At 43.7% G+C, this 1153433-nt stretch overlaps 1 protein-coding gene and 1 long non-coding RNA gene across 12 annotated transcripts; both read left to right on the top strand.

The window, feature by feature from the left end:
• Positions 1-111046: 111046 nt before the first annotated feature.
• LOC146797754 (uncharacterized) lies at positions 111047-118413 on the top strand. The gene is made up of 2 exons (XR_014969040.1): positions 111047-111147; positions 116278-118413. It is a non-coding gene; the product is annotated as an uncharacterized LOC146797754 (long non-coding RNA).
• A 257814-nt stretch (positions 118414-376227) lies between these two features.
• MITF (melanocyte inducing transcription factor) lies at positions 376228-1066863 on the top strand. 11 transcript variants are annotated; one of them, XM_085624958.1, is made up of 10 exons: positions 376228-376490; positions 854588-854837; positions 1038820-1039047; positions 1042367-1042462; positions 1044413-1044530; positions 1056817-1056873; positions 1057399-1057474; positions 1062431-1062520; positions 1063080-1063227; positions 1065168-1066863. In XM_085624958.1, the coding sequence occupies exons 1-10, from the start codon at positions 376387-376389 to the stop codon at positions 1065567-1065569; spliced, it is 1569 nt and encodes a 522-aa protein (XP_085481084.1). In that variant the 5' UTR covers positions 376228-376386; the 3' UTR covers positions 1065570-1066863. The 11 variants fall into 11 exon arrangements, with proteins under 11 accessions (XP_085481084.1, XP_085481076.1, XP_085481082.1 ...); XM_085624956.1 differs by lacking the exon at positions 1044413-1044530 and adding an exon at positions 1044589-1044622 and having other exon boundaries at positions 376266-376490; positions 1038820-1038879; XM_085624954.1 differs by having other exon boundaries at positions 376266-376490; positions 1038820-1038879.
• The last annotated feature ends 86570 nt before the right edge of the window (positions 1066864-1153433 follow it).

Genomic DNA, 1153433 nt, shown 5'->3' with positions numbered 1-1153433 from the left:
CCAGCTTTCACTTGGCAAGGCCAAGTGCCAGGTCTAGGAATTTGTTAATGGTTTTGTGTTGTGTGTTGCATTTGGTTGTGCCCAGCAGAAAGTGAGGGCCCTGTGCTGTAATTGTCATGCCCGTGGCCTCAGAGAGTGTGGCAGCCACCTCGTTCCAGTATGTTGACAGCCTAGGACATGCCGATACCATATGAATAAATGCAGCTTCAGGGTAGTGGCATCGTGGGCATATGTTAGGAAAATTTGCATACATTCGTGCCAGCCTTTTTGGAGTGAGGTATGTATGATGAAGGTAATTTAATTAGTTGTATTTCATTCTGGCATTTGTGGATATTATCTTCGGGAAACCTATGCATTGTTTCCACTGTTTATCAGTTAATGAGGTTGATAATGCTTTTTCTCAGTATTCTTTAAGTGTAGCTAATTGGGGTGTATCTGGTCTCAAAGAGTTATATATCATGGTGATTGTCCTCCTACCCATGCCGTATCTTTGCAATGTTTGGAGTAAACTGGATGCTGTAGGTTCGCCATATGTATTGCCCCATGTCTTAAATATCTGGTGTGTGAGCGCTGCATATAATAAGAATCAGTCTGGGGATATACCGTAATCGTCTACTAGAGTTTCAAATTCGCTGAGAGTCGAGTCAATGAACAAATCACCCCAGGTCATTAGCCCTGCCGCATTCCAGTCTGGCAGTTCCGGTCGCTTGGCTCTTGTATTAGAGCCGGGAAGTATCTCGAGTGCTAAGTCGGGCATAGGATGGGGTGAGTGCTTTGACCATAAGTAACGGGTCCAGCAGCTGCGAACCATGGGCATTATTATATTTCCTTGCTTCTTCTGGATCACTGTCTCAGAGCCATTCAGCCACTCCAGCATCGTGGATTGGCATAGGTTGGATGCCCAGCGTCCCAATTCGATGGTGTTGTGGCCTGCAAGCCACCGCATTGGCTATTGTAGTTGTGCAGCTGCATAATAATGCTTATAGTTAGGAATTCCCAGGCCGCCTTCCATGATTGGGGAATAGGGTTTTGTGAGGGCAACTCTGACTCTGGTCTTGCCCCTGATTAGAGACGTTAGGAGTGGATCACTCAACGGAGACGCGGACGATTGCTTGAGCCTTGCCTGCCAGCACACCCTGTTGTGGTCCGTACAACTGCCTTTCAGGCAGCATTTTGCTAATTTTACGCCCCCGTGAACACTCGCGTGGTGAGGGTGAGTCTGTATCTGCCATTAGGCAGTGTTGCTGGTCAGTGTTTTCCACCTCTTGGGGGGGCCTGTATCTTTAGGCCTTTTGTCACGCTCCTGTTGGAGTCTGTAGTGGGACAGTTTCTTTTCTGCCAGGCTGCCCTATAATCTACTGCACCAGGGCCGATTGTCCCAGGGTTTTCTGCCCAGCATACACGCGGGCAGAGCTCGCCCTACATTAGGCTGACACCCAGCCCTTCCCTAAATAGTTGAGGCTACCCCTCACCAATTACCCACTTACCTGGGTGGCACCCCAGCTTCCTGTCCTAATGGAAGAGTATCAGGAGGAGCTCTACCAGGATGACCAGTGGGAGGAGGCCCCCTTCACGTCCCTTCAGTGGGATGATGATTTTTATAGCGTTGTGGACGATTCCATCTACAGGGCAGTGGAGCAGGCCATGGTTCCCTTAGAGGATCGCCTGTCTCGTCGTATTGAGCAAGCTTGCGCTCAATTGACCAAGGCTTCTCAAACCCTCCCTGCTCCTGCGTCCGGCGACAGTGTTATTCCCGATTCCCAGGCCCCACCTGCTAAGCGTTCTAGGAATTCCGGGGTGGATTTGGATGCTTTTGCCCGCCTTAAGCAGGCATTTTTGGTGAGCAAGCCTGTACAGGTGCCTCCATCGCCCCCGGGGGACGGATATACGGGGGATGCGGGTGACGAGCCTGGACCATCCCGTCCCTGGCACCCTGCCCGTCCTGACCCTCATTCTGACCCGCAGAACCTTTGCTCGGATATGCTTGACCCTGATGATGTCCTGCACCCCCGGTCCTCGGACTGGGCCCCCTCTGACAAAGTAGCCCAGTATGTGGCCAGTAGGGTCCGCCGGCCGTCAGAGGCCACAGCCAGGAGCTGTCTGCCGGCGGAGTGCCTCGTCCTACGTTGGAGGGAAAGGTGGCGGCTACCCCAGAGATTGACCCGCGCATGGCCACCCTTCTCCAAAAGTTTGTTAAAGACCCCAAGAGGGGCATCAATAGGTCTTGGCGGGCTTGTCAGGACAAGCTCCTCAATATCCTCGGCCCCATTACTAAGATCCTAGATATGGCCGAGGAGGCTAAGCAGTCAGGATCTCTTATTTCTCCAGAGACCCTCTCCGCCTGGGCCAAACGCGTGGGGGTCTTCCTTGGGAATGCCAACTGCGCGCTTTCTACGGATAGGCGCAGGAGCTTACTTATCAAGCTTGACCCCAAGCTTGGGGATTTGGCTGATTCGGAGGCTGGCTCCGTGGCCCAAGGTGGAATTTTCGGAGAGCCCTTCATCAAAGAATTAGGTAAGTTTGTGAATACTTTCACATCGCTGGACAAGGCCCAATCCTCGATTCGCAGAGTTTTCCGCCCTCTGGTTTTCCGGGGGGCCGGACAAGGTAGGGGCTGCTCGTCCGGCCGGCCAAATCAGGGCAGGGGGCAAGGCTCCGGAGGCGGTCAATACCAGGATCAAGCCAGATTTGGCAATTTCTACCCGACCAGAGGATGTTGTGGGAAAGGCAGAGGCGGCCGAGCCTCCAACGCGTCCGGTGAGTGTTCTCCCCTCTTCCTGTCTAAAAGTGGGAGGCCTGGAGTTTTGTCACCGGAGACGCCTGGGTCCTGCAGACCGTCCAGGGCTTTCATATCGAGTTTCAAGGGGATCCTTCACAACCTCTTCCACCGCGCCCTCTCTCCTTCTCGGCCTCCGACGCCGTTCTGGTCAACCAAGAGGTCTCCTCTCTTCTCGACAAAGGGGCGATTGTGGAGTCTGTTCCACACCCCAGAGGTTTTCTCAGTAACCTCCTTCTGGTGGACAAGTCGGATGGTACGCAGCATCCGGTCATCAACCTACAGGAGTTCAATGGGTGGCTGGTGTGCCGCCACTTTAAGATGAAGGGAATCCATCTGCTGCGCGACCTCCTCAGACCCGGCGATTGGATGGCGCGCCTCGACTTGAAGGATACTTATCTTACGATTCCCATATTTCCCCCGCACAGGCGGTTCCTTCAATTCCCCTGGCAGGACAGGGTGTATGAGTTTACCACTCTGCCCTTCAGCCTCTCCTCCGCACCCTGGTGTTTCACCAAGGATCTGTGGCCGGTGATCGAACGTCTGCGAGCGTCCGGCATGCGTCTGATCGTGTACCTGGACGACATCCTGTTGATGGCTCAATGTCCTCGGGCCCTATCGTCGCAGTTGCAGACGGCGATCAATCTCCTTCAGAGCTTGGGCTTCATGGTCAACGAAGCGAAATCCACGTTGGTGCCCACTCAAAAGGTGGTGTTTTGGGGCTTTGTCATCGACTCCGTGGAGTCCACCCTCAGCCTCCCTTCTCGGAAGATGACGAAGATCCGCCACGAGATCCGGAGAGCCCTCGCTCAATCACGCCTGTCTCTCCGTCAGCTTGCCCGGATCGTGGGGCTTCTCTCGGCCTCCATCCAGGTGATTTTTCCGGGCCCTCTGCATTACAGGGCTCTCCAACGCCTCAAAGCTCGCCACTTGCGCAAGGGCCTCTCTTATTCTCAGAAGGTCGCTCTCTCCGCAGACGCCAGAGAGGAGCTCCAATGGTGGCTGACCAACATGGAGGCTTGGAATGTGCGTGCGATTTTTGGTTCTGCGACCGATATTGTCATCGAGTCCGACTCCAGCAGATCCGACTAGGGGGCGCGGTGTGGAGAGTTCACTACAGGAGGTGTGTGGTCTCCGCAGGAGCAACAGCTTCATATCAATTGTCTGGAGCTCTTGGCGGGCTCGTTTGCGACCAAGTGTTGGACCAAGGAGTTGATCCGGTCCTGTGTTCTCCTCAAGATGGTCCAAAACACAATAAGAAGAACCCCTAGTGATCAGATAACCCCTATATGAACCACAGAAAGTAACAAATATTTTGTAATTTTGTTTTATTTATAAAAATATATATAATCAATCAGTATTTTTTGTTTGAGTCAATCATTTTTTCATAACTATACACTTTTGTTTGAATCAATCATTTTTTCATAAATACAGATTTATACAACATGGGCTGTGATACAACCCAAGATTGACGAAGCAGTATAATGAACGGAAAACATACAAAATATATACCTAGAAATAAGAAAGAAAAATCACATACAAATGTCAATAATACAAAACCAAACCATACATAAACAGTTACGCCAATCAATACACAATTGCGCCGACGCGCGTTTCGGAATCTTCCTTCCTCAGGGCGATATTGGTATTACATGGGCGAAAGACAGAAAATAAATACAAAAAATATATACAAAAAATTACGATACTAAAACACCATAAATTGACTATATGCCTCGTCAAAGACAGGATCTGTGGAAGAACAAATAACGGGGTTATCCATGATCACGTACCATGTACCAAAACCTCCTTTTAACCTTACCTATGACGAATACCAAGCCATGAAAACCCTTTCGACAAACAAAGAGATCATCATTAAACCTAGCGATAAGGGTGGTGGTATCGTCATTATGGATTGTGACCAATATAAAGATGATATCAACAGAATGCTGAATGACCCTGCCAACTATACCAGAGTGATGAACTATCCAGACAAAAGAATTAAGCAAAACATCTTTGTCATCACCAAAAGAGCCTTAGATTCTGGGAGTATTTGCATGCAAGAATTTGAATACTTAAACAGAGAACATTTCCAGATTCCCATTCTCTATGGCCTACCTAAAATACATAAAAGCCTGGAAAGACCTCCTTTTAGACCTATAGTCTCCACAATTGGCTCTCTTACGGAACCACTCTCTAAGTTTGTGGATGTGTTCCTGGCTCCACTAGTCAGCAACTTACCCGCATTCATTAGGGATACGGGAGATCTTATTACTAAGATAGAGGGTATTAATTTTAATCCTGTAACGGATATACTGGTCTCTATGGATATAGAGGCTTTATACTCAAATATACCCCTTACTGGAGCCTTGGAGGCTGTTAGAAGTGTCCTCAACGATGGTACTAATGACTTGGATAACCTCTTCATTTTAGAATGCCTTGCTATTGTATTAAATGAGAACTATTTTGAGTTTGATCAAGCCATATACAAACAGACCCTTGGCATCAGCATGGGAGCAGCCTGCGCCCCCAATGTGGCTAATCTGTACATGGGGATCTTCGAGAAGAGGTTTATCTACAACGAGGTAGCACCTTTTTCAGAGAATATCACCTATTATTATAGGTTCATTGATGACATCTTCTTTATCTGGAAGGGACAGGAGGAACAGCTCTCTGAATTTATTCTCTGGATCAACCTGTGCGATCCACATTTGAAATTTACTGTTAAAACCAGTAAAGAGAAAATAGAGTTCCTTGATATTTGGATAGAGGCCAATGAAGATCAAATTCAGGTATCTCTATATACGAAGCCCACGGCCCGCAACACCTTACTCCAATATCATAGCTACCATCCCCGTAATCAGAAGGATAGTATTCCCTTCAGTCAGTTCCTGCGGTTACGCAGGAACTGTACCTGTATACTATCCTTTGAAGAACATGCAGAGACCCTTAAAAACAAACTTCGGAATAGGGGATACCCTAACAGAATAATTAGGGATTCGTATAAAAGAGCTAAATATTACCATCGCGACACTCTGCTCACCCCCAGAAGTAGAGAGAATCAGGAGAAATTGGTCTGTGTGACCAAGCATTCGACTTTCAACAACAGATTGCGCCAAGCGATTAACTCTTCTTGGCATATCTTGAATTCGGGCAATCAACAGAAAGATCTACCTAAACCGATCTTTGCTTTTCGCAGGAATAGAAACCTGCGTAACGTATTAGTCAAATCTATCCTGCCTACTGACAATCCTCTGATCCAACGCTCGATCACGGGAGCCACTCCCATTCTTGGTTCACATAAGTGTGGCGGATGCCAGGCTTGTGCACACGTCAAAACCACTCCGATTCTGGAATGGAGTAAAAAGTCCTTTTCCTTCACAGAAATGACTAACTGCAGGACTACGAACGTTATCTATTTAATCCTATGCCCTTGCGGCAAAGGATATGTGGGGGAGACGAGTAGAGAGATGCGGGTTCGCTTTTGCGAACACAAATCCTCTATTAATACCAGACGTACAGGAGCCCCACTGGTCAAACATTGGATTGAGAAACAGCACCTTATCCAAGATCTTAAGTGGCTTATTTTGGAACACATAAAGCCACCAAAAGATCGCAATATTGAGGCGCTGAGGAAGAAGCGAGAAGTATTTTGGATATTTACCCTTCAGACACATGACAATGGACTTAATGAATCCCTTCCCTGGGAAAATGCTATCTATTGAGATACTGTTTATCTTTTTTATGTACAATGGATTTCAAATCCCCCAGGAACATTCTTTAGTTTATTCTCATATTTTACTGCCTATTTTAGATTCCCTATGGTAGGTGTGTATTCACAAGTAATTACGGCTAACTAGGTCCGAATTCGGACCTTTTCTATTCATCCTTATGGGGAGATCTATTAGATTAATTGCTACCCGCCCTCCCTGCCCATTCCAAAATGGCGCTTACTATCAAGAGCGATAGTTACCTCTATATCGCTTACCGTCCCATATTTCGTAATAGCAGTTTACGTATATGGATCTATGCAGCCTCTCATTCCTAAGTAGGGAGATATTTTTACGTTCTTTTGGCATGGATATTTTTATTCCACAATGTTCTACCCTTTCTAGCCCTCCATTCCAAGATGGCGGCCGTGCAAACATTTTGTATTCAATACTTCTGGACTTGCCTTAGTGCCTGCAGGTGTTATCGTTTAAGTTCGTTTCCCGCCGTCATCTGACTATTGGGTCGGGCACTATTTAAAAGGAAGTTTCTTGCAGTTTACTTGTACCCAGTAATGGGACCACGAGGATTCCAACCCTGACGATGTTTCTCCCCCTTCATTGAAGTAAGTTTTTTTTCTGCATGACTAGCCTAGTTACGTAGAGCCGATATCATTGCCCCTTTTTGGCTAATTAGGGACGCAATATCCTTGTGCTTTACTATTAGTTGTTTTAGACACAGAAGACCTTCCTTCATTAAGTGTGTTTTCCCTGTGTTTTCCTTGTTCTCCCTGACAGAATTCATTACACTAAAGCGGCCCGTTGGTCGAATCCATAGCGACTGGGCTGTTATTATTTCTATGACGCGAATGTGAATGCGAATCCGGATTTATTTTTCTTAAACCGGAATTATACAAAGGGAGCCCATCTTTGATGATTCTGATCAGTTGGAATCAGCCCTAGGATTCTATTCGTGAGGACTTAATGGGAAATAAAACTTCTTGAGTACGTAAGTTTTGTTTCTTGGAAATATTCAGTAATTCAATTTTAGTGCTTGTCTTAATTGAGTGCTTGCCTTAATTGTGCAGTATTATCTAACGATATATATGACTATTATGATTCCAGTCAACTAGCAGTAGACTCTATTTGCAGACATCTGCTTACATCATATAGATCAGTCTCCCAGACTTTATTTGCGATTACTTCAGAGGACGAGGCAGATTCTTAGAAGCTCTTTATTTTTGTAATCTGTATGTTTCTGTGGCTTAAATCAGATAAGCTATCACTCTTTAGTATTAGCTAGGTTTTTAGAATCTCTTTCTATTACAGATAAGGCAGTATTCGGACGGGAAAGAACATATTGGTACTTTGACTCTGTGAGTCTATGTCCCTAGCCTGACTAGATTCGATCCAAATACGATGTAAGTCGAGCTATACTTTAGTAATGATATTGACACCTTGAGATTCCTTGCCCCCATTTTATGATTATTTACTTAGATTTTTAAAGACTCATTGTGTCTTTATCCTCTTAGCTACCCCAGAACTATTACAGAAAGAGCCCCAGACCTCTGTCCTTGGCAACTCTATAGGTCACGAGAAGACCTTCTCACTGTACCCATCCCTGGATTCACGGGATTGAACTCTCCGCTCAGGATTGCAAGTGTGTATTTAATTCTGCGCAATTCCGCGCATTCTTTCTATTGTAGGGATCGCACTTTTTGGTGATTATTATCTTTGAAGCACTTGTCTGATTTGGGTTTCTTTAGCATTTTTATCTCTACTAATGGCACTGAACCAGCACTATTTCTCTTCACTATAACTATGTCTAATTAGTTTAATTCTACAGCTTTCCTATAATTCTAGCAAACCGGAAGCATTAGTGCTCATGTTTAATAAAATAAAACTTATATATTTTAAATTCGTGATCATGGATAACCCCGTTATTTGTTCTTCCACAGATCCTGTCTTTGACGAGGCATATAGTCAATTTATGGTGTTTTAGTATCGTAATTTTTTGTATATATTTTTTGTATTTATTTTCTGTCTTTCGCCCATGTAATACCAATATCGCCCTGAGGAAGGAAGATTCCGAAACGCGCGTCGGCGCAATTGTGTATTGATTGGCGTAACTGTTTATGTATGGTTTGGTTTTGTATTATTGACATTTGTATGTGATTTTTCTTTCTTATTTCTAGGTATATATTTTGTATGTTTTCCGTTCATTATACTGCTTCGTCAATCTTGGGTTGTATCACAGCCCATGTTGTATAAATCTGTATTTATGAAAAAATGATTGATTCAAACAAAAGTGTATAGTTATGAAAAAATGATTGACTCAAACAAAAAATACTGATTGATTATATATATTTTTATAAATAAAACAAAATTACAAAATATTTGTTACTTTCTGTGGTTCATATAGGGGTTATCTGATCACTAGGGGTTCTTCTTATTGTGTTTTGGATTGTATTTTCCCTGCTACTATACCCCATAAATTACCAGTACAGGGACCCTCTGATGTTCTTATTGTTTAATTCCCGGCACGTTGCTGTGAGGGTTTAATTGTTCTTTACTTGTTCTTTTTGGTTTGCTGGAACTATTTTGGATAATTTCCTTATTTCATTCTTTATCTGCTGTTCTATTCATTACTATTATTATTTTTTATTCTATATTTTTATATTATATTTCTTTTTATTACTCTTTTATCTCATTTACTCTTTCTTGGTTCTTTTTTCTTCTAGTCGGTGCCAATATGGACAAAATTAAAACCTTTGGTTTTTCTGATGAAGACTTTGCAAGACTAATAGGCGCCAACCCCACACTAGGTGGCAATGTCCCTCTTAACAAAGGTGACAATGAAGAATGGTTCAGATTACTTAACCTGAAAAAGAAAGCAAGGCGTACGGAATCCCATGCTGAATTCATGATAGAATACCTTAAAGCAGGAGTGATACCTAACGGTCTCAGAATCAGAAACATCCCAGGTCTCTTTATTGAAATTAGGAAGTTTCTTGAGCGTTGGTCCCTTATTGCCAATAAATGCTCAAGAGACCTAATGATTCTTATTATTGAAACGGCCAGAGAAGTGGTTGAGGCACTTATGAATGAGATCACTGAGTTAGAAGATGCCATGAAGAAGAATAACTCAATAGATGAGGCCAAAAAGAAGCTTGATGATATTAATTCTGAATTGACTTCTTTCAGTGATTATCTAGTAAAGAAAAAAACTGAAAAACTACGTAAAGATATAAGATTTTTCTCTGAGGAGCGGGTTTACCCATATTTAGGAGCTCATTATTATAATAGCTCCAGAGAATATACTAATCAGCCGGATCATCAATACTGGTCTAGTAAGAGAATATTAACATTTTCAGATACGTCTGGATCTGAAGGGGAGGAGAACCAGGGCTCTTTTGACAACTATGGCAATAGAAGAGGTACCTTTGAGGGACAGAGAAGAAACTCCCGTTTTTTAGGCAACAGACGGGGGAATATGAGAGGGAGATACAGAACACAGGAGAGGGGTCGTTATCAGCATACAGAAAACAACCCCCCACAATTCCTCCAAACCAGACGCAATCAATACTGGAGAGAATAGCTCCCTCACCTCATACTGACCTCATCCCTATCTTTAACCTCTCCAAGACTGGACTTGATACCCATGCAGAGGATCTCCTTGTGAGAGGCCTTTCATTTGTACCTAGCACAGGACTTAATCAATTTGAACTGTACCAAGATCTGCAGTCCTTTTTCCGTAAGGTCCGCCTTAATAGATTCTTTGAAAATCGTGACACATTGGAAATTGAGAACAAATCCGGACTAAAACCTAAGTCCGTCTTTACTCCCAGTCTTGATGAGGTTGGCCCGGAGGTAGGGATCTTTGAAAAAGTTGTTAACAAAAAGATTAAACAAATGATGAGATTTGTACCAAAACCTCCTTTTAACCTTACCTATGACGAATACCAAGCCATGAAAACCCTTTCGACAAACAAAGAGATCATCATTAAACCTAGCGATAAGGGTGGTGGTATCGTCATTATGGATTGTGACCAATATAAAGATGATATCAACAGAATGCTGAATGACCCTGCCAACTATACCAGAGTGATGAACTATCCAGACAAAAGAATTAAGCAAAACATCTTTGTCATCACCAAAAGAGCCTTAGATTCTGGGAGTATTTGCATGCAAGAATTTGAATACTTAAACAGAGAACATTTCCAGATTCCCATTCTCTATGGCCTACCTAAAATACATAAAAGCCTGGAAAGACCTCCTTTTAGACCTATAGTCTCCACAATTGGCTCTCTTACGGAACCACTCTCTAAGTTTGTGGATGTGTTCCTGGCTCCACTAGTCAGCAACTTACCCGCATTCATTAGGGATACGGGAGATCTTATTACTAAGATAGAGGGTATTAATTTTAATCCTGTAACGGATATACTGGTCTCTATGGATATAGAGGCTTTATACTCAAATATACCCCTTACTGGAGCCTTGGAGGCTGTTAGAAGTGTCCTCAACGATGGTACTAATGACTTGGATAACCTCTTCATTTTAGAATGCCTTGCTATTGTATTAAATGAGAACTATTTTGAGTTTGATCAAGCCATATACAAACAGACCCTTGGCATCAGCATGGGAGCAGCCTGCGCCCCCAATGTGGCTAATCTGTACATGGGGATCTTCGAGAAGAGGTTTATCTACAACGAGGTAGCACCTTTTTCAGAGAATATCACCTATTATTATAGGTTCATTGATGACATCTTCTTTATCTGGAAGGGACAGGAGGAACAGCTCTCTGAATTTATTCTCTGGATCAACCTGTGCGATCCACATTTGAAATTTACTGTTAAAACCAGTAAAGAGAAAATAGAGTTCCTTGATATTTGGATAGAGGCCAATGAAGATCAAATTCAGGTATCTCTATATACGAAGCCCACGGCCCGCAACACCTTACTCCAATATCATAGCTACCATCCCCGTAATCAGAAGGATAGTATTCCCTTCAGTCAGTTCCTGCGGTTACGCAGGAACTGTACCTGTATACTATCCTTTGAAGAACATGCAGAGACCCTTAAAAACAAACTTCGGAATAGGGGATACCCTAACAGAATAATTAGGGATTCGTATAAAAGAGCTAAATATTACCATCGCGACACTCTGCTCACCCCCAGAAGTAGAGAGAATCAGGAGAAATTGGTCTGTGTGACCAAGCATTCGACTTTCAACAACAGATTGCGCCAAGCGATTAACTCTTCTTGGCATATCTTGAATTCGGGCAATCAACAGAAAGATCTACCTAAACCGATCTTTGCTTTTCGCAGGAATAGAAACCTGCGTAACGTATTAGTCAAATCTATCCTGCCTACTGACAATCCTCTGATCCAACGCTCGATCACGGGAGCCACTCCCATTCTTGGTTCACATAAGTGTGGCGGATGCCAGGCTTGTGCACACGTCAAAACCACTCCGATTCTGGAATGGAGTAAAAAGTCCTTTTCCTTCACAGAAATGACTAACTGCAGGACTACGAACGTTATCTATTTAATCCTATGCCCTTGCGGCAAAGGATATGTGGGGGAGACGAGTAGAGAGATGCGGGTTCGCTTTTGCGAACACAAATCCTCTATTAATACCAGACGTACAGGAGCCCCACTGGTCAAACATTGGATTGAGAAACAGCACCTTATCCAAGATCTTAAGTGGCTTATTTTGGAACACATAAAGCCACCAAAAGATCGCAATATTGAGGCGCTGAGGAAGAAGCGAGAAGTATTTTGGATATTTACCCTTCAGACACATGACAATGGACTTAATGAATCCCTTCCCTGGGAAAATGCTATCTATTGAGATACTGTTTATCTTTTTTATGTACAATGGATTTCAAATCCCCCAGGAACATTCTTTAGTTTATTCTCATATTTTACTGCCTATTTTAGATTCCCTATGGTAGGTGTGTATTCACAAGTAATTACGGCTAACTAGGTCCGAATTCGGACCTTTTCTATTCATCCTTATGGGGAGATCTATTAGATTAATTGCTACCCGCCCTCCCTGCCCATTCCAAAATGGCGCTTACTATCAAGAGCGATAGTTACCTCTATATCGCTTACCGTCCCATATTTCGTAATAGCAGTTTACGTATATGGATCTATGCAGCCTCTCATTCCTAAGTAGGGAGATATTTTTACGTTCTTTTGGCATGGATATTTTTATTCCACAATGTTCTACCCTTTCTAGCCCTCCATTCCAAGATGGCGGCCGTGCAAACATTTTGTATTCAATACTTCTGGACTTGCCTTAGTGCCTGCAGGTGTTATCGTTTAAGTTCGTTTCCCGCCGTCATCTGACTATTGGGTCGGGCACTATTTAAAAGGAAGTTTCTTGCAGTTTACTTGTACCCAGTAATGGGACCACGAGGATTCCAACCCTGACGATGTTTCTCCCCCTTCATTGAAGTAAGTTTTTTTTCTGCATGACTAGCCTAGTTACGTAGAGCCGATATCATTGCCCCTTTTTGGCTAATTAGGGACGCAATATCCTTGTGCTTTACTATTAGTTGTTTTAGACACAGAAGACCTTCCTTCATTAAGTGTGTTTTCCCTGTGTTTTCCTTGTTCTCCCTGACAGAATTCATTACACTAAAGCGGCCCGTTGGTCGAATCCATAGCGACTGGGCTGTTATTATTTCTATGACGCGAATGTGAATGCGAATCCGGATTTATTTTTCTTAAACCGGAATTATACAAAGGGAGCCCATCTTTGATGATTCTGATCAGTTGGAATCAGCCCTAGGATTCTATTCGTGAGGACTTAATGGGAAATAAAACTTCTTGAGTACGTAAGTTTTGTTTCTTGGAAATATTCAGTAATTCAATTTTAGTGCTTGTCTTAATTGAGTGCTTGCCTTAATTGTGCAGTATTATCTAACGATATATATGACTATTATGATTCCAGTCAACTAGCAGTAGACTCTATTTGCAGACATCTGCTTACATCATATAGATCAGTCTCCCAGACTTTATTTGCGATTACTTCAGAGGACGAGGCAGATTCTTAGAAGCTCTTTATTTTTGTAATCTGTATGTTTCTGTGGCTTAAATCAGATAAGCTATCACTCTTTAGTATTAGCTAGGTTTTTAGAATCTCTTTCTATTACAGATAAGGCAGTATTCGGACGGGAAAGAACATATTGGTACTTTGACTCTGTGAGTCTATGTCCCTAGCCTGACTAGATTCGATCCAAATACGATGTAAGTCGAGCTATACTTTAGTAATGATATTGACACCTTGAGATTCCTTGCCCCCATTTTATGATTATTTACTTAGATTTTTAAAGACTCATTGTGTCTTTATCCTCTTAGCTACCCCAGAACTATTACAGAAAGAGCCCCAGACCTCTGTCCTTGGCAACTCTATAGGTCACGAGAAGACCTTCTCACTGTACCCATCCCTGGATTCACGGGATTGAACTCTCCGCTCAGGATTGCAAGTGTGTATTTAATTCTGCGCAATTCCGCGCATTCTTTCTATTGTAGGGATCGCACTTTTTGGTGATTATTATCTTTGAAGCACTTGTCTGATTTGGGTTTCTTTAGCATTTTTATCTCTACTAATGGCACTGAACCAGCACTATTTCTCTTCACTATAACTATGTCTAATTAGTTTAATTCTACAGCTTTCCTATAATTCTAGCAAACCGGAAGCATTAGTGCTCATGTTTAATAAAATAAAACTTATATATTTTAAATTCGTGATCATGGATAACCCCGTTATTTGTTCTTCCACAGATCCTGTCTTTGACGAGGCATATAGTCAATTTATGGTGTTTTAGTATCGTAATTTTTTGTATATATTTTTTGTATTTATTTTCTGTCTTTCGCCCATGTAATACCAATATCGCCCTGAGGAAGGAAGATTCCGAAACGCGCGTCGGCGCAATTGTGTATTGATTGGCGTAACTGTTTATGTATGGTTTGGTTTTGTATTATTGACATTTGTATGTGATTTTTCTTTCTTATTTCTAGGTATATATTTTGTATGTTTTCCGTTCATTATACTGCTTCGTCAATCTTGGGTTGTATCACAGCCCATGTTGTATAAATCTGTATTTATGAAAAAATGATTGATTCAAACAAAAGTGTATAGTTATGAAAAAATGATTGACTCAAACAAAAAATACTGATTGATTATATATATTTTTATAAATAAAACAAAATTACAAAATATTTGTTACTTTCTGTGGTTCATATAGGGGTTATCTGATCACTAGGGGTTCTTCTTATTGTGTTTTGGATTGTATTTTCCCTGCTACTATACCCCATAAATTACCAGTACAGGGACCCTCTGATGTTCTTATTGTTCTCCTCAAGATGGACAACATATCGGCCGTCCGGTACATAAATCATCTTGGAGGCTCGCATCTGCGCGTGCTCTGGCGGACTTGGTGGCGAATTTCTGGCAGTATTGCCTCGATCCCGATGTCTCGGTTACGGTAGAGTATCTTCCGGGCCTCGACAATCAGGTGGCGGATTTCCACTCGCGCCATTCCCACAACATGAGCATATGGAAACTTCACCCAGGGGGTTTCGCGGACCTCCATGGCATCTGGGGCTCTTTCTCAACGGACCTCTTCACCTCCCATCTGGACTTTCAGCTTCCCCGGTTCTTCAGTTGGAGGCCAGATCCATTGGCGGCGGCCACGGATGCCTTCCTGCAGGATTGGAGGGAGGAGGCAGGGTATGCCTTTCCTCCGTTCGCCATGTTGATGAGAGTCTCGGCCCAGATGCGTCGCCAGCAGGCGAGCATAGTGTTGATTTCGCCCATCTGGAGGTCTCAAGTCTGGTTTCTGGATCTTCTGGAACTTTCTTGGGATTTTCCAATCCAACTCCCCCGGTTACCGACTCTTCTGCTCAGTCCGGACGGGCTTCCCCATCCTCTCATCACCCAGGGCTCCCTGGCTCTGATGGTGTGGCTGATTACAGGGGACGATGGACGGTCCAAGGCCTTTCGGGAGCGGCTGAGAGACTCATGTCCAAGGCCTGGGCTGATAGTACCCTCAAGCGATACTGCTCTACGTGGAGACGATGGGTTCGCTGGTGTCTGCAACGGAGTTTCAATCCCGTGGCAGCAGATGTAACGGCCATACTGAATTTCTTGGTGGCCTTGGCGGAGGAGGGTTTGGCTTACAGGACCATTAACACCTTCCGGTCTGCCATTTCGGCTGGTCACTCCATGGTGGATGGCTCCCCCATGGGCGAACATCCCTTGGTTTGTCGACTTCTTTGGGGCATTAGACTTTCCTTGCCTCCCGAACCTCGTTACTCCCAGTTGTGGGACGTGAACCAAGTTCTCAAATTGTTCTTGTCATGGCAACCTAACAGATTCTTGTAAAGGAAGGAGCTCTCGGCCAAGCTGGCCATGCTCCTCTGCTTCATATCTTGCAGAAGCGTTTCAGATGTGCGAGCACTGGACGTGTCAGGACGGATCTATTCTCCCTCCGGGGTGACCTTCACGATCCGGCGGCGGACGAAATGCGGAACGACATCAGTTTCTTACCCCGCTTTCCCGGACTCTCCTAAGTTGTGCGTCGTTGCTTGCCTCAAGGCTTACGAAGAGATGTCTGAGGAATTCCGGCCTCCAGGTGAACGGCAGTTGCTCATAGCGCTAAAGAAGCCTCATAGGGCTGTTTCCTCTCCCACGATTGCCCGCTGGGTCCGTTGGGTGATGCAGGAGGCCGGAATTGATCTGCTGAGCTTTGGTGCCCATTCGGCCAGAGGGGCCATGGCTTCTAAAGCGTTTGCCCTGGGAGCTCGCCTGGAAGACATTCTGATTTCAGCAGACTGGTCTTCCGAATCCACCTTTAAGCGGTTTTATTTTAAGCGGTGCTAGACATGGCACACTTGGTGGTGAGCAAGCTTTTGACAAGCATAATCCTCGCCTCTGGTCCTGACAGAGAATGAAAAATTTCCTAGCTAACGTAACGGAAAGTTTCAATTCTATTAAGGACTCGGAGGCGAGGATTATCCCACCCATGGTACCTGTTTCAGGTCTGCATCCCGCCCTCGTATTAGGGTAAGTAATTAAGTTTTTTCTTTGATGATTCTGTTACGGGGTTCTGGAATCTGTTCTGTGGTTTTTGTTCATGTGCTACGATCTTCCCTCCCTGTCAGGATTTAACCTTAGCCATCGCTGTCGCTGACGTTGTGCTTTGCTCCTGCAGGCGACGCCGGCAAACAAGACTCCTGAAGATTTGGACTGGCTGGCTTAGAGTGACGAAAGAGGGAGAGTGAAGCAGGACAGAGGACTACATACTCCTAGGGGCCCTGTGATTGGTGCATTGCAAGAGGACTGTCTATCCTGGGACTCTCTATTGTTTCTGTTCTATTCCCTTTGGTTCATGGGAATAGTAGTTTGTTTATCTTTGAATGGCTGCTGTGAATAAAGTTTAGAAAGAATAGCATAATCCTCGCCTCCGAGTCCTTAATAGAATTGAAACTTTCCGTTACGTTAGCTAGGAAATCTTTCATTCTACTATGCTTGTGATGTAATAGAATGCTCCCTGACTAGGAGAGTCAGTTGAGACTTGGGGCTGAGCTGAGATGATCCTGCTCCTGGTGGGGTTCCTTACTGACCTACTGAATTCAATATCTGTTTTACTTCTCAACTTCTGTACTATTACTTATCCCTGAATGTACCTTGTACCATCATACTTCAAATAAATTACTTCTTCAAGCAACTACTCAGACCTTGATCATCCTTCATTCACTACACAATTTATGGCGACGATTTGGGCGAACTTCAGCCTCCTTCTGAAATGGACCTTTAATTAACAAGCTTCAACAAGGTAATGAACTTTGATTTCATCCTTCGACTCACTTTCAAGCATACTGGCGAGCCCCACCAGTGACCAACCACCGCTCGCCCTTTTCTTCTAAACAGAGCCAGTCCCTGCTGAACTATTTACATACCAGTTTCTGACGGACTGCTTGTCTTAGTAGAACACCCTTTCCTTCCTATTACTATGGAGGTGTGCTTCATTAAAGTGCAGTCTACTACAGCAGTGTTCATTTTCTATACCTGTTTCCTGCCTGCTGCATTACCGCTTGCCTCTATTTCTGTGTAAAAGCCTTGCTTTTCATGCTAACCTTCCATGGATCTCCTTTTGTACCGAGAGGAGTAACCTTCTGGCAATCTCTTGCCACGCATTTGAGAGGAGCAGCTGGCAACTACATGTTACTCATTTGAGAGTAACCTTCTGACAAACTACACGCTGCGCATCTGAGAGGAACAACTTTGGGGAATTGTCACCTGTGTTTCGGACATTCTCTGTGAGTAATTCATTAATTTTTACATATTTTCACCTTGCCTCCATGTGTGCGCTCTTATTGGCAGTTTAACTGCCATCTGCCACACATTCAAAAATGCCTCGAGCGCCCCCATAGCCCTCGGGCTTTCACCTTTCTCGTGCAGTTTTGCATCATCCTTCATCTTCTTATGACGTCCTTCTTTTATTCAGCTGCACAGAAACGTTTGGCACACATTCGTGCCGGAAGCCTCCCGGCATTTCTTCACGTCGACGTGCCGCCATTTTGAGGTTTGCACTTTTCCTCAATTCAATCCTAGTCTGCCGCTCTTGCCAACCACGTTTTTTTTTTAATAAAGTTCACCACAGCTTCGTTGTCTGCCACTTCTTCAAGCATGTCATTCTGCAGATTTTCTTCATGAATTCACGTTTTTTTGCTTTCACCTCGGATTACCATCTTAACATACTCAACATATGGGAACGGACTAGAGACTCCTGTTCTGCCTTCATTGTTGTATTTTCGTCCAACGCATGGTTTTACTTCAAGAGCACAATTAGTAAAACTGTGACATCTAGTGGTTTCCTTCATTAACGCACTTTGATATTCTTTACAGTTAAAATACATGGGAGCACCGTAACAGCTCATCGGGTTTCCCTAAAGGCATGAAGTCTTATGCTGCACTTCAGTTCTTCATGATGTGTACTTCGTCGGCAAGTTCTGCCTATAAGGTACTGGTTTTTCTTTTCTTCAGTTCCAGTCTTTACCTGTTTGCGACAGCGGTGACTACCTTAATTATTTTATTTTATTATTTTATGGGACATGTACATTATTATACTTGTCATTTATGTTTTTGCATGTTTCTTTCTACAGTGCCTTAGTGTTTATTTACCAGACTCCAATTCTGAATAATTTATTTATTTATTGACGTGCCTAAGTTTTGAATGTGCCTTTATTGGATTTTTCTATAGTATAATTCATTTTCATTAATTTGTGTTGTTAATTATATTTGACGCAACCCGTTGAAAATGAGTTTGATTCTGAATAATGTATTTATTTAATGTTGTGCGTAAGTTTTTAATGTGCTTTGCGTGAGGTGCCTTAGCGCAATTAATTACAATTAACTTGTGTTTTTAATTATATATGATACAACTTGTTGATTATGTTATGTTTTAAAAAGCTTACTTTTGATCTTAATTTACTTTCAGTAAGCTGTTCATGAAAGTGTTATCTTTTAAATGCTTACTTGTGATTCTTAATTTACTCTCAGTAAGCTGTTCATGAAAGTTATGTTTTAAATGCTTACTTGTGATTCTTAATTCACTTTTAGTAAGCTGTTCATGAAAATGTTAGGTTTTAATGCTTACTTCTGATTCTTAAATTACTTTTAATAAGCTTTTCATGCTTTCTATGCATGTTATGATGATTCATTGAATTTTTTTCGCAGGTTTCACCGTTCTTTAAATGATATAATTTAAGTTTGTGAAGTTTCTTAGCATCAATGTCTAACTCCTGCATTTCATTAATGATTTAGGGCCATATGTAGGAAGCCAAATTGCGATCGCAAATGCTGAAATTCGCCGAATTTCGGCGTTTGCGATCGCAATTTGGGCAGTATGCTATGTAGCACACAAAAACCCACACGCAAAATAAGGAATCGCAAAATTTGCGATTCCTTATTTTGCTAATGCATTTAAGGAATCCCAAATTGCGATTCCTTAAATGCAATGTAGGAAGCACCCAAGTTGTGCAATTTTGGCTTAAGGAATCGCATATTACCACCAACCTCAGGTTGGTGGTAATTTGCGATTTCTTTGAAAAATGCACTTTTTTGCATTTTTCAAAGTGCCATGTGGCGCACATACATGCGCCACATGTGCACACATGTTTATTTCAGGGGTGCAAAAGGGTGTCCTATTGACACCCTTGCAACCTTGAAATTGCATTCTCAATTTGCGATTCTCTAATTGAGAATCGCAAATTGAGAATGTCTTCCTATTCATTCCTATGGGCCTTCTAGCCCATAGGAATGAATGGCAAGGTATTCCTTATTTGCGAATCTCAATTTGGGATTCGCAAATAAGGAATAGGTGGGAATCGCAAAATATTTTGCTAATCCTACCTACATTCCGTTTTGCAATTCTCTAATTGCGATTCCCTAAAAATTGCAATTAGAGAATCGCAAAACACGTTTTACCTACATATGGCCCATATTATTTAAACTCTAGAGTTTTTATTCACAGCGGTTCAGTGCACGGAATCCTGTATTTAATTTAATTTGTTGCCAGACTTTATTCTGATATGCGCATAATTTCTTATTACTTATTACTGGCAAAATTAATTCACCTTTTATAATTGCTTAGTTGTACTCCTGTTAGGTGTAGTTTTTTCTCACCTTTCTTTTCACTTTTTTTGCTGGAGTTTTCTTTTGAATTCTCCTGTTTGGAGTACGTCTCGTGTTTTTGTTATTGCTTGGTTGTACTCTTGTTGGGTGTAGTTTTTCTCACCTTTCTTCTCACTTTTTGTGGTGGAGTTTTCTTTTGAATTCTCCTGTTTGGAGTACTTCTCTTGCTTTTATTTTTAGTATTTTCGTTCGTTGTTTACTTCTCCACTCCGGTCCAGCCAACTGGCGTGTTTCGACGTACCCGTGAACATTTCACTAACCTTCCACTTTATCTTATCCTCTTGTCTGATTTTTATCATTCACTGTATTCTTTGTATTCGTTGTGCTCTTCTCATTTTCTTTTCCTCATTTAAGGAGAAGATGTATTATTGTCTTCGTATTCCTCTTTTGCTTCCTAGCATTGTTCTTTCTGATTTGCTAGTTCTGTCCTTGTGTTACTTACCTGTTTCACCCTATGCTTATTCTACCTTTCCTATTCTTATTCTTACTGTTCGTACTTGTATTTTTTGTTTTCATTGTAAAAGGAGAAGATATGTAGTGTCTGTGCTTTTCTCTTTTTCTTTACCTAACCTCTTCCTTAGCTCATTGGAATTCTACTATGCTTATGATGTAATAGAATGCTCCCTGACTAGGAGAGTCATTTGAGACTTGGGGCTGAGCTGAGATGATCCTGCTCCTGGTGGGGTTCATTACTGACCTACTGAATTCAATATCTGTTTCTCAACTTCTGTACTATTACTTATCCCTGAATGTACCTTGTACCATCATACTTCAAATAAATTACTTCTTCAAGCAACTGCTTGGACCTTGATCATCCTTCATTCACTACTGTGGGCTTTGATGATACTCTCTTTATATAAAGAACCTTTTCATCACAAATCGGAGGACACAGAAATATGTTGTGTTCCAGTGTGAACACTATATGAAGGAGGACATTCATTTGAATAATTCCTTTATGAATGTTTTGTATCAATTGTGTTTTTATTCAGAACATGTCTGTAATATTAGATAAATGATGAAAGATAGAAAAAACTGAATTTTAAAAAACACTGTCATTGTTTATTTCCTATTATAAATTGATATAAGGTCGATGTACAATTAAATTGGTCCCCGCACACCTATATAGTTACAATTAAAACATATGAGGGCACAACAAAACGGTCAAAATAGAATGCAACACAATAATTACCATCCGACACAACAACATCACGAAACAACACAGCAGCACCAAAAGAAAGTAGTACACAAAACAGTGTATATCACCACTACGAAATCTGCATGAAACTCTTCTGCCACAGAGTACCACCTGCAGAAACCTGCTGTCATAATAGGGTAGCAAAACTTGTTACCACCACAGGATGCCTTAACTTACCACCCCTGGTGAAGAATGTTGTGGTATCTGGGTCTTCATCATGTTTAAATGTGTTACACAGAAATACTATTGTAAAGAGAAATAATACTAACTGTTAATGCACCTTTGTTTTGTTTATTGTGTGTGAGTAACTTTGTGGTACTGTATCCGGATGCAAACTCTTAACCTCCTGCTAAGTGAAGCTTCAACTTTCTAACCACGACTACCACTGGCGAGGTAAGGACATTTCTAAGCCCTTGGAACTGTGTTGGGCTCCATTACTGATCAGTGGTATTTCCCAGTTCACCATGCTTTTCCCACTATCCGCAGAAAAGGCCAGAGTTTATGAGGTTGCATTTGGTAGTAAACAAACAGAGCAGGTGCTGAAAAGTTTCAGCACTATGTCCATCATCTTCTTTTGTTTGCTTTGTTCGCCCTGGGTTGGCAGGGTATGCCCAGAACGTAGGTCTCTTGCTCACTTTGCCACTGGGTTCAAGATAGCCTGGCTGATAAGGGCTGTTAGCCCGAAACCGGGCCCAGGATGCTTTTTTCCGGTCCAGGGAAGACATGGCTTGGCAATTCGGGCTGGACTGTTCCCATGAGGCACAGGGTCAAGACTGATTTGCATATAGCTATGTCTCAACTGGGGTGGCGAAGTGAGCTAAAGAATGATGATGGATTTAACCCAGATCTGCGACTGGGTGTGACTGTCTGAAAAGTTTCAGAATGATGATGGATTTAACCCAGATCTGTGACTGGGGGTGAGTGTCTGAAAAGTTTCTTCACTCTGTCCATCATTTCCTTGTGTTTGCTTTGTTCGCCCTAAGTTGGCAGGGTATGGCCAGATGTGGGTCCCTTGCTCACTTTGCCACTGGATTCAAGCTAGCCTGGCTGATTACCCTAATTTGGCAGGGTATGCCCAGACGTGGGTCCCTTGCTCACTTTGCCACTGGATTCAAGCTAGCCTGGCTGATGAGGGCTGTTAGCCTGAAACCGGTCCCAGGATGCTTGTTTCCAGTCCAGGGAAGACATGGCTTGGCAGTTCGGGCTGGACTGTTCCCATGAGGCACAGGGTCAAGCCTGATTTGCATATAGCAATGAATGAACTGGAGTGGCGAAGTGAGCTAAAGAATGATGATGGCTTTAACCCAGATCTGTGACTGGGGATGAGTGTCTGAAAATATTCAGCACTCTGTCCATCATCATCTCCTTGTGTTTGCTTTGTTCACAGAAATATTTACAGCATTAACACCACAAAAAGTTACTTTCTGATATCAAGGTGTATTATAAGAATAATTTGAATGGCAACATACAAGGATGTTTTTCTTGTCACACCCTTTCAAAGCTGTGGCAGAAATTGTTTGTTTGTTTTTTCGTTTTTTGTTGGCTTTTTAGCAGTCTGAATGATTTTGGTACATGTAATCAAATGTTTTTAATCCTATGATATATGCGGATATCTCACTGGAGAAAAAATACGTTTGTGCAATATACTCTCATTTAGTCGTGCTTACCAATCAATTGGAAAAAGGAAAAAATATAACAACGTGCCTAATTAAAACCCGTCGCGAACATGCAAATAATAAACATAATTTATATTTTCAACGAGAATATTTTTATTTACTCACCCTCCAAACTTTCCTTCTTTCAACTTCACTATACCTCTGCTGCAATACTCCAATATACATACTCTTTAAACTGTTTCCATGCTAATCTTCGAACAGTTTTATGAGGTGATTCACCTGTGGCCTGTTTCTACGAAAAACGGGTTGTAATCAAGAATAAAAAGAGGAACAGATGAAAAATCTGTATTTGCTTAAACTGAGTTTCCATTTCCATAATTGTCCATTTTTAGAGATGTCATCGGACATGGCAGCCAGGGGAACATAAGAGGTGGAATCAGAATGAATACCTGATGCAGGTGTAATGTGACACAGGGCTTTACGATGTGACGCATCTCCCTAGATGCGTCACATTGTAAATGTGTCGCAACTTGGCACATTGTTTACGATGCTGATGCATCACAAAAGAGACGCAATGGCGGCATAAAAGTGTCACAAGGGGCTTGTAATTCTGCCTCTTAATTTATTTCCCAAAGGCAACTCCTCTGCTTGCGCAAAATAATTAATTGCATCAATGTTCCTCCCGGTGGGGGAATGTACCTGAATTCCTTGAAAATATGCATATGGGAATTTTTTGGAGTAAAATTATGGATTTGAAAATCCTTAATTTGCAGTTAGGTGTGCTTTTATGGGAAGGAAAGAAAAGGATTTCTCAAATCTGCTTTTATACCACTTTGTTTGTGGGAATTTCCTGCAGCCCACTTTACTCTTTGATACGAAAATATCGCTGTAAAAATATTGACAAATTACTGTGTAAAGAACATTAACATCAAGTACAAGATTATAATGGATAAAAAGATCAACAAAACAAAGTATATATTTCACAGTATTTATTTAAACCAACTTTAAAATAGGTTTAAAAATATACACATAACGTACAAAAAAGAAATATGTACAATCAAACATAATGTAAACAAAGCCAAATATGTATGAGAATTAATAGATAAATAATTTCAATAAATAATAATGTAATAATTAGAACAATGTATAAATACTAAAATAAATTGTCAAAACTAGAGGGAAACTTTACTAAAGTCTCTTAATTTAAAGAATCCGAAGAAATGTTTAAGTGCATTATTAATGTAATACTCATACTGCAATATTTGCTCTTCGTAACTTGTGTTAATGGGTCTGAAAGGCAAGTGTCCTAAAAATATGCCAACACAAAATATGCACATCCTTACCATTTCCATCCCACCCAGTATATGCATGAATAACAGATGTGTCTATTGGCTATTCCCTGTTATGTCTCTTTTTTCAAAAATCCGAAGTTGCCAACAAAGTTCTGTGGTGTAACTTATGCACTCTTCAGTAACTTACATGGCATACGTTAATCACTCATGTGTAACTTACTCACTAATGTGTATCTCACCCACTCAGGTGTATGGTATGACAATTATGTTACACAGCATATATTAGCTAAATAGTGAACATACAAATGTAGAGCAACACAAGCATACATTGTATAATATTACATTTTCCATAATATCAATTATATTTTTATTTTGAAGTAAGTTACGTAAACATGCATAGTTACACTTTTTCTTACAGCTTTTAACAAAACTTTAAAGCACTTATAAGCTTTTGTGCAAAACCAAAGGGCGCTTTTTCTCAGTTAAGAAATCTGACTGTGTTCTGGACAAACGGGGGCAGTAAAGTCCTTCTTTTAACTGCTTTTATTACGAAGGGACCGTGCATCATTAGTTTTCTTATGATAAGTTAATATCCTGAAACCGCGTATTTGTTGTCCACAAACTTTGAATATTAAATGTGTATGCGCGCTGAGAGAAAAAGTTGTCCCTTCTCTGTTTACAGAGTTTATTTCATTCAGGCTTGGACTGATTTATGATTTATTTATTTTTAAAAAGCGAGTTTTGTCAAAACTGTTAGAGTTTTGATTGTGCTATTCTTCTGTTGGCCTCCAGGGAGCGCAAGAAAGGCAAGCAAAAACGTTTGCAAGAAGGAAGAAGTAAGGTCACCAATTTAAAAAAGCTTCCGAGTATTTTACAGCAAACATTTAAAATTAATATTTTGTGTTTGTCAGAGTTAAAGCCGGGTTGCGTATTAATTACAATAAAAATATAAACCGTTAATCCGCTGCTGCTTGCTTTTCAGACAGGAGAATGAATCACTCACTCAGCTGTCCTATGAAGGTACCCCACAACGAAAAATAAATTGTACTCTCTTTTTTCATCCCCGAACATTAGTAAACATCCACAATACACGTCTCCTCCACTCCTTGTTTCCAACTGCCCTCTCTTCCGAATGCAATTCAGACTTCACATTCCATTTCATGTAATAAGCAATTAAGAACACAACTCTCACTAGAAATAATCTCTTTTCTCATAATACTGTCTATAAATTAAAGCGAAAAATCAATTAACATAGTATACTAGGTGTGTCATAAGAAGTGTAAAACGTGACCTTAAACTGCGGCATTTAAAGTGTGCTAATTCGTGGTAGGCAGTCATTGTTATTCATATATCCATAGAAAGGCCATGAAATAAGCTTTTCCAGCTAGAAGGGAACTCCATATTGCTGAAATGTGCACAACCTGATTTAGAAGCTTGGACATAGAATGCCCTGTTTACTTACTGATAATCTTCATTACTCTCAGTCGTACTCGACACAATCATAACAAATGAGGTAGTATACAGTCACAGACAGGAAACAAAACAGAAAAAAAGCTTGCTAACCCCACCCACCCTCATACCATTGGCTATAATACAATAGCCAACACTTCGCACTTCCTGAAATACTAAGAAAAACAAAAGCGTGATATAGGGAGGGTAGTTGGTTCAGTAAAACTGGGTTGAGGACAAGTAGGACTAAGAGTAATTTGGATTACCGGTACGTAATCAGGGCATTAGCTCTACGTCTCTCGCCCTCAACCTAGTCATAACAAATGAGGTATACCAAAGCAGACACCCAAATAGAAAGCCTTTGAATTATCGACAGAAAACAAAAACCACTCAGGATATAAGCACACCACAGTGTAACAATGCCATCCATATCTAAACAACAAAGAAACAGTAGCAGGAGGTACCTCGGACTGTAACACACCCCTCCCAAAATCCAAACGAGCAGTACCCGCACAAGTCAAACGAGAAACATAAAGTCAGACGTCCAAGGTCCAGTACGGCAGATCACAACCAAGGGTGCGCCATAGAATGCGGCCCTTGAAGCCAACACTCCCATAGAGGACCCTGCCCGGACAATGGCCGGACACAGCAAGACAGAACCCTGGTATGCCAAATTGATGCACAGCACAACCCAATGCCCCAGGGTCACCTCAGAAGCAGTTTTCCATATTCGCAAGAACAAAAGTCTGCAGAAAAACATCCTCCAAGAAACGAAGATAAGGAGGAGAACACCTCGAAGCAGAACCCCCCCCCCCACAAAATCTCTTGGCCAAAGGAACAGCAACCAGGAAAGTCACCATGAAGGACAGGCATAAAGAACTGAAGAATAGAGGAAACAGGACACGACCCATGTATAGAATAAGATGACAGAGTAGAGCCCCTACGAGAACCGGGAACCACCGAAATAATGTGGGCAAGCAAACCTAGCCTCCTCAGGTTCCGCAGCACAACCACCAACCGCAGAGGGCAGAGGGACCAGCGGATGATGGAATACTATGGAGGAGAGAGTGTCCGAGGCAAGAACCAAGTGGGAACAGCCACCGTAAGCACCCTCAACCGCTGCTCGATCAACAGAAATACCTGAATGAGGGGAAAGGGGGGGAAGGCAAACAGCAACAGAGGAGAACAAGGGATCAAGAAGGCATCCACTCCCCAGGCTCCCACCACCAGAGACCAGGAGCAGAAGGCTTCAGAAGAGTATTGGTCCTGTAAGCAAACCAAACCACCACCAGACAACCTAACCTCCGGCAGACCATCGGAAACACCATGGGCGAGAGACATAGATTTAGTGAGGACAGAAACATGTGGCACAGAATATCCTCCTATCTGGGCGAGTTGCACACCTTATTTTTTCGTCCAAACTTCACCGATTTTATAAACTTCCACTTTTGTACATTGCGTGCTCAATGTGTCGTGCCCAGCCCAAACAGCACGTAATAAACTAAACCACAACATATTTAGGGACCACTTTCTGCCCCCAACCATTGGCACTGCTAATTTTCAAGTTGCATTTGCAATATTCATTTTTTCTTCGCGCAAAATTCTTCTTCGTCATTTTTCCATCGACATTTTACTCCGTTAATCATCCACACTTTTGCTTGAATTCATAATGGTCCTCATGCAAGGAAAAAGCCATTTCCCAAATTTCTAATGCTCCTGCTGGGCCATCCGAACCTCTATTCAAGAACACGACTAGAGCCAAATTCCTCCGTAGCAGCTTTATTTAAAATCCAATGCATTTCGGGCCTCTAGGGCCCTTCGTCAGGGAAAACTAGAAATAACAATTACATACGTTTTAGTATTACATCAGCCATTATGTGCTCACAAATACCAAACTTTTCGAGTTTAGAGTTGCCCGCTCCTCTTTCTCTCAATAATAAGTGAAACTTGACATGCAATCTTATCACTCTCCCTTGTTATTCTTAACATGTTCAAACCCCACTTTTACATGAAAGCTGACCTACAAAACCTCCCACTCGGTAGCTAATTATCAAACCTTATCCGTGATTATTTATTGCCTCTATCTACTCCTATCTTCTTACCCCGTCATGTAAACATAAATCTCCAAACTCTCTCTTCCCCTTCCTATATCATGCTTCTCAACTTTCCACCCTTTCACCCCAGTCTACGGATCTAAACATCTTATCGTTTTCATCTCTAGAAAATATCTCGCATATTACACATATTTTTCTCCTCATGTTAATTTCCTACCTGCTAAAAAGCAATCATTCTCCTCTCTCCATCCCGAAGTAAAGTGACTCCTCTCCATTTCAGCCTTCTTACTTTTAACCACTTCAACTCCTCCTTGCTGACGGCCCAACCCCTCCTCTCCACAAAATCAGCACCTGGGTCACTTGTAATCTCCCGCGCTTCGATAAAAAACTACCGCTCCCATAATGCTTTACACTTTAACAGGTACTTTGCTTTAACATAATGCTTTCCTTGTTAAACAAACACTGGATTGTAAAACATAATGCAACTCTAGACTTCTACATAAATGCTGAACGATGTTGAAAACGTATTCATTATCAGTATTTCATTGTTATAATTATCATGTCCTTCTGACTTCAAAAAATAAACTTGCTGCGTGAATTTCGATGTTCCGCCTTGCATAAGAAAACAACCTTCATCCAAAGTGTTCTTTTGATTTACAGTGTTCTTTGTGGGTGTAAAGAACACTGTAAATCAAAAGAACACTTTGGATGAAGGTTGTTTTCTTATGCAAGGCGGAACATCGAAATTCACGCAGCAAGTTTATTTTTTGAAGTCAGAAGGACATGATAATTATAACAATGAAATACTGATAATGAATAAGTTTTCAACATCGTTCAGCATTTATGTAGAAGTCTAGAGTTGCATTATGTTTTACAATCCAGTGTTTGTTTAACAAGGAAAGCATTATGTTAAAGCAAAGTACCTGTTAAAGTGTAAAGCATTATGGGAGCGGTAGTTTTTTATCGAAGCGCGGGAGATTACAAGTGACCCAGGTGCTGATTTTGTGGAGAGGAGGGGTTGGGCCGTCAGCAAGGAGGAGTTGAAGTGGTTAAAAGTAAGAAGGCTGAAATGGAGAGGAGTCACTTTACTTCGGGATGGAGAGAGGAGAATGATTGCTTTTTAGCAGGTAGGAAATTAACATGAGGAGAAAAATATGTGTAATATGCGAGATATTTTCTAGAGATGAAAACGATAGGATGTTTAGATCCGTAGACTGGGGTGAAAGGGTGGAAAGTTGAGAAGCATGATATAGGAAGGGGAAGAGAGAGTTTGGAGATTTATGTTTACAGGACGGGGTAAGAAGATAGGCGTAGATAGAGGCAATAAATAATCACGGATAAGGTTTGATAATTAGCTACCGAGTGGGAGGTTTTGTAGGTCAGCTTTCATGTAAAAGTGGGGTTTGAACATGTTAAGAATAACAAGGGAGAGTGATAAGATTGCATGTCAAGTTTCACTTATTATTGAGAGAAAGAGGAGCGGGCAACTCTAAACTCGAAAAGTTTGGTATTTGTGAGCACATAATGGCTGATGTAATACTAAAACGTATGTAATTGTTATTTCTAGTTTTCCCTGACGAAGGGCCCTAGAGGCCCGAAATGCATTGGATTTGAAATAAAGCTGCTACGGAGGAATTTGGCTCTAGTCGTGTTCTTGAATAGAGGTTCGGATGGCCCAGCAGGAGCATTAGAAATTTGGGAAATGGCTTTTTCCTTGCATGAGGACCATTATGAATTCAAGCAAAAGTGTGGATGATTAACGGAGTAAAATGTCGATGGAAAAATGCCGAAGAAGAATTTTGCGCGAAGAAAAAATGAATATTGCAAATGCAACTTGAAAATTAGCAGTGCCAATGGTTGGGGGCAGAAAGTGGTCCCTAAATATGTTGTGGTTTAGTTTATTACGTGCTGTTTGGGCTGGGCACGACACATTGAGCACGCAATGTACAAAAGTGGAAGTTTATAAAATCGGTGAAGTTTGGACGAAAAAATAAGGTGTGCAACTCGCCCAGATATGATGTTTAAAACGAAAATGCCCATTTGAGTTAGCACCCACAAAGAACACTGTAAATCAAAAGAACACTTTGGATGAAGGTTGTTTTCTTATGCAAGGCGGAACATCGAAATTCACGCAGCAAGTTTATTTTTTGAAGTCAGAAGGACATGATAATTATAACAATGAAATACTGATAATGAATAAGTTTTCAACATCGTTCAGCATTTATGTAGAAGTCTAGAGTTGCATTATGTTTTACAATCCAGTGTTTGTTTAACAAGGAAAGCATTATGTTAAAGCAAAGTACCTGTTAAAGTGTAAAGCATTATGGGAGCGGTAGTTTTTTATCGAAGCGCGGGAGATTACAAGTGACCCAGGTGCTGATTTTGTGGAGAGGAGGGGTTGGGCCGTCAGCAAGGAGGAGTTGAAGTGGTTAAAAGTAAGAAGGCTGAAATGGAGAGGAGTCACTTTACTTCGGGATGGAGAGAGGAGAATGATTGCTTTTTAGCAGGTAGGAAATTAACATGAGGAGAAAAATATGTGTAATATGCGAGATATTTTCTAGAGATGAAAACGATAGGATGTTTAGATCCGTAGACTGGGGTGAAAGGGTGGAAAGTTGAGAAGCATGATATAGGAAGGGGAACAGAGAGTTTGGAGATTTATGTTTACATGACGGGGTAAGAAGATAGGAGTAGATAGAGGCTATAAATAATCACGGATAAGGTTTGATAATTAGCTACCGAGTGGGAGGTTTTGTAGGTCAGCTTTCATGTAAAAGTGGGGTTTGAACATGTTAAGAATAACAAGCGAGAGTGATAAGATTGCATGTCAAGTTTCACTTATTATTGAGAGAAAGAGGAGCGGGCAACTCTAAACTCGAAAAGTTTGGTATTTGTGAGCACATAATGGCTGATGTAATACTAAAACGTATGTAATCGTTATTTCTAGTTTTCCCTGACGAAGGGCCCTAGAGGCCCGAAATGCATTGGATTTTAAATATAGCTGCTACGGAGGAATTTGGCTCTAGTCGTGTTCTTGAATAGAGGTTCGGATGGCCCAGCAGGAGCATTAGAAATTTGGGAAATGGATTTTTCCTTGCATGAGGACCATTATGAATTCAAGCAAAAGTGTGGATGATTAACGGAGTAAAATGTCGATGGAAAAATGACGAAGAAGAATTTTGCGCGAAGAAAAAATGAATATTGCAAATGCAACTTGAAAATTAGCAGTGCCAATGGTTGGGGGCAGAAAGTGGTCCCTAAATATGTTGTGGTTTAGTTTATTACGTGCTGTTTGGGCTGGGCACGACACATTGAGCACGCAATGTACAAAAGTGGAAGTTTATAAAATCGGTGAAGTTTGGACGAAAAAATAAGGTGTGCAACTCGCCCAGATATGATGTTTAAAACGAAAATGCCCATTTGAGTTAGCACCCACAAAGAACACTGTAAATCAAAAGAACACTTTGGATGAAGGTTGTTTTCTTATCCAAGGCGGAACATCGAAATTCACGCAGCAAGTTTATTTTTTGAAGTCAGAAGGACATGATAATTATAACAATGAAATACTGATAATGAATAAGTTTTCAACATCGTTCAGCATTTATGTAGAAGTCTAGAGTTGCATTATGTTTTACAATCCAGTGTTTGTTTAACAAGGAAAGCATTATGTTAAAGCAAAGTACCTGTTAAAGTGTAAAGCATTATGGAAGCGGTAGTTTTTTATCGAAGCGCGGGAGATTACAAGTGACCCAGGTGCTGATTTTGTGGAGAGGAGGGGTTGGGCCGTCAGCAAGGAGGAGTTGAAGTGGTTAAAAGTAAGAAGGCTGAAATGGAGAGGAGTCACTTTACTTCGGGATGGAGAGAGGAGAATGATTGCTTTTTAGCAGGTAGGAAATTAACATGAGGAGAAAAATATGTGTAATATGCGAGATATTTTCTAGAGATGAAAACGATAGGATGTTTAGATCCGTAGACTGGGGTGAAAGGGTGGAAAGTTGAGAAGCATGATATAGGAAGGGGAAGAGAGAGTTTGGAGATTTATGTTTACAGGACGGGGTAAGAAGATAGGAGTAGATAGAGGCAATAAATAATCACGGATAAGGTTTGATAATTAGCTACCGAGTGGGAGTTTTTGTAGGTCAGCTTTCATGTAAAAGTGGGGTTTGAACATGTTAAGAATAACAAGGGAGAGTGATAAGATTGCATGTCAAGTTTCACTTATTATTGAGAGAAAGAGGAGCGGGCAACTCTAAACTCGAAAAGTTTGGTATTTGTGAGCACATAATGGCTGATGTAATACTAAAACGTATGTAATTGTTATTTCTAGTTTTCCCTGACGAAGGGCCCTAGAGGCCCGAAATGCATTGGATTTTAAATAAAGCTGCTACGGAGGAATTTGGCTCTAGTCGTGTTCTTGAATAGAGGTTCGGATGGCCCAGCAGGAGTATTAGAAATTTGGGAAATGGCTTTTTCCTTGCATGAGGACCATTATGAATTCAAGCAAAAGTGTGGATGATTAACGGAGTAAAATGTCGATGGAAAAATGACGAAGAAGAATTTTGCGCGAAGAAAAAATGAATATTGCAAATGCAACTTGAAAATTAGCAGTGCCAATGGTTGGGGGCAGAAAGTGGTCCCTAAATATGTTGTACAGAATATCCTCCACCACATTGGCCGTACCCCTTATGTGTTGGGCAGACATGAGCAGCACCACCACAGTGAAAGCCACAGGCGAGGAACGAAGACCGAACTGGAGCACACAAAACAGCCAACGACGACCCCCCCCAGAGAGAAACAAAGAAACCTCAGGAACCACAACGCCACCGTCACATGGAGGTAGGCAGTCAACACAAAGCCCCCCGCAAGCAATGGGACCATTTTCTGCAGGGCCTCCAACATGATGGGAATCCTCCGAATATAATGGTTCAGGGACCTGAGGTGGATCACTACCCAGAAGCCCCACTTAAACTTCAGGACTAGGAATCTATGGAATAAGTGTCCTGACCCCACTCTGACTGCGGAACTGGAACAATAGGCTGTTCCTCCTGTCCCTGACGAAGGGGAAAGAACACAAACATGAGCAAGAAGTTGCTTCCAGAACACTCAGCCACCAGTTATGGATGCCATGAGACACCAATGCACCAGGAAATGACTCAGTCTCCCACCAACCTCTGGTAACACGTCAACTGGCACCTCTGCAGCAGCACAGTCCAGACCGCTGAACGGATACCGGGACTCCGGACGGGCTTACTGCAGAAACGCCCTGGAATCTCCAACCCAGGAAGGCACCTCTCTGCCAACGAGAAGGTAGACAAAAGGACTCTGCAGAGGAGAAGAAAGACTGCATCCACCCACGGTGGCCCTTGATGGAAAAAGAATCCTCTGAAACACTCCGGTCCGCACCAAAAAGTAACATGCATGAAAATGCATACTCAAGCCATCGCCCATAGAGCAGAATCCATGATCCATTAGGACAGCAACTGGTCACGCCTAGCTGCAATGGAAGCTCCACAGATCAACGTTGACGACCTGAATGAACCAAATGCAATGGCAGAAAGAAACTCAGTCTGGCACTCCATGGATCCCAAGAACACAGTACAAGTCCATGCAGAGATGTGAACAAAGTCTCAAAGTCCGACAACAAGGACTGAGTTACTTGGGCACCATACACACCAGAACGAATGACAAGACCTTGCATAAGCCCTCCTCAAGAGGAAGCCAAGCTGCATATGCGATCCATCCTGAAGGATATTATCCTCCGCCATCGAAGGGTGCTGCACCAGACTGGCCACAATAGTGGCCACATGCACAGTTCCAGGAACCTTCTCCACCATACTTCACAAAGGATAAGGCTTGAAATTAAGCAAATCATAATAATATGCACTGGAGCCTTCCACTCATTCAAGAGGACGTCCATCATGAAAAAGATGAACAGGCAGAGTAGAATGCTCCGAAACAGAGCCAGCACCATGCCACTGGAAGGTCCAGCCACCTCCACAGCGGGAAATCCCATGGCACCACCAACATGGGTCATACTCACGTTTCCTCACCGAGGAGTCACAAGAGACTAGAAAACGAGTTCCGACTCCAAAGCTCCAAGGAAGGCCACAGGTGCTCCCAGAGCCCAGCAGAGGGAGAAAGCCTGCAACAATTCACGTTGGAGGCAAACGCCCAGCAGTTACCTCTGCGTCCCCGAAAAAAACAGGAAGTGCTATGGGTTGACTATAGTATTATAGCCCTTGGCAAGAGAATGGGTGGTGTTAGCAAGCGTTTCCTGTGTTGCTTCCTGTCTGTGATTGGATACTATCTCATTTGTTATGACTGGGCCAAGGACAAGGGACATAGAGGCATGCTTAGTGATGTCATAAGTGCAGAATATTCTGGTTTAGCAAAATTTATTATTTTTTTAAGTGACACTATACCCTTGAATAACATGAACTTTCTATTTTTTAATGTTTCATATAACATTTGAATAGAACAACTTGTTCATTTAAACAATAATAGTTGATTCATAGTGTTAAAGAATGTATTACCTAACAGTGATTCTTGCCTTTTATTTAGTAGTTCATCGTTCTGGCAGTGAAATAAGCAGAGATATAGAAAGTCAATGGATGCTTCAGGCCTGTGTGAACTATGCCTGATGGCTCCAGACTCTTACCACGCAAGACTGTCTGTATCTAACCATATGATAAAAAGTTCAATTCGCATGTATGTTCGTGGGCACAGGGGAGCAGAACCTGCCTTACAGAAGAATTCTGTCTCCTGATTGGGGAAGACGCCTGCTACAATGTTTTCAACATGTTTTCTCGTCTTTTATATTAGTGCGTGTTCCTATGCAGTTAGTGGAAACGCGTTTCCTTTTCCCCTGGCTGAATTGTTTCCTTTTCCCCTGGCTGATATCTTGACAGTTGCGGCTAAGGCTGCTGCTGTGTCCTTAAACGTTTTTTGCTATTTGATTTGGCAGTAACTACTGAAACAGTATGTTGATCTATCTGGATTTATCAAGACTTGGCTGAGTCTTATGATTTACTCTTTATGGTGAGTTCTGCTACTCTAATTCTACTTTGAAGCTTTATGCTCCTTTGATTTCACTCTTTCCCACCTAATTCAAACTCTTTATGGGTTCTTAGAATCTAAAACTCTAAACCTGATTCATACAATTATTCCTTTATGGAACACACTCAATGCAAACTTATTATTTGATGTTTTTCTCTAATCATTTTTTATGATGAGATATCTGTGAACTTATTTGATTGATAGACTAACTAAATAAAGACCAACAATAAAGAAAAAACTTTAGTAAGCTCTTAATGAGAAATAAAGTTTTGAAACGGCAATACAACTCTCACCATTGTCTGAACTTAAGCTGTTAATGAAATGTAAATTTGAGATGTCTAACTTACTACTTGACTCTTAGTACACATTTTAAAGGTCCATAACTGAAAAGTATTTAGCATGGAAAAAGGGGGCTGAACTCTGACAGATGGCAACATTTTTGGCCCAGTCTGCTCTATCCCACATGATTTATATGTTCATAGATAGATAGATATCTTTATTCGATTTCATTATATAAAGCATAAAAAGCACATCAACAGTACATTTAGTGAGGAAAACATGGCGGCCAGCTAGGGAGACTGGTCGGGAGTGCGGAGAGTGGCGTGTGGAATGAGAGAAGCAAACCGTGAACGGCGTTAATGCAATTGTAGTGCTTCCAGTGTTTTGTTTTCCCTGCAGGGGCCCAACCTTGCGTTCCTTATTTTCGGCAATAATTAACAAACTTTAACAAGAGTTGAAACATCGTTGCATGGCGAACGCCGCTGTTGAGGAAACCTCACCTGGGAAGCTGGCTGCGGAGGCAGCTGAGGTGGGGCTTTCTGAGAAGCACCTTCCAGAGAAGCCGACGGAGGAGCCGCGTATAGCAGCAAGCGGAAACGGAGTAGCTGGAACAGCAGCGTCCGGGCGCTGGAGCCGCGCTGTGATCGAGTGAGGTAGAGGGAGGCGGGCGGCTTCGAGAATTCAGTTTTCTGCGGGAGGGGCACGCGGAAGGGGAGCTGCTAGCGAGCAAGCTTGGTTTTCTGCCCCGTCCGCTGTTCTCAATGGCGATTTACAAGCAGCAAAGGCGGCTTCCAAGATTCTCACTAGTAGTTTAGAGGCTGAGGACAGGGAGACAGATACTCGCCCCAAATTGAAAACGAAAGCATCCCAGAAAATAAATAAAGGTTATTCCCTTAGGAGTGTAGGTAAGCTAGAGGTGGGGGAAGGCGGGGCTACACAATTAGCTAGTAAAATTTCCAGCAATGTTAAAAAACATATCAGGCAATCTCATAAATTGGGGACACTAGGAAAGAAAATTACTTTTAATCCTTCTCTGAATACATATTTTAAGCCGGTTCCCAAGACACTTGTACTTTCTGGGGGTAGAAGCTTGGTAGATTCTGCGGCCACTGGAAAATTCAGGGGTGAAATAGATCTAGTAGAATCCAAAAGTAGTTCAGAGGATTGGGCTGATTATTTGTCTCCTAATCGATATAAACTTTTGGAGATGGAAGCGGGAAACCAGGCTGTGGGACTAGAAGGAAACCTGGATGCCCCAGTTGAGAGTCTGGGACAGTCTGACCCCTCCGTTGTGGTGGATAAATGTGGATTGCAGGACAATATTTTGAAATCTGATGGCATGTCGGTTGAGGCTCATACAGATACTGTTGTAATTGCTTTGTTAAAGAAGCTTGATCTAGATATGCATAGGGGTTTTGAAGAATCCAAGGCAAAACAGGATGGAATTAGGGAGGCAGTCGGCTTGTTGGAAGCCAAATTTGATGAGTTGAATCTCCGTACAGGTTCTCTTGAGAAGGAGGTAAAGGTGATTCATGGTAAACTTGATGAAAATTGCGAGGAATTGGCACAGGTTAAAATTAGAGAAAAAGCCTATGAGGAGCGTCTAGAAAGATTGGAAAACATGCAGCGAAGAAATAATTTAAAAATTTTGAGGCTTCCAGAAGGAAAGGAAGGGGATGATTTAAGGGGCTTTATTGTCCACTTATTAAAAACGGAGTTGCAGCTGCAGGAAACCGAGGATGAAATTTCGCAAGATATACAGAGGATACATCGTGACCCTTTCAGATTGAACCCGACCCGCTCGAAACCTAGGAAGATCTTGGTTAATTTTCTAACGTATGGGCTAAAAGAAAAAATTTTGGCAACCGCGTTAAAGAAGGGTCTTTTAACTGTTGGTGAAGCAAGAATTGAAATCAGGTCAGATCTCTCGGTGGTAACTGCGAATAGACAATGGGAGTTAGGCAAAAAGATTGAAGCCTTGAGAAAGTTGGGAGCTACTGTGCAGTTAAAATTTCCGGCGTTTCTGAAAGTCATGTGGAACAACAAGATGCATATTTTTAGAGCAGTGGAAGATGTTGATAGTTTTCTGGAACATTGTCAGGCTGGTGATCAGTCCGGAGGTTTATAAATACTAACGCCGTCACAGATTATTTGAGGGTAACTGAATTGAGGTGTTTCCACCACGTCCACTCGATCAGACACTCAGTAGGCCTAGGATGGGCCTAATGATATTAGTTGGGTTTTCCCGGGTGGGGGGGGGAGGGTTAGGGCTGGGGGTAGGGGTAGCGGGGGGTTGGGAGGGGGCATTAAAAATTAAAATAGTTCTCATGTGCTGCCTATGCATTGGGATGGTGGTGGTGATAGCAAACACGGGTGAAAATGATTATGGGTAGGATAGATCAAATTAATTGGATGTCATGGAATGTAAATGGCCTAAGGGTTAGATCCAGGAGAGATAGGATTATGAGCTATTTGAAAGATTCCCCAGCAAATATTATTATTCTTCAAGAGTCTCACTTAACTGAGGGTGAGAGTAAAAAATGTATTGGTGCACTTCGGTGGTTAGATTATGTGTTCTATACGCCACAGACATTTGTAACAAGAGGTATCTTACTGTTGGTTAGGAAGGGATTAGATTGCCAAATTGAAGAGAGGAAAGCAGATATTAAGGGTAGGTGGCTGATAGTAAACATTAGGATTGCTGGCCTATTATACAATGTAATTGGGTATTATGGCCCAAATCAAGATGATGTTAGCCCATTAGATGAGTTAGCTAGAGAGATGCTGAGTTTCACGGGTTTTGTAGTTCTTGCTGGAGATTTTAACACAGTATTAGATCCTAAGTTAGATCGGTCGGAGAGTAGTAGAGCCCTTGTAAATAGTAAAATGGCTACTAAACTAAGAGGTTTGATGGAGCAATTTGGTTTGTGTGACGTATGGCGATTGAGGGCAGGTCAGAATGCTGGGTATACTTTTTTTAATAAAACATATCGTCATAAATCCAGAATTGATTACTTCTTAATTGATGTAAGATTATTGGGTAAAGTTAAAAGAAGTATGCATGTGGGGGCGCATTTATCTGACCATTCGGCGGTTATTTTAGAGCTTGTGACGGGAACTTGCGATTTTGAGTCTGTATGGAGGTTGGATCGTACAGTGTTATATGATCAGGAAGCTATACAGTTTCTTCAGCAGGAACTTGAAACTTTTATAGAACAAAATTTGGGCACGACAAGTTTGGATATTGTATGGGAACAACTAAGGCTTTTTTGCGAGGCAGATTAGGTGCTATTGGGGCCAGCAGAAGAAGAAAATATTTTTCTGAGGTTGAAAACTTGAAATCGGCAATTAGGCAGGGTGAAGAAGCTATTGTTAACAGTGAAAGTGCACAAATGGATGAGATTATTCAAAATCTGGTGGACTTGAAAGAGAAATTAATTTCCGTTGTTAATAGTCGGGTAAAAGAGAAATGGGAGGCTAGTAGATTAGCTCATTTTGAATATGGGGAGGGTACTAGTAAACTACTTGCTTGGAAAGCTAGGTTAGACAGGGTTAGAAATACAATTAAAGAAGTCAAAGTAGAACGATCAGGCCATATAGCTACAGATACTAAGGATATTGTGGATGCCTTCTTTAATTACTATGCAGAGGTATACAGGGAAGATTTGATCCCGGATATGAATTTGATAGAAGATTGGTTAAATGCTTTAAAACCCTTGTCTGACGACTCACAAAACATGTTGGATCAAGAGATCTTTCAGGGGGAATTAGATCTGGCTGTTAAACAAGCTAAGAAGGGCAAGGCACCTGGCCCAGACGGCCTACCCGTGGAGGTGTATAAAATTCTATCTGGGAGTTTGTCACCACTATTATTAAAAGTATTTAATGGGGTTTTCCTAGGTAATGTAGAGCTTCCCGCTTCCTGGAATCAGGCCAATATAATTGTTATTTCTAAACCTGGGAAATCGCCAAGATATATGGATTCATACAGACCAATTTCACTTCTGAATAGTGACTATAAATTATATGCAAAGATTTTGGCAGATAGGTTGGCCAGGGTCATCCCCGGAATAGTTAATGAAGATCAAAAGGGGTTCACCAAGGGCAGATATCTTAAAGAATTAACATTCTCCTTAATAACAAGTATTGATATTGCTACTGATAAGAAGCTTCCTTTGGCGATCATTGCTCTGGATGCCGCTAAGGCTTTTGATCGTGTCAACTGGACTTATTTGAAGGCTGTAATTAGGCATCTTCGATTGGGGAAAAACTTTGGCCAATCTTTAATTACTCTCTATCAATCTCCTACCTCAAGAGTGCTAGTTAATGGGCTCTTAACTAAAAGTATAAAGGTAATGAGGGGCACGAGGCAGGGTTGTCCTCTATCCCCTCTTTTATTTGATTTATATATTGAACCCTTGGCCTGCAGAATTAGGGAGCTAGATAATATCCCCCCCTTTAGATTTCAGGGTTGGACTAGGAAGATCGGCCTCTATGCTGAGGATATAGTTATTTTAACATCAGATTTGAATCAAACATTGACTGCAATAGAAACAATTACAAACAATTTTGGACTAGTTTCAGGATACCGTCTGAATGCGGATAAAACGGAAATTATGTCTTGGAATCAAGCAACCGAGAATGTAATTTCAAAAAGACAGATTAGATATCTCGGGGTACAAATAACACAGGACATTTCACAAACTGCTACAACTAATCTGGCTAAAACTAGGAAAGATATTTCTAGTCTAATGAAGGGCTGGAGTCATCTTCCACTTACTATTTTTGGTCGAGTAAACTTGATCAAGATGATTGTGCTGCCAAAGTTAACTTTTTTGTTCGACTCTATCCCTTTGATGTTTGAAAAAAAGGGGTTGGCTAAGCTGCAAAGTGAGATAGGGTCTTTTATATGGTCTTCTAAGGGGTCTAGACTATCATGGAAAAAGATAAGGAGGAAACATATTAAGGGAGGACTGGCAGCCCCGGATTTTCAAATTTATTCCTGGGCTTTTCTGCTTAAAAATTTTAGAATGCTCTTGGGGAGTTCAGGAAAATCAGTGGTCGGGGAACTACTATCCATTTTGTTAAATATTGAAGGGGTCAAACATGCTGGTTTTATGTACAAATTTTCAGACCCAAAATTTTTCAAAAAAGTAAGATTAAAGATCTTAAGAGACCTGGCTATGCTCTGGTATCGGGTCAGAAGGACTACAAAAATTCCTTACTTTAGTGCAAATGCACCAATTTGGGAAACTCCGGGTGCCCCAAGCTGGACAGATGACTTACTGGCAAGGACGTTCAAGGCAGAAGGACCCCAGAAATGGGGGGATTTATTCGTGAATGGCATCCTGTTACCATGGTCTGAATGTGATCTATGTTGGGGTTCAAAGTTCTCCAAGTTTAAATATTATCAGATTCAAAGTTGGGCTATGGGGAAAAACCATCTTATTGGACGCCATAATGATTTTGAGGAAAAGCTAGCTTTGGAAGTTTGTTTTAAAAAAGAGGTGGCAACGTGGTACTGGGCTATCATCGATTTGGAAGATGGCCCGTTTCGACTTCCGGAAATTCTTTGGGGAGAGAGCTTGCCGAGGATTGCGACAGAAGATCAATGGCAAGTAACTATGTTGATGCTTTATAAGTTGGTGAAACCTGCAAACCTAAGAAGAAATCACCTGTTCACTCTCCACAGGGCATATTGGACTCCAAAGCGGCTGGCAAAATTTAAAGAAGGTGGTAATGTAAGATGCCTTAAATGTAACAGCTCAAATGAGGACGACTTACATATGTTTGTAACGTGTCCGGCGATCAAGATCTATTGGGACGCCGTAAGTAACTGTCTGTCAGCTATTCTAAAACAGAAGATTGAGGTAAGCCCTGAAAGTATCATTACAGGTAGACTGGATCTACAAGGTAAGGGCTTAGATGACAGAACAAAATTGGTGTTTTACACAATACTGATGGCCCGTAGGGAAATCTGTAAATTATGGGTTTCTCCCGATCCCCCTACTGATTTGATGTGGATTAGAGCTATGAGAGCTACTGGTAAACTGGACATGGCAGTACCCCTGAAAAAGAAGCATAGATTTTGGTTGTTATTTTTTGAACAATATGGGGGAGGGGTTGGATTAGGATTTCTAAGAATTTTGAAATTATGGTATAGTTGGAAAATTGGTCCTATGATTAAGTTGCTGGTAATCTCTTGGGGCTTATGCTTTGGAGAGTTTAGGTGAAAGGGTTATATCCTTTCTCCTTCTGCTTTCTAGCTAGCAAGTTTCCTCAGATATGAGATTTACACCCTAGGGCGCTTCAAGGAAAGAATGGGTGGACAGCGGCACATGAGGACAAAAAAAAAAAAAAAGAAAAAAAAAAACAGTACATTTAGTCAATACATTCCAAACAGGTAGTGGGGAGGGGAAGGAAAGGAAGCAAATTCCACATCCAGTGCCACTAAGGAAATATACTATTAGATGCATAATGTCTAACACCTTTTCCTTGTCCATCAGTCATTACAACATTCCCCTCTGGCTGTCTCATTTTTGTAAGTAACTATAGATCTTGCTATAACATTCTGTTCGCTAATGTGCTAACGATATTATTCAATAAAGTGCCTAGTGCTTTTACATTTAAAACATCTATGAGAAAGTTATAATAAAATTGGGATATATACAATAAAAGAAAATTAATCTTACCGTCACAAGTACATAAAAATATCAAGTTGACCATAAAAATAGAAGCATAAATGGTTGGGACATCAAGTACTAAAATCATATCAAGAAATTTTGTTCGCAAACACATAAAAAAAAAATAGAGCAAACATTTGTGATATTCAAAGCGGAATAATGGGAGCCTAGTATATTTCACAGTTCCTTTCCGTTACAATCCCTTGAATGTTACTCTTCCATGCACAAGATTAGTCTTCCCTACAATTAGCATACTCATTACCCTGTCTGTGCTTGTTTGATGTTCTTTAATGCTCTACAACGTGTTATCCACACATGGAGCAAGTATCTGGACAAGCCAAAGACAAATATTCTGTGCTATCGCTTTTCAAGATTCTGACAATCTCTATTAGACGATTAGCTACTAGAATTTGACAGATTGGAATTAGCCAGGTCCTTCTTGTACATGGGACAAAAAACAAAAAAACAAGAAGTGGACTTCTGATTCAAGAACACCTTTACACCCTGGGCAACTGGGTGAGATGTCGACACCCTTCCAGCTACTAACAAAACTGTTAACTGGAAGGATACCATACCTAAATTGTAAATAAAGTGATCTTGCAAGTGGTGGCTCTATTCGGTTCAAGAAGACTTCTTGCTGCATTTTATCTTTAATATTAAGGAATGAGATTGTTAATGACCCTACATTATTCCCATTTAGCCAGCTATCTTGTACTTGGCTTCAATATTTCTTTTTAACCCCTTCCATGCGGGGCGGATTCCCCTGCTGTGCTGAGCGCTGCTTGCGCGGGCGTGGTCATGACGGAACGGTTCCGTCATGAGCACAGCTCAACCGACGCTCATGACGGAACCGTTCCGTCATGAGCGTCGAAGGGGTTAAGGAGATTTTCCGCGTTTTTTTTAAATTTCCAGGGGATAGCCATAGGTTACTCATGCCAAGTTTACCCAACCATTGCTTAATGTGGTTGAGCTATTGGACACTACCTTTAGTGTACAGCAATAATATTTCTAGTAACGATTCTTTCATTATTAAATAATGCTTTTATCAAATCATTTCTTTTGATGAGATATCTGTAAACTTATTTAATTGATGGACTAACTAAATAAAGATCAACAATAAAGAAAGAAATGTATTCATCTCTCAATGAGAAATAAAGTTATAAACGACAATACAACTCTCATCATTGTCTGAACATAAGCTGTTAATGAAATGTAAATTTGAGATGTCTAACTTACTACTTGACTCTTAATACACATTTCCAAGGTCCATTACTGAAAAGTATTTAGCATGGAAAAAGGGGGCTTAACTCTGACAGATGACATTTTTGGCCCAGTCTGCGCTATCCCTCATGATGACTTTTTATATGTTAATAGAACAAAAGGGATTGATAACATTGGACTGCTGTTATCTGATGGGGTTGTCAGGTATATGAAAAACAAGAGAATAGTTAACTGGTGAGAAGAAAATCAAAACGGAGAAATATTTGCTAGCTTTCCCATTGGTCAGTTCACAGAAATGTTGACATCAGTAGCAGGGTCGGACTCCCCTGTGGGGCAATTCAGGCAGTGCCCGATGGGTGTGTGTGGGCCAGTTTTTAGCAGTTGTGGGCTGGTTTTCAAACCAGGTGAGTCAGTTTTTACTGTTGTTTACCTGATTATTTCTACTTTGTGGCTGTCTGCTTCGCTAATGGTGGCCACTTTTATTTTAGTGCCCAGGCCTATTTTTTGTCCCTGTACAACCCTGAGCAACATACGGCCGGCGTAGAACCATTTTTTCCTAGTGTTTGACCGGCATCTGGCTCTCTCTGTTTCTACTTACTAGAGACAAACTGGGAGGAAGAGCAATGGGTCGTTAGGAAAGCAACAACCGACCGACCCCAGACAGGCAGCAGAGAAGAGGTATGGTTATATTTTATATTCATTTCTTAGAGGCTGTATTTCAGTGGTGGTCTGGCTGCTGCTGCTTGTTAGGAGTTGTGATGTGGTGTTTTGTGAAGCATTGTGCTGGAGAAGTATTCCTTACCCTGAGCTCCAGGCTAGACAGTGCGGGCAGACCCCAAACATGCAAACCTCCCGGCCAGTGCTTATTTGAATGGTGGGGTAAAGGTGTATTAATTAAACTTGTACTGTAATCGCAGAAGCTTTTTTTTCTTCAGAATCAGCCATTGCAGTTGTACATCTTACTAGGCCCAAATTTAGGAAGATTTTCCGGCATGGGGGCGCTACTTTTTTCCTTTCGCTTAATTATAACCTTTTTACCTCCGTTTTGCCTCCATAAACAATATTTTTTCCTGCCTAAACTGAACCTTTTGCCTCCTTTTTACCTCCATGAACAGTATTTTTTCCAGCCTAAACATTAACCTTTTGCCTCTTTTTTGCCTCCATAAAAAGTCTTTTTTCCCTCCTAAACTTAACCTTTTGCCTCCTTTTTGCTTCAATAAAAAGTATTTTTCCCACCAAAACTTAACCTTTTGCCTCCTTTTTCCCTCCATAAACAGTGTATTTTCCCACCTAAACGTAACCTGTTTGCCTCTGTTTTGCCTCCATAAAAAGTATTTTTTCCCTTCTAAACTTAACCTTTTGCCTCCTTTTTGCCTCCATAAACAGTCTTTTATACCCTTGAAACTTAACCTTTTGCCTCCATAAAGTCTTTTTTCCAGCTTAAAAATTAACCTTTTGCCTCCTTTTTGCCTCCCTAAAAAGTCTTTTTTCCCTCCTAAACCTAACCTTTTGCCTCCTTTTTGCATCCATAAAATTATTTTTTCCCACCTAAACGTAACCTTTTTGCCTCCTGTTTGCCTTCATAAACAGTCTTTTTTCAGGCCAAAACATAACCTTTTGCCTCCTTTTTGTCTCTATAAAAAGTATTTGTTCCCACCAAAACTTAACCTTTTGCCTCCTTTTTGCCTCCATAAACAGTGTATTTTCCCACCTAAACGTAACCTGTCTGCCTTCCTTGTGCCTCCATAAACAGTCTTTTTTCCCACCTAAACGTAACCTTTTTCCCTCTTTTTTGCCTCCATAGAACTTGTTTTCCTTCAAATAAAACATTACTTTCTTTTTCTCCTGCCTACTCATGACCTTCTCTCTCAGCAATATGACTCTTTATCCCCTATTTTGTAACACTGCATCTTTTTCTTAATCATGTTTTCTGATTCCCGCCTAAACGTAACCTCTTTCACCCTCCCGCTTCTCGCCCACTCCTTACCCCTCCCAGCTCCTCGTCCTCTCCCAGGAACCTACTTAATGGAGGCCACTGCATGGATGCGCAGCTGCCGTGTTCGGCGGGTGCAGCACCGGTGTGCCCAAGGCTATTCCGTCTGCGCCCATTCCTGCCTGTACCATGCCCAGCGCTAGGACCCCTAGATCTCTAACCACACACAGCTACTCCAGAGGCGAGTTAACTGCCCTGCCGAGTTGTTCCTAGGACCTCTGCAGCCTCACTTCCTCCGATCAATGGCAGGACCCTTCTCTAGGCAACATTGCTGATTCTCCTGCTACATCAACCCCCCACTCGGAACCCAGCCCATACCCATCAACAAAAGAGTAATCTAATACCTCCTGATCAGCGCCCGATCCCTCCACAAACACACCACAGAAATCTGGGACACCATCACCTCCCTCACCCCCAACGTCATCTTCCTCACTGAGACATGGCTTAACCCCGCTTCTGCACCAGACATCGCCACCGCCACTCCCAGCAGCTACAAGATCATACACTGAGACCGAGTCAACAAACACAGAGGTGGTATAGCCATCATGCACAGCAGCCGCCAAAGACACCACCCCCATTATGGAACACCTCATTTTCAAACTCAACACCGACAGGGGCACCTTGGCACACAGACCACCAGGACCACGCCCCACCTTCTGCAAGGACATCTCTGACTTTCTAGCCCTCCTGGTCATCTGCAAAGTGGTCCGACCACTTAATTGTCTCCATCTCCACTATCTCCACCACCCCGAACACTGCCACCAACCAGACCAGCAGCTCCCATAGGAGCAGGAGCAAGGTAACGAAAAATCTATGGGCCAACACACTCAACACCTCCCCCCCGGATACCACCGCCAACTTCAAGGTGGCCGTCCTAAATTTCAACATCTGGCTCACTGATGCACCAGTATAGTCGCACCCCTCCAGCCTGAAAAACAAGGCAGACCCTACAAACACACTAGCAGGTTCACTCTTAAACTAAAAGCCTCCAAATGCAATTTCAAATGACTAGAAAGAAGCAGGTGCATCAACAAAACACCCAGCAACCAAGCCAACTTCAAAGTGACTCTCAATAAATAGCATATCTTCCTGAAAAACGCAAAAAGGAAGCCCTAGCCACCCGCCTCGAGGCTAGCTCCAACCATAGCAAAGAACTCTTCAGCATCATCAAAGAGTTCACCAAACCCTCAGTAACCGAGAACACCGTAACCCCCTCGCAGGAGCTCTGCGACACCCTTGCTGATTTGTTCTAGAATAAAATCACTCAACACTTGACACGCAACCAACCAGCAAATACTTTGACGAACTCCTCAATAGCAGCAACTCCACCTCAAACACACCTAACCACACAAACCACTGCTACTATCGTGCGCTCCATCCACTTTGGAGCGCCCAGAGACCCCTGCCCCCAGCACATGTTCAACCTGAGGAGCAACTCCATCAGTAAGGAACTCTCCACCATCCTCAAATCAACCATCACCTCTGCCTCCTTCCCAGAAGGAGGCAAGGCAGAACACGCAGAAGTTAAACCTCTGCTAAAAAACAACAACTGCTGACCCAGAAGAAATCAGGAACTACCGGTCCATCTCCCTGGTCCCGTTCCCGGGTGAAGTCCTGGAGAAAGCAATAAACAGCCACCTCTCCAACCACCTAGAGATCAACAACCTCCTGGATCCATCCCAATCAGGATTCTGTGCTAATCCCAATACAGAAACCAACCTAATCACAGCCACAGTTCACATCTGATCGCCTCTAGACCAGGGAGAGACCACAGCCCTGACCATCCTCGGCCTCTCCGCAGCCTTCTGCACTGTGTCACACTACACCCTTCTACGTGGACTGCATCAGATGGGATTCAAAGGAAATGCCCTTAAATGGATCACTCCCTTCCTCACCGGAAAAACCCAGAGCGTCCATCTCCTGCCTTACACCTCAGGCCCAAAGAACATCATCTGTGGTGTTCCCCAAGGGTCCCCACTGAGTCCAACTCTGTTCAACACATACTTTTCCCCCCTTGGCCACACTGGTCAAATCCTATGGTATGAACATCATAGCATACTCTGATGGCACTCAGCTACTCCTATCCCTATCCTCAAACCCCACTAATACCAAAACCAATGTCCACTGGTGCATGACCAGCACAGCCAGCTGGATGCAAAACAAATGCCTCAAACTCAACACTGAGAGGGATCATAGGAACCTTTAGTGGGCCTAGCGTAGTGGAAGGAAACAATTTTCTTGGACTGTTTGGACAGGCAAAGTGCTGTACTAGCTGGGCGCCTATCTATGTACTGCCCGATGGGGTAGGCATAGAGCCTTGAACTAAATCCTTTTGGAAATAGGCAGCCAATGTAAAGATGCCAATGCCATGGAAATAACATGGTGTTTAGATAATTTCAACAGGATCTGCGCAGCTGCATTTTGTATCACTTGTAGTCTTTTGATCACAAATTGAGGACTACCCAGGTAGAGTGAGTTCCAATAGTTCAATCATGAAAACACTCACCCTTGCACCACCACTCTCTGCGTTGAGCTTGGTAACATGTTTGACACTTTTCTATGTGTGCTTAATAGCCCAAAACAGCTTGTGGCTAATTTCTTGCTTGAATCTCTAGACAGAGCTTGCTATCGATCCAGATTCCCAGATTTTTTACTGCTGATTTAAGGATTGGAAGATCCCCTAGAGAGTCCGGCCAGTTTTGTTCAGACCGGCTAGTGAGACTGTTGCCAACTACTAGCACTTCAGTTTTATCGCTGTTTCCTTTTATGCAACTGCCAGACATCCATATTGCTACCTCTTTTTGGCATGCATTTAGCTGATTGGAGACTGCCACTGCCTCAGAGGTCAGTGAAATGGCAATCTAAGTGTCATCTGCATATGTCACCACTGGATATTCATGTGCAGCTACAAACTCTGCTATCCGGCAAACATACAGGTTGAATAGCGTCAGGCTTAGTGCAGATCCCTGTGGCACCCCACACTTTAAAGGGTATGATTTTGAATAGAAAGGTTCCTCGTAAAAGTATCTGTCATTTTAAAAAGAGACAAGCCATTTAAGGGCTGACCATGTAATGTCCACCTCTTCTAATCTTCGTAGTAGAATGGGGTGAGACATGGTATCAAACGCTGCACTGAGATCCAGTAATATAACTGCGGCCATATGCCCTTGATAAATGATTTTTTTTCAGCTCTTCCATAACTTCTAACAGTGCAGTTTCAGTCTTGCATCCAGGACGGAATCCTGTTTGGGTGGTATGTAGTATCTAATTATTTTCCAGATATAATGCAAGGTGTCTATTGACACATTTTGCCAGTATTTTACTAATGCCTGGAGGTAGGGGCATTCGCCTGTAATTTTCAGTGGAGGCAGGATCTAACAATGGGTTTTTGAACAGGGGTCTTACGATATAATGGAAATTAGAACCGGGTAAATTATGTTACCCCTTTCATAAGTACCGCAGGAGGGACCAGGTCTAGTAGGTAGCCAGATTTTACAGTTTTCATGATACCTTCAATATTGTCCTTCCTAATGTCCGGAAAGGCTGAGACCTCCTTTTTGTCCATGAGGTCCTGGGGAGTCCCGTTGACATTGGCCTTAAGGTATTTGGGGAGACCATTGACAAAGTCATTATACACTGCATTCCCTAGTGAGGTGGCACAGATTTTACAAGAAAATTGTTGTCCAGTATGTTACCTCAAAATTCAGATGGCGAAATCCATAAATTCTTCATGGCAGCTTTCACAAAAGAATCAATTTTTTTGTAAAGTTATTTTTCTGAGTTAGACGCTCCATCAATCCTCATGCCACGATGGATGGCTCGAGCTTCTCTTATAGCATAGTGGTATTTCTTCAATGACTTCTTGTAGTTTAATTTACTACTAGCATCATAATTTTTTCTCCAGTTCCTTTAAGTTCTACTGATCGTATATTGAACCATGAGGCCCACCTTTGTGGTCATCCCATTTAAGACTGTATAAAATGCAAAAATACATAAATACATTGCCATTTCAGCAGCAGTGGATTGTTTCTTCTATAAAAGAAAGAGTTACACAATCTCCTTCTTGCCAGAGTCCCTTTTGAAAACATATTGGTCTAAAATTAAAGTGTTTCCTCCTCATTGTCATATGATACCCTGTTATTGGCAATTCATGTGACCCTGGTTTGGTGACATCAACTGTTTTGTCGTGTCATGGAAATTGGGGAACAAGGCAAAACTTTAATCAGTCATTTGCTGTAATAAAAATCCACTGCCTCATTTGCACCCACGATTTGAACTTTAAAAGAGTTATTTGCAGTTCAAGAAAAAGGAAGTGAAACTGCTACAGAAATATGGGCAGGCGTTGTGTTTGTTAATGAAAGCAATCAAGCTTACTAAATGTGTGTTTTTCTTCAAGCAAATTTCACTGTAATTTAAATTAAATGCAGTTTATGTAACGACGGCCTGTGAAGCAGTACTGTATAAAAACTATAAATTACAGTAAAAATATTATCAATGTAGTCACATTATATCTGTTCATAGTTATAGATATAGGTATAGATCGATAGAGGTTCCTATTTGGGTGTTTTTGATCCGTCCATTGCACAAGATGCAAAGGTATAAAAACCCATATTTGACAGGGACTATATTTTACAGGTCCAAGTGAAATGTGGGTTTTATTACCATGATGACCTCCAACCACGTTGCATAAGTTTACCACTGTAAGGGCCACTGTTGTGCTTTAGTACTTTAACATGTTAGAACTTATTAATAGAATGTCTCTACATCACATAGAATGTGTATAAATAGTGGAACTGTAGAATGTACAGGTATTCTGCTACAGATCCTGAGAAGAGATACCAGCACCATTTTACCTCTTGTACATCAAATCTTAATAAAGAAGATTGCTATTTAAGTTAGTCTCTGCAGCTTCACTCCAAATTTGGCGACGGGCTTGGCACCGCCTCTAAAAGCATAGAGTGTGTCTACGACCAAATTAAGAAGTGAAAACCATTTTGGAGCGGAACTACAAAAGAAAGAAAAGGAAATGCAGGATAACCAAGAAAAGAACTTTCAACACAAGAAAGCAGCCCGTGAGTGACCTGAAGGTACCAACGTGTATTCGAGGTGAGCCACGTGGATTTGTTTTCTCATTATCCTGAGCAGAGAGTGAATCGGTTACCGCGTATGGAAGCAACTGACTTACATTTAAATCATGCATTGTTCGCGCTCCGGTTGTTCAAACCCCGCAACGGGCGCATGCTTCCTCAATGACTGTGAAACGCTTGTGATGACAGCGACGCTCTCGGACTGACGCCTTGACGTTGGGTCAGCAAACGTCAGCGCGCTTCAAGGTTACGCTCGACGGCCATCTTGGAAACCGGGTTTCTATAGAAACAGGACTGCAACAAATAACTTCGCTCCGGATCAACGTTTCTACACGGGATTTTCATTACAAAAGCTACGCGGCGATTTCACATCCAGATTTTTATGGTATTACCTTACAAAATTATGTTTTTTTTTCTCTTTCTTCATTTTCATTCTCAAAGGCTTGGATGCATTTTCATTACTGTTATTCACTGCTTCTTATAAGGGTGCTGGGTCACACAACTCTACAGATTCTTTGTAACTCTTCAACCAACAAGTGCATTATCATTTTTTCAACACAACCAAGGAATTATCCAACTTTCATTTTCTTATTTTATTTCATTCGTTTGCTTTTGAATTATTATTCTGGTCATGCCTGATACTTCAGGCACTAGCACAACATCGGGTAAACTTGTTGCTGCTACAACTTCCGTGCACATTAACACTCCGAGGGAATTTCTAGCCGTACCAGGAGAACCACCAGTAGCATGGACAGACTGGAAAGAGTACTTTTTTGAATTACATTGCAAACATGGTAGATTGCAGCGGAACCTTTTCTCCTGAAAGAACAAAAGAGTTCTGATGTATTGTTTAGGCCCTGAAGGTTTAAGGATCTACAATAAATTACAAAAACATGAAAGAGCTGGGGGAGATATGGATGTGTTTAAAGCTGCAATCCTTGATTTAGATGATCATCTTTCTCCCACAGTATGTATAGCTGTTACTAGACACAGTTTCTTTCAGAGAAAACAAGATAAACATGAAAGTATTGAAGAATAAGTATCTGCATTAAAGAAAATTGCTAGCAAATGCAAATTTGTCTAGCTACATGACGAATTGATCAGGGATCAGATCGTCATGTACACCAAAAACAAGAATTTACAAGATAAATTATGGGTTGAAGGTGAAGGTAGTCTTAAGGACATTATTGCCATGGGTAAGAAATCAGAACTATCTGAGCGATGTGCAAAAGCTAGTTTATCTGTTAATAAAAAGGATGTTGAGGTGGTGAATAAGATTTCTGAGGGAAAAACAAGTCACAAAAGTTACAGAGATCCCAAAACTGATGGGAAGAAAAAAGAAAGATTTGCACCCAAAAGAATAGGAAACTTAATATGTTATAGATGTGGTAGTCATCTCCATTCGGCTAATTTTGATAGATGTCCTGCAAGATCCGCAAAATGTCTTGAGTGTAGCATTGTGGGTCATTTTGCGAAAGCTTGCAAAAGAAAGACCAACAAAAAATCCAAGGGTAAGGTAGCTTGTGTACAAGATTCTGAACAGTACAGTGATTCGATGTCATCAGACGAAGAAGTTCAAAATCAGTTTATCAAAAAAAAATGTAGTTTTCAATATTTCTGATAATTTTTCCACTAAACCCATTTGTCAAATGTCTTTGGGAGGTGTTCAAGTTCAGTTGGCTGCCGATTCCGGTTCGCCATACACTATCATCACCAAACAGATTGGGAAGAATTATTCATTTCACGTATTGGTAGTGGGTTGGAACCTAGTGACTTTGCTCCTGAAAGCTACACTGGTGAAAACATTGATATCTTAGAATTCAGGGTACTTGTTTTTCGATTTAAAGGTAGACATGCAACCGGCAAATTATACATTGCTAAAGAAGGACCTTCAGTTCTTGGATGGAAGGACCAGAAAAGCCTCAACATCATTCTTGATCCTAACAGCAAAGAGCAGGTTCTTATTGCATGCGAGAGTGAAAGCACAAAAAAATGGGTACTAGAAGAATTTCCTACTGTTTTTTCATCTCAAATGGGTGAGCTTAAAGGTTTTACGCATAGAATTCTTCTGAAAGACGGTGCCATCCCCAAAATACACAAAGCTCGCAACATACCATTTATAGTTAGAAATGAATTGAAACTTGAATTGGACAAATTATTGGAGAATTATGTTATTGAAACTGTTGAGGCTGCAGAATGGGTTTCTCCATTGGTCGTGGCTCGTAAGGCCAATGGGAAGGCCCGTTTATGTGTGGATTTGAGGTACTTGAATAACAACATTCTAGTAGATCAGTTTCCTCTTCCCAGAATTGATGAGATGCTGTCTCTCACATGTGAGGCTACATTATTTTCAACTCTTGATTTAGCGGCTGCATACCATCAAGTAGTTCTTGACCCTGAAAGAAGGCATCTCACTACATTTTGTACCCCTTTTGGGTGTTTTAGATTCAAACGCATGCCGTTTGGATTAGCTTCGGCAGCTGCAGTCTTTCAAAGACTCATGTCTAAATTACTGGGTCCTATCCCTGAAGTAGTATTTTTTCAGGATATCATTTTAATCATGGGAAAAAACAAATCTCATCACGATTCTAAATTAAGGGAGGTTTTGAAAATTCTAGAGTTAAATGGTTTAGTTGCTGAGGGCAGCAAATGCAAATTTGCAGAAACAAAAGTCACATACCTAGAACATGAGATTTGTGATGCAGGAATTAAACCCAAAGCTAAACTAGTTGAAGCAATTGTTAATTCTCCTGCACCTAAGTCTAAAGATGAACTCAGGTTTTTCCTGGGATTGGCAGAATTTTATTCCAAGTTTGTCAATCAATTCTCTCAAAAAACATATGAAATGCGGCAACTGATGAAGAATAAGACCCCGTTTGTGTGGAGTGCCGCGTGTCAGAGGGCTTTTCTAGAGATAAAAAATACTATCACCAGTGCACCCACATTACAAAGTTTTGGTCCTATTGCTGAGACCTTTGTGACTACTGATGCCAGTGGCACAGGACTAGGGGGAGTTATCTCTCAATTGACAAAACAAGGTGTAGAAGTTGTAATAGCTTTTGCCTCACAGTCACTATCTCCTTGTGAGGAGAAGTACTCATAGTGTCATAGAGAGAGAAACTTTGGCATGTGTCTGGGCAATGGAGCACTTCACAAAGTTTATTTGGGGAAAAGAGTGTACCCTCTGTTCCGACCACAAACCTTTAACTAAGCTACTCACTACAGAAGGCTTTTGCAGAGCTTCAGCTAGAATAGCTAGACTTTCTATGAGGCTCCAGGATTTTGTTTATGAAGTACAATATGTACCTGGAGTCAAGAATATTGTTGCTGATTTTTTTAGCAGAATGTCCTTACCGCTCAGAGAAGTGGATCAGAGTATTTGGAATGATTATTGTGTAGCTGGAATTTTTTCTGAGTCGTGTGCTTTACAGATGGATGAATGGCAACAAGAGGTTGCCAAGGATCAATTGCTTAAGATGGTTAAGAACAAAATTTTCAATGGATGGTTGAATGAAGATAAATCTGATCAACAAATTAGAGCATTCTGGGAAGTGAGAGATGAATTAAGTTTGGATGGAGAGTTTGTTTGTCTTGGTGAAAGAATTATTCCTCCTTTTGGTATGAGACAGAAAATTATTAAAATTGGACACAAGGGTCATCCGGGAGTCTCAAGAACTAAGAAAAACATCAAAGCATTGTATTGGTGGCCCAAGGTGGATCTGGAGATTGAAAGATGGTTCGTGATTGCGTAAGTTGTGATGGTGCTGACAAAAGTCAGAAGACACTTAACCCTCCAATGTCTTCTTTAGGGTGTCCGAAATTACCTTGGGAAGATTTAGCCTTGGACATTATGGGCCCCATAACCTGGCAAGAGGGTCTATGTAAATATATTTTGGTCTTAGTTGACCTATTCTCCAGATGGATTGAAGTAAAAGTAGTGGAACACCTTAACACTGTTATAGTAATTACATTTCTTGATGAATGCTTTATTAGAGAAGGGTTACCAGCTACAATTTTGACTGACAATGGGGTACAATTCAAATCAGATGTTATGAAACAGTTTATGGGTGCCACCGGTATAGTACAAAGATTTACAGCCCTGTATCATCCCAGGGGCAATTCAGTGGTAGAAAGAGTCAACAGGGTGGTTAAAGGTGCGCTACAATTGGCTAGCAAAGAAAGGAAGAACTGGGATATAGAACTTGACAAACTAGTATGGTCCTGCAGGATCACAGTGCACGATACGTGTGGTGAAAGCCCTTTTGGTCTAATGAGAGAAAGGTATCCCTATTGCAAAATTAACCCAACCTGGATGGGTAGAAGTAAGAAATATGTATGGGACAGCACCAAGGTCAGAGAATGTATTTCCAATTCACAAAGTAGAAAAAAACAAAGCATATTTTGATTCAAAACATGGTACCAAGAGTGTAACCTTAGAAGTTGGGCAATGGGTCAGAATCAAAGAGGGAAAGAAAGTTGGAAAACTGCAGCCTCGTTTTTCTGAACCCAGAAAAATCTCCAAGGTAATGCGTAATACGGTCATTTTAGATGATGGCAGTATTCATCACATGAGCTGTGTTGCAGTTGCACGACTTCAACATTCGAACAGTGACAAAATTGTCAAGAAAAGGGATATGGGTGGTGATTACTGGTGGCTAAGTCCTGACTGTAGTTCAGAATCGGGTACTACACCTGTGATTACACCCAACATGCCATATGAGACCACTGGTTTAGATATAGCGACAAAGCAAAGAGTTACACCTGGTGATTCAATCAATGAAACAATTTCTGAATTAATGCTTGATTCTGCCAATTGTGACTTTCCAACCACCTCAGATAATATACTTACCAATCTGAACAAACTTGTTGCAAGGATAATATGTCTGTCGTTATGAGGTATGGCAGGCGTGTCATCACACCTAAAGTTTTAAATGATTTTGTATGTAATTAATTCACTCAATGATGATTGTCCTGTAAATAATAATTATTTTTTTAGAGTTGGTGATTTGTTTTTCTTTTATTATTAAGAAAGAGGATGTGTAGTGCTTTAGTACTTTAACATGTTAGAACGTATTAGTAGAATGTCTCTACATCACATAGAATGTGTATAAATAGTGAAACTGTAGAATGTACAGGTATTCTGCTACAGATCCTGAGAAGAGATACCAGCACCCTTTTACCTCTTGTACATCAATTCTTAACAAAGAAGATTGCTATTTAAGTTAGTCTCTGCAGCTTCACTACAGCCACATTATGGGACAGGGTAACCAGATAGTAATATTGCTTTGCAGGGAGGGACTTGGGAATGCTTTGGAAATTGTTGGGATGTATCTAAGTATATTTTAATGTATAGACTAGATTTATTTTGAGTTTTGGTTCGATTTAAACAAAATACATTACAATGTTTGAATTCCTTTATAATAAATTTTGTCCTTTTTAACTTAAAGTGTTATCTTGAATTTTTTTACTTTGTTTGCTTTGATGTTTTTTTCTAATAACCAAATCAAGCATTATTTGATTTGATTTGACAGGGTGATCTTAATTACATAACAGGAAATGCAAATTATGCTGCATTACAAAGTATTATTTTGATTCAGTTGACCTAGGTTTTACATTGTTGTTGCAATCTGGAAATGATGTGGCAAAAGTGGTAAATCTATACTTATGCAGTAAACACCTCCTAATCACTTAATTCCACTGGCTTTGACCATTGCCCATTGTAATGTTAACAACCTCTTCATGGAATGTAAACAAGACCTAAGCATTCCATTCAGTGTCCAGTCAGTGGTCTTTGAAGATTACAGCTCCAGCTGTCTCTCCCATCTACAAACAGTGTTTGTTTCAACATTCTTTTGGAACTAGGACCCTCACACACCCAGCAAGCTAGGTGTCATGCTTCATCATATGGGCCTGTTCCTCATCGGGTCGGCATTGCAATACCCGATGGGCTCCCATAAAGGAGTAGAGCGCCTCTAGTCTCATTGTAGCTTGCCAGGCGCCTACCCCTGCTTTTCTTTTAATCAGAACTGGGTCCTACCAGAATAACATTTCTTCCCGGGATTCCCTCATCTGTTTTAACAATTTAACATACATCTACACTCACTAGGCCCCTTAACCCCACTGCACACCTACGGCTGGGACAAAAGATCTCTGATAAAGAGCCCCTTTATGGGAGCCCATCGGGTATTGCAGCGCCGACCCGACGAGGAGCAGGCCCAGATGATGAAGCATGACACCTAACTTGCTGGGAGTGTGAGGGCTCTAGTTCCACAAGGAGGAATTACCCTCCTCCTTAAGCACTACCTGCCTCCTTATCTCCACATAGAAAACCAAATTGACTTAAATATCTCTTTTTGGTGATCCATTGAGGAACTTAGTATTTTCTTTCTAATATTCGGGCGTATAAGCTGGACTCATAGAAGAGCCCACAGTCCCTTTATTTTGAATCTTTGTTTCAACATTGCCAGAGATGCCTTTTCTATGATTGCACTTTCTTGACTACATAAATATTATTTTTGTATTTTTTGTTACTGCAGGCAGCCCAACATCGTTGTGCAATATTCCACTCATTATTTTTTCAAAACTTTTCCCTGCTTGAAAAAAACACCCTTTTTAAGCTATCTACTACAAAATAAGCATGTAAAAATACATAAATGGTGACAAGTGTAATATGGCCTTGTGGTTTATGATTTCGCCAGAACCTATTGATGGCAATATTGGGCCATAATACATTGCCTGCTATGTATCCTCTATGTGTGTGTGTGTGTATTTATATTTAAGAAATTAGGGCATCTAGCTAAGATTTGCCATGTCACGTTTTATACAGATAGCGCAGGGACACTCCGAATTGGAGTAACCAGGCACTCTATAAGCTGCATAAAATAATAAAGAATAATAAAAACAGATCCATTCAGGTGAGAAAAGGTGAAGGAGTCATCAATAAAGACGCATTTCCCATTCTAGTCACAATAAAAAAACTTCCCTACAGGACGAACTGTTTAACAGACTAACATCCTAAATTGGCATGAAATTTTACTCTGAAAATGGGCTGTTTGTAGCTGGTTATATCTCTATTGTAGTTGTTGGGCTATTTATCTTACAAAAGATGTTGGGTGGGCTTCAAATGAATAAATTATAGACATTTCTTGTCCCTTATTCTAGAATCAAATGAATTGACGAGGCAGCATTTTCTCCCATTGTCCAATGTGGAGTCTTTTTTTCGTTGTGGGTTTATTATGAAGTGCCAGGCTTAGAGATGGCCTCCAAGAGCCCCTCTTGACTGGATGCACCCTCTGGAGGATGGCCCTGAATCTAAAAGGACATATTATGTGTGTAATTGTGTTCACCAGCAATTCAGTTGCCTCTCTTGCAGAGTCTACGTGCATTGTGTTACTCCCACTCTGGGTGTGATTTTGAGATGTGGACATCACAAAGACAGGCTTATTGACTATAGGGCTCCACTTTTATGCCATAGACTCTGGCTCAAATTTAGGTCAGTGAACCCAGATCCAGTGGACCCCAACCCCTCCCCCAAAAAAGATTTAAAAAAGGCAAATCAGAAAGGAACTACACAAACAAAGTCTGTGGTAGTAACACCTGAAACAAGAACACATCACAACATATTGTTTTTTTTTTTTAATCAAAAGGCAATGATAGGTATTCATAATTTTGGCTAAATGAAAAGTTAAAAAGGAAAGCAGTGCATTCATTGGTTGAAAAATTACAAATCCCTCCATTTGAGAAAAAAATGCATGTCTCATAATTAGTTTCAGCTATTGCACATTCTGATTATTCAGCGTTGACAGCAAGAGACATCCGCATTTTGGTTTTCAACAGAACAGGATGGCCGCCTCTGGTGGACGGGAAAAACAACAGGACGCTGGAGACATTGTTTTGTTTGCTGTAGAGACATCGCAAGATGTAGAAACATGCCCAAGGATTCGATTGTTTGGCATTTTTCACCCAGTCATCTGATACCAAGGTTTATGCCAGGAAAGTCATATGCACATTTTAAGAAAGGTTTGAGCCGGGTCATGGAAGAATGCACTTGCTCAGAACATGAACTGCAAAGGTCTGACATCTCCAGGCAAAATTCAAGAACAAGTATGCTCCAGAAAAAGAATTTTACAAAGCACAAGCCCGGAAGCAGAAAAGATGCAAGCTTGTGATAATGGTCCAGTAAATAGGCTATGTATGTAGTCGAAAAGAAAAAAAAGAAACAACGTCTCTTTATGGCTATGTCCTACATAGAGTCAAAAACCTATTTCTGGTGTGGCAAGCAGAACTCCTGGACTGGCTTACAGCACCTGGATGAATACTACATCAAACCCCACCGGTAATTTACATTCAAAAAAATAGTTTTGTTCAAGTTCTGTAAACTTTTTGGCAGAATGAAAAAGCATTACATCAAATATCAGTAGTTTTCTCTTGACAAAGCATGACATAGCCAGATACTGGTCGGCCATTGCAGTGCCGCAGTTAGAAGTATGGTTGAGGGGCATCCAGCACTACACTTTGATTGAAGTATCAATCTACTAAATGAGGGAATGTTGTTGTAAACATACAAAAATGTGGGGTGTTTGTGGGAACACTTTGCTATACTACCTCCATTTTCATTGACTGTTAATGTCTCTAAAGTGTCTCTAACACTTGACCTTGATTGCTCTGTTGGATCTGGCTGCTGACAGATGGCGCACAAGGATAGGTAATCTGAAGCAAGTCCATACTGTTGCTCAAATATGAATTTACCTTGGAAAAACAAAATACAAGAGGCTGAACAGGAACAGTTGGTTTAATTAAACACTTCGGTTTTATGCAGTTTTTGGTGTCATAAAAATACATCCGGCAATCCTTTTTTGGTAAAAGTATGCAGGCATTGTCTGTGGAGTCATAAATAAGAGGTCCCTGATACAAATGCAGGTGGGCCTCGACCTTGTGGGGACACATTGTGGACCAGTGGATAATGTGTCCAGATGTCTGGAGTGAGGGGAGCGTGATCAATGTGGGTACTGTGTTTGCTGTGTCCGGATTGGCTGTGTGTTCCTAACTCCATGTGACATCTGACTTTATGGTGTTTTGGGAATGTGCGCTCCCCTCTGGCCATATGTGCTTTTTGGGGACAATTTCCCTGGACTGTTGTGGTGTTGCTGTGCTTATCTGGGGGATATACCTGAGTTTCAGTTTGCACGTATGTCTGCCGGCTATGTGCCACCCCACCTGTGACCTGTTAATCAATTATAACGGGCCTAGATTACAGACCCTGTCTGATCATGCATTTCTGAGACAGGGTTGATGGAGAGCTCATGACAGACGAATTTGATAATAGTGACCTGATTTCATTCGTGTTTGCGAGTGTACCATTATAAGCATTGGCATTGTTTTTATGATTATAAACAGTACTATCTATGGTACCAATTTGAACACTGTTTTAATGCAGCTGTCTTAGCTCAGCTGCTACAAGTGTATTGTTGCTTTGGAAAACGTCTATAATGCTATAAAGTACTTTATCAAAAAATTGCAAAGCCAGAAAAAAACTATCACCTACACAAAACAAAACTCTGTCCTTTTAAAAACTGCCTTTGTTGGTCAAAAATAAAAATATTTTTTACTTATTTGTTCATATTTCCAACTTTTGTATTGTTTGTCAGATATCAGGTTTCAGTAATACATTGTTAGGGAAATCACAGACTCTAGGTTTTGGAGAAGAGAGAACTGTAGAAATATCATGGATCCGCCTGTCTCTCCTTTTGAAAGTTTCAAGCACCAATTTGAAGAATATTAATGTCTGCAGACTTCGTGAGTGCGGGAATTAGTGGAAGAGAAATATGTTTTCCAAGATAGTGCCTCTTAAGAAGATGTGTTCTCATCAAAGAGGCACACTGAGGCCTGCAAAAGAAAATCTCAAGCTAGTTTTCTTTCTGATCTGTAAGGACTATCCAATAATTACGTCACAGGTTGTCTATATTGAGTGTACTTTCATTAAAGTCCATTGTAAAATAGACTCTGGCTCTAGTCATGGTTTCATCTTCCTGTAAGACATACACAAACACTAATAAATTCTCTGTCCCCAAGTCCTGTCCAACTAACACTAAGATACACTAGGAACCTCGTTATCTCCCAATCAATATGACTTGCACACTGAAGAAAACTTCTCTGAGCTACCACCTCAGTTACCTCACTCAGATAACACACCTAATCTTCTAAACTAGAACTACTAAATTAACTGCAGAATCACAGTCCTAAATGATCAGAACCATTACTACTGAGCTAGTACTACACACAATTAACTCCCTCAGCAGTTTGTAAACAAAAACAATTGAGTCCTATTCCAAATTCTCTAAAATTTCCACTGGTTGATCCTAAACTCCAAAATGTACTAAGACTCAGCAGAATCATTAAACTCAAGTTTACCAATTGACGAATAGTTTGAACTTCAAGAGACCCAGAAACAAGTAGAAAACCCATGTTCCTAGGAAAGTTCAGACAGCTAGCAATTATACAACCCACCAAATATCTGGTAGTGTACCTTGGATGTGCAGTGTTCACTCAGCACACAAGAAGAGACCAGGTCAACACCACTCTTTGAAGCACTAAAGTTCAAAGCAAAACCTTGCTAGAGTTTAAGGTACAGAAAATGGTAATCTTTCAAAAAACAAGCATCTTTTCTTGATCAGACACGCTGTTGGGATAAAATGTCCTCTGCATAGTAATGGACTTGTACCCCTGCCCTGATTGCCCAACTGTGCTGTTGTCTGAATCCCTAATGCTGTTTTTGTTGTCAAAGGCAAACACAGATCATGCTGGCTTGCCATGGCATATGCCTGTCTCATACATTTTGTTGTCTTGTTGGCCCGGGAGGGGTGGCCAAAGTGCTTCCCTCATAGTGGTAAGAGGTTACTACCTTCACCAGGAGTTAAGCAGTTTGAACACAGTGGTGGCAGCATACCATGTAGCGATCAATAGGAGTCAACAAGTCTTATTTAACAAGTGTTACTTGAGTGAGACCTACAGGCCCTTTCATTTTTTAAAGTTTTGTTGCGTGTGCTTAACTCGTCTTTAGGCCTACATCATTTACATGTAAAGTGCTGGGCAGTGCATAAGAGTTGACTCTGCACTGGGTGTAGGTGTGCCTCGGAAGGGTATAGTACAGAGAAAGAACAGTGCATGCAAGAAGAGGCCAGTAGCCCATGCATGACCCATGTCCCCCTGAAAGGGGTTCTGACAGACGTTCTTAAATTGCATTCAATCAAAGTTAACCTTGGCGTCTTCACATGTGAAGTGAGACTCCTGCAAGTAGGAAACACATGACCAGGCACTGGTGAGACAAAACAACTAGAATGTGCCTGCAGACCAGAGATGACTAAAATATTATTAGGTTAATTAGAGTTTTTGACATCAAGCAACTTTTCACATTAGAAACCTCCTCTACCAAACTAGCCAGATGTTCATAGGTGAAAAATCATGTATGCTAGATGTCCTCCATAGTTGAAGACCAAGCCTTGCAGATAACTCTCCTCTGCACTGTGCCAGAGTTGATTGTTTGCTCAATAGGTTGAATGCAAGGCCATATGGCTAAACCCAACTGTGCACAGCCACAGTGGGAGTTGGGTGTACGTGGCAAGGCCCTGCAGACATTCCTAGCTGTTCACAGCAGACGGCTGTGCACGGTGAGTGTGGGCCTTCGATGGATTGAGCACAGGGTCTGATTCTAGGCCAGGCCTTGTGGACACCACTGCTGCATGTGGCCAAACACTGTTTTCAGAGGGGTTGCCCATATCTTAGTTTGGGCTTATGACTTGAATAGGCAACCCCTGCTATCATCTACTGCTGCACATGACCAGTGTCCTTGCAGACTGAATTTGGGTGCACAGGAAGCGGATGCAGTATAAAATCCAATACTTATTGAAATCACTATTTAATAGTAAATTATTAAAACAAGCCTTCTCTAAAACCCGCAGATAAAGTTAAGGTAAGATAAGATTATGAAACAAAAATTGAAAAACACTACATTTAGCTAGTCTAGCCTCACTACGCTCTGTTCAAGATTTCACAATTGACATCACTAAAGACATCTAATGACATAATATTCAGCACTGATGACTCCTCAAGTGACAGCAATGATGACATCACTGTTGAGATTACGTTCTTAACAAATAGCTAATTTAAACAAGACTCACTTGACAGGAATTATTGAACACTATTAACGCACTCCTAAAATGTAATGCTTCAGTCCAAAAGGACCCAAGCTGGAATTCTATAGAACAAAAGCTCCTTTTAAATTCCAATTGAAATTTAGAAATCACTTCTGGGGTCTTGGTTCAAAACGACAGCGCCCATGCTTCCCAAGCAGGGCAAAGACTCATTGAGAGTATCATCCTATCACCCCAAACTCCTATTGAACATTGACTATGACAGAGTGGCAAAGTTGTTAACAAAGCAAACACAAAGAGATGATGGACGGAGCACCGAAACTTTCAGGCACTCACCCCCAGTCACAGATCTGGGTTGAATCCATCATAGTTCTTTAGCTCACTTCGCCTCCTCAGTTCAGACCCAGCTGTATGCAAATCAGTCTTGACACTGTGCCTCATGGGAACAGTCCAGCCCGAACTGCTAAGCCAGGTCTTCCCTGAACCAAAAACAAGCATCCTGGGACCGGTTTTGGGGTAACACCCCTCATCAGCCAGGCTAGCTTGAATCCAGTTGCAAAGTAAGCAAGGGACCCATGTCTGGGCACACCCTGCCAACTTAGGGTAAACAAAGCAAACACACGGAGAAGATAGACGGTGCGCCGAAACTTTTCAGACACTCACCCTCAGTCACAGATCTGGGTTGAATCCATCATCGTTCTGTAGCTCACTTCGCCACCTAAGTTCAGACCCAGCTATATGTATATCAGACTTGACCCTGTGCCTCATGAGAACAGTCCAGCCCGAACTGCCAAGCCAGGTCTTTCCTGAACCAGAAACAAGCATCGTGGGACTGGTTTGGGAACAATCTTAACAACGCAGTCATTACATCGCACTACATGTACAACGCAGTCATTACATCACAACATCCTTTACAACGCATGTCACTAGAACGCATCCATTACATTGCATGTCACTACAACGCATGACACTACATTGCATGTCACTACAACCAACCCTATCCAACACTTACCCTACTGTTGCACCCCCTGGAGTTAGAGTAGTAATTTTTACTCCTACACTATCCAACACTTACCCTACTGTTCCACCCCCTGGAGTTAGAATAGTAATGTTTACCCCTACACTATCCAACACTTACCTTAAATGCAATGTAATGGTATGCATTGTAATGGTATGCATTGTAAAGGTATAATGCGATGTAATGGAATGCGTTGTAAAAGTAGTTTAAAAAAACTTGTTGTAGTGGTATGCGATGTAAATGTATGCGTTGTAAAGGATGCTGCAATGTAAAAACTGCATTGTAAAGGCATGTGTTGTAAATGTATGCGTTGTAACATCATACATTCACCGCTTTCGGGGTAACACCCCTTATCAGCCAGGCTAGCTTGAATCCAGTGGCAAAGTGAGCAAGGGACCCACGTCTGGGCATACCCTGCCAACTTAGGGCGAACAAAGCAAACACAAGGAGATGATGGACGGAGTGCCGAAACTTTTCAGACACTCACCCCCAGTCTCCTTGTGTTTGCAAAGTTGTTTACAAACAGGGTAGACTCAATAATGCCCTACCTGCTACAAACTAATCAGATGGGCTTCCAATGTGGCAAAATAAAATGGAGCAATGTGAGAGGCTACTGGCAGAATAAAGATTCTATGAGGCGCATAATGGCGAAGCGGCAAGGATGGACTTCAATGAAGAGAAAGCTTTTAAATTTGTTGTGAGGCTGTTCCCCAGAGCAGAGAAAATTAAGCTTCCCTCAAGGTTGAAGAACCTGATAGGCAAGTGTCATTGTATTCCTATCTTTAAAAAATGAGAGCTAGTGCTAATGGTCAGCTCTAATACATCGGTACTGAAAAGGAAATTGTGCAGTGATCTCAATTTAAGTACCAGCCCAAGCAAGACACCAGATGAAATAGGGTAACAGGAGTTGTTGGAGATTCTGCTGCCAAATTGGGACACATTGGTATATTTTCTGTCCATTCCCTCGTGTCAAAGATCAGAAATGGGATACCAGTAGCTTCATAGGTAAAACATGATCAATTACCTCTTTCCCTGGTGATTCAGTGTTACATAGAAGAATGTGTAACTAACTGAAAGAAGTTCATATTAAGAATACTATTTGCACAGTTAATAACTATATCAGGAGCAAGTGGAGATTAGAAGACTCCCCCTTCTACAGGTCAGCAGAAATATAAGGTTTGAGAACTTAGGGAAATGAAGAGGCTCACACATTTCCCTAAAACTCTCCATTCTTACCAGAATAATGTGCTCAGTTTTACTCGCTCTACCCATCCAGCAACTCCAAAGGACAGATTTTGACACACCTCTTTAAAGAACACTACACACATCACCACCATGGATTAATAGTTTACTTTCACTCTTAGAAACCAGGTATTCCACCAAACACATATTGACTGTATCTTTGCCTGTGACCCTGTGCAGTACTCCACTGCTTTCTAGGTAGGTTTACACTATATCCAAAAAACATGTACAAACATGTGTGGGTAAAGCAGCTGTGCTCCACAAGATGCAAACTAGAATGTCCCCTAGAAAACATAGGGGCACATGCATCAACATAAGGAATTGTGATTCCTTAATAGCGATTATTAAGGACTCGCTATTTAGGAATCGCAAATCCTTATGCATGTAGGAATTGCTAAATAAATTGCGATTCCTACACATTCGTGAATCGCAAATTGCGATTTGCTAATAGGGGATACTTTCCCATTCCTTCCTATGGGCCTTGAGGCCCATAGGAAGGAATGGAAAACCATTCGCAATTTGCGGGTACCAAAAAGGTAATCACAAAGGTGCTAGGGGGCCAAAAAGCCACCCTGGTGCACCCCAGAAAATTGGCATGTGTGCACATGTGGCGCACACACATGCCCCAAGGGCATGTGTGTGCGCCACATGGCACTTAGAAAAATGCAATTTTGTGCATTTTTTTAAAGAATTGCAACTTGAAGTTGATGGTAATTTGCAATTCCTTAATGCAAAATCGCAATCTGAGAATGCTTCTTGCTCTGAATTTTGGAAATCACAAATTGCGATTCCCTAACTGCAATCGCAAAATAGGTAATTGCAAAGTTTGCAATTACCTATTTTGCAAATGGCTTTGGGCCTGATCCATCCCAAAAGGCGAATTACCGGTCGCAGAGGGACCGATTCTGCCAATACGTAACCTGAACCCCACAGACCAATAATCTCAAAACCCCTTCTGTAAATTAAGCTCTTACCTCTGACTAGAAGCACAAAGCCATTTTCCTTGACAAAGAAAAAATAACTGCTTATCTGCCTCTCTTGTTCTATTCCAATCTCACTTTTCCCTTTTAAAAAATAATTCTCCGATCTAAGGCATCAACTTGGAGGAAAGACCAGACAAAGAAAAATTAAATGCAGCCGTAGTCATGTAGTTTTGATAGAGACTATGCCCAAACTTAAATTCTGTCATAAACATAAGTTTACAACAGAATTTACATATGTTATGCCAGCCAGGAATACACCAAGGGATTCCTGGCAGGTGTAGGCCCGTTTACATGTGCAGTGATATTGCCGTGAGTGATCAGCTTTCTTTACTCAAGCGATGGGAAAGTGAGTGTTCCCAGAGGTGGTTAGACTTTGAAGTCTGGTAATTCCCACATACATGTACTTTGGTGGGAATTCACAAACATGTCATCCTCACATTAAGCGTGGTGTAGGGTAAGAGGTAATTGTATTTTCTCTCCCAAGAGATCCCTTGTGCATGTTTTCATGTGCGCCATTGTGCTGTACCAAATGTAAATCCTAATTAACATTTCACTTTAATAAAAATAGAGACACAGGCAGAGGTTAAGCAGGGGGGTTGCAAAGGGGTCTTGTAATACATACACTGCGAGGCATTAGAACATTGATTATCAAAGTACGGCTCGAGACATGCGACCTTTTTGACCTTTACATGCGGCCCCCTGGTCAACAGCACTGGGCTGCTGTTTACTCGATCAGCACTAAGATGTAAAATAAACAAGCAAACGTATTTAAACGTTAATTGATGTTTAAGAAAGTAAGTAACTAGTGAGTCCTGCACTGCTTAACTTTAGGAAGATCTTTGGGGCATATTATCAAGCACGGCGTTAAAATTATAGCCGCTTTAGCGGCAGAAAACTGCCGCTAAAGGGGCGATAATGGGCTTGATAATATGCCCCAGAGAATTCCCATAGAAGCCCATGTTGACACCAGAACATGGGCTTCTATTGGAATTCTCAAGGGTATATTATCAAGCTCATTATCGCCGCTGTAGCAGCAGTTTTCTGCCGCTAAAGCGGCGATACTTTTAACGCCGTTTCTTGATAATATGCCCCTTCATTTTTCAAAACATTTTGCAGCAAAAGTGTAAAAATATGATAAGGTCTCTTCAGATTTCAAAAAGTCCATTTCATTAACATCCAGAACTACTTCACCTCAGTACATCAGATTACATCAGTTGCATTGAGAAGTATTTTTTTAACGTGATAGTTTTCATATAGGAATTTCAAAACAATAATTTCCCCCCCCACCCGAGCAACAATGTCAATAATGAAAGAAGAGGCAAGTCAGTTGTTATGTGTACTCTTTGGGTGGCCTGGGTTCCTATTATACATGAAAGGAAGTATACGTTATTAAATAAAACACAAAAAAAAGTACACATGCTGAAATCATGTATTTCAAGGTCCTCCTATGTATGTTAATGAAGAAAAGGGAGGGAGAGTGAAATTAAACAATTCCGTAGGATCACACAATTTAGTAGAGTAGCTGGGATTAATTCAAGGTGTTCTAGTTTCACTTCGTCCAATTCAGCCATTAAATGTTTATGCTTCACTTTCCCTACACCCACAATACGGGCAAACAGACCCCCTCCCACCCCCCCTTCTGGCATCAATGTAGCCCTAGGTCACATAACAGGCCAAACCTTTGGCCCCTAAGAAAATTTTTGCAAGTACCTATGTATTAAAATGTTGCCGCACATTGGACATTCCAATGGGCAACACAGAATATTCATAATGTCCATGGTTGGCTAATTGAACGATGAGAAATCCAACAACCTACATAAGTAATGCATTTTGGTTTTTTTAGAGATGTGACTATTTCTTTTGGTTCCTGATACCAGTCTAGCCGCAGCATTCAGTGCTGCTCTCAGCAGAGCCAGCTTGTATTTAGGGAGACCACAGAGGGTGGTGATTCCGTAGTCTAATCTTGGTAGCACTAGGGCTTAAACTGCCATTTTTAGATCAGCCTGAGGTTGGAAGGGTTTGAGTTTCCTTTATATACTCAACTTGTGATTAGCACCCTTGGTGGCTATAGAGATATGCGACTGCAAATTCAGATGTTTGTCTAATGTGAATCCTAGGGATTTTGCTAAGTCAATGATGAGGGGGACACAATCAAAGGAGGTTAGGTGTTTTAACCATAGGCCTAGCTTTGGTGTGTGGCTCGGTGGCGAGATGAGAATGAATTCTGTTTTTTTGGTATTCAGCATGAGGTGGTTGTTAGTGAGCCAGCTTTGCGTGTTCAGTAGAGTAGAGTTGAGGGCAATGAAGTCTTCTGGCGAGGTGATTTTCAGATACAGCTGGGTGTCATCCGCTTACAGGTGATATAGAATGTTTGCTGATTTCAGTGCGTTCGCCAAAGGCTCCATCAGGAGGATGAAGAGAATGGGTGATAGGGCAGATCCCTGAGGAACACCAAGGGTGACCATAGAGGGTTGCGAGAGTGAATTCTTTATCTTGATTCTTTGAGTTTTGTTATTCAAGAAGGAGGAGAACCATTGCAACACTGTGCCTGAGTGGTCCATCCTTCGTTCCAATAGGGACAGAAGGTTGTCATGCTTGACCGTATCGAAGGCGGAGGACAGATCAAGAAGTATCAATAGGCATGATTCATTGAGGTCAAGCATTTTTAGTATGTCATCCATAATATGTGTGAGAGCAGATTCTGTGCTGTGTCCTTGGCGGAAGCCCGATTGGTGACTGTCTAAGAGGTTGTAACTCTCAATGTGGTTGCATAATTGAATTTGTACACATTTCTCCAATAGTTTTGCCAAAGTGGGGATGTTGGTTATAGGACGGTAGTTGTTTAGATCAGATGGAGTGGTGTCAGCTTTCTTTAGAATAGGTGTGACCTGCCCTATTTTAAGGCAGTCCGGAATGACACCTTGACTCAGGGAGGCGTTTACAATTTTAGCCCGCAGTGGTAGGATAGATCTTTTATTGCTTGAAGAGTGTTGTCGATACTTTGTTGAGAGATTGGCGAAAAGGTGTGCCATGAGGCATTGTTTTTAGTGACTTCCCCTGGATTATTAAAATGTACTTTGAATAGATCGCACAGTTAGAATCTTGGACCATAGTTTACGGGAGCGCTATCCTGGATTGTATGTCAAGCTCGATGGTCTTAGTCTTTTTGTGGAAGAAATTGGACAGCATGTCACAGGTAGGTGTGGCCAGGTTGTTTAATTCCCTAGAATTAGTTGTATTGCATGATTGATGCTTGACGATTCCAAAGAGTTTTTTGGGTCGGTTGATAGCTTGGTTCAGCTGAGTTCTGAAAAAGTCTGCCTTTGCCTTAAGAATCTTCCTATTGTAAGAATTCCTTAACCTTCTAAGGTGCTCTAGGTTATCAGTGGTAGGAGCCAATTTCCATAGACACTCTGCAACTCTTAGATGTCTATGCTCCAAGTTCAGGCCCTCGTTGAACCAAGGTTTGGAAATCTTAGAGGAGACGTTTTTTTCCTGGAGGGGCGCTGTAGAGTCCAGGATTTCGAGTAACGTGGCATTGTAGAAGGTTGTGAGGTCATGTACATCAGTCATGTCCATCATGCGGGTCAGAGCGGAGTTACAACGGTTTACCAAGGTGATGGAGTTGATATTTTGTAAGTTCCTTTTCCATTGCCTTGTTTTTGAGGGTTGGACCCTTTTTTGAGTAGCTTCGCTGTTGATGGAGAAGAGGATGCAATAATGATCAGACCAATCGCATGGGGTGATGAATTCAAGTAGACGATGTTTGATTTTGCAATGAGGTCCAATGTCTCTCCCTTGATATGAGTTGGGCTGTCACAGAATTGAGATAGCTCCTGTTCTGACAGAAACTCTTTAAGACAGCCTACAATATGATTGATTGCGTTGTTCCAATGGAGGTTAAAGTCAACCAAGAAAATATGAGGAACTTGTGAGTTGGCATTGGATGCCATGATCTCCATTATATCATCAATACAGGTCAAGTTATCGTCTGGGGGATGGTAGAATATGTGTAGCTTGTTAGCGATGCGCTTAGCATCAGAAAAATCAATGCAAAGGTAATCACAGGAGGATAGCCCGATGGCGTCCGCTTGCTTGACTGATATTGAGTTACGATAAATGCAGGCTACCCCTCCCCCTAGTTTCCCGATTCTATCTAGTCGGATTAGGACATGGGAAGGAGGAACCAGTAAGTCGAGGATGGGTGAGGAGGAGCTATTTAACCAAGTTTCTGTGAGGACCATAATGTCTAAATCATTCTCTAAAATGAGATTGAATATATCAGTAACATGTTTGCTAGCAGATCTGCAATTAATAAGCCCACACTTCAACTTGTTAATAGAGTGGTTTAAGGTAATCTGTCCTAAATTGATATTTGTGAGGTTATCTCTATTTACAGATCTGTTGTTGAGAGTCGGTTCTCTGAGGGGATTGGTTACAATGGTTTGAATAGTGTCATATTGGGACTTACTGTTTCAGTATCCCGGGCATAGGATGTGAGGAGGTCGTCAATGTCTCTGTCTGATAGTTCATCGCATGACCTCCTAGGCCATGAAGGGGAGGGTAAACAACCCGGGTTAGTGTTTTTGGGGAGTGTGAACTTGGATATGTGTCTAGTGGGTTGGACGTTGATTTGGTTATACTGAATAGAGTTCTCAGTGTGAGCCTTCGTCGGGATGGAGTTTCTCATTTGGAGACTGATTTGATTCACAGTGTCATTGGTGGCTCTGTGTAAAATAAGAAGTTTTTTAGTGATAGTAGAAAGGTTATGCATTTCATCCTTTAGATGGGATAGGCCAGTGGCTACCTCATTAAGTTGAGTGATCCAGACTGAATTGGAAAAGAAGGTAGTAGGTGTGGGCGAATGATCAGTTATGGAGGGTGATCCGCCCGTAGAGTCATTATGCATAGTCTCCAAATGCTTGGGGATATCTACATTAGGTATGGGTGTATGATCCGTTATAGAGGGCAATCTCCCAGTATGTTCTGATTGTAAAAACACGTTCTCCATTTGCTTTGGTATAACTTCAATAGGGGTCAATGCGGTAGGCTGAACCAGGAGATTTAATGTGGGATCCACGTCTGTGAGTGGAGTGGTATAAAGGCTAGACAGCCAGATGGGGGCTTCCTCCTGAAGTTGGGGAAAGGTCACTGTGTTCTGTGAATAGATGGGCGGGGTGAGAATAGCGGGTATAAGGGTTCCCTCAGATATCGAAGAGGACAGTGGGTGAGGGGGGTCTAAGCAATCTGCTTTGAATGAAGGGGGGAGAGGAGTGTGGTGTTGGTGGCATCCAGTTTGGTGCCATTCCGCGAGGAAGGCAGGCATAACGGTGGTGCGTTAGACATGATGGTATCAGTAGCACAGCCTAACCTTGTCTCTTCTGGTCTGGGGGATCCAGGAGTGGACTCGACCAAACGGATTAGGTGGTAGGGATTACTGGTGGTTTCTGCACTGTTGAGGATAGAGGCTAAGTACAACCCAGTCACACCTGGGCCAGTGGGCCCATGTGTATTTGGACTGGAAGTGTCTGGGGGCTGGACATAATGTCAGGGAAGACATATGTCAGATTGGGCGAGTTTGATGTGGTATTTTGAAGAGGAGTTAGGGAGGCCTCTAAATCCTGAGGATGCGGTGAGTGTGCTATTCTTATTGTTTACTGTTTTCTTGATAGTAGGGAAGAGCCTGTCAATGATATCGAGATTATCGTTAGAGGCTTGTATAAGAATATTACCATTGTTGTAGATAGTAATGGTGGCATTCGCTGGGCAAAGGTCCGAGGCGGTAACCGTCAATTTGAGGGCATGCAGGGATTTCTTCGGAATGGAAATTCGGAGCATAGGTAGAAGGTATTTCTCCATTGAACACGTTTTTTCATGTGGAAGATAAGGTCGTTGGAAATAATGCCTTTGTTAGTGCAGAAGTATGTGTCTAACACAAGAGTCTCAGGATGATTTATCAAAAGCCTGTGCTTGAACTTCTTTGTAGCATTTTGGAGAGGTTGGGTGGGTAGAGGATGGTGTAGGCATTGTGGCCAGCAGGTTCAAGGTCTATGGCCATATATATATATTTTTTTACATTTATTTTATCTCTCACTCACTCCAACCAGCCCCCATCTGTTGGGGCTAGATTTAAACTAACATATGAGTTAAAAACATTGTCATACCAGTATATTAGAAAACCCACTGAGCTGAACAAAACATTGAACATGAAAAGAAGAGGAGATAGGGGTGTCAACTCTTCAGCATATACAACTCGTTATCAAAGTACTCCCTCACTCAAAACACTGCAATGTAGTCCCCCTTATTTCCTTTCCCTTAAAATATCATTTTCCCTGGACCAATATCATTGTCCTAGACCAGGCACTTCAATTGTAAAGTCGATTTTTCACACTCGGTAGCTTGTACCTCCTTGAGTGTAGACCTGTTTCACTGTTAATAGCAGTGTGGACGAGAGAACCGGTTTATAAATTGTCTCAAGCAGGCCCCAATTTAGAGACAGTCAGGTTGACTGTAGTCCTGTTTCACTGTTTATTAACAGTGTGGACGAGAGGCCCGTTTTTTTTCCTTACTTAATGTGTCTCGAGCTGGCGCTATTTTAAAGTCAGGCGTCCGGCTCTAAAACTCTATGCCGACTCACAGGACCTCCTTGCAAGATGCAATCCACTTCCCCATATTAAGCCCCTCACCTCCTGCAGTTAGCCAGAAGATCACGCCAGACAAAGACTACCCAGGGTCACGATGGAGGGGCAGACAAGAGGGAGAGATCGGCAAGCTGGAAAATGGCGCTCAAACCATACGACCACCGGAGGAGATCACCTCTGTCGCACACATGATCCACCAACTCCGCGATCCGCCGTCCGATGATGGCAGGGCGATGTGCGCGATCCGCCCTCCAGCTGCTCCCGCCTCCTGCAAGACCCCGGAGCAAATTCGATGAGATGCGCAGTGTCCTCCAGCACCCCTCTGCAGCATGTGGAGTGAGTCGGTCAGCGGGTGGAGAATCGTTAAACAGCGGCCGGCTAAGAGATAAGTGGTGACTGCCCACCGGTCCGCTCTCAGAAACTGCACGGGTTGAGTGCCAGATACGGAGACTTTCGGTCACCATTTTGCGGTCCGAAGCTGACCCTATCCCCTGGCAGCAATCAGCCGATATCACGGGAACCACCCGCTATCAATCTCCACGAAGAAGCGCGTCGAGACCAAGCGTCGCACCAACACTGTTGAATCCGGCTCGTTAGAACCCAGTGCACCGTGATGGGCAGTCTTCAAGCAGCGCTGACCAGGTCAAGTGGCTGCAGGTCAGGATCGCCACGGAGGTCAGACCAGCAGATCAGGTGAGTTGCCATCCAAACCTTCTTTGTTGTGCGTCCGTTGCGTCCGTGGTGCATCTTGTTGTCTCTACATGGTGAAACTGCACCTTACTTGCTTCTCCTGGGTGACCATCTGTGGCAGGTATAAAGGAAATATATTCAAGCTCTTTCGACTCGATCTGGTCTATACCTGGGAGAGCAGATAAGAGTTTTAAAATATTTCTTGAATTTAAGATGTCTTCTCTCCCACGGGAGATGTACTTATGGTGCAGGATTAGCTTTCCCCGTTGTTCGCCCCTCCCTGAGGTTCGGTCAATAGAGGACCAACAAATTGACCTTCAATGGGTTGTGTCTATACATCCCAGTCACCTACAGGGATACTGGCACCCCCAGGATAGACATTGAAGCTTGCAAATAAGGAGGTGGTGTACGATCTTTCCACTCTTTCATTCTCATCCCTCTCCATAAGATGATTTGTGCCCTGTCTTTCCTTTGCTGGAGCAGAACAGAGACCGCGGTGTGCCTCGTATCATTATTTACAGATGCATGTAACAAGCTTGATTCTTGGACTGTGTTGATGGAGTTTTGTTGGACCTGGCCATTTTTGCAGGGTTATCCTCAAACCTTTTGCCTTCTTCCTCCTATCTTTCTGACCTCCTTTTTGTTTGCTTTAGGACTCTGGGCACTTTACCACTGGTAATCAGTGCTAAAGTGTATGTGCTATACCCTTTAAACATGGTAGTATTGGTCTATACCTGTTTGGCCTGTTTGATTTACCTGTAAGTTCCTTGTACAGTGATATCCCATATACCCAGGACCTGTAAATTAAGTTATACTAGTGGGCCTGCTGCGCAGTATGTGCCACCCACAGAAGTAGCCTTTCAAACCTTTCTCAGCCCTGCCACTGCAGTGCCTCTGTGTGCAGTTTACTGCCACATTGACTTGGCATTTAAATTTAAAACTACTTGCCAAGCCTTAAACTCCCCTTTTACTACATATTGGTAACCCCTAAGGTAGGTCCTAGTTAGCCCTAGGGGCAGGGTGCTGTGTAAGTAAAAGGTAGAACATGTGCCTTTTTGTGCAGCATGTCCTGTTAGTGACAAACACCCTATTTGGTTTCTTACTACAGTGAGGCCTCCTCCTCTCACATGCGAGCAATGAGAATTCCCTTAAAGGTACTTAAGTGGCAATTCCTGATCTGAAAGGAGCAGCATTGCCATGTTTGGTATGTTTTGGATAGCTGTGATAAATTCTGCTTAATGATGTAGTTGGATTTTACATTACTATTTTTTAAATGCCACTTTTAGAATGTGGTCATTTCTCTGTGCTCATAACTCAGTGTTTTGCAGCCTGACTCCAATCCACGTCTCGGCCTGGCTGACAGCTACACTTTGTGGGTACTTTCCAGACAGCCATCACACAGGAGGGGCTGGGTGCATCTGCTTACTGATAGTCTTTCTGGCTTGGGAGAGAGGGAGGCGGGTTCTGCCCTCAAACAAATGGCTGATTTACCCCCTACTGTACGTCTTTAGCCAGGCCTTAGTTGAAAGGAGGTGTTGTTCACTTCCAAGGCTTCTTTTAAAGTCAACTCTACATCAAAGACATTCTGAGTACATGGACTCTGACCCCATGAAGGTAGAGCACTTTTGGAAGTGATACTGAACCTCTCTCTGTACTGCTGCGCTACTCAATGGACTCATCTGGCGTGCTCTTCTGCTGTTGCCCTGATGCCTACTACTTGCTGGGTGACCTACAGGACTCACTGGATTACTTTTCTGCTGTGGACCAGCTGCCAGTTGCCAACTGCTCCATTAATCTGATTTGCCAAGAGGACTGTTGGACTGCTAGGAGGTACCAACATTCAGGATGTCTGCCTTATGTTCTGTCCAGCTGCCTGTCACCCTGCTCTTGTGGCCCCAGTGCTCTACGGGGACTGCGTGGTTTGCCCCCTCCCCTCTCTCTCGCGACCTCTGAGGTTTTAAGTGAGCCAGTGCACACCAAGCGCTTTCACCTCTCAGAGGGAGTGTGTGTCAAGCGCGTCCTGAGCCATTTTTGATGTGCCCGCTCCGCAAGGACCAAGAGTTCTGCGCAGAAACATAAGTCGGCTCTGCCAGCTTATTAGCTGGCCTCCACGCCCCAGGAATTGAGTGCCTATCCCTGCTCTGTGAGGAATCCGAACTCACCACCACAGAGCCTCGAGCTCTGATTAGCCAGTGTCACTGGGCGAACCCCCCAATGCGGGGAGAAGCGCTTCACTCTTCTGCAGAGCCAGGAGCAGTCTTGACTTCTTTCATCTGGAGAGCATTGCCAAGGCAATGGGATGGTTCCCAGCAGCTTCAGCATAGGGTCGACCCACCTTCAGGAAGTGGCCAGAATTGCCGTCATGGGTGGCTCCTTCTTTTGTGGATCCCTGCCTCGGAATTGCTTCACTATACGCGGGAGACCCAGAGAGGGCCCGCCACTGAATCTGGGCATGTGTCCACCAGGTGCCCTCGTTTGCTCAGGCTGTACCAAGTCCGCGGCAGGACCATAACACACTGAATTGATGCAAATCCACACTTCTAACATTGGCTCAGCTTGGACTGTTCCCTATCAATGTGGCCCCACTTCGGCTTTCAAACTTCTTGCCAAGCACTGCTAGTGCCGGGGCCCAACTTTACTTTTGGGAATGACACATCAACCCACGAAAAAAAGTGAATATATTGGCTATAGCCCTGCTAGCATCAAGAAATAGTTAACTCAAATTACAGTATAGCCTATAATCAGAGCACAGGTGCCCTAGGCACACATGTTCATTGGAAGATCTGAGGATTACTTGCCTAAAGTAGTGTATAACTGATGCGCTGTCTCCGTTTCCCCCACAAGACTGAATTAGATGTATTATTATTAGGGTATATACCATTTTTATTCTTGCATTGTCAAGAATGACAAGTACTCTTTCAGTATTTACATAATATGTGCAGGATATACTAAGGATCTATGATTCAGGTCCTTATTTTGATGACACATAGTAACTTATGTCTTATGATGGTTATTGGTGATCTATGAATTTATGTTCCTAACCTAATTACTCCATTTCGTCCCCTGATAACATAATGTGTATCATTCTGACTTTTGCAGTGTCAGGATAACAAGTATCCTTTTGCAGTGATTGCTTTGTATGCATAATACTTATGATATATGTTGTTTTGGTCTTATGATATATATATAAAATATAGAAACATATTTTTATATAATCACGTTTAGAGTAACTTTTGTGGTGTATTCATTGTGTTACTGGTGTAAGTGTGTTGCACAAACCCTTTACACATTGCCTCTGGGGATAATCCTGACTGCTCTGCTCAGAGCTACCAGGGGGTGAGCACAGATTATCTTTGATGTGTAACTTACTTGCCCTGACTAGAGTGGAGGGATCTGCCTGGCTTAGATGCACACCCTAGCCAACCAGAAACCCCATTTTTGACAAGCTACTTGCTGATTGATCTTTTACTTGCTGTTACTTGTGATGGAACAAAGATTAAAGAAAACAAAACTTGCTCAGAGCAATCATTTATTAATGTTTACTAATCGCTAAAACTGTAGATGAGATGAAACTAATACGCACCAGACACCCACTCATGGGGAGAAAACCTTTATGCATGCTTAATTAAGGTGTAATTAAATGCAACGCAACTAAAACCCGCTCTAAATCAGAAAAACGCTTTGCGCATGTGCAAACCAGAATTACGTAGAGATAACGTGACTAACCCGCTTTGGGAGGGAAAGACTCTCACGCATGCGCAAGAAGGACTACCATGTGGTCGTGAGGTACCACATGCCCGGCATATGCTTGCTTGAACTTAAAAGAAAGATGCTGTTGTTAAAGCTTTTGCTCAGAGGAAAAAATAATAACAAGGGATAGAGAAGATGTGGGGGCTGAACAGTGAGAATTACATGATGAAGCAAATAATGTTTGTTTACAATTCTTTTATTAATAGAGTACATTTGGGCCTGTTGAGAAAATAACCGAAGGAAAAGATCATGACGGGTGAAACGAGTCACGCATTCTCTGTGAATACGTGAGATGACCCGATGACCGAGAAGCTGAATGGCTGCCAAAGAGCAAGGACAGAAGACGTGAGAAAGACGAGATGTGAATGCCTCGTCCATGGAGCCTGTCTTGAATGTTATTAAATATTGTAACAATACATATATGAGAATTAAAAGTTGTGAATGAGCTAAAGGGGAAGGGTTTGCAAGACAATAAGAACTTTAATACAAAATGAATATGTCAGCATGGTATGATGAAAACTCCCCTGGCCCCGTCCAATCAAATTAAGTATTTCATCAATATTTGCAACTTTTGGGGGTGGGACATGTAGAAATAAAGACTATAACTAGAGTGACTTAAGTTAATTAGACACACATCGATGCTGAGAGAGAAAGAGAGGCGAGAGCTGCTAGAAGAAAAAGAAGAGAGAGCAGACTGGGAAGATTCAGATCCAAATGACAGCCTGATTAGATTCGAAGTTTGCGGAAGAACATCGAGGAGGGACTGAGTGTAAGAGAGGGATGAGGGATGAGCCCTGATGCGTCGGGTTTGCAGAGAAGACTAGCAAGTATTCGCCTTCCTGATCATGTCCTATAGTTTTTGTCTCCGGATTCTAACTCAGGGAACCCCCACCAGTACTTTGGCCAGAGGGTTGGTTTTCGCTATTTCAAATAGGTAAATAGTATTCCATCTCAAAGTTTGCATATTCTTTACAAATGTATTTTTGATTTGTATCTTTTGTCTCTTCATCTATCCACTCTTATGCATTGATTTGTTGAATGAATTTGTGTCAATGAATGTATTTGACGAATTAATGTTTTCCTCCCATATGAAGAATGATGGAGTTTGCACTGTGAAACTCTATTGATGAGCGTTCAATTTATGACTGAATATTTTAGATAAAATGTATGAATCTAACCCAGAGTCTGTGCTTATTTCACTGAGATCTACAAATTTAGTTAAATTGCATGTTAATGTCACCATCAACTAACTCACTAATGGTCCATCGTCCAGACGAAAGAGTGTTGATTTGTGAAAGATTAGTTAAGCATTTTATTCTAAAATTGTTTGTGGTTACAGGGAATTAACTAATCAGAACTGAAGCGAATTACAAAACTTGACCCCCAGTGGATTGTCCAAGAAGAGTGTATGAACATTTGAGTAAATGTGTATGGGCCCTCTTGAGATAGCTGTTTTTTTTTAATTGTTCATCTTTGGAGTTTTCCGCTGGATCACTTGTATACAAGCTGGTTCATAATTTGACTGTCATTTGTAGATATTATTGATTCAAAGCCTGTTAAAGTTCCTCCAACTCCAGAAACAGTCATACTCTACTCCACATTTAGTTCCGCTTCATCAGTCTGAGAGTATACTGCCGTCACTCACCTTTTTAAAATGCAGACACCCCAGCAAGTGTTGCTTGATGGGTTTTACCCTTGGCTTCCCATTCAGTTTGCTCCAATTGTTTATTAGAACATTAGATTGTTGGGAGCTCCATTGAAAATAATGGAGTGTTCCGGGCTTCTAATGGCCGGTAGTAGCCCGGAGCTCCAATATTCCAATGAGCACAAGAGGATTTCAACACCCTAGGGCTCCGTGAGGCCTTTGCTTCATAAATTAGAACATTCTCCCCTCTGTTCTAATAGCCTTAGAGCCCTCTGTAGCGCGATCTACCGACCATTTAAGGCCCGCTCCCTTGTTAAAGGCCCAAGCCGAAATACTGGAGTGGGCCTCTAATGGCCAGTCGAGCCCACTATGGCGGGCTGAAAGCCCATATTATACAACAACCTAAATCAATGGTTGAACTCTTGGTAGCGTGTCTGTAAACTTTCAGCAAATGCTAAATAAATTGGGTATTTCAGAAGTGAAGACCTTTTGATGGGTGTCAGTGTCCTTTTAATCGTATTTACCTAAAGAATGGGTGGAGTGTGGGTAGGTCACTTGCGAAGAGAAGGTCTCTGTACATCAATGAAAAATAGACTCTTTCACCAGCCTTTTGAACGTTCAGCAAGTAGGGTGTGAGATGGTCATGGAGCGGTGGGCCCCTAGCTTGGCCTCCTGTAGAGGGCTGGGCTCGAGGTCTTGCCCTAAGACAAGCCACCATCCAACCTCTATTGAATGTTGGGTGTGACACCAGGTCTTGCAAACAACCTCAACTGGGCATTTCCAAAGTCTTTGCATGGTGGGGGTTGCCACTTCTGAAGGGTTGGGTTGAGACCCTGGTCACAGACTAAGTCCTGTGTCAAACCTGCCCTGCATATGGCTGAAGACCCTGTGCAGTCGGAGTTTGATGCTTGCTGATGCTTGGGTTCAGGGCCTTGCTGGAGTCCAGACTATGACTGAGACGTCATGAGAGATTTCATCAATTATTTAGTTTAACATGTAATGAGTGATGTAATATGAGGTCATAAACACTGCATTATGGAGGCACATGCTACACTTAGTTCACTAAACTGTACATGGCATTTTTCAGTGGTTTTGCGCTTTTTTTAACATTAGCTCATGTCTCGTTTCAACACCTAACTATATATAATGTGACGTAGGTGACTTAAACCGTTGTTTTATTCAGTGAGGTCTTAGGGCCTAACCAAACTATAACATCACTTTATTGTTTGTTTTTCAGTTATATGTATATATATATATTTCCATATTTCGCCCTTAAATGAGGACGCACTCCACAGCAGGTGATTGTAAAAATCCTTTTATTGAAAAAGAAACTGGCATTCCATTCTTCTTTTCTGCCTTTGCCTGACGCGGTTCGGAGCATCCAGGCGCCTTAATCTTAGGCGACGAACACTGAAGGTCACCGTAATGTTTGCTCCCAGCATTCCCTGCATGCCTTTCATTTTATAGGCCTCCGGTGTGCCTCTCCATTGAGCCCAATTAAGTTGCATGCAGGAACTTGTGGTTTATTTTGCGCCGATTTTTACCCTCCAGTGGGTTCTGTGAACTTTCAGTGTGCTTTTAATATTCATAAATAGCCCTCCAATAGGCTCTAGAATGTGTCTGACTCTGTGTCACCACCAAGTACGACACGGAGGCTCGAGATTTCACTGAGTTATCAGGTTTATTAAACACATTCCCTGTGGAAGGGTATTTCGTTGGTTCAGTGGTCCGATCCGGTTTCTTCTCTGGGGTCCCATTCAGGTCTTCGGTCTGCCACTTCTATAGGTCTTCCCCATTGGGAAACAGAATGGAGAGGCTATTAATAATAGTCCTGTTATTAGTCTTTCACTTGTGAATGGTCTACTACTCCCGCCCTCTATTATGCAGTAGGGGTTGCTTCTTCCGCTCAGTCGTGTTGCTCCACACGATACAGGGGATGTGAGGGGGACCTGCCCCGTAAGGGAAGGGAGATGAACCGAGAGATACCTCCTCTCTTTGTTCCTGGGTGCCCGTTTTTCTATGCCCTATTTGCCTCTTACGCCCTTCAGTTATGCTTCCTATTGTCGGGGCTTACACCTGTATGCCCTGTTACAGCCTTCACAGGACACCACCTCGGGGGTACCTCTTTAGATGAAGCCCCTTAGTAGCCCAAAACCACCATTTGAGAGAATACCCAACCCCTTATCAACCAGCACCAGTCACTTGCCTGAAACCCGTGACCCTGCAATGGGGTCACGGCTGCCTCGTCCTCAACGTCTTCCCGAAGGTTGACCTCTCTCTCCCTTGGCTGGTCTCGTCTTTTCCCTTCTCCTGGTGCTGGTGTTCTCTCCTCCCAGCCAGCGGTATCCACTGCTCCTCCCGTCTCTGTGGCGTCCGCTGCTCCCCTTCTCTCCGCGGTGTCCGCTGCTCCTTCGGTCTCTCCCACGCCGAACGCCTCGTCGTCATGCCCCGTCTCTTTTCTTTCCGCAAGCACTTCCGGGTTGCTGCTCTGCCTCCTGACAGCCGGCAGCGCATCCTCCGTGGTGCCCCTAGGGCCTCCAGGGACCACCCACGCCACCACGCCATCACACTCTGTTTATAGTTACTTGAAAAGCGTTTATAAAACAAAATAATCAAATCTTTGTATTTTTAATCCTGTGATGTTATTTTCTGCCTGTTACTTTTCAGTGCTTTTTTATGTTGGGCAACATGTGCGGGTAAAACATAAAATTGGCCTTGTGACTCTCTTAATCATAATCACATCAAATAGATTCCAATGGCCGTAGGGGACCAGCAATGTACTGCTACTGTGCCACCCAGTTATTTAAAACAACTGTTTGCACAGAGCATTATTTACAATTTATCTTTTTTGTTTTTCTCAATATAGCTGCTCTTGCTGGTCCAGCCGGACCACCCGACTGGCAGGAGATACCAGTCCATTTGAGGCGGCAGAGGCTGGAGCATATCCAGCAGGAATACTGGCAGCTGGTGGTCCTGGAAGAGGAGGAGGAGGAGGACATAAATACACAACGGCCGAGCCCCAGTGCAGCTGGTCCCCATCAGCCTCCAGCCTCCCGGCCATCCCATAGCAAGCACAGCCGCCAGCCAACTGTTGCCACACCCCACCAGAATAGAATGGCAACAGGCCATTCCAACCCTCATACTGCAGCGCTGGACACCATCGAGGGTTGGCTCACCTCGATGGAGCAGAGAATGGACCAGCTCCGGACCAATGTCCATAATGCCCTCTTTTTGGCCTTTTTTTATTTTTTTGTTTTGGTGGGAGTGATTTGTTGTTTGTTGGGGCTGAGTTGACAGGGTGGGTAGGGAGTTGGGACTGGAGAGACTCTCTGGGGCATATTCTCAATGATCTATCGCCGAGTAATTGGCACTTTATCGCAGCCAAAGTCACGATTAATTTATCGCCCCATTGACAAGCCGGTGTTAACAGCCGATACCACCAGTTTACCTGCGATAGCAGCCGTAAAACACATCGCCACAGATGACCCCAGCAACTATCGCTAATGAGATGCAGAGTAGGCATTCCCAATCAAAAATCTGCGACAACACCACACCTCAACAACGACCAGCCACATCAGCGATAAGATCCTAAAACAGGCGATAAGCCACGTTAGCAGCAGGAAATTAACACCTGCTCTGACCTGGTGCAAAGTCGGATGACAACCTGCCCCATCAAAGGGAGCCCAGCCCACAGCCACACCTGAAGAACAACAGATGCCATGGAGCTACTCATCATGCAGCTCAGAGCCCCAACAGGGCCACAACACCCACCGCCACCCCCCAGGACCGCCACCCCACTGGACCCCCCTCACCCTCCCGGACCACCACAGAGGCAGTGCAGACAAAGACAGCGGACTTTCAGGAAACGCACCAGCCTCACATACTTAACACCAGAGCATGTCATTGCCCACTACAGGCTCAAAAGGACAACCTTCCTCCGCATCCTGAACATCATTGCCCTCAGGCTGACGGTACCAACACAGCGGATAACGAACAACCCTCTGCAGACAAAGCTGCTGGCTGTGCTGCACCTGTTGGCCTCTGGGACATTCCAACCAACAACTGCCAAAGCCAGAGGAGTCTCACAACCAGCCCTATCCAAGTTCCTCAAACCTGTCCTGGATGCCATAATCAGCTTGGTACCCCAGTACCTATACTTCCCCCACACTGCGCAGGAACAGCTGGAGACCAAGCAAGGATTCTACGCCATAGTTGGATTCCCGCACGTGTTGGGGGCAATTGACTGCACACATGTCCTGGTAAGTACCAAATGAACACACCACATAGCTCAACTACACAATCATGCAACTCACAACTCTGGCAATGCACATGTTACAAACCCACATAAAACATGCCAAACAACATGCCCAACTACCAGACACTACAGCACAACTTACTGTGGCAACCTGGGTTAGACATGTACATGAGCCATCAACGGTATGGCACATTAGCCACACACCAGCGGAATGTGGAGGTAGGTGGCAACCAGGCATGTGCAAAGGAAGCAAGTGACCCATGAATGAGAATGCACACATTGCCAAGTGTGGCGTGGATGTGCTGGACAGACTGCAGTATGCAGACCACAGACATATCCATGTCGACATATAATACTGGTGTTGGTAGTGTTGTGGACGGTGGACGCAACCATGTCACCACAGCCAGTGGGGAAGATCTCTGAAATGTAGCTTGTTACGTCCCCCCTGTAAGCATGTGCAGAGTGGGCTTGCCCGGCGTACGCCAAGCTAGAGTAGGGGTGTGAATAAAAAGCACGTAGCCCTGGGCGTGGTTCTCTTCTGGAATAGCCAACGTGTCTGCCTGGGCAGCACTTCTCACCCCGCCTCGAGGCCGCCACCGTGTGTGTCAATACCTGCGATCCTGTGCGCCTGCCGCAGCCCGGGCCGCTGGTCCCCGAACCAGTCTTGTCCGCCCCTGCACATCCAGGCCTCACTGCTCACCTGCCGACACCGGCGTGTCTCCAAGAGCGCCCACCACGTGCCTGTGCTAGCTTCAAGCCAGAGGCCCGTGACCTTGGCAGCCCCCTCAGACCATCGCGGCCTCCGCGAGCAAGGCCCGCAGTACTCCTTTCTCATTGACGCACTCCACCGGCATACACAGCGGACAAGTTGCTCACACAGAGTCAATACGAGCCGTGTATTACCGCCAGGACCCCGCCGTATGGACCCTATCTGAGATTCTCTCGGTCCTCCCGCGCCGTGACGGTCATCGCTACCTGCCACAAATTACCAAATTATCTTGATTAGTAACCAATTTATTCGCAGACTCTGGCCGCCCGGGACATTACCCTTCCCTGGACACCAAGCCTGGTGCCTGACAATCACTCGCGGTCCGCCACGTGTGCCAGAAATTGCTTTTCTCTTCTGACATGCATAAATCGAATGTCTAGAATTGTTCTTACACAGGCATGTAATTATTGTCCTGAAGATGATCCCATGATCTTACCCTAGGGATCGAAACGCCGTCGACACCCTGTATACCATATGCATAAACACTGTGGATTGTAGTGTGCAATGGTACTCTCATGCAATTCAAGTCTGTTACCTTTTAAATGTGCAGACACTTTCCCCCTGCCTGAGAAAACCCTTTCCCCTATTCTTTTTGTTTGTCTATGATTGTGAGTTGGACGCAGGATGTGTTCTACTTGAATTTGTACCTGATTTCCCTTATATGCATTTATTTAATCATTAAAATCCTGTCCGGCTGGACAAAGAACATATAGTATATTTAGCATATGTTTACTGTTTGCTTCAATTTCGTAAACTCTCTAGGGACCATTGTCTTTAGAAATTACCAATTCTATGCATAGCATTCCGACCACACGTGTCTGTGGGCCCTTGCGGATTTCTGCCTACAGGACTGTGCATGTCCACGGCTTTCTTCAGGACCGTACACTGTATAGAATGCTACTGCGAAAAAAGCGCCCAAAGTGTGGTACAAAAAATGTATATCATACAATCAAAAACCGTCTGAAACACAATTGGAACAGACTCAACCATAAAACCTGAATTTGTAGGTAATTGAATCCTCAACTGTGTCACGAATACTGTTGGTATCTGTAAGACATAAGAGAATACAGAAAAGTGATCTTGGGCCTCATGTAGGAAGCCAAATACCGGTCGGTAACGGCCAAAATTCGGTAAATATCCCGTTACCGACCGGTATTTAGGCATTTGCTATGTAGGGGGCTGATTTCTGGATTCGGTATTTACCGAATCGGAAATTAAGAAATCGGTAAAATACCGATTCGGTAAATACCGAATCCAGAAATCAGATGTAGGGAGCACTCCAAAGAGTGAAAATTAGTATTAGAAATTCGTTATTTACCACCAAATACAGGTTGGTGATAAATAACGAATACCTTGCAAAAAGCAATATTTTGCCTTAGGGCATGTATGTGCGCCACATGTGCACACATGCAAGATTCAGGGGTGCAACAGGGTGTCACTGTGACACCCTGCCACCCTTGAATATGCTCCCCCCATTACCGAATCGGTATTTACCGAATCGGTAATGAGGCATACCTTCCCATTGATTCCTATGGGCCTCCAGGCCCATAGGAATCAATGGGAAGGTATGCCTCATTACCGAATCGGTAAATACCGATTCATAATTACCGAATTTTTCCGATTCGGTAAACTTTACCGAATCATTACCTACATCACATTTACCGATTCATAAATACCGAATCGGTAAAATTCGGTATTTATGATTCGGTAACTGTGAGGCTACCTACATATGGCCCCTTCTGTCATGTTCTCACTTTCTTAAACAGACTGCTTGGTCAAACTACGAGTAGCGTGAATGGTGTTCCTCTCTATTTCTCTCTATTAAAAGACATACACAGTCCTGTAGGCAGAAACATGTCGACCTTTAGACATAGACAGTTATTCTGTTAAAACTGTCACTGCACTATTTTAATCTGACCCTCTAGGGATACCAAATAAAACTTTTCTCCCGCAGGGGTCATTTTAAATTTTCACTTTCACTCTGTTCACACACTGCGCCTATCACTCCCTTAATAATTAGACTACTTCACATCTAGTGGATCAGACTACTCCTATGAAAACATCCGTGAGCTCCCCCTCATAGTTGAGGAGTTGTAGCCCTTGGCGTCACTAGAGTGGCGCTAGGAGGAGACCCAGATGATGAAGCATGTCACTTCGGTGAGTGGTGGGAATCCGTCCTACTAATAGGTATGCCCGGACAACTGTTCTGGTCATCCAACATATTGTGTTGTATAGCTCAGAAAACCTTACTATTTTGTAGACCCATGGATACTGTTGTTGTTTAGATTATTTTTTGGGGAATATATCCATGTTCAGTCTCTAAAAGTTCCCTTAGACACTCTTCTCCTCTCTGTTTGTATTCTTGTTCTAGTGCTGCCGAGGCAGCGGATCTGATTTATTTTTGGGTCTGTATTTGTACTAACAGTCCTTTCTTCAGGACCCGGGAACAGTTTTCCAATAGCGTTCTTCTTCTGTTTTTGGTACTGGTTATTTTATTGTCACTCTTTTTTATGATGCTCCTAATTTAATCTCACATCTTGATAGGCTAAAATGGCCGTGTTTTGTGGCTTTGCCTATAATGATGACATGTTGAGGTCTATACTTACCACTAACCCCAGTATTCTTGATACTATACCTAACACCATGATAAGCACCGAGGATGAATGGGGTAAACTACTAGGGTTCAAGAAATCCCATTCACGTACAATAATCCATGGAGCAATCATGACCGAATACCTTCGGGGCAATTGTGCCCCCATGGGTTTAATAGTCACTAATGCTCCAAGATTGTTTCTCCAGGATCAAACATTTATGAAGGATTGGTCTTTGATAGCTTGGCGCTGCACACGCGACTGGCTGATCTTAATTATTAGGACAGCCAAGCAAGTGGCAGATACCATTCTAATTAAAATACAACTGTTGGAATCACAAATTAAGACGACCATTACGGCCATTTTGTATAAAAAGAATATGGAGGAACCAAATAAGTCGAGCAAGGAATTCAAGGATTCTAGCTTGATGACCAAAATAGACAAATTCAAGAAGGATCTAGCACGATTCACACATGCACAGGTATATCCTTATATTTGTGAGGATTATGTACCACCTGAATTTAACCGCAGAGGACAAAAATCTGGGTCCTCTTATGGGACCTCCAGCTCTGCTGAAGGTTCTAGTGACTCGGATTCTTCCACCAGAAATGGTCAACAGAGAAGAGGTCGAGGCAGGAATAACAGGCCTTGGAGATATGGCACAGTACCTCAGCAGTTTCAACAATGGTGGCCCCCAAATCCTTGGGGAATGCCTACTCCACCATTTCAACCACTAGGTGGTCCACCGATGGGCTCTTATACCCCACTTCAGTACCAGCAACATTTCAACAATCAACCTTTTTTAGGGTTTGGCCGAGGGCGATCCAGGGGAAGAAGAAGAACCCAGCAGGCTCAAGTACACTGGAGCCCTCCACCATCCCCGATCGGCACGCGGAGCAACAAGAAGAAGACCTCACAAAAACTGGGGACCAGCACCGAGACAACCTAATCATAAATTTGAGCTCTCACATTTTTACCCCAGATGAACAACTAGTGCTCAACAGGGGTTTGGGTTTTGTCCGTGCCAACACAGGTGATCCCTTTTTGACACATTGTGAACTGGCAATTTTTTTTCGTAAAATACGCCTTCACTTTATGTTCAAAGGAAATAATTCATAAGAGAATCTAGATACTGAAGATAGGAACACAGGTTTGAAAAATAAATCCACTTTCAACCCCCGACACACTTGGCTCCAGTTCAGGAACAAACTTTTGAGAAAGCTGTGAGGGCTGATGTTGAAACATTGCTTCTGACTGACAAGAGCACTTTTTGCAATATCCCAAAAAATTAACAACAAGCACTTAGAACACTGATGGCGGATGATCGTGTGATCATCAAACCAGCTGACAAGGGCGGTGCCATTGTCACATTAGACACCGAGGTATATCGTACAGAATGTCTTCGGCAACTAGGGGACAGAAGATCATAACGTCCTCTCAAAACTGATCCCACAGAGAAACTAAAGACACAGATTGCCATTATGGTCAAGGAAGCCAGCAATGAGGGCTGGATTACCAACCAAGAGGCAGCTTTCTTACAGACAGATCATCCTATTATGCCTTATTTTTATGTACTTCACAAAGTACATAAAACACAACCTCCGCCACCAGGACGCCCCATTATTTCAGGAATAGGTTCTATTTTAGAACCTTTGTCCACTTTTGTTGATTTCTTCTTGCGACCAATAGTCAAAGAGATGCCGACATATTTACAAGACACTAAAGACGTTTTACGTCTTTTACCCGATGTTGAATTCAATCCTCACACAGATTATCTAGTGTCATTTGATGTGGAGTCCCTTTATACTTCTATTCCACAAGATGAGACACTTGATGCTATTCATAGTCTTCTAGATAATCGTAATCTAGACTCCATAGCAGCAGTATGGGAAGCATTTTTGCTCCCAGTCTGGCCAATCTATACGTTCATGGATTTGAACAACAATATGTGCTATCAGAGACCAACCCCTTCCGTCAGGCCATTCGCTTATGGAAGCGCTATATAGATGACATCTTAGAGGTCTGGCGGGGGGACCAAGAATCTATTCTGATTTTTCTAAATTGGCTGAATACAAGGAATGATCATTTAAGGTTTACGGTGGAGATTAAAGAAGACTGGCTTTTTTAGATCTATTGATCTGTTCCACTCCCACTGGCCTTGTGAGCGAGATGTATAAGAAACCGATGGCCAGAAATTCCCTATTGAGCTACGAGAGCCATCATCCCAGGTCGCTTCGCGATAAACTTCCATATGGTCAGTTCCTGCGGATTCGCAGAAATTGCTCCGAGAGGGAGACATTTGAACATCATGCTGCATCTCTTTCGATGCAACTGCGTACCAGAAAATATCCTAAGGGACTGATATGGCATGCCCTTAAACGGGCTACCAATAACAACAGAGAGGCTTTATTAGATCCTCCAGTAATGAAACCACCTTTGAATCTGATTACTTTTGTCAACACCTTCAGTTTTCTGTCCAACAGGATCCAGAAGAGTGTTCACAAACACTGGCACATTTTGAATGTAGGGAGTGAACCTATTCCATCACCACTCTTTGCTTTCAAGAGAGGTACGAGTTTGAGAGACCAACTTGTGCACACAAGACCAAAAAATAGTGCTTGCCAAAATGACAGTACATTGTGGAATTTACCTGCTATCCAGGGTCCTTTCCTGTGCGGGAATTGTGCAGCTTGCCCTCAGACTAAATCTTCCAAATCAATTGATATAGGCACTGCTAGACCATGGATTCAAAAGAGATTCACGAACTGTAATAGTGACAGATTGATATACCTTATTACATGCTCCTGTAATTATCAATATGTCGGGATGACTACCTGTAAAATAAAGGTCAGGATTTCTGATCATAAAAGCACCATCAGGTGTAAAAAACAGACTACGAAACTCATGAGACATTTTTTTGAGAAAAGTCATCGCTATGATGACTTTACATGGACAGTACTGGAAAAACCCTTCATACCATCACATGTCACAGATATCACTAAGTACCTATTTATCAGAGAACAGAAATGGGTGTTCAGGTAAAAAAGTGATAAGAAAGGGTTAAATTGTGATATACCCTGGGTTTCTCTATAAATCAGCCTTAGGCCATTCAGTATAAAGCACTACGTTAGGCCATTGAGTATAAAATGACTGTTTTATGTTTTATACTTAATACTCTTGTAAAGATACCCCCCTTTTCTTTTCTTTTCCTTGACTTCATTGAGCATTAGTCAACAACTTTACTGGCCAGTTAGATAGGCATTTCTGCTTTAAAATTGTCTACTACGGATGACGTTATAGCATTGAACATGTTTTATCATATGTCCCAACCATGGTCTAGTTCATTAGTTAATACCCTTGGATACCGTGTAGAACAGGGCCGAAATGTATCAAATATCACATCTCCCATGATGCTTGTTTCTGGTTTTGTTACCACAGTCCACCACTTCTCATCTTTTTGTATGTGGGATATTAGGAATCATGCACTATGATCTATTCAGGAATTAGTCAACATGACAGTTTTTACACTTAGACAATATGCTTGTTGAAACTAGTAAAAGATTGGGTAATCTTTTGTTCAGGCATTATATAGATCTAAATATATCATTTAGCACGATACCTGACTATGAAATTGTCATATTACGGTTTATCATGAAGAACAGGTCTGCTTTCTATTAAGTATTTTGATTAAGTATTAAAATGCCTATAATGCCCATTTTCTGTGGTTAAATACCACTAATTTGACAAATGGTTAAATACCTGAATGCGAGTCATTGGAAATTATGGACTCTGCACTATCCAGGATTTAGATATTATCCTGTCTCGGTCGCTTATAGAGAATGTATTTGTCTTACGAAAGGAACTACTTTTCCCAGCATGCTCGACATCAGACATGCTTTCATTTTCTTATGTTTCCCAGTATTCTTTTCTGTACATCCTTTAGGGGCTTATTATTATTTCTGTATACACAGGATACATGACTTATTATCCTGATGGAAATGTACTTTATTATTTATTTTTCCATCTAAGGAACAGTAAACGTTTTTTTAGGGTGTGGCTGGCTCACGCGAGGATGTGCGCTCACCGAAGTGACTTTGTTTTTAAGATCGACGGCGTCTCATAGCCGGTACCTTCCCCTTGGCTCTTTTCTAAACCCTAGGTACAGACGGAGAGGTAAGCGAGCGGACTTTACAAACAGTTTTAAACTGTCATACCGAATGGTTTGTGTTATTTTGCGGTTTGTAATTTACGCGGGTGACTATAGATAGATCCGCTTTCCTAATGGACTGTTCGGTCTAACTATGAGCAGCGTGTTTGGTTTTTCTCACTTTCTTAAACTGACTGCTTGGTCAAACTACGAGTAGTGTCAATGGTGTTCCTCTCTATTTCTCTCTATTAAAAGCTCCGTAATGTAGCCGAAACTGCACTTCTCTGTTCATATGTTGATTTTGGATGGCACGGTTGCTTTTGTTGTCTAGAAGCAGCCTTCAGATCATACGGTTGCTTTTGTTGTCTAGAAGCAGCCTTCAGATCATACGGTTGCTTTTGTTGTCTAGAAGCAGCCTTCAGATCTAGAATGGGCATGAATCCTTTGTCACTTATATTTATAAAAACTACAATTGTTGAATAGTGGGAAGGCTTCTCCTGCCCTCTGTTTATTACCTTTCGCCTGCTTTTTAATGAGTGGGCCTGTTTCAAATTACAGATGATAATTATTTCAAAACAGGGATATCAATGAATAAACCTGTCTTTATAAACTGTCTTCTTGACATCAAGATAAAAAACACCCTCCTGTTGATTCTTAAGCCTCGGTTAAAAGGAGTGAATATGTGTATATAGGAGCTTCCATAACAGACTAAAATCAGCTATTGTTTGGTCTTTTTACTAGTATTGACATTCTATAACCAGTTTTAAAACACTGTGAACCATACATTGAGCATTTGGTGGCTCTTTGTATTCTCTACAGAGTGGGGCCTCAATATCCTGAGCCGTTGCCATGCGAGGTGAGGTGCCTTCCTCTAAACACACGGGTAAGGCTGAATCTGCTATTATAGCTTATAGATGATAATGTTTATTTCACTATAAAATCCAAATGATTGTAAGGTTTTTTTAGATACATGACAGAAGATTACTTTTCTGTATTCATCCTCTAGGGATACCAAATAAAATGTTTCTCCCGCAGGGATCATTTTATATTTTCACTTTCACTCTGTTCACACACTGCGCCTATCACTTCCATAATAATTAGACTCCTTCATATCTAGTGGATCAGATTATTCCTATGGAAACATCCGTGAGCTCTCCCTCATAGTTGAGGAGTTGTAGCCCTTGGCGTCACTAGAGTGGCACTAGGAGGGGACCCAGATGATGAAGCATGTCACTTCGGTGAGTGATGGGAATCCGTCCTATTAATAGGTATGCCCGGACAACTGTTCTGGTCATCCGACATATTGTGTTGTATAGCTCAGAAAACCTTACTATTTTGTAGACCCATGGATACTGTTGTTGTTTAGATTATTTTTTGGGGAATATATCCATGTTCGGTCTCTAAAAGTTCCCTTAGACCCTCTTCTCCTTCCCTTTGTATTCTTGTTCTAGTGCTGCCGAGGCAGCGGATCTGATTAATTTTTGGGTCTGTATTGGTACTAACAGTCCTTTCTTCAGGACCCGGGAACAGTTTTCCTATAGCGTTCTTCTTCTGCTTTTGGTACTGGTTATTTTATTGTCACTCTTTTTTATTAGGCTCCTAATTTAATCTGACATCTTGATAGGCTAAGATGGCCGAGTTTTGTGGCTTTGCCTATGATGATGACATGTTGAGGTCTATACTTCCCACTAACCCCAGTATTCTTGATACTATACCTAAAACCATGATAAGCAACGAGCAAAAAGTTCCCATAGACCCTCTTCTCCTCTCTGTTTGTATTCGTTTTCACCTTCCACTGTCTCCCATAACACTCCGCGACATTCTCCTTGGACATCAACGAGGACCCGCTCAGCTCTCGTGGCCCTATCTCAGTACACCGCAAGTCACCTTCCCTTGCGGGTGTGCCTGTGCCGGCTGCAGTGCGTCCGGGGCCACTAACTGTGCAGCTCAAATCATGGACCCTTGCTGTTTGTACTTTGAACTTCTGATTGTCTGATCACTGTTGTAGTTTTTGCCAGCACCAACCAACTCCTGAGGGGTGGCTTACACTACCCAACACTCATCCAGCACAGGGGTCACTGGACATGTGACCCTGACAATAAAATGTGCCGGGCGCACGTGCTCATAGCCAGTTCCACAAATTATCTCAGTGTGTACGTGTGGTCAATATGTTTGCATGAGGGCCCTGGGACATACCACAATACATTGTGCTGTGTACAGCAGGTGCAACCTTGTCACCTCAGGCAGTGGGGTAGACCTGGGACATGTGGCCGTGTCGGACCACTTTGTGAACGTATGTGAGTGGATCAGCGTACGACATTAGGGCGGTGTAGGGGTGTGGTCATTCGACATGTGGCTCTGGGCATGGTTGAGTTTAGGCCCTGCCAAAGAGGTAACTGATGATTGTGTCTCTGGTGTAGTGTCTGCGCCACCCGTCACGCAATTTACAATGTTGCTATGTAGCATTTCCAGGGAGTGCGGTCTCGGCTGAGGGGTACATGAGGGTGCGCAAGCCCGCCCGGGGGCCTGGATCATACACGCCAACTGTTGTGTGTGTCGCTATTTCCGCAATATAAGCCAAAGGTCTAACCTCAACCGCCTGGCGAGTTCAGCCAGTCATGAACTCTACATCTGTGTCTGCCCTGTCCTTACCATAGGCCTACACACACGTGGCCGCCCACCTTCAGCGCAAAACATCACTGTGTCATTGTCAGGCTTATGGACATGCGCAGACAGGCATGGCAATGGTGTACAGTAGGGTTGCAAGTGATGCAACCATGCTGCGCACACTAGTGAATAGGCTCAGGGGAGGGAGGAGCAGCAAAGAAGCTATGTAATACACATTGATGCCGCTCATTTGCAACAAGCAGTACATGCCATACAGGAATCACAAAGTCACACATATCACACACCAATGAACCAGCGAGCCTGCCAACACATCATGCAGAACCAACTATTGACTCATGTCTCTCTGCACTGTCACAGGTGACCAAGGATATGCACTCTGCGCTTGGATGATGACACCCCTCAGAGCCCCGAACACACAGGCACAGAGGCAGTACAATGCGGCCCACAAACGCACCAGTGGCATCGTGGAACGCGCACAGGTGGAAGGCTCTTGCACAGCCCAGACATTGTGTGCAAGATGATCGTTGCATGTTGTGTGTTGCACAACATATGTGTACGCATCAAGGCACCATGGATACCAGTTCCAGAAGCACTGGACGATGATGATGAAGATGAGGCAGGTGGAGAACCCCACACTGCAGCCGCAGCAGGAATAGCCTGCAGGGATACCATCATTGCAAATTTCTTCAGATGAACACGTCACATTGTGACAGTCCTTGGCAATCATGGTTCAGTGCAAAATAACCACAGGCACAGCATGTGCAAATAAATGCATTCCAAAATAACATTCTCCAAGTGCATGTCACTCACCTGTACAGGCACATCACTCAGACATGTGTGAGTGCTACATGTATTGCTAAAGATTTTATGATTTGTTCATGGATGGTGGGTGTATTACCTCTGTGCAGAGAAGCTATTTGGGGTGTCACGTATTCGAACTGCCAGTTCTGTGTGTCACAGTTAGTAAGGTATCCCACTTTTCGGCGTTTCACATGTGTCCAAGATCATTCCATTTTGGATGCCATTTGTGACCTACAGGTGACAACAGGGCTCTTTTTGGGGTCAGTTATGTGCCACCATGATGCAGAGATGCCCCCAGTGACTGAAGTCCCACAACATGGGCAACATGTATGTAAGCGGGAGTCACTGCCCCTACATTCGTCCAAGCTGTCATAATGATCGATCATGGTCATGACACGTCTGTGTGCAGGAGGGTTTGCTTGTCCCTCTGCAATGTGACAGGGGATGCAGTTTCACAGTGTGTTCCATGCATGTGTCTGCATTGGCACAGTTTACATGCAGACTGCATGTCAATGTACATTGTGACTGTGAGGAGATGCCTATATGATGTGGGACAATGGTCATTTGTTCTATGTCACGGTTGTTGGGTTGTGATCGTACATTGCCATATCACCGTTTTTGTACTTTGCTTTTATGGTGCATTTTCCCGCATGATGCGTGGGAATTGCAGGCCTATCACTGGTTATCGGTGATTTTTGCATCGCGATTGGCCTCATCGCTACTATTTTCGTGTTTTGCATTTTTGCGGCGTCGCGTTACTTTCATCGCGGTCATTTGACGCGTTATCGTGGGACTAGCGCATGGTGCCGCCAGCTCAGGAATACCACGTTAACACTGAGTTCTTTTCCTGCGATGCGTTAAGCTGATTTTGCGGTAGTTATCACACGTTATTCAATATATGCCCCTCTGAGTTTTGGGGCTTGGGTCAGGTTTGCTTGAGAGAGGGGTAGGCATGTTGTTTGGGGTGAAAGGGCGGGGTTCTTTGTAAATAAATAAAGGGGGGGAACTATTTTTTCTAATTGAAATTTATGCTTGAAGTAGTTTATTTTACTTTTATTTTGCACTGCTGCCTTCAAGTAGTTTTGCGCAGCCTGATTATGTGCTTGTAACTTAAGAGAGTGTAGCACTGAGTTACAGATTCTATGCTCATATTTTTCTAACTATCTTGACCATTATGAGGAATGCCGCCATGATGACCTATATTGCGTTGAAGTTCTGACCTATCTAGATAAAAAACAGTAGCAGTTAATTTATTCCTTACTAAGTTAAATTACATCCATACTACTTGTCTTACTTGAATAAACATGCAGCAATAACAGGGGAGGCGTCACAACTTCGCAAGCGAGGTCCCACTTCAAGTTCCACCCAGATGAACTCCAACTTTAGAATTGATCTGAATGATTGAATGATTAGTCATCGCAGGCAACTAAATGGAAGTACAAAGACTGAGTAAGTGGGTTATATATTTAGCAAAAATTTACAAAGAATTGACACCACCTGAGTACTTTGTGATGACACAATGAGAATGACTGTGGGGTGAAGAGTTTGATGATGAAGACTTGAAGCAAATTTAGTACAACTCATACTGTATTTTACGAACAGTAGTAAAACCGGCACCACTAAAACTCAACCATTTATTTACCACATATAGAGTTTATTGGTCACCTGCAAAGCTATCTAAAGTAACAGGTAATACTTATAACTGTCCAAGATGTATGCTCGCAGCAGCGGATGATGTGCATCTGTTTATGTTTGGCCCAAAAATAGTACCCTACTAGAATTCGGTTTGTGACTTTTCAGGAGAAACTATTGGGACACAAATTAAAGTAAGTCCTTGTTTAATTTTTTGGGGGTTAAATCCAGAGAAAGTAGTACAGACAAAAACGGCTGGTTCAAAGTTTTTGTTTTATGTAATTTTGTTAGCAATGCGTGAGATCTGTAGGCTATGGAAATCTGAAAGCCTTCCGTCCTTTACCGAACGCCTCAGAAACATTATATATACAAGTGAGTCTGATATTGCGTGCAATCCAAGAAGCAAAGAGAAAATGTGGGCTCCGTTGGTAAGGTGGAGAGAGAAGGTAACGTTAGTCCTATGATTAAGCCAAGCATGCTGTTGGCCATGGTATCTCTTATCCTTGGGCGGTCCCATTTTGTAAAAGAGATGGAAGTGGAAACAGCAGTAAACTTATGGGTTACTATTCTTCCTTTTTCCTCTTCTGGTCACTGGACTGGACCCCCATGCAAGACCTGGAGGGATTGGAGTATAACCTAGCAAGAAAGTTAGCAGAATGAGGACATAAAAAAAATGAGAATGCCTGATATTGCTAAAATAGGAAAAATTGCAATACTAGTATGTTTTGCCTAATGTGGAGCTCGTAGCATTATTTGTGAAATTCTCAAGCTTAGGTTAAGTGTTTACGGTTAGGCAATACAAGCCCTGAATGATGATGCTGACAACTGGTGTTCTTCATTCTATAGCTAAAAAATATGGATAATTTTTAATGCGTGGGTTGGTAATGGGCTGGCGTGGGCTACTGCTTAGAAGGTTCTACAGTAAGCTGGTGTTGCTTTCCCACATCCGCCCCACCAAGTGTGTGATCTATTGATGGTGTAAAGTAAGCCACCTCAATAAATCACAGAGCTCGGGGGAAGAGGATTAGGGGTTTGATGAATGGATGAGTAATGGAATTTGGGGAAAGGTTTGACAGAGACAAACACTACAACACAAAGCCAACATTCATCTAGGCAATACGCAGCAGCACATCATTTGCCACCTGTCTGTTGTTAGAAGGAAACAAAAGAATGAGTATGACAGAGTACAGATACATGCATTGCAAACAGTCCTTCTGCCCCCAAGACCCAATTTACCATATATCTAAATCTTCTGGCTTTTAGGTTAGAGTGTGAACCTACCCACCCACTTCTCTTAGTTAAAATGATTGTTAGAAGAGCAATTATACTGTATTGCAAAATTGGGTGGTGCATCTGCATTCTCCTCAGGAATGTCCACTCTTTGGGGCCTGTCTGCACTGGTCCTGTAGGTAAGCAGGAGTGTTGTTGAGCTCAGCTAGCTTTCACCTTTCGTTTGTGAAAGAGACTAGAAGAAGAGAAACTGTATTTTAGGGTCAAGGAGGACAGAGGGAAGGTAAGCTTCACGAGGAGTGTATCAAGAAGAAAAAAAAAAAAGTGTGAATCAGCGTATCACTGTCCAACACACACACACACACAGCAGCATTTCACAAACAAGATAGGTATTCAATCATCCCCTCATGCAGGCAACACATTAGAATATGGTATTGGTAGGCAGTCTAGTAGGTAATAAATAATTTTATGGGGCAGCCCTTCTAGTGCTAGGTGATCCAAAAAGGAATAGGCATTAGCAATAGGCATGCGAGGGGGGCAGGTATTGTCCCCAATGTCATGGAGGAATTGTGGAGGTTTCTTTAATGCACACTGGTCCAACTGCAATCCAGCAGTATATATGTGACTAAGTAAAAAGGTGAGGCAGCATAAATCTTACGCAAAAATAATAATGCTACTCTAGCTAATTCTTTATTGTTTTTTGCAAAGAAAGAACTAGGTTCAATGAGAAAAAATGTGCATGTTCTATTGGGGCACTAGCATACTTAGTCTGGGTAGTAGAGTTTGTCCTCAAACTCCAGTGGTCCACCCAGAAGTTGGTTAGCTAACACATTTGATTCAATTTCGGACCAATCACCCTCTTCCTCCTCCTGTGCTGCTGTTTCAGGAACGAACCGTGGAATTGGGTGGTATAAAATGTTGGCTCATTTTAATCATAGTCAAGTTCTCCACATTTTGAGGCGAGAGACTGGTCTTTATCACTGTGGTGACTGAACCAGCTGCACTGATCACACGTTCAGCAGACACACTGGCGACAGGAAAAACCAGGTACTTTATTGCCAGCCTGCTGAACTCTGGCCATTGGTGAATCTTTCCATACCAATACATCAATGGATTACGGTCCACATAGCCCTCTTTTGGATCATCCAGATACTCCTGGAACATCCTGTGGATGGTCAATGGTGATGCCACTTGCTCAACCTGTTTTGCTGTCGCCTCTGCACTGTGGACATGAGCCCTGCCAATTGAAACCAATACAATGCAGAGGTTGGGTCCAGTCCTTCTTTTGCTGTTGTTTCTGGAGTTCTGGTTGATGGTGTTGTTGGCTGCTGTGAGACAAGACTGCCCTCTCTGGAATTTGAAGGTGGCACCCCAGAACTGCAGGGTGGGACTCAAAGTTCCAGGGAGTGGCATCTGTATCAGGCATTTGACTAAGCCCCATTTGTCCACTTCCATGGTCATAGCTTTCCCAACTGCATCCCTTCCTCTTTTAATGACATAGTCATTTATCTGTTTGCTTTGCTTAGACTTTGCAGCATATAAAAGGTGGAGTTCCACAATGCTGGCTCCTCCTTTATCAAGGATTTAACTGGTGCTCTATTATTATGCTGAATAATCCGCAGATGCTGCTAGGCTTTAAAAGAATGGCTGAAATGGGTGTAGATTCTTCTGCAGGTGGTCAGTATATTGCTGACTATGTCTTCCTTTTTGAGGAAATCTTGCACCACCAGGTTGATGCAATGGGCCAAACACAAGTCCCTGAAATAGGCTCCATCTGACATGGCGGTGACTATGTTATTGCCCTTGTCAGTGGCAACAAATTCAATTCTAAGACCTCTGCGTCACGGCCATTCATATACCTTGCTGTTAAATTCCTCCAAGAGGTTTACAGCTGTATGTGATTTCTCCATCGCTAACATAGCCACTGTTGCATGCTGCCAAACACTTTCTTCAGGGCCAAGAACTGAAGATATGTATTGCTTTACCCCTGTGAAAGAGATCCAGTGTGCAGTGATGCTCATGTAATCAGTTGCCTGACAACTGGCCCACATGTCGTCGTCAGGTGGATGGTGTGAAAAACACTTTACTGTAAACCTTGTCCAACCAACTGTAGCACATTGTGATGTAGTTCTGGAACAGCCACTCTGGCAAAAAGGTCCTACTTGTTACTTTCTATTTTAGGCAGATGACTGCCACAAATTCAAAAAATCTCTCTCCTTCCACAAAGGAAAAAGGGAGGAGGTCCAGCGCTAACATTTTTGCCAGCTTCCCATTGAACAAATGTGCTGTATGGTGATTTTGCTCGTAGGGCCACTCCTGCCTAAGCATGCCCGTAGTAGTAGCCTGGATTGTTTTCTTTTCTTGGGGCACTGACACTGGCGTCTTTTGAGAAGTAGATGCTAGTGGTAGACTCAATGTGCATCATGGTGGTGGGTCAGTCCCTGTATGCTGCGGTGTCTCCATCATCTCACTCTGAGTCTTCGTGTACCATTGTGAAGTTGCTGAGGTCGGTGAATCTGCTGGAACACTGCTGGGGACAGGGCTGCTTTGTACAAAGATGTCACCCTCTTCTTCCTCCTCATCATCATCTTCCCCCATGATTGGACTTGTAGCTGATGTTTCCCAGCTCTCCCCACCACCACCACCACGTTCAGTAATTTTTTTAAGGTGCTGCTCCCACTTGATTGTATGGTGTTCATTCAGCCATCTGGCCTCCAGTACCATAATGTGTACTAGGCTTACCTTGATGAATATTTATGTGGCAAATGGTGCATACTGCAATGTCCTCCCCCTCTTTGCTAACTGTAAAAAATTCCCAAACTGGGGAAGAGTACTTTTTTACTGGGCCACTGTCAATGCTTGAAGAAGAACTGGAGGTAGGTTTGCATGTCGTCGATTGCCTCTCTGCTTCTCCTGAGGCAGGGGTTGGTGCAGGTCTCAGCTGGGGCTTCGCATATATGGGAGCTGGTGGCAGTACTACCTTTGCCACATCCCTCGGAGCTGGGTGAATAGCAATGTCAGATTCCTCTGTGTCACCTTCTACCATGACTACCTTGTCATCGTCATCCTCCTCTTCATCCCCTTCCATAAGTATAAGTCTTTCTAGAACTTTTCTTTTCCCCTGCATCTCTTGTTCTCCTGCTGTCTCCTGGTCTCGGCCGGGGATAACTCCATTTCCCTATCATCATCATTATCATCATCATCAGAAGTGGTGCTTAGAGAAGATGGTGCTGTATTACCCTTCCTTTTCCTTGCTGAAGATCTGGCAGCCAATGATTCTAAAAGAGGAGGTTCAACTTATTGCTCGGAAGGAAGCTCAACCTCCTGTTCTGCTCCAACTTCAGACAAATGTACTATTGCTGTCTGCGGCTGCTGTCCACTTTGCTGTGTTTCCTAAAACGATTGTGGACTACTTCGCGAAAGGGACAAATCCAATTCAACATCACTACCTGTCAGCGTTGATATAATTGCACTGGTTGCCTCACTGACAGACATGGTCCTAGGCTTAGGTTGGGGGGGGTGCTGCTCTCAGCTTGCTCGCTGGAGCCCGGTGCGGCAAGCACAACTTTCCTGAAAAAGGTTGCAGTCGGCACGCCAGTGGTGGTAATCTGCTTCTTCTGTTCTTCTGCTTCCCACTAGCCACATTCTTGGCAGCACCTTTCTTTGAGGCCATCTTGAAGCGGACAGTTGGCAGTGGCACTTAGCCTCACACCAAGCTGAAGAGATGACCGTGTTGCGTAGTCAATCGAGTGTCACATCGTGCAGAGGCCTTCTGTCTGGCAGTACTTTGGGTAATGTCTCTTCTCTTGTGCACCTAAAAACAAACAGGCAATAAAAACTTCAGTGAAACGTGGCATTGTTGCAGTTCAGGTAGTAGTACAAACAAACAATATCATTTAGTGTGGTTACTTAACTTATTATAAATAATTAACAATACAGTGTATTATTAGTAAAACTGAAAACTACACCAACATAAACTTTCATGGTGTACACCCAGGAAGGATAAGAAAGAGTAACAACAAAACTTGCAGATGTAATTGTTTGCTTTATGTGCATCACGTGGGACGAAGCACTCAGGGTGGTGCAGCTGACAAATGACTATAGAATAATCCTTACACAATGAATGCTTTTGCTCTCCTAGAGCAGACATGGGGTTGATTCATTGATGCCAGATGTTATGGAAATTGTTTTTAAAAAAATCAAAAAATAAAATAAATACCTGTAAAAAAATAATAAAACAAATATTAACAATTAAAAAATAATAAAAAAATACAAAACATTATAAACTAAAATTGAAAAAAAATTAAATATGAAAATTATAAATAGGTGACATTATCCTCAGCATATCATTTTAATGTATTAAACTGCTCTCTCATTGCTCAACCATCCATGCAAGCATATGACAAAGGGCCACGCAGGGGGTACACACAAAATGGCTGCCTGCATGATCATCAAAAATAACAACAACATAGCGCAACAAGGCATTGGGAACAAAGAGAAGACATGCAGGGCTATGGCAAAAGCACACTGGCTACCTACACAAAATGGCCCCCAGACACATGGTCACAACAACAACAACCAGTAAGGAGGCATGGCCACAAACAGAGAAGACATGCAGGCCTATGGCAAATGCACACTGGCTGGCTACACAAAATGTCCGCCAGCCACAAGGTCACAACAACCAGCAAGGAGAAATGGCCACAAACAAAGAAGACATGCAGGCCTATGGGGAAAGCACACTGGCTGGCTACACGAAATGGCCGCCAGCCTCATGGTCACTCACAACAACAAGCAGGAGGCCTGGAAAACAAAGAACACATGCAGGCCAAGGTGGACACTGACTATACAAAATAGCCACTGACCACATGGCATAATGAACAAGTAAGGCAAATGGTGGCCTATGCCAAATACACATAAACACACACACTGGCGAGACAAAAGAGGCATGGTAACACAGAGAACACAGCATTAATTCAGCAATACCAGAAAAGAAAATTAACAGGGCTAAAAATGTTCACAACAACACACATCCCCGAAAGACATTACCCCGCCTAAACACTGTTTGCAGGGGGAAAAAGCGTGAAATACAACAAAAAACACATTTTGTATTTTAATCCAATGCCATCCAGGGCCTAAATAATGATTCAATTCTACAAACACCACAGAACTAGTTGTTTTATGCACCCATGAATAGTACAGGGCCTACTAGCTGGAAGGCCTAGTGGCAGATTGGGCCATAGAGTAAATTAAATCAATATTGCAAATTTATTAAAAAAAGACAGAGAACATTTAGTAAACTGTGCAACTTTTTTCCTCCTCAAAAGATGAAAAATCAAATGCAAAAAATAACTAGACCCCTACTAAAACTGCAGTCCACCCACCACAATACATTTTAAAAATCAAATAAAAGTACAAATAAATCAAGGTGTGTGCCCCCAGTCAAACAACAACAACCTTATACACCAGCTTTTCAACCTACTTGTGATATCTCAAAAACAAAGTCCTTAAATCCAATGGTATACATGAGGAAGACAAGGAAAGTGATCTTTCCAGCTCCAAATCTCAATGAAAAGTGACCAGGGGAGGGACAAAGCACTGGGAGGAGCATGCTGGACAGGAACAGGATGTTGGAGTCTCTGGGGCATTTCTTTCTGGTTTGAAAAAAAATGTTTTAAAAAATGGCGTCTTGCACAAAAAAACAACTCCAATGGACAATTTGAGAAGAAAATCCACTCCAAATGCCTCTCAGCTGCATTCTCAAGCAGAAAAACTGCTAGACCACTCCGTTTGCGATCGGCACTAAGGATGCTAGATTGTTGCTGTCGCGGCTGGAAGCTGTGAGAGTGAGCGCGAGGTCTTGCGTGAGCTTGCTAGCAGTGTGAGAAGATGCACGCGCACTCACAAGTGGCCCGAGAGTCTTGATGCTCGCGGCAGAGCGGCAAAAGAAAACTTGAGTGCGCGAACGTAAAAAATAATCTGCTTCACGCCTGAATGGCAGAATTCAGGAATTCTGTGTTCCTCCGCGGAGTGCTCGAATTCTGCACACTCCGTGAGAGGAGCGGAGTTTACCGCTCGGGTTTATTCTTAACCTTTTGACTTATGACGGCCGGAAACCACTAATGTAAGACAAGGACTCCAAGCCCCTTTCTCCCCATACATTATGAAATCCTCCATTTTTGCATCTCATCACTTTCTTCTTCTGTACCCTCTATGCACACACTTCCTTACATCTCATTTAGCGCAACCCCCTACAATCACACAACAGAAAAGAACACATCCATTCAACTGTAAACACTTTAGCCCTGCCATATTTCAGCTTTGTACCTCCTTCACACACTTTCGCGTATAATCAAAATTACAATTAGCACATGCCACCATTCCTCTGTGCACTCTGCAGAGAGAGCAATGATTGTATTATCATGTAGTCTGAACAGCGTAATGACCCACTGATAGGCACTGAGGGAACTTACACTACCTTCAGTCAACTCCAAACCTCTCAAATATGGGCAGTTAGAAACACCCACCAACAAATGGAATTCATGGAGATACATATAAGCAACACAGGTGATAGCAAGCACAAGATTAAAATCCAGTATGAAAAAACTACAAGAAAACAACGACCTGGAAAAGGTCAGTACTTTTAGGAAAGTATATTAAGTAAAACATGAGAAATGTAAACATGAGCTTTCTCACTAACATAGATCACCTCCTTTTGATTAAATAATTCTACTGATGCTTGGTCTCAGTCTCCACACATATTACAAACATTTACTTGATAATGAGAGGATGAGACCACAAGCACACAGAGTAAGATGATTGTTATATCCTTATGTTCCTTCTATTTAAGTTACATTTACTGTTCACATGGTCATGGTGCATATTGCATCATTAGCCATTCTTGGTTGCCTAGGATATTGGAATGTTACTCTCCTAGAAGCTCCAGGTGAGTCAGTTGTTCCTGGTGACTGATGATGGGAGTTGCTTTGTGATTGTCCTTGCTGCTGACTTTCAACCTATGAGAATAAACCTATTCTTCAAACCATATTCTCTGCGTTGGCTTCCTTCATTCAAGACACAACATGAATTGGTGACAAGCAGACGAAGCCAGCACCTGAGAACCCACTTCTATGTGTTTCAGCTGTTTGGTCATTTATTTCTTCTCGAAAGATATTTCTGGATCCTCCAAAAATTACAGCTATCTCCCTGTAGATATTATTCCGTAATTTTCCTGCCCTTACTATGTGTGCCAAGTGAATCACTACGTGTGGCAAGTGAATTCCTAGAAGTTTTCCATGCAAGTAAAGCTTTATGATTATTTTAATTAACCTCTCCTCACCTTGTACTTCACGCTTCGTCCATGTTGATTACAAAATTGCCTGCTGGTGCAGGTGTTCCTCAGCCTGTTAACATGCTTTTCAGCATCAAAACAACACAAGAGAGGCTCAGATGAAATATGTGTGAGTAAACCGTTGTCAGTTCTGAAAGAGTGGTTATCTGCCTTGCTAACCAAGACACAGAAGCAGGACCTCATAGCACTTTCGGCACACACAAATAAACGCAATGTGCGCCAAAACAGCAAAACAAGGCTGCTCACCGTGCAGCTTATATAAAGCTAAATGATGATTAGCCAGATTTTGTTCAGTCCCACCACCCCAACGTTGTCATCCATAGTCCTGGTGTGATGTGAATGTATACAGTGGTGCTCTTGACAGCCAATCCCAATGCCTCTGGTGGTTGGAGACAGCTTGGACTAGTGCTAGGCACTCTAGCTCATGGACCTCCTGAGAATGCATTGTGGAACCCTGGGGGTTTGTGGCCCACAGGTTAAGAACTACTATTGTTAGACCACTAACCATAATTTCTATGAGAAAAAGAAACTCCTCATTTTGTTCATTCATTGCAATACCCTCTGTAGGAAATTGCTTTAATTTTTAAAGCTTTGATTCCATCCAGATGGTGTTCAGGGCCAGGGGCATAACATAGGCACCTGCAGCCCCTGCACGCAGGGGGCCCCCAATGCTTTATGGCATCCTCAATGCTTCAGTGAGGCCCCAATTCAGCTCAAAGCCATGAATATTTGGGAAATACCGGACAATCAGAGGGACACTTATCACGTTCTGCAGACTCCTCTGTATGAAATCTGTTAGTTTTATAGCTTTCATTCCATCAAGATGGTGTTCAGTTATGCTAAATTTCAGTCATAAGTATATGTTGTTAGTGCTCTAGCTTTTCATTCAACTCTGTGGTGAAGTTGCAGCTGATAACTAGGAAGTTAGCTGAAAACTGCTGCTGGTGTTGAAAGTCCGATTCAGTCTGCATTTCAGACTATTGTACTGACATGGCTAAAAATTATATTTGAGATCTCCTTGTAAATGTTTCCTTGTTGCAGCTTTCTAGAGCCCTAATCATATTTACTATGACAAAATGACTCACCCACCCCCCATTTTGTTCACTACTAACGGAAATGCTGTAAGTTTTATAGCTTTGATTCCAACAAGATTGCATTCAGATGTTCAATACTTTTGTCAATAAATACAGAAGGTTAGCGCTCTAGTTGTTCATTAAAGCACCGTGAGAAGCTGCAGCAGAACACTTGCAGTCAAATGACAGACTGCTGCTTCTGTTGGAAGTATGTTTTAGTCAAAATATTCGACTTAATTCTCACAAGTCTGAAGATACTGAAAATCTTACAGAAAATGTGCTCGCATTTGAACTTCTGGAGCACTTTTCATAACCTCTATGAGAAAATCATGAGAGAAAACTGTTTTTTCTCAAATACGGTTGATCAAATCCAAGCAGAGATTCAGTATTTTTCACAGGGTAAAATTACCCTGGCTGACTGACCGAGACAAACCATCCCTAGACCTTAAGAACCACATTTTGATTTTGGATAAGGATAGATCAATAAGCTTCAATCGCATAGTTACAAAACCCTGAATCATTAAAGTATTAGCATGAAAAACTACAAGATGTCTTGGGGCAGCCCTAAGCTTATGGGCCAATAGGGGGCAAAACATGTGTTGAGTGCGCCTCCTAACCTTTTTTCATTTAATTCCTCTCCTGAATAACTCTGATATGTGAAGAGTCACTGTTTACATCTTCGATCGTGCAAAATAAATACTGGATTCATTATAAGGATTCTTCCCAATTATCATGAATATTCTTACTTGTCCTGGTACACCTTTCTGCTACTTGACTAAAGGGTAAGGGGTTTTCCATTACCGAGGACAAGTGGCCTTACAATCATCCTCATTAGCACGCAGGTTGGGCAAAAAAACTGGATCCATTACTCCTTTAAGTTTTGCAATTACCTGAGAAATCGTCAGAATTCCTAAAATGAGCATAACATTACTGCATAAAACTGTCCATTCTTCACATGTACGAAACCCAAAAATGACCGACTCTTGGCACACAAAATGAATGTGCACTTTGCACATGAATCCTTCATGTCTATGTGTTTCTGATACACTTTACTCTTCATACTGCTGATGCAGAGTGTCTTAACGTAGAGTTTTAGATTTTACATTGAATGTTTTACTAATGTCGAGAGAACTGCATTTTTTGGGTTAATGTAGAACCCGTCTTTATTAATAGAAGATGTCTCTAAATGAAAAGGATTTGCTAATAAAGTGACTGACATACATTAATACATTTATATAATTGTTACTACTAAAAGGATTTACACAAAATACCATGTATTATACTGAATAAAGAGACATTTGTGATGTGCAGTTCATCTTTTAACCATCCTTTTAATGTAGAGCAAAAATTATTTTATATTGTAAGGGTTTATTATAATCACATGTGTAGACTGCATCCACCTATACTCTTTTATTGTGTTAACCTAAGTGTTAGAATCTTGTAACGTAATAACATGAACGTGATGTGTTTAGGCCAAAATGTAGAATACATTAAGAAATAACTTGGAAAATTAATGTAAATAGCAGAGAATAGTAACTGAACACACATGTGGTGCCATAGACAATTCATTATTTTTTAAAATCTTTATAAAACATTTTATTGACAATTCAATACACAGCGAGTAAAACAACTCATAGACATGACCGTATACAGTTAATAAGCTATATTCTGGAACACCCAGTAAGTTCGTACACACCAAGGGACATGTAGGTGCAGATGCGTTCCCCCGTTGCCACATAATTACCGCGGTATTGTGAGCCACATTTAATATTTCCCTCATATCCTCTCCATAGTTTGAGAATCAGTCACTCATGCCAATGTCTGAGTCGTCGGGAGGGGGGGAACATATGTTTCCCCGAAAGTTGTTCCAGTTCCCCCACACTCGTGCCCACTTTCAGGGGCATCCCCTGTTGATAAAGACTGCTTTGTCTGCTACCATGGCACTGTCTAGATCTCGAGTCCAATGCTGATGGGTCGGTGCAACTCGGGCACCCCAGTGTCTTGCAATGTTCCTTTTAGCTAGGGTGACGCTGAGTGTAGCCCAGCTCTGCACCGCATGATTAAGATCGGTGGGTTCCCACACATTAAGTAAACACATTTGGGGCTCGAGAGGGACCTCAAACCCACATACCTGGGTGATCGTTGTCATAACAGCTCTCCAGTAGTGTGAGATGTGAGGGCAGTCCCATATTGTATGATAGAAGGACCCAACAAGCCCACAGCCCCTCAAGCAAAGTGGCGTGTCAGCCCTCCCTATTTTATGCGTTACTGATCTCGTATAGTAAGTTCTATGTAGTATTTTGAGCTGCGCAAGTTTGAACCTGGAAGGGGCTGCCACCTCCCGTGGGGATGCCAGCGCCTCCTGCCACTCCTGTTCGTCCAGTTCCCCCACTTCTGCTTGCCATCTCTCTTTTAATGTCTATGTGGGATCTTTCTGATTATTTATCAGTTTTCGATAAGTGAGAGAGAGTGCCTTTTTGGATAGCTTGTCTGTGAGTAGACGGTCCTCGAGCGGGGAGGACTCAGGAAGGTCTGTTCCAGGGGGTATGTTCTTAGTAAGGGCATGTCTTATTTGAGTGTATCTGTACTGTTCCTTGCCCGTCATTTGATACATTTCTTGTAGTTGTGCAAAGGAAACCACCGTACCTTTTTTCCATAGGTCGCCAACTTTGGAAATGCCTATAAGATCCCTCCCAGTAAAACCTTTGCATGTGCGCAATTTGCCAAGTCTCGGGGAGTCCCACAGTGGGGTATGCCGAGTAATCACCCCCTCCCACCCCAGTGCACGCTGCGCTGTGTACCAGATTTGCACGGTGTGGGCCGTGGGTCCAACTAGCATGTTTTTCTTGTGCTTATCGTACAGTGCCTCCATGGGACCATTCACACCCAACAAGTGCCTATCTAGGCGCAGAGATGGCTCATCCTGTGGGGCGTGCAGCCACTTATTGATCACTATGAGCTGGGATGCCCAGTAATATAACTGTATGTTGGGCAGGGCGATGCCGCCGTCGTACCAACTGCGTGTTATTTTAATTGAAGCTATTCGATGAGGTTTTCCCTCCCATAGGAGAAGGCCCACCTCCGCTTCAATGGCTTTAAAATACGAGTCGGGAACCGGTGTGGGGGCATTTTGTAACACGTAAAGGAACCTAGGGAGGGCCATCATCTTGAACAATGCCGCTCTCCCCAATAGTGTCAATGGGAGTGATTGCCAGTTTTTAACATCGTTTTTCAGTCTTCGCAGCGGTGGGAGCAGATTACGTCCCATGAAGCGTTCGTGATGGGGCGTGATAATTATACCCTGGTATTTGAAACCGGTCTGTGTTATATGTACCTCTGCTCCCCGGGGTAGGATTGGGGGGGGGGGGGCCTGCAGTGTATATAGCATAGATTTGGCCCAGTTGATGGTATAGCCGGAGACCCTCCCATAGGACGAGCAAATATCGAGTAAACAGTTAATGGACCGTCTGGGATGCGTCAGGTATTGTAAAATGTCGTCAGCGTAAAGGGAGATACGGTCCTGCCTGGTTCTCCGCCCCAACGGAAAGTCCTCTGAAAGGCACCCATTGACCGTCACCTGCGCCAGTGGCTGTGTATAGAGCAGCCGTATCCATGCACAAAATTTGGGTCCAAAGCCCAAGTGCTGCAGCACCGCGAACAGGAAGAGTCATTCAACCCGGTCAAAGGCCATACTGGCATCTTAGGAGAGTATCACCGCCTCCTCTTGGATGTATGGCTCCCTCGCCAACACCCCATGTAATCGTCTGAGGATCATCGCCGTGTTTCTGCCCGGCATGAAACCGGATTGATCTGGGTGTATGAGTGTCGTGAGGTGGGGCTGCAGCCTAGTTGCTAATGCCTTAGCCAGTATTTTCACCTCCGCGTTAAGGAGTGAAATTGGTCTATAAGAGTTGCACTCCTGGGGGGGTTTACCAGGCTTAAGAATCGTAACAATCGTTGCCACCCTTTGATCACGGGGAAGAGAGACCGCTACTAGGCTGGCCTGATACATTCGTAGCAGGTGTGGTACTAGAGTGTCCGACTCCCTTTTGAACAATTCCATGGGGACGCCATTGGGTCCCAATGCCTTCCCCGATTTCAGCCCTTTAATAGCAACCGCAATTTCTTCTCTTGTGAGGTCCGCCTCTAATGATTGCACATCCTGCAATTATTTCATTATTGAATGTGCTTACTAGTCGTGTCATTTTATATGTAGGTGAAATTATTAACTGTAAATGATTCAATTTCTATATAACTTTGTAAAGTTCATGTTCCACTTCCCTTATGTTAGCAGAATTCTGTAGGCCTGAAATGCATTTTTCTTGGAAGCTCTCGCATTAGAATTAAAAATTGAAGACAGGGGGCGTGGCTTAGCGCCCAACGAGTATGGCGGCGCTCTGGTGAGGCTCTGAGAGCCGTGGCGGTGATTTTGCGCTCACAGGCTGTTATGCGCGATGTTGGCAAACGGAATGCTTTTTTAACAGCTCACTCACCTCTTCATGACTCTGCTTGCCGCTTTCCAGCACTATAATGCGGCTACTCTCTGAGGTAATTGCTCAAACGCGGTACCGTTTTACCGCGGCCCCCATTTTGTTTTGCTTTTTCTCCCGTTTTTGCTGATTTTGACCTCTTTTTCCTCAGAAGCAGTTCTAAATGTGGTATTTACCAGGCATTTTGACCAGAATTGCCCAAACATGCTGCTTCTTTGCCTTTATTTCGTTTTTTAAATTGGTGAAGTGACGAGCTTTACCTCATCATTCAGCGCGCTTTGTGACAGCTGGATACTACTGCCATTTGAAGAGTGCTTCAAGTTTATCATATCATATCTTCGATGGACTATAAGTTAAAATATGGAGTTCAAATACTTTCAAGATGTTCTCTCTTCATGTTTACTGTCCTCCTAAAGTACCTCCCTGCGCTCTACCTGTTTTTAAGAGGAAAGAATATTGCACAATAAGTTTGTGTTGTTGAGGACAATGCAGTGGCCGTAGCTCTAAAACTTTTTTCAACAAGACACGGGGCATAATATTTTGTCACAGTCCCTTTGGCTTCGTCATATGCCCTGTGTTGTTGTCTATTGTCGACCGAATATTTGTTCTTTAAGATTTGAACGCTGAACTTTTCCTTGCATTCACTTCATAACTTAATGGGCAGAAAAAAAGACTCCCTTTCTACTGTAACTAAATCAAAACGCTCTTTCATTAAAAACTCAAAACTCTTTTCGGAATTCTCCAAACTGGAAGATCCTGATACTCTGCTCTCAGAAGACGACAGTGCAGAGATGGATCCTACGCCAGCAGCCTCAGGAAAGTCAATAGTTAAGCGTCTGAAAAAAGACCCCTCTTCGCCACCCAAACCATCAGTTTCGATGGAGTTATTGCTGCAAGAGATCAGGCCCTTCGTTGAGGAAACAAATTCCAAATTACAAGTCCTGTCGGATAAATGGTCTCAACTTGATAACAGACTTACAACAGTGGAACATACTATGTCCTCCCTCACTGATACCACCAAGGCTGTCACGTTCGTGCAATCACAAGTGTCATCACTTCAAAAACAGGTCGAGGATCTCGAAAATCGCAATAGAAGGAATAACATCCATATTTACTGACTGGTGGGAGAAGGTACGGACCCCATCGGTTTCTTCAAATCCTTTCTCCCTAAGATCCTACATCTACCAGAAGACATGACGTTAAACATTCAACGTGCCCACAGACTTGGTAGAATCTCTACTGGCAGCGCTTCTTCACAGCGACCTAGAGGGGTTATCCTTTACTTCCTTGAATACACGGATCTCTTGAAAGTACTGTCTGCCGCCAGGGCCATCCAGCGAATCTCTTGGTCTGGATCATCATTGTTTTTCGCACAGGATTACTCTAAGGCTACAGCAACCAGACTCAAAGCCTTCCTCAACCTGAGACCTGACTTGCGCTCCATGGGTGCTAGATATGGTCTGTACCATCCATGCCTATTTAAAGTCACCTACAATAATAGAACAACTTCTTATGAGGATCCATTACGTCTTCAAAGTTTCATTAATTCACACAAGACAGACCTCATGGATGCTTCAGGATCTTCCTCCTCACACATCACATGATTTTTTTTTTTGACTGACTAATATTCTCCCTGTTGCTTTTTTTTAATTTTATTTTTTTAAGCGCAGGAAAGTGCTAATATTGTACAAGTTTGCTTCCAATTTACCTTTTAAAGTTTTTCAAAACTGTTGAATACCGATTGTATTTTCTTCTGCTCATGTTCAATGTTCTATTCTCTTTGTTTATTGTTCATCATTTAGGATAGTGCTCAACTTGTCACTTTCTGTTTTTCACAGCTGTGTTCTCATCTTGGCGTCATTCTCCCGCAGCTCAGTCAAGCCCTCGCTAGACGTCTCGTCTGCTCCATGTGGTTCTTACCACCCCCACACTTGTGTTCCCTTTTTGTAGGTATGTTTCTTGTTTTGTCTCTTGTTTTTTGTTTTGTCTGTTTTTTCTTTGATTATTTCTCTTTGGGTGTCACCAACATATTGTTTTCTCTTTCATGTTTATTTTCAGGTTTGTAACTATTCCTTTTTTTATATGCCTGTCTTTGCATTACTCCACTATTATATTTTTCTTTCCTGATTTCACTATTGTTATTCATTGTTCTTGGCTTATTACATCAAATTTCCGTTTCTTTCTCTCTCTTGCTCCCGAGCTAATTATCTTTCTTCTTTTTTTCTTATTCTCTATCTACATTGTTGGTCTCATTGGCTCGGATTTATCTATCATATTTACTATACCTTTTTCCCTCTTTGAAATTTTATGTCTTTAAAATTAGTTTCATGGAACGTTAGGGGATTGAACTTTCCCATTAAACGGCATTTAACACATTTAGCTAAATTGAATTCTGATATAGTCTTTCTGCAAGAAATGCATCTTACTGAAATTGGATCCTTGAAGTTAAAAAGAGGTTGGGTAGGAGAAGTATTCTTTTCTCAGGGGGACGGTAAACGCAACGGAGTCATGATACATTGACGGAAATCGCTCCCAAGTACTCTCATTTCACAAGACTCGGATGCTGATGGTAGATGGGTAAATGTCAAACTGTCTTTTGAAGGTGTTCCTATCTCTCTTTTGAATGTTTACGCGCCCACTGGTGGGGATACTACTTTTTGGCATACCTTAGCTAAGCAAATTACTCACTGTATTGAAGATAATTTTATATTGGCGGGTGATTGTAATCAGATTTATGACCCATTTGTGAATAGATGTTCCAAAGTTTCTTTTACCCCCAATAAGCCTCACAAATCTTTTGTTCACACCATTACTCAATATAAACTCCTGGATGCTTGGCAACTATGTAATCCAATGACTAGGGAATATACCTTTTATTCGTCGGCTTATCAAACTCAGTCACGAATCGATTACATCTTTGTTTCACATAATATCTCGCAAACTCTCACACATGCAGAAATTGGCCCCATTCTCTTGTCAGACCATGCCCCTGTTTCAATTGGAATTGACATACTACCTAAAATTAATGCACCTAGAAGATGCGCTTCAATAATTCCCTCCTTTTAAATTCAGTTTTTACAACCTCTTTCATCACTTTTTTTAACTAATATTTTGCTATAAATCATAGTGACTCCTTGCCATTTTCAACTGTTTGGGATGCTTTTAAAGCTTCAGCTCGGGATTTCATCATTAGGTATGTGGCCCAAAAACAAAAAAAGGCACGTAAGATCACACATGATCTTCTTCTTGATATTAAAAGATTGGAGCATACGTATTACACATCTCATTCGGAAGAATGCCTTACAGCCCTAATACATGCCAAAATGCAATTCAATAAAAGGTCCACGGATGATGCTTCATTATACCTTTTAAAGTCTAGTGCAAAATTTTATGGAGGTAAAAATAAAGCAGGGAAAATATTGGCTAATTATTTAAAAATCCGTCATAACAAATTGAATATTGAATCTTTATATGATGAGAACTCTGTTCTCAAATTTAAAGACTCCGAGATATTAAACGATTTGTCTCTTTTTTATAAATCCCTATATGCATCCGAACTGCATCCTACACACCAATCACTATCACATTTTTTTACTTCTATTAAAAAAACTCATGGTAATCCTGATGACCTAACTCCCCTGGAAGCTGACTTAACACAACAAGAAGTTTTCAAAGCCCATTCTCTTCTTAAAAAAGACAAAGCACCTGGCCCTGATGGTTTTACTGTTGAGTTCTATATGTACTTCTCCAAACTCCTAATGCCTAAATTATTTGACCTAGTAAGTTCTTTCTGTTCATTAGATAGGTCCTCTGGTTCCTTTTCCGAAGCACACATATGTCTTATTCCTAAGGAGGGGAAAGACTCCCAGCATTGTAAAAACTATAGACCTATCTCCTTAGTCAACATCGATTACAAAAAATGTTCTAATGCTTTAGCTGTACGTTTAGACTCCTATCTCCCGAATTTATTGGGTAAAGAGCAATGTGGTTTTGTTAAGGGGCGTGTCATAATGGATAACACACAACTTTTCTTTGATGTTCTATCCCAAGTCATCCCACCTAAAATCTCCCTTGGCAGCAATAGCATTAGACGCAGAAAAAGCGTTTGATAGAGTAGAATGGCATTACTTGTTTTACGCTCTCAAATGGTTTGGCTTTGGTCCTAAATTTATATCTCTGATATCTCTTCTATACTCTAGCCCTCGAGCTGCGGTCTGCGCTAATGGCTTAATTTCTCCTTTTTTTGATTTGGGTAGAGGAGTGCGACAGGGGTGCCCCCTTTCTCCCTTCCTTTTCAATTTAGCCCTAGAACCCTTTTTGTGTAAACTACGCCAAAATCCAAATTTATATGGTTTCCAAACACCTAATTCCCACATTAAACTTGCAGCTTATGCTGATGATCTTTTACTTTTTATGTCAAAACCGGAAGAGTCAATTCCTGCTTTTTTGACGGAAGTGAAGTCTTTTTCCCTAATATCTGGCTACAAATTGAATAATGTTAAATGTGAGATTCTGCCCCTAACTAAGTATACTTTTAAACCAGATTTTAGTGCATCTAACTTCACGTGGAATCCTAGGCATATTAAGTATTTAGGACTATATTTTACATCTTCATTGTCGGACACAGTTACACTATGTATGAACAAATGCATTCAAAAAATTTCAGAATTAACTGCTAAATGGCATCCTCTTTACTTATCTTGGTGGGGACGATTAGATACTATTAAGATGATGTTGGCTCCCATAGTCTTATATACTATCTCTAATATCCCAGTTATTATACCTGTCAATTTATTTAAGAAAATCAATTCTATCCTTTCCTCCTTTTTGTGGAGAAACAAAAATCCTCGAATGTCTTTATCAAAGTTAACTAGACCCAAATCAGAAGGTGGAGTTAGTTTCCCAGACTTTCCGGCTTATCAGAAAGCTTTTCTTTTGCGTCAAGCCTCCTTTTGGTTACTTGACTCCACAGATGATTGTCCTTTTTGGACTTCACTTGAACGTCTATTTTTATCCCCCTTCTCCTTTCACGAATATCTCTTCTTCTCACGAACTGGCACATGCATCAACAATGCCATTTGCGATTCCTTATTAGCGAAAAATAAGGATTCGCTAATAAGGAATAGCAAAAGGCTATGCATGTAGGAATTGCTATTCAAATAGCGATTCCTTAACTTTCCTTAATTGCGACTAGCAAATTGCGAGTAGCAATTAAGGAATGCCGTCCCATTCATTCCTATGGGCCTCCTGGCCCATAGGAATGAATTGTAGATTGCATGAGCAATTTGCGAGTACCAGTAGGTACTCGCAAATTGCTCATGCAATTTCAAGGGTGCAAGGGTGTCAAAATACCACCCTATTGCACCCCTGAAATTGATATGTGCACATATGTTGCACACACACATGCTCTAAGGGCATGTGTGTGCACAACATGACACTTTGAAAAATGCACAAAAGTGCATTTTTCAAAGTATTTGCAAATTACCATGAAGTTCAACTTCATGGTAATTTGCTCCCCCTATTAGCGAAATTGCTAATTTTTTAACTTTAATGCATTGCATTTAAGGAATCTCAATTTGAGATTCCTTAAATGCAATCGCAATTTAAGGAATCGCTATTTAATGATTCCTTAAATTGCGATTTTTGTATTTGGGATGATGCATCCCAAATGCAAAAATACCGGGAGCAAAGGGTCAGATTCTGAGAATCTGCCTGTTTGCGACCGGTTTTTGTTTTGATGCATGTGGGCCGAAAACCTCAATCCCTCTCCACCCCCATTATAAAGATCACCTCCAAACTCCTGGAATCAACTCTTAATTCCACTTGTATTACCTTAGATCCCTTTCTTAATTCACCAATTTGGCATAACAAAACTCTACTCATCCGTAAGAAACCTTTCTATTGGAGGTCTTGGAGAAAAAAGGGAATATCATGGGTGTATCAATTAATCTCAGGTCCTGATTTTATACCATTTTCGTTACTTAGTACCTCGTTCAAGCTCCCTGCCTCATTTTTCCATAAATACAACCTCCTTAAGAAAGCTGTGATGGACACATATATCCAGCTTTCCACTTTTTGCCAACACCCCTAGCTTACCAGATATTTCCTTGTGTTTCCACACTCTGTTAAAGTCCCAGCCTAAAGCTTCCACCATATACACTTTTTTACAAATTACGTACCCTGACAGACCGAAATCCAAAGTTTAACAACTATGGGAACGGGACATTATGACTTCCTGGCCCTTAGCACTTTGGGCTAAAATATGGATCAAAATACGTAAATCCTCCAGGGCAGCTAACACAACACAAACACTGTTTTTCTTATATAATAGGCTTTTATTTACACCTGCCTCTTTAAGCAAAACCTTTTCGACTGTGTCAGACTTATGTTGGACATGTTCATCTTCAAATGCTGATTGTTTTCATATGTTATTTTATTGTCCATGTGTATATACTTTCTGGCAGCAAGTCTGGTCCCAAATTAATCTAATTTATGGTACTAAGTTTACTTTTTCTTTTACACATATTTTTCTTGGAAGCTTGTCGCATATTTGGGAAAATTTTAAGTTTAATATCAAAATCATTAATTTGTTAATTGCGGTTGCTCTTCAACAAATTACCACAAACTGGAAAGACTGCACGAAAATTTCTTATAAGGCTTGGTGGTATGCTGTGTGTCATAACCATAGATTAGATACCTCTTTTGTTTATCCTTTACACCTGGCACCAAAATGTTTACATTTTTGGTTACCTGTTACAATGTTTCTTGATGCTAGCGCCCAACAGCGTACCTTGCCACACCCATTTCAGCAAGAGGTCCCTAAACCACCTTGAAACTCCCACACGTTCCGCAATGTGTTTTTGTTTTATTGTTTCTTTTATTCCAATTACGATGTTTTACTTTTTCTTGTCTATCTATTGGCCGATTTTATTGTCCTTTTTATGATGGGTTTGTAATGTAATGACAGAACTTGATATCTTGTATTGTATGATGACATCTTAATTGTTTCAATAAATATCTTTTGAAACTTAGAATTAATAATTGATTTTCATGTGCACATTGGATTCTGTTCTTTCGCAGGTTTCTGTTGCAGGTGAAGGAACCATCCTTGTTAGTTAGAATAATGTCTTTGTTTTAGGAGCTAGGCAAACTGAGAAGGGGATACATTGAGTGTTGATACTGATAATGGAGAACTGTTTTATATTTTTTTAATGGAGAGAGTCTGGGAATCAAGGTCATTTCACCACGGCTCTGGAGCATCGCTGCCCAATGAAAAAAGCACCTATGAGGATGTGGCCTGACCAGATGGCGAGACCCGTGAAGGATCCTGGGAAGCCACCTGTGCTATTGATGTATCGTACTTAGGGAAAGAGCCCCGGCACTTCTTCTCTGCCGAGAGAGAGAGAAAGCATCTTAGAACAAGCTATATCATAGTAGCTTCACGCTGCTTGACCCAACCAATGTGGAGAAACTTTGGAGGAAAACTCCACATGCTGACACCTTAACTGATCCTTCCCCACAAGATGCTTAATTAGGGATGTCACGTTAGTGCTAGTGCTTTATTCCCACGAACCTTCGTTGTAGGGGAACTTGGACATTTGTTCCCTAATCTTTTGTATCCTGATTCTCGAACTAATTATCTTGTGCATGTTTCACCGCCTTAATTTAATTAGTAGATTTGGCTTTGTATTAGTCCCAATGTATTTCTCCACCCTCATCTTGAGGTACCTGTACATTCAGTTATTATTGGCTTTGTATTAAATCAACTAACCTCATTTGGTTGCCTGTGATTCTTAAGAGTCATAGTGAACTGAAATTGAAATTATTGACCCACTAACGAATTCTCTCCCCCCACGCTTTCATGCTGAGACAAATACCATCGACTCGAGGTTCTAGAGTAGATCTATAATGTGGAAACTTGAGTCCTTCACTTTCATTTCATTGCTGAAGCTTTTTCACTTGACTCATAAGAGTGCGCAATATCGTCCGCGTAACTGCTAGAAATATTGTTCATGGCTTTAAATGATCCTTATATGTGTAGAATGTTTCTGTACGTTAAACGATAACATTTCATCAATGTATGCATTCATGTTACATGTATATACTATTGCATGTAGTTCTCAAGTATAATTGCTGTCATCAAATTTCATTGTTTGCTATATGATTTAGTGGACTATAGTACGACTGAAATATTATATACGTATATGTTTAAATTTTGCATGCATATTAAATGTGCATTAAAGATTTAATGTTTTAAGTTAGCTGTTTTACACTGAAGGCCTGTATCTTGGTTTCATGAGAATTCAGTGTGTTTCTACATTTTGCTGACTTACTTCTTTTTCGGCGTTCTCACCACCTGTTGGTTTCAATAGATACATTTCTTGTAAAAAGTAATAGATGCATTCCCAGGAACTGATTCTAACAATGAGCACAGGAGAACTCTGTAGACAAACAATGGACTGTTGTCATTATCCATGAGTGTGGGACAGAGATGATGTTCCTATTTTCAGTGTCTGCCTTTCCTACGATGTTTCATTCTAAATACCATGTGCAACTATATGGGCTTTTGAAACAAATACAATGGATCACTATTGATGGCATACCTAAAGGGGAGTTGACAATAAACTTAATGGATTATAATTTATCAATTGCCCTGGACAGAGGGGCAGATGAGTTCAGACTTCTTTCCAGACCGCATGCTGAACTCCTTTCCTGAACTTTCTCTGCAAGTTCTGCAGAGCCTTCCTTTGGACTTTGACGAGAACCAATTTCCCTTTTTCCCTAGGCTCTCCAAATCCCATGGCTCCTTTGAATGGCCTCTTAGAGACAGTTCCCTATGTCAAGTAAATTTCCCCAAGTGTAGTTCAACCGACACTTACCTTCCTGACTGAGCTTCTGCAATATTATTGCTAATACTTCTCATGCACAATAATTCCCATTTTCTTCTGTAGATTTGTACTATGTGCAGTTATGTGCTTTAGCTCATATTGAAGAGATTTGAATTGCTAATGCCTAAAAAAGACCAAGCTAGATTGTATTTCAAGCATCCTATCTTAATATTGTTGTTTTGTATCGTGGCTACAGAGCTGCTTGTTTGTTTGATTCTTGTTTGCGTGAATTTCTTCAAAAGGCTAGGCCTCCCTGTTGCTATACTGTATCTATGTAGTTTGATTTTAAGAGTGATCTATATAAATCTAATCTCTAATTTGTAATAAACAGCCTTGAATTTGTCCACAAATTCCTGGTCCTCATTGTGTAGCCAGATTTGTTGCACTGTTAATTAAATTGATCGGACAAGAAATGCTAACTCTCTTTCCCCTCAGTGCAACGCAGAAAGGTCCGTCGGAGGACAAAGTTACCAAGTAAGTAAAGCAGTGGTAAATGATCCATCCAGAGGAGGAAATCCTTAAAGAGATAAAGGTTGATCCCAGCGCTGCGAGATTGACCCCACTGGATCAAATCCAACAAATGAATTATATGTCACTTAATCTGTTATCACCCATAATATTTGTTCCTTTTTGTAACTCTAAAAAAACAGGCTTTCACTATAAGGCATTTCAATAGGGGTCCACAACCATAGGGTCCTGCCTCATGCTGTCCGTGTTGTGGCCAGCCAATCTAGAGGGGTGCCCTAGGGCCTCAACACATGCCACTTTATATTTGTTTAATTCATTTTAAAGATGCAGGGTTCATGTTGCTGAGTACTGTACTGAAAGCCACACCATATTGTTCCAATTGTGGCCAGTCAAACAGGATTCACTTATCCACTTTAAATTGGCCAGGCAGGGCATATCTGGACACCAACGGTTCAGGTATACATACATTTTTAACCCACTTTATGCCCAACCTGAGCTCCTCTTTAAAACCTATTTTCTTGAAGACTGCTGAATGGATTATCACCAAATCACAAATAGTAGGTCTTTTGAGTAAAGTTATAACTTTTAGCCAAATGGGGTATAAAATTCAATTCAGCCAACAAGAGCAAAGTTTCCTACAAAATTAACATGGGGAATTGCACTTTTGCCACTCCCAACCTTTTCCTAGCCTCCGCTTGACGGATCACCACAAAGCTTTCCATGAAGGAGCTCAGGTGGAAGAAATGTTTTTTTGAAAGTTTTGTGCAGATTTGCCAAAAGGCACCAAAGTTATTAGCAAAACAAAAAAACGCTCTTCCTATGAAAATCCTGACCTAACTATAACTACTCTGTAGCTGTTCAGTCTGCTGCATTTACAGTGCCATTGAAATCATTGCATTATTAATATAGGATCCAGGATATCAGCCAAAAATTGGTGAGTGACCCTCATCAAGTCAAATATAACTAAGGTCTTTTGTCCTATATTTGTTTCTGTATTTATAGCTCTAAACGTTCTAGTTTAGCCATAGTCTCATGAGCCATTAGTGACACATGCTCTCTAGTGGGTAAATTGAACTGCATCAGGTCAGTGGGCTCAATTTAGGAAGTGTTACACAAAAGCAGAGTTACAAGACAGACTTCCTTGATGAATTAACTAACTTCAAAATAAAGACTGGTAGTATTCACTTTCCCTTCGGTCCCTTTGGTCTCTTCGGATCGCTGCCCAATGTCTCCTCTCCGAACTTTACACCAAAATATAGTGTCTACTATCATTTATAACAATTTTCAACCCAATATTGATTGGAGGTTTACCTGGCATTTAGTACAGCCGGTGTTTCTAACACTGTATTGAAAAAATATGCTTGAATACAAAATTAACTATGTTAACTGAACACAAAGAAACAAAATACGACAGAAAATTACAGCTTGTAAACAAGCCTGCAACAATTTTGTACTAATCCAGAGGGGATACTGTTGTACTTAATTGTAATTGGATGGAAACACAAAGTTTGGATTGTTATTAGAGTTCTAAAACATCTGATAGAAAAAGTGTAACCAAAGGCAAAATAGAAATGAAAACAAAGAAGACATTTTATTTAATAACTCTGCTACCAGCTGAAAAACACTTAAGCGATGCACATGACCTTGACTCAAAAGGAAAATTGCTGTGTCATGCTAAACTCATGATTTCTTCTAGCTAGCTGACATTTCCTCTTTTTGTGACAGATTTACTTCTTTTTTTTCACTGAACTACCAGTGTTTCATAGTCAGTGGGTGTATAGCACCGGCCCCCGAATTACAAGAAGCTCATCAACTGTCTCAATGTCGGTTCGAGGGAGAAATTCTGAAAACATGGGGTGGAATAGTTGATTTTCACATACATTTGCTACCAATCAAAGTCTCTGAAAGATTATTAATGATCTATTACAAACTTAACGCATGATCATTTTATGGTTGTATGATGGAGGCACACATGGCTCAACCATGCGTGCCTCTACCACGCAGCCTGAACCATGAATGCATCTTAACCACGCATTCCTTTACCACGCATGCCTTTACCACGCTATTTTGTGTTCAAGGGGTAATGCATGGCTAGGGTTGGAACCTCCCTCCCCTCACCCTAAACTACAAACTTCCTACATGCTCCCCGGCCCTGAGGTCAAAATACCCCGACCCCCTCCGATCCCTCATTGCTGTCCCTAACCCTTAGCTTACACTACCCAAACCCCTCCTACCCCAGCGCTGTCCCTAAAACTACCCCAACTCCTTCCACTGCCCTGAAGCCTAAAACCATAACCCCTATTTTAAAAAACTACCCAACCTCCCTTGAGCCCTAAAAACTAGGCCGCAATCCTCTAAGCACTAAAAACTGTCCCGACTAGCCATTCCCCTCCCCTGCCCTAAGGCCTAAAACCCTGATCCATAGCTAACACTACACCGACCCGCTCTTACTCAACTGCTGTCCTTAAGACTTCCCCAACTCCTTCCACTGCCTTTAAGCCTAACACTCTAACCCCAAATTAAAAAACTATCGACCCTCTCCCAGCCCTGTAAACGACCCCGATCCTCCATCAGCCCGATAAACTACCGCGGGACCCCCTCCCCTGAGCCCTCAAACCGACTCTGCCATCCCCTAAGCCCTAAAACTGTCCCGTCTACCGATTCCCCTCCCCATGCCCTAAGGCCTAAAACCCTGAACCTTAGCTAACACTACACCGACTCGCTCCCACCCCGACTCCCCCGACCCAGCCCTGAATACAACCCTGACCCCCCCAGTTCTGAAAACCCATCCTAAACCCTGAAAACAAACCCCTCCCCAGCCCTGAAAACAAACCCGCCTCCCCAGCTCTGTATCTAACACACAAATCCATACCAACTATCCCCCAAACCCAGCCCCACTTACCTCACCGTGTCCTCCTCGAAGGTCCAAGGTCTTCCTGCTTCCGAGTTCTGCCCAGCAGCTGCAGCAGCCAAACTGCACACTGCCTTAACCACGCATATGCGTTGTTAAGGCATATGCGTGATTAAGGCAAGCGTTGTTACGCTTGTGTAGTCAGAACACGTGTGGTCTGCCAGCGTTGTTCTGACTTTTCCCCTCATTTTATACTATCTATAAAGCTGGATTGGTTCGAATCGCTTCATTTTCTCCCATTATGTGTAGTTCGCATAAGTGCTTCAGATATCATGGAGCTGTTTAAGCTCTGTGGAATTCTCACAAGTGTGAGAATTGTGCCTATTGTCAAAACATATGACCATCCTGGGCACATTTCATTATAGAGAGATCAATGGAGTGTATGTTGAAGTCTAGGCTCATTTTCACAATTCTCTCCAGAGGGGATAGGTCTTTCTAGTAGAGTAAGTGGTGTAAGGAAAACAAATCACTGGTTATCAACTTCAATACAGCACAACCATTGTGGCTACATATTAATCCACTTGACTCTTAATCTGAGTTTAGTAGGTTTATTTATAAATTCAGGAATAAATCAATGTAAATCAACCTTAGCAAAATCGTGTAAAAGTACAAACAGATCAGAATAAGTCTAATTCTCCTTAAGAGATGTGCCCTATATAGTTCAAAGCAAATGACTAACTCGAAGAAAATCACGCAGGTAATTAGAAAGAAGAAAGTAAGGTTAAATTGCATCAGATGATTCTCTTTAACAAGCATGAGTAACCTAACTTTCCCTACACTATCTTGATAAGTGCAACCCTAAGCTAAAAGCATTTGAGTAAGTACATAATCAAATAAGGAAAGAAGAAAGGTGTCAGCCATCAGATTCTTAAGTAGAAAACAGTCCGACGATGGGTCAAGTAGCTAAAGCCATGCAAGCATTAGCATAGGCCTGCTCCCTCAGGAAACCCAAGATGGACTCTCTCCCTAACTAACCACAGCACATAATATCATCTGTCATCGACGTGACAATATCACGTGACTCCTCCTTGGGAAATGTTCATAGCTCTGGCAAAAATTGAAACTTTCAGCACCTTTCTGAGCCAGATAGTACATTATCTCTTCTCATGCTTGGTCATTTTTCTCCCATTAGAACTCCTCTCCTCACTCGTTACCGCAATTCTCTCGGCCGACTCCTCCTTCTCATGCTTTGCTATCTATTAACACAAGACTCCTTTATTCTAAATAATGAGGCTTATCCACACCTGAAATAGAAACAACTCAGCAGCATACATTCCACAATGAAGGCTAAAAGTGAATTGCATTTAAAATCTTAATGTAAGCACCAACTGAACTAATTTCTTCTCGAGGACTAGTTTTGCTAAATTAACATGTGCAGAGGGCTACAGAATATGTGCACCTTTCTACACATAAAATATATGCAACTGCTCAAGGCACGAATAAATGTAATGAATTATTAACGTCTCAATGTAAATGCATTTGCACCTGATTAATTCAGATTACGCATAGAAATGTTAAACATCAGTTGGATGCATCCTAATTAAGTATCTCACAATATGACATTTCAGGTTATTCTCTCCTGTCAGGCTAAATCATAAATTGTTACATAACTATTAATCACATTCTAAATACATATATTTAAAACAAAATAGCCTTTAGTATAAAATTATCTACCCCTTTTAGTACATTAGTTACTATAGGGAATATTTTAGTTGTGACTATGCATGAGTATGATGCACTCCTACATTATCTCCACATAGGCTCAAGATTACACTTCTTTACATGCAAGTCTTTATGGCAGTGCACTGTGGGAGTGCTATAATTATCTTAATCCACTGACAACAGTGTGTGGTGTAGCTCATCATGAAATCCATGATAGTTTAAACATACTGGAATAAGAGTGCAGTCAATATGTAGGGCATTTTGTGAACTTTTAATGTCCCAGTGGCACGGGATTTCTGCATGTTTTTGGTCTAATTAAATGTACATTATAGGACCTCTGGAATTCGTCAAAATCGGGGTGGCAGTATATTGTGCAAATGAAAATTGCACTGCGATCTTTTTAACCCCTTCAGTGCCACGCCCTTTCCCCCTCCTGTGCCGGGCGTTGCACTAGTGGGTGGGGTTCATGACGAGATAGTCTCGTCATGGGCACAGCGCAACCGTGCTCCATGACGAGACTATCTCGTCATGGGCACTGAAGAGGTTAAGTCTGACCGAGAGTCGTTATCTTTGTTGCCAGCTTAATGTTTAAAAAAAATATAAGGAAAATACCAACACGTAAATAAAACAGGGGCTTTCTTTCAGCCCACAACTTCCATTGGTTTGTTCAAGTGACATTCACATTTTGCCCCTGCTCACCACAGCATACAATGTGAGCCAATTGGTCAACGCACTTTAAAGTGTCAGCTGGTGATCTTTGGGTGCAGTGGGGCCTAATAGCTGGCCCGAATTTCAGTGAGCGAGCAAGTCCAGACCTCCAGAGAGAGCATGTTCTACTAACTACTCTTATGTAAAGTTCCACTTTGAATGTGAACCCCAGATCTTGTGCTGATGTGCTGACATGTACATGTTGAGGGTCTGTATGTGTAATAGGTTTGTGACAGGTATGGTGGTAGAACTTTGTGTCAGATAAGAGTCCGAGTACTAGAACCAAAGGGATCTATTTTGGATGGACCCTGGTGTAGTATGTCATAAGATGGATTATGGATAAAATTTCCCCAGACAGTGGAAGTGTATTGTCTGCATTCTTGTGTCTGAGGGTGAATTCAGTAAGGGCAGTGTTAACAACAGGCTTCTGAATATTTTATTCAGAGCACATTCATTTTGTGGATGGTAGGAGTGAAGAGTGTGACTGCAGTTTGTATTGTCCAGGGTAGGCGAGTTTCTAGCATGGGGCTGCCCTTTTTGTCTGCCTGTGATTATTGTTTCCTGAAGTCTAATGGCAGCCATGTTCAGAGATCTCACACTCCATTGTGCCGTTGTTCTGGATACTTCTAATCAGAGTCAGAGCAATTGCTACCTGCTTTGAGTGGCATCACCTTGCACAAAGGCTGTGTCTGAAGAACAGTCACAAAATTATGTTTGAAAGAGAAACAACCAAACTGATTCTGAAGCTTTGGACAGCAGAGCCACATCCCCATTCTGGAAAATAAGTATAAAAGTGGGACCCAAACTGCTCCACTTTGTTGCCCAAGTAAAGGGGGAAATTCAGTAGACTGCTCAAAAGGCTCCTGTGTATCTAGGGCTGTTATCTACATGACTGCCAGTCCCCCAGGGGTGCAGGCACATCACCAGACATTTGCACCTTTCTGGAGAAGCTGAGAGAGTCTACTTGAGTGCCTAAATTATCCTTGTGCAGCCTGGTATTTCCGTTGTCAACCCTGAAGGTCTGGTGCGATCCATGATAGTTTAAACATACTGGAATAAGAGTGCAGTCAATATGTAGGGCATTTTGTGAACTTTTAATGTCCCAGTGGCACGGGATTTCTGCATGTTTTTGGTCTAATTAAATGTACATTATAGGACCTCTGGAATTCGTCAAAATCGGGGTGGCAGTATATTGTGCAAATGAAAATTGCACTGCGATCTTTTTAACCCCTTCAGTGCCACGCCCTTTCCCCCTCCTGTGCCGGGCGTTGCACTAGTGGGTGGGGTTCATGACGAGATAGTCTCGTCATGGGCACAGCGCAACCGTGCTCCATGACGAGACTATCTCGTCATGGGCACTGAAGAGGTTAAGTCTGACCGAGAGTCGTTATCTTTGTTGCCAGCTTAATGTTTAAAAAAAATATAAGGAAAATACCAACACGTAAATAAAACAGGGGCTTTCTTTCAGCCCACAACTTCCATTGGTTTGTTCAAGTGACATTCACATTTTGCCCCTGCTCACCACAGCATACAATGTGAGCCAATTGGTCAACGCACTTTAAAGTGTCAGCTGGTGATCTTTGGGTGCAGTGGGGCCTAATAGCTGGCCCGAATTTCAGTGAGCGAGCAAGTCCAGACCTCCAGAGAGAGCATGTTCTACTAACTACTCTTATGTAAAGTTCCACTTTGAATGTGAACCCCAGATCTTGTGCTGATGTGCTGACATGTACATGTTGAGGGTCTGTATGTGTAATAGGTTTGTGACAGGTATGGTGGTAGAACTTTGTGTCAGATAAGAGTCCGAGTACTAGAACCAAAGGGATCTATTTTGGATGGACCCTGGTGTAGTATGTCATAAGATGGATTATGGATAAAATTTCCCCAGACAGTGGAAGTGTATTGTCTGCATTCTTGTGTCTGAGGGTGAATTCAGTAAGGGCAGTGTTAACAACAGGCTTCTGAATATTTTATTCAGAGCACATTCATTTTGTGGATGGTAGGAGTGAAGAGTGTGACTGCAGTTTGTATTGTCCAGGGTAGGCGAGTTTCTAGCATGGGGCTGCCCTTTTTGTCTGCCTGTGATTATTGTTTCCTGAAGTCTAATGGCAGCCATGTTCAGAGATCTCACACTCCATTGTGCCGTTGTTCTGGATACTTCTAATCAGAGTCAGAGCAATTGCTACCTGCTTTGAGTGGCATCACCTTGCACAAAGGCTGTGTCTGAAGAACAGTCACAAAATTATGTTTGAAAGAGAAACAACCAAACTGATTCTGAAGCTTTGGACAGCAGAGCCACATCCCCATTCTGGAAAATAAGTATAAAAGTGGGACCCAAACTGCTCCACTTTGTTGCCCAAGTAAAGGGGGAAATTCAGTAGACTGCTCAAAAGGCTCCTGTGTATCTAGGGCTGTTATCTACATGACTGCCAGTCCCCCAGGGGTGCAGGCACATCACCTGACCTTTGCACCTTTCTGGAGAAGCTGAGAGAGTCTACTTGAGTGCCTAAATTATCCTTGTGCAGCCTGGTATTTCCGTTGTCAACCCTGAAGGTCTGGTGCGATCCTGCCACTAAAAGTGGCAATCATTTGCATAGCAGCAAGGAAGATCTCTTGATTTATTTTGATCCTATGAAAATCTTTGTTTCAATCACACTTCAGAATAATTAAAAAAACACTTACTTTCCATGGCCTTTCTAAAGAAAAGTAAAAAACATTCTCTATGTTAAAAGTATTAGCAACAATTTGTCAGACATAGCCTGATATTTCATCTCTGTCTTTAATCACACAGCAAATGTGGCAAGCTAATAACAAAATGCCTTTATTTTACTTTATATATTACTCATTCACCTTCTGAACTCCAGCATGGTAATTATGAGGGTGCTACTGCATCCCCAGAACCCCTACTTCAAGTGTCTATGTATGTGCTTAGCGCTTTCTTGGATGTACTCCTAAACCGGGCTGCACTGATAACCCTGGAACATTTTATACACAAGTGAATATCTTGCTGAGCTTTTCCTCGCCAGTGACTTAATGCATCTTACACTTGTGCTCAGTCCTAATTCCTACTATTAGCTTCAGTCATATGGCCTTTGAATGACCTTTGAATATTTTTCACACATTTTGTTCTAAATTATGCTAGTTTAAGAAGTTTCAGAACTTTGAACGCACCTTCTTGTGATATCCTCATACCTTTGTAAGTCATCTGCGTTCTCCTTGTCCCCTATGGTAATAGAGCAGCTCCTTGATGAGAGAAACACTGCTTTATTACTACATTCTTTAAATCTTCTGAAATTATATTGAGTGATTTATTTGCTCTCCATATGTTCAGCTCTTTTAAGTGATGGTGAGAAATCCATTACGACATTAGGCTCTGACTCCTGCATACCAGAGAGCAGTGGCGGCCGACACAGATCGGGGGGGGTGGGAGAGTAAGGGGGTTTAAAAAAGAATAAAAACCACATACCTGATCGCCGCGTCTCTCCTCCGTCTCTCTGTCATTGTCTCTCCCCTGGGGGCCAGAGCAAGGAGCACCAAGGCTCCCCTGAGCCAATCACAACGCTGCAATGCAGCATTGTAATGGGTCTGAGTGTCGTGGTTCGGCACTCAGCCAGGGAAGGGGAGCCTGGGCATGTTCTCCATGCAGGCTGTACTGCAGCCTGCGTGGAGAACATGCAAAGTGCATATGAATTGTATTGATTCAATATTAAAAATTGTTACAACAGATATCTAAAACACAATCAAATCCAGCAATTAAAGACAAATAGATTACAATGTTATTATCATCCTAGTGAATTTTACTGCTGTCAGATCTGCAATATTTTCATTTTCTTGGTAACTATGTTTATACATTTTTCAAACCATGCAAGTTCCATTGTGTCACAGATAGTAAAGCCTAGGGCTAAGGCAATTCTACCGGTTGTGATCAGGGCCGGACTGGCCGTAGCGGGCACCGGGCATTTCCCCAGTGGGCCGCCAGGGTCAGTGGTGTAAGGATAATTGAGGGGTCCCCCTGCAAGGTACGTGGAGGGGCCCCCTCCAAACACTATCAAGAGCTCCCCGGCCAAAGTGCTGTGCTGAGGGTGCCCCAAGGAGCTTTGGGCCCCCCCCACACTGCAGGGGATGTGAGGGCTGGTTTTGGGCCCCTGGGGGGCCATTTTTGTTACAGGGACGTTTTTGCAGCATGGCTGCAATATTGGCCCTGTAACAAAATCGTCCAAAACTGGCCCTGGCAAACACCTCAGCCGCACCCCCATCCCCCCCCGTATGGCCAGCCGAGCACTTTGCCAGGGCCAGTTTTGTTTCTCAGTCCGGCCCTGGTTGTAAATCCTTTTTTCAGGAACATTGTCTGAAGTAAAGTGTGTTGTGCTAATATAAATTTGAGACAGTAATAAATCAAATGCGTGATTGATTCTTTAACATAATTACAGAACCTGCAGCCCATGTTGAGAGTTAGCGATGCCCTCCTCATTGCTCTGTATTTGCTGATTGGCAGGACCATGAAAAGTGCGCAGAAGATGTTCATTCTACATGCCCTGCTCAGTGCATTGTTTAAGTAAGGCTGCTTTTGATTAGTCTCGTAAGATTTGAGAATATATTCAACTTGTGCCTTTCCTTTTTATCTGATCCCCATCTCTTGATATAAGTTGCACTTGCTTTTTCAATAGAGCTCTTGAGTCCGGATAGGAACTTAAACTAGAGAAGTGGACCAGAGATAATTTTAGATCTTTGATAGCAGTATGCAGGTAGTTTGACCATTGGTTGTTCTTCTGGGTATAAATTGCTTGCATCACTGCATTCAATATGTCTGGTTTCACATTAAAAACTTGGCAATGGTATTTGAAGACGATTCGCACTCCAAGGTATGTCAAAGGAGACTGAATTCTAATTGAATCTGTGCTTGTGATGTGTATTGTCGTAAGCTGAAAACGAGCCTGTATATTGTACATTCTAGTCGTTCAAGTAGCTGTGCAAATCTTGGAGGAAAAAGTGAGATGGCTATAAGCGACTGTTGGAATTAGCTTTGCATTAGTAACTCTAAGTCTTGCCTCAACAGATGGGCTGCATAGCTGTGAATTAAGCTTACACAAGGAAAACTTCAGCTTACTTGCTCTTTTCTTTATATTGTTCATTTGGGTGGTTGGAGTATCTGTACCAGTCAGTAAGACTCCCAGGTACTCGTAACATGTAGTGTACTCCATCTTTAAATGTACCAGGTGCTAGTGCTGGATAGTCTTACTCTTTACTTTTCCAAATACATCATCTTTGTTTTTCCGGTGTTCACTTTCAGCTTATTAAGTAAATTATACTTGTATAGTGTGTACAGAGAGCATTGCATGCCAATTTTTGTATAGTCAAGTGTGACCAAGTTGTCTGCATGCTAAATAAGCTGAATTGTTTGTGAGCCAAGACTTGGAGGAAAAGAATTGGCTTTCGATATAGTGCTATAGTGCTCACAAGGTCTGCAGTATAGAGATTGAATGAGAGAGGTGCCAAAACCCAACCTTGTTTCAGGCCTTGGTTTGTTTGTATTTGGGCAGATATTTTCATGCCAACCCTTATCTTAACCCAAGACTCCGAGTATAGTGAAACTATTTTATTGAGAAATCTCTGCAAGATGTCTCAGCAAGTTAACTTAGACCATAAATGGCAGAGGTCCACTCTGTTGAAGACTGTGGAGTAATCCACAAAGCAGACAAAGAGAGGCAGCCTTGTAGACCTGGCAATGCGATGGGCCATATAAAATAGAGTTACAATATTGTCAATTCGCGAGGATTATTGTCTGAACCCTCTCTGACAGACAGGTATAAGTTTGTTCTCATCAGCTCATTCTTCTAGTTCTCCTAACAAGACCTTGGTGTAAGCCTTTGCTTCCATGTCCAACAGTGCTATTATGCGATTGTTAGCGGGATCACTGTTATTATGTGTTTTGTATATCGGGTGCAGACTAGACCCTCTCCAAGAGTCCAAGACTTGAGCATGCATAAATGATGAAAAATAGTGGGGACTAAGCCACTGTGTCCAGAACTTGAGGTCTGCTTTAAATAATGAGCCTGTGAGGCCATTTGGCCTGAGCTCTCCACCTTCTCTAATTGATTGTAGGGCCCTCTTGACTTTGATTGTGTTAATAATTAGTTCATCGTTCAACGGTTTGGTTGGCTTATCCTAGTTGGATTTGCTCTGGTTTAAGTTTGCTTTGCCTTGTCATGCTTGACTCAGTGGGCCTTTAGTGACTCCATTCCCTCACTTAGTTGGCTTATTTATGGTCTGCGGGGCCAGTAAGGTGTAAAGATGTGACCACTGTTCCTCCATCTATTTCCTCTTTTCCACCATTAGGGTTGTCTTGTAATTCTTTTGTGCTTGTCTAAATCAGTATTTTGGCTCTTTATTAAGTCGATCTCTGTTAAATTTAATTTTCTTGCTGTTGATCTTAATGCTGTTTTGAATTTCCCTACAGTTTAGTTGTACCAGGCATTTTCTTTTTTATCAGGTTGACTCATTACTTTAAGTCCTTATTTAAGTTCTATTCTTAAACACCTATGTAGAAAAGTTATTTTTATCAGGCCATTTTTGTACAGATAATTTACCAACCTTTAGGCACTCCAATGAGTTGTCTTCATCTGCCTCTTTTTGCCACTTGTCTAGCAGATTACATGATTTGATGCTCCATTGTAGCATCTTCACTGGTATAATTAGCTCAGTTGCACAGGATATCCCCAGTGTTTTGATTTCATCTGCTATCTGGTGAGTCAGCAATAAGCTGCAGATCAGTGGCAGGTGCTCACGCTCAGTTCATTGAACAATGCTGAATTAGTCCCACACTTGAATTAGTGTTTCAGAGGTAAAAGTGTAATCAATTGTTGGGATACCTTTGCAAGAGGGTGGAAGCCATTGTGTGCTTGTTTAATTTGACTCACCATTTTGTAAAGCATTCATAGTCACTGTTGAAAAGTAAAGCAATAAGTTGTTTAGCAAGTGGATCTAAGCCAGATAACTGCAAAGGTTGACTTTTGTCTGGTTGATGCCACAGGTTATACAGATTGAAATCACCAGTTAATATTATCACCAAAATTGCATGGTTATGGAACAGACTGTTTAAAGATTCACAGAAGACTTGATTTGTTTGATTTCTGATCCCTCTGTGTAGTTTCAGGTATACATTAATAATTTATATTCTTTAGACATTCTCCCAATCTTAATATGCCCATTTTTTATTGCCTGAATCTCAGGATTTGAATATTTAGGGGTGTGGTTTTTACCTTCAATGTTGTGGATGAATATATGGCTCGGCCCCCCCCACTGCTCTGCCTTACTTGCTGATTTTAACAGTGGGATGGTTGATCACATGGCATCCTTCTATATGATGGGGAACATTGCCCATGTCTCTTGTAGACAGAGGATATTCCCTGTTTGTAAAACGTTTGTGGCATCCGTAACATGCAGGATACTTTTTAGATGTGCAACATTCCAAGAGATTAGCTATAGTCATCCGGTTTCTATTTGCAATGCTGTTTTTGGTTCTTTTATCATGTTAGGCATGGGATGAGGTTAATAAGTGGTGGGCAACCCTGATGAAGCATTTCCTTTGATTTATGTTGTTCAGTTCCACTTTGATTGAATTATCTAGATCAGGGTGGAATATAACTGGCCTATTTGTACCTCTGAGTATAGTTTTTATTCCTTTGTTGGTACAGCTGATCCCTTTTGGCACGATTTGAACTGAGGGGTATTTTTCTGGCTCCATAGGTTGAACAATGGTTCCCCAATGGGTAAATACCTGTTTCTCTTGAAGTACTTGTGCTAGCTGCTGCTGGTGTCTCCGTGTGTCTACAGTTGATTCATAGCCCTGCATATGCGGGAATTCTTTGAACTGAATCCTAATTATGTCCATGGAACAAAGGTGTTCAAGTGTTGGTATGTGTTTTAATGAGCAAAGAATGTTTGAACGGTTGAGCATGTCATTTTTGCCTCTCGAGATGTATTGGGGTGTGAAGATTATTTTGTACTGAATGTCTTTGTCATCTGTCGTGTTTTCTCAAGCCCTACTTATTTTTCCACATTGTCATCTGAACAGCCATTGTTAGCCCAAATTTCTAAATTGCATCCTTTTGTAGAATTTTTTGGCTCATAGTGGCCACAGTTAAACCCAAGGCATGCTGTGTTACACTGTTTCCATTCTTATGGTACCCTAATTGTTATTCAGAAACATCACTTGTTTTCCCATGGCTTGGAGGGGAGTCCAACTGCTGTTGCTAATCCTCTTGTTTACTAGGAGGTAGCCAGTGATCCTTAATCATTATTTTCGGTATCCATACCGCTAAATGAATATCCTGTAAAGTGTTTTTACTTACAGAAATTGCAACTTGACATACTGTTGTAGTACATTTACTGCTCAAAGATGTTTGTACAGCCTATTGAATCGGTATGCTCATATTCTCATATTTTACCATTTACACAGCTAATTTGATTGCCTGCAGTATGTGATGAGTTATCAGGGTGTCTGTGCTGTGACGGTTGATTTATGCTGCTATCATAAAATATTGGCCAATATGCTGCCTGGTTAATATGGCTATTGGCGGTTCGAGTTCCCATGTTGATAGCTGACTGGTGCGCCTTTATTTATCCTCTTAATCTTATTTTTGTTTTTCTTTAGTCTTTTCTTTTGTCTTTTGAGTTTTCTTCTATGGATTTCTGAGTAACAACCGGGGTCCTATTGCTTGTTATGATATTATTGTTTGTTATTGTATTTAAAACAGGCTGCCCCTTTAATGTCGTCTGACTTACTTGATCCGGAGGACTGCTTTTGAGAGTGAAGGGCAATGCCTTATGTGTGTTGGACTCCTACAACCCAATGTCAGATGTTAGTTCTGCAGTATTGTGTTTATTGCTGTAAGTCTAGGTTCTTCAGACAAATTAATAGATGGGTCAGTTAGTCTGGTAGAGCACACAGCTTGTCCACAATTGGGGCACACTCACAATTAGAGGTCGAATTGCTTAATGTAAGGGCAGTTAATTTTGCTTCCATGTTTTCAATTTGTGTTTCCATGTTTGCTATAGTGATAGCAAGAAATTGCATTAACTCCACCTGCAATTCCAGTTTCTGTGTTTGCCAGGCTAAAGTGTTAGCAGCCCCAAGAAATGTTGAATTAATACTTGCAAGAATCACAGTGGGTTGTGGCTGCCTGTTATACATGGAATTGTCTTCTGTGCACTCTCTCTCTAGATGTGTTTGTTTAATTTTATCTAGTAGTTTTTCAACTGACTCACTGAAGGTGAAGCTACCTGAATGATCTGTTTTTGTTGTCATTCATGTATAGTTGCCGGGGGAAGAGAGAGATGAGGATGAAAGTTCAATGTTTGAAGCACCCAACGTATCATCGCACACCTTGTGGTTATCAGCCAGCCTTGCATTAGCTCTGGTTCCATTGTTTCAAACAATTTTGCTTTAGCTAGTAAAGTAGAATCATCAAGAGGAATCTTGGCGGAAACTAGTAGATCTGTGGTTGCATGTGTTTCCTTGGCTGTGTTGGTCCTGTTGATTGAATTTCTTGCTGGGTATTCAGTGTCTCAATTACAGGTTGGATAGCTAATGGATGTTATAGTACTTAATTTCTTAAAGTAAAATTTTCTGGATCAAACGTCATTATTGGAGGATCAGCCGCTGCGAAAATTGTGTAATTGACATTTGCTTGTTTCCCGTATCATAGGAATTATGTTGATTCTATTTTTATTGTGTGTCCCTCTTACTCAACATCGTTTTTTGTGTCTTTTCCAATTAGATAGCTAGCAGGTTCACAAATGGGGAGCTTTTCTTGTCTAGCAGTGCCAGGAGTATTGTCTTTAATATCCTCAACTAAACAATTACCCTTGCACTGTTCATCACGAAGAGTGGTATATACACACATAGCACAAGCGTGATAATTCATAAAAGCGACTGACAAATTAGCATAGATATTACACAGGACTAGGCGAGTTTTTGATTTATATAAATTCAAGGTGCCCTCCCATCCAACAATGCTCCTAGAAAGTCCAAGAAATAGAGAGGGCCGTCCGCCCTTGTGCTAGACATAGTTCACCATATGCTAGCAATCTACTGTAGTCAACTGTGTTTGAGGAAGAGGGCGCAGCACAGACCACTGACACCAGGGTTGTGTAAAAAAGGCTGCTTTATTGAAACAGGTGCACATTACAACATAACCTGGGCCTTTGCCTTACAGAACTATAACCTCACTATATATCTTTAATCACCTACAATAAACTACCCCTCACCCCTAAATTAACCCTCCCCCACAATAATTTCAGACCTCAATAACATACTTGCATCAGAGCTGATCAACTGTAAGTGGGACCTCTAAATTCCATTCCCTTTTCGACCTCAACTACCATTTGAACCTCATTGAACTTCCTACCTAACCTTGAACTTCATATGTCATCCAGGCGTGAACTTCCTACCAGTTTTCCTTCAGCCTGGAATGCCGCTGACAAACAATAAACTTCTGTAAATCATAGCAACTCCTCATCCCACCGCTTATGCCCCGGAATCAAGCTATAACCTAAACACGTAGCTTCCACTGCGCACCTGTACCAACAAACCAGCCACAAACGGCTTGAAAACTTGAAACCCCAAGGAGCTAGCCCCCCAAAAAGCCTAACTTCAGGGATGGGTGGGCAGGGACAATAGCTCCTGACTAATTGCCAGCTACTATGCTATCACAATAAAATGGTGTCTGGCACCTCATATATATGTTGGTCTACCAGCGTAGCCCGAAAATAGCCCAAAACTCTTGTGAAGTCCTCTGGACTGCACCACTTCCCCAAGAAATACCAGGGGGCAGATCTCCCTGCGGTCAGCTGCCCCGCAAATCTCCATTGGGGAAGAGGGGGTAGCACAGAACACTGACAGCAGGGTTGTGTGAAAAAGGCCGCTGATTGAAACCGTTGCACATTACAACATAACCTGGGCCTTTGCCTTACAAAACTATAACCTCACTATACATCTTTAATCACCTTTGATAAAATACACCACCCCTAAAATAACCCTCCCACCATTACAGCTTCAAACCTCAATAACATACTTGGATCAGAGCTGCTCAACTGTAAGTGGGACCTCTAAGATCCATTCCATTTTCCTGCCACCACTATACTTTGAACCTCTTTGAACTTCCTACCTAACCTTGAACGTCCTCTGTTGTCCAGGCGTGAACTTCCTACCCATTCCCCTTCAGCTTGAACTGCCGCTGACAAACAATAAACTTCTGTAAATCATGGCAACTTCTCAACCCACCGAAACCCAGAGAAAGGAGGGAAGAGGGGACATCCGACCACCCCACCCTCCTTTCTCTGCACCTTAGCTTTATCCATAGCTTTCACAAAACCTGAAGGGAAATGTCCCTGGTCACTCGACATCCTATGCTTTGGCTAAAGCCAACTTCATCTGGAGCAGATGAAGCTCCATCCCCATGAACAATAGATGTACCTCATCCCCCCTGAAGAAATCAATGTTCTCATAACAGAGAGCAGGATGTTCTATCCTGCCAATGCCGATGTTCCTGCAGAAAGCTTGCATCTCTTTATTTAATTTCTTTTGAGCTTTGTCTATGGCAGATGGTTTGACCGCACCGTGCCATGCCCTTCTGGGGATAAATTCTGTCCACATTATCTGACAGCCTGCCCAAAACCGATGAATCTCCCTTAGATCATCCTTCATTGTCCTAATAAGCACCAAGCCTTTCTGTGCCACCATATTATTCTCCCCCAAATGGAGAATAAGCACATCTGGACATTTCAAGCCCACTAAAAGCTTGTTCAAACACAGAATGAACTCTCTCCAGCATTTACCCCCTCTTCCTAACCAAGTGATAGAGTATATATCCTTGTTAAAACCTAGATTCTGGGGGGGCGTGGCCAGGATGGCGACCATGTAGGACGTGCCTACCCGTTGCTCCTGCCACCGACTCAGACCTGAGACCTTTAGCACCACTGTAAGTCTCCTGGAACCCCAGGGTGACGTGCCAGCAATAACCACAGAGATCAGCGTTGTCCGGGGAAACCTCAGCACTTTTGAAGGTCCAATCGGGACCGGAGATACGAGGCGCCGCGTGGAGCTAGCGGCGCCGGCAGAGAATGGCCGCATGAGGAGCCTCCACCGCTGGATAGGGGCCTGCTTCTATGTACGCAGCGGCGTTGAAACGGGACACCTGCCGGGCCGATCCTGGCCGTGTGGAGTGACTGCGGACTGATCTGGCGGTGCTGAGAGCTGTGCGGAAAGCATGGTGCCACCTGAACATTTCTGCGTGAGAGGGCTCGCTGGTGAGAAGACGCTGAGCCCTTCCATTGCTGTCCACGCCCCGGAGTCCCCAGGTGACACGCTACGGGCTGCCGCCACAGCAACATTGGGAACCCCGAGCACTCCCGGAGGTCCGATCGAGGCCGAGGTACCGTGACACTACGTGCACCACGTGGCACTGGCCAAGAGCAGCTGTAGGGGTGGTGCTGCTGCCAAGCGAGGGCCTACTTCAACAGCCACCGAGGAAATACAGCACAGCGGGCATCGGGCCAGCCTTGGCCGCAAGGTGAGAGCGCCGCATGTGCCGGAGAAGTTGGGGGCTGCACAGACATGGAGGTGCCGCTGGAGGTTGCTGCGTGGGGAGGCCTGCTAGCATTGAAGTGACCGGACTGGACCTAGGCCTATAACGCGCCGTAGTACCGGCCTGCAGGCGCCGAAGGGGGAACTGGCCTCCTCTGTAGCCCAGGTGTGAAGAGCAGAGTCTGATCACGGCAGAGGGCGGGGGCCCCAAACTACTGTGCACTAGGAGGCCTGGCCTGGGAGTGAGAGCGTGGTCGGACGGGCACCCTGGGGAAGACCTCGTGAGTAGCGCTGGACTCTCTAGCTGGAGCACCACCTATCTCCCGGCATCTGGGGGCTACGTGGTCTCGCTTGCCAAGGACTGCTGTGACTTCTGGGCCCTGACAAGATGGCGGCGGCCGCCAAGACCCGCAAAGAGAGATCCGTGAGACACCTCCTTCTCAAACCGGGGCAGGAGAGTGCGGAGACGCCCAAGGGGGCTCCCCCATGGCAAAGGGTCAGCCTGACGCTGATGGTCCGGTCACACATGGCGTCCTTGAATCCCTGTTTGCTGCCCTTACCGGAGAATTCCATGCTATGAAGCAGGAACTGTCGGCTGAGCTCCGTGAACTACGGAGAGACATTGACTCTGTGGGGGAACGTGTGGACGACCTGGAGGCGGGTGTGGCAACTAGAGACGAGGAGGTGGATCGCCTCCAGAAGGAGGTCCTCCGCTTAAGAGAGCAACAACTTGACCTCCAGGCCCATGCGGAGGACTTGGAGAACCACTCCCGGGGGAACAATATTAGAATTCAGGCGGTTCCCCAGGGCTTGAAGGGAGAAGACATAGAGGGCTTTGTTGCGGACCTCTTCAGACACATCTTGGGGGCCACCACAGACCAACGGCTCAAGCTGGACCGGACGCATCATGTTGGGCCCAAACGTCCAGCCACGGCGCCTCCCCCAGATATATTGACCTGTGTCCACAACTTCCAACTGAAAGAGCGTATTCTGCGAGAGGCCCGAGCTAAACACCCACTCGAGTTCCGCACCAGCCGACCTCTCTTGTTTCAAGATTTAGCAGCCTCTACGTTGCAGAAACGGCAAGAATTCCGGCCTGTCACTGAATTTCTTCGCTCCAACAAGGTCCCATATTCCTGGGGACATCCATTCCAGATAATTTTCAAGTGGGACGGCAGGTGCGATCTCTTCATGAAGCAAAGTCCATCCTCCTTCTTCCTGACACGGACGATGCTTCCCCGAGGAAGGAGGCGTCCCCGGGTCCACGCAATAATGCAGGGAAATGGCATCGAGTAGAAGGGCCAGCCTCATGTACCCATCCAGATCCAGAGGCCATGGCAGAGGAGCGCAGGGCTGTCCTGGACTCATTGACCAAAGACTTACAGGCGGCGGACTGAGACGCTGGGGCCTACCCAACCTAATGAGCGTGCCACTGGGGTTTGTATGGCCTTCCAGTCCTAGGTCCAGGGGGGCAGGGGCGGCGGGTGATGCCTACAGTCCGTCTTACGTTCCTCCATGGGGCTGAGAACCCGGGACAATGGTAACTTCTCGCAGTTCTTGTTCAATGTTCGGGGTTGACTTTCCGGGGCTCCCTTCCTTCCCTTTTTAGCTCTTGCTGTGAACTTTCTGGTGGCTCAGGCCCCATCCTTCCAATCGGGGTGCGGGCGGGTTGGGTGTGGGAGGAATGGCGGTTCCATGGTTCACCAGGGGATGACTAGCATCAAAGTAAAATCCTTGAATGTCAAAGGGCTTAACAACCCTGTCAAACGCAAAGCCATTTTGTCATATTTGGAGGGGTCGGTCGCTCACATCTGTCTTTTACGAGAGATACATCTCCTACTCACAGATACACACCGTTCGAGGTCTAGAGCCTTCCCACACCAGGTATTTTCATCCCATACCACCGAAACGGTGGGAGAGGCCATCTTAGTCTCCAGCAAATTCCCGGGCCATATGGGTGCCAAGCAGGCAGAGATAAAAGGCAGATTGTGGGCATATTCCTTCACGGTGGGCCTTACTAATCTCATAGTTGCCTCTGTCTATGTTCCGAATGAGGGCCAGGAGAGATGCCTAAGAGACGCACTACATGATCTGACTGGCCTCTCGGAGAGGTCACTTAACTTGGGGGGGACTTCAACGTGGTCTTTGATGACCCCTTGACAGATCGGTTCAGAGGGGGGGACAGACAGGGGCATTAACTGTCTGTGGGAGGAGATTGATGGATGACGCGGGGCTTACTGATACCTGGCGTCTGCGTCACCCTTGCTCCACTGAATATACATTCTACTCGCACCCTCACAAGTCCTACGCCCGCATTTATTACATACTTACAACAACTGACAAGCTGACGCAACGCCTGCACGCTGCTGACATATCCCCGTGCCCCCTATCGGATCACTCTGCGACACTGATCACACTGACGCTCCACACTGAGGGCCCGATTCACAGAACTAACTTAAGACAAAATCCTAAACTTACTACTTTTGGTATTCACAGAAGTTAGGATTTTGTCTTAAGTTTGTCTTAAGACAGACTTAAGACAGACTTAAGTTAGGATTTTGTCTTAAGTTTGTCTTAAGTCTGTCTTAAGTTTGTCTAAAGACAAACTTAAGACAAAATCCTAACTTCTGTGAATACCAAAAGTAGTAAGTTTAGGATGTTGTCTTAAGTTAGTTCTGTGAATCAGCCCCTGACTGCTTCTTCCGTAGATTCTGGTGGCTGCGCGAAACCCTGCTTCAGCACCCCTCGGTGGTACAACAGGTTGAGACTTGCAGTGCTACATACCTCACACTCAATGACACCCTGGGCACACGCATGACTACCCTCTGGGAGGCCTTGAAGGCGGTTGTCCGGGGAGAACTGCTGGGTTTTGCTGCAGCGGATAATAAGGCTCGGCGCGATAAGAGGGAACAGCTTACTGGGGAGGTGGCGGGACTGGAGCGCATTCACCAACGGACCAGGGCTCCTCAGGTCTGGCAGCAACTCAAAGCAGCTCAAGCTCACCTAGCCGGCCTTGACGTGGACAGGCCCGGGTACACGGCTCTTCCGCTGAAGCACGCGTTTTATGTTGGCGGGGACAGATGTGGTAGGCTGTTAGCCTCTAAACTCCGGTCGCAAAGACAGCGGGCGCGAGTAGCTGGGATCCTGGACCAGCAGGGACAGATTCTAGACACCGATGGCCCTATTGCGGAAGCGTTCCGCTCCTTTAACGAAGGCCTTTATTCGGCACAGTCGCTCACAACCGATGGTCCGGCACAATATCTCGCCGGGGCTACAACGGCAAAACTCATGTAGCATCATGCTGAGGAGCTTTGTGCTCCCACTAGACTTGAGGAGGTCATCTCAGCTATCTCTCGCTTGAAGCTCCACAAATCACCAGGACCGGATGGCTTTTCCTCGGTCTTTCATAAGAAGTTCTGCCCAGTCCTTGCCCCCCTCTTGGTCCGGCTCTTCAACTCTATTGGGTCGGAGGTGACGCTACCTTCCACTATGTTGGAGGCCTTGATCACAGTCATTTCCAAGCCGGGTAAAGATGATCGGTACTGCTCTTCGTACCTCCCATATCACTCCTTAATGTCGACCTCAAAATAATCACCGAGGCTCTCTCCTCATCTTCCCGGACTGATCGACCCTGATCAGTCCGGCTTCATCCCCGGCCGACAATGCTCGGACAACACCAAACAGCCTCTCCATCTCGTGGACCGTTCTGAACGATTCCCGGCTGAGCGCGTCATCTTCTCGGTCGACGCCGAGAAGGCGTTTGACAGGGTCCACTGGCCCAACCTTCGTGCCACCCTGTCCCACTTTGGTCTCCCGGATCAGTTCATCCAGTGGGTTCAGTAGCTATGAGAACCCTACCGCTATGTTGCGGGTGAATGGCACCACTCCCAAGCCTTTCCTATCCGCAGGGGGACACGCCAAGGCTGCCCCCTGTCACCGCTCCTTTTTGCCTTATATATGGAGCCTATGGCCCAGAGAGTACGCTCGGACCCTCTCATTGGAGGCACTCAGTTTGGCGGGACGGAGCATACACTAAGCTTATGCGCGGACGACGTGGTGGCTACGTTGGAGCTTCCCCGGGAGTCTTTCCCAGATCTATTGGCGGAGCTTGACCGATTCGCCTTGTTTCGGGGTTCAAGATGAACGTGCATAAATCCCAAGCACTGGCTCTTGCGCTCATGCCTGCCACGCTACAAATCTTGCAGAGCTCATACCCTGTTCAATGGGCCCAAGATTCACTCCCATACCTGAGGATACACCTCACGGCAGCTATTGCCTCCACTACCTCGCTAAACTACACAGCCTTGATCCGACGCGTCCGGGAGTCACTCCGGAAATGGAGGCCACATACACTGTCCTGTTTAGCGGCGGTGAAGATGGTTATTTTGCCTCAGATGTTGTATGCTTTCCATACTTTGCCATTGGTCCCCCCGTCCGGGGTCCTTCGTTCCCTGCAACGAGATGCTTCATCTGGTGAGACCAACGAGCCCGCATGAACAGAGACCTAGCCTGTTGCAGTCCTGACGAGGGCGGCTTGGGGATACCAGAACTTGTAGCTTACTAGCGGGCGGCCCAGTTGAGGCCGCTAGTCGAATGGTCCTGCCCCGAGTCCGAAAAACATTGGCTTTTTATGGACCGCTCCTTGGCAGGTAGATCTCTTTGGGGTGTCCCCTTCCTTAGACGCACAGCTCAGCCGCGCAATGTGTATCTCTCAGAGGTGACTCTCCCGATTCTCTCAGCCTGAGATTGTCTGGCTATTCACCGGGCTTTGACTTCCTTCCCCTCCCTGCTCACATCAATAGTACGTAACCCAGATTTTACTCCAGGGATGGACAAGGCCGGGTTCCGGCGCTGGACGGAGAAGGCTAGCCGGTCCATTGGCCATTTTTTTTACCTCGAGGACCTCCGATCCTTTCCCAACATGCGCAGGGACCAAGGGCTACCAGAAATTGAATGCTATCGGTACCTACAGATCTGCCACTGGGTGCTCCAGGATGGAATGCGTGCAGGCGCAGAGAGACGCCTCACCTCCTTTGAGAAGTGGCTTCTCACCCGACGCACTGACACCCGCCTCACCTCGGACTTATATAAATTTGTGCGTCCCCCCTTGGGCGAGGCGAAGACTCCAGGGCAACAAAGGTGGGAAAGGGAGCTGGGAAGGGTGTTCACACAGAAGGATTGGTTTGCAATATATTATAGGGCCCGGCACACTGCCTGTAACATGGCATCCACGGAGACTGCCACTAAAGTGGCTTACTATTGGTATTTAACTCCTGAATGCTTACACCACGGTAACCCCGCTTGCGACCCTCACTGCTGGAGGGCATGTGGCTCAGTGGGCACTCTCACCCGCCTCCTTTGGGAGTGTCCACTGCTTGGAGACTATTAGCAACAGATCCTGGACATCGTTGATTCACACTTCGACACACAAATCCCGCGCTTTCCAGCGTATACCCTTTTGGGTCTCCCAAATGTGTTTACCTTCCCTCTTAGATCCAAGCGAGGTAAGCTCATGGCCTTAGCGCTAGAAGCGGCAGTCCACAATATCCTCTCCCACTGGGGCTCTATAGCGCCGCCGACAAGACTGGGTTGGATTAACCGACTGTGGGGGATTCTGGGGATGGAGAAAATTTCACTCACGCTGGCCTCTCCTGTGGCGTCCTTCCACAAACTCTGGCAAACGTTCCTCACAATCCTCTCTTCTGAGTTCAAGGCGCTTACCTGCCCTAAATACCTTCGGCTACTGAGACTCGCAGACCCGCCCGACCACAGCCTGATGCTAGCGCCTAATCACCCACACCACCAACACTTCAGCGACATACACCTGAAACCCATCATACTAAGATTTTAATAGATGGAAGGGGGAAGGGAGGGAGGGGGGAGGGGGGCTTTTCCTATGTTCTTTCTATGTTTTCCTCTTGGTTATTTGTGCCAGCCAAATACACAGCCATATCTCCGGATTGCAATCCGAGGAATGTACAGCATCTACTGGCCGTTGTACTTGTTTTTTGAAATGCAATAAAAAAAATGTAAACTTTAAACCTAGATTCTGGCCTTGACAGCTCGCCCTGGCTTGTCGTTCTGCCCACTTCACCAAGGAGTGGCCCATAATCCATATTTTTATCCCCGCCACCTGCGGTCCAGGAATAGAACCTGAAAAAGAAACAAAGATGACATCCTGGAGATTACTCGCCCCATCTACCTCCCCCCTCACATATCTACAAAAGCAGCCCGAAGCCCGTCTACCCATGTCCATGATGCTCCTTGGGACCCAACCCCTCCTATTCGCTTCCGCCGCTGCCCCAATCCTGAAAGAGTGAGTCCCAAACTTGCTTGGGTCCAGGCCAAGAGACCCCAATGCCATATGCAAAACGACCAGCAACTGGAAAGTCGAAACTGGCTTTTCATCATCGTGTTTAAAAACCCTCCCCTTAATTTCCACCCTGAGCTGGAAAGCCTTCTTCAACAGACCGGAAAAATGCCCGCTGTTAGACTTGGGGGTCTCTAGTTGGCACAGGTATGCACTTGTGACAAACAGGGACCCTCTCCTCTAGTCAGGGTAAAGGGGTACACTCCTAAAATAACCCCTGCTCACCCCCTTGGTAGCTTGGCACGAGCAGACAGGCTTATCTCAGAGGCAGTGTGTAAAGCATTTGTGAACACATACAGTAACCAAGTGACAACACTACAAATGGACACCACACAGGTTTTTATATTAAAAATAAGTATTCTTTATATAGATTTACCACAAGACCATTAAACGACAAAAACACACAATACTGTTACTTTAGATGGTAGGATTTTGCTTAGTTCTCTTAAGTTCTTAAATGCGACACTTTAAGTCAATGTACCTTTTAGATGCGACACGCAGGGCAATGAAAGTGTTGCAACGATGTTGATGCAATCAAGATTTTGGTGCAAAGAAATAAAGACGTGAAGATCTTCCAGATGCGGCACGCTTCTCCGATGTTGCGAGAAGACTCAACTCGATGCTTCAGCTGCAGCGGCGACACACTTTACGCGATGTGACGACAGCGGCCTTGGCAGCGACACTCTTCTCCGACGTTTGCGAGACGCTTCCGCTCGATGCGATGTTGCAGCGGCGACACCCCTTTACGCGATGCGACGACAGCAGGTCTGACAGCGGCATGCTTCTCCGTGGATGCGAGGCGCTTTTCTTGATGCGGTGCAATGCGACAACTACGATGGCTGCAATGGCAACACGCTTCTTCCTCGACGCAAGACTCTTCTCTTGATGCGGTGCAATGCGTCAGCTACGATGGCTGCGATGGCGACACGCTTCTCCTTCTTGAGTCGCGCTTCCAGCTCCTTGCGACACACAGTCCCTCAGAAGGCCCAACAACAGCAGCAGGCACTTCCAAAGAACTCTGGGGAGCTGGGGGGTGAAGTCTGTTGTTCCTGAGACTTCAGCAGGAGGCAAGCTCTTTTCCAAGCCCTTGGAGATCCTTCACAAGTTGAGCAAAAGTACACACAAAGTTCCTTTCTCCTCTCTTTGGCAGTAAGGCAACCACTGCAGGCCAATCCCCCAGGTTCAGGGATAGTTTCCTCCTCAGCTTCTTCTGGTTCCTCCTTCAGCAGAGGTTCTTTTTGTTTTCCCAAAGTGATCTACATTCTTGGGCTCAGGGTCCCAATACTTATACCCAAAAATCCTTTGTCCTCTGAAGGTAGAGGGGCCTTTGCTTTATTCAAACCGTTTCTGGTCAGTCCTGGAGCACTTTGTTTACCTGACTCCTTCTTTCCTTTCAGAGTGCAGGACAGAAACATCAGACGCCCCACAGGAGGTGGAGCCAGCATTGTGGAGGAAAAGCACAGCCCTGGAGCACTTTGTTGACAGGATTCCTTCTCTTCATTCACTGTGCAGGGCAGAGACATCAGCCGCTCCCCAGGAGGTGAAGCATTGTGGAAGGCAGGCACAGCCCTATTCAGGTCCCAGGTGCAACTCCACCCACCCATCTAGATGCAGATCTCTCTATTCACCACTGGGGCACCGCACCCTGTCTCCTGGAATTCCCCAGCCCTGTCACTCAAACTCCAGACAAAGGAATACACACAGCCTAGCAGAGGCAGGTTTGAATGGTTAGACAAGAACATGCCTACTTTCTAAAAGTGGCATTTTCAAACACAGAATGTTAAAACCAACTTCACTAAAAGATGTATTTTATCATCCTGAGTTCAGGCATACTAAATTCGAATTTCTACCATGCTCCCTGAGTCAGTTAGGATTATAAAATGTAATAACCAAACTGCCCATTCTGGCTTATGAAGAACAGGTAGCCTTGCAATAGTGAAAAACGAAAATGGCTGTAATTCACTACGAGAACATGCCACACACACCAGGGCATGTCCTACCTTATCCTTACAATGCACCCTGCCCTTGGGCCTACCATAGGGGTGTCTGATATGAAGAAAAGGGAAGGTTTAGGGACTGGCAAGTGGGTGCACTTGCCCAGTCAGCATGACAGTACCAGACTACACGCAGGTTCTGCAATGGCAGACCTTAGATACATGTTTACAGGCTGCTTCTGTGGGTGGCACAACCAGTGCTGCAAGCCCACCAGCAGCATTTGGATTTACAAGCCCTGGGCACTCCTGGTGCACTGTACTAGGGTCTGACAAGTAAACCAAACCAACCAATCGTGGAATCACAAATTGAACATGAATTTACAATAGGGAGCACTTGCACTGTGGCACTGGACAGCAGTGGCACAGTGCCCTGAGCAACTAAAACCAGCAAAAAATACATGAGGCACAGCGAAAAATGGAAGGGAGACCCACGCCAATGTGCCAGGTCTAACACCCGCCGATGGGTTAGACTTCAAAAGCACATCTTTCCCTGCTCTCCTTTGGTCGGTCTTGGACTTGTACAATGACACATGTACCCCATCATCCTTGAAAAGCACATCGTCCCATAGTAATCGCCTATTTCCCTTGCCTCCTAATAGCTATAATACTCGAAAAGCCCCAAAAACATCCAAGTCATAATGGCCGAAAACAATACAGTTTCCCCTATCTCCTGAGCACACCGTCCTAAGTGACTGAATTAGTTTTTCCAGAATCTCCAATGTCAGAGGCCGACGTATCCTGCCACCAGGCCCAGATTCTCTCACCCATCCCTCAAACATTCTCTTCCCCAATTCTCCCACTGAGAGGGCATAGCCCGATCGCAGCTTGCCCATGAAGGCAATTTCCCCGCACTTGTCCCCCTCGACGGACCTTTCTCTTCGACAAAGAGAATCAATTGTATAACGCCCTCCACCCTCACCCATTCCTGATGTCTCTTAATGGCCCCCCCTGCTAAAAATTACACCCAGACCTAGAGGTATGCCCACCTCGGAAAGGCTAAAGTCTCAGCTACCAATTGCAGCATCCTCTCTCTCTCCTATCGACCACAAGTCCTGTGGCATGTGTGTCTTCTCCCGGTCCACCTCCGTGGCTAGCCCATTGAACCTCTCCCGTTGTGAATAAAACAAAGCATCAGCAAAGTCACTGTCCACACCAGGAATGAGTTGGGCTCTAAATGTTATATCAAGTCTTAAACAGTGCAATGCAAAGACCTGCGGCAGATGCCAGAGCTGCGGTCCCCTGGCAGAATACCTGTTGTTCACCTACACTACTGACATATTGTCCACGTGGAAAATAACTCTCTTGTGAGCCAGCTGTTTCCCCTAGAGGACAACTGCCACTACCAGAGGAAAAAATTCCAAAAAGGCAATACTTTGCATCCCTTCTTTCCATGGTCTTAGCCATTACTCGGTGCACCACTGACCATGCCAATACAGGCCAAAGCTGCAACCCCCCGCTGTATCAGAAAATATATGTGCATCCCATTCAATGTCTGCTAAGGATGTCTATGGAATCCCATTAAAAGACTGAAGAAAGGCGCTCCACATCCTCAAATCCTCTTTCACACCCACTGACAGCCTGACATGATGGTGAGGTAAGAGCAACCCCGAAAGAGACAATCCCAACAGTCTACAAAAGCTCCTCAATGCTCTCACCACTCTGCAGGCGAAATTCAAAGGGCCCAGCAACATCTGCACTTCCTTCACCATCACCTTTTGTTTACCCAGCATAGCATTCAACAGGGTCAGCATGTTGCCCTTTTTGTTCTCCAGGAGCCGGACTTCCATTGCTATGGAATCAATCTCAATACCCAGAAAAGACAATACCATACTCGGGCCCACCGTCTTGTGGTAAATATTTAAATTACCTGTACTATTTTTTATGCGGTAAAGTCTAGTAAGAATAACTCAGTCAAAATAAGAGGCAGAATCCGTGGTATTAGAGGTTCTGAAAAGGGCTTTATTCCTTACAAAGGAATTATAGTTCGAACTAGGCAATCTTATTCCATCACCACGAAGGTTCAGGAAGGGATAGGCAATACATTATTGACAAGTAACAATATTTATATGAAAAGCATTGCATTAAGACAGATGCAGGAGGCGTAACAGCTGATAATACAGATAAGAATACACATACGTAATGAAAAATAGGCGTAATACAGGCGTATACTAGAAACGTCATTTAAAATGATGTCACAAGTGGGTGGATCCATAAGAGAATCCTGCAGTGTCAGCAGAAATATTTGGCAGAGATGCGCGCGCAGCCGCATGACGTGTGATTGACGTGCAACTAGAGGGTGAAGGGGAATTGACATTTAGCTCTACATATGGAGACAGAAGTCTGGGGTGTCAGGACAACCTAGTCCTAAATCATATCTAATATCTTGTGTTTAAGGAACCATATTATCTGGAAGGAAAGGTCTTCTCGGACAGATCCTATTCTATACTGACTGTTAGTGCGTGTACAAGCGTCTATGTGTCTACATGAGATGCGAGGGGGCAAGAATCTTCCATGGGCCTATGAATTACTTGCATAAAGACAGCGAGGCCGGGCCCTTTGCTCGGTAGCTAGAAGGATGTTTACCTAAACTACTAGACAGGAATGTATTGGATGAGGAGCGGAGCAGATAACTTTGAAGGCTGAATACAGTTTTTGGCAGGCAACAGGCCGCGTCAGGCACCGTTAGCCGCGCAGGGAGTAGGACAAAGTTCACGGACACGGATGCAGGTCCAGGCTGGAGCATTTCAGAGGCAGAAGCAGGAAAAGGCTTGATGACAGAATTCAGGGCCTACTCGCCTGAACTGTAAAACGTGAAAAGTGAACCATATAAAGTCGGTGGCCAATCATACTTAGGAATGGACTATTTGACCCATTCATGGCGGATCTGAAAGAGGACATGTTGGCGTTGGACGCACATGTATTTGCGTCTTCATAGCTGGAACTGGAGGGAACATACATGTACATGTACATGGAGTCGTTGGGGTCTAAGATAGGGGACATAACTGATCATAAAATTCATATTTCCTCATTCCCTCCTTGTCCCCTACGGACCCTTATGAAATATCCATTTTCATCAATCCATCAATCTGTTCATATAGCATCATTTGTTCTTCTTTCTTCTTCCGGGATCTCGAATGAAAATTTGAAGGCGGGATACACGATGTGGCACACAGACCACAAATCGCTGGCCCACATTGTAGACACAAGCAGCAACTGAATAGTATGAGAAAGCCAATACCTAGGAAGGATAGGATCCTCCATCCCCAGGCTGACAACACGCTCCAGAACCAACCGGACCAAGTCCAGGTGCCTGGATTCTGGTGTATCTGGCTAACGATTTTATGAAGTTGAGTTATGGCTTTATATACTGACGGCGCGTTTTCTGGTATGAAAACACAGCAACTTGATCCGATGACCCTACAAGCTCCGCCCCTATCGGCCAGACTGACGTCAAGGACAAGACGATTTTGAAGAACAACAATCCGCATCGCAGACTGCTCCTCTGTTAAGTTGCCTAAGGCGGAAGTAGTTTCATTCACTACTGCTTCAAGGGTTCTAGTTAATCTACGTATCAGCTTACTATTAGTGACTGTACCTATGTAGGGAAAGAAACCTTTATTGAAATCTGTATATTGCTCCCATGCTGTTTCAGTGTAGTCGACAATCGGAAGGTCTCTCTGCTGTCTATTGTGTACTAAATGGGTATTCCTATGGTAATCAGGCGGGGCTAGGAAAACAGGTGGCAGAAGGAATGCAATGTAACAGGTACCATCCCAATCTAGGGGTAGGCGTATGTATGCGGTGTGACCACAGATGAAGTAGGAGTGACGAGATGCTCTAAATGTAGATTTGCCTTTATCACTGAATTCTATTATAGTGGTACATTTACTATGGCCCATGTGTATTGAACCATTCTTTCTTACACATAATTCGCCTCTAACTGGAAATACTGACATAGCGGGCAAGATTGGTGTAGCTTCGGATTCAACATTCAGGATCATGAGATTAAGTGTAAAGTTACCTAATCCATATACTTCATTTTCTAGATCAGTTCCTGTTCTTTTGGGAAATCCCTCCTTGTTAGGGTAGCAGACTTTAAGTAAAACTAGGTTCAGGTTTCCCCAAACCCAATTTTTGAATCTAGGGAATTAATCAAACTAAACCATGCTCCACAGGAGCCATTGTGTGTGAACGGATACGGAAAGAGGGGCAGAACTCCCTTGTATTTCTGATAGGGAGGGAGTCGGCCACATATCCAACAATTTGTAGCATTGCTGGTCTGATGAGAATGATGTAACATACTAATGAATGTGTTGTTGCGCAGCGCAAATCTATAGGATAACTCATGCGGGGGTAATTCGCTAAAAGAATGTTCGGCAGTAGCATTGAAAACACGCTTGGAGATAGGGTAATACATGTGTAATAATATACTGGAAATAATAATCAGAAGACTTAGAAAAAACATAATTAACAATGTCACTATGCAGTGACTACGAAGTGATTTACAGTACGCATGTTTCTTGAGCTTTTTCTGTCTATTTCTCTCTCTATTTCGGTCTAGAGGATACATGTCAGGGACAAATTCAACCGATTCACCTTGGAGAGGACTTAAACAATCAAATTGTCTGACTTGCTAGACCTTAGTTTCAGTTTATAATTCTCCTTTTCTGGTTCATCAACCAGGGGGAGTTTTGAGTCAGTCTGTGAGGGAATGCAGGGCTGAAAATTCAAGTCGGATGATAGTCCATGAAACTTTTTGATATGGCTCGAGTGCAACCACCCTTTACGTCCCTCAATCTTCACAGCTGTCCTTGTGGTCAATAAGACGAGTTTAGGCGACTGCCAGCGAGGCTCCAGCGGATTCCTTCTGTCGAAGTTCCTTACAAGTACGATATCTCCCGGAACCACGTCATGGGGCTTCACCTCTGTGTTATCGGGAAAAGCTGCAGCTACCTGTGAACGACAAGATCGTAGTGCAGACATCAAGGAAGCCAGGTAATCTGTCAGCATATTACAATCAACATCAGTTATTTTACGAGGTATAGGCGTCCCCCACATATTTGGTGGTCTACCGAAGATCACCTCATACGGGGATAGCCCTGTTCGAGAGTGTGCTACCATTCTCATGTAAAAGAGCGCAACCGGTAAAGCTACTATCCAGTCGACACCTTTTTCTCTACATACTTTGGACAGTCTAATTTTCAGAGTTTGATTATGTCGCTCCACGAGACCTGCTGCCTCGGGATGTCGGACACAGTGGAATTTCCATTGGTAGCCTAACAGAAGTGAAACATGTTTCATTAGCTCGGATGAGAACGGTTGGCCATTATCTGAGTACACGACACGGGGCAAACCATATCGTGGGAAGAATTCTCGAACTAACTGTTTGGCAGTAGTCGGGGCAGTGTAATCTGAGACGGGATACGCCTCTGTCCACCGGGAAAGAGCGCATACAACTACGAGGACATATTTGAATCCTCGACATCGTTTCATCTGGATATAATCCATCTGGAGGACTTCAAAAGGGTGATCGGGGGGTTGAAATCCACCCTGTTCTACAGGTACGCCTTTTCCTGGATTGAACTGACAACAAATCATGCAGGTACGTACTTTCTGTTTAGCTGCTGCTCGCAAGTGTTTATTGAACCAAATGTGTTGAATACTGTCTAGCATAGCTTTCTCTCCTAGGTGCGCTGGACTATGTATTGTGTTAATGATGACCTGAACCATTGAGTCGGGGAGAAACCATATAGATTTTCCCGTCGTCATCCATCCTTGATCTGTTTGGATCCCTCCTAATTCAGTCCATCTCTTTATTTCTTCTGGTGTAGCATGTGTCTGTATGTCAATTACATCAAGGGCGGGATCCTTAACTGTCATGCAGTGTGTTGGTGTCGGAACTATTGTCTTTGTCGTGTCAGTTGGACGAGTCTGATTCTGAGCAGTCTGTTTAGCTGTTCTGTCAGCTAGGTCGTTACCCTGAGAAATAATGTCAGTCACTTTTGTATGGGCTTTACACTTCATAATCGATATTGCAGTCGGCAGATGTATTGCATCTAACAGAGCTTGAATAAGGGGACCGTGCTGGATGTGGGCACCGTGAGAAGTTAAATAACCTCTCTCTCGCCAAAGCACGCCGAAGTCATGGACGACTCCGAATGCATAACGTGAATCTGTGTATATGTTGACTTTCTTATTTTTGGCTTGAATACAGGCTTGTGTCAGAGCGATGAGCTCTGCTGCTTGAGCTGACATGTTGTTGATTAAATTTGTTTCAATAATTTCAGTATCTGTTGTGACTGCATAAGCGGCCACTAACTCTCCTGTATTTGTTCTCATACATGAACCATCTACATACAATGTCAGGTCTGGATCTGATAATGGAATATCTGTCAAGTCTTGTCTGGGTTTCGTCGTAATAGTAATAACTTCAATACAATCATGTGCCAATGGGTCTGTTCCACTTAATGGCAAAAGTGTGGCAGGATTTAATGTACTACAACGTCGGATTTCTATGTGTGGCTGGAACAATGTCAATTCATAACCCGTCAGTCTTGCTATAGTCAAGTGTTGTGTTTGGGTCCGGTTCAAGAGAACCTCTACTGCATGTGGTACTTGTACTGTCAATTGATGTCCTAACACTATGGCATCGCTTTGTCTGATTGCTAAAGCTGTTGCTGCGACTGATTTCAGGCACGCAGGAAGAGCCTGAGCTACGGGGTCTAATGTACTAGAAAAATAAGCACATGGCTTGTGTGATCCTGCTTGTTCCTGCGTGAGTACTGACAAAACAGTACCTTCACGTTCTGTAACAAAAAGTGTAAAACGTTTGCTGTAACATGGTGTTGCTAAAACAGGTGCTTGACATAAAGCTTTCTTTAAGCTTTCAAAAGCTTGTGTATGTTCCTGAGTCCAAGGGAGGACAGTCGATGTCGCTGCCTCCTGTGTTGTCAACTGAATGAGTGGTTTCGCTAGAAATGCATATTGAGGGATCCACTGCCTACAGTACGAAGTGAGGCCTATGAATGCCCGTACCTCCTTTTGTGTCTTGGGTGGCGGCATGTTAACAATTAACTGGATACGGTCGGGTGTAAGCTGTCTTCCCCCCTTGGACAGCAAGTGCCCAAGGTACACAACTTGCTGGACACAGAATTGCAGCTTTGAAGGGGACACTTTGTGCCCCTTGTCTGCTAAGAAATGTAAAACCGTCAGTGATGCTTTTTCACATTCAGGTTCGCTTCGGGCGGTGATCAGCAGATCATCGACGTATTGAAGCAGGGCAGTGTTAGCTGGCATGTGGATACTGTCAAGTTCTCTTTTCAGTGCTTGGCTATAGATGCTGGGGCTTTCTGTGAATCCTTGAGGTGCGCGTGCGAATTTAAAACTTCGTCCATTTAAACTGAATCCGAACAAATATTGGCTTTCCGGATCGATTGGGACGCTAAAGAAAGCGTTCTTGAGATCAATTACAGTAAAGAACGTTGCTTCTGAATCTATGGCTGTTAGCAATGAAGAGATATCTGGGACCACGGGGTATTGTGGTACAATGCATTTATTTAATTCTCGCAGATCAATAACTAATCGATATACTGGTGGTGCTTTTGGATCAGTTCGTTTAAGAATCGGAATTATCGGAGAATTACATACATTGGAGTCGGTTTCCACAACCACTCCTTGTGCAATGAGCTCGTCAATGATTTGCAGCAAAGCCACAACAGCATCTGGGGGTAACTTGTATTGTCGTATTCGTGGTAGTACCACTCCTGTTTTGATTGTGACTCGATATGGTGTAATGTGCATACAACCTACATCAGTGGGGCCTTGCGCCCATAAATGTGCAGGTAGATTCTGTAATCGGTGATCCATGTCTCTAGACACGTAGTGACCTTTAAAGTCACGCAAAAATAGTCGTACTCCTTCCGGAGAACAACATATTACAGCTCCTAGAGCCTTCAATGTTTTTATACCTAACAAGTTTTCTGGACATGATTTCGTAAGTAATAGATCTGTAGTCCATGTTAACGGACCGACTGTGAATGCAAGGGGTTGTGATACTTCGTTAATAGTAGGCTTTCCTGAAAAACCAAGGGAAATATTTTGTGAGCCTGAGAGGGGTACCCCTGGGACTTCGCTGTGACGGATAGTGGTTCTGCTTGCCCCTGTATCGAGTAAAAACTTTCTGTCTTTCCCTAATACCTGACTCTGTACATAAGGACCCTCTTGATCTACTGGAACCTCAATAAGGGGTAAGCCAACTTCCCTCTCTAGGCTATTTCATGTGTAGCGCTGATACTCTGGGTAGTCATTTTGTGCATACTGGTACATCTGTTGTGTCGTGTTTTGTGTTGCAGCAATAGGCTGTGGCTGTTGTTGTAGTTGTTGTTGTGGTTGTGGTGCGGTCTGTTGTACAGCTGGCATAGGCTGTATATTCTGAGGTACTTGTTGTTGGATCTGATCCTGTCTAGGCGGACGTGGTCTCTCTTTCGTTATACCCGTAGAGATATTATGTTTCAGAACTGCGCAATCGTGTATATAATGACCTGGCTGTTTACAATAGTTGCATGTCCCTCTTACAGGACCTACTGAATCATTGGACTGTGTCGTACCCTTTTTATGACCGTCAGCTGGAACTGACTGAGCAACAAGCATTTTCATTTTCGTGTCTTTCATACGTCTTTGTTCATGTTCTTGTTCTTCTCTAATTCTATTGTGATGATATTGTAACATTTGTAACATCTGTGACGGTGTGTTACCTTGCCAAGTACTCTCGAATTTTAATACTCTACTCTTAACTTGGGGCAGAGAATTTTCAACTAATTTTCTCACAAACAGATGTGGATATGACTCACTACTTGCTTTTATGCCACTATTAATACCAAAACATTTTTCAAATCGGGAATAGAAATCACTAGTGTCTTCATCTTGTTTTTGTTTACAGGCTGAGATTGCACCCCAGTCTTCCTTTTTCGTAGTTAATAAACGTGGTAGTACCTGCACTAATAATCCTGGTAATGCTGTAGTCCTTTCCCCAAGCCCTGAACCTGCAGCTCGGGCCTTTTCTTCATTTTCTAATGCTGTCCAATCTATCTTTTGGTCTCCCACCTCCCATTCCTTTTCTTTGAGTTTCTCGTAAATACCGGCGGGTAATAGGACTTTTAATATTTTCATAATGTCCGGGTAAGTATACTCTCCCATCAGTAACGTGTCTTTTATCTCATGGTGGAAACCTGCTGGGTCTTTGTCATGGCTAGGTACTACTTTCTTCATTTCTAATAATTCAATTTTAGTTATGGGCGCGTACACAAACACGCGTTTAAAAATATTGTCCTCACCTCTAATTGGGTGTACTTCGCGTAAGGGATTCTGTCTGTCCATGTGATACATTTTTCTTTCCAACTTGGGGGGAACTGAAACATGCTCTGGGCATACGAAGACAATGTACTGGTGTCGATATTCTAGAATTTCCTTAATTAAATCAGTACCTGAACCTCTCCATTTATTCGTGAGTAATTCTATCAGTATATCAGGTAGGGGACCAGGATCGGAGTATTGGCTTCTATATAATATAACGAGGTGTTGTATCATGTATATACCAGCTAAACGCTGTTCGTCTGGGGTAAGATTCAAAAACGTGTGTGCCAACGCATCATCACTGTATTTTTCAGAACTGTCAGCCCATTGTACTGCTGACCTGGCTAATTCTTGTTCATCCATAGAATCGAGCATATGATACCCCCTTCGGTCTCGGAGTAATTTATCAGCAGCCTGGAATAAGTGTTCAGGGGACTTCGTGTTTAACATAGGGATTTGAAAATGTCTGTTACATTCTGGACGTATCGGACGTATCGGGTCATTAAAGTATCTAGTATTGTTACAAGGTCTTCCCCTACCTACATAGGCTATCGTTTCTAATTGTCCGGTGGGCATTTCTGATTCTTCCTCCTCCTCTCCCTCTGATTCAGTTTTGTCTGCCTCCAATCTGGCTTTATGTATTCGTTCTACTTCTTTGCGGATCTTTCGGCACATAGCTACTATACATGTCTGTTTATCATGTTTTCCCTCTGATATATTCTGACCCCATCGGGTAAGTACTTGCATTTCATCCTGGTCTACCTCGGACCTATCTCTGTCTCTGATCAAGCAGTTTATGAAGAAACGTAACAGTTGTCTCTGTATATCCGCTTTCTGGTATTCCATGGCTTCGTCAATACTTTCAGGGCCTTGCCCTGTTTGGACAAAGCGATATATATTGTCTAGATGATTAATCATTCCTGGTAGTGTCGTTAAATATAGTGAAGCTCGTCGTATACGTAGTGATGATAGCAGCATTCTATCATTTTTACCGGGCACTGGATCATATCTACAATCTACAAGATGTTCCTTAAACATGTCGGACGTTGCTATTTGGGGTGTACGTTGGTTTGCTAAATCTCTAAGAGACGATTTACTTCGTGATGGTGGCGTGGCAAAAATTGCTGTCGCACCTTCTGAGGTGCTAGGCACGAAAGGATTCGTGGGATGTAAGGTAGAGACTGTGGATGCAGGAAAAGCGGTGGAAACAGATGGACCTGTGGGATTGTGCGGAGGAGTTTGTGGTTGCGGAGTTGGGGGCGGATGTTCTCGGCGTTGAGCACCATCGACAGGTGGCGTGTGTGGTGGAACATTAACATATTCCGGAGCTACATCGTCTAAATAGGAGGAAAGGAAAATATCTTTTGCGGTCTTGGGATGTGCTTTAATCGGGAGTAATGGGGGTGGCAAATCTTTCGGTATTTCCGGGGTGGCCTTAGGTAAACCTTCGGCTAAAAGAGGATACATACCATTCATAAGAGCATTTCGTTGTCTGTCTACTTGTTCTGTTTTTACTCGGATACCTTCCTTAACTAATACGTTTTCTCGGGTTCTATTTGAGTTCTCCCTACTTTTCTCTTCCAGTCTGAGCGCTTTCTCTGTGCGCCTATGCGATTCTTTACGCCATAACTCAATGGCATCTTTCTGTGACTGTCTGGCTTTCTTTTTCCATAATTCTTCTTCTACTCTCATGATGCAATCTGCATCCCATGTCCCAGCTGCGGGCCACCTCTGACTTTCTGCTAGATCCTTGGTGTAGTCCACCCATAAATCAAGATATAATACGGCATCTAGGCCATGTTTATGATACATAAAATACCCTGGAGTGTCCCTAGGTGGAATGGGAACAGCTTCTTCGAGTACTCCTTTTCTAGTTTTGATCTGTCTTAATTTTGAAAAGAACGGCATCTTTAAACCCTCCTACTTGATTCTTACTTGAACCGAACTTGAACACAATTAATACAATAAACACAATAATGAACACTCATTCATACCACAATTTTTGAACACAGTAAAACATTTAACATTTAACATTTAACTTTTAACGAACAATGATAATTAAAAGAACTAGTTACTGACATAATACTAATACTAGATAATATTGAATTATATACATGAACATACTGGATATACTGCTAAACAGTACAGATACACTGCTAAAACAGTGCAGACCGGATCTGTGTACCCAAACCCGTCAGGACCGGCACAAATTAATGTGCACGTCTAACTGCCTCCCCAGCAACGGTACTCACCGGGTAGCACGGAACGGAAGGCCTCGGAACTGAACTGAACTGGACCGGACTGGACTCGACTCGACTCGGAACTTCGGAACCTGGTGGGCCTCTGTATACCTCGGATCTTGCTCTCTCAGCTAGGCTCTGGTCGGGATACTTCGCACTTCTCACCGCCTCGTCTGGGTGTTGATCGCAGCCTCAGTCACCCCCGCTTGGCCGGAGGGAGATACAGGAAATCCTGCGGGTACGCGTTGTTGTCCGTCCGGCTGTGGCAGGAGACCGGGCCTGCAACGCACCTCCGGCGCGTGAGATGAGAAAGTGTCCCTGTTCGGGCGCCAATTTATGTGGTAAATATTTAAATTACCTGTACTATTTTTTATGCGGTAAAGTCTAGTAAGAATAACTCAGTCAAAATAAGAGGCAGAATCCGTGGTATTAGAGGTTCTGAAAAGGGCTTTATTCCTTACAAAGGAATTATAGTTCGAACTAGGCAATCTTATTCCATCACCACGAAGGTTCAGGAAGGGATAGGCAATACATTATTGACAAGTAACAATATTTATATGAAAAGCATTGCATTAAGACAGATGCAGGAGGCGTAACAGCTGATAATACAGATAAGAATACACATACGTAATGAAAAATAGGCGTAATACAGGCGTATACTAGAAACGTCATTTAAAATGATGTCACAAGTGGGTGGATCCATAAGAGAATCCTGCAGTGTCAGCAGAAATATTTGGCAGAGATGCGCGCGCAGCCGCATGACGTGTGATTGACGTGCAACTAGAGGGTGAAGGGGAATTGACATTTAGCTCTACATATGGAGACAGAAGTCTGGGGTGTCAGGACAACCTAGTCCTAAATCATATCTAATATCTTGTGTTTAAGGAACCATATTATCTGGAAGGAAAGGTCTTCTCGGACAGATCCTATTCTATACTGACTGTTAGTGCGTGTACAAGCGTCTATGTGTCTACATGAGATGCGAGGGGGCAAGAATCTTCCATGGGCCTATGAATTACTTGCATAAAGACAGCGAGGCCGGGCCCTTTGCTCGGTAGCTAGAAGGATGTTTACCTAAACTACTAGACAGGAATGTATTGGATGAGGAGCGGAGCAGATAACTTTGAAGGCTGAATACAGTTTTTGGCAGGCAACAGGCCGCGTCAGGCACCGTTAGCCGCGCAGGGAGTAGGACAAAGTTCACGGACACGGATGCAGGTCCAGGCTGGAGCATTTCAGAGGCAGAAGCAGGAAAAGGCTTGATGACAGAATTCAGGGCCTACTCGCCTGAACTGTAAAACGTGAAAAGTGAACCATATAAAGTCGGTGGCCAATCATACTTAGGAATGGACTATTTGACCCATTCATGGCGGATCTGAAAGAGGACATGTTGGCGTTGGACGCACATGTATTTGCGTCTTCATAGCTGGAACTGGAGGGAACATACATGTACTTGTAGCATGTACATGGAGTCGTTGGGGTCTAAGATAGGGGACATAACTGATCATAAAATTCATATTTCCTCAGTCTTCTCTGGGGCCAATGGAACACCTAAGTCAGTCATCAATGTCTGAAAGTCATCTAGCGATCGCTGTCATTCTCCTGAACTGGAGGCCCCCACAAAGAAAAAATCATCCAAGTAGTGTGTCATACTGTCATGCCATGTATGTCAGATAAAAAACAACTGAAGGAATGCTCTAACACACTCAAACAACGCACACGAAATGGAACATCCCATGGGAAGGGCCTTGTCTACAAACCATTGACCCTCAAAATGTATGTCTATCAACTGAAAGTCAGTAGGGTGTACCGGTAGCAAACGGAAGGCAGACTTGATGTTGCTCTTACCCATCTGTGACCCCTGTCCAACCTGCTCCACTAACGATAGGACCACGTCCACAGATGAATATGTCACTGATACTTGCTCAGTCAAAATGTAGCCATTGACAGACTGACCTTCCAGCCAGGATAGGTGCTGTATCAGCCAATACTGCCTGGTCACTCCCCTTTTGTTTGGATCTTTCTTCGTCTGTGTGCACTGGGTGGTCCTCCATGCCGACACCAGTGTCCGCATGTAGCGTCCCTTCCTTAAGCAAGCCTCCTCACTATCCTGAGGATCCACAGCCCCAACTCCCACAGACAACATTTTCAAGTGAGCCTCCCTACGGTCCAGAGGCTCTCTAGCCCTGACACCCACAAATACCATCTTGCACCGGCCTCCCCGCCGGACTGGTGCTTTCCGTCCTTGATCCCTTGTTGCCCAGTACTATGTGTGTAAACCTCGTGTCTCAGCTTCTTACCTGGTGCCAAGGTTGCTGCCCGCTCGGGGGACCGACACCTCACCAACGTCTGATGCTGTCAAATCCTGTCCTGTCCTGCTGCCTGTGGCTGGAACCTTGATTCCAGAAAATACTAGTTGAAGATGGATTAGAATGCCACTCCGCTGCACCCTCTTCCCATCATTGCAAAAAAAATCCTCTCTTCTTTCGTTATCTTCCCGCAATTTCCCTTCCTCCATACTCTCCTTGTCATTATCCAGCAGTGATTGCTCAAACTGTACCCCTGACTGTCTGCGCACATTGGTCTTAAACTGCTCCTGTAAGTGGTCATGCGCAAGTGCAGTATTATCACTGGAAAACCTTTCTGCGTGGGCTATACCTAGCCCTCCCCACCTTTCTACCGAAGTAGGGTGCATAATCCCGTACTCCAGCCTGGCGGAGTATGATTTGGATCCTTCTGCCTGTTGCACTTCCAGGGACATGATGCACACTCCTGTGGCGATAATCATGAAGTCCATTGCCGCATTCGAGCTAGCAACATGGGCTGCGCTCTCTCTTCCCCTGGGTGCCGTTGAGCCACACGTAGCTCTCCCGAATCTGGCCTCCCAGACTGCATGCCAACGTGAAAAATAGAAACCTGATTCGGTATGGTGGTAACAAGATCCCCACAACTGTGGGCTCCCCTACCCTATTCCTCATCCAGCAACCTGGTGAGGCACTAGCACCCGAGAGATAGCCTGGCCTACTAACCTGGCCTCGCCTTCCTTTGACACTCTTCCTTGTAACCCCATCTCAACCCCATATGCCCAGCCTTCTTGAAAACTTTACCCGGAGGCTTCATAGACTAGTCCCTGGCTGCAATCCCCAATCTGGGCCTCACTTCCACGTCCCCTCCCCCTAAGCTCTTCCCCTTCCCCATTGCTCCAGGATAAGCCCTCTGTTAGATCTGGGGGTCTCTAGTTGGCAGAGGTAAGCACCTTAGACCAAATAGGGACCCTTGCTTCTAGTCAGGGTACAGGGACACACACGGTAGATAACCCCTGCTCACCCTCTAGGTAGCTTGGCTCGAGCAGACAGGCTTATCCCCAAGGCAATGTGTAAGGTATTCGCACTTAACAACTACAATGAGCCTCCTAGTACACCACAAACGTAGACCACACAGGTAAGTATATCAAAAATATAACTTTATCTAGTTTCAGCAGTGGAAATCAATTATCATAGCGTTGCACATCAATCTTTTTCTTAGGTTGTTAGGAGCGTGAAAAGATAGTCTCTAGTCTCTTGTGGGACTTCGTATTCAAAGGAAAGGAATATGTTCGTAGGCTTCCAGTAGTTAAATACCCACGTTCTTCCAGCGGTGCCTCTTGCGCTTAGAACTAAAGCGCTCCTCTCAGGCTGCGTGGTGCAGGGCTTTCACAGCTCCCGAGCGATGGACCAATCCGGTCGCGGCTCCCTCGACGAGCCCCCAGTGATGATGTCGACGTCACCGGAGTCAGCCACTCACAGCGCGGCTCCTCCAGCCAAGCCTCCGGTCAGCAACCAATCAGGTCGCAGCCTCCTCGTTCTCTTCTCTGCGGCTTCGCAGAGCGGGGAAGTGCAGCTCTTGATCAGTTTCAGGTCCCCGGGCCGCGGCGGTGTATCGCGGGCAGAATATTTCACGGCGCCCCGTGTCAGCGGGTCGATCGTGACACCGCCAAGCCGTACAGCGGCCTAGTTAGCACGGGGGCGCCCTCAATCCTGCGGCCACAACAATACACGTGCCGATGAGCACGTCGGTCTTCACAATGCGGCAACCGGTGTCAGGCCAGCATCAGCGCGGTGCTCTCCAGCAAAACAGAGAGCAGCCAGCGCACTTCCCGGGGCAGATGTTTAGAAGCTTGGTAGAACAGTCCACGGTCCTCGCAGCACATAGCAGCGCAGATGGGACACAGCAGAGTCTTTAAAGTCTTGGCAACCTTTCTATCCCTGGGTTGCAAACAGGAGGCCAGCTCTTCTCAGGCCCTTGGAGATTCAGAGTTGAAGACACAGCACACAGCAAAGTCTTGTTAGGTCAAGTAGGTAGGGTCACAGCACACAGCAAGGCCCCTTCTCCTCCTCAGCTTCAGTTGCACAGTAGAACAGGTCAGCCCTTAGAGCACACAGCAAGGCAATCTTCCTTCAGTTCTTCAGCAGTCCGTCTTTCAGCAGAGGTTCCTCTTGATTGTAGAATCTAAAAATCTGTTGTCAGGGGTCCTTTACTTATACCCCTAAAAGTCTTTGAAGTCTTTGTGCAAGTGGGCCCTGAGCCCGGTCTGATCCAGTTCTGGGTGTTGCTGGAGCACTTTGTTTTCCTGTCTTCTTCTCTCCTTTCAGAGTGAGGGGCAGAGTCGTCAGCCGCCCAGCAGGAGGTGGAGCCAGCACTGTGGCAGGCAGGCACATCCCTATTCACTCCCAGGTGCTACCTCCTCCCTCCACTCTACTTGCAAATGTCGCCATTCAGCAAAGGGCTGACTCAGCCAACCTCCTGGGGGATCCCCAGCCCCTGTCACTCTCAAACCAGACAGTCAATCCACAAGCATGCCCAGGCACACAGAAGGGTCAGACAAGAGAACAGCTACTCTCTAAAAAGTACTATTCTCCAACTCAGGATTCAAAAACAACCTCTCCTAAAAGATGTGTTATTAAATGCTGAGCTCAGGGATATCAAACACTCATGTCTTACCTTGTTCCTATGGGAAGATAGGCTGATAGCCATTGGCACCAGCCTCCCCCATGTTAGCCTATGGAGCAAGATAACCTTGCAGCAGTGAACACACAAAATGGCCGCTGTTCACTACCAGAGCATGGTACCTGCACTAGTACATGCTCTACCTTTTACATACACTGCACCCTGCCCAGGGGGGTACCTTGGGCCTTCCATAGGGATGACTGATGTGCACAAAAAGGGAAGGGTTAGGCCTAGTCAGTGGGGACACTGACCAGGGTGACATGGCAGTCCGGGGACTGCAGGCAGGCCTGTGGTGGCAGGCCTGAGACACCATTTTAGGGCTACTCATGTGGGTGGCGCAATCAGCGCTGCAGGCCCACTAGTAGCATCTGTCATCACCAGCCCTGGCACACACACAGTGCACTTTACTAGGGACTTCAGGGTGATACAAATATGCCAATCAGGTATATCCAATCAATATGATATTTTACACAGGGAGCACTTACACTCTGGCACTGATTAGCAGTGGCAGAGTGTCCAAAGCATCTAAACCAGCAAAAACGAAATCCAGCACAGCATCAAAAATCCAGGTAGCAGAGGCAAAAGATAGGGGAAAAACCCACGCCAAGGATGTCAGGTCTAACACCCTCCAACACCGATACCCGTAAGGGCTTGCCTCCTCCCACCTCCCTCTTCCCCACATGCCGGGGCCCTGTTCAGCCATGAGTCCTTGTCCAAATCAATATCCTGTAGCTTCCTTGTTAATGAAACCTGTTCCTATGCTTGCTGCTCTCCCACCTCTATCCATGCACCCTCAGAGACAAACTGCTGATATACCTTCCTGAAATCAGCTGTGCTGGGAATATTCCTTTAAATTGTCTTCTAAACCGCCCTAACAGCCAAAAATTACACCCACTGACAAACGTTCCAGACAAAGAGCTACTGACTAATTACCAGCCACCACTATCACGATAAAATGGTGGCTGGCACTCAAAATGGCACCCCATATACATGTTGGGCTACCAGTATAACCCTTGTGCAGTTCTCTGGACTGCACCACTTCCCCCCCCCAAAAAACCGGGGGGCAGACCTCCCTGTGGTCGGCTGCCCTCAAATCCCCATTCTGGCAGGCTAAAGCAACGCCACCCTGCTGCTCTGCTCTCCTGCTCCCCCTGCTCCCTGAAGAGGAAGTGCTGAGAAAATAATGGGGCAGCCAGGGCTGAGGACTCAATGCAGACAAGGGGCCACACCAATTAAGAGTTGCGGCAGAACAGCAATGTCAGCACTTGAAATCTAAAATCTGGGATTTGGGCGTGGTGTGGGAGGGGGCAAGCAAGGAAACAAGCCAGGATACTGGGCCTGGGAGTGAGGCGACCACAAGCTGCACTGATACTACTGAGCAGGCTGCTTCTGCAACCAAGCCTCGCTCGGGTGCATATTGCACCGCATCTCCACCAGTCGTGGGGTTACCTCCTTGATGCCTGGGCCCTCTCGCAGGAGGGCTCACTGTGTTGCGATGTTGCAGTAGAGGTTTTCCCTGGCTCCATGTCATTCCACATAACTGTAACCGCCGCAGCCTTTCCCTCGCCTCGCCTTTCCTCGCCTCCTGCAGCTTGCTTGCTTGCATGCTTGCTGTGCTCTGCCTCTGCCTCCACATCATGGCACAACCAACCCAGGGTTACGGAGTCAACGAATACTACAAATTTGAAACATATAAGATAAAAGAAGTTATTATGCAGCAGCCGCACTCTTAGGGCCTGATTCACAGAACTAACTTAAGACAAAATCCTAAACTTACTACCATTTTGGTATTCACAGAAGGCACTTACTCATTTTGGTATTCACAGAAGGCACTTACTCATTTCGGTATTCACAGAAGTTAGGAGTCCTAACTTTAGGACTCCTAAATGCCTTCTGTGAATACCGAAAGTCCTAAAATTAGGATTTTTCTCAGTTTAGTAGTAGTATAGATAGGACTTCTAACTTTAGGACTCCTAAATGCCTTCTGTGAATACCGAAAGTCTTAAAATTAGGATTTTTTTCAATTTAGTAGTAGTAAAGTTAGGACTCCTAACTTTAGGACTCCTATTTGCCTTCTGTGAATACCGAAAGACTTAAAATTAGGATTTTTCTCAGTTTAGTAGTAGTATAGATAGGACTTCTAACTTTAGGACTCCTAAATGCCTTCTGTGAATACCGAAAGTCTTAAAATTAGGATTTTTTTCAATTTAGTAGTAGTAAAGTTAGGACTCCTAACTTTAGGACTCCTATTTGCCTTCTGTGAATACCGAAAGACTTAAAATTAGGATTTTTCTCAGTTTAGTAGTAGTAAAGTTAGGAGTCCTAACTTTAGGACTCCTAAACTGAGAAAAATCCTAATTTTAAGACTTTCGGTATTCACAGAAGGCATTTAGGAGTCCTAAAGTTAGGACTCCTAACTTCTGTGAATACCGAAGTGAGCAAGTGTGTTCTGTGAATACCAAAATGAGTAAGTGCCTTCTGTGAATACGAAAATGGTAGTAAGTTAAGGATTTTGTCTTAAGTTAGTTCTGTGAATCGGGCCCGATATGTTTTATCAGCACTTTTTAGGTCCAGCCTTTGAGAAAGCTTTAGCTGTCTCACCAGATGTTTTAAAAAAAAAATCCTAATGCAAAACATACATAAATAGAAGCACTCTTTTTAAGCAGGCTTCATCTCCTGGTCTCTTAAATTGTCATTCACATTTTCATTTTAGCCACCACATCATAGACCATGGGACAAAAGGTCAGCCTTTTGTACCAACTGGCTCCCATTTACCTTCAGCAACAGCACAAATGCTGTGCTCATTTTTCACATCCTCTTAAAACTAGTTCCTTTTTCTTTAGTGATAAAAATGGGTCAGAGTGTGTTTTTCTGGTTTAGTAAGTTTCATATTACCTTGTAATACTGGCTATTTATTTTGCCTGTACTTTGGTTGCCAGTTAATAGGTGGCTTATTGCCAATCTTCTTTTTACAGTTATAAAGTGGTTACATGATATTGTAACTTTGTACTTGCCCCTGATCTGAATCATAGGTTAGGAGGTGATTTATTCCTGTCTTGATCGCAAATAATATTAATAAAATGCATGGGAAAACTGCAAGTCGTGTTTTTTAAAAAAGAAACACTAGTAAAACGGCCACATCAGTAAAGGCTTTCTTACAAACAAAAATGTTTAATGCAAGCTCCACGTTTCCATGGCTATTTGTTTCTTTGTTGTTGCACGTGCTTGCAATAAAGGAAATAAATCAAATACCCATCACACCAGTTAGCCAAGACCAGTCTTATAGGCTTTGCTAATGCTTGTTCACTAATATAGTGAGATTTATTAGGGGGCGGTTAACTTGCTTCCACGAAAAAATTGCAAATTGGCTTACAGCTGTTTGCATACTGGTGGGAATATGTGCAGTTATGTACCTACGAGCCTTACAATGAGAAAGCACTGGTCCAAGTTTCAGTAAGTTGGAAGCAGCTTACAGGTCCACACAGTATTGGCATTTGCACGTCCAAAGAAACTTGGGTCCACATGCACAAACCTTTATGTCAGTCACAAACAGGCCTAGTACCAGAATCGGCCCATTTGTGAACGCAAATAGGCTTTTTGGAATGTATAAAGCCCAAATATCAATGTTACCGAATCGCAATTTGGGTTTTACGATTCGGTATTAGGAAGGGGTGTGCTAAGGGCGTCCCTTCTTAATAGCGGCTCTCTCGGCCATGTACAAATGTTTTGCGACCGAAATGCAATCACAAAACATTCGCTTTTTACCACCAAATTCAATTTGATGGTACCCCATTCGCAAACAAGAAGGGGTCCCCAGGGGACCGCTTCCCCTTTGTGAATGCAGGCTAAAACGTTTTTTAAGCACAGGCAGTGGTGCCCCAGATCAGGGCCTACTCTTAAAAAGTTAAGAGTAGGCATGCCTTTCTTTTTGAAACACATCTGGTTTTCCTTTAAGGGTAATGGAATGCATTTAAAAAAGAAAGTTGCTTTATTTAAAAGCGAACACAGACATGGTGGTCTGCTGTCCCCAGAAAGCCACTATCCAATTGGAATCACTTAAAATAGGGATAGTGGCAATTGCGACCTACCTCATAAATATTAATGAGGTAGGTCTAATTGCGACCCACTGAGAATCGCAAATGACACTCAGTAGGGTTTCGTACATTTGAAATTGCGATTTCCTAATTTCGATTAGCATGGAATCACAATTAGGAACTCGCAATTTCTGGGGTGGAAGTCTGATACGCCGCGCCTCGCTGCCCAAAGCTGGAACTGTGTTGGAGCCTTGCGGCAGTGAGCGCCGTGCCTGCTTTGAACTGCCGCTAGAGTGCTGAAGTGCATGTGCTCTCGGGCGGACCGAAGACGGAGGGTGCGGTGAGCCGTAGGAGGGAAGCGTGAAGGCTGCCATTTGCCCAAACTGCAGAACAGAGTCTCGAGTGCCGAGAGGCTCGATGCGACTACCGACATCGTGCTTGACCTAATTAGAGCCCATTAGCAAGGAAAAGCACTGCACTGCTCCAGGAGGGGGAGGAGCAAAGCACTGATTGGCAAAGGATTCCCCCCTCCCAACTGCAATGTACTGGCTTCTGGAAGAGCCCAAGCCTGGACAGCCCAGATGAAATCGCATTGCACATGGCGCCGAAGCCCAACCCACCCACTTAAAGGAGGCACAAATCCTGAACTGCCATTTGACGATCGCGGGGGCTGTGGGATTTTGCAAGTATGGTGGCACTAGGAATATGCTGAGACCGCCACATCCCCAATAGCGTGATACCCGTAGCAGAGACTGAGTAAACTTGTAATATAAAAAGTCGGGCATAATAGGTTAGGATAATACAAGGGGAGTCTTGGGCGCTGCTCTGTCCTGCTGGACCACGAGGCTGCTTGGGAAAGAACTGCACCGTGAACACTACAGAAGCTGAATCCCCTCCTGGATGTAGGAAAGATGGTTAGAACCACTCTAGTCGTGGGGAGAGTTCCCCCCCTACAACACCTGAAAGTCGAGTATAAACTCCCCCCACTAGAAATACCTAACCCAAGGACCTCCCAGGTACAAGACCGTCTGCCACCATTTTGATGCAAAAGATTCAGTCTCCCACTTAAAACTTACTATAACTCACATATCTGACACTGCAGCAATGGCAGGATAAGGACAAAGAAAGCTAAACTGCCCTTTGAACCCTGCAAATCTGTGAGGAACCCCGTTGAGGAAGATGAATCCAGCATGTCAGAGACAAATCAGCCCCGCATGCAGCCAGACGATATGGACATGAAAACTTTGCCGCTTACAATGAAACAGAGCCTCACTTTAATAGAATCAAAGATGGATTCCATGAGCATGAGAATGGACTTCATAACGTAACATCTGGAAAAGCACAATGGACACATAACTGAAACGGAACAGAGAATATCAGATCTGGAAGATGAAGCCACTGCAAAAAGAGAGTAGATGCAGGGAATGGAGCGCTTTCTGAAGGTCTTATCCGCAAAAAACGAAGATCTGGAAGCGGTTTCGTGCAGAAATAATTTTTGTATCCTTGGAATTTCGGAGACCACAGCTACTTGGCACATGGAGGTCTACATCGAAAACATGTTGGTGAACCTATTCGAAGCAAACTCCTTCTCAAAACAAACCGCCTCCTGGCTCCACTCACAGGACGATTATTGCCTGTCTTCTGAATTACAGAGACCATGACACTACATTGAAGCTGACACGAGAGAAGCGCAACTTAAACTATGATAGTAACCCTGTCTCCTTCTACCCAGATTTCACTATGGCGGTACAGGAGGCCCGCAAGAGGTTTATGCCGGTGAAGCATAAGCTACAACAAGCCAACATACCCTACGCCATGTTATATCCGGCAAGACTCTGTATATATATTACCAGGAAAAACAGCATTTTTTCAACACCCCACAACAAGCCCAAGAGTTCCTAAGAAAAAAACTCAGTGAGGACCCCCAACTAAAGATGCTGAACGAGGCTCCGGTGCCAACTCTCCCTTGTCAGACATCAGCTAAAGGAACACACGGTAGATCTCTCACATCTTCGACTTCTGATTCCTTCGGCGTGCCAATCCACATTCAACACCAGTGGAAAAGATGACTACACAAAGAACAAGATAGTTTATAAAAACCTTCCCTCCTTCCTCTCCATGAACATCCTGCCTGCCATAGACTATCATGGCCCAGGCCACCCTATCACCACTGACCTTGTCCTCGGAACAAGACGGCATGTTAACTATTCAAATTTGGACTGCGACGAGATGGTGGAGGATAGACACAAATCTGTAAGGTATCCTATTCCCGAGCCCCCTCAATGACATGAGGGAATCTGCCAGGAGCTCTGACAAACACACCCCAAATGGGAATTCCCCCTGGAACAGATACAAAGTTAAACTTTATTACCATACTTTCTATTTTCTTGTAGAGTAAATCCACCCTCTACCACCCCCTACGCTAACTAACCCCCTTAACCCTAATTTTCCTAGTATAAAAACTCAGTGTTTTTATTACTTTCCCCCAATCTCTAACAAGCACATCCACAGATATCTATTTGCAGAGATGTTTCTACCTACTCTTTCTGTCAAGAAATTGCCCGAATATCTTTTCTCTTATAGGATTGATCAGTGGGTGCAGATTCACCAGCAGGATTGGGCTGCTGGTGTGGGAGGGAGAAGGGAGGGTGTTTACAAATCTAGTGGCTACAGGGTATTGCAGTTGTATTCACATCTGAATGTATACTTGTTACTGCGGTTATACGTCAAACAGACCCTCACAATAACTAGGCGTGCATAGCCAACATCAGGGCCCAAATCCTCAAGCAGGCACGATTAGATTCCCTGTGAACTACCTCGATAAACGTACTAACTTGGAATGTGCAAGGACTGAGGGACCCTCGCAAATATACTTGGATGTTTAGATAGACACAATATTCAGATAGTAATGTTACAGGAGACACATTTAGACCCCACAACACCGGCCACATTCGCCACAAAATGGGCACCGCACAGATGCTTTGCTTCTTACTCCAGCTATGCTCGAGGGGCAGCTATATTGATTAGAACCACCGTACAATACATTCCATCTGGTACACTATCGGACCCACAAGGTACATACTGCATAATGTGGGGACACAAAGCTGCACAATCTATTACGCTAGTGAATTGCTATGGACCAAATTTTGATGATGCAGATTTCTTCAGAAAGCTGTGGGGAACCATTTTTTGTATTAACTCGACACACTGAATATGGGGAGGTCACTTCAACACCACAACAGACCCCATTAGAGACCAATACTGCGGGACAATTGGCCCCAATGAAAGGCCACGAAAGCGACTAGCGGACATTATGATGGCCCATTATCTATTGGACGCCTGGCGGATTATGTTCCCCATGCGACGTGAAGGCACCTTTTACTCAAGTGTACATTCTAGCTGGTCTCGCATTGAGTATTGACTATTATCGCGAGGACTAAGCACATGATTAACATACACTAAACACCTCGCCCGGACACATTCAGATCATTCCCCAGTCCTACTGCAGATCCAACCTCCCAGAAACACACAAAACGAAGCGAAGGGAGGTGGGATCCTACGAGATATCTGTACAACACTTAAGAAATTAGAGAAGAACATCAAAACAATAGAGACCCAACTGACCACTACGCCTGACAGGCAGAAACAATCTCAAATTAGAGAGCTCATTACGGAGTACCAGGCCACAGCAGAATGAGACACCCAATTTAGGTCTAAATACCAACGTGCTTGTGTATATTGGGAGGGATAGTGACCAGGTAAGGCACTAGCTGAAACAATGCGAACCCCTAAATTCTCCAACTACATACTACCGATTGAAGATGCGAATGGAACCCTACGTAGAGACAATGCACATATCCTTAAGGCCTTCGTGGCCTACTACTCCTCTCTTTACTCTACACATAGGAACACACACACTGATATAACCGACTATTTCAAGTACTTTTCTCTCGGATGGCCACAGGGAGTTCCTCTCTGCCGATATTGAAGAGGAGGAAATACGCACAGCCATAATGCAAATGCATTGTGGTAAAGTGCCAGGCTGGATGGACTTCCGGCCGACTTCTATAAATGCTATGCAGAGACGCTCATTCCAATCCTAAAATGAGTATACATAGAGGCAAAACAAACAGGCGCCCTCCCTCTGACTATGCGCAAAGCATCGATAATAGCCATAGTGAAACCTGGGAAAACCGCAACTACATGTAAGGCATATAGACCCTTATCTTTAATTAACTGCAATGCCAAAATACTGTCTAAGGTGCTAGCCAACAGACTGAGCTTACTTATGACTGGCTAGGTTCTGCCGGACCAAGCAGGATTTATACCAGGACATGCTGGATCTCACAACCTACGTACACTGTTCGCATTCATTCAGGACATAGACCCGGAACTGGCTGCAGTGGCAGTATTCCTTGATGCCACCAAGGCCTTTGATTTGCTCGAATGGGACTATATGTTTACAGTGCTGCAAAAAAATCCCCCTCTCTTTTTAGCCTGGATAACTCTACTCTACTCTATAGTGACCCCATGGCCACTGTTCAGGTAAATGGCGGCCGATTACGCACTTTCCCAATATCGATAGGCACCAGGCAAGGACGCCTGTTGTCACCTCTCCTTTTCGCCCTGGCAATAGCGCCACTGGCGGCCAAACTCCAGCAACACTACAAAGAGCATGTGTTAAGATACCCCACTCAGCATTTACTCAGATCGCTTTATGCGGATGACATGACTATATGCATTCGAGACCTAAAAGAAAACCTAAACCCAATCCTTAGGGAACTTATCCATGTCAGAGGACTGTCCGGGATAAATATAAATTGGGTCAAATCGTAGATATTCCCCCTTACACCCAACACTTCATGGATCACCATGGACTATCCACAGACATAGTGCTACTCAGATGTCAAATATCTGGGAGTGACCAAACCTAGGGACCGGGAGGAAACACTAAGAGCGAACTATGGCACATCCATAACAACAATCACAGCTCTTATATCCTGCTGCATACAATTACCTCTATCACTTGCGGGACGACTCTCACTAGTCAACATGGTAATATTACCTAAGTTGCTCTAACTATTTCTCAACATACCATACCACCCAGGCCGCGCCTTTTCCAGACACTCCAAACCCAATTGATTAGATTTGCATCGGGAGGTAAACAACCATGGGTAAAATGGAACACGCTAACTCTGCTCTTTGCGCAGGGAGGATTTGAGGCACCGGATATGGAGCTCTAATACCTATGCGCGCAAGCCCACTATGCAACCTACTGGCTTAACCCGCCTCCCTATATGCCACACCTGGCAGTGGAGCAAGGATACATGGATCCGCTGCCACGGACCTCATTCTTGGGAGCACAGGTTCCAGGCACAAATACCATTTACTCTACCGTGGCCTGCACTAATTCTGCTTGGAGATGGTTAGTTAAGAAAATGAACACACCCAAATTATATCCCCCATTACTACCCCTCCCTTATCACCACTTGATTCCAGTCACACACAAGGCTGCATGTCGAAATCTGTTGAGAAAGAAGGGAATCACAGTCTAAGGAGACCTGAACCATGAGTGTGAATTCAAAGATTGCAACAAATTGCTGGGGGAAGATACCGCTACACAGCTAGACATCTTTCTATATATAAAGATGAGACAGAACAGTCGGAAAGCCACCCCCATATTCCCCTACGAACCTCCCACATTAAATACACTACACTGCCTACTAAAGACACTGGAATCGGCTCTTGCGGTCTCTAGACTTTACCACGCTGCACTCACAGAACGAGCGGGGCCACAGTTTAGCACATGAGCAAATAGGGATTTAGAATTAACTACACCGATGTCTGACAACCAATGGGCACAGTGCTGCAAACAGACAGGCATGATAACTGCTAGCAGCAGACTATGCATCATACATTTCAAATTTCTGCACAGGGTCTACTACATTCCAATCCAGGCTATATAGATACAAACTGCGCCTGGTTAACCGATGTGTCAGATGCAGACAAGAAGGAGCGGACTTTTTACATGTAGCTTAGCAATGTGAAAGGGACTTGTGTACTGGATGGAGGTGGAAGCAGCGCTATCCCGGATGGTGGCTCCCGTTCAACTTACAGCGCTTGTGGCACTACTAGGCTACACTGAAAAATTGCTGACTCCACATAGGACATTTGTGTCACTGGGACTGCTCTTAGCAAAGCTTAGAGTAGCATGCCAATGGGGCAGAGGTCGACCTCCCAAATTTAAAGAATGGCTAGATGACCTAACATATTGCAAGGAACAGTTAACCACCTACGCTGATCTTTTACCACTAGCCTCCAGGCCAAGAGACATCTGGGGCCCCCTGCTGACATACCTGAGGGATGATAGTTAACAATCAATCGCAAACTTGACAAGAAGGGTGATTGAGGAGCCGTAGCGGGACTGGACAGGAGAGTAACGCCCTGTGTGGACACATACACACCTAGACATAAAAGGAGGGATTACGAGCCAATTCCTATACCCCTTCCCTTAGCTGGCATACTAGCATATTGTTATTGAATAATTACATAGCCTGCAGACATGCAACAATGTAACACCACAGTTTTCTGAGAAGGATGAATGTATTTTAAGCATTTATTGTGGGATTGTTGTTTCTAATACCCTGACTTGTTTAACTATTGCAATTTTCCTTTCCTACATTTTGGCACAGACGATTTGTATAAAACAACAATTTGTAATGTTCTACTGCACCTAACTGTAAAAGATAAATAAATTAATAAACAAAATAAAAAATAAAAAAAGAGATAGTAAGAAGTCTCACGGTGATCTCCAAATTTCTTTGTTAACTGATCAGAAAATTTGGCTCAGCATTCATCTCAATCAAAGACTGTACTTAATTCCCTCCTCGTCAAAGATGAGACGTGTCAATACCCGTAATGCCAGCAAATGTGCCCTTGAATCATGTGCGCTTATGGGCAAATGTGTATAATGCTTCATTACTGCTTAATTAGCCAAATGGAAATGTCATTCAGAGGCAACTCTATCACAATCTTTATCCAACTTCTCCCTTCAGATTCGAAGTTATACACAATACCAGAAATACCAAGAATGAGTAGGCTTTTACAATGCACAGTGTTAACCCATGTGGAAAGATTTTATTTCTACACATCATTTGAGTGTGTGATCACAGTTTGCATATTAAAATTGACAAATATCTTCCTTATGTAACTAGTCAAGAAACTGGTCTACCCACGTTGTTAGGTGAGTCGCACCATTGCACCCAAGATTGTCGCACAAAAAAACAAATAATTTGAGACCGAAGACCACAAACACCTTGTGCCGAGCCTAGTGAGCAGCTCAATGCACACACAGGGCAACACAGCCAATCAAGTGTCTTCACACAACTTCGAAATCACAACCCTAAAAATGCAGTCCCAAGTTTGGTAATTTTACTCATTTACTATCCTACTTCTATTAAATTGTCAATACCTCCCTCACCCTACATCTATGTGCTCTTCATTGCAAGTACTCCGCACTTAAGATAATACTTGTTAGAAGTGTCACACTTCAACAAACATACAATGAAATCAGATCAGTGGTTTGTATGTTGCACTCTTTGTGTTTCTTGATGCACTACATTTCATGATCAGGTTCTGTATTCTGTTTTTCTCCTTTTTTCCTGTAGAACTTTTTTATTGTTAGAATTGGATAAAATTAAGACTTTCTATGTAAAGTCCTTTAATGCATTTTAACAACATGAGTCCCATCGGAAAATGTAAAATAAAGAAAGGCTTGACAGCCCTCAGAGAAGTCAGATCAATTTTGCATGCTTTGACTCAAGCTTTTGCTCTCACCCTTTATCTTTCTGTTGGCCATAGACTGGATCATGAAGTCATCCTCAGCAAGGAGAATAAGTGGGATCCTGTGGACATCTTGAACAGAGCTCTATGACCTAGACTTTGCAGATGACCTGGCCCGACCATACCCATCTGCAGATAGATGCTAGAGAAGACCAACAGTGTGGTAGCCACATCAGCTCAACCTGGTATCAACATCCACTGGGGAAAAACAAGATCCTGAAGGCAAACATGGCCTACTGCACAACTGCAGTCACTCAGGTAATGCACTGGAAGAGGTTGAGGCCATAACCTAACAAGGTGGTGTCATAGACAAGCTGGGTGGCACAGAAGCCAACATTAAAGCATGAATTGGCAAAGCAAGGTCTGCCTTCAAGCAGCTAAAAAAGATCTGGAGCTCCAAGGCCTAACGCTGCAAACCAAGATCAGGCATTTTAACACCAACGACGGGTTACACCTGGAGTCAGATTGAAATACAAACCCAGAACAAAGATGGCTGGAGAATCATGGTTGATGGCCAATACCACAGGAGCGGTAGAAAACATATGTAAGGTGAGGAAGTAGGTACTCAAACCAGGCGTCTCAATCCACACACTGAGTCTGGCTTCACATTAGTGTGCATATTTGTTCCATGCATATTATATAAACATTTACTTTTGTCAAATTTAATTCACTTTTTAGCAATAAGTGTAATACTGCTAACATTATATTAAGTGAGATTCATATTAGAGTTCATTATATGTTTATTAATCTTGCTTTGTGATAAGTGCTTTTATATTTACATTATATATATACAACGCGCTGCACCCCCAGCAGTTCTAATCACTACTAAGGACTTATTTCTGCATTGGGGAGAGAGGAGGCAATACGTATTGCCTGAGAAAGGGTTGTGAAGTGGCTTAGCATCCCTCTGGGTACTCTAGCTGGTGTGGGGTCCGACAACCAATATCTATTGGTACATCACCTGGTGTTTGGATTGTCTGAATTACTTAATTGACATCTGTGTAGGACTCCAACTACCAGCATGCTGTTGCCTGGCAGGGAGAGCGCGAGATGTTTGTATACCCTTAAGATGGAGGAGGGGCAAGAAACCACCTGACTGGGAGCGGTCACTATAACATCTCCATTGTGTTTGACCCCCATGGATAATGAGGAGCCCGTGAGACAGGCACTGAAGAAAGCCATTTGAGGCTGAAACGCGTCTGCCAAGCATTTCATGTTCTGCTTACATCACGCGCAAGAAAATCATTTAAGCCGCTTGTACATCCCGGAACTGTGTTGTGCTCTTTTCTGGTGTCACTTGGGAGAGAGCCTGGTCTTTATATATATATATATATATATATATATATATATTTCTGTCATGTGAGCAAGGCTCTGGGGAGCCAAAATGTTATGGCCGTCGCTCTGGGCAAATAAATCGACTTGCACTTTAAATTGGTTTGTGTACTTACTTTGCAAAGCTCCGGAAGGATTATCGAGGCTGGTGAATGTGGTATCTAAGATATATTTGGTCGTTATTTGGTTTCACTCGACCTTCACACGGAACCCTCTCTATTGAATTGGTCGGCGTTGAAAAGTGAAACTGGTTCCAGGTTTTACCCGGATGTTCTTTCTCCCGGAAGGAAGAATTGGCGCCTGACCCCCTGGATACTACCCTCAGTGGAACTGTGGATACGGACTGCCACGGATTGTGACGGAGGAGGTTCTCCCCTGCCGTGATCGGACGACACGGCACTGGAAGGACCGGTAACGCCGCCGCAAGTTTATTGAGGTACCAAGGGATTGAGAGTCTTTGTGCAGTGGTGGGCGGTTGCGGTTAAGAAATATTTGTAATCGTATAGACCGCCCATACACATACTAATTAAGCCCGTATATGAGCATGACGGCGGACAACATACGCGAAAGGGAGGCTGCAGCATTGTCTATGTTTTCCGACAGCCTTCCACTGCCTGCAAATGTTCGGAATAGTCATACCACGGATGTGGTCACACTGGACAGTTCATTAAAAGACAAATTTAGAATTTTAGAGAAGAAACTACGAAGTGAGCAGAGTAAATGGTGGGAGTCGAAATCTCTCCAACGTTACATTGATGTGAACCGTATTCCTCGAGTGTTGCGCATTTTAACGGCTCCTAGCTACGAGAACCCAAACCCTGACCTAATGCGTGAATGGGCTGAAACGAATTTGGAATCCTCACGCAAATTAGTACTGATTTTGATCAAGTATGCCGCTATCGACAGAGCCCGACTGCTCAAAGAAATTGATGAAATCAATGAGGAGTTGGATAAAATTGATAATACCGATGAGAAAATCAGATTAACAAATGAAATGACTGTCAGGCTCAAGAAGGAGGAAACAAAGATTATGGAGAGAAAAACTTTCAAGTTTCAACGGGATCGCAATGACTATCAATTGGGGCAAATTTTTACATTTGCAAAGAAATATGATTCCTTACGAATCCCGAAGGCCAAGATGATTCCTCCTAGTAGGGGCCCTGGTAATAATACCTATGTGAATGACACTTCCCAGTCGGAACTAAGTTCAATTGGTGGCAGTGACTCAGAATCAGAGATACATAGCGGTTTGGCAGCAGGCCTGATTCCCAAACCAACCCCAGCTGAAGAAATGAATTTTTTATGCGTGGAGAGGAGGCAAACTTTACGCCCGAGGCCGGCTACCATGAATCCCGACGCAGACGTTCAAACTACAAATCCAGGCAGAGGCAGAGGGCGAGGAAGAGGGGCCTCAAATCAAAACAGGAGAAAAGACGGAGGATATTGGGCGAAGAAATAACTCCTTACGACACCAATACCATAATCAATCTAACGCCATTAGTACTAATGGACGACGATAAGAGGATCCTCTCCTTAGGCCTTTCCTATGCACCTCAAAATAATTTTGACTATGCTGCTACTCGCCTTGATTTGTACAAAGCCGTACGCAAGCTTAAGCTCAAAAAATCCTTTGCACTACAAAACAACCGAAAAAATATCACGGATAGTGCACACGAAATATCCTTGCAGGATGCCATACAGGATTTATGGGACACTGAGGGCAAAGGTAATTCTAACATTTCTAATTGCCAGGAGGGGTCTAATCTTTTGGGACCTGCTACACCATTCAGACCCAAATCCACCTACAATCCAATATTGCCGCGTGATGCGCTGGATATATTCAATGAGAACGTGATTGCCGAGATAAAGTCTCATCACAAGGAAACTCAGAAAAAACGACGTCATTATAACCGACAAACCCAACAATATGATCAGCTCATCTTGAAATTGAAAAGTGATAGAAAGATTATTGTCCGCCAAAGTGATAAGGGCGGAAATATCGTTTTGATGACCAAGGAATTTTACGATCATGAAGCCTTTACACAACTCAACGATAGGAGTTGCTATGCCCGTACAACTGCAGCAGCCATTCAGATATCTAATAATGAGTTTCGCAGCAAACTGGCTAATTGGAAAAGGCACAAATTAATCTCTGAAGCTGAGTACAATTTTTTAAAGAAGGACAATCCTGTTATCCCCACCTTGTATTTTATTCCTAAGGTGCATAAGGACTCGGATAAACCCCCGGGCAGACCCATCATTTCGGCCCGGGATGGGATGTACGAAAAAACATCACAATATATTGACTTTTTTTTACAGGACTTTGTTAAATCCTTAGATTCATTTGTACAGGACACAGGAGATTTTTTGCGCAAGATTATTAAAACTAAATGGCAAGATGGGTACTGGATGTTAGCATTGGATGTGACCTCACTTTATATGAGTATTGGACATAGTGATGGCATCCAGGCAACTAAGTACTTTCTGTCACGGAAACCTGTGCAGTTTGGGGTCCACAATGATATGTTGATCGAGATGTTGGAGTTTTGCCTCCTCAACAACAATTTCATGTTTAACAACTTATTGTACCATCAGTTGAGAGGCGTAGCTATGGGGGCTAGTTTTTCCCCTAGCTACGCCTGTCTTCATATGGGTTTTTGGGAGGAGATGGTTCTTCAGAAAGAGCATGCCCAATACCTCAAGGACAAAGTGATTGTTTGGCTACGGTTTATTGACGACCTATTTGTAATATGGAATGGTTCTTTGGATGAGGCCAATGGTTTTATTGAAATTTTAAATGTAAACAATCTCAATCTCCATTTTACGGCCACATGTAGCCAAACTAGTGTCACATTTCTTGACACAGAAGTTTACATTCATGCAGGCAGTATAGAGACTAGATTATTTCGTAAACCGACAGCTGGTAACTCTACTCTACACGCTACTTGTGCTCATCCGTCCCACCTCATTAGAAGCATACCCTATGGGGAGATGCTGCGTCTCAAGAGAGTATGCATCAATGTTACTGATCTCAAAGCAGCACAGGTTCTGAGTAAACAAAGGTTCAGGGAAAGAGGCTATTCTATTGGTATTATTGATAGTGCCATAGCAAGAACTAATAACCTCAATCGTGATGAATTGTTAAAACCCACTATTAGTACTACATGTGTTGCAACAATACAAAATAATCAAGTGAGGAAGGACAAAAATTCAGTTGATGCCTTTAGAATTATCATGGGCTATAGTAAACAACAAGCAGATTTACGCAGGATCACAAACAGAAATTGGCCCATTGTACAGAGTGATCCTATTATTGGTCCTTTGCTCCCTCATCGAGCATTGATCACTTACAGTAGGGCCCCTACCATGAGAGAAGCCTTGGTTAACACAAATCCAGAAACTATTGACAAGACTTCCTGGTTACAACTCAATAGCGGGTTCTACAAGTGTAAGACATGTAAGGCATGTGCCCATGGTACCAATACTAAAGCATTCACTGATCCATTCAGCAACAGACAACACAAGATTAATAAGTTGTTGACTATTAAAACCGAATATGCGATTTATGTCCTCACTTGCCCATGTAACCTCATTTATGCGGGTAGCACAAAATTACTAGTACACAAACGTATATTGCAACACTTACGTGCTATTTCCAACCAAGATAACACCTACCCTGTTGCGAGACACTTCAAGGAAGCCCATAAATGTGACACTAGGGGACTCAATTACTACGTAATTGATACTATTGAGCCTAGCCGTAGGGGAGGGGACCGTGAGACTAGCTTGCGTAGATTGGTAACACGCTACATTTTACAACTTAATACCAAGGCACCATCAGGTCTTAATATGACGGAGGATTTACACACATGTTTAGGCTAAATTCATCTACACTGTTTGGTTTGAACCTTTATGTATAATGATACTATTTGGTGATGATTGCATACTTTGTTATTTTGTATTGGATTTTATCCATAATATTTTTAACAAGAATTGGAATCTGATGTATATACGACAATTTTTATCCTTTTAGTCATTTGTCTTAAACCTATTCATTCGTTTTATTTTATGGCTATTTATGTAGTATTTTACTATTTATTAGGGATTAATTGTACTATATATGAATATTCTGCGTATTTGCACATCTGTACTCACCAACCATTCCGTTAAACAAATTTATTGTTTTGGGGTGGATAATGATGATTCCCAATTGGCCAAAACCGTATAACCTATTATCACTAACATCATTGTGGTAATTTAAAAAGCCCCACCTGACTCTGACTCCTGAAATTTATGAATTTTTGTATTTGTGATTATTTTGATGTTATTTTATGGGTCATTTTGACTTCATGTGATGCACTGTTGGTTATGACTATTTTGAATATGAGCATCCATGATACTCTATGGATTTTTTATTAACACAGGCACTGATACACTTTCAAATTGCACTTTAAACTGTTTTCGTCACATTGAATATGGGGAGGTTGTTGTACTACCAACAGTAATTGTCACCAGGTTACATTATTGACCTTGTTGACGGTACACTGTAGAATATGAACATGATGCTGTCTAACTATTTGAGTATTATTTAGTGGGGTCTAACTATTTGAGTATTATTTAGTGGGGACAAATCGGCATTCATGCCGTTAGGTTCGAGTATGTTCCTTATTTCCCAGTACCCAATACGTCTTGTACAATATAAGTGTATTCCCGTGTGGTTTATATGCCATTACTGTGTAGATATCCATTGTATATATATATTTTTTCTATGTCTATGATGACTCCCCCATGTGACGATATACGTAATCAACACTGGCACTTTAAATATGTGACACTATTGGTTAAACGCTGTCATGTGAGCAAGGCTCTGGGGAGCCGAAACGTTATGTCCGTCGCTCTGGGCAAATAAATCGACTTGCACTTTAAATTGGTTCGTGTACTTACTTCGCAAAGCTCCGGAAGGATTATCGAGGCTGGTGAATGTGGTATCTAAGATATATATATATATATATATATATATATATATATATATATATATATATATATATATATATCCAACAAACGCTGCTTTTACATCCAAAATAACAGCATGCCACAGACTCCCAAGATTGCAAGATGGTGTTTTTATTAGTATGGCAATAACTAAGCGCGTTTCAGAGCTTGCTCTCCTTGTTCACCAGTGATTCTGTTGCAGCAGAACAAAACGTTAAATAAACATGTGACCTTTCTTTCAACAAACATACTAAACAGACACCAAGTTTACATCAACTTGTTCGATCTAAAACACTTCTTTCTTCAGTTACATTTCACTGATAATCTGAATAGTGGTATACAATACTAGATACCTCAATCGGTTTTGACGAGTGTGTAAAACAATTAATTAAAGATATTTGACTGAAAATCTATAACCGGCAATTCACCAATTTATGCCGTCTCCTAGAAAGATAAAGTTTTGATAAAACTTTATTGTCCTTTCTAAAGGCAACAAATGTGCAAAAGTGTGCAGAAAGGGGACGAGCGGTGTGTACATTCTATTTTCGATAACAGTTTTATAGAGACCCATAAATATTACAGATCACCCTGTAAAAATAGGAAACTTGGGACTAACCAAATTTAAAATCATTGTGTCAAATTCGGGATCATTTACGAAGTCCCAAAGACCAATACTGCCCAAGTGGGCTTATTTTAAACTGCCTCCTAATTCAACCATAATCTAGTAAATCTAGTCAAGGGACTAATACTAAGGGTCAATACCGCCCATGTGGGCTACACCGGTTATCGTTACTTTTTAAACAGTCTTAAGGAAATTTTCCTTCATGTTCCTATGAAATAGATATTACAAGCTCCCGTGCCTTCCATTCGTCAACCGATGCACATGGAATCTGTGAACACACAAACAGAATAAATTGAAATGCATAACAGAACAAAAAACAAACATAGATAGTGAGGTTAAAAGCATCTCTATAAGTTTGATAGCTGATAATAAAAGAATGTAAAAGCAACTGTTACTTTTGACAATACCCAGAATATATTACTACAGAAACCAACTCATCCTAAATGAACTGACAAATTCATCATCTCCATTATGACCTCTAGGGGTCAATGTGTGATACTGGATTATCAAATTGGACTCAAGGCATCTCAAATCTTGACTCTGTCTCCCCCTTGTTCTTGAATCAAAATGGTATCAAGAACACAAAAACACAGGAGGCTGTTGTTTTGATTATGGTGTGTCTTAAAGTGCCTGGCAATAGGGTACTGTTTGTCGCCATTTTTAATGACGCGAAGATGCTCTAGAATACGCTTCTTCATTTTGTGAATCGTACTACCAATATAAAAGTTGTCAGAGGGCCATCGTAGGGCATAGACAATGTTATCTGTGTTGCAGGACTGTCAGGAACCCCTTATCCTGCACCAATGCTATTTCAATGACTCTTGCCTCATTCCTTAAAAAACTGCCATTTATCAAATGCTTGAATTTATAAAGACGAACTAACCCTTGCTGGAAGTCTTCTTTGCGGTCAGTTTTGCACTTATTGAGGAGTTTCGCTGCCTTTGGGAATGACTCGAGCGCTCCCACTTCCTGTAGTGGTTTGCAATCTAGTCGTTTTCCCTTGAGATGCTTGGGAGCCTCCGATGCGCATGAGCGAAAGTAGCGCGCATACTTCAACTGTGAGAAACCTCAGAGTGGAACGTTTCTCCGGCTCCTCTTGAATTCTGTGAGGAAAAAAACCCTTTTGAAAAAGCCAGCGTTTGCCAGTAATATTTCAGGGAAGTACTGTGGTACTTGCTTTTGTGTAAAGAGCTATTCAGTTATTATATGTTCTTCTTGTGAACAAATTGTTTTCAGAGTGTCAGTTGGAACTCGCCACCTTCCGGGTCTTAGAAGAATTTTGTGAGAAGCGACGGTTGGCACCAGTCCCCCAATCTCGCTGAAGGTTATGCGTTGTAGAGAGATTCCTCACGCCGAGGGAGCATCAGTCAGTGTATGGTAACTTTGCCAGATTAATGAACTAAAAGAAAAGACTACAAGTATATTTTAACAGAAAAGGAAAAAAGAGCAATCAGTCCGGTTTCACCTACTATCTAAAAAAAAAGGTTGCTGATTGTTAGACATGGCACCTTGGCGTGGGTCTCCCTTCCATTTTTACTATTCGCCTCATATGTTTCTGCTGGTGTTAGATGCTTTGGGCACTGTGCCACTGCTGTCCAGTGCCACAGTGCAAGTGCTCCCTATTGTAAATTGATGTATGAATTAGTGATTCCATTATTGGTTGGTTTGGTTTACCTGTCAGGCCCTAGTACAGTGCACCATGAGTGCCCAGGGCAGGGTATCCAAATACTGCTGGTGGGCTTGCAGCACTGGTTGTGCCACCCACAGAAGCAGCCTGTAAAAGTGTGTCTAAGGCCTGCCATTGCATAGCCTGCATGCAGTCTGGTACTGTCATGCTGACCGGGCAAGTGCACCCACTTGCCAGTCCCTAAACCTTCCCTTTTCTTCATATCAGACACCCCTATGGTAGGCCTCAGGGCAGGGTGCATTGTAAGTATAAGGTAGGACATGCCCTGGTGTGTGTGGAATGTTCTAATAGTGAATTACATCCATTTTTGTTTTTCACTATTGCAAGGCTACCTGTTCTCCATAGGCCAGAATGGGCAGTTTGATTATTACATCTTATAATCCTAACTGACTCAGGGAACATGGTAGAAATTCGAATTTAGTATGGTTTTACCATTCTGTGTTTGAAAATAGGTATTTTCTTGTCTAACCATTCAAACCTGCCTCTGCTAGGCTGTGTACTCCTTGTCTGGAGTTTGAGTGACAGGGCTGGGGGATTCCAGGAGACAGGGCGAGTCAGCCAAGTGGTGAATAGAGAGATCTGCATCTAGATGGGAGGGAGGAGTTGCACCTGGGACCTGAATAGGGATGTGCCTTCCCTCCACAATTCTGGCTCCACCTCCTGTGGTGCGTCTGATGTCTCTGCCCTGCACTCTGAAAGGAAAGAAGGAGTCATGTAAACAAAGTGCTCCAGGACTGACCAGAACTGGTTTGGACTAGGCAAAGGCCTCTCTGCCTTCAGAGAACAAAGGGAAACTTGGTATAAATATTGGGACCCAAACCCAAGAACTTTAGATCACTTTGGGAACAAGAAGAAACCTTTGCTGAGGAGTGGAACCAGAGAGACTGAGGAGAGACTATCCCTGAACCTGGGGGATTGGCCTGTAGTGGTTACCTGACTGCCAAAGAAAGGAGAAAGGACTTTGTGTGCATTTTCATTCAACTTGTGAAGGATCTCCAAGGGCTTGGAAAAGAGCTTGCCTCCTGCTAAAGTCTCAGGGACAACAGACTTCAACCACCAGCTCCCCAAGAGTTCTTTAGAAGTGCCTGTAGCTGTATTTGGGCCTTCTGAGGGACTGCGTATCGCAAGGAGCTGGAAGCGCAACTCAAGAAGAAGAAGCGTGTCGCCGTCGCTGCCGTCGCATCACGGATGTCGCCGCTATAGCTGTCGCATTGCACCGCATCAAGAGAAGCGTCCCGCAACACTGAAGAAGCGTGTCGCCGTCGCAGGCGCTGCCGTCGCATCACGGATGTCGCCGCTGTAGCAGTCGCATTGCACCGCATCACGAGAAGAGTCTCGCAACTAAGAGGAAGCGTGTCGCAGCCGCTGCCGTCGCATCCCGGAAAAAGGGTGTCGCCGTTGTAGCTGTCGCATTGCACCGCAGAAGTGCCTCACATCCACGGAGAAGCGTGCTGCCGTCAGAGCCGCTGTCGTCGCATCACTGAACAAGGGTGTCGCCGCTGCAGCTGTCGCATCGAGCGGAAGCATCACGCATCATCAGGAAATGAGTGTTGCCGCCAAAGCTGCTGTCGTCGCATCATGGAACAAGGGTGTCACCGCTGCAGCTGACGCATCGAGTCGAGACTTCTTGCAACATCGGGGAAGCGTGCCGCATCAAGAAGAAGACAACATCTTTATTTCTTTGCACCCAACTTTCATCGCATCACCATCGTTGCAACATTTTGTTGCCCTGCGTGTCGCATCTTAAGGTACATTGACTCAAAGTGTCGCATTTAAGATCTAAAGAGAATTAAGCTAAATTTTACCATTTTTAAAGTAACAGTATTGTGGATTTTTGTCGTTTATGGTCTTGTGTTAAATCTATATAAAGAATACTTATTTTTGATATAAAACTTGTGTGGCGTCCATCTGTAGTGTTGTCACTTGATTACTGTATGTGTTCACAAATGCTTTACACACTGCCTCTGAGATAAGCCTGTCTGCTCGTGCCAAGCTACCAAGGGGGTGAGCAGGGGTTATTTTAGGAGTGTACACCCTTAACCTGACTAGAGGCAAGGGTCCCTATTTGTCACAAGTACCTACCTGTGCCAACTAGAGACCACCAAATCTAACACTGATTATAGTGGGCTCAAAGTTCTGCCAGCAAATCAAATAATACAATTCTACACAACTATATGCAAATAAGACGTACTAAGAGAGGGGCTAGTCTCTGGCCAAGATACGGTAAAATAGCTAAAATTAAAGAGAGAGATTAAGTACATTAAAGGTTAGATAGAGTAGAGATAAATAATTGTTGTGCTTATTCTTTCAGAAAGAGAATTCCTGGTGGAAGATCTGAGGAAGAAGAGTCTTGGCAGTAGCAGTCTCTCTTGTTTGTCTTTACACTTCCCCTTTCCCCTGGCTGAAGCTCGTGACAGTAATTCTTACCTGGCATGGGTTTCGGTGAGAGGGATTTGGGGCAAGGTCATCTGCCTCCGAGGAGATCGCTCACCATAGTTTGACAAGGACACATGTTTATTGATTTTGAATGGTTTGCAATCAGTAGCTAATGAAACTTCTTTACAATTTGTACAGAATTTACACACTTTGTAACTACCACACACAAAAAATCCTTGAATACCTGTTGTCTTTGTTGTTGAAGGAATCAACGCTCTACATATGGTGTCTTTAAGGGATTTAGCTTTTCTAAATGTTACCTGTGGATACTCTTCTACACAGTTAGCCAGGTCTCTATCAGTCCTTAGCACTTGCCAGAACTTCTCCAACCCCTTTCGTACTTGTTTCGCCTGACCATTGAATGTGGTAATGAACCTAATCTTCTGTTGTGATTCTTCACTGAATTTGTTTGTCGGAGTCAATAACTCCATTCTAACATGTTTCTCTACTTCCTGACTAACTTTGTTTATCATGGGGCGGGTATAACCTCTTTCAGAAATCTTTTCTGCATTCGTATTCCTTCCATCTTAAAGCCCTCTTCTGAGCTGCAATTTCGTTAGGCTCGAAGTAGTTCACCCAAGGGGATACTCTGAAATAAGCTTTCTGGGTGACAGCTCCAGGCATGCAATAAACTATTACCACCTGTCTCCTTACGGAATAGATAGCTGTCCAGCTTCTTCCCGTTCACCACTAGCAATAGGTCTAAGAACTCGAATTTGTCTTTAGCAAATTGACTCGTGAATCTGAGGTTAAGTGTATTGTTATTGAGTATATTCACAAACTCATTAACCTCATTCTCATTGCAATGCCAGATACAAAAGATGTCATCTATGTATCTGGCCAATCACAAAGGAGGGACTCTGGGCTTTTTGGACAGGTCCAGCAGACATGCCCAAATGTAGTAAAGATACAGAAAGCATGCTGTTCCTAATTACGAGACAAGGGAAAACTAGGGGAACTGGTTTTGCGTGGTCATGAGATGTAGGAGGACAGGTATTCCTCCTTTTGGAATTTGGGGTCCTCACTCACCCGGTTGGGTGTCATGCTTCATCATACGGGTGCTCCTCGTCAGGTCAGTGCTGCAATACCTGACAGGCTTCCTATGAGTGGCTCTTTGGCAGAGATCTTTTATTCCAAATTACTGTTTGGTGCTGTGGGGGTCAGGGGCCTAACCAGTGTAGATGAGTGAGTGGAGGTGTGTAACCTGAAGGAAGTTAAAATGGGTTTGGAAGTCCCAACAAAAACAATTTTAATCAAAAGGTCTCCCAACATGATTAAAAGAAACAAAGGCGCATGTCTGTGGTTATGTTTCAGATAGGGCGCTCTATTGTGTGGTCAACATGTTTCTCGCCTAGTAGTCAATAAATCTGGTGGTGATTCGTCAGGACCTTACAAAATCAAATCTATCTATACATGGGTGGTTATATGGTGTAATCTACCACTTTAAACCAGCCAAACACATACTATGTGTAGTACCTGATAGCTCATGACCAAACTGGTGAAGGAATACAAACATATATTAAGATCTGAGACTTCAGTATAAACAAAACTCTTGTGTCCCCTGTGTGACAAGCTCACAGCACACAGTGGTGATGTCTAAAAACATACACAACGTGAGTGCTGTGTGGGTGACTCTCACAGACCTTCTATTGTGAAAATTACACAGGCACGTATGGTGGAACACCACCATGGTTGCAGAAAAAAATTATGAACTCACCCCAGTCAGGTTTCTCATTTTACTTCATCAATACCCAGCAGGTATCACACAAGGAATTTTCCTATGTACTCTGTGGGTTGAAGGTTAAAAGAAAAGGAGATTAGAGCACAACACGTAAGATGTTGTAGGTACTTGATTAGGTATATGGAGCAGTGAGGGAGTTGTTTAAAACTATCAACAGTTAACGAGAGGCAGCCGTTAATATATGTTATGTAAACAGACACGCCATAGCACAGATCATGTGGTGGTCAAATGGACATTGCATAGATAATGGGTCCCCGATTGGTGTGCAAAAGCTCTTGTTGTTTCGGTAAACTGTGCATAATGAAAACCAAACTAACGTTAGATAGGCTTGCGTGTTGCAGAGTAACTAAGAAAACCCCAACATTAAGGAGAATTACGGAGGCTCTGGGCAAAGAGTACCCCGAGAAACACAGCGTTATCGTACACAAGGTACTCACGTTTGCTGAATCAGCAGCAGGCTCTCTGACCTACCCACTTCTGCCGGCATTGGGAGGTACTGGGAAGGATTGTGGACCTGTTTAAATACTGGAAGTGACTCAGCCTGAATTGGTGGGAAAACTCCCGGTTGACTCGCAGTCCACACTAGACCACTCAAGTCATAGATGGGAAACCGGTATTCAGTGGGGGCCATCTTGGATGACTTGAAATCCTGATCATGGGAACCGCCATAGTGGAGTGGGCTAGAGCTTCTCTGGTGGTGTGGAGTTGCTATTATGCTCCAACTAAGTCTACTGGCTATAAGTCACGTGTTGCCCTATATCTAATTAAAAGGAAGTTGCAATCCGTTAGCCAAGCCATATTTAAAGAGGTTAGGTAAAATGATGATAACAGAGTGCACTCATTATGTGATTAACCTCCAAGGTGTCATAAGTAGTCATGGTGAGGTTAGGTAAAATGTACCAGGACTCCAATATGATTCCTGTGGGTTACTGTATGATGATAACAGAGTGCACTCGGTATGTGATAAACCTCCAAGTTGTCATAAGGAGTCATGCTGATCTCCGTGGTTGAGGGTTTATCTAACCCTCACTCATACATGCTAAGATGTTAGTGTGCATGTTGTAAAGTGAATAGGGATTCTGCATTATTGACCTATGGGAGTGTCAAGTACTAAGTGTACTCAAAGGAATTTCCTCATTCAACCCCTGTGTATTAGTTGACAGACAGTAAACCCATCTCTGTTCTTTCTTAAACAGGATCCCCTTGATAATTTTGGGATGTGCCTCTAGTATTACCCATTGTAGGGAGTCAGGTGAATGCTGCAGTAGGTTAAAATGTGCACACATTTTCGTGTTACGTTTATGACATCGGAACTTACTGCGATGTTCCGTGATGCGCATTGTCACAGGTCTTGAGGTCATACTTATGTACAAGAGGTCACATGGGCAGGTAATCATATAGATACAATTGGATGTATTGCACTTCGTGTGAGCATGTACTTCCCATGTGAAGGAGTTTGAGAAAGTTATTGTTTTAGTCACTTCGGTAAATGCACATACTGTGCAGGTCCCGCAAGGGAAATGGCCCTGAACTGGCAGCAAGTCCCACAATTGCCGTTGTGAAGTCACTTTCTGTGGCTTAGGTCTCGTATGTATTAGCATATCTTTGAGATTTTTTGTGCGCTTGAATGCAAATCTGGGAATGTCAAGCTCCAGGGACCCTGTTTTCAATATACCCCAATGTTTTTTGATCACGTTCCTGATTCTGTTGGAATTAGGTGTATAGGTGGTTACACAAGTGAGAGTGTCTGTTTTTTCTTTCTCTCTAGGTTCGAGTAGAGCCTCGCAGTTATTACTCCTAGCTCTTTTTTTGGAGAGTGCAATGTTCGTCATGGGTATTCACGTCTGCTCAAGTTGTTAGCCGGCAACTCGGCCTCAGTTTTATAGTTCTGTATGCTGCTACAATTTCTTTGCAGCCTGAAAAATTGACCAAAAGGCAGTTTCACCTTTAATACTCGTGGATGATGACTACTAAACAACAACAAGCTTTTGCTGTCCGTAGGTGTTCTATAGATAGTTGTACTTAGGTTTCCATCTTAGAAGTTTAATGGTGAGATTAAGGAAAGGGATCTCAGAGTGAGATATAGAACTGGTAGACCTCAGGTAGAGGTTCAAGTTATTAATCCAGTTGCAGAATTCTTCGCAGGTCCTCAAGACACCTGACCAAAAAATAACAATATCATCAATAAATCTCTTCCACAAGAGAAGATTAGTGCAGTAGGAGTTCGAGTCATTGAAGATCAAACTCTCTTCAAAAGCTGGCATGTATAAACAGGCTACACTCGGGGCAAAAGTACTGCTCATGGAAGTACCCTGGGTTTGGTGGTAAAGTTGGCCTTTGAACTCAATAAAGGTTTCCCTGAGCGCGAGTGTTGCACATTCAAGGACAAAACTGCTTGGAGTGGAGTGGAAGTATCCCAGTTGGTTCTGTTGAAGACCTCCTCTATCACACCCAAGGTGGCTCTCTGGGGGATGTTGGTGTAGAGGGCCTCCAAATCAAGGGTAACCAACAGGTTGATGTCATTAGTGTGTTGAATCTCTGTAATAAGACGTAAAACGTCAGCCGTATCCTTCAAGAAGGAGGGGGTTTGTTTGACTAGTGGCTGTAGAAAATGGTCACAAAATGTTGACAATGGTTTGAGTATTGACTGAATTCCCGAGACTATGGGTCTGCCCAGGACAGGTGAGGCACCTTTGTGTATTTTTGGCAAGATGTGTAGATAGATTTGATTTTATAAGGTCCTGACGAATCACCACAAGATTGATTGACTACTAGGCGACAAACATGTTGACCGCACAATAGAGCGCCCTACCTGAGACATAACCTCAGACATGCACTTTTGTTTCTTTTAATTAGGTTGGGAGACCTTTTGATTAAAATTGTTTTCGTTGGTACTTCCAAACTTGTTTTAACTTCCTTCAGGTTACACACCTCCACTCACTCATCTACACTGGTTAGACCCCTGACCCCCACAGCACCAAACAGTAATTTGGACTAAAAGATCTCCACCAAAGAGCCCCTCATCGGAAGCCTGTCGGGTACTGCAGTGCCGACCTGATGAGGAGCAGCCGTATGAAGAAGCATGACACCCAACCGGGTGTATGAGGGCCCCAAATTCCAAGAGGAGGAATCCCCGTGATCATGACCACGCAAAACCGGTTCCCCTAGTTTTCCCTTGTCTCGTAAGTAGGAACAGCATACTTTCTGTATCCTTATCTATGTATCTGGCCCACATAATCTCCCTGTGGGAAAAAATATCTAAATTATTCACCACCTGCTCCTCCCACCAGCCGAGGTAAAGACCTGCAACACTGCGGGCAAAGCAAGTCCCCATTGCTGTACCAAGGGTCTGCCTATAGGTTTTACTATTGAAAGTAAAGAAATTCTGTGTAAGACAAATATGCATCATATCGATGAGCATCTCAGTGGGGAAAAGATACAACAACAATCTGTTTTTCAAAAAATAATGGCATGCTTCCAATCCTAGATCATGTGGGATACAGGTGTAGAGGCTAATAACATCTAGACACAGTAGAGAATATTCATCATTCCACTCAATGTTGTCTATCCACCTGTGAAAGTCCCTGGTGTCTTTAACAAAAGATGGGAGATTTTGCACGAGCGGCTGAATGAAAAAATCAACATATCTCAAGGTGTTCTCAAGGCAACTTCCTCATGAGGAGACGAGAGGTCTCCCTGGGGGCTTAGAGCTATCTTTATGAATCTTTGGTAGGAGGTAAAGGGTTGGTAATTTGAAGAACTTACATGCCAAAAAATCATGTTCCTCCCATTTAATCAGGCCTTTATCCCTCCATTCACTCAATTGTATTAGATACATTTTGATAGATGCCTCATATTTAGATCTGTTACTAAGCTCATATCGTTCAACCATATTCAATTGATTAGTGCCTTCCTCAATGTACATTTCCTTCGACAGTACAACCACGTTCCCACCCTTATCAGATTTCTTTATCACAATTGATTCATCATTTCTCAAGCTTTCTATGGCTTCTGTTTGTGCTTGAGTAATATTTTTCGTCCCATACCATCTTTTTTGGAAAGGCTAAGGAACTCCTGCATTACACCCTTTTCAAAAACATCAATCACATCATTATTAATCTCGGGTAGAAAGACAGATTTTGGTCTAAAACCACTTGCGACAGTGAGCTCCAGTCTAATGTCATCAATAATAAGATTGATGATAGGGTCCTGAATGAATCCTGGTTCTCCCTCTAATTCATTCATTGTGTGTAACAGTTGAATATCACCAATATTAATGTTACTGGGCATCTCTCTGTCTTTATAAGGACTATCAGACACTTTCGTGGCATACCACTTCTTCATTCTCAATTTTCTAGTGAAATGAAATAAATCAATTCTGCTCTGTGTATAGTTAAAATTAGTTGTTGGACAAAAAGAAAGGCCCAGCGGTAATACTTCTACCTCAGCATTACTGAGATTGCATCCTGACAGGTTAATGACTGTCTTTTGATCCATTATTTTGCCTTCTTTTGGCCCTTGTACGACTTCCCACAGGGATTCCCGAATCGTCTTGTTATTTCTCGTTTCTTTTTACTCTGCATCCTTGCCCGCGACCTCTGTATCTACCCCCTCTTTGTTTGTTGTGGGCTGAGAGCCTGCCTTTGGCCATCAGGTTGAACCCTGTTAAAATGTGTTTTTTACTCCACTTTGTTCCAATATATTGGATATGTCACTTTCACTGTAGTCACTTTAATCCCATCATTCTGATGATTGATTGACACCTGTCCACTGGCCCCTCTGTTCTTTTTCCGCCGTGGTTTTTGGTGTTAGTTTTGTTTCAGAGGAAGTGCTTCTGTGTCAGAATCTAATACTTAACTGTCTCAGAGCTTGCACAGGAACAGAGACGCTATTTCCCAACTCCCTCTCAAAGATAAACCGGAGATCAATGAATTGATACCTTGACTCCAATGTTACCCTCAAGGGGGAAGGGGGAGTGGATAAAATAATAAATCAAGAAGAGACTGGTCCTGAAAACTTGGGTTCCCTCTCGCTCGTCTACTTCGTCTTCAATTCTGCAGACTTCTTCTATGAGAACCTTGAACAAGTAACACATCAACGTGAGTACCTACTCTACTCTAATTTTCTACTCTCTCTATATTATCTGTTGTCTTACCCACCCTAGGTTTTCAAGTACTGCGCCTCTCCTCTGTATGTATTTGGCATTTAATCACTTCTTTCTTTCTTGGGAAGCCCCCTCACTGTGTCATCACCTAGAAAATGAATCTTAGTCACTACCACTGCCTAATTAGCCTGAATGGTATATATTATGTTTAATTTCTATTACTTCACTTACTTTCTGAGGTAGCTTCGGTGTTGGGGATTATATCACTCTAGGCTGTCCATGAATCTTTAGTTCATAACTGTTCTACGAGATTATTCCTTTCTTCAAATACATTGTTCGAGAGTTCTAATATCTTCCTACTGGGTACTGATTACTACTCTCTGGTAAGAGTTGTTATCTTCCTGCTCCTGCTCTTCGGTAAGTAGTTTTTTCCTTATCTACGTATATTTTTTGATGATCACCTTGCCCTTGTAAGTTACACTCTTTTGTTCCTTTCTTTTAGGTTCTGCTTCTAGTTCTAGTCTGGTAAGTATACTTATAATATACTAATACACTCTTTCGAATTCATTAGTTTACTTACGACCTTTTGATAATTAATTATACTTTGCTTCGGACTTCTGTTCTTCGGTTCATAGGTGAAGTTGAGATGACTTCGTACAGGCTGCAGACTGGATACTGAAAATTATACTGGAGACTGGAAACAAGAAGTTCGTCTTCTCGGAATTCATTCTGTGTAGCTCCACAAAACTATACTCAAGAATCTAACTCTACTCAATCCTACTCCCGACGGGAAGCGGAACGTAACCGGGCGAACACCCGACGAAATACTCTGGAACTCTAATTCTTGCTGCGCAATCGAAAATTACTTCAGTGAAGTGCGCTCTCCTCACGGAGCGCGTGCTTCACCTGGGCTCTGGACATCAGTGGAGAGAAAGACTAGACCGCTGTCGCACCTTCAGCAGCGGCGGCCATCTTGGAATTCCGTTGTCTAATTAATTCTGTCCAACGATTCTTTTCAGTCAGTCTTTTCGTTTTTGGGCTACCAGCCTTAGTTAGCGTTGCCCCCACAGTTGTTACTTAACACTCCGGAGGCCTGACATTCTGAGGTGATCATTCCTTTTGGAGAACGTGAGTATTTGTCCTTTTTCGAAGTCCAGCTGCTCACGGTGGAATTTTCTTTGTTTCTTCATTTTGATTTCTTCCTCTTTTTTATCATGTCTCATATCCATTTTGTCCATTACTTTTTGGAATTCATCTTGCCACACATTACTTTAATCTTTTTTGTTATATTTTCAATTTCTTCAGCAGATATTTCACAGTCTTTCCATGCAGGTTTAACTAGCTGTCCAAGTATTATGGTTGAGCAATTTACCAATTTATGCCCGTCTCCTTAAAAGATAAAGTTTTGATAAAACTTTATTGTCCTTTCTAAAGTCAACAACAGGTCTTTGGGACTTTGTAAATAATACTGAATTTGACACAATGATTTTAAATTGGGTTAGTACCAAGTTCCCTATTTTTACAGGGTGATCTGTATTATTTACGGGTCTCTATAAAACAATGTACACACCGCGAGTCCCCTTTCAGCGCACATTTGCACATTTGTTGCCTTTAGAAAGGACAATAAAGTTGTATCAAAACTTTATCTTTCAAGGAGACGGGCATAATTTGGTCAATTGCCGGTTATAGCTTTTCAGTCAAATATCTTTAAGTAATTGTTTTACACAACCATCAAAACCGATTAAGGTATCTAGTATTGTATGCCACTATTTAGATTATCAGTGAAATGTACCTGAAGAAGGAAGTGTTTTAGATCAAACAAGTTGATGTAAACTTGGAGTCTGTTCACTATGTTTGTTGAAAGAAAGGTCACATGTTTATTTAACGTTTTGTTCTGATGCAACAGAATCACTGGTGAACAAGGAGAGCAAGCTCTGAAACTCGTTGAGTTGTTGTCATACTAATAAAAACACAGTCTTGCAATTTTGGGAGTCCGTGGCATGCTGTTATTTTGGATGTAAAAACAGCGTTTGTTGGATTTATTGGGATTTTATAAACTAGAGCTATATGCTGAAATATTACCACATGAGTATCAGTAGCTTATGCTTAATTTCCACTCACTTGAAATGCTGTGGTGCGAATGCACATGTTATACCTGTTCTGCGAAGTTGGGCAATCATATGCTGCTCCACCTGCTCTGTCACTTGTGTTAGGGAAGCTTGCACGGCTGCTGCACAATTGTGCCAGTTGTGTATGTATTTTAGGACCATATGTGCGAAGCTTTTTTGTGGTCGTTAACGGCAGGATTCTGCTAATCAGTCCATTTGCAACTGCAAAACTTCATTTTTTATTGTACTATGGCCCAATTTGCGATTCTGTAACCTATTACCAAATCGCAAACTAGGTTTGCAAGTCGGTATTAGGAAGGGGCGTGTTTAGGGCATCCGTTCCTCATAGCAACCCACAGTGGTAGGTGTGAATGTTTTGCGACCAGAATGCTGTTGTAAAACATTCGCATTTTACCACCAACTCTGAGTATGTGCTAACCCATTCGCAAATGGGAAGGGGTCCCTGAAGGACCCATTCCACTATGCAGAGTGACAATGAAGAGTCAGCCCCTCCCTTGCCCTCTAATTACGATGACTGGTAGTGTTAACATACCAACTTTACAGAAAGCTGACACCTTGGCTTGCTATTCTGCCTTTGACTGTCCCAGAGAGATGGCTCTTTCCAGACTGCTAGAACCTTGTTCACTTTGTATCTGTGTTTATGGTTGCCACCATCCCGCAACATATTAAGATGTGACCGGACTATACTCTGGCATGTAATTGTACCTGTTTGTATCCATAATAAAAACTTATTAAAGAAAAAAGAAAAATAAATATTTTATTCTCTGTTTTCCCTGCATATTCTACCCTGCTTGCTTCTGCCTACTACCGTTTAATAATGCCCATTTTGAACCTCCCTTCACCAGAAAGATTTTTCCCCCACAAATTACAATTTCAAGATGGCAGAAAAAAGTAACTATTCTACTGTTTGTGCCTGTGCTCTGCGCTCCTACTCAAAATCTGGCAGAGAATTACCTAGGTTTCTGTGAACAAAGCGAAAATCAGGGGAGGTGGAGTTGAGCAGGTCCCAGATCTCCACGGCATGTCTTTTGAGGGAGCGGGTGTTGAGTAGGATACATTGGAGGTGGACGGGTCCGGTTCTCAAGGGTCTTGCGGTCGGTAGGTCTGGTGTGCGGAGGCCGGCGGAAGGCAGTCACAGATTCAGCAGGTGAATGGGCCTTTAGCTGGGTGCAACTGGATCAGGGTGCAGAATCTGTCATTAAGGGCCTGATTTGGAACTCTGCGGAAAAGTTACTCTATCACAACGGTGACAGAAATCCCGTCTGCTGAAATATTACATTTATAGAGGATGTATTGAGCTTAACTCAGACAAGACTGAAATCCTCATCCTGGGCTGCTCCTCCTCAACTCCTGGTGGCCCACAGTGCTCAGAATCCCCCACATCCACGGACCACGCACTAAACTTTGGCATCATCCTAGACTCTTCCCTCTCAATGAACTGCCAAATTAACACTGTATCGTCCTCCTGCTTTCACACACGCTGCCTCCTTTGTAAGATCTTCAAGTGGATCCCCACGAGTCCAGGAAAACGGTCACCCATGCGCTCGTCAGCAGCAGACTGGACTCGGCAAAGCACTCTACACCTGTACCACCCAGAAACTCCAAAAAAGAGCAGCTCGGCCATAACGCCTCTGCCAGACTCATCTTGAACATCTCACATCGCAACCATATTACCAGCCACCTGAGAGACCTTCGCTGTGAATCACCTTCAAGCTTCTCACATACACCTACAAAGCCCTCCACAACACCGGACCTGCATACCTCAACCACCACCTCTCCTTCTACACTCCCACCAGACATCTCCGCTCAGCCCAACTGGCCCTGGCCACCGTCCCATGGATCCGCATGGCCACGGCTGGAGGAAGATCCTTCTCCTACCTTGCTGCGAAGACCTGGAACTCCCTGCCTCTGCAGCTCAGGTAATCACCATTGCTGCCGCAATTCAGGAAGGACCTCAAGACCTGGCCCTTCGACTGAACCGCAGACCCTCCACCCTATCCCCATTCAGCGCCTTGAGACCCTCACAGGGGAATAGTCACGCTTTATAAAATTAGTGATTGATTGATTAATTGATTGAATGATTGATTGATTGATTGAGTTAATCGTCTAGTAAGAGAACAACTTCAGTTGACCCTCGTCAATGGCCTTAATTGGGAAAAACGATCAAGGACATGTTGTAGGCCATGAGAACTACTCTGTATGCTAGCACTGGAGTATCTCCTTTTTCCTTGTTGAGGGGAAGAGCTACCGGTACAAGTTCGAACAAGGATTGAGTGAATAGAAAAGCCTGTATGGGGAGAAGATGAAAGGTGTTTTGGATGTGCGAAGATGTGTACAGGAGAAGGATGGAGGTAGGGAGTGTAAGGTTTAAGACGGTAACCATGGTAGGATAGCATTCCCCGGCATGTTCCCAAAGGTCAGTCTAGGTTTTCTTCAGCAAATTTGGTGAAGGAAGTGGGTGATCGAGTTGTGGTTCTGGAGTATGGCAAAACTTGGTATAAAAACAAAGTGGTTGTGGCACCCGAATCCAAGGGTGGATATGTGTGTGAGAAAATGGGCGTTGAGTCACCTAAGGGGTGCGTGAAAACAACAACTACTCCAGGATATTGTTTTGGTTCTACACGGAATAGATATGTGCCACAAATTTTCTAAGATTTTGTAATGTTGATGGTTTCTATGAATTGTTAATGCTTGTCAACATTGGATTTCCATTAACCATTATTCCTATGCTATTTTAGCTGCTTGTTTCTTACAGTATATTTTGGTAACGTGATGTACTTGATTGAGTTAAAGTAATCTTGGCTTTTGGGACCCCTAGAATTAACAGGACTTATAGTCTATTGGACATGGTACATAGATGATATTTTTACCATTTGGGCAGGCAGTGCAGATCAGTTTGAGATTCTAACTGAATACTTGAACAATAGCATCTATAATTTAAGATTCACATCCAAGTACAGTAAAACTGAAATTGAATTTTTGGATGTGACAATCTATGTGAAGGACAATAGAATCATGTCCTGTCTATTCAGAAAACCCACAGCATGAAATGCTCTCCTGCATGCGTCTAGTGCTCATCCCTTGACACAGGTCAACTCAATTCCTTTTGGAGAAATTACCAGACTTAGGAGAAACTGCAGTGAAGATAATATCTTCAATCAAGAACTAACAAATCTTGAAACACACTTTATCAATAGAGGATACTCTGCAGGTGTTCTCAAAGATTTGAGAAAGAGAATTTTGCAGAAGACCAGACATCTATACTGAAAAAATCCAATGCTACAAAGAAAAAGAAAGGCAGAGACAAGATTAACCTTGTCACTAATTGCAATTCACATAGTCATCAAATATATACAATCATGAGAAAAAATTGGCATCTCCTACATCTGGATAGTACAATGAGCAAGTTTGTTACACCAAATCCTAGTATAGTGTACAGAAAGGGTAAAACTTTAAGAGACTTTTTATGCTCAAGCTATTTACCTCCTAAATCCACCGCAAGAACTTGGTTATCGAATAAACCGGACCGTTTTTATAAATATGGACAATGCAACATGTGCCAGTTTGCTTGCAATAAACTGAAGGAATTTAAATATAACAACAATACATCGTATCAGATTAGCCAATTCATTAATTGCAATTCCAGATACGTCATTTATTGTATACGCTGCATATGTGGTTTAATCTACATAGGCAGCACAATAAGACCGCTAAAGGAAAGAATCCAAGAACACATGAGGGCAATTAGAAACAATGACTCTAGCTATACTTTAGCGGTACACTTTAATTCTGAACATGAAAATGGAACTCTAACAGGTCTGACCTTCCATGGCATCGCTGAAACTCAAACTGATGCCAGGGGAGGTGACAGAACTCTAAGACTTAGAAAATCTGAGGCACAATGGATTATTCGTCCTCGTGCGGTAGAAACAGGAATCAATATTGATAGGGAATTACACTCTTTCCTGAAGTAATATACAGGGATTTTGTGACAACCTATCCCCTGCACTGACGTTGTACAGCCAATACTGTGTAACAATCTTCCTTCAATTGTAAAAAGATACAAGATAAAACAAAATGTACACTCTGGATGCAGGTAACTGTTGACTGATGTTAATATTGTACAACAATGTAATATTACCTATCTTCTGTAATATATGTCAAATTGTATATAATTAGATGCACAATTAGACATATCATGTTCAAGGACTTTAGATATCAGACAATGTATGACCATTGACCCATATATAGTTTTTCGAATATAATGGCATATGTAGTGACAACCATATGTTGGAGAGATATCTTAGAAAAACTGTAATAGCTGTTGTAGCTGTGATTTTTGAAAATCATAGCACTTGCTCTGAGACTATCTCACTGCTCTGTGTAATATAAGCTGATGGTATCAAAATGTATTTATAAATGTTTTAAAAAAACTTGAGAAAAGATGTGAGGCATCAATTAATGGAAGCAATGTAAATGGGGGGGCAGAGCTACTGGTACAAGTTTGAACAAGGAGTGAGTGAATAGAAAAGCCTGTATGGGGAGAAGATGAAAGGTGTTTTGGATGTGCGAAGATGTGTACAGGAGAAGGATGGAGGTAGGGAGTGTAAGATGTAAGACGGTGACCATGGTAGGATAGCATTCCCCGGCATGTTCCCAAAGGTCAGTCTAGGTTTTCTTCAGCAAATTTGGTGAAGGAAGTGGGTGATCGAGTTGTGGTTCTGGAGTATGGCAAAACTTGGAATAAAAACAAAGAGGTTGTGGCACCCAAATCCAAGGGTGGATATGTGTGTGAGAAAATGGGTGTTGAGTCACCTAAGGGGCCCATGAAAACAACAAGTACTCCAGGATATTGTTTTGGTTCTACACGGAATACATATGTGCCACAAATGTTCCAAGATTTTGTAATGTTGATGGTTTCTATGAATTGTTAATGCTTGTCAACATTGCATTTCCATTAACCATTATTCCTAAGCTATTTTAGCTGCTTGTTTCTTACAGTATATTTTGGTAACATGATGTACTTGATTGAGTTAAAATAATCTTGTAAATAGTGTTGGATGTATAATCTTTTAGTTTCATATATATTGTTTTCTAGATTTTGCTCTGGTGGTATTTTGGAAGGGAAGCGGATATGTTGGGTGTTCTTACTCCAATCTTCATGTCTCCAGGATTGGAATGCTCGTAAGGGGAGAATGTTGCTGGTGATTCCAAGACCAGCAGTTGCTGCCAGACTGTCGGTGCTGATGGTGTAATAAACATACCGGCACATTCCATTGTTGCCTCTTCCTTTCAGAGCTTTGCCAAGCAAGACAAATGGAACACCAGGGAAGCTATGTGACACTTACAGTGGCATCTCATCTCAGTCAGGTTGCCTTTTACTGACAGCAGGTAGAGACTCAAGCCTTACTCAAGCAGAAAACACAATCAGGAAACTAACAGAAATAAATAACTCCAGGTCCTGTCAATGTTACCGTACGCCAACAGCATCCAATTACTTTTCCACTGTGGTGGCTAGTCAGGTTACGCTGAAATAGAATTTGGCTCATGAACTACATGAAACAATGTTTCAAATCTTAAATAGAACTACATTCTTTCACAGCTTCTCTACACACCCCCTCCTAGAAACATGTATTTCAATGGATTCTTTACAACTGTCCCTTTCCAGTCCAATTAGAAGTAGAGTCTGCACGATCTATCAGAATCCTAAAATAGCCATCATCTCCCCAATCAAATACTGAAGCACACTCTTATCCATTGGTGTGCATCAAAATACAATAATCATAGACTTTTAAAGAAGTACTACATTTATTACATAATTACGAAAAACAGTTACACTGTAAGTCAATAATCAAGAACAAATTACATTACAATCTACTGAAATGAACCCAAACAATGAAAGCCACTCTAGTGGTGTAATGTATTCACAAAATATATCACGTTTCATAGTTTTTCTCATTTCTAATTCTTATAAATCAGACAGCTAGGCACTTCGATAGAATGTATGACGGTATTCCGCAAGCTGGAATCACGCTGTGCCTTCACAGTGCCCTCATCAGAAAGAACACATCTTTAGTACGCATTTATTCAGCACGCAAGTCGTTATAATGACTTGCCTTAGGTGGATGCTGGATTTTGGATTAGGTTAATTTACTATTACAACTCCAGTCTGCGCAACAGTGGGGAAGGTGTTGTACTTTAAATCCAGCACCATTCCACCAATGCTCCCCCCTACGCTGAACAATGCCTACTAAAGACACATTTATTCAATTGCCGCCATTGTGAAGGCACAGTGGGATTCCAGCTTCGTTTTAATGGACGTTTCCCACTTCCATAATGTGGCATTTTGATTGGATCCTAGCCGGTCAATATCTAACCAGAAAATTGATAGGTAGTTAAAATTGTTTTGAGACACTTTAATGGAGGGAGCAACTACTGACAAAAATGAAGTGGGAAAAGTAAAAAAAGAAAAAGTACAAACAGTAACTCAATTTGAGGATCACACCACACATAGGCGCATATATCTATTCATTTTATGTGATCTGTACATTAATAGCTTCCTTCTCCTGTAAAAAATAATCCACTCCCATGCATTTAAATTGGTGGCTTAAAAGACTAGGGGCCATATGTAGGTGGGCTAATACCGGTCGGTAACGGCCGAAAATCAGTAAATTTCCCGTTACCGACCGGAATTTAGCCCTTTGCGATGTAGGAGGCTGGATGTAAGGATTCGGTAATTTACCGATTCGTTATTTTAAGGAATTGGTAAATTACCGAATCCTTAAATCCTATGTAGGGAGCACTCAAGTGAGTGCATTTTTGGTTTAAGGATTCGTTATTTACCACCAACTACAAGTTGGTGGTAAATACCGAATACCTTTCCAAAAGCAATTTTGTGCTTTGTTAAAAGTGCCATGTGGCAGACATACATGCCCATAGGGCATGTATGTGCGCCACATGTGCACACATGCACGATTCAGGGGTGCAACAGGGTGTCAATGTGACACCCTGCCACCCTTGAATATGCTCCCCCTATTACCGATTCGGTATTTATCGAATCGGTAATAGTGAATGTCTTCCCATTCATACCTATGGGCCTCCAGGCCCATAGGAATGAATGGGAAAGTATTCTTTAATACCGAATCTGTAATAACGAATAATACCGAATCGGTATAATTTACCGATTGTTTACCTACATTCTATTTACCGATTCTGAAATACCGAATCGGTAACATTCGATATTTAGGAATCGGTAAATAGAAATTACCTACATTTGGCCCTAGATATCTTTCAAAATATTACTATTTTAAAATAAGGAGCTTTAAGTAGAAGAGAGGAGGAGGGATTGTCCGAAGAAATTGACGTGGAAAGTGGGGACTGGACTTCAGTATGTATCTCTCTTATTAACTATGTTTAGGCTTTAAAAGTATATAGTGTCATAAACAAATAAAAACCCATACTTCCCCCATTTTGTTTTGAACAGCTGCCTTTATATCGTCATAACCCCTCATTTACTTTAGCATTCTTCACAAGAAAGTCTTTAGATTCAAAAGCTCCTATTCATGGTACTCAGGAGTGCCTCACGATGGTCAGACATGACATGTTTTACCCAGCATGTCAGACTTATTTTTCACATGGATGAAGAATATATTTGTAAATTACTAACTTCAATTTCCATGACAAAATTAGGCTGCTCATTTTGTTTATTTACTGTGGTATCATCCATAGGAAATGCCTTCAGCTCTACATTTCTAATGTTCACTTTTTAGTTGTTATTTAGAAGTTTGTGGTGAAACTGCAGTTGATCACTGGGGAATCAACTGACAGACTGCTGCTGGTGTTGGAAGTACATGTTTTATTCAGCACGTCTGGATTTTTTCTCTCATGGATAAGAAAGATTTTGAGAATTTAAAGACAATGATGCTCAGTTTATCTTTCTGGGACACTAACTATAATTCCCTTAATAAAATGAAACCCCAATTTTCATTAATTTACCTCAGACTCCTCCACAGGAAATGATTTTGATATGCCAGCAACATGTTGCTTAAGTGTGCCTCACTTGTGTCACCAATGTTAGTACTCCAGTTGTTCCATTGAAGAATCACCTGACAAACTGCTCCTGCTGGAAGTATGGTTAACTCAGAATGTCAGGAATTTTTTTCTCCTATGGAGGTGGAAGATATTTTAGAATTTTTAGGAAATATGACCTCTATTTAGGTTCTGGAGGCTTACCCATGATTTTCTTGAGAAAATAACACATACTCCCAAAGATGGTACATCATACATATCCTAGCACAAGATCAGAGTTTTTCAGAGTAAAATAATTTCAGAATTTGCCACAATTCCTAAAATCAGTGAAGCACTACCAATACATTGTTTCTACTATGACTAAGATCTTGTCACCCAGGAACAAGACGCTATGCAGGTCCCCTGCTTGCATCCGCCTCTTAGAGATAGCTGTTTCAGCTAAGCGGTGCACCTCCATCCAGTACATTGGCCGTGTAGATTAGGGGTGGGCGGAATTTGCGAAAGCGACTTTCGCTAATGATCGCGAAAATGTTTAAATCTCCGCAAACACGCAGAAATATCGCGAAGATGCGGAAGTTTTTTTCCCGCCCGTTCGCGGTATTTTCTGCGTGTTCGCGGCTTGCCAACTTACCCATGCGGTTGCTTGCGGGCGCGGCCATCTTGTTTTCACTCTTCTCGCGGTGCATGATCGCGAGAAGAAAGACGTGATCGCGCGACGCATGACGTTACTGCGGGCGCGAACTGTCGTGAGATAGCGCAAATGGCTACCAACAATCCAACATCTCGTGGAGAACGCAACCGGATCGGGAAAACTTGTCGGCGAACGCGGGGATTCAGGTAAGGCGATCGCGCGCGCGCAAGAATGTATTATTTTACAGCGCGAGCAAGAACCAAATTATCGCTAAGCTGCGGAATGCGGAAATTTTGACATTTTCGCACTCTCCGCGGAACGCGAAAATGTCAAATTATCGCAATTTCCGCGAGCGGAACGGAAATTTAGTCCAGGCCTAGTGTAGATGGGCCGCATAAAAATTCTTCGCTGTCCATTGCCCCAGATAAGAACAATAATACAGGCGTCCATTCGACCAAACAAGGCCGCTGATGGGAGTACCAGGAGATTTACAAAATGGTACAGTAGATGGGGAGCATAACCATCTTGGCAAATGCTACTTGGCACAGGACTGCCAATGGGAGGGAAGCTCACAAAATCTACCTCAGATTTCAATGCCCTCTGGTTTTCCTTTAACAGGTCCTCGTGAATATGATATATGTGAAAACCTAGATATCGAAAAGTGTGAGACAGTCATGGTAGGTGTCTTATGTCCAGCATTTATTTCCTTTCCAGTACTGCTTGTCGCAGTGGAAACACTCAGGACTTAGTAGGGTTTACCTAAAGCCTGGAGGCTTGGGCAAAATCAGTAAATATATCCGCTATGGTGCTAAGGTATGTTGTTATGTCCTTAATGTATAGGAGTATGTCATTGGCATACAAGGATATAGAAAGTGTCCCTTTTGCCCCTGGGGTGCCCCACTTGCGTCCCTGGTCTTGCAATAATATGGCCAGGGGTTGCATCACCAGAACAAACAAGAGTGAGGAAAGTGGGCAACCCTGTCTACTTCCCCTGCTAACAGGGTAGCTCTGTAATATGTGCCTTCCAGTTTTCACCCTGCCCGTTAGAGCAGCATATGAGAGTCAGACCCAGGATATCATTTGGGTTCCCTTTCCAAAGCATGGAGAACCTGCATGAGGTAGGACCACTCTAAAGTGTCAAATGCCTGCTAACAGTCAAGTGCTACACAGGCTGAATTAAGCCAGTCAGCATTTTTGCTTATTTGATAGAAGTGTCTAACATCAAGTGATGTGCTGCGTGATCAGTGTGAATTAAGTCTGGTAGTAGTGGAAGGAGCCTGTTGCCTAAGATTTTACTAAGTATTTTATAGTCCATGTTCAGAATGGATATCGATCTGTAGGAGGAGAGTTTTTGTGATCACGCCCCAGCTTAGAAACAGACATTACTAGGACTTCCCTCGTGGTCAGGGGGAGGCATTCTTGTGTTTTTACCTCGTTGTAAAGCTTAAGTACATGGGGTATTAGCAGTGACTCGAACACAGAATAGAACTCGACCAGTAAGTCATCCATGCCCACCGTTTTTTGCCTTGCCATGGCTCAAATGGCCTGACGGATTTCCTGCTTTGACAGAGGCACATTCAGGGCCTTTGCTGTGTCATGCATTACTTGTGGTAGTTGGATATCTGGCAGGAAGCTTACAGGGGGCATTGCTGTGACAGCCTAGGGACGATGTGTATAGTGCTGTGTAATATTCCCTAAAGGCTACATTGATTTCATTTTTATGGTACGCTGTGTGTGCCTGCCGCGTTCTAATAGAGGTTTTAGAGGACTGTGGATGAGGAGGGTGAATTAGCCATGCCAGTAACTGACCGACTTTATTTCCCTCTGCATGCATTTTTTCAGTATACCTCACCCAGTCCAGGTGCCATAGTTGCTCCAGTACGGCACCATGTGCTTCAAGTCAAAAATGAGTTCTTCACCTGATACAGTTTATCAGTTAATGTCACCTTAAGCCCTAATGTGGTGTTGAAGCAGGCTCACTAGATCACCACTTTAAAGGCTTCCCATTCAGCATTCTGTAATTCCGTCAAATTCTCTTTGTCCTGAAATTAGTTTTGAATTGCCTGGCAAAGCTCCAATCTGAATGCTGTATCTTCCAGACATGCCGGCTGGAATTTCCATGGGGGCATTGGGGTGGGTATCCAACCCCAGTGTATGCACACCTCTTGAGGGTTGTGATCCGATAAGGTTTTTCCAAAGTAAGCTGCATGGTAAGTCGATGGCAATAAAGCTGTGGTACAAATTATCTGGTCTAACCGCACGTGCAGTTGGTGGAGGATGAATACAAATGAATATTCACACTAATCTGGGTGCAGCTCCCTCCATATATCCATTAAGTCCCAAGAGAGCAACCACATTGAAGAATCTTTAGCGTTGCATGCTGCTGTCATGGAGGGGAGTTGCGAGCTATCAGTAGTAACATCCAGAATTGCATTAAAGTCCCCACCTAAGATCCAAGAGACACCAACTCAGTCCACTAATATTGCAGAGATTGTGTTTAAAAACTGCAACTGGTTCAAGTTTGGGGAGTAAATACAGCCCAGCGCCAGTGGGCAGCCATCTCATTTCCACCTGAGCATTATGTATCTGTCATCTGGATCTATTTGTTTTTATTTAACAATGCATGGTACATCAGGCTTCGCCCATAACGAGGGAGGCACTTCAGAGAGTGGTGCCTACTTTGACCTCGGCCTTTTTTCCTTCGACGGCCGAACTCTCTTTTCTCCATCTGTGTCCTTGTGATGTTTAATTACCAAATCCCAGGCATGTTCAGGTTTAAGAAAGAAGGAAGCCCAGTCAGAGTCGACTATGTTCAATTTTGCCTGGAATACTAGCGCATATGTGAGGCTCGAGCCTCGGAGGTTTTTCTTTCTCTGGTAAACGTTGCTCTTTGGCCCTGAAGTGCCCTTGTGTAGTTAGGGAAGATCATTATTCTCATATTTCCCACCATGAGGTGTCATTGAGAGTGTTGCATCAGAAGGATGTGGACTCGGTCTCTATAATTCAGGAGCCAAGCAACTATTGGTCTGGGGCAGGCTTCCGGTAGGGGGCGCCACAAGGGCACACACTATGCCCTTTCAACAGCAAACGTTGAAGACAGGCCCTGTGGTGAGACCTCCTTTAGGATGCAATTCTCAATGTATCTTGTTGTGCCTGAGCCCTCCGTGCCTTTTGGTAGGCCCACTATTCTTAAGTTGCTGTGTCTGGCACGGCCTTCTGCTCTTGTGCCTCTCAAGCGCCCACTCAAGTCCCATCAGGATGCCAGAGCACAGTGTGGCCCACACACCTATGAGGCCTGTCCGTTCGGCAAGCCGACATAGTTGCAGACCCGAGACCAGCGCTGCCTGTACGCCAAGGCCGGTCGACAATGACCCCCACAGACCGACCCCACCCTCGCAGCAAGGCCGAACCCATGCTCACCATTCCTCTCAGGTAGGGCACTCTGCAGTGAAGGCAGGTGCTCCCTGGCCAGGCTGCAGATGCCTCCAGAAGGCCCAGACCTACCCACGGCCCCCATCCATAAAGTCTGCTGCATTAGCAGCGGCCAAGAGCTGACCATAGTATGGACCCAGTCATGTCCCTAATGAAAACTGCCAGCCTCCTCACAAGTTCGTCCAGGCAATGGGGGTACTATATGTGGTCAATTCCCCACGATACGTCTGATGATGCAGAATTATCTGGACCACTCGTGGGGGCATTTCTGCTGCACATCTGCCATCTTCGCAGTCAGAATTTAGAAAATTATGAACTTATATGAATGTTGAGAACATTTGTGGTGGTAGGGTATTTCTAAAGGTAGCTATCTTCAAGTAATAATGTTTTGAACGTTCTATATATATTCTCTATTTGAATTGGTTTTATTCCAATATATTTGAGGTTGGTTTAGAGTTTATTTCATTGAAATGTGTAACACTAACTTAAAAACGTTTTTGAAAATGTTTTTTCTCCAATGCTGACCTTTCCTCTGAGTTATTACAATTGGCCATATACCATTGGTGAAATGTTGCTTTATTTGTTCTGTACATGTATAAACACTGACATTCCTAAATGTTTATTCAACGTTCACAGTGAAAAATTTCTATGGGAACAGGGTTCTCATCTGCAGTTATAGATAGTTACTTTGCATCTCTTTTTCAACAATGTTAGGCCTATGTGGACTTCCAAATCTCTTGTTTCTCGTGACTAGCATGGGACAGCATCTAACTATTGCAAGTGTGTTAGGTGGCATAATGTGAATTTGATCATACGACAGTCTTCTGATGGTGGTGTGAAGCCACATCACTGGAATTTGCTAGAGACTTTATAAAAGAAGAAGCCCCCAAAGGAGGGGCATTGCATTACTTTTTCTTTTCCCCATGTGAGAGGATGCTATGCTGATCATTTTTTTGTGATGAATATTAAGAACTTTTCCCTTACTTTGGACTGCTTTGCTGCTGCCACATTCAGTAGTTGATGGACTGAAACCTTCTATGCCAAACCAGTTTTATTTTTCATTTTCATTATTTCCTTAATAATTCTAATGGATTTGCCCTTATGGACTTTAAATCTGAACCCTTTCCCCTTCTGTGTAGGATTTAAGCTGTTAGACAACACGCTATCCTTCTGCCTTAATAGTGGTGGGACTCTGCAACTCTGTAAACCGATTTTATGATAACCATTCAATAAAGCCTGCCTAAATGTTTGGCGCTTTTATACAAGCTGTGATATTCTTAACTGAAATTCCCAAGAGATTGCTTGTGGCAATGAACTTTAAATCTTTAATACAATAACCAAATAAATCTAATATCTGTCTGAGTCTATGAATGAGTCCTGTTGGTTTTTCCATTCAAAGTGTGCTGTTTACTAATGACTTAAATGTTTTGCAGAGAGAAACAGCAAGCTCTGTCAGAGGATCAGGTATTACTTCTTTTGTTTTTGCTGTTGCAGAACTTTTGGTCTGCATAATCCTAAATTGACTTAACTTTTTCAGGAGTTTTGGTCTTCCCATTGCTATCCTTTATTGCTACAGCATGATTTTAAGAGCAGTGTTCCTAAATCTGTTCTCAAATTTGTGAGTTGGCTGTCAATTAATGGTCCTCATTGGACAGCTAATGTGGTGATTTAGCTGCCCTAATTTTCACCCCCTGGAGAAAGATTCATCAGAGGATCATTGCCTCTGTGGTAAATGGAAATGCTGCAGATTGTCTAATCGTAAAACGCCCAGTACAGATAGAGTAGTAAGGAGAGTAAGCGTATAATCAAAATTTTACAACACTTGCGGTGTAACACAGTTATGACCATTTCTTCGTCATAGCCATTTTCTCCTTCTGTCATGACCTCAATTTGACATATTTACAATTCTAACTACAGTCTTAGAAATATGGGTGCTAAAATCTTGTGGAGGCCGCGGAACATTGAAATAGTGACATGACAATATACTGCTTTGACAATGTGATGGTTTTGAATCTGAAGGGGTTCAACTACACACTCATCTAAGTCCAAATGCACCTATTAGTCTCAGAAGTATTAGTTCTCACTAATGCATCAAGCAGTCACGGCCAGTGCTGGTAAGCGCGGTGGGCAGAAGTCGACATTCGACGGGATAGTGAAAATAAAATAAATAAAACCACTTACCTTGCGATCGCCACATCGCCGAGTTTGCAATGTGGCGAGCGCAAGGTAAGTGGTTTTATTGATTTATCTATTTTATTTTCACTATCCCGTCGTATGGCGACTTCCACGCCCCTGCCACACTGCCACACTGCCCCACCACGCTTACCTGCACAGGCTGTGACTGGCATCAAGATGTACTAAATGAAATACATAAATACATTTTATATTCATTACATGGTTCAGAGGACGCCTTCTTAAGGTCAGTAGTATGCAAACATGTCAAATCGGTTTCTGCGTAAAGCAGTACAGTTCAAATGCTGCGTGGCTAATAATGAAAATGTATTACTGAGACTGACTTATCTGTACCATGGCTTACCATTGCTGACTGCCAATATACAGTGAATGTACAAACATCACAATAGTTAGTAACTTAACTTTATGGTCAGCCTCCTCTAGAGTTCTCCATTTGTGTAAATTACATCACTAGCACAGCATCAATGCTTAAATAAATCTGCTGCCTGATTGCCTAATCCATTTCGATGTCTTTCTAGGGTCAGCTAATTAACCACCAAATTGTTACTAATAAACTGAGATTTTCTGAAATGCAGTCACATAATTCAAGTATAGAGTAATCAAGTTCAGCTGATGTTTCGCAAGCTACTTCTTTGCTAACAGCAGATGCTTGAAGCAGAAACGTCATCCTAATTAAATTGGGATTTTATAGCGTCGATGTTGTATTGTACTTTGCGGTAAAGGCCACGTGATCATTTCATTAAGGTACAATTCAAGATTTCAATCAATCAAATCCAAGACAAACACGTCCACCCTTTGTCCTGAGAAAGCAGTATCTTGTAGGTCTCTATGACGCTAGTCCATTTGTATTATTTTCGTTCACTAAGTATTTGAAAAAATATATCTTTTTTGATCTGTGCTGAACAAAAGTCACTTGTAACAGATTAAGTGTTCCCTTTCTATTGAGAAAAAAATACGTGTTAGGTTTGCATACTTTAAATAAAATGTACAGGGCTTAAAAAAAGGTTTTAGGAACTATTTCACACTTGAAAAGTTAATAAAAAATTGCAGAATTAACAAATAATGCAATTTCAATTAATGTGATTTACTCTCTATTTTTTTCAGTGAGCATCATGTAAATGATCGGTTTTCACAATGAATGCATGAATATAGACCACCTTTCCACTTATGTGCAGGTGCCCTTTGGGAAAAAATATGGCGTTAGGCTGGAGGTAGAAAACCATGTCCTTCCCCCAAAACATACTTCGGATTAATGAACACTATTTGTCGCTCACCGTAGGAGAGTTAATCATCAATGTACAAACTCCAAGGTCGATATAGGTTGCCTCTCTTTTGCAGAAAATGCAATTAAGGAGCTGCAGTACAAACAAACAACATCTGCTATGCAAGAGAACAAATGGCCTACAAATGACTCAGCAGAAAAAGTTCAGACCATAAAGAAGAATGCTGTTGCAGGTGCATCCTCTATAAGGCAGGTGAAATCACTAATATTTCTTAAGTTGGCATGCGGACAGCTGTGCCAAACAACTCTGCTGATCGCAAAGATGACAAACAAGAAACACTGTGACATTTGCAGTGTGATAACAAGCATTGGCTTTTACATGAAAATGCCTCCCCAGTCAATGATGGGTTTAGGTATTCAATAAGTCATCATGCATGCATTCTGTCACTCATTTTAGCACTCATGCGCCCCCTCAGCCACCACTGACTCATTCTTTCATTCATCCACGTACATAACCAGAATAAACTCACACACAAACCCAACAACATATGCATGATAAATTAAGAGGTAGCAAAGTAGAGAATGAAAATGCTGCAGCCTACACATGGCAGGCAAATGTGAAGAATACGTAGCTTCCAAGTTTCCCAGCTCTATGCATGATGAGCTGCTCCCATCCAGGTTTTTTCTTTCAAGAACAGGATTTGTAGTCAGGGCCGTTTCTAGGTGTTTTGCCACCCTAGGCGAGAATTGAAAAATGCCGCCCCCACCCTTTTACTTCTTCTATTTCGTTTTTACTTTTAATTTGCTCCAATTTTCGCTTAAAAAAAAAAATAAATAAATAAATAAAAAATCCCCCTTTTGCCGCCCTAGGCGGCCGCCTAGTCTTGCCTAATGGTAGAAACGGCCCTGTTTGTAGTCCTGGTTGTCTAATGGAATATACAAGTCTACAAGTTCCAGAATTAAAAGAAAATACCTGGACTAGAGCCAACAGTCACGCATGGTCCAAGGAAATTTGGCAGGATTGACAGTAACAAATACAATTAAACATAGCAGCAGAAGTTGACAGCAACAAGTAAAATTAAACATAGCAGCAAGTGCCCATCTTGCTATGGTATAGTACATGGTGTTTTGTTTTGAAGTTCCTGTATGGTTGCCATTTTTAGAACCAATGTGTTGGGCTTCTCGGAAAAGTAAAACAGTGAAACTATGGACAATACTATTCCGAGGCAGTGATCTGGTCCAGAGTTTGTGCAGTGGCGTAACACAGGCCCCTGCAGCCCCGGGTGTGTTGGGGGGCCCTCAAGCTCCAGGGGGCCCTCTCAGCACAATACTCTGGCTGGAGCGCTCCAGGTTGAGTCTGGAGGGGGCCCCCCCAAGTTTTGTTACGCCAGTGAGTTTGTGGCTCACTGCAGATTAAATGAATGACAAATAAGTAGCCTGTTAGCACTGCCTGGCAGCTGCAGTATGCTCTAAAAATAAAAATTATCTGATGTGCCTAACCCATTGTTTAATGCTGAATGTTATCATATATGCGAGTGGAGTGCTTGAGACATTGGCTCTATCGCCCTGTGAGTGACAGCATTTTTCTGATCTGATTTCTCCCCTTCTCTTTTTATCTCCAATGTAAACCTTTCAGACCTTACACGAGATTCTAGCACCAACTATTACAGTGCAAATCATCTTCCCCTATGGTTTGTCAGAGGGAGTAACCAACACCAACATTTTTGCCTACAAAGTTGATTTGTAAGATTTTGTGTAATAAAATACATATCACCAGGCTAACATGGTACATTAACAATCACCCTTAAATGTTTACTGGCTTCACCATACGAGCTTCATAATAGTTAAATGGGGCCTTTTGCCTTTGTTGTAACTTTAAAAAAACATTATGACCTCACGACAAAAAGGGAAGCACATAGACCTAAAGGATGCTTTTCTGAACAAAACGTGGAGGAATGTCTGATGTCATGTACCTGCATTAATAAGAAATAACGTTTCTGTGTTATATTAAGGAGTTAAGAACCTTCAAATGAAAACCAACAGGATTATACTTTTATGGCTCTTGAGTTTAGCACATACAATCGCCCCGAAATTTTGATCTCTTGCTCAAAGATGCCACCACATTTTAGACCAGAAAGACGACTGCATTCAACTATGAAACATACTTATTGATAGACATCTCCTGCCCCTAGAATTTAAAGGAGGGGTGAACTACTACCCTGTAAAGGTGAAATGCCTCACTCAATAACCCAATAACAACAACTGACATCTAAAATGATCAGACCAAATGAAAACCACTACGACTTGGAAGAAACTACCAAAGCCTCGTCCTCTACAAATGACAAGTCAACCAGACCAAATTCAAAGATGCTTGACTTAGAGAGTACCCAGGGAACAGAAGCGATGGCCACAAAAAGAAATGATGCCTATAATGAAAACCCGCGGCCAACCGATACTACCAGCCAAGACATCAGAAGAATGGAAAATATATATATATACTGAATGAATAGGTTGAATACTTTTTTTTTAATTCTATGGGAAAAATGTTGGAGCAGTTTCATGTCTTGGATCAACTGAACTTGAAATACCTTCTAAGAGCACGACTAGTCTCATGATGCATGATGCTAAAATGCGGGAAAGGCAACTAACTAGAATGCACTCTCCAACAAAATAATAAGCCCAAGCTGTATTTGTCGCTTAAATTAGGCTAAATTCCACGTTCCTCTTCGAATTACAGATGCTTGTTATGTCATTATTGTCCAACCCTTGGAGGGGCTTCAGAACCTACTGCCAGGCTCTACTTATTAGAAGAGAAAAAACGATTCTCTCTTATCCAGCAGCCTCGTACCTCACTGGGGTCCAGAAACCACTTCTGCATATGTCTCACATAACAACCTACTAGTATGGGGACTTCAATAGCATTCCATAGGCATGAATAGCCGAGATAAGCCCTATCCCAGGAGAATGATTGTGAAGGCCAAAGAAAACTGAATAGGGGCTTCTAAATGCAAACAGCTCGTCTCCAAACAGTCTGAGAATTTGTTAGCAGAGCCATGACTGCAGATAAGCTAATGACACCACTAACCCATAAGTCACTATATATCCATGTTGTAAGAAATTGGATTATGATTTGGGTGGATGACTACCCACCACAAGGAATAATCACAATGCTTGACAGGGTGAACCCTCAAAGTCATTACATTAACATGAGATCAGCCCCCAGGTAGCTATGGCACAGAGAAGACATACTAAACTTAATGTAATGTGTAAAGTATTTATGCAGTACCAAAAAAGTAATAAAGTCAAAATCCACCACATGCAACTACCATCCGAATAAGAAAGAAAATTGAGTAAAGTGTAATAAACGAAATGCCACCAAAAAGACAATACTCGAGTATGGGGAACGGGAGACATGAACTTTAAAATGGTTTTCATAGACCTATAAAGCTAGAAGGTGCAACTTGGGGCACCATCCTTTGCGAACCTGATAGACCTATAATGCTGGTAGAAGGTGCAACTTGGGACCCCATCCTCTGCAAACTTCATGGACCTATGATACTGCTAGAGGGTGTGGCTTGGGACACCATCCTCTGCGAACCTCATGGACCTATATTGCTGCTAGAATGTGTGGCATGTGGAATGTGTTCTGTGAACCTTAGAGACCTATAATGCTGATAGAAGGTGAGGTACTGCACATCATCCTCAAACATATCTCAAATCTAAAAATAACTCTCATTGCAGAAGGCCCTTGACACTAAATGTTCTGTAAAATGTCATTATAAAAAGCAAAATTATGACAAACAATGAAATTCCTTATAGAAAGCAAGGTTTTGACAAATATTATTGCCTGTGTGGTGTGAGAACCAGCATTAGTCTCACAATATGAGAAAGACACTAGACACCTGCTACTTTGTGAAATGGTACTAATGTTGCGACTACTCCTTTTATAAATAATACTGCCTTTCCTTGAAGAACCTATGCCCCAATTTATCCTAAAATAACATAAATCTCTCAACATTCCAAGCACCATATGTGAGTAGTTCATACAGTCTAGGGAAAATATTCTTACTTTGCTATCTAGAAGGGGTATCCTGATTTTATAATAGAAAAGCAGGACTACAATTCCCACAATGCAAAGCTAAATCTGGCCAGGATTACCTCCTCACATATGAACCTAGATAGTTTGACAGCTCCAACATCATCCCTTCGGAAAGGCACCCGCTTAAGCAAATGAACAAAATCTTGTTTTTTCTCTTTAAGAGATACCATTTTAGGTTTCGCACTTGCCCTATGCTTGTGACATTGCTTGTAATATACATTGTAAAAGGGGCTTACAGCCTGCCCTTACTTTTCTTTGTCCTTGTGCTTACCATTTTGTTTTCCTCAGTTTCTATTGGTTGTAGAATGCTATTTCTTGTTGGTTTTCATGTGTTTTTCTTATCAGTGGAGTTTGGCCCAAGTACTCCTTTTCATCCGCTTTTTTGTCCAACTTTTTTCTTTGTGAGCAAGCGTGTTTGGTGGCTGCATGTGATCTGTGCTGCTTCCTTTGAACTTTTCCTCCTCCTTTTATAGCTCTATGGTGTCAGAAACATATTTGTGCAGACAGGATGTTTTTTTCTTTTCATACTTGATGCAGGAAACAAACCGCACAATATAAATGAACACTGTTAGTGATGTGGCTTTGCTTTACACTCCACGCTCATCTTCTTGACAAATAATTTAGCCGAGAGGAATCGCATTCTTCAATGAGAGGAGACGATATGGCGTGATGGGCAGTGCTGCTGTCGTTAGAACTGGGTTCGAGTCTCAACGTCACCTCAACATTCTGTGATTCTCGAAAAATGGCTTAATTTACCCATTTAATTTTTGCTCATGTAAAGCACTCCAGTGCCTTTGGTTTGTGTTCGCACTATATAAAACTGCAAAAAGAAAATTATAGTCCTTGTCTGTTTTATTAATTTGATATCTGTGGCAATTCAAGCAATAACTGCAAGGCACTCCTGTGCAAGACACACATATGCCTTTTCTGAACTTAAAAAAATATGTTTTGCACTTTACTCGATTTTTAATGAAGATAACTGGGATTTCGTTTCAGCTGCACCTCCATTCATTCGATTAGGGGGTATCCCCTTTCACATGTGTTCACTATCTGTTTTTCCCCAACTGTCCATTGTTGCCCAACCATCACACTCCTCACTCATCTTGCTTCCCAGCTTCTAAATTACCATATTTACAGGCACGGAACGTGCAGGTGTCAGAAACATATTTGCGCAGACAGAATGTTATTTTTCTTTTCACACTTGATGCAGGAAACGAACCACAGATGTTACAGTGTGGAAGCAAAGTGGAATTAGACTACTGAGAGAAGAGGCAGGTTTTCAAAAGTTTTGTTAATGTGGTGAAGTCCATACATGCTCGGATAGATAAGGGTAACCTATTCCAGTGGTACGGTGCCAGGAATGAGAAGGCGCAGCCTCCGAGCCTCGTTGTTCTAATGCATTTTGGGCATAGGAGCAATAAATCACTTGATCTGAGCTGCCGTGCTGAGATACATGGTTGTAGTTTCTGCCTCAGGTAGAGAGGACCCTTCCCAGGCAGGGTCTTTCACACCAGGCAGAGAAGTTTGAAGAGGGCACGCTTTTTAATCGGGAGCCAATGAAGAGAATATAGAGAGGGCTCAGAGGGGGAACGGGGTGGAAGATTTCGTATCAATCTGGCAGCCGAGTTCTGCACCACCTGGAGCCTGGCCAAAAGGCCTTCACTACTACCCACCAGAAGGGCATTGCCATAGTCCAGGCGGCTCAATATTAGTGCTTGTACAGTGTCTTCCTAGCCTGCAAAGGAGTCCACTGAAAACCCTATTTAACCTCTTTTGTGCCCATGACGAGGTAGTCTCGTCATGGAGCACGGTTGCGCTGTGCCCATGACGAGACTATCTCGTCATGAACCCCACCCACTAATACAACGCCCGGCACAGGAGGGGGAAAGGGCGTGGCACTGAAGGGGTTAAGGGTTTGCAGGATGCCAAAACAGGTTCCAGTCACTGCTCCTTCATAGAGAGCTTGTCATCCATCATTATTTCCAGATTCCTTGTACATTTGTTGGGGGTAGGTGAAGAGCTCTGGAGGCCACCAGTCCTCTGACCAAGCGGTCTGTGCCTTCTCGAACAGGAGGATCTCTGTTTTGGTCATGTTCAGTAGAAGACAGTTCTTGGACATCCACGAGGCTACTGTCAGTAACCAGTGTTTAAATCTCGCTTTGGTCAGGGTATGATCATGGTCCATGGTGATGATCAATTGTGTATCATCAGCATAGGAAATTATTTCAAAACCATAAGATCTGATGAGTTGTGCCAAGGGGGCCATATACACATTGAACAGTGTCGGGCTCAAGATTGAGCCCTGTGGCACCCCCTTATCAAAAGATGAAGATGCTGATGTGTACTAGCCCAACTGGACCTGGTTTGTACATTCTGACAGGAAGTTGACCAGCCATTCGGATGCTTTACCTCTGATACCAAACTACCAAAGTCTATGCACTAAGATCTGATGGGAGATGGGATTGAATGCTGCTGAAAGGTCTAAAAGAACCAACATGGTCGCTGATCCCTGATCTAATGCCAGTTTGATAGTGTCCATGACTTCCACAAGTGCAGCCTCAGTACTGTGTGAGGCGCAAAAGTCAGATTGTGAGGGATTGAGCAGATGATTAGATTCCAAGTTTGATGATAGTTGGGCATTCACAGCGGATTCTAGGATGTTGGAGAAAAGTGGAAGAAGGGAAATGGGCCTGTAGTTTGCAAAGTTATGAGGGTCTGATGTAGCTTTTTTAAGAAGGGGGTTAATATATGTTGCCTTCCATTTGCAAGGTTTACTAGCCAACTGTAGGGAAAGGTTACATAGATCTGTGATTAGAGTGCACAGAATAGGGTCTAAGGTAGTAATCACATGGGGAGGTGCTGGGTCTACAGGGGACCCTGATTTTATAGAATTTATACAGTCAGGGGTCTGATCCTCAGTCACTGGGCTGAAGGTTTCCAACGTGCAGAGGGGCGGTACTTCTTGGGGTTCCTGTGTGATGGAGCCTACTGGGTTTGAGAATGTGTTGTAGATGTTGTTGATTTTTTGTTTAAAGTAGGCTTCAAGGTTATCACAGTGAGATTGGTTTGTCAGAATAGTTTGATAGGGTTTAGAAAGAGGTGCCATAAATGGGTGCCATAAAGGGGGCAGGCACTCCTGGCTCCTCCTTTTTTTTGTTTCCTGCAACATGGACGAGGACGAGGAGGTCTCTGCTGAGCTGGGTCTGCGAATGCTGTGAGGCCCGCTTACCGTTTCTGCTGAGCTCAAAGGGCGGCAGGCCTCCGTCATGGAAGCATGGGTCGCTAAGGATGTAAGGTATCCCCAACGGCTCCTGACCTTGATAGCATCTCATCCATATGAGTGGATACTGGACACAGCCATTCCTCTCAGTGCTCTCTCCAACAAGCAGGGCAAGGAGGGAGCGTTTCAGCCACAAGCATGTGCGACGATCAAGAGTTTGCGCATTGCATGCTGACCTCTGAGCATGACCGCTTGGTTCAGGGAATCCTTGGGGTCATGTATGCGCAGTAGGGGATTCCCAATGGTGCACATGTGTGTGCTTTTATTTCTGGTATGTGTGCCTTCAACAGTATTATGGAAAACCTATAAAGGAAAACCGCCAGAGATGTGGCTTCACATTACACTTCGCACTCAACTTCCTAAAAAACTATTTTCCCTAGAGAAATGGTGTTCTTTATTGAGAGTAGACGATGGGCATAATAGGCAGAGCTGATGACTTTAGAACTGAGGGACCCGATTCGAGTCTCGGCGTCATCTCAACATCCTGTGATTCTAGGCAAATCACGTAATTTCCATACGCCTACAAACAAAAGATAAATGTGTTCTTATTTCATTTAATTTTTGCTCATTTAAAGCGCTCCAATGCTTTTTTCTTCGAGTTCGCGCAATAAAGCAGTTCAAGCAGTAACGACAAGGCATTCCTGAGCAGGACACACATGTGGCTTTTATGAATTTAAAGAAATACGTTTTGCACTTAACTCGCTTTTTAGTGAAGATAACTGGGCTTTCTTTTCTGTGGCATCACTGTCAGTCGCTTAGGGGGCATTCCAGAGGACTCCAAACAAGGGAAATTAGTAAGGGGAAGTGAGAAGATCTTACTGAAAATTAGTCTATAATGTGGTTTGTCGGGCCTCAGATTGAGAAGTTTGACAAGAGAGGCAATTTAAAATTGCTGAACACAAAGACATTCAATAAATGCGAGTTAGTGGCCCTCTGCTGACTAATGAATGCACACCTCTTCAGAGGGAGCTTAAGAAGGTATAGGAAATACTTAATTTGTTTGCCAAAATAGTTATCGTACCTTTCTCTCATCCCTTCTAAAGATTCACTATTCTATTGTGATTGATGGGGCCTAAAAGCTTGACTGGAAGACACTGACTGCAGTATGAACTGTAGGACTTTGTACCCCCACTTTCTTATATTCCAATAAATGTGCTAATTGCTTTTATTTGTTGCTCCTATAGCATCAGAATGCAGCAGTAGGCTGTTTCACAGAGCTTGCCAACATGAGGCAGCTTTTGGAATGGGAAGCAATGAGGGAAAAAAGCACATCCCAGAACTGTGATGTCCTTAGTGGTCTGTTATGGAGGTGTGTTCCTTTTCATTTTCCTTTTTATTTTTTTTGTTCTGTCACTTCTTGAAGTCTTTTTTTGTTTCATTTCTATAAGTTTTTTTAAACATGTTGCACAGCAGCGCAGGCTGTTGTGCAACATGCCTTAAAGTAAACAAAAAAGTGCTATGACACATTCAACGGCAGCCACACCATAGCGCTATGTTTCTATTTACTTTAAGCCATGTTGCACAGCACTCCACGCTGCTCTGCAACATCTAAAAAAAAAAAACATTGACAATGCCAATAGGTCTTGCCTAGGCAAAACCTATTGGCTTTTCCAATGTTTGTTCTCCTTGTTCGCACAAGACTAGCTCTTCAAGTGACTGGATCACACATTACCCCTTCATCCCTCGTCCTCGTCCCAGTCATTTCGACATGAGGTAACGTCACCTCTCAATAGGGAACAAAGAACAGGAGGACCATAGAAAGCCAGCCCCACCCACCCAACCTGAGTGTCATAAAGGGGGCGGGCACTCCTGGCTCCTCCTTTTTCTTTGTTTCCTGCAACATGGACGAGGACTAGGAGTTCCCTGCTACGCTGGGTCTGCGCATGCTGTGAGGCCCGCTTACCTTTCCTGCTGGGCTCAAAGGGTGGCAGGCCTCCGTCATGGAAGCATGGGTCGCTAAGGATGTAAGGTATTCCCGACGGCTCCTGACCTTGATAGCATCTCATCCATATGAGTGGATATTGGACACAGCCATTCCTCTCAGTGCTCTCTCCAGCAAGCAGGGCAAGGAGGGAGCGTTTCAGCCACAAGCATGTGCGACGATCAAGAGTTTGCGCATTGCATACTGACCTCTGGGCATGACCGCTTGATTCAGGGAATCCTTGGGGTCATGTATGCGCAGTAGGGGATTCCCAATGGTGCACATGTGTGTGCTTTTATTTCTTGTATGTGTGCCTTCAACAGTATTAAGGAGCCCGGTTGGGAAATGGCAAAAGGTAACGTGATTTCCTGTGTTTCTTTGGTTTTGCTTGGAGTAATTATGGGTGAACACCTTGACAAGCGGAAGCCTGCCTACCCCCTCCTACACATGCCTCTTTTTAAGACAGTTCTCCTGTTCCCAAGTGCAGGAGGAAGCAGGAGGGGCTGGATGAGGGGGACATTAGAAGGATTGTGCTGGAGACTCTAGCTGCCTTTAAGTGAACTTCTCCTCCTCCTGCTAAGCCCAGTCAAGGTGCAGACGAGCTATCCTTGTCTGAGGTATCTGATTCTTCTGATGAAGTTCCTGTCCCCTCTGACTTCAAGGGGAAATATATTGCGACGCACATGCTTGGGGACTTTTTAGCCCATATTAGGGCCTTGTGGAAGGTTTTCTCTGGATCTCCTGTGGCTAGCTATGATTTCCACCACTTGACAAGCCTGGTTCCTCTGATGAACTGGTCCTGAGGAAATTCCAGAAGCCATTTGGGGCTGGCCTTCCTCTCCATCTGTTTGCGAAAAACATTATCAGGCAGGAATGGAAGGACCAAGACAATATTATGTTGCATAGCTTTATGGCCAGTTTGTATCCTCTTGAGGATATGGACTCTGAATTACCAGATAATGTCCATATTGATTCTGTGGTGGTCAGCCTGGTGCGTCGCCCTTCCGTGGCAGAGGAGTACACTCTGAAAGATCCAGCGGAGAAGAAGTTGGACTCTGCCTTGTGGAAGGTTTTCTCTGGATCTCATGTGGCTAGCTATGAGGGCCAGAATTTAAGGGGCTACACTGCGCAGTCTGTGACTACCGACTTCAAAGTCCTGTTTTCTGGTATTCAGCAGGGTGGTGATTGCCTCCCATTGTTAGAAGACCTGGAGCGGCAAACCAAATCCCTCTCTGACATTTCCTTTGATGTGGTGAGATCTGCTGCTTTAGCAGGCGGTGCCCAATCCCTGCTAGGTGAACCTCTAATTGAAGAGCTGGAACACTGATGTCGCATAGCAAGCTGGTGCCCTTAAGATGCCATTTGAGGGTTCTCGTCTCTTTGGAGTAAATTTGGAAGATAGCCAGCATTGAATCTTAAAGAAAAGGAAGCACTCCTCCTCTTTCCAACGTCATTCATCCAAAGGGGCTTCTTCTTCAAGGTTCAAATCTTCATTTTGGCAACCTTCACGACAACAGCAGAATTTGGATCAGTCAACCAGCTTTCAACCCAGTTCTTTCTTCAGATCCTTTAAGAAGAGTAAGCCGGATCCGAACCCTAAAGATCAGCGCTCCTGACTACACCCAGATGGAGGCCTCTGTGTTACAAGTCGGTGGCAGGATTCAACGATTTGCTTCTCAGTGGCACCTCTTAACCTCGGATCAGTGTGTTCTCCAGGTGATAAACAGAGGTTATCTGATAGACTTCCAGTCTCCTCCAGTGGCTATGGGGACCATTCATACTCCATTGCCTCAAAACCCAGTCAAAAGGAAGACATTGTTGGAGGGGATTTCATTGCTTCAGGAGAAGGGTGATATTGTTCCTGGCCTCAAGGAGGAGTGGAGGTCAAGTTATCTTTTCTACTGCCTTCCTGGTTCCAGAGCCATCAGGATATTTCCACTTGGTCATCGAGCTGAAGAAACCAAACTCTTTCATTCAGGATATACAATTCAAGATGGAAACCCTTCAAAGAAATATCCCTCTGATTCCGCTCAACAACTTTATGATATCCTTGGATCTTATTAATGCCTACCTACACATTCCCATTGCCGCACAACATCACCGATATCTGAGGTTCACAGTGGGGAACTGCCATAGCAGTTCATAGTTCTCCCTTTCAGTTTGAAATCAACTCCGAGGGTCTTCACCAAAATGATGGCTCCAGTCGTGGCCCATCTACATCATATGGGGATCCTGTTTTTTCCCTACTTCGACGATTGACTCCTACATGCTCCAAGTCTGGACCAGATCAGTCACTTCTGGGGTAAAATGAGGATGGTTCTCTCCAGTTTGTGTCTTCCCCTCAATCTTCCGAAACGCCTCAAAGGATCACATCCTCATAGGAGAAAATTTCAGGGTCGATTTGGGGCGGGTTTTCCTGCCCGAGAAGAGGATCATGCGTTTACAGGCAGCTGTGCAGGATTTGATCTCTAGGGTTCAGGCTACGCCAATACTTTGGTTGGAGGTTCAGGGATACCTGGCAGCCACAATACATACGCTTTAATGGGCAAAGCTTAATCTCCGCCCTCTTCTGTGGCATTTCAACAGACATTGGTCAGCAGCACATCATTCTTTGGACAAATTAGTTCCACCGTCTCAGGCAGTCTGGCACAGTCTTCTTTGGTGGTTGGACATAGGGAGTCTCTCCAAACGGGTCCTGATGCATCTGGATCCTCGGATAGTCCTGGCTACTGATGCCTGCAAGTTGAGCTGGGGTGCTACTCTTCTGGACAGGTACTGCCAGTTCAAGTTGTCTTTCCTAGAACAGCGCAGGTCTTCGATCGGAGGGAATTAATGGTGATCTTCAGGCACTAACTGAAATGCAGAAGCATGCATTTTCTTCGACAAAGTTAAAGTACTAGTAGTATGTCAAGTCAGAAGAATACACTCCAATAGGAGCAAGTGCCCTCACACACCCCAAAGGGTGTCATGCTTCATCATCTGGGCATGCTCCTCGTTGGGCCAGCACTGCAAAGGCCCGACGGGCACCCGCGCTGTGCATTCCTTAACTTTAGGTCGCAAATGAGCGGTTAGCTCTGTTTGTTTTCCGTGAGACCCGTATTGACCCAAGACGGGTGAGAGAATCTTAAATTAGCATGGCATTGTGGACACGGTTGAGGCGCTGTTAACCAACGACACACAGCCTCTGCTGGCAAGCATTTATTCATGTACGCAAGGTGAATTAGTCTTGAACCCGGTGGGGGTCACATGCAGCCTCACGATAGGGGCGCCATTCAAGCAAAAAAGATTATTAACTTCAGTTGCGATTGTATGACAGAGAGCACCGAGACCATATGAGTACTGTGATCTGCGGCATTACATATAGTCTTGTTGTAGCCTTAGGTAGTGTGCACTATGGGGTGCCAGTTGTGTGTTCTTCTTTCTTCCTTTTCCCTTCCCTTTCACAAATTGTCACCATGAATCGCAAAATGGGGCACAAAAGAAATTTAGCAGATAAGCATAAAGACAATATGCATCACTGAATGTAGCCCCACTTTGGCAAGAATCAAAATAAGCTTGTAAAATTACATGTACTGTTTGTCATTTTTTGTCTTTCAGGTCAGTTCGATGAACAAGGTAGAATCATGCTTTGTGGTATATGTTGTGACTGATTACTAGAATTCCCAAAACACATCTCTGTATTAGTTACGCAGTAGTATAGGTTGCCTTTTTCTGGTCCTGACGAATTGCCAACAGACCCTTATGGGCTATGGCAGGCAAAAAACAAGTTGACCTCACATTTTATAAAGTAATCACAATTGCTCCTTAGGACCATTGTATCCCATACGAGCACCACTATTTTTAATTAGGGTAGTGAGCTCCACTAGTAAAGCTTACTCAAACCAAGCATCACTAGACGTATTTTAAGTCACTTTCTTTGGAAAAGAGCCCCTTTGCGGGTGCCCGTAGGGCATTGCAGCACCAGCTCGATGAGGAGCATGCTCAGATGATGAAGCTTGACACCTTACGGGGTGTGTGAAGGCACTTGCTCCGATTGGAGCATATTCTACTGACTTGACATACTACTAGTACTTTACCTTTGTCGAAGGAACTGCACACTTCTGTATTTCAGTTACTGTCGAAGGGAGCGGGTGTGCTGGACCTTCCCAAAAGCTCCTGGGTCCTCTTATTCTGAATCATGAAGCTTTATTTCAACATCCAGTGTCATAAAAGCAATTAAAAAAAAGAGAAAAACATTTTATAAAACAAATACATAGTCATCTTATCATACGGCAATACGCTAAAAAGTGATATGGTATGTAGTGTGTCTGAGTACTCTGCTGCGCCCTCGATATAGACTACAGTTACCTGGTTCCACCGTTTGGAAAGTTAATACAAATCATATCAGTAAAAACATGCACGTGGTACAGTAAAAAAAGGGGAAAAGAGAAACAATGTGACAATTCATCTTAAGTGGAGTCTGGTAACGAGATACGACTCCCCCATAAACCTTATAAGAGAATCCAACCCTCCATAGGATAAAAACATATGAGATTAAAAATAGAAAAAAGTGCATGTGCATAGCATATAATTTTAGGGCTAGGAAGATCAGCCGTAGAGCCCTACAATGATTGAGTGTCAGCTTGTTTCGGCAAATATAAATGCAATACGCTAAAAAGTGATATGGTATGTAGTCTGTCCAGGTACTCTACTGCACCCTCAGTGTAAACTACAGTTACCTGGTTCCGCCTTTTTTTAAAAAAAATGAATACACATCTTATCAGTAAAAACATACAAGTAGTATAATAAAAGGAGGAAAAGGAAAGCAACATGACAATTCATCTTAGATGGAATCGGGTAACGGGATACAACCCCCCATGAACCTTATAAAGAGGATCCAATCCTCCATAGGACAGCAGCACTTGAGATTAAAAGTGCAAAAAAAGTGCATGTGCATAACATATAATTTTGGGACTAGAAAAATCAGCCATGGAGCACTACGATGGTTGAGTGTCAGCGTGTTTCGGAAAAGTGCTATGCTGATCCTGTCCAAAGCTTCTGTCTGATCAGCCATGCGTGGCCTAGAAACTTTGCCACACAACACACAAAGAAAGGTCTTGGATCGGTCCTGAGAATGCGTAAGGCAACCTGATGGTCCCGTGTTCCCAGTTGCTGGCACAGTGGTTTAAACCACTTGGCCCTCTGGAGGTTATAGGCCGTGCAGGCAAACAGAACATGGGCAACACTTTCTAGTGGGACCTCGCAGCAAGGGCAATTCTTTGATGTTTCATTGCCCGAGTGCCATTTCACTGTGGTCTCACAAACAGGAAGTGTGGCGAACCTAAAATGGATGTATAACATCCTGTCCCGTGGGACCTGAATAGTATCTAATAAGGGCTCTAGACATCTAGTTCGTTTATGGAGATAAAATTCAGCAGTTAGTCTGCCTAAGTTCGGTTTACAAGATTCTTGGTGATCCACCCATTCCCAGTAGCGTTGTGTTAGATCTCCTTTCGTGGGTGGCTTTTGCCTATCCCAATGTGCTTGAAGCCCCAAGCTAACATTGTTTTCCTAACATAAGAGATCCAGCCTATTTTGCGGCCAGTGTCTAATCACCTCAGTAAGGGCCTTGGCTTAGGGAAGGAGCTCTGGGGTTCACCTGATGTGGGCCCTAAAGAGGAGCGGGCGCAGCCTCGCTGTATCACCAATCGATCGCCTGCCCATATCGGGCATTAAAGGGGTAAGGGGGATGGATTGGGGCAGCATCACCAGATCTCTGAAAAACTTATGCTCAGATCTGCAGAGAACGTGAGCCTTTTCCGGTCCCCATTGCTCTGCGCCAAACAATGCTGCACCTACCGCTTTAGCATCATAAACCTGGAGGGCCGGGGCTATCGGTCTACTGTGTGAGAGGCAATGTTCCCTCCCAAGTGCACCTACTACTCGTTTGTGCCCCAGCAGCATCTTTGCTAGGTGGGGCTTCCATGACAATTTGTCAGAGAGTCGTACGCCAAGATAAACAAAGGTGTCCACCCTTTCCAGAGGTATCCCACCTAGCAGAGGGGTGCTCCTTTAGGACTTAGGGGGTTGAAAGCCATAAATGTGGTTTTTAGAGAGTTAATAACCAGCCCACAGTCGTTGCAGTAGAGATTGAACCTATTGAGCAGTCGCTGCAGCCCTGCTGGTGTCTTAGACATCAGCAAGGTATCGTCAGCGAATTGGAGAGTCGGTACCTTGCCGCCCTCCAGGGTTGGTGCATCTGCAGGAGCTTCTTGAAGGAAGCTAACCACCCCATTCATATAAAGAGAGAATAGGGTGGGGGCCAAAACACAGCCCTGCCAAACTCCCCTGTTAACTGGGATGCACTCTGTAAATTGTCCCTGCATCCCCCAGCTGACCTGGGCATAGTTTCCTTCATGTAATCGAACCAGCAGATTTAAGATAAATGGGGAAATGCCCATGTCCCTAAGAAATGACCACAGTTTGCTCCTGGGGACCAGATCAAAGGCAGTCTTTAGATCGATGAATGCCAGGTAAAGACTGCCCTTGCCAATCACTACCACCTTCCAGTAGATAAGTAATAGGCAAAGCACCTGATCGATAGTTCCTGTCTTGGGCCTAAAGCCGGCCTGGTACTGGGAAAGAATGGCATTATCATCTCCCCATAGCTGGATCCTCTGCAGTAGGACTCTGCCAAAGACCTTTTGCAAAGCATCAATCAAACTAATGGGCCTGTAATTTGAGGGGTCTTTTCTGGGGCCTTTTTTATAGATTGGAACCACCTCTGCACCCTTCCAGGACCCAGGTACAGGAGCCCCGCTGGCTATGGCATTTGCCAGAAGGAGGATGTAGCATGCCCAGTTCGCGGGATCTGCAAGAAATAAAATACTCGGCAGGCGAACTGCTTTGGAGGGCACTACTCTGCCTTTTGCAGCCTCTAACTCAGCCTGGTCGAAAAGCTCGTCATCGCTTTAGAGTCCGGAGGGAGCCGCAAGCTCCAAGGGGGTGGAAGGGCATGGCCTCTGGTGTTGAGTAAAGGCTCTGAAAGTGATTGTACCATTCCTGGCCTGTGAGATAATTTGGGGGTGGGCATGCTCCTGACTTACTACATTATGTCACTAGAGACCAGAATGACTGAACATCCTTGGACAAGCTTGCTTCTTTGAGTTGTTGCCATCGGGATTCCTCCCAAGCTATCTTCGCCTGCTGCAGAGCAGCTCTATAGTACTTTCCAGCAGCTTTAATCAGGGGACAACTCTTGTACCTGATTGCTGCGACTAAGAGTAGTCGTTTGCGTCTGCAATCTTTAGTGTACCACGAATAGGGCCCTTTTACTGGGATACTGGGTTTGATGCCCGAGTTAGGAGCTAAGAAATGTACGTTAAGCCTATCAATCATACAAGACTGGACCTCAGACACGCTGGCCAGCCCACTTGGGCTAGAGGCAGCAGTCTGAAGCTCCCGTGTGCCTGTAGCCAGATCATTATAATCCAAACAATGGTTCAAGTACACTACTTAGGATGAAAACAATTGTAACCCTTTCGCTGCGGCGGGAATTCCGCCGCAGCGCTGGGGGGTCCGGGGGGGCAGCGCGGTGGCGCTGTGCTCATGACGGAGCCACTCAGTCATGAGCCACGGTTGAGCTATGCTCATGACGGAGTGGTTCCGTCATGACTCCGCCCAGTTGCGTTGTCCCCCCGCACAGGCGGGGAAACAGCGCCGCGTGGGCGGAGCGGCCGCCAACGGTCGTGGCATGACGGAACCGCTCCGTCATGAGCACACGGCAACCGTGGCTCATGACGGAGCGGTTCCGTCATGAGCGGGGAAGGGGTTAAAATCGGACTAAGAAGAAGAAACCTTCCCAAGTAAGAGAAGGAAAAAGAAAATCAGAAAAAGGTACTACCTAACTAATAAACCACCCAATACCCATGTACAAATGGTTTCTTTTAAATTTCAAAAAGATTTTGTAATATCAAAGAAGGCATATCAAAAGCTCATATATACAACAATTATGACGCTCACACAGTTACACAAACAATGTTACAAATGTAAACAATGCAAAGTCAATATATCCCTGTGCACACAATATAGACAATGTTTCAAACATTCATTTTGGCGCCCCTTGTGACACACGGAGTCCGACCGTGGCAAGAAATAGTAGAGAATGTGGTGGGGAGTGTCACCTTCCCACTGGAACAAGTGCGCTCTTTAAACAATGAAACACTACGGTTTCTTCTCACAGTTAGACAAATTTATTAAAGCAAAGAGATTTGATCAATGAATTTTGTTTCAAATCCTCGTTGAACACTTCAACATCGTGTCCATAATCCACTTCTTATAGAACAAGCATAGTATTCAAAATGATATATCCACCCAATGCATTTCGGGTCACATAACTGACCCTTCTTCAGGGGTCTAAAATGAAATGAAAGAGGGACCATTAAGTTCACAACACTCAATAAGCTTTCAATAAGCTTGAATTGCCAATAAACATGCAAGTGTGATACAAGCTCAAAAATCATCAAAGAAAGAATGCTAAACAGATGCATAAATCGCACAATGTGTGAAAATACAGTTCATGCACATTTTTAGTTGAAGTGAATGGGAGACAATACCAAAAGAATGCTGTAACGGAATCGAAAAGGCATGACAATGTTAGGCAGTACATGATAGCGTGTGGGGGAAACAATCTTGGATAACAGAAAGCAAGCAGCGCAAAAATGAGTGCGAGGTAATGCATAATGTACACTGTGAAAGATAAATAGATATCGTGCGCTTATAACCCTAAAGTTACACTTACTGTGGACCGGCGGGTCTCGATTGCCGTGGAGATACTGTGGTCAAAGTTGAATTTCACGCTAGCGTTTCTTACAGAGAATATGATAGGTCTATTAGTTTCGTGAAATCATGATCACCTGATGTGGGAGGAGGAACGTAATCATGACGTGTGGATGAAGGGCCAATGAAAGTATATCTTATGTGAACGTGAATGTCACATGATCGCGAGGGAGTGAGCTGCGGGAAATGTCACCGTGGTGGATTGAATAAAGAGTGAAAAAAAGTGTTAAGAGAATGAAGGATAGGAAAAAAATGAGAAAGTTAAATTGTGCATGCTGTAGTGCAGAGTCAAGGCAAAATACAAATCATTATGCTGAAAACAACTTAAATTAAAATGTTCAGGCCAGAATCTTCCTCATTACCAATGCCATATTATAAAAAACATGATAGTTCTATGCGATCATTCATCCCATACGGATGGGAACTATTCAGTTTTTTGATCCAAAAATATTCTGCTCGCAGTCTTTGTTTATGGGGATCCAGGTCTCGGCGTTGTGTGATCGTTTCAATGATGGTGAAGCGGAGTTGGGAAATTTGATGTTTGGCCTCAATCCAGTGGTTAGCTACAGAAGACTTCAAATTCATGAGTCGGATGTTACTCTTATGTTCTGTGATACGGATTTTAATTTTTCTTTCTGTTTGACCCACATATATTTTGCCACATGGGCATTTGATGATGTAAATACAATTGGCCGTGTCACAAGTACTGGTGTGATTGAGAGTTATAGGGTAACCTTTGGTTGGATGATTGAGTTTATTCCCGACGATGACATTACTGCAATGTGTACAGTTATGGCACTGTAACATCCCATGCCATTTCTTCATGATTTTTTGTGGAGAATTCAATATTTCTTTCAAGTTTTTAGATCTTTGAAATGCGAAGGTGACACTCTCTTGGTATAGATCTTTCAGATCAGGTTCCAATTGTATCATCCGCCAGTGCTTGTTAATTACTTTTTTGATCTTGGATGACTCAGTTGAGTATTTCAGAACACATACAGTTTTGTTCTTAGGATTGGTCGTTTTTTCTTTTAGTAAATCATCCCGTGCAAGTTTTGACACTTTGTCTAGAGAAGTCTTTAATACATTCTCAGGGTAGCCTCTTAGGCGATACTTCTCAGTTTGTTCATCAAGAGTTCGCTGTAAGTCTTCTTGTTTTGATGAAATGCGTTTCATTCTGATGTATTGAGACGTTGGTAGATGTTTCTTCAGAGCCTCAGGATGAAAACTTTGGAATAACAGACAAGAATTTTTATCAGTTTGTTTTGTGTGGACTTGAGTGATGATTTGATTCTGATCAAATTTCACTTTCACATCTAGAAAAGCAATGGATTTCTCTTCAATAGTATGAGTGAATTTTATACGGTCATTATAAGTGTTTAAGGTGTCGATGTTATTTTCCAGTTCTTGGCGAGATCCTTTCCATATTACGAATAGATCATCAATGTATCTTTTGTACATCACAATTCCCTTTGTCCATATAGGATTCTCAAGGATATGGTCCATCTCAAATTTGTTCATAAAAATATTAGCGTACGAAGGAGCTCCTCCGAATCCCATGGATGTACCACTAGCTTGGTTGTAAAACTTTCCTTGCCACTCAAAGTAACTGTGGTATAATGCGAATTGCATCAGTTCCATGATAAGTATTTTTTGTGACTCCTCCAGGTCGCTTTTCAGTAGGATCCATTCAAGTGCTTCCAACCCCTCGTTATGGGGGATCGATGTATATAACGCTGTTACATCAATAGTGCACAGCGTGTAAGTTTCATCCGTTTTAAGTTCAATCGATTTCAATAAGTTCAGAAATGCAGTTGTGTCTTTGATGTATGTTACGGTTTGTTGAACAATGGGTTGTAAAAATTTATCCACGAATTGTCCAATAGGTTCAGAGATCGACCCACAGGCCGAGACGATGGGTCTGAATGGAGGGTTGGTAATATTTTTGTGAATTTTTGGCAGCATGTATAGCTGCGGTCTTCTGGGAAATTTAGTAACGAAAAACTGTTTGGTTTTATCATCAATCCAGTTCATTTCAAATGCGTGTTCAATGATCTTGTGTAGAATTTCTTGATATGCATGAGTTGGGTCAGAATCCAAAGGAAGATAGATATCTTGGTTTAAAACGTGATCATTCACACACTTTACATAGAATTCAGTATCCATCACAATGAGAGCTCCACCTTTGTCTGCTTTTTGAAAGGTGAGTTGTTTGTTGTGGCTTAAATTTTTCAAAGTGTGCCATTCTTTCACTGATAAGTTCATCTTCTTTGGTTTGATGAACGGAATTTCATGGACATCAGCTAGCACTGATCTTTCGAAGGCTTCAATGGTCTTATGTGAAAATGGCGCGCAGAAGGTGCTCTTCGGTTTGAAAGCTTTATCCCAAGTTTCCTCACAATGAGGTTTTTGTATGTCCTTAAAGAAGAATTTGAGTTTCAACGATCTGAAAAATTTAAAGAGCGCAATCTCAGTTTCGGCCAAGTTCGAGTGATAAGTCGGGACAAAGGTAGTACCTTTACTTAGTAAGTTAATTTCGGATTTGGTAAGAGTCTTAGATGAAATATTAACTATGAGGTCACTTTCGACAGTTGGCTCCTGGTCCTTACCGCTATGTTTTGGTCGGTTTCTTTTGCCCCTTCTTGTTGCTCTGTTGCGCTCGGTGGAGAGTTTGCTGCCGGACTGATATCTAAAAAAGCCGATTGTTGAGTAGTGCTTGTAGATGGTTTAGCAGTGGGTATGGTGATATATTGACTTTGCATTTGACACGTCAGTCCTCCTCATCCCCGTTTGCACCATAAAGCAATCATGCAACTTGATGATATAGCGTCTCTCACAACCAACAAGGCTGAAACCCTGGGCTTCACGCCAGAAGCCGCTTTGGAAATTTATGATCTGATTCAGGAGACCAGAAATTTCACCACACATAAAACAACTACAGCACAGTTATTGAGACAATTTGAATATATGAGCAAAAAAGAAATCAACCAAAGGATGCATGCCACCACATTGATTCATTACCATAAAAATAAACGTATTCCTAGGGGCCTTCGAATTGCCCTCAAGCCAATGTTATGTAAAAACAGCAAAAAATTTGTGGAAAAATGGTACCAGATTTTAAACAAGTGTTCACTTGATTTAATCTTACTGATTGTGGAAGAACTATCCAAAGTACTGATTGAGTTGGAAGAAGAAATAAAACTTTACAAACTGAAATCAACAAAAATCCAGACCTCACAAAAACCTTGGAAGATATCAATTTAAAACTAGAAAAATACGCCAAAGAAGTCAATGAGAGAAAAGTCCGTAAATATCGAAGAGACACATTGGATTACAAATTGGAAGAAGTGTACTCTTGGGCAGAAGTCTATAACCAAAGAAAATGGCAACCACAACAACAGTCACAAAAGGCACCGTCATCTTCATCTCAAGAAAGCGTTGTATCTGATTCGGACATTTCCGCATCAAGAGGCCCTGTAAGCAAGACCACCATACCCACTGCTAAACCATCTACAAGCACTACTCAACAATCGGCTTTTTTAGATATCAGTCCGGCAGCAAATTCTCCACCGAGCGCAACAGAGCAACAAGAAGGGGCAAAAGAAACCGACCAAAACATAGCGGTAAGGACCAGGAGCCAACTGTCGAAAGTGACCTCATAGTTAATATTTCATCTAAGACTCTTACCAAATCCGAAATTAACTTACTAAGTAAAGGTACTACCTTTGTCCCGACTTATCACTCGAACTTGGCCGAAACTGAGATTGCGCTCTTTAAATTTTTCAGATCGTTGAAACTCAAATTCTTCTTTAAGGACATACAAAAACCTCATTGTGAGGAAACTTGGGATAAAGCTTTCAAACCGAAGAGCACCTTCTGCGCGCCATTTTCACATAAGACCATTGAAGCCTTCGAAAGATCAGTGCTAGCTGATGTCCATGAAATTCCGTTCATCAAACCAAAGAAGATGAACTTATCAGTGAAAGAATGGCACACTTTGAAAAATTTAAGCCACAACAAACAACTCACCTTTCAAAAAGCAGACAAAGGTGGAGCTCTCATTGTGATGGATACTGAATTCTATGTAAAGTGTGTGAATGATCACGTTTTAAACCAAGATATCTATCTTCCTTTGGATTCTGACCCAACTCATGCATATCAAGAAATTCTACACAAGATCATTGAACACGCATTTGAAATGAACTGGATTGATGATAAAACCAAACAGTTTTTCGTTACTAAATTTCCCAGAAGACCGCAGCTATACATGCTGCCAAAAATTCACAAAAATATTACCAACCCTCCATTCAGACCCATCGTCTCGGCCTGTGGGTCGATCTCTGAACCTATTGGACAATTCGTGGATAAATTTTTACAACCCATTGTTCAACAAACCGTAACATACATCAAAGACACAACTGCATTTCTGAACTTATTGAAATCGATTGAACTTAAAACGGATGAAACTTACACGCTGTGCACTATTGATGTAACAGCGTTATATACATCGATCCCCCATAACGAGGGGTTGGAAGCACTTGAATGGATCCTACTGAAAAGCGACCTGGAGGAGTCACAAAAAATACTTATCATGGAACTGATGCAATTCGCATTATACCACAGTTACTTTGAGTGGCAAGGAAAGTTTTACAACCAAGCTAGTGGTACATCCATGGGATTCGGAGGAGCTCCTTCGTACGCTAATATTTTTATGAACAAATTTGAGATGGACCATATCCTTGAGAATCCTATATGGACAAAGGGAATTGTGATGTACAAAAGATACATTGATGATCTATTCGTAATATGGAAAGGATCTCGCCAAGAACTGGAAAATAACATCGACACCTTAAACACTTATAATGACCGTATAAAATTCACTCATACTATTGAAGAGAAATCCATTGCTTTTCTAGATGTGAAAGTGAAATTTGATCAGAATCAAATCATCACTCAAGTCCACACAAAACAAACTGATAAAAATTCTTGTCTGTTATTCCAAAGTTTTCATCCTGAGGCTCTGAAGAAACATCTACCAACGTCTCAATACATCAGAATGAAACGCATTTCATCAAAACAAGAAGACTTACAGCGAACTCTTGATGAACAAACTGAGAAGTATCGCCTAAGAGGCTACCCTGAGAATGTATTAAAGACTTCTCTAGACAAAGTGTCAAAACTTGCACGGGATGATTTACTAAAAGAAAAAACGACCAATCCTAAGAACAAAACTGTATGTGTTCTGAAATACTCAACTGAGTCATCCAAGATCAAAAAAGTAATTAACAAGCACTGGCGGATGATACAATTGGAACCTGATCTGAAAGATCTATACCAAGAGAGTGTCACCTTCGCATTTCAAAGATCTAAAAACTTGAAAGAAATATTGAATTCTCCACAAAAAATCATGAAGAAATGGCATGGGATGTTACAGTGCCATAACTGTACACATTGCAGTAATGTCATCGTCGGGAATAAACTCAATCATCCAACCAAAGGTTACCCTATAACTCTCAATCACACCAGTACTTGTGACACGGCCAATTGTATTTACATCATCAAATGCCCATGTGGCAAAATATATGTGGGTCAAACAGAAAGAAAAATTAAAATCCGTATCACAGAACATAAGAGTAACATCCGACTCATGAATTTGAAGTCTTCTGTAGCTAACCACTGGATTGAGGCCAAACATCAAATTTCCCAACTCCGCTTCACCATCATTGAAACGATCACACAACGCCGAGACCTGGATCCCCATAAACAAAGACTGCGAGCAGAATATTTTTGGATCAAAAAACTGAATAGTTCCCATCCGTATGGGATGAATGATCGCATAGAACTATCATGTTTTTTATAATATGGCATTGGTAATGAGGAAGATTCTGGCCTGAACATTTTAATTTAAGTTGTTTTCAGCATAATGATTTGTATTTTGCCTTGACTCTGCACTACAGCATGCACAATTTAACTTTCTCATTTTTTTCCTATCCTTCATTCTCTTAACACTTTTTTTCACTCTTTATTCAATCCACCACGGTGACATTTCCCGCAGCTCACTCCCTCGCGATCATGTGACATTCACGTTCACATAAGATATACTTTCATTGGCCCTTCATCCACACGTCATGATTACGTTCCTCCTCCCACATCAGGTGATCATGATTTCACGAAACTAATAGACCTATCATATTCTCTGTAAGAAACGCTAGCGTGAAATTCAACTTTGACCACAGTATCTCCACGGCAATCGAGACCCGCCGGTCCACAGTAAGTGTAACTTTAGGGTTATAAGCGCACGATACATATTTATCTTTCACAGTGTACATTATGCATTACCTCGCACTCATTTTTGCGCTGCTTGCTTTCTGTTATCCAAGATTGTTTCCCCCACACGCTATCATGTACTGCCTAACATTGTCATGCCTTTTCGATTCCGTTACAGCATTCTTTTGGTATTGTCTCCCATTCACTTCAACTAAAAATGTGCATGAACTGTATTTTCACACATTGTGCGATTTATGCATCTGTTTAGCATTCTTTCTTTGATGATTTTTGAGCTTGTATCACACTTGCATGTTTATTGGCAATTCAAGCTTATTGAAAGCTTATTGAGTGTTGTGAACTTAATGGTCCCTCTTTCATTTCATTTTATACCCCTGAAGAAGGGTCAGTTATGTGACCCGAAATGCATTGGGTGGATATATCATTTTGAATACTATGCTTGTTCTATAAGAAGTGGATTATGGACACGATGTTGAAGTGTTCAACGAGGATTTGAAACAAAATTCATTGATCAAATCTCTTTGCTTTAATAAATTTGTCGAACTGTGAGAAGAAACCGTAGTGTTTCATTGTTTAAAGAGCGCACTTGTTCCAGTGGGAAGGTGACACTCCCCACCACATTCTCTACAAATGTAAACAATGACAGGTGAAAACAAACAAGTTGTGGCTGAGGGAAAATACAAGAACAGGGTTCAAAACAAATCAGAAACACACAGCAAAACAATTGTGTCCACATTAATTACAGCCACATCTTTAGCGTCAATGGCGTTTCAGCTCATGTATAAAAGGGTCATCATCAAGACGGAACGTCAAATGTAGGAGCGTCCACTGAATTTCAATTAAAAAGTCTAGAAAAAAATATGTACATGGATTTCTGAGAACAGTTGACACAAATTGGAAAAAGACAATAGAAATTGTGACATAGTCCAAAAAGAAGTTTCTCATATGACCCAAGAAAAGATATAAAAAACACCCAAAAATTAAGTGCTGTCTCAAAAATTAACTAAAAATAGAAATTTAGGAAAAAGAATAGTAGTAACATAGCTGTTAGCAGAGCAAAGGTATTGAAAAGAAAATCAGGATGATAATCACCTAAATCGTCACGAAGAGTGTATCTACATCGGATGTGCGTCAAGCACAAGTGCATTCAAAAGTTCAATGCAAAAAGGACGAAAGCACACTCTGTCAATGTATGAGACAAAGAAGAAGGAAAAAAGTGTTATAATGGTAAAAATGTGACCGTCGTGATCATTATATTTTATAAAAAGTGGTTAGTAATGCTGTTCATCAACATACCTGCTGGTATGTCAGTTAAACCATGACTGGTAAAATTCACAGAAGATGTTATAAATGAGAGTCTATAATTTAACCAAAGCCTGAATTGGCTACCAAGTACCGCAGTCATCTAATGAAAGAAAAAGAAAAGGAATTAAGATAGCGGCACTTCCATTAGTAAATGTGTCATAACCAAGTCCCCGAAATTCAATACTGTACCTAATACCCATTCGTTGATAGCCCAATGGTCATGCTGGTTCAAAGGATCCCGGTCGGTGTGCTCATTTAGCCAGATCATGTCGTATTCTACTGACTTGAAATACTACTATTACTTTACCTTTGTCGAAGGAACTGCACACTTCTGCATTTCAGTTACTGTCGAAGGGAGCGGGTGTGCTGAACCTCCCAAAAGCTCCTGGGTCCTCTTATTTAAACTGATCTTCAGGCACTACAATTTTTCCATCTTCATCTGTATCAGAAGAATGTGCTAATAAAGACAGACAGCACAGTGGCAACCATAAGGGAAGCACACGCTCGGAATCCCTCAATACAATTGCAACACAGTTTGGCTCTTGGGCAGAGACAGACCAACTTGTTGCATCTATCAGCAGTCCACATCAGGAGGTCCGACAATGTGAAGGCCTACTTCCTTAGCAGAATGTTCCCAAAGTCACAGGAGCTAACCCTGTCCATATCAATATTTCGGGAGATATGCAAGCGGTTCAGCAAACCCTATCTAGATCTCTTTCCAAACCAGGGACAATGCTCATCTGCACAGGTTTTGCTCCAGGTTTCTGGAAGAAGAAGCTTGGGGAGTGGACGCTTTGGTAATTAAATGGCCGGAACATCTTCTCTATGCATTCCCTCCCTTTCCATTAATTCAGAGGGTTCTCCCCAAGTTTCAGCAGGACAGAAGGGACTTGATACTGGTGATCTCTTACTGGTTTCCCCTTCTACAGTCACTGGTTCTTCTTCCTCCTTGAGTACTACCGAAATCCACTTCTCCCCTGAGACCTTCGGCCCTGACCTTCCAGCTCCAACTTTGCCGGTTTGGAGGTTAACTACGATCTCCTAGCAAATGGCCTTTCTCCTGCCTTGGTGGAGGAAATGTAACCCTCCAGAATGCCTTTCACTTTCAAATCATAGTCAAAGCACTGGACGTCTTTTGACACATTGTGCTCTGCTCGTAATTCTTTCTGCACCCACCTGTAGTATGGCTACTATTTTGCACTTTCTTCTAGATAAGTTTCACTTGATCTTTCTTTTTCCACTTTCAAGACTCAATGATTTGCTATAAAGGCTTTTAGGAACTTTTCTGAACCTTCTTCTGTGGTCTAATCTCTTTTTCTGTAGTGAGGCCAATGAAAACGCCTCTTTTTCCTGCGTGGGAACTTCCTGCTGTCTTACGGGCTTTACAGTTCAATCCCTTTGAACCTCTGGATACTGTGGACTTAAAGTTTCTCTTGTATAAAGTGCTTTTTCTGGTGGCGATCACATAAGCCAGGAGTACTGGGGAGTTGGGTGCTTTAAAGTGCTGTCCTCCTTTTCTTCGGTTTCTGGATAAAAGTGTTGTTTTGAAACCTGATCATGCCTTTGTTCTCAAAGTTAACTTCATTTGTCATTGGTCCCAGGAGATTATTCTCCCTTCTTTCTTTCCCTCTCCCTTCTCCCCGTAGGAACACTTGTCACATGTCACATATGCTTGATGTAAAAGGGGCTCTTTTGATTTATGTCTCCTGCTCTCAGCAGTTCATAAAAATTGACTCCTTGTTTGTGACCTTTGGGCAGCCTGGCGAGGCAAGAAGGCGAGATCTATGACATGGAGCAGATGGATTAAATTGACAATCTCGCTGGCTGTGCAAGACACGGCAGGGGATCTTCTGGTTCAAGGAAGGTCCACAAGGGGAATGGCCACCCCCTGGGCAGAGGTACAGAGAGTCTCTATACAAGAGATCTGTAGGGCAGCCACTTGGTCCTCAGAACATAATCTTATTAAACATTATCACTTGAATAACGTTTCTGATTTGCAATTGAGGTTCGGTGAAGAGGCTATAATTCCTTCTTTATGTTTTGTGTGTTTTCTGGTATTTGCATCTATTAAAGTGATGGTGTTGCATTAATACCTTGATTCCTTCCTTTAGTTAGTCAAAGGACTTTCAGCTTTGGTATACCTTATGTTGTACTAACTTGGACGAGGATGAGGGACGTAGGGGTAATGCCCCGGTTACTGACCAGTAATCTTCATTACCCTTAGCCCACCTCGTCCTCATCACAGTCATTGCACCCCACCTACCCTCCCTATCAGTCCTTTGATGAGGGCTTGGATATATACAGGAGGAGCCTGGAGTGCCAGCCCCCTTTATGGTGTTGCAGATTAGGGTGTACAAATTCTCCCTACTTCCACGGATAGAGTAAATTCACAGATACACGCACATATACTCATCATACGCTTGGGCCCATTTCACTAACATACACTCAGATTACTCTATTAGCACTGAACCTGTGGAAAGAAACCTTCTAAACACCCTACATCTACACCGAGGTCGATAAGACCTAGTTATTGTAATTGTCCTGAGTCATAATCTAAACAATCTATACAACAATAATCAAAATAGAATACTCAATAATTGACAAGAAATAATCACCAACACCGTATTTAAAATTATGGTACTTTATCTAAAATTAGTCAAGAAAATCAATCAGAATAAATCATTATTTTCATAATTACCTATTCTAGCTAAATGTCAGAATGGGTCATCAGGACAAGTCTCTCGATAAAGTCTCTCGAGTCGCCGTCCTCACAGCGTAGATCCTCACCAACGCAGGTTTGGGAAGAAGTGGCCTTAGACCCTCTCTAGGCTAACAATATTTATAATGTGTTAAACAAAAGAAAGCAACATAAATGTTCCACACGCCCGCTGAACCGCTGAGCAAAGCGAGCAGGAAAGGATGTAGCATCGCTACATTTGGAAAATCTCCGCTCAGAAAAATCACAAAAATAAAAAGACAGAACAGGAACCAAAAATTAAAAGTAACTTTCGACATCCACATTTCCTCGGAACTAACATGATAACTTCAGAGTTCATTCAGTTCATTCATTATGGCTCCTTTGTCCTCCAAGGCTATTCGGCTATTCGGATGTTTCTTGGAGACTTGCCCAGCACTGCTACTGTCCTCACGGAAAATTTTAACCAGGCGAAGACTGTGGTCAGATGACTTCGACCATGTTCAGCAAGGCCTTCTCATCACAAAAAAATCACTCGAGTACAGGCTTTAAACGGTAGCCATTTTACCACCAGGCCAAAATGTACCATCTTAATTAAAAGAGACAAAAACAACGTTACCACAGCATAGTGATTAAACAGTGTTAACCCCACTAATACCCTTATGTGTATGTAATTATCTAGCTTTTGCAACATAGGAAAGCATTAATTCAAAAGCGTTTCGTGCTTTAAAATAAACAGCACTCAGCAACATTTATTTAATAAAACATGCACATTATCAAAAGCAAACAAAAGCATTCCCACGTGTCGGTTTTCTTCTCATTAGTACGTGTTGGTAAGTTTAAAACATCTACACAAAACAAATAATTAGTAATTAATAATTAATAATTTTAATTATGACAAATAGACAAACCAGAGCTTAAAACCCAATAGATTTTCATCAGAAAACTCTGCTCCAGCAATCCCCCCTTTGGTGATATTATCACCAAATAAACAACCCAAAAAAAAAATTTAGTGAAATTTAGTCCCATTTTAGGAGAAATTGGAAATGTCTTTTTCTCCTTACACAACACTACACACCAGACACTCTTTCATCATCCCTCTTTGTTTCTAAATAGACACTCTCCCTCAATTCTTCTAATTCAATTTCTTGTGGTTCTCTTTTCAACCTTTTATTTCTCTTTTCATTGTTTCTTTTAATTAATTTCTTTTTCCCTCCCCTGTTTTTACAACACAAACACACCAATCTTAGTATCAATAAAGCAACAATTATACAAGTTAAAGGAAACAATATCTTACCTATAATAGTACTACCTATTTTTGCAATAAAACTCTTAACAGCAACTATTTTATTAGCTATTTTAGTCCAAATACTTTCAGCTTCAAGTGGTACTAATTCTTCATGCAAATCAGTAATATTTTTGATATAGACCTTCAGGTCTTTGCTTTCATCTGGAATGTAAGTGCAACAATGTTGAACTTTCAGCATTCCACAAACTCCACCCTCCTTAGCTAATAGAATATCAAGAGCAAGTCTATTTTGCATAGACATGGCACGTACGGCAATTAGTTCCGTATTCACCAAAAGAAACCCTCCAGCGGTATTTGTCGATAAGCGATCCACCACTGTTGACAGTTTCCGAATCCCATAAGCATTCAAAGAAATTCCCACTGCTGGAATTAAAGCTCCAAAAATGTCACCCACTATTTCAGACCAAGTTTCTCTCTTGAAGCGCATTAGTAAATTAATATGTTCTACATCTTCTATTCTATCTATATGAAAGATTTTTGGAAAAACCAGGCCCACATAACACGTGCCATACCAATGGTCAGGCAACTGGTAATAAGCCTTGTTCCCACAAACATAGTACACTCCTGGAAAAATTGTATCTTCTCCACCTCTGAAACCCCATCCTGTTGCAATGAAGTATGTATCATGACATTCACTAGTCCCAACAAAATATGTATCATATTGGGATTTCCTTCTTGTAATGCACAGCTTACCCTTTTGTGGTGCATCTAGAGCTAAAGTTGGACTAGCCCCATTTCTCAATTCTTTTCCCATCTCAATGTCCCAAATTGTCTCACTCACTTTATATTTCCCTGCCTTTTCATGCATGCTCAATCTCCTTTCCTCCACCATGTTTAGGAAAGCTTTCTCCTCTTCTTTCAAACTGCAAGTTAAATTATTCTTAAAAATGTAATCTAATGTTAATTCTTCTTTCTCAATAAAAATCTCACCAAAAATGTTAGCTTCTTTAGCTGGATTCAGCTCTTTCTTCATTGGCAATTGCCCAAAAATACTATCTTTGTTAGACATCTCATAATCTATTTCCCCTAACAAATAAAAAACACTACTTAACACACTACAAGAAATTCCATACGTAGCTGGTAAATGGTGATAAGTAACACCCTCTGAAACAGATGCAGGTAATTGCATACAAACGTAACAATCCCTAACTTCCATTGTTTTCACATATTCGTATAACAACTTTGAAAAAACATTACTAGAAAAATCATTAATTGACCTATCTTTATGTATGTAAGTATTACTAATTCTAGTTGGAACTACTACTTTTTGCGAACTCTTCTCTGCATTTGTCACATTCTCTGTATGCATCTCAAATGTACCTATTGTAACTCTAAATGTAACTAATAAAGCTAAAACACCCCATAGTAGCATTAATAATCCAGTACAGCAGCAGCACATTCTACACCATCTTCTTAAGAAGGCACATCTACTTTGGTTATTCTCTATGTTAGCCATTTTACTACTTTGACCTTGTCTTTTGACTTAGCCTCTACTACTCCACTACTGAAATTTCTCTTTATTTCTGGATTACTTCAAACAGCTGGATTTCAGACTTTCTCCTTTTCACTTTTCTCCAAGTGATTTCTCCAAATGATTTCTTCAGTTCACTCAATTTGGATATTCATCACTTTTCACTCCTTCTTCTTCAGCAACATCAAATTGTATCAGATCATCAACGACATCCTGTGCATCCGACTCTTCTCCAATGTCAGTCAGGATAACTTTTAAGATTCCAACAGATTTTTCCTTTTCCTCAACCACTTTTCTCAAGATCCCCTCCGGATTGTCTCGATTCACTGTTTCCTCTTTTCCTTCTTCAGACAGTGCCACATAAGACCATTCCGGTGATCTGTACTTTTGGTTGGGTTTTCTAATTCTCTTTATCTCCTCAGGTTCTCTTGACTCCTTTTGCTCCTTCCTTTTTACTTCGTTTTGACTCGACACCTCATTCACTTGTTCAGCTTTCGATGTATTTGCTCTTATCAGTCTGTATCTCAGCCTCTTTACTCTGTTGTTAGGCCAAAAATCTCCTCTTACAACCTTTTTCGGTCTCGTTTCTGTATTATTTCTTTCTCCAATCCAAGTTCTCTTTCTCAGAACTCGACCCTCTGATTTTTCATTCTCACTTTCATCCGATTCTGTTTCAAATGCCTCTTGTTCTTTAGCAGTTTTCTTTCGCTCCACAGTCTTTTCCACCACTGTTTGAGACTTCCCTACTTCTGTCCCTCCTCGGGTCTCCGACACGCAATCTTCTTGCTGTCTACTTGTCCCTTCACCTAGCTTATCAAGAATGTTCCCTACACCTCCTCGGGGGTCTTCCGCAATCTGTCCCTCACTATCTTCTTCTGACCCTACTTCTTCAGGTGTAATCTCAAGTGGTTCTTCAATCTCCTCCTCTTCTGATTCAGGAGTAGTCTATGTGGAATTGCTCTTTTCTCTTCTTTTTCCTCCACTGCTTTTTGGAACTTCAGGCTCTTTTACAGAATCTGATCTCCTTTCTGAGACTCTCAATGGTTCTCTTAAAGTCTTTTCTGCTTCTTTTTCTGAACTTTGATTTTTTCTCACTGGTTCTGGGTCTTCATCATCACTGGAATCTGATTCTTCAAAATACTCCTTGCCAGTCCCATCTTTTGGGTTTGGAACTCTCAGAGTATGACTCGCATGTACCCAGTTTTTCACACCAGCACACTTTACTGCAGTTGTCGTAGTTAGAATGACTTGTCTTGGTCTTCCCCACCTTGGAACCAAGCAATTTCTTCTTCTGTGTACTTTAATCCTCACCCACTCCCCTGGACTTAGATCATGAGCTTGCTTCTTCTCAAGTGTGGTAGCTTCTTCTCCAATCTGGTGAAACACAGAATGAACTGCGTCAGCCAGGCCTTTACAGTAATCCAAAATCATGTCATCAGTTATTGTCATCAACTTATTGACAGGTACCTTTGCATGTCGCATTGCACGTCCCATTATGATTTCGTGCGGACTTAAACCAGTAGTTCTATCTGGAGTAGATCTAATAGTCATCAGCACTAGAGGCAAGACATCGGGCCATTTCATACCAGTGGCTAAACACATCTTACCAATCCTGTTCTTAATTGTGCCGTTTATCTGCTCAACAACACCAGAAGCCTCTGGCCTGTATGCACAATGTAGCTTCTGCTGTATGCTTAATGCTTCACAAATCAAACTCATGAGTTCATTATAGAAGTGTCCACCTCTATCAGACTCAATCGTTACTGGAAACCCATACCTAGGAATCAACTCTCTTAACAGTAATTTTGCCACTATTACTCCATCATTTCTCCTAGTCGGATAGGCCTCAACCCATCTTGAAAACAAACAGACTACTACTAGAACATACCTCAGTCTGTTCACTTGGGGCATTTCAATGAAATCGATCTGCATTCTCGTGAAAGGACCTCCTTCTCTGCCTATTGTTCCCAGACTCACCACTGTCTTTTTCCCAGTGTTAAATTGCTGGCAAATCAAACACCTTTGACAGATGCTTTCTGCAATTGTCCTAAACTTTGCATTGTACCAGGTTTGCTTAAAAGACCTGATCATCGCATCCCTTCCCAAATGTCCCTGTCCATGATACATCCTTGCCATTGTCGACAGCATGGAGTTCGGCATAACTGGTCTGCCATCTCTATAGACCCAAACATGGTCTGTCTCTCTTGGGGCACAACCTGCCTTGATCCAGTCTTTCTTTTCTTCCTCTCCTACCTCATCCTGCAACTGTTTCACTTCATCCCACGTCTCTAAGACATTAGTAAACATCACAGAACAAAAAGACATTTCACCTTCTCGTACCCGATTAATTGACTGGTTATTTTTAGCGCATTATTGAGCAATGTCATTTGCGTATCGATTGCCAACTGTCACAAAATCATCTCCTTGTCCATGAGCAGCACATTTCACAACTGCTAATTCTTTAGGCAGCTGTATCGCCTCAAGTAATTTTCCAATCACTTCAGCATTCTTTATTGGAGTCCCACTCGACGTCAAGAAACCTCTTTGTAGCCAAAGCTGGCCAAAATCATGCACAACTCCAAATCCATACTGACTACCAGTCATCACAGTCGTTCTCAAATCTTTCCCAATTTCACAAGCTTTTGTCAATGCCACCAATTCAGCAACTTGTGCAGATTTCACTCCTTTCAATGGTGATGCTTCCATAACCTCTGAAACCTTGCACACTGCATATGCTGCACATAGCACACCCTCATCATTCCTCAGGCATGATCCATCCACAAACAACACATGATCACTCTCATGCAAGGGAAGATCCCTTATGTCTGGTCTCGGTTTTGTACAGTAATCAAGCACATCCAAACAATTGTGATCATCTTCTGTTTTCACACCCACATTTTCAATATCCGGCAATAATGTCGCTGGATTCACATTCACACATCTCTCCAAAGTCACATTTGATGTTCCCAGAATGACTTTCTCATATTTAGTCAGCTGACTATGTGACATGTATATTGGGTTCTGCTTCTTGTCAAAAGAATTGCCACATTATGAGGTACGAATACCCTTACAGGATATCCCATTATGATTCCCTCACTCTGTTCCAGGCTTCTGCATGTTGCAGCCACAGATTTCAAACAACCTGGTAAACCTACAGCTACAGGGTCAAGTGTCGATGAGAAGTACGCAATAGGCCTCCTCAGTAATCCATGTTTCTGAATTAACACTGAAAGTGCACATCCATTCCTCTCACTGCAGTACAATTCAAACTCCTTTTCATAGTCTGGCATACCCAAAGCAGGGGCTTCACACATTCTGCTTTTCAGCTCTTCAAATGCTGCCATTTGTTCTCCATCTAATTCCAATGGGTCTGTCATCTCACTTTTTGTCAGCTTAATCAGTGGCTTTGCTATCAGCGAAAAATTAATTATCCACTGACGACAATATCCCACCATACCCAGGAACATTCTCACTTCCCTCTGGGTCTTTGGGGCTTTCATTCCCCTGATGATTTTGATCCTGTCATCAGTCACTTTTCTCAGACCTTTTTCAATATTATGTCCAAGATAATGCACCTCTTTTTTGCAAAATTGCAATTTGGCTGGAGATACTTTTAACCCTCCATCTGCCAGATGATTCAGTAAAGCTATAGTATCTACTCCACAAGCTTCACGTGTCTTTGATGCCACAAGTAGGTCATCAATATACTGCACTAGTACTGAGTTTTCGGGCATAATCAAGCTCTCCAATGACTTTTTCAATAATTGATTGAAAATCGAAGGACTCTCTGTATACCCCTGTGGGATACGACACCATGCTAAAATACGCTGGCCAAACCTAAATGCAAAAATCGGCTGGCTGTCATGATGCAATGGAATTGAAAAGAAAGCATGACACAAATCAATCACTGTATACCACTCAGCGTCATGTGGAATCTGATACAAAATCACTGATGGATTTGGCACAATAGGACAACATGCCACCACAATTTGATTAACTTTTCTCAAATCTTGTACAATCCTGAACTTCCCATTAGGCTTCTTTAGCCCCATTATCGGTGAATTACACGGACTACTCAGTAGTTCTCTCAGAACTCCCTGCTGAATCATTTTCTCAATTATAGGAGTTATTCCCTCAATTATTTCTGGTGTCATTTTGTACTGAGGAATGTTAGGATAAGTAATCCCCTCTTTCACTGAAATTTTCACGGGATCTACATTATTCATCAATCCCACATCTTCTCCAGTAAAATCCCAAACTGTCCTTTTCACTGTGTCTCTCAGCTCTCGAGGCAAATCCTCCGGATCAAACACAGCATATGCACCAATTAACTCACTCTCTCTATTTTCTAGAGTCATTCGGTACAAAACATCCTCATCTGGTGTTTCAAAAGCTATTCCATCTGGCGTACAAAAAATTGTACAATTCATCTTACAAAGTAGATCCCTACCTAACAAGTTCACTGGACTAGTGTCACAGACAATAAATCTGTGCATGTCTGAAAATTTCCCTATTTGTACTCTTACTGGTTCAGTAAGACGTGTCTTGATTTGTGTATTTGCTACACCAACTACTTGGATTGCTTCATTCGAGAGAGGAAGATTTCTAATATCTGTTGACCTGACAGTTGATCTTGTCGCACCTGTGTCTACTAAAAAAGTAACACTTTCTTCATTTATTTTCCCATCCACAAATGGTCCTGCCTGGTCTATTTCTAGAGTTGCACCAAGTATGCACTCTTCTTCCTCCCTTCGGCACCGTCAATAATCACCTTCAGACTCACTCCCTTCATTCTTTAACAAGTACTGTTGTACCTGGTTAGAACGCCTTGGTTTGTTTACCTGCTCATCATTGTAGAATCCCGAATCCGGATTATACTTTTGTGATCCTCTATTCTGCGGCAAGGGCGGTTTTGGCTCTTGACTCTGCTGTCTCACAACTTTCTGTTGTTGCTGCTGTTGATTATTCCCTTCATTCTGCACCTGTTGATTTAAGGATTTTCCCTCATTATTCACTAATGGTGGATTGGTACACTCAGATCTCCAATGTCCCAGTTGGCCACAGTTGTGACATGGGAACTTCTTTTTTACTTCCTCAAGATTCCCTTTTCCTTTCCCTGCATACCTAGGTCTATTCCCTGCATTATTTCCTGCATTATTCGCCTGTTCCACTAACTGTGCTTCCTGTCTTTCCGCAACTTTCACTTGTGCCCACATTGCTTTCTCTTTCAGCTTTCTCTGTTTTGCTTCAATTTCATCACTGAAGTATTTTGCATGTCTCAGAATCTCATCTATTTTCTTACTCTGCCAATCCACTGTGTGTTCACGAATTCTCTCACTAATCTCAGGTCTCAGGCCATATACAAATCTGTATACAAAATGACTCAAATCTTTGTCACCTAGGTGTTCATCTCCACTGAATTGTTTAAATGCCAGTATCAGCCTCTCGTAAAAAGCATGAACTGATTCTTTTGCTTCCTGGTGTGTTCGATCTATTTTAACACAATCTGTCTCTTTTACAGGTACTTTGCTTTTCAGGTATACCATCACCTGATCATACTTTCTCATTACCTCTGGATCTGGTGCTCCTGTTCTCTGATCTCTTGGGTATTCCTCAGTAGGCCAACTCACAACTATTTTACATTCAGTCTACAAGTCTGCTGGAACAATTATATCAAACAGACTATTCAGGTCAACCCACAGCACTTTTGACAATTTCACAAACCTGTCTACCTGCCTATACCACTCGACGGGCTTTTCTCTCAATCGAGGGAAATCATTCGTAAATGATAAAATATCCTGTCTGGTCCATGGAACATGTACATATCCTCCTCCAGGTATTTCTCTCATAGGATAAGTATCCACTGGTTTCTCCTTTTCTCTCACAGGAAATGCTGAATAAGTCCTGTCCACTGATTCTTCTCTCTTCTTGTACCACCTATCCTTCCACTTCTCAACATCTCCCCATTTTCGCAATAAAGCGATCATCTCTTTAATCTGTCCTGTTCTACCAGTACCATTCAAATTTTCAATGTCTTTGTTTGTGAAATCCATCCTGTAAGACTTTTGCAGAGCTTTCACATTATCAATGTCAACTCCCTGTTCATTCGCTATTGCTCTTAACCTGTCATGAGTATTTCTCGCTCTCCAGGTGATATTTTTACACATAAACAACAATTCACCATCATGATGGTTTTTAAGAATTTCTGTTGGAACTGTCCGTGCAACAAGCTCTTCTAATTCTACACGTAACCTAGCCACATCAATTGCTTGTGAATCTTTATCCCTCTTTCGAAGAACTTTCATCCAATCATTCAAATCCTCAGCTGTTATTTCAGTAGTTTTTCTCACTGGAACCACTCTCTTCTGCGGTTCTAAAATCGGCATCCCTGAACAACTAGCTTCACTAGCATCCAGTTTTGAATTTGACTGTACCTCTAATCCTTCACTACGTATGTCATATCTGGATTGCCTCAGATCACTATTTTCTGTCCTTCTTCCTGAATCTCCTGAGGGACCAGCTAAACTTGTTATCTTATTCCCAACATATGGAATCACCAAACCATTTTCACCTGTCCTCTGCTTGTCAAACACAGGCATAACCGGACCTATGGTTACGGGCACCGTAACAGCTTCCAGATTCTTTGTCAGCTCCCTAATCTTTTCAGTCAGCTCTGTTGTAGTCCTGGCTAATTCTCTTGTATTCTCGTCACCACATCGATTCTCTCTCTCTCCCTGAAAGGATTACCACTTCTTAGCTCAGGTGTCACATTTTCCGTCTCAATGATACGCACTGTATCTTTTATCGGAGAAACAACTGGTGTACTCTCGTCTGGTTCTGGTCTATATGGAGGTGGTCTTTTGTAAATCATGTCATTCAAGACCTCATCCTCCTATTCATTAACTCCATATCTCCTCACTTCCGCCTCAGGAACCCTTTCTGTTCCCTCTTCAACTGTTCTCATAGGATATAATCCCTCTGACATACTAGCATCTCGCCATCTTTTCATTCGATCATGATGAGTTTCACGATCATGTCTCCTCCCAAACATGTACCTATACTGTCCTCCAGACCTCTGTTTTTCTCGCTCATGCACTTCCTCTTCCCATTCCACTAAAGCCTCAAACTGTGTCGGCCTTGGTCTTGGGTCAAGACATAACATCTTTTCCCGCAAATTTTTCAACACGGCCAGATTAAATGAACCATGTTCTAGAAATGCTAAAACACCGTCTTCCTTGGTATACCTAACCCAATTCTCCAACCATATACAGGTATGATACCCATATCTCGCAGCCATGAAGGATGCAGGTGTTTTCGCTGGAGGTAACAATTCACCCTCTCTTGTTTTAACATCTTTATCCTTGTCGAACCAATTTTTAATCTTTCTGAACAAAGATTTTTTCTTTTTCTCTTCTTGGTAATACATTTTAGCTTTTACCAAACTTTTCTAATCCCTTCCGTATTACAACTGCACAATATGATTTTTCAACCAATAACAGCGCGACTCACACTAACGCACCAATCCTGGAGCGTCTACGTCACTAGAATAGCTCTTCCAATCCTTGCGCGGCTCACACCAACGCACCAATCCTAGCGCAAACACTATTCTGATCCAATATCCAATCCGAGCGCGGTCTGTTTGACGTCAGCAGTCGCTGCAGTCGCTTTTGTCTCCTGTCTCTTGTCACTCGTCTACCCCTCCTTTACAAAATTTCTCAGTAGACTTCGTGTCAAATTTCTACAAAATCTATTAGTTACAACATATAAACATCTCCATTGTCTGCTTCGCTAACCACAGAATAGTAAAGAAATCTATTTCATAAGAATCCCGTTGACACAGTAGCACATCCCTCTACTCTGCCCTTCTAACATACATTCATTAACTGTTTCCTCTAGGACTTGTCCAAAGAGTCTTACAATCAACTAAATATATGAGCATTCACGCACATTCATACAAAGAAAATATAGTACATACACACAGAATCCTGCTTTTCCCGAGAACAGCGAACAATCTGTCCCACTACAGAATTATATCACACGTTAACCAAGCAGTTTACTTCTGCCCAGTTTCTCAAACAAGCTCAGAGAATACCTATTACTTCTCCCGCGATAAGCTTTAACGGTGAACCTTACGGATCCCTGGGACTTAAGACCAGAGTTTCACAGATAACCTTCACTACCATACGCACTCCTTTTATACCAGAAATATTTCTAATAGTAACATACGACAATGTCACTGATTCCGATCCCAGACAATGTGACGCGCAACTTCAATTGTCACACGTTTTTCCTACAATCCCGTCTTTCCCGAGAGCAGCATATACTTCCCTCTGCCCTACTACGGAACTGCTACTAGCTCCCAAATTCCAGAAGCACTACATATAACTCAACATGACGACTCCAACATATAGTATTAGTACATATACCAACATCAATCAATAATCAATAATCAATAAGCTAATGTACAAGCAATCTAATCAGATCAAGACAATCATCAATAACCATCCTCACTCTGCTACCAGGAAATTGTTGCAGATTAGGGTGTACAAATTCTCACTACTTCCACGGATAGAGTAAATTCACAGATACACGCACATATACTCATCATACGCTTGGGCCCATTTCACTAACATACACTCAGATTACTCTATTAGCACTGAACCTGTGGAAAGAAACCTTCTAAACACCCTACATCTACACCGAGGTCGATAAGACCTAGTTATTGTAATTGTCCTGAGTCATAATCTAAACAATCTATACAACAATAATCAAAATAGAATACTCAATAATTGACAAGAAATAATCACCAACACCGTATTTAAAATTATGGTACTTTATCTAAAATTAGTCAAGAAAATCAATCAGAATAAATCATTATTTTCATAATTACCTATTCTAGCTAAATGTCAGAATGGGTCATCAGGACAAGTCTCTCGATAAAGTCTCTCGAGTCGCCGTCCTCACAGCGTAGATCCTCACCAACGCAGGTTTGGGAAGAAGTGGCCTTAGACCCTCTCTAGGCTAACAATATTTATAATGTGTTAAACAAAAGAAAGCAACATAAATGTTCTACACGTCCGCTGAACCGCTGAGAAAAGCGAGCAGGAAAGGATGTAGCACCGCTACATTTGGAAAATCTCCGCTCAGAAAAATCACAAAAATAAAAAGACAGAACAGGAACCAAAAATTAAAAGTAACTTTCGACATCCACATTTCCTCGGAACTAACATGATAACTTCAGAGTTCATTCAGTTCATTCATTATGGCTCCTTTGTCCTCCAAGGCTATTCGGCTATTCGGATGTTTCTTGGAGACTTGCCCAGCACTGCTACTGTCCTCACGGAAAATTTTAACCAGGCGAAGACTGTGGTCAGATGACTTCGACCATGTTCAGCAAGGCCTTCTCATCACAAAAAAATCACTCGAGTACAGGCTTTAAACGGTAGCCATTTTACCACCAGGCCAAAATGTACCATCTTAATTAAAAGAGACAAAAACAACGTTACCACAGCATAGTGATTAAACAGTGTTAACCCCACTAATACCCTTATGTGTATGTAATTATCTAGCTTAGGAAAGTATTAATTCAAAAGCGTTTCGTGCTTTAAAATAAACAGCACTCAGCAACATTTATTTAATAAAACATGCACATTATCAAAAGCAAACAAAAGCATTCCCACGTGTCGGTTTTCTTCTCATTAGTACGTGTTGGTAAGTTTAAAACATCTACACAAAACAAATAATTAGTAATTAATAATTAATAATTTTAATTATGACAAATAGACAAACCAGAGCTTAAAAACCCAATAGATTTTCATCAGAAATCTCTGCTCCAGCAATGGCACCCAGGTTTAGTGGGTGGGGCTGGCTTTCTAGGGTCCTTCTGTTCTTTGATCCCTATTGCGAGGTGACATCACCGCATGTTGTAATGACTGTGACGAGATGAGATGGACTAAGGGTGACGAAGATTACCAGACAGTAAGTAGGGTATGTCTGTGCAGGGCACAAATAATCAACCTTCAGCTCCAAAATCAGACATCAATGAAACCACATGGAGAACTTTACACCTGTTGATAGGCAGACAACCTACGTTTCTTGAGATTTCATCTCACAACACAGGCATCCCCGACACACCAGAAATATCTTGAGTATGACGCTCATACGCAGAGTGTAGGTCACAAATGGGAATCAAACAAGGCATATAGAAGTAACTCAGCAGGGCAGAAGTGTGTGGAAAAGCTCCTACTTGATAATGGTTCCTTGCAAATCCTACACTCTGAGCTAACCAGCTGTACATAGAATAAAGTATCTGTTTGGTTATCTGCATGTATGCATTATACACGAGCAAACAGAGTATTGCTGGTGTATACCAGCCATATATACTTTGAGACTAGCCTCTCCTGAGGGCGACAGTTCAGACCAAGAGTCCATCGGCCATTTGCAGGTGGGCGTCATTAGTCGCTCCACTGTGGAGGGGTGTGGAACCAAGGGAGTGGGTCATGACCGGAAGTGGTCATGAGTTATGCGACAGAGGAGAGGGGGCAGAGTAGAGCCCTTTAAAAGTGGGCTACCCCCAGTGACCCCCTCTTTGTCCCCTGACGTGCTGAGGGAGCCGGGCTGAATGTTAATAATAAGGACTGAATTTCAATAATAAAGGTCTTTACCTTTTAGGATGGCACCTAAGTGAGAGCGCTCAGCAAAGAAACGTCCGACCGAGGTAACTGAAGAGGTCCAAGATGGGGTCGACCCTACGGCGCAGATGCAGTTCATGGAAATATGGACAGAGGCGCAACGACACAGAATGGACTGGACCCTCACGAGAGTTGAAGATGGTCCAGGAGCAGCAGAAGGGGCCAACAGCTCCAAGAAGCCACCAAAGAGGGCACGGCGGGCACCAGCTAGGTTCAGAAAGGCCTCTTCAGGCTCCGGGAGGCCATGTTAACAGCAACCTCCCCAAGCATAGCAGTAACAAGTGCTGCCGGTGAGTTGCCAGCATCCAGTCTAGTTGGGGGATGCAATGTGGGTACCCAAGTCTCATTTTCCCCGAGTGGTAGCGGAAGAAACAACACCAACGTGGTGGTGATAGCACAGCAAACTATTCTTACGTCGCCTACTGAACCTGCCAAGGCAACCGAGGGGAGGTTGGAGCAACCAGCTCAGCCGCGACACCTCGCGGGTCTGGTTGCACTGCCGCAGGTGGTACAGAGTCAGGGGGTGACAAACTAGCTGGCAGTGCCCCAAAAGGTACTGGCCCTGCCTGTGGGTTCTCTGGACCCTCATCAGCTTCTGCTCAGATGTACAAGTCTTGCTGACAGCGTGAGGAGCAATGTCAACCCAGCAGCTATGGTATGAAGGGGACTGCAGGGTCAAGTGTGAATGCCCGGATAGGCACACCCAGTACTTCACAGGGCAGTGGCCTGGGTAATGGCCAAGATGCTCAGGGCCGGGTCGCAGTTCTGGGGACTCGTTCCAACAACATAGTACCAGTGCCGGCGAGCATAGAGCAGATTCTGGCATATGGGCAGGCAGGGGGATTAACAGTCCCTAATTCTGTCCAAATTTTGCATTTGCCAACAATAGTTTTCAGAAGTGCTAATCCAACAGTCTGCCCACCAGGGTCCATAGCTTGGCATGTACCAGCTGAAATGAAAGAAAGGATTTGTAAGGGAGAGTTTTGTGATGTCTTTGATTTTATTAATGCAGGGGTACTGCCGGAGAAGGGGAGGCAAGGAAGAGATGGAGATTTTCATCCGATTAAACCGGAGGTTGAGAGATCACTGAGGAATCAGTTGAAAGGTTTCACCATTTATGCAGCGATCCTTACAGAAAAGTTTCCCTCTTTGGCTCCACAAATTCTGGGTTACATTTCCCTTATTCATAGTGTGGCCTCTGACTTCCCTGGGACAGCTTGGATGCAGTACGATATGAAGTTTATGCAGATAATGGATTTTCGCCAAGAAATTGCATGGGATCAGAGGGAATTTGATCTGTGGCATGCAGAATTTGAAGTCGCACACAATGCAGCTAGGGTGAACCATTCCTTTCGGCCCAGTAGACAAGGGGGTGAGAAGAGAAAAGCATGCTGGCAATTCAACCGGAAAAAAATGCAAAAGGGGCGGCTTGTAAATTCAAGCACATTTGCTCTTTCTATGGTGCGCAAGGGCACCCGAAGCAACATGCTTCAAGAAATTTAGGAAGCCCAGGGATCAGGCAGTTAAACCTTATTAGTCCAACTCAAGCACCACAGAAAGCCTCTCTTCCCATCCATCATCACACACTGAACAGCCAGACAAAGTCTTCAGGAGACAAGCCTCTCCCTGGAGATAATCTCCATAATCAGATTTTGGTGCAGCATTCATTAACCAAAGCAGTATTCCCTCATCCATTTGCATGGGGGATACTGCCCTGTTTTACCTGCTGCAGAAAGAAACAGAGGGCCCCAGTACAAGGCTGACATTCCTAGGCATTGAGATTGATTCAGAGGCAGGATTATGCAGGCCACCCCTGAATAAAGTGGAGGGATTCCGGACAGCCTTACTGGATTACCTGAGTTCTACCAAGATGACCCTTGGATGGTGGGGCAGCTTAACTTTGCACTCAGGATCATCCCCATGGCGCGGGTCTCTTCCAGAAACATTGCAAGGGCCATGTCTGGCTTGAAAGCAAAGCATCACCACACACGCCTCTCAAGGGAGGTTAAAGAGGATCTGCTTAAATGGGTGGAGTTCTTGCAAGATTCTAATGGCTCAGTGATTTGGCCACAGTCGGCAGTGAGTAATGCCGAACTAGCCCTGTACACGGATGTGGCTGGGAGCATGGGGTTTGGAGCCATCCTGGGGAACAAGTGGTGCATGCAGCACTGGCCAGAGGACTGGGTTGAGAGAGGCTTGACCAGGAACCTAACATTCCTTGAGCTCTTTCCCATTATTGTGGCATTACATATTTGGAGGTCTCAGCTCTCTAGCAGCAGAATAATTTTTTTGTCAGATAACATGTCAGTAGTCTCTGCCATAAATAACCAAAGAGCGCAGTGCCCACTCGTCATGTGCCTTCTCAAATCTATGATTGAGGTATGCGTCACAGAGAATGTGCACTTCAAAGCGAAGCATGTAGCAAGAGTTAAGAACACACTAGCTGATGCCTTGTCTCATTTTATGTTGGCAGATTTCAGAACTCAACTACCAGAAGCGGACAAAGAGATGTCGCCTTTCCCTGCAAGCCTATGGAAGCTTGGTGTCCCATTGTCCCGGAGCTGATAACAGCAGCAGCGGCGCCTGGAACAAAGCGAGCTTATGAAGTTGCATGGTGGACATATCAAGCCTCCATGCCAGAGTGCGGAAAGGAGTGTCTCTTTCAAACAGCCAGCGTTTTATCTTTTTTGGGTGTTCAACATAGGAGGGAAAGTCAGTGGCAGTAGTGAGGTGGTAGCTGTCAGCAATTGCCTTCTTTGCTGGACTACGGGGGGCTGGCAGGCCCCACCAATGACTTTAGAGTGAAAAAGGCACTTAGAGGGTGGGAGTGGCTAGTGCCTGCCAGCCAGGACAACAGAAGACCGATTGATGTAGACAGGCTATACCAACTTGTAGGTGTCTTCCCAGTGTATGTTCTTCCCCTTTTGAGGTCCTGCTTTTCATCTTGGCGTACTCCCTGGCCCTCTTAGAATTAGTAGCTAGATCACAGGCAGACACACAGGCAAGAGAGTACCTGCTAGTCAGACCATCGAAGGGGCATGCCAATTTCCTGCTGCGTGCAAATGGGGCCTCCATGGCTCGGGCACAGTTTACACGGATCTACCAGAAGTCTCTCGGAGTGTTGGGGGTGCTCATATTAGGTTTTACTTCACACTCCTTTCAGATTGGGGCAGCCACAACTGCAACAGGAATGGGAATATCACCATAGGGGGATTACGGCTATTGGAAGATGGAAATCCAGTTGCTTTGAACGCTTCGCCCAACCTCATTTGGGATATTGCGGGCAGGTAGAGCTCCCCCATCCCCCTCCCTATACCCTCACCGCTTTTTGGAGGGCAGCAAATGGCAGCCTCTGTTTGTGTCATTACAAGTAAACCATCAACGTGTGTTTGTTCGGGGACTCAGAAGTGAACAGTGCAGCAATAAGATTCCATGACACTGTCTGGGAAAGGAGATCCGAAATGGAACACCACTGGTTGGGTGTGGCCGGCCTTAAGCTACGACACCTGCCAGTGCGGTTGAGTGAGGCGCTTGAGCTTGGCAGGCTTCCCAGGCCAGACATTCTACCCGTTCATGTCGGGGGAATGGCATGACCCCAATGGGGAGACGGGGAGTACGTGAAGAGCTCATATCGATGTTCGCTAAACTACGCCATTTGCTCCCGGGTGCCGTGGTATTGTGGTCTGAGGTCATCCCTCGGGGGCGATGGCCTGGGGATGCTGACCCTGAGAGGATCAATAAGTCAGTGAAAAAGCTAAACCATTCGGTGAAAGTTATTCTGAGGATGGCATCCATAGACACTATTAGGCACGGGCTACTACACCTGGGTAATTTTGAATGCTGGGCAGTTGATGAAAAAAGGGGAATCTTCCTGGCTACTCCAAATCAACGCCAATCGAAATCACTATCGTTTCTGATTTGATGTTGTCTGTAAAAATCTCTACTTGTACAAAATAGCAATTCAATATTCTATCATGAAACTAGGCACTTTTATCACAGCGACAACGTATTCGACGCAGCATCACAACCAATGGCCGTTCCGTGCCAGTGGAGAGTATTTTTTTTTATAAAGGGAAGTACAAACCGCCGGTTGGTCCTGTGTTTGGGACAAAATAGCCCAGATGTTGTCGTGCAGTGGCAATCCGCAAGAGCAGACACAAACTGCCGCTGCGTTTCCTTTTGCGGTCATCAAATGTGGTAAAAAACAGCGTTGCTGCAGGAAGTGATGGGCGCTGTGATTAGGAAGCGCCGACCTCAAAGCTCGCATGGTTATGCAAGTAACAGAAGCTTCTGAAAGTACGTCTGCATGCAAGCCCCTGCAAGAAAGAGGACTCAACCCGGACCCGTGCGCGGTGTGCAGCCAAAATTAAAAGTAAAAACCCAATTTCAAGCTATGTGGCCGACACAGGCTTTTAACTTGAGTCACGACTTCAAGGCATTCTATGCAAAACGTAGGGCCTCACACCCTCCGTCTCACTACTTCTCAATGTGAGAGCCCATGGGATGTTTTGAGGCTTCACCTTAGACAATTTGGAACCGTTCGTTCATTCATTCATTCATCCATCCATTCATTCATGTATTCATTCGTTCTTTCATTCATTCATTCACACTCACTGATTTCATTGACAGTACCCAGTCTGGGTGCAATGACTTTTCTTATCGCCAAGATTGCGTTGACCTCACCATGGCAATGGGGTACGTTTGGTGCCAGTCTGGATTAGTTGGCTAACCTTCAGGGTGGAGAGGATTTAACTGGGCTCTTCCAAATACCTTCTCCTGCATATGGTTATTTGGTCCGTCTGTGCCTCCCCTGGAAGAACTAAAGGTAATGGGTGGAATGCATGCAAACCTTTACCAGTGCAGTGGAAAATACTTTTGCTCTCAATCCGTCTGTGAACGTTTGTTCTTTTAATATGTCTTCTGTAGGAGCTCAGGAAAAGGTGATAAGGTTGGTCCTGTGCTATTAAATGTTCAAGGGAGATGCCTCGGGGAAGTCAGGTGACCATTACCTCCAGTGGCATCTATTTCCTGATGAAACACATGCCTATGTCCATTTGTTAGTTTCTGCGTCTGGTTGCAACTAAATAAATGTTTGTCTGATTTGGGTGAGTGGGTGGGTCAAGACTGCCTCAGAGAGGCTGCTGATGCTAAGGAGGAAGCGGAAGGCAGTTAGATGACTGACAGATGCTAGCCTTTTCCTCTCCACCACGTAGTCCACTGTTGCTATGGTTGGATAGTGACTATTTGTCACTGCGGGTGACGTCAAGAGGAAGGGAAGAGTCCACAGTGGGCTTGTGATATATCCTCCCTAGATAGAGCATGGCAAATGTGATGCGATGCTATGTTTTTGAAGGACTGCAACCGTGTTCTGTTGGGTGGACATAGACCCCAGTGGTGACTTTTTGGAGCTTACATAGTGGATGTTGGGATTGCATTGTGTGCTGCAGTGTAGAAGTACATGTGGAGAAATGTGGATTTTCCAAGAGCTCTAGCTGTGAAGTACTACATTTAGTAAAGATGCAGAGGCAAGTGTTATGCTCTCCTTTTCCCATTTAATCAGACAGCAGATAGAAAGAAAAGCAAAGTTGAATGGCAGAACAATAAAAAAAAAAAAAAAAAATACAACACCCTATTGGTAATGGGCTGATTAAACGAGTAACATAGATTACATCATAATGAGAGAATAAATAGACTCCCTCCAAGACCCGTTAAGTCCTCTTTATTGATGCAAAAAGAAAAGAAATCAGTTAACTTAATTGGAAAATGTAGACACCTTCAAAAGGAACAACACTAATAATTCCTTGAAGTCTTCTGTTTAATTGGGATTGTTTGACCAGTTGGAAAAAAAGGAAAATTGATGAGAAATCTGTGAAAATAACAAGGGAGGGGTTTGGAAACAATGCAAGGTCGCATGACAAGCAAAGAGGTGGGGGATAATGCTCGCCTCTGTGTCTTTAGCAAAATTAGGACTTTTCAGCAAAAGCTCTTGGAAAATCCACATTTTATTAAAAGACCAGAGGCTCATATTATGGTATTTCAAAGGGAATTAACGACTGAAAGAACGGTGTGGTACACAGGTTCACAGTAAAACGTTTTAAAAGTAGAAGCTGATGACCAATCACCCATTCTCAGGATGTCTTCTAGTCTGACTCCAGCTCAAAAAGCTTAAGAAGTCATTACTGTTCTAGAGGAATTGGCTTCAAAACTAGAAATAGCAGATTGGAAAATTGTCTATTGTCCCCATCTCGCTCAGGTGGCCAAAGAAACAGGAGAATGGAGTTTTACAAAATCAATTAGAAGCTGACCTCGAGACGTTCTGCGATCAGCAGTACGAATTTCATATTCTTTTAGGCACCTAGCCACATAAAGATTTGAATGATCTGGGAAAGCACAATACTTGACAGAAGAAATAAGAGTTTTAGGGCCCGATTCACAGAACTAACTTAAGACAAAATCCTAAACTTACTACTTTTGGTATTCACAGAAGTTTGGATTTTGTCTTAAGTTTGTCTTATGACACACTTAAGACAGACTTAAGACACAATTAAGACAGACTTAAGTTAGGATTTTGTCTTAAGTTTGTCTTAAGTCTGTCCTAAATTTGTTTTAAGTCTGTCTTAAGTTTGTCTTAAGACAAACTTAAGACAACATCCTAACTTCTGTGAATACCAAAAGTAGTAAGTTTGGGATTTTGTCTTAAATTAGTTCTGTGAATCGGCCCCTTGGTTATTTTTGTAATATTAAAATCATCAACAGAAGGAGTAAAATACCTAAGGAAATGATGGACGGAGTGTTGAACATTGCAAGCACTCACCCCCAGTCAACTGATCTGGGTTTAATCCATCACCGTTCTTTAGCCCACTCTGCCACCCCAGTTCAGACATGGCCATATGCAAATCAGTCTGACCCTGTGCCTCATGGGAACAGTCCAGCCCGAACTGCCAAGCCATGTCTTCCCTGGACCGGAAACAAGCTTCCTAGGACCGGTTTCTGGCATTTCAGCCGTCTTCAGCCAGGCTTGCTTGAATCAAGTGGCAAAGTGAGCAAGGGACTCACGTCTGAGCATACCCTGCCGACTTATGGCGAACAAAGCAAAAACCAAAGGAAATGATGGACGGAGTGTTGAACATTGCAAGCACTCACCCCCAGTCAACTGATCTGGGTTTAATTCATCACCGTTCTTTAGCCCACTCTGCCACCCCAGTTCAGACATGGCCATATGCAAATCAGTCTGACCCTGTGCCTCATGGGAACAGTCCAGCCCGAACTGCCAAGCCATGTCTTCCCTGGACCGGAAACAAGCTTCCTAGGACCGGTTTCTGGCATTTCAGCCGTCTTCAGCCAGGCTTGCTTGAATCCAGTGGCAAAGTGAGCAAGGGACTTACGTCTGAGCATACCCTGCCAACTTATGGCGAACAAAGCAAAAACCAAAGGAAATGATGGACGGAGTGTTGAACATTGCAAGCACTCACCCCCAGTCAACTGATCTCGGTTTAATCCATCACCGTTCTTTAGCCCACTCTGCCACCCCAGTTCAGACATGGCCATATGCAAATCAGTCTGACCCTGTGCCTCATGGGAACAGTCCAGCCCGAACTGCCAAGCCATGTCTTCCCTGGACCGGAAACAAGCTTCCTAGGACCGGTTTCTGGCATTTCAGCCGTCTTCAGCCAGGCTTGCTTGAATCCAGTGGCAAAGTGAGCAAGGGACTCACATCTGAGCATACCCTGCCAACTTATGGCGAACAAAGCAAAAACCAAAGGAAATGATGGACGGAGTGTTGAACATTGCAAGCACTCACCCCCAGTCAACTGATCTGGGTTTAATCCATCACCGTGCTTTAGCCCACCCTGCCACCCCAGTTCAGACATGGCCATATGCAAATCAGTCTGACCCTGTGCCTCATGGGAACAGTCCAGCCCGAACTGCCAAGCCATGTCTTCCCTGGACCGGAAACAAGCTTCCTAGGACCGGTTTCTGGCATTTCAGCCGTCTTCAGCCAGGCTTGCTTGAATCCAGTGGCAAAGTGAGCAAGGGACTCACGTCTGAGCATACCCTGCCAACTTATGGCGAACAAAGCAAAAACCAAAGGAAATGATGGACGGAGTGTTGAACATTGCAAGCACTCACCCCCAGTCAACTGATCTGGGTTTAATCCATCACCGTTCTTTAGCCCACTCTGCCACCCCAGTTCAGACATGGCCATATGCAAATCAGACTGACCCTGTGCCTCATGGGAACAGTCCAGCCCGAACTGCCAAGCCATGTCTTCCCTGGACCGGAAACAAGCTTCCTAGGACCGGTTTCTTTCAGATCAGTTGACTGGGGGTGAGTGCTTGCAATGTTCAACACTCCGTCCATCATTTCCTTTGGTTTTGCATTGTTCGCCATAAGTTGGCAGGGTATGCTCAGACGTGAGTCCCTTGCTCACTTTGCCACTGGATCCAAGCAAGCCTGGCTGAAGACGGCTGAAATGCCAGAAACCGGTCCTAGGAAGCTTGTTTCCGGTCCAGGGAAGACATGGCTTGGCAGTTCGGGCTGGACTGTTCCCATGAGGCACAGGGTCAGACTGATTTGCATTTGGCCATGTCTGAACTGGGGTGGCAGAGTGGGCTAAAGAATGGTGATGGATTAAACCCAGATCAGTTGACTGGGGGTGAGTGCTTGCAATGTTCAACACTCCGTCCATCATTTCCTTTGGTTTTGCATTGTTCGCCATAAGTTGGCAGGGTATGCTCAGACGTGAGTCCCTTGCTCACTTTGCCACTGGATTCAAGCAAGCCTGGCTGAAGACGGCTGAAATGCCAGAAACCGGTCCTAGGAAGCTTGTTTCCAGTCCAGGGAAGAAATGGCTTGGCAGTTCGGGCTGGACTGTTCCCATGAGGCACAGGGTCAGACTGATTTGCATATGGCCATGTCTGAACTGGGGTGGCAGAGTGGGCTAAAGAATGGTGATGGATTAAACCCAGATCAGTTGACTGGGGGTGAGTGCTTACAATGTTCAACACTCCGTCCATCATTTCCTTTGGTTTTGCGGAGTAAAATACCTGCCTGATAAATCCAAGTCTTTACCATCAGATACTCTTTTGAAAGAAACCAAGCATAACAGCATAGTTACTTTATCACACTATGAATTTAAAAGTTTCCAAACTAAATTGATGTCCCACAAACAACTGTATTTGTTAGAAGGAGGTATACTTAACCTTAAGCAGCAAAGCAATTTGCAAATCAAAGAATGCTCCCCAGTGGGTTTTCAGTTCGACGATGATGTTGTGAAGACATAGCTGATCTGCATATGTTGACTGTTTAATATGATTTACCCGAAGAAGCCAAATGAACTAGTTAGTTTTCTGTGGACGAGACACCCGCTCATATTGGATCCGTGTTTGATTCAAAACACCAGCAAGACTACTGGTTCCAAACTAATTTGTATACTTTAGAGCAGAGTTTCTTGACCTTGTGGCTGCTGAGGATCCTCTCTTAATCATTACTGGAATCAGCAACCCCCACTGAATCATTATTGAAATATGGGGACTCCCACTGAATCATTATTGCAATCTGGAGACCCCGGCCTTAGCAATCTTGATGATTTGAACAGCAAAACACCACACAAAAACATGGAAACAGACATTGATCAAAAAAATACACAAGCAATGAAATATTTTGTTTAATTCACAAATGTAAAAAAATAATAATAATGGGAAGGTTGGAGCTTTTCTAAATTCAATTAAGGCCACCCATTGCCCATATTGTATTCTGTTTGATGCACTTGCACTGCTCCCATGAATCAATATGAGGGCAGCAACTTAATTTGTAGCTACCAATTTCAAATTCCTATACGCTTTCAGAATGTTTTGAAACTTAAATTCTACATTTCATTTTTTATTTATGTGCACCTTATTAATCTGTCACTATTATGTAATTTTCTAAGCAGTCCCTGAACCCTGGGTTAAGAAACAATGCTCAAGAGGGTCCTAGTGTACAGGATTTGTCAATGAGGGTAGGCGTTGATGACAAAGGTTCTGGTACAAACCAAGGATTCCCAAATGGTTAACAAGTCATTGATTGAAGTTCGTGGGTAAGAATGAGTTTGTGACACTGATGCGCTGGGTTCCGTATGGATGAAGAAAATTGGGAAGGAGAACTGGAATGCCTATGCTCAATTCTAGCTGATATGGAAACCAAATCCATCAGAAAGGGCAGGGGGAAGACAGTATAAGACATCTTGGTTCTAGGGTTGGATAAATGCATCTGTGGCAAATGCTAAATGCTCTGGTCTCCAACTGTAAAATTGGGGAATTTGATTGTTTAATCTGGATGAGGTATTTTGTGAATGGGCCTCAAGTTGAGTGAATGTACTGAAAAATGGGATGTGTAGTTTCAGTCGCTGTAATCCCTGAGATGATTTCATCACAAGTTTGCCACTGAATTCAGATGGACAGTAAGGTATTCTACCGTTACTCAGATATGATTAAGGAAGCAATATACCAGAATTGATTCACTAGGACTGCTAAATTTTGAAACCTGCACCTCTGGGTGGTTCATATATTTCACTGCAATGAGATGGCCCATCCTATGGAGAATTGAAAATTGGGCAAGGTTTTTTGAGAATATTGGGATCACAACAGAGCCTGCAAGAAGTTCTAAATAATTTATATGCATAGAGGACTCCTGAGACTGTTGCAGGGATTCTGCGCAAAAGCAGAACTATGCATAGGATTATGGAACTGAGTCATTCTACCACCTTAGTACCCATGAGCCCAGGACTGACTAGCTATTGTGTCTCACTTGCTCTCCTACTCACTCACAGAGAAACAAGTGATTAGACATCCCAGAACACAACACTCCCGAATCACTCAGGAATCGGGGTTGCAAGACACACCTTTTCGCTCGCACTCTAGTACTTGTCAACAATGAGATTTGACAGAGACACGCACAAGTTTAAAATATTTATTTTAAAATAATGTGCTCTTATATGCAGTATATGTGCCATAACAAGCAGAAAAATGCATAAAACAAATACGGTCAGCATAGCAGTTAGTCCATAAATCATGAAAGTAGATGTCATTATGAAAAGACACAATAGCCTAACCTCCCTCCCCTTGCATAGAAGCAGTATTATTATATATTAGAAGATCTCTGCAGACCCCATACCTTAGCCTATAGATGGTAGATGCCATCATAGGTGCTATCTCGCTCTTCTCGCTGGAAAGGTCCCTCTCCAAGTGTGTGCTACCTATTTGTGTATTCCATTAAGACCAAAGTACGTTGTCCCAAACAACAGCTGCATCGATATAATTTGTCTAGGTGCTAAGGCCTGTCCAGACAAAATAAAAAGGGGCATTGTTGTTCGATCTTGCTTACAATGTTCAGACAAAATCCCTGGAACCTGCAGTGTGTGAACACAGAGATAGGTTCTCATGTGAAAACGGAAATAGAGACAGTTGCAAAAATAAAGTCTTGTAGTAACATGCGCAAAGCAGCTGGCAATATCCAGCATGCTCATACTAACTTAGAGAAGACGACAATGTCCCCATGGGCCATGTGACAAGACCATGCGCTTCCATATAAGAACTGGCTGCAATGAGTCCCACACCTTGACAAATGTGTGTCTGTGTCTGATTCTAATAGAAGATCTGGGTTGTAATTGAAAATTGATCTTCCATTCCACGTGTGAAGATGTCCAAGCCACCAATTTGCCTCTTCCCATGTTTCCTGGTCTAAAGGAATTAGCTCTGATTAACTGAACCTTTTTCTCAAATGTTGAATTTTGAGTCACTGAAAGAATGGCAATGAATAGGTCCGGGAAACATTGCCTGTATAGAAGAGATGAGAAGACCCCCTATGCGTGCTAAAGGAAGTAAAGATGTGTGTAAAATTCACAGTAAAAGTTCTTTCCTGATGGTGAGCAGTTTTGAAGTTTAAAGCTGAAGGGTGTATTCCTTTTAATTCACCTAAAAACTCAGGAATTCCATGGATTGATCTGACATTAGTAAAGATGTTGGTTGGTTTATTACAAATAGTATAAGTATATAGGGGTTCCCCTGCTGGCAGTAGTAGTTCCTAAGGCAGGGACAAATACTAAATTGTACTAAAAAATCTTAGGCAACTGTATATTTTAACACTAGTGAAATTCCAATTTCATACTATTGCGGCATCAATGACAATGACCAAGGAAACAGAATTATTCTAATTTAAAACATTTATTTATAAAAATGTATGTCTATATAAGATTGTCCATACATATTATAACAATAGTTTAAATATCATCTAAAAAGTGTCATCCACATTATATTTCATCATTATTACAGTCATACAATCATTCATATCCTCTCATCCTTTCGTACAGTACAGAATATCATAGGCATACATTCATAATAGAGAACATGTATTAACCTCTTCAGTGCCCATGACAAGATAGTCTCGTCATGGAGCACGGTTGCGCTGTGCCCATGACGAGACTATCTCGTCATGAACCCCGCCCGCTAATGTAACGCCCGGCACAGGGCGGGGAAAGGGCGGGGCATTGAAGGGGTTAATATAACATGCCTTTCTTCATGTGTTTTCAAAAACATGGTCAGATAATATTCATAAAAATTCCTTTTGATAATAGATCTTTTTTTTGGTTAAACAATCGCTATGGAGTATATTCCTCCTTCATGTCAGACAATTTTGTCAATCAATGGCTGTGGAGTACATCCTCTACGCACGTTTCAGCTTGAAGCCTTCGTCAGTAAGCCACATATTTGCCAAACAAGCCTGTGTCTGTTGATGGTCTGTAATTATATTCAGTTGCGTAGATGTCCCATAGTTTTCGAGTTATGTTGGTCAAGTTAAATTGTGTCCTGAATTATCTTGCGTAGGAGTAATGTTGGTGGTTAGAGCATATATGTGTCAGCTCACTCTCATGAATAAACGGACGTCTCTCTGCTCACTGAGTTACCGAATTCATGCCGATATTTTCAGAATGCTTCAAGGGAAGTCTATACGGTTATTAACCGTATTCCCCGGCATCAGTCGGGTGACCTGTATAACGCATCTTGGTCGGGATCCAGCTGCACATTATTCCTACGTAAGATAATTCATAACCCAATATAACTTGGCCGACATAACTCGAAAACTTAAATCAGAAACAGCTATGGGACATCTACGCAATTGAATATAATTACAGACCATCAACAGATACAGGACTTGTTTGGCAAATATGTGGCTTCCAGACGAAGGCTTCAAGATGAAACCCGCGTAGAGGTATGTACTCCACAGCCATTGAATGACAAAATTGTCTGATTAAGAAGGAGGAATATGCCCGCGGTGCCTGCCACATGGTGTGGGAGGTTCCAGGAAGCACCATAGGTGCCCCCCCAGGCCCAGATGCGGAGGGCCAGGGGGAGAAGGGGGACATGCTAGGGGCCCAAAATGTTGCTTTCCGACAGCCTTTCCATGTCAGAAAGGCCGTCCTGGAAAGGCTATCGGAAACCAACATCATAATTCCAATGGGAGAAACGTTGTCCTTAAGGGATTATGGTGAGTTTCCGACTGACCGACGGTCTCCATGAGCCTGTCGGAAGGTGTCGGTCGGTCCCTCCAACTGCTGCCTCTGACCGAACGCATCTTAATGCTTCGGTCAGACCGCAGCAGTAGCTGCAGTTCGGACCACAACCAACAAGCTGCGAGTTGCAGTCCGAACTGCATTGTAATTATGCCCTAAGGCGATATTCCCCTTTGGTCACCGACAAGCCGAAGTTCTTGGTCCACTTATCAGCTAACTGTTGTAGACATGTGTACTGGGGCTGAAGGGGAGAAAATTATTGTACAGCGAACCAGTCGACCGTTGATAGACCTTTCATTCTTAGAGTGGTCTTCCTCCAAAGTATTGCTTGCTTACCTCCACTTTTTGCTGTATCTTTTTGATGACCTTTGGACTCTGAGCACTACTCACCAGTGCTAAAGTGCATGTGCTTCTCCCCTAAACATGGTGACATTGCTGCATACCTGATTGGCATTTTTAGTATACCTGTAAGTCCCTTGTAAAGTTGTAGACCATATACCCGGGCCTGTAATCTAAATGCTACTAGTGGGCCTGCAGCACTTGTTGTGCCACCCACACAAGTAGCCTTTCAAGCCTGTCTCAGGCCTGCCATTGCAGGGACTGTGAATGCAGTTTACTGCCACTTCGACTTGGCATTTAAGCCCTCTTGCCAAGCCTTAAACTTCCCTTTTATTATACATAAGTCACTCCTACGGAAGGCCCGGAATGACCCTATGGGCAGTGTGCAATATAACTAAAAGGTAGGACATGTAGTTTTAAGTTTTAAATGTCCTGGTAGTGACAAACAGCAAAATTCGATTTTCACTGTTGTGAGGCCTACTCCTCTCATAGGCTAGCATTAGGAATTCCCTAAATCACGTTTTAAGCTGTAATTCCTGATCAGTAATAACTTTATTGCATGATTTTAAAAAAACCTTTGCAAAGTACAAAAGATAAAAATGTGACATTTATTAAATTTAATAAATAGAACCGCTATTCCTGTAGTAAAAGCGCACGGTCCGCCACATGTCAGAGCTCTCTAGTAGGTGCACTGCCCACAAATACCTGTGATGATGATCCCAAGGTTGTAATTTGAGTCCCAGAATTAACCAGCCTATACGCCAATCCCCTTTTGGTAGCGATTTTGTTTTGGTGTTTCCGACAGTTTTTCGTATGTCTGGATGCCCTCAAGGAAAGTTGTCCAGCTATTGTGGAGATCCAGGAGTCTGCACCTCTGGCTGTGGTAGCGGTCGACATATCCTCTCTCCTAATTGTTTTGCTGCACTGTCCATGAACCTCACCAGTGCGCAGTTTAAATTTGTATTCCGTGGATCAAAACAGCCCAATACTGCGGCTCTACCCGATCTGACCTCCTTGTTGTTCCAGCCCCCCCATAGAAGTGTCCTTCTTTCCTTCAAGAGGCTTGGACACAGGCACAGAACGTGGATTATGTCTTCCCTATGGTTGCCGCAAAACCGACATGGTTCCGGGGCATGATCTCTTTTCCATTTGGGAAGATGGCAGGACAGGTTGATCACCCCCATTCTTAGTTTTAGAAAGCAGAGTTTGGTGCGTGCGCTGAATGGAAGAGTTAAGTAACTCTGAAGTGTCAGCTGATCATATGATATGAGGGTCATCCAACCGTGGCTTCTTTTTGTAAGACATGCCTTGTCTTCCATTGAGGAGAGCTTTTTTGCACTTATTTTTGCTAGCCATTTGAACTCGTTTTGACTAACGTGTAGGTCCCAATTCGCTCAGGCCTAGGGTTTTTAGCCCACTTGACAAATAGCCATGCCCCGCTAGCCATCGTTTTGTGCTCAGGTTGGACCATAAATATTGCGCTAGGCTGCCTTCCTTTGACGTCCTCAGCTTGCAGCAGCTCATTAGAAAAGTCGTCATTCTGCCCAGTGATTGTTTGCATTTGCCCAATTCCAGCCTGATTTGTGCCGGTGACGTATATGATGGTAGCTGGAAGACTGTTCTAAAGATCTTTGCAATGATTTTGTCTAATTGGCCTCTATCCAGTCGTTTAAGCACCTCACTTCCGTATGTTAAAGTTGGGATGACTTTTGCCTGTGCCACCTGAAGTGTTGGAGCGAATGTTGGGCCGAATATTTTCTTATGGATGGAGCTGAGTGCAAATGCTAGCGCTGCTCCTTTCTTTTTTTGCTCTCCCAAATGGCTTTTATATCTTCCGTTGTTGTTGAAGAGGACTCCTAAGTACTTGTGGCAGTTGGTTTCTATAATGCTTTCTGAATTTAAGACCCATGCCAGCTTCTTGGGCCTTCCCAGACGAACCACAAAGATTTTAGTTTTCTTATTGTTTATCTGGAGCTCGTTCTTATTTGAGTATGCTACAGTTGCATCCATGAGCCTTAGTAAACCTATCTTTGTGTTGGTTAGGAGGACAACGTTGCCGGCGTATAGTAGATTTGAGAGCTGTAGGCTGCCTAGTTTGGGAGCATGAGAGTTGACTGTGTTTAGGGCTTCCGGGAGATCCGATAAAAATAAATAAAAAAGTGTAGGGGCCAAGACGCATCTTTGCTTGAGTCCTTTCGTTGTTAAAATTGGTTGTGACAGTCTGGAGCCGTCACCAATCTTGATCCGGACCCATGTGTCCTGGTGCAGTAGCTGTACGGCTCTTAGTAATCCGTTTGGAATGTTCAATGTGGAGAGCTTCTGCCATAGCTTTGCCCTGTTGACCTTATCGAACGCCGATTTATAGTCTATAAATCCCATGTAAAACGGTCTGGTGCTAGTCTCTGCCTGGTCTATCAAACAAGAAAGAGTCATAAGATTAGCCGTAGTACCAGTGTCACTTGTGAATCCAGTTTGGTTTGGAGGGATAACTGAAAGTTCCTTGGCCCATGCCCGAAGTGAATTGAGCAGTGTCCCTGTACTTCGCTTCATTATCGATAAGGGCGACTAACCAATAGTTTCCTGGAGATTTTTTGACCCCTCCTTTAAAGATTGGAACGAGAATCGATCCTTGCCAAGAGCGTGGAATGGTGTTCTTTTCTAAGATGGAAGTGAAAAGTGGAGCTGGCTTGGAGGCCCAGAAGGCCGGATCCTCCTTAAACAAGGCCGAAGGAATGTCTCCTGGCCCTGGGGCCCCATCTTTCTGACCCTTTTTGATCTGCTTGTCAATTTGGTCCTCCGGGACTGTGCTGCACTCAATGCTGTTGACATGATTTTGTCTCTCTGTTTGCTTTTCGATTGTTGGACCTTTGTGGAAAAGCTTTTCCATAGTTAGCTCTTTGCGAAAGCGCTCTGGAGGCGAGTTCACCTCCGTCGAAGCGTTGCTGCTCTCTCTACCAATAACCTGATTAAGGTTGTGATCTTGTAGATCGTTAAAGTGACTGTGCAGAAAGAAATACCACTCGGACTCCAGTATGTTTGATGAGGCAACTTTCGGGACGCAGCCCCCAAGGCTATTTATGGTGCACCAGAACTCGCGGAGTTGTTTGACCTTATGTCTTGATATAATTTGGCCCAAAAGGAGTTCCAGTGAGCCCTTCGATGTTCTCTTTTTACTGTCTTTACATGGCTTCGGGCTTCTTTCAATTTGGTTATTGTTGATGGGTCCATTGGCTTTATTTTTAATTCCCGCCATAGCCGGTTCATGCTGCTTTTTGCCGATCGTATCACAGGATCCCAGGAGGTCGACTATTTGGTCCCAATCGCTTTTGCATGCTTTATTGGTTTTGTGTGTCTGGCTGTCAGCTTCCTTGCGAAACTTGTCCAGTTTGCAATTTGATCTTCAGTTGTCCTGCTGGTGTTCTCAATCATGTGTTTTGCCTCCATTGCTACCTGCTGTAGGTTATTGACCGAGCACTTAATGCGTTTTAACCTCTTCCATGCGCAGGACGGCCGGGAGCCGTCACGTGTCACGGTGGGCGTGTGCGCACGACGGCTCCCGGCCGTCCGAATCCCCGCCCACTAATAAAAACGCCCGCACGGCGCGGGAATTCCCCGCGCATGGAAGGGGTTAAATTGATTGTAAAGCTTTCGAAAGCTTGTGCCCCTGCCTCAGCATGTTGCACCAGTCTGGTGCTAAGCAATATTTCTTGAGGGCTGTGGTCGCTTTCTGGTCTATTGCCAAACCGAAAGCCGAATACTTGATTCAAGAGGGAAAGGCTGATGAAGGTGTAATCAATTAAGGATGCGCCAGTTTTCGATAAGAAAGAGAGGCCAGGTGGCTTGTCAGGAGAGAAACACCCGTTGAGGGCTCTAAGGCCAAAATGTTCCAGGTTTCCTTGTAGGGTGCGGCCCTTCGGGTCCTCCTTGAACCATCCGGGACGATCCTGCGGTGGTATAGCCCAAACACTTTCCTGTGATTTAGTTACCTCATTTATTTGTAGGTCGGACATTAGCCACATGTTAAAATCTCCAGATAGTATGATGTCTGCGTTCGAGAATCCAGATCTCATTCTTTGCACTGTCGCTATCACCTCGTCTGAGAGGGTTTGTCTGGATGCAGAGTTTGGGCGAATGTACACATTCAGTAAGATTATGATCCTGGGCTGGCCTTTGTGGGTGCTAAGAGAGATTCCCACAGACTGGAGAGAATGGGAAGGGCTTGCAAGGTCCCATGAGGTAATTGCATTATTTGTTGATATGTAGATAGCTAGGCCTCCGCTGCCTCGTCCCGAGGATTTCATTTTCAAAGCTGGAGTATGGCGAGTTTTAAACCCTTCCAAACACTGCGGCTCCACGAGCCATGTCTCTTGTAACAATATGATCTCAAATAACCGTAAGTAGGAGATAGTGGCTGCGTCCCCCAGTTTGTTTGATAGCCCATTATGTTCCAAGAACAGATCCTTAGTGGGCAGGCTTCTTGAACCTTTTGGCTGTTGTTTTGTCAGCGTAGCAGCCGGGTTGAGTTTAATGATCCCGCCAGCCATGACCATGTGCAGGCCTGTTCCAGTACCCTGTTTAGTGTGTGCTGGCCCTCTCTTGATTTTATTTCTTTCGAGTCAGAGGTGGGAGATTATAATTCCTGATCAAAAAGGAATAACTACTTCATGTTTCATATCTTTGAAATGGTGGTGATAAATCCTCTTTAATGGTAAAGTTGGATTTGACATTACCATTTTAGAAATGCCACTTTTAGAAAGTGGAACTTTCTCTGCTTTTAACTTTGCTCTGTGTGCCTGCAGCCTGTCTCCAAGACACATCTGGGCTGGGTGATAGCTAAACTTTGTGCATTCCCTCTAGACAGCCACAAATGGGTGCAACGGAGGAGTCATTTGCATTAATCTGCATGCTGATAGCCTTCCTGGGCAGTAAGGAGAGGAGGTGGCTGTGTCCTGTCCTCACACAAAGGGCTGATAACCACCCACATTTAGCCTGGTAGACAGGGCTAGGTTGAAAGGGTTCCGTGTGCACTTCAGAGAGTTGCTTTGGATTCACCTCCTATATCAAAGGAAATTTTGGGTACAAGTACCAGGGCTCTGACCCTGCCAAATCAGTACACTACTAGACCTGAGAAGACCTCTGCTGGAGTAAAGGCTGATGTGCTGTAAGGATTGCCACCTTCCTGTGACTAACTGTTCTGAGGAACTGCTTCTCTGCTTTGCTGAGCTGCCCTGCTGCCTGCTGATCTCTGCCCGGATTGGGACAAGGACTGGACCCATCTCCCTTGAACCCAGAGTGACTCCAAGAGTTTGCTGGCTTGCCTCTTGTTTTCTGAAGTCTCGGAGACACAAAAGACCTCCTGCAATGCTGCTGGTGCTACTGCACTCTGCCACCTGTGAGTCCTAGCCTTGCCTGAGGTTCAGCAGCCGATTTCTGCAAAACCCAATGCATTGCCTCAACTGCGTGAGAAATTCCTCCGTATCGCCCTTTGACGCAGAGGCAACTCAATGACATGGGATCCACAGCCTGAACGGCTCAACGACAACGCATTGCATTCACTTCAACAGAGCTCGACGACAACACAGGATCATTTTTGCATGGCTCAACGATGACACAGTAGATTCTTGACATCGAGAAAAGCTCCATCCAAGGTATTTCTTCAGCGGGACCTGTCAGAATCCCGTAGCCAGCCTGCCCGAAATCGCGATCGGCCTGAAATTTGAACCGGTCCCTCACAAACTCAAATAACCTTTTGACTGCTAGTGACTTCTAAGCACTGTTTTCACATTCAATCTTTAATTTCTTGACTTCTACTGATTGGATTTTTCTTGTTTTGGTCTTGTTTTAATTAGATAAATATATTCCATATTGTTCTAAACCTGTGTGGAGTCTTTTGTGGTGTTTTTATTGAGTTACTGTAATTTAAGTTTTGGACAAATACTTTACACATTGCCTCTTAAGCCTGACTGCTCTGTGCCAAGCTACCAGAGGGTGAGCACAGTTTAATTTAGGGTACATATCTCACTGACGCTGACTAGGGTTGTGGTCCCTACTTGGACAGGGTGCAAACCGCTGCCAACTAGAGACCCAATTTCTAACAAACGTTGTTTCGGTAGACAATAGAATCGCTCCAGAAATAAATTAGGGTGCATAGAGAAATCCTTAGCGGGCAAGGAGCAGACAATGTCACTGAGTTTGAAGGTATCTGAAAACTCTGTCAACATGCCCTGTGCTAACTTTGGATTTCCTCAAAATGAGGAAATATGGCGTTGGTGAACAGATGGCCAAGTTGCTTAATGCTGATCTGGTGCCAAAATTCTAAATACCCTTCATGCAACATCACAGGTAAATTGGGGTTGCTCCTACGGGAGATGAGCTTATTAAAAGCAGAGATTCCACTGTATGTTTTAGTTGCATCCAAACCTTATGATAAGCCGTCAGTGTCTATAACCTTGTACACCTGAAGTAGACTGTATAAATCAAACTCAGACAGAGGGAAAGCATCAGGACCGGTCTCTGTTCCTCTTGAGTTCTATAAAATATTTGGAGATATTTTAGCCCCTAGATTTGAAGAGTGGGTAACTCTGAAGCTTTCTTACAATTGGTACCTGTGTCAAAGGGAGAAGCATATGTTTACATTTTTTAAAGAAGGTTAAAGATTCACTTAATTGCGGGTTTTGCCATTCAATTTCTCAAATGAATACAGACACTAAAATGTATTACTCATATTTTAGTCAATCACTGATCCTCGATCATAACTAAACGAGTGGACAATTGACAGCATGGCTTAATTCCATGACAAGATACCATGGCCTATGTCAATATAGCCATCTCTGTTCTGGACGTGGCAGAAACAATTGGTTAGCCTGCGGGACTGATCCCACTTAACGCTGAAAAGGCTCTGGTTCTACTTTATGCAGATGATGCAGTCCTCATAGCCAGAGCAGCCAATGGCCTCCAATTTATGTTGGATGTCTTTAACATCTTTATGACCAATCTGGGCCTCAAGACACAGAACTAAATCTTTTATAATGAAGTGTGGCCCGAAGCTTACAAAAACGAGGATATTTGTGCTGGGTGACTCACAGATTATAAAAGTTCCCTATTTTACATATTTAGGTGTTCCTTTGGACAGCAGTTTTAACTTGTTTTAAGTGTCAGAGTCTTACAGTTTCAAAGGTCCATTGATGCAGTTTTTTGATTTTCTAAAAGATTGGGACATAAACCCACAAAAGAACATTTGTGCTTTTGTAGGAGTAAGTGCCCCTCTGTCACCACATTTGGGGCTGGTGAATGAGAGTATTCCAATAGTAATTGTCTACAGACTATAGAAAATACATTTGTAAAAAGGCCTTTCAGTTCCTCAATCAACATCGGCAAACTTCTGTCACAAAGAAGTTTATCTAGGATTTATAGAAGACCATATTCAATTGCAGCCTTTGCTACTCTGGCTTAGGGTAAGGATCAACCTAGAGGCCCTTTTTTGTAGATCCGTGTTGACCGATTGTGTATCCTATATTAGGGTCTTATTTATTCCATGTCTCAAATGCGTAAGAGATACCTTTGCAATGTTAGGATGTCCAAAGTTCTTTGACCTGCCAATTACTGTTAGAGGCATACCCAAAGTGAAAGGCTTCTACTCCTGATACATTTATACTATTCGTTCAACAAACAGGGTAGTCGGGATAGTAGGGGACAAGAACCCTTATATGCCAAACCACATATTATACTGTATCTCAAATAATCCAACAAAAGCAATACAACGTTTTAGTGACTAGATTCCATATAAATATCATACATTTCCTGGCAGCATTCCTGATCCAGGTTACTTGGTTTTCCTCACTACCCCGCTGCTCTTGTGGTGGGTTTACACCTCAAAGCTCAAAGCACTTTATCCTTCTTTGTGCTCTGTATAGGACACAAAGGAGGCGGTTTCTCTGCCCAGTTTAACATGTTCAGGAATCAGAACCCACACTTTAGCTTTTTATTACCAGCATAACTTGGGAACTGAAGATGTCATTTACGCAGTGCTGAACTTAAATTTGAGTGCCCTTCGGGTTCGTAGGTATTACTGACTGAGAGGTTTACTTTTTCTTTAATCAGGTCCGCCTCCCTTTTAAGAATACTTCGAACCTGTTTCAGGGCTTTACCATACCCCACACTAGCAAAGACCTTTTACGTGGCATAACGGACCCTTTTTAGCCCACATTTTAGGACTTTCTGAGGTTTTATGTTTTTTTATGGTCTTTGTAAATAGCAGGAAATGTGTTAAATATTGATGGGATGTTTTCTTGATGTATATCTTTTTTATGATTTCTTTCTTAATATTTGTGCTGCATACCTTTATGGCTCATTTGAACTGAAATAAAGTTATTGATTGATTGATACTCTGACACAGATGCTAGAGGCCCCTATTACGTATACAGAGATCAAGAAAGCATTGACAGAGTTAGCCTCAGGGAAAGCGTCAGGAACAGACTCTTGAGTTCTACAAAATATTTGCAGATATTTTGGCCCCTAGATTTGAAGAGTGGGTAACTCTGAAGCTTTCTTGCAATCAGTACCTGTGTCCTAGAGAGAAGCATATTTTTTAAAAAATTCAAAGAAGGATAAAGATTTGCTTAATTGAGGGTCTTACCATCCAATTTCTTTATGAATACAGACACTAAGATGGATACTCTTATTTTGGCCAATCGCTTACCCTCAATCGTAATTAAGCTAGTGGACAATTGCCAGCATGGCTTCATCCCAGGACAATATACCAGGGCCCATGTCAGCACGGCCTTCTCTGTTCTGGATGTGACAGAAACAATTGGTGAGTGTGCAGGACTGATCCTTCTGGACGCTGAAAAGTCTTTCGACAGGGTAGTGTGGGACTTTCTCCTGGAGATTGTGTCAGAAATGGGCCTTGGAGAAAGTTTATAAGTGTGATAAAGACTCTTTACATCCCTTTATCCAGCAATGTGCTTCAACTGGGTAACCGGCAGGGATGTCCCCACGATTGTTTTCACTATATTTGGAGCCCTTATCCAGGGATTGAAGCTTCTGGATACTATACCTCCATTGCACCCGAATCGGTAAGGTAATAGCTTATGCAATGCAATCTTTTTGTGATCCCCTGCTCAGCCTCTAGCCGGCATTGAGGCTGCGGAGGCTGACTTAGGCACAGTATTCAGTTATAAATTGAATATTTGCAAAACTCAAATTGTAACTAGCTCTGCCGTGGTCCTTGCCGACCTCGGTAATGTTATGAAAGCCACCTACCTAGGGTTCTGTGCCTCCCCATGCACAGAGCGTGTGATTGAGCGCAATTATGTGTGGCTATACTATGAATGTTTGACACTTTCAGAAATGGGACAAGCTTTGGCTAGGGCTGATTGGCTGCTGCAATCCTATTAAAATGATAAGTAGGGAAATTCCAATGAGAGGGTTATAATGCATGTGAAAGCATCTCTTCTACTCAGGGACTTTGTTTGGTCAGTAGGATTGTGGGGGGAGCTTCAGATATTACGACAATCAGACTGGCATTTAATGTTTTAATACATTATATGACAAGCAGGGTGCATGAGAGATACCTAAGTGCCAGTGGAAAGGGAGAGGAATGAGGAATGCGGATTGATAGGAGTACTAAGAGAGAAAACACAATATTTTGTAAAATAACCAATATTTTGAGGACTTTTAAAACAGAGAGGGAGGTTTTGTGTGTTTTTGTCTCCACGTATGCATACCTGGTGAAATCTGACTGGCATCTCACAATATCCGACTGAAAGCACCTTTACCCAACTATTTATCAGAACATACATTTATTAGGGGGTGTAACACCTCAAACACTCCCCTGAAGCTATGCGTTTCTACTTCTTAGCCCGTGGAGAACAAGGATTTCCTCTTGCCCAGAAACTACTACAAGGCTTGCAGCCATAGGCTGGCTGTTAATCAAGAAAATCCCTAATGCTATTGATCCAGTGAGTGTAATTTTAAAATCTGTAATGCACCAATAGTCACCTTTCATTAAATTGACTCAACTCTTTGTTTCTGAAGTGTGTTATTCCAAAAATCTTATTCTCCCCGGATCACATTTGATGTTTATTTTAGACCAACTTTTGCACTGCATAGAGATTGAGAAAATGGGCACATTTAACCCATTTTGCACCCTAAATGGCAGTGACTTTAGGGCAGGTTATTCCCCGCCCAGCAAAACCTTCTTGAAATACTGCGGGGAATATTTACAAGCCCCTATCACCACCACAACGTCACTTTCAGTGACGTTATGATGGCGATAGGGGGCTCACCTTATTTACAAGGCAGAATTAAGCCATTTAACGTGGCTCAATGCTGCCTTGTAAATAAGGCACCCTTTCACGCTGTATTTAGCGTGAAAGGGGAGGGCAATGGGTGTTGCAATGGGCATTCCACTCCAACATCCATTGATTTTGATGCTGCCCACTATTAACAAGGGCAGCGTAAATAGGAGGCAGAGACACAATTAAGACCAGGGAAAACCTTGACTTAAACAGGCGAAATGAGGAGAAATGTTTTATCTCTCCTCGTTTTTGCTGTTTCCCTGTGTGCTGCCTTGTGCAGCACACATAGGAACAGCAAATTGCCTATGATTGTTTATGTGCAGGAAGGTCCCCCTTTCTGCACTTAAACAATCATTTTAAAAAGATGCAGTTTTGCAACTTCTTTGTGTGCTGCATTAAGCAGCACACATGGAAGTTACAAAACTGTATTTAACCCCTTCTGTGCCCATGACGAGATAGTCTCGTCATGGAGCGCGGTTGCGCTGTGCCCATGACGAGACTATCTCGTCATGGACCCCGCCCGCTAATACAATGCCCGGCACAGGAGGGGGAAAGGGCGGGGCACTCAAGGGGATAAAGATGGTTTATGTGCAGGAAGGGGGACCTTCCTGCACATAAACAATTTTCCCCTCAACACAGGCACCCTTGCACTATAATGCAAGGGTGCCTGCATTGGCACTAGGCTGCTAAATTTAGCGCCAGCGCAGGGGCAAACGCAGGGCTGCACCATATTCTAATAAATATGGTGCAGCCCTGCGTTTCTAAAGTGACAAAGTCTGTCGCTAGCCTTCTTGGCTTAACGACACGCTTCCGCACTTTATTGTAAATATGCCCCTGCATTCCTAAGTATCCATGATGTCTTGTTACATTCCTGCTTCAGCTGACTTCCTCCTTATTCTTATTACTGGCAAAACTGCTCAGAAATTAGGAAAGAATACAGGTATAAGTGCAATGGAACTGTACTTCAAGTTATTCCCCATGCAGGCCTCATTATGTCATAAAGGGTGGTAAAATCACAGTGGGGTAAAAGCCCAATGTGTGGTAACAGAATTATCCTGGGTAATATTACACCACAGCAATTCTGTGAAATTCGTAATGTGAGCCTATGGTGGATATTAGAAGGTGTCCTTTTGTCATGTTCACCCCTAATATTTTGCTCTAGATGCTATCTTTTTAGGTATGGGAGTGCACTGGGACCTGCTAATCAGGGCCTAGAGCCCAGTGCCAGTGGTTTTTCCCTTAACCTGTAACTGTGAATTTGTACACCCAATGGGCAAGCTCTTATCACTCCTTGTAAGTCCCTAGTAGATGGTACCAGTGGTACCCAGGACAAGGGTGATGAAAGGGGTCACCAGGGCTGCAGCAATTTATTGTGCCACCCTGGGGGACCCGAGTAAAAGTGTGCCTGCACGTCTGCCGTTGCAGCCATGCATGAGCAGCCTTTCTACTTGAGAAGAGCCCTGCACACACTACATGCTGCAGAGCCACCTCAATACCATCCAGGTGTGACAACTGAATAGTGTCTTGTTTTGTATTAGACACCATGCTATTTCACCTCCAACATGATTTTCATGTTGAGGGGGAGCAGGCATGCACAGAGATGCCACCCTGCGTGGGTGCCCCCCTGAGAGAAAAAGCTCCAGTGCCTCGGGCTGGCTTACCCCGGCTGTTTGCTGCCAGGACAAGACTATGCCCTCCTGGTGTGACGTGCTAGCACTTCCCCAGGATGGAGCTAAAGGCCTGTGCAGGAGGGAGGGAGGTTACACCTCCCCTCTTCCAGGATGGCTAGTGATTACAGCTATCAAGGCGGTGAGTCTCAAAGGCTTGATGTTCAGATACTTTGTCCCCCACTCAAGGAGAAAGCCTTTCCCGCCCTGCCACTCTGGCTGTTGGGAAAATTAGTTATGCAGAAGGTGTACACTCCCCAAGACCGAGCCACACCTTGAGGGCAGGCTAGGGAGTCTGTACAGCAGAGGAAGGGTTCTGCCATTTTAACAAACCCTGAAATAGAGTATTCTAGGTAGTATAGTGACGTACACCCACAGGATGTTGTTACTACAGGAGCAGTTTAGCTCCAGGGAACCGTAGCTCGTTGGCCACTGTTCTTCATGCCCTCGACACCCCCTAAACTAGGATTTAAGGGGCTCCCCTGGCACCAGAATGTCAGTTCTACATTGGAATTCAAGAATCTGGATTTTTGACTCTGCCACATTGCAACGAGAGGACACTTAAGTGCCCTGAAGAGACCATATATTGAACCTGAGTGTTGGTGTGTCTGTAGGAAAAACTCCTGGAGCCAGCAAGAGGGACTTCAGTGGACACCAGAAATCTGAAGCAGACTCCCTTGACTGGTGGCACCAGTCAAATGCAACCTGCAGAAGAATCGTCATGCTTCGTTACAATAATTGCTGCATGCTGAACCTGTCAAATGTGAGCCCAAAGAGAAGTGGTGTCCTGCAAGCATGGAATAGTAGCTATGTAGCATAAGAACAATGTCTCAACCAGTAATCATTAAGGAGGGCAAATGCAAGAAGAGTATAATTCACTCAAGGGAGGGGAAGAAGAAAGGGAGACCACAAGAGAGTTTGATAGAATATAGATTCTTATTTGTAAGTAGTTGTATCAGAACTACAGTACAATTTATATAAGGGTAACCAAAAAAAGTGTGCACTGTATGTGCTAGTGACGATGAGCAGCGCAGTGACATAGGAGTGAGAAAACAGCGTGAGCGACGCAATGCAAAATATACAAATAATTGAGTGGTTAATGATACAATGAAAATGATATACAAGGTAGGTTTTTGATTTGGACTGATTAGGTTGACCATGACAATGCCAAGGTTTACGCTGAGTAGTCGACGGCGTTTCGACCTGTGCAATTCCAGGTCATCATCAGGACCATTTCGGGTTTCTGAATGTTTTTTTTCTCTGTAGTGTGAGACTAGTTAAGCTGTCTCAATGTTACATCTAATGCAGCTTTTATGTTGAGAAATACGTTGCTTTATCATTTGAGTGGTTTGGCTGATATACAGTAAGTTGCAGGGGCAATGTATGACATAAATCACGTTGGATGTGCGGCAGTTGGAGAATTGTTTGAGTTGGTATGTATGTTCACTTGTGACAAATTCCTTGGTGTTGAGGGTAAGATCACACACTGAGCAGGATTGGCATTTGTAAAGGCCTATAATCGGTGGTAAGCCCCACAGTGAGGTAACAGATTGGGTTTCCTTTTTGTTATCAGGCCAAGTGATGGCATGTACCAATTTGTCAGAGAGGTTGTTACCCCTTTTCTATGAGAAGAGGGGTGGTTCCTGGAAAGGGGCACGGTCCGGAGTATGGACCAGTTTTTTTATCACCTTGCTAACCTTGTTGCTCAAAGGGCTATAGGTCAATACAAAGGGGATGCGTGAGTTAGTACGCTTAGGTGAAGTTGAGAGGACTACTTCCCTGTGGCTGTACCAAGCGCGTTTACATGCGCGGGATACCAGACGTTTGGGGTATCCACGGTTAACCAATTTTTCAAAGAGAACGGCAGCCTCACAAAAGGAATCTTTTTGCAATTTACAGTTCCTCCAAATGCTGAGGAACTGTCCGTACGGTAGGCCATCCAGCAAGCCCCATGGGTGGTAACTGGAATGAAGCAAGAGTGTATTGTGTTCTGTGGGTTTACGGAATAAAGCAGTACCAATGGCACCGTCATCCACATGAAGGGTTAAATCGAGGAACGGGAGGTCATTTGACCTGACATAGGAGGTGAAAGTGAGGTGTGGTTGGCAGTTGTTTAGCCAGGTGATGAAAGACAATAGATCTTCGGGGGTGCCATGCCAGAGTAAGAGAATATTGTCAATATCCGAACGCCATAAGCTGATTTGTGTCAAAAAAGGATTCTGGAGGGATAAGATGTGTGTTGTTTCAAGATGATATGCATAGAGGATGGCGAAGTTAGGGGCGAAGCATGCTCCCATTGAGACCCCCATGATTTGAAGATAAAAGGTGTCCTTATAAAGGAAATAGTTGTTGGCTAACGCAATGTGTAGAAGGTCCATGATAAACTGAGATGGAATGCGAGAAGGTCTAGGCCGGGTGTCTAGAAGATGTTCTATGGCAGCTAAGCCTTCAGCGTAGGGGATGGTGTAGAATGATACAATGTACAGACCAACCATCAAATCAGTATCGTCATTATATGGTCTGTCTTCGATGATGTTGATCAAATGAGTGCTATCCCGGATAAAGGTATCAGTCAGTGGGACAAATTCTTTCAGGATCGCATCGATGTATTTACCATGGCGTTCCAGGATGGAGCCACATCCTGAAACTATTGGTCACCCCCATGGGTCGTATGGATTTTTATGTACTTTCGACAACATATAGATTACAGGCGTTCTGGGGTTATTAAGAAAAGTGTGTTCTTTCTTAGTTATGATTTCAGACAACAAGGCACGGTTGGTAATATCTTATATCTGATACTTGGTTCTCAACCCCACCAAGACAGAGTTCCAGTGTTTCTCTCCCCAAGAACAAGAAACAATACCTAGTCCATAGCCGGCTCAATGACATGAAGTTTGCCAGCTTTAAACTCAAACTTCCACCTATTGGCATATTATTTATAGAATCCATGGACACAACTTCACCCTAAAGGAATGCATTATCAAGAAAAAAGATGACTTGGTAGTAGCCCTCGCTACTAACTAAAGAGGATTTGGAAGTCACTTTCTAAGAGTAACAGTTTCACTTTCTCGTACTCTTTCATCTGTGTGGACAATACTTTACTCCATCAATCAATTAATCATGAGGTTCTTGTACAGCGCAACTAATCACCACGGGGGGTCTCCAGGCATTGAGGCACTGGGTTCTCTCGTCCTTGGTCGAAGAGCCATGTCTTGAGCTTTTCATGAATTCTGGAAGGGAAGGGCAGGTGCGCAAGTGGAGGGGAAGATCGTTCCAGGACGTGACGGCTATATAGGAGAAGGAATGACCTCTGCTGCGGTGGATGTGGAGGATGTGGGCTAGGGTGAGGGAGGCGGAATTGAGCTCTCTTGTGGGACGATGGAAAGTCATGCGGTGGTTCATGTATGCAGGTCCGATGATATGGAGGGCTGTGAAGGTGCAGGTGAGGAGTTTGAATAGGCATCGTTTGTTTACACAGAGCCAGTGGAGGGTTCTGAGGTGGGGTGTGGTGCTGGTTCTTCTGGGGAGGTTGAGGATGAGTCTTGCAGTGGAGTTCTGGAGGTGATTGAATATGTGTTTGGTGGTACCAGAGTAGAGTGCATTGCCGTAGTTGAGAGAGCTGACGATGAGGGCCTGGGTAATAGGTTTCCTGTTGTGAGTGAGGATCCAACTGAAGCTCTTGTGAAGCATGCCAAGGGTGTGGAAACAGGCAGAAGAGACGGCGTTGACCTGGTTCTTCATTGTTAGTTGGCTGTCGAGGATGATTTCGAGGTTGCGTGTGATTTGAGTGCGCCGGTGTTAGGCTGAGTGCCTTGGGCCACCAGGAGTCGATCCAGGGGGAAGGGTTTCTTACCAAGATGAGAACCTCCGACTTGTGCAAATTGAGTTTCAGGCAGTTGGCCCTCATCCAGCATGCAACGTCAGACATAGTTTTCTGGAAGTTGACTCTGGTAGGGTCGGTGTCATCTGTGAGGGAGAGGATAAGCTGATCGCCCGGACGGTAAGATAGGTGGGGGTGTGGCCATGATAATTCGATCCTCCTTGAAATTTCAACTCCTCGCCCACCCCCCTATACTTAATGTAGACTTCTTGGTGGCCCGCTCCCTTAATCTACCCTCTCCTCTTACAGTTGTTCTTCTGTATCGCCCCCCTCAAGCCATGCCGCTTTTTGTGTCCACCCTGCTGGACCTCCTGGCCACCCTGGTAGTCAACAATTCTTCGTTGCTGCTACTCGGGGATTTTAACTATTGGCCAGGTGATCCCAGGGAGGATTCATCATCCAAAGATTTCACTGCCACTCTCAAGTGCCTCAATTTTTCCTCTCATGTTTTGGCCCCCACTCACACACAGGGTCATACTCTGGATCAAATCTGGTCTTCATGTTGCAACATCTCATCAATTTCCATTCTTCCCTGTGTCTGGTCGGATCACTCTATGATCTCTTTCTCCATCCATCTGGGCTCTGCTGAGAAAGCTCCTCCTTCTAAGACCATCTTGGCACGCAGCTGGAACCAGATTGATCTTAATTCTCTCTCATCTTCTCTGGCTCTATCCGCTCCTGACCTCACTAACTTGCCCTTGGAAGATCAGGCTGACGCCATTACTGTTTGGCTCTCCTCATCTTGTGATCAGGCCGCCCCCCTCAAGAGGGTTAAGCGTGTTCGACCTTATGATGCCCACAAATGGTTTACTTGTGAACTAAAAACTCTTAAATTGGGTCTCAGGCGCTCTGAACGTCAGTGGAGACGGAACTACTGTCCCACTCTCCGGCTCAAATATAAAACCCTCTTGAACGAATACAAAAGTGCTATTTTAGCGGCCAAGACCAAATACTTCACTGAGAGAGTTACCTTCTCTGCCAACAAATCGCGTGAAATGTTTTCCTTAGTTCCTAGTCTTGCCACTTCTGATCGCACTTGCACATCTTTGGTTCCTTCCCAATCTTTATGTTCTTCACTCAATGATTACTTTATTGATAAGATCCTTACTATTAAGGCCAACATTCCTCCTGCGCCCCAACCTGAATTCTCTGCCTCTTCTTTTTCACCCTCTTCCTCTTTTAATTACTTTCAGCCCATTTCCTCTCAGCTTTTTTTGGATCTGCTTGCCAAAGTTAAGTCCGGTTCTCCTGCGGACTGCGCTCCCGCTCGCATCCTTAGAACTCTTTTTTCTAGTTGCCCTGCTCCCCCTCTTGCTCTTCTTAATGCTTCTCTTACTTTGGCTACTGTCCCCTCCTCATTCAAATCTGCTATCATTCTTCCTATTCTTAAAAAACCTAGTCTTGACCCCTCTTTGTTATCTAATTTCAGGCCTATTTCTCTGCTTCCCTATCTTGGGAAGATCCTTGAAAGCTAAGTCACTACTTGCTTATCCACCTATCTCGAGGAGAATCGTCTTTTGGCCTCCCACCAGGCGGGTTTCCGCCCTGGCCACTCTACAGAGGGCGTGGTGTTGGCAGTCATGGATGAACTTAAGGGGAAAGCTGATAACAGTCTTCCCCAGGCCCTGGTTCTCCTCGACCTGTCCGCTGCGTTTGACACGGTCGATCATGCCATTCTTCTCGACCGTGTCAGCGCAGTGGGCATTCAGGGAGCTGCCCTTTCTTGGATCGCGTCCTTCCTCTTAGGCAGGACGCAAGCGGTTCATCTTTCCGGATTTTCCGCTCCCCCTCGTTCAGTCACCTGTGGGGTGCCGCAGGGCTCTTCTCTTTCCCCTCTTCTTTTCAATCTTTATATCCGCCCTCTTGTCTCTTCTCTTCTCGAGCTGGGGGTTTCTGTGTATAACTACGCTGATGACCTCCAGCTTGTTTTCGATCTCTCATCCTCTTCTCTTTCCCTTCCCAAATTTTGCTCTACTCTAGTTTTTATTTCGCAGTGGATGAGCTCCAATCATTTGAAGCTCAATCCGGATAAAACGGAGCTTGTCCTCACCGGTGGTCCTTCCAACCCTTGGTCCCCTGTTCATTGGCCTCTTTCTTTTGGTCCTCCCCCGGTACCCGTCTTTTCTGTCTGGACTTTGGGCATCAAGATCAGCCAAGACCTGTCTATGCACTCACAAATTAGCTCTGTTGTTTCTTCATGTTTCCTTTCCCTTCGTATCATTCGCAAGATCTCTCATTTTTTTTCGGCTGATGCTCTCAAAACTATAGTCATCGCTTTAATCATCTCCCGCCTTGACTATGGGAATGGCCTGTATGTTGGCATCCCGGCCTATGAAGCCCGCCGTCTTCAGGCCATCCAAAATCAGGCGGCCCGACTTATTCTTCACTTACCCAAATGCTCTCACATCACTCCTGCCCTTAGGTCTCTCCACTGGCTCCCAGTACATTTCAGATCTTCTTTTAAACTTGCTTGCCTGGCCTTCCTGGCCCACCATCGTTCTGCCCCACTGTTCATTAACTCCCTTATCACCTCTCATGCCCCCGCTCGCACTCTTCGTTCCTCATCATTGTCTCTGCTTCACATTCCCCGCTTTCGTAAAACTCGTACCGGGGGCACTCGCTTCTCGGTTCTGGCCCCTCGGCTTTGGAATAGCCTTCCTCTTGCTATCCGCTCCATCCCCATCTACCGTCACTTCCGCAAGGCCCTTAAAACTTTTCTTTTTTCCCAGGCTTTTCCCGGCTAGTCCTTTTGGGTTTTCCCTGTGAGCGTGTTTGAGCCCCCAGCGCCAGGAAGCCGCTTTGGCCGCAGTGCGCTTTATTAAATTCCTCTTTTCATTTCATTTCATTTAAGCTGTGTGTCATCGGCGTAAGAGATGATGTTGAGTCCATGGGAGGGAATGATGTCTGCAAGCGGCGTCATGCACATGTTGTAGAGGGTGTGGCTGAGTGAGGAGCCTTGGGGGACGCCGCAAATTATGTTCTTAAGGTCGCTGGAGAATAGGGAGAGGTGGATCCTGTAAGTGCAGCCAGAGAGGAAGGAGGCGATCCAGTTGAGAGCGTTGTGTTGGATGCCTAGGCGGTGGAGTTTGGTGATGGGGTGTGATGGGAGACTGTGCCGAAAGCCGTGGTGAGGTCGAGGAGTATGAGGGCTGCTATTTCTCCCTGGGCAAATAGGCTTCTGATGTTGTCTGTATCTGCCATCAATGCTGTCTCAGTGCTGTGGTTGGCCCAGAATCCTGATTGGGAGGCATGGAGAAGGTTGTTGTGTTCGAGGTATTCTGTGAACTGGCTGTTGATGGCTTTTTCCAAGAATTTGGCCAGGAAGGGGGTAGTAAGATGGGGCGATAGTTCTTGAGTTCGCTGGGGTCGGTGGAGGGCTTCTTCAGATGAGGTTTGACCTCTGAGTGTTTTCAGGCAGCGGGTATGGAGGCTGTCGTGATGGATGTATTGAGGACCTCTGTGAGGTGGGTGCCGATGTCTTCTCTCCCTAGGTTGTAGATGTGGTGAGGGGGGATCCAAGGGGGAGCTGGAGTGGATTGACATCATGATGGTGGCAGTGTATTAGGTTGAGACATGGCTTCCCATCCCTCATCTCAGCCCCTGTTAAGAGCATCATACATGCCACAGCAAGTCGCACACAGGGCCTTAAAAAAATGTGACTCCATCACTCCATCCTGGTGGAAGTTCTCTAGCCCCCTTTGCACTCTGCACCATTTTAAAAACTGGATGCATTCTTTGCAAACACATCATGATTGGTACCCCTGCCTACCTAGCAAACAAACTTGCCATCTTCAGTGGCTCTCTGCACATCCACATAAAAGACTCCATCAGGTTGGAGGCAAAGAGATATAAAAAAAAGTAAAAGAAAAAGCTTCGTAATAGGTGTCTCCATCTCTACACCCAGGATTTGGAACAACATACTCATATCCATCAAGACTGCCCAATCCTGCTTCAATTAATGAAAGAACTGAAGAAACACCTCTTTTAAAGAACCCATGTGTCCCTCCTATCACTCGTTGACTTTATCTTTGACTCTGTACAGTGCTCCAATGCCTTACAGATACGTTCGCACTACACAAATACTACATGCAATCATGCATATACACATAATACTATGTATAAGTTCTTCACTAAAGGGCAACCGGACTATGCAGAAGAAAGAAAGGAACAAAAGTACCGACCAAAGCTCAATTGTCTTCCTGGGGTATCCAAAGATATTGGAATAGATGCCTCACTCACTTATTGTTACATGCCACATCATCTGCGCCTATCCACACCCTGGTAGGATAATACCACCAGTGCGGACTCAACCAGAAGAAGGTCTCTAGGAGTTCGTAGATAAATGTGAAACTAGACAATGCAGGGATCCAGAAAAAAGTGATAGGTAGTGAGTTAAAAATACGTCACAGTATATCCCAACTAAAAAGTTGAACTTTGGCCAATATTTTTGTTCTTTTCTTTCTTCTGCACAGTCCAGTTGCCCTTTTGTGAGTAACTGTTGAATTTGGGAGAATGTAACTGGACTAGAAATCTCCCGCTCTCTTGCCGTGAAACAAATAGGTTCTTCATTAAGACAACTGTAGATGCATTATTGAGGAGTCACCACCATTAATTTTTTTTTTAAATTTTATTAATTAGATATTTAAAACTCAAACTCTCTGCCACTAGGGCCAGAGATTAACAGTGCCGTTGGCCTTGTATTTTAAGACCTTCATTAGGAAAGGCTTGTTTTTTGGTAGAGGATAATAGTTGGGGTTTTTTGTAACATAATTTTATTAATTTTACAAATAGTACACAAAATTCGACTGTCGATATTAGTAGTGACTGTGCCTTACAAATGGCAGTGGCAAATATCACAACATCAGTGTCCATATTGAATGTATCTACACATTTCTGAAGGAAATAATAAGAGTTAGGCCTTCGATCAGTACATAATGCCAGCAAAGTAGGGTAAGCACAAATTACAGATCATGAACATGTGAGAAAGGAAACAGTTTGAGCATAGACAAGTGAGCATGGTATATTGTCGCATCAGTCCTAATACTAACAAAACAATAAGTAGGAAGATAACCACCTCCCCCCCCCCCCCCCCCCCCCGGTTCACTGGTTCGTTAATACCGAGAAATAACCCAATCTCCTGTGGGACCACCTCTTGTGCGTTTAAAGACTGTCTGGCACATGCATCAAGCAAAAATCCAGTCGGTAAAATACCGAATCGGTAAAATCAGCCGTTAGCGAGTGTCAAAAACTGAATCCCAATGCATCAACACTAATCCGGAAAAAATAAAGAATCGTTAAATAAATTAGCGGAAAAATAACTAATCGCAAATAACCAACCCGCAAAAATAAATAATCGCAAAATACCGAACTCGCAATCACCGAAATCACTATTTGCTACCGGCAAGTGCCAATGGCTAATAACGATTCGATACTCAATGCAACAAAATTCGCAAATACCGAAAATCCCAAAAATCGCTATTTAGCATGATCAGATTACGGGGAATCAGAACCTGGAGGTAAAGTTACCAACAAATTTTAAAAAACATGAAAAAAATATACATGTGCCACAGATGGTACCAATCAGTAAACCCTTACATTTGGCCCAGGAGACCCTGTTGGCTTGCACAAAATGGCAGCCCTCTACGTGCTTGCAAGGAGGATGCGAATCAATGCAGCAGGACAGCGCAGGAGAAGGGTCCAGGAGAGAGTATTCAGAGTGCGCATCACCTTGCTAGGACAGAATGAGGATGAGGTGTACGACAAGTATCGACTGTATCGTGCCATGATCATGCGCCTAATTGCAGACCTGGAACCACTACTGCAGCACCAGACACATCGGACCAATGCAATTCCTGTGCACGTCCAGGTCCTATGCAGCCTGCACCTACTGGCCTCTGGAAGTTTTCAGGGGGGCATCGCCGTAGCCGGAGGCGTGTCGCAAAGCGCACTCTCACGCCTCTTCCACAAATTCATTGATGCCATGCTGACAATGATACACACCCACATCAGCTTCCCCACAACCCCACAGCAGTTGGACCGCAACAAACAGGCATTCTACCAGGTGGCCCATTTCCCCCATGTCATTGGATGCATCGACTGTACGCATGTCCCCATCTGTCCACCCTCTGCCAATGAGTACATATTTCGTAACCACAAGTCCTACCACTCAATCAACGTGCAGGTTGTGTGCGATGCCAAGCACATCATCACGGACCTAGTGGCACAATTTCCGGGGAGCACACACGACTCCTACATATTTAGACACAGTGGCATCCACAGGCGCCTACTCAACGGAGAATTCGGAGAGGGACTCCTGCTTGGTACGCACACATACCTCTTCCACACATGAGCACCACACATGTATATACATCACCCTTGCTAAGCCTTTGCTTCTATCTTGTAGGTGACAGTGCATATGCCCTGCGTGAATATATACTCACCCCCTACATCAATCCAGCAACCCCACAGGAGCAACGATACAACGCGGCCCACATAAGCACAAGGAATGTCATAGAGAGGACCTTTGGGATTCTGAAGAGTCGCTTTAGAATCCTACATAAGACTGGCGGTGCCTTGCAATACAAACCTGATACCTGCTGCAGGATTGTAGCTGTATGTGCCATGCTGCACAACATTGCAAGCAGAAGGGGGATACCCATAGAGGTGGACAGGAATGACAACTACCGGGATGACCAACCCCCCGCGCAACACCAACAGGCACACGTCCCTAACACAGCTGAGGGCCATAGGAGGCGGACATACATCACGCAACATCATTTCTGATCCAGGTAAGAATGAAACATGACGATTTCATTAGTGGTGCTACTGTTTAATGCACAGGAGCACTGAGGTATGTGCGGCCAAACATGAAATAAAATAATATCTCCCCAATACAAGTGTAACAACAAATGGCCATTGTAGTCACGGCTGTGCAGCGTCAAATAGGGGAGGACCCTGGTTGCCCCACCATGGTCATTTATGGCTGTCAGTTTGTCTAGTGGCGCTTGCCACGAACGCCCAGCCTCCTTTCAGGTGTCTCCTCAACCTCACCATGGCCGGTCCCTGTGGCTGTGGAGCACCGTGAACTGCGCCTTCTGGTGCTGGCCTCCGCCACCGAAACACTGCTCAGACATGAGGCAGCCTCACTGCCATCCTCCCCTCCCAATGCGCTGGCACTGAAAGTACCGCTCTGCAGGTGTTCTACTGCAGCGGTCACCTGGCCTAGGGCCTTGGCAACATCACCACAATAATGACCCAGGTCCACCTGCAGTGACACCGAGCGGCATGACAAAACAGCGGTGCTGTTGCTCAACCTAGTGATGGCCTTCGTAGAGGCTGCGGACCGGAGCAAGTTCTGCCGGTGCCTCCTTCTCTCGCTGTCATGCCCTGCTCTCATGGCACGGGTGAGTTCCTGTATGTCCTCCCTCAGGTACCCATTACCCTCTGCCACCACAGTCGTCATGTCCCTCACTGCTGCAGTCAGGGAACGCATTTCTTTTGCAAGGCGCGCTATGTTACTGCTGATTGTAGCCATGTGTCTCCCCTGCAGGTGCTGGACACGCAGCATCCGTTCCTCAATGCCACCATTTGGGGAGCTTGCATCGTCGCCTACAGTTGGTGTACTGCGCAGAGACCTGCGGCGCAGTGGGAGTCGGACACATGCTGGTGGTGCTGCAGGCGGTGGGACGATTCTTTGACTTTGGCCCGATGGTGTTGCAGTTGGTGCGCCAGCAGGTGGTGGTGGTGGTGGTGGTGGTGGTGGTGTGGTTGCTGGTGGAGGTGGTGATTGCGGCTCTTGCGGAGTATCGACGTCCGAATCGGCTGGTGTCGGCTGGTGTCTCCGATATGATTAGACGGCCGCTGTCGTCGGAATCGCCAGGAGATGCATCTGTGTGTGAAAAAGTGCATGGTTAGTGGGATAGTTACAACTAAGTAGTACTTTAAAACATACATGTCCCCTATGATTTACTAAATAAACTGTCTATTTCTAGCTTCTACTGATGTAGTGAAATGTAATGTTCTTTCTTCCTGTGCATGCACACCGGGCTGACATGACTACAACTCCCATGATGCACTACTGTTAGGAGTGAAGTTGTGTGGGGCAAATCTGCATGCACACTGTGATCGTGCTGGGGGTTTGGAATGGTTTTACGCAATGCTGGGTGTGGGCACAGGCATGCATCTTACCTTGGGCACTTGTGGCTGCGCCGGAGGTGTCCATTTGTGTGACTCCCACGACGGCCTCAGGCTCGATGGTCCCTTCATCAGCTCCTCCAGGGCAGTGTTTGCTTGCACTGTTGATGGTCCGCCTCCTGTTCTGGATGCCTCCCGGAGCCTCTCAGCGATCCTCTCCTTGCCCGCTTCCTGAGGTCGTACCACCTCTTTTTTAAATCGTCAATGCTGCGGGGCGTCACTCCCACCGCATTGATCCGCTCTCGGATGCGCAGCCATATGCGCCACTTCTCCGCCTTTGGCACCTTTAGGGAAAGCTTCCCAAACAGCTGATCGTGTTTGCTGCTCACCCCCTTGATCAGGTGCTCCAGCTCCCGGTCGGAGAACTTGCGCTTTCTCTTTCGTGCAGCTTCAGCACTGGATGGTGCATCTTTCTCCATCCTGGTTGTGCAGGGTGGTAGTTCTGTCAGTGTTGCTTCACTGGGCTCAGGCAGTCTCCAGTTCCTGCTCTTGTTAGCTCCTCTGGCGAAGGAATGAGGGTGGGGCTGCAGTATTTCCAGGTAGTGATATCATAATACCGTTCCCAGAGCGACCCGTTTCTTTACGTTTTCGCTATCACCGATTTCGCTAATACCGATTTTGAAAATACCGAAATCGCTACTAGCTAATTCGGTGATACCGATTTCGCTTTTTGCTATTCGGTGTTTGCTACACTCGCAATTGTATAATCGGTAAAATATAGCGATTTTTAAGGAATCGCTATTTTTTACCGAATCTGTTGATGCATTCAGAAAAGCGATTCCTTGATAACGAATCTTTATTTATCGCTATTAAGAAATCGCTTTTGGTTTTGTTGATGCATGTGCACCTGTGTTACATATTGGTACATAAAGACATATAATTACAACCTTAGTGGGCAAAAAGGACCACATACCTGTTTACAAGGAGTAAATAGCTGTGGTAGAGGATAATAGTTAAGTGTACTTTTGTATGCTGCTCTTAGATGTCCTAAAACGAAAATCCCAGAATGAAGAAACATCTTTGGCTACACAAGTATGGAAACATGAAATGAGGCCCCTTTGCTGAACATACCGAATTAGCAGAAGTAAGCTGGACCCTCAGAGGAGTGAGAAGACAAGGAGTCTGAAGATGAGGTTGCCTTGTAAATGGAGACCTTAATATGGCTTACAAAGCAAAATATTGCATAGTAGATAATGTTTTACAAATGGTTTGCAATGTGAATAAAAGTCGAAAATCCAATATGTTATCATAACCACCAAGAGAAACAAATGAACTCACAAGGGCAATTAGAAACACTGGCAAAAGACATTTCAAACAGCATGTTCTTTTAAACAAGCCATAAATCAGCAATTAAAATGCTGTTGTGCCAGCAAAGTAAAAACATCAAAGAACGCACACTGGGTCTCTATTATAATCTTCATGTCATGATGTATCTACAATCTAAGAAAAGGACTGCTTGAATCCCATTGCCAAAACATAAGGGCAACACAATAGGGACAATGTAACGATCCACAAAATACCAGGGGGTAGATGAATAACCTAACCAAGCAATGGCAAACCATGAAATCCGATAACAGAAGGGGACGGACTCAAAGCACATGGTCGCTTTGTACTACTTCTTTTGGTACTTGTTCGAAAAACTGATGACATGAGGTTTTTCATTAATCTAAAGCTGTCTTTAACCAGACTTTAGTCATTTAGGACCAGATGTAGGTAACTTCAACTTAGCAAGTCCTTAATAGCGATTTTTACCGAATCGCTATTAAGGACTCGCTAAATGGAATGTAGGTAGGAATCGCTAAAATATTAGTGATTCCTTAACATTCCTTAATAACGAATCGGTAATTGAGATTCGTTATTAAGGAATACCTACCCATTCATTCCTATGGGCTAGGAGGCCCATAGGAATGAATGGGAAGATGTTCACTATTAGCGGGAGCTATTTCAAGGGTGCCAGGGTGTCCAAAGGACACCCTGTTGCACCCCTGAAATGTGTATGTGTGCACATGTGGCACACATACATGCCCTAAGGGCATGGATGTGTGCCACATGGTACATTTAAAAAAGCAAAAAAGTGCTTTTTCAAAGGAAATCGCTACTTACCACCAACTTGAAGTTGGTGGTAATTAGCGATTCCTTAAGGCTGAAGTGCACTATTTTTAGTGCTACGTACATTACATTTAAGGAATCGGTATTTCCGATTCCTTAAATGAAAGAGCAGAAAAAGGAATCGCTATTTTGCGATTCCTTATTTTGAAAGTAGGTTTCAACTCACCTACATTGCACTCAACCAAATACCGGTCGGTATTTGGCCACCTACATCTGGCCCTTAAATGCTAATAACATGACGTTCACATCGTCTGCATTACCTCTGAAATATTGAGGATGAAAACATTTCTTCCTTCACATTCAAAGAGTAAATCCTTCTAGTGCTCACATCAGGAAGGTTGTCTTTAAAAAAAAAATGTCGGGACACGAGGTGAATGTTTCCCACACGTTCTGAAAGGGATTTTTCAGCATGATATGCAGCGCGCTGAGGTCACACCGATTGAAAATGAAACCAGTCAGTGTCACTAGTACTGACTAGTTTCACCTTTAGCGGCGTTTGAGGGGGCATACCTCGGCCCTCAAGCGTAGATCCTAGTGGTAGAGTTACTGCTGGAAATAGGGGTACTACTCCTCGATAATGGATCCCTGTTTGAGGATTGCGGCAGGACTGCAATCGCCAAGCCAACCACTATGCAACTAGAAGGGGGAGTGGCCCCCAAGGCATGGGCATGTGCCCCTAACCATAAAAAAAATGTATTTCTGCCCCTGTGAGGAGAATGGGGGCAATATTCCCCAACAGCCCCCTACGTGAGCAGAAACCCACTAGGCGCCTTAAAATAGATATCAAAAAGTGTGGGATAATCATCCTGGTATCAGCTGTGAGCCCACCCCAAAATGGGTCATACAATCTTTCTACCTCGGGTGGGGTAAGATTGGGGTGCATACGCCTAATCTACCCCCTCAGAAGCACAGAAAGCCCACTACAACCGCAGGGAAGCTGACTGCATGTCAGGGAGATTTAAAACAAAATCGGGTGCGGGCTGGCCTGATTACACTGGGCAAGAACAGATGAAACCTGGGACTACGCGAAGACCCCATTGACTTCATTGACACAGTTTTCATTCTTTCCTGTCATGGATGAAAGGTTCAGCCACACAACTGGGGTGCCATTTTTTTTATTGGGGATGGTAGTAATGTTGTTGTCTCCCTCCAATATATTAAATTTCCCACACAGAAATTATTTTAGCCAGCTTTTGAGGCTTGCATGGCATGCTGGAGGAGAATAATTTGTGGACCCAAGCAAGTCAGAATACTCTGTCCTCCCATGCATGACTAGTTTTCAGAAATGCCTAAGTAAGTTTCCCTAGCTGGCACCAAAGCCCAGGCCCAACTACTGCAGTTACTGACTTCGCCAAAATGGATCAATTTTGATGGCTATGTGTTGGGTTTTGGGGAATTTCATGTCCTGGGAGATACACCCAAGCCTCACAAGTAGATTACTGTTTTTATTGGGAGATATGTTGGAATATAGTACAATAGAACATTTATTATCGAAGGGATTTCTCTCTGTATGGCTTCTAAATGTAAGCCAGTGTGCAATAAATCCCTTATTTTTCGAAATTCCCTCTCACTCATATGATAGCATGAATAGCCACAAATTGAGAAGTGTACAAATAACCACTGTTCATACTCTGTATCTTGGGCAGATTAAAAAAATACATATATTTCTTTAACTCCCATTTTTCATTCATTACATTTTACCATGTGAATTACTGCATGGTTGATACACAATGAAATATCATTATAAGCTGCAGCTCAGTTGTTGGCTCAGTGTATCACATGTTTTTGGACAACCAACAAACTCTATAGAAGGCTGAGACCAGAAGGGTCTGATGGAAGTAAAAGTATATTATTTTTGTAAATTGGCCATTGGAACAAAAAAGTACAGATGAAAATGAAGTCACCTGTTTATATTTTTTCCTACTTATTTAATTACTTCTTGATCTCAACAATTAGTTTCTATGGAAAACCCGTGAATGTTCTACATAAATGACCTATTTCTGAATTCAGAATTTTGTCTATTTTTTTAAAATGTATAGCTTTCTGACTTCACCAGTCACTAGGAGGCAATTAGATAGAGAAACAAAAGAACGTATGAAACCTTCGTGTAGATATTTTATGATTTTAAGTCCTGGCATTTTAAGTCAACCATTTTGGTCTTTTGTAAATAACCTGCACCACCGCTTTATTTTATCTAGGTTTAGATTTAGTTGTATTCATTGGCTCCTAACTGTACCTAAAGGCTTCTCAAAGTTAGGCTCTCTGCAACCATGCGCATGTGACAACTTCTCTGAACAAGATATTTTGCACTTTATGTTCTTCTGTGGCTTTTATACTGAACTTAGAGTTAAATATATTCTACCACTTTTTAAAGATTGCTATTTTGCACAAGTTAGGCCAGCACTGACCTACCTACAAATGCTTTCTTCCCCCTTCGTTTGTTATGGGGTTGCATGCTTTCTGTCAAGGGCGATCCGTAAACGAAATAATATGGTGGGCTTACATTCATGATTTGGGTCATTAGAAAATGTCTGCCCTTTGTGTCTCTATAACTTTCTCTATTTTAACTTGCAACTTCAATGTCCTTTTAAAAAAAATGTAACATGTACTTTTATGGCCATCATGTGGCCGAATAAAGTTTTAATTGATTGATTGATTGATTGACTTCACCAGTGTGTTTCAAACCTTCTCCCACCACAAACAGCAGGTATTTAGAAAACAACTATTGGAAAAATATACTACTAGTACGGAATCTGCAAAAACTGGTAAAAATTGTTTTTACGGGGGCGTGGCTTGCAGCCGACGGCGATGGCCGCTGCCTAGGAGAGCTCCGCGACCGCCAGCGTCTCTCCCTGACAATCCTGAAATAAATACGGCATCACGGCGACTTTAAGAACCGGGAAGGGACGCCGGAAGATAGCGGCTAGCACCACCGTTAACTAGAGAACGCTACGTAAATTTAGGGCGTAACGGCACCAAGTGAGATGACCGAGGCCTACATGCTGATCGGAAGCCGGAGACACCCGTGAGACAACGCGGCGCCTGATGAGCAGAACAGCCTGCAACCGCGAGAAGGGCCGTGAGACGCCGAAAACACTGAGGCCCAGGAGCAACCTACACCGGAGAGACCGGTTTAAATATACACCCACGCTGCGCTACGGATCGGGCGGACGAGTTGCCAGCGGGGAGGCGGGTCGCGGCCCTACGTCGGACCCGCGCCCTGACGGAGATCCGATACACACAAAGACCAGGCACCCGGCAGACGAGTCAACAAGCCGGTAAACTGCAGGAAAGAAACTGCTGGGAGAGGATACACACCGGAGCGGGGCACCGGCCACAGAGACAGGCGGCGGGAGTGAAACTCGGCCAGCCTCGGAGGATCAACGCCGGGAACCGGGGCTGGTGAAACATGGTGGAGAGGAGACTGATAGAGGGGAAAAACAATGTGCAAACAATTTATGTAGCTGTAATGACTGTATTCCACTCATCAAGATCGCACGCTGTGGGGGGGGGAGCCAGGATGGCGACCGGAGCGGACGCTTGAGCGCCCGGCTCCATCGGCCCGTGGCCTCGGACTACTATCCTGATGCCCATCCTCGCCGATTCTCGAGGCGCGACGTGTGCGAAGACGCGCTGACCGCGCTGTCGCTTTCCTGGAGTCTCAGCCCGCCCGGATGCCCGAGTTCTGGGTGCTTTTGTCCTCTGCACTGAAACCCGGCGCCATTCTGGCCTTTGCCGGCCCCCTGGAAGCTCCGCAGTCACCGGACCAGCTAGCGCTAACCGGGGCCCCGCGGTCCCGATCTCACCCCGCACCACAGATCGTTGCCGGATGAGCCCGGGGAGGGCCGGCTGGACACCTTCTGCACCCTGTGCCTGAGGGGCTGGAGCTGTGGGGTGGGCCCCGGTGCGGCGGGTCTCCTGCCCCGCTCTGAGGGCCGCGCTGTGAGAGGCTGCTGCCCTCTTCACCTATTGCATAGCCGGCGGCGAAGGGTAACCTGCGGGAAGAGAAGCGACTGTCGGCCTTTCCTGTTGCGGCATAGACCCGAGGGGAATTGACTCCTTGCCGCGACCCCCCCCCCCCAGGGCCATTGCAACGTACAGCGGCGAAACATGGTGTTGAGTGCCTGCTCGCGGCTGGGGGGTGATACTCCGGTCTCGCCCGCCGCCCACTTCGCCCTCCCTCTTCCGGACACCAGCCCCGCGGTGCCGTCCCGGATCGCTGCCGATGTGGGGGCCCAGCTTCCGCTGACATGCGGCTCCGTTCTGGCTGTCCTGCGGGACTTTCAACTACAGATGTGCGCTGGCCTGCAGGCGCTGAGTGAGCGGTTTGACCCCATACTGTCGGCTGCGGGTCGTGAGCGCTCTGTTTGTCATCCACAGGGCGTGGGTCTCCCGGTGCTTTTGTCCTCTTGCGGGGACGCAACGGCGGTGTATGATTGTGCTACACTGGTGCCTTCATCTGGCGTTCCCGGCACCCGGGGTCTACCGCTCTCCGCCTCAACTGCGGATACTCTGTCCCCCTGGTCATGGCTGCCTGCTTCATTGTTGCCTGCCTCACCGCATCCGCAGGAATATCCTGCTGAGCGATACCTAACGGCTTCGAGGAACCGTCCGCGGTGGCCTACTGCTTCCTTGTTGTGGATCTCCTGTACTTCACTTACCAGGTTTGGATGTTATGTGGTGCAAAGAGGGACCTCAATCGATGGTCGGCGGCCATTTCGTGATCCTACTTCACCATCCTCTCACAAGCGGCCATCTTGTCTTTGTCTGCTCGGGACACGGGGCCTTCATGGAGGGGCTGGTTTAATCCCAAGCCCGCGATCGGGCCAGGGCTAGACTGACTTCTATCGCCATGGTTCATGGACGGGCTGGCCTGGGACTGGAACTGTATGTATGTTTTGTGCGCGCTCGTCGCGACTTGTGTCCCTTTGCTTAAACAGTGGTGCTATGGTATCTTCGCATGCCGTTTTTTGGCGTAGTGGGCTCTCAGTGTGTGGAGGCCATAACTGGCTGATGGTTTGGGGCGCTCTGGTGTCCCGTGGGCGCCTCCCCGCCTTCTTTTCTCGTTTTTCTCATTTCTTTACTCTATTCCTACTTTCTCTCTTCTCTATATTTCGGGTTCCTTGGGCGACAGGCACTATGCTGGGGGGGGGGTAGGCCGTAGCCTCCGCATTGGTGTAGGGTGGGGGGGCAATACTCTCTGTTCTTAATTAGTTCTATGGGCCTTTCTTCTTCTATGTCTCTGCGCTCTACTTTCTCCGATTCGGGGTCCGGGTGTGGGGTGGATCGAGTGGGGGCGACCTTGGAGGGGTGCGTACTTGCTCATGTGACTATCCTGTTATATCTCTGCACCGCCTCACTGCTTGAGATTTTACTTCCATTGATGTTTTTACTGATGTTGCTGCTCTCCCGTGTGGTGAAGCTATTTTGCGGACTCGAATCTCCTTTCTTCTTATCCTTCACTGACCTTTTTTTTTTTTTTTTTTTCTTTGATAAAATTATCTAAAAAACTTAAAATTAACCTTCACCGCTCCTTCCCCGGGTGTCAAAGCTATTCCCAGTATGTGACTCCTAACTCGCTGTTAATCCTGACCGTTGACGCACGGGGGCTGTAATGTGGGTATTAGTGCTTCACTGTAACGTGGCCGGCCTGACGGTTGTAGGCCCGTATTTGTTCTTTTGAGATGCACGAATAAAGGTTTTTAAAAAAAAAAAAAAAAAAAAAAAAAATTGTTTTTACAACTCTGCTTGTTCCAGAAAGCTGAGAAGGTGTCTATAGCACACCAAACATGTGATGATGCCATTTTTATAAAAAACAAAATGCCTTCTTGCACACCACTTTTTCCAGGTTTAAAAAAAACCCACAAGATTTTACAATAATTTGATAATTTGCTCTGGTACACTCAAGAGGAATCCACAAACCCGATGCAACTTTTAGAATCCTGAATATGTAGAGACAAACAGGCACATGCATCAAAGCTATTTGCGATCGCAAACGGCGCGAATCGCAAAAATCGGCCGTTTGCGATCGCAAAAATAGCTTTTGCGATGCATGAAACAACTTGCCACTCGCAATTTAAGAAATCGCAAATTATTGTGATTTCTTAAATTGCGATTGCATTTAAGGAATCCCTAATTGAGATTCCTTAAATGCAATGCATTACAGTTTCCAAAATAGCGATTTCGCTATTAGCGTGAGCAAATTACCATGAGGCTGGACCTCATGGTCATTTGCGAAAACTTAGAAAAATGCACTTATTTGCATTTTAATAAGTTTCATGTTGCCCACACACATGCCCTTAGAGCATGTGTGTATGCAACATTTGTGCAGAGTGAACATACATGGGTGCAATAGGGTGTCATTTTGACACCCTTGCACCATCGAAATTGCGGGAGCAATTTGCGAGTACTTACTGGTACTCGCAAATTGCTCCCGCAATCTCTAATTCATTCCTATGGGCCTGGAGGCCCATAGGAATGAATGGGAAGACATTCCTTAATTGCGACTCGCAATTTGCTAGTCGCAATTAAGGAATTTGTGGGAATAGCTATTTCTTTAGCGATTCCTACATGCATAGGGTTTTGCTATTCCTTAATTGCGATTTCCTTAATAATCGCTATTAAGGAATCGCAAAACCCTATGATGATGCATGTGCCTGAAAGAGTCAAATCTGACTTGGATACAGTTTGTGGAGACCAGGTTATGAAGGATTAAGCACAAACTCCCACACATATAAAAAAAATGTGTGTAGGGGGCCGTACCTCAGCAATGGTCTGTATCAATGTAACACAAAAATCACGGCATATCTTGACAACATTTTGCTATACACTTCTGCCCCTGAATTCACTTCTAGCCAGTGAGCAGATTGCTTGGTAATTGGGTTGTGAATCCAGGTATATGTTAACCTGTTTTTTTTTTAACTTAACAGATGAGCATCACTAAAGAGACCATTTATTGATCGAATTATGCATTCTATGTGTTATCTAGGTGTGATGCTCATTCCTAGAGGTAAATCTATATTTGCAGAAAATGATAGTAGAATCCTCTTAGAGTTTTGTTGTATTTGTAAGAAATAGCAACATCTATCTTTCACAATGAATGTAATGACCGCTTAAAGATGGTACTTGTTCCAGGTTTATTGTTTTTTGCTCACCCCGTCCTTATGTCCCTGTAAAGTCACCACGGTATTACATCTATTTTCTGCATGGAATTTCATCTATTTTCTGGACCTAATGTTTGCTGGTATTAGGACTCTGTGGCCTGTGACGCTGCCATTCTGTGCCACAGGGCATGTTCTCTGCCCCTAGAATGCTACTGTAACATTTGTTTAAATTGGTGGTAAATGTCAGATGTGGGCTGTAGTGTGTATTTCTATCCCCCACACAACAAAAATTATGGCTGCCAGGAGCACCATCGTGCTCTAATTTGGCTGCACTTTAAAACAGTACAATAACACATAGGGGCCGATTCCGATGTTGGACGGACCGAAGTCCGCCCGACATCGGTCTGGAACTGGAACCGAATGACCTCTTGTCGTCGGTTCTAGTCATGCACGTAGGAGGCGACTAAACCCTGTTCAGTCGCAATCCTATACTTAACAATGGGAGCATGCATTCTGAACGGAATGCGTGCTCGCATCATTAAGTGCAGAGGTGCAGTTCATCCCTGCACAGAGTGGCAGGCACCCCAAGGTACCTGCCACTGGGTGCAGGAACCAACAGGGGGCCCCTATAGGTGCCTCCTAGGCCGCCAGAGAAGGGAAAAGTGCATTTGCCATTTTGGAAAACCTCTCTCTCTCTCTATCTATATATGAAAAAAAATAATATATATATATATATATATATATATATATATATATATATATATATATATATATATATATATATATATATATTCCAAATGTTTCGAGCAAAGATGGAATACAACTCCACAAGCCCACTGATCAGGTAAGAAAGTCTTTATTCCATGACAAAAAGATGCGTTTCGACCACGTCCATGGTCTTGGTCACCTGACCCCATCCCGGATCAGACCCCATTTAAATACCAACATTGTGTTTGTGAACACCACGTGTCAACCACATAGACATAGAAAAAATACATATGTCATACAGCATGTAGAATAGTGATATTGAAACTTTGATGCCCTAACTCTGGCACAATGTTCCAGTAATTTGTTGTTTGTGATGCACATGAGTGTGAAATAAACAGTGCAAACTATTAAAGGGACATGCTGGGTATAGTACCCGTGGTGATCAGGACCAAGGTTTGCGCTGTGATAATCACCGCTGGCTAAGTAATGACACTCGTGTCCTACCGAGTGCATGCGCACACAAATTATGGTACAGTACCTAACGTGTGACCACTCGTAGACTTAAGTTAGTGTTGTGATGGTTATGAGACCTAATGTGAGGCACTGGCACCCTGCTGAGTGCTTGTTCACATCAAGGAATTATGGTATAGTACCACACGTTTTCCCAGTTGGGATTGTCTAGTGCCTAGATCAAGATAGGTTGTTTTAAAGTGACTATGGTGTCTAAGAGATAGGAGGATAGCCGAGGTCGTCCTTCCACTCATAGTGCGCATAGCGTTATCGTTGGTGAGTCAGTCCAATGTTAATCAACAGTGCAGTGTGCCTGTAATAAATGTAAAACAATACAGTTAATACATTGATGTCGCCAGATTTCGTCTGAAGTAATTGTAGAATTATTTATCACATGTGTAACACAGAAGTAACAAGTCAAGTGTTTGCATCACAAACTTTCTGTAATCACAATAGTTTGTCTCAATCTTCAAGTAAAAATAGATTCTACACAAGTCCACTGCTAAACCAACCATTGTGAAACAGTGCAAAGTAACAAGGGGGTGTGGGAAGGGGTTTTGGAGCGTGAGGACAGCAGCCTGCAAGGTTGGAGATAGCCGGAACTATGCTATAAATGAGAGTGCATCCCCTCATCTAAGATGAGCCCTCCTGGGAACTTAGTGCCGGCTTGTAATATAAAGCGTGATTCTAATATGCGCTGGGCAGCTTGTCAGTTACCGCCACTGGGTTGAGATACACTGAGTCCAGGCCAAAGTATTTTACCTGTGTCCAATCACCATCATGTTTGTCAGTGAAGTGCCTAGCTGTGTTATAGTTGTGTTCTTTGTTGCTTATGGCCCTACAGTGTTCTAAGATTCGTGTTTTCACCACAAATGTCGTAGAGCCAATGTACCAAAGGCCACATGGGCACACAATGGTATACACCACAAATTCAGTACTACAGGTAATTAACCTTGGAATCTTGCACGTAGTTTTGACTCTCTCTAGGGTAATTTCTGTTACATTACTCTTGTGTCTACAGGCTTTGCAGTTCCCGCATTTGCGGAAACCCTTGGTTTGTTTCAGCCAGTTAGTCTCTGTGGTTTGGAGATGACTATGTACTAGGGTGTCTCTAAATGAGGTGCTTCTTCTGTAGGTCATCGATGGGTTGGGTCCTACTTTGTTTCTTAAGACAGGATCCTGAATTGTTCTGCGTGGCTGCTGTATCTCGTGATGAACCTAACGGGTTCTGATTGGTTCTTACTGGGTATCTTGGTAGGGCTTTGTTCCAACAAAATCTTATTCCTTGAGAGGTCTTTGACTCAGGCTTCCGCCTGCTTAAGGGCTCTAGTCGGGTAGCCTCTTTCCCTGAACCCCATTTTCATAGCCTGTTTGGTTTGTTCGTAAGCAGAAGCAGTGCTACAGTTTCTCTTTGCTCTTAAAAACTCACTGTAAGGTATGCCCCATCTGAAGCTAGGTTGATGGCTGCTAGAGGCATGCAAGATGGAGTTCCCAGCAGTTTTCTTCCTAAAGAGATTGGTACAGATGGTGCCCCACTCAACAGTAATAAAAGGACAAGGAAGTCAATGGTATCTTTGTTATAGTGTCTGGTAAATTTAAGGTTAACATCAATCTCATTCAATAGGTCAATGAACAAATTCAGTTCTACTTCATTTCCTTCCCATATAAAGAACACATCATCGATGTACCTTAACCACTTTTTGACCATTTCTCCGTTTTGTCGTTCCAGAGTACCTTCTTCTCCCACCAGCCCACCTTGAGATTGGCGCCGCTGGGAGCAAAGCAAGTGCCCATAGAAGTCCCTTGTAGCTGTAAAAATCTTTTTAAAAAATAAACACATTTTCTTGTAAGCAAGTCTCAATCATTTCAAGGAGCATGTGTGTGTGTTCCAAATGTTGTATGTCACGTGTTTTGAGGAAGAATTTACATGCCTTGAGTCTGTCATGGTGTTTAATGCACATGTATAGAGACTCTACATCCAAACTTACTAGCCAATGATTGGTATTTACAACTCTGTTACTTATTTTCTTTCAGAAATCAGTGCTATCTCTCAGATATGAATTGAGTTCCTTAACAAAGGGATACAAAAAATCATCGACAAAGGTCGAATGGTTCTCAAAAAAGCTATTTTTGGAGGAAACTATGGGTCTGCCCGGTGGTTCCTGTGCATTTTTGTGAACCTTAGGCAAACGATAAAAGGTTGGTGTGGTGGGTATCTCATTCCTGAGAAACTGCCTTTCATCCCATGTCAGTAGCCCCCTCTCATGCCAGTCCTGTAGTATGCTCAGTTATCTGTGTTTTAATTCAGCTAGGTATCGCTTGTCCACCCTACAGTAACAGCTGGTGTTGTTGAGTAGGCCTCCTTGGTGTACTTAGTCCTTGTCATTAGGACTACATTGCCCCCTTTGTCAGAGGGTTTGATAATAAGGTCTCGGTCACTCTGTAAATTTCTGACAACCTCCTACTGCGTTTTGGTCATATTCATATTGCGTGGTGTGAATAGGGTTCTCGTGGTCTTGCGCCACCAAATCTCTAAAGATATGAATGTTGTCCTTTGCTGTCATGGGCACATACCTAGATCTAGCTTTAAAATCAGTTGGCGAAGCTTCTTGTGTTCTTATGCCAAATTGCTGCGTTATGTCCTCTATGTGTGTAGGGTCAAAGGGGTCAGTTAGTTCGCTAGTCATGTTGGATTCTCTTTCTTCACCTAGGTCAGTTATCACCTGTAACATGGGAATGTCCTCTATTGCCAATCTAGTCCCGTCAATGGGTAGGGTAGGTCGTCTCACCCCGTGGTCCTCCTATTTTTATTAACATTGTGTAATTTATACAATTTCAGTTTGCGTTCAAATTTGTAAAGGTCAACCCGTCTCTGGGCATAGTCAAAGCCTATATCTGGACAAAATGACAGATCTAATTTAAATACATTCTTCTCCTTATCCTTATTTGTCAGTACTCTGCTGGTTAAGTTCATTACCGTTAATTGTGTTTTATTGTCCTTCATTATTCTCGCTTGTCTTGCCTCATTTTCCTATGCCAGCTGTTCTTATACTTCCTTTATCTGTCCCTCCGTTTCCGGTTTTCTCTTTTGTTCCGTGTCCTCTTCCTTTCCTTCCCTCTGATAGAATGTTCTTTTGTCATTTGTAGGAGGCGCAGTTCCTCGGAAAAAGACTGCTGCTCATGTGTACTTGAGGAAATGCTGTCTGTAGATTCCTTGTCGGAGCTGAGGTCTGTTACTGATCCTTCCTTGTTTGCTTCCAGTGTGCCCAAAGCTACATATATTAACCCCCAAAGTGTGCCTTGCAAATCCACAAGGATGGTTTTTTTAATATAGAAAAGTATGGCATACTATATATTAGGAATAGTATGCCATCACAGTGAACAATTGTCCAAGCGTTGTTTCAATAACCTATCTCGATATTGTATATGGAATTTTACTCTGAAATTAACTTTACGTGTACTTTGTGTGGCCTGGGAGAAAATTGATTTAGAACCAGTTTGCCTAACAGCCCTACTCCAGGAGGTTCAACAGACATTTTTAGCTGTTAATAACCCTGGTCACAATGGACAATGGCTTGGCCTTCAGGCCCAGGAAGGCTAGGGTACAGTCAACAACTGGCCCTTAACCGGGATTAGCAATCAGGAAGGGGGTGGGAACAGCTGGCAAAAAAAAGCAGAGCCCTAACATTTCTTCTTTTGACTTTTTGATGCCAAATGGGGCTGGCAGAAATTGCTCCAAATCAATCTAAGAGCCTTCCTCCACGTTCTGACTCCAAACCCAGAAAGAGGCAAAACTAGTTTGGACACTGATAGAGAGAAGGGCATATAATGTTAATCGGGGAGAGGCTAGGGAAGAATCAGAACCCCGTCTGATGTCGGACGATAGCTATCATGAATTAAGAGTTTCTCTGAAATGTTGCAGTACATAAAAGAAGCGCTGAAAAGGAATTTTGGGGAAAAAACAGTAGCCAGAATTTGGTGTAGGAAATTGTCCAAATGCTAGCAAGTACACAGGATAAAACTAGCCCCTCAGCACCACCTCCTCAGAATATTCATGCACCTGGGGAGACAACATATAAAGAAAAAACCCTGCTACAAGAAAAGGATTCATGCATACCAGATTTCAGCTTGTAGTTAGGGATGGAACTACTCTTCCAGGACCTAGTTATTAGTCTCCTGATTACCAGCTCCAGACCCAGAGAAGGCCTCTTCACACCAACAAGACCCAGCTCACCACTGAGGACTGGGCCCTGCATGAGCCCTAGCTGGAGCGAGGGCTGCCTAGAAATCTGCCCTGAGTGCTGCAGTGGTGTAACTTTCTTAGCAATCGTAGACCGCTGGAACCACCTAAAGAGGACTAGAAAAAAAGTGCTGAGGTTTGCCCATAGTGTGAGAGAAAACTAGGTTTGTCTTACACAGAGCTTTTGCTGCACTGAAATCTGGTTCAGTGAAACCTTGCAGTAGGGGTATCTGGTCTCCTGGAGCCCAGCCTGGCCACAGCTTCCAGTCTGGTGTGTGCTGGAGTATTCTGAGAACCAAAAAAGTGACTACTTTCAAAGGTAAAACTTTGCACAGTGGCAGGTCAACAAATATAACCCAATGGCCAAGCGACCACAGTGGCTAAGCAAACAAGTTTGGACCCATCCGGTGCTTTTGGCACCTAAGCCAATGGCTTCAGCAGGAGCTCATCAAGAAGGTATCCTTCTTGGAGGAACCCTTGCCAGCTTCAGCCTTGACATTGTTCCACTGGAACACTTTGACCTTCCAAAAGAGGCTATGTCCCAAGGTAAAAACTTTGATCAATGTGACCAGCTTTGTGTACCTGACACTGCTCCAACATAGCTCGATTGAAATCATGCCTAGTCCTGGTCCACCGCAAACTTTACATTTGCACTTTACTTTCAGGTTCCCTTTAACAGGATTTGATTGTTTTGATGTACTTTTATTTATTACTTTTTACTCTATTTTTTCTAAACTGGTTTGGGAATTTTATCATTTTGATTTTTTGCCTTTAAAATTATTAGCACTCCTTAAACTTGACACATATTACTTAGGAAATTGGCTTCTGCTTGTGCCACAGCGACCAGGGGTTGTGCAGAGAGACTTTAAGAACTGTGTTTTACTTTTAGCCTAGTAGGGGTGGGTTTTGTAAATTGATGAGGATACACCCTTCTCAAATTAAAATCCACTCCTTACAGCCCTACAATCCTTAAATAGACACAGACTTCCACTGGGTTGTGAAGAATTTGCTGTGCCAAATTTTCAGCTACCCTAATGTGGAAGACCTAGCAGATGACAAGTGGAATCCTTGAATTCTCAATTTGCAGTTGGGGTCATCTCTGCCTCCCAGGCTGACTGTCTCACTGCTGAGATTCTGTGTATTTCTTTGGCCTTTCTGTTATCTGGCTTGTACTTAGATTTGACATTATCCTCTGTTTCTGCCCATGATGGATTTTACTAAGGCCCTTATTACGATGTCAGTAGGAGTTGCCTATGACCGACAACTTTGCGTATTGGGAACCAATCGACCTCAGGTCGGCGGTTCCGACCTCAATATTTGGATGTGACCACACATGGTGCAGTCACAAACTCCCATTTCTCAATGGGAGCTTATGCGGTGGCCGTAAAACAACTCGCAGTACAAGCTCCAAATGAGAAATGGGATTTTGTGAACATCCCTGCACCGTGTGGCAGGGGCACCTCACGGTGCCTGCCACACAGTGCAGGGATGTTCAGGGGGCACCATAGGTGCCCCCCAAGCACAGATGTGGAGGGCCAGGGTGGAAGGGGATCTTGCTAGGGACCCCTAATGTCGCTTTTCTACAGCCTTTACATGTCGGCAAGGCCGACATGGAAAGGCTGTCGGAAACCAACATCATAATTCCGAAGGCGGAAACGCCATCCTTAAGGGATTATGAAGCCTTTCCGACTGACCAAGAAGCCCATTGGATTGTGTCAGTCGGTCCCTCCTCTGCTGCCTCCAACCACATGCATTGTGATGCATCAGTCGGACCGCAGCAGTAGATGCAGATCAGACCGCAACCAACAAGCTGTCCGTTGCAGTCCGAACCGCATTGTAATGAGGCCCTTAGAGTAGTGTTCTTTAACCATTTTCTGTATTCTGTCTACTTTCCCTGTGCTTTCTTCATTGATAGATAAAAAAAGAAAAAAGTAACCTTTGTATTATTAGGGTAGAGTAATTAACCGCCACCAGACTTCTTAGCCACTAAATTCTTTTTATAAACTGCTACTAGAGCTTTGCTTTCTGCTAATGCTGGAGCGGGTTATAAAAATGTTGTATACCCACCCCATTTTGCATGTTGTTTTATTAATTAGATGAATTAATTAATTATAATTGAACTAATGGATTGGAGTGATGTGGAAAATATTTACCAACCTTATTAATGTATGAATTACACGTGGGATTTGCATCTGCATGGCTTAATTAATACGTGAACTAAATTTCGTACGCATACTAATGATAGACAATTAGAATATTGCATGATATATGTCGCTTTTGTGATGTATTTGTGATTTGTGCTTTATTTAGTAAATATAAACCGCATTGAGTGTTGCTTTTGCTAGATAAATACACACACATATGGGTATTAGCGAGAGGATAACATTGAATTAGTCATTTTTATGTATTAATTACTGCTGCTTTTGTGTGCTGGTGATCTCTGCCGCCTTTTCCTTTTTCACGGGGCCGGGCTTGGCTTCGCTCCCCGGTCCCAGTGTTTGTTATCACCGGTGGTGTCCTGCTCCTTTGATACGCCCGGCCGGGCTTGGCTCCCCCGGACGTCCTTGGACTACAGCATCCAGAGTCCTCAGGGGCAGGTAGACTCAGCTGTGCGCGCCAGGAGGCGCTTAAAGGTGTGCCCGGTCCCTCGTCCCGCGAGGACGCGCGCGGGAAGCGCCGGACGAAGCCCGGACAAAGGGCGGGCCGTCTGTGGCCGTCAGGGGCCGGAGGAGGCCGGGACGGACCACCCCCCTAATATTGCTATTGGACACCCTTGATAGCCTGGACATTTACCCAAAGGTACTGTTATCACTGATTATTATTATTCCCTTGGGCTTCTCAGCAAAGGCTCTGTAGGAATGGACTATCTCTTTTAACCATCCTATATAATGGGTAAACACCAAAAGGTCGTAGTTTCCCGCCCCGTGACGAGACAACAGGTGGCCACGACACTATCCCTCCCTACGCTAACGGCTATCGATAAGATGCTTCAAAAAACCATCGGGGTAGTGGTAACTGCAATTGAAAACACAGAGCGAAGGTTGTCAATTACTCCCGCTGCCCCCTTGGTAGAGCAAGCAGTGGACTATTCAGCAATTGTAACAAATCCTCCTGACGTAAGCTCTTTTCTTACGTCGTCATTTGCTGATTTACCCTGTGCCCAGGTCCCTACAGATGCAAAAGCTAGCAATTCATCCCTAAGTTCACCCCCATTTCCCCCAAACACCATCATAATAAACAAACCGGGCCCTAGAGGCAAGAAAATGAGACCTGTAAAAAAGCCAAATAAAAATATAGGGCCTAAGTACGATTCTGTACTAGCTACTACCGGCCCTTCCCCAGCAAATGTGGGAGCTCCGCTGTGGGTTACTAGCTTAGTAGCTGACTTTCAGTCTCTCTTGGATCAGACTATTGGTAAACACATCAAATCCCTGGCATCTAGGATCGATAAATTAGTCTCTACTCTTAATAATATGGGTCTGGGGAAAACGCCCTTAACGGTCCCACATGGGAAGTCTGCCTCTAGTGAAGCTGGCGGTATGGTTTCTCAAGTTAGGACTGCCTTAGTAGTTGATAGTGTTACTAGGAGCCAAGGAACACGATTGGCCCCCACCAACAATGAGCCAGCTTTGGAAATTGCTAGCCCCCCTCTATGTATAAATTCAGTTGCTGATGGCCCCCAGGTAATTGGGAACCCTGCCCCGGTTTCTCCTAAAGCAAAAGTCTCTCCCAGTGATGAGAAAACAGGATGCGAAAGATATAGATTGGTAAGGGGGTCTTCCGAAGTTTTGGTCCCAATAAATATAAAGCCATCTTCTATAGCTACCTCACCGGAGTTGCAAACCATTAATCTTCCCCCAGAATCTCTACCGTATGTTGTAGTCTTAACGGGGGTACCACTTCTAAGCCAGGGAAAAAATGAAGGTCATACTGACTTAAAAAATAAGTGCATCCAGTGGCTTAATGTAAACAGACCTCTCCCCTCTCATATTTCTGGGGAAATACTCTTTGTAAGACGAATAGACTGGATTGGGAAGGGACCCAAAACTATTACAGGGAATTGTGTAGTAATACATTTTAGGGATACCGCTGCCGTTGATTACATCTGTGGTATGTCTCCCTCTAGATTAAATACCCAAATCCTCCCCCTCCACCTGTCATATTTTTATCCTATGCCCCATCCGAGACCAGCTCACTGTAAAAGTGCTAAATATGACGAGGGCCAAAATGGTCGTCCATTTAGAGTGCAACAGGGGCAAACAAGCTGGGAGGACTTTTTTGTTTATACTCCCCCGTTGCGCATAGAAATAGGTTTAGTGCACTGAATCAGGTAGATTGACGCTCACCCAACAAGGAATTAGTCCTGAACAACACTAGTGAAATATCCACCCCTTTAATTGTATTGGAGGGAAATATTAATACCCTTACCTCAGCAGAAGGTACACTACTCAATTCCTTGAACTGGGTGGGAAGGAGCGAATTGGGGGATGCAAAGCACCTGCGGGGAGCTTCTATTGTAGGGGGGGGAAGTTCCTAGTATAGACAAAACGGAAAGGAAAGTTCAGTCAGAGACTCTTACCTGCGACGGTTCTTCCACTATGGCAACAGGGATTCCAAAAGACACTGGTAAGGTAGATGATGGAACTATAAAAATTATTTCGTGGAATGTAGCGGGGTTAAAAAACAAACTACTTATTCCTGACTGGGGCACCTTCATGGCAGCACACGATATCTGCCTGATTCAGGAAACATGGGCTTTAGAGGAGAGTGCTAGCCCAGGTTACGCAACTTTTCACATCTTGGCAGTAACTAGTGGCAGAGGTCGCCCATCTGGTGGCCTATCAATTTGGATAGGCACCCACTTGAGCGTTCAAGCTACTCAACTACCAACTGACTCCCCTGATGTTTAATGTGTGTTATTGACACCCCTGAACTCACCAAAAATAGCCATATTAAATATTTACTCTAGGCCAGTTAGGAGCGGGCAGGAGTCAGACACGATCAAAGCACTAGACCTCTTTATTCAGACACTTGACCCCTCAGTCACAATAATTGTTGGTGGGGACTTTAATTAACCCTGATTTGGATGAGCAGGATGATGAAGACCTGCTCTGGTGTATCCCGGAACCAAAGATCCCTCCTGTCAAGGCATGGACCCGGTTGGTCCTTCAAATAAAATCACTCTCGCTTGCAACGTCTCTGCGGGCGTGTAATGGGAGACAGGACCCTGACCGTCCGGGATTTCCTACATTTAACAGGATAGAACAAACTTCCACCATTGATTACATCATGATGGAAGTAAGACACTGGGATAGGTTGTTGGAATTCAGAGTGCAACCGAGATATGATAGTGACCACAACGCCCTTGTCCTAACATTGAAGCAGGGGAGCTTTGGGCGGACTAACCCTGAAGCTGGTCTTACCAGCATGATCACGTCCCTTATGGTTTCGAACAATCGACGTAGGGTCAAATGGCCTTATTTTCAGGATTCCCCATCTAGGCTGGGTGAATTATACCAGCTTGCTATACCATGGATAGCTGAGATGGCCGACTTGTCCTCAAACGGCCATGCTGTAAAAATTCATAGGCAGTTGGCCAGTGCGTTGGGGGATGTTCTTTGCCCACTTAGTAGGCCTAGACCAGGTGGGGCTAAGATACACCCATGGTATAATGCTACCTGTGGGAATGCCAAGAAGGACCTCCTTACTGCAATCAAACTTAAGGACAGTTTAGAAACTAGGTCATCCCGTTTGTTCTATAAAAAGGCAATCGAGGGAGCCAAGAGGGACTGGGAGGAAACAAGGTGGGAAGAGCTGAGAAGTGCGCTCCTGACTAAGGATGCAAAGACATTTTGGGCCATTGTTAGTACAGGCTCCAAGGGAGCTGGGCATGCTATCTTCCCAAACATTGCACCCTCAGTGTGGGAAGCACATTTCGGGGCACTATACGTATGTTTGGAGTATGATGACACACTTCATCTAGGCCCGAAGCTTGCCCCAGGGCTCCAACAGGAGGGAGTCGCGACATTTGCCCGGCCCCCTGCCCCAGACCCCCGTCATGAGTATCGACTGGCAGGGGCCTCGGGTGGAGGGTCGGGACCGAGCTTGTACCCTTCTGACTCCCCAGAGAGCATCACCTTGAAGGAGGTAGAATCTGCAATAGCTAGGTTGCTCCCAAACAAGGCTCCCGGCCTCGACAAATTGCCGGGGGACCTGTTCCGAACCCATCCAAAAATATGGGCGCCATACCTTGTTATCTTGTTCAACGCGATTCTTATGGGGTCTGATCCACCGGACACATGGCTGGGGGCTGAGATTGTCCCCATTTACAAGAAGTGATGCCCACTTACCCCCTCAAATTACAGGCCCATTAGCCTGTTAGACACAACACAAAAACTAATGGGTAGAATCATATTGGACAGGATACAAGCTTGGATGGAGGAATGGGAAATACTGTCTACCCTCCAGGCTGGATTTAGATCCGGTATCTCAACCTTGGACCAAATCTTCCGGCTCCAGGTCCTTTTCTGGAAAACCACAAGGGTTGAGGGTGGCAGCCTGAACCTTGTCTTTGTGGACCTGCGGGCTGCTTTTGACCTAGTCCCTAGGGAAAAATTGTGGGAGGTATTGGCTGACCTGGGCCTTCCGCCCTACCTGCTTAATATCCTGACCCGTTTGCATGTTGGAAATTATGCACAGGTCAGGTGTGGAAGACACAGGGATCTCTCGGACCGCTTCCCTGTTTCCAGGGGTGTCCGGCAGGGGTGCGTTTTAGCCCCTACCCTTTTTAGCTTATTTATTAATGGCCTTGTTGACACCTTAAATAATGTAAAGGATAATGATGCTCCCTGGTTGACGACCGGTCGGGTGCCCGCATTAATGATCGCGGATGACACTCTGTTGCTATCCCGAACATCTTCGGGCATCCAGCGCGTCCTGGACGGTTTCGTGTGCTTTTGTGCCTCGAGGGGATTGGAGATCAATTTGGATAAAACCAAGTTTATGATCTTTAATCCCCCGAGGCGTACGCGCCCGAACCCTCTTCTGAATGGTGTTCCGTTGGAACGAGTCAAAACCTTCGTCTATCTTGGGATCATTTTGACGGAGGATTTTGGTTGGGGCCATCAGATTACCAGATCTGCCCTTAGACTTTCACAAATAGCAGGGGGTATTGGCAAGCTACAGAGAGCATCGATCTCCAAACCGGTTGCGCCCGCCCTTGAGATCTATGGCCTCCAAGCTCGGACCGCATCCATTTATGGCGCCGAACTTTGGGGCCATAAGAACGTATTTAGCCTTCTGAGGGTGGAACAGGCCTTTATGAGGATTTTGATGGGCCTACCGAAAAGTACACCCCTCATCCCCTTGCGAATGGACTTGGGTCTGGAGTCTATTGAGAAATTGGCAGCTGTGCGACCCTTTCTCTATTGGAGGAGGCTCTGGTCAGTACCAGAGCTGGTATCCTTTAGAGCTGAATTTCGGGAGGTCTGGGAACAGATAAACAACAAAAATATTCCATGGCTTTCCCATATTAAGGCTCTTTCTTTCAAAATAGGTTTGCCTCAGTTATGGGGGACCCCGATGTTGAGTTGCCCGAGAATATCTAGGGTCCAGTTGTTAAATCTGGCGAGGCAGCAAAATCTAAGTGCACTACAACGGTCAACATCCTATGGTAGGCTCTCTATTGAGTTCCTCTCAGTCAAATCTGAAATGGGGTGGGAGGAATTCTTTGATGTAGTCCAACCCCCTCTTGTGAGGAAACTATATGCTCAATTAAGGTATGGCTCCCTACCTATTAGGCCATTTACTTCGAAATGGGCAAAAACTGAAAATGAAACTTGCCCGGCATGTAATTACATTAGAGAAGATGTCATTCATGTTTTATTTTTCTGTCCAGCATATAGCAATATACGCAAAACTTGGCTTATCCCAATGTGCAGAAACTTGAGTTTTAGACATTGTGTGCAGGCATGTAGAGTTCTTAAATATGATACCTCGCCGCCCATTGTATTTGCTGTCTCTCGTTTCATGGTATGTGGCGCCGTAGGATAAGTTTTAAACCAATCTAAACTACCGAAATATGTCTGATAACTTATTGTTTAATACTTTTTTTTAATAAGTGAAATATCTATATTTATTATTTTATTTGATGTGTTATGTATGTATGTATTCTATTTGCACTTTTATGGTCTTCTGACCGAAATAAAGTTATCATACGATACGGTATTAATTACGTTTTGTGTTTCTTTACTTAAGTTGACCATTTTGGCCTATCGAAAGATGGCTGCTTTTGGTGCCTAACCCGACTGCCAACGCTGAACAAGGCCTGAGTGAAGTGTGCCTGCGCTGACAACAGATACACAGTGGCCTCATCCTGACCCCAGATGAACATGTACCCTTCAAGGTTGCTCTGGGATGCAAGCCAGCTTTTCTGAATGAACAATAATGTGCTACTAAAAACCGGATAATTCAAGTTCAATGACATCAGAGACTTTATTTTACTGAGAATCCTGTCAGACGATTTCAATGGACCAATCAGAACATTTGAAGACCCGTTTTTGATACAAATTGTCAATGATTTTTACTATAAATTATGGTAGAATAGAGAGGAGGGTGCGTGTTCGTTTCTGGCCTTTCTCGATTTCCTGACGTTATGCTGACGGAGAGGACGGTGACACTGCAGGACAGCTGTTAGTCTGAATCTTTGACGGACTGAATTAATGCCCAAACTCCTGATGAACTGAACCTACTAAATTGATGGGCATAGATTTGAAAGACTACCAGATTTGACATAGAGGACGACATTTAGCCAGAATAGGTAAATATGAATGGCAACTTGATCAAATGAATGATTTAATTTGCAATATTAATATACAATTTGAATTGAATATCCACAGAAATGAGTTGGGTTGTTTATTCACTGATCCATTCCAATTTATGAGAGGAATACTAAAGGTGAAGTTTAAGGCCTAATGAGTATCAGAAGGTGGTATAGATTTGTCGCTCATTAGGGTAAAAGTGGTATTTTCCCTCTCATTTCCAGCGCTTGGAAGGATAATCGCCTCTCACACGGACTGATGGTGAGGGAATGTTGGTGTTATGGGCCCCACCAGCGAATGTATGGATAGTGTGTATATGTGAGATCTTTGGTCCGTGACGGTAGGGAGGGATTTTGCACTCCGCGCTGGAGCAGTTTTTCTGGTAGCAAGATGATGGTTGTTATTGTTTTGGTTTAGTGATTATTGCTTGTACATTGCTTATTGATTTTGGTTATTGATTGGTATTGATTTATGTACTAACACTCTATGTTGAGTTACGTTGAGTTATATGTTGTTTACACGGCTTCTGGGATGTAGGAAGTCGGAAGTTTGTAACGGTTCCGTAGTAGAGCAGAGGTAAGCGCTGCTCTCAGGAAAGACGGAATTGTTGTTGCCCTGTAGGTACACAGGGGAAACGTGTGACAATTGAAGTTGCACGGCACATTGTCTGGGTTCGATTCGGTAGCATCGTCATGTGTTGCCATTAGAGACATTTACAGTGTGAGAGAAGTGTGTATGATAGCGAAGGTTACCTGTGAAATTCTGGTCTTAGGTACCAGGGATCCAACTGGCATTCCAATAACGCTTATCACTGGAAAGGTAATAGGTACTCTCTGAGCTTGTTAGAAGGACAAAGGAGAGGTAAGCGCTGCTTTGTTAACGTATGACATAATTCTGTAGTAGGACAGATTGTTCGCTGTTCTCGGGAAAGACAGGATTCTGTGCGAAGGTACTACATTTTCTTGTGTGAACGAGTGTGAATGTAAAGGCATTCGGATTAATTGCGAAACTCTGGGTTTATTTCTCAGGAGCATTGGGTCTCCAACTATGTGTCTTAAGTGCTAGAGAAACAATTAGCTAATGCTTGTTAGAAGGGTGAAGTAGAGGGATGTGCTACTTTATCAACGGAAGTAATGATTCCGTAGTAGGGCAGAGGTAAGCGCTGCTCTATGGAAAGACGGAATTCTCGTGAGAAAGGTCTTTTGCTGTTCTTTGGTTAGCGAAGCGGACAATGGAGATGTTTCTATGTTGTTACTAACAGAAGTGTAGAAATTGAAACAAAAACTTATTCAGCGGATTTGTAAAGGAGGGGTCGACAGAAGCAGGAGCAAGAGCTGCCGCAGCGGTTGCTGACGTCAGAACGACCGCGCTGGGATTGGACAGTCGGTCAGAACTGTGAAACGCCTTGGATTGGTGCGTTAGTGTACGCCGCGCTAGAATTGGAGGAAAACCGGGTGACGTAGATGCTCCTTATTGGTGTGTTAGTGTGAGTCGCGCTGGGATTTGAGGATTGTGACAGTGACGTGGACGCTCTGAATTGGTGCGTTAGTGTGAAGTCGTGCTGTGATTGGATAGATTAGTGGTACAGTTGTAAAAAGGGACTAGCGTTGCGCGAAAGACAAGAAAATGTATTATGACCCACCAGAGAAAGAAAAGAAAACCTGGTTAGGGAGAATCAAGAAGTGGTTTAAGAAGGACAAACCAGTAAAGACTAGGGAAGGACAGTTACTTCCTCCACCGAAAACCCCCGCATCTTTTATGATTGCGAAATATGGGTACCATACTTGTATTTGGTTAGATAACTGGGTGAGATACACCAAGGACGATGGAGTATTAGCTTTTCCAGAGCATGGTTCATTTAATTTGGCTGTTTTGAGAAATTTGAGAGAAAAGATGATGAATTTGAAACCAAGACCTAGACCGACACAGTTTGAGGCTTTGACAGAATGGGAAGACGAAATGCATAAACGAGAAAGCCAAAGAAGTGGTAGAGGATATAGGTACTGGTTTGGAAGACCATACGGACACGAAACGCATAGCGATCGAATGAAAAGATGGCGAGTATGACTGAGGGTGTGTTCCCTGTAAGAACTGTAGGAGAGAATGAAGGACGAAAGTGTGTAGAAAAGAGGCATAATGTGGAGTCGAGAGGGTATGGAGCGAATGAGTCTGTGGATGATGTTCTTGATGATATGTTCTATAAAAATCCACCATCGTATCGACCAGAACCAGAAATGTTAACTCCAAGTGCCCCAATGAAAGAAACGATGCGAATGATAAAATCGGAACCAGAATCCCTAAGTTTAAGTAAAAACAGTGTTACCAGGGAAGTAGAAAAGAGATCAGAAGGAAGAACAGATGGAGAAAATTCTGCAGAATTAGCGAAAACAACCCTGGAATTAACTGAGAAAATAAGAGAACTGACTAAGAATTTAGAAGCGGTAACTGTTCCAGTAACAATAGGTCCAGTAATGCCTATTTTTGACAAACAGAAGGACAGTGAGCATTGTTTGACAGTCCCTTATAGAAATAATAAACCAGTAGAACAACCAAGAGTGAGTCAGAATGAGAATCCATGGAGACAGACTATGAGTGTAATGGAACCGAATTTTACAAATAATCCATTTATAGATCAGAATTGTGCAGAGAGACGTATGACAATGATAGAGACAGTGTCAGAAACACAAAAAGATTTTGGACACGGAAGTATAGAAAAACCAGTAGGACCATCAACAGACGAGTTAAGTGAATGGTTAAGAAGCTTGCAGAGGAAAGACAAAGAATCCCAATCAATTGATGTGGCCAAGTTACGAATGGTATTGGAAGAATTAATCGTAGGGACTATCCCGACAGAAAAATTGAAAACCTATCAGGATGAAGAACTATTATTTTTGTGCAAAAGTGTGACCTGGAGAGCGTAAAATTTGCATGAAAGGTTAGAAGAAGTAGCAAATGAAATGGGTATTGATATTGAAAAGGTAAAAGCCTTACAGAAACCATATCGAGTAGAATTCACTGAAAAGGACATTGAGAATATGAACACCACAGGACGAATAGGTCAAATTAAGGACATAATCATTTTGCTGAGAAAATGGGGAGACGTGGATAAATGGAGAAGCAGGTGGTATGGAAAACGAGATGATGCCTCAGATAAGACATTTTCAGCCTTTCTTGTAAGAGAAAAGGAGAAGGTAGTGACAGAATGCCCTATGGGAGAGATTCCAGGAGGAGGATATGTACATGTTCCATGGACGAGACAGGATATTTTGTCTTTTACGAATGATTTCCCTCGACTACGCGAATAGCCCGTCGAGTGGTACAGACAGGTAGACAGATTTGTGAAATTGTCTAAAGTACTATGGATTGATTTGAATAGTCTGTTTGACATAATAGTACCAGCAGACCTATGGTCAGAGTGCAAGTTGATGATAAATTGGCCAACCAAGGAATATCCTAGGGATCTTAAAACAGGAGCACCAGACCTGAGGTAATGAAGAAATATGAGCAGGTTATGGTATTTCTGAAAAATAAAGTGCCCCCTAAAGAAACAGACTGGGTAAAAATTGATCAAACACACCAGGAAAGTAAAGAGTCAGTACATGCATATTACTAGAGGCTAATACAAGCTTTTAAACAGTTTAGCGGAGATGAGAAATTGAGTGAAAAGGATTTGAGCCATTTTGTATACAGATTTGTATATGGTCTACGACCAGAAATTGGTGAGATGATTAAACAGCATACGGTAGATTGGCAAAACAAGAAAATAGATGAAGTATTGAGACATGCTAAATACTTCAGTGATGAAATTGAAGCAAAACAGCGGAAGTTTAAGGAGAAGGCAATGTGGGCACAGGTAAAGGTGGCAGAGAGACAGGAAGCACAATTGGTGGAACAAGCAGGGTCAAAGCCGAAATTTAATACTGGGAAGTACAAAGGGAATATTGAAGAAGCTAAAAATAAATTCCTGTGTCATAATTGCGGCAGGATGGGGTATTGGAAATCTGAGTGTAAGTTTCCCCCGAGTACTAACAATGAAAATCCATCATTGAACCCACAGGTGCAGCATGAGGTGAGTGGTCAACTGCAGCAGCAGCAGCAAGTTGTTCCCCCACAGAATCAGGTGCCAAAACCGCCATTTCCACAGAGCAGAAACACACAGAAGTATAGTAGTGAATCGGGATTCTACAATGAAGAACAGGTAAATAAGCCGCCACGCGCTAGTGCTGTCTCGCAGTATTGGCGGCAACGCGATGAGAGTGACGCAGAAGAGAGCTATTGGCGGTGCCGAAGGGAAGAAGAAGAGTGCGTACTTGGCGCAACTCTAGAAGTAGACCAGACAGAACCTTTTGTAGATGGGAGGGTTAACGATGAAAATATTACTTTCCTAGTGGATACTGGTGCTACTCGATCAACTGTTAGATCAGCTGATGTTAAGAATCTTCCTCTCTCGGATGAAACGATCCAAGTAGTTGGTGTGTCCAACAGACAGATTAAGACATAGCTTACAGAACCAGTGAAAGTTAGCATAGGGAAATTTTCTGAAATGCACCGCTTTGTGGTGTGTGACTCCAGTCCTGTGAATTTATTAGGTAGGGACCTGTTTTGCAAAATGAATTGCACTATATTTTGTACTCCGGATGGAATAGCTTTTGAAACACCAGATGATGATGTATTGTACAAGATGACCATATCTAACAGAGAAAGTGAAGTTACTGAAACGTATGCTGTATTCAATCCTGATGAATTACCTAAAGAATTGAGACAATCTGTAAAGGCAGAAGTTTGGGATTTCACTGGAGAAGATGTGGGACTAATGAGAAATATCGATCCAGTCAAAATAACTGTGAAGGAAGGAGTAACATATCCTAATGTTCCGCAGTATCAACTGACACCTGAGATAATTGAAGGTGTAACTCCTGTAATAGAGAAAATGATTAGGCAAGGAATTTTGAGAGAAATAATGAGTAGTCCATGTAATTCACCGATAATGGGACTGAAAAAGCCTAATGGGAAATTCAGGATAGTGCAAGATCTGAGAAAGGTGAACAAAATTGTGGTATCATGTTGTCCCATTGTACCAAATCCATCAGTGATTTTATATCAGATTTCCCAAGATGCAGAATGGTATACAGTAATTGATCTGTGTCATGCTTTCTTTTCCATCCCATTGCATCACGACAGTCAGCAAATTTTTGCATTTCGTTTTGGTGAGCGTATTTTGGCATGGTGCCGAATCCCACAGGGGTATACAGAAAGCCCCTCAATATTCAAACAGCTATTAAAGAAGTCTTTGGAGAGTTTAGAAATGCCAGAAAGCTCTGTATTGGTCCAATACATTGACGACCTTTTGGTGCCGTCAAAAACACGTGAAGCTTGTGAGGTGGATACAATAGCCTTGCTAAATCATTTGGCAGATGGAGGACCAGTGGCGGTGCATCCATTGGGGGTGTTGGGGCGTTGCCCCCCCGCCCGCACCCGCAGCTCCCTCGGCGTCTCTGAACTTAAGGTCAGAGACGCCGAGGGAGAACTGACAATCATGTCAGTCAGTATGACGTCGGACCGCCCACCCCCTTCGGAGTTTGAAGGAGGTGGGCGGTCTGGCGTCATGTTGACTGACAGGCATTGTCTGTGGCAACTGGCAACAGGCAGCAGCACACAAGTGCGCATGAGTGGGGACGGAGGGCAAATTTTGCACCGTGCCCAGTAATGCGCACTGGTGTTTCCACAGGCTGGCGCATGCCCATTAGGAGAGCGAGGGTTTGGCCAAGGCTCAACCCTCGGTCTCCTAATGGGCAGGCGGGCGGAGCTTAAGCCTGCTCTAAGCCAATCCTGGAGCTGCTCCAGCGCCAGGATTGGCTGAGAGGGGTCTTGCCAGCAGTGATGGGCTGTTCCAGTGTAGGTGCCAGATTCTAGAACGGACCCGAGGCGGCGCGGACCTACTCAGGTAGGATTTTTTTTTACAATAAAATCATTTTATTACGTTATTAATTTACCCCCGCGCGACATCCCCCTCCCAAAGCAAAACGGGCAGTAGCTAGAAGCTGGTGAACCAGTTTGTTTTACTTTTTTCAAACTTGTCGAAAAGCATGGCGTGCAATTAGCGCTTCCATGAGCATTACAGCTACTGTAGAGCGTTGGATTGCATTAAGGTAATGTCAGGTGCGTAGAGTCCACTTCTTACAACCACATGGGATTAATTAAGGCGCACTCTGCAGAACGGTATTTATATAATCTCACTGTCACTTATCCAAATATAGTGTAACTATGCGCGTTTGCATGCTAGTACATATTATTGCATACTTTTGTACTCGTCAAAGGCTTTTGCAGAGAATATTGTCTGGTCTGTTTTTTAATTGGGCACGATACATTCTAGCAATTTACAATAAAGCAAACCTGTTAGGGGAGTGGTGTGCATCTTAAAAGCTGCATTTCCTAACAAAAAAATATCAGAATGTGAAATTTGTTCTAGAGAGGGCTGCCACCATGGCGGACGCTAGGTACAGGTCGGTGCAGGCTTAATCCTCGAGGAGGAGAAAAGTTCAACGGCCACTGCAGTTGCTTTTTTCAAATGCCACGCATGCAGAGGAGCCCCGTGCCTATTGGCTGCCAGGTGGCAGGGTCATACTAGCGATGCTTAAACTTTGGGTGGCCCTACTGCTACCGGGCCTTCTGGATGCCTCTGCCGACCTCCGAGCGGGGATTGTTTTTACAATTTTGTTCAGAGATGGGGGTGATAGGAGATTGGTGGGGTTGCACAGTACTCTCAACCACATTTTTTAGATGATGAGGGTCATGTTTGTGACGGGTTTGATTCCTGTAAGGGACTGTGTCGCAGTTGTAATACTTCCTGCTCAAACAGTGCATGTTGGCTCGATCAGGGGTTGACGATTCAAGGGCACAGTCTCCTGTTCCTTACATCTGCGTGGCAGCGCTCATTTGGGACAAGGCTGGGGGCATTTTAAGGACAGTGTAATGTATCTATAACTGCGGGCGCAGGGCACAAGTCCTATAAAAAGAAGTGGGGGGCTGACCAAGTTAGGCAGTATGCACGTGACATCATGGCGCGTGCCATCACAGCATTTCAGAGTACATAGATGCATCATGCAATGCGCGTCACCCCTTGGAACTACAACAACACGTACAAGCGTTGCATTTTATTTCACTTGTTCACCCAGCTTTCCATTTGACCCTAAATAGTTCAATTACCATCAGTCCCCCCTTTCAGAGAAACAGTTTAGGAGCAGACAAAGTGCCTGAGCCCGGTCCATTCGTCGCCCACTGACCAAATGCTTTGGGTGTGAGGGGTGACTTGCCAAACCAGAACAGAAACGGAACTAGAAAATGGACCATTTTACACCAGGTTTATTATGTATTTTTCTTGAGAGAGAACTTCCCTGTGTCCCCCTGAGAAATTCTCAGCTCGATCGCTACGTTTGCTCGCATGACAATGTTCTTTAGTTGGTTTTACGCCCTACCACTTTCAAATTGCACCAGCCGCCACTGTGGAGGACTTAAAGTGTCACCAGCGAAACTACAGTTTTGTAAGAAGGAAGTGCAGTATTTGGGACATAACATTGAGAAAGGACTAAGGAAAATAACCATAGACAGAATCATAATAATAAAAGGAATGAGAGCTCCCATGACTCAAAGAGAAGTGAGAATGTTTTTGGGAATGGTTGGGTACTGTCGTCAGTGGATAGGTAACTTTTCTTTGATCGCAAAGCCTTTGGTGCGATTAACGAGAAGTGATGTAAAAGATCCCCTTGAATTAAACAAAGAAGAATTGGCAGCATTTAGACAATTGAGAGATGGTTTGTGTGAAGCGCCTGCATTAGGTATGCCTGACTATGAGAAAGAATTCGAGCTGTATTGCATTGAGAGAAATGGATGTGCACTTTCTGTGTTGACCCAGAAACATGGAAAAATGAGAAGACCAAATGCATATTTTTCATCAATGTTAGATCCGGAAGCTGTAGGTTTACCTGGATGTTTGAAAGCGGTGGCTGCAACATGTCAAAGTTTGGAGCAGAGGGATGGAATTGTGATGGGATATCCATTGAAAGTGTTTGTACCTCATGATGTAGCAATTTTGTTGACAAGGAGTCGTACTCAGTATATGACACTTAGTCGGCTGACTAAGTATGAAAAGGTCATATTGGGTGCCACTAATGTGAGTCTTGCAAGATGTGTGAATGTGAATCCTGCAACGTTGTTGCCTGATGCTGAAATTGTGGAAGTGAGAGATGAATTGGATCATGATTGTCTGGATGTACTTGATTTTTGTACAAAACCACGACCAGATATAAAAGATGTACCTTTGCCAAAAAGTGATTTTGTGATGTTCGTTGATGGGTCATGTTTGAGAACAGATGAAGGAGTGCTGAGTGCAGCGTATGCAGTATGCACAGTCGCAGCAGTAATAGAAGCATCATATTTGAAAGGAGTGAAATCAGCCCAAGTAGCAGAACTTGTGGCTTTGACTAGAGCATGCATGATTGGGAAGAGTGTGAGAGTGACTGTGATAACTGACAGCCAGTATGGCTTTGGAGTTGTCCACGACTTCGGCCAACTATGGTTAAAAAGAGGTTTCCTGACCTCGAGTGGAACTCCCATTAAGAATGCAGAAGTGGTTGGAAAGTTGCTTGAGGCAATACAGCTGCCTAAACAATTGGCTGTTGTAAAATGTGCTGCACATAATCAAGGTGGTGATTATATTGCCACCGGGAATAGGTATGCTAACGACATGGCACAGTATTGTGCACAAAATCAGAATTCGGTCAATCGGGCTAAGGAAAGAGAAATGTCTTCGTGCTCATTGATGTTCACTAACATTGTGGGAACTTGGGAAGAGGTAAGACAATTGCAGGATGAGGCAGGAGATGAGGAAATGAGACAGTGGGTAAAAGCAGGATGTGCCCCAAGGGAAAAGGATCATGTGTGGGTCTATCGAGATGGAGGACCAGTTATGCCTGATAGCATGATGTCTACCATGGCACAGATGTATCATGGCCAGGGACATATTGGGAGGGATGCCATGATCAGGTCATTTAAGCAGACCTGGTACAATGCAAAATTCAGACTTGTAGCAGAAAGTCTTTGTCAGAGATGCTTAATATGTCAGCAGTACAATCCTGGAAGGAAGACAGTAGTGAGTCTGGGAACAATAGGTCGAGAAGGAGGGCCTTTCACCAGAATGCAAGTAGATTTCATTGAGATGCCTCCCTGCAACAGACTGAGGTATTTTCTGGTTGTGGTCTGCCTATTCTCCAGGTGGGTGGAAGCATTCCCAACAAGAAGAAATGATGGGTTGACCGTAGCTAAGCTACTGCTGAGAGAGTTCATCCCCAGGTTCGGGTTCCCAGTGACAATTGAGTCAGACCAAGGAGGACATTTCCATAATGAGATTGTAGGATTAATTTGTGAAGCATTGAATGTACAACAAAAACTACATTGTGCCTACCGACCAGAGGCTTCTGGTGTGGTTGAACAGATGAATGGTACTATCAAAAATAGAATAGGGAAAATGTGTTTGGCCACAGGTATGAAATGGCCTGATGTCTTGCCTCTAGTACTCATGACAATAAGGTCAATTCCAGACAGAACTACAGGATTGAGTCCTCATGAAATAATCATGGGACGTGCTATGAGACATGTGTTTATACCAGTCAACAAGCTGATGACAATAACTGATGACATGGTGTTGGAATACTGTAAAGGCCTGGCTGACGCAGTTCATTCTGTGTTTCATCAGGTTGGACCAGATGCCACCACACATGAAAAGAAGACAGCCCATGATCTGAGCCCACGTGATTGGGTAAGGATAAAGGTCCACAGAAGAAGAAATTGTTTGGTTCCAAGGTGGGGAAAACCACGACAAGTCATTTTGACCACGACCACAGCTGTGAAGTGTGCTGGACTGAAGAACTGGATCCATGCAAGTCATACATTGAGAATTCCGAATCCGGTGGACAGCACAGGAAAAGAATACTTTGATGAATCAGAATCAAGTACTGAGTCGAATGACGAAGGGCCAAAGACACGAGGAAACTCTGAAAGGGGGGAAACAGAACAAAGTTCTGCTTTAGTCCCCAGAAGTAGCTCTCTGAGAAGAAGATTGCAGATTTCTGAATCCAGCGATTCTAGAAACGAGCAAGAAGCGCAGAGTTCCAAGAAAGAACACTGAAAGAAAAGAGGAAAGAGTACTGAAGACACAACAAAAGAAATTGGTGAAAAGGAAGTACCAGATGAGAGACTGAGAGAAATTCCACCTGAAGTAACAAATTTTAGTGAACAAGGGACAGGTACAGAGAGAGAGGGACAGATTTCTGCGGAAGACCCCCGAGGAGGTGTAGGGAACTGCAACATCCAGTTAGGTGAAGGGACAAGTAGCCAGCAGGAAGATTGCGTGTCGGAGATCTGAGGAGGGACAGAAGTAGGGAAAACAAAACAAGTGGTGGAAGAAGAAGTCGCTGAAAAGACAAAGCAAGTTGAGACAGAGTCTGAAGAGAGTGAAAATGAAATACCTGAAGGTCGAGTTCTAAGAAAGAGAGCTTGGAGGAATGAAAAGAATGACAAAGGAAGTAAAGTAAAAAGAGTTGCAAGAGATGATGTTTGGCCCAATAAAATAAGGAAATTGAGATACCGACTGACACGAGTGAATTCACCGAGAGCCGAACAGGTGAATGAAGTGACAAGTCAAAAAAAATCAAAAGAAGACGAAGTAACTGAAGACAAAGAGAGTAGAAGAACAAGGAAACCTAACCAGAAGTATAAGTCACCAGAATGGATGTACGTGGCTCTGCCTGAAAAGGGAGAAGAGGCAGATAGTCAAGGAAATCCAGAGGAGACTGTACTGAAAGTGGTTGAGGATGAAATAGAATCGGAGATCCTGAGAGTTCTCTTGTCCGACATTGGAGAAGAAGAAACGGAAGTTCAGGGAAATCCGTATTTGGATGACGAGAGGAGAGTGAAGAACGATGAGATGCCAAACTGAATAAGTTAAGATAACTACTGATGAAGAAAACCAAATATTGAATCAAAGATAGAGACTGGTAGAACCAAATAGGTGTTAGAACCTTAGGTTAGAAAAACTAGTTGTGAAGTAAAAGAGGCTAAGTCAAAAGACACGGTCCATTTTAGCAAAGATGGCTAACATAGAAAGTAGTAAAGGTAGATGTACATTCATGAAAAGATGATGTAAAATATATTGTTGCTGTACAGGATTATTAATGCTTTTATGGAGCATTCTTGCTCTTGTCATTTCTTTTAAGGCCACTATAGATACATTAGAAGGACATAGTGAGAACAAAACTAATATAGGGAAGATTCCAAAGGTAGTTCCAACTAGAATAGATAATAACTATTTACATAAAGACAGGTCAATAACAGATTTTTCTAATAATGTGTTTTCAAAATTATTGTATGAATATGTAAAGACAATGGACGTACGGGACTGCTACGTATGTATGCAGTTACCTGCATCTGTTTCTGAAGGAGTGACTTATCATCACCTCCCGGCAACGTATGGAATAACATGTAGTGTAATAGCTAGTTTATTTTACAAGACAGGGAAATGTGAATATTATTTTTCAGATGTAGATAACATTTTTGCACAAGTGCCTTCTTATAATAAATTAAACAAAGTAAAACCTGCTAAGGTATTAGGTGAATTCTTTTTAGAAACTAAGGAACTAACATTAGAGTATATTTTTAGAAACAATCTGACATGCAGTTTGAAGAAGGAGGAAAAGACATTCCTAGACATGGTTGAGGAAAGAAGATTGAAAATGCAAAGAAAGGCAGCAGAAGGAAAAGTGGGCAAAACAGTCTGGGATATAGAGAAAGAAAAACATTTGAAAGGAGAAGCTAGTCCAACTATAGCTTTAGATTGGCCTCAGAAAGGGAAATTTTGCATTCGAAGGAATCAAACTGTGTATGATAATTATTTTCTAGGTAATAGCGGGTGCCATTATACATATCGAATCATGGGTGGATGGGGATTCAAAGGTGGTAGAGATCCAGTCTTTCCTGGATTATATTTTATTTGTGGGAACAGAGCATATTATCGTTTGCCAGACAATTGGTACGGCACATGTTAGGTAGGCCTGGTCTTTCCGAAAATTTTCATATGGATAGAGGAGAAGATGGTGTACATAGCTTAAGTAATCATTTAGCTAGATCCAAGAGAGAATCTTGGGCAGAAATTGTAGGTGACATTGTTCAGGCATTGATACCAGCAGTGGGAATAACTCTGAATGCAAACAAAATTAGAAAATTATCAACAGTAGTGGATCGCTTGTCAACAAGCACCGCTGGAGGATTTTTATTGGTTAACACTGAAATGGTTGCAATGCGTGCTATGGTAATGCAAAATCGACTTGCCCTTGATATATTATTGGCAAAAGAGGGTGGAGTCTGTGGAATGCTGAAAGTTCAACATTGTTGTACTTACATTCCTGGTGAAAGCAAAGATCTGAAAACTTATATTAAGAATATTACTGAATTGCATGATGAACTTGCACCACTAGAGGTTGAAGGTGTTTGGGAAAGGATTGGAAAGAAAATAGCTGCTATCAAGAATTTCTTAGTAAAAACAGGTAGTACTCTTATAGGTAAAATATTGTTTCCATTAACATGTGTAATCTGCATAATTTTAGTGATAAGATTAGGTTGTATGTGCTGTAGACACAACAAAAATAAGAAAAGAATAAAGAGCGAAAATTCAAAAAGAAAAGATAAGAAACAAGAAAGAGAAATTGAGGAAATAGAATTGGAGGAGTGGAAGGAGAGTATGTACGAATCAGTAAAAAGAGAAGACGTAGGTGAAACTGAATTATGATTTGTTGAGCAACAAAACATTTTAAAGATTCCGTAAGACAGAATAAAATTTTGGGTGGTGTGGTGATAAAATCACTAAAGGGGGGATTGCTGGAGCGGGTTATGAAAAATTTTGTATACCCACCCCATTTTGCATGTTGTTTTATTAATTAGATTAATTAATTAATTATAATTGAACTAATGGATTGGAGTGATGTGGAAAATATTTACCAACCTTATTACTGTATGAATTACACGTGGGATTTGCATCTGCATGGCTTAATTAATACGTGAACTAAATTTCGTATGCATACTAATGATATACAATTAGAATATTGCATGATATATGTCGCTTTTCTGATGTATTTGTGATTCGTGCTTTATTTAGTAAGTATAAACCGCATTGAGTGTTGCTTTTGCTAGATAAATACACACACATATGGGTATTAGTGAGGGAATAACATTTAATTAGTCATTTTTATGTATTAATTACGTTTTGTGTTTCTTTGCTTAAGTTGACCATTTTGGCCTATCGAAAGATGGCTGCTTTTGGTGCCTAACCCGACTGCCAACGCTGAACAAGGCCTGGGTGAAGTGCGCCTGCGCTGACAACAGATACACAGTGGCCTCATCCTGACCCCAGATGAACATGTACCCTTCAAGGTTGCTCTGGGATGCAAGCCAGCTTTTCTGAATGAACAATAATGTGCTACTAAAAAACGGATAATTCAAGTTCAATGACATCAGAGACTTTATTTTGATGAGAATCCTGTCAGACGATTTCAATGGACCAATCAGAACATTTGAAGACCCGTTTTTGATACAAATTGTCAATGATTTTTACTATTAAATTATGGTAGAATAGAGAGGTGGGTGCGGGTTCGTTTCTGGCCTTTCTCGATTTCCTGACGTTATGCTGACGGAGAGGACGGTGACACTGCAGGACAGCTGTTAGCCTGAATCTTTGACGGACTGAATTAATGCCCAAACTCCTGATGAACTGAACCTACTAAATTGATGGGTATAGATTTGCGAGACTGCCAGATTTGACATAGAGGACGACATTTAGCCAGAATAGGTAAATATGAATGGCAACTTGATCAAATGAATGATTTAATTTGCAATATTAATATAAAATTTGAATTGAATATCCACAGAAATTAGTTGGGTTGTTTATTCATTGAAATGTGTTAATGAAAAGGTTAATTAGAGAATTAGAAAGTCTCTTAAACCTGCAACTAACTGATCCATTCCAATTTATGAGAGGAATACTAAAGGTGAAGTTTAAGGCCTAATGAGTATCAGAAGGTGGTGTAGATTTGTCGCTCATTAGGGTAAAAGTGGTATTTTCCCTCTCATTTCCAGCGCTTGGAAGGATAATCGCCTCTCACACGGACTGATGATGAGTGAATGTTGGTGTTATGGGCCCCACCAGCGAATGTATGGATAGTGTGTATATGAGAGATCTTTGGTCCGTGACGGTAGGAAGGGATTTTGCACTCCGCGCTGGAGCACTAACACCTTCCTTCCTAATATTTCCAGATCTCGGACTTGTAAATCTGGTGATGGAGCATTGTTGAATTGCAGCTGCAAGAACTTAACACTTTATTCCAACATATCTCTGCTCCAAGTCCAATCTGCCTCGTTGAAAAAACATTTAAAAACCTTTCTATTCTAACTGAAGCTGAGCTACAGATAGTATGTAGAAACAGTTGTAACATTGGTAAGTAGAAACAGTTATTTCAGCGCCATGACACCTTAGTGATTGCACTTTATAAACGGAGGTTAGCAAGCCAACAAAGTAACAGAAAGAGGCGAGCCAAGGGTTGGCTCTGGCTAAAGGACCCGGTAAATTAGCCAAGACTTGATCTTTGTTGTAAGATTTGCATGCCAAATATTTTCATGTTAGAATATGAAAAGATGTCCTCAAAATTCAAAAGTGTACTTCTTTACCATGAGGAAGCATTTCACCTTACTTCATCAGAATATTTGAACCAAAAATATGGAAAAGGAGCCTAAAAAACGCTAACATCAATCTACTTACATCTCTCAGTGACAACCTCTTGCCTTCCCCTGAGGACTAATCAGATGTATAAGGTCTTACAAACTACTTCAGTTCCATGGATACGGTACTAGATTCAGTTGTACCGCTACAACTGAAAAGACTTTCCACCAAAGACTCCAAACCATGGTGCGATGGCAGCCTCAATTCGGATACACATACCTTAAGCATAAATGAACGTCAATGGATAGCCTCCCCGTCCCTTGACCACCTTAAGCTTCTAAGAGTTACCAGGAACTCCTACTACAAAAATATTAGAAGGTCTAAAGCAAACATTTTTAGGAACCAGTTAGACCAAGCCAAAAACCAACCAAAAATACTATTTGAATTAGTTAAGGCACAATCAAATGGCTTACCACCCCCCGCCCCCCCAGCCGAACTGAGCTCATTACCCAGTTGCAAGGAATTTGCCTCCTTCTTCATTGAGAAGACCGAAAACATGAAGATTGACCTGCAGATGGCTTTAGTGCATCATTCTTACATCCCCAACAACACCCTTTTGCCCTCTTTGGCAACCTTTACAATTTGCACATCAAGACTCGCCCTCAAAAACAATGCTGCATGGTCCTCCTTCAAAACTTTTAATGAAGGCGCAATCTTAAAAATTCTCACAACATTGAACCCCTCTAACCACTTTGTTGATCCTCTACCCTCTAACTTCTTAAGTGAGATCAAATCTTTGATACTGCCACTATGGATCAAGATTATCAATGTCTTTCTGCTTCAAGGTATTATACCAGAAACCTTAAATCAGGGCAGGTGTCCCCCATCCTGAAAAAAAGTCTGTGGACCACACAGACTTAAACAATTACCGCCCGATCTCTAACATTCCAACTCTGGCTAAACTCCTGGAAAAATGTGTACACAAACAACTTTGCAACCACATCAAACAATTGGACTTGCTGGACCAATGCCAATCCGGTTTCTGGGCAGTGCACAGTACTGAATCGACCCTGTCGCACATAGTAGATGATGCGCTAAATATCCTAGACCAAAACGAAGCATGCCTTTTAATTCTGCTCGACTTACCTTCGGCATTCGACACCGTCAAACACGGCAATCTTCTAGACCTGCTGAGAAGTCGAATGCAAAAACAACAATTGATGGACAGAATGCAGAACAATGTCATACATTCACCCCAGTACAGAGATCTGGGCCTAAATCCATCGTTTTTTTGCTCACCATGCCATTCCAGTTTGAACCCAGCCATATGCAAATCAGTCTTGACCCTGTGCCCCATGGGAACAGTCCAGCCCGAACTGCCAAGCCAGGTCCTCCCTGGACTGGAAACAAGCATCCTAGGACCGGTTTCGGGCTTTCAGCCCTCATCAGCCAGGATAGCTTGATTCCAGTGGCATGGAGAGCAAGGGACTCACGTCTGAGCATACCCTTCCCACTCGGGGTGACAAATGCAAAAACAACAATTGATGGACAGAATGCAGAACAATGTCATACATTCATTCGAATGGGCCTATCAAGATCTGACCTAAATTGGTTACCTATTTTCTCCAAAACAAATCCTTAAGATTCAGGGTCAATCAACCTCTATCTAAGTTCATCCCAGTCACGGGGCTCCTCCCTTTCATCCACTCTTTTTAACCTATTTATGGAACCTCTTAATGAAATTCTTAGCTCCTCCAACATTCATCATCACATGTACGTGGATGATACAAAACTGTACCTAAAGGTCTAATCGCCGGAGGACATCAGATCTCTCAACTTAACTATACAAAAAACGCAGATTTGGCCTGCTGAAAACCACCTTAAACTAAAAACCCTCAAAACTGAATTCCTCCTAATCGCTCTTCCCAATCAAACATCCATCATAGAGGAATGGCTTAAACAACTTACAGCGCTCAACTGCCAGCCTCAAGTTATCGATTCAGCAAGATCTCTTGGATAAACACTCGACAGGAATCTAAACATGCATAAACATATCAGTGCCGCAACAAAAGGAGCAAACATACAGATGAGCATTCCGAGAAAATTAAAACCCTTCCCTCTAATGACTTCAAATTGGCAGAACAAGCTCTAGTAATCCCCAGACTAGATTATGAGGGTGCAACTCTTTGTGGACTTCGCAGGTCTACAGCAGCCCCTCTAAGAGCCTCCCTCAATTCGACTGACAGGCTCATCACGGGTTCTAAAAGAAACTGCCACATTTCCCCTGACATTAGAGCTCTCAATTGATTCCCATTTGAAGCAAATATTCAACTAAAATTTGCTTGCATGACTCACAAAACCCTTCACTACAAGACCCCACGATATCTGGCCCAGAAATTGGTGTTCTCGGGTGGTGTTAGATCCTCCAGGAGCTCCAGCACTCTTCTTCTGAAACCACAAAGATTTTCCAAAAAGAAAACATACAACCGAGTCTTTTCTGGGATCGCCCCAAGGATCTGGAATGCATTGCCCCCAGAAACCAGACTGAATCTCTCTACTGCCTCTTTCAAGAAAGAAGTAAAGTCTCTACTCATGAGTAAACTTACATGAACAACGAAGTAACTCGCATAAGGGATGTTGGCCATCACTGTTTTTGACGTTTTTGTATTTTATGACTTTATGAATACACTTTTGTAACTATCTATATCAGGTGACAATAATGGTAAAAATCATAATTTGCCCTATATCTACCCCTGTAAAGCGCTCTTATACCCGCAAGGGCCATGTTCGCGCAACATAAACCCTTCAAAATAAAAATAAATGTATTAGATGTGAGAGTTTTTAAACCTGATTTGAGAAATATTCCTTCCACTGCCCTGATGACAATGCTATTGGTAAACTAAGAGGTAGTTGTTGTGTACCCTATAAGTGGCGTAGATTCTTATTATATAGATGGAGCAGCATTTGAGTCAATTAAATCAAATGCAATGGAGTTTTTTGTGCACTACACTTCCTGAACTCCTGTGGTTGAAGGTGCCCTCATATGTGATAATAGATAAAAAGGAGGCTCAATGAAATAAAGGGTTTGCCTAGGATCGCACAATTGGGTCACGCAGGGAAGCCAGGAATTATCCCAGATTTTCCAGTTTCATACTGCACAATTCAGCCACTCAGTGTGTATCTCTTTTAGGGGTAGGTGGAATTTGCGCTACGCAAAGCTCCGCGAAACGGTAAAAAATCTCCGCGAACATGCAGAGTTCTGCGAACACGCGGAATTGCTTGTTCCGCCCGTATGCATTTTTCCTGTTCGCGAACGCTGTTTGCGTGCTCGGGGGAAATATCTCGCAAACTTGATAATGCGGTCGCCAATTGGCGCGGCCATCTTCTTCCACTTGTCCCGCCCACTTGCGATGCGTGTTTCCTGTTCGCGAGTGCGTCCGCATAAGGTGTTCGCGATCGCACACTCTCGCGGATCGCGCAACCGGCTACCAAAATCTTGTGGCGCACGCGAACGGATAGGAAAACTCGTCGCCAAACGCAGGGATCCCGGTAAGTTGCTCCTGCGCATGCGAACACGCATTTTGAAAGCACGAACAAGGAAAAAGTTCCACGGCGGAATGCGGAATTGCCCAAATTCCGCCAATTCCACGAGCGGAACGGAATTTGCTGGCCAGGCCTAATCTCTTTCTGCCATCCAAAAAAGGCATAAATGCCAAAATTTTGAAAAGATTTCCCGGGACACGTTGCAGCACAGGGCTGCTGCAGATAGAAAGTTCTTGTTTGCGTACCTGTGTGTAATAAAGGGGAACAGTTTCTGCAACAATATTACCCTGGACAGTCTCCAAGTTGCCGGGACTGTCCCTGCAAAAACGAGATGGTTGGCAACTATGCAAAGGTAATATATTATCTTTAACTGTTGACGTATGAGATTAGAGTGTGGGAGACATAGCACAGTTTTACATAGGGCAAACTTTGCCAAAAGACAGAAGAGTGCTTCAGACACAGATTACGCTACACATTTATTTTTCCGCACATGGAGATTTGGCAGGATTCACAGGAAGTTGAGCCCAGAACAGGAATCAAATCAGGTTTCACCATGTTATATGGTTGTTAGCTCTCTCCACCAAGCCTCATCGCCTCCAATGAAAGCTCGGCTTGTTTTGGGCTTGAGGTTCCAAGAAAACCTTGAGCTGAGCCAAAGCCAGTCATCAGGGTGTAGAGCTTTCAGCAGCTCACCCACCTCTTTTTAAAAAGGTAGGCCCAAGGTACCCCTGTGGGTAGGGTGCTGTTTTTTACTATTGAAAGGCTATCTGGCTCATAGGAAAGCATGGGAGTTAATTTATAACATCTTATAAATTTTACTTTCCATTGGGACCAGATTGGAAAATAAATTTAGTATGCCTGAACTAAAGAGGCATCTTTAAGTAAAGGTGATTTTTGCATTCTGTGTTTGAAAGTGTGGCTTTGGAGGGACAGGGGCTGGGGATGTGCAGTGGCTCCAGAGAGTCTGGATGAGTCAGGGCTGGGCTGAATAGACCTGGGCTACATTCAGAGTAGTGGGAGGAGTTGTCACTAGCACCTAAATAGGCCCGGTCTACATTTAGATTGGTGGGAGGAGATTTCCCTTGCACCTGAATAGACCCTGTCTGCCTTGGACAATGCTGTCTCCGCCTCCTGCTGGGAAGCTGGGCCAGAGAGGACCAAACTGGTTTGGACTAAGCACAGACACTCTCTGCCTGAGAGGACAAAGGCATTTGGAGTATAAATAGTGGTGCCCAGACCCCAGAACTTTAGAACTCTTTTGGACCAAGAAGACTGCCAAGAAGAAGAGCTGGAGAAGCTTTGAGGAGGAACTACCACTTTGCTGTGGGCTTTGCTGTGTTGGCCTGCAGTGGCTGTTTCCATCTTGGGCAGTGAAAGGACTGGACTGAACTTTCTACAAACTTCTTTGTGAGTTTCTCCAAGAGCTTGAGGTAGAGCTTGCCCTCTGCTCAAAAAGACTCAGGAACAGCAAAGACTTCAAGTTCTCCTGCCCTCAGCACTGGGGACTGTGTGTTTTGTGCTGCAACAGAAAAAAAAGCAACCTGACGCCGTCTATGACGCTGCTGCCGACTCCATGTCCTGGAGGCACCGCAGCACTGCACCGCAACCTTGGTCTCACCGACGCCGCCGCCTGACACCGCCACCGAGCCGCTGCTTGCACCGCGACCTGTGGGCACCGCACTCCGCACCGCCTCGCATTGTCGCCCTGGTATCCCCAACGACGCCACTTCACACTGACATCTATGCCGCTGCTTGAACCGTGGTTCGACGGCACCGCTCGTAAGCTACCAGAGCACCGTCTCCATCCCACACCACAGCCTTGGCATGCCGGCGCCATCGACTTCAGTTCGTCAGCTGACGACAGCGCTTCAGCAAACAATGACGACGCTGCTTGCACCGTGACCTGCCAGCACCGCGATGAGCACCGCATCACTTCGCACCACAGCCCTGGTCTCACCGATGCCGCTGGATGACCGTCACCGAGCCGCTGCCTGCAACGTGACCTGAGAGCCCCACACTCCTCACCGCTGCATTTCGCACTGCAGCCCCGAAGCCTGCCGGCGCTCCCGACTTCAACCGCGAGGAGTTTGATCTGCAATGCGTGTGACTTCAAGGGACCGACGACTCATGCACCGACCTCCAGGAACCGACGCCTGGGGTTGCCGTGCTTTCGGAGCTCATTGAGAGGTCACCGACGCCCTGCATTTATAAAAGTACTGTTTTGCGGGTCTTCCTGACACCTTAGCTGGCCCACGAAGCCGCAGTCAGCCAGAACTGTTTGGATTTGTTGTTCACGACGTCGTGATAGCCCCAGACAGAGCTATCGACTTCAAGGTACTTTATTTCAAGTTTATTTTGATAACTGAAGATTTCTAAGTACTGTATTGTGGATTTTTATCATTTTTGGTCTTGTTTAAAGTATATAAAAATATTGGATATTTTTCTAAACTGGTGTGGTGTCCTTTTGTAGTGTTTTCACTGTATTACTGTTGGTTATGTGCAAATGCTTTACACACTGCCTCTAAGATAAGCCTGACTGCTCGTGCCATGGGGGGTGAGCAGGGGTTATTTTAGGAGTGTAACTCCCAAATCCTGACTAGAAGGAAGGGTCCGTACTTGGACAAAGGTGCAAAACCTTGCCAACTAGAGACCCCCGTTTCTAACAATATGTATCTATATAGAGATATATATAGATATATAGATATATATATATACTTGGTATATTATTACATTAAAAAATAGTAAATTATAATATAAGTAAAGATCAATTTTTGAATAGTAGTTTTACATTTTATTTGTGTAAATATACATACACACATACATATATATGTGTGTGCGTTTGTTTAAATAAGTATATATTTATATATATGTTTTATATTATTTAAATATATTCAATTTACATTATATTACTGTTAGTTAGATGTTAATATATTTAATGTTTACTATGTTTAACTATATATCTTAAGATTTTTGTATATATTTTTCGATTTTAGTGTGAACCAATATTCATTTTTTGATATCTTTGTCGTTTACATTATAAGTATAGGAAAACTATATTTTTGTGCTCAATATTTTTTGACCCAATATTTTTTACCACAATATTTAGGGTTTCGATATTGTGTCGGTGAACCCTCATGGTGGCCTGCTGACCTCAGTCCATCCCCCGCCCGACAGACCTCACCCACAACCTCAACACCATTTTCGACAGCAAGCTTTCTATGAAGAAACAGGTAAACTCTGGCTCATCTGCCTGATTCCACATCTGAAAAATATGCAGACATTTCAGTCTACGGAAAATGTTTCTAAGGTGATGGCCCTACAGCAAGGGAAGTGTGCAGGAGGACTTTTGCAGGATGGACTTGGGAATGAAGTGTGCAATTAGACAGGCGGAGGCCTATTTCTAAGAAGTTGGTGGAAGATATCATGTCCAAGTTAGCAGTTATTTGTGTGTTACTTTGTTTTCTCTATTAATGATTTGGCTTCATTCTGGAGCTTTTCGGATTAGAGAATTGTTGGCCATTAAAGGATGTTTGGGGTTAATGTCAGAACAAGTTATGGCATCTAAGGATGAAGTATGTATTTGGTTGTTGAGTAGTAAGATAGAACAATTGGGGAGTGGCAGAAAATTTTGTTAAGGTCTGTAGATGTTTTTGTTGTCCTGTTCAAAGATGGTTTGACTTTCGGCAGTTATCAGGGAATTTGTCTGGACAGATTTTTCTTCATGCAGGTGGAACTCTCGTGTCATCAGCTTTCCACTTTCTGAGAGTTTATGGTTAGGTTTGGTAAACCTGGGTTTGTCAGCTAATGAGTATGGAATGCATTCCTTTAGGATTGGGACAGCAACTGAAGCAAGGCTTTCAGGTTTTTCAGAGGAGAAACGAAAGGCCTAATTACCAGTTTGGCGGTCAAACTGCCCGAGAAATGCAACCGCGACTGCCAGTGTCCCACAGCGCTGGTGGTCTATAGACCGCCGTATTACGAGTTGACCATGGTGCCATCGGCATGGTGGTGAGTACTTTTTCCAAATATATTGATGCCTGTGTGTGCATTTTGACTGCATATGTGTCCGATGCACACACATGCATGATGCATGTGGAAATATAACATCTACCCATTGCTGGAGTGTAGCCCATATGTGGCCAGTCCCAACAATGGGTATATGGTCCGAAAAGTACTCACCTGTAGATCGTAGCAAACAGGGTCGTAATCCTCAGGGTGAAGATCCTGCTGTGAAGGGGGACTTAAAGAAAGGAATGCACGTCGGACTCTGCCTGGAAGAACAAGAAAGGGGTGAGTACACACCCCAAATCCTTTGTATCCACCACCTTGAAGAACGTAGTCGGACCGCAGAGGTCAGCTCGTAGAAAAGTCAAACTGTAATACAGATGGCGGTGCAGCTCCCCTGTACCGCCCTTTGGCGGCTGTCTTTCCCTGACCACAAACCCAGCAGTCAGCTGTCTGCTGGCGATCTCTGCAGTTCAGCCGCAGTTTTCGCAAAGGCAATCCACCTGACTCGTAATACGGCGATCAGACTGCTGAGCTCTCCGCGGTCAGACAGCCGGTATAGCGGTCCATGGACCGCCAAACTCGTAATAAGGCCCTTCAATTTTACTCAGGTGGAGTTCTTCTTGCTACAAGCAGTATATTAGGATGAACAGATAGTTTATTTTATTATGTTTGGTTAAAATTTTATTTGTTCACTTACTTTAATAGGTTGTGTGGCCAGCCCGATCAGCAACACTAGAGGTGTATGAATTGTAGGGCATTCATTTGTTTGATGAACTGCAAAAGAGGTGGAAAACAGGACATTTGGAAGGCAGTTGGGGCTAGATGAAGCTCAGGTAGTTGTTTCTTGATGGGGGAAGACTGGTATGAAGTGGGGTGAACTTCTGAGTACATTATCTAGGCTCCTATCAGGTAGAACCTCTATGGATTTATTAGTTATTCATCTCTGTAGAACACCCTGGCTAAGCTTTCTGGAGTTGGTATGCTAAAATCAATGAAGGCAGATATATCCCGCATTAAGGAGGTTTGGGCAGGAACACACATGGTGTGTACATAGTAGGTTCAGAAGCAGGTATGGAAAGATGTGCGGAAGCCCAGATCAGCTAAGAGAGAGGGAAGGAAGGTCAACAGGGAAATGCATGGTTTTTGTAGAGACTTGGAAATAGTTTTGAAACATGCAAAGATTGTGCAGGAAGAACAACCACTGTTTCTGCAAAATGGTGTCTATTTGTCATTGCCAGACAACAAATATTACTTGTTTGAGTTGTGTTTACTAGTGGCTGAGTTGCTGGGAGAGCATTTATGGAGCTAAAGGTGCATTTGTATGCAGTCTTATTGGTTTTTTAAAGGAAGGGGTGTGAGGCAGGAAAATTCCTCTGGGTTTTCCTGATTGGTGGTGTCAACAGTACAATTGTTGTTAATGAGTGGGTTCACAGTGTGAAGGAGCAAAGCCCAGTGAGGTCGGAGCTATGGTTAAAGAGAAAGGGGATGGATTGGGAGAAGGTGACCATGGAGCGATTGGTGACATCAGTGGGTGCATGAGTAGTTGGATAGAGAAAGGTAGCGGAGGGATAGGAGGGGGAAAAAGGTTTGCATTTATATAATGCTTGCTTATCTCTGATGAGGTGTTGAAGCGCTTTTTTGGCGAGTAGCACGTTACTCTGGGACCCATAAAGGATTAGCGGTGAATTAGTATAATGGAATATGAAATTTGAGAAGTGAACATGTTAGTCTGTTATTTTGATTGAAAAGGATAGTGGAGGGATAGGAGATCATAGGATTTTAAGCATTGATGAAGCTTACGCAAATTGGGAGAGGTGGATCCTTCAGTCACTGGATAAAATGGTCCCCGTAATGAATCCCAAACCAACTAGCAACACTAAAAACACACCCTGGTTTAATGCTCAGTTGGCATCATTAAGGATAGGTTGTAAAAAGTCAGAAAGAGAATGGAGAAAGAACTATGACCCCCCCCCCCCCCAACTCAAAGCCAGGTACAAGATGGCGATTAGAACTTATAATGTCAAAATGAAAGAGGCTCAGGCAGGGTTCTTGGAGGAAAAGATCACCCAGTCTTGGAATTCTTCCAAAGAACTTTTTATAGTAGTAAAATCGTTAACCACTATAACACAGGACAGCTCTCCACTCCAAGCCTCAAAGGATAAATGCAATAAACTAGCCACCTACTTTCATAAAAAGGTCACAGACATCTATAGCCCCCTTCATGCTTAGTTGGACATCACAAAAGCCAAGAAAGAGATCAATTGCTGATCTCTTCAATTCCTGGATTAACCCATTTTCCATTTTTGAATAAGGATATTAACCCTCTGAGCTTCCTTTCTATGAGTCAAATCTTCCACTAGACAAAACATAATCTCTCTCTACTAAGAACATCAATCACTGGAGTTATCATGTTATTTTTATTGTTGTCGAAAATTGTTGGAGGCCGGAAAGGAGGCAGCAAGTGCTTTTAAAACCATATTATACTTACAAACACGACGCACCCACCGGAAGTCAGCACCTGGTGCGGTTGCACTGCCCTAGTGCCACCCTGCTCAAGGGTCCTGTGACCTCAGTGACAGAGTCACTGTCACTGTATGGTGTACTGCTTCATAGCCCTGCCTGCACGACTGGAGGTGAACTTCGGAATGAATTGTGGTGGACAAGCCTTCAAGGTTAACCCACACTTTCCACTACTAGGGTCCACCTGCTGGTGCTAAGATACCAGGGCTTTTAAGATCTTGCGGGCCTTCTAAGGTCTAGCATGGGAATGTGCTCCCTCAGAGGGAGTAGTCTGGTGGACTGGTGGACTGGTCATGAAGGCTGAAACTGGTTCCCCAGTTCCAAATTCAGCAGCTCTGACTATGGTCAGAGATGCTGACCTCCTCCCCCACTGAACACCATACTGCCCCACTGAGAGAAACTTGGACTGCACTGACCCACTATAAATACCTGGATGTGACTCGATTCAAATTACGTACTAGACAAGAGCAATATGCTGCCTAAAAAAAATTAACAACATCCTAAAAAAACCAAACACTCATAGGGAATGCAAGAATAAGTAAAGCATGTGAAATGTAAGCAGGAACAACATGGTTACCTTCTTCCTTTTACACTCATTGTTCAGAAATTAGTAAGGGCTTTTGCCTGAAAAGTTAAGGCCAGGACTAGAGGGCCCAGAAGGGACCCGTTTCAATGCCCATTGCTTATATTCTTTCAAAACTGAAGCAGTATGGTTTAAAAAGACCACATCCCTGAACACAGAGCCGTGGTACGCAATTTGTTTTCCAATTCACCCATTAAGCAGGTAATTCAGTACCTCCAGGAATGGTGCACTTTCCCTAAACCCAGGGAACAGAATGTTGTTCAAAGAGAGACAAGAAAACAAAAGTAGGGCTTCACTGACAAACACTGTAAAGTAAGGCTAATTTGTTTAGGTGTGAATAAATCAATCTGGCCACATTGCAACCACTCTGTCTTGTTTTAGTTAATTATTTTTCATATTTTTAATGTTTTATTTCTCTCCACCCCGAGGCTGCACTTAGAAATTGAAAAATGTCAAAAAAAGGACGACGTTTCCACCCAAAATGTTTTTCTTTTTTGGATCCATTTCACAGGGGAGCAAACAAATGAAAAGAAGAAAGAGAGGGTAATGCCCATTTCTTGAAGTCTCGGTTTTCACTAAATGAGAAGGAGCGAAACAGAAAAAGAGAGGGGAGAGTGGAAACAAAGAGAGGGGGGGCAGCTGCCAGCTGCAGGAGAACTGGATACTGACCTTGTCTTCTCTGGGCACTAAAGAAAAGACAGAGTCTTTTTCCTTCTCTGCCTGTTCCACCCATCCCCAAAAGCCGAGCCTTAACTATCGGCCTTGGCGATTTCTGCCATCCGGGATGCATTTTTAAAATAAAAAAGAAGGGGAACGGAATCTATGACATTAAAGAAGTAGGGGCATGCCGTGCCCTGCCGATCCCGCCCACTTCGACCACTGAGTAGGACAGGTTTGAATGTGAGATGGGTAGGAGGTTAGAAGAAGGAGGGGGGCTTGGGGTTTTATTAGGGATGAGTTGCTTCAGGAATTACCTTCTTTAATGAGGTATTTAGTTTTGTAAGGCATATTGCCTAAAGAACTAGATATGTTTATATTCCAGGCCTCTTCAGTTAAATCCGCCTTTTAGCCTTATATTGGTGTCTTTTTGGTGTGCCATAATGTGTGATAGGCAAAAGACACACAATTGATGGAAGGAATGCAGAACAAATCAAAACATTCACCCCAGTACAGAGATCTGGGCCTAAATCCATGGTTTTTTGCTCACCATGCCATTTCAGTTTGAACCCAGCCATATGCAAATCAGTCTTGACCCTGTGCCTCATGGGAACAGTCCAGCCCCAACTGCCAAGCCAGGTCCTCCCTGGACCGGAAACAAGCATCCTAGGACGGGTTTCGGGGTTTCACCCCTCTTCAGCCAGGATAGCTTGATTCCAGTGACACAGTGAGCCCAGGAACCACATCTGGGCATTCGTGGCGCACTTAGGGCGAGAAAGCAAAAGACATACAATTGATGGACGGAATGCAGAACAAATCATAACATTCACCCCCAGTCAAGAGATCTGGGTTAAATCCATCATTCTTTTGCTCACGATGCCACCCCAGTTTAGACCTGGCCATATGCAAATCAGTCTTGACCCTCTGCCTCATGGGAACAGTCCAGCCCGAACTGCCAAGCCAGGTCCTCCCTGGACCGGAAACAAGCATCCTAGGACCGGTTTCGGGGTTTCACCCCTATTCAGCCAGGATAGCTTGATTCCAGTGGCACAGTGAGCCCAGGACACACTTCTGGGCATTCCTGGCGCACTTAGGGTGAGAAAGCAAAAGACACACAATTGATGGACAGAATGAAGAACAAATCAAAACATTCACCCCCAGTCAAGAGATCTGGGTTAAATACATCATTCTTTTGCTCAGCATGCCATCCCAGTTTAGACCTGGCCATATGCAAATCAGTCTTGACCCTGTGCCTCATGGGAACAGTCCAGCCCGAACTGCCAAGCCAGGTCCTCCCTGGACCGCGAACAAGCATCCTAGGACCGGTTTTGAGGTGTCACCCCTCTCCAGCCAGGATAGCTTGATTCCAGTGGCACAGTGAGCCCAGGACCCACATCTGGGCATACCTGGCACACTTAGGGCGAGAAAGCAAAAGACACACAATTGATGAACGAAATGCAGAACAAATCAAAACATTCATCCCAGTCAAGAGATCGGGGTTAAATCCATCATCCTTTTGCTCACCATGCCACCCCAGTTTAGACCTGGCCATATGCAAATCAGTCTTGACCCTGTGCCTCATGGGAACAGTCCAGCCCGAACTGCCAAGCCAGGTCCTGCCTGGACCGGAAACAAGAGTCCTAGCACCGGTTTCGGAGTTTCACCCCTCTTCAGCCAGGATAGCTTGATTCCAGTGACACAGTGAGCCCAGGACCCACATCTGGGCATTCCTGGCGCACTTAGGGCGAGAAAGCAACAGACACACAATTGATGGACAGAATGCAGAACAAATCAAAACATTCACCCCCAGTCAAGAGATCTGGGTTAAATACATCATTCTTTTGCTCAGCATGCCACCCCAGTTTAGACCTGGCCATATGCAAATCAGTCTTGACCCTGTGCCTCATGGGAACAGTCAATCCCGAACTGCCAAGCCAGGTCCTCCCTCGACCGGGAACAAGCATCCTAGGACCGGTTTTGAGGTTTCACCCCTCTGCAGCCAGGATAGCTTGATTCCAGTGGCACAGTGAGCCCAGGACACACATCTGGGCATACCTGGCGCACTTAGGGCGAGAAAGCAAAAGACACACAATTTATGAACGAAATGCAGAACAGATCAAAACATTCACCCCAGTCAAGAGATTTGGGTTAAATCCATCATTCTTTTGCTCACCATGCCACCCCAGTTTAGACCTGGCCATGTGTAAATCAGTCTTGACCCTGTGCCTCATGGGAACAGTCCTGTTCGAACTGCCAAGCATGGTCCTCCCTGGACCGGAAACAAGCATCCTAGGACCGGTTTCGGGGTTTCACCCCTCTTCAGCCAGGATAGCTTGATTCCAGTGGCACAGTGAGCCCAGGACCTACGTCTGGGCATACCTGGCGCACTTAGGGCGAGAAAGCAAAAGACACACAATTGATGGACGGAACACAGAACAAATAAAAAACATTCACACCCAGTCAAGAGATCTGGGTTAAATCCATCATTCTTTTGCTCACCATGCCACCTCAGTTTAGACCTGGCCATATGCAAATCAGTCTTGACCCTGTGCATCATGGGAACAGTGCAGCCCGAACTTCCAAGCCAGGTCCTCCCTGTACCGGAAACAAGCATCCTAGCACCAGTATCGGGATTTCACCCCTCTTCAGCCAGGATAGCTTGATTCCAGTGGCACAGTGAGCCCAGGACCCATGTCTGGGCATACCTGGCGCACTTACGGCGAGAAAGCAAAAGACACACAATTGATGGACAGAATGCAGAACAAATCAAAACATTCACCCCAGTCAAGAGATCTGGGTTAAATCCATCATTCTTTTGCTCACCATGCCACCCCAGTTTAGACCTGGCCATATGCAAATCAGTCTTGACCCTGTGCCTCATGGGAACAGTCCAGCCCGAACTGCCAAGCCAGGTCCTCCCTGGACCGGAAACAAGCATCCTAGGACCGGTTTCGGGGTTTCACCCCTCTTCAGCCAGGATAGCTTGATTCCAGTGGCACAGTGAGCCCAGGACCCACATCTGGGCATAACTGGAGCACTTAGGGCGAGAAAGCAAAAGACACACAATTGATGAACGAAATGCAGAACAGATCAAAACATTCACCCCAGCCAAGAGATTTGGGTTAAATCCATCATTCTTTTGCTCACACCATGCCACCCCAGTTTAGAGCTGGCCATGTGTAAATCAGTCTTGACCCTGTGCCTCATGGGAACAGTCCTGTTCGAACTGCCAAGCCAGGTCCTCCCTGGACCGGAAACAAGCATCCTAGGACCGGTTTCGGGGTTTCACCCCTCTTCAGCCAGGATAGCTTGATTCCAGTGGCACAGTGAGCCCAGGACCTATGTCTGGGCATACCTGGCGCACTTAGGGCAAGAAAGCAACAGACACACAATTGATGGACGGAATGCAGAACAAATAAAAAACATTCACACCCAGTCAAGAGATCTGGGTTAAATCCATCATTCGTTTGCTCACCATGCCACCCCAGTTTAGACCTGGCCATATGCAAATCAGTCTTGACCCTGTGCATCATGGCAACAGTGCAGCCCGAACTGCCAAGCCAGGCCCTCACTGGACCGGAAACAAGCATCCTAGCACCGGTATCGGGGTTTCACCCCTCTTCAGCCAGGATAGCTTGATTCCAGTGGCACAGTGAGCCCAGGACCCATGTCTGGGCATACCTGGCGCACTTACGGCGAGAAAGTAAAAGACACACAATTGATGGATGGAATGCAGAACAAATCAAAACATTCACCCCCAGTCAAGAGATCTGGGTTAAATCCATCATTCTTTTGCTCACAATGCCACCCCAGTTTAGACCTGGCCATATGCAAATCAGTCTTGACCCTGTGCCTCATGGGAACAGTCCAGCCCGAACTGCCAAGCCAGGTCCTCCCTGGACCGGAAACAAGCATCCTAGGACCGGTTTCGTGGTTTCACCCCTATTCAGCCAGGATGGCTTGATTCCAGTGGCACAGTGAGCCCAGGACACACTTCTTGGCATTCCTGGCGCACTTAGGGTGAGAAAGCAAAAGACACACAATTGATGGACAGAATGAAGAACAAATCAAAACATTCACCCCCAGTCAAGAGATCTGGGTTAAATACATCATTCTTTTGTTCAGCATGCCATCCAAGTTTAGACCTGGCCATATGCAAATCAGTCTTGACCCTGTGCCTCATGGGAACAGTCCAGCCCGAACTGCCAAGCCAGGTCCTCCCTGGACCGCGAACAAGCATCCTAGGACCGGTTTTGAGGTGTCACCCCTCTCCAGCCAGGATAGCTTGATTCCAGTGGCACAGTGAGCCCAGGACCCACATCTGGGCATACCTGGCGCACTTAGGGTAAGAAAGCAAAAGACACACAATTGATGAACGAAATGCAGAACAAATCAAAACATTCATCCCAGTCAAGAGATCGGGGTTAAATCCATCATCCTTTTGCTCACCATGCCACCCCTGTTTAGACCTGGCCATATGCAAATCAGTCTTGACCCTGTGCCTCATGGGAACAGTCCAGCCCGAACTGCCAAGCCAGGTCCTCCCTGGACCGTAAACAAGCATCCTAGAACCGTTTTCGGAGTTTCACCCCTCTTCAGCCAGGATAGCTTGATTCCAGTGGCACAGTGAGCCCAGGACCTACGTCTGGGCATTCCTGGCGCACTTAGGGCGAGAAAGCAAAAGACACACAATTGATGGACGGAATACAGAACAAATCAAAACATTCACACCCAGTCAAGAGATCTGGGTTAAATCCATCATTCTTTTGCTCACCATGCCACCCCAGTTTAGACCTGGCCATATGCAAATCAGTCTTGAACCTGTGCATCATGGGAACAGTGCAGCCCGAACTGCCAAGCCAGGTCCTTCCTGGACCGGAAACAAGCATCCTAGCAACGGTATCTGGGTTTCACCCCTCTTCAGCCAGGATAGCTTGATTCCAGTGGCACAGTGAGCCCAGGACCCACATCTGGGCATACCTGGCGCACTTAGGGCAAGAAAGCAAAAGAAACACAATTGATGGACAAAAGACACACAATTCATGGACGGAATACAGAACAAATCAAAACATTCACCCCCAGTCAAGAGATCTGGGTTAAATCCATCCTTCTTTTGCTCACCATGCCACCCCAATTTAGACCTGGCCATTGCAAATCAGTCTTGACACTGTGCCTCATGGGAACAGTCCAGCCCGAACTGCCAAGCCAGGTCCTCCCTGGACCGGAAACAAGCATCCTAGGACGGGTTTCGGGGTTTCACCCCTCTTCAGCCAGGATAGCTTGATTCCAGTGACACAGTGAGCCCAGGACACACATCTGGGCATTCTTGGCGCACTTAGGGCGAGAAAGCAACAGACACACAATTGATGGACGGACTGCAGAACAAATCAAAACATTCACCCCCAGTCAAGAGATCTGGGTTAAATCCATCATTCTTTTGCTCACCATGCCACCCCAGTTTAGACCTGGCCATATGCAAATCAGTCTTGACCCTGTGCCTCATGGGAACAGTCCAGCCCGAACTGCCAAGCCAGGTCCTCCCTGGACCGGAAACAAGCATCCTAGGACCGGTTTCGGAGTTTCACCCCTCTTCAGCCAGGATAGCTTAATTCCAGTGGCACAGTGAGCCCAGGACACACGTCTGGGCATTCCTGGTGCACTTAGGGTGAGAAAGCAAAAGACACACAATTGATGGACAGAATGCAGAACAAATCAAAACGTTCACCCCCAGTCAAGAGATCCGGGTTAAATACATCATTCTTTTGCTCAGCATGCCACCCCAGTTTAGACATGGCCATATGCAAATCAGTCTTGACCCTGTGCCTCATGGGAACAGTCAAGCCCAAACTGCCAAGCCAGGTCCTCCCTTGACCGGGAACAAGCATCCTAGGACCGGTTTTGAGGTTTCACCCCTCTTCAGCCAGGATAGCTTGATTCCAGTGGCACAATGAGCCCAGGACCCACATCTGGGCATACCTGGTGCACTTAGGGCGAGAAAGCAAAAGACACACAATTTAGGAACGAAATGCAGAACAGATCAAAACATTCACCCCAGTCAAGAGATTTGGGTTAAATCCATCATTCTTTTGCTCACACCATGCCACCCCAGTTTAGACCTGGCCATGTGCAAATCAGATTTGACCCTGTGCATCATGGGAACAGTCCAGCCCGAACTGCAAAGCCAGGTCCTCCCTGGACTGGAAACAAGCATCCTAGGACCGGTTTCGGGGTTTCACCCCTCTACAGCCAGGATAGCTTGATTCCAGTGGCACAGTGAGCCCAGGACCCACTTCTGGGCATACCTGGCGCACTTAGGGCGAGAAAGCAACAGACACACAATTGATGGACGGAATGCAGAACAAATAAAAAATATTCACACCCAGTCAAGAGATCTGGGTTAAATCCATCATTCTTTTGCTCACCATGCCACCCCAGTTTAGACATGGCCATATGCAAATCCGTCTTGACCCTGTGCATCATGGCAACAGTGCAGCCCGAACTGCCAAGCCAGGCCCTCCCTGGACCGGAAACAAGCATCCTAGCACCGGTATCGGGGTTTCACCCCTCTTCAGCCAGGATAGCTTGATTCCAGTGGCACAGTGAGCCCAGGACCCATGTCTAGGCATACCTGGCGCACTTATGGCGAGAAAGTAAAAGACACACAATTGATGGATGGAATGCAGAACAAATCAAAACATTCACCCCCATTCAAGAGATCTGGGTTAAATCCATCCTTCTTTTGCTCACCATGCAACCGCAGTTTAGACCTGGCCATTGCAAATTAGTCTTGACACTGTGTCTCATGGGAACAGTCCAGCCTGAACTGCCAAGCCAGGTCCTCCCTGGACCGGAAACAAGCATCCTAGGATCAGTTTCGGGGTTTCTCCCCTCTTCAGCCAGGATAGCTTGATTCCACTGGCACAGTGAGCCCAGGACACACTTCTGGGCCTTCCTGGCGCACTTAGGGCAAGAAAGCAAAAGACACACAATTGATGGACAAAAGACACACAATTGATGGACTGAATACAGAACAAATCAAAACATTCACCCCCAGTCAAGAGATCTGGGTTAAATCCATCCTTCTTTTGCTCACCATGCCACCCCAGTTTAGACCTGGCCATTGCAAACCAGTCTTGACACTGTGCCTCATGCGAACAGTCCAGCCTGAACTGCCAAGCCAGGTCCTCCCTCGACCGGAAACAAGCATCCTAGGATCGGTTTCGGGGTTTCACCCATCTTAAGCCAGGATAGCTTGATTCCAGTGGACAGTGAGCCCAGGACACACTTCTGGGCATTCCTGGCGCACTTAGGGTGAGAAAGCAAAAGAAACACAATTGAAGGACAGAAGGCAGAACAAATCAAAACATTCACCCCCAGTCAAGAGATCTGGGTTAAATACATCATTCTTTTGCTCAGCATGCCATCCCAGTTTAGACCTGGCCTTATGCAAATCAGTCTTGACCCTGTGCCTCATGGGAACAGTCCAGCCCGAACTGCCAAGCCAGGTCCTCCCTGGACCGCGAACAAGCATCCTAGGACCGGTTTTGAGGTTTCACCCCTCTCCAGCCAGGATAGCTTGATTCCAGTGGCACAGTGAGCCCAGGACCCACATCTGGGCATACCTGGCGCAGTTAGGGCGAGAAAGCAAAAGACACACAATTGATGAACGAAATGCAGAACAAATCAAAACATTCACCCCAGTCAAGAGATCTGGGTTAAATCCATCATTCTTTTGCTCACCATGCCACCCCAGTTTAGACCTGGCCATATGCAAATCAGTCTTGGCCCTGTGCCTCATGGGAACAGTCCAGCCCGAACTGCCAAGCCAGGTCCTCCCTGGACCGGAAACAAGCATCCTAGAACTGGTTTCGGAGTTTCACCCCTCTTCAGCCAGGATAGCTTGATTCCAGTGGCACAGTGAGCCCAGGACCCATGTCTAGGCATACCTGGCGCACTTATGGCGAGAAAGTAAAAGACACACAATTGATGGATGGAATGCAGAACAAATCAAAACATTCACCCCCATTCAAGAGATCTGGGTTAAATCCATCCTTCTTTTGCTCACCATGCAACCGCAGTTTAGACCTGGCCATTGCAAATTAGTCTTGACACTGTGTCTCATGGGAACAGTCCAGCCTGAACTGCCAAGCCAGGTCCTCCCTGGACCGGAAACAAGCATCCTAGGATCAGTTTCGGGGTTTCTCCCCTCTTCAGCCAGGATAGCTTGATTCCACTGGCACAGTGAGCCCAGGACACACTTCTGGGCCTTCCTGGCGCACTTAGGGCAAGAAAGCAAAAGACACACAATTGATGGACAAAAGACACACAATTGATGGACTGAATACAGAACAAATCAAAACATTCACCCCCAGTCAAGAGATCTGGGTTAAATCCATCCTTCTTTTGCTCACCATGCCACCCCAGTTTAGACCTGGCCATTGCAAACCAGTCTTGACACTGTGCCTCATGCGAACAGTCCAGCCTGAACTGCCAAGCCAGGTCCTCCCTCGACCGGAAACAAGCATCCTAGGATCGGTTTCGGGGTTTCACCCATCTTAAGCCAGGATAGCTTGATTCCAGTGGACAGTGAGCCCAGGACACACTTCTGGGCATTCCTGGCGCACTTAGGGTGAGAAAGCAAAAGACACACAATTGAAGGACAGAAGGCAGAACAAATCAAAACATTCACCCCCAGTCAAGAGATCTGGGTTAAATACATCATTCTTTTGCTCAGCATGCCATCCCAGTTTAGACCTGGCCTTATGCAAATCAGTCTTGACCCTGTGCCTCATGGGAACAGTCCAGCCCGAACTGCCAAGCCAGGTCCTCCCTGGACCGCGAACAAGCATCCTAGGACCGGTTTTGAGGTTTCACCCCTCTCCAGCCAGGATAGCTTGATTCCAGTGGCACAGTGAGCCCAGGACCCACATCTGGGCATACCTGGCGCAGTTAGGGCGAGAAAGCAAAAGACACACAATTGATGAACGAAATGCAGAACAAATCAAAACATTCACCCCAGTCAAGAGATCTGGGTTAAATCCATCATTCTTTTGCTCACCATGCCACCCCAGTTTAGACCTGGCCATATGCAAATCAGTCTTGACCCTGTGCCTCATGGGAACAGTCCAGCCCGAACTGCCAAGCCAGGTCCTCCCTGGACCGGAAACAAGCATCCTAGAACTGGTTTCGGAGTTTCACCCCTCTTCAGCCAGGATAGCTTGATTCCAGTGGCACAGTGAGCCCAGGACCTACGTCTGGGCATTCCTGGCGCACTTAGGGCGAGAAAGCAAAAGACACACAATTGATGGACGGAATGCAGAACAAATAAAAACATTCACACCCAGTCAAGAGATCTGGGTTAAATCCATCATTCTTTTGCTCACCATGCCACCCCAGTTTAGACCTGGCCATATGCAAATCAGTCTTGACCCTGTGCATCATGGGAACAGTGCAGCCCGAACTGCCAAGCCAGGTCCTCCCTGGACCGGAAACAAGCGTCCTAGCACCGGTATCGGGGTTTCACCCCTCTTCAGCCAGGATAGCTTGATTCCAGTGGCAGAGTGAGCCCAGGACCCACATCTGGGCATGCCTGGCGCACTTAGGGCAAGAAAGCAAAAGACACACAATTGATGGACAAAAGACACACAATTGATGGACGGAATACAGAACAAATCAAAACATTCACCCCCAGTCAAGAGATCTGGGTTAAATCCATCCTTCTTTTGCTCCCCATGCCACCCCAGTTTAGACCTGGCCATATGCAAATCAGTCTTGACCCTGTGCCTCATGGGAACAGTCCAGCCCGAATTGCCAAGCCAGGTCCTCCCTGGACCGGAAACATGCATCCTAGGACCGGTTTCGGGGTTTCACCCCTCTTCAGCCAGGATAGCTTGATTCCAGTGGCACAGTGAGCCCAGGACACACCTCTGGGCATTCCTGGTGCACTTAGGGTGAGAAAGCAAAAGACACACAATTGATGGACAGAATGCAGAACAAATCAAAACATTCACCCCCAGTCAAGAGATCTGGGTTAAATACATCATTCTTTTGCTCAGCATGCCACCCCAGTTTAGACCTGGCCATATGCAAATCAGTCTTGACCCTGTGCCTCATGGGAACAGTCAATCCCGAACTGCCAAGCCAGGTCCTCCCTCGACCGGGAACAAGCATCCTAGGACCGGTTTTGAGGTTTCACCCCTCTGCAGCCAGGATAGCTTGATTCCAGTGGCACAGTGAGCCCCGGACCCACATCTGGGCATACCTGGCGCACTTAGGGCGAGAAAGCAAAAGACACACAATTGATGAACGAAATGCAGAACAGATCAAAACAGTCACCCCAGTCAAGAGATTTGGGTTAAATCCATCATTCTTTTGCTCACACCATGCCACCCCAGTTTAGACCTGGCCATGTGCAAATCAGTCTTGACCCTGTGCATCATGGGAACAGTCCAGCCCGAACTGCCAAGCCAGGTCCTCCCTGGACTGGAAACAAGCATCCTAGGACCGGTTTCGGGGTTTCACCCCTCTTCAGCCAGGATAGCTTGATTCCAGTGGCACAGTGAGCCCAGGACCCACGTCTGGGCATACCTGGCGCACTTGGGGCGAGAAAGCAACAGACACACAATTGATGGACGGAATGCAGAGCATTAAAAAATATTCACACCCAGTCAAGAGATCTGGGTTAAATCCATCATTCTTTTGCTCACCATGCCACCCCAGTTTAGACATGGCCATATGCAAATCAGTCTTGACCCTGTGCATCATGGCAACAGTGCAGCCCGAACTGCCAAGCCAGGCCCTCCCTGGACCGGAAACAAGCATCCTAGCACCGGTATCGGGGTTTCACCCCTCTTCAGCCAGGATAGCTTGATTCCAGTGGCACAGTGAGCCCAGGACCCATGTCTGGGCATACCTGGCACACTTATGGCGAGAAAGTAAAAGACACACAATTGATGGATGGAATGCAGAACAAATCAAAACATTCGCCCCCAGTCAAGAGATCTGGGTTAAATCCATCATTCTTTTGCTCACCATGCCACCCCAGTTTAGCCCTGGCCATATGCAAATCAGTCTTGACCCTGTGCCTCATGGGAACAGTCTAGCCCGAACTGCCAAGCCAGGTCCTCCCTGGACCGGAAACAAGCATCCTAGGACCGGTTTCGGGGTTTCACCCCTCTTCAGCCAGGATAGCTTGATTCCAGTGGCACAGCGAGCCCAGGACCCATATCTGGGCATACCTGGCACACTTAGGGAAAGAAAGCAAAAGACACACAATTGATGGACAAAAGACACACAATTGATGGACGGAATACAGAACAAATCAAAACATTCACCCCCATTCAAGAGATCTGGGTTAAATCCATCCTTCTTTTGCTCACCATGCCACCGCAGTTTAGACCTGGCCATTGCAAATCAGTCTTGACACTGTGTCTCATGGGAACAGTCCAGCCTGAACTGCCAAGCCAGGTCCTCCCTGGACCGGAAACAAGCATCCTAGGATCAGTTTCGGGGTTTCTCCCCTCTTCAGCCAGGATAGCTTGATTCCACTGGCACAGTGAGCCCAGGACACACTTCTGGGCCTTCCTGGCGCACTTAGGGCAAGAAAGCAAAAGACACACAATTGATGGACAAAAGACACACAATTGATGGACTGAATACAGAACAAATCAAAACATTCACCCCCAGTCAAGAGATCTGGGTTAAATCCATCCTTCTTTTGCTCACCATGCCACCCCAGTTTAGACCTGGCCATTGCAAATCAGTCTTGACACTGTGCCTCATGCGAACAGTCCAGCCTGAACTGCCAAGCCAGGTCCTCCCTCGACCGGAAACAAGCATCCTAGGATCTGTTTCGGGGTTTCACCCATCTTAAGCCAGGATAGCTTGATTCCAGTGGACAGTGAGCCCAGGACACACTTCTGGGCATTCCTGGCGCACTTAGGGTGAGAAAGCAAAAGACACACAATTGAAGGACAGAAGGCAGAACAAATCAAAACATTCACCCCAGTCAAGAGATCTTGGTTAAATCCATCATTCTTTTGCTCACCATGCCACCCCAGTTTAGACCTGGCCATATGCAAATCAGTCTTGACCCTGTGCCTCATGGGAACAGTCCAGCCCGAACTGCCAAGCCAGGTCCTCCCTGGACCGGAAACAAGCATCCTAGAACTGGTTTCGGAGTTTCACCCCTCTTCAGCCAGGATAGCTTGATTCCAGTGGCACAGTGAGCCCAGGACCTACGTCTGGGCATTCCTGGCGCACTTAGGGCGAGAAAGCAAAAGACACACAATTGATGGACGGAATACAGAACAAATCAAAACATTCACACCCAGTCAAGAGATCTGGGTTAAATCCATCATTCTTTTGCTCACCATGCCACCCCAGTTTAGACCTGGCCATATGCAAATCAGTCTTGACCCTGTGCATCATGGGAACAGTGCAGCCCGAACTGCCAAGCCAGGTCCTCCCTGGACCGGAAACAAGAGTCCTAGCACCGGTATCGGGGTTTCACCCCTCTTCAGCCAGGATAGCTTGATTCCAGTGGCAGAGTGAGCCCAGGACCCACCTCTGGGCATTCCTGGTGCACTTAGGGTGAGAAAGCAAAAGACACACAATTGATGGACAGAATGCAGAACAAATCAAAACATTCACCCCCAGTCAAGAGATCTGGGTTAAATACATCATTCTTTTGCTCAGCATGCCACCCCAGTTTAGACCTGGCCATATGCAAATCAGTCTTGACCCTGTGCCTCATGGGAACAGTCAATCCCGAACTGCCAAGCCAGGTCCTCCCTCGACCGGGAACAAGCATCCTAGGACCGGTTTTGAGGTTTCACCCCTCTGCAGCCAGGATAGCTTGATTCCAGTGGCACAGTGGGCCCAGGACCCACATCTGGGCATACCTGGCGCACTTAGGGCGAGAAAGCAAAAGACACACAATTGATGAACGAAATGCAGAACAGATCAAAACATTCACCCCAGTCAAGAGATTTGGGTTAAATCCATCATTCTTTTGCTCACCATGCGACCCCAGTTTAGACCTGGCCATGTGTAAATCAGTCTTGACCCTGTGCCTCATGGGAACAGTCCTGTTCGAACTGCCAAGCCAGGTCCTCCCTGGACCGGAAACAAGCATCCTAGGACCGGTTTCGGGGTTTCACCCCTCTTCAGCCAGGATAGCTTGATTCCAGTGGCACAGTGAGCCCAGGACCTACGTCTGGGCATACCTGGCGCACTTAGGGCGAGAAAGCAAAAGACACACAATTGATGGACGGAACGCAGAACAAATAAAAAACATTCACACCCAGTCAAGAGATCTGGGTTAAATCCATCATTCTTTTGCTCACCATGCCACCCCAGTTTAGACCTGGCCATATGCAAATCAGTCTTGACCCTGTGCATCATGGGAACAGTGCAGCCCGAACTTCCAAGCCAGGTCCTCCCTGTACCGGAAACAAGCATCCTAGCTCCAGTATCGGGATTTCACCCCTCTTCAGCCAGGATAGCTTGATTCCAGTGGCACAGTGAGCCCAGGACCCATGTCTGGGCATACCTGGCGCACTTACGGCGAGAAAGCAAAAGACACACAATTGATGGACAGAATGCAGAACAAATCAAAACATTCACCCCCAGTCAAGAGATCTGGGTTAAATCCATCATTCTTTTGCTCACCATGCCATCCCCAGTTTAGACCTGGCCATATGCAAATCAGTCTTGCCCCTGTGCCTCATGGGAACAGTCCAGCCCGAACTGCCAAGCCAGGTCCTCCCTGGACCGGAAACAAGCATCCTAGGACCGGTTTCGGGGTTTCACCCCTCTTCAGCCAGGATAGCTTGATTCCAGTGGCACAGTGAGCCCAGGACCCACATCTGGGCATACCTGGTGCACTTAGGGCGAGAAAGCAAAAGACACACAATTGATGAACGAAATGCAGAACAGATCAAAACATTCACCCCAGCCAAGAGATTTGGGTTAAATCCATCATTCTTTTGCTCACACCATGCCACCCCAGTTTAGACCTGGCCATGTGCAAATCAGTCTTGACCCTGTGCATCATTGGAACAGTCCAGCCCGAACTGCCAAGCCAGGTCCTCCCTGGACTGGAAACAAGCATCCTAGGACCGGTTTCGGGGTTTCACCCCTCTTCAGCCAGGATAGCTTGATTCCAGTGACACAGTGAGCCCTGGACCCACGTCTGGGCATACCTGGCGCACTTAGGGCAAGAAAGCAACAGACACACAATTGATGGACGGAATGCAGAACAAATAAAAAACATTCACACCCAGTCAAGAGATCTGGGTTAAATCCATCATTCTTTTGCTCAGCATGCCACCCCAGTTTAGACTTGGCCATATGCAAATCAGTCTTGACCCTGTGCATCATGGCAACAGTGCAGCCCGAACTGCCAAGCCAGGCCCTCCCTGGACCGGAAACAAGCATCCTAGCACCGGTATCAGGGTTTCACCCCTCTTCAGCCAGGATAGCTTGATTCCAGTGGCACAGTGAGCCCAGGACCCATGTCTGGGCATACCTGGCGCACTTACGGCGAGAAAGTAAAAGACACACAATTGATGGATGGAATGCAGAACAAATCAAAACATTCACCCCCAGACAAGAGATCTGGGTTAAATCCATCATTCTTTTGCTCACCATGCCACCCCAGTTTAGACCTGGCCATATGCAAATCAGTCTTGACCCTGTGCCTCATGGGAACAGTCTAGCCCGAACTGCCAAGCCAGGTCCTCCCTGGACCGGAAACAAGCCTCCTAGGACCGGTTTCGGGGTTTCACCCCTCTTCAGCCAGGATAGCTTGATTCCAGTGGCACAGCGAGCCCAGGACCCATATCTGGGCATACCTGGCGCACTTAGGGCAAGAAAGCAAAAGACACACAATTGATGGACAAAAGACACACAATTGATGTACAGAATATAGAACAAATCAAAACATTCACCCCCATTCAAGAGATCTGGGTTAAATCCATCCTTCTTTTGCTCACCATGCCACCGCAGTTTAGACCTGGCCATTGCAAATCAGTCTTGACACTGTGCCTCATGCGAACAGTCCAGCCTGAACTGCCAAGCCAGGTCCTCCCTGGACCGGAAACAAGCATCCTAGGATCGGTTTCGGGGTTTCACCCATCTTAAGCCAGGATAGCTTGATTCCAGTGGCACAGTGAGCCCAGGACACACTTCTGTGCATTCCTGGCACACTTAGGGTGAGAAAGCAAAAGACACACAATTGAAGGACAGAAGGCAGAACAAATCAAAACATTCACCCCCAGTCAAGAGATCTGGGTTAAATACATCATTCTTTTGCTCAGCATGCCATCCCAGTTTAGACCTGGCCATATGCAAATCAGTCTTGACCCTGTGCCTCATGGGAACAGTCCAGCCCGAACTGCCTAGCCAGGTCCTCCCTGGACCCCGAACAAGCATCCTAGGACCGGTTTTCAGGTTTCACCCCTCTCCAGCCAGGATAGCTTGATTCCAGTGGCACAGTGAGCCCAGGACCCACATCTGGGCATACCTGGCGCAGTTAGGGCGAGAAAGCAAAAGACACACAATTGATGAACGAAATGCAGAACAAATCAAAACATTCACCCCAGTCAAGAGATCTGGGTTAAATCCATCATTCTTTTGCTCACCATGCCACCCCAGTTTAGACCTGGCCATATGCAAATCAGTCTTGACCCTGTGCCTCATGGGAACAGTCCAGCCCGAACTGCCAAGCCAGGTCCTCCCTGGACCGGAAACAAGCATCCTAGAACTGGTTTCGGAGTTTCACCCCTCTTCAGCCAGGATAGCTTGATTCCAGTGGCACAGTGAGCCCAGGACCTACGTCTGGGCATTCCTAGCGCACTTAGGGCGAGAAAGCAAAAGACACACAATTGATGGACGGAATACAGAACAAATCAAAACATTCACACCCAGTCAAGAGATCTGGGTTAAATCCATCATTCTTTTGCTCACCATGCCACCCCAGTTTAGACCTGGCCTTATGCAAATCAGTCTTGACCCTGTGCATCATGGGAACAGTCCAGCCCGAACTGCCAAGCCAGGTCCTCCCTGGACCGGAAACAAGCATCCTAGGACCGGTTTTGGGGTTTCACCCCTCTTCAGCCAGGATAGCTTGATTCCAGTGTCACAGTGATCCCAGGACCCATGTCTGGGCATACCTGGCGCACTTAGGACGAGAAAGCAAAAGACACACAATTGATGGACGGAATGCAGAACAAATAAAAATATTCACACCCAGTCAAGAGATCTGGGTTAAATCCATCATTATTTTGCTCACCATGCCACCCCAGTTTAGACCTGGCCATATGCAAATCAGTCTTGACCCTGTGCATCATGGGAACAGTGCAGCCCGAACTACCAAGCCAGGTCCTCCCTGGACCGGAAACAAGCATCCTAGCACCTGTATCGGGGTTTCACCCCTCTTCAGCCAGGATAGCTTGATTCCAGTGGCACAGTGAGCCCAGGACCCACATCTGGGCATACCTGGCGCACTTAGGGCAAGAAAGCAAAAGACACACAATTGATGGACAAAAGACACACAATTGATGGACGGAATACAGAACAAATCAAAACATTCACCCCCAGTCAAGAGATCTGGGTTAAATCCATCCTTCTTTTGCTCGCCATGCCACCCCAATTTAGACCTGGCCATTGCAAATCAGTCTTGACACTGTCCCTCATGGGAACAGTCCAGCCCCAACTGCCAAGCCAGGTCCTCCCTGGACCGGAAACAAGCATCGTAGGACGGGTTTCGGGGTTTCACCCCTCTTCAGCCAGGATAGCTTGATTCCAGTGACACAGTGAGCCGAGGGCCCACATTTGGGCATTCCTGGCGCACTTAGGGCAAGAAAGCAAAAGACACAGAATTGATGGACGGACTGCAGAACAAATCAAAACATTCACCCCCAGTCAAGAGATCTGGGTTAAATCCATCCTTCTTTTGCTCACCATGCCACCCCAGTTTAGACCTGGCCATATGCAAATCAGTCTTGACCCTGTGCCTCATGGGAACAGTCCAGCCCAAACTGCCAAGCCAGGTCCTCCCTGGACCGGAAACATGCATCCTAGGACCGGTTTCGGGGTTTCACCCCTCTTCATCCAGGATAGCTTGATTCCAGTGGCACAGTGAGCCCAGGACCCACATCTGGGCATACCTGGCGCACTTAGGGCGAGAAAGCAAAAGACACACAATTGATGAACGAAATGCAGAACAGATCAAAACATTCACCCCAGTCAAGAGATTTGGGTTAAATCCATTATTCTTTTGCTCACCATGCCACCCCAGTTTAGACCTGGCCATGTGTAAATCAGTCTTGACCCTGTGCCTCATGGGAACAGTCCTGTTCGAACTGCCAAGCCAGGTCCTCCCTGGACCGGAAACAAGCATCCTAGGACCGGTTTCGGGGTTTCACCCCTCTTCAGCCATGATAGCTTGATTCCAGTGGCACAGTGAGCCCAGGACCTACGTCTGGGCATACCTGGCGCACTTAGGGCGAGAAAGCAAAAGACACACAATTGATGGACGGAACGCAGAACAAATAAAAAACATTCACACCCAGTCAAGAGATCTGGGTTAAATCCATCATTCTTTTGCTCACCATGCCACCCCAGTTTAGACCTGGCCATGTGCAAATCAGACTTGACCCTGTGCATCATGGGAACAGTCCAGCCCGAACTGCCAAGCCAGGTCCTCCTTGGACCGGAAACATGCATCCTAGGACCGGTTTCGGGGTTTCACCCCTCTTCATCCAGGATAGCTTGATTCCAGTGGCACAGTGAGCCCAGGACCCACATCTGGGCATACCTGGCGCACTTAGGGCGAGAAAGCAAAAGACACACAATTGATGAACGAAATGCAGAACAGATCAAAACATTCACCCCAGTCAAGAGATTTGGGTTAAATCCATCATTCTTTTGCTCACCATGCCACCCCAGTTTAGACCTGGCCATGTGTAAATCAGTCTTGACCCTGTGCCTCATGGGAACAGTCCTGTTCGAACTGCCAAGCCAGGTCCTCCCTGGACCGGAAACAAGCATCCTAGGACCGGTTTCGGGGTTTCACCCCTCTTCAGCCAGGATAGCTTGATTCCAGTGGCACAGTGAGCCCAGGACCCACATCTGGGCATACCTGGTGCACTTAGGGCGAGAAAGCAAAAGACACACAATTGATGAACGAAATGCAGAACAGATCAAAACATTCACCCCAGCCAAGAGATTTGGGTTAAATCCATCATTCTTTTGCTCGCACCATGCCACCCAAGTTTAGACCTGGCCATGTGCAAATCAGTCTTGACCCTGTGCATCATGGGAACAGTCCAGCCCAAACTGCCAAGCCAGGTCCTCCCTGGACTGGAAACAAGCATCCTAGGACCGGTTTCGGGGTTTCACCCCTCTTCAGCCAGGATAGCTTGATTCCAGTGACACAGTGAGCCCAGGACCCACGTCTGGGCATACCTGGCGCACTTAGGGCAAGAAAGCAACAGACACACAATTGATGGACGGAATGCAGAACAAATAAAAAACATTCACACCCAGTCAAGAGATCTGGGTTAAATCCATCATTCTTTTGCTCACCATGCCACTCCAGTTTAGACCTGGCCATATGCAAATCAGTCTTGACCCTGTGCATCATGGCAACAGTGCAGCCCGAACTGCCAAGCCAGGCCCTCCCTGGACCGGAAACAAGCATCCTAGCACCGGTATCGGGGTTTCACCCCTCTTCAGCCAGGATAGCTTGATTCCAGTGGCACAGTGAGCCCAGGACCCATGTCTGGGCATACCTGGCGCACTTAGGGCAAGAAAGCAAAAGACACACAATTGATGGACAAAAGACACACAATTGATGTACGGAATACAGAACAAATCAAAACATTCACCCCCATTCAAGAGATCTGGGTTAAATCCATCCTTCTTTTGCTCACCATGCCACCGCAGTTTAGACCTGGCCATTGCAAATCAGTCTTGACACTGTGCCTCATGCGAACAGTCCAGCCTGAACTGCCAAGCCAGGTCCTCCCTGGACCGGAAACAAGTATCCTAGGATCGGTTTCGGGGTTTCACCCATCTTAAGCCAGGATAGCTTGATTCCAGTGGCACAGTGAGCCCAGGACACACTTCTGGGCATTCCTGGCGCACTTAGGGTGAGAAAGCAAAAGACACACAATTGAAGGACAGAAGGCAGAACAAATCAAAACATTCACCCCCAGTCAAGAGATCTGGGTTAAATACATCATTCTTTTGCTCAGCATGCCATCCCAGTTTAGACCTGGCCATATGCAAATCAGTCTTGACCCTGTGCATCATGGCAACAGTGCAGCCCGAACTGCCAAGCCAGGCCCTCCCTGGACCGGAAACAAGCATCCTAGCACCGGTATCGGGGTTTCACCCCTCTTCAGCCAGGATAGCTTGATTCCAGTGGCACAGTGAGCCCAGGACCCATGTCTGGGCATACCTGGCGCACTTACGGCGAGAAAGTAAAAGACACACAATTGATGGATGGAATGCAGAACAAATCAAAACATTCACCCCAGTCAAGAGATCTGGGTTAAATCCATCATTCTTTTGCTCACCATGCCACCCCAGTTTAGACCTGGCCATATGCAAATCAGTCTTGACCCTGTGCCTCATGGGAACAGTCTAGCCCAAACTGCCAAGCCAGGTCCTCCCTGGACCAGAAACAAGCATCCTAGGACCGGTTTCGGGGTTTCACCCCTCTTCAGCCGGGATAGCTTGATTCCAGTGGCACAGCGAGCCCAGGACCCATATCTGGGCATACCTGGCGCACTTAGGGCAAGAAAGCAAAAGACACACAATTGATGGACAAAAGACACACAATTGATGTACGGAATACAGAACAAATCAAAACATTCACCCCCATTCAAGAGATCTGGGTTAAATCCATCCTTCTTTTGCTCACCATGCCACCGCAGTTTAGACCTGGCCATTGCAAATCAGTCTTGACACTGTGCCTCATGCGAACAGTCCAGCCTGAACTGCCAAGCCAGGTCCTCCATGGACCGGAAACAAGTATCCTAGGATCGGTTTCGGGGTTTCACCCATCTTAAGCCAGGATAGCTTGATTCCAGTGGCACAGTGAGCCCAGGACACACTTCTGGGCATTCCTGGCGCACTTAGGGTGAGAAAGCAAAAGACACACAATTGAAGGACAGAAGGCAGAACAAATCAAAACATTCACCCCCAGTCAAGAGATCTGGGTTAAATACATCATTCTTTTGCTCAGCATGCCATCCCAGTTTAGACCTGGCCATATGCAAATCAGTCTTGACCCTGTGCCTCATGGGAACAGTCCAGCCCGAACTGCCTAGCCAGGTCCTCCCTGGACCGCGAACAAGCATCCTAGGACCGGTTTTCAGGTTTCACCCCTCTCCAGCCAGGATAGCTTGATTCCAGTGGCACAGTGAGCCCAGGACCCACATCTGGGCATACCTGGCACAGTTAGGGCGAGAAAGCAAAAGACACACAATTGATGAACGAAATGCAGAACAAATCAAAACATTCACCCCAGTCAAGAGATCTGGGTAAAATCCATCATTCTTTTGCTCACCATGCCACCCCAGTTTAGACCTGGCCATATGCAAATCAGTCTTGACACTGTGCCTCATGGGAACAGTCCAGCCCGAACTGCCAAGCCAGGTCCTCCCGGGACCGGAAACAAGCATCCTAGAACTGGTTTCGGAGTTTCACCCCTCTTCAGCCAGGATAGCTTGATTCCAGTGGCACAGTGAGCCCAGGACCTATGTCTGGGCATTCCTAGCGCACTTAGGGCGAGAAAGCAAAAGACACACAATTGATGGACGGAATACAGAACAAATCAAAACATTCACACCCAGTCAAGAGATCTGGGTTAAATCCATCATTCTTTTGCTCACCATGCCACCCCAGTTTAGACCTGGCCTTATGCAAATCAGTCTTGACCCTGTGCATCATGGGAACAGTCCAGCCCGAACTGCTAAGCCAGGTCCTCCCTGGACCGGAAACAAGCATCCTAGGACCGGTTTCGGGGTTTCACGCCTCTTCAGCCAGGATAGCTTGATTCCAGTGTCACAGTGATCCCAGGACCCATGTCTGGGCATACCTGGCGCACTTAGGACGAGAAAGCAAAAGACACACAATTGATGGACGGAATGCAGAACAAATAAAAATATTCACACCCAGTCAAGAGATCTGGGTTAAATCCATCATTCTTTTGCTCACCATGCCACCCCAGTTTAGACCTGGCCATATGCAAATCAGTCTTGACCCTGTGCATCATGGGAACAGTGCAGCCCGAACTACCAAGCCAGGTCCTCCCTGGACCGGAAACAAGCATCCTAGCACCGGTATCGGGGTTTCACCCCTCTTCAGCCAGGATAGCTTGATTCCAGTGACACAGTGAGCCCAGGGCCCACATTTGGGCATTCCTGGCGCACTTAGGGCAAGAAAGCAAAAGACACAGAATTGATGGACGGACTGCAGACAAATCAAAACATTCACCCCCAGTCAAGAGATCTGGGTTAAATCCATCCTTCTTTTGCTCACCATGCCACCCCAGTTTAGACCTGGCCATATGCAAATCAGTCTTGACCCTGTGCCTCATGGGAACAGTCCAGCCCGAACTGCCAAGCCAGGTCCTCCCTGGACCGGAAACATGCATCCTAGGACCGGTTTCGGGGTTTCACCCCTCTTCATCCAGGATAGCTTGATTCCAGTGGCAAAGTGAGCCCAGGACCCACATCTGGGCATACCTGGCGCACTTAGGGCGAGAAAGCAAAAGAAACACAATTGATGAACAAAATGCAGAACAGATCAAAACATTCACCCCAGTCAAGAGATTTGGGTTAAATCCATCATTCTTTTGCTCACCATGCCACCCCAGTTTAGACCTGGCCATGTGTAAATCAGTCTTGACCCTGTGCCTCATGGGAACAGTCCTGTTCGAACTGCCAAGCCAGGTCCTCCCTGGACCGGAAACAAGCATCCTAGGACCGGTTTCGGGGTTTCACCCCTCTTCAGCCAGGATAGCTTGATTCCAGTGGCACAGTGAGCCCAGGACCTACGTCTGGGCATACCTGGCGCACTTAGGGCGAGAAAGCAAAAGACACGCAATTGATGGACGGAACGCAGAACAAATAAAAAACATTCACACCCAGTCAAGAGATCTGGGTTAAATTCATCATTCTTTTGCTCACCATGCCACCCCAGTTTAGACCTGGCCATATGCAAATCAGTCTTGACCCTGTGCATCATGGGAACAGTCCAGCCAGAACTGCCAAGCCAGGTCCTCCCTGGACCGGAAACAAGCATCCTAGAACTGGTTTCGGAGTTTCACCCCTCTTCAGCCAGGATAGCTTGATTCCAGTGGCACAGTGAGCCCAGGACCTACGTCTGGGCATTCCTAGCGCACTTAGGGCGAGAAAGCAAAAGACACACAATTGATGGACGGAATACAGAACAAATCAAAACATTCACACCCAGTCAAGAGATCTGGGTTAAATCCATCATTCTTTTGCTCACCATGCCACCCCAGTTTAGACCTGGCCTTATGCAAATCAGTCTTGACCCTGTGCATCATGGGAACAGTCTAGCCCGAACTGCCAAGCCAGGTCCTCCCTGGACCGGAAACAAGCCTCCTAGGACCGGTTTCGGGGTTTCACCCCTCTTCAGCCAGGATAGCTTGATTCCAGTGGCACAGCGAGCCCAGGACCCATATCTGGGCATACCTGGCGCACTTAGGGCAAGAAAGCAAAAGACACACAATTGATGGACAAAAGACACACAATTGATGTACAGAATATAGAACAAATCAAAACATTCACCCCCATTCAAGAGATCTGGGTTAAATCCATCCTTCTTTTGCTCACCATGCCACCGCAGTTTAGACCTGGCCATTGCAAATCAGTCTTGACACTGTGCCTCATGCGAACAGTCCAGCCTGAACTGCCAAGCCAGGTCCTCCCTGGACCGGAAACAAGCATCCTAGGATCGGTTTCGGGGTTTCACCCATCTTAAGCCAGGATAGCTTGATTCCAGTGGCACAGTGAGCCCAGGACACACTTCTGGGCATTCCTGGCACACTTAGGGTGAGAAAGCAAAAGACACACAATTGAAGGACAGAAGGCAGAACAAATCAAAACATTCACCCCCAGTCAAGAGATCTGGGTTAAATACATCATTCTTTTGCTCAGCATGCCATCCCAGTTTAGACCTGGCCATATGCAAATCAGTCTTGACCCTGTGCCTCATGGGAACAGTCCAGCCCGAACTGCCTAGCCAGGTCCTCCCTGGACCCCGAACAAGCATCCTAGGACCGGTTTTCAGGTTTCACCCCTCTCCAGCCAGGATAGCTTGATTCCAGTGGCACAGTGAGCCCAGGACCCACATCTGGGCATACCTGGCGCAGTTAGGGCGAGAAAGCAAAAGACACACAATTGATGAACGAAATGCAGAACAAATCAAAACATTCACCCCAGTCAAGAGATCTGGGTTAAATCCATCATTCTTTTGCTCACCATGCCACCCCAGTTCAGACCTGGCCATATGCAAATCAGTCTTGACCCTGTGCCTCATGGGAACAGTCCAGCCCGAACTGCCAAGCCAGGTCCTCCCTGGACCGGAAACAAGCATCCTAGAACTGGTTTCGGAGTTTCACCCCTCTTCAGCCAGGATAGCTTGATTCCAGTGGCACAGTGAGCCCAGGACCTACGTCTGGGCATTCCTAGCGCACTTAGGGCGAGAAAGCAAAAGACACACAATTGATGGACGGAATACAGAACAAATCAAAACATTCACACCCAGTCAAGAGATCTGGGTTAAATCCATCATTCTTTTGCTCACCATGCCACCCCAGTTTAGACCTGGCCTTATGCAAATCAGTCTTGACCCTGTGCATCATGGGAACAGTCCAGCCCGAACTGCCAAGCCAGGTCCTCCCTGGACCGGAAACAAGCATCCTAGGACCGGTTTTGGGGTTTCACCCCTCTTCAGCCAGGATAGCTTGATTCCAGTGTCACAGTGATCCCAGGACCCATGTCTGGGCATACCTGGCGCACTTAGGACGAGAAAGCAAAAGACACACAATTGATGGACGGAATGCAGAACAAATAAAAATATTCACACCCAGTCAAGAGATCTGGGTTAAATCCATCATTATTTTGCTCACCATGCCACCCCAGTTTAGACCTGGCCATATGCAAATCAGTCTTGACCCTGTGCATCATGGGAACAGTGCAGCCCGAACTACCAAGCCAGGTCCTCCCTGGACCGGAAACAAGCATCCTAGCACCTGTATCGGGGTTTCACCCCTCTTCAGCCAGGATAGCTTGATTCCAGTGGCACAGTGAGCCCAGGACCCACATCTGGGCATACCTGGCGCACTTAGGGCAAGAAAGCAAAAGACACACAATTGATGGACAAAAGACACACAATTGATGGACGGAATACAGAACAAATCAAAACATTCACCCCCAGTCAAGAGATCTGGGTTAAATCCATCCTTCTTTTGCTCGCCATGCCACCCCAATTTAGACCTGGCCATTGCAAATCAGTCTTGACACTGTCCCTCATGGGAACAGTCCAGCCCGAACTGCCAAGCCAGGTCCTCCCTGGACCGGAAACAAGCATCGTAGGACGGGTTTCGGGGTTTCACCCCTCTTCAGCCAGGATAGCTTGATTCCAGTGACACAGTGAGCCGAGGGCCCACATTTGGGCATTCCTGGCGCACTTAGGGCAAGAAAGCAAAAGACACAGAATTGATGGACGGACTGCAGAACAAATCAAAACATTCACCCCCAGTCAAGAGATCTGGGTTAAATCCATCCTTCTTTTGCTCACCATGCCACCCCAGTTTAGACCTGGCCATATGCAAATCAGTCTTGACCCTGTGCCTCATGGGAACAGTCCAGCCCAAACTGCCAAGCCAGGTCCTCCCTGGACCGGAAACATGCATCCTAGGACCGGTTTCGGGGTTTCACCCCTCTTCATCCAGGATAGCTTGATTCCAGTGGCACAGTGAGCCCAGGACCCACATCTGGGCATACCTGGCGCACTTAGGGCGAGAAAGCAAAAGACACACAATTGATGAACGAAATGCAGAACAGATCAAAACATTCACCCCAGTCAAGAGATTTGGGTTAAATCCATTATTCTTTTGCTCACCATGCCACCCCAGTTTAGACCTGGCCATGTGTAAATCAGTCTTGACCCTGTGCCTCATGGGAACAGTCCTGTTCGAACTGCCAAGCCAGGTCCTCCCTGGACCGGAAACAAGCATCCTAGGACCGGTTTCGGGGTTTCACCCCTCTTCAGCCATGATAGCTTGATTCCAGTGGCACAGTGAGCCCAGGACCTACGTCTGGGCATACCTGGCGCACTTAGGGCGAGAAAGCAAAAGACACACAATTGATGGACGGAACGCAGAACAAATAAAAAACATTCACACCCAGTCAAGAGATCTGGGTTAAATCCATCATTCTTTTGCTCACCATGCCACCCCAGTTTAGACCTGGCCATGTGCAAATCAGACTTGACCCTGTGCATCATGGGAACAGTCCAGCCCGAACTGCCAAGCCAGGTCCTCCTTGGACCGGAAACATGCATCCTAGGACCGGTTTCGGGGTTTCACCCCTCTTCATCCAGGATAGCTTGATTCCAGTGGCACAGTGAGCCCAGGACCCACATCTGGGCATACCTGGCGCACTTAGGGCGAGAAAGCAAAAGACACACAATTGATGAACGAAATGCAGAACAGATCAAAACATTCACCCCAGTCAAGAGATTTGGGTTAAATCCATCATTCTTTTGCTCACCATGCCACCCCAGTTTAGACCTGGCCATGTGTAAATCAGTCTTGACCCTGTGCCTCATGGGAACAGTCCTGTTCGAACTGCCAAGCCAGGTCCTCCCTGGACCGGAAACAAGCATCCTAGGACCGGTTTCGGGGTTTCACCCCTCTTCAGCCAGGATAGCTTGATTCCAGTGGCACAGTGAGCCCAGGACCCACATCTGGGCATACCTGGTGCACTTAGGGCGAGAAAGCAAAAGACACACAATTGATGAACGAAATGCAGAACAGATCAAAACATTCACCCCAGCCAAGAGATTTGGGTTAAATCCATCATTCTTTTGCTCGCACCATGCCACCCCAGTTTAGACCTGGCCATGTGCAAATCAGTCTTGACCCTGTGCATCATGGGAACAGTCCAGCCCAAACTGCCAAGCCAGGTCCTCCCTGGACTGGAAACAAGCATCCTAGGACCGGTTTCGGGGTTTCACCCCTCTTCAGCCAGGATAGCTTGATTCCAGTGACACAGTGAGCCCAGGACCCACGTCTGGGCATACCTGGCGCACTTAGGGCAAGAAAGCAACAGACTCACAATTGATGGACGGAATGCAGAACAAATAAAAAACATTCACACCCAGTCAAGAGATCTGGGTTAAATCCATCATTCTTTTGCTCACCATGCCACTCCAGTTTAGACCTGGCCATATGCAAATCAGTCTTGACCCTGTGCATCATGGCAACAGTGCAGCCCGAACTGCCAAGCCAGGCCCTCCCTGGACCGGAAACAAGCATCCTAGCACCGGTATCGGGGTTTCACCCCTCTTCAGCCAGGATAGCTTGATTCCAGTGGCACAGTGAGCCCAGGACCCATGTCTGGGCATACCTGGCGCACTTAGGGCAAGAAAGCAAAAGACACACAATTGATGGACAAAAGACACACAATTGATGTACGGAATACAGAACAAATCAAAACATTCACCCCCATTCAAGAGATCTGGGTTAAATCCATCCTTCTTTTGCTCACCATGCCACCGCAGTTTAGACCTGGCCATTGCAAATCAGTCTTGACACTGTGCCTCATGCGAACAGTCCAGCCTGAACTGCCAAGCCAGGTCCTCCCTGGACCGGAAACAAGTATCCTAGGATCGGTTTCGGGGTTTCACCCATCTTAAGCCAGGATAGCTTGATTCCAGTGGCACAGTGAGCCCAGGACACACTTCTGGGCATTCCTGGCGCACTTAGGGTGAGAAAGCAAAAGACACACAATTGAAGGACAGAAGGCAGAACAAATCAAAACATTCACCCCCAGTCAAGAGATCTGGGTTAAATACATCATTCTTTTGCTCAGCATGCCATCCCAGTTTAGACCTGGCCATATGCAAATCAGTCTTGACCCTGTGCATCATGGCAACAGTGCAGCCCGAACTGCCAAGCCAGGCCCTCCCTGGACCGGAAACAAGCATCCTAGCACCGGTATCGGGGTTTCACCCCTCTTCAGCCAGGATAGCTTGATTCCAGTGGCACAGTGAGCCCAGGACCCATGTCTGGGCATACCTGGCGCACTTACGGCGAGAAAGTAAAAGACACACAATTGATGGATGGAATGCAGAACAAATCAAAACATTCACCCCAGTCAAGAGATCTGGGTTAAATCCATCATTCTTTTGCTCACCATGCCACCCCAGTTTAGACCTGGCCATATGCAAATCAGTCTTGACCCTGTGCCTCATGGGAACAGTCTAGCCCAAACTGCCAAGCCAGGTCCTCCCTGGACCAGAAACAAGCATCCTAGGACCGGTTTCGGGGTTTCACCCCTCTTCAGCCGGGATAGCTTGATTCCAGTGGCACAGCGAGCCCAGGACCCATATCTGGGCATACCTGGCGCACTTAGGGCAAGAAAGCAAAAGACACACAATTGATGGACAAAAGACACACAATTGATGTACGGAATACAGAACAAATCAAAACATTCACCCCCATTCAAGAGATCTGGGTTAAATCCATCCTTCTTTTGCTCACCATGCCACCGCAGTTTAGACCTGGCCATTGCAAATCAGTCTTGACACTGTGCCTCATGCGAACAGTCCAGCCTGAACTGCCAAGCCAGGTCCCCCATGGACCGGAAACAAGTATCCTAGGATCGGTTTCGGGGTTTCACCCATCTTAAGCCAGGATAGCTTGATTCCAGTGGCACAGTGAGCCCAGGACACACTTCTGGGCATTCCTGGCGCACTTAGGGTGAGAAAGCAAAAGACACACAATTGAAGGACAGAAGGCAGAACAAATCAAAACATTCACCCCCAGTCAAGAGATCTGGGTTAAATACATCATTCTTTTGCTCAGCATGCCATCCCAGTTTAGACCTGGCCATATGCAAATCAGTCTTGACCCTGTGCCTCATGGGAACAGTCCAGCCCGAACTGCCTAGCCAGGTCCTCCCTGGACCGCGAACAAGCATCCTAGGACCGGTTTTCAGGTTTCACCCCTCTCCAGCCAGGATAGCTTGATTCCAGTGGCACAGTGAGCCCAGGACCCACATCTGGGCATACCTGGCACAGTTAGGGCGAGAAAGCAAAAGACACACAATTGATGAACGAAATGCAGAACAAATCAAAACATTCACCCCAGTCAAGAGATCTGGGTTAAATCCATCATTCTTTTGCTCACCATGCCACCCCAGTTTAGACCTGGCCATATGCAAATCAGTCTTGACACTGTGCCTCATGGGAACAGTCCAGCCCGAACTGCCAAGCCAGGTCCTCCCGGGACCGGAAACAAGCATCCTAGAACTGGTTTCGGAGTTTCACCCCTCTTCAGCCAGGATAGCTTGATTCCAGTGGCACAGTGAGCCCAGGACCTACGTCTGGGCATTCCTAGCGCACTTAGGGCGAGAAAGCAAAAGACACACAATTGATGGACGGAATACAGAACAAATCAAAACATTCACACCCAGTCAAGAGATCTGGGTTAAATCCATCATTCTTTTGCTCACCATGCCACCCCAGTTTAGACCTGGCCTTATGCAAATCAGTCTTGACCCTGTGCATCATGGGAACAGTCCAGCCCGAACTGCCAAGCCAGGTCCTCCCTGGACCGGAAACAAGCATCCTAGGACCGGTTTCGGGGTTTCACGCCTCTTCAGCCAGGATAGCTTGATTCCAGTGTCACAGTGATCCCAGGACCCATGTCTGGGCATACCTGGCGCACTTAGGACGAGAAAGCAAAAGACACACAATTGATGGACGGAATGCAGAACAAATAAAAATATTCACACCCAGTCAAGAGATCTGGGTTAAATCCATCATTCTTTTGCTCACCATGCCACCCCAGTTTAGACCTGGCCATATGCAAATCAGTCTTGACCCTGTGCATCATGGGAACAGTGCAGCCCGAACTACCAAGCCAGGTCCTCCCTGGACCGGAAACAAGCATCCTAGCACCGGTATCGGGGTTTCACCCCTCTTCAGCCAGGATAGCTTGATTCCAGTGACACAGTGAGCCCAGGGCCCACATTTGGGCATTCCTGGCGCACTTAGGGCAAGAAAGCAAAAGACACAGAATTGATGGACGGACTGCAGACAAATCAAAACATTCACCCCCAGTCAAGAGATCTGGGTTAAATCCATCCTTCTTTTGCTCACCATGCCACCCCAGTTTAGACCTGGCCATATGCAAATCAGTCTTGACCCTGTGCCTCATGGGAACAGTCCAGCCCGAACTGCCAAGCCAGGTCCTCCCTGGACCGGAAACATGCATCCTAGGACCGGTTTCGGGGTTTCACCCCTCTTCATCCAGGATAGCTTGATTCCAGTGGCAAAGTGAGCCCAGGACCCACATCTGGGCATACCTGGCGCACTTAGGGCGAGAAAGCAAAAGAAACACAATTGATGAACAAAATGCAGAACAGATCAAAACATTCACCCCAGTCAAGAGATTTGGGTTAAATCCATCATTCTTTTGCTCACCATGCCACCCCAGTTTAGACCTGGCCATGTGTAAATCAGTCTTGACCCTGTGCCTCATGGGAACAGTCCTGTTCGAACTGCCAAGCCAGGTCCTCCCTGGACCGCAAACAAGCATCCTAGGACCGGTTTCGGGGTTTCACCCCTCTTCAGCCAGGATAGCTTGATTCCAGTGGCACAGTGAGCCCAGGACCTACGTCTGGGCATACCTGGCGCACTTAGGGCGAGAAAGCAAAAGACACGCAATTGATGGACGGAACGCAGAACAAATAAAAAACATTCACACCCAGTCAAGAGATCTGGGTTAAATTCATCATTCTTTTGCTCACCATGCCACCCCAGTTTAGACCTGGCCATATGCAAATCAGTCTTGACCCTGTGCATCATGGGAACAGTCCAGCCAGAACTGCCAAGCCAGGTCCTCCCTGGACCGGAAACATGCATCCTAGGACCGGTTTCGGGGTTTCACCCCTCTTCATCCAGGATAGCTTGATTCCAGTGGCACAGTGAGCCCAGGACCCACATCTGGGCATACCTGGCGCACTTAGGGCGAGAAAGCAAAAGACACACAATTGATGAACGAAATGCAGAACAGATCAAAACATTCACCCCAGTCAAGAGATTTGGGTTAAATCCATCATTCTTTTGCTCACCATGCCACCCCAGTTTAGACCTGGCCATGTGTAAATCAGTCTTGACCCTGTGCCTCATGGGAACAGTCCTGTTCGAACTGCCAAGCCAGGTCCTCCCTGGACTGGAAACAAGCATCCTAGGACCGGTTTCGGGGTTTCACCCCTCTTCAGCCAGGATAGCTTGATTCCAGTGACACAGTGAGTCCAGGACCCACGTCTGGGCATACCTGGCGCACTTAGGGCAAGAAAGCAACAGACACACAATTGATGGACGGAATGCAGAACAAATAAAAAACATTCACACCCAGTCAAGAGATCTGGGTTAAATCCATCATTCTTTTGCTCACCATGCCACCCCAGTTTAGACCTGGCCATATGCAAATCAGTCTTGACCCTGTGCATCATGGCAACAGTGCAGCCCGAACGGCCAAGCCAGGCCCTCCCTGGACCGGAAACAAGCATCCTAGCACCGGTATCGGGGTTTCACCCCTCTTCAGCAAGGATAGCTTGATTCCAGTGGCACAGTGAGCCCAGGACCCATGTCTGGTCATACCTGGCGCACTTACGGCGAGAAAGTAAAAGACACACAATTGATGGATGGAATGCAGAACAAATCAAAACATTCACCCCCAGTCAAGAGATCTGGGTTAAATCCATCATTCTTTTGCTTACCATGCCACCCCAGTTTAGACCTGGCCATATGCAAATCAGTCTTGACCCTGTGCCTCATGGGAACAGTCTAGCACGAACTGCCAAGCCAGGTCCTCCCTGGACCGGAAACAAGCATCCTAGGACCGGTTTCGGGGTTTCACCCCTCTTCAGCCAGGATAGCTTGATTCCAGTGGCACAGCGAGCCCAGGACCCATATCTGGGCATACCTGGCGCACTTAGGGCAAGAAAGCAAAAGACACACCATTGATGGACAAAAGACACACAATTGATGTACGGAATACAGAACAAATCAAAACATTCACCCCCATTCAAGAGATCTGGGTTAAATCCATCCTTCTTTTGCTCACCATGCCACCGCAGTTTAGACCTGGCCATTGCAAATCAGTCTTGACACTGTGCCTCATGCGAACAGTCCAGCCTGAACTGCCAAGCCAGGTCCTCCCTGGACCGGAAACAAGCATCCTAGGATCGGTTTCGGGGTTTCACCCATCTTATGCCAGGATAGCTTGATTCCAGTGGCACAGTGAGCCCAGGACACACTTCTGGGCATTCCTGGCGCACTTAGGGTGAGAAAGCAAAAGACACACAATTGAAGGACAGAAGGCAGAACAAATCAAAACATTTACCCCCAGTCAAGAGATCTGGGTTAAATACATCATTCTTTTGCTCAGCATGCCATCCCAGTTTAGACCTGGCCATATGCAAATCAGTCTTGACCCTGTGCCTCATGGGAACAGTCCAGCCCGAACTGCCTAGCCAGGTCCTCCCTGGACCGCGAACAAGCATCCTAGGACCGGTTTTGAGGTTTCACCCCTCTCCAGCCAGGATAGCTTGATTCCAGTGGCACAGTGAGCCTAGGACCCACATCTGGGCATACCTGGCGCAGTTAGGGCGAGAAAGCAAAAGACACACAATTGATGAACGAAATGCAGAACAAATCAAAACATTCACCCCAGTCAAGAGATCTGGGTTAAATCCATCATTCTTTTGCTCACCATGCCACCCCAGTTTAGACCTGGCCATATGCAAATCAGTCTTGACCCTGTGCCTCATGGGAACAGTCCAGCCCGAACTGCCAAGCCAGGTCCTCCCTGGACCGGAAACAAGCATCCTAGAACTGGTTTCGGAGTTTCACCCCTCTTCAGCCAGGATAGCTTGATTCCAGTAGCACAGTGAGCCCAGGACCTACGTCTGGGCATTCCTAGCGCACTTAGGGCGAGAAAGCAAAAGACACACAATTGATGGACGGAATACAGAACAAATCAAAACATTCACACCCAGTCAAGAGATCTGGGTTAAATCCATCATTCTTTTGCTCACCATGCCACCCCAGTTTAGACCTGGCCTTATGCAAATCAGTCTTCACCCTGTGCATCATGGGAAAAGTCCAGCCCGAACTGCCAAGCCAGGTCCTCCCTGGACCGGAAACAAGCATCCTAGGACCGGTTTCGGGGTTTCACCCCTCTTCAGCCAGGATAGCTTGATTCCAGTGTCACAGTGATCCCAGGACCCATGTCTGGGCATACCTGGCGCACTTAGGACGAGAAAGCAAAAGACACACAATTGATGGACGGAATGCAGAACAAAAAAAAACATTCACACCCAGTCAAGAGATCTGGGTTAAATCCATCATTATTTTGCTCACCATGCCACCCCAGTTTAGGCCTGGCCATATGCAAATCAGTCTTGACCCTGTGCATCATGGGAACAGTGCAGCCCGAACTGCCAAGCCAGGTCCTCCCTGGACCGGAAACAAGCATCCTAGCACCGGTATCGGGGTTTCACCCCTCTTCAGCCAGGATAGCTTGATTCCAGTGGCACAGTGAGCCCAGGACCCACATCTGGGCATACCTGGCGCACTTAGGGCAAGAAAGCAAAAGACACACAATTGATGAACGAAATGCAGAACAGATCAAAACATTCACCCCAGTCAAGAGATTTGGGTTAAATCCATCATTCTTTTGCTCACCATGCCACCCCAGTTTAGACCTGGCCATGTGTAAATCAGTCTTGACCCTGTGCCTCATGGGAACAGTCCTGTTCGAACTGCCAAGCCAGGTCCTCCCTGGACCGGAAACAAGCATCCTAGGACCGATTTCGGGGTTTCACCCCTCTTCAGCCAGGATAGCTTGATTCCAGTGGCACAGTGAGCCCAGGACCTACGTCTGGGCCTACCTGGCGCACTTAGGGCGAGAAAGCACAAGACACACAATTGATGGACGGAATGCAGAACAAATAAAAAACATTCACACCCAGTCAAGAGATCTGGGTTAAATCCATCATTCTTTTGCTCACCATGCCACCCCAGTTTAGACCTGGCCATATGCAAATCAGTCTTGACCCTGTGCATCATGGGAACAGTGCAGCCCGAACTTCCAAGCCAGGTCCTCCCTGTACCGGAAACAAGCATCCTAGCACCAGTATCGGGATTTCACCCCTCTTCAGCCAGGATAGCTTGATTCCAGTGGCACAGTGAGCCCAGGACCCATGTCTGGGCATACCTGGCGCACTTACGGCGAGAAAGCAAAAGACACACAATTGATGGACGGAATGCAGAACAAATCAAAACATTCACCCCCAGTCAAGAGATCTGGGTTAAATCCATCATTCTTTTGCTCACCACGCCACCCCAGTTTAGACCTGGCCATATGCAAATCAGTCTTGACCCTGTGCCTCATGGGAACAGTCCAGCCCGAACTGCCAAGCCAGGTCCTCCCTGGACCGGAAACAAGCATCCTAGGACCGGTTTCGGGGTTTCACCCCTCTTCAGCCAGGATAGCTTGATTCCAGTGGCACAGTGAGCCCAGGACCCACATCTGGGCATACCTGGCGCACTTAGGGCAAGAAAGCAAAAGACACACAATTGATGGACAAAAGACACACAATTGATGGACGGAATACAGAACAAATCAAAACATTCACCCCCAGTCAAGAGATCTGGGTTAAATCCATCCTTCTTTTGCTCACCATGCCACCCCAGTATAGACCTGGCCATTGCATATCAGTCTTGACACTGTACCTCATGGGAACAGTCCAGCCTGAACTGCCAAGCCAGGTCCTCCCTGGACCGGAAACAAGCATCCTAGGATCGGTTTCAGGGTTTCACCCCTCTTCAGCCAGGATAGCTTGATTCCAGTGGCACAGTGAGCCCAGGAAGAGGGGTGAAGCCCCGAAACCGGTCCTAGGATGGTTGTTTCCAGCTCAGGGAGGACCTGGCTTGGCAGTTCAGGCTGGACTGGGCCCATGAGGCACAGGGTCAAGACTGATTTGCATATGGCTGGGTTCAAACTGGAAAGGCATGGTGAGCAAACAAACGATGGATTTAGGCCCAGATCTCTGTACTGGGGTGAATGTATGACATTGTTCTGCATTCTGTCCATCAACTGTTGTTTTTTGCATTTGTCACCCCGAGTGGTATGGGTATGCCCAGACGTGGGTCCCGTGCTCTCCATACCACTGGAATCAAGCTATCCTGGCTGAAGAGGGGTGAAACCCTGAAACCGGTCCTAGGATGCTTGTTTCCAGGCAAGGGAGGACCTGGCTTGGCAGTTCGGGCTGGACTGTTCCCATGAGGCACAGGGTCAAGACTGATTTGCATATGGCTGGGTTCAAACTGGAAAGGCATGGTGAGCAAAAAAACGATGGATTTAGGCCCAGATCTCTGTACTGGGGTGAATGTATGACATTGTTCTGCATTCTGTCCATCAACTGTTGTTTTTTGCATTTGTCACCCCGAGTGGTACGGGTATGCCCAGACGTGGGTCCCGTGCTCTCCATACCACTGGAATCAAGCTATCCTGGCTGAAGAGGGGTGAAACCCCGAAACCGGTCCTAGGATGCTTGTTTCCAGTCCAGGGAGGACCTGGCTTGGCAGTTTGGGTTGGACTGTTCCCATGAGGCACAGGGTCAAGACTGATTTGCATATGGCTGGGTTCAAACTGGAATAGCATGGTGAGCAAAAAAACGAAGGCTTTAGGCCCAGATCTCTGTACTGGGGTAAATGCATGACATTGTTCTGCATTCTGTCCATCAACTATTGTTTTTGTATTTGTCACCCTGAGTGGTACGGGTATGCCCAGACGTGAGTCCCGTGCACTCCATGCCACTGGAATCAAGCTATCCTGGCTGAAGAGGGGTGAAACCCTGAAACTGGTCCTAGGATGCTTGTTTCCAGTCCAGGGAGGACCTGGCTTGGCAGTTTGGGCTGGACTGTTCTTATGAGGCACAGGGTCAAGACTGATTTGCATATGGCTGGGTTCAAACTGGAATGGCATGGTGAGCAAAAAGACGATGGATTTAGGCCCAGATCTCTGTACTGGGGTGAATGTATGACATTGTTCTGCATTCTGTCCATCAACTGTTGTTTTTGCATAATGTGTTTATAGGGGCCTGGGGAGAGTTGAGGATGCCCAGTATCATCTCCCCTGCCATTTCGAGCGAGTGTCGCATTCTGGCGATACTGTGCCCTAATTGACTGTGATGGAGCAAAATGACATGGGTTTGCATTGTGCAATGACTTGGTGCAAATTTTGAATCTTAGCTGTACTCTAGTGGATGTATCTTTGTCTTGAATCGAGGCTAAATATCAACAACTCAATGGCATATCAAAAACAGTAAAGCACAATGTGCCCCACAAGAATGACATTGAGCAGTAGATTTGCAAACCATAACAGTTTTATTAGCAGATTATCAAAGTTACAAACTTAAATTAGTCAGATTAGTCATAAATCAATAATCATCTGGTTACAGCATAAATCAATATATTCCAAGCAAGTCAGAATAGCAACTAGAAAGCCAGATTATTTAAGTGTTATTGCAGACAAATCATAACAGATTTGGTTCCCCTGAAGGGAAACTCCATAATGCTAAACTAAAGTTTCAGAAGTGGAATCGGGGAGGTTTAAGTAGCAGGCGTCTGCAAATAAAGCCTCTAAGGAATAGCCATATGAAGGTTTCAATCAGACAAAGGAGTAATGTGCTTGCTCAAGAGATTAACGCAATGAGCAGAAATAAAGTAAGCATAAGGTCTCTAGAGAGGCAGAGGGGCATCTGCCTTCGAAGGTGGACAGGATCAAATCAGACTGTTATTATAGTGATGCACAATTAAAACATGGAATTCAATAGCCTAGACACTCCTTACAGTTCCCACAGAGTAGGAGCCAATCAACACTAAGCGTTTGCAAATTCCCGGTGTTGGCCCTCTTCCCATGAGTCATACAATGGTGGAACATTTCAGCGTTGTAGCTTCATAGATATCATACAAGGGAGGAGAAGTATCAGCTGGTCCACCTCACGCACAGTCCTTCAGATTTAATGTTTAGCTTGTTATGAGATACATGCAATGGCCTTCACACAGAATTTAACATGAACAGCACAGTTCTAATGAGCACACTATTGAAATGTGGCTCATGTTAACGAGAAAAAGATTACGCACTGCAAGCAAATAATAAATATAAAATATTGATTTAACATGGGGCCTTTCAAATCGAGGCCTATAGTGTCTATGGCTAACTTAACGTGAACACATGCTAATTATGGTTAACTATTAATATAAAAACCACTAATTATGGACAATCTAAATATAAAATCACACTTGAATATGAGCATGTTATGTGCAATCACATGTTATCAAATAAAATTTAAAAAAATAATAACAACACAACAGCAGCTGGGGTAGATGAAAGGAAGTTTCACGTATGCATTTTAGGCAGGGTTTGGTGTGGGACGGCGTCTTTGGCCATCGTCACACCTGGGGGGTGGCTAGTTTCAGGCATCCACCCTCCATCTTTATTTATAGAGGTTTCCCTTTTGATTTCCGCAGGGCAGTAGTTGGTTTATCTCTGTTTCCTCTCTAGAGCCATTCAGGTAGGTAGGTAGGTAGGTAGGTGACTAGCAGTTTGTCTTTTGCAGTAGGGAGTGTGTTGCTTTCTCTTTTTTCTGGGATCGTTTGGATGGGACAAGTCTGTTTTTCTTGGAGGGGTTTTGCAACCAATAGTCAGCACTGGATATTTTATTAGGTAGTGTCAACAGTACAATAGTTTTGTTTTTTTACACAGTTTGGGTGAGCCCATCCTAGCGTTGTCGGGGAGCAGTGGGATGGATTGTTCAAAGGTGACAGTGGAGCAAACGTCAGTGGGTGCATGAAAAGTTAGACAAGTATGGATGTGTGAAGGTTAGGAAGTTATAAGGAGTGGGCACTTTGACATTTATTAGAGTTGTGTTCGTCCAGGAATTAATATTGTTTAGTGAAGCATTTACTTTTGTAAACTATTGCCTAAGGATTTAGTTCTGTTTATATTCCAGACCTGTACTTTTGAAACGCTCTTTCCTCCCATTTTGGTGTAGAGTGTCGTTTTGTTGCGCCGTCTTCCCTGTAGCTTAAAGTTATACACAAACTAATTACGGCGCTTCCACTTTTACATAAATGTCGAGTGACCCTCGAGTAAACCTTTGTCTCGTTGTTTTGTAAAACTGTACTGATTTAATCGTAGGACCATTTTAAAAACACGTGTATATAATGCACTGCGACCGGACACAGCCTTTGGCTTATTACTTATTTCAACGAGCAATGACTCTTAATCTTCACTACAAATTTGAAAAGTCGATCGGAATCCAAAACATAGCCATCTCCTGAAGTTAGAAGACACTCACTACACCTTTGTCCCAATGAAACATAATAAAACATGATGATAACTGCTGTAGCACTTTACAAGGTGAGTGCGCAGGTGAAGGGCGGAAGGTTAGATTGACCCCACAAGGGTACGGACTTGGCCTTGATATACTTCAAGGAGGGGAGACAGAGCTATAATTCTATCGTCCTATTTCTATTTCCATTGATCCCGGACGCGCAGTGAGCTTCTAAACATTAAACAATTGAATATGAAAACAATTAAGCTCGCATGGTCCGGAGTCATTACGTGTTGTTTTTTTCAGAGGTTCTTTGCATGCTGGGTTAGGTAGTTCATAAGTGCTATTCCTAATATGGAGAGCAACACCGCAAGCCTCTCTGTAAACTACAAATCCCAGAAAAGAAGTAACGCAGCTGAAAGTCAATGTGCAGGAGGGGGCAGGGGAGTGGACTGTGGCTGGCACTGTAAGCACAGCCAGCTGGCACTGACAGCCCTGCCTACTCCTCGTCCATGTTCACCCACTAGCCGTTTTGCCCCACTTACAGTAGCAGCCATGCAGTCTGAATCTGGCATAGTGGCGGATTTCGAAGTCAGTGACGAATTCCACGAGGAGCCCAAGACATACTACGAGCTGAAAAGCCAGCCCATCAAATGCAGGTTAGTGACAGCTGGGAGTTCTTGGTAGTTGAGGGGCAGCACTTTGGTACACACGTGCATGACAGCAACAGAGGTCCATGAAGCGCATCTGTTTGCCATTCTTATACAGCATTGTGGAATAAGACAGCTTTCGGAGTGGCATTTGTCAAAAACGCCACGGATAAGAGGAGAATCTGCTTTAAATGAAAAATAATTAATCTTGTACCTCTTTTTGGGTGCACCTTTTACCCGTGCCAGGCACTAGTAGCACCAGCTCCTAACTGAGAGACAAGACTACTGTAGTGCGGCAAGTGTCTGTGCCTTTGAAGAGCTGCGTCGCTCGCAGTATTGGAAAGAAAGTTCAGGGGAGAGACCGCTTGGCTGCAGGTGACGCGCATCTGCCCTGTCAGTGCCCGGTGACATGGCAGTGTTTTCATGCGGGGCAAAAGAACGGGAATGGGGGAGTTTGCCTTTCTGATGGATATAGCTGAGTCGCTGTCATTGCACGCCACACGCAGCATTTGCTTTGAGACTTTTTTGGCAGCTTCAAGTGTCAGCATTGCATGAGCTCTGGCGTGTGTCATAACTCGCGGCTATTTTCAGCGTGGCAACGCAGGTTAACCTACTCGGGGAACTGTAAAAGTAGTAAACTAGGCATTTTAAACGAGACCGTTCTTTAGATCTGCAAATGATTCAGCATACTAAGGATGTTGTTGCCACAACGAGCTAGCAGGCTTCTTTATAAACTGGACTTTCGTTCTGGCTTGCATTATATACTTGTACGCATCTGCCTGTTTTGTTTGTTTACAAAAAACTTTGTCTAATGTATATAAGAAACTAAAAATCTCCTGAAATTCATTAATTTATCACTGATCTGATTTCATATGATGAATTGTGTCACTCTGTTTTTCACAAAATGCGTGAGTATAGAACAATCGTTTTTTTGCTATCTGAGGTCTGGCTTTTACGTTTTCGTACGGTGCCGTAATGGCACCCAGTACCACTGCTGCTCTTGTGTGCGTGTACGTCACCCTCCCACGTGGGTGAGTATGAGGGCGCCGCGGAGTGAGGGTTTGTGACGTCTTGTTTAATTTGATTATCAGTCGTATATTTGACTTTTTTTCGTATTCGACACCGCTTCTCCTCCGAGGTAGTGATGGTTATGACAACAGTGCCAAGTTCAGAGATTGGCCTTGCTGTGCTATGACACTCAGCGACCTGTCTTTTGACAAATAACACATGCAGAAACTAGAGGCGAGCGAACCAGCAAATTAACAAGGAGAACAGACTGGAAGGGTCGGCTCTGGTTAAAGAGCCAATGCACAAGCCGAGCCTTTAAACATATATGGCATGTAAAATATCCTGTAACAGACATCATGCTACAATTTGATAAGGTGTCCTCAACGTTCAGAAAAGTGGATTTCTTTAACACACAGAAGCGACCTTAATGCATAAGATTATCTCTTCACCGAGAAGAATTAATTTAAAGTGGGAGTTTTTAAACAAGCACCGGGAAACATTCCTGCCCCCGCCCTGATGGCAATGCTGTTGGTGAACTAAGAGGCTAATGTCATTTGTCAAGTATACCCTATATGTGACCTGGATGCATAGATTGAATGGAGCAACATTATTATAAAAGTCAAACATAAGAGGTTTTGTGCATCACACATCCAGAGCTCATATATTTGAAAGTGTTCTCATGTAATACGGACCATAAAGGAGGCTTGTTGAATTAAAATATTTTCCTAGGATCAGAGTTTGGTAAAGCAGGGAAACCAGGATTGATCCCACATTTTCCAGGTTCCCAGTGTGCAATGTTTCCACTAGATGGGCATCAATGGTTAATGCTTAGTCGTTGATTCTTGGAGAATGAGACTAGAGCGCGGGTACCGGCAGACTGCAGATTTTATTCTTTATTTAATTGTTGCCAATTTTGCATAGTGTAAACACTACTCAGCACACACAGACTACATTACAACTTTTTTGTGGCACTGGGTGATTTTCAAGGATTAACAGGATGCTGAGCCAAGGCCAGGATTTGCACCTGGTTCCCCCTCTTTAGTGAGCGGCCGCTGTAGATGCTATGCCACATCTCCTCCTCTGAAAGCTCGGCCTGCACTGTGCTCGATGTTCCAAGAGGACCTCGAGCCTGGCTCGAGATTTTAGTGGCTTGCTCACCTAAAAAAAACATAATAATAAAAAAACAAAAAAAAAATGAAAGACATACCAAATAGAATACCTTACAAAACAATTGGGTGTTTGGAAGCTCTTAAAGTGGTCCAGTTGCTTACAGCATACACTACACATCAATGGCAAACCTCTAGGTCAGATTATCTAGCCCAAACCAAGGGTAATAAACCTTTCGTCATTTTTTTTCTTTTCCTAAATTGGTACCAAATTCCTTCAGGCAACTGGGGTGATCTTTACTAGGAGATTATATCTGACAGTAACTCATTTATAACCCATACATTATATTTTGGTAAAGACTAAATATTTCTGTGGCACAATGTGTTATTTTTTTTAAATATCATGTTATTTTATATGGATAAATAGTTAATTAATATCACACACATTTCATATAGATATTTATATCAAATAAAAGGGTCTCGTCATTGACCTGTTTTTCTCACAAATATTACATGTAGGCTACATCTAAATGAAGTTGGCTTAATAAGTTAGATTTCTCTGTCCCTGCACTGAAACTGATATTTCCTCTCAAACCAAAATGTCCATACAACACCATCACCAAAATTCGCACAGAAATTGATTTGCGACTATGCTTCCATTGGTTTGTCCACGCTATTTAAAGTACCAATGCTGCATTCACCACGTCCCTGCTTGTTCTTTCTCTCTGTAGCTAATTTTGCCCTTATCCCCATGGTATCATAATCATTTTTGGGTCACCACTCTGCTTTTGCTTGTGTTCTTCTATGACTAAATGTCAACAGCAAGATAGATTGCCAAGCAGTCTCTGGTAGCCCAATATAATCTGGGATGGATTTGGAACCAAAAGACGCCTTGTCAGAAATGTTTAAAGCATCTCTCTCTGTCTCTGTCTCACTCACTCTCTCTCTCTCTCTCTCTCTCCCTCCCTCCCCCTCTCCCCCTCCTACAGACCCTGGGGAGCTGGAGACAGAGGACACTAGGGTGTCGCTATCAGTTGTGCAGTGGCACTAGGGCCCAAAAACCCACTGCCCACAATCATTACTATCCCAGTATTTTACCTCCCAGCCATTAGTGAAGGGCTCATGGCGCCCTTGCCACAACTTTGAAAGGCACCAGCCCTGTGCCTTCAAGAATCGGTCTCCAGTGGCTCCAGCCCCACAGAACTGCCCTATAGATAAATGGCCAGTGCAACCCTGAATATACCAGTGACTGTGGCCTACCTACCTGTACTCATTTGGGCTATCATCATATAATCACACGGGAGCCCAGACCGGTGGGGCTCCTCTTGTGCCTGTAGCAAAGTACTAGCCACACACGTAGCCTCAAAGTTGGGTATAGCATCTAATACACAGAGTTTGGGATTGACACACTAATGTAAGACAGTTTTAGTGTATTTATTAGAATATGTAATCTACAAACAAATCTAAAATTGGTATTAAATATCAAAATACTAAATATGTTATAACATAAAAGCTGCAATAAATATATTACCGTATGTAAAGTTCTGACAAAAAGTATGCATTACATTTGGGTTTGAAAGGGATCTGACAGCATGCTGTGAGGGTTCAAGAGTAATAGAGGGTAAATTAATGCTGATGCTGAGAAAGTTTTAAATGGTGAGGACTTTTATCTGTGCTTTGTACATAGTAGACTTTTAAAATCTTTATTGACACTAATCTTGCAGGCTTACGCTTTCTGCGATCACATAATTCCTTCTTGCCCTTCATGCAGCCCTAGGAAAGCTTCCAGGACGTATTCTATATCTAAATGTTGGTTGCCCCTAAGTCTCCATTTAAAACTCTGTTTCGGGAACTTCTACTGTGCACCTGGCATCCTGCTGCAAACGAGCTGAAAACACCATCTGTTAAATGAAAATATTTTGGAGACGTTCTGTGGATTTTTTTAAAACGACATCATATGAATAAACACTATTATTTTCTAGTGACTATGAGCTCAATCTTTATTTAAGCCTGCATTGTTTGAAAGTCGTGGTAGAGCGATTGAGACCGCAGCGAGATTTAAGTAGCTCAAAGGCAACGTTGAATTTAAATGAGATTTGACATGTAAATAACTGTACAGTGTTCACACCATAGTCTTGTTCTGCATCTCATATAATCACCTGTACGTTTGTGCGAAAAGAAGTGCTAGCATTTAAAATATATCGGTCCCAATTTAGGGATATTAGGGAAGCAATGTTCGTGGTGTATTTTCCTTCCAATACCAATTTAGTACAAGAAACATAGACAAGTCATATAGTAACGCATTCATGTGGTAAATTCTTCCTTTATGTTTCTTTAAAGCCTAAAATCAGTCAGCCCAGCCAATGCAGTTCGTCCAGAAGGACTTCATCAGGGTTCCGGGAATATCTGTGTGCATTCCTGAACATTCAGATCGCCTCGTTTTGGGTTGGAGAATATTCCACGTTCCATCAAACAAATCCTTCTGTGATGATGTTGCATATTTGACCATACTGATTGGACTGACACACTCTTCTAAATTGTGATGCCCAACGTATATAATGAAAAAAAATCTTCAAGAACTATTTAGAACTGGGTGAACCGACAGAGTGAATTTTCAGGACTGCACTCAGATCTTACCAGAACCCTGATGAAGTCCTTCTGGACGAAACGCATTGGCTGGGTTGACGGATTTAAGGCTTTAAAGAAGTGTGACTCCGTTGTAGTGTGCCTTGTCTATGTTTCTTGTGCTAAACTGTTATTGAAAAGAGAATACACCGCATACAGTGCTTCCCTAAGATCCCTAAATTGGAACTGATATATTTAAAATACAAGCGCTTCTGTTCCAATCTGTTTCTTAATTTGCTTATCACATGATTCCTTAGCAGTGGGTTCATGAACAGTTGAGCGCTTATAATTGCAATTAAATGAATATAGTCACACATACTAGTGTGACCATCTGACAGCCCACACTGCTTTGATTTTTCTGTTGTGTACATTTGTGGGACCTAGAAACCAGAAAAGTCCTAAACCTAAAGAAACCCAGTTTACCTCCCAATTCCACCCACCCCATTTGCTGAGTACGCACCTCCAGGGAGGCTATTTACTGATGGTCATTGAGATTTCTTTACTAATGAATATTCGAGTGCAGGAGTGGACTGGTAAGAACCCAGCAACCTAGGCAGAATGCTGTTGCCGCCCATTTAGGAAACTCATACCATATTCTCCTCCATATGCGCTACTCAGCCAGCCACTAGCTTGAGTGGGTGACTGTGGAAGGTAGTTGCTGTGTTTACGCTTTCAACCCATTATTATAGCCTTTATAGCTCTCTGCTGAGTTTTAAAGGCCCTAGATCCATTGCCACTTGGGCCTATAACTAGGGAGAAGGCCTTTAACAACCGGTGTATCCCTAGGCAGAAGGGCTATAAGGCGATTAGAACATCCCACTAACTGAAGATACAATGTTCTACATTAAAAAGGGAAAAAAAAACATTAGAAAGTTGGAGCAGAAGATTCATACCAGCCAATAAAGTCCTGAGCCACTTCGCTGTCTTTTAATGTAGTCCCCAACATTCAAATGATCGCATATATATTTTATTGTCTGTGTTAAGGGGTGAAGCATTTAGCTTGGTGGGGAGCAAGAAAAACAGTAGGTGATATCAAGCAGTCACACAACCCCTAATCAGCAGGTAACCTGCCCTGGCATATTTGATACAGAGGCCTAACTTGGCATTAACCCTTTAAAGCCAATGGCCACTCCAACCCTTTCACAATTGTGTCACGGCCTGGCTCGATAGTTAATATTGCAGGATTTTAGAAAAACAGTCAGTCGCAAAGACCTGAAAGCATTTAAAGAACTAGCATGCAGTGTTTGTCTAATTGCAAAACCTCCGGTAATGCTAACATAATTTTAGAACTGCCATGTACATCAAACGACCAAACGCTGGGCCTGTAAATTCCAAAGGAAATCCGCAACATTCTATTTGGAATAACTTTGGCGCCGATTGACGAATCCTCACGAAATTTTCAAAATAGGTGGGGCGCTCCGCTCCTTCCCTAAAAGTCTCGGGGGGGATTCGTCAAGCGGTGGCTGAGAAAAAGGGGGGGTCCCAAAACGCGTTTTCCCCATGCATTTTTCCATAGGACCATTAGTCCAAGCTACAGCCCGAACGGCTGAACAGAATTACTTGAAATTTGGCAGAGAGGTAGTCCTCAGGTCAGGGATGTGCCTTTTGCAGGTCTGGTGTAAATCTGTTCAGTATTTCCTGAGAAAATAGCATTTAAAAGCATATATATATCTATAAGCGCGCTCCGTGCGCGTACGGTAAAACTTACCGTACGCGCACGCTGCCGTGCGCGAGCGCAATTCTGATTGGTTGTTAGATCTTAGTAAACATTCGAATCGGTCGAAACCAGGAAGTGTCGGCCGCCATTTTGTCTCTCGCAGTCTGAGGGGGTGAAAAACAAAGGTGGAGAACGTGAAAAGGGGGCAGGGTGGACAGTTCCTGACCCCCTAGCCTTAGTCAGGGGGTCCCAGAAGGACCCCCAAGGGCCAAAATTTCCTTCAACTTTTTTGCGAAAAATCGCGGAGTACGCGTAGCATGCGCGTACGGTAGAAACAGAAAAATTCCGCGAATTGCGTAACGTGGGCGCGCGGTGCGCAAAGCGCACCGCGCGCCCACAACGCGCGCACGGTGCGAGAAGCGCACCGTGCGCGTACGGTACGCGCACGGTGAAAAACCTTAAAAAAAAAAATAAATAAATACATAACTTAGCATTTAAAAAACAGTACAAATTCACTGAAAAAACCATAGGTTTCACACACGTTATAGTTAGGAATTAGCCTTTAAAAAACCTTGCAAATTCACTTAAAAATCCATAGGTTTCACACATGTTATAGTTAGCTGGACATCTCACTCGTGAAAAACCATTGAAATTCCCCCGTTCTAGTTAGTGCAGGCAACTATAACTCACGCGACCGCAATCCTCTGCTGATGACGTCAGATATTACATCACTGATGACATATGTGTCTTTCTGAAAAAAAAATATTTGTAATATATGTATAGCTAAAAATTAATGGAAGAAGGCATGTAAATAAGTGTCTAAATACAGTGATGTAATATCTGACGTCACCAGCAGAGGATTGCGGTCACGTGAGTTATAGTTGCCTGCACTAACTATAACGGGGGAATTTCAATGGTTTTTCACGAGTGAAATGTCCAGCTAACTATAACTTGTGTGAAACCTATGGTTTTTTAAGTGAATTTGCAAGGTTTTTTAAATGGTAATTCCTAACTATAACGTGTGTGAAACCTATGGTTTTTTCAGTGAATATATATATATATATATGTATAGGTGTATGGCAATGACCCTATTAAAAATATTAGCTTGAGAGCATAGGGGGTTTACCCACATTTAAAGTATATGTATACATGCTGGTGTTAGAAACTGGGTTATTAGAACCACAAAAGTCACTAAATTAACATGTGCTTAACCATCTGATAGCTTGGCATGCAAACAGTCAGGCTTAACTTAGAGGCAATGTGTAAAGTATTTATGCAGTACTCAGACAGTAATGAAGTGAAAATACAAGACAAATCTCCAAACCAAATAAAACAATAAGAGTACAATTTAAAAAATAAAATGACACCAAAACAATAAAAATCAGTATAACTGAAGATATTGAATCCGAATCTGAAAATGCTTTATTCGATTTTAAATACATGATAAAATCATAAAAGCAGAAAGTACAATAAAAACAATTCATTTAAGAGAAGCATTAAAAAGTGCCTTAGTATATACAACTGATCCAATGATACATAATTTTACGATATAAAAAACTAACAGATTATACTTCTCCTTTTCCTCAGTATGCTTTTCAAGAGTCCAGACATAATTCCAATACAGTACACATTATCCAATAGTTTTAAAAAAAGGAAAGCCGGGCGACATTGCTGCCATGCTCCTTGCTTTAACAGAGGCATAATCCATCTGGTTCGTTCCTTAGCATAAGATTTACAAAAAAGGACAACATGCATTGTAGTTTGTAATGCTAAATTATCGCACGGACAATGGCAAAGATTCCTGGACCAGTCATTTATAGCAGGGAATGATACCAAACGATGAAAGCAATCAAATCTGAACCTAGTCAGTATATATCTATCGTAGTCCCCTATGCACCACACTAGGTAAGGTTGAATAAAGTTACTGGCCAAACTCAATTGGTGCTGGATCACAGAGTTTTTATTTATTTCCACTGCCAGTCTGAGAGTCTCGAAATGATTTAAACATAGGGCTTTAAGCTCTTTTCTAGGTAAGGTGCTCATAGTGTCTGGTTTAAAATAAAAATCTGGTCTACACAGATCATTCGATAATTTTCTTATATAATTTAGCCAGGGGATTTTTTTGGCCTGATCTAATCCCATTGAATCTTTAATAATCTCACGATTCAACCTTAGGCTAGGAGAAGTCCAGACTCTGTGCCAGAGTAAAACTGGTTGCATTTTGATCAAATCGGATATGTGGGGAATCCCCAGTTCACTGTGGCAGTTAAAAACAGATGAGCTCTGAGGAACAGCTAGTATAAACCTTAAAAAAGCATTTTCAACCACTTGAATTGACGAAACATCATAAAAACCCCAAGTCCCCGCCCCGTATGTAACAATACTTGTGCATTTAGCTTGCTATATTTTTAATAATATTCCCGGGGGCCTTTTCCCCATTTTTTTTTTTTAAAAGTCATCACAGCCGCAGTCGATCTTTTAAACAAAAGCGTCCTTCTTTGACCGCGGGTCCCCAAGAACCCGAATCCTCCAGTAAAATGCCAAGGTAGGAGAACGTTTTGGTTGGTTCGATTTTGCCATTCCCAGTAGCTAGACTTCTACATATATTCTTCCCCTTCCCACATGACATCACAAATGTTTTTGTTACATTAATTTTCAATCCCCTATTATCCATAAAATCAGTGTAAGTTGTAACGGCCCTCTGAAGTCCAAGCTGGGTTCTGGCCATTAACACCGCGTCATCCGCGTCAAGAAGGGAGACAATCTGCTGGTTATTGATTTTCGGTGAATCTCTCGCCCTGGCCACCAATTCCTCTTCCAAGGCGTTGGTATATAATGAAAAAAGGAACGGGGCCAGTACGCAGCCTTGCCTTACACTCCTCTCCACACGGAATGACTTAGTGCACTCACCCTTTAGTTCATACCTCACCTTGGCTGAGGCCCCGTATATAATTGTCTCAAAATTGCACAAGTGGGGGGCTCGACCTTTAGGTCCTCTAAAATGTTCCATAGCCTGCTGTGGTCAACACAATCGAAAGCAGCGGTAAGATCTACAAATACCACAAATAATTTCCCTGCCCTCGCTTGGGTATACTTCCCCTGTATCAGGGAGAAGTTTAGGACCTGCTTGTTTGTACCCTTCCCCTACCTAAAACCATATTGGACCTGGCTCAGAATATTGTTTTCCTCAGCCCACTGTTGAAGTTTATTCAGAACGACCCTTCCTGCGATTTTCATTAGTGAGTCTAAAAGAGAAATGGGTCGGTAACAGGCAGGATTTTCCCGGTCCCCTTTTTTAAAAATGGGTATTATCACGGACTCCGACCAGGATTTAATAAAACCCATAGCACAACAAGCTTCTAGAACTTGGGTTAACAACGGGGACCAAAGCTCTATTGTGCTTTTGTACAAGTCAATCGGAATCCCGTCGGGGCCTGGGGCCTTACCTCTTTTACTCTCATTTATTCCCGCCAGCACTTCACCATGTGTAAAATGGATATCAATTGGCGGGAAGTCAATAAGGTCGCCAAGTGAATTTGATTCCTGGGGTATAGTAATGTCCTCATTACTCTTATTTCCATACACCTTGGAAATAAAGTCGACCCATGATTTCTCGTCAATCGCTAACTCAACCCTTGCTCCCTCATTTTTATCAAAAAATGGTGCCTTTACTGCCTGCCAAAAATAGGAACAATCCCTACGTAAGGAAGCCTCGTAAAGGTTATTCCAAGCTTGATTTTTAATTTCTTTCTTGCGTTTATTCCTGGCAAGGTTATAGGCCTTCCTGCACGGGTGATTTCCTCGTAATCCCTCTCTGATCTATGGAGGGCAGCCTTTAACAGGGAGTAAGTCTTAGTACACATATTATCAAACCAACCATTTTCTTTATTAGATGGCATCTTACGAGGGCAACTCAGCGAATATTGTATCACTGACGAAATTACGGAAAACGCATTCCGTATGTCCCTATAAGATGTCCCTTCTTGCAGGCACTCAGTAATGGGGATTAAAGTCTTTGATATAATCTTTGTGTTCAGAACCTCAGGGTCCTTCCTGCCCCCACTCAGGGAGTAGCCATTTTGGCAGGCCAACACAATATCTTCGGTCCAAGCCAAACTTTCCACAATGGAAGGTGTGCTCTTAAAGGGAAGTAAGATGTTAATACTTAATGGTAAGTGATCGCTCAGGCCATTTGGGTGAATACGAAATTGATCAAACCAGTTAGCATAGCGATTTGGAATAACAATCGGAGAGTTAAAACTACGACCAATAAACGTGGGGCCAAACTCAACTGGGGGAGAACACAATGTGTTGGCAAAACCAAGATCAAACGTTGCCATCACTTCAATAAGTCTTTCACCCCTATCTGAATGAACAAAGTGGGCTGCATGTGCGTTGCATTCTGTTTCGATATCCCCAAACCCACATCCAGATTGTCGACAGATACTGATGTTAAAATCCCCACCCCAGAACGTAAGCACATCCGTTCCTTTAGATGCAACCAAATTACTTAAGTCATCGATAAGGCTTTTTAATATGCTGGCAACATTGTCCTTATCTATGTTGTTGTAAAAATTAATGACCACTACCTCAGTTTGCGAGAATAGATAAATAGTGACAATTTGATAATAGGAGGTAAACTTAAGCATTTTTATCTTCTGCACCCTCATCATATTTGAAATATAAATACAAATCTTCCCTTTGTGTCTTCCGTGTGCTGACCTCAAGGCTGGTATATGGAGTGTCTTGAAGCCATCAATATGTAGTTCATCCAACAACCACGTCTCCTGAAGACAAAGGATGTCAAAGTTGTTAATGAAATCTATCCATATTGCATTATAGGCCAGAGATATTCCAGAATATTACTCTAACATTTCCTTTAGCAGAGTCAGGTTGAGAGGTAGATTCCTGATCATTTTTACCCTGACTTTGACTTCTCTCTATCAGCGGATCGGCAACCAAACTACAAGCTAAATCTACAGTAGATGTTACATCAATGATATCTCCACCGCTTAGTGAATCATTTAAAACAGGCTTTAGAATTCCTACTAGGGGTGAATCACCCAAAATTTTCTGTCCCATAAAAATATTATGACTAATGTGATCGTGAGATATAGGAGGCAAGGTGATTGCTGTACCACCCCCGCACATGTCGTCATTTACACCTACAAGCAGTTCCACAGAGGATACTAGGGTACTTAGCCTAGTTAAAGCTTTAGGTGCCCAGTCAGCTTTTGGATAATGATGGTCATTTATAGCCAAAAGTCAATCCACATCCTCCAGAGAATCTAAGGGCCTGTACCTATTTGTTACCTCTAAATTGTATCTTGGGTTAATATTAGGTAAGGTGGTTATATGTGAGGTGGTATATTTGTCAGTCGTTCTTGGGCGATAGAAATAGCCCAAGGGGAGAACATGAACGCCCTCAGCCATAAGTGTATTTGCACCAATTCTAGTTAGAATTTCATGGACTAAGAAAGGGGAACCGAAAGATAAAACAACACAATCCCCTTTAAATTTTTTCTACTGTCACCCACCCACGAAACTCGTCTCACCACATTTTGAATGCAGTGAACATCTCCTGTGTCAATCCTGTTTTAGCACCCAAACAGTGTATGGCTTTGTTCATCAACGTAACCCAGGATTCTTTATCGCCCTCAGGTATCGGAGAAACATTTGCCAAGATCACGGTATAGGGGACCGCAGCTGGAGGGAGGTTTAGACTAATGGAATTTGTTGGAGCTCCTGATTATATGGCACGCGCGTACCTTGACTAGGGCAAGTATCAGATTGAGTTAAATCGCCCCTTCTTTCATTATTATAGATGCTCCCTCCCCCGCTCACCTTGGCAGCCTTGTACAATAAACCACTAGGAGCGGACTTCTTCGTAATTGTAGAGCTTGCGGGTCTACTAATACCCCCCCTCACATTGCTCTAATTACAATATTCAGGAGAGCTGACTGCTAGAGCCTTGCTTTTACCTTTACCTAATCCGTTTCCCTCACCATACTCTGGTGGTGTAGTTATCCCATCATTAAGGCACCCTGTAATAGATACCAAGCCTGCCTCAATTCTGTCGTCTCTGCGCCAAGGAATCAATAGATTCTTTAATAAATGTAGTTAAATCTGTGAATAGGCTCATAATTCCTGACACATTATTACTGGTTTGGCCTTTACTTTTGCTTTTATTTCTGGGAAAAGTTGCACGTTCTTTCACTTTAGTAGTAATTGGTGTGTCCATTCCCTTGTTTTGGGTTTTGGAGTATTTGAAGGGGTGGAGGATGGAACCTTATGTGTCAGAGGCAATAAAATATTGGGGCCATCTTTTTTCTTAGAGGTACAGACTCTTTTTGGCGTCGGCAATGGTACTACATCTGAGTCAATTAAGAAAATCTCATCGCTTCCAATTTGGACCCATCCATTTTGAAGTTCCGCGGTTGTTACGTGGGAATTTGTCACCCCCTCAGACAGTATATGATTGGAAGAGGCATGTTACTCCTTATTCAATGCCTCTTCTACATTACAAATTTGTTTTTCAAGAGCGCCCACAGCCCCGTCAAATATTTTATTAAAGACTCTGCTGGAATCTTTAGCCTTAATAAGTTTTTGGTTATGAAGTACGTTCTGCAGTTTTCTTTTTCCTATGATGTGGACCGCAAGACAACGCCAACAAAACAAAGAAGTTAGCAGAAAAAGGTAAAGATAAACTAGGCTCCAGGCACAATAAGTCACATACAATACACCTCTTCAATGCAATCAGTCGCCCATTTCACTGACAAAATAGTCCAGAATCAGAGGAAATGGATACAATTACCACAGTCTCAAACGCTGGTACGTTGATCCAGGAGTCCAAGAGTCGTGGCCAAGCCCAGCCTCTTTCGGCCACTGACGGCCAAGGACGTGCCCGCCCTTGGCTCGGGCGAGCCCGTGCGCGTCCCGCACCGCGGGAGGCCTGTCGAAGATTTAAGGGCCGGATGGCGCGCAGGTAGTGCGTGGTTCCCGCCGCGATGGCTATGCCCCCTGGGAAGTGTAGTTTTTAGGAGGCAGTCAGCTGTGGCAGGAAATCTGATTAGCGGCTCCCCGGGGATGGAGTCGGCGTGATGGCAGAGCAAAACAAAGTGGCGGCAGTAAGATCAGGCGTCCCTGAAGATATTGATTTTCAAAGTTTTAAGTGAAAATAGCGACAGGAATCCCAAAGCGCCACTTGTGATTATCTGGTTGTGACTGGTCAGGGGTAAGTCACAAGTGCAGGCCGACCGTGCTGAAGTGTGGTTCAGATACAGGGACCAGGTTAGTCCCGCTGAAAAGTTACCTTCTCAAGTCCACTGCAAAGGCTATTTGTGTTGATGGGGCTGCAAGGAGGTAGCTGTTGTAGTGGCAAATGTCATTAAAGAGAATGCGTAGTAAGTGCATTTGTTGTAGAGGATGCGTGAAAAGTGAAAGTATATCACGTGGTGTTGGACAGTGTGGTACAGACCTGCAACCAAGGGAAAATTGTATTAAAAGAAATATTGGCACAATGTAGCTGAACCTAAATCTATAATGATGTAGTTGGGACCTGGAATTTGATCACCTCTGTGCCTGTTAGATTCATGTGTGTTTTGGATACAATAGAATTGTAAATAGTTTGGTTTACAAATTACAAGTGAAGTTCTGCGCTTTGAAGAGCTATTGTAGGCTAACATATGCTGAAAACTCCTTTTTATAAAGGCCTAGCCTTGCTGTGCCCATTTGTGTCTCTGAAGTGGGTTGTAGGTTTCTTTATCCATCTCATTTAAATCGCCCTACTCTTCTTCACTTGCACTACATCGGTTCCCACTGAAACACCCACACACATAAAGCCATTATATTTACCATGATTGTTTCCGGGTAACCCCATAGCACCCTCTACCTAAATTTATTTAATTCGTTTTTTTTAAATCTTGGATTTTTGTAAATCTGTAACTATTACTTTATTTTTTTCGTACTCTAAAATTAACTCCTAATAGTTTATAAAAATATCTTATTCGCATTTTTACATGTGTGTGTGTTGCTTGTGCTGCCATGGACCCCATTTTATCATATATCTTTTTGTAAGTGTAATCCCTTTTTAGGTTTAGGTAGTTACAGTGCATCTGTCAAACAGACCTTTTACTTTCATTATACATGGAATGGCTTTGTGTCCTCACCTCTCAGAGGTGGCATTCTTCGACCAGCCTCCTTCAGCCATTGGCTTCAGGCTGTCAAAGAAGTTGTAGCCCAGTCCAGTGGAGTTCGTATCACTCACCTAATGGTATTGACTCTTTGGGTGTACCCTTCCATAGCCTCTGCTTCCACCTTCTTACATTGCACTGCACAATAACTAATTTACAACTTTTGTCTTCTTGTTTCTAGCTTCTTCCTGTGGGTCTAATTTTAATTTGCTAACACTGAGTGTTAGCACATTAAACCCAGACCTATTGGCTTTGCCAATGCTTGTTAATATATACTTTTTTGACATTGTTCCTGTAGATAGTATATGGGCATCCAATATAGCGGTCAGGGTGATGTAGTGGAGACACGGTAATGATATTGCAGTTTAAGGAGATGATACAGTTGGGTTACACTGAGCAATGTATGGAGACAGTTACACAATGTTGATGTATTGCTACCTTCCTCACTGTTGAGTCAGCAATTAATATGTTAAATACCTTACATTTTTTAAAATAGCAAATCTGGCTACTATATACAAATGTTTCACCCAACTTAAAAATACACATCCGTAGCAGCATTTCTTTTCAGCGCTGAAGGGAATGTAGGATTGTAGAAATGTAGTGCTGTAGCAATGTTGTTTACATATTTAATTTAAACTTGAACATTTATCAATTTCATTGTAAACAAAAGATATCCGTAACCTTTTATGGATAGAGTGCTTTTTTTTCTTGTCTTCAAAACATAGCGTGGACACTGCCCTGTTTTTTGTTTAACATTATTATATGTGTACATTAGGATTGAGGCACCACTCAGCTACAGCATGGCAATGACAACTCGCTATGTGATTGGGTCAATGGTACGTTAATGGCCTCCCCATTTCCCCCATGGCCTACATCACCTGTTGCTGTACAGTCCGTGTCTCCCTTCTGAGTGGCGAGTGACAGCCAGAAGAATAGATCCAGGACTCCAAAGGAGGAGGACCATAGACTTGGAGAATAGTGCAATTTCCGCTGCCCAAACAACTCGCGTCTCTCTTTAGTGAACGGTTACAAGCAGCCACAACCTGTACCAGAATGTGCCAGCAGTCCACCACCTGTCGTATGTCACAGTCGCCAACTGCTTCCACTCGTATGTTGCCTTAGCTCCCATTTTGTTGTTATGCTTTATGTATGCAGTTGATTGTATGTTTCAGGGCTCTCTAACCTTTTCTGTAGTGACAGCTACTTCTGATCAGTGAAAATCATCATGAGCTACTGAAGGCTAACCAACTTGCGTATAAACAGATGCCCCCCACAGCCAGCTTAATTGGCTTTAAGCCTAATGTCCATAGAGCCAGATGCTATGGTTTGAACAAAATACTTTGACTAGGGTACTATGACAGTGTTGCCATGTGTGTCATGAGAGCGGGGTCTTTGAAGATGTATGAACATGTGTGCGTATAAATAGGGCTATATGTGTGCGGGTGACTGAGAGACTGTGTTGTATGTACTTGTGGCACAGCACATACCTTTTGCCATATGTGGCACAGTTACATGCATAACACAAATCGGAGAAATCTCAACTGGAGAAAAATGTTATGCAAAAATGTTCATATTATGGAAAAAAAATTGCACTTTACATTTCTCCAACTTAAAATAATGGCTGTATTTTTCACTTATAAATATGGCACTGTACCAAGAAAATTAAATTTAAGAATTAACTTTGTTTATTTGGATTCTATAAAACTCATCATTTCAATTTTCTCTCATTTCCAAGTGTTGCATTTACAAACACTAAGCATCTTTCTTCCAGTGGCCTGTAGACATTGAGCCATATTTATGACAGAAAAATATATATTTTTTTTAATGGGAGGAATTTTAAGTGAATAAACATGCTTCATAAAACATTGAGGTGTTTGTCTTACGAGAAAGACATTGATGCTTGACGTTTCATAGAAAAAGATTTATTTGTTTCTTTCATTTTGAAAAAAATGACTATTTTTCAGTTATAAATATAGAACAGTGTCTATTGGCCACAAGGAGCAAGAGGTCTCCTGTTTGTAAATGCAACACTTTGAAATGGGAGAAAATTAAAATGAAGAGTTAATCATTAAGGTCACTTTTAATTTTCTCCCATTCAAAAGCATTCAGAAACTTAACTTTTTCAGACTTTTACAAAAGAGTTAAATACTTCAGTTCTTCACCTTCAGTGACACAGCCTGTCCCATAAATCTGACTGAGCTCTGCTATCTGCAACCTGGTGATAATAATGTAAAATAAACACAGTCTTTCCTTAACATTTAAAAGAAAAATTGGACCGAGTGCTTATTTAAAAATGAATTCAAGGCTGCAAGCTGCTTTGAAGGTGTCTGGGACCTACTGGTAGCTCGCAGTTGACTGGTTGGAGACACCTGGTATATGTCCTAATCCAGCAGCACTGTCAGAATATGGAACCCGCTCACCATCTGTGTCCAAGCGTGGAAGCAGCACCGCCTCGGTGTATGTGGAGTCAGTTTGCCGTCTGTATCAGCTTGTGGTAACAGTTCGCCGTCTGTATCATTGCGCAGCAGTTGTTTACCACCTACCAGTGTGCGGAAACTGGGACCCACAAGTATCAATATATGACACCTTTAAAATGGGCAGCTTTTTGCTTGGAATAGAGCTCAGTGTTGTGCAATAAACGCACAAAACCATAAATTTACAGTGCCAAGTCAAACAGAATTGGTATTAGAATTTGTTTTCATGTGGTCACAGTACGTCTATACAACATGCCACGGTGTATTTTAAGCGATAGTGACGATACCGTGAAGGACCCTCCCACTTTTTACTAGGGGGTCTCCAGCTTTTCATGCAGAAACATTTCACTCAGATCTGTAACGGGTATAGCTACCTCGGCTTGTAATCTATTCAACTCTTCTATTTTTTTTTTTTTATAACCTATGTTCACACCTATACATGTGTATTTTTTTTCCAAGCAAGGGTAATTACTAAATGTAGTCCATTCCTTGTAGTAAATAAAAAAGATTTGTTTATTCCCCTCAAAATCCTGTCTCAGTCGGATAACTAAGGACTTTAGCAGCCTTTGCCTTTCTTAAGGTCGAACTGCTTATCTCATCGCTGAGAACTGAGTATCCTTAGGCACCCGCTTGAGAGAGTTCTGTCTTGGGTTAAGAACTATTGCGCTCAATGCACTTTACTGCACTTCTATGTAGCCTATATTTCTTTAGAAAGGTGAAGACTATTGCTACAGTATGGTGGTGTGGACACTAGCCTAACTTTGTGTGACATATGAGTTTTTCAAACTTTGTACTGGAAAGCTTGGATGAGGATACAGACTCCCATCTTTTTGCCGGGGGTAAGATCCCTGTGAAACCGTGTGTCATTTTTTCGTGGAGTGTTGCTATTTGCACCACTAGGAGTTATGTGAAACCTTTTGTAACTATAGCTGTCTTTTTTTTCTTGTCTATTATTAGCAGTTGTATATCAAAAAAGAGTGGATCACTTGAACCTGTTATCCAGGGTTTGGTGGTTATTCGGCCGTTCCTTAAAAAACCCTCATTCACGTTTTTAGATGGATTGTATGGCGGTATATCTTGGTTCTCCGCCTTGATAACGTGACTGCATCATCATCGGGTTTAGTATTGTGCTACCTCCACCTGGAGGGAAACCACTGGATATTTCAGTAGTGATCAGAGATCAAAAATTGGACAAGGTGCTCATGTGTCGTGAAGTGGTGAAAATTAAAAAGGGTATTTCCTCATGCTTCCTAGACTATCATCTTTATTGTTGTCTGGTGCATGGAAAAAGAATAAAAATAGGGGAAGTTGTACAGAATGGGCAGTTTATGTGTCCGCTGTACAATCAGTCCAGTGAGTGGGTCGACATGTTTCAGCTCGTTATGTGCCCAGCAGGGTCAGGTGAGCTTTCATCAGGACCAGGGGGTGTTTTAGTGTAAAAGATGGGTATTGCCCACTTTAAAGAAGCGGAATTCGGAATTTTCTTCACTGAACTCCTAGTGTGAGGTTAATACCCGAAAAGCTCCGATTTAGGGCTTCCAAGGAAGAGTGGCAGCGTAGTAGGGCGGGATTTCCGCTCTGCACGACTTGCAAGTCGTGCAGAGCGGAAATAAAATTATTAATTGGAAGGTGATTGGATCACGAATCCTTCTTACTCCCTATCAATTGATCAACTATATATTATTAGCAGTTGTACAGCTCTTCATCTATTAGGATGGCGTTGAAGCACCTTTTGATGGTTTGATGTATAATTTGAACATTTGTGATTTTTTTGTTTTTGTTTATGATTTAAAAAAAAAAGTGTTTTTACATTAATGCCATAGAAGGAAGGTTGCCCGTGCCCCATTTTGTCTTGCATGTTTTAAAAGACACTGTAAACCAGACTAATATTTATTATTGCTTGAAACAAGCTTACGTTATCTCGCCGGGGTGCCATATGAGTGGAAGGAAGGACAGCAGCACTAATGGCAATTGCTTATTGCCCGTGGAACCTTTTTCACATTGTATAGTCTATTGTACGTAGGTGGGTGTTATTTTGTACATTCGGCTGCTTATATGTTTGTAAATCTAGAAGCCTTCTCTTTTAGTGCTTTAAGAAGAATGCTACTTTGCAGTGGATAGATTGATGCACACAATCATGATGCATTGGGAAATGAGATTCCTGGGACCACTCAGATGGGTAGTGTCCTTGGAAGCACTAGAAATTATCTCCTTCTTGGAACTCAACTACTGAAAGGCAAGCAGTGTTCTTTGACACATTCTTCCATTGAAATTGTAGGTTTTAGGAAGTGGTTGACCTTGGAATGGTAGTTTTTCTAAAGCATATGACCCTTGCAATTATACTATTGCACCAAGCGCCCATGGGTCTCATTGGAATAGACACACAAAACAGCAGGTTTAATGTGGACCATTGAGCATTGAAATAAAACCAAGCTTACACACTGCATTATTGCTCAGTCCTGTTCATAAGCAGTAAGCGCAAACCTACAAAAATCTTCACCCAAAAATTGGACTAGCAAGTCAGTGTTCCCACATGACACCTAAATCATGAATTGAGAATGATTTGGATTGCATTATAAAGAGAATTATTTCAGTAATGAATCCTTTGATAATACTAACACCCAAATCATATAATTGGTATCAGCATAGCATGTTCTGCTAAGGATTAGCCATCGTCATAAAATGAAGTCATGTGTCATTATCATGCACAAGGTCATGACACCATACTAGTGTGGAAAAAGTATAGTGTACCCAGGAAAGCTTCTAGTACGTGTTTCAAGTGTACCTTTACTATGGCGAGTACCTGAGTCATGTTTAAAAATGAAATGCTTAATTCCTAGGAAGTTAATTTCTCCTGCATCGTGCTGGTCGACATGTCCATACTAATGACCCCTGGGGTGGTGGGATGGGGGTGGGAGGAGATGGAGTTTGTGTGGGCGGGTGGTAGGGTGCATTGCATTATCCGGACCAGGATCCCTGTGTTATGCAGCTTTGTAGCCCACTCATTCAAAAAATTGACATTCAATCCTATTCACAGATTGTGCATATTAAAGTTATTCAAATATACTTGCAATTTGCTGACCTAGTGTGGAAGGAACCCTGTTAAGCATCTAAGCAAGGCCCCATGGAGTACACAGGTGGGACCCCTTGAAGTCGCACATTCATCAAAGGGAGAGCCCCGATCTGCAGCGTGTGTGCGTGTGTGCGTGTGTGTGTGTGTGTGTACATGTGTGCGTTTATATCTTCCTCGCATCTGGCGCAGCAGGAAACTTACTAAAGCAGACAAACTTCCACCCGAGGCTCAATGGAGGGCCGCGATTGATGTCCTTTATTTAACGTGAGTGAGCAGACCATCTGGAAGGTTAGATTGTGTACAATGGACTGCATCTACCAGCGTGCTTTGTAAAAATAATTTACATAATCAAATAGGCACACCGGAGGCAAATATAAATGGTTTTAGCACGAAGGGGAAATGGCAGTGCACGTAATTTTCTGGACACTCATGTTGGCCTCTGAGGAAGGAGTTAAAAAGTATTCTGAAACGCGTCAGGCCACGAGGACTTTAAAGTGGATGGAAAGTTGTCTGTTTGTTTCAGAAATAAAGGCGGTTACCTACCTGCAACGGAGTGCGTCCTTGCTTGCTGGGCATCTTTGGAACATGTTAACACGGCAGCTCCAGGCAGTGAAGGATTCGCACCGCTTAGGGGAGGAAACCCATGCTCCCAGCATCAGCCGGGCCTGACACGTTTCAGGATAGCTCCCTTTCTCAAAGGCTTTCTGCAATTGAATGACTGCCAACCAAACGAACATCAGCGTTTGACCCTCCTTTATTACAGTGTCACAATCACACTCAAGTGAGTAGTAAAGCATTATGGGGCTGGTAGTTCGTAAAATAAATCCCAAGTGGGCTGCAGGCAGTCCATTCAATCCAATATAATTATAACATCACAGGGGCACAGGCAGAGTTCATCCCCGTTCAAATTTTATGCTAAAACAGTCCCACCACGCTGATACATCGCACCAGCAGCGGGACTGCTAACTTTTGCGGCAGTGCATCCTTCGTACGGGTCGGCCGTATTAGTCCTGTTCCACAGGTTACCCAAAGGCAGGACACATTCACTGTTAGCAAACTCCAGTTAGGGGAGGAAACCCATGCTCCCAGCATCAGCAGAGCCTGACGGGTTTTAGGATAACTCCTTTTCTCAAAGGCTTTCTGCAACTGAATGACTGCCAACCAAACGAACATCAGCATTTGTCCCTCCTTTATTATAGTGTCACAATCACACTCAAGTGAGTAGTAAAGCATTATGGGGCTGGTAGTTCGTAAAATATATATGTGTGCATTTGTGTATGTATATATATATATACTGCAAATTGCAAGTATATTTGAAAAACCATTACCCTGACGTATAAAAACAGTCCTAACTCCTGGCATACCTCCTGTCACTGGCTTGTTTCATGGCCCAAAGAAAAGTTTGAAAGCCCAGGCTACCAAGCTGGCTGCCATGATGGTCAAACATTGGACCTTCTCCTAGCCTGCTAGATAACAGCCTAGCTTCCTCAAGTATTCAGTAGATAGGCATTAGAGTAGAGGCAAGTGCTTCCCCATCATAAACAAGACTCGTTAGGTCGAGATTCCTAGACAGCGCATGGATGTTCAGTAGCAGCTGCTCCTGGGAAGCAGTAGTGGGGAGGGAAGGGGGGAAGAGGGTTAAAAAAAAGTAACTTACCTGCCGGCCAGCCAGCCACCACCGCCTCTCCTCCATCCTCTTCCTGGCTCTTCTGTGTAAACAGAAAGCACCTGGGCTCCCCGGATCCCCATAGCCAATCACAATGCTGCAATGCAGCATTGTGATCGGTCTGAGCGCCGTAGTTCAGCGCTCAGCCAGGAAATGGGAGCCTGGGCATGTTCTCCACGCAGGCTGTAATGCAGCCTGCATGGAAAACATGGAAAGTGTGCATGAATCTTTGGCCGGCCCGAGAGGGCCGGTCAAACATTCATGCGCACTTACATAGGGCCCACCACTCCTCCCCCTGCACTGAGAGCAGAGCAGATCCACCCACCCCGCCGAGATGGCGCAGCAGGAACAAATAAAATGATAAGTTTATTTTTCCTTTTTTTTTTTCACTGCGAAAAGCAGTGGGGTGACGCTACTCCGCCTTAGCGAAGGAGCTGCCACTGCATATGTTGCAAGCTCTTTCTTGCGTGCTTCTACCCCACCAAGTTTCACTGTCTAGTTGCAAATGTGGGCTTACCAGGAATTTACAGGGGACTTAAGCCCACCCATTGCTTACATTGGTTGCCTTTATCGTCCCTCTCATTTGTTGCTTCTTATTCATTGGCTTTACTTGTTCCTGCTTGTCCATCTTGTGTTTGTCCCTCCCTATGAGCTTTGCCTCTTTACCATCTCTTTGATTGGTTGGCTACTATCCTTCCACTGCTCACTTTTAATGAACTACTTTTTGCTTAAGAACTCCATGAGAGTGCATGTTTCCAGCTCTCTCCCTCATGTGTTTCCCGACCTGATCCCGCACTCCATGTTGCGGGCTCCTTCATGTTGCATGCTCTCTTGTGTGCTTCTCCCTCCCCAACTCCTTTCAACTCCCTTGTCCTATGTTGCTTTCTCGCTTGTGTGCTGCTAATTCTGCCCCATGCTGCTGTTCCTCGAGTTCCTCTTTATCCCTCCCCTGCCCGTTCCCCGCTGCTACCTCCAGCACGCATCTTTTTTGTGCCGCTATCCCACTGTCTTTATTTATTTATTTTTTTGAAGTGGAGAGCAGGCAAAACATTGCTGCTAGCCCATCCTGTTTTATTAAAAAAAAATGCTTTTGTGCTATTTATTTTTCATGTTTCTATTTACTGATCCATTTCGGATTGATAAATAAAAATAAATGGTGCCTCTGTCATTAAAAGGCATTGTCAAAGTCAATGGATCCCAAAGGTGAGACGTTTTGGCTTTGCCAATGCTTGTTTTAGGTAAGAGTTCCCCTTTCAGCTATACAAGGTTTTACTTACTCAGGTGTATTTTAGATGTTATGAAATATTTGCATTGTAACTACTTTTTTACTTATGTATGGTGGGAGTTCATATTTATGGTGTTTAGAATTCTACTGGGAAAATGAAGTCCATGATTAATGTGAACAGTATTGCTTTCATGTATTTTTAATCTAATATATGCTCAAGAAAGGGACATTTTAATATTGCAATTAATTTAATTCACGCAAAGTGGAATTGCTGCACTTCAGTTTATAATGACTGCAGGGTAGATAAGATATAGCCGAAAGGAAGAATTATATTAGTATAACCAACAGAAATGGCGGATACGCTATTGTTACCAGACTGAACACTCGATATAGTGGAACAGTTTGAAATCCAAGGTGCCACACAAGACTCTAATCGTAGAGGGTAAAACCAGACTAGAGTAGCACGAGCTGCACTTATGTGTGAATAACATATCTATTAACCAACTCAAGGACCATAAAGAGGCCATGCAGAAACATACTGAACATTATGGCTAAAACTGAGAGACTGGAAGCAAGTACAGATGCCTTGTATTGAAATCATTAACTTGCCTAAGCAGTTGAGCCATTTCTCTGTATAAAAACTCGATCTTTCAAGGGCATTGAAATCACGTCTTTATGCCCTAGCATTCTCATAAACCATAGCAAAACAAAAAGGTGATGGACGGAATTCTGAATGTCATCAAACATTCACCCCTCAGTCACAGATCTGGGTTAAATCCATATTTTTTGCAGAAAACAAGCATCCTGGGACCATTTTAGAGGGATCGCCAAACCCTGGCTGATGAAGGGTGATACCCCAAAAACTGTCCCAGGATGCTTGTTTCCGGTCCAGGGATCACCTGTCCTGGCAGTTCTGGCTGGACTGTTCCCATGGGGATCAGGGTCACAACTGATTTGCCTATGGCTGCGTTCAAACTGGGGTGGCATGGTGAGCAAAAACGATGGATTTAACCTAAATCTGTAACTGGGGGTGAATGTTTGACAATGTTCAGCATTCCTTCCATCACCTTTTTTGTGATGCTATTCTCCTACACCAAAAACCTTTGCACAATTCCATGAATCAGAGAGGTCGTTTGAGACTACTTTAGGATTATCTAACATAAAAACAAGCAGGGGCATATCATTCATTTAAAAGGTTTTCTCTTACAACAGTTAGCTAGAGAAATGCACAGTGACCAATGATGAGCTTTCCAGTGCCTTGGCTAATACTTCACCGCTCCCATTTAGACCTTGGGCATTTTGTGGTAGTGAAGCCTTACTCTAAGAGGTATTCACAGGTGGTGATTCATTTACAATGTGGCCCATTAAAGTAATGTTCCATAAAGATCAGTGTCCTCTCAGAGGTCTGCTTTAGAAAAGGTATCGATTTCCTTTTTACGATCTATGAATAGCGGACTAAAACTCTTAATCCGAGTTGGCCTTAAAGTTATTAATTTGTGGGTTTGATTACATTTGTTAACTTATGCCTTCCCAATAAACGTGAACAGCCCAAGCAGCATGACGCGCTGAGCTCCTCTCCCAAGACTTTCCAAATATGAACTAGGAGTGACTTTAACTAAACTTATTGGCAGCAAATCATTAAGCGCAATTTATACAGCTGACCCTGCCTTTCAAGTTTACACACACGTGATATTCTCATGCTCGTACCTTCAGCAAATTAATCTGAGTGAACTAGTCTACCCTCAGCTGTTTTCTGAAGCCCTCAATTGCTCTTCTTTGCGCTACGAATAATTGCATCAATTCAGCTTGCTCACCCGTTATATGTCCTGATGATGATCTCGAACAGTTGAGATCGAAACGCCGTTGACCCTTTACAACAAAACTCTTCCTATTCTATAAAGTTGCTTGAGGAGTTTTACACTATTGTTGTCAATGCGATGCCGTTATTTTAAACTTCACCATCACTCTGCACGTCACGCTTCTTTCACTTATTGTGTGAGCACCTGAATTCTATTGTTGTGGAAATAAATGTTTCACATGAACTGACTTGTGTCCCTATGTACATTATTAATTTTTTTGCTCCTTCAAAATAATTAATCTTCAACTCTCTAACCATAAGTGCTCTCCTTAGGATCACTTTATTATTGGATCTTTTGGCCACACCTGAACCATTGTTTTTTTTACCGCATATTCCCAATAAGTTTAAGCAGCTGTTGCTTAGGTGCGGTGCACACTCCAAGGATGAGGTTCTTGAATGAGTGTACTTCCAAAGGAAAGACGTTGCATTAGTTTCCCTGCATACCTATCCACATCTCAGCTAGGTAGCTTAGCAGTAAGGGTAGTGTTCTGGAGCTTGATACCTATGAACACTAGAATCCCACCATCAAGCCCAGCTGCCAAAATGGAGTCATGAGACACTGTTGGGCATGGTTCTAAAAGGCTTTAGTAATTTGGACCCAAAAGTCTTTGTCCATTTAAGGTCCCGATATGTGTGTCCACTGTCCAACCTAGAGTCTTCATTTTGTTAGTGGGAAAAAGGCCTATTCTACATACTAAGTTAGACTAAGCATTCCCAGATCCTTATTAGCTTAGTCGACCTACTGGCTTCCCCTCAACTTATGTTCACGTGACAGCCTGTACCTGTTCTAAGGAAGGATCTTCTTTCAATAAGAAACTGTGTGTCATTGAATAAAGTTCTGGTAGACCATATCCCCTTGTAGTCAACCCTTAGTAACAGAAATTAACCTTGGAGTGAGATAATCTGGCCAATTTTGATTGGTCTCAAAACTGCCATACTTGGTGGCCTTAATGTTGCTTTGCAGAAATATTCTGAGGACTCTTCCTTGATCTTTCTAGACTATGTTTGAGAATTTAGTTGGTAAAAATTTTTGTCCAGAATGATTTTAGGATTGAAGTGATGGGAGACTTCTTACCTTGAACTTTACCAACAATGAACTTTGGTAGCATCTACTGGTATAAACCCTACCTACACTATTTCAATGGGCTTGATGTTATGCTCTCAAAGTCTTATAGTGTATTGCACCACACACTGGGGAAGTCCCTTTGTATCGCTGATGTATGTTTTCCTTCCTTGTCTTCTTAGACAACTGGTATCTGTTATTTGAACTTTTACGTCTAGAATAAATAATTCCACTTTCCATCCTTGCCATGAAACAGGGTTGTTTTGAAGGAGGCGTTCATTAAAAAAAGCACCTGCTAACCACTGTTGGGGCCGTTCCATGGACCTTGCTTGGTCTGAAGGCAGTGTTGAGTTTAACTTCAAGGACGTTTGTGCATTAGGCAGTAGTTGACATGGTTGTGTTGAGGTCTGTTGATTGTATTGTTTTGAAGAGTGTGAGATTGAAGTAACTGATGTGGTGATGGGTCTATGTTTCCGGTGACTGAGATTAGTTCTCATGGTTGGGTAGCATCAAAAATGCAGAGTGGGTGGGTCCATTTATCAGTGAATGGAAATCAATTGCTTCATGGTTAGTGAGTAGGGATAAGGTCTAGTGTAATCTATTTTTATTTAGTCATCTGGCGTTGATGAGCATGCAGTTGTATTCCTTATCTGATAGAGACATCTAGCTGCAGATTTGTTACCTTTCAATTTCCCAGGCGTCGGACTGGATCCGGAAGATTTTTCTTTGATCAATACTCTGGCGTGCCGGTAGGTGGGTGTTGGCTCTGACTGACGTCATCGGCATCGTCTTTGCGACATCTGCGTCATCTATATAGGCACCACTTCAGCACGCTGACGTCAGTTCTTTTCTTTCCGCACCAGCCAGCGCAGATCCATGAAGAGAGCTATCCTCTGTCACTTTTTGACTGGATTTATTTCAACGTTTTGTCAAATGTTTTTTGGTGTGTAGGTTTTCAAGCAGACTTCTGGACTCAAGCCGTGTGGAGCCTGCCCCCGCATCATGTCAGTGACAGATCCACACTTGGGGCCAGATGTATGAACACATTTTCCCATAGACAGAGAATGGGTAAAACTGTTTGATACATCTGGTCCTTGGTTTGTCTGTGGTGCCTGGAGTGCGACCACAACTCGAAGTCGTGCTCCGACTGCCGGGCCATGGCTCCGAAAGCTTTCAGAGAGCGGCCTCTAAAGGTGCTTGTGGCCCATTGCTCGGCACCGCATCATTCACCCGGAGGTTTCGTTCCCACTCCCGGTTAAGAGGAAGGCCCAGGCACCCCTCCGGGAATGCAAAAAACTGTGAACTCAAATACTCATGATGAGCTTGTGAAAATTGTATTCGTAGTTCGATATTAGTTTTTCATATCGAAAAAATGATATTAGCTTAGATGAAACTATCACAAATTTCAATCATCTCTCCCGATGCATTTTGGGCAATATCAGCCCTTCGTCAGGGGAAAATATCTACAAAGAAACGAGCAATGATATTTTGAGGAAACCAAACCATATGAATCGCATGCCTTCACCTCCACCCGGGAGAATGATATGGTATTGAGGTTCCGTGAAACCTGAACCCATGTTTCGGAACTAATGGTACCGTGACGATTCTGGTATTTGCGAATCGCAAATAATGAGTTTAATATGTGCAAGCCTTTTCGCAACGCTGCACTGAAGGATTCGTCATGTATTGCTGGTTCTTGTGTTCGAACCTACGGGTTCCATTGTGCACACGACGTCCATTTTGTATCATTGCCCTCACATAGTCAGTGAATGTGCGATGTCCGAACGATGACCCTGATTAGGTAACCTCGAGGGCACATAGTTCCTAGTGCGCGTTCTGCCGAATTCTGCATGACTTGGCGAAAGCTGACCCTGTCGCCTGAGGCGGACCCTGCCGCGCTGGTTTTCTGTCTTGTCCTGCCTGAGCAAGATCACTGACCCTGATACAATAGACCACGTTTCTTCTATTTGCCTACGAAAATGTCTTATCTGACTCTTCTATTTTCTGCATCTGTTCCTGCATTTTCCCTTCAGCCTTTTATGATGAGGAGGTGACCAATTTTATTATGGCGCGGTCCGGCCTTTCAATAGAGGGATGTCAGAAATGTGTGATTGAAGGCCAGACACCTGGAGATGGGAATGTGATATTGTGAGAGCTTATTGTCTGGAATACAGAAACAGGAATTATTGTAAGTTTGCAGGAATGCTTGCCCGAAGCAGAATATTCAGTATTTAAGGAGCGACCTGCTTTGTACAAATCGAGCAGTCTCCTTAGAATCTATCTCGTATGATACTTCTGTGACTTCTGTTCCTGACTGCAGTCATTAAAGACGATCTTTGGACGCCAGAGGAAGAGTCCTGTGTCTCTGTTTGTTCAGTACGCCAAAACAGCTGAACCCCGAAGGTTTCAGGTGTTGTCCCCTGGCACCGCTGGGTCTTAGAAATTGCCCAGTCCTTCAGTTGGCACCCAACGTGGGGCGACATCGAGCGGTTCCGGTCCTAGCCTAAAGATTGTGAGGAGCTTCGTGTGAAATTTCCGAGGGAGGTGCACCCCACTTCATCGATCCATGTATGTCGCATAAGTGGTCCGAAGGTCTTTCCCCGCGAAGGTTCCCGCTTCCAGACGGCTGCAAAGGACTGGCGCCCTGACTGTCGACCTGTTTTGGAGCCTGGCGTAGTCCTCAGTACGGCGAGACGATAGACGGGTCTTCCTGGTGACGTCATTGATCTTTCAGTTAAGTATAAGTGGGTCGCTCCCAGTACTTAGGTTTGTTCTTTTGTTTGGTAACTCGAGTTCTTTGGTCCTTAGTTTTGGTTTGCATGGTTCCATTGCATTTGGTTTAGTTTGGTCCTTAGGATTATTTGGTAGCTGCAGTTCCCAAAAACGAGGGTCTCGTACATTTACGAGTGTATCGGTAGAGATAGCCCCTTGAAGTTTGAAACTCGGTTAGTGAGCGGTAATGCCTAACCGCAGTCTTGGTTTCTTGTCTTGTCTTGGATGTTGCAACAAGGATTCCCGATTGGAGGACTCTTGTCCGATACCTCCGGTTGGAACTCCGAGTTATGAGCTCTATTCGAAACATGGTGTGGGCCCCATCACGTATAACGAGGTATGGGTCCGCTATACGAGGAAAGATGGTGTTCTCAGATGGCCACTACATGGTAGTTTTGAAACTGCGATTTTGGATAATTTGGAGGCGAAGTTATTTAAGAAGAAAGCGCGGCCGGCGATGTTTGATTCCTTTCGTCTATGGCGCAAAGAAGCCAAGCAGAAAGAAATCAAACAGGCTAAAAAGGATAAACGAGAAAAAGGTGTCTCGATTATGCAAGCTGCTAGGCAGTTTAAGGAAGATGAAGAAGAGAAAGCGACCGTGATTTTCACTAGACAACATAGCATGGCAATTGATAAGTGCTACCCCGTTTTGCCATCATGTCCCGATAAGCCGAAAGAGGACCCCGAAAAGGATCCTCTGATGTCTTATTTATTAAAGTCGCCACCTCCTTATGTGCAAAGTGCTACAGCCCTTTTGGTTCCCCCTGCTGTACAACCGGCTGCTGGTCAGCCCTTGGTAGTTCATCCCCCACCACCTGTTCCTCAGCAGGGTTATGTTCCTCCGGCACCCCCTCTTCCTGGGTTGCCTCTTTCGTCCTTAACTACTACACCTCACCTTACTACATCTGTTACTGCTGTTACTGCTGTTTCTGTTACCCCTTTTGCTCCTTTGCTTTCACTGAATGCTGTCTCTCCTGCTCTTATGTCTACTTCACCTTCCGCTCGTCGGCGAGTAACCGACACTGTCCCTAGTTTTCTGACTCCTCTTTTTGGGTCGCTAATTGCGCCCGTCGTTTCTGATTCTATGCAGAAACGTAGCCAGCTCCCTGAGTCTAGGGAACGAGCATTATTGGATTCGATGGCTCATAGGTGGATTTTGAAACCCGATAGGTATAGTTCTCGTATAGTTCACGATACATTTTCCCAATGGAATGAACCGACTCAGAGATATGTGTTTGAGGAGATGTGTAAGTTGTTGCGAGACGAATGGGACAACGATGAATTAGACTCAGCACCGGCTGAAATGCTCGAACTCCAGAGTCAATTTGCGAAAGGAATGATTGTGGGCTCTGATGCTAGACATGCGTTAGAACGGCTTCTTGCCTATAGGTCTGTACTACCGTCTAGAGTTTTGTTTGCGAATGATTCCTCGGCAACAAAGACGTTAGGACAGTATCCTATGAGAGAGGTTCCGCCAGTATGGCGTGATGCAGTACAGGCTGATGCAGGGAGAGGTATTGCGGCCGCTCCGGCACATTTTCAGACAGTTAGGATACATGTCCCATGGAAAGGTCTGAAGTGTTAGCATTAAAACAGACTTTGCCAGACCCACGTAAGAATCCTGCTGGTTACTATAAGGAATTGTCCCAGACAGTGGACGCCTGTATTATGAACGTTGCAGATATTGAGATGTTGTTTGGCAATGTAGTGCCACAACCTATATGGGCAAAGATCCGCCATGAGGATCATCCGAACGAGTTAGGTGGCACCTGGACTGCTATTTTAGCTGCGGATGCTCTCCAAGTAGGAGGTGCAAAGCCTGAACCGCTAGTAGCGGAGTTACCAAATAGGATAGTTAATTTGATGAAGACGTTGATGCCAGCGTTGAGAGTAAACTGGGATAAATTGTCGGCTTGTAAGCAGAAGAAGGATGAAAGTGTGTCCGACTTTTTCACGCGATTTGAGGAGACTTTTGTGGACCACAGCGGTCAAGATATGAGTTCAGAGGGAGGCCAGAGACTATTTGTTGATAAGTTCGTGTTTAACTTGCTGCCTGACTTGTGTCACAAATTGAAAGACTCAGAAAATGCTTGGGCTGTTTCTTCGACGGCTCAGATTCTAGCCACAGCCCAATATTACGAGAACAGAGATAAGAAAGAAAAAGAACGTGTAGAGAAGAAAACAAAGACTTGAAGACTAAGGTGTTGTTGCAGCAGGCGTATCCGCCTCGCTCGAATCAGAACGATTCGCAGCAACGTACGCAATTTCAGCAACAGACACCGTTCCCGAAAGTACAACTGAGACCGGAGTATTTCGCTTCCAGGCCCTCGTTAGGATTGAATCAATGTGCATACTGCAAGGAAGAGGGTCATTATAAGAACGAGTGCCCTGCTTTGCGACAGCGTATGAATGGTGTGCCAGTTCAGAGAGGTCGTGGTGTTCAACAAGTCTCTAGAGGTAGAGGACGTGGTGTCACGTTTTTTCAGAATGAGCGTTCTCTTCCGTCACAGAGTTCTCTTAATTGTTTTGACCAATCGAAGGTGCAATCTGGTAGATCTCCGCAGTACCATGTAGATGATTACTATGTCGAGGGCGAGAATGCTGCGTACAATGATTGCTAGGATAGCCATGGACAAAGAGAGGGAGTAGTGTCAGTTCCAGTTGATCAGAGTAGGCCTTATGTTTCAGTAGCTTTATCAAGTGTGTTTGAGCCTTTTCTGTTGGATACTGGTGCAGCAAAAAGTTCAATCATACATTCTAAACTCCCTGGCGCACCTTTGTCTGGCTTAACTAATGTCTCAGTAGGATTCTCTGGCGCCCCTGTTCGTAATCCAGTCTCTAGTCCTTTGTCCCTTTCAATTGGACCATGTAAGTTAGAAGCACCGTTGATTTTGACTACTGGTTGTGGTGAGAACTTGCTGGGTTTGGACCTGTTGAAACGATTGTATGCGACATTGCATTGTTCCCCGTCGGGAGTACAACTTACATTGGGCAGGAAAGTGATCTCTCCTATGTATGAGTCGACAGATAGGCTTCCACCAGAATTGCGTTCGCTCCCTGAATCTCTTTGGGCTACGGGTCCTAATGATGTGGGTCTTCTGGAAATTCCTCCATATGTTGTTCAGCTTAGACCGAATGTTAGATTACCGCGAATCCCGCAATATCGGATTTCGAGCGATGGTGAACGAGCACTCTTAGCGATCATCCATGATTTGATCAAGAAGGGTGTGATCGAAGAAACGCGAGGTAACGTGTGTAATAGTCCTGTTTTGCCGATTTTGAAACGTACCGATTCTTCCCAACCTCCTGTGTATCGTTTTGTAATTGATCTTAGAGAAGTGAACAAGATCGTGGTTCCGCAGTTTCCTGTGGTTCCCGATATCACAGCTTTATTGAGATTGATTCCTGCTTCAGCTACCTGGTTCTCGGTGATTGACTTGAAGAACGCCTTCTTTAGCATCCCGATAGCAGAAGAAAGCAGGGACATTTTTGGTTTCTCCTTGGGTGGTCGTAGCTTCAGATTTAAGCGCGCACCTCAAGGTTATTGTGAGAGTCCTTCAATATATAGTCAGGCTCTGAAAAGCCAGCTTGATACCTTTGTATTGCCTGTCGGGGCTGCTTTGATCCAGTACGTCGATGATCTTTTAGTGGCTGCTGATGACAAGGCAACTTGCAAAGCAGCTACGATTTCTTTGCTACAGCATTTGTCCGATTTACATCACAAGGTGTCACCTCCTAAGCTGCAATATTGTTGCCAAGAAGTAACCTACTTAGGTCATCTCTTGTCAAAAAAGGGAAGAAGGTTGACGCCAGAACGAATTAGAGCAATTGCTCAAATGACTGTGCCAAACACTCAAAGAGAAGTACGTGCCTTTTTGGGTATCACATCATACTGCAGACAATGGATCCCAAATTTTTCGTTGTTAGCAAAGCCTTTGTTAGCTCTCACGTGCAAAGATGTTTCGAACACTCTGCCATGGTCTGATGACTGCCAGTAGAGTTTTTCTGAGCTGCGCGATGCGTTGTGTTCAGCTCCTGTGTTGGGTACCCCCGACTACAGTAAACCGTTTACACTATACGTTCATGAACGAGAGGGTTGCACGTTGAGTGTGTTGACGCAACAATTTGGTGATAAACAGCGCCCGTGTGCGTATTTTTCTTCAACCTTAGATCCAGTAGCAAGAGCATTGACCAGTTGTCTTAGAGCAACAGCGGCAGCAGCTGTGTCTATTCGACAGTCTGCTGGTCTGGTCATGAATAATATGTTAGTGGTAATGGTTCCACATGCAGTAGATACTCTATTGAACAGAACGAAAACTCAACATCTGACGAGTGCTAGGTTGTCAGGCTATGAGCTGACACTCTTGGCGAGTCACATTCAGATTAAGAGATGTAGTGTGTTGAATCCAGCCACATTGTTGCCGACTACTGTAGAGTCGAGTGATTCAGACCCACATGATTGTTGTTTGCGAACTGAAGAAGAAACGAAGGGTCGGATCGATTTGAAAGACACCCCGTTGTCAGATCTGGATGGTACTTTGTATGTGGATGGTTCGTGCTTTAAGTTGTCGAATGGTGATGTGACTGCTGCGTATGCTGTGACGACATTGAGTACGATTGTTGAGACTGCGAGAGTAAGTCAGAATTCTGCACAAGCTGCAGAGTTGATTGCGCTGACGAGAGCGTGTGTTTTGGCTGAGGGAATGAGAGTGAATGTGTTTGCCGATAGTCAGTATGCGTTTGGTGTTGCACACAGTTTTGGACGATTATGGAGAGAGAGAGGATTTTTGACGTCCCACGGGACAAAAATACAGCATGGACAATTGGTGAATGAGCTTCTGGAATCACTTACTTTGCCAAGCCAAGTTGCGATTGTGAAGTGTAGTGCTCATCGGAAGGTTACGGATGATGTTGGTCGTGGTAATGCGTTTGCAGATGAGGTTGCGAAAGAGACGGCAAAGAACATGATGAGTCGAATGTATGTTGCAAGTTCTGCGAGATGGGTTACGGATGCTGGAATGTGTGAAGATACGATTGAGTGTGAAGTCCATTTAGAAGGAGGCTACTGAGAGTGAGAAGAAAGCGTGGAAAGAAAGTATGGGTAAATTGGATTCGACTGGTTGTTGGATCGATCTGTCTGAACATCAAAGATGGATGTTACCTGATGCGTATGTGCTTGCAGTAGTTACAATGGCACATGGAATGGCACACATTAGTGCGAAAGGAATTTGCAAGTTGTTGGCCCAGTATGGAAGAATAATGGAATTTCTAAATGTGCGGAGAGGGTGGTTAAAACTTGTATAGTGTGCCTGATGCATAATCCTGGCAAGGGAACTCCAACTCCCGCTGGCCATTTTGCTCCCGCGACTTGTCCAATTAGATTTCATTCATATGGAAAGGTGTAACAACCTTAAGTATGTCCTTGTTGTTGTTTGTGCATTTTCATGATGGATTGAAGCCTACCCCTTGAAAGATAATACAGCCCTGTCTACAGCCAAAGTCCTTCTCAAAGAGTTCTTCCCTAGATTTGGCATGCCACGGATTGTATGGTCGGATAACGGAAGTGAGTTTGTGGGAAAGGTTATGAAGAGTGTGTGTATGGGTTTGGGGATTAGGCAGAAGTTCCATAGTGCAAATCATCCACAGTCCGCAGGTCTTGTTGAGGGTTATAACGGGACTCTGAAATTAAAGTTAGCCAAGATCCAAACGACTACTGGATTGTCATGGCCAGATGCATTGCCTTTGGCTCTTCTATCCACTAGGGCGACTGTTCACTCTCGAGTGGGGCTTAGCCCGTATGAAATTGTGTTTGGTCGTCCTGCGAACGTTTGGGGAGTCCCTAGACCTAAGGAATTTACCCAGCTCGAATATCCCATGTTGATCGATTACCTTTATGACTTGACTGCTAAACTATGTGCCATTCATCAACAGGTTTTTGAGGCTCTGCCAAAACCAGCAGAGGGACCAGGACACAAGTTACAGCCTGGCGATTTCGTGGTCGTAAAGAACTTTGGGAAGTCAAGAAACTTGGAGCCAAGATATATCGGACCGTTCCAGGTCCTGTTGTCAACACGAACTGCTGTTCGATTGGCTGGAAGAAAGCATTGGGTACACGCTGCCCATACGAAACGCGTACCGCTTCCTTTACCGTATGACAAATGGATTAAACAGGGAATTGGCAATTCTGAGACAGAGTGTGTTCCTAGGCTTGTCCCGTTCAGCGATGCACAATTTAAAAATCTTGAGTCCGTTAAACTGAAGAACACTGCTGTTTCACCTGGAACTGTGCCTTTGCCCCTGGATTCGAACATTACTCCATTCAAACATTCACCTGAACAATTGAACACTGTTTCGCCATCTAGTCCCTTGTTCGAAGAGCAGACACAACCTGGAAGACATCGTTACTCTTTACGCTCCCATTCCAAGGACTAATAAAGTGAATACCCTTTGTTTTCCTTCGCCCCCTCTGCCCTGACAACTCGTCTTTGGACAATTGTATTCTCCTCAGCCAGGAAGTTTGCTGTGTGCGTGTTTTTTGAACCGGCCATCCGGGTTCACCGTAGGGCCGTGACGTGTGCCTAGTTTTGATTTGCAGGTTACCAGACACTAGGTCGGTTTCCCCGGTTGGTCTTCAGGAACTCCCAAGGCTAACGGACGCATTTCCGAACAGGTTCAAACCAACCACCACGGACGGCTCGAATAGAGGATGGAGCTTCCTGCGCTGCGAGGTGTTAATACTGTGATTGAGCGTAAAGTGAAATTGCATGAAATATTGCACAACAAATGTTTCCTGATCCAGTGTGCCCTAATGTTTTTGATTGTCGTGGTAACTCTGATGGGTGGGATTGTTTTTGGTGCCCAGTTAATTTTTGTACCTGCTATGTCTACGGTGCCTCCTCACGTCTCCCTTTCTGTTACCACTGCTTCTTCGCATTCTTTCCTCCCTTTGCCTGAACACGAACAAGCTAGACGTTCTGAGTTCGTGAACAATTCATTTATTCAACTCCTGCACCAACACCAACTAGTGATGAATATGACTAATTGCTGGGTGTGTGGTTTGATGCTGCATACCGTCGATAAGGGTATCTCGTATCTAGTTCTGCCTTCTAGCTATAATGGGTCATTGTGGGCATTCCAGACTATGTTCCTTTTTGCACTTGAGACCTATCCCCCGCGACCACCACGTTCCACAAGATATAGCTCTAGCAATAAAGCCTTGGTAAAAGGAGTTGCCGATATGAGTAGAGATATCGATGCATATTCATCCATTCCCAAGGATGAGTTGCGAGCTTATGTGGGTTGGAATGCGACTGGGTATAGCATTAGTCTGGGTGAGAAACAGCGCAAGAGCTCGTCTCCAATTTGGGTCGTACCACACTTAGCTCGTTTTTGTTTGCAAGGCAATGGTCAGAATCCGAGAGCTCAGCTAGGGAAGAGTGACTGTACTGAAACGTACGTTTTTCCATCACAGTCTTCCCCTGCGTTTTTGGCTGCCAAAGGTACATACTTTGTCTGTTATGATCGAGCATACACATGGTTGCCCCCTGATTCTTCGGGAACATGTTATGTTGCTAACTTACTGCCGCCGACGTTTACGGCTGCCTCTGATTATCACAAGACCAGAGTTGTGAGGGGTGTTGTTAGTCAAGAGGACACTGCCGGTCAGGAAGTGGGAGACTTCCTCAAGGGTTTCCTGCCGTTTTGGGGACCTATGGTCAATAGTAGGAACCTGAGACAACTGACTCGTGTAGTTGAATCCACTGTTAATGTAACGGCTGATGCCCTTGGTAACTTGACAGCTGAGCTTCAAGCGGATCGCCTTATGACATTGCAGAACCGTATGGTTCTAGATGTGGTACTTGCAGATCGAGGTGGAGTGTGTAAAGTGATCCGATCGAATTGCTGTGTTTTCATTCCGGATAATGCTCCGACAGTTTATGAGGCCATTTCCAAGTTGCATAAGATCTCTGATTCTATACATGTGGATGAAGGGGAGTGGTCGCTAACTGGATGGTTTTGGAATTTATTATCTGCGTGGGGATGGAAGATTCTGATGGTCATTGGGGTTGCTTTTGTTCTCCTGTTTTCGTGCTGTCTCTGTGTCCAGTGTGGTCCTGCCTTATGTGGCCTTTGTGCTACGACGTGTATAAGAAGGCCACCTGTTACTAGAAAGGTATTGGTGGAAAGGATGATGCTTCAGCAACATCTCAGTGATTTGATGAAAATAGGTATTGACTCAGATATCGATTAGTGATTGCCTATGTAAGGGCAAAAGGAGGGTCTGAGGTTCCGTGAAAACTGAACCCATGTTTCGGAACTAATGGTACCGTGAAGATTCTGGTATTTGCGAATCGCAAATAATGAGTTTAATATGTGCGAGCGTTTTCGCAACGCTGCACTGAAGGATTCGTCATGTATTGCTGGTTCTTGTGTTCGAACCTACGCATTGTGCACACGACGTCCATTTTGTATCATTGCCCTCACATAGTCAGCGAATGGGCGATGTCCGAACGATGACCCTGATTAGGTAACCTCGAGGGCACATAGTCCCTAGTGCGCGTTCTGCCGAATTCTGCATCACTTGGCGAAAGCTGACCCGGTCGCCTGAGGCGGACCCTGCCGCGCTGGTTTTCTGTCTTGTCCTGCCTGAGCAAGATCACTGACCCTGATACAATAGACCACGTTTCTTCTATTTGCCTACGAAAATGTCTTATCTGACTCTTCTATTTTCTGCATCTGTTCCTGCATTTTCCCTTCAGCCTTTTATGATGAGGAGGTGACCAATTTTATTATGGGGCGGTCCGGCCTTTCAATAGAGGGATGTCAGAAATGTGTGATTGAAGGCCAGACACCTGGAGATGGGAATGTGATACTGTGAGAGCTTATTGTCTGGAATACAGAAACAGGAATTATTGTAAGTTTGCAGGAATGCTTGCCCGAAGCAGAATATTCAGTATTTAAGGAGCGGCCTGCTTTCTACAAATCGAGCAGTCTCCTTAGAATCTATCTCGTATGATACTTCTGTGACTTCTGTTCCTGACTGCAGTTATTAAAGACGATCTTTGGACGCCAGAGGAAGAGTCCCGTGTCTCTGTTTGTTCAATACGCCAAAACAGGTGAACCCCGAAGGTTTCAGGTGTTGTCCCCTGGCACCGCTGGGTCTTAGAAATTGCCCAGTCCTTCAGTATGGGTAACGATGTATAAATAGAACTTAAATAACAAAAATCAAAAAACGATGTGTACATAAATGCACGTTTCAACAAAGTGAACAAAAGTACTGTGCAGTGTATTTAAATTCATTCCATTGATGTGCAAAGATGCTAATTAAAAATCTCTACGCTGTCCGGGACGAATGTGTACGCATATGCAAAGAGAACTATAAAAAACTTAAAAGGGTTAGCTGGTATACATGTCACATTAGCCAGCATGGTGTAAAAGTGAATGCGTCGTTGGAGGCACCGTACCAAAGATCAACAAATAATTCCCTACATGTGCAATGTTATCTAGCTTGAGTGGTAAGAAACTAATAGTGACTGAATAAAGATTCAGAGACATTAAGTGCCAGCAAAGTTTCACGGCATGCAAACGATTTTACTTACTTAAACGAAATTGCTGTGACGGGCGTCTGATGATGGAAATGAATCACCTGTGAAGGGAACTGGATGCTAGTAAAATAGGGTGTGAATAGTGAAAAGGGACTAGTTGATCGGATGTGAAAGCTCACAGGTTTGGGTGCCATCTTTAAACGTGTCAAATGTATAGCTTTCGAATACAAAAAGTGAAGTCAATGCATATGCGAAGTACAATGATCGAAAATGACAGCATGATAAATAAGGTGCAAAATGAAAGCGGCAACGTGGTAAAAATATAATAATAAATAAAGCAATGGTGTGGAAAGTAGTAAATTGAGGTGAAAAATGCAGCTCCTCACTCTAAATTTTCAGGATAAGACATATTTAGCGCCTGTGAAAAGTCACAGCTTGAGAATTATCAAAGGGTGCAGCACTGCTAAAGGGGTAAGGAAAAGAGAAAATGGAAGAAGAACAAAGAGGAAATAAGCAAGAAAATAAGAACATAAAAAATCATCAAAGGGGTCAGAACCCAAAGTGATATGAGGGTGGCTGCCACTAGACAATAAGCATGAAACATATATTACAGATCGAACATCAAGAATCCAATATGTAAGAGAAGTCCAAAGGTGTATTACAGATAGCACAAGAATTCCATTCAATCGTTGAGACCATGAGGTTTTAAAGAGTCGAGAAATTTGATCCAATAATTTTACCTTTGGAGAAGACGGTTGTTATTGTCTCTGCCTTCCTGTTTCTCCACGACTTCCAAGATCAAAAACTTGAGTTGACTAATGTTATGTTGATTTTCAATGAAGTGGGCGGCAACCACTGATTTCATGTTTTTGGTCCGAATATTGCTCTTGTGTTCATGTATTCTGGTGTTGATTTTTCTTTCAGTCTTGCCCACGTATACTAGGCCGCGTGGGCATTTCAACAGGTATATCACATGTGTGGTATCAGAGTTTGCAGTCACTCTAAAGTGAATTCTTGTCCCTTTCATGGGATGCGTTTTCATAGAAGCTTTTATGATGTTGCAATTGTAGCACGGTGATGATCCTTTATGAATAATTTGTTGAATGTCTTTGGGTCGTTGTGTAATCAATTCTTTAATGTTCTTGCCTCTGCTGTATGCGAAAATCGGCGTCTCAGTAAAAATATCTTTGAAGTCTGGCTTTAAGGCCAGGATTAGGCCATTATTCCCAAACTTTGTGTGAAGCGGTTGCGCGAGTGCTGCCACAGTTCCCGAAGGAGACCCAGGCCATCCTCTCCTGAGCGGTGTGAGACGTGAGCAAAATTCGCAATCCGTTGTGGCCTCAACATGACCAACTCACAGGGTGAGCGTAATTTCAAAGACCGTGGTTGGTAGGCTCCACGCCTGGTTGAGGACTTCTGGGTTTTCGAGGGATGTCCGACCTCTTGATGGCACCTGTCTCTTCGGAGACAAGGCAGACATGGCGCTAGAGTGCTTTAAGGACTCCAGCGAGTGAATTACAGGCTCTGTCATCCAAGCCTCCTTACCTGACCATCTTCCCTGATAAGTTGGTGCTTCGCACTAGGGCCTCTTTCTTACCGAAAGTGGTAACACCTTTCCACATGGGGCAATTGGTCACCTTGGCCACTTTCTCTACTTCTCCGCACTCCTATAAAGAAGAAGAGCGACTCCACTGTCTGGACCCAAAAAGAGCATTGTCATTCTACCCTGACCACACTAAAGAGTTCCGGGTGGACAACCAACTCTACGTGGGGTACGTTGTATCAAAGAAAGGTCATGCAGTGCAAAAGAGGACTGTCCTCTGCATCAAAATGTGCTGCTTTCTGGCTAAAAAGCAGTTTCCTGAAGGCTTAAGGGCTAATTCCACCAGAGCAAAGGCTGCTACCACAGCGTTGCAATGTGGCGTTCCGGTCCTCGACATTTGTCAGGCAGCAACGTGGACATCTCTGCGCACATTTACCAAACACAACTGCCTGTACAGTCAAGTCTGAAGAGACTGCCTTTTTGACTGCTCTGTCCTGCAGTACTTTCTGGTCTAAGCTTGCCTGTAGTCCCTCCTCTGGGAATGGTGTTGCTTGGGTATCTAATCACAGGTAAGGAATCTGCGGCTAGATGTCTATTAAATTTGACAAATTACTTACCTTCAGTAACGCCTTATCTGGTAGAGACATAATCTAGCTGCAGATTCCATACCAATCCACCCATCCTCCCCACACTGCGGACTGGTTTTTAGGGTCAGGGCTGAACCCCTTTTAGGGCCCTAGTTAAGAAACACATCACTGTCAGTGCACTTCATGGCTCTGTGCTTCAGGCGTGGAAAAATCGCAAAAAGTAACTGACGTCAGCACGCCAAGGTGGTGCCTAAGTAGGTGATGCGGATGTCACAATGGCAGGGACGATACCGACAGCATCACATGGAGCCGAACAACACCACCTACCATCGCTCTACGGAATTGCATGAAGAAATATCTTTTGGATCCAGCCTTACACCTGGGAAATTCAAAGGTAAGGAATCTGTGGCTAGATCATGTCTCTACCAGATAAGGCATTACCGAATGTAAGTAACTTGTCCGTCAAGGATTATGATTTCTGGTTTAAGTGGAATCTATGATTGGACTTGGAGCTGAGGCTTGGTACACTCAACAATGGATTTCTGACATTTGGTGGCTGGTCTGTTTCTTCCCATAACTGGCATGAGGGCAGGTGGGATGATTTTCAATGCCTAACTTCTACGTTTGTTGGTAGCCAGGGGCCAGATGTACAACCCTTCCAATTTGCGAGTCGCAAATTGTGTCATTTTGCGACTCACAAATTGGAATTTACAACAGTGTCTCAGGCAATTTGCGACCCCATTAGGAGTTGCAAAAAGTGTCTGTCTCATTATTATTCATGAGGCAGGTGCAATTTGTGACCCCATTGGGAATGGCTAGCACTCCCAGGGACGGTGGCCTGCTGGGGTCAGCAGACCACTATGTCTGGGACTGCTTTTTAAATAAAGCATTTATTTTTTTAAATGCATCTTGTTTTCCTTTAAGTAAAACGTTACTGTTTCATTTTTTAAGAGTAGACCGTGGTTTGTGAGACCACTGCCTGCTCTTAAAAAATATTTTCACTGCCAGTGAGAAAGGGGAAGGGGTCCTTCCTGTTTGCAAGTGGCTTACCACCCATTTGAAATGGGTGTTAAGCTGCGGAGTGTTTTACGTTCGCAATTGCGGCCTCAAAACAATCTTACATTGAGGTGCGACTCGCTATTAGGAAGCGATGCCCTTGGCACGCCCCTTCCTAATAGCAAGTCATAAACCCTATTTTGCGAGTCAGTAATAGGTTACCGACTCGCAAAATCGGGTTTGTAAATAGGGCAGACCTATTTTACGGCCGCAAACGGGCCTATTACCCATTTGCGACAGCAAAATATGGTCATACATCTGGCCCTATTTCTTTTATTCATTAATATGGCCTGTTTTGTTGCAGGATGTTTCACACTTCTTGATTGGAGGATTGAACTAGGGACATGTTTTAGCCAATATCTCAGCAACTGCTGTTTTTATTGGAGTTTCCAAGCCAGTTTTCTTAGTTAGCCAGGTCAGTTGACCACACTGTTGTTTGCTCTGATGTTGCCTCTGGGTGGTTTGTTGACTACAGTGATGTTGCAGGCCTTGCCAGGGAGAGGGCATACATGAAGTAGTGGTGGTAGGTTCCTATCAGTTTCCTGTTCCTTAGTTGACCAGTGTTCAGTTAATAGCTCCGGTGCCTGTTGATGATGTAGTTTCTGCTCTGGCCAGTGTTGTAACAAAGGTGGTGTGTGAGTGTGTGAGGTCTTGATAAACGTTTGTCTTAGTGCTCCAGCGGCAAAGGATTGGCCTGTGTTTGGTTAGATATGAGAGGCAGCTCTGTTCCTTCTGAACTGTCTGTGCCCCCCCCCCCCCTTCGGAGGCTGCCTCTTCCTGATACTCTTGGAGTTCACTGCTGCCCCCATACCGCCTCTATTAGCTGGAGCAACTATTTACTGATGCAGTGCAAGGTAGTAACGCAGTGCAAAACTACTATAACTATACACTGCAATTCTGTGCAGTGCAATATTACTATAAAATACATTGCTATTCAACTGTGGAAAAGGCTATACCCTTTTAGAATTATTCAGTACTCTACCATACAGTGTAGTTTATACATTGCAATGTAATATAGAATGCAGTACTATAGAATGCAGTACAGGACAATGCAACATCAAGTGATACAGTACAGCAGCTCTAGTGTAAGGGTTCCATCGGCATATTATTGGTAATTCATGTGTTTTTTCTTACATCACTACTGCTCTCTTCAGCCATTGCTTGTAGTATTGGTATGTAACCTGTCTGCATCTACCCATCTATTTATGCACTTACCCATTCATCCAACCATCCACGCTCCTTGCTACTGGTACAAAATGTCATCTCTCTAGAGTGCCATAGATGCTAAGAACGATGGATTGGAATGTGTCCCAAGCTCCCGCCAGTGGCTGTGAATAATTCAAGCATTCCGTCCATCAACTTGTTTTTGTGTTACTGTTAAAAAAGACACTGGCCACTGTCTTTGTTTGGATGCAACGAGAAAGCAGGACATTATTTTGAGGGGAATCATCGTTTACAACGCGGGGATTACATCGCGATGCCATTACATCGCGGTTTTTACAACGCAAGTCGTTACGACTTGCGCTAGATGGCGCTCTAGGACAAGCAATAGTATAATTTACTATCCAACACCTTCCCTACTGTACGTAGACTGGAGTTGGAATAGTAAATTATACTACTCCTAAGTCCTATTCCTTGTCCTAGAGCGCCATCTAGCGCAAGTCGTTGTAACGACTTACGTTGTCAAAACCGCGATGTAGTGTACCGCGATGTAAATGTATGCGTTGTAACGTCATACATCCTATTTTGAGTCTAGTCGTCGCGAGATGTTCATTCTTAAAGTTCCCTTTTGGTGGTGTGACTGGATTTTATTACTTTGACACCCAAAGCGTTGGAAAAACAAAATACTGGGTTAAAACAATAGTCCTATTATTACACGCTAGAGTCTGATCAGTCATTGTGATGGAACCGAGCGAACTGACATGCACGTGTCTCCCTCGGCTCTAAGAAATGAAGCCTCTAACGTTGATGGATTGGGGCAGGGACCAGGGTCGCCTGGGCAAGTACACGGTGGCATCAACACTTCATTCTAGGGCATATCTTGGGAAGGACAGATGAGCATCACTCCAACCCATGCTATCCATTCACCTGCACCCCCGGTCCCCCCTCCCCCGCCCCCCTACAACATGTCCATCCCAGACGCCATTCTGCTCCCAAGGCATTACTGTAGAAGTTTTATGTGGACTGCTTGTCAACCGTTATTAAGTTTGTATAAATCTAGGTGATTCAGAAGCATTGCAAGAGCCGTCTACAAGCAGTTCCCACAATGATCTGCGTGGTGAGCTGGGAGGCCACTCATGCATGTGCAGGGCCTCCGTGCGCCCCTGGTTCTAGCATGTTCTTTGGTTGTTTGGCAGCCCCGCGTCTGGAAGTGGCGTGGACATGGCCCTGCTTCAGGTTTGATATTCTCTGTTTCTTCTGAAACTGTTGCTGTCGAGAGAACATGCAGACAACCCATAAGAGGCCATCCCTCTTCTCCGTCCTCGGACACAGGGATTCTCCTCCTTGATGACTGCTCTGCCATGATATGTGTGATCCATTGGGTGTGCTGATACGTGGTAGTGTTGGGATGATACCCATTTACATACAGTCATGCATGGTTAATACTAATTGTGTTTAGTGGATGGCAGATGCTCTTTTGATGTTTTAAGTTTTTAGTTATGTTTTCGAATATTTTGGAAAGTGTGCTTTATTGGTACTCACTAGTGATCGATATATGCGTTCTGAGATTATTTAAGCCCTTTCTCCTATTAAACAGTGATTTGCCGATAAGACCCGACCGGCTACGCACTGGATGTACCTGGTGCGCACAAGCAAGCTCCTGTTAGGACTGCTTCGATAAGATGTGTTATGAGTAAGCAGTAGATAGCAGTGACATTAACTGGTAATCTACGATGTAGCTCAGCTGTGGGCGATAGCATACAGAGGTGCTCGTGCATATGTTCAAGTATGATATAAATGTCAGTACAAGGGAGTAGCATAACTGTGTTGTTTTTATACTGTTGTGATGGTTAAAGCTATTCTGCACATGGGATTTGCATTTCTGATGTCCACATCTAAAGCTTTTGTATGGACCCGTGATGTCAGCCATGTTCAAAAAGTAAAATACCAATAAAGATATTTAAACAAAAAAAAGAGGCCATCCCTCTTTTCACGCATATACTTTGATCGTTTCTAAAAAATAAATTATTCAGTCAAAGGCTTGACTTGGCTCTGGTTAGCAATGATCGCCATTGTAAAGTCGGGGACACACGTTAAGGGGGTTCTCCAGACCTCCTTCCCCCCTCTTGATTCACAGTTCAATTGAAACATACATTTTGGTTTGTTTTGAAGGCAGGCAATGTTCACTGATACACTATATGTTTATGTATTAAGCTCAAGCGGGTATAGCGAAGGCTCTAAGTATGATAAGACTAGAGCGAAATAATCATTTTGTCCTCCTAGGTTGTACTGCTCCATTGGTGCCCATGGAAAGGCTTTTAGGCATTATTGTAATTTGGTTCACCGCAATTATAACCCAGATCTGTGCATATATTGCCAACTTTGTATTATGAACGTTTTATATTGAATATGAATTTTAGTGGTTATGTGATTTTACTTTTATAAAGGAAATTGAATATTTAGATTGGGTTGGATCTAGGCACTTGGCACTTTAATAACGTATATTGCGCAGATTACCTGAATAATGGAATAGCAATGATTTTAATGCTAATTAAGTACTTGAAAATGTGGAGTATCATGTTGATTTTTTATTTTTTTTGTTGGTTTTATGTTCAAATGTTATTGTGTCAATCAACTATGCAATAAATGCATTACTTACTTACTTACTATATGTTTATGTGAGGACCCTCTCTGCCTTGTTACCTTGTATTTAAAGTGGCCAGGCGCCTGTATTTTTGATTCTTTTATCGTGCTCTGATGGATTCTACGTTCATATTGGTTACAGTCACACTGGTACCTGAAATGAGTGTGAAGATGTCCTGCTGGTGTTGAAGCTGCCACCTCCCCCCACCCTACCCCCCACACTTTACCTCCTTGGTCCGAGATTCTGTCTGTGTTTCACATTGTTCATGAATCCTCACTTCGGACTCTTCTACTCTGTTCTGGTCTCTTCTCCCCCCCATGCCCCCCCCCCCCGCCTCATATGGCTGTTTAAAATAGGTTTAGCTTTGTGCCAGAGCATATGTCATGAATAGTTTTGTTTACAGGTGAAACGATAGTACCTTCCCTTCATCATTCAACTTATTTCTTGCCCTTTCCCTATTTCTCCTGCGTTCTCCCCATACCTCTGAACCATATATTTGTTCTGTGCCCCACTTTACTCCCCCTACATCGTTGCCCGATAATGCTTGCTATATTTTCCTCTTTATCGTGCTTGCTGTTCTTAATTCTATCATTTGCATTTCGCTTTCCTCTGTGACTTCGCTCTAATTTTTACCTCGATTTTTTTATTTATTATTACAGCTTTTAATGTGTTCGTACAAATCTCCAATGTATTTTGGCTTATTGTTTAAAATAATTCTGCCCCATTTAATTTGGAACTTCAACACTGCCGAGTTAGCATCCGTTCTTTTGCCAACTTATTGGTCACAAATGTTGTCAGATATACATCATATTCCCTCCTACACTTCCATTTTCTTGCCTGCATTTGCAGAATTTGCACAGTGCGACATGAATGTGCTGCAAGTATTTATTTAGTGAGGAGTGCAAAGTGAAACGTTTTTTGTTTTGTGAAGATTTTGCAGAGGGTTTTAGTGAGACCGGCCCACGATTTTTTTCTTTGCAATATTACCTGGCAGTTCTGGAAATGGAAATATTTTAATTAAGAAATACATCAGTTAGGGATGCATTGGCAAAAAGAATGTGCATTCATCTGGCATTGAGTCAAACTGTACATGGATCAGGGCAGCTGGACTGCATTGTTTTTTACAAACATTGGCCTAAAAAACATATCACAGTAAATCAATCAAGAAGTATTTGTATAGTGCAGCTAATCACCCCAGGGTGTATCCAGGAGCTATGCTGCAGGTATCCGTTGAAGAGACAGTTCTTGAGTCCCTTCCTGAAGTGGTTCAGCGAAGGAGAAGGGTGGAGGGGGAAGGTGTTCCAGGCCTTGGCGGTGAGGTGGGAGAATGGAGCCATTGGAGGTCTTTCAGGTGCTGGGGGATGTGTGTCTTCTTGGCCAGGTTGAGGATCAGTGTGGCTGCGCTGTTTGTCTGGAGTCTCTTTACAAGAGCTCTGTGAAGGTGACGGCATGGAGTGCGTTGTAGTCAAGCCGACTGGTGATGAGGGCCTCTGTCACCGTTTTAGCCATCTGAAGATTTTGCAGAGCATGCGGATCGTGTGGCAGCAGGCTGAGGCGACGGCGTTGTTATGTCGTTTCATGGAGAGTTAGATGTCCAGTATGATGCCGAGGTTGTGGGCGTGGTCTTTCAGCATTGGGGTGGGTCTGAGCTCCTCTGGCCACAAGGAGTCTTTCCACAGGGTGGTATGTCTACCAAAGATCAAAACTTTTGTTTTGTCCGTGTTCAGTTTTAGGCAGTTCTCTTTCATCCATGTCACGACATTCTTCATGCAGTTGTGGAAGTTAGTCTTCATCAAGGTGGGGGTTCGTAGAGAGTGAGAGGACAAGCTGAGTGTCGTGGGTGTAGGAGATCATGTTCAATCAGACGATGTCTGTGAGAGGAGTCATGGAGATTTTTAAGAGGGTAGGGATGAGAGATGAACCTTTGGGTACTGCACAGATCGTGTGCTTGTGTTGCGAGGTGAAGGGAGGGAGGCAAACACTCTGGGTGTGCCCCTTGAGGGAGGAAGCCATCCATCTGAGCGCATCGTCTGCCATTCCAATCTGGCATAGTTGATCGATGAGTGTGTGGTGGGAAATGTTGAAGGCTGCAGAGAGATCCAGGAGGATGAGGGTGGCCGAGTAGGGCACGGATGTCTTCTGTTGCCGCATCAGAGCTGTCTCAGTGCTGTGGTTGGCTCTGAAATGTGATTGGGATGGGTCCAGCAGTTTGTTTCTTTCCAGGTGATCAGTGAGTTGGAGTTTGATGGCCTTCTCCAGTACTTTGGCAGGGAACGGGAGAAGGGAGATGGGATGGTAGTTCTGGAGCTCTCTGGGGTCCCACCAAAGGTTTCTTGAGGAGGGGTCTATCCTCTGCATGCTTCCATGTGTTGGGAAAGGTGGCTGTAGTTAAGGAAGCGTTAAGGATGATGGTGAGCTGATGGCTGATCTCGCTGCTTCTGGTGTTGAAGAGTCGTGTGGGCAAGTATCGGTGGCTACTCCTGACTGGATGGCGTTCATCAGGGCAGTCAGTTGAGTTGTTCCCATCCGGTGAGCAGGTGGTTGTGGTTGATAGGTTGCCAGAGAGGTTGAAGGGTTTTGGATCGAAGTTTCTGTAGATGGTTGCTACCTTGTTGTGGAAGTGGTCGGCGAGGGAGTCGCAGAGTTCCTATGAGGGAGGGATGGAGTTTTCTGTAGCTGATGGGTAGGTGAACTCTCTGTCGATGGTGAAGAGTTCCTTGGTTTGGTTGGTGCTGGTTTCGATGCAGCGTGTCAGGATCTTCTTTTTTGTGGTTTTGAGCTGGCAGTAGTAGTCGTTAAGGGCTGATTTGTGGATGGCTCTTTTGAAACCTGGCCAGTTTTAACTCAATCTTTTGTCACTGTCAGGTAGATAATAATTGATTATCATTAGCCACAGATACCCATTTTAAGTGCCAAAAAATCAAGTTGGTATTGTGCGCAGTTGGACAGATTAATGTGAGTCAATAAAAATGGACAATCTTACCAGTCTTTCCTACAGAGTAAGCTTAGGCCTACATATCCTACACATTTACCGTTCTTGGCGACCTGTAAAAAGGGTTAGGGTGAGTAAATCATTTGCCTCTGATGGATGCCTATCTGAGGCTGGCAGGAGGCCAGTATCCAGGGGCCTCCCTTTCACTTCCAGCTACTCCCAGTCAGAGCACAGTTCAGACAAAAGCAATTACTGATTGTTTTAAAGCCAGGTATTTGCAGCGCTTTTCAGTTGAATGTAAAACAAGAGCCCACTTCCCAGCCTGCATGCTGCTGGCTGCAGACTGGCGCAAACTCAGAACATGTGCTAGCACTGCCGTACGTGCCCCGGCGTGCACACACTCCACCAGGGCACACACGGGCCAGCCCGGTGCCATTTCTGCTGAAGATATTTGGCAGAACTGAAATCAGCTGGTTTAGGTCTGTTTCGGCACTGATGATTACATATCCTCGTTCAGATCTGGAGTTCTTGTGTTGCTAAATGATTACTAATTGTTCAAAACCAGTGCTTTAAATGGGCCGGTGCTGAGTACCTGCACTTCTTTAATTTGAAAGGGAGAGTACCTGCACATCTCAGCACTGCCACAATACATTTGATTTATGTTCTGAATTACAGGTGTGTTTAACTCTAAATGTTTAAAACCATAACATTTAGAAATATATTTTATAGATGAGGATTCACACTTAGTGCGATATTTATGCATCTTCATAACGCTTACTACTCCTTACTTTTTTGCATGGTTGTTTACCTGTTTTCGTGCACACCTTGTTAGTGTTCACAGGATATGACGCATGCCATCGCCTCACAGAGCTGTATATAAAGTAATACATGCATGTCCATGCGTTCTCTATGATGTGCATAGGATGTCATCATATCTTGCTATAGCTGTCCTATTTATAGACTTGGGTACGGTTTCCATTTCCACTCGTCTCCTGTGCACAAGTTGAGTCGATTGCAATGTGTGTGTTTGGTGGGTGACGACTGGCATACGTGACCATTGGTCGGTGCACTTTGCAGAGAGGGCAAGGATTGGATGACCACGCATTCAGAACACCTTTTCGCCCCTGACAGGCACTTCGGAAACTCGCGCTGCCTTCAGACACAGCTCAGTTGTGCTTCCATATAAAAACCTGGATGCGACTCAATTCAAATTATTGCATTGGACAAGAGTAATAAAACTAGCACAACATCCTTTAAAAAGCAAACTCTCCTAGGGATTGCACGGTTAAGTAAAGCATGGGAAACATAAGCAGGACCAATATGGATTACCTTAGTGTTTTTTTTAACACTTATTGTTAAGAAATTGATAAATTCAATAGTTTTGTTTTAGTGAAGTAAAACCATAACAATATTTTGATTCCAAATGCAATCTACTAGTAGGGTAAAAATGGTTAAAAGTAAAAGTGCAACTGTGCCTTATAACATGCAGACTCTATCTTCCTTTATATGTGATGGTTAAAAAGGATAAATACTAAAACCGAATTCATATAAGATTAAAAGGGCTACCATCCTGGTTCATCAACCAAATTACTGACATTAATCCCTACACCCTCCAAAAGTGTGCTGTACGAGAAAATGTGTTCGATAGACGCCATTGTCAGGAATATGATCAGTTTGCAATTTAATTGCTGGTCGTCTTGCTTGAGGCTTGCTACTATAGCTTCCCTGCATGATCGAATGCCTTTGTTGTTAAAAGTCTTATTTAATAACACTGATCGACCATCGGGCAGGTTGGGGCAGATACAGACTAGATGAATAAAGTTCATCTTTTTTGTTTTACAAAATCTGCATTCCGTGGGTCCACTGTGGTTCCAGGTTGGCCGACTAGCCAATGCTGGTACTCTGCCAAAGCGCAAGGCCATTAGTCTGTGTTTTATGTGTGCTGGGAAGGAGATACCTAGATACGTTGCTGATTTTAAGGCATCATAGCTTTTGATCACCATCCAGGCGTGAGATCAAGAGCTGAATTTGTTTTTGTCTGCCAGGCTCGATAGCAGTTTTACAGCTTTCTTGATCGTCCTTTTAAAAATATCAAATGACTTATTCATGCTCCACAATGCTGTCAAATCCAATTGTTTGATGCATTTTTCTAAGTATTTACGGTAGGCCGACTGCGGATCACTTTGTAGGGCCGGCCGCCCGCCCAGAAGGCTCTGTGTAGTGAGTTAAGTGGGGCGTCTTGTGTTTGCCGTATCTTGAACCAGCATTTTATTGTGGTTGAGCTTCTATCCAGCTCTTGCGTTATGAGTCCAAACTCAAGTGGGATTTCTGCTGGAGATGTTTGAGGCAAGGAGAATGCTTGCTTGTAAGAGTTTAGCTGTAATTTATTCAGTAGGACAGTGTCTTGCCCCTTCAAGACTGCGCTTGTGTATGTGATTGTTGGGGGTAGCTTGGCAGAGATGACTGCTAATAGCAGCTGAAGAGATGGGCCGTCCAGTTCTTTGGCTAACATGCTGTTAAGAAATTGATCAGTGTGTTTGCTGAAAAAGTTAAGGACTGGAATACAGGGCGCGGAACGGACCCGTTTCAGTGTCATTTTTAAATTACTTCCGGGTCTGAGGTCTGGAGAGACCCGTCCACCAAACTAATATTTACAATTGGCTGGATTGTGATGTCATTCTATGTGTATATTGTTTGTCACTGCCTGGCGTGTATGTGTGAGGAGCTGAGGTGGACTATATGTAAGTCACCTGTGTCTTCAGCTGTAGTAGCTACCCCTCCCTTCCCCCCCCCCAAGACATAAGCATTTGAGATTTTTATTGTTTATTTTTGTAAGTTATTCAGGCATCCCCCTCATTGCTATATTTGGTGCTAATATGTTGAGCATGGCCGTGTTGTATGTGCTTTGCTTTCTTTTTTTGATAAGATAATAAGTGATAACAAATTAATCTTTTGCAAGTGAGGGACAATGCTGGGCCAGACTTCTCGGATGCCTTGTTTCATTCTGCCTTTTATCCTTCTCGAAGCTCACTCACTCCAACCAAAACCTTAATCACAGCCATAAAGCCTTTCTCTATCACAACGTTGCTTTATCTTGTGAAATCCTGGAATGAAAACATTTTCTGTAACACTTGGAGTGAGAAAACCTCCATTTGCTTTGTCAAAGGGAAGGTCCCAATGTAACTAGCAATAAGCGGAAAAATAAACGAGCTGCGGGCAAACTGTTCTGTTAAAGAAATACGATTCTTATTAGAAGAACAAGGGACGTTCGGTGCCCTAAAACACCATGGAACTCTGAGCTAGATATTGTTATGTTGATTATGTGTATCATCCCTTACACAATTATGATAGGTTTTTAGAATTGTGGTCATCCGCTTCGGGATTTAGTTGTGATTAACTGGTAAGTAACTAGACTTGCAGTAGATCATGGTGTGTGGAGTTGGAGTTCATGGGGAATATACTATTGTTCTGTTCAGACTTTTCGCTTGTAGTCATTTAGCCGTTTTTGCAGACTTTTCACTTCTTTCACAAAGCACGTTCTCTTTTTCTGTCTGACCGCCTATTAGCAGCAGTGATAACTTTATGAATGTGCTAGAATTTGAGTCCTGCAATTGTTATGGGGAAATGCTAGCAGCACCAGAGTAGGAAAGGAAGCGCTGTGAACAACTGTAAAGTAGGTGACTTTTGGACACGTGATGCGTAAGTTCAGTGGTGCTAGAACAATGTCCAGAATGGGGGTGCTGCCATTTGTGTTACATCATTGAAGTTATACGGATTGTGAAAAGTCCAAGCGTCACACAAAGGACAAGTATTGCGAATAAATCGTGCCCATTCAGCAAGAGAGTGGTAAGTGTGTGTAGTATGTAGCCGGTGGTGCATTTTGAAACACAATTTTGCAAATATATTACTAAGCATGATGTGGTAGCACACCATTTACAGACTGCAGATTTTTCATTGAAATTTCCACAAAGTTCGCACTGACGAGCAGTTTTACTGTTAATACTATATAGCGCACAAACAATGTGTGGAAATCAGTACTAAGCAAATATTCCCTGTGAGAAATTGGGTTGTTCGTTGAGGTCAGTAAAGCCCTACTCATTCAACAGCCACATTCCTTGCCAGGGTGAACCACAAAAAAGTCATTACATTTACTTGTGCTTAACCCTCTGGTAGCTTGGCTCAAATGCAGTCAGGCCTAAATTAGAGACAATCTGTAAAGTATTTATGCAGCACACAAACAGTAATAAAGTGAAAACGCAACACAAGAAAAATCCCACACAAATTTAGAAAAAGAGAATATAGCCTTAGCCCTCTGCCGAGACCTACACCGGTTGTTAAAGGCACTGAACCCGAAAGCTCAAGCCTATAACGAGGGAGAGGGCATTTAACAACCGGTATAGCCCAAGGCAGAAGGGCTATTAGAATATTCCACTCACTAAGGGTAGAATGTTCTAAATTAAAAAAGGAGAAATATGGAGACAATCATTGGAATATTGGAGCTCCTGGTTTATACCGGCAATTATAAGCCTGTAGCTACTCTATTGTCTTTAGTGGAGCTCTCTCAACATTCCAGTGTTGCAATAAAATGTAATAAACATTTTGACACCAAACCGCTAAAAATCTAATCCAAACCGAAAATATGCAATTTTAAAGATTTCAGGTAAGTGTACCGCCTTAAAAGTCAAAGTGCCAATTGCGGGTATCTGGTCATGCGAGACAGGGTGGAAATCCCAAGTTCAGGCCGACCGCAGGCTGGATACAGGCATCCGGTTAATCCAGCTGAAAAAATTACATTCTAATATCTAGAGTGAAGTGTTCCGTTTTCTGTTTAGGAGGCTGCGCAGAGCAGGGAGAGCGTCACAGGAGCTAGTCTCCCTAGCGCGAAGGGCAAGCTGGGTGTTGTAGACGGTCATCACTGCAGTGTGAAGTTCTTGTCGATAATCGGGACCGGTCATTGCTGGAGATGCGCTTTGCGGTCATCAAGGACTTTTGATGCTATAGCACGAAGTGCATATCTTGCATTGCCAGTAGTCACTGGTGGTCGCTGTAGCGCAGAGTCTGGTTCAAAGGAGTTTTACATTGGTGGTTGGTGTGGGCAGCATGTTTTTTGCGCAAACAGTTTAGTTTGTGGTGACAAAGATCCCAAAACTTCAGGATTTAATATTTTCTTCGAGGAGGAGCTCAACTGATACCTCTGGAGCCTGTTATGTCCCTGTTGCTCAGAACAGGAAGTCAGTGAGCTGACCCTTGGAGTCACTTCAGGCGGGGTGCAGGGCCAGTCTTCCTTCTCAGCAAGCAGGGCAGGCCTTGAAGTAGCAGGGCGTCCTTCCTATGTAGTTTCTACATATCCAGAAGTGTACAGAAAAGTGGGTCTGAGGTTCCCATTTTTATACCTGATGCCCCCTTTTAAGTGGGAGAAGCTTCTGAAGGTTTCTCCCCTGCAGAGGTATCTGGAATTTCCTGCCTCCCTGCCCTGGTCCCAGTCTGCCTGTGAGCACAATATGCTAGTGTGAAGTCCACTGTGTGTGTTATGGACCTTTTCCTTTGAAGTACAAGTATGGTAGGTGATAGCTCTGACCCCTCCCCCCCCCCCATTAAATCAGGATGGCCCATCCTGCCAATACCCTGAACATCTATTGTGATAATGCCTGGGAGGAATATATAAATCACAACTGCCCACTACCTAGTCATGTGACTTAGGTTGCAGACTACAGGCACCATATGGTTAAGACAAGAAAGTTGAAACTTTCTAAAAGTGGCATTATGAGAATTGTGACTAAAAATGGAACTTTACCATTAAAGAGGGGTTTAAATTACAATTCCATAGAAACCAAACAAGACTTTCGAACCCGATTTCAAACAAAAATATCACTTAATAAATATAATAAGATAACCCAATGTTATCCTACGGGACAGGTAGCCCTCACAGTAGTGAATAACTCTATGGTTTGCCTATCCCACAGCCCCACATGCCACAAATTTCACACCAGCCCGAAACAACTCTCGGAACTTGAGGAGGTGAAATATTGAAGTCTGTGCCTTCACTATGTTGGAGCAAGCAGAATATGTAGTACCTATTTTGTACTGTAAACAGAATACTTACTACCTACTCCTTACGGATTTGTAGCCCTGACGAGCCTCCTCGCAAAAGGCCGAGTCAGCCACTTGCTTATTTGCTTCCATCAATTCAGTATCTGTTCAGAAATCTATATATTTTTTCCGCTAGTAGATACAGTGGTATGAAAATGTCACTTGTCTTTTGGTTACACATGCATAACAAAGGAGTTATTGAAATGGGTGTGTTGTTTCTGTTCTGCATATTTGAACAAAGGTGGAATAGGCTAGATGGAGGAAGTTAGGAGTTTTATTAGGCCACTAATATTGATGAGTGGGTTGGGGTGGGCTACGTGGGGTAGTTGCCAGTGACACTGGATGTGGGTAAAGAGCTGATGGCAAGGATCAGGAGTTCCAGAATGCTGTTTGCGGTGGCTTTGTTCTGGGTAGATTGGCTCTATTAAAGATTCACTGCCACAAGTGCGGAGAAGTTTGATATTGGGAGGGGAGAAACCTGCGCTTGATCCGGCCCCCTATCAATGACTGTGCTCTAGGGTTTCCTCAAATCCATAGCCACCCCTCGAGCCCCAAAGTCACTGCAGATAATGATAGCTCACAGGTGTCTCAAAAGAGTCGGGTGCCTTACTAACCACGTCCCATCTTATGCCCCTACATTCCCCGTAGACGGCCTACCATTCCTTAGATGACTTAGCAGCTTGGCACACCTGCTCCTTGACCACTGTAGGAGACCTCTTCTTAGAGGGACGCCTCCTGTCCCTTGACCAACTCATAGCTGATCATGCCCTCCCAAGGGGTCAATACCTGACATATTATCAGCTACGTCACATGTTCTGAACTCTCTGGGCCATACTGGACGATGAGCTCCAAACCCATTCTGTACTGCAGACTCTATTACATATAGTGGGTCGTCGCCTGATTACATGGCATATAAGGCTCTAATGGAACACACAGGGATCCCGCTGACAGCACTTTGAGACAAATGGGAGAGCGACTTTCGACGGGCACTACACAACACTGAGTGGGACAAGGCATCAGAGGTTCCACAACGCGTCTCCCGAAATGCACATTTAAAACACATACAGTTCTACATAAGGCCTACCTGACACCTGAACAACTCAATCGCTATTTCCCCACTGCCCTCCTGGGCTATCCGTGTTGCTAAACACTATCTACAGACCTTCAACATATGCTATGGTCGTGTCCTGCTGTCACTGCATATTGGCATTCAGTTCACACCGTACTCCGAGAAGTTACAGAACTTCCTGTCATTTACACATGGGAGGCCTGTGCTCATGGCATTTTCAAACTGAGAAAGTGCTCAGAGGTGAGTGCTCTCTTTGCCGGCCTCGCTCTCTTCCTTGCCACATGAACACCCGCCTTACAAAGGAGATTGAGTCAGGCCCCTGCAGTCACGGCCTGGCATGAGATGCTACTATGCTGGGTGAAAGCTGAGGGGGAAGCCCTGTGCTATGAGGATAGCTAGACATTTCCGCAAGCATCCCATCTCCTCTGTTTGGGGTGCACTCATCGGTCGCTTCCTACAGCTCATCCGGAACGATGACCTATCCATGTGAATTCCAACTTGCTGGCTCCCTACTGGTGACTTCTTCCTTCTGGGCACCAGCCCTCTAGATCCCTTAATGAACCACCCCCCTCTGATACCACCAAGCTCGGCGAGGCCTCCACCACCCCTAGTGGCACTCCCTTCCCACAATCCTAATCCCCACTCAATAGCCTCAGTGTGTCTGATGAGCCCTGTACACCCTCACACACGCAATATCTAGCTACACCCTGGTCCCAAATCGCTCCCCTCCTCTCCTTTCCTTTCCCAGTTTATGCAGAGCCCCACAATTTTAAAGGTCTGAGCCCACATCCTAAGTCGACATCGTATGATTGCTTCATCCCCCTGCTGTTGCTTCATCTTGGTATTCATGTTGTCTCTATTTTCATGCACTTTTACCCTCTGTATATGATTATTTATGCTGTTGCTCTGCTCCGGACAGTTGTACATTATATGGGGCTGTTCATATTGTCATTGCTGTTAAATGAAAGCTTTTGATAAAGACAGTTAAAAAAAATAAAAAGTTTGATGAGGGGCGATGGGAGCTATATTACGCCCTTGGAGTTGGAAAGTGAAATTTGAGTTGTGGCAAAGGTTGTAACTTAAGAAAGAGCTGGTCCAAATGACGTTGACAATTTCAATGTAACTTCTAATGGTTTGGCACTGTAAGTTGTGGACCTCACCCTCAGAACTCAGATGATGCCTTTCACTATGCGCAATTCATGAGCTGTTAATCTTTCAAGTTTCTTAATGCCTCCCGTGATCCTGCTTTGGCGTTAGATTTGGAAGGCCAGATGTCTGCTTGTAAAACAGGATGACTATTTTTGACTCTTTTCAGGCAGTGGTTGTGTCTGGGATTGGTGACATAGGTTTAAAGAGAAGGGCAATTGTCTTAATCTTTTCTTCCCACTAGAAGTGGCTGGCAATTATTGACGTTCTCCATTAAAGTGTTACAGTACTAACACCCCTCCTTCCACAAAGCAACCATGCTCTTTGGTTATCCCTCTGTCCAATTTGATCTCATCCTGATTGCCAAGTGAAGGGTGGTTGATGGTCACTCTTCCATTTCACTGTGAATTTCTGGTAACTCATGTCCTGAGAGGACCAAATGAATGAAATGGTTTACTCTAGACATCAAAAATTGCTGCCTGTTCTCTCAAGTGTTTCAAGCTAAGTTTCATCCCTCCCCACTGAGTGGTAAATGAAATATTCCAGTGAGATCACGCTCATGGGCTGGGAATGGTCAGAGAGTGTTTCAATGGACTAAGGCAGAAGTCTGTTTCAGTTTTCATTTTCACCTTTCCAGGTGGCCTTAATTATTTATGTTTAACTCTGTTAATTTCAGCTGAACACATACTGTTGCCTGCACCCTTCAGGTCGGCGAGGAATCTCAGCACAAATATCAGTAGGCATATATATGAATCTATAACCATCCACTACTCCCCTAAATCTACCTTCCCCACCCAGGGCTATCAGCACAACTCTATGTAAATTGGTTGAATACAGTCCTATCTGCTTAGGGCACTTCCATTCAGAGATTATTCATAGTAGTTCTGGCAAGGAGGGCAGGTGAGTAATGGCGTCCAGTCCCCTTCAAACGATTTAAGTCTGTGCTCCAATGCATAGGTACCTTTATCCATGGCTAACGTCCCACAGTTGGGTCACCCAGGGGGTTGGCATCATTTGTTTCCTCCAGGGAGCTAGGATAGCCTGTAGCGCTGTGGTTCGGGCAAAAGCATACTATTGGCCTCTCTGCGATCAGTTTGTTTGTTGCCTGGAATGACAACCTCAGAATAACTACTCCCTTCTCCCTTTTGTGTCTCAAAAAGTTTGTGGTGAATATTGTCCGTTTTTATCTCCTTATTTATGGACAGTGTCATAGTAAATGTTCAAAGGTGCCTGGTGCTCCACATTCCTTCCAACACTATCTCCCCTGTTTTGGTCCCACAATACCAGTTTCTCTGGTATACGGAACCGAAGTGTGAGTATTTTTTATTATGTTTCTTTTCGCTTGATATTGGGGAAGGGTGTAACTGTCACGTTGTGGATCCTACCCCATATCTTATCAATAAGCTCTCCCCCAGTTTGCTTTCCCACCTCTACAGGTCCGAACTTTTATCTAGCGAGGTTTGTTCCCTGAGGTAATTTGTACAATGCTGATCTACCTCTTAGGTCAAGGCTACAGTCCTTCATCCACCTCCCAAAGGTGGTGAGTAGCCTTAAGACCCCTTCTAACTTTTGGCTGGAAAAACCCACTGTCAAACCTACAGGTAACTAAAACGTTCTGACTTTGGAGGCAATATTGTTTTCTTAATGTGCTGAATGGGTTTAATTGTCCTGCTTAGGAACACGGAGCCTATAATTACACATGTGGTCTTTTCCCCAGCTGTGAAAGTGTTTCGCCTCATAAGCTTTGATAAACTCCTATTTATAGAAGAAGAGAAAAAAGAGGGAAAGGCCTTCATCCAGATGATGGCTACTCTCCCATTCAAAAGAAGTGGCTGATGTGAGGTGCTGGCTCAACTCTGAAAGCAATGAGCTGTTAATTGTGACATTTTGAGACATTGAAGCTGCTGCCTGCAGCTCTGTGCTTTGCATCTTTTGTCAGAGGCCCAGTAGTATCAGGACTGGAGGTTTTGAACCCAATAATGCCCGACCACTGGAACCTGTGGAATATGTACTCTGTCAAAGGCTCAATTTCTTTAAGGCTCTCTATTCAGGGGCTGCCATAGTTTGTAAATTATATCCCTCTCTAGCATGTGTCCTGTGTCTCCTCTGCATTATCTAGTCAGTCACCCTCTCAGTGAGCCATGTTTCCTAACCACAAGTTCGCCTCTCCCACACCCAGGTAATACAAGTCCTAAAATCTCAATCTACAAACTCCAACTTTTGCCATGTGGATAGGTAACCTCTCACACCTCTCCCCTTTGGAGTAGTGTTAATCATTTTGAGCTATGTGGATGTCTATCAGGTCTCCCTCCCCACTTTGGTCTAGCACCCCTTGCCTAGCCACAATACATATATAAGCCCAGGCAGGACATCCTCTACAGGTTGGCACATTTAGGTCACCAAATCTGTGGGTTTGTCTGAAATGTCTACCCTTTCTTAGCCTTTAATGCCACCCAACTTCTGTATTTCTTCGAGATCCATTTCACCTTTCTCCATACACAGAGTCTCTTTCACTTCTTATGAGTCCTGAATGTGTACGTTGTCCCTTTCTTCAACCCCGAATGGAACACGCTTAATCCAAGGATTTGACAAATTGTTTTTGATCCTCCCATGTAAAGGTGAGTCCAAATGGGTGGGCTAACAATTTAGTATATCCTGCTGGTAAAGGTGATTATCTTCCACTGCAGTTTCAGGGTTGATACGGCCAGGTTGTGGTAAAGCTGAAGATTGTGGCTGTCAAAAGTTATCAATCTTGTTTTGAGCTCTAGATCCATAATTTTTTTTTTTTTTAAACATTGTTAAACTGCACACAGGTGGGATTGTCTGGTGGCAATTCCTACTACATTCTCAACGTGGTGCATGTGTGTTTGGTCTAAGTAATCTACTGCTCTGCAGCTCAGTTACAGATGTGATGCAGGAGGTTCCAGATGTTTGATTGTGTGTGTTATCCCATGGCACAGCGAGGCACAACCCGTTTTCAAAGTCTTCATGGTTTAACATCAAGTGCTCTTATGGGTCTTCCACGGCCAATTGTCTGTCAGTCACATGCTGTGTTTTCTGAGTGCTCATCCCCATCGTCTCTAGGCCAGTGACTCGATTTCCCATTGTTAGATCATTTCTTATTGTTGACTTCTTCCTTGATCTCCTTCAAGAACTGTTACAACTAGTCCTGTGAGATGCATGCTTGGTTCACGATGGGTGGCAGATCGGAGCAGATGCAGGTCAATATTGTTGGGGATGGAGTTGAGCACTCTATCTTCACTTCTGCTCCATTTCCCTCGACCGCGCTCCTACTGTATTTAATTGTTAATGCCATCTTCAATATTATTTGCAATGTCATTCAAAGCATTCCGGCTAATTTAGTTTCCTGTCAAATGTTTATCCTGCAACAGCTGTTCCTTAAGTATACCATAGTACAACATATTTTAAAAAAGAGTAGGAAACAGATATCGATTTACTCCGTGTTATCATGATACTATGCATCTGTTGTGATTTTTAGGGCTTGACTATGATCGCTTACAAGAGATATTGGCCCTCATGTACACAACCATTTGATGGTCGATAAGGCTCTCAATTGGAAAATCAGAGCCTTCCCAACAGCAAAATTTCATTTTTTTTCACTAAACCCAAAAAGCGATTCAGTAACATGTTACAGAATTAGAGAAAATCAACCAAATTGGGTTTGAGAATAAATACAGATTCAGTATTTGGAAGGGGTGTATTAAGGGTGTCCCTTCCAGATACAGAATCTTTAAACTATGTAATAATGTTTTGCTACCGAAATTAAGTCAGAAAACATTAATATTTTACCACCTCCTCAAACAGGTAGTAAGACATTCCCCAATGAGAAGTGGTCCCCAGGAGACCCCTTCCCCTTTGTGAAGGTTCACAAAAACATTTTTTTATAAGTAGACAGTCGTCCATGAGACCACTGCCAACTCATAAAAAAAGGTTTGTGGCATTTTTCTTGTTCTTTAAATTGCTGCAATTAAAAGAAAAAAAGATTGCTTTATTTAAAAGCAATCACAGGCATGGTGGTCTGTTGACCCTAGCAGGCCACCATGCCTGTCATTATAACCAATCGTTGTGGGTCTCAATTTACGACCTACCTCATGCTTAATGATGAGGTAGGTTGAATTGTGACCCACTGTAAACTGGTATTTTGTGAACCAACAAATTAGTACATAGGTCCGTTCTCAAAAAACCAATGGATGCGTTAGAAGTCAGTGTGTGAATGGCACCCACTTCTAACACATTCATTTTTGCACAGTCTATTTAAAAAATCGCAAATTGCAAATGGTTATTTGTCGCGATTTACGATTCCTTAAATGGACTCTTTTTACATGAGGGTCATTGTATTCTACAAAGGGCTTGGAGGCTGTCCATTGCTTACAGATGTATGACAGAACCACACATGCATTTCCACGCATGCCTTTGTAACGTTGTCATTAGAAAGCATGTATTTTTACCATGCATGCCTTTACCACAAAATGTAAGTATTTTACTGGTAAGTACGGAAATTACCCTGGTCTCTGAAAAACCCATACCCACCCTTAACCCTAAAAAATTCCCGTGCTACCCAAAAAAAACCACACCCACCCTAAAGCCTACAAATGCCCTTCCACCAAAAAAAAACATACCCATTTCTAAACCCTAAAATCCCCCACCCACCCTAAAGTCTAAGAAATTCCCTTACCACCCAAAAACACCCACCCACCCTAAACCCCAAAATACCCTTTCCACCCAAAAACCCACACCCACCTTAAAGCCTAAAGATTCCCTTGCCACCAAAAACCCCACAATAAACACTAATAATATCCTTGCCGCCCAATAACCCATACCCATCCTAAACCCTAAAAATACCCTTGCCCCCCAAAAATCCATAACCACCCTAAACACAAAAAATGCCCTTGCCACCCAAAATCCCATACCCTGGACCATAAATCTACCCTTGCCCTCACATACTTTAGATCATGCAGTTTCTGCTCCGATCCCCATCCTCCTGTTGTCAATGTTGCCACTTCCCTCTTGGGCCCCCAAGCACACATTATCCCCCCCCACCCCTGCCCGCCTTATAAAAAAAACAAAAGCACAATGACTTGCCCAGTGCTAGCTGCGTCCTAGCGCTTTTCGGTGGGGTTTCTCGTTCCCTGGTCATAGCTTATTTATATTTATAACTTGGTGGTGCACATAGCTAAACAACATTGGCGAAGTAAGTAACTCACACCTAGGCGAGTTTTTTTTATGTACGCAGCTGCATGCAGCATCGTGTTCGAGAAATGGTTGATTCAAAAGGCATGTTTTCTATAGAAAGAGCCTTCACAATCCTAATAGTTTTATTGCTACCCTAAATTGGTAGCATGAGTTTAAACTTTTCGTTAACTTCTGCAGTACTGCTATGAAAATTGAGATTAGATTACTAAAATAACCACGAAGAAGAGATTACATTTTGATTACATTATGATAGGAAGTGCACAATGTTTCACAATGTTGTGGCCAGGGGTTTCTAAGTTTTATGCTTACCTTGGTTACTAGGATACCGTTTATTCACTCTGTTTATATTTGTTCCACTTGTTCAAGAAGTGGAAAACATCCTTTATTTAGAACAGGTCACATGTGCACAGCGAAGAACACAGTACTGCATATCCTGGAGATTAAAACGCTTCCAAAATATCACTGTAAGTAATTTGGGAAGGGAAACAACATATACAGTAGGGCCGAATTAGGAGAGCTGAAGCCGTAGATTTTAGCTTTTTTTCTGCATCTAGTGCAAATTTTTACTGAAAGGGAAATATGTTGTAATACTTAATTCGTCATTATTTTTGGGTAAACCTTTTTTTTCAAATATGTCTTTTCACTTATATTGAAAGAATCTGATCTATCGTTTTTGGGCCTCACGCACAGACAGCTGTCTGTTGTTAATGGACCCATTGTATACAGTAGTGGACGCTACTAAGCGTGGGTGGTGGGGTGGAGGGTTACGGGGGGGGAATAAAACAAATTAAAATAAAGTCTTACCTGGGTGCCGCTGGGTGCTGCCACCTGTGCTCCAACTCCTCTGCGCCGCAACAGGAAGCTCCCAGTCTCCCCTCTCCAATCACAATGCTGCTTTAAGCAAAAGGGAAAGTAAGGCCTGACAAGTGGTTGCACTTGTCAGGACAACATGCTAATTTAGCAAACTGCACACAGGCAGTACACTGCAGGCCTGAGTTCCCTTCTCCACGCACTTTTGCATTACTAGCCGTGGCACACACAGTGCACATCACTAGGGACTTTACTAGTAAGACAAACATGCCAATCATGGCCAACCAATTACCATTACACTTTACACAGGGGACACTTGTACTTTGACACTGAAAAGCAGTGGCGAAGTACCCAAAGCATCTAAATTGGCAACTCTATGTCAGGAAAACGGTCTAGGGGGAAGCAAAAGGTTTAGGGAACTTTAGCCAAAAAGGCCAAGTCCTACACTGCCCCTGTGTATCTGATCATTGGAGCGGGCTTTGGGTCGGCCTATTCAAACCATTAGTTTATTGTGAGTTTCCTCTTCCAGCCATTGGCTACAGAAATTGTCAATCTCATCTTATCAACCCACAGGCCAATGGGACGCTCAACACACTCCTACCATTTTCTGTGAACTCCGTGCCTCCCAGTGTACGAGGAATTATTTCCTTTTTTTTCTGCTGTTGTCTCTCTGTAGCCATGCCTTTGTCGTCTCTTCATGCTTTTGTACCCCTTACTTGTCTGGTGCCCCTGCTCTTCCCTTCCCTGCTTTCTCTTTTCTTGTGACCCTCTCCCCTCCTGCATCCTGCCGGCTGACACAAATCCCTCCCTGACAAAATTGGCTTTGACAATGTTTGTATAATTGATTGAGAAAAGCCAGCATTGACGAGCGACAATGTATGAAGGAATGGTATATTCCTTCACAAAACCATGCAGAGATGTCCCTGGTATATGTGCGGCAATGTTTTATCACTCTATCCCAAAACAAATTCATAGATGGCTGCTCTCAAGTGCACACAATTCAGTGGCCCTTTTCGATTGGTGTTTTGGTATACTTACCTAAACTAAACCAAACTAAACCAGGATTGGCATATCCAGTAGGTGCATAGTAAAAGTGAGACAGATTGGCTTAGCCATTTCTTGTTATTTTTCCAGTGGTCGATGTTGAACATGCTAAAAGTTCAAACTTTCTTTATAACAAAATTTTCAGTTGGTGACACGTTTCACAAAATACCTAAGAAATGTCCTAGTAAGCTGTAGATTTTACAGTTAGTTCAATTTTATGATGACATTTCTTTTTTAAATGAGCAAAGCAACTTGTTTTTATTTCACCCTACTTTTTCACAGTATCAGATGACTGAGAATTTACAATGATGGGAGAGGGTGGTAATTGAGAACATAATTTCTGCACTTACACAGCAAATATGCTTATTTGTAAAAAGTGCTGGGGCTCAAAGATTTGTTCAGAATCCTTCCACTGGCACCATTGATGATCAGGGTGCCGAATACCAAGGCTGCATCGCCTTGATTCTCCTCCCCATTCCTTTTTAATCCACCACCAATCACTCCCTGTCTCTTTATCTCACTCTTACAGGTTCTTTTTTCATCCTTGCTTTTTCCCATTGTCACTGTTTATCCATGTTGCTTTTGCTTCTTCTTTCTCACCTTAGTGTTTTTCTCTATCTTGCTCTGGATCAAAGTTTGTTGAGAAAAAATAAGTGCAGGTCCTCAAAAATAATTACTGGTGAGCTCCAACTGCAACCATTGTCTCAAATTAAGCACTATGTGTATGTACAGTGTCATTAAAAGTTGGCGTGAAATGTCTCAATCATGCACTAACCACTACAGCTCTCTGGTGCAAAGGAAAGCATGGCAGAATTTAGCAGTAAATCCCCTGAGCTCAGCATTGGTTACTGCTTAACTATTAGCTGTAAAATATTTTAGAAATGCACACGTTTGTCCACACACCTCATCTCTTCATTTTCTGAACCATTAAATGCCAGTTTCTTTTATTTTTTGCAAATCTAATTTTTACCAAAACAGTAGTTTGTCATTGTGTTAGAAATATGCAATTTTTGGCCCAGAACACCAGTGACAATTTAATTAAATAAATGTGTTTTTTCCTTAATGATCAGAGTTGCATTCTTAGAAAATACCGTATTTTTCGCTCAAATGTCAGGCATGTCAGTAAGATAATATTACGATTAATGCTCTCATAATGAGTGAACTTTTGAGGCTTCTGGAAACTCTGCCCCCAGGTCTTAGTGATACTGGAGGTACTGGTAACTCCGAAGAACCCCAGTTACAGGAAATTAAAGTCACACAAAGAGCTTTCCATTATGAAAGATATTTCATGAAAAATTGGTAATTCACAATCTATTTCTCAAATAATTCCTCATTTCTCCATGGACTTTTATCTTCCAAAAAATAAAATGATGAAAACGTAATGTTATCACTTTATTTTTTCCTCCTGCTGCGCCAGCTTTGCGTGAGGGGGCATGGCGTGTCTGCAGAGCAGGGGTGGAGTGGTTTGCTCACTCACTCCTAAGTGCGCAATGACTGCTTGGTCGGCCCTCTCGGACTGCCCAAAACACGTCCCTGTTCTCCATGCAGGCTGCATTATAGCCTGCGTGGAGAACATGCTCACCCCTCCAGTTCCTGGCTGAGCGGCGTGTTGCGGCACTCCACCCATCATTACAGTGTGTGATTGGCTTAGGGGAGGGAGCCTGGCTGCCTGACTCCTGTTCCTGGAGTTGGAGCAGGAGAGCAGGAGCGGAGACGTGGGACCCGACGGCAAGGTAAGTGTTATTTTTTTTACATTGTATCCCGTGCCTGCACTCCCCCTCCCCCCCCCGCGAGTGCGCCCTGCCTCCTGCGAGCTGTTCCTCCCGCCACTGGCTCTGTATGTTCAAAAACACCTGTCATCCTATCTGACACACACACACACACACACACACAAAATGTTGTGTAGTACGACGTAGATTGCGATGCTGGGCTTCCTCAGTCCTGTTTGCAAGTAGTTCCAGAAAGTATTATTCGAATACTCTTTTTGGATAGTTGGCAACAGGTGCCACCTAATGCAACACTGTAATTGAATATGGCTCTTTTAGCATTCAAAGTAAAAAAACTTGGCAAAACGGAGCCATCCTCGGGGTTAGAAGCCGCAAAGGTATGCAAGATTAAAGTTTATATTCAGTCCTATGGGGTAATGCCCCTCCTAGCTCGAAAATCCCTCTGTGTTTCTGGAATGTCTTTCCAGTTGTGTTACAAGAGTAATCATACCTTTTTCAATGTATCTTTATTTGCTTCTCTCATTCAATCAAAATAATAGTGTATTCTCTTTTCTGCTGGGATACCTTATCAACGACAATCCCTTCTAGCTGTGTGCGTTTTGTTTTTTTACTTATTTTAGTATTAATGTCTTCTCTCGTTCACAGCTATTTTATTGACCGTTCATCCTCATAAACCCAAAAAATTCGGACATAGATTTCACGAATTAATGGGCTTCTCCATTTGGAATTCCCTTCCTCAGCTTTTCCGAATGAAAACAATTTTCTTAAAAGTTAGACGGCCCAAAGACGCACCTGTGCCGTTCCTCTGCTGGCCTCCTGCCTGACACCTTTTAGGTCAAAGGCTGCTATCAATCAATCAATCCATCAGTATTTGTAGAGCGCGATAATCACACCTAGGGGTATCCAGGCGCTGCGTGGGGTGGGGCTACTCAAAGCTACTGGAGCTGTCCGATTGTGAAGGACTTTCTGGGGACATGCCAGTAGCTGACATGTCTACCCATTGCTTTCCACTCACTTTTTGTTTTGTGCCACTTATATTCTTGCTTTTGATTAGATCGTATTATTTGTTTAGCCTATCCATCTAGTTTTGTCCCCCTCTGGGCGTGCCTAGACCGTTAACCAGCTCCGCGATTGCCTCCTTTTATCCTTCAATAAGTGTCTGCTTTTCTGAACTTTTTTCCTTTTTCTAAAAACACTGAGTGCATGTTTCTCCCGGGTCTATGGGGTTACCACATCTCCCAGCAATTTCTTTTCATAACATTATGGAAATTCTACTTTTAATACCTCCTTTGAACCTCTCTGTGTGGTTTCAGTTTTATACAGCTTCGTCCTTCCACCTGCTGTCCGGTGCACTAGCATTCTTAAACGATTTCAGCTAGGGCCTTTCCTTTACTTCTACATGAACATTAATTCCTCACTGTTAACACTAACATAAGCTCGAAAATGTAAACCACGCTTTTCTTAAGTATTCGTGGTAGTGCATGCTTTTTTACCATGTATTATGTTACCCCTTTTCTCGCAGCACATTTCTTTTCATAACATTCTAAAAATGTAATTTTCCAAGTCCTTCAAGCTTTCACTTTTATACAACTTAACCCTACAAGAATCTCTCTTGTGCGCTTTATCTCCATGTTGCACAATGTCTTGTTCATAAGTTTCCACCTCCGTCCATATTGCTATTTCACCATCTGCTTCCCTCCACCCACGCCCTCTGTTTTTGCATACCCCCTCCACCTCTGTGGTTTTTTTTGCCTCCCTCAGTGTTGCTTCCTCTTGCTCTCCATGCAGCTTCCTCTTGCCCTCCATTTTGCTTCCGTCCCTCTGTGCTTCAACCCTCCATGTTGTTTCCTTCCCCAGCTACGTACTTTCCTCCAACAGCTTATGTTACTTTTTTTGATATACCTATCCAACTCAGATCGTTAAACAAATAGGGACAAAATCGTGTCTTTTTGTAGGTAAGTGCATTCTTGCAGTGTGCCTACAAAAGGACCCAACTGGCCACCTAGGCTTTTTTCCCACGTTTATTGCCATGCTGCAAAGCATTAGGGATGCTATGCAGGATAGCTAAAACTAGTCCTAAAGACTTGCCATTTCTACCTCCAAACCTAAGACTGGCATATACAACATAGGCTTCCTCTATAAGGTTAGAGTGATTTAAGGAAATTTGTTAGTGGGATTTTCTTATGTTTCATTTTCATTAGAGGTCCTCCCATAGCATATCTTATATGAACAGGTATGTTCTGTCTTACTTAGTTTTGCGACGTCTTTTATTTATTGTTCTCCATCCGTTAGTGCAGTCAGTTCTTTGGCAATAAAACATGATGTAATCAGTGGCCAGATTCTATATATGTGCATGATGGATTACTATGTAGATCGCAGTTTTCCATCTAATTTTTTGCTGTTTTGCATTTTACTGTATCGTCAATTTTAAACTCTTCTAGTGGCTAACTTTGTCTAGTAATGAATCACTTGTGTCAACAATCCAGAGTATCAAGGATATTGTATCGGAGACCCTCAACCACACTTTCATAGTGCACAGTAACGATTTTTTCTCCGCTTGTGTGGTAAGGTGGATAGTGTCATCGAGTCGTAATCACTTGAGGGTTCAGTTCTCCAAGTGATTAACCAACCTCCCTCCGCCAGGAGGGAGACTGTCTCAGTGGTCCCAATCGTGAAAAGTGATTAGTGATTAAAAATATATTTTCCTGTTATAGATGTTTATTAATCAGGAGAGGGATATGGTTAAAAGAAATAGTGGGGTGGGCGTGGTCTTAGCGCGCATGGAGTGAGACGTGTTCCACAGAGTCTCCGCTCCAGTGCCTCCCACATTTACCTCTCTTCTGGTCTCTGAGCCCGTTTGCTGCTGTGGTGAGCTCAGACTCTTGTCAGGACCTCCTGGACAGCGTCCTGGGCAGCGGGGACCCCTCGAGAGCCTCGCCTGTTGGGGCCTTTCTGGCCGGTCCCGGCCTGACTCGTTACTGCCGCCATCTTGAGCCCCGGCTCCTGCTGTGTCCCCGCTGGTGCCGGGTGATTAGCTTTGGTGGCGGGGAGCGGCGCTGGCGACGACGGTGGTGTCCTTGATGTCTTGACCCCCACTGCCCTGCTGGCACCCTGTGCTGCTGATTCAATCTCCGAGGTTGGTCTTTTCTGGCTGGACCCGGACCGCCTCGCATTTGCCACCATTTTGTGCTCCGTCCGCCACCACACCTCCGCTGGCGCCTGGAGCCCTTCTCTTGAGATGGTGTGCAGTGCTGGTAACGGCGGTGAGGTCTCTGCCATCCAGACCTCCGCCGACCTACTGGAGCCCCGAGCCGCTGTTGGACCCTCCGAGAGGCCACGGCGATCGCAGAGCCAGACGGCGGTTCCCCTCTGGACCGTGAAGCCCGGTGGTGAGGGCGTTTGGCCCCCTCTGCGTCCTGTGATGACATTGGACCGCAGCTAGTGCAAGGCCGGTACCGGGACAGGGGGGGCCCTCTCCACGTGAATGCCTGGTCTGCCTAGACTTTGCAGGCCCTTCGACGCCCAGCCCGCCATTTTGTCTCTTCCTGCGTCTGGCTCTTCCCGGCCCCAGCCTTGCTTTGGCCCTTTTCTTGAAGCCTTGTCTTTGCGGCGCAGAGCAGAGGGGCGCGTACACTGCCAGTGCCCTCCCACCAGAGCTTGGCACAACTTCCTTGCTTTCTGGGCCCTGCATTGCTGCAGCGTCAACCTGTGAAGGCCCTGGAGCTCTCCCAATCCCTGTGGAACCTTACCTGCTTTTGCTGCTCCTTCCCTGGCGGTGGGGCCTGATGGGACCTCTGCTGTGACTCTAGAGACTGTCCTTGCCCCCCTGGTTTGTGTATCCTCCCTGCCTAACCTACTCAATTTGCCCTTTAGTCAGGGGCCTTGCTGGACCGGGGGGCCGTCCTGTGCAATACCCTCGCTGGCTGGCACATGCACTGGTCTCCCTCTTCCTTCTGTCGCTCGTCAATGCTTGGGTGACCTCGGACATTCCTTGGTCCTGTGTGTAGCTGAGCAGGCCTTCCACACAATGTGTGGCCTCTTTCTGGCTCTCTCATTGGCGCCCCTTCTTGCCCTTGTCACCGCCTGGAATGTTCTGCTTCTTCTCCGGCTGGGCCCTTGGTGCTTTCGGACCCCATCATCATGCCTCCTAAACACAGAGGAAATAAAGACACTGATTCGGCATCCTCCCGTGACATTCCGGTGACCTCCTTGTGCTCTTAGGCGCCCCCATCTACTCAGGATGATCCTACGGCCTCTTCAGGTCCTCAGGCTCGTCCGCCCAGGCAGCACCAATCACACAGGCCTATATGTTGTCCTTCCTGCAGGAAATAAAGACCAAAATCAGCTCTCTCCGACAGGACTTCAAAGCCGGGTTGCAAGATATCCGTAGAGATGTCGTAGAGATTGGCAACAGATTTGATGGTTTTGAAAGGACACTGGATGCTAGGACGGAAGACATTGATGGCCTCTGGAAGAAGGTATCCGAGTTGGAAGATCAGAATACCACCCTGCAGATATGAAGCAAGAGGACCTGGAGAACCGCAGTCGGCGGAACAACCTTCGCATCTGAGGCGTCCCACTGGGCATGGATGGGACAGATATCCTGGCGTACACGGCGGACCTCCTGCATGCCATCAACGAGGGTGAGGGTACCTCGCCACCCAAGCTGGATAGAGCGCATCGAGTTCCTGGCCCCCCAAGTGTCCTAATTTTATCACAGACATTATCACAAGAGTCCACTTTTTTGTGGGCAAAGGAGCCATCCTTTGTAAGGTGCAGGGGATTCAGGCGGTGTCCTATAATGGGCTCTCTGTACAAATTTTTCAGGACCTTGCACCTTCTACCCTTCGCCGGAGGAAGACCTTTAAACCTGTGACTGACAAATTGCGGGACCTGGAGATTAAATACCAGTGGGGTCATCCCTTTGCCCTGATGTTTACCTAGGAGGCTCGACGGCGAGTTGTTCGGTCTTTACAGGAGGCGTAACGCCTCCTCCGCCTTCCTGTAGATTTAGACAATGCAGATCTTCCATCCTCTCGCGCTCGCCCTACGGGCTCGCTCCGGCCGGAGTGGTCCACTGTTCCTCTCCCTCGCTCCAGACGCCTCTCGAGGGACCTTGATTCAACACAAGCCAAGCAGGACGTCCTCAACCACGTTCGCTCCCTGAGTGCCTCCCCGTCTCTTACGAACTAGATGCCTTCTATGCGGAGCAGTGCTTGTTTGTGTTCTACTGGGGGTCCGGTCCTTGGGGCCCCTTGACCGGGTGCGCTGGCTGGACTAGGCTGCGCATTTTCCATTGCTACACGGAGGGCTGGCAGCGGAGGCTCCTCGCCCTCTGCATGAATGCCGCCCCCCCCCTCTCCAGAGTCCTATAGGAGAGTGACTTCTCTGGAATGACCCACCTTCGGGAGTCCGGGCTGTTCTGAATGGACTCCTCATTGCCTTGGCCCAGTTGGCCTGTTCATTTTTGTTTCTTTCTCTCTTTTCCTTTTCTTTTTTCCTCTTCTTTCACCCCTCTATAGGCTCTCTTTGGATGCGTCCCTGCTCGAGACTGTCATGTGGTGTTGTCCTGGGGGTGTAACGGGGAGATGTTGTCAATTGCTCGGGCCGGTTGGCCCTGTCCTCCTGTGCCCTATCCATTCCCTCTCTCATTGTCCTTGTCATTGTGCCCTTCTCCCTCCCTTGTACGGCCTTGGGGGGCTGCCTCTTTTTCGGCCATGGGTTTTTTTTCCTGCTGTTTTCTAGGAGAGTGCCTGCTTGGGTGTGTTTGCTGGGGGTCTCTAAGATCCGCTGATGTGGCATGTTGCCCCTTCTCTCTTCCACCATGACCCACAATTTCACCTTCCTCTCCCTTAACGTGAAGGGCATCAACTCCCCTAATAAGCGCCGGCAGGTGTGGCGCTATCTACTTCACCATGACCCTGAAGGGATTTTCTTACAGGAGACCCACTTGCTTTCCTCAGACATCCACCTCATGTCACACCGCAAATACCCTACTCAATTCTGGGCGTGCTCCCCGACTAAGACTTGTGGGTTGGCAATTTTGGTTAAACCTGGTTGGTGCGCGATGACGGTTCAGACTGCGGCTGACACTGGAGGGAGGTATCTTAAAGTTGACATGGTATGGGGTCGGGATTCCTGCACCTTTGTTAATGTATATGCACCTAACCAGAAACAGGATATTTTCCTGCGCCACCACCTTGGGTCTTTGCTATGTTCCCCCTCGACCCCTGTTGTGCTTGGGGGTGATTTTAATTTGGTCTGGGACCCTCCCGGTCATTTTTTTACCGACCCTTTGTCCCGCAGCTGCAAGACCATCGTCTCCCTCTCTTTAATAACATTACTGATCGCACCGGCCTCTTCCCCCACGATGAATGAAGCAGAAATTGTGCTTGTTCCTAAACCTGGCAAGGACCCGACCCTGGCGGCCTCCTTTCGTATCATCGCTTTATTAAGTACTGACGCTAAGCTGTTCTCCAAAATCTTGGCTAATCATTTGGAGCCTCATCTCACAGGCCTTATAGAACCGGATCAGGTGGGGTTTATCCGACAGCGTCAGGGCGCGGATAACATATGGCGGATCGCCCACTTGGTAGAAAAATCGCGAATTAGAGATATCCCTGCATGCCTGGTCTCTCTCGATGCCGAAAAGGCGTTCGATCGCGTGGATTGGGGTTTCTTCCGGGCCGTCCTCCAGAAGTTTGGCTTGGGGCCGGGTTTCATCTCTAAATTGATGGGCCCCCTATGCGAAACCTACCACCCGCGTTCGCTTCAACTGAACCACCACCATTCCAATCTCTATCCATCGAGGCACTCGCCAGGGGTGTCCTCTCTCCCCTCTCCTTTTTGCACTCGTCGTTGAGCTCTTAGCCATCGCTATACGTCGCAATCAGACTGTATGGGGTATCAGTATGGGGGAGCTGAGCCCAAGGTGTCTTTTTGCTGATGACCTGCTCTTGTCTTTGTCTCTCCCTCGACCTCTCTTCCGGCAGTGGCTGGGCTTTTGAAGTCCTTTGAGACCGCTTCAGGCTATTGGATTAACCTTGCCAAATCTCATGCTCTTAATCTCACACTTTTACCCTCGGAGGTCCAGGGTTTACGGGACTTGCTCCCGGTGCAATGGACAGATGAGTCAATTTGAACTTTGGGTCTCGACCTGACTCCTAATCTGGCTTCTTGGTCCTCCTCTAATTGACCTAGGTACCGGAAGTCTATCCGTGATGAAATGCACCGCTGGGAGGGCCTCCCACTGGCGTGGCTGGGACGCCTTAATTCCGTCAAAATGTCCCTTCTCCCTAAGATTCTTTATTTATTTCAGTCCCTTCATACTCCCATTCCGCACACTGACATTCTGACTCTACAACGGGATTTTACCAACTTCATCTGGGGGAAGTCCCGCCCCCGCTTCTCTCAGAAATTACTTATGCTACCCAAGTCTTGGGGTGGCCTGGCCTGTCCCAATTTGTTGGACTATTACTGGGCTTGTCATCTCCGGTATATATCAGAATGGATCGTCCCCGAAAGTGAGAAACGCTGGTTCCATATGGACCATGCGGTGGCATGTAGACCACTGTGGGATCTGGCCTGGCTCCCACGCGGGGCACACCCACGCAGTGCTTACATAGCACCCCCAACGAGAATGGCTTTGGAAATCTGGGATAAATTGGCGCTCTCCCGGGGCCTTATGACCTTCCCTTTCCCTAAAACCCTGCTAACACTCAACCCTGCGTTCCCCCCTGCTTTGCAATCTCAGAGATTTGCGGCGTGGACTATAGAGGGTCGGCGAGTGTTCCAGGATTTCTTTCAGGGCTCTGCCCTCCGCTCCTTTGAAAAATGCAAGCAATTTTTTCACATCACAGATAGTGTGCGTCTGCAATATTGTCAAATGCGTCATTGGCTATCTTCCCCGGTGTACTCTCAGGGGGTGACTCATCAGCTCACTCCCTTCGAGACCCTGGTGCGTAGATTCGAGGGCTCTCAGAGCTTAATCTCTAAAACCTACTCTGTCCTTCAGCACTCTCGACAGCTCTCTCCTCATGGCTACCAGGTGCGCTGGGCTTCTGATTTGGCCGCTGACACCCCCCGGAGGACTGGGACCGCTTGTGAACGGATATCCCTAAAGTATACCGTAGCATTTCCCAGCGTGAATCCACTCACATACTAATGACCTGTTGGTACTACACCCCCACCCGCACCAGATGTTCCCAGACACTTCCCCAACATGCTGGCGCTATGAGACGGATATAGGGGGACTTCCTCCACATTTGGTGGTCTTGCCCGAGCCTTCTCATGTTTTGGAAAGAGGTCCTCAGCCATATTAAGGAGGTGGTGGGTTTCCCGACCCCTTCTACTCCGTTTCTAGTGATTCTGGGCATTCGTCCTGGTGCATTGAAGGCCATGTCCCCGTCCCTCTGGTATTTAATTCTTCACTTACTGGGAGCAGCGCGACAGTCCATCACCTCCTGCTGCAAGCGCCCGCCCCTCCCATTGCAGCGTTGTTTCTCCGACTGTGGGATGTGTTGTCTTTAGAGCTCCTCACGGCCCGCCTCACCCACATGGACACACGCTATGACCGCATCTGGTGTCCACTTATACAATTTCTCACTAAAACTGAACATTCTTGCCTGATGCCCCCTCGACTGCGTGCCCTTCAACTATTTGACAATCCTCTGGAGCCCTTCCAGTGGGGCAAGAGACCGGCTACCACAGAGTAACCTGTCTGTCTGGCCGTGGTGACCCCTGGGGCCTTCCGTCCTCTGGGCACTGCCCTAGCCCTTCACTCTCCCCTCCCTCCCCACTTTTTGGGCGCATCCATACCTGTCCTCTTTTCTCTCCTTTGGAGGGTCATCACCTCCACTGTTCTTTTCTTCTCTTTCGTCTTTCCTCTATCTCTGGCTCATCTCCCTATTCTTTTTCTGTGTTATATTGATCTTGGTTTTATACATGGCAAGGTGTGTTAATATTGTTGCAGTATGTGTTGTATCTTCCGGGAGGATGGGGACTCTAGACTTGATTGGATTTTGTTAACCTTACCCACCTGGGGGGGTTTTCTTCGGTCATGTGGCTGCTGGACTTTAATACTGGGCTATGAGACTTTAGCAAGGCCCACATTTGATGGTCCCTTTCATTGCTTCCCCAACGGGTGGGATGAAGGCTCTTCTTCTTTTTATAGTGACCCCCTATATTCTGGGACGGTGCTGAGCCTGCATTGCATTTGTTCTCTTATTTCCACCTTGCTCAATTAGTCCTATTGTGGGGTCTGGATCTGTTTGTTGCTCCTATTCCCCGCATTTGGTTTCGTCCCCACCCTGGCCCTTCTGACTCTGCGACATGTGTAAACCTTCCCTTTTTTCTTGTTTTGTCTCTGCTTGTATTCAATAAACAGACTTTACAGAAAAGAAATAGTGGTGCTTGAGTGGATTAATTACTGGTCCAAAGCACCTGATGGAAGGTCGACAAGTTTTGGCTAAAGAATTGCTCATATGAGTCAGGTGACCTTTATCAGGGCCGTAGTGTGAGTGGGTGGTCTTTAAGCAGAACACCTACGCAATGGATAGGGTGGTGGGTAGATTCACTTACCCTTCTTCGCCAGTGAGCATGGTGGCTCCTGGCTGACGCAGTCATAGGTGCAGCCTTTGCCCATGACGTTAGTGGGAGGCTGTAGTCCTCTGTGGGACGCAGGAGAAGTTGACGGTCCTCAATTGTAGGCGGTCTCAGCAGACGCTGCTGCAGTTCTCCCAATACCGAATGTTCAACATTGAAAGTGTGACTGAGGGTCTCTTATACAATATACTTGAGACTCTGGATTGTTGACAAAAGTGATTCATTCCCCAGTGATTGCTAGATTATTAATGTGGAACGCCGAATGAATCTCTGCTTCTCTCTCCCTCATATTTACTTTTAACTCTTTTTAGCAGCCACATGAGCCCGTTTTACACGAGTTCAAGATTGGCCTTTAATACATTTTTTGTAAGTCACTTTTAACTGATGCCCTCTTGTTTTTTCTTTAGGAACTGAACCTCTTGGATGAACTTACATTGATTGCGTTAAAATATAAGAGCTTGGTGAATTCACATGGATTGACTTTATGCTGGCACAGGAACCTCGTTCCCTGGTAAACCTGTTGTATTAACCATTGAGGATCCATGTAGTTTTTTCACCACCTCTCCCTCTCGTTCTGAAATTTGCACATATGCTTTATTTTTAGGTAATCTACACTGTGATGGCCTAAAATTGGCTATGTATTGTTATTGAAAAGAGTACTGAGCTTCCAAAATTAATTATCTTTTTGAGCTCGGAGTGCTATATGCTATCAGTGACTGGCATTATTCCTTTGAATTTTTCTTCACTTGTGGAGTCATTTTTTAACTTGGGTGGAACTTTTGATGTTGCTTGAATTATATCCTATTGATGTTTTTGCCTTTATCACTTGTGTTGGCCTTTTCTTCTTTCTCGTTTGAGTAATGAATTGGTCAAACCAGTCTTTATGGACGCACTATGAATGATGAGTGTTCTTCAGCATTCTGCGTCATTCACATTCTTTAGACATTGATTGTTTGACCTAATGGTGACTCATGTCAATGCCTGGTCTTTGATTCATCCCTGCCAATGATTGGTTTTTAATCTTCTTGGTGCTCTCTCATATAATTATGTATAATTTCAGTAATTTCAGATTGCTTCGTATGTGGTTGCTCATAAAGTATGTTGGAGTCCCGATGATGACCTAACAAGTTGTGAAGAGTCGCAAACGCCTTCCCCTACCTCTGGCAAATTGGGAAAAGCATCAACTGTGTCATATTTCTGTTTTCAATATGGACAAGCTTCATTTGAATCAATAACCCTTTGCCATTGTGACTTTTTTTCGTTTACACTGTATATTGTTAGTATACGTTTGTCTAGTGTAACATTGTGAGCACAAATTGTTCGTTTTTATATTGTATCACGGTGTTCTCTTTCTACAATTTTTCAAATAATCAACTTTGCTGCTTTGAAAAATGTCCTTTTTGTGGGTACTTTTGTTTGCTCATGATCTTTTTTTTGTTTATATTTGCCGTTTGTGAAATAATTTTCTTCCCTGAACCATTTTGGTTTTCACATTGTTTACTGGTCCCAGGTTCTGGGTTATATCTGCCCCTGTTGGGTGTAACCTTGTCAATAAGACAGGCATCCAGATTCAGAAAAAATACCATACATAACGTGTTTCCTGAAATCTTTTGTATAGAATGTCTTTATTCATTTACTCGTATAGGCAGGCGCGTAGCTAGGGGGGTGCGGTGGGGGCGGACCGCCCCAGGCGGCACTGTTTTTAGGGCGGCCGCTCAGCACTGGTGGCCCGTTGCGGCTGCGGCGGCCTTTATAATTTATTTAGGGACAGATTTGACTGTCCCTAAATAAATTATAAAGTCAGCCGCGGCCGCAACAGCGCGCGCGGCCGGCGGCCCAGTTAAAAGTTAAACTTGTCTTCAAGCAGCGCGGTGAGCGCGCTGCGCACTGCACGCACCTGACGCTGACCAGCAGACCTACTTGTTTGTGGTGCGCCAGTGCGTCAGCGCCTGCTGCAGTGCTGCCTTGCCATCATGACGTCGGTCGGTTCCGGTTCGGCAAGACTAGAGCCAGGACTTCGTATTGGTCACCCAGCCTGCTCCAGGGCCTCGCGATGAGAACGTTACGTAGTGGTGACGCGTCACGCGCTTCACCACTACGCACTCGTGAGGACCCAATTCTGTGCTGCACAGGTCGGAGTCGGATTGTCGGAGAAAATAAATTTGTTTATTCCTATTCCCCTTTCCTGACCCCTGCAGCTGCTTATCGCATCAGGCTGTGACACAGAGTTCGACTAGTAGGTAAGAGAATGTGTTACTATTTTTTTTCTTTTAAAAATATGTGCAGGCCCAGCAGGACACATACTTCTGTGCACGTCATTTAAACAGTTTTTATCCTTCTCATGGCCGATGCAGGACACAATATGACAACGCAATTCAGAATGCCCAGATAACGCTAGTGATTAATGATCCTGCTGGAGAGCAATCGTTTGTCTGTTGGTAGTTTTTAAGTGCAGATGAACTGTATTTTATGTGGATAGCTCAGTGGGTTACTGCCTTTGTCACAGAGATCCTTGTGTTACTTGCAGTTCAGAAGTTACAATCCTAACATAGGACAGTGACCAATGAACTGTCATCAAAGAGCTGCATACAAACATGAATGGTATCGTTTTTTTTGTTTTGTGATATAGTTAGAGCTTCCTCAGTCTTTCATCATTCTAATGTTGCTAAAATGAGTATGTTTGAGCAGAGATACATTTTTATCAGTAAAGCTGATCCCCATGGAATACTCTTTTAAATCCTAAGGTTGAGTTTCCCCAGACCAAATCCTCTCAAAATATACTGCCCACCAGTATGGATGACATGTGATTCCTACACCTTGTAATCCTCATTGGCTTATGTGACATTCCCTGTAGACTGATTTACATACTTGTATGATTGATTGTCTCTGTATAATGTGTTTGTGGTGTAAAGTGCTGACACACTACACTACACTGATATGAGTAGCGCTAAACAACAAATGCATATGAGAGAGGGGCTACGGAGCGATGAGAGGCACTGGTGGAGGGTGGCAGTGAGGGAATCTGAGGAGGAGGTAGTTGGAGGGGCTGTGGAGCGATGAGGGGCACTGGTGGAGGGTGACTGCAGGGCTCGAGTCGGGGTACCAGGCGGGTGGACGGTGTCCCCTCACTTATTTTAACGGGAGCTCGATTACTGGAGCAAATGGAGCCACACATTTACTCTTTGGCCTCTCTGGGGCGAGATTGGAGCTCATTCAGAACGCTGCTCACGCGCTGGCTTCTCTGATGCAATGGCATCTAAGGGGTGAGCGAGGGGAGGCAATGAGTCTGATGGTGCAAGCCACTTTCGTGACATTACTTCCTGTTGTGACGTCAGCGTCCCCATACTTCTTTTTTTAGGACTTGTGCCCTGGGTGACAGTGAGGGAATCCGAGGAAGAGGTCATGGTGTGGAGGGGGAGCTAGGGTGAGATGAGGAGCACTGGTGGAGGGTGGTAGTGAGGGAGTCTGAGGAGGAGGTCATGAGGGGGAGAGGCTGCAGAGAGATAAGGGGCACTGGTGGATGGTGGCAGTGAGGGAGTCCAAGGAGGAGGTCATGAGGGGGAGGGGCTATGGGGAGATGAGGGGCACTTGTGGCGTGAGGCAGTGAGGGAATCTGAGGAGGAGGTCACTAGGGGGGCCATGGAGGGACGAGGGGCACTGTTGGAAGGTGGTAGTAAAGGTATTTACAGAGAAAGAGGTTATTAGTGTGGCGCCAAAAAAGACTTTCGCATCAGCGCTAAAGCCGGCCCTGTCATGGCCTTTCTGTTTTTGTTTATTTAATTAGCAGTCGGGTCATAAGGGCTACTGTGGAACATGCTTTAAAGTGCTGCTAATTATATTTACTGCTATATTCAATGTTTTAAGTTTTAAGGTGATTTTACTAATGTTTTTACCGGGAAAAAGCAAAGTGGAGCTCGATAGTGCCTGATATGGGGCTGGGGCCCAAGGACAGCTGTGAGAAAAGGTGCACTGGAGAGAGGAGTAGTGGATAATCAAGCCTGTAAGGGAGAGCGTTGCCGAGTCCGGGGTCAGCTGGAGGTAGTAATGAAGAGGGATCCTCCATGAAGGCTCAAACAGATGGAGCCTGAGTAGTATCACTTGCCTGATACTCCCACCTCAAAAAAATCCTCTTCCCATCAAAGGAACATTACATGGAAAAAGCACTTTTTGTGAGTGATAATATTTAGAAAGAGATTTGGAAAAGAGTGAGTTTTACTGGTCCTTATAAGGCTAAGAAGAGATAAAGGAGGGCTCTGAAGCAGGCCTGCCCAGACATATATGCGACAAATCGAGCCCGCAGTGGCCCACCCAAATGCACCCTTGGCCCACCCAAATAAAAATTCCTGGAGCCAGGCCTGATGTGTGGCAAAAATATTTGTGCATGTTTGTTATGTGGCATTGCTCTGTGGTGGTGACTGTTTTTAAGCTGCCTCATCTGGAGGCATCCGACTGGGCCTCAGTGGGTTTATACTGCTGGCTACGATGCATGCTAGTATTTTACAATGAACATTTATGTGCGATGGGGATAGTGATATGTATGGTTAGGGTTGAATGGCCACACAGTGTTAAAGATCCTCAACCCTTTACGTTCAAAGAATGGGTGAGCACAGCTCTAAACGGTTTGAAGCTGAAAGGCTCTCCACAGAGAAGAGGCATGGGGCTTCAAAAAGCATTCCATAAGCGATCAATGACTGGGTGTATAATAATGTTAACAGACAAATCTTGTGGTTCCAGCATCTGAGCAGTACTTCCAAAATTAAGACCCATTACACACATTAAAATCCCACTCCACATTGAGGAAGAATGTAACAGCTTGGACCCAGGGGCTTAGTTGATCCTCGACCATTTACATTCAAACAATGGATGTCTGAAGCTGACAGCATGGCACTCCACAGAGCAGCCCTGCCCTGGCACTGCCTCCCAGCCCGTGTCTCTCTCGGCAGTGGCTCCCTTCCTGTGTCCTGGGTAGACTTGGGGGTAAGTTACAGGCTCAGCCCACAGGACAGGCGGCTCTCAGCTTCCCACCATTGGCTGCACTTCCAGCCCATTAGGAAAATGAAGACCCCTCTCCGGTTGCCCGAGCGGCTAATGCCGTTTTCTGGAAACCCTCCTCATTCTCTTTATCACTCCCTGGCCTCTCTCCCTCACACTGGCCCTCCTCATTCTCTTCCTGTCTCGCCTGTTGGTCGCCCCCCTAAGTATGTGCATCTACAGTCCCTCTACCAATTTGCCTGCCTCTACTCCTTCATTACCTCCCGCTGCTCTCTGACACAAGCCTGACCATGTAATTGCACGTTCTTTTTTCTTCCTGCATCGCGTCCTCTTCCATGAGGTTCCCTCCCTGTCCGGAGTGTGTCTTGCTGTGCATTGCCCTCCCAGGTTCTTTTGTGTCCTCCGTCCCCAGACGTGAACCAACCCCTGCCATAGAGACCCTGGCTCTGGCTGCCACCACTGTGGAGTGCTGCTGGAGGCTGAGTGAGGTAAGAGCTAAACGTTTTCAGAGGGGATATTTAGTGAGTGGCAGAGTGGCAGCATAGCTGCCAAGGTTTCAGATGTGTGACATTTTCTCATAACTTCAGTGTAATTATGATTGACATTTCAACGATTATGAGCATAGCTCCCAAGGTTTCAAATTGCTATGTGTGACATTTTCATAATTCAATTGTAGTTGTGAGTGACATTTCAACGACTATGAGTGACACTTCTTTGCGAGCAAAACTCAAGCAATGAAGACGAGGGAAACATATATATATATATATATATATATATATATATATATATCAGTAATTACACCCATTTGAGCAATGAGAAACTCTAAGAAGACTAAAACTGGTACAAATGTCTGCGGCGGCGGACTCATAATTGCAATAAAATTATGAAAATATCACACCCAGCAATCTGAAAGCTTGGCAGCTATGCACTTTGAGGCTGCTATTTACCAACTGACGTTGGAACTACTCAAAACAACAATGTACAGTAGAACTCTTCTTACTGTGTATCATCTGTGACTTGTCCATGCACATCAAGGGTTGGATCTCTTTGGCAGTACCCCCATATAAGTCATATAGATTGCACAATTTTCTTCTCTAATGTATAATTCAGATGTAGCTTACTCAAATTATTTTAACTTATGTTGGTAATAGATTTTAATGGGCACATATAACAGGGGGGCACAGTAGTATAGCACAATACAGCCCATCCCATAATCTCCATGATTATCTCATGTACATCCAAGGTTCGATTCCCTGGCTTTACATCCCTTAATTTTCAGTTTGATTGTTATTGTCTTCTTTAATTTAGCCATAATGTATGTGTGGTATTAGTTTGGCAATATATTTAAATAGACACACCTAACAGCATCTCATGTAAGTTTAGCATAATGCAGCCTACCTGGTATGCTCAAGACTCACCTCTGTACATCTACTTCCTTTAATCTAGATGTATTTCACTTAAATTTTAGCAGCTGACAATCACACTTAACATGCTTGATGTCGTCTTTGTCTTGTATCTATTTATTTGCCCTGCACATTTCTTTATTTCGAAACATTGACCATTCTTGGCCGACATCACTGTGGTTTAATATTTCTTGTTTCTTCTGAATATTCAAGGAGTGCCGCAGCGCCGGAACAGTTTGTCCCGGGTCTTGGATAGAGTTGAACAAGTCCCCATGGCCCCCACAACTGTGTTTAAGGATTGTGATCATAATGTGTCGGCCCTCCCTGTATTTTAGCTTTGGGCCCCCAGGCAGGCTGTGCACCATGTGTGTGCTGAGGCTGCTGTGAAGGAGAGATGCACTATTACAAGCTGGTTTTGGGTACCAAGAGCACACGTCTTTTCATTCCCAGGGAGTTGGTTGCTGCTGCTTTGAAGTAATGACAGGGAGCGGCCCCTGGATGTTGCCTTTGGGCCACCAGAGTGGGCTTTGTATCTGGTCTGTGTTGGCAAGGTGGAGCTGACTGACCCCTTTGTGCTGCGTTTAGTTTTAAGGGCACACAGTGAGTCATTCCCTGTGAATAATTAATTTGCTGTTTTTGAAAGATAAAGAATCACAGGCTTCGACACTGTTAAGTTGGTTTTGGGTCCCCAGAGCACATCACGTTCGTGCAGGTCCCCACTGCTTTAATGGTGGGACCATGATGTATGGTCATTTAATGTCAGCTGTAGATGAAGGTTACATGAACAGTGTCATGTGTGTGCATGTTTGCATTGTGTTGAGGGGATTACCAGGTAATTGTTCACGCAGCTCTCTGATGGATGTCATATGAGGTTTTTCTGAGTCCCCAGATAGATCATGCAGTCTGTGTGTTCTCTTTTGTACTGCCAGTCACCGGTGTATTCAACTGTGTAGCCTTGGACCGTGTCATGTATGTGCATGTAACTTGCATGATCAAGGTAACTATTCGAGGCGATATTACGTTTTTTTCGGACCTCTTTGAAGTGCATGCCCTCCCGCCGGGGGGGGGGGGGGGGGGGGGGGCGGCAATCTGAGGGATAGCCCCGGGCGCCACAAGCTCTAGCTACGCCACTGCGTATAGGTATTTATTAGGGAACAAAGGTGTGATCATACAAGTGACCAGCTTTCTTTAATGCAGACACAGAACGATCAAACACACTAAAGAAATTGACATTTAGACATTTTTAGTCCTCGGTCTCAGGAGTATGTAAAAGCCTATGCTAAAACTAGGGCGCTATTGATCCAGTGCTGGCTGATTCCTTGGGAAACAGGGTTTGTTGATTTCAAGGCTCAAAGATGTAAATAATCCTGACGTTAAAGGGCAGATTAAAGTTGCATGTTAAATATTTTTTTTAGTCCAAGATAAAAGGCAGTCATCAGATCTAGCAGCTTTGTTGAATAATATGCCCTTCGCCCTCTGCTTCCTTCCAGCAGTCATTCATGGAATTTATCTGACATTTAATGTTGATTTTATTTCTAAACAAACAAGTTAGTATGTTAAAATAATCTAGGTATATTTTTAATTGCCGGTCTTCGGAGTGAGAATTTTACAATGATGCTACATTGCCAGGAGTTAATATCATTGCTTTTTTAAATTGATATTTCTACATTTTGTTGATGTACTACTTATTTTTTTAGATTTGAGATTTGAAAATGCAAGTACGGTCTTCCCTTATCCTCTGCTGCACGTGCTTTATAAATGCACACTGCCTTTCGCCAGATCAGAAGCGAGAAAATGATCAATACCTTACATCTTCCTCATATTCCCTCATTTTTATAGTAGGTTACGATCAATACCTTGCATCTTCCTCAAAGTCTCTAATTTTTAGTTTGTTTTAGACAGAGACGATGTGGTTATACCACAGCCAAAGAAGTGGAGGAGCCCCAAGCCTCGTCAATGAGTTGTAGGTCTCCACATTGACTGTGCTGCTCTGTGTGCCCAGTGACCCTAGTGCCCGAAGAAGAGGGGTCCATAGTCATTATTTAAACCAAGACCAGGGCAATATGGATCCAATACTGGCTTGCCTCATATAGCACCTGTGTGATACTTAACATGCAAGGTGAGTATTTGTACCTTGATGGTATAAGGGACTTATTTAAGTGTAGTTTTCTGCAATTCTTTAGGTCTGGTCTGATTTGACTTACTTTGTTGTAATATCTTTGGAACACTCCAAGCATCACAAATGTCCTCGATACAGTTTTGATGGTGTGTAAATTTTGGCTATTTGTGACAGCATCGGATTCTCTGAGAAGCATCTGCTTCAACAAACACTTCAACACCACACATAGGGGTAGTAAGTGCTTTGTAAATGCTGCTATACAATACAATAGGATTGAACTGTTATCATCAAAGATTATTGAGGGGAAGATGAAAGACTAAAATCCTATAGCGATGAAGCCTGGCAACATGCAAGATAAAAGCCAACTACCAGCATTCAATCTCATCACACATGTAGACCTACCACTTCTTCGCCCCAAAGCATTCTCTTGCAACAGGTCCATCCGAGGAAACCACAGACCGTCTCCGGCAGAGGTTTGTGTCCAGAAGTCGCGTCATCCAGTATTATCATTAGATTGCCGATTGTAAATGTGACACCCTTGAATGGGGGAATTATGGACTGAAAGCAAATGCTTATCCATTCTTCTGTGCACAACTAGTGCATGTGCGCTGTATGCTCCTGTCAACCTCCATTGAGTCAAATTACATCTGACTTATAATACTGTTTTTGCTGCAAACAGGAGTTTGATTAAATGGCAAAGGGGGAGAGGAGGTACAACAAAGAACCTGCAAGAGTGAAATAAAGAGGCAGGAACTGCAGGGTGATTGAAGAAAGAGGCATGAGGTGGGATTAAGAGTAAGAATCCTTTGTGTTCCAGTAGTTATTGGCGATTGTTGGTTATGCAGATTAGTCTCGTGAACCTAAGAAAACCATTGCATGCATTTTGTCCAATTTCTTTATGGTAGATTAAATTGATAGGGTTAAATGTGGGCATTAGTATTTTTATGCAAAAGAGCCACAGCACCCAATCGAGTTCAGAAGTTGTCCTGTCGGAACAAAAGCAGGGTGTTCATTTTGCAACTAAAATTGTAGTGTTTAAGACTTAGGATTTTCCAAGAGTCTGGTTGATAAAGCTAAAGTTTTATTTTGAATGCGAGACGATCATCTGCTGTCGTCTGCCTTGTAGTCAAACTGAAGCACACAATGGGGTCCACTGTACTTCTCATGTGATCACACAACCACAGCACTTAATTTCAATTTGTGTTCAGGACACGTGCATAAGATGTTCACTGTACAGCAAAGTATTTATGTGACCCTAGTCAAAGAAGGAAAGGTCTTTTATCTAGGCATTAAATTGGGAAAGGTTTTATAAGGGCCCGTGTGCAAAAAATAAAAAAAGGATTATTTTGATTTAGCTGACCCGCTAGGCTACATCTGTTCTGCACTTTTTTTCCTCTTGTAAAACTTCCACCCATCTGAAGCATTTTAAAAGCCCAACCAGAAGCAGGATGGCCACGTTGTGACTCTGGCATTTCCTCGGTGGGCAGGATGGTTTTCCATTTACCAATCATGAAAGCTCCCATGGCCACTTTCCGGTCGCGACCTGTTGCATGATTTTTGGTTTCCAGTTAAATCATTTAATCCTCCAAGTTCCCCCACTGTCCATGGCTCCATGAAGTGCCTGTATTTCTCTGTTTCCCTTAAAACTGGGAGGAAATACATGAAACTATCCCCAAATAATTGAGGAGAAGATGATTTACTATTCTTTTTTTAAATTTATATAATTAATTTATTCGTTTTGAGGAACAAAAAAACAGCAAGGACTGCGTTCCGACGTAAGGATTCCAGTATCCACCAACATATTTACAACATATTAGATTGCTTTCCAAACCCATGTAGTACTCTGGCGCACCCCGGTCCACCTCCAGCCTATATGCAACTCAGGCTGATTTACTAATCTAACTTGTTGTTCTTTAATATATTTGGAGAAAATGTTTGTGAGCCGTGGTGTACTTTTGCTAAATGGAGAAAGTAAAAATACCACTTTCTCAGTGCGTATTTGTGTTATGCTTTTGCACGCACAGTAGAGACAGAAGGCCATTCGTAGATGGAGAGCCTAAACCAGTAGCGGCCGCCACAAATAAAGGGTGCTGTTATTGCCCGGGGCGGGGTTAGAAATAATAGATTAAAAAACACAGTTACCTTTAGCCACTGGCTGCCTCAATAGGCGCGTCGTGTTCACCGCCTCTCCTCTTCCTGGGTCCCAGGAGCCCCTGGGACAGACTCCCATCCAATCCCCGTGCTGCAGACCAGCGCTGGGGTTGGCCTGAGCGGGCTGGAAAGATGCCCTGCTCAGACCAGGAGTCTGTGGTGTTTCTCCAGCCCGGCTGCTCAATGCAGCTGGGCTGGAGAAAGCCTAAGTGCGTATGTGTGTTCTGGTCGGCTTGAGACGGCCGGCCAAACACACATGAGCACTTAAGGAGTCGAGTGCACATAGCACTCCTCCTCCCCCTCCCATGCCTAGGCCCCACTCCTCCCTACAGCGCTGGCTAAGAGCCGGAAAATGCAAAATAAAATGATGGAAGAACATCGTTTTATTTTACGTTTGTTGTCTGTGAGCCAGGCAGTGGGACGACGCTCCTCCGCCATAGTGGAGGAGCCACCGCTGGCTTAAACCTACAGATCATAAACTCTGAGACCAACATCGATGTTAATTTCCTTCACAGACTGCTCAGAAACGCCAAAGCATTACTTCTTGACCCACTATGGCTGGTAGTCTGGCTGGCTGGTAGTCTGGCTGGCTGGCAGTCTGGCTGGCTGGTGGGCTGGCTGGCAGTCAGGCTGGCTGGCTGGCTGGCAGTCTGGCTGGCTGGCTGGCTTGCAGTCTGGCTGGCTGGTAGTCTTGCTGGCTGACTGGTAGTCTGGCTGGCTGGCAGTCTGGCAGTCTGGCTGGCTGGCTGGTAGTCTGGCTGGCTGGTAGACTGGCTGGCTAGCTGGTAGTCTGGCTGGCTGGCTGGTAGTCTGTCTGGCTGGCTGGTAGTCTGGCTGGCAGGCTGTCTGGTAGTCTGGCTAGCTGGGAGTCTGGCTAGCTGGGAGTCTGGCTGCTGGAAGTCTGGATGGCTGGCTGGCCGGTAGTCACGCTGGCTGGCTGGTAGTCACGCTGGCTGGCTGGCTGGCCGGTAGTCAGGCTAGCTGGCTGGTAGATTGGCTGGTAGTCTTGCTGGCAGCTTGGCTGGCCGGTAGTCTGTCTGGCTGGCTGGCAGCCTGGCTGGCCGGTAGTCTGGCTGGCTGGCTGGCAGTCTGGCTGGCAGTCTGGCTGGCAGTCTGGCTTGCCGGTAGTCTGGCTGGCTGGCTGGCTGGTAGTCTGGCTGGCTTTCTGGCTGGCTGGTAGTCTGGCAGTCTGGCTGGCAGTCTGGCCGGCTGGTATTCTAGCTGTCTGGTATTCTAGCTGTCTGGTAGTCTGGCTGTCTGGTAGTCTGGCTGGCTGGCTGGCTGGCTTGCTGGCTGGCTGGTAGTCTGGCTGGCTGGTAGTCTGGCTGGCTGGTAGTCTGGCTGGCTGGCTGGCTGGTAGTCTGGCTGGCTGGCTGGCTGGCTGGCTGGTAGTCTGGCTGGCTGTCTGGCTGGCTGGCTGGCTGGCTGGCTGGCTGGCTGGCTGTCTGGCTGGCTGGCTGGCTGGTAGTCTGGTTGGCTGGCTGGCTGGTAGTCTGTCTGGCTGGCTGGCAGGCTGGCTGGTAGTCTGGCGGTCTGGCTGGCGGTCTGGCTGGCAGTCTGGCTGGCAGGCAGGCTGGTAGTCTGGCTGGCAGGCTGGTAGTCTGGCTGGCTGGCTGGCTGGTAGTCTGACGATGGCTGGCTAGTAGTCTGGCTGGTTGGTAGTCTGGCTGGCTGGCTGGTAGTCTGGCTGGCAGTCTGGCTAGTAGTCTGGCTGGCAGTCTGGCTAGCTGGCTGGCTGGCAGGCAGGCTGGCTGGTAGTCTGGCTGGTAGTCGGACTGGCTGGTAGGCTGGCTGGTAGTCAGGCTGGCTGGCTGGTAGTCTGGCTGGCTGGTAGTCTGGCTGGCTGGTAGCCACGCTGGCTGGTAGCCACGCTGGCTGGCTGATAGTCTGGCTGGCTGGTAGTCTGGCTGGCTGGCTGGTAGCCACGCTGGCTGGCTGGCTGGTAGTCAGGCTGGCTGGCTGGTAGGCTGGCTGGAAGTCTGGCTGGCTGGCAGGCTGGCTGGCAGGCTGGCTGGCAGGCTGGCTGGCTGGCAGGCTGGCTGGCAGGCTGGCTGGTAGTCACGCTGGCTGGCTGGTAGTCAGGCTGGCTGGCTGGCTGGTAGTCACGCTGGCTGGCTGGTAGTCACACTGGCTGGCTGATAGTCAGGCTGGCTGGCTGGCTGGATGGTAGTTTGGCTGGCTGGTAGATTTGCTGGCAGGTGGCTGGCTGGTAGTCTGGCTGGCTGGCTGGTAGTCTGGCTGGCTGGCTGGCTGGCTGATAGTCTGGCTGGCTGGCTGGCTGATAGTCTGGCTGGCTGGCCGGTAGTCTGGCTGGCAGGCTCGCTGGTAGTCTGGCTGGCAGGCTGGCTGGTAGTCTGGCTGATAGTCTGGCTGGCTGGCTGGCCAGTAGTTACGCTGGCTGGCCCATAGTCAGGCTGGCTGGCTGGCCGGCCGGCTGGCCGGTAGTCACGCTGGCTGGCTGGCCGGTAGTCGCGCTGGCTGGCTGGCCGGCTGGCCGGTAGTCAGGCTGGCTCGCTGGTAGTCTGGCTGGCTCGCTGGTAGTCTGGCAGGCTGGTAGTCTGGCAGGCTGGTAGTCTGGCAGGCTGGTAGTCTGGCAGGCTGGTAGTCTGGCTGGCTGGCTGGCTGGTAGTCTAGCTGGCTGGCTGGCTGGTAGTCTGGCTGGCTGGTAGTATGGCTGGCTGGCCGGTAGTCACGCTGGCTGGCTGGCCGGTAGTCACGCTGGCTGGCTGGCCGGTAGTCACGCTGGCTGGCTGGTAGTCTGGCTGGCAGTCTGGCTGGCTGGCAGTCTGGCTGGCTGGCAGTCTGGCTGGCTGGCAGTCTGGCTGGCTGGCAGGCTGGCTGGTAGGCTGGCTGGCTGTCTGGTAGGCTGGCTGGTAGGCTGGCTGGTTGGCTGGCTGGCTGGTAGTCACGCTGGCAGGCTGGCTGGTTGGCTGGCTGGCTGGCTGGAAGTCAGGCTGGCTGGCTGGCTGGCTGGTAGTCACGCTGGCTGGCTGGTAGTCTGGCTGGCAGTCTGGCTGGCTGGCAGTCTGGCTGGCTGGCAGTCTGGCTGGCTGGCTGGCTGGCTGGCTGGCTGGCTGGCTGGCTGGCTGGCTGGCTGGTAGGCTGGCTGGTAGGCTGGCTGGTTGGCTGGCTGGCTGGTAGTCACGCTGGCAGGCTGGCTGGTTGGCTGGCTGGCTGGCTGGAAGTCTGGCTGGCTGGCTGGCTGGCTGGCTGACTGGCTGGTAGTCGCGCTGGCTGGCCGGTAGTCACGCTGGCTGGCTGGTAGTCACGCTGGCTGGCTGGTAGTCAGGCTGGCTGGCTGGCAGTCAGGCTGGCTGGCTGGCCGGTAGTCACGCTGGCTGGCTGGCCGGTAGTCGCTGGCTGGTTGGCTGGCTGGCTGGCTGGCCGGCCGGTAGTCACACAGGCTGGCTGGCAGGCCGACCGGTAGTGCGTCTGGCTGGCTGGCCGGTAGTCCGGCTGGCTGGTAGTTATAGTTAGGACCATGTTTCCTTAGGAAAAGCGTGTTTTTGACTTGCCTATTTCCAGAGCCACTAGAAATATGCGGCAGGAGAGTGCCAAATTATGAGGTAGTGTTGAGTAAATTACACGGCAAGAAAGGGCAAATTATGTGGCACATTTTGCAATAGTATTATTTCATCATTTTTAAACTTAGTAACACTCTGTAGGTATTGGTTGCACCTCATTATTACCGGTTTAACATCCAAATATAGCAATAAGCAGCAGCAAGGTGACCGTTCCAGCTTTGCGAAGGACCTTTCTCTGTGTGGTAACACATGTTGTCACATCTTTAGTAACTTTTGAACCATTTGAGCTAGAAACAAAATCCGCATAGTATGCGCTAGATGATGGTTTATGTGGCAAAGGCGGCAAATCTTTAATAATGTGACAATTGCCGCGGCTGCACTAACGCATTGACGAATCTTCGGAAAAGGTTCCAAAATAAGTGCACTGGTGAATCTTGTTGTTCATTAAACGTTTTGGTGCAATACGTCAAGCAGGGGCTGAGAAAAAGGGTCCAAAAAAGTGTTTTTCCATGTTAATTCTCATAGGGATTTTGAACAGGACTAAAGCCTGAACTGCTGGGTGGAATTTTACCAAATTTGGCAGAAAGCTAGCTCTTGCTCCAGAAAGAGTGGTTTTTGTTATTTGGTGTAAATCCTTTCAGTACTTTTTGATATGTTTAAAATAAAAAATTGTATAAGTAGGGACATGGAACTTCTGAGGATCCGTCAGTCCCCATGCTGAAATCTGATTGGTTGCCAACACTCTGCCCACAGCACGGGCGTGTAACCGTATCCTAGTGCACCATGCTGTGCACCACCTTTTGGTATCTGTCCTTGTCTTTCCACCCTCGCTGTTCATCGGGGAGGCTGGTGGTTGCCTTGGCTACAGGAGACGGTTTATCAACATGATAGACACACATACACATGCAGCCTTATCAACCCTCCACGTCCTTATCCTGCCATTGCGTTCAAAGTACTACAGCATTTCTCTCTCCTTTTTCTCCCTTTCTCTCGATTCATATATACGTCATTAACCTTCTTCGATAGGTTGGGCGCACGTACCATTTGGCTAATATGCCAGGACTGATGTTGAGAACTCTATAACCAACAGTGGTGAGTCAGACATCTTATATACATTCTGACTAAATGTTTAGATGTTGTCTAAATGGTTCTTAAATGAGAGGACCAATTATACTCTTAGTCCACGATACCTGTTTCTGCATTCACTATGTTTGTATATATTATATGTTGTCTTGTTTCCACAACATGTTATATAAAAGAAATACTGAACAAGATACCTAACTAGTTCAGTATAAAACATTTTTATTGCACATTGTTTGTTCACAAGTGTGTAGGCAACACACTTCACTTTTTTTTGCAGTAGCTGAATAATTGACCCTGAAGAAGGCTGTGACACTGGAATAGGTCTGCAGGCCAAAACATGTTGATCTTTTACTAACACAGACGCTCCTAATAGCGATATCTGTGTGACAGAGCTATTTGTTTTTTAATCCTGACCCTGGGTAGCGGAATAAAGTTGCTGCTATGCTAACCCATAGCCAGTTTTATTCACACTCACACTAGCACTGATCTTTTTTACCACACCACGCTCACATAGGGTTTTAGTACACCCGCCTTACCATAACTAAAAACATTCCTGAGCTCCCCCTCACAGAGAGAGGGTTGTAGCCCGCGTAGAGACTAGGTCCCTCACACGAGGAGGCACCCCTATGATGAAGCATGACACCATCGGTGTGTGAGGGGAACCGTCCTAAAAGGGATTGCCCCCTCAGTTTGGTTTAGTGGACAACGTTAGAATTCTGACCTCTCTGTAACCTCCTGGACTCATGGCTTTTCTTGTGAAGTTACATATTTAAACATTGCCAATTTTCAGAATAATTGTGAAACAATTCAGGGGATGCAGTATTAAGAAGTTTGAAGACCACCTTTCAATCACATCCATACAGCCACTCACACACCCATACAGCCGCTCAGACATCCACTCACACACTGATACAGACAGTCACTGAGCCACTCACATGAGATATGTTAGAAATAGTATGACTAATTTCTAGTACAGAAAGAATAGTAATTTATCTTATGCTGTATCTTAATATATATCTTTAAGTTTCAGAAGCCTTTATGAATCATACTAGCGGTCGAAACACACTCCCGGGATGATGTCATCAGTGATGTCACTGACCATGTCATGAGTGATGTAATATGTGAAGTCATAAGCAGTACACTGCGGAAGTGTAAGTTATAGTTAGTTCAGGTAATAACTGCTAAATTTCCCTAGTTTTGTATGAGTAAATTCTGAGCCTAACTAGAACGTCCCTGTAATCTTTGTTTTTTTCAGTATATATATATATATATATATATATATATATATATATTCTTTATTATATATGGATATTATTAAAACCTTTACAATGTGAACATAGAGAAAGCATCCATATTGACTAATACACATTTTTTTGTAAGTTGAAAATAGATTATAAATAAATACATAAAATTCAAGTGATTTTTGTACTGCCTTCAACTATAGGAATCGTTGTGTAACTGTAAACAAATGTTGGGATGAAAAGATTACCACATTAGGTCCTCCATATTATACCTTAACTAGATATGATAAAATTAAAAGTATTATGTGAATCGTTTCTTTAACAAATACAGAGCTTACGGTTTAGCAAGTTGTTATTCAAGGAACTGAACTTTCTGAGAGGCCGTTTAGGAACTTAAATATATATATATATATATATGGAGTCTGCACGAAGGATTTAGGACACTGTGAGATGCGGGGGCCCACTTCGGGCTTTATATGGCAGAAATAAGTGCACCTTTACTTTGAGGAATAACCGGGACTACAGCTCCCACAAGTCTTCATTGAGCCCATTGGGGCGGGACTTTGTATAAATTAAGGGAGCTGCCCACCACAGCACGACCTTTCCGATGGCCTGTGAAAAAGAGGAAACTCGAAACGCGTCGGCGTTTCGGAAAGCTGCGGATCCAGCCTGCTACTGACGTGTGTCCATACCTCTAATAAAGGCTGGTAACCTTGTGCAGAACTGTGTGCGTCTCAAGTGAGTTACCTTGTGTTTAAATATATATATATATATATATTTTTTTTTTTTTCTTCTTTTTATTTAATAGAAAAAAGACTACTTTTAAAGCTTAGGTATAGTTAGCAAAACGTTCATTATTCTTTATATACAAACCCAACTTGAACTACACAAACATTACAAGTTGTAAAGTTATAGGAGTATATTTATAATTTACTCTTTCTAAACAAAACCAACTTAAACTACACACACATTAGACATTCTAAAGATATAGTTGCACCTTAAATTTATAATTTACACACCACCTTCAATTTACTATAACTCGCTCACTTCCGTACACAGTGTTGTCAACTCGCTAGCCACATTACATGAGCTATAACTTGCACCTTTACGATGCACTGTTTATACCCTTCCATATTACACCACTTATACCATATGAAATCATAACATTTATCACACCAGTTATGACCTCTCAAATTACATCATTTGTCGGAACACTCTGCATGGTAGAGTGGTGAGTTATAGTTCATGTAATATGACTAGCATGTTGACAACACTGTGTACAGAGGTTCGCAAATTATACTAAATTGAATGTAGTGGTTAAATTATAAATTTAAGGTATAACTGGTATAACTATAACTTCAGAATTTCTAGTGTTGTACAGAGGTACGCAAATTATACTAAATTGAAGGTAGTGGGTAAATTATAAATGTAGGTATAACTATAACTTTAGAATTTCAAGTGTTGGTGTAGCTTAAGTTTGTTTATATAGAAAGAATACATTAGAAATGAAAGTTATAATTATATAGGTAGAATTGGTAATGTTTGTGTAGTTTAAGTAGGGTTTGCTTAGAAACAATAAATACAATTTTCCTAACTATAACTGACCTTTAACCTTTGTTTTTTTTCATTGAATTTCAATGTTTTAAAAAAAAAAATGTGTCTCAGATCATAGAGTTGAGTGTCGTTGAGTGCAGTGTCATATAATACAGTGGAGGAGAGGGTCATAGGAGGAGTAAAGTAGAGCGGCGTACAGTTTAATAAAGTGTCATTGAGTAGAGTGTTGAGTGGTGTGTCATAGAGTAGCATCTCATAGCGTGTACTGTGGAGTGCCAAGTCATGGAGTGGAGTGTCATAGAGTGGAGTGTGATGTCATAGAGTGGAGTGGCGTGTCATATAGTAGAATGGTGTGGCATACAGTGAAGGGGCATTGAGTGGCGTGGAGTGCAGTGGCATACAGTAGAGTAGAGTGACGTGTCGCTGAGTGGAGTAGATCGGCATGAAAGGGAATAGAGTGGAGTAGAGTGTTGTAGAGTGGAGTGTGTCTCACAGAGTACAGTGGAGTGGTGTGTTTTACAGAGTGTTACAGTGGAGTGGCGTACAGTGGAGTAGAGTAGAGGAATGGGACAGAGTGTAGTGGAATAAAGTGGCGTGGAGAGTCCTACAGTAGAGTGGAAGGGAGTAGAGTGGCATGTCATAGAGTGGCTTGTTGTAGAGTGTCTTAGAGTGAGGTGGCGTACAATGGAGTGACATACAGTGTAGTGGCATGTTGTAGAGTGGAGTGGCGTATCATACAGTGGAGAGTGGAGTAGAGTGGTGTAGAGACATAGATTGGAGGGGCGTGTTGTAGAGTGGAGTGGTTTTTCATACGTTGTCATAGAGTGGAGTAGGTTGCTGTAGATTGGAGTGGCATGGCGTGCAGAAGAGTGTAGTGGTGTCATAGAATGGTGTGTTGTACAGTGTGTTTGAGTGGGGTAGCGTAGAGTGGCATAGCATGGAGCAGTGGTTGTCATGGAGTACAATGCAGTAAAGTGGTATGAAGTAGAGTGAGTTGTGCAGAATTTTGTAGAGTGACATAGAGTGGAGTGGAGTGGTGTACAGTGGTATGGTGTACACTGGCTGGCGTACAGTGGGGTGGCAGGTCATACAGTACATTGAAGTGGCATACAGTGTAGTAACGTATTATTGAAAGTCTTAGAATGGAGGAGCATAAAGTGGACTGTTATATCATGGAGTAGCATATCCTACAGTGTAGTGGTGTTTCACATAGTGCACTGGCTTATAGAGTAGAGTATCGTACACTTCAGTGGCATATGATACAGTGGAGTGGTGTTTGATGGGGTGGAGTGGAGTGGTGGTAAATGGAGAGCAGGGGAGTGGCATACAGTTTAGTGGCATAAAGTGGAGTGTCATATAGTGTTGTGGCGTAGACTGGAGTTGTGTTGAGTGAAGTGGAGTCTTGTAGAGTGGCGGGGCAAAGAGAGTTGCGGAGTGAAGTGGCATGTTGTGGAGTGGCATAGAGTGTAGTGGCATGCAGTGGTGTAGAACAGTGCAGTAGTGTCATAGAGTACAGTGGAATAAAGTTGTGCAGAGTGGCATAATGGAAGTTGCATAGTGTTGTACAGTTTCATAGAGTGACATAGTGGCATAGAATCACGTAGAGCGAAGTGGTGTGGAATAGAGTCTTTAATGAGCACAGTGGAGTGGTGTTTTGTACAGTGAGCTCTTAGAGTGGAGGGGCATACAGAGGAGTGGCGTACAGGTTAGTAGTGTGTCGTAGAGTGGAGTGTCGTAGAGTGGAGTATAGTGTTGTGGCATGTTGTACAATGTGTTAGAGTGGAGTGGAGATACGTAGAGTGGAGTAGTGTGTTATACAGTAGAGTGGAGTAATGTAGCGTCGAGTGGCAGAGAGGAAGTTGTGTAGACTTGAGTACAGTGTCGTAGTGTGTAGCGGAGTGTCATGGAATGACATAGAGTAGAGTGCTGTAGAATGGAGTGTTGTACTGTGTTGTGGAGTGAGACAGAGTAGAGTGGCGTGTCATGGAGTAGAGTAGAGTGGAGTGGCATGTCGCGGAGTGTCTTAGAGTGGAGGCACGTGCAGTGTCATACAGTGCAGTGGCATAGTACTATACAATGGAGTGGAGTGTGATAGGATGGAGTCACGTGTTGCTAAATGGAGTACATGAATTCCATTAGAAATACAAAATAAAATAAAACCTAATTGGACTGTTCCAAAAAGAAACTAGAAGTATAAATTAATAACTGTTAAACTGTAAGCTGAACTTAATTGTTTGTTGTTAATAGAAGCAAAGCTCAGCGAGTCAACCCCCCCTTCTCTGGAACATAAAGTTCCAGAGAAGAAAAAAACCTTGACTTCAGGGCTACAATTAAACTTAGCATATGCATAAAAGCTGGATCCATCCCCAAGAAGGAACAAAGAAAAGAGATGAGATTTCTGTTGCGTGATGAAGTGCAAATATCTTGGAGCAGACCAAGATTCGCTGGAAGTGTATTCTAGTGTGTGCTTGCACCCCATGTAAGAGAAAGACCTAAGGTTTGTCCCTGCAAAAACTCTCAACTAGTTTGACACTGACACTCTCCCTGCTCACGCTGCTACGGTTCCCTGCCACCACATCTCCTCCACCACTTCAGATCCTGTCACCCATCAAACCTGGCACTGTATTTATTCTTAACGGTACCTGTAACCTATTTTTTGAATAGTGTTTGCATTATATATTGAATCACACGCATGCTGAAAGAATGTTGCCCTGAGTTACAAGGCCTTCTGAAACTGCAAGTTTTTAAATCACGTATTCTAATTTGGTATATGAACCCTGCCTCCTTCCCAAAAGGTACCCGACCTCCCCCCACCCTGAGCCCTATAAGCAACCTCCACGCCTAAAAATGACCCGCCAAACCCGGCCCCAGCCCCACTTACCTGTCCACGTCCTGAGCTTCCTGTTCCGACGCTGCTGCTTCTTCTCCTCGCCCATCCTGAACACTAGACAGCTATCTGTCTTAACCTCGAATATGCGTGGTTATGGCAGTTGTGTGGTTCAGACAAGCGTGGTTGCGCTTGCGTTGGAGCGGAAGGTGTGGCTCTGCCCACTTTGTTCCAGCCGTTTCCCATTAAGTTGGGCTCAACTAAATGCACAGATTCGAAACAGTGAGCTGTAAGTCATGTAACATGCTCATAAAAGGTTCACCGCATGTTCAGAGAGTCTCTGGACCTTTTAACAAAATATCATGGTCTGTCATGTCAAACACTTTTCAGAGATCCAGCAGCATGAACAGGGAGAGACTATCCTGTCTAATAGCATCAGCAATAAATTGAGGTGTAGCCCTCTCTTAGTTTCAGGAAGTCTACCTACCAATCTGGTTATCACTGAAAGTTACTAGTGACCACATATCCCTTTGGGCACACTGTGCTCCTTGGTATTACATATCTAAGAGGGACTAGTAATAGGGCGAAAATTGGCAAAAATTCTGTTTTTCTGGCTTGGTTCTTCACTTGGCCATCGCCTGACCAACCTTTCTATATGGGTGAAATCCCTTCATCTTCCTATATCGGGGTATGCTTGTATTGTCATTAGTTGTACGGTAATGTGTTTGCAGTGGCAGCAATTTTAAATAATTTTAAATCGGCATTAAAGTAACCTGTATGAAGTTTTTTAAATCGCATATTTGTAGATCTGTAAGAACTTCTGATTCTGACAGAAGGGGTGATATGAAAATTAATTTATTTTATACTGTTGAGTCTTTGATTGTTGAGGTGTTAACAATTTTGTGCAGTGTTAATGCTGAATACAGTTTCTAATGCAAACAGTATGCCAGTCCAACCTAAAGACAAACTGTTTATGGTTTACATCTCCTTATTCGTTTTACAAAACAAAGCCATCAGTGGCCATTGGGCTATTAGCAGTGACATTGTCACTATTATCCAACAGTCCCAACTCCCCAACCTCCCCCCCCCCCCCCCGCTCCCCCTAAGAACCACCCGTGTTTATCAAGAATGTGACGAAGCTCCAGGAGAAATGTGGAGGCACCTGTGTACCTTTATGTAGAGCTAGTAGGAGGCTCAGTGAGTTGCAGGAGGCGTAGGTTTTTGTGGCAAGTGAGTTTACGATACTCAGAGCTCAGAAGGGAAAGAAACGGGCACTAGAGATCTGGAAAGGATGTCCCCTGATTCAATAAAGAAAGGGAGATACGCTCCATGCCGAGCACATACCATAGTCAGTGTAGCCATCCCTGATAAGTGGGAACTTGTCCCATTCCCCAATGGGACAGTATGTTTTGCACGGCTGCACCCAGAGCAAGGCCAATCTGTCTTCCTCTGCGTGACTTGAGTGGGAATGTGAGTGCGTTGGGTAGGCCTAGAATAACATAGGAAGGGAAGCGAGGTAATTATGTATTGAAATGAGTGTCGATATCAGGCTGCTGTTTCCGATTAGATGCAAGTCTAGGGCAAGTCTAGGGCAGTCCCATAGCAAATGAATTAATGTACCTAAAGATCTTCAGTCATGCCAGCAGTCAGGCTTACAGGCTGGGTTCCCTTTGTGCAGTCTGTTTGGTGTGAGGTACCAATATGTGGCTATTTTAGATGCTGTTTCGATGCCAGCGGCATTGCGAGCCGTGTCTTGCGCAAAGATAGATATCACCCCATTATTGCTGTGTTAGTGTACGGCCCATTTCCATTTCCCAGCGTTTCTGACTGGGAGATTTAAGCTGAGATGCAAAGGGGCGAAGGAAGCCATAGAGCTCTGTGATGAGACAGGTGTTCGAAGTTTTAGAAAGCAGCCGTTTTTCATAGGGGTAAGATATTGTTGCGCGTTGGGACGAATCGAGGGGTGCATCACCCAATGTCGATCTTGGTTATAACAGAAGCTTTCAGTTTCCGGCATGGCAAAATCCAAACCTAGTCTTTCAAATGACAGGGGTCCTTCCCCGTCGAATAGATGGCCTATGGATCTACAAGCCTCCCGGTTCTAGTGTCGGAAAGCCATGGTTTCGAGGACTGGGATGAAGTCAGGATTGCTCACCATAGGTGTCAGGGGTGAAGGGAAAGAAGTGAGTCCACGCCTCTCCGCTGTTCTGTTAAGTCCCAGGCCCTCAATATGGGTCTCAGGATAGGGGATAGGTACAGGCTTCTGCATACTTCTGGGGTGTTTGGATTCATGAAGGAAGGAAATCCTCCAGAGAGATTGCCTGCCACCGCCCGGTCCATGAAAAGCCAATGTTTTTCGGATTCGTTGGGGGACCACTCCAGAAGGGCTTTAAACTGCGTGGGCTGATAATAGTGGCGCAGATTTGGTATACTGAGGCCCCCTTCTCTGGGAGGTCTTTAGCTTAAGTCTTTGCTAACTCGGGGTCGTTTATACGCCCAGACAAAGGAGTTGATCTCTTGTTGGAAAGTGCAAATAACCCCAGGAAGGGCTTCACCGGAAGCATCTGGAATAGGTACAATAACTTCGGTAGTATGGTTATTTTCAAAGCCACAATGTGGCCTAGCCATGAGAGCCTGTAAGGCTTCGAGCAATGTAGATCTAGGCGGATCTGATGGAGTGTATTCTTGTAATTAAGGGAGATTGTGTTCTGAGTCTTAGTCATGAGCCGAAGCCCTAGATAGGGGATCGACCTTTCAGCCCATTGGGTAAGGCTGGCAAAGAAATCAAGGAGTCCTCTACGGTAGCTATGACATCGTCCGCATATTGGCTGATGGCATGCTCACACCTCCCGCCCCCTCTGAAATATATACCTGTGACTAAAGGACTGTCCTGAACTCTGGGCCATAGGCTCCATATGTGGTGCGAACAATAGAGGAGAGAGTGGGCACCCCAGCCTGGTGCCCCGATAGATTGGAAATGGAGCCGTTCACTCGCACCGTTGCTGTTGGCTGTGTATAGCTACTTAAGATCCATTTGCAAAAACGGTCTCTAAAGCCAAAATGTCTAAGGGGAGCTGCCAGGTATGGCTAGTGAACTCTATCGAATGCTTTTTCAGCTTCTATCTCTATTAACATGCATTATATGTCAGAGTGTTGTACTTTGTCAATTAGACGGAGGAGCCTTTTGGTGTTGTCGCTGCATTGATGGTTCACGACAAAACCAGCTTGATCGGGGTCTATGAGCACTGATAACATAGATCCCAACCTAGCCACAAGGGTCTCTGTTAAGAGTTTTAGGCTGGCATTGAGATATTTGTCTGTAAGAAGTGCAGTTTCGTTTATCTTTACCTGGTTTTGAAAGGACCACAATGGAAGCTAAGAGCATCGAAGGGAGAATGGCGGAGGAGTCACCAACTGCTTTGAACAGTCTAGTAAGGGTAAGGGTAGGAGCTATGATTAGGCACAATGTTTTATTAAAAGAGTGCAGGAAACCCATCGGTACGTGGGGAGTTGAGGCTTTTGAAGGACAATGGCAGAGATCACTTCTTCAATGTGTATGGGGCTGTCTAAGTCAGCCGCTTAATTGGGTGATAATTTGGGTGTGGCAGCATCCGGCAGATATCGGGACGATGCTTTTGAGCCGTGTAGAGGTCCTTTTAAAAATCGTGAAACGCCTCTACTAAATGCGGGTCGTCTCTGCATTCTGTTCCGGCTGGGTCCAACACCATCTGCTTACTCGCCGTCTAGCATTGTACACGCAGTCTATTGGCCAGAAGTCTTCCAGATATGTCGCCACCGACATAGCATGTCTGCCGCAAACGCAGTGCCTCATATTCCTCCCTGTCCATGTCGATGCTCGCAAGCTGTGAGTGTGCTGCTCAAGTTGACACCAGACCTGCGGACCTCCAGTTCATTTATGTATGCACTCCAAGTCGTGGAATTGGCAGAAAAGATGATCCCGTTTGTCGTTGCGAATCTCATTATCTGCTAAGGAGAATGCTATGAACACTCCGGATGACTGCCTTCAGTGTTTCCCAGAGAGTAGTTATAGAGGTGTCTGCGGTATCGTTGAAGGCCAGTGAATCCTCTACTGTCTTAGTAATTTGCTTTACTACGTCCTGGCGGTGTAATAGGGTGTCACGTAGCCGCCAGTTGGGGGGATAGCCAGTATAAGGGTCACTGCAGCATGATCTGATAACAAGCGAAGCTCTATCTTGGTGGCAGTGGGCAAGGGGACGAGTCCCTGCCACCCTTTTAAGTAATCTGGTCTGGCATATGTTTTATGGGGTGGAAATAAAATGTGTAATCTACAGTGTGGGGGTGGAGGGTCTGCCATATATCTGCCAGACCCATGTATTGTGCCACGTTGCCCCATCCGGGGACGGGGCCTCAGATTGTCCATGGCATTGTGCTGAGCGGTCTATGTTGTTGTCAAAGACCAAATTAACGTCCCTCCCCCCCATCAGCCGGCAGGGGTCAGGTGATCCAGCCAGGTCTTGCCCGTCATTGGTGGCATAAACCGAGCTTAGGGTCACAGTTTGAGATCCCACCGTGACAGAGTTGCTAGCAACCTCCCTTTCATTTCGGCTTGCTTAGGTCCAATCTTCCCCTTAAAGGAGTTAGAAATAAGAATAGCTACCCCTGCAGTCTTGGTAGAGAAGGATGCATAGTACTGTTGGGGGTGAGGCCCTTTAGCGGAGCCTGTGAGTGTCACCAGCTAGAAGGTGTGTTTCTTGTATGAGACAGATAAGAACCCCAGAATGTTCTCAATATGAGATAATGTCCCGTCTCTTGATTGGGTAGTTCAATCCCTTTTGCATTCTGGGTAAGAACCCTAAGATCTACTGCCATGCAGGTAAGAACCAGGAAAAGCGATTTATGGGCCCCCGCATAGAGTCTGGTTTATTGGGCGTATCTTCCTCTATAGGTGCCGTGTGGGAGGTCACTTCTAATGTACTTTTCTTATGAAAGAGATCCAGTGTAAGGGGGTACTGGGGAGCAAAGTAGAAAAACCCACCAAAAACCAAACAAACTGATGAAAACATCACAGATATTGTCAATGTCCAGAGTGTGATGCTATATAGCCAGAGAAGAAAGAGAAAGGGTATAGTGGCTAACATCCTGCCCTCCACCCAGATCATCAGAGAGAGAAGAGGAAAGACCGAAAAGGCTGAGATAGACGTTTGTGGCCAGCTTATGGCAATGACGGGTCTGTGGGTTCTTCAGTGAGCGATGCCAAGACTGCTTGCTGTTCCTTGGATATCAAGTATCAAGTCATGGACGTATGTCAAAATATTAGTGGGTGGAGCTAGAGGTGGCCTTCTGGGCCCATCCGATGGGTGCGATCCAGTTTGATTTCGAATTCCGAGGGCCCCTCGAGGATTGCACGAAAGAGGTCAGTCACAAAGGCTGTGATGCCAGTGCCTTCTGTGCTGGATACAATGTCCCTGGTGCGCATATTATTGCAGCGTGATCAATTTTCCAAGTCCTCTGTGTGGGCCTGAAGGTCCAAATGTTGGTCGTGGAGACAGATGTATGACTCAAGTGGATCACTGGATGAAAACTAACTGCCTAAAGTTAAACTCGGGCAAAACTGAGGTGTTAGTCTTCTGTAACAATAGGTCGGTTTGGTCCCCTAGCTGGTGGCCCCTGAATATGGGACCCCTACCTATTCCAGCTCAAAAGGGGAGAAATTTGGGAGTCATTTTTGATGACTAGCTCCTCTTTGATTACCAAGTTAAAGCCTTATCTTCTTCAGTTTTCTATACGCTAAAATTGATAAGGAAAATCAGACCATTCATCCCAAATAAACTTCAGAAAATGGTTGTCACCTCTGTTTTGACTAAATTGGATTATGGAAACTCACTATTTATTGGATCCGCAAAAAGCCCTTGCAGAAACTTCAAGTATTACAAAACGCAGTGGTGAGACTTATCGCTGGAATTCCTAAATATAAGTCAGCAGACCAATTCCTGAGCAATTTAATCTGGCTACCCATAGCAAAATGCCTGGAGTTTAAAACTTTATGTATAACCTTCAAGGCACAATTTGGGAAAGTATCGGCCCCTGTATGCAGGATAAGTATGCCCTGACACTGCATAACTGTGGACCTAGCTATTTTCGCAATGAATTGGCATGGTACGCGCCAAGCAGAAAGCTCAGATCCTCAGAGGCAAGGCTATTATCCATCCCCAGATCAAGACTTGCGGCCTGGGGTGGTCGGAGTTTCCTTCTGAAGGCAACTACTCTTTGGAATTCTCTACCTTTAGCCATCGAATGCTGCTCTGACTTTCTGACTTTTCGGAAGCTAGTCAAAACCTGGCTTTTCCTCACTGAAAACTATGAAACTAAGAAACTTCCTGTCCTGGCCTCACTCCCCTCCTGTCTGCTTCAGCGCCAAGACGCCTCTGGGCATTCGAGAACTACATAAGACCAAGAATCAAATCAAATCAGAGGACTGCTTGCTGAAGATGTTCGATCTCCTCTTCCCTACTTGACACATGGTCTTCCAGCGTGGACACTCTGTCACCCAGGGCATCTATGTCGCGACGTACCTCCTTTAGGTCACTCGAGCTCTCTTTTCATGGTTTTGAGGTCCTCTCGTAGAAATGTAAATAGGGCTTCAATGAAGGTGAGGTTGTTCGGGGCTTCCTGGTCCATCAGGATCCATTGGTTCGGCCGTGCCCTGGTGCGGCGTAGGGCCCTCTGTGTGGTAGCCAGGAGTTTTGAGTACCATGACTTTCTTTCCTCTACCGGTGGCCATGGCGCCATGGACACCTGCAGCAAATAGGTGCTAGTAGGAAAAAGTTAGTAGTGTGGCCTAAAGAGATATTGTGAGTAGGTAGGTGGTCAAGAGGCGCAATCCCAGGAGCCGGCAGCCGTCAAGGAGCTGAGGCCGTGTCACCGGGGCGGGGCTCACCAGAAGCAGTCGATGATATAGTTGGAGGGCCCTCTCAAGAAAGCTGTGGATACATCTTCCAGCCATGCGTATACAGTCCTGAAAGAGGAGGCGCACACAGTCCGGGCCAGAGAGCTCCCCCTCAATGTCTGAGCGCGAAGGGTTGTGTAGACTGTCAGTGCCTTAGCGTCTAGGAATACCAGGTGATCAGGTTCCCACCCCGGCTTTGGCCACTGGGCTCCCCCTGCCTCTGAGGCATGTGCTGCAGAAATAGCTCACGTAGATGATGTGCGCCCCAGACCGGTCAGAATGTGCAGGAAGGACATTGAGCAGCACTGTGTGGCAGCAATATAAAGAGGCACTTATCTGGGTCCTTGTGTTTCTTGTGGTGACAGGCTTGGCAGATGGTGTCATCTGAGGGTTCGTTATCACTGGGCGGAGCCTTGCGGCCTGTAGAGGGATTATCATCCTGGGCTGAGTCCCAGCCCTGGGCCTCGCTGTGGTCTATTGCATCCTAACTGGCTGCCTGGGCCCGTACACCTCACACTTCAAACAGGGGTGGGTGGGCCTGGAGCCGATATGCCCCCAGGAGCTCCACCGTGGAATTTAATTTCCGCCGAGGTACTGAAGAAGTCTTGGGCGGGGTCAGGCACGCCCGGCACTCGCTGCAATCCTCTGCGGGGCTTTCCCTGCTCCCACGGCCGGGCCATGGCCCCAGTACAGTGTCGGCCTGCTCATTGCTGTCTCGCTGCTGCAGGGGCTGCCCGAGTCGGGCAAACAGCCCTCCCCTCCAGCCCTCTCCAAGCTCCGGATCTCCAGCAGGGATCCAGTAAAGTGCCCGACACTGCTAGTTCAGGTCTTGGAGTCGGATCGCAGGCCCTCCGCTCCGTATGTTTGTGGGGCCTGGATGCGGAGCAGGCCCATTGACCGTCCATTCTGGGGCCAGCGATGCTCGAACTGGCGGGCCCGGAACTGCTAGCGGAGGGACGAAGAAACGCATCTCAACCATCCGCCATCTTGGCCATGCGCTACCGCTGATGCTTAAAGGCCAAATCTAACCCTTCTTTGTTAGAACAACAATTTAGTAGGTTTGAAAAGACACAGAGCAATAACTGACCATGCAGCTTCAATCAAGGAGTCCCAGTGGCTGCAGATGCACATGCCTGCCCCCCACTTGTCCCATCCCCTTGAGTGCATACGTTTGTGGTGCCCAGTCCACAGTACGCTCTAACCTCCTTTTTAATATACTCCATACTTACTTTATTTATTGTTGCTTTCAGTCACTTTTTTATTGCTCCAATTTTGGTTCTTCTGCAAAACCTGAGATTTTATGTTCGTAAAAAACATTTTTTACTTGTGAATTTGGCTGTAGAGCGGTCTAGCTTCCTGTAGTCTGGCAAACATTTACTTTCTGGAATAAGGATGCTGTTGAACAGGAGAGATCCCAGAGGGTCCAAACGCGTCTTTCCATTTTAAGTAAATTACTTTATTTCTCAGTTGTAGAGCTTGAATATGCACTGCCTCATGAAGCTTTTCTGTTGATAAAACTATGCTTTAAAGACAGTGCCACTAAATAAAGATAGTGGCAAAAAGGAAGAAATTGCTTATTTTAAAGGTGACCTAATTTGTTCGGGTAACGAATCTCAGATTAAAATCAGGATTCCAATAAGGTGGGAGTAAAAATTGTTGGGAAAGGGGCTGTGTGGGTGTGATACAGCGGACGTCGAGCACTAAGAATGAGGTAAGTTTTAAGTAAGAGACTATAGTTACTCATTATTTTTAGATCTAGAGTTAATGTAAGGTATAAATTATGTAAGGAATTAGACCTGGGGATATAGTGAATGTTGAGATGAAAATAAGGTTTACATTTATGGTCAGGTGGGGAGCCCAGCATTAAATATGCATAGGTAGGGTTACAGTCCTGTACATGTTAAGGGTGGACTAAGGGTAAGGAACATGGACCGGTATAGATTTATAGTGACATTGTTAGGGTGAGTGAATGTTAAAAAGTTAGGGTTACCGAGGAAAAGAAGGAAAGGGTTCGGTCTGGAACATATTTGGAGGACCACCCGTTTTAAAATGGGAGAAATTAGAACATCGCGATGTAACTTGGAATTCCTGAAAACATGTTAAAGATTTTTGAAAAATAATAGCACGTTGGAATGTTGATAGCTCCATTGAAAGTGGAGTGGCTCAGGGCTAAAAAAAAATTACTATTCTAGGCCTTCTGCTCCGACATTGCGGTGTTTGCCTCTGTGTTTCGCATTTTTTAATTTAGAACATTCTGCCCTCAGTAAATTAAGCATTCTAATAGCGTTATAACCCTTCTGCCTCTCGCTACATTTGTTGTGAAAGGCCCTCTCCCTCATTATAGGGCCTCGCCTGCAACTCGGCCTATAACTTGGGGTCAGAGCCTTCAACAACCAGGATCAGTGGTGTAACAATAGCCCCCCCCCCCCTGTGGTGTAACAATAGCCCCCACCCCCAAACACACAGCCCTCGCGGTGCGGGAGGGCACCAGAGCCCCAGGGGCCCCCCCTCAGGCACTGTGCACGGACAGCGAACCCCTCACCTGAGAGCGCCTCATGAGTCCACAGTGTGGGCCTCCCATTTATTTTGCAGCCCCCCAGGGTTCGTTAGGCCACGAACCAGGATAGCCCTTGGCAGCGGACTGTAGCGCTATATTCATGACAAGCACAAGAACCTAAGGTGTTTAGCTCCATGATTGTAAGCCACAAAATGTATGTCATAGTATTTTTTTATTCACCTGAAAAATTCACATACTGCATTTATTTTTTTTGTTTTTTTTAGTATCGCAGACTAGGCCTTTGGATTGGATATTCAATCGTCAGTGGTTAAAGTGGATGGATTTGCACGGGCACACATTATTGGGGCAATATACATGTATGATTGTTTTTCTTGTCGGCGATCCTAACCTCCCTGTATTTTACTACCGTTCTAAGGGCTCTTTCAAGCGCCAGCCTCCCAGAACAAAGCACACGGAAGCAACCAAGTAGAACTTTTGCAAACCAAAAAAGTAAAACGAAATCTCACAGGTGCACTACCTAGAATATAATATAACTTCGTCTGGGAACAGTAAATATTGGTTTGGTTTGGCAGTGATTATGAGCGGTCCGATGCAAGAGTGTTATTTGTCTACATTGTCAAAAACCGAATGTGCTGGTGTTCCCTCGTAGCCACGAATATTAACTATTTTTAGTGAAACGTGCACCACATGATTGCTTCTCTTCTGCACCGAAGACGATCTGTGGTCCATTTAAAAGATAAATACAACGGGCTCAGCAGTTGCACTTCCCACGCGAGTGCTTCCTCCTTTTATTGTGTGTATTTAGAAAGCAGCATATTGTGCAAACCGCTGAGGTTGTACTTTCCGCGGAATGAAAACCATCTGGGCGATTTAACTGATTTTTATCTAAGACTTGAGGAACAAGGTCGACCTTGTTTCCCTTTGCAAAGGCAGAGATTTAAAACCTCTTTGACAGCTTGTTGTCTTGGAACAAGAGGCCCAAAAGAGAGTTCCACAATCCAAACTCAAGATAGTGTTAGATAGACAATCAAATGTGGCTCTTCAGGTGTTTCAGGAAGATTGAAATTACAAAAAGAAGTTTGTGTGTATTACTATATGCAACAAATAAGTTATCAATTAGTTAGTTAGGGAAAACGGCAGTCTAAAAGGGGCAATGTGTGACCTAGTGGTTAGAGCTTTCGACCTTGGAACTTGGGAACCTGGTTTGAATCCTGGCCTCAGCTGAATGTTTTGTGATTCTGGGCAAATTGCTTAATCTCTCATGCTTAAAAAAAATGTGTAAGATAGTGCACTTTAGTTGACAAGCGCTGGAGTCAGTACCCTCAAACCATGTTCACCCTATACAAAATTCCAAGAAAAAAACAGCATTTACAAAGCCAATATGACTGGCATTGGATTTTTGCAAAACTTTGTTGGAGAAGCTTCTGGGCTCTCCTCAGTTTAAAAAGGACTAAAAGCATCAATATATATGTTTTTTGGTCTTGTAGTCCTTGGCATATAAGGGAACTACTTTGCTTGTGGATGTGCTACTTACGAAATCGAAAAATGTTGTCCCGCACAGTGAAGTTTCTCAGCGGCTAGAGTGGGCTGACTTATTACTCCACACTGTATGCTGTAGTGGGTGGAAGAAAATGTGAATGTTGCAATAATAGACCAATGAATGAATGAAGAGTGCTGGCTTAAAGTCCTTATAAGTCAGTATATTATACATATAATGTTATTGATATCAAATGGTCTTTTCCAAAACCAGATCTTAAACGAAAGACCACAATCATGCTGCAGACACTTCATAATATATGGGAGTTTAGGGGGTTGCATAAGCCCTCTGCCATTCAAATTAAATGCAATGCGTCTTCAAACGAGTTTACAGTGCTGCCCACTATTCCTAAAAACTGAAGTCCAGGCTTCACTCTTAAAGCTCCCGCAAAGAAATCAGAAACATGAGATGTTGTGCACACTGAACGAATCAGAGAGACCGTCTTGACCACCACCCACGATCGGACACATAATTGGTATATGCTCACTTGCAGAGCACAGTAATGAACAGCATTGACAATGAGTGGCAAAGACTTGTTTGAGTCCGATAGCCAAGTTCAAGGACCATTACATGGGATTGTTGGGGACTTGGGGCCGAGAAAGCAAGCTGGGGATCTGACATTCAAACTTGCAGACCGTGATGTGAGTAGGGATAAACTGTGACCTCGAATATAAAGATCATATACAGACATATGATGGTGAGGTCAGACACCGAAACTGTAGGCCCATAGGCCGCCTCCAGAAGCATAAGGACTTAACCTGGCTGTCAGCCCGTTCATGCAGCAGAAAAAACGAATGGTGGAAATTGGCCCCATAGACAACTATAACTGTCCCCAAAGCATTTATAACAATAATGGCCACTGGAAAGAATGAAAAAGACACTGCCATAAAAAACTGGCTGACAAAATATACACAGTGGAATAGTAGTTGTCTACAACTATAATTGTACCCAAAGCATTTATAACAATAATGGCCATAGAAAAGAACAACAAAGACGCCACAATAAAGACATGCAAACAAAACAATGGTAGCTGAATAGTAGCTCTCCACAGTAAGAGGCTGTTTAAGCAGCACATTATGCCGCCCCTTCCAAAAGGGAAAGAAGATGAAGCATCACTTATGCTAGCCTTCATTGAGGAACTGTTTTTCAAAGCCTCCTGGAATACATAGTCTCAGTGAGGGAAGGACATGGCAAAAAAATCAGGGCAAATATGCAAAACATGAACAAGTTGGGTTTTTTGGTTTTAGTTCTGGAGGGCGCAGGGATGCTTGAAAGGAGTAGATAGAAACCTATGGCAGGAGATAATGATGATGAAATATTAAAACATGGAACTTCAGGACCACATAGAAGACCTCAAATATCATTCGAGACGCAATAGCATAGGAATTTAGAAGTGCCTCCAGAAACCGAAGGGAGAGACATTGAAGAGTCTCTTCCAACATATACTCTCAAGGGACAAAGTAGGGGAATTGAGGCTGGACTTAATATATTACTCTGGAGGGTGAACCCCTGAGGAGTTGGATCCCCAGAAATTATAACTAACTTATGTAAACCATTTTAAACAAAAAGGAGACATAATGGAGCTGCCAGACTAAATGGCTCGGCTACATGTGAAGGCAAGAAACTGAATTTGTTTCAGGACTTTCCAGCGTTACACTGCTGAAACTACATGCATTTCCCCTAGTGATGGACTCCTTCAGAGGAGAAGGAATCCAGTTTAAATGGGGCCACCCTTATGGGATCGTCTTCCCAAGAAATGACCAAATACATCAGCCAAAGATCACTCTTGGAGGCAAAGCCACTGCTGAACAGATCAGACAACCAGCATACACAAGAAACTGCCCACTCTTCAGAAATAGTTACACTGAGAACTCTTAGAAATAACAGATGGAATAAGGTGACAGGTAAACCAAGCAACAACCAACTGAACGCAGCAGCTAGAGCCCAGGAGCAGAAGATGGGGAATCCACTAGAAGGCAAGGAAACCAGCCCAGAGACTTGCGGAATAAAATAACAAACAGAATGGAATAACAGATTCATGAGATGAGTGGGAGATAGGAGCAGTACAGACAATGCAGCCCTACCAAGTGTCACTTATCACCTGTGACACTAACGCATTTTAATACACTTTTCCACATAGCAGCGATCAGAGGAAAACGTCACGCATTTAACACATTGCAAGCACGAACCATAAATGACCTTTCTTTCTTTATATGCAGAGGCATAGCTAGAGCTTGTGGTGCCCGGGGCTAGTCCTCAGATTGCTGCCCCGGGGGGGGGGGGGGGGGGGGGGGGGGGATAATTGGGGAAAAAGGACGGCGAGCACTTGAAAGAGGTCCGAGAGACACGTAGTATCGCCACTAATAGTGACCTCGATCATGCAAGTTACATGCACATACATGACACGGTCCAAGGCTACACAGTTGAATACACCGGTGACCGGCAGTACAAAGGAGAAAAAACAGACTGTATGATCTATCTGGGGACTCAGAAAAACCGCATGTGACATCCATCAGAGAGCTGCGTGAACGAATACCTGGTAATCCCCTCAGTACAATGCAAACATGCACATACATGACACTGTTCGGGGATTCATCATCTACAGCTGACATTAAATGACCAAATATCATGGTCCCCCCAATTAACTGGCTTCATTTTAGTTTCTGTATCTATTAATTAATCAATTGCAGGAAAGAAAACAACGAGTAAACGCAATATATCTATCTATCTATCTATCTGACTATCGATCTATCTATGGGCAAAGGGTAATCTATTTGTCAGCAATGTTCTGGATAGGAGGGTAAGTGATTTACAAGAAGCAAAGCCTCATGTGTGTCATGAGGACTATTCCCTAACTCACAATTGGTAGTACATAACATGTTACCCGTTGCATACTTTATGTATGGCTTGTTTAGTAGTTATAAACAAATACATTTATATATAATAAAAATTTAAGAGGAGATAGTGGATTAAATCCGTACAGTGGGATGCAGGCACACTGAATAGGCCTTGTGAGCATCAGCAGAGATAGTATACTCTAAAGACATAGTAGCAAATAATCTCTGAGGAAGAAGAGTGGTTTTTTTACCACATTAAATGGGTTGCTCTATGGCAATAACATAAAATCTGACATTTGTTCTGTGGTATAAAATGGGAGTGGGGGGAGGGCATACTCGTATTAGTATACATTCTCCCCAGTAGCATATTTAATGTAGCCACATTAATTTTCACTGTCATAGCATAGATCTATATATTGTTCAATTAACATAGATGCCCATAGATATATACCTAAATACAATTTCTCTTTACTTATACACATACATATGTACACATCACAAGCGCAAATGCACATCAATATACTGCTATTGATTGGTATTTTTATGAAATCTGTTGCCTAATGTGAATACGCACTTAGGCAACCGTTCTCTTCTGCTCCAGAGCCCAAACTAGTTCTGCTTCAGACTCAACACAATATTGCTTCAGTTTATGCTAAATTATATTAACAAGCATTTGCAACGCAATAGGTCTCGCATTTATGCGAGTTTAAGCTATTGGCATTATAAATGACAATACCTTTTATTTCTGTTTTAAAAACTAAAACACAAAAGGCTTTGTTATTTGCAATGTCAAAAGCTCAAACTCGCATAAATGCGAGACCTATTGCATTGCAGATGCTTGTTTTGTAGTACTTGTCTGTGAACTCACTGCCACTCTGCCACTCACTAAAGATCCTTTCCTCCCCTATGAAAACCGTTTAGCTCTTACCTCACTCAGCCTCCTGTACTCCAGCAGCCAGGGTATCTATGGTAGGGGTTGGCCAGCACTGACAAAGTCAAAAGCTGGTAGCCAGCTACAGACCTAATTGTTTTGCCAGTGCTTGTTTTTAATAAAGCATTTGACACCTGTTTTTTGGGAACTTCATCAACCTTTGTTCAAAGATGTTAGAACAACATTGAAGGGATTCTGCACACTTGGAAATATTTTGATAGCTCTCCTCATTAAAGGGCTCGCAGAGCCAAACCAGAGCATCTGCTGGGTTTTCCCAGTTTATTTGTTGGGTGGGTTGGGCAGGACAGAAGGAGAGAAAGGAAGAAGGGAGGGTGGAAGAAAAAAAATGAGGCAAGAAGGAAGGAAAGAAAGAAGAAAAGACCAAAGGAAGGAGGTAGGATAGAAAGAAAGATGGAAACAAAGAAATAACAAAGGCAAGAAAAAGGAAAAAAGGAAAACAAAAAGCAAAAAGGAAAGAAAGAACAAAGGCTCAAAAAAGGAACCAAAAAGGAGAAAGTAGAAAGGAAAGAAAGAAGCCAAGAAAGAAAAAGGAAGATAGCAAGATAGAAAGAAAGAAAGAACAAAAGCAAGAAAGAATGAAAGCCAGAAAGAAGGAAAAAGGAAAGAAAGGAAAGACTGCAATAAAGAAAGAAGGCATAATTTAATACAGAAATCTACACAAGCTATTATGCTGTGAAGTAGCTGAAGTCAGATAAACAAAACGCACTCCCAACAGCTATTTTCAACACCATTGGCAGGATAACGGAACTGATGAGACTGGACTGTGTCTTTCTTACATTAAAAGCGTCCTGCTATCACTGGAGGCACTTGACTGTCCTGAAAGGCCAGGCAGGCAGTGCAGTCTTTCGGGGGTGTGAGCAGCTGACAGGTTGCACATCCCTGGCTTGAAAGGCAATATCAGACAGCTTACACAGTCGTTCACGTTCTAAGCACTCAACTGGAAGCTCTTCTCCTGTTTGCTTCCCTGTCCTGCTTTTGGGGCATGAGTAGCCATCAAAAGGAAAATCACTTATGGCCAACCAGAAGTACCTGTAAGAGCTTCAGCCACTAGCACAGAACTGGCTCTTTAGACTTTCAGGGCTTCTATAGCTTGAGGACCACACTTCTCTCACAAGAAACGCTTTATTTTCAGCAAAATATCCCGCAGCGGTGGCACAATCTCTCAGGGCTTGAACCTTTGGTAAACTCAACTTGCCTAACTGAAAGTCCCTAATAGGTAGTGCTATCTGACAGAGCTCAAAGAGCTAACCAGATGTGCTTTCCTGTTGACTAATCCATGGCAACTGTGCAATCCGTCATGGTTTAACACCCCACACCCCTCTTGTGCTTCTGTCACTCAAAATGGTAAACATATGATGTAATTTATTGGTGCTATACTTTGTAAAAATATTTGTATATACAGAAACATTTGTTAGGTACTTTTCAGTCTGACAGCCTAGAACAGAATGTCGTTCAGTCAAAGGCTCGAGGCTAAGAAGGGATTGATTGCTTGCCCACTCTCAAACAGTTTCTTAACAGTATGTGCCAACTTCATGCAATAGTATGACTGGCTATCTATCTCAACCGTAAGTTTGGAGCTCAAAAGTAAATATGAAAAAAAAGCAAGAGAATTATAAGAAAACATTTTCAGATTGTTTTGATTTGGCAATACTTTTTACCGCATGATTAACAATTGGGCACAACTAGGCTGCACAATCTGTATGAGTAACAAGAGGTGACAATTGAAGTAATTCAAGAAGAGAATTCACCCATAGCCCTAGAATACCAAAACATTTTATTAAATGTGGATTAATTACTTGCCTTTTTGTAGACCTCGATAGATTCCAGCAGCGTTGTGAACGCCAGCGCCATCATTCAATTTGCGGCACCACCAGCAAAACGGCCCACGGAGGCGCGCACCTTCCTCTAAACTCCCGGGCAGCAGGATGTGATGTCCACAGCAGTTGCAACCGTGCGCTTGCACTTCCAAAACTGGGGCTGCGCACGCGCGGCCTGTTGCGGCGGCCTTTATAATTTATTTGGCGACACTGACCTAGTGAGTGTCCCCAAATAAATTATAAAGGCCGTCGCAACGGGCCACCAGTGCCGCGTGGCCGCCGCACCCCAAATAGTGCCGCCTGGGCGGTCTGCCCCCCCTAGCTACGCCGCTGTTTATATGTGTTTAAACAGATACAGAAGCATAGATGATCACACAGTATTGCCTAAAATTGCAGGTAATGAGTGCAGTATCGCATGTAGGGAACAAAACTATACACTGGCCTTTGCAGTGTCCAGAAATCATTTAGAAGTCCATGTGAAGAGCCAGCATTACCTATGTTCACAAACTACACCAGGAGCGATGTGCAATCCCCATCCCTTCCCACCTAATAAAGAATAACGTAAGCTTAACAACCAACCACAGAAACAAAGCACGTAAATCCTGCCCAGCTACAAGCCATAAATAACTGTAAAACAGTTCTTGCTCAATCTCTAAGAGATATCAATAAAGAAGGGGTTTGCCCAAATCCTCCTCCACTTTCTGGGCTATAAACAAGTTCAAAAAAGAACATAAGGTGGAGGAACAGATATCACAAAATAATTACAACTAAGTACATTTAATTAGTCTAGTGTATAGCGACCTAATCCCATCCAATTTCGATTTTTTTTTTTTTAAAACCACATTCATAGTTCATTCCAAGTCACAACCGTAATTTATTTCCTATTTCATATCTGGTTGGGACTAATCATCTTTTTACATTTATTCAACAAACAATTTATATACACACAAAACATCAAATACAACATTAAAAAAAATCAAACTCATTTCCTAGACCCCAATTCTTTACACAACCAGTATCCGTACACAAGACTCTTTCGCAGTCCACTGTGAGGTAACACTAATGTACACATGAGGAAACCACTCCACCTCAAAACATTCTTTTTTTCTGTGCAAAACAATCGATCTATGTCACTTTTGTGATCAATGGGTTCTTCCTTTTTCGGTAGTCTACGCGTTTCGACCCCTTTATTTGGGTCTCATCAGGACATGGGTATGAGGAAGGACAACTACCGGCTGCGGGCCGTGAGTGGTACAAAAGCGGCCGCTCCTGACACCGAAAAACGTGTCGTCACACTGGATACTTGGTCCAGTCTTATTTCTTAGAAATCCTTTTTGGTATGTAGATCCAGGCCAGGTCTTGGCTCGCCACTGTCGGGCCGATACTCGCCGTCTGTCCTAAACTCCTATTCTCAGGTGCTCTGCATGAATCAAGAGCCCTGCATTGCCGAGTCCGCAGCGTTCAGGAGAGGTTTTCCTTGTTGGCCGTCTTTGGTGCACTGTCTGCCATGCTGATATCTGCACCTCATATGACTGCACAGCAGCAAAGGAGTTATTTTACTTTTTATAGCTAAATCACAGACTTCTCTGCTTGCGTAATCAGGATGATTGCCCAGGCCCGCCCTTCCAGTACCAGTACATAAAGTATTTTTAAAACTACCTACCCGGGGAGCAAACGTGTGACGTCGAAGCCTAAGGATATAGGAACCGCGTAGAGAGGAGAGGGCAGGGGGCTGGAGAAGGATACTCTGTGGGAAAGAGAAGAGGGGTTGGGGATGCTGGGGAGAAGAATATAAATGAAGCGCATCAGACGCGAGAGAGGAGGAAGAGGGGACCCTGGGCAAGGAGGGTGTGAAAGCTAAACTTTAGGGAGGATGCAAGAGATAGTGGAGAAGAGAGGGTGACTAGAAATGTGGAGTCAAATAACGGCTAGAGGATGGAGAAGAGGTAAAGACGCTAGAAGACACTCTTGATAAAGGTTAATTTTTGTACAGTGATTTTTTAATATTTGTTTTTCAAATTGTTGAAGTAAGGATGGGAGGGGAGAATTATATAGTGGAGATAAGTGGGGGAATAGGTACACTAAAGGGAAATAAAGCAAAGCCTAACTATGGAACAATGAAGAAAGTAGTTCTTCAAGCAATGGACAGAGGGCTAAAAATAGCAAGACAACATAGAGATGAAACCTTGTGAGAGATGGTGAGACAGGAAAACGGAGAGAAGAGAGACACAGGGCAACTATGGAGAACGTTAAATTGGATAGAGGAGGAAGAGATATTACAGTGAAAAAAGAGAAAGAGGCTGTCGAGAGGGTGGGGAAATGAAGACAAGTGGGAAGGGAAGAGACAGAGAATTAAAGCTAAGAGGAAGAGGAGGATGAAAGGAAAAGCAAGATTAAAGATAGAAGGATAAAGGAAACTATATCTGAGTGGAAAGCGGTATTGTAGAGAAGTAAGTAACATCAGAAAAAAAGAAGGGTATAAACCCACCATATCGTCAGTTGAGTACGAGGTGGGCTTCTGTTTGTATGGGGTCTGCCCTGATCACTCATCCTTTATACTGTGATTTTTCTTCCAAACGATTAGAGCCAGCATTCTTGATAGACAGTTGCCAAACCTGTATGCAAAGATAAGGAGGTCCCAAAATTGTGTAAGCTACATACAGTATTTAAACAATTTTGTTTTCTTACAACATTTATACAACTATAATGCATAACGAGGATAGCTTATAAACTAAGCATTTATATATATATATATATATATATATCAGTTTGTTAGAAAGGGTCACTCATAGGGACACACAAGACTTGGAAATGTCAGACATAGGCATACTAAAAAAAATTAAATGTCGCTCATAACCAACTTAGTAGCTCTGACGATGGGGTGGGGTGGGAGCAGGGAGGGCAAAGGTTCAACACAGAGATGTTGGTGGCCATCTCCCTTACTATTGAGGCACATTGGCTTGAAACAAAAGGCTTCACCAGGTGAAGTAGGCTACAAGGAGTCAAGGTAGGATGACCCCTGCACACACTTTCACCCATGTCGGGATCACACACAGGTTAAAAAATAGTTAGTTTCCTCACCAGAGACCTCAACACCCTGTTGAGAGATTGGCCACTCTATACAAACTACAAAATCTGCCTCCACCTAAGAAACACACCTGGTAAAGAAAGATTTGTTTAATCTAAAATCCAAATGGTTTCCAAGACAATATCTCTCATTTGGCACATCTGAAAGAGGGGGAGTGGCCATTATCCCAATCCAACACATTTAAGAGGGAAGTTACAAGAAAACTCCAAATTAACCTGTGCTCAGCCCTCTGGTAGTTTGACACAAGCAGTCAGGCTTATTTTAGAGGCAATTTGGCAAGTATTATTGCAGCACTTCAAACAGTAATAAAGTAGAAGCACAATACAAGGAAAATCTCACACCAATTTAGAAAAATAGAGTAAAGTTTAGTAAATTATTTGAACCAAAAATCAATCCAGTGTGGTGGAGATATGCAATTTCAAAGTTTTCAGTAAAAATAGTGTCCAGAAGCACAAAGTGCCAACTGTGGTTCTCTTATTTGCGCCAGACTGGGGCAAAGTCATAAGTTCAGGCCAACCATGATGGAGCACGGGCCAGATACAGGGAACAAGTTCAGCACGCTGAAAAAGAGTTCCTTAAATCTGGGTTGTGGAGCATTGCGAGATCCCGTTTTGTGGATGTTGCACAGTGGCGGATCTGAGGAGCTGTGTGGCTGCGATGCGAGGTTCCTGCCTCATGATTGATGATGCTGAGGACTTCGACTGGACTGACAGAGCGCCTTCAGGCCCACTTCCAAGGGTCCAGGGCTGGGAGCACCACTTGGGGATATGACTCACAGTAGACTGAGTCCAAGTGCTGGGTTCAGGGTGGTTGGATCCTTTTCTGTCCTTGAGGCTTTGATCAAGAGGCCAGCCAACTAGCTATTGGAGTCACTCTGGTGGTACCGGGTTCAAGATGTAGGTCCAGTCCTTCCACTCAGGCAGCAGGTCAACAGAGTGGCAGTCCTTCCTACAGAGCAGCACAGCAGTTCTTCTGAATCTGTCACAGGACCAGAGGTCTACTGAAGAGTTGGGTTTGAGGGTCCATTATTTATACCTTGTGCTCACCTTGAAGTAGGAGAATGTTTTGGAGGTTTCCACCCCCAGAGGTGTTTGTAATTTCCTGCATGCCTGCCCTGGCCCCCGTTTGTTGTCGTCTATAAACCATACACATACCATGGAAGGTAAGTAATAATTTTCTTTATTGAGATATAGGGAGAGAAGGGCCAACACGTCCTACGCTCGGTAGCTTCCAGATGTAACTGTCCAGAACACACTTATGACTTAATACTTTCCATGTTCTCAATAGAATACATTCTACTTTACACTACTGCAAAGTAATAAGAATACTAAAGTTAACACAACACATCTTCCCCCTTAAAACAATACACAAAAATTTAGGAAACTAATAACTATGAAAATATATTATAAATGGTATCTAAGAAAATATGTTATAAAATGAGCATAACAAGTGTAACTGAATTGAAGAGGGCACAAAAGTAAGTGCTCCCAGTCAAATAACATAATCCTGTAAATATGCTGGGTGTGTAATCTCCTGTCCAGACTTTGTATTAGATTGCATTCCAATGGCTGTGTTCTCAAAACTAGAATCTTCACTCACCTCAGTGTCCTTTCCCACGTCACCACTCTCTCTTTTTCTGCATTTCATTCCTTCCTATCTAGTTCACTTTCATATTCCAATTGTAACTACAACCATATCTATCAACGTCTTCCTCAACCTCTACACTCAACTTCTTATTGCTCTCTTTGCACCTAACAAACTGATTCATGTTCCACACTTGCCCATCACTTAGCTTTGCTGAATTTTTTAACACATCTAGGATTTCCAGTGGATCAGAAAATTTGCTTTCACTCTTCTTGACTCTCTAGAGCACTTTAACATGCACCATATCCCCCTTTCTTTACCACACAATCTTTAGCTCTTTCTTTTCTTGTCCGCATACTCCTTTTATATGCCCTGTGTCTTTATAATTTTCTCCTTCACCACTTCTGGTGACCACTGGTGTAATCCATCTTCATAGAAGATACCCTACCTCTCATGTTAGTAGATGGGCTGCACCCTGTAACAAATGGTGTAGTACGATACATCCACACGTTTTCTGAATGTACACCATCCAATTACATTTTTTACTTTTTGCCAACTGCAAAGTCCCCTTCACAATACTATGAAATCTCTCCAGTTTGCCCTTGCCACTAGGATAATAGAAACAAAGTGAACCTATGTTCGATCCCATTGCAAGGAAGAAAACTTTCCTTCAACTCACTTCTAAACTGTACACCATTATCTGTAATGATCTTCTATGGTAAAACTTCCCTTTGAAAAATACCATCCAGGAATCTCCCCACATTCTCTGCATTAGCACAATTCACAAATTCAACTTCTGTCCGCTTAGAAAAGCAGTCTGTGGCCACCATGACACATGTGGCCACCATGGCACACCATCACTCACCCTTTTCCCTTTCAGTCGGCCCCGTGATGTCCACTCCCAAAGTTTCTCAAACCATCTCAGGACAAGGTACAGGATTCTTTTGAGGCTTCAATAATATTTATGACTTAACTGCATCCACACACAAATCACATTTTTTCACTGTTTTTCAATCTCAGTGTCAATACCAGGCCACCAATAATTCTCCTTGATCCTTCTCTTTCTTTTTACAATACCTAAGTGCCCATCATAGCACAATTTAATTATAGAATCTTTTTTAACTCCTTGGGAGGAACCTCTTTCATTCCTCTCGTAACATTCCCATTCATCACTGTTTGTTGCATGAATTTCTGGGAGGTGCGCAATGAACTGTCATCCAACAACTTCCTTTCAGGCCAGCCTTTAATCACACACTTCTTTAACTGCACTCCAGGGTGACATCCATTGTGTATACCTTTTGCCACTATTCCCATGAAATAATACTACTCCTTTCATCACTCATCCAAGTTACACTCACATTCTCCCAACCGTTGATACCGACTTGGTAAATGTAATCTACTTAAACAGTCTGCTACTTTGGAAGATACTGCAGATTGTACCTATAATACAAAAATCATATAGACATTCTTGCAATCCTGAGCGTAGCATTAAACAATCCTTTTGAGGATAACAATGTAAGCAAAGGTTTGTGATCACAGCTGAAATCCACTTCAAATCACCACAACAAAATTTCTAAAGTACTCTAAACTCCACACAATAGCAAGAGTTTTTCTCTATAACTGAGTATTGCTGTTCTGCAGGCGATAAGACTCTTAATGCGAAACCTTTAGTGCACTCTTTACCATCAGTATCTTTCTGCCCTTATTACTAGCCTCAGTGGTCAAAGTACATTTAAGTTTTGGATGAAAACCTGCAAGTTTTTAGCCTTGTTGATATTCTCTTTGATCTGTTAAAAATCATTTTGTAAAGTATCTGACCAACTGAACTTAACCAAATTCTTGACAAACTTGGCATAGAACTCTACCAGCCCCAGAAATGTACGCAATTCACCTTTATTTGTGGGAGCTGGGGCATTCTTTACTGCTTTAAGGAGCTCTCTCTTGGGTTTGATTCCTTCCGATGTGACTTCATGTCCTAATTAATTAAATGAATTCACCCCAACCTTGCACTTAGAAAATAGAGTTGTTAATCCATTCTCCCGAAGAACTTTCAGTATCTAATGCAACCTACAATCGTGTTGTTCCTGGTTTTTCCCCATGACCAAAATGTCATACTGGAAAAAACATTGTTCCCACCATTTTCTTGACCAGTGTGTGCATTAACTTCGGAAAAAACGCCGCCGCTAAAGCAAGGCCGAACAGCATGTGTACATACCGGTAATAACCTTGGGGAGTCATAGAGGTAATTAGACTTTTGCTCTCCACCTTGAATTTTACCTGGTGCTATGTGCTGAGGTAAACCATTTCATCCCCTTTGTTAATATTTGGTAAATTTTGGGAAGCAGGACTTTTCTACCAAAATTTTGCTATTAAGACCTGAGATCAACACATATGTGGATCTTACCATTGGCATGGCTAGCAACTACCAATGGGGCAATCCACTTGGAGGCATCTTCTGGTTCAGTGATGCCTGCATTCAGTAACTTGTCAATTTCTTGGTTTACCTCCTATCTAAAAATCCTTGGTATCTCTCTAACTTTTTGCACTTTGGAGACAGCGTTTTCTTTTAAACCAATCTTGTGGGAATACCACTTAGCGTACCAATCTTTCCTGAAAATACTTCTGGGTAAGTGTCTTTAAATGCTACACCCTTCTGCTCATTGCTCCCTATGACTAACACATGTTCTTTAATTTTGGGGTTCAGAATGATGTTCATTGCCCTTTTATCTATCCACCCCAAAACTGATGGTCCTTCTTCTGCAACCTAGAGTTTACCCATAGTTTTTCTACCTTTTAAATTCAAATCTCAACCTCCTGTATCTTGTCTACTATTGTACTGGGTGAGCCCAAATCTGCTTCAATTAGTATTTCCACTACTTATATTCTCATATCAATCACAGACAGGTTTGTTCCTTGACTTCTTATGAAGGTTATTGACCTTCTCATCTACCATATGATCAGTGATACCTAGGACAGTCATTGTTCTTATAACCAAATTCTGGCCCTGACACTTCTGATTCAGACTCTGAACCTTCCTTAACTCTTGCCACACTCCTGCTTGACTTCTTTTTCAAACACACCATCGCAAAATTCCTTTTACTTCCGCAGTCCTTACACTTCTAGTCTCTTGCAGGACACTTTACTGTTGGCCAGGTGGTCCTTATTACCATATCTATAACATTTAATTCCTTTTTACTTAGCTATGGCTTTTTTACTTTCTTCCTGAACTTATTTATCCCTTTCTGCTTTACTTTAAAGACCATCTCTTTAGGATCATCATTTAAATTAAACTCTGTTGCTTTCGCACAATTATTAGAAATCTCACCTTTTTTTACAACAGAAATTACATCACTCAAATGTGCTTCCCCATAAATCCATAACCTTTCTTGAATATGTTCATTATTCACATGCATAATTATCTCATCCTTAATGAGTTATTCATGTAATTCCCCAAATCTTCAGTTTAGGGACAGTTTCTTTAGAACTGAGACATATTCTTTGATGAGCTCCGATTTATTCCTAAAGAAAGTGTGTCTGTCCTTCCCAATACACACAGACGTGGAATAATACTTGTCCAAATCCTCCAATGCATGTTAAAAAACATTACCATCATCAGAGCTTCGTGGTTGCTTTTCCATGGCTTAATATACTATGAGCCCTTGAGGCCCTAAAGAGTGTAACAGTATTTTTTACTTTACTTAACTAAGATCATTCTTCGTCTTGAAAACCTATTGAAATGGAGTTGATAAAAACTGCTATTTGTGTCTGCATTTTCACCTGTAACTTCTCCTAAGTATGACAGGTTTTAAAAGCAATATACTGTTATGTCCACTGGAGCCTTATGGTTGCAGGGGTATATAGGACTTGTAGGTTCACCAAGAATCCGAAGTGTCCAAACCCAATAACTTAGCTGCACCTTGCTATGGTTTTCCATTGTGTACTGGGTATACAGCAATTCACTTGGTAAAATGAAAAGAGTGAAAAATAAGTATCAAGGAAAACTATGTATTTCTGAAATGGGAACAACATCTGGAGTTTAGAAGCAGTGTTTATTTGCACAACTCTGTATATGTGGGTACCTATACCAGCATGTGAATTAGAGGGCACTTTTGGAAATTAATTCTTGTTTACGCACTGTCTTACATTTGGAAGGGATAAATGCATAGAAAGTAAATTGGCAAAAACACTTGTTCTACTATTCTGTGTTTCCCTAAGTCTCCCGGTAAAAATGGTACCGCACTTGTGTGGGTAGGCATAGTGCCTGCAACAAGACATGGCCCAAAATGCAACGTAGGCACATAATTTGTTTCCAATGAAAATTCGCCCTTTTTTGCAGTGTGCCTAGTCTTGGTTTTTAGACCCGAGCTCAGCTGCCACCTAGGGAAACCTGTACATTTTTTAAAACAAGACACCCAGGGAAATCCAGGATGGGATGACTTGGGTGGCTTTCACTAGGTTCTGTTACCCAGAATCCCTTGCAAACCTCAAACTTTGTAAAGAAAAAAAAAACATGAACAAATTTCCCTCACATTTCTGTGATGGAAAGTTCTGGAATCTGCATGGATCCACAAAGTTCCACCCACCCCGCGTTCCCCTAAGTCTCCCGATAAAAATGGTGCCTCACTTGTGTGGGTAGGCCTAGTGCCCCCGACAGGAAACGCGCCAAAACGCAACGTGGATACACCACATTTTTACTGTGAAACTGACCTTTTTTTTTTTTTTTTTGCAAAGTGTCTAGCTGTGGATTTTGAACCCTAGCTCTGCCAGCACAAACCTATACATTTTTGAAAACCAGGCACCAAGGGGAATCGAGGATGGGGTGACTTGTGTGGCTCTCACCAGGTTCTGTTTCCCAGAATCCCTTGCAAACCACAAACTTTGTAAAAAAAAAAAGACCACATTTTTCTCATTTCTGTGATTGAAGGTTCTAGAATCTGCGTGGATCCACAGACTTCCACCCACCCGGCATTCTCCAAAGTCTCCCTATAAAATTGGTACCGCACTCATGTGGGTGGGCCCAGTGCCTGCGGCAGGGAAGGTCCCAAAACATTGTGGAGACATCAAAATTACCTATCACAAAACAACCTGGTTTTGCAAAGGGGGGCACATGAGTTTTTGGCCCTGGACTCAGCGGCCATCTAGGGAAACTTATCAAACCCATACATTTCAGACAACTAGACACCTGGGGTAGTCCAGGGCGGTATGGCTTGCGTGGACCCCCCAACGTTTTCCTACCCAGAATCTCCTGCAAACCTCAAATTTAGCTGAAAAAATCACTTTTTCCACACATTTGTATGTTGGATCATCATGCCGGCACAAATGTCCTATCACCCAGTGCTCCCCTTGGTCTCCAAAGTAAAATGATACCTCACTTGTGTAGCGGATCAACTCAGAATCAGCAAAAAACTTTTTTTTTTTTTTTAAATGCAGCGCTTAGAATTTGTTGTGCTATACCCTCACTCCCTATGATTTTGGCCCTTCCCAGTCGCAGGCTTTTGGCCCACTCACACAAGTGAGGTATCATTTTACTCAGGAGACCGAGGGGAATGCTGGGTGGTAGGACATTTGTGTTGGTACAGTGATCCCACACAAAAATGTATGGAAAAGGGATTTTTCCAGCTAAATTTGAGGTTTGCTGGGGATTCTGGGTAGGAAAACATTGGGGGATCTTTGCAAGCCATACATCCCCAAGGTATCTAGTGTTCAGAAATGTGTGGGTTTGGTAGGTTTCCCTAGATGGCTGCCGATCCCGGGGCCAAAAACCCAGGTGCCCCCCCTTTGCAAAACCAGGTCGTTTTGTGATAGGTCATTTTGATGTTTCCACAAGACGTTTTGGGCCCTTACCTGTCACGGATACTTAGCTCACCCACACAAGTGAGGTACCATTTTTATTGGGAGCTGTCCTGCGCACACAAGCACTGTTGTGCAGGACCGTTCCTGGCCGTCCTGCGCACATAAGGTGTTAACAAACAAAGATTGGTTGGGTGAGGGGTGTTTCTTACAAAGCACACACTACATTGCAGGTAGAGAGTTTGTCTCTGCTTTGAAGTCAGTGTGTGGATTGGTAGCCGCTTAACTCAGTAATTTTCTAGTGATTGGAATTTGTTGTTACTCACCCACCTTTTTTTCCCTTAGTTTTTGTGGTTTAGAAAGTATTATTTGGTTGATTCAAATGTGTGAGCGTATTATCCTCCTTACGTGTTGAAATTCCTCACTAGAGTTTTTACAGGTTTCACTGCCTTATTATAAGGCTCCACGTTTGGTGTGATTTGTTTGATTCAGCTTTTATCAAGGATACCTTGTAAGCATTTTTCACACAGCCCCCCAGTCTTGGTTTTTAAATGAGTGTTAAGCACTTATCTGTCCAGCTTTACTCGAGTTAATGTGTTTTTTCAAGATTTTCAAAAATATTGGTCTTGTCTTTGGTTTAAGCATGTGGTATGAAGTGATTGGTCCACAGCATGTGTTCGCATGAGGCGTATTACTATGGTTTATTGAGCGGTTTTGATTATTGGACCGGTTTATACTTTTTTTCTTTTTTTTTTTTTTTTTAAAGTTTTTATTGAAATTAGACAAATCAAATAATACAGGTTTTGCGGCTGTGCGATACACAAATAACCAATCAGTAGCAGCATTGTGACATTTCCGGTCCTGAGATAAACAATACCACATCATGAATGCAACCGACAACAAGACCCCATCTACCAATCCATCATCAACACCTGCCCGAACCTGAACCAGGGGGATCCCTGACCCGTGAGCTGTCTCCAGGGTGCTAAAGACGTCCCCCTCCCCTGCCCTCATTTCTAACATGGGAAAACGCCACGCGGTGTACAGTACCTGACCCCAGGAGCTTAATATCCCCGCGTCGACACCCCAGCAGGACCCCTACATCTTCGTAATAGTGGGTTGGTACGACCTACCCCACTCCAGTGGGAGCTATTCCGGGATTCGGGGATGGCGGGGTCGAGCCAGGCAAGCCTGCAATGTATGTTTTATAAGGGCCCCAGATGTCCCTAGGACGCGCTATCGTTGGGAGGAGACTAGAGTAGATCTCGCTATTCGTGCTGCAGAAAGCCATGGCTGTAAGCCATGTCTTGGACGTGGGAGCTGTCTTCCTCCCCCAGTGCTTTGCTATCTCCCGCTTGGCCAGAAGAAGCCCTAGAGAGGCCAGTTTACGGACATTCTTTGGGAAATTGACCGTATAACCCAACAGTGCGACCTCAGGAGTGGGAATGAGTGTAAGCCCTAGCATCTCTTCTAGGATCTTGTGAACCTGAGCCCAGAATGTCTGCAGTCTCGGACACGTCCAGGCCATGTGTGCGAAATCGGCATGTGGTGCAGCGCATTTCCAGCAGGCGTGCGGTCGCGCGGGATCAATGGCGTGGAGTCTAGCCGGGGTCATATACCAACGGCGTAGGAATTTATAATGTAGGAGTTTGTGACGGCTATTCAATGACACTGTGTCGGTGACCTTGCAACATGCCGTCCATTGGTCGTCCGTGATAGGCCTGCCAAGGTCTTTCCCCCACTCCTCCCGCGCACGATCATCCGCACAGGGGACCCGCGCCGCGCATGCCCTGTACAGCTTGGAAACAATATGTGCCCCCGTATCGGCGTCAATCAGGATGGTGAGAGGTTCAAGGGAGGCCGGCTCGAGGGGGAATCCCTGAATCTCCGCCCGGGCGGCGCAATAGAGCCGGCGAAGAACGAACCGGTCCATGAATGTAGCGTCACTTAATCGCGCGTCCTCTGACGCCGAGAAATGTGCTCACCCGGGTACAAGTCCCCGATCCTGGTGAGGTCAAATTTCGTCAACGTACGTCGCACTAGTGCTTCATCCGTGCCAGGTAACAGCCCAGGGTTGGGTATCGGGAGGGAAGACGAATACAGCAGAGGCTGAGCCAAATAGCGCGAGAGCCTGTTCCATGCCCAGCTGGTGGTAGACACGGTTTGAATGTCCTTTGGGTCCCTGGGGACACCTTTGGGCAACACCGTCGACAGGAACCCGGGAGGACAAAGTCCGCCTCTGGGCGAAGGAATGGGATCCGAGCATCAGGGTGATACCAGGCATAGGCATGTGCACACTGAGCGACTAGATAGTATAAATATAAATCCGGCACTCCAAGGCCGCCACGCTCTTGTGGGAGTGTGAGGGTCGCCCAGCGGATCCGGGGGTGTTTCCCGCCCCAGACCAGCCTAATCATTAGGGACCGCAGTGTGGAGAAGAAGGCCCGGGTCAGAGGGATAGGGATGTTAGTGAAAAGATACAAGAATTTGGGGAGCACTATCATTTTAAGAATAGCTATCCTGGCGGACATAGAGAGCGGGAGCCGCAACCACCCATCCACCGGAGTCTCCAGCCGCGCAATCGTGCGGCCATAGTTGAGGCGGATGATTTCGTCCGTGTTCAAATGTATTTGTATGCCCAAGTATCGCACCGAGTCTGAGCACCACTCAAGAGGGAACTCACATTGCCATGGGGATGTGCCGATAGTCAGTGGGAAGATGATGGACTTATGCCAGTTTATGCCCAGGCCCGAATGACTACCGAAACGAAGGATCTCATGTATCAAGGGGGCCAGGTTGGCCTGCGGCTCCCTGACATACAGGATTGTGTCATCGGCATAAAGAGAGGCCAGCAATGGGCCCGTCCGAAACTGGAGACCCCTGTGGAGGTGCCGCTCTTGGAAATGCCGAATCAGGGGGTCCATAGCCAAAATGAACAAGAGCGGTGAAAGCGGGCAACCCTGCCGCGTACCGCGCGTGAGTGAGAATGGGCGAGATAGCGTGCCGTTGAGACGCAAACGGGCCGTAGGGCGACTATAAAGGAGTCTGACGGTCGCCAGGAAGTTCATGGGCATGCCCATGCGCTCCATGACGGAAAGAAAGAAAGGCCACTCCAAAGAATCGAACGCTTTTTCGGTGTCTAGGAGGATCGCTGCAGCCGGAGTGGTCGGGTTAATTCTGTGCAGAACCGTGAAGAGCGTACGCAAATTAAGCGACGTCGAGCGGCGGGGGACAAAGCCGGACTGTGCGGGCGATATAATGAATTCCATCAGCTGGGAAAGCCTGTTGGCCACTATTTTGGCCAAGATCTTATAGTCAGTGTTTAAGAGGGAGAGGGGCCTGTACGACCCACACAATGTAGGGTCCTTATTCGGCTTCGGGAGCAGCACAATGACCGCCTCACTAAGAGTTGACGGGAGGGAGCCACGTTCCAAGGCCTCCGCATACACCTCTATTAGCTTGGGCGCCAGCAGATCCGAAAAGGCCTTGTAGAAGTCAGCGGAGAAGCCATCAAGGCCCGGGGCAGAAGAGCCCCGGAGCACTTTGATCGCCCCCCGCACCTCCGCAACCGTTATAGGTTCCGCCATGAACTCCTGCATGCCCCTATCCAGGAACACAAGAGCGATTTCCGATAAATAGGCCGCACGCACGGCAGCGGAGTCACCCAACTTGGTGGTGTATAGATCTGTGTAGTAGGCCAGGAACTCGTCCCGGATTTCAGCGGGCGTTGTGCGGAGCTCCCCGTCCGTGCCCCGCACCTCGGCGATCAGGGACTTGCTGTATGGTGGTCGCAAGGCCTGCGCTAGCGTGCGCCCTGGTCTGTCCCCCTCTCCATACCTACGCGCAACCTGGTATTTCCCCAGATACAAGATCTCCCTGTCTGCGGCCTCCCGGAAGTCAGATAACAGTCGTAAGCGCCTGGTAAATACCTCGTCCGCGGGTGCCTGTTGCGCCTCAGTGTCTAGCGCGTCTAGCTGTGTCTCCAGTTGTGTGATTGTGGCGCGCAATACTTTCAGGACCCCCGCGTGCTTAGCAATGCAGACCCCTCTGATGTATGCCTTGAACCCATCCCAGAGCACTGCCCACGAGTCCACCGAGCCAGTATTTATGGTGAAGTAGTCTTCTATCGCCTCGGAAACCTCGTGCACAAAAAGGTCATCCAGCAGCGCCCTCCCAGGGAAGCGCCACTGCCGCTCAAACCCCTCAGGTCGAGGAACGTCTAAGCCAAGCAGGACTGGAGAGTGGTCCGAGTACGTTCTCGGGAACGTCCTCAACGCGCGGAACCAAGGGGACCGGCCCGGGGAGAGGAGCCAGTAGTCAATTCTGGTCCAAGTGTTGTGCTGCCCTGAAAAGTGTGTGTAGTCAGTAGTGTTTGGGTGTCGCCTGCGCCATATATCCGTCAACGAGAATCGACGGCAAAGGTCCTGGAATGCGCGCCTTGCCCTAGGCTTAGAGTCTGTGGCCCCAGAGGTGCTATCCAGCCCCACATCCAGCAACATGTTTAGGTCGCCGCCCAGCAAAACGCCAGCCGGCGCTAGGGTTACCAGTTGGGCCGCAAGCGCATTGAAAAAATCCGGGGAATCAGTGTTGGGGGCATACACACAGACAAGAGTAACAACATGGCCCATCAAGACCCCCTGTACAATACAGTAGCGCCCCTCCCTGTCCCCCAGAAACGTCTGGCACTGAAACGGGACTCTCTTATGGATCAGCACCGCAGTGCCTCTGGCGTAATTACTGTAATTAGCGAAGTATCGGTGAGCGCCCCAGGAAGCCGCAAAGCGGGAGGGCATGGGGCCATGCAGATGAGTCTCTTGGAGAAAAGCAATGTCCACCTGATGCCGATTTAAGTAATGCAGTACTTGTTTGCATTTACTCCGGTTGTTCAGGCCCCGGACATTCCAAGTCATTAACGATAGATTGAGAGGAGCTTCATTCAAACCTATGTGGGCCATTGGTGCCAGTCAGCAAGTGATGGGAGCAGCAAAATCGGAATGTCACTGTGTATCAATAAAGTTCGTTCACACATAGCCGTAGTAGTAGAATCAAAATTGCTTACCCCAACCCCCCTCCCCCCTCCCAGCCAAACCACGCAAACGTGAGGCAATCCCAATTCTAGAAAAAAAGAAGAACATAGCTCTAGGCAGGAATACCCAGTGTAACCAAACAACCAAAAGTAGAGCATCGTAACAGAAAACGATCCCAGCGGTTTCAACCACAGGGGGGTGACAACGATCCGCAATCAACCCAGCGCAGCAGCACCAATATACTCCAAATGTTAATACGTCCTCAAATAACCAAAGTCTAAACAGTGCAAAGTTCAGTAACGGGCGCAGTCTCAGCCGACACCGGAGGATAAGAACAGGTCCTGGCTGCCCGCAGACCCACTACCAGGGGGAGACCGTCATCTCCCCCCGGCGGGCCCTTGTGCGGCTTGTAGGCACGGCAAAACTCCTGCACCGCAGCGGGATTGTCAAATAGCCGAGCTCGGCCATCAACCTCGACCAGGAGCCGGGCCGGATAGAGCATGCCATATTTAAGGCCCAGGTTCCGGAGCGCCGCCTTCACCCCCGCATACTTACGCCTGGCCTCCTGGACCATGGCGGTGAAGTCTGGGTAGAATGAGAGTCTTGCACCTTGCCAAGTAATCTCGCCCTTCTCTCTGGCAAGCCGCAAGGCCGTGTCACGGTCTCGGAAGTTCATAATGCGGGCAATCAAGGGGCGAGGCGGGAGCCCCGGGTTAGGCCTCGGCCCCAGGGAGCGGTGGGCACGCTCCACCACGAAGCCAGGAGTGAAGGAGTCTCTCCCAAAGATATCAGCCAACAGTTGTTCCACAAAAACATCCAGCCTGCCCGTGGCCGTGGACTCCGGAACCCCAATAATCCGTACATTGTTGCGCCGACTGCGCGATTCCAAATCTTCGTTTTTGCTGGCCACTTCCTTCAGTATGCGCTCCAATCTGTCCACCCTTTTGATCTCCTGTACCGATTTATCCTCCACTGCCGAGATCCGGGCCTCAGCCTCTCCCAAACGCTTGTCATGGGCCTGGATTTTGGCCCCCATAGTTTCCAGCGTCTTATTTAGGGCATCAAAGCGACCATCCAGGGCCCTGAAGCCGGCACGCATCTCCTGTAGCCAGTCCAGGGCCGGAGCCTGGGTCGTCGAGCCGCCGGTCGCCCCACCAGCCGGGTCCGGCATGTCAGGGGGGTTATCCGTGGGCTGCTCAGACCGTTTCTCAAACTGCAGCGTTTTCTGTTTGGGGTCCTTGCGGCCCATTCTCACAACCGCCAGACGTGTGGAGAGCAAGGGAGGCGATGGTGCGATGGAGCGTCCGGCTAATCCTTAGCCAATCTGGTCTGGAGCACTGATGATGGTGGGCCACCCGGGCACCGGACAGATCACGTCCTCACCGTGCAGCAGGCAAGAGTCACGACTCCGTGTAGCCAGCAGGGCCCCAATGGAACATCAAGTGCGCCATCGCGATGTGTTCAGCAGCCACGACTCGGCGCCGCCGGGAGGGGCAAGGGAGGAACGCAACAACCCGCCGCGGAGCACATGGCAAAACCCGAGAGGGCCCAAGCAACGAGGCAGAGACAACCCGGGCGTCGGGCCCAGCGCAGGGCCCCAACCGCCCCCCCCCCCCACCGCCAGCAGGCCGTCCCGCCACCCCCCCCAGGCTCCCCGACCGGATTAGTCCGGGGCCCCAGGGAGGAGATAACGAGCGAGGCCGCGGCCGGAGCGCAGGGCCAGGGCCGTGCGCCCGGTCGTCCTCCGGTCCGCAACGGCGTAGGGAGAAAGAGGCGGGCCCCCGCCAGCCAGCACCCCGGTGCTCAATGCCCCCCCCTCCGAGCCCCCCGGGTACCTGTCTTTCGGCCGGCCGCCCTCCTCGCACTCGAGTCCCCCGATCCCGGATCAGCCCGCCATCTTGGGCCTCAGGATGGTGTGCTCATCTCCGGGCGCCCCCGCTGCCCGGGAGGTCCGCTCTGCATTCCAGCGCACTCCGGGGTCTTAGTAGGGTCGGCGGCAGCGTCTGGCGTCCCGCGCCCGCATCAGGAGGGCGAGGAAAGCAGGGTTTGCGCCGGGTCGATGGCGGAGCTTCAACGCCGTGCGGCCATCTTAGCCCGCGGCTTGGCCACGCCCCCGACCGGTTTATACTTTTCCACATTAGATTATGAAATCCTGGGTCGATTATGAACATTGTGTCCTGAAGATGATCTTCTATACTATATGCTGACGACAGAGACCGAAAGGTCTACATTATATCAACTACAACAATTCTTCTATCGACCAAATGGAATATGATATATCAAGTAAAAGGAACATTGATTGAAAGGACTTTTCAAGATTGATCGAGTGGACTTCTTTGCTGACGATAGTCACTACTCTATTGAAAGTGCATGCGTGGTGTCTATCTGGTGAGCTAATGTGTGTCTTTCAAATGACCCTCTTCAACTTTTGTTTTGTAAATCATATATATATATATATATTTAATTGATTACTACTAACATCACCTGTACATAGAATACACCTCTTCAAAATATAACAGAAGTATATTTTATTAATTGTCTAATGTAACATAGTGATTGGATATCAGCAGTGTCATTCACCGGAATTAAACAGACTTATTGACATATAATTCCATTATCTGTCATTTTGTGTCCCGATTTACAGGCAGAGAAGCATCATTGAAAATAGCCACATATTGGTACCTTGCCCCAGAAAACAACCCTAAATAGAATACAGGGTAAGACCAGCACTGCTGTAGAGGGTGTGGCAGGTCAAGCACACTGTTCCACTTACTGTGGGAGTGCCCAGATTTACAGCCATACTGGGAAGCGGTTTTGAACTCTTTACACAGTCTTTGAAACGACCATTCCCACATTCCGAGCATAAATAATCTTGGGAGTGTCAAACAAGCAATTGCCAATATATATGGACCAAGCAACTCACAATAGGACTCCAGACTGCCCAGAATGCAGCATCCATCCAGGCTCGTCCGTTTCTCACACCTCACCTGAGGGAACTTCACTGGTTTTTGATACACAAGTGTGCACACTTCAAGCTCTTCATCCACATGCACAAAGCGGCGCTTCCAAACAGGAGTCCTACCTACCTGAACAGTCGCATACAATGCCCACATCTCTCCAGACGCCTCCTCTCTGCCGGGCCCTCTCAAGCACACACCCCACTTATACACAAAGCAGATCAGGAGGATATGCCCTCCCCTTCCTCGCTCCTAAAGCCTGGAACCACCACCCACAACACACCAAAGCCTCCTCCCTTCTTAAATACCTCAAGAAGCTAAAGTCATGGCTCTTTAAGTAAGCCCTCCCGAGGCTAGCCTCACACTCAGAAATGCACAATGGGGTCACAGGCATTAGTAACAAATGAGACCAGAACACCGTGGAACAAGGGGTGAGTTGGGAGGGTGAAGTTAAGTTTTATGTTGTTGCATATGAATTCAACCAGTACCCTGCCAGTCTGTAGAGGCAGGGGAACGTATCAGTGCGCTGAGAAGTTAATGAAAAGAAGTGACCCATAAAAAAAGACACCTCAGGTGTTTGCACTCTCATACTAAGACCGAATCTTGGATTGAGGAAAGTGTAGGGCCCAATTATATATTTGGGGTGAGGGTTAACCCTATTAAGCGTGCAATCTCCCTAAAACAGTATTACTTGTCAGTTACAAATTGCGCCTGAAGCCGGTGTTTGCTTCTTTGTTCGCAGAAGGAAATAGCGTACTTGAAGTGTTTGTGCGCACTTCAGTGAGGAATATTATGCACTAATGGTGTGTTATTCCCTATTCTGTGGTGTCTAACTCACGAACAGATGCAAATTGTGCACCAGCTAAGCAGCAAACACTGTGCTAATGCTATTATGGGCAATTGGAATATGCATTATCTAAAGGGCAAGTACAACTGAAGCCTTAACTGAGGACAATAATAATTAATGGCTAAAAACAGAAAGTGCATTTTAGCATTGCACTGAAGTGCTGAAATCACTTTTAAAGTGACTTTATTTCGATTTTTAATATCTCGTGTGGTGCACTGAACACTTCCAGTATTACTTTTATGAGAATGGCGAGTTGGAGACTAGGGTGACCACCGTAATCCTTGTCCTCAGGGTCTTGGTTTCTAGTTCTGGGAATTCCGCCTACAATTCATTAATGTTGCGTGCGTTACACTAATTAGCACTTTGTAATCAAAGCAATACTACAACACCCAGAATGCGTCAGGCGGTCACATGAAAGCCCAGGACAGGACACACAGACCGTGATTCTGAGGAGTGGGGTGGACACCCTAAGTGAAGTTAAGACATGCCCCTTCAAAGAGTTTTCTCTCGCACATTCTTCTTTTGAATTTGCGGGTAAATAACTACTAAGTAGAAGGAAAAGATCGGCTCCCAGAGTTAAGAACATTTTACGAATACTGGGGGCTTATTTAAAAGTCCCTGGCGCCGCCGGTGCGTCACTTTTTGTATGGGAAAAAGTGACTCACTGGTGGCCCAAGGGGGCTTGTAAATTAGCCCCTCTGTATTTGATCTAGGCAGTATTTGTAGTTCACTTGTCTGATTCAAGCATGTGAGTGTCTTCTGCTGATACTAATGATACACCGATCTATACCTTCCCTCCCCTTTCCACCGGGATTGAATTGGGGGAGAAGATGTGGCCTAAGGGCTAGGGCAATCGACCTCGAAGCCGGGGAACCGGTTCGAGTCTCAGCAGGGACGCTCAACATCCTGTGACTCTGGGCAAATCACTTAATCTTCCTGTGCCTACCAAAACAAGCATTTACAATGCAATGGTCTCGGCATTAAAGTTAGAGCTATTGGCATTGCTCATGACATTATTTTTGTTTATGTTTTTGTTGTTGAAACATTTAACCCCTTCAGCGCTGTGCGGATTCCCGTGCGGTGCTGAAGGTTCTGAGCGCGGGCAGGGCCATGACGGAACGGTTCCGTCATAAGCACAGCCCAACCGACGTGCATGACGGAACCGTTCCGTCATAAGCGTCGAAGGGGTTAAAAGAAACTGCATTGTTATTTACAATGTCAATAGCTTAATCACTCTCAAATGCGAGACCTATTGCATTTGCGCCCACACACAGAGCTACACACACAAACCCACCCACACACACACAGCCACACACACAAACCCACCCACACACAGAGCCACACACACAGAGCCACACACACAGAGCCACACACACAGAGCCACACACACACAGAGCCACACACACACACAGAGCCACACACACACACAGAGCTACACACACACACACACAGAGAGAGCCACACACACACACACAGAGAGAGCCACACACACACACACAGAGTGCCACACACACACACACACAGAGAGACACACACACACACACACACACACACACAGAGCCACACACACACACACACACACACACAGAGAGCCACACACACACATAGATCTAGACACATACACATTGATCTTGGGAGCCAAAGCAGAAGTGGCACCCACTTCACCTCCTGTTCAAATGTTAACTGGTCTCTTTGTTGCTTATGGCTGTACTTGCGTGTTAAACTGGTACTAATGGTGTAAAACCTTCGTTCATGCAGTATTAATATGTAAAAATGACAAACTAATTGAGCAATACCATCACAACATGCACCACATTATGATGCATAATATGCCTTGCTGTGCCCCATAATTTAGTCAATCCTGCAACATAATTGGCTCCTTTCCTGTTGCATAATTCAAATGGCTTTTATTTATGCTTTGGTTTTTTAAACTTTAATAAAACGCATTGTCATTTACAATGTTAATAGCTCAAATTCGGGTAAAAGCGAGACCTATTGCATTGCAAATGCTTGTTAGAACTGCCGGTAGGACCCGGCCCACTTAAATAGTATTCCCTGTTTTGTTTCCTGTCCTTCGATTGGGACATTTCTCATGGTTGAGGACGAGGGGCGTAGAGGTAACGAGTTGCTCTCTCCTTCATCAGTCCTGTGGGATGCTCGTTCCTCTGTCGCTACTCTTGCTGGTACCGTAGGTGTATATCGCCTTGGCTGTTTATAACCAGAGCACTGACAAAATCAATAGGTGTTGCTTAAAAGCGTGAAAATGGATCTGCCGATGCTATTGTTAAAAAAAAGCTAACAACAGAATGTGTTCTAAAAAGCTGTATAGAAACACCAGTGACTTAATCCTATGCTCGTCTCACATGAAGAGTTCAGAAAAATGGATTATAACTTGTATCTACTACAAAATATTATTTTAAATCAAAAACACTGAAAATACGCCACTATTCGGAGTAGTTTAGCATAGTTGCGTCTCACCCTCATCCCCTAGGATTTTATTTGGGCTCCGCTCCTGACGATAAACTGTAAACATACTCTGGGTAGTAACTCATTTCCTCTGCTGGCGGGCAAGATACCAAACATTTTTCTCCCGTAAACCGCCTACACTGGGGATTAGTACTAGTATTTCAAAATCAATAGGGCACACGCACACAAAGCGGACCATGAACTAGAGGGTGTTTTGGTTGACAGTGGTTGAGTCAGCAGGTCCCGAACCTTTGGAAGTGAACACCTGGGAGCCGCGTGGTTAATCGCTACGGGGCGTGAGTGGCGTTATATAGCTAACTCGGCTCGCGCCAGTAACAACAGTGGTGTTTCTAAATCCCGCTGATCCCTACTAAATAAAAGTATCTTATAGGATATCGCTCCCTTTCATTACGCTGGGAAGGTGCAGTTACCATGCTTCGGAGGTAGCCGAGTTTCTCCTTCCCCCCTTCGTCCTGTGTCTCCAGCTGGGGAGATCAGCAGCAGAGATCTCGGTCAGAGAATCATACGACACTGCGGAAGTAAGCACGGGCCCTTCTTGCAGCAGCCATGACTGTCCCTCTGACCGATGGCCCGCGGAGGAGGAGTGTACTTCTCTACATGCACCGAATAACAGTGACGGACGCAGGCAGTGACACTAAAAAGGGACTAAGATAGCTCTCGCCAGTGTAGTGTAAACCTGTCTGCCATGATGTGGCGGTACTGGTGCTTGTCTTAAGTGACCGTAAAAAACCGCTTATGAAATTAGTTCCGTTGGAGTTTTTAAAGTACGTCATCGCAAAAGAATTAGCGTAAATAGGTAAAAATATTTGGAGGTTTATTTACAAGCCCTTTGCGCAGCTGGTGAGTCACTTAATCCCATGTTAAAAGTGACGCACTGGTGACGCAAGGGGCTTGTAGATATGCCCCTAAATTGATGGGTTGATCCTCCATAAATTAAACTGCGACTATTTAGTTTTGCGAAAATGAGTTGTTTAGTTGATGCGGCGCTCTTCAAAAGCACCAAAATCCAGATTCCAAAATTGCTACAGTGTTTATGCAAAAAAGAGACTAGGTTTAGTGGCCTATATGATTCGTGACATGAAATACGATAATGAATACTTCTAAATACTTCGGAAAATTCCGCTTACCAAATGTGACACTGTCACGCCTGTTTTACAAACATTCCTTTGCCCGTGAAGTTTCACATTTAAACATCATCGGTACGGGCTAGGAATTCACATCATGCAAAGTGGTAATGTTTACAACAAGGCGTCCGTCAATGGGTGGCACCGAGGATCAGAGGCCCACCGTCTTTCTCCGAGGCAGAGCAGAAATGCCTCGGAGAAAGGCAGCGTCCTTTTCGGATTCGGGGGCATGTTTTGCTGTTGTCTCCTCCCTGAGACTTCTCGCAAAAAACACGCCCCCCGATCCGAAAAGGACGGGGCCTAATCGGAGTGACTGACCTCTTCTCCAGTGGCTGGCCAGCATTTACGAGGCCAGCCAATGGAGAACAGGGGAGAAGAGGGGCGGGTTCAAGCCCCTCTTTTCCAAGTCATTAAATGTCAGAGCGAGACTGCGCAAGCGCAGCCTTCGCAGCCGAGACCTAAAAATGAATATGTCCGTCAGTAACGCAACTGGTGCTCGTGTGAAGCACTCTAATCTGGTCTAGTTCGCGCTATATAAACCTAAATTTTTTTTTACAAATTGGACTGCATTTTAGTGCACTTCTTTTACTGGCCGCATGCATGAGTGGTACTGAGCTGTTGATTAATAGTCCCCTGACAGCAATCGATGGCTGCACACCACCCCCACAAACATCATTACACCATGCCCACTATACCTTTCTTATGCCGTTTCTGATACAACTGTAATACAGCACTTTGAAATCACCTGAAACTACATTCCCAGCGCCAACTGGACCAGGTACAAAAGCGCTAAGGGTGCTAAGCTGCTGATGGAAACTCATTAATCCATTAATTGAAGGTTGGTAAGAAAGGTGGGTTGAGAAGTCGTCAGGCGCTCAGAAACTGGGAAATTCATAAGAAATTGGAAAGTTTAATATGCAGGCTGGTACACCAGCTGGAAATATCTAACCTCTTAGTGCCATGACAAATAACTCGGGTCATGGCGGTGATCTTGCCCATCAGCGACACAGAGTCTAATCATGACTTGGCCTGGGTGTGAAATTCCGCTCCGCTCGTGGAGTTAGCGGAGTTTTTCTCACTCCACGTAGAGCGCAGTGTTTAAAAAGAAAAATGAAGCGGAGCAGAGTTTTTCCTCCTGCACGGCTCGTCAATGTTAAGTTGGCAAGTGCGGAAATTCTTACTCCAGACAACCTCCTGGCGAGATTTCTTAATGCGGGCAGTCACGGCAGGTTGCTACAGCTCATGTTCAGAAACCTTCCGCGTTGAGGTAGCTGCCGCTCAAGTAGAACATCTGCTTGAATGGCAGAAAGAAGCAGCGCCCTCTTGCACCGTGAGTGGTGCCGCTCGTGCTGATTTTGCAGCGCGAGACAAACACCCAACGCTAAAAATCAGTGCAAACTCCCCCCAGGCTTCATCTTGACAGTGCAAATAGACAGGGCTGAACAATGGCCACCTTGGCATACAGAGCCAGTCGCAAACATTGAGCCAAGATCAGGTGCAAGTAGATTTGCCCCATCCTGGTTTTGTGTGAACCCTGTTCCAGGACTATCCTCAAAGACTGTGCTGTCACCACCACCACCACCACCAGAGGTTACCGTTCACCGAACACCAGTACCAGCTGCATGGCAAACAGAGCAGGCTTAACCCACAAAGCAGGCATGTGCTCATCTCGTTCCACTGCATCCCTTTCAGAGTGGAGTTCTTTAATTAAGAAGCAATCACCGAGCATGCCAAAGTACATCACATCACCCCAGAAAATATAGTGATTCTCACTACAATCCATGCAGTGTCTTGCGAAATCAAGAAAGACGCTGACAGGTCGGCCAAAAGTTGAGGAAGGGTCGAGACCGAGCATAGCTGTTAATGCCACATTAGCTGTAATGGAGCGCTTCACATCCAGTTACAGTTTGGGTTTAATTTTAGGAACTTGGTACTGCCACGACTGAGAAGTCACTAGCACTAACTTTACCCTTATGGCTGAATCTCAGTTATAGCAGCAGATGCTTTAGTCAATGTGAAAAGCACTTGCCATTTGAGAAGCAGTTTTATTTCAAATACACCGGTGTAATCTGGGAAATTATGCTAAATTACACGCAACTTCGTGTATATAGGGGTTGCGCAGATAAAAATCTGATTCCTTCCTCAAAAATGACAGTGTTTATGACTTGTTAACATCCGTTGCGTTTTTTGTGCTTTTTTTTTTAGCGCGAAGTGCTTGAGGCGATAATGCATGTTTACTACAATATTTTTTGTTTTGCATAATTTTAACTAAATTTTGCACAATTACGCAAAAGAAATTTATGAGTTTCACACACCCCTAATTTATTTGTGCAAGGCTTTTGTGGCAAGTCAAGGGACTTGCTGTATGGGGAAACTGAAGTAGGTTGTGCCACAGTGGCTTACTGTGCCACCGGTATACATGAGGTTTGTTCTGGCTGGTAGTAACTCCAGTGTAATTGCTGGTTTAAGGCTTGGGAAAATAAAGAACGCATCTTCTTCACCACCTTGTGGCGGCATATTGTATGACACATTGCAGGCCTGCCAAAGAGATATTCGGTGCTGCCCAAATATACGATTTCCTCTCATTTCAGTCAGTCAGTGCCAGAAATGCTTTGTGCATACACCATAATTTACCACCCCAGCATCTGAAGACAGTACTGACACATTCGAATTCACGATTGCACATGGCTGCTTGACTGTACCCGTGATCTATGCCCCGTAAGTGATTACACCAACAGTCACACGCAGGCTTACCTTGCAGCCTTTCCCACTGCTTCTTGCTACTGGCGGGTGAAGCTGTTTTAGTGGGTTGGCGTCTTTTGAGAAGGCTCACAACTGTGCATTTAAGATGCTGTGTCACTCGGCGTGTTGTGTGTCCCAAAGAGTGATGGTGAGCCTCGGCGTATTGTGTGTCTCAAAGAGTGATGGTGAGCCTGTCTAGAGTGGAGGGGGAGCCAGAGACAGCAGAGTCCCCTTGCTGACTTTGCACGCAGTATACATTACAGACATGAAAAGCAACCTTGATTGGCTGTGGTGTGATGGCATTGCTTGCCTACCGGGGAGATGCTAGCTTTGGCTCAGAACACTTCCTTGTCACATTTAACCAGTTACATGGTTTCAGGGTTTTTTTGCACTTATCACAGCGGCAGCACCGTTCAACATACTACCCCCAACAGCTTGAGACACAAGGTGTTACTATTCAGTTGAGTGATCTGTGTTACTGTGTGATGTACTGCAGTTCCACGCTGCACTTGCAGAATCCTATATGTATAGGGAAGCTGCAGTAAGGGGGAAGAAGAGACCTGTAAATAGAGTAGAGCTCGCTTCCTTCCCGCCAACTCGATGTCAATTGATGATCCAGTAACATATACACCTTTACCAGTACAAGGTCACCATCTTATGGAGCCGGCAAGCATCACCACCAAAGCAGCAATGTGTAAACCAAAACTCCTACCTTTTATTGTTTAGGATTCCTCCTGACGAAGGGTCATTTACCCGAAATGCATCGGGGACTTTCCTTTGGTTTCTTCTAAAAATGCTTTGGAAATCGCCTAGCATTTGATTTACGACTTATATGTTGAAAATGGACATTTTTGCTTAATAAAACATTTAAGATTCACCTTGTCAAACATTTCCTGGATCTTTTGCGACATCGTCGCCAACTATTGCTGTGCTATAAGAGGGACACTACTCAGTTCTGGGCAGTGCAACTGTTGACATTATCTTTCCGCCGTGGTTTAGAGGACGCCTCCTCTTCAGCACGCCATTATCCTTTTCAAATTAGGTGTATTCTAGCACAACCCGGTGTGCGTGGTATTTCAACTTGTTAAACCAAAACTCACCCAGCCGGTGTCAACAAAGCATTTAGGTAACAGGAAAGATGACCTTTGAAGATTACCAAAGTGGGAAAGTTTTCGCTTTGGAGCTTATTTCTTTAATTTGTTGAAAGACAAAAAAAAAATTACAAGATGCATTCATTTGTATTAGCGATGGTAAAAGTACTAAACGAGTGTCAGGTCAGTAAACTATACTTTCTTAACAACGGTGGAGATGTCAGCCAGTGCCCAATGAAAACCCTGCCTACATGACCATAGCAGTGCACTTTGCCACCTGCCCCTCAAGTGGGAGTTGGAGTTCTGGGCCTCTTGATGACGGCCATCTTGGTTTACTTCAACAATCCGTTTTGTGCAAGCCAACTTTGATGGTCTGCAAGTTGGGGCACACAACAAGTGTTTATGACCGACCCACAGAGGATAGCAAAATGTCTCTGTACGGGAGCTGCGAGCTAAAATTGAGGGAGATGAGACACAATTCGCACATTCTCCCAAATTTGTGTAGAGTACATTCATTGGAGAGGCTTGGATCATTACTAAAGCAACAAGGAGGTGTACTGCTCTTAACTATATAATTGTAAGCTTTATGTACAGGTTGAACAATAGGCTACTTCAATACAATTATTGGCAATCCTCATTTATGTACAGGCACATTAGTCCTTTCCCTGAGTGACACTGGTGCAGCCTTTGAGTTAGAGAGAGAAATGCATTTTGGCAAGCTAATTCTCGTTTTACTACCATGATCTATTTTTGCAAATGCTAATCATATAGCTTGTGTGTCTAATGAGGAAACACAACGTCATTTTTTGGTAGGGAGCCAACCTCTATTCATCAACAAGCACTATTTATAGAGCTTTCATAATTTTTTCATTTTTAATGGCTGTTATTGAAAAAATACCTGAAACATTTTTTGTTTGTTACTTTCCAAAGACATATAGTCCGCATTTATGAACTCTTTTACATAAAAAAACACTTTTTGTCGTTCACAGATGTTTTCCTTATACAGTCCAATCTTTTAGAGTTAAAGGACCAAAAAACATAAGTTATTAAAAACAAGTCCATCATATGCAATACAGCCACAGCCTACACGTTTCATGTTCAACTTACCGCTTCTAAAGGGTTTTAATATTACGGAGTCCTTCTTCCGTTAATCCAGTTGCTACATGTACCAAGATCCTTCAAATTTAACGACAGAGAAATCTTCTTCGGGCCAAACCTGTGCTCTGAGGTATTTACTATCCTCACAACTTTTTCTTCCCATTCTCCTCCCAACGATTACTCCCAATCCATTCCAATTTTCTCAACTGTTGTATATATCAACCTTTTTATGCTGATTTATTGCCACCGCCTCATATTGAGTCTTGGGCCGGTGAGGCCACCTCTCACTGACATCCATCCTAGAACCAACAGTTCTGAATAGACGATGTATATAACAGTTGAGAAAATTGGAATGAATTGTGTTGGCACCCATGCAGAATTATTTGTTATGTTATGGGCTTGTAGAGAGCACAACTCACCTGGAGGGAGGGAAGGGGGGAGTAGCTTGGCAGTGAAAAGCGGGAGCAGTGTGGGCCGAGCCAGCGCAGAGACTAGGTGAAGAGCCATGTCTTCAATTTCTTGCGAAATTCAGGAATTGAGGAGGCAACTCTGATTATTTAGTGGTAAGTCATTCCATGTTTTCAGAGTGAAGTAGAATAAGGCCCGGCTGTTGGATCTGGTTGTGCATTTGTGGGCATGTGTGCAAGTAGGGGTTTGGCTAAGCAGAGATGTGGAATAGGTATGTGGAAGTTAATGCAATTATTGAGATGGGTGAGGCCAATGTTCTCCAGAGCTTTGTATGTTTGTTTGAGGCGTTTGAAGAGTGGCCGTTTGTGGCTGGGAAGCCAGTGGAGGTCTTTTTAATGGTGTGGGGTGTTGTGGATGCGGGAGTGTGTGTCTGATTGTGAGTCTAGCTGCCTAATCTGTATGACCTGGAGTTCTCAGGTCAGTTGCGAGTTGATTCCTACCTAGAGTACGTTGTTGTAGCCCAATTTGCTGGTGATGAGGGCTTGGACGACAGTTCGGTGTATGTTGAAGAGAGGCCACTTGAAAATCCTTCTTGAGTTTCTTGAGTGTGTGGAAACAGGAGGAGAAGATTGCTTGCACCTGGTCTGTCATAGTGAACTGGTCCTTGACTATTATCCTTAGGTTCTTCGCATTGTGGTTGGTTTGGGTGTGGGCCCGCCATCAGCTGCCAACCAGATAGAATCCCATTGCGAGGTGTCTTTACAGAAGATGACTACTTACATCTTCTCTGTGTTGCATTTGAGACAGTTGGTTCTTATCCATCTGGTGATTTCAGACATGCAGATGTAGAAGCTGGTTTGGGTGTTCTATATTCTGTTGAATATGGGGAGAGGATGAGCTGGGTCTCATGTGCATAGGAAATCATTTAGATTTTGTGGGTCTGAATGATAATAGCGATTTGGGCCGTGCAGGTGTTGAACAGCCTGGGACTGAGCAAGGATAATTCTGGTACTCTATCGATAAGTTTGACTGTGGCCGAGGTGAAAGGATTCAGGGTGAACGACTGAGTGGGGCGTCTGAGAAAAGTGCAGATCCAGCTGGGTGCTGGTCCCTGAATGCCGGCATTAGGTGAGCATTGAAGGAGGTTGGGGTGGTAGATGGTATGTTTTAGCAGAAGGATGAAGCGGAGGTGTCTTCTCAGTCCAATATCAGTCGGGTGTTGTCCATGGTTGTGTTGAGGACTGTTTAAGTGCTGTAGCTGGATCTGAAGCCGGATTGGGTGATGTCGAGGAGGTTGTTGTTACTAAGGTGGATGGCTGGATGGTTGTACATGATCCCCCTCCTTGACTTTCGTTGGGAAGGGTAGCGGCAAGACGGGGCAGTAGTTAGCTAGTGTTTAATTGTTGCTTGAGGGTTTCTTTACCAGAGGGAGAACTGTCATATGTTTCCAGGCATCCAGGAAGGTGGCTGTGTTAAACAAGACATTTAGGATTGGAGTGAGGGATGAGCTCATGGGATTCACTCTTTTAGTGAATGTGATGAGGGCAGGGGTCCGATGGGGCTTCGGAATGTGTGGTGCGCATGGTCCAGTCTTTAATTTCTCAAAGAAGAGCGCAAACCCTAGTAACCTTGACACAGAGCAGACATGCTTAGCTTAGAGAAAATGTGTAAAGGAATTAAAAGTACCAAATCAGTTAAAAATTCGAATGAACAACACAAAAATGTTCCACACTAATTTATAAAAATAGAGTACAAATGAATTAACAAAATGACAACAAAATGACAAAATCCAATAAGTCCACTCAGAATTGCCACTGGTCAGCTGAGATTCTTCACAGAAATGTCCTTGCTTTGGTAGTTCCCTGAGGCCACCCAGGGGATTAGCCTTATGACCTTTGGACATTTTTCTGTCCTTGGTTTCAAATGGAAGGGGGTTCCAACCTCCTCAAGTCTTCTCACAGATGCCAAGTGCAGCAGGCTCCATTCGACTGGTATCCCTTTTTGAATCCAGCATTGTTCTAGGGATGGCTGGGTGAGGGTCCAGTTTTACAGGGTTCACTAGCCTGTGGGTGGAGGACCCCAAGACACATTACCTAGACCCTCCCTAACCAATGGAGTAAATCTGGCTTCATCTTCTTCTTCTTGTTTGCTTCACTGCAAACAAGCGCAAAATGCAGTGTGTCAGGGCACATATAAACGTGGGGTCAAAAGACTGGTGATTTCCATAGTCCTCTCCCTTATGCAACCCCAATGTCCATACACAAGTAAAACAAAAAGTCTGTTAGAACAAATGCAGGGTCCTTCAGCAACGACAAACGGTATACAAACGATATGTGCTGACACCTTGTTCGCTCCTTTTCAAGTATGCCACTTGGTTACATGTGGTTCAACAGACATGTCAGGCAGAGTTTGACACTGCAGTGTCAAAAGAATGCCCGCAGCCGCCCCCAAGCATATTCTATTGAGCTCATCCTATTGTGTGGTCCTCTGAGGAATTTCATGTCCCTTTCACCCCTCTTCCCAGACTGAGCACAGCCTGGGATTTGGCAGACGCAAATGAAATCTCACTTCATGAATTCACTTAATTTTTAATAACTATTAGACATTGTGGTATAATTTTCCTGCTGGTCCCTTTCACAAATTAGCAGTATTTGTATTTTACACTAATTTTCTACATAGGACAGTCTGGCCTGCCACAGAGAAAATAGCTTTTTGGGCCTTGTTACTGTAGGCACATGGTAATATTAATGTTATACATCTCACTTTTAAATACCATAAACTCTGACTTGTTGGCTTCACGCCCTATGTAGGGGTGACTTACTAGGGAGGATTTTACCTGTCAAAAAGGGTTATTTTACCAGGTTGCATTACAGCGTTTACACTGTAGCATTCAGGCCGCAATGGTAGACCTTAAGCCAGATTTTCCTTTGTCACCCTAGTGGATGCCCCACTGCTGACATTTAGATTTCCATGCCATGGGCGTATTTCCACAGCATGTGCTATGCCCTTATAGAAAAGTTAAGGATTCAAATTAGGGATTAGCCAATTGCTACATGCTTTAGGGGTCAGAGTACATACTCTGGGCATTGGACAGCACTGCACCGGAGTGCTGAGTCTAAAAACCAGCAATAAAGTTCAGTGAAAAACGGGGTGACCACACAAAAAGGAACATTTTCTCACAGTTGACTTTGTGGATTATATATCCGGACCACTTATATGGTTAACATAGCACATGGGAAGCAATTTCTAAATCTTCTGGTATTTGCTTTTGCTTTAGCCCTTTAGTTTTTCCACTTTCCATAAGGAATTAGCTTTGCATTATCTCCTTATTATTTATTGAAGTGACCCCAGAGACGTTGTTTGCTGATGCCCTGACCTATGTGGATGGATCAAGGAAGGGGAACCTGTGAAACAATTCCAGCATCCTTGTTGACCTCGATTTGGGATGCACTGCCTCTCTCCCGAACAGCCATTTGCCTCTGGATAGAGCCAGTGTGTGAGACATGTGACTCTAGGGCCCATTTCCATTGCTGCTATGGAATACATGCTGTGCTGACTGACTTAACTGTATCCATTCCTGTATACAGGTGTGCGTATGGTATTAAGTATGTTATTTGGTACATTTTGGAAGATATATACATCAATTAACTTCTGAGTAATAATTCAAATGACTCCATTGGGAAACACCGTTTTCTGTGTCACCCGTCCCCAAGTGGTCATGGTCAGCTCCCAGACTCATGTTGTCTAGGTTTAGTTCCAGCCCTCTGGAGTATGCTTCCATGTACTGGCCTGATTTGACCTCTGACTATTGTGTTTCTGGCCTAAGCAACCCTGTTTTCTAGTGCCATAGCAATGGCTGCGGGTCTCTGCCTGCCATGTCACCAGAAGTCTAATGGTGCCTCTGTCGCCGGGCTGCTGATTGATGTTGTTAGGTCGAGCCTGGGCAGCTTATGCGCTGCTCCGCAATGCATGCTGTATACAATTATGGATTTGAAGCTCCGACGACTCCCCGCCCATATTTATTATTGGCTTGTATCATTGACCTTTGTAAATGCTGGCTTCTGATTTGTTAATAGGCTTGTTAGTCCCTCCTTAGTACCGCCTTGTCTTCATTTGTAACCTCCCATGAGGACTGGCCGTTTTACTTCTGTTGTTACACAGTATGTCTTATTAAGTCTGTAAGCACTATCTTCTTTAATGAGTTTCTCCTACTACACTCATAACTTGCTTTCCTGCAACATTCAGCGCGCCAAGCACGCTTTCACTTTCCAAGCAGCCCAGGACAATAGCGGCCGCTTCTTGGAAATGAAATAGGTCTCACATTTACAAGAGTTTAAGCTATTGGTATTGTAAATGACAATTCATTTTCTTTGTGTGTTAATTATCAAAACAGATAAATACAAGGCGTTGTCATTTACAATGCGCCTAGCTTAAACTCTCGCAAATGCGAGACCTATTGCATTGCAAATGCTTGTCCTGCACGCAGTGGGCACCCACTTGGCTGTTGTCTCGCAACTAGGCTGGGTTGTCAATATCCGCGTACTCCCCTCTCCCTCTTTTGTCCATTTTCCTTGCAAAATAGCTGCACCGACAAACACCAGACCTGAAGCGAGAGCTACAACGCTTTTGCTTTCACCTGCTGCCAGTTCTTCATTGAATAACCTGCAAATTGGAAGGAGAACAGAACAGGTGGACCAGGCTATGTGCAAGACTTGTAAACTATTACAAGTTATTATCCCAATTTCACCACAGATCCTCTGTGATAGCAGCAGGGACTTGAAAACGTGCAACAAACATACCACGAATAAAAATCTATATAAAAATTGGATTAGAGGGTTACATAACAATTCACTGCACTCCAAGTTATACACATCATCATAAGGCTGCATAAGACTGCATAAACGAAGGCATCGGGTGGTTAGGCACTTTTGAGGCACAACCCCCTTCGGTCAGAGTAAGGCCATGGGGCTATCTTTTTCTTTGCATCAGTGGTTTTAAACTGCTAAGACAGTTTTTGGTTCCATCTCAGGGTGCTGTAAGCTTTAGCACGACCATTAGCAGGGTGCAGTTTGACAGATGGATCAATGCAGAATGTGTGGATGCTTGGATGTTTCTCAATGTATTGATCACTTTTAAAATGCCGGTGTTCTAAGGAGCTGCGCTCACCGGCAGATAAATTCAGTCAGTCAGGCGCTCGGTTTTTAATTACTTTTCCAGTAAAGTAAAAGAAACAATGTAAGTGGCACTTTCTTCCTTGGAGCCTCACGGTAACCTAGAAACGTGTTTGCAAAAAAATATGACAGGCTTGTTTTCTGCTCCATTTTAAACCAAACAAATTTACAATTTGTAAATAGCTCATGTTATAAACATTAATTGTCATAACTAGCTGAGGCCAGTTCCCATTTCTGCCTATAATTTTTCCGTCAATCTAACAATCAAAAACAAGCTGAAGCAGTGAAGGCAACAACATTAGAAAGTTCAACAAACTTAAATAACTCCTACGGTATTGGGCAACAACTGGCATCAAAATGTCTTAGAGATTACATGTACAATTATTTATAGTTTGATACATGGCAGCTTTGCGTAACAAACAGTTCTCCACTATTCTTATTGCAGTCTAGTTTTCGAGATATCTCCAAACTGTAATATGGCAATGACAGCACTGCAGTATACAAGAAAGAGGGAATGTTGCTGCATGTTACCACACATTCTGAAATCGTCACTTCTAAAAATAGAACAAAATAAATTGGTTAAAACACATTTCACAACCAATTACAAGCTACACATTGGGGTGTTTTTTTCGCAATACATGTGTGTTCCATATATCTACACCCACAGTATCTCGTTCATAGTTGGGTGCAAAATATCTTTCAATCAAAAGGGATTTGGATGAAGGTGGACTGTATGGTATGAAATAAAATACCCTCTGTACTGTGCGATATCCGGATACTGCAAGTCCTCCTAGTTGCATGACGTTGTGAAGCCTTTGGCCTCGTTTCTAATTTCTCTGCGACTTGCAATATCCTTAATATTTTCCAACGAGGCTGCCCTGACACTCCAATCTTTAAAGTGATGGAAAAAGTGGCCCATTTTATACAAACCGTACAAAAAATCCTTAATAATTCAATGTAGTATGAAACAGATGTTGCTCGTTCAAGTCAAAGAACAGTACAATATTATTTTTAGTCTGTGCTGGTTATTAAACTACTGAAAAAGATTTTTACCTATTAGTGAATATTATGGAAACAAAAGTTGCAGCTTGCCTGCGACTAATTAAAACAGCACATAATCTAGTGGTAGGCGTTATAATCACTCGCTATTATTTGGTACCAGAATTGCAAAAATGCAGATTTTGTGCCTTGAAAATCTGTGAAAATACTGGTGACAAAAGGTGGGCGGGGAGAACTTTGTTCAGTAATAGTGTTGTGGACATCTCAAAGGCAGTGCTTAATTTGTTAAAAAATAAGTACCAGGGCCCTCGTCAGGAGGCCACTGCAGCTTGCGCCACCTGTTGCCTCTGCCAGTGCTACCAATGATAGCACAAACACACATTTTAACCATCACACTCCTACAAGTGTGACAATTCAGACTATTCCAGTCCCCAAATCAATAACAATGGCTTGGGTGGCAGGTATTAGTAATTTTTAATGCATAAACAACTGCTGTTGTCCGCATCTCTAAATTAGATAGATAGTTCCACCATGTGGCAGACTGTCATAAGTGCCGGTGTTGGCAAATAAGTGCTTGCACCGGAATCCATGGCTCAAATTAAGCACTGCGTAGGTTTCTATGTATAACCGTGGCGGCCGGCACAGGTAAACGCGGTTAGGGGCGGGATGGGGGGGGGGGGGGGGGGGGGAAGCTGATAGACAGAATCGGTATAATTAAATAAATAATACCTATTCTGACGTCAGTCGGCCTCCCCTCTGCCGCGCCCAGCCCCTCCCCACTGCGCTTACCTGTGCCGGCCGCCGCTGATATGTAATGATGAGTTTCGTATTTTAATGTCACTCTGCTCACAAAAATTTACTAGGAAACAACACACAACATCAAAAAGCACATTTGAAAGAGCATTAGCCACACACTAAACACAGCTCAGATTTTACATATAGTCGGTAATAACAAGCACATAACAGTACAAATCAATAATAAACAAATCTCACCATGCAAACAAAAAAGTACCTGCTAGAAAAATGAACTCCCATTCAACACATCGCTGAAGTACCATGGGTTTGGACTTCATCCCAGCTCACACCTGCACTACACCCCTCAAAAAACAATATTTGTTCAAAACAACACTTAACATACTAAACCAGTACCCAACGATAGCCCATAGCTAGTCTGGAAAGAGGGACACTGTGAACCCTTGTAAGCAGCGGTCGAAGTGCAGTACAAAAAGAAAGGGAATTGTGATGCTGTGCGCAATGGGGGGCAGGGCGAGTAGGTGTGGGGATGGGGTCAAAGGCGTGGCTAAAAAAAATATTCTGTACCTTTTTTCGTTCTTTCATCTTCAGGTATGCACATATAAAACAACACAGCTTAAATGTAAAATAAATGCAAGGTAAGTTAATCATTGGGAAATGCACTATCGTACTTTATGAAACCTCTATTACCTAATACACTGCAGAGGTCAGTGTCAGTAACCAGGGGCGAAACACAGGCCCCCGCAGCCCCCGTGGTGCGTGGGGGCCCCCATCCTCCAGGGGCCCCCTCAGCACCGCACTTCGGCCAGAGAGCTCCAGATTGAGTCTGCAGGGGGACCCCCTCAAGTTTCGTTACACCACTGTGAGTAACCAGACAGCCACGGAAAGGAATCCTAGTTGGAGCAGTGGATAACAGTTAGGGGCTAAGACAGGACCCTGCAGCCATTTCAGTGCAGGGGCCTGTGTTACGGGCCTTTAAAGACTTCACAGTTTAGCTGGTAACTTCTTTCCAATACTCAAAAAGATTAAATCTGTGTCATCAGGAAGTGTCAAGTGATTCCATTAATCAAAGCCAATACCGGCGTCTGAGCTGCCTTTGCATTTGCAGATTGACCCATTGTGCACATTTTCACTTCTTTCAGGGAAGCAGGAGCCTTAGGAAGAAGGCTTGTTTACCTTTCTTCCCGCCTTCGGTTTCACAGCACTGGAGACTCCCTTTCTTACACTGCAACTGAAGCAATCAGCTCTCGGAATTAACCATCCCGGGACGGTTGTCTTTACACACAAAGTAGGGGAGCTTTTGTCCTTAACTGAAAGTTTGGGCACATCGTGCCCCTCCGATCCCGCCCACTTTCACCACTGCTTGTAAGATTCCATTCCAGAATTGTAAATACCTCCCACGACACACACCAAGCACCACATACCACTGTACTACACTTGACTCCAATACTTGTACATTTAAGAATTGTATTACCTGCACCAACACTACAGATGATCAATTCAAAGCACCAGATATTAGAATCCAATCTGTGATGACATTTTCAAGTCCTGGTTTCGAAGGTACCCAAACTTCAATGGCGCTGCGAGCCATACTGGTGGAAATATCGCACAACATAAATTTCGACAAGATAACCGGTGGAAAGGAGCATGGGATTATGCATCACTGGGTAAATCTCTACATAGTTAAGTGGTAATAGAAGTATGATAGAGGCTTTGGCTAGAGGCACAATCATCCTGCTCAGCTCTATTATTATTTCCTATGATCGATATTTACCCTAGGATGTATTCAGACCAATATATTTGTTGAGCAGAACTCATACTGCCCTAGAGACCTCAAAGTCAAATCTCCAGTTAATAAGTCACTTAACACTGAGGTTAACATTTAGCAGTCTTTCTTAAATCTGCTGTGTGCAGGCTGAGAGAACACATACTCCAGAGCTGGAAGAAGGGCTGAGTTAAACATTCGATTCTGCACCAGGAACCAGTGTTAATCTTGGCACTGTGCTGGACATAGGGCTTTTCTTTTAAATGATGGGTACATTTTACACATTTCAGCATAGATGCATCAGACGGGTCAAGGTTTAGTGCTAAGGAAAAGTACATTTTTTAATATACAATGACCCATAAAAACATAGGCAAGACCAAGGAATAAAACTGGAACACCGGAGAATATGCCTTCAGCGGGAAGGATTGTAGCCATAATGAAGTCCCAAATCTATAATGACATTTGAGGTAAAATACCAAAGTAGCAAGGCACTATGCCAAAAAAAAACCTCCAATTACAATCTGCTTCTGCTTGGACTGACATCAAATACAAAACTGCTGAAAAGGCTACCGTAGATGTATGCAAAGAGTAGAGAAGAGACAGTGCAAGGCTGGAGTATTGTTATGATTTATGCGGTGGTTTTGTCAAATGCAAGCAATCTCTTTAATATTTGCTCAGTATGTCCCTGTTATATAGCATACCATGCTTTCACGTACAAAGTTACATTCTTGCCTGCTTCCTTTCCCCTTGTGCCATTATCTTTCCATTTTTGTTTGCATATGATGACTCTAGCAGTAGTCTTCTCCAAATTGAGTTGTCAACATCGCCTAGCTGCTCCTTGGAAATTTGTACTCAATAAACTTGTTGAAGTGTCCCCTGGCTCTTTGAGTCCCTTCATTTCAATTTTGCGACCCTTCATCTTGCTGTCCGATACACTGCATGACAATACAACAAGGTATTGAGGAAATCATTTCTCAGTACATTTATGTTTTTCATGGAGATCTTGGTAAAGTTAAAGGTTTCACTTATAAAATTGAGTTACAACAGTGGTGGCTGCTTACGGCCAGTAGTGGTGGGGTGGGGGGAGGTTTAAAAGAAAAAAAGAAAGAAAAGGGCACTTACCTGCTGGCCGCCCACCGCTTCTCCTCCTTCCTCTCCGTCCTCTGCTTCTCTGTGGACCGGAAGCATCCAGGCTCCCCTAAGCCAATCACAACACTGCTGTCAGCAGCATTGTGATTGGTCTCAGCACCGTGGTTCTGCGATTGGAGAAGCAGTGGGAGTCTGTGCAGGCTGTATATTACTACCCTGTGGAGATGATGCTAAGTGCGCATGACTGTTTGGCCACCCAAGGCGGTCGGTCAAACCATCATGAGCACTTGGAAAGTGCCCAAACTACTCCTCCCCCTGCTCTGTGAGCAGCCCAGCTCTGTCCGCCCTGCTGAACTGCCTCAGCACAAAAAAATAAAATTATAATAGCAGCATGGTATTATCATTTAAAAAAAATAAAAACATTTGCAGTGCTGAAAACCAGTGGAGCAACACTCCTCCTCCTTAGTGGAGGAGCTTGCTGCGTTACAAGCAAATTACAGTCCTGTTAAACAAGCTCAGGGATGTTCCTTTGAGTGTCAGGAAACAGCTGAGTAACTTACTGAAGCGACTAAGTGATGAAGGAGTCCTTGAATCTGTGGACGCCTCTGAGTGGATTTCACCCATAGTTTTGTTACTGAAGAAGTCCAGCTCTATGAGGTTTTGTGCAGATGTGAGATTGCTTAACAAACAATTTTTGTTGTTTGTCTTTTCCTTCCTTAGAATCTAGAGTTGTTTGCTCAGCTGAGGAGCCAACAATCCACTTTATTGCATCGCAAGTTTGAATACCATCAGATGTTCCTGAAGTCCTATTTCCATTTCAGCAACATACGGTTCCATTTAACCCCTTCAGTGCCCATGACGAGCTGGACTCGTCATGGGCTGCGGTGGCGCTGTGCCCATGACGAGTCCAGCTCGTCATGAACTCCGCCCGCTAATAAAAAGCGCGGCACTGGGCGGGGAAAGGGGCGGGCATGCAAGGGGTTAAATGAACCTCAGCGCGTCAGATATCATCACCTGAATAACAGTGGTGTGGTTGCAGGCTACAGCTACTTCTGCCTTTTCTTGATTGCTTTTAGGATACATACACCAATCATGGGTGCAGAGACTGACAGAAACTTCAGGAACAGCACCTCCTGCTCAGAACAGTCTAGTCAGAGTTTACTTCTTTTTCTTGGCAGTGGACTCTGCCTAGGTGCCCCTCCAACTCCAGTCTACAGCGGGAAGGTCACAGTAGCAGTAGATGTGGATGGGTAGACTAAGCACAGGAAAAGAGCCGGCTGATGACTGGCAGCATATTCTGCTGCTTTCCTCTCCATTCTCCATATGGGGGAAGACTGGACCCCATAGCAGATTTAAGGCAAAGAGATCCACTGCCAAGACCTATAGAGGGCCCTGTTGGTGAGTGGGGGTCTGAGTATTTGGAGAGCTTAGGATAATCAACATGTTAGGTGGTGTTTTATTAATAAAAGCTTCAGTTTGTTTTTTTAAGTTTCCTTTTTTTCTGCCATAAGATTTTGTTGATAAAGAGCCAACACTAGCATTGCACTACTGGGTGATATCCTGCAGACAGAATGTTGCGGTAGATGCGTTAACCCATTACTCTTACTATGACTGGGCCTTGTGAACATTGTGCCATAGAAAAATCTTCGTAGTATGCACATTTACCAACTGAATTTTCTGACTTGGAAAATAAATTAAAGCATTTTGGGCGAAAGAAATATGTGGCTCTTATCCTACAAGGGTTAAAAAAGAGGGTTTTTTAAAATATGAAACCAGTAGCTCGCACCACCACCACCCGAGTGTGGAAAGGTCAAGCACTAGATGAGCCTTGCCCCATAACTGCTTTGATTGTGGAGTGAAACGCTAGATCATGGGAGAAATTGTTTAGAACAGGGGGAGCCCAAACCCTACTTGAAACCAGGGCCATATACACATATCAAGAGCAGTTCTTAGTGGGATAATCAAATATATCCACATAATGTAACAATTAATCAATAATAGGGAGCTGGGCTCATTCAATATGAAATGTATAGTATATTAACAACATCCAAAATAATCTCCAACAACTGCTCTGTGCTCATGCAATCACACCGTGAACAATGCCAAGCCAGTGATAGTGTATGTAGTTTAAAAGGAAATAGAACAGTAACAGCTTTAGAAGTCTAAACAATTCTCAGGTCCTGAAGTTTTTTATAGCAAGAAAGATAATCAGTGTTAAGTTCGCATTGGCAAGTGTCGATGGCGTTTCAACCAAAAAATGATTTCAGGGCCATTATCAGGACTGGAAATGCTTTGTGGGATGCCAGAGCAGTAAACTGAAAAAATAGCCAAAGAATAAATTAAATCGCAAATGAATCATAGCCCAAAAACAGTATGGGTTAAAGTCTAGGGTAGTTACACAAATTGATGATCACTGCCCTGCAGGGTTCTTTGATATCCGCTCCTAGTAATTCTAACTTGCGAATAAGGAGAAGAGCCATTCTGGCTGTAGTCAAGACAATAGTCAAAGTACTGGATTGTGCACAAAACTTGGGCTCTCCCTCAAAATACTTCCTACATGGTTTACTCAGTGAACCTTTGCAAATCCTGTACGTGAATGGGAATGTATTGTCATGCAGGGGGATGGGCTCCCATAAAAGTGAGAAGTTTGGGTGCAGTGCATGCTCTTCCCATATTTCCTTGTTGGGATAAGGAGGGTCGCTTCCAAAAATGGCAGCCTTTGACCTAGGTAAAATGCCCTGAACCCCAATGATAAGCTCGTAAGAACACAGATTTTCCAAAAGAGCAGCCTCAGAATGATGAATGGATTCCACCAGAATGGCTTCTAAGGGGTGGGACATGTGTAGAAGGGAGGAGCCTCCACTAAATGGGAATCGCAGAGAGCACTGCCATCTGAAATAAAATGTATACCCCCGCCTCTACAAACATCACTACATCACTTGATTCAAGGCGTTATTCTGAACTTTTATATAAAGGAATTAAAAATGAGGAGGAGAGATTCTTTCATGACCTAGTCTTTTAAAAGAGAACCTTATTTATTAAATAATTGCACTTTTAACATTACAGAGCATTTTTTTCAATCAGCATCATTTAATATCATTTAATATCATGGAGTATCAATATTCAAGACCAACATCTCCTCCAACATCGGGGACATCTGAGCTGTAAATTCAATAAAAATGGTAACATTACACTTTAGTTGTGTTTTAAGATTGAAAGTTCACAGACTGGAGGAAATGGGTGGCAAATTTTGGTTTATTTTTAACATTTATAAATTAACTTTTTTCCGCACAAGCGAGAAAGTCACACTGAGCTAATTACAGAATCAAGGGTAGTTCATTTTTCACAGCAGGCATTTAAATAGATCTAGGTTGCAATACTGTACCAGTTTAATTTGAAACGATATATGTACTATAACACAGATTTAAAAAAAACTGAAAGTCTGCACTGAAACAAGACTTATGGCACATGAATATTTGTCCGAATGACACTATAGTGCATGTTAGCATACATATTCAGTGATCTATAGTGTTTGAAAGTAAAAAAATGTATATGAATTATGGGAACTGCTAGAGTACTGCTCCGAAGTTTTCAGATATTTCAGGACTAGATTTTCGATCACGTTAGTTGCTCCTTAAGACATAAACTGAAAAACCAATGAAAGGTGACAGATGCAGTTACAAATGTTGTAAATAATCTTATGGAGATTACATGTTATATACCCTTAATGCTAAGAAAGAAGATTATAAATGTAGTCTTACTTGTAGGCCTGCATATCTCTTAATAATTAATTGCTTTGTGCTTTTATGTGTTTTTACTTATTGGTATAAATACTGCACTGTCATAATAATTGCATTTTATTCTTGTTATCGTTTGCACACCCATAGCAGAATCTGGCCAGATGGCCTGTCCTTTGGCCCTCTGGTGGTGGTTGGCAAGCCGCGTGCATAATTCAGTTATGCGCAATGGAGATAGCCACAGCGTCTGGCCTATGTGCAGGCCTTGTGCCTGGCCTGCTGGAGCCAGCCCATCGACTCACTAAACCCTGCAGGATGCCAGATATCCTCTTGCCTGGGAGATTGGGGACCACAAGTTAGCCGTACTGAACACTTGAAACCGCACTTGGGTCGACTAATCCTACATCAGGGTCTGCTAACCCCACAACAAAATCAGCATTTTGTTATTTTACAGCAAGGAATAGTCCCTTTGCCCCTTCCCCCCACCTGACCCAGAAAAAAAGGCACTGCTGACTGTGGCCCCTTATGGCTCTTACATCTCCAAGTCATGTAACTGCGACAGCAACCATTTTCTTCAAATTGCAGTCAGCCAATTTGAGACCAAACCCAGGTTTTGGTCTGCAGACCCGAAATGGACAATGAGAGAAAAAGCTCCTTTCTCCAATCAGGCTTGATAATTATTCTGAAGTTGAGTCTGAGAACCCTGGTCGCATGAACTTCAGGACCTCCCAAGGCACTAATTAAAAAACATACTGAACAGATTTACACCAAAGCAAGGGCACTTCCTTGAGTTAAGTTCTACTTTCATGCCAGCTTTAGATGTAATGCCATTCAGCTGTTTATTCTACTTTGTTTCCTATGAGAGTTAAAATGGGAATTTTGTTTTTATCCCTAACTTTTGTTGCAGCTCTTTCTATATGCCATCTTACATAGAATGTAGTTTGCTCTGACGTTCTGCATTTGGGGAAGAATTCTATATATTGCTCCAACAGCAATAGTTAATGTTAAATGGGTCCTCTTGGAACTGTTCCTGTAAGACCGGTCCTGAACTGGGATGTGCACTCTCGCAGATTATTTTTGCGTTGGTGTTGGAGTTTTGGAACCCATGGATAAAGGGAGATTTGGAGGAACAAATTTCTGCACAAGCAGATGACTTACTCTTCTACATGGCAGAACCTGAAACATCCTTTCTGTATACTCAAAGAATCCAATATTCATGCTTCAGGACAAACTGAACAGATGTAGAACATTTTCAGATATCCTCTGGGTACCTCCAAGAGCATTCAGTTGCCCACAGTGCATCTCCAACAGAGGTTTCAAATACCTAGGCGAATAGATCACCTGAAATTGATAGGTTTTTCTGGAAGATAATCTGTACTGACAAGGTTTAGAACGCATGTAGTTGACAGGAGCAGACGGCCACTGTCCCTCTCGGGCAGGGCAGCTTTGTTTAAAATTATTCTTTACCTACATTATTATATGCTTAATCAGACTACATGTGATGCTCCAACCCCTGATGAAGTTATCTGTATAATTTCTTTGGCGACTTTATGCAGAGGGGTATGGGATGAGGGATTGCCATTTCATATATGAAGTTTTACTGGGCCACTCAATTGATACTGGTGAATGAACTGGCATTCTTTTAATATTTATAACCATTGTTGAAAGTAGGTAGCTATGTGATGGGTAACAAGGGATACAATACAGAATTGTATGGAGGAAAAGTCTGTGGAGAACTGTTGGCTCCCACACAAGTGGTGCTGAAAGCTTAGAAAATAGATTTTTTAGGTTTGAAAGAGAATGTGACCTGCTCCACTGTGGAATAGCACAGTTTTGAAAGAAGTTTATAGTCGGACTGCATTTAATAAATAGTATAAGATTGGTATCTCAAATGCAAGAGTTGTTTGGGGTCATGAAGTCTTGAAGACATTTGAGAACACAAAGGGAGAATTTGGCCTAGCAGATTCACAGAGACCTTTGTACATGCAGCTCAGACACATGCTTGCAAGACACTACAGAGTTTTCTGACTTACGGGATAGTTTCCGCATAGAAAACAGGTTGCTATCTGCCCTGCCCACAAAGAAGGTAGTACCCTAAGTTTTCAAGACATTGATTAACAAAGTGACTGATAAATGTCGGCAAAATGGGAAGCAAATGGGAGTGTGACTTGGGAACTGTTAATAACGTTGAATGGGAGGAGACTTATGGGAATGCACAAACCATGTCAAGCTTCCGAATAGTCCAGTTACGATATTTCACAATGGGTATGGTAACAGAATTCAAAGGCAGCGGTTTGGTAGGGCTCACAATTCATTATGCATGAGGGCATGCAGAGAAGAAGATTTGTGCTCTCTAATAAAGAGTCTCTGGAAGGTGGAAATGCAATCTTTGGTCTGTTAGAATGTGGGATAAATCAACAACTCCAAAGTACAAGGAAATATTCTAGGGCATTGTATTAATAAAATACAGTCTGTGGCTTTCTACTAAAAGTGTTTAATTATGGAAATCCCTGAGTGGATTAAAAGCTATAGTGCTGTCAATGCACTAGGTTTACTATCACCCCGCCGCCTTAGAAAGAGGGAGAGCCCTGGACTGTTTTAACGTTCCCTCTAGGGCCCACCTAAGTATACAAAACAAGCCCTTGATCCCTCTGTGGGTGGTTAAGCTCCTCTGGACACACACAGAGGGAGGGGCATGTGAAGCCTGATGATGAAGCATATCACTATATGTGGTTGAAGGTCTTCCATTTCCCAGATGAACATCTCTATACTGAAGTAGTATGAAACCTAGATTTCAAGACCTTTTCACTTTGTGATACTAAGTATACCTTGGGAAGATGAAAGTATAGGTAGTTAGCATCCCTCTCCCCCGTTTTTGTTTTGAACTTCTACTATACAATCTATTGCAATATTTGGCTGAAGTATCTTGAGAGGATCTAGTCTTAAAGCTCTTGAAGCGCCATGCAATGAAAAAAACTAAAATTAATTTCAACCTCACACACTTGTGATTGGGTAATATGCTAGGAATCCTCATCTTAAATCTCTTACTCAGGTATTCACTGAATAACTAAACTATTATTAAAATCAATTTTCATTGCAATGGGATTTGGAGTATTGGTGTCTATCAAACATTTTACATCTAGAGTTATTTTAGCAGTGTCTATCAGTTTATTTGTAGCTTATATAAGTACATATTTTTAAACATAATGTTACTAGTCGAAGTAACTGCAGTCTTCCTACAATCCTAACAGCAAAAAAAGAACACTTTTTTTCTACTACAGCTTCAGTCCAGTTGAGCTTGCTTGCAAGCAGCTTTACAAGGCTTCCTTTCGGGTACTTTATATTTAATTAGAAAGCAGATTTTTCAAAATGTACAAAATCAGTAAATGTCAGTGGGTCAAATTCCAGGTCTTTTCGAAAACAAATTTTGACATTTTACTGGAAAGTGCCTTACCATATATCTGCTGCTTATTAATAAGAAAAGTATTCTAGGATTGTATATTGATTCAGGATATGAACTTCTTGATACCATCACTTGCCGCTCAACCTATTACAAGCTGTCAGCTAGAAAGAAACACTGAAGCTGACCTCAGAGTTTTAGTAATCTACCTCCAATTCACATTTAGTCCTGTGTCTTTTTTAAACTTGTATTCGTAATTCAGTGCATGTTGCCTCTTGCCCAAGTACACTGAAAATGTATCAGGCCCTGGGCATTAAGAAGGCAATTTTAACTACAAAGGAATGGTTATGAGTTGTTTGTACAAGCACACTTTCTAAATAAAGCTGGATAGTTGGTTGATACAACAGTTTTCATGTCTTTTAAGGTAGTTGCTACCTACCATACTCCTTGTTACTGTCGATAATGCCCAATGATCTATTTTTTAATAATGAGGACTAGATATCTCATGTGATTTCAAATCACTGTTTGGAATATATTTTAAAATGTGTAAAGTAATCCTGCAGTAAAATAATTGTGTTTACAGTATGAAACGTACATAAAAGCTATATTAAAAATCATCTAATTTAATGTTTATAATCGAATTTTCCCAATGCCTTTTGTTAAACTCTCAATCAGTAAAGATTTAAGAAAAAGGATTAGCAAAGGTGATGGATGTTTTTACTGTGAGGTCAATAATATGGAAATGTAACTATTTAGTACTCCTTTAGGTAGTGTAAGTTCTATTGAAAGTTTATTTTAGACAATGAGACACCAGGAATCAACCAAACATTTCTACTGCAGCTGTTATAATCTACATTCCTATACAGTTATAGTTATTGTCAAGGTGAATGTTTTCTTAAACGTAAACGCCTGTGGTCTCAGCAGCTACCCCTCATATTTGCAAATCTCTTTTTGGCTAAATTTGAAAATGATTGCAGCTATACTGATCTCTCCTGGACTACCACACCTGCCTTAAATAACCACATTGCTGTTTGTTTTTGGTCCTTAATTTAGACTTGCAGTGCATAGAGTACATAGAAATTTCCGAACTGTTTTGTGCCAAAGAACATAAACTTAGCAACATTTTCTTCACAATATGCTAGCAGCCAGTGGGCAAGTATTCTAGTAGGGACGGTTATGGGGTAGATCACATGGCTAGTTAGGTAGTTTTCCATAAAAAAGATTGGGGTGACTTTTCTTAATTTGATGTTATTCCTTGTCTGTATTAGAGCCCAAAGAATGCCATTCCAGAGCAAATGGTCTTAACCCCTTCAGCGCTGCGCGGATTCCCCCGCGGTGCTGAAGGGTTCGAGCGCGGGCGGGGCCATGACGGAACGGTTCCGTCATGAGCACAGCTCAACCGATGCTCATGACGGAATCGTTCCGTCATGAGCATAGAAGGGGTTAAATAATCAAAGTCCCACCAAAACATAGTTTAAATCACCTGGTCTTCACTATTGATTCCCTGGATTTTCAGCTGGTCATCCCTTACCCTACAGTTTACACCACAGGTGTGGCAGGAAGTCCCTGGGATTATGTGCAAGACCCCTAGAATTTCCTCCGAAATAATGGATCACCCGGGGAGCCTGGAATACACCACCTGATTTTCTGTTTAATTTAATTGTTCCTCATGGAGAGTCACCTGGAGGGCTCTCCAGCTATTAGCAGAGCAGTGTAGCCTTCCTTGTAAAAATATAATGGTTCTGTGGGGATTTTGTAGATTTTAAATAATCCCGAACCAGAATTAAAGGGCAACTCATAAAGAGGTTATTACTTTATACTTGAACAAACCGAGTTTAACATTTCCCCCTGTTCCTAATCAGATTCAAGAAGAAATGTATGATTTGATGGGTCAAGAAACAATGATAGCATGCTGTATTAAGCAAACATGATATTTACAAGTTCATGGTTGTTTGTTAGGAGTAACTAAAGTTTAGTGGTTTTAATACAAGTAATGTACCACCTCCTGGTATCAAATTCTGTCCTGACAAAATCAGTAAACTTAGAAGCAATATTGTTGCATTCTAAATGGTCTGTAGCCTAAATTGAATATCTTCCACCAGTTTGCTACAAGAGACTTACTAGCTTCATTTAGAGTAAGATTGAAACTAAAGAAATTTACAAATAAAAATCCACTTAAATGCATGCTACAGGATACAAACTTAAAATCCTATTCCTATTTCTATGTGATGGCTACAACTTTGGAACTACAGATTAGTTAGACAATGGTGTATTTTGAAAAGAAAAAATGACCTACACTAATCAGTTAACCACCAGGGAAGGTGAACAAACAAATATTCCTAGAGCACACATTCAGGTCTGCAGACATACATTACAATGCAGAAACAAGTTTAAAGTGGCCACTTTAGTATGGAAAGCAATGGGCCAGAACTACTTTCAGCATCAGGTTTTTAACATAGTTTTTGGGATAGCTACAAATCATTCAAACTAATATTGAAAAACACAGCAGACATTTAAAACAATAATTATACACAAATATACAATAGAATTTTCAGGTAATTGTAAAGTAACATATGTATTTATAAGAGGTTAAGCATGTCATGTCAGTCTAGGGGAATATAAGAGATTTTACTGCAAAAGTAGACAAAATTAGAAAGATAGATAAAGGCAGATTATGTTATATAAGCGCTAATGAAAGTCTCAGTTTACTTAATTACATAGGTTTCCCTTATTTCTTTTAATTACACATTATTTTAATAAGCTCCCACAACTGATATCATGAACGTTTTACATAACCACAAAATATAGTAATAATATGCAAGTGTGTACAGTTTTATCATGAGGGTTCATATACACAAACTACACTTTGTGTTACTTGAGATAGTACCACAGCAGTACTGCTCATGTACTACAAAACGATACTCGCAAACCTATGTGGAGAGACTCTCTTCTCCGAATCTCCTACCTTTTCTGTGTGGATATCTCTGCCAACATGGCAAAGGTCCATGCTAATACAAACACGTACCTACAAAAGAGTAAGAGTCTTTATTTTAGAGTTGGGCTGAAGCAGGACATCCAGCAAAAAGTGGCATATTCCATGTCTCCCATACGACAGGTGTTTGGCAGATGTCCCACCGAAGCCCAGCTCCAAAATGGCCCTTAGTTTCCTGCTGCTGTCCTCCAGATGGGGGCCTTATTGAGCAATGGATCACTTTAGGAAAATAGAAACTGACAAATGTTACATATTCAATAAAGTTCCACTTAGATGTCAAGGCTGACAACAAGAGAGCATGTAATGGCAAGAGTGAGTAATTGGATAGGTTGATTAAAGAACTTTTTTGCAGCTTTGCAGAAACATTTAATTGAAGTTGAATTAAACTTAAATACAATGGTATCTTGCCACGTCACCCGTCCGACATGCCATCACCACCCTCTTGGATGACTTGAACCTTCTACACAAAAAAGTTTAAAAATGGAAAAGTAGGCTAAAGAGACACCTTCCTCAACTTCCTTGACCCACTCCAAGTGGCAAAGGATGTAACTCAACTAACACACTCCGAAGGCCACAACCTATACCTGCTCTTCTCAAAGTCACCAACAATTCAATGCACACCCATACCCCTCACTGGAATGTCCAACTTGCTATCCCTAACTCTCTGCTCAGGGCCCCACAAAGAAATCAAGGTCAACTAAAAAGGCAAGATCAGACCTTTGAATCCCTCAAAGACTTCTCCATCAACAATTTGATGCTTGAAATCATCTCTTGTCTTTCCAAATCCATGTCCGATGCTAACACTCTACTAAACTAATTCAACACTAGTTTGGAAAACTGAGTGAACAACCATGCTCCAACTAAAACATGCAAGTGCCAGCCAAAACCCTGGTACTGATAATTAAGTCCTTGCATGCAACACAAAGACAGCTCATCACAGCAGCCACAGCAAAGTAAGAGACAAACCCCATAAATGAACCCAGAGAAGTAGACCATTCAGCAAGACAATCAAGCACTGCATCAACCCCTTCCTGACCCTCCTATCCGATTTTCCACAATGCCATCGACCTCATCATCAGTTAAAAAGAAAATTATATATATAATTACATGGACAACACCAAGCCTGCTTCTCCTCCTCTTACACCCACCCATTCTTGTAGAGTCCCACAATGGTCACCCTTCAAAAGCTATATCTCCTGCAGATCTTGCAGACACTCTCAACTCCCTCAAAGCCACAGCCTATGATGATGCTGTCTTACCATTTTCTTTCCTCAAACCTCTCTGGGGAAGCTTTCACCATATTTAGTCATCATTGTCAATGCCTCTTTAATGCATGGCATCCTATCAGAAGCTCCTAAAACAGGCCAGATTGCCCCACTCTTAACAAAAACCTATGCTAGACCCTTACCACCAGCCCATCCCTTACCTACACTGCATCTGCAAGTCTGCCGAAAACACAGTATATGCTCAACTCCAAAGTCACATCAGTACTAACCATTTCAGGTTCATTTACTTTTTTAAAGTAATCTAGCTGGCAGGAATATGATGGGTGCGAATACTGCTTTCCTACAGTGTAACAGAAGATTCTGGATAGCAACAAATTCTAGATTATGTTCCTAAATTATGATAAATTGTTAAATGACAGCTAAGAAAGGAAGGATTCCAGACAGGGCGCAACAAACCCAGAGAAAATGGACAACCCCATCTCGTCACTCATTGGATTTAACATTTGCTAGACATAATACAATTATAGCTTTTTGGGGTTTTGTATAAAGCTGTAATTGATAAACTAAATTCTTGTGAGAAGGAGCATGATCAAACGCTCTTTATGCATTGAGAAAGGCAACATTTAAAGGACAGATTTAAATTTTGCCATAACCAGAAAACCTGTAACTATGCTCACAAGGACTGTTGTGTGAGATCTGGGAATTAAGTCAAGCTACTTGGTCAATACTTTTTATAACAGAAGTGAAGTAAAATGGTTGACTAATATTTTAGAATTGATATTACTAGCTGCATTTAAATAAAGAAAATAGGCCATAGAAACAAAATGCTATTTTTGTTTTTAAATATACAAATATTGGGTAGTGGTCAAGATGTCAGAATGCTTCATCCATGAAAACTTCCAAAAACAAAAGGGATAGCTCAGTAAAACAAGCATTGGCAAATGCGTTAGGTTTCGCCTATGAGAATAATAATAACTTTTTTTTCTAAGTTTTAGCTTGGTGAGCCATTGTACAATATAAGTTAAAGAAACTCTGTAAAAGTGTTCTGACTTGTTTACAGAGCTAGGCAATATATTGTGCAGTACTGGTAGTAATATAAAGCAGGTGGGTAAAACAAAGACTGGGAGGAGGACGTGGGAGGTTAAAAGACAATCGTATTTCAGCCAACGGGCATTAGGTAAAACAGGTGGTGCGCTTGCTTGTGGGATTACACCGTAGTCGTTGCTTCCCATATTTCTCATTTAATATAAAGGTTTGCAATGGCAATACTAGCCAAAAGTGTTATTAACCAAAATTTGGAAAACCATGTGTTCATTGCCACAACATTTTATTGGTGCTGGGATGCCTCTTTGAAACCTATTTGTATGTGCTGAGCTGTGCGGGCCTCCACTTTCACTGCATTATATTTCTGGAAGGACAGTGAATAACAATAAAACCTGAAAGAAGTGTACTCCATTTATAAAAATGAAAACAAAATAGAATCTCTGGCACCCGGACGTAAAATTCTATTAGAATAACAAAATGTCCTTGTGTTTTTTATTGTTGTTAAAATAACAACATTGCTGTTTCCTACATTTTGAATTTTGTGCAATGCCATGAATGAGCAAGGAAGCATTAAAAGCACTGGCATCATAAATGTTATTCCAGTGTATCACAGACGAACGCCAGAATGTGTACTATGTCAGATGCTCGGATTTTCTTCTGTCAACAATCTGTTGAATAAAGAAACTTTGGCTATAACTCTAACTGTCAAACTTTTTTATACGAAAAGTAGGAGACAGAACGTGGGACTGTTTTTTGTCTTGCTATTCTGTTCAGAATAAAACAGATAAGTGTTACTAGAAGAAGGAAAGTCACTGGCATGCTCGAGGTAAAATATATCGTATCATAGTAATTCTTTGGCTGCTGGTTTGCATAACTTTACATGAAAGTTTCATTTAAATAATTAATTTTACGATGTTAAACGGAAAGCAGCTGCTAGGAGTGTACACTGTAACTCTAAAAAAAGCAGGAGCAGTTGGTGGGAGTGAATGATTGACACTTCCACCAAGACTGGTCACCCACCAGACGCAGACGTAACCCCCAGAGCCCACCGGGGACAAGTTTTGGTATTGCTCAGTCACCACCCAGATTGTTTTGTTCAGCTCCTGACAGTAGAAGGTGGGGCGAGGTGGGTTATGGTGGGGGTTTTCCACGGGAGGAACCGGGATTGCATCCACCCCCTCTCTTCAAAAAGGGGTTACTGGCACCCAGCTCCTGGCACTTGCAGGTCACTCACTCACGAGCCACCCGAGCTGACAGGTTCAGTCACTCTCAGCGTCCTGAGCTGCAGTGCAACACTCGCCAATTCCCGCAAGAGCAGCGCCTAGACATCCCTTCCACTCAGACCCGAAAACAGCAGTTTGTAGAATAATAGCTAGCAGCATTAAAAGAGAAGACAGACTGCAAATAAATTTGAGGATGTAACCAGGTTTCAGTCAAGCTGTAATGTAATAATAGACATTCCGTAAACAAATTACAGCCTTGAGCGTTCTTCTCTGTTGTTACTGCGCAAAATAACTTCCCAAAGCGGGTATGGGTGAATATGGTAGGTGGGGCTCTGAGGTGCCAGAACTGTGAGGCATTCGATTTCTTTCACTGTGTATTGCAATAGTTATAGAGAACATTAATGCACCTATGTACTGAAGAGCTTGCCTCGCAATGGGTAGCACATGTCGTAGTGCATGTGGTTGGAAGTGTGTTGTCTTTAAAACAAGGCAATGTCCTGACAGGTGGCCATTTTAAAGTCAGGCTGTGTGAGCGTGACAAAGATAATAATAATAAGAGAAGAGCTGGCATGAAACTGACCAGATGCATGCAGTTCAGTATGAGAGGGGGGTCACTTTGAGAGCTGTCATGTATATGCGCAAGCGCTGTGCAGGCAAAACATCAAATAAAGTTCTGCTTCAAAAGCGCTGAAAACAGTAATTGGGCGTCAGTAAACTGATAAGATCAAACACACAAGGAAGAACAGGAAAAAGCATGCTAGAGCCAATTTAAATGGAGGAAAAGTAAGTTGCAAGCACAGGAACCAATAAAAAGCATGGGGCGGGATGTAAGCCCCTTTTGAGACGTATATTAACAATGGATTTCACAAGCTGTGCAGGCTATACCTAAAAAAGCTCATCAGAAAAGCAGAGTCCCCATTATTGAAAACCGAGACAAGAGTGTTCAAGTTTCTGGAGTAAAAGATGGCGAAGGAAGATGCAGATAAAACAATAGAAACTCTTTTCTCTGCAGAAAAATTAAATTGCGCGCCAAAGTTTTGGCACAGCAAAAAATAGAACAAAGACTAGCCCAACACAATCGGAAAGTATGAGGAGAGACTACAATTGAGTTGAAACTGAATCCAAGAGGAATATTTAAAGCAAAACATTATTCACCGAATGGAGCAACTGGTTATCTACATGGTGCACATAGTGGCAAAGCTTAAATACACATTTCGAAGTCTGCTTTTGAAATTGCATTAAAAGTTTTGACTCAGAAGAAGAGATTTAGAAGTAAATTCAATCCATGAAATAAAAAAATACAACAGTTATAACTTGGAATAAGGTAGAGTTTATTTCGATGAGATTTGTGTGCTGGGGGTTTCAGAAATTGCCTTTCAAGCTGAAAATCATTTTCTGCACTTCAGAGAAATTTGCTTGTGGAATTAAAGTTTCAGAAAACGTGAATGCTTTGGGGTTTTCAAGCAGCCGGCAGCATGTTGCACTGCTCATTCCTGATCACACCGCACAGCTTGTCCAGCAACAACTACTAACAACACTCATAATCAAGCCAGTAAACATTATTAGGTTGAACTAGCAGTCAGCACGCAGATTTAACTGAGTGTCTTTAATTGCACATGGGAAATGCACACGTGCAATAGTTTAACTTTCACATGTGACTACCATTGGGACATTAGGATCACGTTTTATTAATATGGAGACGCCGCTGGGTCCAGTACATAACCTGTAAGGTCAGACATCAGTGGAATCCAGAATCAGAGTCCCCCAAATGACGTATACTTCCTGTATGTAGTGAACTCGCAAACTATCTAGGTATCTCCATGTACATCTAGCCCAGCAGACCTCTTTACAACTTGAGCTAGACTCGTAGACCAAATGCCATCCCACCCCCAGTAGATCTATTTACTGCAATATAACCTAAAACTATTTGCACGCAAACGATCCTTAAGCACAATTTAAAAATATTCTATGCGACCAGTGTTATCTGACCTGAAGCTCTACCAGTTTCACCAAGAATGACCTTAATGCATGGCGTCCTGACCTCATGAAAACAAGAAACCACTCTATTCTCTATTTAATTTACATATATTACATATATACTTGATGGAAATATCGGCTCTGTCTACGTTAATTCTAGATCTGCAGTGGGAAGCACAGGGATTATCTACGATTTCACTAAAAATCGCAATGCACTAGACGTATGAAACACCTAAATTAGGTATCAAAACATTATGAATAAAAGCACGATCATTCTAAAGGGAGGTTAACCCACCCAATAATCACCTTGTAAAGAACTGCCCAGGCAAGGCTTTCGGTCCTTTAAACAGACCAATGCAAGATTTCATCACACTACACGTCTCATTACCTACTGCAGTGATTAATAGGTCTCTACATTTGTGGACATGGCCCCAGTTATGGATGAGTTTTCCCATTGACTCTTCCCCAAGAAATTTTTCTCCCATTAGATGGATTTTCTTGGCGACAAAGTGTGAAGGGCGGCATGATCGACTCTTCACAGCAACTTATGAATAACTGCTTTGATGAAATCTTCATTCAGCACGTAGACGGCGCCAGCCATATAAGAGGGCAATCACAGGATCTTGGTATTTCCCATGTAGAGACTATTACGGTGCAATATTCTCCCCTATATCACTTTGTAATGTATTTTACCATTTCATTTGTAGGAAGTATTTGAGATAAACACAGAGACCTAATTGGCCTCTACACATAGTATCTACAAAGGAATTGGAAATAAGCAAAGCTCACTAATGAGCTGCTGTCGTCAAAGCATTAGTTAACTATTAGAAAAAACCTAAATCACAAAGGCTTTAGTCATGAAAATACTAGCGAAAGGGGGAAAACTAAAACAAACGGCACGATCCATATACAGCAGGCGATATATTAACAAGCATTGGTAATGCAGCGGGTTTGCCTACATGATGAGTACTGAGCTGTTTTCATCCATTACCTTCTGGGTCGAAGGAAAGAGCTCCATGGCTACCATCAGGGGAGTGGGATGTGGCACAACGGACAGAGCTGCTGCCTCGAGAGCTGGGATTCTTTGTTTGAGTCTCGCCAGCGCAACAACCTGTGATTCTGGGCAGATTAGTTCATCTATTCCGGTGATAAAAGTTGCAGCTATATAAAACTGCTGCAAGACGAAATGCTTTTTCTGCAAAACTTTATTGATGAAAAAATAATTCCACCAACACAGATGTTAACAGTATTTTGGCGGCAGGAAACTGATAAGAGAAGCAGACGAGGAACAAGCATTGGTAAATGGAGGAAAATATGCTGCAGCCAATAGAAGTGGAGGAAAGGTAAGTGGCACACACCGGAACCAATGAGAAGCTAGGAAAGAGAGGAGATGGGATGTAAGTCTCTTTTAAGTTTGTATTAAAAACACTTGATTTCTCAAGCACAGCGCAAAATAAACATTGTGCCAGACCTAAACCTTCCTTTTTAATACTTCTAAGTCCCCTCCAGTGTAGGCCCTAAAAAGACCATAGGTCAGGGTGAATTGTATTAAAAAAGTAAGAGATGTGCTTTCCAAGTTTTACATGTTATGGTAGTGAAAAAACCCTACATTTGTTTTTCACTACAGCAAGGCCTATCTCTCTCATTGGATAATATTGGGTTAACTTATTGCATTAAATAAGTGTAAACTTTTAATTGGGGAATAGCTAGGGATGTCAAGTTTTGACTAAAATCAGCTTTAGTTTAAAATCTTCTTTAATGCTAAAGTTGGAATTTAAGTCACAGTTTTGAAAATACTACTTTTAAAAAGTTGGCATTTTCTTGTCCTAGCCATTCGGTGCCTGGTGCCAGTGTCCTGGGTCACAGGACTGTCAATGGCTTAGCTGTTGGGCTTTGTTGTATTCCTCCCAGACAATGAGACAAAGGGGACTAAGTGTTGGTCGATGGTTGGGGGCAGGGCTGTACCCTGCCTCACTTACACCTCAAAAGGGCTGCGTCCAGCACACAGAAAAGAACCTGACACTAGCCTTTTGAACCAGATATAAAGGTAGCATAGGAAATTCCACAAAAACACTGACACCACTTATAAATACCAGACCCTTGGAACAGCTCTTCAGTACACTCCTTGACCTGTGTGAAAATGTCAGAAGGACTGCCTTGTACCCAGAGGACTGCCCAGCTGCTGAGGCCTACCTTGTTCCTTAGCGGTCTACCCTGCTACTTGAGGCCTGCCTTGCTCCCCAGAGGAATGATCTGCTGAATCAGGCCTGCCTTGCTGCTTGAAGGAGAGGTGGACCATCTCCTTGAACCCAGGATTACCAGGGTGATTCTAAGGGCTAGTTAGCTTACCTCCTGTGCGACCTACAGGAACACATCAAGATACAGGGACCTTGAACCCTGCACCTGGCCTTTGCTGGAGTGAGTCCTAACCTCCCCGACCACCCCCCCACCCCTGCAGGTGGTACTCCCAGGTCCATTGGAAGTGGTTTTAGAGGGGTTGCTCCTGCCAACCCTGAAAGTTTGGGACAGAGACCGTGACCTACCTGCCGGCAGATCCACCCACGGTGCATCGCCAATTGCCACTGACTTCGAAGTAGCTCCAGCTACGTACCTCTCCGCAGCAGCAAATCCTGTTCAGCAGGATCTCCAAGCAATGGTAGCCAGTCTTGTGGAGCCCTCTTTGGTTACAGCTTGCATCTTTGTCCTGCTGGAGTTTTTACTCCCAAAAAGTAATCTAAGTCCGAAGGTAAAAATCGTTACCAAGCTAGACGCCAGCAGGCTCCCTATCAACGATGAACTCTCCAGCCTGGAAATCTAGCTCAGAGCTTTTGACTTTGCCTCATTCTCGCATGACCAGATCTTGCACTTTGATCTTTTAGGTGCTACTTTTCACTAAAAACTTAAAAAAAAATCATAACTATGGTTATACTGATTGGATGTAATTGATTTTGGCGTTATTTTATTTATTAAAATGTATCAGGTTTCTAAATTGAAGTGGGATTTTCTTTGCTTCTCTACACAGAACCTCTAACTGACTGCTTTTGTGCCAAGCTAATAGCGGTTTAAACACAGGTTAATTTAGAGATTTTTGTGGCTCATCATGACTGCTCATCATTGTGGTTGTTGTTTGATTTGGGTTTCCCCCCTTCAGTCAATAACCCCATTTCTCACACATTACAGATGATACCATCCTGACCACAGATAAAAAAAAGACCCCTGCCTCCTGACATTGCCAGACCTCTCAGCTGCCTTTGACAGTTTTTTAAATAATTTTATAATTTCTTTCTCAACATAAAATCATTTTACATCCATTTTATTGCATACCATCAACATATCATAAAGCAGTTTTTTTTCAGATCACCTAGTGAATCTTTAAAACAGTGTCTGCTTGCCGCTTTCAGCTCCCTACCCCCACATATGTAACTCGCTCCCATTATCACCACTTTCTTTTTTTTGTTTTTTTGTTTTTTTTTAAAAGGTTTTATTGTACAGAAAAAAGGATACAAGCATGGGCCTACAACCACCAGGGCCGGCCGCTAGAATCAAAAAGGATCACACAGTGTTAAAGTCATCAACCGACCCATGGTCCCCAGCCCCTTACAGAAGCTCCGGATACTCTTAAGGGATACATACGTTTACCATAAATAACAACTAAAAACAAAAGGCGAGGCGTAGTGACATGAAGTGGGCGTCAGACTACAGCAGGGGGACCCTACATCCGACCACCAGATGGCGGTCAAGGGAAAGGAGGACTAAGAGGTCAGGGGGGGTCACGGGAGAGCCAGGTCTACACTCGGATATTCCAAATACACAAGGAACCATCAAGGGTCAGGGGGACAAGGCAACCTCGGAAGTGTCCACCAGGGGGGGAGCACAGATATTTCCCCGATACTGATTCCATTGCCCCCAGATTCTACCCCATGCCCCCGGTTTACCACGAGCCACATACACAGTCTTCTCCCTGAACATGCACCAGTCCATGTTCTCCTTCCATACAGACACGGTGGGCGGCCGCTGGGAACCCCAAAGCTGCGCTATATCTCTCTTGGCAATCATGTTCCCCAGGGCCGCCCACCGAGTCTGAGCCGCGTTATAATCATTGGGCTCCCACACATTCAGAACACAGCGACGCACCTCCGGCAACAGAGCGACCCCGGTGACTTGTCCCATTACCACATGCACCCGGCGCCAGTATTCCGCCACCTCGCGGCACTCCCAAAGGATGTGGAGAAAGGTGGCACTAAGCCCACAGCCCCGCTTACAGAGCCCGTCATCAGAAAATCCCATCGAAACCAAACGGGGACCCGTCACGTAAACCCGGTGGAGAATCTTAAGCTGGACCAGACGGAGACGGGCCGGGATGGCCACCTCCTTAGGGGACGACAGTGCGGACTGCCAGTCCTCGTCGTCCAGCTCCACCCCATCACCCGTCCATGCCTCCCGAAGACGCACCAAGAGGTCAGCCCGATTATTAATAAGTTTTTTATAAATTAGAGAGATAGTGCTGTCAGGCACGTGACCATCGAGTATGCGGTCCTCGAGGGGCGAAGAAGCCGGGACCTTGGTCCCTACCCCAAAGACCGAGAGCAGGGCATGCCGAACCTGGGCGTAACGGAAGAACTCCCTTTCAGTAAGCTCGTATTCACTCTGGAGCGCCGCGAAGGTTTTAACCGCGCCCTTAATCCATAGGTCTCCCACTCTGCTAATACCGATCGTGTCCCAACGCTCAAAGCCTTTCGTTTTCCAGAGGCTTCCCAGTCGGTCGGAAGCAAATAAAGGAGTGGCACATGTTAAGCGCTCACTCCAGCCCATGGCTACATTAGCCGCCTTCCAGATCCTTACCGCAATCTTAGTAGGGCCCGTAAGGGTCCTTCCAGCCGAGCGGGAGTAAAGCGCCCTATTATAGTTACCGCCGGGAAGCAGGAATTTATCCATCTCATACGCCGGGTTCAGGCCAGGCGCATACGTGGCATGGTTAATGGCCGATAGCTGTGAGGCCCAATAGTACCTTCTAATGTCGGGAAGCGCGATGCCCCCGTCGTACCAGGGGAGAGTAAGCTTTGCCAGAGCGATACGCGCCCGCCCGTCCCACACCAGTCTCCTCTGCAGGCTCTCCACCTCCCGAAAGTAGGCCACCGGAATGACGTCGAAGGAGTTCTGAAGTGCATAAAGGAATCTGGGAAGGGACATCATTTTAAACAGCGCTGCGCGACCAAGCGGGGACAAGGGCAGCTTACACCACCGAGCCGTATCCTCCCTCAAACGCCGAAGTGGAAGCAGGAGGTTCTGCTCATAGCGAACCGCCGGGTCCAACGAGACGTACACCCCCAGGTATTTAAAGCCGGACAGAGATAGTTGGATCGGAAGCCGAGGCGGCAAGAGAGGAGGGCCACCAGAGATAGGATAGACACAGGATTTAGACCAGTTAATCGTCAAACCCGAATTTCTCCCAAAGGAAGTAAGGACATCAAAGAGAACATTAAGCGACTGCCGCGGCGAGGTGAGATACAAGAGAATATCATCCGCGTACAACGAGACCCGATCCTCGAAGCCCGGGGCCCACCGGATCCCTCTGATCGAGGGCTCCCAGCGGAGCCAGGCAGCGAGCGGTTCCAAGGCGAGAGCAAAGAGCAGAGGGGACAACGGGCACCCCTGCCTCGTACCCCTACCGAGAGCGAAAGGCCGAGAGACCCGCCCATTGACAACCACCTGAGCCATTGGTCCAGTGTAAAGAAGCTTCACCCAGCCAAGAAATCCCTCCCCAAAGCCGAATTTGGTCAAGACAGCCCAGAGGAATGGCCACTCGATGGTGTCAAAGGCCATCGTGGCATCCAAAGAAACCAGTACGGCTGGTTCGGAGAGGTACTCCGCCCTAGCGAGGGCGCCGTGGAGACGCCGCAGGTTAAGAGCGGTGTTACGATGAGGGATGAAGCCGCATTGATCAGGATGGATCAGATCACAGATAACGCTCAGCAAACGATTGGCGAGGACTTTAGCCAGTATCTTAGGCTCGGCGTTTAATAGAGAAATAGGCCTGTAGGAGGCACAGCGGTCTCGTGGCTTACCTTCCTTGGGGATCACGACTATAGTAGCCAGACGCTGGTCGGCGGGAAGGGAACCCGTCTCGAGAGACTCCTGGAACATACGACGGAGGAAAGGCGCGATTTTATCCGGGCGCAACTTATACAACTCAATAGGCAGGCCGTTGGGACCCATAGCCTTGCCAGAGCGAAGGGACCGAATCGCAGTGGCAATCTCGTCAACAGACAAGGGGGTGTCCAGCTGCTTACGGTCCTCGACGGACAGGCCGGGCAAAGCAATATCCCGCAGCAGAAGGTGAGAGTCTTCCTCATCCCTATCCGTCACCGGGGAGTACACGGCCCGGAGGTGGTCAGCGAAACACTCCACAATCTCACCAGGCTCAGTCACACACGCTCCATCCGAGGCCCGAAGCTCCGGGACCACACGATTCACTCTCTCCTTCTTGTCCAGCCAAGCAATCAATTTACCCGCCTTGTCCCCGGCGTCATACAATCTACCCTGCTGCTCCCTATACATAGTCTTGGCAGCATCAGTAACAAGAGACCTGTATTCAAACTGCTTCAAGCTGAGGGCATGGATCCCGTCCGGAGTGACACCCGCCTCCAAGGCCGACTCCAGCCCCGAGATGTCAGTCTCCAGCTTCACCACTGCCTCACTCTTGATCTTCTTAGCCGCCACTATCTGGGAGAGGGCGTGTCCGCGGAGCACGGTTTTAAAGGCTTCCCACAGGGACATTGCGGACAACACCGACCCCTCGTTTTCAAGGAAGTATTGGTCAATCGACTTGACCAAGCTGTCGCGAGTCGTAGGGTCTCGCAGGTACCAAGGGTTAATGGGAGCGATCCGCCCTGCAGACCGCGACCCGGTGTCAAAGAGCAGCCACAGCGGGGAATGATCAGAGATACCCCGCGCCAGGTGCCTAACCTCTCGAATCCGAGCAGTCTGGGCCGCGGGCATAAGGAAATAGTCTAATCTGGAAAGACTCCCATGCGCCCCAGAGTGAAAGGTGTACTGACATTGTGTCGGATGCATCAATCTCCAACTATCTACCAGACCGAAGGTCTCCAATAGTCCGCCGAGCCATGCCTGGGCAGCGGGGAGGGCCCTGGGCGGGTGACGATCCAGGTCACCCGAAAGCACCGAATTGAAGTCCCCGCCCATAAGCAACAGACTGTCGGGAAGTTCAAGCAGCATTCGACCCAAGTCCGAAAAGGTGGAGTTCTGGAGGCCCGGGGGGACGTAAACTGAGACCAAGGAAAGGGACTGCCCCTCCCACCTCCCGGTCAAACCCACATAACGCCCTCTATCATCCGAGACTACCCTGGTGATCTCCAACGGAAGTGAGGATCGCATGAGAATGCCCACCCCTCTAGAACCTGTGGTGAAGCCAGAATGGGCCACGAGGCGGTATCCCCCCCTGTTCATTGCATGACAGACATTACCAACCAGATGCGTCTCCTGTAAAAACACCACATCAGGAGCCAGACGACGCAAATACTGCAGCACAACACCCCGCTTGATACGGTCACCCAACCCATTGACGTTCCATGACATCAACCTCAACCCGTCCCCCCCCATCCCCTCCAGTAGATCAAGGGTCCCCCAGCCAGTAGCACAGCCTCCGAAACTGTACAAAAATCAATACCTCGCCCTGAAAACAAAAAACACACATCAAAACAACCCCTCCCACCCCCCAACCCCCCCCCAAATCCAACTCCCCCCACCCTGCACCCCTGCGGTCCAAAAAACCACCCCAACTTGCAGTGTGCCTGTCGCCCTACTAACCCCATTCTACGAAAAGACCCCGGAGGAGGAAAGGGACCCGTCCCCGCCCGCCCCCCACACAGGTCATAGTGAGACAAAATGAACAAAAGAAGTAAAACCCAGCCGAACAGTGCAAAATGGCAAAGTCAAGGACCAAAAGTCACTCCACAGGGGACCCGTCACCTTCCGTACCGGCAGAGGGCCCAGGCCGGTCACCCTTGTCCGGCAGCGAGTCCAGCCAGTCACTCACAGTCGCGGGAGAGTCAAAAAAGGCAGTCCGACCCTCGTGTTCCACTCGAAGTTTTGCGGGATAAAGCATAGAGTACTTAAGGCCCAGGTCACGGAGACGACGCTTCACCCCCTGGAAACCCATCCTCTGTTTCTGGACAAGTTGGGTGAAGTCCGGATAAAAGTTAATTGACGAGTTCTCATGACGAACCGGGCCGTGGACCCGTGAGGCCTGCAGAATCGCATCTCGGTCTCTATAGTGGAAAAGTTTGGCTACAATAGGCCTCGGGGGGGCCCCCGGCCGCGGTCGACCGCCCGGAACTCGATGGGCCCGCTCCACGGCAAAGAACTTACTTAGGCCAGCGGGGGCCAGCTGTTGGAGGATGAGTTCCTCAACCAGGAGGTCAACCGGGCGGTTTTCGGAGGACTCCGGCACACCTATGACACGGATGTTATTGCGTCGGGCTCGTCCCTCGAAGTCCTCCAGCCGCCGGGCCATCTGATCGTTGGCCATCTTGATGTCGCCAAGAGTGGTCTGCAGGTCCAACACATCCGCACCAAGGGTGGAAGTCCGCACATCGAGCGCTTGAACCCTCTCGTTGGTTTTAGAGAGATCCGCCCGAATTAATGTGACATCGATTGCCACCGTGTCGATTTTACGGGCCAAGGCCTCGTACTGCGTGGCGATGGTCTCCCTGATGCCATCAATGGCGCCCATGATGTCCTGCAGGGACAGCTCCGGAGAGACGGACGTGCCACCACCGGCGGCGTCTGGGGGGGCGCCGGCCGCTCCAGGGGACCCTCTGCCATGAGTGTAGCGGTCCATGTTATTCGCCTGGACCGGTCCCCGGCGAAGGGAAGCTTTAGTCTTACGCCCCTCGGGGCCCCCCTTGCCCCCCATTTGGGCCACGCTCACCGAAGGGGACCGCCGATCAAGGGTCGAATGGGCACCGGCACCGCAGACGGGCGCCTCACCAGAGTCCGCAATATAGCGGTGCGAGGGGACCAAAGGCAATGGGCACACTAGTAGCAGGCGGAGACAAAGGCCTCCCGCAGAGGCCTAAGAAACACCCAGCCACACCAAGCGATTCCGCCGTCCAGCCCCTTTAAAGTCCAAAAGCGAAACCGAAAGTGATGGAGCGGCCACTGGCACAGCGCTGTAGCCGCTGTTGTTCAATTACGCCCCGGCTCCACAGTGCGCCCTCGCACCGGGCACCGCCGTCGGGTGGGTCCCAAAAGTTCAGACCACGATAACTCGGGATTCCCAGGTCCGATTCGATTTCTGAAAGGAGATCCGTGTTCAGCCAGCCTTCATCTTCCAGATTCCGTGAACTATATCAGGATAATCTCAGGATAAATTCCGAGGAGCAGCGAGGGTCCGGGGAGCCCTGTGCTCACGCGACCATCTTGGATGCGCGCTAGGCTCCTCCCCCATTATCACCACTTTCATTTGGCTGCATGGGGATAGGGACACTATCTAGAGGCAAGTGTATAATAAGTTCTCCACTCTCCCCACACCTTCCCAAATGTCCTTGTATGCCCTCTCCCTTCAAATAAAAAGTGTAGTAAATCCACCTTTCCAGAGTGGCCACCCGACATTATTCACCTGTTTTCTGGACCCTATATTTTTTTCTGGTTTTAGAACTAGGAGAATATTTTTTTAGAAAATTCCCTTTAAAGTGCTTGGAGATTCCTGCTTCCTCAGCCTTGGCTCCAGCCTTGCTGCATGAACAATGAAGTGGTGTGAAGTCCTTTGTGTGAAGGCAGGGCACAGCCTAAGGGTTTGCAAATGGGGCTGTGCCCACCTCCACCCCTTACCCATCCTGCCAGTGATGGCCCATCCAGGCACATCTAATCCCTTTATTGTGTGACGGTCTGGGAGGAATAAACAAAGTCCAACTGCCAACTACACAGTCATGTGACCCAGAAACAGGCAGCAGGCACTAAATAGCTGGACAGGCATAATTACTACTTTCTGCAATTGCCATTTTCAAAATTGTAACTTAAAATCCGACTTTAACATTGAAAAGGATTTTAAATTACAGTTTCTAAGACACCAAGCATTAATTTCCTACGTACTTCTAATCAAATGTTATCACTTATTAAATGTTATAAGGCCACCCAATGTTATTGTATGGCAGAGGTAGACCTTGCAGTAGTGAAGATCAAATTTAGTAGTTTTTCCCTACCAGAACATGTAAACTTAAAAGTACATGTCCAGCCTTTTAATTACAATGCACCCTGCCTTATCTGTTGCCTACGGATTATCCTAGGGGTGACCTAAGTAATAAAAGGGGAGTGTAAGGCTTGGCAAGGGGGTTATTTTGCCACGATGGATTGGCAGTTAAAAACTGCATTTAGGCTGCAATGGCAGCCCTGGAAAATGTTTTGAGGGGCTACTTAAGTGGGTGGCACAATAAGTCCTGCAAGCCTACTATTAGCATTTAACATAATTACATTAAATATGACAATCCGGTGCAATCCAAATTTACCATGTTTTAGGGAGTGAGCACAAGCACTTTAGCGCTAGTTAACAGGATAAAGTGCTCTGAAACCTAAGGCCATAAAAAATAAATCTGAAAAATAGGAGGGTGAAGTCAAAACTTTTGGGGGAAGCTCACCCGATGGCTGACAGATCTAACATTAAAGATATATGATCACATCCCCCCCATTCTGAAGAAAATCCCAAACAGCACCCCTAGTTAACTTGCAGAAAAGCTCCCCAACTCCGGACCTCTTGCTAAACTCGCAACCAGGACACTATCAGCCTGTAGACTAAGAAAGGGAAAAAAGGCAATAGCCATTTCCATCTGCGTACGCAGGATCTGGAACGACATACCAAATCCATTGGACCACCCGCATTGCTTCTCCAATTTAGGAAAGAGCTGAAGATGCACCTCTTTAATAACCACTTCATCACAGAACAGTTATAGTACAATTTTACTCAAAGGATCCAGTTACCATTCCTATCACTTGTTAATCATATGCTTGTCTTTGACCTTGTACAGCACTTCTCTGGCCTGTGCCTAGGTTTACACTGTAAAAATACCACATACATACATGCTGCAGGTTTTGAACTACCTGTGTTACTAACAAAGTCTTCTTAGCTCACCACTAAAGTCCTCTGAAATAACCATTCTGTATTATCTTAAACACCAGGAGTGAAAACATATTATTTTCAGACCAGTATGGAGGTATTCATAAGGAGGATGGGAAGGTTCAGTTCAAGGAACAGTTGATAATGAGGATAAAGACATGTTAGAAATGGGGGTTTGTAGTTGGCAATGGTTTGCACCTTTGTCCAAGTAGGGACCCTTCTTCCTAGTCAGGGTAAGGGGGATGCACTTCTAAAATAACCACTGCTCAGCCCCTTGGTAGCTTGGCACGAGCAGACTGGCTTATCTCAGAGGCAGTGTGTAAAGCATTTGTGTTCACATACAGTAATACAGTGAAAACACTACAAATGGACAATAGAAAAATAAGTAATCTTTATCTAAACCAAACAAGATAAATACAACAAAAATCTACTCTTTATAGCATACATTCCTTTGTTCTCTGGTGGCAGAGAAGCTCTTTGCTCTGCCAAACCATTTCTTTCCTCTCTGGTGCAGCTTCCTGGCGGGAGGTGGAGACAGCATTGTCCAAGGCAGACCAGGCCCATTCAGGTGTGAAATAAATCTCCTCCCCTACTTTGAGTGTAGCCCAGGTCTATTCAGCACAGCCCTGACTCACCCTGGAAAGGCAGGACACCCCCCCCCCTCCCCCAAGTGGCTGTCTGAACAGAATGCACATCTCCAGTCCCTTTCACTCCAAAGTCAGACAGTCAAAACACAAACCTAGCAGAGGCATAATTGATCGCTAAGCAAGAAAATACCTACTTTCTAAAAGTGGTATTTTCAAACACAGAATGTAAAAATCATCCTCACTAAAAGATGCATCTTTATATTCTGAGTTCAGGCATACTAAACTTTACCTTCCCATCTTGTCCCAATGGGAAGTTATATTTATAAGATGTTATAAATGAACTCCCATTCTATCCTATGGGACATAAATTAGCAGTATTTCAGAATCGGGACATGCAACACACATCAGGACATGTCTTACCGTGTACATACACTGCACCCTGCCTACAGGGGTACCTTGGGCCTACCTTAGGGGTAACTCACATGTAAGAAAAGGGAGGGTTAGGGCCTGGCAGTATTAGACTGCACATAGAAACTGCAATGGCAGGCCTGAGACCCGGTTGCAAAGCTGCTTGTGTGGGTGACACTGTGCTGCAAGCCCACAAGCAGCATTTGGCATATAGGCTCTTGTCACACATAGTGCACAGTACTTGGCTCTTAACAGTAAACCAAATAAACCAATAATGGAAACACTAATCCATCAGGCAGCACAGGCAGCACTTGCACGTTGGCACTGAACAGCAGTGGCAAAGTGCCCAAAGCATCTAGACCAGCAAAAACATAGTCCAACACACAGTAAAAACACAGGAGGCAATGGCAAAAATTAAGGGGAAACCCATGCCAAAGCTGCCAGGTCTAACAGGACAGTAACAGGTTTCAGCTCATGGTGACTTACTGATGATCTCGTACAACAGTTTTCATGTTGCTAGTACCTAGTCAATCAGAGTCTGACCCACATACTTTACTGGTTCCGTTTGTCCTCCCCAGTTGGTGGTCTGTTACTTTTCGTATGGGTCTGGCAGCTGTGTCTTAATCTGCGAGCATTATCTTCTGCCTGCACTTTTGGCAACCCAGTCCCACTATCCAGCCATGACATACCACCTCCCCATTTTGTCTGATTGGAAATGCCTTTCCCAGCATTCCACCCGATCCCAAGCATCTTCCTGTGTCAGAACGTACCTAGATTTCTCCATCCACTAGGACTTAACTTTTCACGGAACATCATAATGTATTTCACCCCCATGTCACATAGTTTCTTTTTTTACTTCATCAGAGCTTTTCTGATGCTGCTAGACTGTCTGGACGAAGTGAGAGAAGAGAGATAACATGATGCCCTTATGGTGGTGGGTCCAATCTGCCGAGCGTGCTGCAGATGGCATCTCTTTCTCTGTACTTCATGAAATTAGCTATCATCTCTTTCAACTGAGAAGATCGATAGTCCCTGCAGTTTTAGGACCAATATGATTAATTGTTCTAGGAGTAGTTCCATGCTAGGTATTCTGCCCGACAGGTGTACTCACAAACCTAATACTGTTACTTCAGACACTCTATTGTGAGTCAGTGGTGAGGTTTCTTGAAGTTGTTTGATGTCGGATACAGCTTCTTCCTGATCACTTTCCATTGCCCCACTCTTCTGAAGATTTTCGTAAAGTCTTTAGAAGGAGGTTAAAGTCTACGCTCAGACAGGTTAGCCCTCCAACTTGTTTCTATTGTTTACCTCAAACAGTACTTCCTTGAGAGTTGGTTCTTAATCGTTGTTGGGTTCAGGTTGGGAGATTGGTCGACTTTTTAGTAACAGCACAATTGCTTTTTCCAACAGTGCTGATGCAGATAAGAGTACTTGTCCAGACTGGTAGATGGGGATGCCTCATCACAATGTCTTTTCTCTTCATTAGGGTCACGTTCTTTCAATATTTCCAGCATTGGATTTATACGGCTTCACTATCCAGCTATCAGTATTTGAGATATCTAGGAGCTGCTGGAGGGCTGCGCACAAGAGGTAGATCACTCCTATCCCACCTGAGCTCATAATCAAAGTAGCTGACATTCATGGTGCCATGGGCACCAATAGTACCATTATCGTCACTTGCCAGGAGCTTCCTAAATTTCAGCAGCATGCAGCCCTGTTTGGGGCAGCTGCACAGATACATTATCCCTAACTGTATTGTAGCATCTAGACGGAACAGGTCCCATATTTGAGTTTTTGTTACAGAGCAAGGTCAGGCTTCCCAAGCAGCCATCACGTCGTTCCAAATGCCTACTAGCTTTTGGATAGGGCACATCCCAGGTCCGGGTAGACTAGCTCCGCGCTTGTTGATTTGCTCAGCTCACAGACTGCTGTAGATGGTCTCGGAGGTTCACATGACACATGGAACCTTGCTCCTCCCCGGCAGCCACTGCCATCTGAGGGGGTCCGGCTTCCAGTCTGGGTTCTTTCAGCAGTCATCTACGTTTATGCTGGGCCTTGGCTATCCAACCCATCGACTGGGCATATGTGCAGTCCCTGCAACAGTCTCCAGTCTTATGTTTCCTTGTGCAAGTAAGTGACCATATAGGGTGGATGTTGCCATCTATTCATCACCACTCAGCACCTCTTGCACAGAATCCTCTGTCTCTGCTACCAGCTGGATCCAGGGAGGTTTCTTGTGACATCCGGTAAAAGCTGGCCTATTTTAAAGATGTATAATGTACAGATTACAAAGAATTTTTCAATGGATCAATGGACCTCAGTTTTAAGCTTCCCTCATTGTACACTCGGCCACGCCTCCTTCTTTACATATCTTCATTGCAACAGTCATTTACATAGTTACACTTTAATGCAAATGTAGTTGATTGCCTATTTCCTCTACCAGGTTTACAGCATAAATCCTTTTACAAACATTCCACAAAGTACTTGTTATTTGAGTCCAACGAATCTGAAAGCAAATCTTGTGCTATGAAAGTCTGATTGACCTTTGCATGTTGGTTTTGCCAGAAGGTGTAATTTTTCCAAAATGATCTCTGTACACAGAGCTTCAATCCCATCAAGTACGGTATTATCCTTCAAAAATACCTACATAAAGTTTGTTTCAGATACTTCATTTTGCTCGATTACCTGTTGTGTGTTGGTCTTAAACAGTACTTAAAATTGTTGCATTGTCTTTAATTTATAGTTTGTCACAAGGAACTGAGCAATCTAGTTTTAATATGTTTGTTGATGCCCTGGGTCCATATTTTCCAATTGCACTTTAAATACATTTCTTGCAGTGCAGAGGTTGTTTGCAGTAGTTCTGTATTTTCTCTGACATTAGAAAACCCTATACTGATAAGTCCTCTTATGTACATTTGTTATATATTTAAGGTTTGTGAGTGGGTTCAGTTATAAAAAATGTCGCAAAAAATTGTTCAGTACATAATCAGCCACTTTTGCTAATATGTAACGAAATAATAATTGCAATCAGCTGATCTCAGTGTGTGGGTTTGAGTGCAAATAAATGTAGCAGACTTCGCTTGGCCCCTGCCTTGCGCTGCATTCCTTCCTCCTATCAGACCCAGCTTTTCGGGCTGACCTCCAGTCTTGTTACAAGGCTCCCTGCTTCATCTCCTATCTCTCGTACTGTCTCCTTCTTTCTCTCTTTATTCTCTATCTCTGATTCTCCTGCTTTCTGTCCTATTACACCACTTTCCTACCTCCTTGGCTTTTTGTCCTCAATAGCTACCCTTTTCCTCTCCCCTCTCTCTTTTAATCCCTGCCACTTGAGCATTTCTCACCCTTTCCTTGCTGTTTTCTGTGCATTTCTCATTCAGTCCCTGTTGCTTTTTTGTGCATTTCTCAGTCTTTCTTTGCTGCTTTTCCATGCTTTACTCATTATTTCGTATTCATTCTTGGGAAACATCCATTACCACACGGGCATTGCATCGCACATGCCTTTACATCGCGGGTAATACAACACAAGTCGTTACAACGACTTGTGCTGGATGGCGCTCTAACCTTAGGAATAGTATGATTTACTATGCCAACACCTTCCCTACTGTACGTAGACTGCTGTTGGAATAGTAAATCATAGTATTCCTAAGCCCAGCGCCCTCCAGCGCAAGTTGTTGTAACGACTTCCGTTGTAAAAATTGCGATGTAACGTTACGCGATCATTTTGATCGCGTTGTAACGTCACATATTCTTCATTATTTGATTATTTTTTTTTTTAGCATTTCTTACTCATTCTATGCCACTTTTCTGGGCATCTATCACTCCTTTGCAGTCATTCTTTGCCGCTCTTCTGTGCTGTTGCCTTTTGTTCCTTAACGTTTCTCTCTGCCTTTTTCACTCAATCCTTGCCGCCTTTTGGCCTCCTATTCTCAGCCTTCTTGCCCTTTTTTTCGAGTTTCACACTCAAGTGCTCTCTTAACTCCGCTTTGCCTTCCTTTTTCCCGCTTTTATGCTCTTCTTCACTCCAATGGTTCATTTGTAGAAAACAAACTATGTGCAGGGCCTCTGGTCAAGAGGCAGTTTGCTCCAGCCCATTTCTCCTGTTAGCGCCACCTAAAACAGAACCAACTACTAATCATGAAAGTGGGGAGACGATGTGGCGTAATGGTAAGAGGTGCCGCCTTCGGAGCTGGTTTACCAGAATCGAGTCTTCGCATCGGCTCAACATCCTGTGATTCTGGGCAATACATGAATGTTTCCTTAACTGGTGCTCATGAAAAGCGCTGGTGTTGATAATTAAGTGCCGGTGCTGAGCCCCAGAAATCACTGGCTCAAATTAAGCACTGATTAATTCTCTTCTCCCCCTGGCACAGCCTTTCCAGCCTCCTCTCCCACGTTGTGTGCTCTCCCTGCATTCTTAGCTCCACCCACCGCTCCGAAGCTGCTCTCCCATCCCGCTCCTATTTAATGAGGGTCGCAGAACGAACCAGCCATACAGCAGGGTTTGCTTGACCTTGCACCTGTGACCTTACCTGTTCCTGGTCCCCTTTTCGGGTCCAGTTTCATCGCTGTCATGGGGCTACCTGCCTCAACATCCCCTCTCTCTCATCTTGACCTTCTGCTTCTTTTTCGCATGCTCCTGCTTTCGCTGCAATTTCCCACTTTCTCAACCTCTTTGCCTTCCATTGCCTCTTTCTGGCTATAGGTTTTTTCTCTTATTCTCTACTGAGCATTTCTCATCCTTTCCTTGTTGTTTTCTCTGCATCTCTCATTCATTTACTGCTCCCTTTTTGTGCATTTATCAGTCTTTCTTTGCTGCTTCTCTGTACATTTTCCATTCTTTCTCATTCATTCTTTGCAGCTTTTATGTACATTTCTCAGTTTCTCTCTGCCACTTTTCTGTGTTATTCTCCTTCTATAGCGCTCATTCTTTGCTGCACATTCCAGGGTAGGGACAGTTGGTTCCATGTCCATTTCAGAAACGTGTACTTATTTCTAGGGGTGGGCGGAATTTGCGTAGTCGCGCTATGCAAAGCTCCGCAAAATGGTAAAAAATCTCAGCGAGCATGCAGAAATTCTGCGAACACGCAGCATTGCTTGTTAGTGATGCTTTTTTCCTGTTCGCGAATGCTGTTTGCGTGCTCGGGGGAAATATTTTGTGAACACGCATTTTGAGAACGCGAACAAGCAAAAAATTCCACAAAGCTGCGGAATGCAGAATTTTGGGCAATTACGCGTTCTCCGCGGAACGCGAAATTACCCAAATTCCACAAATTCCGCAAGCGGAACGGAATTTACCGCCCAGGCCTAGTTATTTCCAGGAGTCAAGCAGAATTTACAGATGAAAACCGGGCTTGCAATTAGTGAATTCCCTTGAGGAAGTTTGGGTAGCTACATTTTGTTTGCCAATTGGTGGAGTAGTTGTGATGTTGTATTGATGTATATTCAGGTATCATCCTTCTACAGCACCACACCAATCAAAGAATGCATGGGTAGATTTTTTCTTGTTGGCGGGCCTCTATCTTATGTTATGTTACGTTAATTTAGATTTGTTGAGCGCTTAATACCCAAAAGGTCTCTAAGCACTGTAAGAAGAGTAGCGTTGAATCCAAGCAATACAGTTACAGTTACGCCCAGGCTTCTGTGAACAGGATGGTTTTTAGTTGTTTTCTAAAGGGGAGAAGGCGGTTTTCCGCACGGAGTTGGCTAGGCAGCCTGTTCCATAGAGTGGGGAGGAGGGAGGAGAAGGCCCTTCCTCCTTTGGTGACGTAGTTGAACCTTGGGCAGTATAGGAGGCTCCCTGTGGAGGACCTAAGTGTGCGCCCTGGCACGTAATTTGTGAGTCTTTGCTTGATGTAGATGGGGGCTTGGCCATACATAGCTTTGTGGGCGATACACAGGCCCTTAAATTTAGCTTTTTGTTTTACGGGCAACCAGTGGAGGCGTTGCAGAAGGGCTGAGGCTCGCATGTGCCTTGGTAGTTTAAAAATGAGCCTAGCGGCATCATTCATAATTATCTGGAGTTTTCTCACTAAGGAGTCCGGGAGTCCGATATACAAGGAATTGGCGTTGTCAAGGCGAGCCAAGATAATGGCAGACACAATAGTTCTCATGGCGGAGAATGAGAGAATGGGGGAGAGCCTCCTGAGTAGCCGGAGAAGGCCCACACAGGTGCCAAATACTGTGGAATCTTGATTGGCTAGGGTGAGTTTGTCATCCACTTTAATTCTCAGGCTTTTAACCACTGGGATCGGGACTGGGGCCTCGCCCAACTCCTGGGGCCAGTACAAGGAGTTCCAGGGGTTGCGGTCATCCGTCATGGCAAGGACTTCGGTTTTGTCAGGGTTGATTTTAAGAGAGTTAGCCGTCATCCAGTTGACTGTAAAGCGTAGGATCTCTTTTGCCCGGGATTGTGCTTGAGGGGAGTTAGCAATGTGAAGGATGATTTGGGTGTCGTCTGCATAGTTGAAGATCTGACACTCCATAGCCGCCAGAGCCTTGATAAGTGGACTGAGGTAGATATTAAAGAGAAGGGGTGAGAGTGCGGACCCTTGCGGGACTCCACAGGGTAAAGAGCCTCTCTCCGAGACCCAGTCACCCATCTGGATTCTTTGGGCGCGGTTTGTCAGGAAAGAGGTGATCCATTGTAAGACAGATCCCTCGATTCCTATAGATCCTAATCTTTCCAGGAGAGTGGCATGGTTGACCGTGTCGAACGCTGCCGATAGGTCTAGAAGGACCAGCACACAGGGCCTTTTAATGTCGGCAGTCCGTCTAATATCATCCAGTACTGATAGCATCACTAATTCTGTGCTATGGTGAGCTCAGAAGCCGGCTTGCCTGATCCCCAGGAGGTGATGATCCTCAAGGAACCTGGAAAGATTTTGCAGGACATGCTGTTCTAGTAATTTAGCATGAAGTTGGGAGATAGGGCGGTAATTTTTCATGTTCGAAATATCCGCACCGGGTTTTTTTAGAAGGGGGATGATTCTGACTTCCTTGAAGCAGCATGGAACCTCCCCCATCCGTAGAGAGGAGTTTAGGAGTGCGAGGATGTCCTGCTCAATTTCTGGAAGTGCTAGATTGAATATTATAGGAGGGCAAGGATCGGCTGGCGAGCCTGATTTTATCTTTTTGGCCAGGCATCGGAGGGTTTCTATGTCAAGGGGTTGGAAAAAGGAAAGGGTATCTGTACTAGAGCCCTGTGAGGCATCCTCTGCATAAGGTGATGGTATACAGGGGGAGTTGTCAATCTCCGTCAGTATATCCTGGATTTTATTGGAGAAATATGCGAGGAAATTATTGCATTGCTCCTGGCTGGATGGGGTAGACTGAGATTGTTTCTGACTAAGTTCCTTCAGGATTCTTAACGTTTCTTTTTGTTTATTGGTTGCAGACGAAATCCTATTTTCGTAAAATTCCGCCTTTCTGCACAGCATCGCCTTTTTATATGAGGCTAGTTTTGCTTTATAATCAGTCAGGGCCTGAAGTTCATAATTTTTTCGCCATTGTCGTTCGTAGTGGCGTAGCGTGCGTTTGGAAGTCCTGAGTTCTTCCGTAAACCACGGGGCGCCTTTGCCTTTATTGCAGATTTTTATTCTCTTTTCAGGGGCAACTGTGTTGACGGCCGCACGAAGTCGGTCGGTAAGGGCAGTGGTCCCTATTTCAATGTCAGCTTGCACCTGCTTCTTAGGCGGGCGGGCGCGGAGGGTGCTTAACAGTGTCGGGCCATCTATTTTTGACCAGGTGCGCACCCGTTTCCAGGCCGCAGGGGGCGGAGTTATATGTTTGGTAAGAGGAAGTATCAGGTTAATGCATAAGTGGTCCGACCAAGGACAAGGGGTGACCTCTTTTAGTGTAATGAAGGGGGCGGTTGACCAAACCAGGTCTAGAGTGTGTCCCAGCACATGGGTGGGGGTTGTAATTAATTGGGAGAAACCAAGGTTGGTGAAAGTCTCTTCTAGTTGTCGGGCCTGAGCCTACTTGGGTTGTTGATCCCAATGAAAGTTAAAATCTCCCATTACCAGGAGATGTTGAAAACGTGACCGGAGGTTAGAGATGCATTCGGTGAGGAGATCAGTAAAGTTGGGGGAGCATTTGGGGGGACGATAGAGCATGGAGATCGTAATACTTGAGGAGTGATGGCAGACTCTGATGGTTAGAATATCTGCCCCAGCCAGGGATTCAGCCAACACTTTTTCTATGCTCAGGTATTTTTTAAAAAGGAACACTACCCCTCCGCCTCTTTTACCGTCAGGCCGGTTGTGCCAGACAGCATCATAGCCAGCTGGCATTGCAGCCAGTAGGGTAGGGCCGGGCTCTTCGTCCAACCAAGTTTCAGACAGGGCGAGGATATCAGGGGCCTCATTTTGTAGGAGCGTAAAGATTTCGGTGGCATGCTTATGAAGGGAGCGCGTATTCAGGGCCATTAATTTCAGTGAATCGAACGTGAGAGGGGGAGCACGACCTTGAATGAGGGTGGATTTGGAGTGAGTCCTATCCTTCGTAGGCAGGAGGAGACCTTCTCTCATGAGTGCAATAGTAGTCTCGATATTTAAGGGGCAGCGGTGCAGATTAAGTGATTTTAGTTCTGAGCTGGAGTACGACAGAAGTCGGACAGGGGTTTTGGCCCCTGGGCCCGTCAGGGCGCGGACGGGCGCAGACGGGCTTGTCGAAGGCGCGCCAGCGGCGCGCCCGCTGCTCGCATCCGCTGCGTGTCCGCTCCAGCGTGCTTTATATGTGCCCCCGAGACCCCTGGCTCCTCCCCGCCAATCAGCCCTGCTGTGCAGCAGCTGACACCCTCACGGTCGCTAGACCTTTGTGAGCTCGTGCGGGGGAGGAGTTCAGTACCGGCCAGGTGAGGCGAATAAGGCTCAAGTGGGAAATCACACTCAGAGAGGTAAAAGTGGAATAAAATGGCTTTAAAAACAGTTACAATGTTTAAAACAGAGCTCAACAATCGTTCTTACGCGCAGGAACTGGGAACTAGAGCTTACGTTTGCAGCATGCACTACCTGGGCTAGCGCGTCTTCTTTTGACAGCGCGACCGCTCCAGCGTGCTTTATATGTGCCCCCGTGACCCCTGGCTCCTCCCCGCCAATCAGCCCTGATGTGCAGCAGCTGACACCCTCACAGTCGCTAGACCTTTGTGAGCGCGTGCGGGGGAGGAGTTCAGTACCGACCAGGTGAGGCGAATGAGGCTCAAGTGGGAAATCGCACTCTGAGAGGTAAAAGTGGAATAAAAAGCCTTTAAAAACAGTTAAAATGTTTAAAACAGAGCTCAACAATCGTTCTTACACTCAGGAACTGGGAACTAGAGTTTACTGTTTGCAGCATGCACTACCTGGGCTAACGCGTCTTCTTTTGACAGCGCGTCTGCTCCAGCGTGCTTTATATGTGCCCCCGTGACCCCTGGCTCCTAACCGCCAATCAGCCCTGCTGTGCAGCAGCTGACACCCTCACGGTCGCTAGACCTGTGAGAGCGCGTGCGGGGGAGGAGTTCAGTACCGGCCAGGTGAGGCGAATGAGGCTCAAGTGGGAAATCACACTCAGAGAGGTAAAAGTGGAATAAAAAGGCTTTAAAAACAGTTAAAATGTTTAAAACAGAGCTCAACAATCGTTCTTACACTCAGGAACTGGGAACTAGAGCTTACTGTTTGCAGCATGCACTACCTGGGCTAGCGCATCTTCTTTTAGATGTTTAGATGTTTGTGGTTTGTGGTTTGGTTTTTCAGTTTCTGGGTTATAATTGAGGTTTTTCATCAGAGTTATTTGCACACCTTTCTTTGGATTTGCTGTAAAACTGGTCGTTTTTAATATTGGATATTTCAATTGGGGCTCCATAACTGTGTAACCCTGGTAGGCATATGTTTTCGGTGTGGTTTATAGATGGGATCCCTGAGTCTTTGGTACATTATTTGGGTGCCATGTAGACCAAAAGGAGGAACAGTTAGCTGGTATAGTCTTCGAGGATTAGGCAGCCTCATGGTGAGCTTCATAGTGTAGTATGGGCCGTTTTATTGTTGCATGATTTTCCGCATACATTTATATTTATTGTTTTTGCCACTTCACTGCATAAGATGGCTATTTGTATAAAAAAATAGTTTCTAGCTTAAACCATTGTCGAATTTCTGTCGCTAACTCTTTTTCTATCAGCTACAATCTGTGGTCGTGGTCAGAATGGTGATTAGGGAAAAAGACGTCTAAAATGCTAACCTGTACTGTGAAGAGGACGCCATCTTTGGGAGCCTGTTTAGCTCTTGAATTGTGAAGCAGGCTATACGGCTGTCTCTAAATGCACAGAAACCTTGTTAATCGACTCCGGAACATTGTCTGGACGGGCCAATTAAGGCCTTTCCGGCCCAGGACCTTATTAAATATAAAGTTGCACATTGCGCCTTACTCGTATTGATGCTATAATAAAAACGCACTTACCTGACCATTGAACTGAATATGCCTCCTTATCCCACATTCTTTTTTTCCGCAAGGAATCACAACGCGGTCGTTACAACGACCACGTTGTGATTCCGCATACCATTACTCCGCAAGTCGGAACGACGACTTGCGGAGGGGGGGCGCAGGATGTTGGAATAGTATAATTTACTATTCCAACTCCAGTCTGTGCAGACAGTAGGGAAGGTGTTGGATTTTAAATCCAACACCTGCCCCCCCCCCCCCCTCCCCCCCTCCGCAAGTCGTTGTTCCGACATGGTATGCGGAATCACAACGCGGTCGTTGTAACGAACGCGTTGTGATTCCCTGCGGAAAGAAAAGTTTTGTTGTAAACGTCGTTTACCCATTGAACTATATTATGTGGGAATATATTCTTCTAATGACTTTAATAAAAAAACAAAAATCAACAGTAAGCTCACATTGTACATCATTGTTTGGCAATTCTTATGAAATGTATTTCCAAAACGTTATGGTGAAGGATAACTTGTTGGCATATCATAGCGTGGGTTGTATGGCAATTCAACGCATGCATTTACCATGCATCCTTTACCACGCAATGCCTTTACGATGCATATACATTTACCATGCATATACCTTTATTTGCCATGCGTGCCTTTAAAACGCAAGGCATATATTATATAATTGTAAATTACTCCACCTCTTCTTTTAAAAAAAAAATATGTATTTCAAATGTTCATGTTTTCTTTATTTGAGGGAGACACTCAACCATCTCCTTCCTAAAATTATTTTCATTCCCCCTTTTTAACCTTACTAATCTAAACCTCTACCCACCTCCAAACCCTAAAAAAAAACATGCCACCCTGTACCCCTCCCAATCCCTAACCTCTAAAAATGTCTTCACCACCCTATACTCCTACCCACCCTAAATCCTAAAAAATGTCCTTACCATCCTATACTCCTACCTACCCAAACCCTAGAAATCTCCTTACCATCCTATACTCCTACCTACCCAAACCATAAAAATGTCATTACCACCCTATACCTCTTCCCATCCCTGAATCCTAAAATTAACCTTACCATCTTATAACCCCTACACAACCCTAACAATGCCCTTACCTTCCTTTACCCGTACCCACCTCTAAATCCTAGAAAATACTCTTACCAAGATATACCCCTACCCACCCACAAACTCTAAACACGCCCGTACGTACCTATCCAACCCCTAAATCCTTAACCTTAAAAACACACTTACCACCCTATAACATTACCCACCCCTAAAACCTACTCTCTCTCTCTCTCATATGTATATGTATGTATATATATGTATATATATATATATATATATATATATATATATATTCACTGAAAAAACCATAGGTTTCACACACGTTATAGTTAGGAATTAGCATTTAAAAAACCTTGCAAATTCACTTAAAAAACCATAGGTTTCACACATGTTATAGTTAGCTGGACATTTCACTCGTAATAAACCATTGAAATTCCCCCGTTATAGTTAGTGCAGGCAACTATAACTCGCGCGACCGCAATCCTCTGCTGATGACGTCAGTTATTACATCACTGTATTTAGACACCTATTTACCCATGTCTTCTTCCATTAATTTTTAGCTATACATATATTACAAATATTTTTTTTTCAGAAAGACACATATGTCCTCAGTGATGTAATATCTGACGTCATCAGCAGAGGATTGCGGTCTCGTGAGTTATAGTTGCCTGCACTAACTATAACAAGGGAAAATTTCAATGGTTTTTCACAAGTGAAATGTCCAGCTAACTATAACATGTGTGAAACCAATGGTTTTTTAAGTGAATTTGCAAGGTTTTTTAAATGCTAATTCCTAACTATAACGTGTGTGAAACCTATGGTTTTTTCAGTGAATTTGTATGGTTTTTTAAATGCTAAGTTATGTATTTATTTATTTATTTATTTATTTATTTTTACGGTTTCTCGCCATGCGCGCACCATGCACGCACTGTGAGTTCGCGGAATTTTTCCGTTTCTACCGTACGCGCACGCTACGCGTACTCCGCGATTTTTCGTAAAAAAATTAAAATAAATTTTGGCCCTTAGGGGACCTTCTGGGACCCCCTGACAAAGGCTAGGGCGTCAGGAACTGTCCACCCTGCCCCCTTTTCACGTTCTCCACCTTTGTTTTTCACCCCCTCAGTCTGCGAGAGACAAAATGGCGGCCGACACTTCCTGGTTTTGACCGATTCGAATGTTTACTAAGATCTAACAACCAATCAGAATCGCGCTCGCACACGGCAGCGTGCGCGTACGGTAAGTTTTACCGTACGCGCACGGTGCGCGCTTATAGATATATATATTGATTTAAATGCTATTTTCTCAGGAAATACTGAACAGATTTACACCAGACCTGCAAAAGGCACATCCCTGACCTGAGGACTGACTACCTCTCTGCCAAATTTCAAGTAAGTCTGTTCAGCCGTTCGGGCTGTAGCTTGGACTAAAGGTCCTATGGAAAAATGCATGGGGAAAACGTGTTTGAGGACCCCCCTTTTTCTCAGCCCCCGCTTTACGAATCCCCCCGAGACTTTCAGGGAAGGAGCGGAGCGGAGCGCCCCACCTATTTTGAAAATTTCGCGAGGATTCGTCAATCGGCGCCAAAGTTATTCCAAATAGAATGTTGCGGATTTCCTATGGCAACACGATCCTAACTATAACTATCTACTGGCGACCGCCAGTAGATAATATATATATATATATATATATATATATATATATATATATATATATATATAGTATATATATATTACCTAATGGCAGTCGCCAGTAGGTAGATATAGTTAGGACCTATTTCCCATAGGAAATCCGCATCATTCTATTTGGAATAACTTTGGCGCCGATTGACGAATCTTCGCGAAATTTTCCAAACTTTCGGCCACCTCCGGTCCGCTCCTATCCTGAAAATTTCACAGTGATTCGTCAAGCGGGGGCCGAGAAAAAAGGGGGGTCCCAAAACGCGTTTTCCCCATGCATTTTCCCATAGGACCTGTTGACGCAGCTACAGCCCGAACTGCTGAACGGAATTACACCAAATTTGGCAAAGAGGTAATCTTCAGTTCAGACTTGTGCCTTTTGCTTAAATGGTGTAAATCCGTTCAGTAGTTCCTGAGAAAATCAAAAGTAAAATCATAGATATATCTATGGCCTCGGAGGATCCGCGCTCCCTCCCCGCACCCAGCGCGCACCCTGCCGTGCACGAGCTGTATTCTAATTGGCTGTCAACACTCCAGATCAGGAAGTGTTGGCAGCCATTTTGTGCCTCGGTGGAACCGAGGCACAAGAAACCTAATAAACAAACGAGAAAAACGCAAAAAGGGGGCAGGGTAGAAACACCCTGACCCCCTAGACCTGCTCAGGGGGTCCCACAAGGACCCCCAGGGCCGACAAAAGAATTTTTTTTTTCAAATCGGCGAGTTTTTTCAAATCAGCGAGATTCGCTCACCCAGCGCGAATTTCGGCTGAAAAAAAAATAATAATTCAGCGCGGGCTTCCGCGCTGAATATTTTAATTTGCCCCCGGGGGCCAAATCCCAGGGGCATAATTAAAAAAAAGTGTGGGGGGGGTCCCAATCCATACTGGAGGTACCTGGTGGGCTCGTTGACCCCCAGGGGACCGCAGGATTGAATAGGAATTAATTTCCCAACTTAAAACGAGCCACAGGGCGTGTTTGCACACGTCACCTCAGGTCCCGCCCCCTTCTTTACCATTGTACAAATATTCCTCAATCTGCCGAACTACGAATTCCGATTTACTCACCTGTTATCAGGAGAGAACCCAGGGCTGCATCTTTTAGACCAGCACTGACCCTGAAAAGTAATTCTAAGCGTACTTACCAGTAACTTGTATTTCCTTCCATAGGAATCCATTGTGTGGTTTTCAGCAGAAAAGTTTCTAAGTGTCCATTTTTGAAACGTACAAATATTCCTCTAAAATCAGCTGAACTACGAATTCCGATTTACTCACCTGTTATCAGGAGACAACCCAGGGCTGCATCTTTTAGACCAGCACTGACCCTGAAAAGTAATTTTAAGCGTACTTAACAGTAACTTGTATTTCCTTCCATAGGAATCCATTGTGTGCGTTCAAGTAGAAAAGTTTCCAAGTGTCTATCTTCGCAAACTAAAAATATTCCTAAAAAATCGTCTGTATGACTTAAACACATTCTTTCAACTGTTTACAGGAGATTCACCTGTGCTGGATCTAGGATCCACCACTGAGTAAGAAAAAGTAACGATAACACTACTTACCTGCTAAGTGAATTTTCTGCCATAGGATAACATTGGTGATTCTATGTGAAAATTGTCAACTTTTAAAATACAATAATAATCCTTAAAGATCACTACTGTAGCCAAAACACTTTTATTCAACTGTTTACAGGAGATGTCCAAGGACTGAATCTAGCATCCAGTCCTGTGGTTAGAAAAGTAATCCATAAAGTAACTAACTGAATTTGACTAGAAATTCACTTTGAGCTCAATGTTGCTTTGTGTTTGAAATTGTGTTGCCCATTGCAACAACTGTAACTACTGTACTTAAAAGTCTATTGCCTATTTGCAAAGTATTTAAACTAAAGTAATTCATTCTGAGATAGTATATTTTGTATTGTAATGTATAATGTAATTAAAACAATAAAATATCTAAAAATAAACAGTTTAAACAATGTAGTAAATCAGTATAAAAAAATCAGTATAACAATTAATACATTACAAATTGTCATTTACAAAACCTTTGAAATTCACTGAAAAAAACCATAGGTTTCAGGCCTGATATAGTTGGGAATTAGCATTTAAAAAACCTTTGAAATTCACTGAAAAAACCATAGGTTTCAGGCCTGATATAGTTGGGAATTAGCATTTAAAAAACCTTTGAAATTCACTGAAAAAAAACATAGGTTTCAGGCCTGATATAGTTAGGAGTTAGCATTTTAAAAACCTTTGAAATTCATTCAAGATGTCATCAGTGATGTCACTGACCATGTCATGAATGATGTAATATGTGACATCATCAGTAGTGGATTGCGGCCGCGCGAGATGTAGTTAGTACAACTAACTATATCGGAGGAATTTCAATGGTTTTGTTCGAGTGAAATGTCCAGCTACCTATAACATCCCTAAAACCTATTGTTTTTTCAGTGAATTTCTAAGGTTTTCTAAATGCTAATTCCCAACTATATCAGGCCTAAAACCTATGGTTTTTTCAGTGAATTTCAAAGGTTTTTTAAATGCTAATTCCTAACTATATCAGGCCTGAAACCTATGTTTTTTCCAGTGGAGATATATATATACATATACATATAAATATACATCACTGTATTTAGACACTTATTTACCCATGTCTTCTTCCATTAATCTTTAGCTATACATATATTACAAATATTTATTTTTCATAAAGACACATATGTCATCAGTGATGTAATATCTGACGTCATCAGCAGAGGATTGCGGTCGCGTGAGTTATAGTTGCCTGCACTAACTATAACGGGGGAATTTCATTGGTTTTTTACGAGTGAAATGTCCAGCTAACTATAACATGTGTGAAACCTATGGTTTTTTAAGTGAATTTGTACGGTTTTTTAAATGCTAAGTTATTTATTTATTTATTTTCAGGTTTTTCACCGTGCGCGCACCGTGAAATTTTATTTTCTTTTTTTTTAAATCGCGAGGTGCGCGCACCGTGCGCGCGCTGTGGGCGCTCGGTGCGCTTTGCGCACCGAGCACCCACGGGTCGTAGTGCGTGCCGTGCGCGCTGGGTGCGCGCACCTCGCAATTTATTTTTAAAAAAAAATGTTTTTTTCTCCCTTGGGGGTCCTTCTGTGACCCCCTGACCAAGGCTAGGGGGTCAGGAACTGTCCACTCTGCCCCCTTTTCATGTTCTCCACCTTTTTTTTTTCACCCCCTCAGACTGCGAGAGACAAAATGGCGGCCGACACTTCCTGGTTTCGACCGATTCGAATGTTTATCGACATCAAACAACCAATCAGAATTGCGCTCGCGCACGGCAGGGTGCGCGCACACTGCACGCACGGTGCGCGCGTATAGATATTGATATGCTTTTAAATGCTATTTTCTCAGGGAATACTGAACAGATTTACACCAGACCTGCAAAAGGCACTTCCTTGACCTTATGGCTACCTCTCTGCCAAATTTCAAGTAACTCTGTTAAGCCGTTCGGGCTGTAGCTGTGTCTAAAGGTCCTATGGAAAAATGCATGGGGAAAACGCGTTTTGGGACCCCCCTTTTTTCTCGGCCCCCGCTTGACGAATCACCCCGAGACTTTGAGGGTAGGAGCTGAACGGAGCGCCCCATTAGTTTTGAAAATTTCGCCAGGATTCGTCAACCGGCGCCAAAGTTATTCAAAATAGAATTTTGAGATTTCCTATGGAAACTAGGTTGTAACTATAACTATCTACTGGCGACCGCCAGTAGATAATATATATATATACATACATACATACATATATACATACATCCACACTCACAAGGTTGCCCCAAAGGAAAAGCCTCAAACAGGTAGGTAATTCTCCATCTTTTAATCACGAAGGCTGCAGTTGGAAGAGATAGAAACCGGCAACAGTTATTGAACCTGCCAGACGCGTTTCGAGTTGTCCTCTTACTCATTGGCATTATCCGCAGCTGAAGACAACAGTATGCTACTTATTCAAAATACCGCCCTAGTGGGGGTGGTCACTTGCGTGGCTTCATGGTATTTGTAGTTTACACATTATTGTTGCTGCAGTGAGCTTGTCTTTAAGGTGCGGAAATAAAAGTCACGTAAAACCACAGTGGGATGTTGCACCAGTTCGCCTCCAGCCTCGGCAACATTCCGCCTCCATGAATGGACTACCTTCCGTTGAATCGGTAACATCAACCGACGTCACCACGGTGTGTGTGTGTGTGTGTGTGTATGTGAATATATATATTCACTGAAAAAACCATAGGTTTCACACAAGTTATAGTTAGCTGTACATTTCACTCGTAAAAAACCAATGAAATTCCACGTTATAGTTAGTGCAGGCAACTATAACTCACGCGACCGCAATCCTCTGCTGATGACATATGTGTCTTTATGAAAAAAAAATATTTGTAATATATGTATAGCTAAAATTTAATGGAAGAAGACATGGGCAAATAAGTGTCTAAATACAGTATTAGCATCAGCAGAGGATTGCGGTCGCGTGAGTTATAGTTGCCTGCACTAACTATAACGTGGAATTTCATTGGTTTTTTACGAGTGAAATCTACAGCTAACTATAACTTGTGTGAAACCTATGGTTTTTTCAGTGAATTTGCAAGGTTTTTTAAATGCTAATTCCTAACTATAACGTGTGTGAAACCTATGGTTTTTTCAGTGAATTTGTACGTTTTTTTAAATGGTAAGTTACTTTACGCCGTTCGTGGCGTGCGCGCCCACTTCACGCAGTCCGTTCCGTGCGCGCACGGTGCGCTTCGCGCACCGCACGCCCACTTTACGCAGTTAGTGCCGTGCACGCACAGTGGGCACGCGGTGCGCTATGCGCACCGCGTGCCCACGTTACGCAGGATGGGCCATGTACGCACGATGCGCTTCGCGCACCGTCCGCACACGGAGGACATATTATGCGCTTCGTTGTGAAAGGTTATCTATTAAATGTTCTACTAAAAGATATGCCATGCACAAAATGTTTGCACACGGGGGGGGGGGGGAAATGTGTGGATTTTTTTATTTATTTATTTATTTTGGACCGTACGCGTACGGTAAGCGCATTCGGTGTTTTTTCTAAAAAAAAATAAAAATTGAATTTTTGGCCTTGGGGAATCTTTTGGGACACCCTAACCAATGCTAGGTGGTTAGGAGCTGTCTAGCCTGCCCCTTTTCATGTTATCCAACTTTGTTTTTCCTCCCCCACCTCAGAGTGCGAGAGAGAAAATGGCGGCCGAGACTTCCTGGTTTCGCCCGATTCGAATGTTTACTAAGATCTAACAGCCAATCAGAATCGCGCTCGCGCACGGCACCGTACGCGTACGGTAAGCTTACGGTGCGCGCTCGGAGCGCGCTTACAGATATATATATTGATTTAAATGCGATTTTCTTAGGAAATACTGAACAGATTTACACCAAACCTACAAAAAGCACTTCCTTGACCTGAGGACTACCTCTCTGCCAAATTTCAAGTAATTCTGTTCAGCCGTTCGGGCTGTAGCTGTGTCTAAAGGTCCTATGGAAAAATGCATGGGGAAAACGCGTTTTGGGACCCCCCTTTTTTCTCAGCCCCCGCTTGACGAATCCCCCCGAGACTTTCAGGGTAGGAGCTGAGCGTAGCGCCCCATTAGTTTTGAAAATTTCGGCGCCAAAGTTATTCCAAATAGAATATTGCGGATTTCCTATGGAAACAGGGTCCTAACTATAACTATCTACTGGCGACCGCCAGTAGATAATATATATATATATATATATATATATATACCGTGGTGACGTCAGTACTTTGGTGTGTATGTATGGATGTGTGTATATATATTCACTGAAAAAACCAAAGGTTTCAGGGGCGTTATAGTTAGCTGTACATTTCCCTCGTACAAAACCCTAGATATTCCCCTGTTATAGTTAGTTCAGCTAACTATAACTCGCGCCCCCGCAATGCACTGCTGATGACGTCACATATTACATCACTCATGACATGGTCAGTGACATCACTGATGACATCTCTGATGACGTCACTGATGACATCATCCAGTGAATGTGTGTTTTTCTGAAAAGTTTAAATATGTTTCATATATTTATAGTGAAAGGCCTATGGAAGAATGAGTGGGTGTATAAGTGTGTGAATGGGTGATTTTCTAGGTGCGTAACTGACTCTATAAGTGAGTCGTTAAATGGATCTTACCGCAGACTAGTGACTAAACTGTGTGAATGTCTGTATGTGTCTGTGTGTTGGTGTATAAGTGGCTGCATGGTTTTGTGAATGGCTATATGAGTGTCTATATGGGTTATTGATTGGTTGTCTGAGTATCTGTATGGGTGCTTGAGTGTTTGTGTGGGTAGGGTGTGTGTGACTCTGTGCATAGATGTGTGAGTGGGTGATTCTATGGGTGCATGGTTTTAACAGTGCAACTGTGATGGACTGTATGGTTGGGTGAGTGTATGTATGAGTGTTTTAGGGATTGAATGTATATCTCAGTTGTACATGTGTCAGTAATTACATATGTGAAACACAGTGTATATGTGTGTAAGAGTATATAACTATCTATATGTGAGAGTGTGTGATTGCGGGAGTGGCTGTATTGATGAGTGTGTGCTTGTATTAGTAATTGTATAAGAGTGTCAGAATTTGTTAGTATTTTTATGAGTAAGTGAACTTGTGTGTTTAACTGTATAGGTGAGTAAATTGGACTGTGTTTAATTATTTGCACAACTGACTAGGTGTGTCAGTACCTCAATGGATGATTGGTGGTGTCTGAGTGTCTATATAGGTATATAAATGCATATGATAGTCTTGTACGGAGTGACTGTAAGTATGAGTGACTGTACAGGTGAGTGAGTGGAGGTGTATGCAGACCTAAGAGTCAATGAGTGGGTTAGTAGTTATTGGAGTATCTATGGTTTTCAAAATGGCCGTCTGAAATTTTGAGTCGGTGTATCAAAGGTTATATTAGGGTGTGAGAAGATGCACTAATTTATCCCATGGATGATGTCATCAGTGATGTCATCAGTGATGTCACTGTCCATGTCATCAGTGATGTCATTTGAGATGTCATCAGTGATGTCATCAGTGATGTAATATGTGATGTCATCAGCAGTGCATTGCGGGGGCGCGAGTTATAGTTAGCTGAACTAACTATAACAGGGGAATTTCTAGGGTTTTGTACGAGGGAAATGTCCAGCTAACTATCGCCCCTGAAACCTATGGTTTTTTTAGTGAATTTCAAAGGTTTTTTAGATGCCAATTCCTAACTATAACGTGCATGAAACCTATGGTTTTTTCAGTGAATTTCAAAGGTTTTTTTAATGCTAATTTCTATCTATAACTTATCTCTAAAGCTATCATGTTTACTGATTTTGATTGGATTTCTATATTTTTCAAGTTCAGTGTGTCAATTTCATTAATTATGTTTTTTTTAAAATACTTGTTTATCACCATTTTTTAAACTTATTTTTTCAATTAATTCTTTTAAAAAATAAAAAATATTATTTGAATTTAATGGGTTTTTTAAACCTATTTTTTTATATTTTTCCAATTTTTTTTTAACTATATGTTCAAAACTTTATTTTATATATTTTTTTCCCATGTTTTTGGATACGCGCACCCTATGCACACCGTTCTCGATCCCTACGCGGTAGCATCCACGCATGGTATGCATTGGGTACGTGTTTTGTGCGCGATGGCAATGCGACCGGTACGCGACTCCCCAGCCTATACGCGTCACGTTCGATGTACGTAACGCGACGTTTGCGCGCTTCCACGATGCGTCATCTGTGTATATAACGCGGTAGGTGCGCGGATCCCGCGAAATATTAACATTTTAAAAAACCTATATATGTATTAATCAATTTCGCGGATGCGCACTGGGTGCGTGCTGCGTATGCGCAGGGTGCGCGGATCCCATATGACCTGCAAAAAAAGAGATTTGATTGGTTCATTACACTTCCTCTTCTAAATATTGATAGTCCCCACCCAATTCAAACATTCTTCTTTGACCTTCTTTGGAGGAGCATCTCTTTGCAGAGAAGAAGATTTTTTTTTAGACTAAGTTTACACTTAGCTCTAACTTTTTTCTTCCAAAAATGGCTTCAGGGCAGCAGGCATCACCTGCATCTCCTTATACATCTGAGGATGAATTTTTGGAGGAGACACCACGCACACCACGTTTTTCTTCAGTGGTGTGGAATTTTTTTGCTTTTCCCGAGGGGCAAACAAAGACCAATGCCACCTTGGTCACGTGCAAGATTTGCAAAAGAGTGCTGTCACGGCGAGTATGTTGAAGCACCTAAGGACCCTTCATCCGAACAATCTTGCACGAGAAGAGTGCAAACGGATGAGAAACACTCCTGCTCCTTCCACCTCATCGCAGCCGAGCACTACAAGAGTGCATCCATCAGCCAAAAACTTGGACATCCGTCCTCAATTTCAATATTTAAAAGTGCTCTGCACTAAGTGCAATGCGACTTTGTGTTACGGTGAGCAGTCGATCGATCTGATCTGCCGCCGGCAAGAAAGTCACATTTGCTAGGTTTTTTTTTTTTTCTTTTTTCTATTGTTCCCTGAAGTTCATTGTTTGGTTCCTCCTGTTTTTGTTTTTTTTTGTTTGTATTTTTTTTTTGCAGAAAAACCAAAAAAAATTAAAAATTGTTCAGAGAACCCAAAAAAAATATAAAAGAAGAAAGAAAAAAAAAAAGTTCTTGTAAGAACTAACTTTCCTGGTTTAAAAAAAGAGCTACATTTTTTTGTTAGTGTGTGAAAGTTTAGATGAATGTATGTGTAGTACGTAATTGAGTGAATGAATGCATTAGCAGCGTATGGTGAATGTATAAGTGTAGAACTATGAGGAAGTGCTGCAGCATCACACAGTAACTTCTTTAACTACAGTGTGCTGTAGTACTTCCGAAGCACAGGGATGCAACATATGTACATAAATATGTTGCAAATCTATGCTTCTCTCTGCACAACTGCTTAAACTGCAGCCATGTGGTGACACAGGCACCCTTGCACCATAGTGCAAGGATATCTGTGTCATGTGCCGTTTGTTTTTGTGCAGGAAGACACACCTTCCTGCATAAAAAAAAAAAAGTGAAGGCATTTTTCTCCTTCAATGTATGCTGAGCATTGTAGCATGCATTGAAGATATAAAAATGTGGAGAAATGAAAACAATTCTCCTTGTTGTGCTTTCCTACACCAATTTTAGAATGGTGCAGCATTCACACACAAATCGATATTTATGATTTCTGACAAATCTAGACGTGTCTTGTTCTATGAGTATTCAGTGCAATCATGCACAACAACACTTATAGAACACCCTTTCAACGCAAACTGGTGTGCATAATGAGGTTGTATTTACATGGAGTATAAAGTGCGCAGAGTGCCTTTTCCGCTCTTTGTAAATATGAAAGAGTGTCTTGCGCAATAACTATGTTACAAAAAGTGACATATTTCCAGTTTAAAAATTCCTTGCGAATGATAGAAGGTAAGCACAGAGTTTTGTCTGCAAAGATGTTCAAAGAAGAATGATTGAAATAATTGCGGTCCTTTAATAGCTACAATGGGAAATATTATGAACCCCTCAAATCTCTTTTTTTGCAGGTCACATGATATCTGACTATGGTCAGATTTCAAAACTACATAGGTATAAACAGAGTGTTTTTAGAAACGTGTTTCAACTTTGTAGCTTCTTGCAGACCTCCTCATTCTGCATATTGACACTTAGTTAAACTTACCTTCACAGTAATAGCAATAAAAAATGGTATACATTTTTTTCAGATTTTCATTGCAATCTAAATTCATATTAATTGCTTATTTTTAAATTTGGATCTGTGAAAGAAAAGGAAAAAAATTATAACGTCATAATACATTTTTTACAACACAGCATAATTTCCACAGAGTAATTTGTTTGCCTTTTTTGCTGTTCTCAGAATATATTAAATTTCACTAAAAATAGTGATTTCAATCGTACTCATCACTTAACAGCGGGCAAAAAAAAAACAATCAAAAAGATTGTTAAATAAAACCCAACATGCTATTCTCAACAAAATACCACAAGATACAAATCACAGATATATAAAATGCTTACAGCTAACAAAATTTTATAAGTTTAACTTACAAAAACTGTAAATGTTGTCGCTTTAAAATATTCACCGAATCTAAGGATGAATTTTTGGAGGAAGCACCACGCCCACAACGTTTTCCTTCAGTGGTGTGGAAATGTTTTACTTTTCTCGAGGGGCAAACAAAGATCAATGCCACCTTGGTCACGTGCAAGATTTGCAAAAGAGTTCTGTTGCAAGGGGATCCTAACAAGAAATACTCCTACGGCACGGCAAGTATGATGAAACACAGAAGGACCCTTCATCCAAACAATCTTGCACGAGAAGAGTGCAAACGGATGAGAAACACTCCTGTTCTGTATCTGTAAAAAAGAATCACAAATAAATGTATATTAATAACTTTCAAATTTATACTATTCCATTACTGTATAAATACATTTCATATAAAAACTGACTAAGAAACTATAGCCCTGAACCACAAGTGTGACGATGGTTAAAACACTACATGCATAGTGCATACTACTTTGAAGCAGTTCATGCCCTAAAGCCTACTAAAAGACTACATGCTAAATGACTGATTACAGTACTATAAGGAGACACACTGGGTGAGGGACAGGGTGTTTGCTAGAAGTGTATGAATACTGACTGGGGGATTGAAGGTGTGAAAGACAACTGTGTAGGTGGTTAGAGGCCTGCATGCATAGTGAATAGGCATTTGAAGCAGTCTATGTGCTAAGGCCTGGCTCACTGCATGAGTACTTGGGAACTGACGGAATGATTAGAGTACTGCAAGGAGAGTGCCTGGGTGAATTTATAAGTGGTTGGCTTTTGACACAGTGAATGGATTAGCACTTGGTACTGAATGGGTCACTAGAGGAGTGCAAAGGGAGTGACAGGATGTTTGCTGGACTGTATGGATGCTGACTAGGGAATTGAAGATGTGAAAGACAGGTGTATAGTATGTTAGAAGACTGCATGCATACTGCATAGACATTTGAAGCAGTCTATGTGGTAATGTATGGTTCACAACATGAGTACTTGGAAACTGACTAAATCATCAGACTACTGCTAGGACAGTGCCTGGGTAAAACTTTTAAATTTTCAGTTCTGGCACAGTGAAGAGAATAGTACATGGTACTGCACTTTAGTGTCAAACCCTGACTCATTTTATCAATGCATAAGCAAAGAATAGCTTCTAAAGCTACTAAAACTTGACAACATGACCGATTTTAAAACAGTTATCTGTCAGCAAATACACCATGTTACCAAATGCTTCTATCACAGTCCTTACCCAAATGTACACAGACTCACAGTGTGATTTTAGACAAGTAACACTATCCCTAGCAGTTTACCAAAACTCATTCACTAGTCTAGAAGAGGTAAGGGTACTGCACACAATCTACATATTTAAGTACAGCACATTAGTGTCAAAGCATGACTCATTTAATCAAAGCATGAGCAAAAACTGGCTTCTAATGCTACTAAAACTTGACAACAAGACAGGTTTTAAAACAACTATCTGTCAGCAAATACACGATGTGACCAAATGCTTCTCTCACAGTGGTTCCCAAATGCACACAGACTCACAGTGTGATTCTAGACAAGCAACACTATCCCTAGCAGCTTACCAAAACTCATTCACTACTGTGCAAGGGGTAAGGAGACTACACACAATCTACATATTAAAGTACAGCACATTAGTGTCAAAGCATGAATCATTTCATCAATGCATAAGCAAAGACTGGCTTCTAATGCTACTAAAACATGACCGGTTTTAAAACAGTTATCTGTCACCAAATACACAATGTTACCAAATGCTTCTCTCACAGTGGTTCCCAAATGCACACAGACTCAGTGTGATTCTAGACAACAACCACTATACCTAGGAGTTTACCAAAAATCATTCACTACTGTGGAAGTGGTAAGGGAACTGCACACAATCTACATATTTCAGGACTGCACTTTTGTGTCAAAGCCTAACTCATTTAATCAACGCATAAGCAAAGACTGGCTTCTAATGCTACTAAAACTTGACAACATGACATACTCACAGTGTGATTCTAGACAAGCAACACTATCCCTTGCACTATACCAAAACACTTTTCTTCATCTAGAAGGAGTACTACATTTTAATATAGAAACATAACTCATTTCACAAATTCATAAACAATGACTGGTTTCTAATTCTACCAAAATATAAAAACAGCACAGTTATCTGTCTGCAAACACATGAAAAACACAAATGCTTATCACAGAATGGTTTCTACATGCACACACACTGTCAATAAGATTGTAGAGAAAAAAAAGTACTCCCTACACTTTAGCAGGAGAAATACATTAGTCTGATTAAAATCAAAATAGTCTACATACATCCCCTCACAATTAAATAACTCACCTTTCAAGTTGTTTTGTAGATTAAGAAGTATATCAGTCACACACCAGATTTTCTTTTACAGAATCTCTTCACTGTGCACCTCTCAGCAAAAACAAAGAATGGAAAAGTTTCCCTTTCATTTTCCACACATATACATGTAAACATCAAATCACAATCCTTCACACACAAATTCAAAAGCAAACACACATTTCTATTGGTTAAACATTTCAACCCTTTCCAAATGAAATACATTTCAACCCTTTCCCCCAATCTGCCTTCTGCCTGTTACCATAGAAACAGGTCATGGAACACTGCACTGAGCACACTGGTCACAAGTTCAGCACACAATGTTGCTAAACAAGACAGCAAGTGTGCTTGACTTTTCAACATATCAGCTTATCATATATAATGTTCTTTACAATCACTTTTTGTTAACCAATAAGAATCATGCCTTTAAAAAACAGAAATATACACCCTACCTTTCAGTGTAGAAAGTTGTCATACAACCAATGATTTCTTGTCGTTTTTCAATTATTTTTTTCCTTGGATCCGCGCACCCAACACGAGAGGATCCGTGCAGCAAACGCGATAGGATGCGCGCACTGTGCGCGCATTTCGACGGTTTTTTTTTTTTTTTAAAGGGGGCCCCAAGGTGTCCTTCTGGGACCCCCTAAGCACCTCTACTGGGTCAGAGTATTTCCACTCTGCCCCCTTTATATGTTTTACACACTTATTCCCCTTGCTTCTTCAGCCTCGCTTCTACCGAGGCAGAAAATGGCCACCAACTGTTCCTGGTTTCGAATGTAGACAGACACTCGACAGCCAATTAGCATTCAGCGCGCGATCGGGAGGGTGCACGCTCTGTTCGGGGAGGGTGCGCTTACGGTGCGGGTAGGGTCCGCGGATCCTCCCCGGCCATAGATATTTATGTACTTTTAACTCTAATTTTCTCAGGTACTACTGAACGGATTCACACCATTTATGCAAAAGGCACGAGTCTGAACTGAGGACTACCTCTTTGCCAAATTTGGTGTAATTCCGTTCAGCGGTTCGGGCTGTAGCTGCGACAACAGATCCTATGGGAAATTGCATGGGGAAAACTCGTTTCGGGGCCTCCTTTTTTCTCGGCCCCCGCTTGAAAAATCACCACAAAACTTTCAGGGTAGGAGTGGAGCGGAGCTGGGCAAAAGTTTGGAAAATTTAGCGAAGATTCATCAACCGGCGCCAGACTTATTGGGAATAGAATGTTGCAGATATCCTATGGAAAATAGGTCCTAACTAGAACTATCTACTCGCGACTGCCAGTAGATTATATATATATATATATATAATCTACACACACACACACTCACACACACACATACACACCAAAGTACCTTAAATATACTTACTTTGCGTTGCAAAGCCATACCTGGTGAAGGTATATACTTGCTACAAAAGCTTTGCGTTGTAAAGGCAATGCGCAGCAAATGATGCATGGTAAATGCATTGCGTGATGTTGTTAAAGATATATCGCTGTTTAGCAAACTAGTTGGTAATTCTCAAACTATTGCTAGAGGACCAAAAATGCTTACATAAGGGAAAGTGGTGGGGAAAGCAAATTTCATTGAAGATGGTTGGTGCCTTTCCCAATACACATCTTTCATTCTGTGCCTTTTTTCTGTCAACTGGAGAGGAGCATAAGCCGTAACATGGTAGCAGTGGTTTCATTACTTTTTTTCAGTTTTATGTTTTCTGGCCACTGGCTGCATGGTTTGTGTGAAGTAATTCCCCGCAGCTGACCCTTACTTGACAAGCTTTAGTAATGTATAGAAACACGTGTTCAACTCCTTTCAATTCTGCCTGATAAATTGAATCACTTGTCTTAGGTACAAGTAAAGATTCATGTGTTTTGGTACAGGAGGCACTACTTGGGTGGCTCACCATTATCTCATGATAATGCCCTACAAAGAGCATTAGTGACATAGTAATGTCCTTGTCACAGTATAGAAGAACTTCTCTGTTTAGATGACATTCTATAGACATTAAATTCTGTGTTATATAGATTGTCTTTGAGATCCTTCTAAAGGAGTTGACAGGATGGAAGATTCATTACATTAATCCGTATTTTTTTGCTATCACTTAGAATCTTGGAGTAAAACAGGTATAGTAAAGTAAAGTTAGTGTTCTACTGTTTCTCCTGCCTCCTTGCTCTTAGTATCAGAGACTCGATCCATGCACTGTAGTCGCATTTGAGAGGCGGCCTCAACTCTTTGGACTACGGGAAACGGAAGAAAACCCATATGTTTGATAATTAGCTCCATTCTTCAATTTGTTGCTCTGTTTTGGGTGCCAGGACTTACCCCACACGCAGTCTCATCACAGCATTACAAATAAGGCATTATCTGAAAGAGACTGTAGTTCTAGACCGCAAGACTTTGTAACAAGACATTTAGCAATGACGATTTTTCATTAGCCAGGCAGGGCACTCGATTATGTTGTGTATCGAACTTAGGGGCATATGTATCAAAAACCATATTTGCGATTCTCAAATAGCGATTTTTTGAGAATCGCTATTTGAGAATTGCAAAACTGGATGTATTTAAAAATTTGCACATATTTTGCGAATTCTTAATATCAAGGAATACCTTCCTATTCATTCCTATGGGCCAGGAGGCCCATAGTAATGAATGGTAAGTCATTCTCAAATTGCGATTCGCAATTTGCTAATCGCAAATTGAGAATAATTTCAAAGATACAAGGTTGTCATGATGACACCCTGATACACCCCTGAAATGAGCATGAATGTGCGCCACATGGCACCTAGAAAAATGCCAAAAAGTGCATTTTTGAAAGAATTCGCAAAATACCACCAACTTGAAGTTGGTGGTAATTTGCGATTTCTTAAGGAGAAATCGCACAACTTGGGTGCTTGTTACATAGCATTTAAGGAATCGCAATTTGCGATTCCTTAAATGCTTACGCAAAATTAAGGAATCGCAAAATTAGCGATTCCTTATTAGCGCGATGTGAAAAAGGCTCATACATCGCGTTTTGCGATTTTGTATTCACAAACGCTGTTTTCTTGTGAATCGCAGCGTTGGCGAATACAAAATCACTTGATACATATGCCCCTTATTGCTTATCAACAACTTTCTGATTGTAAGACCCTTCATTGCTGTGTTTAACATACAGCCTCATGAGATTGTATGAGGTAAAGCAGTGTACAATAGGTTTTAACAGAGTTCAGTATTGTTATCTGCCAATGGAAGGAATTGTGCACTGATTCAGGCACTAAGCAGACAGTCATAATAACCATGCCTTCACTCTCTGTGAAAGAGGTGATCCTTGCCTTTACTGACATTTAAAGTTGATGAGGTTCAGAGTTTGGAATCCTTAATGGAAGTGGCATTGCCACATGAGCTAGTTTTCAAACAGCATCTTACTTAGCAGTCAGCAGTTCAAGGAGAACAGTCAATGAGTTGGAGCATAAGATGCAAAGCCTTTGTTAAAAAAAAGTTGACCCATTAATGTAAAAGGCTTGATGAGTGATTAAGGAAACCTAAGGCAAATTCTCCACTTAAATTCCACACATATTTGAACTAAAATTATCTCACAATATTTTACATCCTCAGTCTATATGATCAAATAGAAGTCTGGTTCGTAAGGCTTTTTAGTTCATATTTTGGGAGGCTAATAACCTTTAAATTACGTCATAGCGGCCACCTTCTTTTATCATGTGACTGTATGAGCAAGATACACGTCAGAACTGTAAGCTAGGGGGGAAAAAAACTTTTTTTTAAACTGCTACCTTTTGGGGGAATCAATATGGTTGCTTTTTTTACAACAACACATTCTTCATGCTACAAGGGAAAATATGCAACTATGTCAGGTTTTTCTGCTGGTGAACGTTTAGGAGTAGGGGTAGGAGAACTTAAGCTCAGCAACATCTCAGAGGAAGGTGGCCATGCTTAGAACTCTCACAAATGTCTAAGCGTTGTTAGTATTCACAAACATTGTGCATGGCTGTTTCTTATAAGCACATTATAATTTTGCTCCCAAAAAAGTCGTGTTTCCAAGGTTTATGGAACACCCCTGTGTTTCTCGTCTTATAAAAGATTCATCACCTGGAAAAATATGTTTAGGGAGGAGATGAAAAAACAATAACATGCCAGTGCACATACGTACAGAAATTAGGACTAAGTGAAGAAAACTCTGATTTGTGTGCATTTTATTAGATTTCAACTGGGCATTCAAGGGTAAAGGGCATGGCCTTAGCATCCCGATCAATGACATTGTGATGAGGAATACAATAGGGCATAGATTTCTAAATTATTTTATTTTTGTTTGTGGAGAAGTGTGGCTCAATGGTTAGAGCGGCAGACCCTGATGCAGAGGTCTGGCCCGGGACCAGGGTTTAATTCCCCGCCTCGGCGGGTCTTGGGCTCAAACATTCCACGGACCTGATAATTCTCGCCTCAGTGCATATTCCAATCATGGAGTCCCACTCTGCAACTCTGGGCAATAGCTTGCTTAATCTCCACAACAGCCCCCACAACGCTAAGGATGCCTGGCCTCCACCTTGGGGGTGCCCAGGAGTGGACGCTTCACAGGGAAAGCCAGGATGGGTTCCACAGCGGTATTCGTACAAGCGCCTTGAGACCCTTGTGGGTGAATAGTGTGCTATACAAGTATCAATTTACAGTTTAACAGACTCAGATTTTGCTATTTTTATGTTTACCATCCAATCAAATCATTTTCTTTCTAAGGTGCTGCCCTGTGTGGATAAGTGAACCCTAGAAAGTCGAAGGCTCTCTAACAATGTAGCCATCAGCAAGTAAAGGTCTGCAAACTAGCTACTGCCTGGCAAACTCGCCACGCCCCGGCATACTCTGAAGATCAGACAGTGTTGGAGGGAAGCTGAAATTCGTTGCGTAAGCAGTGTTCTAAAACAAATTAAACGTTGCTATTAGGTCATCAGAAGGTGCACTCCAGTACATTGTGCCATTTGGCAGTGGATTTTGGCCAGTTATTACCCAACAGAAGAGGAAGTAGATAGTTGAGCTTTTTACAGATCACAAGTCCTTCTAATAGATGGCTCTTGTCCCATCTCAAAGTCTGAGATTTCCCATGACCAGAGCAGTCAGCATATACTGAGGAGAGCTTAATATGCCTAACAAATGAATTTCTTCCTGATCCTACTTAAGGTCAGGAAACTGCAATTTAACTACAATGTCAAGACTGAAGTGTAATAATAAACAAATTATAATTATGCCCTTTTTTTCAACACTACTGCTACTACTGTAAATTATTATTTTCAGGTTCAGGGAATTCACATTTTCTTTCCATGGATTTGGTTTTATTGTAATTCAGAATTTGCTAAATATTTGCCATGGGAGCATTCGCCCTTGCTTATCATATCTGAATATTGAATTCAGCAGTTGTAAGTGACTTCAATGTGGAATCTTACTCGGGTTTGGTAATGCTATTATGATTGTGTGTATTTTTAAAAGGTGCTTTCAACAAAGGTGTACTTTAAAACTGGACTTGCTTATTGTGCAGTTAATCTTATATTTGTTGGCCTGATGTTTTCCTAAGTCATTACGTACATTAGATATATAGGGCCATAAATAACATGTTTACATAGGTGTTAATGTTCCTATGGAAAGAAACAAAAATTCTGATACTTAACTTGAGTTGCCTCTCAATGTAAAGTGTGATGGGAGCTGTGAGAATGGTTTTAAGTTCACTCCCGTATCCCTTCGGCCGGCAGAATCGCAGCCTGTACCTGATCCCGAGGTATCGCTGCTGCGGCTCATTCAGCGTTACAGTTCGTCCCGTACAACCAGTACCCTTCCACTCATGCTCACCCTTGGCAGCATGGTAGTCAACAAGAGCCCAGCATGTATCCTCACCACCTGGACCAGCACAGCAGTCTGCCTCGACCAAACTGTTCTGTTTCTTTTGTACTGATCCAAACCTGGCACAGCCACACCACCATCTCAGTTGCCTTCTGTATTCTTAGGGCTTTCATTTGCCACCTACCAGGAACCTCTGGAGGAGTAGGGACAGCGATGTCAGGCAGGATATGTAAGAAGTCTGTTAGGTGAAAGAAACTAGGAGGATTGGCGAAGGCCTCTACTGGCTGCTACAGGCAGACCAGATACTCACCTCATGGATTTAGGGTCCTGTGGTATCTGCAGGGGGCTGCATTGGTCCCTCCTTGCTCCCTCACGATGCACAAGTACAAAGCCTTGAGCCCGCAATACGGAAGCAGCCAGAGGAAACTTTTATGTATCCATTTTACTAGCAAATTAACCAGATTTTTCTTCCTGTATAAATTAGCTAATTTCTACGTCTTGCATTAGCCAAGATTCTTTGACGTTGCTAGAATTATGTACATAATATCCTGGGTGAGTCTTTCAGCAGCGCTTGTCGTCTATTGGTCTGTTGCTGTGACATTCACATTTTAATTCCACTGACTACAGCACACAGCATGGGCAGTTGGGCAGTCCACTTCAGCCATTGGCTTACTTCACTGTGAGTGACAGCATTCTTCCCATTCACAGGGAGCACATCCACACACAACATAGTTCCTATCAGTGCCAGGGACTATTGTGAGGTGTTCTTTTGAGACCAAAAATATTTTTACGCTTAAACTTTTTAAATGTATTATTATTTTTTCATTGATGAGGAGCTTCCCAAGATTGATAAGGCTCTTCCCCAGCAATGCAGTTTTGCAAAAAACAAGCATCGACCAAACCAAATGACTGGCAGCCAACGCCAGACCTATTGGCTTTTCCACTGCTTGTTTTATGTCTTTCCAGTCCTAGAAAGAAAATGTCATTCTGGGCGCAGCACTGGGATCTAATTGTAGCACCACAGTCCTTTGCATGTATTTTACATTTGGGATGTTTTTAGATTGGCTTATAACACAAAAAGACTACCTGCACAATAATGATCTGTACTGCGCTACACCACCCTTCACTCCAACAAAAAATACATTAGTGTACTTCGTGGCCAGAACTGTGTTGTGGTTCTGCACCAAATTATTTGTAACACTTTATTTTACAGCTGTTCTGTAGCACAGAAACAGTGCTAGACTGTAAAAAAAATGCACCTGCAACAGTGGCATAGCTGGGGGGGTAGTGTTCCACCCCAGGCGGCATGACTTTTGGGGGCGGTGGCCTCCACCCACTCTTACATGCTGTCTCGAGGCAGCAATAGCAAGCACCCCCCGCTCCTCAATACGTCTGCCGTGGGGCGGCAAAACGGAGAAAGCTTGCCAGCACCGCCCCCCTGCTCTTCACTGCGGCCGCCGTGGAGCATCAAACGCAGGAACCGCCACAGGCGGCCAGGGGGCTAGCTATGCCACTGACCTCAAATGTCGCATGCGTGCACTTTATTCTGTTGCACTCCTTCGAAATTTGTTTTTTCGAAATTATGATTAGATATGTGGTGATGGGCTGCCCATCTGTGCTTGCAATGTATCAACATGGTTTCTCCACCTTTTGAAGTGTGAACACATTTGTAATGAATTCCAGGCACAGATGTACAATTGATCACAGCCACTAATTACAAAGCACAATGGACCAAGAGAGCTACTCCACAATCGTGCTTCTCCTCTTATGGACAACTAAGCAGACACAAAGTAAAATCCCACTAAAATTATACTATGCAGAGATGCCGTGATGGAATATATGAATTAGATTATTTAAAGACTATTGATAATTGGTCTGCATTGTCCCGAATACTTCCTAACCTCAGCCAAATGAGCTGGAGGCAGGTTTCCCATTGGAGGGTTGGATTCCTCTAGCTTCTTTGCTCAGACTTCAGCTGTGTGAACAGTTGCCATGTCCTCAAAGTCACATCTGTTTTCCAAGTGTGAGTGAGTGTTCCACATGATCCAGCGTTTCCTGGGCCCACTTGCTTAACCATCGGTCCACCAATGGACCTTTTTATTTGTCTGAGAGGTGATGGGAGTTAGCATTAACAATCAATCAAAATGTCAATTAATAGTGCAACCCATTTGGCTACACAATGAGGACCAGGAATCGGTAGCCAACTTCAAAAGGTTTTTAATACAAGTTAATATTCAGATTCAAATGCACTTCTCTCAGCACCTTGCTGTAGACAACTGGGATTCCCAGACGACGAAAGAAATGAGGGTGAATTAATATGCATGTGCACATTTAAACACAAATTAAAATACGTTTCTAATACATTCGGTTCCCTACTACATGAAATATTCAATCAGCCATCATAATATTCAGTCATATCTCTGAAGGAGAACTACATTTAAATCAAATATATGAATGTTTAATGCACACATTACATGAATTTGTTATCGTTGCTGGCTAGATTACATTCTAGATTACATTCTACATGTTTAAGAAAATGTTTAACCACAGTGTCGATTTGTTACATGTTATTCACGTGAAGTAGCAACAACATTCCGAAAGTCACATTTCATCTCTAAGGTGAATGCATTTTCTACTGAATGAAGAAAATTCTCTTTTACGCAAACTAAGGCAAGACTATTTGTGTCAGTCAGTTCTCTCGTCCTACATTAAAGGCACTTACGTTTGTTTAAACATACATAAGTCATGTGCTAAGTGCAATTTCATAACATATTTCTCCGGTATCAATGACATCTGTGACGTGAAAAGGATGGGCAATCTTTGCGTTGCACCACACCCCACCTGTAAATGTGTGAGTCTGACCCGTGATGAGTGGGACTTGAGTTCATGCTCGGAGTCCGAAGGAGTATCCAGATTCTCGCTATATTTCCACTGCAAATCCTTTGTCTAAGGCGTGTATCATTAGCATGTACATAAGTGTGCATACACACTAAACAGGTTTAGAGCCATCTTTTTAAAAATAAAATTGCACAGTGCATTAGCTACCGTCCGAACTGGGAATTAATGTTTGTGCTGCAGAAAGCATAGCACAGAAAGACCTAACACTGGTTACTGTTACGCGCTTTCATGCTGTACTGTCGGTAGCGCGCAAATAAGTTTCATGGCAAGTGTGTCATGAAAATGCTTGATTTCTTTTAAAAATGGTCTAACTCCAACTTTTGACATCTGTGTAAGGGTATATGTTCATATATTGGGTACGCCAGTGAGGAGTAAGATTAAAATCACATAATTTACCTGCCAAACGGTGAACGTTGTGCCTACGTGGCAATTTATGCTAGGTCCTGTTAGCATGGTAACTAAGACAATTGTTATTGTAATTTATAAACAGCCTTTGCATCCCCCCCCCTTCATATACCACACCTGTAACAATACTTGTTATATTTACCATGCTCACATATTTGCTGTTTGCTTAAGCATGACTTGGCATAATACCACAAATAATGGAGTGAGAACATTGCGCAAGGGTTCACGAAATAAAATATTCTACCAACAAATTAATGACGGTTTAAGGACCCGTTCTGCGTTCATACGTTAAACATAAAAAAATGGCAGACTCGCAGCTGTGCATGCAACCAGCTATCTCGGGCCTGCAGAAGAAGTCTATGTTTATCTTTTTTGTCATGTTAGCAACTGTGGGGACAAACTGTGATTTTAATCTCTGGTGTGCCCGCTGCGGCAGAAAGATAATTCCTTACATTCTTTTTTAAAGTCGTTGGTGGAATTCAATGTTAGCAATTCAGGAAAACGTCTTTTGTCTGTCGCATATTTTTCTTTGTTGTAAATTTAGCTGCTGTTTTTAATCGCGTTAGTAAATTCAATTTTCCTTGCCCAGCATAAAGCCAACTTTGTCTCTAAATTTAGTTTTAAATGACAATCCTGTGAGCGTTCAGAAAAAGTTGAGGATCCTGTGGATAATTGAATCACGCATTCAGAATTTAGTGAGAATTCATGGCCTAATATATTCTGCTTGATTACCTCATTTTACTTATGCAAAACTAAAAGAGCTGTGAGCATTACCATACACATTTGTCTTGCAGAGTAATCAATTTTGAAAGCAGTTTATTATTCTTCGTAACATAATTTAATGGGTTTTTGGGTCAGAGCAGTAAATGCACAAATGATAGCAGAACAGTACAAATAAATATACGAAGTAAATGAGATGGTAAAACTTCTGGTTGTTTGTGGCGAAGGACAGGCAACTTGAATCAAGCCACTTTAGGTCAGGATTCGATTAAGCAATTATTTTATTATGAAACAATATTTAACACATTTCCTAGTGTCTTTGAAGTTAATTAATGTTTTGGTGCAGTGAACCTAGAGAGCCTTCGCCAGGGCCGAATGTGTTTAAAGACATCATTTTTTGTCACAAACCCTATGGTAAAGTTTTGTAAATCAATTGTATCTTGCACCACACAATGCGTTCTAATCCACAAGAATGTTATTGTTGCTCAAATCCTAAAAAGTGTTTATTGAATTTTATAAGCGATTTCTTTCTTTAGGTGCTGATTGTTTAAAATTAGATAAAGTCACAGCAGGTCTTCAATTCCAACCCCACATCATCCAAGAAAGTGACAGTCTCTAATAACTTTTTGATTTAAATTGTTTGTGATACGTGTTTGGTTCATCTAATGCCCAACACATGAAGATAGCAGTAACCAACAGTTCTGTGACCATGTTTAGCTCTCGGTCAGCGTTGTGCGCGATTATAAGCTATGTTAGGCTTGGAGGTTGATGTAGCTGTGAACTCTATTATAATTGATTCTGTATGGGTATTGGAGTGTAGTTTAAACATGTGCACCTCAGCATGTTCATCATTACAGTATATAAAGTGTAGATGGTGATTGGTGCAGTGCATGCACCGAAGGCGAAGGAGAATGTTGAGTACCCACCATTTATTCCCCCTCCCCCCCCCCCCCACACATCATTTTTTGTTTTTCTGAAACAAAAGCAGTAGCTTGTTTTGAAAGCAAAATTCTCCCTTCATCCCAGGGCAATAGTATTTTTTTTTGCCCGGGTCTGAAAAGCTTTCCTTGGCCGTCCCAGGCAGGGGATTAGTGATCGCCATCCAAACCTAAATAGAGCGGATTGACCATCACAATGACCTTGTGACCTTTGGCTGAAGGATCGCTGCATCAGAGGTTTCGTAGCAAACTGTGGCTCCACCAATTGTTGTAAACTAGTTTGGCAAACTAGGCATCTGCCTTTTTTGGCATGTGCCCCTCACATGCCATCCTCTTTTATTCCTCCATTGAGTGCCGATGGTTCCTCTGAGTACTGCCTTATTAGCCATGTGTTGCAACATTGCTGCCGCCACCTGGTTCTCTTTTGTTACTTGGAAGGGTTCTCTTCTTGACAGCAATCTAGGACTCCTGTCTAGAAACAGCGGCATGTGTAACCTCCTTCAGTAAGCCTCCATTCGAGTAATTTCAGCCGAAGATTCTCATCTTGTGTCTCTGGGAATCTCAGTGTTATCAGGACAGTCGGGTGATGGTATCCTATGGATTGAGTTCGTTGCTAAGCATCCCAAATGCTCTTCTCTCTAGTAGTTGCTCTGTCACCCTGCAGTTTCTCAAACCTTGGATGTGTTGACTTCATAACCTGATATAGATAAATATATTGTTTCTATTTTCTAGCCGGGACTCCACCTCACACTCAGCCGGGCATTGTTGGAATTTGCTAATTTCTTCATTGTCATTTCCTTTCTTTCCTCCACAGTTCTCAACATTCGACTCTTTTCATCAAAGCAGTCACTGCATCCTCTAACCTAGAAATACCAACCCATACTCCACTATCCTCTGTCTTTATTTGATATTTCTGGTCTATATTCTCTTGTCAACATGGAGCACTGCGATAGACTTCAGGAGGTCCGTCTTTTCCAGTGAGTCTGTTCCATGGGTGAATCCAATGCACAATTGGTCTTTTTTTGCCAGGGATTTGGAGTGCACAACTTGCAAAACTCCTTTATCGCCTTCTCTCCCGCCCTCCTCTTCAGCCACATATGTTGAGGACGAAAGGAATATTCCAGAATTACCACTTCAGTCCCTATAATGCTGTTGCGATGTTTAACTCTGCTTGGTTAAATTGTGAAATCAGATTTTTATTAGCTGAATAATATTTGTGCTTCCCGGGTGATTATCATCTGCACCCAGGGAGTTTTCGAGGGCAACGGATTCTCGATCTGCTATTGATGGGGAAAAAAAAATCCTGACCACTTTCTCCACATTTGAAGGAACAGCGGTAATACTGACCACAAGAGTGATGTCCAAGCATCTTTCCCCACCTAGCTGCAGCCCTGCCAGGCCAGCACTTGTTCAGAAAAGTGTTGATGCATCTCCACGGTTGTGTAGACTAAACCATCTTGTCTCTATATTCGTCAGATCACCCTCTCAAGTGGCTCAGGAAAAGTATAAACCATTTTCTGTTTCAAGTATAGTCCGCAGGGTTTCTATATACCCGCAAAAAGTTCCTAGCTGGAGTCGGGGCGGGCGTTGCATGATGGGATAGGACCAGTAATGGGCGCACCAAGACTGAGCAGCCATTTTAGGCCAGTGCAGGGCCTGACTCCAAATTATAAGGAATGGTAGATGTAAATGCTAATATGCATGTAGGGTTTCCGGTAGTCCGTTCCAGCTGAGTGCCACCAGAAAAATATATGGTTTTGTGGTTGAAAAACAAAGTATTTTTCTACAGGGTGATAAAGATCAATATAAAGTAAAAAAAAAAAGAAAAACAGGATAACAAAAAATGTATTTTTACTACCGCCTCTCTAGTTCCTGTGCATTTGTGCATAGCAGTAGCACCAGTAAGAAATGGCACTGGGTTTCTCTGCCCCACCATCACCACTAATTGAACCCTTTATTGTCTAAAGGCCTTGAAGTGTTCTGTGGCTCCCCCTGTATATCCCCACTTCTCCCCCCTAGAGATAAGGGGCCACATGCATCAAAGTTAGGATTTGTGATTCCTAAATTGCGATTTTAAAGAAATCGCAATTTGGGAATCGCAATTCCTTATGCATGTAGGAATCGCAAAACAATTTGCGATTCCAACACATTCCTTATTTGCGACTCGCAAATTGCGAATCGCATCTCTCTCATGTTGCACTAGTCTTCCTTCAATGCATTGAGATAGCAGCAGTTCACATTAATAAAAATGTCGGCCTGGCGTACACTCCAGATGTCGTATTCCTACTGAGTGGAGAGTGTGGCGACTCTGATCCACCGATGTGTTTCTCTATAAGAAGGCGCTAGTAGCATTGACCTAACAAATCAAAAACCTGTGCGTGTTTGCAAATGTAAAGACGTCTTGACGTTTGAGGAGTCTCTATAAACATTTAAAATGCACAGATTGCCAGCATTTGGATATTGGCCAATATGCATTGTTAAACAAGGATGTAAACAGGGAACTGCTCTTGCAGGGCATAACCGAACAATTTCATAATAAGGCGGAGGTGTTAATTGCTCTTAGAAGAAATGTAATGGCTGCCTTTCTAAAAGTAGCTTTATACCTAGCACTGATAGGAAGGCTGGCTCTCTGAAAGGCGGGTGTTCGCTGTCTAATTTGTTGGCATGCAGCTCTGAGCCTGGTCCTCAAAGTTTTCTTGTGAGTAGGTGTGTTGTACATCTGATTTAGAGTTGGGCAGAGCCGGTACTCCATCGCAACTGTGAGGGATTACCCTTTCTGCCAAACCCTTGGTCCGCCCTGCTAATTTACAGGCTGGCGTACCTTACGTATGTCAGTGACAGAGCCTACACTGGCTTCGTCGCTAAGACACTTCGATGGCCCGTGTAGTAAGGACTGTCAGAGGATTACATATAAAGCCACCTGCCTTATTTAGAGTGGATGGCGTTATATGTTTTTTGCTGTTCATCACCACCGGGTAAATCCTGGCAGTGAGGGACTGCAAAAAGAAAAAATAATAATAATGACAGCCCACACCATCGAAGATAACTCCCATGCTGTGGGGATCATTAGTATTAGCCTATTAAAAAATAATGCAGCTTTGGGATTTTTTTTCTTAAAAAGCAAAAACTTTATAAAAGTTTTTTATAGACCGCCGTCTTGTTTGACAGAGTCATCTGACAAACTTTGAACCCTTTGACAGGAACCTATTGTGATGCTGGTTCCTGCCAATGACTAGAGATGTCCGCTGGTCTGGCATCTATAAGTGCAGAGGATGGGCTCTCTGTGAAGACAAAGAATTTCATGGAATCACCCTGACGGAGTATAAACTCTACTTTAAATTCAGGCCCATAGTCCTGAATTTTTAAGAGTTCGACACATTGACTGGGAAACGTTTTATGAATCTGGACAAATATCAAGGCTTGAGTAGGCTAAATGGGTACAGTCTGCATATCTCCTTTTCTGCTTGCAAGAAGTATTCTTTAATATAGGTCATTATGATAGTAGAAGTGGCATGGCATAAGATAAAAGAACAGTGGCAGAAGATAAGCCTCTGGTAGAGATTCCATTGGTGGCAGTGGCTGCTGGGTAAATAATGGTAAAACAGGGAAATTGAAAGGAGCGATTAACATTTTAAACAAAGCATGCATAAATGCGTCTTTTGAAGAGCGATGTAAACAAGCATAGGCAAGCGGAAGATTAAACAATGTTCCTAATTCTGAATGAAAACAAATGCTCTTAATCTTACTGTGGTAAATTAAACAAACTCCTATAGCTCCCAAAAGAAAAATGTTGAATGAAGTAAATATGCGAATCAGAAAGATGTGCCCCTTTAAGCTTCGGGTCAAATTAGTCTCGGCTCATACATTTATATGAGAAACGGAGAGACAATTCAATGAAATTTGGCATTCTGTGTCTCCAAGTTAGCACTGCGGCTCCAAGATGGGCAGCAGTTAGGTGCTCACTACTGCTGTGAATTTGTTGTTAAATTGCTGTTACTGTCACCATGCTGCCCAGCCTCACAAACTACTCAGGGGTCTGCATTGTTCTTTCTATTGGTCTGATTTGGGGTGGTTTTAAGTTCAAACTGTGTCTCTGATATGAGGGCATTTCTTGATTGACTCACGATAATAATTTGGATAGGGTTTTATAATGGGCCCTCGTGGCGACGTGACAGGAAGACACTGGGCACTCACTGGTATTAGCAGAACTGGACATTGTGGTGCAGTGCCACATTTATTGTGTCAGTGATAATGCACTCGTCATCACCTTGGATGTTAGCATGCTTGCTTATATCATGTTCCATCCAGTGCCAGGTTGCGCACTACATCCCTCCCCAACTTAGTATGTATCATTACATAACTGTAAACAACCAACAGAGTCACCCTTCACTTCATTGACTGACATGGTGTCTCCAAGTTAACACACACCGTGTTTCAATCTTTGGAAAGGATGAGTTTGAGGCGTTTGTGCATAATGAATTGGTTCTGTCTCCTCACCACAGTTCTCTGTGTTTTTGCTTTTGAGGAGTGATATTTATTTCTCCAGCAAGCTATTATCTCAATTTAAGCACAACATTTTTGCTCTTCCACCACCTCCTTTTTACTCCCCCAACCTCAAGATTCATCCAAAGAGGAGATGGTTAATTCAAGAGTCCCCTGGAGAGGAGATGGTCAGTTCTGAGTGATCTGTGCTTAAATTGTGGAACCAACTTCCACTTCACATTAAAAACCTTTTTTTTGGCTGACTTAATGTTATGTTATGTTACGGATATTTCTAGAGCGCAACGGTTACCGAAGGGTGTCCTGGCGCTAGTTACCTATGCTATCAGCTAAAGGAGCAAAGGCAGAGTTACTTACAAAAAGCCATGTTTTCAAACCCCTCCTGAAGGCTAGAAGCCATGAAAATGCTCCTTTTAGACTCCACTAATCCCTCATCTATTTCTTACCCTCTTTGCGATTGCTTCTTATTATACATATAGCAAAATCCATAAATAAATAGCTAGATACTTAATTTTTGCATTTGAAAAATCACAGCTATGTTCCACGTTCGTTAATTACAAAAATGCTGCAGCAGCAGCATAATGTGTTTGTATCAATTTCCTTGGTGTTAGTATTTGAACGTTATTTTCTTAATGTGAGACTTAGCAAATTAAAAAGCACCAACTAAATTGCAAATGTTTCCTGAAAACTAGGATGAATTGTGCATTTTTCTATATGGAAGATGATGAGTAATTTGGTAGACTTCTAGATAGCAGGTAACTGTAAGTCTTATATTAAGTGCTATATACGAAGCGGGCCTCGGTTAAGATAGCGCCCTGGGCGTGGGTGGAGAGAAATTTGGCACCTTCGCTGATGGTAGTGACTTAAATGAGGCAGCAGGGGGTTCCTTTTGTGATCCATACCTGGCAACTCACACAATGACTCTGTGTGACACATGATATTGGCTCCCATCACACAGCTTCCGGGTGAGGAGCCGATTTCACATTGCGGCAGGGAAAACTAGCTGAAAACTGCTTTAAATAGTGGTTTTCCAGCTCGTTTGTCGTGGCTTTGAACTGCCGACGTCCACTAAGGGGTGTTATAACACCCCAGGACATCGGCACAAGCCTCAGCAAGCTTTTTTTGGGAGGGGGAGGAGGGGGCTTGGAGGCAGGGTGGGGTTCAAAAGTGCCTCGTAGGTACTTCTTGGCGGGAGACCCCGCTCCCTACTCACATAGTGAGATTATTCTTCAAGTTGGCAGGTATGGTGTTTACTGGTCAGTACCTGTAGGAGCAAGTACTGGCCTCTGAACACAAACATCCCCGGACCGTCCCAAGCTCACCTAAATCACCAATAGCTTAGCTGCCTCACACAGATGATGGTTTTGTTGATTTGTATCAGCAGGCGTCAGAGGGTCAAGGGAGGGCAAGGAAGAGGTGCTCGCCCTGCAGTATGATAAGGAAGGGCTAAAACCACATTAAACTGGCAAATCAGCCAGAAACGAACAGGCAGGGACAAGGACAAGCCTGGTGCAAGATGAGAAGGGCGCTGCTGTTGGCATAACCTCCATAAGCCCCTCAGAAAATTGGCGCCCTGGGTCTGGGCCCAGCTCGCCCATGCTATAGACCGGCCCTGGCTATATATGCACTATTGTTCCTATCATACCTGCTCTCACTTTGCAAACTCCTAATTTAATAGGCAATTCCAACATTATGTGGCAGATAAATCGATTGAATTTTCTATATTTGTCATGGTACTTACTGAATAACTACAAAATAGTTTTTGAAATTATAAATAAAACAAAGGCTATCACAGTTTAGTACGAAATTGTATTTTTCTCAATAAAATAACTTCAGGATATTACGTCATGCAATATTTCTTTCCAGGCAGAAAAAGATTGGTGAAGGGTCAGTATGCACATTACCAAAATACTGTGAAAATGCGTGAACGAGCACATTTGAATACACCTGTGGCTGTGTCTTTCTTATCCATTGGTCAGCTTGTAATCATGTTTGTCTTGTATGGGCTTTTCCTGGTGAGGACTCAATGCATAAATTAGTACATTACAGCTTCCTCAAGTGGAGAGTAGTGTAGCCCCAACAGGTTTGTCATATTACCCACTGCCCAGGCAGTACCCTATTCATCATTCTGCCGCCATAGCATTTCCCCAGTAGGTTGCAGGTTCATTTCAAACATGATCTACTTACCATCTTGTAATCAATAACTCCCTCGCGTAGGCTTCTCCTGAACTGTAATGCAGGTCAAACACACATAGCTGCAAGGCAATTCCTGTGTGTGCAGAAGCATTTCTTGGGGCATGTGAGATGTCACGCACCCTTAATGGGGTTGTGTGTGGGCATCAGACCTCCATGATGATGTGCACTCTCTGCTTTCCAGTTGGTCTGTGAACTCCCAGTCTGTGGTGGTCAATGTGATCGTGGGGTTTTGCCGGGGATCAGCAGCACTGGAGGCACAAAGGTATGTTCCACTGATCCTTTGAGGTGTTAGTTTTAGACCCACCCACTCCTACACATTCAGGACAGTGATTAACACTCATAAGAGCCAACGCCTCCTTAAAGTTTTGATGCTGAGAATTGTTTCTTGTTTAAAGTTTCTCACTCTTTCTGCTCCAAGAGGAGAATGTATTTTTGGGAGATAGTAGGGAATGTGTTTAGACCCCTTCAGGCTACGCATCTCTGCATACTTCCCAGCTGTATCAAGACAGTCCTGACTTAGAGATGTATGTCTTCAAATGTGTATGTAGCATATTTTTTTCTGCTTAAAATTATATTTTGTAAGAGTTAAAATGGGTCGTATTCTTTTGGACAATGGAGTGGTGCAGTGAACAGGTAATAACAAGGTAAGTGGCCATATGCTCCTGCTCCCTACCCACTGTCCAGTGCGAGGAAGCTCAAGCATGCCACACACACCCATTTCCCTTGCGCACACATCTCCTCCTCACACTCCGGTGTTTGTAGGTTGAGTTTAACCAGGTCCCAAACACGAAATACTGTACTATGTGTTACACACAGATTTGTGCAGCATATGCCTTCCCCACCAAGGTCCTGCCCTGGTATCGAAGTTGTGACTGCAGATTCCACACTGATAATGGCAGCAGGCGCTCCATTTGCTCAGCTATTTCATTGAAATCGGTGATCGGCAGTTGCTGGTAGTGCTTGATTTGTGCCAGTGGTTGCATGCAGTGGGCAATGACACTCCTTTTGGAAGGACAAGACTTAATTTTCATCTTCAGACTTTGACCCAGAGCAATAGAGAGCAAGACAGAAAAAGGAAGAAAGAGAGGAAATTAAAGGTTGAAATCTGTGGCATAGTGAGAATGCAGGGGTTGAAAAGAAGTGGGATGAACAAACATGAAGAATAAGGTGGTGAAAGACATGAGGCAGTATCAAGACCAGGACGTCCTGATATTCGGTAACTCCCGCATTGAGATCTGGTTCCTAACAACCGAAAAAAGAAAACTCGGGCCCTTATCCTTGTTTGGTTTACAAATGTAGCACTGCTTGCATTTATCACCTTTTCTGTGGTCTGTGCACATCTTCCTGCTCTATTTCAGATTTTATCAAGTTTTTTTTTGTGGAAACCACAATGCTTGGTTAGGTTTGCTGGGCCTTCAAAACTCTCTATCGTCCCAACATACCTCGAAGTCTCTTCTCCCCTATTCCTTGCACGCTCTTTTTAGCTAGGTACCTCATAGTAAAACTCGCATTCAACAACGACCCATCTCACTAGGATGAGGTCCTGTGTCTGTTTCTGAATCTGCTTAAGAACGTTTTGGATCCTAACGTGCACACGATCGGTTGAAATGCACGAATGTTAAGATGAATTCCATTTAAGCACTACCATTAAATCTCATAATGCTGGATGTAAAACTTATGGTGAGAATGACGTGGTGCACAAATGTGGAGAAGCGCAAGGTGGAGTGATATATATAATTCAAATTTCTTGAGAAATTAGGGCAGCTATAGGTGTCCAGCGCCATTTGCTATCCATGATGTTAGTTACCTTTCTATTATCGGTACAGTTCAGCTACATTAAAATACATTTGAGATACCCGTAAGAAATTGTTAATATGGGTCTGTATCATATTGATAGAGCGTCATGTTGTTCTGAAATTTGTAGGGGTGCACCATATTCACCGTTAGTCAGCACCCGCATATTAATCGATGTAGGTTAAGAGTGCCATAGAAATGTATTACTATAATCGTTTAACATAGAGGCGATTAGAAATGTAATAATGCTTCTCGTGAAGAGTAATGCTGCAGATTATTGTGAATGTATTTTAGTAATAGCATAATGATTAGTTTATGTAATGCAATGTATTAGGTTAAACGTGTGCCATATTAAAGTTACACATGCAAGTTGCTTATCCACGTATACAAGGATAAGCGCTAATGCTTAGAGTGTGATTTAGTAATGTGTTTAACAGTGTAAAGGCCTGATCGCATATACGTTTGAAGAGAAAGGCCTGTTCATTTTTCTTATGTTAGCTAAATGTTGTAGGCCGAAAATGATTTTCCTTGGTAAAGGCTTTGGGTTGTAGGACGAAGAAAATCTTAGAGAAGAGAAAAAGTTCTCGGTCCCATGTTTCCGTTGCAGGTGCAAGTACATTTAGCTTGTTAGTGAGACTAGATCTTTGTTTTAGGAGTTAGGATGATGTGAGAAGCCAACAGGGGAGTACGATGGAATGTGAAAATGATACTTTCAGCGGAGAAGGTGCCTGGGACCCAAGGTCAAGCCAACCGTCGTTGGATGACTTACAAGTTTCGATGGAAAAGTACTGGAAGAAGACCTGGCTGAAGAGGTGTGCCTAAGGGCGTGTTCTACGTTTTGGGGATTTTGTATTAGGGACAGTGCCCCGAGGGTTGAGCAGTTGAGGTTTAGATGGGAAGCTAGAAAGAGCATCTTAGAACGAGCTCTGACTAGGTGAATGTACTTCTTAGGAAGTCTTCACTCCTGACACCTTTTGTTCTTTTGCCTGGGAAGGGGAATGCTAAGCAGGGATGTCACCTTAGAGATAGAGTAGGGATAGACTAACGTTTTTCTTTCCTTTTAGACTAATGATTCCTAATTTGGACATTGGCTTAACCATTGCTTTCTTGATGCTTTTAGAGTCCGTGATTCTTTTTGTTTTGAGTCGGATGAGAATCCTACGTAGGCTTGCATTTGTATTAGTGCCCATCTATCTTCTTCACCTTGTGCTAAGGTGTTTGTATGTGCAGTTAATTCTGGTTGTAATAAAATCCTAAAAATTTTAGATTCGGAGTCAGTGGTCCTTTCCAAATGAGATCTAATTTTGGCGAGTATGTTTTAATAATTATATTTCCTCCCCTCCACACTATTTAGCAGATAAAAAGATCCTGGCGACCTGAGAATATTCTTGGGGATAACCAGGTTGGCAAGAATCCGGCGACATCAATATCGACATTTTACTACGCAGTTTTCACACTGTTTGAGCGCAATTCGTATTCGTCATAATGATCTCAGACAGTATCTAAATACACAGTATTACTGAAAAGGTTTAATTGATGGCATGTTCGTCAGTATGGTAATTATGAAACTTCAGCCAAAACGTTTTTCAACTCTGGCTTCCAAAATGAACGGTGTTTGTCAGTCACAGTTCGTCAAATCAATTACTTGTATCACACACAATAAAGGGCCAAAGTCCTATTACTGCTTCAATCGTGGAGACACAGGCAGTGATATCTAACACAGTCAAGTCCCAAAGAATTGTGGAATTATGAAGCCTCCTTACTTCTTTACCAACTTGTAAACGTAAAAGGCCGTCTGTCTTCATAGAAGTAGAGAGAGGAAATTGCAAAGTACAGTTGCTACTTTCAAGTCATCATGTTTATAGACCAATGAGATGGTCTGGATCCGGCGGAGTTTCCCCTTCAACACTCACTATTTGATGACTAGTGTCCAGTAAGTACAATTGGAGAGAGAGTTGATTGTAAATGGCATCAAGAGATCTGAATGGAGAAGGTCTTACATCAGTGATCCCATTCTGATTTGCTAAATCACTTCGAAGTCAACTTTCAGCATGAGCTGTAATGTGAATCACATTAAAGCTGGAAACGCTGAATTACATGTGATTTGATTGCATTTTTCAGACACTTCAACATTTCTGTTTTGTTTTTGGTACTTAAAGACCAACGTTTTTAGGTCTTGCCTAGGCAGCGCTTGCGCTGTCGCTTCAAGAAATTCAGAATTCAGGATGAGCTGCATTGTGCACAGCAAAAGTCCATATTTCATCAACACACTGCTTGATTACAGCATTGTGCATAGAGAAAATAAGCGTCCGTTTGTAAATAGCTTGCAGATGACCGTGTGGACTCCTATCAGCTGCATTGTGTGTTTGCATTTTACATTTCTTTATTTAACCCCTTCGATGCTGCGCAGATTCCGCCGCTGTGCTGACGGAATCTTGCGCGGGCGTGGTCATGACGGAATGGTTCCGTCATGAGCACAGCTCAACCGTGGGTCATGACGGAACCATTCCGTCATGAGCACCGAAGGGGTTAATGCTCATCAAACTTCCAAGCATAGTCCATAAACCCTACACGCCAAACGCAGTGGATTGCTCTGATAAGAAATTGTCTGTTCTTTCTCTCATCTTCTTTCTAAGGCCTCTGCTACAAGAGTGCCAACCTGGCCATGTTCCTGTGCTGCAAAGTAGTGAACCTGCACAAAGGCTTCTGTACAATACTAAAAAGCCTGTGGCCTAGACTCTGTGATCCAATCTACTGCTCTTTCAGGATATGATCTAGCTAGACAGTGCTTTTACTGTTGAACTATCAGGATAAAATAAATGAATGGTCGTTCTTCTCGAAGAGTTTCAAGTGGCACTGACAACAGCTGATTGGAAACACTATCGATTCAGTTTTGTTTCGCAGAAAGCCAGTCAGTCTTCGTGTAGGATGGTTGAGCAAAGTTGAACTCTGTAGAGGCTGGTGGAGGAGGGAATGAGCATCTCACTGACATACCAACAGATACAGTAAGGACACAACTAGCAAGCAGTCATTGTCGTTATAAAGTATATAAATATCATAATTTAGACTAAAATACTCATAAGGACTCTTTGATCTTAATCCTGTTCAGACAAAGCCTTTGAAAATAACAGCATTTGAAGGGGGTTTCAAGGTTAGACAAAGTTCTACAAACTGTTAATACTTTATCAGGGCATGCCTCTGCCCTGAAAGTGAAGGATGCTTTCAATTGACCTGATACACAGTAAGGTTGACGTGCATTTTATATTTAACTGGCTTTGCCATGGTAAAACCAAGGCACACTTATTCTAATAGAAATAATGACCAATGTTAAGTAGTGGCAGATGCCCAACAAAGTCTATGTAGAGTAATATGCTGTTGGAAAATGTGTTTAACCTTTTGTAAAAGTTCAAACATTAATAAAAAAGGCCCACTGTATTGCTTCACAGAGTCAGCATCTTTAGATGACCAGGCAACTTTATAGCTCCAACAATTTATTGACCAGACTCTTTGATATTCGAATATGGTTACGCCTACAGCTTTGGGAGACATTTTCAAAGAGAATATTGTACCATAACTATTACAATACTGTGAATGACTCGTCAAGGCGCCTACACACCCACATATGAATACTAGAGACGACCAAGGAATATGCTTCTCACATAAGGAACCAAATATACTGCCTACAATTGCTTATTAGAGCCCCATATACTGAATTGGGACCACAAGAGATATACATCAGAATTGACTGGGTAATGCCTCGCCTATACTTCTCATGAATAATTATTGATACTAAATGTTAAGCCCTGATGAAGTCTGCTGCAACAGGAACAGCCAGAGACAAAACACGTGTTGGCAAAGGGCGTTTATGACCACAAGAAATTAAAAGAATGATTGAAACCACAATCTCGACTCTGGTTTCTGTGTGCCTGGAGAACTTTGTTGCTAATGACTCATCAAGGTTGATAATACATCGTGATCTCAGTGGAAATACTGATTCCAAAAAGATCGTAGTGTCTCAAGATGGCCACCAATAATCTTTTTAATCTTATTAAGTTATTTATTTTACTTGACTACGACATATGACCGTGTAGGAATATGACTAGTTGTTTAAAGAACTAATTATATGACCTAAATATATAGGGCCCCCTGTCCTGCTGACGACCTGGACCCATAGGGGCCTTACAAGTTTAGGCCAAAACATGTAGACAATTTCATACTAGAACTAAGGATCTAGCATTACATGCTACCCTTGAATTTGTTTCTGGTTTTGTTGATGCAACTGGGAAGTACCAATAACATTATAGCTTTCCTAGACACATTTTAGCTCTCCTTCTTTTTTTTTTTTTTTTTTTTTTTTTTTTGAAACCGTTTATTACAAGACTCAAAAATATACAAATATGGGCCTACAACCTTCCGGCCGGCCGCTAGCAATGAAAGGAGCATACGATATACATTTATAAAACACGTGGTGCTGCGGAGGAGCATGCACAGGAGGTAACAGCGTTGAGAGCCACACCATCCAGACCCCACTATACGGTTTCATTTTAAATTTAAAGAAGGACAAGAAAAAACAAACCCACAAGGCAATCCACAATCGGAAATAGCAGCACGTGCTCCCCTAGAGGGGGGATCCCAACCATCCACAGGAGTCTAAAGAGGGGGAAGAGATCAGGACTAGGGCTGGGGAAACCCAATGCCCGGTACCGGGGGAATGAGTCGGCTAAGGGGACGGGGCCGGCGACGGATCGGGCAATAACGGCGGAGCACAGATTCCCCCGCGGTAGGCGTTCCAGGGGCCCCATACTTTCACCCATGTCCCAGGCTTACCTCTCGCCACATACACCACCTTTTCCCGAAACATGCACCAGTCCATGTGTTACTTCCAGGCCGAGACAGTCGGGGGCCTCTGGGATCCCCACAGTTGAGCAATATCACGCTTGGCCACCATATATCCCAGAGTCACCCACCACGTCTGCGGCGCCGAGTAATCAGTAGGTTCCCACACATTCAACAGGCATCTCCTCGCTTCGGGCAACAGCGCCACATGCGTAACCAGTCGCAGCACCTCATGCACACCACGCCAGAACCCCTCCACCTCCGGGCACTCCCACAAGATATGCAGAAAGGTCCCCAAAGCACCACACCCACGCTTACACAACCCGTCCTCAGTATAGCCCATACGCAGGAGCTTTGGCCCCGTCATGTAGACCCTGTGGAGTATCTTGAGCTGGACGAAGCAAAGGCGAGCCGGTATGGCCACCTCTTTCGGGGAGGCCACCGCGGAGATCCAGTCCTCGTCGTCCAGCTCCAGCCCATCGGCAACCCAAGCCTCACGAAGGGCAGTCAACAAGCCCGAGCGGTCGTTGATCAGTTTTTTGTAGATCAGTGAGATCGTGCTGTCCGGGACGTGTCCATCCAGCACTCTATCCTCCAGGGGGGAATACTCCGGGATGGAGGCAACGTCCGGAAAGACGGAGCCCAGTGCATGACGGACCTGCAAATACCGAAAGTACTCACTGCCCTGTAACTGAAATTCCGTCTGCAGCATCTCGAACGTTTTAAATCCTCCCCTCGTCCAGAGATTCCCCACTTTGCTAATGCCTATTATGTCCCACTTCTCGAAGCCCTTCGAGGTCCACAGGGAGCCCAACCACTCAGACGCGTATAGTGGTGACGCCCGGGTCAAACGGTCCTTCCACCCCATAGCTGCATTGGCCGCGTGCCACACTCGCACCATGACACGCGTGGGGCCCGTTAGGCGAGCGTCGGGCGCGCTAGAGTAGAGCGCTCGATTATAGTCACCACCTGGCAGTAGCATCTTATCCATTTCGAATGCCGGGTTTAAGGCGGGCCCGTATAGGCCATGATTAATCGCAGCTAGCTGGGAGGCCCAATAGTACCGTTTAATATCCGGGAGGGCAATCCCCCCGTCATACCATGGGAGCGTCAACTTCGCCAGGGCAATACGCGGCCTCCCGTCCCAGAACAGGCGGCGTTGCAAACTCTCCACCTCACGGAAGTAGCGCGCCGGGACTAGGTCCATAGTGTTCTGCAAAGCGTACAGGAAGCGCGGCAACGACATCATCTTGAACAATGCCGCCCGGCCGAGCGGCGAGAGCGGCAGGCGCCGCCAGCGCGCGACGTCCTCCTTCAGGCGCTGGAGGGGGGGAAGCAAGTTCCGATCGTAGCGGGCCTCCGGGTCCAGAGTAATGAAGACACCCAGGTACCTGAACCCCCGTGGGGCGATCCGGATCGGACAGCCCCGCGGGAGGATGGGAGCCTCCCCAGAGAGCACATACACACACGATTTAGCCCAGTTGATGACCAGGCCGGAGTTGCGACCAAATGAATGTAAAACATCAACCAGTACTATCAACGATTTACGTGGGGAGGCTAGGTACAAGAGGATGTCATCAGCGTATAGGGATACGCGGTCCTCATACTCGGGGGTCCAGCGGAGACCACGGATAGAAGGATGCCACCGCAGCCACTCCGCCAGGGGCTCCAAGGCGAGCGCAAACAGGAGCGGCGATAAGGGGCAGCCCTGCCGCGTGCCCCGGCCCAGCTCGAACGGAGCCGATACTCTTCCGTTCACCACCACCTGCGCCAATGGGCCCGAATACAGCAATTTGACCCAACTGATGAACCCTGGGCCAAATCCAAACTTCGCAAGCATCGCCCAGATGCATGGCCATTCAAGCCTGTCAAACGCCATGGTGGCGTCTAAGGACGCCAAAATGGCCGGCTCCCGTATGAATGGGACACGTGCGAGCACCCCATGCAAACGCCGCAAGTTAAGGGCTGTGTTGCGATGGGGAATAAAGCCGGACTGGTCCTGATGAACCAAATCGCCCACCACGCCGACCAGCCGATTGGCCAGTACCTTGGCAAGACTTTTGGGCTCCGCATTCAGTAGCGAGATGGGCCGATAGGATGTAACCCGGTCCCGAGGTCTCCCCTCCTTGTGGATCACCACGATTGTAGCCAGACGCTGGTCCAGCGGGAGGGAGCCCACCGAGTGGGCCGCCAGGAACATAGCACGGAGGTGAGGTGCCAGTGTATCCGGTCGCAACTTGTACAACTCGATAGGGAGACCATTCGGGCCCATGGCCTTGCCAGAAGCGACCGAGCGTATGGCGAGGGCGATTTCGTCGGAGGTGGGAGCGGCGTCCAGCGACACCCTGTCCTCCCCCGAAAGGGATGGCAGCGCGATATCCCTGAGCAGGGCACGGGAATCCTCTTCAGAGCAGGAAGAGACCGGGGAATACACCTCACGGAAATAATCCGCGAAACAGGAGACAATTTCTTTTGGCTCAGTTACACACACACCATCCGTTTTCTCAATCAGCGGGACAAAACGATTCGCTCTCTCTTTTTTGTCCAACCACGCTATCAGTTTACCAGCCTTATCACCCACATCATACAGTCGCCCCTGTTGCTCTCTACTGAGGCCCCTGGCCGCCTCCGTGACGAGGGCCCTATAGGCCGCTTGCTTGAGTTGGAGGACATGTAATGCGGCATCCGTCACCCCACCTTCTAGATTACCCTCCAACTCGGCTATTTCAGCCTCCACCCGGGTCACCTCCTCCCGCTCGCGCCTCCGGGCGTGGGAAATAAGGGATAGGGCCTCCCCTCGGAGTACTGTCTTGAAGGCCTCCCACAGTGATACAGCCGAAGGCACGGACCCCACATTCTCATCAAAATATCGCTGCAGGGATTTAATCAAGTCAGCGCGAATGGTGGGGTCGCGCAGGTACCAGGGATTGATTGGGACTACCCTACCCTCACCCCTCGGACAGACATCGAAGTGTAACAGGAGCGGGGAGTGGTCCGAGATACCCCGTGCCAAATGGCGCACCTCTCCCACCCTCCCAACATAGGCCGCCGGGACAAGGACATAGTCTAGTCGTGAGAGACTACCATGGGCCCCCGAGTGGAAAGTGTACTGCAGCTGCGTGGGATGTTTTAAACGCCAGCAGTCCACCAATCCCAATGTATCCAAGAGGCCGGATAGCCACGCCTGTGCCCGGGGGAGGTCCCTAGGGGGGTGACGATCCACAGTCCCAGAAACCACCGCATTGAAATCCCCCCCCACCACCAGAAGCCCCCCCGGAAGGCCAAGGAGAAGGCGCCCCAGGTCTGCAAAGGTGGTCGACTGCAACCCCGGTGGGATGTATACTGACACAAAGACAACCACTTTGCCCTCCATTCTCCCCACCAAGACTGTGTAACGTCCCCTGTCATCGTGGAGCACCTCATCAATCTCCAACGGGAGCGAGTTCTTCACCATGATGCCCACACCCCTTGAGCCAGACGTGAAGCCCGAGTGGGCCACTAGGCGATAGCCACGCCGATTCATGGCGCAGAAGGAGTTGCCAATGAGGTGTGTCTCCTGCAGAAAGACTACATCGGGCTTCAAGAACTGCAGGACCACACCTCGTTTGATCCTGTCCCCCAGTCCATTCACATTCCAAGACAACAAAGTTAATTCCCTACCCCCCATCATATACAGAAGCCATCATCCGTCCCCCCGAGAGCACTTTAGAACTAACACAAAAATACTTTTGCCTTGTGATGAAAACGAACAACACCCCATCCCTACCCACCCACCCCAACAAAACTCCCCCCTCCCTGCACCCCTGCATGAGCCCAAACAGCCCCCCCAACGTGCAGTGTGCCTGTCGCCCCATATATAGTTAAACTAACTAGACCCCCTAGAGGAGGAGGGAGAACCCCCAATAGACCCAACACAACCTCCATAGGAGGGGAACTTACACAGTCAGACGCATGATCGAAAGTGGCATCATTTTTGTCCCGAGCGAGGCCTAATATTAAACCCTCAGTCCCGATCCAGCGGGCCGTCTCCCCCCGCCGCCCCCCCCCCGCCCCCCCGATCACGATCCCCAGACAGAGTATCCAGCCAGTCCCCGGCCGCTTCGGGACGATCAAAAAAGTGCGTGCGACCTTCCACCTCCACTCGCAGCTTGGCTGGGAAAAGCATGGCGTATTTGAGGTTTAGGTCCCGAAGACGGCGTTTGACGCCTAGGAAGCTCAGTCTCTGCTTCTGGACCGCTGGGGTGAAATCCGGGTAAAAATTTACCTCCATATTATCAAGCTTAACCGGTCCATGCAGTCTGGAGGTTTGCAGGATAGCGTCTCTGTCCCGAAAATTGAAAATCCGGGCAATGAGAGGTCTCGGAGGGGCTCCGACCTTCGGCCTTCCCCCGGGAACTCTGTGGGCCCTCTCCACAGCGAAGAATTTACTCAGCCCCCGTGGCTGGAGATGGGTAACAATCAAGTCCTCCACAAAGAGGTCCGCCGCCGCCTCCTCGCGTCCCTCGGGCACCCCGATGATGCGGATGTTGTTCCTCCGGGCCCGACTCTCGGAGTCCTCCAGGCGTCGATCCATAAGCGCACTCGCCTGACTAAGCCGGCGCACCTCTGTTTGTAGGGCCGCCACATCTGTCGTAAGGCTCGATGCGGTGTGGGCCAAAGAATCAACTCGGTCGTTGGTTTTGGAAAGATCGGCCCTCACCAGGCCAACATCCACGAGGACCGAGTCGATCTTCTGCGCCAGTGTATCGAACCGCTGGCCCACCGAGGCCTTCATCTCGGCAATGGCGCCCATGACATCTCGCAGAGTCAGATCCGTGGGCAGGTCTGGGGCATCAGGAGGGCCCTCAGGGGACTTGTGCGGTCCATCGGGAGATCCCTTCTGGAGGGTATAGCGGTCCATACTGTTGGCCTGATGGACGGCGCCACGCCGGGTCGATTTGATCTTTGCCCGGTCACCATCTTGTTTCGTGGTCATGGCCACCAGTCTCCCGGTCGCACCAGCCACGTCGTGAAGGGCAGGCAAGCAGGGCCACGAGCTCCGGGGGGGGCCTCCTCAGATCAGCGGGGTGGATCACAGCCGGCGGGCAGGCAGGGTCTCCCAGCGAGGCCACACCAACACAAAGAGCCCCGCAACCCAACCTCGCAAAGACGGCAAGGGGGTGCGAAAGCGAAAGTGCGGGGTACGCGAGTCGCCAGGCCCTGCCCGCCGCTGTTGTTCACTTTGTCACTGGATCGCCCCCCAGCGCAAATCCGGGGTCCGGCGAGGAGAAGGCCGCAAACCTCAATCGGTGCTCACGCCGGTGTCCGAGGTCCGATTCGGAAGCGGGAAACGGGTGCCACCTCAGCTCAGGCTCACCAACACAGTCCCCTCATCCGGGACAGGATAATTTCAGGATAATCGTAGGAGGTCGCGGAGGTCCTCGGGAGCCTCGCACCTACGCGGCCATCTTGGTTGCGCGCTAGGCTCCTCCTCTGTAGCTCTCCTTTTTAATTATGGTTCCAGTGCTTTTAACACATAAGGAGCAATACATAAAAGAAACCAAAGAACGTCAAGAGGTGCAATATCAGGTGAATGCACTCTCCTCCTACCCAGACTCAACCCTACTGTGCAGGTTGAACAAAGAGTTCCTGTCCGCCAAGAGAATCTTGCAAAAAGCTAACATTAATTATACCCTTCTCTACCCTGCCAAGTTACGCATACCACATGAGGGGAAACCTCACCACTTCACTGACCCAAAGGTTGCCCTCAAATTCTCCAAAAGCATGGCAGCAGATGCCAGATCGCCTGGAAGGTCACTGCAGAACAGGAAAGATGACAATGACTGACTTTGAAGTCTTGTTGGCTCACCGTTGAGGAGTATACCCCCTCATACAAGGAGATAATGGACTAGTGTCCCCAAGAATTGACTATACAATCAACCTTTGATGTCTCGACAACTGATATACCCAGAGCCTCCTCACGCTACATTTAGAGTGCTTGGGCAGCAAATTGCGGTACTTGTGCCCCTTAGGCTACCCAGTTGGATTTTGACTGGACAGTCACCTGGCTCGTCATCGCCTTCAGGGATGATTTCTATATGCTCTGTTTCTTTACAGGAATGGGTTTTGGGTGAAGGGTGGGCATTTATTTTCTGCCATGTCCGGGGGCTGAAGTGGGTGGGAAGTTACTCAACTGTTTTTGTTTGCTGTTTTTTGTCTTTTCCTGTGGCAGGCCCCACATACAACACGACACTACATTAGCTCCCAAACTGGCTCCTAGTTGCATCATCGTTTCACACAATCTTCCATACTTACTGATAGCCTTCACATGACCATCCCTGCGGGTTTTTGCTGTAGGCCCCAACAGACTAGCCTATCCAGTCTTCGCTATTACTTCCTAGACCACATGACAACCACCATTAGATGCCTGACCTGAAATGTGAGTGGTCTCAACAACCAGCGTTAGGCTAGGTTGGAGCATGCCTCATATAGCCAGGCACCGCATTGATGTACGTTTCCTTCATGAGCTCCAACTCATCCCATAGACATCCTCTGAACTCAGTGGGATGGTGTGCAGAATTGTATGTGGCTCTCTATTCTAACTATGCACGCTGGACAGCCATATTCATACGCAAGGGCATACCATGTTTCCTGACCAAACAGTCAGCGATACGGAAGGTCGATGTGTCATACCAGCTGGTACTTCACCAACTCCCAGTTATATTCGTCTCCTTTTATGACCCAAACAATTATTCCGCTGAATTTTTTGCTGATCTCTGGCGCATAATCGCTAATATGGGGCTGGGCGTGATGATATGGGGGGGGGACTTTAACGTGGTACTGGACCCTGCAAAGGACCGCATGGGTGCTCCCGACCAACCCCACTCCAATGCGGCCGCACAGCTACACACTTTAATAAATGATAATTGCCTCACAGATGTCTGTTGACGCTTACATGGGAAAAGTGAGGAGTGTACATGCATTACGTCGACACATGGCATGTGGTCACATATAGACTACTGACTAATCTGAGATGTCCTCACGTGGACCACTGTGGTCTCCCACCTACCTCAAACACTCTCAGACCACACTCCAGTGCTCCTGAAGTTCTCCCCACCACTGGCTACCCCAAGAGCATTTATATGGTGACTGCCCTCCATGGCCCTTTGAGACTATCTTCCGAGCCCAGGTCCGTACTCCTATTGTAGACTAATTTAACCTTAATAAAGGCTCGGTCTCCTCTCCATAAGTATTATGGGAGTCCTTTAAGGCTGTGATCCATGGGGTGAGAAGAAATCTTGTTGCAATCCTAATTCCCCCTCAGGCACAGCTGGCAGCAACAGGTCAAACGCCTTTGGAGTACTTTGCTCAGGTTCCTCCGATTGAGGATATCCTTCATCAACTATTGGGCTAACTCGGAGAGATGAGAATCTCTCAAGAGGAAGCCCATAAAAAGATAAAATGACCAACAGGGCCAGGTCAATGTCAATATTCAGCTGCTTACCTCGCGTGTTACTTAATTGGAGCAAAGATTCTCTGACCAAAAGGATTTTAGGCATAAGCAAGGCTCCACAACCCTAAAAATTCAGTCAGAATTGGCTGAGCTGCAACTGAATCTCGATGATGCCGAAAATAGATCTCGCCGTTCCATCTTGGTTGTTGGTATTCCTGAGGGTCCCAAAAATAGCCAGACTTTTATCAAATTAATTACGGATCTCATCAGCAAGCATGTGTGCCCAGAAACAACAGCTAAGGATCTTCTGTATTTATTTTGTCACATGTGTTGCGCTTAAATGACAGATGTCAAATGTCAGGCTATTTCGTGTGACAAATTGCTGCTTATGTTTTTATTAAAGTTGGAAATTGATGCTTACAAAATTCTTCAATTTTTCAGTTAGAGGAAGAAAAGTGAAGTGAATTATGTGTAAATCTTGCCGGGGTAAAGAGGGTGTGAAAGTAAAGGCTGTAGAATGTCATTTTTGTAACAGCCAACAAAGTGTAAATAACTGTAAATGAACTCTACACTTACAACAGTTCTGAAAGCAAAAATGAAGTACATTTTTGTGTAATTCTAAAGTGTGATGGAAGCAAAGATTTTAATAGGATCAAGACAAATCAAGACACTTTTTCTTGGTGATGCACAAATGATAAATATTCACTGAAGCACGATTTCCACACATTATAATTTGTTTATAGTATAGTTTTATTGTTAAAGCTGTATGTCTGCAAATTTAGTGGTTATTACAATGGAAATGTGCTATCTATAAATGACAGTGCGCTAACTCTTGATACTTTAGTTACATTAAAAAATTGCCTGCTACATGTCCATTAGAGCTAGGTGGGTCGCGAAAGTTTGTCATGCAAAAAATTGGATCCCTGTTAAAAAGTTTGGGAAGCACTGCATTGAGGGTTTAACCCAAAGTTTATTTGCAAGTTAAAGTTACATGGCAGTAGCAAGAGCTAAACCAGGAGGAATTTGACAGCGTGTTAGAGACAAAGCTAAAGTAATAAGCAGCTTAAAGAATATTTAGGTCTCCATAGGAACCCAATTGTACAGGACAAATGCCAACTTGCCTATATGTATAGCTATCTCTCTTAAGGAAGAATCTAGTCACATGTGATCACACTTTAATAAAAGTACTCATCTCTCAGAGAGGCCCACTGTGCCCAACAGTGATTGAAAAACCACATGTCATGCATATCACACGGAATTCTCCATTCAGAGTTGTCTATTGTGTTAGTTTAAAGCCTGTTCAGTCGGACTAATCTCTCCTAAGGAAATGTCTCTTGAGAAATGGAGTAATCTATATTTGCCTCTTTAAACTTTGCATGTACCTTGACTCACAGTGCCCTGCAACGAGCCCTTTTCAGTTCTTCGATCAACTGTACCTAGACCTTATTAAAATCTAATGCAAGTAGCCCGAGAGGGGGCTAGTCAGTGCCACTAAGAGTTGCCTCAAAATAACTCGCTAAATTTCAAGCCACATTTTGATGATGTGTGTATAGAAACTACTAACCTGTTTCCCTGGTGGGATCCATCTGTCTCCCTATAAATCTTTGACATAGCATTGACTGTGCTTCTCAAGATCACCTTTGAATTTTTAGAGGAATCCTCAACCCTTTCCATCCTTTACAAGAGCTGTATTAGCAAAATAAAAAGTCGAAATTGATCGACTGTCTATGATATTCCTTGGTATTGTTCTGCTGCTTTATCTTTCAGTTTTACATCCAAAAGTTGTGACTCTGAATATTTAATCTATAATTGTGATACATTGTGTGTCCTGAAGAAGACCGACTAAAACCAGTGTAGTGCTGAAATGCCGACTACCTGGGTTGGAAAGAAGGACTGTGTGGAAGCAAACAAATCATTTAGTGGCAGATGAAATTTATGCGATTGTGGCTTTCATTTCTAGGCCTTGATTGAATGTGGTATCATACTATCCAGCCCCTTAAAATGTAAGCATTTTGTATATGTTAACTCTTGCGCTCATAATGTTTACTCTGGCTCTGGATTTTTTCTTTTATTGGTTGGTATCTTTCCTAATTGTCTTGTTCACAAGTAATTTTTTGGTGTACTGATCAAGGTATAGATGTATATTTGTTGTGATAACTCTTGTAGTTTTGTGCCATCTGGGTCTGTGATATATTTGGGAAAATTTGAATGCTTGTGACATACACTGCAGATTTGTTTTTTGTGTTCAGCTCTACGTTCTTGTCTGTGTCCCATCACGTAATTCTAGTTGCTTGACAAAGAAGCATGTGGTAATTCTGCACCATCTGGTTGGTTACTTTTGTTGAGTATTTGGACTTAAGGTGTTTCTGCTATTCGTAACTTACACATAAGGCGCGTGCTCCTATGTAAATCACATGTATTTATCATACATCTGTACCTTGGGATCCACCTCTGTATCTGGGCACTAGCGCATGTTGTATATAACATTGCCCCCACAGTACTCGCTTGCTGTACATCCATGCTATGTTTCTATTTGCATATCTCATGTTGATCCGGTTTGGCAAACTGTGCTTCCATCGTATACTGTAGACTGTACCTTTTTCTCTATATTTTACAACCCAATAAAGATTTTTTTTTTAAAGTCTGTACCTTGAGACCCAGCTGAGAGAATTGTCTGAAGACCCAACTCTAAATAGGAATTTACAAAGCTATGTTCCCACACAGTTGGGTAACTATAGCCGAATGTCACATGTCTAGGTTTGACAACAACTTTTTAATATGCAAACCAAACACACATTTAATATGATAATGTTAAGTACACGTATTCTGGGGCTTTTGAAAGCACTTTGCAACGAAAATGACTTAGTTATGCAAATTGTTCTCTGTCACACATATGGAACAGTGAATATAAAGCCAGGATGCCAGACGTAATGTTAAATATAAAAATTTATATGGGAAAACCCTTGCATTCATTTTTTTTTTGGCGCTTTCTTTCTTTGAATTTACTTAAACGGTCATCAAACTGGGACCCTAAAAGCCAATCAACAAGATATACTAACCTTTATTAGACGTTCTTTAGGAGAATACTTTCAATATGTTTCTTTTATGCAACATTGCCTCTTTATTTAGTTTGAATGTTTTTCAAATCGCTTATCGAATGTGTTAAACACCCCGCATATGTAATTGCTTAAAAAAGTGCTAGCCTCAGTGGATCTATTGTTGAATAAAGCAGTTAGTTTTAAATGGTTCCTACACTGAAATCCTTTGCCTGTCGTACCTCTTTTACCTGTAGTAAGACTGAGTTATATGCAACTACTTTCTCTGAGTTGGTTTGACTCGATTGTTTTCCCTCCACTGGATGTTTGATTCATAGATTGTGCAAAACCACACCACACACCTATTATCTTGTGGTTATAGGTGTTTTGTTGTCAGACATTGTGCTGTTTGCCTGAGGCAAGAGAGAATTGAATTGAGCATGCGAAGCTTTAAGGTCACTCCACATCAAGCATTAATTGTATAGTAAATATCCTGTCATGTTTAAAATTGAAATGATAACTTCTGATCTGACTGACATGCATATTATTAATTCAGCTGCATTTGGTGTAGCCAGTGTATAATGGAGTTGTGTATTCATTTCATAAGCTAGTGCAAAGCTTTTCAATTGATCAAAACTGTTTTTCGTGCATTTTCTCAGTGTGCATGCAGAGGTACTTACATAGAGCAAACATTGCAACAAAGCAATGGAGCAGTGTACCATAAAAGGGTAGATTACAATGTTAGGACAAGTAGGACCTGCTTACAAATGGGAAGGTTCTCCTAGTTGGCATCCTTGGTGGTTCCTTGGTGCTTTCTCAAAACGATACGCTTCCGGAGTGCTACGCAGTTGCAGCTAGACTGTTCAGTTAGGCACTGCCTGCTGTCAGTGCTCCCTCCCCACACACGGGTGACAACAATGAGGCATAGATTTGCCATACACTGGGCGCAACCCAAGCCACCAAGTATTCATAAATGGCTGGGAGGCATGAGAGAATGGGGGTGGCAGAGGAACGACGGCTGAAATTAGTCCGCAATGAGGAACACGCAGATTGTGACTTGGAAATATTTGGAGTCCTGGTGGAACAGATGGGGGGCACTGAAATACAGGGTGCAGATTCTCCGCCCGTCACCCTGGACTCTGACTTGGGGAGCTGCTACTCTGAAATACGGCCTGATGAGCTCCCGATGGAAGGTGGGATGGAAGGATGTGGAGGAAGATGAGGCACAGACACGGACCCACTAACCTAATCTTAGACCGCTGGAGTCCAACCGTCCCGAACCTTACGCAGGAGAAGAGGGTGCTGATTTAAGTATGAATGATTCACACGGGGAGTAAACACATCCATGCCCCTCTGGGGCTGCCTGGTGGCTCAGAGACCCTGTATATTCCTTGATGTTAGACCACAACTGCTGCTTAGGTATTAAGGGGTTTTACAGAAATGTTTGGGTACCCTTTGTATCCTGATCAGTTGAGAGGAAATGGAATGGTGTGGATGTTTGAACTGGATTGCAGTAGAAGGTGGAGTGCACCTAGACATATGAAGAGAATAGATCTGGGAGGGTTGGCATATTATGCAAAATGGATGCACTCTACTTGTCAGTACACATATGTCAATGTTATACTGTTGCATGATGCTAAGAATTCTGAACAAAACCTCAATAAATAAATGTAAAAAAATAAATTTAAAAAAAGACGATACTCTTCAGGTACTTCCTAAAGTGGAGGAGTGGAGGCTTTTTCCTGGAGTGAGTTGGTTGCTTGGCATGTAGACACACAGGACTTTGCTGTTGCCTTGGTGTGACAGGACCAGGGTGTGAATACAATTCTTAAATCATGCTGTCGGAGATATGCATTTAATTTTTTGAGACTTGAAAGCTGTTTTGTGTTTTAGTGGCGTGGATCCTGAAGCAGAGACCGCTGTTATGAAAGCTTGGGACTTGTAACTTTTATGATCTTTTTGCAAATTAAGGTGGCTTATGACTAGACAGTAATATATTGTCGGAGTAAGAAGAGGCATGTTGCCTAGACCTTGAGGGGTTCATACGGGTTCAGATTAAAAGTAATTGTTTAATACTGCAGTGGAATTAATTGGTGAAAGAAAGTAGAACATGATGTTTGCTAAAGCGCTAAGTCCTCTTTGTGTGACCATGTGCACATGGTCCTGATTCACAAAATATAGTCGAAAATGAAGCCTGGTAGTAGGGTTCTTGGAGTGAATTCTAGGGGTGGACGGAATTTGCAAAAGTGACTTTAGCAAATTATCGCGAAAATGTAAAAAATCTCGGCAAACACGCGGAAATATCGCGAAGATGCGGAAGTTTTTTTCCCGCCCGTTCGCGGTATTTTCTGCGTGGTCGCGGCTCGCCAACTTACCCATGCGGTTGCTCGCGGGCGCGGCCATCTTGTTTTCACTCTTCTCGCGGTGCATGATCGCGAGAAGAAAGACGTGATCGCGCGACCAATGACATTACTGTGGGCGCGAACTGTCGCGAGACAGCGCAAATGGCTACCAACAATCCAACATCTTGTGAAGAACGCGACCGGATCGGGAAAACTTGTCGGCGAACGCGGGGATTCAGGTAAGGCGATCGCGCGAGAATGTATTATTTTACAGCGCGTGCAAGAAACAAATTATCGCTAAGCTGCGGAATGCGGAAATTTTGACATTTTTGCGCTCTCCGCGGAACGTGAAAATGTCAAATTATCGCAATTTCCGCGAGCTGAACGGAAATTTAGCCCAGGCCTAGTGAATTCCCAACTTTCACGGAATTCACAAATTATTGCATGCCTCATCCAGAGGTTCTATGTCCGCTGCAGATTTGAAGAGTTGTTCCGGATATTTTAGCATATTGTCTGTTGCTTCTAAGTATAGCCATTTATTTATGCATAAATGTAGAAAGTGTTCAATTGTGCTTACTTAAATGTGATAAACAAGTCTTTTTGCATACAGTTTTTTCTTCCCCAAACCATGGGAAACATTTTCCCCTTGGTGGAAACCTTTCCTTTGACCCGCCACCAGTGATGAGCAATTACCCTCCCTCCTTCTCTTCACTCTAACAATGATATCATCTCTGCCCTAGACAAGAGTAAATCTGTAGCTAGTTTCAGGATGGCAAAGGACATGTAAAATAATTATTGAACTCATGCAAACTTTCATGTTTGATGGCGTTCTCCTTCTTTTGCAGATGCCAGAGACACCACTACATACACCCCTCCTCCCATACTCACCCACATTGAAAAATATGCAATATTCATGTAATTTTGAATACATTTATTAGAGGGCTAATTCACGTTTTGTGAATCGCAAATTTGAATTTGCATTCTGAAATAGTGCTAGCTTCACGCATACGTCAGGTATATAAAACTAACGGATGAGAACATGACAAAAAAGAAAGTGTATATTTTAAAATCGATCAAATTTCCTTTTTGTACCTCTTGAAGCTTCTTTCTGTCAGTCAGATATCTGGGAGAAATTCCTACAGTCTGTACATGTTTTCATTTTTAATCTCCAATGTATTGCGTACATGCCCGGAGAGCTGATTCCGGTGTGAAGCGCTAGGTTTTTTTAAGCAAAAAGTGGCTTTATTTTATCCATCTCCCAACTAAGGTTGATTCAATATATATTAATGGGGAAAATACATTTCCCCCGATTTAGTTTTCCCCAAAATGCCCAAATTTCCAGTTGCGAAATGTTGGCATGTACGCTATAGATTTCACGTTTCTGATGATTTGAGGATTTAGTGATGTTGTCTAAAGAAACTTGTTAATGAGCACCTGAATTATGTTGGCTCCCTCATCTATGTGGTTTGGTGAATTCTGAACTTCTGATGAAACCAAACGTAAACAGGATTTGATTATTTTGTGACCGACTTTGAAAGATGACTGAATAGAAAGCATAAAAGGACCATTGGATCTGTGCCAGGAGCATGAGTGTACTATTATGAACAATTCTTATTGAATACTACTTTGAGTGCCCTGAAGAAGCCCTTGGTGTTGGGGGAAACACTGTTGGCTGCGCCTATATGAAGTTGAATAAAGAATCTCCTTGCTTACACTGGAAGCTGTGGATTGAAATCTTTAGTACTCAAAACTCGTTAATATTTGTGATTATTACCTCTCATTTTGTTGTTGCAATTGTATTTGATTTATGGCCAGGTGGCAGCTGGTCATTTGAGGTGGTCAATATAAACTCTTGAGTCTTGCATGTGATTATACTGGGTGGTGCAGTAGTGTGTGCCTAGCTGCCATTCTTTGTTCTAAGCTGAAGATTTCACATTTATGTTTTTGTTTACGCATCAAGCTAATTTTGTCTGTTGTTGCTGTTTTTCATAGTCCATATTCTTGCTTGCTCCACCACATGTATACGGTTATTACTATGTGTGATGTTTGGTTGGTGCTTTTCTTTATCCTGACACTAGGCTTTGTGTGCATTTTCTTCACACTTTACCGCAGTGGCCCGCGGCTCATTCTTTAGCATTAGCCAAGACCTTGTGATTTTAGTGAAAATATATGTACTTGTCATCCATGGCCAGTTGTTGTATCATTCAACTTTTGTTTCTGCCCCCTAAAGCATAGAGGGCAGTGTGTCAGCCAGTTTGAGCCATTTTCCTGCCTTCACTGTGAGTGACACCATTCTTTCTTTTTACAAGAAGCACATCTGCACACAAAGTAGTTCTGCTTACTACCGGGGACTTCTATGGCAAAGTGACAGTATGAAAACTAAAAAAAAAACTGTGCTTTTTTTTATATTGGCAAAAGTTTATCAGCTCCTCCAATAATAAAGTTTTACAAAACAAATGACAAAAAAAGCCATCAGAAAGCCAAAAGGTTGGCAGACTTTGCAAATGCTTGTTTTTACTGTGGTTTCGTTATATGCTTATTTATGTTCTGTGGTCTTGTGTTTTTTTTGTTGTGTTGCTTATCTTGTGCGTATGCTTCTTATTTTAGGGTACCTTGACAAAGGAAGCCGTACTGGAACCTTCTTTCGAATAGTTTTTCCTTTTCCTATAATCCATCCCAGTATGAGGGAAAATAAAGGAAGGTATAAGTTAGAAAATGTTTATACATGTATAACTACCAAACATTATTTACATTTTGAAAAAGAAAGTGCATGATTGGAAACCTATCGTTATTAATACAGAGGGTGTTATTTTTTTTTTTTTAAGCAGGCAGTCCCCAACGAAAGAGCATCAGGCATTTGTTCTCTTCGAGCCTTCTCGAAGTCCCAGTGTCATCCTAAGGATTTTTGGTGGCCCCATGCGAGAAATCTTTTGTGGCTCCCTGTTTGGCACAACTTTGATTTTTTTACCCATTTTATACTAATTCAAGCCCTTTGATCCCTAACAAAATTGAATTATGGAGCGCAATTATCATTATTTCACTCAACATGGCGCAGCAAAGGAACTTGCTGCATTACACAAAAGGGAGAGAGCAGAAATGTATTTACAATGACATGGAGCATTTCGACTCACACCTTGCACGGGCGCACTGCTGCCGAGTGCCAGTGTAGACACCCTGGCACCATGGTGCAAGGCTACCTGCGTTACCGGCAGGATTGTTTTTGTGCTGGAAGCAATACCTTCCTGCACAAAAACATTCCGTAGAGGGATATTCCTCTTTCTTTATGTGCTGCAGAATGCAGTACACGTGGAAAGAAAGAGAAATTAACAAGAAGGAATTAAGGTATTTTACTTAGTTATGCCTCGATCAGGCAGGCGCATCATTTTGGTGCAAACTCAGGTTTACAAGTCTTTGTAAATCTGCGTTTGCGTCAAAATACATGGCTGGATGCATGGGAACGGCCAAGCTCCAACCATATAAGGCCTACCTGACGCAAATGAATACAAGCTAGTGCGATGGTTTGCGTTACTTTGTATTTACTAACCGCGCAAAGTGACTTTGCGTTGCTTAGCAAATGCTTGATAGGATTTTGCATCTGGGCTGCGCCACAAAAGTGACACAACACAAAATCATAGTGAATCTGGGCCTATATGTTGAAGGTTGAGATACAGAGATGCATAGAAGTGAGCTATAGAGAAAGTTAATTTTCCAGGGGGGGCCTCGGAAGGTTGGGGAATTGGGCAATTGCCCACTTGACCCATCCCTTAAGACGTCTTTCTAAAGTCCAAGGAAAATGTATTTGCTTTGGCTCCAAAGTTCTACGTCCTTCAATACTAGTGGCCGATCTTAATTCATTGTGGCAATACAAGGATGGGTCTGTTGAGGCTAAGGCAGGGGACTGCTCTGTGGCGGTCACCAGCTTTTGTTCTGCTTTATGCAACTCCGACTGTGTTAATTTTAGTTAATCTTACATTGCACACCCTCAGTGATTCCCGGTCGTATGTTTAAATGCAGGATTCTGTTTTTGTTGGGACCAACAATGTCATTCATTCAGGCATTTCATGCCTCTAGGCCTGTGGGCCATAGTTTGTTCACATGGTTAATTATTAATGTATGTATATGGCCATTCACGTACACAGTAGTTTTTTCATTCCTTCAGGAGCAAGAAAGCATTTAGCAAAATGCAACCAAAGCAGTAAACACATGGAACTTGTGTTTCAGTTAGTTGTAATTGAGAGAATGTTAACAAGTCGTGATCGTTGAGATCCTTAGATTAAAGTTTACACCCTACAAAATGTTTAAAGTAAAACTATTTCACCCCATCAACCACCTCTCCAGCCATGCACAAGCTCCACAAAAAGCGTTGTGTGTGAAGACGCAATGACCCTTTGCTTTCTTTTTTGGCTTATATTTCAGTTCCATTGTACTGCATGTGATTCCAGGAGGCTGAATAAGTTAATTTTGCTAAGGGAGATATATGGTACCTTCAGATTCCATTTCCTAACTATTGTATGGGTGTATAGGGGCATGCTTGGTTGTAGACATCCAAGTGACGGTGCGTTTGAGAAGAAGCAAGCAGCATTCAGGCAGAAACAACTGTGGTGTGGTTCCCCTTGCCTTTCTATGGTGAGGAAGCGACCCATAACTGGTAGAGAACATTACCAATCACCTAAGCTTTGCAGAGCCAGTGCTGTCTGGTGGTGTGAGGCGGTCTTTGGGAATTGTCTACAGGCAGAAACAACTGTGCTGTGGTTCCCCTTGCCTATCTATGGCGAGGAAGCGACACATAACTGACAGAGAACATTACCAATCACCTAAGCTTTGCAGAGCCAGTGCTGTCTGGTGGTGTGAGGCGGTCTTTGGGAATTGTCTACAGGCAGAAACAACTGTGGTGTGGTTCCCCTTGCCTATCTATGGCGAGGAAGCGACACATAACTGACAGAGAACATTACCAATCACCTAAGCTTTGCAGAGCCAGTGCTGTCTGGTGGTGTGAGGCGGTCTTTGGGAATTGTCTGCAGGGTTCTTTGGGTGCTTCATGTGCTGTAGGAAAGCAACTGCCAATATTTCTTTAACCACAATGACACGCGGATCAGCCATTTTGTTCCATGTTTCCCGACCAGGAAAAGGGCAATGTTAAGGCAGCTTCGAATGCAGCTTTTATTGTGAAGAGGAAATAATGGATTCAAGAAGTAAACATTAGCTACAAAAACCAACATACGGTTCCTCTGCTCCATGCCTTAAGCCGAAAAGATCGGTTTATAGATTGAGGCTGCAATGAAAAACCTCAACACAGAGCTCACCCACCGGATTTAATTTTATAGTGTTAGACAATACATGTCAAGGGATTGGAATGCCACCAGTATCCTCCATTGGTACAACTCGGCCTAGAGTGGTGTCAGGAGGAGGGAAAGAAAGCAAAACGCCTGGTTTCTCGGTCCGTGTTTGCAGCATTGGTGGCATTTGTCAAAAGACTCAATCACCACCAATTCCATGGACGCTGTACCCAGTCATAATTGATGTCTTGGCAGAGCTACAAGTGCCACAAACCTGTGTAGAATAAAATTAGCACATTTAAACTAAGTCCAAAGATCTAGTGTGAGACACCACATGTTGCACACACTTCCATATAAATGACATTGCTAGAAAGACTGGAGTGGAGCCTTTTGGATGTACCATGTAAGGTAGTGCATGGTGTGGAAAATGGAATGAAGAACAGTTTCACCCAGAGAACAAGCTACAAATCTTGGAAATATCATTAGGATGAAAGTAATCATGTCTCTAGCAAAGTGAAGAAGCACAGGAATCAATTAACATTATGAGAAATTTTAAAAATAAATGAATATTGGTAAGCCCTCCTTAAGAAATCCAAGAGGGACCTAGAGTAATATAGTGCTGGGAAAATAAGACCAGAAACTGTAATGAGTCCTAACCTAAAGATTAATGAAAATATCCCATGAAGGGGCTCTTTTAAGAACATAGCTTATTTGGGTGTAAATCTAGAAATTTATTTCAGAGTTTTTGGCTGAACTGAGCACTACAGAAAACCTTCTCACAATTATGGCCCGAGGTGCCACAAAGAACTGATTGTTGTAAATAGTTAATGCCAACTCATTTACTCAAACCCCTCACCCCAAGATCCTCCACTGTGTTGAAGAGATGAGTTCTTCAAAAGGTCGTCAGTTTTCGATCTTTGATCCTGTGTAATGTAACATTCAAATTCAGTTTTTATTCTTTTAAAACAAATCTGTTATTGTTAACGTTCGTGTCAAATCTCATTATATTTAAGCAAGTATACGCTGCTTATTTTCTGATCCACAAAGGGCAGTTGCTAAAAATAAATGTGATAAAGTTTACCAAAGTCAGTTGACATTTGTGTGCCACCAGTGAACTCCATTCAGAAACTCCAAGTTTGCAGAGCCCCCCCCCCCCCCCCCTAAGTGGATGCTTAATTTTTTTCGGTCACTTTTGCAGTTCTGAAAAACACCTAGGGTTATGAAGTTGTCCTTTAGGATTCCTGGGGAATCCATGCTATGATAAACTCGCTCCCCTAAAGGCTGATCTGCCTTCAGTTTGCTGTATCTGGTTTTAGCTCATTCCTGGGCAAACCATGCGTGAAGGAATCTCTACGATAAACATAGCTGATAGTTACGATGAGGAAGATGTGAGTCAGCATCCAAGGCAGGCTTTCCAATGGAACGCTTTTCTGGATCAAATTGTAACAATCGTCTGGTAATGACCATCATTTAGACTGATGAAATGTAGTTGCTCAATAACTAGGTTATTTCAAGAGCTTTCCAGGGCGCAACTTCCACTAAGACTGCCTTGCTGCCTCCGACTGTGTTGTGTGTGTTTTTTTTTTTTTTCTTACCGCGTGGCCGGGGGTTACAGATGTATTTGTCCTTTCGTAAAATAGTAAATTATAATGACCTTTTAAATTTCATAAGTAATTCATAGTGTCATCTAGCACACCAGGCTTCTATTTATTTACCTGCTGCTTTCTCTTGCCAGGGTCTCTTTACACTGTAGGCTTTGAATGCAGAATAAGATCAAAAAAGGTTAACATGTAATGGAGTCAACCAGTGTTATGGGACAAGGTGAACACGCGTAACCTGCGTCCTGGAATTTGGGATAAACCTAACCACAACCGTATTTTATTCTAACTGCAGATTCTTTGATTTAGAATATTCCCCAGAGACCAGATCAGGGGAATGTTTTAGTAATGCCCCCCACACTAATAGGCGGTATTGTGCAGCTCCTCGCTGCTCCATTTCCCTATTGAAGTGATGAAGCTGACCCACATATATGTGCCTGCCCTGTACACTGATGTAAGTTCCCTTCTTTTTACACATACCATGGTGTTCTGGGGGCTCCACTCCCACCTTTTATAGGCCTTCTGACGACTCCAAACAACTGTTCAACAGTGTGTTGGGGAATGATGTCCCCCACTGAAAACAATAAGATTCAAGCTGTGCGGTGACTGAAGGAAGAGGATGCTGATCATAGATGACACACATCTTTGGTACATGGGTTCAGCCCATGACTTGAAGTCTTGTAAAAAAAAATGTGCACTTGTGCACCCAAAGGTGTTTCAAGACCGGGAGGCAAATGTGTATATTGACGAACATGAAAAGATTTCACACAGGTCCTGGTCACAGGCCCTTTCAGCAATTGCTCCAATTACTTATGAAAAACTTCAGGTAAGTCAAAATGGAAGTCGAACTGTGAGCATAAGCAAGCGAAGCGGACTCAACCCTATCCCACTACTCTGATTCTAAACGAAGGCATGAGAGCATCAATATTTGAGGTGCACTCCCTCGAGGTCGCTGTTCACTGAACCGATACCGAAGTTGGTCATTTCAGAACGGATTTCCCCGAACCGTTGTCGACCTCACAGCAAATTATGTCCTGCAAGGAGGCCATCCTGCAAATCTTTAGCATAATCTGACTCCCTCTGGCTTGGCTTCCGTCCCCACGGAGCTGCCGGGGCTACCAGCCAGGTTGCCACTGGCAAGCACCGCCCCTGTGCCATCTGACACCTTGAGACCCTTTGCCAGGCCTGTATCGACTCAGTACAGACTGCCACTCCTGCTCTAAGCTCCATGCCAGTCCAAACCACTGCAACATTTGGACAGACTCTACTGATGCTGATTGATGGCTCACTGTCTACACCCATGTCAGATCCGGAGCCTACATTGGCCCAAGCTCGACCAGTGTCACACTAAGAAATCATGAAAGCTCAACCAGTTGTCAGTCAGCCTGATTGTAATTTAGTACCTCTACTACAATGCAGATATCCGCAGTGGCTCCATTTTCTTTTTGGTTCTTACTCTGATCCTGTGCAAGAAAGAGGTGCACCCCAGGACACTGAAATTGATGGTGAGGGGTATTACTGGCTCCCCCATCATAACGATGATGCATTATGCTATGACTTACAAAATACCAGTGCACTTGAAACCACCCATGAAGCAGAGATTGACTGCAACTTGGGTCGCCACTGGAAAAAAAGTGCCTAATTTGCCGTGGTAGTTTGGAGGGCAGCTGGGCTTCTGGAATTAGAGCTGTCCTCAGATGACACTAGGAAGAATATTTTGACAGAGATTCCTCTGACATCTGAGCCCTTGCTTCCATTCGGTGATATTGCCACAGATTCCTTGGTGGTTACCTGATCAAAACCATGTTCATGTCTGCCAGTTAACTGGTAGATGGCTGAGCCAACCAAGCCCTTGCCAGTTGATCCAGACTTTCTCACCGATCACTCTATTCCTTAAAATCTAATTGTACATGCTTCTTCAACCAGTAAGGTGAGTTTTGATTTATTTCTGACCAATCTCATGGACATTAAATGCAAAAGCATTGATGCTTTAGGCAAGCAAATATTTTTCTGCCAGCCTGACATTGAGCTCTATAAACACAGTTTGTGTGTTGGTCTGATATACACTTGGACTTTGGGAGATGGCCAGTGAGATCTTGCCAGCAGTCCCAGAGGACGTTGGGTCATTCTTGGCTTGGACGAGCCATGATGGGCAGGTCATTCTTGGCTTGGACGAGCCATGATGGGCAGGAAGCAGCAAACTATGTCATCCACGCAGGCTTGGGTTCCACAGATTCCATTGGCTGACCCGTCAGTACCAGTGTTGAACCCTGTAGGCAGTGTTATTGCCACTGTTTCCTTGGCCCAAAAGAGGATGGAGGCCTCAGGCCTATAATAGACCTTCAACACCTGAACCCTTTCCTGCAGAAGGACATATTCTTGATGCTAACATTGGAGCTTATCCTATCTGTCAGTATCTGCGACACTGGATAATCCCCTTGGACTTGCAGGACGCACACTTTCATATACCCATCCTGCAGGAGTTACTTGCTATTTTAGGTCAGACTGAAATACTTTTAGTTTGTTGCATCCCCTTCGGCTTCACCTCCACCTCCCTGTTCAAAAAAGTGATGGTGGTGGTGCTGCCCGTCTTTGGAGGTCAGGATTTCTTGCAAACTCATACCTGGATGATTTTCTGTTTGAGGCAGATTTGAATCAATCCGCTGTGGATCGCTTCTGGACAATAGTGGAACTCCTAACGTCATTGGGATTGACAGTAAATGAGCTAAAATTCGAGATGATTCAGCCACAGATGCTTCTATTTATTAGATCAGTCCTGGATGCGGTGAGGCTTTTCTCCTGCTGCAGTAAGTCCGAGCCATTCTGGCTATCATTCCGATTTTTTTAAAACTAGTTCCTGGATCCCCATGAGGATCACTCTGAGGTTTCGTAGTCTCCTAGCCTTGCACATCCTCTTTTTGTACTAAGGGGGAACTTCTTTGGTATCTGCTCTAAGGAAAGGCGTCTGAGGCTAGAAGTATCAATCAGAAGAACAAGTTATTTACCATTGGTAGCACACTATCTGGTGGATACTAAGGATCCCTAACTGCCCTTTCTCCTCCCCAGTCTGTGGAGGGCCACTTTGGAAAATCTGAAAATCCTGATCAGGAGAACAACACACTGTTACCAACAATTGTTTGACATAGGAGGGCGTGGAAAGAGAATAGACAAGAAGCTCACTTCAGAGCTCAAAGTTTGCACCTATATGCTCTGTTCAGTAACTTCTGGGACAGTATGGAGCCGTGATGAGCCACAGGACACCTCCTATTGGCTTGCGGGAGCATGGCTGGAAAATTCTCTGGATCCAGTCTGATACCTGGGAAATAATCGAAAGTACGGAATCTGTGGTTAGAGTATCAACCAGAAAGAGCATTACTGATGGTGAGTAACCTGCTCTTTAAGTAGCACCATATTATTGTCTGATATTTACATAAAGCATAAGAAATATGGAGTGAGTCTCCATGTGGACCATGCCATATAAAGTTTATTTTGAGGCAGAATGGGTCAGGGGTTGTAGACCAGATGATCAACCTAGCCAGTGCTTTCAAATGAAAAAAGCAGGCGGGGCCTTAAATAGGTGTTACTTGAGAAACGTTTACACGAGGCATGGAGTTTGTAACTAACACATGTGAGTTAGCATCCTGCGCTAGATAGATTCAAAAGTGGGGTCTCATTGGACAAAGCATGATTAAAATCAGCAGCATATTTTATTTAACAACATATATAGCATCTGTATCCAGGACCAAAAGCCATAAAAAACATCAAGGCTAGTTTAAAAGTTAATGGCACTAAATTAGTTATTCAGTTGAAATGAAATAATGCTTTGGGCTATGGAACATCTATGATAAACAACAGTAGCCATCTGTCACTCAGCCCCTTTGTCACAAAAGGGACGTCTGGGGACATTGGCAATGTGTTGCAGCACTAGCATGTGAAAAGCAAGAAGGTATTGATTTTTCCCTTCAGCTGGTAAATGACAGAAATAGAGGGTTCCATTGGGCTGTGGTTCAATATCTGTTCTTTGGCATCGTCAGGGCCAAACTCTGGTTCACTTAGAGCACTCAACGTGGCCCTTATTGTGATATAACCCTGTAATTGTTTCAACAAGCTTCACCTGCCTGGTAAGAGAAACCAGATGTCCTCTTTCCGAACATGTGGTTAGGTGAAGTGTAACCTAAGAAAGTGGATGTCATAAGCTGCTCTTCCTATCCACTGGTTCTACCAGCTGTATACTGGTTCTACCTCACCTCAACAAGTTAGTTTGAGATTAATTGGAGAAGTTTTGAAAATTGGGCAAAACACACGCCTGGGGTAATGGTACATTTCTTGTTTAGACATGTGACCAGAATTAGGGTTAAGCCAGTGTCAGGATAACGAATAGTCAAGATTAGGGTTTACGTCAGAGCTAGGGTTTGAAAACGTTTTGGGTCAGTTTGTGGTTGCTTAAATATGGGGTGATGGAAAACAGATAGAATTGGAGTTAGTGTCACACTTAGGATTAGGTTTTCAGGTATTTCTAAAAGAAGTTATTTAGAAAAATATACAAGTAAATCACAGGAAGAGTGAAGTATCCATGTCAACTTTGTAGGATATCCAAGAAATTGAAAGTTAGACACAGTGAAGATCCTAAATAAACCTCTTATTCACAGTGTTCACCTTGGAAATCTGGCATGGATCTGACCCTCCCTCACTACAATCCCCAGCTCTACCACTGGTCCCTATCATCTTGTGTGATCCTTATCTGGATACAATACTTGAATGATTTTCTCCATTTACATTTCACTGTGCATTTCTATCACTTATGTTAATACTATGACAAACCTAACTAAATTCGCTGTGAATAGTTGTTACTTTCAGTACCGTCCAAAAGTCATGTCCAAAAGTGTAGTATTTCATAAAACAAACTTATTATATTCTTATATTAAGATGTGCTTGAGTTCAATTTTCAAGAGTCTGTATGCACAATCGTCAATTTAGCAAATAGGATGTCTGAATGTAGCAAATGCTTGTAGTTAATTTCTGAAAAGAAGCATTAGGTTTGATGCCCAAACATAAGTCAGGAAATTGGAGTGAGCAAAGAAAGGCAGATGACCAAATGATTCTGTTTTCATTGAGAATTTAAGCGCATTTGCAGTTTGTGCATTACGAGGGTGGGGGGTTTATGAAAGATTGGTCTATGAAAATGATTTTGCTCTGTCAGAAAGCGAGAAGTAAAAATATCTTTAAATTAATGCAAGCATCTCAGAAAAAGCGGCATTTAAAAAAAGCATTGGCAAAGCCAATAGGTTTCACCCATGCAAGAGTTATATCACATTGTTAATGTTTTTTAACCATGTTGCACAGCAGCATGGGCTGCTGTGCGGCATGGCTTAAACTAAATAAAAACAAAGCATTATGGCTCGGCCAGTATTGACTGCATCATATTGTTTTTTTCTGCTTACCCAGGCTTCTCACAGGAGAGAAGATATGCTTGTCGTCCAATATGTTGAACACTAAACCTTAGGAACATTAAAGATACTGCAGCACATATTATGATTGGTACAATGTTTATCTGGTTGCTAGAACCATGAAGTTTGTAAACCATATAGAAAAAAGTTTTAAATATTATAAAATGTTACTATATTTGCAGGACTGTTATATGTATGTGTTATAAGAACAAGTTACATACCTCCGGTAACGCTTTTCCTGGTAGAGGCTCTATCTAGCTGCAGATTCCTCACCTTAGAATATTCCCCAGGTGTCACCCAGAACACCCAGAGCACTACCTCTGCGCACCTTTACGTGGTGTTGATTGGCTCAGTGTTGTCCGCGTCAGAAATGACATTGCGGTGCCCATGTAAGCACTACCTTGGCACGCTGACATCAGATTCTTTTGTGACTCTTTCCTCACCAAAAACATGGAACGATGAACTGCTAGATCTTCCAGTTAGCTTACCCTTCTGTAATGACAACCAAGAAAATAGTTTTTAGAGTCAAAAGCAGTTGAGAACAGCTGTGTAGTGGCTCAAGGAACAGATTGAGGTCCTATTGGTTGGGGCATCACAAAGGGGGTAGGGGGAAATAAGGGTTGTAAACCTGACAGGAAACGAGTCACAGCAGGTGACTTGACCAGAGAAGGTTGTTCTGTCATCCACAGACAAAATAAACACCACCTCTGACAGTGGTGCAGAATGTGTGTCCCCATGGCTGGAGGAGCACCAGGCCTCAGAGGTATTCTAATGATAGGCTTCTACAGTTTTTTGGGAGGGACACGTGGCTGTGGAGGGACACCTGGAGGTCAAGATAACATCACAGACCTCAGAAGGGAGATCAATGACTTCGCTACCGGTCAATCTCCATGCATGAAAGTGGAGGGTGTGCAGGACCCTGCCCTACTGATTAGATAGGATATGCTCACAAAGGAGTAGCCTGATCGGAGGGCCAATGCTCATACTCAGGAGTTTGGGGTACGATACTCTCCGTGGTCAATCTGGAGCCACTACTATGACTTGGGCACTGTCAGTTCTGATCTCCTTGAGAGCTTGGGGCAGTAATGGTAGTGGTGGAAAGGCGTACAGGAGACCCGAGTTCCATTCTAAACAGAATGCGTCTCTTTGCTGACATTGCATGTTCTCAGTGGTGGCGAACAGATCAAGTTAAGAATCTCCCCATTCTCGGAGGAGCTTGCGCCACCTCCCGTTGTAGTTTCCATTCATGATCTGCAAGGCTTCGACAGCTGAGTTTGTCCGCCCTGCCATTCAAAGAGCCTACCAGGTGTGGTACCACCAGGACAATGTCCTGCCCTCCAGCCAAGTACAGATGTACAGATGCGCAGAGCCTCCTGGCACAGGGCCCATGACCCCAAATCATCTTTCTTATTGCAATACCACATGGCGGTGGTGTTGTCCGTGAAAACCTGAACCAGCCTCCATTTCACAAATGGAAGGAAAACTTCCAAACTCAATTGCTGTCTGCTCCAGAAGATTGATTTGAAGCTGAGATTCTGCCGGGGATCAGAATCCTCTGATCTCGACCCCGACAGCTGGACCAGAACGGTGCAGAGTCCATCTTCTGCTGTGCCACCAGGAGGTTTATCACCTGCTCGCTAATCGGCTTGGGGTACACATGGGCTTTCACTTGGCGCAGGCCTTGGAGTCGTGGCTTGACACCAGAGACGGACCAAGCATGGATCAGACACCCACATCTGTCGGTGATATTCCGCTTAAACCTATTAGTTGTAGAAGGGAACATGTCCCTAGCAGACTGGGAGCAACTGGTTGAAAAAGTGACATCAAAAGTCGCAAAAAGATAGTTAAAAAAAGACCAGGATAGCTCTCCGAATCTGCGCTGTTGGCATGGAAAGAAAGGAACTGAAGTCCGCATTCTAGGGTGGCACTTATGTAGGCACCATGTCGTCACTTGCGGCGTGGCTGGTGTGGAGCCAATCGGTGCCACCTGCCTGCACACAGAAGTACTTCTCAAGATTTTCTGGATCCAGTCTTTTGTCCAGGGATTATTCTAAAGTGTGGAATCTGAAGTTCGAAGTCTCTATCAGAATTGCATCTACATAGCGCTTACCATCCAAAACAAAGCATTAAAGCACTTCACTATGGGCAGCGCTCTACCAGGTTAGTGGTTGAATCATTAGCTATGAAGAATAATTAGCCTTGTCCTCTCAAGGAAACCATTTCATACATTTATTCTAGTTTCTTTGCAGTAGATTAAATTATTAGGAGTTATCATGTAAGTGGTTGGTGGGATGAAGAGATAGGCTTACAAGAGATTTGTTTTTGTTGGGATGCAGGTATATGGTTTCAAAGAAGGGGAGGCTGGCATTTATGAGGTGAGGTGTGCACTATTTGCAGAAATACAATAATAGAGAGTAAAGCAAATAGGTATGCATCTTGTAGAATGCAATGCTCAAAGAGAGTAGGGTATAGCGAGGATGGTTATAAGGATTAAGTCATCCGTTGAAAGGAAAAAGTGAGATCCATCGCTAGTTTTAAGTCAAGTTAAATTTTCCATACAGGATTTTAGGAAAATATAGGAAGCTTTTTGAGAAGACATGCATTCTGAGAAAGTAGAAATGTCGAAGAGAACAAAATTATTATCACGTGAGACAGGATATAACACAGTAGCACCTATATAGCATCCATCAACCACACCAGTTATGTCCATCCACAGAGGTAGCATGCTGCACCAAGATATGTGTATTTATGTTGACGTGTCTGCCCAGCAGCGGAACCTTAAATGCAGACATGCACAAAGCACTTACTCGGGCATTTAGGGGGTTGAATGAAAATTCAATGTATAACTGAATAAATAAAGTGGGGTCCGGTATTGTCTGCTAGATGTCATTGAGAAGAGGCAAACAAAGAATGTAGGTGGCATGCCTTTAAAACATTCTAATCTTCAATTAAGGTGAAATATATTATCAGATACATCAAAAATTAAGGACTGAAAGGATTTATTCACATATGCTCAATTACCGAAAAAGGATACTGAATACCAAGCAATACAAGTATTGGAAATGTAATCTATGATTAATTATGTATTGTAAACCATGTTTCAAGCACAATTCAGACAATTATAATGGCTCCTTATGTGAAATAAATATTGTCCAGAGTTATCGCACACAAAAAAAACACCGCAGAATATGCATTCGGTCTCAGAACGCTGCTCACAAAAAGTCATTTGCAATTGGATTGGGTGAGCCATTCCGCATATTTGCATGTTTGCTAATTTGAGTCTTTCTAATTTAATCACACATCTACTGTGAAGATACTTTAGGAGCCTGGTGGTGGTTAGCTACTCTTCAAAAAACATAGAAGCACAGGAGAACAAATGGTACAAATCGGTGAAGAAAGTTTTCGTTGGGCCAGCAGTAAAGCCCTTACTTTGAAGACTGCCTTTATTTTAAAAATTGAAAAGGCTGAGAAGAGGTGGTGGAGAGGGGCCTCAACGAAGGGACAGACAATGGGCTGCAGGGGCCCCACCTGGAAAGAAGGGAGCAGCTGCAGTGGGACCTTAAAGGAGGGAGTGAAGCTTCGTGGAGAGCCACAATGAAGGTTGGGGCAAGAACACTTCATGCACGACTGTGTTCTGTGGACGTCTGTTGTGTTGACACTATAGTGGTCCACCTGTATCTGTCACAAATAGTGTCACTTGTGTTTCATTTGTTAAGCTCCTGATATAGTAGTTTTACCCACATTAGGAAACGTGTCTCACGGGATAGGTGAAGAATTGCTTACAGAGTAGTGACATGTGCAGAAAGCTCCATCACTGCTCTCACATCACAGCTTTCAGGAACAAACTGAACTTTGCTGTGTGATGGCAGGACAAGCATGTATAAGACATTGGTAAAAGAGTAACATATCTTTTATGAGTAAGGTTAACTTTTTAGAACGGATGCCTGGCTCAATCCTAATCTGTACATTATTTAGGAGCCCAAACCTTGGACTAGAAGGATGTATACAGCTGAAACTCAATGCCTATTTTTAATGGTAATGGTTTATTCACGTTTTACTCATCTTGAGGGCCAGAGACGAGTGCAGCTAACATGCAGCACCGCAAAGTAATGTAGAGGAGAAGACGCCATAGCTATCTTCCATCAAAACTGAATCATAAATATATTCCGTATTTTTGGGCTTATGTGCATTTACCGCAAACTATGTATTTGTGTGAGAATCATTATGTGTGTGAAAATAAACTGTCTACTGTCCAACTAGACGATGAATTAGCATGACAGGGTAGCCCATGGTCATTAATATTCTAGCCAACACTATTTAAAGGAATGACATTTGTTAGTAAACGTTTAAATGCGCCTGTACTCTAACATCACTCATTTCGCCAGGTTAGTGCCTAGAAGTTGAAATTTGGCTCCTGAAGGCAGGTTGACCTCTTATGTATGGAACAACAGGTCATTCCAATTCCACAGTAATGTTCAGACTGTTGTATAGCAGACTGGATGGAAAGGAACTGCCTCAAGCTCAACCGCGACAAAAGAGAGGCGGACCTCTTTGGCAAAGGCGCCTCTCTCTGGGTACCGGGTTGGTGACCCGCTAAGCTGGGGCAGACTCCTTGCCCATCTGAAGCAGTCAGGGAGCTGGGCATTGTGATCAACACCAGTATCTCCATGGTGAATCAACTCAACACTGTCCCTTCCACCTGCTTATGCACACTAAAACTGCTCAGAAACACGGTCAAATCGCTCCCTCTGGAACCATCACGCAATGTTGTTTAAAACGATTCTTTTGAAATTAGTTAGTACCGAAGTTTAGCTGCTTATGTTGACATAAACACACTTCTATTTCAATTAGTTTGTTGTACTTTAAATTATGTGTATAACGCTCGTGTGTGGCCTGAGGTAAGAATGGCAATTCAGGGGAACTCCTATAGTGCCCTCACCCACAACTGAACAAACAAATCTCCCAAAACGTGGGTCCTGGGGAGGGGAAACTGGCCTTTTGACATGCTGGCAAACACTGCCTCTCAGAGGCCAAGTGTGGACCTCCACCATCACCCTAGTTGGCTGAAGCCTCATCTGGTGCCACAGGCATGTGCAGCTGGACTGGGAAGAAGGCACCAGAAGAAACATCTGTCCCTCTCGAGCCCTTCGTGGTGCCACAGGCATGTGCAGCTGGGCTGGGAAGAAGGCACCAGAAGAAACATCTGTCCCTCTCGAGCCCTTCGTAATCCAGAAGCCACGCACTGGCTAATTTCAATGGCAAGTTTCTCCTCTATACCTCTGACTTTTAATTAAGAAGGTTCCAAGAAAAGAGTTTCCAGTGAGTGTAGGCTTCAGGAAGCAGTTAATTGAAAAGGGAGCAACCCATTGAAATGTAAATGTCTTTTTTTAAAAGATCATATAAACTAATCTTGGTGGATAATAATTTTGACTTTCACTCTTGGATTCCAGGTTCCTCTTTAATTTAATCACACATTGACATTACCTTTGCCTTTGAACTTGCACCGAGCTCCGCCAGCTCTCTTGGCTAGGTTAGTTCTAAACAAATACCACATACATAGATCTGTGCAAGGCGGAGCTGTATGGAGCAGAGCGCCGCAAACCGCATTCAGACGGGTGTTGAGGTCGCAGAGATATTGCGCTTTGAAGTCCCGACCTGTGTGAGCTCTTTGTGCCTCCGCCCGTGCCTCTGGCTGCATCAGTGCTGGAGAGTTACCACGATGAGGGGGAGAGCAGTCTTCAAAGATAAGAGCACACATACAACGTACTTTGCAGTTGCTCTATGTGAAGATTCTAACCTGCTAGGAAAAATTAATATTAAAATATCCACATAAACTAATAAATATTTATTTTTTTCAGATATCTTTATTGGTTTTGAAATTTAAGTAAAATCAAAAAGCTCAATCCTTACTTTGGTTCCATGTATATATGACCAACTCACTAGCTGCCCCTAAGAGGCAGAGGAGCTGCATGCGACAAATATCTTGGCTGGGTAAGATAGCAGGCCCAAACTGAATTTTTATCCACTGCCACACACTTCCTTTACGGTTGAGAAAGTCCACTATTGACATTATGCAGCTTAATCTAATTAATTTCACCTGGAATGACAACTCTCTTAAGTAAAAGACGTGGTCACAAGGGTGGGCTTGGATTTCGAATGTCCGGAATTATATTGCAGCAATTCAAGGTGGGCGAGCTAACCAATTAAGAGGGAGAGCCGACCCAAGAGCCAGCTCCGGCTTTAGGCGCCTGACCTGTGCACGAGCCAAGCGCTGAAAATGTTTGTGTTACATTGCCATCATTGTATATTTATTTTCTTGTATCTGGCCCTTTTATAATCTCTTGTATGTTTTTGATTGCGGCACACGCCATGCTGTCTGTACATTCTGTTAAGACCGGTCATCAATTACTGTTCTCCTGTCATTCTACCTGGAGATCGTGATGTGGAAGTACTGTGCCTCTTTCTATTAAATCTAACATCAGAAATTCACATTGCTTGGACTTCACCTTATATCTGAATTTTATAGTTTGCCATGTAAATTATGCAACAGACTTACTGTAAACTGTGATAGTCTTCAAAATTGAAAAAGAAAAAATCTTCAACATGTGGGAGCATTTCCCCTTAGTGCATCAAATTATAACACTGCATAGAGAGGCATTTATTACGTGACAGTTTTAAACATGAACTTGGAGACATTCATGCCTCCCCAAGGCCGTGCCATTAGTGAACCCAAAACAAGTCTGTTGTATTGTGTAGCATATAAGTGCCTGAGGGCCAGATTTATCAAAATTGGATTTTGCGAGTCTATAATAGCGAATTTTACCGATTCGCTATTATAGTCTCGCAAAATGCAATGTTAGTAGGCTTCAGCAAATATTTTGCGATTCCTACGCATTCCTTCATTGCGACTTAAGGAATGGCTACCCATTCATTGCTATGGGCCTAGAGGCCCATAGGAATGAATGGGAATTGCATACGCAATTTGCGAGTACCCAAAAGGAACTCGCAAATTGCTCATGCAATTGCAAGGGGGCAAAAAGGCCACCCTGATGCACCCCTGAAATATGCTTGTGTGCACATGTGGCGCACATACATGCCCTGAGGGCATGTTTGTGCGCCACATAGCACTTAGAAAAATACAGAAAAGTGCATTTTTCCAGGAATTTGCAATTTACCACCAACTAGAAGTTGGTGGTAATTGGCGATTCCTTAATGCAAAATCGAAATTTGCAATATCTACATGAATTGCATTTAGGGAATTGCAAATTGTGATTCCCGAAGTGCATTTGAGATTTAGGTCATCGCAAATAATTGCGATTACCCATATTGCGAATTCAAAATGTTTGATACATTGGAAAACGCATTTTTGTGTTCGCAAACTGGCCGATTCTAAGAATTGGCTTCTTTGCGATCGCAAAAAGCGCTGATACACCTGGCCCTTCGATTCTTATTATAGGTGGAGCAACATTATAGTCTTATAAACAAAACACAAGATTTTTGTACAGCTTACATCCACAGTCTCCATCTTTGGCTGCCCTTTTGTTTCCTGAAGCCCACGGGTGACCATGTTGCACCTCCTCTACCACCTTTGCCCTCTTTCATTTTGCCTATTCTCTACAGGGGTTGCCCTGGTGTGCCGGTGTGGGCAACGTTTCACTTTCCGTTCCTGCTTGTTTTGCAGGGTTGTAGGAACATTTTGAGAAGAAATTTCACTCTCCCTTAAAACGTGGCCAAAGTTATATCAGTTACAGTAAAACTGCACTTCATTTTCTTTGAGCAGCAGTTCTACATGAATTTGGTCTTGAAACACCAGAGCAACCACTGAGCAAATCTGAAGAAACAGCACCTTCATCAGGTACCCTCAGATCCCCTCCTTAAATTTGGAGGATCCTTTTCTTATAGACACAATTGTCAATAGTTAACTTTGTCCAACCTACCCAATTAATGCAACTCTCTAGTGCATTCCCATCCCTCCTTTTTGACTCCTCCCAAAGCTTTGATCCACTAAATAATTCCTTAGGTCCTTAATCATTTTTTAATATTTCACCTTTGCCCATTTACTGATCTGTACCCTACAATAAATTTTGCTCCAAGGCCCAAATTCTAAAACACTTTCTGGCTGATTGTGTAAGCTGAGATAGAATTGCTTCATTAGCGAAGTGTACTTTTTGGTGATGCATTACTGTTATTACTAGATTTGTTTTTAGCATTATATTTTCTTTCATTGTTTTGAATTATGTGATACTGTGTCTAGCATCACCTAACTCCTCCTGCAAGTTTAAAGCCTTGAGTTTAGTGTAGCATGAATCAGAGTTCCTTTGGGAGACTTGGTTAATCTCTGTCCATGAATATGAAAATAGAAAAGTAAAGCAACTCCCTATAAATCTAGATATCCTGTTGTTGTGGCTCTGCATAGCATCATTTCACTTTATCCAAACAAATATATCTAGATTTTTTTAACCTAATAAAAGCAGGTCTTCATAATTTCATTGTGTGTTTCCTGAACGGCCCATTGTTGTTTTCCCTATGTTAGCCTTATTGCGCACGTTGTAGGCCACATTCTCATTTGCACACGTTACTATGTAAACTCGCTTGCTATTGTGCCACACTGTACTTTCACACAGAACCTGCATATATTTTTGTTTTCTGCTCTTTCCTAGGATTTAGTCTGAATACCATAGACAAGGTCAAACAACAATGCCCCTTGTTATTCTCGCTGAGCAGGCATTAGCACCTAGACACAGCATAAGACCGCAGCTGCTGCCCGTGAGCACGCGTCTTGCCATATAACTGAGCACAAGAGGAACGTTGAGTGAAGGCTCTGAGGCAAGATTGCTGAGACGTAGATTGTCCATCTGTGTTTGCTAAAGTACAAGGTCCGCCACAAATCCCAGAGATCTTTGATATGTAATAATCTGACTTCAGAAGGAGGGAGGGAGGCTCAGGATATTCTGTTTTATAACATGACGAGGCTTTTTATGATATATATGGTTTATTGACCATGCTAACAGTATTCTTAGTATGCATTTGTTTTCTAATGGTGGCACGAATATTGCATTTTAGGACACAATAGTTTGAATAAATATCCTAAATTTCCTTTCTGTCTCTTGTTTATTTTATTGTGGACAAGTACGAGTGTGAGAACAAAAGGGTGTGTCCTGTTACCGCAATCACTGAGAGGATCGAGAGTGTTGTGTTCTGGGGTGCCAATTTGTTTGTTTCTCTGGTAAGGTTAGGAGGGCAAGTGAGGCACTATAGCTAATCGGACTCGGGTTCATAGATACTGAGGTGGTATGATGACTCAGTCCCTACATGCCGATGGTCTATGATCCCAAGCATAGTTCTATTCCTGAGCAGAATCCCTGCAACAGTTAAATTAGTCTGGCTTCATACATAAAAGTCTGTACATGTATGTCAATTCACCAAAATACCAGGAGTAGCAGAATGTACCTCCTGCACTCTTTGAACCGTGCTGACATCACAGGGTGCCTCCTTGCCTCTCATGGGCTCCCCAGCAGCCTCCATGTTGCCACTGTGGAACAAGCAAGAAAAAAGGGAGTAAAAGCTGTATAAAGAAAACAGGGCTTTTGAAGTCCTTCCTTACTTTCTATTCCGTTTCTACCTAGTTCCCTCTTCGATCAGGGGTGTCACCTGCTACCCCTAATTCATGTTCATCATTACACATGCACATGTGCTGCTGCAGCATCTTACTTTGTTTCAAACCTATGAGCTGCATCGACTCTCAATCAAAGATGAGGCTGTATTTTTTAATTCTGAGAGCCCCTGTTGCTAGTTGCTATGGCGAACCATCCCTGCAGTTAAAAGGATGATGATAATCGATTGCCAACAGCATCAAAGTTCGCTCCCGAAGGGAATGGTGGTGACCTGTGGAACAAGTGCATGACATGGCAAGGATCCATTATACGGTATTTAGCCGTGACCGGAAGACATCCGCGCTGTCCTTGACTTTTACAAAGTGACATGGAGTTTTGTAAACCAACTTAAGCAGCGCATTCTTCACCATTAGGCAAGCTTGTTTTACAACTCTTTGAAATGTCTGTTCCAGTTTTACAGTTTGTGCTTTGAACAGCAGCGTGTCAGGGCCAGCTTTCAAAAATGTTTCTCTTTGTCCAATGAGCTCCTTTTTAACTCCCAGAAAACTATTACTTTGAAAACCAACAACCTTTTTGTTTACATTTTTACATGAAATTTCTACATTTTCCTGTCAGCGGAGGAATTACTACATTTACTTGAATATATAGATTTGTTTTTCCGGGTTCCTTTTCGGAATTTTCAGCATCTGCCCGAAAATGATTTGACTGTTTGCAGTGTGGTGTGTGATACGGTGGATGTGTCTCGCATACTCTTTCTAAATACCTTTAACCTCTTGAACTTTGGAAAGGATTATGCAGTTGCCAAATAGAATTTGGTGATCTTCTGAGGCCTGTTCTAAATAAATGCGACATAGCAGCAGTTCATTAAGGGAATCCCTTCATTGCAAGGTCATTTAAAGTCATTTTACTCACTTGTTTTGCTTAGCGCTTCATACCACACTTCTGATGTTTCTGAGCACTGTAAATAGCCAGGCTATTCACGGAGGAACTGTGTCCTATGCCTTCTGTACAAGTTAAGGTCGATTCCTCTTTTGTGAGATATAAAAAGTGGACAAGTCTCGCTGTTTCTTTATTATCTTGTAGACTAGGGTCAGGGTTTACATCTTGATGAGATAAACTTGTGTATTACTTGTTTTCAGAGGTGAATGGAACAAAGAGCCAGTCTATGTGGTGTTGGTAACTGATGCTCATTGACGCGGATGGTGATATTTGAAAGTGGTGGGCGTGACATTTGCCAACTCTATTCTAAATTTTCCCTCGATGTTCCCTTTTTGTTAAGAATTACCTCCACTATGGCAATGCAAGCATTTTGCCAGTGTACCCCTTTATACCCAGAATTACAAACAGTATGCCAGTACCGGAATATTGTCATTTCTGCTTCCCATGTACCATGAGTAACCATATTTCGAAAATTAACCTCCAGTATGTCAGAGCCAGCATTTTATCATGGTTTACTTCACCCCACCCTACCCACAAACCCCAGTATGCCCTGGCTGTCCTTCCTAAGGCCAAAAATTGCCTGCAGTATGCCCTGACCATCATTTTGCCATAGATGTCTCCATAAGTAAAAACTTACCTACATTATTATAGGATCTGCATTTTATAATGGATAGCTTCACTTATGCTAAACCTTACCTCCATTGTTACAGCGCTAGCATTTTGCCACAGGTGCCCCTATGCCGCGAATCACTTTCAGCGTTTTGGGCCTTGATTTTGCCATTGGGTGCCCTCCCTTATGCCAAGAATTACCTCCAGTATGCTAGCCTCAGAATTTCACCCTTGGTACCACGTAAGGCAAAATCACCAGTATGCGCTGTTGAGCAAGAGGTTCGCGAGTATAAAACACACTTTCAGGACCCACTCCTACTGACACTCTCACTCCTTTCATACTCCCTCCCCCATTCACTCTTTTTCCCCTGCCTTGTTCTAAATCACTCACACTCTCCCACATACTCGTACTCACTCTCACTCACTGTCACTCACACACAAAAGTACTTGTGCTTACTGGTTCTCATACACACACTTCCACTCACTGTTCCACACTCACCCCTCCTGAGGTATGGGTACTGTACTTAATAACTAGGATTCAGTAGGGCCCTCAGGCCTCGGGCCCTGGCACAACTGCACCTGCGGCACTGTTGATAGCTATGCCTCTGACTCACTTCCACTCACAATCTCCATCACTCATTCCTTAACTCACCCTCTTTCATTTATTTCTGCTCACTGACACTCTGAATCACTCTCATTGACACTCTCAAATGCAGATAAACACACTCACTCTCGCAGTCTCATTCACTCTGAATCACTCTCATTGACACTCTCAAATGCAGATAAACACACTCACTCTCTCGCAGTCTCATTCACTCTGAATCACTCTCATTGACACTCTCAAATGCAGATAAACACACTCACTCTCTTGCAGTCTCATTCACTCTGAATCACTAATAAACATACTCACTCCTGCAAAGAAGCAACACACTGTTTTTTACTTACCGTGCTTCCTTTGCTGGTAACTCGGAGGCTCCATAGCAGCAACAGAGCAGAAATCTGGTGCAGTACATTGGAACCAGCAAGCCATGATTTCCAACAAGGAGCAAGACTAGTTGCAGGGTCAGTATTTCACAAAGGAAGACCCACCCCAGTTCTTCTCCTAGCTTCTTGATAGGACTGGAAGCACAGCCTTAATGGAAGGTTGGACAGTTCTCGGGATCCTGCCCTTGCTGCTCCGTGTGGGTCGTCATCAGCCTCAGATATGTTCTGATGTGCACCATGACAGTCCTATTCTAGCAGATAAATTGATCTGTCTGAGGCATGCAGAGTATCTCTGCTAAATAAAATAGATTGCTCCAGAGTAAGGGGATCGTATTTGAATTGCGGCCTTCAGATATGGCCAATCCAAGCATCTTACTACAGAGTTCCATGTTTTTAACCCCTTCCATGCTCATGACGGAACGGTTCCGTCATGAGCCACGGTTGAGCTGTGCTCATGACGGAACCGTTCCGTCATGAGCCCGCCCGCGCTCGAACCCTTCAGCACCGCGGCGGAATTCGCCCAGCGCTGAAGGGGTTAAAACGCACTCTGTGCATGGACTGTGTCTAGGGTCAGACTTGTACAGAAACAAAAGTGTCCCCCCCCCTTTAGTGAAGCAGATAGCTAAAAAAGGGGTAATATCCTTGAAATCAACAGTAAAAACAATGGCCCAACTGGCCATAAAATGTCCAAACTTGCTCAAAACCAACCTGCACACTGATCTGTCAGACCAGCCCATCGGGCACTACCTGATTGCCCTATAGGCCAGTCGGATCTCGATTATTCCTCAGTCTCACCCCCTCCTTCTGTTATCAGGAGCCCGAGATGAGGTCGAGAGGACTGACCTGTGAAGTGTTTTTTGGCAACACATAAATTGTGTTTTCAAATCATTAGTAGTTTTGAACACAGTCGAGGGGCAGTAAGTTACGGCTCCCAGGAGGCGGCGCTGCGCCCTGAAGTTCATGTTGAGCTGTCACTTCGTCTTCCTTTAACTAACTGTCTCATTTTCAAGGGATGCCACACGCCTTGTTTTCAGTCACATAACTTCTCTTACATTGTATTTTATGGCTTGGTCTGTGATTCTGGGGGCAGAACTTACTTTGTAGTAACTTAAAGACGGCATTTAATAAATGTGTAAGTGCCTTCCTCCTGACCACCCAATGAACACCATATAATAGGTCGAATGGTTGTGCCAGGAGTAAACATATGTGTCATCTTTCAAAGGTTACAGAGGATTTCAATCCACATTGGATGGCACCACCTTTTGTTCTAGACAGTAGTGGGACCCTGGAAACCAAGCTGCAGGCTCGGAAGGATTACCAGGAGTCCTGATACATTAATTAAAGAGAGAGGCTGACATTAATGTGCATATTTTACAACCGCTTAAGTTTTGCAACTTTGACACAGGGCTAAATTGCTCTGCATATTTAAAAAAACAGCTTTCCTTGTACAAGCATTCTTTAGAGCAGTAAAGACTTTTGTGGTAAAGCAGAATTCTTTGAAAGTGACGCTTTTATTACCTCTGTTTTTGTTGTTTACCGTGTGAAGCACATTTCGGCTGCCGTGGCACCCAATAATGGTTGCAAAGCTTAGTTTTATATTGATATTTATGTAGCACTATACATATGCCTACGAGGCCTAAAGCGTTTTTTCATTTGAGGACTATGTATCTACTCTGCGATTACCTTTGACCCCTGAGTCAGCCATAGGAGAAGCTCTGGCCGCCTCAATTATCACAGCCAATGCAAAGGCCCCAGGAGACGGGGATGGACTCGGTTGTTTGCAGCGTGGCAATTAACCCCGCTTAAATGGACTATCCTGGAACATTGCTGGACACGAACAAAGCTTGGAAACCAGGACCGGCTGAGCTGTGTTTCAAGCCACGAGCTGATTTGTTTTAAGGAGACATGGTCCTATTGCGTTCCTGCTGTACCTGCTGCCTCAGGGAGGGCAAAGGGAGGCCCGGCTGTTCCGATTTCTCACAAATGTTTTACTGTGAATGTTAAACTCCTAAATTTCTCACCCTGGCTTTAACTACTGCTGATAGCTGAGCTGAGCATTGCAGGCATTCTGGTAGTACATTTTTATCATAGTGTATTTGACCAAAAAAATAATCTCTATGAGGAAATTGTGAAAGGAAATTCTTCTAGCCGCACACTGAGTACTCTGTAGGTAGGGGATTTTAATTGTTCACAATGTAATTTATTTACACAAGGGTATGTGGTTTGGAAAATAAGGATGGCCAGACAATAACTTATTTTAAACATTCTCAATATGGAGAAGATTTAAACAACATTATTATTTCCACAGACCTAGTTTTAATCCTCACTGCACCCCACCTTTTGAGGAGGTCTTAATCCCAGTGTAATATACTTTATGCTTATCTCCAGGAATTATAGTTATTGGGTTATTGATTTTAGTTTCACCCCGAATTGTGCTAGTGACCACAATCCTTTGGATGCCCACTTAAATATTAAATATAGTGGGGAGACAGTCCAAACAACTTTAATCCCCCTTAAGTATAGCACAAGCCACGCCCTCCGATTTAAAATGGGAGCGTATTGATGCGCCCATTTTCGAGCCAAAAATAATCGGGGAGAACGTTAGCCTGATGTACCGCTGTCTGCCAGCTGCATCCACACCTCTTGGCCTGATCTGAGATTTTGAGACTCTGTGCCATGTTGTATCATCTGAGTTAACAGTTAAATGTTCCACACATGCCTTTTCGTTGGTTTGCCTGTAGTAAAACACAAAAAGAATTAAAAAATGCCCTACAAGCTGCCCCAAGAAACAGGGTCACGGTGAATGCAGCACAGAATAATTATAAGGTCACATTTAAAACAAGAAAGGGCTTAAAAGTAAAGCCTGGATTGGTCTGTTGGTAGCTGGTTCCCTTAGGAACTCACAAAAAGTTTGGAAAGTTGTCAATCGCCCTCTGTTCACTGAGGAACCGGAAACCAAAATTGACTGTGTGATTGCAGAAACAGAGTTGGTTGCGCACTTTTCGAGCATCTTTAATCCTCAAAATTGTCATTGGCACTGAGGAAAGGGACATTTCTATATATGATATGTATTGGTACAGACCTCCGGTTTTGGTGATACTAGTTCAGTGAAGGAGCTGGAGCTAGCTGGAGCCCAGGGAATTTGCGGATAGGGTTCCACTATATCTTTTTAAAATTAATCCTCTACTCTGTGCTCCAATCTTGACTAATATTTTTAGGGCTGCAGATCTTGGTCCACTTCCTTCTTCGTGAAAGAGGCCATCGTGGTCCCTATATTTAAAAAAGTGAAAAGAAATGACCCAGCATGCTACAAGCCAATCTCTCTGATAGATACCACAGCCAAGGTCCTAGGTAGGGTGTTATTGACCAGTCTGGAAACATGGACTAATGAAAATAGCATACTCAAGAACACAATATGGCTTAAGAGATGGCCCTGGAACTGTTGAGCAGTGTCTAAACTTAGCAATAATAGTTAGAAAGTACAGCAAGTCCATTAAGTACTCATTCCATCTGGCCTTCATGGACTTGTCTGCTTTTGACACTGTAAATCATGATAAACTCTGGAGAATGATGGGGGGTATGAGGGTGGAGGAGCCTATGGTTATCCTCCTTCGGAGTCTACATCAGAACATCACGGTGAAAATCTGCTATGTCCCTGAACGGGATAGCACTGACCCCATAAGCCCAGTTCAGGGCGTACATCAGGGGTGTATCCTTGCCCCCTTTTTGTTTCTTGTATATATAAATAGATTGGAGGCTCTTATACAGCAATAGAAGTTAAATTGTCCTAAGGCCGGAAATTTTTTTTATTTCTTCTTTTTTATGAAGATGATATTGTCCTCCTAGCTAGGACAGCAAATAGCTTACAGAAAACACTTGATGCTTCCCCAGAATTTATGGAGTCTTTAGATTTGAAAGTAAATTAAAAAAAATTGTTCATAATGGTAGGTTGCCCAAAATCCACAAAAACTTTCCATCTGCAAAAAACACCTTTGGACAAAGTCACTAATTTCTCCTATCAAGGGATCTTTTTTGATTATTTACTGAAATGGAATTCCCTCATTTCATCAGGGTTGCAGCAAGTCAATAGGCCGATGGAAGTCTATTTCCGATTTACAACCAAGCTGGGCCAGATGCCAGTCAGGGAAATGTTGACAGTATATAGAGCAAAGTGTATGTCAGTTGCTACATACGGGCCAGGGGTATGGGGGTACACAGACTGTTCTAAGCTTCAACGTGTCGAGTATGCCTTCCTTAGGAGTCTTCTCATCGTCCCCCAGGGGTCCTCAACCTTTTTCTGTCACTGTGAAATGGGCTTGAATTACCTTTAGGATTGTATAGCTCTTGTCCTGTTATTACTCTGGGTCAAAGAGTGGTCTACAGATGAATTTGATTTTTCTAGGGAAAATTTTATCTGACTGTTTAACTACCTGTAATGTTGAGAAGATCCCGTGATTAAGATATGTCGGACGTACATTTAGTGATTTGGGCATCGCTTCTTTCTTTGAAGATCCAGTTCATATTTTACCATCAGCTAAAGCTCAAGTTAGGGAAAGGACCTTGGCCAGTCATTTAGATTGGACCCTAAGCAACTGTTACCCAATGAACCTAATGACGTGATCCCCCCCCACCCCCTCCCCAGGTGATGCAATTCTACTTAACTTTTGTTTTGAACTCTCAGTATAGATTTTATTTATCTAGATTTCACCTTGGCATTGTGCACTTTTTAGTTGCATCTCCGCTACAATGTGGATCGGTTCAAAATCTCCCACCATGTACTTGCGATAACACATCAAATCAAGCTACTGTACACTTTTTACTGTTTTGCCCTTTATATCAGTCCGTAGGAGCAACTAATTTGTTTCCTATACTTAGACCGCATAGGCCAATTTCAAATCAAGTTAGTTTAGGATTTTTGCACTCCGTGTAATCTCACAAAATGTGTTACGCGGTTCTCAATTTTATAAGGTTGGGGCACTTGCAGTAAAAAAACAACATGGACAAGGCAAGGCAAATCACTCTCTCTCCAAGCCTTCGCCCGTTCTCATGGGAGTCCCCCAAGGATCTGCTTTATCCCCTATCCTCTTCAACCTCTGCTTGGAACCTTTAGCTAACGCTCTTAACTCCATGGATATTCATTTCCACATGTATGCCGATGACACGCAACTCTACTTGAAAATCTCATCCCTGGAAAACATCATATCACTCAACACCATCTTAACTTATACTCAAATCTGGTTAACTGAGAACCATCTCCTGCTCAACACCTCAAAAACAGAATTCTTGCTTGTCTCCCCTCAGAAGTACACCCCCAATCTTGACCTCTGGATGAGCCACCTCACTGCTTTCAACCGCACCCTGCTCATCGTAAACTCAGCCAAATCTCTAGGAGTCACCATGGATAATAACCTGAATATGAAAAATCATATCAGCACTACATGTAAAGGAGCAAACCACTTGATTAGGACACTCAGAAACATCAAACCTTTCCTTCCACTGAAGGATCTCACGCAGATGGTTCAAGCGCTGGTCCTACCGAGAATAGATTACGGCAGTGCTACCCTCTGTGGCCTGCCCAAATACACCCTGGCTCCGCTAAGGGCTTCACTGAATGCTGCTGCTAGATTGGTTACAGACGCCAAACGCAATGAGCGCATATCGCCAGTCCTAAAAACGCTAAATTGGCTCCCCTCTGAAGCACGAATCCAGCTAAAAATTGCCACGATGACCCACAAAGCAATCCACCTCAAGACGCCCAGGTATCTGGCGCAAAAACTTGAGTTTATCTGGTGGTGCAAGAGTCTCTAGAAGCGCTACTACCTTACTTTTGAAACCACCTATCTTTAACAAAAAGAGAACCTCTCACAGAGCCTTCTCCGGTGCGGCTCCAAGGATATGGAACTCTCTTCCTCCAGAAATACGCAGAATCACCAGTACAACGGGGTTCAAACTGGAAGTCAACAGATTCCTGATGAACAAACTCCTTCAGTAATTGGGCTACTCACCTTGGCCCATTGACATTGTTCCTTCCTCCGTTGTGTCAACATCTATTACTTTACTTTATTTTTATTTTTTTTTTTTTACATTCTTTGTCCTGCTGTCTTTACACTGTACATTGTTTAACTTAACTTCAATGCGAACTTTCGTGCACTTTATGGTTCATTTGTGTTTTTTTTTTCCTGTGGTTGTTTCCTGTTCTAGTTGGATTGTAAAGCGCTCTGATATCCCCTGGGATCTTGTTTGCGCTATATAAAACTTTATAAATAAATAAATGGCTCACAGTTGTTTTGAGATCGATAAGGAAACCTCATGAAAGGTCCATTGCATTCTTGCAATTTGTTAAAATGCACACTGCGCTTTTCAAGGTTGGCCTTTGATGATAAAGATCCTGAGCTCCTAGTGATAAGTATTGTGATTTTAATTGATGAATATTATATAGTTCTGTGTTGTTGTATGTTTATGTATATAAAGTATGCATTTATAATTTTGTGAAATCAAATTAAGCTTTTATGACTGACTGACTGACTATTCTGTATGTAATTTGTTTAGCACTTTGTGTCCCTAACCAGGCCATAGAAGCCATCTGATTTTCATTGGCTTCTAGGGCATCTTTGGGTGGTTCAGTGAAAGTAGGCTAGCAGTAGATTGACATGTGTAGGGTGCAAAATTGAGCCTATTAACTGACGGTTGGACTCGCTGTAGAAGTTTGGTGTAAGGCTTCTAGTCTAACATCAAATTTTATGGCAGGGCACGGGGGCTAATAGTCTGCATATCCTCTTTATTGCCAACGCACAGCAGCAACTTGAACAAACATTTATAACTTAGAATAAGAATGCTTTACCATTATTTTCTATTATATAGTCCCAGTCAGGTAGCCATCTTCCTTTTATGTTTCTGCTCACTGCTAAGATAAGACCAGTGAGTTTTGATCTTGTGAGTTTAGTGTTATTGTGATGAATTGGTTTGAGTTGTATGTGTGTTTAATTATATCAGCTAATAGAGTTTCAGCTGATTAAGTGTGTTGGGAAATCTCGTTTGAGCCTGGTGACTGGGGAAGTTACAGACTAATGTAGCTGATTTAGATAGTATGGCAATGAGTGAATGTGTTTGGGGTCTGTTTAGCCTTTTGGCTTGAAGAAGATCGTGATATTATTGAGGAAAACCCGTTACGATTTTGTGGTGGGCTTTTTTTGGCCTGGTAAGATTTCTTGTTTTAAGTAAGATTTAGGCGTTTTAAATGGTGTTGTATTTGTAGATGAGGTTTTAGGCATGCCGTTTTGTTGAGGGAATGGCGGTTATGGCTGAGTGTTTTGAGCAGCCCGATTGTACGTTGATTAAGTGGCTTGCGTAATAGAAAATTCAGAAGAGGCCGGCCTAGTGCGTGAGGTACCGGCATATAAGCGCACATGTTGCCAGCATGATGCACATTAGTTTAATTTATGGAGTTCAGGTATAGTGGCAGTTGTGAGCAGAAAATACGATTTTAAAGGATTTTGCTGCATGAGTTTGCGAGCGCTTACCTCAGGAGGTATGGAGCTCAGGGCTAAGTAGGACTGTCGACTGAGTCCAAACTAGGTTTGGGCTTGTTCAGCTGCTGTATGTGCGGCAGAAAACGAATGGCCATTTTGAGTAAGGGAACCATAGAGTTTTACAAAAGCAGAGAGAGCGGTCATATTGAGGATAATTTTTTTTTGTCAGTTTTTGTGTCGACACGGTGCGAAGCAGGTGACACTGAGTATTTCTGTTCTCTGAGGGTCTATGAAGTAAGTGGAGGCTTTTGAGATTTTTTGGGGAATAATATTTCGAATTTGATTAGAAAGAACAGGTAACTTCAAATAAGGAGTATGGAGAGTAATTATGCATCTGAGTAGTCGTTCATAAGGTGCAGGAATATGTTAATAAGGCAGTTTCTTCTTTGGCAACCCAGTTGGGGAAGAGACTAGACAATTGAATGGAGAAGCTGGAAGGGAAATTTGATGGAAGTATGGTTGAGGACGAGCAGTTTTGGTCTGTGGAGGAGGCAGCTGTCAAGGCAGGTGGAGCAAATGAGGGTCATACAGTGTTTAAAAAAAGAAAGCATCTGCAGAAAGAGAAAGGTTTTAAGACGAAAGGACATTACGGTCCAAAGGAAAACAGAGGGCAACTGGGATGAAGTTGAATGAGAAGGCTATAAAGGCTGGAAAAAGGGATCACAGAGCAGTGGCCTGTGATGAATCTTCCAGCATTGAAGACATAGTGATATTGTGTTCTTCTGATTTGGGAGGCACGGGTGATGAGGAGGTGGAAAAGAAAAGAATTAAGAGCATTTTTGAGAAAAAGGATCAGTAGATTAAGTGAAGGATCCTTTGGGTGACTATATGTTTGATCCACATACCATTCTATTTTTGGATTAGGCGGGAGATGTCTAAGGAAGTTACAACTAGACTTCGATCTGAGTGCCCAAGGCTTTCTTTGGCCAATAAGGTGGCATTTACACCCAAGTTAGACTTGAGGATGTTAACCTGCTTGAATAAGTCAGGACAAGATCTCAGAAGAGTAAACAAGTGTTTAAAGACTGCCAAGATCGCTTGCTTGATGTATTTGTACCATAACAAAATTTTTGACATGTGTGAAGAGGCATACTTATAGGAGACTGCTGTGGATGTATTGGAGCTGTGACCATGGATGCAGCAAGCTGTGTGTTTACTGGGAAACACTAATGCAGCTTTGTGTTCTGAGCGTAAGAAAAGTCTCCTTATGAAGATTGATCCTAAGTTAGCAGAGCTTGCTAATAAGGAGTAAGGCCAGGAGGCAAAGGGACTGCTTTTTGGAGATTAATTTGTAAAGGAAATGGCAAAGTATACTGGTTCATTTAACTCCATACAAAATGTTCTGAAGGATACCAGAAAGGTGTTTGGCGGGTCGGGAGAATGCAGGGTCGATTCCCTGGCTGTGGATTTGGGATCACACAGGTGCCGTTCTCGCGTGGATATAGACCCTCCGGATATCAGGCAACAGGTTCTGTCCCCAGAGGCGAAAGGGAAGAGGAGGCTCTAGAGGAGACATAAGAGCAAGAGGTCAAAAAGGTATGTTTGGCAAAAGACCCTATGTGTATACCAAAGAAACTGGGTGGGAGACTCGCCCACAGAGATGGAAAGAGATAACGGCAGATCCTTGGGTGTTGCAGACCGTGCAGGGGTATTGGATAGATTTTGTGTAAGTTTCGGTGCAGGAAAGTTGGCCAAGGGTCCTTTGATTCTCAGAGGAAGAAGAGAGGATCGTAGATCAGGAAATAAGGGAGCTGGTAAAGAAAGGAGCTATAGAGAAGGCAGAAAATGTGATGTTGAGGTTTGTGAGTAAAATATTTTTGGTGGAAAAGGACAAAGGAATGAGGCCTGTAATAAATGTAAGAGAATTGAACGATTGGGTTCAGTACAATCACTTCAAGATGGAAGCAATTCATATGCTGAGAGACCTGTTGAGGAAGGGAGATTGGTTGACACGTCTAGATTTGACAGATACGCACTTGAAAGTCCCGCTTGCAAGAAGCAGAGGAATTTTCTGAGATTCCATTGGCATGGGGTAATATGGAGGTTCAAGAGCCTTTCATTTGGTTTAACGTCGGCTCCCTGGTGTTTCACCAAGGTAATGAAGCAACTTGTGGCATGTCAGCGAGCAGGGAGCTAGCACTGCGAGTGTTAGAGGATCTTGGGTTTTCAGTGAACAGAAATAAGTCTTGTCTGGAGCCAGCTCAGGAGATGGTATTGTTTCAGATATGGACTTTGGAATGTATTTTGAAATTATCCCGGAGAAGGTGAAGAAGATTTGCAGGGATATAAGGAGGATGATGTTGTGCAAATCGATAACGTTACATCAAATATCCAGGATGCTAGGTTTGCTATGGGCATCAATACAGGCAGTTTTTCCAGCCCCATTGCATTTCCAAGCTTTGAAGAGGTTGAAGGCCAGGGAAGCTGGAGTGGTGGCTGGGAAACTTGGAAGTCTGAATGTAAGTGCCATTTATTGGTGACATCCCGGAAATGGTTATAGAATAGGATGCCAGCCTTCATGGTTGGGGGAGCAAGGTGCGGTTCCCTTGCAACAGGGAGAACGTGGACTGTGCAGGAGAAGAAAATGCATATCTTCTTCCTGTGGTTGTTCGCAAGATCTTTTACAATTAAGAGTTTTATCAGAAATCAAGTAAAATGTTGTGTATTACTGAAGCTAGACAATGTATCTGCGGTGAGGTATGTCAACAAGTTGGGAGGGCCTTGATCGAAGGCTTTTGCGAATTTAGCAAAGGATTTTTTTTTTGTCTAAGCAAGGATATTATGGTACATACCGGAATGAGCAACACGGTGGCAGATTGGAATTCTAGGAAGTTAAAGAATTGTGGTGATAGGAGGTTGAACAGGGAGGTGTTCAGGGTATTGGACAACAGATGGGATTCATTAATGGTGGATTTGTTTGTGAACAGGGCGAAGGCTCAAGTTTGCAGATATTACAGCTAGAGGCCAGATGCGGAAGCAGAGTCAGTAGATGCGTGTCTGCAGCATTGAGGGATTGCCCGCAGTTATGCATTCCCGCTTTTGCGTTGATTCAAAGGTTAATGTGGAAAGTGAGGAGAGAGCGTGATGAAACGTGCAATAGCTCTGTTTAAGCCATCCCAAGTATGGTAACCAGAAGTCATGGAGTTGTTGATAGATGATCCAATTCTTCTGCCAGAGGTTTCGGATCTGTTAGTGAATGCGGTGGGAGAGAGACACTAGTTGGTTTTACAGGGACTGTTGAGATTGATGGCATGGTTGATTTTGAGAGAGCTTGGCAGGTGTCTGGCTTATCGTCGGAGGCTTTGAAGCTCATCAGATTCCTGGGCTCTAGGAACATCTAAGGCATACAGGTTGGCATGGGGGAGATTGGTTTATTGGTGTGTTTCTCAGAGTTTGGATCTCATATAACCTCCTGTGGTAGAGGTGGTTAACTTTTTGACAGAGGATTTCCTGAAAGGAAGCTCGTACAGTTCTGTGAATATTAGTAGGTCAGCAATTTCAGCAGGCCACAAGTTTGTGAATAGTTTGCCTGCAGGACAGCATGATGTAGTGAAAAGGTTGTTGAGGAGTATGAGGTTGAAGATACCTCTGGACCCAAAGTATTCTTTTTTGTGGGATGTAGATCTAGTTTTGAGGGAGTTGGCTTGTTGGTCGGAAAATTCATTTTTGGATTTAAGGAGTCTGTCACTCAAGTTGCCATGATTCTTTGTCTAATTTATTTTTGAGAGGTGTTGGATGTTAAGGCTTTGTAGGTAGCATCGCAAAGTTATTTACTAGAGGGAGTTTGTTTCAATATCAGGAAAGGACTAAGACTGTCACAAACAATTCTTTATCCAACTTTGGAGGAGAACAGGAGGTTATGAGTGGTTAGATGTTTGCGTCTGAGAGGCGGGCAGAGAATTTGAGGAGTAAGAAAGAAGCGCAGTTTTTAATTTCTTTTAGGTTTCCTTTTAAGCCTGTTTCTGTTCCTACTGTGGCTAGGCCGGTTCGAGAGGCCATGAAGAGGGCAGGAAAAGATCTTACAAGGTTTGGAGCACATTTTACAAGCGGGGCTATGGCTTCCAAGGCTTTGGTGGCAGGAGGTGGTTTGAGTAGTATCTTCACTTCAGCAGATTGGTCATCAGATACGGTGTTTACATTTTTTTATTTTAAACCAGTGGAGTGAGCTGTGACTAAGATTATGGCAAGGCTTTAAGATTTTTCACAGCTTCTGACCTTATTTACTTCCTGAACTCACCTCCATCTAAAACATATAAGTAAATAAGCTCAGAGGAGTTTTGGAAGAAGGTTATTTTTACTTCTGGATGAAGATGAATTTGTTTTCTTTCTGTTCTCAGCAAAAAAGAAGGAAGATGGCTGCCTGACATGGAAATATATAATGGATTAGAATGTTGAAAGATTCTTATTCTGCGTTCTACATGTTTTCTCAAGTTGCTGCTGTGAGTTGACAATGCGGAGGGTATGCTTTATAGCAGCCTCCTTGTCTTTAATAAAATCATGGTTGTCTGAATTTAAACTAGTATATCCCTGTTTGGGTTCTATTGAGTGCTCCTACCACTAATAGTTACTGCCACTATACTTCCCCCCTGCACTGGTTCCAGTGTATTTTAAGGTCTGCTGCTTCTCTGCTGTCTTCAGAATTCCCCCAGTGAGCTGCTAGCTGAGTGAGTTATTACTTTTGCTGGAAATATCTGTGTACTGCCTATAAGTCTCCTTTTAGCATTGTTGTGGAGTTGACTCAACATTGTACCATTCTGAGATCAATAGGGTGAAAAGCATTGACCCTGCTCCTAGGAAGACCTCTTATCTACAGGTCCTTGAAGCTATTAGACTGGGGAAGAAAATCCATTGGAAAAAAAACGTGTGTTATGACTGCTTTGGAGATTACCGACGAGCATTATGATTCATGCTGTGGCCTTCACACCTGTAGCTTTGCAATAAAACGCTATCCCTAATGCCTTTGAGATAGGAGGATCGGATCTGAAGCATGATGGCGCTAAATCGCAGGTCATGAAAACATCATATCTGCTTAAGATGGTGCCTGCAACATAAACTCATCGTGCTCTATGAGCTGGTGCCTTAGACTGACATGTTTGCAGTTGTGATCGTAGTCAAACAAAGATTCTGCAACTCTCAAACTTGTGCCTTTGATCTTGTTGGAGCAAATTATGCAAAGGGAGATGTTCTGTCTCTGCTATCCTATCTGTCAGTGTTCAGGAAACTGGTATGCTGTTCAGTTGGCACATTTTGTCCACAGTTGTCTATCAGCAGACTTTACTGGGTGATAAGGACCAGTGTGCTTCAGTCATGTTGTGCCAAAGGCCCCTTCTTCAGCACAACAAAAGCAAAGGGGAATATGGGCTTTTTTTTTAAGAGTAGGGCTCTGGCCATCATGGGTGGCCATTCACCACTTTTGGATCAAGCACAATTGTATGTGAAATTGTGCATTGATCATAGGAAAATGACAGTTGAAGCCAATTCAAATACATTTTGGATGACATTCTGGAAACAAATATTACAAAATGGTTGTGTAAAAGCAAATCAACCTGTATTTCGTCTATTTACCACGTTTCTCATGTAACATTAACATTTAGAGTCTGAGGTTGGGAAAACTAACATGTATCATCATATACAGTATGTACTCAATGACGTTCCTGATGTAACTGATACAAACTGTTCTTCTACAAACTTAGAGTTTCCTTCTTTTAACTTCTGTCAAGGTTACTGCAACCATGATCTGTTACTTATTTTGGAGGTTTTAAGGATACAAAATTTGCGACCCAGGAGGCCACATATACTATTTACGTTCAGTAAAGGATTTTAGGAGCCGACCTATGTACTAATAGGTCCGTTCTGAATATTCTGAATCCTATTCTTTGGAATTTGTGTACCTCGTGCATAATAATAATGTAGGTTGCAAATTCCAACTCAGCAGATCACCATGTCTATGATTGCTCTTTCATAACTAATTTTTTTTTAAACACAGCTAGTTTTTCTTCAAGGACTGAGTATAAAAAGTAATTTTTTAATATTTAAATGGAGGCAGTGGTTTGTTGTAAAACTGCCTCCTCTCAAGCTTAATCTATGTATATTTACACATGCTTTGCTTGCATTGTGAATGGGTTAGCACCTTCTTTGAGGTGCCAGTAAAAAAAATTAAATCAGTATTTGGAAAGGACACCTACAACACCCCTTTCAAGATACTGAGTTGGTATCCATTTAAAATGCCAATCTAGGAGGGGGGGGGGGAAATTAGAGCTCTTAAAATGTGATTAGTAAATAACAGAAAGCCTTTTAGTGCTCGTAAACGTTGAATCGAAGTGTTTATGACCTTTAAAATACTTGGTATATCTGACCCAAAGTTCCTACAAACTGACACAATAGAGAAGGGTAATACAAGCATAAAAAAATACAACTACATTTTTAGCTTTGTCATTAAGGTCAGAAAGACGGAAATATTTCCAAGGTACCAAGGGAGAGAATTTGGAAGGACCGCACCTTGAGCTGAAAACCTACAACAAGCAAACAAAACAAATGTGAACTCTGGTAATAAGGGAATCACTGAAGGGGTCCTTAAGAATCCATGGCGTAAAAATAGACCCCCACAGCCCCCGCGATGCGAGTGTGCGCGAACTCCCGGGGGCCCTCTCCTACACTGTGCACGGGTGGGCCTGAGAGTTCTTGACAGGGTCCGGAGCGTCCATGCACTTTGCAGGGGAGGCCCCCTCAAGTTTCGTTAGGCTACTTGTTTATAATGGTTTTATAGGTGGTTGAGAGTTATTCCAGGTGATGTCTTATGGATGTAATTATGCATTAGACTCGTGAATTGACTACTCTCTTTAAATTAGTGTTATTCAATGGATTTACCTCTGCTATCTGTTTTTTGGGGGGGCATTCAAAATTAGTATAGCTGCCTCTTACTAATGTAAGGCAGCAGTGCTATTAATCAGTAATAATACAGGGACAGTACATGACCAATACAGTAACTTTAGAACTGAGGCCAAACGTTATCCTCTCAACAAGAATTGTTAATTACATTGAACTTGGAGCACTCAGTTTACAGATAACTACTTTGTTTGGACAATATAGGCCAATTCTCCACAAATTAGCAATTTTGCACCTGTAAAAGTATTCCAGGTTTAGATTTGATGCTTTTTGGATTTCGCTACTTCCCAGAAGTATGCCTGAAAAAGGTGTGCCATGCACAAGTTTCCAGCATGCTACTTCAAATATCATGTGATGTGTTTCCCGGGTATCCTCTTCCCCTTGCATAGTTTTACCTAGTGCTTCATTTCTGATATAATAAGTGCTGGTGCCCAAAGTTTTGTTTGGAAGCCTGTGACTGGGGCTATTGAAGGTCAAGGTGCTGAATACCAAAGCCGCATAGTCTTGATTCCACCCCTGCCTCTTTAATCCCTTACCAGGCACACCCTCGCTCTTTATTTCACTAATTCAGGTTTCATTCCAGGTTTCTTTCCCTTATCACGTTTTTTATGTCTTTCTCTTCCTCTTCCTTATCCCCTTGAATGTTTTTTTCTCTCTTGCTCTGGATGAAAAGTCTGATGAAGAAAAATAAGTGCTGTTCCCCAAAAACAAGTGTTGTGCGCCCCACCTACAACCACCGGCTCAAAATAAGCACTGAGTTGAGCATAGGTGAGAAGGAGCCTTATGAGTAAAACAACTTTTTCTGTTTACTTTCTACTCCGCTCGGAAAACATTTTCCCCGTAGAGAAATCCCTTCACCAAAAAACAATCAGTCTCGGGTGATCCGTCCCCCTTCCCATCGTGCAAGATGACTTATTCCAGTTGTTGCCTTGAGTAAATCTCCGACCATTTCCAGAATCGGAAAACGCCTGAGTTCAGTGTTTTTTAACGGCCACAATCACACAAGTGTGTGCATAAACAATCTTACAAAGACAGCCACGCCTTCTTCTGCACACTTCCTACCCTTTGCGAGGGAGTTACTACTGCACGTCAGAGAATCCGCGGTGCTAAACTAATTTACACCTGCTCTGATTCCTTTTGTGAATTCCTGGCAAGCGTAGATGAAAGCACATTAAGCTGTAAATGCAAGGTTAGGGTCAAAAATGCACATGCGATCGATCCAAAGTGTTGTACAAAAAGTATTACTTGGTGCTTCTAGAAGGAAAATTGTATCTTATTCTTTATTCTGGTATTCTTTGTTAATGTAGACTATGGAGTTCTACCCCAAACATGATTTCATGACTACCTGTGCTTTATTTAACTTTTCCAAGATATACTACTATTGGAGATGGTTGACCATTAACTCATTATTCCTAGTAATTTTACCTTTTTTTTTGTTGCTTAGGTGACTTTATTTTAGCCTTTGCCCATAAAGTTTCCTGCCCCATTGGTCACCCCTTATTTTTACTGCGGGCATTTATGCCTCCAGCCAAGGTTTACCCAAACTACACATCATATGAATGGGTGGTGCAGTTGTGATGTTGAATGAGTTTTATAAAAAGCAGCATTTGAGGCCCCCCCCCCCACCACCCCCCCCCCATTAGGTCCTGCAGGAACTGCTGTTCCATCTCACCCACCTCACAATTATCCTCACAATTCAGTTAAAGCAAGTAAATATCGGGTCAGTATTAGGCCGATATGACTCGCCTCTGCTGTTTCCATGATCTGGTGGAAGCGGATATCAGCCCAAACTCTTGTTTCCGTTTGTTATGGCTTTGATAAGTTCATGCCCTGTTCCCTGTGATTTCTCTGCTGTGTTATTTTCTTGAAATTTTCAAAATCTGCATTATGTAATTTTTTCTTATTAGCAAACGCACTGTTTATCATTGGCGCAGCCAATTTTGTGCTTCTTTGAAATGTATCCCTAATCCCCTGGAATGAACCATCATACTAAAGCTGCATACCATCATACTAAAGCTGCATACCATCATGCTAAAGCTACATACCATCATATTAAAGCTACATACCGTCATACTAAAGCTACATACCGTCATACTAAAGCTACATACCATCATACTAAAGCTGCATACCATCATACTAAAGCTGCATACCATCATACTAAAGCTACATACCATCATACTAAAGCTGCATACCATCATACTAAAGCTACATACCATCATACTAAAGCTACATACCATCATATTAAAGCTACATACCGTCATACTAAAGCTACATACCGTCATACTAAAGCTACATACCATCATACTAAAGCTGCATACCATCATACTAAAGCTGCATACTGTCATACTAAAGCTACATACTGTCATACTAAAGCTACATACTGTCATACTAAAGCTACATACCATCATACTAAAGCTGCATACCATCATACTAAAGCTGCATACCATCATACTAAAGCTGCATAACATCATATTAAAGCTACATACCATCATATTAAAGCTACATACCGTCATACTAAAGCTACATACCGTCATATTAAACCTACATACCATCATACTAAAGCTGCATACCATCATACTAAAGCTACATACTGTCATACTAAAGCTACATACCATCATACTAAAGCTGCATACCATCATACTAAAGCTACATACCATCATACTAAAGCTACATACCATCATATTAAAGCTACATACCGTCATACTAAAGCTACATACCATCATATTAAAGCTACATACCGTCATACTAAAGCTACATACCGTCATACTAAAGCTGCATACCATCATACTAAAGCTGCATACCATCATACTAAAGCTACATACCATCATACTAAAGCTGCATACCATCATACTAAAGCTACATACCATCATACTAAAGCTACATACCATCATATTAAAGCTGCATACTGTCATAATAAAGCTACATACCGTCATACTAAAGCTGCATACCATCATACTAAAGCTACATACTGTCATACTAAAGCTGCGTACCATCATACTAAAGCTGCATACCATCATATTAAAGCTACATACCATCATACTAAAGCTGCATACCATCATACTAAAGCTACATACCATCATACTAAAGCTACATACCATCATACTAAAGCTGCATACCATCATACTAAAGCTGCATACCATCATACTAAAGCTGCATACCATCATATTAAAGCTACATACCATCATACTAAAGCTACATACCGTCATACTAAAGCTGCATATCATCATACTAAAGCTGCATACCATCATATTAAAGCTACATACCATCATACTAAAGCTGCATACCATCATACTAAAGCTACATACCATCATACTAAAGCTGCATACCATCATACTAAAGCTGCATACCATCCATACTAAAGTAACATACCATCATACTAAAGCTGCATACCGTCATACTAAAGCTACATACTGTCATACTAAAGCTGCATACCATCATACTAAAGCTGCATACCATCATATTAAAGCTACATACCATCATACTAAAGCTGCATACCATCATACTAAAGCTACATACCGTCATACTAAAGCTACATACCATCATACTAAAGCTGCATACCATCATACTAAAGCTGCATACCATCATACTAAAGCTGCATACCATAATATTAAAGCTACATACCATCATACTAAAGCTACATACCATCATACTAAAGCTACATACCATCATACTAAAGCTGCATACCATCATACTAAAGCTGTATACCATCATATTAAAGCTACATACCATCATACTAAAGCTGCATACCATCATATTAAAGCTACATACCATCATACTAAAGCTACATACCGTCATACTAAAGCTGCATACCATCATACTAAAGCTACATACTGTCATACTAAAGCTACATACCAAAATACTAAAGCTGCATACCATCATACTAAAGCTACATACCGTCATACTAAAGCTGCATATCATCATAGTAAAGCTGCATACCATCATATTAAAGCTACATACCATCATACTAAAGCTGCATACCATCATACTAAAGCTACATACCATCATACTAAAGCTGCATACCATCATACTAAAGCTGCATACCATCCATACTAAAGTAACATACCATCATACTAAAGCTGCATACCGTCATACTAAAGCTACATACTGTCATACTAAAGCTGCATACCATCATACTAAAGCTGCATACCATCATATTAAAGCTACATACCATCATACTAAAGCTGCATACCATCATACTAAAGCTACATACCGTCATACTAAAGCTACATACCATCATACTAAAGCTGCATACCATCATACTAAAGCTGCATACCATCATACTAAAGCTGCATACCATAATATTAAAGCTACATACCATCATACTAAAGCTACATACCATCATACTAAAGCTACATACCATCATACTAAAGCTGCATACCATCATACTAAAGCTGCATACCATCATATTAAAGCTACATACCATCATACTAAAGCTGCATACCATCATATTAAAGCTACATACCATCATACTAAAGCTACATACCGTCATACTAAAGCTACATACCGTCATACTAAAGCTGCATACCATCATACTAAAGCTACATACCGTCATACTAAAGCTACATACCAAAATACTAAAGCTGCATACCATCATACTAAAGCTACATACCATCATACTAAAGCTACATACCGTCATATTAAAGCTACTTACCGTCATTCTAAAGCTACATACCATCATATTAAAGCTACATACCATCATACTAAAGCTACATACCGTCATACTAAAGCTGCATACCATCATACTAAAGCTGCATACCATCATACTAAAGCTACATACCATCATACTAAAGCTGCATACCATCATACTAAAGCTACATACCATCATACTAAAGCTACATACCATCATACTAAAGCTACATACCATCATACTAAAGCTGCATACTGTCATAATAAAGCTACATACTGTCATAATAAAGCTACATACCATCATACTAAAGCTACATACCATCATATTAAAGCTACATACCATCATATAAAAGCGACTTGCAGCATACAGATTTAGCAGACCCGATACTCAATTTACTGTTACAAACTCCAGGGCGTCCTACACCTCCTCATCATATTTTATATATTTCACAAAGGCGAATCTTATGTTCTGTAAGTTTCTGGCTCACGTCGCTGTGATATTTCTTGGTCTTGTTGGAATGTCTGATGCCAGAACTTTCTGAGAAATGAATATTTCTGCCAGGAGACAGCTGGTGGACTCATTTGGAATAAATAAGATAGAAGATGAGCTTGGGCTCATTCTTTAAATACATATATAAATGTTTCTTTATTGGCACTCTATCTCACATTCCATTGGACTTCCCTGAGCCAGACTTAATCAGTCACCCTTCAGGTCATTTATACTGCACATTGTCTACAGACAGGCAACCTTAATTGAAGCATTTGCTGACTAAATATCCACAGTGTCTATCTTATGCAGAAAATATTTATTTTGGTAGATTGTGATCTGTTTAGCCTCATATAACCGTGCACATAAGCTACTTACCATAAAGAAAGCAGCCGTGACAGTATTGTCACACATGAAAGGCTCTTGGAAGTGGACAAATTATTTACGCTGAAAATCATTGACCAAAGGGCAAAACACTACCAAGACGATCTGCAGAACTTGAAAAAATTGAAGAAGACTGCAATCTTCTGATTCAGTTTACAAACTAAAATCACAAATACGACATCACAGAATTCTACAAATAAGTTCTATCAAAGTCGTCTTTGAAGTGGTCAATCTCTGTGCTAATCCTATTAAACGCTATCCTTTTCCACAATCTCCTCAAATAGTCATTCACAGTGCATGCTTTTTACACAGGAAAGAATCCCAGAACTTACGTTGGACATCGCCTCTAAATGTCCGTAAATTGATTCTTCCCTAATACATACAGCAAAACTCCCATATGACTGCTCTGTAACAGAATCTTTCTCCATTCACTTCCTTCTAAACACATTGTGGAGGACTCCATCTCCCTTGATCCAAATTTTAGATGCACCCTTAGCACTTCTTCCACACTTCACTTAAAAGTGCACTAACCACCCAACTAACTGAAGACCCTATTCAGCACCTTACAGGCATTTAACACCTGACACTAGTCATTAAACTAATTCAAAAGATAGTTTTCATCCATCTCCTCACCCACATTTAGCAAAATGGCCTCCTGGTCTGTAATCACTTTAGACTCTGCCCTACATTAAGTTTAGAAGCAGGGATTATTTAGGTGTTGTGTGATGCTCTACGTGTAATGGGAGAAGTTGACCACCACTGTTCATTATTGTTCATATAGAAGACAGTGGCACCCAAGTACTCTGTTATGATGAATGGGTATGGGCAGAACTGTTCCAGATTGGTTCTCATCTTGGGAAGATCACCGATTTAGACTGACTCACACTGGCCAATAACTTCATTCTCACCCACACTGTTAAATCTCTACAAGAAACCTATACTCATCGGTGTTGGCATGGTACCTAGCTGTATGTGTCTCACCTGCTGCAGAAAACAGAAATTTGTCATTGTGCCTATGAGATGATATGTTCAATTTGTGCTGGCATCTCTTCCTCTTAGATGAAACTCTTGGCATCTTACAGAGTTGTATACCTGCTTTGGGTACATTCATGGCTACCAATATGTTTCCCTCTTAGAATCTCATCCACCTTGTGCCCTTCAGTAAAATACATGAGCTTTGTTCTGGACTGTTATCTTCCCTTCAAAGTTCACTTTGGTAAACTTAGACCTGTTTTTGAGGGACATTTACCTGATGTTCCTGCTGTCAAGAGGCCCTGATGAAGAGGAACATCTCTAGTCACCTCCTTCAGCATCATTTTGAAACTCCAAACATTGGTTATATCGACACTTTTCTCACATTGGCACTAAGTAGTAGACACCAGGGAACATTGTTTAGTCTTTCAGTTCCTGAGATTAGTGTGGCGACTTCAATCCTGCAAGCTCCATACACTGATCACCTCAACCTATCTACCTGTGCTGCCTTTGTTGGTGCCTCACCAAGGGTGTCTCCTTTGAGAGAACGTCCTGCCCTGCCACCTGATCTGTCTCCTCTCTGATGCAGTGTCTTTCGCTGGAGTTCCTATGCTGTGGTATGCTTTGGGGTGATCTGGATCCACTGTAGCTATGGGCTTCAAACTCTAAAAGGCTAAGTAGTAGCAAATGCCATAACACCACTCTCATGCCATTTACTACAATATGCTCGGTTGGTGCTTTGTTATGGAAACTACCTGCAAGCCTTCATGGTACTGAAACAGATCTACAACAGTTTCAAGCAATAAGTTCCGGAGGCAAACTCGAAACTACATGTAGCCCCCATACCAAAAAGAAACAACGCTTTGAAGGCCAGACATGATAGCTATACATGTACATGACCACTACTGAATGAAGACAAGCTATAAGGCAACACGCTTCCCTCTCATTTTGCATAGAAGGTAGGGTGGACCGCTGTCACATCATACATACTTGCGAGAAACAAAACATAAAGAGCAGAAAAAACAAGGCCAGAACACTGCAAATAATTGAGTAGAAAATCATCTAAAGGTCACAGACCCCTCAAGAATTGACCCAGTGGATGGCGACGCACTGCACCCTGCCTGCATTCATCGATCACGGTTGGAGTCACATCATGGCTACTGCCGTCTTTGACAACCCAAGAACGCAGCTGCACCCATCTCAATACACTCCCAGCCTACACACACACCGCGTGTGTGTGCAGGACGCTATTCCCAACAACGCCTGCAGACCATAAACAAAAGTCAAGGCCCGTGACGTCACACTAGCCGGGCTGCAAAGGAATCGGGTGAGGGTTCTGAGTTCAGACCTCCTGTGGGGGCACAGTGATTTACCAAGAGGGTACCTTGGCCACCTGCAGCGCTGAGCTGTTGCGCCCCAGACAGCAGAAAGTAAATCAAACATCTATTCCCCTACACCAGCACAAAAGCTGCGCAGGTCTCAGAGCACCCGTACCTTTGGGCGAGTAGGCTGCAGATCCAGGGGGAAGGACGGGATCAGTCTAATTCTACCACTGGAGGAGCCTGCTCATAAAGAGGGCGGGTGGGGAGAGGCGCTTCAGCAGCAATTTTGGCTGCAGCGGCTTCCAGCACCCATGGCTCGCCGGGGCTCGCATCCGCCTCCCCGCAACGCTACTGCCCAAAGTGAATAAACCATGAACACTTGTCAACAAGGGGCCCAAAGTAAAAATAAATAAATAAATAAAGCCAGAAGTGAAAGCCCACAAATAATAGGGCCAGTAGCCATAGGCAGGAGCAACACCCCAAGAGAAGGGGCAAATATATGTGATTAACCACAGAAAAGCAAGGATTTTCTAAGGGCACACGAAGGAGCAAATGGAAAGTGATGGGCATGGTCAAGCGTGGTCTAAGCCTACAGTATATCGAGAGACTGTGTGTTTTGATTGGCTGTGGGAGCTTTTTTTTAATTTTGGACATCTCGCTCCTTCATAAGTCAGTCTCCCGCAGGAACGAGCATTCTGATTTGCTGCCAGCAACATGAGAAAAATGTTGCTGCAGCCATTACAGGACTTGGGGCCCCAGACCTGTTTTTGGCCTGGGGGCTCCATCTTGCAGGGCCCAATTTATTAATATGGAGAGGTGGCCACCCACCTTTAAATAATGCAGGCCACAGGAGATGTGGTCCCTGGTGCCATAATAGGCTTTTATAGCGGGGGCACATGACCCTCCTCTCCATTAGGGGTGGGGTCCTCCTCCCCTTTTTTATTATATTAGTCCACGGGGGTTTCGGTCTCTGTGGCCTATGAAGGCTTATCCAGTGAGGCTGCACACTCTCCTCACCTGCTTAATGGTATTTGGCCCCGGTGATGGGGTCCCCTGGGAGGGGGCTGCATTCCCCCTCCCGTTAATATATACATTTTGGCTCCAGAAGTCTTTAATATATCTGGGCACTTTGTTAATGTATTCTGCTCTGGAGAAGGTGGGCAATGATGTTTAAGGACAATTTTTCGTTGGTTAATTATTGTAGCATCCTAATCCAGTCCCTAGCTAAAGAAAGGCTTTTCCTGTGGTGGCTGTGTTGTCCCATTGCATTACTGCAGCTGATAGTTTGAATGGCACTGGCAGGTGTGCCCTATGCAGAGCCCTGAGTACTGCTTGTGTAAGCACATTACTAATGACTGAATCATTCGTCAAATCGAATTCTGAAGGTTATGTTTCTTAATTAGGAATACCAAAATAAATGTGCTTCGAAATAATGAGCATTCATATATGACTTGAAATAGCTTTGTTTTCATTACATTTATGCCAGCACCAGGACACAGCAGCTATAACTTTGTCGATCTGCTTTTCCTGTTCATAAACTGCACCAGTCCTTGGTACAAGCTACAGGATAAGCTCTGCCGAGGCACTTATTTTAGTCCATCACGGGTATGAGGAAACATTCTGTGCCAGCTTGAGTAAGACATTGTCAGTAATACACCTCAAACTCAATCAAAACTGTCTGCACTAAATAAAAGGCATTGTCATTTACAATGCCAATAGCTCAAACTCGCGTAAATGTGAGACCTATTGCATTGCAAATGCTTGTTCCTTCTTGGGTACTAGGAAAATAGAGCTTTCAAAACCTCACTTGACTGGAGCAGGGGCAATAACACCTTTATGCAAAGTCTCTGGGATCTCTTGATCGACTAGGTCAAGTTTCTCTGCAGGGTAGAAAATAGGCGGGGGTGACGAGATTTGAAATGGGGGGTGGGGAAGACAAAACTATATACAGTAGAGACTGACTGTAGTGCTCACGGGCTGACGTTCTTTTTTTTTTTTTTTTTTTTAAAAAGGAATGCGATCCCTGATGAGGAAAAGAGGGGAGGAACTACATTTACCTTGGCCTGGAGGAGGAAGGCTCGGTTGTTGAAGTGCACATCCTGGGACGTGAACAGGACAGCCCCGCATGGGTAGAATGTAGTAAGAAGTTGGGGAGTTTGGCTGTAGGGCAGGGTCAAAGGCGACATCTGTGTTTCCATGGGAGGGACTTCAGTTGGAAAATTTCTCAGTCCCGGCCAGATGAACGTCCCTGGAGATCACCAATGGAGGGAAAAAGGCTGTATGTGGAAAGACTTCTCCTTTTATTCCTAATAGAAAATGCTCAGAAGTACTCAAGCACACTGGTAAGGCAGTGCACATATATAATAAAATATTTGGCCCATAGCAAGAATGAAAATAGAGAAAGACTGGTATACTTGAGTGGGTGCTGATGTGGTTGAGCAAATAAAGTGGCGCCCACGGAGGAAGTTTAAAAAAAAAAAGGCGCTAAACAGAGTGACGGTCACTTTGAGTAAGAAACATCAAAAAAGATAGGCGAGAGCTTGGCATAAAAGTATTAAAGGATTCCTCGTTAATAAAATATATCCAACAAGGGTGGAAAACTGGTGAATGTTTAGAACAAGAAGCGCGAGAGAAGTGGAGCAAAAAAAGGAGACGGAGAGGGCAGAGCGAGTGGCCGGGACGTGTGGGTGCGCTTGGGAGAGCAAACGAGTCGGGAGTCCTTGCCCACTTTTGTGCCTCTCCATCTGAAACTTGGTTTAAAGTCGTCTAAAAGAACATGCTTCAAATCTACAGCGAAGTAATAATAAACGCAGAAAACCTAACAAGCGTTCATACGATTGGCTGTTGCATAAAAGAGTAAATCATACAACGCTAGAGAGACGGCCATACTTCTGATTTTGGGAGAAAGTAAAGCAAGAATCCTATAGATTTCCAAAATGTGAATGGATGGCTGGTCTCTAGAACACCACGCCCACTCTGTTTATGATGTCACACTTTTAGGAGCATAACAAAATGTCAGAATATTAAATTGGGTATCTATCATGATCGCATATTGGTATATCTCTAGCTTTCCTCCATCTTTCTGTGCTAATGTCCAAAAATATAACAAACGTGGTGGCTTCGCTCTGGGCATTACTACTGGGCCCTGGAGTCGTGGGAACGGTTGGGCTGTGGGCATGTGACGTCAGCGGAAAATAATACGTGGGCCAGCATCTATCCCTGCCTGCATAAATCCCCCCACACATTAAACCTTTGATCTTTATTGTTTGCATTACGAATTAACTCTATCACTTATTTGTATGCCACAGTCAAAAACACCCGTAATGCGCATCCGATAGCCGCCACCTTACACTACCTCAGACAGACACACCAACATTGCTTCACTGCGCAGAACAAAGCAACGATTGCAAACTAAGATGAACCCATGTATTTACATGTGTGAAGTACACTGCAGACGTCTGTCATGCCCTGAGCATACAGCACGTGAACAGCGTTTAGGTTCAAATAAACCCTGATTTAGGCCAACACACAACCACGGGTCCGCGCCAACTCCATTCCAAGACGCAGGAGTTTAGTATTACTACATTGTCACGATTGCATTAGAAAGCATCTGAAAGGGCCTTTTTAATCGATGGACTCCAACTTAAATCCCTGCGGAGACTGCCTAAACTTTATTGTTGATTATTGAAGTGTTGCTGTATAAAATGACCTGAAATTTGTTCATTCTAAAATGGCGTATTCTATTTTTTGTGTTTTCCACAGTACTAATACACTAAAAAACCGTACCAAGGTGTTTTACATGTCAAATCCCTGTAGACGGATTTACTTTTCAGACGCATGCAACCGCTAATGTCGATGTTATTGCCCGCTTTAATTACTACTCTGGTTTAAGCTGAAATACGGACCCCGGAGCAGGTTTCCACCTTGCAAACTCGAGTCATTTGTTGTTTTATTCAAACTTGAACTCCAGAGGCAAACACCCATCTCCTTAATTACGATTCTTTTAAACTTCCCTGCATCTCAAAGCACTAGTTTTAAAGTGGATGGCTATGCAAAGTGGCCGCCCCTTCAAATGCAGAAAAAACGTACGGGTCTTTCAGTTACAAACTTCAGGAGAAGGACGGATCCTTGTAATTTAAATCTGAGTCTTATATTATGCTAAATAGGCCATCGACTCACATTCAAATTCACTCCACCCGACACTTAGGAGGAAACTGTCAGCCATTGATATATAAATCGAGCCAAAACAACGGGCGAGGTGACTGCTCCCCGGGGATGGCTCTGAAAGAAGCAGTTCGGAGGGTTGCCGTGTGCCCCTGGGCATTGACCAGAGAGGAAACAGTCATGCACACTCTGGACTGCTGGAGCGCACTTTGGAGGTGGCAGATTGCGAGGGGGGGGATCAGGGCACAGTGTTGTTAGTGCAGGCATATGGTGGGCAATGTGGGGGTCCCATGGGGAGGCGTCGGGCATTGTGGGCAAGGCTGTTAACTTTGGGGCGGTTGGATGGCATGCGGCCGGTAGGTGGCGCTGTTACATGACTAGTTGTCGAAAGAAGAAAAAACAAGCGTGCGGTGGGAGCGTGTGAGGCAGAGGAAACGCCATGCACGTGCACATCGCCTGTCCGTGCGCGCACATGGTTGGTCTTCCTTCGCGCACCAAACCGACAACAATAGTCTTGCCAAGGCGAAGCAACGCATGCACTGCGTTTCTCTAGGCGAGACCTAAAAGGATGCCCTGTTGCAAGTTGTCATTATGATCTATGAAGAGGGGATGGGCACAATTCGAGGTAATGGATACCTGCCAAATTGAAGAACAGCCCCACCATGTGTAGGGGGGGTGGGGCCTCGTGCCAAAAAGTACCTACGAGGCACTTTTGAACCCCACCCCGCCCCCAAGCCTCCCCCCCCCCCCAAATAAAAAACTTGCTGATGCTGGTGCCAATGTCCTGGTGTTTTCTCACCACTTAATGGACTTCGGCAGTTCAAAGCCTTGAAAAATGAGCTGGAAAACCGCGATTGGGGAGAGGATGTGGCCTAACAGCTAGGGCGGTCGACCTCAAAGTTGGGGAACCGGGTTCGAGTCTTGGCAGTGATGCTCACCATCCTGTGATTTTGAGCAAATCACTTAATCTTCTTTTTCAAAAATGAAGGTGTCTGTCTGTAACGCAACTGGTGCTCATATAAAGCGCTCTGATACCTTCGGGTCGAGTTTGCGCTATATAAAACTCCCCCAAAAAATAAATAATTTACAGTGGTTTTCAGCTCATTTTCCATGACACCCTGTGATATCGGCTCCTCACCAGGGGCCCCTGTGCAGGGTGCTGATATTGTGTGTCACACTGTGGCACGGTGTGAGTTGGCAGGTATGGTAATGCTTGTGTTTATATTATTTTTCACATGTGACATTATATAGTATTGTAATTGTAATACATTATAGCCTGTATTTTCTGTATGAAAGTCTTCTCTACTTTTTCTAATTATATTTGATTTGTGACATCCTAAGTCACCTGTAATTCGAAAATGACAGAGCTGCTCAACTGTAATTAGTAATTACAGTTGAGTTGTAACATGATAATGTTTGCTAACAGGAGCCAAGGTGAAAGGCATGTTGTAGAGCATAATTATCGCTACAGTTTAACCAAAAAAGAAGAACTAGCTCCCGTTCTGCTGATTATTTTTTCCAAAATGAACAGTGACCTGCAGGATGAGATATTTATGGCAAAGTGTTTACATTTTTGACACTCTAGGTCATAGAATCTTTGCTTGTGTCTGTCCGTTGAGCTAGCACATTTTTTTAGATCTGACTTGCATCAAAATGATTCTAATTATTTTTGCAACAAATTACTAATTGCTTTTTGGTGTGTATAATTTTGCACTACAGATTCTATTTGTATTGTCTGTCTGCAAAGATACTACCCTCTTCGAAAGAGCATGACACCATGGATGTAAGTGGTGTTTTGAGATTTGTGATTGTGTGACCATGTATGGTACGGAATAAAATGCCCTCTCTCTTACATTAAAATAATATTTTGCCTTGTATTTCTGTTTGATTATTAAACTACTCAGTGATCTTCAGTATCCATATAGTTAAGACAAGGGATACTTTAAACTCTTATATAACATTCTTCGGAGATCTATAATGGTTGTTGAAGGCACTGAACCTTAATTGTCTACAATGGAGCTCTCAGCATTCCAGTGTTACAATATTTGTTTTTGCTAAAGGATGTAGTTCCCCTTCTCCTCTGCAGTAAAAACATCTGTTGTTGTTGGTTAAGTTCAACAATATAACATATTTCTCTGATATAATTTGCCCTCTTGTTCCTTGTTCGGTTAGCATTTATTTTAAATTTGATGTACTCCAGTTGCCTTTTGGGGTAACACAGTCTGTGTACCCTTTTAAAATTTCCACTTCCTCAGTGTGTAAAGAGCTGCTCCTCTTTTGTTATTTTTCAGATATATACATTGGACTGCTAATTTGAACGTGCTGGAGGTTTAGCAGGGGAGACATGGGCCCTGGTACCAGTACATAAAATAACCCTTCCCTCTTGGTGAAGGACCCCAATATCTCAGTAAGAAATGCAAGGACATGACTTGATAAAAATCTGTACCATTACAACATTGTGTTCATGATCTTACATAAACAGAGTTTGCAAAAGGTGCCGAATTGTGCATTCATAGTAGTAAAAACCCTGCAGTCATGTAATGGTTAGAATTTGATATGTTTCTTTTAGCAGCTTCCACTCCTTGTTCTTTCCCTATGCCTTCATCATTGGAGCCATTGGAGGAACAAAGGGTGGGACATGGCATCACCCTTGTACAGTAGTGGCTGGCAGGGAATGAGGGTGGAGTGGCGGTGGGGAATACAATAAAAAATAAATAAAAATACCACTTACCTCTTCTGCCGGTCGCGTCTCTCCTCCGCTTCTCCGGTGAATTCCAGAACCAGGAAGCACCCAGACTCTCCATAGCCAATCACAACGCTGCAGTGCGGTGTTGTGATAGGCTCTCCTAAGTCAATCACAGTGCTGCAATTCAGCATTGTGATTGGTCTGAGCGCTGTGAATCGATGCTCAGATGGGGACTGGGGACCAGGGCATGTTCCCCACCAGGCTGTGTAATGCAGCCTGGTGGGGAACGTGCAAAGTGTGCATGAATGTTTGGGTGGCCCAAGGCAGCTGGCCAAGCAGTCATGTGCACTTAGAGTGTGCAAACCACTCCTCCTCCAGTGTCTCCAGCCCCACCCCGCCCTAACCCATCCCGAACCTGCAAAAAATATAATGATAATAAGTACTTTATTATCATTTTATTATCCTGCTCGAAGAGCAGTGGGGCGACGCTCCTCCGCCTTAGCGGTGGTGCCGCCCCTGACCTTGTGATGTTAGCAGTGGTCACATCCTCATAGGCGCTGGAAGTTGGGGTACATTGGCTTCTGGAGCTCCTCCAAAATAACCATTTTAGATTGCAAAAGATTAATGTGCAATAACAATATCTTTACTTTTTTTTTTATCTTGTCACATTTGCTGTGCTTCAATGACAAAGGTTAAATGCCAGGCTTTGTCTTCTGACTGATTGCTTATTATTCTTTAAACATAAAGATTAGTGATTACTTTTCATTCTCTGACTGCAAAGTTAGAGGATTTTGTCAAGTGAACTATTTGACAATCTTGATGGGGTACAGGGAGTGTTAAAGGAAAGGCTGCAGAATGTCATTTGTTTTCTAACACACAACAAAATGTAAATGCCTGTAAATGAACTGTACACATATTGCAAAATACCTCAGCAGTTAGGAAAGCACAAATGAGGCACATTTTTTATAATTCTAAAGTGTGATGGAATCAAACATTTTAAATCGGATTATAATTAATTAATAACCTTTACGTGTCGATGTGCAAGTGCTAAAGATTTTCTGCAATACTGCACATCAGTTATAAATTGTGTCCAATCCAATGGAAAATTTGCTATCTGTAAATGGCAATGGACTACCACACCATGCTTTAATAATTTATTTGTGACACTGTGCTCCGAATGCAACCACTCTGCTGCTGGATGGGCTTGTCTTACTTTCCATACTTGCCCTTTGTTCTATGACTTTAGTGATTTAACTTGTTGGCAGCGTCCCTACTCTGAAAATTGTTCCTGCACCACTGTCCACTACTTGCATTTTTATCAATTAAAGTCAACGAGGTCTGAAAGATTAGACGTGCTGTGAAACCATCATCTTTATGAAATTCCATGCATCTTTCTTTATGGTTTTCGAGGTCACCAAAACTGGAATCCTAGAGCTTTGCTACACCACCTCAAATGAAGTGTCTTCACTTCACTTGCCTGTAAGGTTATATCTTTGTATATTCATGCACAAGAAACAAAACGCCAAATCTTACAGGATAAGACCTGGAAAGCCTTGGCTAGCACTAAGCCTGGACTTGCTAGCGGCTCAGGTGTAACCTGGGGAGGATTATAAATCCCGTAAATAAACAAATCTACACCCATGCCAGTTGACAAACCTCAGAGTCTAAATGTAATAATTTCTTTAACTAACTTCTGAATACACTCGATGGTCTAGGTACATTAGGAGTACAAACAAATGTGAAACATTTCTGAAAAAAATACCCAGAAGTGAATTTCATATAATAGCAAAGTGTAAAAGACAACATTGAATCCAGTTATGAGCATGTCTTCATCAGTGAAACCTTTTTGTTTTTTGCATTCTTAATTGGCTGGTACCGTTGTTATTACAAAGACTTCACACAATGAGAAGATTGCTGGATCAGCGTTGCAAAGGAATTTTGTTTTTGCAGATTGTGGTTTTTGGAATCTCCACTGCATGAATACAATGTCCCCGCGCATGCAGAATCTATTTGGCGCGCAGACGTCTGATTGGAGGAGTACCGATAAAACTGTAGCAAACGCCACTGAAACAATAGTTTGCTCATGGACTGGTCGAGCTATAAATAGAACCAGCGAGCCTCCTCCTCCTCCTCCTCCTCCTGCCATCTGCGGTGGGAGCTTTGAGCTGTCATGCCATTCATAGTAGAGTGATGCATAACTTCAGGGAAGTGATTGGGGCCCATCCTGGTTTGTCATAGCTTTATTGTTTTATTTTTCACGCTGCCTAAATACTGGAAAAATAAATGGGTGCGTTGTTGGTGTTAATCAGAGGTGAGCAGATTGGAAAACAAATTCCTGTGTGCAACTGACAACTTAATTTAGCCCCTGATTTGAAGTGGGTGGTAATTATGAGAAAGTCGAAAAAATGTGTTGAAATTTGTGTTACTGCGCATTTTCTGCTGTCAGCAAAGTTAAAAATATCTCGGTGAACTGCAGAAGGCACCACCCTAAATCTAGTACCAGGAGATGACCCGGTAGTGAGTGCTGTTCATCTGCTGGTAATAAACCGCCCTGATACCAGGAAATGACCCGGAAGTGAGTGCTGTTCATCTGCTGGCAATGGGTGTCTCAGTCAGCTTTTTGCTGTTGCAGAAGACATCATCAGTAGAAGCTTCTTTTCTGGCTGTTCTTCCCCAAATTATTGGTCTGACTACTAAATGCAGTGTAAATATCTGTGGGCAACAATATTCCCAGTCTGACCCTTTCTGTCCTGCATACTGGCTGATTTATAATCGAGATCTTGGATGGTTTTAGAAGATTTGTGGTAATGCCACCGATCAGTACTATCATTACTGCACCACTTATAATGTACGGAACCTTCTGCAATGTTTAACACCGTTTTTGCACGCATCCTGCAGTCTCTAGTGGAAAGTGTGCATTTCTGGCACCACAAGTGTCTACTTTACTTCTGACTAGACCACAACATTGTTTTAAAATAGGTGGTGTAACCACTATTTATCCTCTGGCTGGTGGTAAACAGCATTATATATAAGGGATAAATACCCCTTGCGGTACATCATAAGGATATTGCAAGTCACAGAGGATTTCCCTAACCATGTAGAGGAACGAAGCAGAAGGCTGAGCTCCTTTATAAGGTTCTGGAACTCTGAGATGACTTGCAGTATCCTTATCATGTACTGCAGGGGGTACTTTATCCCATATTATACATGGTCACACTATCACCTTAGCCACAAACTACTTAAAACCTTGGTGCGTAGCTCTGTTACATGAAAGAGTGGGCATGCTTGCAAACAGAAAAAATAAAAACTTTAGCACAAAATTTAACACATCAAAAACCTGTTAGTAATTTGTTGCAAACAGATATTAAAAACTGTTCAATAGAAGTCATTTAAAAAAAAAGAAAAAGGTTGCACTACCTCAGAAGGTCTGGAAACATGCAGAGAGATTCTAGCTTTTCTCTATCTGAGGAGTGCAAAAATAAACATATGCTCTCTGCTTGTCATTGTAAGCTAGAAAAATTAAGCAGAAGAAAGAAAAGCAAGTTTCTGTTTTCACTTCGGCTGCTGGCAGCAGCCATTGTGGCATCAGGACTCAAATGTGATAACTTATAATAGTCGGGTTCTGGCGTCTTTTCTTTATAATCAGAGGCTGGGTGTGTCACAAGTTGCCGATAATAAAGAAATTAGAGTATGGCTTTTATCCAGGGATTACAGAATCCCTTGTATTACAAGAAAATAAAATGGAAAGGTTGTTCAGCATGGGCCTGCCGAGAGGAAGGTTAAGGTGCAAGTTAACCACGCTCAACTTTGAGTTGTCCTGATTAATTATTCTTTAGGCCGTCACCCCCTATCCCCGTTCTGATGAAGACCCGCACTGACTGTATAGTAGTGCAGTATCTGGGTTGAAACGTCGACACTATCCCCTGGACCAGTTAACAGAGCCTGCGAAAAAACTAACTGATTCTGTTCGCAGATCTACTATAAATATTTGTCTTCTGGCCATCAGAAAATTGTTTAACGTTTTAAAGCACCTTGTACATATCACGCACTATATCACTGAGCACCACTTGTCACAAATTGTATTTCACTTTGTATTTATACGGCCTTTCAAAATGTTTTTGGGTATATATATATATATATATATATATATATATATATATATATATATATGAATGACACAATCTATATATAAAAATCTCAGAATACCCCACAGGTTTTGTGTGTTGCTTATGACTAATTGCATATTTTGAATAACGTATGACTTGTGCTAAATGTTGTGAAGAGGCTTTTTTCACCCAACAGAACCATTGTTTCTTTGAAATTGCTGAATGCAGACACGTTTTGAATCTGGGTCTTTTAGCTGGTTTGTGTTCACGTTAGATCTTTTATCCTTGGTTAGTGTTAGAACTAGGCTCTGTCCACAATGAGCCTCCAGCAGAACACTCTGATTGGTAGGTAGGAAACCTACAATTTGTCAGAAACGATCACAGCTTTAGCTGTGCAGTCAGGACTTACCAAGATAATGTAATGTTCACCTCCTGGGAGGAGGCAAGTTGATATATAGTATTGGCAAACCCGGAATGTGGAATCTATCAGTGTATAAAAGTGGAAAATAACCATCAGCTATGTAATTACGAAAACATTTTTGTATGTTCTGCAGTTATTCATATGTGGCGTCCATCTTCATTCTGTTAATATATTTTTGTCTGTATGTCTTTGATTATCTGTATTGTATGCGCTTGTTCAAGCAACCTTTTTTTGCTTTCACTCTATTTTTTGGGAGGTCTGTCTTGGCATCACAGCTGTATACATTATTATTTGAGCTCCATAAGTGAATGCCGGTTATAATTTCTTATTTAGTGAGATTATGATAGCTGAGTGATCAAACATACCTCAAATACTGAGTATATATCATTGAACTTTTTTAAAGGTACTATTGTTTAGCGATGAGAACATAGCGCATTTGTTTCCCCCTCTGTCAGACATCTTAGATAGCTGAACATATTTTCTGATAAGTGTTGCAAATGCTTCTAAACCCTCACGAAGTTGATGCAGAGGTCAGCAGACTGCACACTAGACAGGGGTATACAAGCAAACTGGACAAATGAGGACCCCAACAAGCATGCCAAGGACAGAAGTGACACAGCAAACACGCTGCAGCATTCATTTTATAAAGCAGGTTAAAATTATTGAGCTGCGAAAACACATATTGTCAATTAATATTATGTGAATGAACTCGGAGCATGCATACTTCCACTGGCGTGTTTTCTGTTCATTTCACTCTGGCATATTTTGTAAGTATTTCAGAGATACTACTGACTTTCTGAAAGATACTTCGAATGATAGATTATTCCAGAGACCATGGCTATTTAGGAAGTACAAAAGTACATAGTTCCACAGTAAGAGAAACACTACTGATAAAATAGTTTACTGCTGTGTTTAATGCACAACACTGTCTTGGCAGAGTGCTCAATTTCTCAGGTCTTTCTCTTTGCACAATGGAACATGTACTTCTGTTTATCCCATTATAATTTCAAGGCTATAAGTTGTAGAATTCAAATATTGTTAAATGAACCCTGAAGTGGGTGAGCTACTAATGCATGGGCCTGAGAAGCTTGAGAGCTCAGTCTAGAGCTCTGTCTAGAGTCAAGGCAATAGCAGATGCATTTAGCCGAGATTATGATGGAACCTGTATTCGATGCTGGACCGGGGACTAAAAGCAGCCCTGTCAAAAATGCTCACACCAGCCCTTCTCCCTTAGTCTCCTCTAGCAATAGTCTCTTTAAATTCTATATTAATGTTCTCTCTGACCTCCCTTCTCCATTTCTCGCCACTTTCTCACTACCCTCTTCCTCCCACTATCTCTTACCCTCCCATGTGGGCTGTAATTAACCTCAAGGAGCTGGTGAAAGTGACAAAGGCACCAGGAGTGGTTCTGGGGTTTCAAAACCAGCCTCAAAGGGTTCACACCCACTTGGGGAAATGCCCAGTGGAATAAAAGGCCTACCAGGCACTGATGTATTTACAAAACAAAGCATTTATCTTTATACAGTTTAGTCAGCAAAGGGCTCACTTAGAGGGTTGATTTAGTGAGTTGAAGGGAGGGTTGGGGCTATAGCGGAGGCTTAGCCTGTGATTTGTATCACGATAACAGAACATTGCATAGTGACAGGCGTTCTTAATAACCTGGATAATTTATGTGCTACGATTATACACAGAAAAGTCCTACCTGTTAGTTTTGGGAGCAGGTTTTATCAGTTATGTTATAAAGGATGTAGAACACAATAAAATAGCATAAGGAAGTCTTCAGGCTGCAGGTGTCTAAGAGGAGTTTGTGTGGGTCCACATCTCTCCCACAGAGGTATGGTTCATGCACTTCAGTGGCACAGAGGTAGTGGTGATTGACCACAGACTCAATGTATTTGTGTCATCTTCGTTTATTAGAGGAAGAACCATCAAGTAGGATGTTCTTGAGCAGGGTGCCTACATTAAAACGCCTAATAATCAGTCTGCAACACCTTCTGTTTCTTTAAATAAAATATTACATAGGAATGGGCATACCACAATGAAGAATGCTTCAGTTGCGCCTTCTCAGTATTAAATTATTCAGCCACCCCCATTGTAAATGACATTCAGGATTGCAAATAAAACATTACATTTGATTAAATGATAGTGGTTGTTAGGTAAAAAAATATTTACTTGCACTGCTTCACTGTGGCTGTTAATTATGCTTGAATAAACAAGTGATTTGAAATCACTTCGAAAATCATTATGTGCTATAGATGGGTCTCCGAATCATGCTTTTGTTAAGAAAAGTGGTGATGTGGGGAGCTGAAATTCAGGCAACAGCTTTCCACTTCCCAATAGATTAGATAAGGAACATAGACCAGATGTACAAAGAGTTTTATCGTTTACAAAAACGCTGATCTGAAAAATCAGATGGTCTGCGGACACTAAAACTATTTTACTTACGTGATGAAAGCATTTAGAGATTAACAATTGTTTTTCTGAATTGCTAAATGTGGTTAGAAATGGATACCCATTTGGTATCTGGAAGGAGCGTTTTGTAGTTGTCCCTTACATACAGAATCCTCATCATATGAATCAATGTTTTGTGATCAAAATCCGGTAGCAAAAAATGTATATTTTACCAACCCCACCCCAAAATTGGGATGGTAACCCATTCGCAAAAGAAAAGGTGTGCCTTAAGACCCATTCCCCTTTGTGAATGTGCAAAAAGACGCTTATTTAAACTCTCTGAAAAGAAAAAGAAACTCTTCTTTTTAAACACAGTCCTGTTTCCTTTAAAGAATCAGACTGCATTTAAGAAAAAATACTTTGCATTATTAGGAAGCAATCACAGACATGGTGGTCTGCTGACCCCAGCACGCCAACATCCCCATGGCTGTCAATTGCGATTCTCCTATTAACATGACTAGAGAATATGGATTTCATTAAAGACACGGAGGCTATCATTATGCATTAATCCTTTAATGCAGTCACAAGCAGCCGCACTACATCATAAAGAAAGAAACAGTCCTAGAATGTAGTGAGCAGGGTACAAATGGCATGAGTCACAAACAGACTGACTCTTTTAAATGCAATGAAGTAAATAAAGTTCAGAGGGGAGGTCCAACTTGATCTTGAAACTGAAGGTAGTGAGAAGCCCGAAGAGAGGTAAGGTGAAAGTAGCTGATCATGCAGAATTATCTGAAAGAAAGAGGAGAATGGTAATGTGATAATAGAAAAAAGGTAAGAGGATAATAAAGTCATGAGTTAAAATACAATGCAAAATACACACCATAAAATACATAGTTCAAGAATTATAACAACCAAGGGAGGGGCAAAAAAGGGAGGGATAATGATAGCCTCCGTGTCTTTAATGAAATCCAGATTCTCTAGTCATGTTAATAGGAGAATCGCAATTTCATTACAAGACCGGAGGCTAAATTATGCATGTTGGTAGCCATGAAGTACAACATCAGACATATGTTTGATAGGTTTACAGTAATGGTGAGCGAAGGTTGAAGCATTAGACCAATCGGCCGCTTTGAGAATATCATCCAACTTACCACCAGACCAAAAGGATTTGCTTGCCATAGCACCTCTAAGAGAATGAGCTTGGAATTTAGAAAGATCAATTCCAGCTAGATTAATTACTGACTTGACCCATCTAGCGATGGAGGAGGAAGCAACTGGTTTAAAGGGTTTAACAAATGAGATAAGAAGTTGTTTGGCATCTAAAGGACGAAGGTCTTTCATTCTCAAGTCATATTCTCTCATACAGTCTACGACACACAATGTCTTGCAAAGATCAAAACGAGGATAAAAAATAGAGTCCGACATGGTTTTAGTCCTTCTAAATATATCAAATTTAACTTCAAACCTATCATAAGATCTATAAGAAATATCCAGACATTTCACATCTGAAACTCTATGACAAGAGATTAGACATAAAAGAGTAGCAAGTTTAAGCGAGAGGTATTTTCTGTTAAGGTAAGCATTATCTGGCCAAGAAGAGAAAAGGTCTAAGATAGCTTTAACATGCCACATGGATTGGTACTTGGGTCTGGGAGGTCTTTTTAGTCTGATACTTTTCATAACTCTACAAATAATATTGTTCTTACCTACCGTCTTACCATTGACGAGGGAGTGTCCAGCAGAGATTGCTGATCTGTAGCAATTAATAGATCTATAAGATAATCCCCTGTCAAATTGTTCGACAAGGAAATTAACTATATTGACGATAGGAGCTTCCAAGCACCAACTAACCCATTTTTTCCAAATGTTATTGTATCTATAGTGTGTTCTAGGTGCCCATGATTCTCCGAGGAGGGAAAGAGCTGATAACGAAAGGCCAGACAGTTCGTTGGATTGGCTGACACTTTCCAAGCAAGAAGGTTCAAACTCCCTGAAGTGATTAGATGGTGATCTTCTCCGTCTGCGTTGGTGACCAGACCCTTGCTCGCTGGAATGAGGAAGGGGATGTCGCCTGGAAAGTTCCAGAGTGGTCGGGAACCATGCCTGAGAGGGTCAGAAAGGGGTTATCAGAACCAGGGAGCATTGGTCTATTCTGACCTTCTGTAGGACCCTTTGTATCATAGCAAAGGGAGGGAAGGCGTAACCCCGAAGGTTTGACCAGCATTGTAGAAAGGCATTCACTGCTAGAGCTCCCGGGTCTGGCATCCAGCTGAAATCTTTTGGGAGTTGGAATGACAGTCTGCTGGCGAACAAGTCCACATCTAGTGGACCCCAAAAAAGAGAGAGAGTATTGAAAATGTTAACATTGAGTATCCAATCGGTACGGGTCTGAGAGGAATCTTGAGTTCCAATCTGCAGAGAGGTTTGACTTCTCGGGAAGGTATTCCGCCTTCAGAGAAATTTTGTGTTCCAGACAGAACATCCAGAGTTTCTTCGCTAAAGCAGATAGGTCTGCTGATTTGGTACCGCCAAGGCGGTTGATATATGATACTGCAGAGATGTTGTCCATCTTGAGAAGGACAGATCTGCCTTGAAGAGAGTGTCTGAAACTCATTACGGCATATAAACCGGCTGTAAGTTCTAAGAAATTTTTATGGTGGTAGGATTCCGTAAGTGACCAATCGCCACTAGTGTTTTGAGCGAGGAAGCGAGCGCCCCAACCGTGGAGGCTGGCGTCTGATTCCAGAACGAATTTCGGGCCAGATCCAAAAATTGCTTTGCCATTCCAGGCATCCAGGTTCTCCAGACACCATGAAAGTTCCAATTTGCCCTCCTGATCCAGAGTCACAGAGTCTTCGTACCACAGACCAGACTCGAGAGCTTTCCCTTTTAATCTCTGAAGGGCACGGTAATTCAGAGGGCCAGGGAAGATAGCTTGGATGCTGGAGGAAAGGAGGCCTATAAGTCGGGCTAATTCTCGCAGGGTTATAGAATCTGGTTTTAGAACGTACCTGATCTCTTTCCGAATTTTTGCGATGTTTTTGGTAGGGAGAAGGAGGAGACAGCTCGAGGTATCTACAGTGAATCCGAGAAATTCTAGAGATTTTGAAGGTGTAAGGATAGATTTCTCTCGGTTTATAATAAAGCCGAGACTTTCGATAAGGTGGATGGTGGTATTGAGGTCTTTCTGAATTTGGGAGTAGAGTTGAGACATGATTAGAATGTCGTCTAGGTAAATAATGAGGCGAATACCCCTCTCTCTCAGGATAGAGACAATAATTCTCATGATTTTGGTAGAGCACCAGGGGCAGAGGAAAGGCCGAAGGGAAGAGCTTGGAATTGGTACAGACGTTTCTTCCAGGTGAATTGGAGAAAACGCTGGTGTTCTTGTGCCATAGGAATGGTAAAGTAGGCTTCCTTTAGGTCTAGTTTTACTAACCAGTCTCCTTTCAAAAGAAGGTCCCTCAGAAGGTGAATACCTTCCATTTTTAAATGTCTGTAAACTAAGTATTTGTTCACTTCTCGAAGGTTTATTACTGGTCTCCATCCTTTGTCCTTTTTTTGAACTAAGAAAAGAGTGCTGATAAATGTTTTTAAAGACCAAGGTACTTGTATGATAGCTCCCTTTTTGAGCATTGAAGAGATTTCCTCTTCGACGATCTTCTGATGTTCGACTGAAAGAGTTAGAGTATTTGGGGGGTGAGATTGAAAGGGAATGTCTATAAAGTCCATTTTGAAACCCTGAACGGTCTCTAGAACCCAAGGGTCTTGAGTTAGCGATTCCCATATATGGTAGAAGAGTTTTAGTCTGCCCCCTACTTGGGAAGAAGAGGAAAGAGGAGGAAGACTTACTTGGAGGGTTGGAGATGTTTGGATTTCCGCGGGATCTGTAGCCTCTGTTACGTGGTCCTCTGGCTCGATGAGGGTAGAATTGTTGATTTGAGGGGTAGAAGCCTCTTCCAGAACCTCTGAAGGACAAGAAGGGCTGCTGGGTACTGCGGCCGGAAGAACGGCCCCTTCTTCCAGCCTGTCCAAAAAGGTTGGTGTTGAAAACACGCTTCATATTGGCTTGAGCCCTATCAAGGGCGGTAAAGGTGACAACATATTTCCCGATTGATTTGATCATGTCTTCTCCGAAGAGAAGACCCTTGGGGTTGTCAGATGGTTCTTTTTCTGCTAGGTCACTGAGTTTGGGGTTGATCTTTGTAAGGATAGTTCTCCTTTCAATGTTTAGACTCGAATTCGCGTTTCCAAGGAGGACAATAGCTCTTTGGCTCCATCCGCGAATGAGGTTGGTATCAAGAGGCCTATTTGAAATATTTGATTCCTCAGCTAGGTCTAGGATCCTGGTGAGGGGGCCAAGGACGTCAAGAAGGCGGTCCTGGCAGCCCTTGAGTGCTCTCTCCAGACCTTTTCTAGGGTCTTTCCCTAGTTTAAATAAGAATTTTATTAGGTCGGGATCGAGGTTAGGGGTTTGAGAGACCTTATCATGAATGGAGGGTCTAGGGCACTCTGATTTGAGAGTATTCCTTGTTTCTCTTTCGAGAGAGTTTCTTAGCCATCTCCTAATGAATTTAGAAACGTGTTCCTGAGGGAACCATTTTGAGCTATTAGGATGGGAGATACTTAGGGGGGAGAACATTTTTTCTCCTAAGGGGTTGAGTATAATATTATCAGAAGATTAGGGAGATTCTCCTTCGGCAGGATTATTAAGGTCTAGGTCTTGGTTTGGGTCGTCTAGGTCCAGGACGAATTCGTCATAAGGATTGTGAAAATGTTCTTCCTCTGAATCAGAGTCTGCGTCATCCTTAGCACCATAACGGGTTGTACCATGAGGGGCACTAGTCGTATTTGTGCCGCTAGGGACACCCATCAAAAGTGTGCCGCGAGGGGCACCCTTCCCATTTGAGGCGCGAGGGCCTCCCAACATAGATGAGGTGCTAGGACCTCCAAGATCAACTGAGGTTCTACGACCTCCCAAACTGCAATCAAAAGGATGTTCGCAGTTTTTTTATTTTTTTATTCTTTTTTCCTGGAATTGTGATGTCATAGATAGGATCATCATGATCAGAAGAAAGAGATCTTTTGGTAGACATCACTTCTTTTAGTGTAGATAACATGCAGGATCGCATTTCTTTTTGCAAGAATTGTTTAAAGGAGTCATTATTGTGAAGGGGAGAGCTAGCAGTGGCATCATCAGAGTCAAGGTCTGACATTTGGGCGGTAAATGAAAACGAAATGAGCTCAGAAGATTAGTTATATTAGTTATGGTAATTTTTTTTATGGTTATATTATTTATTTTGAAAATATTCAAATCTCCCCCCTTTTTTTTTTTTTTTTTATGCTAAGAAGGTGTCCGAAATAATATAAATATATCAAGTAACCTCCAAAATAGCAGGAAACAAGGAGATGGCATAAGAGGTTGTTTAAAAAACCTATTTAGAGCGGATGTGGAAGCTCTAGGGTTGTTTCAAGCTCTATGGGTAGTATCAACTATGTTTCTCTGTGGAAAAAAACGCTCCGGCAGCAGCTGATCGGAGCGGAGTAACTGAAGCTCACGCTCGAGCTCAGCTGCTGTCGGAGAAGCCGTCTGCCTTAGAGGAAGTTTCCTAGGGGGTAGGCTTGCGAGCGTGCACCGTTGCTAGGGTGCATTTCTTTAATGGTTGTGACGCGCTCGCTCGGTGTAGGCGAGCGCGTCGAAGGGGTCCGATCGTAATCCTAAAATTCTGTGAGGAATAAGCTCTCAGGTATGAGAGAGAGAGAGCAGGACGCTGACCCCAGCATGCCACCATCCCCATGGCGGTCAATTTAGTGGACCACAATTACCTGATTACTCATGAGAAAGGGTGTGTTGCAACCCACTACAATTTGGTATTTTGTGATCTGAACTGTTACTACATAGGTTGGTTTGCAGAATACCAGACCAGTTGCAAAAATACTGGTTGCAAAATTGCAACTTGTATTTTGTAAACCGTGCTTTGTACATCTGGTCTGTAGCTGTGCTCCGTTTCCAAACTGTGAATAAGTCATTTATCTCAGTAATAAAGATAACAAAGAATTATTTTCTACAAATTGTCTTAAACTGTACAAAATTGGCCAAACATCTTTAAAAGTTTCTTTGGAGAAATGGAGTCTGGTTTGTGGCTAAGGTCCGACTGAATCAGTGCATAAATGCGCCAGTTGGCAAGAGTCAGCCACACCGGAAGCCCCAACTTCATAAACTGGCAGTTAAAGGTGAAAAACGTGGTGCTACCACTTTCTTAGAGTAAATTATTTGTCTGTTTTTAAGGTGCGTATTTCCGTTGGAGGGTCAAGCCTCAAAGGCTTGGTAGCTCAAAAGAGTAGGGGTGGAGCTCCTCTGTTTAAAAATCATGTTTTCTGACTTGAGAGTGCTGCAGTGCAAAGCTGTCCACTCTTTACACAAAATATGACAGAAAGTGTCCTCAGATATGCGACTTGAAGGTGCACCTTGCATACGTTTCTTACTTAATTCAATGCTTTATGAGAAAAGTTACTCAACATTATTATTAAAGAGTGCATTTATTGTAGAATTAGAGAGTTTGCTCAAAAGAATGTTTAAGATGTTTTAATGAAGATTGATTAATGTATTAACCATCCTCGTTTAATAACTAATGTACTTTTACTGATGAAGAAATCCGACTTTCCTAAACATGTGCTATATTGTAGGTATTACACATAATTATTTGAAAAATCGTTAACAACCATCCTCACGTGTGAAACATTATTGCAATTGTAACAAAAATTGATACGTAATGTATGCACTAATGTTACACGTATGCACATTCATATGCAGTTCTCAGTTATACTTACTTTTGAATAATTTGAACATTTACAGTATTGATTTATGTAATATGAATTAAAATGTATTAAAGAATTTGTTTGTCTACTTTACATTGTGCACACACATATTGAATGTGCACCATAACGTTAAATGGTGAACTTAACATTGTAGCTTAGGCCTGTATTTCAATATACTGCATTTCCTGAAATATTGTGCCCCCGTTTTGCTAACGTGGCTTTCTTGCAGGTATTCACAGGCATTGCTAGTTTAGAATAGATACATTTCTGTACTAGAGATAAATACATCGCCTTAAAAATGGACTTTGACGAAAGTACATTAGAAACTAGGACATTAATAAAAGGACTAATATTTCCTAACCTGAGTGTGAGAAGGAGATGTTGTTCCCCTGTTGAGTGTGGGACATTTCCCGAATGTTGCAGTCTGCAACGTGTGAACCAACATGAACAATGGACATTTGATGACAAGGTGACCAAGTGGGTGGACTTTGTGGCTTATAATATCCCGTTCATACTGGCTGACTTCAGAACCCTACAGATCCCTTACAGTGATCTGCCCCTGGAGCTCATGAGGACTTTTGTGCGGACTTCTTTGCTGAATCCCTTCTGCAGACTCTGTGCAGAACCTTCCTTGGACTCCTTGCCAACTCCTTTCATGATAACAAACTGCCCTTTGAATGAACTTTGAGAGGGTTTGACCTCTATGTTCTAGTGAATCATGCTTTAAGTGGGGCTTCTGCTAACACTGACTCCTGACCTACCAAAGACTCTTGACCGAGCTTCTGAGATGCTAACGCTACTGTGCCTTGTCCCTACTTCTTGCATGGAACTCTTTGATTTCTGAGACTGTTTAAATAATCGAACCATTCCTGTGCTTTGGACTGTGCTTGGAAGATTTAATTACTAATGTATAGAAAAGATAACTTAAGATTGTTTTCTGAACATCAGAACCTGATGTTATTATTCTGTACCGCAGCTACAGAGTTACTTGTCTGTTTAATACTGCTCTGCCTCAATTTCTTTAGGAGGCTTGGGCCACCTGTTGTCATTTTGTACCTTTATAGCATAGGTTTAAGAGTTATCTATTTGAACCTGATTACTAATTTGTAATGAACATTCTTAAACTTAGCGACGGATTCCTGGTCCTCATTGTGTAGCCAAATGGGTTGCACGGTTGAATGCATCTGATTAGATGGGACATAGAAAAGATTAAGCGCCTGATTTAGATCTTGGCGGCTGGGTTACTCCGTCACAAAGGTGATGGATATCCTGTCTGCCGAAATATAAATCCCATAGGATATAATGGGATTTGTATTTCGGTGGGCCGGATATCCGTCACCGTTGTGACGGGGTAACCCATCTGCCAAGATCTAAATCAGGCCCTAACTCTCTTTCCCCTCAATGCGACAAGAAAGGTGCATAGGAGGACCAAGAGTAGGTAAAAGACAGAAGTAAGGAGAAAAGATGAGCTAAATGTTGTGGGCCCAGAAACGCTTGATCAAGGGCAACTTTCAAAGGACAAAATCGGCTAAGCAGATCAACCTCTTCATCAAAGATATTGTTGTCCTTGATGAGGATCGGACTTCCAGGCGGTATTCCTGTTTATTTTTTTAAGTTTAGGTATTTATAAACCGGTATATTTTTATTTTGCTTATACCGAAGATGCCATTTTGTAATGCTACATTTTTATAATAAATCTTAAATGTCAAGGGTATTCCTCGTTTAATTTTCGAAGCAGAGTGCCATTCATCATCGCTATTATAACAGATAGTGCTGTCAGAAAGTGCATCCAGCTAGTCAGCACTAATAATGCTGTTTTTATGATCTGTACACAATATGACGCATGATAATTTATACTGTTTGCAACTGCGTGGGCTTATTTTCTTTGCTCAGTTTTGTCCAGTCAGTGGTTGCTTTTTTCAGCAGCCTACGAATGCAACATTTATAATATAGTAATTTTAAATTTAGGTGTCAAGAAAAGGGGAGGTGAAACTTACACCTTATAGCACCTGGTGAAATGTGGAAAATGGTTGATTCCATTCACTCGGTCTTTGTTTTCCTTGACAGTTGGGGCTGCAGGAGACCAACACTGTAGACATTGTTTCTGGTTAATATGCGAGTTCACTGATTTGTCCACTTTTGTCCACATGTAGCATGTTCTTAGGGGGCCCAGGCAGTGTTGGGTTTTATTAAAGGTTTTTTATGTTCTTGTCCTCTAGCTTATTTTCATTAACCAGGTAATAACAATTTAAATCAACAATTACAAAGGACTTAAACAGGTTTTACAGCTGCGGGAATAGAATAGTTATGAGGCGTGGAACGAAATACAAACAAACGACTTAAATGCATTTATTTTGGAATAGGTACATTTCTATGCAGGGATCTTATGGATGCAAAACACACACAGGTCGTAAGCAGTGAAACACAAATGAACACTTACTTTCCTACCAACTGGAAGAAGCAGAGATTTGGGCCAAAACCAGAAGTACAGGAAAATGGCTACTGTTGAGGCACAGGAGGCTGAAGCCACCTATTGAAGATAGTTGGCAGAATACTGGTCTGGTTTTGTGCAGGTCACTTGCTGGTGTGGTTTTGAAGTTGCTGAGTATATTGTAGAGCGAACAAGGTAGAAGCCCCTTCATGATAGACAGGCCTGGTCAGACCATTACACCTTGTTTAACTCGCACTATGCACACTGGGCCCACTGTGTGGTCGGGGGCACGCTTATTGAGTATTAGATAGTTTAAGTATAGTTAACGCTGCACAAATATGACTAGTGACTAATAAAACAACAGGTAGCCGTTGGTATAATTTCATTCACGCTGTCTTTCTTTTTTGTGTACAAAATAATTGGTAAATGACTATCTCTTGATCATTTCAATCAATTCTTATGATTCACAGCATCTATTTATTCCTACTTGTACTTTGAGGCATCATGTGCAATAAGCATATGCTGTAAAGTCCCCTTGGCTGGCTTTTCTGAGGTTTTGCCGCCAAGACGGAAGCCTGACCTCATGCTGGGAAGTGTGTGCTGCTCCCAGGGGCCAGAGACAAAGTGTATCTAGGAGGTGACACTTCTGCCCACACAGGATGGCTAGTGAATGGACCATCATGGTGTTGAATGTCAAAGGCTTCACCAGCGCCATGGGACAAAGGAACTTGTCCCCACTCGAGGACAAAGCCTCCCACTCCCCCAGGCACTGTTTTTCACAGGCAGGCGGGAAATTAGCTATGCAGGAAGCGTACACCTCCACAGGCATGACCACACCTATAGGGTGTCGCAGCTGAGGTGTACAGTCAAGGATGGTTTTGACCATCTTGAATTTAGACCAAAAAGCAGGTTCGGACTAGTTTTAATTACATACGCCTACCGTATATGGTCACTACTGGGATGGAGTAGCTACAGGACCAACCATCCCTGTGGCTTCATCGTAAAGATCCTGCATTTGTTTTCACCCTCACTTAGAACGACTGTTAGCACTGCTGGCCGCGGGTCCATTTAGCACCAGGGGTAGCCAAAAGCACCTCTGCACCAAGTCCCCCGCGTCAATCTTCCTAGAAACTCCTGGTCCAGGCCCTGCTCCTTGCTTAAGTTCCAAAGGTTTTTGCTCAACACCACCCGCAAGTACCTTTTTGCTAAGGTAGTTATTTAAAGACCACAATCCTGATTAACAGCTCTGTCTGACAGCCAAAGTGCACCTCTGAGCCCCGCTCCCCTGAGCGAGGTAAAATTGTGCTAGCTGTTGTGAACTGTTCTAGGGACTCACGAGACCTTAACCCCGAGCTGGTTCAGTTGACCTCACTCTCTAGGTAACCAAAATGTGTTTTCCCATTGACTGCAACGTTAAATGCTGATTTATTTCATGATTTAAGCTATTTTCAAAATTGGTGTCGGGTTTCTCTTGAGTCCTGTCAATTACTTATGATCCATGTAGGTGATGTGACGTGTTTAACACATGTTCCTCTAAGTAGCCTGTCTGCTCTTTGCTACTCTACCAGCACTGAGAGAAGGCGTACAATAGAGTACCTGGGGTCAATCTTTGTGTATTGTGCTAGTATTACATGGAAAGGCACTCCTTGCAACAACATATGACATATCGATCATGATATCAAATCTGTTGACCTGATTACGAGTAGAAAATAAAGGGATATATGTCAAAAAGGTTCACATGTCCCCTACATGTATCCTTTGGTTCCCCTGCTTCATTTAGAGATGGAGGGAAGGCTATGTTTCCAACTATTGAACATCGACTGGCACCACCATTGAAAATAGCCTTCATCCATCTCTTCCTGCGACTGGCACTAATGAGTTTAGATGGTCTATCCTATCTATAGCCGCTGCACTGATGTCATTCCCATCAGCCTTTTTAAAGCACAAGATAGTCATTCGCACTATGGCAGACCAGGACCTCAAAAATGCTTGACGGGTTTTCATGCTCAGAACACTCCCTGCACATAATGGAAATTATTTTTTGTTTTTCAAGCATACCTTTAATTTATTTCTTTAAAAAAAAAAAAAATTCCGACCAGTGCGGCCTGTTGTTGGAAACACTTTTAGCTAGAATTTTGCAATGGACAGTGTTAGTGAGAGCTCTAAAGTGGGGGTAGTCAGCACAGGCATTCCCTCCGTCACCCAAGCCACACAGCAGCTGCCCCACTGAGGTCCAAATTAACCTGTCCTCTCTTATTGACAGTGGCAGAAACAAACAAATTCCCTTTTAAGTTCTTTTACTACTCTAGGGATAATGACCGTGGTGGAAGGCTGTTGATGATGTTTTGCTGGTGGTGGTTTTGTGACTCTTTTGGTCTTTGTTGGCATTGCCAGCGTAAGTGATTAAATATTTGACAGCAACATGCATATCTGTGCTACTGGTATGTATAGCACCTGCACTTGTTAAAATTGTTGTATTGAGAATACACTTTAAGCCACCTACCACAAGAAAAAAAATATTTGCAGTAGTGCGCCTCGACATCTACAAAAGAGATCACTTTCATCGAGCCCGGCTCAACGCTGTACTCCTCAAATATAATGGGTCATTTATATGTACTTTTCAAAACACAGTATGGTTGGTATCTATGTCTTCTGTCATAAATGGAGAAATCTACTTATCTCCATGCCTGGCTTAAAAGTCAACAAAAAGTATTGTAATTATTTGGTTATGGTGTCTGCTTTCACACTTGAGATTTATTGTCTTTTTTGTTGTTGTTTGTAATACAACGCAAAACATACATACATAAGTAAACAAATGCTGTGCAGATTCAATTAATTCATGAGAAAATATATTATACTCATATAATATATGGAATAAAATACCCCTACCATACAATATAAGGATATTGCAAGTCACAGAGGAGCTCCATCACCATATAGAGGAACAAGGACGAAGACAGTTCTTTTTTAAAAGATTTGTGGATCTCTGAAGTGTCTTGCAATATTCTCATCATGTATGGCTGGGGATAATTTATCCTATATAATACATTGTCACACCATCACCTTACCCACAAACCACTTTAATCCTTGGTATGTTGCTCTTTCATATGAAAGTGAGAGCATGTTTGCAAATACAAAGAATAACAATAGAATCTCTAGTGCAAAAATAAAAACATCAAAAAAAGCTGTTAGATATTTGTCACAAAAAGAAATTAGAATCACTTTAATTTAGTTAATAGTTTTTCTATTTTAAAAAAGCTGCAGTAGCTCAATTTGTAGACACATGCAGAAAGATTCTAGTTTTTCTATAGTTACCTGAGAAATGCAAAAAATAACCATGTTATCATAAATATCTCCTTTATGCTTGTCACTGTAAGCAAAAATAAAAACGAGCAAAAGAAAATGAATCAATCTTTTGTTTTTCTTTAAACAGCTGCCTTCATTATGCTCCCTGGCCTGACCTGCCTTTCTGGCATCGGGCATTGTGATGTCAGAACTCAACTGTGATAAGTTAACACATTGGAGTTCTGGCTTAATTTCTTTATAATAGTTGACTGGGTGCTTCACAAGTCGCCTATTATTTGTGAGATAAAGTACCCCTTAGTACACACGATGAAAGAAAAAGGGGGAGAAGGATAAAACCCTACCTCATCCTCCTCAAACGTAATATGACAACACAAACAAAGAAGTAGAGCAAACAACAGTTGTCCTATATCTGTTTACAGAAAGTAGTAGATTAGGAGAGCACACTCACTTTGTAAAAACTGCCCTCACCCACAACAAGTTGTGGCATGCTTCATCATAGGGCTGCTACTAACGCCTCTGCGCAGACCAACGCTAGAGGCAGAGCAATAGGGAGGGGTAAACAATGCAACAGTGATAAAGAAAGAAGAAAAAGACAGGATCCTACAGAAGTCCAGATAAATCGTGAATTTAAAACTGGCTATGGGATATCTCTATAATATTTTTATTACTAGATTCCATAGTCAGAGTTAAAAAGGTATAATAGATATACCTAATGGACAGTGGTGGTGTGAGTAAATTAGGTGCTCACCACCACTCCGTTCTGCATAGTGGTCAACATGTTTCTGCCGGTTTTAGACTTATTACCCGGCATTCATCAGGACAAGTTGGATCCCTATGCTACTTTTCCCAAAAAAACTTCAATACCCACTTAGATGGGCTATACTCCACCTGTAAGTCTGGAGTAGTTTGTAACTTTACTCTTCCAATAGGAACTGAAAAATAGAAACAAAAAACGGTAAAAACAAACTGTTTCCAGTACACCAACTCAATACAAAGAAAGAATGTTGTCGTGTGCTCTCAATAATTCTCATACATTTGCAAACAACCCAATTGGTGCGACTGGGGTGTTTCCTAAATGGTGAATATCACACCCTTCTAAATAAACGGGCATACAGTGGCCCTTCCAATGGTATATATCTCACACAATCTGTGAATCATATCCATTAATGCTCTTTCTATAAGACAAATGTGCTGAAAGAAGATGAATACCTCCACACCATCAAATAGGATGAAAAAGATACAGAGGCCCCCTGCCCCATATCGTACTCATAAGTTTAGGTTTTAGGTGCAATAGATCTCGGTCTCACAATGTACAGCACTCCGCACATCTTACCGAGTTTATTAGGTAGAAAGCTAAAACTGGCACTGGAGTAGAGGGCGACCCTCTGTAGTCACACACTGTGGAGAGAATCAGTTCAATATACTCAGAATATTCACTCTTTTGTTAGATTCTTGTGAAAATGGTATAAAATTTCACAAAAAACTCCAAACACTTATCCCTTCTTATTCAAGATTCTTGTTAGAGTATCTCAACTCTTAACAGACGTCCCATCGTGAGGGCATAGAAGAAAGGTATGCTATACACATCTGCAACAGAACTCTGTATACAGAACTCTGTATGCTTCTCAGTGACGGAGTATGTCCGTTAGCACTAGGTTACATACTCACACCAAAGTGATCGTCACTCCCTTGATAAATGCGACATCCCTATGTTAAAATATATGACGCTTCAGCTACAAATCTGGTGTATTGTAAGTATATTACCCAGATCATGTAACCAACTTAGTTTTGGTACCCCCCTCCTCCTTACTTCGTCAAGAGTGGTGTGCCGCAACTGAATTCAATCTCTCTCGGTGCCGTGCAGGTACCTCGAATGGCAGTCTCCTGTTAATTATTAGTTCCACTTCCCATCACGTGGTGCATGCATATGACGAGGCACGCACCATGTTAGAGTCTAGACCGCTAACCTATACAAAGGCTGTACATCCTCGAACTAGGAAATCGTGTATATCACAAGGCACGTATCACGTTCGGGTCTAGACCGCTAGTCCAAATTCAGAGGCTATACGTGCTCAAACCTGGAAAAAAAGGGTGATGCTGGAAAAAAAACTCTAAAGGTTGCAAATAGCAACAAAGCGATAATATTGATGGTTTATTTAGTAAGAAACTCTGTGTAAATCAGAGGGTGGTTGTTGTTGTCATCCCTAATACCAGAAATGCTTCTAGGTCCACACGACAATACCCTTCAGGATCCCATCCCAATAATGACAGGTATAGTCATGTCTGTTGGAGGGCAACCTAAATAGTGAAGTAGAGTTCATTTTCTACCCAGGGCTGCCCTTGGTATGTCATCATTGAGCCCTGTTTTGTGGCTCCTAATACAGTACACCCACTTCTGCTCACGTATGAAAAGAGCTTGTGATAGCTCCCTCGTAGATGGTGTAAATGAGGGTTTATCCAGTACCGTCCAATATATGTCCTGTACCGAGTGCCCTTTTTCAGCAAAGTGTAATGTAAGGCGTGTGTTTGTCCTGGCACATCGGATATTGCTCCTATGCTCCATTATCATCACTTTCACCTTTCTACAAGTCATCCCAACATAAATCAAGTCACAAAGACACTTGATTATGTAGATGACGTTGGAGGAGTTACAGTTCGTATGTACTCACTGGTGCCAAGGATATTTGAGGCCTAAGTCCTCACGGGGCTCCTCGTGTGGCTGGGAACTTGACACCTGTCACGGGGCACACACGATGTGGTTCATGTGATGTATGCACATTGACAAAGAATACAATCTCTTTTCATACGTGAGCAGAAGTGGGTGTACCGTATTAGGAGCCACGAAACAAGGCTCAATGATGAAATACCCTGGGAAGCCCTGGGTAGAAAATGAATTCTACTTCACTATTTAGGTTGCCCTCCAACAGACATGACTATACCTGTCATTATTGGGATGGGATCCTGAAGGGTATTGTAGCTCTGTGAACAACTGGGAACACTTTCACTTCTACTGACTGGGAGTGCTTAGGAGTATTATAGGAGTAACACTCTATTGGAATCTACAATTTTCAGTGTTTAGTACGTATAATAAAAATATTAATAAACACCATCTTTGGGTGATGTAAATTAACATGCCACAGGATATTGGGCTGACGTTCCATGACTTAAAGATTACTGAATCTGGGTCCATACTATGAGATGAGAGAGTGCTTAACCTGTATTATTTGACATTTGATGTCGTGTGAAGAAGACCTAGAAGCATTTGTGGTATTAAGGATGGCAACAAAAACCACCCTCTGATTTATACAGAGTTTCTTTTTAAATAAACCATTAATATTATCGTTTTGCTGCTATTAGCAACCTTTAGAGTTCATTTTCCAGCATCACCCTTTTTTTCCAGGTTTGAGCACGTATAGCCTTTGAATTTGGACTAGCGGTTTAGACCCGAACGTGATACGTGCCTTGTGATATACACGATTTCCTGGTTCGTGGACGTACAGCCTTTGTATTTTAGGTTAGCGCTCTAGACTCTAACGTGGTGCGTGCCTCGTCATACGCACGCACCGCGTGATGGGAAGTGGAACTAATAATTAACAGGAGACTGCCATTCGAGGTACCTGCACGCCACCAATAGAGACTGATTTCAGTTGCGGCGCACCACTCTTGACGAAGTAAGGAGAAGAGGGGTACCAAAACTAAGTTGGTTACATGATCTGGGTAATATACTTACAATACACCAGATTTGTAGGTGAAGCGTCATATATTTTAACATAGGGATGTCGCATTTATCAAGGGAGTGACGATCACTTTGGTGTGAGTATGTAACCTAGGGCTGCTAACGGACAAACTCCGTCACTGAGAAGCATACAGATTTCTGTATACAGAGTTCTGTTGCAGATGTGTATAGCATACCTTTCTTCTATGCCCTCACGATGGGACGTCTGTTAAGAGTGGAGATACTCCGACAACAATCTTGAATAAGAAGGGATAAGTGTTTGGAGTTTTTTGTGAAATTTTATACCATTTTCACAAGAATCTAACAAAAGAGTGAATATTCTGAGTATATTGAACTGATTCTCTCCACAGTGTGTGACTACAGAGGGCCGCCCTCTACTCCAGTGTCAGTTTTAGCTTTCTACCTAATAAACTCAGTAAGATGTGCGGAGTGCTGTACATTGTGAGACCGAGATCTATTGCACCTAAAACCTAAACCTATGAGTACGATATGGGGCAGGGTGCCTCTGTATCTTTTTTATCCTATTTGACGGTGTCGAGGTATTCATCTTCTTTCAGCACGTTTGTCTTGTAGAAACAGCATGCCATTAGCATTAATGGATATGATTCACAGATTGTGTGAGATATATACCATTGGAAGGGCCACTGTATGCCCCGTTTATTTATAAGGGTGTGATATTCACCATTTGTGAAACACCCCAGTCGCACCAATTGGGTTGTTTGCGAATGTATGAGAATTATTGAGAGCACACGACAACATTCTTTCTTTGTATTGAGTTGATGTATTGGAAACAGTTTGTTTTTACAGTTTTTTGTTTCTATTTTTCAGTTCCTATTGGAAGAGTAAAGTTACAAACTACTCCAGACTTACAGGTGGAGTATAGCCCATCTAAGTGGGTATTGAAGGGTTTTTTGGAAAAGTAGCATAGGGATCCAACTTGTCCTGATGAATGCCGGGTAATAAGTCTCAAACCGGCAGAAACAGGTTGACCACTATGCAGAACGGAGGGATTGTGATCACCTAATTTACTCACACCACCACTATCCGTTAGGTATATCTATTATACCTTTTTAACTCTGACTATGGAATCTAGTAATAAAAATATTATAGAGATTTCCCATAGCCAGTTTTAAATTTACGATTTAACTGCACTTCTATAGGATCCTGTCTTTTCCTTCTTTCTTTCACTGTTGTATTGTTTACCCCTCCCTATTGCTCCGCCTCTAGCGTTGGTCTGCACAGAGGCGTTAGTAGCAGCCCTATGATGAAGCATGCCACAACTTGTTGTGGGTGAGGGCAGTTTTTACAAAGTGAGTGTGCTCTCCTAATCTATTACATTCTGTAAACAGATCTAGGACAACTGTTTGCTCTACCTCTTTGTGTGTGTTGTCATAAAGTACCCCTTGCCATATATTATAAATGCATTGCAAGTCACTGAGAAGTTCAATGACCATATACAGGGATGAGGCCAAAGGCCAAATTTCTTTATAAGGTTATGGACCTCAATGTGTGTGTTTAGATGTCTGTATGTAGATAAATATACATATATATATATGAATGAAAAGTGAGCATTGACTACCATCAATCATTTACAACACAATTATTGACCCTAAATTACCTCTTTTACCTCAACAAGGTAAATTATTGCATAAAAGGCTGGATTGCAAGAAGCCTGACACATTATACTAAGAAACTGGACATACGAAATTAGATTATTGATAGCTGGCTCAACTACATGACCACCCACTGTTCCTGGAAAATATCAGCATGACATAGCAACTGTAATATGGTTGATCTGAGTTCAAACCACTCATAATGGGTACTGTGAATGTGTGGGTGATGCGTGCGATGGCCTAAGTGATACATACATCCACACATGAGCTACTGGTGCATGTTGGATTCAATGAATCATGTTTCCAGGGATACCTCCCACCTACAGGTCCATTCTCTTATTTAGGTCCACAATTGGCATACAAAAACAGTCCCCATGATGTGTAAGAGTTGCTTCCTTGACTCCATCATATTAACAAAATGGGTAGTAGTGCTGTAGGTTATATCGTTCTTCTGTTAAGGAGCAGCTCAGGCTTTCTACCTTGTTTTTTCCCTGTGTTCAACAAGTGCTGCTCTTTTCTGCTTTTTCTTTGACAAATGTCTTTGTGATGTGGAATAGGATATGTAAGAAAGGTTTTGTGCTTCAAAGCCTGCAAATGAAACGTTACACTTGGCTGGTGAACATAGTCACTGAGTTGCAAAGATTGTCACGGTCCATAGCATCCACATGCAATTAAATCTTGCACTGTCGGTATTGCAAACACTCATGTCACGCATTAAGGGTACTTGATGTAGGTGCACGGCCAGTCACCATTACCTGACGTAGGTATTACCACCACCGGTGTTTACCAGTCAGTGACTGCAGCACTGAGACCTTCACAGTAGTAACCAAATGGTGCGGTCTATGATGATGCCCTTTGGTAACAGTGCAGTACATGGCCTGCAGCTATTTAACCTATGACCCCACCCAGTAGAATGGACTGAATAAACTCAAGGGAGTTAGAGGAGCTTCCTTATCACACCCTTCGTATCTAATATACAAAATGCAAACAATAATCAGTGCAACTACAATATCTATAGAGTTCAGTATATTTTATCTAAAGAGAACCTGCCTACAGTAGAAGGTTCTCAACAGTTAATATAGCATCGGGCTAGGGCCTTCAGCATCATAAAACCTTGAGCAATGTCTAAAATTCTACACACACACATGGAGCCACAACTCTCCTTGTTTGCTTGTATATAGAAAGAGAGCAAACTTCAACACAAAATGTCCTGGCCTAGGTTGTGCTCAGTTCTAAATGTTTGAGGAAATCTCCTTGTACTGAGATAGATAAAGACAAAGTATTGCATTACTGTAACTTTTCTGAACTTTTTGGTAGCATATAGTGCTTATTGGTAAACACTGGGGGCCCCCTAACTATCATGTATGCCTCTTGAAATGTTGTTTATAAATGCTATCTCAATCATCCATGTGCCTTAGATTTAAAAAGTGTTACCAGTGGAAGCCACTCTTTTATTATTGCCCTCTTCAACCATCCTTAAAAGAATATGTATACCCTTTAAATTAAGGCACTTCAGGCATTGGTTGCTACCTATTTTCTGCTCATTATTTTCAGTGACTAGTTGCAGAGCCTATTGTTTAAACCCAGTGTTTTCATTGGGACTAAAAATTTATTAAAACTTGAGGTGTCACACAAAACCAAAATGTTATGTGTACTCAAAAATGTAATGGTCCTAATTCAGATATATGGTCTGAAAAGTATGCTAGAGAAAGTGAGTGATGTTTTAGACATTAGAAAGCAACAGGCAATCATATGATTCAACAATTTTCTCCATATCTCTAACAAAACACAGGCAATCCTGACTCTCAGGAGGGACACCTCCTCCTTATAAGTAAGAACTTTAGTTGGAAATTTATGAGATTTGCGTTGTGCTTGTTTCACCTATCCCACATCATTGCCCGCCTCACCAAGTGGCTGCAACTGTCTGGGGTAAAACAAAGAGTCTATGATTTACAACACATCCTACTTACTGTAGTATGGAAGGGGACTCTCTCCTCTAAAACATATTCTGAATCTAAACCCATATTGCTCACCTAATGCTAGGCTATATGTCCAGTGCATGCTGCCATATGCACAATAATACGTAAAGGGTAAGCCCAATAAACCCTTGAGGGCTTAGGCAGATAAATTGATATAGTGAGATTGCCAACAAGGGATTTTGCTTGTGGTTACTTAGTTCTATTTCTTTATAGTTGAATTTGAAAGTGTACTTTAGATCAATTATACACGTGACATAAATGTTTGTCAAAAACTTATCAAAGATAAAAGGTACACACACGGGATTTGTTTTTTGTGAATAAAACACAAGTCTTTTTATATATCAATCAAAATCAAGACAAGGAGGATACAAAAGGAACAATAAATTTTAGGCAATATAGCATGAAGGATGGGTTAAATCAAATCCACATTTCATAAAAAAAAAACCATCTATTTCCAGATGGTTTTAACAGAGATTAATTTCATGAATGAAAAGAAATCAACTGTAATTGTCAAATAATGCGGAATTAGATGATGGTGTCGACGTTTCGGTCTTGGTGGCAGAAGTCCGTTAGACCATCTTCAGGACAGTTAATAATTGCACAAAAAACCCCTATGTGGACATAATACAAACAATGACATTAATGAACACATAACAGTTAAAAAAAAATTTATATTCTAGACAACCCGTGTGTGGAGAGTGGTCTCTTTATAATGATTTAATCAAACAACTGATTCAATACTGCATAGCAGCAAAATTCAATTAAATATGGAAATTTACCATATTCGAGAAAGATGGAGGCCCATTTAAAGATCAGAAAATCAAAAGTTTTACCATAAATATGGTTATTGTCATGATTAAGGGTCCTATAGAGCTCATCTTGACTTTCATCTATTGCAAGTTATAAAAATTTGATCAACATAGAAATGATTGCTTACTTTGTGAATTCAGAAAAACACGCAGCTTGATTTTCGTTTTTATATATTTTTGCCAAGGCGTGTTAGATGAATCTATAGCCAAAATTAAAGAACACTATATTAGGTATACATCTTACAAAATTACTACAAGACAGCAGAGAAAGAAAAAAGGGGGCCTTGAAGTAACTCCTACCTAATTGTTGACAGAATAACTCATACGGGGAGATTCAGACGGGAGAGATCCTCATTGCTTCTGATATCCTTTTCAAAACTTTCTACTGGAAACATAGAGAGTAAACACCAATTGGCTCGTGTGTTACTTCTGTTTAAATACAAACGATTCAACATCAAAATTAGCTATCAGAGTATTATCTAATGCTGAAGTGATTCGGTTAGGTGAGTCATAAACACGACTCCCTTACTACGGATCTATGCTCGTAATCGTATAAGTCTCTTGGTTGGAACTTGGAGTATCCAAGATTATCAGTGCCTCGCCGGTCACAGCCATCTATATAGTATCACTCAAGTCTATGGTGTGGGAGTATTTAGTGATGTGGACACTCAGCAGACGGTCGATAATTAACGGGAGGCAATTCGATAAGGGCAAGTAAGCATCTCGATGCGAGAAATCGAATAAGCTCCGATTTAGTTAATTGGATATGGTGTAGAAACACACTCTTTGTGAAGCATAGCTAATGTATTGTAGACCACCTCGGATAATTGTATGTTACTAAACACAGCGACTGAATTTAGATAAACAAGTTAAAACAGTGAGACAACGCTGGCTCACGCCGAAAAGTTGAGAGCACACCCCCTCAGTCTAACGCAAAGCATCGTGTCATCTCTTACGTCTAAGCTTGAAATAGTGGGGACACAAATATTCAAAGTACAAATGATGTCCCAGAAAAACATTTCAGATTGGTGCTACCTCTGCCATATGCAGCATCTCGGCACCCTAACATCTTGATTAACTGCACTGCGGCATATGAACGTCCACATCCTGTTGCTGTCCAGTGCTCTAGACAATCATACATTCATTGCAGATGGTTTCGCGACAACAAATCTATTATTTTAAAAGTATTAACATTGTCAATGTCTTTGTCTTTGTTTGTGTTGTCATAAAGTACCCCTTGCCATATATTATAAATGCATTGCAAGTCACTGAGAAGTTCAATGACCATATACAGAGATGAGGCCAAAAATTGTGTTTTACCTTTCCTACAGAGGCAATGCTATCTTGTAGAGGATAAATTGTTGTTTACTTTGTCCGGACGCCGTTGATTTAATTGCTTAACTCAGTGGTCAGATGCATTTCCTACGCTGTCTTTCATTATGCCCTTGCCGCCCTGTTGAATGCTTCTCCTGTTTTTTTAAAAACATTTTTATTGGGTTATAGAATTTGAATTTACCATTCAATGTGGACATGTCACGGTTCTATTAGTCCCCAAAAAACATATCTTCTGTCGTGATCTCACAATTTTAGTTTGTCAATCAACATTTATCTTTGATCATTTTCCATAGAAACAGCTATATCCCTCGATGACTCTGTGTGCCAATTGCAACAATTGTACTCCATCATTCAAACCAATTTTGTTCAAATGTGATCTATAGATCCATTGCTGTTTCAGTTGCAGTAGGGCTGCTTTCATTTTCCCAGACACCTCTGAATTCCGGTTTTTGCATTGAATTCCTGAAACATGTGGCCATCTTAGTTGTCATTTGGACAGTCTAATTTTCCAAAATTTGAATAAGAAATAAAAGTGAACATAGGAAGCAAATATGACAATTGAGTTAAACAATGTAATCAACGCTGTCTTGACACAGTGAACACAATTTGTCTTCTAACTGGCGTTGCTTGTGTAGGTGAGATAAAATACAATTTCCTGTGATGGTGTTAATACTCTTAAAGTGGTGAGTTTAGTGTAAATGTAGTAAACCATGTAATGATCTAGACCCCAGAAGGTTGAGCACATTCCTACATTACAGCATAATTTGTCATGACTTGTACCTTGGGAAGACTTGCAAAAGATGGGACACAGTGGCCATCTTAACAAGCATTGGCATAGCCAATAGGTCTCGCCTTTGGGGCCTTATAAGTGTTTTGACAGAGCTATGGGCTTTCATAACGTTTTTAATATGTGTTGTATATTATTGTGAATGTTGTGCAGCATGTTTAACCCCTTCAGTGCCCGCCCCTTTCCCCGCCCTGTGCCGGCCGTTTCATTAGCGGGCGGGGTTTGTGACGAGCTGGTCTCGTCATGGGCACAGCGCAACTGCGGCCCATGACGAGACCAGCTCGTCACGGGCATTGAAGAGGTTAAAAGTTTTACGGTATAATAAAAATAAAAAAATTATAACCATTTCTGGCAATATGCTTCTGTCGCTCTCAGGCTTTTCCTGAACATCTCTCAGAACGTCTCTGCAATTAGGCACGCCCAAAGCCAAGACCGATTGACTATGCCAATGCTTGTTTGCTTCAGGAGTAATGATTTCCGTTTGCAAATGAATATACTGCTGCAAATAGGCCAAACAAATACACTCTAGAAGTGAGTGAGTCTGGGCAGATAGAGCAGACTCTTCAAATTAAAATAAAATGCTAAGTGTGAGTTTCCTATTAAAGTCTGGCTGCAGTAAAGCTCCGCGTTAACTTTTGCCATGGTGAACAATTGGAACTCCGGGATCTCTGAGGACCCACTCTGGTCATTCTCCTAATTGGATTCATAGAGGTGTTGAGACGAGGTATAAAGGCCAGGAAGCCCATGATAGTAGCTTTTTTCTATAATGACTTCTTGTGTCAGCCTGATTTACGGTGTAATGGGAGACGTTACTTCACACAGTTTACACATTTTTCTCCTCGAAAATTAAACACAATGCACTATCCTATGGTGTTAAATGGCTCCGAGACCTAAAAAGGTAAAAGCAAAGGGTGGCGATGTGTCCGACACAGCTTTGTTTGGTATTAGCATTAAAACCAGTTGAATTCTAGTTGGGAAACTACAGAACAATTCTAGTGTGTGCGTGGTTGAAGACGTTCACTAGTATAAAGAGTGAAATGCAGACAAAGTAACACGACTCTCTCTTGATGTTATGTGCGCATCTAATATACTAACCAATTATTCTGCATCTCTTCACTTAAATGAGGATAACTTGTGTTCATATAGTTCCTAGCGCCTTACTATATAGTGCCTCCAGGCGCTGCAATCGGTTTAAAATGGCCGTTTTTGTTACTATTAAACAACCGTACAGAAGGCTCGGATGCTCAGTCAGGATTCAAACTTGCAATCTCAGTGCAGATTTTAGAGGTGAGGGTTCAATTGGTAGAGCCATCTTAATTGACACTTTCGAGGCGCATTTCACACATTTGGCATTCGTGCTTTCAGGGCTCTGAAACACACCATTAAAGATATGTGCAAATTCTGATTATGTCTTGCGCCATCCCGAGAGGGCAGTTATCTTCTTGAACATCCGCAGCATGAGCTCATCCTACTGCACTAGCTCGTCAGCAAGAGAAACTAAATAACAGCGCACTTCAAATGTTTCAACAGTTTAACTTAACTATTCTTCGGAGGACAGTGGGAAGTGATTTGGTGCGGTGGGTTTATGCTCACTGTAGCACCCCCAACACTGCGCGGCTGTAAAAGCGAAAGTGATCGCTCTGAAAGCGAAAGTGATCGTGATCGCGATGACGCGCTAAAGCACGAGTTTTCAAAGTGCTGCTGACGGCTAGAGGTTTGCGCGTGCACGCTCGCGTGAACGCAAGCGATCGGCCAGCCAGCAGCACTTTGAAAGCTCACCTCCAAAATGTCTCTCGGAGCCAGTGCATGCGCTGGGCTCAGCGAGACCTAAAAATGTAAAAGGGGAGCAGGATATGTGAAAAACTTTGTTTGATAAGAAATATAGGTCTACCATTGCAATAAATTATAGATGTGGGTGTGGGGTATGTTAGATATTATGGACCCTGTAAGTTTTTCCTCAGTCAGTTGCTGCTGTCTGGGAAGGCAGGCAATGTTTCAGGATAGTTGAAACAAGCATAATTAAAAAAGCATAAAAGTCCATCTGATGTTCTTACCTGATGAGACTTCCCCTGAGAGTCAGGATAAGTTGTGTTTTGTGGGCTCTGAAACTAGTTGATGGAAAGAACAAGGCTCACATGTGGGGTAATTAATGCCTGAAATGATAAAAACGAAAAATATTGTTTTAATGGTGTTTGAAAAAGGAAATAATAAATTGGTGATCTCTACTGGTAATACTTTTTAAATATGCAAGACACGGGTGACTAAGCTAACATTTATTAACAAATTTCACGAGGCACACATAATAGTTGCGTGTGCCCAGATCATTAAGCGTGCAAGCCAACAGTGGGTCAACGTGCACCTTATGTCACCAAAAGGAATTGAGGAGGTCTATGAAAATAAACAACTCTATTCCTCTACCTCACTTGGAACAGATTGCCTCAGAACCTTTTGGCACTTAGGCAGCCTAGGGGAATAAATATCGGGTTGATATTTGGTTTCCTCGTACTTGTATTCGAGGAGCTTTCAGGGGCCGCCTGTCCGTGACTCCTCTGTTTTTTAGAAGTTGTGGTCTGTAGAATTTTTTGATGTTACAGGTTGCATGACAGTGAAGATCCTACCCTGATGGCGCAGAAAATAAAGACCTTATATTGTATACTGGTTTACCTTAGATTATACAATACAACATATGGAATGTACTTGCAGTGATCACTACTTGTTTCTGTATACTCAGTGGAAATGCCTCTAGCGGTGCCCTGTAGATACTGTACTTGTTGCATGGCCTTGGAATATGCAAAGTGACTACATGATCTGTGAAAATACCTTGAGTGTAGTACCCCTATTCACAGAACTCACCTGCACAAGTCTGTGTGCAGCACTCCAATCAACAGTACCAACAGGGCACGCACCACTCTCCACTAGAAACCATGATCAGAGTCCAGTACTTTGGCCATTGAATCGAAAGGGCATGGACAGTAAGAGGCTTTACTTTATTAACGAAATGTTATGCTTATTTACGAAAGGTGTGTGGTTGCACTTGTGATGCAATGTGAGTCAAAACACAGCATCAATTTACTAACCACTTACATTGGCCACAGGGGCGACATATGTACTCCTGCGCCTCACCTGCTCCTGTGTTTTTTTTTGTTGCAGTTTTATATTGCGCAAACTGAACCAAAAAGTATTGTGGCGCTTCACATGAGCACCAGTTACATTACACAAGGATACATCCATTTTTCGTAGGCAGTGGAGATTAAGTGATTTGCCCAGAATCTCAGGATGTTGAGCTGACACTGGAGCTGGGCAACCAGGTTCGCATCTCAAAGTTGGGAGCTCTGGCCGTTATGCCCACTTGACCTCCTACTCCCATATCAGCTCAGTCATCCCCCTTTGCTATGATTGTGGTGTGCGGGTCACGACAGTGAAGTAGCATGGAGCTCCAAGGAGTTGGATGGATTTGGGGTGCATTGTGAGAGTGGGAAATGTTGCCTCCATAGTTTTTTTTCCTGTCGAAGCACCTTCCTGCGTGGTTTAAACCGTTCTCCAGCAGAGGCCTCTGGTAAGCTATGGAATGGCAGGGCTTGGATGTGAGAAAGTGATTGAACTGCTGGATTTTCTTCCGGCTGAAGTGTCCTGCCAAAATACTTATTAAATTGAGGCTTGCGGTACTGCATGCAATGCAATTGTTTCCATGTGCTATCAATTGCCGCTTCCTGTTTCTTGTGGTCCATAAAGCCTCAGATTCATGAGCGAGTGTGACACAGAGCATTGTCCTCAACTACCTGAGGTTAACTGTGTGTGGTGAGCGAGGGGCGAAGGCGGTGTCCCTGTGAGGCTTGTAGTGCCTACTCTTGTTTTGTTCTGGAAGTTTTGAGACTGTGGTCATTTAATATTGGTCTGAGCACCTCCCATTTTGAAAATTTTGGAACACTCAATATTGAATAGTTTTATATTTTTGTTTGTTTCATTTGTCTTGTTTACCAAGTCTTGATATCCAATTATTTAATTTTGCTAGTTATTGGATAGACTCATTTCACTTAAATAGTTTGAAGTTTTAATTTGATTTACTGATTCAGTGCCAGGAAATCTGGTTGGAGGTTGTGCTATGTCTGCATTTTTGCTGTTGGGAGTCGAATAGACTTTTAATTTAAAGCCAATTATAGGACTCAAAGGAATTAATTGTGCTTTCCATGATTTATTAAGGATGTCTTTGCTTTTTTAAGTGGTCTGTGCCTTCCAGTAAATCATTAATAAAAACCAAAGGGATCAAAGAATAATACAGAGCACAGCAGTTAAGATGATGGAAAACCTGCATACCTGATTCGATGGTCATAGTATTTGACATAGAAGAGTCACATACAGACAATTCTTCTACACAGAATACCATCTAGTAGTTTGATGTTTGCAAGGGGCAATATTCTTTACCAGCAGTGAACTCTATACCTAAATTTGTATCAAAGTGCTTTATACCACAATGTCAGGTTAACTCTTCTGAATCCCTTCTTTTGCCCAAGGAACTCATGATGATTTGGATGGTTTGTTGCTTTTACTGGTAATCATCTAGAGCTAACTCTGATGTCAACAAAAATAAGAAGGCATTATTCCTCAACTAGTTTTTCTTCTCGGGTTATTGAGCCTTGCCTCTCATCTTCTATTTGATTGAAAATGTATAGCTCCCTACCTGAGAGAATGTCACACTTGGATCATCTGCAGTGCCTGATACTCATCCTTTTCTGTATGGAGTTCAGTATGAAGTTGGGACAAACATACATTTGTTTATTGCTGCTTTTCTGAATGCCACTGTAACTCCCTCTAGATGCTCTTTGGTTAATGCCGAGAACTTTACTTGGTATGCTTGAACCGCTAGCCACTAGGAATAAAACTCAGATCTTGAGGCCTGATTTAGATCTCGAATGATGAGTTACTCTGTCACAATGGTGAGGAAGTAACCGTTCGCCGAGATCTAAATCCAGCCCATAGTCAGTCCTTTTGAAAGAAATATCATCTAAGCTTAAATCAGTCAAATCTTCCATGCCTAGTTTAGTAAGACCCGTTTTCTAATCTGTTGAAACAGCGAGTACCCAGACAATTGAAGAGTTTATTCAAACAGCTCTGGACTTTCAGCACCGTGGACAAAAGAACAGAGGAGAAATTAGTTATGCTTTTAGCTGCCATTTTCCAACTGTGCAAATAGTCTAAATAATAAGAAATTCGAAGTAAGCCCTCACTAAAAAGAGTCAGCAAAACTCTAAGAACACAACTGCAGATAGAAGGGGCAAAACTCTTTTAGATCATTTACCTGTTAGCAAGAGGCAATCTACCTTCCTGACAGTAGTTCACCATCCTCAAAAGGGAAAAGTAGAATTCTTGAAAATTTCAATTAAGAAAGAAGCTCCTCAGCCAAGTGTGTAAAAGTTTCAGAATAGTAATTATATTGATAAACGTGAGGCCAAAATAACATTGATAAAACAAGGGTTTGTCAAGAGTTCAAAACTTTCATCACCACAGGAAAATGTTTTGGGTTTCACGGCCATTTTGAAGATGCTCTGTAATTTTCCTTGAAATATGTATAAAGGAGAAAAGGGCCAGAAAGTTGCACCCTTTTAATTGATCAAGAATCTATCTTTGGTTAGTCATATTTTTTTATTTAAGGATAAAACTTCAGCTGACCTAAAATCGGTGGGGATTTGTGAACAACGCCAATTGAAGAGGGGTTTCCAAGGTGCCGCTCTTCTCCATTTTCTCAAGGAGTCTGACTCGGGAAGCAGAAGAGGACTTGGTACCCCTTAGGGACATACATAGTTTCTGAGGGAGAAAACAGCTATGCTGAAAATACTCCACCGGTAATCTTAAAATATCATTTAGGATTATTTCTCACACAATGCTAATTTGAAAAACATTCAGTCAGACATATAACTCCCTTGGAATTTAGTGATTATCTCCATTAGTGCATGAATTCTGCACGTGCAGGGAAGGCGAATTATAGGGTTGTTAACTGTGATGAGTTACAGCATTGTCCAAAAGATCGTGAAATCCACACAAATCATTTTGCTCACCTTGAAGTTACCGCTAATGATTATTTTGAGGTTTTCATTTGAATGATGAATCATAACACAAATAATGTTACTTCATAATGATCTACTATGTCTTCAGAAGACATGGCTGCAAGAGCCTCTCCTACTTGATTCAGTGAATGTATATTTTCTAAGATACTGCATTCTTTTTCACTAAGAGCATAACAAACGTTCCATGCTTTGTTGAAATGAGCTCCATCTTAGTGAACGGGTTTGGGCTATCACTACTCTAAATCACTTAAGCCCTAATGCCCACCATCTAGAAAACCAGCACTTGAACCCAATTATTTCTAAGTTATGAGTAAAAATTCTCACTTTTCATGTGTCTCGTTTTAGATGCAGAAAGGATTTGGGTATTGAGCAATATATTTCTCAAGCTCGTTGGGTGTGGAGGATATTTTCTCATTCTGTTCCTACTTCCCTGAACTGTAAATGAGCATCTAAATATTCAAATTTAGATTAAAAATCAATCCTTTACTTTCGGGCCACTGTATGTTATTGAAAATAAGACAAAATGAATGAAAATATTACATTGTTTTTAATTTCTATGCTTCATCATCAATTTTTTAATTTGTATTTGTAAAAATTTACAAATCTTGGGAACCTATAAAGATCTCCGGTTCATTTTAAGGATGTGGCTTTTGGGTTAGGCTGTTTTAGAATCACATTGATGAAGTCATATGTTATAACTAGCTATTCTTTTAATCACTGGTGTGCAAAATGTGTGTTCTATAGTGTTTTAGATTCCTATAATTGTATTGTATTGCATATTATCTTACATTTATCCTGTCAATATCTCAATAAACATAACTTCAAATGGAACTCAGGTGCAGTACGTCTTTAGTAAACAATGGCCTGCTTATTTTACTCCACAACGCAATTAAAAAGTAAATATAAGGCACAGCATAGTCAACCATAGGTCTCTGGTTACAATAGTTACTAAGTTGAGAACACATTTAATAAACCATGAGGAGAAGTGCCTGTATTCTTTTCATCCTTCTGTAAAAAAAAAATGTGTTCTCTAGTTTTTGGGACTTTTATAATTGTACTGTATTATATTTTATTATATTGTATATTACTGACTAATAGACCACGGTCTCAATCAACTTACCTTAAATATAATTTATCCACTTAAATTACCCTCAGGTGCAGTGCATCTTTAGTAAACAGTGGCCTGTATCTTTTACTCCTCAATATAAATAATATAGAGTAAATGTAAGGCACAACAGAGACAACCCTGAGTCTCCTGCTATAATAGTTACTACGTTTTGACAACTGATATATGGTTTTGACTTCAGGTGTAAGGAACATTTCCTATGGAGGCAAAAATTGGAAAACACATCTTTTATGACCCCTTCCGCCCTTTTAACTTTTTTCCCTGCACAGAACTGCGTGAAACGTGGCACGCTGGACATTAGCAGACTTGGCTAAGGGTGTGCCAAATGTTGTGCATATTTGTCGATTGGGTCCAAATTTAAGGGTTAATCACAAAATGCATTTTTTATGCCTTTTCAATGCAAAGTGCAGCTGAACTATAACTACACAATAATGACATAAAAAGTAAGAAAATAAAGTGCAATGTGGATCGGCGAAACGTTTTGCTGATTCAGTTCTACATTTACAGTTTTTATTTTCAGACTTTGGTAGATGCTTGCATTAAATATGGACCGGCAAAGGTGAGCTTGTCAAGTGCGCTGACTAATGCGCTGAGAGCAGCACTGTTCACTGTGAAAATATTTTTTTTACCAAAAGTGAAACAAAGAAGAAATGCTGTGTTAACTATCCGGTTAACATTTTTTTTTTTTTAGGGAAACTAAATAAATTCTGCACTCTGAATAACGGGAAATCATTCACAGTTAAATCCTCGTTTCTGACCCATGTGGGTAGGTAGAGAGGGAGAGAGAGAATATATTCACTGAAAAAACAAAGGTTACACAGACAGTATGGTTAGGCTCAGATTTGACACGTACAAAACCATAGAAATCCAGCTATTACAGTTACCTGAGCTAACTATAACTTATGCCCTGCAATGCTCTGCTTATGATCTCACATATTACATCGCTCATGATATGGCTAGTAAACTCACTCATGACATCACTTAGGACATCTTGCTGCTCCTACCCCCCCCCTCCTCCTTGCCATCCATTGTCCAAGTCCATTCCCCCCCCTGCTCCCTCATTACAGCCCTGTGTGGCCATTGTTCTGCCACTGCCCTCCTGCTTGCCCTGAACAGTTAGCTTGCTGCCCCATCCACCTCCTCCCTCCCCTCTGCTGTCCGAGTTATGCACCAGCCCCCTCCCTCCTGCTCTGCATGGTCTGATGTGATGCCACTGCCCTCCATTCAGCTTGATGTCCCTGCCCACTCCTCCAGTCTTCCGTTGCCCAGTTCTATGGGTTATCACTGCCCTCCTGTTTAGCTTGATGCCACTAATCTTCTTCCCCCTGCTGTCCTTGTGAATGCCCATGCTACCTCCTTTTTGCCCACCATGTTCCATGGACCTGCCACTGCCCCTGCTATCTACTCTGAGTGTTCTGTTGAGCTGCCACGGCCCCTACCACTTGCCTAGCATGGTCAGATGGCTTACATCTGTCCTTTCACCTCCATTCTGCCTGTCTGAGTTCCATGCCCTTATCCGTTCCCTCCTGTCCTTCATGGTCCATTTTTCTGTCCCTCCCTTCTGAACTCCATGCTCTGTTGGGCTGTAACTGCTCCTCCTAACTGCCCATGTGGTCCGTTGTGAAGCCCCTTCCCCTGCCCTCTCTTGTCTGTGTCCAGCCCCTACCCCTCCCTCTGTCCTTCATGGTCCTTTGTGCATTCCACTGTCCACTCCCTCTTACCCACAATGGCCCTTGTGCTACCATTAACCCTCCCGCTTGCCGTGCAAGGTCTGCTGTGCTTCCACAGCCCCTTCCACCTGCCCTGTGTGGTCAACTTGCAGCCCCTGACACCCTCCCACCTTCCCTCCATTGTCTGTGTGTATGCCGTTTGAACTTGGTAAGAGAGAAATTTTTAGGAAAACCTAGGGAATTTATCTTCCCTATTGACATACATTGAAAAAGATGGGATTTTAGGCAGGAGACATATAAAATAAAGCACGTTTAGGCTTAAATACATCAGGCGTCTCCTGTCTTAATTGGGTCTGTTAGTATCTATGGTTATATTGCCACTGCCTCTTCCTTCTGGCCTCAATGGTCTGCTATATTACAATAACCTTTGGTGCCTGTCCTGCATGGTTATTTAATTGCCCCTGCCCCCCTTCCCCCGTCCCTGCATGGTCTGTTGTGCTGCCACTGCCCCTTCCGCCTGCCCAGCGTGGCAAAATTGTTGCATATTCACGCTCCTCCCTGCCCTCAGTTATCAGAGTCCCTGCCCCTGACCTCTGCCTCCCAACAGTATTCTAATGAACTACTAGATTTCTAACGTTCTATATTTATTACAAAAGTGGGGCACACCTGACGTCATCTTGATGTAATCAAACCAGTATTACCTAAAAGATTTCCTTTACAAATTAAAAACATGAGAGGGTTTTTTATTCCCATAGAAATTGGGGTTAGTTCTCCCAAAAAAACTAAAATGTGGGCATGTTTTCTGAGTTCTCAAATAGTGACGAAGCACTTTTTTAAGTTATTTGCTATTTTTATGTTTTTTTTTATCCAGTTGATCACTTGATGATATGTTATACTTAGGGGAGAGGATGTGGCGTTACAGCCAGAGCTACTGACTTTGCAACTGGAGAACCAAGTTCGAGATTTGGCGTCTGCTCGACATCCTGTGATTCTGGGCCGATCACTTAATCTTCCCATGCCTAAAACCAAAATGAATGCGTCCTTTTGTAATGTAGCTCATCCTCATGTAAAGCCCTCCAATAACTTCGGGGCAAGTCTGTGCTATATAAAACTGCAATTAAATTAAGTGTTTTGCACACTGCTGTCATTGGGCTATTCTTGGGCTACACTTGGGTGATATGTATGCTACATTTGAGCTCTTTTTTCTCTTGTGGCCATCTTTAGAGACTCACTTGTTATGAAACTCTCTAATTTCCTAATTTACTAAAGTTTCCTCAGTAGGAAATTCTTTAAATTTTCTATTTCGATTCCATCAAGAGGGCATTCAGATGTGGCACACTTTTAGCATACATTCAGATTGTTAGCTCTCTAGTTGCTCATTAGAACATTGTAGTAAAGCTGCTGATCACCGGGGAGTTAACTGGCAGTCTGCTGCTGATGTTGAAAATGCATTTTTCAGTCTGCATGTCAGAATGTTTAAATAAAATAGAGGAGGAAGATATTTGATAACTCACTTAAAATGTGTCCTCATTTTTCTTTCTACAGCACTAGCAATAATTTCTATGACGTAATGAATCCCCTCATTTTGTTCTTTATAAATTAAATGTTTTAAGTTTTACAAATTTAATTCAGTTAAGATGACCCTCAGGTGTGCCATACTTTTGTCATAAGTAAGACTGCTAGCACTCTAGTTGTTCTTTAGAACACTCTGGGAGGGTGAAGTAGAACACAAAGGAATGAACTGACAGGCTGCTCCTGTTGGAAGTACAGTTGGAAGTACTGAGATTGTCAGACTTTACTCTCATATGGCTGAGAAAGATAGTGTGAATTTAAAGAAACTATGCTTTTAATTAAAATCTGCAAAATCTGTTGTGAAAATGGTAAAATACTTTGTCCCTTTCTATCTCGGCATGGGTGGCATTTTGCTAATCCTACGCTTAAAGACTTTGATAGAAAAGCAGACATTTGAGGCGAGTGTTGCTGGTGTTGAGAGTGCTCTATACTGGAGCTGCTTTCCACCTAAGCTTGAGAACTACCCAGAGTTCTCTGCTTCTTTTTTTGCATAACTTATGTCACTCTATGCCTGAAAGGGTATTCTTTTGATATCTGTTTGTATATATAATGTTTGATTATATATATATATATATATATATATGTGTGTGTGTGTATATGTATGTGTGTGCATATGTATGTATGTGTGCATATGTATGTGTATGTATGTATATATATATATATGTATATATATGTGTGTATATATTATCTACTGGCGGTCGCCAGTAGATAGTTATAGTTAGGACCCTGTTTCCATAGGAAATCCGCAACATTCTATTTGGAATAACTTTGGCGCCGGTCGATGAATCCTCGCGAAATTTTCAAAATAGGTGGGGCGCTACGCTCCGCTCCTGCCCTGAAAGTCTCGGGGGGATTCGTCAAGCGGGGGCTGAGAAAAAAGGGGGGTCCCAAAACGCGTTTTTCCCATGCATTTTTCCATAGGACCTTTAGACACAGCTACAGCCCGAACGGCTGAACAGAGTTACTTGAAATTTGGCAGAGAGGTAGTCCTCAGGTCAAGGAAGTGCCTTTTGTAGGTCTGGTGTAAATCTGTTCAGTAGTTCCTGAGAAAATAGCATTTAAATCAATATATATATGTGGGCGGAGCCTAACCACACATCTCATCCTGAGATCTGATTGGCTGTCAGCACTTCATCCAAGAAGTGTTGGCAGCCATCTTGGGACCAATATACATGATAGCACCTCATTAAAAAGCATTGCAGTTAATAGAAGATTTTAAGACTTTAGTTACATTATAAATCATTTGTTGATGGTACCATACTCATTTTAGGAATTGTGGTATGTTCTAAGGTGATTTCACCATGTGAAAAAGCCTTCTGCTGGGATATCATGATTGAGAGAAAAATATTTTCTCATGCTTTTACCACAGAGGTTTGGAAGGTGATCTATAAGCTAAACTGAGAGCTTATTTTCTGTAAATTCACATTATCTTTCTCAGTCATGTGAGAATGAAGTCTGACATTCTCAGTAAAACATGTACATCCAACAAGGGCAGAGACTGTCAGTTGATTCCTTTGTGTTCTACTGCAGCTTTCCAGAGTGTTCCAAAGAACTACTAGAGCGCTAACCGTCCTACTTATGATAAATGTATGGCACACCTGAAGCCATCTTGCTTGGATTAAAGTGGTAACTCTTAAAACATTTAATTTAAAAAGGAACAAAATGAGGTGGTTCATTTTTCCATAAAAAGTATGATTAGTGCTGCATAAAGAAAAATTAGGGCACATTTTGAGTGACTTCTCAAATCCTGGCATGCAGACTGAAACATGCACTTTCAATACCAGCAGCAGTTTTCCCTGGTGAGCAGTAGCTTTACTACAGTAGTGCTAACATTCTGATTTTATGGCAAATGTGTGACACATTTGAATGCCTTCTTGATGGAATCAAATTAAAAAACTGAAAGTATTTCCTACTGAGGAGACTGCAGTAAATGAGGAAATTAGGAAACTTCATAACAAATAAGTCTCCCAAGATGGCCACCAGAGACAAAAGAGCCCAAATGTAGCCCAAATATCACCCAGATGTAGCCCAAGTATAGCCCAATGACAGAATGTCCAAGAATGTTCTTAAAAACAACTAGAGCACTTACTGTCTTCATTATGACAAAAGTATGGCACACCTGAAGCCATCTTGATTGGAATAAACTGGTAACACTTAAAACATTTAATTTAAAAAGGAACACAATGAGGGGGTTCATTTTGCCATAGAAATTATGATTAATGCTGAAGAAAGAAAATGAGGGCACATTTTGAGTGACTTCTCAAATCCTCTTCTATTTCATTAAAAAATTCTGACATGCAGACTGAAACATGCACTTTTAATACCAGGAGCAGACTTCCATGGTGAGCAGTAGTTTTACTACAGTGATCTAATGAGCAACTAGAGTGCTAACATTCAGAATTCATGGCAAATGTGTGACATATCTGAATACCTTCATGATGGAATCAAAGTAAAAAACTGAAAGCATTTCCGACTGAGGAGACTGCAGTACATGAGGAAATTAGGAAACTTCATAACAAATAAATCTCCCAAGATGGCCACCGGAGACAAAAGAGCCCAAATGTAGCCCAAAATCACCCAGATATAGCCCAAATATAGCCCAATGACAGAAGTGTGCAAAACACTTATTACTTTGTGTTTTTGCAGTGTTATATAGTGCAGACTTGTCAGGTATTGGAGTGCTTTACATGAGCATTGGTTACATCACACAAGAACAAATTCATTTTGGTTGTAGACATGGGGAGACTAAGTGATTTGACCAGAATCACAGAATGTCGAGCTGAAGCAGAAACTTCAACCTGGTTCCCCAGTTGCAAAGTCTGCAGTTCTGGAAGTAACACCACATCCTCTCCCCTATGTGCAACATTTAATCAAGTTGTCAACTAGATAAAAAAACATAAAGATAACAAATAATTTAAAAGTGCTTTGTCGCTATTTGAAAACTCAGAAAATATGTCCTTATTTTAGTCTTTTAGAGCACTAACCATAATTTTGATGCCAATAAGACCCTCTCATATATGTAATTTCTAAAGGAATGCTCTAGGTATTACAGTTTTGATTACATCAAGATGATGTCAGGCGCTCCACACTTTTGTAATAAATATAGAATGTTAGCAATCTAGTTGTTCATTAGGATACTGTTGAGAGGCAGAGGCCAGGGGCACGGACTCTGAAAATTGAAGGCAGGTAGGAGGGTGCAAAGGCAACAATTTAACCACACTGAGCAGGCAGGAAGGGTCGTGGAAGCACAACAGACTATGGAGGGCAGTGGAAAGGGGGGCAGGGGCAACAAACCAACAATACAGGACTTGCAAGAGAGGCTGTTGGAGGGAAGATCTATTACGGGTCAAGGAAGCTAGGGGCGGTCCCCAGAGCCCCGGGAGCCACCACAGAACTGAGCAGGAGAGTGAGTCAGGGACAAAAGGGGCACCTTAATTTGAGCCGGGGTGCCTAGGAACGCTTGCTCCAAAAATGAAGAAAACAGACATATGAGACATGGAATTGGAGGCAGAATACAATGGCAGTTTAATGAGAAGATGCAACTTCAAAGAAACCGCAGAATAGAGACCTAAAGTACAAAATACAGAATCCAGATAATCATACAGCTGTCATGATATTCTCTGTATCTCAATTAATGGACTGACAGAGAGAGAGAGAAAACACATCTATAAATGCATCATGAGAAACAAGTTACACCAAGGAAAATGTTACCTAGGGACACTCACATTTACTCTTAGAGCAAGCATTCCTGCAATTACAATACAACATCTTTTAAATGCAAAAGTAAAGAGAACAATGGTCAAACATAACATGACATTTCATATAGGTAAAATAGAATAAGATACTTCAAGCAAAGCCGAGCAAGACATTTTAAGCAAAGGAAGACAAGAGCTCCCAGTTCTTGGGGAAAACCTGCACAGCCTGTTAACCTACATACAGACGGCGAGGTTGTCCGTCGATATCTGTGGGTGCTCCCGTTTTATATCATTTTGTGGGCTCCTTTGCACGCTACATCTACCTACGTATGCTACCCAAAAGCTTCGTCTGCAGATTTTACCAGACATTTCGTCATTTACCCACTTAATGCTGACAATGGACTGGGTGAAAAGGTCAGTCTCTCAGGCCAATCGCTTATCGTAAGTTCCATAGAGCAAGCAGAAAATAATGGGTATTGTACAGGAATTCAATATATTCATGTATAAAATCTCCTCAGTTCTCCTAACTTGACGCTCTGCGGTTGCCACTTCCTTAAAAGCGGGAAACCTGCCCAGGAAGCAAGTACCAGTCCAGGATGCAGCCTACTGTATGTCGACAGCTTCAGGGGGATGTTGAACTTTGATACCGAGCACGGAGCACTCGGGTAGGGTGGGGGCTACTAGTTTGGAGCAGAAGGCCTCGCAGACCTGCCTTCAGACTGCTATACACTAAAATTGCAGAGCTATGGTCAATTTAACAAAGAGGCCTACATATTGAACAGAAGGGCCTACACAGGGGTTTTATGCTGGCTGAGTGGTAAGGATGTCTCAGGATAATTATATAGCAACACAGGACCCGCTGGTCAATTTAATACGGCCTACAAATGCGGCTGGCAGGGCAAGGACAAGGGTCTCATACTTCAGGTGTGGACAGAACGGGCCAGGGGCCCCCTGTGATACAAAATCTACCCTCCTTCAAGGCTGTGGCAATGTAATAGACCATTGTGGGCAGAAGGAAGAGGCAATGGTAGTACAACCATACATGCCAACAGACCCGATTCAGCCAGGAAACGTCCAATGTTTTTAAGCTCAAATGGGCTTTATTTGATCTGTCTCCTGTCTACAATATCCTCTTTTTCAATGTAACTCAAAGGGGAAAATCAATACCCCAGTTTTTTTCAAAATCTCCCTCTTACCAAGTTCAAAATGTTCGCAAGTATGGTACATTGGATCATGGAAGGAAATGGGATAGGGACATGGACTTGGATAACAGAGGACAGGAGAGACATGGAGAGGTGCACCAAACTGACCCTGCAGGGCAGGCATCAGGGTTTGCAGCAGCACAATACACCACACAGGGCATGCAGGACGGGAGTGCAGCACAACAATCCATAGAAAGCAAGAGGGAGGGGACAGGACCATGCACATGGACAACAGAGAACAGAGGGGCAAGAGGCAATGGTAGCTAGCTGACCATAATGGACAGACAGGAGAGAAGGCTGCAGCATAACAGACCATAAAGGGCAGGAGGGACGGATCAGGGGCATTACAATGGAACAGACAAGCCAGGAGGGAGGGAGTAGGGGTCTGCACATGTAAACAGAGGGCTGGGGGCAAGGGGGCAGGGCAGGAGCAGCAAGATGGCCATGGAGGTCAGGCAGGATGGGCACTAGAAGCAAGACACACCATGAAGAGCAACAGTGAGACTGTGATGGCATACACACAGACCATGGAGGGAAGGTGGGAGGGGGTCAGGGGCAGCTAACTGACCACACAGGGAAGGTGGGAGGGGCCATGGCAGCACAGAAGACCATGCATGGCAAGTGGGAGGGTTAGTGGCAGCACAATGGCTATGATGGGCAAGAAGGAGGGTGCAGGGGCATGCACAAAGGACGATGGAGGATAGAAGGGAGGGTCAGGACCTGTGCACAGACAAGAAAGTTCAGGGGAAGGGGCCTCACAACAGACCACACGGGGCAGGCAGGAGGAGCAGTTGCAGCACAACAGACCAGGGAGGGCAGAAGGGTGTGGCAGTACAATGGACCATGTAGGACAGGAGGAAGAGGATAGAGGCATGGCATGTGGACAGGCAGGGTGGAGGTGGCAGGGACAGGTTACAGTCATCTGACAATGCTAGGCAGGTGGGAGGGGAGTGGCAGCTCAACAGAACACTCAGAGTAGATAGGAGTGGCAGGTCCATGGGACATGGTGGGCAAAAAGGATGGAGCAGGGGCATGCACAAAGACATCGGAGGGCAGGGGGAAGGAGAATAGGGGCAGCAAGCTAAGCACAGAGTTTAAGCAGGAGGTCAATGATGGGGCATAGAATTGGGCAATGGAGGGCAGGAGGAGTGGACTGGTACATCATACTAAATTGAGGGCAGTGGCAGCACATCAGACCATGCATGGCAGGAGGAAGGAGGCTAGTCCATGGATTCACACAACAGAGGATAGGGAGGAGGGGGATGAGGCAGAAAGCTAACTGTTCAGAGAAGGCGGGTATTAGAAACTTTATTGTTTTTAAAACATTTTGTCTGTGCAAACTACTTAAAATATGAACAAGTATGCAGCATAATCTCACTTTTATTCAGGAAGAAGAAGACGTTAGTGACTGTGACTCCGGGCTCACTTGGCAAAAACACCCCCTGACCCTCCACCCCCTATCGCAAAATGTAATGCCCGTGAAAAGGGTAGGTGAACACAGTGTTATATAGAACATAGTCCTGAGAGCACGATTGAAAATGAAAACTAGATATAGTGTATGGTATAAACTATGCACCAAAAAGTGTGATATAAGATGAACCAGGCGTGAAATATAATATGCAATACATTGTGCGCAATGACAGATTCATTGGAGAGCGCGAGATAGCACAGGCACTAGCGTGTGCTATGCGATATGCGCCTTGGAGTGTAATATGCACAGGGAAGTGTTGTGTAACCTAACTAGTCTCTAAAGTTGTAATATAAAATATGTGCTGGGGAGTGTAACGTTGCATATGCACTGTGACAAAGATATGGATCCCAAATTGTAATATGTATGGCATAGCACTGTGCGTTATAACATAGGCATCGAGGAAGGCACGTTAGATGGGGCAATATAACCCGTGCGAAGACAAGTGTGGCATGACATTTTCACGGGGTGGTGTTACAGTGCACATGGGCTAGAGAGTGTCATAGCATATGCACTAGCTAGTGGAATACAATACAGAGGTGTGTGGCACTCGGCAGGCAATGGTGGGTGTAACACAGCATTGGGCTCTGTCAGGAGCGCGCTGTGACTCGCAAGTGATGTTCGTCCCCTTTCCAGAGAGTAAAATAAAAAGTATTACACATCCGGCAGTGGATGTGTGTTTTATTAACTGTGAGGGGGGTTTCTTGCATAGTTTTGGTCGAATTTTTGTCGAATCCCCTTTGAATGGCTTGGTGTGCATGTGTATTAAATGTGCCGGTCAATAGCTACCCATGTTTGTATAAATAAACGACAAGGGTGTCTACCGGGATTAGGCACGGTAGAGCATCAGACATGTCAGAGCTTCACTAGTGGTGTAAATACATTCCACGTGGATTAATTGCATGCATAGTCGCCTTTTAATGAATATCACGCAAATCGTCATAGTGATAGGTACGTACGGTTTGTCCAGCATGTCCTAGGTGTGTCTATAAATATATATTTTTTAAAAATAATAAAAAACAGTGGCCGGCCCTGGGGATTGGGGTCAAAAAAATATAATTAGGAGACAGGCCCTGGGGGATGGGGTCATCAGGGCCAATAAATTAGAATAAGAAGGGGAACCACACAGCCCCCCTTCTTAAAAAAATAAAATAAATAAAAGACTGGCATCGTGCCGGAGGCCATGCCCCCTCCATGCAGCACTCTGCAAACGCGCCCCCAACAGGCATCTCCAGTATGCGCCAGGGAGCTGCGCTGCAGACAGGTGTTCTGAGGCCAAGCCCCTTTTTACACCTCTCTGCAACGCAGCTCTGTGGCGCTTACTGGAGGTACCTAGTGGTCTAGTGTGACCCTAGGGACCCTTAGGATTCAAGGGGACTTAATCTCTCAACTTAGAACAGCCACAGGGCGCGTTTACACAGTGGTGAAGGGAGGGGACGGGGCCTGAGGTGACGTGTGCAAACACGCACCATGGCACGTTTTAAATTGGGGATATAATTTCCCTTCAATACTGAGGGCCCCTGGGGGCTAACTAGCCCACCAAGTGCTTCCAGTAAGCGCCACTGAGCTGCATTGCAGAGAGGTGGTCCAGGCCGTGCCACTTTTTACACCTCTCTGCAACGCAGCTCTGTGGCACTTACTGGAGGTACCTAGTGGGCTAGTTGGACCCTAGGGACCCTCAGGACTCAAATGAACTTAATCGCCCAACTAAAAACGGACACAGGGCGTGTTTACACAATGGTGAAAGGAGGGGACGGGGCCTGAGTTAACGTGTGCAAAAACGCCCTGTGGCCTGTTTTAAGAGGTAGTTTTAATCCCCATGCCCTATTATATACTAGGGGCTTATAGAGGAGGTAAGGCTAATCACAGGGGGACCCCAACGCATAATGTTCCCTAGTGTATGTAGGTGTTTTCACTGTATTCTAAGTGTCTTTTAACATAGCACTGGCTCTAGGACTGGTTAGTCAGACTCAGTTACCACCAGTATCCGTCTGAAAAAGTTGAGGGTACAGGATGATTTTGCAACAAGGCTTCTTTCTGCTCTTCTTTTTGTTCTTTCTGCACGTTATCCTTCTTCCTGCACTTATCTTCGTATTTGAGGACTTCTGTTGCTTCTTTCTGCACTTCTTTTGTTTCTTTCTGTGCATTTTTTCTTCTTTCTTCACATGTCCTATCTCTGTAGGCATAGTTAGAAATTAGCATTTAAAAAACCTTTGAAATTAACAGAAAAAAACATAGGTTTCAGGCACGTTATAGTTAGGAATTAGCATTTAAAAAACCTCAGAAATTCACTGAAAAAACCATAGGTTTCAGGGGTGTTATAGTTAGCTGGACTTTTCACTTGTACAAAACCATTGAAATTCCCCCGTTATAGTTAGTTCAGCTAACTATAACTCGCGCGCCCGCAATGCACTGCTGATGACGTCACATATTACATCACTCATGACATGGTCAGTGACATCACTCATGACATCACTGATGACATCTCAAATGACATCACTGATGACATCACTGATGACATCATCCTTGTGATAGAGTGGCAGACCTCCTCTCACCCTAATATAACCTTTGATACACACATTCAAAAATAGAGACTAAAATTTTCAAAACAATGGACATACCAATACCAGTTACAACAACCTCTTCAGTAATTCTAAGATCCACATACACATCCACTCATTCACCAACAGTCCAATACAGTCACTCATACATGTACTCACTCATCATATGTACTCATACACCTATACATCCTGTTACACAATGCCACTCATCCATAGTTACTCACACACATAGTCACTCATGCTAATAAAGAATCAAACATACATTTACTTGCATATACAGTTATACACACACCACCACACTTACTTCTACGGAAACTTACACATACTTAGTCTTTTAAACAATCACTTATAGAAACACATACTTATTCATACAGGAACTCTTTCAATCTCTCACTCTCACATATACTCACATATATACACCAATAGTCACATATACTAGTTTAAAACATATGTAGTTACTCATAAAGACACTATTGAGACAGTCATTCACTCACTAACACACCCATACACACACTCATCCACCCATACAGTCCTGCACACATACTGTGTTCAACACATACAAACAGTGAGTCACTCATTCATGCACCTATGCACTACGTAATACCCCCACCGAACCATGCAGACACTCAGACTGACTAATAACCTATATAGACACCCATGTAGCTACTCACCAACCCATGCAGCCACTTATACACAAAGTGAGAGACTGATACAGATATTTACATATTTAAACATTACTCACTAAGCCATGTATTCACTATGATACACTTAATCAGTCAGTTACACAATCAATTTTTCAAAAACAAATCATCCATTTAGACACTTATATACCCATTTATTCTTCCATCGACCTTGAGATATACATATATAAAACATATTTAATTTTCAGAATAACACACATTCACTGGATGATGTCATCAGTGATGTCATCAGTGATGTCATTTGAGATGTCATCAGTGATGTCATGAGTGATGTCACTGACCATGTCATGAGTGATGTAATATGTGACGTCATCAGCAGTGCATTGCGGGCGCGCGAGTTATAGTTAGCTGAACTAACTATAACGGGGGAATTTCAATGGTTTTGTACAAGTGAAAAGTCCAGCTAACTATAACACCCCTGAAACCTATGGTTTTTTCAGTGAATATATATATGTATGTGTATATATATATTGTTAAAAAAAAAGGTTAAAGTAACGTTATAGTTAAGTGAGAATATCGGCATATCTTGCAGCCCCCCCCCCCTTTTTGTGGCACTCTGCCCCTGGGGGGGTGGGGGGGGTTATGGGTCCTTTTAAGGTTCGGGGGGTTGTGTGCCCCTCCCCTTTAATTAAGTAATGGCCCCAGGGATGAGGTCCAAGGGCCACTATTGGCTCAAGGAGGGTGGTTGTATTCCCCTCTCCCCTAAAAAGCCTGTGGCTTGTTGTCCCTGGTGTGCTTTGTGGCTCAGAGAGAGTAGTCACGCGGTCCCTGCGGCCATCCCCATGCAGAGTATGGCTAATGGCTGGGCATGGCGTGCAGGTTGCTGCCTGCAAAGGGGGGGTTGGGCCAGGGCCTGGCTGCCAACTCCCCTGCCCCCACACATGGCAGAAGGCTATGTGTGGTGTGCAGTTGGCTACATTTTACCAAATATGATGTAAATCCCTTCGGTGGTTTGGTTGGGCTCTAGCTGTGTCTAAAGTTCTTATGGAAAAATTCATGGACAAAACACATTTTGGGACCCCCCTCCTTTTTCTTGGCTGCTGCCCAGCGGATCACCTTGAAACTTTCCATACACAAGCTAGTTAAACAGTAGCACGTTTTTGGAAAGTTACCTGGAGATTTGTCAAACTGTGCCAAAGGTATTAGCAACACACAAAATACATTTTCTATGGAAACACGATCCTAACTGTAACTACCCAGATATATTTGTGTGTGTTACATTTTAGGTGATTTTGTTGCACAAAAAATAAGTGATATTTCACAAACAGATGAGGCTATTTCACAAGTAAGACTCAATTTGTGTCAAATACAGATTTCATCCGTTAGGAGGGCTAGTGTCTGTCTGCTTTCCTTCCAGGAGATAATTGGTCTCTAAGCTTAACAGTAGAGTGGCTTGCAGCTGGTATTATCTAAATGCACTACATTTTACATTTACTGTTATTTAATCTTAAACTACTTCATGAAATTTAAACAAAACATGAACATTGTGTTCACAATCAGAGCCCATTGTTAGCTCAGCCTCCTAAAACAGCTGCTTCAAAAATATATGCACTCTACAGACATAATGTGTTTTAACAACACAAAAAACAACCTTCTTAACTACATAAGAGTGTTTAGGTCTCGCCTGACCCAGCGCATGCGCTGGTCTGGCGAGACTTATTGAGAGGGCTCCAAAAAGTGCTACCAGGCCAGCCTAGAGCTACAGTGCATGTGCGGGGGCGCGCGTGCCGCGCTTTACCGCAATTACTTTCACTTTCGTGGCCGCATGACTGCTTTGATGTTTGATCGTGATCACTTTCACTTTCGTGGCCGCACGGCCACTTTGCATAGCCAATAGGTCTCGCTTTTGGGACCTTATAAGTATTTAGTTATGCAACTGTTGCATGGCTAAACACTTATAAGGTCCCAAAGGCGAGACCTATTGGCTATGCCAATGCTTGTTTCCTTTTTCTTTTAACACATAACCAAACAGTTATGTCCAGTATTTTAGTTACTGGTTTTGATAAGCATAAAAGAATCAGTGTGGATTTTAATGGGTAGCATTCATTGTTCTCAGTTAGTGCTCAGCAAAACACTAATAAATTGTACGCCAGGACGTTAGCAGAAAACTTTAAACAGCCTTTAGTCACATGTTCTTTCAATACATTCAGAATTCCAAGACACAAATTGTCCCTTGGTACACTACACAAATGTCAAGTGTTTTAAGGAATATCTCTGAGCCACAATCACTTCAAGTGCCGCAAAATAATTGGTCACATCCCCTTCAGTGTCCTCATCTGTAGCCTTGCGACAAGGGGTCCGTGTTACAAGGAGATACCCTACACATACTCTTTAACTTTGTAAAAATTATAAAAAAGGATAACTTGCGGTTAGTTTTGTAATACCTTTTACATTGTACATCTTTTTCCCTGCTCTGCCATGAGAAGCAGTGGTCCGGGGCTTTCTTCCCAATTTCCTTGAGTATATAATTACCCCAAAGTCGTAGTCCTTAAACGATGACATCAATGAGAAAAGCATTTCACAGCTTTAATAAAGCCAGAATTTTTAGTTTGTGAATACACAAACGTTTTTAAGGCAGGAAAACTTGACCGGATTTTCTGTGAGCAAATATGTATTGACTCTTTGCATCAGCAAACAGATATTACCATACCAGCCCTCCTTCCAGTTAACGAGAACTACGGGGCTTGGCAAGGGACCTGCCTGCTCATCATTAGTCATCTGTTTGGATTCACAGAGGTTTGTGCACAGAGTCGTGCCGGTTCTGCCCAGCGTTGTTGTTTGGAGGTGGGCAGTAGGAGTAAAAGTGAAGCCTGTTTCTGGAAGCGCGCGCTCACCAAGACCTTTCAGTGCGGCTCCCGCTTGCGGACTGGACAAAGACAACCCCTGCGCGCGCCATGAACACCCTCTGCTTACTGGGCCAGAAGCGGATCCATGACATTATGATGGGGTAAGCAGCTTTACGTTGTCTGCTGGTTTTATCTGAACGTGTGGCCTGCCTGTTCTGCTCAGGAACGCCGCTGCGGATGGGTTGTGAAAGAATATAGTCCCTTCCTGTTTATTATGGGCCTACGGCCGTGTATGCAAGTTCCGTCGCCACTGTGTTTGAGGGAGGCCCCTGAAATAAGTGTCTACAAGAAGTTTGTGTTTTCTCTCTCGATTGCTACCCGAGGGCTTTATCTGTTGGTCCACGAGTTCATCCTGTCCTAAATGCTGTCAATAGGTCCAGTGTTTTCCCCATGTGCCTTAAGGGGCTCAGCTCTGTTAGTGTTACCTTAATTCCAGGCAGCACCACGTGATCTATGTAATGCAAGTGTATGAATGTGTATATACTTTATAAATCTGTGGTTTAACTGTTTGAGGAAATTGTTTATCCAATGTATCTACCAAACAGGGGAAAGATAAATATAAAAGGCAATATATTTATTATAAATCTCAGAATAGTTTCATTACCTCGGTTGAATACATCACCACATACGTTTGCATTGAATATGGCTGAAGACTACGCCAAATACGTTTGCATTGAATATGGCTGAAGACTACGCCAAATACGTTTGCATTGAATATGGCTGAACTCTACGACAATTATGTATTGAGAAGTTTTAGAAAGTGTCATGAGTCGTTTCAGTTACTTCAGAGCGCTTGACAGAAGGTGAAAGAATACAACTGTATGATAGGGTGGGGAGGTTAGAATGAAGGTGGGCAGGTGATTACTTGGACCCTCTGTTGTGTTATTAGTTCTCTATGAATGTCAAGTTAATGTGGTATGTTTTTAAACTGTGTCCGTGTGTGATGCTTTGAGTGTGTTATTAAGCCTGTAGTGTGGCTGAATATTGTTATTATGTGATATACTATCTGCTGGTGCAGCTCTTGTTTATAACAGAATATTCCAGAGAGCATAAACATGATAGTGGGAACCCTTTTCCTCATACTATGCTTAGTGCCACTGGAATTATGCAATTCTACAGAGGCATATTTTCCATACAATTATGTATTTGCCCCGTTTACCACATAATCCATAATCTCCGCCATGATCTGCAGATTTTAACCCCCAAAAATTGTTTTTAGCTCAAAAGGATCAGAAGTTACTAAAAAAAAAACATGGAAACATGTTCTCCGCGCATTGGAACCCCTTTTCAAAGGTTGACTGGTTACTTTCAAATGCTTATTGGTGTATTTGGGTATTCAGCAGGAAATAAGGAGAACTCTTTGCACAGACAGAATCACAATTTGTAAAAATAATACTATCACAAAATGTGCTGCATAACTCCGCATCATTTTCCTTGTCTTACTGCACAATTTACAGTTTTACAGAAAGACAACATTATATTAGTAGCCTTTGCCTGACAATGTCTGACATACTGTCATATATATGTTAAAGAGTGCTATTGAAATGTAAAATACAATTCGCTAAACTATAAATAACATTTTTTAAACGTATTTGCAATTGTATTTATAGCACTTACTACCCCTAACGAGCCGTGTAAGGAGACTTTAATAGGAGTTAGCTCTTTTCTGGTGTTTGAGGTTTGAACACGTTTGGAAGGCGGCTTGCTTATTTATGGCACTTGATTGTGTGAGCCCTTAGTACACATACTATCCACATGCGTTATATATTTATAGTTTTTTGCAGCGTTCTAGTTCACACCAGGGCCCCCTGTTTCTAGTCTTTGACCATCCCCAGATCTTCCTTAATGTGCCTGGGATATGGAGGGGCCAAAGCATTCTTGATCTTTATGAACAATAATCAATTTTCTCATGATCTATTTTGTCTTCAGTTACAGGCAAGGCTTGACGTTTGCAACTTGTGCATTCTGTCTCTGCCTAAAGCACTTGCACGATGCGGCATATGGAAACACAGATGATTATTTGCATGGGGCTATGCCCGTAGATGTGGAAACATCAATTTTTTCAATGCATGAGCTGCAACTTTACAAGGGATATTCTCACAAGTGTCCGCACAAACATCTGTTGCCCTTGCAACATTAATGACTGATGAATTGTCTAACTTTGAACTTAGCGGCACCTGACTTTCATAGCCCTGACTGGGCCTAAGTAAGTGTCTATATTAGCTCTTTCATAGCAACATGTCAGCTAGGGCACAGCAGGACCCATCCCATTGCGCTTTCCTGTAAAAGGCAAAGTCGAAGGGACTTCAAACTTTATAATGCCATGCTCCGCTCATGTAAACAAATAAAATAAATAAGCCCTCCCCCCCCCCCCCCCGCAGAATGACAAACATTTCCTCAAAATTGTTGTACAAAATGTGCAGCTCTGAACAGAATAGAGGTTCAAACATTGCAGTTATGTCCAGTTAATAAAAGAAAATAAATGATTAACAGCATAATATTGGCAGCCCTGTACCCCTAAAGGGGTCAAACTATCCACTTTGTACTCGCTCACAGAAAATGGTGGGTTGTGGGCTTTGCGGGTTGTATGGAGCTCCACTGCAAATCTTATGACAACTACTCCCAGACATAGGTGGCAAAAGAGGTGACTGAGGGCACCATTACAGAGAGGCTCACTTTCTCCCTGGTTATTAAGACCGCTGGCGTAGATGTTGAACAGTACTGCATTTGTTAACATTGGTACAGAATGTGTGAATCTACTCTGCGATGCATAGATAGCTTAGACTACTCAGGTACAGGATATGGAGAAACTAAGTATTGCTACATAAACTGCATTGTTAGGTTTCGCCTACTAGAGAGGCCAAGCGCTGTCTGTTGTGAGACATATTGTTAGCTTACAACGGGCTTACAGCCCTCCCACTGCTTCCCATTACCATTGTAACACTCATTTGCTAGCTTCATGTTCATTTATTCATCAGTTTTATGGGCGTCCCTTCCTTCTCTTATGTTTATTGTTTATGTCCAAACCCCTAATTATGATCGGTAACATAATTTTTTTTTTTAAGTGGCTGTGTCCTTTTTTACGCCTTCATGAGTGGTAATCAGGCCTACAAAATTATATAAACAGCCATGTCAAAAGCTTTTATTTTTTTATTTTTTAAAGTATTTAGTCCTTTGTCACAGATTCAGGGATGTTGTGGCGAGTGGCTTAAACCATTGGTAAAGCCTATAGGCTCCAAATGTGAGAATTATTGTCTTTGCCAATGCTTGTTGCCGGGTAGCAACTGGTTAGTATCCTCCTCCTGGTATAAACCGCCCAAATAATACAGAATTAATTTGATCTATGTTTGCAAAAGTTCAACACATAATGTAATATGCCACAGAGCAAAAATGTTCTTAAACTTCATATGACGCAGGCAGCAAATATGGTATAAGTTGCGGTCTACTAGGGTGCACCTTATTGCCGTAGAGTTATTGAAATGATCATTTTGATGGACTTCTTGGCATTGGAGGCCTTGCGGTTCAGTTTAGTGTAAATCTTAGTATATTCATCTGTGTTAAATACATTAATGGAAATAGTTCATGTCTCGCTGATCCACCCTCTTGTATGAGTAACTCAGTTGCAGGGACGGATATAGATTTTTGCTGAATCACCAGATGGGTGGGGAGCACCTCTGCTTCCACAAGCGGATCTGAACCTAACGCTTTGCCTTAAAATCTGAGCAACATTATCTTCTTGAGGACAAGGTAAATACTAAATACATGTAATTTTAATAGATGTCTCCTGTACTGAGTGCCACAGTGTTCAAACTCAGGGCCAGGAAACAACAAACATTCTGCATAAGGGGTTGGCAATTACGAGCTAACAACGACACCAAATTAGGCAGCCTCAAAGAGACTTAATGACGTCATGTGGTCAGCGGGGTCTCCTCCAGGGCGGGACTGGCCGTCGCGGGCACCGGGCATTTCCCCGGTGGGCCGCATTTGTGTCCGTGGAGGCCGGTTTTGCTGCAGTGCTGCAGTATAGGCCCCCTGTAACAAAAGCTGGAGCGGTGCTTCTTGCTAGCATACTCCCCCCCCTCCCCCTCCCTCCCTCACGCCCCCTCCCCTTCCCAGTGCCGTTCAAGCAGCAATCTCCCACAGGCCGCAGTTTGGATATTTATTAGTAGTAATAATAATAATTACATCTGTTTAGCGCATTTATATGTTTTCTCATCTCTAAGTGCTTATAACAGGGTTAATTATAATCCAGTTAATTGTTACTTTAGCAAACTAAGAAGATGTAAGGATGAGTCAATTCGCCCGGGTTCGATTGTGTGTGTCCTTTACGTTATACACATATCTTCAATGGTTGCAGTAGCCCAGTAAGCCATTTTACAGGCATTTTGGTGGGGGGCAAAGATGGGCACCTTTTAAAGATGATGATCCTCATTTATTTTATTAATGGTTAATCTACGTGTGAATGGTTCAAAATATTTTGTGTTTTTGAGGTGTTGGTAGAGGAAGAAAAAAGTTAATGCATTTATTGTCTAACCCGTAATAGTGTGGACATAGAGTTGTAATGAAAAGCAATTGCATAATGTCCCTGATTTGCTGGATTGTAACAAATTAGGGAAATGATGATCTTGCGGTTAAACATTTTAATATTGTGTTGGTGAACAAGTCATTTGCATGTCTATCTATGAGCAAGAAAATTACATCTGAGGGATTCTTATAATGACCAAACACATGAATGATTGCAACTGACTAGGAAATTAATAAAAGCCTCTTATCAAATATTTATTGGTTGATTACTCTAACTAATGTTCTTAATTACTGAAAGATAGTTTAGGTTAAGATGAGATAGTGGCCTGTTTTGTTATATACCACATTTCAGTCCACAGATATGATCAAGTTTCTCTTAGAGTTCCTTGTCTTACCTAGGTACGCATGAGTGACATGGCACTCCTCAAAGAGGGCTATGTGGAGCATCATAACCAAAAAGCAATAGATTTGAATGTAATTGACCAAACCAAGTAAAATAGTAAAAACTGTATCAGGAATTCCAAACGTGTAGGCAAAATAAAATTCATAAAAAGAGGTCAAAATTAGCGCAAGCAGGTTAAATTAGTTTATTTTCCTAACCATTCGTAAGACGGCAATGATGCTTTTTTGACCCGTTTTTTACTTTTAGTACTGCTCCGCCGGATGGTGTCCTAGTGTATGGTGTACGGTAGTTGTTAGTAAACTTGACCCAATGCAAATTAAGGATCCGCTTGAAATTGCACCCAGTGCCCTATTACAGATGGGGATGCAATGGCAAAGAAGTTTACAGGAGGTGCATTGAATGTGCACCACACAGGGATAATTCTGGACCTACTATACTGCATCACAGGGAGCATCTGACAGTACTGGTGACATGGGGATGCCTATGCAGCTCAGTACTGTGTGCACCTGCACAGAGACCCAGCATAATCCAAATTGGTAAGAGTGTTCAGCAGAGGTTACTGGGTCTTGAATAGAGCTGAAGGGTGCACATGATCGTGAACATAGTCTCTAACTGCACCCACATATATGGGCTTGCTAAGGCCCCTGTAAAGGTAGGTTTCAACAGTTCCACCTCTTAGATATTTTTTTTGTGGGGTGTAGATTCTGTTTGTCTCTAAACCTTCACTTGGTGGCCCAAGCAGATGGTTTGAGAGACTATTGTTGCCAGGGTCGGACTGGCCGTAGTGGGCACTGGGCGTTTCCCCAGTGGGCCGCCATAGCGGGGCTGATTTTGTTACCAGCAATATCGTCCCCCTGTAACAAAATCGGCCGAAACCGGCCCTAGCAAACAGCTTGGCGCAACCCCTCTCCCCCCAACCCCTAGGGGGGCCAGCAGAGCAGTTTGCCAGGGCCGGTTTCGGTTCCCAGTCCGGCCCTGATTGTTGCCCTCGAAAGAACCTCTTGAATGGTTTGTTTCCTCCACCACCCTTTGCAACCTCATTGGCTCTGCACATCTTTCCTAATGGAAGAATGCACCAGGCAAACATAAATAGGTAGATTTTCACTTGGCGTGTCACATTGCAAATGAGGCAATACCTCTACATTCACAATATGTTGCAGTTGTTATGTCATGCAAAATTCGCCCATGCCTTTAAGGTTGAATGGTGATACAGATGCTTAACAAAATATATTTATTTTCCATTAATTTCTACCACCTCGTGAACAATAAGTTGAAGTATTGTAAATGCCAAAACTGTGGAGGAGTAATGCATATTTGCAATTGGTTACTTAAATGGCACACCTTACATTGTATCGTTTTCTCTTTCATTATATTGGGTTTTAGGACTTTTTACCATGAGATATTCAGAGAGTCAGGCTTGTCAGCAGTCTTTGTCCCGTGGTGAATTCCCATCCTATTCTATTGGGCTTCCACTGTGTACCTTTTTATTTTTTAAAGTTCCGCTCTTCCCCATAACATACCCCTTTTCCTCTTACCTCCATGATTTGGGGAAGAATGTGTGGCGCAACCTGTATGTTATTGCTTTTGTTGTCTGAGACCTGCCTCTTTTGTCTGGAGTTTTTTTCTTCTTCTTTCTTTTTTTTTTTACAGGGTACCCCGTTACCACTACTTATTTTCTGATTTTATGGACCCCCCTCCGTCTTGCTACTCCTATATTTGTTCATTTCCTGACAGCACCGGTCATGGTACCTAATACCGCAGTGCAGTGCATGAGGTATAATGATCGGAGCAGAGAAGATTGTGGCAGAGTTTTCGGCTTATGCTATATTTATTATTTTTACCGTTTTATGTAGTGCGAACTCTGCCCGAGGGCGTTGGAATGCTTTACATGCACACCAAATGATATTACACAGGGTTACAAGGGGTTGGATTCCTTTTTTAGGTTGAGCTTGGGCAGCGCATGCGCTGCTCTGCGAGGCATGCTGTATTGAGGTATGGAATAGAAGCTCCGCCCATTTCCCCGCCCATCATTTCAATTGCCCTCTGTTACTGTCCTTTCGAAATTGTTGCTTTTCATTCTTGAATAGGCTTATTAGTCCCTGCTTGGTACAGTCTTCTCTGCATTTGTAACCTCCCATAAGGACTGTACTTTTTACTTTTGGTGTTACACGGTCTGCTTTATCTAGTCGGTGAGCACTATTTTCTTTAATGATGTTCCCCTTTCCCACACATGACATCGCAGCACGCCACTTAATAATTTAGCAGGTGCCCACTTTTATAATAGTTTTTTTGTCAATAACTATGACTTTGCTTTTCTTTTTACAGTACGTAATGCCGCATGTAATCACAGCTGACCGGAAAATTAGGCAAACATTGGCAACTGCATGGCTGCCCAACTCTGTCAACATCTCCGCTTTTATTTTCACAACACGGGCACCGCGCTTTAGGTTGCACCACGGCACTCGCTTTTCCACTCTTTGCTCCTCATTGCTGCCCCGCCCCTGGACGCGCACTAAACTTTGAGCATTAACAACATGGGCGCCACGCTTAATATTTTAGCAGGCTCATTATATCCAGATATATGATACAAGTAACATCATACCTATAACAAGTCAGGACTATCGGCTTTGTCAATGGTTGTTAGTTGCATACGATAAATAGGCAGCAACTTTGGCTTGTAAATATTATTGAAAAAGCTTCCACTTAAAGCCCTGGTGACACCACGACAATGTTGCTGCTCCTGAGTGTTAATAAGAGAAGGGAAATCCAGAGAGAAATTGATTTCCCTTCCCCTTCAACGCTCACCTGGCATGACGTCATGCCGTAACTTCTCCGCTAGTGAGAAGTGAGCAGTGTGAGCAGCGCACATCGATGTGCCTGCTGTCACTGGAGTCCAAAAAAACAGACCGCCTGTGACAGGGCACAAAACAGAGCCCGATAGAGACCCGTCTCGAGGCCTCCTTTAAAAAACTTCCGGCGCTCAGACCCGGCCCACTTAAAGCCCTGATACCTAATCTTGCAAATGGAAATCTAGCTCACCTTTTGGCGAGCATATTCTTGGTGTGTGCAGAATGAGGCAAACCTAGCAAGGCTTATTTCGAGTGTTTCATCTGCTAGTCGCAAACCAAAGGTTTTGAGTCTGGACCGTGAATACCCACTCATCTAGGGTGCTTCATATGTTACTGGCGTGAAGTTCACTTGGTTCCTGTTAGTGTTTTGCAATGTTTCGAGAGAGCCCTGTCTCTTGCTGGTTATTGAAGTCAGAAAATGACGTTGTTAAGCGTTTGGAAAGATAAAAGGTTGATAGCGGTAGCTTTTGCTGATCTTTTTAGGAAGAAGAGCTTTTTGTTCTAGTAATTGAGAATCATTCATTTGACAACTTTTGCGTACATGGACAGTAGGCATCATAAATGCTTCTTGGAGCTTCCTTTAATAAAAGGGATTGCTCTATTGCTGTCTTTCAGGATTCTCCCACTTTTTATTCTGCTTTGAACTAGATTAGGGCATCTAATCGGGCCACAAAACCTCAATTGAAGATCCATTCTCAAAAGCTTCTTTTCTTGTATTTGTCTTTTTCATGCTTTTGTTTCTGTAGGCTGGGCCACTGTCATCTTTCCCCAAGTGAGTGTTCATAGGTTGTGGTGTGTTCTGTAATTTCAGGTTCAAATTGTTTCATTAATATTCTAGAACAATAGGGCTAACCTAATTCTTGATTTCTGGTGTTTGCTTTTTCAACGTTGGTAGACCTGCAATATGTTGGACTAAATGCCCTTGGTTGCGTTTGGTTAGTTTACTCTAAATATGAGCTGTCCTTTAACTCCAGTGCCATTCACACGGCGTCATTAGTGAATACTCACGGCTTTGTTATAAGTATAGCAGTGCAACCGTTGCTTGGAATTTTCCCTTTTCACGTTCCTTTGCGTAGAGTTCAATAATATGTACATTTGTTTGCATTGAAATAAGCAGTATCAGTTGTGAAATTATCGAGCGCAATAAACCCTGACCCATGTTTGAACTAGATTAGTTATTAAAACGAGTTATTGCTTGCACCTAGGCCTTTTGCTCAACTACTGAATTCTCTAGACCACCCTCACATTCATGGAGCACCAAAAGCATGAATAACCAGGCAGTGTCCTCCATCTGCACATGCCAGCTTGACACAACATTCCTCTCTCAGATCAAGAGGACGCACTAGACAGACCCTCCTGTTTCATGGACACCCCCTGTATCGGTACATAGTTGCCTTGTAATGTCAGGTACAACTGACCTTAAATCAATTCTCTCAACTGACCCTCCACCTTTTGATCCCCAATGAAGTATTTCCACACCTCACTGAAACAACACAGAAACCGTCTAAAGTTTTTGGGATGGTAGTGGTGTGCCATCCAACAGTACAACCCATGGGTTTTGGAAGCTCGAGATGCTATTTCTACATTCACATTTTGAAACCGGTGGTGCACATGGCTGTTGTAGACCGCCTCTACCGGCGCTATGGGGCTAATTGAGTACTCACCAGAAGATGTTGTGAAAACCTACTAGAAGGTAGAAAAGTGTGGCTTCTACAACAACAACAAATACAAAGCGCACTTCTGCCTTATTAAAATACAAGATTATCATTTATTGCAAACAGTATTTTGTGTAATGCATTTGTTTTTCTCACTTCTGCCATTGTTGTAGGCTATTTGCAAAATGTGTTGCCTCTTGGATTGGACTTTTGCTACAGCACAGTCTTCTTAACAGTGTCCTCGTCTCACTGGCTAGGAGTCTCATTTTGATATATCATTTATGTGTGTGTATGATAGGTATATATTGTTGTCTTGTTGGGTTCTCGGTGTCTTGCATCTGTAAAATATGGTTGGGTCCACACCTGAGAAAGCAGCCGGGTTATAGAAAACTGCACTGCCAAGTTGATTCACGTAGTAATGGGTATTGCCCGCCTTAAATGCTGCCACTTGACCACAAAGAGAAACATGCAAAACGGGAGATGAGGCAACACAAGCTGTTTAGTAAGTAAATACAGTTTAGTGTACAGTTGGCAAAAGCAATAATAAGACGTATTCATTGTAGTCTTTCCGTTCCTTTATTTCAAATGTGCTTGGTTTGTATCATATAGACAGCCAACACGTTTCGTCAAAACATGGGCTTCTTCAGGGCTGCAATAGCATACAATGTAAAGGTACTTTAGATATCAGTAAAGGTACTTTAGATATCAGTAGAGAAAGACAGCATTTCTAAAACAAGAGAAAAATAGAAAGGGGAATGATGGGAAGAGAAGACGATCCGTAGAAAAAGGTTTTGTCAGAACAAAGTGACGTGAGCTTAAATGAAGGAATGTAAGTGAATAGAAAGAAGGGAGAGCATGAGAAATGAGGGAAGAAGAACCGCAACGACAACCCTTTGTACGTGAGCGTGGTAAAGTGAGGCCCGTACAAGTTCGTAAGGGATAGGGAGAAAAAGAGTGGGGGTGTGGGACCCATAGTCAAGCGTTAGGGTGGAATTAGACGGCAGAGAAACCCACACACCTAAGTGTCTAAGTGTGAGACGTAAGTATAAGCATCTCAACGAGAGCCAGTTTACCATTAGATAATGTTGCCAAAATCTTGCCAGATGAAGAGGATTACTAATCCTGAAATCAGTGTGAAACGTCTGTTACAGAATGTGAAGTTTAGGGACAACTGTCTATGGAAAGAAATTCGGTGTAAATGACAGAAGTGATGGACACTACAATTTGTAGTGGGTCATGGGTGAAGTGCGTAATGGACATATCTCTAAGCCAAGGGACCGCCTGTACGTCCGTAAGGTGGTGATCCTAGGTCAGTAAGTGGGTAATATGTTCAGATATATCCGATTTAGTAATACGATCTAGGCAAAGGATAAAACTAAGGTCATTTCATTGCTGCGGGACAAGCAAAGTGAAAGAAATAAAAAAGTGTAATGTCCTGTGCATGTAAACACCAACTAAATAGTAAAAAGCCGGGCTCAGCTGTGTGGCAGTGGTGTGAGACGTGTGAAAATGCCCGTAGCACGCTTGCTAGACCAGTACGGCCACTGGTGAAAGTTGCCAGTGCCCTTAACTACACTAAAAGGCGCCTCGGTGATTATCGCAAAAGGAGCAATGTGAGCCTCTATGTGGTCAATAACCCAAAGGTAAGTCAGCCCGGAAGTGTCCATGTGTGGGCTACCTCTGGACTCCATTAAACTAGGTAGGATATTGAAAAGCAGTAGTATATTAATTCTAGATTAACTCTGCTATGGTAACTCGCACTAGTTGTAAAAGAAAAATAAATTAATGAGCGTAAGTGCAAAGGTAAAAAAATTTAAGCGCAAGCGTTAGCATGGTGTAATGAAATAGTCGGATCTAATGAGTACTTTCCATTAAAAAAATGAAAGGTACTAGTGTAAAGTCTGTATTTAAATATGCCAGCTTCAGGAATGAACCTAAGAAAGATAAAATTACGATTACTGGCAGTTGTGCATAAGGCTATGTGGCCTGAGCATATGCTCATAGCCCGTCCCTTCACTTACTTGTATAGTTCGCAGTGTCGCGTCCGTTGTAGCCGTGTCTGGTAAACGTCCGATGTTTAGCGGGATGGAGACCGTCTAACGGCTCCATGTTTCCTCCCGCCTTAAATTGAGCTGTGCGCGTAGTACTTCCGGGTGCCGGAAGACTCATCCGTCCACCGTCGAGTTGACAACTGGAATTCAGAATAGCCTTTGATTGGCTCCGGCTGGCTAAACTGACCCCGTAGAGTCTGTTTTCGGCCATGTTGGTACTGGTTATGAAAAAGTGTAAACCATATAATATTCTTAAGAAGAGCCGACATCCGTAGAGTCGGTGGAGACTATACTAGTTCTGGAAGTTGCAAAACGGGTTGCGCCAGGTGTAAGCGTATGTGCGTAGGATGTTGAGTCCTATCATATCTAAAAAATTGACTGACGATTTTGTCAGGACACCCCCTGTTACTTGTGTTGTTGCTTGGTAGGCTTTAATAAGGGCCTTCGAGCACTATATTCTCAAATAACATTGTCCTGCCTGCTGTTGCAGGCAGGACACGCTCTCTCCTAATGCTATTTGCAATGCAATAGGTCTCACATTTGCAAGAGTTTAAGCTATTAGCATTGTAAATGACGATACCTTTTATTTATCTGTTTTAAAAACACCACATAAATAAAAGACATTGTCATTTACAATGCCATTAGCTCAAACTCGTAAATGCGAGACCTATTCATTGCAAATGCTTGTTGTTTTAAGGCACAGAGAGGTTAAATAATTTGCTCCGAATCACAAGATGTTGTGCGGATGCCGGGACTCGAGCCTTGTTCTCGAGTTCCAAAGTCAGCAACTCTGGTTATTAGGCCACATCTCCTCCCAACTATTTGTTTCTATTGTTGTAAAGGCTCTGTCAATAAATAATAAACTGATCATGAAAGCGAATTGCTGTTTTTTTGTTTTGCTATGTGCTAGCTTGCTACATAAGTCTCTTCACGTCCCTGCCACAGTGGAATGAGGCAACCATAAAACATTCCCATTTCTAAATGGTGCGGGAGGTCCATCAGGGAAGACCTGGACTCCGGATCTGCCTTGTCCTTCTGCATTCCATGGGACCTGTTTATTTCGATAAGGAGGGCAAAGATATTATTGTTCATTTAATTAAACGATGGGGAATCTTCCTTGAACGGCCGTCTTATGTTTTTTCCCTAAATCGCTCTCCCTCCATACTTGCGATTGCATCTTGGTGGAGCGATCAAGTTGTCCTTGGTGGATCTCAAGCCACGATTTGGAGGACGTGTAGTAGCGGAAGAGTCCGTAGGTATTTTGGTCCTCTCTTCTGCCTGGCCTTGAATGTGGTGCAAACGAGCTTGAATTTTAGCCTGTGCAGTTTCTCTATGTGATGACATTTGTATTGTAAGTTACAGCGGATCTTGATTGCTTCAGAGAGCCACAACCAGAAGGGGGGGCGGGGGGGGGAGCTCCTCCCTCTTCCCCAATGAACTTCTGTTGCTCCCCCTACATGCCCCAATATTCAACATGAAGACCTGTGCAGCGACTTGTGCGGAGGTGGGGATAGGTGTTGGGAGGGCGGTGGGGGTCAACCGCTATTCCTTATGGTAGGCGCTCAGTGGCTAGACCCAACTGCTGAAGGCAGCCCATTCTTTTGCAATCTTTGACATTTTTTTAAATAGTTAACACTCTGTTTTAAAATCTGCATGTATTTGTGCGTCTGTGTGTGTGTGAGAACTATAGAAATCTAAATAATTCAACAAGGATTTCAATTTAATATTAAGTTGTGGCTCTTTGTTTGTGTAGTAAACCTGAGCATATTTAAGTATGTTAATTTTGCTCAGTCTGTTTCTTAAATGGATTAGCAGAAACTCGAAAAGGTGTTCGCCTTCAAGTTTACAGCTTAATGTAGAGAACCTATAAAACTGCATAATGGGAAACCTCATGGGCATTGATTTAGGAACGTCAGCAATTGCATGTATCTCTTGAACGGTATCATGGCCATATTTCACCAGTTGTACAATGTGATTGTACACACACGCCTGGGTATTCATGTGCGGCAAGGGATCTGGTCACTTTTCTTTGAAATGCAATTGGGAGAAAATATTTAAAAATTGTGACTAGCTGGTTGGACAAACCTAGTACTTGTCTAATTTCTATGAAGAGTTATAGATGGGCAATTGCTGCATTGAAGCCAGCACATTTAATGAGCTCCCACACTCTCCGAGTAAAGAACTATGAGAACGGATTTGAAAAGTATTTTTGGAGCAGATTTAACTAACGGTGCTGAATGAGCAAACACAGTTTTGGCCCAGACACCTTCTTTGGACAAACAATTGCAATAAACTCTGTTTATTCTTTTGAGGTAAAAATTGGCAGTTTGATTACAGAACCGGATATTCAGCTATAAAAGGAATGTTTCTGAGTTTGTGAAAAATTCCCACGCTGATTGCATTATTTAGTCACACTTCACTGTGATATATATTTTAATGTTACAAGAAATATTTTACTTTTTGTTCTATGTATTGTTTTTGCACATGCTCCACTGGAAAGACTATGTTATAGTTTCATAGGCAATTGTTATTGTTAAGAAAAATACGTTTTTGTAGGTTCACCCTGATTTCTGACTACATTTTGACTACTAGGCACCGGTGTAATGACACTGAGATGCCCTGAGCCCTGCTAATCAGGACTCCGTGTATGTGCTCTGACCCGTAAAACGTACATGGCTCATTGGCTTATCTCCAGTTGGTATAGCTTAACTCACCTGATGGCCCTAGTTTATGGTACCAGGGGTACCTAGTGCCTGTAAGTTACTGTCACTCATGGACTGCAGCACTTGTTGTGCCACCTTTAGTATGACCAAGTAAAACATGTCTCTCAGACTGCCACTGCAGACAGGTAGCTACGCTTTATGGTAACTGGGCAGTGATGCGCTGCTTCCTCTGGACTGCAGGTCTCAAAAAAAGAGTAGGGCCTTGAAATCACACCTGAGGGCTGTTGATAATTCCCCAGACACAATTTGTGACTTGGATTATAGGGTCTGACAAAAAGATCACCTACGTGGCACTGGTTCAAGTAATCGTTTTATAATATGTGGCTCTTTGACCAGATACGTCTCTCAGGTAAATTAAATGACTAGTGTCATTACAAAATAAAAGGTGGAACCACTAACCATAAACGTTTTCTGTGCTATAAATATAATGACCATAGGAATATCTGTATCTGGTTACTGTTACTGGAGACCATCATCCCCACCTGTGTTGCCACCAGGGATGAAATGTGATGTGAGTTTAGTACTTTTTATTTGTGAGGTGAGCTTGAAACCATAATGATACTTTCTTGTTTTATTGAGTTGCATTTGTTTTTTTTCTTTATGACCACTGGTGTGGAAAACAATCTTAATTGCCAACTGTTTTTTCCATTGAATTTTGTTATTGAACTTTTCGATGTTGTAAACAAATTGCCATATTTTCTTTGAGCATTGCAGTTTTGCTTGTAAGAATGAAATTAATTGAAGTTACGTATTTCAGCATTAGTAAGATTTTTAGGATCGAATTGTGTAGAGGTGCAGGAAGGGATCATATTAAAATGTTTCCGATTGGGCGTTTTGTGGACATGTTCTTTGCAACTATACTTGATGGAAAGGTTATTGCAAGGCCTTTAACCCAATGAAGGAAAATTGCTGAATGAGAAGGTGCTCAGAGTTAAAATCCCCACTCTTGGCACCTTCACCAATGACAATATATAAGAGACACACACAACAGGCAAGCGCCTGAAGTACAAGGAGGGAGGGCGGCGGACGATGGGACATAGCACTCAGTGATATTGACCCTTAATTATTTATACATCTCTGAGACCTTTTCAAAGCATCTCAAATTTTGCAGATGAGGCATCATTTTCTGTTGCATCACTGCTGCCATCTGGCAGCATGCAATGAGTATCAGGGTCTTCCATTTTAGATGAGAAGTACCACCAAAGACGGAGCTGGTGTTTAAGAGCACTGCCCCTGGTGGTGGAAAGGAAAGTATTAAAAGGAGATCCAGTATGTCTACAGATGTGGACTTAATTTAACCAGCGGTGGACTGGAATCCCAATGAGTGGACAACATTTTGCAAATCTCCGCAATCAACTTCGTTAAGATCTCCCCCTTGGCATTGTTTGTCCGCCGTTGCTTGCTAGTCCCAAAAGCTTTCCCATCAGCCGTTTGTGGTGAAGGTGTCCTGACTTAATATGAGCCTCACCACTCCTTCGGATGCATGAACCTGCAGGATGGGTTTCATCTGTTTGTTGTATTTGTTAATGTTGAGTTTAGTTAGCATAGCCGCAAGGAAGTGGAAGCATAACATGCCAAGGTTTGTTTCTTTTTTAACAATGATGATGTGCTGAGCTTTATCGGCCATATTTTCCAGTCCTCTCCTGTTCCTTTTCCACCATCTGCCCTTTTCTTGCTTTTTTCTGCCATCAGTACACCTTTCCTGTTACTGCAGATTTGCCATACCTGGTCACTGCTAGCAATTCTGACACTGTGTCCCATGCTTATCTTTGTTGGTCAGTTTTTATCTTGTATGTTTTACCCCTGTCCTCCTTAACTATGCTTCATCTGCCCCTTGCTCCTTCAGTGCACCTGATCGTTCCCCCTCCTCTCTCTGATGTCATAGCTCACTGTGTATGGCTTCCTGACTCCTGCTATTTATTTAACACTTTTGTTTATTGGCATTTTCAAAAATATTACAATGCAGTACAGAATAAGCTCAGAATCAGATTTCTGGGATTACAGCTATTAGTAATGCAGTTCAAAATAATTACTGAATCCGTTTTTTAGATCTACAATTTATAAACAAACACCTGCCAGGGATTGGGTTATTTCAGGAACTCTAAATGTCTTAAAATAATATTAATACACATTTAGAATATACATAATATAGTGTAAATATTAACTGTGTCCATGCGTGTTTTAGGCTTCTGATAGGATGTCAGGGAAACAGCCTATACAACAAGGTGTTACCACGTTGTGCCTTTACTTCTCATTTTTTACCACGCATGTTTTTACGTTTATGCCATTACAGTGCATGCCTTTACCACGTATTTAAGGTACATTCGGGGGAGTGGGGGTCTCCCCCCCCCCCAATACATTGTTTAGATATATATAACCATATATATAAACAATGCGTGGTAAAGGCATACGTTGTAAAAGCATATGCGTTCTAAAAAAAATGCGAGGTAGAAAATGCGATGGAAGGGCATGCAAAGTATTTCCCTGCTTTGTTCCGTCATACAACCGGATGTCAGGACAACATCAATTGCTGAGGGGCTGGGAAAGTGGGGGTTGGCAATCCATTCTATCTACTGTAGCATCTACGCGCCACCCACCATGACTCCACCCCACAGCCTACCCTTCCTCAATGTCAACTGTTCCATCAACCCAAGAGGGTCTCCCATTCTTCAACCACTTACCTCCAGAGAAAAGCAATAGGTTTGCGATGTACGGCCCTAGCTTCCTCCCTCTGAAGTATCCTTTCTTCAGCCTGTGCCCAGCGACTGACATCAGACACCCATGTAACCACACTAGGTCCCAAGGGTGATTTCCAGGCCATGGCCATACACGGCCTGGCCAAGGCCAGGGCCAAGTCCACAAATATATTCCCCACCTTCTTGGGACCTGGCCTACAGAGGAGACCAGATAAACAAGCAGCCGGGTGTATTAGTGAGTGATCTAGACAGGGTCTTAAGATGCAAAATTACCTCCCCCCAGAAACCTACAAGTTCAGGACACCCCCAGGTCATGTGTCCAAAATGTGTTCTAAAAGTTGAGCAGCGAAGGCAACCCCATGGCTCCCTGCCATATATTGCCTCGATCCTATGAGGCGCAAGATGTGTCCTATGGATATCATTAATTTAATGTATTTAAGACGTGTGTTTGCGAGCAACCTTTTGTGGGTATGAAAGTACCCTCCACCATTCAGCATCTGTCAGATCCCTCCCCAAATCAGCAGACGTACAAGCCTGGAGAGCACCCACAGGTTTTGTTACCAACCCATGCAGACATTACTCTCACAGGCACAGTGTGAGCAGCAGCACTGCAAACTGTCTTCACACACACACATACATACAGCTGGTTAAGGGCGCTTGTAACTTCTGCTAGCCCCGTCAGGTCTCCATCTCCATCTGGCTCTGTAGAAGACCTACTGGATAGGATCAAAAGGTTGGAGGAGCGGGTTGCAATATTGAATACTAGGGTGGAGATTCTGGGTTTAAATCAAGGTATGCCCCAGGTAATTTCTGCTCCAGCACCATCTTCGGGATCCATACCCATTCAGAAGCTGATTGACCCGGCCCCTCTCATTTGCCCCCAGCCGAAAGATTCCTTAGCTAAGGCCCAAGGCTGGGTGCTAGGAGAGGCTAAAAACAATTCAGTGCCCATGTCCAGGTCCTCCGCCAATGACACACGGATTTCGGCCTCCAATAGGCTGCCAAACATACATTTTCCAACTAGGGCTAATATTTACGCTACCCTTCCCCCTAGTAGGGGACAACTTGGCCCCCTTCCTTGTCCAGTGGTTGGTGGTTCAACGTCATGTTTTCCTCTCCTAAAATCCTCTGTCTTCATGACTGGTGTCCCGAAACTGACTAACCAATGGGGGTATGAAAGTAGTGATTCACTGCACAATAAAGTTATCCATTGGTTGAGGCACACTAGAGGATGTAGATCAATTATCAGAGATGACATATTGCGAGTGCGTCGACTGTCTAGAGAGGATTCACTACTGGATTGTGTGGAGGTTGAGCTCAGAGACCTAGCCTTAGCGGAAAATTTTATATCGCTAGAATATAGGACATCACCTCCTGCACACTCCAGCATTCAAATCTGTAGCTCCCCAGTTTGGTCTTATCATAGTGAGCAGGGGGACTCTGGGCTCAGACAGGTGGACTGACTAATTAATCCTTCTATAAACACCGTTTTACCAACTCTGGAGTGTCCCTGTCCAGAGGGACTGGGCCACAATCCTGGCCCCTTTCTAGACCCTATTGGGGCTGGGCCTGTTTTGCTAGTGACATCTGGCGCAGCTCCTGGGAGGGGTCTAGATGGGAGGGGCCCAGAGGCCAGGGAATTAGTTATAGCTTCCCCCTCTACTATAAACCCCCCAATAGCTATTCAGCTTATCTCTTGGAACATCGCCGAATTAAAAAGGAACCTTGCTGATCCTGTTTGGAATGACTTTATCGATAAATTTGATATCGTTCTCCTTCAGGAAACCTGGAGCCTGGTTCCTTTTTATAGACCCGGGTTTTCAACCTTTTTTGTACCGGCGATTAGTTCCCCTAGAGGACGTCCATCGGGGGGTCTTCTAATCTGGATAAACATTGACTTGAATTGGACAGTTAAGCACAATGTATGTGCGTCCCATGATATCCTCCACTTATCCATCGGTGGGTCAGAACGCTATCACGCCTTAGAAATTTTTAACATTTACGCTAGAGGGTCGTCTGGTGCACAACCAAGTCCTACGTTAACAACCCTCGAGATCGAACTTTCAGCCATCCCCGTCGCGTCGGGTGTCATTGTTGCCGGTGATTTTAATTGCACCTTTGAGCCCCTTAGCGACGATGACATCTTGGGCACGGACGAGGCCGACTCTAAGCGAGGCATTCCTTCCCTTAGCCTCCTACCAGTAAAAAAGTGGACAAAAAGGGCTGTACAAATTAACGCCCTGACCCTAGAGTTCAATCTAAGGGCAACAAATGGCAGAACCCGCTCAGATACTAAGGGAGCACCTACATTCACTAGAACTAGGGCCCCTTCGCGCATAGATTACATCCTGCTGGATGTCAAACTGTGGCCGGATCTCATTGACATGGAAATTATATCCAGGCATGAGAGCGACCACGATCCGCTTACTATGCAATTTAAGCGCGAGCTGTCCACTACATCCATTGAGCCTGATAGTGCTCAGACACTATGGTCTAGAGAGGTCGTTCCATCTAATTGTAATAGACGGCTCAAATGGTCTAGAGTGGCCAAGCGAGAGTTGGATTTGGGCAGGATCAAAAATATTGTGCTAGATAGCATAAGTTCAATGGACGCTGCCCCTGCTATTTCTTCCAATATCTTGCTTGCTAAGGGTTTTAACCAGATTTATTTGGAGACAGTGGTAAAGGTGGGCAAGTTTTTTGAATTAAGTGTCAAAGGGGATCACAAGCCACCCAGACCGAAAACGGTAAACCTATGGTTTTCAAGTGATTGCAGGGAAAGGAGACAGGTACTTGCTAGGGTGGTCTTAAAAACAAAGGATCAGCCCTCCATCATTCATGCCCGGAAATCCTATTACAGCACCATAAAAAAAGCAAAGCACCAATGGGAGGAAGATCACTGGCAGGACCTGAAGCGCGCGGCACGCTTGAAAGATTCAACCTCGTTTTGGAATCTCATTAACATCAGTGCAAGGGGTGGGGCAGACCCAATCCATATAACGGGGCGCCAGTGGTTTGATCATTTCTCTGGTCTTTACTCTCCCGGTGATGAAGCATCTTCCGAGGAGCTGGGTCCAGTTTCTGAGCCCTTAGCTCCCCGGGGGGTGGAGGGCCAGTTTGGTCTGACTGAGATCCAATTAGCAATTAACACGATAGCTTCGGGTAAGGCAGCGGGACCCGACGGTCTCCCTGGAGACCTCCTTCTTTATGACAGGGAACTTTGGGCCGAGTTTATTTTATTAACACTGAATAATATAGCGTCAGGGTCCCCGGTACCAGACTCCTGGAAGGGGGCGGAGGTGGTGCCCATCTTTAAAAAAGGTGATCGAGAGGACCCTGCCAACTACAGACCAATCAGTCTAATTGATGTGAGTCAAAAAGTGGTGGGCAGGGTCCTCCTGACCAGGATTAAGGCCTGGATTGATGAGGATGGTATTCTCTCACATTTCCAGGCCGGATTCAGGCAAGGGGTCGGAACGATCGACCAGGTTTTCAGATTTTGCACTATCTACTGGAAATCTGTTACCATCGAAAAGGGCAGCTTATACCTGGCTTTTATCGACCTCAAAACAGCTTTTGACCTGGTACCTCGGCCAAAGTTGTGGCAAGTCCTGGCAGATCTGGGCATTCCCCCCTTAATTTTGGACCTTCTAAAAAGAATCCACGAAGGCAACTTCGCGAGAGTAAGATGGGGGCACCAGGGTCAGTTGACCGAGAGAATAGCAGTGATGCAAGGGGTCCGCCAGGGCTGTGTTTTGGCGCCGACCCTGTTCTCTCTCTTTATAAATGGGGTGGCAGACTACTTGAGAGATGATGGGGTCGACGCCCGAGTCTTGAGCGGTGAAAAATCCCCCTCTCTGCTTTTTGCAGACGACACGCTGCTGATCTCAAAGAGCCCCATGGGTCTTCAAAAATTGCTGTCCCGCTTTACCGAGTTTTGTAACATCAGGGGCTTGAAGATCAATACATCAAAGACCAAGCTAATGGCCATGTCCCCTTCTAAAAGATTTAAAAATAACATCAAGGTCGATAATTGTAATCTGGAGCTCGTGTCAGCCTTCGACTATCTTGGGGTGAGGATTAATAATAAGTTGAAATGGGCACCTCACATATCCAAAATGCTCCTAAATCACAAGCGAGCCGCTGGAGCTATTGCTAGACATCAGAGGCTGTCATATAGTCGGCCTATAGCTGCAGCAACCAAGGTATACCAGGGGAAGGCTTTATCTGCATCTCTCTACGGGGCGGAGCTTTGGGGATTCGAAAATCTAGCAGAGATGACCAAATCCGAAAATAAGTTTTTTAGAGACATAGTCTCGCTCCCTCTGTCTACCCCACTTGTCCCTCTCCGTAGCGATCTTGGCAGATATCCCATAAATGATGTGGCTAGGCTGCGCCGCCTATTGTACTGGGTGAGGCTCAGGAGGTCCCCGGACCTATGCCGATATGCCGCTGCTCTGGACGATATATTACATCTCGGAGCCTGTCCTAAGATCCCGTGGGTATCCAATTTACAAAAACTGGTGCTGGAGCTGGGCTTGGGTGACTCCTGGGAGAATCAGCAACCACCCTCCAAGCCCATTGTTAAAAAAATGTACTGGGATTGGGTCACCGCTATTACTCTGCGGTCCCAGAGAGGCATCCTCACTGAAAAATTTCTGGATGCCAAACCCGCTTCCAGATTAGAGGCTTTTTTAGACATCATTGAATCGCCTAGTGACAGGTCACTCTACCTTAAATTAAGATATGGCACATTACCACTTCATGATTTTCTAACAGGGTGGGAAGGGGGTGATGTAGGTTGTCCAGGTTGTGCCTCCCCCTCGGAATCCATCGGCCACTTCTTGTTTGCATGCCAGGCATACAAACAACCCAGATCTAGATGGCTGAAACCCGTATGTGCTAATCTGGGCTGTAGGTCACATAGGGTGGCCCTGCGCATTCTAACTTACGAGACGACAGTCCCTAGCGTCATAATCGGGACCGCAACGTTTCTGGGGGGAGCCTGGAGGATTAGGCAGAGACTTCTCAAGAAGCACTAAATAAATTCTGAGAGTAATTCTTATCCCTTTAGCCATCGCCTAGATTTTCGTTTGTAAAGTAACACCATCTACAGCCTTAATTCCCCCCCATTTCATGATTCTTTTATCTTTTGTACCCTGTCCCTCGATGTTAATGAATTATGCTGTACTTGATATTGTCAAATTTTATGCTGTATACATGGAGAACCGAATGTTGTAGTGGGTTCCTGTTCTTTTTATTCACTTTAAAAAAAAAAAAAAAAAGTTTTTAGAATGTTTCTACTTTTATGATATTTTTATATCGAATAAAGTTACTACAACAACAACAACAACATACAGCTGGTTCAGCACATTGACAGACACCAAACCAGCTTCCCTCACACAAAGGACAGTCTCAGCAAATAGAGCAGAACAGCTGTGCACTGTGTTTGAAAGCGGAACCTGGACCTTGCACAGGACTGTATGTCTTTGTCTTTCCTTGTAGAATATATTATTGAAAAAAGTGGACTGTAGAGAAAAGTACTCACAGAAATTACTCTTGCTTAAGCCGCTCTTGGAATGGTAGAGACCATATGTCTGCTAAAATGTGCTGAAACATAAAGGAGGAAAGGAGGGAGATACAATATGCGAAAAAACATGTAGTCGGCAATATAGTGCCATGTTTTTTTCAAAACTGTCATGCAACTGGAGCTCACTAATGTTACTGAAAATAATCTGTGTAGCCTCCTCCCTTCACATTTCTCATAAGTGAGGTACTGTTTCGTTCTAAACTAAACTTTTCTGTGGCTGCTGCATGGCTTTAAAAACATAAAAACATTTCTCTGCCATTTTTCTGTAATGACCTCCCACAAATTACCCTTACTAAAAATAAATTAAAAGAGCATGGTATTTAAAACAATCTATATTTAAATATAAATAAATAGCTGCAGGACTGTCTGCAGAACACATCCGGCTCGGGTAGTTAAGAAGGCTGTCGGGAATCCCCTCAGATCCTGGGTCCCTAGGGCAATGTCCTCTTTACCCATGCCTTAACACATCTCTGAATCTATAATGAAAAATGTAAACCAGCAATGAAGATAATAAACTCTGGTTACGTATAAAACAAATGGCTGCCATAGAGAGATCATGTAGCAGAAAGAGAGATGTGGGATGGTCTAAGAGTGGGGAAGGAAGAAAGAAGTCTATAAGCAGAACAGTAAGGCGGGATCTTATTATAAGATTACATGCCCTACTGTTGGAAAGTGGATTATTAGTAGGGGCAAATGTATATCTGCCACTGGCAATAAGGCCACTAACGCAATATAGCACTCAGAATAAGTCTTAGAAAATTATTGCTATGCTCAGCCCTTGGTAGCTAGCTTGTCTGCGAGCAGGCAGGCTTAACTTCAAAGACAGGTATGTAAAGCATTTAAAAACACCTATTCAGTAAATAATTAAGACACAATGCACATATAAAACTATAGCGCCTTATCGGGACATCTGGTCACGATAGACCGGGTCAAGTTTCAGGCCGACCACGATGGAGTTCTGCTCGGCTACACCTCGCGGTAGGTCTCGGTCACAGTTTTTACCTACAGACTTAGAAACTTTTCTGGAGCTTTTCTTCCCTGGGTCTCTTGAAGCTCTCAGGAAGTCGGTGAGGGTTCACAGGATTGCCTTGCGACGAGCTTCCGGTCAAACTTATGGAAGTCCGATCTCCGGAGCGTTCCAGCGAGACAAACCAAGGCAGGCGACTTGGCTTTCGTGGTTCCTCCCGTTCACCTTTTCTTCATTTGGACTTTTACGGTGCTTTTTCTCGCAACGTCCCTCGATGCTCTCTCGATGCTCTTCACCAGGCCGGATTCTGTGAGGGTTCGCCGGCCTCGGATTTCGCCTACTCCCGGTCAAACTCTGGAAGTAGGACCTGTGGAGCTTTTCAGAGGGACAAACCTGGACGGCAGGCTGACTCGCGGTTGAAGGCAGGCGGCTTGGCTGGCCAGTTTGAGTTGGTCCCATTATGAAGCTTTTTTCAAAAGTTGCTCCAAAGTTCTCCAAACTTCTGGAACGTCTTCGTGAAGTTCCCCAAATTGTCCCAAAGGGTCTCAAACTCACTCCAAGGGTCTGTATTCTCCAAGATGGGCCTTAAAAGTTGAGGACTTCAGTTCCCACAATCCACTTGGACAAAACCATTACAAATCCACTGGTTGTGCTCCAGGTTGAGGATTCTTGGTGGTGATGTTCCAGGTGAGCTCTGTTAACCTGTAGCGTGCAGGGAGTCCACTCTTTAGAGCAAGGTAGTCCACAGGGCTGTAGTTCCAGATGGTGCAGAAGGTGCAATCTTCAGAGTGCAGGCCGTAGGAAAGGCACATCAAACTTCTCAGCATGGCCCTTCTTGCTTTCTTAGGTTTCAAAAAGCAGATCTGAGAGGCTCTGCCCCTCTCAGATACTTATTCCAAGTTCTCTGGGTCAAGCAGGAGGTCACGCCTGTCCAATGGGGTGTAGGGCACCGCCCCAAGGTATGACCACTTCCTGCAGTGTGGCACTATTTTGTCCCAGAGTGCACCAATTCTTCCAAATTCATATTGGCTGATTTTCCAACAGGGAGAGAAGAGCTGGCTAATCTCCATAGTCTCTCCCCCTTGCATCTGCTCATTCCTTCCTTAAGCCATCTGGCTGGGTTCAAAAGAGTAGAGTTGTAAATGACACTGGTATCTTCCCCTTCCCATGAAGTCCATTGTGTATGACTCCTCCCCCTGCTCTGGGATTCCTGTGTAACAGACCACTGCCCTCTCAGCAGAGCTGGTTAACCCCAAGGGCTCTTTATCAGCTCTTCAAAGGAGCCTGGCTAATCCACTTAATTCTGACCAACCAGGACAGACCACTGGAAGGCTGAATCTGGGCTTACAAACAAGAAAGTCTTAAAACTTCTTGTCTGTACATTTTAGGAGAAATTCAACAATATCATATTGTTGAGTTTATTAATACCATTCTGGGATGTCTTGAATGGCATTCTGGGATGTCATGAATGGCATTTTAGCATTCTCCTATCAAGAGTTAGTAGTTAATAACTTCTTACCATGTTAACCTATGTGGCAGGGAATTTGCAATGGAAAAATGACTTGGGACATTTTTCCAACCCCAGGGCTTATAAAACATATTTTTTTAGGTACTCTGCCTATATCTACAGGACCCCCACCCCTGGAACACCTAGGGGAGACTTAAGGGGTTCTGAATATGTAAACATATTGCAGAGCCTCCCTCCACAGTGCTCCTAGCACCAAAGTCGATTTTGTGCAGCACTTGTGGGGAGTGAAATGTGTAACTTCACTTAACCCAGGGCATATAAAACTCATTTTATAAGGGTCCTCCTTATAGATACCTGCCCCCACCCTGGGGACACCTAGGTGAGACCCTGGGAGTACCTAATATGCCCAAACATTGTAGATTATCCTTTTTTAAGTGCCCCAAACACCAAAGTCGAGTTTGGGCGCACTTTACTTTTTAAAAGCAGTCCTGCAACACAGAGCTACTTTTAAACTTACCTAAGGCTTCAGCAGTGCACACATGCAAGTGTAGAAAGGGCTGCTTGCTTCTAAACTGTCATTCTCTATTATATACTAGGGACTGAGAGGTAGTTTCAATCCCCCCTGCCCTATTATGTACTAGGACCTTATATGTTAGGTCGTGTCAATAACTGGGGTACCCCAACCCATAGTGTACCCTAGTTTATGTAGGTGTTTTCACTGTATTTTATGTGTCTCTTTCAGCATAGCACTGGTCCTGGGCCTGGTTAGGCAGAGCCCAGGGTCAGTGAGAGTCAGTTATCACCAGTACCAGTCAGCAAAAAGTTGGGGGATGTCCGGGGCACAGGATGACTTTGCAACACCTACGATATAGTTGTTAAGGCATGCATACAATAATAAGGGCAAAGCAGTTAAAAACTATTACAGGGAAATACTTCAAGGAGGTGTGATCCAGGTTGTTGGGCTTTTCAGTCTTTACTTTTGTGCTAGTTTTTTAATGCAGTATATATCCAGCTCACTTGGCTCTTAAAGTAGACATTTTTGCACCAAGAGTAATATTTGTGCACTCACTCCAAAGGATTTTTGTTGTCTAGTTTTAGAAATGGAAGTCTGGGCGTCACACTGTGCACCTAATGGAAACACTAACATAGAGTCAGATAGGCTGAGCCCGTTGAACCATAATCGCCCCTAGTGAGCTCTGTCGTGAAGCAGTTGGTCTTCGTCAAATACGGCTATCCTTTTAGAGTTCCCCTCAACTCTTAAGCCAATTCAAGCTGCCTTCACACTCCACGAATGCCATTGATCCTTAAAGGTCTGCAGAATGTTACTTGAACTGCTTCTTTTAAAACATCCTGATGGTGCAGACACAGATGCTTGATCCCAGTGAAAGGTGCATCTCTGCCAACTCAGCAGAGACCCTCTTTACTAGCAGGAGAGATGTACCCTACATAATAACTGGCAATGATTATTTATGACATCACAAATACATTTGCTAAGTATCAGGCCTGCAGATTGCATGGGAATGAGGACATTATTACTGGAGCTGAAAAGAAACAAGGCCATCTCTTAAATTTAGCTTTTAATGTATTACTTTAGTTTCCTCCCATGGAACAGTCTCCAGCTGTAGCTAAGACTATCTTTTCCGTGCTCTAATTCAGGCATTAACTTAAAACTTTCCTGTTCCTGCAACAAATGCCATCTGGGTTTCAACCCTGGCATAAAGCAATAGGTCCCACCTCTGAGGTTGCCAGCCCTCTTCACTACTCTTTCCCATTAGTAGTAACTTTTCTGAATGTGATTTGCCCTGTGGCTCTAGACAACATTTCTGAACCTCTGTTATAACTGTGGTTTCTCCCTTGTCCATAACCTTCAGTGTGTGGTAAATGATTCTGTCCTGTCCACCAGGGAGATAAACATCCTTTACTCTCCAAGAGGCACTTGATCGTATGCAGTAAGAAGTTGGTCAGTGCACAACATACGAGAGGGTTCAGTAGCTCAACAAAACCCACAATAAAGCTGTTCAAAGCACCAAAGCAGACTTTTTTGTCATACTCTCAGAGGTTAGCAAAAACATCATACCAAATACCATTGGTTAGGAATTGGTGTAGGTGCCTAGAGAAAACATATGCAGATCAAATGTTTTCTTGGCAAAGGCAAATCTAGATACCCTGATCTGGAGATTCATTGAAGTTAGTTTCCTATGTAACATCAGGACTGAGCACATTACCCAAAGATAAAAAGTGTGCTTTATAGAAGCACTTTTATCCCTACCATAGATCAACCTGTACTGCAGGCAGACAGGAGTTCAAATATGGCGTCTCCCCTGTGCATGAGCCCCATCCCCTCCCCCAATCCCCTGCCTACCCTCCTCTCACCCTCCTTTTGCTCTTCTACCTCTCACCCCTCTTGCCTTTCCCACTCCCAGTGACAACTTCACCCCCCGTAATCCATATTATTCCTCCTTCCTTTCCTCCTCCCTATACTCCCAATATATTCCCTCCCCTCACCTCCCCATCCCTGATTTCCTGGCATCGTGGCTCCACAAACTAATATTAGTTGAGTCCCACCCAGACATTATGATACGTCTTGTCAAACTGATGTAGTTTCACACCCTTCCCTACCTGTGCTCCTATTATGCCCTTGATATGGTCAATGTAACTTTAAACAAGAGCACCCACTCTTCTCCCACCTCATATTGTAGTTGACACGCGCCAAAGGCGTTTCCTTTTCTTACATCACCTTACCACACCTACCGACGGACATATGCGTTCCACGTATTGTCCCGCCCCTCTATGCCCAGAAACCAATACGGTCCCAGCGTGATCAGTCTCGACATGGCCACCTACACTATGTATCGCCGATACGTTAATCCCTCCCCTCACTCCCCTCCCCTCACTCCCGTCCCTCGTTCACATTTCAACGCAGCATACTTAACATTTGCTATATGGAAAAAGACATTTCCCCCACCCCCAGTTTTTCCTTTCCTCCTGTTCCTTTTTTCCGTCCGATTATCTTCTTTCTAAATACTTTCTTCAAGCTCCAAGAGGCATGCACCACACAATTTTTTCTTTGTTGTAATATTTAATGTGACCACTGTATTGGTGTGATCAATGACGATGTTCCTATGATGGTATTTTACTTTAAAATTGCTAATAAAGAATTCTAACACAAATACGGCGTCTCGGTCACCTTATCACAGTTCAGGCAGAGGCCCAAAGAAAGGCCTGGCACTGCATTTGTATCACTGGAACATGGTGTCCATGCGTGAACAGTTCTGGTCTAATGACGGGTGGCCGTCCCAAACATGTGGTCAAAAACCTTGGTGCTCAATTGGACCAAACTCTCTTTACGAAGGAGCAGGTTTTATCTACCATTGGCATTTGTTTCCACACCATGCGCCTGTTGAGAACAGTTTTCACCTTTCTCCCCCTCTCTGCAAGGAAAACTCTGGTACAGGCACTGGTTATCAGTGATTATGGAAATGCCTTACTGGCCTCTGCAAATAAGACGTTGCTATCCAAACTTCAAGTAGTGCAAAACTCAGCTGCACGTCTTATTTGCACCCTTCCATCTGGAACGCCCTCCTCCCCTCTATTGCGCTCACTTCATTGGCTACCAGTCAGTAAAAGGATCATTTTAAAAATGTGTTGCATGACACAACTCCCTGATTGGGAAAGGCCAAAGCTACTTACCTTCCAGGCTCACTCCCAATTGTCCTTCTAGACTCCTTAGATCTAGTTAGAAAGCTCTATTGATAGTCCCACGGGTCAAACAACCCATACAAGGGGCAGATCTTTCTCTTATCCAACCCCGCTGTATTGGAACAGATTACCCCTACACATCCTAATGTTCACTGAACCTCTCCAATTCAGAAAACTACTTAAGACTGTGCTCTTCTAAAAACAGATTCTGCTTTGTCTGTATTTTTTCTTGCAACGAGATACCCCTCCCGGGGTGATTTGTGGGCAATATAAATTATATTAACATAACATTAACATAACCTGACAGTGCCTCAAATGTTAGGTTACCGTTTTTTGTACCGTGCAGTTAGTTTGGCAATTCATATACCTCGAGCGCTCTAGGTTCTTGTGGGTATACTAAATGTTTGTGGGTTTACCTAATACAAGAGTCCCAAGGCACAGTGCCACAGGATGAGACATTGAGAATTCTTCTGACTTGAATAAATGTAGGTTATGTAAGGTAAAGGTTTTAACTATGGTGGTATTTTATGGGGAGACAGATCTTGCAACTCTTCAATTTAACAGGTTGTGTGAGAGTTACATCATGGATTATCCCTGCAAGCGGTGCTGGAGGGATTTTCGGTCTTTCAACCTTACACCTGCCCTTTGTAAGCCATGTTGTTAATGGATCTTGTAGCCTCAGATATCCCAAGTGTTTAAGAGTCTGGATTTCCATATAGCTGTGTTTATGGCATTTGTGATCTAGGTTCTAATTGCCTCTGAGCCTGGTTTACTGTCTCGCTGTAGCTGGGCCTAATCTGTCCACTTCTTACTTATGGAAGCCTGCCTACAGCTACCATTACTGCAAACCTGATGCTAGGCTGCTGGTGTGTATGCTCCTTTGAATTAACAGTTGCGTAGACCTGGCCAGGTGTGTGTTCCCAAATGCCAGTGCATGTGGGATGCGCTAGATGGCACAGGTTCCAAACTCTGCCTGTGTCACCCCAGGATTTATGAAAAACAGAAACATGGAGCAGGAAGCTGCCAGTCTCACATACTAGGGCCAGATACAAATACAACTTTTGCACATACTCGATGAACCAAGAGAGACCCTAACATTATCTAATGTTAAAGTCTCTCCAGCATGGCAACTGTTCTCCAATCTGTGGGTCTTTTACACTTGTGTCCTTGTCTGTGAGATGCTTACGTGCAGCACCTACCTAGGAACAGATACACTAAAGAAATGCAGGGGCCACTTTTCAAGGTGCTGCTCTGGGCAGGACTCATTGAATTAATGTAGAAGTGTTTTCTGCTGTTGTTGTGATAATTGTTTATGAATGACTGACAGGAAAGGAGTTAGAGGAACTGGCATATTCCACAGAAATGAGGGGGGAGTTGAAGATCTATTTAGGGCTCGTGGAAGGGTGGCCATGAGAACAGTGATTGATGACTGAATAATATATGATATTTCGTTCTGGGATGAGGAGTTGTCCTCTGATGGAGTGGTATGCTATATTGTTATCTATATTGTGGTATGGGGCGTTTGGTAGTTTATGTGGCTTTTGTGTTTTATACCATATTTGACCTCGGATGCCGAGGCTTTGGCTGTGTGTCATGATATAATATGGATTGTTATGGTTAGTGAAGCATGTTATGCCGTACCGGCATTTTCGTATGCAATTGTGAACTATGATACTGTATTTGTTGAGATGGGGGGATTATTTTGGGGTGTGGTGTGTTAGGTTACTTGATTACTTGCATAGTGCAGTGCCTGCCAATTCCTTTGGACGTCTTAAGGTCTTGTGGCCAAACGTTTTAAAATGTTGAGTAATTATGCCAGTGAGGTTTTTGGTGGGGAAGTGGTGATATCATTCTCTGACCATTGAATACGGTTGGGTGATGTGGTTTGTAATATGACATCTTTTTATGTTTAGTGGGGGCAGCTCTCGCAACACTCCAACCTAACCTGTGTGAGTTAGGTGTAAGAGCTTATGCATGAGCTGCTGAGTCTGTGTGAGGCCTGAAGAAGCAGATTTCTACTGCCTCCACATACAAAGGAGTAGGGTGCACTGTCCGTGGCACTCACTAAGAGCTGACCCAGCAGTTTTAAGTGCTTAAAGGAAAGGGAGGCTCACATGCTACTCAACTTTGGTCGTCAAACCCTTTCTACCTTTTTTTTGGTTTTTAACTACTTAATGTGAGATTTTCAGACAGGAAACAAAAAAGGGGTGTTAACAAAGGTAAAAGATCATATCATCACACTTTTGCAAAGGGAGATTTTCTGGATAAAGAGGCTAAACACACAAGATCCCCATGGGATCAATGAGAACGTGGATTTAGGATGTTTTCTTTAATCAGATGTATTCTACATTGTTGGAGACATGTCGACTGATCTTTTATATCAATGTTCATAATTTCATCTGCAGTCAGAACGTTTCTCTTTATTTCTTTCATTTTCCTATTCTTCACCTTTTTTTACTTTTCCTTGAATGTCACACATAGAAGTTGGTTTTCCAACACATTCAGGCTTTTATTCGATATAGATTGTTCACTCAGTGTGGTTTCTGGTCACAGGATGTGTGGTTTTCCTTTCTAATAATGGCGGGTGCGTTGATACGTGCATTACTCAGGTTCAGTCCGCGTTTATTTGATACTGATTGTTTATTCGTCGTAGTTCCGGGTTGCGGGAAGTGTGGTTTCCCTTTCTAAAATGGCGGGCGCGTAGATACGTGAATTACTCAGGTCTAGTCTGTTTTTGCTGTTAGTGGTGTCCTTTCCATATATGGTAGACGCGGATACTGATCTCCACATCGGTAGAGGAGCACAAGTCGAGTTTGGTTTGGCACCGTTTACTTCGAAGAGTTTCTAAAAAGGTGAGCGGATGCTCTCTTTGTAAATCGGAGTAGTTTCAGCGGTATTGTGTTCAGCAACGCGGATGGTAATTCGCCCCTGTGATGATTTTTTTTCAGTAATCTTTATCGTGACTGAAATACCGTTCGGCGGCATTAGTATTCGAGAAGTAGTTCAAGAGTTAAGGTTAGTTCAAGGGTGACTTCTATATTTTGAGTCTTACCTTTTAGAGTTTGTGTTGTCCTTTTTGCTAAGGATGGGTATTTTTTCTCCCTCTTGTTTTACAGAGCGTGTAAATACATGGTTATCAGGTATGCTCCGCTTGTGGGGTTTTCCCTAAACACGTGTTTATGTGTATCATTTCATCACTTTGAGTGACTGGTTTCTGCAGGGTGTTTTTTCCTATATAATGATTACGTTCTGGCTCTTTTAGACCTTTAAACAAATGAGCATCATGTCTGTATTTCATAATAAATTGACGTTATGTATTGTTGAACCCAAAAGGTTTTCTGGTGTGTAACAGCTGTTGTCTGCACTCACATGTTAAAATGACTGCAATTATTCTTATTTGTTTTTAGATTTTCCCCTGAAGAAGGGCCGCTAAGAGGCCCGAAATGCATTGGGCGAGCATGAATATGATTAACTTCGGACCTATGTATAATCGAAATGAGCAAAATATTATTGTGATTTAAACAATAATTAAATGTTATTTTGAAAAACTATTATGTTGATGTAAAAATTGTTTTTTTTAATATTACCAGTTATATAATTGCTTGTATATTGAGTTCAGTATATTTAAAATAGCATTAGCCTTTAGGGAAGGTTGCTCCGTAGCAAGATTCTCATACTTGCAAATCCTTCAAAAGATCATATCATAACACTCGAGTGGAAGACACAGTGCAGTGGGCAACGAGGCAATATGAAAGTAAAAAGAAAATCGATCAAGTTTAAACTCAAAGGTCCCTTTCGAAGAAATGTGGATTATGGATTAAAGGCGTGAGAATGAAAGAATTTCTTGCATTTTTAAATATTCCTAAAATCTAGCCGTGTTGCTGTGATCGGGAGAATGGCCTGATTCTCTTGAGTGTATTTAGATGGCAGCCAAAAGATAAAGGTCAGCGGTATCTTTTAGAAGGTCTGTTCTATTTCCATCCACTTTTTTTGTTGAGATTGTGATTCTAATCTAGAGCTGGATGGAGCTATGCTGCCCTTGTATATGTAAGGAAGTTGAGAAGTCAGGTCCCCCCTTATCCAGTGGACGGTAGAGCGTTGACCGGGCCACTCTAGCCTTTTTGCTGTGCCACACCAAATCTAGGATTTTCTGATGAATTTGCAATAGTGTCGATTTAGGATGGTTAGGGGTAGCGTTATGAAAGTATATAGTAGGCGTGGCATGAAGTTAGATTTATTTGTCACAACCAGGAGATCTCTAGCTTCCGAACAGTGGTAGAGGTCCTTAAATAAGGATCTCAGGACTTGGGGGATATTGTGATCATAGAGAGAGCGGGGGGGGGGATGTTGGCAAGCTAATCTCTAGATATTGGATGGAAGTTCCCACCCAGACCATCCCCGCTTTTTGGCTAGTGAAGCTTATCTATTTTTTATTAAACTGGAATGGAGTCTGCAAGCCAATATGGAGTTGAACAGTTTGGCATCACAATTGAGTAGGGCAGTCGGGTGAGGTACACAGTGGTGGGTCGTTGTCTGTTTTAAGAAGTATTGTAATATAGAATTCTAACATAATGTCACTGAATAAATGAGAAGTGAGGAAATAGTTAAACACTTTGGTGAGGAGCTTGACTAATAGAGAAGAGTAAGCTTTATAAGAGGGGACGGAGAAGCCATCTTGGCCTGGAGATTTCCAAAGCGGAAGGGTACCAATCTCTTTGTGCACCTTGTCTACAGTGATATCGGGCTCTAGGGAGGCCATGCCATCTCATAGTTTTGGGGGGAGGAGTAGGCGTAGAGGTAAGTATCTTGCACTGTGTTATCATGGTGTTGATGATTAAACAGGGATAAATATTATTTGTTAAAACCATTTTCATTTTTTTTTTAAGGGCTTCTCATCACTGTTTTGTTTCTTGACCAATGAAAACTGATTGGAGGTTTATTAGAAAAATATGAACAAATTCTACTCCTGCCAAAAAATTATTTTTTGGCCATTCTCCCCAAAACCTTGTTATACCAACAGCAATTCTAGCTAAACGTGTCTAGTTTGGGTGAAGCCACTTATTGTAGAGGTGCAACATTTTAACTAATTTTAGTCGGGTAAATGCATGCTTTCTTAAATGTGTGCTAACATCTTTAGAGGTAACTTAGATTTATATTATGATTTGGCTTGATGGTGGAATATCTCATTTAGAGGGCACCCTGAAATACTACTTGGTTTGTTTTCTTGACCACTGGCACTTGCGGGGACTTGGGCAGGACCTAGTGGCAAGGAAACAACGTTGCAGGGCCTTCAAACCTCCCCTCACCTCCTACCAGTGCAGAGAGGGCTGCAGTGGTTGGTTGCCTGTGGTGGAGCGGACAGTGTGCGGTGGGCTGCCGCGCTCGGGAAAGCTCGGGCTGGCTCTTAACGGGTAGCAGGGGACAGTGCAAGGAACAAAGGAAGCTCGTCTATCCTGTGCAGTCTGCTACCCATCGCTGCAGTGGCAAAGATAAAAATAAAAAAATTAAAACTTGCAACGTCGTGATTTATTTGACTTTACACACCCCCACGGCTAATAACAAATAATCGCGTAGCACCACAAAATTAATTTTGTGGCATACAAGTCATATGTTATTTGTTTAATTTATTACAAAGGCATGCCTTTAACCCCAAAGAAAAATATACATTATATACAATCTAATAACCGCACATAATATGGGTTATAGTGTTTAATTGTGTGTGCTTGTATACAGGGCCTTGTTCCACGGATGTTACCATTTCGTAGACGTGTACATAATAGACCAGCTAAAAAGCAATGCCTCTGTGCACCCCTGAAAGCTTGTACAAGAGCTCTTTGTCCCACCGTTGCTAGTATCTGCTAACGCTTGACATGGAGTTTTTTAGAAGGTCATTACCTCTGTATGGTTTCTGGCCCATAAAACCCTTTGCTTTGTGGACTGTTTTTTTAACTCCTGCCTGTAGCTGATACTGCAGTTCTACGGATGCTGGATCTTGTCTGACTTTTTTTGCCCTTTTCAAAATTTTCAGGCCCTATAAATGGATGCTATTTTTGGGAGTCAGAACTTATTGTTAGAATATGTGAACATATGAGTTGGTTCTCTTGATACTAGGAACATAAATAAAAGCGTGTTTCTTTACATGTACATTACACTACCTGAATGTTTTCTTTCCATATTTTCATACTATAACTACCACAGACAATTTTTATATAATTTTTATATTTCACTATTTCATTGTTTACATATGGCCTGGAAGCTATTTTTGCCATCGAAATGCTGCTTTATTTAGGTGAATTGCTTACGATTTAAATGTCCTTATGTGTGGCCGTCTTTATATGTTTATTGTTCTTTGCAGTGAACGGGGTCACACCCTCCATCTGGCCCCATTACCTAGATCAGCATAGACACAAAGGCGCATCACAGATTTCCTGCTGATAGAAAAAAAATCGCAGTAAAACATGAACAGACAGCATTAGCAGTTGTTGCCACAGAACCTTAAACTACTTGCTTGTCTCTAGGAAATGTGTTCGTCAAAGTTTGGGGCGTTAAGATATGTTCAAGGGGAGAGCGAGGCTGGAGCAATTAGATAGAATCCAGCTTTTTGTACCACTTGACTCTTGTCTGAAATAGATCAAATATCCGTTTTACAACGTCCATTGAGGAAATGACACATTTTAAAGACACTGCTTGGCGCCATTGCAAATTTTAAGAACCTCATTTGGCCAATGTGTAGAAATGAAAGGTACAATTGAAAATATTTTTTATCAAAATTTCTTGCACGCGATATACCCTCCTCAAGTCCCTTGGGCGTTTTGTCTCCCTCTCAAAATACTCTTAATTTTACACACTCTACTTTTCCTTGTAGATGCCCTCTTTTAATCTCACTTGAATTGTTTTGACTTATTTGCAGTGTTTCACACTGCATATACTTTAGCTGTAAATTGAATATTATAAGAGGACACATTTATTCATGTCATAGTTAATTAAAACCATGTGTGCAAAAGGATCAGACATTCATCATATACAACTCATTATTATAATATATTATTATTATTATTTATTGAATTTATAATGCGCTACAGCTACTCAAAAAGGGTTTCCCGGCGCAGAAGCAGACAAGAGACAGATAAAAAAGGCTTGCAGGTTATTTATTAAAAAGCCACGTCTTCAATGATTTGCGGAATTGGACGTATTCTGTTTCGTTACGAAGAGCTATAGGCAAGGCATTCCAGAGTGAAGGGCCCAGATATGTGAATGACCTTCCACCCATCCGGGAAAGTTTAATTTTGGGAACAACAAATTTCCCCTGAGTGGATGAGCGGAGGTTGCGAGAAGGGACGTATGGACAAACCAGAGATTGGAGGTATTGAGGGGCAGCTCCTGTTTTGATTTTATGCATGTAGCTCAGGGCTTTGAACTTGATTCGGTTCTCCACCCTGAGCCAGTGCAGGTTACGTAGATGTCCAGAGATGGAGGCGACTCTCGGTACCCGGCACAAAAGCCTTGCAGCGAAGTTCTGGCCCTTCTGCAGCCTGTGAGTCACCTCCTTGTTAGAGCCCAAATAGAGGACATTTCCGTAGTCCAGCCTTGACGTAATCAAGGCGTGGACTACAGTTTTCTGTCTAAAACAATAATCTCAAAACTTTGAATTTGGGATAAAAATATTTCTCCAATTCTGCAATATTCAATTCAACAATCTTTATTGGGAAGCAATGAGCATCCGTAAAAGCATCACAAAGTACAAAATAGGCATGAAATGTACAATCCATAAGCTAAAAAATAAAATATGTACATGAAACAGATTAAAATGTAAATAGCAGCAAGATTTTATGATAACATGGACCTACATGCACATACAACCGATGTTAAAAAGGCCCTACTGTGCAAGAGAGCTTCCTCATCATTTAATAGCAATAGAAATCTGAAAGCAGGTCTACATTGGCCAATATCAGGACAATGTTTCCTTAAAAACCTGGTTAGATAGTGTCTGGTGTACCTAGCATAAAATTTACAAAAGAACATAAAGTATGGATCGGTCAGATATATCATCGCAGGGGCATATTTTAGCATCAAGATTAAGAACAAAACCCTGCACGAAGCAAATCATATATTTCATGGTATCAAATCTGAAACAAAAAAACAGAGAGCGTTCCCAACGACTGCGAGCACACCAAATATAATTGGTGGTGCAGTCAGTTTTGACCATATCAAGCTATCTGGTCATGCTTGGCTTCCCAGCCAAAGTCCTTACTTGCTGGAATTCTTCCCGATTAAAAGAAATGCATCAGCCACAGTTTTCTTGTTCATACTGGCACATAATAATGGATCCGCAAAAACAGAAGGCATCCCAATTTTCTGGCACTCTGCCTTCACATACGCTATGCAATGTTCGTGTGCCCAGGCCTTGAGGTCCCCAAGCAAGAGGCTTGCATATAATTTGGCCTCGTTATTGAGTAAGGTAATTTGTCAGTAATATCCTGGGTCTCTCATTTTCCATCAGGTAAATTATTGCACCTCTCCAGGAATCCGGGATCAGTTCGTTGAAGACCCAAGAATTGGATAATGGGGTTAAAAGGGTCGCCCAATATTCAGGGTCGCTTTGAAAAAGTTGTTAAGGAAGGCCATTTTGGCCTGGAGCCCCATTTCTTCCCTTGTTCATTTTTTTTTCGGGATCCTGTTTGCTGGTAATCGTGGCAAATCTCCGTACTTGAATGGACGAGTAATTCTGGAGTGCATTTGTTTAGGTTTTCCGTGTTGAGTGACATTTTCAATGCGGAAATTCTTGCTTCCCATTTAGACTGTGCTTTGGGTATTGGTTGCGCAATTGCATTAGCATGTTGGGCCACAATGACATGATTTTCCCATTGGTGCGTAGCTATATTTCCATTATTTGCCACACTACATCCTAGGTCGCATTTATTTACAATCTTCCAGAATTGTTTTGGGTTTTTTGACTTGCTGGCATGTAGAATGGTCACCCAGAAATTGTCATATATTCTTTTCGTCTGAAGCCTGCGATCTTCTGCCTTAGATCGCCCTCAAATGGGTTACATGTGTGAGTTCTGAACTGGTTAATGAGCTCCTTTTTGATGGTCCTCATACATGATGGAGGCCTGGGACGTAACCCTCTATTTTCTAGAGATTCCGTTATTGGGCTGCAACACTCTTCTACGCCTTTCTCGAAGACTCCTTTCCAGTTAACTCTCTTTAGGTTGGTTGTAGTAGTGCCAGGCTGGTGTCACCACATTTCACCAATAATGGACAGTTATTGTTTGACCTCAAAGCCTGAGAGTTATGATCGCTTTCTGTTCGAGTTTCAATCTTGAATGAGTCCAAGTATCTGAACAGAGGAAGAATCAAAAAGGTAATGTCTAAAGAGGAGAAGGATTTTGGTGAGGTGGATGTAGGAGTCGGGGGCTGGCACACTTTTGCTCTTCCATTTAATCGCCTGAGACCTACTTATTTGCATATGCCTGTGATCTGCTCTCCAAGATGGCCATGAATTTTTGTTAGAGCTGTCATTTGAGGGTGTATATTCCAGAATTCATCATGCATTCCAGAGTTCATAATGCACCAGGTCGTCATCTGGGCCCTTGGAACAAGGTTTCGAGTTGAAGTAACCTGTTAAGATCATGTATGCCCCATCATACTTTTGGCTTGGGCCTATTATTATTAATTCCAGTTTAGGTATGATCTCATGATTTATAAGGTGACGAGGATAGATGTAGATATTCATTAATATAAGCGGAACATTTTAATTGAATATCGTTTTTTGACTACATTTCTGAGAGGATCTCCACACTCAAGCACCTCTGAAATATCTTGACTTGCTCATAATGTTTAATCTGTGACATAATAATTGTCAGATTTTATCATTTGGGGGAGAGTAGCTAATCATTGCCAGGAGGACAGCTGGCATGAAATGTTGAAGACCATTGATTCATTCAGAGTATCAATAACTATATCATAATGTAAGTGACCGTAGCAGTAACTAGGGTGGCAGGTAAAAAATAGGTCAGCAAATTCATTAAATCACAGTTGAACGAGAGAAGAGAGCTCAGGTTAGGAAAAATCTAAAGATGGTGGTGAATGAAAGAAGGGACAATAGAATAAGATAACAAGGCCTGAGTAGAGATGGGAGAAGTTTATGGAGAAAAGCAGAGAAGTGAGTAGGGGCCTGAAGAGTAGTAGCAGGAGAGCATTTAAAAGGACCCAAACTTGACAAGATTGGTGTAGTTATTACGATTAGCCCCATCAAGTGTTCCCTGCTGCAGTGCAGTCCTTTTTACTGCCCTCTGCTGGTGGTGCTGTAATGTTATTTCATTATATTAGGTCTGGGGTTTGAGGTTGTTTTTGATTAGGAGCAGTGCTTAATTGGGGCCAATGCATTTTAGTGGGTAATTAGTGGGTGGCCTTATTGTAGGGAGAACACTCAATATCTAGTAGTAGTCCTTCCACAGAAACTCAGAACAGTTCAAAATGTAGTTTTCATATTCTGATCCTTATATGGGCAGGGAACCATGATTTGATTATTCAAAAAGACCATCTTTTTTATTTTCATTAAAACTGTACATTTCCACTCAGCCCAGCTAACACGTTTCGTCCTGTCAAGAACTTCATCAGGGTTTGCATTTGTACATGTAGTAATCCAGAGTAGGCTAATCCTTGTATATGTAATAGGGATCAGTCACTCTCTAGTGGGATTTCGCACTTGTGCATGTAGTGGTCCAGACTAGGGTAGTCCTTATATGTTTAAAAGTGATCAGTTCCTCCGCAGCGGGATCTCTTGAGTAGTATCGAGGAGGCGTGTGATAACGCCAATGCTGAATGTAAGTCTCTTTTGTGTCTATTTTTAGTGGGAGGCCTGCATCGCCCACTGCCTCTGCCAGCACTGCCATATGACAGCGCAGCACTGCCGATGAGCCATAACACTCCAACAAATGTGACAATTTGGACTATCCCATGTTACCCAAAGAATGAACTAGCTGGCGTTATTTTCTTTGATGTATATTGATTTGTTAAACTCTCTGTTGATTTGCTCTGCTCAAAAACAAACAGGCAGCACTATCATGTGGTGGGCTGTCAGAAATAAGTGCTAGTGTTGAGAAATAAGTGCTGGTCCTGAGCACCAGCAAACACCGGCACAAATTAGGCGCTAATCAGGATGTGCATTTCTGGTTTCTAACAAGTCCTGAGAACAGGAAGATTGAATTGTTGAAACAGTGCAGACTGAGCTTCCAAGCTCCATGGTATTTTGTTTCCTAAAATAAGGGTTCCTCTAGGCCAGGGGTCTCCCGCCTTTTCTGCAATGAGAGCTACTTATGTTCAATAATATCATCAAGAACTACTAATATTATTAGTGTGCACACCTGACAAAATTATATTAGGTTTACTACCAGCAATCACCTCCGTGCACCAGGCATGATTGCCAGAAGTAATATAAAAAAAGGGCTTTGTCAATATGGAATGCTTCTACCTCCAAAATTTCCATTTAACAGATAACGCAATACCTACAGTACTCAATCTTACCTTCGCGGTTTCCCACTGGTGTAAAAGGGTCACTGAACACGCCTCACTTTTTTTTAGTTTGCATTACTTTTTTTTTGTTTGCACATCACAAAGCTTATAAAGTTTTTTTTAAATGTGCACAGATGTGATTTAACTGACTTTGCATCCCTCAGTGTTAATAGAGGTAACTATATAACATGACCTCGAAATACATTTGCCTGGTTGAATACATCGGTGCTCATATTACCCCAGAGAAAGAGACGTATGTAGCCGTGTGGCTTAGATTAATAGCAGATTGCGTTGTTTTCCATGCACAACCACAAGGTCGGGCTGGGACAGTCGGGCAATGCCAAATGGACAGGTCAGCAGTGTGTGGGCCGTTTCTTTGGCAGTTTGTGGGCCTATTTTGTGGTCTCGAGGACCGTTTTTTACTGTTAATTTCCCTTAGATTAAAACAAACATTTCCTACAGCAAGCTGAAACCCATGCGGTCTTCCCGTAGCTTGATAAACACTCATACACACCCTGTCCTTACAAGTTCAAAACTGTTCCGATTTGCAAACATGGGTCACTTTTTTTTTTGTGCCTGGTCCTATTTTCTTTCCCATTCCGACCCTGTCTGTATGTAGTGCCTATTTTCACAGATGTAACTTCGTAGCCCTTACAATATCAGGCCTTAGAATTTGTTAGAGTTCAGAAGTTAAAGAAATTAAGCCTCGGATTACATCTCCCTTAACCTGAGCCCCTGTGCGGTGTCTGGCACTGAACGCCTCTACACCAGAATACGCATAAGTAGCAAACTTTTTTCACTTATCTTGACTAGGATGTGACTCGCGAGTATCGTGAGAGACGTGTTTTTTTCAAAAGTATCAACAGTTATTACAAGAAATATCGCTTTGAAGCAAATCAACAAAAAAAATCACCTCCTGGAAATCCCTCCGGTTGGGCAAGTAACCAGTGAGCGCATGCTGCCCCCTGCAGTCAGGTTTGGTGTCAGAAGCAGAAAAGCAAATACTCTCTTGGTACAACAAAGCTGTGCCAGGAGTTTCATCCGGTGGTAAACAAGACACCGTGGTTAACCCCTTCGCTGCTGCGGACATTCCGCTGCAGCGCTGGGGGGGGCAGGGGGGCAGCGCGGTGGGCCTGTGCTCATGACGGAGCCGCTCCGTCATGAGCCACAGTTGAGCTGTGCTCATGACGGAACGGTTCCGTCATGACTCCGCCCATTTGCGTTGTCGCCCCGCACAGGCGGGGAAACAGCGCCGCGCAGGCGGAGCGGCCGCCGACAGGATTGTCATGACGGAACCATTCCGTCATGAGCACACGCCAACCGTGGCTCATGACGGAACGGTTCCGTCATGAGCAGGGAAGGGGTTAACAATCATTCATTTAAGGCTAAGCATGGGTGGGGTACACTGGAAGAAAAGCGCGCGCATTACATTGCTGCCGCGGAGCGACCTTGCTGCATCCAGCGATTAAACGGAATGACGTGTGTGAGAGATCGTTTTTGACTTAAACAGGGGGCAACAGTAAACGACTCGACCAGTTGTTGCAGTTTTTATATAGCGCAAACTCGCCCGAAGATATTGGAGCGCTTTAGGTGAGCACCAGTTACATTACACAAGTACACTTTCATTTTAAGTGGGCACGCGGAGATTACGTGATTTGGCCAGAATCACAGGATGTTGAGCCGACGCCGAGACTCGAACCTGGGTTCCCCAGTTCCTGAGTGGGCAGTTTTGTCCGTTAGCTCACCTCCTCCTCCCTTGCGTGTACGGCAGACATATTGTGCGGCCATGCAGCAACTATAATGTCAAGTTTTTCAAAACCAAGTCAGTATTGCCCCAAAGGAGTTTTAAAAACATTCGAGAAAAGTAAGGGATAAGGATCACAGACCATATTGTGAACAGGTAAAGAAGAGGCTGCATAGAGGAGAATGATAAATGCATTCTTACTTCAGCTTGATGTTTTTAAGCATTTGCAGTGGCTGCAGGTCTTCAAATGAGCACTAGAATAGCCCTTTCTCATGAACATTTAGTCCCCGTGGGGGTGAGTATGGTCACTGACTCTAACCCTGCTGCTTAGGGGTTCTACCTCTCCCCAGTGACTGGGACAGGAAGTACTCTCCTATGCATATCTTAAGTCAGGTGGGGGCCTTGGTACATGCAGTAAGAGAAGCACTCATACATTCTACCACTCTTTAGTGGGAAGCCAAGACTGGCTGCCCATCCTTTCTTGGGGAAGTCTTCCCGGCTTGTACCCCGCAATGCTCCTGTGTGGTAGTGTTCCCAATAATTTGGTTCCTGTGCTCAGTGCTTTTTATGTCTGGCTTGACAGCGGAGCTATCACCATACCTTGGGTGAAAAACATAAACGGAGCTTTCAGAAGTACCACTGCGAGAGAGGCCTACATTTTGACTACCTTGAGTACAGCATTTGATTGGGTCGATGTGTGCTCCCTCTGAAAAAGTGTCCTTGTATTTTACTTTTCACCCTATGGGACATCTCATGCTCAATATAGCAGTACTGTTTTGTGTAAGATGGCAGGCCATTGATCAGGGCTATAGGTCTGATCTTTTTACTATGAAAAGTTATGAGAAAGACAGCTATGCTTTTCACTATGAATTTGTCAGCCTATGTTAGTCAATAGCCTTCCTTTTTAGGTCAAGCCTGGGCAGCCCATGCGCTGCTGCGAGGCATGCAGTATTGGAGTATGGCTTTGAAGCCCCGTCCACTCTACTTCCATATTTTTAATTGGCTTGCGTCATTGTCCTTCATAAACGCTGGCTTCCGAGTCGGTATTAGGCTTGTTAGTCTCTCCTTGGTACCACCTTGTCTGCATTTGTTACCTCCTATAACGACTGGACCTTTTACTTGTCTTGCTACACGGTCTGCTTTATTTTGGCTGTGAACACTATTTTGTTTAATGATTTGCCCCTTTACCACCTACTACGTCGCAGCACGCCACCCGCTTTTATTTTTTTATTTACTAACGGTGGTCCGCTTTAACTATAGTGGCCGTGTTTCTTTCTTTCCTTATTTCAACAGCGTGGTCGCTTTAAGTATAGAGGCCGCGCATACTTATTTTTGTGTTTTTTTTGGTTTGTTTACTAGCGCCCATGCGGCTCACATTCATGGAGGCTGTGCCCCTTTCTTTACACAAGCTGCATCTAAAGAAAGGTGCGCGGCTGCATGTGTTCAAGATCCAGACAGTAAAAAAAACACCGTTGTCGTTTTTACAGTTAAAAGGGTAGTAGCCCCCTTGGCAAATGCAGAGTTGCAGGCTGGCATCACAGCCTTGCTAACTTCTGAATGGGACTATTAAACTTGGTACTGTAAGTTATCAAAAGAATTAGTGCATTAATTCCGATTTAATGGTTAAACCGAATTTAATGTCACTGGTGGGCAAAGTGCAATATTGGCAAGTTGCCACTTTGTGAGCGACTGTAAACTGGAAACTTTGGGCAGCCAAGGACTGTCCTCAAAGATAGTCCTCCTGACCTCCTGGAGAGACATGTGAACGACTCCCAGGAAAGGACACAGAAGCACCCTGTCGTTGGAAGAGGTGTTACCTCTCCCAGGCAGGACTCCATATAGGGTGTTACCTCAGCAGGCAAGCTTCAAAGGGGAAGCTGCCTTTGTAGGGAAAATGGTGAACACGCAGGAGATGGGCTGCTCTGTTGTTCAGGCTGGCAGCGGGGACATAGAGAGGAAACCAGTTGTCAAACCAGTTTTCCATGGGCAAGTAACCCACAGGTAACCACACCTTTGGGAAGGAGGTGGGGCGCTACCAATCTCCACGCACCAAGAGAAGGGTCCCGACATTTTGGGTGTGGGCAGAATAGAGTACTCTTGTGTAGCTATATGTCACACTTCACAGGAAGTTGTCTTCAGGCGGGCGGGAACCTAGTAGCCCATTGGCTAGTAAATGGAGCCTCCCTTGAGGGCAGTTTCGGGGCCTAAAAGGGGAACCCTCAGATATCATTTGGACTGGAGAAGAGGACTGAAGCAAACAGAGGCTGCACCGAAGTTCAACTGCAGCCTTTGCTCCTTGGGCTAGCGTAGGAAAGGACTATGCCTGCTGTGTCCTACTCGAGGAGAAGAATATTTCCGGGCCACAGCCGGAAGGAGAGACTGCTACAGTCAGTTGGCTGACTTCCAATTTACAGTACAGGGCCACAAAAGCTTAAGTTGCCTGCCAGGCGAGTTTACCAGCCTAAAAGACCGGGACCTGATTCTCAAAAGTTGAACCTCAGTCTGCTGGATCCGGGAGAGTTGTTGGAGTGCAGTTTGGTCACGTAGAAGTAGAGTTGCTGCAAAATGAAGGGAACCGCTGAGTTTGTTGTGATGGACTAGTGGCTGCTCAGGGGGTTCTGGACTTCTGTTGAGCCTAAGAGGACTTTGAGGCATGTTAAACCCTGTGGCCAGAATTGCCTCACCAAGACTTAGGAGTAGCCCCAGGAAGATCCCCACTGCACAGCATCTTTGAGCATCTTCATCATCCCGTATACCTTGCATCAGGAACACTCCATAGAAGTTAATGGCAAGTGGCCTCTAACCCTGGAACTGGAATGGAGACTACTTTTCTTAACAAGGTAACTGTTTCTTCTGACATTACTAGTCCCCTTTACTGGCTCCCTGCCAGAGTTGTTTGCCCAAAATTCTTCTAAGTGACCGCATCTATCCTTATGTGGCTTTTTGTTGACAAAGTTTCTAAGCTTCAAAATCATTGTTCACGTTTAAATGCAAAGTCTTGATGTATCTTGGCTTGTAAATGCTATATCTCTGGAACACTCTGGTGGATCTTTTTCATTTTGGTGTCTATAAATTCATAAAATGATAACCTATTTTTATAAACTGATACCGGGTTTCTTGAGAGTTGTGCTTCTTCCTTCCTCACTTGTTTTTGTGCTGTTTCAATGCTTTACACATGTTCCTTTGTCAATGCCTGACTGCACAAAGCCACAACTACACATGACTGAGCATGTTTGACAGATGAAACCTGACTGATCCATAAGGAGTTGGTAGTGTATTACACATGAGGTTTCACAACCACAGCATATAATACACCCCATTTCCTCACAAGCGTGCATTGTTATTACTCTGTATTAAAGCCTGCAAATACGCATTTTGTTACATGGAACCTCACACATTACCATAGTAGTAAAAAAATATGGTTTTAGTTACTCCCTATAGTAAATCTTGAGGATAGAAGATTTGCACTGTAATAATCTTCATTGGGCCAGAATTTTTTATGGTGACAAACCAAGCAGTAGTCGTGGCTTATTTATTGTGAAAAGCATTTATTAAAAGCAATAGGCGTTTAATGGTGGATTGTTATCACACTGGCTTTCAAGCTGTAGATGGGAATTTTACGTGAAATTTCAGATTATTGTAGTAGAAAAGGCTTGTTGTGTTGGTCACTCCTAACAAACCTTGGGATTTGAAGCTTTTTATTGCGATAAACATTGTTAGGCCCTTGCTAGATGAGTTGTGTATTGTTTTGACAACTGAGTTATTGTACATATTAGTAATTTTATAACAGTATCCCCGATGGTTGCCAGTTTATCCCTAATTCAGGGGGCCTTTGTTCGATCAGTGACAAGCCAATGATAAAGAATCTAGGCCTTATTGTTGGGAAAAGTTATGTTGGACTCCATAAGTTTAATCTGTTTATTGTGGATAACTATGAGAAAACCTAGTGACTTGGCTTGCTTCTTGTGAAAATCATGTGTTAAAAGCTATAGGCTTCTAAGGGTGGATTGTTAATACACTGTGTTTAAGCCTCTGGGCAGTCATTTTATTGCATGGAATATCACAGATTATCATGGTAGACGAGGATGTTGGAGTTGGTGACCCACTCTAAAAACTGTGGGAATAGACGATTTGCACCATGATAATTCTTATTAGGCCCTTTTAGGAGGGATTTAAAAATTGATTTAAAAAACTGTAGCTTTGTACATACTTGTAACTTTATTACTATATAGCTTTTGAATGCCTTGGGGTAAAGCTTACACTCAAGATATTAGTATTGAACTATATTTGGTGACAGCTCAATGATAAATGCCATAAGCCTGGTAATTTCATTGTGAAAGGATATGTCATGAAAAGTTAAAGAGATTTCCCTTGATAATAACATGCATCATGGGCAATGGGTCAGCATAATTAAACCATTGGCTCTGTTACCTGTGAGTGATGGTATTTGCCTAATCACACAATTGAGTGCAGTTCAGGTTTCCAATTTGCTTGTTTATAGGCAACCTGTGATTTCTTCTCCTCTTTTCATTTGCAACTGTTCTAGAGCTATTACTGCTTCCCCGACAGTGCTAACGGGCCACTTGCATGCGACTGATTATATCTGCAGTGCACCACAGCCCACATGGCTACTGCCTCTGAACTAGGTGACTGTCATAGAATGGTAAGGTGCTTAGTGTAACATTGTTTTACTGTTGTAAAATGGCCAGTACATTGGTTCTAAACATGACAGCCTTGTAGGATTTAAAAAGAAGGGTACCCTAGGTACAATACCATTGCAAGATGGCTTCCTGCATCTTTGTTTAATTTTATTTGTCATTGCAAGTATGTGCTTGCAGCTTATTTGTTCTATTGTATTCTTTTAATTACCCTGGCATATGTCAATGAGGTTGTCTGCGTGGTTTGTTATGGTTGTCCTTAAATGAGTGAATGCAAGAATGAACCAGTGGGTAGAATGAATGAAGAATTAGTGTGTGCCTAAAGCCAGCATTTACAGAGAAACGCATTCATTTTTGAGCAAGACCTAATGGCATTATTGGTGCTTGTTTTGACTATTGCGCCTCCACTGCAAATGAGGAGTATCCCCTGCACCAATGACTTGCACACCATATGCAGTGTACACTGAAAAAACAGTGGGCAGTGAGCCATTCTGTGCATCCGGCTGACCGTGTGTACTTTCTTCTCTGCCATAGATTTACATGTTACACTCACAGTGAACCATAAACATGCAGGCTTTCTTCTAACCAGTGATGTTCGGGTAATTATTTTCATTTGAAGTACCATCCTTACGGCACCCTGTAGCAACGTATTCATTCAATCCCCTCGTTATCACAGTATGACTAGGAAGTACATGGCCCTGAGTATAGCCTAGTGATTACTGTCTCACAATCCCTGGACATGTCTACTATTGTATTTATGCTAAGAGTTTGAATAACCTGTGCCGCTTGTTTTGTATGCTGTCCTAAGAACTCAATGTCCTAGGTCGAGCATGGATTGAATAAAATCTTTTTGGGGATCTTAAGCTGATGGCCGACTAGTGTGATTACCTTAGTAAGATGTTCTGAAATGGGTACATACTTAAAACTCAATTCAGATGAAGACAAATGCATTGATGTGACATATCTACTGATGAAAGTCATCCCAGACCTCCGGCTAGCCTTGAGTTCACCTTGTACCAGGCACCTCTATCAGAGTCATGTTTGCGCAAAAGACAGGATGTCCTTTCAAGCTTTCCCATGTCGCATATACTTGCATCACATCTTGAACATGGGGCAAATTAAAACAGATGGAGGTAGGTAATTTTCATTAGAACTAATGGACGTGGGGAATGACATCCATAAATCCACCTTCAAACTTGTACTGTAAAATGCTTCAAGACACTTCCGCCTGCATTCAGACATTAATTCCGAACCAGATCTCAACCCGGACTCTGAGACTGTAGGAGTTCAAAGGTGGTTCTAGAGGGTAAAGAGCTTAGGGTCAAGTTTAGAAGAGAATGTGACTAATGCAGCAGTCCACACTAGTAGTTTGTTGATTTGTTATAGCACCAAAGATTTTTCCTAAATTAGTAACATTAAAACCACATTATAAGAGCAGATCAGTATCCCAACAAATGTGTTATAACCATGCATTTTAATGGGACCAGGCTTCAAGGGTTTGTTAGCTGCCATTTGAAGTATATGGTTCGTATGACGGCCTGCAAGTTCCTCTGCGAAACATCCTATTCTGTTCTGTTATGTGGAGTTTGCTTACTCCCAATTGTCCCCTATTAGCTCAGCATTTGATGATTCATGTAGGTCTTTGATAGGTCAAGACATTCGTACAAATTCTTCCCTGTGTGAGTATACATTCATCCTTGAAGGCTTAGGAGGTTTGGATATCTTCGGTGAACCTCCAATTTTCTGTAAGCCAGAATGGAAGGTGTAGACAAATGTTGCCTCTCTACATGGATAAATATCCGTCATAGACGTTCATGAGATTTATACAAAGCAGGTGGTTCTATTGTGATTACGTTACTCTTTGCAAACCAGTTTATTCCGTCTTCGCATTGGTCAGTATATTCAGTGACTTGTCAAATTGCTGCCAGTATTACGGTGCAGAAGACATTTTACTGTTCATCATGGAGGGTCCAGGAATTTACCGCAGCCAGATATCTGGTCATGCACAAAGACCCAGTTGCCTTACTGAACAAGTAAGAAGGATTCTGCATTTGGACATGTTGCTGATAGCAACGTGTCTGATAGCCATGACAGCTCTCCTAATGATTGGTGGCAGACATTGCAAGGGGTCGTGGGTATCAGTTTACAGTCATCATGGTTGTCTTTTGAAATACATGCCAACTACAAAGACTGGGTGTACAAGTCACTTGTACATCGTGAATTTGAATATTCAGAAACCCCTCACCACAGAGGCAGAAGATATTGTCTCTCCTCCGGGCTTTGTCACCTGGCAAAGAAGAGGTTCCTGCATTGTAAGTCAGAATGGCAAACCTTTTGTAAGCAACAATGTCCAAATGGGAACTTTAGCACTTGAGCTTTAGATGGTGAAGACATATGCTGAGATTCTGATTAGTGTATTCTTCAAAAAATTATCCATCCTTATTACCAGGATTCCCGTTCGAAGGCTTTGTTTCCTTTTTCTATCTTCCGATCTGCCCCAAGTGTGTTCTGCCAGATCATTGCCATGTTCCAAGATTGGAGCTCCAACCTTACAGATGACTTGGTGCTAATTCATTCATTCACCGGGAGATGAGCTTAGATTGAACTTTTTCAGTTCTTGAAAATCATTGCAGAATTCCGTGATTGCAGGTCCAACTTTATAGAAGACTTGGTGCTCGCTCACTCATTCATTCATCATAAGATAAGCTCTAACTGACCTTTTTTTGCTTTCTCTACCTAATGAGCTCACATTTTAAAAAGAGTTTAGGAACCAGTTCCTATCTGATTTCACGGCTAGCTGCCCTAAAGCCAATCTAAGGTGTTCATGCATTTCAACTATGGAATTTTTCTCCAGGGATCAAGTAAGAGGTAGCCAAATAGGATCTCCTTCTTGAAATTTACTGCAAGATTACTCCACAAAGAAACCCATAATAATTTAGGTGCAACTTTTATACTATTCTCCACTTACGTCAGGCCCCGCTCCTCATCCATAATAAACAATGTAGTAGAGTGGGGTAGTCCTAATTGATGCCTCCAAAATGTATTTTCTTGCACCTGGAGATACGATACAATTGTGTATCACAAGATTTCTGTCCCTTAGGTCACTAAAGAAATACTCGAAGCATACTGTGTTCATCTGGTCGAGAGATTTGTAACCTAATCTTCCTGCAAAGTTGAAGACCTCAGGGATTTGTTGGAAATGGATCCTTCTGCTGCAGAAAAGATCCGGCGTGTTCAGTGTGGAGTGTGTTGAATGATCTCTGAAGGATGAGAGGCTAAGGAAAGTTTCAGGTATTTTGAACCTGTAAGCTGCAGGTTTTAAACTAATTACAGTAGAGGGTGTATTAACCTGCTGTGCTTTTCTACGAACGAGTTATGATTTCGGCTTAATTTGTGATCAGTACAACACTGAGCACATGCCAGGCACTTTATAAATAAAGAATGCTTGCATACTGCGCTACTGGTATCCCATGCTGCCTGCATCACCTCAACCTTCCACAACTTCTGCACCTCACATCTCCCTCTTTGTAACCATTGGCTATCCATACTCCTGATTCTTCTGTGCACACTGCCTCTTCTTGGTTATGCTGTTCTTTACTCCATCTTAACAGCTGGTCATACACTTCTCTGCCTTCCCAGTGCGTCTCCCAAACATGCACATCCCTGCCACTTAAACTCCCTACCATCTACCCGCTCCTGCGCTTCCATTCTGTCCAGGTCTTTTCACTTTGGTTCCCCCTCCCTGCCTGTGACACTTGACAACGTTCGTGGCGTCATCCACTGTGGCTTCCTTCCCATGCCCACCTACCAGTACAACCTCTGCACCCCTGTGTGCGCCTTGTGCGTCACCTTCCGCTGATGGCCACACCATACCTCCTTTTCCCGGGGCCACTGGTGACTTCTTTCCCTATGTAGTCCTCTTCACTTTGTTGTCCCCATCTTTTGTGCAAGATACCCTTCAACCACTTTAGAACAGGAGTCACTCTTTACCCACACCAGCAACTGAAGCAGTTGTCTCATTAAGTGTTTTTACATGCCTTCATCTTGCACTTTTACTTTACCTCTCTTAATGTTCTGTTACTTTCTGTGTGTGGGTTTACCTGTGCATATGTGTGTGTAAGTGTGAAGCTTGCACTGCTGCTTTCTACAGTGTACCATACCCGTGTGTGTGTTTAATGGTTGCATTGCTGCTTCCTATGCTGCAGTGTACCATTGGGTATGGGCATGTGCGCATATATGTAAGAATGAAGCTTGCCTTGTTGTTTCCCATTTTGTACTGTGACTTTTTGTATGTAGCTGTAGCACTTGCTGTATTGCTTCACATATTGTACTGCACCATTTGTTTGTACGAGTCTGTGTTTTTGTAAGACCGTTGCACTTCTAATTTTCATGTTGTTCTATACGTGTGTATGTATGTGTGTGTGTGTGTTATGCTTGCACAGCTGCATTCCATGTTGTACCTTGTGTGTATGTGTGACATGTGCACTTTCCCTTTCTGTGCTATATTGTACCTTTCTGTGTGTGTGGCCCACTGCTCCACTTACTGCAATTTACCTTTTCTGTGTGCGCACGTGTGATGCATGCACAGCTGCACCCAAAGCTGTATTGTACCTTTGGTTTGTGTATGTGTTAGTGGAGTTTTCACTACTGGTGTCTCCGCTGTATATGTTCTTTATCTTAGAGCAACATACAATGCAAGCTCCCTTCTATATGTGTGTTAAATGAATTGTCAAATCAAATTCTTTATTCGATGAAATTCATCATAAAAGAGCAATTAGTAACATAATACAATTAAAAAATTTCAAAACAAGGGTTCATAAAACACAGTTGGCATTAGACCATTAAAAATAAGTACAGTCACAAGACAGGATGATGAGCATCCTAACCAAGTACTCTTAACTAACAAGTGCTTCAGAACTAATAAATGATTCAGAATGGGTTTTGTAACACCTCATGCGGGAGCGCCAAGCAGAGCCCAAAAATTTTGCAACTCCACAAACCAAAGTAATTGAAGAGGTATCGGTGGTAAGTATCCGCAAAGCCGATGCATGGCATCTAACACCCATATTCTTACATAGTGGTTTTAGCCAGATCCTCCTAGCAACCCTATATGCCGGGCAAGCAAAAAAGAAATGTGCCACTGACTCAGTAGGGGCTGCACAGCCAGGGCATGAGCTCCTTTTGCCGACATTATTTTTCCACCCCGAGATATAAGCATTTACTGGGAGGATCCCGAGTCTAACCTTCAGGTAAAGAGATCGATCTAGGGGCTGCTCGATGTAATCCAAAAAGGGTTCGAAGCGCCATGACCACTTAAAGGACAAAAAGCGCTCAGTAAGTGAGCCCACAGAACTACTAGAAAGTGTTTCCTGCTGAACTAGATTCCAGTAGAGCTTTTTAATCACCATCTTAGGCGGAGGTGATTGGTTTGCCCATGAGTCGCTCAAACCCAGGAGCACCACCAGCCGCTTCAAGTTGCTCAGCCACTTAACCCTATTATTGGTGTTTAGCTGGATTAATTCATCTAGGGCGGCAGCATAATCCAGGAGCTCCCTTGTCCTGCGCAGACGAACCCAGAAAAGTAATGGGCGTAAGCGCACTATATCCTTAAGGGGGCGCCTGCCCATGTCAGCCCTTAGAGGAAATAGGGGAGTGGAGACTGGGAGGGCTACTGCGTCTCTCAGAAACTTGTTTTCAGCCCTATCCAGCTCTACAGTGTTTTCAAACCCCCACAGTTCTGAGCCATATAAAGCGGACGGGAGAACTTGGCCGTCGTAAATTGTTAGGAGCGGTGAGAGGGGCTTGCTTTTAGATTTACGATATTCACTCATAACCGCCCCAGATGTTCTTTTATAATTTAACACCATTTTAGCCAGGTGATCCTTCCAGCTCATGCGACTATTAACCCTGATGCCCAGATAATCATATGATTCTACCTGCTCCAAGGGCTCTCCATTAAGTAAGAGATTATTTCTAAATCTAGGTGAAGGTGCTAGAGCCATGAGCTTAGTTTTTAGAGTATTGATGGTAAGACCTCTATCAAGGCAAAATGCGCTAAATCGGTTCAGGAGCTTTTGTAAGCCAGACGGCGACTTAGAAATTAAAATAGTGTCGTCGGCGAAGAGGAGTGTGGGGATTTTAGCTCCTGCCAGGGATGGGGCATCAGCCGGTTCTTCTCTTAAATAATCCACCACTCCATTCACAAAAAGAGAGAACAGAGTGGGAGCCATGACACATCCCTGGCGTACACCCCTCTTCACGGGGATCTTTTCGGTTAGTTCCCCTTGGGTACCCCACCTGATCCTGGCATAATTCCCTTCATGAAGATGCACAATTAAACTTAGGAGGGGGCCAGGAAATCCCATATTCTTCAAAACCTCCCACAGCCTCTCACGTGGTACCAGGTCAAAGGCCATCCGAAGATCTATGAAAGCCAGGTATAAACTACCTTTATTGATGGTAACCGACTTCCAATAGATCGCGGAAAAGCGAAAGACCTGGTCCATCGTGCCCACCTTTTGCCTGAACCCTGCTTGGAGGTGTGACAACACATGCAATTCTTCTATCCAGGTGCCGACCCTAGATATAATTACCCTGCCAACCACCTTCTGTAGCACGTCAATCAAACTGATTGGTCTATAGTTGGCAGGGTCATCTCTGTCACCCTTCTTAAAGACAGTGATTACCTCCGCTCCCTTCCACGAAGCTGGAACTGGGTAGCCATGGGAGATGAGATTCATTATTTTTGCGATGAGGTTAGCCCATAACTCAGGGGCCTCCAAGAGGAGATCACCAGGTATCCCATCTGGGCCTGCTGCTTTCTTAGGAGTAAGGTGACTAATAGCTAACAACACCTCAACTGTCGAAAAGGGTTCCCTGACCGGGAGCTTGGGGTGAATACTAGGGGCATAACCAATAGGGATATTGGAATTTTCTGGCCCACCATAAATTGAAGAAAAATGGGAGTGCCATTGCTGACCTGTTATATGGTTATCTAGAGGGCGAGAGCTGTTCAACCTGGCTTTGTTGATCAGGTCCCAAAACAGCGTTGCACTTCTAATTTTCATGCTGTTCTATACGTGTGTATGTATGTGTGTGTGTGTGTTATGCTTGCACGGCTGCATTCCATGTTGTACCTTGTGTGTATGTGTGACATGTGCACTTTCCCTTTCTGTGCTATATTGTACCTTTCTGTGTGTGTGGCCCACTGCTCCACTTACTGCAATTTACCTTTTCTGTGTGCGCACGTGTGATGCATGCACAGCTGCACCCAAAGCTGTATTGTACCTTTGGTTTGTGTATGTGTTAGTGGAGTTATCACTACTGGTGTCTCCGCTGTATATGTTCTTTATCTTAGAGCAACATACAATGCAAGCTCCCTTCTATATGTGTGTTAAATGAATTGTACGTATTACTGTGGCGTGGGTAAGTTCTTTCACAACAAAAAACGCAAGCTTCTTTGCAAAGCCAATAGGTAATCGTTGATGAGCTGGTGCGATAGATAATTTTTTAATGCAAGCATCTGCCACAAAAATAAACCTTTTTTTGATGGCCATATGCTGCAATAACATTTTTTAATTAAAAAAAGTATATTTATTGCATATAATTTAAGTACAACATCAAAGTGGCCTCTCCCAGCAAGTAGGCATACTTAGATCAGGTACAAAAACCTATTATAGTTTTGATGGATATCATGGGAAATATGATTTTTAATGGTGCAAATTATTGTACTATTGGATTTGTATTACCTTAACCTGAATAAATGCTTTAAACACACAGGATAAAATATGAACAAGCGTCGGCAAAGCGAATAGGTGTGGTTTGCATTTGAAGTCTTGGCAAAAACATTAAAAAAAGACTATTACAGTTCCAAAAACTATGTGTATAATGTATCTGTGACATAGATCATTTAATGTGTGATGATACAGAGATAGTACTTTTGAGATGTAAAATAATCTCTCATGCAATACCGTGCAAGCAGGAGGCATACATTAAACAGCCAATAGCATGAGCTGAGTGAGAAATACACCGTTGGGCGGAGCCAAGCCCACTACGTATATTTTAAAGAATTGGTAATAGGTCTGGGAGACAGCTGCAGTTTCAATCCAGGCCTCAAAAGGATAAAGAATGGAAAGAAAAATGTGGCTAAGTAAAGTATTGGCCTGCACCAGCCTTGGCAATGAGGTGCACTCCTTTTTAGGCGGATGAGCAAATGTGACAAGTAAGAGTCAGTGGCTGACATTGGTTGATCCTTTGCTCCATGCTACATGCTATGGTTGGTTGAGTCAAAGTGTGAATGACAGGTGAGCCAACCTGTGTATAAAGAGGCCTGATCCAAAGCCCTATATGTGGTTACGTATATATATATGTTTTATTATTTATGATTTTTTATTTACGTGAGGCTGCTCGCCATATAAAGTTGTCTCTAGACGAGACCCAAGAAAACTGGCTTTGACTGCTAGGTTCCAACTCATTGTAACTATTGCAAATTGATTTACTTACAGCTTGTTGTGGAAACTTGTTGGCATATTTGTAATCAGCAATTTGTTATAGATTCTTTCTGTTCCCTACATCCATGACTGGCTTAGTAGCACAGAAGACGTTCTTCTGAAGGGTTTCATTGTTGTGTATGAATGTGAGGTCTGAATGGTTTATTCATTAAAAAATTCTAGTGTGTCCATGCCTCCCTCTCCATGACTGGCTTTTTTACTGTTTTAATTTAATGCTGAGACATGGAACAGGCACACAATGAACTCATATTTAGGCCCATAACAGCTAGAACGAACCCTTTAACTAACAGAAATGAGAGACTTGCACAACGGGGTACTACAAGCATGGCTTGTGGTTAGGTTGTACATTTCAATTGTTCTGACATGATATTTTGTTCTTTGGTTCGGTTAAATTTGTTCCAGATCATACTTGGCAGCCGGCTTTTGTTTGGAAGGCCCAAAAATTGTTGGATACAATTAATTTCTTTACGATTTTGTCAAAAAGATGTTCAGAAGGACCATCCTCTGTAATTGTCTTTCTGGCCCTCAACTCCACCCTACCATTTGATGGAGAGTTTCATGAAGTCTGCAGACCTCATCCCGCAAAGGATCATTGTTTATTAATTTTGGTAACTTTATAAAAAAAAAAAAGTCCTACCTTTTGTGACATGGGGCCCGAATCAGAAAAATTTTGAGAACCTAATTAGACGTATGTGCGCAAAAAAAGCAGTTTGGTAAGACTACTTTCCCCATTCCGGTTCACAGATTTGGGGCTGGTGGAACTGTAACCTGGAGCACTGTATTTACGAATATGGGAACATTTCTGCGTTAGCAATTGCAGGAATGGGGTAATTCCAAGTACTATAAGAAGGAAATGGTCCTGTAAAATGGAGGAAACAGAAAAAAATTGTGCTTATTAATAAACGTCATAGGGATTTTTTCACCTTGGAAGCGCACACAACTGAGTACTCCAGCACATCAATGCCCTTTTCCAGAGTGGGAAAGAGCAAGGGGCACATGCATCAAGGTAGGCTTTTGCGAGTCCTTAATTGCGATTATTAAGGGATTGCAATTAAGGACTCGCAAAAGCCTATGCATGTTGGAATCGCTATTAAAATAGCGATTCCTAAATATTCCTTAATTGCGACTCGAAAATTGTGAGTCGCAATTAAGGAATTGCTTCCTATTCATTCCTAGGGGCCTACAGGCCCATAGGAATGAATAGGAAACTGCATGCGCAAATTGCGAGTACCAATAGGTACTCGCAAATTGTGCATGCAATTTCAAGGATGCAAGGGTGTCAAAAGGACACCCAGTTGCACCCCTGAAATTGTGATGTGCACCCATGTTGCGCACACACATGCCCCAAGGGCATGTGTGTGTCTAACCTGAAACTTTGAAAAATGCACTTTCGTGCATTTTTCAAAATTTCCGCTAAATACCATCAGGTTGAAATAATCGGTATTTACCGGTCCATAATAGTGAAATCGCTATTTTAAATGCAATATTGCATTGCATTTAAGGCATCGCAATTTGCGATCCCTTAAATGCAATCACAAATTGCGATTTTTGCATTTGGGATGATACATCCAAAATGCATAAATTGCGGTCGCAAAGGGGCAGATTCTGCTAATCTGACCCTTTGCAAGCGCAATTTCCAATGATGCATGTGCCCCTTAGAAATAATCCATATTCAGTGGAGGACTAGGGTAAATGGATTCCATGCAAGGAACACCATTTTTTGTAGAGAAAACTATTCTGTGTGTGCAAAGGCACAGTTCTGCATCATTTCTGCAGCATACATTTTCTGCATGGTATAGTTTACACATTAGAAATACTGAATTTTGAAGTTGCCCTGGAAAGCTGATTCTAGCAGTGCCACTGCAATCCTTTGTGAAAACAATACAAGTCCAAATCTGCACCCAACCTAGTAGGAACCTTTGAACTTTGTGAAAAGGGACTGTTGTTAAGCATCACTACAAATTATTTCTGCTATGCTTTTTTTGTTGCTTACCAGCTTGTTAGTCAAACACCTGTCTAAACTCAGTATGTCATTACAGATTTCCTTGCAATGAGAGGCAGCTTGGCTTCCTCTGATTACATGGATTTTTGTCTTTTTTCTTTTTCTTCATGGTCTCCTAGAGTGTGAACCAGCCCCACAAGCATTGGAGCGTTTTACAGAAAAAGGCATTTCGAGAGTGGAAACGTGCGCTTGCTGTACAGTTAAACGGTGCATAAGGCAAAAAATGGACCATTTCATATGGCAAATGTTGGCTTTAGGGGTAAAACAGAAAAATAGATCAAATATATTTCGAGTATTTAAAAAATGCCAGAAACCGGTAACATGTTCTTGCTACATAGAGCCAAGAAGGAGCAGAATGATGCATAATGGCACTAGTCAGATTCACATTACGGCTTGAATACATTAGGTGTGTCCAGACGTTGAGGATAATTAAAAGGGAGTAAAAGCAGAATGAAGTTCATGACAACATAGAAACAGTTTATTTGCAGTGTTGACAGTAGTCACAATTAACCACCGAACAAACGGTTATTTTGGGACTACACCTACATTTTTGGCAGTGGGATCTTACCATGGCTGAAGTTTTGAGCATATAGACAATTCGTTTTTAGTACTTAGAAGTGAGTCTCTCTTTAGATTATTTTTCTAAAATGTCATGGAAATAACAGACATCTCTGGTGGTGTGAGATTTCCCCACCTGGAGTCTAGTAGCATGTATTTTAAGGTGTTTAAAACGACGCAGCGCCTTCAATCACAAACGGGGAGATAGCTCTCCGAGGTTCTCACTTTTTAGGTTCTGCTAACTTTTGATTTTCCAAAAATTACATGCATAGCATTCATACATAGAGGAACTTTTGGTCAGTAAACTTCATTTATTGGTCTGTTAAATTGCCATTTACATTTTGCTTCTGGTCACTGCAATGTACAGCATGAGGTGGTGGGACGGCCTACTTTGCTGGTTAGCTCCCTTCACTTTGAGTGACAGCACAAAGCTCACACTGCTCACAGCCACTTAAAATAGTTTCTTTCCGGTCTGTGACAAATGCGGTTTAAAGTGTATTTTTTAAAGTTGTATTTACTTTTTATATAATCTTTAAATAACCTATTTTTATTTGGCCTGATCGTCGCCGCCGATGTAAGATGATGATTAAGGGCCATATGTATCATTCCAACTTGCGATCGGAAACTCCGAAATTCGCCGAATTTCAGTGTTTGCGATCGCAATTGGGCTCAGTGGTATGTATGAAAGAAAAACTGCCTTGCAAAATAAGGAATCACAAAATTTGCGATTCCCTATTTTGCGATTGCATTAAAGGAATCACAAATTGCTATTCTTTAAATGCAATGTAAGAAGCACAGAAAAAGTGCAATTTGGCCGTAAGGAATCGCAAATTACCACCAACTTCAAGTTGGTGGTAATTTGCGATTTCTCTGAAAAATTCACTTTTTGGCATTTTTCAAAGTGCCATGTGGAGCACATAAATGCCCTTAGGGCATGTATGTGTGCCACATGTGCACACATGCACATTTCAGGGGTGAAACAGGGTGTCCTTTTGACACCCTGGCACCCTTGAAATTGCATTCTCAATTTGCGATTCTCTAATTGAGAATCGCAAATTGAGAATGTCTTCCCATTCATTCCTATGGGCCTCTAGGCCCATAGGAATGAATGGGGAGTATTCCATAATTGCGAATCGCAATTTGCAATTAAGGAATATGGGGGATTCGGAAAATTATTTGCAAATCCTACATACATAGCGTTTTGCGATTCTCAAATAGCGATTCACAAAAAATCGCAATTTGAGAATTGCAAAATCAGAGTTTGATACTTATGGCCCTAAGTTCTTGTTTTTTAAAGTTTTTGTTATAATGTGTTTTCAGTGACGTAACAATATAGCTGCTTCAATTTGAGCGCTTAGCTGGGTAGTGATTTCTTTGTGTTGCCTTCACAAATAAAAATATTAAAATGCTTGGCACAACTAAATTGATTTTTATGAAAGAAAATTGTACACTGAATGCATATGGTGGCCATATTTGGGCGTCAGTAAAGTTTTTTGTTTTTTATGGCACATGTTTAAAATAAAAACAAAAAATATAACTATTGCATCAGCATGCCAAAGAAGTTGGCTTTGTCAATGCTTTTTATTTGTACTTTAAGTAAAATAACGTGCCTGTATTATCTGTAAGGGAGTGCTGTTTCAAAAAAAAATGTACTGGTGCATTTGAAATGAGGTATCCACTTACATATTGTAATGTAATCTGTCGAACGAGCCAGCCCCGGGAGTGTTATCAGCCTATCCCATAGAAGTCGGTATGTGTTGCAGTTATTGAGAATCCACTCGTCATCTCATTCATAAACTGTACAGGAGGAACTGAGGGGGTGGGGTTAATTAGTTATGCTGTCGCGGATATTTTCACCTAACCAAGTGATAATTGTTCTACGATACATTTTTACGCTTGTAATTTGTAATAATATGTTCCTTGTACTGAGATTTGTGTATTTAAAGCGCTCTGATGCCCTTAAGGACTAAGATAGCACTATAGAATATAGTCTACATGGATATTTAGATGTTGACGCTAATCCTTCTAGAGCGTTGCTCGAATACTGCTCATTTTTATCCCAGATTACAAATGCTGTCATTTCCAGAATGACACGTGGAACCAGATCCGGTCCCTTATGTGTGCCTTCATAACTTTTCATGACGCACGAGAGATTTCCGGGTGGGCACTGACCAAGAGAAGTGAACATAAAACATATATTTAACACACTTTCTCCAAATTCCTCATGCTTTTCGCTCTGTAATTGATATTTCAGTAGAAAGACAGAAGTGTCTGTGACCAAGTTATGAAATAAGGCTCCCTCTGGTGTACAGAAGTTGAAATGTCACTTCCAGCAGAGTACAATATCCAGGATAAATGCTGCAATACGTGTTCCGCTGTCTGTCCGGATTGTATAAATGCAGATAGAGTGGGGAGGGGCCAGGACTCAGGAGAGGTAATATCTGGAATGGGCTATGATGCCCTTGACATGCCTCAGCGATGACAATAAATAGCTTATTACACATTGCCCCTCTGCAGGAATGGCCTATGCGAGGGGGGATTTTGTTTGCGTGTATTTGTTTTAAAAATAGGCATGTAAGGAGGATGGCAGATGTTCCATTTGTTTAGTTCAGTGAAATAACATAGAGTAGGTCTTACGCCTGCTCTGAGAGTTTCTTCACAGGGTTGTCTTTATATGTGCAATCTGTGAAGCAGTTAATTGCCTTGCATTGTGATAATATGGAATTTGACGTTTGCACTGCAGTAATGTGAGAATGTGCACATATTGACACAGATGCTCTGAATCGCATGTTTTATAAGATCAGATTTATTTTGATTGCCATGGCATGAAAATAAATAATGTATAAATAACTCCCCAGTGGCAGTTGCCTGTGGGCAATTATAGTTAGTCCTGTTTCCATAGGAAATAGCTTTTTTGGTTTGCTAATAACTTTGGTGCCATTTGACGAATCTTCAGGAAACGTTCCATAAAGGTGCTCTTTTTCGACTAGTTTCTTCCTGGAAAGTTTTGGGGTGGTCCGTCACGTGTGGACCGAGAAAAAGATAGGTCCTAAAACAACTGGCCCTTTCCATTTATTTTCCATAGCCTTTTTTTTTTTTAAAGTGATAACGCAAAAACTGCTGAACAGAATTACAATAAATTTATCAGGAAGCTAGATATTGGTCCAGAAAGCGTGCGTTTTTTGGATTAGAAATGAAGGTACAAAAATATATGTACATCTGGATGGTTGGGTTTGAGGGACTCTTGAAAGAGTACCTCAAACCCAACCTAACAAAATAGTGTTCTCATTGGCCCTAGGGGACTCTTTTCGCCTTTGGGACTCCTCACTTCCACAGGAGTTAGCTGTCTGATAGGCTGGTGGCCTAGGTAAGGAAGGAATATATCATAAGTGCAGGCAAACCAAAGAGGAAACTGTACAATTACAGTATATCAAGATATCATACTTGGCGATTTTTTTTTTTTTTATCACAAACAATATAGTTTTATTGTGTTGATTATCACAAATACGGCAATCATAAATAATTTACAGTATAAAAACGAACAACGTGGTTTGATATAGTGTCCTATATTACATTGTATATATAGAATAGTACATTCATGATTGTGCATTCATTTGTTTTCTTTTCCACTTATTTTTAACTTGAAAAGATGCATATTACAATCATTCAGAAAACCATCAAGTGGTTAATAGAACAATCCATGAAGCGAATAGCCAAGATGAACAAGAGGGCTGGCGGTGGGTAAACACACTACACGTGTTTCGGCTGAAATGCCTTCGTCAGGAGACCTTCACAACATTCACTAACATGAGATGAGGCATGCGGCTGCAAAAGCTGTCTGTCTCGAAATATAGGAGCCAGGAGTAATGGAGTCCTGGATACTTTGCATGTATAAATGAGGCCACGCACTAACAAAGTCCCGTCATGTTGATAGTAATAGACATGCTAGTCCATCTTTGCTGTTGAGTGCTTCAAATTACTTAATGTGGAAGAAAAAATGGGTTGTACATTTCCACTAGTATTGGGATGGTGTGGGCCTTCAGCAGTTCTTTGGTTTTAAAAGATAGACTGTAGGACGTGACAGAGTCTGGGGTGGATCGGCTGTGGTAATCTTTCGTGCATATAGTTTGTGGACGTCTAGTCGATCCATTCAGTGGATCATGCTGTAGTCGTGTCTAAAAACCCCATGGGAAATTGCATGGGTTAAAAGCGTTTTCTCGGCCCCCGCTTGACAAAATCGCCCTGAAACTTTCCAGACACCAGCTGAAGTCAGTGGCAAACTAGTTTGTGAAGATTTGTCAAACGGCGCCAAAGTTATTAGCAAAACAAAAAACGCTCTGTCTATGGAAACTAGGTCCTAACTATAACTACCTCCTGGCAAATGCCAGGAGGTAGTTATATTAATCCATTCAATAGTTTTTGAGACATTAAAAGAAATCCACATTTGTATAACTAGGGACGTGAAGCGTCTGCAAACTTTCCTGATCTCGTGCTGTAATCTGATTGGCTGCCAGCACTTCAATCAGGAAGTATTGGCTGCCATTTTGGGACTCAGCCTCAGTCCCAGAAAAAAACGTTTAAAAAAAAGAAAAGGGGGCAGGGTAGGAATTGGCTGAGTGGGTGTGAAGTGGTTTTGTAGGTGTGTGAGTTGCTGTATTTGTGAGTGTGAATGGGTATGTGAGTGGCTGTATGGCTATTTGAGTGGGTTTACAAGTGGTTTTGTGAGTGTCTGAGTGGGTGTGTGAGTGGTTGTATGGGTTTGTGTGCGAGTGTGTGAGGGATGTTATGGGTGTATTAGTGGGTGGGTCAGTGGTTGTGTGCGGGGCTTGTGAGTGGTTTTGTGCATTTACATACTTATAATAATTTACATAAAGGAACATAGACTCTCCCAATCAACAGAACAGAAGAATAAATATTCCAGAGGACATAGTCACTACAGAAAAGATTGTGCTTTAATAGAGGTACGATGCATTCACCTGCTTCAAGGATTTCAGATTGTTTTTTAAGTTGCAGTTGCCTGAAAAACAGACTTGTTTGTCTTCACCAAGCCTAAGAAGTTAGAATCATTTGTGCTTTGGAGAACTTTTGGTTTAACTGGGACACCTAATATGTCTTTATTTCTAAGTTCTTTAAAAACAAAATGTTACATTTATATATTTTTAAAGGTTTTTTTGGATCCATCGTAGACACCTACGATATGTGCTTCCTGTTCCACTGGAGGTCTGTGGATCAGGTGTGATTTTCAGCCAATACTTAAATACATATATAGACAGTATACAATTGATGTTTGAGGTAAGTAATTTACTAAAATGACAAAGTAACTCATATTCTAATGAGCAAATATAGTTTACAACTTTGTTTAAATATATATTTTTGAATTTGCAGTGAGTGGGTGTCTGAGTGTCTGTGTAGTTCTTTGAGTGGGTCTGTGAGTGGGGCTTTGAGTGAGTGTGTGAATGTGTTAGTCTGAGAGTGGGTGGGTGATTGTGTAAGCAGGTCTGTGAATGGGTTTGTAAGTGTCTGAGTTGGTTTGTGAGTTGCTGTGTGTCTGTGTGGGTCTGAGAGTGGGTGTATGAGTGTCTGTGTGGGCCTATGAGGGGGTGTGTGAGTGCCTGTGTGTCTGTGAGTGGGTGCATTAGTGAGTCTTTGAGTGGGTGTGGGAGTGTCTGTGTGGGTCTGTGAGTGGGTCTGAGTGAGTCTCTGGATGTGCAAATGTCTGTGTGGGTCTGTGAGTGGATTTGTGAGTGTCTGTGTGGGTGGGTCTGTGAGTGGGTGTGGGAGTATCTGATTGGATTAGTGAGTGGGTGTATGAGTGTAGGGGTGAGTCTCTGAGTGGATATATTATTTTGTGGGTCTGAGTGGGTGTGTGAGTGTCTGTGTGAGTCTGTGAGTGGTTGTGTGAGTGCATGAGTGAGTCTCTGACTGTCTGTGAGTATGTTTTTTGTTGTTGAAATTACAGCAGAATTAGCGGATCCATTGCGATTTCACATGGGGACATGCTTGCGACGTCACATGGGGGGGTGTGCAGAGCGCTGCAATGGCTCTGCGGATCCCTGCACGTGGAAAGAAACAGTTTTAAGGCAATTTCTTAACCTTCATGGGTTCCTCTCTGACCCCTCTAACAAAACCATGGGGTCAGGGTACTGCAACTTTCCAGTCAGGTTTAAGCCAGCCAATCACGGCATTGCTGTTGGCGCATGGATTCAGGGAGTGCCGCAATGGATCTCCTCAAGGATCCACGTCCCTAGATACACCATTTTGTTTTTTTCTTTAATAACTCTGCAACTACTGAACAGATTTACACCAAATCACAAATTGTCTCCTTCTGGACCAAGAGCTAGCTCTCTGCCAAATTTGGTGTAATTCCATTCAGCTGTTCGGGCTGTAGTGATGTCTAAAAATGGCAAAATCCCTATAGACATAGAATGGGGAAATCGCATTTTGAGAATCCCCCTTTATCTTGGCCCCCGCTTGACTAATCACCCCATGTCTTTCCAAACAGCAGCTGAAGTGAGTGGCAAACTAGTTGTGAAAGGTTCGTAGAGATTCATCAAACAGCGCCAAAGTTATTTAAAAAAATGCTTTGTCTATGGGAAAAATTGGTCCTAACTATATATATATATTATATGTGCAGAGTGTAATAGGTACTTTATGACCACAGTTGAGGTAGTGAAAGGGACATCTTGACCTATTCAAGGCTTCACTTCTTTAATGTATTGACCTGTTCCAAACTTAACAGTAATAAATAGCATGATACACTCTGTAAATCTGCATTTATACTACTTCTGAGGCATGCAACAGACTTCTTATGCTTTTACTCTGGTGAATCTGTGAACAAGACGTGTCCCTCACAGCCATAAAAATGGAGAAATCTCATACAGATATGAAGAACAGGAGTTTCAACCGTTGATTCTATTGAAACCTGCAGTTCCATGCCGTGGGATTTTTCATTCCACCTGCGGGCAGCAAAAGGGGATATACATGGAGTGAAAGCATATTTTTAGCATATGTTACACACTTAGCTGACCCCATGTCATAAAAAAGTGACATTCAGCCAGTCCTGTGTTTTCCAGCCAACAGCACTAAACATGTTAAGAACTGTAGGTCCATACTAAAAATAGGAAAAGAGAAACTACAAGTCTTGTATATGCTTAGTGCTGTTGCTATCCAGGTCCCCACTATGATGCCAGGTGGCTCATATTGGGCAGGCCCTCTGGGGATGTAACGTTTTTTTTTTTTGTATTGTTTTTTAAGTCTTAGCTGCCCAGTGACTCCTTACCTGGTATAACCAATTCAGTTAGATCTAAGTTTTCATCTAATACCGTTTTTCATGGTGTGACTTTTCCCAGTGCAAACTAAAAGTGCCAGAATGCAAAGTACTACTGGCTTAAAAGTTGTACTTAGCTGATCAGACATGATGGCACAAGGTATTTTAGTAGCTGCTGAAATAGTGCCTGGTGATGAAACCCTGCGATAGGGGTAAGTTGCAGCCCTTACATATGAAATTAAATGCATTCACGTGCAGTCACGATTTTAAATAATTAGAGGTGAGGGAGCCGCTGAAATCGCGAAACAGGCTCGAGTCTGAAACCTGGCTGTGGCTCAGCTTGAGATCTGATTGGAACCTCGAGCCCATAACGAGCCGAGATTTCATGTGGCTCCTGCTTGGAACCCTTGCTCTACCTCCATTGACAAAGAGGTCAAAAACAAAGCATTAACATTTTAGGTAAAAGGGTTTTACAGGTATCCACTGAGTGGCTGATTTGTACAAAGTGAAACTAGAAAACCTGGATTAATGGCGCCTTTCCTGCTTCATTCACCAAATTGTGTGATTTTAGGCAAATATTTTATTTTACCGATGCACCTTCAAATACGTGAGTCCAGAAATCTGCTGTGTTTGATTTAATACCTTATAATGTTGCTCTGTGTACAAGAATGTGGGCCAAATGCAGGGATCGCATGACAACTGTCTTTCCTCTTAGTTCACTAATTGTCGCCAGGGTGGGCGCGGGTGCAGGAATGGTTCTAAATGTATCTTTAAAAACTTTTAATAAGTACTCCTCAGTGCAATGCTATAATGTTTTGTATAAGTGTCAAAGCTTCCAGGTGTTCAAGAAATGCACTTTTTTGAATTCTGTAGATAATGTATCATATTTTAGGTGATGTTTTTTTAATGATTTACATGGGAAGTATTTTTAGGTGTCTTCTCGTGCACAGACTCTTCGTGCCAAGCCAGACCCTTGGCTCGGCTCACCCACCTATATAAATAAATCATAAATTTATTTATTAAACGGTTATATTTAGAAATGATATAATAAAATCCTAAAATCGCCAGTCGTCGCATCGCTGGCCCTGTTCTTCAATTGAAGGAATTTTGGGGAGAATGGATGTGACTTGCGATGATCCATCCACTAACGAGATGCCTTTTGGGTAACAAATAGGAACCCCCAATTAGGGAGAAGTGCCGCACCCTCCTGACTTCTGAAGGTAAACCACTGCCTTGTTCCTTCATGGGAAGAAACGGGGTTAAATGCAGAACCTTTTCAAGGGTAATTAACTTTAACTACCTAAGCGACCGTCCGTGAAATCCCCGTCTTTTATGGCCAGCCCTCTATCTGAGCCGGGGTCTGTAGGACAGAGAGCTGCAGGCGGTGGGTGTGGACGAAGGGCTCTGACCGTTGTGTAATACATTGTCCCTTCGAGACCAGGAATCCCACTGCCACCTGAGACATTTGCTTCAAAGGAGCGTGGATTTGTCACCAGTCGAGTGGCTCTGACTTGGCCCCATGCAAGTCTGCTCGACTTGTGGCCTTCAAGAATAAGCATGAGTTGCTACAGCAGACAGCATTCTTTAGAACCTAGGATGTTTACCTTTCCATTATGCTTTTGTGAAATTTGCTTAATGTCCTTTGCAGAAATTTCACGTAATTTCTGAAAAATAACGCCAAATAAATGTGCAACGCTAATCCGATATTTGACAGAAGTTTGGACATGAGGACGTATCTTGCGCTAAAAAATTGCTTAAAAATCACATGCAATGTGAATAGCAGCACGCGTTCTAGTTGTTGGCATTTTTCCTGTGCTCCCGTGATAAGCTTTTTATCTGAAGGACATCTCAAATATGTAATATGGCCTAAATTGCGGCATTTCACAGAACTTGCATAAAGAGATTGAGCAAGATAATTCCATTGTATTCAAAATTTCTCCAGGGCATACTTTCTACCCAACACTTATGGAAAAGCCAGATACGGGTATCTCTGTAACTCAAGCAGGGGTTTGAAAAAATCAACAAGCATTTGCAGTGCAAAAGGTCTCGCATTTGCAAGAGTTTAAGCTATTGGCATTGTACATGACAATGCCTTTTATTTATCTGTTTTGATCATTAACACATAAATAAAAGGCGTTGTAATTTACAATGCCAATAGCTCAAACTCTTGTAAATGCAAGACTTATCGCATTTCAAAGAAGCGGCCGCCATTGTCCCAAGCTGCATGGAAAGTTAAAGCGTGCATGTTATGTTATGTTATATTTAATTTGTACAGCGCACAGCTACTCGAAAGTGTCCCGGCGCTAGCTACGGAAAAAAGAGAGAAGAAATGCACACCAATCCAGATTAAACAAAATCTGCGTTTTTAATTTTTTCTTAAACAAAAGAGGGTCCTGAGTAGCCCGAAGAGCCAAGGGCAACAAGTTCCAGGCAAGGCCAGCTTTACGCACAAAGGAGTTTCCCCCAAGTCTTTGGCGATTAAACCTGGGGGTCTGAACCAGCAACTGGGCAGACAAACGCAGCTGTCTCCCTGGTGTGTAAAAGGCAAACCTCTTCTGAAGATAGATAGGTCCCAGGCCATAAAGGGCCCGATGGGCAATGGATAACATTTTGAATTTCAGACGGGATTCAACTGGGAGCCAATGTAAGGAACACAGGTGAGTGCAGACACAAGCCTTGATCGCAAGCCCAGAAGAAGCCTGGCCGCCGAGTTTTTAACAACTTGCAATTTCTTAACTAAGAAACCTGGGTTGCCAACCAAGAGGGCGTTGGCATAGTCCAAACGGGATAAAATGAGGGCACGGACCACAGTTTCTCTGGCACTAGCTGGCAGAAGAGGAAGACACTTCCTCAAGGTTTTAAGAGTGCCAAAGCAGGTACCAGCCAACTTCTTCACCTGTGTCGAGAAATTCAGGTTTTCATCGTACCAGGCGCCAAGGTTTTTTTCGGCGCCTTTACTTGTGGTTGGACGAGGAAAACCCTGTGGCCATAGCCTATCTCTAAAACCAGACGAGAAGGAGCCATACAAAAGTACTTCAGATTTTCCTTCATTGCATTTCAGCTGAGCATTCGCCAGCCAGTGAAAAACTGAAGACAGACAGTGTTGCGCAACCACAACCGAATCATCTTCCCTGTTCCAAGAAAATAAGAGCGGAGTATCATCAGCATAAGCTATCACTTTAGCCCCTAATGATTCCGCAAGATAAGCCAGCGGAGTCACATAGATATTAAAGAGCAAGTGGCTAAGTTATGACCCCTGCGGCACACCCGTAGTCACCTGCAAAGGCACAGAGGCACATGGAGGAGGCCAGACCTGTTGCGACCGACCCTCCAAGAAAGACTTGATCCACTGCAGAGCTGAACCAGAGATACCAATTTCTGAAAGACGGACAAGGAGCAGAGAGTGGGGCACGGTATCGAAAGCAGCCGAGAGAACTACCATCACCAAGTCTGCTTTCCCGCCGGCATTCAAACACTCCCGATCGCCTCCGTCACCTCAAGCAATGCTGACTCCGTGCTATATGAGGCACGGAAGCCGGATTGGGCCGAGTGAAACAAACCTGACATCTTGACATAGTTGGTGAGTTGTGACGTAACCACCCTTTCGCAGACTTTAGACAAGCTTGGTAGGAGCGAGATAGGGCGGTAATTCTCAGGTCGCAGAGGGTTAAGAGATGTCTTCTTAAGAAGGGGAAGAATCAGCGCCTGCTTTCATGAAGAAGGAACATGTGCCTCATAGAGCGATTTATTGATCATATAATTCACTTCTGAGTTAATAGTCTCTGCCACATCAGACAGAAGTCTGGCAGCACATGGGTCTTTAGGTGATCCCGACTTTAGAACCTTGAGAATCTTAAGAGAGCTAGGAAGATCGATCGGTCTAAACGCATAAAAAAAGGAGGCAGATTTTTTCCACGGCCTCGCCAACTCGACATCACTAAGCGCTGAATGTTGCAGTAAAGCATGTTGTGCCTGCAGTAGATGAAACTTATGAAAATGGTGCTTTCAGACTAAATTAGACGTACCATGTAACAAACTAAGTTAAAGGGCCAGTCCTCATGGGAGGTTACAAATGAAGACAAAGGCGGTAGGTATTAAGGAGGGGCTAACAAGCCTATTAACGATTCATAAGCCAGCATTTAGGAAGAACAATGACACAAGCCAATGACAAGTATGGGTAGAGAGTGGGCGGGGCTTCAAGTCCATACTCGAATACAGCATGCCTCGCATGCGCTGCCAAAGTTTGACCTAAAAATGAGAGTTGGCCTGCTTCACAATTTATAACACTGTCCGTCCTATCCAGTGAACCAACATAAAAGTGGAGGGGGACAGTGTTGTAAATTGTAAAGAAATGTGTTTTTCCCCTGTCTTTAATATCATGTTCTGTAACCAGTAACCCTTTTAGTTAGGAGCAGTGCTTAATTTGTATTTAAGAAAGTGCTGGGGCCCTTGTCATGAGGCTACTGAAGCTTGCACCTCCCATTGCCCCTGCCAGCACAGCCAATGACAATACCAACATTACTGTTGCACTCCTCCAAGTGTGACTGTTAAGACTATTCCAGGCCCCCAAAGCTATAGGAATGATTTGAGAAATATTGAATTAACAAACAACTTTTGTTGTGATCGTCTCTAAATTAGTTATGATAATCTGCCACATGGTGGTGGTGTTTGAGTGCCGGTGTTGACAACTAAGTGCCGGTGCCGAGCACCGGAAACCACCGACTCAAATTAAGCACTGGTTAGGAGTATGGATCAGTACGAATTTGAAACTCAGGGGTCTGCTCACAATGACATTTTGGAGTACGCAAACTAGTGCTACGATAGCACTCTGTACACAACACTTTTACATGAAGATAAAGATATATAGTTACAAAAACATTCAAAATGTTCATCTTCAATCTCCTCAAAAGTTTCTCCACTGTGCTTATTTTGAACTTTGATTTTCCTTTACCATTACTGTTCTCAAACTCTCCTACAAGTAAGTTGTAAGATTATCCCCTTGGAGTGCATTTCCGTTTTACAGTTGGCGCTGTGATAAGGTTTTTTTATTTTATTTGTAATTTTTTTCTTTCCCCCTCTGAGTTCTCAATTCGTTTTGCCCTTTAGGATGTTGCAAAGGTTTGGGGTTTGTCTGTTGGATTTAAGCTTTATGCACATTGCAAGATGGTTTTCACTAAAGTGCTAAATACATTTCACTGTAATTGAACCTAGCCCAGATGGAATGTGTACACAGACTTTTTCTCTGCAAGTTTACTTCTTGCCCTTTTTGGAGGCACCACATTAAATGTATGCAGATTTGTCCTCTGCATGTTTGTCTCTGCTACATTTAAGTAAAATTTGGTAATTTTGCGAAAGATTATGTTGCAACCTATAAAACTGCAATCTTTGTCAGTTTGCAAAATTTCCCATTGTATTTTGCCACGGTGGCATAAAAATACAAAAACATACACAGCACTTCGAACTTAGCATAAGGATACTGCAGGCTGTGTATGATGAACGGTGCAAAAAAATAATTTGTTTGAAAATACATTGTCAATTAAAACTAAAGTTATTGGACACATCAATGGCATATCATTGAGAGATATAAATGTAGATTTTCTTGGAAAGCTCTCATGTATAATCTAGGCAATCTTGACACACTGTTACAGTTTGTTCTCTTTTATAAATAACTAATCCTTTTGAAATGTTTCTACGGATTAGGAGAGCTAATTACACAATTATGTGTTTTTAATTCTTGTAAAACCTGGTTGCAAAATTTGTAGTTTGAGCCTATATATGGTTTTTGCACGATGTAAGGATTTTGAGCTCAACTTTCATTGGGATGCACCTGGTTGTAAAAACGTGAGATGCACTTCTTGAAATGCTCTCTTGCTCATGTTTACATGGCTCTGGAACTAGCAGGGCTCTCCAGTTATAAATATTGAAGTGACACTGCACAGATATAATATCACACTTGTGTTGTTATGATCCAACCATCTCAGGCTAGAGGCCTCCGCAGAAAGAGGTGTGCAAATCACTCTCGTCAATGATTTCTGTGGGGAAAGTTAGTTATATAAATAGATTGAGTGACTTTACAACAGCTGTGGCTCCTCTGCTAAGGCAGAGGAGTGTCGCCCCACTGCTCAAAATGAAAAATAAAATCATAATAACATATCTTTATTATCATTTTATTTTACCTATTGCAGTCAGTGGTGGGCCGGGGCTGGCCAGAGCAGGGGAGGAGTGGTTTGCAATCCCTAAGTGCGCATGACCTGTTTTTTTTTTTAATTTTTTAATTTTTATCCTCATATGCCTCAAGAAAAGATAACCAGATTCCATTTGCACACCTAACTGGACATAGCCATGGCCCTCTGTGCTTGCGTTCTGGAAAAACTGGAAACAGGAAGGGGAGGAGAGGATGTTCTGCTCCAGAGCTTTATGGCCCGGGTTTTTGAGAGCGTCGCAGTCCACCTCACCTTCCCGCTTTTCTCTCCACCGCATTCCCCCAAGCGCCTGAGCACTGAATGGGAAGCATCAAATGGAGAAATGCCAAGGTAACCGGACGAGGCTTAGCAGGCGTAATCATTGGGTGTTAGAAAGTGTTTTGCTGCTCACACCACTCCAAAGCCGGAGACCAGAAATGGTGATTCTTAAAAGCTCTCATATCTAGCCCAGCCACATATTTGATAGAAAGCACCCAATCAGAGAATTTAGGAGGAAATGCAGCTAGCCATTGCTTACAGATCTCTCTGCGTGCCAATAACATGGCGTAAAAGAACAACTTAGAAGTATTAACCGTGACCTTTTCCAAGGAGTCCACACATCCGAAGATGACCGTCGAGATGCTTACCTTAATATTGATGTCTAGCATCTTGGACAGAGCACTACTCACGTCTTTCCAAAATAACTGGATCTCGGGACATTCTAGGAACATGAGAACATAGTCTTCTTTCAGGCTCCCACACTTAGGGCATGCCACATCACCTCCTCTTCCAAACTTAGACAGCCTCTGTGGTGTCCAATAGGCTCTATGGATGGAGAAAAGGTGATTTCTTCTTAGATGCGCAGATTTAACAGTTTTAAAAAGCATAGACATTGATACTTGCCACATATTTTCAAGCGACGGCCCCGACAAGCATCTTCCCCATAGTTCTGTTGGAAGAGTGAAAGCTCCATCTTCCAATTCAACCATCAGCCAATAAATCATAGCCAGCTCCTTTTTAATAGTTACTTCTTTCATAAATGTATCTTCCAGATCGTTCTGTTTTCCTATCACAGTAATAGGATCTTGACACCAGCTTTGTATTTGGATATACTTGAATTTAGATATCTGTTGGTTCGTTAGCTGATTACAAGTATCCCAGCTTATTAATTGTGCTTCAGGCAGAATGTGATTCCATCTGGTTATGCCTGCCTCTTTCAGTGGTCTGGCTAGAATATCTTTAGCCCAACTTGGTGAGCCTGGTGAGTCCCAGATGGGAGCCATGGAGTTATAATATGGTATCTTTAGAGCCTTTCTGACCCTGTACCAAGTCTCTGCCAGGCCTTTCAGGATCTTCAGCCTGACTCTCTTAAAGTATTTGGGGTCAGAGTACTTAAACAAAAAGCCCTGGCTGGTCCCAGACTCCTGTCTTGCCATAACATCAAACAGCCTTCCAAGTTCCGATATTGTGGGAGTATTAAAAAGCATCTTCCCATTTTTTAGTAGAAATGCCTATGAATAAAATTGCAAATCTGCTTCTTCCAGGCTATTCTTGGGCCTTTACTTGCCCAAATAAAAGAATTTATTTGGCCCTGCAGTTTTTTAAGTGCTTCTTTATCAAATGGTAGGGGGATGGCATCAAACAAAAAAGATAGTTTTGGGAGCACCATCATTTTTATTAAATTGACTCGGCCAAGCAAAGTGAGTTGAAGGTGCGCACAGATTTTTAAAAGCCCATTAATCTCTTTCTTTGCCTTCTCGAAATTCATTTTTGTTAGTTTAGAAAGATCTTGCGGGATCAAAACACCCAAGTATCTCATTACCACCTTTTGACCACCTTCTCCCCCTTCTAAGTTCCAAGACATAATTTCCGTCTTACTTCTATTTACATTATAGCCCGATGCCTTCCCAAAATCCCTTGTTAGTGCGTTAATATTACCCATAGTTTTATGCAAGTTGTAAATGAGAATGTCATCTGCGTAGAGGCCCAGTTTCTTGTTCCAACCTTGGAAATGGAAAGGTATGATCTCAGGATCTTCCCTGATTCTTCTGGCCAGAGGCTCTATATACAGATTAAACAAAAGCGGTGATAGAGGACACCCCTGTATCGTACCTCTACTGATAAAAATTGGGTCTGTTAAGGAACCGTTAATCAACAATCTGGCTTTTGGATGACTATATATAGCTCCCAGTATTCTGCAGAAGTTTAAACCCAGGTTTGCTGACCTTGCTGCTGCTTGTAGGAAGGGCCAATTAACTCGATCAAAAGCCTTAGTGGCATCCAAAGCAATTACCGCCAATGGGAGCACGTAGGTGGTTGCAAGGTCTATCGAACCTATTAGTGAGTGAGTTAGTTCCTTTAGGAACCTCCCACGAATAAATCCTTTCTGGTCTGTGTGGATCAGCTCTACCATAGGACCGTTCAATCTGTCAGCCAATATTTTTGTGAAGATCTTGTAGTCACAGTTTAATAAAGAAATTGGCCGATATGAGTCGCAATTTATTGGGTTTTTTCCAGGCTTTAGAATCAAGGAGATATTAGCCTCGTTCCATGAGGCTGGCATTTCAGCGCCATTAATAAAAAGATCATTGAAAATCTCTAAGAGGAAGGGTATTAGTGTGTTCGCCAAAGCTTTATAAACCTCAGAAGGTAGCCCGTCCGGACCCGGGGCTTTGGCCTTCTTCCCTTTTCGTAATGCAAGCTCCACTTCCCCTTCCTTTATCTCCTGATTCAAACACCTAGATTTATCGGCTGAAATGATTAAACCTTGGGATAGCCATGCTTGGATCTCTTCCTGAGTAGGTTTTAAATCATCATGGTACACCTTACTATAGTGTTTATGAAACGCTTGTTGGATCTCCTCATTGTTAGTGGTGAGGGCGCCTGTACAGTCACTTTGGATCTGGTCAATCCTGTTTCTCACCTGTTCTTTTTTTGCTTTCCAGGCCAACAGCTTACTACAGCCTTCACTGTATTCAAAGTGTGCTAACTTGCTGGCTTCCCATTTTTTTCTAACTCTGTCCTGTAAAACTGTTGACAATTTAGAGTTTTCTCTCAGTACCTCTTGGAGAAAAATTCCCCGGGCTTCTTCCTGTAACTTAGGGTCAGAGAGATCTTTCTCTAGGGACTGGACCTTTTCCTCCACTACTGATAGCTCTTTACAGTAATAGCGCCTCTTCTCAGCCGCTAGTGTACCTAAACTACCTCTCAAGAAGGCTTTGTAGGCATCCCAGATTACACCAGACGTGGCTGAACCCTTATTAAACAGGAAGAACTCCTCAGTTTCTCTAGCGAGTGTGGCCACTATATCCTCATCCTGTAAAATTGTGCGATCTAGCATCCATCTTGATTGGGGGACTTTCTCATATAAATCTAAATATAGAAGCACTCCCGAATGATCTGACAGATGGGTTCCCACATGCTCGACCTTTTGAATCCACTTAGTCAAGCTGCTATCGGTGAGAAAATAGTCTATCCTAGACTGATGTCTGTATTTATGGTTGTGAAATGTAAAACCTTTTTTTTTTTAGTCCAGCCTTCAGCCTCCAGATATCTTGAAGTCCCAACTGTGTCATGACTTGTTTAATGAGCATTGACATTTTTGGATTAATGCAGGCCCTACTGCCAGATGACCTATCTAGAGTATGATCCAGAACAGCATTGAAGTCGCCGGCCAAAATGATTGGATCAGAGGAGTCCACCAGTTCAGCTACTAATTCTCCCAGAGGAAGGACATCATCCCTATTAGGGCCATAATATCCCGCTAACATGAAAGGGTAACCTGAGATCTTTGCCTTCACCACTAACCATCTGCCTGCTTTATCTGAAATATGTGTCCCGAACACGACTTGCGGCCCTTTTTTAACAAGAATCGCCACTCCCTTGGTGACTCCTGACTGAGATGAACAGACTACTTGGGAGATCCAATTTTGGGTTCTAAAGAGGTCTAAACCCTCTTTCTCTGATAGGTGGGTCTCTTGTAATATAATGATCTGGGCTGGACAGTCTCTTAAATATTGTAGGATTTTATACCTCCTCCCTCGTACCCTAAGTCCGTTAACATTCCATGATAGTACTCTTATTACAGCCTTGCTTCTCTCAGTCATTCATAAAAAAGAAAAAACAAAAAAACAAAAAAACTAAATAAAATAACGCATAGGTGTTAGGAATATTTTCAGAGGCTCTAGAGGATCTATGTTTTTTTTTCCCCATTGCTCCCCACCCTGTGTCCCCCCCCCCCTCCCACTCCATAGAAAAAAAAACCCCTGTAACTACATGGCTCAAGGCCATATGAGTGCCCCCCGCCTTCAAGCGCCCCCAGCAAAAAATATTTTTTTTTTTTAGTTGATTGGATTATATTCGTGGCTTTTTATTTTTTGTTTTTCCCTTCTCCCTTCTTTCCCCCTAACTGCCTGATTGGAAACTTTTGATGAAGTTATCTAGCTTATCCACTGAATAGGAAATATGCATTTTATTATTCAGCATGACTTTCAAGTAGGCTGGAAACCTTAACTGGACTGAAGCGCCCAAGCGTTTTAAGCTCTCGATCCTTTGCCCCATCTCCCATTGCCTGTTGGAGGTGGTAACAGAGACGTCCGATCTTATCTCGTATCTGGACCCATCTTCCTCAATTGATTTCAACCCCAAAGCCTTGGAGAGGATTTTCTTTTTTAATGAGTAAGTTAGGAAATTTAATAGGATTCTCCTGGGCTTAGACCTGTTTGCATTGAGTCTAAAGGGGTCTCTATGGACACGTTGTATATCTTTAGCTAGGTCTTCTTCCGACTCCTCTAGTTGGAGCTTATTCTTGATGAGTCTAACAACGTATGATTTAATATCATCACCTTCTCTGCCTTCAGGCACCTTTAAGATTTTTAAATTGTTTCGTCTCTGGAAATTTTCTAGCCTTTCAACTCTATCCATATTCTCTTTTTCCACAGTCTTCAGTTTCTCAATCTCGGCGCAGTTAGCCTGCACCGTCTCTCTGAGCTCCTTGGCCTCTTCCTCCAGTGAGGTTGTTCTACTGCTGAGATCATCTATCTTCCTCTCCATGACCTCGCAGGCCTTTTTTATTTCAGACTGGTTGAATTCTGATATTTCGAATCTGTTCTTAATTTCAGCCATCAAACCTGCTAGAAGTGCCCCCACTGATTTATCTTCTTTATCCACCAGTATAGGGGTCTCGTCGGGTTTTGTTCCAAATTTCCCTGGAATATTACTAGTGTCAGTTACTGAGATGCATGCTTCGTCAGCCCTTCGGACTGGAAGCTCTGGGAAGACTTCCGGAGATGTAACCTTCTTCCCAGCGACTAAAGAATCATTTAAACCTGCCATAGTGCTTTCCCCAAGGATTAATACCTTAGGCAGAACCCTAAAAAAGGTTTTAAGAGAGGGGGTGATTTTAATTTTAGGATCTAACCGGTTATTTTTTGAGGATCTTGGTGCGGACCTTTTGTGTCTCAAGTTTATATCAGAAGGTGGTATATTTTTGACTACAGTGTACCGGATCTCGGGGGCCTCTGTACTTATCTCCTTTTCCTTCCCTATTATTTCAGCCTTCTCTCCAGCCCCCTCCTGCTCACTCTCCTCTATTTTCTTTTCGCTCCTATCCCTTCTGTCCCCTCCTTCCCTCTTAATGCCTTTCTGCCCGCTCTTCTGTCCAGCAATAAGCTCACTACTGCTCAGGGATTCCCCCTCAGCCTTGACCCCAGGTGTATCTGACAGACTTCGGAGGGCATATATAGGTGCCCCCTCCGCCTTACCCCCAATAAATGCTTTTTTTTCCCCCCTCCTTACTGTATTGGGGTAACGCTTCTGTGGGGGCGCTGTAATTTCCTCCTCGTGGATCCCCGTCTTCCCAGCGACACACACTTATCCCTTGTAGCTGCCTCCTCACCCCTCTGCAAGTCGCCGTTGCACTCCTTCCGGAGGAAGCCCCCTCTGCCTCCCCCTCCCCGGAAGGAGATTCTCGCTGCCGCTCCTCTGCCCTTTCGGAGCTCCAGGGCCGCTCTGCTCCAGGCCCGCTCCGGCGCCGTCTCGTCCGCTGAGAGAGAAGACACACAGGGCACTGTGCCTGAACTCACTCCGAACACTCCGAGCACCCAGGCCTCCGACGGTCGCTCGTGGCGTTCCTCCTCCGCGATACGGTCCCGTCGCACAAACAGCCGGAGCTCCCAAGTAAGGTATTTAGTGCCGCGAAGTTTCTGTCGCTTCTCTTCCTATTCAGCACGGGAAAGAAGGTTTTCAGAAAGGGTTAAAGCCTCTTCATCCCGGGTATTGGTTTAGTTTAGTTTGCCGGGGACGCTTTCCCGGGAGCTACACCCGCGACCGGTTACTCACTGGCCGCCATGTTTTTTCCACCACTTTGCATCGCGCATGACCTGTTTGGCCGGCCCTCATGGGCGGGCCAAACAGTTCATGTGCACTTTGCATGTTCCCCACCAGGCTGCATTACACAGCCTGGTGAGGAACATCCACCCTGTCACCGTTTAGGTGCCGAACCACGGTGCTCAGACCAATCATAACGCTCCATTGGCCTGTATTTTATCACAAGCTTTTTGGTTAAGGATTAATCGGTCATATTTGATGACAACCTTGAGTTGCCTATGGTTGAAAGTAAAGGAGGTGATTTCCTGCACTGTAAAGATTTGCTTAACTTGCATTTCTTTTTTATTTAATATGTGTGCACTACATTTTGTATGCAGTTGCTTCCAGGTGTAAGTCAAACAATAGGGTTACAGAATATTTTGTTCTCTTTAGTTGACTGTGACCCCATCCTCACACACATTGAACCCCGCCCATTGTGCTCAGGATCAGTTCTCATACTTTTTAGGTCTTACCTAGCATTGCAGCGCATGCGCTGCTCGCTCTGCAAGATCTATTGTCATCGAGTTGATTTCGGAAGTGGGGTTTAAGCCCCGCCCCTCTTTTCTATTGGCTGGCGTCATCGTTTAGGCTAAACGCTGGCTCGTGATTGGAAATCTGGCTTTTTGTTACCGCCCTGTCGCCTTTTCGGACGGCCCATCTGGACTGGCTGACTCCATCTTTGTTTGTCATGACGTAGGATGGTCTGCTGCTAGCTTGTTTACTGGCCTGTTTTTTTAACTCAACACGTTACATTCTGGTCATTGTAGTTTCATGTTCAACATCGTAAGTACCATCCCAAAAATCACAGTATGGAAAGTGCTGTTGGCTAAAAAGCCAGGGCTGTACAGCGGCGTCACTCACGATCTGAAACCATTTGCCAACTAAGTGTGTAGCTGTGCGTGGTGCAGCCCGCCCTCGCCTCTCTGAAAGGATGCGCTAAGGTCAGGCATCCATGGAGTGCGCACAGCGCAGCGCCCCCTCACCACCCAGAGGTCAGAGGGCACATCTCCGGACCCACTCACCAGACATACAGCAGCACGGCCAGGTGGATGACCCACTTCTGGGTGCCATACTTGACGCTCCGGATATGGACAACTGTATCTGTCTCATATTCGCACATGTCGCTCAAGCTGCAGCACCTGGGAGCCATTCTTGCGGCTGCTGCTTCCTCACACTGTGCCAGCTCCCGAAACTATGGTTCTCCACACCCGCCCTTACAGAAACCGAAAGCCACACCACTTAAACACACAGCGGCTGTAAACAAACCGACCGGGCCCGCCCTACTTCACCTGTCACACCTATCCCGATCCCTTCACACTTCTGTGGTAAATTGTGAAACTTCATCACACAACGCAACGTTCTGTTTTCTGAACACCCGGGATGCATAGGTGGCACACATGACATGAGGCTATGATGTCATGCTACACTGAGAGTAAAGTGGGTAAGTCAGTCCCTGGCAGGTGCATGTCTTACTGTTTTTGGGTCTGGTCTAGAGAGAGCTAGGAAATATATATTTTCACTGAAAACAAGCATTTGCGATGCAATAAGTATCGCATTTACGCGAGTTTCAGCCATTAACTTTGCTAATAACAATGCCTTTTATTTTTGTTTTCAAAACACAAATAAAAGGCATTGTAATTTACAACGCCAATAGCTTAAACTTGCGTAAATGCGAGACCTATTGCATTGCAAATGCTTGTTTATGCATTGCAACCGCTGCTCACACAGACAACATAGACAACAAATTCAGGTAGTGGTCAAAATTATGCAACTCCAGCATGAGTACACTACTTATACAACCAAATCTCATAGTGCAAACAAAACACCTTAATGTGACATCAAGCTTCTTCACAACTTGACATCATAGCCTTATAAAAGTCAAGACAAGGTACAACAATTTTACCCTAATGGAACTAGATAAATGACAACGTTCTGCTGCTCCACAGACTTCAGGAACACAGTTTAAAGGCTCCATCAAAGCACAGACACAATGGATGACACCAAGGTCTTCGTTCAACCCATAGAAAGTATCACAAAATACATCATAGTACACACCTGTCATTCTGCAGATCAGACTCGTCAGAAGCTTATGCACAAGACTCAGTTTAACGAGAAACCCTGCAGCATGTAGAAGGTTACCGCCTGGGGTGCCATTGACTAGAAGGCACTACAATGAAGAAATGTACTATACGGGGCTGCTCGCATGACCAAACATTTACAGTGTGTATGTAAAAGGGCACAAAAAAGGCAGTAATGCATTGTCGGTAACACTGGGGCTGCTGCATTTTCTAGCCTTTAGCCCTTCTTCTTATTAGCTAAGCTTGATGGCCAGTGAGTAAGGCCTTCAAAGAATGGGGAAAGGCAGTGCCCTGGGTTCCTGCTGCTGTGGAGGAAGAATCGAAATGGAGTTTGATAAAAATCTGAAGTGATACCTTCAAGCAAAGCCATTTGACAAGAAAATGCATCTAGGTTTGGAGAGCGTTTCTGAGCTGAGTGGTACCCGAGCGTGGCCATGGGCTGATCTGTTTGGACGGAGTTATTTTTTCTCTTTCAAGATAGTATAGGAAATAATCATAAGTAAATACAGTATGGACACGATAGTCCGGTTTAGAAGTTCCCAGACAGGCAGTAAAGCAAGATAACAATGCTTGTTGTGTCTAGGCTGCTGTGAACGACAGCAACACTGAAAAAAAACAGGGTTGTAAACCAGAGCGCATGTACTCTGGGCCCGTCGGCGTGACTCAGCAGATAAGGCTACGTGCTGAATACATGTTTGGTTCCTTTGTATCAATGACAATTTATTTTACCCTGGAGGGGCACTTGAGAAGAAGGGGCGATCATGTGGTCTATGCATTGACCTATAAGCGGTGCTTTTGTAAGGGCAATTCTCAGACATTTGTTTGTGAAACAAGACCGCTAGTTTATCTTAAACTTTTGTTTTTTTGGTGTATGTGCATTTAACACTTTATAGACCCAAAGTATAGCAAAACTACATCGTTGTGCGTGCTATAATGGCTTTTCCTATCCGTCGGTTCGTATTGCTCTATAACACGTTTGTATTTTGTGCAAAATTGTTTGTCTTTTTTAATGTAATGCTCTGCTGGCCAGTCAGAGGAGCTACATTACTACAGGAAATACCACTACTCGAAAATGCAATGGTCGTCTTCTCTGTGCTTTTTAAAAGACAACTAAGCATTGGCAAAGCCAATAAGTCTCGCCTATGCAAGAGCTTTTGGCTTTGCCAATATGTTTTAGCCATGTTGTACACCAGTGTGGCACCTATTCAGCATGGCCAAAAGTTATAGGGGGTAATGAAGTGTTATGGGGAGGCGCAGAGTCGTAGAGTGGCATAGAGTAAACTTGAGTGGCGTGGAGTGTCATGGAGTTACATGGGGTGGTGTAGAGTGTTGTGGAGTGTTGTGGAGGGAGTAGAGTGTTGTAAAGTGGAAGGGCATAGAGTACATTTGAGTGGCGTAGAGTGGAGTAGATATTCAGAGTAGAGTAGAGTGTTGTAGAGTCGAGGGGTATAGAGTGCTGTTGAGTGGTGTAGAGCAGAGTGGAGTGGCATAGTGGGTGTTGCATTGAGTGTTGTGGAGTAGAGGGACATAGAGCGGAGTAGATTGTCGTAGAGTGAAGTAGTGTAGGGGAGTGGAATGGCATAGAGTGGACTAGAGTATTGTAGAGTGGAGTGGCGTGAAGTGGACTGGAGTAGTTTGTCGTAAATTAGAGCGGAGTAAAGTGGCAAGGAGTGGCATATAAAGAGTTGCATAGAGTGTCGTAGAGTGGAGCTGTGTCATAGAGTGTCATAGAATGCAGTAGAGTGTACAGTGGAGTGGAGTAGAGTAGAGCATCAGAGTGGAGTAGAGGTTAATGGAGTAGAGTGTCATGGCGTTTAGTGTCGTGGAGTGGTGTAGAGTGCACTGGCATAGCGTAGAATGGTGCAAAGTGCACTTGCATAGAGTAGATTGGTGCAGTGTGCTCTGGATAGCATAGAGTACAGTAGTGCAGAGAAGAGCTGTGCAGAGTTTAGTGACGCAGATTAGAGTGCATTGGTGTAGAGTTCAGTGCCACATAGAGTAGTGTGAGGTAGAGTGCATTAGTGTAGAGAGGTGCATTGTAGAGTGCAGTGACGATGTGGAGTGGTGCATAGCAGAGTGGTATGGGATAGAATGCATTGACTTACAGTGGTATAGAGTGCAGTGATGAGTGGTATAGAGTGGTGCAGAGTAGAGTGCAGACTAAGGGTCTCCAATTGAAACCACCATTACAGCATTACATTTGCCCAGACATACAGTTTTACTGATAAAAGTATGCAGTGCACAAATGATAATCTGTGGAAATGTGTTCACCTAGTGTATTGGTTTGTTTTTATCGTATTAAAATATGTTTCCACAACACTTCAGAATTACCAAAACATTTGCTTCATTTGTGCTTTCCATATAATAAAATGTTGCCTGGTTAATTTACAGAAAATCTAGGAGGAGTGAGAAGTTAAATTGGGGCAACCCTCAGCCTCCCTTAAACGTAATCATTACACAAGAGCGTGAAAGCCTCACAACAGATGAACTCCTAACGTTTTAAGAGGTCAAATTAACTGGTCTCAATATATATCAAAGTTTAAAGGAATCTGCACCCGGGTGAATCGGTGCAACCCTTACATCACATGGATATATTAGTAGGATCCTCACCCACTAGTACCACCAGTGGCATGCTTCCTCATTGGATCCTCACCCACTGCACCTAATGTGAGTGGGTGGGCTCAACGCGGTTTGTAAGCAGAGCTTTTACTAAAACCTAATTGCAAGTTACAAAGCCTTCAGGATCCTAATTCTTGTTTATTAATAAGGTCATTTAGCTGGGATAAAAACAGTGTGATGTTCTGTGAGTGCAATGACCCATAACATCTATAACTCAGTAAGGTCAGCCCTGCAATGTTCCGCTCATGCACCTAGGCATCTGCACATTTAGAGCATATATAACACCAGGCTTCCTGATCTGAACATTAAGAGTGTCAGTCAGGCTGACCTTTGCACAGACACTATTTATGTCTGCAGAAAGGTGAAGGGGCAGGGCCCCGCCTTCTTTGAGGGCTGGCCGCTGCTGGACATAATCACCTTGGAAGTTTAAAAAGCAAAACACCTTATTCAGAGTGAAAAGAGAAGCAGCCATTTTAAAATCAAGACCGGGGCCGGACTGGGAACCAAAACCGGCCCTGGCAAAGTGCTCGGCAGGCCCCCCCGAGGTGCCGCCGAGCACTTTCCCGGGGCCAGTTTTTGGCCGATTTTGTTACAGGGCCGATTTTGCAGCTATGCAGCAAAAACGGCCCTGTAACAAAAGCGGCCCCCAGGGGCCCATAACCGGCCCCCAACCGTGCGGCCCACCGGGGGATTGCCCGGTGCCGCTACGGCCAGTCCGGCCCTGACCAACACAGGCCTCATCCACATGTGGCCCAAACATTAACCAAGTAAAAGCAGCAAGGCAGTGCTGATAATGGCCAACTGGCTTCCTTCAGGGTAGCACCCACTGGGTTGAATAGCATAAGAAAATTAGAAAAGGCGGCCATAATTCTGCACAATTAACCACCTATACCTGGGACTGCTTGGAATTTCTCAAAAGCATTCTGGGCAGTGATCTGCAGAATTTCAGCAAATTCCATGGATTATACATTGTCCGTAGTCGTGGCTTTGTTAGGTTAGCGGTAGCAGGAATAAATTAATATTCTCAGTTGTAATCATTGATGGAGGGTTCATTTGGCGGCAGCAGTGGTTAGCTGTTGCTGCATGAAGCTGAACAACCTCTCCTCGTCTCAGCCTGGCTAGCATAACTAATTGGAACTGACCCACTGCATCTATTCGCAGAGGAACGGTAGTGTCCATGCAGGTGCTGTTAATGATTGGCAGTCTCTATGAATAAGAGCAAAGTGGCTCCACTGTAAACACTCTGCTTAAAAGTCAGTGGCAGCTCTAGAGGACATCACTTCAAATATATACCAGGATTGGGGGAAGTGACTTCAGGTACACTTTGAACCTCAATGGAATATATGTGTTGGTGCTTTTTTGCATTATTATTCTTTGGCTTCTTATTTGCTGCTGAGGAGCTGGTGGGAGGTCAAAGAGTGCAGACTACAGCTGGTCCTGTTGATTCCTTCATGGCACGGGTATTGCTTTAAAGCCTGCAGCAAGTGCAGTGGCACAAGTGCTCAGGCTGTGGGTGAACGCTCTGCACCCCTGTTATGGCTGTGTTTGAATTCCATACTCGGGCTAGGTGGGTCCATTTTCCTTGCTTGCATTCAGGTGTAGAACTCTCTTGCTGTGCCATTGGTTTATGCCTCCTGAGACTAGCGGCAGTAGGGGCAACATCAGCTGTACCAAAGGGTTTGTCAGGCATAGCAGGACCCTCAGGATACCGAGAAGTGCAGGCATACTCAGAGCGGTTTACAACAAGACTACAGCAGCTTTAGCCGATGCTGAACGCAGAACCTGCTTGGGTGTATAGTTCTGAAATTTCTTGCTGAGGTAGAGAGCACTGGTATTGCCAATGGCACTATGAACTAAACAAAGTGACTTGAATTGCATTTACTTCTTGATTGGGAGCCAGTCAAGCTGCAGAATCGCTGCCTTGGTGGGAAATGAGCCAGATAACTTCAGAACTGATCGAGCTACAGGTTGAGTAGGAAAGATGGTCCGCGATTTCTAAATAAAGGAGATCAGAGAACAAACCACAGTTTTTTAGTAAATATGGTAAAGAAAAGGAAGTATTTCCTTAGCATTCTATGGCGAGAGAACCAGTAGGCTGTAACTTGATCAGTGTGCTTGGAGATGGTAAGTTTGTGATCAGTAGCAAAGTCCACCTTTTTAGCAGGTTCCACCAGTGTGGGAGCAGGTCCAAGGCCACTACACAGAGTGCCAGACCAGTGTTTGTTGACCTAAAAGTAAACCTTTGATGTTGTCACCGTTGAGTTTGAGGCTATTGTCTTTCATCCAGTTGGAGATATCGCTCCTGCAAAAACAAAAATACATTAGGGCCTAAATAGGATTGTTAATGATGGAGATAGTTTGTGTATCATCTGCGTAAGGTATAATGTCAAGACCAGAGGAATGTACTAAGGGGACCAAGGGGCTGACATAGATGTTGAATACGGTGGAGCTAAGAGAAGTTCCTTGAGGCACCCCACAGATGAAAATGGTAGAATTAGAGGGGAAAGGAGGAATGGCCAGAGTCTCGAGTTACCAATGATCATCCAACCATGGAGGCACATAGCATGGTCATTCTTTGATGGCACCTTGTTGCCTTCCCCTCTTGGATCAGTGCAGGTTTCACTCTACTGCACAGTGGGTGTCTTTTTCTCGACCTGCCTCGGCTCCTTCATGGCCCATCTTCTACTCAATCAGACATGGATTTGTTGAGTGCAGCTAATCACCCATGAGGGTATCCAGGTGCTAGGATCTAGCTGGGTACTGGGTAGTGTTTACCTTATGCACTGGAATCTCCAAAAGCCCTCTGAGCCTCTTTCAGCTCTCTCCCTCATAGCATACTCCTTGAAGCCCCCCCACCCCTACCCCACCCGGGCAGTCTTGATCAAAGTTCTGTGCTTTGTGGTCCAGAGCTTGGCAAGTGGAGTATACCCTCGTGCCGTAATGCAGGGTATTTCTCATTGCAGCTAGTGTATTGACAATGAGTTCCTGCTAGAGAAATTTTGGCACAGTGGCTGGATGTCTCTCTCATTTTTGTTTTATTAAAGTGACAGACAGGAGTTGTGTATTTCTGTAGTCCAGCTCTAAGAGAGGTTCTGGGCAGGTCAGGCACCTCTGCCCTTTTACTTATTCCACTCATATTGGCCTCGTCATTGACTTTGTCAGTAGGTGTGATCAGGAAGTTGGTTTGGAGCTCAGAGAGGCTGCCCGATTTATCAACTTCTTAATCTGTGTTTGTGCGGGTGTAGCCCTTCCTGGGAACAGTGGGTCAGGACAGGGCAAAAGGCGCCCTCTGTTGCCTTTCATTAACTCTTTTCAATGTGACCCACTACAAAGGATCCCTAGAATGTCCTAGGAGTTGGAGAGCCCTATAATTCACATCTGCTGATTGGGTTCTCCCTTTAACCTTCCATCTTACTCTGAAGGTACCAAATACTAAATGCTTCCCAGTGTGTCTCTGGCCACCTGTGTCATGCATGCACCATAAATGCCTCCACTCCACAAACTATTCGGCACACATGTGCAGCGTTCTTGGTTGGTTGAAGGACCCAGTTGCAGGAGGTGGGCAGACCACTTTGATAAAGGTAAGAGAGGACAGTAGACGACTCTTCCTGACAGGGGCGGTCGGCATGAGTCGCAGGTGCCGGTGCGGGCACTAGGATGGAGAGGGAGGCGGGGCGCAGGGGGCGCGCGCGGGGTTGTGCAATGAGAAAAATAAATAAATTATGAACTTACCTTGCTGCCGGTTCCCTTGTCTCTGCTCCTTGCTAGTGCTTTCCTCGTGGGACAGGAAGCCAGTAAGAACAGCCAGGCACCCCTAACCAATCACAACGCCGCAGTGCAGCGTTGTGATTGCTAAGCACCCAGACTCCCCTGACCAATCACAATGCTGCAATACAGCATTCTGGTTGAGCATTCTGGTTTGACGCTCAACCACGGAATGCGGGTCTGGGCTTGTTCTCCAGGCAGGCTGTAGTACAGCCTGCATGGAGAACAAGGAAAGTGTGATTTGGGCGGCCCGACAGGGCCGGTCAAACAGTCATTGCCACTTAGGAGTGGGCAAACCACTCCTCCCCTGCTCCTTGAGCAGAGCATTCCCGGCCACCTGCCCGCAAAGGAAACATAAAATGATGATAACTCAAAGCTATTCTCATTTTATATTTCCATTCCTTTACACTGATCAAAAGCAGTGGGATGACGCTCCTCCGCCACAGCGGAGGGGTAGCCACTGCACGGTTTCTGGCAAGAGCATGTTCTGGCCTGTTATGCCACTATAAATGGTATTGCTGCCACCACTGTCTCTCCTCTTTAACCCAGCTATCTGACGGTAGTCACACTCAATAAACCCTGCTCTGGGTCTCCATTCATGGTGCATCAGTACCTCCAGTGCACATGCATGAGCATTGTATATGCTAAGTCGGGGTTTAAAAGCTACAGCTTGCCATGTTGAATTAGAGGAAGGGACGCACACTCTCCTGATTCATGCCAGGGACCATACCCCATAAGTAGCACACCTGCGGAAAAGTGCTGCATACTCTCCGGAAGCAGGCAGGAGACTTTTCTCCGTCCCAACAGCACCCCCTGCTGAAAACTGCTGAAACTGCCCCTTGCAAATGAAAGCGGTACGGGTACTCAGTACCTGACAGCACCTGCCTATTTAAAGCACTGGTAATAGAGAAACACTGACATCACCGAGCTGTTTCATTCCTCCTTTCACTTTCGCTTTCTTAAAGCGGTTTCCACGGTGCTCCCCCGCCGACACTGTGTGGCTTTTACACGTTAACTCTGTGGGTCCCAGTACTGTATTTTTTAGTCTCCGGCTGCGCGCGTGCGTGTAATTGAAATGTTAATTATTGTAGGCGCGCGTGCAGCGACTGTGGGCAGCGTCGCGCCTGTAATGCCCAGCTGTGCTGCGCGTTCTCCCAGGTAGGCGCTGGATTAAACAGGTCTGTCTGCGGCTGCACGTGGACAGCGGGGCACCGCTCGACTCCGAGCTGCGCTGGGATTGGAGTTGCCAAGGCCTTATCTGGAGCCACCCCCAGTGACACAGCGAGTGCCAGGACTGGAGTTTGACTTTCACTCCTCTCCAAGGGCTTGCGGAGCACCTTTAAGGAACAAAGATGGAGACGCTCCGAGTGCAGATGCCATGCGCCTTCCAAAGCTTCTGTCTGTGAGTAGCGCCGCCCTTCGGAAGGCCAGCTCGAGGAGCTGTGTGTGTCATTGACTCGTCACAAGAGTGTGTTGGCCGCAGGCTGTTTTAGGAGGTGGAGCGGACAGGTTTACTATGCACATTTCCCTCGCACCACTCGCACTAAAACTATCTAGATAAGGAATTTGATTTGAAAATGCAAACACAGAAAATGTTACATCTGTGACGGTTTACTTAACGCGGTGTGACATGTTGTTCCTGAAATTCACACAAACATTTAGGGGCGAGGTGTCAGTGTAGCACCGGGACCCAGGAGTTTGCACCACAACTTTGACTGCTTTTTACTTCCCAGCGGGGAGCGGATGCGTTTTCCATACTTGCACTGGGGCCTGTGGTCCACTACTTTAGTGAGATAATGAACACTAACCAGGTGTTAACTGGGTTTCTTGTCATCTGTACAAGTTAAAAAATAATGTAGTTTTTTTTGCCTTGCAAAATGAGAATAAATGTACAATATATTGCATGGATTTATATTAAAAAGTTGACAGGGCACCTGATTTCACTGACCTAAATAAGGTGCGCGATTGGTGAGATTCTAAGCCAGTAGGTGCAGTGGGACAGTGGTAGGTAATTAAAACATGAACGTGGAGTTCTCAGTCTGTGATTGGCTGGAAAATATTGATGTGAGCATAGCATCAATCCACATTAGTTTGATGTATTTATAGCATGGCAAAATCGTAGATCACAATCGGTCTTCCGAATTTCATTTAAAAAAAAAAAAATCACATTCTGCTCTACAATGCTCCAAAACTTTTATTCACCTTTTCAAAATTGGAGGCACATCATTACAACTTTTATAGGCTAAAGTATGTAAACCAACCATTCAAAGCAGGCTGTGGTCCATAATTAGATACGTTACACTACTTTTCCCCTTATGTTTACGTTGTGCTTCCCCAGTGGTTCTCTTTGTGGCTGCAGAACCACCCATAATGTCTGGCAGTAAATATTTCAAATATTTCATTAATGCATTGCAACTTCATCATTGTACTTTAGTTCGCCGCCTATTGGATGTATTGTGTAAAAGAATGTGCAAAATCTGCATTTGTACACCTTCATAGTGTAAACCCCCAGCAGAGGTGCCAAGAATCGGATGGTATGTTGTCAGCCCTTCAAAAGTTGAGATAAATTGTTTCCTTTTCTTCAGAGTTTGGGCATCATTCAGTCTGAGTGATTGATTAGATAAATTGTATTGCGATAAATTGTTAAATTGCAAGTTTACCGTGATAATTTGGACGAAGGGTGGCCAACGTAGGTCCAGGAATACCTGAGCCATTCGAAATTTTCTGGATAATGAAATCAGTTCTCATATAAATGAGTTCCATTGGGGTTTACTATATTGTGTGTGGAAATTCTGAAAATGTGGCATGACTCCGGCCTTCCTAGGCATATGTTGGACCTCCCCCCCATATAAATATTTGACCACATTCTTTACTCCCATAAATATTATTTTTGCATTTGTAAAATGTAATGTCAGAGTTGGTGAGATGGACTTCCCATTCTCTTGGTAACTGTCCAGCGTACTATCATGGGTTAACCCTTTCATGAGTGTCTTCTGGTTTTCATGAGTCTACTGACCAGGAATTACATGTTGCTGTTGATCATTGAGGAGCAGTCCAACGCATTTAACTTGTGGAGTGCAATAAGCATTTTTACATATGGAAAAAAACTAACCATATACCTTGTTACCATTTGACATGATCGTTGATCAGTTTCTGTAAGGAAAATTACAGACTGACATATGTCTCCCTGTATGGTTTTATGATTCTTTAACTCTTGTCTAAAGTTTTTAATCATTTTAACCTAGATAATGGCACACCTTCCATTATTTCAAAACTCTTATTCATATTTTGGCGAATAAAAGAAGCACTCCTTTTAATATTTACCTGGTTCGTCATAATCCGGGTTTGATGACTCGGTGGACTAATCCATCCACGTGGGGATCTGTGTTTCAACGAGGGTCACAGGTTCGACTCCTGGTTCCTCCACTTAGACTTTCATCCTTCCAGTGTTGATAAAACGCGTACCACTGATTTGGGTATTCATAATCGTGCAAGATACCACAGGGGATAACCCACGTAGGGCTTTACAAATACCCCTTATGCAATGTTTAGCCCTTTTTTGTAGGTTGATGGTGGATTCATAATCCAAACCCGTTTCAAGGATGAATGGATAGATGCCATTCAGGGTCGGTTTAGCCTCTTGAAAAATCAGGCAGTGCCCGACGGGGTGGTCAGTGTGTGGAAATGTTTTCTGTCAGTTTGTGGGCCTGTTTTATGGTCTGTTGGGCCGGGTTTTACTGTTGATTTCCCTGCTATTAAAACAAACATTGGCAGAAGCAAGCTCAAATCCATAGAGTCTTCAATGCCTTTACAAGTTAGAAACTGCCCCAGTTTGCAGACATGGGCCGCTTTTTAGCAATATAATTCATTAATGGGGCCACTTTAACTTTGGTTCCCAGTCGTCTGTCCCAGTCCAACCCTGATACCATTCCAGTCTACGCAATGTGACGTGGAAGAGCCTGTAACAGAAAGTGTGTGATATAGAAAATAACAGTGAAGTTGCATCAAGCAACATAAAATCCTATCTCTGTTGCACTACAGAGTTTTCCTGCTCTCCAGGCATTCTGTTGTTGAAAGGAATCTCTTGGTGCTCCTCCCACTTTGACCTGTCCAGTTTGCACAAGTTTTTTTGAAAGAAGTCATCTAATGCACCTGAAATGTGAGTGGGCCGGGACTCTTAGGTTTGTAGTAGAGTTTTCTTTTCATCAACTATGTTCCACGTTTGGTGCATTACAGCCCAGGGGGCACCGAGTACAAGGAATTCACATGATCCGCAATTATTCAGCAGCATAGCCTGTAATGACAATAACCCCACGGAACACCATGTCCTGAAAAAAACAGTCTAGCAAGCCAGTGCTTGGAGGCAGTCATTATTCACTCTCTCCGCTTATCATAGGAAGGCTTTTGTTGGGCTGGAGACACATTGTGATTGGTTTCGTGTGAAGTTGAGTTTACAGAGAGGAAGAAAAAGTGTCTTTTCACAGCATCACGGGTATTAACTCTTCCACTCCCAATATTCCAATGCCCAAGGGGATAAAATGCTCTTACTCATGTGCACATCTGTGGCCCTCAAAGGTTCAGGTGCAGCAGCAGCGCTACCTAACCATACTGCTGTCTCCACCACCAATGGCTTTCTTGATGTCTGTGCCTGTAGATCCGTTTTGCACATGTGCAATGTCCAGGGGCGTAACGCAGGCCCCTTCAGCGCATGGGGGTCCCCCACACATACGGGGCCCCAACACGTCGGGGGCCCCCAATTCAAGCTGAGGCCAGTGTATATCTGTGAGATATGGTAGGGTCAGGGGGCCCTCTTCATATTCTGCAAGGGGGCCGCATCACTTAGTGGTACACCACTGGCAGTGTCAGAATGTCGACTTGTACGTTGTTTTGTATTTTGTAATGCTTTAAAAACGTTTTTCCCGCCATGTTTACAGAATGCAAAAGGTAACAATTTCACAAGTTAGCAGGGCTTTAAGTGGGATTAAAAAACTGGGGGGGTCTCAAAGGGGTGTGGCTAGTGTAATTAAGGGTATGCCTAAAAAACAGGTAAGCTAAAAATCTGTGCTTATCATAGTGTGCCTCCCGTCTTGTATTTTGCTGTTTCTGTCATTGCATCCAGATATATGATAGAGCACGTAACATCATACCTACTATGAGTCAGGACTATTGGCTTTGTCAATGGTTGTTAGTTGCATAAGATAATTAACAACATCTATGGCTTGTATAAATTATTGAAAAAGCTTCCACTTCCTCAGCACCCGACATCGCCATAGCCATCCCGGAAGGCTACAAGATCACACGCAGGGATCGCACCAACGGAATCGGAGGAGGACTAGCCATCATCCACAAGTCCACCCTCAAGGTCGCCACCCACGCAGACGACACCCTCAACACCGCCGAACACCTGCACTTCCGGATCCACACCGACCCCAACACCACCCTCAGAGGAACACTCGTCTACAGACCCCCCCCCGGACCCCAGGCTCAGTTCTGCGACTCTATCGCAGCCCTCGCCAGCACCCACGCACTCGCATCCATGGACTACATCCTCCTCGGCGACCTGAACCTCCACCTCGAGAACAACAACGACGCCAACTCTGCCACCCTGATCACCAACCTCGGCCTCAGACAACTCGTCACCGCACCCACCCATGCCGCCGGCCACACGCTGGACCCCGTCTTCTCCACGGGCAACCACGTTGCCTTCGACCACACCACCGAACTCCACTGGACCGACCACCGCTGCATCCATTTCACCTTCAAGAAACCAACCATGCACCACCGCTCCCAACAGCTGCTTCACCGCAGCTGGAGCAATGTCACCGAAGACCAGCTGATCACCACCCTCGCCCCGAACCCACCCACCGACCCCACCAGCCCAGACGCCGCAGCCCGCAACCTCAGACAGTGGATCGACGACTGCGCCAACACCCTCGCCCCATTCAAGAAACCCTCCAACAGCCTCGCCAGCAAGAGAGCCGCCTGGTTCACCGACTAACTCCAGACCTCCAAACGCGCATGCCGGAAACTGGAGAAGGTATGGCTCCACGAGCGCACACCGGACAACCATGCAGCCCACAAGGACGCCATACGCCGACATCACTACCTCATCAGACTAGCCAAGAGATCCTCCTTCAAAGACCGCCTGGATAACAACGTTCATGACAGCAAAGAGCTCTTCAGCATCGTAAAGGAACTCTCCAACCCCAGCGCCAGCACCAACGACATCCTGCCTTCACAAGAACTGTGCAACTCACTAGCCATCTACTTCCACCGCAAGATCACTGACATCCACGACAGCTTCAACACCACGACCACCCCTACGACGCCAGACTCCACCTCCCCTGCGAACACCACCAGCACCAACTGCCTGAACTCCTGGACCAACGTCAGCGACGACGAAACACGCAAGGTCATGAACTCCATCCACTCAGGATCCCCGTCAGACCCGTGCCCACACCACGTATTCAACAAAGCAGACGCAGCCATCGCACCCCAACTACGGAAGGTCATCAACATCTCCTTCAATACAGCGACATTCCCAGAAGACTGGAACCACGCCAAAATCAACGCCCTCCTCAAGAAGCCCAAGGCGGACCCCAAGGACCTCAAGAACTTCCGGCCCATCTCCCTGCTCCCGTTCCTAGCAAAGGTCATCGAGAAAATCGTCAACATGCAACTGGTCCGCCACCTCGAAGACAACAACCTCTTGGACCCGTCCCAGTCCGGATTCAGATGAAACCACAGCACCGAGACAACCCTCATCGCCGCCACAGACGACATCAGGCGACAACTAGACAAAGGTGAAACATCAGCCCTCATCCTCCTGGACCTGTCAGCCGCCTTCGACACGGTCTGCCATCACGCCCTAAAGACACGCCTCCAAGAAGCTGGAATCCAAGAGAAGGCCCTTGACTGGACCACGTCCTTCCTCTCCGGCAGAACCCAGAGCGTCCGCCTCCCACACTTCCGATCCGAAGCCACCGACATAATCTGCGGCGTCCCCCAGGGATCATCCCTCAGCCCGACGCTGTTCAACGTCTACATGGCCCCCCTCGCACAAGTGGCCCGCCACCACAACCTCAACATCATCTTCTATGCCGACGATACCCAGCTCATCCTCTCCCTCACCAAGGACCCTCACACCGCCAAAACCAACCTCCACGAGGGAATGAAGGCTGTCGCCGACTGGATGAGGAGCAGCCGTCTGAAGCTGAACTCGGACAAGACAGAGGTCCTCATCCTCGGACCCACCCCCTCAGCCTGGGACGACTCCTGGTGGCCGACTACACTGGGAAGAGCACCGACACCCACCGACCATGCACGCAACCTAGGATTCATCCTCGACTCCTCCCTCTCCATGTCCAAACAGGTCAACGCCGTCTCCTCCTCCTGCTACAACACCCTCCGCATGCTCCGCAGGATCTACAAGTGGATCCCGACTGAAACAAGAAGAACGGTGACACAGGCCCTCTTCAGCAGCAGACTGGACTACGACAACGCACTCTAAGCAGGAATCCCAGCCAAACTCCTACGATGACTACAACGCATCCAAAACGCCTCCGCCCGACTGATCGTCAACGTCCCCTGCCGCATCCACATCACTCCCCACCTGAGAAACCTACACTGGCTCCCAGTCGACAAGAGGATCACCTTCAAGCTCCTCACCCACGCACACAAAGCACTCCACAATGCCGGACCAGCATACCTGAACAGCAGACTCAGCTTCTACACCCCCACCCGCCAGCTTCATTCCGCCACCCTCGCCGCTGTCCCCCACATCCAACGAACAACCTCGGGCAGCAGATCCTTCTTCTACCTCGCCGCCAAGACCTGGAACACCCTCCCTACTTGCCTACGGCAGACCCAAGACCTACTCGCCTTCAGAAGACTCCTCAAGACCTGGCTATTCGAGCCCCCCCCAGCGCCTTGAGACCCTCACGGGTAAGTAGCACGCTTTACAAGTACTCTGATTGATTGATTGATTAAAGGCCTGGTGACACCACGACAATGTTGCTGCTCCTGAGTTTCAAATAGAGAAGGGAAATCCAGAGAGAAAATTACTCTTATAGGATTTCTCTTCCCCCTACAACGCTCACCTGGCATGACGTCATGCCGTAACTTCTCCACTAGTGAGAAGTGAGCACGCGCACATCCAAAAGTGCCAGCTGTCACTGCAGTCCGGGGAAAAATGGACCACCTGTGCCAGGGCCCAAACAGAGCCCGATAGAGACCCGTTTCGAGGCCCCCTTTAAAAAACTGCAGGTGCTCAGCACCGGTAAGACCCTGCCCACTTAAAGCCCTGCAAATTTGTGAAATTTGCACGAGGATATGTCTCTCCATAGTGTCTGGATAGGAGACATGCTATCTCTGGGTTATTTTTTGTTAGCATTTATAGGAGGGCCTTCTCCAGGCGGGCTTCATGGCACCAAGGGTTAGTGTACTTTTATTCAGCGTACAGTCCCTCAACCAGGCTTTCAGTTAGCATCATGGTAATAACCCATTGGTACAACCTGAAAGGCTTTATTATACAATCGCAAAACATCCATTGGGTGGCTAGTCTCCTTGGCCTGAATAGGTAGAGTGGAAGGCTACCACTCATGCCAGCCTTCTTTGACGCCTCAGCCTATCAATTCTTTTTTTAAGTTTAATAACAATATATTGAGGTTAAACAAGAAGACAAGACAATCATGAAGTATTAAAGTGTACAAAGAGAATTATCATCATAAAATAGTAGATATTTCCTATGTATAGAAACATTAATAATTATAAAATGGAACATAGTACAATAATTAATACCCTCGTTTTAGATCGAAAAGAAGTGAAAAGGCTAGAGAAACGAAGTGGATAATAGAAAAAAACAGAGAATTAAGTAAATACTTACCAAAGTAAATCATATTTAATAATAATTTGGACAGTTTGAGCAGAAATTGTACAAATTCTGTGAATTTCACATTTGATTCCACCAAGAACAAGCTGTTTATCAATTCTGTCTCAGTAGCTTCGACCTTAGTAGGGTGTCGAGGGATTTCCCGCCCCAAGCATGTGCAAAGAGGATCCAGCGATCAGTGTGTACAAGGCGATTTGTTTACCTGGCACGAAAAATAGAATGACCCTTATTGGCAGAATCAACGTCCAGGATAACGTCCAGCCTCGGCTCCACACACTTGCTTCCGGTGCTGTTCGTAATTCTTGCCTTGACACAGACACTGCCTGGAAACACTGATTGCATATCTTTTACTTCTTGGAAAATGGAAACATCGAGGGGTCTAATTTTTGGAAAAGATGATTACGCACGTGATGCAAATAAGGCTGACAGGTGCCTGGGTGTTTTCTGCGCCATAACGTTGCGTCTCTCCAACGTGCCTTACGTGTTGCCAAGCTGAGGGTTACATTCTCAAAACTTCGGACCGCTACGTCTGTGGCAGCAAGCTGTGTAGCATTTCAGCCGTGTTGGGATTAAAGTGATTAAGCAGCGGTGGAAAAACGAGTAACGAATTGTTCTGCTAATCACGGGAAATAACGCCTTGTCGTTGGGGGAGCAGACCGGGCCACCGCAGGCAGCGCGCGCACAGGGCTCTGTACGGTTTGTAACTAGGAAACCCTGCTGGTCACTCAAGAAGTGTCGCTTGTCGGGGAGTGGATATTCAGTTTGGTTTTAGTCCTCTGCCCTTCACAGTGGAAGTTTTAATTCGATCCCAATATGTTTTTAATTGAGTGGTGCTGAACTGTGACACAAAGGTTGCTGAAGCAACCGATTTCTAAGGCAGCAATAAATGACTGGGATAAGTAATGGACTACCCGCTGGGGAGGGCTTGTTTGCATTGATTTACTTGGACACACATCAGCCCCCCAGCCTCCGCACCGCCCCCGAATAACAAGCATTGGCAAAACCAATAGGTCCTGCCTGTGTTATTGGCTTTCGTCAATGTCTTTTAACCATGTTGTAAAGTAGCGTGACTGGTGTTCAGCAAGGCTAAATGTTACTGTTGTGGTGGAGCGTAGAGTGGTGTACAGTAGATTGGTGTGGTATGGAGTGGTCTACAGTAGAGTGGAGTGATGTAGAGTGCATAGAGTGGAGTGGAAAAGCGTAGAATTGCATAGAGTGGGGTGGAGTGACATAGAGTGTCATAGAGTGGAGTTGTGTAGAGTAGAGTGGCATCGAGTAGATTGACATAGAGTAGTGTGGAATGGCCTGAAGTGACGTAAAGTGTTGCGCAGTGGCATAAAGTGGACTAGGGTGCTGTAGAGTGCCATTCTGTTGAGTGGCATATAGTGGAGTGGCATAGAGTGGACTGGCGCAGAGTAGTACAGTTGTGGGTGTAAGTAACTAAAGCCTCAATAGAGATGGCAGACAGGGTGAAGCAACATAAATAAGAAGCCATATGGCAGTTTTCAAAGAGGGAAAGCACATTGCACATCCAGGAATAATAATTACACAGTTATAAAAAAAAAATGTGTTGCAAAGAGACCAGGAAAAACAAAGATGAGAAAGAATGCATGTACTTGGTCCATGCTCCAGAAAGGAGCTAACACAAGAAAGGAAGTAAAGCCTATGGGGGATAAGCAATTGAACGTTGACAAATGTGAGACAATGAAAACAACTAATGGTATGCTTTCGAGAGGTTGTAAGTGCATTGTGTAGTAAACAATATGTCTCGCAGCACAGCACATGGAAGACCTAAGAGATGATTAACTTAAACAAAAGAAGGACCCGCGCCCTATGCGTAGGCATGCTCATTATTTTTGCTAAAGAGAAGGTTGTGTAGGAAACCTGGTAAGTTTCTGTATTGTTTTTATATTGGTTACATACCAGTGTAATTATTTTGGGATCTCATCAGTGGTTAATAACATATTGGATCCTGTTTTGGATCTGCAAAAGAAAAAACAAAGAATGAGAGCAGTGGATTCGGTAAACGATCTGATCTGATATGTTGAGTAGTGACACACAGTCCAGTCCACAGAGGGAAATAGTTCTCATAGTGTTTCTTATATTGTTTTATATTTAGACCAGAGCGACAAAAAGGCTAAAATCCTTGGGGAGCTACGGTTGACTAAACAACTACAGCCATACTGCAACACATGAAGAACTAAAGAACTTGAAGGGGAAACACTCCTTTCTGTGAAAAAGTATAGGCATTGCGAAACAAAATGATGAGGTTTGCATCAAGGAATCTAATCCTAAGGCAAAAACAAATTGGATAGCAGTAAAGAGAGATAAACAAAAATGGATAAAAATAAATCGAGAGAAAGTGGTTCAATTTTCTTACCTATCCACAGGGGGTAATAGTGCACTGAAGGGAAATCAACCATCCACTTGGATGCTTCAAGGATGCCAAAATGGCAGGGCAACAGTCAGTTTCCTTGATGCGATGCAAACTGCTTCTCTGTCCTCTGACTGAGACGTTGATGAAAAATTTGAAAAAATATTCTCACATTTGAAATTTTAAGGTGATCGCCATAGTGCTCATCCCTATTTGCAAAAAGACGTGGGCGGGGTGTGATGTCGGGTTTAATGAAGAACACTAGTAAGCAGGTAAGATTAGGAATTTATTTAAACCCCATCCAAAACTCCTCATGAATCGTCTGTCTGCTTCACCGTAACCGTCTACCCCCAGTAACTGTCCTTCCCCCCGCTTGTTGGCCCTCTCTCTGTGACCTAGGAGCATTCCATACGGTCACAGAAAAAGGGACATTAAGGCAACAGCGGCACTATGCCACACTTCTCCCTCCCACTAAAAACAATAGAACTCAAAAAGATAAAACCATCCAAATCAAACGTAGTATGTATGTATGTATGTATGTGCGGTCTTATATAGCGCTCAAATTACCCTTGGGCATCTCGGCGCTTGCATTGGGAACCCGTCCTGGTTTTTCCCTGTGAGATAACCCATACTGGGCATCCCCAAGGTGAAAGCCAGGCATCCCGCCGCTGGGGGCCGTTGTGGAGATTAAGCAAGCTTGTTGCCCAGAGTTGCATAGTGTGAACTTGTGCTTAGAGTAGGCACCGAAGCGAGAATTATCGAGTCCGTGGACAATTGGGCTCCAGACCCTGCCGCGTCGGGAATCGAACCCTGGTCCGAAAGATGGTAAAACTGTGAGGAATACATGTAAGAAACAAGCATATTAGAAAATCAATAAATACATGCACATGACCTGATTTCCCTTGAGCCGTTACACTATAAAGTCTTTGAGATAGGCAGGTCTCCTAGTTTCTCTGATAGTCCTTCTCGGAGAGACCAGCCAACTGTTTTGTGACTCATGCTAGGCTGAACACCGCACGTTACCGCTGGAACGTACAGGAACCAAGCTCATCGTGAGTTGAGGGTTTTGTACAGGATCCAGAAAAACTATTCTGCTTTAGTTCTGCACTCGGCCATCATGTGTTTTAACAGCATTCTTGAAACCTGTGACCACTTCAAATCTACTTGTGAACTTTAACCAATCAGCACACCCTTTGAGAGCTCTTATTATCACAAAATCATGTACGTCCACTTTTACTTCCTTTACTTTCTTATCTTTATCAAGCAATTCTTTCCTCCTGACCTGTGCTGAAATCTCCTTTTCTCTCCTCCTTCCTAGTGATTATTTTTTTTTTTTACGGAGTTTTATATAGCACGAACTTGACCCGAAGGTATCAGGTATCAAAGCGCTTTACATAGCACCAGTTGCGTTACATGAGAACACATTCATTTTTGTTAGGCACGGGGAGATTAAGTGATTTGCCCAGAATCACAGTATGTTCAGCGTCAATGCCTAGACTCTGACCCAGTTCCCCAGATTCGAGGTCGACCGCCCTAGCCGTTAGGCCAACTCCTCTTCCCCAGTTGTCCACACAGCCTTTGTTCCAATGCATCCAACCTGGACACATTGTGGTAGAATGGACTCTCCCATCAAACAAATCGAAAGGGGATTTGCCAGAACTTTAATGTGGTGTGAAACGATAGCCAGATAACCCATTGGACAGTTCAGTTTTCCAATCAGAACCATTCGCTCTCGCTAACTGTATGCCTTATTTTAAAGTTTTGATGACTCTTTTAATTGCACCATTAGTTTCTGGATGGTATAAAGCTATTCCACAACTCTTGAGAAACAATTATTCCTATATTAACAAAATTGTACCCCATTATCTGTGAGAAGAAATCGTGGAAAACTCTCACGTCTAAATATGTTCTCCAAAAATGTTATGATGGCCCCAGAAGATATGTCTTGCACACATGACACTTCAGCCCATCTAGACTATAAGTCCATCAATATCAGCATATATGGCATTGCATGTTCGCCTCTTACAGGGCCCAAAATATCCATCGCCACTTCCTCCCAGGGATATTTAGGTAAATCTCTACGCACCATGAGAGTGTGACTCGTCTTTAACCCTTTGTCCGAATTAATACATTCAACATAATCCCTCACCATATGCTCTATGTCATGATCTAGACCAGGCCACCAACAATCTCTCCTGAGTCTACACTTAGTTTTCACTATGCCCATGTGACCCTCATGAGCCATCTGTAAAACTCTCCACCTCAACTTCTTAGGCAAAATAAGCCTCGTGCCTCTCAAAGGGAATCCTTTGTCTATCTCTAATTCGTGTAAAATGTTGCCCCAGTGGCCCTTGTACACACCTACACCTGAAATGTTGAGCTTGCCAGAGTCTAGTGCTTGTATCACGCAGTTCAGTTCACCGTCAAGTTGAAGTTCAGATAACCACTCGCACTTGTTAATGATGCCTTCCGTGACTTCACATACTCTCACCACTTCTTCCTCATCTTGTTGCTCTTTCCTGTTTGCCTCCAACTCATCAGCATTCACCATTTGGGATAAGCAGTCTGCTGAGAAATTACTTGCTCCTGGGACATATTGCATATTGAAACAATACTCTTGTATTTTCACCACCCATCTTCTTATGCGAGAAGAAATAGCATCAAGACCTTTTTTTGAAAACACTTCTGCTTGTAGCTTATGATCCGTCTGAAGCGTGAATTTGATTCCCCACAGGAATTGTCTAAATCTATTAATAGCCCAGAGGACAGCAATAGATTCCCTTTCGATGACCGAATAGTTGTATTCAGCCTCTCTAAGAGAGAGTGACACATATTGCAATTAATTCTTCCTTCCCACCTCTGTCTTAAATCAATAGGGCTCCCAAACCTTTCGCACTTGCGCCACACACCACTTTTGTGTAAATCAGAGGTTCATATGCCTGTGGGGAAGGTGCATTGTTCAGTCTAGAACTTGAAGTTCTCTAAGAATATGCAGGGCCACTGATAATATGCGATGCTATGGTGATTTCTGCATAATTATGTAGTAGCTGCATTTGCCACATAAGCCATTGTCTGCATAATCCTCAGATTTTATAAAAAAAAATTGTTTCTAGCTCAAACGATCAAAAGTTACTAAAATGCTGCAACACGTGTTGCCACACAATGGAAAGCCCTTGGCAAGCATTGACAGCTCACTTTTATGGTGCATGTTGCTGTGTTTAGGTGTTAATGTGGAGCTGCTAAGGTTAGCTTTGCCCAACAGCGTTAACGTGTACAGATGACAAAATAATGAAGTAATACTATCGAAAAATGTGCTGCATTATGCTTCATAAATGTAAACGTTTTGCCGCATAATTTAGTGTACCATGCCATATAATTTAGTGAACCCTGTTGCACTATTTGGTCCTTCCCTCTAGCCTAATTTGGTGGCCCTAAGTATATGGAAACCATACATGTGCTGAAGCATAAGCATTTGACCAGCTAAGGCAGTATTCAAAGGACCCGCAAATCATGCAGTGTCTCTTGGATTTTAAAAAAACAAAATTGGGAGGCAGTGGAAAAAAATATTATCTTGAGGTCCTCCCTATTTAATCCTACACGGACCCCAATGCTAAGTGTAACATCTGCATCGTGTTATTGCAGTTGGGAATCGTGGTTGATGTGCTCCAAAGTTGTTAGGAAATAAAAAAAAAAAAATGTTATATAGAAATCATTAAATGTTTTTCTTTTTATTTAATTTATGTATCGAGTTGAGTTCTGCAAAGAGCATTATTGTGCCAAAGCATCTTCAGTTCTTAATCGGGTGCCATCCTGAACATATTTATTGAAATGTATTAAACAGCTGAGCCATTTTTTATCAAGCCAGAAAGGAACATGAAGTTCTGTTTGGAGGCTGTATGCGTGCAAATTTTGGATCACAATCAGTTATGCCCTGCAGATGTGCACAGTAAAAATGTAACCACTCTGTTAGCTCACTTGTGTTTCTTTTTATGGTGGGACTACAAGTCAGAAGGCCAGGTTTGGTAGTAGTTGGTTCAGGCATGTCGAAGTCCACAACCTAAAGATATACATTTTCCATGAGGCGTTGGAGGTGTCTGTATTTGGTAATTTTAATAGAGATAAAATATATACAATGAGGTAATCCCTTATCATGACCTTATTTTTAGATCTTGCGTTAACAAAGACTTTTTGATTTTACTACATTTGCATGTATAATATGGTTATTGTGGTTTTCAGTCGCCCCCACCTTCCGTTGATCTGTTATTGTGTAATTCGCATTATTCTTCTGCCTACTAGAGCATAATAAAAGCTTTGACCAAGTCAAAAGGTGGCCAACCCAAAGTCCTCATGTCTTTTCCAGTGCTTGTTTTACCTGCGAGTTTGATCCTACATAGTTGTCTGGCGTACCAATATTTCAGGATTAAAGTTTGATCTAACTGTGCAGTGACCTGACAAACGTACACAGTTGCAGCTCGTGCAGGTAAGCGCGGTGGGGCAGGGCAGGGTTGGGGGGTGTAAGTGACAAACTACAGAATAAAGAAAATTACTTAAATAAATAAACCACTTACCTTGCGCTTGCTACATCACCGAGTCGACGATGCGGTGAGTGCAAGGTAAGTGGTTTTATTTATTTTATTTTCCCTATTCTGTTGTTTGTCACTTTCATCCCTGCGCCACTCACCGCGATTACCTGCACGAGCCGCGACTGCAAAGATAGCAAGGTAAAAATGAGGGGTGGGCGGAATTTGCGAAATTCACTTTTGCAAATTATCGCGAAAATGTTAAAAATCTCCGCAAACACGCGGAAATATCGCGAAGATGCGGAAGTTTTTTTCCCGCCCGTTCGCGGTATTTTCTGCGTGGTCGCGGCTCGCCAACTTACCCATGCGGTTGCTCGCGGGCGCGGCCATCTTGTTTTCACTTGTCTCGCGGTGCATGATCGCGAGAAGAAAGACATAATCGCGCAACACATGACGTTACTGCGGGCGCGAACTGTCCCGAGACAGCGCAAATGGCTACCAACAATCCAACATCTCGTGGAGAACGCGACCGGATCGGGAAAACTTGCCGGCGAACGCGGGGATTCAGGTAAGGCGATCGCGCGCACGCGAGAATGTATTATTTTACAGCGCAAGCAAGAAACAAATTATCGCTAAGCTGCGGAATGCGGAAATTTGGACATTTTCGCCCTTTCCGCGGAACGCGAAAATGCCAAATTATCGCAATTTCCGCGAACGGAACGGAATTTTGGCCCAGGCCTAGTAAAAATGCGAAATTCCAGTGATGCCAACTCCCTGCAGAACAGCCAGTGCCCCATCTCTCCTGTGAATCTCTGTCCTGATAGAGTGCTACCACTGACACCTAGAAACTACTCTACCCTTTGTGTTAAAAAGTCTCATGGTCATGGAAATATCCGTTTTACTGGTTTTGTTAAGGGTCATGTAAACAAAACAAGGGCAACCCTGTATGCCCACACAATTTAGGGTAAACAAGTATACTAAAACAATTGTCCTGTGGGACTCAGTCAAGCGATCACCTCATGTGTTACTCCAAGGTAATCACTCATGCATGTTCATTCAGCTAGTTTCAATGATCATATCACACAAGGTTTCATTCTAAAGTTGAATATATCAATAGGATCTCCTCTTAGTTTCCAATATCAGTATTCATTTGAAAAACGTTCCCCGTCCATAATATACAGTGAAGCAGTAGTGCAGACGATGGAGTGCTAAACAATGTGATCATATTTACAAAAGTATATATAGATACTGATGCCCAAGGTTGTTCAAAAGCAGTCATAAGGCTATACGAATAAATCGACATAGGCTTAAACAATGCATTGTAAAGCAACTGAGGCGAGGAGGTGGCGACGTTCTGACCCAAAGTTATTAGTTGGGTCTCATATGCACATTGTCATCTGTCTAAAGCACTTAACATGCGTATACATATATTGAACTATGATACTGCAAGCTGTTTATGTAATGACTCGAAACAACAATTCCTTCGCACGGGAACAACCCTTCTGTAAATCTCACCTGGTGAGTAGAGATATGCACATGTGCCTCCACTGCGTCCATGTCAGTCACATTCGTGTTCCAGATTTCCATATATGTATACATAGCTCAGGTGCTTAAGACAGATGACAATGTCCTGATTAGACCCGACAAATAACTTCGGGTCAAAACGTCGACACCTCATTTGCTATAGAAAGCGTTGTTGAAGCCTATGTTGCTTTATTCGTGTAGCCTTATGATTGTATTTGCACAACCTTTGGTATCAGTGTCTATGTATATTTTTGTACAAAACCTTGTGTGGTATGATCATTAAAACTAGCTGAAGCAACATGCATGAGATTACCTAGGAGTAACACATTCTTCTATCCTTCTGCTAGCCTTCTGAATCCAAATAACTGACTAACCTATCCACCACTTAAAATGTACTTGCATGTTTCACTATACTAATTCAACACTAATCCTCTATGGGTCCCAGAGTAGCGTGCTACTCACCGAAAAAGCACTTTGACGCCTCATCAGGGGTAGTAAGCGCTATATAAATGCAATTACAATACAATATAATACAATACATAAGGTGATTGCTTGAATGAGTCCCACAAGACAATTGTTTGAGTATATATGTTAAGGGTCAGACACACCTGTTTAAATTCTGTGTCTTGTAACGTTAATAGTATGTCATAGCGAGCAACACAAATAGTTGCTAGGCGTTTGGATGTACAGTATTATTACCAAACTAAAAGGTACTTATATAATTGACCTTGAGTGAATTAAACGTTGAGTCAGCCCTGCCAAGATTCTAGTAAGTGGTATTCAGTAGAAGGGAGATCAGCCCTGTTTTGGCTTGCTGCAGGACACACCAAAAGCAACCTAATGCCATGACCGCTACTACATCTTTGGTTGTCGGTGCATTGTATTACTCATGGTGGAAAGCAACTCCAAACAAGGAAGTCATGCAATGTATCAGAGATTCCTTTTGAATAATCTTCATCCACCATTCAATACGGCATTGCAGTGCATTCCACATTGAAATGCTGAGTTGTACTAAGCCGCACATTCCCAAACCCCTCATTTACTCTTTCCACTTAAATACTTTTTTTTTTTTTTATTACTTTCAAAATAAATGTATATAGTCCATGGTCATCAAAGGTATAGATGCACTTTACAAAGGACAATAAATGTGACTCAAAGTCTTACACAAAGCTAATATTAGCGAACTAGTTGGAAGTGGGGAAGGTGAACAGATGGGGGAGAGAAGGATGACGATAGATAAATGGGGAAGTAACACACCGGGGAGGTGGGGAGTAGGAACAGAAGAGGAGGAGGTATGACGAGAGATGGGAGGCTGGGAGTAGAGGAAGGAGTTTTCGATTGGAGAAGAGGAACATAAATAGGGTAGTGCATAAAAGGATGAGAATGGAGAAAAGAATGGCGGAAGATAATAGAATTGATGATTTAATACGCATCAGTTTTTAAGAGTAAAATCAGAGGACAGTGCGTCAACCCCATGGCTTAATAGGGATTTGTGGCAAGGTACACACTAAACAGATGATCCTTTAATTGATAAAGTAATGATACAAGAATCACTGCGATTCTAATTGCTGTAGACAGAGTTCCAGATCCTGAGAATGACTAATGTAGGGCATGTCAGGTTCGGAAGAAACACATATTAGAAGAAGGCTGTCTTTGCTTCTCAATTTCCAACTGTTGTTTTCTAATTTCCTAGTATTGTTAAAAATGCTCTAAATCCACAATCCATATATTATTAGCCCAGAAGATCATGTATTGTTGGGGTCTGGTTGTCCTTCAGCCTTAAGAAATCTCCATTTGCATCTGAAAGGTTGTAAAATACAGCATTTTCACTGGGTTAGAAATATTCTATGGGTGTACGTGGTCAGTAGCTCATTACTCTTTGCATCAGAGTCAGCGTGGTCACTCAGTGATGTCAGGTGAGGTCTGATCAAGCAATAGAAGGCAAAACTGACCTTGTAACATAACGAGAGCAAAATGAAAAAGTGAGTCACGTTAATGAAATGATTTCAAAACTATGATTTGCCTAGATACAAGGTGGTGGCTCCCTTTTATTTGTTGTACTAAGTCTTCACTATGACATCCTTCTGAGAACAGCATTGTGAGTTCCAGGATTTTTCAGAAGTAAGAGGTAAGTACTTCAAATACCTTCTTGAGGTTTTACCCATCCTGTTAAAAATGAGAGGTGGCAAATGAGATATAGTGAAAAGGAGATGAAAAAAAAAGTAGAGCGATCCACAGGTTGATGATCTCTGCACGAGAAACCAATTGTATCAACAGGAGTAGGAACAGGTTAGAGACATAAATTGCAGTGACATACCACTAGAAATGATGCACTTCTTACAAAGTACAAGGCTGGATCTTTTGTCCCATTAGAATAGTCTGCACTTGGTATTTATTTCTTCCTTCTAAAAAATATATATGTAATGATTTTAATATTTGTTTTCTTGATATTCCTTTGCCATAAAGATTTATTCCTTGAGAGGCTCAGCCATTGTGTAAATTCAGCAAAGCCTTTCCCTAATATTTCTCAGGTTCAATGGAGTATTGATGAATGGACAAGAACAAACCTAAGGAATAGTAAGTAGTGATGAAACTGGGGCTGTATGTGGGAATTTGAATGGACAAGTGTGTGGAGCGAGGACCTGAAAACATAGAGCTAATGGTTATGGGGAAGAAATTGCCCACAATGAACTAGAAGAAGATTATGCCTAAGTTACTTGAAGAAATTGGACCAAAGGCCATCGAGAATAAGGTGCTGAGAGGACATGGACACTCTTGAGCTCCAGATGCAGCCAGTGCAGATGGTCAGGAGTTGAGGAAGTCCGTGTTTGACAAATGCCTCAAAAAAACAGGAGCAGCGAGGGTAAACTGTACTTACAGCTTAGAGTTGTGAGCCTTGGAGGTGTGCTATGCAGGCTCTCTCATAAGCCAGTAACCAGTGTTGGTGAGGAGAATTCTGATAAGCTGGAAACAGAAGGCTGACAAATTGGGAGTGTAAAGATACTTTCAATAAGGAACCAGAGGAAGGCTGTGGAATCCTTTTGTAAGAGCCACATCGTCAACACAGGAGGTATTCATATATATACCTGACTAATTCGATCCATGGTTATTGGAGTTGGTGTGCATAATCACTCAACGTGCTAGTGCCCAATTATATTACTATGCTGCGTACCAAATCCTCAACGCATGCCCAGCAGGCCAGTGCATCACTGTTAGCAAGTACAGGACTGGTTACTACTGACGTTTGGGTGGTGGCTTGGCAACAAGCGTGTCACAAGGTATTGACTGTTTTCATCCTTTAATGGTTGATGACAGTATTGATAAACATCATATAGAAATCTAGAGGGTTAACAGGGAATAATGGAGATTGTTTTCACTAGGGGAGTTTGAATGCTATCAAACAGCTGAGAGTGCAGTCTGAGTAGTCTAACCAGAGGTGAAAACATCGTTCTGTTTGTATACTATGTTATGTATAAGATCATCTATGCATGTAGAAAGCATGGGTAGTTGGATCATCATGGGGAAGTTTACATTACATGGCCTCATCTGCCTCAGCTCTCTACCCTCTGTTACACGCACAAGGTGTCCTGTCATCCCCACATCAACCCCTTGCCATTCCTCCCCTCTGCTACCCAAAGATCAGAAACAAATACCTGGTTCCCTGACAACCTACCACATCACACACAGCATTACCTCTCTTGGACCACACTAATGTTAAAACAAACATAGTTGGTGTCCCATTACTGACAATTACTACTGCCCGCATTTACGTTTCTCTTCCAACCCAAGTTAAAAACAAAGCTGGTGTTCTGCAACCCATTCACACCTCCTATGCTTAAGTTATTCCTGCTCTCCAAATTAGATCTATCTATCTATCTATCTATCTATCTATCTATCTATCTATCTATCTATCTATCTATCTATCTATCTATCTATCTATCTATCTATCTAGATAGATAGATAGATAGATAGATAGATAGATAGATAGATAGATAGATAGATAGATAGATAGATAGATAGATAGATAGATAGATTTATTTATATATATTACCTACTGGCAGTCGCCAGTAGGTAGTTATAGTTAGGACCTATTATCCATAGGAAATTCATAACATTCTTTTTCAAATAACTTTGGCGCCGGATGACGAATCTTCATGAAATTTTCAAAACTGGTGGGGCGCTCCGGTTAACTCCTATCCTGAAAGTTTGGGGGTGATTCGTCAAGCAGGGGCCGAGAAAAAAGGGGGGTCCCAAAACACATACGAAATTTTCGAACAGGCTACAGCCCGAACTGCTGAACTGAATTACACCAGATTTTGCAAAAAGGTAGCCCTTGGTTCAGAAAGAGACCTTTTTTAAAATGGTGTAAATCCGTTCAGTAGTTCCTGAGAAATTCAAAAAATAGAGGTCAAAAAATCGATTTCCCATAGGAAACTTTAGACACAGTTATAGCAATAACTGCTGAACGGAATTACACCAAATTTGGCAAAAAGGTACTGCTTGGCTCCGAAAGCAACCGTTTAAAAAATGGTGTAAATCCGTTCAGTAGTTTTTGAGAAATTAAGAAATAAAGATAGTGATATCTATGGCCGCGGTGGATCCGTGCACCCTCCCGATCACGAGCTTCATGCTAATTGGCTGTCAACACTCCAAACCAGGAATTGTTGGCAGCCAGACAGAAAACAAATGCACAAAACAGGAAAAGGGGGCAGGGTAGAAACACCCTGACCCCCTAGGCCTGCTCAGTCGGTACCAGAAGGACCCCCAGGGCCAAAAAAGCATTATAAAAAAAAAAAAAAGAAACGCTGGATGCTCGGAGGATCCGCGGGTCTGGCCGAAAAAAAAAAAAACGAAGCGCGGGCTCTCCCGCTTCGTGTTAATAAAGCCCCCGGGTGGGCCAGGTACCGAGGGCAGTTAAAAAAAAATGTGGGGGGGCAAACCCCCCACAATTGCCCCATGGACTGCCACCTCCCCGGGGCTTGATGAAATAGGTGCGGGGGGCATGCAGCCCCGGGAACTGCCACCCCACGGGGCACATTTTTAAATGTGTGGGGGGCCTTAGCTGGGGGGGCCTCTAAGGCCCCCCCCAAGTCCCGGGACCAAAACCCCCCAGGGCTTTCATTAATTGTAAGCGGGGGCACACGGCCCCCTGCAGCCCCGGGGACTGCCACACCCCGGGGCTTTTAAAAAAAAAAAATTAACCTGTGTGGGGGTGCTCCCGGGGCACTAATTATTCAAAATAGGAGGTCCGTTATGGACCCCCGAGCCCCGGGGACCACCACCCCCCGGGGCTTTGCATTAAGTGTGAGGGGGGCCACGCAGCCCCCCTCCTGGAGCCAAAGATGGCCCTGGGGACCTCCACCCCCCAGGGCCGGCACCTGCAATGTCCCGGGGTGCCCACCCCAGGGACACTGCTGTTCGCAATGACAGGGCGGGAGCCTCGCAGCTCCCACCCTATCATTGCAAACTCTGCTTTACTTCATTGAAGCGAGAGCAGGGAAACCTGCTCTCGCTTCAGTGAAGCAAAGCAGAATTGCTTTTCCATAAGGGGAGCTGCATGTTAGCAGCTCCCCTTGTGGAAAAGCAGTGCCGGCTCCCGCAGGATGCGGGAAGCCGTCGGGACCATGGGGGGATTGGGGACCCCCCGCGGTCCCCAATGGATAGGGCTGGCCCCAGGGGATGGGGTCCCCGGGGTCACAAGTGGTCTGGGAGGGGGGCCACGCAGCCCCCTCCCATAAAAACGTTAAAACATTTTTTTTAAAAAAGCAGGCCGGCTCTGGGGGATGGGGTCCCCGGGGCCATAAAAGGCCTGAGGAGGGGGGCCCCCCTCCAAAAAACAAAAAAAAAAAGCAATGGCCAGGCCCCGGGGGATGGGGTCCCTGGGGCCAGAAGTGGCCCAGGAGGGGGGCCACGTTGCCCCCCGCCCAAAGAAAAAATAAATAAATAATAATAAATAAATAAAGGCCGGCCCTGGGGGATGGGGTCCCCGGGGCCAATAGAGGCTTTAGGAGGGGGCAACGCAGCCCCCCTCCATAATAAAAACAAAAAATGTGGTCATGCCCTGGGGGATGGGGTCCCCGGGGCCGGAATTGGCCACGGGAGGGGGGCCCCCTTCCCGTAACATTTTTTTTTTTTAAATGGGGGTCAGGCCCTGGGGATGGGGTCCCCAGGCACCATAAAATAGAAAAGGAAGGGGGGCCACACAGCACCCCTTAAAAAAAAATTAATAAAAAAAGACTGGCATTGCGCCAGAGGCCCCGCCCCCTCCCTGCAGCACTCTGCAAACGCGCCCCCTGGCGCGTTGTAAGATGGGGAAGTAATTCCCCTTGAATACTGGGGGTCCCTGGAGGCCAACTAGCCCACCAGGAACCTCCAGTATGCGCCAGGGAGCTGCGTTGCATAGAGGTATTCAGAGGCCACGCCCCTTTTTACACCTCTCTGCAACGCAGCTCTGTGGCGCTTACTGGAGGTAACTGGTGGGCTAGTTGGAACCCAGGGACCCTCAGGATTCCAGGGGACTTAATCCCCCAACTTAAAACGTGCCACGGGGCGCGCTTGCACAGTGGTGAAGGGAGGGGGCGGGGCCTGAGGTGATATATGTGCAAACAAGCCCTGTGGCGCGTTTGAAGTTGGGGAATTAATTCCTCTTCAATCCTGAGGGCCCCTGGGGGCCAACCAGACCACCAGGTACCTCCAGTAAACGCCACATAGCTGCGTTGCAGAGAGGTGTAAAAAGGGGCATGGCCTGGGCCACCTCTCTACAACGCAGTGCAGTGGCGCTTACATTGCAGCTGTGCCTCTCTGGACACCAGTGAACAAGGGCTCGTTATCCCGAAACATGTTTGGTTGAAATCCGGGCTGCGGAGGTGATGCTGTCTGTCCCTTGTAATCTGCCAATAAAGAAGGTGATTGACACGTTCGTGTGTGGCGCTTCAACTGTTTGGGCTTTTCTTCGTTTGAATATACAGCGGCCCTGCTCGGGTCGCGAGGTGCCCCGCTGTGGAAGAGCAGCTCCAGCGTGCTATGAAATTGGCAGCACGCAAAGGAACGACGTGACCGAATTGGTTTGGTTCACTTACAGGGACCCAGTGTTGCTTTGCACAGCAACCCACAATGGGACTTTAAAATTATTGAGGGTCTCAGCTGCTATCCACTGTGGAAATATATCAAGCACACTACCAAGACCATAATGCTGTGAGAACACACGCCCACAGGGCGGGACTATATTTCAGCGCTGCGAGTGCAACGCAAGAACATTGCAGCTGTGCCTCTCTGGACACCAGTGAACAAGGGCTCGTTAGCCCGAAACATGGTTGGTTGAAATCCGGGCTGCGGAGGTGATGCTGTCTGTCCCTGTAACCTGCCAATAAAGAAGGTGATTGACACGTTCGTGTGTGGCGCTTCAACTGTTTGGGCTTTTCTTCGTTTGAATATACAGCGGCCCTGCTCGGGTCGCGAGGTGCCCCGCTGCGGAAGAGCAGCTCCAGCGTGCTATGAAATTGGCAGCACGCAAAGGAACGATGTGACCGAATTGGTTTGGTTCACTTACAGGGACCCAGTGTTGCTTTGCACAGCAACCCACGATGGGACTTTAAAATTATTGAGGGGCTCAGCTGCTATCCACTGTGGAAATATATCAAGCACGCTACCAAGACCATAATGCTGTGAGAACACACGCCCACAAGGCGGGACTATATTTCAGCGCTGCGAGTGCGACGCAAGATCATTGCAGCTGTGCCTCTCTGGACACCAGTGAACAAGGGCTCGTTAGCCCGAAACATGTTTGGTTGAAATCCGGGCTGCGGAGGTGATGCTGTCTGTCCCTGTAACCTGCCAATAAAGAAGGTGATTGACACGTTCGTGTGTGGCGCTTCAACTGCTTGGGCTTTTCTTCGTTTGAATATATATGTATATATATATATATATATATATATATGTATATATATATTGTTATTCACCGTGCATCCAAGCGTGCGTGCACTCCTTCCATGAATCAGCACCCAAGTCCGTTTTGCCCTAAAGAATTTATTTAAATTGCATCAAGCCAAAAAACAAACCCAACGCGTTTCGGCGGATATCGCCTTGCTCACGGGTGAATATGTTATTTACAATCCAACATTTAAACAAACATTTAGACATTGCGTGCGACGTGATAAACACTAACATAGAAAGTGGACCAGTAAATGAAAAAAGACTGTCGGCCATCTTGTAGTGGTTATTTGAAAGACTCGTAATTCGATTTACCACATATTACTCCATAATAATGGAGAACTAATCATAAATGCCCAATAGTTAACAATCGATCTCTGTATTTACATGTTCTCACTTCAAATAGATTGCTTCTTATTAATTCTATTTACATTCACGGTTAACACTCCATAAACCCCATCAGTATTTTATATAGTGTTAAACAGTAATAGTACAAATATCGGTTTGCATCCCCTCAGTTGCATCGTGATATCGATTAACATAAAAGGAACAAGAAGAAAAATGAAAAGCGGTATTATTATTACAATACTGTCAGCCCTAATGCCGTAGATGCGTAAAGTCAGGAATATCACCTGAACATACGTTATGGTTTAATGCAAAACTAATCTGCTAAACTTTCACTTTCCACATTGTAATGTACATCAAAATCCAATGATTATATTACTGTTAACAAAAATTAAATAAGTTAAATTAAATACCCTAGTGGGTTAACAATCTTAACAGTTCTTCCCATTGTGATGTAAATGTTAACTCCAATCAATCTATTACCGTGGACAATGATTAAACTCGAATACCCCAGTGGGTTAACAGTCTATCAAGATAGGCATAAATATATAGTATAATATATAGTATTTAATATAATATTTTATATTGGATATGACGCCCCAGTGGGCATGAAATCTTACTTCCCATTCAAAATTTCATAACCGCTATACACATTGTTCATTCAAGTCTTTTTCTACAGCCAAGATGTAATACCACCTAAAAGAGGTTGACATATATAAATATTCAAGGCTCACACAATATCCTTTTACACCTGGCCACCCACAGTGCTGAGTAAGGTTTTTTCAATTTGCAGTTCTCGCATCTCAACCATTAGGAGAGTGTCTTCGAGCGATGAGAAATTGCAGTACCAAGGAAGATCTAGAGGTAGAAATCAAGTGCCTTAGAAGTAGATTTGCTGCAAGAGGGTATTCAGAAGAATGCATTGCAGCAGCTGTACATAGAGCAACTAAACAGTCAAGAGAGGAAATACTCTTTAATCCCAGCAAGAACCAGATCACAAATAGAGTAGGGAATTCCCAGTGCAGAATGATTACTACGTTTAACAACCAACACAATGATTTATGTCTCATTCTGCAGAAACACTGGCACATCATTCGTAATGATCCAATCTCAATGTGTTCAAAGGAGGCCTCTTATTACCTTTAGAAGGGCACGTTTGTTGAAACAAGCATTGGTAAGCAATATGTTACCAGCTAACAGAGTACCTAAGATCAACAAAACATGGTTAGCCAGGAAGGATGGGTTCTTCGAATGTACAAAATGCAAGGCCTGCACCTTTGGCAAAAATACTAGCAGTTATCTGCCAGGCTTTACAAAGAAAGAACAGAAAATAAAAGGACAATTTTCGTGCAAAACAGAGTTTGCTGTCTATGTGCTCCAGTGCCCGTGTGGCCTGAGGTACGTAGGCAGCACAATTCTTCAAGTGCATAAGCGGGTGCTACAACATTTGCGGGCTATAAAGAATGCGGACCAATCATATTCGGTTGCCCGCCATTTCAATCAATGCCACAACAAGGATGTGAGTGGAGTAACATACTTTGTTATAGATGCTGTACCAGTTAATATCAGAGTGGGTGATCGGCAGAAAGCCCTACGCAGAGTGGAATCGAGTTACATTATCAGACTCAATACTAAAACCCCAATGGGGCTGAATATGGAAGAGGACCTTTATACATACTTATGAATTATCCTTGTGATCCTGTATTTTTAACTATTTTTGTTTGTGTGTATTTTATTCACTTGCACATTAGATTGTAAAGTGGAGAAGGCAACTCGGAATGTTACAATAGCTTATATAATATTGCATATTTATGTGAGTGAGTATGCCCACTAGGGCTGTGCAGGTAGATAAATCAGAGAGGTTTGCGCACAGGCGTTGTAAATGTAATGTGGAGTTCGCAATTACATTTATAGAAGTAATGATCAATCTGGACAAACTATAAAAAGGCCCACTGGGGCGTTATACGTCGTCAATGCAGACATGATTTGAAAGAAATTAATGACCGGCTTAAATTCAATATTATTACAGTGGCTAACCTCACTAGAGGCACTGGTGGTGATACTAAGGCGATATTAATCATGTGTATGCAAAGCCAATAGGCAATTCTAAATATAGTCAAATGGGTTTATAATGTCGCCAATGGTCATTTATAGTACATGCACAATTAGCCAACAATGGTTTTATGATTTTAAACCTCTTTTGATTTAGTGATATGAGATTGGTGCAATGTAACGATCAAAGAACTATGAGTATGTGTTTGCTTTCTATGGTTGTAGTTTAACACGTGACACGGAACATATGCACAGTTTAAAATGGTGGTAAAACTTTATTGGAGTTGTTAGTGAGCAAGCCTGCTGGGCAGGCAAAACGTGTCTGACTCTTTTCAGCTGACATTAAAGTAATTCCTCAAACGACACGGCGTCGGCATCCAGTTCTTGGAAATTGAGCATATTGTTGAATCGGGCTTCGGAGGTCCGTTAACGCTGATGCGCCTTGCGTTCAGGAGGCGGTGGGTTGCAGAAGTAAACATGGGACCGATATATATCTATATATATATATACATATATATATCTTATGCCGGTCCGGCACATGTATTCAAGTAGGTGTAGTCTTGACCCTAAAGTTCCACGTTCCTCTCCGGCATGAGAACCGAACCGGTCTCGCCAACGGCAAGGAATTACCTCGCGGACTACTCCCTAAGGGTCCCAAAAGACTGAAGCAACTAGGTGGTAGTAAAGTCCTGCAAGGATTTCCAGAATCCGGTTCTGTCCTTCGCCCACAATAGCAGGGCTTCAGAGCAAAGAAGTGCTGCCGGCAAGGCACACAATCGAGACTTCCCGCAAGATGCGCTCAATTCGCAAGCCTTGCCAATGGGAGTCTCTTAGGGTGCTTACGCTGTAGCGCAATCTCAGAGGATGAATCTCGACCCCGGCTCTTTTCCCCGCCATGTCGAAAACCCAGACAATTCCACCAAAAGAACAAACAGATGGTGGTGCAAGAGCACTCTTAGCATACTGGCACCAGGATCTTAGTACGGAGCAATAATTAGCGGCTGCATTGTCGGCCGTCGCCATCTTCATATAGGCGGGAACTGATCTCACGCAACCCAGCGTACGTCTTCTCCGCAACTCATGTCAGTGCTTGGGAGTTGTAGTTTGATTTTAGTCCTGGCACCGATACCGCAATGTCTATCCTATCCGTGTTCAAGACTAGCGGGAGGGGCTTGTGGGACCTGACAGTATCTCGCATATTACCGTAGTAGTCAAGGGTTTTGGTTTGGTTACCACCCTCTGACAAACTGTGGTTACATAAGATTTGCACTCGGATAATTATTGTTAGACCTTCTTAGGAGAGACCGTAGTTTACTTTACCAAATATAATTTTGTATACTTTTTAATTTTGACTGTATGCCCGACGGTTGCCTTGTGGGAAAGCTTATAATTAATACAATATTCTTGAGTTGGTTATGATGACAAGCAACTGAAGACAGCTATAGGCCTAATAGTTTGATTAGGAAAAGGTATTTTAGATGCCTTAGGTCTGATCTGTTTGTTATGAAAATGCATAATAAAGTATTTACTATGTAAAATACATGTTGAGGCCTGTGCGAAAATGCCTCTTTTTGCACAGTCACCCTCATTTCTTTGAATTGATGTGGCTTGTTTTTGAACTTTACAATCTGGGGCACTGCATTCCAGGCCCCAATATATGTTCTTTCATCCCAGCAACATGTTTAAATTGGCTAACTCCTAAATGGAATATTTAACTTCCCAGTAAGGCCATCATATATGTAGCATGACTCCTGCAGTTTTTAAACCTGAAGGCAAACCTGCAAGAATAACCATTAAATAAGTCACCCCCAAGTATGTCTTGAAGCTCAAAAGATAAGGTGCATAGTATTTAAAAGTGGTACATGCAGGAATGTAATGTTTAATTGTACTTCAGTGACTGGATTCCAATAGCTATTTGCACTGTAAAGGGCGTTGTCTGTAGTATGAGGAAAACTAGAGTTCAGAATAAAATCATACTATCTCCAGTTTGGGAAAAGCGTCTGAAATAATTCAGACACTATTTCTAATGTTTAATGAAAATACAATTCAATGGTGAATCCGGATTTTTAATGCATATTTGGAAAAAGTGACTGTAAAAAAGTCAGATTTTGCCTGAGCCTCCACTAGGCTAATTCGCATTAGCCTACTGGCAGACCGCATTGCCAGTGCTCCCCCCAATGATGTGTGAAAACTGTTCCCAGAGCAGATACAATGGATTAGGCCTTTACACTTGGGTTTGAGGTATGTGACACATAACTGCTCAGGAAGGGCAGCTGGAGCAGGTTCAGGAACATTGTAAACTTGAAAAGGATCAGGTTGAGGCCTGACAATTTAATAGGTAAGTGTAAAGGAGATCTGGGAAAGAGGAGCCTTTTATTCTGTGGTCCGTCCTGAGCCAGTTTGGCATCAGCCTAGTGGGAGAGGGAGCTGGTCTCCAACTAGTTAGTTATAACAGAGGAGCAGGGGGGTTGCTCTTTTTCCTAAACACACCCCTGGCTGGCATGCAAGCTCCCTTCAGGGGCAGAGAGATTCTGCCATCTTGGATTGCTTCAAGATGTACTGGAGGGTAGATTGCAGTAAGGCAAACAGAATATGCTGCTAAAGTGGAAAGGGTTGTTCTTGAGAACTTTTTTCCTATTGGTTAGGGAGTGTCAAGGAACCTACAAAGTTGGCACCTCACCCACAGCTCATCACTTTCTGGATCTGTGGCAGAAGAGGACTGGACCTGCAGTTTGAGGACTCCCAAGGGCCTGGTGGCTGACCTCCTGTGTGACTAAAGGAATGCAAGATTTTACAAGTGTCCTTTTTCCTAAAGTACCCAGCTACCCAGTAGCAACTGGGCCCAAACGGATCATGCTGGTGTCCCTTGCTGCAGGGAGTCCTATCCTATAAGTGCTGCCCATAAGGTCTTGGGAGCCTTAGGTGTGACCAATAGAAGCTGCTTTAGAAACGCTGAAGAGTTGAGATTTAGAAAATACTTGGACTTCAGGTACTTCAGAGCGTAAGCATGACCTTGTGGCAATGGTGTCCAAGTTCATAGAGACTTCATCGGATACAGCTCCAGACTTGCCCTGCTGGAGGATTTTGGGCTCCATAAAAAAGACTACGTCTAAAAATAAAAATTGCGTCTGGTCGAAGGTGTAAAAAGTATCACTCCGACGCAGTGACATCGAAGCTCCGAAATTTAAAGTTCTCCTAATCTGAGGTTTTCCCTGCAAAACCAGCAGCTTCATTGGAACTTCATCCAATGTCTATCTGGCTTCAAGAGGACTATAACAGATACCGCCTGCAACCTTGCCACGATGGAGGATTTCAACCTCTGTTTCAGAGTCTACGTCAGAAGGTAAAATATTTGCCACTTGGTATATCCAACCTATGTTCCATCTCAGTCAGCCTGAGAGCATGCCTAGTCCTGGTCAAAAGTGAACATTGACTACTGATTGATGCTTTCTGCATGAAATCTTAAAAAATTCATATCTCTGCTTCCCCTATTGTTTTTTTTGTCGTTTGGGATAATTTTACTCTTAACATTTAGTTGTTGTATTTTTGTGACTTGTATTTTTGTGATGTTAGTATTGCTTTTAAGGCTTTGAAGCCAAAATAAAGCAATACATATATATATTTATTCATAACATTTTTCTAATTTGGTTATAGGTTTTAATTGATTTTGTTTTTGATTTTCTAACTGTTTTGTTACTGATGAATACAGTATGCATTTTCCTTAAGTTGAGCTTGTCTGCTCTGCGCCTTAGCTACCAGGGAGTTGAGACCATGATTAAATTATTGACTCTGTTTTACCAAAACAGGTTTGAGGCTTTATACCTTGTGTTGGACTTCCTTCCATCTCAATTAAGGATCCAGTTTCTTACATTTATGTTCAGCGGTGGGATCCAGAACTTGTGTGAGCAGTGAAATGCATTTAAAGGTCAAAATTACTTATTTATTTATAAAGCATACAATTAACTCAAGAGGGTGTTGGGGCTAAAGGCACTGGAGTGGGAGGTCACAACTACCTAGAGGATGGACTAGAACAGCCAGGTTGTTTAAGATCAGAAGGAAGCTTGCTCTAGAGAGTTTCCATAAGGTAGGAAAAATAATTTTCTCCCACATGCACCTTGTAGATGGTAAGGAACTGTACCAGTTTCTTAGAGGATCTAAGATGATAGCTGACGGAGATTGAACATGTTTTTTAGATAAGAAGGTTCTGAGCCCTTATTTGCTTTATGGGCCATATAAAGGGCTTTACAGGCTGCCAGTGTAAGGTTTTAAGGTGATAAGACACTGTTGTAGGAAGTAGTTTAAGAATGAGGTGAGATGCTGAATTCTGCCACTTGAAGGTGGCAGAGGAGGTAGTCAGGTAAGCCAAAATGAAGTGCACTATAACAGTGGTTCTTAACATTTGATCCGAGGACCCCTGGGGGTCCGTGAGGCCTACTGGGGGTCCACAACTGTTACCAAATTAAATAATATTAAAATGAATAACATATATACAAATAGAGAAGCAAAACTGAAAATGTATAAACGTTTTCTAGATTTGAATGTGAATTAAACTTACAATTTCTATATTTGAACATTTGTTTGGTGTATGCTAGTTTTTTGTATGTTTTGTGTGTATTGTTTTGAAGTTCAGATCATAGAAATTGCTTAGGCCGGGTGTCCCCATCTTCCAATAATGGAGGTCCCGGGATTCCATTAAAGATTCAGCGGGGGTCCATAGAAGCCAAAAGATGAAGAACCTTTGCACTATAATATTCCAGTATCAAAATGATTATAGAATGCACTAAGGTGTTTTTTCAGAATCTGGAAGCAGATGGAGAAATTTCTTCAGCATGAGCAGCATAGTGAAGCACATACCAGCTACCCTTCTTCATTTGATTCTTGAAAGTAAGTTTCATATTTCTTGCTGATGTCACTGGACTGGGGAAGGGCTTATTTCTGTTGGTTACCAATCCTGAGACCACAGTATTGTGTAATGGTCAAATAGAACAGCCTTAGGTTTTTCACTTTTTAGCTTGAGCGAGTTGGATTGCATCAGAGAACCAACTGCACTCATGCACACCCTGAAGGTAGAATTAGTCTGAGTTTGGTATACACAGAAGGATACAATGATTTGTGTGTTGCGTGCATACAATATTATCTCAAATCCAAATGACCGAACCAGGGATGCCAGAGAGTGTTGTCTGCACACGATATCATTTCAATTCCAAAAAATCGAGCCAGGGAAGCCAATGAAAGAAGATAAATATTGAACAAAGCAGGGCTGATGTAAGACGCTTGAGGAGCCCCACAGTTGACTGTGGTTGAGTTGAATGGGTACAAGTTTATCCTGTGAGGTAGCATGCCAAACAGTGTCAAACCCTGACAAAAGATTTAACAGTATGAGAATGGATGAGAGCCCTTGATCCAGTTTAGACCAGGTAGCTGCCACCAAGACTGTTCAGGTGCTGTGCAATGGCCTAAAGCCTGATTGTGATATCAATGGGCTTCTAAGTAGCTTGAGAATTTCTTATTGGCAGCTTTCTTTAAGATCTTGGAAAAGAAAGGATATTAAAAAAATTGGTCGGTATTTATAAGTATATTAGGATCTGCAGAAGTGTTTTTTTTGTTTTCACTGATCGTGGTAGAGTGGCTGAACATATTGTAATATTACACAGCTCAGTGATCAAAGGCTAAAGGACCTCCAAACCCAGGGCAAAATGTGTGGAGGGCATGTGTCACTAATGAAAGCTGAGGGCATAATTAAGTTGTTTCATCAGTGAAGAGAGGTGAAAACAGGCATGGGGAAGGTTGCCCTGAGGTCTGTCGTGCACTAGAGTTGCCAGGGATTGCCCACTGGGCATGGGGAGTAAGAAGGGGGGGGGGATTTGTTTTGGAGCTCTGAGATTTTATTAGAGAAACATTAAGACAGATTTCAACGAAGCTTGGGTGAGAATGGGATCGAACTGATCTATGCCTGTGGTTGCATAAGCCCTTAGCGAAAAAGAAAGATGTCTCTGGGTGGATGGCCAGATGGTTTTATGTGGTTGGTGTAAACATGTGTCTTTATGATAACGTCCAGAACGCCTCAGCCAGACTAGTCTTCAACCTACTGCGCCACTGCCACATCACCCAACACATGCGGACACTACATTGGGTCCCCGTCGAGAAGAGAATCACCTTCAAGCTTCTCACCCATGCCCACAAAGCCCTCCACAACACCGGAACTGCCTACCTGAACCACCTCCTCTCGTGTCACACACCCCAACGATCCCTCCGCTCAGCCCAGCTCTCCCTTACTTCGGTGCTGCGCATCAAGAAGACCAGAACAGAAGGTCGCTCCTTCTCCTTCCTCGTGGCCAAGGCATGGAACACCCTCCCTCTCCACCTCCGACAGACTCCAACACTCTCCAAGTTCACGAAGGACCTCAAGACCTGGCTCTTTGAGGGATAGCCTTGAAGATCCGGGAACTGCGCTCCCCAGCGCTTTGAGACGCTCTTGGGTGAGTAGTTGCGCTTAACAATCCCATGATTGATTGATTGATTGATTGATTGATGCGGATTAGCTTTTGATAGTCTTTCAAGGGTGATTTATAATGTGATTTGGCCTCAATAAACTAGTTGTGATGCCATAGACGTTCTAGTTTTTATAATGGCTTTTTGTCAGATAATAGTTCTTCATTGAACCTTGTGCTTGCTAAGGCATAGACAGAGTATGAGGGGCGGGGCGATACTGTAAATTGCTGAAATTAGCCAATCATTACATCTTGTGACTGATGTACAAATATCAGATGTGATCTCAATAGGAGAAAATTGCTGGGGAGTCCTTGAAATTAGATTTTCTAGTTTTGGACCATTTGTGGCCTAACCTAGCAAAGATTAGCTCCTGGCAGAAGGAATCGTGATAGAAGTATGTGAAAGGGAATTGCAAAATTATCCAACTATGGCAAAGGGAGTGGGGTGGTTGGGCATATAAATGCTATTTTGTAGAAAATGGGGTGCAGCAAAAGTCTGGCTTTACGAATGAGTGCACGAAAAAAAGTATTGAGCTCTTGTACCTGCACTGCTTCTTCAAAGAGGCTGAGTCTGGATTGCAAGGGTTGTCAAAACCCACGTTTAAATTACCCAACATCTTGGATACTAATCAGTGGACCTTAGCTTTTTGGAAACATGGAAGGCGTTAGCATTCCAAAGCTTCAGAGCATGTGCAACCAGAGAGGGCTGAAGTTGAGCAGGGAATACAGAATCGGAAGCGGACAATTTCCTCACTGCTGATTGGCCTTTCAAAGAGGTATGCCAGCTGCAGACCACCTTAAAGGAAAATGAGGAGATTGAGGTAACCCAAGAAGAGGACATACATTCATGTATTTTGTTATAGGAAATCTTCAACATTACCTTTGTAGGGAAGGCTTTTGGCATTGGTTACCCCTTTTGACAAACCTTAAGGGTAGAAGATTTTCACTGTAATAATTCTTGCTAGAATCTCTTCATAGGGTCTCACAGGCTTAGCTGTCTGCCAGGATCTTGTAATAAAAACAAAACTAATAAATAATGCATACATCCATGTATATAAATATATATCTATATTGATACATAGGGTTCCTTGAGTCTTTCGACTTCTGCCACTGGTCTGTCTGAGTGCCGTTTACAGTCTGCTTTGATCTATGATGGTTCTGTCATTAGCTCTATTGCCCTGTGAATGATGCCATTTTCTGATACAGTGCTCACATCAATCAGAAAATGAGGGTGCTTTACTATCAGCACTGGTTGCCAGTCCTTTAGTTTTCAATGTTCTTGTTACATTGTTTCCCTTTAATTTCTGTGCATCTCCAGTTTTTATGTTTTTTTTCTTAAGGGGGTACGATAGCTCCCCAGGCATTGATAATGGGCTGCTTGCTTGCCGCTCATTTCATCTGCAGTGCACAGCATCCCAGGTGGCTCTTCGAGAAAACCAGATGACCATACTAGGTACATGCAAGAAATGCCTCTTTGTACAGTGTACTAAAATGAAGTACACTATGTAGAGAGTGCGAGATATCCCCAGAGGAAGACAGAGGCAGTAAGTAGATGATACTAACTCTCTTTTTGTGATAGTTTAGGAAAGCAGTTAGGCTTATCAAAGGACAGTGTTAAGCAATTGTATTCACAGAGGAAATAAATGAGAGACACACTCAAAAATAAATTTGAGACCAATTTTGTGTAAAAATAACAAGTTTCTGTATATATGTTTTGAGAAGCAAGACTTCAAAACGGAGATATGCTTTGTACAGTTTTAAAATACTACAATAAATACTTGGTATACTGTGGTAGTTAGAATAAAAGACAATGCAGTTCAAAGTATGGAGTACTTTCAGTGTCTAGGCACACAGTGGTCTATACCGTCAAATATTTAAAATCGCGGTCAGCGGAGGAATCCCGGGAGGTATGTAGCTTTAATGGAGTTCAGTATACCGCCAACACAGTTACCGTCACAGTCACCGGCAGCACATCACTGTAGTTCTATGGAAGAATTCCCAGCCCTGCCGGTGCGGTTGCGGGGATGGAGGTGTAGACTTGGATGGTGGAATATCGACGACGTAGTTACCCTTGCGGTCGCTGGAAGGAGGACTCCGCCCAGGAGTTTCGGAGGACCTTTCTACCTGGGACGGTCGGAGGTCTTCCTATCCAGCTGGATGAATGTCCTTGCAGGCCCAGGACTCTGGTACAACGGGAGTCAAGATGTACCTGGAGCAGAAGTACCAGATGTCGTGGATGCTGGATGTCGGAGTTTCTGCTTCCACCGTCGGGACCACCAGCAGGGGGGTACGGGCTATCAGGAGCTGGGCTGTTCCCGTCAGTCACTGTGCTGAGAGCATCCCTTGAGGTGAGGTGATAGAGGCTTGCTGCTACATTTGTTTCACAGTTATGAGTCACGTCGGCACAAGTGCTGGTCCTCAACCACCGTATTTCTTTACCGGCGGTCACTGGGGACTAGCACCTCTAGCCCAAAGAGAGGTTATTGGCAATTTGCAGATGGCTGGAGGGCTCTCGGGTATCTTAGAGGCCCCACAGGTGTCAGGAAGGACAGCAGGTTGCAGAGGTCGAGTCTTGAGCAGTGGCAGGAGATTATGCCAGTTCCCTTTGCGTCAGATCTCAGTTCTGGAACCGCAGCGATCCTCTTCTGTCATATTCTTGCGTTCGTTGAATCTGCTTTCAGGGTCTGGGGTGCCACCTAATTACTAGATTTAGGAGAGTTAAAGGGGAGTAAATGGTAGGGACCAATGGGTCTCTTACCTGGGGTGTCTACACCCACTATTATATCACCCTCCTGTGGGGGGGGATAGGCCTAGCCCTGATTGGATAAGTCCCCCCATCTTCAAGATGGTGGGCACTGATCAAGGTGCTTAACTTCGCATCCAGCACCTGAGGGGTGGAGTTGGTGAAAGGGGGCACACCTCCAATTCTAACTTAGTTTTCCCGCCGGTTCCCCCGCCAAAAGTGGGTGTTTAAACCGGGAGCTGTCATCTACTGCTAGCAGCAGAGGCTGGGGTCGCAGTACAAAGGCAGCAGGGCCTTTGAAGCTTCCCTCTTGAGCACTGTGCTCATTCTGGGGGAGGAGGTGCGACACCTCCACCCTGGATGTGCTTTGTTTCTGGGCTCAGAGGGCAGGGGCTCTCGACCCAGGGGTCAATATGTCTGGTGGTGGCAGGCTGCCTGAAGCCAGGGAGAGCCCACACCGGGGTTGGTAGACTTTCAGGGGGCACCTCTGAGGTGCCCTCTGAGTCCATGTTTCAATGAATCCAACACTGGGTCAATGTGTGTTTATTGAGAGGAGTTGTTTTGTATTAAACACTCCTGGGTTCAGTGAAGCCTTAATGGTGCTGTGGAACTCGATCTGTTGAGTTTGCAGCCCATGTACTCTCTGTGGCTTCACTGGCACTTACAATATTTAAGAATAGACTTAACTATTGTAGGGGCATACCTGCTCAGGCAGTTATACCCACACCTGAGATATAATGCACCCTGCCTTAGGGCTTGTTAGGCCTGCTAGACTTACCCATACCTTAAGTAGTGCTGCTTTGATGTCGACTTGCTGTGTGCCATGTCGACTTTGTCGTTTTTTGTCTGCTCGAAGGCATGCAGGCTGCAGTAGCAGTTAGCATGGCCTTGGTGAAGGGTCCCTAGGGGGCCCTCTTCAGAGCCATTGCCCTAGGTACCAGGGGAACTATTGACTAGGGACTTACAGGGGGGTCTGAAGTTGTGCCAATCAGGGTACAGTTTGCGGGAAAGAACACTGGTACTAGGAACCTGGACAGCAGGGACCCAGTACTCTACAGTCAAAGTTGCATCAAAAGCCAGGTAAAAAGTAGGGAGAGGTACTGCAACTGAAACCCACTTTCCGACAGTACAATACCATTGCAAGATGAGCACTGCTATGTTTACTTTTGTTATGGTTTTCTTTTTTCTGCTTTTATTCTTTTATTTTAGCTTTCATATGTTGTTGAGTTTTTGTGAATGCAAGAATGAGTCAGTGGATGGATGAGTAGTTCCATGTGTGCAAAGATGAGTTGCAGAGCACGATGAACTAATGCATGCCTAGACCAATCTACGACACAAAAGTCACTTTCATTCATTAGTCAGACCTTTTGGCATTGCCAATGCTTGTTCAAAATAAGTATTTGGATGTTTTTTCAGCTCCAGTTGCATTTTATTATTATTGTGTGTGGGAGTTGTGAATGCTTCTATGACATTTTCATTGCTTCTTCCCACTGTTGTGTTTAACACCTGAACTTGTGTTTCAGCTGTTTGCCCCCCCCCCCCAAAAAAATGGTCTCTCAAAGTACTGTAAAGCAGTAATTTATTTGAAAGCTTAATCTTTTGTAATAATGAAGAAACACTGATAACAACAGAGGCAAATTGATTTGGAGTAATTTTAAAGCATCGTTTAAGGATGACCAGTATTCATTTGTAGGAAAATTGTTTTGATATTTCCTGAGCTGCTGTTGATTTCTAGGTAAAATGAAATGTTTTAGTGATCAATATTTGCATTATATATGATCCTTATCACGTAATGTTTCCTTTAAGAAATCAGCTCGGAAATATAGCAGGAAAAGATAACAGGTTTTCAATAGACCGTTTTTAGCATTTTTTACCTCTAATGTTTCAGTACCGGATCCTTTATCATATATGTGACAGATACAGAATAATGCTCAAATGTGGTTCATCATTGTGCCTATTGGCAACACAAGGTAGGGTTAGTCCCCTGTGCTATTGTGGTTCAGAGATAACAGGATCTTCTTGGCATCCATTTCGGCTTCCATTTTGGCAGGGTGTCTTGGCTCGTTATTTTATAAGCTTTAATAACGCAAGGAAAGTACATGCTGTAGAAGTTATGATGCTTGCGATTGAGCCAACGTTTCATAATTATACACAGATGCAACATCCTACACAGAAACAGAGAAGCATTTGCGACAACTTCTTTTTTTTAGTTCAAAGTGTTATTTCTGGTGTTTGAATAAAAGGGAAAATTGCATAAAGCAGAGCTCTCAGGTTTCCCAGGTCCATGTCGGATTAGCTCATCCGGTCCAGGATTTTTGCCCTCCATTCTGGGAAGTAGTCCTTGTTTTATAAAAAGATGTGGAGGACCACAAATCACAGAATGTAAAGCACAAAACCTGGACTGTATAAGGTACTCACACATGCACCTAGGATACTTGAGAGTTCTGTATACATTTAATGCGGATATTGTACTTAATGTGGGCTTTTCAGAGTCTTGGTCTTTCTAGAGCCCTGGCACCTTTCTTGAGACCAGAGTAAATAGAAAGGCCTGCAATGAAAACATCTACTGGTTGGCCATCCCTGTATTCTAGAATTAAAGGGTTGGTTTACCCACCCAGCAGTATGCCACAAAACTGAAAAATCATTAAAGGCCTTAAGAAAATGTAATCATAATAACTTTCCATGATCAATTTGCAGTGATTCCACTACATGCTGGCATACTCTTCAAGCCTCATTGTGAAATCAACAAGGCAAGCGAATACGCAGCATCCCCTGTCTCAAGGACAAACTGTTCATCTCAGAAAACACCTTCAAAGGCTGCAGAAGACTAATGTTGTGTTCTATACAATCACTCAGTATTGGAAGTGGGGATGTGCCAGCTGTAAGTGGACAGAATCATCACAGTTGTGATCCAGGCACATTTGTAAAGAAGCACTTGCAAAGGCTATAGGTTTGTCATTTGGCCATTGGCAACGGGAATTCCAAAGTGAGATCTTTGAATTGGAGAGAGAGCTAGAGAAAAGGTAATTTCTGTCACTACAACTTTATAAGACCACCAGTGAATGGTACGTCATGTGCTTTAGTTTGTCAGTTTCATAGTCTGTAGAACCTGAACATCCTCCCAGAGACGGGCAGCCTTTCACTAGACACCGATGTCACCGGAAAGCAGGTCGGCCTCATAGAAATCTTCACTCGATCTTCTCTTTGTGCCATCTACACGTTACAATCCACGTCTACAGATCCTATGTTTGACACTATGAAATCTGCTAAGTTCATAACTCACATTGGAGTACCCACAAACACATGGAAAGTTAATGCTGCATTCAAAAAGATTGTTTTCTGTATACAATGCATATATAGAGATAACGAATTAAATATGGTTCACGTGCTTTTCACATGTAAAATCGTTCATCATGCATTGCATCGCAGGTGGAAGGATACACAAGACCAGACAATGAAAGGACGTTGAGAACAAAATATACATGTGGGTTGAACCATAATGCTAGTGACATTGTCATATCAACGGCTGTAGAGTCCTGAGCCAAAGAAGCCAATGGCGGATGGACACTGGCTAATAGACCCTTTCTTTATCTATAGTGTATAGAATATTAATGTTTTACCTAAATGTGAGAAGTTCAGTTGTATGTCAAACTTGAAAAGGGATTCTAAATGGGGGATGCGGATAACTGGGCAAATGTGTGCGAACTTGAACTCCTTTTAATGAGAGGCAATTGAGAAGACACAACTCCACATTACCCTTTACAAGGAAAACCTTAGAAACCCAATGGAACCTACTAATAAATGTCATATAGTTTGACAGTATTTATTTCTGCCTCTGGATTGCTGGTGACAGGAGTTACAGCTAGTTGTAATGCATGTACCTCTGGAGGTAATTTCACCCCTGGTGGTAAAGTGGTGGAGTAGATTCCACTGCCAGAGGCAGAATAATGAGCTGCCCATCACATAATATGACCCATGGGCTTGTTGGAGTGTTATATGCGTTTCTCTCCTTTGTATTATATTCTGTTTTCTGAAGGTAAAGCGGGTTACTCAGAAAGGTTGACTTATTTCCTTGTACATATTCTTAAAATCTGAAAATCTAAGATGCAGAAGAATTTGTCCGACAGTAGTTACCCAAACAAATCTGCTTAGCATAGAAGTCGATTCTGATAAATCCGTAATTACTTTAGGACAGTGCCTTATTTGTCTGCTCTTTTGTTTCGTCCTAATATTTAAAGCTGCTTTAGCTATAATTTGTTTAAAGCCTAAATGTTTAGCACCTTAAAATAAAAACATTGTTCCGACACTTGAGAATCAAAATGAGGTGAAATTAGCGCCCCGTTAATATGTTATGTTATTTGTCCACCAAAATTGGAAGGGGTGGGAGTAAAAACCCAGCGTGTAAGGTTTTCGTCTGAGATGTGAAAATATTGTTCTGCTAATTGCGAAAGGGTTTTTATTTTAAGTACAGCGGCCAAACGCTGGTCCTGAGCGGCTAATTAGTGCGATTACTCCACAGCTGCATTAGTCTTCTTATCAAAAGGATCAGCCTCGTTTGGGAATGTTTCTCCTTGACAGGCCTTAAATAGCAGGATGGTGTTTTTCTTTTCTTTTTTTTTTTTAATAAGTCGTATGGTCAGGAACCCTGTTTGATCTTTCCAAAAATAATACTAAGACGTCTGTCTTGGTATCACTGCAGTCTGCTTCGAGTTCCCACACAATATTCGTTCTCCCACAGATGGCTTTTTCAAGTCGGTCCTTGGCCCCTGCAGCCCCTGAAGTTCGGATGGGGGGTGGGGTCCAAACCTTTGGGGGTGGGGGTGGGTTTTCAGCCCATGGCCAATAAATGTCTGTGAGGTAAAGAAACTAAGGTGCCTCGCTTCACATTCTGTAGGGGGATCCCATGATTTGGAGATATACCAATGCCTTGGAAATAAATATTGAGGGGCCATGACACTTGGAAACTAACACATGCCTCCAACATGCAATCACATATATTGCTAGCATCCTCTGGGTCCTAATGAGCCCTGATCCAGAGATTCATATATTCCAGAAAGGGCATTCCAAGGGTTTTATGTTTGTTCATATGTGTCTGTGTATTTATTCCAGCGTCTGCAGTTTGAATGTACATATTTCACTTACCAGACAGTAAAGTAAACGTGGACACGCAGTGCACCACACTGCAAAATAATTGTCTGCTTGTCTAGCCAAATAAATAGACCTTTTTTAGGTTGCTTCACCTGCAGAAAGTGCAATGTCTGCCTCTGTTCCTTAATCCTGAATCTGAGCATCTGTAGGGTTGGTGCTGCACTATTGCCTGCCTTTTCAAGAAATCCCCGGCCGGACTAGATCTCTGTTTGGCACATGTTCATATGATGGCTCCTTCATTCTAGCCTGTTATCTTTCCTCTTAGGTTCTGGGCTGATGGCCATCTGTATTGGACCTTGAACACAAAACATTTTCTGTGTTTGTGTGACACATTCATGGAACAAGAAACATTACGTTACAGTTCACAATGTCGCAAAAAGTCTTTATTACTCATTCAGCGTGTCACATACGTCTGCCGATTGTACAAGAAGAATGATTAACTTCTGCATGTGTAGTCTCTGATATGTGGGTAAATGCCACTTGCCATGCAAATGCAGTGCAATTGAGGTCAACACCCACCCAAAATTGTTCTTTGTGATGCTTTTCTCACACCTTTCTGCACTTCTAAACTTACACTTCAGTGATACACTCATGCAGGGTAGAGCAAAACCTTATACAGTAGGAATGTAGGTGAATCACATACACTTGCTTTCATGGACTTTCTTCTCTGTGTTAATGTAGCTCAGGGAAGCAGTTACAGATTGCTGCTTGCAGTGCAGAGAAGCATACCACACATCCAGAGATTCATGATTTTGTAAATTTCGAAACCTTCTGTTTAGTCTACTCTTATTTAACCGTACAAGGGTGTTATAACAAAATTCCCCAACTATGTCTTCTCTCAGATGTAGCTTCTCAATACCTGCTGCCAGAGGCAGCTGTATTTCTTTCTTGTCACTTATTTTTTTTTTTTAACTTGTTTTTACAGCTTTTCATGTCACTGTTGTAGGCCTCGTAGCTTTTTTTGCCTATAGGCCACACTTTAACTTGTCTTTAGTGTCATCATAAATTACATCTACAAGATGTTTGCATTTTACATATCCCAAGACACACAGAACTTCATCATACATTAATCTCAATCCAGCCAAATGATGCTGGCCCATTATTGTCAGCATCTTTAGTATTAAGATTGAGACAGACTCTAGTGTTCCGAGATCATCAATCTTTGCTTTATGTGTATTTTAAATTTCCCCAGCACTCTTCTTGCTAGTCTTTCTGACCACACACTAACTCTGTAGATTTGTCTTTAATACTATCAGCCTATCGGTCCGTTTATAGGAAGCTACAATTATTTTTGTACAAGCGTTTATTCTCTTGCTTTAAGCATGGCAGGCTGCTTTCTCACTTCTTACGGCCTCAGGCATGTCATGTTCAGACACTAAGGTTTGTTTTTAATCTACTACAAGGAGAAAGACCCCAACATTTACTAAGTCATTGATTTCTCTGCTAGACCATTATAATTTAGTATCCATTGATTGGGCAATTGTGTACAATAAGGGTATCTTGATTTATCAACAGTTATGTGTGGACTGTCTTTCTCAATATTGTTTGCAGTTTCGGTTATGATTAATAACAAAATTGTAACCATGCTTTCATAGTTGAGTGTCCGAAAAGATGCACAGTGCCTCTCAATTGTAACTAGTCAGGACATGTGCCTGAATGCATAGCCTGAACCATTCAGTTTAATCATCCCAACAGACAAAATTGTGCTTTTGTTTTTCCACAAGGCCCACTATTGAAATCCAACATTTCTGTCATGTTTGTACCCCCATATTACTGGTTAATGCCTTAAATGAGAAATACATCTGAACATAGTTTGTGTTTATGTATGTACTGGCTTACGGGTTAAAGACTAGATGTGATGTTCAATCTGGGTTTTTGGTATATACTATAAATACTATGCTGTTAAATCTTAGGCAATGTTTGAACAAGTTTGCAATTTATCATGTTTCGTTTTTTACTGGTAGTGAATCTACATTGTTTGTGTACATCATACATTTCATATCAGATTTCTGGAGGCATGGTGCAAATGTCACACCTCTTTCAATAAATCCATTTTCAATATCTGTATCCTTCTTCAACGAGACAGCTCACTGACACTGTAACTCAATGGAGCAGCCTTTTTAGCCAAAGAAGGATATCCCATTGTAAATCTACCTTTGTGTGCTGGTTTTTACTTGCAAGGAGGGCAAGGGCTGAAACCCTGGAACATATATTATCAATTGCAAAGATCAGTGGATAACGGAGATGCATTCAGTAGAACAAACAAAAAATTCTAATTACATAAGGTGTCCATAGAAGAATTTTGAATGGGATGTGTCAAGTCATAGAACATGAGTGAGAAAGAATGGGCACCACTAAAGTCTAGGATAATGGAGTTTTGTTATCTGTTATATAGAAGGATATCTTTCACAGTGATCATTTATGGTATAGGTCATGCTCGTTGAGACGGTCAATTAATTCTTCGATGTTGATACCAGATTTTACAAGACCTTAATGATGCATATCATTGTTTGGCTCAACAATTATACTATGAATATTAGTATAGACTGATGCACACATTCTTGTGATCATGTTATTATGTGACATAGGATTGATCTCTTGATTTCATACTTTAATACAAGATTGGCTCAAGTTTATCATAGATGTTTTGATTTTGATTTATACTGATTTCTCTTTAGAATATTGATCAAATTTAGGCACTTAGATGGATGATGAATAATGGAGTCATGTGTTGCCTTTCAACATTTTTAAATGTAGGACTTTCTTCCTTGGAGCCCTACTTTTATTTAAGCACTTTTGTGTTATTAACTCAGAATTTGTCTTCACTTAGAAGGCTGTAAACGCACTTACTTCGGCTCCCGGAGAAATTCCACAAAAGGTATATAGTTGGTGAAAAGCTTCAGTCATACTGCCTCAGCAGGCTGTGCCACCCTGTTAATTTCTCAGTACCATCTGTCTCTGCAGACCTGCCTGGCTAATCTGCCACTTTCCAAACTCTCTCGGATCTATCCTATTAAATGTGTTCTCTTTATAATGTTTTGTTAATACCTACTACCAGTATCTTATTGTTTCACAAAACCTCTGTTGTGCTGGCCAGAGAATAATTTCAACAGATTTTGCCATTTGTACACCTTCCACTAATTGAAATAATATGTTTTTTGAAAATAAAAAAATGTTTTAATTACTAAAATTAGTTTAGAAATGGTACTAAAGACCAAAATACAAAGAGCATCTCAAGCAATATTTTTTTTTCCGAACACCGTTAGTTTCTAATTATGCTGTGCTTGTGGAGTGTTTTTCACATCTCATCATAATTTCCTTCTCTTGTTAGAAGCAAGCTAAGTTCTTCACTGTGTCTGCATTATCACTATTTCTGGCTAATTAAGAAACTGAGCCTTTGCCACTTACCTTCCCACAGCAGTTCATGCGAGCATCCTGGCGCTGCCAAGCCGCCACTAAGCTCCTCCAGTATGACATCACGGATCTTGCTACGGCAGCAGCTCATGCGTGAACAGATGCGCCAGCAGGAGCGGCGCGAGCAGCAACAGAAGCAGCAAGCGGCTCAGTTCATGCAACAGAGAGTACCAGTCGGTCAGACCCCAGCCATCAACGTTAGCGTCCCGTCTAGCCTCCCCCCTTCCGCTCAGGTACCAATGGAGGTTCTCAAGGTATGTGAGTTTGCTCAGCCTTTCTATGCATCATGTTTATTTGTTTGCATTTTTTCTATCTGAAATATTCCAAAGCAGTGAACAACTCTTAACTCATATGTATGCATAGGGATAACCATTGTGATCTGAGGTGAGAACCTCCTGGCATTTAACCCAAATGTCTAATAAATAAAATGTCCTTTCTTTTTCAAGTGGTAGTTTAACTCTAAAAATAAAAAAGGATTGAACCAAATGTGCATATATTACAACTTGAACACACATTATTGCTGTGATTTGGCTTTGTATTTTTACTACCTACTTAAATTGAAGATTCAAACCAAGATTTTCCACTTATTTGTAAATAAAACTATTTCCGAAGAGGAGTGACAAATCTTGCACCCACATCTTCCCAGAAAGGCTCTGAAACGCACAAAGAGACTCCAGTTTTTGTGCGGCTTGCTACTTTATTTAATCCCTTTTTGCCCAAATGAGTTCACTGCTTTTACTAGTTTTGTCTCCTTGTTAGACGAGACAGTGCGGGAGCTTGTTAGGAGCACTCTACAGGGAGACAGCAGCGTCCTAATTACCGGAAAATTGTAACCTGCTTAGAATAGACCCGATTTCACACACTGAGACAGAGTCCAGATTTCAGGACCTTTTAATTAAAGGCAGCGAAAATATTTAAAATATGGATATAGCCACAGAGGGGCAATTACAAATCGAAACATAAGAGTAACCCTGTGGTTCTATTTTTAGATGTCTTCACTTTAATTTCAGTGTGAAATAAAGGTGGTGCACCCACTACATACACCATGACTGACAGGCTGAATAAATCACTTGCATGTATATTAAATAGCGAAAGAGTTGCGTAAGATTCCATTCTCGTTTGGATTTTATGTGTGCCAGCTTTGTGGGTTATTTAGATTCATTGTTAACGTAATTTTTCAGTTTTTTTAAAGAGGCAATGCCTTGGAAAGTTGGCTCTACCAGCTGCTGGAAGGTGGTATCTTTTGTGGGCGTCCAGTAAAGTTTTTAATAGGACGGATGACGCCTACTGCTAGCACAGCGATGGTTACATTTGGACTGACGTTGATCACAGGACCTTTTTTTTCTTTTTAAGGTTGCAAAGTGAGGTAAATTTGTGAGAAGCTGAGATTTTGGGTCTGAAGTTAAGATGAGTCGAGATTTCTGCATGAGCAAGGAGATGGGTGATCTTAATGAAGTTGTGCATATCTGACAGTGATTTAGGAAATCAAACTAAAATATTCAGATGTGTTTATTTTAATACCATATTCTTAAGCGTTTTGTGTTTTTTCAGTGTAAATAGTGTTAAATTCAGAATTGCTTTTGGGAGCTTATGAGCTTTTCATATCAGTACAGGTTGCTGAAAGAAGGGAGCAGCCACATGAATTGTCTGGCTAGTTAATGCATCAGGGATTGAAAGCACTTGATCAACCAGAAAAGAAGCACATGCTAGTTTCAAAAGGTGGTCCCAGGGCTGATCCTCCAACAAGGCAGTCCTTTGCGTTGCGGAGGGCACCACCAGCACAGGGCACCAGACAGCTGGCTGGAGCATTACGTATTCTAGGGAAGGAGTAGCAACCTCTTACACCTACCTCTTCCGTGTTCTCACTTCGATTTGAAGTTGGAAATAATTGTATTAGTTTATTGGGCATGGGGGTCTATAAAGTTGCCACGTATGAATCCAAAGTACGTAGCGGAGTAAATTCAGGTGAGGTCACAGGATAGAGAAATGGGAGTTGGACTGTGCAATGAGATAGATGCTTCTGTCAAGAAATTAGATTCCATAGAGCACAATGCCTGCTTGTTGGGAAACTGAGTAATAAGCCAGTGTATATAGCCTTTCTGGTTTTGGTGCCCTAACTGTTGATGCTTATTGGACATTAATTCAGTTCGAGCATTTGACTTACGTTCCCAGATTTTGATATAACAAGTGATAGCACTGTCATATTTGACTTCATAAACCTAATTGTTGACATTTCTGTGATGTTCTACACACAATTAAACATTTCAGTTCAGCGTTTGTTTTTCAATCCTGTCTTTAATTTCATAGTCAATTTGAAGTGCTCTCAAATTCTAGCTTTTCAAGTTATGCTGCGGCTCCTGCAACTGAGAAATACACTTTGAAATCAACTTGTTTAATTCAGTGCACCAATTTTTTCAGTCTTGGGTACAACACTCCTCGTTGACCATTTTCTTCTGCCATGTCCCAATCTTCTTTTCTCCATTCTGTGCCTCTCTGCCTATGTTCCAGAGTGTTGAAAATCAGGTCCTTTCTTCATCCCACACTATAACTTCAAGTTTCTCCGGACCACCATTTTTCTGTGCATCTCCCTTGCTGTGCAGTGATGAACGTCAACGATATGACAGGCCATCAGATAAAAGTTGATGATTCTCATTTTTGAGGACTGGCAAATATTTCTTATTTAGCTCAGAATCTAGATGTCCTCCTGTATCAACCACACACCATTGTAGCTAAACAAATAACTATGAATCTACTTGAAAGAGTCTACATCCCCAAAAATATGCCTTTTATTACCATTTTTAATAAAACTAAAAGACTTAAACATATGGGTTAGGAAGTTGCCTTTTCAGTTCCTGCGTTGCAAGAGAGCAAAATTCAGGCAAAGGTGTAATATAAAACAGATATCAAAGAGAAATAAATGCTCTTCTTATTCAAGCCAATGTATCAGGCATCCATTATGGGATGGTATAGATAGTGTAGTTAGGGCTAGGAAATATATACCGGTAATGAATAAGAGGAGATCCCAAAATGATTAAGGAATGGGGAAAACATCAATTTGGAGGCCTTGTAACATCATTACAGGGAAGTGTCATTTGAAAAGTAGCTTTTTCAAAAAGAGAGCCAGCAAGGGGATGAAATGGTTTTTCTCAAGTAGAGGCATGCATACCCTTGAAGCACACACCAAGGATTAAACTGAGGTTCACTGCTTTTTTAAACCTCTGTCTGCAAACACAGTAAGTGACATAGTCCATGTGCTTGCAGGACCTCGAGAACTAAACAGGTAGTTTTAAGTATACATTTGGCTTCATTGTGTAGCCATGGTAGTGGGATCAGGACACATGTGATATGGTTGAAGAGTCGCATGTCTGAGATAAGATATCCTGCAACTAATGCCTGAACATTGGTCTTGAAACTGGGTTCAGGTATAAAGTTCTAGATACCCCAAAGAAAACAGAACTGGTATTGTACATGTTTCATCATGTTTGTTTTAAACCGATAGGTCAAGATGCAGCTTCTCAACCCAACCAAAACAATGGAAGGGAACTATTTTTACAATGCTGAGAGGGTGTCCAATACAAAGGCCCTAATTACGATGTCAGTCAGAGTTGCCGCCGACCGACACCGTTTTGGTGGAGGAACCGACTGATCATATGTCAGCGGTTCCGCACACCGAATTACGATCCGACTGCATATAGCGCGGTCGGAAACTGCCATTTCTCAATGGGAACTTGTGCGGCGGGCGAAAACTGCCTGCAGCACAAGCTCCCATTTAGAAATGGGAGTTTGTGAACATCTCTGCACTGTGTGGCAGGTAAGGATGCAGGGAAGTTCCCAATCCCAGATGTGGAGGGCCAGGGGGCTCTGCTAGGGGCCCCCGATGTTGCTATCCGACAGCCTTTCTATGTCGGAAAGTCCGACATAGAAAGGCTTTCGGAAACCGACATCATAATTCCGATGGTGGAAACACCGTCCTTAAGGGTTTATGGTAAATTTTCGTCCGACCGATAGGCTCCATAAGCCTGTCAGAAAGCGTTGGTAGGTCCCTCCGACTGCTGCCTCTGACAGCACGCATCGTAATGCGTCGGCCAGACCGCAGCAGTAGATGCGATTTGGATCGCAACCGACAAGCCGTTGGTTGCGGCCCGCACCGCATCGTAACTAGGCCCATAGTGTTAACCAAAGTGATCAAATTGTAAGATCAAAAGAAGCTGAGGGGATGAGAAGGAATTCTATCTCCTGGGAGGTGCTGTGAAATCCAGTTCATAGTATTTTGTCGATGATATGCAGAAGTGGCAGAATAGCGAATTCAGAGGACAACTTTTAGTACAGCTATTTAAGGTGCACAATGTCTGTATTACATAGTAATTCACTAATTGATTACATTTAAAGATATAACTTGTTTAGTTTTTGTAAAGTCACTTTGTAGCACTGCTGTCGCATGAAGAAGTTGAAAAGAATTTGAGCCAGAGGGCTTCACCACTGAACGGGGAGACAGATTGAGGTGTGGCAGAAGACCTCTGAAGGTTGAGACAAGCTCACTCTTTTAGTAGTTATTTCTTAGTCAACGGAGCTCTGTCCTTATTTCTTTAGCGCACAGTCCTAGGCCTTTAGGTGAAGGATGTGAAGCCTTTCTTGAACAAGTGGGTTTTCAATTTTTCTTCTTGAATGATGCCAGATATATGAGAGGGTCCTCTGGTATAATTGCAGAGGGTTTCCTTAGATGTGTTCCAATCACCCAAATCATGAATCAAAAGCAGTTGACGTATTGCAAAGGAGCAGTAGGTAGGAATTACCTCTTTCTGGAGTACAATGGGCATTATGCATGATTTATAACGTGGTGGCTTCAATACTACAACCAGAAATAAGAGTTGGTTAGAATTCATTCATAAGATTGTGATGTATCTTTTTATCAGAAACCACATAGATGTTGAAGACTGTGACTGAAAATGGGAGACCCCTCCCTCATTATGTAGCAATTATTGAGGGTGACTGGGTCAGTGTTTGCTTTTTTTGCAGGAGGATAAACTTGACCATACTTTTAGGCAAATCATAACATTTTACCCTGGGACACAAGTGCTAATTAATAATAACCTTAATTTACAATGTTGGTCCAGTAGGGAGAGATTTGATGGATTATAGTCTTGATGAGGGCAGCTGGTTTTGGGTCATCTGATTAAATAGAAGGTTTGAGCCCTGCAATGATGGGGCTACAATTTGTGAGAGTGATCGTGTCAAAGGCATGCCAGCTGGAGGGAGATATATATTGGGAAACATAGGGTCCAAAGATGGCCAGAGTGCGGCAAAACATACGTGATTAAAATAGCATAGCATAGTGGGAGGTCTTTCTTTAAGTAAAAGAGTACAAGCAATTTATTGCATTTTGCAGCAAATAGTAAAAGATATCCATATTTGCAAAACCCTAGGCTATGTAAAATGGGTGATTTAATTGAAGGTTTACATAATTTGGTTAGCCTTTATCAGTATAATTTATGTTTGTCCTCTGCTGAAGTTTTTGTAGGCATACACTTAAGACCATCATCTTGTAGGAGCTGATTACCTGCTAATGGCACAGCATAAATTAAGGTATGGGGAGAGTGACTTGGTGCAGAGTGAGAATGAGCAGTAAAGCAAACATAGTTAACTTATGTTTCAGAGTAAAACGTGCATATTTAAATTTCAGTATCACTACGGTATAGCTCGTGGTGGTAACCATTTAGCAACAGTTGTACATTGGAGTCATGGCCTGGTAGCCTTGGTACCTGAAGTGAAAATAGTTTGGGGTGGATAGAATGAAGATTTTTCAACAAAATTAGAAGACAAAGTAGAAAGATGCGTTTTGAGAAGCCACCTGAGGTGGATATTTTCTTACAGTAGATATGGATGTAAAAATGATTGTCACCCATTCTTGTGTTGGATCTGCAAATCCACAAATAAGTAACGTGTAATGTTTTGCGAGATGGTCAGACCTTGACCTGTAAGAGTAAGTGATCTGGATGATTGCCTAAAATGCTTACCTTTGTGTAATGTTTGTCTTAGGAATGCATGGTAAGTGGTAATATAGGTTGCTGCAACATGAGTAAGGATCCCACTAATAAGTGCTCGATAAACTATAGCGTTTAGGTAGGAAACAACAATTTTATCTCTCATTATAACACTAGTTGTGCCCAAAACAGGCTTCAAATCCTTTGTTGTTATGACTATATAGAGAATTGCAGGGTAGATGAATCCAGTGAATCAGTCCTACTTGTGTCAGGCATATATATCTTCAGAGTAGTCAGGCTGAAACTAGCCTTTGAAGCCCTTGCGGAAAACAATGTTTAACTTCGTTTAACCTGTCGGTAGTTTGTTCATAAGGATATCAGCCAATAACGCTGAAGCTTGTTGGAAGAGGGGGAAGAAGATGTCGCTGAGTCCGTACCCCATTCTAGTTCACTCATCCTAATTTCCAGTGCACTCAAACTCTGGTCCTTTCTTCACCCACTCCCTGATTTCTTGTTACTCTGGGCCCCCAGTTGCAGGTCCACCCAGTCTCCAAATCTGCTACAAATTAAAATGATGAAGGGCTATGACATAAGCGCTCAATTAGATAGCATGATGGGTACATGTCAAAGGTATTGCTTCTGATTATTCAGGACAGACAACTGTTTTTGTATGTATTGCAGAGTGTCGTCACAGCGGGTAAGATCCGAACCACGTCATGCCATGTGATGATTCAAAATGTCTTGCATGAATTTTGAAAATATGGGTATTATAAAGGGATTACCACAACTTTCTCTCTTCCACCAGTAACCATTCAGGGCTGGCTTGGTGTTGTAGCAGGTTTTCTTTATACCACTGACGAGCTCAGTTGTGTAGTTTTAAATGTGCTTAATAAAGAGCATGGTAAGCCTCTCAAAATGCATTGATTTAAACATTTTAGAACTTCTTTCATTTTGATATTCAGTTAGTGAAACAATTACTTACTGGGAGCTGGTGGGAAGGACCATTTGCACACACATCATTAAAAAAGGTTTTTTAATTAAGAACTCCCGGGGGACCCGGCAGGGCTGCCCCCTTGCCCTGGCTGTGGAACCACTGGTGGAACGGTTTCACCTGGGTAGGAGAGGGCTGGGACTGACCTTTGGCGGGCGACAGCACCACATCTCTTTATACGCAGACGACTTGTTGCTGTACCTTACGGAGGCAGTTGAGGAAGCCACTGAGGCTCTACGAATACTTGGCGACTTTGCTCTCCTTTCGGGCCTTAAGGTCAATACAACTAATACCTATTTGTTTCCCATAGCTGGGCCTCTGCCCAGGACGGAGGCGCTGCCGACCGACACTCTCTTGGCACAGCGTACCTTTAAATACCTGGGCATACATATTTTTCATGACCTAGATGATCTGAAGGATGGGAATCTGGGAAGGGCGTTGCGTTCCCTTCGCTCTTGTGTTCAGTTCTGTAGCGTGCTGCAAATGCCCATCATTGCCCAGATTACACTGTCCAAAATGGTTGTGTTACCCCGGCAGTTGTACTTTTTCTTGAATCTCCCGGGTTTGATGGCAAGAAGCTGGTTTCGACCTTTACATGCACTCCTGCGGTAGCTGGTTTGGGGTGACAGATGCTCAATGGTTTCCTTCCAAATTCTACAGCGCCCTATGTCGGAGGGAGGACTTGGGGTGCCGAATTTTGAATTTTATATGTTGGTCGCCCAATTACAATGGTTGGCCCAGTGGGTAGAGGGAGTGAACGAGGAGGGAACGTGCCTGGAGGACCAGGCATCGAGTCGCGGGCTGGTAGCGGCTAAGCTCCTACTACCAGTTACATCCACCCCTTACTGCTCCCTGCTACAGCGCATGGCCTTCCAGACGTGGAGACGATGTTGCAGTGGAAGGCAACATCCTGCAAAGTACTCCCCTTTGCTACCTTTGGTGGGGCTGCCACACAGGGGCCCTCCATCTGTATTCACGAGTGCCCAGCTGGCCAGATGGTCGGAGGCCGGATTGGATAATGTTGGGGACTGCTACTTAGATAAGGCACTGATCCCTTTCACAGAACTGGTAGATGGTAGTGGGCTCCCCCCAGGTCAGTTCCTGCACTACAAAGCGTTGACGTGCATGTTTGCGCACTTATGGGGCTCTGGGAGGGAGGAACCTGATATGCACCCTGTCCTCCATGGTTTATTCACCCTTGGCACCGCGAGACACCTGGTGAAATAGCTTTATGCCACATTAGTGGAGGCTTCCACTGGCCCCCTAGATGGACTGTGGGCGTGTTGGGACAGGATTGGGGGCAGAATCCTTACCGGCTCTGGGTGGGGTAAGGTTCTGCGCTATTCGGGGAAGGTCTACCAGATCACCCAACTGAAATATATTGAATTTAACTACACACATATGACCTATAAGACGCCACACCTGCTTAACATGACATATGGAGGGGAGGTGTGACAGTGTCCAAGATGTGCCCACCTGGAAAATGACTTTGGCCTCATGACTTGGGATTGCCAATGGGTGCGTCCTTTCTGGGAGGCGGTGTTGGTCAAAATCAAAGACATGCTTGGCAGGGAGCTGGCCTTAACAATTCAGACGTGCCTGCTGGGTCTCTTCCCCAGGCCACTTAAGCGCAAAGTTGGGAATCGTTTGATAGATCTTGCGCTGGGCCTCGCTAAGCGCAGGATAGCAATGGAGTGGAAATCCTCGAGGGAGCCACAGGTTGCAGCGTGGACTAGGGATGTTATTGCATGGGCGGGGGCAGAGCACCAGCATGGGAGGAGGCCAGGGGAGTGAGAATGCGCCTGATTGCTGAGCAATGGAAAGAGGCAACGGCTAAATGGGAGAAACCGGCGGGATCTGGCAGTGAGGGAGGAGAGTCGGATCACGAACAACAAATAGATGCCGCAGCACAAGTCGCTCATCCAGGGTCTTCTGGGGCACCAGAGGTCTGATCTATGGGGAGGGGGTGCATGGGCTTGAGAAGTCCCTGGGAGTGTCTGGCTATAGATACAAGAGGGATGCCTGCTGTGGGGGGCGGCGCCCTACCGGACCCGCTCTTGGGCTGTTTATGCTTTCAACCCCATTAGATGTCAGTGCTCTGACATATCCACACCACTCCTCTGCACAAGTTACTCACTCGTTCTTTCTTTTTTCCTTTTTTCTCTTTTTTCCCTTTTCCTGGGTTTGAAGATTGTTAATGGCACGATATGATCACATTTACAAATACATATGCATACGATGGACCTATATTGGACGACTCTCCACATAATTGCCATGATATACCTGTCTTGATCGTGCAAGTACTCACAAATGTAGACCGTAATGGATAATGTACCTTGTTTTGTTTTTCCTTTATCCCTCTTGTACTTAAAGTATCGATTTATATAAAATGCCAATAAAAATATCTTAATAAAAAAAATAAGGTTTTGAATGAAAAATATCGTAGGAGAGGAGGCTTACCATCACTTACAATGCATGCAGCTAATAAAAATCGAGGTTGCATTGAGAAGGTTTTGAAAGGCAAAAACATTAAAAGGGAATGAAGGAGATCCACCGGTGACATTAAAAAAAGAAAAAAAAAGGCAGAGTGAGCATTCTTATCCAGAACTCTGTGTAATAGATACAAGGTTTGAACCTGTAAACAGAATACCCTTTTAGCAAAAGCTGCAGGCACTTGCACTCTTTTTGTAATGCGTCCACAATGAGTACCTATGGTATTGTCAGATTTGATTTTTAAAGTTCTGTAAAAGTACAGGTATTATGTTTTTTCACTTCTTATCCGTGACCCTGAACAAATAGTAAAACACTTTTTCTATTCTCACTTATGTATTCATGCATCAGGATTGAGTTCACCTTTAAGTCTAGGCTCTTTTCTCTTTGCCTATTTTCTTCATTTGTGAGCTGTGGGTAAGGTAATTGTTTTTAAGGGAGTATTTTTGTGTTTTGTTACCGACTTTCCCCAATCTCCTTCCAGGTTAGGGTAGGAATTTTGTGTTGAAAGAAGCCCAGAGTGAAGAGACATGGGCATGTGATATGGACCGGGCCATGCCCTGAATCCAAAGCTTGAATGTCATGGCATAGTCCATACTGACCGAGCTGGGGCAGACAGAGTTGGGTTTTCTTGGAGTGTGACCTTTGGCAAGCAATGAACTCACAGTTCTTCTGACCATGGTCAAATCCCATATTAAACGGTCTTCTACAGCAGAGGGATTGAGTCCATGGCTTTTGGCCACAGCCTTGCCCAGAGTTGACAGAGTATGGCCACAACACATCAGACACTATGGCCGAGGTGATTTGAATTTGAATTTGTAAAAATTTATAGAGCGCACGTTCACTATGCAGTTTCTTGGCGCTGGAGGGATTCCTGGGCAGGGAAGGGCCTGGGAGGCTAGGGGGCTACGGACTAAAAGCTTGCTGGAACAATAGGGTCTTAAGGGCCTTGCGGAACTCCATATACGAGGGGGAGAGTCGGATGGTGAGCGGGAGGGTGTTCCAGAAAGTGGGCGCGAGGACCGAGAATTTCTGGCCTCCCGATCTTTGTTTCTTGAAACGGGGAATGACAAGTAGGGATTTGGTGGATGAGCGTAGGTCTCTAGAAGGGCAGTAATTAGTGATAGCAGAGTTGATAAAAGCAGGAGCTGTGCCCGCCCGAGCTTGAAAAGTAAGGCAACCAAGTTTGAAAAGGGCCCGTTGTTTGATGTGAAGCCAATGAAGGGCAGTGAGGAGGGGAGAGGAATGGTGAGATTTGGATAGGCCATGTACCAGGCAAGCTGCCTGGTTCTGCACCAGTTGAAGGCGGTGAAGTGCATAGGCGGGAGCACCATTATAAATAATGTTTCCGTAGTCGATCTTAGATAAGACCATGGCCATTACAATCAATTTGAGTGCAGAGAGAGAGAAAAACCGGGATACTTTCCTAATGATACGCAAGGAGAAGAAACAAGAAGAAACAACGGAACTGATGTGGGAATGAAGTGTCAAATGATAATTGAGTGTGATACCAAGGGTCTTAACTGAATGAGAAGGGGTGGGAGGTAAACCAAGAGAGGGGGGCCAAAATGAGGGAGACAAAGGGTTACCACTGCCGCCAGTCAGTACCAGCTCTGTTTTGTCCGGGTTGAGTTTGAGATGGTTCGCATTCATCCAATCCCGGATAAACAGCATGACGGACTGGAAGCTAGTGATACCTAATGAGGGGGAGGAGAAATTAAAAATAAGTTGGAGGTCATCGGCATAGTTGTAGACTGTGACCTCCATTTGTTGCAATGCAAAAATAAGGGGAAAAATATAAAGGTTAAATAAAAGGGGGGAAAGAGAGGAGCCCTGAGGGACACCACATTGCACTCTATGAGGCGGGGCAGAGAATTCGGCCAGGTGGACAGCCTGGGTGCGGTCTGCCAGGAAGGAGCCTATCCAGGCCAACACCTGTCCCCCTATGCCCGCCGCCCTGACACGGGACAAGAGGATGGAATGGTCCACCGTGTCAAAAGCGGCGAACAAATCCAGGAGGACAAGGGCCAGGGGGGTGTTGGTATCAAGCCCCTCCCAGAGTTGGTCCATGACCGAAATGATCACCTTCTCAGTGGAGTGACGGGGACGAAAGCCCGCCTGGCAGGGTGCAAGGTAGTTACTGTCCTCTATAAAAGAGCTGAGCGCCTGGGTAACATGGGACTCAGCTACCTTTCCCAAATAAGGGAGAAGGGATATAGGGCGGTAGTTTGCCGGGGAAGCAGGGTCCGCTCCGGGTTTTTTTAATATGGGAAGGATTATGGCAGTCTTGAAGGGGGCAGGGACAAGGCCATATGTGAAACAATCATTCAGGAGAGTGCGGACAGGGGATGGGCACTCAGCAAAAATCTGACGGAGAGTTCGTGCCGGACAGGTGTCAGCTGGAGAGCCCGACTTGACATGCCTAAGTAGGGGGGGCAGAGTTTCTCTGGTCAGTGCGGGAATAGAGGTGAGGGACAAATTATTACCAGGTGGTTGGGGGTGGGTGAAGGTGGGCGAAGGGGAGGGAATGTTGGCTTTAATGCAAACTATTTTTTCGATGAAAAATTTGTTAAGCGAGTCGCATAGGGCCTGAGAGGGGGGGATCTTGGGCAGGGTTCTGTCCGATAATGCCAGCTCGTGGACGGTGGCAAAAATCTCGCGTGGCTGGCTTTCTGCAGCTAGAATACGCCCCGTAAAATATTCTGTCTTGGCTGCTAAAATGGCTTGTTTATATTCGCTAAGTGTAGTAACATAATGTAGCCTCCGGGTCGGGCAGTATGCTCTTCTCCAAGCTCGTTCGGCCTGCCGTGCCTCCAGTTTCTTGGCTTTGAGGCCAGGGCTGAACCACTTGTTGGCACTGTGAGTGGCCACTAGGTCGCAGGCTTTGGCAAGCCAGCGATCTAGGATGGTAGTCTGAAGGTGTGGAGTCGAGCCCGATAAATCCGAGCAGGTGGCAATTAGCGAGTTGCACAAGGATGGAATGTCGACTCGGTTCCAATTCCTTGCCCAGATGTTATTGGGGAAGGAAGGTGTTATTTTATGGCTCAGATCCAGGGAGAAGGCGAGCACAGAGTGGTCAGACCATGGACAGGGCGAGATAGTTGGAGCGGAAGTCGGGATGTTTAGTGTCCATATCTGATCGAGGATGTGGCCCTGGGTGTGGGTAGGACCATGAACGTGCTGGGTGAAGTTAAGGCTGAGAAGCAATTGAGTAAAATTTTGGGATATGGTATCCTCGGCGGGGTCAGTGGGCCAGAAATTAAAATCTCCCAGAACGAGGACAGAGGCACTATTGATTGCTAGGGTGGCCAGTAAGTCCTGGAAGGCGGAGAGAAAGCCGGGGGATGGCTGGGGTGGCCGATATGTTAATACACAGGTGATTGGGATCTTAAAAGACGTAGAGCGTACTACGAGGCAATCAGCTGCTGGTATCGTGGGCGAAGCGAGTGGCTGAAAATGAAGTCCATTGCGGGCAATCAAGGCTACCCCGCCACCCGCTCTCTCCTCCAGTCGATCTGCACGGAGCATAGAGTAGTGGGGTGGGAGGGCCGTCAGGAAGCTCGGCAAGGAGTCAGGCCGGTACCATGTTTCAGTTAAAAACAGTAGGTCTGGAGAGTTAGAATCTAAGAGATCAAATATTTTGGTCTGGTGCTTGACAGCTGACCTCGTGTTCAAGAGGAGGGCAGCAGCGGGGAGAGGGGGGGGACAAGCGTAACAGATTTGGGCGAGGCAATGCCAAGATCTTGGACATGAGACAATGTTGCAGGGTTGAGAGGCCAATCTTTGTTGTGGGAGCACAGTTGTTCAGTAGTATATGTTAGGAAACGGGCATAGTGATGTGCCCCTTGCCCCGGTCGGCCGCGGACGGGCGCAGACGGGCTTGCCTTAGGCGCGGCTATGGTGTGCTGACGGCGCGCCCGCTGCGCTCGTCCCCTGCGCGTACAAGGTATGCACATAATTATAGGGAAAAGAGGGCGTGGCCTCGCGGCCGTGGGCGTGTCCTGTGGGCCAGTGGGGAATGGCGGCGGGTGTATACTCAAGCCTCGGCAGCGCTAAGGTCCGCTGCACGGCTGGTATCAGGGGAAATGCCCAGAAGGAAGGGTGCAAGTAAGTAAAAAACTCAAGTAAGATTGGCCTTTGTGTAGTTTGCGTTTGGGAATGATGAGTGGCCAAAGACTATACATTGCTACTGAACATTGAGGAGTATGACTGAAGGCGATATCCATCAGTATCTGGGGGAAGGGGGAATGCCTTATGCATAGTGCCACTCAAGAACACCCAAATTCTCATTGAGTATTCCGACCATAGGGCAAAGTATATAATTGTCATGAATTCAATTTTGTGCACTATGTAAAGCACTTTTGTCAAATCTCTGAACAGTATGAAATATTCTATTCTAACCTGTAGAGTGTGTGGCTACCCGCACAGGGCCTTCCAGTGCTAGCAACAAGGTCAGAACCAAGTAAGCCGGAGAGATCTGCCAATAATTTCAACCAAGTAGCCATGTCTTAAGACTCTTTCCGATAGGTAGGTTATCAGCAACCATCCTCAGAGTGAAAGGCAGCTCATTCCAAATTTTGGAAGTCAAAAAAGAAAAGTAGCGGCCTCCACTCTGACTTATATTAAATCTGGTGATGATGGCCTAATGGGTTGAGGCTGATCTCAAGGATCCACCTGATCTATAAGGTTGTAGTATTTAACTCAACAATGTTGCCCCCCTGTTATTAAATGCTCTATGCTCTCTACGTAAGGTTTTAAAGTGAATGTGTTTCCTTATGGAAACCAGTGTAACTTTGACACTGAGGTTCTGTTTGATTGGCGTTTGGGGATCCTTAATAGGAGAAGTGCTGCTATTTGTAGGACAAATTCTGAGACTGCCGGGTGAATTACATCTCCGGAGTCCAAGTGAGAGATCACTAAAGCCTGCACCACGGTTCTTTGGGCCGAGTCTGGTAGATATTCCAGGACTTTTCAAATTGGTCTTAAAGTTTTACTTGTGTCTCAAAAGTCAGTTTATTATCCAGCCATATTCCCAGATTCAGGACCACTGCTTTAGGCTGTCGTAGAGGAACAAGGGATTCAGGCAAGTACGAAAGAGACCACAGGTCTGGGTTATTTCCCATTATCATCAGCACCTCTGTTTTCTCGCCAGTAATTTTCAGACAGGACGATGCCATCCATTTAGCTACTGCAGTTAGGCAAGGATATAATTGTCTGTCTTAGAATGAGGTTCTTCAGCCAAAGAGAGGGTTATCTGGGTACAATGTATCAAAAAGACAAAGTAAGCGACATCATAATACCTAGGAACAAAAGATGATAGAACATATTTTTAAAAGAAAGGAAAGGAGTCTTGGATATATGCCACTTTAAATGTCTGCATCCCAAATGGTGTTCTAGGTAACCAATGTGATCCCTTTCTTCCTGTGTACCTTTTTGCCACCCTCTCTACTCTAACTTTTTTTATAACATTGTAATGGTGTGTTGCTTCTTCCATAATCACTTCTTCGCATTTCTCTTGTCCACCTGAAGCAGCTCCTACATTTGCCCACTGCCCATAACTCCTACACATTGGAACACCAAGAGAATATTCAGTACCCCTTCCACTATGCGCACTACCATTGTTTGATGTTTGCAAAGTGGAATGTAATTCCCTTTAGGTTCAGGTATAGGAGCTGGCAGGGTTGATGATATCCTCATATGCTTAACAAATAGAACCAATCAACACATTTGTCACACATGAATCAGTGTTTCTTGCCCACATATACATGTTTATACAAATGCCAACTAGATGCAATGTACGATCATGTACAGATGAAACTTTATGCATCATCCTTGTCAACCTTAATTTGATGGGAACAGTTATGACGTAAAACACAAGTAATCCACTGCTGTCACAGTTGTGTACGCTAGATGTCAGCTACGCTATCATAATAGTTCATGGCAATGTGCGGCATTTCACAAGTGCACTCGTGCTGAGCAAATGCCTTACACAGTGAGATGATGGGATTAAGTAATGCTGAAAATATTTACATTTAACTTCCCCTACTGCATGCTGATCCTCAATTCAGTTATCACACCACATCTTTCCAAAGGTCGCAATTTATACTTGCAGAAATTTTTTTAAAACCATGTCAATACTTTATTCATGGAACTGGGAACATAAGCAGATATCATGGTTTTAGTTAATTGGATACATACGTACATGTATTCATCCCATTCAAATATAGGACTGGGTTACTGGGACATTGTGTTACTGGTTGAGGGGGGTGAAACCCTACTCAAGCAACAATTTATTTCAGGGTGAAGTCACAAGCAAAGCTCAAATAAACCTGTGTTCAGCCCTCTGGTAGTTTGGCACAAGCAGTCAGGCTTTACTTGGAGGCAATGTGTGAAGGACTATGCAGCACTTGAAACAACAATAAAGTGAAAACACAACACAAAAAAAAAATCCACACCATTTTAGAAAATATTGTAAAATTAAATAAATATATGAGACAAAAATGACAAAAATCCAATCAGTAGAACTGAAAATATGGAATTTTAAAGGTTTTGTGAACTAGTGTAAAACGTTCCAACTGTACTTACCCTGCCGTGCAAGACTGGGAAAAAGTCACAAGTTCAAGCTGACCGCGATGGAGCGCAGGCTGGATACAAGTACCAGATTAGACCCGCTAAACAAAGTATCTTAAATTCTGATTGTGGAGGGTTGTGAGATCTTGCGTCGAGGATGCTTCACTAACTGATAGTTCTGAAGAAGTTGTGAGCCCTGCGTTGTCATCGAGGGTGCTATCATGAGGGGCTTGAGATGTGCAGGCCTGCGTTGAGGATGCTTTGCACTGCAGCAATTCAGAGGAGGCTGCAATGCGAGATCCTGTATTGTGGATGCGTTGAGTTCCAAAGCTGAGCTGCACGGAGATGCGTCTGCACACAGGACCACAGCTGGGCTGGCAGAGCTCATCCAGGGCCACTTCCAAAGGACCAGGACAGGGCTCGAAAAATCCACTCCCCCACTTCCTTTTGCGAGCCAGATTTAATCAGGACATGCTATTTTTAGGGCCTGCTCTCCCTTTCTGGCGAGTTGAATATATCCTCTAACTTCAGTCACAGAAAGAAAAGTAAATGTAGGAAGACAAACTGACTTTTGACCTCTGTCTTCGAACGCCAAGCACATGTGACAAATAAGATTTAAAGGCATCTTTATTGCTCACAAAGTGAATGAGCAATAAAGATGCCTTTAAATCTGGTTATCTTGTCACATTTGCTCTGCTTTCAGAGACTAAGGCTGAAAGTCAGTTTGCCTTCCTATATTTACTGTTTTTTCTGTGATTGAAGTTAGAGGATTTTATAAAGTGAACTGTGTGACAATTGCGTTGAGACCAGTTCACAGGTCAAGTACATTACAATTAGGTCGAGTAGATTTTTCAAGTTACTAGAACTGCAGGTCTAGTAAAAATTTTTTTTTATTTTTCTAGTCCTGCAGGACTCGGATGGCACCTCTTGGTGGGTAGGATTCACAGAATACCGAGTTCAGGTGCTGCGTTCAAGGTGGATTGAACCTTTTCTGTCCCTGATGCCCTGATTATGAGGCCAACCAACTAGCCCTTGGAGTCACTCAGGTGGTCCTGGGATTAAGATGCAGGTCCAGCCCTTTTAACTGAGGAAGCAGGGCTTCAGGGCAACAAAGTAGCAATCCTTCCTGCAGAGAAGCACAACAGTTCTTCTAAGTCTCCAACAGGTCCAGATGTGTACTGAAGAATTGGGTCTGATGGTCCATTATTTATACCTGGTGCCCACTTTAAAGTAGGAAAAGGTTCCAGAGGTTTGCACCCCTACAGGTGTTTAGAATTTCCCCCCTGCCCAGTCCCCGAGCTTGCCTGGGGTTACAAAAGACTAGTGCCAGATCCTCTGTGATTGTGCTCAGGCAGAGCCTTTGCGATGTATTTGAGTGGAAGGGGACAATCTCTCCCCCTCATCAAGTCATAGATGGCCCATTCTGCCAACATCGGTTCTCCTTTGTCTCGTTGTCTGGGAGCATTACACAAAGATCAACTGCTAGCTACACTTAGTCATGTGACCCAGGGTATAGGCTGCAGGCACCAAATGGTTAGGACAGGAAAATTCAAACTTTTTAAAAGTGTAATTTTTAGAATTTAGACTTAAAATCCAACTTTACCATTAAAGAGAGTTTTAAATTACAATTCTTTAGGCGCCAAATTCAACATACATACTTGTTCACAATTGAACATTAGCACTTACTGAATATAATAAGGTAACTATAATGTTTCTCTATGGGAGAGGTAGGCCTTGCAGTAGTGAAAAAAATATTTAAGAGTTTTACACTACCAGGACATGTAAAAGATAAAAGTACATGTCCAGCTTTTAAATACACTGCACTCTACCTATAGGCTGTTTACAGCCTACCCTAGAGGTGGCTGCGTATGCATAAAGATATGCATTAAAAAGGAATATTTAGGCCTTGCAAAAGGTTTACTTTGCCAGGTCGAAATGGCAGTTTTAAACTACACACACCGGCTGCAATGGCATGACCAAGGCATGTTTAGAAAATCTACTTAAGCGGGTGGCACTATAAGTGCTACAAGCCCACTAGTGCCATTGAATTTACAGGCCCTGGGTATATGTTGTACCACTTTACTTGGGCTGTAGAAGTAAATTAAATGTGCCAGTTGGGCGTAAGCCAATTCAAGCCTGTTTAAAGGGGAGACCTGAAGCACGTTAGTACTGGTTAGCAGTGGGAAAGTGTGCAGAGTCCTAAAAGCCTACAAAAATGGGTTCAGAAAACAGGAGGTTGAAAGCAAAAAGTTTGGGGATGACCCTATAGAAATGGCAACGTCATCCAAGAAGCATCTATTCTGCTGTATCCAAACACATCCCCACAACCTGCCTCCACAAACCCTTCGTTCACTGGGGTTTCCTCAGTGTGAACATACATAATACTTAAAAGCCCATGCCGCTTTCCCTAATTGCAGTTGAGACTTGCAAGTTTGTGTGCAACATTTCACTACAGGACACAATCCTCTGCATTCTATGTGCGCATTCGTACAATTGGGCAGTTCTGACAGTGCATGCAGAAGGGATGACAGTCGTACTCTGTTAGTGGAACACAATACAGCCAATGCCATTTTTCCAGCCTCCTTCTTCATTCGTTTGTACAAGCAGCCTGATCTACATCCCATCTTGCATATTTACCTTGATCATCTACACTAGCTTCGACCACTCCCTAAATAGATTTAGTCCAGAGACCAGAGGCCATTCTCTCATCCTGTTCTATCGGGTTTCTTATTGCTTCAAGTACAGCTCCGATATCAAGTCCTATTTGGGCTGGTGTTCAGTGGGAACTGCGCTTCACATATTTGATTTTGAGTTGTACTTCAATTGTACTAAATTTGAGCATCTGCACAACATTTTTGCAGATGCACTCCATGTTTTTTTGTGGAGTAAATTCTTTCCTCTATAAGAAGGATTTGGTAGTTTTGTATGTAGCCTTGCTTAATTTTCTAGGATAACCATTTTCTTTTCATATCTCATAGCTGCTTCTTTAGAAATAACTGTGCATCACTGGCTGAGTCCTTTGTGCTTCCTGGTGAGGTAATTGCAGCCAAATGTGGCATGTATGTCCACACAGGTGTCCTTACTTGGGATTTCTTGCTCTGTTGTGTCATCTTGAATTATCTGCGTATAGTGTGTTGTTGAGGATAGTTTGTGCCGCTCCCCTTATCATTGCATTTATTATCTGGTCTTCTATGCTCCTACGAAGGGAACCTTGTTTATATATGAGCTTTGCTCACTTTTCCATTGCTAGAGCGCCTTTTGTTTTATTTGCTTATGTGATATCTCAGGTTTTTTTAAAACTTTTTTTTACATTTTTGTAAACATTTTCATCCAGTATATTGCGACCATGCATCACCAATAAGCACGTACTACAATCAGAGAGGTTACATCCATGGGTAACTCATTTCCAAAATGCTATTAAGTATATGGAACACATTTATAAACGTAGCCAGTAATCGTGCGAGACTTGTAGTAGTGAACATCCATCCCAGTGACCTCTATGACTGTTCGTGTCTATTATGCAGTGGTGTGGTAAGCCCTACTTATTCCAGGGATGATACTTTAGACAAGCATTCTGAAGGTTCATAAGGAGACTCCTAGACTGTGTTCTGTGTCCACTGTGAATCATGGCAACCATTATTCAAGAGGACCTTTCATCAGTTTTCTTCGTGAATGCTTTCAGAGCTCCTTCCTGTACCCCTAACTTCCACCTTTTAGCTGTTTTTGCTCCAATTAATTGTAGGAATGCTACCGTTGTCGCTGCCCATGTGTTAGACCTATCAGCCTTAGGGTGGTCTTCCCCCAAACCTTTTTCCTGCTTACCTCCTGTTTTTTATTTTAAACTAATTTTATTAGATTTTCATGGCACATGATGGGCAGGAGCCCACCGCATATATTGTAACGACAGATCGGATAAAGAGTAGCAATTATTTTATACAACCACCCAGCCTGCAAACCTGCAGTCCGAACAACTGGAACTTGACACAGGCTACCACATAAGTCACTAAATGCAGAATGTCTAAGTGTATATGTGCTGACGATAGAGCTACGCACCTTGGGCATCATAGCAGTCAGGGAGATGTTCTGAATTCTATGAGGGTCTGTTTGCCGCAGGGGTGGTAGATCTATACCCCGATATGTCGCTCAGCGGGACCAGATTTTCCAGTGTTTCTGTGGGCAGCCCTGTGCCTGAAAAAACGCAATCTCTGCTCCCATGCATCTGTCCATATCCATCTTCCACTCACCCATTGTAGGCAGGGATGTCCCTTTCCAGGGTTGGGCAATGTCCCGTTTGGCAAGTGTGAGTTCCAGGAAGATTAAGTGTTGTTTATTGTGGTTCCCGCCAATCTCCTCTGCACCATGGAGCAGGAATAGCTTTGGGTTCATTGGGAGATCCCATGACAAGACCCAGCCCAGGCAGGGAGAGATTTTACGCCAAAATGGCTGCAGCGCCCCACAGCTCTAGACGTATGAAAGAAGGTTCCCTCTGCATCCCTAAATCTGAGGCACGTAGGGGTCTGGATGACACCCATCCCCCACAGGCGGGAACACGTGAAGTAAATGTGCTGGAGGTATTTAACTTGAATAAGACGGTAGCATGTCGAGACTGCAGCACTGCGGGGACGGGCGAGTGCCTCCGTCCAGTCATTGTCCGTCATGTCTGGTAAGTCCTCTTTCCATGCCCCCCTGGTTTTATGTAGTGTGGTGTGGTATGGGTAGGGGTGGTCAGTGTCTGGTAGATCTGACGACTCTTATGTGCCCCGTCAGTAAACGGCCCTCCAGGGGATGGAATTCTGGTAGGTTGTCCATCGGGTGGATCAGGGAGGGCAGAGCGTGTCTCCGTTGCAAATACTTATAGAACCGCGTCCTATGCAGCTGGAAGTCTTTTTGCAGTTGCTGGAACGATTTAAGGGTAGAACCCTGCATAACATCGCCCAGGGTGGAAATACTGAATATGTCCCATTTGTGAAAGCCAGAAAGTTCAGCCACAGGGTGCAGATATGTGCCATACTATAACGGGTCGTCTGTGTCATGCGGCCCAGCCAACCCATGTTTCTGACCATGTGCCGCCAGAGCTGGACTACTGTTCTGCTGGTGGGGGTTAGGAAATCTAGGTTCATTTGGCTGTAAAGAAGCCTCTGGAGAGGAACACCCTCCAACACCAGGTGTTCCAGCGCAAAATCTGGGTCTGTATGTGAGCTATACCACAATTCATTAATAATCAAAAGATGGGATGCTGCATAGTAGGTGTACACATCTGCTGCTGCAATTCCCCTGCAGTATGTCGACTGCGTGCAGGTATGCAGTGCTAGATGGATGGTGCCCCAATTCCACAGGAACATATTCAGGATTGCGTTGATTTTGGGAAACCATACGCGAGGAATATTATATGGGAAATTTCCAACCGGTAAAGTATCCAAAGCAGGGAGACAATTTAAAAAATTGTTGATCGCCCATACAGAGACTGTGGTAGGTGGGACCATACTGCGGTCTCTTCGCGTAGAGCTTGTGAGTGGTGGATTAATGTTGTGTGTCCACAAAGTCGTGGGGAAGGGCGAGATGAAGACTCCTAAGTATTTAAAACCGCCGGTTGTGTGCGACTGCTGCGCAGCCCACACTCCACGTCCCTGGTCTCGGCATATAGGAAATAGCACTGATTTTGAAGGATTAATACCGAGTCCCGAAGTCTCCCCGAACACCTGGAGGATCTGGAGGATTTGGGGTCCGGAGAACCAAGGAGCGGTCATAAAGAACAGCACGTCATCTCATATCTGTTTTATTATCGTTTAATTTGCGGGTGGTGGCGGGGGGGCGCGCCGCCCCTCCGCCCTAATGAAGGGGCCACCACTGCCCTCAGCTCTCAGCATGCTAAATAGGCGTGATGTAAATATGTGAAAACTGCACAGTCTAGCGCTATCGCAGTTACGTGTTCATTCCCCCACATCACGTCTGTATTCCAGTCTTGACTGGACCCCACACACCACGCAGGAAAGGACACTTCTAGTTTGAGATTATCTTGCTGCACTCACATATTTTCCCAGTAAAGCATCGGCAGATCTTTGGGGATAAATCCTTGACATTCTACGTATATAAAATCCAATAACATAAATAATTTGCAGTAACGTTTTGTACCACCTGCCTTTTCTTTTAGCTGTGATCTTTGTAAAACAGTTAATATTTTTGTATTTTTAAGTTGCCTCAGTTGGATTATAAATTAATGATACTCTCATTGGTGAAAGGACAGTAGCATTCGGACACCTTCGTTTAATGGGTCCTCCTTTTTTAAAGTTACTCAAATCAAATATGTTTTTTTGGCACACGCGGGTTGGCAGAAAACATTAACTATTTTTTCATTCATCACAATATTTCAAAAATCATTAATTGAAAATATGCATGGAACACAAAACAGAAGCCTTTGTATAAAGGGGACTGTGAAGGAGACAATAAGTGAATCTAAGAGGGGGTAATGCACAGCCATGTATATAAAGGAAAATGTTTAGAATCCGCAAAAACTCTACCTTCATAGCCACTCTCAGGCTAGGTAACATGAGGGGAAAAAAGCATTGACAATGCCAATAGTTTTGGCTTTAAAGAAGTGTTTTAAGGCAATGTGAAATAGCACGAGAATTAATATGTATTTGTAAGGCAGCAAAAAACTGTAAAATTATATTGGTGTAGGCTGAAAGTTCAGGTGGCTGTTGGGCTGTTAAGCCAGACTTAAAAATCCATTCAGGTTAATGACAGCCCTCCTCCCGTCTCTGCTGCTGCCTGAGAGAGACAAACAGCATACATTATCTAGTTATCTAAGACACTTTTACCAGCATTACAATGTCATGTGTGTGCCCTTGAAAGTTAAAGCTGAGCCAGCTGGATACATGAACAAACTGATCACAGAGGTTGCAGGAAAAGCTCTGTTTTTTGTGGAAACACTCATCTTCTGCCCAATCAAAACATTTACTCTAGGCTCACAACATGTGGGTGGAGCCAAAATCCATCTCTAGTGGTGCTCACATAATTGTCTGGCGAAAGCTGTGCTGTCAAGCCAGACCATGAAAACCAGGAAAGGTCATCTACATATTTGTGGTGTTCGCCACAATGGAGATGTGTAAATTTCAAGAACAACCCTCCCTGCTGTTTCAGTGCTTGCCTTGCTTGACCGCCTGACCACTTGACCTTTCCATTCAGTCCTGACTGCACCACTGCGTTCACAAATAGCCCATAATCACATGACTAACAGATTGACTAAAAGCTCTCTTTCAGTAAACACAAGAAATGTCACAGTCAGTTATTCTTGCTCCAGCTTTCACTCTTTCGTCCAGAACCAGATACCCACACCAACTTTAGGGTAGCAAAAATACCCTAGACCCTACTGCAAACAAGGAAAATAAGCCCCAATCTTCTGCTTTGGTGTTAACAAAAAAGCTATTTTGGGGGTCCAATGGGCACTTCACACCCCCTCCCCGGGGCTGGATTTAGTGCTGGTGGCACCCGGTGCAACATTCTTTGTTGGCAGCCCCCATTGACCTTCTCCATGGATACCCTCAATACCACCCTGCAAAAGTGCCCTTCTTCTGTCCATAGACATTCTCAGATGTATTCCATTTGTTTTGTAGTGCTGCGCATACTAGTGTAGGGTGTCAGAGCACTTTATATCACACACCTAAGATACAAAGAAACATACATGGGTAAATCAGTGTATAGGAAATGTTACATAAGACAAAGAGAACTACAAGATGTAGCAGTCACATGTCATCCATACTGATAGGCAATATAGTTTAAAAGTGCTTGGTCTGGAGAAGCAGAAACCCAGTATTTAAAAAGTAACACAGTGGTTGGCTTTATTTTACCCAAGCAAACCCTTTTTAACTCCTTTGCGTTCTGTTAGGTGGGCGGGGCCGCGTCGGCCAATGGACGTGCGCAGCATTACCGAGGTAGTGCTCGCGACAGCCGTTGGCCGACGCACACAGCGAAGGGGTTAACAACCTTAGAATAATGCAAGTAGGAGAAAAACATGACGTTCTAGCCTATACTGTGCAGTTTGCATGTAGCTCTTTGACGACCGTTTATAGCGCACAGTGCTATATGAGAATTGTAACTTATGAACTGCAAGTAACAAAAGAATCTCTGTGACAAAACCAGTAACCACTGAGCTATCTACAAAAAAAAAGTTTAGTGATTTGCATGGGACACGTTCTTTGCAGCACTCATATGAACACTGTACACTACTTATGAGTCAAAACTGCCACCATGGTACTGCACCTGCTGCACTAATGATAGCTAGGCCCCTGCGCACACACTAACCATTTTACTCTCTGCGCCCATGCCATATAGAGCTGATGTAGCACTTCCCTGGCAAGTATAGAATTCATTAGGCTGCACAATGAGCCCCTCCTGGCCAGGGGACTCCCACGCCCCTGCAACACTCTAGAAGGGGACTCTAGACTCACCTTTTTAGACTCTCCTCAATTCAGCTGGGTCATTGCCCACCATACTTCCTCCACCCAGGATATGAGCTTTCTAAAGCCCACCCAAAACACCTCTGTTTCCTGCATGCATTGTGGACAATTCTCTGCTCTACATTGTGATAAACATCTTGATTGCTTGCTGTCATATGGCGTATCTTTCTGCGTTTCCCTCTGTAACGCTTTGTACTTCACTCTTGGCTATATAAAATACAACAAAAATTCGGTTGCTAGTATTTTTCCATTTTTAGAGCACGAACTTGGTCCAATGGCATTATAATACATCAAATGACCACCAGATAGCATGACACAAGGTCGTGTTTTTTTTTGTTTTTTTTAAGGCACAGAAAGATTCAGTGGTTTGCCTGTAATCACAGGAAGTTGGGCCAATGCCAGGACTTGAACCTGGTTCCCCAAGTTCCAAAGTCAACATCTCCCCCCACTTCCCCATAGTATTTTGCATTTCCCTAAAGCTATTGGACCTGATTTACCTGCTAAAAGGGGTAAAAGTCTTTGAGGACACAGACCCCTGAACATAGTGCCTATACACCACATTTGCAGTTCATAAGACATTCAAACCTGCCACCGTTCCCAGGTCCATGGATCACTAGCTGCTTGAGTCAAGGTATCCCTTTGCATTCTGGAACTTTTGTAGACCTGCTTTAATTGGATACATGAGACTACAAATCCCAGAATGCAATTTTAACGCCTGGGCTGAAGCAGCAAGTCACACATGGACTTTCCAACTATACATTTCCCCCGTGGAGAGATCTCTTCCTTACATCTCCTCCAAGTATTTTGGTCATCCTTTCCCCTTTACTATAATGATATATTTTATTTGTGCATGCAGGTTGGCAGAAAGCTTGAACTGATAAACTTCTGTTATTTTTCCCCCTATTTTTTCGTTCATCACAATAATTCAAAAATCATTAATTCAAATATGCGTGGAACACAATACAGAAGCCTTTGTATAAAGGGGGCTGTAAAGGAGAAAATAAGTGAATCTATGAGGGGGTAATGCACAGCCATATATATAAAGGAAAATGTTTAGAATCCGCAAAAACTCTACCTTCGTAGCCACAGCCAAGCTAGATAACATGAGAAAAACAAGCATTGGCAATTGCAATAGGTCTGACTCTAAAGGAATGTTGTATGGAAATGTGAAACATTAGCAGTAAATAGCAAGAGAATGAATATGTATTTGTAAGGAAGCAAATAACTTTAGAATTATATTGGTGTGGGCTAAAAGGCCAGCTGACAGTTGGACTGTCAAGACAGACTTAAAAATCTAGTAGTAAAATGTCGACCAGTTACACGGTGGAAAAGTATGGATTATACTTTGTAAATGTCAACTAACTTGCAAGTTTGTGGCCATTCACAAACTTGCAAGACAACTCATATATTTTCCTCTGTCCCCTCACCTGTTTCCACCTGTGAGGAATTCTCCTGTAAGTTTCTGATGAGGGGCGTAGCTTCCATTGGTGCAGCTGGTGCAGTGGCACCGGGGTACAGAAGCTTAGAGGTGCTCACTGAACCCTGATTATTGCTATATTTTATCATTGAAACAGCAGCCAGTGGGCCATTTCCTCCCTTCCACTAGGGCCGATAACACAGTGCCCTGTTTCGAACAGGTGTTAATGAAGACATTCTCTGCCACAACTGTACAATAACGACTGAAAATGCCTTTGTGAATCTAGTCCATTGTGTTTCTCGGTGGGCCATTGAATCATCCTTTCTGCTAGCATTGATTCAAAAATTAGACTTGCAAGGTTGTATGCTAACAGCTTGTACACAACATTGTAATTGACATCGAATTGTGAGTTCGGTGGCAGAGAGAATTTACTTTACATTTTCACCGTTCCAAAGTAAAACTGTGATTTACACTCCTATAAATAATATAATGTAACTGAAACTTAATTTCTTGATTAAAAAAAGCTGACACACATAGTTAGCGTACACCTTTCCTGGTCTACCTCCTAAGGCTACATATAGTTTTGTTAACCTAATTCCAGATGTCGTCTTGCTAAAAGTTTGCATAATCTTTTCAAGAATAATGGGAATTCTAAAATTAATTTGTCTTTTGAAACTTTAGCAGGGTGCCCAAACAATAGTGATGCTCTTGTTGACTCCCGCAGAGTTTGTGCAGATTGGACTCCCCTTAAGACGAGCATTTGTAGATTCTATTTTTTTATTCTTTTTTTTTTCCCATCTAACCAGCAGTGACATTGCAATCAAGGCATTTCAAACATCATTATATCACATTGCATAAAGTTACAACTTGCATCAGGTACATAGAAGTGATTTCCGTTACAGTGCATTTGTAGAATCTTAAAAAACTTAGGTAGCACTTGACAAAAATACACAAAGTTTTCCTAACGTTTGATTGTTATGTTGGCTTTATCATGGATGAGTGCAGCAGGATGGGCCAACTTGCGATCTTTCTTTGCTTTAGTGAAAATCTGATCAGTGTTTTATTCAGATATATTTAGACTATTGGAATCGGGATCTTGGATTTGTGAATCTGTCAATCAAATTTGAAAAAATAAATCCCATTGGAGGAGGGAACAATGTTTCCCTTGATCCAGTGTGGCATTAACGAGGATCTGTTGATTCATGATTTGCTGGCCATGAGAGAGAAAGGTTTATTGCATCTGCTATTACATAATGCAAAGGATAGTGCCTGTAGATCATATATCTCGAAAATATATGGTGAGGATGTTAGTGGGCAGGGAGAGAGTCCCGAGACCCCAGGGAGAATATGGGGGCTACGGATGTGCAGCGAGACAGATACTTCCTTCAAAAGACAAACAAATATGTTGTTTTGGACATGCAATCCGGGACACTGACTGCAGATGTGTGAATTCCTTGGACTGCTATTTTCTTTGCATGCACTCTGGAGTGCCTTTGCAGAGATAAAGTAGCCAGCTGAATCTTTTGCACTTTTTGGATCCAGATCTACTTATCTTAAAAAGTTAAAATGAAACTCCACAGTACACCTATATCCATTTGCCACTGCACATGGCTGAAGGCTGTGTCCACTTGGGGGCTGGGCATATGGTGTGCTTGTTCTTTGGTTACGTTCTACATGCAACCCCCTTTGCACTGGTCCAAAGGGCGAGCAGAAGGGATTATGTTCATATGGGAGTATGACTCAAAGGCTGGCCAAAGGCCAGGCCATGCGCTCTACTCCCTATTATAATTGCTGAAGTCAATGTGAATTATGTGTCGACTGAGCCTGATTGCCCTGCATTCAATCCCTTTTATGCACCGTCAGTGGAGTGGGTTATGTCCAAAACAATGGCGGTTCCTCCGCTAAGGCGGAGGAGCGTTGCCCCACTGCTCTGTGAGCAGTGTAAAAAGGAAAACAAAAACGATAATAACAAACGTTATTATCGTTTTCGTTTTCCTTCCTGCTCGGGTGTGGGCGCGGGTGGGCCGGGCTGGCCAGTGCAGGGGGCAGGGGACGAGTGTAAAGCGCACTCTAAAGTGTGCATTATGGTTTGACCGACCCAAGAGGGCGGGTCAAACCGTCATGCGCACTTCGCATCTTCCCCAATAGGCTGCATTAAACAGCCTGGTGAGGGACATGCAAAGCCTCCAAGCCCCTGTCTGAGTGCCGAACCACAGCGCTCAGACCAATCACCACCCTGCTTAAGGCAGCGTTGTGATTGGACAGGGGCTTCTGGGAGGCTGGGCACTTCCTATTGCAGCGAGGAGACGGAGCAGAGGCGTCAGCACCCTGCGGCATTCAGGTATGTGAGTTTATTTTTCTTCATTTTTTTCATGCACCCCTCCGCTTCCTCCCCCCCGTCCCCCCCCCCCTGCCTCACCACCCTTGCTTAGTAGCGGCTGCTACTGGTCCAATACAGAGATCAACACATGCGTTCCCAAAGGCTAGACCAGGCACCAAAACTGTAGGACGTGGACATGAGTTCAGGGACTGACCTTAAGAACGGTTCTGCATTTAACCCTTGCTGCCAAAGGTCATCTGAAGTGGCTTAAAGGTTATATGGTTTGACTTCTGATTACCTTTGGCTTCATGTGACCTATGGCCCTACACAGTGGGTTATGTCCACAATGGGGCATAATGCAGGGTGGCTATGTGTTCTCAATGGGGGTTAGGTGCATGACCTGAACTTTGACCAGGCGCTCTATCTTACACACCCTACAGCTATGCACAGTGTGTTATGTCCATACGTTGGCTGGTGGCTTTACTCTATACCTTCAGGGCCGGACTAGCGGTTTGCCTGGTGGGGGCCGTTTTTGGAGCATGGGGGCCGTTTTTGTTACTGGGGTTGGTTTTGCAGTGATGCTGCAATATCAGCGCCCAGTAACAAAAGCAGCAGTGCTGGGGGCCGGTTTTCTTTAGTAGTAGTGCTTGACGCTCAACCAAAGCCCCCCTCACCCAGCGGAGGCGGTCTGAAAAAATTCCCAGTGCTGCTTTGGGTTCCCAGTCCGGTCTTGTATACCCTCTGTGCTTAGCTGAAATGATGGAGGCTTACAAAGAGCCTTGCCAAGGACAATGCTGGGTGCAGCATATTGTAAAGAAATCACCAAAAATCAGCCAAAGATAAAATATGGCTACCTTCACTTATTAGTTACCTTTGCTTATAACACGTTAATCTTCGTAGGAACCTCGCAAACGACCATACATTAAAAGTAACATTATAGGTGCAATGCAAAACAAAAACAAGTGAAATTACCCTTTTATGGTAAGCTCTGCAAACAACTCTTGCCTCACCCATATTCTTCTCATGACGTCACAAGCATTTCAGATGACATTACCTGTGACATCACTGTGCCTACAGAATGGGTAAAGGAAGCACTCTTGTTACTCAGTTTGTCCTACATTCAGCTGAAGAATGTGCATAATAAGCACTGAAAACTCAAAATGCGTGGGTTTAGTGCAACAAATGGATGAAAATAAAGAATACTAACAGTGTGATTGTACACAGACAACAGCTGATCTCTCTGGACTCTCTAGCCTCATGGGCTCGGGGCATTGTCTGCATTCAGCCACCATTGTGTATGGCTGTAGGCCATACACAATGAGTTTTATTCACATCGGACTGAGTGCTTTTGGCCAGGATCTGCGCCAAACCCCCACTGTGCATAGCTGGGCCAAATGCCAGGCTCTGTACCCAAAAGCAAGGAAATGGGGTGGCTCAGGGCCTTACCCTTGGCTCCAAACTCACTTCACATGGTCCGTGACCGAGTACAGTGGGTTATTTCCAAATGGTAGATCATCTCAGGATAAAATGAGGGCATCAGTGAGATCATTTGAGATGTCACTAGTGATATTAAAGGATGCGCCCCAAAACGCCAACAAATTATTTATGTGGTAAGCGGACATAGGCAGGTATCAATTTACAAACTGACGTACAGGTTGTACCTAAGTGTGGTTGGAGGTAGTTCATTTGATGCAAGTGTAGGAAATTGGCAAGCAAGTAAAAGTTCATAAAGTAGCAAAAAGGCTGTACCCAGTTTCAGAGTGAAACAGTTCAGCAGAAACGAGGTACACAATTGAGGTGGTGGCAAAACAGAATGATGCACATGATGTACCTTGCTGCCGGGCGGCGGATCACTTGTGCATCCCGGCGCACAGTATGACTGATGTTGTAGCAAAACGGTAAGGGTGATCAAAGAAGAGGGCAATGCACAGGACGGAGGCTGTTGGGAAGTTTTGTGGTGGTAGTCTGGCATGCTTTAAGTGTAGGATCTGGAGCATGTCTGTTTTAACTTGGGTGATTAGGTGCCATACTGGTTGACAAGGGTTCCTAACCATAAGCTCTTGCAGGTCGAAAGAGGGCAAAACAGAGAAGTTGCTGCAGTAAGATGACCTCTGCTGATTTGGCCAGTGTAAGCCAAACAGGAAGTCACCGCAGGTAGGTTCCGCTTTGTTGACTTGGCCCACAGCTGTAACACCTGGTCATTTCTAGAACCCTACAACAGACTCAGCTGTATCTCTTAAATTCCTTTTGCACTACTCCGTTTCATCTATATGCAATAGGTTATGACCTTTTATCAGCACAGAATTGAGACACACATTATTGATCCGTGTTCCTAGCAGTTCAAATGGCAGAGGACAGAACATTCATCAATTCACATTTTGCAACAGAAACCCGATGTTGCAAAAATAATGCGAAATACTTTTAGAATGATTGCAAATAGTTTCAAATGAATGCAGGGAGCACACAGAGCACACCCGTTCACAACTTGTTGCAGCAAAAAGCAGACATGGGAAAATAATGCAAAACACTAATGCTTGCAAATATAGCAGGAGCACAGGCAGACGCATTCCCTATTGTGCAACGTGCTGCATCAGTCCCAGAACTTGGAAAATAACGTCAAAAATCTGAACAACGATTAATTCATTACTTGCGATGTTGCCGGGTATCGTTTCGGAACTTCAACTGAGAAGTGTGTTACTTGGGGTTTCTACTTTATATGAGACGTGTGCAGCTAATTTAGTTCTGTTTTATTCTAGATCAAGGCTATCTTAGCTATTCTCAAGGTAGAAAATTGAAACTACAAATCACCAGGCTGAAACAGAATATATACGCTCTTGACGTATCAGTATTGATTTCCAAGTGCCTTGCCAGCCTTATCTCCTGCTGCTGCCAAAGCAAACTGCCCAGATATAAATGTGAGGCACGGCTTGTTACCTTCTTCTGTGCTTACAATAAAAACAAAACAAGGCAGGCTGAAATAACCGTCGTTTCCAAAATCTCCTTTACTGCACGAGTCGTGGAACGATTATTCGACCGTTATTTCTTAAAAGCTGAACTCCATAAAGTGACTACATTGAACGTGACAGGCAAGACACATTCCTTCCATTCTGCAGGGGCTTAAGGAAGTGCTTACTGGCTACCTTACAAGTATGCAGCTTTCTGCACCGCGCCGCGTAGTAATTTCAACCTGCCTGACTGTGACAAGATTAGTTTCTCCTAAATTCTTCCCCTAGTAAAATTAGATTAAAGTGTACCAGGCTGAGCACAAAAACCTTGAAAGTAAAAAAAAAAAATAAAAAAAATAAGTACCTTCAATGGTTCTCTCTGTAGTTTCATAGGTCTCTTAATTAGTCAAATGAACTTTAACCTTTGAAGAAATAAGTAAAGGATAAATTTGGGGATCAAGACAAAGGCGGGCAAAGATTTACCACACACCGCTAGGTAATGCATAAAGGAATGCTGGTAATTAGCCGTGCTCCTTTCATTTCTTGGCTGCGTTTATGAAGTGGTTTATGTAAAATGATGGCGCTTGCTCCATTATCAGCTAGTTTAAATTTTGCAGCTTGGTTTTCAAACAAAAAAATGTTATGTGGTGATCTTACAGCGTTGTACTACATGTGTGCACTTTTCTTTACCAAAAGGTGTATAGTTCATGACCCATTAACAGTTATCTACGAGAACTTTTGAACTTTTTTGTAATGGGTCTTGAATTGATAAAAAGTCCTCTTTAACAAGCATGGATTTAAAGGAGATGGTCATTTGTTCAGATGATGTGTGTGGTCCACTTGCCAAAGCTCACTGCCAACATTTTTGCATAATGGATCCGTAAAAATATCTTAAAGGTGAGTGTATGCTAAAGTGTGTAGCCGTAATGAAGAGAGCGCATGAACACCAATAATCTCAATGCAAGGTCATAGTGACTGTAACTGAACTAGTCTTGGCCGGTGTTGGTTAGCTTTACCTCAAAGGGCGAAGATGCACTTTGAGCTTTGTTGGTGGCACCACAGTCCACAGTTGTTCCTAACACGCAAGGCATTAAGATGGGTGAATTCAACACCCGTCCTTCCTTCCTTCAGGTATGATGCTGAGTTTGGCACGTCCCTGTTTTAAGCGTAATCCAAAAGTCATGGTGCTGTGATTGTGTTGTTACTACTGCCTTGTGTTGGATATCTTCAGAAAAAGATAACCTATAGAGATGTGGAAAGGGCAGACACACACTTTTAAATAGATATTTAATATCTTTGCAAGGAATTCTTCCACCTCACCGTCATTCCATTTGCTGCTTTCAGTAACACTCAGCACTTTTATATTAAAATACATCACCCTTGAGACCAAGAGCAATATATTACTAGTCACAAGTAAATATTTGATCTTACAGCAGTATTTGTTTTGCTAAGTTGCATAGTGTCCATGGAATAATAAAACGTAATAAGTTGAAGGTGTTTCGTCAGTGTCTGAGATCTTTGGGCCCGCGAAGGTTTTTTCTCTGTTAGGGAATGACTCAACTGAACAAATCAAGTGTCTGTTGAAGAATAGTCTGCTCAAGACAAGTCAGAGGACCCTGAAATACCCACAAAATGAGCTTGTTTTGGAGGCCAAGGTCCAAGGGTGCAACAAACTGTTGAGAATCAGATGCAAGAATGATTGGTCACAAAAGAGTAGAAAACAAAACAAACTCACAACTCATTTAGAACTGCTAAATCTGAAGTACCTTTTGTGGCACTACAGGATAGGAATATTGCATCAGAAGCATTAGCCGGTATTCTGGTTTATGTTAGTTGTTGCCATTTGTATAGCGCACCTTCTGCTGTTACTTTGGACTCATACCTTTGTCGGCTCCGTGTGTATGCTTGTGCGAGTGATTCTGCGTTTTCCCTCACGGTCCAGAGTCTGAGTCATCTTGTCATCATTTTGAGTATTGTACTGTGTTTAACCTCAAAGAATACAGAGATGAGTAGACCTGCCAGCATTCAGATCCATCTCATGCAGGTTACATGCAACACTCTGTACTCTTGACAACAAACAGTTTCATGTCAGACTACCCAAGAAACCTGAGGATCAGGAGCAAGTTACAGACCACCTGAAGTCATCCCAAACTGAATTTGCAGCTGCATAGCCTATTTCTCAATTTTATCAGGAGTAAGGCATCCATCCTCACATAGGTTGGACTGCCATCTTCTAAGTACCTTTGGATGTCTCGTTCTCAAAACCTGCACAGCTGAAAAGTAATTTTGGGTACAAACTTGATGCTGATACTACAGGTGAACAATGTTACAATGTTTGTTTTCTACAACCCTGCGTGTCATGCTTGCATTCCTCTCTCTGCTGATCCTACTTCAAATATAAGCCTTTTCATCGTCACTAAACAAAGTTTTGAATTCAAGGGCTTATGCCCAAGGCTATCCTAATGAAACATCCTCTTACCATCTCAGCTAATGGTGCAACACCAGTCTACCACAAGTCTTAGATTGGATTGCCCCAAAAAGACTCTGCATCCTCCCACTGAGAATGATAATCTCTTTGAACAAGGCTGTTCCATTTGGAACTTGCATTCGCTACCCCTCCCAGTCACAGATGAATGTTTGTGTTAGACTTGGCCCTTTCTGCAGGGTCATCCCAAAACCTTTTGCCTTCACCCTCCTGTTTTCTGAACCCTTTTTGATGACTTTTAGAACTCTGCACACTTTACCACTGTTAACCAGTGCTAAAATGCTGTCTCCTTTAAACATGGTGAAATTGGCTTACACCCAATTGGCACATTTAATTTACTTATAAGTCTATATTAAAGTGGTACTACATGTACCTAGGGCCTGTAAATTAAATGCTACTAGTGGGCCTCGAGCACTGATTTATTTTGCCACCTACTTAAGTAGCTTTTAAACATGCTTGCATTGTAGTCTGTGTGTGCAGTTTCAAATTGTCATTTCGACCTGGCAAAAAACTAAATCTTTTGCCAGGCCTAATCCCCAATTAAGTTACCCCTAGGATAGGCCCTATACAGCCCAAAAGGTGGGATGCAGTGTATTTAAAAAGTTGGACATGTTAACTTGTCCTGCTAAAGAAAAACTCTTAAATGGGTTTATCACTACTGCAAGGCCTACCTCTCTCTCATAGGGAAACATTTCATTACATTTTTACATTTAATAAGTGTTGACTTTCAATTGGGAGCAGGGAGGAATATCGAGTTTGGTGTCTAAAGATTTGTAATTTAAAGCCCTCTTTAATGGTCACTTTAAGTCCCAGTTCTGAAAATGCCACTTTTAGAAATTTGGCATTTTCTTGTCCCAACCATTTGGTGCCTGCAGCCTGTATCCTGAGTCATATGATTAGGTATTAGGTGTAGCTGGCAGTTCTTTGTATATTGCTCTCAGACAGTAAGACAAAGGAGAATAGGAGTTGGCAGGGTGGGCCATCTCTGACTTGATAGGTCGGGCGGAGCTGTCACCTACCACACCTGCACGTCACAAAGGCTCTTCCTGAGCACACTGACAAAGGGTTTTACACTACTCTTTTGTGCCCCACACACTTGTACCAGAGCAGAAAGGCAGGAAATTCCAAACACCTCTTGGGGTGGAAACCTCTAGAACCTTTCCCTACTTCAAAGCAGGCACCTAGTATAAATAATGGTCCATTAGACCCAACTCTTCAGTACACCTCTGTACCTGTGGAATACTCGGAAGGACTGCTGTGCTGCTCTTTTGCAAGAAGGTCTACTACCCTGCTACTCGGTCCCCTGTTGCCTGAGTTAGAACGACTGGACATGCATCTTGAACTCAGGACTACCACAGTGACTCCACGAGCTAGTAGGCTGGCCTCCTGGTCAGAGCCTTGGTCAGAAAAGGCTCCAACCACCTAGAACCAAGCACCTGGACTCAGTCAGCTGTGAGTCTTCCTCACCCCCCCCCCCAAAGTGGTGCCACCCCAGTCCTTGACCCTTAGAAGTGGGCCTGAAAGTGGTCTGCCAGCCCAGCTGTGGTCCAAGCAGAACCAACGCAAAGCATCACCTCACAGTTTCCCATTGCCTCACAGCTCCGAATCAGAACTGCTGCTGCGTGATGCATCCACAATGCAAGACCCAGCAGCTCTTCTGAACTGCAGCTTTGCAATGCCACCATCATGTAGGACCTCATATTGTAGCCCTTCAACTTCTTGGAACCGTCGCTGTGTGATGAATCCTCAAGACAGGACTCGCATCGCAGCCCATCGGAACCGCTTCTGCGCGACTCTTCCTCCACAAGATCGCGCTCCAGACACTGGATTTAATGTGCTTTGTTCAGCGGGCCTGACTTGATCCCTGTATTCGGCCCGCAGTGCATCATGATCGGCCTAAACTTGCGGCTTTGCCCCGGTCTGGCGTGACCAAATAACGACAGTTGGCACTTTGTGCTTTTAGGCACTATTTTCACTTAAATATTTTAATTTGCATATCTTCAGTTCTACTAATAGAATTGTAATCGTTTTGGTCTCAAATAATTTATTTTATTTAACTCTATTTTTCGAAATTGGTGTGGATCGCTGCAAGGTGGACTGTTTATCACTATATATGCTTGTTTCTGGTCCAGAGAAAACCTGGCTTGGAAGTTCGGGCTGGACTGTTCCCACGAGGAACAGGGTCAAGACTGATTTGCATATGGGTGGGTCTGAACTGGGGTGACGAAGTGAGCTAAAGAACGATGATGGTTTCAACCCAGATCTGTGACTGGGGTGAGTGTCTGAAAGGTTTCAGCGCTCCGTCCATCATCTCCTTGTGTTTTCTTTGTTCGCCATAAGTTGGCAGGCTATGCTCAGATGTGGGTCCTTTGCTTACTTTGCCACTGGATTCAAGCTAGCCTGGCTGATGAGGGGTGTTAACCCGAAACCGGTTTCAGCATGCTTGTTTATGGTCCAGGGAAGACATGGCTTGGCAGTTCGGGCTGGACTGTTCCCATGAGGAACAGGGTCAAGACTGATTTGCACATGGCTGGGTCTGAACTGGGGTGGCTAAGTGAGCTAAAGAACGATGATGGATTCAACCCAGATCTGTTTACTGTTGGTGAGTGTGTGAAAAGTTTCAGCGCTCCGTCTATCATCTCTTTGTGTTTGCTTTATCACTTTATCTCCCCACTTGATTTTGTGAAGGTAATTAGTGTTTTACTGTATAAGTTAACTAAAACCAATTGCAATACAGAATGAAAATTAAAATTAACTTTGCTACAAACATTTTCTATGAATATGAAATAAAAAAACATGCAAATGTAAAAAGCCACTACTCAGTATAAATGTCTTTGCTAAAACTATTTGAGGATTATGGTAATCTATTAAATTGGTCCTGTGTATTTTCCCTGTTTCTGGTCCTATGAGCAGGTCGAATTTTCAATGTCTCCATCTCACCTGTTCTGTAAACGATTGGCTTTACTGGGCAACCAATATACTTTTTTTGTTTTACCACTAAAATTTAATAGGGTGGCATCACAACTGACCACGCTCCACATTTCTGAAAAAGTGGCCGTAGGTATTTTTTTGTATCTAGTCTAACAGTCAAAGACAAACCTAGAATGTGGTCTGTAGATTCTTCCCTGATGTTACACAAGCAGCGCTTTCTGCTCCTTTTGTTAGGTTGACTCTGACATCCTTCAGATTCAATAATGGGATAAAGAATAATCGAAATTAGCATCTATGATTGAACCCAAATAAATCTGTCTTGTAATTTTATATGAATTTTCTATATAGTGCGACTTTTTTATTTTTAGTTAAAGATTTTATTATCCCGGAAAGAAATGTCAATTAAATGTTTTTCTTTATTAATGATTTCTGGAATTGCGTTGCTGTTGTCATTAATTTGTGTTAGCAAAACCATCACCTTCTCAAATGTTATCACATATCCTGTGATCGATGAAGGAATTAAATATTAGATTGCATATTACAAAGTATTTTTATCTACTTTGAGGCAGTTACAAACATAATTGCTTACATTGATTTGGTTTAATGCATGTAAATGGTGAAGACCCAATTCCAAAATTTTCTGACAATGAGGTGTTGATGTTCAATTGAGGCATGTTCGTATGAGTTTAATACATAAAGTATTCAGGTTCTCTAATGTCTGCTCTTCAAATATTGTATATTCATATCGTGAAATAAGAATTATGTACGATACTATGACAGTAAGAGCGGGGCCAATAACCCCACCTCCATTCTTGTTTGAAAAGCGTTTGATTGCTTAACAAGCAGTCATTGCAGTTTAAGAGATCTTTTACTTGTGCAGTGACCAATTGAGTCGAGTCATTTTCTACACCCCAGTAATTGTAACGAGACACATGTTCACATTTTCAAATGCGAAAGGAATCTCGGTTTAACAATTCCAAGAGTTTTGGTTTTACTTGTATTAAAATTAATCAACAGACCATTCTGATTGTTAAATGCCTGCAAACGGTTTTGTTGTCCTTTAAAACCGTTCTGAGTTGTGGATAATAAGACAAGGTAATCAGCATATGCTAAATACGAAATCCGCTAAATACCCAATTTAGGAGGATCACCATCACTTTTATTAGGACATTCTGTGAGGTCCGATTTGTAAAGTGAAAAGAAAAATAGGTGCCAGAATGCATCCTTGTTTGAGTCCTTTGTTAGTTGGAATTTTAGATATTAAACCATTATCTGTCACCTGATTTTGTGTAGCTGCTATCCCTAGACCTGTGCAGAGTGCTCTTAAGTGGCTTCCAGCATTAGTACAATACAAAATCAATAGATAGAATAAAACATGAACAGTATCTATCGGTCTGTTTACCTACCATATGAAACTTTTGTGGCAGATGCCACAGAACATTCCTTTTCGGCCACAGATATTGATACTCCAACACGTACACCCCTGATGGCATCACAGGGCTTGTCCTGCCTTTAGTCACAAAAAAGCTTTTTTGATGCTTATGGTGTAGCAAAAGGGCAAGCAGTGTGTCTTAGAGAAAGTTTATAAGACTATAAGAACCCTGCTTACGTTTTCTTTCTGCCTACGGTGTCATTACTCCTAAGGCACGGGATACCCAAATTTTTGTTCTGACTCAACCACATTCATGCTAATTCTTTGTACTAGGATGCAGATTTTTCAGCAGAACAAACCACTCTGTGTACAGACATATTTTATGGGCCCTAACACATTACCATACTGCGGCCGGAACTTCAAAGGATTGATCACTTCTTTCACCACTGCCTCGCTTTTAAAATATATTTGTACATGCTTTACCACTTGCTTTTCTTCCTGTGCTTGATTTGAACCTGGAACGAGAGCCTCTGGTTTGTTAGGGAACTGCTTTTGTTTAGTCCCCACGTCATACTTGTTTTCTTCCATCGACTTCTTGCCTATAATTAGAAAATGAGTTCCTTGATATCTCTACTGACTATATGGGTCTCTCTCTGGTAAAAACTGTTTGCAATGTTGTGTACTCTTTTGCTGTGTTCCTTATTTCTCTGTTCCTGATTTTCTGCTTGGTTGTTTTTGCCACAATATTTCCTGAAGATGGGTTCCTTTTTAGGAGCGCGCATGCGCTGCTCTGCGAGCCTTATTGTAAGGGGCTTCAGAAAGCTCACCACACGCTCGTGCGTGTGTGGCCTATTGCTTGCGGTTACCCGCACGGGCGCAATGTGTTTTGAATTATCGTGCCCAGACGCGTGCGCGATAATTCAAAACACATGGCTCGCTGTGGCACGCGCACCACTTGCGTTTCCCCAGTTGCCTGGACATCCTTCCTCGCCGCCTTTCGGTGGGTGTCTCCCCTCCCTCACTCTAGCTTTACTCCCTTCTCCCTATCTTGTGCCGCTGTTTTTCTTGTCACACCCTCTTTTTCTAGCTTTTGTAGCCTTTTGCACATTTTCTGGCTGTCTTTGCTCTCTCCGATTTGTCGCTTCTTATTTTTTGGGCTGGTGCCTTTCCCGTGCCTCATTGCTGCAGCCGATAGTTACCCTTTTTCTGCCTCCTTCCTCTTTGTTTGTCAGTCTTCTTGTACTCTGTCTTTCTCCCTCGTCCTGCTGTCCGTCTGCAATCTCTCTCCTTAATTATCCTGATCTTGTCTCGCACGTTTTATTCTTTTACTTCAGCCCATATTTCTCCTCTGTTCTAGGGACCTGCCTCCTTTCCTTTCGTTTATTTATCTCCACTACACACCTCCCCCACCCACAAAACCCCAACATTATGCCACTCCTACCTTGGCCCTAGAGGACTCTGAGCTATTATCATTCAACATGAAACCGAAAGCACGAAAGAGCAGTGAAACCGAGAGGTTTCCTTGAACTCATCCCGTATATCCCCCCAACTGAACAAAGAAACAGATCTGCGGGAAATTCCACCTCGTGAGCTAGAACAGGAACTCAGAGTGTAGAAGCACTTTTCACATTTTGAAACAATTTCGTTCTTTTTCATTTGCAGTGTAAAACGGTAAAGAGAGAGTGAACTGCGAGGTAAATTTAGTTTTGGGAGATGTTTCAATGCCAGCCTGTACTGGTCATTCATTCACATGGCGTGCATAATCTGCACTCCATAGGTGTTTTGGCTGGGCATAGGGCAAGTCACCCCCAAAAATAATAATAACATTTTTTTTAAAAACGAACGGTCCATTTTAGAGTATCAGTTTTCAAATATATTGCCTTGCTGACAGAAATTTGATGAGATACTCCATCGCCTAAGGGACTGGCTGAATATTAAGGCACAGAGGACCAGATGTATCACCTTTTTACGTGGTCAAACTGTAAATCAGCCCGTTTGCTACCGCTAAATAGGTCTGTGCAAGACTTTGGGTGGGCCGGGTCCTGCTGCTGCTGAGCACCGGTACTTCTAACAAGCATTGGCATAGCCAATAGGTCTCGCCTTTGGGACCTTCTAAGTGTTTAGCCATGCAACAGTTGATGTTGCTGCACCAAGGATATTGTGCTGGATAACCAAACACTTATAAGGTGCCAAAGGCGAGACCTATTGGCTATGCAAATGCTTGTTTGTTTAGTGTAATTTCTCCAAATTACTATTCTGTAAACCTGGAATTTTATGGCATTAACTCCTAATACTTTTTTCTTAGCCTTTTAATATCATGTGCGTTGTAGTCTTTCTCTAGTCTCTCTGCAGAACTATTTTATTCTGCTGTGCTGTTGTGTACCATACCATGTAAATTCCAGTCCACCCCTTTTAGCAAATATATATATTTGATTTTTTTGATAAAATCAAAACACAGTCTCAATCAAAAGAAGGATGTCTGGACCCCAATTAAATCAGAAACACAAAAGATTGCTAAGACGAAGGTCCTGCAATCACAGCTATATATAAGTATAACTCAAGTCTTGACTAATTAGAGGGAATGACTAAGAGGCAATGATCTTAAAAGTGCTTCAAGAAACTCAATAGTAACGTAATTCTTCTTCAAATTCAAGGGGGCCAATATCACCTGCAGAGAATCCTGGTGTCTTGTCAAGTTGAGATTGATGGTGAAAATAGCTCTCTAAGAGCACAGACGTGTTTTCCCTTTTTTTTGCTGATTGAGTCTCTTCCTTTGAAGAGCAGCTCTTCTGTGGCTTCCCCATGTTGGTTGTGTCCAAAACGCGGTATACTGTTCGTAGCTTGGCTCAGATAGCACAGAATATGATTAATTGAGACCCCAACGCCTGCAAAAGGCCAGTACTATCTAGGGGTGGGTGAGAAATATTCATTTACCCTATTTGTATACTGCATAACTGAAGCTATTCAAGGCGCAGGAGAGAAATGAGCTGGGAGAGTAGGAACATGTCAAACATTGAGAACAAATAGTTTTTTAATACAAGGTGGGGATTGAAATCCATCTGTTATTATATGGACTTGACAGGCCTAATCCAATCGCAGCCATCTTCAAATGAACTTTTCTGATGTTGAGCCTCTCTCCGTTCTTCACAACCTGCGCAGTTAGATTCCTATTTGTGTAAAAACCTGGGAATTAGAGATTATACTGAGGCCTTCAGGCTATTAAAACATGAGACCCACCAATTATTTGTCTTTGCAACTTCTAGATTCTTGCTTGCGATGTGGCACATGCGTAGAGCCATCATCGAGATCCTGAGCTCCGTAATCAGTTAAGAGTGCCTATTAAATGTGTTTGCTGCTATTTTATAACTGTATTCTTTCCCATGAGTGATTCGGTAAACGCCACCTACCTATTTTTAGTTTTTAAATTGTTTTTATTGAATTTTTAACTCTATTTATTCCAACGGTCTTATATAATTTTAACATGTGTATATTTACACTGTTTTTGAGTAGAATTCTTGTCCTTCTTTATTGTGATGTCCTTGCCTCCAGTCTTTGAATGAATTTTAAAAACTTTGCACTTTTTTTATCTCTGCAGTATTGCCAAAATGGTATACATAATCTTTTCTATATTAGTGTGTAATTGAAGTTTGACGTTTTATGTATACCTTCTGTTTGTGCTTTTATGGCTTACTGCCGAAATAAAGTTTATCTGAACTGAGATTCCTATTTCTCCTGGTGCTTCTATTTTGGTCTCAGAGTCACAAACACACACATATTAGATTTGCTTCATGAAAAAAACTACACTGTTACACTTCTCTACAGGCTCAGTGACTTCTCACACAGAGTACAACAGGTTAGACACCAGAAGAACTTCCCGTCATGCCAGAAAACACCCATTGGACATCACCATTGACTGGAAAAAAAAAGTTGAGCATGGCTTGGAGCATCCATGAATCACGTAACTGTCCACCGGCTTCACCATATTTTTGAGGAGATGATATCTTGAACCATTTGGGGTTCGGGATGACCACTTGAGGGATGCCACCAGTAGATCCTATATTCAGTTATGTCCCCACACTTTCTTTGTTTATTAATTATGTCACTCCCTGTCTCTGGTTGCTTGAGTCGATATGATTTTGGACTGTTTTACTCCATCATCCATGCCAGATTCTTTCTCTGCTTTCGTCTAACTTTCATAGGCAAAATGTTGTGCAAAGAGTATTAAAAATCTAACCAACAGGTTAATATTATTTTCTATTCTATATATCACTTCCTTGTGCTTAAACATGCATCTTTTTTTCAAAAAGAATTAGAAAATAAACAATGATCCAGCTGCTGGATTTCAGCTTTTTGTGTGTAGAGCCAAAACATGGTTCCCCGCAGCATTCTTCCATTTTTCGACTTTTAACTTCGTTCAGTGTAAAGTGCTGTCATACGATTAGAACAGTAGTTACCCTTCCTATCTTTTAATATTCTTTATGTGCCTCATCCCCTCTTTTATTTTTCTTTCATGTTTCCTCCCATCTTGCCTATTGGTTATTTCGCATCTATTTGCCTGGCCGTCATATTCTCAGTTGATTGTACTCAGTGAAATGTGGTTAGATTGTTTTCTTGGGAGATAAAAATGCCTTCACTGTACCTGGTGTTAATTTTCCAGAGGCACGATTCACGATTCTTTTATGCATTTGAAGGCAGCGCTATTTTGTAGATCACACAAGAATCTGCCTGCTAAGTTTTCTTGGAGCGGGATGACATTTTTGGGTAACTGTATGAAACTAGGTTAAGATGATACGAGGGCCTGTTGAACTGAGTTGTGACTGAGCCCTTCCAAAGACCAAATGTGACTCCTAATAAGTAAACTATTTTGTGAGAGTAATAAATGAATCATAGTTGGTAGCTTGGCTCAAGTAACAAGCGCATATGCAGCAGTTATAAACAAAAACACAAGCCGTATTTCGCGCAGACACCCATCAGATAAAACAATATAGATATTGTGCATAAACTTAATAGACCAACACTAAATCACATCAACGCAGTAAGAGAATGTACATCTTGAAATAAAATACCAGCCAGACTCCGAATCCATTTAAAATAAAAAAAATCTACTAAGTCCTTTGTGTTCCTTTTTACTTTAAACATGCACAATATATAGCAATCCTGAAATTAATTGTGAGTCAGTTGTATCAAGTGTCAGCACGTCAGACCTATAAAAAAAGTCGAATAATGTGTATTTCTTTAGTTTATGCTTGTAATTAGGGCATTTTTATGTCACCCAGATATGTAATGGCAGTGCACTCCATAATTGATGCCTGACACTTTCATGAAGGGACCACAGGTTTTGGCAAGTGTGAAAGGGTGGCATATGCTCCTGAATATGGAGTTCTGAAGTTATTCCTAAATTATATTAAAAACAATCATATGGGCAGGTACTTTCTTGTTGGCCACTTTCTATAGTTCCAAGCCAGCAGAGCAGGCAGAACCAACTTCTACTTGGTGTTATTTCATCATGGGTGAATTTGTACAACCAGTCTTAAATTTATTAGGAACCATAGTTCTTAGAATCACTGCTTATTCATTTTTTGGTTTCTACCTTTCTTTGTGTTATCATGTTAGATAGGGGCGTTGACATGATTAATATTTCAGGTATATGACATAAGGATGCATGACTTTATATTGCATTCCTTTGTAACACCTTCACCATGCTTTTACCACGTGTTACAACGCAAATGCCACTACAATTCAAACCTTTACCACGCATGCTATTTCGATGAATTTGCCTTTACCACGCATGCCTTTACAACGATTTTGTTATTGAAGCCTGTATGTTAAAAGCATATGCGTGGCAAAGATTTCCCTGACCCCTGCCCTAAACCCTAATCCCGGTCCCTGGTGTACTCCAACCCTTGGCCCCAACCCTTCTAAAAACAAAAAATACCCTTCTCCTGCCTTAAATCCTAAAAACCTACCCCTGTGCGACCCCCTGACCCTCAGCCCTTCCCCTATCCTAACCCTGCCAATCAATCAAGTGGCTTGTAAAGCGCGACTACTCACCCGTCATGGTCTCAAGGCACCGGGGGGTGGGGGGAGGTTACGGCTGCAGATCTGTAGTTCAGTTGAAGAGCCAGGTCTTGAAGTCCTTCCTGAATTGGGGCAGAGATGGTGATTGCCTTAGGAGGAGAGGCAGGGTGTTCCAGGTCGTTGCTGTGAGGTAGGAGAAGGATCTTCCCCCGCCCGTGGTCTTGCGGATACGTGGGCTGGCGGCTAGGGCCAGTGGAGCAGCGTGGAGGTCTCTGGTGGGTGCGTGGAATGAGAGGCGGTGGTTGAGGTATGCAGGTCAGGTCCCGTGTCATGTAGGGCTTTGTAGGCATGTATGAGGAGCCTGAAGGTGATCCTTTTGTTGACTGGGAGCCAGTGGAGGCCTCTCAGGTGGCTGGTGATGTGGCTGCGGCGGGGGATGTTGAGATGAGGACTTCGGTCTTCTCCGAGTTTTGCTTTAGGCATAGGAGACAATCTTGAGTCCATGCTTCCTGACGATGTCTGCAAGGACGCCATGTAGATGTTGAAGAGAGTGGGACTCAGGGAGGAGCTGATTTCTGTGGGTCCCGAGAGGAACAGTAGTAGCCTGACTCTCTGTGTTAGACCAATTCCAGGGCATTTTGTCATGGAGTCTTGTGCATAGGGTGAAGTGGGAGACGGTGTTGAAGCAGGCCGAGAGGTCCAGGAGGATGAGGGCTGCAGTTTTGCCTCGGCGAGGAGGGTGCAGACATCGTCTGTGGCGGCGAGGAGGGCGTTCTCCGTACTGGGATTGCTTCGGAAGCCAGATTGCAAGTGGTCCAGTGATGCGGTTCTCCTTGATGAACTCGGAAAGTTGGGCATTGATTGCCTACTCAATGACCTTGGCTGGAAAGGGGATCAGAGAGATGGGTCTGAAGTTCTGGAGGTCCTTTGGGTCAGCAGAGGGTTTCTTCAGCAAGGGGTTGATGTCTGCGCGTTTCCAGTGTTCTGTGAATGTGGTGGAGTTGATTGTGCAGTTTATGGTGCGGCAGAGTTGGGGGGCGATGGAGTTGCCTGCTCTGTTGAAGACGTGCGGGCAAGGGTCCAAGGGTGAGCCTGAGTAGATGCTCTGCATGGTCTTGAGGGGGTCGTCAGTGGTCAGGAGAGTCCATCTGATCAGAGTCTGCTGGGGTCTGGTGTCATTGGGTGCGATGAATGCGAGTGGGGCAAGAGGGTCTTGGGTATCGAGGTTCTTGAAGCTGTCATAGCTCTTCTTAATCTTGCGGTGGAAGAAGGGGCTGAGGTTGTTGCAAAGGTCGTGGGAGGTTGGGTTGTCTGCTGTCCCTGTCCTAGGTTTGGTGAAAAGTTCCTTGTTATTGTGCACGTTGGCATTGATCCTTTCTTTAAGGGCCTCTTTCTTTGTTGTTCTGATGAGGTTTTGATGTGCGGTGAAAGGGGTTTTGAAGGCTGAGCTGGTCTTCCATGGTCTTGCTGCTCCTCCATCTCTTTTCGAGCCGTCAACAGGAGTGTCTGGACTCATGAAGGGCAGGCGAGAACCAACTGGCTTTTTTGGAGTGTGGTTTGCCTGGCACTTTCTTGATAGGAGCCAGTGCATCGGAGCAGTTGGAGATCCATTGGTGGAGGTTGTGAGCTGAGGTATTAGCGTCCGCAAAAGTCAGAACCCTAAAGCACTGCCCCTGCGCTCCTGCCCCCACCCCTTCCCTAAAGCCTAAAACACTACTGCTATGTTCCCCCTCCATCCCCGAGCCCTTCTTGAACCCAAACCCCTAAAATAGCAGCCCCCCGGACGCAGGCCCCAAACCCTCTTACCTCTCTCCTCATGCAGGTAGCTCATCTGAGGGGCAGTACACGTCGTTTTGAGGAAGCAGAAGAGTCTCTCTCTTTCCTCTAACGACGTGGATTGCCTACCAACATGGTTGTTTCCACGCATATGCCCGTACTACTACACATATGCCTTTACCATACATACCTTTGTAAAGAAATTTGTTGTAAAGGCATGCGTGGTAAAAGCATATGCTTAGTAAAAAAATGCGCAGTAAAGGCTACGCGTTGTAATGGATCATGCTTTGTAACACATGTGTTGTAATGGCATGTGTGGAAACAGCCGGGTTGTACAGAAACCTTTTCCCATGATATAACCATGAAAGACAGAATAATGATGAATGAGGGGGAGAGAATTTAAACTTTATCACAAGGCCAGCTTTATTACTAGCTTTATGCGTGGGGCGATCAGTGCACTATGCAGAACATGAGGCACATTTAGAAAAATATTTGCAAGATAATATCCAGCCTCAATTCTAATGTTAAAATCCACTCAATTTACAATTGTTTTGCCTTGCAGTTGTAGCTCTCATTCAGAGTTTGAAATGTAGTCAAACATAATTTATTAGGGTTGATTACCCATAGACCATAGTAAACAGTGTTGAAAAAGCAGCCACTTTATGCATTTAACGAAAATACTGAAACTGGAAGAAGTATGCTTTAGATCAGTGCAGGAGACGTATTCTCGGTCAGCAATAGCCACACCCCTCACTTTTGTAACCAATTGCAATTCAGGATTTTGTTGGTGGTTGAAGTATCTTCCTATCATTATAAATGGGCTGTACGGGAGAACCCATATTTCTGTATTTGGCAGTCCATGAAACTCATTGGTTAATAAATGTTACTAATACTGGGTCGAGGGAGCATTTACTGTGGGAACCGTTGAGACCCATGGCTTAAAATTATAATGATTGCTGTGATGTGACAAGACCGCCCCAGGTTGTCTATTATGCAGTCAGCAAGCTAATGTTATGAGATGATCTCTATAGGACATACCATTGCGTCGTCAGATTCTCTTGCCCACTATCCAACTCTTCCAAACTCGGAAAGCCCCAAACTCTGAAATATTCCTAAAAGTCACTCCCTTATAGGACGGCTAGTGTGAGAAAGCCGTGTCAGGGCTTTCAGAGCCTGTAGTCCCTTGAAGTCTGCAGTGTGCTGTTGTGCTTGTGGTGTGAATTTACGTCATTCCCATTTGTTCCCCGCCATAGTACCGATCTGTCGTGGCTGTACTCTGACCCAACTCATTGCGTTTACTACAGCGGCCATCACCCTCTCTCCACCAGTGTTATATGCTGGACTCTTAGTTTAACCAAAGGGGATGATGGACGGAGTGTTGAACATTGCAAGCACTCACCCCCAGTCAACGGATCTGGGTTTAATCAATCATCAATATTCTTTAGATCACTCCGCCACCCCAGTTCAGACATGACCATATGCTAATCAGTCTGACCCTGTGCCTCATGGGAACAGTCCAGCCCGAACTGCCAAGCCATGTCTTCCCTGGACCGGAAACAAGCTTCCTAGGACCAGTTTCTGGCATTTCAGCCGTCTTCAGCCAGGCTTGCTTGAATCCAGTGGCAAAGTGAGCAAGGGAATCACGTCTGAGCATACCCTGCCAACTTATGGCGAACAAAGCAAAACCAAAGGGGATGATGGACGGAGTGTTGAACATTGCAAGCACTCACCCCCAGTCAACGGATCTGGGTTTTATCCATCATCATTCTTTAGCTCACTCCGCCACCCCAGTTCAGACATGGCCATATGCAAATCAGTCTCCTAGTTTGGCATATAAAGGAGAGGGTACTGCCTTCTATGCCCCAATGAAATACTTAAAGTAAGTGTATGTTATTGTGCTTGATTTCTTTTTGAAGCGATCAGTACTACTCCCTGATAGGACAAAAAAACAAACTTTGTATTTTTCTCGACAAAATATGAACCACTATAAAACAGCAGAGCCGGCTGGAAACCGAAATGGGGCAGAAAAGCATGGCTGTAGCATATGTCGTAAAGTGCATATTTACAAATTAATATCACACGGAGTGTCCTTGAAATGTATCCTCATGTGTACTGATGACTTTACTCTTGTTGGTATACAAACTCTCAAAGTTAAGTTCCACATACAATGCGATATATGTGTGTAAAATAGCCCCGCGGACCGAAAGCATAGGAAAGGATTGTGTTAGTACTAAGCCTCATAAAACTGTGGTGAAATATTGATTTAGGCTATTTTGCATGTTTAATAGTTATGGGAAGTCACGAGCAGAGAATGCATTTTATTTGGGAACATGAACTCGCATACAATTAGAAGGACGTGGAATTCTGGGGAGGAGCCTCCCCAGATACTGAAATAGCTCATTTTTCACCCATGCTAAATTGCACATTCAAAATGGTCAGAAGTCCGCCCCCTTGCTGTTAAAAATAGCATCCTTTGTAATTGACAAAAATGCCCTCTGTGCAGACCGGCTATTTTTATCCTGGTCCGTAAAAGTGGCCGCTTCCTCTTTATTTAAATTGAAAGTCTTGACTCTTGGAAGCTGTGGGAAGATCGAAAACCAGCCTCTGCAGTGCCGGCTTTGTGTCATCACACTGGGTGTCTGATTCATTTATTTTATTCAAGTGACCTACATAGCACCCCTCTTAACACTCCGAGACCTTGGGGCAATTTTTATTTCATCTGTTAATTAAAACCATTACTAACGCAATAATTCTGCAATTAAAAGAAAGCGCGTTGGCACTATCTTTGATGTCTGAAACAGATGTTAAATTCAGATTTTTGTGTGCAGAAATGTATGTTCACTGACTAAATAACTGCATGGGGGAAAAAAAAGGATTTTGATCCATTTTTGTCCTTGAAGGCAACTGATGAATGATGCATTGAAGGATAAGACTGAATACTCCAGACAGGCGATTCTTGAAGGCGGCTAGTGAAGACACCTGACGGCTGATGCTGGATGGTGATTAGTGAAGATGCCTGATGAACAATACTTATCAAAACTCTGCCACCTCATGATCACTGTTAGAAATGGGATTTCTGGTTGGCTAGGGCTTGCGCCAAAGCCAGGCAGAAACCACCACTCTAGTCAGGGCTGGGGAGTTACATGCCAAAGATAACCCCTGCTCACCCCCTTGGTAGCTTGGCACGAGCAGTCAGGCTTATCCCGGAGGCAATGTGTAAAGCGTTTGCGCACGCACCCAGCAACAACACCCAAGGCCCACCACAAAAGAAACTCCACACAGGCTATTATATAAAAATAGCCTTTGTATTATACCAAACACATTAGATAATAAATACACACTTTACAATGTGCCACTGGCTCGGGCAGAATTTACAGGGGACTATTTACACAAGACAGGGCCACATGGACCACTGTCAGAATTAGCACACATCACCAAATGGTAAGTGTAGAAAGGTAGAACAAATAATAGATGTAGCGCACAACCAGTACCACTGGTAACAGGTAAGTACCCTCTACGCAACCCTAACTACCTTAGGAAAATATTACGCAGGGAACCAGGAACACACTAGTAACACTATGCTAGGTAACACAACCTCCTAGGTATAAAAATACATCTAGAGGGATACACAAAGCATTGCATAAATCACATTAGGAATGAACCTAGCATCACGGCAATGCACAGGCGCAAAAGTGCACAAGTAACAATGATCAGGTACCCTAGGTGAGGGCACAACACAGCAAAACTGTCCCCAGGCCAACTTGGCCTCTCAGGGGCAGTAAGAGGAGTGGCAGGGGGCTGTGTTCCCCGGTGGAGGAGCCAGTACTGCATTTTAACATATCGTGTTTACTGTTGTGTTTTATGAGTATGTACACCTACAACAGCAAACCTAAGGAACAGCTCAGGAGATTTAATAGGATACAATCACACCATTCTAAACCATGCCAAACCATAGCATCTCCCCACAGTCTAAGTCATGTATTAAAACCAACAGGCTCTGCCTATTCACCGTTAATAAAGTGCAAAAAATAAATGTCTGTATATTGTATTTGTGGTTCTGCTTTTTCATCCTACCAGATCAACAGTAAAGCCTGTATACAGTTTAGGCAACATGCCAGAGATTTCTGATTACTTTTTATTGCTTGAATCATTTAGTACCTTAGGGGTGAACTTCAACCAGAAAACACTCACTATGTACCAACAAAATATTCATTCTTTATTGAACTTTCCCCGAACAGCATCATCTTTTTTTATTTATTTTTAACAGTCATGTGCGCCGATAATCAAGATAGCTTATCAAGCTGTTCTACAATGACCACGTCAACAGTAATGAATTTTACCAAAGAAAGACAATGATGCTTTTCTTTATGTATTTTTACCAATTTTCATGGCCATTGGAAATTGCATACATGAGTAGAATTATTTAAGCAGAAGAATGCTACTCTTTACAAAAAAGACTGCAGAAATAATAGAAATATTTTACTTAACAGAGAACTCTAGGTAGGCTTTTTTATTTTATAGCTTTGCATGGATGGTACTAACTAATCCTATGCTTAAAAGCTTTGCTGTAGAAATGGCAAAAGGCTGTGTCCCTTTCTAGCTCGGCGTAGATGGCACTGTGCTAATCCTATGCTTTAAAACGTTGATAGGAAAGCAGACATTTGAGGTGATTGTATTCAGTGTCGCAGGTGTTGTAGGGTGATCTATAGAGGAGCTACACTCCACCTACATTTCGGAAGTATCCAGAGTGTTCTGCTTCCTTTTTTGCATAATTTATGCATTACTGTAAGTCTGAGAGGGTATTGTTTGTGTGTGTGTGTGTATGTATATTTATATATATATATATATATATATATACTACAGCCAAGCGACGCCATCGCCTCAACTGATGGCGTTCCACAGCGGGACGGCGTGTCCCGTGTCCCAAAACAACAAATCCAACGCTGACTCAACGGTGATCAAGGGGTTCTTCCACAAAACGCGTAGAGTTTGTCTAAAGCTTTTCTCAATAAATCACCACTTGCAACAACTTTTGTCCATGGCATGCTGTTTCTTCACCGTTGAGTCAGCTTTGGATTTGAGATATATATATATATATGTGTGTGTATATATATATATATATATATATATATATATATTTCAACACAAGGTAACTCACTCGAGACGCACTCAGTTCTGTACAAGGTTACCAGCCTTTATTTGAGGTATGGACACTCGTCATTAGCAGGCTGGATCAGCAGCTTTCCGAAACGCCGACGCGTTTCGAGTTTCCTCTTTTTCAAAGGCCATCGGAAAGATCGTGCGCTGGTGGGCAGCTCCCTTAATATATACATAGTCCCGCCCCAATGGGCTTAGTGAAGACTTGTGGGAGCTGTAGTCCCGATTATTCCATTCAGGTAAGGGTGCACTAATTTCTGCCATATAAAGCCCGAAGTGGGCCCCCGCATCTCACAGTGTCCTCAATCCTTCGTACAGACTCCACGATGTGGACGGCGAATCCCCTCCACGTGGTGCCCTTGGGATCCTGGGCTGGTGCTGTCTCGGCGGATGAGCCTCCGCCTAAATATTTCAACACAAGGTAACTCACTCGAGACGCACTCAGTTCTGTACAAGGTTACCAGCCTTTATTTGAGGTATGGACACTCGTCATTAGCAGGCTGGATCAGCAGCTTTCCGAAACGCCGACGCGTTTTGAGTTTCCTCTTTTTCAAAGGACATCGGAAAGATCGTGCGCTGGTGGGCAGCTCCCTTAATATATACATAGTCCCGCCCCAATGGGCTTAGTGAAGACTTGTGGGAGCTGTAGTCCCGATTATTCCATTCAGGTAAGGGTGCACTAATTTCTGCCATATAAAGCCCGAAGTGGGCCCCCGCATCTCACAGTGTCCTCAATCCTTCGTACAGACTCCACGATGTGGACGGCGAATCCCCTCCACGTGGTGCCCTTGGGATCCTGGGCTGGTGCTGTCTCGGCGGATGAGCCTCCGCCTAAATATTTCAACACAAGGTAACTCACTCGAGACGCACTCAGTTCTGTACAAGGTTACCAGCCTTTATTTGAGGTATGGACACTCGTCATTAGCAGGCTGGATCAGCAGCTTTCCGAAACGCCGACGCGTTTCGAGTTTCCTCTTTTTCAAAGGCCATCGGAAAGATCGTGCGCTGGTATATGGCAGAAATTAGTGCACCCTTACCTGAATGGAATAATCGGGACTACAGCTCCCACAAGTCTTCACTAAGCCCATTGGGGCGGGACTATGTATATATTAAGGGAGCTGCCCACCAGCGCACGATCTTTCCGATGGCCTTTGAAAAAGAGGAAACTCGAAACGCGTCGGCGTTTCGGAAAGCTGCTGATCCAGCCTGCTAATGACGAGTGTCCATACCTCAAATAAAGGCTGGTAACCTTGTACAGAACTGAGTGCGTCTCGAGTGAGTTACCTTGTGTTGAAATATTTAGGCGGAGGCTCATCCGCCGAGACAGCACCAGCCCAGGATCCCAAGGGCACCACGTGGAGGGGATTCGCCGTCCACATCGTGGAGTCTGTACGAAGGATTGAGGACACTGTGAGATGCGGGTCCAACTTCGGGCTTTATATGGCAGAAATTAGTGCACCCTTACCTGAATGGAATAATCGGGACTACAGCTCACACAAGTCTTCACTAAGCCCATTGGGGCGGGACTATGTATATATTAAGGGAGCTGCCCACCAGCGCACGATCTTTCCGATGGCCTTTGAAAAAGAGGAAACTCGAAACGCGTCGGCGTTTCGGAAAGCTGCTGATCTAGCCTACTAATGACGAGTGTCCATACCTCAAATAAAGGCTGGTAACCTTGTACAGAACTGAGTGCGTCTCGAGTGAGTTACCTTGTGTTGAAATATTTAGGCGGAGGCTCATCCGCCGAGACAGCACCAGCCCAGGATCCCAAGGGCACCACGTGGAGGGGATTCGCCGTCCACATCGTGGAGTGTGTACGAAGGATTGAGGACACTGTGAGATGCGGGGGCCCACTTCGGGCTTTATATGGCAGAAATTAGTGCACCCTTACCTGAATGGAATAATCGGGACTACAGCTCCCACAAGTCTTCACTAAGCCCATTGGGGCGGGACTATGTATATATTAAGGGAGCTGCCCACCAGCGCACGATCTTTCCGATGGCCTTTGAAAAAGAGGAAACTCGAAACGCGTCAGCGTTTCGGAAAGCTGCTGATCCAGCCTGCTAATGACGAGTGTCCATACCTCAAATAAAGGCTGGTAACCTTGTACAGAACTGAGTGCGTCTCGAGTGAGTTACCTTGTGTTGAAATATATATATATATATATATATATATATATATATATATATATATATATATACACACACACACACACAAAGGTTACATGGACGTTCTAGTTAGGTTCAGATTTTACTTATACAAATCCATAGAAATGCAGCAGTTCTAGTTATCTCAAGTAACTATAACTCGCACCCCCGCCATGCACAGTATTGTCATAAAAAATGTCACTGCAAATGTTGCAGTGGTATTATCAATGATATCATAGAAGATGTCATGAGTAATGTAATATGTGGGGGTAATTAGCAGTGAATGGCAAGGGCACGAGTTATGGTTACCTACGGGCATGATTTGTAGTTACTTGAGATCACTATAACTGCTGAATTTCGATGATTTTGTGTGTAAAATACATACCTGTAACCTTTGATTTTTTTTAAGTGAATTTCTACGTTTTTTTAAATTCTATTTCCTAACTATAACATCACTGTAACCTTTATTTTTTTCATGAATTTCAATTTTTTTAATGCTATTTTCTAACTATAATGTCCCTGTAACCTTTGATGTTTTAGTGAATTTCATATTTTTTTAAAATGTAAATTGTACTATGATTTGACCCATAAGTTCAGTTTACTGATGTAAATTTAAACAGGTTTAAAAATACATTTTATACACACATTCATTCTTATTATATAGTTAAAAAAAAAAATGAAAATGATGTTAAGGTAACTTATGTAGTCTTTCTATAAATGCAATGTCCCAAGTCTTTCTTTTTTTTAAATTCATTTAATGGTTCCGCGTATCCGTTGGAAATGTTTGGACAAATAATGGGTCTTCCGTTTATATTGCACACATGCAATACTATATCAACCAAACATTTAATGCAAACATATGCCATTGTAATTTCTATAAGTGTAAAACTGCCTGTGTGTGGGTGTGTGAGTGGGTGTGTGAGGGGCTATATGGGTGTGTAAGTAGGCGTGTGGGTCACTGAGTTAGTTATGAGTGGTTTTGTGGGTGTGTGAGTGGTTATGTGAGTCTGTGGGGGTGAGTGGTCGTGTGGGTCTGTGAGTGGTTGTTTTAGTGGTTTTGTGGGTCTGTGAGTAGGTATATTAGTGTGTGGGGGTGTGTGAGTGGTTTTGTGGGTCTATGTGTGAGTGTTTGTGTGAGTGGGTGTGTGAGTGCCTGTATCAGTCTGTGAGTGGGGGTGTGAGGGATTGTGTGGGAGTGTAAGCAGGTGTGTGAGTCTGTAAGTGGGTGTGTATGTGGCTGTGTGGGTGAGTTAGTGGTTTTGTGGGTGTGTGAGTAGGTGTATGGGCATGTGATTGACTGAGCGGGTCTGTGAGGGGGTGTGAGTAGTTTTATGAGTCTGTGTCTGAGTGGATGTGTGAGCACCTGTATAGAAGTGTGAGTGAGTAATTGTGTGGGTGTGTAAGTGGGTGTGTGAGTCTGTAAGTGGGTGTGTAAGTGGCTGTGGGTATGTGTTTTGTGGGTCAGTGAGTAGGTTTGGGTATATGATTGACTGAGCGGGTCTGTGAGTGGGTGTGAGTAGTTTTATAGGTCTGTGTGTGAGTGTGTGTGTGAGCTCCTGTATAGGTCTGTGAGTGTGTGAGTGTGTAAGTGGGTGTGTGAGTCTGTAAGTGGGTGTGTAAGTGGCTGTGGGTGTGTGGGTCAGTATCTATGAGTGGTTCTGTGGGTGTGTGAGTGTGTTGGTCTGACTGGGTGTGTGAGTGGTTGTGTGACCCACTCAGAGACAAATGCACCCACTCACAGAGCCACTCAGAGACTAATGCATTCACTCACAGATCCACTCAGAGACTCATATACTCACACACACACCCACTCACAGACCCAATCAGACATTCACACATCCACTCATAGACCTAATCAGACATTAATGCATCCATTCACAGACCCAGTTAGAGCAGTAGTGGCTGCTACTATCCGCGGGTGGTGGGACGGGGTAGACCAGAGGGGGAATACAAAACATAAACTTAAACGGACTTACCTAGGTACTGCCTGGTGCTGCCGCCTCTGCTCCGTCTCCTCTGTGCCGCAACAGGAAGCTCCCAGCCTCCCAGTATCCCCTGTCCAATCATAATGCTGCCTAAGTTGTGATTGGTCTGAGCGCCGTGGATCGGCTCTCAGATAGTGGCTTGGAGGCTTTGTATGTTCCTCACCAGGCTATGTATTGCAGCCTGGTGGGGAAGATGCAAAGTGCGCATGACGGTTTTTATTAGTTAAAAGTGTCTTAGTTTTTCCTTTTGGGGCGATGCTCCCTGTCTAAGTGGAGGATTCGCTGCTGAGTTAGAGATGCATGAACTCACTAACAGACCCAATGAGGTACTCAAACACCCACTTACAGACCCACTTAAAGACTTATGCACCCAATCACACACCCACTGAGGTACTCATGCACCCAGTCACAGACTCACCCAGTGACTCAAGCACCCATTCACAGACTCACTGCGACACTCGTGCACCCACTAACAGACCCATCCAGACACTCAGGCACCCCTTCACAGACACACTCATTCACTCATGCACCCTCTCGCAGCCCCACTTAGAGACTCATGCAGTCATTCACACAGTCACTGTCAAAGGTTAGTGGTTACAGTTATTAAATAAAATTTAAAAAAACGGTGAGTGGCTGCCTTAGTGGCTTAATGAGTGGAGGAGTGTATGAGTAGCTGTTTTGGTGACTGAGTGGCTGCTGTGTGAGTGGCTGTATGGATGGGCTAGTGGGTGTTTTGGGGCTGTATGGGTAAGTTAGTGACTGTTCAAATGGATGTATGGGTAAGTGAGTGCTGGTGAGTGGCTGTTTTGCACAGTTAGTGTCTGTGTGACTGGCTGTAACAGGTGTGTGAGTGGATGTATGAGTGCTCGGATGAATGTGTATGTAAGTGGTTAACTAGATTAGTGAATGGATGTGTGAGTAGCTGTATTGTGAGTGGCTGTGTGAGTATTTGTATGGTGAGTGGGTGCTGGCTGTGTAAGTAGCTGTATGAGTGAATGAGTGAGAGTGTGAGTTGTTGAATGGGTTCGTGAATGGGTATATGAGTGATTGTGTGGGTGTGTGAGTGGACATTTGAGATGTATGGAGGGGTGGGTCTGTGAATTTTTTTCTGTGAATTTCTAAGGTTTTTTAAAATTCTATTTCCTAACTATAATGTCCCTGTACCTTTGTTTTTTGTAGTGAAAATATATACATATCCCAGGTACTGTTTGACAAATCTTCACAAAACTTTTCCCCCAAATTTTTTTTACCACAGCTCCTAGCTGGAAAGTACAAACAGCTGAATGGATTCACACCAAATTTGGCAGAAAGCTAGATCTTGGTCCAGAAAGGGCGCTTTTTAGGTCTCTCCTGAGCCAGCACGCATGCTCTGCTCTGCAAGACTTTAAGTAAGGGCTTTTCAACTCTAAATACACGCTCGTGCGTGTGCTTTTTTTTCACCCGCTATTGGCCTTTGCATGCGTCTTTCTTATAAAGACAGCACGCAATTGGCCCAAGGTGGGTGCATGTCCCTCCTTCTGTCTACTGTGGCCTAGGGTGCTCAGGAGTGAGCAGTAGCGCCATCTGTTTCCAATTATCGCAATTGGGAACAGATGGCGGTCAGCGCTTGTTTTCCCTTATAGCCTGCATGCCCACCATTCACGGGTAGTTTTCTAGTGCTTGTTTTTATTTGCAATCTGGCTATGTTTTTGGCCCCGCAATTATAGCGCAGAAATCAAAGCTAACAATTTCTGATGCAAAAATGAAAGCCAGTGCTAGGTGTTTGAACTCCCAGTGCCTGACAAGAACTGTGTGACAGTAGTTACTCGTGTTCGGCATTCAGCGCTAGTTGACTTGTTTCACTCTGCTGTTAATCACAGGTGTTGCTTTCGCAGACCTGAGCAGGATGAAAGGCTAACCTGGCGCTGCTGGCGTTCAAACAGATGACCTCTAGGTCACACGCATGTTTCAGCAGCGAGCGCTTAGCACACAGAGCTCTCTTAATGGAATGATGAATACATGTGTGCCATTCTCATATTTTAGAGTGCACCAAGCAGTTGATTTTTGCGCCACTTCGGAGTGCGCAAGGCTCTGAGGAAAGTGGCGGGACAGCAGGCCAGGAATTGACCTGTCTAATCTCGAAGCCTGGCAAATAACACACACCAATTTGTGCATTTATTAGAAATGCCACTTTTGGGGCAGTGCAATATATGAAATGATAGGTTTATTAGAGTACAAGAGACGAAAAATAATTAGAGACAACATTTGTTCGGGTACGTGCATTATATAATGAGCGCCTAATACAGAATGGTTACTGCACCTCTGTTCAGTAGTTTTTGAGCAATTAATGCTAAAAATGTTAAATATATTTCATGTGTTGAAGGATCTGCAAATTCGACTGATCTCTTGGAGAGATCTGATTTGCTGCCACCACATCAACAAGGATATGGCAGCCACCATCTTAGGACTTGACACTAGGTCCTAAAAACATTGAGAAATAGGGTGCAGGGTATGGATATCCTGACCTCCTAGTCCTGATCGTGGAGTCCCAACCCCCCCCCCCTCCAAAGACCCCCCCCCCACCCAGGGCCCCCAAACTTTTTATTTATTTTTATTAATGTTGCTCCAGATATGCAGAGGATCTGTGGCATTCTTTTTTTAACAATTTTCTTGGGGGAAAAACCCCAGAGTGGGCCAGGGACCGGAGGCAACGCAAAATGGTTTTTTTGGGGCGGATGGGGAGTGTGCCCCCCTCGCTGAGCCTCATTGAGGCTCTGGGGCACCAATACACCAGGGCTGAGGTAGAAAAAGGAGGAAGGGAGCGTGCGGCTCCCCTTGCTGATTCTTTAAAGGCTCCTATCCCCAGGGGTCGCCTCTAATACTCTTTCCCAGGTAGACCACACCCAGGGCAGAGTAGTTTCCATGTCATGAGTGATGTAATATGTGAGGTCATAAGCAGTACATTGGGGGCGTAAGTTGTAGTTGGCTCAACTTAATCTAACTGCTCAATTTCACTGGTTTTGTACGTGTGAAATCTGAGCCCAACTATAACATCCCCGTAACCTTTGTCTTTTTCAGTGAATTTCTAAGGTTTTTTTAAATTCTGTTTGGTAACTATAACGTCCCTGTAACCTTTGTTTTTTTTCCCAGTAAATATATATATATATACACATACACACACAGACATATATATTTATATAGCTTTACCTTACCTTAAATATACTTGCCTTTAGTTGTAAAGGCATGCGTGGTAAAGAATGCTTGTTAAAGGCATGCATTGTAAATGCCTTTTGGCCAGCCCAAGTTTGCCTTGCTGCACATGGTGGACATGGGAAGGGAACATATGGGACGGTCAGCCTACCCTGAATGGAGTGGAACAACCATGACTGTGACCTGGTGTCCCACTGGTAAATGGGCTACCTAGTCAGAGGTTTCCACTGGCGGAGGCTCCACAACCGCCTACTTGTAACTTCTTCTGCCCATAAACAGACAAAGGAAACCGCAAGCTTGACAGGGCATGAACTCTGACAACATAGAGCAGTGCTTAAACTCTGCCAAACTCTAAATAAGGCCCTTAGTCGTGCTTCTTCTAAGCTTGCATATTGGAGAAGCAACCCAGGTACTGGGGCATTAAAAGAGATCCTAAAGACTACTCTTGCGAACATGTAAAGTGGAGAAGAAAAGCTTCACACTACCAAACATAAATAAGCAACACAAGCTATATGTGTGATCTAGATACATATTTAAATGAACAATTATACTTCCTATGTTATCTCTTTAATACAGCTTTAAGTTTAGCATTTTTCACTAAACATTCCTTTCAACATAAAAAGTGATTACGTTGAAAAATAACACATCACAATTAATTGTTTATTGCATTTACATACTTAGTTAGATTACATTTCAGGTAAATGTTTGCTTAACACCTTGGTTATTTTGCTTTTAGTGGGGGATAATAGTCCCTGCCACCAGCTACTGCTCCTGAAAAGACTGAACCTCAAGTATTGTAATGGAGGCATTCTATAGGAAGTGGCATAATATGCCTAATAGCTAATAGAGCGACAGCGAGAGAGAACTACAACCCTACGCGGATCCCAGCTTGAATGATGTTGTCATAAAGCAAAATGTGGAGATTAACACTAACCAACCAGTGGCTAAATTGGACTCTCTTAAAGCCCATTCTCTGTATATTTGTTCAGTACAAAAGCTCTTGGCTGCTCCATGCCTTAAACTGTTCAAGCACAGGCAATACGAATAGCTGAAATACACTCTGTGTTTTCATGTCTAGGTTATTTCTTTCTTTGACGAGCTATGAGGTTTGTTGCAGCATCTGAACTGAAGGACATATTTGCCTTCAATATTCCTTCACTCGTACCTCAGTATTCCACAATGGTTACCTTTCTGTTTCTTACCTTGATCCCCCTTTTACTTCACAACATGTACCACGACTTTTGTTTCCTGCACCTTTGTGCCTGCAATTTAGTTTGTGCAGGACAGGGCAGGACAAATTCTTTCATGCTGCTATTGTGGTCTTATCAGTTTATGGAAACTGATAAGCCAGGGGTGGGTGAGAAGATGTGGAATAGAGCATGTTCACATGTTCTTGTTCGTGATCAATATAGGAGAACGTTTTTTGAGGGAGTCTGAGTTGCTGAAAGATGCGTTTGGCTGGGTCTCAAGAGTGACACGCAAGGTATTTGATGTGGGCTGTGGATTTGAAGATGATAAATGTGTCGAGGGAGGTTAAGGTTGGGTATGGGCTTGTGAACGGAACATAGGGGGGTGCCTCCTATCTTGGAGCCCTTGGTCTTAGAACATGTCAGCTCATTCATTCCTCTATAGTCCCTGTGGCTTTCAGAAGTCCAGACAAAGTGGTCATGGTAGGTAAAGTCGAGGAGGAGGAGGTGGGTGTTTATTGTGTAGGAGTGGAATGAGCAGGGACCTAAAAAAAGACAGCCTTTTAGAAATGCTTCTGACCTACACCCTCCCCCTGTGAAGAACTACAATGTCAAGATTCAAACCCCTGTCCTGGTTGAGCCTGTGCCACCATAAGCACAAGACCTTACCGATGAGGTATGGCTCCTTGGTGGTCTACAGCAATGCAGGAGACACTATTAGCAACATTCAGGCCATTGTGCCATTGCCTGTGGCTTCGATTGCACATGAGAAAGGATAGCCATGATACAGAGATTTGACATGCTACAGACGGTTGTATGACCTTACAACGCATTCTGTTGCAACGCATGCCTTTACCACACATGCGTTACAACGCGAATGCTATTACTACGCATAACCTTTACCACGAAAATGTCTTTACCACGCATACCTTTACAACGATTTTCGTTGTAAAACCATGCATGGAAATGGCATTTTCATGGTATAGGTTATCTCCGATCCGTGCCCTAATTCCTTTCACTGCTCCCCTGTGCCCTTCCCCCTCCCGCTCTCTTTTTTTAATAATGCACCTTCCCTGTACCCTTGTGCGACCCTCTGCCCCCACCCACAAACCCTTATATTAAATACCCCTCCACGGATCTCTTTAAATTTACCCCTGCACGACACCACCCCCTTATTCCTTTATTTATGTATTTTTTAACTTTAATCCCCCTTACCTCTCCACGTCCTCTCCTCTTCAAGCTCTTCCGTGGTACGTCGCATGTTGTAAAGAGGAAGCGGAGGTGTCTTTCCATTTCCTCTAACGACGCCGATTGCCTTCACATCTTTCTTCAACGACGGAGACAGGTGCGCTTTTTTTTTTTTTTGGTGGGAGACCCCCCAAGCCCCCTTTTTGTAACACACGTTTTGTTTGGGGGATTGGGGGTCCCCCAAACCCCCTTTTTTACGTATAGCCTTTAACACACATGCCTTTACTACGTATCTCGTAGTAAAGGAATGCGTGGTAAAGGCTATACGTGGTAACCACGCATGCGTTGTAATGCATGCGTGGTTAAGGTTATGCGTGGAAATGGCGCCGTTGTAGTGGCTGTTTCCCGCTACAGACATGGATGCCAGTGTGGCCCAATGGGTAGATAGTGAGTGTTTGCATGTCAAATGAAAATACTCATAATCTTGAGGCATTCTGGGGTGCAAAAGACTGACCTGCATATTAAATGTATAGGTTTTTACAGTGGTGCAGCTTAAAAGGTCCTAGTGGAAGCAAGGTAAATGGACCCTCTGCTGGCAGCAGAAAACATCCATTGAGGTGCAGTGGAGCCCTCACGAGACTAGCCCCCAGTGCAACTGCACCTGCCCCGCTGTTGATAGGTGTGCCTTTCAGATAGTATCATGTTGTGCCTGCGGAAGTGTAGCTATCGGGTTGGATGCGCCTTTGGAGGGGCGAACGTGCAGAGCAGCTGCCTCACTCATCTTTGAGAATCCATTTTTTATGACTCGCAGAGGAGGGCTAGATTATCCTCGCCTTTATTAAGAGATGCCAGGATCAAGAGTACAAGTCTTTGCAACGGTATCTTTTTCATGTGCCTGCCTATTGTTTATTATACTTTTCACTTTGAATTATTACTGTGTTTTTCTTATTTTTTCCTACAAAGTAGATCGAGTATATTAGCGAACAATATTTCAGCTTTTAGCTTGGTTGAAGCTACGAAGTTCAAGATCCCGTACAGTGGTCCATCTTTTTAAAAGTGGGCGCTGAGGACCCAAAAGAATGTAGTTGCAGCATCATAGGTATTTTTGATAATTTTTTATTTTTTATTTTGTAGCCTTGTGTATAAACGTTATATTGTGTCACTGACGCTTTTGCTGACTTTGATGTTTGCTAATTTGAGACGGCACGCTTTCTAGGGTCGGGGGTCAGCCGTGCCCAAGGAAGTTTTATTTCTGAAGGTTTTTATCTTCTTAAAATTCATTGTGAATCCATGTCCTCGTTGGTTTCTATTGCACTATTTCGTGCAAATCACTTTTACCACTGTTTCCGTGATATCGCGATAGGGATTTGAAGAGATATTGTGTTAAAATGTGTATGCACGCAGTCCTCATTTCAAGTGCATGAGAACAACAAAACAATGACAACAAATAAAATAGAATAACATTACAACACAATTCAACAGCAAAACAACACAACCGATGTTTTTGTGTCTATTGTATGTTGTTGCTGCTGTGTTTTTGCTGCTATGATTTTTTTGCACTTTGTGGTTTTGTTATTTTTTTTTTATTTTTGCAATTTTTATTTTATGGTGCAATGCTATTGTGTTTGTGGGTGTTGTTTTTTTATTTGTGTATTATGTAGCTTTCTGTAGCAAATGCAGCTAAGATTATAGTGTAAAGCATTGCATTCCATTTGAGTTCCGTTGCACAGCAACTACCTTACATACCCATGCCCAAGTCCTAAACCTGTACATGAAACCAAACAGCCTTGAACCATGGCTCTGGCCAACCTCACTTGCTTCAGTTTGTTGTTAGTTTATAGGGCACGTGCTTAACAGGAACCTACATAATTGCATAAATAGGCCTCATTGGTGCGACGACGTCTTGAGAGCAGCTCTATTGCTTGAACCCATTTTCCACCCAGTGCATGAGACACGATTGGTTTCAGTCTGGAACGGAGAAAGCATATGAGGGTGGCTGTGCTTATTCAGCAAGGTCGAAAGCTTTTCCCTTACATCTCAACACAACATCTGTTCAGTCCCCTAACTCTGGAAACTGATGCCCGAAAGCATCGCTGCTTTGTGCTTGTAATTTCTGACAAGGTTGTTAACGATGCTTTTTTTAGAGGCAGCTGGATGAATATAGAATTATGTGTTTCTGTGTTTTGGTTGTACCAGTACACAATGTTTCAACACATCTTTTAAGTTTAGACTTTTACTCATTTTTGGAAAGTGAATGCTTAAAAAATGGAAGAAAATATGACTGTGTGGGCTGAAGTGGTGCAGGCTAGGAGAACCTAGATCACAGCAGATAGAAAAAGAAATCAAGCATTGGCAAAGCCAATAGGTCTCGCCAATGGAGCTGTTAGCCTTTGCCAATGATTTAGCCATGCTGTAGACCAGCTTGGCTGCTGTTCAGATTGGCTAAAAGTTAGTGGCATAAAGAAGCGTGGTGTAGAGTGTTGTAGAGTGGTACAGAGTGGTGTAGCATTAGTGGCATGGAGTAGCGCAGTGATGTGGAGTGTTATGGAGTTATGGAGAGAGTAGAGTATCAAAGTGGCGTAGTGGAGTAGAGGAGGGGAGCAGAGTGCTGCAGAATAGAGTGGCGAAAAGTGGAATTGACGGAGTTGTGTAGAGCGCCATAGAGTGTAGTAGAGTATTGTGGAGGAGGATAGAGTGGAGTAGAGAGTCAAAGAGTAGAGTGGAGATGATTAGCCTAGAATGAAGTGGCATAAAGTACAGAGTTGATTGGTGTTGAGTGCAGTGTCATTGAGTGCATTGTTTTTGAGTAAAGTGGTGTGGAACTCATTGGCGCACAGTGCAGTGACGTAGAGTAGAGTGCAGTGGCGCAGAGTAGAGTGGCGCAGGGTGGAATAGAGTGTGGCACAGAGTGCAGTGATGTAGAGTAGATTGTTTTAGATTAAAGTGACGTGGAGTGGTGCAAAGTCGAGTGCAGCGGTGTAGAGTAGAGTGGCATAGATTAGAGTGCAGTGGTGCAGACTAGATTACAGTAAGTGTAGTGGCATAGAGTGTAGTGGCATAGAGTGTAGTGGCATAGAGTGTAGTGGCATAGAGTGCATTAGGATGAGTAGTGCAGAGTACAGTGGCGTGGAGTTCAGTGGCAGTGAGTGCAGTCTTACAGTGTAGGGTGAAGCGGTGTGGGGTAGACCGTGCTTAATTTGTCAAACATTTAAGTGCCAGGGCCCTTGTCAGAGGCCACTGCATCTTGCGCTACCCATTGCCTCTGTCAGTGCCACCGAAGAGCCCATAAACTCAATTGCTAACCATCAGACTCTGTTACAATTCAGACTATTCCAGGCCCCCAATGCCATAGCAATGGCTTGGGCAGCAGGTATTAGTAATTTTTTATGTATATTGAATTAATAAACAATTGTTGTTGGCCTCATCTCTAAATTAGATAGGCAATGCTACAATGTGGCAGACTGCAATGAGTGCTGGTGTTGACAATTAATTGCCAGTGCCGAGAACTGGGAACCACCAGTTCAAATTAAGCACTGGGTGTAGAGTGCATTGGTATAGAGTGCAATGGTGCAGAGTAGAATAGAGCAGCTTAGAGTGCAGTGATTTAGAGTGCAATGGTGCAGAGTGGGGTAGCATGCAGTGGTATAGTGCGTCAGATTTGTGTAAAGTGCTGTAGAGTGCATTGGCAGAGAGTGTCGTGTACAGTGACGTAAAGCGTAGTCGGTATAGTAGAATGGTTCAAAGCAGCATAGAGTGGAGCAGGGTTCAGTGAAGTGGTGTAGAGTGCAGTAGCATGGAGTGGTACAGAGTAGAGTGCAGTAGTGCAGTGTTGCAGAGTAAAGTGACAGTGTGGAGTGGTGATGAGTGCAGTGGTGCATAGTAGAATTGAATAGGGTAAAGTGCATTTGCATAGAGTAGAGTGGTGTAGAGAAGAGAGGCGTAGAGTGCAGTAGAGTAGGGCAGAGGAGAGTGTAGTCGCATAGAGTGCGGTCATGCAGATTAGAGTGGCATAGAGTTTAGTGTCAGAGAGTGCAGTTTTGCATTATACAGTGCATTGGTGTAGAGTGGTGCAGACTAGAGTGGCATAGAGAATAGTGGCATAGAGTACAGTGGTAGAACAGAGTGACGTAGAGTGCAGTGACATAGGGCCAGATGTATCAAAGAATTGTTTTGCGATTCTCAAATAGCGATTTTTAGACAATCGCTATTTGGAAATCGTAAAACGAGATGTATTTGACAAATCACAATTCTTTTGCGATTCCTTAGCATTCCTTAATTGCGACTCGCAATTTGTGAGTCGCAATTAAGGAATGGCTTCCCATTCCTTGCTATGGGCCAAGAGGCCCATAGAAATTAATGGGAATTGCATGCGCAATTTGTGAGTACCCAATAGGTACTCGCAAACTGCGCATGCAATTTCAAGGGTTCCAAAAGGACACCCTGTTGCACCCCTGAAATGCGCATGTGTGAACATGTGGCGCACATACATGCCCCTAGGCATGTATGTGTGCCACATGGCACTTTAAAAAAAAAAAAAAGTGCTTTTTACTAGGAAATCGTAATTGACCACCAACTTGAAGTTGGTGGTAATTTGCGATTCCTTACAGCAATATCGCAATTTGCTATGGCTCCAAGAATAGCATTTTGGGAATCGCAAATTGCGATTCCCTAACTGCATTTGCAATTTAGGTCATCGCAAATAATTGCGATTACCCAAATTGCGATTAAAAAATGTTTCATACATTGCAAATCGCTTTTTTGCGATCGCAAAAGGGCCAATTCTGCGAATCGTCCCGTTGCGATCGCAAAAAGCGTTGATACATCTGGCCCATAGAGTACAATTGTGTGGAATGCATTGGTGCAGAGTAGAGTGGCATAAAGTACAGTGCCATAGAATGCGTTGGTTTTGAGTAAAGGGGTGTATGGAGTGCAGTGGTGTAAAGTGCAGTGATTAGAGTAAAGTGCAGTGGCATAGAGTAGAGTAACATAGAGTGGAGTGGTGCAGGGTAGAGTGCGGTTGTGCAGAGTACATTAGAGTGGTGTAGAGTGTATTGGCAAAGAGTTCACTGGTGTAGAGTGGAGTGGATCAGACGAGTGCATTGGCGTAGCGTGTATTGGCATAGGTTTCAGAGTAGAGTGACATAAAGTGATGGTGAGTAAAGTGGAGTGGCCTAGACTGGAGTGGTGTAGAATGCAGTGGTGCATAGTAGAGTGTAGTGGAATAGAGTCCATTGGCATAGCGTAGAGTGACATAGAGTAGAGAGATATAGAGTGGAGTGGTGAAGAGTAGAGTGCAGTGATACAGTGTGGAGTGGTGTAAAGTGGAGTTTGCATGGTAGAGTAGTGCACTTTCATTACTGACAACACATCTTCAATTTAAGTGACCATTACATTTACACAGACATACAGTTTTACTGATGAAAGTATACAGTGCACAAACGATAATGTGTGGAAATGCCATCACCTACTGTATTGATTTCTTTTTTTATTGATTTAAAATATTTGTGTCCACCGCACTTAAGAATTACCAGAAAATTTATTTCAGTTGTGCTTCCCTAATTCTGGCATATTCTGAAATATCTATTCAGTTAATTCACAGACATTTAATGTTTTCTGTCCAGCACACTCCTTGTAGCCAGCATGATTGTCACATACATCCTCTCACTTTGAAGTTAGAGAAAGAAAGGTAAGCACCAAGCTCCCTAGGGAAGTCAGAGCTTGACATTTGACCTCTTCCTTTGAATGCACAGCAAATGTGAGAAGATAAGATCAAGATTTAAAGGGCTGTTTACAGAAATCGAGCACTGATGGAAGGATACCGTAAATAGTGTTTGGGCAAGAGAAGGGATGAACTCAAGCTGGACAGGCTAAAACAAATAAAGCCAGCCAAAAGAAACCAAACCAATGTGCGTTGCAAACCACAAAGACAATAGTAAGCAATGGGTTGAATCTGTTCCTAGCCAAGTTTTCTGAAGGTCCCCAAGATGTTGTTAGCAAACCAGAAAGCTGTGCTATTTGGTAGGCTTCGACCTAAAAAGTTGCAATCATTCAGTGCATTGGGTCCAATAACATATGGAAAAAACACCGATTTTGAGTGCAAGTTCTAGTTACTTCCTGAGACTTATTTGTGTCTAACAACTCAGTGTGCGATGTTAGTGACTTGACTGTTGTAACTCTGCTTTTCTGCCTTCTGTTGCTACCTTCCGCAGCTGGGGGGGAGAATCCTTAACTCCTGGTGCAATTCATCGCAAGAGGACATCATTGCTGGTGTCCAGGGGGTGAGTTGCCGTGAACAACAGCTGCAGGGGACTACGTGTCTCATAACCCCTTGTTGTCACCTCACCTGCAATCCATCAGCTGTATTTAAGTGCAGCACAGCCCCACTGTGTGGGATGTGCGTGGGCCACCCCTGGGTGAAGTCTGGGCCAAGGGCGGGCCCGTCTGTGGCCATTCGAGGCCAGGCCGGGCCTAGTCTCTTGGCTTGCGGAACAAGGCCCATACGGTAAGATTTAGTACTGATTTCTTACCATGGTGCCTGTGTGTATATCTAAGAGTTTTTGACTTAACTTATTGGGAAAGCGGAAACTCCCACAAAAGTCATCAAGCAGCATGGCTAAAAAGGGGAATCGCAATAATGTCATTACCAATTATCTTACGGACGCTATGGGCTACCGTATTGAGGAAATAGCCAATGTTGAAACTAAATTAGTGACAACTAAAAGTGTGCTACAAAATGTAATTGGTGAAGTGATCATTGAGCCTAATACTACAGTTGGTGACCTGTTTCAAGTACCTGACAATGCAATGATCAATGTAAATACAATAGATATGATCCCAATGCCATGTGTGTCAATGGAGCCCTTTGAGATAACTGAACTTTCATCCAATGAGTTAATCTCGCCTACCTTCTAAACACCTTCTAAAAATTGCCACCAGCCACTGAGTGCTGTGGTTACACAGTTTACAAAATTTACGAAAATGGCAACGTCGAACATAGCACCTGTCTGGAGTGTAAATGGTACCCCGTGTCAGGGTTCAACAATGGAGCAAGAACAGGGCCGGACTATTTGTAGCGGGCATCGGGCATCTCCCCGGTGGTCCGCCAAGGTGGGGGCTGGTTTTGGGCCCCTGGGGGTCGATTTTGATAGAGGGCCGTTTTTGCAGCATAGTTGCAATATCGGCCCCTGTAACAAAATCGGCCGAAACTGGCCTTGGCAAACAGCTCGGCCCCTGGGGCTGGCCGAGCACTTTGCTAGGGCCGGTTTTGGTTCCCAGTCTGGCCCTGAGCAATAACTCCTCCTCCCTAAAGGCTTGGAATTCTTATTTAGAAGGGTTCAGAGTAAATTGGATAATATTGAAAAGAAACTTTTGAGAGAAACAAAGAATTAAAAGACTGACTGGTCACCCTAAAACAGTCTGTTAAAGAACTTGTGGTTATAAGTAATTCTTCTGGTTGACTCTCCGGCTCTTGCCACATTATATCTTCAGCTGTACAACCACCTGATATGGCAATTTCCTTACCGCCTGCAAAAGCGGATTAAGAGAAGGAGATCAATCCATTGAGTACCTTACATCCTATCCACGTAGCAGAAAGAATGAGGATCGACCTGTTGAGCCTCTCCAAAATCATGCAAATATGGAGACGGGACATAATCACCAGGCGAGTAATGAAAATATTATGTTAATGAATTCCATAGGGGGCGTTTTACACTTACCTCCAGAAGCTACGCCCTACGTTATAATCTTGAAAATGTCTCAAAATTAAAACCTAATATTACTGAGTTGTGGAGGGAGCTACAAAGTAAAGTGGTTAACTGGATGTCGAATCATATCTGTGCACCCCATGTTTTAAGCCGGGACATAATTATGGTGAGGGGAGCAGGATGGGTGGGGCACACAAGGAAACATGGTCCGTTTGACTGCAATGTGGTAAACTTTTGCCACCCACTTGAGGTTAAAAATCTCTTGTGTGACCTTTACAATACACAGCATCATAGTATTGGCACAGGGGCAAACATTACTGCTGTTCCACTAGGTTTTTTCTATAAACCTTATCCAGAAGCACCTACCCCCTCCACCCCCTCCCCATAATAATTGCTTAAAGTACACTACAAGAAGTCCAATTAGAGAGGAAACCTGGAAATGTTCAAACAGATTTGCGACTCTTAGAATTTGTGAGTACTTAGACTGACAACCAGGGCTTCCGGCAAACACAAAATATTCTCCCCACCTTGAGGAGATAACATTAGCTGAATATGAGACTAGTAGTGAAAGTCCTCAATCTACCTTGCGGGAAGAAGTTACAGATGATGACTTGGAATATAGCTTGAGCAAAAAACAAATTAGCCATTATAAAATGGCTTAATTTCCTAAAGTTATCAAATATAATATTACTACTAGAGACATGGCTTAAGGAGCCACTCCACATTGAGGGCTATGTGGAAGAGCAAAAGGGGGGTTAACAGAATTGATATCTTTTTCGACCACACTTACAATAAAGAAGGTATACATTAATTCACCTTACTATCAGATTCTGTTCTTACAAAAGAAGGGTAACACGGGAGTTGTTTTGATCAATTACTGTCGGTCTTACAGATTGAAATAGACTTATTTGTTGGTATTATCAGGATACCCTACATTTGTATCTGGTCAGGAGATTTTAACCTCGAAAAATGTCAAGTAAATAATGATAAATTATGCAGTAATAAAGATTGTTTTGGTAATGGCCAACAATACTTCTGACACAATGCATATGGAGAAATATCGACTGAATTGATATTTAATCTCAATATAGAACTAATGGTCCAGACCAAAGAAGATAGCATGGTGTTACCGACCATCAGTGGTGGTGGCTATTTTTCATTTATAGACAATATTTTAATCTCTAAACACGGTCTGGTAATGGTTGATTCATTTAGGGTTGAACCCAGTTCCTTCAGCGATCACCAGCTGCTACATCTGGTTCTTAATATTAAGACCCAACATAAGAATGGGGTTTAGCTGCCTGAGCATATCGATACAGCAGGCCAAAATGGAATTAGTTTAAAGTGGACAGGTATTAATGAAACTGCCCTGTTAGAAAACACTATTAAAGCTAACAAAGAAGATATTTCTGCTTGTACAGAGTGGGGCCCTTGTGTGCAAAAAGATGATGTAGCCTTCTGTAAACTCACAGCAGCCATTGCAGTTAGCTTAAAAATTAAAACTATGCCCGTGTGTGCAAAAAGATGATGTAGCCTTCTTTAAACTCACAGCAGCCATTGCAGTTAGCTTAAAAATTAAAACTAAACATGGTCATTCAACAAATACAGGACTGTTTGACCAACAATTCACACATGCAAACCATAATCTTAGAAGAGTCCTACAGGAAACACCAAGGAACAGGGAGGAGGTGAAAAATAAACGCTTATTATATAAATATGTTTGAGAGTAGAAAAGCCCAACTGCGTATAGAGGCCTGGGAAGCTGTAGAGCAGGCAGTCAAATTTAGGTATAGCACCCTGTTCTGGAGGACTATACACCAACCATTTCTTAGAGATTTAACTGATCCCACGATTGAGACCCTTGCCCAACCAGCAGACTGGTTAGCCCATTATGGTAGAATCTTTAACCCTGATAATAGAGCTGTGGTAACTCTACATAAATAATTGTGATTTGGCCCTCCTTATTTAACTGCTTTTCCCTTGATGAAGTAAACCTAGTTCTTGTAAAGAGTGCTAATGGGGACACCGTTGATGTCTATAAATCCCTACCTGCACTTTGGGGACCCATTCTAACACAAGTATTGACTGCAGCCACGAAAGGATATATCCCAGCAACATGGGCTGAAAGCAATACAGTCCTGATTTTCAAAAAAGGAAACAAGGGGGACGCACAGTGCTATAGGCCAATCTCTCTTCATGATACATCTGTTAAGTTACTAGGAAGGATTTTACTTGAAAGATTGGAGTCTTGAGCAAAGGCCAATCAGGTGCTTTCTGATTCACAATGTGGATTCAGAAGTGAAATTGGCACTATAGAGAAATACTTAAATTTAAACTTAGTCTCGAGTAAATATACTCTACCTAAGAAAGCCCATCTGTTTTTAAGTTTTCGCTGATTTAAGCAGCGCATGTGATCTATTCAACCACGCTAAGCTGTGGAAGACATTGACAGATTGCACTACCTGTTTTTTAGGTCTCGCCTGACCCAGCGCATGCGCTGGTCTGGCGAGACTTATTGAGAGGGCTCCAAAAAGTGCTACCAGGCCAGCCTAGAGCTACAGTGCGTGTGCGCAGGCGCGCGCGCCGCGCTTTACCGCAATTACTTTCACTTTGGCGGCCGCACGGCCGCTTTGCATAGCGAGTGGGTCTCGCTTTTGGGACCTTATAAGTATTTAGTTATGCAACTGTTGCATGGCTAAACACTTATAAGGTCCCAAGGGCGAGACCTATTGGCTATGCCAATGCTTGTTTCTCTTTTTTGTCACAATTGTATGGTCATTTATTTGCCCAAGTACGCTATGATGTAAACTGTGAGTATTGCACATGGTTCATCATTACAAGGGACATGTGCCAAGGGTGCGTTCTCACACCCTTTTTATTTTCATTGTATAAAAATGGGGTTGATGAGTGCTTACAAAAATTGCCAGCAGATCCTCCTGAAGTTGGCAATCACTCGACCCCAATATTTTTGTATGCAGGTAACGCGATATTAATATCTAGGTCGACAAATGGCCTACAATGCTTAATTGATGGATTTCCAACATTTATGGAGGGCAAAGATATGAAACTAAACTTAACAAAAACTTATGTTAAAAAGCGATGAAGAAAACCCACAATGTTAATGATCAGGCATTAGCAGAAGCAATTTTCCAACTCAGGCTTGTGGTGTTCACATCTAAAAATTGAAAGACTGAAATGTATTATAACCTCAGAAGCAATTTTTAGATTAGCATCCACAATTGGAAATAAACCCATTAGGAAATGCCACAACAATAAGAGTAAATGTATTTGTAGTGTAGTTTATGGGGCTGCTTTGTGGGGTATGTCTAATTGTAAGGCATTACAAACAATGGAGAACAAGCTTTTATGCAGACTATTGGCAATGCCTAGTTCCACGTATCTTATATTGTTCATAATGACCTAGCAACTCTTTATATTGAAGACTCCAATAATAAGTGTGCACTTCTGACTTGGCATAGCATTAGGACCAAGGCTGGAACTAAGTTTACTAAATATATAATTAAAGATTGTCTAGCCTTAAATTGTAGAGACAAAATCTCTTGGTTCAAACATGTGAAAAGCCTTTTCAATGTAATAGATCAGATATTCTCTCTGGCTGACCCTACAAGTTTCTATACTATAGGGAAAGAAAAAGAAAAAAATATGCTTCTCATGGTTCGTAGAGATGCTATACAGAAATCCAGTGAGGACACCAAAGGAACAGGGAAGAGATCTATTGGAAATAAATTGTGTAATGAAATTCCCAGATATTTATTACTCATAACCAATACACAGGAAAGGTTCTATTTTACATGGCTTAGATTAGGAACACTACATTTTATAGTAGTATTCCCAAAATGGATGAGTGGAAAAAGAGTTTACCCAAATGCCCTTGTAATAGGATAACTGCCCAATCTACTGAGCATTTTTTATTGATTTGTAATTTTTACCAGGATATCAGGAAACGTTTTTTAAAATTGTTATCTAAAACACATAGGTTGTTTCAGATGCCTTTAATTATGTTTTGCAGTTTCCATATTCATCACCTTGTCTATTAAGCAAAGGAAAATGTGTGCCTATTTAGAAAATCTATCTTATGAACAGGTTTAAAACTGTCCATCTTATATAGTTTTGCATATTGTAGTGTACTTTAACTAGATTATTTTAAACAAAATTTGTTTTTATGTATCTTTTATGGAATAAAGATCTATTGAATTGAATTGACTTCAAAGTGCATGCTGGGTTAATGCGTGTTTGCCAAATACACCATGATTTACCTACCTCAGTTAGAGTTTTGTAGCTAGTACTGCACTAACGTTCTTCTTTAATCTGTAGGTTTGATTGATAGTGTAAATGTCGCCAGACCTTATGTGATCAACCAAAAAAACAGCTTTCAGAGTAATACTGGGTAAGGGTCTTAGGCTTCATTCACATATTGGTTTTCCTGAGTATCAGATTTAATCGGGGCGAGGTTTTGGGCATCCATAAAAGAGTGCTTGCTTGTATTACATTTTTTGGCTTGTGGCAAACCTTATACTTAATCCAGACATACTGAGTTGATTATAGTGGCAATTCATTGATCATGCCTTATGTGTTTGTTATGAAATGTTATTTATTGTTAACATCAGTCTATTTAAGGGTGGAATAATATTAGTCTGTATGAAAGCGTGTAGGGAAGGATTTTATTACATGGAATCTCACAGATTACGGTAGTAGGCAAGGGCATTGTGATAAACCCTGAATGAGGAAGATTTGCTCTGTTAGAACCCTTGTTCAGCCCTCTAAGGAGAGATAGTGTTTTGCTTAGTCAATTGTAATGTTGTATACTTTTGTAATTTGATGACTGTATGACTCTTGCTTACCTTGTGGGAAAGCTTGCACCTATTACAGTAGGCCTTTGTTTGTTTGTTATGGTTACAAGGTATATGCCTGATTGGTGCACTGGGAAAAGCTATGTCCATAGGTCTGACCTGCTTATTATTAAAAGTTATGACAAAAGCAGTAGGTGTACCTTATTTATTGTGAAAAACATTTGTTAAAGACAGTAGGCCTTTAACAGTGAGTTGTTATCACATTGTGTTACAGGCTATAGGCAGTTTTTTTCTCTTCTATGTATTTGTCTGAGTGTCATTTACACTTTGCTTCCATCCATCACGGTGAACTGCTTGGGGTACTGTTTGAGCACACAGGAGTCGTTGGCACTCTTGACTTGTGAATGATGCCTTTTTCTGTTTCCATACGCACATTTACCTTAAAGATGAGTGTGCTTCAGTGTTCAGGGTTGTCTGGCCAGACCTTTAGTTTTCTGTTTTCTCTTTGTATAGTTCCTCTTTCATTTCTTTGCCTGAAGAGCATATTACAGGCCACCAAACAGTGCTAATGGACCTCTTGCTAGCTGCTCATTTTCTTTGCAGTGCGCTTCATCCCACTTGGCCACTTCCTATAAACCAGCTGACCATTATGGAATGATGTGGTCTATAGTGGTATCATTGTTTTACGATTCCAGCCATGCTGAAAGTTTATAACAATGATACAATATGTGCAATACCACTGCAAGAGAGAGTTCTGTTATTGCAAGTATATGACCACTGTGTGGAGATGGCAACATGTTTTCTTTTTTTCCTACTTGTATTCTCTTAATTTATCTTACTTATGTTGTTGAATTAGTGTGTGTTTTATTGTCAAAGGGTGAATGCAAGAATGAGTCAGTGACTGGATGAATCGAAGCCTGAATGCAAAGTTGGCTGACTGTGAGCACATATGTTGGCTTACTGAATGCCTAAACCCATCGATGACACGAATGGCATTTTCATTCATTAGCCAGACCTATTGCCATTACCAATGTTTGTTTGTACAGTTGTTCATGAGGCAATAGCAGGGCATTTCGGCAGCAAACTGAGATTGCTATCATTTACCTTCCTGGGTGAACTGTCCCTTCAGATTGTTAATAATGGAAGGTTGTACAGAGTGCATGTCATATTCGTTTTTCTTTACTGTGTAGATTCTAGAGAGCTTTATGCTGGATGCTTGTAACCAGTGAAGACCCTAGAGTTCTCTTCTGGCACTAATATGTACCAAATTATTGTCCACAGGACAAACTCCTCTTGGTCTACACTTTATTTGTGTGTGTTGTTTTCCTTATGATCTTTAGGGGTCGCACAAAGTAGATTTCCAAAGTCCCAAAAGGAAACAGACTTTTTGGGAGAAAAAGAAGCATGTCTGGTGTATCTCAATCCTCCTAGTCCATTATTCTCCGATCAAGTGGAGGTGGTTAAGTCGGACGGACTTATCAGGGAAGCTTGGTATAGAATATGTAGGTGATATAGCAGAGACCTTCCCTAAACTCCAGATTTAATACACACAGAATATTATTTTTTTATAATGTATTCGAATTTAGTTGAATAGCCAGGTTTTAGGTTTCTTGTAGAAACCGGTCTTAGGATGCTTGTTTCCAGTCCAGGGAGAACCTGGCCTGGCAGTTCGGGCTGGACTGGTCCCATTGGGCACAGGGTCAAGCCTGATTTGCATATGGCTGGGTTCAAACTGGAATTGCATGGTGAGCAAAAAAACGATGGATTTAGGCCCAGGTCTCTGTACTGGGGTGAATGTATGACATTGTTCTGCATTCTGTCCATCAATTGTTGTTTTTGCAATTGTCACCTCGAGTGGAACGGGTATGCCCAGACGTGGGTCCCGTGCTCTCCAGGCCACTGGAGTCAAGCTATATTGGCTAAAGAGGGGTGAAACCCTGGAACCGGTCCTAGGATGCTTGTTTCCAGTCCAGGGAGAACCTGGCCGACAGTTTGGGCTAGACTGTTCCCATTGGGCACAGGGTCAAGACTGATTTGTATATGGCTGGGTTCAAACAGGAATGGTATGGTGACCAAAAAAACGATGGAATTAGGCCCAGATCTCTGTACTTGGGTGATTGTATGACATTGTTCTGCATTCTGTCCATCAATTGTTGTTTTTGCATTTGTATGGATGGGTGAGCATCTTGAACTGGCAGTGTTTCTGAGTGGGGAGACAGTGTAGTTTTTGGAGGTGAGATGTGATGTGCATGCAGGGAGAATGGTTGAGAATTGGTTTGGCGGCGGTGCATTGAATGGTTTGCAGCTTGTGTAGCAGATGAGCAGAGATACCATAGTAGAGGGTGTGGTTGCAGTCTAGTCTGCTTGTGATGAGGGCTTGGGTGATGGTCTTTTTGGTGTCAGTAGAGAGCCATTTGACGATCTTTCTGAGCATGCGAAGTATGTAAAAGCATGCGCAGGTGACAGCGTTGATTCGATGTGTCATGGAGTTACATTAGAAAGAAAAGTGTTTATTTAGGAAGATTATAGAGGCCAATGTTGGCACGGAACTTACAGAAGGACACTCTTCAAGCAAATGTGTAACTACTCTACTTTAGAGAGTGGAAGAATCCATCTCTGACTTTCACAACAAGAGCTGCATAAAAAATTTAACAAATGTGTGACAATTTAGCACAAATAAACCTGATGGCTGCGCTACAAATGATGCTAAAAAGCTCATGTTAATTTGATGTCCTCATTGGGCCTAGCAGATCCATAGCCACTGAGTTACAGATTCAGATCCTTTTGGTGTATAAATAGCTAAGTTAAAATGCACAGTGGCAGCTCCTCCGCTAAGGCAGAGGAACGTTGCCCACTGATCTCAGAGCAGAAAAAAATAAAATGATAATACCCTTGTTATTATCATTTAAGTTTTCTGTGCTACTGGGCTCTGTGGGGCGGGGCTGGGGTCACAGGTGGAGGTGTGGTTTGCACACTTGAAGTGCGCATTACTGCTTGGCCGGCCATCTTGGCCCGGCCAAACAGTCATGCGCACTTTGCATGTTGCCCACCAGGCTGTAATGCACAGCCTGGTGATGAACATGAAAAGGCCTCCAGCCCCCAGCTGAGCGCCGAACCATGGCGCATTGCAGTGTTATGATTGGCTATGGGTAGCCTGGCTGCTTCCTGGTTTGGACGTCACCTAGAAGAGAAGCAGCGAGACGGCGGCGGTTTAAAGGGTACGTTTAAAAAATATATATATTCTCCCACCACCCCCGTTCCCTGCAAGCTGCCACTGAAAATTCATCAAGGCTTGTGACGTATATAAGAGAAGTGTGCGCTCATTTGGCAGTAGGACAAGTACTCTGGCTATCAGTAACCAGCGATGCCTGTACGTTACTCCTTTACTACTCCAGAGTAGTGCAAAAAATTCCTATAATGTCATTTTGCCTGTAATCTTCAGTCATTCATAAATGTAGATTGTGGGTTCTGCCTCATAGTCCTTTTTCTGACCTTACAATTTGAATCGACTGCGACGTAAGTCAAGATATGAGCACCACCCTCTTCACTTGAGCGCACCAGCTGAGGATGGCGCTTATGCCAATACCACACAGAATCCGCAGAGCATGTCATCTGTTGCTGTCCAGCCTTGGCAAGTCCAAGGTGCCAATACTTACAATGTTCAACCTAAATAAAGTAAGAACATGCAAGGAGGCTTTAACGTTCATATATACCACGACCGTACCAATGGAGCTTGCATGTGCCGGGAAGTTCTTTGACGTGGCTGGAAAGTCTTTATGCCAAACGCAAGAACAAAAAATAACAGCATAACAATAATAACAACATGCCTACTGTCGCGGAGCATTAACATCACTGCACGGTATGACCATTAGGGATCTTGCATTACGCCTAACGGTTAAGATGTACTAATACTAGGGCACCGACCTATGAAGCCTGAGGCTGCATTACCACAATTACATTTACCACAAAGACTGTTTCGTCTTGTGCTATGCACTAAAAACATTGCACTGATCAACAGATGTATAAGTTATTAGTTGTTTGAAAAAAACACAACTCTTTTTAGATCTCATTTAACTAACCTATTGTTTTAATTATGAAAGTAATATGCATTTTATTTGTAAATGATTTTAGGTAATCATACAATAAAGTATTTATTCATTCATTCATATTGTTCACTTGAGCATGGCACCGAAATGCTTTCCTTATGGGCCAAACTGCAACTCAACTCTTTGCCAACCAAGCAGTCCCCGCAGTGCAGCGTGCCTCATCAGAAGTATGATGCGCTTTACAAATGCCACTACATTGTCATACAATTGCTTTAATTGTATTCTGCTAGGTATAACACTGGCTGCACTCACAGTACAAAAGAATGATTTCTAAGAAGGGGGTGTTTTTCATTCATCAACTTATCTAATTAAACAGACAACAGGGGAGAGGAGTTGGCCTAACGGCCAGGGCGCTCGACCTGGGGAACTGGGTTCGAGTCTCGGCAATGACGCTGAACTTCCTGTGATTCTGGGCAAATCACTGTATCTCCCTGTGCCTAACATAAAATGAATGTGAGCCCTCATGTAACGTAAATGGTGCTATGTAAAGCGCTCTGATACCTGATTGGATTGGGGTCAAGTTCGCGCTATATAAAACTCTGCAACAAAAAAAAAAACAGGTGAGTGACTGGTTTATCAAAAGGTAATCATCTCTCCACCTCAGCCGCCTTCAGATATGCCAGATTTGTGGTTGCAGCAAGCTGTAGATGCAATGGTAGGATAACCTAATAAAGGGATGCATACGGAAACTGATTCAATTTGATATTGTACATCGACAGGGCCCGTGCTGCCTTGAGGCCACCAGAGTCACCTGCCTTAAGAGTGGAACAAACCGCAAAATGTTTACCTGTGGCTTAAAAAAAATCCTTGCACTGGGGCTGGTTAGCACGTATATGTAGCTTAATCTATGCACTGCCAGCAACACTTTCTCACTGTAGGTGGTTGATGAGACAAATAAGCACGTGTTTCGCACTTTAGACATAAAGCATGTAGGTACTTTGGAGAGAGAGCGCTCCCTCGGCCCTCCACTCTCTTCTTCCCATAAATACTGGCCTTTGAGTTGGAGCATTGTGCATTGCTGTCCTCTTGTTTGCATAGCCCACAAGCGCCTGTCGCGAGCAAGGCAAAGCAGTTTATGTAACCGAGCAGGGCAACGCGACTTCAAAGGTTACTAGAAACAACGAGAGCATTGTGGTGCCCTGAGACTCGCCAGGATTGGATGATGAAATCAAAGCGTCATTGTTACATCCGGAAACTTACAGCAGTGCTGCTCTGACACCAGACTGGTGAGTATAGCTCAGTTGTGATGTCATAGCTGCACTATAAGCACATGTCATGATCTGTAAATATACACGGTCGTGGGATTATGTGTCGGTTTCTAGTAGAGTAAGAATTGCTCTTTAATAGCAGCATTTACCAACGCCGAATTCCTCATTTTTAAGTCACGATTTGACATAAATGTTCTCGCATGTGATTTTGTATTTTTAAAATGTATTTCTATAACCATGTTTAACTACCAGTTAATTCTGAAACCTGGCAAGCACTAGAAATAGACTTCTCGGTAATATGTTGTCTCTATGCACGTAACTAAAACATACGTGCATTAATTTTAGTCGTTCCACATATGCAGATTTGGAGTGTTGACACTTTTAATTTTATGTACAAGTGCCAGTTGGGTATTTTACCCATACATTGTGTAGGTGTGCAATATTAGTCTTCTAAAAAAATTGCAGTAACTCTTGTTGATATGTCTTGTACATATGGATGGTGTCCGTAGGTAGTGGACATCAATTGAAGCTTTAAGCACCCTACAGCTTTTTACTTGTATCTACACATTGTTGACGCCTGAAACTCATTGATTATATTACTTTGCATTTTGGTGTGCCGTCTTTCCCTGTTCTCAGGGACACTACTACCTACTTTTCTCATTGCACAAGTGCCAGAAGGGCCTGCATTTTAGCGTCGTCCGGAATGAAATACAAAAGTGCTCGTTTGTTCCGTCTGGGGTTGTAACATTCCTCAAGTCTCATGGAGGAGGCTGCGTCTGCCTTGAGGTGAGAGAGATCACAGCCGTCGCCCCAGGGGCACCGTGTAGCAGTTTGTAAAAAGGTGTCTGGTTAACCTTTGACCCGTGACCAGCATTAGATCTCAAAGGGAGCCATGCGTTTCCCCGATTATAGAGGTCTCCCAGACAAAGGATGGGCAGCCTAATGATTGTGACAAATTGGGCAGAGCCGCGTTACCTCTGTCCCTGAGCACCCATCGGTGGTTGGCTTCTAGCTGGGGAACTGTGTTCTGAAGAACCATTAGCTCCCGCTGCGCCCAGGCTGCCCCTTCAAAGGGGCATGATGCTGCCAGGCTGCCCCTTCAAAGGGGCATGATGCGGCCAGTCTGCCCCTTCAAAGGGGCATGATGCGCCCAGGCTGCCCCTTCAAAGGGGCATGATGTGGCAGAAGCTGTCTGCAAACGGAAAACGATGTGTACATTTGAAGTGATGTCATTCCGGTTTTCCTTTCTTGGATCACAAAAAATGGAATTAATTGATCGATTATATCTTCTTAGGTCATTGGTATTTTTTGTGGATTGTACATTTAGAGTACGCTCAGGAGCAGCCTCTGAGTGATAGTTGACCTGTGCTTCCGCCTCCCACAATGGGGTTTGAAGCGCTATATTAAAGCAATACAGTAGTAGCTCGTGAGCCGAGTATTATGCGGTTATATTACACCAATCCATCGTGTTTCTACCACAGTGCTTTGGCTTGATTGACACGGCTCAGATGGTCCATTGTTTTTGGGCTCCTGTGAGATCCAACAGTGATGCAGATGGGTATCCGTGGTAATAGCTGAGTGTTAGTGACTGCTATTGACTGGCGAGAGTACCCACCATAATTCTAAATATACAGAATGATATTCCAGCAATAATGAAGTTAGTGCCAACGTGAGATCAATTTTAACAAGTGGCATCTTGGAATAAAGCTACCTGCACAAACAGTCTAAACATTTGGGGCAGATCTAAAAAGATTTGCGCAGCCTCCTCATGGAAATCAGCAGTATTGCAATGTGTGAAGGGACACCAATTGTGCAGGGTTGTATGTCCATTTCATTGTTTGACATCATTAGCCACATAAACAACACTTTTGTCGCACGGCGCTTAACCTGGTTAGGTGCTCTGCCACAGCGCAAAGCCCTTTGAGCTGTTTCTTGATTGCCTTTTCTACTCAAGGCGTACCCTTGAGTAAAATGATCTTCAGGCAAACCACATTTCAAGGGTAAAGTGCATATATGTATACATTTTTTAATTTTTTTTATTTGTTTTATATTTTACACATATTTTGCGTTAATGTCGCCCACCCCAACTTTTACCCATTGTTTGTGTCTGTTTCCTTTCCATGCTAGTATCACACAACAGTAGGTGATGCTACTTTGTGTGACTTTTGTGTGGGTTGGATTGTATTAACTCGCGTCGTTTTTCCCACTGTCACCACCACGGAATGAACACTTTGCGTTCATTATCAGGAGCTTTGCTGTACGTGACACAGTACCATTTAGCACTCCCCTCTGCGCGTGAAAGTTGATTGACACTGTTGGCATCACTTTGCATTGCCCTTGTGCCCACACAAAAGTTCAGTAAATCTGGCTCCCAGTTTGTCATTGAGAAGTGGCAACAACGTATCATAAATAGAGAAGCAGTTTTTTAGAAATTGAAGGTCGATTGAATGTAGGCATATCTGATGCTGGCATTTCACACTGCGGGATTGGCAACCTGTTATTTTCTCACCATGTCTCCACACATCTGCCAGCTGTTATTAATCAAGAACTCCTTAAATATAATATTTCTTCTTTGCATATTGTATGTAATACTTACAACGTGGTGGTCACCATGGATTACCTTTACAGCGCGGGCCTTTTTATGCAGGTAAGTACCACATATGGCTTTTTCTGGCACTTCCAACACAGGACTTTTTCACGCAGGTAAGTGTTTTTTTAAAATTTTTATTAAATAAGGGAATTAAGGGGAAGTTTGGGAGTGTGTCAGGGTTTAGGATAATAAAGGGCTTTTAGTGTTTTAAGGTTTCAGAAATGGTTAAGGGTATGGGGTAGTAAGGGAGATTTAGGGTTCAGGGCTGGGTATGGTTTTTTAGGATTTAAGGATGGGTGGGGTTGTAAAGGGATTGTAGTGTATAGAGGGCATATGGATGGGGAAGCGTATGGTGTAGTAAGAAGTTTGAAAGGTTTAGGGCAAGGTATGGGTATGGGGTAAAAAGAGGCTTTTAAGGGTAGTGGAATTGGGAGAGGGATTTAAATGAATGAGAAACATATATTGTGAAAAAATGCTCCCTTTTCGCATGATCATCCCTTTTTGTGCTGAATTTTATTGCTGGTTTTTAGTCTCGGAACACTGGGTCAATGATGCCCAGTGCTCAGTGTTTGTACTCTGACCCTTAAAACATGTAGAAATTGGCTAATTCCTGACTGCCATATTTAACTTTCCTATAAGGCCATAGAACATGGTGTGGAAAACCATGGAAAGTTAAATGTCATCTGTGCACTGCAGCACTTATTTTGCCATCCAGTAAAATGACAAGGAAAACATGGCTTCAGGCCTGCCACTGTAGACTGAAAGCTGCAGTTTAAACCTGCAGCCCAACGTGTCAAATTAACCCTTTTTTACTTTGACCACAAGGGGTGGTTTCTGTGGGACCCTCCCACAAGTGCAAAGAGGGTTGGGTAGCCCTACTCTGTCCCATATATATTCTTTTAAAAACAATCGCAGGACATGGGAGTAGCCCCCGAGTCCTGCAATGGCTGCAACAACATTTTCTTTTATGTAGCGGCCAGGTTTATGTCACCTCTTTGTTTCACCCACCTTTTCCAAAATCCTCTGACAAATCACCAGATGTTTAAGGTCCTTAGATCATACGTTGATTTAATGCACTGGTCATATATTAATATATTGAAACGATATTACATTAAAACCACCACCCACATATATATCTACTTCTGTAATTGTACCTTCAGTTAACATTATTTTATGAAAATTATCACTTTTACTCAAAATCATCATAGCTTTTCTCTCCCAAGTACAGCAGGGAAGAAAAGAGTAACATAAGAAAATAGGGAAAGAAATGAAAAAGAGGACAAGGCCAGATGTCAATATATGATTCAGTGAATAAGTCAATGTCCTGAAGCACGCCCATATTTTTAAACTTTGAAGCTTCTGTCTGTTTTTTGTCAAGTTTGGCGTGCAACACTCGTATGTGCTCCGTTCCTTTTGCACATTATCTGAAAACATCAAAAAAGGTAGCACGCGGTTTGCGGGTCACCGTCGAGTTGCACAGCCTTATGCACACTGGTATTTCAATTAATACACATTCACAATCTTATTTCCAAATTTTATTCCATTTTATTTCATTTTCTTTACTCCAATTTTGTCCATCACGCCAAAGGTACGAGATCCCATTGTCTTATGGAAAAACTAGGAAACATATCTCCAAACTTAAGCTTTGAGTATTATAGAAGTCTTTTGTCAACTATCTGTGACTAGAAGAACCAAGCATTAACAGCACGTTACCCACCTTTATTTCACTCATAGACCGCCTTTTCATACCCTGCCTTGCCCATAATGTCAAGACATGGCCTTGTTTTATGTGGTTTTCAGCTGAACACCAGATTAACCATTTCCAAAATAAACATCATAAATGAACGTCATAATCTACCAATCAGGCATCCAGTTCTTCCTCGCGTCTATTAGTCAGGAACTTCTTCAGGTTTAGATTTTCCTTTTGTAAGTATTCTTCATTTGTGATGTGCAATGAAACCTTATCTAATTTCCATTAAGGACAAAGCTTCAAAAGGGCCTTCCGACACTGAACAGTTTCTTTGACATAGTCTTGTGCAAAAAATATCTTATTTTGTTCTCATTTGAGTTGTGTATGATATTTGGCACATGAACATATCTTCGCTCCATGTGCATAATGCAAGTATCTGAAAACAATAGTTCTGAGGCATCTTTCTTTTACAAATTTTTGGAGACTCCATGAGCCCTTTCAATCTCAATGTATCTAGGTGAGGCAAGTATTATTATATTATTCATGCCTCAAGTATTTGAATTCATGAATTAGCATCCTAATTGTATTTTCTAACTCAATGACTTCTTTCTCAAGCTGTTTGATCTGCGACACAGTCTTTTTTTAAAGCAATTCTGAGAAGAGAATAGGAAGCATCATCCAGAGTGCTATTTCTAGTTTCAACTTCACAAAACCTCCAAACTTTCTTCCTTCTCCATTCTATTTATTTCAGAAGAACTGATATGTATGAAGTCCATGTTATCTGTATTCTGTCTTTCGTCAAATCCAACTATTATATTATTACCTCCATACTTGGTGGAATGTCAGATTTTTCCATAACTGATTAGGTCATTGCTGTAGGATCAGTTTGAAGTTTTGAGATGACTCTTAGCTTCTGCATTAGATAGGACTATTGGGTGAGCAGTGTATGTATAGACCAGTATGTAGAGTCCACAATTACGGGTGTGGTCACAGCCATATGAGCCTGGTGAGTCAAAGGGCCCGCTGTTTTGTCTAGATGACAAAATTCCTTTACACTTTTAATTTTACAGCAGTTTTCAACTATGTCCAGTATAATGCCTGGTTCAATGTGTTACCACTCCTAATAAAAAAATCTAAATATGCTCAATTTTGAACAGATCAGTAAGTATTTGAAGACTCTGTTAGAACATTCTCACTGGCTTGAGACAGTGTCATTCGACATTAGGCAAATATAATAAAATAGCCATATCATATTCCAGAATTCCACGTAATTCTCTTAATAACATGCCTGCCTTTCTCTAGGTATTCTGCAGCTGTGGTTCAGTTCCTTCAAATCCTAATGTAACCCCACCTTTTAAGAGTCAGTCTACTGAGTGCCTTGCAAGTCCTCTAAGCACTTTTCAGGTCGAGCCTAGGCAGCGCGCTGTCTCTTGATATGCTGCATCCTCTCTGGGGGCTTAGACCACGCCCACTGCTTCCCATTTGTTCCTTCGTATGCCTTTCTAAATTGCTTTCGTTTTATTGGTGAAAAGTTGCTCTTTGTCCCGTCTTTGAGTGTGTGTTCACTTTCGTGGTGACTGCCCCAGTTACATGTCCCCTTACACTTGGATTTATATATCTTTGTTTGGCCACTCTTTTTTTTCATTGAATGGTCCTGTGCCGTTTCTTGCTTGCCCGCTGCCACACTCGTTCCGTGACGTTTTATTTTTTAAGGGCAGCATTGGAGGGCTCTCCTCTCGCAAAGCTGCTTCCCCTGCCTTTCAATTTAGAGCAAAAAGTGATGGTTACGCATATGTGCGATCTTATGTAAGCCATACTTTAGTGGCAAGTACTGAATCCATTGTATTGCTATCATTTCAGTTTCTCTTCAATGTTTGTAAACCTATTGTTTTGTGGCATACGTATTTTAAATATATTACGGTCACATCTATGAAATACACTTCTGGTTTATGAGCTGGCTGCCTGGGATCTCTTTACCACATCAGCACGCACAGCACTAACATCCATTGCGCTCTGAAATACAGAATTTGTTTGTTTGTTTGTTATGGTGTCTGGAAAAGGCAGGAGGGGGTTCTGCTGACCATGAAATCACCTTACCATCATGCACCAGTGCTGCACTATGCCTGGGATCGCAGATCCAGTTGTTCCTATTCCCGTCTGTGAATGTCTCTAGTGCCTGTTGCGCATGCGCAGTGACATGCATTTTTTTTTACCTTTTGATGAGCACTCTCCCAAAATATTTGAGGACTGAAGTTAGACTAAGAAACAATCCTCAAATATTTCGGGTATTTCCATGGCTCCCAGTCATATTTGTAGGGGAAGCATAGAAGTACAAGCACTTCCGGGTAGCGTGGAGGAATGCGGGATCTTGGCTGATTAGACTACTAGTTCGGCGACAGGCAGGTAAACTGATGAACAGGAACTTCTCTTTTCCTGGAATCCAGGTCGGCTAGATATGCTGTAGTTGCTCTGAGTGAAAGAAGCTCTTTAGTGCATTGCTCGAATTTGTTACACAACGGACGCCCAAACAAGCTTTTTATTTGCAATATTCTTAGGCACTCAGGCCAGCAGCTAGCAGCTGCTACAGTAGTTAAGACTCTTTAAAGGCCACGCATTTCTTGGAGAGGAAAGTAACGATCTTCATTGTGGGGTTTCAGTAAATAGCTACATTGTGATGCTTAACCATTTGTTTACTGAATGATGAGCAAGCTTCCGGAAAAAAAAACCCAGAAGAAAGTAGCAATCAGCGTTTTACCGTAGCTGTTGGGAAAAACCATACATCTGCAGGAGGTAAGCACACTGTGACTCTACAGAATTCATCTTTTCACTCCCCTCCACCTCAGGAACCTACAAGCACTTCTCCTTTCATTTCTTTTTATTTTTTGCATTGTAATGTAGCGCAAATGAAGGTACTTAAGCAATTTACATGGGCACTAGTTCCATTACAGAAATTGGCCCAGTGGGGGATAATGTGCTGCATGGCTAAACACTTATAAGGTCCCAAAGGCGAAACCTATTGGCTATGACAATGCTTGTTTTCACATTTGGAAGCACAGCATTTGTATTCTCGAGAGGCGTCAATCTCTCTATTCATCACATGAGAATAGTACGGACGTCTGAGAAACAGCACCTACTCAGGTTGAGGACAATCACAGCAGTTGGTGCCATCCATCACAACGAGCTGAGATCAACCCGTATCTGTGCCTGCACACCAGGTTACACTGTCTGTCAGGCGCTGCCTTTTCACCATCCGTGTGGTCACAGGTATGTTTTTGTGTTGCATGTTGCTGACATGCACCATGTGTCAGTTAAACAAAGCACAGTCTGCCACCTTCTATTACTGTTTTGGCCCAGTCAGCGGAAAGTTACACTAAAAGGATGCTGTTTTCTGTGGCATCAAGCCACCCATCCCCACTATGTTTTTGTAAGGTAGTTCCCCTCACTAGAAATGTATTCCAAATAAATCCCTTCCACGGTGGGAAAGGAAAGTCTTCAAGTCCATATTTCATTCTCTTGTAGAGGAAAGAGGCTTCTTTACAAGGATATCAATTTTCGTCATTGGCAAAATAAAATAAGCACTCTTATGGGTTGTCTACCGTGTGGAAAATCTCTTGGAGAAAAAAAAATAGCCTATATCGATAATTGTTTTACGTGGCACTAGACTAGGCGTACTTGATTGTCATGCTGCCTGGTAACTTCCTCTCGGGTTATCAATTTGGAACAACACATTTGCTGACTAATAGGATATAAAAGGCATTCTTTACCTCTCGTTTATTTAGTTTCTGTTGACTTGTCTCGCGCTCTCTCTCTCTCTCTCTAGGAGACACTAAAATCTTCAATTCCCACCTCACGCTTTACCCATTCAAGCCATGGAATGGTGACCAGAGACTTGCACTTAAGGGAAGCCTCAAACATTAACTCCATGCTGCCCTGCTCACTATCACAATAAATGGATTCACCATCCATTTAACATTGGGGCCTAGTGAAGCAATAGCAATGTAATATTCCAGTTTTCAACCCAAGTGTACAGTATCTTCACTACACAGTTCATAATAGGTGCTGCAACATATTGCTAAAATCATTTCAGTGTGAAATTCCAGCTGGAGGCACGTTAACACTATAACATATTTGGCCTTATAATGATGCATTTCCTAACACACCTCCCGGCAGAAAATATTATAACCCAGATTTTCTCACAGGAGGTATTTTTTGCTTCCTAGAAGAAAAGAAGCTGGTCGCATGTACTGGTTGACACATTTCACACTCTATTGAAGGAGCTTGAATAAAAAGTGGGAAAATGTTTCTGAAAAGTACTAAGGCAGATTTATTCCGTTAAAACGTCATGTAATTAAATAAATCAGAAGTCGCAAAAATAAAAAAATAAAATGGGTTACAGTGTGTGGCTGGAGACCTTTGGAATGAACTTTGAACTGAAAATTTGAAGAGGCAGTGGAGCTGCAGGAAAGGAAGTCTCCTGGGCCCAGCACTGCTTGAGCCCCTGATTGCTCACTGGGCCAGAGAGCAATCCTTCATACCCGTCCCATTTCTCTGTTCTTCATCACACTCAGTGCTTATTTTGAGCAGGTGGCTGCAGGTGGGGCCCTCAGGCACTCTGTTTTTTGGGGTCTGGGACTTATTTTTAATTATTGGTCTTTCACGTATCAGAAAAACTAGAACGGGAAACAGCCTTTACCACGAAGCATTTTCTACGCGTTACGTTTACAACGGTACACTTACCTCGTAAACGTCTTCACAACGCGTATTGCTTCAACGACCGTCTTTACCACGCAAGCAACGTCAGCACGGAACAACGTCTTCCTCATCAGAAAAAAATGCATCAGTCCTTTTTTAGTGTCGGCGAAGACCTAAGAAAAAGGCAAAAAAAAGAAGAAATGGGGCTGGGGGGGGGGGGGGGCCTCCCCCCCAAAAAAGAAAAAGCGGGGTAAAGGAAAAATCGAGGTAAAGGCAATGCGTAGAAAAAACATTCCTTTGTAACGCATGCGTGGTAAAGGCATGCGTTGCAACGGAATGCGTAGTAATGACATATATTCAACTAGAACGGTAGCAAAGGGGGAAAGAAAAGGAAATTAAAATACGGAAAACGGAAAAAGGAATAAAGCAGGGATGCAAAACAACCTGGAAGTGTGAAATAAAGGAGTAGAGGGTTTATGGTGGTGGTGAATGAAGGAGAAATGAGGTGGAATCAAGCAGCCTTGGTGTTCACAACCCCTTCAGATGGCAGGCTGCTGAGAAAAACTTGAACACTAGCACTTATATTACCATTTAAACAATAACTACACTGAACTTGCTCGAAACATATTGGAATTTGATACATTGTGGTTCCATTCTTGATGCTATCCATTTGAATGTAAATGCTTTTTCTTGCTGTCATGAACAATTCTTTAAGTTCACTGCAGTTTTCCAACACTTAAAGAAATGCTGCAGAACTAAGGGTGCGTGAAGTTGCGTGGTCGACTCATGCGCAGCTTTGTTTAATTATATTTTCAAACTTTGTAAGGTATACAAGTGTGAAGCTTGAGAAGTTTAAAAAAAAATGACCCCTCTTGGGGCTATTCATGGCAGCAGGATGTCGTTCCCAAATGGGGCAGAGGCTGGACAGCCACGGCTTGTCATTAGTCCTCTGTATGAAGCCCCAAACCCTGTCTACCATACAGTTACAGAGTCCCTGAAAGAAATATTATCCCCACAAGGAGCTAAAGACCCGCAAGTTCACTTGCCCAACTCCACATCACTTTCTATCTGGTGTGGTGGTGATTTTGGACAGGTTTCGAGTCGCAGCATGTCCTGCCCTTCTTGGGTGGGAAATCTTGCAGCAGGAAAGACCCACCCCTGGCCTTTGAGTTACATTTCACTTTCGACTTTTTTCTTTTTGACCTCGTTTTTGTTGGTTTTTAGTACTCTGGGCATTTTACCCTGCTGTTTACGGCTAGAGTGCACATGTTCGCCAGATAAATTGTGTTACTGATAGGTATATCCAGGATTGGCATATTTGATTTACTAATAATTGCCTAATAATGTGCACAGGTATGCCCAGGGCCGTTAAATCAAATATTACTAGTGGGCTTGCAGCACTGATTGTGCCACCCACACAAGTGGCTTTCCAAATGTGTCTCAGACCTGATACTGCAGTGTCTGCGCGAAGTTTTTAGCTGCCACTTTGACCTGACAAGTGCACTCACTTGCCAGGCAGTTGCCCCAGAGGGAAACTGCAATCCTCTTCTGTCACCAAGCCTAAAGGCACCGCAGAGGGCACCGCCACACTCCGCAGCGCAACCCTGGTTTCACTGATGACGTCTGCCGCTGACATCAAGCCGCTCCTTGCACTGCGACCTGTGTGCACCGCACTCAGCGCCACCTCGCTTCACTCCCCCGCCCCTGTCTTACTGATCACGACGCTGCAAACTAACATTGCCACCATTGCCTGCACCGTGGTTTGGGGGCACCGCTTGTGAGTTACACGAAGGACCGCCCCGAACCACACCGCAGTCTCGGCCAATCAATGCCAGCTTCATCAATCCCAGATCTTCGTCAGGCGCTGTGGGCTGCACCGTGACTGTCAGCACTGCGACGAGCACCGCCCCACTTCACAGCACAGCCCTGGTCTCACCGACACTGCTGGACAAACGCCACCAAACTACTGCCTTCACAACGACCTGAGGGCACCATATGCCACACAGCTCCATTCACACCACAGCCTCGACTTCTGCCGCAGCTGGCCCACACTGCCGCAGTCGGCCGGAACAAAAAGGTACTGTTTGAGGGCCTTCCGACACCGCGCCCGCCAGAACCGGGGGGCTGTGGTAGCCTCAGACAGAGATATCCACTTCAAGGAACTATTTCTAAAGTCTATTTTTGGTTATTGATATATATATATTTTTAATCATATCTTTTCATTGAATATAAGACGACAGAGAAATAACAAGCTAAACAGTAGCATCAGGCTTTGCAGATATACATACTAGACACAGGATCCCCACTTCACACAGAGTGGAACTCAACGTTATCATAAGTCCACATCACTACATTCAGTTGCGACTACATTCTCACCCATAGCAATTGCAGAGGGCCTCACATTGACGCGGAGCATATACCACCCCTGTATTCATTCCAGTGACCCCAAATCCTTTCCCACTTACTGGAACAACCACAATTTTATTAGATAACCCTATATTTTATATTACCATACACAAGTCCATATCACGCTTTCAATCTTTGAGCTGTGGCGGTAATTCTGCTCCCCGCAATCTTACTATGTACCTCTTGGCCACCATGAGGTCTAGGGTGACCCATATCTGCTCCATTCGTCCCAGATCCGTGGCCTCCCATACATTCAGAAGGCACCACTTCCCCAAGGGAGACAAACTCTCTCCTCCGACACTGTTTATACAGGCCACCACTGAGGTCCAATAATTCTGTATTACAGGACAGTCCCAGAGTATATGGTAGAAGGTGCCTTCTCCTCTAAACCCCGCAGGCAAGCTGAATCAAGTCTCCTTCCCATCCTTCCCTTCTCCTTCCCATCTTGACCAATGTATTTCCAGAGACATAGGCCCCGTGCAGTATCTTGAGTTGCTCCAGGTGACATCGTGATCACCACCTCTTTGGGGGAGGCTAAGATTATTGATATACTTGAATAACTGTATGTTGGTTGTTTATTTTTTTGGTCTTGTTATACACAGATAAAAATTGGCTATTTTTCAAAACCTGGTTGTGGTGTCCTTTTGCAGTGTTTTCACTGTATTACTGTGAGTTGCGTGCAAATGCTTTACACATTGATTCGGACGTAAGCCTGACTGCTCGTGACAAGCTAGCAAGGGGGTGGGTGAGTAGGGGTTATTTTATACGTGTAATCCCTGTATCCTGAGAGTGGTGGATTCTGCCTGGCTTAGGTGCATACCCTAGCCAGCTAGAAAACCAATTTCTAACAGCAACCCATAAGTTTGTATACCTCAAATTATTACCTCAACAGTGCCCCCACAGGTTGAAGAATTGGATACAGTCTTAAACCTCAATTTCATGCGGCAATGTATCACTGAAATAAGGCACCTCACAGCATACAAAAATACAGTCAGTTAAGTAGGAACAGACTCAATAATTAAGTTCTAGAACACGAATATATACTATAAAGATTTACATTTTTATACTGATTTTATAAAGATTTTTTTTAAACAAAAAGGAGCAGTATAGAAATTATATGGTGCGGTTAAATAAAGAAGCAATGCCATGAAGGCTGTCAGTAAATATGACAGTACAGAGTAATGTGCATATCAGAAAAAATCGAAGTCCCTAATGAACAGCAAAAGGAAAATAGACAGCATCCCTAGCAACATCAAAGGAAAGCTCTGAATCACCTCTACAACTCTGAGGTGTATGTACAGTTTTCTTGCATAGAAAATCTTTAGCTTCTACAAAATCATCATCAGATGAGAAATTATACTTTTAGCAAATAACACAGTTCTATAAAAAAAGCCATATTGCCTTTCCATCTTACAAAACACCCGGGCAGTGGCAGTTTACATTTGGGATGGGTACGCTTGTATTTCAATCATGACAGCTCTTTCTGGCTCTGGAAGGGCTAAGTGGGCCTCTTGTGGTGGTTTAAACCTGCTCAGATTTATGAGTCATAGTTATAAGTGATGACAACAGAGGGATCCAGGCCTTTTTTTGTCCTATGTTGTAAAGAGCTAAAAAAGAAAATCAATTCACTTTTATAATGACAAATTATCCTATTCTAATATTAACAATTTCTGTGAATTGTTTAATTTTATTGATTCCCTCTTTCTGTGACTGAATGGTTTATCTTCGGGCAACGCTAATGTCTGCTTATGAACGGGAACTGCCACTGTGGCTTATTCTACTCCATGTCCAGCCACTACTGTAATTCCCACCTGAAACAGCAGAGGGCTTGAGTTTGGAAACTTTATACTGTAACCTGATTTAGTTAATTTTCACAAGATTTTTCACTTTATCGTTAATTCTTACCTTTTTTGTCGAGAGTGTTCATCGAAACTGACTAGATCTTTTTGTCTAGTAGTCTTATGAATTGTCCCTCATCATCAACACATTATATATGAACATGGGTTTCACAGCCTGCATTGATCTTAACTACTTTGTTCATGACATTCAGTGCTTCAAAATTATATTATAGCCAAAAAACATAACAACCTCAGGCCTGTTTGGAGCTTGTCGAATCCCAGTATTTTCTTGGATTCCTTGGTCAAGTCCCATCATAGTTCCTTTTATATCTGTCTTCCTGACAAGCAGGACGTGGGAAAATACTCTCTACATGCATCAATTTGTGTACTGTTGCAAAAAGTCTTCTACTCAAACCTGTAACTCCCATGAAGCAGTCTTCACCTAAGTGGGATAACGCAGCTTCCTCCATTGTTAATACACGCTTGAGGAATGCCCTATCTAAAAATCCAAAGGATAAAAATGTTGTAGCCGCCTATCAGTAAGCCTATAAATCTACTCTAAGGGAAGGCGTAAAGAAATTAAGAATAACAGCTGCCAATCCTTAATTTTGGCCAGCGGATGAAAATGCCCCAAGATGTTTTGGAACACAGTGAACTCCATTAGATCCCGTCAAAGCTGCATGACGAGTATCAGTATTGACATTACTGCAGAGCAGTGAGTTCTACATTTTTCGAACATTTGCCAATTACTTCTCATAGGGATTGCTGTGTGAATAAATGTGACATTTCCTTCACCACCATCAAGTTCAATACAGACCTTCACAAAGTAGTCACTGTGCTGCAAGAAAGCCCTTCTAGCATATCCCCTGGACGGGTACCGATTGATCTGTTAAATTGAAGCTTCAGTTTATGAGAATCTTTGCTCACAAACGTTTTAGCAATCTAAATTACACTAGTATGCCTTGGTCTAAGTAAATTCAACCATTGTTATTATTTGTAAGAAGTGGACTCATATGGAACTCCGATCTTATCAGCCGATATACCTCATTAACCCCACAAGCAAGGTACTGGGCAGAGTCATTTTTACCAGCATTAACCTTCGGGCCAATGAACAAGCTATTTTGAGAAACTTCCAATACTGGGTCAGAGGATATATACCGTAGCTAAAACGCTGCCCATTGCACCTTGCTTTTATGGACCTCCCATACACATTTAATTGGATTAATGGATCTAAATTATAGTTGCTGCTTCTGGTCATAACACTTGTTATATCATTGGTCCATTACCTTTGTTCTCCATAGTAATTTGGCTGCCAGGGTCAGATTCAGCCCTAACGACGAGTGTTCCAACTCGATCATATTGGAACCTGGGCGGCATCATGGTTGCATCCTTGTCCCACTCTTGTTCATTTTGCATATGAACAAGGTGAACTCATTTCTGGGTGAGCAGGGACAGGATGTGTCAATGACCAATTTCTCCGCCATCCCGCATTAGTATATGCGAACGATGCTGTGCTGCTGTCATTTATTTCGAACAGTTTAAACAATTTGGTGGATGTTTCAATACCTTTATGGCCAGAGTTGATCTTGAAATGAATCATTCAAATTTCCTAATTCTGATCTGTGGTTCTAAAACCCTGAACCCTTGCATCATCTCGATTAGCTAATAAGGGCATCCAGATTTCCATATGTAGGGGTAATTTGTGATGCTACCCAGTGTTGGCATATTAATATAACAGCAAGGCGGAAAATACTCAATCTGTAGGTTCCCTTATTAATTTAATGTCCTCCCTTGGTGGAAACGCCTTTGTGCCTTTTCTTGACAAATACAAGACTCCGTTTCTTCCGACCGGCTTATATGATGCCAGGGATTGGAGGCATGTTAATATTTAATCTCTGCAGTATAAGGAAAAATTAATTTTGTCAGGATTTACTCTATAACTTCTAGTAGTTCCCACTTCGTATGTCATGAAGAGCAGGGTCTTTCCTATATGCATTCATGTCACCTAGATTATCTGTTTGGACTAATCGCCGCCCTTCTCTTAACCATGCGGTTTTTAAGGACTGTTTTGAGTATGATAAGAGGCTTGATATTCTGTGGCTATCTTGCGTTAAACAGTCCATGACTAATTTCGGTAGTCCCACACACTTTGAGGACCCAACAACCATATGCAAACAGTATCAACCCTGAGTAAAGACACAAGACCACTAGATAGAGTAAGCACTGATTTAAGTAAATCGACCATATACATAATGCTGCAGATTGCTCCATTCCTTGAACCTTATATGTTGCTCAGCATGGTGTACTGCCTGAATATCAAAGACAGAGTATTGAAAATTAAATAAGTATTGCATTTCTATACCTATCTTGAAATATATGTACTTGACCATATATATATCTTCAAGGTATGTAGTTTTGGACTTAGAAGTAGTAAATCTATATTTCCCGTGTGTGCACTTACCTTTTGACTTTTTGGTCTTCGCTATTTTGACTGCGATATTCTTGTATCATGATAGTCATCCTGTTCATACTCAGTAGTACAATCCTTAGCATAGGTCACAGGATGCAGATCCGGTTCAATATAAAACCTGCTTGGGTTTCCATTGGGTCAGTGCAGCAACGTTAGAGCAACTGTTTGCCTTTGTAATAATATTTCGAAACAGACATTGTTGAGTTTCATTTTGTTCTGCAAATGTTATAAGCTGTTCACTAAGAGATCTTTAATTCCTCTTTTAACGTAACGATATTTTAGAAGGTGTAGTCCTGCTCTTCACTAATGACAAACATTAGCTGGTGAGGAGGTCTGTACAACTGTTGAGTCTTGAACTGGACGTATAGAGCGCTATCCTAATTCTATGTACGATTGTTTGTGCAAACTCATATTTGTAACTTTTGTACTTATAATAATTACTATTATGTAATTGAATAAAGATTCCTCTAATTGCATTGAATAGTGGCATTGTGGAAAGAAATGACAGAAAAATAACTCATATTTGTTGTTAAATAAAGTTAATTTGCCTGCTGTGTCTCACATAGTGGAAAACAGCATAATCGTGCACCTAGGATTTCTAAGTTCTCACCAACAGTCTGAGCTCCTCTGGCATTAGATGGACACGTAGAGTGAGTATTCTGTCCCTCCGTTTACACTGGAACACTTCTGATCATGGGACCTTGCAGAGGCAAGAGCCTGGATTTTCTTTGTTTTTATGCAGTGAAAAGAGGTCCTCGCAAGCAGGCCATAGAAGGGGGGAATGGCGGGGTTGGGACAGCTAAGAATGGGTTTTCCACTTTGTCACCTGAAGGAAATAATTCAGCTTCTGCTGGTACACCTAATTCAGGCAGCTGGTTACCTTCTTAGTGACAGTGGAGCCCCTGAGAGTGTCCAGCAGGATTTGGGAGCCTTTGGCGCATAGTTGACATTGTAAGCCGTAATGGGTAAATACCTGGACCATGAAAGGCCCATGATGTTAATAAATGAAGGTGGCTAAGCCACAGGGAACTGCACAGGAAGACGCTGTTTCCTGGGATGGATGGGGTGATGAGTGTGATAGCATAGGTTGAACATACAATGTTTTGGAGTGGCGGAAGGAAGATGGTAAATTTGTGAAGATTGAATGAAAGATTGATTTACTGATTTGTGAACCACGGAATGATTGTATGAATGTAAGTGTGAATACGTACGTGGTCCAGGGCATGATCATGTACCCAGAATAAATGCTATATAGGCATTATATGTTCTAAAAGCGTCATTTCGTGCCCAAACAGTGCCTGCATTTGTCCAAGAATTACCATCCATTGCAAAAGCAGTATCATCAACTTATAACCATATCCACCAAATGTGAGTCAAAACCCACATGATTTATACTTTGTCAAAGGTGTGGTCTGTTAACTTGGTCAAAAGCTGTGCTTGGGTTTTTATGTTATATGAAGTCAAGGCTTTTTTGCAGGGTTGTTTATGACGAATTGTGGCCCAAGTGATCAACATTGGCTGAGATTAACTGACGCTTTCCCTCTATTAATAGGTAAATATGTTAACGCAAAGGGTATTTAGCATACGTTGATCTCTCCGCAGCATTTGATTGCGTTAACCATATTAAGCTGTGGAACATCCTAGTGGATATGGGAATAGAGGAGCCCCTCATGAATTTTTTGCGTGAACTATATTCAGACGCTACAGCTCGTGTGAGATATGGTTTGGGGGGCGAGGTAACAAAGTCGTTCAGAGTGGAGCGCGGTGTAAGGCAGGGATGTGTCCTGGCCCCGTTTCTATTTAATTTATATACTAACAGCCTGGAAAAAGCCATGTTAATAGGGGCTCAGGACCTCCCCACTATAAATAATCGCCCTATACCGGCTCTACTCTATGCGGACGACGCTGTAATTTTAGCACGTACCCCAATGGAATTACAGCGCGCTCTTGTGAAATATCACACCTTCATGGCCAATCTTGACCTGAAGATTAACATTAAAAAAAACATTCGTAATGTCTGTTGGGTCAAGGAAAAGGAACAAAAAGACCTTTTTCATCGACAATCAAAAATTAGAAAGTACCATTACGTATCCATACTTGGGCATTGTATTCGATCACAAATGCTCATGGAAAAATGCCATTGAGTCTAGGAAACTTATCTTTGCAAGAACAACAGCTGTTTTGGTTAACTTTGCAAACAAATTAGGCAGACGACCTACGGTTGAACTCTTAGAGATTTATAGGGCAAAATGTATAGGTAGGTTAATATACGGGGCTGGTGTTTGGGGATATGCCAAGGTTGAGGAGGTCCAAAGGGTGGAAAACAGTTCCTTAAGATTTCTTCTGGCAGTCCCGTGGACCACGTCGACCTATGTTTGTCATTTGGAAGTAGGCTTGCCATATTTAACAGATCTGATTAGGATCCAACCCTTATTATTATGGCATCGCATCTGGTCATCTAATGTCACTACTTTCTCCCAAGGGTTCATTGAGGATTGTATTTCCTTAGATAGAGCGCATAAGATTGGATGGATCTCTTATATAAAGAGATTCCTCGGCGACCTGGGTATGCCACAGTTTTTTTATTCTCCTTCCCTAATAGCCGAGATACCGATGAAACAATTTAAAAAGGTATGTCTGGCACACTTAGAATCTCTGAGGTTGACTAGTGAGCTCCCCAAACCTACTGTGCAACACTCGTTATTGGTTCAAACAACTTTGGCAATTCAGCCCTACTTAACCTTTAACTTCACGGATTATGAGAGATTTCTTTTAACAAAATTTAGACTAAACATTTTTCATCATTTGGTCACTTTTCCTAAATCCAGCATCTGGGAAAAACCTCTCCAACCTTGCCCTTGCGATGAGATCTCCCCTCAAACCACGATACATACAATACTGTTCTGTAAATTCTATCAGGATTTGAGGAAACAGTGGTTTATCCCGATTTTAAAAATCTGGGGTTTGCGTAGGTGTCGTCCCGCTTTTCTTGCCCTTCAATTTTTGGACGCCGGTTTATTTGCCAAACTGATAGCCACTTTTTTTAAATTAGCTGTTAGACACAGGCAGAATCTGTAGTTATTTTATCCTTTTTCCTCCATAAATGTTCTGGTAATATTTACATGACTGCACTAGCACTTTCATATACTTCATGTTGAAATTTCGCTGCTAGGCCATATATTTTAAAAGTGATTGGTAGGGGGGAAGATTGACAGAAATGTATCGTATTAAAATGAATTTGCTTGTAGTTTGATATTTCATTACGTTGAATGTGTTTTTAAAAAAAATGAAAATATTTTGTGCTTTTATGGCTGTTTTCTACAACCGAATAAAGCTTGATTTGATTTGAACTGACGCTTTACTGCCATCACTTTCTTGTTAGTTACCGTTTTGAGGTAAATCAGTTAAAGCACTGTTTTATGAAATGCTGGGGGGAGCTGGTGGGAAGCAGCACTACTGCCGCTTTAAGACTGCTACTGCTTACGTTACAGGGGTCCGATATTGCAACACTGCTGCACAACCGGCCCCCAGTAACAAAACCAGCCCCCACCCACTCTAAAACCGGCCCCCACCCTTCCGGCCCACCGGGAAAACGGTCGGTGCCTGCTACGGCCAATCCAGCCCTTATACCCACTTATAATCAATGACCATCCGTTTACTCATAAATGATTGCGATTATTGCATGAATCGTCTGAGTACAAATCTTTTGGCCTGCACATTTAAATCCCCCTTTGTGGTCTGTCCTGGATGCCCACCTGCAGGCGCCTCATTGTTAATCTGTGGAAACGCACCTGGGCAAAATGAGAAAGTGACTAGCATTCATTGGTCTGCAACCTTATTTTAAGCAAAATAGATGGATGTGATTGATTGTAAATGTATCTCTGGTATAAACATAGCTAGGGTTTCCATCCGACTGTAGTTACATGAATGCATTAGAAGTGAGCATACCTTATTGAAAATTGCATTTGGAAATTCGTGTGAAATAAAATTTAAAAAAGGGCAGTGGTGAAAAGTGGCGCGTAGTATTCGGAATAGAAGAAAGCGATTGGCCTCCACACATCTGATTTCATGGAGCGATAACCAAATTCAAATAATATTGTCTTTTTAGTGGTATTCAGGGTCATCCCATGACTAGAGATTCCCCCCCTCTGTCTCTGGGAGGTTACAACCCCTGCCATGAAAGCTGAGAAGCAAGGCACGGGTGCTCAATAGGAAGTCTGTGCTGTGAGGCCTAGAGCAAATGTTAACTCTATCTTAAGAAACTCAGCTTGAACAAAGAACTATTGGAATACATGAGCTGCAAACGAGTAAAATCCACCAGGCTGAGGTAAATAACAGCATCTCTTGCGTAGATTGCCGCATATTTGACATTCTAAACATGAAAGGGAAAAGTACATCCTCCAGCAACTTTGGGAATTCATTTTCGAGAGCTTTGCTTTGTACTGTCTTGGGGAGTGAGGAAAGAGCTGACAGAGCCTTGCATCCATACACTTTAAACACATCATTTTACACGTCTTTGTTTCTGCAAGGTTAGATTTAAAGTATATTTTTAATTCAGAAGTACCCTGCCTCTTGTTAGGTTGATGCTTCATGAAGAATCCGTATATTCTAGAGGCAGCCCTGTAGAATGCAGTCTATCTACCTCTTGCTAGCACATAAAGCATATTGGAAGTCAGTGGACAACATTATAGAAAAATAACCCCACAAGGTGGCGTAGTAAGGGTTCGCTTGGGTCCTAATGTAAGCAAGAGCATTCGCCCCACCCTCTTACCCTGCTTTTATAGTAAGAAAACAGCCACTAACTGGGGTGATGTGGGCCTCTCATTTGTGTGCCCCGTGCCACTGCACGTGCTGCACTGTTGATACATACACTCTTGACCGTATACAAAATCGGTGTGGAAAATATAGCATTCTATGTTTGTTTCTCATATTTATATATTTTTAATTAGAAAACAGTTATCCCTTTGTAATGGTTTTGGGGCGTATTCTCAAAGTTAAATATAAAAGTGTACATTTACTCGTGCATATTTGCTACTAGATCTAGGTGTAACTCTCCATATTTTTGCTATTAACCATTTCTTAGTGTACAGTTAGTTACACCTAGGTGTAGATTTCCATGTCTCCAATTGCTCAAATGAGGGGCTGGAGCTTTCTAAAACAGGGTGAACAAGTGTAAAGTAACTTTGCACATGTAAGTGGAGGTCCCTGCCACTATGACAATGATCTCCCTCAGGAAAAGGCAAAAGTATCAACGTTTATTATTCTTTAAAACTGTATTGAAATGTTTAATGTAAAATATAAATGGAGCCAACATGCAATACAATGTTAAAGCACATTACCTCATCAAAATAAATGATTTTAAATAATGAATCTAAATAACCAACTTAAAAAGTTGATCCACTAACATTTTTATTATTTAAAATGTAGGAAACATTGCTAAAAAAACTTTTTTTAATCATTTAGAATATTTTCACGTTTTAATAAGTTTCATTCATTTTTTGAATGAGGTTTATTATTAAATTGCAATAAGCCATTAAGTATTGATTATATATAATTTTGTAACTTTAAAATATAGCTATACATTTTAATTGGCGAGATAATTTAGTTTAACATTAGTTCTTATGGGGTGTTACTGTATTTCCTGTTCTCCACTGTGAGTATTACAATATATATGAGGGGCTACGTGTAGTGCTTGACCGACGCTGGGCTTCAGAACATTTACCCTTGTTTTTTTTTACCTTTAGTGCTGTAGTTACGTTAGATGTTCCGTTTTGAATAGCAATGGTTTTAATCTTTTGTGGATATGTGGTTGTATTAGCATACCCTCCCCATATTGAAGGAGCCATTGCCTGTTTTCTAGCCACTCTCCCACATTTACTAGCAAAGCGTATACCTGTGTATACAGAGATCTCTACACAGAAAAGATAGGATCATTTTGTTGTTTGTGAATAGGTACTACTTTATGCACTACAAAAGGCAGTTTGTAAAGAGGCTTTTCAGTGCATTCTTAAAAGATTAGCCTAACGTATCTGAGGTCTTTTATTTTTTGCTTTCTGTGACCCTGTTTTTTGGCCTCCATAAACATCCGTACCAGCATATAAAATAATACATGTTAAATTGTTCATATACAAAGAAAAAGGGCCCTCTTTGAATTGCCAAGCTCTGGTGTCATGTTAAACCCAATTTTATTGTGGTCACAACTGGTAGATCCCCTTAGACGGAAGAGGAAAAGAACCATATTTGTTTTAGAAATGGACTTCCTTACCGCAAGAGTCAGGAAATCCTAGAGAGTTGGGAGATTTTGGCTCTGAAAATTGATTTACGGTAAATATTAAGCCACACAATACAGTTTCTTTTTACATCCTCACTTCCTATGTAGCCTGATTCACTTACAGGGTGTTGCAGGTAGAGGCCACCTTTAAGCCTCTTTCAGTATGGAGCAGACAAGTGGCAATGTGTTGCATATTTGATCGGCTTTTCCACTCTGCTAGAGTTCGCACATTACCCATCTTTGCTCCTTTGTTTGCTCCCTTCCTAGTTCTCAGGCGAGTACTGTTTCCCCTTTGGTCCATTCCTTGGTCCACTTGCACTGTTGGTTTGCCTTCCTGCATATTTCTGCCTTACGTTCTGTCCCTCATCTGGTGATCTGACTTAAGGCATCCTGAGGTTCCCGCCTGGTCTCACTGAAGGTCATTACATTTCATTCCACCATTGCGATGCGTAAGCCATGCATTATCCATCTGCCTATTCTTGTTAGTGTACACCATTCATTATACTGCAACCTCTGTTGCCTTTTCCCTGGCTTTTGTTGATTTTCGCCAGTTTCTTAGGTTGTTTGGTGGAAGCCCCCTCATGCCACCCGATGAGATGAATCCACCTGGAAGGCGAATCCAGTAAGTTTTTTCATACCCCTCTCTCTGTTGTCCTCTGATTCCTCCCACATGCAGTAGCATCCAGCATGGACTGGGGTGGTGGTTGGAGAGAGGGGCAGGGGTTAGGGGATATAAAAAAATTAGGAAAAAACGTACCTTACCGCCACAACTCTCCATCGTCTCTCCTCGTGTCGGAAAATAAAACAGGATGCAGGCAGCCAGGCTCCCCTGACCACTCGCAACGCAGCGTTGTTATTGATCTGAGCGCCGTGGTTCAGCGCTCAGCCAGGGACTGGGTGCCTCTGTATGTTCTCCATGCAGGCTATAATGCAGCCTGCATGGAGAACAGGAAAAGTGCATATGACTGTTTGGCCTGCCTGAGAGGGCCGGCCAACCAGTCATTGCACACTTAGGAGAGTGCTACCACTCCTCTCCTGCTCTGCATCCCTGTCACACAAAGCTGCCGCAGCAGGAGGACAAGATAAAATGAGAATAACATTACGTTATCATTTTATTTTTTCCTTTCTTTAACTGCTTCAAGGCGGGTGTCCTCCTCAAATAGGTCATTCGGTTTCCTTGCCTTCTGGTGTAAAACATAGATACAAAAAATGTTAGGGATCTCTAATGAAGACTTTGTTAACCTACCCTTAGACTCACTGCCCTGAATGTTTGCGGCTAACAAATTTGGTGATCTGAAGGTCATAAATTTGAATCACGGTGATGAAGCTGGATTCTTGCCTACCTGATTCTCACCGAGAACCCTCTCAGGTCACCAGGATCTTTTTATCTGCTAAATAGTGTGGAGGGGAGAAAATTCAAATCTCAATTCTGTATTAACAAAATCAATTCCCATTCCCAAAGGACCACTGACTCTGAATCTAAATTTTAATATTTTATTACAACCTGGAATAAATGCACATACAAACACCTCAATACAAGGTGAAGAAAATAGATGGGCACTAATACAAAAGCAATCCTACGCAAAAGTCTCATACGACTCAGAATAAAAAGAATGAGCAGCTCCAAAAGCATTAACAAAACTATGATTAATCCAATTTCTACATCTAAAACCATTAGCCTTATGAAAAATCAGTTAGTCTTTCCCTACTCTATCTCTAAGGTGACATCCCTACTTAGCATTTCCCTTCCCAAGCAAGAGAATAAAAGGTGTCAGAAGTGAAGACTTCCTAAGAAGTGCACTCACTTTGTCGGAGCTCGTTCTAAGAAGCTCCTTCTAGCTTCCCATCTAAACCTCAACTGCTCAACCCTCGGGGCACTGTCCCTAATACAAAATCCCAAAAACGTCTAACACGCCCTTAGGCACACCTCTTCGTCCAGGTCTTCTTCCAGTACTTTTGCATCAGGATTTGTCTTCCATCCAACGACGGTTAGCTTGACCTTGGGTCCCAGGCACCTTCTCCGCTGAAAGTATCATCCTCACATTCCGGCGTACTCCCCTGTTGTCTCTCATACCATCCTAACTCCTAAAACAAAGACCTAGTCTCACTAACGAGCTAAACGTCCTTGCACCTGCAACAGAAACATGGGAACAAAAAACATTCTCCTCTCTGAGATTGTCCGTCAGCCTACAACCCAAAGCCTTTACCAAGGGAAATAATTTTTTCGGCCTACAACATGAAGCTAACATAAAATATGAACAGGCCTTTCTCTTTAAACGTATATGCAATCAGGGCTTTACACTGTTAAACACTCCTAAACCACATTCTATGCGTTAACTTCATCACTCTTATACATGTGAATAAGCAAACTGCACGTGCATCTCTAACATGGCACACGTTTAAACTAACACACTGCATTACATGAAAATCACACATTATGCGTTTACTAAAATACATTCACAATAATCTGCAGCATTACTCTTCATGAAAGCATTGTTACATTTCTAAGCACACCTATGTTAAACGATTCTAATGATACATTTCTATGTCACAATTAAACTACATCGATTAATATGCGGGTGCTGACTAACCGTGAATATGGTGCACCCCTACAAATTTCAGAATAACATGACGCTCTATCAACGGCATGGCTTAGTTAACCTTTCATCCTTCTGAAGCTGTAAATTGAGTGCCATAAATTGGATATTAATAACATCTTTTATTGAGAGCTCTTAGAAATGGCAGGCAAGTGAAAGGAAGTGCATTACAAAACCATGTTATTATGATTATCTTTCATTCTACATATTGGTGTAACATTAATACACAGGAGGGTTTGAACCATGGTAAATCTCAAACAACCAGTTTTGATTTTTGAAGATTGGTGGTGTTTAGTAACGTCCTTTATTTAGCAGGACCATGTTACCTTAGCTGATGTTTTTTCAAATCAGATCTCATCTCAATGCTGTAATTATCTAATTGAAGCCAGTGTTTTGATTATCACATAGTACTGAAAAATTAACTTCAGTTCTAAGATGATGATAGAGATTCTTGAGACAGAGGCAGTTTTCACAATTTGCCCATAATGCCATGTGTCGAGGAAATTTTCAAGATGGCGAAAGTCTTCGATCTCACTAATTTGGACCCTGTGGGTGGAGGGTTTGTGTTTGGGGGGAGTGCATATGGCTGGTTTAGTGTCCTCCTATATCTAGTGGCAAACATTTAATTTGAGGCCACCACTGTACCCTCAATAAACCCAGAGACTAAAGTGTGGTAAACAAAAGTAGAGTTTTCCAGCAACCAGACATTAGGTGCATAAGAATTGCTTTGGTATCCTGTTTCCCTTCCTTTCAAGTGATATGTGTAAAATAGTTAAAAGGGAGGTTTTTCTCCAGTCAAAAGGGTTTATTTTGATGATTTGAATTGCAGTTTTTAATCTGCTACAGTCAGGCTACAAAGGGTAGGCCTGAAGTCATGGTTGTCCTGCCAATGAAGTGGATGGCATAATAGGTGCTGCAGTCTGCTGATGTCATATAAATTCCGCACTGGGTACATTTTGTACCATGTACTAGGGACTTAGAGATAAGTTACAAATGGCTATTAGGAGTAATTCCATCAATTTCATAATTTTGAAAGGAGAAGCACTGATACTTTACTACCATTTACCAGGGTTAAAGTGCACAGAGTTCTAACGCCAGCAAAAGACGACAAATCCAGGGTGACTCCCCATGAACCTGTCACCATTTCCAGCTATTTTATGTGATAACATTGTGTTACTAAGTGTTAATTTGTAGGTCTCGCCTGGCGTCAGCAGCGCACAGCGCTGCTCTCGCCATGCGAGAGCTTTTTGTAATCAATTCAACATGTGCACGCGTACGGAGGGACAAAGATGGCGTCGGTCTGTCCACATGCGTGTGCATTTTTTGTCCCTCCGTATGCGTGCACATGTTGAATCGATTGCAAATGTAAGCGCATGTGGACACCCCGACGCCATCTTTGTTTATTTTTTTTTATCTCGCCACCTTTTATTTACATTTCACCGAGTCTTTGTTATACGGAGCTATCGGCGCTTAGTTGTCCCTCAATCAAGCTAGCGAAAAAATTACCGCTTGACTTCTCGCAGCACAATTTACCCCCTCTTCACCTTGCTTAAGTGGGTGGTATTAACCTGTAATCTTACCAAAAGAATTTTGACACCATTTATCCGCATTTTAGCAACCTGCCTTCTCGGAAGATGAGGCGCCGCTGAAAACTACATTTCGCTGATCATTCTGTGTACACACGCAACATGCACACACTGGGTATGATCTTGTGCAAACTGCGGTGAAACATCTTGCTACATTTAAATGAGTGACACTTCTTAAAGTTTGGTAACTTGACTAATGGAAAGACTGACTCAAACGTACCACTGAATGTATACTGTTCGGGAGGTCCCGTTTGCTGAAATCCGTCGTGAGTTACAGCTTTACATCGGATAATAAGATGCACTGCTAAACAGCGCTTACTAGATATAACTGGCTCATGCGGCACTACACGTACTCTCTGCGTAGGGGCAAATCAAACATGTATTGTTTTAAGCGCCAAGGCTGGAAAGGAGGAAATACTGCCCATCCAAAGAAAACAGTGAGTTGAGCGCTTACTGAGTGTAACTCCGCAGTGCAAGCCCTTCATCCACGCGAGCTTAGCATTCATAGCATCATTAACAAGCATTGAAAATGCAATAGGTCTCGCCTTTGATAAGTTAAAGCGATTTGCTTTGCTAATGGTATTGTATAGCAAAGCAGATGTATTTAACTTAATAAAAGGCGAGACCTATTACATTTTTAATGCTTGTTATGTTTGTGAGCCTTTCAATTCTTACCTTATTTCTTGTACTTTTCCCACATCATTTTTGTCTCCTTGGCTTTGCACTTTGCTACATCCACTTGTAGTCCCAAGAACATTCTCCCATTGTTTGTGTTCCATATTTCTTTAATACTGTCCTTGCAGGCCCTGATGTACTTGAGCTGCAATGACTTAACTTCTTCAGTACACCAATACCCTAGATAAAAGATGCAGTGCAAATTAGATATAGACATTGATCTCTGGAAGGCCATGGTTTCAACAGATATTTTAACAAACACAACTATTGTGGCCAGATCTCAGCTGGCAGAATATATCTAAGCAGCTAATGTAAAGTTGAACAATTGGGATAAAATAGAGAGTAAGTTGCTCATACCTTTCTTGAATAATTCTGACTACAGCTGATCACATCCTGTTGCTTTCTTATTTTTAGATTATAATATAGCCTGATGTACCTTAGACAAGTATCTTATTGGTGTAAATTATATCTGGCTATAGTTCCTTTTTTGGGCCGAGATACATTGGGAAAGTAATCTTTAATGCTGGCTTTATTATTTTGTTATATATAAATTGCCATGAAACTTTGTAAACACCTATTTTATTGTATATCTTTGGTTATCCAAACAACCTCTTAAATTGAAGTCTTGGTTACAACTGTATTGACACAATCTCATAAATTGATCTGATAGCAGTTCAATCCACTCTACTTTTGTAACAAGGTCAGGCAATTTCCCTGCCTGGTACTCATATTGCATCTCTGAAGTTGTAGCAAAATAATCTTTCTATGCACCAGAACCTTGTAAAAAATCGTATTTAGTATTGACCTATTATAATCTTCTTTTATGCTCAACCCTAGATTTACTAGTTCTCTCTCTGTATTATTTACTATAAAAAAAATCAAAATTCAGGCTAATTCAGTTTATTGAGCTTGAAGCTCTCTTATTTTCTTTTGCATATTGAGAATGCTGTAATTTGCTTCTTATGGGTGTCATCAAAATATCTAAATACACATGTAAGTTCAGTTTATTAAAATTAAAGATACACATTTGTAACCATCCATCTCCAATATAGTGTATAAGATAGTCTTGAGTAACAGGGGTCTGTCATTGTCCAAATATTGTACCTTTCATGTTCTTTGATTTCTGTATCAACAATAACAATCCTTTCGTCTGATAGACTGTGATTTGATTTAAAGCAAGTATACATCTCAAGCCCATAAATTTTTTTTGAAATTTCCCTTAACCTATTTGAATAAAAGTTGCATAATTCGCTCTCCGATATATTTTTAAGCACATTTATCACATAGAGACAAATTGGCATCGTTTTATGGATTCCTCTTTCTTCCATATGCATTTTTGTCCTGAACTTATCACCTCGGGTCCACTGAGAGGTATGGTCTAATTGTGCATCCTGTAAAACAGGAAACCCGCCCTCTATCAAGTAGGAGGCCTCAAAAGTCGTTAATTCCTTATTGTCTGGTTAGTCAGCGATTTTAAAGTGTAACTTTTTATGTGTGGCTACAGATGGGTTTATATGTTTAGCTGAGGTATTCTTACTGACACTAACTCATACGCTGACCCTTATTCTGAGTGGGTCAGAATCTAAAGGGCAAAGTGTACGGTATTTACCGTGACATGCAGATTCTCATGCAGTCGTTGCCAAAATATGTATACTGTTATGCAAAAACTCGAAATATCTGAAATTTTGCACACCTGATGAATTCTGCAAAGTCTGATTTTATCAGTTGCGTTAAATTGCGCCTTCCCTGTGACCCACTCATAATCAGGGCTATAGAGTGGCTTTGGCTCATCCCCAGAGATGTTTCTCTCTCGCACCTAACGCCATTAGCTGTATAAGAGTATTCTTCCGGCTACTGAATTGCATGAGGAACTCTTTTCTATCACATGGATTTTTTATTCTTTTTGTCCGCACTAAAGAGCAGCCTTGACCTAAGATGGCTGTCGTTTGTTATGTACCTGACTTCGGCTGATCCCTAGCTGTCTACAGTAAAGTCTCGACCTTCAAAGACCTTGGGTGACCATCTACCATTCAGGGTGCCCAGCTTCTCCCACTCTGCTTACACCCAGGCCACTGCTGATTTGCAAAGTGCTAGGTTGTTCCTTTTCATCCAGTCACAGGGGACATTGATGACAAATTGATAAAGCCAGTGGGGGCTAGCTTGTAAATCAAAGCAGCAAGCCAGACCTTTTGAATTTGCTGGTGCCTGTTTGGACTGTTGTGACAATTACGCGGTGGGGTACATGCTAGTGCCTGAACACTCCAATGATTTAGTTGGGGTATAAGTAAGTTGACTTGAAAAAAAAAACTTTTTTAAAGGGACTATTCATGTTTTTTGTTTAGGTTAATTTTTCTGTGTTTTTTTTTTTTTTTTTTTTTTTCTTTAAAAACCTTTATTTGTGCAGAGTAAAAGAACAAATACGGGCCTACAACCATCAGGCCGGCCACAATACGGTTGAGCACAGAGGCAAACAATACATTCCCTGTGCGGCAAGGTCAAGATTAGCAACGATTCAGGATTCATACACTGGAGGGATCCTTGACACCGGGGGAAGGAGAAGTGAAGGTTAATTTTAAGGTTTTCAAAAAAAAAAAAAAATTTTTATCGAGAATAAAGTCAGTAAAGGATAGAAACAAGGAGATTCGAGTCCGCAAGTCGGCTTCATACACTGGAGAGCAGCAGCATCATTAAAACAGCCATAGAAAATCTCATACAGTAAGGCGATGCAATTAGATAACAGGATCATCACAGTAGTAAATACGCACCCCCTAAAAGCCGCCCCCACTCAATCCACCCCACACCCGGACCCCGAATCGAAACAAGTATAGCGCAGAGACATGAAAGAAAGAGGCCCATAGAACTAAGAAGAAACAGTAAATTACCCCCCCCACCCTACACCAATGCGGAGGCTATGGCCTACCCCCCCCCCCAGCATAGTGCCTGTCGCCCAATGAACCCGAAATATAGACGAGAGAGAAAGTAGGAATAGAGTAAAGAAACTAAGAGAAGAAAGAAGAAAGGAGGCGGGGAGGAGCCCACGTATCCTCAGGAGCGCCCGACACCACCGGCCAACCAAGCCTCCACACACTGAAGCCCCACTACACCCGAAGGCGGTCGTGGGAAGATAGCATGTAACACCACGGAAATGAAGGCAGACAGATCGCGACGAGTGCGCACAACATAAGTAGACAATTCCAGTCCCAGTCCAGCCCGGCCGTGAAGCCATGATGATAGAAAGTAATCTAGCCCTGGCCCGATCGCGGGCGTACGATTAGACCCGCCCCCTCTTGAATGCCCCCCATCCCGAACAGACAAAGACAATATGGCCACTTGGGAGAAGATGGAGAAGTAGAGTCACAAAATGGCCGCCGATCATCTATGGAGGTCCCCTTGCACACCATATAAAATCCAGACCTGGCTTGTAAAGTACATGAGTTCCACATAAAAGGAGTCATAGGCCACCGTGAACGGTTCCTCGAGGTCGCCAGGTGTAGTTCAGCTGGAAACTCCTGCGGGCACGGTGAGGCAGGCAACAACAAAGCAGGCAGCAATGACCGGGGAAACAAAGTATCTGCCATTGAGCAGGAGAGCGATTGATCCCGAGCGCCGGGAAAGCCAAATGCAGACACCAGTGTAGCACCGTTATACCCAGTCGTTGCTTCCCCTCAGGAGGGCCACAGCACTGGCAGACTCACGTCTTGTTGATCACAAACGGGGCGCTCACGGCCCGCAGCAGACAGTGTAGAGTCGAACCGCTCACTCAGCGTTTGCAAGCCGACACACAATTGCAGACGAAAGTCCCGCAGGGCAGCCAGAACGGAGCCGTATGTCAGCGGAGGCTGCGTCCCCCCAACGGCAGCAATCCGGGACGGCACTGGGGAGCTGGAGTCTGGTAGAGGGAGGGCGAAGCGGGCAGCGGGCGAGACCGGAGCATCACCCCCCAGCAGCGAGCAGGCAATCAGCGCCATGTTTTACCGTTGAACGGTACCGTGGCCAGGGGGGGGATCGTGACAAGGAGGCAATTCGCAACAGGTCTGCGCCGCAACAGGTGAAAGCCAGCAGTCTCTTCCCCTCCCTCGGGCGCTCTTTGCAGCCGACTAGACCATAGAAGAAGGGGGTCTGCAGCCTTCCACAGCGTGGTCCACAGAGCGGGGTAGGAGACCCGCCACACCGGGGCTTACCCTCTGGCTCCAGCCCGTCAGATGCAGGGTACAGGAGGTGTCCGGGCGTCTCTCTCCCGGCTCTTCTGGCGACCGTACGTGGCGTGAGGCGGGATCGGGACCTCGGGCTCAGATTTGCACCAGCGGGTCCGGTGACTGCGACGCTTCCAGGGGGCCGGCCGAGGCCACAGTAGAGCAAGGGTCCAGGGCGGGGAACAAAGGCACCAAAAACTCCGGCATCCGGGCGGGCTAAGACTTCGGGAAAGCGGCGGCGCAGTCAGCGCGTCGTCGCACGCGTTGCACCTCGAAAATCGGCAAGGATAGGAATCAGGATGATAGTCCGAGGCCAAGGGCCGACGGAGCCGGGCGCTCAAGCGACTGCTCCGGTCGCCATCTTGGCTCCTCCTCTTTTCTGTGTTTTTAATATCGTTCGAAATAACTGGAGCGTTTTAAAACAATTTCATAAAAAATGGGTTGAATACATCAAAATGCATCTGAAAGATACACTTGATGTATGCTGTTTGCGCAAGTGCATCTTGGAGCTGTGCCAGATATCGAAACAATGTTATCATTTCAATACTGGTAAATGCGTCTCTCTATTTTATTTCGCCTAATTTATGAAGAATTTAAGATTCCTTCCCTTCCCAGCTATCCCATGACAACTAGACTGTATTTTTAAGAACAATGGTTGCCATTGAAAGAAGAAAATAGTCTGGCAAAATAGCTGTTTTTTAAATGATAAACTCCCAAGTCCGGAGGCAGCTTGGAACAAATGCCCACTTAACTTTGCTCCTCAAGAATGTCACTCAGTCCTATTTTCCTTAGGCCTCTCCTGCTTACCACCAAGTTTAAGCTTTTTCTGTGTTTTTCACCAGCACCGTTGAGTGCTATTTGTTGGGAGAACAGATAAAAACACTTGACAGCTTGAAAAGGTCAAAGCGGCACAATGTTGATTGTTAGTTTGTTAATTGCATACCACGAGAACGCCGCTAAACATGTTTCTTTCAGAGAATAATGCGATGTTGTGGGTTTTATTTGAAGTATCACATGTCTCCGTGAATGTTGTTTGGCCTGGGGTTCAGTCATCTTTCAGTAGACCAGTCTAGAGGTTCTAAAGACCCTCATTCTTGCAACATTTCCAGGCAGCATGGCCCTTCCGGTCCCAAAATACTCAGAGCCATAGCACAATGGGAAGACCTGGAGGTGTGCAGAAGAGAACATGGGCCTACTTGCACACCACAAATCCGTGCCCGTCCTTGAAGGGTCTGCAAGCATATATCTCCGCCCTCACAAGATGTCATGTTATGTCCCTCGGATGTTTTTCTCTGTTTTTTGCAGTGACACAAAGGCAGTCCTGCCTAGACTGGCTCTGTGTGACTTCATCTACTCCAGATGTTTCTACCTCCAATGTAGCTAAAATAGAGCAAATCCTTATTGCATAATGGAAGATGAAGTGACCATCTGCAGCTCCAGTTCAGATGGCACAATGGGGCCTATGCATCAACAATGCCATTTGCGATTCCTTATTAGCGAAAAATAAGGAATCGCTAATAAGGAATAGCAAAAGGCTATGCATGTAGGAATCGCTATTCAAATAGCGATTCCTTAATATTCCTTATTACCGAATCGGTAATACCGAATCGGTAATAAGGAATACCTACCCATTCATTCCTATGGGCTTGGAGGCCCATAGGAATGAATGTAAAGCCAGTCTGTATTAGCGATTCGGTATTACCGAATCGCTAATAGCGGGAGCACTTTCAAGGGTGCCAGGGTGTCAAAAGGACACCCTGTTGCACCCCTGAAAATGATATGTGCACATATGTTGCACACACACATGCTCTAAGGGCATGTGTGTGCGCAACATGAAACTTTGAAAAATGCACAAAAGTGCATTTTTCAAAGTTTTTGCAAATTACCATGCAGTTCATCTTCATGGTAATTTGCTCCCCCTATTAGCGAAATCGCTAATTTTTTAACTTTGATGCATTGCATTTAAGGAATCTCACTTTGGGATTCCTTAAATGCAATCGCTATTTAAGGAATCGGTATTTAAGGAATCCCTATTTAAAGAATCGCTATTTAAGGATTCCTTAAATAGCGATTTCTGCTTTTGGGTTGATGCATTGGGATTGGGTATTTTTTACTTAATACCGGGAGCTATTACCGAATCGGTATTTTACCGACTGGATTTTGGGTTGATGCATGAGGCTGCATGTGTTTTGCACCAGTGCTAGCATGGAGGGAAATGTATTGCAGCCCATTTAAGCATTTATATGCGTTTAGTAGAGATTTAAGCAAATGTATACTTATCCACAAGTTAAATAACCTTCCATTTAAAAGAAATGCTAAAAACTAATTTGTGCTAGTTTTGGGGCTTATATTAATCGAAATAGAGTAAGCTGATTTTGCTTCAGCCCTAGGTCCGTATTTCATGTTTGACTGTGGTGAAAACGCATGTCTGCTACTCCTCTTTCCATGTGAGTACACTCAAAGCATGCATAAAATCAGTATGTTCCATTTTTTTGCCCGTCTGAAAAATTATTTCAAAACAAATCCTGTTTGCTATCTTCCATATTAAGCAAGTAGTAATCCGTGAGTGGCTACAGATTTGTTATTGGTAAAGAAGACTCAATTTTGTGTGACTGTATTCAGTTCAGTTTTATTTAACACTTTTGTGTGGAAGTATTTAGTGGTGAAGAAGGTAAAATAAAAGAACCGTCAGTATGAGGCTAACGGCCAGCAAGGCAGAGTTCATAATGTCAGTTTTTTTTGTAACTTGGCTATTTTTGCCTTGCCCTCTGTGGGCGCCATGCGTTGTCCAAGTAGTAGGCTCTGCTTATTCTTACTTCCTCTGAGTTCTCTGACAGGAGCAAGATCACTGGTGATCTGCTGTTCAGTATACCAGATTTCTTTAGTAGTGGCCATAAGGACCATTTACAAATATGATGGCAGTTGTTCATCATCCATTCAGCCGCGTTTGACATGCACCTGTAGAAGTTGGTTCTGGGGTCGTTGGTGCGTGAGAGGATGAGTTGGGAGTCTTCTGCGTAGGAAATTATGTTGAGACCATGGGATCGGAAGATGTTGGCCAGCAGGCCATATATGAGTTGAAGAGTATGGGACTGAGGGATGAGCCCTGGGGGACACCGCAGGCGATCTCCTTGGGTTCAGAAATGGGAGGTGGACCATCTGGGTTCTTCCGGTGAGGAAGGAGGCTAGCCATCTGTGTGTGTCTCTTTGGATCCAGATGTGGTGGACTATTTCGATCAGCGTGTGGTGGGATACCATGTTGAAGTTGAGGAGAATCAAAGCTGCTGTTTCTCCTCGGTCGATGAGGATTCAGATGTAATTGAGTGCTGAGATAGGGCGGTTTCGGTGCTAAGATTGCTGCGGAAGCCGGATTAGGAGGTGTCAAGTAGGTGGTTCTGCTCCAGGTGTGTTATAAGTTGATTGTTGATGATCTTTTCCAGTACCTTCACTGGGAATGGGAGCAGAGAGATTGGACGGGAGTTTTTGAGTTCGCTGGGGTCAGCGGAGGGTTTTTTGAGTAGTGGTCTGACTATGGCTTGTTTCCAAGCATCAGGAAATGTTGCCGTGGTGATAGATGTTTAGTAGGATGGTGAGTTCCTGGTTGATCCTTTGGTTTCCGAGGTTGAAGATGTGGTGCGGGCACGTTCTGTGGGAGCTCCCGAGTCGATGGATCTCATGGTGGAGGTGGTGTGTGTCCTAGGTGGAGAGTATGTTCCTGATGGTCTGTGTGTGGTTCGTGTCCATTACGGTGGTGGCGTATCTGTCGAGAAAGTCATTAGATGCGTGTTTAAGTTCGAGGTTTCTGTATATGAGCTCTTGTGAGGGTCTGATGCTGTTTTCGCTGGGATCCAGGTTGGAGAATTTCTTAACAATTATGAAAAGTTCCTTAGTATTGTTGGCGCTGGTTTCGATGCATGCCGCAAGGGCTGTCTTCTTTGTTGACTTCAGCAGGCAGTGGTAGAGGTTGAGGGAGGTCTTGAAGGATGCCCTGTTGGTGTCCTTACTGGCGCATCATCTCCTCTCCAACTGTTTGCTGTCCCTTTTCGCTGTTCTGTGTTCTTGGGTGTACCGGCTGGATTTTTTGTCAGATTTTCTCTAGATGTTGCTCTTGATGGGGACGATGCGGTCTGCACAATTAGTGATCCAGGTGTTGACGTTTTTCACTCCCTTTTCGATGTTGGTGGCAGTAGCAGGGTTGGAAGCATTGATGGTGTTCGTCCAGCTGGTCTGAGATTTTGTTCCATCTCTGGTGGGGGATCATTGGTCATCTTGGGGGTGGCAGTGAGGGGGCTGGAGATGCTGAAGTGGACAATGAAGTGATCAGTCCATGTGAGTTCTGTGACATGGCTGTATTTGACACAGTTGCTGGATGTGAAAATTGGGTCCAGCATGTGTCCTGCAGTGTGTGTAGGGTTGTGGATGATCTGGGTCAATCTGCGGCTGCTCATACTGTCAAGGAGGTTTGCAGTATTTTTGTCATTAGGGTCATCAATGTGGAAATGTAGGTTATCGAGGAAGATGTAGTCCTTGCAGTTAACAATTAAGTCTGCGGTGGTGTTGCAGAAGCTAGAGCATGGGCCTAGGGGTCAGTATGCGAGAGTTCCTCTGATGGTTGTCTTGTGGTCCGTGTGGAGCTTGAAGTTGAGATGATCCATGGGAGTGGTGGTGGCGTTGGTGGTACAGTATATGGTCTCTTTGTGGAGGATGGCTGCTCCTCCTCCCGGCTTGTTGGTGCAGTCTTGGTGAGTGATTTATATCCGTCGGGGATCTCTAGTTATTGCATAGTGAGCATGTGTTGAGAAGGGCGCATGTGAGTTGAAGTTTTTGTTAAGGTGGTGTCTGTGATGTGTCTGGGGTGTGGCTGGTCGGTGGGCTGGTGCAGTTGAAAGGCCCTTCCATGGAGCGTGGGTTGGTGCAGTGGAAGTGTTTTTTGCGGCATCCGGGGTGGAGGGTGTAGAGCTCGGCAATGGTCTATCTTTGGGGGGCAGGAGGGCCAGGGGTTGTGGCTCTGGGTGTGGACCAGGTGCAGACAGGCTTGCCTTTGGTGAGCCAGCGGCACAGTCATGCTGCAGCCTGCATTGAGTAGGTCTTACTGTGGCCTGAGCTTTTGTTGGCTGAAAGAAAGGTGAGTGGGAAAATCCAGTCAGGAAAACCGCAGCGGGAAAACCCAGGCAACTGCTGTGTCACTGTATCAGTCTCGAAAAAGCAGGAACTGGAGGCCACAGGCAAGTGGCAAGCTAGGTATACAGGTGCCTACGTTGGTATGTTCTGCATAAAAGTAGAAAGGGGATTAAAGAATATGTGTGATGGCCTCAACTTGCCCATGTTATGACTGCTCCCACACCACCTATATCACTGGTTTTATATGAGGCATTGAGTCTGTGACTTGCTTGCTGCTTCCAGCCTAGACAAAAGAAATCTCAACTTAATGCTCGTTGATAGGCAGTCTAATGTAGCAACAGTGGCGTAGCAAGAACCGCTTTTATGGCCACCGCGGGGTGGCAAAGGCTGGGACTGCTCAGGCGGCAAAAGGCCTAGCTACGCCACTGCATAGAAAATGGTGGTTGTATGCCATGGATCATCTTTAAAACAAGGATTGGCATAGCCAAAAGGTCTCGCTTTTGGGACCTTATAAGTATTTAGTTATGCAGCACAATATCCTTGGTACAACAACATCAACTGTTGCATGGCGAAACACTTATAAGGTCCCAAAGGCGAGACCTATTGGCTATGCCAATGCTTGTTTATTATTACAAATTAAGCATTGCTTCAAGTACACATCTACACACAACAAGCAAGGCTGAGTCCTAGAGAGGAAACAAAGAACCAATCCGTGCTTACAGCCTGAATGGAAGCAAACACACCCGGCGTCAGCGCTCTACCTACAGAGTTAAAATACTGTGTCCAGTACAATAGACGCTGGGGTTCGAGGCCTTTGAGGTGAAGGACGGCCTAGGTGCGAACAAAACAAAACTGTGAAACCAGAAGGCAGGACAAAATCTCGCAAGTGTAAGGAAAGGCGCACGGAAAAATATGGGACGGAAGAAAGAACGGGTGACAGGAGGAAAAGAAGAAGGCAAAAAGGGAAGGATTGCAGGTGAGGTAAGAAGGAAGGCAGGTGAGGGAAGAAGGAAGAGGGAATATAGAAAAGACAGACGGAAGAAAGGACAGACTGAAGGAAGGAAATAGTGAAGGATGGAATAATGGAAGAGAGGCAGGAAAGAAAGGTGGGAAGCAAGGGAGCAGGGAAAGGAGAAAGAATGGAAAGTCCGGGATTCTGGGGCAAAGGATGGAGCGGACGGGGGATACTATGGAGGGACAAATAGAATGAGGGAAGGAACGACCGGGAACGTGAGAAAGAAAGGGAGGGATGTAAAAAAGGTATGGCAGAAGGAAGCATGGAAGGTAGGAAGGATGGACGGAAGAGGGAAGGTAGGGCGCAGCAGACCGAGGGAGGAGGAAAGAAGGAAGGTGGACGAACAGGGAAAGAACCTAGGGAGGGACAGAGAAAGGAGGCAAAGAGGGAAGGAATAAAAGGAATGAGAAAATAATGGGGTAAGAGAAAGAATGAAAAAGAAAAGGACGAGGGAATTAAGAAGGCGAAGGTGAAAGAACAAAGAAAAAGCGCAGGGGTGAAGATGCAGTTAGGTACGGGGAGAGAAGGATGAAAGATAGGAAGAACTAGGGGCATAATCATGAAGAGCCGTCCAGACACAGCAAAAAAAATACAAGAAGTATTACATTTGTAAAAGCTTATTTGTACTTTTGTTACCACACAGGTGGGTGAGTTTTACAGTAGACACCAGCTTCATGTGAGATGGCTACAAAGAAGTATTACATTCTGTATCAGCTTGCACCTTTTTCAACAAACACTGAAGAAAGTCTCTGTATTTGAACTATGTGTTACACATAGAGAGGATGCATTGATAAACATGTTAGAAAGACCACTTTGTTTCCACAGTATTTGTAGAATCTTTAATATGGCTGCCTATACCTAAATGTTGATGGATATACACCGCGGTTCAGTGCAGATTACTGTGCATATTACACTACATAGGTAGTTCTCTTTGTGTTATTGGGTATGCGGACACCGTGAAAGGACCATGGCCAGGATGGGAACAGGAGTGGGGGTCGAAAGGCACCCCCATAAAAAAAATATATATAAAAAGCAGCAATAACCCGGGAAGCCAGCACTAGACAGTACATCAGCAGCAGCAGATAGGCTATAGGGGGGCAGCTGACAGAAACGCAGAAGTGGGGCGGCTGACAAGCAAGGCAGGGAAGCAGCAGACAGAAGTAAGGCGGTGAGCCAGCTGACAAGTGAAGTAGGGGGGCAGCGCACTGAAGTGAGGGAGGAGGACGGCTCACATAAGCGAGGTATAACAGACACAATCACAAAATAGGGTGGTGAAAAGTCCAGAGAGAGCAACATAGAGTGGGAGAAGACTGAGGGAGAAGCTGGAACCACATACGCTCATGGTATTCTTAAGAAAAAGGAATCAAGAGAGCAGCGCAGGTGAAGAAAAGCAGAAGGACGATAGAGAGCAACACAGAGAATGGAGAGAAGCACATGGAGAGAGATCTAAAAACACTTTAAATATCACGGAAAGCTTAAGAAAAAAAGCAAGCACGGCAAGGCGAAACCTAAAAAAAGGACGGGAGTGGTGCGCGCGCGACGATAAAATTGAAGGCAAAACCTAAAAAAAGGACGCAAGTGGTGCGCACGCGCAACGATAAAAGTGAAAGCAGGCTGGCGCAAGTGGTGTGCGATGTGCGCGCACCATGACGAGAGAGGGAAGCCAGATGGCCCTCTGCTGGTCATTGTGCGCGTAACCGCACGCTCTAGGCCAGCCTGCTTTTGGTAGGACTTTTAAAAGCCCACGCACTAAATGTCTTGCAGTGCAGTGCATGCGCTGGCTCAGCGAGACCTAAACACTGGTATATCCTGCAAAGCAAACAAATTTATTTCTAATAAAAGTGATTATGTTTGCTGATTTTAATCACCATAAGTTTATGGAAATAAATCTGAATCTATACAAGAGACGACAGTCCCTAGTCTATGCCAAAATCCAAGCGGGTAGTGCTTTATTTGGAGCATATCTAAATATAAAGCTTTAGAGATCCAGAATCTCATTTGTACAACAATGATTTTTCCGCCTTTCAAACGCTGCATGTGGAAAAACTTCATATTTTATTAACACCAGGGTACGTGACATTTATTTTGCTTCATTTATGCTTTATGTGTACATTTCAAATGATGTGAAATTTGTATAATTAACGAGAACGGTTGTATTGTGTATTGTAGAATGTAAGAAAAATCTGTTTTTGTAAAGACAGATTTAGCCACAAAAATTTAAGTTTTAGTTAATTTCTCGTTGTTCCCGAGTGGTTGATGGATGTTTCTTTTGATAATTTGTGCCATCTGTTTGGACAGCTAAAGTTCATGTTCTGGGCCAATACAATACACATGTTTACAAATTGGCATCTTTACTCAAGTGTCTCTCCAGTAACTTATAATGCTTCTGTGGAGAGAAAGTTTAAAGTGGAGATTTTCAAACACTTTTCAATTGGTTAGCAAATTTGCTGCTATTGAGCAGGAAAAGTGCAGGGCTCTCAGCTGCTGTTTAGTAGCATGTGAGGCTTCCCTGCACCCCCACAGAACTACTCCGGAACACACGTGTTGTGTAAATTTGGAAAATCACACAACTCGCAATGTTTCACTTTAAAGAAAATAATGAGCAAGTCTCACAATTGTTTCTTGAAAGTCAGCTTTAGTAAATGGATCGAAATCAGAAATGATCCAGCTGCCCACAGATGCAGCTTACCTTCTGATGCGTGTCACCTGGTGCCACTTGGCAGCCATCCTCCGAGGCATAGGGCCAGCATCTCCTCCCCCAAGCCCTTCTAATTTCACCCAGCCACATCTTCAGTCTATTCATCTGGCAGTCTGGATGCTGTGAAGGTCCTGGCACCTAGCTTGGCCTTGTCCCTGAGGACAGCCCCAGACCTGGTGAGCTCCTCACCCTTGTAAACTTGCCAGTCCGCACCATCCCCTAAGGCCCTCTCTGCAACCTCTCAGCTGGACCATTGGAGGTCTGCAGGCTGCTGGGATACACTGCTCCATGATGTCACACCTCATTTGTATCATGGAGCCGGAAATCTTCAGAGGATAGGATGACCGACAGAGTTGGAAAACTTCGCCAACAATCACCAAGGACGAAATTTACAGACTTTGCACACCTGCATAGGCATCTTAAAATGTCTAGTGCACACCCATACCTACCATTCGAGCCTTTTTTTGTTTTGCAAAGGTGAGAATCTGGATTACACTTTCTCTGCAGAAAACATGAATACATTTAAACTGCATCCCTGCAAACCCAACTGCATTTGGGCAATTTCAGTATTAAAAATATGATTCCTTTTCAGATATTGTAATTTTCCATTTGTTCAAAAGAACTAAAATCCCAACAAATATTGATTCTACCCAAAATTCTTTTCAACACAATAAATGTACCAATGAGTCGCAATGGCCTTATGATATATTTAGAATGGCCAAGGTACAATTAATGCTAATGGTGGTGAATACCTGTAACCCCTAACGTTAATGTGTATATATTAGGCTTTCACTAGCGTCATTTGCAGTGTAGAGGTGGAGCGAAAGCTGGAAGCTTCATGTGCTGTTGCTGCTCCCTACTTTCATCTATCCATGCTCTAAGGAGGCCATAAGGTACACTTTACTCTCCCCTCAGGGTGTTTGGTCACAAGCTTATCAGGAATGCACAGGCGTGGTGGTATCAAGTACAATGTTAGGTGGATAATAGGTAACAAAATGTCCTTCTAAATGTAGATGTGAAATAGTAAAAAATCTAGTGAATTAAGGGCCGCGTTTCGATTTTGGTGGATCGGATACTCAGTCAAAATATACCAATATCCCTTCTGCCATATTGCCAGTACTTGAGGCTATAATGCACTTGTAATACGGCAGACAGGACATTTGCCACAATTGTGATATTGCATCCAACAAACTTTAAATAAGGTCCTAAGTCTAAAAACAACGTGTATTAAGGGTGCCGATTAAATTATATACTGGGAGTTGGGCATGAAAAGTAAGACCCATCTTCTTAGGCCAGTTGGGTCTTTTAAGCACACTGTAATTACAAGGCAGGATACTAACGTTGCAGGGTGACCTGCGGGTGAAGATTTGGCCTGGAGAAAAAATCTAATTCATATCTGTTAGAGAATTGGGGAGCCTGGTTCACTGAATTAGAAGGAAATTGCAAGTGATGGCTGAGGTGATTCCACTTTGAGATGAACAGGTTCAGGTGGGAGAAGGAGAGCTAAATGCAGAATATGCATTGACCTGATTATTGCATTTCTCGCATTTGGTTCTCTTCCTATAATGCTCTTGCAGTGACCGTGAATTCAGCTGAAGTGGGTTGCAGTCACTGTCAAGGGTTACTTACACGGTTTCTGATCAGCCATATGATAACTTGTGGTGGTGAGTATTGAAAAATATGAAAACGGTTCAAATTAGGTTGCAGCACCAGCAATTCAAAATGGTCAAACTCTAAATGACTCTTTAAAACTGATATAAATGGGGGCGTGGCCAAGATGGCGCCAGAGTGGCAGCAGCTTCATGGAACACTGCTGTGTGATATTTCAGACATGCAATAGCGGCATTTCCCGGACGTCTAGCTTGTCTCCGTTTGCTGGTGACCTGGCTGAGAAACTGCGAGACCTGCGGAGAACGTCCTGACTGACGCCTGCGATCAAGTGATTTGGCTGCCTAATGCCCGGGTGCCTCCGTCGGCCACACTCTCAATACAGTGGATGGGAGCAGACTGTTGATGGAGCTACAGTGAGGCTGGGGGAAGCCATAGACCGGGGCTTGTGCCATGGGGTGATCGAGTGAGCAGATCAGGGACCCGGGTGAGTGGAGTGCCAGGACTGGCGCGAGCCACCTGCTGTGAGAACCCTGCTGACTGCCGGTGAATCGATCAAGCATTGATGCTGTCCCACTTCTCCGGTCCCTGTGGCCTAGCCAGCCTCATACGAACACACTCATACCCTACCGGCTTCATTGACTGGGAGAGCTGCATGGTCATTGGTGGCGCATTGGCTCTTTCCCCGTGTCACCCTACTGGCAAGTGAACTACGGGAGTCGGCTGCCTGGGGAGATCGAGCGTGTCTCCTGCAGACTTAAGTAGGACGTGAGTGGGGTATGTTGTACCATGCGTCCCCGGCTCCTGTACTCGACAGCCCAGCGAGGTCTGCTCGGGCCTGGCTGCTCTGCCTTGGGTCCTGGAAGGGCTCGTAGCTCCGGGAAGCTCCCAGAATAAAATGCAATCGCTGCAGCATCATCTACCAGGATCTTGCCACCTTACCCTCCCTTATCTGACGACGTCCGTAACAAATGTGGAAATAGGACCTGCTGCATTATCTGGCCATTGACCTATCACTACAACCCTACGCCTACTGTCCAAGTCACCCCAGCTTGGCGCCTTAATCACAAACTGCTTCAGTATGAGTCTTTACACACTGAAATTGACACAGCTATAGCCACATTTCTTAAATGTAATGACACCCCCATTGCACCTCTATGGGACACTTTGAAATCGACGATACAGGGAACCTTCATAGGCATAGCAGCCAAAAACAATAAAGATAGACGAGATAAACAGCAACACTTGGAAAACAGAGTAAAAGAGCTTGAGGAAGAACACAAACACTTAGGCTCTCATAGGGTGAGGCATCAACTGACTACTGAGTTCGAAGAACTTCGAGCACTTGATATGAATAGAGCTGAATACGCACTCTTATGTATTAAGCACCGGTACTACGTAGGGCCAGCAAAGCAGGGCGTCTCCTTGTGCATCGTCTGCGGGCCCAAACCATCAGACCGAGAATTACTGAATTGGATCGACACCTTGGAGGTAGGGTCTATCAAGACTCCCAAATTGCCAATATTTTTTATTCTACACTGTATACCACAGAAGTGATTAACCTAGATTTAGCCCAGCAGTATCTCAATACCCTGCACCTAAATGCATTCCACACATAGATTCCACACAGATGGACAATGATGTTCAGGTGGGAGAGGTCCTGATGGCGATAGACCGGTTGGAATAAGGGAAAGCACCTGGCCAAGAGGGCTACAGAGCAGATTTATACAAAATCTTTGCCCTCAAGTTAGCCTCCATACTCACTAGCTTTTGTAACTCCTTTAATGTGTCTCTGAAACGCTCATGGACATGGTGAGAGATGCCATAATCACAGGTGTTCCCGAAATTGGGAAGGATCCCAAGTCGTGTGCATCTTATCTCCCCATATCTCTCCTAAACGTAGATGCAGACATTTTCACTAGTGTCCTAGCAGTCTGCCTAAGCCCCAATATGCAAGGTCTGGTGGACCCAGATAAAGTGGGTTTTATACCTGAGCGAGGATGTAGTGATAACACTAAACACATCTGCCACCATATCGACAAAGTACATCGCTCTCACACCAGTCCTCCTTCTCTCTGTCGATGCAGAAAAAGCATTTGATCGACTCCATTGGCCGTACCGCCACCTAGTCTTAGATAATTCAAGTTTGGGGCGCCGTTTCAAAAGTGGTTATGGAGCAGCCACACTGTTTCGATGGCGTGGGTTAGGGTGAATGGGATGCTTTTGAATCCTTTTGCTATTAAGCGTGGCGCCAGAAAGGGCTGTCCGCTCTCACCACTTTTATTTGCTTTCTATATGGAGACCTTCGCCGAAAGGATACAAGGTAACCCTCAAATACCAGCTGTTTGCATGGGGGGCAGAGACCATAAGTTAGCCATGTACGCAGACAATGTGGTGATCACTGTCACACAACCTCTTTCTTCCCTCCCTGCGTTCATGCAGGAGTTAGACATCTTTGGTAGGGTATCTGGGTTTTGGATCAACTTTCAGAAGACACAACTGTTGGCCATTAGGATCACACAGGCGGACAGAGCTCTTATTGAGTGCCAGGTTCCTCTCCTTTGGGCATCACATGGAATTCCCTACCTAGGCCTGACACTACCCTATTGCAACCTCACATATAGAAAGTGCCATGGTTCCCTAAACTACACAGGCCGGTTGGGGTTTATATTTCCCCTGTGCCTAGAACGACTCTGGGTACATGGGATAAAGTACAGAAAATAAAGAACCTCTCCTCACCCATCTCCCCGTAGACACCTATTGTGGGCAACCTCGACTTCCGACCTGATATGCAAGCAACATCTTTCATGCTCTTGCAGACTACAGTTTGCAAACGTGTGGGGGACTTCATGGATCAACATGGCTTTATAGATTTTGCCCAACTCCAATTGGACTATGGCCTCCCCTCCGCTGCACACTGGCAAGAACTTGCCATTAAGCATTGGATCACACAACCTCACATTCGGTCACATGCATGCCGACCGCTTACATCTTTTGAAAAGCGGCTTCTCACCCGTGAATTGGACAAAAGGTTGTTAGCAGACATTTGCACATTTCTCTATACTCCGACATACAAACCTATCTCATCGGCACAACGGAGGTGTGAATAAGAATGCGAACGCCTCTTCACTCCTAAAGAATGGGCTGACATCAAACATTGAGCATGTGCCTCTGCCTGCTGGGTCGGAGGCTAAGAAACACTTTTAAACATAACACATTACTGGTTTTGCATGCCGGCCGGACTGGCCAAGTGGAAACTGGGAGAGGACGGCCAATGCTGGAGGCGCTGCGGCCAGCATGGAACACTTACCCATATCTTGTGGCACTGTCCAACATGTCAGTCCTTTTGGTCAGAGATCTTATCTGCTGTCTGTGAAATGTATGACACAGATATACCCCTCTTTCCCAACTATGTTTTGTTTGGGCTCCCCAACACGTTAACTTATCCACTACACTCAACACATGCCCGAGCCATCAACTTGATTCTTTGCACTGCTAAACAAGTAATTTTGGCCAAATTGGGGATAGGCACCATCTCAACGAAATTAGAGCGGCTATACAAAATCTGGACCCTTTTGGGTATGGAGAAATTTACGAAACTATTGAACATAAACTACCCTCCTTTGAAAAAATGTGGGGTCCCTGCATACGCTGTCTTTCTCAAGAATTTAGGGAATTAACTTGCCCCGTATACCGCTGCATACTACGCCTCACCTAACTCACACACAAATTAAGCATTGGTGATACCTCCACCTCCTGACACTACCCTATTGCTATATCACCGACTAGCTTACATGCCTCTTAAGACCTACTGAGTGTGTTCCTTTCCCCGTGTCAAGATTATTATGTTACAATGTTGTTTAATTTTTTGTCTGCCCATGGAAGCATATTTAAGCCCCACTGGTGGTCAATGTAAGTGTGGGTGGATTATGTTATTTGTCTGTTTGAAAATGCTGATAGAATAGATTTGAAACCCAAAACTGCTATAAATAATAATTCTGAACTGAAAGAATATACAGATGGTGCAGTCAGCCTCGTTGCCATTACGCGGGTGTACAGTTAGTATAAGCGCTGTAGTACTTGGAAATTTTGACAAGCGAGTAGCCCTTTTCATCATATATATGCTGAAGACTGACTAAAGATGCTTACCAAAATACGTTAAATAGAAGATCAGTAGCCTGAGATATTTGAACCTCTTTTTTTTTTTTATAATTTTTTTTTTACTGAGCAGTGCATCAGGGACATTGCAATAACAACATCTTAAGGGAGTTTAAAAACAAACCGTCTTTGATCAGACATACAAATCCAAGATAAAACCATACTTGAAAATAAAAAAAAAGTGCAAAACAACAATTGATATACATAAGCCCGTCATACGAGATATGGTACAGAGAGTGAAAAATAAGTACAAAAAAAAACAGATTACTACCATAGTCTGGCTAGCAGCACGTTTCCCACATACATTTAAATTATTATCCACCTTTTGACAGATAGAGATTATTTCTGGCTTTCTAAAGTGCTCAAGTGCTAGAGTGCTTCAGTCAACCTGGCTTCTATACCGTCATCATTTTCGCGATTGTCTAAGTATTTCCAAGTCGCAGTAAACTTTTTTATTGCCCCCACCCGCTTTGCATATGCTTCTTCAAATGTCCTGGTGCGCTTCATCTTGTTTAGCCATCTCGCATATGAAGGTGCTTCCGCCGACCTCCAATTTTGAAGAATTAAGGAGCGAGCAACAAGGGAGAAAATAGCTAGAAAAGTCTCCTCTGATTTTATCAAATTTGTCCCAGAGCTCGTAATACCGAAGAGGGCAGCCTCCACCACTGGAGTTATCGACTTCTGGATTGTCTATGACCACATAAATCCTGCCCTAGAATACCCCTAGCCTTGGACAAGAGAAGAATATATGTAGCCATCCCCCTTCCACTTCTACCAGGCAACGAAAACATCTATTCTCCACCTCTGGATATTTCTTGTTGAGGGCTTTGGGAGTGAAGTATGCCATCCATAGGGGCAAAAAATTCATTCTTTTAAAGTTGGCAGCTCTTAAAGTCTTGCTCTCTAACTGGGATAAGACCTGCCACTCCTGGCTAGAAAAAGTTTATTGGGTTTCCTGGGTTACTTTCTCTTGGAATTTCTCAACCAATGGAGACTTGTTTTGGGTATGCAGCAAATGGTACCAGTTGCCCACCCCTCTAACTTTTACTCCAAATAGAGTGGTCGCCAATTTTATCGGGGCCCAACTGGACGAGAAGATTATATCTATTTAAAAAACATACAATTTGTACATATTAAAAACAAAACAGGCTTATACCGGTCACCGCATCTATCCTGAACCTCTTGCCAGGTAATAACTCTATTCTGAATTAAAAAGCGCCCAGTTCTTCTAGACCACGAGCCTTCTAATTACTGAGGTGACTAAAATGAATATGGAGCCCCAAGCTTTTACATTCACTTAATTTCAAATAGTGAAATCCGGAAAAACCAGTTTGCTTAAAAAAAACTATATTCTAATAAAGAATTCCAGGAGAGTTTTGGGGAGTTTTGAAGTTTTAAGAAATGTCGGGATCTGCGAGCCAGATTCTTGTATCATTTTATCTAGAAAAAAGTTATCTGATAACCCATTAGCAGACAGTAAACACGCTGTTAAATCTAAAATCGCCGATTCGTAATATGTACGTATATGCGGTAATGCTAGCCCACCTTGATTAGTATCAAGTTGTAACACCGAAAGTTTAACCGTGGGAGCTTTCTTGCTCCACAAGAACTACCTGAACATAGAATTAGTAGAGAGAGTATGTACATCTTGGTAAGGGCTACCCAACCTTGGGTGGGTTAACGGCAGATGAGACCAGTTTTCCAACAATTTCTTAATTTTGCCCCTCGTTGCTTCATAATTTAATTTATATAACTGCCCATATTGATTTGTAACATAGATCCCCAGATACTGTATAGGGTCAGACTTAAGGGCCTGTTTAAGATTTGCCAGGAGAAAATCCGTATCGGTGTTCAAAGTTAAAATCTCAGTTTTATTATGCTTGATTTTATAGCCCCCAATCAATTTGAATTGAATAAATTCAGTTAAGACCCGGTTCATATTCTGACTTTCAGGGCTGAGATATAAGATAATGTCGTCTGCGAACAACTTTAATTTTGCCATGCCCTGGATTGGGCGTTGATTGCTATATTTCCACAAATTTTAATAACCAGGGGTTCGATAAAGAAAGTAAATAATAAGGGGGAAAGCGGGCACCCTTGTCTGGACCTGCGGTTTATATTTCCTGACCCTACTTGATTTGCATTTATCACCAGCTGAGCCTGGGCCCCCTGATAAATATTCCTGAGCATTATTATGACCTGAGAGGGAACACCAAACCTATCGAGAATGTAAAAAAGGGCGTCCCAGTTGACCAGGTAGAACGCCTTTTCGGCATCCACCATCATAATGCATGTTGGGTCTTGTTAATACTAAATAAATCCTAAGCCTGAATCAAGAACCCTGTGTAACATTACATCGATCTCCCAGCAACAAACCCGACTGGTCTCTGTGGATCACTTCCTGGGCTAATGGGGTGAAGCGCTGTGCCCAGGTTTTCATCAAAATCTTATAATCGGCATTGAGAAGACTGATTGGTTTGTAAGAGTTAACATCCTTGGGGTTCTTACCCTTCTTCACAAAACTGACAACAATGGCCTTCTTGAAAGCTGAAAGAACAACGCCTCCGGCTTTCACATAATTAAAAAGCCTAGTCAAGAAGGGAATCAGCTCCTGAGCAAATGCTTTATAGGATTCTATGGGCAGCCCATCGTCACCGCAAGCTTTCGCTCCAGCAATTACATTAAGGACTGCCAAAATCTCTGCACTTGATATATCTTGTTGAACCTGGTCTACAAGGGTATTGGATAGCCTCTAGAGTTCTACCCCTTCAATTTAAACCTCTATAGATAAAATGTCTTGCCTTAGTACAATGTGGATGTAAGAATTTAGGGTTGTAGAACAGACCTACATTTTTTTGTTATAATTCTAGTAATGTAATCATTGGTAACTGTATAAAAGTCTGGATTTACATTTTTCATAGGTGTTTTACTAGCACAATCAACCACAATCTAGTGGAGTGCTTTTCATGTAACAGTTTCAATCAATTAATAATATTGTACAGAGCACTGACTCAAAAGGAGTTGTACCACAGGATTCTGGTTACATCAGTTCTTCAAACTTGAATTGTCTTAATAGTCATATTTTAAAGTATTTACAGAAGGTCCTCAGGGGTGGTGTGAGTCTGACCTCTGACAGGGCATGCCAGATCCTTAAAAGACAAGAGAGAGCTTTATTTGACGGTCGGGTTTTGGCTACATTATGGGTTTTCAATCATATTCTTACTTCTAGTGGGAGGTTGTGTAGGACAGTAATGAGAGTTGTGCATGGTCAAACCTTTATTCTCCACTGACTAGAGGAGATGTTGAGCGGAGAACTCCATTGAGCATGAACTTGATCAGTCCTGTGAGAAAAGTATTTCCTCTATCTGAGATGACATAATGAAATAATTAATGTGTTTAAGGCTTGTGTGTTCGGTTTGCTATCAATGGTGAACGCCAGATATTTGGTTAATTAAACAAGGATGGGTGCAGTTAGAAGCAGCTTGTGTTGCTCATTCTGTATTTAAATGCCTGTGCTGCCTCTAACAGAATATAGGAGTAGGAAGGCTCACTTGGGCTCGATTTGTAGGGAAAACACCACAGAGTGATTGGTTTACCTCATAGGATCAGTTGGTGAAAATATGTTATGGACGTCGATATATTTGTTTTATTCATATCTCTACTTTTTTAACGTACAAAGTGTTGTCTGTAAGTCTGCAAAATAGTTTCACAAGCTTATTAGCTTTTGCGATTAATTATATAACTGCATAATTTATTATGTGTATCCACATTTATTCAGCGGTTCTATTTGCTGTTCCCACGTGGAAAATGCAAATTGTTATGAATGGTAAACAGTACTTTGGCGACAAAGGTCTATTGTTTTTGTTCCTTTTTAATCATTTCTGAACAGCAAGCAACTTTGCCACCTGAAACTTCTCTGTAGGCCCTTTTTCATTGTATTTCCCATCTCCTTTTTCTTCAATATTTAGCTAAAACATGCTTTCCATACCAAATGATGGGTATTGGTTAAGACTGAGTCCAAAAACGTTATCAATAATGTTGTAACTTGGCCAAATTTTCACTAGCACTTTAATCCCATCCTCATCGCCAATGTTAAGATTGAGTCCATAACAACGGTTCCATCTCTGAGTCTATTTCATCCACCAACCAACAGTATAGCCTTTCCACGTGACAAATAGCAGCCACTGCGTTGCTAAGGTCACTCCGCAGTCTAAATTATATCATAGGGATTTAAGGGCTAGTGTAAATTAGCGGAAGTTACATAGCAATTGTTAACAGTTAAAAAACTATAAGCAGCAATGTCTCATGAAGCACTTTTCTCCTTATTATATCCTATGCTTTTTAAGTTTTCCAAAATAAATATTAGCAAAGACCATAACTACCATGCATCTCAATGTCATGGGTGATAACTTCAGCCTAACCTACCTTTGTAGCATAAAGTCCTTTGATTTCTGGAACATGTAATGTTCCTTTTCCCATATTAAAGTGTTGGCCTGTGAGTAAATGCTGTTGACTAAAAAGTCCAGAATGTCTGAAGGTGTTGCATATTAACATAGGGAGGTGTGACGACTATGAAAGATTAATTAATTGAACACTGTCCGGATCCTGACATTCTCTATGCAGCAGTTTGAAAGATGTCTCTTTCATATATAATGTATGTATAATTATTTAAAAAAAATAATACATTATATAAAATGTTCACAGCAGAATCAAGATACTTTTGGAAACAAAATACAATTACCAAAAAATAAAGCAAAGACTACATGCTACTTATCCCATTAACAGATTGAGAAACAAGGAAACCCTACCCACAAGGAGCCTGGGTATTAAGTGCTGTAAGGAAACAATAGCTCATGCGGATTGATACTTAATAATATAGTATATAATCTAAAATAATGATCAAAGAAAAAGGGGATTATGAAAGATGTCAGAAGAAAAAGCAAAGCCATACACGTTGGATCTTTTTTATGAAGAATATTTTTCGTTTCATATTTCTGAAATATTTACACAAAGAGTGGACATACTCCTATACTATCAGGATGTGGTTCAGTTCTTGAGCCTATTGGTCAATTCATAGACTTTTTTATAAAAGACTATGTTCCTCTTCAAGAGACCTATGTAAGAGATTCGATGCATATGATCAATTTATTGGAAGATCGACCGTATGACATCACTAAAGACCGATTAGCGACACTAGATATCACCTCATTATATACTAATATACCTCAGCAGGAATGCATACAGGTGATCCAGGACTTACTTGAAACTAGACCAAAACCCCACCAGGTCCCCACCTCTTTTATTGTCACACTTTTACAGATTGCACTGACACATAATTACTTTGTCTCAGAAGGCAAGTACTACCAACAATGCTCCGGGACCAGTATGGGCGCAATTTTTGCGCCAAATCTGGCAAATATCTTTATGGATAACCTAGAGCACAAATGTGTCCTCAATGATGTAAACATATACCATTCAAAAATCAATTGTTGGAAAAGATATATTGATGACATTTTTTTGATTTGGTCTGACACAGTTTCTGAGTTTAATAATTTTGTGTTTTACTTAAACTCAGTTCAACCGCACCTCAAATTCACATCCACCATACATGACTCTTGCATCGCCTTTTTGGATCTTAACATCTCACATGATGAGGGGAAACTCTACACTTCATTACACAGGAAGCCAACTGAGCGTAATACACTACTCGCTTACAACAGCCATCATTCTCGTGCCCTGAGAGATGGATTGCCTCATGGACAATTTTTGCGAATACGTCGCAACTGTACTAAAAAAGAGGACTACATGAGAGAGGCGTATATTCTGCAAGACAAATTGTTGTCTAGGGGATATCCGAAAAAATTAGTGAAGAACTCTTTGAAAAGAGCCTGGTTCTGCCCCAGAGAGACATTACTCATTCCTAAAGAAAAAACTAAGGTTGACAAATTAATCTGTGTCACCACGTTTGGTATACACACGAATGCCATTCGTAAATTGGTCACAAAGCATTGGCACCTTATTCGAAATATAGACTCCAGCATTGACATACCAATGTTTGCCTTTAAAAGAGGCAAAAATATTAAAGATCATCTTGTAAGATCGTCAATGGAGGGTCCATGCCAAAATTTGAGATCATTGGAATCAACCTGGGGGTTACCAGATGTTAAAGGTCACTATAAATGTGGCAACTGTGTCGCCTGTGAATTTACAGTAAATACTAAGAAATTCACTCATGGAAGAGTTGATCAACTACTAAATTTCTTTGCCAACTGCAATACCAAAAATGTAGTATATTGCATACTATGTCCCTGTGGGCTACCGTATATTGGACAAACCCAACAAATTGTTAAAGCACGCATAGGGCAGCATCGCAGTAGGATTAGGAATTCTGTTCCCAATGTGCCATTGGTCAATCACTTTAAAGAGAAAGGGCACACGGCAAATGACATTCGCTGGCAGGTAATTGATAAAGTGATTGCTCCGAAAAGAGGCGGAGATTTATCACAGATACTGCAACGCCTGGAATGTCGTTGGATTGAGCGTACCAATTCCATACTACAAGGGCTGAACACAGCTGAGGAATGGCGTGGGTTTATCACTACCCTTTCCTGAATCAGTGCTGCTTGATTACCTAGCATATATTTTTAAACTCTTTTCCCAATACAGCTTCAGCTGTAATTTCAAAGAGGTTCCGATATACTTTTCTATAAATAGCCTGAAACATACTTGTGTGACAATAACTGATGGATAATGTATAAGGTTAGGGATCTACTGGCATATGTACTATGTAAATGCGAATGTACATTACTTTAATATCTTTGATGGAATAGTTGACCACTGATTATGGCATATTGTCCTGGATAAGATAATTATTTTAAGCCTTTCTGTACCGCAAGTCACGCATCTGCATTACTATTTCTTTGTTTTAAATCAGTGACTATTTTCACAATTGTGTTGGTGGTGAATCGTAACGTTCACTGTTTATTGTGTGAAGAATTGAATTAATTATCTTTGTTACATGCCATAACCAATTAACAAACAAATAGCCTAAATTTTGCAACCCCTGTAACCCCATGTAATTGTGTAATTATTACGTCAATCATTTCTGTACTCCACTGTTTTTTTAATTACCAACTGTTAATTTACTGATATTGGATGTAGGAGCGCAGCTAACAAGTTCGGTAACTGGGTACATTTATATAATTGCCATCATCTAGATATTTTATCCGACAGTCCTGTTTTCCCGGTTCCAACATTATTAATATCGCAGCGATACAAATCGGAGCTCAGCGCTCACCTCTTTCCACGTCTTATCAAAACAATTAACCTCACTCACATGCCGTGTAGTCACGTAACAGTGATTGACGGTAGCTTTTGGTTACTAGGCAACGTCACGCTCGCGCTACAGTATTGTTTGGAAATCCTGATTGGCCATTGCTTAACGTATCAGGCTTAAGTATTCAACGCCCCCACCAACCACTGTGATCGTACCAAGCAGCCAGGACCTTGCTTGCCTGCTGCAGCGCTTCGTGGCATATTCAGAAACCCGGAAGGAAGAAATGAGGTAGGAGCTGAGTCTCCACTGCGTTGGTTTTCATTTCTTGTGATTAATAGACTGAAGAGGCCAATTTCTACTGGTTTTTTGACACTGGCGCCTTTTTATTATTTTTTGTACAGTTGATCGGACTCGTTAATATAGCAGTTTGGAGGTTCTGTATCTTGAAGGACCCTCACCTTACGTGATTTTCACAACCAAATCGTATTACAGTGGGCAACTGCCTCCGTGTGAGTCTCCTCTCACAGGGGTAAGTAGATATTTAGGTATCCACTATACAAATATATGACTGAATTATGGCTCTGAAAGTAATGGTTTTTTTCTCTCTATCTGCACACAGCACCCGGCTGGGTACCTGTGAGTATTTTATCCCTTCACCTTATACACGGTGTCACTGCACATTTTCACGCTAGACCAGTTTTGGACGTTAAGGTAAAGAGGCGCATCACCTATAGTAATTTAATTTCATTTCTTGAGACCCACTGGCCCTTTTTCTGATACATTCTCGTAATTCCCTTTTAGGTGTCCCTATATTAGACTGTCCTGACGAGACCCTTTAAACTTGGAATAGGGTCGAAACGCCGTTGACGCGATAGGCAAATCACTCAATCAACACCTACATTAATTAAGTGTTGTTAATTTGAATTATTAATTATTGGTGATTGCCTTTGTAAAGAGAAATGCAAACCTTGTCTGTATGTTGTATGTTATGTTAAATTTTTTTGTGTAAGGTTTTTTTCATTGGGACACTATTGTGTAATTTGTATGTTTAATGTTAATGTGTATCGTAAATTTATGTCCACTCTTTGTGTAAATATTTCAGAAATATAAAACGAAAAATATTCTTCATAAAAAAGATCCAACGTGTATGGCTTTGCTTTTTCTTCTGACATCTTTCATAATCCCCTTTTTCTTTGATCATTATTTTAGATTATATACTATATTATTAAGTATCAATCCGCATGAGCTATTGTTTCCTTACAGCACTTATCCCATTAAGCCCCATAAAGGCCTTTTAGGTTCTGCAGCAGATTATCCATCCAAAGTGTCAGCATTGTGCCAGCCTGAAATAGACAGAGACAAAACAGATCCTTCCAGTATGGCAAGCAGTATGAAGCCTATAGGCAGGCTCTGTGGAGGATTGACCTGCAAAGTATCAACATGTATCTTTGTGTTTCGTTTGATCAGGTGCCTTATATTTTAATTTTGTATCTCATCCTTAGAACACAATGTAATCTTTTTCAGACAAAGTCTCACAAAATGACTGGCCATTCCGTGGCTTGAGGAATCTAACTTCTGGTTTAATTTTTTGTAGCTTCTTCTTCTAAATGGTCTATTGAGGAGACAGGCAACTGGCCTTTTCAATCCATAGACTTCTTTTAAAGAGACAGGGCATTGACATCTCTTGAAGTTCTGGAAGGGTTTGAAAGTAGATATAGACTTCTGTTTGGTGGGTCATGCTTCCTTGGCACTATAATACCATTATCTATTGAAGGACTAACAGTTTAGCATCTCAGTGTCCGCTGTGATTTTGGTGAGTAAGTAACAGAAAATGGGCATCCCAATAAACCCTTGGAGGCTTGGGTAATCTAAGCGATCAGGTATTAGTGCCTTCAAGGGATTCCTTTGGATATCAATGACATTAAAAGATATATGAAATGAATTAAGTATAAGCCCTAATAGGCGGCTTAGAACAAACAAATGTCAAAAATGAATTATTTGATTAAACAATGTATCAAACACAAAACTGAAATACATTCAGTAAGAAAAACAATTCAGCACAGGTGTATTCTTCAAAAAGGTGAAATGGGTTATGGCAAAAGTATTCATGACCGAAAGATCCATATGAAAGAGAGTTCATTTCAGTTACTTTTGCCTCAATGTGAATTGTAGTTTGTACCCTTTTATATAATACAACTTTTTATATAAATTTTGACCTTTTGAAGAATACACCTGTGCTGAATTGTGTTTCTTACTGAATGTATTTCAGTTTTGCGTTTGATTTATCGTTTAGTCAAACAATTCATTTTTCACATTTTTTTGTTCCAAGTCACGTATTAGGGCTTCTAGTTAATTCATTTCATAAATCTTTTGGTGAGAGCACACATATATACATTCTTTTAGTCTTATTTCTCAGACAGTCTGTGGGATATTTTCCTAAGATTGATGATTTTTCAAGATAGACTGGATTATGATAGGATAGGATATACTGCTAGCATAGGGGTTATTTCTGGACTGTGCACCATTCTTGGATGTGGATATATCTTTATTGATAAGAAGGGATGGCTGCCTCCTAAAATTCTGTATTTTAGTAACTCAAAACCGTATTGTCTTCAGCTTCTTTGCATATGACAACAGGTTCCCAGCAAGACTCGTCAGCACTCCTTTAAGCTACTCACAGCTCCAATTTTAGGCACAAAATTGTGGTTTTATTCAAGTTCCTTTAAAGTCATAAAAAGAAATGGAGATCTGTGTCCTATCTTACACAGGTGTTATCCAAATAGATTTTGTCTACAGACAAGTCCAGTGCATTTCCTCATTCCTGGTTTTAAGTTTACTTATTTATTTAAGGATTGGTTCCGTTTAGTAGATTAGAAAGAAATCTATAGCTATATTTACAGTCTACTAGCCAGAAAACTCTATCAGTTTTATGTTCGGATTTTCAGAGATTATTCTTAGCCTCCCTCCCACCTCCAAATAAAAAGATGTAGCAATGAAAATAGCTTTAGAGAGTTCCATGTCCTGGAGTTCCATGAACTGTTGGGGCAGTTTGATGGCCTTATAAAATAACTCTGGCTTTGACTTCATACCTCTGTATGGCCCTAGAACCCCTTAGTGACTTACAGTAAACATTTGGTGTCTTGAGCTTGTCCCAGGGTCACATGATGGCTTGCAGTTGGACACTGTTTATTCATCACAGACAGCCACATAGTGGGATTAGGTGTGCTTAGATGGGCCATCAACTGGCATGACGGGGGGTGGAGCTGGGTATAGCCCCACTTGCAACTGAATAGGTTGTGCTGTGCCTTCACACAAAGGAGTTGTTACCCCTGCATTGTTCATGCAAACAACCAGGAGCCAGGGCAGAGGAAGCAGGGAACATCATGCACTTCAAAGGAAATTATCTAGAAACTCCTCCTACTTCAAAGAAAGCACCGGGTATAAAAATAGGATCCTGAGACCTACTTTTTAGTACACCTCTGGACCTGTGGAAGACTCAGAAGCATTGCTGTGCTACTCTGCAAGAAGGACTGCATCACTACTGTCCTGCTGCCTGAGTGAAAGGACTAGACCTGCATTTTTAACCTGACCACCCTACTTACTCCAAGGGCTAGTTGGCTGGCCTCCTGATCAGAACCTCAGGGACAGAAAAGGCTACAACCAGCTTGTACTCAGCACCTGAACTCTGTCTGCTGTGAATCCTACCCCCCTTGCCCTCCATAGTGGTGCCACTCCAGTCCTAGTCCCTTGGAAGTGGGCCTGAAGGTGCTCTGCCAGCCCAGCTGTGGTACTGTGCGCGATTCATCTTCAACAAAGGACTTTGCATCGCTAGCCCCTTGCTGACGACATCCTCAACGACAATGCAGGACGCCGCATCGCAGCCTTGCAGCTCCTCGAGAACGCTGCTACACGATGCATCCTTGATGCCTTATCTCGCAACGCTCAGCAACCAGGATTTAAGGTACTCTTGTTCGGTGGACCTAGCTTGTATCCGGCCCGTGCGCCATCGTTGTCCGCTTGCACTTGTGACATGTCCCTGTCCTGCGCAACTAAATAACGACAGTTGACACTTTGTGCTTCTAGGGACTATTTTGACTTAAAACTTTGAAATTGCATATCTCCGGTTCTACGGATTGGATTTTTGTCATTTTGGTGTCAATTTATTAAAATGTACTCTATTTTTCAAGTTGGTGTGGGGTTTTTCTTATGTTGTGTTTTCACTTTATTATTGTTTGCGTGCTGGATAAATACTCAGATGTTGCCTCTAAGATAATCCTGACTGCTTTTGTGCTGAGCTACCAGAGTGTTAAGCACAGGTTAATTTAGTGACTTTTGTGGTTCACCCTGAGGAGGATTGTGGCTGTTGCTCGACCAAGGTTAACACCCCAGTCAACTAACAACCCAATTTCTCACACTATTAAATACTTTATTTCCATCACTCTTCAGAACTACCAAAAAATGTGTTTTATTTATGGTGTCTTAAATGCAGATATATTTTGAAATGTTTGTACAGTTCCTTTACAGCTATTCAAATGTTTTATTTATTTTTTAAATGACATTCTGCAGGCTTTGTGCCTCCAGCAAGACTGTCAGAAAGTTCACTTTACAAAACATTCTCAATTTGCAGTCAAAAAAGGAAAATTAAACATAATTTTTTATGTTGATAGAATAAGCAGCAGTTTGTCAGAAGCCATAGGCTGACTTTTGACTTCGGTCTTTCAATATCACAGCAAATGTGACAAGATAAACAAAATGCAAAGTCATTGCTCATTCACTTTCTGAACTTCAGTATGGTTATTTTGGGGGTGCTGCAGCACCCGGCCTAAGCCGACTCCCTTTCCAACTGGCCTGAAAGGCTCAAGACTGAATCTTAAACTCCCCAAAACCACTTTGCACATCTAAACAGTAAGAGTGAACTGGGTACAAAGCACAGCTTTGAGCTCCAGCAGAGAGCAGACCTAAGCTGCATTTCTGCAATCTGTGCAACACCTTTTCCTGTGCACTAATGTTCAATGCTAAGTCATGCAGCCTCTGGCTGTGTGCCTGTCCCCAGTTCATATGCAGGGCCACTGGAATGATGCGGTTATGTGGCTGTGCCATTTTCGCATTATTATAGATTTGCCACATAATCCATCATCTGCCGCATACTCTGCAGATTTTAACAAAAAAATGTTTATTTCTTGCTCAAACGGTTAAAAAGTTACTTAGGATGCAGCGATACGTGTTGCCTTGCCGTGCTGTGGAAGCCTCTTTGCAAAGCTGGACTACTTACCTTTCTTTTGCTTATTGCTATATTTAGGTATTCAACTGGTACTACTGAGGTGCAATGAATGCCCAGACAGTCTTACCAAGTTTAAAAATGACAAAATAATGAAGTAATACTATTGCAAAATGTGCTGCGTTATGCCACATAATTTGCCTTTTCTTGCTGCATAATTTACTTAACCCTGCCGCATAATATAGCCCTCTCCTGCAGCATAATTCCAGTGGCCCTGATTATAGGTTAATCTATATATCTGTCAAGTCCCACGATGTCATGGGTTTGCCAACGGTGGCATTTTGACCAATAGCGCTTTGCATTTTGGGAGCTGAAATTTCGCTTTTACCACCTGCGAAACGGGCGTGCATACATGGGCTAAAATGCCAGGGCTGACTGGCGGTCTTGCGTATTTTATGGGGCCCTTTTGAGGTTCTGTTTGAAATTCCGCTCTCTTTTGAGAAAGTCTTGGGTTTGATAGGTTAAAAAGAAGGCTATGGGCATGCTTTTGTTCTTTGAGCTCGAGCTTAATTTGTTTCTGGTTGAGTTCACTGAAATGGTTGTAAGCCCATAAACCTTAAGTGATAGTCCTAAAATGTATTCAAGCGCCTCTCTGGAAACAGTTCGCCCCAGGTGCCAAGACATCCACCTTTGTTTTCGCTTCAGTGGTTGACTAATTAGGTCTTTGTCGGCTAAATTCGCCCTTTACAGATACCATGTGGCAACGATAAGCTTTCGACGTTTAGTAGGTTTTTTGTCTGCTAGCTTGGCTGCTTCCAGATGCAAATGGCCAGTTAATTGGGAAAATCGTGTGAACAGAGAAACATTGCAGTTAGAATGTGCCTCATAGAACTTTTAAGTAAGGCCAAGTTAAAGTATTTTACATTTTGAAATTGAAAAAACCAAACTGACCGTTTTATTTTAAATGCTTTTTTTTACAAGTTTTATTTTTAGGCATGGGGAGTCTACAATAGAAAGATCGGCGTGTTTATTTCTAATAGTATGTCTGTTCTTGTTGACCCTGGTGTTGAGCTCTTATGGTAACATACCAATGGTCTAGCTCAATTTTAGCATCATGTAGTGTTTAATTCTGATTTACATTGCCAATCTGGCTCCCTCTGCCAAGTGGGTTGTTAAAATAAACAACAAAATCAGAGTAAAGCTAAAGGCATCACACCTGCCATGGGTATTTTGGATACTGTTATCTATGATTGACGCAAGAGTCCAGAAATCCTGTATGGTCATATGTGACAGAACATATAAGATGGACGCGAACATTTTATTGGAGAAACTTGCAATTCTACTTTTACGTTGCTGCACAAAACGTGCCAACTGGAACAAATACATAGTGAAAAAAGCGAAGGGTGCCTTTCTCTGGACATAGCTGCCGGATTGCTCCCATGCAGGGACACATCTAACCGGCCATGTTTTTTAATCAACAGGACTTTGAAAGCATATTCGTGCTTACAATAAAAAAAAAAAAACAGGCATTACAAGTCTCAGCAGTACTGCTGGCTCTAAAGTCAGGATTCGCTTAAAGGCGATGTGTGACATTTAGCCTTGCTGTCTGAGGGCTGCATGAAACTTCCGGAATAGGAGAAAAAAAATCTTATTATGTTAGCAAAGCAGAAATATTAAGTTTGTACCATGATTGCCCATATACTGTTTGCTTCGTTTCATATGACTCAAGCACCAGAAACGCTGCATAAGTATTTGCACCAGTGCAAAGTGTTTTTGTAATCGAACCCTAGTATTGTCCATTTAACGGCCATTGTTACCAGGGGCCAAATTAGGGACCTGACACTGCTGACCTGTTTTGTGTGTGTACCTGGCAAAGACCGTGACGGTGCGTCGGATTGTTTGGGGAAATATGCGTGTTCCAGAAGCATACCCCAAGTCGTCTGCCTTGAGGGCAGTGACGCAATACCATGAGGAGGGGGTGACTTCATACTATAGCGGCAGATCCAAAGTGAAGTGTGTGACAGCAGCGGCAGGCAAGGAATTCATTTCAGGGACCACAGAGACCCCCCACACTCCCGCCACCCTCTAAAATGCACCTCCTGGGTGTAGGGCAACACCAAAGGTGTGCATACAGCGCACTAGCTGCCAAACAATGCCTGCGCCCCCACAATGTTGGTTTATACATGCACGTGTGTTAGTAAAACGGCATCGGAGCAAAGGAATCCCCCCACCTGTAGGGGTGTTTCCTCACTGCATGAGGATATGACCTCCACAAATGAGGAAAGAACCCTTTGAAATTGTGCTGCGCAAAATGTGCATCATCGCTGGCTACATCCCAATCTGCCATACGAAATTGGCCGTGGGGGGGGGGGGGAGAGGGTGGTTCAAACGCTTCCGCGACACTGTAAGGAGACCCTGGGTGTGTTATTGCAACTCATTCAGTAGGACCTGCAATGAAGGCTTACAAAGTATACACACTGTGAAAAGAGAGCCCAGGACTAAGCCTGGGCAAAGCACTACGCTACGCTCGCGTAGTTTGCGCTACTTCGCACTACGCGAAATGCACGTAGCACAGTGCGAACACGCGTAGCGTAGTGTTGCGTAGTGCTGCGGTCATTTTTTGCTTGCTCGCGGTCCTCAACGTCAAGTTGGCGACCGCGAGCAAGCAAAATGACATCGCGGCGAGACTTTTTCCTTGTTCGCGATCAGCAACATCAAGTTGGCGATCGCGAGCATGGAAAATAAACCTCCCGCCGAGATTCCCAACGCGAAGAGGTCAGGTTTCTCATTGTGAGTGGTCGCGTATGCTCGCGACCGCTCGCGATCAGAAACTACCAGTTCGCGTTGAGAAAGCTGCCGCTCGAGTAAAAATCTACTCGAGCAGCAGAAAACTACAGCTCGCACTGTGCAAGAAGGCATTTTCAATGATTTTACAGTGCCGGTTGCTTGTCCGCACTGTGCGATCATTGAAAACGACATCTGGCACAGTGCGAACAAGGTACTACGCAGTTCGCGAAGTGCTACGCGTAGCTCGCGTAGTGCGAACTGCACTTTGCGTAGCTTCGCGAAGTGCTACTTCGCGAACTACGCCCAGGGTTACCCAGGACTAGCAATACATAATATGGCTTTTGGTGCCATGTGGTCACTCTACTGTGTGCAGCGGTCAAAGTGGACAGGATCTGTGGGGCAGGACTTGCCCATATTTATTTTTTTCCTTTAACAAAAACAGCTCCCCTTCATTTTGTAAAGGACAACAATCCCGGGGGCAATTAGCTTAAACAGCTGGAAGTGAAAAGGGGTGGTGGGGGGTAGTCTCCGGTGTTATGAAGGCGCGAGAGAGGGATGACCCTGAACAAGAAACGAGTCTTTTTGCTAGGGTGCCTGCTGAAAGAAATGTAAATATGTGCGACTGATTAATCTGCGAATGTAAAGGCTGCTCGGGGCCGCTAGTGGAGCCCTTTGAAGCTTCCTGGTTACAAAGCTTAATTCTTGTTCAGAGGTATGCTGAGGTTGGTACCAACGTGTGCTTTTAATGGACAGTTAAAAAAAATTTTGGACTAGGTGCAGTTTGTGTATTAATAAAATGTATATTTTAGAAGAGCTTTTTTAATCGTGAAACTAAATCTTCTGCACACTTGTGGCAGCCAATCTCATACTGTGCAATGTTAGTTTAAAATAATGTATTTGCAGGGCTTTCTGCCACAGGGGAGACCTCGTAGTACTAAAAATACACAAGTCATTGTTCCCCACCACACCAACCCGGATTCAGATCTCGTTACACCGACAGATCTCCGCAGTGATCGCATTAATCAATAGAGGCGTCGTCATAACGTAACATAGCATATGTCCCCTGTTGTAGTTAGCGCTCTAGCGTTAGACGCTAGAGCGCCGGGGCCTGAGACGCGATGCGTACGCCTCGAGCGTGGCGTACGCGATTGTATATACATAAAGGGGCGCGGCCTGAGAAGGCAGTTCGCGCCGAGACCCAGACGTACAGTGTGGCGTGTCTTTTTGCGGCCGCGAGCGTGCGCCGCTAGGCCCGCAATACCAGCGCTAGCTCTACAACACTGGCGACGAGGAACGGGACACACATCTCCGTGTGCCTCAGCTTTGACCCGTGCCCCGCGGCAGTCCCGCGCTTGCACGTGGGTCTGCTGTTCTGATCGGAACTACGCTCGTTTCCCTGACGTTGGAGCTGATCCCCGCGTGATCTGGCAATTCACCGGTGAGTGCACGTGTGCACCAATTCACACCCCTGATCGGCGGAAGAACATTCCCGCCTCCTGCAAGGGTGGTTTTCACTGGAGGTCGTGCCCTGTCTTGGCCCTGAAGCGTCCTAGTATACCCTGGTGTGGGGATTCCCTGACTCTGCGGCCTGCTGCTACTGCTGTGTTGCGTCCCAGGGAGCCATGGGTGACGATGAACGCCCCGCACAAGCAGTGCCACTGCACCCACCATCTGGCGTCCTGCCGCCATTCAGCGAGACTGCTGACCCTGCCACCGCCGCCCCACGCTGGCAAACGTGGATTGGCCGGCTCAATAATTATTTCTTTGGTACAAGAGAGACTGACGGCACTGTGAAGAGGTCACTACTGCTCCACTATGCGGGGGAGGAGGTGTATCTCCTATTCAAACATCTTCCTAACACAGGGAACGCAGACAACTATGATGCGGCCGTGGCGGCCCTCAATGCGCATTTCGACCCCCAACTGAACCCGGACTTTGAACACTTTAAGCTACGCCAGGCGAGGCAAAGGGAAGGGGTGTCAGTGGATGCATTCCACGCCCGACTGAGGGTGTTGGCGGACACCCACCTCGTCGGTGAGAGAGCCAAGGAGGAGATCAGAGCACAGCTGATCTGCGGCATACGAAGCAAAAAGCTACGAACCCTCATCCTTCGCCAACCGAACATCTCGATGGCGGACATCCTGGTGCTAGCACGGTCTCACGATCTGTCCGACGCCCGAGCGGAGGAGATGGAAATGGTGCTCACACGAGGAGCCGGGTCAGGAGTGACGGTCAAGACGGAGCGGGCCGACGCAGTACAGACGCGTGAAGCGCCCCGCCGACCCGGGGCCAAGAAGCCTGCGGCCTTGTGTGGATACTGCAGGTATGACGAACACTCGGCCAGGACGTGCCCCGCAAAAGAGAAAGTGTGTGACAACTGCGGCGTAATGAACCATTTTGCGTCTGTTTGCCGCAAACGCTCCACGCAACAAGACAGATGGGGGAGGAAGCCAGCGAAGAACATGGTGAGACAGCTGTCCCAGCTATCGTTATCTTCCCACACCAACGCAGGCCGCAAGCAAGCACAAGCCCTGCGAGATGAGGTCTCTGAGTCCGACGATGATGAGGGGGAAACGTACCTGGTCTCATTCACCAGAGCCCTCAAGAGCTCGAGAAGACCGCAGCCGAGGTGCGACGTTCTAGTCGCCGGATCCCGAATAAACGCAGTGATCGACACTGGGGCATCAGTCACCATGATGGGGGTGCAACAGTACAACCGCCTCCGGCCCAAGCCCGAGCTCAGACGATCGAAGGCCCAAATCTATGCCTACGGAAGCGACGTGCCGCTGCCCCTTGCAGGAAAGATGACGGTGCCAGTGAGGATAGAAGATACAGAAATAACGATTGATATACACGTGATCAATCAGGAAGCAGACACCCTCCTAAGCGGGCATGCAGCCGAAGACCTGGGGCTGATAGCATTCCTTCGGAAGGTACAAGACTCCCAAACTGCCACTCTGCTGGACCAGTTTCCGGAGCTGTTTACTGATCTCGGAAACATCCGACGACCGCCGGTCAAGCTCCAGATTGACCGCTCCGTCACACCTACAGCACTAAAACACAGACAGATTCCCTTCCACTTACGTCCACTAGTGGAGGAGGAGTTGAGGAAACTGGAAGAGCAAGGCGTCATCGAGATAGTAACAGGGCCCACTCCATGGGTATCCCCCATGGTGATAGCAGAAAAGCCCCGCCAACTAGGCAAGATCCGAGTGTGTATCGATATGAGGCTGCCCAACAAAGCCATCAAAAGGGAGAGACACATCACGCCCACGATGGATGACATAATCGCAGACCTCAACGGGGCCCGGTGGTTCTCCAAACTAGACCTAAACGCGGGGTACCACCAATTAACGTTAGCTGAAGAGAGCAGATACATCACTACCTTCAGTACACACCTGGGGCTGCGAAGGTACCGACGCCTTAACTTTGGCATCTCTTCGACGGCGGAAATATTCCAGAACACTATCAGAGACATCTTGCAGGGGCTACCAGGGGTACTGAATGTCAGTGATGACATACTGATACATGCCACAACCGTGGATGAGCACTACCGGCGGGTCCGGTCCACACTGACGCGGCTGAGGGAGTTCGGAGTCACGCTACACAAAGAAAAATGCCAATTCTTTCAGCAAGGGATCGAGTTCTTCGGGTACACGTTCACCAATCAAGGCATCCAGGTGGTCCCGAGAAAGTCCCAGGCCATCAAGAACGCCCCGGCACCAACATCCGCGTCTGAAGTCCGTAGCTTCCTCGGGATGGCCACGTACTGTGGGCGATTCATCCCAAATTTGGCCACCACAGCTGAGCCTCTCAGACGCCTCACAAAGAACGACACCCTGTGGCACTGGGGGCAGGAAGAAGAGGAAGCATTCCACGCCATCAAGACCACGCTTCTTGATCAGGCCACACTGGTCTATTTCGACCCGACCAGGAAGACTGAGCTGCTCGTTGACGCCAGCCCAGTGGGGCTGGGCGCAGTTCTCACACAAGAACAAGAACCGGGGACATGGGCAACCCTGGCCTACGCCAGCAAGGCACTTACAGCAACTGAGCAGAGGTACTCTCAAATTGAGCGTGAAGCATTGGCCATCCGGTGGGGCTGCCGACACTTCCACCTGTACGTCTGCGGGCACCCCTTCACGGTGGTGACGGACCACCAACCATTGGTGCCCCTGTTCAAAGGAACAGCGCCCCACCCCCCTCCGAGGATTGAAAGGTGGGCCATCGGGTTGCAACAGTACCAGATGGATGTGATCTATCGGCCAGGGGCAAAGAACCCGGCGGACTTTCTGTCGAGACACCCGGAGAGTGAGGAGACGTCCCCGACGGGGAAGGAAGAAGAGGATGACACCGAAGCATACATCGACCTTTTGGCCGCCCTGACCTGCCCCCAAGTACTAACGATCCGGGAGATCCTACAAGCCGCGGAACACGATGCCGTGATGGCAAGGACACGAGGGGCTCTCCAGAAAGGGTCATGGGCTGATTTCCTACAGTCCGCCAACTCGTGGACAGAAGAGGAGAAGAAGGACTTGCAGCAGATCTGGCGAGTGCGGAATGAGCTAAGTGCGACCTGAGATGGAGTCATCTTGCGGGGGTCCAAGATCGTCATGCCGGCCGCACTGCGCCATCAAGCCACGCTCATTGCTCACAACGGCCATCAAGGGACAGAGAAAATGAAGGCCCGAATGAGGGCGAAAATATGGTTCCCGGGGCTGGATGGCATGGTGGAAGGCGTAGTAAGGAGCTGCTCCGCGTGCCAAGTGACGAGTGGCCCTGAGCCTCCAGCCCCCATCGTGACAGAAGAACCGGGAAGACACCCGTGGGACAAAGTCAGCATAGACTTTGGAAGCCTCCCAAACGGGAAAGCGTCACTAGTCATCATCGACAACTTCTCCAAATATCCCGTGGTGGAAGTCTTACCATCCACAGCATTCACGTTTGTGGGACCAGCGCTGGAAAAAATATTCAACATGTTTGGGCGCCCTTCTGAGCTAAAAAGCGACAACGGACCACCTTTCCAAGGTCACGAATTCAGGGAGTTCCTCCAGCACCAGGGGATAAAACATCGGCGAATCACCCCCCAATGGCCGCAGGCCAACGGAGAGGTAGAACGCTTCATGCGGACTCTGAATAAAGTGATACGGATAGCCGGCGTGGAACATCTAGACCCCGAAAGGGAGATTCAGCGATTCCTGGGGGAGTACAGGAGCACGCCCCACTGCTCCACCAAGCAAGCCCCATGGACTCTTATGCTTAAAGGTACGCGTCGCGATGGGCTACCCACGGCCCCTGGGTGGACGCCCCCGCCGTTCGAAGCGGAGCAGGCCCTTCAACGACGGGCGCACCGAAACCGGCAGGTGAGCCGGGCCAGAGGCAGTCGGGAACGTGACATCAGGCCGGGGGACAGCGTCCTCGTAAAAGATCGAAGGCCGGGAGGAAAATTCAAACCCCGGTACGAACCAGGAAGTTGGACAGTTGCACAGCGACGGGGTACCATGATCACAGCCGAAAGAGGGGCGGAGTCGACCACCAGGAACATCTCATGGTTCAAACGCATTCCCGCGGCCACTGAGCGCGACCCCGGGGGACTGAACGCGGTGGAGGAGGAGACCTCGATCCCCGAGCTGGGACCTGGACCAACACCCAGCGGAGCCAGCATCGCCCCAGAGCAGAGCCATCCTGCCCCTGAGGGAGGCGAAGCGGGGAACAGCCACCCAGCCAGCTCCGGCACTCGTGCCACCGCAAGGTATGGTCTGAGAGAGAACCCGCCGCCAAGCAGCCGCCTCAGAGACTTTGCCTGCCAAGCAAGTGAGTGACTGTCATAGACTCTAGTTATTTTTGTTATCCAAGTTGGGGAGGGATGTTGCAGTTAGCGCTCTAGCGTTAGACGCTAGAGCGCCGGGGCCTGAGACGCGATGCGTACGCCTCGAACGTGGCGTACGCGCTTGTATATAAATAAAGGGGCACGGCCTGAGAAGGCAGTTCGCGCCGAGACCCAGACGTACAGTGTGGCATGTCTTATTGCGGCCGCGAGTGTGCGCCGCTAGGCCCGCAATACCAGCGCTAGCGCTACAACATCCCCCTCACTAGTTTCCCTTGCGTTTATTTTTCATTTAAGGTGTGCGTTATGTTGAATGCCGTTACCTAAAGGTGATACACCAACGTAATTAAGATTATTTAGTTCCCCTCAGCCAGGCCTTTCACTCTGTCGCCCCCCCCCCTCCCCCCCGACAATTAACCCAGGATCACAATCCCCATACATTTTTTTCAAGGCACTTCGATCGCTGGTTGTGTGAAGCACTACTCATTTGCGTATCAGAAGGAGTATTTGGCCAAGCTATAAACTCTTATGTGTTTGCGCAGTCGATTCCTGAACAGAACATACTTTTTTTCCAAAATTAAATGTCCTCAAAATGCAGCCTCGTTGTATAACTGGCGAATGCTTTAGTTATCAGTGGATCTACTGGTGTCACGGGAAGTCCCTGCAGCTCCGTGCACAATAATACATTGCTCTGCACCGTGGTGCTAAAAAGAACCCAGTCAATAAAAAAAAGCTCGCGCCGATGGCGTAAATACAGTGGCGTAGCTAGACGCTTTGCCGCATGTGTCGGTTGTCTCCCCACGGCAAACGCATGTAAGGGTGGAGGCCTTGCTAAGCCACTGCGTAAATAATACATAACAGGAAAGTTCGCGAAGCTTCACCCTCCTTCCTCCCATACATGTTACAAGTTCATACAAGTTCATTTAAAGCATAACAAATAGGAAAATGTGTGTACTGTGCATAAATGTGCGGTAATTATAAAGGGCTATTTTCGTCTGGAACATACTCCAGCCGGATATACGTAGCTACGATTTAGCGTGCATTTTACGGACATGTTAGGAATGGGTTGGTCTACAAAATGGGACTTTTTTGAAAATGTCAGATTAGTGTGAGATTACTGTAATCCACGCTGCACACTTAGAAAAGGGCAGAAGGCCTTTAGCAATCGATTCATTAGGCAGGGTATGTTCTAACAAAGCGCCCCGCTGTTTCAGACGCTGAGGTCAAACCAAGTAAAAAAGGAACTCGTTTGGAATGGCTGTTGAGCTGTAAAGTGTGTCAAACCCTTTAACAGCAGTATGCGTGAAGATATGTCACCGAATCTTTCCATTTCCAAGATGTGAACCACATACCACTGTCTGAACAACACTCACTGAAGACGCCCCTTGTATCAGTTCATCAACAGTGAGCTGATTTTAGGGTGACCAGAATTTTTCTTAAAGCCAAAAACCGGGACATTTCACGAAAATAGAAGGCCTATAGTTTTACTTCAAACGAGCGCACAGATTGGCAGCGCTCCTCTGCACAGAATTACAAAACAGACAGAACATACATAAATGCAATTTTTAAACCCAGTAGCATGCCTGTTAATTAAATTGCTGTCTTGAAACTACTGCGAACTATCCCTGCTTTGTAAAATATAAAAAGGCACCTCCCACAGTTTTCAGTCCTCCTCCCTAAAAACCGGGACAGAAGCTACATTTCCTCAAATGTGCCAGGACAGCAGGTGAAAAACTGGGACCGTCCAGGCAAATCCGGGACTCATGGTCACCCTAGCTGATTTCAATGCGCAAGGCTTCTTTTGCCCACAAACATGGACCATAAACATCCCAGTATAGGCCGCAAGCCTTTAGGTACAGAGGGTAAACTGTATGCTCCAAATATTCACCTCACCTCTATCGCCTGGAAAGTTTCAGGGTGATCTCCGAAGCAGGGGCAGAGTAAAAGGGGGTCCCAAATCACGTTTCCCCCATTCATATGCATAGGAAAATTGAACAGTGATACCGCAAAAACTGCTAAACAAAATTACACCAAAATTGGCAGAAAGCTTGGTCTAGAAAATATACTTTTTTGTGATTTGAGGTAAATCCATTTCAGCAGTTTGAAAGAAATGAAGGCAAAAAAATCCAGATTTTTTTTTATGCTGAGGAAGATCCGCGGAGCCCACAGATCTCAAAATGTCTCGGTAGCCATCTGAGTAGTCGGCACTCAGTCCAGAGTCGTAAAAAAAACATAAAAAATATATAAGGGGGTGTTAGAAATGGGATTTCTGGTTGGCTAGGGCTTGCGCCAAAGCCAGGCAGAAACCACCACTCTAGTCAGGGCTGGGGAGTTACACGCCAAAGATAACCCCTGCTCACCCCCTTGGTAGCTTGGCACGAGCAGTCAGGCTTATACCGGAGCCAATGTGTAAAGCGTTTGCACGCGCACCCAGCAACAACACCCAAGGCCCACCACAAAAGAAACTCCACACAAGGTTATTTATAAAAATAGCCCTTGTATTATACCAAACACATTAGATAATAAATACACACTTTACAATGTGCCACTGGCACGGGCAGAATTTACAGGGGAATTATCTACATGGGACAGGGCCTCATGGACCACTGTCAGGAATAAGCACTTTAGAACATAGCACATATAATCACTGTAGCACCAATTAGAAAATGTAGCGCACAACCAGTAGCCACTGGTAACAGGTAAGTACCACCTACGCAACCCTAACCACCTTAGGAAAATATTACGCAGGGAACCATGAACTCACTAGTATCACTATACTAGGTAACACAACCTCCTAGGTATAAAAATACAACTAGAGGGATACACAAAGCATTGCATAAATCGCATTAGGAATGAAAATAGCATAAAGGCAATGCACAGGCGCAAAAGTACACAGGTAACAATGCTCATATACCCTAGGTGAGGGCACAACACAAGAAACTGTCCCCAGGCCAACTTGGCCTTTCAGGGGCTCAAACGCCCTTTGTCCAGCAGAGTCAGGGCAAGACTGCGCACGCAGTCAAGACAAAGCGCCAAGCGCAAAGGGGCACAACCTAAACGTTGCAGCTGCCCACTAAGTGCTGGGCAGCTGGGGAAATGACTTATGCCACACGTTGGAGCATGCCAGCTCTAGGAGAATAATGCCCCAGTCACGTTGGAGCGTACTCGCACTCTTAATCAAACAATGCGGTGCACGTTGGAGCCCTCTAGGCTCTTCAAACCATGTGCCCCCTTGGAGCCTACTAGGCTCTTTACAAATAATGCCCCCCAAAGCAACGTGGGAGCCTCGTGGGCTCTTTAACAAATCTTGGACCCGTCGTTGGAGCCTCTCTCGGCTCTTAAACAAACAATGCGCCCCGTCGTTGGAGCCTCACAGGCTCTAAAACAACCACTCTGCCACCGTAACGTTGGAGCCTACTAGCGCTCTGACCAACAATGCTGGACCGTCGTTGGAGCCTCCCTCGGGGCTCTAATCACAGGATGCCAGCCGTTGGAGCGGCCCGCTGTTAGTTGCGGGGCCGCTCAGGTATCCCACTGAGGCGCCCCTCGCACCCTGTACACGAGAGCCCCCACTCACCGGACTGACGCGGGGGACTCCTCCTCCGGTGCAGGCGCGGGGCTCTCTTCTCCGCCTCGCTTCACCCGGTCCCTCGTCTCGGGACCGGGACTTCGCTCTTGCGAGGCTGCCGGACTGCTTCCTGCTTCCTCATTACAGGAGCGCGGGGTAGGCTCCCATCTGCTTCCTGCACTTAGCCACTCCCACGTCCCCTCCGCAGCTGCCTGGCTTCCTGTTCCACCTGGCCGCGGCGGTGATTTCAATCCGGCGGCAATGAGGGGTGGGCTCCCTCTTTCTTGCGCATACCAAGCGGGGTAGGCACCCACGAATAACGTTACAAGCGGGGTGGGCACCCGCCAACGGTAAAATACAGTCAGCAACGGGGTAGGCTCCCGTTTAAGCACATAGACGCGGGGTGGGCACCCGCTTTAAATCGCGGCAACCAGCGGGGGAATCCCTACGTTGGGGATTCCCTGACACAGATGATTGCAGCTTCGCGCTGCTGTCAGAAATCGCCGGGCTGCTTCTTATCAGCGCAAATAACTAGCGCGCTCACCAGGAACAAATGTAGGTCACTCCCCAGGCTCTGCAGCACCCAGTTCCAGGGAGAAAAGGGGAAAGCTCTCCTCAGCCAGCCAGGCAAAGTCCAGGCAAAGACTGGGCCCAGGGGCCAGCTCACAGGGCCCTCCAGCAGGGAGGCAGTCCCCAGTGGCGGTCTCTCCTGGCGCCCAGCAGCAGCAGGCCCCCCTCAAGTTAGGATCAGAAGAAGAACATTTCACATGGGGTCACAGCACCTTCTTATATACAGGTTTCCTTTGTCTCAAGGTGCAGGGAAGGGGCGAACCAGTTACAACTGGTTCCTGAGCACTTTGTTTTGCTCAGCCCCTCTCCCTATTCACAGAACAGGCCAGGGTCATCAGTCGCACCACAGGGGGCGGAGCCAGCATTGTGTGGGGGGAAAGCCCAGCCCTATTCAGGTCCTAGGTGTACTCCTCCCACCCATCTGGCTGCTGATCTCCCCATTCACCACTGGGTGACTCATCCTGACTCTGGGGATTCCCTAGCCCATCCCATGACCTCAGCCAGCCAATCACGCGCCAGGCAGTCACTGCACATTTATGCCAGCGTCTAGAAGTGGCACTTCCACACTAGCTACATGGACACCGCACACATCATCGCGCAGCATTTCATCACACGAGTCCGCACATACCAAACTCGTACCTGCACTCCCCACGCATCAGGAACTACCAGGGTCACACACATTCCCCATTCATTCCTATGGGAGGGCAGGTCAGTCTAACTAAACCATACACAGAGCGCACACGCTTTCCACTGGGACACAGTGTGAAAGCGCCTAGAGGCCTAAAACCACTAGTCCTCCATAGGGAAAAAGCTAATATACTCGCAAAAAGTTTAGGGGCGAACCTGCCAGAAGGGCCAAGTCCAACAGGGGGCAGGTAGGGATGCCCTGACCCCCTTATTTGGCCTCTGTTGCAAAAAGCATAAAAAAAAGAAAAAAATGCAGTAAATTTGCAGTGGATCTACAGCAAAATATAAAAAAGCTTTAAAAAAAATCCCTCAAGTAGGTCAAGGCCTGGGGTGGCATATTTTAATGTAATGGGGATGAGGGGGCAAGTGCCCCCCTTCCTAAGCCTCACTGAGGCACCTGGGGCACCACCCCCCAAGTCTCTGCTTAAATTAAAGGGGAGGTAGGGGCGCTCTGCCCCCTTCCTTAGCTTCAATGAGACCCCTCCGACCCAACACCTGGGACTGATTTACTAATACAGGTAAGGGGGACACATGGACACCCTCCGGAGCCTAGAAAGGCCCTGAGATCTCAATGTCCCAGGCCAAATAATATTTATAGAAGGGGGAGTTGCACGGCCCCTCGCCATCAAAGGCAGCGGGGAGCCTGCTCAATCACTGTGCCCTGGGGGAGCTTACCTCCAGGACACTGTTTCCTTGCTTGGAAGAGCATGGGCAGCGAAAACTTGTCTGCTCCCACCTGGCAGGAGCGGCAAAAAGGCTTCTGCCAGACGGGAGCATACATTTGTTTCTCATCCAATACTCTTGCGGCAGGTAAACTGGGATTGTTCCCACCTGGCAGGAGCAGAGAAAATAACCTGCTCCCGCTGCTCTAGGAAGGGTGCATGTGGGGCCTAAGTGGCCCTGGGACTCCACCTGCAGCCCTCAACATTATGTCTTGTGGGTGCCATGGGTGGTCACTGGGGCACCCAGATTAGGCCCCAGGGGATAGGGTCCCCGGGCCAGTATTGGCTCAGGAAGGGGGGACCACGTGCCCAGTCCTGAAAAAAAAAAAAATTACCGTCCTGGGGATGGGGTCCTTGGGCCCAGTGTTAGCTGGGGGAGGGGGGTGGGCACATACCTCTCTCCCCTTAAAAAAGAAAACAGTCCTGGGAGATGGTGTCCCCAGGGCCCGTAAAAGCTCAGGGACAGGGGCTGCATGCCCCACTCCACTTTCTAAATGAATACTGCCTGGGAGTGTGGTACCCGGGGCTTGTAAAGACTCGGGGAGTGGGGGCACACCCCCTCGACAATTTAAAACAAATAATAATGATAATTGCCTGCTCCCGCTGGCACCCAGGATGGGTGCTAGTAGGGGAGCTAACGGGGCGCGGGGGCCCCTGCCCCCTCCCCAATGGCCCACAGCAAAGAAATAGAATGTGGGTGTCCTGTTTGGGCACCGGGACACAGAGAATAAAGAAACGATAATAAATGAGTGACAGGAGCCACTCATTTATTATTCACTGCTCCTAAAGGAGCGCCCCATAATGCCCTGAAAGGGCTCTTCAAGCTTTTTTTTTTTTGTAAGTTTGTAGAAGTCCCTCGAAGAGGCAGGGGCACCTCCAAGCGTTTTTTTATTGTTGAGGTAGGCTAAGGGAATGCAGCAGCTTTCAGCAACATTAAATACAAAAGTTAAGTCTCCTGGGTCATTAAGTGCATGTCCCCAAGAGAGCGTGCCATACTTTTAAAGCACTCCTAGCTGGAGCTGTATGCTCTTCAACTAGAGTGCAGGGCCCCTTGAAGTGGGATATAAGCAAAGGTGGGAGCACTTAGAAAACTGCCTAAATTCATGTTTGAGGTGGTATATAAATAGCAGAACATGCCCATCTTTGAGTGCGGACAGATGTTGATACTTAGTCCTACTGATAATGCAGTTGACAGTGATCTGATGCCTTTTGACAAGGGCTGATGACGATACTAGAGAATTATAACACTAGGCTTAATGCCATCAAATCTTTTTTCTGCTGGCTTCTATGTAACAATTCCTTTCTTTTATAGTGAATTCATAACACATGGGCACATGATGGCTATTGCAGAGTATTTTATGCCACTCTAAGGCTGCCTTAAAGTGAATGGAGGAGGACATCAAGGGAGAGATATATCTGAATGTATTGCAATTTTTCCTGAACTCGAGATATGTAAATAGAGGGTGTGTGGTCTGGCCACTAATGAAGATGGTCACTTGATACCAGAGCTCCATGCAGAGACGGGCCCGATGGGTGGGAGAGACGTCCTCAGAATGGCAGAAGCTATGTAACCTGCCTCCCTATTTCACCTTCTCCATGCGGCGTCTGCTCCTGATGTTTTGGTGAGCGTAGGTGCCACTGCTGCCGCCGGCCCCCCTCATCTGGGCCTATGAGATGGGTGGAGAATTGGGCCTGTTCTAGAAGTGCAGCAGCGACACACAGTGCGACTGTTACCACGGCCAGAGCAACCTACAGCGGGGGCTTCACCATCGACCTCTCTGCTTTACCCTTTTCCAGTACCTCAGAAGCTGCGGTGGATGCTGTGACACCACTTGGCTCTGCAGGGACGGTGGCGGTCTGGGCCTGAGGCCCGCGGGAACACCAAGACCTGCAGCTCTGGTGCACCATCAGCCGGAGCGGCCTACAGCCCCTTTGGACACCTCCCCCCCACGGCGATGGCAAACACAGACTAGCGGGGGTCCTATGACCTGCTCCTGCCCTCCTTGCTACATTGGCCACTGCTCAGGGCACGCAGCCTCAGCCCTCTGACCAGCACCGTAAGCCCACTGGACCGGGCCGCTTCAGCGCACCATCGGGTGCTCTATGGACGGAGGACCCAGGGGACCTTGCAGCTTACGCCTGGGTTTATGCTCTTTAGGCCGGCAGGGCCCTCCCCTCTTGCACAAGGACCTGGGGCCATGAATGGAGAATGTCTCCTGGCAAGACCACAGGCAAACTTGCACAACAGCTTCTCTTCACTGTAGTTCTCAACCAATCTTGACTTCTGGCTAACCAGCACGGGTCGACGACCCGTGAATCTGCCAACCCCAACGCGCCACGATTGGTGCTCCGAACGCCACTATAGAACGCATACTCCAGGAAATCTCCACTGTGGGGCACTGACTGGAGGGCATTGACACATCTATCTCCGGACTGGTAGCGGAAACCAAATCTATCCGCTTGAACATCGAAGGTTTCCAGGTCCTCATGGATGGCCTGGACCAGAAAGTTGGTGCACTAGAGGACCGACTCAACACCCTGCCAGAGAGGGAACAAGAACTCTTATTTCTGCGCAGAAAAGTCATTGACTTAGAGGACCGGAGTCAGCGGGACAATATCCGCTTCTTCAGCTTCCTGGCGAATGCAGAGGGCCCTGACGCCAAATCCTTCCTCGGGGACACCCTCCCAAAATTCACAGGTGTTGTTTTTTCCTCTGAAGATGCATCAGGCTCACCACATTGGCCCACCAGGACAGGATCCATCAGTACGTCCACGACCCCTCATTGCCTGCTTTCTGTGTCATGAGCAGGCCCGACAACTGCGAGCCGCAGCCTGCACCCATGGTCCCTACTCCTACGAGAGCCATAAGGTACGGATGGCTGTGGATTTCTCCAGGGAGACCAGCGACCACCGCATAGCCTTCCTCCCTCTGCGTCCCCAGCTCTGGCAGCTGGACATCAAATAAGGCCTCTTAGATTCCGCTCGCATGCGGATCACTAAGGACGGCTCCTCAAAATAATTCTTTGGCCCGGATGACCTATGTCGCTTTATGCTTTGACTCCCCCCGCAGGACATAGACACTGCTTCCTCTGTGGATGCGGAGGGCAGCACCCAATCATCACTCACCCTGCCAGCGCCACCCGGCAGCCACTCGCGGATATAGGGGCAGTGGCCCTCAAAGGGAGGCACGCTCCATAGGAGACAGGAACCAGGCCCTTCAAGCAGTGGCTGCACTCACGAAGGTGCAGGACAGGGACGAGTCATGCTCTCCCCTGAAACCCACCTCCACTACAGAATGAGAGCCCTAAGGACTGTCTTGCAGCTCCAAACCCGGCGCGCTGGAGGCGCTAGGGAGAGACTACAGAGCACAGCTGACGACGGACTGCTGAGTACCGGCATGTTTCTTTCATTGACTGTTTATCTCAATGTTTCATTAGTCCATTATTTCTATCTCATTGCTTGTTTATCATGTATATGATTACTGTATGCTGTGTGCACTGCGAACCATTCTATCCGACTATCCTTTGCGTGGGCTCAGTATATGCCCCGACAGGAGCTAAATTCCCTTTCTTTCTTCAGCAGAACCATCTGCTTATGGAGATCGGGCATCCCAGTATCTCATGGGGGATTGGAACCTTGCTAGGGGTGCAGTGAAGGACAGGACTAGCCCCTTGGATAAGGAAAATGACGCGGACAGGGCCCTGCTGGGAGATGTAGCCGTGTATCACAGCCTGGTGGACCACTGGCAACTTTGCCACCTGACGGACAAGGAATATACTTTCATGATCCTCGTCCACGGCACACTCTCCAGAATGGATTACTTTCTCATCTCCCACTCAACAGTGGCATGGGTCGGAGACTTCTGCATATTGGAAGCCGCCCTGTTTGACCACTCTCAGGTCCTACTATCCCTTGAGATGGGACTGGCCTCCCCGGGCTGCAAACCATGGTGCTTGAATGTGCAAAGGTACCACTCCCCCAGGGCAAATCTCAACTGAAAGCTCAAGTTTCTGCCTACATGTTGGACAACAAAGCTCCGTGGACTCCCATAGGGTGCTCTAGGCGGCCACAACAGCAACCGTATGGGGTCGACTGAGGAGGGATGCGGTTGTGTCCAACAGACAGACATCCCTTTGCAAGAATGAACTGGAAGGTGAGATAGCCTCCCTTACTCACCTCTACTCTGCCCACCCCACTGTGCCTACCTGCCGTCGCCTAGAACAGGCCCGTTTGGCCCTTAATGGCCTCTTTACCTCTAAAGCTGAAAATGCCCTCCAGCGTCTGAAAGGGAGACACTATGAGCAGGGGGAGGAGGCAGGCCGCCTTCCAGTAGCCCAACTGAGACGAGTGGCTGCTATAGCCAAACCTGCCATACGCTCGGCAAGTGGGGAGGTCCTCACCCGCCTACAGGACATCGTCAACAAGTTTACGTCATTGTGTAAAACACTGTACACTCCGGCGGCTCTGGCTAGAGCTGACCAGGTAGCCACTTTCCTGGAGTGGGTCGACCTTCCATGATTATCAGAAAAGGGCTGGGAGATTTTAACAGGGAGATCAGCAAAAAGGAGATAGCACTAGCCGTTTCTAAATTGCCATATCACAAGTCCCCGGGGAAGATGGCTTCCCCACGGAATTCTACAGTTGGTCGGGGGAGGAGGTGATCAATTCCTTACACGCCACCGACCACAAAGCGGAACAGACGGGCGCTCTGTGACCCCTCTCTAACAAGGCAGTGAACGCAGTGTTACCAAAACCCACAAAATACCCTTTATTGTGCGGCAGCTACAGACCCCTATCCCTCTCACCATGAAAAGGTTTGACCTGGAGCAAATTCATCGCTACGGTTCAGCTACTTTATGGCTGTCTGACGGCCCAGGTCAACTGCGAGGGGGTTCCTCTCTGACCCCTTTCAGATCCGGAGGGGTACCCAGCAGGGTGGCCCACTCTCCCCCCTATTATTCCTCTTAGCCATGGAACCATTGGCTTCTTCCATTCACCACTCGCCACATATATCGGGTGTACCCGTTGCGGGTGGCCTCTCCAAAGTCTAGCTCTACACTGACGATGTTTTGCTTACCGTCCGAGACCTCCACTGCTCATTGCAGGCATTACTGGAAGTCATTGATGACTTTGCCGCTTTGTCTGGATACAGAGTAAACTGGGACAAGAGCAAGGCCCTTCCGCTCTCTTCTGGTACCATGAAGGTGGCTATCTATGGCTACCCTTTCCGTTGGAACACTCCTGACTGGGGATACTGGTCAACAGGGATCTGGACGGGATGGTCATGGACAACCTGAACCCTTTGATAACTCAAATGAAGCTTTACTTCGAGAAATGGTTCCCTCTGGGATTCTCTATGTGGGGTAGGGTGCAAGCAGTGAGGATGGTCACACTGCCGAGCTTTACTTGCACACTAGGCATTCTGCCTCCGGTGATGCCTCTACCCATTCTACACTCAATTGACTCCCAGATCCGGTTGTTTATATGGGGCTCCATGCAACCCCGCCTAGCAGAGTCCAGAACCATGGCACGTTGCTCCTATGGAGGCTTGAGCCTCCTATCTGTGGAGCACTATACTCTTGCCCTCCCTCTCTCCCAACTGGCATATTTGGTCCCGGGTAACCCTAACCCCCCACAATGGACCCACACAGAACAGTCGCTCCTATCGAGCGGTAATGGTCTTAAGCTCCTCTATGGGGACCGCACCTCCACTCGCAACTGCCACCCCTGTACTGCAGGCCACACACAGGGCTTGGCAAACGCGCTCGTCGACTACTGGGGGTAGACTCCCTTTTGTACGACAAGGCACCCATGTAGGGTAATGACAGTATCCGCATTGATGGGCAGGTCCTCTGTTGGACAAGTTGGATGGAGGCGGGCATGCACACCCTAGACCAGATTCTATCCGAAGGTGCCCTGAAACTCCACGACCGTCTGAAGGAGGAGTTTGGCCTCCACCCGCAACAGGCCTGGTAGTATTTGCAGCTACGGCACTGCCTGAGATGCTGTCTCGGCTCTCACCCCTGGACCTTACTATCCTCACCAGTAGTGGACTACCTGGGTAGACACAAGGGCGTAATGTTGGGTCTCTAAGGCATGCTCTCGAACCATGTTTTCTCCCAACCCCTTTCACATAGTCTTCATAGCAAGTGGCAAGCCCGCTTACAGATTACCTTCGAGAATGATGAATGGGCTGACACTTTGGAGGCCCTGGACAGGGGCACCCAAGAAGCCCTGATGAAATTCTGCCTCTTCAAATCTCTTCAGAAATGGCACTGGACCTCGACAAAACTGAACAGGGCCAGTCCACTCCACCATACGGACTGCTGGAGGTGCCCTGACCGCCACTGTGATCTCACTTGCATCCTCTGAATGCCCTTTGGTCCAGCCCTTCTGGTCTTATGTCGGAGACACCATAGGAGCATCCATGCCTCCCTAACCCCTCCCGCCATCCTCCTTAATGACACCAGAGACTTCCCAGATGTCCCCCGCCCACAACGCCGCCTTCTTCATACTGCCCTGGCCAGAGCTAAAATCTGTATCCTTTTCGCCAGTGGAGGTCGCCTGTGCCCACCTCGCAGGAGGACTACTGGATGGTGGCGATGATAGACCGTGTCACATGAGCGTGTTATTTACAGCACGCAGGACCAAATAGAGGTGTTTGTACAGATATGGGCACCCTTCCTGCAGGATGCCTCCTGAAGTGGAAGATGTCACTTCTGTCCTCCCTCCCTCCTCCTGCTATTTATCCGGGGGACTGCGGCCGGCCCACAAGAGGGCCAGGCTGGCAGACCCTGGCTATTCTCTCGGTAGACTTGCACTCGGACCCTACAGACATGACACCCATGCACTGCTGGGTCCCACCCAAAGCCACACCCCTGCCCCCCTTTTCCATTACTGACCCATCCTATCTAGATCTTGAACCTCTCCCTCCCTTCCCCTCCCTCTCCTTTCTCCTCCTGGTCATGCAGGTATGTGGATACTCCCTCCCTTCTACCTGGTCACCCACAGTCCGGGCCCTGAGCAGCCCCCTCCGGGGACCCTCCCCCCACTGTAGGATAGCCCCCCACACCCCGACCCGACCCCGCAGGTCTCCCCTACTCCAATGCCACACACCTTCCTCCCTACAGACTAAACTGGGAGTGCGAAGACTCTGACCTCAGAACTAGACTTGTGTGGCGCTCCTGCCCCCCCATGCGCCATGCAACAGATCATTTGGTTTACTATCCTTCCCCCCCCCCCTTCTCGGCCTGAAGCCATGGCCTGCTGGACTAACGCCCGCTGCTGCCCGGGGGTAGAAGATGTGCAGTGTAACACCCACCCCTGCCGCCAAACTGCCTGCTCAGCCTCTTCAACTTGACATGCGATATCTGTCCCTTAGGCAGCGCTCCTCCCTTCTCTATTTCTCCGCCTTCTCTCTCCCTCCACCCATCATCCATAGTCGCATAGTATGACACTATGACACCAATTTTTCTATTCTCTGATATGATGTACCTGTGTTGTGTAACTTCCTTCAATAAAAAATGACACGAACAAAAAAGATCTGAAAATAGAAAGGTGATTCTACTCTGCAGCTATTTATGTGCAGAGCTGAATTGCCTTAGAAACTTAGATATTTATCTTTCAAATGTACCACTTACATGGTTTGCTTAACCTCACTAGGCCCGACCCGCAAACTGTTTCCGGTCCGTAGATTTTGCTTACTAGCTGCATAGGTATACTGCACTCCTGAACTTCCAGGAATAAAACGAACTTCCTCTTGCAAGAAGGCTTTCTGAGTCAGGTCAATTGATGGTGGCTGTCATGTTGCTTTTTTACACTTAACATCTAAATGCGATGCAGTTTTCATTTTCATTAAAGCCAGACAAAATCACAAGCCGAAATGAAGAGACCGAAAAAATGTGCCTTATTTATTATTTTCCAACAGAGTCTATTGTATCTATCACGAGGAATATAACTAGAGGGATGTTGAGGTCAAATACACTTCTCAATAACTTTCTTGGCAAATGTCCAGTTTATTTGAGTACAGGAATGAGAATTCAAACAAGTTTGATGTATTATTTAGTCAAAAAAACTGATGACTTTTGTCCTTGATTGTTCCAGCCTGCAATTCAAACATCAGTATATACTCTGGAAATGACTACCTTTCTGTTGTAAAAACTATGAAATAGCTAATAAGCATTGGTAATGGCAGTAGGTCTGGCTTATAACTGAAAGTGCGTCTAAAGTCACTGATGAGTTTAGGCACTCAATAAGTCATCATACATACATGCTGTCAATCACTCTTGCATTCATCTATTTACCTATCCACAAACAGGCTCACAAACTCATGAAGCATATGGTAGTAAGTCAAACGAGTAAAAGTAGAAAAAAAACATATGCCACCACCTCAGCTTAGTGAGCACAAGCTTTCAATATAAAAATAAAATTAAACATGGCAGTGGGGGTGGGAAGGTCTTGTATTGGTATTGTACATAGCATATGTTTTTTTAAAGTTCTTGCATAGCTGACACATTTAGACAAACATGTTGGCCTTCTTGGAGCGAAACACAATTCTAATTAAACATCTCTCTAGGCAGCCATCTTCACATGCTAAAGTGTATGGTATATCATTGTTGCATTGATCAAAGGCAGCTAACACATTGCTTCTAAACAGTGATACACTATGGACAATACCAGTCCAAGATGGCCGGACAATTAAATAATAATAGAAATAGTGACTCCACTTATACAGCACACCGCAGATAAAAATGAGTGGCAAGCGATCAGCCTTATAGAACGGTCTGTGAAGTTGCAGGATGCTTTAAAATAAAAAAGAAGGAAATAAACTAAATGGAACCTATACAACAAAAAACAATGGAAAACTAAAAAAACATGCCACCAGCCCAGGCACTTAAGTGTAATCATGTTCTGGTGGATGTGCTCATGAAGGTATGCAACATTCTGTTACTCACAGGGCAATATAGCCAAGGGCAGAAATGGGCTAACCCATTGCCCCATCAAATGTGCCATCATCAGAAGTAGAATGACACAACAAGCAGAAGTGGGCTGAACCAGGTACACTGTGTGTATGTAGAGTTTTTTCCAAGGGCCTGGCAGACAACTACGCATGCCTGGTCCCCCTAAGCGGGTTGTACAAATGGTTCACTTGTAATATATGTGAAATGTTACTGTGAAGTCTAACTCTAAAGCAGTGTGACGATGTATGAATGCAGAACCTACTCTCACAAATAACTTGAACAATATTGAACACACTTTATAAAAAGTTCTGAACAACAAATTAAGTTTGTGCTTCAAAGTCTTTAGATTGATTTTGCTATTGTCACTCCACAGATATAACAGTAAGTTTAGTTCAGTAGAATTAGGCAGAATTCCAACCGCAAACAGTTCCAGTGAAGAAATACAGCTGAAAGCCGAAATGATCCTAGTACAAATCCGTCTTCAAAGTGAGTGAGACGGGAACAGGCAAAAAAACTGCCATTGGTAAGCAAGGTTCTCCGGGGTAAGCACTTTGATGCACTAGAGTTCAGAGATAGCTGACATTTCTATTTCACATTTGTTCTAATTTGAAATGTGACCCTCACTATGTGTACACCATTTTGGTTTGAGAAAGATACATGAGACACTCAACAATTTACCTTAGAAGCGTAGAACATTACGTAAATCTACATTCAAGATTAAATACTTGAAAAAAATATTCAATAGATACGTTCTGAATAACTAAATGTAAGGAACCATACATATACCTAATGGCATGTCCATGTCTCTTGATTGACCCCTGTGACGAATCCTCTCCTACTCTGAACACAAGTAATGCTTACTGTGTTGATGTTCTGATAAGGTCTAGCAAGAAGTATTACACTGCACATCTTCTACCCACAGGGTTTGTCAGCACAAAAAACCTAGCTTACCAAAGCAATTTGTGAGAATTCATGTAGCAAAATGCCTCCCTATAGGCAACTTGTGGAAATATGGATTTTTCTGATCAGTTATGTCCCCTATCTTGGACCCCAACGGTTTCATGTATGAATCACAAGTACATGTATGTTCCCTCCAGTTCCAGTTATGAAGACGCAAACACATGTGCGTCCACCGTCAACATGTCCTTTTTCAGACCCGCCATGAATGGGCCGGATATTCCATCCCTAAGTATGAAAGGCCACCGGCTTTATATGGTTCACTTATGCCATTTTACAGTCCAGGCAAGTAGGCCCTGATTCTGTCATCAAGCTTTTCTTGCCTTCTGCCTCTGAAAGCTCCAGTCTGAGCCTGCATCTGTGACCATGAACTTTGTCTCATTCCCTGCGCGGCTCACGGTGCCTGACATCAGCCTGTTGCCTGCCAAAAACTGTATTTCACCTTCGAAATTATCTGCTCCGCTCCCTGTCCAATGCATTCTTGTCTAGTAGTTTAAGTAAACATTCTTCCAGCTACCAAGCAAAGGGCCCGGCTTCTCTGTCTTTATGCAAGTAATTCATAGCCCTATTATTATGGAAGATTTCTGCCCTCGCATCTAGTGTAGACACGTAGACGCCTGTACACGCACTAACAGTCAGTATAGTCAGTATAGAATAAGATTCTACTCTAAGAGACCTCTCTTTTGGATAATATAGTTCTCTAAACATAGGATGTTAGATATGATTTGGGATTAGGTTGACTTGACCCTCCAGACTTCTGTCGCCACATGTAGAGCTAAATGTCAAGTCCCCTTCACCCCCTAGTTGCACGTCAATCATACGTCATGCTGCTGTGCGCGCATTTCTGCCAAGTATTTCTGCTGACATTGCGAAATTCTTTCATGGAACCACCCTATTATGACATCATACCTGATGACGTTCTTTAGTTACACCCAGTTACGCCCACTTTTGCTACGTATGTATGTTTTATCTTTACTACCAATTGTTACGCCTCCTGCATTCACTTCACTGTAATGCCTATTGTATAAAAGTGATTACTTATCAATAAAGTATGTACTTCACTTCCTGAACCTCCGTGGTGATGGAACTTGGAGACCACGATTTCGAATCGTCCATTGGAATAAAGCCCATTCCGAACCTCTAATACCACGGATTTTGCCTCTTATTTTACTGAGCTATTTTTATTATTTTTCTGTATCAAATTAAGTCCCGGTAATTAAATTATTTACCACATGAATGGCGCCCGAACAGGGACACTTCCTCATCTCACGCGCCGGCGGTGCGTTGCAGGCCCGGTCTCCTGCCACAGCTGGACGGACAACAACGCGTACCAGCAGGATTTCCTGTAACTCCCTCCGGTCAAGCGGGGGCGACTGAGGCTGCGATCAACACCCAGACGAGGCGGTGAGAAGTGCGAAGTATCCCGACCAGAGCCTAGCTGAGAGAGCAAGATCCGAGGTATACAGAGGCCCACCAAGTTCCGAAGTTCCGAAGTTCCGAAGTTCCGAGGTTTCCGATGTTCCGAAGTTTTCGAGTCGAGTCCAGTCCGGTCCAGTCCAGTTCAGTTCCGTTCCGAGGCCTTCCGTTCCGAGCTACCCGGTGAGTACCATTACTGGGAAGGCGTTCTGACGTGCACATAGCCTGTGCCGGTCAAGACGGGTTTGGGTACACAAATCCGGTCTGCACTGTTTTAGCAGTGTATCTGTACTGTTTAGCAGTATATCTAGTATATCAAGTATATAAATTCAGAATAATTCAGTTAATGCCGAGTATTATGTTTTAGTGATTAAGTTTTCTTAGAATCGTCCTCATCATTGTTGCTCATTTAAATATTAAATGTTAAATGTGTTAATACGTCCTGCATATTGTGGTGTGAATGACTGTTCATTATTGTGTTTATTGTATTAATATTGTATTAAGTTTGTTCAAAGATCAAGTATCAGATCAGTTCTCAATATGCCGCTCTTTTCGAAACTAAGACAGATCACAACCAGAAAAGGGGTACTCGAAGAAGCTGTTCCTATTCCTCCTAGGGACACTCCAGGGTACTTCATGTATCAAAAACACGGCTTAGACGCTATATTATTTCTTGATTTATGGGTAGACTACACCAAGGAATTACCAGAAAGTCAGAGGTGGCCCGCAGCTGGGACCTGGGATGCAGAGTGCATCATGAAAGTAGAGGAAGAGTTATGGAAAAGGAAAGCTAGACAGTCACAGAAAGACGCCGTTGAGTTATGGCGTAAAGAATCTCATAGACGTATAGAAAAAGGCCACCTAGACAGGATCAGAATGAACAAGGAGCCCCGCAGCATGCACAGTCCATGCCAGCTCCACAACAGTCTATACAGTTTGTGCCAGCTGCACCAGCGCTGCCTGTTGCTGCCACACAAACCACGACACGACAGCTGTACCAGACCGCACAGTATGACTATCCTGATTATCAACGATACGCATGAACCAGCCTAGAGAGGGAAGTTGGCTTACCCCTTATCGAGGTCCCTGTAGACCAAGAAGGACCTTATGTACATAGTGAACTATTAGGCCAAGATAGAAAATTTTTACTTGATACAGGGGCAAGTCGAACAACTATAAAACGTAGTGAAGTTCCAGGGGCACCCCTCTCAGGCTCACAGAATATTTCCCTTGGTTTTTCAGGAAAACCTATTGTTAATGAAGTATCACAGCCTCTTCCACTTACGATTGGACCCTTGACCCGAACTACAGATTTATTGCTTACTAAATCATGTCCAGAAAACTTGTTAGGTATAAAAACACTGAAAGCTCTAGGAGCTATAATATGTTGTTCTCCGGAAGGAGTAAGATTGTTTTTACGTGATTTCAAAGGTCACTATGTGTCTCGAGACATGGATCCCCGACTGCAGACTTTACCTACACAGTTATGGGCACAAGGCCCTACTGATGTTGGTTGCATGAATATTACGCCATATCGAGTTACACTAAAGGCAGGAGTGGTACTACCACGAATGCGACAATACAAGTTACCACCAGATGCTGTAGTGGCTTTACTGCAAATCATTGACGAGCTCATTGCCCAAGGAGTGGTTGTGGAAACAGACTCCAATGTATGTAATTCCCCGATAATTCCGATTCTTAAACGAACAGATCCAAAGGCCCCGCCAGTATATCGATTGGTTATTGATCTGCGCGAATTGAACAAATGCATTGTGCCACAATTCCCTGTGGTCCCAGATATCTCGTCATTACTGACAGCTATTGATTCCAAAGCCACGTTCTTTACTGTAATTGATCTCAAGAATGCCTTTTTCAGCGTCCCAATAGATCCGGAAAGCCAATACCTGTTCGGATTTAGTTTAAATGGACGTAGCTTTAAATTCACACGCGCACCTCAAGGATTTACAGAAAGCCCCAGCATCTATAGCCAAGCACTTAAACGAGAACTCGACAGTATCCACATGCCAGTCAACACTGCCCTGCTTCAATATGTCGATGATCTGCTGATCACCGCTAGAAGCGAACCTGAATGTGAAAAAGCCTCACTGACGGTTTTACAATTTCTTGCCGGAAAGGGGCACAAGGTGTCCCCTTCCAAGCTGCAATTCTGTGTCCAGCGAGTTGTTTACCTTGGTCACTCGCTGTCCAAGGAGGGAAGGCAGCTTACACCAGACCGCATCCAGCTAATTGCTAATATACCAATACCCAAGACACAAAAGGAGGTGCGGGCTTTCATAGGCCTTACTTCATATTGTAGGCAGTGGATCCCTCAGTACGCATTTCTAGCAAAACCACTCATTCAATTGACAACACAGGAGGCAGCCACATCGACTGTTCTCCCTTGGACTCAGGAACATGCACAAGCTTTTGAAAGCCTAAAGAAAGCTTTATGCCAAGCACCTGTTCTAGCAACACCATGTTACAATAAACAGTTTACACTCTTTGTTACAGAACGCGAAGGTACTGCCTTGTCAGTACTCACACAGGAACAAGCAGGATCACACAAACCATGTGCTTATTTTTCTAGTACATTAGATCCCGTAGCTCAGGCTTTGCCCGCGTGCCTAAAATCAGTGGCAGCAACAGCTTTAGCAATCAGACAAAGCGATGCCATAGTGTTAGGACATCCATTGACAGTACAAGTACCACATGCAGTAGAGGTCCTTGTGAATCGAACGCAAACACAACACTTGACTATAGCGCGACTCACTGGTTACGAATTAACATTGTTTCAGCCACATATAGAAATCAGACGCTGTAATACATTGAATCCTGCCACACTTTTACCTATAATCGGAACAGACCCACTTGCTCACGATTGTATTGAAGTTATCACTATCACGACGAAACCCAGACAAGACTTGACAGATGTCCCATTGTCAGACCCAGACCTGACGTTGTATGTAGATGGTTCATGTATGAGAACAGGTACAGGAGAGTTAGTGGCCGCTTACGCAGTCACAACAGACACTGAAATCATTGAAACAAATTGCATAAATACCTTGTTCGCTCAAGCAGCAGAGCTCATCGCTCTGACACAAGCCTGTATTCAAGCTACAAATAAAAAAGTCAACATATACACTGATTCACGTTATGCATTCGGAGTTGTACATGACTTCGGCGTGCTGTGGCGAGAGAGAGGTTATTTAACTTCTCACGGTGCCCACATTCAGCACGGACCCCTCATTCATGCCTTACTAGATGCAATACATCTACCCACTGCAATATCAATTATGAAATGTAAAGCTCATACGAAAGTTACTGATATCATTTCTCAAGGCAATGATCTAGCTGACAAAACAGCTAAACAGACTGCTCAAACTCAAACATCCGACATGACAAAGACAATAGTCCCGACGCCAACACATTGTATGACGGTTAAGGATCCCGCTCTTGACGTAATTGACATACAGACACATGCTACACCAGACGAAATAAAGAAATGGACTGAATTAGGAGGGATCCAAACGGATCAAGGATGGATGACGAAGGAAAAATCTGTATGGTTCCTTCCTGATTCAATGGTCCAAGTTATAATTAATACTGTACATAGTCCAGCACATCTAGGAGAAAAAGCTATGCTAGACAGCATTCAACACATTTGGTTTAACAAACATTTACGAGCAGCAGCTAAACAAAAAGTTCGTACCTGTATGATCTGTTGTCAGTTTAACCCAGGAAAAAGCATTCCCGTAGAACAGGGTGGATTTCAGCCTCCTGATCACCCTTTTGAAGTCCTCCAGATGGATTATATCCAGATGGAACGATGTCGAGGATTCAAATATGTTCTCGTAGTTGTCTGTGCTCTTTCCCGTTGGACAGAGGCATACCCGGTTTCAGATTACACTGCCCCGACTACTGCCAAACAGTTAGTTCGAGAATTCTTCCCACGATACGGTTTACCACGTGTTGTCTACTCAGATAACGGCCAGCCGTTTTCATCCGAACTAATGAAACACGTTTCACTTTTGTTAGGCTATCAGTGGAAGTTTCACTGTGTCCGACACCCCGAGGCAGCAGGTCTCGTGGAAAGACATAATCAGACCCTGAAAATTAGATTGTCCAAAATATGCAGACAGAAAGGTGTCGACTGGGTAGTAGCATTACCCGTTGCACTCTTTTACATGAGAATGGTAGCACACTCTCGAACAGGGCTATCCCCTTATGAGGTGATCTTCGGTAGACCACCAAATATGTGGGGGACACCTATACCACGCAAAATAACTGATATTGACTGTAATATGCTGACAGATTACTTGGCTTCCTTGATGTCTGCACTACAATCTTGTCGTTCACAGGTAGCTGCAGCCTTTCCCGACAACACCGAGGTGAAACCACATGACGTAATCCCAGGGGATTTAGTTCTAGTGAGGAACTTTGATCGGAAGTCCCAACTGGATCCTAGGTGGAAGTCGCCTCAGCTCGTATTGCTAACGACGAGGACAGCCGTGAAGATCGAAGGTCGAAAAGGCTGGATACATTCAAGTCATATCAAGAAATTTCATGGACTACCGTCAGATGTAAATGACACACCTTGCGTGTCTTCCTCGATTGACTCAAAACTTCCTTTGGTTGAACTGAATAGCCATGAGCTATACAAACTAAAACTCAGGTCTAACCAGTCAGGCAATTTGATTGTTTAAGTCCTCTCCAAGGTGAATCGGTCGAATTTGTCTCTGACATGTATCCCTTGGACCTGTATAGAGAAAGAAACAAAAGGATAAAACTGAAACGACATGCGTACTGTAAATCACTGCGTAGCCATTGCACAATGACGTTATTAATTTTGTTTTTCTTAAGTCTTTTAATAATTACTGCAAGTATATTGTTGCACATATATTATCCTATTTCTAGACATGTTTATAATGTTACTGCTGAACATTCTTTTAGTGAATTACCTCCGCATGAGTTGTCCTATAGATTTGCGCTGCGCAATAACACGTTTATTAGTATGTTACATCATTCTCATCAGGTTAGCAATGCTACAAATTGTTGGATATGTGGCCGACTCCCTCCCTATCAGAATTATAAAGGAATTCTACCTCTCTTTCCATACCCGTTCACACACAACGGCTCCTGTGGAGCATGGTTTAGTTTAATTAATTCCCTAGATTCGAATTCTGCAGTTTATCAAGACAACTGGGTATGGGGAAACCTGAACTTAGTTTTGCTTAAAGTCTGCTACCCTAACAAGGAGGGACTTCCCAAAAGAACAGGAACTGATCTAGAAAATGAAGTGTATGGATTAGGTAATTTTACGCTTAATCTTATGATCCTAAATGTCGAATCCGAAGCTACTCCAATTTTGCCCGCTATGTCAATATTTCCAGTAAAAGGTGAATTATGTGTAAGAAAGAATGGTTCCATACATATGGGCCATAGTAGATGCACCACTGTAATAGAATTTAGTGATCAAGGCAAGTCTACATTTAGAGCTTCCCGCCATTCCTACTTCATATGTGGTCAGACGGCATATATACGTTTGCCACCAGATTGGGATGGTACCTGCTACATTGGATTCCTTTTGCCACCTGTTTTTCTAGCTCCTCCTGATTATCACAGAAATACTCATTTAGTACACAATAGAGAAAGGAGAGATCTCCCAATAGTCGATTACACTGAAACAGCATGGGAAAAATACACAGATTTCAATAAAGGTCTTTTTCCCTATATAGGTACCGTTACTAATAGTAAGCTGATACGTAGATTAACTAGAACCCTTGAAGCAGTAGTGAACGAAACTATTTCCGCCTTAGGCAATTTAACAGAAGAGCAGTCTGCTATGCGGATTGTTGTGCTTCAAAATCGTCTTGTCCTTGACGTCATCCTGGCCGATAGGGGCGGAGCTTGTAGGGTCATCGGATCAAGTTGTTGCATTTTCATACCAGAAAATTCGCCATCTGTATATAAAGCCATAACTCGCCTTCATAAGATTGTAAGCCAGATACACCAGAATCCAGGCACCTGGACTTGGTCCGGTTGGTTTTGGAGTGTATTATCTACCTTTGGATGGAAGGTCCTATCCTTCCTAGGTATTGGCTTTCTCATACTATTCAGTTGCTGTCTATGTCTACAATGTGGACCAGCGATCTGTGGTCTGTGTGCCACATCGTGTATTCCACCACCAAGATTTCATTCATCCCAGAAGAAAAAAGAAGAACAAATGATGCTATATGAACAGATCAACGGATTGATGAAGATTGATATCTCTTAACGGGCAAGTAGGGGACAAGGAGGGAATGTGGAAATATGGATTTTTCTGATCAGTTATGTCCCCTATCTTGGACCCCAACGGTTTCATGTATGAATCACAAGTACATGTATGTTCCCTCCAGTTCCAGTTATGAAGACGCAAACACATGTGCGTCCACCGTCAACATGTCCTTTTTCAGACCCGCCATGAATGGGCCGGATATTCCATCCCTAAGTATGAAAGGCCACCGGCTTTATATGGTTCACTTATGCCATTTTACAGTCCAGGCAAGTAGGCCCTGATTCTGTCATCAAGCTTTTCTTGCCTTCTGCCTCTGAAAGCTCCAGTCTGAGCCTGCATCTGTGACCATGAACTTTGTCTCATTCCCTGCGCGGCTCACGGTGCCTGACATCAGCCTGTTGCCTGCCAAAAACTGTATTTCACCTTCGAAATTATCTGCTCCGCTCCCTGTCCAATGCATTCTTGTCTAGTAGTTTAAGTAAACATTCTTCCAGCTACCAAGCAAAGGGCCCGGCTTCTCTGTCTTTATGCAAGTAATTCATAGCCCTATTATTATGGAAGATTTCTGCCCTCGCATCTAGTGTAGACACGTAGACGCCTGTACACGCACTAACAGTCAGTATAGTCAGTATAGAATAAGATTCTACTCTAAGAGACCTCTCTTTTGGATAATATAGTTCTCTAAACATAGGATGTTAGATATGATTTGGGATTAGGTTGACTTGACCCTCCAGACTTCTGTCGCCACATGTAGAGCTAAATGTCAAGTCCCCTTCACCCCCTATTTGCACGTCAATCATACGTCATGCTGCTGTGCGCGCATTTCTGCCAAGTATTTCTGCTGACATTGCGAAATTCTTTCATGGAACCACCCTATTATGACATCATACCTGATGACGTTCTTTAGTTACACCCAGTTACGCCCACTTTTGCTACGTATGTATGTTTTATCTTTACTACCAATTGTTACACCTCCTGCATTCACTTCACTGTAATGCCTATTGTATAAAAGTGATTACTTATCAATAAAGTATGTACTTCACTTCCTGAACCTCCGTGGTGATGGAACTTGGAGACCACGATTTCGAATCGTCCATTGAAATAAAGCCCATTCCGAACCTCTAATACCACGGATTTTGCCTCTTATTTTACTGAGCTATTTTTATTATTTTTCTGTATCAAATTAAGTCCCGGTAATTAAATTATTTACCACAAACTAACAGTATAATATCAGTCCATCATTAAAAGACTGTTGGCTTTAACAAATCATTTTTTCAAGAAACAAGTCAGTCGTGCTGCATTTGTTACATTTTTTTTTATAATCAACAGATCAGGCCTACGGCATCTAATATCAATTTTTGTATTGAAAGAGTCAGGCCTGTTTCTTTTATCACTGGCATATCACTATATCCTCTAAGGACAACAAAATTGAGCAAAAAAAAAGCTTACTTACAAGGTAACCATCAAGTATAAAATTTACATAACATAATTGTTGGCAAAACAATAGTCAACCACTCCAAAGAGAATTAAATAGGATTATCAAAGTGCAAATCTTCTACCTGCATGGCAACCAGAGCAAGAAACAAACACCAAAACCCTAGTTATCTACAGTCATTTGTGAGGATTTATGTAACGCAATACCTGTATGCAGACTTTCAGGTGGAGTAGTAACAGTTCAACCACAAATGCCTGGCTTTAACATGTGTTGTGCTATAAATAAATCAGGCCTTCTGAGTTTGTTATACATTTTATAACAATAAGATTAGACATATGGCCTCTGACATAACTTTTTCCCTTGAATCAGTCAGCCTATAGCATTTATCACTGATTTGCCACCATAAACAACTCAGACCTTTTGCATTCCTCTTAACCTTTGCACAACGCAGCTATTGGTATTAGGTTACAAGATTACATATATTCACACAATAATAGATGGCAAAACTGTATACCTTATCACGAAACCGGGTAGGTTTCGTGATATTTACAGACCAGCGTGGACAAGTCCCCCCTGCTATATCCACAAAAACAAAGAGTCCGCGGGTCACTTAAGGAAAAAATGGGGAAAAACTGACTGATCTTACTCAACAGGACAAGAAACTATAAAGGGAGTCCTCTTGAAGAGGACAGGATCCCATCAGCCACCGAGGTGGCATGCTTCATCATTTGGGATCTCCTCTTAACTGCAACCTAGTGCAGTTAAGGAGCTACAACTCCTTACAAGTGTCAGAGGAGGAGCTCATGGATGTTTTAAGATGTACACAGAGGACTAGATCTCCTAAAGATCGATGAAGCTACCCATAGTGTGGTGAACAGTATGTAGTGCAGTGTCAAAGGAGTGTATGTATGCTAAAATTGACTACCAGAAGAAATATGTTTATTGGAGATCTCAAGGTGTCAAGGTTAAAAAGCAGTAAAGGAGCGGTCTGAGCAAATTAACGGACGCGCTGGTGAAGAATGCGGTCTACATGTTTCAGCCAAACTAGATCAAGAATGTGATCATGGCTTTCTTCAGGACCATAGTGTGTTACTACTGCAACAATTAATAAGTAAGTGAGTGAAGATTGTCACATATAAAGTATTTGTGGAACGATACAACCAACCGTATACCTGTGTACTTATTTGTAGGAAACACTACAGGGATACTTGGAAATCACCTGTTGAGAAAGAAGAGAAAAGCACACATTCACAAAATGTAAAGTGTCATACCAGTCAGTTTTGCATCCAGACTTAATGATAAGTGCTGTAAACAAGGCCTACAATCGACCTTCTTACCCGTATGAAATCGGGGATACCACCCACCGCTCCTGGTAACAACTCAGGGCGTGAGGCAACACTCTGTGAAAAGAAGAAATGAGAAAATAACTAATACTCCACAAGCATATAGTTCTAAATAGAACTACCCCTAAATGGTATTTCTACTCAAATGAAGAAAATGGACTGGAAAGAAGTCACTCAAAGTCTGTCATACATATATTCACGCAATAATAGATGGCAAAACTGTATACCACCCTTCCTAAAATTGCATCAAAGGAATATTCAAATAGCAGATCTTCTTCCCTGAGGGTTTGAAACCAACACTAAAACCACTTGCTTACTTTGGTATTCTGTGATAATCTTTAGAACATTGAGGGAAGGCAACAGTCCTAACTCTCCTGGGACCTCTGAGACTTGGACTGATCCCTTCCCTCACTGGCTGACCTTAGGTCCTTCTGGGATCTCCAATGCTTCCCTGTCAGAGAGCTGCTGAGGAGGTAAGTTGTATGTGGTTGTTTTTTTGGTTTGGTGCGTGCATGTATTTATGAGTATGAGTTACTGTTGTGAGTGGGTGTGTTACTGTGTGAATGATGTGCATGTGTGCCCCCGTCCCCTCCCTGGAAAAATTACCGGCCACCAACGTCCACGCTCCAACAGCAGTGTCGTGATTGGCTGGTCGCAACCTGATTAAAGTTGCGGCCACCATTTTGTACATCGGGACATATTTCCCAAGGGGGGAATAAAATGTAAAAGTGGTAGAAGGGGTCAGGGTAGAGGTACCCTGACCTATGGGACTGATGGAGGGGTCTGTGGGACCCCTTATGGGCAACAAATTGTCAAAAAAACAGATTTAGGAGGATCCATGGATCCAGTCCCAAATTAAACAAAAAACACATACACCCACTCGCAGATCCAAACACCTACTCACACACCCATTCAGCCACTGACACCCCCCCCTCACAGCTCAATTATCTTCAATAATTCGTCTGATCAAATACTACGGCACAATTAATAATCTTTTTTAAAAACTGTGCAATTCATTTAAGATGATATTAGTTCCTATACTAAAAATGTATCTCCTATTTCTCATACAAATGAAAATTATTATGCAACTCTTTCCTTTAATACAATATAAAATAAGTTTAAAAACAAGTGATCTATTTGCTAGCCAATCATTTTGTCAATACTCATTATTTCAACAACAATACCTTTGGTGTAACTCACTGAACCTTGCAACCAAACTGATACATTCTTAATGTATTAATAGTATGTATAATTGCTTGCGTGCTAACTTGATATATACAACTCCATTAGAAGATTGTCCAACTTGCTTGTCAACATTCAAATTTAAATGTGCGACTGATCTTTGTTTCCATGCTGCGAATATTTAAAAAGAAACCGCCATTATAATAGCTCTGTCATCAGATCTCATACAGAGAACCTCCGCCTCTTTGCAAGTTCTAATGTTAGATGTTAAGAAGATTGGTCACAAATAATATCTACGGATGTGGTAAGCAAAATGACACAGCAAAAGAAAATGTGTTAACGTCTCCCATCCTCCAAGGGCAAAAGGGCACTGCTCCATTCCATCACAAGGTATTTTCAGCCATCTTTGATTCACAGAAGCCACTGGTAGGATACCTAGTCTAAACTTAAGATAGAGAGCTCTTTTTCCTGCCAGATAAATATCATCCAGACAATCAATTAAACCCAATTCTTGATTGAAAGAGAAATAGCGCTTTGATAAGGCACCTTGGTGGCTCTTAATTATTTGTTGTTTGTAGTGCCAATATGCCTTTGTTACCACACCAAGGCTATCCTTTGTGATCGGTTCTGGATGAAGCCAATATTTATTTAAGCCAATGGTGGTCAGAACATCTGACAAATTAGCAAACCAAGGTAGCTTGTGAAAGTCTTGCTGCTTCATAATATTAATGTAAGTCTATATGATGTCAATGCAGGCTTAGACCATTTGCAAACCCAATATCTTAGGGGAGCCAGTGCAATATAGTCCTCAATTTTGGCTATACCTATTTCCGTTCTCAGAGGCAACATTGGTGTACCAGGGCACCGTTAAAGCAAATGTTGTATACAATTATTTTCAGTGATTTGAATTTCGGTGCTTTTCTTATAACCCCAAACCTTAGTGCTGTATATACAAGCAGCCCTTGCTTTCATTTTGTAGGCTAGGATTGCTGATTTCACTGAATGCTTGCCTAGTGAATTCGCAAACCTCAATATTCTTCCAGCTTGCTGTGCCAATATGATTGTACTTTTTGATTGCTGATGGGGACCACTTAAGATTAGCATCCAATCGTATGCCAAGTTAATCATAAGTGGATACTTATTTCAATGATGTTCTATAAACCTTGAAAGTAGCTCGCAATTTTTGTTTTTGATTGAAAATCCTATATTTCATTTTATCAATGTTAGTGGACAATTTCCTTGCTATACAGAAGGACTCAAAGCCTTCTAATAGTCGATGCATTGCTATCTCCGTTCTTGCCAACAGTACTGCTTCATCCGCAAAAAGCCACACAACTACTCACACACCTACTCACATAACCACTCACAGACCCACACAACAACTCACAAACCCACTTATACACCCATAAAGCCAATCACACACCCACAGAACTGCCCACAGTCACTCACACGCCTATACACAGGCAGTGATACAATTATAGAAATTGCAATAGCATATGTTTGCATTAAATATGTTGTTGTTTTAGTATTGAATGTATGCGATATAACCAGCAGGCCCCTTATTTGTCAGAGGATTCACAACAGATCCACATATCCATAAAAAATGTTTTTTTTAAAGCAAGACTTGGCGCATTGCAATTATAGAAAGACTACATAAGTTACTTTAACTTAATTTTAAAAATGTTTGTTTTAAAATATATAATCAGATTAAATGTGTGAATAAAATGCATTTATAAACTTGTGAAAATGTATATCAGTAAATTTAACTTATGGATAAAATCGTAGCACAATTTATATTAAAAAACTGAAATTCTCTAAGAAACCAAAGGTTACAGAGACATTATAGTTAGGAACAAGCATTAAAAAAAGTATAAATTCACTGATTTGTTTTGATTGGCATTTATATTGCATAGAAACATTGTTGCATTCATATATTGCAACAGCAGCGCAGTCCCCTGTTCCCTAGCATACCGTATGGTGTTGAGTCAATCTAAACAAATTCACAGTGTGCTATCTTATCTTGTACAAAATGCAAACATATCCATCCAAGTTTAGGTTTTCCTTTCCCTACCCCTCCCCATCTTCCCTTCCCACTTATAGGCCCCGTTGTCATGGGTATTTGGTGTGGTGATAGTCACTAATCTTGTATTTTGAGGTGTATTTCGCACTGTACCTCCCCTTTGTGATGTGTTTCCTGCTGCATCTGTGAGGTCATGGGTTCCCTTATCCTGTTCCCCCCCCTAAGGTCCTGAAGCATCTGATATCATGCCTGAAGGTCATCTTCAAGTTTTCCATCTTTCCGAACCATCATCATTCGCACCCTTTCCGCTGTTGCCCATTCACACATATCCCTTATCCATTCCTCTACTCTTGGGGCTCTCGGACATAGCCATACTATTACAATCCGCCTACTGGCTAACACTAGTCCCAGGGTAAGAAAATGCCTACCCTTTTTTTTGTTTTTAGGGGATGGTATTAAGCCAAGGAGAGGCTGTCATATTTCCCGTGGGAGCACCCATCCCGTAGCTCTCTGCAGGTGTGTCAACACCGCGTTCCAGTAAGGATCCAGTGTAGGGCATGCCCAAATCATGTGGAGGAAGTCCGCCGCCAGTGATCTACATCTGAGGCACTCATCTCCCTGGGTCGGGTAAATCCTATGTAGTCTGTTTGGAGTGAGGTACACTTGGTGAATTATATTATATTGCAGGAGTTTGAATCTTGCATTGGAGCTGACTGTTCTCACTCCCTCGTGCACCTTCTCCCATTCTTTATCTGAAAGCGGTTCCTCCAGTACTTCGTCCCATTTCTGTTTCACTGGTAGGGTTCCATTCAACAAATCCTCCCTCAGGGCCCTGTATAGATGAGAAATTAATTGTCTTCCCCCTGCCATATACAGCATTACCTTTAGTATGTTAGTGGTAGGGGGTTCCTTCGGGAAGTCTGGCCAAATTTCTCGGGTAACTTGGGACATTTTCCTGTATTGCAAAAATTGTCCTGCCCCCAGTTCGAAGAACTCTGTGGCTTCTTTACGTGTTATGATTCTCCCTTCTCTGTACAGATCTCCCAGTGTGTGGCACTCCCCTTTCTTCCACCTACATACAGACATTGATTCCGCTATGCGGGCAAATGGTCGCAATGACAAAAGGGGTAGATCCGGGGAATAGGGGGACGTTCTTAACCACTCTTTGTACCGCCTGTTCCCATATCCCAGCTACGTGCCGTATTATGTATGGGACATGGGCAGGGGTTCCCCCTCCAAACATCAGTAGTCCCGGCAATTTAAATCCAGTATGTATGCCCATTAATAACTCATCCTCCCACGTATTGTCTGGGTCCAGCCAGTGCACTGCATGCTGAAGTTGGGATGGCATGTAATACAGCTCCAGACATGGAACCTCCAGACCTCCTTGTCCCTGCGGCCTCTGTAATGTTCGCAAACCCGTCTACGGCCACTACCCCATAAAAGATCGACAAAGAGTTGGTCCAATGTCCGGAAGTAACTCCGAGGTATAATATAGAATGAGTGTTGCATCGTATACAGACACCTGGGTACGATAATCATTTTGAAAATCGCAATACGGCCCATGAGGGACAACGGTAATCCTCGCCAGACCCTTATGGATCCCTTTAGCCCTTCTATTATCCTGCCAATATTAAGTTCTAGGATCCTGGTGGGGGTCTGTGCCAACCGTATTCCCAGATATTTCGTTCCCGCCTCACCCCAGGGTATCATTTCCGCACCACAGTTGGCCAGAGGTCTTTCTGCTAATCTCCCGATTGGGATGAGTTTGGACATCCCGATGTTGATGCGGAGTCCTGAGGCATTCCCAAATCTTCGCAGCTCCGCCATCAGTAGTGGCACCGATTCCGATGGCTAGCGTAAATTGACCAAGGTATCATCGGCATACAAGGACACCATATGGGTGGTCTCTCCTACCTTGATCCCCCATCCACCCAACCCAGTCCACAATGCAGACGCTAGTGGTTCCATCTCGAGCTAAAACAGCAGCGGTGAGAGCGGGCATCCCTGCTTCGTCCCCCGGTGTAGTTCAAATTGTTTAGATACCTGTTGTCCTAGTCAGATACGTGCCACGGAGAAGTGTACAACAGTTAAACCCATTTAAGGAAGTCTTCGTAAAATCCCACCTTCCGTAGGACCGTCCATAAATATTGCCACTTCACTGAATCAAATGCCTGCTCTGTCTAAGAGCTCCATGGCATAATAGTCAGTCGTCAGGCATGCAGCCTGACAAATAAGTGCCGCCCTCCTAAGGTTGTATGCGGTACTGTGTTTGGGGATAAACCCCGCTTGATCTGGTTGGATGACCCGGAAAATCTCTGGGAGTATGTCTATATTCAATAGAGAAATCGGTCTATAGGAGCTAACAAGTAAATGGTCCCTGTCTGGTTTGGGAATCATTGCAATTAGTGCTTTTTTCATGGTGGGTGGGTGGAAGTACCCCCCCAAACCCCCCAGTGCTTCATTATATACCTCCACTAGGTGATAAAAAAGGTTACAGGGACATTATAGTTAGATTCAGATTTTACACACACAGAACCATTGAAATTCAGGAGTGCTAGTTAACTCAAGTAACTATAACTTGTGCCCAAGGTAAATATAACTAGCACCTTCACGATGCACTGCTAATTACCCCACATATTACATCACTCATGACATCTTCTATGACATCATTGATAATATCACTGCAACATTTTATATAAAATTATTAATGAGGAAACTGTGTATGTCGAGGACACAAGTTATAGTTACCTTAGGGCACGAGTTATAGTTGCTTGAGATAACTTAAATCAGTAAATATAAATGGTTTTGTTAATTTCAAGTCTTGGGCCTGCTTTACAAAGAGCTTCTGCACTCGTGGTGAAGACCCCGCAGTTGTGGGGGAGTCTCTGCACTCATGGCAGAATCTCCGCAATGAGAACATTCCAACCCAAGTGCGAAGACCGCTGGGTCTTGGTCACGAGTGCTGAGGCCCTTTGTGAATCAGGCCCTGTATGTTTCAAGTGACATTTTCACCTAACTATAACATCTTTTTATCCTTTGATTTTTTTTCAGTGGATTTTTAAGTTTAAAAAAAAAAGTTAGATGTTTTTTACAATTTCCAACTATAATTTCACTTTAACCTTTTTTTTTTTTATTCAGTGAATTTTTAGAGTTTTGGATAATATAAAGTGAGATGTCCACAGCAATGCAAGGTGTGGGGCGGGGGGTGTTTTTTGGACTAAGGGCCTGGCATGGTCTGTTGTGCAGTCTCCACCAAAGCTTGCTACCCCTGCCCGCTCCATTGTCCAAGTCCATGCCCCAGCCCTGTCATTCCAGCCCTGTTTGGCCATTATTACGCCTTTGGCCCTGCCTACCCTGCACGGTTTGCTTACTTCGCTATACCCACCTCTTTACTGCCTCTGTTGTCCAAGTCCATGCATCTTCCCCCTTCCTCCTGATTAAACTCTGTGCTTACCTTGCTGCCCCTGCCCTGCTTCCCCTTGCCCTCCGATGTCTGTGTGCATGCCATTGTTCCCTCACTTTTCCCCAACATGTTTTATGAAGCTGCAACTGCCTCTCCTGTTTACTGTGAACATTCTGTTGAGCAGCCTCTACCCCTCCTGCCTGCCCAGCATGGTCAGATGGACACCGCCTTTCCCTGCTTCCTACCTTCTATGGTCCAAGTTCAATGCCCCTTTACCCACCCTCCTGCCCCTCATAGTCCATTTTCCTGCCACTCCTTTCTGTCCTTCATGCTCTGGTGTGTTGCAACTGCTCCTCCTGCCCATCCTGCGTGGTCTATTATGAAGCCCCTTGTTGTCTGTGTCCAGCTTCTACCCCCCTCTGTCCTCCATGCTCCTTTGTGCATGCCCCTGCCCCCTCGCTCTTTCTCTCTATGGCCTCTGTGCTGCTACTAACCCTCCCGCCTGCCATGCATGGTCTTTATGTTCTGCCACTGTCCCTCCCACCTGTGTGGTCAGCTGATGCCCCAAACCCCCTCCCACTTTCCCTCTGTTGTCCATATGTATGCCCTTATAGACTCCCTGTTGTCTTCCATAGTGTGTTGTTCTTCCAGTGTCCTTCCTGCCTGCCCTGCATCGTCGACTTGCTGCTCCCGCCTTCACCTCTGGCCCCCTTCACTCTGTTGTCCATATGCGTGCTCCTATCAGCTCCCTTTTGCCCTCTACGGTCCCTTGGCCTGCCTCCTTCCTCCTGCCCTTCATGGTCCATTGAGCTGCAACTTCCCCTCCTGCTTGCTCTGTATGGTCATCTTCCTGCCCTTGTCTCCTTCCTTGCTGCCCTTTATTGTCCATGTGCATGGCCCAATCCCCTTTCTATTGCTTTCCATGGCCAGTTGTGCTGCACTGCCCTCCCATTTGCCCTGTATGGTGTAATGTGCTGCCACAATTCCTGGCGCTTGCCCTGCAAGGTCAGTTTGGTTTCCCTGCCCTCTTCCTCCTGCCCTCTATTATCTGAGCTCATGTCCCTACCCCATCCATCTTGCCCTCCATGGTCCATTGTTCCACACATGCCAACATTTGGAACTTGGTAAGATGGAGATTTTGAAAAGAAAATCGGGGCCATTGATTTCTTCCATTGACGTACATTGAAAAAGAGGAAGTTTTAGGTGGGAGGCAGCTAAAATAAAGCCCTTCTGGGCTGAAAAGGAGATGTCTCCTGCCTGAATTTGGTCTGTTGGCATGTATGGTTGTACTGCAACTGCCTCTCCTTTCTGTCCTCAATGGACCGTTGTGTTGCCTCAGCTTTTCTCCCCTATCCTGCATAGTTTGGTTTGCTGCCCCTGCCCCCTTTTCCCTGCCCCCCATGGTTCCTTTTGCTGCTACTGTTCCTCTGGCCTTCCCAGAATTGTTAACTTGCTGATGCTGTCCCCTCCTCTCTGTCCTCTATTGTCAGTCTATGCCTCTAACCTCTGCTTCACCATAGTGTTCTAATGAATAACTAGATTGCTAAAATGCTGTGTTTATTACAAAAGTGTGTCACATCTAAAGTCATCTTGATGGAACTAAAACTGTGAAACCTAGGGCATTTCCTTGGGAAATCATAAAAATAAGGGGGCATTTTCCAATAGAAATTATGATTAGTGTTTTGAAAAACTAAAATGAGGACACATTTTCTGAGGTCTCAAAAAGCGCCAAAGCACTTTGAATTATTTGCTCTCTTTATGTTTTTTTATCCAGTTGATCACTTGATTATTTGCTGCACTTAGGGGGGCGTGCATGGCCAGAGCTGCTGACTTTGTAACTGGGAAACCAGGTTCGAGTTTCAATTTTGAGTTTGAGCGTTGGCTCAACATCCTGTGAGCCTGAGCAAATCATTTAATCTCCCCATGCCTATAACCAAAATGAATGTGTTGTCATGTAAAGTACTCCAATAACTTTGGGTCAAGTCCTCTATATATAAAACTGCAAAAATTAAAAATTTTAATTATGCACACCTCTGTCATTAGGTTATACTGGGCTATGTTTGGGTGGTATTTGGGTTACATTTGGGCTCTTTTTTCTCTGGTGGCCATCTTGGGAGACTTATTTGTTATGAATGCCATAATTTCCTCATTTACTGCAGTATCAGCAATAGAAAATGCTTTCAGTTTTCCACTTCAATTCTATGAATATGGCATTCAAATGTGCCACACCTTTCTCATAAATTAAGAATGTGCGCACTCTACTTGCTTGTTAGAACACTGTAGTAAAGCTGTAGTTGATCACCAGAGAGTTAACTGGCAGTCTGCTCCTGGTGTTAAAAGTTCATGTTTCAGTCTGGATGTCGGAGTGTTTGAATTAAATAGATGAGGAAGATATATGAGAACTCATGTAAAATATGTCCTAATTGTGCTTTCTACAGCGCTAATCATAATTTCTATGTTTATATGAACACCCGTTTTGTTCCTTTCTAAATGAAATCTTTAAAATGCTACCAGTTTGATTCAATCAAGATGGCTTCAGGTGTGCCACACTTTTGTAATAAGTAAGACTGTTAGCGCTACTCTCAGACCTCTAATACCATATTAAATAATAGATCGATATGTGTGTAACGCGAAGTTTGGATGATGTAATCAGTGATATCAGTGATTTATTTATGAGATGTCATGAGTGATGTCATAAAGCATGTCATGAGGGATGTCATATGTGAGGTCATAAGCAGTGCATGGCGGAGGCGCAAGTTGTAGTTAGCACTGCTAACTATAGGTGGTGAATTTCTGTAATTTTTTTAGTTCAATACGTTAATGTTGTCACTGAGAATTTCACCTAACTATAATGTTAAGCATTGTGTGGTAAAGACATTCGTTGTAATGTCATAAAATCCACCCACCCTTAATGGCCTATTGGCTTTAACACCTGTGTTTCACAATAAATAAGTCAGACCTTTTGCTTTTGTCATAACGTTTCATAATAAGCAGATGAGACTATAGCCTTGATCAATGGCTTGTTACTCTAACCCAACTCAGTCCTGCTATGTTGACTGAAAGCTTTCCCACAAGGTAAAAGGTGAAGTGCAAGCTCTCTTTTAGTGGAAACACTCAACTTCTGCACAATCAAAATCTCCACACAAGTGAATCAGCATTTGGATGGTGCCAAAGCCCCTCTCTTAGTGTCTTGAAGTTATTTTTCTCTTGATCACATAGGGTCTGTCTGGCAGAAGCTGCGCTGTCAGGCAGGACCTAAAAAAAGGACTTGAACATCAAATTAGCAGTTAAATCTTTTGATTGTCTTTTGCCAGTGAACCGCCCTACTTCTTTTTAGGTCGAGCATTCGAGACCTCTTGTATATACTTTAGTATATATTTATATGTGTATATACTTTGCAGGCTCTGGAGAGCAGCCCTCGGAATTGTCTGCTTTAGCTTAGGGACTTTTTGTTCTGTTCAACTGACTCTATTTAACGGTCCTGATAGAAAACGACCAGCAGAGGTCAGTAAAATACCAGAATCCCTTTAGCAATCTCTAGATTCCAGTCCATAGAAATTGTCTTCCATGAGCACCCCGAGACAATAATATTTTTTTTAAATCTTGTATTTTCAGTGATATGACCACCAAAGGCCCTGATTTTATATTAAAAAACATAGCTTTGGACTATACCATTTCCCGCTGAATGACAATATTTTTCTCCATTTGTTCCCATACCTGGCGCGTCACTCAGTTTGGTGCTTACTTTCCCTCCATGTTAAAGAACAGTAGATGTTTCAGCACCCACGCTAATGTGCTGCATATCTAAATACATATAAGGTCCCAAAGGCGAGACCGATTGCACTGAAAATGCTTGTTTAACAGTGTTGTAGTTCTACGCTTGGGCCCACAACCTGCTAACAAAGGCTTTAGGCAACAGTTATGGCAGATAGAATTTTATAAAGGGACATTTTGTACTAATGTCTGTTTACCCTTAAACAATGTGAAGGCCATAATTTGGAGAAAATTCATCTTTTCCTACTTTTGACACATTAAGCATTTGATTCACATGACACTACTGTGGGACACGTACACAGCCTGTAAATAAATGACCTTTGCTGGTTCAAGTGAGTTTGGGTAATGTATTCAGATATTACTTGTTAAAGATAGATTTATATGTAAATTAAGAGATTTCGCTCCTCGAGCGCCTAACTTTCCACAAGATTTGAGTTCGAGTTGTTGGGAAAATAAGAATCAAAGTATACAGAAACTGTTGTAATACTTTCCTTGATAATTATGCCAAAACCATTTATCAGTTTTTTCCCTCACTCTGTCATACTTAGTTAAGGGGAAGGCATTGTGAAAATACGATAGGGTCGAGAAAACCTGGTCTGAAAAGCTGCTGCTGCACGTGTCGAAAAGGCTCATGTGTTGCAATTTTAAAGCAATGTCTGCTTTCTAAAGGGAATTTTCAACTTTAAAAGTTACAGTGAAAGAGACTTGCCATTGTCTGGTGGTAGGACTGGAACGAAAGATGAATAGTTCTCTTGCCTCAAGCTAGCTGTCAATCGTACTTTGATAGCCCGTCACTAAAAAGGTCCTTTTATGTTTATGGAAAAGCGTGACGTCAAAGCAGTGAAAAAACTGTATCAAAATGTAGGGTTAAGCCTTCCTAGTTTCCTAGAGGCTGTTTGTATGATCTGTTTCATTACACACGCGTAACTAATTAGCCTAGGTTATTATAAGATGTGCTGTGGCGACAAAGTTTCTTTGCAGTGTTAAGAAAACTTGTTTGTGATGGTCTCATGCACTGATCTCCAGTGAGGAGCAGCTTAGAAGGATAGTCGCCTGCCAGCCTGCTTAGCAAGCCACGCATTTTTCAGACTATCACCATGTTGGAAATGTTGGACTACAATCACTACCAGGTAGGCTGTTTTTGGGCGTTTGTTCGGTGTTGTGCTTCCGGGCTGGGGCAAAGACAGTGCTCAATGTTGCAGTTATAGACAACAGCAAGAGAAGAGACAGCTTGTATATCACACCAATTATTGCTAATAATATTTCACTGGCAGTTTTCACTAAAATGTATACAGTGTTTTAATATGACAAATTACAAGGTTTATTTCGAATAATGCAGCATGTTTGCTTCGTGTATGTTTGGTAGTCAGTGACCAAAATGTATGAGTTGATATTGACAGAATTTCAATGACTAATTTGAAATAGATAAGTTTGTCTATGTTTTGTGTAAATCGTGCATCGGAAAGGGGTAGAAATAAAGCATCTTTCGTTATACGGATGGAATTTTTTCCTATGGTAAACATTATGTCCTTCATTTTTTTGTTCTTCCTTGCTGTAATTTGCAAAGGTATAGAATATTGCTTTACGTATGTTGCCCTTACCGGTTTACATGAAACTCGATGGCCCTCGCTTTTGACTTAATAGGATCTGCTGCTTGACTATGAGCACGACTGACAATAATTGGGGTGGGAAATAAAATGGCATTGTACTTTTCCATTTTGTGTGATATTCCGTGATCAGTTCTGTCTTGGAGAAATAACATTAGGTGTAGCAAAAGTGTCATTTTTCCAACAATTTTTCAACGTGTCTGTGTTTCGAAATTTGGCCGTATTCCTCCGTTTTTCTACTCTCAAACGGCCTCTCTCTCTATTGCATATATCCTCTGAGATAGGAACCATGTACATATGTAGAGAAATTGTTTTGTGCAGACCTGGCTTTAAGGCAGTAGTGGGGTTTACAAGAAGAAGGGAATACATATAAGTATCTGGTTGGGGAACAGAGAAGAAAGGAAGGGTAATTGGGTGAGAGACTGCAAGGGAGTCGGGTAGTGTTATCTACTTTATCCTTGGTAATATTAAATGAAATTGCGTCCAATCAGGTATGTGAAACTTAGCTTAAACTGTGAAAATAACTGATTTACTGCATATACGTGAGAATTACTTCTGTCTTGACTACTTGTTTATTAAGAGTTAATGAGGTACAAAAAAAATGTACTTTTTTGTTGTTATTGATTATGGGTGTGGAAGTTGATTTTCCTGTTCTAGAAATAAGTTGGATGGTATTTTGATGTTCTATGTGGATGGTGACGCGGTATTTCAGTGATCCGTGATATTAGGTCTTCTGCATCTGCCCTTCCATACAAGTTCATAGCCAAGTTTAGGGCCTTATATAAAGTTTTACGAATTTGATACATTTTCAAAATGAGTTGGATATCCCATCCTCTGTGTTAAAAGTGCCTAGATCTATTACACTGGTAATATGGCGGACGGGATATCTGCTACGTTTGTAATGGAGTATCCCATCCACTAATCCCTAGATAAGGTCTTTAGTGTCAAGGGAACAAGGGAAACAAGTATGTCTTAAAGTTTCATTTTGTGTTTGGCACACCCTAGTAAACTTATGCACCATTGGTTACTTAGTTTTATACATTCTACTTTAAGACCCTCTTTGAAACTGTTAACTTATACCATCTCCTCAAAGTGTTTAACTCTGTTAAGCCTATACCAGAATACACACTGGCCAATGACGCTGTTTCTTCTTATATTACCAGGTGCAGACCCACCTTGAAAATCCGACCAAGTACCACATTCAGCAAGCCCAGCGGCAGCAGGTAAAGCAGTACCTCTCTACTACTTTAGGAAGTAAACATGCCAACCAAGTGCTGAGCTTGCCATGCCCTAACCAGCCCGGCGACCATATGATGCAACCCGGGCTCGGAAGCAGCGCACCGAACAGCCCAATGGCGCTTCTTACCCTCAGCTCCCACTGTGAAAAAGAGGTAAGAGGTGCACGTGGCATGGTGTGTTGCCTCCATTTTATGCTGGCGAAGCGAGGTTCGATTATTGCTGTGTTAGACTCACAAGGTATCTGTTAATGACCCCTTTGTTGCGTGACATCCAGGGGACTACTAACAATTCTGTTTACTGACGTATTACAGCCACATTAGCGCTTTATTAATTTGTTTGATATCTTATAGAGATTTTAGACCTGGAAGAAAATTACAAAATGGCCAGTGATAATTCAACAAGGAGTGTAACTGAGAAACAGAGGGCAGTTTCACCAAGGTTTTGTAGGAGTAGTATGGGTTACTTTTGTAACGCTCCGTGACTTGGCCCCTCGGTGAATTACAGCAGTAGCTTTACCTCCATGTGTTACGTAATTTAAAAATTCAAGGCATACTCACATTATAGTAGTACTGCGAAATGTTATACAGATGAGCAGGGAAGCTGTCAAAAATTCTACAGCGAGCTGAAACCCTGTGTATATAATTTCTCCACGCGGCCACACATACAATAGAAATATCGATACATATTTCAGAAATAGGTAACTCCTTAGCTCCCCCAAAAACAAAAAAAACTGTGCTTTAAAAAAATAAGTCCTACAGCAATCTTGCCGTCCTGATTGCAGTGCTGTGTTACAGTAAAGCACAGGCTGGCGTTGGTATTTTAGGCTGTCAATCAGTTCGGCTGCAGTCTTAGCATGACAGAAATCAAGTCGGAATTAAGTGTTTGCAGGGTGGCATAGATAAAAAACAGTACGCGTTTTGCTTCAAACCTAATCAGCAGATATGAAAACCACCGGCAGGTTAAGTGTGGTGTAGAGGTTAATATCACCATTAAAAATACACTGGATTGATTCACAACCTTAAACAAGTGAAAAAAACCGCGAAGCCTTGCTATATCCGCGCTATAACCTCGTCATTAGCAAAGTGGGAAGGGTGTTGAAACTTAAAATTGAATCCGCGGCTTCACAAATCCGAAAGTTGACACAAAACGCTTATCTACGTTTTTGGCACAGTGCTGTGTCTGATTCTATTTTATGAAACAAACGTGTTGCCTGGGACGTCAGAGTAAATAGATAAGGGCCAGTGACTCTGAATTTGTCACAGAGCTAAAAGAATCCGTGAATACGTGAGCACTTCTTTTATTTTAAGAATGTTCTCAAATATTTTTCTCCAACTTCCATGACTTTATCGTGCTCGTCTCTAGTTAGAAAATGACTACGTGGTCTCCATTTGAATAATAACTTTCTGAATTAAGTCGCCGTGAAGCTGTCCTCAGTGCAGCAAGTGCAGTGGCACCGGGGCCCACCGTAGGGGATATATATATATATATATATATATATATATATATATATATATATATATATATAGATATATATATAGATATATATATATATATATATATATAGATAGATAGATAGATAGATAGATAGATAGATAGATAGATAGATAGATAGATAGATATAGATATATATAGATATATACACACACACACACACACACACACACACACACACACACACACACACAGAGCTTCCAAAACGAAGCAGAGATGTAGTGACCCAGTATGCGCTTGCAGTTTAAACGGATTGCCCGCAAGAAAACAAAAATACGGCTGGGAGGTTGCCACTAATTATAACTTTTACTGCCAGGCTTTACCCGAGAACAGGCTCCTTCTGTGACATTGTAGTGTTAATCTATTTTATTGTCTTGAACAATGTGTGGCACGGCTCCTGAAATAGTTCTATATCTTAATTCATGTACTATCAGTGTAGGCTTTTTGTGTATTTACTTGCTCAAGGGATACCAACATAGATAAATGTTTATGCTTTTACTATGCTGGGTTGTTTTATTCTTGTTAGTGGATCATTTTGTCATGTAATTAATTACTCATGGCTTTCTCACTTGTTTCTGGAGAGATTTCTTATTTAATTCCCAGTACATTTTCGTGTATTTTTATATTGTGCAAGCTAGTTTAAAAATAATTTTACTAAATATGCCGCTTTAGCTCATTAAAGGCACGTATGCACTAAAGATTGCCATTGTGTAAGACGAAAGACAGGAAGGGACTCGTGGCTGAATTGCATATTTTGAGAGAACGGAAAAATAATTTGAACGTCAAACAAACTTGGCCAAAGCGTGCGATTTTAGGCAAACAACGTAACCACTCTGCACCTCCCTTTCCCCAACTCCAGAATTTGGGAGCACGGATTAGTACATCAGCCTAGCGATAGCATTATGCTTACAAACTTGAATTAGTATGTAATTTAGTAGGGTGCAGTGTTTCTCACTATGTAGTAATTTTATGTGTCGCTCATACTTTGTACTCCGAAGGTGTGACCACCTTTTGGCTCATGCATGGCATAGCTGTAGAGATATTTTTTAAATCTTTACAAATGTATGGTTTTGAAATTGGACATTTTGATCGAAGTCGCTCAATGCAGTAATTTTACTTGATGCATTAAATTGAAATGCAGGTCTAAAAATAATGATTTGTCTTTTTAAGCTGCAAGGTCATCTTTTTATATATCATCTATTGCTTGATCTACTTGCTGGGTCTTTCAATAGCTCTTATAGCCATACCCGAGTCCGTCAAAGGACCTGGGATGACTGTCTCAGTGAATTTGACGGTTTTCGTTTGCCCACCTTTTGTATCAGCAATTAATATTGCATGATGGCTGGGCTTTTTAACCGATAACATTCTGATCCACTTTTCAAATAGTGCAGCGATCTGCAGGATCGTTTCTGGTTCACACCCTTACTTGTTTAGGTCTCCATTAGATTATTTTTCAAACATCATGCACCATTTAGCTCAATAATTTTTGTAAACGGTTCTGTTACTGTTTATGTATGTATTGTGCATTATTTTAGAGACCTTGCTTTCACCATCACCACATTTGTAGGCAGGCAAGAATATCCCCTCAAGGGTTAATCAAACAAGGAAAGATACCTTGGTTTGAGTTATGGTGATGTGGCATTCAACTTTGTGGAACTTTGAAACTATAAAATCTATTGTGAAATGACCCACCTTGAAATGAGGTTTGAACATAGATTTCTAAATTTTTGAACATGCATATCAACTCTGTGTGTGCTAAAGGAATGTTTGTGAAAGCACAGTTGGGTCGAGACGAACCACGTTGGGCAGCAAAGGAGTAGGGGGGAAAACATATCTCAAATGTTACCTAAAATTAACCTGCAGAGCCTTAACTACATTTAATTTCATATTCATATGAAGTAATTCTAATTGACCACTTTGCTGTTTGACTCAAATGATATCAAGCATTTATCCAAAGTATTTAATCTGTTTTCGTTACAGATGGATGATGTAATTGATGATATAATAAGTCTTGAGTCGAGCTACAATGAAGAAATCCTAGGCTTGATGGACCCTGGATTGCATATGGCCAACACGGTACAATTCAGTTTCATTCTTCTTTTTTCTAGAGTGTGTGGGAATTTTATATGTATGAAAATATTACCATATTTTACCATTGGACAGTAGTTAAAGAGTCAGAACGTTTTCCAATTATGCACATGTTATTTGGAAGATAACTTTGTGTGCCCGATTCTTCAACTATTTTCTACTGTGATAAACATTTTTGAGATTCAAATTAGACTTGCAACAACATTTGCTTCTTGTTTTATTGGAGTATATGGCTGAGTTTCGCTATCAAGCATAAGAGAGAAAAGTTGATCAAAAATGGGGTCTGCACACAAGAAACAACATTAAGTAAAGGCTAGAAGAAACTAAGAGTAAGCAGGAGTGGAAGAGGAGCATTGCTAGAGCTGAATGTTAAAAAACAAGATAAGATATAGAAAGAAAGGTCATTATGAGATGGAAGAATTAAAAAAACAATATGAAGAAAGGAGAAAAACCATGGAAGTGATGTCTACCTACTACTTCCATAGTTGAAGGCATACTCTGGTCACAGTTATATTGTAAAATCTTATGACATCAGTAGTTCATAATAACTTTAAACAGGAGTAAAGTAAATAAGTGACAAACTTGTGCATTGAGGATGGATGAGTAGAAATAGACACCTTAATAGAGTTGTTCAATGTGAAGTGATCAGTATATAATTTTAGGTATTAACACACTGATAAACTCAGCAAATTCTGTGAATTGTTAGAGGGGAGAGTTTAAAGGACAACTTGAAGAAAAATAGATATTAAAAGCAACAATATAAATTTGTGAAAGCCTGCTAGAAGAAAGTATAAAAGAGCGCGTGAGTGAATTGAAAACTGTGTTATATTCGGAATGAAAAGATTCAGAAAGAAAGCAAAAATGGACTTTTCAGTAAATTATTGCATGTGACACGAACATCAATAGAATTTTGGAAACCCAAATTTACAGTGATCTTAAGCAATTAATTTATCCTTTTAAGTGTAGGTATCAAATAGGAGATAGCTTTGTTAAAATGTGTAAAATTTATCACAAACGTTATTTAGGTGTTACAGGTATAGGCTTATCATAAGAAGTAATTTGTCCGGATGCTGTCAAACATAACAATTTTAAAATTGAAAAGCCCAGGTGTTGTAATCTATAACCATATAGAAGGCAGTAAAATAATCAACACAAACATATCAGATTTTTAGTGTAAAAGATATAGCATTGGTGTTGTGCATGAGACGTGGCATTTCTATTGATTGAAAGTTTGTGTTCTCTTTTACAAAAGACTGTCATATTTTTTCCTCTTTTAGTTTTTCCCTTGTTTGCTGGCGTTTGTTTCTAAATCCCTGACTGATGTACCAATAGACCTTATCTCACAATGTGGAAGTTGTGATCATAATGACTCCTCAATGACACTCTATTGACTAGCAACACTGAATCTTTCATTGCCCCTACCCAAAGACCTTGTCCAACTTGGTCCACCACAGCAACATCCATCACTTGCAGTTGATTTTCTTGGTCATTTAACACATCCCCTTTAAAACCATCCTGTACTACTTTCTTATTAATTTTTTTGACATGACTCCTGAGCTACACAAGCAATGGGATAGGATATGAGTTATCCAACATAACCTACTGTTTAATGTAGGAATCATTTGCCTTATCAGAAAATTGTTCACAGACTACTTTAAATGCAATACTTTGTACTCCTGTTTTAATATCAGTGTCAAACCCAGCATCTCTAAGCTGCTGTCTATGAAATTACTAGGCTTAACAATTTATTCTGTTTACAGATAGGCAGGTACACTAAATATACACTAGGTATTTACAATGCATTTCATACAATTGACCGATCTATTGTGAAATCAGAGTGCATCAAACAGCGTAGATATGTGACTGGTGTAAAGTGGAAAGAAAGGATTTAGCCACTGCACTAGCTGAGGTCTTTCTTTCTCTTTTTATTCTCTCCAGTTACCTGTATCTGGTAATTTGATTGATATATATGGCAACCAAGGCATGCCTCCCTCAGGCCTTAGCATCAGCAACTCTTGTCCAGCTAATCTCCCCAATATTAAAAAGGAGCTCACAGGTAAATCTTTGGAAATCTGTTTACTGTACGTTGACAATGCTTTTTTGCATTCATTTAGAACGAGGATAACCTGGACGCAACAGTATATTACGGTATGTCTTGAATTTATTGATTCTATTGTATGTTATATGGTAGTTTAGTAAGTGTATTGTACATGAATTACTGTTCTAAAATGGGAGCTCCCACATTTGAAGACCTCTGGATCTTCAGATAACTTATTGTTTTTTCCTAAAACACACCAGCTTACCATACAATACTTGGTACAATTTTCCAACTAAACACTGCTGTGCCTAAATAAAAAAGTGCTTTTGGTACGCATACAACCTCCATTATTTGCATCAGATATATTATTCTAGGACATCCATATTTCTGTTATTTTATATCCACTATTTTGTTGCATGCAAACCTCGCCCTACCAAGTTTCCGAACCCTAATTGTGTGATGTAAGAGTGTAAGGTGGGTTAGGATGGAGAGAAGCATGCATATATAACACTTACAGAAAACACAAATTCACCAAATACATCACACATTTCTATTACTTTCGCTGAAGCAGAAAAACGTTTGAAATTTAATAACTACATAAAAGCTTGGTAGAATATTAACTGTAATCACTTAACGAGCACTGAAAAATACTGAAAAAATTAGCAATCATAGCCATAGTAAAGTGGTTTATTCATTGAAGAAATAGGCTTCCTAAATTCAACTTTGCAAGATAGTAGTCTGAAATGGGGATTTTAGGCATGGCACAGACCAGAAAGTAAAGTGGTATGAGATGTACAATGCAGTCTGGGCAGATGGAGTGGGGTGGATTAATATCTGCATGATTGTGGCTCTCGGGGACAAGAAGGGTTAACAGGTGAATGCTATATCCTTTATGAAAATGTGTGTAGTTTGCCTATAAAGGTGGCTGTTGGAGAGGTGATTCACAGTTCAGGTGAAAAAATCTGAGACCATAATTTGCAATAGAATGATGGAGATGAAGGGAAGCCAATAGTAAAGGTAAAACTATTTGGGACTTCAGTAGGTCAAACCTATGTAGGCAAGAGCTCACCACATTTACATGCCATCTGTGAGGGATCTAGATATGTCCTTCGGTAAATAATTGGTTTGACCAGATCTTCTGTGGATGCTAACATAATTTGCTTTAGAATTTAGGTTGCACATCTATAATTATTTTCTAATTTGAACAGCATTAATCTTAATACAAGACTAATGAGAAATATTGATGTAGGAGATGTTGCCTATAGTGACTTAAACTTTTTAATGTGTTTATACTGTGCATCTGGCAATATCAGTAAGGCACAGTCCAACCTGCTGCAAAGAGATCAGTTATGAAAACTCTAGAGCAAGATCAATAATGACTATATACTTTCCTATTTTTAGCACATAGGCTCCGTGGAATTTGGACAGCTGTGCTCACAGGACTCAAGTCTGCCTCAGATAAGATTTAGCTTCAATGAAAGTGCCCGAGCGACTTAAATCTAGAACCAGGTTCTTGGCTCTGGCTCAGCTGGATGTTCTCTTGAAACCTCGATTTCAAAATGAGATGAACTTTCACAGAGGTGATGTGGCCTAATGGTTACAGATTTCAACCATGTACCACAAAGAACCAGGTTCGAATCCAGGCCTCAGTTCAGCACCTTGTGAATTCCAGCAAATCTACCTGTAGCAGAGTGTTGCTGAGAAGGCAGTAGGCCTCGGCCTCCTCATTGCCATGGCAAGGTGTAAAACTCCAAACAGAAACCCGTGATGGTCTGTAAGACCCATACATTGTTGCTTGTCACCACTTGCGGCTGAACAATGCCAATGCTAGTCCCCCACCATCCATACATGGAAAGAAGGGATCAGACTTACCTGAGTATCCATTTCTTGAGCTGCTGTTGTGCTCAAAGGAGCCTCTGAAGCTGCTCTAGATGGGGGAAAAAACCTCCAAAGCTGGAGTGATCCTGTCATTGTCCTTATCAGCATGACTGACTTTTCTGAGGACGTTGAATTGGAAATGGGCAGCCGAGTGCTCTAGTCTCTGGCTGGTCCCTCCAAAATCTTTCTGTCTCAATAACTTTTTTTATAGATGACTCGGCCTGTCAAGAGACGTAAAAGGGAGGAAATAGTTCCCCATTTCTTTCAGGAACAGTTCTCCAAACAAGCCCCTTTTCGCCTTCGGGCTACTTTGGAAGTGGTGAAGTCAGTGAGTTTAGGGTCAACCCTGATGATTAGAGATCTGTATTTGCCATAGCCCAGGAGTATCACTTCCTGTTGTCCCTATCGATACAGAACTTTAGGGGAGCCTGCTTTTTTTGCCTCCTTTGCCATGTCTAGAACTTTGGTCAGTGGGCCTGCCATGTCCAGCAACCTATCCGGTAGCGATGCAAGACCTGTCAATGTCTTTCCTAGGGACCTTAGGCATCCCCTGACCTCTTTGTCCAAAGGCTTCCTATGTTTGCTCACCATATATTACCTGACCTTGTCAGCTGGGGCCTGTTCATAGGACATGGGATGGAGGTGATTTAGGTTGCTGACCCTGCTCACCCCCTTTCTATCTCTTAGTTTCAGAGTATGGATGCCGAGGTCTCTGACATCTTAACCATCGTGCGACGCACCAAGGAAGTCTGTGTTGTCACCATCATTGTCCGGGATGTTTAAGCCTGTTAGGTCCACCCCAGAATTATTTGCAACCTGATCGTCTGAGGTACCAAATGACATCCACTTCCACCCACTTTGCCCTCTTGCCTGCTTTTAAACCATGCTAGAAACACTCTTTCAGCCTATCAAAGGCATCTTCTCCCTTAGGTTGCCCTTGTTTGCATTTGGCTTTGGCAGGAGTCTTGCCTACCAGGTTATGGGAATTATCAATCCTCTACGTCTTCAAGGTTTTCCCTCTGAGGAAGGGGTTCTGGTAGGGACATAGCCAAAGCCACTAGATTTTTCCCAGATGCTCAGGGCACTGCTCGCCTTACCTCCAGTTCTAAAACAGAATTATTTGTCATAATTACCATGTTACTGTTTTTACAGGTTGAAATGAGTTTGTGAATTTCTTTATCCAAAACTTAGGCACATCATCTGGTCTGTGACTTCTCAAGTTGTACCTGCTGTCCCCATTGGTAGTCTAATTTCTCTAGTATCCGACCTGGAGTGTTGCTCTTGTAGCTTTTCATTTTGATTAATTTGGTCTCTGGGTTTCTCATGTTTGTGTTTTATAGTTACAATGGAGATATTTTTGCTTGGCTTCCGCTAGTTTGCAGATCAGTTCCATGAAATGTGTCAACTGCCTTGGTACAGTTTTCTAGTTTCTCTCCTCTTTCACTTGAAGCATTTTTTTTAATGATCTGAGGTTTTTGTCATATTGGCAACTTTAGGTGTTATTCGAGGACTATTTTGTGTTTTTAATTGCTACTAAATGTAATCACTGTCCTTAAGCTAATCATATTATCCTAATTTACTTGTATGGTATTCCTAGCATTTTTTGTGATTTAATCAGTTCTAGTTTTTTTACGTACCTTGAATACTGAACTTTACTGTTGTTTTATATTTATTTGAACTTATTTTTATCTACCTAGCCTCAGCCTAAAATTATTTTATTCAAATTCATTAAATTTAAATAATCCTTCTAAACCAGTATGTAAAACTAGCCATAACCATTGATTCTTTTCATAAAAAAAAATGAATATACCTAAAATTAGTTGCATTCTTAATTATTTGAATAACCTACTTTTTTGCATGGGGGTCCTTACTCCAGCGCAAATGAAATTAATTTCAAATAATTACTTTAACATTATTTTATCATTTATATCCTTATGCTCTTTTATTAATCTTATTTTTTTCTTTTTATATTTTTTGAAGTGTAAATGAATTTGTGACACAATATATCTTAGGGAGAGACTCTCCGGCACCTCCTTTTTAATTTAATTATTTTTTAACCCTTAATTTTGGATTTTGTAAAAATAATTTGATTAAATAACACGCGCATTATATTAATGTAAATATTTAATTTTTACAATATTTAAATTCTTACCGTGGTCAGAGTAATGGTCTGTGATGTAATGGTCACCTAGATGCAGTGGCCCAATGATTTAATGGGATTGATATAGTGTAGCTAAAGCGCCTGTACAACAAAGGTAGGTGGCAGTATGGACTGTGGACACAGAAAAGCAACTTACACTTGCCCCAAGACCTAGAGAATAGATCTCTCAATGAAAGTTCAAGACTGGAAATCAAAAGAGGAAAGAAGTAAAACGCTGGTGCTAAGCTTTTTAAATTGTTACAAAATACTGTGAACTTAAATAACCAACTGAATACTCATGTCGTGAAGGAGACTCTCATCCTTCAGCGATAAGGAATTGAACCTCCTCACAACTTTTGGACACAGGAGAACATGTTCACACTTCTTCTATTTTTACTCTTGTTCTCAATCCTGATCATCTGGCACATCTGGTGCCATGCTCAGTTGCTCGTTAGTTATGTTCTTGCTATACAATCCCAAGATATTTATGCATAAACAGTTGGCTATTAAATTCTTTACCATTAAGTATATACATCGTTTCTACCAACTCTAAATATTATCATTTCATATCTAAAGCATATCTCATTGTAAAGATGTTGGAAACAGCCTCCATTATCCTACTTCAACAATATTTACAATATAACTGTTTTAGAGGATCTGCAGCCCGAATTCTTTTAAAGCATCAACATTCATTATACATGAATAATAAGGGCTACTTGGCATTGTTTTAGCTACTGAACCTTTTGGCAGCTTTCAATGACACCAATGCTTTTTCCCTATTGTCCAGGACTAAGAAGGTTGTGGGGTGTTGAAACTAGCAAATAAATAAGTTTTCTCTTTTGTGGGGATAAATGTTTTCCTACATTTTGGCAACAGTGAATTTAAGGGAAGTATTTTCTTATTAACACCAGACAGGTGGGGAATACCCAATGTTCATATCTAGTGCCTGATCTGTTTAAAATATGTGTTAATCTTATTTCACTTTTACAATCCCTAGTGCATAATTTCACAGCCATGCCAGTGACAGGCTACTGGTGTTTAGGCAATCTATTGCCATTGCCACCCTGAATGTAAAGTCAGTGGGCCTGAGATTGTGCTCTGGAGAGGAATAGACAAATGTAACATACTAAGCCACTCTACAGAGCTCTATTATTAACAAATCAGAATTCAGCAGGGAAAATTGGGTTTGCTGTGTAGAATCCACATGAGCAGTATGAGGTGGGAATTAGGCATCATTGTTAGGTGCACAAACAGCACTGTAGTAGAAAAAACAAATAAGTATATGAGAAATATAGATCTAGCCCCGCTGTAACTAAAGCTCAGCTGGGATGCTAGTTTAAATTAGTACAACTATGATGGAAATAAATGCTAGAATAGAATAGACTTTATATATACAAAGCTAACATCACAATAATGAACACAGAAGAAATTTAACTAAACAGAGAATGTAAGTTACCACTAAAAATAGACTAGCACTAAAGAAGGCAACTGGTAAGCATTAGAACTTGCCACCAACTCCACCACCAACACTATCAATCAGTTACTTTATCAATCTAATGCTGGAAAAAAATCAGTTGCAATCTGTAGGCGGAACTAAGACTGGGAACTAAGCAGGGAAATCAACAGGAAACCTACAAAGAAGGCCGATACCAAGACCCCTGTATGGAATACAGCTCTAGGGGGAACTTAAATTCAGTGCATAGTGCATATAGACACAGCTAACAATAGAAGGAAATATAAGAACACTAGGAACAGTCAGGAATGAAGGAACTGGGAACCAGTAGGGGTATCTTTGGGGCTATCTGTAGTGTCAGAATGTGCGGTTTGAAAATTAATAAAGTAGGTAACTGGATTATTGAAGAATGGCAGTGTGCCAGGGGCTGTATTCACAATTCCCTAGGAAGAACGTGAGCGGCCAGCACAGGTAGGAATAAGTAGCTCCACAAAATTGCTATTTTACCTCTGCCAAAAATAAAATGCACAATCTATTTTTGGGATAAAAGCCCGCACACAGTCTCACAAGCAAAGAATTCATAGAACTGAAAAAGATTACAAAAAGCATTCTCAATATTGTGTTAGGTGTAAGCATCGACTGTTACACCTGGACAGCGGGCCAGAAATTACTCACACCACCTATCCAAGTTACTGGTGTTACGGGTCAGGAACACTTGACACAACGATCCCAGGAGGATTTGGAGCTTTCTTCCTGGGATGCGCTCTCTTTAGGATACCACTCATGGGTGAGACAGCAGTACTTTTTCTCCCCCCCACCCCCCACATGATGTGGGTTGATGAGCTCCACATCCTTGGTGGCAAAGATCTTGGGAGAGTATTGGGTGGGTGGTGCCTGGGGTCTTCACAAGTTGCAGGTACCTCATGTAAGGTATGACGGTTTGTTTGCAACTGCCCAACCATTTTCTATACCATGGATCCTTATCCCCAAGGAAGCCATCTTCTAATGGCTAATATCTCATAATAAATTTTAATAAAAGACCAATCCAAGATGGCTGCCATACTACTTATAATGTCTTTCTGTCTCCTGTTCAATAGAGGTAAAGGTATTCAGCTAAATTCATATCGGTATCACAGCACAGTTGAATTGTTTCAGTGAATATGTTGCCTGTTAGTCTCTTTCTGTCCAAATTAGATACTTTTTCTGTGAAATTATTCTTTTGTGGTTTGGAACCTCTTAGATTCCTTCAGTGTTTTTTGCTCCCGAGGGTAGATCGTAGTACTGTTCTGTAACTTACTCTCCAGCAATCTGCATTTACCTGGATGTGTTGTCATCTTGTATTGGGGGTTGTTTTATGCTAGTAGGGTTTTTCCTCTCAAATCAGTGGCATTTCTTTGTGGAAACCTGCTTCAAAGCACGTAGATTATTTTGTGTATGAGCATAGTGGATATTGAAGGCATCGCCCATATCTCGGTCTGGCAAACCTAAACACAAGCAGCCATTGCTGCATTCAGCTATTGACATTGACCGCCTTTGACTTTGTTGCAAAGTACAAGGAATATATTTTGAGTTTTGATTCTTAAAGTACAATGCATCTTGAAAGTTGCATTTTCTGGTTTTAGTTTTATGACATCAGAAAGGTCGAATGTAACAGGGTCCAGTCTTTAATAGTAACTCAGTATGTTGTGAAGGGAGCTGTCCGCTCTAGGTGGAAGGTTGCAGTACAAGGAAGTTTGGAAAGAGCAAATGCTCTTTTTGAATGTTGAATGATTCTGTAAATTGATAAATGCTTCTCGTGAATTTGAATTCCCAGCAGTGGACAACTGTACCCCATTGCCCTAGCAGGCTCGAGCTTGTGATCCTGACATCTAGTTGCACAGAGTGCATTATTTGAGGATTCAATCTTGGATGAACTAAACATTGGGTTGGCTCAATGCCAGAATCCCTTCTCCCTGTATTCCAAAACAAGGTAAATAAATGAAGATATTTGTATTAAAAAGAAACAATTAGCAAACTGTTTTATTCCTACCAACAAAGCAAAGACTCTTAAAGTTATATTTCATTGCAACCTGTCAGTGTATAAATGCTATTGTGGCAGCTATAAATGATCTTACTCTTTTGAGAAAGGTATGACCTTTTCTTCTAGAATCACATTGAACCAGGGGGAATAGAGCCTTTATTGGCTTAAAGATTAGCCGTTTCTCTGATACCATTACTTTGGTAGAGTGATGAGTCACACTAAGCTTGTTTTTGCTATGTCCCCCATCCCCAACAGAATTTAAGGGGTTGGGGGATCAGGTCAAGGGAGATTGGTATGGAGGTAAGTGTCTCTGAAGCATAGGTGTGCCAGATCTCTCTTAACTAAGAATGACATGACAGTGAATTAACTTAAGTACTTGCAGTTAATATTCTAATTTATGACTGCTACTCTGGTGTCCTCTTTCATTACCCTTTCCTACCCTTACCTTCAATGTTATCTCTGCACACATTTTAAAAGAGAACTCTTACTGCAACCATAAACCTTACTCTCACCCTTAGCAGTATCCGTCATGCTTTGCGTGTCTTAATTATAACTCTTACAGTAAACCCTGAGTCTATTTCTCACTTTCCAAGGCTATTCCTAACTCAAATCACAATTATAATATTTTAACTTAATATACATATCAGCCATAAATATAAACATACCTATAAGAATTACCCATTGACCTCAATGTTAACAAATAATGTAGTGCCATAACTGTACATTTATTTGCTATCTCTATTCATTGTTTAGGGCTCTCTGTGATGAATTTGTTGTTATGACACAATCCCTGCAGTGTCTTTGTGCCAGCATCTCTGGAGGTTCTTTAATTCATTCCCTGTACTCGTGGGTGATATCTTTGCGGATAAAATAATTTTCAAAACTATCTTACCTTTGAACTTTCTTTCATGGACTTCTTCTGGGGCATATGGTTTTAAAAATAATTTTGCTAAACTCTGCTTCCTCATTGGTTCCAATAGTCTTCTGTAGTTGTATTCAATGTTCTCACCCCTCAAGCCCAGTATGGTTATCTTAGTAGCATTTCTTCTTTCCAGAAGGTCAGTAAAATGGCCCAAATTTGTAATCACATCCTCCATTTCCTCAGGTGACTTTGACTCTGTAGGGAATAATTACTGTCAATGCACATATCGCTAGGTGGCAGAAGTACCACCAGACACAGAAAAATCTTTGCAACTGCATCTTTTTTTCCCCTTAGGGGCCGCAGGGCAGTGGTTACAAATATATGTTTGTATTAAAGCTCTATTTGGTTATGTCAATAATAGAGCATTTCACTGCCATAACATTTCCTGGGCTGAAGGCATTCCTTTCCCTAACTTAACACAGTGCTTTCGTTCCAAAGTTCTCCACTTCTCAAAGTTGGCTAGTGAGTGGAACCAATTAGAATTGGTAAGCTATGCCAACTCCGTGTTGGAAAGGGGGAGCTAGACAACACCACACCCAGGACTGCAAAAGCCTCTTTATGTTAAAATCCCCCGAGGCTTAGCAGTGCCTTCACGGTTATATCTGCTCCTTCTACCAAACAATGACTAACACTTGAGCTGCAGTGCCCAGTGTTGTATTAAACAATAAAAATAAAAAATCCTATATGTTGATGTTCTCTTCACATCCAAATTAACACAAGGGCCTTTTAGTTTAACTAATCAAGAAACACGACTGCAAGCAAACTACTATTTGGCTGGACTATACATCATTCATCTAGTGAAATACATCTTTTTGAAAATTGAGTAATTGCTTAGAAATGTAGTACATAGATGCCTCTTAGACACAAATCACTGAGTAGCCCCATTGTATTTAATAAGGTCAATTGGACGAAAGCTAAAACAGCCCTTCTCAAAATATGGCATAGAAGTCATGAGGACAGAAAACAAGGAAGTCACTCATTCTCGTTAAAATGTCTCTCTTTAATTTAAATAAAACGTATTTTGTTGAGAAATTAGTTAAAATAATATTCATAATTTTTCAGTGTGTCTTTTGTAAACTATGTTAAAGTAGGCCTTGGACACACCAGTATAACATCATTTTAGCTAAGCCTTATTGTAATAAAACACAATTTCTACTTGATTTTTGTGTTGTTGCTGTGTGTTCTGTTAGCTTGCCTCAAAGGAGAACTTCACTACTGAGTTCACCAATTTAATAATGGTGTTCTACTATGCTGTGAAATGAATCTGGACCATATTTTTGTGCTTATGTATTAATTTGTGCACAGAAGGAAATTAACAAGGATGTATATGGGGGACTACATTTATTACCTGAACAGATATATTTTCACTGCATAGTAGCACTCTCTGTCTTGGTCACTTAAAACAGTTGTAGATATGGAAACTGATCCTATCTTAGTTATTTCTAGAACAGATATCCCTTTTAGGGTTAGAATATTTATAATGTGGTCCTGTTTAACCACAAAGCTTGACGTTCCCATTCTGTGTTGTCAGAACTTGAGTTGTAATTTCACAGTGTTAAATTATGATAACTGCCAGAAAGAATAAAACCAATGTGAACAAGTCCCTGTAGTAAATAATGAAAATAATATGTTAATTTATCATTTAGGTCAGTGTTTTTTCACTTAAGTAAAGAGTTCTGAATTGGGACAAGTTTAATTGTAATGCAGGGGTTATTGCTGGATTTAGCATTAATGTGATAGTTGAAGTTAAGGCAAGTGCCAAAGTTCTAAAGAGAATTTGGGATTAGTTTCAGGTTAAGGTTTAGGAGTTAGGAGTAGTTAGGGTTAAAGTTCTATTTGAGGTGAGATAATGCCTTCCCAATAGAGGTATGTTTAGGTTATGCAATATAATAAAGTTCAGGGGGCCCCTTTTAACCAACTTAATGTGTAATGCATAGTATTCATTTGTTTGAAAGGATTATCTGTAATCTGTTGTCATTGCATTATTTGTAAAGATATAGATACACATTTTATCCTTCAGTAACTATGATTGAGGGATAATGTATTCATTAAATCATAAAAGTAACTTGAATAAAAGATTAAATAAATATTAGAAATGAGCGGTCCAACATTACTTTCTGATATCATGATCATGAGCATAAATCAAATATTAAGCAGTTAAATTGGTTCCCTTTTAGCTTTCAACCATTTGAGGGGCATTTTCTCTCCCATCCTTCTCAAAACATGCTACATTCTCAGACCACATTAGAAGAGCCAGGAAATGTATTACTGAATACAAAACAATTAGCCTTAAAGTGGTTCTGTGGGTTATAACCATAATAAAACCATACATAAAATCTCTTGGAATAATAATCACATCTAGAGAACAAAAAACGGTGTGCCATAAAACAAACTAATACATCAATTGAAACAAAAACCATTAATTGTATTTGGCATTCATAAATACACCACTTACTTTCAATGAATGTATTTGTTTTCTTGCACACAGATTGCTATTTATACTAATATTGATCAATATTCCATAGCATAGAGTGCATGGATCTTTACTAATAGCAACCCAGGCAGCCACTACAGACGTACAATAGTACGTTAACATGGTTCTCATGATGTAGACCTGAATCGCTCTTGCTTCAGATTAAAAACAAGGCAATCTAAAGCACCTGAATGTCACATGACAAAACCCCAAAGAGATATAGACACAACTGATAAAATAACAATAAACCTGAAAAAGTAACAAAACCCCCAGAAATTTCAGAGGTGCCTGTGGCACCAGTCTCACTATGTCTTCTACATACATGAAACTCTTGACTCCACCCAAAAATCTTTCAACTAGAGAGCTACAACTTACTTGCTGAATGACTGGCAAAGAATGCTTTTGTAACCTTTCACTCACATAAAGTCAGAAGAGCTTTGTAAGAGCTTTGTTAGCTAGTGTTTTCAAATACATGTAGGTTGCAAAATATAAGAGAAGTCTTGATTCACCATGGGCCTATGTACTTGGTTCACCTTTAGTTATAGGAGACACTATAAACCTGGCACATGAGTGATTTATTATAACTGGTTTGGCATAACCAGCACTGACCTGCTATCTTATTTTCTTTTGCTCTTTCTAAAACCATTTTCTGAATTGTGGCTTCGTTTTTTTTCTAATGATGTTTTAAGTTATTGTGACACAACATAATACTTTGGCCCTGATTTAATATGTTTAGTGGCATCTCTTGAAAGCTTGGCACAACAACTGAATTATTATTATGCATTGAAATGTCTTTCGCTCCCGAGACATTCAAATAGTTGAGCCATTGATAATGTTTTCCCCAATGATAGGCCAAATTTAAAACAGTTTAAGTCAAATGCTTCTAAAACAGAGTACTTCTGGTCCTAATGTTAGGAAGTTTCTCGTTTATCTTATACTTCTAAGGCAAGATTTAGACCCATTATAAATCTAGATCATATTTACCATCATTACTTAAATCAGTGGTACATTAAAAGAATTAACTGGGTCATCTAGGAGTCTTTTGGTTTGTATTGTGTTAACTGAGTTATTAAAATAACGAGACTCCCTGTAGTTCCCTCACACTGACTATTGGAAACGTCTGTTGCACTTACTTGCAGCTTATATAAATAATTGGAAGCTTATAAGTTGAACTTCGTGGAACACTGAGCCATATTGCTAAAGTTTGGATGATTCATCACTATATACATTGCTAAAAACACAGTGCCTGTACCAAATTATACACCAAAATGGATGCTCACATATTAATTAGACACAGCTAGTTGTGATGAAAGTGCTATTGCCATTGATGCCAACACATCAATTCACAAAAATTCACCTACCTTGTAATAGAAGTTTCACATTGAAATGTTCTTTACTTCTCTGTTCTTTTATTACAGAGTCTGAAGCACGAGCCTTGGCCAAAGAAAGACAAAAGAAGGACAACCACAATTTGAGTAGGTTGATCAGCCCTTTGTGTATTGCATTTGTTTTACTTGATCAGGCACAGAGCCTATATGTTCATTCAATTTGAAATAGCTTGGTGTTCGTATGTGCATGTTATTTAGATTCATAATTTGTCTTAATAATCTATCCAGGTATGTCAGTGCCTACATCATATAAGAGCAATGTGCATTCTGTTCACTTTGTAGTGGTGATGTTGTGTATGACACCACGAATCTAGAGACCTTTTTCTCATTATGCATGTAAAGTTGCTGGATATATTTTTGTAAATGTGAGGGTCAGTCATTTCCAATTTGCTGCTGGATTAGCATTTATGGTGTTTATAATATAAGAAAACATGTTGTCCAAAGCAGTTTTGTAGAGGCAGAAAGGACTGCCGAAATGTTCCATGGCTGCTTACTTAGGAAAATAGTGCACAGCCTATGCGAACACATTTGCATTAGCTATTATCTTAAAATTACCTTTTCCTTTAAAAAAAATGTCTAATTTACCTATTTCATTGCCTTTCTTTATTGTAGTTGAAAGAAGAAGAAGATTTAATATTAATGATCGTATTAAAGAGTTAGGTACTTTGATACCTAAATCAAATGACCCGTAAGTATATTTTTAATGCCTACATATATATATTTTAATGATAGTAAAGAACTTTATGCAGAATTATTCTTCCTATGTTTTACATTTGGATTATGTATCTCAATGTGGCACTTTTTGTATTGAAGTGGAACCCAAAAAATTACATTATCCTGTCTCCATTTATCCTTCATTCATTTGATGCATCTCGTTCTCATTACCTCAACACAGAGATCCCCATTCATTTCTATTTATTGGCCATTTGTGAGGAAGGGGGCAAGGGAAATTTCTGAATCGGAAGCAAAAACTATGTATTTTCCTTGTGTCACGACAACCCTGAATGTTTCTTGTGAATTGTGGATTCTCGCAGTAGGATATTTCTGGACTTTTGATCACCTAATATTTCCTTTAATGGAACATAATGCATCTTTTCTTTCATCAGTTCCATGAAAGTAAGAAAAGTGGTTGCTACATTTTATTCATCAATCCTAACTTTTCAGAAGCTTCCAAATAAAAAGAGTATTTTTCTTTAAAAGTTATTACATGTTTTTGTATTTTTTAAAGTTGCATTGTTTGACAGCATGCTCAATGACCATGCCTTTGTAAATTGTATACCGCAAAAAAAGTTGCAAAATTTGTTTGCAACATATAACAATAATGTTAACTTAAAAAAGTTATAAAATACATTCTGGAGATTTAAAGAAGGGATTGCCTGAGTAAATCTCTTTGGTTTTCCTGGTAGTTGATCCCATCACTGCAGCAATGATTTGAAAACTTTTTTATAGCTCTCAATCATGAACCCTTTTTAGATCTCGCTTATGAGACCGGGCAAGCTGTCTGGTTGCAAAAGACCTAACATGGGCTTACTAAAACCTACAGTGGACTTAAAGCCCATTCATTGCTTACCCTTCATTGGCTTTATTGCCATTCTCATTTGCTTGCTTTTTATTAGATGGCTTGACATAACTATGGTGGATGTGCATCTTTACCATCCTTTTGCTTGGCTGTCTTATATTCTTCCACTTCTCACTTTTACGGAACAACTTTTTACTTTTTCTTTCAGAATTCCATGAAAGTGCATGTGTTTTCTAGCTCCCTTTTTGTGCTCTGCTTTCCCCTCAAACAACCACACGTTGCGTGCCGTTTTCACTCCCTTGTGTTCTGGTCTCTTTTATGTGCTTCTGCCCACATCCCAAGCACCATGTTGCTATACCTTTTATATGCTGCTTTTCTTCACCACCACCATCCAGCCATATTTGTATTCCTCCTCTCACTGTTGCTCTCCCCTGCCTGCTCCTCCATTGTTCCCCCACCTTTGTAGTCATTTACATCTTCCCATTTTTGGAATGCACAGCATTTGACATTTGCTGCCGAGTACTCTGCTAAAGGAAAAAAGTACTTTTGCTCACTTGACACTTCTTTTTTCTGTACGGCTCTGAGTGGCATTCGCTATCTTAGACCATCAAAAAAAAGAATAGTGCGTGTGTCATTCTGTGGTTACACACATGCTTTGTGGCGCTTGCACCTGTTTATAGAATGATACGATGTGCAACAGTGCACCTTTGTTTTTCTTTTCTTTTGTCGATGCTGCAGAGCCTCGGTGAACAGCATGGGCAAAACTAATACAAATACATAGATAGAAAAGGTGATGATAATGTTATTACAAAAATGGTATCTCTTAATTAACAGGTCTTATGAGTAGTATATTTTCAACGGAGGGCATTATTTGTCAACAAGTTCAGTGTAGCATACACTTTTTGAATTTTAAGCTGTTAAAACGGTATAAGTTGTCTGCAATTTTCCATGGTAAAGCCAACTGGTTACAAACTATTTGGACTATTTAAAGAACTTAAGATTTTTTGGGGATAACCACTGGGCGTAAATTGGGAGCTTATCCCACCTTTGAATGTCTCCACTGCATATTTTCATTAGTCCATGTGAGCATTTGGATTTCTCTTTTCAGAAAACATGTGCCTTTATACTCAAGGTAACCTCAACTATACTAAAGGAAGTAACAAAAACAGAGGTCACCTTTGTAATTTAGACTTTATTTTTGCTACATTCCCAATTTAGAAAAATCCACACATAAATCATTAATTCCACAGAAGGTGGTTCTCACCACATTTATTAAGTGAGGCATGTTTTAGTGAACAGTAGTTACCCTAAAGAAGGCATGCTGGTGGCTGAAAACACTGCAGCTGTGTCTTAATAACATTTTTGGTTAATTGTGTTTTGAAGTTCCGAGCTTGTGCACTATTATCCAATGACCACAATCGTGTCCTTATGCTATTGCAAAATTGACCATTGTGGGCATTACGCTGACTCAAAAAACAGTTGCAGTTTTACTCATTTAGCTGCAATTGTAATGTTGGAAATTGATATTTGCATGCGCCATGTTTAGTGTTTTTCATCCTGTCTTCCTTTGCAATATGCCTGTGTGAATGTTGTACTTCACGCGCTAACACCCCAGACTAATAAAAGTATGCACTAATTCAGCACATACAGACTTCTCACTCATCTCTATCCTTCTTGCACTTCTTCCCCAAACAAAATGTTTCTGTAAAAAACGCAAAGGTAGGGGGTTCTGGTCTGATGTTTTGAAGACCCCCATTGGGGTTAATATTGGGTGCTGAGAATTTCTACAATGTGCCTGTTACATGTATAATGCTTGCTGGGCTTTGCTCCTTTGGTACTTTTGAAAATCAATACAAATCTGTTGTTAAAAGGTAAACACAGCTTTAAAATAAATGTGTCCTTCTCTGTGACCTGTTCCAACTTAGATGGTTTAATTGGTGCCAAGATATAGTTTCTTGAAAAGTACATTAACGTGGTGTACGATTTGAGCCAAGAGATATCCTCAGTTGTCCTCAGCTGACTGATTTTATAAAATGGCACATTGAAGCCATAACTATCCTGTACCCTGCCTTCCTTGTCAGAGACATGGGTCTTTATTACATACATTGACTCTAATACTATGCATTCACCTGGCCCCATATTAGACCGTCTCCTTCATGTGATTCAGAATGCGCTGCCACGTTAAAGTGAAAGTTCCCTCATTTGCAGTGGTACATAGCCAAAACAAAAGAGGGACTCACCCTCTTCCACTCACCTTCATAGTACATGCGACTGCGCAGGGCTCTTCCATAAAGGAAGGGCTTCATGACCACTCTTGACATGCTTTCTCTCCAGGCGGTGCAGTCATAGACATCGTATGAGGGCCAAGGTGCACATACATAGAGCAGCTTCCAGAGCCCTGCTGCATGTACATGCACTATAACATCATGTGTCGTTTGCTCCAGGAGCCTGAGGAGCAACAAAATGAATGCTTGAGTGTCACTGTGGCAAAGCTAGCTAGGAGCCATTTTCCTGCCACTCAGCCCCTGTCCTTTTCTGTCAGTCTGTGGCAGCGACCAGGGAGATCAGACACTCAAAGGAGGAGTAATCACCCTTTCAGAAGGCACACATTATAGTACACTAAGAGTGCACACATTCAGAGATGGCCTTTGCTTAGATAGCTCCAAGGGAGAAACCAGATGGTGCGCTCCTATTCTCTAACTCTTCTTCAATTATCCGTGTGTTGAAAACTTTGGAGGGGTAAAATGAGGTGGGGAAGGTTAAGGGGCTCAACGAGAAAAAAACTAAAACAAATGAGGACACGGGTACCAGCAGCCTTCCTAAAACGGGTTTAAGCACATTTTAGTTTGGAGCTTGGTATAAGGGAAATTAGGCAGGCAGCTCCTGCACCACTCCGAAGGACAGTGCCATGGGCGTGGGCCCAGCTCGCCCATGCTAAAGGCCAGACCTGCATACATTAAATTGTGTGGAATAGTGTGGGACACAACAAGGATTACACGTCTGGCCTTTGGGTCTTTCTTTTAAGAAGCCTACTGTTTTTCCTTTTGAAAAGGGTTGTAAAGCAAAAGTATGGAAATAATTTAGGTGGTATCCATATCTGCTTCTACCGATTTTAAAACATTTATTTATTTATTTAAAATTGCATGTTACAAAATATTTGCATGTGACATAAGTCAGATAATGCATCAGTAAGCACACATCATATATTCCTTACAGTGAAAGATCTAAAAGAATTTTTTTAATGTAATGTAGGGGGATGCGCATGCTCTACAAGAGTAAATTTGCAGGGTTCCAATTACCTATTAGTGACACAGATCTTTGGGATGTAGGGCTGGGTAGAGAGCGTGTGGTGCAGTGGTTAATTTGCGTGTCAGTGCCCAAAGCTCTGCTCAGACGCCTGTGGCTGGAGGTATTAAATGTCTGTGCACTGAATGCCAAGGCTGCATAGTCTTGAATCCGCCTCATTCCTCTTTAATCTTCTACCAGTTACTTCCTGCCCTTTTATCTCACTCTTGCAGGATCCGGCTATCTCTCTTTGTGATGGTTTTCTCTTACACCTCTGTTCCCCTTTTTGTGTGTTCCCCTCTATTGCTCTCAGTGAATGTTTGATATGGAACAATCAGTGCTGTTCGCCAAAAATGCGTGCCTGTAGACTCCACCAGCAACCTCCAGATCAGTTTAAGCACTGGTGTGGAGAATTCTATACCAATGCAGTGGGGTGAAAGCAAATCAAAACAGAGGATTAAGTGGAGAGAAGTAACTGGGTGAGCATCCAATTAAGGTACATCTATGGTTATTGGCCAACAATATAGGGAGGAACACTGGTAGCTAAAGTATTTCACGTCTTTCAAAGAGAATGCTAGCTGTGTCATTTTAAACCCCAGCCAGATCCTCTCACCCCGGAAGGATATAGCAGCAGGGACAAGACTGTGCCGTGCCCCCTAAAGGCAAGATGCCGTCAGTCTGGGAGCTGTATCTAATCCTTGAGTCTGATGGATAGGCTCGTGAGAGGAAAATATGATGTTATGTTTAAGGTTCTAGGGGATTTCATTTACGATGTTTGCACTTATATTCTCGAATTTATCTTTCCTGTGCCGTCAAAGTTAATATTGACCTTTCCTCTAGGGCTGTGGAGGCAGGTTCCACAGACTGGGAGATTAGAGGGAATGTGCGACCCGGCCCATACTGTTCCATGAGTATTCCCTACAGCAGAGAGTGAGTAAAGCGTTGTTAGATTATTGTAGGAGTGATTGACCTAACAAACACTCTCTTGGCATTCTGCAGTGAATTTAGGAACATTATAGTCTTCCACATCATAAATAATGGCATGACATTTTCTATTTTTCTGTTAATCCAATCAGTTTCTATGGGACGGGGCACTTCACATTCTGGAGCTCAGTTGTCTCCCCTCCCTCTCCCCCCATTCCCCTTCCCGCCCCAGCTCCCCCTTGACAAAAAGAAGCAAGCAATCGTCATCTAGATGCAAGAGCACTGGGCACATTAAACAATGACAAATTAATTAGCAACTGTGCAATGTGACTTGTATGCATATGTACGTGGGGGTGTTCAAAGATTTAAAGGGGGTTCAGTTGAGACCTACTCCTCAACTGACAGTTTCATCTATTCCTTCACACACCTCGAAATAGTGTACACAAATTGGGGACATCAAGTGTTGTGTACGGCTAATATTTAAGTGAACAACATGATACTCTAGCCAGTACTGCTGCTAAGAGCTCTGACTCCTGAACGCTGTCTTTTGCTTTGGTTCTTGCAGTGACATGCGCTGGAACAAGGGGACTATTTTGAAGGCGTCAGTGGATTACATCCGCAAGCTGCAAAGAGAACAGCAGCGTACACGAGAACTTGAGAACAAACAGAAGAAACTGGAGCATGCAAACCGGCATCTGCTGCTGCGAATACAGGTTTGCTGATGCAGACATATTTTTTTGTGTGAAATGCTGGGATATAAATATCTTTTCTGCTGCGAGTAATCAAGCCAAGTGAAAAGGTGTTAATTTGTTCATAACGATTCCATGCCTAGCAGAGATGCACGGTGTTGGGTTGGTGGGGGTGTGATCACTGTACATCCTGTATCCATTGGCCGCAGCTGCTAGCTGAAGGCAATGTGTGATCTTTGAGGCTTTCAAGGGGAAAATCTTTTTTCTTTCCCCAAAGATTGTTCTTGTAAAGTCTCCTTACAGTAAATCGGGAGCAGATATTCCACATAGTTGTCCTTTTTCATCCCGGCAACTTTGAGACAGGGTTTTTTTGTCAGAAGCTGCAAGCATGATGGGGCTTGCTGGAAACCACCACTGGTGTTGGCTGACAATTGGAGACAGCTTGAAAGTCACCCATGTGACATCAGGCACTGCACTGTCATGTAGGCTCATAGACATGAAGCAGAGAGTAAGAACCCCTCACTAAGCACAGAATCATATCTCCAATTGTGTTCTTCCACCACACATGCATTTTCACCCTTGAGTCTGCTCATCGTGATTCTTCCTCCTCCCCTCATATTGTTTTACTATCTTTGTCCGGCCATTTAGGCCGCCTTGTGTTCAAAATCAGATTTCCGCCTAGATAGGTGCAATACAAATGCATCCAATATCCAATAATTTTAAAAATAGCGGGATTTAAGGTATCTTTTCACCACAACTCTATGTGTAAAAAATGTGCAACTGTGTACTCTTGGATTTTGCATTATAACAGAAATAAGTCAAGGATGCAACAGTGCTTCCAGATTTGCGAATCTTACTTATTTTAGCTTTTTCGCTCAACTTGACAAGTGTGAATCGTATCTTGCGTTATTATTTTTCGAATTCTGCACAATCATTGTCAGGATTTGATAGATAAGACTACCATCATTTTGTATGTGTCTGTTAATCTGTTTATTTACCACATTTGCAATAAGCAGATGTTATAAACAATCACTCTCTCTTACCCTACTCATGTTAAAAGAGTAACTTACCTCAGGGACAGTTGTCCCGTTTACAAGACGAATCAAACTATTTGGTTGATCAAAGAAGCAACCATTCGTATCGACATCTAAAAACTTAAAAACATGTACGTTACTTGTTGTAAGTCTAGAATTGTAAACTGGCAGATCAGTAGACGGATGCTAATTGCATTTTAAGTGCTTTAGTTTTGGCGTATTGGTGCAGAATGGTCAGGAATTGTTTTCATAAAAATTACTGTACCATCCAAAGGATAGGACATTTTTTCCTCCTCTTGCTCTCTAATTGATTTGTTCTCTTTTTTCCCTAATTTTGTACAGATAGGAAAGGTTAGGAGCCATTAAAATCTTTAGGAGTTGTCCAACACAAACTTACTCAGATAAATCCAGATTTATCCAGAATATTCTAGATTGTTTTTTGAGTCAGACTCGATAAGCATTTAGTGATTAGAAGACCATGTTAGTTAATACGCTCTCCACTCCTTAATAAATACAGATAGTTAATCAAATTAGATTTACTGTAGAGTAACCTTCACAAATATTTCCCTCAATGTTAGATTTACATTCTGTAAACCATTAACCCCAGCTGATCAGTGTGGTTACTAGATATTCATCTAGGTTAATTGATGTTTTCCTCTTAAAGTAGACTATGATACATATAATCTAGAATACACTGATGATGCATGTCTATGGCACAATGCCATATAATGTATGTGACATAACTATATAGGGTGCAATTATGCTTGTGAACCCCTTGGCCTTAAAACATAAGTGGGCTTTGAAATGTCTAATATAACTTTTGATTCAAGTTGTCATCTATTCATGTCTAATTAATCAGAGTGAGATTTGATAAGAATTTGTGTTTTCTTCTCTCCAACTGACCAATGTTTCTTCTGTTTCTTACTTTAGGAGCTAGAGATGCAGGCCAGAGCTCATGGAATTTCAGTTATGCCTTCCTCCGGCCTCTCATCTTCAGATCTAGTGAACAGGGTGATAAAACAAGAGTCGGTTCTAGACAGTTGCGGCCAAGAGGTGTTACCGCAGCACCACCCAGATCTTTCTTGCACTACAACTCTTGATCTCACAGATGGAACCATCACGTTTAGTAACACCCTCCGACATATGACGGACTCTCCTAATGTCTACAACATGCCCACAAAGATGAGATCCAAACTGGAAGACATTTTGATGGACGATACTCTCTCACCAGCAGTAACTGATCCACTTCTCTCATCAGTGTCTCCCGGTGCTTCGAAAGCAAGCAGCCGAAGAAGCAGTATGAGCATGGAAGAAGCAGATCATGCCTGCTAGCAAAGAAATGACATGGCCTCTTACAGACTGCTATATATTTTGATCAGTAGATAAAATAATTTAACTTTTTATGACTATCTTAATTGTTCTCTTCGTATACCTTCCCTTCTTTTAGTTCCTCAGTAGAACAGAGCATAACGTTTTCAGAACATTTTGTGAATAGGTAAAGAGTGTTCTATTTTGGACGTTCTTATGCATCCAAAGTATTTATCGAGTGCATCACACATGAAATGGTTTCATGAAGAACTGCTTCGTCTAGCAAAATTGGGTGGAAGAAATAACATCTCAGATCCAACAAAGTGTTTTTTCCCTGCCGAATCTGCTGGATTGGTAGCTTTCTGTTTTATTTTTGTAAATGAATGTAAAGAAACCAAAAAAAACTATTGACTTGAAAAAAAGAGGTTAGCTTCTTATGGTTCTCTGAAAGATACAGAAACAGCTGGAAATTAATTTTATGGAAATGTCTTGCAAAGTACTGTCCTAACTCAAAAAAGTTATAATTGAATATAAAATATTGTCCATGACAGTATCTGATTCCAGTTACTAAACAGATACATTTGGTGCAATATTCCAATCAATAATCCGGAAAGAATGTTCACTTTATGATTATCTCTCAGGATAATAAGGACTGGTTTGGAACGCTGGTTTTGTGCTCGTGAGAGTTCAGTGTAAATGCACCTGCTACTGAAATCTGTTTCTGTCACAGGTTCAAATCATTGTAGAACGAACACAGCCTTTAATCCTTCCAAAGTCAATAAAATGGCACCACTGTGTGGGGTAGTAGTAGCCACTCTTTTCCAAGCATTGAAGCCTTGGTGTGGAAATGTGATTAAAGTATTATTATTCTGCCCTTCAAGATCGCTTTACGCAATAGCTTTTCACAACTGATTGCCTGAACTAGCAAAACAGTACCTCCAACATATGACTGACTACCTTGGCCCTAGATATTTCAGTATTTGTGAGGCAAGCATTTATTTTGTTGCAACATATAACATTGTCATACCTGCAGATAGCTTGTGGGTTATGAGATGTACTGAATAATGAGTTGAACTTTCCCATATGTTTAGTGGCAGTAGTTTGGTATTAACAATTGTGAACGACGTTGATGTTTGAAAGAAAATACTTTTTTATACAGACAAGCCAATTTTCCTTAGCTTAGCAAAAGTACAATAAGGTAAGAAAATGTATACATTCTGTGGAATTAACCCAAATTCTTTTTACGTTGACTTCTCCTTGGTTATATTTAAAATTGCATTGTACAATACATTTTCATTTCTTCCATTTTGGAAAATAATATTATTTGCGTTCATATTTCATTTGAAGCGTTAGAGAATATAAAAATGAAGAAAGACTGGAGACTTTCTGAGCTTGCTCTAAAGACTTCTTTGGAGGTCTTTATAGAAGTCATGCATTACATGGATAAACAACATATTTAATGCTTTAGGGAAGTGGGAACCTACACTAAATGGGAATGTGCGAAAAACCTTTAGTGTCAAGACTTTCATTCTGTTTGCATTCACCAGAGGCCACACCTTTCAAGGACTTGTTTATTGACAACTGAGCAGGGATATTGATTGGGATCTGAGACATCAGGGGACAATCATCCAATTTGATGTGAACATAGCTAGAATATTGGATTAAACCTTGTTATAAACTCACTTCAGAGACTTGATCTGAAGAGCGCCTTTAGTGCATGTTTTGTACTTTTGAAAAATGGCAATTGTGACCTTTACTCACCCGTACTGTGCATTGATTTAAAAAAAAAAAACATTTTTTGGCAAGATTATTTAAGACGTTACCTTGCTGTTGCTTGGTCTTTTCATGTTTACCTGTTTGTGACGTGCACACAGACAGTTACAATCTGAGTAGTTGTTTGATGTATGTGCAGTGGCATTTGTAACATCACTTGGGTGTATGGAACATTTATATCCAGCCTAGATGATGTAGCTTGTGACACTATTGTAAGCATATTAACATAGCCACTAACAGTGAAGGTTGGCACTATGCAAAGTCTCGACACTTGAAGGATGTTTAAAATGCTTGTGAAAATCTATAGAGTACTTGAATAGTATTATTGATGGTCAGATGGGTGTTTAAAAATATGGCAAGTGCATAACTGGAATTTATTTTTTAAATTAATATGAAATATTTTGTATATTATCGCCATATACCTTGGAAATGTTTTAAAAACATTGTAGTTATAGACATGATATAAATTAAGCTTTTTAGGATTCATATGTATTTATTTTTAAGTGGTTCTGTCCAAAAAGGACCGTAATATGCTTGGAAACCAAATAACTGTTTAGTTCTCTTACAATGATGTAAAACTAGTTTGAGTGCAATATCTAATCAAATGTAGACCTATGCAATAACAGTAGTAATTAGTGTATGATGACCAGCCTAGGCGTCCTTTCAGAGATGTAATATGGTGTTACAAGTTAGGAGAATGGAATACCTGTAGCAAGCTGTGTTTAACATGTAAATGACCGATGTGCATATATAATTCATTCAGAATGAAGTGCCTTATACTATAGTTGTAGCCTTCTTTGACGAGCACTGACTGAAGCGTGACATAGGGCACAGCTTGAATTGTATTTATTGTAAAGATGTGTAGCACGGTGCCTAAGTATGAAAAAGTATAGAGCTTCCAGTTTCCTAAAGATTACTATTGAATACTCATTTTTTGATATTCTAGTGCAGTGGTGCCAACTTAACTAGCTTGAACTGTTTACTCAGTTTTTCGATAGAACAAGTGAGTACAAAAAGATCAAGCACATACACTTGAAGGTGTATGAGATAGAATTGGGAGAACATTTACCTGTGTAAGCAGGGAAAATTCAAATACAATTCTAAAAATGCCATCCTTACCATACAATTGGTATCATAGGGTGAAACAGAGTTTGTACTCTGACAGCCTTAATTGTTCTCTTTGTGTACCTTGAAGAGAGAGGAGTGCATGTAGGCAAGGCAAAAATATTGCATCTTCGGGTAGATCTCATACAACACAGCAAATTCATCCTCTGTGCTAAAATGCCTGTGTTTCAGGTTTCAATATAGTGGGGAGTCTGGCCATTTTACAACAGTTTTTATACCTATATTTCTTTTGGTGTGGTTAATTTAACAATATTTATAATGCTATTATAATTAAAATAATAGTGAAAAACAACTTCAATGACCATGTACACAGTACGAGAGGCCTCTGCAGTACTGCTTTAGCAGGGCCAAGTCCCAGAATCAAGCCTCAAAAAAGGAAAGTCAGTATGCACATTCCAAATATAGAATGACCACTTTTTACTTTGGTTAGATTGGTTGTCCATTACATTTTATCTGACATAATATTAGAGTTGTTGGTTATTGGCAACCTCTTGTTCATCTTTGTATTCAAATCCTATCAACTGCATCACAATCTCAAGTTATAAAATAGAGCAGACATCTCGGACCTTCTAAACTTTTCAGGAGATCCCTTGTATGGTTAAAGATCAATTAGCCATGTTTTTATATTTATGACAATATTCTGAGCATTTTTTAGAACCATACAAGTTAAAGAGTTAGTCTTTGCTGATAGGACATTACACACAGCACCTTTTCATTGTGCCATTTTTGAGTGATTACATGCTTTCTCAAGCCAATTTTAGGTTTTACTTTCAGTGTATCTTTTCAGAATCATGTGTTAATAGTAAAACGGTTTCAACAAGCAGTTAAACAGTTTACCATAAGTTTATATTGTCGGCTACAAAATTCGGTGGGCATCTTAATGTAAGAATGGCAAATGGAAAGGAAATAAGGAGAGTTTCACAATATACTGTGAAGTGTTTCAGCTCAAGGAGTAGGCATTACATTTTACTTTCAGGGTTTTGAGCTTTGGTTGGATGGTGTATAACTTCAAGTGTATTGATTTCAAATCAACATTTTGCAATTAAAGGTTGAATGTTGAGATCTTAATAGAGAAAGTTAACCAGGGTTTGAGATTTTCTCACTGTATGAGGTCGACCACTTTCAATGATTCAAGCAGTTTGATGTCTTTAAAGAGGTTTCATAATTCTGATGCATTAGGTTAGGGCTAGAAACACACATTAGTGGTGTGGAACTGGAATTTGAGAGCAAGGGACCTGGAGTAAGTGGTTCACAAAGTTAAGTAAATGATCTGGAATTTCAGGTTGTAGGGTCCAACATGATGCCAGTACGCCTAGCAGATTAAAGTAAGAACTTGCAACTCGAGAGACAGTTTCTTGGGCCTCTTGAGTAAGAGATTTTGACCTCCTCAGTAGGAATCTTGGAATATGGTTTTTTTCATGGTAATGCACCAATTTTGTAGAATTTGTTATCCAGCACACTAGGGTTTGAAATAGGAAACTGGAGCAGTTTGGAGACGTTTGCCATCATAGGCAAGAACATTATATTAGTTTTGTTCTTGTTTTAGTGTAAAGAAGCCGGGAAACAACCATTACAACGCGGTTATTACACCGCGATACCGTTACAACACGGTTGTTACAACGACCGCGTTGTTAGTACGCAATGCATTTACATTGCAAGTCTTTACAAGGAATTCCACTAGGGGGCGCTGAGGTATTGGAAATGAATTCCAACACCTTCCCTACTGTTGCGCAAACTGGAGTAGGAATAGTAAATAATACTCTTCCTAATTCCAGCGTGCCCCCTAGTGGAAGTCGTTGTAAAGACTTGCAATATAAATGCATTGCGTTCTATGTGACGACCACGTTGTAATAGCATGCGTAGTAAGGAGCTATATTCAAAGATGCCTTGTCCCAATCCAGTCATTAGAAGGCAAGCGCAATTTCTAAAATTAGATGAGCTGGTCCTTTGTGCTTAGAACAGTTCACATGTAATATAGTTAGAAAATCACAACTTAAATATCTCTAACAATTTGATATAATATTGTGTCTGTCATCCAAACATAGTTTTACTCTTTTGGAAAGTCAAAAACTTAAAAAAAAAACACAAACCATACACTGCCATCTCTAGAAACTATGGGGCATATGCATCAACAATGCCATTTGCGATTCCTTATTAGCGAAAAATAAGGATTCGCTAATAAGGAATAGCAAAAGGCTATGCATGTAGGAATCGCTATTCAAATAGCGATTCCTTAACTTTCCTTAATAGCGACTAGCAAATTGCGAGTAGCAATTAAGGAATGCCGTCCCAATCATTCCTATGGGCCTCCAGGCCCATAGGAATGAATTGGAGATTGCATGAGCAAATTGCGAGTACCAGTAGGTTCTCGCAAATTGCTCATGCAATTTCAAGGGTGCAAGGGTGTCAAAATGACACCCTATTGCACCCCTGAAATTGATATGTGCACATATGTTGCACACACACATGCTCTAAGGGCATGTGTGCGCAACATGAAACTTTGAAGAATGCACAAAAGTGCATTTTTCAAAGTTTTTGCAAATTACCATGAAGTTCATCTTCATGGTAATTTGCTCCCCCTATTAGCGAAATCGCTAATTTTTTAACTTTAATGCATTGCATTTAAGGAATCTCAATTTGTGATTCCTTAAATGCAATCGCAATTTAAGGAATCTCTATTTAAGGATTCCTTAAATTGCGATTTTTGCATTTGGGTTGATGCATTGGGATTCGTTTTTTTTACTCGATAACGGGAGTTATTAGCGATTCGGTATTTTACCGAGTGGATTTTGGCTTGATGCATGAGGCTGATTGAGCCTACTCGGTAATTAACCCCTTCGGCGCTCATGACGGAACGGTTCCGTCATGAGCGTCGGTTGAGCTGTGCTCATGACGGAACCGTTCCGTCATGACCACGCCCGCGCAAGCAGCGCTCAGCACAGCGGGGGAATCCGCCCCGCATGGAAGGGGTTAAAAAAAACTGGCTAATTCCAAAATAGGTTAAATAATAATCTATTACAACATATTCTGCAGTGTTAATGGTTTAAATTCATTTTTAATAAGAGAAAAGATGAAATACGAGGGTACAGTACCTTAATTCCTTAATATTTAATTAATTAAATCAAACTCCTAAGTTCGCTTCAGATGAATACCAACTAAGGTAAAACCCATAGAACTCAAGTATCAGTCCATAACTTATGTAAAAGGGAAAGTTGATGGGTTTTGTCCAAATATCTGCCACTATGGTATATCCTGAACATATGGAAGTAAATTCATATTGAATTCATTGTTAAGTTGCATACTGGAAAAGCTACTCCTTATGCATGCTGTTCATTGCAGAGCTTACTTTGTCTTTGCCCATGATCATTGCATTTGTTTCTGTATAAAACCATCTTCTATATAACCAATGGAAAATGCCCTATCAAATTTCACCTTTGATTTTGAAGCTGTTTGAAGAAAAGTATGTCTCACCTTGGCTATAGTTTACGTTGTAGATGGCCACTCGACTTCATTCCATCTCACATTATAAAGATATATTTATTTACACCTCTATAGATATAGGTTAATAATAATTCCTAGATTGCTCATCTATGTACAAGGTTTCTTGTTGCTACAGTGAGGAAAACTAACTGCATGGTATTTAGATACTGTAGCAAAGAACCAGGTCTTCAATGCTTTCCTCAAAGTGCTCATAGAGAGAATAGTGAAAAGTATAATGGCAGCTGATTTCTAAAGAGGATCAAACAGAAGATCACATAAGTTGCCTCTTACACAGAGCGGCCATACAATGAACATCGTATGGTACAGAAGACTATGTATTCTCTGACTGAAAGCCAAGGTAAGATCAAAAGAAGGGGCCTTCATGACAGAATTTTAGGTACCTGTCTGCTAATGATCTGCTTGGTTCTGAACTACCAGTTGCTTGAGGAGGGATGTATAAGCCAAGTTTCACAGTGTTCGCATAATCCAATACTTAGTCTGTGATGACAGTGAAGGCAGTGCATTGGGCATCATCAGTTAAATTTTCCTCAGTTGTAAAAAATGGAAGGAGCAGGTAGAGATAGGAGCATAAATATGTGAATCCTTGAAAAATTCAGAATCAGTAGGGACAGTATTGACATGGGTAGGAGGACTGAGTCATGCCTTCTGAACCGGTAGGATTTGTCTGACCAAAGGTCTGCATTTTCACCATCCACCATCTCCTTGATTTTATCCAAATGTAGCCGAGCTGGTGCCTGCTCATTCACTCAAAAATGTGCTTCATACAAAGTTGGAATTACTTTGCGACAGCAGGCTTCTACTGAATCTAAAAATTAGATGGTGTCAGTGGCACACAGGTGGAAGCCAATATTTTTGGAGCAGATGAGTCGTGCAAGAGGACCAAACATAAATGTCAAAAAGGTTTGTAATTTAGTCAGGGTGATCAGGCACTTTATCTTCAGGTTACTAAAGTATTATTAAAAATGTCTGATTCTCGTTGTGATGATACATGCCACATATAAACAACATAGTTGAAAAAAAAGGTTTTCCAACTAAGCCATGTAGATACTTTCACAACTGGTTCTGTCAAATCAAGGAACAATTATATCATTGGAGTAGGCTGTCTTTTGCAAAGAAAGTAAGGAGTCCACAAAATATAGCATGTTCTAGAACGACCATCATTCTACCTTTCATGTGCTTACGTACTGCATGTCCCACACAAGAGGAAATCTTTAATTGGATAATGCAGACCTTGATGGCAAACACTGAATTAGTTTTCTGACTTTACTGTTCTAGTCAGTTAGTCAATGTAACTTTATTCCGCACAAGGCCATAAAAGATAAAACAAACCATGCATACAAAAGCATTTTTGATAAAACATTAAAACTCCATAAGATTAAAAAGTCAAACGTATAAAGTTTAGTCAAATACAATGTATCTGAATAGCATTCTGTGACAGGCCAATTACTGTAACCCAAGCAAAGTGTTTCTCATCACTGAATAACAACTGCCTTCATCAGTCCTTTACAGTGAAAAGGATTTCATTTAAAGCCAAATACATGTGTGTATATTTGAAGTGTCAAGCAAAACTTGATAGTCGGTTGTCCTATTCTTTTAGCCAGAGATGGATAATCCATGATTCTGATCACGATAGCTGAAAATGTTAAGCTTTTACTGACTCCCTCCATTTTCTGTCCTCTTGGGGATCTCCTCTCGCCTCCCATTTAATCATTTACTAATTTCTGAAGTTATTTAGAAGTCCAGGCTTTTTGCACAATTGTAAATCCCAAGCATTTAACTAAAATGACTATCTCCATGTGGGTGGTATAGCAAACACTGGGGCAAAGTATTTTACTTTTTATTTGGGCTCCCAGTGTGTGACAAAATCTAGGAAAAAAAATATTGCGCCAAAGCCTGATACTGCTAGGCACGTTTTTTAGAAGGTGATTTTAAAATCTTGCTAAAAAGGGAATAGGATACTAAATGTTCTCACTTTGCCAAAATCAAGAAATGTGTTTAATGGTGAAGTTTTGCTTTAGTATTCTCATTACATGAGGCAATAATTCCACTATGCTTACGGTCAAAGTTTTTCAGGTTGTCTTCCACAAGAAGCTTATGGCACCAGTCTGTGGTATAGTTGCTGATATGAAAGGCTAAAGAAACACAAAATAATGCACATTATATAATTTTTTTTACTTAGTGCACATGGTAGGAGATATTGTTCACAAAAAATGGAATCTAGTTTTTCTTAAGAGATGACGTAAAACACTGCCTCTTGCTATGTTGCGTGGTACTGCAATGCTATTGATATTCACTTGCTGCTACCTACAGCAATAATATTTGCATGATCCATAGCTCTGCAGCATGTGGATCAAAAATGTTGTATTCAATGATCTAGTTTTGAATTGTGGTTCTTAATAGACTGATTAAAGATTGTGTTTTTTCACACACTCTGTGTATACTGTATTGTTTAGTGAGCCGATGTGTTTCATTAAGTGCCTTATTTCAGCAAGAGTTAGGGTTGTGTACAATTTACTTGCAGAATACAGCTCATTTGGTATGGTTGTAGAAATCAGTTGCATTTAATATTCCCAGTGCAATAAGGGCAATATATACTGCTGTATAAAATCTTGGTCTAATTTCTGTGTTATTGAGGCACAGGAATCAGATTCCACTAACAGCATTCTTGGCACAAACCATAAGTATACAGCTGAAAAGAGCTTGGACATAGCTAGAGCAGCCTACACCCTCACCCACACGGCTTTCAACTCTCCATCTGCTGACACCAGCTTGTGCCTATTAATTGTATTTGGAATCTCTCCTTATTAAATGTTTTTCACTTACCAGTAAAAGAGGAGTATGCATTTCCCAAGGTAACCTTTCTGATTATTGATGTTGAATCAACAAAATTTTACATTTATAATATTAAAGCAAGTAGGAATAATTGTGCCAGAAAAAGAAAAGTTACAGCTTTAATTGTTGACAACCTTTTCTGCTTTTGAATGACAACTGAGGGTGTCCTGTCATTAGCATTCTCTTTGTGGCATCAGGTATCCCATGGCCATTTTCATGTTTGTGCCTTTTTTTTTATCACAGGGTGAGGCCACATTGCTCTTGAGAGACTCCCAAAGCGGCTCTTAATATTTGATATTCTGACTGGTCATTCATCCCACTTGTCAAAAAATGCCCAATAGCATGAAAGGCCAACTGAACATGTTAAGCAACAATTTGTCCGCAGTATTTACACAGGCATCTTTAAATCATTAACAATACAACTGCTAGAAAACAAGCCAGTATATGTGCAAATCTAAACACTGGAGCAAAGAGTTCAATTTAAGGTATTTGACACTTCACAAAACATTTTTGAAGAAAGGTCTGTATTATCTGTCAAAGCTTATACCTTCAGCATTCCAGTTATAAACACCAACCTCAGATGAGCACACCTGATCTACCACTATAAATGCAAAAGAAAGAAGTACAATGGCAGAAGGTTTGCTCCCTAGAACCAACGCTATTGAAAAAGATGGGCATTAATCTAAGGTCACAAAGAAGTCTCCAACAATTCAAGAAGATTCGGAAATTCCTCCTAATTGGAAAACAGATTCCTATTAGACTCCCTTGAAAGGACCAGGTCCCTTGCAACTATAGTTTTCTTGCCTGTGCATTGATAACCTGCACACCACTGCTGTTTTGACCCACTGCACTCCCAGTTTTTTTTAGCTCTGTTTTTTTAGTTACTCTCTAGCTTAGGGCTCAATCTATTAACAGAGGAGGGCATTCTTTTTCTAGACGAAGAGTTGGAGAACAGTCATGCATCTCTCACTGTGTCATGCCATTGTAGACAGTTAATGTATCAGAATCCTGGTATCATGTCTTGAAGGAATCCATCAAGCTGAACAGGTCAGCGGTTTTTATTTCCATTGCTCCTGTCAAATTAAATCAAATAATTTTTTTAAAGCGTGACTTGTCACTCTGGGGGTTCCCCAGATGCTAGGTCCTAATATCCTTGGTCGAAAAGCCAAGTCTTGAGCTTCTTCCTGAATTCCTCAAGTGATGGACAGGTGCGTAGGTGAAGGAACGACCTCTGCAGTGGTTCCATCGGATGTGAAGGGGTGTGGGCCAGGGCGAGCGAGGTGTAGCAGAGTACCCTGGTGGGTCGATGGAACCTCATGCAGTAGTTGCTGTAGGCGGGCCCGGAGTTGTGCAGGGCCGTGTGGGCATGAGTCAGGAGCTTGAAGAGGCATCTGTTCTGTACGGGGAGCCAGTGGAGGGCTCTGAGGTGGGGGGTCGTGCTGGTTCTTCTGGGGATGTTGAGTATGAGTCTTGCTGTGGTGTTCTGGATGGTCTGGAGATAGTTGAGTAGCTGTTTGGTGGTTCTGGCGTAGAGTGTGTTGCCATAGTCAAGGCAGCTGGAGATGAGAGCTTGGGTGACTATTTTCCTGGTGGAGATGGCGATCAAGCGGAAGATGTCACAGAGCCTGCGAGGGTTTGGAGCAGGAGGAGATGGAATTGACTTGGTTCTTCATGGTTAAATGGCTGTCCAGGATGATTCAGAGGTTGCGTGCGTGGTTGAAGAGAGCAGGAGGATGGCTGACGGCAGTGAACCACCAGGAGTCGTACCAGGTGGAGGGGTTGCTTCCAAAGATTAGTAGCTCTGTTTTCTATGAGTTGAGCTTCAGGCAGTTGGCCTTCATCCAGTTGGCGTCTTCAGACAAGGTGTTCTGGAATGTTGGCTCTGGTGGTGTTGGTGTCTTCTGTGAGGGAAAGAATGAGCTACGTGTCGTTGGCCTATGAGATGATGTTGAGTCTGTGGGTGTGGTTGATGTCTGCTAGAGGCATCATATAGGTGTTGAAGAGGGTTGGGCTGAGGGAAACAGCAGATGATGCTCTTGGGTTCGGAGGAAAAAGGTGGTAGGTGGATCCTCTTTGTGCGGCCGGAGGGGAAGGAGGCAATCCAGTTCAGAGCTTAGCCTTAGATGACCAGATAGTGGAGTCTGGTGCTGAGGGTGTGATGGGAGATGGTGTTGAAGACAGCCGAGAGGTCGAGGAAGATGAGGGCTGCTGTTTCCCCTTGGTCATGAAGGCGTCTGATGTCGTCCGTAGCTGCGATCAGGGCTGTGTTGGTGCTGTGGTTAGCCTGGAAATCTGATTTGGAGACATTAAGAAAGTGTTATCTTCGAGGTACTCTGTGAGGTGGAGGTTGATGGCTTTCTCTAAGATTTTGTCTGGGAAGGGGAATAGTGAGATTCTTGAGTTCGCTGGGGTCGGCGTAAGGTCACTCCGTTGTGCTCTCTGCATGCCCTTGTCTTATCAGTCTACCATGGGATTCTCTAGGACTATACCCAGCACAGTTGAATCTCTTCAGCTAGCCACTTCACTGTTTATCAGATAATTTCACTTTTCAATCAAATGTCAAGAAAGATCTCTTTACAGGCAGGTTCCTATGTTGGGCACTTGTGTACAGTAAAAATGTAAAGTACCTTATGACTAGAGTTTGACTCCTCTTCTGGTTTCAGCAAGAGCACCACTTAATACCAGATACTCCAATAACAGTTTCAATACCTCCTATTAAATATCATGTTGTATTCTGGAATTATTTTTAGGTCTGTCTTGCACAGATGTGACAATGTCACCAATGCAAAGAATTATATATTTTGGTGTATAGCTCATTCTTCAATTTTGCTATGCTACCCCTGGTCCAGTGTTCTGTAGTTTAACCCATGATCCAATGCATTTACTGGTTGACTATATAGCCAGCAGTATCTTTATCAAGGAAGTGAAAAGACATTTCACAAAAAACCTCCTCAATACCAAGGTTAAAACACTGATCTAGTATGATACTTTAGGACTCACATTAAATGAGTATCTGAGTTCCCCTATTTTCAGAGGGCAAAATAGAAGCTAAGATGGACTGTAGTTTTGGCACTGTGTAATATTTGCAACCCTTTCAAAATCACAACAAGAGTGAAGAAAGATACGATAGAACATGCTTGCTAGAGAAAGCCCTCATCATAGGTCCTTTAGTGTAATGATGTTTCTTTAATGCCCTTCAACTGCCTGAGGCAAACATCACAGATCTTACAAATCACTCACTGAAAGATTCTTCTATGTGAAGAATAAGAGGATGTCAATATCAACAGATTTGGTATTCCCTCCTGGGCTATACCAAAACACATTGCCAGGCCATTTCATTTATTGTGATTTGTACAGCATACCCTACAAGTGGAATCTTTTACAGACACGTGTATTTGCTATCCTCTTTATTACTATGCATCCCATTCATTCATTGTGTCCAAAAGGTTTTTGGGTGATACTATATTTATGTTCTAGGCCTTGTTGAAAACTATAAAGGTCTGGCGAGAATGTATGTGTATTTATGTAGAGGTAGTTCTGGGGTTTGGGGCTAGAAATGTATCCTTTCTCTGCCTAAAAGCATAGATGGTGGTGGCGACCATCAGTTGGTTTACAGAGGTGAGAGCTCATTTAAGGGGGCGAGGGAATTAAGGTTTTTCTCAGAGATACAGATGTTGACATGTTTCCACTTTTCTGGGCAGGAGAGTATTTTTAGAAGAATTATCATACTTTTATGTGGAGCCAAAGTACTTGTTTTGGTACGGAGTGTGCTGGGTCAGTGTTTGGGTCTGTCAAAAGCTTTATTTTGCATTGCAATTAATGTTGTGTGGATTTGGTACAGCATACATAGCAGCATAACTAAATCCTTTCTTGATTAAGGTGCTTGCTTGCAGGAGATCTTGAGGTCATGCTTGAGACAGCCTTTTTAGGATGTAGCTAAAGAAATGAAGGCCTTGGATGCTTTGATGACCACAATGGTTTGGAGATGATTGAGTCCAACTTTGGGCATAGTATAAGGACCTTGGTATTGGATCCATTGAGCCACTTTATTGATTGGTTCTTTGCAAATGTAAACAATTATATTTGGGGTGAAGTGGCCCTTTGGGCTGCAAAACTTGGGATTGATTTGGTGTTACTGCCATATAAACAGACAGTGACAATGATGTGCTTGACTAAAGTTGTGTTGGATTCATGTGGGGGGCAATCCATAGTAACATTGAAGATTTAGTGAAGTAGTATTCAACTCTTACCTGTTGAGGATTTTCTACCACCAGGGCCCCTTTTTTGATGTTTGGGGCATTTTGTGCTTAAGTCTTCATAACTTTCTTTTCCACAATAGGTGTCTAAGTCAAATTTGACTCCTTGGTTTTCTCTCACATCTTGGGGATTTTAAAGGTATCAAGGGTTTGTTGATTCCCTTAAAGGCAACGGAAACAATAGCTAAAAAATATCTGTTTGGGTTGGAATAATGAGAAACAGTGATGTGCAAGATGTGTATGGTTTTTACAAAAAATGGCTTTAACAAAAGATCTGTGGTACTAAGAGCATACCTCCTCAGCTTTCAGGAACAAGCAGGGTTGTAAAAGAAAACAATTTTTTACCTCAGGTTTTGCATTTTTCTAACTGGTATTTCATATTTCTCGGGTTTTTTTGTTGCAGTTTCACCTTACTTTCAGTTTGTGGGGAAACAGGTGTGAAAACCAAGCGTAAACCTAGAAAGTTATACATTTCTGAAAAGAATCAAAATTCTATATTCAACAAGGGATGTTTTTGAAGAATACTCATGGTTTTTAAAAGAAACAAATTGTTGAAATCAAAACCTAATGAAAATCAGTAGAAAAAAATAGCAATTGGTGACAATGTTTTGTGAGAAATTGGGTTTTTGTTTGACTAGGTGGTCAGCCCTGATCACGCAGAAAACACAATCGTAGTCGGGATGAACCACAAAGAGGCACTAAATTAGCCTGTGCTTAACCATGGGTAGCTTGGCACAAAAAGCAGTCGGGCATAACTTAGAAGCAATGTGTAAAGTATTTATGCAGCACACAAACCAGAATAAACAAAAACACAAGAAAAATAAATCCCAAACCAATTTAGGGAAATAGATTACATTTTAATAAATGATTTGACACCAAAACAACAAAAATCCAATCAGTAGAATTGCAGTTATCAATTTTTAAAGTTTTAAGTGAAATCTAGCACCTAAAGGATCAAAGCGCCAACCATGTACATCTAGTCGCACGAGACCAGGTCAAAGTCGAAAGATAAGGCTGACCGCGATGAAATGCAGTTTGGATACAAGAATTGAATTGGGCTGTGTTAGTGCTTACCTTCAGATTTAGAAAAATTTGTGAAGAAAAAGTGACTGAGAAGGTAAAGTTCAGCGGGGCAAGGCTGCAGGACTTGTCCAAGGAATGAGCGTTGTTGTCAGATGGCCTTGAGTCGCAGCTACAGTGAAGATTTTTTACGTTTGGACTTAGTCACCCAAATGGAAGTTGTAAAACACCAACAGGATAGCAGAGGGCTGTAGCAGAAGACAGTTCCACGTGGCTGGATACCCCTTTAGCGAAGGTCCACCGAAATGGATTTACTGTTGCAGAGAAGAACATAGTAGGGGAAGCCCCAAAGTCAACCCTACCAGCGATGCATCTCAGGTGGATAGGCGAGCAGGTTGGTCCCAGATTTCTCCTGATTTCATTGCAAGACTGTAAGCTACCATTATGCAATAAACTTTTATTGCTGCCCCAACATGCAGCCCTTTAAATAACATAAACAACATCATAAACAACATCATAAATAAAACATTCCATCCCAGAAAATCCAGCAACATATAACTCTAGGTCACTGTGAATTTATCTCTTTGCCCTGCGACAAAAAAAGCGATACTTCTTTGACTTGATTCAGAAAGATTCTTACAGCAAATAATTATCTGAAAAAAAAGCCAAGTGATACCACCTAGTAAATTCCATTCAAAGTAAATAATTATCTCTATATGGAAAAAATCATCAAATTAGTGATCTAACCACAACTAATCATAGTAAGCAAACTACTTTAAATACACAATAGTAAGATAATTAAATGGGAGTGTTGGGTGGGATAATGTTAGCCTCCGTTGTCTTTTATGAAATCAAGATTCTCTCTGTATGTTTAAAGCTCACCAGCGCCACACTACTCACGTGCTCCACTGGCTTAAGATAAAAGCTCGCAAATGTGTTAGCACTTGACAAGTCTGCTGCTTTCAAAATGTCTGCAAGTGTGCACCCCTACAAGAGTGAGCTGAACTTTGATAAATCAATTCCTGCCTCAGACATCACTGCCTTCACCCATCGTGAAATAGTAGCTGTAGAAACTGCTCAGTAGAGTTTAAAGTAGGAGATTAATAGCTGATCCTCCCCATACAGCATACCTTGTTTATGAACTTTCATGCATCTCACCACACACAATTTCTTACAGTCATTGAAAAGGGATAAAATATGTTTTCAGAAATGGTTTTAGTCCTCTTCCAGATCTCAAATGGACCCTATCCGGGGAATAAAACCTATTACAAGCCTCTAAAGTCTTAACATCTTATACTCTTCTAAAAGATATTAGAGAGAGTACAGTTGCCAACTTCAGAGATATCTGTCTCCTGGAAAGATAGGAATTATCAGGCCAGGAGACAGATAGGCCATAAATAAGATTTACATTCCATAAAGAATCATACTTAGCTCTGGGTGGACGCCTAAGCTTTATTCCCTTCATCAATCTGCAGACCAAAGGATCACTACCAATAATCATTCACCAAGGAATGCTCTGCTGAAACACCAGATCTGTAATAGTTAACAGTTCTATAAGACAGTCCTGACTTGAACAACTCTGTGAGGAAATTCGCTATTTCTACTGCCTCCATGGAATCCAAATTCTTCTCCAAGCACCTACTACACCACTTCCTCCATACTCCTGTGTATCTTTTACTGGTACCTGTTGCCCACAACTTATTAAATAGGTTTTTAGCCTCTCCTGAAAGACCAGAGTATCTACCAGGTCTCCTGAAATCCTCCAAACAGAAAAGTTCAAGATTCCTTCTAGCACTGAAGGATGCTCCTCTCCTTCCTGCCCTTCTAAAAGGCCTGAAGTACCTGGTATCATTCGGGGAACTTCCACAGCTACCTCCATTACTTCACACTTGTGTGCTTCAAACCGGAGTTACCAGATCGATGCTGCATCGTTTCCTCCATACTTTTAATAACGCCTTCTGGATCAGTGCAAATGGAGGGAATGCATAGCAATTCTTTGTTCTGAAACCTTGCAGAGTTTGTAACACCCAAGAATCCTTTGTTATGGCAGACCAATTTTGGGTGAAAAAACTTTCAGAAGTGAAATCACCGCAAAATCGTTTTCTATATAAAGAAGAAAAGAAAGATAAAGATCAAGACGATCACTACCACCACCTAAAAAAGGGAAAGACCCACAAACCATCCAAGGAACAAATGTGTGTGGAAAAAATGTAACTTATAAATGTCAGTTTGCAAAAGTAGCCCATAACTCAAGAAATGATGTGATAATAAATTCACCATTTCATAAAGTAGACCCAACCGAAGGTACAACGATCGTATGGAATCCACCCAGGGATTGGCTCTGTAAAATGATGCTATAGAACCAAAAAGGAATAAATGAACAACTGTTAATGGCCCTAACTACCTATGCAAAGAGGCAGAGGCGGCAACGATGTCACATGCCATACTCACATCCAAAGGAGATACTTGGTTATAATCACGGAGATTTGTGCATAAGTTCAATGGCTCCACAAGTAGGTGGAGTAAGGGAACAGCCTGTTCCATTAAATAATTTAGGAACTGGAAAGGATGTAAGAAATTGGTTAAGTAGGTGTAACACCTTACGTATGTAGATGAGACATTACACAAATCTATACTAATACTGCACATCTTGTACTTACAGCCCAATTAATTGGCAGCATCTGTGCTTGTAAATCGCATATTTACAAAAGTTTATTCATGAATGATGAACTAAAAAAATGAAGAAGGTAGAGATTTTATTATATATTAGTAAGAAAGAACCAGCATTCCAACTAATGTCTATTAATATTACCTGTAAATCGCCTTTAATAAATTGGCACAGACATATGGTGGGTGCTCAGTCCAGCCCAATGGGTTCTAAAAAAGAACCATATATGACATTAAGACTCCAGAATTAAACTAGATAGATGAAAACAAGACTGAAATTTGTTTTTAAGTCAGTATCCTAATAATCTGATTATAAACTGAGCATGAATGCCCCATAAGTGTCGGCAATGTTCCAAGACGGACCATAATTCATGCAGATACCCAACAATATGCAAACATTAGGGCTATCATCAAAAGAATGCACACTAATTGCAATAATGGAGGATGAGCACATTAAATGCTGACCCTATCGAGTAGAAATATCAACTGGCCAAAGCTAGCACAAGACCGACATACAGGCTCGATGTCAATCAGCTGTTATGACACAAAGAGGGAAAAGCTGTCAACTTTATATTACTCATAAAAGAAGGCCGTAAAAACAACACCAGTGCAATCTTTATACACTGTGTATGGGCCCTGTCAGTTTCAGAGGTATGGCCAGGGAAATGAGCAGTCCACCCCCCCCTTGTGGTCACCAAACTGGGGGTAGCTCTCCTCCCAATGGGTTTGGAGCAAGCCAGGATGGGGCGGCAAAGGTTTGCCTTCCCAAAGTCTTAAACTTTATATTTACTGGTGAAAGGGCAGGCCCCTTTACAAGTGAATGAAGTTCCTGCGTTCAACCTAACTGATCTTTCTGCAAGTGGAATAAAAACACCTTCCAACATCCAGGTCAGTGTCTCTGTTCTCATAGCAGGTTTCATTTCTCATTTAGGTCGAGCACTGGAAAGGCAGATGCTGGACAGCTAGTGCAAAATAGCCACATAACTTTCTGGCAGGGAAATGGTTACGTTCTAAATGTTACTTTTTCTAAATGTTTTTTAAAAATCCTAACTTTACCATTGTTTTGGGCTTTTAATAACTATTAAAATTAGTGGTTAAACTATTTCTCTAGATTGTCCCCAAACCCAAGAGAGCAGAATAAAAATGTAATATTGCTTTACAGTGTTTCTCTATGGGTCTGCCAGAGCCTTCTATATTGAAAACAGTGTTTGGATGCTAGTCACTGTAGGGACATATTAACCTTATTTTTATACATGTACCATGGTTAGATACCATATGCCGTAGCTAGTGGGCTACAGGCCTACACAGGTGTGTCTCATTTAATATTTAAAATGTAGCTTTTTCCCTTGTCAAAGGGTTCATATTGACAGGTGAGGCTGCAGGATTTAAACTGCGGCAGTCAGGCTACTTTGGTAGGCCTGAAGTGATGTTTTCCTTGTCTCACTAGCGGATAGGACAATAAGTGCTGCAATCCACAGGTGAGGTTAAACTTTATATGCCGTAGGCGCAAGTTCTACACCATACACTGTGGCATTACAGAAGAGTTTAATATGCCAATCGGGGATTATGCAGTGTCAGAGCACAATACCTGGGCACTGGATAGCAATATCTCAGTGAGCAGAGTCTGAAAGCTATCAATAAAATTTAGCAAAAAATGTTAAGACCACGCAGAAAGGGGCTTTTTCCAATATCAATCTTCTGACCTTTGCAAAGCATTCGGACTACCCTTCTGGTTGTCAAAACCATATGCCTGTGTGGCCTTTTATGCAATCACTGCTAGTGCGTATGCTTAAAGGTGCGAAAGGCCCTCTCTTTCCATGTTGCCTACAAACAGAATACAATTTGGAACGCTCCTTTGGCTTCGGCACTATGGTCTTACTATTGACAGCAGTACGATAAAATATCATACCACGGGGGCCGTGGCCAGCCAAGATGGCCGAGCGGACGTAATCCGCTGAGGCTCTGCTGTGAAATCACAAAAATGGTCACATAATCGTGCACAATAAGGGGAACTCATGCACCATGATTATTGATGGGAGGCAAACGACATCAGTGAAGTAGGAAACTCAAATATAATTTAAATGAAAGGAGAGTCTTCTCAGAATCCCCAGTTATATCAGTCTATAATAGACCAAAGTCCAATGAACAGTGGACAGGCAAGGTTCCAATTTGTGGTGAAAAATCTTTTGAATTTAATTGCCGAAATCACAGAAAGACAAGATCATGTTCAATATAAAACAGTCCTTGACAGCCTGCGCGTTTCGTCCGTTGCTGGACGTCATTGGGGCTAATTTTGAACTTGATTGGTCCTTAATGCAATGACTTGTCTTATTCCAGTAATTCTTAGTTCATACAATTCCAATATCTATTTCATGGTGTTATCCATATACAAGTATAATCTTGTATTTTTCACTTTGGCTCTCTAATTCACTATATTTTAAATCCTCCGTGGCAGTATGTATTTCTCCATCAACCACTCAATAATCTTCTTGTAATAATACACATTTGGAAATCAATTCCCTTATCCTATGTATGCACTCCTCAGGTTTACACTCCAAATCCTTCTGCCTTCTTACAATGATTAATCAGCAACTGCCACTACGCGTTTCGTCCGTTGCTAGAAAAAAACACATATCAACACTAATACATACATATGACATCAAACAAATTCTTATTAGCAACTTCATTAAGTACAGTCCTGACTATCTCCATTTTTAGATTAAACGTCCCAGGATCCTGACATTCAATACTGCTGCATGTAGCCATATATAAATCCTATATACAACAAAATAATATTATCTATTTTAATACAAGCAAAAATTAATTCATACCATTGTTATCCAGACTGAAAAACAATTTGTGCCCCCGTTTTTTAGTGCACATCCTTACTAACGATGTCATCCTGTATTTGTTAAAGAACTGAGCTCGAAATTGAAAATTCATGTTTATCACACCCTTTTGGGTTATTGTAGTCTGTTACTGTAATCAGTTAGTTAAAGAAACACAATGTATAAGGGACATACTTAATTTTGAACTTGATTGGTCCTTAAAGCAATGACTTGTCTTATTCCAGTAATTCTTAGTTCATATAATTCCAATATCTGCAGATAAAATATGAAAACTCCTTAAAAATATTCACTTATTATTAATGGTCGCCTAATTCTTATTCTTATTATTATGAAAAACCTACCTATTTCATGGTGTTATCCATATATAAGTATAATCTTGTATTTTACACTTTGGCTCTCTTAATCACTATATTTTAAATCCACCGTGGCAGTATGTCTTTCTCCATCAACCACTCAATAATCTTCTTGTAATAATACGCTAGGTACAAAAAAAAAAAAATTAGAAGTAGGAAACTCGCCTGAGATGAGCGGAGAAGGCGCCAATGGCATTGGATTTGCGGTGCGCCACCGAGGCCCAAGAATAACGAGATGGCCCCAGCGCAGGAAAATGATTACGGAGAGATGAGAATGGCTCAATATCCGAACATGAGCTCCTTCCAACAGCAGTAGGTGAAGTGAAGAAGGAAGTGCCGGCTACGGGCGAGCTCCTCCCCGGGATAGAACACAGGTACAGTGGGAACGAGAGTGAGGCAGAAGCAATGCCTGGTGGCCGCGCTGGCTCCATATAGTTGCCAGACCCACTACACATTGATATCACGGCGCGCAGGAGGGATCGACTCACCAGCAGGTAGGTGCAGTTGGGCCGAAGTGGGGACATGTGGAGGCTGGCACCTGACATCAAGAGGTGGCCGTATAAGACTCGGATGATCCGGTAGACTACAGATGGCCGGGGAGTCTACTTTGGAGCAGAGCTCTACGTTATATGAGTGAGGAGACGTGGGAAGAATCACTCCCCAGGCTCTACACGCATCCACACGCTTTTATCCGTGGATCCCTTCCTCCTGGATGCCTGACCTTAACATAGCGTTTCGAGGCAAACTGGAGACACTGCCAGAAACAATATAACCTGTGACTACTGTAGACTGGAGCCTGCAAAAGGATTACCATCAGTGGCAGAAAGGCTGAGGCAGAAAATACAGAGAATATCTAGGCCCAAGATCAGGAGCCCAGGCAGGAGGGGACCAACTCCTGAGACTAGTCCGGATTAACATCCAGAGCAGAGTGTGAGGCCTAGCACTGTCTCCCCCCACAGGGCACTTACAAGCGACCTTACCCCAGGAGCAGGATCATTTCGGAAGGGATGGTGAAACAGCAATCAGAACAATTCAACGAGAGCACTTTCGGTGGTGTGCAGAGACATCAAAACCACCATCAATCACAAAGAGCCAAGATTGGGTGGGGGCCCCTGAATAGCAGAGGAATACAAGTCCTGGGCGACCGGCTCGCACAAGCGGAGTCCAGCACACGGCATGGCATCACCCAGCCCTGGAGGGGACACTCTTCAGGTACCGCAGACTCCATGCCACCCAAAAAGACACAGACCAATAGAGTCTCCAGTTACTTCTTAACCACAGAGGCGAGAGGGCCTACAGTAGGAAGACAGGAGGGAGAAATAGCGCTTAATAAAGAGGACCTGCTGGCCTCCTTGAGAGACTTTAAGAAAGAGCTCAGAGAAGAAATCAAGGCAGACCTGGAGGGTTCACTAGAGGCTCTCTGTTCCGACATTCAGGGCAAACTCATGTCCTTGCAACAAGATGTTGACTCAGTTGGCATTCGCACATTAGACGTAGAATCTAAAGTACAAGGGCTGGAACGCAAAACAGCAGGGATGGAAAACTCGACGAAAACGCTCCACAAGCAATTCCAAATCAATATTCTAAAATGTGAAGACCTCAAGAGTAGGTACCGGAGGGACAATGTACGCCTGCAAAATCCAGATGAAGGAGCAGAAGGGTCGGACTTAGAGGCATTTATCCTGGGTCTGTTTGGAGTGGTACTCGACCGGGAAGGCATGACGATAAAAATAGACAAGGCCACAGGGGGGACCCTGTCTATTTCCTGGAGGAAATAGACAATGAGTGACGTCCTGGCCAAGTTCTATTCCATCACGATGAAGGAGGTAATTATTCAGGTAGCAAGATCAAAGAAGGAAGTATCCTTCCATGGCTTCTCGTGTTCTTTATTCCCAGATGTGGCCCCAGCGACACTGGCACGGAGGCAACAGTTTTGCACAGTCACGGAAAAGCTGCGACGGGATCACATAAAGTACCGGTCGACATACCCATTCCGAGTTGCTTTCTCCCTCCAAAATAAACACTATCATTTCACCTCCTATGCAGAAGCAGACCAAGATCCTTGGGCTGCCACTCCTAAAGAAACGGGCAATGAACGTGCCTTGCGTGACACAGGAGAAAAGTCGGGGGAGGAGGGCTGCAGAGTGTGATGGCAAACGTAGAAACGTCCAAAGCCACAAAATAAGAAATTACTTGACACTGCAGAGGGAGGACACATGGAGAGAGCAATGAGGGCGACCACTGAACAATTTTCCAAGTAATGATCTTAGTGGTCTAGACCAGCTTCGCAAGAATGTCCAAGAGGCTTGGTAACTGTCAGGTGCAACGAGAGATCTGAAGTCTAGTTTGCGTGATAATAGATAGTTGCAAGGGAGGTGACAGTGTTCTGAAGATTGGGTGGTGACAACTAGTCAAAGACTTCCCCAAAGCTATTCATTAGTAAGTGACTTGAATATAGTATTTCTCAGCTCGCCATACGTGGTTATGGACCAATACGTCCACACTAAGGGTACTACAATGTACATTGTTGATATATATTGTGGGATGTTGGGTCAGGTTGACCCTCAATGTTTTGTTCCAAGAATTGTTTGTTGTTTCAATTGTGGGTGCACAGGGGCTATCATCTCTCCAAGAGGTATACACGGTAAAGATTGGTGAGGGGAATGTAGGGGACGGGGAGAGGAAGGGGGGGGGGGAAGTCCACCAAAGGTCTAAATATGTAGCAATACTATTGGCGTTTAACGCTATAAGTTGAGTAAGAATGGTGCTTACCATATTTACGTGGAATGTCAAGGGGCTTAACTCCACTGCCAAACGTCAAAAACTATGGAAATACCATCTAGATCAAAGGCAAGATGTTGTAGCTTTGCAGGAAACGCACATGAAAAGGGCAGAGTAACACCGGCTGTGACACAAGGCCTATCCCATTGTTTATCGCTCATCAGCATCGACCAAACACAACAGGGTGGCCCTATTCTTTCACAGCTCCTTGAAGTTTCAACCAGAGGGAAGTAAAGCGGACAAAGAAGGTTGCTAGGGGGGTTTGCTGAGAGAGAAATTCTTTTACTGGGAGACTTTAACTTGACATGGGATGCAGGCCTCGACAGCACGCAACCTCAAAGGGCAATCTCAAGTATTTTTATAAAATCTTTGAAAAGGGAGTTCTCAACATTGGACCTCATAGACACATGGCACAAGATGCTCTTAACAAACCTGGATTACACCTTCTTTTCCCATACACATAGGTCTTATTCTAGGATTGACTACATTTTTGTGAGTAAGAACCTGGCTCCAACACTCCAGTCTACCTCCATACAACCAATTACCATGTCTGACAATGCCCCAATCACGCTGACACTGGCCTGGGACGCTGCCCCTCAAAATACAAACAATGATTTTTCCCGGTAGCTCTCACAAGGGACCGCTTATTGCGTGATGACCTGCGCAAGTCTATTAAGTACTATTTTCTTCTAAATGACCCCAAGGATACCTCCCAGGCTACCAATTGGGATGCCTTTAAGCCAGTATTCAGAGGCAAGTGCATAGCACTTAACGCGGAATTGACTAAACGAAGAGCCCAAGAGAGACTAAGATTGGAGACAGAATTGAAAGAGGCAGAACACTGACATAAGAAACAGCCTATTTTGAGCCTACAAAGAATGCTATATACAATAATAGAGCAGAACTAACCCTCTTACGACTAAAACGCTCAACTTATGAGATAGGAAATAAGGTAGGTGCGCATTTGGCTAGACAGTTAAGGCTCAAAAGGGAAAGAGACTATAGAGGGGACATAAAGATGCCAGGGGGAGATAAAGCGTCTATGGAACAGAAAAAGCACACGCCTTCTGCCAGTTCTACAAAAACCTATACAAGGCAGATAGAACAGTAGAGCAAACACACTATTTGGGGGAGGTGGATCTTCCGAAAGTGTCAGCACTGCAGAATGAATTACTGGGGGAACCCATAAATGCAGAGGAAGTAAGCCGAGCTATAGCTAATCTTAGATGACATGAATCACCAGGCCCTGATGGACTGACTTCCCAGTTTTTATAAAGCATTAGGGTCTGAAATAATCCCACAATTAATGAACCTCTACAACTAGTATGCAGAGTCAGGGACGGTGACTGCAGTTATTGGGGAAGCCCTCATGGTAACGTTCATAGGAGCTCCTCAGAATCCGGGCGATGCACAAAGAGGTCCACCTCTTGACACCCCCAACTCCGAAGGAAAACACACAGAGTATTGAGGCGATCAAGCGAGGGAAAGGGAATTAGGGTAGGAACAGCTGGGATTGGGATTCCTGTAGGGAGAGAACACAATATTAATACAGTTCCATAAACCAAGGCTACTCTCAAAGAGTCTCACTAATGTGATTTGTACCTTGAACCAGGTAAACGCGATCTCGGTATTCCTTTTGTGAAACAGAAGAGATACCTCTCTCTCACTGGAAGGGTATACTCCTACAACAACAAAGCACAACCACGTTACACCACCACCCCCATCGATGGTTACTAATGCATAAACCAAATATAACTCATACGTACCATCTTCTTTCATTCCTAAAAGAAGGAGAAGGAAAAACAAAAGAAACAAAAGAAGAGGCTGGTTTCACTCTTTTGATTAGTGCACCGATCCAGGTAAGACAGTTACTTGATTCCTTAACCCGATACTTGATCAGAAATGCCAGAGGGAAATGTCACATGGAAGCAGCGAAAAGGAGAACAAAAAAATAGTGCACTAAAGTAGCAAGATCGAATACAGAAAGATGACTTGTCTTTACCTAGTCTTTGATCCCACAATAGTCAGAATGGTAACCTCCCTGGTTACCAAGAGAAAGAAAATACTCCAAAAGTCAAATCGAATAGTATAAGGTAAAGAAGAAACAAAGTACTGGAGCCGAACTCTTGTACCTTTTCTTCCGAGCTCCGTAGGTTCTGTGGTCCCCAAACTCGAATGCAGAAACCACGCCACTCCAACCTGAGGAGCACGGAAGAGGGAGAAAGCTGGAGAACCACTCGCCACGCCGAAGAACAACGGCCCTCGGACAATGAATCCCCTACCGACGAGTGCGAACAGACAGCCGTGTGCCGCGAAGGGAAGCCACTAGGGACCAGGAAGCCAAGACAGCTTTGGAGGCGTTCCTGATGAAACGAATACCCCACCACGCAAGAACCTCCAGACGAAACAAAGTATCCACTGAGAGACGAGACACATGCAGACGCACAGCCTTACGTCCGATTTTCAAAGAAGAATTACACAGGCCGCTCGACATGCGTCATTGGCTTAAATGCACCAAGCCAGCATGGACATTCAGGGATCTGTAGTCCACGCCTCACCCCACCAATCTGCAATGGATAATGAAGGTGCAACCGAGTCGAACACCTGACACTCATTTCGGTATCGCCTAAGCCAGGGAAGCATCTTCACAGATGTGGCTCCTATCGCCTAATAGCGGTCCTCAACCTGGACGCTAAGGTCTATACAAAAATATTAGCCAGCAGACTGGAAACTTTAATGCCGGAACTCATCCACTCGGACAAATCAGGGTTTATTCAAGGCAGGCAGACCCTTGCCAATCTCCGCAGGGTCTTCCACCTGGTGAAAAAGGCAAACAAAAAATCAATACCATCTATTCTGCTGGAGCTAGAACAAGTGGACTGGCCCTTCCTATTTCAGGCCTTGAAGAGATATGGTTTCTGTGACAGATTTATAGCCATGATAAGAGCTAATTACATTCTTCCCAGCGCTATAGTTCTAGTTAATGGGGTGAGCTCGACAGTATTCCACTAGGAAAGAGGGAAACGCCAGGGATGCCCTCTTTCGCCACTATTATTCGCCCTAAGTATAGAACCCTTGGCTTCGACAATACGCATGACGCCTGAGATACAGGGTATCTCATTTGGGGTGGATGACCATAAGATTTCTCTCTTTGCTGACAACATGCTACTATCAGTGACCGCCCCGGAATCCTCATTGGTAGCGGTAATGGAAGAGCTGAGGTACTTCGAAAATGTGGCGGGCCTTCGGATTAATCTAACAAAATCACATCTGCTGAACCTCACACTATTGAAGAGGAAAATGGAATCGTTGGTCTCTCCTCTCCCTTCCAGTGGGCCAAAAAGGAAAGAACATATTTAGGAATAAAGATCACTCCTAAACTCCAAGATCTTTTTAAAGCGAATTATCCCCCACTTCTCCATCGTTTGAAGGCGGACCTTCACAGATGGGCTCCCATGTATCTCTCATGGATAGGTTGCATCCAGGCAACCAAGGTGATGATTACCCTGAATCTTGTACCTCTTTCAGGACCTCCCAATTGAGATAAAGCAGGGGTTCTTAGCTACATTAAAATTCATGATCACCCGCTTTATATGGCAAGGACAAAGGTCATGGCTATCATTTAGTCAACTCCATTTACCCCAAAACAGGGGGGGGTCTGGGGTTACTGGGCATTAATCTCTATTACAAAGCAGCCCAATTATTATATATTTTTTTAAACTTTATTTTCCAGTTTGCAACATACCAAAGGATACATATATGCAAATCAGTTCACTGTTAATTACAGTATCATTGTCGCATTAAGAAAACATTGTCTTTTAGAAATGCAATATTGACATGACCATCAGGGCTGGTATGAAGAAATCAGTAATACAATAATGTTGTCGCCCCGAAAGCCTCCCTCTGCCCCCAATCTCTGCTGTCTCCGGCATCGTAAGGGACCCCCAACCAGTAGGAATAGTTAACGCAAATGGCCAAACACTAAAGACCTACCATGCCTGCCGAGAGGTGCCTGATTCTGAATATGCCGAAAGTATTGAAGCCTGTTAGCCCACACCCTCAGGGACAATACCATGGTCTAGTTGAGAGTTGGAGGCCTGCCACAGACTCTCCACATAGGAACGATATGGGCCCCTTATGTTTTTAGGATGGGAAGAACTGGGCATTATGCTGGCATAGACCTCACTATTGATATTACAGTAGGCCAGGCTGCGCAGCCAACCTTGTAAGGTAGGTGCGGATTTGCGGCCTCAATGTATTGAAATCTCTCTTTTCACCAGCAACAGCCCCAGAGATGCTAACTGTCTAACCCCTTTGGGGAAGTTAACTGTGTATCCCAGTAAGGCCACATACGGAGTAGGAATAAGGGGCAGGTTAATCATTTTCCCTAGAGTGCTGGGTATTTGTTCCCTGTAGGCCTGCAGCTTAGGACATGTCCATGTAAGATGTGCAAAGTCTGCTTGTGGTGCAGCGCATTTCTGGCAATTATGTGGTCTGGATGGGTCTAGTCTGTGCACTCTAGCAGGGGTGAAGTAAATTTGGTGTAAACATTTGAAATGAAGAAGTTTGTGCCTGCTGTTGAGTGAGACTTCTTTTGTTACTGCACAACACTTGTCCCACTGTTCATCGGTAATCAGGCGGCCGAGGTCTTTCTCCCAGTCATTGCGGACCTTGTCGTCGTCTATCGGCCACATACTAGCACATGCTTTATACAATTTAGAAATCAGATGCGCACTACTGGTGCTCTTAATTATCAACATAAGAGGGGGGAACGACTCTGGCTCTATTGGGAAATTAGGCAGTGTGGTGCGCAGAAATGAACAGACGCGACTTAGGACAAAGCTATCCATAAAGCTGCTGTCTTGGAAACTGGCGTCTTCTACAAGCGAGAAGATGTGGACCTCTGGGTATAAATCGCCCAGTTTGGAATTTTCGAATGTAGTCAAGGTGCGCTGTACCAGCCGTTCACCGGTAGGGCAGATGAATATAATTAGGCTTTCCTGTTTTCAGTTTCTATTTTTGGTAAATTCTGGTGGGGTTTTTTCAGTGTTTTTAAGTGATTTCAATACCTTAAAAAAACAGTGGTTATCAGTGGTTACACATTTTTGCGCCATTAAAAACAACAGAAACAGTGTTTTTCCGGTGTCTATGGAACTTTTTGCTTTTATTATTGCTTGCTTTGTGCACTGATAGTACATGGTATATAGACAGTGTACATACAGTGTATATGAGATCCAATTAAATTTTTACAAATTAAACTCATCATAGTACACCATACAATACTTATTGAGTGAGTCTTTGCTTATGCACGCTTGCTCTTTCATTCCCATGTAAACTTTTATCTGTCAAAAGGCCCTCTTCAACATTGGCACTTGAGACAGGCAACGCCAAAATAGCCAGTACACAATTTGCTAACTCTGGTCACTGACATAGCTATCCGTGCCAATACTGGTGCACCTGAAGATTGTGATTCTCTGCAACAGGTTCTGCAAAATATGCGTTGAACTGGGCGCATATGCCCTCAGAGTTATCAAAGCCATCAAAATTGAGGCAGCACTTTTGAAATGCGGGAAAAATTTCCCTTTACAGAAGGGATCTATAATTCGTGCAGAGTACCACAGTGAGGCTTCATTGACTTCAAATGCCATAGTTGGGGAGGAGCTATTTCTCATACATTGTAAAATAAAAGTTCCTGTATTGCTCCTTAACATTCTTTGCTTTCCAAGGGGCAAGCACTCTAACATGGAACATGTTGCAGTGCCAAAGTCACTAAAAGTGTCGCTCAGCCTACTCTCAAAGAGATGTTTCACATCTACACCAATTATGCTGAACTCTTGGTAGACAAGGGTGTTTTCAGACTCTAGTTTTTTTATTATGTCCACTACAGCAGTCATGCTTTCCTGTAAAAATCTAAAAATGCAGTAAAGTGTACTTTTTTTCAAAGCACTATTAATATAAGACCAAAGATCCTCACATCTCTTGCTTTGGCATCATCACTCAGCAAAGGTTCTGTGAACGGTTGCCACATAGATAATATAGCATTCATAGCCTCTAGGACTGAGAACCACCAGCTAAGTGACACAGTTGGGATGACTCTTTCTTTGATGCCACACAAAGCACAAAATGAGAAATATTTTCGTTTTAGTTTCCGCGCATAACAAAACAGTGCACCAAAATGGACAAAAAATTCAATAGCATTCTTAAATAACTGTGAAGATTGTAAATATACTTTCAGCCTACCATCTAACAAGTGGCAAGGATCTCTTACAGGGAAGCTCTTCAGCTCAAGTATCGATTTTGACAGGTCATCACACAACTTTTTCATATATGTAGCTGAAACACTGTGACTTACAAACAATATCACTCCAATCTTTGTAGAACTTCGTAAAAACATTTTTGCTGCACCATTCCAAGTGACACTGCATTCCTTGTTTTCCAAAAGTCTGGTCTCATGTTTTCACCAGTATCCGAGATGCTTTGTGACTGCACTCTTTTCACATATACCTGTCACTATACCTTGCATTGAATGTTTAAAGCCTGGGGCATTTGGCAATTCACCTACTATCAATACTGACTCATTAGAAAAAGGGGCTGATGTATTAAGGTTTTTTACCCATTCTCTGTGGGTAAATGTGATGGTACATATTGGGAAAGATTATTATGAAACCTACATTTTTCCTATCAGTGAAAGACAAACATATCCCAAAAATCAAATATGATTTTGATATTTTCTCTACAGTTTATAAAATAAATAAACAACACCTAAAAACATGCTTCTAACCCCTGTATCTTTAGACCAAAGACCATAAAACTGAAAAAAGGAAGAATAAACAATATTTTAGTGGCATCCCTAAACAACAAAACTCAAGCAGAATAATGTTAGTTCAGTCTTTCTTACTGCTACCTTATATAACAAAGTTACATTGTATTGGCCCCTTCAGGAAGAAATAAAAATGACTCACTGACTTTTAAATTGTGGGTGTGCAGGTGTTTTTTTCAGTGTTTATTTGTTTAAACTGGTGAGGGCTATTTCCCTTCCGGTGGGGTTTTATCAGTTAATATAGGTTTAAACCTAAAACCGGACAGCCTAAATATAATGCCGTGGCGCCGGACAACTGCCTCAATTTACCCCATGCCCAACTTGTAGTGGAGACAGCTTGTATGTCCTGGGGTCTCAAGCGACGCCCCCGGGCAGGACAGTGGATAGCCGCTCCGGCAGGACAAAGTCAGCTTCAGGGCGCAGGAATGGGATCCTGGAGTCTGGATGGAACCATGCATGGGTGTAGCAGCATTGGGCCACCAGATAGTACAATTGTAGATCTGGGACACCATACCCCCCTCTGTCATATGGCAGGGTGAGCACTTGCCATCGAACACGTGCCTGTTTCCCTCCCCAGACCAGTCGTGTAAGGTGTGTGCGTAACATCCGAAAGAAACCGTTCGGGAGGGGTATGGGGATATTATTAAAAAGGTATAATAATTTGGGGAGTACTACCATCTTCAGGATCGCCACTCGGCCAGCAATCGATAAAGGCAAACACAGCCATCTGTCCACCTGAGTCTCAAGTGTGCCAATTGCCTGTCCATAGTTTAAGAGGATGATCTGGGCAGTGTCTAGGTGGATATGAATCCCCAAATACCCGAGTCCGTGCACCACTCAAGTGGGAATTTGCACTCCAATGGTTTTGTGCTCGAGGTTAAAGGAAAAATCACAGATTTGTGCCAATTGATGTGTAGGCCAGAGAAAAGGCCGAATCTGATAATTTCTCTGATGAGCGGCTCTAAATGTACCTGTGGTTCCCTAACATAGAGGAATGTGTCGTCCGAGTAGAGCGAGACAAGGAGGGGGCCGGTGTTGAATTGTAACCCCCGCTGTAAATGTCGCTCCTGAAAATGGCGAATTAATGGATCCAAGGATGAACAATAGAGAGGACAGCACTGACGTGTACCGCGGGAAAGCTTGAGGGCCGGGAGAGCGTGCCGTTCAGGTGCAGGCTCGCCATGGGTCTGCTGTATAATGCAGTGGTAGCAATAAATCCCATGGGCATGCCCACACGGCGCATCACTGAGATAAAAAAGGGCCACTCCAAGGAGTCGAAGGCCTTCTCCGCGTGCCGCAGGGACCTCAGGATTAATCCTGTGGAGGACTGCGAAATGGGTCCTGAGATTAAGCGAGGTGGACCGGTCGGGGACAAAGCCTGATTGGGCTGGAGATATTATAAACTCCATTAATTGGGACAAGAAATTGGCGATGACCTTGGCTAAGATGTTATAGTCTAAATTTAGTAGGGACAGAGGCCTGTAAGAGCCGCACAGGGTTGGGTTCTTACCAGGTTTGGGGAGCAGGATAATAACCGCCTTGGACAGTGTGGGGGGTAGTATTTGTTTCTCGAGGGCCTCCGCATAAACCTTGATCAACTGCGGCGCAAGCAGGTCCTTGTATTCCTTGTACAAGTCTCCTGTGAAGCTGTCTAACCCAGGAGCTGAAGAGCCACGGAGGGTATCAATAGCTCCGAGTACATCGGCCACGGACATGGGTTCTGCCCAAAAATCTTGCATGTGTTTTTCGAGGTATACTAGTGCAATCTCGGACAGATAGTCTTCCTGTGCCGAGGGGTCACTCCCTAGTTTAGTAGTGTATAGCGCCGAGAACTAATCCAAAAATTCATTACGAATTTCCGATGTAGAGGTAAGAACTTGATTAGTGGCAGAGCGCACCTCAGTAATGTAGGCCTTACAGTACCTCAGCATCTGTGCCAGTACCCTGCCAGGCCGTTCACCCTCCCCGTATCGCCGAGCTGTCTGATATTTGTCTAAGTACAATATCTCTCGATACGCAGTCTCCCTGTATTCAACAAGAAGGGCCAAGCGTTGTTCCTCTGCAACCGAATCTAAGGAATGAAGGGTAGTGCTATCTAGGGCCGCGAGGTCTCGCTCAATGCATGATAACCTGTTACGGAGATCCTTAAGCACCCCGGCATGTTTGGCAATACAAACACCCATGATAATTGCCTTAAAACCCTCCCATAGTGAGGAAATATGAATTTTTATGGTCAATTGTGTCCCCTATCTTAGACCCCAACGGCTCCATGTACATGCTACAAGTACATGTATGTTCCCTCCAGTTCCAGCTATGAAGACGCAAATACATGTGCGTCCAACGTCAACATGTCCTCTTTCAGATCCGCCATGAATGGGTCGAATATTCCATTCCTAAGTATGATTGGCCACCGACTTTATATGGCTCACTTTTCTAGTTTTACAGTTCAGGCGAGTAGGCCCTGAATTTTGCCATCAAGCCTTTTCTTGTTTCTGCCTCTGAAATGCTCCAGCCTGGACCTGCATCCGTATCCATGAACTTTGTCCTACTCCCTGCGCGGCTAACGGTGCCTGACGCGGCCTGTTGCCTGCCAAAAACTGTATTCAGCCTTCAAGTTATCTGCTCCGCTCCTCACCCAATGCATTCCTGTCTAGTAGTTTAGGTAAACATCCTTCCAGCTACCGAGCAAAGGGCCCGGCCTCGCTGTCTTTATGCAAGTAATTCATAGGCCCTGTTACCATGGAAGATTCCTGCCCCCTCGCATCTCATGTAGACACATAGACGCTTGTACATGCACTAACAGTCAGTATAGAATAGATTCCGTCCGAGAGACCTTCCCTTTTGGATAAAACAGTTCCTTAAACAAAGATATTAGATACGATTTGGGATTAGGTTGACCTGACCCCAGACTTCTGTCTCCACATGTAGAGCTAAATGTCAATTCCCCTTCACCCTCTAGTTGCACGTCAATCACACGTCAATCACACGTCATGCGGCTGCGCGCGCATCTCTGCCAAATATTTCTGCTGACACTGCAGGGTTCTCTTATGGATCCACCCACTTGTGACATCATTTTAAATGACGTTTCTAGTATACGCCTATTGTTACGCCTATTTTCATTACGTATGTGTATTCTTATCTGTATTATCAGCTGTTACGCCTCCTGCATCTGTCTTAATGCAATGCTTTTCATATATATATTGTTACTTGTCAATAATGTATTGTCTATCCTTCCTGAACCTTCGTGGTGATGGAATATGATTGCCTGGTTCGAACCATAATTCCTTTGTAAGGAATAAAGTCCTTTTCAGAACCTCTAATACCACGGATTCTGCCTCTTATTTTGACTGAGTTATTCTTACTAGACTTTACCGCATAAAAAATAGTACAGGTAATTTAAATATTTACCACATAAATTGGCGCCCGAACAGGGACACTTTCTCATCTCACGCGCCGGAGGTGCGTTGCAGGCCCGGTCTCCTGCCACAGCTGGACGGACAAAAACGCGTACCCGCAGGATTTCCTGTATCTCCCTCCGGCCAAGCGGGGGTGACTGAGGCTGCGATCAACACCCAGACGAGGCGGTGAGAAGTGCGAAGTATCCTGACCAGAGCCTAGCTGAGAGAGCAAGATCCGAGGTATACAGAGGCCCACCAGGTTCCGAAGTTCCGAGTCCAGTCGAGTCCAGTCCGGTCCAGTTCAGTTCAGTTCCGAGGCCTTCCGTTCCGTGCTACCCGGTGAGTACCGTTGCTGGGGAGGCAGTTAGACGTGCACATTAATTCGTGCCGGTCATGACGGGTTTGGGTACACAGATCCGGTCTGCACTGTTTTAGCAGTGTATCTGTACTGTTTAGCAGTATATCCAGTATGTTCATGTATATAATCCAGTATTATCTAGTATTAGTATTATGTCAGTAACTAGTTTTCTTCTAATTATCATTGTTCGTTAAATGTTAAATGTTAAATGTTTTACTGTGTTCAAAAATTGTGGTATGAATGAGTGTTCATTATTGTGTTTATCGTATTAATTGTGTTCAAGTCCAGTTTGAGTAGGAATCAAGTAGCAAGGTTTAAAGATGCCGTTCTTTTCAAAATTAAGACAGATCAAAACTAGAAAAGGAGTACTCGAAGAAGCTGTTCCCATCCACCTAGGGACACTCCAGGGTATTTTATGTATCATAAACATGGCCTAGATGCCGTATTATATCTTGACTTATGGGTGGACTACACCAAGGATCTAGCAGAAAGTCAGAGGTGGCCCGCAGCTGGGACATGGGATGCAGATTGCATCATGAGAGTAGAAGAAGAATTATGGAAAAAGAAAGCCAGACAGTCACAGAAAGATGCCATTGAACTATGGCGCAAAGAGTCGCATAGGCGCACAGAGAAAGCGCTCAGACAGGAAGAGAAAAGTAGGGAGAACTCAAATAAAGCCCGAGAAAACGTATTAGTTGAAGAAGGTATCTGAGTAAAAACAGAACAAGTAGACAGACAACGGAACACTCTTATGAATGGTATGTATCCTCTTTTGGCCGAAGGTTTACCTAAGGCCACCCCGGAAATACCGAAGGATTTGCCACCCCCGTTACTCCCGATTAAAGTACATCCCAAGACCGCAAAAGATATTTTCCTGTCCTCCTATTTAGACGATGTAGCTCCCGAATATGTTAATGTTCCATCACATACGCCACCTGTCGATAGTGCTCAACCCCGAGATCATCCGCCCCCAACTCCGCAACAACAAACTCCTCCGCACAATCCAGTAGGTCCATCTGTTTCCACCGCTTTTCCTGCATCCACAGTTTCTACCTTACATCCCACAAATCCTTTCGTGCCTAGCACCTCAGAAGGTACGACAGGAGGTGCGACAGCAATTTTTGCCACGCCACCGTCACGAAGTAAATCGTCTCTTAGAGATTTAGCAAACCAACGTACACCCCAAATAGCAACGTCCGACATGTTTAAGGAACATCTTGTAGATTGTAGATATGATCCAGTGCCCGGTAAAAATGATAGAATGCTGCTATCATCACTACGTATACGACGAGCTTCACTATATTTAACGACACTACCAGGAATGGTTAATCATCTAGACAATATATATCGCTTTGTCCAAACAGGGCAAGGCCCTGAAAGTATTGACGAAGCCATGGATTATCAGAAAGTGGATATACAAAGATTACTGTTACGCTTCTTCATAAACTGCTTGATCAGAGACAGAGATAGGCCTGGGGTAGATCAGGATGAAATGCAAGTACTTACCAGATGGGGTCAGAATATATCAGAGGGAAAACATGATAAACAGACATGTATAGTAGCTATGTGCCGAAAGATCCGCAAAGAAATAGAACGAATACATAAAGCCAGATTGGAGGCAGATAAAACGGAATCAGAGGGAGAGGAGGAGGAAGAATCAGAAATGACCACAGGACAATTAGAAACGATAGCTTATATAGGTAGGGGAAGACCTTGTAGTAATACCAGATACTTTAATGATCCAATACGTCCGATACGTCCAGAATGCAACAGACATTTTCAAACCCCTATGCTAAATACGAAGTCCCCTGAACACTTATTCCAGGCTGCTGATAAATTACTTCGAGACCGAAGGGGGTATCATATGCTCGATTCTATGGATGAACAAGAATTAGCCAGGTCAGCAGTACAATGGGCTGACAGTTCTGAAAAATACAGTGATGATGCGCTAGCACACACGTTTTTGAATCTCACCCCAGAGGAACAGCGTTTAGCTGGTATATACATGATACAACACATCCTTATATTCTATAGAAGCCAAAACTCCGATCCTGGTCCCCTACCTGATATACTGATAGAATTACTCACGAACAAATGGAGAGGTTCAGGTACTGATTTAATTAAAGAAATTCTAGAATATCGACACCAGTACATTGTCTTCGTATGCCCAGAACATGTTCCAGTTCCCCCCAAGTTGGAAAGAAAAACGTACCACATAGACAGACAGAATCCCTTACGCGAAGTACACCCAATAAGAGGTGAAGACAATAATTTTAAACGCGTGTTTGTGTACACGCCCATAACTAAAATTGAATTATTAGAAATGAAGAAAGTAGTACCTAGCCATGAAAAAGACCCAGCAGGTTTCCACCGTGAGATAAAAGACATGTTACTCATGGGAGAGTATACTTATCCTGACATTATGAAAATATTGAAAGTTTTATTGCCTGCCGGTATTTACGAGAAACTCAAAGAAAAGGAATGGGAGGTGGGAGACCAAAAGATAGATTGGACAGCATTAGAAAACGAAGAAAAGGCCCGAGCTGCAGGTTCAGGGCTTGGGGAAAGGACTACAGCATTACCAGGATTATTAGTGCAGGTACTACCACGTTTATTAACTACGAAAAAGGAAGACTGGGGTGCAATTTCAGCCTGTAAACAAAAACAAGATGAAGACACTAGTGATTTCTATTCCCGATTTGAAAAATGTTTTGGTATTAATAGTGGCATAAAAGCAAGTAGTGAGTCGTATCCACATCTGTTTGTGACAAAATTAGTTGAAAATTCCTTGCCCCAAGTTAAAAGTAGAGTACTGAAATTCGAGAGTACTTGGCAAGGTAACACACCGTCACAGATGTTACAAATGTTACAATATCATCACAATAGAATTAGGGAAGAACAAGAACATGATCAAAGACGTATGAAAGACACGAAAATGAAAATGCTAGTTGCCCAGTCAGTTCCAGCTGACGGGCATAAAAAGGGTACGACACAGTCCAATGATTCAGCGGGTCCTGTTAGAGGGACATGCAACTATTGTAAACAGCCAGGTCATTATATACACGATTGCGCAGTTCTGAAACATAATATCTCTACGGGTATAACGAAGGAGAGACCACGTCCGCCTAGACAGGATCAGATCCAACAACAAGTACCTCAGAATATACAGCCTATGCCAGCTGCACAACAGACCGCACCACAACAACAACAACAACCACAACAACAGCCACAGCCTATTGCTGCAACACAAAACACGACACAACAGATGTGCCAGTATGCACAAAATGACTACCCAGAGTATCAACGCTACACATGAAATAGCCTAGAGAGGGAAGTTGGCCTACCCCTTATTGAGGTTCCCGTAGATCAAGAGGGTCCTTATGTACAGAGTCAAGTATTAGGGAAAGACCGAAAGTTTCTACTCGATACAGGGGCAAGCAGAACCACTATCAGTCACAGCGAAGTCCCAGGGGCACCCCTCTCAGGCTCACAAAATATTTCCCTTGGTTTTTCAGGAAAGCCCACTATTAACGAAGTATCGCAACCACTTGCATTCACAGTAGGTCCATTGACACGGACTACAGATCTATTGCTTACGAAATCATGTCCAGAAAAGTTGTTAGGTATAAAAACATTGAAAGCTCTAGGAGCTATAATATGTTGTTCTCCGGAAGGAGTACGATTATTTTTGCGTGACTTTAAGGGTCACTACGTGTCTAGAGACATGGATCACCGGTTACAGAATCTACCTGCACATTTATGGGCGCAAGGCCCCACTGATGTAGGTTGTATGCACATTACACCATATCGAGTCACACTCAAAACAGGAGTAGTACTACCACGAATGCGACAATATAAATTACCACCAGATGCTGTAGTGGCTTTGCTGCAAATCATTGACGAGCTCATTGCACAAGGAGTGGTTGTAGAAACCGACTCCAATGTATGTAATTCTCCGGTTATTCCGATTCTTAAACGAACTGATCCAAAAGCACCGCCAGTATATCGATTAGTTATTGATCTGCGCGAATTAAACAAATGCATTGTACCACAATACCCCGTGGTCCCAGATATCTCTTCATTACTAACAGCCATAGATTCAGAAGCAACGTTCTTTACTGTAATTGACCTCAAGAACGCTTTCTTTAGCGTCCCAATCGATTCGGAAAGCCAATATTTGTTCGGATTCAGTTTAAATGGACGAAGTTTTAAATTCACACGCGCACCTCAAGGATTCACAGAAAGCCCCAGCATCTATAGCCAAGCACTGAAAAGAGAACTTGACAGTATCCACATGCCAGCTAACACTGCCCTGCTTCAATATGTCGATGATCTGCTGATCACCGCCCGAAGCGAACCTGAATGTGAAAAAGCATCACTGACGGTTTTACATTTCTTAGCCGACAAGGGGCACAAAGTGTCCCCTTCAAAGCTGCAATTCTGTGTCCAGCAAGTTGTGTACCTTGGGCACTTGCTGTCCAAGGGGGGGAGACAGCTTACACCCGACCGTATCCAGTTAATTGTTAACATGCCGCCACCCAAGACACAAAAGGAGGTACGGGCATTCATAGGCCTCACTTCGTACTGTAGGCAGTGGATCCCTCAATATGCATTTCTAGCAAAACCACTCATTCAGTTGACAACACAGGAGGCAGCGACATCGACTGTCCTCCCTTGGACTCAGGAACATACACAAGCTTTTGAAAGCTTAAAGAAAGCTTTATGTCAAGAACCTGTTTTAGCAACGCCATGTTACAGCAAACGTTTTACACTTTTTGTTACAGAACGTGAAGGTACTGCTTTGTCAGTACTCACGCAGGAACAAGCAGGATCACACAAACCATGTGCTTATTTTTCTAGTACATTAGATCCCGTAGCTCAGGCTCTTCCTGCGTGCCTGAAATCAGTCGCAGCAACAGCTTTAGCAATCAGACAAAGCGATGCCATAGTGTTAGGACATCAATTGACAGTACAAGTACCACACGCAGTAGAGGTTCTCTTGAACCGAACCCAAACACAACACTTGACTATAGCAAGACTGACGAGTTATGAATTGACATTGTTCCAGCCACACATAGAAATCAGACGTTGTAGTACATTAAATCCTGCCACACTTCTGCCATTAAGTGGAACAGACCCATTGGCACATGACTGTATTGAAGTTATTACTATTACGACGAAACCCAGACAAGACTTGACAGATATTCCATTATCAGATCCAGACCTGACATTGTATGTAGATGGTTCATGCATGAGAACAAATACAGGAGAGTTAGTGGCCGCTTATGCAGTCACAACAGACACTGAAATTATTGAAACAAATTGTATTGATACCTTGTCAGCTCAAGCAGCAGAGCTCATCGCTCTGACACAAGCCTGTATTCAAGCCAAGAATAAGAAAGTCAACATATACACAGATTCACGTTATGCATTCGGAGTCGTCCATGACTTCGGCGTGCTTTGGCGAGAGAGAGGTTATTTAACTTCTCACGGTGCCCACATCCAGCACGGTCCCCTTATTCAAGTTCTGTTAGATGCAATACATCTGCCTACTGCAATATCGATTATGAAGTGTAAAGCCCATACAAAAGTGACTGACATTATTTCTCAGGGTAACGACCTAGCTGACAGAACAGCTAAACAGACTGCTCAGAATCAGACTCATACAACTGACACGACAAAGACAATAGTTCCGACACCAACACACTGCATGACAGTTAAGGATCCCGCCCTTGATGTAATTGATATACAGACACATGCCACACCAGAAGAAATAAAGAGATGGACTGAATTAGGAGGGATCCAAACGGATCAAGGATGGATGACGAAGGGAAAATCTATATGGTTTCTCCCCGACTCAATGGTTCAAGTCATCATTAACACAATACATAGTCCAGCGCACCTAGGAGAGAAAGCTATGCTAGACAGTATTCAACACATTTGGTTCAATAAACACTTGCGAGCAGCAGCTAAACAGAAAGTACGCACCTGCATGATTTGTTGTCAGTTCAATCCAGGAAAAGGCGTACCTGTAGAGCAGGGTGGATTTCAACCCCCCGATCACCCTTTTGAAGTCCTCCAGATGGATTATATCCAGATGGAACGATGTCGAGGATTCAAATATGTCCTCGTAGTTGTATGCGCTCTTTCCCGGTGGACAGAGGCGTATCCCGTCTCAGATTACACTGCCCCGACTACTGCCAAACAGTTAGTTCGAGAATTCTTCCCACGATACGGTTTGCCCCGTGTCGTGTACTCAGATAATGGCCAGCCGTTCTCATCCGAGCTAATGAAACATGTTTCACTTCTGTTAGGCTACCAATGGAAATTCCACTGTGTCCGACATCCCGAGGCAGCAGGTCTCGTGGAGCGACATAATCAAACTCTGAAAATTAGACTGTCCAAAGTATGTAGAGAAAAAGGTGTCGACTGGATAGTAGCTTTACCGGTTGCGCTCTTTTACATGAGAATGGTAGCACACTCTCGAACAGGGCTATCCCCGTATGAGGTGATCTTCGGTAGACCACCAAATATGTGGGGGACGCCCATACCTCGTAAAATCACTGATGTTGATTGTAATATGTTGACAGATTACCTGGCTTCCTTGATGTCTGCACTACAATCTTGTCGTTCACAGGTAGCTGCAGCTTTTCCCGATAACACTGAGGTGAAGCCCCATGACGTGGTTCCGGGAGACCTTGTACTTGTAAGGAACTTCGACAGAAGGAACCCGCTGGAGCCTCGCTGGCAGTCGCCTAAGCTCGTCTTATTGACCACAAGGACAGCTGTGAAGATTGAGGGACGTAAAGGGTGGTTGCACTCGAGCCATATCAAAAAATTTCATGGACTATCATCCGACTTGAACTTTCAGCCCTGCATTTCCTCACAGACTGACTCAAAACTTCCCCTGGTTGATAAGCTAGAAACAGAGAATTATAAACTGAAACTAAGGTCTAGCAAGTCAGACAATTTGATTGTTTAAGTCCTCTCCAAGGTGAATCGGTTGAATTTGTCTCTGACATGTATCCTCTAGACCGAAATAGAGAGAGAAATAGACAGAAACAGCTCAAGAAACATGCGTACTGTAAATCACTTCGTAGTCACTGCATAGTGACATTATTAATTATGTTTTTTCTAAGTCTTTTGATTATTAGTGTCAGCATATTTTTACACATGTATTACCCTATTTCCAAGCGTGCTTTCAATGCTACTGCCGAACATTCTTTTAGCGAATTACCTCCGCATGAGTTGTCCTATAGATTTGCGCTGCGCAACAACACATTCATCAGTATGTTACATCATTCTCATCAGACCAGCAATGCTACAAATTGTTGGATATGTGGCCGACTCCCTCCCTATCAGAAATACAGGGGAGTTCTGCCCCTCTTTCCGTATCCATTCACACACAATGGCTCCTGTGGAGCATGGTTTAGTTTGATTAATTCCCTAGATTCAAATTCAGTAGTTTATCAAGACAACTGGGTATGGGGAAACCTGAACCTAGTTTTACTTAAAGTCTGCTACCCTAACAAGGAGGGACTTCCCAAAAGAACAGGGACTGATCTAGAAAATGAAGTATATGGATTAGGTAACTTTACACTTAACCTCATGATCCTGAATGTTGAATCCGAAGCTACACCAATCTTGCCCGCTATGTCAGTATTTCCAGTTAGAGGCGAATTATGTGTAAGAAAGAATGGTTCAATACACATGGGCCATAGTAAATGTACCACTGTAATAGAATTCAGTGATAAAGGCAAGTCTACATTTAGAGCTTCCCGTCACTCCTACTTCATCTGTGGTCACACCGCATATATACGCCTACCCCTAGATTGGGATGGTACCTGTTACATTGCATTCCTTCTGCCACCTGTTTTCCTAGCCCCGCCTGATTATCATAGGAATACCCATTTAGTACACAATAGACAGCAGAGAGATCTCCCGATTGTCGACTACACTGAAACAGCATGGGAGAAATACACAGATTTCAATAAAGGTTTCTTTCCCTACATAGGTACAGTCACTAATAGTAAGCTGATACGTAGATTAACTAGGACCCTTGAAGCAGTAGTGAATGAAACTACTTCCGCCTTAGGCAACTTAACAGAGGAGCAGTCTGCGATGCGGATTGTTGTTCTTCAAAATCGTCTTGTCCTTGACGTCATTCTGGCCGATAGGGGCGGAGCTTGTAGGGTCATCGGATCAAGTTGCTGTGTTTTCATACCAGAAAACGCGCCGTCAGTATATGAAGCCATAACTCGACTTCATAAAATCGTAAGCCAGATACACCAGAATCCAGGTACCTGAACTTGGTCCGGTTGGTTCTGGAGCATGTTGTCAGCCTGGGGATGGAGGATCCTATCCTTCCTAGGTATTGGCTTTCTCATACTATTCAGTTGCTGCTTATGTCTACAATGTGGGCCAGCGATTTGTGGTCTGTGTGCCACATCGTGTATCCCGCCCTCAAATTTTCATTCAAGATCCCGGAAGAAGAAAGAAGAACAAATGATGCTATATGAACAGATTGATGGATTGATGAAGATGGATATTTCATGAGGGTCCGTAGGGGACAAGGAGGGAATGAGGAAATATGAATTTTTATGGTCAATTGTGTCCCCTATCTTAGACCCCAACGGCTCCATGTACATGCTACAAGTACATGTATGTTCCCTCCAGTTCCAGCTATGAAGACGCAAATACATGTGCGTCCAACGTCAACATGTCCTCTTTCAGATCCGCCATGAATGGGTCGAATATTCCATTCCTAAGTATGATTGGCCACCGACTTTATATGGCTCACTTTTCTAGTTTTACAGTTCAGGCGAGTAGGCCCTGAATTTTGCCATCAAGCCTTTTCTTGTTTCTGCCTCTGAAATGCTCCAGCCTGGACCTGCATCCGTATCCATGAACTTTGTCCTACTCCCTGCGCGGCTAACGGTGCCTGACGCGGCCTGTTGCCTGCCAAAAACTGTATTCAGCCTTCAAGTTATCTGCTCCGCTCCTCACCCAATGCATTCCTGTCTAGTAGTTTAGGTAAACATCCTTCCAGCTACCGAGCAAAGGGCCCGGCCTCGCTGTCTTTATGCAAGTAATTCATAGGCCCTGTTACCATGGAAGATTCCTGCCCCCTCGCATCTCATGTAGACACATAGACGCTTGTACATGCACTAACAGTCAGTATAGAATAGATTCCGTCCGAGAGACCTTCCCTTTTGGATAAAACAGTTCCTTAAACAAAGATATTAGATACGATTTGGGATTAGGTTGACCTGACCCCAGACTTCTGTCTCCACATGTAGAGCTAAATGTCAATTCCCCTTCACCCTCTAGTTGCACGTCAATCACACGTCAATCACACGTCATGCGGCTGCGCGCGCATCTCTGCCAAATATTTCTGCTGACACTGCAGGATTCTCTTATGGATCCACCCACTTGTGACATCATTTTAAATGACGTTTCTAGTATACGCCTATTGTTACGCCTATTTTCATTACGTATGTGTATTCTTATCTGTATTATCAGCTGTTACGCCTCCTGCATCTGTCTTAATGCAATGCTTTTCATATATATATTGTTACTTGTCAATAATGTATTGTCTATCCCTTCCTGAACCTTCGTGGTGATGGAATATGATTGCCTGGTTCGAACCATAATTCCTTTGTAAGGAATAAAGTCCTTTTCAGAACCTCTAATACCACGGATTCTGCCTCTTATTTTGACTGAGTTATTCTTACTAGACTTTACCGCATAAAAAATAGTACAGGTAATTTAAATATTTACCACAATAGGACTGCCCAGGAGTCGACTGAGCCGGTGTTAATGGCAAAGTAGTCCTCAGTGGCTTCATATATTTCTGTCTTAAAAAGGTCATCATTGAGGGCGCGGCTCAGGAAATGCCATTGCCGTTCAAACCCCTCGGGCGAGGGATTGCCATGTGTAGCAGTACAGAGGAGTGGTCAGAGTACGTCCGTGGAAGAGTCTCAAGTGACCAGAACCAGCCGGAAACATCTGGGGAAACTAGCCAATAATCTCTTCTAGTCCAGGTGTTGTGCTGGCTGGAGTAATGCGTGTAGTCTGTAAGTGTTGGGTTGCACTCACGCCAAATATCTAGAAGCGATAACTGGTCACAGCGTTCTAAAAGGGTACGGCGCGCACGTGGTTTAGTGTCGGGAGATGTGGCGCTGCTATCCAACCAGGGGTCGATGAGCAAGTTAAAATCCCCTCTCATCGTTAGCAGATGCTGCTCTAACTTTGCTAGCTGGGCGTGTAAAGTGTGAAAAAAGTCAGGAGAATCAGTGTTCGGGACATACACACACACACCAGGGCAGCGCTGTGACCCATCAGAGACCCTGTGTGACAATGATGTACCTACCCTCACAGTCTCGCACCACAGAGCCAAGACTAAAAGGGACCTTTCTATGGATAAGAATGGCCGTACCCCTGGCATAGTTGCTAACATTTGCAAAATAGCTATGTGCTACCCAGCTAGTAGCAAAGCGTGCCGCATCTGATTTGGTCAAGTTTGTCTCCTGTAAATAGGCGATGTCCACTTTATGCCTATGTAGGTAATGGACCACCTGCCTTCTCTTGCGATTGTCATTGAGACCTCTTACGTTCCAGGATACCAATGATAGTCCGAGTCTCGGTCGCGAAAGTTCATGAGTCGTGCAATGATGGGCCTGAGCGGGAGTCCAGGATTGGGCCGGGGCCCCAGAGATCTGTGCACTCTCTATAACAAAGCCAAAGGTGAAGGACTCCCTTCCAAACAGATCAGATAACAGAGTCTCAACAAAAAGGTCCATGCAACCAGTGGAGGCCATCTCCGGTACCCCAAGGATGCGGATGTTATTGCACGGACTACGCACTTCAAGGTCCTCCTTTTTTATTTCCACATCTTCTTTTAAGATACGCTCAACGTGCTCCAATCTTTTTATGGACTGTGCATTTCCTTCCTCAATGTCCGAAATACGCTCCTCCGCCACATCCAGTCGCCTATCGTGCACCTGGATTTTGGCCCCTAAGCATGCAAGATTTTTGTCAAGTAAATCAAATAGACTGTCTAGTGCCTTGAAACCAGCCCTCATCTCCTGTAGTATGGAGGTGGACACAGTGGGAGGGTCAGTAGTTTGTTCCGTGCCTTGTGCGTTTTCCGCCATGCTGGCACTTTCCGCTGGGGACCCGTATGCAAGCTTTTCAAAGGGGAGAGTCTTTTGTTTTGGATCTTTGCGGCCCATGCCGAGGAGCAGCAAATCAGATGGCAACATGGAACCGCAGATCTCCTGGTAGCACTACAAAAGCGCTATGCCAGGCTAATGCGCAGCTGCCAAACAGTGAGGGAAGCAGTGCAAGAGTAGAGGGCTCCAAGGGAAGGAGCGGCGTTTGAACTCGAGCCGACGGAGAGTTCTATGTCATGTGTTCAGGTAGCTTGTGTCAAAATACCAGAGCTTTGACCAGGCAAGGCCGTCAGGACCAACCCGCGCCAACCAGGTTGTTGCGGCCTCTCTCTAGAGTCGAGGAGCAGAATATGTATTAGGAGCCCAAGGTAGATGTTCGCGCGTTTCGCCTGGCCAGTAAACGGGCTCGGAGACGTCCTGGCGTGTGTTGTCCCAGCCTGGCCCTGCTCGCTGGGAGGAGGGAGCCCTGCAAAGCCGCTGCGGATGGGTGATCAGCCCTAGCAGGCGCTGTGGGTGGTCAGCATTGTGGCAGACTGCATGCTCATGAGGTTGTGGAGATGACACCCTAGGCCGTCTTGCGTGGCTTAACTAGGTCGGAGGTGTCCAGGAACAGGCCGAAGCCCCGTTAGGCATGCAGCTGAGGGGCCGGAAGATCAAGGGCCCGCTTCGCGGGACAGCCGGGCACAGCGGGCCAATAACAGTCCCCCCCCCTGTCTCGCGCCCATACTCGCCCGGGTGGGCGCCGCTTAAACTCACAGGCGGGCCCTGTCCCCGCCTGCTTTCGAGACTTCAAAGGGCGCGACCATACAGGACCAGCCAAACGTAGCCGCACCTGCACCACGCACACCGGGGTCCGGGGGGAAAGGGCACTGCAGCCTCGCTACACCCGGCAACTCACCTCACTCATGTGCTCGGGCCTGCCTCCAGTATTCCGCTCCGCTTCCCAGTCCTGCAGCCGGCCAGTGTGGTGATGTTGCAGGATCGCGCCACTGCAGGCCCTGCCTCTCCGCTTCCCCGGAGCCGCAACTTGATGTCGGGGGCTCTTCACCGTCTCTGACTTAGACCGTACGGATCAGGATGTGGTCAGTGCCCCGGCGCTGTCTGTCACGGGGCATTTTGACGACTGTAGACTGGGGAAAATGTCGATGAGCTGGAGTGCCCGACTTCAAGGCCAGGCGGCCATCTTAGTCGCCAGCTTGGCCATGCCTCAAGCAGCCCAATTGTGAGTGATCCCGGAATGGTTGTCTCAGGAATCTGACAAGCACTGGCTGCACATGGATAGAGCAGTGGCGGGGTGATACATCTGGGACTTAATGTGGAAACCCAAGGCAGAACGCCTGCCCAATCCATATTTAAGCATGCCTACTAAAATGACTTTTAAAGTATGGGACAACATCCACAGGACTTCTGCCCTGACCACCAATCCATCCCCCTTCACGCCCATACACATTAACCCAGCGTTTTCACCTGCACAGACACCGGGCCCCTTTGATGTCTGGAGGGAGAGGGGCTGCTGTACGATCTCTGATTTATTCCAAAGTTGGGATATTCTCACCTTTGAACATTGCCAGAGGGAGTTTATTTGCCTGTCACAGAATAATATCACTATACTCAGCTTAGAAACTGGGTCCTCGGCCGGGGAGTTAGAGAAGCAACGACCAGGGAGCTTACAAAGGCTAGCAAAGTTAGAAAACGACTCAAAAGGTACGATCTCACAACTTTATAAGATAATCCAAGCTACACTATAAACTATCCAACCAAGGCAGAAATCCCTCTGGGAGCACATCTTGAGGGTGAACATCACAGACAAGCAGTGGGACAAACTATATACGGAAATATATAAATTCAATCAATGAATGGGAATGCGTGAGGCCCATTATAAAGTACTATATGATAGGTACCTATACCAAACAAAACTTAAATTGATCTTCCCCAAGACCTCGTATCTATGTTGGAGAGCCTGTGGACTCCAGGGGGATTTTAAACATATATGGTGGGATTGCCCAATGATTAGGCCCTTTTGGACAGAAATATTAGTGCAGACCAAACAGTTGGCGATAAATATGTTTTATGGCTTTACTTAGGAGCGGCGAAAATGGGAGTGGATGCAGCAGGGAAACAGAAAGATGCACCCTCCATGACTCAATGGCACTCACACTTATGGCAAGCTCTCACTATGAAAAGGATGGCGAGTTGTTATGAATACCAGGAGGTTCCGCAGGAGCGTCAGGAATCTGGAGAGAATACCACAGCCTTCCCCCGTGGCCTTCCGACTCTATCAGACTCTAGAGTAACGGATGGCACACCAGGGGAAAACTGGGAAACAAAACAAGGGAAGGCGGGGATGCTTCAGTCAGGATAAGGGTTCCACGTCTGGGACAGGTGAGGTGGAAGGCAGCTGTAGGAAAAGAAGGGTTAATGCAGCCCTTGCAATGATGATGCTTTCCTTATACTCAATTGAAACCCCTTGTCACCCATACCATCATGATGCTAGTTCTATGCGGATAGCGAAAACATAGGATGGCGCCAAAGTAGAGGATCCTGCACAATAGAAGAATACGTAATTAGAACGGAGTTAACATCCCAACTATAAACCACACATATGTAATATTCACCACTTACCCCCACTATGCTACGGTAGAACTGAGAGCGTATATGGTTTATATCTGCCGCGGGTGTAGGTTCTGCACCTAATCGTGGAGTAATCCGCAAAAGGAATATGAACACTAAGTAGCCCCCTTAATTACCCAACAACTGGTAAACATAGATATGGTTATAAATATAGAAACAAAGGCAGCGCAAAGCGCTGTTACCGTAGTTATGTCGTGGAGATACTATATTGCCAAGTGGTTCACGCAAGTATCCCAGAGTATTCACCAAACACTAGTAACACAGTGGAGAACCCCCACAATGCCAGGCAAGGAGCACTCTTGTGGAACCCCGCACACAGCGAGGAAGAGACAAGACCAAAACTATAACGTGGGGGAGGAAACGGACAAAGAAAACCAAAAAAGAAATAAAACAAAAAGGGGAAGGGGAGCGAGGCTAAGATTCAAATGCCTCCTTTCTCTTAGATCCAGAGCGTAGGGTCTGAGCTCTGCTCGGCTGGATGTAAGCGCCGAGATCCCGGGTGGAACACCCGGTGGACGGAGCCTCGAAGTAGCTCTGAACTCGATGTCGATAAGAATCTCCCGTTGGAGTGGGGAGGTTGCAGGAATGGATTCCAGAGAAGAAGTGGACTCAAAGTCCTGCAGGGGTGTACACCAGCGTCAAGAAACGCTAGCGAAACGAACTCGTCCTCCGGTGATGAGAACGCTCAGTGGAACCCGGAAGAAGCGTAACCGGAAGTCAGGCACAAGCAATGCGGACGGAAATGGGGCCAAGAGCTAGAACGCTAAGCGCGTTTGTGAGCGTTTATGCTCGTTTTATACTCATGCTGTCGCTAGGCAGGGCTACGGGGCATGACACGAGTGTATTAGCAGACTCGTTCAAAAGCTTCAAATATACCTGGGTACTATTGGTTGAATATCTGTTACAGGGGCTCCCCCTTTTTGTGTGTCTTATGTGCATTTGGCCTCTATACCGCTTCCAATTCTAGAAAATCTTCGGGGGTGGACCGGGACAGAAACATCCAGGAGACACCTTCTGGGGTCAATATAGCAGACCAGGTAACCCATACATTCAAAGGACCTCGTTGGTAGTTCCATGCACCCTTAATGTTTAGGGGGGAGGGGATAGGGGATTTGAGAGGGAATTTGAAATTAGTTGAATGTATTTAAAGATTGAACAATAGTGCTACTCTACTCTCAACTCTGAATATAAATGAGATCATTTTCACCGAATGAGGCAACTGTACTACTTTGTAGATTTACACTGTATGAACCAAGGGAAGTAGATGGAAAAGCACTATATGACGATATGCTTTGGAAATCTTAATAAAAACTGTTGACAAAATATGTGTGTATATATATATATATATATATATATATTGCCACAATGTAGCCCACTTGTTCGATGCTGGCGCTCTGCAGTAGGGGCGGTGCGTTTTTTTCGGCAGAGCTACGCCAATATCAATGAAACAGGTTTTTGCCTGGCAGCAAAGTTAATAAAAACACACTCTCTCGTGTACAGGAATCAGGGCGGTTTTATTTCAGATGTTTTGCCATGCCCAACGCGTTTCGCCTTGACACAAGGCTTGTTCACGGGATAGTGTTACATAGAAAAATACATCTTTTATTTCTATTTGCACACAGTTACTTCCTGTTTGCTTTTAGTGCATTGTGGTTAGTGTAGTTTAACATCTATGAGAACTTGTAAAATGCAGGTTTATAGGTGATATTTATGTGCTCAATTTTCTATGTGATTTTTATTAAAACAATTAATTTTGTCCATTTACAGCCAGCAGTGTTTCATGTCCGTTTAAATACCTCCTTTTTGATTTTTGCACTCTGGTGAGCATTTTTATTTTCACAGCATTAGCACATTACTAGTAATGGCTTGTTCTTCAGTTGCTCACATATCTTTCAGTCACTTTATTTCTTTTCTTTTCGATCTCTCCTTTTGTTCTTTTATTTCAACTCTCTGGTGAGTGAGTTTTGTGAATTTTCTTTTGATCTTTTCGTTTTCTTTTTTGAATGGTTTTTAAAGGTGTACATAAAGTTCTTCATTTTGGTTGAGACCCCTGGGATCTAAGGTTCTAAACGCCACTGTGTGTCTTGATTCTTTTTCACGATCACCTCCCCTCTCTGATTGAGGGATTTGTTCCAAGGCCCAGTATCTTAAGGACTCCCACCTGCCAGCATGATGTTTATCCATGTGCTTTGCTATGGTATTTGAGCGGTCCTTGTGTTTAGTGGCTCGAACTTGCACGGACACTCCACCATGTAAATTATGTAATTACTTTTGCAGGTAAAATGTTGCCTGATTTTCCATTTGGTGCCCTTTTTGATGTCAATTTCTCGCTTGTGTTTTGCGATCTTGCACACCTTACATTGTTTACATGGCCAGAAGCCTTCTCTTTGTAGCCATGTTGTTATCGGTGCTTCCTGGAAATGGCTGTGTACGATTTTATCTCCAATGTTTTTCGCTCTGCGATACGTCACATTAGGATGATCACCAATGATTTTTTATTAGTGTTGGATCCAATTGTAAGATCCCCCAGTGTTTTTTGATGATTTTGATCAGACTCTTTGTTTTCTGCGCTGAATGTTGTTATCAGTCTTATTGTTTATACAGCAGGTTTATAAACGAGTTGAAGAACAAATAAGTAAAATAGATAGGAAAAGTAGAACACCAAGCCCTGTGTAAGGAAGTCTTAGTTAAACCCAAAAAAAAAAATCCATCCAAAATCTGGAAAACAGTGTCGCCCAAGAATAGTAAGGTTACTAGGACAACATACCTTCACATGTCAGTCTGATCATCTATAGTAGTAGATCTTTAAATAGGTTAGAAGATAGTAAGGGCCTTTAATGGTCCTATATGGAAACTGTTCCCTCCAGTATACAGGGACAGTTGAAAGTGCAAAGGCTCCTGTGCCTGTAAAGAAAGGTAGCAAGCCACGAGGAGAAATAAACCTCCTGCTAACAAGTGTACTGCGTCTGTTTTAGCAGTGTGGAGGTGTAAAACCACACTCTCGAGAATGCTCCTGTGCCTGTAAAGAAAGGTAGCAAGCAATGAGGAGAAATAAACCTCCTGCTAACAAGTGTACTGCGTCTTTTTTAGCAGTGTGGAGGTGTAAAACCACACTCTCGAGAATGCTCCTGTGCCTGCAAAGAAAGGTAGCAAGCAATGAGGAGAAATAAACCTCCTGCTAACAAGTGTACTGCATCTGTTTTAGCAGTGTGGAGGTGTAAAACCACACTCTCGAGAATGCTAACAAATGTTAAGCAATTGCTACCAAAGATTTAAAAGAGTTTAATAAGGGGAAGTATTGATTATTTACGGAGAGGTGAGCCAACGGACAAAGTAAGTGTCTCGTGCCCTAGCTGCAAATCATGGGAAGGGCGGAAAACATAGTGGGGAATGAAGCTCCCAAACCTGCCCGCCCGTATAAGGGCCAATCACCAGGCAGCGTATCTTAAAGAGGGGAGTCATTACAAGGAAAGTTCCCAATGAGAGGTTCCATGGCCTGCGTACATCATATATGGCTATATCAATGTGGGTCTGTTTGTTAGATGTCGAGGATGTAACAAAAAATGGCCGCAGTAGTTTAATAACAAAATGCCCATGGCAATAAATCCCTCTAGTGCTGTGTGCAAAACCATGAGGCACACACAATTCCCACATGCGATTATCTGTGCCCACAGACAGCTGGCCGGGGCATAGGAACTTCCTAGCAGGTATAGCCATCCAGGAAGGAAAACCACGCGACTCCCAAAACATAACACAACCTGTTAGAGTGGTGCCCCCGCTCACCGTATCGATACGAGGACGAGATCATCCGTGTTCGCGTCCTCTTCAATGATGATGTGGGCCGCGGGCCATAGTAGTAGTCTATTAAGCAACATACAGCGTGGCCACATGAGAAATGCCCGAGCCAGAGGATAGAGAGTGTCTGAAAAGTGTGTCCAGAAGTAAAAAAAGAGAGCACCGTCGTTACGTTATAAACATCCTGCGTGGTTTCCTTGGACACGCTCCTGAATGTCTGGGGAGAATCTAAAAATATGTTAAAATCGTCTCAAAGCCTGAGGAGTTGGTTGGAATTTGTGCCCACAAGTAAGAGCGTCATGGGCCAGTGACCCACAACGCTAGGTAGTACCGTAGCGCAGAGATATAGAGGTCAGATAAAAAGTGTGATTGGCCCATAAATACGGGTAGATGGAATTGAAGATTAATGAATGTGAATCATGTGACATAGAAGTATTCAATGATACTGGTCAGATAAAAGTGACATGATTCAAAATCCCAAAAGGAGGCACGGCAATTGGCTGATGATGCAATAATAACAAAGAACGCCCACCTAACATTAGTATCTTTATGTAGTACATTATTAGACAGCAGTTAACCTGGCTAACTAATGAGACCTATACATGTGAGCCAGTTACATTCAGGATAAATACACATTTTAGATATGTGGACCCCTAGATAAAAATCGATCAACAAATTTTTAGTGTATACAATTCCGTGATAAAGAAAAAAGAAAGCAATATAGTAGTACAAAAAAATAGTAACAGTAAGGTCTTAGCACTGGAACAATGGGTATAGTCCCTGTTTTTATGGTCTATACCTCCTTATATGATGTAGTCTGTTAGGAGAGCAGTACGATTATAAATAATCATCAAGTTGGAGTGCCAATTATCGTCTTCAGCAATTTTGAATGATTATAAAACAATAGAGTAGTGTGGCATGTAACCTCCCGGAATTTCAGCTACAACCAAGAATGTGTAAACAACATATAAAGTATCTTTTTCTGGAACCGGGATTGAGAGTTGCACCTATAAAAATTAATGCAACTCCTCATCTGTGTTATACCCCAGCATGAAGCTACGCAAGCAGCAGATCCAGCCTGCTTTGTTCTGCCTGTTCGGTGTTGTATTGGAACTGCTTACCTAGTGTTGTGGGTCACTGGCCCGTGACGCTCTTACTCGTGGGCACAAATTCCAACCAACCTCAGGCTTTGAGACCCATTAAACATATTTTTAGATGCTTCCCAGACATTCCGGAGCATGTCCAAGGAAACCACGCAGGATATTTATAACGGAACGACGGTGATCTGTCTGTCTTTTTACTTCTTGACACACTTTTCAGACACTCCCTAACCTCTGGCTGATGCGTCCTACGTGGTCACGCTGTACGTCGTTTAATTGACAACTGTGGCCTCGCGTCCCGCATCATCATTGAAGAGGATGCGAACACGAACGGTCCTGTCCAAGTATCGATACGGTGAGCGGGGGCACCATCTAACAGGTTGTGTTATGTTTTGGGAGTCGCTGGATTTTCCTTCCCGGATGGCTATACCTGCTAGGAAGTTCCTATGCCCCGGCCAGCTGTCTGTGGGCATGTGGGACTTGTGTGTGCCTCATGGTTTTGCACACAGCACTAGAGGGATTTACTTCTATGGGCATTTTGTTATTAAACTACCGCGGCAATTTTCTGTTACATCCTCGACATCTAACAAACAGACCAACATTAAAATAGCCATATATGATGAACGCAGGCCATGGAACCTCTCATTGGGAGCTTTCCTTGTAATGACTCCCCTCTTTAAGATAGGCTGCCTGGTGATTGGCCCATTTACGGGCGGGCGGATTTGGGAGCTTCGTTTCCCACTGTTTTCCGCCTTTCCCATGGTTTGCAGCTAGGGCACGAGACACTTACTTTGTCCGTTTCCCCACCTCCCCGTAAATAATCAATACTTCCCTTTTTAAACTCTTTTAAATCTTTGGTAGCATTTGCTTAACATTTGTTAGCATTCTCGAGAGTGTGGTTTTACATCTCCACACTGCTAAAAAAGATGCAGTACACTTGTTAGCAGGAAGTTGATTTCTCCTCATTGCTTGCTACCTTTCTTTACAGGCACAGGAGCCTTTGCACTTTCAACTGTCCCTGGATCCAGGAGCGAACAGTTTCCATATAGGACCATTACAGGCCCTTACTATCGTCTAACCTTTTTAAAGATCTACTACTATATATGATCAGACTGACTTGCAAAGGTCTGTTGTCCTAGTAACCTAACTATTCTTGGGCGACACCGTTTTCCAGATTTTGGATGGATTTATTTATTTTTTCGGTTGAACTAAGACTTTTTACACGGGGCTTGGTGCTCTTCTATTTTACTTATTTGTTCTTCAACTAGTTTATAAACCTGTTCTATCTGCTGTGTCCCCAACTCGATCACTCTCCCTCCTATGGTATTATACCATGAACACTATCTTTGTGAATTTTATGTTCTTTTCAATAATTCTTTTTCACAATTTTCAATGGCGAATTGTTATTGTGACCCTGTCATGCTGGCTCTTTAAATGTAGTGTTTTCTATGTAGGAATCTTTACATAGACAAATCTATTCTGCCCTTCTAAGTGTTAATATTTGTGTGTTGTCATATGTCAATGTCCATCTGTAGTTACTTTTGTTGTATTAAACACTATATGTTTCATGTATTTCACAGCCTTGATGAAGTCCACACCAGTTCGATGAAACGCTTTGGCTTTCATTTTATTGAATTAGAAGAATAAAGAAACTGTTTATATAATATCAACAGTGGATGGGCATAATCATTCTTGATGACTGTGGTGCATTCCGCAATTGTGTGAATTTGGACATTAGTCTTGGAGACTGCTCCTTGGAAACAGCGGGAGCGCTGGATATGCACGCCGTTTGAGCAAAAAGGCTCACAATTTGGGACTCTTGAGTGATTGTTGTGCGGGGAGGTGCGTCACAAGTATACAGAGGTATACTTGTCTTGGCTTGCTGTTTTAAATTTTGGGAGTGTACACTTTAGATCTGCGTTGGGGTTATGACGTGGCGGCTGAAAGGTGGATTACTTGGAGTTTCAATTGCAGAACTGTTGGATAAGACCTTGTTTCATTTGTTAATTCAGAAAACATTGCATGTGCGCCATAGTTAATGATCGTTTATTTGGGGTTCCTGCATTTGGTTCAGGGGTGTGTTCTCCACACTCCATTAACGCAGTTTTTAATCTTTTGTGGGGCACCAGAAGGTGGCCCCGGTCATGGTATCTTTTTGATGGTTAAAGGCGGCTTATGGGTAATCAGGCAAATTAACCTATTTTATGAGCCTTCGTGCTTGGATTTGCCTTTTCTAACATGTTCTTGTGATCAAAGGGATGGATCTATCAGTTTTAATCTAGGGTTTTATTGGTGTTGCCAGTTTGCTGAGTCCCTGTCTCTCCTGATCTGTGCCTGGGGGTGCCATCGGTGCAGGTTGCTTTCAACCTACACGTGATTAGGACTGTACAAGAAGGGGACATGCCGCTGTTAAGTGTTGGTGGTTGCAATGTGCCTCGCAATCATGTGTGTCTCGGCATGCGGCGTGCAACATGCCCCTCCCTTGTGGCGCTAGATATCTCAGTTCCACCCTTACTCTATAGTCTCCATTGTTTTGGCTTAATTTTGGGCTACTTTTGAGGCAGAGGGGGTCAAAAAGTCGTTCCTTGGCTCCCATGTACAACCGATCGTCTTCCTGTGGTGTCCGAGGTTGGAGCTTACTGCTTCAACATGTGTATTTGTATTCTCAGTATGGTGTATGTGAGGCCTGATACATTAGTCAATTGCTAGGCCTGATACCAGGGTGAGCGCATTCTGGGGCATATTCTCAAGGATATATCACCAAGTTATCGTCACTTTATCGCAGCCAAAGTCGCAATAATTTTTTTGCCCCATTCACAAGCTGGTGCTAACAGCCCATATCACTAGTTTACCCGCGATAGCAGCCGCAAAAAACATCGCCACAGATGACCCCGGCAACTAACTCTAATGAGATGCAGAGTAGGCGTTCCCGTGCAAAAAGCCGCAACAACACCAAGTCACAACATTCTCAACGACCAGCCAGACCACAATACAGGCGATAAGGCGCGTAAGCAGCAGGAATGTAACAACTGCTCTCACCTGGTGTAAAGTCGGTCCACAACCTGCACCAGAAAAGGGAGCCCAGCAGTCAAGGAGGTTGTGCAGGAACTAGTTTACCACACAGGAGCAGAACGACGAAAAATCCCAATGCCCTTCTCAGAACCCCCCCTGCTAGGTTTAATATTATTCCATCGCAGGTAAGTACTGAGGGGGGAAAGGGGTTGGGACAGAGAAGAGACAGCTCCAAAACTCAGCGGGCTCTGCTTGGTCTTTCTTCTTATTTCTTAAGCTGAAACCATTACATTAGTTAGATGTGATTTATTATTTAAAACTTACTTGTACTCTTTACATATGATTACTTATCTCATCAGAAGATGGTTTTGGGCTTGCCGCTCTTCTTACTTCTCTCAAGTGTTGTGTACGTTTACTCAGAGAAGCCTTCACTCTAATCACTTGCTCTTTTCTTCACAGGTTGTTCTATCTCGTATTCTGCTCTGTCTCAACGTAAGAGAAACAAGGTAAGTAAATACTCTTTGCAGTGTACTATTATGTTTATTCTCTCTTTTTTTCCTGTACTAGATACTCACTATCAAGTGAAAGAGTTGTCTTATAATGGAGACTGAATTGTAGAGTTGCTCTTTTAAAGTTGGCTTTCACAACCAAGTATACACCTGCCCTGTTTATTTCTTATAAGGGATGAAAAGGTGGTTTGATGTTTATAGTTTCCAGCCTATAGAGAAGGTGATGCTTAATTAGATTTTTTGCCATTAATGAGCATCTGCAACTAGTTTGTTGACAGCAACGAAACGCCTGCAATTTTTATTAGCGCTACCTCGTTATTTAATGCAAGCGAACGGTAAACGCTCGTGTTCGCTTTTACCTGCTTTAGTATTTTCTACGCGTCTCCTGGGAACAGAGACGCGTTAAATATTGCCGGTGAATTCTTTGCCTCCCACACCACGAACTGGGCTAATGAAAGACCAACGTGTTCACACACCACACACACTTGTCCCTGCTGGAGGTACACCTGCATGGCATGCCCCTGACACTGGTAAAAAACAACACCACTAACAAAGATCACCCGCCCATAGGGATTAAAGAAGGCCCAAAAGAGGGTCCTAATATTTCATATCAACACCTGGGGCTGACCAACACATATATTCAAAATTTCAGAGAACTGGTCAATTAGCAAAATTATTTTTCTTTTATTTTCATAATATCAAACATAATTATCACATTTCAAACAATACATAAATAAAGCATACAAGGTCATCTATAAGTATATAAATAAATATGGCCCACACGTAACAATCATAACTATCAGTCATACTTGCACTCACTCATGATGGTATACACATTCATTCCTCAAAGCAAACACATTCCTAGAACATCACAAAGCACTCCAGATGGTAAAACTGCCACTTGATGATAGAATGGAGCATTCTTGTGTATCCTCCAGATGGTGGGTGGAGACTAAGTCCAGGGGCACGAGAGGAGTTAAAAGCCAACGCGCGTTTCGGTGTAACACCTTTAGAGGGGCGACACCTTCATCAGGGCGGAAGTTGATAGGTAGTGTGGGACACACAAACACGCGAATATGTCTTGAAGGATAAAGATATTCGCTGGGGTTCTTTTTACAAGGTCCAGAATAAAACCAAAATGTTGAGTAAAGGCGATATCAGGGTCCGAGATATTTCATAAATTGATCAGGGAACTAATCCAGGAATCGTTAGCGCTGCCAAGGACTCCACAAAAGGATCGGTAATTAATCTGTTCGGTGAGCCCGTCAGGGGGTGCATCAATGTGGGCTCAATATGCGAATATCTGTTGGGTGTCCGTCCTATATGAAGTTCCTCCAGTCGGCGGCCTGGAGGGGTCCCTCCAAACAAGCTGGTAAAACACAACCCATATGTCCAAACATTGAACACACATACAACTCATTGCTCCGAGCTGTGGCATATCGTCTACAGAACTGCCGCCGGTCTGAGGAGTGCCAGTGGTACGAGACCAACAAACGCAATGGCAGGCAATCCTGGGCACATGCACAACCCCGTTGACATGGAACTGTACCGTGCACGAATGCTGCATCTGTTGGGATCACTGCCACCGGCAGTTTTGCAAATAAGTTACCGTCTGAGTTTCCGTCTTGCGTACGTCACACACGTCCAGCCCTGGTTCCATTGTCGATTATGCACATTCGAGTGGCCCATGGAGGTCTGCCTATCCAACACAACGGTAGCTGAACTGGATTATGACTTGTGCGTGCGCCCCCTGTTGGCCCACGAACAGGTGTGCAACCGGGATAACCGTGCATGGGATGCCTTGATCTGTGGCGTATGTGCTGGTAGTAGTGGATGGGAGATTGCACAAGTCATCGTGTGCAGTGACCATATCAAGGCGCTCCCCTATTGGGCTGTGTTGCGGATTGGTGAAACTGCATGGACGGAGAACATCTGTCCGGACCAGTTAATGGATTGACTCTCCCTCGTGTTCCTTGAACTCGAGAGCGACGTACTTCTGGAACTGATTGCCTATGAAGCTGCGTTCGCATTCATGGACGATTAACTACATTCCTGCAGCCACAACTGATTGATACCCAGCGCACAGGTCCCAACACCTTGTTGCATCGTGAAGGAATGGTCACATATCCCAGAACAACAGTGGAAATGTCTGCATTCGCCTGGACTTAGAATGCATGTGCGGGAACCCACGCGTGTTGTTACACACCTGTGCAAGGTGATGCAGCCCCATGGGCGGAGCTGCACAGCGTCGTTTGGCAACGTTCCTAAATCTGACTTACTGCTGGAGGGAGACTTCACACATGGCAATGTAGCACGACATGTGACCTCGTTGCTCCATTTCACTTGCTCACTGTCAGCAGAGCACACAGTCAGCGCAGTCCGGTGGTACAGCTCCATGCAGATCCCATGGGCTGTGAGTCGTGCCCCCTGACACGGGGGATTGAGCAGACGCCAAACATCACATGACTCGTCCAGCAAGGCAATGTGGTCTGAGACCGTTGCCATCCGTAATCATTTCATTTCATTTTTGCCTCCCCATTTCTTGCACCTTGACATGATCCCATACTGCCTGTAAGTGTCTTAAGCATTTGACGGCATGTTGTGGCCCTTTCCTTGCCCGTACTGACACGCACATGCTAATAAAGTCTACACAACTTCACCAGTGTACAAATGTGATTGTATGACAAATCGTGTGCCCCGATGAGCATTGTCCATACACAGGAAGGGACAGACTGCCGCATGTACATTGGTGGTGAGTCCCTATTGGCAGCTCCACCTCTGGGAGCCAGACATTGTGTTTGGTATAGTTGCTGGTAGACCTGTGCTCTTACGTGTCAGTGTGGATCAATGTGATTCATCAAAACAGGCTGTGTCCACACTGATGTGTGTGAGTAGGTCATGCGAAGAGATGTTCTGTAGCCACATGCGATGGGGTACACTACTTCAGGCGTGCTACCTATTTTGACATTTCAACACATAGCCCTAATTAATACATGGATGTGGGGCTATGTTGGGGGGTTGCGAGATTGTTGTTCATGTGCAATGAGGCCACAGCTAGATCACACCTTCACAGTCATCTAATTGGCCATGTTGGTCAGGATCAAACATGCGCATTGATGACATTCACCAGGGTGTACCTTTTTGTGCAAACAATGTCCCTGCATTCATCCATACTTTTCTACATGACTGAACATAGACATGACACATCTGTGTGATTTGGAATGTTTTATTCACATTCTGGGGAGTGTCTGAGCTGGATCAGTACATGGCCATTTCAAGCCCACATAACATGGTTGCCCAGTGGTGGGCCAACCAGAGTCCTTGGGGGAATGCAAAGTTAATCTGAAGAGGAAGAATTCAGTCCGCAGCCGTATTGCTGTGTCATTGGTACCAGAGCAGATATGGCAGGCCATGTCGGGGTCCAGGTGAATGTCGCAGAGTGTTTCGGAGGACAGTGGGAGGTGTTGTTCCAGGGCATGATGCACAGGGCTGAACCAGGCAGGGACAGGCCATGTGGCGGGGACGGTTGCTACTACCTCCTTCTTCACACAGTCATTACCCTACACATCTTACTCCTCTGGGACAGGTAAACTCAACTGGGAACCTCCTCTCCTATCAAAAAAAAGAGCCCGCACCATTAAAGACACCATAGTATCCACTAGACCTCCGTGTCTTCCCAGACCCACCCACACGGTCCTCAGTGCCTGGGGTCTCCCCAACATCAAAGGACATTTCCCATGCGGCAGCTGCAGCGTCTGCCACATCACTGAGACGACCAAGTATCTGCACCTCGAACCTGGCAAAATATGGGAACTCCGCAAACACACAAATTGTAATACAGAGAATGTTGTGTACCGGATAATGTGCCCATGCAATCTCATCTACATTGGTATGACCACTCGCAAGATAAAAACCAGGATCTGCGAGCATCGCAGCACTATACGCTGCAAGAAAAACATCACAAAAATGACTAACCATTTTCTAGAAAAAGGTCACACTACTAACGACATGAGATGGGTCGTTCTGGAGTCTCTAGACCATAACCTACCCAATATCCAGAGTCGCCTTTTTGAACAGGAACAGAGATGGATATACCGTCTCTCCAGCCATACCATTGGTTTAAATGATAATATTCCCTGGCACAGCCTCAAGAGAACCTAACTGTGCACTTCCTTGGTATGGCCTATTAAGCCATACCAATCCTTCTCCAGGCATCCAGTACTCCACCTGTCAGGCATCTTTATTGTTTCCCTATCTCCATCATAGCCTGCAGTTAGTTTTGTTTCTTTGTCACTGCGTACTCCTGTCTTTATGTCAACTATACCAGCAGCAGTGCAATTATCTCCCAGTGTACCTGCTTACACTTTTGCCAGTTGCACCGAGTTCATTTGAGCACACGCGCCTACCAATACACTCCATGTATGCGCGTGATTGCCATTTCTCGCTGCACCCAGTCCCCCGGCGCATGCGCGCCGAATTAGCACCCTTGAAGCATGCGCAACGTTGCTGCTTTCCTTCACGCATACGCGTGTAACCTCCGTCCCTTCCCGGGGCATGCGTAGAACACGTCGCCCTGCCCGCAATCACAGGCCTCTTAGCACGTAGCCCATGGCCACCGTCACCATATATTCTCCAACACGCTTGGTCTCCACACCATCCAGGATCCGGGAGACCACAGTAGGTGCCATGCGGGTGCTGCCTCCTGACCAAGTAAGGTGTCGCGCGCTCCTCTCTGCTGGATTGCTTCAGCCCTTCACAACCGAGCGCTCATGCCCGTTATTACTTCTTTCCTTTTCCAACAGAATTTGTGTTCCGAGGAGCGCACTCCTCCCCCTTCCTGATCAGCGATCAGACTCAGCCATAGTGTAATTTTTAACTTTTAATTTTTATTTTTCCCTACAGCGCGCCACACAGGGGCACTTACCCCTTTTGTACCCAGCACTTGCGAGTCAAGCGCACAGTCTTTTGATATACTAATCATATAAGCGCTCACGGGGCATTTCTCGCTACTTAGCCCGACAACCACAGTCAGTGGCTACACAATATCACCTTCAGAGTTGCCTGCTGCACATACCAGGCACCCCACGTGTATAGTTTACACCATTTCTGTCTTTCTGACTCACCGATAGAATTCACAGGGCGTACCCCGCCCTTTTCATCACCGGACAGTAGTCAGCATCAGACTTTAGCAGCATGCCACACCAACACAATGTGTGTGTTGCCACAAGTACGACCAACTGCAAGTATTGTTCCCTTCACAAGTAAAGACTGCATCTTATAATTATTATTTGTTATTTGTTACATGTGTCTTTGTGTTATGTTTTCTTTTTCCCCACAGGTCTTTTTTCGCTGCGGTGTCTGCCATTGAGCTGATACCGGTTCCACACACCTTAGCGAGTGTGTAGGTAAATTACTTTTTATTTTTTCACCTTTCACGTGGCCTAAACTTTGCCACTCACTGCACTTTCTGGTCCTGACGAAAGCCCCTCAAAACCAGGACGTGGGCTGAAACATGTAGACCAACCACATATACAACTATTAGATACTTAATTCTTTAGTAGTTGCATCACATAGTTTTATTTTGATTATATCCTGAGCCGCCATTAATAAATTTTACTCGGCAAGGATTCTCAGAGATATTTTTAAACTCTCACCACATCACACTTTGGCACCACACCAGCTCCGCTGTAGCCAGGCGTCGAAGCACAACCGGGGGGCATTAGGCCACCCGGTTGGGACCCCTATGATGAAGCATGACACCAACTAGGTTGGTGTGTGAGGGGTCTTCTCACTTACCTAGTGGGTTCCCAAGCACTGCTTGACAGTGGTTGTACCAACACTCTTGGGTTCGTCCAACTTTGATAAAACTAATACATACCACAGGGGATACGGACGCACCCCATGCCTCCCTAGCTCTCTCATTGTTCTTTACATTATTCGCAGCGCACAGCTGTGAGAGCATCCTCTATTGACGACGCTCGCTTCTACCCAACCCCCTCCCCCCCCCTTGTTTTTTCACTATGGCTGAGAACCCAGGCCTAGGGTTCACAATGGATGATGTAAGCAGCATACTTGACAACCCCCCCCCTACTGACAGATTTCAACTTGGCATCCTCTATTGCCCAAACAGCAGATTGGGACAATCTTAACGAAAAGAAACGCAACTGTATAAGAACAATACTCCATGGAGTCATTCTGACCGAATATCTACGGAACAACACCGCACCCAGGGGCCTAATTGTCACCAATGTCCCAAGAATCTTCCTCGAAGATCCCACTTTTCGAAAAGATTGGGCACAAATAGCATGGAGATGTACCCGTGACTGGATGATCCTCATTATCCAGACATCGAAACGTCTTCCTCATCGAAATCCAAGCCACAGAAGCTCATTTCAAAGCCACACTTTTGTCATTTAAGAAAAGACTGGAGGAAACAAACAAAGAAATCAACGAATATAAAGAGGGCCTTACTCAAAGTAAGATCAACAAATTTCAGAAGGATCTCAAAAGATTCTCTTATGCCAAGACCTACCCCTATGCCGAAGCTGATTACCAACCACCTCATCGTACTGACACGTCTGGCACATCATCAGACGATGATTCATCAGCAAGCAGTGGCTCTAGTAACAACAGCTACCGCAGGCGCCAGCCAGGTAGATATGGACAACCGGGATGGCAACCGCCTTGGTCTCATGGACCCCAAGGACCCAACCTGCTGTACCCACCCATGTACCAACCGGTGCATCCACAATTCGGATACGGTTGGAATCCACCTTTTGGGCCCCCACCGCCGCACATGAACCAGAACCACCCGCAGTCTTTTTTAGGGAGAGGCCGAAGAGGACGCGGAAGGAGACGCCGAGGGAACATGGTACACTGGCAAGACAATCCACAGCAAGGTGCCCAGACAAGGAGCCAAACCAGAGACCAACAACCAGGCCCGAGCACACGCTGAGTCTTGTCACTAACCTCTCCAAACATGTCTTAACACCCACCGAAGTAACCATCCTAGAAAAAGGCCTTGGCTATGCCCCGACAACTAAACTTGACATTTTCAAGCTACACTGTGAATTGGCGGAATTCTTCCGCAAAATCAAGCTCAAGGCTTTCTTTGAGAGTGCCACCGTACTCACCGATCCAGAGGACCAAGGGGACACCACTATTAGAGTTAAGTCTTCATTCATGCCCCCCTCCTGCTCCATACCACCCGAGATTTTGGTATACGAACAAACAGTGTTCAAAGAAATAGAAGCACTCAAGGAACCCCATACGTTCCAAAACACTAGCAAAACAGAACGCTTGACCCTACAATCTCTGAAGAATAATCCCGAGATTGTTATCAAACCAGCTGACAAAGGGGGAGGTACGGTAATACTTAACAAGGATGACTACCATCAAGAATGTGAGCGCCTACTTAATGACACCAGGAACTATGAGCTGCTCACATATGACCCTACCCCCACCCTGAAAATTCGCATACAATCCCTAGTGGATGATGCGGAACACTCCGGCCACATATCCAAAAATGAGGCCAAATTCCTCACAACTACACAAGGCAAAATTCCATATTTTTACACTGTTCCGAAGATTCACAAGAACAAAACCCCCCCACCGGGCCGCCCCATTGTCTCAGGTATTGGGTCCCTACTAGAACCACTATCACGTTTTTGTGATCACTTCCTGCAACCATTGGTCCAATCCACCAGCACATACCTAAAAGATACCAAGGACCTTCTAGGACTACTAGCGGACATACACTACGACCCCAACACCTCCTTTCTAGTATCACTTGACGTAGAGAGCTTGTATACAAGCTTCCCTCAAGATGACACTCTGATAGTATTGGAGGAGGCCCTTAAAGACTCCAACTGGCAATATCGAACCCCCCCCTCCTTTGTACTGAAATGCGCTACTCTAGCGCTCAAAGAAAACTACTTTGAATACCAGGGAAAGCTCTATTTACAAAAGTACGGTACATCTATGGGGAGCGTTTTTGCCCCCCAGTGTAGCGGGCCTCTATGTATTCCATTTTGAGACCAAACATCTCCTCAATAACAATTTCCCACACATTCCCCAAATCAAGTTTTACAAACGATACATCAATGATATCCTTCTGATTTGGGAGGGAACACAGGAATCTTTGGCCTCCTTCTGCGAATGGATCAACACGTGTGACCCTAACCTCCGGTTCACACACAGCGCAGATAGGCATCAAACCACCTTTCTTGACCTGGACATAACAGCAGCCTCGGGAGGCCTCATGAGCAAAACTCACTTTAAACCCACGGCCCGTAATTCCTTACTGCACTTCACCAGTTTCCACCCCCGTGCCCTCCGCGAAACCCTCCCATATGGACAATTCCTCCGCAGAAACTGCAGTGACACCAAGGACTACAAGACACAGGCCACTGACCTCTGCCACAAGTTGCATCAACGAGGTTACCCACAAAAAATAACCAAGGCAGCCAACAAAAGGGCCAGTAACCAGAATCGCGAGGGCTTACTGGACAACTACACCAAGGAACCTACCAGTCCGCCATTAACATGCGTAACTACCTACAACACCGTGACCAACAAGGTGGCCCAAATCATCAAAAAAACTGGAGAATCCTGAACACAGGTAAACTCAACTGGGAACCTCCTCTCCTATCAAACAAAAGAGCCCGCACCATTAAAGACACCATAGTATCCACTAGACCTCCGTGTCTTCCCAGACCCACCCACACGGTCCTCAGTGCCTGGGGTCTCCCCAACATCAAAGGACATTTCCCATGCGGCAGCTGCAGCGTCTGCCACATCACTGAGACGACCAAGTATCTGCACCTCGAACCTGGCAAAATATGGGAACTCCGCAAACACACAAATTGTAATACAGAGAATGTTGTGTACCGGATAATGTGCCCATGCAATCTCATCTACATTGGTATGACCACTCGCAAGATAAAAACCAGGATCTGCGAGCATCGCAGCAATATACACTGCAAGAAAAACATCACAAAAATGACTAACCATTTTCTAGAAAAAGGTCACACTACTAACGCCATGAGATGGGTCGTTCTGGAGTCTCTAGACCATAACCTACCCAATATCCAGAGTCGCCTTTTTGAACAGGAACAGAGATGGATATACCGTCTCTCCAGCCATACCATTGGTTTAAATGATAATATTCCCTGGCACAGCCTCAAGAGAACCTAACTGTGCACTTCCTTGGTATGGCCTATTAAGCCATACCCATCCTTCTCCAGGCATCCAGTACTCCACCTGTCAGGCATCTTTATTGTTTCCCTATCTCCATCATAGCCTGCATTTAGTTTTGTTTCTTTGTCACTGCGTACTCCTGTCTTTATGTCAACTATACCAGCAGCAGTGCAATTATCTCCCAGTGTACCTGCTTACACTTTTGCCAGTTGCACCGAGTTCATTTGCGCACGCGCGCCTACCAATACACTCCATGTATGCGCGTGATTGCCATTTCTCGCTGCACCAAGTCCCCCGGCGCATGCGCGCCGAATTAGCACCCTTGAAGCATGCGCAACGTTGCTGCTTTCCTTCACGCATACGCGTGTAACCTCCGTCCCTTCCCGGGGCATGCGTAGAACACTCCGCCCTGCCTGCAATCACAGGCCTCTTAGCACGTAGCCCATGGCCACCGTCACCATATATTCTCCAACACGCTTGGTCTCCACACCATCCAGGATCCGGGAGACCACAGTAGGTGCCATGCGGGTGCTGCCTCCTGACCAAGTAAGGTGTCGCGCGCTCCTCTCTGCTGGATTGCTTCAGCCCTTCACAACCGAGCGCTCATGCCCGTTATTACTTCTTTCCTTTTCCAACAGAATTTGTGTTCCGAGGAGCGCACTCCTCCCCCTTCCTGATCAGCGATCAGACTCAGCCATAGTGTAATTTTTAACTTTTAATTTTTATTTTTCCCTACAGCGCGCCACACAGGGGCACTTACCCCTTTTGTACCCAGCACTTGCGAGTCAAGCGCACAGTCTTTTGATATACTAATCATATAAGCGCTCACGGGGCATTTCTCGCTACTTAGCCCGACTACCACAGTCAGTGGCTACACAATATCACCTTCAGAGTTGCCTGCTGCACATACCAGGCACCCCACGTGTATAGTTTACACCATTTCTGTCTGTCTGACTCACCGATAGAATTCACAGGGCGTACCCCGCCCTTTTCATCACCAGACAGTAGTCAGCATCAGACTTTAGCAGCATGCCACACCAACAAAATGTGTGTGTTGCCACAAGTACGACCAACTGCAAGTATTGTTCCCTTCACAACAAGTAAAGACTGCATCTTAAAATTATTATTTGTTATTTGTTACATGTGTCTTTGTGTTGTGTTTTCTTTTTCCCCACAGGTCTTTTTTCGCTGCGGTGTCTGCCATTGAGCTGATACCGGTTCCACACACCTTAGCGAGTGTGTAGGTAAATTACTTTTTATTTTTTCACCTTTCACGTGGCCTAAACTTTGCCACTCACTGCACTTTCTGGTCCTGACGAAAGCCCCTCAAAACCCGGACGTGGGCTGAAACATGTAGACCAACCACATATACAACTATTAGATACTTAATTGTTTAGTAGTTGCATCACATAGTTTTATTTTTATTATATCCTGAGCCGCCATTAATACATTTTCCTCGGCAAGGATTCTCAGAGATATTTTTAAACTCTCACCACATCACACTTTTGCACCACACCAGCTCCACTTTAGCCAGGCGTCGAAGCACAACCAGGGGGCATTAGGCCACCCGGTTGGGACCCCTATGATGAAGCATGACACCAACTAGGTTGGTGTGTGAGGGGTCTTCTCACTAACCTAGTGGGTTCCCAAGCACTGCTTGACAGTGGTTGTACCAACACTCTTCGGTTCGTCCAACTTTGATAAAACCTGAACATAGACATGACACATCTGTGTGATTTGGAATGTTTTATTCACATTCTGGGGAGTGTCTGAGCTGGATCAGTACATGGCCATTTCAAGCCCACATAACATGGTTGCCCAGTGGTGGGCCAACCAGAGTCCTTGAGGGAATGCAAAGTTAATCTGAAGAGGAAGAATTCAGTCCGCAGCCGTATTGCTGTGTCATTGGCACCAGAGCAGATATGGCAGGCCATGTCGGGGTCCAGGTGAATGTCGCAGAGTGTTTCGTAGGACAGTGGGAGGTGTTGTTCCAGGGCATGATGCACAGGGCTGAACCAGGCAGGGACAGGCCATGTGGCGGGGACGGTTGCTACTACCTCCTTCCTCACACAGTCATTACCCTACACATCTTACTCCTCTGAGACGTCTTCTGTGTCCGGTGAGTTAGGTGTGTGTGGTGGTGTTATGGCTGCATCACTGTGTGCCAATGACACATCAGGGGGCGGAGCTGTGTGTGTCGAGGTTCCTGCAGCACTCATCTGGGACAGGCTCAGTGGCAGCAATGCCGAGATGAGGATCTGTAAGGCATGGAAGATCCCAGCTACGGCTCGCTGGTGTTCAGCCGTGGCAGCCATACTTCCAGGCTGCATCGGCTCCATGGTCTCCATTGTCCTCTGCATCTGTGGCAACTCTATGCTGTTATCGCTGGAGCCTGTCTGACTAGACAGTTGCTGTATCTGAGTAATGGCCCCAGCGAGGTCAGCCAAGGATTGTTGGTAAGCATGGTGCGGACAGTGGGTGTCCGTTAGGGACTGTAAGTGGTCCCTGATGGGACTCCGACACCCACGTATGGCATTGAGTTTGGCTGCCATGAGGTCGAACCCCACCCGCAGCTGATCAGCCATCTTCTCCTGGCACCCTAACACACGGCATTGAAATTCCATGTGTTGGTCGTGGGGGTCCTGTGAGCCAGCCGTGGAGGTGTGTGCTTCCAGCTGTGTGGTCTGTGCAGTGTGTGGGGTCACCGTGATGCAGCTGGGCTGCCCTGCTCCTGGGGGTGGGGTGCGGAGGCTGTCCACGAGCCGTTGGAGGGTGTCTGGGCAAATGTGCAGGGTGTCCTCTTCATCATCACTGTAGAGATGTGTGGTCTGCTCTGCAGGAGGTGTTGATTGTCCCTCTGCAATGTAATGGGGAGATGCAGGTTAACAGTGTGTTCCATGTATGTTGACGCATTGTGGATGTTTACATTCAGACTGCATGACAATGTACATTGTGGCTGTTTTGGTGAAGCTGGCTATTTGATGGGAGACAGTGGACATTTTGACTACATGATGGATGTGTGGTTGTACTCCTACATTATCATCTCACGGTGTCATGCAATGCCAGATGTGATTGGCCAGTTTCTACGCACGAGCGGTACCAGTTGTGTCCTCTGTCCTTTGGTGTGAGGGTTGCACTTTGTACCACATTGTCATCAATGTTGATGTACTGTGAGTGCTCTGTGTGTGTGCTGCATTGTTGGCGAGTCGCCCCTGCAGCTCTAATTGGGCGGCCCCTTATCCCTTTGAGTCGGTGTGCCTTTGACTTGTGTGCTTTTCAGGTGCTGGAATGTTTGCGACTTGTGTCATTTGTGCTCTTGCATTGTTTGTCTGCACATGTGTTTTTGACGTCATGGGTTGTAGGTGCACGTGGATGTGTCAGAGTGTGACCTGCTCGTTTACAGATGTGGTCCACACTCAGCCACCTCAATGTCATCTTGTGCACCATGTCATGTATTGTGACTGCAGCCATGTATGTGTCACTTGCATTGTCAGTGTGGCTCACAGAGCCGTTGCTTTTCTGGATTCAGCACATGTGCATGGGTGGGTTGTGGCATTGGTGATATGGAGGGGGGCCCATTTGTGCACATTGTGGACGGGGGCCTACTTGGTGTTTCTATGTGTGCTGTGGGTGTGCAGTGTGCTGCACATGATTGCGCATGTGTGCCATTGTGCCCATCTCGCTCTGTCCCCCCAGTTCACTGGTCGTTACTCACCCTGTTGCTGTTGGGTCAGGTCATATCGAGCTGTGTCCAGACCCCCAACTCCTGCCACCGTCTCCACACTGATGACTGTGGCCACCATTTCCTCTAGCTCATCCAGCTCCTCCTGTGGCGCAAGACTCCCACCTCCAGTTGCCTTTGCTGCCTTCCTGTAGACAGCGAGTTTCTCCTTCGTTTGACTGTGCACTTCATGCCAACGCCTCTTGACTTCCTCGACCCTCCGACTGCATTCACGTTGGTGACAATGGACTGCCATATTTCCGTTTGTGTTGCCATTGACGCAGTGGAGGTGACAAACAGTTTGTTGGTAGTGTTCTATCACCTCTGTGACGATGATCTGGTCTTCCTGCGGACTGAACCCCATCTTCCTCTTCCTCTTCTCCTTGACCTTCCCCGAACATGGGGTTCCTGGCTGGTCCTCCATGGGGCTTGTTGGGTTCGGGTTGTCCTCTGCACTCGGTCCGGGTGCATCCATGGTGCTACTCAGTTTGATTTGGTTTTGGTGTGTTTTTTTTTTGTTGCTTTTATAGTGCATTTTCCTGCATGACACGTGGGAATCGCAGGCCTGTTGCTGGTTGTCGCTGATTTTTGTATCGCGATTTGGGGCATCGCTGTTTTTTTCACATTGGTGTTTCTCATTTTTGCGTCATTGCGTTGATTTTAGCGTGGTCATTTGATGCGTTTTTGTGGAAATATCGCATGGAGCCGCCAGCTTGAGAATACCACGTTAACACAGAGTTATTTTCCCGCGATAGACTGCGATGTGAAGCGTTGCGTTAAGCTAATTTTGCGATGGTTATCACATGTTCTTGAGAGTATCTCTGTGTTCTACCCTTGCCTGGAGTTGTGATGGACTTTGCGGCCTCTCCTCTCCCTCTGTCTTCTCAGTCGTGTTTGGATCTGCAGGTTCTGGCTTGTAGCTAGGGACATCCAACAAGAGCGTGTGCCCCTGTTGCTTATTTTGGAGGCGTATGGCATGGTGGCCAGACTTCGGATATTCGAAAAACCTGACGGAAAGAACAGAAAACATTGCCGAGATCATAAGAATGTGGGGAGCCCAGGGCCAAGCCCAGGAACCCTCACCTAACTTTGTCTAGGAAATGATGACTGGACCGAGACTGCCTCGCAACTCCAGGACATCTGGCTAACCTGATGAACCTCTCGACTGGCTCAGCACCATGCAGGCGCCTCACAACTTATTGACTATTGTGCGTGTGCTGTGGAGGTTATTGGATCTTTACTATCCCAGGCATACGGGAATTCTAGATCCCGCTGTAGGAAAGTAGGAGCTTTCTGGCATAGCTACTCCCACTTTTTGCCCGGTGGAAGTGTGTTTTGACTGTAGTACACTGAGATCCTGCTTATGAGGACCCCAAAGTCTTTGCTCGCTCTCCTCAATTTATTGGTAATTACTTTGTACACCTCACAATTGGTATACTAGTGTACCCCTGTAAGTCCCAAGTATATGGTACTAAGGTACCTAGGGCATTGATACACCAGGGGTGCCCTATGGGCTGCAGCATGTACTGTGCCACCCATGGGAACCCATGCAAACTGTGTCTGCAGGTCTGCCATTACAGCCTACGTGAAATGGTGCAAGCACTTTTCACTTCAGATATAAGGGTTTCCTTATATCCCGGTCACTGCACTTAAAACCTATAAGTCACCCCTAAGGTAACAGGCATGGTACATGGTTCTAAGTGTGAGGGTGCCCCTGTACAAGCAGAGACACGCCTACAAACCCTAGAGTCCATTCTCTGGCATTGTAAGTTCCTGCAAGCCAATTTAAGGTATGCAGTGGACAATGACAAAGTTGAGATGTCCAGCTACATAATGGCTTCACTGACCCTTGTCATGCATGGTTTCACACATGTTGGAATCATGCAACTACACCGATTTCGGTGTTAGCTGCTTGATACCATGTACTGACAGGCTCCTTAGAGGACCCCCCCAATGTCTACCTGTGTAGCCTTGCAGGGTTTGCTTGCAAGCCAGTGCTGCTGTGGACCCCAGACACTGTTCTGCCGTCCTGCTGCAGAGATTAACTCAGGCAGGAGAAGGCAGAACAAAGGAATTCCTGTAGAGAAGAGTTGTAGCCACCTCTCCTTTAGAAATAGGTGTCTTAGCTAGGGTGGGGGTACCTCTGAGTGCTTACAAACTGCTTTGAAGGGCACATTTGGTGCCCTCTTTGTATAAACTGGCTTGCTGTCTCCAAGAGCTGACTGTCTTCACCTGAAGATTTGTCTAAAGACTCTTCTGCTGTTGGACAACGAACTCTGCAGCTGGATTGAACCAGGAACCAAGACAAAGACTGCTTCTGGTAGGAAGGCTCCTAGTGCAAATTCATTTCTGTGCTCTTCCAAGCTCTGCAACCTCCGTGTCTGTGCATCCTCCTGAGTACCCCATAACTCTGCATGCATCAAGATAGCAAGAAGGAATCTCCCTTGGAGTGAAAGAGTCACTCCCCTGCATCCCCAGGCAGCTCGACGACGAACGACTTATGTCTCCTGCTGTTTAATGGACACCTCTGGGCTCTACAACACAAGTATTGTTTTATTGGCTCTCCAGAGGCCTGCACAGTCTTCTGTGCTACTTGGAAGACTGTAATCCCTCTCCAGCCGACCGAAACCGCATCCCTGTGGACTGTGTGTGTTTGCTTGTTGTCACTCCTGACCGAATATTTTCGAACTCCGAGAAGCCCCTGCTTCCAGCATCACACAGCTCCAAGAGTGATATCCTCCCTGCTTCTCCAGTGATGTGGACATCCATCTTCTGTATGCTGCAGAGGCCTTGCTGCGACTCCAGGTGTCTTCATTGGTTCCTGCTGACTATCCTACTTGCTCAGGGCCGGTTCTGACTTACCCATGCTGAGTGAGTCCCTCAGACCTTTCTGGTCTGCAACTAAGCATTTCTTTGTGCAACACGTCTGTTGCGTTTGCCAAGGCTTGTTGGTGGTCCTGCCCACCACTGACCTTCCTGCATCTCGTCAGCCAACGTGGGACAGATCGTGGATGACTCCTGTGCCTCTACAATGTCACCTAGGCTCCTCAGCTGCAGTTTCAAGATTCTGTGCAACAGTAAAGTACCCCCAACAAGGGCTGGCATCGTGCTTCAGCTCCTCCTGGACACCTCCGGGTAATTTGGACTCTGTCCCCTCCTTTTGCAGGTACTTCTCATCTGAAATTGATGTATGGGTTCCTCTGACCTTATCCACAAGACTCTGTAGCAGCTGGACATCTGAGGTTCCCCATTGACGACAATGGGTGATTCCAACACCACTTCACATCTATGCTGCCGGGCTCCCTGGTCTAGGTATCCTAGTTCTCTGGGTATCCACGGGTGGGGGTGTCCTCCAACCTCCCTGGTTCCAACAGGTTTCCTCTGGGTCTTGAAACAAGGAAACTCCAAAGGCGACTTCCCTACGTTATCCTATGGACACTGACCCGGGGTATCACTTCTGTATACGGGCGCCTAGCAATAGCAACTCTTAGTTACTTGGTGGTGGTGGTTTAGTGCTCCCCCTAGTCCCTTGGGTGTTAGTCTTGGTATGGTACTCACCTCACATTCATTTATTTAATATATGGTTTGGCCCCACAATAGGGGCCCATGTGTTTTATGTGCTTTACTTGCCTGTTTTGACGTATATTTTATTGCGTATTGATATCTCCAGGTAGGAGATATACCAAAGTAGTTGTAGTGTTGGTGTATAATAAATACAAGGTATTTTTCTAACACTGGTGTGGTTCTTTCTTGTGTGTAAGCTTCACTGACTGGCTGTGTGGTAATGTACCCGCTTGACGACCTCCTGAATACGCCCTAGCTGCTCTCCACAGCTACCCCGCGAGAGCTTTGGTTATCAGGTACCACTATAACTATCACCAAGGATTGCCTGGACTGAGTGCAGGGTGCCTCACCAATAGGTGTACACCATATACTGAGCCAGCCTCCTACAACCGCCACTTGAGGTCAGCTTTGTTTTAGAACTGAAAAAGGGCCTCCATCTGGCTAGAGGTTCTAGTTTCTGGGGGCTCTGTTGGAGCTTCACACTGTGAAGGAAAAATGGGTAGATGGCCCGAATGCCAAAGAATGGGGATCTTTTGATTCGGTAATTGGAACACGTCCAATTGACTTTGGATACGGGATCTGGGTACTTTGTCTGGGAGCCGCTCTACTCCTCGTCAGACTTCCCTCCACCTGGGGCGTGGCCAGCCAATTCCACACTGGGGGATCAGCAGCAGAGGGAGGCCTTGGCTCCCTCAGGCGCCCTTAATGGTGAACTTTAGTGAGGATGCCAGATCAGTAGACTACATCTAGCCAGTCCCCGTTGGACTGAGGAGCCACGTGTTTGCCAGTACCTGATCCTCATGTGGTGGCTGACTGGCCTGCCTGTTGTTGAGTGTAAGGTGTATTTGGGTTTCCCTGGGCTTGGTTTTGTGGATTAGGATTTTTGTGGTGGCTGACCCTGGCTCATCGATCTCTGTTTGTGGTATGCTTTTAACCAGCATCTGTCTGCCAGGTGGTCCATTCTGTGGAAATAGTAACATTCCCTAAGGTCTGGATGCTGCCAACCTCCTTGCCCCCTGCCGCTATAGCTTGGTTGAAACCCTCTGAGGTTTTACGGCAGAGCACCCTTTAAGATTTGTGCTTTTTGCACGCTTGCCACTAACACGGCCCCATCGAGGGTGTTTTTTTAAAATTTGTGTTGGACCAATTTAGCAGTGTCTTTCTGGGCTTGCTCCTGTTTGGGCATCGTCCTTGTGGGTCACCAAGTGGGGTGTGTGTGTGCTTGCCCGCTCATCTCATACTCAGCCTTCCTTTCCCTGTGATCAACGGGGATATTTCCTCACAGTGGGTTTCTTTCTTCCTTGTGTGCAGCATTCTTTACGACAGCTACAAGTTCAGGTATCATTTGACAGCTGACGGGGGTCCTTAGGCAGGACGAAGGCACCACATTGTGCCAGGCAACCTAGTCTTCACCACACCCAGATGTGTGGAGGTGCCGTGGTGGTGGCATTTCCTGAGCTCTGTATTTCAAAAGCTGCAAGGAATCTAGCCTTTATGACCATTGCCCCCACATGCCTTGCCCCCATTTCTCTCTTTTTCCCAGGGGACCATTGTGGACTCTTATGAGGCATAATTGCGATTCTCTTCATCCGTAACTACCCTATTAGTTGCAAAGGTTTTTGTCCTTTTAGCAGTCTCAACTAGGAGGCGGTGTGCGCGCCATGCCCACTGCCCAACAAGTTCGCCGACATCCAAGAGTCCTTCCATGTATGCTAAGACCGCCTCCGTGAAGGCGGTCTGGTTGGTAGGTGGTGTCTTTGCTGGTATACTTGTGATAAGAGGGTGTTTCAATGCTACGGATCCCAGGGTAGGAGCCCAAGGGGAAGAGCGGGCCATGGTCCCATCGTTAGTAAACTGGATGGTCATTCTCAGTTTGGCTAGCAGATCTCATCCTCATAGATTGGTCGGGATGAGGGAGAATATAATAACTTTCCTGTCACTCAAAACCCTCCTACCTTTAGTTCGAGGGGTTTTATGAAGGGGATCATTGACACCGTACCCGAGAACGTCGGCTAGTGGTTGAAAGTATGAGGTGGCTGTTGTGTGCCTTGAGCATCGGCTTCCATATTTCTCCCTTGGTTGACTGGGCAAATCCTGTAGTCTCATCCTTTACATCGGATCCCGGGGGACTGGGTCCCCGTACCTCACTTCTGCTAGCTATATCACTGTCTAAAACCACTACAAACCTCCCGTCACCCGTGTGTGTTCGCCTAAACAAGTGGGAGTGCATGTTCTCCATACCGCTGGGGTCCTCGTGTCGGGCGCGATGGACGGGGTGTTATGTGCAGATTTAGAATCCGTTTATAGGTATCCCGATTTATGCCCTTGCATAGGTACAATTCACATGGCCCTTATTTGGAAATAGAAATCCGGCCCTTATTTAGACATTGTCCACACAAACCAAATACAGGCATGGCCACCTACATCCGTCCATCCACGTCACAACGATTTCTTGGAAAACCATACCCTTAAGCCTTAAGGAATTTCCCCCGGCTTGAATATTGATTTCTCCAAGAACTCTTTAAGTATGCATGAACATCTATTCCTTAGGGGTTCATTCATGACGTTCCTCTGCCCGACTTTTACGTCAATACTGGCATTCCTAGTACACCTTCAAGGTATAAATATACCAGCACTTGCCTAGGCAAATTGCGGTTTCCCGGAGGATTTGATCCAACCCAGACTATGCGGTTTGCCACGGCAAGTTCGGAAGGAGATCGAGTTCCAGCCTGATGCACTGGCCTGCCGCTGTCATCCTCATCGCAGAGAATCCAGCTGCAGTGCTCTATGACTTCCCTTGTAGGGGGTTAGACTATCGAGTCCAGAAAAGAGATTCCAACCTCTCTCATTCTCAGGTATGGAGCTGACTAGAATTTAGAGAAACTTTTGGCAACTCTTAGCTACACTAAAATATAGCTAGCTATACTTTAGAAATAGCACCTACTTCAAACCTTGTACTGCACTTAGGTTAGGTACACGGGGTAGAACAATTTAGAAGCATCAGATGAGTATCACATTTTAGCATATGTTATTTTTGTATGTATTTTGATTAATATATGTCATAGCTACAAACCATGCTATTGCATTATTATTTTATCTTACTGCTAACCTCGTACATATTGTACTTAGCAGTCTGTCTTACGATTGTAGCAATTCATATCTCTTGCACGAGAAATAAGACTGTTCAATAAACCCTTTTATTGAAAACGCCTGTCTCTCTATTTCTGTGCAACTCTGTAGAAATGAAGCATGCACGATTGACTGAGTGAAACCGTTATCTATTGTTTCCACGATTCTGAGACTGTTCCGATTCTAAAGGGAAACAACGTTGTCGGAGACTAATCCCTTCTTGTAATTTCGAGAAGTTTCTAGTGACCTCTGAGTTAGCTGGCATACACAAGTAATTAAGTTGAATATACTCGATAGTGACATACTGACCTTAGGCCTATGTCAAATCTATAGTGTAGGTTATTCCAATGTGCAGAGCCTATCAGGGCTATAGGAACTCCACTACAGGGGAGTCGAGCTTCTGGGAGCCCTTGCACTAGAGTGGGGTAGCTGTGTGACTACCTGGGCATGCTGGCCTGTTAGTCTCTCATGCCTAGGCCTAACTGCTCATTGTTCGCTGTGAGGCCCGCCTACTTCTTCAACTGGTGGATTACAGTATCCTAATGAGGGGAGAGTCAGCGAGAGCGCCTCCATACCTGCATATTGTGGGGGAGGTGCTGACGCCTTGTTTGCTATCTGTAGTGTGGGACTATTGAACTCGAAGATGGCACCTAGTTCTAATAATGCCTCTCTCTTATCTTTCTTTTGACCTGTGTATTTGGTTTGTATGTATGTTCTCATGTGTTCAAGTATGTTAGTGTCAAACGTTCCCTCCTTTGGCCAGAGAAATGTATGTGCCTTCGTGTGTGCGTGCAATTCTTGGCAAACCTTATTATGTTTTTTTAGCCTGTGTGGGGAACTGGGTTTGCATGTGTTTTAATGTTGTCTCCATGATAAATTTGGTAGTTTTAGAGGATAAGATACCTTAGCTTCTTTGTTTTTAGGGACTCTGGTTTTGCTCTGAATCTATACACAGGGGTTTACTGCTTCTAATCACGTAACTTCGAGCTCAGCTCTATGTACAGATGCATCAAAAACTCAACACGAACATTTCATAAACACAAATAAAAATGCACATGAAGGGTTTCAACACAGAAAAAGTGCAAAATGAAAACAGTATCTGAACTATTTTGATTCCTGGCATCAATTACGGTTGGTGAGAAATAGCAGCATCTTCACATGAAACATTGGATCAAAAACAAAATACTTAGTACTAAACACAGTTTGCAATAATTTAACAGCACCACAACATCACACATACACCCTACACCAGCAACCGCACCATGTAACACACCCAAGGGCCAAGCATATCATCTGTATCACGTCCCCAGCGGTTCAAGCAACCAACACCTAAAAAACGGACAGAGAAAAAATATGACTTTGTCAAAAAAACGATTCCTTAGCCCGCTACTAGCGCAATGCTATGATGTGGCCAGGGGAAGCTCTGAGCAGTATAAGGGACTAACTGAGCCTGATGGTCTGTCAATATCGGATCCAGCATAAAGACATTAACAATAGTCCTCGGGAAAAAAAGGAATAACTCGAAAACCACAGGTCTCTCTTGGCCAAACACAAGTTGCACCCAAACTCCCAGGTCCAAATCTTTTTCCCTAAATGTCCGAATCGCACCCTGTATCACACCCAGGGGCTAAGCATACCATCTGTGCCACGCACAGTGGTCCAAGAATACCACCTGTGTCACACCCAGCGGAAAAGGCACCCCATCTGTGTTACGCCAAGTGGTCCAAGCGACCAACACCTCTCACTTCTTCCAGGTACCAGCGGTGTTGGGAAACCGGTGGCACTGAGAAATCCTTTTGAACTAAAAAATAGGTTTGAGGTGTCAACTCTAACAATAAATATTCACCTTTTCTAACATGCTATCGAAAAAAGGTGACTTCCGTGGGATCGCCTCTAAGGCCGCCTATCATCTACTCAGCAAGGACATATGACATAGGTAATATGCCAGATTTCTGTCAGTGGCAGGGAGCTCAGGTTATCTTTATACACTTCTTCCTAGTTTGACATATACCACATGCTTTATTAAGGTTCTGGCGTAGTCTCTATTCCTCTGTGATGGCTGCTTCAGGACGAACCTCCGCCCTGCAGATTCAGCAGAACTTCCAATCAATTGCGGTGTTTGCTCACTTTCCTTGTTGCGCAAATGTGAATATGTCTGGGCAGGGGTCCCCTTCCTTTCGTGCAGTAGGGTTTGAGGTACCAATCAGCTCCTGGCTGGCTCGCCGAAATGTTGCTTGAATATGAAATACCTTGAAAAAGCAAGAGACCAGAGGCGTTTGGCAAAACTGGAATAGTTTGCCGGGTGCACAATCAGAAGCACAGGGTCTGAGGACTGTCTCAATTTACAATTGGTCTAATACAGTTCCTCCAATGCAATAAAATGGTTCTGGTGGTCCGTATTTGGTACGAAATGTGTACTTATGTCTTTGGAGCCATAAATTAAAGGTGTTGGGTGATGAATCCAGGTGGGTCTCGATTGTCAGGGATGTCTTGATCTGTTACAAGACAAATATAATTGAGTCAGTAGAAGTTCAAAAAAGTCACAAGACCAGTTATTATAGTCATCTAAGAAAACTGTGCCCTTGTTGGAAACTGCAATTAAGGGTATTACTGAGGAATCTGCAGAAAACCAGAAAGTAGAAATGCCAAGTTGTGGACGCTATTGTAAGACAGTGAGCAGTGCAAGGAGAAATACCAAGGTGTGGATGCTATCATAAGACAGTGAGCAGTCTAGTCTTTTGGTTCACGGGGATCTCCCTCCCTGCTACTTTAACTGACATTCAGGCTTGCGAGGCAGCGTCTCTCTCTCTCCCCGCACCTGACAGAATAAATAACCCAGCATTTGTAAAGCGTGAACTAATCACCTGTAAGGGTCTCAAGGAGCTGAGGTCCATCGGTGAGATTAAGTGAGCTATTGCCCAGAGTCACATGATGCTGAGCTAATCTGCCTCCGGCGCTGGGGATCGAACCGTGAACCCTGCGCTCTGGAGTCAACCGCACTGGCTGCTGCGCCACACCTCTCCCTAACCCTCTGTGTATTCAGATTTTCCTGATCTCGTCGAAGCGCATGCTCCAGTAATAAGAGTCTTGTCAATGCGTAATCATATTTGGTAGCAAGATGTTCTGCTGAAGACCAGCGTTTCGTCAATGTGCATGCACTTGCAGTTCTGAGGCAGAATTTGAAGCACAATTGGAAATTCCAGATTACAGTAAGGCGTATGTACCTGCTCCTAAGTAAGATTATAATTGGCAAGTAGAGGCATTTCAGTGCTCCTTTCTAGAGAAATACAACTTAGTCCTCAGCTAAGTAATGAATATTCTCTCAGTGCGCGCAACCTATGAACTAGTATAAAGATTATGTAATGTTGGTTCCAAGGCATTATTTGCCTAACTACCAAGCGCTCCTACTATAAGATCACAGAGTGTACTATTGCAGTCAGCACTGAAAGGGCATAAAACTGTGTATTAAAACTATTGCTTTTTAATTCCTGCATGAACTTTGTTATCTACAAATAAGCGCTACTGTTGGATTGTATTTAGAGCTGAATTCTATATCCTGCTTGGTTCGAGAATATTCAATTGAAAAAGTGAAGATGTCGCCCCCCCCCCACACATTATGTTTTTTCAGCCCCGGGAGGTGGGGGTCCCCGGGGCTTGGGTGGGCTCGCGAGGCCCCCAGTGTATTTTAATAAAGCGGTCTTGGGGGGGGGCTGTGAGGCCCCCCCACCATAATTTAATTAAAGCCAGTGGAGGTGGCGGTCCCCGGGGCTGCGTGCCCCCCACATATATATTATTAAGCCCCGGGGTAGGTGGCGGTCCCCGGGGCCCCCCACCACCCCCCACACCATAATTTGGCATGCCCCCGGGACCTGGCCCACCCGTGGGCTTTTTAACAAACAAAGCACCGGAGACCGCGCTTCATTTTTGTTTTATAAATTCAGCCGGATTCATGGACTCTGAGCGAATTCAACCAAAATTATTTTAAAAAAATGCTTTTTTTAGCTCTCCCTGAGCAGGCCTAGGGGGTCAGGGTGTTTCTGCCCTGCCCCCTTTTCTTCTTTTTTACCTTTTCTTTTACTCTTTTCTTGTGACTCGGTTACCAAGTCACAAGATGGCTGCCAACACTTCCTGGTTTGGAGTGCTGGCAGCCAATCAGAGTGAAGCTCGTGCCCGGGAGTGTTCGCGAACCCTCCTCGGTGCTCAGATATCGATATTTTTCTTTTTCTAATTTCTCTGAAACTACTGAACGGATTTACACCATTTAACAAAAAGGGCTCTTTCTGAACCAAGACCTACCTTTTTTGCCAAATTTGGTGTTATTCCGTTCAGCAGTGGGGGTGTAGCTTTGGCTAAAGTTTCCTATGCAAATTACCATGGGGAAAACGTGTTTTGGGACCCCCCCTTTTTTCCCAGCCCCCACATGACGAATCTCCCCGAAACGTTTGAGACATGAGCTGACCGGAGCGCCCCACCAGTTTGGAAAATTTCGTCAGGATTGGTCAAACGGCGCCAAAGATATTGGCAAAAGAAAAAATGCTTTTTGAATAGACCGCCAGTAGGTAATATCTATCTATCTATCTATCTATCTATCTATCTATCTATATATATATATATATATATATATATATATATATATATTGCAACCAGTGGCGACTGGTGACATTTTAAAGTGGTGTGGTGTAAAATGATTGTCATACTGTACCGCAGCGAGCGTGCGTAGTGAGTGAGCCCAAACAACCTAAAGGGATTGACTTAGAGCAGGGTTACTCGCCGCCTGCCTGCGCATTAGGAGACCGAGGTTTGAGCCTTTGCTCAACCCTCGCTCTCCTAATGGGCATGCGCCAGCCACAGCAGACACTAGTGCGCATGACTAGGACCGGCGGAAAAATTCGCCGACCTTCCCCAGTCATGCGCACTTGTGCATTGTTCTGCTGCATGCCCCTGGTGACGGTCTGACTGACAATGCATGTCAGTCAACATGACGCCGGACCGCCCACCCCCTTCAGAATCTCAAGGGGGTAGGAGGTCCAACGTCATGCTGACTGACATGATTGTCAGTTCTCCCTCGGCGTCTCTGAACTTAAGTAAACTAAGAGTTTACTTAAGTTCAGAGACGCCGAGGGAGCTGCGGGAGCGGGTGGCAACGCCCCAACGCCCCCAATGGACGCACCGCCACTGATTGCAACGGCATAAGTCTAAAAGAGAAAAATTGTAGTGTGCCCTTGTTGCAGTTTCCTTCAAGGAGATCAACTAGGAAACTACTAACATTGTATATACCATTTAATTGGTCTGGTTAAGAGAGGAGCTATTCGACTAAGTAGTCCAGGTCAAAAGATTAGGAAAAGCAAAAAGAATATATGGAAATTAGCGTCTGTAGATTGTATTAATTTGAATATTGTTGTTATTGTGGTTTATCTTGTCACCATAGCATTCTCAACTACAGAAGACCAAAATAATCCAGACCAAAAGGGCGCAGTAGGTGCACGGCGGACACTCTAGTTGCAGTCTCTCCCACTTCCCCTGTCCCCCATGCTGGTTTGTTGTGGTTAATTCGATAAGATTCATGTGGTGGAGTGGAATTGGGAGCTACTTCTGTTCCTGTAGAAATCGCAATTTGATATCCTGACTTCGATCTTGGGTGGACTTCATGTGGCCGGTGGGTAATGTGCCCAGATGTCTGGCATGGGGAGCGAGTGATCACTGCATGTACTGTGTGTGCTGTGTCTTGATTGGCTAAGTGCACCTAACGTTATGTGGTATCTCATGTTATATTGTTTTGTGAATGCACGCAGCCCTCCGGCCATGTGTGCTTTATTGGGGCCAATCTCCCTGAACTATAGTGGTGTTGCTACGCCTATCTGTGGGATTGATCTGGAATTTCCTGTTTGCATGTTTTTCTGCTGGCTATGTGCCACCCCACCTGTGATATGTCAATCAGTGACCACGGGCCTGTAGTCGGTTGTTAATGTGGAGCTCACAACGGGTAAATTTGTCAATAAAGATGCAATTTATTTTTGATACATGAATGTATCGTTATTCATACTGATATCGACTTTTTAAATATTAACTTTCTAAAGGAAGATTTGTGCTCAGCACCTGTCCTAAGGCACCTGATTTCAACAAAGAGTTTGTTGTCCAGAATGAGGTTTCTGAACATGGGACTGGGGAGTGTTGTCAAAGCCAGATGATGAGGGTCAGAATAAACCAGTTGCCTTCATCAGTAGGCGACTCTTCACCAGAAAACAGCATTGTAGTGCCATTTAGAGGGAAGCCTTTGCTTTGGTTTGGTCTCTGAAAATGCTGAGCCCCTACCTGTTTGGGAGTCACTTCAGAGTTTAAACTGACCACAGACCTAACAGGTGGCTGAAGCAGGTGAGAGAGGAGAACCACACATTTTTGAGGTGGTCCATTTCCCCACAGGGTATGGACTTTATTGTGGAACACAGACCTCGGACTGACCATGGCAATGCAGATGGTCTTAGGAGGTCCTTCCACTTAGACGATGAGAACTGCCAGGACAAGGGTTAGTTGCTAATCGCCTTCCATCAGGGACGAGCCTTGTAAGAAAATGCTTCTTTTTGCATGATCACCTCCAAAAGTTTAGCCTGATGCTGCTGGTTTTTTGACTCTGAGTGTGCACTGAGGCCTGCTAACCAGAACTAACTAAGTACGAGTGTTCTAACCCTGTTGAAGGAAATACAGGGTGCTGTATATTATTAAGTAGGACATATATTTTAATATGTCCTAACAGTAAAATCCCCATATTGTCATTTTGATTTTGGAAACCTGGTTGCCCCATTGACAACCACAGAGTTACAGGCTGACATATCAGCCTTGTAAACTTCTGAATGGGATTACTAAAGTTGAAACTTTAAGGTATCTAATTAATCCTATCATCAAATCCGACTTGATGCCCAAGCTGGATTTAATGTCACTATTAAGAAAAGGCAAATTTTAGAAAGTTGCCACTCTGTCGCTAAGTTATTCCGGTGGCCATTCACAGCTGCTGGCCACCAAATAGCCTTCTGCCCTCCTGAGGAGCAGTCTAACGCCTCCCTGCGCAGGAAGCCACACAGAACGTTGGCACAAAGGGTGAACTTCAAAGGAGGAGCTGCCTTTGATGTGCAAATGACAGCAAAATCCACACAATTGATGGACGGAATGCAGAACAAATTAAAACATTCACCCCCAGTCTAGAGATCTGGGTCAAATCCATCATTTTTCTGCTCACCATACCACCCCAGTTTAGACCTGGCCATATGCAAATCAGTCTTGACCCTGTGCCTCATGGGAACAGTCCAGCCCGAAATGCCAAGCAAGTTCCTCACTGGACCGAAAACAAGCATCCTAGGACTGGTTATGGGGTTTCACCCCTCATCAGCCAGCATAGCTTGAATCCAGTGGCACAGTGAGCCCGGGACTCGCGTCTGGGCATACCCGGCGCACTTAGGGCGAGAAAGCAAAAGACACACAATTGATGGACGGAATGCAGAACCAATCAAAACATTCACCCCCAGTCAAGAGATCTGGGTTAAATCCATCATTCTTTTGCTCACCATGCCACCCCAGTTTAGACCTGGCCATATTCAAATCAGTCTTGACCTTGTGCCTCATGCGAACAGCCCAGCCCGAACTGACAAGCCAGGTCCCCCCTGGACCGGAAGCAAGCATCCTAGGACCGGTTTCGGGGTTTCAACCCTCATCAGCCAGCATAACTTGAATCCAGTGGCACAGTGAACCCGGGACCCACGTCTGGGCATACCCGGCACACTTAGGGCAAGAAAGCAAAAAACACAGAATTGATGGGCAGAATGCAGAACAAAGAAAAACATTCACATGGGTCCCGTGCTCTCCATGCCACTGGAGTCAAGCTATCCTGGCTGATGAGGGGTGAAACCCCGAAACCGGTCCCAGAATGCTTGTCTCCAGTCCAGGGAGGACCTGACTTGGCAGTTCGGGCTGGACTGTTCCCATGGGGCACAGGGTCAAGACTAACTTGCATATGGCTGGGTTCAAACTGGAATGGTATGGTGAGCAAACAAATGATGGATTTAGGCCCAGATCTCTGTACTGCGGTGAATATATGACATTGTTCTGCATTCTGTCCATCAATTGTTCTTAGAGCAAATGACAACCACACTGAAGAAGTTCAACTCCTTTGTTCAAGTTGTGAGTGATTTCTGGGAATTACAAAAATCGTAAGGGCCTTCTGTGAATACCAGAAGTAGTAAGTTTAGGATTTTGTCTCAGATTAGTTCTGTGAATCGACCCCTTAGTATTTTAATCTATACTCTGTTTTTTTTACGTAGGACGCTAAACCTGTGACAGCAAAAATAGCTTTTAGATTCTTATCACTGTAGGCATGTGGTAATATTAATTTTCTACATGCCCCACTTTTAAATAACATGCCCTCTAACTTGCTGGCTCGACTAGGGGTAACTTACTAATATTTAAAATACAGGGTTTCACCTGTCAAACGGGTGTATTTTGACAGCTTAAAGTTCATGTTTTGCACTGTTACTGCTACTATCAGGAAACCGTGATAGGCCTGAATCTGTGTATGCACTCCCAGTACAGTGGTTTGCACAATTGGTGCTGTAGTCCACTAGCAATTAGCATCTAGGCCCTGGGCGCACTTTTTATACTATATACTAGGGACTTATAGGTATGTTAAATATACCATTCAGGACTAAGCCAACTTTAACCATTATTAAAGGGTGAGCACAGGCATTTTACAACTGGTTAGCAGGGGTAAATTGAACACCATCATGAAGCCAGTAAAATGATAAAGTCCACCAAAGGTGAGCAATCGGGGGTAACCATGCAGAAAAAGCTGATTTTCTGGAATCACCAATTAGGATGAATCATGCACTCAACTGCAGTCTGCTCAACTGCATGTCTCATTCTCTTGACAACAATGGTATCAAATGAAGTGTTGGTGTAATAGCGAACCCTCAGTGTTCTGGTACTTGTGAATCACCATAGCTCGGAGATTGGATCAACAAGTAAGGTGAGGCTTGCAACCGATTTGGATGTCTAGACAGTTTACTTAAATATAAGTGGTAAAGGTAGTTCACAATGTCTTATAAAATAACTCAAACACAACAAAAGTCCATTTATGAGATAAAGTATCACAAGGGTGCCTTAAGTTCTCAAAATCCTGAGCATGAATCACTGCTGGAGCTCTGATCATTAAATAAATTGTAGGTAATGCTTCTAGACAGCATGGAATTTAATGTGCCTTAAAACCATACAAATCCAATACAACATGCATGTAAGTTATAGTGCTAGCAGCAATTATGAAGAGTAGATATTTAGCTCATCAGCAATGTTGTGATGTAGTTCATCCTGCTCACAGATTGGCAGGAGGTTACATAAACAAATTCCATCCACCCCTTTCACCTTGAAAGACGTATTTCTACAATCCTATGCACAGGAGTCTCAAAATTAATACCACTTCACATGTAGGTGTAAAATAAGGCTTGATGACAAGTGCCTTAAGTGCAGATCTGTGTAAATGAACATCTTGTCTTCCACATAGGAGAAAATTATTTGATGTTTGCACCAGATGGATTCTCTTATTTAAATATTCTCTAGATGCAAGGAGGGAACTTCCCTTGTGCCCATTCTAATTTTTACATTGTGTGACAAGTAGCGCATAAAGGTCTCGGATGTCACTCAAAGTGAAACAAAAAGCAGTCATTGTCATTTGAAAAGGATGGTTTCAGTTTGATCAGTGTGTGGAGGGCATATCTCAGCCTCTTGAGGTGCCATTATAAAAGGGACAGAACATATACTTAATGGATCCCTCCTTCAAGATCACCACAGGAAAATGAACCCCAAGCTGAGATCCACCTTCTAGGCACATTGGATTATTTTGGAGAATGGGGAAGTGGCCCCTAAAAAAATAAAAATAAAAATTTGATCCTGTGGGGTGGTGATTGGGGGGCTTTCTTCAATCTGCACTGCTTTGGGGGCGGAGGGGGGCAGAAGGTCCACTATAAACAAAGGATTCAATTTGTTTAAAAAAATGTTATGAGGACAGTCCAACTTGACATGGGGCCTGAACCCCACCCTTAAATGGCCCAACAGTATTTTTGCCCTGGGGAACAGATTGATGTACTTACCTCTAATCTGTCCTCCCTGGAAGCAGATAGTCCTCTGGAAACCAGGGTATATGTCTGTTCAGAAAAATGGGGAAAAGCAGAAAGATCACTAGTCTCCAGCAATATACTGACCAACCAGGGTGTGGTGAGTCAGTCTGCGCAGGTTTTAGGCCATAGCCCCAGCTCAAAAAGCCCCAACAGTCTTAATGCCCTTCAGGCGCAAATTGGGAGATCAACATTCCAGTATGTCTCCTACCTGGAACAGAAAGCCCACCAGATGCCAAGGATAGATTTTTTTTCAAATGGGTTGGGGCCTGCCTGTTCTAGCACTGGGTAATAACCCCACACCTTAAAGCCTCAATGGTATTTCTGTGCTCCACAGGGAGGAGATTGGAGAATTATTTCCCCCAGTGTGGGCAAATTGGGAAAAATCCTTCAGTCGCCCGCCCCCTTTTACCTGATGATGTGATGGCTTTCTGCCCCCCCTGAGACATGCAGATATGTAGTAAACAATCCAGTCTGCCCACAAGGGGCGTGTGGGGAGCACATCAGACTGTTAAATCATAGGGGACACTGTTCCAAATTGAGAGTGCAATGTGTCATCCAATCAATATGAAGAGAGATTAAGAGTAGAATAGAGGAGAAGAGGAGAAGGAAAAGAGAGAGGCAGAGGTTCATCCCCAGTATCAAGGATACCAATCCCGAAGGGGAGGGCCAAGTCTAGCCTCTTAGTTGCCCTCACACCGAAGGATGTCATGCTTCATCATTGGGCTTTTAGCTCCTCGTCGGGCCGGCGCTGCAATGCCCGGCGGTCCCCCGAAGGGTCACTTTCGCGGAGATCTTTTAAGAGAAAAGCTGTTAGGTGAGTGCGGGTGTGTGGGGTGGATCCAATGGAAGAGGTGATAAAGTGTGTGCGAGAGTGGATAAATAAAACTACATAGGAGTATCCACAAGGAAGTCCTTCAATAGTATGGTGCCCCTGGTAAATTAAAAAACCAGAAGGTTGGTCAGTTACTGTAAGGCCTAATGTGCCCGTGTAACTTAACTAAAGGTCGACATGTTTCACGCCTTAGTTGTCTAAACGATCAATTGTGTTTCTTCAGGACCTAACTGATGTGATGTGCACTTAAAAATGGGGATCCAAAGTTGGGATGGTAACCCACATGGGTGAGGGGTGGCTTGGGAATAACCACAGGGGTAATGTCCCTATTGTGTGGTGTAAAATCTCGTCTTGTAGATAAGCCCAAGCAAAGGTAGTAACTAAAGAGGGATGAAAAAATAATGCAGAAAGAGAGAAGACTCATGCGTTAGAAGTGTCAAGGCAAGAATCTATGTAAAACCTTCGCACATGACATGAGGTAGCATCCGGAAAAGCACATTCAAGCCATAACACAGTAGAACATCTATGGCCATAGCTCATAGTTACTGAGCGAACGACGTGGTCACAACCAATGCCCCACGGTGCATGCCAGGAGACCCTCAAGGACGTCATGCCACAGTGAAAGATCACCGGGAATGGACACGGCGTCCGAGTCGGTCCGCAAGCCCCCTAGGGCAACCGCTGTATCAGTCGTCCGTGAAAGCATATGGGTGTCCAATTCAGGCATGCCAAGTGTGCCGCCTGGTGCACAGCATACCCGGGAGATCAAAGAGTCGAAACCCCTCCGACAGTATGCCGCGTTACCAGTGCTGGGACATCCTTGTATAGTGTAGTCTGAAATGGTGACCATAATCAGTGGTGGCCCGTAATGAAAGACATAAACACGCAATCAAAACAGTTGATGTAACGGAGGGCAGTGCCTTGCTTACCCTCACGTTAAAGCGAGCAGTCTCCCAAGGCTAGTATCCGCTGGATGCCCGCACCCTATTGGCTATATATAAGGGAGAGATAGTAAATGCGGACAATGTCGCCGTGACTATCAACTTCGAAAATGCGGAATAGGTCAAGCAAGCCTAATGGGTACAGTCTAATCAGTACATTCTTTTACTCACAGTTGCATTGGGTGCAGGCTCTAAAGCACCTACCCTCTCCCAGCGGCTGCCTGCAATCAATGTGTGTGGCGCCTCCGTGAGGTATACATAGCTGTCGGGGTCGCCGAGGAAGGCGTTACCTGTTTCCTGTTTGATAGACGTGTGGTGCCTAGTCATCGTCTTGTCTTAGTGCGCTTGCTCAAAGAGTAAGTGTCTCTGGTAGAGTGCGCGCATGCTCTGTGGAG

Source organism: Triturus cristatus, chromosome 9, assembly GCF_964204655.1.
Source record: "Triturus cristatus chromosome 9, aTriCri1.1, whole genome shotgun sequence".
NCBI lineage: Eukaryota > Metazoa > Chordata > Amphibia > Caudata > Salamandridae > Triturus > Triturus cristatus.
The sequence above is the reverse complement of the archived record's forward strand: the minus strand, read 5'-3'. Positions and strand labels throughout refer to the sequence as shown.

What these genes read in the sequence shown, in the direction of transcription:
- MITF (XM_085624958.1), top strand. Translation starts at nt 376,387, where the DNA reads ATGCAGTCTGAATCTGGCATAGTGGCGGATTTCGAAGTCAGTGACGAA. An exon ending in GAAGGACAACCACAATTTGA is followed by an intron (nt 1,056,874 to 1,057,398) that starts GTAGGTTGATCA and finishes TCTTTATTGTAG; the next exon opens with TTGAAAGAAGAAGAAGATTT. An exon ending in ATACCTAAATCAAATGACCC is followed by an intron (nt 1,057,475 to 1,062,430) that starts GTAAGTATATTT and finishes CCTTTCCTCTAG; the next exon opens with GGCTGTGGAGGCAGGTTCCA.